Source organism: Chiloscyllium punctatum, chromosome 9, assembly GCF_047496795.1.
Source record: "Chiloscyllium punctatum isolate Juve2018m chromosome 9, sChiPun1.3, whole genome shotgun sequence".
In the NCBI taxonomy this organism is placed as follows: Eukaryota; Metazoa; Chordata; class Chondrichthyes; order Orectolobiformes; family Hemiscylliidae; genus Chiloscyllium; species Chiloscyllium punctatum.
Window position 1 is genome coordinate 52,173,048 of NC_092747.1, and position 1,153,433 is coordinate 53,326,480.

Here is a 1,153,433-nt window from a genome sequence, read left to right on the forward strand (position 1 = left end):
AATATGGAGATTGAGTATTGCTAAAAAACATTTTGTCAAAGATTTTCATTTTGCAGTCATTTCACAAGATTATGGGCAGCACGGTGGCTCAGTGGTTAGCACTACTGCCTCACAGCACCAGGGACCCGGGTTCAATTCCCACCTCGGGCAACTGTCTGTGTGGAGTTTGCACATTCTCCCCGTGTCTGCGTGGGTTTCCTCCGGGTGCTCCGGTTTCCTCCCACAATCAAAAGGTGTGCAGGTTAGGTGAATTGGCCATGCTAAATTGCCCGTAATGTTAGGTGTAGGGGAATGGGTCTGGGTGGGTTGCTCTTTGGAGGGTCGGTGTGGACTTGTTGGGCTGAAGGGCCTGTTTCCACACTGTAGGGAATCTAATCTAATCTAATATGCGAATCATAGGTCACATCTGACCCTTGCTTTCTTTCACCTGGGAGGGATTACATTATGTTAAGTGATTTATTGCATGCCATCCTTTATTAATATTTCTTTTTCAGCTGGAAATCTTAGCTTTTCATTATGCCAACCAAGGAGTTCTCCCTGTTCACCTGGAGAGTCCTGATGCCCTTCTGTTACTCAGGCAGTAGATGACAGAATTCCAACAGAAGGGACATGAAAGTAGCATTTCCACAAGAAATCCACAGTTACATTGAGGAGATTTAAAGAAATCCTTCAACCATCTGCTCCCCCTCAATCTCAGTGATTCTCTGGCTTAGCCTTTGACCATCAACATTCTAGCCTATCTTTGCTGAGTTTTATAAGTTTTACTGTCCCTAAAAATGAGGCATTAACAAGGCAATGTAAAATTATTATGCACAATTCAGTATTTCCTTTACCAGTCCCAAAACATTTAAGAAAAGGGACAATCATTGCCCAAATCATTTGTAGCAAGTGCAGGTATCACCGTGCTTGAGCCAGATAAACTGCATTGATTAACATTTCCTTTATGACACTGTAAACAAAGCTTCCTTATATTTTATTCCAATTCCCATCAGTCAAAACATTTTTTGAAAGCATGTCACCTTTATGATCTCCACTCCATTATCAGATTATGAAAACATGGCATACATTTCTGATGAAAATAAAATGTGCATCTTGAATACATCAAATGATGAGAGTTGGACTTTATTCTGTTTATTCTGTAGATATTCTGGATATTACAATTAGTCTTTAGGTATTGGGATAAATGAAGTTGAACCCTGCATTTCTATAACGTTAAGAAAAGAACACTCTTCAATGGCATTCGCTCACAGGTTTTGATGAGATGTTCCTTTTATTTTTCAAAACCTTCTGTTTTTTGATACCCTTTCTCCAGCTTCTTTTACTTCTTGTAAGTGGCTCAAGGTGATTAGTACACTAACTTTAAAGTCTGTTAGTTAATGGTTAGTGATAACAGCTTACAACAACTGGTGGGAGAACATAATTAGTTTTTCCTCAGGTATGTTTGCTGCAGAAAGATAGAGAACCTGTTCTTTCAGTAGTCTGGAGGCCAGTCCCACCCTATTATAGACATCCAAGCGGATAGGCTTGTTCGGGGCCAATCAGAGAGCTGGGTTTGGCAGATGACCTCGGGCAACCACAACTGGTCACATTTGCACAACCCAATCAGCTTCCTGCTGTCGGTTGAATGATTGTCTGCACATACACTTCAGTGTCATGCTGTCTTATCTCACTTTCCCCACTGCTTGCAAAGCAACAATGTAAACAGAGCTCACAATGAGTTCCAGCTGCTTGGTTTTAAAGTGCAGAAATTCCTTCCCCAGTCGTTGGCTTTAAATAACATTCGTTATCCATTTTGGTTTGCATCAAGAAATAAACTAAAATAAAAAGGGTTAGTCTCTACACTTCTTACATCTTCCTTATGACAGATGTTAAGCTGGTTGGATATATTTTCAAACAAACACAGAAAATGCTGGAGAAACGCTGCAGGCCTGGAAGCAGTTGTGGAGAGAAAGGTTTAATGTTCCAAGTTTGATATGACTCTTCTTTTTCCAGGCTGTAGCTTCCTGCTTTCTGTCTCCCAACCTTTTTTAGAATAAAGGAGATACAGTCATTATTTTCCAATCAAATGGAACTGTTCCCAAATATACGGAATTTTGAAAATGTTAAAAATAACATATCAACTAGCTTAATGAAAGAAAAATACCGTAGTTGCTGGACATCTGATGTACAAACCCCATCACTGACCCTGTACCCACGGGAGATACATTCCACGACCTATCACAGAAGCCCAAAACCGCAGTTAGGAGCGAATCCATTCATTTAAATGGGTTACCTTCCCAGCAGCCCCTGGTCCTTGGTTCCAAAAGGTTCCCTCTAATATGGTTGAGCTGCAATACACCACGCGTAACTGAAATTGCCAAAAATGATTCTGCAAATACAGGGGTCAGCCTGTACTGGAGAAGCTCAGCAGCTCTGAAAGCATCTGTGAAGAGAGAAACAGAGAGAAATAGTTCTCAAGCAGAGTCATATCAGACTTGAAACTTTCTCTCTCTTTCTCTCTCTCTCTCTCTCTCTGCTGATGCTGTCATACTTGCTGGGGTTTTCCAGCATTTAATGTTCTCATATCAACTATCTTACTAGCTTCTTGGTTTAGGACTCTAGGACAAAATCCACCAGAATCTGAAGATCTTTTAACCCACAGCTCCAATGATTTGTTCAGTACCACTTCCTTGGTGATTGCATTTTTCTTGAGTTTCTTCTTCCCATTCCTGATTTACAGCTACTTCTGGGATATTGCTTATGTCCTCTACAGTGAAGAATCATGCAAAATATGTGTTTAATTCAGCTCCCAACTCATAAGTAATCTAAATATATTTTTGGCCTAAGTTCATGTGGACACACGAATGTATAAAGAGATGGCATATTAAGTGATGGGAGGAATGCAGGCTGGTGGAGGAATCACAGAATTACTATGATTCCAAATATTCAGCCTATTTATCCAATACCATTTCTCTGAGCATTTTAGCTTGGTGGTAATCTCCCACCTTTTCCCCATAAACTTGAGCACTTTTTATTTAAATAGCCATCCAAAGTCCTCTTGAATGCTCCAGTACAACTTGCCTGCACCACATTTGCAGGCAATGTATTTTAGACCTTAATCACTTGCTGTGTGAAAAGGTTTCTCTTACCTCCGATTTGTTTCTTTTACAAAACGTTTTAAAACTGTACTGCCTTGTTCTCATTGCTTTCATCAATGGAAGCAATTTCATCCTCTCCACTCTGTCCAGATTTTGAAAATTTCTATCAAATCTCCTCTTAGCCTTCTCTTCTCTCCAAGGAAAACAGTCCCAACTTTGCCAATCTTTCCTTAGAACTAAAGTGTCTCATCCCTGGACCCATTCTCATGAAGTTCTTCTGCACTCTTTCCAAAATGCTCACATCCTTCTTACAGTGTGGGATCCAGAACTGAATACTATAGTACAGACAAAGTCTAATCAGTTTCTTATATACGTTCATTATAGCTTTCTTTCTTTGCTCCATTGCATTCTTGCATTCTTTGCTCCATTAAGGAGCTTAGAAAACTGTATGCTTTATTAACAACACCTCCTGGATGTGTATTACCCCGGATTTGTTTACTCCAGTGCAGTTAGGAAGTGTACCCTTTATTTTATTCTGTCTGTCCATAGTCTTTGTACCAAAGTGTTTCACATCACACTTCACCACATTGAATTTAATCTGCCACCTCTCTGCCTATGCCACCAACTTGTCAATGTCCCTGTGAAGTTCAACACTATCCCCAGAGTTTACATTCTCTCAAGCTTTATCATCCATAACCTTGAAATTGGCCTCTGCACACCAAGATCATTTATATATATATAATATATATATATAAAAAACGAGAAAAATTGACCACTGAGTAACCTCACTGCAAATCTTCTCTCAGCCACAAACATACACATTAGTAATTATTCCCTGTTTCCTATCCCTCCACCAATCTTGTAAGCCTTTTGCCCCTGTCCCTTTTATTTCATGAACTATGACCTCCCTCAAAGAGCACTGTATTGAATGCCTTTTGGAAGTCTATTTACACCACATCAACAGCCTTCCCCTTATCAACATGTTCTGTTACCTCCTCAAAAGATTCCAGCAAGGTAGTTAACCATGTTTTACCAGGCTAACTCTTCCAAATCAACCCACTTTAATTCTATACCAAATAACTGTGTCTAGAAGTTTTCCCAACATTGACATTAAGCTGACTGATTTGAAATTGCTGAACCAACTTTAAAATCTTTTGAACCAAGGATGTAAAGTTTGCCAGTCCTCCCGAATCTAACAAAGATTAGATGATTATTGCCAGTATCTCTGTAATTTCCATTCTCACTTCCTTCAATATCCTTGGATATAGTCCATCTTGTTCCCATGTTATCAACTGTGTAAAGTTATCAACTTTAAATACCAACAGTTTATCCAATTACCAGACATTCCTAGCATCTGAGCTTCCCCCTCTGTCACCATAGCCTATGCAACATCTACCTTGATGTAAAAACAGATGGAAGGTATTTATTTAACACCTCAGCCATGCCTCTTGCATCTAAATATGAATATGCTTTTTTTGGTTTGTAACTGGTCTTACACCTCATATAACCCACTCTTTTCCTGCTAATCGTTGTTCATGATCCCAGATTAGAGTGATGCTAGAAAGGCATAGCAGGTCAGGCAGCATCCTAGGAGTAGGAAAATTGACGTTTTGGGCAAAAGCCTTTCATCAGGAATCAAAGGATTCCTGATGAAGGGCTTTTGCCCGAAATGTCGATTTTCCAGCTCCTCGGATGCTGCCTGACCTGCTGTGCCTTTCCAGCACCACTCTAATCTAGACTCTGGCTTCCAGCATCTGCAGTCCTTGTTTTTGCCCCTTTGTTCATGATCCCTCTGCTTCTCACATTTACATTTTCATCTCCCTTCTGAACTTTGTGTATGCAGCTTAGTCCTCAATTCCATTCATTACTTCTCACCTGTTGTAATTTTTCCTCTTCATCTTAATTTCTATCTCATTTATCATACAGTGACTCTGGATTGGTTTGTCCTATCTTTCCCTTTTGAGAACATATACGTTGACTATACTCAAACTTGAAGATGGCTACTGTTTTCCCCATCACCTTTGGTTCCAGTCTATTCAGCCCTGTTCTGTTATGCCCCATTGAAATCCATTCTCCGCCAGTTGATTATTCTCACTCTGAATTGACCAATGTCATTTTCCACCATTATCAAATACCTTATGATGTAAAGATGATGTTCCCCAAATGTTAATCCACTGTTACTTGATCGACTTGCCCACTTCATTCCCAAGAAGCAGATCTTGTAGTGGATTATTTCTTGTTGGACTGGACATGCACTGCTGTGGAAATGTCTTTTGAAAAAACATTATAAACAGTTGTCTCACACTACTATTAACCCAGTTGATATATGGGTAATTAAAGTCCCTAGTTATAAGTACACTGTGGTATTTACTCTTCTCTGTCATTTCCTTGTAGGTTCACCCCTTGTACTATTTGGTGGTCCATAGGTTACATCGAGCAATATAATCACACTCTTTTTATTCTTTCTCCAGAACTAACATGGACTCCTGAACCAACAATTCTGCTCCTCCTCCGTCTTCTCCTTTCCTATCTTTTCTGAACACCTTGTAGCCAGAATTATTCAATGCTAGATAGCCAGTGAGTGGTGAGTTCTTCTGGGACAGCACATGGTAAGATGTGGCTGGAATCAGACGTAAGGGATGCCATTTGAGCAGAGTATTTAGTTAATGAGGTGGGTTTGTTTAGCTAAGAGAGAACTCACTAGACCTTGCAGAGAGAAACCCTCCAAAAAAAAACCTTGACACAACTCACATTGAACCAAAAAAAGTAAGATTCAACTGAGGCAGTATGAGCTGTATTTCTGGTAAAGTGCTTTGTAAAACCCAAGGCACTGTGCCCATAGAATCCCAGAGCATCCCAGGGCGAGTGAAAACAAACAGAAGCAAACCAGAAAGTTTTGGTTCAGCTACTGAGAGCTAAAGAGGCCCTGACCCCACTAAAAGGGATGAAAGAGCCCAAATATTGGAAATGTAGAGGGAAAACCGTGGGGGTTTTAGAAGGTTAAGCCCCAGCCTGCCAGATTAAAACATCTCAGGATAAAAGCCATAGGAATTTAAAAGGAAAACAGCCGAGTGTCTACTGAGTCAAAATGGGTCAGGGAAGAACCCACAGGAATTAGAGAAGCCAAAAGGCACCTTTGAGTCTAAAAGGAGACAGTCCAGAGAAGCTGTATAAACTGAACTGTCTCAGTGAAGCTCTGCCTGTCTGCAGAAGGCTGGAAAGAGGTTCACACAAAGGACACAAGTTCACCCTTATCAGGGGTGGGGGATACCAGTGAGAGAATGCATCAGAGATAAGAGGGCTCGGGTTAAAGAAAGCTAAAAGCAGGATGATAAAATTAACAATGGTCCAGAAAGAAGTTGTGAAATAAAGAGATAAAAAAAGTGAGCCAGAATTATCAAAGACTTCCCTTGATGAATTAAACTGGGAACAGAGCAGTTCCCATGCTGGTGAACTGATCATGGGGATAATGTCCCACAAGGTCAAACAGCCCCAGTAGAAATGAGCCAGCCTCATTTCAGCCATTGTGTCCCAAAGGGCATGGGAGTGAATAGGGACCAGCCCATTCCCACTCCTTCTGAACTGGGGACGTTGTTGCTCTGTTACAAAGACCACATCTACAACTGGCCTAAAGTCTGTTCAGCAACTGATGATGACTCCTAAGGAAACAAATGCTGGTGTGCGCTACTTAATGGAGGAGCAAGAGGCAAGCAGGAAGGCCGAAATGAGAGCAGCAGAGGTTGAAGGAGAGACAGCAAAAATGTGGATAGTCATATTTTTCTTAGTAGGGAAAAATGGTAGCATAGAAGGTTCCCTGAGCTGGCGGGAAAAGTTAACAGGAATGGAGCCTGTAGCCCAGAAGAGCAGGAGGTCTGGCTATCTGAAACCTGCCTTCTGCATTGACAAGGATACCAGGAAAGCCCCTGAGCAGACCCAGAGTTGGTGAGAAAATGACCAGGACCAGATTTGAAAGATCCTGCACACCTGCTGGATAAGCAGGAAGTCTGGCTCCTTGAACCTACCCTCCTGAAAGTGGAAGCAGAGGTTCCCCAATACACTGGTGAGGAAACAGCCATCCTTTGAACAAAAACAGCCACAGAGTAGAGCAGCAGAAGCAGCCAGGACCCTCTGATTGAGAGTGTCCCAAAAGATTTGGGGGACAAAAGAAGGACACAGAAAGGTTTCAGACCAGGTAGGAGCATTTAAAAGGAAAGAAGCGTGTTGTCCTGCCAGAGGACCCAGAAGATCTGGCTAGTCGATACCATCATTCTGGATGGAAAGGGAGAATGAGGAAGGTTAGCCGCACAAATGGGAAAACAGGCTCTCATCTTGGCTGCACTTAGTGCACGAGCTGAACATTCACTTGAGGACAGTAGTGTTCTAAACAAGGTGGCTAAGATTGGGAACCAACCCATCCCAAATAACAGAGCAGGGGAAGATAGTACCCCAAAAATTCTGCCACACTTGTAACTTCCACAAGAGGGGTTCACGTGCAGGTTAAACCCAATGGAACCTAGAATCCAGTCAAGTGATGAGTGTCTTCCATGAGGTTAGGTGCATCTGAGGGTATCCACGAGGACTCTGTTGAGGAAGAGAGACTGAATGCTTCTCTAGTTGCACCCCAGTGAGCCAGGCTGGCAGATACTGGAATCTAAAACTGAAATAAACAGCATTGACGACTGAAGAGCAATGGGAGGATAGGGCTACCTATCCCTGGGGATCTGATGTATCCCATCAGAAATCTGTGATGGGAAGGTGGGAGGTGTGCAGGTCCAGGTCAGGCAGAGAATCCAGTAGAGTACTTGCTGCATACCAATACATCTGGGCCTAGCCAGAGCAGCTGGAGTTCCCTCATTACAATGGCCCTGAAGCCAAATGGAGGCAAACAGCTCTACATTTACGATTGGGAAGTAAATGCTGTGATTCAGGGCCGATTTTTGTACAAACCCATTCATTGCAGATTGTATGGACCAGGTGGGTCCATTGGCCTATCTCAACAATGTTAACCTTTAAACAAGATACTTGCCCCCATGAGCTCTAGAGCGAGAGAAATCCCAGCCCTGTCACTCCAGATGAATTATTTCGTAATAAAGTCAAATACTTTGGTTTAAAAGGGATCCCAGAAATTGACAAGCCTCCTGCAACTGTGCAATGTACCTCAACGATTTGATTATTTACTGCACTAAAAAGAAAATCATAGGTGATGGACACAGAAGCATGCCAACGGGTAATTCAGTTTACAAAAATTGAGAGGCACCCTGCTATGCATAGATCACAACCTTTTTGAATTCCTAGAAAAATGAAAGGCAGGGAAAGCAAGGTTATAATGAAGAAGTTGGTCCTTGCAGTCTTTTGAACTAAAATTCCCTTAAATTGGCTGACACCCTACACTGAGAGCACAGCCTCAAAATTCAGCAGGATAAGGATAATTCTCCTGCTACTAGTGTTTTGAACTTTCAAGGGTGAATAAGAGAATAAATGTGTGCATCAGCACCGTCTTTTACAAGAAAATCTCATCAAAAAAGGACTAAAATAGAATTCAGTCCTTCCCTGGTGGTCGCGGAGTATATGAACAGAGATCCCGCATAGTTTTTAAAAGCTATACTCTCTTGTTTATTTTACAAATATCACTTTGATGGATTTAAAATAACTGTTGTTGCCCACCGCTCCCTCTCATCTGGTAGACAGTTGCATGTAAAAACCTCGTGAATTATGCCATAATTACTTGCAGGTAAAAACAATGACTGCAGATGCTGGAAACCAGAGTCCAGATTAGAGTGGTGCTGGAAAAGCACAGCAGTTCAGGCAGCATCCAAGGAGCAGTAAAATTGATGTTTCGGGCAAAAGCCCTTCATCAGGAATACAGGCAGAGTGCCCGAAGAGTGGAGAGATAAATGAGAGGAGGATGGCAGTCATTGTTTTACCTAGTTGATTGTAACCCTACTGTGAATCCTCTTGCAAGGATGCCTGCCTTGAAGAAGTTTTCCTCCTCTCTCTACAAGAATCTCAGAGAGTCCCTCTCCCACTGCAACTCCCAGGTCATTACTCTATGCTACTTTCTCCCCACCCCCCACACTCCCCCCATAATTACTTGAAGGAGCCTTATTTGAATAACAAACTCAATCTGTATTTCTTAAGGTCCCTCAAAAAATATCTCCCATCCAATTTAACAGGAGCTCTACCGTATATGCAAATCAGGCCTAAGTCATCAAACTGCTAATTTGAAGGGTTATCACTTGCTATATGAGCAACTTGGCTGCAATGCCAAACTGAAGATGCTACAATATAAACTATGAGAATTGGGAATACGCTCAAGGTTGTGGAATTGAGCAAAAGTCCCCATTATCCAAAGTATGGACAAAACCCTGAGCTCAGGCTGCAACAAACACACACAGAGCCAGTAATTTCAGTCTGGGACCATTGTTCAACCTGGAATTCCAATATACACCTTCACTCTGGACTGACTCCCAGTTCCTTCGCTTATGTGGCATCTGTTTGGATGATGACACCGACACTACTGACACGGCTTGCTTCTACATAACCATAGATCCTCCACCCCCATGCCACCTCCCCTCCACCCCCACCCGACCCACCCACTGCAGCTGACAGGATCCTCAACCGCATCCAACCTATCAATCATGCTTCCACCCTTGCCCTTTCCCATCATTCACAACAGTGTGATCGGGTTTCCTTTGTCCTCACCTTTCATGCCACCAGCCTTCACATTCAAAGGATCGTTTTCTGCCATTTCAGGCAACTCCAGCAGAATGCCACCACCAAACACGTTTTCCCCTCGCTCCCCCATCTGGATTTCGCAAGGATCATTTCCTCTGGGACCCCCTAGTCCATTCCACAATGACCAACACCACCACCACCCCAATCTCCATGACACCTTCCCATGTAACTGCAGAAAGTGTAACACCTGCCCCTTCACCTCCTCCCTGCCCACCATCCATGGGTCCAGACGGTCTTTCCAGTGAAGCAGCATTTTACCTGTATCACCTCCAAACTTGTGTAGTAATTGGCTGCACCCAATGTGGCCTACTCTATATTGGAAAAACCAATGCAGACTGGGTGACCATTTTTCAGAACACCTCCTGTCTATGTGTAAGCAGGGCCCCGATCTTCCTTGAACTGGTCATTTTAACACTACGTCCCGCTCTCATGTCCATGTGTCTATCCTCGGCATGCTGCAGTGTTCCAGTAAATCACAGTGCACACTGGAGGAATAAATCTCATCTTTAGACTAGGCACTTTATGGACAAGGCCAAATCCCCAAAAAATATTTTAGAAAGGTAGCCCAGTCGCTAACTGTTTCTTATTTTAAAGGCAGATGTGAATTGCATATCCAACATAAGAGGTATAGTCAGTAAGTTTGCTGATGACACCAAAATTGGAGGTGTAGTGGACAGCGAAGAAGGTTACCTCAGATTATAACAGGATCTTGATCAGATGGGCCAATGGGCTGAGAAGTTGCAGATGGAGTATAATTTAGGTAAATGCGAGGTGCTGCATTTTGGGAAAGCAAATCTTAGCAGGACTTATACACTTAATAGTAAGGACCTAGGGAGTGTTGCTGAACAAAGAGGCCTTGGAGCGCAGGTTCAAAGCTCCTTGAAAGTGGAGTCGCAGGTAGATAGGATAGTGAAGAAGGCATTTGGTATGCTTTCCTTTATTAATCAGAGTATTGAGTACAAGAGTTGGGAAGTCATGTTGCGGCTGTACAGATCCTTGGTTAGGCCACTGTTGGAATACTGTGTGCAATTCTGGTCTCCTTCTTATCAGAAAGATGTTGTGAAACTTGACAGGGTTCAGAGAGGATTTACAAGGATGTTGTCAAGGTTGGAGGATTTGAGCTATAGGGAGAGATTGAATAGGCTAGGGCTTTTTCCTCTGGAGCACCGGAGGCTGAAGGGTGACTTTTTAGAGGTTTATAAAATCATGAGAGGCATGGCTAGGATTAAATAGACAAGGTCTTTTCCCTGGGGTGGGGAAGTCCAGAACTAGAGGGCATAGGGTGAGAGGGGATAGAGACCTAAGAGGCAACCTTTTCACTCATAGGGTGGTATGTGTCTGGAATAAGCTGCCAGAGGAAGTGGTGGAGGCTAGTACAATTGCAACATTTAAAAGGCATCTGGATGGACCTTTGAATAGGAAGGGTTTGGAGGGATATGGTCCAGGTGCTGGCAGGTGGAACTAGATTGGGTTGGGATATCTGGTTGGCATGGACGAGTTGGACCGAAGGCATCTGTTTCTGTGCTATACATCTCTATGACTCTATGACTCCAGGCATGATGGAGCTGATCAAACCACTCGGCTTTAAGCAAAACAGAATTTGTTTAAACACTACAGTTGAAGCTCGAACAAATAAACCAGTTGGACTATAACTTGGTGTTGTATGATTTTTATCTTCATACACCCCAGTCCAACACAGACATCCCCAAATCATGAATTTAGAATAATTTAATTATTTGAAAATCAAACCACTCAATATAGCAACTTGACCAAAGTGCTGTTCCACTTCCAGCAAAATCCTATAAACGCACGCATTTGCAAAATTCAAACTCATGCTCTTACAGGCAGGAGGAAACAACTTCCAAAGAGATTTCAGAGAGAGAAAGCCAGTCAGGAAGCATCTGCTGAAGCTTGAAACCTTTCGCTGGCCTGGAGTAGCTTCTGACTGCCTGCTAAAACTGAACCAAACTAAACTAATACCTGAATTCGGAGAACTGGCCACTCCCCAGCCATTTGGGTACCTCTGCCTTTACAACCTCTCTTGAAGAAAAACAAAGACAAAACAAAACACTTTTGAAGTGCCAACATCGTCACACAGCCTTGTGGACTTAATATTGAAATGAATATTTTTATACTGTGAACATTTCTTCCTTTTTTTTCGCTTGTTATCATGTCCTCTCCTCCCACCATCCCACTTACTGTCCTTGCAAGTCTGGCAGCCTCCACCCCACCCTCTACTTGCCCACCCCCACCCAAACTATAGCGTAAATGCTATCCCCTCCAAACTTTACTTCAGCTCTGATGAAGATCATCTAGGCTGAAAACATTAAGTTGCTCTCTCTCCACGGATGTGGCAAGTGGAAACAGACAGCAGTACTTGAAAATTGTGTTTTCCTCAGTGGTGAGCTTAAACCCCTTGGACCCTGAAGTTTCCAACCTGGCTAGCAGGGAGAGGGAGATGGGTGGTGACAGTGCATGGGGCCCCAAGGGTAGGAAGGCTGATTAAAGTTTCTAATCTAATCTTTAATCTGATTAAAACTGCTACTTGCGTTCTAATACATTTTAATCTGTGTTTAATTTAATAGTGCATTTAATTACTGCCCCCTACAATTGATTGCATTCATTTCATTGTTTATTGCATTTACCTTTATTTCTGGCATTGCACTTTTTGTGTTTAAATCACAACAGAGATTCTTTTGCCCTGAAATACCTGGCTACAGCCTTCTTCATTCACATTCCCGAAATAGGTTCACTGTCTAGAACCAGGGATCTGACACATCTACAATCAGCAAATTACTGATTGCAACCCAGAACCCTACAAGGTGGTAATGAATTTTTGTACACTATTAGAATTTTTAAACTTTTAAGCATGATTCACATTGATTTCAGTAGTTACAGCTCAAATGCCTTCCAGTACCACAGATTAGTTGGACAATGGTGTCAGTTCTTAATTATAATGCCATGTGATTGATCTGTTGGGTCAACTATTGGCTCTTTCATGTACCAGGTGAATCAAGGACTCAGCATTGCCCCCATCCCCCTATTCATGGATAAATATTGCAGTAGGTAATACACAATATAGAACAAGACAAACAAAGGATTAGAATTTAAAAACGAAAATCCTTCCCAAAACCCCAAACATGCTCTTTCAAAAAATCGGATCTACTATAACGTTAGTCAGAAATACCCAGCAATTTGGAGCAGACATCATAAAAAAATAAAAAGAAATTACTGTGCATGTTGAAATTCTGAAGTACAGACACAAGATACTGAAATACAGAACAGCTCAGGCAATGTTTATGGAACGGGAAACAGAAAATTTCAGGTCTACAACTTAAGTGCAATTTTTTGACAGCTTTCCTGCAGATTTTATACATTAACAGAAAAATTAGTAGGTTTGAAAGAAAACTCCATGAAAATATTAGCTTAGGATTTCATATAGAAATTATGTGCACCTTGCACAGAGGTAAATGATATTTCAGTTAGAACTTATTAAAAACTCTGTTGACCCTTAAGATCTTGAAGAAAAAGTACATGTGTTATTCTAGTGCTGGGAGCAAAACTGATTTCCTATTTTGTCTTGTTCAGTCTGCTGGCAAAATAATACAAACTTGTATGGATCCTCCATGTACTTGTTGCCTCTCTCAAAAATTTGAAATGACAACAAATAATTTCTTGGTAGACTTTCTTTGAAAGGATAACATTTCTGCTTAATGCGTTTGTATAACCATAGAAAGATAGAAGATCAGAGTCGGAGGAGGCCATTTGACCCCTTAAGGTTCCTCCACCGTTCAATATGATCATTGAGCTCAATGCTGGAATACCATCTGCTCCCCCCCACCCAAAAGAAAACCCTTGATCCCTTTAACCACAAGGTCTATATCTATCTCTTTCTTGAAAACACCAAATGTTTTGGCCTCAACTATTTTCTGTGACAATGAATTCCACAGACTTACCACTCTCTGAGTGAAGGAATTTCTCCTTATCTCAGTCCAAAAGGATAACCCCATATCCTTAAACTATGACTCCTAGTTCTAGATCCTCCCACCACCAGGAACATCCTTCCTGTATCTAACCTCTCTAATCCTGTTAATGTTTAATAGTTTTCTACGAGATCCTCCTCATTCTTCTAAACTCCTGTGAATACAATCCTAACCAGCTCAATCTTTCTTCATACATCTGTTCTGCCATCCCAGGAATCAATTTGGTCAACTTTGCTGCACTCCATAGCAAGAATATCCTTCTTCAGATAAAGAGATCAAACCTGCACACAATATTCCAGGGTGCCCTTACCAATGCCCTGTATAATTGCAGCAAGACATCCTTGTTCCTGCTTTCTTTACTGCTGTCTTTCAGTGACTGTTGCACAAGGACACCCATGTCTTATTGAGCATTTCCCTCTCCCAATTTACAGCCTTTTAAACAATAACCTGCTTGTCTATTTTTGTCCACAGAGGATAACCTCACATTTATCCACATTAAACTGCATCTGCCATGTATTTGCCCATTCACACATCCTGTCAGAATCACACTCCAACATCTCTGCATTCTCGTCATAATGCACTCTTCCACCCAGCTTTGTCATCTACAAAGTTTGAGATGTTATATTTAATTCCCTCATCTAAACCATGAATATATGTTGTGAATAGTTAGGATCCTAGTACCACAGACCCAGACTCAAACCAACACAAGCATCCTCTCATATATAAACACATCCCACTCATACACACACTTAACCAAGCTTACACACATATACACATGCACACTATCACATGCACTCACACCCACACGCAAACACTCACATGCACACTTAATCTGCCCCTCCTACATGTGCACACATATAGGCTTATGGGGTGAATTTGTTTTTGCAGAATTACATTTTATTTTGCTCAAAAACTGCATGATTCCATGTAAAACTCTGTAAACCTATACAGAGGGTTTGTCAGTCTGACATAGAATTGAGACACAGACAGTTTTCACACCTATTGTTTAAAAAGCTGAGCTATTTTGAGAATTTAATGTAAAAGAAGTTCTGGGATTTACATATCAAAGATCAGAAACCAACATATCCCATTATAAAAGATCAAAGTTTTAATCTAAACATTGTTTCGTGTATCTCAATGACACTGGACTCCTTTGGCTATAAATTCTGAGAGCATGATCTTAACCTCCACACCACCTGATGAAGGAGCAGCTCTCTGAAAGCTAGTGCTTCCAAATAAACCCGTTGGACTATAACCTGATGTTGTGTGATTTTTAACTTTGTACACCCCAGTCCAACACCAGCACCTCCAAGTCATTTTTTTTTCTATGTTTTGTTTCTGTCTGCCAACCAATTTTCTACGCATCTCAATTCACTGCTCCCAATCCCATGCACTTTAATTTTACACATTAATCTTTTATGTGGGACTTGGTCTAAAGTCTTGAAAATCCAAATAAACCACATCCACTACCCCATGCCCCACCCCCACCCCAATCCACTCTCCACCCTCAAAGAATTCTGTTAGATTTCTCTTTTCGTGACCTCTTTTTTTGTAAATCGATGCTGAAAGTTTCAGTTATACCATTGTTTTCCAACCATATCTCAATTGTTGTAAAAGTTCCAATAATGTAGCACTTTAAATGTCCAAAGAATATTCTCTAAATCGATGTCTGTAATCACTTGCAATATTGTTCATATTCATTCAGTAAATTGAATAGAACTGATGGATTGACACAAAGGAAGCATTTCCAACAACTAGCATTTGTATAGTCTCCTTCTTGCAGAAAATCATTCAAAGTGCATTCTTAGAAGTGTAAGGAAAATATGGTTACTTATCTAAAGAAAGAGATATGAACTGGGATGATTTACTCGAAGAGATTTTAAAGAAAGGAAGATGATGAGTTAAGAGCACCACTGCTTGTCATTATCTCAAACTTTACATGTCTCCTAATCTATAGGGTATGGTGTAAATAGTTGGCTCTTGCCCTCAGCATTGAAGATGAAACTCAATAACTCCCAAGTGAGGTCATGATAGGGTTAAACTGAACAACATGCAAATTAGAAAACTCAAATTCCTCTTCCAAGCTTTTTTGTTTCTCATTGATGCCAAACACTTATTTTGTCTTCCTTACATTGAGTGTATTGAAATCAGTAGTCATCATCGTTTCATATTTGAAATAATTTTTTGCAGAATTGCAAAATTTTCAAATATCTCAGACCTTCTTCTTCCAAACATTTGCACATCTTTCACTTTTGAGCAATAAGTCATAACTTCTTATAATGATTCCCTTACTATTTTACCTTACAAAATGATTTATGCATTAACCTTTGGCCTTTTCATCAAGAGGTTTCAACAGTAATAGATCAGAAAACTTGACAATCTTACCATAGACTATAATCTTCAAGCAGCCATCTGTAATTGCTAGAATTGAATCTTGCAATTCAATGCAACAAAAGCCATAAATATAAATGATCGTAAAAATTGCTGCTAGGCTAAACTGCTGGATTAATGGTAATTTTTTTTTCTTTTTCACCCACAGGAAAGTATGTGGTCTATTAAAAATGCCAATAAGAGAAGAGAATAAGTGATCAAGTCTCCAGTGGACTGGACTGTATAGTCAATAGTGTTAACATTGAACTGAACTTTACGAGAAATTGGCTGGGTCAATTTTGGTGAGTTTCATGGACGGTTTTTCTTTGTAAGCTCTAGCAAAATTTCTCATGCTATTCTCTGAAGCTCTCTTCATTAACTATGCATCACATATCTATGGCACCAAATGTATTTTAATTTACTTGCATTTCAGGTGGAAGTACTTATCACTGCTGGGACTTCCTGGGGTAGCTGGCTCAGACACAACAGCTGTGCATCAGGTCAAATGCTGTCAGCCTGGAGCTGACCTGCACTGTTTCTCATTGTGGTAAATTCCCACAGACATAGTGCACAGAAGCAATTTGGCACCCAGATATACAGACAGGAATTTGGGCGTCCTGGTGGATGGGGTGATGCAGAGGAGAGCTGTCCACTTCCCCTAGATTTTGCAAATGAGACCAAACCACCAGATGCTGCCTGTATGGCCCAAAGTTGACGGCAGGATCAGTAAATTGTCTATGGTCTGGAGGAATATGTGACAATTCCACAAGTAGGTCAATGACCATGATCTAAGAGTGGATGCCACCATCTTCTCTCTGCTATCGCATAGTCACACGATTTCTGCTCCTCTATCTCTTGCTACCTTCAATCAAGACTCATAGCCTTCTGAGAATACCATGCTTTAAGCAATACATTTTGCCCTACTTTTGATGAAGAGAGGTTGAGGCAGAGGTACCGAGAGGCCTGCCTCAAGCCAATACAGTAAACAGGTTGCAACACCTTGGGGTTTTTTAAAGTTTGAACAATAGAAGCAGCCTGAATGGGTGGGGTCAAGCTCGCACAGAACTAGGATTTTAGTTTTAGTTTTAGCTTTTAGCATTTGCCGAGGTTTTGAAGCTGGATGTGGAAGCTATTATTCCTCCCTCTGTTACAGTTAAAAGCTGGGGTTGACTTCCTGCTTCTTGAATTACGTGTAAGACAACCTGTTTTGCCGAATTTGCCTTTGCCAAAGGTATGCTTATGAGATGTTACAGTATTGAAACAATTAATATGTAGGAACAGTTCACGTGAAATTTATTATTTTGTGAAATATTTTGATAGAGTTACAGTTAAGCCAATTCTTTTCTTTTAGTTTTATTTTGTTTGTAGTTTAACTATAGTGCATGAATAAAGTGTGTTTTGCTTCTGGCCTGATCATTTGACTAGTAGAGTTGCACTTGCCTTCAAAGTAAGAAAGCGTTAGAGTCTAGGCTTTGTCCTTGACATGTTTTGAGGAGGTTTGCTCTGGTCCATAAGAAATTGGGGGCTCTTTTCAGGATCAAGGTCTCTAATTCCAGGCTGTGTTAGGATTATTGGACTCAAAGACAGTGAGTGATGAATGTTGGTGTTCTCTTTTCAAGTATTCAGCTGGTTTAAATAGAGTGTGCCTTGTGTAATTATAGTTCTTTTAGTTGCTAAGAGTTTCCTGGGGGTAGAAGAGGTCACTTTGGGAGTTTTATAGAAAGAGAACAAGGCAACACTTTTGGAATTGCCAAATAAGCTAGAGTTCGGGTTCCATTTGTCCATGCGATTAGGGGAGGTAATTGCAGGAATAGCTTGACATTCCCGATTGAAGGAAATGCCATTGGAATCTTTGTAAATGGCTTCAATTCAATTCCAAAGGAAACAGCTTGAAAATGAAAAGGAAATGAAATAAGTTGAATTCTGGTTGAAAGCTTAAGAAAAGCAGGAAGAGAAAATATCTCTAGCAAAGGAAAAACTAAAGGAAAGAATAGTCCGAGTAGACCAAAAAGAAATGGAAAGAAAGGCCCTAGAAAAAAGGGAGAAAGGGTGAATTTTTGAATTTCAGAGGTTGGAACTAAAAGCTCAAAGTCAACTAAAAATGAAGAATTGGAGGTGAAAAGTAGGAGTAGTGATGAAGACAGTGATGAAGAGCAATCACATCATAGCCAAAGGCCTGGTAGGGATCTGTTTAGTATGACAAGACATCGCTAAAGTTCAACAAGAATGACATAGAAGCTTTCTTAATTTCATTTGAGAAGGTGGCTAAATGGCCGGTGGCCATGTTGATATTACTGATCCAAACAAAGTTGGTAGGATATTTGCATCACTGTCACAGGATAAATCAGGGGAGTATAAAGAGGTGAAAAAAGCCATCTAAAGTGCATATGAGTCCATACCAAAAGCCTACAGACATTTTAGGATTCTAAGACAGAACTTAGTCAAATGCATATAGAGTTTGAATGAATCAAACAAACCAATTTCAATAGGTGGATAAGGGCATTGTAAATAGATCAAACATAGAGAGAGCTGATTATTTTGAAGGAGTTCAAATAATCACTTCCTGAAGTAATGACAACACATGTGGAACAGCAAACAGTAGAGACTGCAAGATTAGCAGCTGGAATGGCAGATGATTATGAGTTGGTTCAAATTTTGGCTTCTGCTATCAATTTCAATCTGTGAGGGATAGAAATTGGGAAAAAGAGGAATTATCAGGTAGTAAGGGAAAAGAAAAGCTCATTGAAGATGCTACAATAGTTTATTAGAGGATAAAAAGGAAATGCACAAAGGGAAATGGTTAGGCCACTGTTGGAATATTGCATGCAATTCTGGTCTCCTTCCTATCGGAAAGATGTTGTGAAATTTGAAAGGGTACAGAAAAGATTTACAAGGATGTTGCCAGGGTTGGAGGATCTGAGCTACAGAGAGAGGCTGAACAGGCTGGGGCTTTTTTCCCTGGAGCATTGGAGGCTGAGAGGTGACCTTATAGAGGTTTACAAAATTATGAGGGGCATAGATAGGATAAATAGACAAAGTCTTTTCTCTGGGATCGGGGAGTCCAAAACTAGAGGGCATAGGTTTAGTGTGAGAGGGGAAAGATATAAAAGAGACTTAAGGGGCAACTTTTTCATGCAGAGGGTGGTACGTGTTTGGAATGAGCTGCCAGAGGGTGTGGTGGAGGCTAGTACAATTGCAACATTTAAGAGGCATTTGAATGGATATATGAATAGGAAGGTTTTAGAGGGATATGGGCCGGGTGCTGGCAGGTGGGACTAGATTGGGCTGGGATATCTGATCAGCATGGGCAGGTTGGACCGAAGGATGTATTTCCATGCTGTACATCCTATGACTCTATGACTCTATAAGTAAAAAATCTTAGGTGTTTTCACTGTGGTAAGTTAGGCCAAATGAAGTCACAGTGTTGGTGGGTTAGGAAAAGCACTGAGAAGATGAATGTGGGAAAATGGGATAAACCAGTGAGATTTGTTGAAGTGGTAAAGGAAGGTGCAGTGGAAGCTAAAAATCTGCAAAAGAATGTAAACCTGGTTTTTAACCCAGGTATGCCAAGAGGAGCAGGTAAAGAAACTAAGATTTTAAGAGATACGGGAGCAAGTCAATCTTTGATGGTGAGAGAAGCGGGGATACATAATTCAAAAGGAATATTGCCAAAATGAAGTGATAATATGTGAACTCATGGTGATTAGAGCAGTGTGTATTAAGTGTGGTTAGGGACTCCAGTGAAAACTGGTGAGGTGGTAGTAGGTTTATCAGAGAAGTACTCGGTTCCAGAAATACAGTTTGTCCTTGGTTCTGATGTAGCTGGATCACAGCCGGGAGTGATGCCTAATGTGATTGAAAAGCCAGTGGAATATCAGGCAACTGATGTATTACAGGAAATGTATCCTGGGATTTTTCCTGACTGCATAATAACAAGGTCATAAAGCCATATGTTAAAACAGGAGGAGAAATCAATGAATAAAGATAAGGAACTTGAAGTTCAATTATCAGTAACTATGTTTGATCAAATAGTTGAGAAAAAAGCAAGAATAGGTGGAGGACAAAATGGATATTTTTAGTTCAGAGAAATTAGCTGAACTATGACACAGAGATGAACAACTAAAGCAGTTATATAAAAAAAGCATATACAGAAAATGAATCTGAGTGTATCTCAGAATGTTACTTTCTTAAAAAATGAAGTCATGATGAGGAAATAGAGATCATCACATATTCAGGAAGATGAGAAGTGGGCAGAAGTTCATTAAGTTGTATAACTGGTGAGTTATCAAAAGTGAGTGTAGTGTGTAGCACGTGAATTACCGCTTGGAGGTCATTTGGGAGGAAGGAAAACTCAAGCCAAAATACAAAAAACTTTTTTTTTCGCCTGGGCTGCATAAGAATATGGTTGAATTTTGCAAAATATGTCATGTGTATAAGGTAATTGGAAAACCTCATGCAGTGGTAAAACCAATACCCTTAATACCCATTACAGAATTTAAGGCATATTTACAAGAGACTTAAATTATTGTGTCAGACCCCTGCCTAAAACAAAAAGTGGAAATCAGTATTTGTTGACCATAATGGACATGTCTACTCAATTTCCAGAGGCCATTCCATTACGCAGGGGGTCTAAAAGGATTGCAGAAGAGTTACTCAAATTTTTACTAGATAGGAAATACCCATGGAATTACAATCAGATCAAGGATCAAATTTTACATCAAAATAATTCAAGGAGATTATGGATAGTTTAAGAATAAAACAATTCAAATTCACTGTGTCCCATCTAGAATTGCAGGGAGCATTAGAACGGTGGCATCAAACTTCAAAGGCCATGTTGAGGGCTTATAGACAAGACTATCCCAAAAATTGGAATAAACGAATGTTGTTTGTACATTTTGCAATTAGGGATGCACCAGATGAATCAACTAGGTTCAATCCATTTGCATTAGTTTTTAGGCATGAGGCGAGAAGATCACTGAAATTATTAAGGAGAAATTAGTGAGTCAAAGCTCAGAGACCACATATTTGGAATGTGTGACAAATCTTAGGTCACATAGAAAGTGCTCCATCCACCTTTTTATTGGGCAGTAACTTCCCATGGAGCATTGCCCTGAGATGTCACTGACTACTTTGTGACAGGAGATCTAGAAGAGCAGGCGGTGAGCTAAAGTCATCAGGTACTTGCTCTGATTTCCACAACATGTCTTATTTCTATCCAACAAGTGGGACAATAGGAAACTACACATCAATGAGGCAAAGTGAGATACTAGTGGCATGTAAATATATACAAATACGCCTCTCATCATTCACTTTGAGACTTTCTTTTAAAAGCATTCACACAATGTGGGCATCACTGGTTAAACCAGCATTCTTTACCATCCTTAATTGCCCAGAGGGCTGTTAAGAATCAATCACATTTCTGTGGCTCTGGAGTCACATGTAGGCCAGACCAGGTGAGGACACCAAATTCCTTCCAAAGGATATTAGTGAGCCAGATAGGTTTTTACAACAATCGACAAAGGTTTCATGGTAATCATGAGACTCTTAATTCTAGATTTTCATTAAACCTCATCATCCACCAAGTATGAGATTTAAATCTATGTTCCCAATTATGGCCTGGACGTCTGAATACTAGGTGAACACCCCCCCTCCCCCCCCCCCCCTTACTTTCTCTTGATTCCCTCTTCTCACTTTTCAAAATCTATCTGTAGAATTGAACCTTTTCCTTTCGACATCAAGAATCTCATTTCTGCTAATCTCATTGTCTTGCCAACACCCACATTGTTTAGGAGCTTGGAATTTTCCACCCATTGTATTGAATTTTCCATTTATTGTGTATTTTTTAATCTGAAGAAAATCTAGTTGAAATATTTAAAATTTCTGAATCAGGATGTGTAGCAGCAAAATAGATAGGGATCACACAAATGCCAAATAGGGTATTACTGAATCTGTGTTTAAGATTGCACCATGACTTTGATAGGTTGGCTATCAAAACGTTTCAATCCATTGGACGTCTATTGTGGGAGCTTCTTGAGAAACTGCTCTGATCTGCTCTTTCCTAAAGTTAACCAGGGATGGCTCATGCTAAAAGTATAACAACTAGAATCCTATAGATCAAGAGGAAATAGAATTGCATAAAATCTGACCATAAGAGCATGGGTTAAGTTGGTAATGCAAAAGAAAATAGTGTCTGCAAATTTTTCTGTTATTTTCCATGCTTTGAATCAATCCTGCTGTATAAATCTCAGAGCATGAACAGGAACAAAATATTACAGAATCTTTCCAGTTGAACTGGTTCTTTAACATGAGTGGAGCAGCAAGTGTTGAAATATGCTGAAAAATTGCTGTCCACATTTGTAATTATACTTTTACAGCCTATGAATTCTCCATTTCACAACTTTTGTAATCTGGTGCACTTATGTGGAAATATCAGTCCAAATATATTGGATATAACGTGTACTCGATATCTCATCTAAGGTTTCACGCTTTGAAGAGAGAAGTTGTGGAATAGGTGTTAGCCATGGCTGAATCGTACGTCTTAGTTCAACATCAAAAAGTATTGGTTTCCAGACCAACCAAAACTTTTGAACCCAAAACCTAGGCTGACACTAAAGCGCAACTGTATTTAGAGAGGCTGTTTTTTGGTTGTGGTGTTAACCAAGGCCGTCTCTTTGATTTCAGATAGAAATTCAAAAAGTACATGACATTATTTCAAAGCAGACCAGGGTGTTCAGTGTTCTGGCTAATTCTTGTCACACAGTCAACATCATTAAAGTAAAATTACCTGATCATTATTATTATACTGTAGCTTTTGGAACTGTTTGACAATTGGTTATGCGTCAAAGATACCCTGTTGCCAATCAAACATTTTGGGATGTCTTGAGATTATAAAAATCTTTTTTATTATTGCTAGTTATAGAGTCAAAGAGATGTACAACAGACCCTTCCATTCAATTCGTCCATGCTGACCAGATATCCTAAATTAATCTAGTCCCATTTGCCAGCACTTGCCCCATATCCATCTAAATCATTCCTATTCATATACCCATCCAGATGCCTTTAAATGTTGTTATTGTACCAGCCTTCACCAAGTCCTCTGGCAGCTGATTCCATACATGCACCACCCTCTGCCCCTGAGGTCACTTTTAAACCTTTCCCCTCTTACGTTAAACTGATGCCTTACTCCCCCACCCCAGGAAGAAAACCTTGTCTATTTTCCTGATCTAGGTCACCCCTCAACATCCAATGCTCCAGGGAAAACAGCCCCAGCCTATTCAGCCTCTCCCTATAGCTCATATCCTCCAACTCTGGCAACATCCTTGAAAATCTTTTCTGAACCCTTTCAAGTATCATAACATCCTTCCAACAGCAAGGAGACCAGAATTGCATGCAGTATTCCAACAGTGACCTAACCAATATCCTGTACAGCTGCAACATGACCTCCCAGCTCCTATTCTCAATGTTTTGATCAACAAAGGAAAGCTTACCAAACACTTTCTTCACTATCTTATCTACCTGTGACTCCACGTTCAAGACACTATGAACCTGCACTCCAAGGCATCTTTGGTCAGCAACAGTCCCCAAGACCTTACCATTAAGTGTATACATCTTGCCCTGATTTGCCTCTCCAAAATGCAGCATCTCAGATTTATCTAAATTAAACTCCATTTGCTACTCCTTGGCCCATTGGCCATTGCCCCATCTGATAAAGATTCCATTGTACTTTGAGGTAACTTCCTTTGTTGTCCACAACACCTCAAACTTTGGTGTCATCTGAAAACTTACTAACTGTACCCCCTATGTTCACATCCAAATCATTTATATAAATGACCAAAATCAGTGGACCCGGCATCGATCCTTGTAGCACACCACTGATCACATGCCTCCAGTCTGAAAAGCCGCCCTCCATCGTCACCCTCTGTCTTCTACCTTCAAGCTAGTTCTATATCCAAATAGCTAGCTCTCTCTATGTTCCATGTGATCTAACTTTGTAAACCAGTCTACAATGAAAAACCTTGTCAAACGCCTTAATGAAGTCCATATAGATCACTTCCACCACTCTGCCATTATCAATCCTTTCCACACTATGGACAATTTAGCCTGGCCAATCCACCTAACCTGCACATCTTTGGACTGTGAGAGGAACCTAAAGTACCCAAAGCAAACCTACACAGACACAGGAAGAATGTGTAAACGCCACACAGTTGCCTGAGGGTGGAATCGAACCCTGGTCCCTGGTGCTGTGAGGGCATTATGGCAGAGGCGAAGTCTGTCAGATATACCTAAGCTCCCCAAACAAGCAGCTTGGCAGCTAAGTAAGAAAAAAACATACATTTTTCACATTCACAAACCTGAGCTGGAACTCAAATGTGTAAATGTAGAATCAAGACAAGTATACTGGCATGCTTGTGCATGCACGGAATTTATATAAACACCAATCGGTCTGAAGTTGCTTGGTGCCTGGCGAGTCAGAGGTGATCATTTTGCAAGTCGAGGTTTGTGCGTGCATGTGCAGTAAAGTTGAACATCTCCATTGATAAAATGAATGCAAGTTTATGAACGATTCCTTTAGAGGAAAATGCTAAGTGTTGTTTGATTGGTTATTTATTACAAAACAGTGTTTACATGTTCCCTGAAGAGAGATAAAAGGCCTCCTGTTAATAAACAAGATTACCCTTGCAATGGGGGGAATCTACTCTTTGCTGTCCATCTATTTATGGAATGGTTGAGCTAACAGTATCTTGGTTTATAGTAATGTGACCTTTAAGTTACAAGGTTGGGTTCAAGTCTCATTGCAGAACTTGAACACAAAAGAAAATCAAGGGTCACAGTGGTATACTGTTCGAGCTGCTGCCTTTCAGATAAGATGTTAATCAGAGACAACATCTGCCTTTTCATATGAATGTAAACGAAATCCCAAGGTTTTTCTTCTTTTAAAGAAGTCCTAGGAAAACAACCACCTGATGAAGGAGCGTCGCTCCGAAAGCTAGTTCTTCCAAATAAACCTGTTGGAGTATAACCTGGTGTTGTGTGATTTTTAACTTTGTACACCCCAGTCCAAGACCGGCATCTCCAAAGCATAGGAACTTAACTGTTGTGTCCCAGATAATATTTATCCCTAAATCGACATCATTAAAAACTGCCATTACCACATCTCTGATTGCGGGAGTCTGCTGTGTGTTAACTGCGGGGTTAGAGTGCTGCTGGAAAAGCACAGCAGGTCAGGCTGCAGCTGAGGAGCAGGAAAATCAATGTTTCGGGCAAAAGCCCTTCATCAGGAATAGAGGCAGGGTGCCTGCAGAGTGGAGAGATAAATGAGAGGGGGCTGGGGTTGGGGAGAAAGTAGCATAGAGTACAATAGGTGAGTGGGGGTGGGATTGGAGGTGATAGATCAGAGAGGAGGGTGGGGGAAGGGAGCAAAGAGTACAATGGGTGAATGGGTGGGGACGAAGGTGATAGGTCGGAGAGGAGAGTGGAGTGGATAGGTGGAAAAGAAGATAGGCAGGTAGGACAGGTCATGAGGGTGGTGCTGAGCTGGAAGGTTGGAGCTGGGGTGAGGTGGGGGAAGGGGAAATGAGGAAACTGGTGAAATCCACATTGATGCCATGGGGTTGAAGTGTTCTGAGGCGGAAGACGAGGCGTTCTTCCTCCAGGCGTCAGGTGGTGAGGGAGCGGCGGTGGAGATGGCCCAGGACCTCCATGTCTTTGGCAGAGTGGGAGGGGGAGTTGAAATGTTGGGCCTTGGGGCGGTGTGGTTGATTGGTGCGGGTGTCCCGGAGATGTTTCTTAAAGCGCTCTGCTAGGAGGCATCCAGCGTCCCCAATGTAGAGGAGACCGCATCGGGAGCAACGGATACAACAAATGATATTAGTGGATGTGCAAGTAAAACTTTGATGGATGTGGAAGGCTCCTTTGGGGCCTTGGATGGAGGTGAGGGAGGAGGTGTTGACACAGGTTTTGCAATTTCTGCGGTGGCAGGGAAGGGTGCCAGGAGGGGAGGGTGGGTTGTTGGGAGGCATGAACCTGATCAGGTAGTCACGGAGGGAACGGTCTTTGCGGAAAGCGGAAATGGGTGGGGAGGGAAAGATATCCCTGGTGGTGGGGTCTGTTTGGAGGTGGCGTAAATGTCAGCGGATGATTTGGTTTATGCGAAGGTTGGTAGGGTGGAAGGTGAGCACCAGGGGCATTCTGTCCTTGTTACGGTTGGAGGGGTGGGGTCTGAGGGCGGAGGTGCGTTGGAGGGCATCTTTAACCACGTCGGAAGGGAAATTGCAGTCTCTAAAGAAGGAGGCCATCTGGTGTGTTCTGTGGTGGAACTGGTCCTCCTGAGAGCAGATACGGCGAAGGTGGAGGAATTGGGAATACGGGATGGCATTTTTGCAAGAGGTAGGGTGGGAAGAGGTGTAATCCAGGAGTCGGTGTGTTTGTAAAAAATGTCAGTGTCAAATTGGTCGTCATTAATAGAGATGAAGAGGTCCAGGAAGTGGAGGGAGGTGTCAGAGATGGTCCATGTGAATTTAAGGTCAGGGTGGAATGTGTTGGTGAGGTTGGTGAATTGCTCAACCTCTTTGCGGGCACCAATGCAGTCATCAATGTAGCGGAGGAAGAGGTGGGGAGTGGTGCCGGTGTAATTACAGAAGATCGACTGTTCTACATAGCCAACAAAGAGACAGGCATAGCTGGGGCCTATACGTGTGCCCATGGCTACTCATTTGGTCTGGAGGAAGTGGGAGGATTCGAAGGAAAATTGTTAAGGGTGAGGACAAGTTCAGCCAAACAAATGAGAGTGTCGGTGGAAGGGTACTGTTGGGGACGTCGGGAGAGGAAGGAATGGAGGGTTTGGAGGCCCTGGTCATGGCGGATGGAGGTGTACAGGGATTTTCCTATCCATGGTGAAGATGAGGCATTGGGGGCCAGGGAAACGGAAGTCTTGGAGGAGTTGGAGGGCATGGGTGGTGTCTCAAACATGTTGTGGGGGGCTCCTGGACTAGGAGGGATAGGACAGTGTCAAGGTAGGTAGAGGTGAGTTCGGTGGGGCAGGACCAGGCTGAGACAATGGGTCAGCCAGGGTGGTCAGGCTTGTGGATCTTGGGAAGGAGGTGGAATCAGGCATTGTGGGGTTCCCGGACTATGAGGTTGGAGGCTGTGGGTGGGAGATATCCTGAGGTGATCAGGATCTGTATGGTCTGGGAGACGACGATTGTTGATGGGGGGTGGGGTCATGGTCGAGGGGGCGGTAAGAGGAGGTGCCTTCGAGTTTGCGCCTGGCTTCAGCGGTGTAGAGGTCAGTGTGCCAAACTACCACTGCACCCCCTTTATATGCTGGTTTCATGGTGAGGTTGGGATTGGAGCAGAGGGATTGGAGGGCTGCGCGTTGTGAGGGTGAGAGGTTGGAGTGGGGGAGGGGGTTAGACAGGTTAAGGCGGTTAATGTCTCGGCGGCAGTTGGAAATGAAGAGATCGAGGGCAGGTAATAGGCCAGCGTGGGGCGCCCAGGTGGATGGAGTACGTTGGAGGTGGGCAAAGAGGTCCTCGAAAGGTGAGCAAAAGTCCTGATTGTCAAATTAAGTTCAGAGGCGGAGGCGATGGAAGAAGTCTTCAACATCACCGCGTGTATTAAAATCATTGATGTGTAGACGGAGGAGGATAAAGGTGAGGCCTTTGCTGAGGACTGATCGTTTGTCCTCAGTGAGGGGGAGGTCAGGAGGAATGGTGAAAACTCAACAGGGTTGGGAGCTAGGGCCTGGGGTAGATGTGGCGCTGGGCATGGGGGCGGAGCCTGTAATTGGAGTGGGCGTGGTGTTAGGGGGAATGGGGGTGGAGTCATGAGCAGGGGTAGTGTTCCCCTGAGGGTTCTGGGGGCCGGGGATGGTGACAGTGAGACCTGCGGAGGGCGTGTCAGCAGAATGCAGTTGAGTGGTGTTGGTGGGGATGGAAGTGGTCGCAAACATGACAGTGACGCAAGTCACTGATCGTGTGACATCAGCGATGATGTGAGGGGCGGAAGTGATATCACTTGTGGTGCATGAGGAACTGTGAGGGGCAGAAGTGGATGTGGAAGCAGCCATGATGGGGGCAGAAGTGACGTCATCCATCACCGTGGGGATGGTGGCTGCAGCAGCCGCATGGCTAGTGGCGTCCGAGCAGTTCCAGTCGCCGGGGAAATCTTCTGGAATGTTTGAGGAGTGCTGGTTATGGACACCACGTGCTGGCTTATTACCTGCTCTCAAACTTTTCATTTCCAACTGCCACTGAAATATTAACAGCCTCAAACTGTCTGCTCCCCTCCCCCATTCCAACCTCTCACCCGCACAACCCGATCCACTCCCTCTGCTCCAATCCTGACCTCACCATCAAACCAGCAGATAAAGGGGGTGCTACAGAGGTAGTTTGGCACACTGACCTCTACACTGCTGAAGCCAGACGCAAACTCGAAGACACCTCCTCCTACCGCCCCTCAACCATGACCCCACCCACCCATCACCAAACCATCATCTCCCAGACCATACAGAACCTCATCACCTCAGGAGATCTCACACCCACAGCTTCCAAACTCATAGTCCGGGAACCCCACATCGCCCGATTCTACCTCCTTCCCAAGATCCACAAGCCTGACCACCCTGGCTGACTCATTGTCTCAGCCGGCTCCTGCCCCACTGAACTCATCTCCACCTACATCAACGCTGTCCTATCCTCCTTAGTCCAGGAACTCTCCACATACGTTTGAGACACCACCCACGCCCTCTAACTCCTCCAAGACTTCCATTTCCCTGGCCCCCAACGCCTCATCTTCACCATGGATAAGAAAATACCTCTACACCTCCATCCGCCATGACCAGGGCCTCCAAGCCCTCCGTTTCTTCCTCTCCTGATGTCCGCAACAGTACCCTTCCACTGGCTGAACTTGTCCTCAATCTTAACAATTTTTCCTTCGAATCCTCCCACTTCCTCCAGACCAAAGGGGCAGACATGGGATCCTGTATGGGGCTCAGCTATGCCTGTGTCTTTGTTGGGTACATAGAACTGTCCATCTTCCGTAGTTACACCGGCACCACTCCCCACCTCTTCCTCCGCTACATTGATGACTGCATTGGCGCCACCTCGTGGTCCCGCGAGGAGGTTGAGCAATTCATCAACTTCACCAACACATTCCACCCTGACATTAAATTCACATGGACCATCTCTGACACCTCCCTCCCCTTCCTGGACCTCTCCATCTCCATTAATGACGACCGACTTGACACTGACATTTTTTACAAACCCACCAACTCCCACAGCTACCTGGATTATACCTCTTCCCACCCTACCTCCTGCAAAAATGCCATCCCATATTGCCAATTCCTCCGCCTTCGCTGTATCTGCTCCCAGGAGGACCAGTTCCAACCCAGACCACACCAGATGGCCTCCTTCTTTAGAAACCACAATTTCCCTTCCCACATAGTTAAAGATGCCCTCCAACGTATGTCGTCCACATCCCGCACCTCCGCCCTCAGACCCCACTCCTCCAACTGTAACAAGGACAGAACCCCCTTGGTGCTCACCTTCCACCCTACCAACCTTCGCATAAACCACATCATCCGATGACATTTCTGCCACTTCCAAACGGACCCCACCACCAGGGATATATTTCGCTTCCCACCCATTTTCACCTTCCGCAAAGACTGTTCCCTCCGTGACTACCTGGTCAGGTCCACGCCCCCCCTACAAACCATCCTCCCATCCTGGCACTTTCCCCTGCCACCACAGAAATTGCAAAACCTGCACCCACACCTCCTCCCTCACCTCCATCCAAGGCCCCAAAGGAGCCTTCCGCTTCCATAAAAGTTTTACCTGTACATCCATTAATATCATTTATTGTAACCGGTGCTCCTGATGCGATCTCCTCTATATTGGGGAGATTGGACGCCTCCTAGCAGAGTGCTTTAGGTAACATCTCCGGGACACCCGCACCAATCAACCCCACCGTCCTGTGACCCAACATTTCAACTCCCCCTCCCACTCTGCCAAGGACATGCAGGTCCTGGGCCTCCTCCACTGCCGCTCCCTCACCACCTGACGCCTGGAGGAAGAATGCCTCATCTTCCGCCTCGGAACACTTCAGCTCCATGGCATCAATGTGGATTTCACCAGTTTCCTCATTTCACCTTCCCCCACCTCACCCCAGCTCCAAACTCCCAGCTCAGCACCGACCTCATGTCCTGTCCTACCTGCCTATCTTCTTTTCCACCTATCCATTCCACCCTCCTCTTTGACCTATCACCTCCATCCCCACCCCCACTCACCTATTGTACTCTATGCTACTTTCTCCCCAACCCCACCCCATCTCATTTATTTCTCCACTCTGCAGGCTCTCTGCCTCTATTCATGATGAAGGGCTTTTTCCCAAAGCGTTAATTTTCCTGCTCCTCAGCTGCTGCCTGACCTGCTGTGTTTTTCCAGCACCACTCTCACCTAGACTCTGGTTTCCAGCATCTGCAGTCCTTGTTTTTACCTGTGTGTTAACTTCTGCCTGCATTACTTCAGTAGTAACACTGCAAAGGAAAGTGTTTAATGTGTGTAGAAAGCACTTGGATATGTCCAATAATTATGAAAACAAAGATTCATTTTCTTTAATAGTATTTGGTCTGGGTCTCTAAATGAAATCAATATTTAGACTTCTCAAAAGCAAATGTCTCTTGTAAAGAAAATTCTGTTAAGGACTTTTCACACATAGAATGTTGCTATATTCTTCATAATTTTCTAGGAAGTGTCCTTGTTATATGGTTGTAATGTTATTAACACTCGCTTAAATATTTTGTTGGGTTGAGACAATTTCATGTAAGCCTATGTTAGAGAGTTGTCAGGTATCACAACTCTTTTTATTCCTGCTATGGGAACACTGAATGCATCCCAACAATACCTGCATATTCCTGGTCACACGACATCAGGTTATAGTCCAAGGGGTTTATTTGAAAACATTAGCATTCTAAGAGCTGCTCCTTCATCAGGTGCTACTGAGAGAGAGGGACCTTAGACACAGAATTTATAATGAAAAGATCAAAGGGTCATACAACTCATATGAATGAACTGAACACACCTAAGATAACTCTTAAATCTTTAATCAGTTAGAATGGAGGGGCAGGCTTTGATTGATGAATATGCAAATCCCAGAATTTCTGTGAAATCACTGGAACTATATATTCGTCATGGAGGATAAGCCACCATGGAGCATGTATAGAAGACTCACTGTTCCTTGATAATCAGAAACCTGCAAATTTATAGTTTTGGCCTACTTGAATAAGTCAAAGATATGGAAATATTTGTACCCTTTTGGTCTGAAAAGATCTTGACGTAAGTTTTTTTTTTGGAAATGAAGATAATGGATTAATGTTGGCTGTGGTTTACCTAATGCTTTCTAAAAGTCAAGTGACTTCAGAGAAAAGATAAACAAAGCTTTTAAGGAGATAAGATAATGCATAATGTTGGTATAAAATAGGGGAAGTCCACAGTGATTAATTGACACAGGAAGATTTATAGGGATACCATCAGACTCTCAAGACAATAATTAAAACATATTGGTATGACTATCCATGCAACTGGGACAAAAGTCTAGATTTTCAATTTGTTTGTGAACACTGTGGATGGCACGGTGGCACAGTGGTTAGCACTGCTGCCTCACAGCTCCAGAGACCTGGGTTCAATTTCCACCTCAGGCAACTGTCTGTGTGGAGTTTGCATATTCTCCCTGTGTCTGTGTGGGTTTCCTACGGGTGCTCTGGTTTCCTCCCACTGTCCAAAGATGTGCAGGTTAGATGAATTGGCCATGCTAAATTGCCTGTAGTGTTAGGTGAAGGGGTAAATGTAGGGGAATGGGTCTGGGTGGGTTGCTCTTCGGAGGGTCAGTGTGGACTTGTTGGGCCTGTTTCCACACTATAAGCAATCCCATCTGTAAAGAAGCTTGCCAAACCCATCTACTTAAATTGATTTTTGGCCATGAAACAAGCATCCCATTAAAATTGATTAAGGAAACGGTTTTAGGATAAAAAAGATGAATCATCTGTGTTAGAGAGAGATGCATAAAAGTGTGCAAAGTAGCATTAGAGAACTTTAGAGACTTCATATACAACGATGAATGAATAGGCAGATAGACACTGAAATCTGAATTTTTCAAACTGTAGCTAAAGTTCTAGTGCCATTACAGTTTGGAAGAGGAGCCCATGAAGACAAACTTCAATGGCCCTTATAAGATAACTAAGAAGGTTAATAAAATGAATTATCTGGTTGACACTCCAGATCACAGGAAGAAGAATTGATTGTATCTTAGCAACATTTTGAAATTATAGATTCATAAAGAAGGAGCAAGTCAGTCAGGTCATGAAAAAGTGGAGGATAACAGAGACTGTGAGAGCATGGAGGAGGAGATGTAGACAATTCACAAATCAAATCACCTACTAAACAAAATACTGAAAGAACTGTGGATGCTGGAAACCAGAAACAAGAGCAAAACTTGCAGGAAACACTCAGCAGATCTGGCAGCATCTGTAGAGAAAAATCAGAGTTAATGCTTCATGTCCAGTGACACTTCTTCAGAACTCAGTGTTCTTTAGATCCAAGGATTTGAGTATAAATGATTCTGGTGGACAATGACAATGGTAAGTATAGTGATGAAGAGGTTGAGTATGAGGAGAATCAGTCCACTAAAGAAATCTTGAAGCAAGAAACACTCTTCTCTGCTACTACTACCTGTACTACTTGTTTACTCCATTCCACATACCAGTTCAAATATTCTGACTGTAGAGAATTAGATCATATATCAGTCTGAATACATATTCAGGACCTGAGGTGTGAATTAAATCCATGTCCTTCTAACTCAAATATTGAGAATGTGACAACTGTGCCAGTCTGACACGAACAAAAATTAAAGCTGAACAAACCAAACAAATCCTGCGTCATCTTCTTGTCTACATATTGATTCTGGATTGATTTCTTTCCTGTGCTAAATCACTTCCTCACTAGTGTGTTGAATATTAACTCAGCTGAATCTAAAATGCATTACAGCTGCATTCGCTTCCTCTGGGAAATGATTTTCTCACCCGGTAATGTATACTTCCCACGTTGAAGAATGGAAAAGGATTAAGTCAGCTCCATTGCCTATATCAATCATTGCTACATTAAATCACTGGCTTGTATTGTTAGGTAATACTTGCGTGGGACTGGGATTTAATTTTGCTGGGAAAACTGATCAGGGCTTAAATATTTTAAAAACTAATGTGGTATAGATGCAGCAATGAAAGACACAACCCATAAATATTAGTCATTCCTGTTTAGTTAAACAATTTGAAGAAGCAAAATTAGACTGAAGAAAAAATTCTAGTTGGGTTCTTAAAATATCCTGTCCATTTTGAGTGTCTCTGGTAATTGCAGCATTTGTTGTCTGTTCCAACTGGTCTTCAGATGCTGATAGTAAGCTGCCTTCTTGAATTATTGCAATCCAAATGGTGTCGATGAAATAACTCCACAGAGGCCGATATCCCATCATCAAGTTTTGCATGTGGAGAGTCTTTGACACTGATCCAGCTCCTCAGAGCCAGCTCTCTGAGTGACCAGAATCTCTGACACTCCTATTTATGTCTGTCAGCTGGGGGCTCCCTGGTTGGACCAGGTTAACAACCCCAATCAGGGAACACATATTCTATGAGATCCAACTGGCTGACCTTGTTATGATCATAACAGTAAGGACACCTAAAATACTGTGAGTAAGTTAAGACCCAATATTTTGCCCCAGTGAAAATGAAAGATCAGCAACCTAATTTCAAGGTGTTGAATGCTCAGAAGGAACTTGAAGGTAGTGGCTTTCCCATCTACCTGCCATCCTTGTCCTCGATGTGGTGAAGGTACTGGGTTTGGAATGTACTGTCGAAGGAGAGTTGGCAAGTTGCTGCATTGCATCTTGTAGATGGTACGCAGAACTGCCGATTGATGTTGGAAGCAGCGAATGTTGAAGGTGGTGGATAGGGGGCTAAGTGAGCAGTTGCTTTGACCTGCATGGTAGCCTACTTGAGGATTGTTGGAACAGCACTCATCCAGGCAAGTGGGGTGCAATCTTACAATCTCCTATTGTTAATTCAATGCCATACAATTGACCACCTGAGAATTGATTGAAAATTATTTCAAATATTATTGATCAAATCATCATGCAATAAGGTTTTCAGCTTGTGTATTATCATCTGCAATGTGCATGTATTTAGTAGTCACAAAGATGGTTCACAGAATAATTAAAAGAGTGACTGTGAGGACTACAAATACAATAATCTATTTTTACTGCATAACATTTTGGCAAAAGTGCAAAAAGATCAGGCCAATTTTAAAAAATAGTGTTTTGTAGAAAATTAGCATGAATATCATAACATTAAAAATTGCAAACTAAGCATATTAGCATTTAATCAGCCTGCATTGATGAATTTAACTCCACCTGAATGTGAATTAGCATTTTCTTTCTTCAAACATGATAATGTCGAGTCACAGTTATGAAGTTTGGTTATGATTTTAATTTCCCATGATTCTTTGGTGAAGTTTGTTCTAAAATTATTTGAAATTGAATTTGAGAACAATGAGTAGAAATTGATTAAACATTTCCCCGAAGAATCTACTGGTTATGATATATGTTATGCTGAATAATTAATTTTATATGCAATATAAACTGCATTCTAACAGATAACCACAGAAGGCTAGTTGCAAACAGTGCCACTTTGAATGCTTTTTGAAAAGAATGTATTCCATTCCAGATTTAAAAGATAGACAAGCTAAGTATTTTACAGACAGTCTTGCAATGTCATCATCTGCCATGTTTGGAAATTAAACACAATATTGCACATGTCTGTAATATTGCACTGATAACAAGGGGATATCCAAAATTTATTCAGAAGTGCCTTTGAAGTAGTATGAATTGGAGGAAAACTATAACATGTCCTGTTTATTTTTTTAGATACAGAGGAGAGTGTTTGCATACTTACAGGAGAAAACAAATAGGATATATTAAGTCTAACAGATCATTTTATCCAATTGACAGAGTTTTTTATCCATTGAAAGGGTCGAGCACATTCATAATATCTACAGGTGCAAAACATTGGCCTAGATCATAAATAACTGTTATTTATGTCTACATTTAATAAAGGAGGTTCTCAGTTCCAAACAAAGATGATAGACTTGAAATGTTCACATTATGCAGAATTTTATGGAGGCCTGAATGATATGTGCTATGAAGAGAAATATGGTAGATATAGCAAGGTCTGTTAATATGGAATTATTGCTTGCTAACAACCTTATTAACTAAATATCTCACCTCATTAATATATGCAGTTTTCAATTATGTCATAAGATGCAAGTAAATTGAACACTGAGAATTCTTGACACAGACGTCAGAGCGGGTATCTGCCGAGTTCAGCATGCTGCTTGCTCCAAAGGAACTCCATATTGGAAACCAGGCAACAACATCTCAGGGCACGCTCTGTGGGCTCCAGTCACATGCACTGCTTGTCCATGGACATTGACATCCAAAATGTGCCAACCACTAAGAACCTCCGTGGTACTAGAAACATGGAATCTGGGGAGCGTGTTAAGCAACAAGAAACTGTTCACTTCAGCAGTTTCAAATATAAGTTACCCACAGAAAAGGATTGTGTTTTTTTAAATAATGTTATTTTAGTCACTTGGTGCAGAGGAAGTGTTAAAGGTATAAAATCTTAATGTTTCATTATTTCTGCTAATAAGTGAACATTCAAATTTTTCTTTAAAATTATCAGTCTCGATGAATATTATAAGACAATAAAAAATGAAATTGAAAGAGGAAACAAATGAGATTCGAAGAAAAATAAAAGCTAGAAAAAGAAAAGTTTATAATCAATTTCCAGCAATAATTAAAATCTAAAAGAATGAATACTACAGTTTTACAACTTAATTTCATTCTCAGAGTTTTGGCTTGTCAGCGACTAAAACTTCTCACAGAACTATTTATAGCACAGAAGGAGGGCATTCAGTCAACAAGTCCATGCTGATCCATCTTCCAATTAAACCTGTAACTCAATAGGTTCAATTCCTTCAAGTGCCTGATCAATTCTATTTTGAAATCATGGATTGTTTCTGCTTCCACCAACATCATGAGCAGTAAGTTCCAATTTATTGCCATTTATCATGCAAATGTTTCTTCCTCAAATTCCCTCTATATCTCTTACCCAAAACCTGTCCCTATGCAAGCTGGTCATAATTTATTGCACTTCAATCAAATCTCCTTGCAATTTTCTTTGTTTCAAGAACAACTCCAGCTTTTCCAAACAAACCTTGCAATTTAACTTCCCTATCCCTGAAACCATTTCAGAAATTATCTCCCACATCCCTTCACTGACCTGAACTCTTCTCCAAAGTTTGGTGACTGGAACTGAATTCCACTTCGAGTCTAAAAAAGAGCTTTATGAAGATTTGATAGAAGTTTCCTCCTTTCGTACTCAATTCCTGTGCCCTGAAATTCAAAATGCCATCTACTTTGCTAACCATTGTCTCCGTTTAACTTGGCAGTCCCAGATCCCTCTATTCTTTCACACACTTTAGAACTATGCCATTGAGTCAATATCACCTTTCACTGTGTTTTCTGCCAAAGGCAAGCTTCACACTGCTCTATGTTATATCCAGTTGTCATTGTCTGCTCATTCTGCTAGCCTGTCATGGTGCAGGCAAGTCATATCATGTTCATTGCTTTCCATTCCCTCTAAGTTTGGCATCATCCATTCTTAATTCCATAATGTAAGATCCAAGTCATTTATACACAGGAAAAAACACAGCACTGTCAGCACTGACTGTTGGGGAATATTATTTCCCACTATCCTGAAAATTAATCATTTCAACACTTTGGTGTGTGTGTCCTTAAGTAAATTGCTTTACAACTGGACACCAACCCAACTATTCGAACAACATCTTTTTGTTAACCAACTATATATGGAGCACTTTATCAAAACCTTTCTTAAAATCGAAATACAGGACATCCCCTTCATCAACATCCCCTGTTACTTTATCAGAAGTTTCTATGACATCAGCCAAGAATGACTGTTTCAAATTTGTGCTGGTTAACTTCAATAAACTCAGTTTTTTCCAGGAGACTCTTGATTCTTTCCATGATTATTGGGCTGGATTTTATACTTCACCCAAACAAGTTTGAAGAAAAGGGGCAATTTAAGCCTACCTACCACCCACCTAATCATCCCCTGCCCCCACAACAATTTTTCCAGTCACAGGTTTGCATTAAGTAACCACAGCGGGCCATGGATCCTTTAACTGGACAATTAACACATTTCTAAACATTTACCAACTTCTTTGTCACTGATAGGTTCCAGTCCACCTCTTAACTACTTGTTTGCTATTTACATGGTGGGAAGAGATTTCAGGATTCCCTTTTGTATTAATCTTTGTTCCAATAGTATATTCTTGTCTTGTTGGTCTTATTGTCCTTTTCTCCCATCTCAACTTCTTGTAATTGACCTTGTTTTTATTTAAAGATTTCACCTGACATGGGTTGGCACAGTGGCTCAGTGGTTAGCACTGCTGTCTCACAGCGCCAGCACCCCAGGTTCGATCCTAGCCTCAGGTGACTGTCTATGTGGAGTTGGCACATTCTCCTTGTGTCTGTGTGGGCTTTCTCTGGGTGTTCAGGTTTCCTCCCACAGTCCAAAGATGTGCAGGGCAGGTGAGTTGTCCATAGTGTTAGGTGCATTAGTCAGAGGGGGGTGGGTTACTCTTCGGAGAGTAAGTATGGACTTGTTGAGCTGAAGGGCCTGTTTCCACACTGTAGGGAATCCAATCAAATCTTGATTTTTGATTCATCATTATCTTTCTTGCTGTCCAAGGGGCCAGTTTTTTTGCCCTTTTTCAAATATACTTGGCTTGATTCCAAATCACCTTTTTCCTCATAGGTAACATACTGTCCCATTACATATTCTCCTGTCAGTCTTTGGTTCAATTTCCACTCTACTCCTTCTCATTGAAATTAACAATCTTCAATCTAGATGTTCTATTTTAAATTGTTCTTTCCTTTCTCCCATTACGAATCTAAAACTATATCGCATGATGTAAGCGTTTTCTTCAAAAGGAATGACATTTTCTTACAATGAAATGACAAATACCATTCTTTCCTGGTTCATCTAGTGGTCATATCTCATGCAAGTACTACAACTTTGAAGCAATCCACTTATTTCAATTCAGAGTCATGTATATCGTTAAAGCACAACTTCAGGGGCAGAGAAGCTAGAATAGAAACTTCTAGGTATCTATGTTTAATTGCACCTGTGTAGACACTGGATGTCGCTGTCCAATTTACTGTTCAATTATAATGAACACTGATAATCTCAATTATATTTTATAGCTGAATTTGGGCTATTGACTTTTCTGACTTATGCACACATTTTGTTCAACTGGAAAATGCTTATTTTTTGTTATTTTTTGTTTTCTAGAATGGTTTGTTTGTTTGTTTTCTAGAATGGTTTTCTAAAATGGTTACATCTTGGGAAACATAAACTTTAATGTATCTACACTAAGTTATTTTTTAACCTCATTTTATCTCCCTTATTATGTGCTCTTTTTCATTCTGTGTTAATGTTGTCTCTCCCTGTGCTGTATCATAACCTTGTTAAAAGCATTTAGAACAAAGAGCAAAGAAAATTTACAGCCCAGGAACAGACCCTTCAGCCCCCCAAGCCTGAGCCGATCCAAATGTACTGTCTAAACCTGTCGGCCAATACCTAAGCATCTGTATCCCTCTGCTCCCCACCTACTCATGCATCTGTCCAGCCGCATCTTAAATGAATCTACTTTGCCTGCCTCTACCACCTCTGCTGGCAACGCGTTCCAGATGCCCACCACCCTCTGTGTGAAGTACTTACCGCGTGTATCCCCCTTAAACTTTCCACCTCTCACTTTGAAAGCATGACCTCTCGTTATTCAATCCTTCACCCTGGGAAAAAGCTTGTCTCTCTCCACCCTGTCTATACCCTTCATGATTTTGTAAACCTCAATCAGGTCCCCCCCTCAATCTCCTTTTTTCTAGTGAAAATAAACCTAACTTACTCAACCTCTCTTCATAGCTAGCAGCTTCCATACCAGGCAACATCCTCGTAAACCTTCTCTGCACCCTCTCCAAAGCGTCCACATCCATTTGGTAATGTGGCGACCAGAACTGTACACAGTATTCTAAATGTGGCCGAACCAATGTCTTGTACAATTTTAACATGACTTGCCAGCTCTTATACTCAATACTCTGTCCGATGAAGGCAAGCATACTATATGCCTCCTTGACCACTCTATCCACCTGTACAGCAACGTTCGGGGTACAACGGACCTGCACTCTCAGATCTGTCTGCCCATCATCTTTTCCCAAGGCTCGTCCATTCATTGTATAATTCGCTCTAGAATTAGACTTGCCTAAATGCATCACCTCACACTTGTCTGGATTGAAAGCCATCTGCCACTTTTCTGCCCAACTCTCCAGTCTATCTATATCCTCCTGTATTCTCTGACAGTCCCTTGTGCTTACTGCCACTCCGCCAATCTTTGTGTCATCTGCAAACTTTCTGATCATACCAACAGTGCCCTCTTCTAGATCATTTACGTATATTACAAACAACAGTGGCCCCAACACTGACCCCTGTGGAATACCACTGGTCACCTTTCTCCACTTTGAGAGACTCCCTTCAACTACTACTCTCTGTCTCCTGTTGCTCAACCAGTTCTTTATCCACCTAGCTAGAACACCCTGCACACCATGTGACTTCACTTTCTCCATTAGTCTACAATGGGGAACCTTATCAAACATCTAACAACTCATCTAACAATCTGGTCACTTCCTCGAAGAACTCTATTAAGTTAGTAAGGCATGATCTCCCCCGCACAAAACCATGTTGCCCATCACCGATAAGCTCATTCCTTTCCAAATATAAATAGATCCTATCTCTCGGTACCCTCTCCAACAACTTCCCCACCACCAACATCAGGCTGACTGGTCTGTAGTTACCCGGAATATCCCTACTACCTTCTTGTACAGGGGGACAACATGAGCAACCTTCCAGTCCTCCGACACATCACCTGTATTTAAGGATGCCACAAATATATCTTTCAGGGCCCTAGCTATTTCCTCTCTCGCTTCCCTCAGCAACCTGGGATAGATCCCATCTAGTCCTAGGAATTTGTCCACCTTAATAACCTTTAGCACACCCAACACATCTTCCCTACTTATGCCAACGTGATCCAGACTAATCAAACTTTTATGTCTAATCTCAAGATTCCTCTCCTCAGTGAACACTGATGCAAAGTAATCATTCAGAATCTCACCCATTCTCTCAGGTTCGGCATACAGCCTTCCTTCATTATCTTTTGGTGGACCAATCCTTTCTCTAGTTTCCCGCTTGCTTCTTATATAAGAATAAAATGCTTTGGGACTTTCCTTAATTCTGCTAGCTAAAGCTATTTCATGATCCCTTTTCGCCCGCTTAATTCCTTGTTTAAGACTTGTCCTACTCTTCCGATATTCCTCCAGGGCCCTTTCTGTTCTCAGCTGCCTAGACCTTACGTACGCTTCCCTTTTCCTCTTGGCTAGTCGTACAATTTCTCCTGTCATCCACGGATCACGAATCTTGCCCTTCTTATCCTTTGCCTTCAAAGGGACATGCCTACCTTGCCCTGCAGTTAACCTATCTTTGAAAGCCTCCCATCTCAAATGTGACTTCCCTTCAAATAGCTGTGTCCAATCCACATTTCCCAGCTCCTGCCTAACTTTGATATAATTGGTGTTGGCCCAGTTTAGCACTCTTCCCTTAGGACCACTCTCTTCTTTATCTACAAGCATTGTAAACTTACAGAATTGTGGTCACTGTTCCCAAAGAAATCCCCCACCTCAACTTCTACCACTTGTCCTGGCTCATTCCCCAGTACCAGGTCCAATATGGCCCCTTCCCTCGTCAGACTATTGACATACTGCTCTAGAAAACTCTCCTGGACGCTTCATACAAATTCTACTCCATCCAGACCTCTGACACTAAGTGTATCCCAGTCAACATTGGGAAAATTAAAATCTCCCATCACCACTACCCTATTGCCTCTACACCTATTCATAATCTGTTTACCTATTTGCTCTTCAGCCTCATGCTCACTGTTGGGAGGTCTGTAACACAGCCCCAACAATGTAACTGCACCCTTATTATTTCTCAGCTCTACCCATAATGCCTCACTACCCAAGCCTGCCATAGTGTCCTCCTTTAGCACAGCAGTGATATCGTCCCTGACCAGCAATACAACTCCACCCCCTCTTTTACTTCCCTCCCTGTCCTGTCTGAAACGTCTATATCCTGGAACATTCAGTTGCCAATTATCATGCCCTTCCTTCAACCAAGTTTATTTTCTAATTCAGAGGGCTGATTGTATTTATGAATTTCTTGTGTAAAGAACAATAAATTGGTATTCAAGTTGAGATCCACTTTGTAATGATGCTATGATGAAATCTTTGAAAATGAATCTTCTGTCTCAGAGAGATGTGAATTGTCATGTTGACCTTATACACTTTGAAAACCAATAGCCACATTGATGTTCAAGAGCATAAACTGTTCAATATGTATTGGGTCATGTCTAGACAGCAAGGTGAGACAGTGCCACTCATTCTGTAATGTTGTTTCTTGCATAATGAATAGAGAGCAGTATAGTTACTCCATAGCAAATCAGGTTGGAACTTCTGCTGCTATAATGTTAGTTTTGTGTCTGTTGCTCAATGTGTGGATTTGGCAATGATCAGCAAGAAAATTCTTAAAGGCATCAGAAAATTCACTAAAAAAATTCTTCTTGGACTCTTTTTTTTAACCCAATGTGTAAAACTAGCTTAAGAATCATAAGAACACACCAAACACTTCTTCTTTGAAGGTAAATTTTCTGATGCGCAAGTAAAAATTGAAAATAGCTGTAGTCAACTGAGTTTACTACCATCTCTCTCACCTCAAACTCTGTCTCTAGACAGACTGCAAGCCTGACACCCAGTGCTGGATTATCAGGAATGTCCCATAGCTAAATACTGAGAAAGTTACAGTATGGAAACAGGCCCAACAAGCCCACACCGACCTACCCCCCTACACCTAACACCATGGACAATTTAGCATGGCCAATTCACCTACCCTGCACATTTTTGGACTGTGGGAGGAAACCAGAGCACCCTGAGGGGACCCACGCAGGCACAAGGAGAGCATGCAAACTGAGGCAGGAATTGAACCCAGGTCTCTGGTGCTTTGAGGCAGCAGTGCTAACCACCGTGCCACTCTTAACTTTCTTGCAGGATTTTCCTGTCATGAGGGCTTCACAATTTCTTTTCATTCAACTTGCCAAAATAGCAACTTTACTTACTTCCATCCCTATGGGCAGAAAATAAATCAGAGGATTGAAAAGCCATGTAAGAAAGGCACTACAGAACAACCTTGATTATCCAAACAAGACAGGTAGGGAGTATTTTGTTTGGATAATGGATAACTGATTGTTCAGATAACAGATAATGTTTTTACCGGACCTTGAGATCTTATTCAGATAATCTGAAATTCAGATAATTGTTTGGTTAACCAAGGTTGTTCTGTATCACAATAATCATCTGGTCTTTAATATGCAGATAGGTTTGAAAAGTCAGGTTCCAATCCAAAGGAATGGAATCTATTGAATGTCTATGAAATGGTAATCTGGAGCAGTTTGTGGTAGATCCACTAAGGAATAGGCAATTCTGGATTTGGTGAGAGGTAATAAGGCAGATTAGGGAGTTTATTAGGGAGCTGAAGAAGAAGCAACTCTACAAGGCAGTGACCATAAAATAAAAGAATTCACCCTGCAGTTAAACAGAGAGAAGCTGGAATCGGATGTAAAGGTATTACAACTGAGTAAAGGTAACTACAAAGACATGAGGGAGGAGCTGACCAGAGTTCATTGGAAGAGGAGTCTAACAGGGAAGATGGTGGAGCAGCAATGGCAGGAGTTTCTGGGGGCAATTTGGGTAGCATAGCAGAAATTCATCCCAAGGCAGAAGAAACATACTAAGTGGAAGCCGAGGCAAACATGGCTGACACAGGAAATCAGGGACAGCAGAAAAGGAAAAGAACAAGCATACAATGTGGTGAAGCTTAGTGGGAAGACAAAGGAGTGAGAATGCTTTAAAAAATCAGCATAGAAAAACTAAAAAGCAATAAAGGGAGAGATGAAATATGAAGGTAAGTTAGCTAGTGACATAAAAGAAGATTGCATGAGTTTGTTTTTAGATTTAGAGTGGAAATTGGACTGCTGGGAAATGGGGCTGGAGATGTAGTATTGAGGAACAGAGAAATGGAAGAGGAATTGAATCATCACTTTGCATCAGTTTTCATGGTGGAAGGCACCAGTAACATGCCAAAAATTGGAGAGAGTCAGGGACAGAAGTGAATGAGTGTCGTGGCCATCACTAAGGAGATGGAGCTGGGGTAGCTGAAAGGTCTGAATGTGGATATATGACCCTGACCAGATGGTCTACACTCTCAGGCTCTGAAGCTGATTGCTGAGGAAATTGTGCAGGCATTATTGGTGACTTTTCAGGAATCACTAGAGTCAGGGAGACTACCATAAAACTGGAAAATGTAACATTCTTGTTAAAGAAGGAGGGAGGCAGAAGACAGGAAATTATAGGTTGGTTAGTCTCAACTCAATCATTGATAAGATTTTAGAGTTCATTATTAAGGAAAAGATTGTGGAGTACTTGGAAGTGCATGGCAAGTAAGGCTGATCAGCACAACTTTGTCAAGGTGAGGTCATGCCTGACAAATCTGTTAGAATTCTTTGAGGAGTAACAACAAAGGAAGGCCAGTGGATGTAACCTATTTGAATTTCCAGAAGGCCTTTGGCAAGGTGCTACACAGAAGGCTGTTAGATAAGATCCCATGGTGTTCGGGTAGGGTACTGAACAGGCGAGAGGATTGGCTGACTGGGTGAAGACTGGAATTGGGGATAAAGGAGTGTTTTTCAGGATGCCAGCTGGTGAAGAGTGGAGTTTTACAGGGGTCAGTATTGAGACCACAACTATTCATGTCATATATAATTGATCTGGACAAAGGGACTAAGAGCATTGTTGCTCATTTTTCAGATGAAACAAAGATAGGTAGAGGGGCAGGTAGTCTTGAGGAACTGGGGAGGCTGCAGGAAGATGTGAACAGGCTAAGAGAGTGGGCAAAGCAAGTGGCAGATGAAATACAATGTGGGAAAATGTGTGGTTATGCACTTTGGTAGGAAGAATAGAGCCACAGACTATTTTCTAAATGAGAAAAGCTTGGGAAATATGAATCACAAATGGACTTAGGAGTCCTAGTTCTGGATTCTCTGAATGTTAACATGCAGGGTCAATGGCGGTTAGGGAGAAAATTACAATGTTATCATTCATTTTGATAGGGTTGGAATTCAAGAGCAGGGATGTACTGCTGAAGCTGTATAGGGTTCTGGTCAGATTGCATTTGTGGGCAGTTTTGGGTCCCACATCTAAGGAAAGGTATGCTGGCCTTTAAGATTCACAAAGAATGATCCTGGGCATGAAGGGCTTGTCATATGAGGAATGGTTGAGGTCTCTGGGTCTGTATTCAATGGAGTTTAGAAGGATGAAGGAGAATCTGATTGAAACTTCTAGAATATTGAGTGGATAGATTGGATGCAGAGGAGATGTTCTCACAAGTAGGAGAGACTAGGCACCAAGCGCAAAGCCTCAGAGTGAAGGGATGACCCTTTAGAACTGAGATGAGGCAGAATTTCTGCAGCCAGAGGGTGATGAGCCTGTGAAACTCATGCAACAGAGGGTTGGGAAAGATAAGTCATTAAGAGCCTTAAAGACAGCGATAGTTCAGTTCTTAATTAGTAAGAGGAGAAGGCAGGAGAATGGAGTTGAGAAACATATCAGCCATGATTGAATGACGGGGCAGATCTAAAGGGCAAATGCCCTAATTCTACTCCGATGGTCTAATGTGTTTTACGGTCTGTCATGTCACATTTCTGCCCCATCCTACCAGGTTCCCCTCATGGAACAACTCACAATTCAGTGGATAGCCACCAAAAGACTAGCACTGTTTGCGCCCACACTATCTGTAAATGTCCTGAACAAGCACTGGCCTGGGCTCCCTGAATGAAGACTATCCCTCTTGACTTGACTGAGGCCTGCTGACAACCATGACAATCTTCTATCCTTTGTGTATGTGCTAAGCAAGACATCAGTTATATGACACTGGCATCAATGGCTGAGGTGCAAAACGCAAAAAGGCCAGGGAAAGCCATGCAAGGCAGGGATGCTTTGAGCATTGAGGTCAGCTCAGAGTGAGTGAGCACGATGACAATGAGTGGAGAAACTACAGATGCAGCCTAGTGCAGTTCATGAGCTGGGTGCATGTCCCTGACTGTACACTTTGCTTGAAACTGCATTTCAAATACAGATGTCGGTGAAGGTCTGTTGATGTGCAGAAGCATCTTGTAAGTGGATTGGAGATATTCCATGAGGATTCTTAGAGGCTGGTGCTTGTCAGATGCCAATCTCTGAGGATATGAGTTACATCTGCCCAGTGCCCATGGAGTGAGCCCTGCAAAGTTGGTGCTTGTAATTTGGAGCAAGCAGTGAGATGAATCCATCAGGTACACCTCTGGCTTCCTTGTCAAGTTTTTCTGATGGCCAGCTTGTTTGGTGAGTTTGATAAGACAGGATTCTGAATGTTAATGAGGTGAGCTGAGTTATTAACAAGGCAATAATTATTGTCAATTGGGAACTTGACACTGCCTAGCAAAAATCTTGCTGCATTACTTGTAAAGAACATAAAAGATGGTGTGAGTTGCTCCTGAGATCAAAATTGACCGAGCCACCTAATTTTGCCAACACCTCACCATAGCCCACATCAGTCAAACCCCTATACTCATCATTTCAGTCTCCTAGTTCTGACTCCATCCCACTCCCCTGTCTCAGGCTGAACCAGATCTTTCACAAACCTCTCATATTTATTGTTGAGATCAACCTCTGGCCACATACTTGTGCTATCACCATCTATTTCCACATTGTTAATCTCCCCAGTTGCCTTCTCTGTCTCAGCTCATCTGTTGTTGTACCTTAATCCATACCCATATTTCTGCTTGGCTTGGTTATAGTGTTCTAACAGAATCCTGGCCAGTTTCTCATGTTCGACAAAAAGTGCTAAAAATAGTCAGCAAATCAAGTGAAGAGTAGCCTTTCATGCCTCAGGTGAAAGACCTTTCATCAGAATCACCTTGCTAATGACATCTCAAAAGAGCAGTCAAAATTTTCTCCCAAATATAAAATTGAGCATGTAGGTTCATTTTCATGATGGTACCAGAAGTAAATATGAACATGACAATCCAGTGTTCAGACCAAGTGAGGAAGGTTCATGACTCTCCTCTTTCATTTCCCCTGTCGGTGAGTTGTACCAATTTTATTTATTTATTGGCATACAGCTTTCACAACTTGATTAAACCCAGTTAACCAGATCAGAAATGAAGGTGAGAGATTTCTAAAGTATTCTTAAGTGAAATAGAATGGAGTTTATCACCTCGTACCCAGAAAAAATAAAATACAGCAAGAAAAATCATGCAAACACATTCAGGTAATGAGCTTACAAAGAAAAGGAGTGGTGGGGAGGTAGAAGTGTCTAGTACAGACAGGAAGGTAAAGACAATTGCAGTTTGCACATCTTAAGAGCCCCTTGGATCATAAGATGAAAAGATCTGAGTTGAGTTGGGATATCTGGTCGGCATGGACGGGTTGGCCCGAAGGGTCTGTTTCCATGCTGTATTCAAGACTCTATGACTCTATAACTGTTGTTCTGCTTCTTTAATAATGGCGAAGTTTGCAGATCTTTAGTCCTGAATGAAAGATGATGTTTTCAATTTGACTTTTCAATGCAAATTTGGAGAAAGAGTAAGAAAGAGGGAAGAACTTCCAGAAAGGCAAGGTCATGGTGATCATGGGAGACTTCAATATGCAGGTGGACTGGGTAAATAATGTTGCTAGTGGATCCAAAGAAAGGGAATTCATGGAATGCTTACAAGCTTTTTGGAGCAGCTTGTCATGGAGCCCAAAAGGGAGCAGGCTATTCTGGACCTAGTGTTATGTAATGAACCAGACTTTATAAAAAATATTAAAGTAAGGGAACACTTAGGAAGCAGCGATCATAATATGGTAGAGTTCAGTCTGCAGTTTGAAAGAGAGAAGGCAAAATCGGATATAATGGTGTTACAGTTAAATAAAGGTAATTATGAGGGCATGAGAGAGGAACTGACGAAAATAGACTGGAAACAGAGCCTAGGAGGGAAGACAGTAGAGCAAAAATAGCAGGTGTTTGTGGGTAAAATTGAGGACACTGTACAGAGATTCATCCCCAAGAAGAGAAAGATTATCCGGGGAGGGATTAGACAGCCATGGCTGACAAAGGAAGTCAGGAAATCTATCAAAGAAAAAGAGAGATCTTATAAAGTGGCCAAGAGCACTGGGAAATCAGAAGATTGGGAAGGCTACAAAAACAAACAGAGGATAACAAAGAGAGAAATAAGGAAGGAGAGGATCAAATATGAAGGTAGGCTAGCCAGTAATATTAGAAATGATAGTAACAGTTTCTTTCAATACATAAGAAACAAACGAAAGGCAAGAGTAGACATTGGGCCACTTCAAACTGATGCTGGAAGCCTAGTGATGGGAGATAAGGAAATAGCAGGAGAACTTAATAAGTACTTTGCATCAGGCTTCACAGTGGAAGACATGAGTAATATCCCAACAATTAAAGAGAGTCAGGGGGCTGAGTTGAGTATGGTTGCCATTACAAAAGAGAAAGTGCTAGAAAAGCTGAAAGGTCTTAAAATTGATAAATCTCCTGACCCCAATGGGCTACATCCTAGAATTTTGAGGGAGGTGGCTGAGGAAATAGCGGAGGTGTTGGTTGAGATCTTTCAAAAGTCACTGGAGTCAGGGGAAGTCCTGGATGATTGGAAGATCGCTGTTGTAACCCCCTTGTTCAAGAAAGGATCAAGACAAAAGATGGAAAATTATAGGCCAATTAGCCTAACCTCGGTTGTTGGTAAAATTCTAGAATCCATCATTAAGGATGAGGTTTCTAAATTCTTGGAAGAGCAGGGTCGGATTAGAACAAGTCAACATGGATTTAGTATGGGGAGGTCGTGCCTGACAAATCTGTTGGTATTCTTTGAAGAGATGACAAGTAGGTTAGACCAGGGAAACCCAGTGGATGTGGTCTACCTAGACTTCCAAAAGGCCTTTGATAAGGTGCCACACGGGAGGCTGCTGAGCAAGGTGAGGGCCCATGGTGTTTGAGGTGAGCTACTGGTATGGATTGAGGATTGGCTGTCTGAAAGAAGGCAGAGAGTTGGGATAAAAGGTTCTTTTTCGGAATGGCAGCCGGTGACAAGCGGTGTCCCACAGGGTTCAGTGTTGGGGCCGCAGCTGTTCACATTATATATTAATGATCTGGATGGAGGGACTGGGGGCATTCTAGCGAAGTTTGCCAATGATACAAAGTTAAGTGGACAGGCAGGTAGGACTGAGGAAGTGGGGAGGCTGCAGAAGGATTTAGACAGTTTGGAAGAGTGGCCCAGGAAATGGCTGATGGAATTCAATGTGAGCAAATGCGAGGTCTTGCACTTTGGAAAAAAGAATACAAGCATGGACTACTTTCTAAGCGGTGAGAAAATTCATAAAGCCAAAGTTCAGAGGGATCTGGGAGTGCTAGTTGAGGATTCTCTAAAGGTAAACATGCAGGTTGAGTCCGTGATTAAGAAAGCGAATGCAATGTTGTCAATTATCTCAAGAGGGTTGGAAAATAAAAGCACCGTTGTGCTACTGAGACTTTATAAAGCTCTGGTTAGGCCCCATTTGGAGTACTGTGTCCAGTTTTGGTCCCCACACCTCAGGAAGGACATACTGGCACTGGAGCGTGTCCAGCGGAGATTCACACGGATGATCCCTGGAATGGTAGGTCTAACATACAAGGAATGTCTGAGGATTCTGGGATTGTATTCATTGGAGTTTAGAAGATTAAGGGGAGATCTAATAGAAACTTACAAGATAATACATGGCTTGGAGAGGGTGGACGCTAGGAAATTGTTTCCGTTAGGCAAGGAGACTAGGACCCATGGACACAGCCTTAGAATTAGAGGGGGTCATTTCAGAACAGAAATGCAGAGACATTTCTTCAGCCAGAGAGTGGTGGGCCTGTGGAATTCATTGCCGCAGAGTGCAGTGGAGGATGGGACGCTAAATGTCTTCAAGGCAGAGATTGATAAATTCTTGATGTCACAAGGAATTAAGGGCTACGGGGAGAATGCGGGTAAGTGGAGTTGAAATGCCCATCAGCCATGATTGAATGGCGGAGTGGACTCAATGGGCCGAATGGCCTTACTTCCGCTCCTATGTCTTATGGTCTTATGGTCTTATTATCCTTGCTTCTATCAGTCTATGCTGCTTTCTCTCATCCTTTGCTCAGACTCTTCTGTTGATCTCTGTTCCTCTGTGGATTTTGGTGTCTGTGCCATTATTTTATTTCAAGTTGGATAGTTGTAGGCAAGCTTTCATCTCCCAAAATGTACAGTTGTACAAGTGTGAGTGAAACAAGCAATTCAAATTTCTTGACACCTCACTATGATTCATTGCCTGTTGATTAAAATGGTAATTTTGAGGCAATTGCTTTCTTCTACTCCATGTGTGTTAGGACTTGTCAGATGATCATAGCAGTCATTTTAGCAGTCATAATGTTGTTTTTACACCATTTCTTTAGACAATGCAAGTCTCAGGTATTGAAGTCAAACGGTGAAAATTGAATACTGACAATCTGTTTTAACAACTGTGGTAGAACCAAACATACATGAGGGCTCAAGTCCTGCTGAAGACTGACACAGACTGGTTCATGCTCCTATAGTGAAGCTATGTCAGCCTAAACAACACCCGGGCCTGGACTAACACTTGTTAGTTAACATTCATGCCATGTTAGTGCAGGTAATGACTATGACTATGAGGCGTTCAAAATAGCAGTGCACAGAATTCTGATTCGCTAGAGATTAGATACACAGGCATTCAAAGTGAAGTAAAAAATTATGTTGTCGAATTCTGAAGATGAACAAAAGAATAAATGATACATATAGGGTGAATGGCATTTATCATTTTCTATTTTTTTGTGTGAGGTCTTGCTAAAAGGCAAAAGAATTGATACTGGTGTCCACTCATGTTATTGCTGTCAGAATATTACATGGAGTGGAATGTTTTTTGCCCTTAATGTAAGCATCCTCCAAAATCAAAACATTATTGAAGCAAATGTTTTAGGGGTAATTATCGTCCATTCAATAGTGGGGTGAGATTAAGAGGGCAATTGTATAGTCCCTTCTATCAAATGCAGCAGGTTCTTCATCTCTTTTGCAATCATGAGTTTGTAAATCTTTGCTACAGCCATCAACTGCAGATAATATTTTTTGTGATGTTTCAGCTGGGAAATTAACCCATCCATTAAAGACTCTGAAGATAATGATGTTCAAGCCATTCATTTTTCAGGAACTTAATTCTTGGGGTATAAATTTAAATGAGATCTGTTGGCTACAAATACAAATATTTGATAGTAATTGGAGCAAAGGATGGTTGATAAAATTATAATCACATCACACTGCAAAGCTGTCACTGAAGAAACAGATAATGATGTAAGGAATGTAAAATTTCAGCAAAACTAAAATCAAACTGCCTTACTGCTCACATAAAATTGTTGATTCCAGTTATTAACAATTGATGCTCTCATCAAACTTCAAATTTTCATTTCACCAACTAGATTTTTTGAATTTTCAATTCATTTTGAAGTCGCAAGCTGGTTTCATTATGACATATCTCTAAGAAATAATACAATACTTACTCTAACGCCTTACAAATATCCATTTTGCACCAGGAATGGCTTATAAACCTTTTGGAAAACCAATCTTCTATGGTCCTGTTCCAGCATTTGAGTAACTGTTATGACTAGACTTCCAGGAAGACCTCATGGCTGAAAAGGGAGGTCTAAACATTCCTTCTGAAAGGACATATTTCCCAACTGAGGCCAAACTTAAAACAATATTTGGTGCCTGATAATCTTATTTAGCCCAATCTATATTTTTTAAAGCAATCAGCTTTAAGAAAGCAGTTTAGGTACCTATTCAAAAGCCAAATGGCCCAGTTCCACACTGTAAGGATTCTATGATTCAAAGCATTACATATTCATCAATACTCTCTGTTCCTTACCCCTCAGCTAATTTTGTGTCAATGCTGATTCTACCCTTTTATTCCATGATATATAACTTACCTCACAAATCTGTTGAGTGCCATTGCATCAAATACCTTCTAGGAGTCCATATACACTACTTCAACAGCTAGTCCTTCATCAACCCCCTCTGTTGCCTCTTCAAAAATCTCCAATGAGTTACTTTGACATGCTTTTCTCTTAATAAATTAATGCTGACTCTTTTGAATCAACTCATCCTTTTGAAGCTTCCTTATGTCATCTTCATAAGCAACTCTCCTGCTCATCTTTGTGTCTCTCATTGTTTCATAGAATCCCGACAAAGTAGAGGTAGGCCATTTGGCTCATCGAGTCCATACCAAGCCTCTGAAGAATACACCACCGAGAGCCACCACCTAGCCTATCTCTGTAACTTCCATGACTAGTCCACCTAGACTACACATCCCTGGACACTGGGTAATTTATTATGGCCAACCCACCTAACCTGCACATCTTTGGACTGTGAGAAGAAACTGGATCACCTGGAGGAAATCCACACAGACATGGGCAGAAAGTGCAAAGTCCATACAGAAAATCTCCTAAAGGTGGAATCAAATCCAGGTTCCTGATGTTATGAGGCAGCAGTGCTAACCACTGAGTCATCATGCCACCCAGGCTGGAAGAATATTTGAAGTGGAGTTCTCAAGGTTCAATGTTGGGATCCTTGTTCTTCCTGATACACATGTAGATAATACAAGACTTGGGAGAGTTGGAAACTGTGAGGTGGACAGAGTGTAATCAAAAGGACATTGACAAGATGATGAGTGAGCATATGGGTGGTAGATAACATTAAATGTGGAGAAGGGTGAGCTGATGCACTTTCATTCAATTGGTACTACTATTCTAAAGGGTGTGTAGGAGCAAATAGACTTGTGTTTATTTTTCATAAGTCATTGAATTTGGTAGGACTGGGAGAGAGAGCTGTTAATAAAGTATACACTTCCCCAGCTTCATAAAATGGGATATAGAGTACAACAGGAAGGAGGTTATGATGAGTTATATAAGACACTGATTTGACCTCATGTGAAGAATTGTATACAGCTCTCAGTTGCACATTATGAAAAAGCATGTGAATTTATTGGCGATAGTGCAGAAAAGGTTAATGAGAATAGTTCCGGGTTGAGACAGCATGACATTAGACTGAAGAAGGTGGCACTGTGACAGGAGATGGAACAAGTGTGAAGGTGTCCAATTTAACAAGAGGAATAAAAAAATAACATGTACACATGACTGTATTAATCTAAAAATGCTTGAGTTTGTTTGATCTCAGAAACTAAGCAAACCCAGGCCTGGTTAATACTTGAGTGCCTGGGAATATCAGGTGCAACAGTCAAAAAACCAACTGAATATATTCAAGAAATAAATAGTCTTTTTTAGATCTTATAGGCATCAAATGATACAGGGAGAAAATAGGAATACGGCATTGAGGTAAAGGATCAGTCATGATCATATTAAATAGCAGAGTAGACTCGAAGGGCCAACAGGACTAATCCTAATCCTCATCTCTATGTTTCTAAGTTTTTATGTTTACTTAAATTAGGATAAATTGTGCAGCTATCTGTACCATTAATGACAAAAAGGTTATTGTGCAGATACAGCAAGTAATTACGAAACCTAATAAAATGTTATAATTTATTGCAATGGAAAATGAACACTAAAGTAGAGATGAATACCATATATTCATTTAATTGTTATTCATTATTATTATTCATTTAATTTAAAGAAGGATATTAATAAATTGAAAGCGGTTCAGCGAAGATACCATCTCCTCCAATAGACGTATGAGGAACTGATGCCCTTCACCTCCTGCCAGCTTCCTCCACTAGTTCTTTACTGCTTCCTGCAATTAGGTTTAATTTTGTCCTACAACAGAGAGAAAAGAATGTCAGTGAATGAAGTGCAAAGTGTTTTAGTGAAGTGCCCGTCCTAGCTATATAGCCAGAAGAATGTGGCTACTGCAACAAGCGAGTGTGAGGCTGGCAGCCTTGAAAGTTTTGTAAGAATTAGGTGGAGTTTCTTAGCTATAACTCCTGATTGCTTATCAATTAGTGATGGGGCTGTGTTACACTGAGCAAAGTGAGTAGGAGATGTTGTTGGCGGATGTTTTCACTGACCTTGAATCGTCATATGAAGCTATTGAATTTTTTCCAGCACCAGCGTTCATTGCCTTAGGGCCAGACTCCACAGATCCATTTTTGGAGCCATGTGCTCCCATTTTCTTCACTGGATATGCCTTTATGGTCTCCTGAAACTTTGTGGAAAAGTCTTCCCTCCTCTTCTCAAATTGTTGAGCTAAGTCTTCCAGTGTCACATCAAAGAAACTAGGAGCCTTAACCAGTTCACTCCCTTACCACAAAGAATTTCTGAAACAGTGCGAGCAGTTGTTCTAGTATGACTTTAAGGGAAGAAGGCTTCCATGAAGATTTGCAGACTGGTTGTATGTCATGATATTCATGCACACTCCTCTTTCTCTGTTGAGAAGGTAGTAAGACAGCAACCTCTTCCATCCTTGGCTGCAAACCAACACACTGAAATGTGTAGGCAGCCTAACGTTTGTGTGATCCCTGATAAAACTAAGCCAGACACAAGGTATTCCAGTAGTACAATTTGGATGACTCTCCAGTGTGGAGGGACATGGTGTTATGTTAGGGTGTGATATTACTGCAAAAAAAGGAACTTACATTAAACTAGCGTGCCCAGTTATAACTGATGTTCTATATATTTACTGTAAAATATTGCAGGATTTGGATTTCCATTAAACTTTGTCTCATCAAGTGTTTCCTTGGTCTGTTTTTGAAGAGAGTCAAAATTTGCTGGTGCAAAGCATATATATGTCCAATTTATATCACAAGGACACGCTACAGTTGTAGGCTTGTGTTATGTTTCCACATGAGCAGCTATAGGGCACAGTGAGTCAATTTACCATGAAAGTAAAACACTCACACCACTGACAGGTACCACTGAAGTCAAGAAGCCATCAACAGCAGACTTGAATTTTTAACAGCTCTCATTCCACTACTCATAACTTACATTCTTGTTTTATTGAAAATAAAACTCATTAAATGTCTTGTTCTATTCTTTTCAAATCTCAAACTGATGGAATTCCTTCCTTCTTTCAGAGCTCATTACTCTACAGTCTATAGGATTTTAAAACGGAAAACTTGGCACTAATTAGCTATTACTTCTTGATTAATTTTGTCCTTTCTTCTTTCTAGCCTTCATGGTTTCCAGCCAATTCATCCCAATAAAAAAAACATGCTGGGATACTCAAGGGGTGTTAGCCTCAAATATGTTTTCTCACAATATAAATTAATTGTGGAACATTTGCACCTATCTATCTGGAAAACTAGTCAGGAAAAAGAATCAGTGCAGATGAGCAAAAGAATAAATGATAATCAATGTATGAAATCATAAGCATCACAAATCAGGATTCAATCTGCAACCAGTCTCCAGGTTATGAATGGGTTCCACTCTGGAATCCATTGGCAAGTTGATTTGTATGCAAGTTAGAACACAAAACAGGACAGTGCATAACAGCTTATCATAGGTATGGAAATTATTTTATTCCTATACAGTATGACGGCATCACTGGCTAGGCCAGCATTTATTGCCCATCCCTAATCGCCCAGAGGGCTGTATAGAGTCAACCACATTGCTGTGGGTCTGGAATCACAAGTAGGCCAGACAAGGATGCTAGTTTCTGTCCCTAAAGTGCATTAGTGAACCAGGTGGGTTTTTGCCTGACAATCAGCAATGGATTCATGGCTATCATTAGACTCTGAATTCCAGATTTCCATTGACTGCAAATTCAACCACCTGCTGTGATGGGATTTGAACGCCAGCATTCAGAACATTACCTGGGTCTCTGCATTTACAGTCCAGCAATAATACCACTACATATTAATGTGCTCATTCGGACACTGTGTGGGAAACTACAATATATGGGATTGCGTTCGTAAGTCGGACATTTGCAAGTCAGGGATTTTTTTTGTATCTAATTTCAGGAAAACAGAGTTGAGGTGACTATCAGATCAGCCACAATCTTACTGAATGGCAGACTTCTGGGGCTGAATAGTTTAGTCTTGCTCATAATTCACACATCTTCTGGTCATTGTATCAAGTTAGCATAAAATTACTGTAGCCTCACTCTTAAGTTCAGTTCAGAGCGTAATGTAATCATGAATTGAATTGAACACACAGGAATTTCACTCCTAATCACAACAGAAGCTGAGCTATATGCTAAATTTAATGCTGGCCTATTTGCCAGTTCCTTGAAGCTCATTTACATAATTCAATTCATTAAATAAATGGCAAGTATGAGTAATCTGCCATACCTTCTTAAGAATTAAGCCCCAGAATGAATCATTTATGTTACCTTTGGTTCAGAATGACTAAACCTGAACCCAATCTTTCAGATGAGACATTAAGCCAATGGCTGTCCTGACTTTAGCAGAATATAAATGATTCCGTGACATTAGTAGAAGAAGTGTGAGAGATATCCCTGGTATCTTGACCAAGATGTATCCTTCAATAAACAAGTCAAAATGATTTAAATGCCAGTTGTTGTCATTGTTGCTTTGTGACTTTGATATGCTGCCATGTTAATTTCAGCATCAATCTCACTAGATTTCAAAAGTAATTAATTTGCTGCAAAGCATTTTGAGATATGATTGAAGGTATTATTTAAATGAAGGTTCTTCTTTTTTCAAGGTTACAAACTTTAAACTGCATTTTTATCAGGAAATAAATAAGGTTTTCATGAAGATCCGTAGCTGGGGTTGAGGGGAGGGAGCTGGTTAGCTCGCCGAGCTGCTGGGTTATTGTACAGATGTTTTGTTACCCTGCTGGCTAACAAACTTCTGTGAAGCGCTGTTGTTCTGTCCGGCTTGGTTTTTCATGTGGTCCAGTCTGCTGGGGTGAGTGTCATTTCCAGGTCTTCTCTGTAGCGGTTTGTACACCGAATCTACCTGTATGCATTTGTTGATTGCCTTTTTGGTCGAAATCCAGGCTTCTAAAATGCTATGTTTCTTTTTGTCATCACAATATTACACATGTTTAATGCAATCAATCAATGAGATTAATATTTCCAATTTCATATTTGTCAAATGATTTCACCTGCAGTCTGTGTTCTGATATGAGGCACATCATTTGCTGGTGTTTATGTTTTTGTTATGTTTTGAATCATCTTATCCAGACAGAACTATGACTTGCAATTCAAAATCATGAATAAAGGGATACTGAGTTTCCAGATGTTCTGTATACTAAAAAGATACACATAAAATGCTGATAACACTCTATAGTCTGACAGTATTTGTGAACAGAGAAACAGATTTAACATCACAGCTCAGAGGAAAGTTCAAAATGTAATAGATTCTGAAATGGAGGAAAGTGGAAAGATAAACCAAAGGGAAGGTTTTTGATAGGGTGGGTGGCAGGAAAGATTCAATGACAAGATTTTTCATGTTACAAAAGCAAAGGGTGTGGTAATGAGGGAAGAAAAGAAACAAAAGGTTTGAGACCATAGGGCATAGGAGCAGAAGTTAGGCCATTCAGCCCAATGAGTCTGCTCCACCATTCAATCATAACTGATAAGTTTCTACCCGTAACCCTTGATCTCCTAGATACTCAAGAACCTATCCATCTCAGTCTTAAGTATACTCAACGTCCTGGTCTCCACAGCCTTCTGTGGGAATGAATTCCATAGATGCACCATTCCCTAGCTGAAGAAGTTTCTCCTTATGTCCGTTCTAAAAGGTTTTTCTTTTACTCTAAGATTATGCCCTTGAGTCCTATTCTCTCCTACCAATGGAAACATCTTCCCAACACCTACACTGTCCAGGCCATTCAGTATTCTGTATGCTTTAATTAGGTCCCCCCTCATCCTTCTAAACTACCCCCCTCGAGTATAAACCCTGAGTCCTCAAGCTTTTCATCCTGGGATTATTCTTGTGAACCTCCACTGAACGCGCTCCGGGGCCAGCACATCCTTCCTGAGATATGGGGCTCAAAACTATGTACAATACTCCAAATGTGGTCTGACTAGGGTCTTAATAGAGCCTCAGAAGTACACCCCTGCTTTTATATTCAAGTCCTCTCAAAATAAATACCATCATTGCATTTGCTTGCCTAACTACTGACTCAACCTGCAAGTTTACCTTGAGACAATCCTGAACTAGAAGTCCCCCAAGTCTCTTTGTACTTCAGACTTCTGCATTTTCTCCCCATTTAGAACATTTGTTTTCCCTGCTATATATTAATGGTCTAGATCTTGTATAGGTGACAATTTTAAAGTTTGTGAACATTATAAAACTTAGAATTATTGTAAACTGTGAGATGCTAGAGGTTGACTGAAGAGATAGAATCCCTACAGTATGGAAGCAGGCCATTTGGCCCATCATGTCCACACCAACCCTCCAAAGAGGCTCCCACCCAGGCCCACTTTCCTATTCCTGTAACTCTGCATTTCCCATGGCCAATTCACTTAATCTGCACATGCCTGGACACCATAGGCAACGTAGCATGACAAATCTACTTCAGCTACACATCTTTGGACCATGAGAGAAAAATAGAGCACCCAGACATGGGGCGAACATGCAAACTCTACAGAGACAGTCACCCAAGAGTGGAATCGAATGCAGGCCCCTGGTGCTGTGAGGCAGCAGTGCTAAACGCTGAGCCATTGTGCTGCTACCTGTGATCGCAATGTTGCAGAGGGAACAGCTGCTTTCAGATGTTGAAAGGAGAGAGGAAGATGTTTTTGGTGCCAGCATCACGCTGAAAGTGGTGGAAAAGACAGAAGATGATTCTGTCAATCCAGAGGTTATGCTGGAGTGAAGACAAGGAGTGGCCACTCATGCATCAAAGAAGAAAAATTAATAATAATCAAACTAAAAATGGAAATTTTAATTGTACATGTCTTCTTTCAGGCTCAGGTGATGCAAGAAGCCAATGATATTCCAGGATGCATGGTCTGGTCTGAGCACCTCACCTCCTGCTGCAACTTTAGCAACCCTGTTACTAAGAATGCGAATTGAAGATTGGATATGAAAACTTCAGCCAGTGAATTCAACCTTGACAGTGAGAAAGCTTAGAAAGGGTATGATTCAAGCTTCTGGAGTAATAATGAAGGGGTTGGATGAAATCTGGTTAAATATGTTATTTGAACTATTTATTTGAGAGGAGAAAAATTTAAAAGGTATCTGAAGGGCAATGTTTTCACACAATATGTGGGAATAACTGCCAGAGGAACTGGTAGATGCAAGTACAGTAACAATATTTTGAAATTATTTGGACAGATACATGAGCAGGATAGGCTTAGAGGGATATGGGCCAAACTCAGGCAAATTGGACTAGTTTAGTTTGGGAAACCAGTTTGACATGGATGAGTTGGACAGAGGGAAGTTGTTGTGTTGTATAATTTTACCACTCTTTAACTAGATAATTTCGTAAAACTCATGCCTGCAACATTTGGAGGCAAAGAGTCAGTTTAGATTCTCAGAGGCATAGGGTGAATTTTACCTCCAAAAATAGATGGATTGAGCTGGAGCCAGATGTTAACATTTTAAATGTTACTCACCCTTAAACAATTACCTTGGATAATGATAATTATAGTCTGGTATTGTTGCTTAAACTAGTATTTATTACCTATTCCTAAATGTGGAATGTATTGTCAGTAAAGGTAATCATTGACTTCTGTAAAACCTCTCTGAGCCTTCACTTACGTAACCTGCCCTACCATATATTCGGCTAATATAAGTATATTTGCTTTGTAGCCTGTTTAAACCTTTAAGCCTATAAGATTTCTCTTACCTTTATTCTTACATGGGATTTGAGTGTTGCTGGCATCCTTGCCTGGTCTGGCCAAGGCCTGCATTTGTTGCCCATTTCTGATTGCCCTTTGAACTGAGTGGAAAGGGCAGTAAAAGAGTTGACCACATTGCTGTGAGAATGATGCCATCACAGGCTGTAACATGGAAACATCGGTAATTTTTTGATAAATGGCATCTGCAAAATCTCAACCGATTCAATAATGGGAAGGAAACCTGATAGCCTGTATATAATTTTTTTCTTATTCATTCACAGGATGCCCTATCTATGCTAGGGCAGCATTTATTACCCATCCCTAATTGTTAGGAGACAAGTGCATTGCTGTGGGTCTGGAGTCACATGTTGGCCAGACCAGACAAGGATGGCAGTTTCCTCCCCTAAAGGATATTAGTAGACCAGTTGGGTTTTTCCTAACATTCAGCAATGGATTCATGGTCATCATTACACTCTTAATTCCAGATATTTATTGAATTCAAATTCCACCATCTGCCATGTAAGGATTTAACCCAGCTCCCCAAATATTACCTGTGTCTCTGGATTAACAGTCCAGTGGTAATACCACTAGGCCATTGCCTCCCCCTTCCAGCCCCAGCCTATCCAGCCTTTCTTCATAACTCAAATCTTTAATACTTGGCAACATCTTGGTAAATCTCTTCTGAACCAATTCTACCTTAATAGTATCCTTTCTTTAATATGACACAGTATTCCAGAACAGGCCTCATCAATGTCCTGTACAATCTCAACATGGCTTCCCAACTCCTACCCTCAAAGGACTGAGCAATGGAGGCAAAAGTGTTAAGCACCTTTTTAACCACCTCATTTATATGTGACATAAACTTCAAATAATTATGTACCTGAATCCCGAGATCCATTTGTCCTATAACCCTACTCAAAGCCGTACGATTAATTGTATAAGTCCTACCCTTGTTTGTTTTGCCAAATTGCAAACTTCGCATTTACTGGTCACGAGTCCACGGACCAATCAGTTACTTGTTGCTGGCTGAATCTCCATTTGTCCACATCTTTGATTCTAGCTTGTCTACAAATTGCACTTCAACTACTGCTTGAAGAAGCAGCTATATAAACAGCACTTACAATGGATTAGAAAGGTTACTTGCTTTTAAAAACCACAGTAATCCATCAGCCATCCTTGGTTTTTAAAATAGTCCTTTCCCTATTATAGTTCACAATCAAAAATATAAAAAAAATCAAAAAGACACTGCCTGTACATTAGAATATCTCAAAATGCATTGCAGAGAATTAATTACTTCTGAAGCAAATTATTGTGACCCCAGTTGGAATTAAATCAAACAGAAAAATACATTAATTCCTATGCTTTATCAAATTAAAGACTGGGTGGTGGTGGTGGTTGGGGAGGGGGTTTGTAATATCCTGGTAAAATTAATTATGGGAAATTCTAAAATATTTGTAAGGTCCATGTGCTGGGTTCCTTTTTTAAATCTCAGAACGAATATTATAATTGAAATACCCATTTCCTGCACATGTTAAGTTCTACCATCTGCTTGTTAGTTTAAATCAATGACACAGTTTAAGATTTAGACAATAGACAATAGACAATAGATGCAGGAGTAGGCCATTCTGCCCTTCGAGCCTGCACCGCCATTCAATATGATCATGGCTGATCATTCCTAATTAGTATCCTGTTCCAGCCTTATCTCCATACCCCTTGACTCCACTATCTTTAAGAGCTCTATCCAATTCTTTCTTAAAAGAATCCAGAGACTGGGCCTCCACTGCCCTCTGGGGCAGAGCATTCCACACAGCCACCACTCTCTGGGTGAAGTAGTTTCTCCTCATCTCTGTCCTAAATGGTCTACCCTGTATTTTTAAGTTGTGTCCTCTGGTTCGGCACTCCCCCATCAACGGAAATATGTTCCCTCCTGCCAGAGTGTCCAGTCCTTTCATAATCCTATACGTTTCAATCAGATCCCCTCTCAGTCTTCTAAACTCAAGGGTATACAAGCCCAGTCGCTTCAGTCTTTCCGTGTAAGGCAATCCTGCCATTCCAGGAATTGACCTCGTGAACCTACGCTGCACTCCCTCAATAGCCAGAATGTCTTTCCTCAAATTTGGAGACCAGAACTGCACACAGTACTCCAGGTGTGGTCTCACCAGGGCCCTGTACAGCTGCAGAAGCACCTCTTTGCTTCTATACTCAATCCCTCTTGTTATGAAGGCCAGCATGCTATTAGCCTTCTTCACGACCTGCTGTACCTGCATGCTTGCCTTCATTGACTGGTGGACAAGAACACCCAGATCTCTCTGAACAGCCCCTTTACCTAATTTGATACCATTGAGGTAGTAATCTGCCTTCCTGATCTTGCCACCAAAGTGGATAACCAGACATTTATCCACATTAAACTGCATTTGCCATGCATCTGCCCACTCACCTAACTTGTCCAGGTCACCCTGTAATCCCCTAACATCCTCATCACATTTCACCCTACCACCTAGCTTTGTGTCATCAGCAAATTTGCTAATGTTATTGCTGATACCATCTTCTATATCATTTACATATATTGTAAAAAGCTGCGGTCCCAGCACGGATCCCTGCGGTACCCCACTGGTCACTGCCTGCCATTTCGAAATGGAGCCGTTAATCACTACCCTTTGTTTCCTATTAGCCAACCAATTCTCTATCCAACCAATTCTCTGTTCTATTTGTAGAACAGTCAAATTGATTGGGAAGATACAATTTAACCTGAAATCCTAATTGTGCAGCTAAGTTATAGTTGGCTTAGATAACTCAGTCTCATACAGGGTGGAAATGAAATGGTGTTGTCTGTTGTTTTAAGATGCCTAAGTACCACTGCGAGTATTATTTAAGTGAATGATATTAACTGATCAGCACACATTTTTCAATATTACTAAGCTACCAAATTTGCAGACACCAGCCTCCAAAGTTTATTAAAATTCAGACTATTATATTGTTGTGAAAATATATATCACGTTCAAAACATATATAGCAATTAACTTCTAAACCACTGCGTGCTAACTATTACCAGGATAAATGTTTGGAAACTACTAGCAGAGTTAAATCCACCTGCAAAAACCTACCATATATAAAGTCTAAATATTCCATATTATAATCCTGATGGGTACAGAGATGCTTTAAATCTGCTCAATGATTCCTTCAAGGACAGTAATAGTTTGGATACCCTTTAATTGCACATCAGAAAACTGAGATAACCTAAAAATAAAGTTTTTTTTCTGAATGTCAATTTGCACAAACACCCCTCTGGCCTTTCACATTCAAGCAGAACCTCAGTGTTGTGTTTTGGGTATACTGTAGTAGCCCTGGAAAACCCACCAAAGTCATTTATTTTCATTTCTGACATTTCTGCAAAGTGGCTCTGATTTGAAATCCTTCAAATTTATCTGTTTAGCAATACCACTGACCATCACATGCGCTTAATTTACTTGGAAATTTGGTGCTTCTAAGTGAAAACGTGATTTTATTTTTCCACTACACTTGTCAGAAAGGCCATTAAATACCCATATGGGTGGTATAAGTTAAATGAAGCACTGTATATTATCAGTTTCAAAGAAGTGAAGGAAGTTGTTGCAAAGAATTGACTGTAGCATACCTGTGAAACGACTCAGTGAGGAGAATGGGGTAGGGATTAGATTAGATTAGATTACTTACAGCGTGGAAACAGGCCCTTCGGCCCAACAAGTCCACACCGCCCCGCCAAAGCGCAACCCACCCATACCCCTACATCTACCCCTTACCTAACACAATGGGCAATTTAGCATGGCCAATTCACCTGACCTGCACATCTTTGGACTGTGGGAGGAAACTGGAGCACCCGGAGGAAACCCACGCAGACACGGGGAGAATGTGCAAACTCCACACAGTCATAAAAGATCACAATCATATCTTTTTTATTCATTCGTGGGGAAGTGGGTGTTGCTGGCAGGGCCAGCATTTATTGCCTGTTTGTAATTACCCTTGAGAAGGTTGTGGTAAGCTGCCTTCTTGAACTGTTGCAGTCCATGTACTGTCTGTTGAGCTGCAATGCCTTTAGGGAGGCAATTCCAGGATATTGATCCAGTGACAGTGAAGGAACAGTGATATATTTTGAAGTCAGGTTGGTGAGTGGCTTGGAGGGGAGCCTGCAGATGGTGGTGTTCCCATCTTTCTGCTGCCCTTGTCCTACCAGGTGGAAGCGGCTGTGGGTTTGTAAGGTGCTGTCTGAAGATCTTGGATGAATTTTGTCATGCATTTTGTAGATAGTACAGACTGCTGCTAATGAGTGTCAGTGGTGGAAGGAGTGGATACTTGTGGATGGAGTGCCAAATGAAGCAGGCTGCTTTGTGCTGGATGGTATCAACCTTCTTGAGTCTTGTTGGAGCTGGGCAGGTGGGGAGTATTCAATCATACTCCCGACTTGTGTCTTATAGTTGGTGGGCAGGCTTTGGGGAGTCAGTGCCATACTCCTAGCCTTTTACCTGCTCTTGTAGCCACTGTGTTCATGTGGCAAGCTGAGTTGAATTTCTGGTCAATCATAACACCAGGACATTAATTATTGGGATTCAGTGGTGGTAACATCATTGAATGTCAAGAATGATGATTTGATTATCTCTTATTAGAGATGATCATTGCCTGGTATTTGTGTGGTGCAAATGTTACTTGGCACTTGTCAGGCCAAGCCTGGATATTGTCCATATCTTGTTGCAATTGAACATAGACTGCTTCAGTCCCTAAGAAATTATGAATGGTGCTGAACATTGTGCAATCATCAATGAACATCCCCACTTCTGACCTTATGATGGCAGAAAGCTCATTGATTAGGTAACTGGAGATAGTTGATGCCCCTGAGGAACCCCTCGGAGATTTCAAGAAGCTAAGATGGCTTCCAACAACCATAACCATCTTCCTATATGCTAGTTATGACTCCAACCCATGGAGAGTTTGCTCCCTGATTCCAATTGATTCCAGTTTTGCTAGGGCTCCTTGAAGCCATACTTGACCAAATGCAGCCTTGATGTCAAGGGCTGTCATTCTCAACTAACCTCTCGAATTCAGCTCTTTGGTCCATGTTTGAATCAAGGCTGTAATGAGATCAGGAGCTGAGTGGCCCTGGCAGAACCAAAATTGGGCGTTACTGAGCAGGTGCTGCTTGATAGCACTATTGATGACACTTGAATCACTTTACTGATGATCAAGAGTAGACTGAAGTGGCAATAATAGGCAAGGTTGGATTTGTCCTACCTTTTGTGCACAGAACATACTTCAGCAATCTTCCACATTGCTGGGTAGATGTAATTGTAACTGTGCTGAAAGTGTTTGTCTAGGAGAGTGGCACATTCTGGAGCACAAGTCTTCAGTCTTATTCCCAGAATTTTGTCGCGGCTTCAACTGTTTCTTGACATCACAAGGAGTGAATCGAACTGGCTAAAGATTGGCACCTGTGATTCCGGGAATATATGATTTAAAGAAGCAGAGAGACCAATTGTTGAAATTTCAAAGTGAAGGTGAATCTCAAAAATTAATGATCAATAGAGAAACATTGCATAGCTCAAATAATAATAAACTTGAATGCATTACATTGAAGTAAGTCCATCAGCAGAGGACTCAAAAGATTCCATTGTCTGGCCCACTGCACAAAGAATTAAAGCTTGAAGATGTGTGTGAGTACACCATAGGCTGGTTGCAGACATGGAATAAACGTCACAACATCAATTTTTTTAAAACATAACTGGTGAAAAGGCATCAGCAAACCATGAAATGGCCAAAAATTCCATTGCTGAGTTATTAAGCTAAGTTCAGAGCATAACTTTTCATCTGAACAAAAATACAATGCAGGTGAAATGAGTCTGTTCTGGGAATACGTGCCGAGGGAAACATTACCAAAAGCTGATGGGAAAGCACTAACTGGTGTTGAAGATACCAAACTGCCCTTGCTTGTGCCAATGCAGCTGGCACATACAAATGTGCATTGATTGTACCTGGGAAGAGCAGAAATCCTAAGCAATTCAAAGGGATTTGGACATTACTAGCTCACTACTACACAAATAACAGAGCCCAGGTAACCAGGGAAATGTTTATTGATTGGTTTCACTCTCACTTTGCATGGAAGGCAAGCTCACATTATCAGGCAGCCAGACTTCAAGAACACTGTGAAATTATATTGCCCCTGACCAACTGCTCAGCACATCCTGCTGCTGAACTGTTGCTGAAGAAAATGTATTTCACAGTTTACTTTCCCCCAGTGTAACATTGTTAATTCAGCCAATAGACCAAGGCATTTTTCAGTCCTTGAAATGTAAATGTAAGGATTCCTTCATGAATAGCATATTTGATTCCAGAAACAGAGGCTTGAGGGTGGCAGGCTTTCAAAAGGAGTTTACAGTTATGGACAGCCTCTACGGTTCAGTTAATGTCTGGGGGTTTGACAAACGCTTGGAATAAGCTTTGACCTGAAACAATGTTCAACAAAGATGAAGACTTTGAAGGCTTTTGTGTGAACAGTGAAGAGCAAATTATAATCCAGTTTCTTGAGTATACAAGATGTGTAACTTTGGAATGTGTAAACAAGCTTGATGCTAAGGATATTGAAGTGGTGCTTAACGCCAATAACGATGCTCCACTCATGCATTCGATGACTAAGAAAGAGATTGCACAAATGGTGTTTGGCCAAGATAGAACAGGTGATGATGAGTATGATGTGGCTACCAAACAGGTAGAGAAAGTACCCATTGAGGATACTGTAAAGATGTGTGACAATTTGGTAAATGCACTGAAACAATGTGACATTATAACTGAGCAGGAAATTATATCTTTGCACAAAATAAAGCACAAATGTTTTATAGAAAAAAAAAATCAATGTTCATGAGGCAGATAACACTGGAAGAATTTTTCATGAAGGTCTTGTAATAAAACGCATCAACCAAGTACAAGCTTCAATTTCTGGTCTGCTGTCAGCCCCAAATGTTCCAGCTGTAGAAGACTGACTGTTAAGAAACTCCTGTAGCCAATTTTTTAAACAGATAAATTTGATTAAATTGTAGCAACTCTACTCAGTGTTTTTACAAACAAGAAGTTTCCTTGCTTAGAAGGAAACTAACATTCAAAGGGATCTGAGAAAGTGGACATTAGTCATCCTAGCATCATGCATTGCTGCCAAAAGTGATTGACACAGCATTGATGTCTCACCCTCAAAATAAATTAAGTCAACAGGTGCAGATTGGAAGAGACTGTTATAGTGAGAGGATCCAGGGAAACCAGCTACCTCCCCCATGGAAGAAGAACAAGGGTTTCCCCACATCACTCCAAGGGAAGAACAAAGTCAAAGGCACAACTATTGCCCTGCTTCTCCATTCTACGGGAAAGCTTTAGGATCAGTGAAACATCCTCATCTGTCACGATCATATACTTTTGTTGCCTCATTAACTGATGTGTCATATTTAAACTACTGATTTTAAACAAATGCAAACTATCAGAAAATTGCTTCAAGTTGTCAAATTCCTGTATTAGGTAACTGAGATCACAAACTCCTAAAATCAACAGGTATGCTGATAGAGCAAACAGAATGGGAAAAACTACCTATTTTATTCACGATAAGTGCACAAAGATGATAGCTTTGTTTGATCTTTTCCCTTGTCTGTAACTTTCTCTTCCTCAGGAACGAAAGGCTCAAAAGAGTCTCCGACTAATGGTGACAACAATTAACCTGAGAGGTAACCAGTCAATAACTGTAGGGTTTTTTTTGTATCTCACTCATCTCTACCTGTCACTTCCTAGTCATAATTTCTCTCTTTAAGAATCCTGACACTTTATTGCTCTAGTTTACTGTTTCAGCTTTGGAACTATTTTTTCTTTTAAATATTTTTCATACCCTAACTGGTTAGCTTAGGAAAGGGTCCCTTTTGAATGGTGTGGTTTAAATTGTTTGTGATTGATCTATAATCTTCAGGACATGCACTCAAATTTCAATGCAGCAAGTTTGTTTTTTAATTCATTCAACAGGATGGGGCCATCATTGGTTATTTATTGTCCTCCCCTAATTACCCAGACGGGGTTCAATTTAAGAGACAACCACATGGCTGTGGGTCTGATGTCATATGTAGGCCACACCTAAAGATCATTAGTGAACCAGATGGGGTTTTAACAACATGATTCACAGTCATCATTAGACTCTTAATTCCAGATTTTTTAAAAATTTAATTTCTAGAATCAGCTTTGAACTCAAGATGTTATGTTGGTCTCTGGAGTAATAGCCTGGCAACAATACCACTTAGCCATCACCTGTCCTGTCACTTCCTCTTGGGAAGTTTGATCACATTATTCCTTATGATATTTTTGAATTCATGCTTAGCTAATACACAATGATTATTTTGGTCTGTGAATCTATGATTAGATCATAATGACTTAGAGTCTTCGTGTCTTAAAGATGTACAGCTGTCCAGATATCCTAAATTAATCTAGTCCATTTGGCCCATATCCCTCTAGACCCTTCCTTTTCATATATCCATCCAGATGCCTTTTAAATATTGTAATTGTACCAGCCTCCACCACTTCCTCTGGCAGCTCATTCCATGCACACACCACCCTCTGTGTGAAAAAGATGCCCCTTAGATCTCTTTAAATCTTTTCACTATCACCTTAAACTTATGCCCTCTAATTTTGGACTCACCCAACATGGGGAAAAGACCTTGTCTATTAACCCCATTCATGCCCCTCGTGATTTTATAAACCTCTATATGGTCACCACTCAGCCTCTGATACTCCAGTGCAAATGGCCCACGTTTCTTCAGCCTCTCCCTATAGCTCAAACCCTCCAACACTGGCAATATCTTTGTAAATCAAACCTGAACTATTTTTGTATTATGTTATTCTAATGATGTAATCAGATCAATTAAACAAGTTTTCTAAACTTCTGAAAAGCAAATTTTACGACACTTTTCAGCAATTTTCTTTAAAATTGAAGTTGACTCTTTTCAAACATTGAAACAGCTGCAACATGACCTCCCAACTCCTATACTCAATGCACTGTCCAATAAAGGAAAGCATACCAAATGGCTTCTTCACTATCCTATCTATCTGTGACTCCACTTTCAAGAAACTATGTACCTGCACTCCAAGAAGTCTTTGTTCAGTAACATTCCCCAGAACCTTACTATGAAGTGTATAAGTCCTGCCCTGATTTGCTTTTCCAAATGCAGCACCTCACATTTATCTAAATTAAACTCCATCTGCCGCTCCTCAGCCCATTGGCCCATCCAAGATTCCCATTGTACTCTGTGGTAACTTTCTTCACTGTCTACCACACCTCCAATTTTTGTGTCACCAGAACTTATTAGCTCTTATGTTCACTTCCAAATCATTTATATAAATGATGAAAAGCAGTGGACCCAACACCGACCCTTGTGGCACACCACTGGTCACAGGCCTCCAATCTTCACATAATAGATAATTACCTTCATAGTAAGTAATTTCTCAGAAATACTGCATCCCTTTTCGAGTTAAAGCCCAAGTACTTGGACTGATTATAATCGTCTTCAAAAAAGATTCATTCAAGCAATCTTTGTTATTCAAAATGCCTTGTTTATGCAGTGCTACAGTATATATCCATGAAATCGGGCACACAATTGTAACATTGTGCTAATTAGTTGAATAATACATATATTATATACCAATTTGTCAGTTCACATGGTGTTATTGAGTTTTGTGGAAGCAATACATGCTGATTAGCACTAGACTTCCAGTCACATTGAATGAAACCATAATAATTCACAACTGGAAGGCCTAATTGAAAGCTGTTGTATTTTGGTCCTGTCAGCGACCAGAGAACTGCTACCAACACTGTCATTTCTGGGAACTGCAATGTAAATGAATCTTGAACAGGCTGTCAAAATGAGGACAGTCGGGGTGATGATTTGTCCTTCAAGAACTGTTTGTTAATCAGGTGGTCTTTAGATCCTGCATTATCACAGGGAGTGGAAGTCACTGCCAGTTCTGCAGGACGCCCATGATAAGGAATATCCGTGGAAGTCCCAGAAAAAACAGATGTGACACGCATCATAGGGCTGGCAGACAAACATGGCGAGGGTCAGAAAATAGAGTTCACTGTGAAGTACAGTGAGATAGCCCTGTTGGACCCTTGCTGCCAACTGGGCCCTGCATGGGGTAGACCATACTTGAACAGAAAGGCACTTGCATGAGCCCTATGGGATCATAGTACCGCAGAATTGATACAGCACAGAGCAGGTCATTTAGCCCATCGTTTCTACCCTCTTTAAATGAGCATTTCACTTGGTGCCATTCATCTGCCTTTTCTCTGTAACCCTCTAAATCTTCTTTTTCAAATAGTTGGGCAATTTCTTTTTGAATACATCGATTGAACGTATCTCCACCACACTGTCAAGTATTGAATTCCAGACCATATCCATGTTACTTTTCAAAAAAATGGTATTGGAAAGTCTAAAATTGTTAAAGTAATTGCTTTATTATATTGGTAGAGAGGACATTAATGCAAATTTATTCATGAATATCTTTTGCTGGAATTTATATTTTGCAACTCATTCTTAGTATTTCCACACAGAGCAAATCGGTTCTTTAAAAAGTAATAGAAATTTATCTTTACTGAGAAAAAAGTGCTAGGCTTTTGCTTCTCTACTTTCCACTACTTAGAATGTAAATTTTCCTGTTTTTGTGCTTAAAGGAACACCAAGCTGCAGTGCATAATGGAAAATCAGAATCAAATAATTACCACCAATAATGGAAATACCTGACCATTGTATCCATTAAGAGCAAAACTGGATATGTGGGATTATGCATCCATCTTATCCAAAGTTACCATGGCTCATCCAACCCTGAACATTTAGGGCAATTTAGGCCAATCCACCTAACCTGCACATTTGTGGACTGCGGAAGGAAACTGGAGTCCCTGGCAAAAACCCACATAGACAATGACTGGGCCCCAGCACTGTGAGGCAGCAGTGCTAAACACTACTATCAAGTTGCCCAAAGGTTGAAAATAAGGAAGAAAAGTAAGATGGAGAGATGTATGGACGCCATACAGAGCTGAGACCTTAGGCAATTAATGGCATGGTCACTAGTGGTGGAGCAATTCAAATTGAAGATGGTCAAAAAGCTAGAATTAGATGAGCTCAGCTATCCCAGCACTAAAGAAATTGGAAGAGATTATAGGAATTGTGATGTGGAGGGATTTCAAAGAAAGGATGAGAATTTCAACTTTCAGACAATGGATGACTGGAAGCCAATCCAGGTCAGTGGGGGAGATGAATGGCCAGAACCTAATGCTAGTTAGGACATGGGCAGCAGTAGATTTTGCAGACAAGTGAGACAGGGGAAAACCCATTTCAGGGTGAGAGCAGGGAACCATTGGGAGAAGTTTATCAAAAATGAACTAGTGTTGGATGATTCAAAGATTTACAGACAAAATGTGGGAAGTCAGCCAGGACTATATCATCATATTCTAGCCTAGAAATAACAGAAAGATGAATGAGAGACTCAGCAGTGACTGAGGTGAGTTAGATTAAGGTTGGAAAATGTTCAAGTGGTGGAAAAAAGCATAGACTTAAATTTTATATGAAGTAATGTACAGCATCAGGATCTGAAACAACAATATTTTAATCCTTTCCAATTTACATCTGCTACTCATTACTAAAAGTGTACTACAATGTGAAATGCCATGCAAATAAAGCAATCTGGAAATCTGTTGTCATTTTAATCTCTGTCTGCTTTATCCATCTCTGAATTAGTCAATGGGTTGAAAAGTGATTTTTGTACCAGAAAGAACACATAATGAATATGAGTTTTACCAAATCTGTTTAAATGCTAATTGGAGGGATCGATAACTGAAGCAACACAACCAGAATAATCCTTTCTGTATGCAACAAAGTTGCAGTTTTTTAGAAATATGATATCATAGAAATTGAAGGAAAAAAATCCACACATTAATCAATCACTAAGTGCCACTTGTTCTCTTCCCATTTTTCCTTTAAGTAGTCCACTGATGAAAGGTCACAGCCGAAACATTAATCATTCTTTCTGATCCAGATGTTATCTGTTACCAGCATTGTTTCAGTTTCATTCAGTAGATTACTTACAGTGTGGAAACAGGCCCTTCGGCCCAACAAGTCCACACCGACCCGCCAAAGCACAACCCATCCCTCTACATTTACCCCTTCACCTAACACTATGGGCAATTTAGCATGACCAATTCACCTAACCTGCACATTTTTGGACTGTGGGAGGAAACCAGAGCAAACCCACGCAAACACGGGGAGAATGTGCAAACTCCACACAGTCAGTCGCCTGAGGTGAGAATTGAACCAGGGTCTCTGGCGCTATGAGGCAGCAGTGCTAACCACTGTGCCACCATGCCACCCCTAAGTAGAATAACTTGGGCACAGAAAAAGCTGTGTATATATATTTTGACTAGAATTTTCATTAAAGTAGTGCTGGTAAAGCTTAAAGGAAAAGGATTGACTTGTGAAGATGAAGAACATATTTATTGTCACTGCATTTCCAACTCAGCAGGGTTTGCATTTTTGTTTATTTGCAAGTGCCAGATTGCTGTGAGTATTGGATTTATTGAGGCTCCAGGATGTCAGTATAATTGGAGTATGTGTTCAAAAGAAACTGAGTAAGGAGGTTTAAGGCTTAAATACAAAATTCAGTGAAGCCAAACCAGAATCAACAGGAGAAGTCTGGAATTCATAGTTTTGGTACATTACGAACCACATCAAAAATACAAATGTCATTAATTTTGTCTGTGTTTCAAATATAAAGTTTTCAAGAGTTACCTTTTGAAGTTAAATTATTTTCTCAATGTCCATATTGTAGTTTATATACACCATTAATATCAACAATGTTCTATTCCTGGTCACTATCTTGATTCTTTATACTCAAGAAGGTCTTGAGGGCAAGTCTTCCAAACATCTTATGCTCGTAGTTTTAAATGGAGAACAATTTTGAGATTCTAAATTCACCCATTAAAATGAACATCCTCTCGAGATTTTACACGTCTGAATTTTCTAAACTCCAGTGGGTACAGTCCCAGGCTGTCCAACCTTTCCTCCTTAAACAACCCATGCATTCCAGGTATTAGTGTGGTAAACCTTCCTTGTACTGCCTCCAACACATTTACATCTTTCGTGGAATATGATTGATGTTGTGTACAGTATTGGCCGATGCACTATCATCAGATCCCTGTATAACTGAAGCCAAATCTCCATACATTTATATTAAATTCCCCTTGTAATAAATGATACGATTCTATCATTTTCCCTAATTACTTGCTGTACCTAGATACTAACATTTTACAATTTGTGCAGCCAGATCTCTCTGAATCACAAAGCCCTGCAAAGTCTCGCCATTTAGTCATTCTTTTCTTTTAATTCTTGCCACCAAAATGAACAAATTAACATTCTCAGCAACAGTTTTATCTTGAGACCTATTCTCAACATGTTTGGGTCACTAAAACAAAAGAAAGTTTCGCTGATTGATTATAAGCGATACTCCCTATATAAAAAATAAAAGCAATGTCCTCCAAATACTAGAAATCTGAAAGGAAAAGGCAAAGTCCTGGAAAAACTGAGTAAGTTGAGAATATGTGGAAGTGTTATGACGTGGCAGTGAACCTTCCTGTTAATTAAACCAAACACCCAAACACTCATAATCTGTTAAAACATGAGTGACAGAGAACTCCTAAATTCTGCTAAAGAAAATAATATCAATTTATTCATTTAACTCTAAAAATGAACATTAAGCAACAAATATTCACAACCCTAAGTACCTCTTTCTCTTAACTAAGTATTAACTGCCTCCAGCTCTATAACAATATGCTGTTCCAATAAAACACTTATTAATGTTGTGGTTCTGTTCGCCGAGCTGGGAATTTGTGTTGCTGACGTTTTGTCCCCTGTCTAGGTGACATCCTCAGTGCTTGGGAACCTCCTGTGAAGCGCTTCTGTGATGTTTCCTCCGGCATTTATAGTGGCATCACAGAAGCGCTTCACAGGAGGCTCCCAAGCACTGAGGATGTCACCTAGACAGGGGACAAAACATCTGCAACACAAATTCCCAGCTCAGTGAACAGAACCACAATAACAAGCACCCAAGCTACAAATCTTCTCACAAACTTTGAACACTTATTAAAATTACATCAGCTTAATTTCAAAATCATACAGTGGCTGTCATCTTTGGTGTCTTTCTTCTTTCGGCTGAGGATCTCTCTGGGTCATCTTCTTTCTGTTACTGTGAATGTTTCATATGAAAAAGTGCCTTGGATAGACAGTGTTTCAATGGCAGTTACTCTGCCTGATTTTCAAAATGCCTGCCTTCCTTTAATATCTTCAACATTGGATGGTCTCATTGGTTTGATGTTGGCAAAACAATAAATTCAAACACAATTGGGTTTTAGTATCCTGGGGCATAATTTAAACTGATAGGTTAAATTCAAATTGCTGTGAAAACAGCAACCAACTCATGCATCTATTCCACAGCTAAATGCTACATTTTTTCAATTTTCCAGTACGCTCTGAGACAGCTCTTATAAACACTGAATGTAGAGCAGCATTCACACTCTCTTAAAGATACAGTACATGCCTTCAACTTCATTACAGGAAAAAATGAAAAAAAAGGTGAGGCTTTCAGTGAGGTTATGGGCATTGAAGAGTATGTGAGGGTAGTGTGGAGTACATGCATGCCAACTTGAGCCTGATTACTGATGGGGCTCTGGTCTACAGGACAGTGTGAAATGGGTGGTATGGTGGCACAGTGGTTAACACTGCTGCCTCACAGCACCAGGGAGCCAGATTCAATTTAATCCTCAGGTGATGATCTGTGTGAAGTTTGCACTTTCTCCCTACCTCTGCATGCATTTCATCTGGGTGCTCCAGTTTTCTCCCGCAGTCTAAAGAGGAGCAGGCTAGGTGGATTGGCCATGGGAAATATAGGATTACAGGGATAGGATTGGGGGGTGGGATGCTCTTTGGAATGTCAGAGTGGACTCAATGAGCTGAATGGCTTGCTTCCACACTGTAGGGATTCTATTCAATGAGATGTCAGTGATGTGGTAGGTTGGAGACCTTCATAGAAGGGGTTTTCACTGACCTTGACCATATGTGAGAGCTCTTGTGCCACTGCTGCTACTTCCTGAGGTCAGACTTTGGGAAGTGTGTCCCTGGTCACCTCCTGAGGATTATTTCTCTGTGCCTGCTTTGAGTGCCTGCTGTGGAAATGAGGAGCCAGATTTTCTGAGGAGTAGAGATTTTGCACAAATTGCCCATGCCACTCCATTTTTTGACATAACATATGAGTCAAGCATTTCTAATGGGAGGGTCCAATATGGACTCTTAGAAATGCAGAGCTGCACTCCTATTCTGACAGGTCTCTTTCTCACAGTAGTCAGCTACTGCAGTCTGAAATGTAAAGGCCCAGAATCACAGGCTGATACTTTGACTGCTGCTGCCGTAAGGTAAGCATGAGGTTAGGGTGCTGTGAAACTGTTGTGCCAGGTGGATAGGGTGCCAGTTGGGCAGGGTGACAGGTGGGTGGGGTGCCAGTGCACAAGGTGACAGGGGGGGGGGGGGGCAGCTAAGTGATAGCAACTTTAGGGTCCTTGGCAGTGAGTAGAAGTTATTGGCTCCATTGTGGGCTAGTGTCAGGTCCTGGAGTGTCTGGAATGGATGTGTGCAGAGCTGGGGTGTCTGGTCCAGTGCTGAAGCTGACATTAAGTCCAGAGTGACAGCATTGGAGGGAGAGAATCTGATGGATCCTGGGCAAAGTGATGAGGGTGAGGTCTAGTGGGGGCACAGAGGGATGGTTTCAAATGGGGTATGGGTTACATGTTGGTCCCAATGGGAGACGTTAGGTCTGGATCTAGGGGAAGTGTTGTTGAGGGTCAGAGAGATAAGCTGGGGATCAGTTGTGTAAGGATTCAGGGATTAGAATTCTGTGGAAGCCTCTGAATTATCTGAAATAAATGGATGTTTTCAAAGAGATCCCGCTGTGGGGCGTGGAGGATTACCCAGTGGAATCTTTAATTTCCCAACCAATGTTTTTCCAGAATCTGTTATGCTGGGAATCCCACAGGAACCCCATGTATAACTGCCATCTACCTTTCAGAACAATCAAAACATTCAGACCGCAGTGTATGTCCTCCTTTCTTCCTCCTGTACTAAGGCCTCCAGTGCTGCCACAGAAAACCTAAGAAAGTTCTCTCTTGGCCAGAGTTCCATTTTTGTGGCCAATTCCTCTGCAGGTAGTCAGCAGCAGCAGCCACTGTACAGTAACTGAAGTTCCCCTTTAAGAGGGACGGTTGGGCTTTCAGAAAGGCACACGTGCCACTTGGCCCTGGGCAAGTATTTGGTGCAGGACTCCACACTGAAACCATTGAGATGTGATGGTAGGACAAAGCTTGCTCACTGCTTGTCTCAATAGGATTGTTCACAGGATTATTACAAATCCTAATCACTACAAACGCTGAGACAGTAATCGAACTTTTGTTCTCCAGTTCTTCACAACGCACCACAGATTATAGTTGATGAACAGTGTGCAGACAAATGTGCAGAGCCTAGTCGTAGCAACAGATAATCATTACACAGAAATGCTTTGCCAATAATGCAAACAAAAATCACTTTTAATTTCCATGAGGCATTTATTCTATTGTTTTGAATTGATCTTTATATTCCATAGAATTTATGTGTACCTTTGAAAAACCAGTCAGAAATTTTAATTTGAAATATAAAATCAAATCTGGATTTTTTCCCATTCATTGCATACTGTAAAAGATTAAAGGACAGTGGGATTCTTTCCCCATATATACATGTGGTCTTGTGAGAAGAATTGTTCCTGGTATGGATATAACCACATTCTGGAAATGGAGTGGGGCCAGTGTCAATCTTAGCAGTGATTGGCTGACCTTATTGAGATTTTGTACCTTGTAGGACTTATAGCTACTGTAAGTCATATTGCAGTTCTTAAAAACATTGCCTACGTACAGAATGGCATTTAATGTATTTTCCCAATCTATCCCAGCCAATTTGTGCCTCATATCTGCATAATTTCCCTTTGTCAAATTTAACACACTTGCTTCACTTTTGCACATGATGGAAGGTTCTACCACATTGTGGTCAATCATCACAAAAGATTCATTCACAACAAGTTTGTTGCCCTTTTCATTGCATAATATTAAACAATACCAGCACAAAAGGAAATGTAAATTGCTAACTTATAACTCTGTAAATTAAATGTTGCCCCTTTTTAAATCCTCCCTCTTCATGTCCATAAGTTCATAAAATATAGGAGCAGAATTAGGTCATTCAGCCCATCGAGTCTGCTCCGCTATTCGATCATGACTGATGTGCTCCTCACCCCCATTTTCCTGCCTTCTCAGCATATTCCCTCCAACCCATTACCAATTAAAAATTTGTCTAAGTCCTCCTTAAATTTATTCATTGTCCCAGCATCTGCCACACTTTGGGGTAACAAATTCCACAGATTCACAACCCTCTGGGAGTAGTTTCGCCTTAATTCTGTCTTAAATTTGCTAACACTTATCCTAAGACAATGACCTCTTATCCGAGAATGCCCCCCCAAAAAGACACATCTGTTCTATGTCTATTTAGTCCACACCTTTTATCATCTTGAATACCTCAATTTGATCTCCCCTCATTCTTCTAAAGTCTCGAGAGTATAGGCATAAACTGTTAAATCTGTCTTCATACGACAAACCCATAATCTCTGCATCAATCTAGTAAACGGATACATAAGCTAGATAAGACCTGAATATGTAGAATTTAAAAAATGAATATCTCAGGGAAACACAGTTTGATAGCACCAACACAGAATTTTATTAGCTCTTTTCTTTAGCTTCATTTTGACTCTTTGATGTTGATACAAGTTTGGTGGCACCAATACTGATTATTTCAGTAAAATGAAACAAAGAGTGACGGATGCTGGAGATCTACAACTAAAACAGAAATTGCTGTTGAAACTCAGCAGATTTGACAGCATCTGTGGGAAGAAAGCAGAGTTAACATTTCAAATCCAGTGACTCTTGAATTGATTTATCTTCCAATGGTTTCAATCACTATTCATTGAAAATATTATTTGGGAATATTAAGACAATTTTGCACTTTTGTCCAAAATGTATAGCCTGAAGGTGAGTCATAATAAACAGAGGAAAATCAGTAGTATTCTACTTTTTTCTGGCTCCCACTTATAGAAAGGATATTATTTCTTCTGATGTACAGAGGGAAGCAACAAAGATGATTCCAGATATCAAGAATTTAGGTTAATAGAAAACTTTTTAAAATTGCTTTAATGCCTCTGTGAAATAAGCATAATCCAGATGATGTAATTCATTATGAAAGACATTGTTGTATGAAGTTACACAATTCATGTTACAGTTCATTCACATAGCAACAAAAATTCTACAAAGCAATTTGTTCACTTTGACAGAACATTTAAATGTCAGAGGACACTTATGGAATTAGGGAGTGAGAAATAAAAGAACTTTTCATCCAAAGGATGATATAAAATGAACTGAGGTTCTTCCAATGGCCTTCCATTTTCTTTTTCTCTCTGATTAGCTAGGAAAATAAAGTAGGCAGGTTTTGCATTTCATTTCATCTTGTGGCACATGGATAGAATCCCTGTGTCTGAGTGAGAATTCCAAAATTGAAACCTTCCCAGGAATTGATAGTCAAGGAAGGTCTATTCATAACATAGCCAGACTGATTGGCTACCAACATGCAAATCCTTCTGATTTGGTAGGTAGAGGAGCAGAAGAGCTTTCTGATGTGATGGAAAGAGTATTAGAGTCTTCACAAGTATTCATATCTCAAAACTACAATATGGATGTAAAAATACATGCTGCTACAGAAAACTGATATCCTTGAATGAACTGTAACACACTACTGCCACAGATTTAATCCCAGTTTGCAGTGAGTTAGCTATTTCCAACTAAATGGAGATGGGAGGACCACAGATGTCCCTAACAATCCTCATTTCAAGAGAGACAAATGGCCAAGGTTTCCATTTCTAATTGCTTCCTGTTCCATAAATTGGCAAGAACATGGTGCTCAGCCGTGATGTCTTCCTCTTCCTTCTGCCTTGTGGTGATTGTTAAACAGATCAAGATTCCTGTTAAGATATTGAAAGTTTGCTTCAGCATCAGAGAACAATCAGATTCCAACTTCTTTCAATACTTTCAGGAAAGATAGGAGAAAGCCAATTTTAAAAATATTAAGTACACTAACTGGGAAAGCAATTGGAGTAAGCTTTGTAAATGACTTTGGGATACTATAGGATGCATTTCGCCAGAGGATAGTGATTCTACTATTAAATACTGGAATGAAAATCAAATGTATTGATTCAATTATTGTTGTTGAAATTCCTTAGTCTGCATTGGAACCTGAACGCATGCTGATCAGGAAACACCAGATCAGAATACAAATTATTTGGCAATTGCTGGAAATTCAGTTGGTACGGAGGCTCTCCAGCACAGACTGTTTCTGACGTTACATTAGAAATAAGAGGGGCATCCATCACCCCTGTTATTTATGGAGCCACATTTTAATGGATTCAACAGCTGGTTTTGTTTGAGTGTCTCTTAAGGGTGTTCAATGGAATGGAGTAATATGGCCTACAATTTTATTCATACAAAATAGCACAACTGAGATACATTGAGACCAAAAAAATGACAATTTCATTTGCCAGTAATGACTGTTATTTTCAGGAACGCTGACAATTACATTTCCTCTTCTCTACCTAAATTGGAAAAGGTAAATTGAAAATTTTCAATGTAAAATAGAAATAATGGAACATACAAATTGCAAGTACAAATGGAGGAGACCACATCAGGTAAGTCTTTCCCAAATATAAAAAAAGATTAAATGTCAGATTTTGATGCAGAATTAACAACATTCAAATAAGTTAAATTACTTGTTAAGTAGGGAACTACCTGGTAGTGACAGTTATCAGCTGAATATAGTCAGTTCAATTGTTATGTAGTGGGCCTCTTGTGGTGGTACCTCTGAGTCAGGAGAACTGAGTTCAAACTTCATTGGTTGCAGAAGCGTGTCATGACATTTCTGAACAGGTTGATTAGAAAATATCCTTAAACTATTGTGTGGGGGGCTCTTGTGGCAGTGTCTCTATCTCTGAACCAATAAGCCTGGTTTCAAGTCCCAGCTGCTTCAGAGGTGTGCAGTGACATCTCTGAACAGGTTGGTCAGAAAATATCTTAACTGTTGTGCAGGGGATCTTGTTATGCACTGGTAGTGTCCCTACCTCTAAGCCAGGAGGCCTGAGTTTAAGTTTTACCTTCTCTAAATGTGTTCCATAACAATTCTGAACAGGTTGACTAAAATGTTTTAACTGTGGGTTACTTAAACTCTGAAGTGCTAAAGTGTGGATGAGTATAGGCACCTTGCTGGTCTAACAAGAAGAGTTCTGTGGCATAAATAACAGGAAGTTTACTGTATTCCTGCAACTACTTATAGGTCGCATGACTATAACTGATATCGCTACAGAAAAGGTTAGGTTTACTTGCTCAGGTATTTCCCCATCAACTCATTCGTTACTCCAATTAAGTCTTTATGGGCTATCACAATGGATAGCTTCTATTATTCTCAATCAAATATTAACTCTTTCAGATCCATATACAAAATTAATCATTGTAGCAGGAAGCTGACATAGTGACTTATCAGAGGCTGTCAAGAAAAGACAGGTTTTTCAAATAGCATTCAGTAAGAATGCCATGGTAGGGAACTACGTCTGAGTGAAACATATATTGACAGTAATAATAAATTTGGTGCACAGGAGAATAGAGGTGCTTTAAGAAAAGTTCATTACAACTCATAAAGTATTCGTCAGATTTATCAGTACAATAAGATTTTATTAATCATTGTATGTTTATGAATAGTGGCTATTGTTTTAGCTCTAGTAAGATTAACTAATAAATAAAGAATGACAGGTTCAGCTTTCAGATTTTGCGTTCTGTGTTGTGTTGAAACTTCAATACATTTCCTATATCTAGGATAGCCATTTGTGCAGGAAGGGTTGTCGGTTGCAGCAACTTGAGCTCCAGGCTACAAACGTTGAACATCAGCTGGCATCACTGCCATGAATTCCAGAGACTGAGAGCTATGTGAGTTGCACATTCACAGATGTGGTAACTTTGCAGCTTAAAAAGATGAAAAGGGAGAGAGGGAATGGGTAATCACCAGGTAATCAAAAAGAAACAGGCAGGTAATGTCGGCGCACCCTGAGTTCATCCCATTGTCCAAACAGTATTCAGTTTTGAAAACAGATGAGAATGATGGTTCATCTTGGAGGTGTAGCTGAAGCTATGACTATGACACAAGAGGTATCTTAGTTGCAGACTGAAATTCAAATTAGACTGGGAGAGCCATTGTGATAGGCAAATACAGAGGTTTCTGCAAATGCAGACCTTAATCCAGGATGGTATTTTGCCTTAGTGGTGTCAGGGTCAACTATGGCTGTAGAGCAAAAGTAATGATTTCATAATCTTGAAAAGAAACAATAAACAACGGAGTATCTCATAAACTGAGAAAGACTGCAGAGTTCTGAGTTACATGAGTGACAAAGTATTAGTACACAGATACAGCAAGTAATTAAGAAAAATAATGAAAGAGGTACTGAACGTGAAAATAAAGATGCTAGGTTTCAGTTATACAAGTTGAGATCCTATCACAAATACTGTGTGTGGTTTGGTCTCCTTACTTAAGAGAATTATTGCATTGGATGCAATTCAGGGAAGATTTATGGGATTTATACTTGGAATGAGCTGATTGATTTATGCAGATAGTTTGGACAGGGTGTGCTTGTATCCATTGGAAATTAGAAGACTGACAGGTGACCTTATTGAAATATGTAAGATCCTGAACAGTCTTGATAAGGTGAACATGGGAAGGATGTTTACACTTGCGAATGACTCCAAATTAGGAGGCACTGGTCTAAAACTAGGGGGTCACCCATAATGGATTCAGGTGACAAGAATTGCTTGTTCTCAGAGAGTTGTGCAACTTTGCAACTCTTTGTCTCAGCAGGTTTTCAAATGGGAATTATTTAATATTTTTAATGTGGAAGTAATATTTGTCAGGCAAGTGAATCAAACTTTATTGAGGGAAGATAGGTGTGTGAAATTTGAACACAAGCAGATCAGCCCTGACCTTACTAAGTGGCAGAACAGACCCAAATAACCTACTTCTGCTCCTCATTCTTGTATTCTTATGCCATGTTTAAGTGATAATGAAAATATGAAATGGGATGGATGTATGTTGGGCTGGAAAATTAGAACATGAGGGAGGACATTAGATTCTTGGGACATTGGGGATAGCTCTGGTGAAGATGAGATCTTTAAAGACCAGTTGGATGCACCATAACAAAGATAAAACTTAGTTCCTTGTAGGCTGTTTTACTAACGCTATTGGAGAAGATTTAAATTAACTCGGCAAGGATATGGGAACCAAGAGTTACTGTTGGAAAGGTATACCACGTTACATGGAATACTGTGAGTGATAGATATCATTAGAATAGAGAGTAACATGTTAATAGGTTATTCAAATAAAAACTGGGATAGTAGCAATGTAAAGAGCAAAAAGGGGCAAAGGTCCATAATGTGTTCAGGAGAAAGGCAGCACTGTTAGGCTCAGTTCTTGGAAATGAGGTAGCTTAAATGGACCAAGTGTCAGTGGGAGAGCACTTGGGTAATGCTGATAACTGTATTAAAACTTAGAAAAGAACATACACAAGTTGGTGGAGTGGGAGGATAGATGGCAGATTAAATTCAATGTGGAGAAATGTGAGGTAATGCAGTTTGGTAGAAAAGACATGGAGGGTACAACTGTAAAGCAGGTTCAGGAGAGGGACCTGGGTATGTATGTGCATGTTGTGGTGAAAATACTTCTCTTAAGTCTGTGGGTTTCAAGTAAGCAACAATATTATTTGAGCATATACATGGAAACAGGTTTCAAATCACCTGAGAGCCTCATTCAACTGTACAAAGTGTGCAGCACTATTGTGCCCTCATTCCTGTTCCACCAGAACAGAGTTCATCAATTTCACTTTCACAATTTATTGGCTCTCTGGTAACATGTGACTCTGTTTAACATTTTGGGACATTCTGTTCTGCATGTAGAAAACGTAAGTAAACTAATATTGTCTTCTCTTATTGTCAGCCAATAGTGCATAAGTCATTAAAGATGGCACGGTAGGTCAAGACAGTAGTTAATAGAGCATGCAGTATCCTAATATTAATCCTTTATTAACAGGAGATTGAGTACAAAGTCAAGGGGGTCATGTTGAACTTAAGTAGTGCTTAACTTTAACCTAGATTGGCTTCACCTGGAATATTGCATTTCGTATTGGATACCACATTTTTGGAAGATTGGAATGGCACTGGATACAGTGCAGAACAGGCTTACAGGAATAGTTCCAGGTATGAGGAATTTCAATTATCAAGATAGATTTGAGAAACCTGGACAGTGCCTTGAGCAAAAAGAAGGCTGAGATGAAATCTTACTGAAGTATTGTAGTTCAAAACCACTAGCAGCCTGGACACACTAAGTAGGGAAAAAATCTTGCCATTCATGATATTATCGAGACTGAGAGGGCACAGATTTAAAATAATTAGCAAAAGAAGCAAAAAATGATGTGTGGAAAGTAATTCTTCACGCAGCATATGGCCAGTGTCTAATGTACTACCTGAGAATGAGGTGGAGGCAGGTTAAATTGAAGCAGTTAGAAAGGAATTCGATGGTCATTTGAAAATGAAGAGAGTGTGGGACTGCGGAGAGAATGCAGAAGAATGGCCTGGAATGAAATACTCATTCAGAGAGTTTAGGGGCTTAATGGCCTCCTTCTGCACTCTAACAACTCTGTGATTAAAAAGTCACAGTAGTGGAAGTTACTTAAGCTTTATTCTCTTCTCCTTTCAAATGACTTACACAGTTAAAATAATGGCTGGGTCAACATCATATAACAGATGTGGAAAAATACATTGAAAACTGTATACATATTTCATATAATTCATATAAGCCAAGAGAGAAAAGGTTATATGTTATTTGGAGAATCCCTGCCAATTTGTATCAGTTCTTCTATATATTACTGCTAACAGTCAACATACTGCTAATGTGAATGCTCCTAATAACCATGATTCCCATCTAAACAAAATGGTTTTTCCTTGGGAGTGTCACTGAACAAGCAGACCTTGGAATGGAGGGTCAGCTTTCCTTGAAAGTGGAGTTGCAGATAGACAGAATAGCGAAGAAGACATTTGGTATGCTTGCCTTTATCGGTCAATGCATTGAATATAGGATTTGGGAGGTCATGTTCCAGCTGTACAGGACATTGGTCAGGACACTTTTGGAATACTGCATTCAATCCTGGTCTCCCTGCTATAGGAAGGATGTTGTGAAACTTGAAGGGGTTAAGAAAAAATTTACATGAATGTTGCCAGGTTGAAGGTTCTGAACTATAGGGACAGGTTGAATACGCTGGGGCTACTTTCTTAGATTAGATTACATACAGTGTGGAAACAGGCCCTTCGGCCCAACAAGTCCACACCTCCCCACCGAAGCGCAACCCACCCATATCCCTGCATTTACCCCTTACCTAACACTACAGGCAATTTAGCATGGCCAATTCACCTGACCTGCACATCTTTGGACTGTGGGAGGAAACCGGAGCACCTGGAGGAAACCCACGCAGACACAGGGAAAACGTGCAAATTCCACATAATCAGTCGCCTGAGGCGGGAATTGAACCCAGGTCTCTGGCGCTGTGAGGCAGCAGTGCTAACCGCTGTGCCACCGTGCCGCCATTTCCCTGGAATGTCAGAGGCTGAGGGGTGACATTATAGAAGTTTATAAATTCATGAGGGGCATGGATAAGGTTATTAGCCAAGATCATTTCCCCAAAGTGGGGGAGTCCAAAACTAGAGGGCGTAAGTTTAGGGTGAGAGGGGGAAGGTTTAAAATTTTGTCTAATGCAGAGGGTGGTGCATGTATAGTATGAGCTGCTAGAGGAGATGTGGAGGTTATTACAATTACAGTATTTAAAAGGCATCTGGATGGCTATACAAATGGGAAGGGTTTAGAGAGATATGGGCCAACTGCTGGAAAATGAGACTAGATTAATTAAGGATATCTGGTCAGCATGGGCGAGTTGAACTGGAGAGTCTATTTCCATTCTGTACAACTCTATGATTTTAGGACTGTATTAAGTGAGATCTGTAAAATGCCATGTTGAATGGAGCAACCAACCTTTTGTAATGAGTTCAGCTGAAACAATTGTTACACATTTCATGTCCACATTAGAAATTTATTTATGTTCAACATCATTGATCTCTTATGAAAAGCGTGAGCATGCTTCACGCTACCAAATTTTCATGGAGAGATAGGAAGCTAAAGATTTAGTCTCTGACATTTCTCTCAACTCATTGAGTTATCAATTATAAGGTTCTGAGCTGCCGTGATTCAGGCTGAATCAAAAATCTCCTGCTTTTGGCGAGAGAAACCACATCAAATATGTTGCCAGTTTAGCTAAACTCTGTTTGATACAATGCAAGGAAGAAATTCCAGTGCTAAATTCAAAATATTTTCTCTAATCTGCTAGTGTCCCAGTTATCTCAATAGAATATAGTATTGAGCATTAATCACTCTGTTCTGTTAATGAGTTATATAGAACATAGAACAGTACAGCGCAGTACAGGCCCTTCGGCCCTCGATATTGCACCGACCTGTGAACTAATCAATGCTCATCCCCCTACACTTTCCCATCATCATCCACGTGCTTATCCTAGGACTGTTTAAATGTCCCTAATGTGACTGAATTTACTACACTGACAGGGAGGGCCTTCCACGCCCTTACCACTCTGAGTAAAGAACCTGCCTCTGACATCTGTCTTAAATCTATCACCCCTCAATTTGCAGCTATGCCCCCTCCTACAGGCAGACATCATCATCTTATGAAAAAGACTCTCACTGTCCACCCTATCTCATCCTCTGATCATCTTGTATGTCTCTATTACATTAAGAGTGTAAGAACTAGGAGCAGAAGTAGGCTATCTGGCCCTTCAAGCCCACTCCACCATTCAATATGATCATGGCTGATCTTTTCATAACCTCAGCTCTGCTTACCCACCCTCTCTCCATAACCCCTAATTCCTTTACTGTTCAAAGAAATTATCTATCTTAGCTTTAAAAACATTTCCTGAGGAAACGTGAAATATTTTACTGGGCAGGGAATTCCATAGATTCACAACCCTCTGGGTAAAGAGGTTCCTTCTCAATTCAGTCCAAAATCTGCTTCCCCTATTTTTGAAGCTATGCCCTCCGATCCTACTTTCACCCACCAGTGGAAACATTCTCTCTACCTCTATCTTAGTTTTTCTCTTCATAATTTTATGCGTTTCAATAAGATACCCCTCTCATTCTTCTAAATTCTAATGAATATAATCCCAGTCTACTCAGTCTCTCCTCATAAGCCGACTCTGTCAACTCTGGAATCAACCTAGTGAATCTTCTCTGTACCCCTTCTTGTGCCAGTACATCCTTTCTCAAGTAAGGAGAACAAAACTGCACGCAGTACTCCAGGTGTGGCCTCACCAGCACCCTTCTAAGCTACAACATAACCTCCCTCCTTTTAAATTCAATCCCTTCAATAATGAAGGACAAAATTCCATTTGCCTTTTTAATTACCCATTGCACCTGCAGGCCAAATCTCTGAGATTCATGCACAAGGACACCCTCTGCATGGCAGCATGCTGTAATTTTTAATCATTTAAATAATAATCCTTTTTAGTATTATTCCTCCCAAAATGAATGACTTGAATAATAGGCCTAATCTACACCTACATTGTGCATGTTCCCAGGAGGAAACTGGTTTTGCCAATTGAACCAATTTTAACTTTATAGCAACACTACAACATAAACCAGTCCCAAAATCCCTTCCAGGCTAAGTAAGTGTAATTCGCAATATACTACTAAGTAAAAGGCCAAATTTCAGAAATCCAGTTATAATGAACAATAGAAAAATCATTTTTTATGCCTGACTGAAGTTAAACCAAAAACACCACAAGTGATAAATGTAATGTCATAACTTCACAGGAAATTAAATAAATACATTTTTACAGAAAGGAAACTTTGCATATATTTCTCAATTTAAAACAAAATGGGATTTGCAAATGAATTGCAAACAAAATGAACAAAAGGGAATTAATTATAAGAGTATGCTTAATTTCCAATTATTCTCATCTTCGTTACTTACTTCAAGCAACTTCTTTTTTAACCTGACAAATCTCTAAATTACAGATCTAAAATGTAGGTGCAATGTAAACACAAAATACGTACTATTGCCTCGGGGATTAGATCTTTTTGCTGTAAGAAAATAGGAACACAATAGGCCATTCAGCCCCTCAAGTCTATTCCACCATTCAGTGAGGCCATGGCTGATCTGTGGCTTAAATCTATACTGTGTATCTGCCATTTGTCCATATCCCTTAATACCTTTATTTATCAAAATGTATTTATCTCAGATTGATCTAAAAACTGATACAGCATCAATTGTAATTTAAGGATAGGAATTCCAAGCCTCTACCACCCTTTGTGTGTAGCAATGCTTCCTGACATCTGTCCTGAATAGTTTGGCCCAGTGTATGCTGCTAGATCTAGAATCTCCAATAGTTTATAAACAAATAGTTTATCTTTATCTACGTCATCTTTTTCTGTTAGTATTTTGATTAAATTATCCCTTAATCTTCTAAATTCTAAAGAAAGTAGGACAATTTATATAATCTCTCCTCATAACTTAACCCCTAAAGTTCAGGGATCATTCTTGTAAAACTACTTTGTACTCCCTCCAAGGTCAATATGTCCTTCCTAAAGTGTTGTGCCCAGATCGGCTCACAGTACTCCAAGCGAGGTCTAATCAGAATTTCGTATAATACAGCATAATGTCTGCATCCTTGTATTCCAGTCCTCTCAACATAAATCCCAGCATTCCAGTAGCTTTCCATTATTCAGCCTCAATTTGAAGTGAAATCATTCTTCAATTAAATAAACAATCATGTTCATACCTATTGAGAAATATTCTTCTAAAACATTTAAAAACACCATATTTACAAATAATCATGATTATTTCTCCTCCATTCTCAACGGAAAAAAGGTATTTGCATCATTCAGAATAGTCATATATTTAGCAGCAAAATCTTTTCAAACTATCATCATTATCCCAAATATCCCACTTTCACAGTCACGCCATATCATAAAACATTAGAATTGAACATTATATTGTTTGTGAAGAGAATGCCACTTATCAAATCTGATTTCCCTTTAAAAAAAACTCAGTAATATCAAAGACACGGCATCCGTCAGGAAATTCAAATCATGTTATAGCTGTTGTTTTGGCAAATAGCACAATAATAATGACAACACAAAATCAGTAATATTCTGCTGCTCCCACAGCAGGCTACAAGTAAGCAGATATCACTTCATGCTTTGCAGTCTCCTAGTGTTTAATGACTCTCAGGCTTTATGTATTAACAGTATTCTTCATAAAGCAGCTGCTTTTTACCACATGCTGCTGAAGATTTGTTAGCATGTTAGTGCCCCATCATGGAACAAAGCAATTTCATACAAAGACAAATGTGAAAGGAACAAGTCGATTTTATGAAACCACATCCAAAGGAAACAACTAGTTGCCAAACCCATGTTGAAATAATAGTTTACAAAAGTGCAATTGTTGTCTTGTAAACACCAAGAAAAGTATATCATAAAAGAATGTAGCTAAATCAACAATCCTTTACAATTCGTAAGTAGAATAAAAGTATAGTAAGTAGTTGGGAGAACGGGTTCTATCAAATTACTCAATGTAAGTTAAGTTTGTGTGGGATATGTGAGACAAAGATTACTGTTGGTTTAGGAGAAAGCAACTTGAATCTTTTTAAAAATTTAGGATTACAGTGTTCAACTGGATGAAAATCTTACGGTCAAAGAGGTTGGAAAGTTAATCTATTGTCCAGTATGGTAGGGTGTTGGAATTTGGAGTAGGACTCAAACACCTGGATTTCCACCTCATTTAAAACCGGCCCAATTATCACCTTGGGGTGGACAGGTCAGACGTCCTCCCACTATCTCTACACCAAATGGGGATTGGCTAGAAGAAATTCCCAGCTACACAAGAAATTCAACCACAGCACAGGCTTAATAATCTCAGTATCAGCTGACAGATATCCATAGGAATCACAAAATTTAGAATAATTGATATCAGGTAGCTTTCCAATAGTGGGATCCATTTCTTAACCATTAAGATATCTGCCTGCTCACTAGGTTGTTCAGAATGTTTCAGAAACATTGTGTGTTGTGGGAACATTCTTCAGTTGTTGCATTGGAAATGCCAGATGCATAAAGGGAGGCAACAGCTTAGTGGTGTTATCACTGGACTGTTAATCCAGAGATCTAGGCAATGCTCTGTGGACCTGCGTACAAATCCTACCAGGGAATATTGTGCAGTTTGATTTCAATAAAAATCAGGAATTAGGAGCCTAATGATGACCGTGAATTAATTGTCAGGGAAAAACTCATCAGGCTCATTAATGCCCTTTATGGAAGGAAACTGCTATCCTTACCTGATCTGGCCTATATGTGATTCCAGATCCACAACAATGTGGTTGACTCTTAATGGCCAGATAGGCAATAAACGAAGGCTGAATGAGGGATGCCCTCATCCCATGAATATTATTTTAAAAAACACTATCTGCCAAACCTATTCACATGTATAGTGTGGTCCACAAGATTAGGAGCTGGATTTGAGAACTTCATCACCATGGACAGGGGAGTTTTACTTCCATTGAACTTTTACCAGACCAGCAAGTGTGATGATGCTGGTCCTTTAACAAGATTATGTTGTTCATGTTTTTTTTCTTCAGAGAGGGAGTAAAAGCAGTGATTCCAAAAAGTCTGGCTTTCAATGGGTTTTAAGGCCAATTCGATTATAAATAACAGACACTGCCTCAGGCAAAAAGCTTTCAAATTTTGACAAAACAACTTGCATGATAAAAGTACAACACTTGTACAATGGCCAGTTCTCCCAGCTCAGCATTTCTCTGGTTTGGTTTGGTTTTAGCAGCCTGGCTATTCATTGAAAGCAGTCAGTCAGTTTGAGGCTGCTGGTCCAAGAAACAGCTACATGAAAGAGGGTGTTCCATGCTGCTATCGCCCTCTCTCTCCGGTAAGACCCTGTGTTTGATTTTACCTTTTGTGTCAAAGGATGTTTATGTGGATTGTTACAAGTATTTGGAACAGTATCATTAAGTTGAAATAATCTGTTGAGTATTTGGATAGGTGAAGCTGTTCAGTATTCTGGTCTCTTTTGTTTGAGTTTCATTCAGTAATCTTGTAAATAAATTCTGTTTGTTTAAAACTAAGTGGTTTGACCAGCTGCATCACTTCTGGAATATCTGCATTACACCTGCTGAAAACAACTAGCAAAGTTCGGGTCTAGGCTACTTTTTTGAGGTTTTGAAGGGGTCTGGCCTGGTCCATAAAAGACTGGGGACTCTTTGCAGAATGTGTTCTATGTTCCAAATTGGGATTAGAGTTGTTGAACTCTAAGGCAGTGAATGGTAGGTGTTAGTGTCTTTTGCTCTAGGTGTTGATTTTGGTTGGTTTAAACAGTGCTTGGGATAGCAATGGCTTTGTCCATCACCAAGAGTTTTCTGGGGGTGGAAGAAGTGACTTTGGTGGTTTTGTGAAAGGAGATTAAAGCCGAGCTGCTAGAATTAACAGATAAGCTGGAACTGGAGCTGCCTCCTTCTGTCAGGAAAGGACATGTAATTACAGCAATAGCTCAGCATTTGTATTTGCTGGAAATACCATCAGAAGCTTTAGAGAGGGCAAAAATTCAATTGAAAATGAAGCAGCTTGAGTTAGAGGCAAAATCCAAGGAAAAGGCAACAGAAAGAAACAGTTTGAATTATGATTAAAAGCAGAGGATTGAGAAAAAGAAAGAATTGCTTCAGCAGAACAAAAAGAAAAAGAGAGACAAAGAGAGAGAGAGAAAGAGAGGTACGGGAGACAAAGAGAGAGAGAAGAGAGAGAAAGAAAGGAGTTTGAACTTAAGAAATTGGCACTTAGACAGGAGTTCAAAAATTCACTTTCCGAAGTAGTGATAATGAGTTGGACCATAATACAAAATTTGACTTTCAAAATCAATTTCAATCTGTGAGGGATAGAAATTGGGAAAAGAGAAATCCTCACGTGGAAATGAAAAGGTAGGTCTCGGTGAAGACCATAAGGATAACTTACCACAAGGTAAAAGGAAATCCTTGAAGGGGAAAGAGAAGTTAAAAAGCTCCAGTGTTTGCACTGCAATAATATAGGCCACATGAAAGCACAGCGTTGGTGGGTTAGGAGAAGCACTGGAAAGCCAGATGTAGGAAAACAGGCTAAGCCAGTGAATTTTGTTGAAATAGTAACAGAAAGCACAACAGAGGCTGGAAAGCTGCACCAGAATTTACAAACTGATTGGAAGTTGATTAAGGAGGAAGTGACAGATCTTCTTAAACCATATTCCTGCAAAGGTAAAGTTTATTTGCATAGGCCAGGGGCAGCAGGTGAAGAGGTTACAATATGAAGAAACACAGGATCCTCTCAATCTGTGATGCTGAAAGATGAGGAGATATGTACTTCTGAAGGACTATTGCCAGAAAAAGTATGAGGAACAGGAATTCACAGTGAGACAAGAAATATTCGATTATGTACAGTTAGGTTAGAGTGTCCGGTGAAGAGTGAAAAAGTCATGGTAGGAGTACTGGACAAACTGTCAGCTCCAGGAATACAACTTGTCTTTGCAAATGATATACTGGATTAGTGGTGCTGGAAGAGCACAGCAGTTCAGGCAGCATCCAACGAGCAGCGAAATCAACGTTTCGGGCAAAAGCCCTTCATCAGGAATAAAGCTTTATTCCTGATGAAGGGCTTTTGCCCGAAACGTTAATTTCGCTGCTCGTTGGATGCTGCCTGAACTGCTGTGCTCTTCCAACACCACTAATCCAGTATTTGATTTTCAGCATCTGCAGTCATTGTTTTTACCTTTGCAAATGATATAGCTGGTTCACCGTAGGAGTGCTGCCTACTGTGGTTGAAAAGCCAGTGGAAACTCAGGCAATTGAACTATTGCAGGACACATATCCTGGGATTTTTCTGGATTGGGTGGTAATGAGGTCATAAAATCACCAGTTGAAACAAAAGAGATCAAAGAGTACAGATAAGAAAGTTGAAGTGGAATTAGCAGAGAACCTGTTTGATCAGATGGTGAGGACAAACCTGGAGCAGATAAATGACAAAGCAGACACCTTTGGCTCGGATAAATTAACTGAGTTACAACAGAAAGATGAAAATTTAAAGTAATTGTATCAAAATGCATACACAGAAAAAGAATCCAAACGTATCCCTGAATGTTATTGTCTTAGAAATGATGCCTTAATGAGAAAATGGAGACCATTACATATTCAGGCAAATGAGAAATGGGCAGAAGTTCATCAAGTTGTATTGCCAGTGGATTATAGAAAGGAGATGTTACAAATGGCACATGAGTTACCACTAGGGGGACATTGAGGAGTGAGGAAAACACAACCTAAAATACAAAAACATGTTTACTGGCCTGGACTGCACAAGGACGTAGTTGAATTTTGCCAGACATGTCATATATGTCAGGTAATTGGAAAACCACAGGCAGTAAAAAAACCTTTAATACCTATTTCTGCATTTGAGGAATCTTTAAGTCTTAATTGATAACATAGGACCCCTACCAAAAACAAAAGGTGGGAATCAGTATTTGTTAACAATGATGGATGTGTAGCACAGGCCGTTCCATTATGCAATATCACAGTTAACAGGATTGTAGAGGAATTAATTACACTTTTCACGAGGTACAAACTACTCACAGAGATACAATCAGATCAAGAGTCAACTTCACATCAAAATTATTCAAGGAAGTTAGGGAGAGCTTAGGAATAAAACAATTCACATCTACTATGTACCATTCAGAGTCACAGGAACCACTCGAAAGGTGGCATCAGATATTAAAGACCATGTTGAGGGCTATGCTCTTGCAGGAAGATGACAAGAAGATAGAAAGACCTATTGGGTATTTCTCCAGGAAATTGAACATTCATCAGCAGAAATATTCGACAGTTGAGAAGGAGACTTTAAGCTTGGTTTTGGTGTTACAACATTTCAATGTTTATGTTACCAGTAATATACCTGAGACAATCATATACACTGATCATAACCCAATGAAATTTGTGGAGAAATTTAAGGACAAACAAGCCAAATTGTTTAGATGGAGTTTGGTGTTGCAACCATTCAATGTGACAATTGTGCACGTGGCAGGGACAAGAAAACATGACTGCTGACACATTGCCGAGACTTGAATGAGAAACAGAGGAGTTCAGTGGCAAGAGTAAAATAGACTGAAACAGAGTGTGGCAGTGCATGTTTGCATGATTATAGTCAATGTAATGTATGTGTGTGTTATAGAGTACGAACGGTTTAAGACTAAGGAGTTTTAAAATGAAGCCATCTTTGGATAATTGGTTCTTTTTTTAAGGGGGGAGGTGTGATGATATGCTCCTTTAACAAGATTATGTTGTTCTTGGTTATTTTTCTCAGAGATGTTGTAAAAGCAGTGATTCCGAGAAGTCTGGCTTTCAATGGGTTTTGGGGGCAATTTGATTATAGCTAACAGAGACTGCCTCAGTCAAAGGCTTTCAATTTGTTTAAAACAACACTTATCCAATAAAATGGCAGTGGCCAGTTCTCCCAGCTCAGCATTTCTCTGGTTTGGTTTGGGTTTTAGCAGTCTGGCTATTCACTGAAAGCAGTCAGTCAGTTTGAAGCCGCTGGTCCAAGAAACAGCTACATGGAAGAGGGTGTTCCATGCTGCCATCTCCCTCTCTCTCTCTCTCTCTCTCTCCTGTAAGATCCTGTGTTTGATTTTACCTTTTGTGCCAAGGGGTGTTTATGGGGATTGTTGCAAGTATTTGGAACAGCATCATTAAGTTGGGATGATCTGTTGGGGTTTTGGATAGGTGAAGCTATTCAGTATTCTGTTCTCTTTTGTTTGTGTTTCATTCGGTAATCTCGTAAACAAATTCTGTTTTATTTAAAACTAAGTAGTTTGTTCAGTTGCATCCCTCCTGGAATATCTGTGTTACACCTGCTTAAAACAACCAGCAAAGTTCAAGTCTGGGCTATTTTCTTTAGTTGTTCTGAGGGGGTCTGACCTGGTCCATAACACAGGTTTTTTGGAATTTTGGGCTCACAGTTATGACCTTCCATGAAACAATGCTACCTGTTTAAACAAAAATGAAAGAAAAGGTAATTAATAATCTTGTAAAATAATCTTTTGAGCTAAGTGATACAAACTGACAGAATTTCATATTACATTTGAAAATGAGAAAACTTTGAAGCAAGTTTAAATTTGAATTGTGAAGGCATGAGGCATAAGTATATAGGCAATGTCCAGTCTGTAAAGAACAATTAAATGACTAATAGCATTTATACATTACTTCAAAATGCAAAAACTCAAAAATTGGCAGGCAACTATGGCTGACAAATGAAGTTAAGGATTGCATAAGACTAAAATAAAAGGCTTATAAAGTGGTCAGAAATAGTTTTGTACCAGGGCTGGCAAGGTTTTGGAATATAGAAAAGGATGACTAAGAAACTGATAAGGAAAGAGTGACTAAAATATGAATGCAATCTGGGAAAACAGCATAAAATTGAACTGCAAAAACTTCTACAGGGACACAAAAAAAGAAATACCTGCCTAAAATGCATGAGTCCATGACAGAGGCTGAATAATTAGTTGGAGAGAAGCTGAATAATTAGTTTGTGCCTGTTTTCACTGAGAAAGATTAAAGAAATGTCCTAGAAATCTGTCAAGTAGCACTCTGCATTTAATCAAATAATCAAATGTTAGTTTCCCTAAAATCTCATGTCCACAGTTCTGCAGCTTCACATGCTCCTACCTTTCATCCCTCTGCTTTAGACTATTTCAGTCCTCTTGACCAAAACCCACAAAAATCAATCTTCCAATACCAACTTTGACCAACAATAGTATCAATAATACCTAAGCCTCAGGAAATCACATCATGAATTTATGAAATAGAAATCATGTTTGAGGATATTTTTCCAGATTTAACCAGTGGCGTAGTTAAAAGGAGAACAAGCAGAAGTAGTATACTAAGAATTTGTAAAGTTACTGTACAAAAGGTTAGTATACAAGATAGGATCTCACAGAGTTGGGGGCAATATATTAGAATGAATGAGAATTGGTTATAGGACAGGAAGGAAAGAGGATATAAGGACATTTTCAAGTAACTGGTGAGTGCTGAGATCTCTTTCTTTACAATTTATATTGAAGACTTAGACACAGAGTAATGGATCTAAATTTAATGATCATAAAGTTAAGTGAAAATGTACGCAGTGAGAAGGATATGAAGAGATTACAAAGAGGTACAGATAGGTTTTGTGAGTGGGCAATAAGCTGGCAGCTGGAGTATACAATGAGGATGTGTAAGGTTTTTCACTTTGCTAATAAGAGTAGAAAAGTAAAAATGTTCTAAAATGCAGAAAACTTGTATACATTCATTTTTGAAAGACTTTGGTGTACTTATACAAGGAATACAGAAAGTTATCATGCAAAGACAGCACACACACAGCAAGGTAAATAGGGATTGGAGCACAAATTAAAGAAAATCTTGGTACAATTTTATAGGGCTTTGGTCAGATCACTACAGGAGTACTGTCCAGTTTTGGACTCAATACTTACAGAAAGATACACTTAAAAAGGAAGACATATACTTGACTGGTTCCTGAAAACAGAGTGTTGTCCGATGATGAGAGTTGAGTAAATTGTAAGATCAGGAGATTAAAAGAAACAGCAGCAGAAGTAGACCATTCAGCCCAAAATATCTGCTCAGACATTTGATAAGATCATGGCTCATCTTTTTATGGCCTTGCTTTCACTTTCCTCCTCATCTTCCTTTGTTGATCAGAAAGATCTTTTCCTTAGCATTGAATATATTCAGTAACCTAGCATTCATTGGTCTCAGGGGAAGAGAGTCCCAAAGAGTAATAATTCCCTGAGACAATAAATTCTTCTTCATCTCTGTCTAGAATGGGTGACCTCTTAATTTGGAATTGTATCCTAAGTTCCAGATTTCCAAATTAGAGGAATGCTCCTCTCAGATCCACCCTGTCAACCTTCCTTAGGATCTTATATGTTTCAATAAGTTCACCTCTCATTCTCCTAAACTTCAATGGATAGAAGACTGTATTTGGATGGTGTGCCTACCATTGCTGCCGATAGATTTTAAAAAATAAACCTGCAAGAGGTGGGTTGAGATTTGCAGCAATGTTATGTGTGAATGAGTGAGATAATATTCCTGATTGCTAGAAATTATAAATGGGTGAGTGATGGTGGTGCTATGTATTGAATGGCATAAGGGTTGTGTGTTGTGATGATATACTTACTCACCTTGACAGTGTATGCAAAAAGATTAAACCTTTACTGATGCACTTTTACTGGTCCTTGAGGACCTGATTCATTACAAAAAGACATGAGGGTCAAACCTTTTATAGAGGGTGGAATGCAGAATGAACCTCCTGAGGAAGTGATGCATGTGGGCACAGTTACAACATTTAAAAGACACTTGGATAAGTATATGAATAGGAAAGGTTTGGAGGGATATGAGCCAGGAGCAGGCAGGTGGGACAATTTAGTTTGGGATTATTTCAGCATGGACTGGGTGGACCAAAGAGTCTGTTTCCGTGCTGTATGAATCTATAACTTCCATTGATATCTGCTTCCATTCTCTTCACAGGGTTTTATTTTCAGGACTCACTTCATTACTACTCTTTAGTAGTTTTACTCCTTTCCTGAAAGATTTTCACAAGTATTTTTCCCAACTCTTGCAGCCCAAATCCACTTCTATTTAAGGGAAATAGCTTATCATCAAGAAGTACAGACTAACATGTGCTAAACTTCCATGTGCTGTGCTCACAAATGTGTGCAGCCAGTGTGCACCACATTTTGTAGATATACATATGAAACAGTCACAGAGATAGGCCATTTGGCCCCTCAAGCCTTCTCCCCCATTCAGTAAAAAACATGGCTGACCTGTTTGATTTTGAATTCCACCTTCCCATTTTTAACAATAGCCTTTGATTCTCTTGTATCACAAGAAGCTATCTATCTCTGTTAGAAAAATATTTAATTCACTTCACTAAGTTTTTTGAAGAAGTAACAAATAGAATTGATGAGGGCAGAGTGGTGGACGTGATCTATATGGACTTCAGAAAGGCATACGACAAGGGAGACTGGTTAGCAAGGTTAAATCTCATGGAATACAGGGTGAACTAGCCATTTGGATACAGAACTAGCTTGCAGGTAGAAGACAGAGGGTGGTTGTGGAGGGTTGTTTTCAGACTGGAGGCCTGTTACCAGTGGAGTGCCACAAAGATTGGTGCTGGGTGCTCTACTTTTCATCATTTATACAAATGATTTGGATGTGAGCATAAGAGGTATAGTTAGTAAGTTTGCAGATGACACCAAAGTTGGAGGTGTAGTGGACAGCGAAGAAGGTTACCTTAGATTATAATGGGATCTTGATCAGATGGGCTAATGGGCTGAGGAGTGGCAGATTCAGTTTAATTTAGATAAATGTGAGGTGCTACATTTTGGGAAAGCAAATTCTAGCAGGACTAATGCACTTAATGTTAATGTCCTAGAGAGTGTTGCTGAACAAAGAGACCTTGAAATGCAGGTTCATAGCGCCTTGAAAGTAGAGTCACAGCTAGATAGGATAGTGAAGGTGGCATTTGGTATGTTTTCCTTTCTTGGACAGAGTATTGAGTACAGGTGTTGAGAGGTCATGTTACGGCTGTTCTGGTATCCTTCCTATAGGAAGGATGTTGTGAAACTTGAAAGGGTTCAGAAAAGATTTACAAGGATGTTGCCAGGGTTGGAGACTTTGAGCTATAGGTAGAGTTCGAATAGGCTGGGGCTGTTTTCCCTGGAGCGTCGGAGGCTGAGGGGTGACCTAATAGAGATTTATAAATCATGAGGGGCATAGATAAGATAAATAAAGAGTGTTTTCCCTGGGGTGGGGGAATCCAGAACTAGACGGCATAGGTTTAGGGTGAGAGGGAAAGATATAAAAGAGATCTAAGGCACAACGTTTTCACGCAGAGGATGATACGTGTATGGAATGAGCTGCCAGAGGCAGTGGCAGAGGTTAGTATAATTCCAACATTTAAAAGGCATCTGGATGGGTATATGAATAGGAGAGGATTTGAGGGATATGGACTGGTTGCTGGCAGGTGGAACTAGATTGGGTTGGGATATCTGGTCGGCATGGACAAGTTGGACCAAAGGGTCTGTTTCCGTACTGTACATCTCTATGACTCAATAATTCCACTTCTACTGAGGCAGAGGCTTCAAATGTCACAGAATCACCTGAGACAGAAAAAAAACTCATTGCCCTAAACGTGCAACCCTTAATTTTCAAACAGTGCCCCCAGTTCTAGACTGAACCAGAGGAGGAATATTCTTTCCACCCCCACCTTCTCAAGACGTTTTTGGATCTTATTCAATCCAATCAAGTCACCCCCTCACTCTTCTAATTTCCAGTGGAGACAAACTTAGCCTGTCCAACCTATCCTCAGCACACAACCCATTACTTCCTCGTAAACCTCCTCTGAATTGCCTCCAATACTTTTATGGTTTTCTTTGAATAAGGAGATCAAAACTGGGTGCTAATAAAGTGCTAATCAAGCAAGAATATATTATGCATACTTTTGACTCCTGCCAGTTGGCCAATCTTAGAAATCACAGAATCATAGAATCTCTACAGTGTGGAAGCAAGCCATTTGGTCAATTTTCTATTGATATCACTATGTCACCCCCTTCAATGTAAGAATTGACCTTTGATATGACCTTATTCAATTCCTTCTGGATTTCCAATTTCTCAATGCACATCAATTACCTCCTTCATTTGAATACCTTCTCCACGACAGTTGACAAGCTAAGTGGCCGATAGTTTCCTATTTGCTGCTACTGAATCTACAGAACCCAGGATGTCAAGGGATAGTAAGCTATTAAAGAAAAAGAAGGAAACATGCATTAAGAACAGGGGAGGCTTTCAGAGTATAGAGTGTGTGTGTGTGTGCGCCAGGGGGTGGTGTGCTTAAAAAAGAAATTAGGAGGGCAAAGAGGGGATATGAAATATCTTTGCCTGGTAGGATCAAGGAAAACTCCAAGGCATTTTGTAAGTATGTTATGAGTAAAAGGATTGCCTGGAAAAAAAGTGCAGACTATTAGAGAGCAAAAAGGCAATATATGGGCAGAAGCAGAGGACATAGATGATGTCTTAAATGAATTCTTCATTACCATATTACCTATCATCCAATCATCTCGAACTTGAAAGAATATTTCTCACCTGTACTCACAGAAGAGAAAGACATTGTAAATGGATATTTCAGTTGAGCTGGTGAGGTTCTACAGCATTGTTAAGATTAATAAGGAGGAGGTAACAGGTGTTTTAGTGGACTTAAAGGTGCACAAATCCCCAGGACCTGATGCGATGTATCCTTGACTGCTATGTGAGGTAAAGGAGGAGATTGCTGGGTCCCACATAATGTTTCAGATGGTTGGAGGATAGCTAATGTGATTCCTTTATTCAAGAAGGCCAAAAGGGAAAGGCCAAGTAATTACAGACTGGTCAGTCTGATGTCAGTGGGTGGGAAATTATTGGGAAACAGTTGTAAGGGACAGGATTAATCAACACTGGGAAAACTATGGATTGATCAGGTATAGTCAGCATGGATTTGATAGAGAGAGATTTGTTGCAGGTCATGGGGCAAGTGCAGGTCAATGACATTAGTATGGTTTGGTGTCTTTACATTGTATTCACTTATTTTCCTATACTTATAGGGGTTTTTACATTCCTCTTTTATGTTTACTCACATAGTGTGACGAAGGATGCATGCTATATGTACGGATGTTAGCCTATCTTTGTGAAGGAATTTAAACACTAACTAGCTTTGTTTTTCCTGAATCATGATTTTAAACCAGAATGTGTCAGAAATCAGATGACTGAAGGCTTCTTAGAATGTTTTTACTGTGGGGATTTATAACAGAAAGGAGGAAACATTGAAAGACTTTAGCTGTTTGTTGGGCTTAGAATAATTAAGGATTGATTCTAGCTTGAAAAAACCCAGAGATTGGAAAAGTTCTGGTGCAGTTTGAAGAAGTGATTGCCCAGAACAATTTGATTTGAGCTCTGCTGATGATTAACAGACTGGGAAAGTTTAAGATCTCAATTACGTGAAGCTCATACAACTTGCAGCTCACAGGTCCGGATGTGAGACGAGGCACTTGAGTCAATGCCGACAGATTTGATAGGGAAGGGAAATTCCTCTTTCTGCTAAGTTACCTTAAAGTGATGATTTTGGGAAGTAGATGGGATTTTGTTTTGCTGTGTTTTAAAATCTTTCAAATAGTTAGGTTAGGGTGGCACAGTGGCACAGTGGTTAGCACTGCTGCCTCAGAGACCCAGGTTCAATTCCCACCTCAGGTGACTGTCTGTGTGGAGTTTGCACATTCTGCCTGGGTTTGCTCCAGTTTCCTCCCACAGTCCAAAAATGTGCAGGTTAGGTGAATTAGCCATGCTAAATTGCCTGTAGAATGGGTCTGGGTGGATTGCTCTTTGGAGGGTCGGTGTGGACTTGTTCGGTCGAAGGGCCTGTTTCCACACTGTAGGTAACCTAGTCTAGCAATAACTTGGCTTGATTGCTCTTTCATTTTGTATAACAAGCTTCTGTTTTACTGCTAAAACCAAATATACTGCCTTATGTGCTTATGTTTCAGTAAAAGACCACCATGTTAAATTAAGCAAAAAACAAAATATGATCTATATATCAGTTTTGGGTTAGGATGAGATCAAACCAATGTTATTTTCTCCCCTTTTAATAACTTCTTAGCCCTCATTTGCAGAATCTTAAAATTCTCCCAGTTAAGTTTGCTAATCTTTCTCACAGCACTTATGACTTTGAATCAACTATTATCCTTATTTTTCTCTTGTTAGCCATGGTTAGGCCATTATTGCAAATACTGGACCACATGCCACAATCATGGTGATGAGCAGTTTGTGTGGCATATTTGTTCTGCCTGCATCCAGTTGACTGTGTTTGATATAATCCTGTATCATCAAGTGCAGAGGGAGCTATCACAGATAAGGTCAGTCATCAGTTTGAGTTATCAGACAAGAGTCAGTTCCCTGGGTCTGTGCAATGAATGTCAAAGGTGGAGATGGGTGGGGGGGTGGGGGGGGAGGTGGAATCTGCAAACAATGTTATGGTAGGGAAGTGGGGGAATCAACGCTGCTGATTGAGGAGACTGAGGGGAGAAGACATTGAAGGGGGGAAGATGGAGTACATGACATGCTGAAACAGAGGGGTATTATAATGGTCACTACCACTGAGGCCTTGATGGGTGAATAGTGTGCATTGCGATGGTGGGTAGGACAAAACTGTGCAGAGGAACTCCAGGAGGTTAGGATGAGAGTTGCAGCGGAGATTTCCAGGTGGTGGGGTTTGAACACGTGGTAGGGATTAATTGTGAGGGGCTCTTCAAGGAATGTCAGATAGAAATGAAAATGGAGGTTTTGTGGGTGAGGAGGGTTTTCCTGCTGAGCAGACTGGGCTTGGGATTCAAGGTGTCTAACACGACCCATAAGAATGGCACAGCCAAAACATGGGAAGAGGCAGCCCACTGAAACCTTCACCTTCACAATTTGGCTTTGAATTATTTTATCAGTGACTGGAACGTAACTGAATGTAATTTAATAAAAAATTAGTTTCCTCCAGCCTGCTTGCATGCAAATAAGTGCAAACACATTGGGTTTAATTGATTGACAGTTTTATACAAGCTCACAAAATTGAAGTTCATGCAGCCAGAACATTTTGCAAAGCCCTGCATTTCAAAGTTATCACCTTCCATGAATGATTTAGAGCATGGTATATTTTATTTTTAATTGAAGCAAGACTGTTAAGAGCTAAGTTTAATCCATGCCTCCTGATGATAGGGTCATGGGTTGGACAGGGTCGGGGAAGAGGGAAGGTGAGTGAGTTTGCCCAATAAGCTGTCTCTGCCAATTGTTCTTACCTGCCTGACTTCTGGTACAGAAAGGCCCCCATCCCTACGAAGCAGAAACCTGAATTGAATTGACAGTATGGTATTACAATGACATTCTGAAGAGACATGCTTTAGGTAAGCCATTGCCCTAACTACAACCTGCACAGCTAATCGCTGACCCAGAAACAAAGAAATAGAGATACACCCAACTCTTTCATGACTTCTGGATATACAACACTCTTCACAGCCCATGGATATTTTTGAAGTGTGATCACTGTTTTAATGTTAAGCAACATTGCAGCTACTTTGCATACAGCAAATAGCAGCATAGTTCACTGAACTCTACAGCACAGGAACAGGCCCTTTGGCCCATCATGTCTGTGCTGAACATGATGCCATTTTAAACGAATCCTCTCTGCCTGCATGTACTCTGTATCACTCTATTCTCTGCCTGTTCATATGTGTGCCTAAGTGCCTCTTAAATGTTGCTGTAATATCTGCTTCGACCATCTCTCCTGGCAGCACATTCTGGGCACTTAACTACTCTCTGTAAAAAATGACCCACATACCTTCTTTAAACTTTCCCCTTCTCACCTTAAACATGTGCCCCCTAGTATTTGATATTTCCACCCTGGGAATAGGACTCCAACTATCTACCCTATCCCTCCCTCTCAAATCACCCCTCAGCCTCCAACGCTCTAGTGTAAGCAACCCAAGTTTGTCCAACCTCGCTTCATAATAAATAAACTCAAATCTAGGTAACGTGGTGGTAAACTTCTTTTACACCCTCTCCAAAGCCTCTGCATGCTTCTATAGTGTGGGGAGTAGAACTGCACACACAACTCCAAATATGGCCTAACTCAAGTTTTATACAGCTGCAATATGACTTGCCAATTTTTTATATTCAATGCCCTATCTGATAAAGGCAAGCATGCTTTACATTTTCTTTGCTATGTTATCCACATGCTTTCAGTATCAAGGAGCTATGGACTTGCGCCCTAAGTTCCCTCTGTATATCAATGCCATTTACTGTATACTTACCTTTGCATTTGACCTCCAAAAATGAAGTTCCTCACACTTGTTTTGACCTCATTAACTCACAAACAGCAACGCCCATAACGAACAGATAATCTGCTTTTTTTGTGTTAGGATTGATGGATGAACTTTGGCCAGCACATGAGGAGGACAAGCCACCAACACTTCAAACAACAAGCATGACCCTTTCCAGTCACCCAACTGCCATTCAAGCTCAGAGCCCTTCATTTCCCTCAATTTACAAATAAGTTGTATGTGAGCTCAAGAAATAGTAGTTCAGTTTTAGACTATGCACTTAACAACTTGTTGAACGTAATGTTGAATCTCAGATCTCAACATTTCGGACCTTTTTTGGGGTTGGCAGCTATTGGTTAGGCTTTTTCTGCACAACTTACACTTCATCGTGAGTCACATACTTTTTTCTTACTTATCCCATTAGCGTCTCCTTTGATTTAATTGCACCATTACACTGTTCATCGTTTCACCTCTCCTGTTTCTGTTATTAGATCTTTCCTTTATTCTTCACCTCTCCTTTCTCTACCTCTGCACTTGTTTTTCAATCTGCAACTCTTCCATCTCCAACTTCTTCCAGTTCGGACAATAAGTCAGAAGTCACAAGACACCAGGTTATAGTCCAACAGGTTTATTTGAAATCAAAAAAATTATCTGCTTGTATACTTCTTTTTGCTTCACCTGATGAAGGAGCAGCGCTCCGAAAGCGAGTGATTTCAATAAATCTGTTGGACTATAACTTGGTGTTGTGCGATTTCTGAACTTGCCCACCCCAGTCCAACACCGGCACTTTCACATCAAGGACAAAAAGTCATCTAGTTGAAGTTTCTATATCCAAATATCCTTCCCAAGCTGCTGAATATTTCCAGTATTTTGCATGTTTTTTTAAAAATTTCAGTTATCCAGCATCTGTTTTATTTTACTATCGTAGAATTCAACACTGTTGTTCAGAAATTTTTTTCAAAGAAGTTAATGTATTACCATTTTAAATACATTTTTTATGTTACGTCACTTTAGCATGGCTATATCACTGCAAACCAAAGTCAGAACATCTTTACAGTAAGCCTAAGAAATGGGTAAAAGATTAACATGTAAGCAACTAGTGATAGACAAGCAGACAATCATTCTGTAAGACACTCCAAATGGTCTATTTTTCCTATCTCCTTACATTTAGATGCTAGAGGAACAAGGAAAAAACATTAACAAGAATAATAGCAGAGGAAAGGAGAGGGTGATGGTTTTAATCATGAAAATTGTTATATTCAAAACAAAGCACAACTTTTTGCATATGTGTGTCTTTGCGTGTGTATATGTAATTGTGGTATCCGTGTTAAAGCATCACAAATGTCAGCATGTTGGAAAGCCAGCAGTAACCTGCAAACTCCCACATTTAACTGTTGTATTTCTCAGTTTAGCACTAATTTGGCAGTGACAAGATTTTGGAAGTTATTTCAGGTTTCTGTAGTGAATGGTTGCCTTTGATTGTACTTCCCTGCAGTCAGGCAAAAGTGAGGACTGCAGATACTGGAGATCAGAGTCAAGATTAGAGTGGTGCTGGAAAAGCACAGCAGCCTTCCCGCCTACCCGCTCCACCCTCCTCTCTGACCTATCACCTTCATCCCCATCTCCATCCACCTATTGCACTCTTAGCTAACTTCTCCCCAGTTCCACCCCCCTCCCATTTATCTCTCCACACTGGAGGCTCCCTGCCTCATTCCTGATGAAGGGCTTTTGCCCAAGACCTCTGATTGACAATAAGAGCAATAATGGCAACATCACCATGAGCACCAGTTGTCTTCTCCTCAGACACCTTTCACTCCATGAGACAGATGGGATGAGCATATAGTTCTAGCATGTAGGAGGTAATATTCCCAATATAGCTATAGACATAACTGAGCAACAGGGCATCGGAAGGCTTGGGGCTCCTCAGCAGATCATTGCCAGCATATGTTGTCACTGAGGAAAATACCTTCCTCCAATGGGCACACATTGCCAGTGGACATCAAAATCAGCACTGGTTATTCCATTTTGCTCTCAGATTTTGGTTTTCTTGCCACTTGTACTCAAGCATGGTGCACAGGAGTACAGTATACAATGTTGCCACATGCAGTGCCATCTTAGAACAGGGTACCTAGATACAAAATCTTAGGTAGGTTTCGAACCTGGGTCCCCAAAACATTACCTGGGTCTCTAAATTAATAGTTGAGCAATAATACTACTAGGCTGTTGCACCCACCCATTATAGGTGCTTTTTCAAGATATCTGGAAAAGCTGCTATGTTTTCATCATCCTGAACCAGTAAATTGAATAGAATACAGTATAGAAATAGGCCACTTAGCCCAACAAGTCCATACTGACCATCCAAAGAGCATCCCACCACCCTTTCTCTGTAGCTCTACATTTCCCATTGTTAAAACACCTAAACTACACATCCCTGAACACTATGGGTGATTTAGCATGGCCAATCCACCTAACCTGTACATCTTTGGACTTGGGAAGTAAACCAAACCACCCGATGGAAGTCCATGTAGACACTGGGAGAATGTGAAAACGCCATACAGACAGTTGCCGAAGGATAGAATTGAACCCAGGTCAAGGGTACTGTGAGGTAGCAGTGCTAACCACTGAGCCACTGTGCCACCCTAAAGCAGTAAGTTGCACTTGAGCCAGGCCGGAATGAAACCTACAGTCTTCTGATCTGAAGTCAGACGAGTTATCGATTACACCACTAGCCCAACTGTCTGATAGATACTTATAACTCATAGCAGAGATGTCTTATGCTCTAAGCTTGTAGCTAATGACACCCCTGCAAAATTCTGTAATAGATGCACAAGAAAAGTAGAACTGGAGCCATATGAATACAAGAGTCATCTTAGAGCTGGCTATCGAGTGGCTGATGATGTGATTCAAGTGCCTGGACAGATCTGTGGGCACTCATCGGCTTGTGTTAACAAGGAAGTCTGGAAATATGGATTCTCCTATGTCTTGAAAAATAAAGCCCTGAAGAAGTCTGAGATATGAAGGTGCTCGTATTTGAGATGGGCTCTTCCAATCACTATGTAATTATATGTCACCCCTCTGGAAATGCTGACAGAATTTCACACATTTCTTTGTTGCTAGTCCAGAATTCTCCATTTTCTGAGGACAAAGCTGAGTACCTGCATCTAGTGATGCCTTCCATGACTGATTGCAGACCAAATTTGAAAGACCTAATCTGAGGGGTATGACTGTCTTCCAGAAATTGTATCCAGGTAACTGGCCCCATCACTGCTGTGGCGCAATGTCACAGAGTTATGGAGTTATAGAGTCAAACAGCATAAAACAGGCCTTTTGGCCCACCATATCAATGGCAAACAACAAATGCCAAACTATACTAATCCCATGTACCTGCACTTGGTCCATAGCCTACAGCGCTCTGAAATTTTAAGTACTCATCCAGATGCGTCTTAAATGTTACCTCTACCACCCTCTCAGGCAGCATGTTCCATATATTTACCACCTTCTGGATGAAAACGTTTTTCCTCAGAAATCCTCTAAACCACTTGCTCTTCACCTTAAACTTGTGCCTTCTGGTTTTAGACATGTCTGCCATGGGGAAGAGATTCTTACAATCTACTCTGTCTGTGTCCCTCATAATTGTGCTCACCTCAATCAGATTCTGCCCTTAGCCTCCTCTGCTCCAAGGAAAACAAATCCAGCTTACCCAGTCTCTCCTCATTATTGAAACTTTTCATCTCCGGTAATATCCTGGTGAATCTCCTGGCCACCTCTCCAATGCAATCATGTCTTCCCTAGAGTGCGGCATTTACAACTACAGCTAATGTTCCATCTATCGTCAAACCATTATTTTATAAAGTTATAACTAGACTTCATTGCTCCTACAGCGTGGACTCCAGTTCCTCAATTTAGATCCAAAGCTCTTCAAGCTGCAAAAACGTATATAGATCATCCACCCCAAGACCATTGTGTCCAACAACTCCCACATACTGCAACAGCAGCAGCGCATCACTTATCTTGGTATCACTGCCATATTTTATTTAATCTACTAATTAATCTAATATAAATGCTCTTTACATTTGAAAAATCCCCAACATTACATTTTATTGCAATTGTTTTACTTTTGCAACAGTATCAATGCTATCCTTAACAAGCTACTTTGAAGGAAAAGAAACTAGAAACCTAAATACAAACTAAAGACCTTGCTAAAGACTAGAAAATGGTGCCCTCCATGCTTTCTATCACTAAATGTCTTTCTCAAATGAAGAGAGACGGCAATACACTTTTTGTAGACTGTGCCCTTGTCTTATCTATCTGACCTTAAAAGTAGAAGGTGCATTGGTCTTAATGAATAAGAACAGTTTCCATGGACCCTTGCTCTCTGTCTTATCTGGCTTTCTTTGCTCCATACATTGTTGGTTACACATTGTTCTGAACCTACCCCTCTCTATGAAGTGTGGCTGAGGTCTCAAGCAAAGTATCCAGATAATGTTTCCCCTTCCTCATGTGTCCGGATCTCTCCAAAGTTGCACTTTAGCTCAATAAATCTGAGCTGAGCAAGATTGTAACTCCAGAGAATCTTGTAGTCCACAAATTCTCATAGTATAGTCCAGACGTGTGATTTTCTGCATCTTAGCCTAGATTACTGGTATTGCTTGTAGCTCTATTTTATTTTGTTGACACATTAGCTTCAATTTAATACTAGAATACTGGACAATATTTTAAGTATTTACATGACCAGCAGAAGCAATGGGTGCAAAAGAGTAAAAGCTTCTTTGCCCTCTGTACCAAATACTGATCCTCTCCCAAGTCCTAACGTTTACACTCTATTTGCATTGCAATCTTTTTATGGTCACTAGTGTTTCCTCTGTGTTAGTAGCTCAGGGCTCCTACCAAAGAGCTTGTGGCATTTTTCTTTGTCCACTTCCAAATAAGCTATATTTCAAAAGAGAAATGGAACAGTGTTGAATAGTCCTGAAGCAAAATTGTTTTTAATCAAAATGTTGAATCTAAATACAATCTTGGCAATACCAGCCTTAAGCCTAAACAATGGCAATCAGAAGAACCAGTTTTCTTACGATAGTTTTTCCCTTAACTGCTTTGAATGTTATAAGAAGAAATCTCGATTACAAATTCCTGTCATATTTATTTGTATGATTTTTATGTCAGTGCCCTCTAGAGGTACAATTTACAATTGCCTTACTATTGTTTGCATAGCCATTGGATGCTTACCTTAAGGGAAACATGTCACCTGTTGTCAGTGTATGGAAAACTGATGGAACTGACTTGAACTGGGCGAAGAAAGCAGACACTAGTCATACCATCAGAACACAACCTGCACAACTACAAACAGAAATGACTGCAAGCATATAGAAAGAAGGCAGGGTTAGGGTTAGGAAGTCAACTAGTGATAGCAACACCAATTTGTTTACAAAGGCTGTACTCATTAATTAGCACAAGCCTCCATGCAGTCCCTTCAAAATCACTGTAACTTGTTACAATGAATGTGGGAGAACATACTGCAGATCTGTGCAATCGTGAGTCAAGTCATCAAGGTTTAGGAAACCTGCAGATCACTATGGAGTGTCTAGTAATCCAATAGCCACTGTGGCATTCCTTAAGTGGATAAAGTCACGGTGACAGACATGCTGTCCTTGAATTTCTAGAATGAATTTGATAAGATAAAATATCAAAGATTGTTGCAGGAATGATAAAAAAGTGGAGCATTATTTAAATAAAGACCGACTACAGAATTCCAAGGTGCAGAGAGATCTACATGATCTAATGCATAATCAATAGAGGGTTAACATGCAGATCCAGCATGTAATCAAGAAGGCTAATGGAATATTCTTCTTTGCTTTGAGTATAAGGATGCTATGCTCCAGTGATACAGCCAAGACCTTCCCTACGACTCCACTTCTCGCCTGCAAACAACCGCCAAACCTTAAACCGACAACATCGACCACAACACTACACAACCCTGTCATGGCAACCACTGCAAGATGTGGGTACCACCATTACACTTGGGGACACCATCCACCATGTACACAGCAGATACTCATGTGACTCGGCCAATGTTGTCTATCTCATACCCTGCAGCTAAGGATGCCCAGAGGCATGGTACATTGGTGCAGACGCTATGACAACAGATTAATGGACACCACGCAACAATCCCTAGACAGGGCTGTTTCGTCCCAGTCAATGAACACTTCAGATGTCCCAGACATTTGGCCTCGGACCTTCAGATGACCATCCTCCAAGGCAGACTTGGGGATATGCAACAATGTAGAGTAGCCAAGCAGAGGCTGATAGCCAAGTTCAATACCCATGAGGATAGCCTCAAGCAGGACCTTGGGTTCATCACACTACAGGTGACTCTACTATGCAATACACTCTCTCACACACACTCATACACAAGCGCATGTACACACACACCCTTACATACTCACACAGGCCCTCTCATGCAGGCCCTCTCTCATTCACGTTCTCTCTCAGACACACACACACACCTTCTCACAGGCTTATACTCTGTCACGCTCACACACACATTCTACCAAGCATGCGCAACCCTGTCATGGCAACCCACTTGGGGACACCATCCACCATTCTCACACTCGCACTCTCTCCCACATAGACACACTCTATCTTTCCCTCACATGCACACACATACACACATAAATGTATGGGGTAAATTTTATTTGCAGGTACATTCTATTTTGCTCAAAAACAACCCAACCTTCAGACAGTCAATGCAGGCAGTCAATCCATGTGACAATTTATAAATTCCTACTTCAGAAATAAAACTAGTCTGACTCAAGATTGGAATACAGACGGACTCTAACCTGATACCATTAATGCATTGCCTGAGCTGAGATGTCACCTTTCTTTTATAAAAACTTACAGTTACCTTCGGAACATGACTTGAAAGAAGTTCTGGGATTTACATATTAATGAATTAAAACCTGCAGTCCATTCTAAAAGATGAAAAAGTTAACAGCAATCTAAGTTTGTTCAATATATCATAGCAGTTGCATGACACTATCATCTTGTGCTATAAATTCTGTGTCCTATGACCCTGCCCCACGAGCTACCTGATGAAGGAGCAGCACTCTGAAAGCTAGTACTTCCAAGTAAACCTGTTGGACTATAACCTGGTGTTGTGTGAGTTTTAACTCAGTTATACAGGGCACTGGTGAGACCACATCTGTTTGTCTCCTTGTTTAAGGAAGAATGTAAATACATTGGGAACAGTTCAGGTGAGATTTACTGTACTGATACATAGAATTAATGGGTTGACTTTGTTTCCACTGGAGGTTAGCAGAGTGAGTGGTGACTTCATTGAAGTCTGTAACATCTTGAACAGTCTTGACAAGGTGGAAAGAATGTTTCCTCTGTGGGTGAGTTTAGAACTAAGAATGATTGTTTTAAAACAGAGATCACACTTTCAGGATAGAGATGAGAATTATTTTTTGTTTTAGACAGTCTTGCAACTTTGTAATTCTGCCTCAGAAGACAGCAGAGTCAGGAACATGGAGTAATTTTTAAGGCAAAGGTAAATAAATTCTTGTCCGGCAATTGAATCAAAGGTTATGGACAATAGATGGGAACCTAGAATTTGGAATACAGGCAGAGCAGCAATGATCTTATTAAATGGTGGAGCCAGCTGGAGATGTCAAATGGCCAACTTTTATTTCTTATATACATATATTCATTCAAAAGGGAATTGCTAGCAGTTGAATGTGTCAGGAAAAGACAAGATCTTAAATTTGCAGAGTGAGGAATCATCCTTTTTAGTCAACCAATCTTCTCAGAAAACTACAGAAGATAAGCAAGGAAAGGAGCATGAACTCATTGTGGATTTGAGGTGATAGTAGTATTGCCAGGGCCATTTCATGATCCAACAGGAAAAGAACATTCAATACATATCATTCGGAGTCATAGAAATTTACAGCATAGATAGAGTCCTTTCAGCCCATCATGTCTGCACCAAACATCAATCATCTAAATACTCTAATCCCATTTACCACCACTAATCTGTAAACTATGGTATTTCAAGTGTTCTAATGTTGTGAGGGTACCTGCCATTACTTTCCTTTCAGGCAATGCATTCCAGATACTCTCTACCCTGTGGATGAAAATATTTTTCCTTAAATCCTCTCTAAACCTCCTGCCCCCTGTAATAAATCTATTCCCCCTGGTTATTGACCCCTCTATTACTGGGCATAGTTTCTTCTTAATCTATTCACCAATACCCCTCATTATTTTGTAAATCTCAGTCAGGCTCCCCCCTCAGCCTTCTCTGCTCTCAGTCCATCTAATCTCTCTTTGTAGGTCAAATGCAGCATTCTGCGTAACATTCTGGTGAATCTCCTCTGCACTCTTTCTAGTGCAATCATATCCTCCCTATAGCATGACAATCAGAGCTGTGTAAATGACATCAGCTGTGATCTAACAACACCATCTTAAACTCTTGCTTTTGCACTTAATGCCTCAATTAATATAGGCAGGTTTCCCATGTGCCACCTTAATAACTTGTCCTGTTACCTTCAAGGATCTATAGATATGCACAACAAGGTCCATCTGGTGCTTTGTACTTCTTGGAAACATACCATTCATCTTATAATCCTCTGCCATGTTAATCCTTCTTAAATTCAACACCTCACGCTTTTCAGAATTAAGTTTCATTTGTCACTATTCAGACCATCTGACCAGCTTATCTATATTTTCCCTCAGTCTAAGTCTTTCCTCCTCACTATTTGCCTCAAAACAAATTTCTGGGTCATCTGCAAAATTACTGATCATACCTGCAACGTTCATGTCTACATTATCGATGTGTACAACAAGTAGGAAGGGACTCAGCATTGAACCCTATGTTGCCACTGGACACAGTCTTCCAGTCACAAGAAATAACTTTGAGTACACCTTCTGACTGCTGCTACAAAGCCAATTTTGGATCCAATTGCCTGGATCCTATGAGCTCTTACCTTCTTGACTAGTTTTTCAAAGGTTTTACCAAAGTCCACGTAGGCTACATCAATTTTACTATCCTCACCTACAGACCTAGTCAATGTCTTGAAGAGTTCAATCAAAGTTATTTGGCACTATTTCCCCTTGATAAAGCCATGCTGGAAATCCTTGATTAATCCTTCCCATTCCACGGATCTGGACCAGATGGGCCAATGGGCTGAGAAGTGGCAGATGGAGTTTAATTAAGATAAGTGCGAGGTGCTGCATTTTGGGAAAGCAAATCTTAGCAGGACTTGGTAAGGTCCTGCTGAACAAAGAGACCTTGGAGTGCTGGCTCATAGCTCCTTGAAAGTGGAGTCACAGGTAGATAGGATAGTGAAGAAGGTGTTTGGTATGCTTTCCTTTATTGGTCAGAGTATTGAGTACAGGAGTTGGGAGGTCATATTGCGGTTGTACAGGACATTGGTCCGGCCACTGTTGGAATATTGCGTGCAATTCTGGTCTCCTTCCTATCAAAAAGATGTTGTGAAACTTGAAAGGGTTCAGAAAAGATTTACAAGGATGTTGCCAGGGTTGGAGGATCTGAGCTACAGGGAGAGGCTGAACAGTCTGGGGCTGTTTTCCCTGGAGCGTCGGAGGCTGAGGGGTGACCTTATAGAGGTTTACAAAATTATGAGGGGCATGGATAGGATAAATAGACAAAGTCTTTTCCCTGGGACTGGGGAGTCCAGAACTAGAGGGCATCAGTTTACGGTGAGAGGTGAAAGATATAAAAGAGACCTAAGGGGCAACTTTCTCACGCAGAGGGTGGTACGTGTATGGAATAAGCTGCCAGAGGATGTGGTGGAGGCTGGTACAATTGCAACATTTAAGAGGCATTTGGATGGGTATATGAATAGGAAGGGTTTGGAGGGATATGGACTGGGTGCTGGCAGGTGGGACTAGATTGGGTTGGGATATCTGATCGGCATGAACAGGTTGGACTAAAGGGTCTGTTTCCATGCAGTACATCTCTATGACTCTATGACTCTAAGTGGAGATTAATTCAGTTCCTCAGAATTAATAGTCCCTACCCTGGTGTTGTACTCACTAGCGTATAGTTCCTCTTTTATCCCTAACACCTTTCTTGAATAATGATACCATGTATACTGCTCTCCACTCATCCTGCACCCTTCCTGCAGCCAGGAGGGATTTGAAAATTAATGTTAGGGCTTCTACAATCTCCACACTTGTTTACATCAGCAGCTGAGATACATCTCATCTGGCCCTGGGAAAATATCCACCTTTATGCTAAAAGCTCTTCCCTCTCAACGCTATTTTGTTCAAGTATATTGTAATTCCTGTCTCTGATCTCTATACTTCCATCATCTTTCACTATAGTGAACACAGATGCAAAGTATTCATTTGAGATCTCATCTGCATCTTCCAGTGCCTCAGACGGATTGCCACTTTGGTTCCTAATAGGCCCCTCTCTTACCCGATTAACCATTTGCCCCTAATAAACAATCACTGAAATGCTTTATCTCTTGCCTCACTTTGTAGCCTAATGGTGAGCTCCAAATCCCAGCACTTGAGCTGGTCAAACCAATGGCACTTCTTATAGATGCGGTCATCCAGACTGCCAAGAAAGTCTAAGTTTTACCACATGCTGTGGGTCATGCATCATGGAGGACTAAACTTTCCTACCATGCCTTTAGTTAAAATGCTCTTATCCTAAATTTAAGACAGAATAGAAAATTATTTAAGTTACAGTTTTGAAGAAAATAGAACTCTTAAATTTTGCTTTCTTTCACCTTAAAGCTGCATTAAGCAACTTACTTAATATCTACTATTAGCTTATTTTACACTGACATCATTTTTGCCAGTCTTTTCGAATTTTGAGTGAGGAGTCAGTGTAGTTATTCACTACTATAAATATATTCCAACTCTGACTATCCAGAGACTGGGAGATCTGTGATATTCTGTTTTTCTATTCATCTATTAAGTTTGAATAACATACACTTCTGCATATTATATGTCATCTACCACTTTGCTACCTAACCAACTGCCTATTTCTGTTTAAAACCCATTGTGTCCTCCTTTCAGCTTAAATTTTGACATAGCTTTGTACCATCAACAAACTTGGATATATTGTTCTCTATACCTTCATCTAGATTGAGAATAATTGAGGCTCCAGCAACAATCCTCAAGGCACTTCACTATTTATAGCCTGCCAACTTTAAAATGATCAATTTATTCTTACTCTGCCTCCTGTCCATCAGCTAATCCTTCATCCATGCTAATATATTACTCTAAACTCCATAATCACTCTTGTGAATAAATCTGTTTTTTTTCTGGCAACATATTAAATACCTTTTGGAAAAACAAGTACAACAAATATGCTGTGACTCCCCCCCCCCCCCCCCCCCCCCCCCCCACCCTTGTTTACCATAAATCTTAAATCCTCAAAAAGACCCTAATACCTTAACAAAAGACAGTTCCCCTTCTTTAAAAACATGCGTACTTTGTCTGACTATACTGTGATTTTCCTTGTACATTGCCAGAACAGGCTAAACAATATATTCCAGCACTTTCAGTAGAACTGATGCCACATCAATTGAGCTGTAGTTCCTTCTTCACCCCCTCACTTTTCTTGGATAGTGAATTTACTTTTGCTAGATTCCAATCCACTGGGAATTGTCTAGACTCAAAGGAATATTGGAAAATAATCAGAGTATCCATTACCTCCACAGATACTTTTTTTATAACTCCAAAATGTAAGTCATCAGGTCCTGGAGGTTTATCAACTTTCACTTCTTAAGGAGGATATTCCAGGGAAGTTATTTGGGTGGAACTGAAAGATATGAAAGGGAGTGTCATCTTACTGTGATTGTACAATGCAGATGACCCCCCCCACTCAATACTCAGCGGGAGATTGAAAAGCAAATTTGTAATGAGATCTCAGTTATCTATAGGGTGGTAATGACAGGGGATTTTAATTTTCCAAACAGAGACTGAGACTGCTAAAGGCTCAGGTGGAGAGGAATTTAAGTGTGTACAAGGAAAATGTTTCATTCAGCATGAAGATGAACCTACTAGAATAGGAACAAAACTTAATCTACTCTTGGGAAGTAAGGTAGGGCAGATGACTGAGGTGTCAGTAGAGGAGCACTTTAGGTCCAGTGATCATAAATCTTAGTTTCAAAATAGCAAAGGATAGACTGGATCTAAATATTAAAGCCCTAAATTGGAGGAAGGCCAATTTTGACAGTATTAGGCAAGAACTTTCAAATGTTGTTCGGGAGCGGACATTTGCAGGTAAAAGGGTGGCTGGAAAATAGGCAGCCTTCAATAATGAAATAACAAGAGTGTAGGTACAGTGTGTTTTTGTTAGGGTGAAAGGCAAGGCTGATAAGTATAGGGAATGCTGGAATACTTGGGAAATTGAAGTTTGGTCAAGAAAGAGAAGGAAGCATATATCAGGTATTGAGAGCAGGGATCGAGTGAATTCCTATAAGAGTAGAAAGGCAGTGCAACTATACTTATAAGGGAAATCAGGAGGGCAAAAAGGGGGCATGAGATAGCTTTTAGCATGAGAATCAAGATTAGAGTGGTGCTGGAAAAGCACAGCAGGTCGGCAGCATCCGAGGAGCAGGAAAATCGATGTTTCAGGGAAAAGCCCTTCATCAGGAACTAGCGTGAGATTCTACAAATACATTAAAGACAAAAGGGTAACTAGAGAGAGAATAGGACCCCTTAGATATCAGCAAGACAGCTTATGTGTGGAACCATAGGAATGGGCACAACACTAAATGAGTATTTTGAATCCCTGTTTACTGTGGAGAAGGATACGTAAACTAGGGAACTTAGGGAAATAAATAGCAACATCTTGAAAAATGTCAATACTAACAGAGGAGGAGATGTTGGATGTCTTAAAAGACATAAATGTGGATAAAACTCCAGGACATGACCAGGTGTCCTCTAAAGCTTTGTCGGAAGCCAGGGAAGTGATTGCTGGGCCCCTTGCTGAGTTACTTAAACCAATGATAGCCACAGTCGAGGTGCCAGTAGACTGGAGGTTAGCAAACATGGTACCACAATGTGCTAAGGACAAGCCAGGGATCTATAGAGCATTGAGCCTGACATTGGTGGTAGGCAAGTTGTTCGAGGGAATCCTCAGGGATAGGATTTCCATGTATTTGGAAAGACAAGGATTAATTAGGAATAGCCAACATAGCTTTGTATGTGAGAAATCATGTCTCGCTAACTTGATTGAGGTTTTGAAGAAGACTGATGAAGGTATAACAGTGGATGTGATCTATACAGACTTCAGTAAGGCGTTGGACAAGGTTCCGCATGGAAGACTCGTTAGCATTGTTAGATCGCATGGAATACAGGGAGGACTAGCAATTTGGATACGGAACTGGCTTGAAGACAGAAGACAGAGGGTGGTGGTGGAGTAATCAACAGTGTACCACTAGGATTGGTGCTGAGTCCACTGATTTTGGTCATTTATATAAATGTTTTGGATGTGAACATAGGAAGCATGGTTAGTAAATTTGCAGGTGACTCCATCATTGGTGGTGTAGTAGATTGCAAAGAAGGTTACCTCAGATTACAAGAGGTCATTGATCAGATGGGCCAGTGGGCCGAGGAGTAGCAGATGGAGTTTAATTTAGATAAATGTGAGGTGCTGTATTTTGGAAAGGCAAATCAGGACAGAACTTATAGATTTAATGGTAAGGTTCTAGGGAGTGTTGCTGAACAAAGGGACCTTGGAGTGCAGGTTCTTAGCTCCTTGAAAGTAAAGTCGCAGATAGACAGGATAGTGAAGAAAGCATTTGGTATGCTTGCCTTTATTGATCAGTGTAGGAATTGGGAGGTAATGTTGAGGCTCTATAGGACATCAGTGAGGCCACTTTTAGAATATTATATTCAATTATTAGGGATGTTGTGAAACATGAAAGAGTTCAGAAAATATTTAAGGATGTTGTAAAGGTTGGAGGATTTAAGCTATAGGGAGACTAAATAGGCTGGGGCTGTTTTTCCTGGACCATCCTGGAGAGGCTGGGGGGTGACCTTGGAGAAATTTATAATGAGAAGCATTGATAGAGTGAAAAGCCAAGGTCTTTTCCCCAACGTAACGGAGTCCAAAACTAGACGGTATTACTTTAAGGTGAGAGGGGAGGTATTTAAAAGAGACCTAAGGAGCAACAGTTTCACATGGTGCACATATGGAATGAGCTGCCAGAAGAACTGGTGGAGACTGGTACAATTACAACAGGTAAGAGACATCTGGATGGGTATACGAATAGGAAGGGTTCAGAGGGATACTGGGAAAGGGGCTAGATTAATTTAGGATATCTGATCATCATGGATGAATTGAAATGAAGGGTCTGTTTCCATGCTGTACAGCTCTATGACTCTATGTTTCTGCAGTATTTTTTCTCCATTATTATTTACCGTACATTCCACACACTCTGTCATCTTTTGGTCACCTTTTATTTTCAGTGTATAAATTGTATCTTCATCCGTGAAAAGAATTACTATGTTTGGGGCACTTTAGCTGTAATTTTAACCAAATCGGACACCATACACCAGAAAAAAATCATTGGTAAGGTTTTTTTCAAAGTGTCCCTAAGTATTGAAACCAGTACTGTCATTTTATTCGTATGAGAAAACAGAGACAAAATACTTGTTCAACTTTTCTGTCATTTCCTCACTGTCCACGATATCTCCTGTTTCCTTACCTAATGGACCAATGTTGATTTTAGTTTCTTTCTTCTTTTCATATACTTTCGAAAATTGATACAATCTGTTTTTAAATTTCCAGTTAGTTTATTTTCATTCCCTAACTCTCTCATTTTATTAACATTTTGATAATATGTTGCTGGTTTCTAAAACATATTGAATTCTTAAATTTACGGATTTTTCTTAGTAACATTATAAGCTTCTTCTTTTAATCTAATCTTTTTCATGGGATTCATGGGATTTGGACATTGCAGACCACCCTAGCATTTATTGTCCATCTCTAATTACTCTTTAAAAAAGTCTCAAACCATAGTTAATGGCCCAACTTCAACAATCCTTTGCAGTTGGGAATTCCATTGTGTCACTACCCTCTTAGAAGAGAACTTCTCCCTCAGCTCTGACCTAACTGGGAAACCCCTTCCTCTGGTCCTGAACTCTCCCAAAAGGGTAAGAATCTCTCAACATCTACCCTGCCAAGGCCCCTAAGAATCTTGAATGTTTTAATTATTTCTCTAAACTGCAATGAGGACAGGTGCAAATCACTAAAATTCTCCTTATAAGACATTCCCTCTATGGTGCATCTTCTCTAGACTGTCTCCACTTCCAGTATATATTGAGAGTAGAGAAGCAGGAGGCTGGAAGAGCACAGCATGGCAGGCAGCATCAGGAGGTGGAGAAGATGACATTTCGGGTATAATACTTCTTCAGGAGTGGAAGTGGGGGTAGGGGTAGCTGCAAATAAAGAGGAGGGGGGCAAGGATTATGGGTGAGGAGAGGGGTGGAGTGGTAAGGTAGTGAGAGGTGAATATAGGTAGTAGGTATGATCTGTTGTTCGATAGGAGAAATTAATCTGGTCGGTAACTGGAAGGAGGGGTCAGTTGGAGGGATAGAAGGGAGGGAGAACGGGCTAGAAAGAGAGTTGGGGGATGGGTGGGAAGGTTATTTGAGAATCATAGAGTGATACAGCATGGAAATAGACCCATCTATCCAATTCATCTGTGGCGACAGACATCCCAGTCTGACCTAGTCCCCCTTGCTAGCATTCAGTCTACATCCCTCTAAACCCTTCCTGTTCATATACCTATCTAGATGCCTTTTAAATATCGTAATTGTACCAGCCTCGACCACCTTCTCTGGCAACTCTCTGCATGAAACCACTCTTTGCATGAAACATTTACCTTGCGGGTCCTTTAAAATCTTTCCTCTCTCACCTTAAACCTATGCCCTTTAGTTTTGGACTCCCCACCCTAGGAAAAGGACCTTGGCTATTCACTCAATCCATGCCCCTCATGATTTTATAAACTTCTATAAGTTCATCCCTCAGCTTCTGACGCTCCAGGGAAATAAATCCCAACCTATTCAGCCTCTCCCTATAATTCAAACCCTCCAGTCCTGGCAACATCCTTGTAGATCTTTTCTGCATCCTGTCAAGTTTAACAACATCTTGCCGATAGAAGGATGACCAGAATTGTACACAGTATTCTAAAAGCAGCTTCATCAATATCCTGTACAGCCACAACAGGACATTGTAACTCCTATACACAATGTTCTGACCCAGGAAGGCAAGGAGTCAAATGCCTTCTTTACCATCCTGTCTGTCTGCAAATCTACTTTCAAGGAGCTGTGCACTTGCACCCCTAGGTCTCTTGTTTGGCAACACTCCCCAGAACTCTATAATTTCTGCACTGGTTTTCCTTTAACAAAATGTAGCACCTCACATTTATCTAAATTAAACACCATCTGCCACTCCTCGGCCCATTGGCCTATCTGATTAAGGTCCAGTTGTACTCTGAGATAATCTTCTTCACTGTTTTGGTGTCATATGCAAACCTAATCACCATGTCTCTTACATCCAAATAATTTACATAAATGGTTAAAAGCAGTGGACCCAGGACCAATCCTTCTGGCACACTGCTGGTCATAGGTCCCTATGATCGAAAAGCAACCTCCTAATATCTCCTTCTGTCTCCTACCTTCAAACCAACTTTGTATCCAATTGGTTGGCTCCTCCTGAATCCTGCATGATCTAACCTTACTAACCAGTCGACCATGCAGAACCTTGTCGAACACTTTACTGGTCCATATAGATAACATCTACCACTCTACCTTCATCAAGGATCTTTGTCGACTCTTCAAAAAACTTAATTAAGTTAGTGAGACTTGATTTCCTCAAACAAGGAGAATAAAAATGTTCATAGCATTCCAGTTTGGTCTAATCAATGTTTTGTACAGTTTTAGTAATAGATCCTCATTTTTATATTCCATTCCATTTGAAATAAAGTAAAATAATTCTGGATGTGGAGGACTGCAGAGCTTAGACCAGATTCATTGGCCTATCTATCAGGCCTGACAATTGAATGTTGCTTCTGCCCTTTGGCATGCAATTTGTCCTGTGTAGTAGTTTCACCAAGTTGACACCTCATTTCAAGATATGCCTGGTTCCACTCCTGACATGCCCTGCCGCATTCTTCATTTTAATTTAATGTTTTTCTTGATATCTGTAATAAATCATGGATTGATCATTCTCGCTGCATCTTTGTCTTGGTTTATCAAATGTGTTTTATTGAACAAATTCAATTATACTTTCAAACAATTCGCATTATTTACTTACAAGCATAACTAATAGTTTTTATTTACTCAAGCAATTTTCACGAGCACTCCACTTGTGCCTCTATAATGGCCTTCTTTAACTTTTAGATTCCTCTTTGCAGCTGCAGTCTGTTGTTTTCCAATTTAATACAGAATTCTACTGTATTATGATCACTTTTTTCCATAAGATCTATTATTATGAGATGGCTAATTAAACCATCATCATCACACAATATTGGGTATGAAATAGCTTGATACCTAAATGGTTCTGTAACACGTCCTTCCAGGAAAATGTTAAAAAAGCTATTTCATAAACTCATCTTGCCATGCTGCTTTTGCCAATTGTTTTTCTTGCCACTCCATATGAAGATTATGGTCCCCACGATTATTACACTGCCTTTGTTATGAGCTCTTATTATTTCTTACATAATGTTCTGTCCACAGAGTAATTACTGTAGAAGTGCAACCAAATTAGCTCCATCAGCATTTCTGACTCTTGTTATTCCTAACATCCACCTGAAATGGCTCTGCTGCCTGGCTTTCTGAACTGAAATTCTTCTTCATACTGTCCGAAGGTCTCTTTTACTATCAAGGCTCCTCCTCCTCATCCTTTCTGAATTTTATTTCCAAACCTGTTGTATACCTTGGAATATGTATTTTCCAGCTTGGTTGATTTATAATCATTGTGGCATTTAACCCACTTCCTGTGCAGGAAAATTGGCAAATGGGTCCAATTGACTGCAGGAAAAGTCAGTATCCCAGCCTTGGTAAAACTTCCCATATTTTAGAGGGAGGTTGAAAGAGAAGATAGCAAAAAACTCTCCTTCTCATTGTCAAATGCCAATTAGACTCAGTAATAAACTAATTGGTGCCAATTTTCCTTACCACCTTTCTTAAATAATGGCACCACGTTAGCCAACCTCCAGTCAACCTCACCTGTGGCTATCGATGCTACAACTGACTCAGCAAGGGGCCTAGTAATCTCTTCCCTAGCTTCCCACAGAGTTCTAGGGTATGTCTGATCAGGTCCTGGGGATCTATCTACCTTTATGCATTTTAAACTTTGCCCTTCAGCCTAACAGGAACATACTGTCTCTGGACATTTGTTATCTAATTTTTGAAGGCTTCCTAGTTTCCAACCATCCCTTTACCTGGGAACATCTGTCCCCAGATAACTTTTGAAAGTTTTTGCTTAATACCATCAAAATTGATCTTCCTCCAATTTAGAACTTTACCTTTAGATCGGTCTATCTTTTTCCATCACTACATTAAAATCAATAGAATTATGATCACTGGACCCAAAGTGCTCCCCCACTGACATCACAGTCATCTGCCCTGCCTTATCTCCCAAGAGCAGGTTAGGTTTTGCACCTTCTCAATTTGGGACATCCACATACTGAATCAGAAATTTTTTTTGTACACACTGAACAAATTTTTCTCCATTCAAGCCCTAAACACTATGGCTGTAATTATATTATAACTGAGTAAAGTTAACCACAAAGGCATGAGGGAGGAGTTGGCCAGAGTTGATTAGAAAGTGATCCTAGCAGGAAAAATGGTGGAGCAACAGTGGCGGGCATTTCTGGGTGTAATTTGGGAGCCACAACAGGAATTCATCCCAATGAAAAAGAAACATACTAAGAGGTTGACAAAGCAACAATGGCTGACAAGGGAAATTAGGGATAGCATAAAAGCAAAAGTAAAAGCATACCATGTGGTGACGATTAATGAGAAGCCAGAGGATTAGGAAGCCTTGAAAAACCAGCAAGAGACAACTAAAAAAATCAAAAGGGCAGGAGAAGATAAAGTATGAGGGTAAACTAGTTAGTAATATTAAAGAAGATTGCAACATTTTTTTAGATATAAAAAATGATTGGACATTGAACATTGGAAAATGAGGCTGGAGAAGTAGTATTGGGACACAAAGAAATGGCAGAAGAACTGGATAGGTATTTTGCATCAGTCTTCACAGTGGAAGACAGCAGTAGCATATCAGAAAAATAAATAAATATAAATTATCCAGACTGGCTGGGCTACACCTTGGGCTTCTGATGGAGGCAGCTGAATAGATTGGTCATTGGTAAGATTATTAAGTCCATTATTAGGGATAAAATTGCAAAGTAATTGCAAGTAAATTGTAAAATAAGCTTCGTCAAGGGGAGGTCATGCCTGACGAAGCTGTAGAGTTCTTAAGGAGGTAACAAGCAAGTTAGACAAAGGAGAGCCAGTGGGCATGATCTATTTGGATTTCTAGATGACCTTTGACAAAGTGCTACACAATAGGCTGCGAAATAAAATAAGAATCCATGGTATTGGGGCAAGGTACTGGCATGAATAGAGGACTGACTGACTGGCAGAAGGCAGAGAGCAGTGATAGAGCGGTCTTTTTCAGGATGCAGTTGGTGACTAGTGGAGTTCCACAGGGGGACAGTTTTGGGATCAAAATACACACATTATACGTGGAAAAACCTGGTTGAGAGAACTGAGAGCATTGTTGTTGAGTTTGCAGATGACACAAAGATAGATAGAGGAACGGGTAGTGTTGAGGAGGCGGGGAGGCTGCGAAAGGACTTAGACAGGCTAGGAGAGTGAGCAAAGAAGTGGCAGATAGAATACAATGTGGGAAAGTGAGGTTAGCACTTTGGTGGGAAGAACAGAGGCATAACTTATTTTCGAAATGGGGAAAGGCTTCAGAAATCTGAAGCACAAAGAGACTTGGGAGTCCTAGTTCAGGATTCTCTTAACATTAACACACATGCTCAGTTGGCAGTTAGGAAGGCATACGTAATGTTGGCATTTGTTTTGAGAGGAACAGAATACAAGAGCAGGGAATGTTCACATGAGGCTGTGTTAGGCTCTCGTAAGACCACATTTGGAATATTGTGAGCAGTTTTAGGCTCTATTTCTAAAGAAGGATGTGCATCAGAGGGGGTGCAAAGGAGGCTCACAAGAGTGATCCTGGGTCTGAAGAACTTGTCGTGAGGTGGAGTTGAGGACTCTCGCTCTATACTCGATGGATTTTTGGAGGATGAGGAGAGATCTCATTACAAAATATTGAGAGGCCTGGATAGGGTGGATGTGGAGAAGATGTTACCATGAGTAGGAGGGACTGGGACCCAACAGCACAGTCTCAGAGTGAAGGAACGACCCTATAGAACATAGATAAGAAGGAATTTCATCAGTCAGAGAGTGGTTAATCTTTGGAACTCATTGCCTCAGAAGACTGTGAAAACCAAATCACTCAGTGTACTTAAGACAGGTTCTTGATTAGTAAGGGGATCCTGGGTTATGGGAGAAGGCAGAAGAATCGGGTTGAGAAACATTTCAGCCATGACTGAATGGTAGGGCAGATTTGATGGGCTGAGTGGCCTAATTTTGCATCTAAACCTTAAGGTCTAACTGTTCAAATCCCATTTTCCAACAGTTGGCTGGTAGCCTTGCAAGCCTTGGCAACATAACTGCACATTTAAGTATTTCTTAAATGTTACGAGGGTTTCTCCCTTGACCATCCTTATAGGCAGTGAGTTCCAGATTCCCACCAGCGTCCTGGTGAAAAATTTCTTCCTCATATCCTTTCTAAACTTCCAGTGTGAGTGTATGCCCAGACTGTCTCAACTTTATTATAAATGCTAGTTTTTATTATATGTAGCACCATACGTCTTTATCTCCAGGTTTGGTATACATTTAAATATGTAATGCTTACTCCATTACGTAAACAATAGCTTCATGCTACACCAGGTGTACATTATGTGTAGAACGTAGTAATATCGAGGTTCTGCATTTTGTCACTGTTACCTGCGATCATATATATGTAAAGAACATGTGTATTTTGGACTGTGGAGTAAAAAAGGGAAAATTTTCTGCTTTAAACTGAGGAAACTGTGGAGAAAGATGTTGCAATTTTAGAAACAAATTACTGGAGCATGTTGTGAGTTGTACCTCCAATGGTGCCTTATTCAAGAAGTGAAACAGCATTCCAGCCAGAATGGCACTGTCTGTGTGTGTTCAGGGCAACTTCGCTGAGAGAAAGTCTGCTGATTATTTTTATTAATCAGGACCAGTTTTGTGTGCTTAGGAGGATTCAGCATAATAACAGCCAGGGCAGATGGCTTCAGCCCCAGGTACGAACAGTAAAATAGAAACATCCAGCCTGCAAAGAGAGAACATCTACCTCACTCGTAACCTTCTAGGTGGAGTAGTTAAAGAAAATTCCTGAGCAGCTGGCTACTGAGTTTCACCTTTCTCTGTATAAGACCATAAGACATAGGAGTGGAAGTAAGGCCATTCGGCCCATCGAGTCCACTCCGCCATTCAATCATGGCTGATGCGCATTTCAGCTCCACTTACTAGCGTTCTCCCCGTAGCCCTTAATTCCTCTAGACAACAAGAATCTATCAATCTCGGCCTTGAAGACATTTAGCGTCCCGGCTTCCACTGCACTCCGTGGCAATGAATTCCACAGGCCCACCACTCTCTGGCTGAAGAAATGTCTCCACATTTCTGTTCTGAAATGACCCCCTCTAATTCTAAGGCTGTGTCCACGGGTCCTAGTCTCCTCGCCTAACAGAAACAATTTCCTAGCATCCACCTTTTCCAAGCCATGTATGATTTTGTACATCTCTATTAAGTCTCCCCTTAATCTTCTAAACTCCAACGAATACAATCCCAGTATCCTCAGCCGTTCCTCATATGCTAGACCTGAAAATTCACTGTTGAAAGGGAAAAGTAATACACCACCTTCAGAGGCACTGAAAGGTGGAATCCTCAACCAGTGCATGAAAGGTTGAGAATCAGTATACCCACAACCTTGCGCTGTTAGCAAAAAAATCAATCAAGTCAAAAGAAAACACTCATCAATGTCCGTGATCCCAGCTGGTGCCAGAATTTCATTTCTTTGTCTTTTATTTTCCTTCCCCAGCTTCAATCGTTGTGTTTTGTCTCTTTATGTGTCTGTCTGTCTGTATGTGTGGAAACTTTAAGAAAGGGATCGAGTTTAAGCTATAGAATTATTAATTAGCAATTCAACTTGTCTATTTTTGTCATTGCTCCATAAAACACAGCTTGTTTACAATAAATAGTTATTTTCTTCTTCATGGGAAAAAGCTGTTGAGCATATTCTTTAACCTGAGTTAGACATTTGTGTAGAACTAGGCAATTAGGTGGTTTAGCAAACTTCCACATTTGTGATGACTCCAGGAATAGGGTTTGACATCCAGCACTCTGTCCGAGTCAGTCATGACATACACATGATGTCTATCCTTCAGTTAGAGTGCCATTTCTATCTCTCTGTATTGCTTCTGTCCAATCAAAGAGTCATATTCGTGAGAACCAGCTACTTCCACTTGTCTCCATTGTTGACAGTGAAGTCACATGCGAATGCTGTGTTCCTGCAGTACATGCTCATTGCGCCACCTAGTGGTAATATTCACAACAAATGCGCTTCAGTGAGACAACCTGAAATGATTTCCCATGAGAATCAACGTTCAAACCAGAATTATGTTTGCCAGGAAAGATAATAGGAAATTTTGAAGTATTAGCTTTCAGGTTAGCTGGTGAAGGAGCAGTGCTCTGAAAGCTTGTACTTCCAAATAAATCTTTTGGACTGTAACCTGGTGTTGTGTGATTTTTAACTTGATCCATCCCAGTCCAACACCAGCACCTCCACATCATGGAAAGCTAATTTAGTAGTTAATACATGTAGAGCACTACATTCCTAGCTGATATAACATGTAAACTTAAGCAAGGAAAGCTTCAGTGAAGCATGCTGTCTTCTTGCTTGCAGAGAAATCTTCAAGGAGATTAACAATCCAAAATAGGTATGGCGCCGGTTCCTCAATTATTGTATCTTTAAGGTAAAACACTGCATTGCATACAGTACAGAGAAAATTCTAATTAAAAAAGCTAAGACCATGGCATTTTCTTTACTTGTATGTATGCAAACAGTATATACATTTAAAGAAGACTAAAAGTGAAGTTTACTTCAATACCTAAAGGTAAGCAAAGATCTGTTTGCAAAACAATGATTCTGACAATGGTGCCAACTCCAGCAGCACAATCAGGGAGGAGAAAGTGAGGACTGCAGATGTTGGAGACCAGAGTTGAAAAATATGGTGCTGGAAAAACACAGCAGGCCAGGCAGCATCCGAGGAGCAGGAGAATCGACGTTTCGGGCATTAGCCCTTCTTCAGGAATGAGGAAGGGCTTATGCCCTCATTCCTGAAGAAGGGCTTATGCCCGAAACGTCGATTCTCCTGCTCTTCTGTTGCAGCCTGGTCTGCTGTGTTTTTCCAGCACCACATTTTTCAGCACAATCAGGGGGCCTTGCAGAAGGTGTGATGACACAAGAGGCACAATGACATGAGAAGTGCAATGATGTGAGACATGACCAGGAAGTCAGAGATGTTATAATGGAGAATAGCACTTCAAATGAGGAAAGAAAACATTAAAAAGAAACAACTTAGAAATAAAGGAACTTTAAAAGGGGAGATTTAAAACATGGACTCCCTGTGTCTCTTCACCTGGCTATTCTGTCTTTAATCATTACCACTGTCTTTATCACTGACATCACATTAATGGCTTCCTGGACTATGATGCTATAATCACTTTGATTTGGAGATGCCGGTGTTGGACTAGGGTGTACAAAGTTAAAAATCACACAACACCAGGTTATAGTCCAACAGGTTTAATTGGAAGCATACTAGCTTTCGGAGCGACGGTCCTTCATCACTTTGCCCATTTAGCTGTACTCCTTGATTTCCAATGAATGACCATAAAAGCGTCACAGATATCCAAGGAGAAGACACAGGGAAATAAATCTCCAGTCAGAAAATTGTGAGCAACTTAAAAGCAGTGCTTGTCAGCTTCTGTGCAAACAGCAGAATCAGTGAACTAGCTGCAGGAGCCACAGCAGATCTAAGGATCCTTGCAAATGTTCAAGTCACCGAGAAACAGTGGAAAATATTGCAAAAGCTTGTGAAGACTAAGCTGTAAGGAAAGAAATTCCAAATCATAGAGCTATGGATAATAGACAACTCAATGTTAGATAAGCCCCTTGATGTACAATGAAGAGGTTTCTATTCAGAAGCAACGTTTGAGGCTGAGCAGCTATCAGAAGATTTAAAACACTTTATGCTTATGAAGCAAAAGCAATATTGTTTATAATTGTTTAAAAAATCAGCAAAAGCTGCAAGAAAATCCTTTGTTATAGGAGGGCACTCATTAAGAAAATTGGGAAAATAGAAGTACAAGTCATCTAATAAGCAAGGGAAAATTGATGGCAGGTAAGAACTTCCCAAAAACTGTTTTTAATGTCAAGAAACAATTTTATTGTTCAACTGAAATTATTGGCTTTGACACAGATCAATGGAATGATTTTTTTTCTCTGTAAAATGCAAAAAAACCTGGGGAAGGAGCAGAGAGAGAGTGTGAATTCTCAGTAATAATAAAAAAGGGTGTGAAAATCAAGCAGAAGGAGGGGGAATAATGCAAAAAAATGTTTCCTCCATTTTGTACAGAAACTTAAAAAGCAGTACATCTCCAATATGAAGCATTTCAATCATATTTAAATGCTTGAGAGATCTTTTCAGCAAAAATAGGAGGGAACTTTTTAAAAAATTGCAACTTTGCTTAAGAGGAATTAGGAAACTTTCTGAAATGGGAAAAAAGCAAACAGCTAAAAGACAACAAAGCTCTTAATGATGAAGCTTCATCAACAATTATCTTCATTATCCACTAATTAAGGAAAGTAATTACAATACTTGAAGGAAGTTAAATGATTTTCTGAAGAAGACCAAACATTTATATAATTCAACTGGTTGTGAAACATTAAAAGGCAGCAACAAAATCAGTTGCATTTACAGAAAATATTAAAATGTTTGACTACTTATTGACTGTTGCTTCACCTTCAACATCATAATTCCAACCAAATACATCTCCAAACTCCAAGAGCGAGGCCTCTGCTCCTTCTCCTGCAACTGGACCATTGACTTCCTGACCTTACTGTACTCCTTTTACACTCAACTGTGTGGACAAATTCAGCTCTAACTCCATTTACAAATTTGCTGATGACACCACTGCAGTGGGTTGGATCTCAAACAACGATGAGACAAGGTCACCTCTTCTTCTTTCTGTGGCTGAGATGCTGCAGTTTCAGTTGGATGGCCTTGGGTCCTCGGCAGTTTTGACAGGCCTCTGGGTCCTCAACAATTTTGATGGACCCTGGTCCTCAGCAGTTTCAACATGCCCCAGTCCTTGGTGGTATCGGCAGGCCCTCGTTCATAGAGTCATAGAGATGTACAGCATGGAAACAGACCCTTCGGTCCAACCCATCCATGCCGACCAGATATCCCAACCCAATCTAGTCCCACCTGCCAGCACCCGGCCCATATCGCTCCAATCCCTTCCTATTCATATAACCATCCAAATGCCTCCTAAATGTTGCAATTATACCAGCCTCCATCACTTCCTCTGGCAGCTCATTCCATAAACATACCATCCTCTGTGTGAAAAAGTTGCCCCTTAAGTCTCTTTTATATCTTTCCCCTCTCACCCTAAACCTATGCCCTCTAGTTCTGGACTCCCCGACCCAGGGAAAAGACTTTGTCTATTTATCCTATCCACGCCCCTCATGATTTTGTTAACCTCTATAAGGTCACCCATCAACCTCCGACGCTCCAGAGAAAACAGCCCCAGCCTGTTCAGCCTCTCCCTATAGCTCAAATCCTCCAACCCTGGCAACATCCTTTTCTGGACCCTTTCAAGTCTCACAACATCTTTCCGATAGGAAGGAGATCAGAATTGCATGCAATATTCCAACAGTGGCCTAACCTTGGCAGTTTCGACAGGCCCCAGTCCTCTGCAGTTTCAACTGGCCCTGATCCTTGGCAGTTTCGACAGGCTTCGGTCCTTGGCAGTTTTTATCAGATCCCGGGAGTCTGCAATTTTGATAGGGCCTAGTCCCCCCTCCTCCGCGATTTCAAGAGGCCCCGGTCCTTAGCAGTTGGACAGGCCTGTGGTCCTCCGCAGTGGCCAGTTTGTGAAACCAAGAGGCCGTGGAATGAATTAAAAATGACATTTGTCTTAACTTTGTCTCTCTTTTTTGTATATATAATTTATGTAATTAAATGGCATTGTTTTGTGGTAAGTTATACACATTTTACTGCAATTGCACAAATACAAGGAACAATAAATTTCTATCTATCTGTCAGAGTACAGGAAAGAGACGAGAGCTTTGTGGCATGGTGTAAAGGCAGCAATCTCTCCCTCAATGTCAACAAAACAGAAAGGTTGGTCATTGACTTCAAGAAACGGAGTGAAGGATATGCCTCTGTCTGTATCAACAGTGCTGAGGGGAGATGGTTAACATCTTCAAGTTCTGACCAGTAAATATCATCAACAATCTGTCCTGGTCTATCCAAGTTGATGTTACAGTCAAGAAAGCACCCCACCACCTTTGCTTCCTCAGAAGGCTAAGAAATTTCAGGATGTCTACAATCATTCTTACCAATTTTTATAGATGTACCACAGAAAGCATCCTATCCAGATACATGACAGCTTGCCCAAAATCGCAAGAAATTACAGAAAGTTGTAAACACACTCCAGATCATCATGTAAACCAGCCTTCCTTCCAATGACTTCGTCTACACTTCCTGATACCTTGGGAAAGCAGCCAACATAATAAAAAACTCCTCCCACTCCAGTTACACTCTATTCTACCATCTTCCATCAGGTAGAAGATGCAAAAATTTGAAAACGTATATCAACAGATTCAAGAACAGCTTCTTCCCAATATTGTCAGACTTATGAATGGACCTCTCATATACTAGACATGATATTTCTCTGCACCTTCTCTGTAGCTGTAACACTATATTCTACATCTGCCTTATTTACCTGATGTACGTATATAAGATATGATTTGTCTGAATATCACGCAAAACAATAATTTTCACTGTATCTTGCTATGTGACAGTAAAAAATCAAATCAAATGAAACCAAATGAAATCAAAAAGTCTATAGGAGCTTTGAAATAAATCATTTAATGAGATAAACAGCAGTCGATAAATATAATGTCAACTTTACCTCCAAACAGATTTTTTTAAAATCATAAATTCTTTGTACAGGAACTGAACTGGAATATACAAAAGAGACAATTTGTCTGATATTCCAGAATGATACAAGGAATGAGGGATTTTTGATAGAAGAAAAGATTAGTAAAATTGGGTTTAATCTCCAAGGAGCAGAGAAAATAAGAGGTGACCTTATTGAAGTATTCAAAATAAGAAAGAATTTTGACAAGGTAAAGAAGGATATTCTTTTCCACTAGTTGGTATATCAGTAACTTGGGATCTCAATGTAAAGATTGTCAGCAAGAGAACTATAAGTGAGATGACAGAGAGTTGTTAGGATTTGGAATGTGCTGCTGAGGAGTGTAGTGGAGGCAGAATCGATAGGAGATTTTAAAAGACAGCTGGATACACTTTTAACAGTGATGAATTTTGAGGGCTACGGAGATAGGGCTGGAGGGTGGGATGAGCTGGTAGCTCTTTCAGGAACCGGTACAGACTAGATGGGTTGAATGGCTTCTCTCCGTAATGTAAAATTCTATGATTGGAGCTGACAGGCCATGAGCCCAATAAAACATGGTATTAATGACCTGGTTAGTGCCACAACATGGCACTTTTATTAAGTCCTTCTTTGATTTTGCTGATGATTAGAGGTAGAATCTTAAATAGAATAGGCTGATTTTGTCAGAAGTGCAAATATTTGCAATTTAAAAAGTAAGTTTTGAATTACAACTGCAGAAATCAATGTTTAAATGCTCCAGACTCTTCAGACTTAAAATCTCTTGCTTCCTTTTAGAACCTGACAGCTGCAGCTTCTGATGTATCTCAGTCTAATTTCCCCAGAGTACATTAGCCATGTAAGTGTAGGAAACTCACAGCTACTGCAATACTGTTTCTCAAACAAATATAAATAGGTCAGGGGAACCCAAGGGACAGATCGTGTGAAGGTTCAAAAAGGGATAACATTTGAGCAAAGAATTTGAACAGTGTAAAATGGGCAAAAGTAACTTTGAATTGGCCTGACTTTCTCACCTAAATCAATTCCTTTGACTTTTATGATCTGAAGTGCTGAAAATGGTAAGGAAATTTTTCATCATGCAATCAACTGTCCAAAGAGGCACTTTACACATATTAAGAAGGAATGAGGGTGCAGAAAGCTGTCATGACCCACTTTTGAACACAGACATTATACACCACCTCAGTCTGAGAAGTGTGAGGCTGACCACATGTTGTGACCCGTTATAGCGATTTTGGAGAGCTACTAACGCCTCTTGCACCTCCTCCAGTGACATGTCCAAAAGGGCATACTTTGGGCTGCATACCAGGCTGGCAGCAGCATGTGGAAGGAGGAAGGGCTGGAGAGTGCAGGGAATGAGGAGACACAAAAACAAGTTCTACATTGTCTCAAACCTTAATTCCTTTCTGTAGCACTAGATTTTAAGAGAGTTGGTGGCATTGTGATAATGTCACTGGATGAGTAATCCAATGCCCCAGGTTAATATTCTGGGGAACATGAATTCAAATCCCATCATTGGGGTGGCACAGTGGCTCAGTGGTTGGCACTGTTGCCTCATAATGCCAGGGACCCCAGTTCAATTCCAGCCTTGGGTGACCATCTGTGTGGAGTTTGGACATTCTCCATGTATCTGCGTGGGTGCTCATTTTCCTCTCACACTCCAAAGGTGTGAAAGTTAGGTATATAGGCTACGCTAAATTGCCCATTGTGTCCAAGGTTGTACAGGCTAAGTAAGTTAGCCATGGGAAATGCAGGGTTATAGAGGTGGGGTTGGGGGTCATGTGGTTATGGGTTGGATGCTCTTCAGAGTGTCAATGGACTGAATGGCCTGCCTTCCACACAGTAGGGATTCTATGATGCAAATTTGACTTGAATAAAATGTGGGATAAAAAGGGAGCCAAATGTGACTTTGCACCCATTTTTGTAAAAACAAACCTAGCTTATCAAGGAAATCTGCCTTCCTCACCTATTCTGGCCTACTTATAACTCGAGGCCCACACAGTAGTGTGATTGGCTCTTAACTATCCTCTGGGTAATTAGGGATGAGCAATAAATGATGTCCACATCCTGTAAACAAATTTTAAAAACAGGACTCCTCTATGAAAGAGACCGTGAGTCATGTTTTGAGAATTATAAATTTTGTGTAATTATTTACCTTTCTTTTATCTCAGGATTTACTGGCTGGATTTATTACACCTAGCTTCATTATTGTAAGAGGAGTCAAACATGCCCAATAGGAAGGTATTGTTGGAAACCCCACCAACAATGATGACCCCCCTTAAGATGTTTCTGTTTTCTTTTGACAATGTATTCACAGTTGTGAGCGCACTCACAAAGTCAGCATTTATTGTCCATCCATAATTGGCCTTTCGGAAGGCGGTAATGAACCAACCTCTTGAACTGTTGCAGTCCATGTGACGCAGGTATTCCTGAGTGCTGTCAGGAAGATTATTCCACAATCGTGACCCTGTAAATGTGAAGGAATGGAAATATAATCAGTGACCTGTGGAGAATTTAGTGCTGTCTTTGTTCATTCAGGTCTGCCATTGTTTACAATTAATGCTCAAGATGCACTGTGGTGCCCTTTATACCACTAACCCTCACTACCAAGTGTCTCATTACTTACAGCTTTGTATACCACCTAGAACAAAAGATGACCTACACAGCACCAAATTAGATGAGGTGCCAGATTCCTGCCGCTGGGTAAAACGTCTGGGTGGTGTTTGGAGGGGGAGGAAATCTGCCAAGACAGACACTGGCTTCCTTGGGGTGAAATTTCAATCCAGGTCTATGAGAGAATGTCCCACCTCTTAGAGTTGGCAGGCAATCAAAGGTCAACAGCTCTCCAGCCCTTTGGAACAGAAGTATATGGCATTGGGTCAGGAATTTGGTGTTTGGGGGTCTCTTTAAGTGTTCAACAGGCAGCTCCAGTGAATGGGATAAGGGGTAGAGCTTGCGGGGTTATGGGTGGAAGGGAAATTGAATGGACAGCAATGGATGGGTGGAAACTTTAGGGGTTCTTCCAATGAGCCAAAGAGCTTGTTAATGAGGGATGTACCATACCCAGAGCCAACTGGGCTGACTATTTGGTGTGGGTCACTCCTGTTGCTGGTTAAAGTCCAGCAGGAGCAAGAATGCTGAGGCCCACAAGTGACCATTAATGGCTGACCTAAGCACTTCAACTGGCCCTCTGCAAGGCAAACATTAGTCGTCATCCTCATAACTGTTGCAGTTGTGGTGGACGTATGGATGGACATGTAAGTGGTGCATAAGCGGCCACCGACTAGTTTTGCTGAGAATGCTTCCACCTTAAAACCTATCATAGGGGAATATAAAATTCAGCCCTTGGAATCTAGTTGAATGGTGTGTGGACCATTTCTGACATTCATGAGCTGCAAGGTGACGACTGCAACTTTAGGCAATGAAAGGCAATTCTCACTTTCTGAACTTAACTTTGAAGAATACAGCCCAAACAATTGAGAGGCAGAAAATTGTGATTGATAGTGGACACTGAACATGTACTCACTTGAATTCCATAAAAAGAGTCTCCCTGAATCTGGGGAAAGAATGGATGTAGACACTGCAAGAAATGTTCCTCTTTTCTTCCTTTGGGTGTGTCTGATGGTGAAGGACCCAATTCTACCACAATTAGTGTTGAAAGATGATTGATTGGAACTCTGTTTCCTCCACAGCACTGTCGTCAGGGCTGATGAATACTTTCAGCATTTTCTGTTTTTATTTTTATTGCATTGAGCCACGCAAACACTTCACATTGCATGCTATCACTCACCTGAACACTCACAAAGGCAGAATAAGTCAGTGAAGCAGAGAGGAATGCAGTGAGTAATGTGCAGGGTATGCTCTGGCAGGAGAAGTGAGCAAGAAGATTTTGCTATTGGAGGCTCAGCTGATACCATCCCTTGACAGAAAAGTCTATACATCACAGTGTCATTGCGCTTAGTTTTAAGGAAAAGGATGTTTGCATCAAACATATATGTAGGCATAGAGAATGTAAAGTGTGTTGCAAATGGCCATCTGGGCAGACAGACCAATAAATTGAATAGGCAGTATGATGATGAAGACATAGACCACCCTGGGAAGATGTGCTTTCTTTTTGATTAATTAAGGTGCCTAGCTTAGGTGGAAACTCAAGATCCTGTTTATAACCTAAAGAAGATCACATTCTGGGTGGAAGTTTATTCCCTCCCTTTTGACTGGTTTTGTAGTGGAGGGCATTAACTCAGGTGGGACAGTAGGTCGGCGTCACTTCCAATCTCCACCCTGGCAGGAGGGCCCATGGACAGCTTTCCCACCCTACACACATTGGGTACTTATATCGGCAAATAATGGCCATCCTGCCCAGAGCACGAGTCTTGTTCTGCAGGAAAACTAGTAAGGAAACTGTCGGGATTCGAGCCAGGCGCAGGTGAATCTCAGTGACTATGAGATCCTTGTTTGGAGTTGTTAACCTGGGCTAATTAGTAAGGCCTGGCTGAGACAGGAGATTCAGAGAGTCTCCTCATTCCAGGGATTAGCTCTGAGCTGGCTGGTCAGAGCCTATATATTGTACCTGTATAAATAAAGGGTGACTTGGTGACGGGATACCGGCATCTTTGGAGTTATTCCAAAAATTCTTGCTTGGTTTCTTCTGGCCTCCTAGAGGTGATGATGGGTAAAGGGACAGGGGAAATGTTCATCATTCAAAAGTACTCAGTGCTTGATCTAGGGATCTGAAATCAGAAAGTGTGTGTGTGTGTGTTTTGGGAATTGGAGTTATGGTTTGGTGTGGCCCCTTGTTCTTTGGAATGAAAGGCAGCCCCATTCTTTTGCTACTAAGACATCCCAAAATACTCTGCCTCACAACCAGCACCAGCACCACCTCTCCCCATCCCCACATTTGATCCTGCCCAATTCATTCAAGGTGAGTTGCACGTGGCACGTGGGATCACAGACAAGCTGCTAACCTCTGAGTGGTTGGTAGGTCATGGCAGGCAGGGCTGCCAAGTCCATGGTCCTTGTTCCCAGGGAGGGAGCTCATCCTGACATGTCAAGTGCCTGGGTGGCACAAGATGAGGTGAACCTTGTCAAAAAGATGCAACACAGGAGTATTGCCAGCTCCACAAGTTTGTGCCATACTTCAGCATGAATTTCATCTGAGTTGAAAATTCAGGTCGCTGTGTCAGAAAGAATGAAATTAGACATGACATGTTATATATATGGTGTTTAACACAGTATAGCAGTACATTTTCAGTGCAAACCTTTTGCCCAGCTATAGAATTAAATCACATGTCAGTGAAGATAGTTTTAAAAATGCTATTTTGCTGCAAACACGGCTGTTGAGAAAATACTTTAATTTCCTACTGGGTAGTGGAAATTTCACACTGATCAATCTTCTATTATGTCTGCTTCTTGCTTCTTAATAGAGAGGCTGGTATCTTAACAGACCCTATTCTACAAAGCAAAAATGCAATTCGTCACTGCATTGAATAAGACAGGATGGTGTTGAAATACAAAAGGCAGTGCAATTTAGAAGTTCATGCATGTATTGTGCATAATTTTTCTTCTGTAATAAAATGAATTAATAAAATAGAAGGGCTATTTGCATGTTTTGTCCTGTTTAATCAGAAATTGATATAAGTTACAACATCAAAACAGCTCATTTAAGATCAATCAGTCTGTCTGTGTTTATGCTTCACACAAGCAACCTAACCCTCAGCATATTTATCCACCCTATTCCTATATTATTTCAACTTCATTTACTGTTTTTAACGATTCAATCTGTTCTTGAATCTTAACATAACTTTTGTCACAACCAAAGATCCTGGGAAATTGATTCCAGAATTGCAATTCTTGTTTGCTGATCTAAATCACTTACATTTAATCTTGCATTCATGTCATGTCCTCTGCTAGAATTGACAAAATCCAGAGTATTATAATTAGTACTGGAAGAATTAATGGTATTAAAAGTCAAAAAATTCCCTGGGCCTGACAAATACATCTTAGGCTTTATAAAATGTGACCACAGCAATTGTGGGTGCATTGGTCTGATCTTCCAGAATTCCCTAGATTCTAGAAAGATTCCTATTGGAAGGTATCAACTGTAATGCTACATCTCAAGAAAGGAAAGAGAGAGAAAATTAGCCAACTGCCTGTAATGTGCGGTGGGTGCTCAGGTTTTGAGTATAATCAAGGCAGAAATCAATACATTTGTGGATACTAAGGGGTCAATTTTCCCTTCCTTGGAATTGATGATAGAGGTGGCAAGAAAGAGGAATAATTGAGTGAGAATACCTCTGAAAGATACTTATCCTCTTCTCACCACTTCATTTGGGGACTTTCACAATTTGTCAGTGGTTAACAACCTGAACTGTAGCCATCGAAGGCAGCTAGTTCACCTCCCAAAATAAAGGAGACCACTTTGTGAATGGCAAGTACAGTAGACTGGATGAAAGAAGTAAAGTAATTTGCTGTTTACCTGGAAAGAACGTTTGGGGCATTGGACTGTGCAGAGGAAGGGCTGAGATCACCAAAACGTGTAACACTACTACTTCCACAAGGTGCCCCTTACCAATAAAGGTTAGAAGGTGCAAGTTGGGCAGGTTCCTGAGTTAATTCTTACTTGAGAGAAGCTGGTCTCCCTGAGGGCCTGCTCCCAGTCACATGGTTATTACCTTATCTAAGGGGGGAGACCTGGATCTGAAGTTTTCACACATGTTACCTCTGGAGAAGCATGAGGAATAGGTTCACAAAGGAAATGTCTGTGACCACTTTCTGAAGCCTATTAATATTGGGCATGGTGCGTATTGCTAGGCCTTTTGAAAATAACACAAATAGCCTTGCCTCAAGTTTTGCAAATCGTATTCAAATGTAGCAGTAGTGCTGAGCCTCATAACATCTGACTGTATCCAGAAGCTACCAATACCTCCTCCTGCCACCTAGTTACAATAGCTATTTCCTACAGCCTCCAGGACATTCTGCACATCTTCCCTATTCCCTTGAATTTGCACTGTCCTCTTATAATGTTTTCCATTCTCAGTTTTCCACAGTTACTTCCTTCCAATCTTCACCTTTAACATCCACAACTGCAGAAAAAACTGGGGAGTTCTTCTTATTGTTGATTCCCAGAGACCCTTCTTTCTTGAAACTCTCCAGCTGACTTTCCCTTTCTGTGTGCAGCTTTAGGTGTTGTCCCTTTCAGTAGTATTACTTAATTCCTCTCTCTCTTGAGAGTCAACAATTCAATGAGCAGCAGATTTACAGCTATTAACTTGTTCCACACACCAAAGAGAAACAGCATGAAAAAATAATGGTTAGTAGTGGAATCATGTGAGCAAGCAAACGTCTCGACAGGGAAAATATCAATACACAGTATCTGTTCGCTATTTGGCTCACAGCCAAGAGGTGATTTGATTTGAAATCAACAACAGGAATCTTGGCTGATCCTTAATTATTCCCTAAGTAATGGATGCCAAGATCAATCTTGACAGCTCCAAATGCTTTCCTCAGCTGCATTAGTTAGAATGCCAAAGAGAAATTATTTTTCCAGTTATTTTTAACAACAATTACATAATTTATAAAATATAAATCAGTGTGGTATAATTAAGTCTTTGATTCCTCAGACATCATGTATGATCATAAACGTCTGGGAGATGAGCCAAGCGGACACTATGTAATGCCTGATGGGGAAGTAGGCTTGGAATTAGAAAAGAGGTTTGTGAGTCATCTGAATGTTTTCATGCACCACAAAGCAGTTAATTCATTGGGGTGTCTCAGCTCTCTGGGTAGATTGGCTGCTTGTGGACTTTCAGTCCAAGAATACAGTTTCATAGACAAGGTGAGGAAACCAGAAAAGGAAGTGAAAAAATGTACTCAAAATAGGTTAAAACAATAAAAATATGATTTTGTATTTTTAAAAGAGACCTGACCCAATATTCCTCTCCTCCAAGTATATGCACCATCAGTGCAGCACATGCAAGAAGTAAGCTCCCCCGGAATAGCTGAGGCAGCCATATGTTAAGTATCATATGTTAATTGGTTAATTGAGCTGGGTGAGTGAAGGACCTGCATTTGTACACACTTCCATGCAATTTTAGCAAACAGTAGATTGCACCATACCCTGCTCAAGGCTAGATTTGTGTTGGTTTCCTTGGAATTTGTTCTATTTGCAGTGAACTGGGGACTTCATATCCCTTTAGCTAGAATTATCACCAATCTAATAGGCACCTTTGAAAATATATCTTGTCTGGCAGACGGCACCAGACAAAATGCAGAGTCCATGATTCGATGCCCTGCAGGAAGAAATGTGGCACAAGAGGCTTTCTTTTTTACCTTTGTTGCCTGCATTTCCAGGGGGTGGCATGAACAATTGGGAATAAAGTGGGCATCAGATTCTGTGCCAATAGCACAGTTCAATGTTTCTGATTATAGCATTTCAAGAGCTTGCTCAGATGACAAAAATAGATTCTGAGCTTGAGGGTTCAGTCTCTAAAAGGTGAATTCTTTCATAATGCAGCAGAATGTGAAATCATTGTGGAAACTACCAAAAATGCTTTCAACACAAGGCGGAAATGTAGAAGAATAGAAACATGCCTCCAGAGGCATTTGTATTATATCCTTTCACAGCAGAGACTACTGAGGCTGTTCAGGTGGTTTGGTGCTTGTGACGTTTGTGACATAGATGAATCCAGTGTGAGTCTAGCTGCTTAAATGATACGATGTTTTCATAGATGGTTTGCTAAGTGACATCTAAGACAATATTTAGAGAAATCATCAGGCTACCATATTGAGTGTCATACAGTGTTCCCACAAATCATTTTACCATCTGCACATGCACGGCAGCAAATTCCAGAACCAGAAGTCAATGCTACAATGTGCAGATGGATGCCGATGCCGTGCACAGAACATTGGAGCAGCTGTGCACTTGTGCAGCTGCACAGATTTGAGGAAACATTAATAACAAAAAGTAGTGTTTTTCAGAGAGCCTAATCAATGCGTAACAGCCTGGAAATGTGGACAGAGATGCCTTCGGCTGCAGCTCAGCTCGCAATACACATGATATCCATCTGCACACCTAAGCAGGATTCTGCCACTAGAAATAGGCAGACATTGTATTTCAATTTATTAATACAGTGCAAGTTTCATCATCCAGATAGGCTGTGAGTGGAATTTTGTATGAGTCTGAGTGGCAGTGGCCATGGCACGATTGGACAAGGTGTCCAGTACTGAACTCCTACAACTAGTGGCTCTTTCTAAGCAGCAATGGGTGATCTGTGTGGGATCCCTGAATTGTGCACCCACAAATACACCACTGATGCCTTCTGTGCAAGGTCACACCAGTTCATTTTGTTTCCCAATGTTAAGCGCAGTGCGGCAGTCTGGGGCGGGATTCAAAATGCAGCTGGCTTCCTACAGGTGCATCTTACATCTTCCTACAGGCAAACCTTCTATGTTAATAGAATCTGAATGAAGAATGGAAGGACACAAGATAGCTCAGGTTACAACAAATGAGATAATCTGGCCTATTGAGAGATGTAATTACAAAGATCAATAGATCCAAAGGACATTAGTAAACCAGTTGGGTTTTTATGATGATATTATAGCTTCATGCTGACTGATAGTGAAATCAGCTTGCTTTTTTACAGATTTTGAATTGAATTCAAATTCTCAAATGGTCCCAATGGAATTTGAGATCATGTTCTATGCATTAGTGGAACCATTAAAATGTCAAGGCCACAGGTTGTCTAAATGTCTACATGCTCTTACAGATAGTAACTCTGCATTAACGATCTATAGAAGTTTCACTCCATCACTGAACAACTAGTCTATGACCGGCTGACAGAATCATGCACATTAATGCTTACTTTCTAGAAAGCAGTCCAGGTAGTTCTATTCTAAAGTAATACACTATCCTTTAATCATTTATAATACCCAAGCAATCCACAAAATGGACTCATGGTGTCTCAGTGATAGCTGTGTACACCTAATGAACACAAAGTGCATGGATCTAAAAGATTCCGAGACCAAGACAGAAAAAGAAGACAGAGCTGAAAATGTGTTGCTGGAAAAGCGCAGCAGGTCAGGCAGCATCCAAGGAACAGGAGAATCGACATTTCGGTCATGAGCCCTTCTTCAGGAATGAGGAAAGTGTGCCAAGCCGGCTAAGATAAAAGGTAGGGAGGAGGGACTTGGGGGAGGGACGTTACAGCAGTGCAGCATTTTCAAAATATTCAGCGTCATTATACCACACAATACAGTGAGGCATTTTGATGAAGCAGTCAGAGGTGGAAGACAACAGCATGGAGAACATTTTGAGAACGTGAAAGAAGCTGAAGTATTTTGCTCTTCATAAAGCAGTCTCAGAGAATACTTCTCTTAATTGTTTCCTATCTGCATTCCATCAATATACTGAGCAAGTCCTCAGGAAATACTCATTTCCCTCTATTTCCTTCAATTTGGATTGAACAGCCAAAGATACTGTTCCTATCACCTGCAGAAAGAGTCTCCAATACAATCACAGGAATATTCTGAGGACATAGCAAAATGTCCACCTTACAAAATTATTTTCCTGTTTGAGTCTTAACAATTGTTTGCAATCTTAATGCATTTTCTTGCAGACAATGTCTGACTGGTACACTATTCAGAAAGTTGAGGTGACCCAACTAAAGACTAATGTGACCGATGTCATATCTAAATACCTTTCATTGTGGATGACTTTGTCATTTAATTACTTTAACAATTTTTTTGTACAGCTGTTCATGGGAAAGAAATTAACGGCCAGTCCCCTTCCTTCCCCCAGGAATATACTGGATAGGAGAGAGACCCACTTAATTTGGCCCGGGGTAGATTGCCCTTCAACTTCCTAATAGTCCCACCTGCACCTAGGCCAATTCACACCCTTAAGTGGCCAATTAAGAGCTTCTTAAGGGCTTCAGCCTGATAATACCAGAAACAATATCACATGAGGGCATTGCCAAGTATACTCATTCATGTTATTTTAGATCATTGGAATGCCAGATTGCCAGTTTATTCCATTGTATTATATTGTTTTGTGGCTACATTAACTTGGACATTTTAAACTCAACCCTTGATATTGTGATCCTATGTGTTGTCAGTCTGAAAGTAAACACAGCCCTTCGCATGGTGGCAACAACAAAACATTTTCACACTCCTTGTCAAAGCAAATTGATGATTTTATTTGACATGTAGTCGGATGTTAACCTCTGTTTAGTCCAAGAAATTATAATGCTGTCACATTGGAAACTATGGCAGCTATGCATCAGGTTTCAAAACAGTGGCAATTATGGAAGATCAAACGAGGCAATTTATTTATCAATGATATTAGATGTTTACTAATGTTCACTTTGACAGTTGATTCTAACATCATCACCTTCCTTGTTTACGATTTCAGCTGAAAGAGAAGGCTAACAGTCTCCATGGGAACAAAGCATAAAAGGTGAAGGGACATCTCCAGAACTCACTGTTCCACAAAGAGTGAACAAAATGGGGTTGATACTAAGGAAGATAGTGATTTACTGTTACAAGCCGATGTTTGTTATTACAAGTATTATTTACAAACAGTTGGTGAAATACACTTCTCTCTGTCCAAAGACCATCACAACCTATAGCTTCAAAGTCTGGTTTTGGAGAACTATGATGTTGAGGTACTTGCAGGCACTCCACTCAGAGGCAATTGATGTGTCAATTCAAGCAGTCAAATATCTAGTGTTAACTAACATAAAATAAAACCAAGAACTGTGAATGCTGGCAATCAGAGACAAAAACAAAATTATTGGAGAAACTCAGCAGTCTGGTAGTGTCTGAAGAGAGAAAGCAAAGTCAACATTTCAGGTCTAGTTCTGAAGAAGGGTCACTAGACCCAAAACATTGACTTTGCTTTCTCTCCATAGATGCTGCCAAACCTGCTGAGTTTCTCCAGCAATATCTGGTTTTGTACCTCATGTTAACTGGTGGTTGCATTATATTTGTTTATCCTTCTTCCAATCCATGAAGGATAATATAAATCAATTTATTCATGCTCCCTCAAGGTGAATAACTATTTAGCCATAGGATTTAATTTGGATAACACTTGCTTTGATCTTGCAGACCTCCAAAGTTTGCAATTGAACCTTCCTCTAATCCTGCAGCACTGTATAACAAGCCACTCAACTCTTGGCCTCCACCACATACTTTGACGAGGTTTACTGACAAGGTTCACAATATGAAACTCTTCTTTGAAATGCAAATCCTGTCTTGAAGAGAGTACAGTATATGGAATCAGCTGTCAGAGGAAGTGACAGAGGCTGATCCACTTACAACATTTAAAGGCATCTGGATGGGTACATAAATAGGAAGGGCTTAGAGGAGTATGGGCCAAATGCTGGCAAATGGGACTAGATTAATTTAGGATATCTGGTCAGCATGGACAAATTGGACCAAAGGATCTGTTTTCACGCTGTACAACTCTAAGGTTCTATGATTCCATAAGTGGACTTCGTTCCCAGCATCCAAGATCCTCAGCCTTCCCAGGAATGATATGACACAGTTACTGACCAAGCAATACAAGTATATAGATAAGGAGAAGTGCTAAGGGAAAATGGTGGTGCAGTGCTTTAGACTTATGTTAATGCACTGGGGACATTTATTTGGATCTAACCACAGCACATAGTAAAATGTGAATTTAAAGAGTTCTTGGGCTCAAGGAATCAAAAGATATGGGGAGAAAGTGGGAAGAGGGTACTGAATTGGAAGATCAGCCATGGTTATATTGAATGGCCTATGCATGCTCCTATTTTCTATGTTTCTGCATAAGCACCAACATGTGTTTTCACTACCTATTCTTTTGGATATGGATCTTGATCATACCCTGCCTTAACACATGTATTCTCAGTTCCATATGTTCTTTCAGGTAAAATGTGATGCTTTCAATCCAGCATTAAAAGTTATAATGGCAAGTCTGTACCCTTCTAGTCTAGTATCAAAATGAAACCCATACAAGCTCCACAATGAAAAAAGTCATCACCATCAGTATGGACAGAGACAAACTCATTGTACTGCAATGTCAATGGCATGATCTTGAAAACATTGGAGTCTTTCCTTAGTCTGAAACTGTAAGGATCACTGTGATGTACTATAACCTTTCATTTCTCATGAAGAATTTAATTGGAGGTCTTTAAACTTATCACAACATTTGCCACTGCTGGGGTATAGTAAGCTGCAATCTTCACTTGTGTCAGATGTTGATTCAATCTTATGTTATCTTGCCCAGTGAAAACACAACACTGCAACAAATATAAACATTGCCTTTTACCTGGTTTCGTTAGTGCACTCTTGAGTGAAATTCTATTGAGTGATCACACCCTACAATGATGTTAGTGTGTCTATCAAACTGCCATGGGAACGCCTAGATCTGAACCTGTCCTTGAGGAATTTACATGCTCTGTCCCAAGGTGACCTTCTGCTGAGGGGCAATGTTGTAAAATTTGCAGGTGACCTCTCAGCTGCTGGGTAAAAGAGTTGCAGAATGTTTTGACAATTGGCCATATGTACGGAATGCACTATCACAATGTGACATGTGCCTGTTGTTTTAACACTATCATCTGCCATAAGGCTATGGTTATTCTGAGATAGATTTCATCTCAGGGAATGTTAGAAGCTTATTTACGCCTCTTGACCACTCTCTTTAACTGCTCTCCACCCGTGTAGGTTTTTGGCATGAGATCTTTCATTGGAGCCTACAAGATGCTTGTAAGAGTTCTTCCTCTATGTGTTTCATACAGCACCTCTTTGGATCTGTTACCACCAGTCATTGGTCCAATGAAAGAATCAGGTGGACAGATGCTTTCAGGGAGCACAATTGGTTCTTTCATCCAATAAACTATTTCCTTTCTCATCCAAACAATCAACTCTGAGGTGTCAGATGATGCTGTTGAAAGCATCACAATGCATCATGCTTATATGTGACCTATGACAACAGACTCAAATTTACCATTATTTTGATTCCAAACTGTCTTCCATCACTAAGTTGCCTCTGAACATTATTTTGGCTCCAAACTGCATGGTCTTCAATCGCTGAGTTGCCTCTGTCCATCAGAGCTACTATCAAGTGCTCTTGGCCAAATATTGTGCTGTCCAAGCAATATCCCTATGTCTGCACAGACAGAAAACTGTATATGCAGGCCTCTGAGAACCTGTGCTGGGGGGAGTTTTCTGCCAGCCTTTTCCGCAGGTGGTCACATCTCTGTCAGAAAATGAATTGGATTTGTAAACATTCTTTCGGATTTTAAAAGCTACAACACATCTGACTGTGAGGGGTTCATGTGCCATTGGTTCCTTCGTATACCAGGCTTCAAATCCCACCATTTATACAATGTACAGTGATGACATTGTGTCAGGCTCCATGAAAATTCCTTTCACCAACAGGTTAGATTGGCTACATTTGCCATCTGGATGTGCCTTCCTTCATTGTATACACAGCCGCTTGTTGCAAGGTATCCTTCCTTCAAAGAGGTTTCTAAATATTACTGATAGGAATGTACTGTGAGTTACCTTCATGTTTCCACCAATGCATGAGGTGGATTGGTTATCATTAACCCTATTCAGCCTCTTGTCCCATCTAGGGAATGCAGTATAATTCCATGTGATGTCCTGTAAGGCCTTATCATTGCTCGCACCTCTGTCTTTTTCTGTCATATCATCAGCTCAAACATGTCATTCACTGATATTTCTGTGCACTTAATGTGGATGCTAATATTAAATGAACAATAGCTAGCTGCCTACTTGTTTTGCCCTCCAGACCATGGCATACTCTGTTGCCCTAAGTCTTTGAGTTATGCTACAGAAGTCATAGAGTCATAGAGATGTACAGCACGGAAACAGCACCTTCGGTCCAACCCATCCATGTCGACCAGATATCCCAACCTAATCTAGTCCCACCTACCCGCATCCGGACCATATCCCTCCAAACCCTTCCTATTCATACACCCATCCAAATGCCTTTTCAACGTTGCAATTGTACCAGCCTCCACCACTTTCTCTGGCAGTTCATTCCATACACGTACCACCCTCTGTGTGAAAAGGTTGCCCCTTAGGTCTCTTATATATCTTTCCCCTCTCATCCTAAACCTATGCTCTCTATTTCTGGACTCCCCCACTCAGGGAAAAGACTTTGTCTATCTATCCTCTTCATGCCCCTCATAATTTTGTAAACCTCTATAAAGTCACCCCTCAACTTCTGACGCTCCGGGGAAAACAGCCCCCCGCCTGTTCAGCCTCTCCCTATAGCTCAAATCCTCCAACCCTGGCAACAACCTTATAAATCTTTTCTGAATCCTTTCAAGTTTCACAACATCTTTCCGATAGGAAGGAGATCAGATTTGCACACAATGTTGCAACAGCGGCCTAACCAATGATTTGTACAGCCACAACATGACCTCCCAACTCCTGTACTCAGTCAATGGTATCTTTTTGGTACTATCGCTATTAAGAGTAAGCAATAATTCATTTTGGTTGTATGTGAGAGTGTCATCTCTTGCTCTGTCTTTTGTATGTTATGGGTGGGTTTTTCTACTGAGTGGTCCCCAAGTTGTCATATGGACTGATGCTGTAACTCCATTTTCAGTCCTGTTCAGAGACAGGCTGCTTTAAGAATAGCACAGTGCCGTTGAGCTACACCAAGAACCAAATGGAGGTCCTGTAACATTTTTGGCCCAGTCCAATGCCACTGATACAATAAATAAAATGGCCTTCTTCAGTCCCATAACAATTCTGTAATTCTCTTATTCACTGACTCAAGTCAAATCTTGTTTGTCAGAATGTTTCTGCTGAAGAATTATTACAGAGATAGACCATTTGACCACTGTGCAATTTCTCCTGTCCAGTACAGGGTTACTGAGACTCAACATGGGCTCCATCAGGTCAGTAACCAATACAGTCAGAAGTCCAGTGCCTCTCTAGAAGTGCAGCCAATCCTCACCTCAGTTGCTACTGGTGATCTGATCTACCTTCAAGCAGATTGCAACAAATCTCAGCCCTGCCAATAATATTTGGTAACTTTCATCAGTTACAGCTGGTGCAATATTCACAAATTCATCAGATTTTAGCTTTAGAGCACAGCTTATTAAATCAAGAGTTTTTAAAAGGTTTATTCACAAAATGTGGGCTTTGCTGTTTAGATGACAAATGCCCATCCCTAAATGGCCTTGAGAAGGTGATTATAAGCTGCCTTCTTCAATCCCTGAAGTCCAATGGGGGCTGGGGGTAGTTTGCAACCTACATAAATTAGATTGAACCTGGAAGTAAAGACAGCTTGCCTCATTGCTTTCAGAGTTAGATTCCTGTTCATTTTGCAATGGTGACAGAAACCTAGACTTTGACTTTAAAATTAGGCTTATTGTACCCTTACATACTTTGTGCATATGATTCTTTGGAGGCATTCGAAATTAAATGGGAATTATAGTAATTAGTTACACTTTTTGACATTCAGATTTGGACATCATAAGACACATGTAATTTCTGAACATTATTGTTAAAGTATCCAAAGTGAACAAAATCCACATTCTGTTACTCTTGTGTGTGCCATTTATCTTCCAGCATTTCTTTTTTGAACAACTGATCAGTGTAACTTATGATTCTTCATCATACTGACTTCATTTAGCATAATGGCCATTTCAATAAATGCTAGTCCTAAATAAAGATCAACAAAAATAAATTGTGAGGCACTTGTGAGAATTATGTCCAAATTGTGACTACAAAGACAGTCTCAAACCTTTGGCGAAACATGGACAATTAGTGAACAACTGAAGTCACAAATCAATTTGAGAGAAAAATAAATTCCTAGCTCGTTGTGACACAACGGCAGCCAAAGCACTATGAGAATAAGCTAAAATAAAAACAGAAAATGCTGGAGAAACTCAGCAGGTCTGGCAGCACCTGTGAAGAGTTAATGCTTCAATTTTACAACAATTCTTCTTGAGAACTTCATAAGCTAAACAATGTCAGCTTATGACTAATTAATGTTAGTTCCCCAAAGACGAGTTGAAAGCTATATTCTGTAAGAATTGAAGTATGGGAGAAACAGACACAACAACCCATGGAAATGGATATTCACAGACACGTACTCACTGCTGTTTGTGGAATCAATCCTTAAAAAGCATGGCGCGGTTCAATTACCCTGGATGACAACATGATTATATAGTGATTCATTGTGCAATGTTAGCCGTTAATTTAAAATTGATTTTGTTGTTAACTTGTTTATTTTCTTGGTTAGGTTGCATGTTTATGAACCAGGTGCATCACAGTGAAGTCTAATTTTGATAGTTTACAAAACAAATTTCAGCAATTTTTGTACAGGAATTATGAAATACACATTCTGGGTCACCTCAATATAACTATTGATACTGCAATGGAATAATATTATGCTTATAAGAGAAGCAAGAAAGAGCCTGTCTCAAGTAACATTTGGTAATCAGCATAAAAGTGGGCTTGAACTTTGGAGAAACGTACAGACACAGAGCAGAATTGTGACTGCCGCTTTTGTAATGGAAACAATTCTGGACCTGAATGAATTAAGGGAATTATGAATTCAATTGTTGTGAAATCAATCTAAGGAAAAACAAACTTTAGAAAACGGTGTCATTGTTTCCTTCAAGTCTGGTGCAGCAAAGTTAGTGCAAATATCAAAGCCCCATCTTAGGCTCCATGACAGTAAGTTGAGAAATTTCTTGTTTTAAATTTTGGTTATTTTGACTGGGCTTTTCTAATGGATCACAGAAACTCAGTTTGCCAACTCTATGCATTTCTGCAAGTGCATCATTTTCTGTTTCCAACCACTTTGCTAAATCAAAGAGTTTTCTCCTGCATCTTTGGTGGTCATCATAATAAATAAATGAGACTGTGAAAGCAAATGAAGGAAGTTCACATTTTTGAAGAATATATATAGTGACAATGACATTGGCAGCTACTCAGAACCAAAACTCATAAATTCATTTCTAAAGCAAAGCCCCAACCCTAAATACCATGAGCCATAACATTAACACAATGGCACTGATCACTAATCCAATAACTAACATTAGGCATTAGATCATGCAATGTTAATAAATGGAAGAAAAATATTTTGCATTTGCACATTTGAACCAATGAAATACTCCTGATACATGACCATTACAAATGTAGGATGTGCAGCATTCTCAATGCGTGCAGAAAGATCCTACAAGCTGAAATGAAATGAACAGAGTCCCTTTGCTTTAGACATTGAATAAATTTTAGATAGATTACATGCAGTGTGGAAACAGGCCCTACGGCCCAACAAGTCCACACCGACCCGCTGAAGTGCAACCCACCCATTCCCCTATATTTACCCCTTCATCTAGCACTACAGGCAATTTAGCATGGCCAATTCACCTGACCTGCATATCTTTGGACTGTAGGAGGAAACCGGAGCACCCGGAGGAAACCCATGCAGACACGGGGAGAATGTGCAAACTCCACACAGTCAGTCGCCTGTGATAAGTCTTGATAAAACACTGGAAGGATTTTTGTGTTCTCTGAATAGTGTCCTTGGATTTTAACACAGTCTAGGGACTGTATAGAGGCCCTTCCAAAAGATGGTTTCTCCACAAATGTAATATTCCCTTGGTATTGCTCCAAAATATAAGTCGAAGTTTAATGCTTCTGGAAATGAACACATACATGGGTATGTGAACCAATAATCACAGACATCCAGACTAATAATCTGGAGACATGAATTCAAATCCACCCATAACAACTGGGATATGAAAATTCAGTTAATTAATACATCTGAAATAAAAGACTGGGAAACTCTAAAATAAAACAAAGAATTTTTTTTATTTATTCACAGGATGAGGGTGTCACTGACCAGGCTAGCATTTATTGCCCATCCCTAATCACCCACAAAGCAGTTAAGAATCAACCACCTTGTTGTAGAGTCACATGGAGGCCAGACATGGTAGGGATGGCAGTTTCCCTCCCCAAGGACATTAGTGAAACAGATGGAATTTTCCCAACAATGGCTTCATGGTCATCATTAGGCTCTTAATTTCAACTTTTGATTGAATTCAAATTCCACCATCTGTCATGGTAGTATTCTAACCTGGTCCCCAGAACATTATCTGGGTGTCTGGATTAATAGTCTAGTGATAATGCCACTAGACCCATTGTCTCCCCACTCAACTGCAAATGCTGAAGATCTGAAGCAAAATCAGAAAATGTTGGAGAAACTTAGCAGTTTTTGCAGTATCTGTGGAGAGAGAGTTAATATTTCAAGTTCAGTATCTTCTTCTCTGGCAATTTCTGTGTTTTGAAGCTACCAGATGCAAGTTTACCTGCTTTACTAATACACTTCATGGAAGGGAATCCATTGCCATTTACCTAGTCTGGTCTATTTATGACTCTCGACCCACAGTAACGTGGTTAACTACTAATTGCCCTGAGATGGCCACAGTTGTATCAAACCGCTCTGAAAAACAACACCAAGAATAACACTGAATGAATACTTAGCAATGACCTATGAACTGAGCATGACAAAAGCATACCAGCCCAGTAAACATAGCAAAGCCCTCCTTGCTAACATAGGGGAGTTGTACCAAAATTGGGAAAGTCACATAAACTAGTTCAGGCTAACACCAAGTTATACTTCATAAACAACAGCATCCTAGATTCCTCCATTATTCTGTGTCTTGTAACATTTTGAGAGCTTGGTCATAAGAGTCTTCAATATTAACTCTGGTCCACAGACATCAGATCCAACATGAGAAGGCAACTTCTTGCTGATTAATTCAGGCTTCCTCCATTTTGAGCACTGCTTGGCTGAAGTAATCAGAATACAGTATACAATATGTACCGTACAGAGGGTACTAATGGAATCAATAGCTAATAATAATAATAATACATTAGATTCCCTACAGTGTGGAAGCAGGCCTTTTGGCCCAACAAGTCCACACCAGCCCTCTGAAGAGTAACCCACCCAGCCCCATTTCCCTCTGACTATTGCACCTAACACTACAGGCAACTTAACATGGCCAATTCACATCTTTGGACTGTGAGAGGAAACCAGAGTACCTGGAGGAAACCTGCGCAGAGAATGTGTAAACTCCACACAGTCACCCAAGGCCAGAATCGAACCTGGGACCCTGGCGCTGTGAGGCAGCAGTGCTAACCACTGAGCCACCATGCTGCCAATACTACATGGTAATGTCAGATAATGTTAGAATACTTTGAATTGGGATTCAAGGGAAGATTGTAGAGTCTCATTGAACAGGTTGAAAGCAGCTAGGAGACCAATGGGAGGTGTCCAAGTGGAAGGAGAGTGCTGCAGGTGGGTGAAGAGATCTGTGGGTTTGCGAGAGAACTCTTGCCTAAAGAAATGGGAACAGAGGCAAAGGTGACCAAAGAAGAGTTCAATGTCGCATTGTGCCTGAAATACATTAACGTGGGGGCAGAGAGGGTTAAAACTGAGACTTTTCTGAGTACAGAACATTCAACATGGGAGAGCTGAAGGTCAGAAGGGATGGTAAATATCTAACAGGAGGTGGGTTGAGAGAGTGGGTGAAGTCAGAAGGAAGAGGATGGAAGGAAAGTTCCAGAGGTGCATAGATATCTCTAAATTGTTGCATCATGTGTTCCTTAATGCCTGAATGAAAAAGGAAATTATTTTGTTAGAACATCGAATGAGCCAGAAGATGAAGTTGAACTAGGGGACAGGGCAGCTCTGAGCCAGCATGCAGTGATGCTGATTGAGAAAGAGGGCAAAAGTGTTCCTATGATGACATAAGGTACTGAGTGTGGATCTCAGGATGCAGCAAGAACAGCTACAGATCTTGCTACAGTGCTACTGCAAAGCTCAGCACAAGCTTAAAGAATAGCATCTCATTTTCTAATTGGATAGTCTGCAACATTCTGAACTCAATATCGAATTCAACAATTTTAAGGCCTGAGCATCTTGTTCCCTTGACCTTGCACCAACCCCCAAACACCACACAGGCTGCTACCACAACCAACTCATTGTCAGCTACTAATGGTCACCATTAGCAGCTATTCGTTCTCCCAGGCTTAGCTTTACCCATTCTTTTGTCTGTCGAACTATTATTTGCGCTCTGTGGGCTCCATCTCTTCTTATCATTTGCTCCTTCCCCCTCCCCGCCACCCCATCTTTCTCATTATACCAATGTCTTCCTAGCTACCATCGGTCCTGAAAAACACTGAACCCAAAATGTTAACTCTGCTTTCTCTCCACAGATGCTGCAAAACCTGCTGAGTTTTTTTCCAGCAATTTCTGATTTTGTTTCTGTTTTCCAGTATCTGTAGTTTTTTGGATTTTTGTTCAGTACTCCCTATGACAATACCCTATTCTTTTTGAAATAAAGGCCAACATTCCATTTGACTTCCCTAGTACATATGAACTTGATTGCTCGGTTTTTGTGATTCATGGATGAGGACTCCCAAATACTTCTGTAGTGGTCTCCAGCCTTTTTCTGTTTAAATAATATTCGTTAACTCTATTTTCCCTGCCAAACTGCATAACCTCACAGTCTGCTACATTATATCCCATCTGTCATGTTTTTACCCATTCGTGTAACCTGACTGTGTCCCTCTGTAGACTCTGTGACATCCTCACCTCTTGCCGTCCCAAATATTTTTGTGTCATCCTCAAACTTAGCCATAGTACATTCACTTTTCTCATCCAAGTCATACAGTCATAGAGTCATTCAGCACGGAAACAGACCCTTTGGTCGAACTGGTCCATTCAAAACATAATCACAGACTAAACTAGTCTGACCTGCCTGCCCCTGGCCCATATCCCTCCAAGGAGAAAGTGAGGACTGCAGATGCTGGAGATCAGAGCTGAAAATGTGTTGCTGGAAAAGTGCAGCACGTCAGGCAGCATCCAAGGAGCAGGAGAATCGACGTTTCAGGCATGAGCCCTTCTTCAGGAATCATTCCTGAAGAAGGGCTCATGCCCGAAACGTCGATTCTCCTGCTCCTTGGATGCTGCCTGACCTGCTGCGCTTTTCCAGCAACACATTTTCAGCCCATATCCCTCCAAACCTTTCCTATTCATGTACTTATCAAAGTGTCTTGTAAACGTTGTAACTGTGTCCGTACCCATCACTTCCACAGGAAGTCCATTCCACATGTCAGCCACCCCCATGAATGTATATTGTAAATAATTGTAGTCCCAGCATTGATTCTGCGGTTTCAATAATTATAAGTTGCCATCCTGAAAATGTTCCCCTTCTCCCACTCTGTATCTTCTAGAAGTTAGCCAATCTTCCACACATACTAATATAGTACCCCAAACATCATGGGGTACTTATTAGGTAGCCTAATGAGTGATACCTTATCAAACACCTTCCTAAAATCTAAATATATTAGATATATTGTTTTATGTATTCTGCTTGTTACATTCTCAAAAAATTCTCATTAATTTGTACAGCATGATTTCCCTTATATGAAGCCATGTTACCTCTGTTTGATCATATTATGTATATCTAAATGCTCTGCTATTGCATCCTTTATAATAGACACTAACACTTTCCCAATATAGATGCTAAGATAACTGGCTTAAAAAAATGATGTGTCTTCCAGCCTCATTTCCTTTTTAAATAAATGTGTTTGACTGATAGCTTTCCAATCCTCCAGCTCTTTTCCAGAACCTAAGAATGCTCGAAAGATTACTACCAGTGCATCACCATCTCCATTCATACTTCCACTAACATCTTGGGATCTGAGGATCTTGGGATTTTGTTTTGCCTTGTACAGTGAATATTGCTCAAAGTGCCGTTCCATGCTATCCATTATTCATTCTCCACTCTCAGCATTAAAGTGAGCAACATTTAGTTGATTACTCCTTTCAATTTTATATCCTGGTCAAAACTTTTACTGGTTGGTTTTATTTTTCATGTCTGTTCCAATATTCCAATTTCTCTCCATTACTTTTTGCCATACTCTATTGGTTTCTTCTGGCCTCCCATCAATCTTTGCAATGTTTTATGCCATTCCTTTTAATTTGATACAATTCTTAACTTTGTTAGTTTGCCACAGATGGTGCATCTATCATATAGGGTTATACTAACATTTGTGCCACATAAGTTCCAAGCAATGACTATCACCAGCAATTGAGAATTTAATCATCTCTTCTTGGCATTCAAAAGAATTAACATTACCAAATCCTGTAACATCAAACTGTTATTATGTCGTTCAAAGTAACATGTGAGTTTGTGTTCTGGACAGACTGGTCAAGGAAAAGACAAAATGAAGAAATCTTCAGGCTTATCAAAGTAATATTCCTCATTAATACTTATGAGTTAGTTACATTAGGTGAGGAATAAGCTATCTTTTTTGTGTGTTCATGCCCATATTCTCATTTGAGTCTTCCAAAGATTTGGAGTCGAGTGTAACAGTGTCTAAGTTGTTCTTTGTCCACATTGTACTATTTATGTTCAGTGATGTGCGGCTACGTGACATCATCACAAGGATGCTCCAGAGTTCTGAAGTGCTTAACAACAACCTGCATCCCGTGGAATCATGATTAACTATAGACATAACTGGCCAAAACTATGTAATTGCTGTGGCTACAAGAGAAAATCAGAGTCTGGATATTCTTTGGTCACCGACTCACCATCTAATTCAACAAAGCCTTTCTATTGTCAAAACATAAGTTGAGATGGTAACGGAATAATTTCAACTTGGATGAGTGCCACGCTGACAATGTTCAAGAAGCCTGACAGAATCCAAAACAGGACAACCTACTTGGTTAGTACCCCATCCACCACCATTGACAGCTTCTCTCTACCATTGGCATACAGTAGCAGCAATGAGTACCATCTATACAATGTGTTTCAACAGCAATTATCAAAACAATGGTCTCCACCAAATAGAAAACAAAGTCAGAATTCACATGAGTACATGACGATACAGTTCCCATCCAAAGTACAGACATCTCTGACTTAAAAATATGATATTGTTCCTTCACGGTGTTCAGATCAAAATCTTGCAACTTCCTACAAGTATACTGTGAAAGTACCGTTATCACTTCGTTACAATGGTTCAAGAAATCAGTTCCCCACCAATTCTCAAGGCCAATTAGAGATGGGAAGCAAGTGCTGCTCCTGCTTTAATTTAAAACAAAACAAAATAGAATGCAGAACATTCCTATTTACAGACAAGAGTACCCACATTGAATCAAGTTTGACACAGTATTGCTGGGCCAGTCATTTTGCTAATCAATACTCTGTTCAGAATTGGATAGCATTTGTCTTTTCTAGGTTATATTCAGCATTATTTTTAGTCCCAACATTCAAAACCTGGAATTAACAAGATAAATTCTTCCTTTTTTTTATTTAGAGTAACATTTCAAAAATATGTGAACTAAATTGTAGTGGATTATAATCTTTTGGCAAAAAAAACATTTCATGCAGATTGTGAATCTAATTAAATGACTCAACAAAAAGATCATTCTAAATAGGAATTGATCAAATACCCACAACAACTAATTACTGATGTACATTCTGGTTGACAACATTGTATTGCAAACAAAATGCAGACATATATGCATCCTCTTGCATGCCTGTTTTGGAAGAAGGAGCATTATTTTTATCCATTCGTGTAGTCTATTCATGGCTTCAGGCTAAACAAAGGCAAGGAAATCTCCTGCTGATGACGACGTACCATCCTCCCCTCAGCTGATTGATCAGGACTCCTCCATGTGCTACAACACTTGGAGGAAGCGCTGATTGCGGCAAGGATGCAAAATGTACTCTTGATGGGAGATTTCAATGTCCACCACCAAGAGTGTATCAACAGCGGCATCACTGAATGAACTGGTTGAATCCTAATGGACACAGCTGCTAGACCATGTTTGTAGTGGGTGGTGAGGAAACCAACAAGAGGCAAAAACATACTTGATCTCATTCTCAGCAATCTGTCTGCCACAGATGCAGCTGTCCATGATCATATTTGTAAGAGTGACTACCACACAGTCCTTGTAGAGATGAAATCCTGCCATTCTATTAGTGTTGTGTGGCACTATCACAGTGCTAAATAGAGCCATAGAGCTATAGAGATGTACAGCACGGAAACAGACCCTTCAGTCCAACCTGTCCAAGCCAACCAGATTCCCAACTCAATCTAGTCCCACCTGCCAGAACCTGGCCCATATCCCTCCAAACCCTTCCTACTCATATACCCATCCAATTGCCTTTTAAATATTGCGATTCCACCAGCCTCTACCACATCCTCTGGCAGCTCATTCCATACATGTACCACCCTCTGTGTGAAAAGGTTGCCCCTTAGGGCTTTTTTATAATTTTTCCCTCTCACCCAGTTTTCTGGCACCTCACCTGTGACTACCGATGATACAAATATCTCAGCAAGAGGCCAACAATCACTTCGCTAGCTTCCTACAGAGTTCTCGGGTACACCTGATCAGGTCCTGGGGATTTATCCATCTTTATGCATTTCAAGACTTCCAGCACTAATCTTGACATTTTGCAAGATGTCACCATCTATTTCCCAACATTCTATACCTTCCATATCCTTTTCCACGGTAAATACTGTTGCAAAATATTCATTTAGTATCTCCCCCCTTTTCTCCGGCTCCACACAAAGGCCGCCTTGCTGATTTTTGAGGGGCCCTATTCTCTCCCTAGTAACCCTTTTGTCCTTAATGGACTTGTAAAAACCCTTTGAATTCTCCTTAATTCTATTTGCCAGGGCTACCTCATGTCCCCGTTTTGCCCTCTTGATTTCCCTCTTAAGTATACTCCTACTTCTTTTATACCTTTCTAACGATTCACTCGATTTATCCTGTCTATACCTGACATATGTTTCCTTCTTTTTCTTAACCAAACCCTCAATTTCTTTAGTCATCCAGCATTCCCTATACCTACCAGCCTTCCCTTTCACCCTGGCAGGAATATACTTTCTCTGGATTCTCGTTACCTCTCTTCTGAAGGCTTCCCATTTTCCAGCCATCCCTTTACCTGCAAACATTTGCCCCCAATCAGCTTTCGAAAGTCCTTGCCTAATACTATCAAAATTGGCCTTTCTCCAATTTAGAACTTCAACTTTTAGATCTTTTTATTTTAGATTAGATTAGATTAGATTAGATTACTTACAGTGTGGAAACAGGCCCTTCGGCCCCACAAGTCCACACCGACCCGCCGAAGCGCAACCCACCCATACCCCTAACCTAACACTATAGGCAATTTAGAATGGCCAATTCACCTGACCTGCACATCTTTGGACTGTGGGAGGAAACCGGAGCACCCGGAGGAAACCCACGCTGACATGGGGAGAATGTGCAAACTCCACACAGACAGTCACCTGAGGTGGGAATTGAACCCAGGTCTCTGGCGCTGTGAGGCAGCAGTGCTAACCACTGTGCCACCGTGCCACCCTCTGGTCTATCTTTTTCCATCACTAATAGGATTATGGTCACTGGCCCCAAAGTGCTCCCTCACTGACACCTCAGTCACCTGCCCTGCCTTATTTCCCAAGAGTAGGTCAAGTTTTGCACCTTCTCTAGTAGGTACATCCACATACTGAATCAGAACATTTTCTTGTACACACTTAACAAGTTCCTCTCTATCTAAACTCTTAACACTATGGCAGTCCCAGTCTATGTTTGGAAAGTTGAAATCCCCTACCATAATCACCCTATTATTCTTACAGAAAGCTGATATCTCCTTACAAGTTTGTTTCTCAATTTCCCTCTGACTATTAGGCAGTTTATAATACAATCCCAATAAGGTGATCATCCCTTTCTTATTTCTCAGTTCCAGCCAAATAACAACCCTGGATGTGTTTCTGAGAATATCCTCCCTCAGTACAGCTGTAATGCTATCCCTTATCAAAAACCCATTCCACTCCTCTCTTGCTTCCCTTTCTATCCTTCCTGTAGCATTTGTATCCTGGAACATTAAGCTGCCACTCCTGTCCATCCCTAATCCATGTTTCCGTAATTGCTATGATTTCGCAGTCCCATGTTCCTAACCATGCCCTGAGTTCATCTGCCTTCTGTGTTAGGCCTTTTGTATTGAAATAAATGCAGTTCAATTTATTAGTCCTGCCTTGCCCCTGCCTGCCCTGACTGTTTGACTCACTTCTGTTCTCAACTGTACCAGTCTCGGATTGATCTCTTTCCTCACTATCTCCCTGGGTCCCACCATCTCCCCCCCCCCTCCACCGCCCCCCCCCCCCCCCCCTCCACCTTACTAGTTCAAATCCCCCTGAGTAGCTCTAGCAAATTTCCCTGCCAGTATATTTGTCCCCTTCCAATTTAGGTGCAATCTGTCCTTCTTGAACAGGTCACTTCTACCCCAAAGGAAATTCCAATGATCCAAAAATGTGAAGCCTTCACCCATACACCAGCTCATCAGCCATGCATTCATCTACTCTATACTTGTATTCCTGCCCTCACTAGGTCATAGCACCGGGAGTAATCCAGATATTACTACTCTTGAGGACCTCCTTTTTAAAGTCCTGCCTAACTCTCTGTAATCTCCCTTCAGAATCTCAACCTTTTCCCTTCCTGTGTCATTGATTAAAATGTGGACAATGACCTCTTGCTGGGCCCTCTCCCCCGTGAGAACATTTTGCACCGTCTCTGAGACATCCTTGATCCTGGCACCAAGGAAGCAACACACCATTCTGATTTTTCGCTTCTGGCCATAGAAACGTCTGTCTGTACCTCTGACTACAGAATCCCCTAACACAATTGATTTCTTGGAACCTGACGTACCCCTCATTGCGTTAGAGCCAGTCTCAATACCAGAAACTTGGCTGTTCACGCTACGTTTCCCTGAGAATCCATCACCTCCTACATTATCCAAAACAGCACACCTGTTTGAAATGAGACAGACTTTGAACAGATCTAGCAACTTACCATTAGACATTTATGAGACGCTGTGGGCCATTGAGAGCAGCAGAATTGTACTGTAGCATAATCTGTAACTTCATGGCCCTGCATATCTCCCACTGAACCTTTACCATCAACCGTGGTTCAATGGAGAAGGCAGGAGGGCATCTCAGCAGCAGTACCAAGCATTCCTGAAAATGAGGTGCCAACCTGGAGAAACTATCAAATGTGCGCCAAACAGCATAAGCAGCAAATGATGGACAAAACTAAGCAATCCCACAACAAATGGATCTGATCTCAGCTCTGCAGGCTTCGCACATCTAATTGGTGATGTGGTGATGGACAATTAAACAACTCATTGGAGGAGGAAGCTTCACAAATATTGTCATCTTCAATGATGGAAGAGTCCAACAGTGCAAAAGTCAAGACTGAAGCATTTGCAGCAATCTTCAGCCAGAAACGCTGAGTGGATGATCCGCTGTGGCCTCCCCCAGTGGCCCCCAGCTTTACAGATACCAGTCTTCAACCAAATTGATTCACTCCATGTGATACCAAAACTGGTTGAAGGCACTGGATACTGTAAAGCCCATGGACCCTGACAACATTCCGGTGATAGTACTGAACATCTGTGTTCCAAAACTTGTTGCTCCTCTAGCCAAGTTCTTCCAGTACAGTTAGAACACTGGCATCTACCCAACAATGTGCAAGATTGCCCAGGTTTGTCCTGTACATAAAAATCAGGGCAAATTTAGCCTGGCTAGTTATTGCCCTATCAGTCTACTCTTGAACATCAGTAAAGTGATGGAAGGTGACATCAACAGTGCTATCAATCAGAACCTACTCAACAATAACCTACTCAGTGACACCCAGTTTGGGTTTCACCAGGACCTCAGCTCCTGACCCCATTACAACACCATTCATGACTCCTCAGGTATTGAAGCAGTCCATGTTGAAGCAGAAAAAGATTTTGAAAATATCCAAGCTTGAGCTGAAAAGTGACTATTTTCAATAAGAGACAATCTAATCAGCAACCCTTAACATTCGGTGGTATTACCATCACTGAGTGCTCCACTGTCAATATCCCTGGGGTTACCATTGACCAGAAACTGACTGGACTTACCACATAAACACAGTGGCTACAAGAGCAGGTAAGAGGCTAGGAATACTGTGGTGAGTAACTCATCTTCTGACTCCACAAATGCCAAACCATCATCTACAAGGCACAAGTCATGGAATACTCCCTGCCTGCTTGGATGAGTGCAGCTGCACAACACACAAGAAGCTTGACACCATCCAGGAAAAAGCAGCCTGCTTGATTGGCACCACATCTACAAACTCCCATTCCCTCCATCACTGATGCTCAGTAGCAGTAGTGTGAGGTGTATTATCTACAAGATGCACTGCAGAAATTCACCAAAGATCCTCAGATAGCACCTTTCAAATCCATGGCCACATCTATCTTGAAGATCAAGGGCAGCAGAAACATGGGAACATCACCAACTGCAAATTCCTTCCAAGCCACTCACTATTCTGACTTGGAAGGGTAGGATCATTCTTTTACTGTCACTGGGTCAAAATCTGGGAATTCTCTACCTAAGGGCATTTTTGGTCAACCCTCATCAGGTGGACTGCAGTGGTTCAAAAAGGCAGCTCGTTACCATCTTCTCAAGAGTAACTAGGGACAAGCAATAAATGGCGGTCAGCTCACAACACTCACATCCAACAAATGAATTTTAAAATGTGGAAATGTTCTCAGTTTGAAAAAGTAAATATGACAACCTCATGAAGAATTCAGTGTTTGCTGTATTCTGTGAATGAAACTGATCAAGAAGGTGTAATTGGGGATCTAAGATGGCGGTGATCTGAGAAGATCACACGGCAGAGCTTCACATCACAGCAGGAGCACGACGGTCCTTTAACTCATCCAACCCAGGTCATCAGGATTACTTGGGGTGTTGGAAAGATTGTGGAGCCCCAAGAAACATTTAAAAATTGACTTACCTGTATTTTCAGCTGTTCAGAAATGCCTAAAAAGGGAGGAGGAGCATCTGAGGCCGGGCCTGCAGCTCAGCCTGCAGCAGCCTCAGAGCCGATTAGTCTCCAGGACCTGGTGAACCAGGTCTCAAAATCTCGTGAGATGTTGGGGAAACAGATTGAAGAGAAGCTGGCTCCAGTCTCTCTCATGCTGCAGAAGCATGAGCAGCAGCTGGGAGACCTGGAGAAGAGGACGGATGAGGTGGAGCACACGGTCACAGTGGTGGAAGCTGATGCCAGTTCATTCAAGGAAGAGATTCAAGCCCTGAAGACGCAGGTTCATAATTTGCGTGACTAAGTGGATGATCTTGAAAACAGGGGCATGAGAAAAAACACTCAGATCATCGGTCTTCCTGAGGGTAAGGAAGGTGAGCGGCCTGCGGAATTTGTTGAAGATTGGCTTCCAAAATTCCTTGACTTGGAGACTGGCACGAGAGGATTGAAGATAGAGAGGGCTCACTGGGTTGCAGCATGGAGATCAGGTCTGGGTCGACGCCCTTGTCCTTTCCTGGTGCGGTTCCATCATTACCGGGATAAGGAGAGAGTTATGGAGGCTTCCAGACTCCAGGGGAAGGATCCAAAGGCCCTAATTTACGAGGGGTCTAAGATCATGTTTTTTCAGGACTTTTCAGCAGCGGTGATCCAGAAACGAAAATCGTATGATGGTGTCAAGAGAAGATTGAAGGAGCTTGGGATTCAGGACTCCCTGAGATATCCGGCAGTGCTTTGGATCACCTTAGATGGATCCATGCATCTCTTTGACACATCGGAGATGGCAAGAGACTTTGTGGACAAACTAACCTAATTTAAACAATTGTAGTATGTATAAATATCGTTGCTTGGGTATGCGTTTATCATTCTGTAGAAGAAATGGAGGAAATCCGGTTGGAGCTTTGTTTTTCCCCTTTTTTTCCCTCTATTGATAATAATTTGGTTCAAACTATGTCTGGTGGTAGTTAAGATGTACATTTTAAATTTCTAAGTTGGGACATACCAAAGGATGGGTGGTGTATTTATTCCTTTTTTTTAATAAATGAATGTTTTTTATTCATATTGATATTCTATGGGGTGTTTATTCTTTTTAGCTTGTGCTTGCGATGCGGCTCTAGCTGGGAGAGGTGAAGGTGGTTGAGATGGTTATATGCCTATTTATGGGCAGTTAGGGTTGGGTAATTGCCCCCTCCGGGCAGGGGGTGAGTTCCCCTACTCAGCGATATTGGCACTTTACATGTTGGTTTGTTTTCTGGTTTTTTGTTGTGTTTTATTTTTAATAATTTTGTATGTTTGTTAAATGTAGTGGTTTTAGTTTATGTAGTTTTTATATTTGGTGGACCATGCGACACTAAGGCTCAGCAATTTGTGGTTCAGGTTCCTCCTCTCTGGAATTTAAATGTAATTGCAGAAGATTATGGCTAATGATTTGATTAAATGGTGTACCTGGAATATCAAGGGAAGTCACTCACCAATTAAGAGGAAGAAGGTACTCTTGAGTCTTAGCAAGGAGAAAGTGGATATTGCTTTGTTACAGGAGACACATTTGGATGACAAGGAACATCTGAAATTACAGCAGAATGGCTTTGACCGAGTTTATTTTTCATCATTTAATGCCAGAAGTAGGGGAGTGGCTATATTAGTTAGGAAAAATCTCTCATTTAAACTGTTGGAATGTGTTAAAGACACATACGGGAGGTTTGTAATTCTTAAAGCCTTGATAAATGGGGAAGAATATGGCATTTTAAATGTTTCTTGTCCCCCAGCTCATCCTCTTAAATTCTTGGTAGATGCTTTTTCTAAACTGATATGTCTCAAGTCTTGGCACATCATTATAGGGGGAGATTTTAACTGCCTCATGGACCCCACAGTAGACAGGTTGCCTAAAGGTCCCTCGATATCCTCTGCACAAACTAAACAGTTATTGGGTTTGTGTGGGGAATTAGGATTGGTGGACATTTGGAGGTGTCTCCACCCTACAGGTAGGGATTTCATGTTTTTCTCCAATCCGCAAGATGTCACATGAGGATTGATTTTTTTCTGACCCCTGCTGTAACCCTGGATCTGGTGGCATCCTGTACGATTGGTAATATTGCCATCTCTGATCATGCTCCAGTGTACCTCATGGTTAAAATTAAGGATGTTCCCGTGGATTCAAGGTACTGGCGAATGGATCCCTTTATTCTCATGGACAGCAAGTTTGTGGAGTATTTCTCTAGGGAATTTCGGGCATTCCTAGACATCAATATAGGCTCGGTTGATAGCGCATCTGTTCTCTGAGAAACTGCCAAAGCTTATGCCAGAGGGTTAGTTATTTCATATTCCACCAGTAGGAAGCGGCAGAAGGATGAGCAGCAACGTCTCGTTGAAGCACGTTTGATGGCAGCCGAGAAGGCCTATTTTGACAGACCCTCATTGGTCAAACTACAGAGGATTACGGCACTGTGGTCTACACTAAATTCCGTGCTCACAGAGACGGCAAAGAAGGAGCTGGCATTTGCAAAGCAAAGGTTATATGAGCATGGTGACAAGCCAGGCAAATACTTAGCATACTTTGCCAGAAAGAGAAGTGCCCCACAAACCATTACAGCGATTAGTGAAGGGTCTGGGAACCTAACATGTGATTCTAAAAAGATTAATGTGGCGTTCCAGAGATTCTACTCCAAGTTATATCAGTCTGAGAATTGTGAAGAGGGGCACGCCAAAATGGAATCCTTTTTTAGAGATCTGAAGCTCCCAGGTGTGACTCCTGAAGAACAGTCCTTTCTCAATGCCCCATTATCAGAGCAAGAAGTGCAGGAAGCTGTGAGGCAGCTTCAGAGTGGAATGGCACCCGGTCCTGATGGACTTCCCAGTGAATTCTATAAGGAATTTATAAGTATACTGTCAGGCCCGATGCTGAATATGTTTAATGATTCATACAGTCATGTTTGTCTCCCACCATCTCTGAGAAAGACCAATATTTCACTTATCCTTAAAAAAGGGAAGGATCCGGAAGACTGTGCTTCATACAGGCCCATCTCGCTCTTAAATGTGGACTTTAAGATCCTCTCTAAGGCTTTTCCATTAAGGCTGGAGACTGTGTTACCCTCTATTATTAAAGTAGATCAGACGAGCTTCATAAGGGGTCGCAGATCCTCCAATAATGTTAGGAGGCTGCTTAACGTAATTCAAGCATGCCAGCAGCAGTTAATACAGGGATTGGTGATTTCTTTAGATGCAGAGAAGGCATTTGACTGAGTTGAGTGGCCGTATCTTTTCTATACTCTAGACTGGTTTGATCTGGGCGAAGTTTTCATAAGATGGGTAAGGGTTCTCTACATTGTACCTCTCGCTGCGGTCATTACCAACGGGGTGCGATCAAGCAATTTTAATATTTCTAGGGGCAGCCGGCAGGGCTGTCCTCTTTCACCATTACTTTTTACGTTGGTGATTGAACCGTTCGCAGAGGCCATTCGTGGGGATCTCAATATATCAGCTCCAGAAGTAGGGTCAAAATTACATAAGGTCTCGCTGTATGCAGATGATGTTCTAATTTTCTTGACAAATCCAGCACTCTCAGTGCCTTACCTGATACAATGCATTCACTCGTTTGGCGCTTTTTCAGGGTATAAGATTAATTTTGCTAAATCAGAGGCTATGCCTATGGGTGGTCTTACGAAAGAGTTGGCTCTTGAGAGTGACTATAGATTCCCATTTAGGTGGACACGGGGGGTTTTGTGTATTTGGGCATATTCATTATTCCAGTTCTGGATTGGCTGTTCAAAGCCAATTTTACTCAATTATTTGAAAAAATTAAACAAGATCTCCAAAGTTGGGAGGCACTTCCAGTCTCATGGTTGGGTCGGATAGCACTTATTAAGATGAATATTCTCCCTCATTTGCTATACCCTATACAGGTGCTCCCCCTGATTTTCAATAAACAAACACTCAGGAGACTGAACAGTTGGTTCAGCTCCTTTATCTGGCACCGTAAACGGCCCCTCATTAAATTAGCCAAACTGCAGTTGCCTCACAGATTGGGGGGAGTAGACCTTCCAGACATTAAAATTTACCAATTAAGCTCGCTTTTGATCTATGTGAGTGATTGGGTTTGTGGGGACCCTCTTTCAATATGGCTAGATATCGAAGTCTCCCAGGCAAGGTGCCCCCTTACCAGTTTGCTGTTTTTGGACAAGGTGAGGACAGTTAGGGAATATTTCAATAACCCAATAGTCATCAATACTGTTAAAGCATGGAGGGCAATTCGGTAGAGGGAAGGTAATATTGGCAAAATATCTTTGTTTACACCTTTAGTGGGTATGCCAAGTTTTCAACCAGGTATGATAGATTCAGGATTTAAATGTTGGGCAGCTAGGGGTATATCTTGCATGGGTGATTTATTTGAGGGAGATGTAATGATGTCCTTCGATCAGTTAGTGTGGAAGTACAAGTTACTTAATAGAGACCTCTTTCATTTTTTTCAAGTTAGGGATTTTATTCAAAAAAGGACCACACTTTTGACTGATCCCTACAAATCTGACATAGAAAGAGGGGTACTGAGGGCTATGAGTACACTCTCTGTCAGTATTCTATATCACCAATTGGGTGGTGCCACCTCAGATGAGTCTGATCGACTCTGCAAGATGTAGGAAAGAGAGCTGGGTGTTGAAGTTTCTTCAGAGGCATGGGAGGGTATTTGGGAGAATGCAAGGAAGATATCAATTTGCAATAGGACCAATGCTTTACAGTTGAAGATTCTCCACAGGGTCCACTTAGCCCCAAACCGTTTGTCAAAATTTAAACCAGGGGTATCATCAGCATGCCCCAAGTGCAAGGTCTGTACGGATACTCTTACCCATTGTCTTTGGTCTTGTGACAGGCTTCAAACATATTGAAGCGCTGTGGTGGGTGCAATGGAGAGGATTTTAGGTGTAGGGGTGGAGAAGAACCCTATTTCACTCCTTTTGGGCCTACCCATTGTATTTCCTGCAGACTCACATAAGGCAAAACTTTTCAATATTCTTACATTCTGTGCAAGGAAGAATATCTTGCTAGGTTGGATATCAGAAAATCCCCCAGGCCTGTCGCGTTGGCGGAAGATTGTTATGGAGCATATTCCCCTGGATTTTCTCACAAATATGGTACACCACAAAACTGAGAATTTTTACAACCCTTTGAAATACCTGGACACAGATTTATCTGCCACACTAACAAGGGCTTTCATATAGCCGTAACAATTGTATTTCATGAGTCCAATATCCAGGGAGGAGGAACTGTGAATGTACGAGTGTTTTGTTTGGCTGGGCTGAGTTATTACTATTTATTTGTTTGTTGCTAGGTATTTATTTAGTTAGTTAAATAGCTAGCTTAGGTTTTTTTTTAATTTCATAATTCTCTATATATGTTTACACATTCGTATAGGAGGGTGGGTGGGGAATTTTTTTTATTATTTAGGTTTAGTTTTGTACTACATTTGTACTGTTTTGAATTGCATTGTTTTGTATTTGTTGTAATATTTAAAAATCTATTTTTTGTTAATAAAAGTATATTATATGTAAATATGTAATTGGTAAGCCTAAACAGAAAGTTATAGTCATACCATGTTGGTATGATCTCTGTGAAAACCTTTAGCATTTAAAGATAAATTTGAACATCCAGTGATTAACTGGAATAAATTTGCCACAAAAATTTCATATTTTTAAACTTAAACAAACTTTACTGCAGCAAAAGAAGATTAAACAAACCACAAGGATCGTTGCTGGTCCACTGCTTTTTGTCATTTATATAAATGATTTGGATGTGAGCATAAGGGGTATAGTTAGTAAATTTGCAGATGACACCAAAATTGGAGGTGTAGTGGACAGCAAAGAAGTTTACCTCAGGTTACAACGGGATCTTGATCAAGTGGCCCAATGGACTGAGAAGTGGCAGATGGAGTTTAATTCAGACAAATGCGAGGTACTGAATTTTGGGAAAGGAAATCCTAGCAGGACTTATACACTTCATGCTTAAAAATGTGTTGCTGGAAAAGCGCAACAGGTGAGGCAGCTTCAAAAGAACAGGAGAATCGACTTTTCAGGCATAAGCCTGACCTGCTGTGCTTTTCCAGCAATCCAGAAAGCTCTGATCTCCCGCATCTGCAGTCCTCACTTTCTCCTTATACACTTAATGGTAAGGTTCTAGGGAGTGTTGCTGAACAAAGAGACCTTGGAGTGCAAGTTCGTAGCATTTTGAAAGTGGACTCGCAGGTAGATAGGATAATGAAGAAGGCGTTTAGTATGCTTTCCTTTATTGGTCAGAGTATTGAGTACAGGAGATGGGAGGTCATGTTGCAGCTGTACAGGACAGTGGTCAGGTCACTTTTGGAGTATTGTGTGTAATTCTGGTCTCCTTCCTATTGGAAAGATGTTGTGAAACTTGAAAGGGTTCAGAAAAGATTTACAAGGATGTTGCCAGAGTTGGAGAATTTGAGCTATAGGGAGAGGTTGAATAGGCTGGGGCTGTTTTCCATCGGAGGCTAAGGGGTGACATTATAGAGGTTTATAACATCATGAGAGACATGGATAGGGTAAATAGACAAGGTCTTTTTCCTGGGCTGGGGGAGTCCAGAACTAGAGGGCATAGGTTTAGGGTGAGAGGGGAAAGATATAAAAGTGACCTAAGGGGCAACCTTTTTACACAGAGGGTGGTACATTTGTGAAATGGGCTGTCAAAAGATGTGGTAGCGGCTGGTGCAATTGCAACATTTAAAAGGCATCTGGATGGGTATATGAATAGGAAGGGTTTGGAGGGATATGGGTCGGGTGCTGGCAGGTGGGACTGGATTGGGTTGGGATATCTGTTCGGCACGGATGGGTTGGACTGAAGGGTTTGTTTCCGTGCTGTACATCTCTATGACTCTATGACTCCATGTATGATTAATGTAGCAGTTATGGTTATTGTTATGGTTTGTGTCTTCAAATTTAAGGTAAAATGCAAACTATCATATGACCTGTTACGATTTTTGTCTGACAAAGTGTCTGTATGGTTTGATTGTTTTACCAAAAGAATGTTTGGATTGTTTTGTAGGGAAGAGGGTACAAGAGGGACAGTGGCAGCGCTACATGTGTTAACTGTGAAAATGTTGAGCATTCAAAGTCTTAGAAAAGTATTGAGAATGTCAGGTCATAACCTGCTGTGCTTGAAACTGTTCATCACCTTTCCTGAATGAAAAAAAATTGAGCTCTCAAACACAGGTAACTACCATTTCTACATAACACAAAGTCCATTTTATTTACATTACCATGGGGAAGATACAGATACAACCATTGTATAGATCAGCTGAGAGGCTTCCTACAATGTCATTGAATAATTCATTGAATAATACAGATATTCTGGAAATACCAAATTAATGGGGAGTTAAAAGGAGGCTGGAAAAGTCACCAAGCATAGGTTAGAGGGATGATCACTGAGAAAGAAATCTGACTGTGAAGGGTATTTCTAAGATTGTAAGTTACCAGGTTGAAAGAAAAATAGAACAGGAATAAATATTCGGGAACTAAGAATCACTGTAAATAAATTCAGAAGATTGAATTTCTACCTGAAGAACAGTATATAATATATTTATGATGTTCCTCATGCCTTTGTGGGAGACGAAGTGGGTTTTCATTATATAGTTTAGTATCTGTAAAGATAGTGTTTAACGAGTCGGGATTTTTCATTTGTGACCATGAACATCCCAACTTGTGAAGTCTTGAGGTTTCATTCTTTCAGCTATTAACTGAAAGCTGGAATTTGTTTTTAGAAGTCATTATCTCTGTAGTCATGATTTGGAGATGCCTGTATTGGACTGGGGTATACAAAGTTAAAAATCACACAAGACGAGGTTATAGTACAGCAGGTTTATTTGGAAGCACTAGCTTTCGGAGCACTGTTCCTTCATTAAGTTGTTGTGAAGTATAGGATCGTAAGACACAGAATTTATAGCAAATGTTTACAGCGTGAAGTAACTGAAATTATATAGTGAAAAAGACCTGGATTGTTTGTTAAGTCTCTCATCTTTTAGAATGTTGGTTTCAGTTCGTTCATATGTAAATTGCAGAACATTGAAAAGTTACATTCTCAAGTGAACTTTAACAGTTGGTGTCATGTTAGCCCAGATAATGCACTGAAGGTGTGAGCTGCCCTGTGTGAGACTGTCTGTGCCACAACCACGTGATGAAGGAGCAGTGCTCTGAAAGTATTGTTTCCAAAAAAATCTGCTGGACTATAACCTGGTGTTGTGTGATTTTTAACTTTGGTCTCTGTAGGAATTGTAATAACCTCCAACATGCATTACTGCTTAGTGACCAGAGATGAATTGAGCCTCTCCAACTTCTGATACCGTTTGACAATGCTGGGTAAGATCCACTAAGTCATTACAAACTAGGGATTACATCTGGAAACTATTTGGTCTGTATGGATTAGCTATTGAATGAATTAACCAATGAACCATTGAGAGACAAGCAATCTCCTCTCTAATGTGATCATGAAAGCAATGGCACTGTTATTCTTAACATGGTTTTATCACTGAATTATACAAAGTTCAAACAGACTGAATTCAACTCAACAGCCCTAGAGCTACATTCCAGTATTGATCAGCTGAGTAAAATGACACTGACACCCAGACTAAATACTTTTGACACATGGTCAATAATCACACTTTCTTTTTCATTACAATCAGCATACCACGTTTAGCAACTCGTTGAATTGCATTTGTGATGATGAACAGACTGTGTAAGATTTTGTGTGCTGACAGCTGATATTGCTGCTTTGATTTCACTTTGTTGTTTTGTTTACTTTGTTTATAATTAGTTTGAACTGGCCATCACTCCTTTTAATTCTGCTTTTCAGAGGAAGCACTTGATATTTTCCAATGAGTTGGATTTACAGCTTAGCCTAAAAAGAACCTTCAATACGTGATAACTTTGCCCATAGTCTTAAAATACCTTCAGTAACTAACGTCCGTGATGCTAATTACAGAATCACATGAGGATGATGCCATCAGCGGATTGTAGACTACGAGGATTATTGTCATTCGTGTATTTTTTAAACATGGAAACAAAGAAATGCCCTTTAGTCACTTCAAACAAAGCTAGTTATCATCAGCTCTTGCATTTTGTTGTTAGGGCAATCTCCATTCTCTAGCTAATGTGTGGTTTATTCTACATTCTTATAAAACTCCTTATCTGCTGAAAAGTCTTATGTAAGAACCATTATAATTTCTCTCCTGAAAATGATATTCATTACAAAGCTATCTTTCATGTACTTAGTTACATGGCTCCAAGAATGTTGACAGATTATAAAGGGTCAAGCTATCATTTTTTATGCTGAATGCTAAAGAATTTTTAAAGGAATGAAATGTTGTTTATACAACTTATCACATTCTCACTAGTAGTACTATCACTATTCCAGTTTCCACATCACTTTGCTCCTGATTATTACCGTACATACTCGAGTAGAATCATGGAGTCATGGAGATGTACAGCACAGAAACAGACACTTTGGTTCAACTCGTCCATGCCGACCTCATATCCCAACCCAATCTAGTCTCACCTGTCAGCAACCAGCCCATATCTCTCCAAACCCTTCCTATTCATATACACATCCAGATGCCTTTTAAATTGTACTAGCCTCCACCACTCCCGCTGGCAGCCCATTCCACACACGCACCACCATCTGCATGAAAATGTTGCCCCTTAGGTCTCTTTTATATCTTTCCCCTCTCACCCTAAACCTATGCCCTCTAGTTCTAGACTCCCTCACCGCAGGGAAAAGACCATTGTATATTCACCCTATCCTCTCCTGATTTTATAAACTTCTATAAAGTCACTCCTCAGCCTCCGATGCTCCAGGGAAAACAGCTCTAGCTTATTCAATCTCTCCCTATAGCTCAAGTCCTGCAGCCATGGCACCATCCTTGTAAATTTTTCTGACCCCTTTCAAGTTTCACAACATCCTTCAGATAGGAAGGAGACCAGAACTGCAAGCAATATTTCAACAGAGGCCTAACCAATGTCCTGTACAGCCGCAAATATGATCTCCCAACTCCTGTACTCAATACTCTGACCAATAAAGGAAAGCATACCAAATTTCACTACACTATCTACCTGCAACTGTACTTTTAAGGAGCTATGAACCTGCATTCCAAGGTATCTTTGTTCCTAGGATGTTACCATTAAGTGCTGCTAAGATTGCTTTCCCAAAATGAAGCACCTCACATTTATCTAAAGTCGATCTCATGTAAAAGTCAACCTCCTATGTTTGAGCAAATAATCAGAAATTTTCCATATATCTCATGTAAACATTTACCCTAGTTTTTCACAGATAACAGAATCAACATTTATTTGTCAGTGTGCCAGCTGTCCCGTCCTGCTCCAACTGTCCAGTCTGCCAGTTGTTCTGCTCCACTCCAGGTCTTCAAATCTGCCCCAGGTTTTCAGAATTAACATAAGTCATCTTTTTTTTCTTTATTCGTTCAGATAGCAATTGGGCTTATGCTAATGATACAGTACAAATTTTGACGGGCGTGAATTTCAGCCCCTCAAAAATAGTAGCCATGTAATAGTCGACAACATAAATTTAACCTTAAAAAATAGTCAAATAAATTTGACTATTACACGAGTAAATATGGTAGTCACTATTTCCAGCCCTAAGTTTCAGACTCAGCAGCATTCAATTAATCAGCTCGAATTCAATTCATTCAACAAATATTTCCATTGTTTCTGCTGATGTTCCAGTAAACTTCTGCTTATGTTTTGGTAAGAGATCAGAACAGCACAAATGGAAATTAAAAACATTTTTTTAATTGATGAAAATCTGAATAGTATGGGCAGCACGGTGGCTCAGTGGTTAGCACTACTGCCTCACAGCTCCAGGGTCTCAGGTTCGATTCCATCCTTGGACGATTGTGTGGAATTTGCACATTCTCCCTGTGTCTGCGTGGGTTTCCTCCAGGTGCTCTGGTTTCCTCCCACAGTCCAAAGATGTGCAGGTCAGGTGAATTGGCCATGCTAAATTGCCCATAGTGTTAGGTGCATTAGTCAGAGGGAAATGGGTCTGGGTGGGTTACTCTTTGGAGGGTCGGTGTGGACTGGTTGGGCCGAAGGGCCTGTTTCCATACTGTAGGCAATCTAATCTAATCATGTTACCCAAATCTCTGAGGCCATCGATTTGTTTATTTATTTGATGCTTTTTAACTGATCCAGATTCTATATTTTTAAAAAAATAACCCGTTGAGACTGGATGATCGTGAGAAAAAGAAAGTCAATTGATTGTTTAAAATTGAATTTCAAAGTTAAAAGTTTGGAGAATCTGAAAGTGACAGCTCAGTCCAAGATCCTCTCTCAACTGTGTGACAGCAAATTGCAAGCAAAAAGAAATCAATTTAACTCTTGTCAAGTGTGACAGACATGGCTTTTGAAGCCTTGAAATAATATGAAATTGATGCAAAGATAAATTAGTTCACATTCACAAACAGGTGCTATCAAGCACTGGAAACAACTACATATTAAATGCTTGAGGGGTTCTTTGCAAGTAGCAAAAGCCCAGGAATTTATCAGCTATGAAAAAGAATCATCCACTGATCTTAGGAAGGGCGGAAATAGTCAGCAAACTGGTGACATCAATGGACTGGAAACAGAGTTGATGTAGGCCCATGATTTTCCATTTGAACTGCAATCCAGAGCTCTCTGCCAGATATGTAGAATATTTCTTGCATTTTCAATTTTTATCATGGATTTCCAGCATTCTCAGTATTTTGTTCATATACTCGGTGGACTCACTCTCTGAGTCACAAAACAATAATCATATGTTACTGATAAAGGTGATGCCAAAAGAATCAATGGTGTCTTTACCTTTTTACTCATGATTTGGAGATGTTGGTGTTGGACTGGGGTGGACAAAGTTAAAAATCACACAACACCAGGTTATAGTCCATCAGGTTTATTTGGAAGCACTAACGTTCGGAGCGCTGCTCTTTCATTAGGTGGTTGTGAAGTATAAGATCATAAGACACAGAATTTATAGCAAAGGTTTACAGTGTGATGTAACTGAAATTATATATTGAAAAAGACCTGCATTGTTTGTTAAGTCTCTCATCTTTTAGAATGAACATGTTGGTGTCGGTTCTTTCACATGTAAATTAAAGAACAGTTTTAAAGTTACATCCTCAAGTGAACTTTAACAATTGGTGTCATGTCGGCTCAGATAATGCAGTTAAGGTGTCAAGTGCCCTGTGTGAGGCTGTCTGTGCCACAGTGTTCAGATTGATTCTAACCTAAAAAGGGATTTACAGAATCTTACATGGATTCATGCAGTGTTTGAGCAAAATGTTATTCTGCAAGTACAAATTCTCCCCACAAACTTATGGGGGGGTGGGTGGGGGAGGTTTATGAGTGTCTGTGAGAGAGTGTGTGTATGTGTGTGAGTGTGAGTGTAAAGGTGTATAAGTCTATGAGAGGGTGCATGCGTGCATGTGAGTGTGGGAGTTAGTAACTGGTTGCCAACCTGATGAAGGACCTTTTATCTACACTTGCTGTTTCCTACCCATTAGCCAATCCTCTATTCACACTAATCTATTACCTCCAATACCATATTGTCGTATCGCTTAACGTTTCATGAAGTTATCAGTAGAATGTTGATCTGTCAATTACAGAGCAACCATGTTTATGGACTCAGATATTCATGTCAACTGTACAAAACATTTGCAAACAGTTCATTCATAAGAAGCACATTAAGTAATTCTCAACTTTAATGGTGGGAGTGGATTGGCCCATTATTATGCAGTTCATTGAATTGACTGCAGTGGAAAAGGGTTCATAGTTCCTTAAAAGTAAAATCGCAGGTAGCTAGGATAGTGAAGAAGGTGTTTAGTATGATTTTCCTTATTGGTCAGAGCATTGAATATAGGAGTTGGGAGGCCATGTTGCAGCTGTGTAGGCCACTTTTGGAATATTGCGTGTAATTCTGGGTCTCCTTACTATCGGAAGGATGTTGTGAAACTTGAAAGGGTTCAGAAAAGATTTACAAGGATGTTGCTAGGCTTGGAAGATTTGAGCTATAGGGAGAGGCTGAATAGGCTAGGGCTGTTTTCTCTGGAGCTTTGGAGGCTGAGGGGTGACCTTATAAAGGTTTATAAGATCATGAGGGGCATGGATAGGGTAAATAGACAAGGTCTTTTCCCTGGGGTGAGGGGGTCCAGAATAGAGGGCATAGGTTTAGGGGTGAGAGGGAAAAGATATAAAAGAGACCTAAGGGGCAACTTTTTCACATAGAGGCTGGTGTGTGTATGGATTGAGCTGCTAGAGGAAGTGGTGGAGATTGGTACAATTACAGCATTTCAAATGCATCTGGGTGGGTATATGAATAGGTAGTGTTTAGAGGGATGTGGATCAAGTGCTGACAGATTAGATTAGGATATCTGGTCAGCATGGACGGGTTGGACCAAAGGGTCTGTTTCCTTGCTATACATCTCTATGACTATAAAAGAAATCAGGTTGATGATTCAGGGATGGATGATTTGAAAGTGTCGGTGCCTCACTAACCCGTCTTCCATCCAATTCCCAACCTAGAATACATTCTTCATCTTTTCCACCCTCACTGCTTCCTCCAAGTGTTATTCAAAATGAGTCCTGGTTTATCAGCTGAGGGAAGATAGCACATGATAACCAGCATGAGGTTCCCTTGCTTTGAGGAGGATTTCTTGAGAATTTATGGTGTCCAGAGTTAATGTTGAGGACTCCCAGGACAATTGTCTCCTGACTGCACACCTCTGATTAGGTTAGACTAGATTAGATTCCCTACAATACGGAAACAGGCCCTTTGGCCCAACAAGGCCACACTGACCCTCCAAAGAGTAACCCATCCAGAACCATTACTCTACCCTATATTTATCCCTGACTAATTCACCTAACATTATGGGCAATTTAGCATGGCCAATTCACCTGACCTACACCTCTTTGGATTGTGGGAGGAAACTGGAGCACCTGGAGGAAACCCATGCAGACAAGGGGAGAATGTGCAAACTCCACACAAACAGGTGCCCAAGGTGGGAATCAAACCCAGGTCCCTGATGCTGTGAGGCAGCAGTGCTAACCACTGAGCCACCATGCCATCCCAACCTCCAACCGTTTCTGAATCTGTCCTGTCAGTGGGACAGAATTATCTAGGGATCGTGATGGTGGCTTCTGGGACATAGTCATAATCATGGAATCACACTTTAAAGACAAAGTCAGACCAGTGTTGACTACTCTGTGGGACAGCTTTCCTAATTTTGGCACTAGCCCCAGATATTACAAAGGAGGACATTGTAGGTTTGACAGAGTTGTTTTTACTGTTGTTATTTCCAATTTTCAATACCAGGTGATCTGTCTGGTTTCATTTGCTCGTTGAGACTTTGTAGCGTTTTTTACAGTTTCTACATTTAATAAGTCACTCATTAGTCCAACACTATTCAATGAGATTGGTTTGTAAATTTTATATTTACCTCTAACTAATATTTTCCCCTAAATTAAGGACTCTGGCAGACCAGCCAGCATTCGTGGCTGAAATTTTAAAGTGTCTCTCAATAACATTGTTGATTTCCATCCTTGATTCAAAGTGCAAGGAAGCACCTCACCTTTGGAGAGAAAATATTTAGAACATCCAACGGTCTGATTCATCTTGTCAACATTAAAAAAAGTCATGACTAACCTTAACCATCTCTCCCTCCTTAGCCATTTCTAAGGAAGCATGCTCTCTTGTGCTATTGTTACAGCTTTAATACCTATATCTTTCCTGCTGCCCCTTTTCTGAATACTTTGTAGACATTTCTCTTTTTTTAAGTTCATTTGTCGGACATCGAAGTTGCTAGCTGGCCAATATTTATTACCCTTTCATACTTGCCCTTGAGAAAATGATAGTGAGCTGCCTTCTTAAACCACTGCAGTCCACATGCTGTAAGTTGACCGACAATGCCATGAGAGAGAAAATTCCAAGATTATGACCTGCTGACAGTAAAGAAACAACAATATATTTCCAAGTCAGGATGGTGAGTGATTTGGAGGGGAACATATAGGTGATAGGGTTCCTGTGTATCTGCTGCCCTTGACCTTCTGGATGGAAGTGATCATGGGTATGGAAGGTGCTATCTGAAGATCTTTGGTGAATTTATGCAGTGCATCTTGTAGATACTATACACGGCTGCGACTGAGCATCTGTGGTGGAGCGAACAAAAATTTGTGGATGTGGTGCCAATCAAGCAGACTGCTTTCTCCTAGACAGTGTCAAGCTTCTTGAGTGTTGTTGGGGTAATTTCTTGAGATCACATTTTGGTTCCAACGCTTCTCTTTTATCAGAAATTGCTGGAGAAACACAACATGTCTCACAGCATGTGTGGAGAGAAAGTAGAGTTACATTTCAAGTCCAGTGTATTAAGTCTGCTTTCTCTCTGCAGATGCTGCTAGACCTGCTGAGTTTCTCCAGCAATTTCTGATTCTGGTTTCAGATCTTCAGAATATGCACTTTCTTGAATTATTTCTCCTTTATCATTTTGACACCTTCAGTCTGTTCTTTGAAACTAGCACCTTTTCCATTCCTCTTTACACTAATTTGTTCTATGGTCAACTCATGTTCTTTAATTTCTTTATCGCTTTGGGGATCAATTTCATTGAATTCCATCTCCTTTTCCTTTATTGTCAATTTTTTTCTATTCCCATTTCACGTTTTCTTAACTTTGTGTCTCTCTGTTTTTCACTAATTCAGACCTTTCCATAGCTCTTTCAGTTTGGTTGTTTCTAATTGTATATTACCTAATTCCAGTGGTGCCAGGCCAGTTTCAGGTTTCCTGACTTCCAATTCTAAATAATAGAAAATCACTTTAAGCATCTCATCCTCATGAGACTCTGCTTTTTCTTCTATCTTCAATTTATTACTAATTCTTTCAGTTTGGCTTCAGTCAAAGATTTCAAATAATGTTAGGCTATTATCCACTGTTATCAACTTCCAGAAATCTCTTAGCAACCTTGAGGACTTCTTCTAATTCTAAGCAATAAACTTTATCACAACATGTGATATTAAAAGATATATAAATCTACATCTCATATTGCAGTACGAAGCAAAATATGGATCCTCTAAACAATCTCAAATTTAAATCTAGGAGGTTAAAATGTTATTTAAATAGTGAATAAAAGAATGCCATCATGTAAAGATTCTGAAGGACTCGATAAGGGTAACATTGAAAGGTTGTTTCTCTTGGCTATGGAATCTAGAAAACAGAGTCAAATCCTTAGGATAAGGCATTGATCAATTAGAACTGAAATAACGAGAAATTTGTTTGGAATTTTCTACCCCAGAAGGTTGTAAATGCTCTAATGTTGAATAACTTTAAGGCTGAAATCAATAGCTTTGGTGTCACAAGGAAGCAAGGTGTTTTTAAAATCTTTAAGGGATGTGGGCTTTGTTGTCAAGCGCAGCATTTGTTGCCCATTCTAAATTTGCATGGAACTGAGTTGGTAGGCTGTTTTGGAGGAGGGTAGCTATGAACCACATTGCTGTAGTTTAGAGCCACATATAGGCCAGACCAAGTAAGAATGGTAGATTTCCTTTCCTCAAGATGCTTTTTAATGAAAATAAAATTTGTTTGATGGTCAGCATTATTGACACTAGCTATCATTCAATTGGATTTGTATTATTTATTAATTTAGTTTAAATTTACAAGCTGCCATGGTGAGATTTGAACACATATTCCTAGCGATGATGCCTGTGCCCCTGGATTACTTGATTAGTGGTGCTGGAATAGCACAGCAGTTCAGACAGCATCCAAGTAGCTTTGAAATCAACGTTTCGTGCAAACGCCCTTCATCAGGAATAAAGGCAGTGAGCCTGAAGTGTGGAGAGATCAGCTAGAGGAGGGTTGGGGTGGGGAGAAAGTAGCATAGAGTACAATGGGTGAGTGGGGGAGGGGATGAAGGTGATAGGTCAGGGAGGAGAGGGTGGAGTGGATAGGCAGAAAAGGAGATAGGCAGGTCGGACAAGTCCGGACAAGTCATGGGGACAGGGCTGAGCTGGAAGTTTAGAACGAGGGTGAGGTGGGGGAAGGGGAAATTAGGAAACTGTTGAAGTCCTTTGATGGATGTGGAAGGCTCCTTGAGGGCCTTGGATAGAGGTGAGGGAGGAGGTGTGGGCGCAGGTTTTACAGTTACTGCGATAGCAGGGGAAAGTGCCAGAATGGGAGGGTGGGTTGTAGGGGGGCGTGGACCTGACCAGGTAGTCACGGAGGGAACGGTCTTTGCGGAAGGCGGAAAGGGGTGGGGAGGGAAATATATCCCTGGTGGTGGGGTCTGTTTGGAGGTGGCGGAAATGTCGGCGGATGATTTGGTTTATGCGAAGATTGGTAGGGTGGAAGGTGAACACCAGGGGCGTTCTGTCCTTGTTACGGTTGGAGGGGTGGGGTCTGAGGGCGGAGGTGCGGCATGTAGACGAGATGCGTTGGAGGGCATCTTTAACCACGTGGGAAGGGAAATTGCGGTCTCTAAAGAAGGAGGCCATCTGGTGTGTTCTGTGGTGGAACTGGTCCTCCTGGGAGCAGATCCGGCGGAGGCAGAGGAATTGGGAAAATGGGACATTTCCGCTACCTCCAAACAGACCCCGCCACCAGGGATATATTTCCCTACCCACCCCTTTCCGCCTTCCGCAAAGACCGCTCCCTCCGTGACTACCTGGTCAGGTCCACGCCCTCCTCCAATCCTGGCACTTTCCCCTGCCACCGCAGAAACTGTAAAACCTGCGCCCACACCTCCTCCCTCACCTCTATCCAGGCCCTAAAGGAGCCTTCCACATCCATCAAAGTTTTACTTGCACATCCACTAATATCATTTATTGTATCCGTTGCTCCCGATGCGGCCCTAAAGGAGACTTCCACATCCATCAAAGATTTACTTGCACATCCACTAATATCATTTATTGTATCTGTTGCTCCCGATGTGGTCTCCTCTACACTGGGGAGACTGGGCGCCTCCTAGCAGAGTGCTTTAGGGAACATCTCTGGGACACCCGCACCAATCAACCACACCGCCCCGTGGCCCAACATTTCAACTCCCCCTCCCACTCTGCCGAGGACATGGAGGTCCTGGGCCTCCTTCACCGCTGCTCCCTCACCACTAGACGCCTGGAGGAAGAACACCTCATCTTCCGCCATGGAACACTTCAACCCCAGGGCATCAATGTGGACTTCAACAGTTTCCTCATTTCCCCTTCCCCCACCTCACCCTAGTTCTAAACTTCCAGCTCAGCACTGTCCCCATGACTTGCCCGTACTTGTCCTACCTGCCTATCTCCTTTTCCACCTATCCACTCCACCCTCTCCTCCCTGACCTATCACCTTCATCCCCTCCCCCACTCACCCATTGTACTCTATGCTACTTTCTCCCCACCCCCACCCTCCTCTAGCTTATCTCTCCACGCTTCAGGCTCACTGCCTTTATTCCTGATGAATGGCTTTTGCCTGAAATGTTGATTTCAAAGCTACTTGGATGCTGCCTGAACTGCTGTGCTCTTCCAGCACCACTAATCCAGAATCTGGTTTCCAGCATCTGCAGTCATTGTTTTTACCCCTGGATTACTTGTCTAATGACATTGCTGTTACATTGTCCTCATCACTGATCATCACGTTGTTTGAACTATCTAGTAGATATGTTGTTACCATCTCCACTCCTGGGAGGAATCAGCAGAACCTGCTTTGTCTAATGTGAGAAAGAATATGGCAGAAACCACTTAGAAGTCAATCAAGAAGAGGTTCTTTTCATAAACAAGATGTAGTTTATTGCCTGATGGCAACTGGGTACAAGTTACACTGATGTGATAGACATTGTTACAAAGATGATGACGCAGAACCAGATAGCAGATCTGGCTCCTTTGAGATCCCAAACAGTTCACGAGCAAGCTCATCTGTCATCACCATCATGAATGGTGAATGGTGAATAATGAATGTCATTATTCACCCTTTTTGACCCTTGTGTGCTAATAAAATTATCACTATTGTATATCATAATGGTTCTGAAAATGTGTTGCTGGAAAAGCGCAGCAGGTCAGGCAGCATCCAAGGAACAGGAGAATCGATGATTCTGATGCCATGACTGTGTGAAGTAAAGCCACAAATGGTTGATTTTGAGAGTTGAGCAACATGCTTTGGAGTTGTGAAAATAGGTGACAGCTCTACCTCAATTACAATCTACCAGTGCTTAGCCCACATAACTTTAGATTACCACTAAATTACTACCTCTCCTGAAATATGAAGATTAGGCAGGAAGATTAAGGCTGATGTTCAGGTATGATTGCATTAAGTGGTAGAGCAAGCTGAAGTGGCCCTCTAATGTCCTGCTCCCATTCTGTATCATATTGCTATGTGCTCAGCAATAGAATGAGCAGTGATTACTAAACTCCTCTATTTAAACAGTATCTTTCATGACCTTTGCACAAATACTACCGTATCATTTGGATGTTTCACAGACATTAATGTACACTTTATTTTGGTCACAATTATAATGTGCAAGCAAGATCACATAAAGAGGATATGATAAAAGCCACAAAACTTGTATTTTGGTTAAAGGATAAATTGCTCAAGGTGTTACAAATATTAAGATATTACAGAGAGACAGAACACTTTGTACTGTTTTGAATGATTGCTTATTCTTATGATTTGACTCCATTCTGGGGGTTATTTTAATCTAATCAGTCAATTGAAAAACTATTGTGATTCAGCTCAGCCATCTTGCCTTGATGGAAGTAAAATCAGGCACTGTGTAAACCTGAGCCTGATCCAGATATGCCAGTCTCCCACAGAACAGGTTCGATGCAAATTGCTGTGATTTTATCACATCAACTTAAAAAGCTGACATTGAAACATTTACCCTCACTGTGTCCTGCTCATATTATTGGCACATCGTAGAACTGATTATCATTAAGATTTGGTTCAAGGTGACAGACTAGAATACATATGATGAAGCAAGAGGGTGCATTCCAATTGAGCTAACACATCAGACAGTGCAAGCATATGTTTCCTGTTTTCAAGTGAAAAAGGTTGATTGTTTTAAAAAAATGAATTCCTCAGTAATTGTATTGTTGTAGACAGCTTCCCCTTTGTTCTATTGTGCAACATTCCTAGAAATTTACTTTAGGGTTTAAGATAATTTGTCAAGAACTCTAACAATTTACTTTCAAAACACAGCTGTATGAACTGTAAAAATATACAGATGCTGTTTTTTTTTCCAGTCCATAGTGTATACTGGAGCCATCTTTAAAAATACTGCTCAGCACACAGCACATTCTGATCTTAATTCCTACTGCATGATGATAAGAAAATCTCGAATTTATTGAGTCGAGAAAAAGGTAATGGAAAAATAATGTTATGGATATTGAGACTTCAGGCAGTTAAACTGATTTAGCTTAACAGATACCCAGGTAATATTAGAGGGAATAAAACTTATTCTAACTTATTCATCCCGACTCTCCATTGACACGCTGCCTTTCAAAGACTCTTTACCATTGAACCGCAGACCCCTTCCCCAGCTTGATCTTCCACTCACCCACCCAGACATCACTCCTTCCCCCACATTTAATCCTTCCAATGTATCTTGCTGGGCTCCCCATAATATCCCTTGATCAGACCCCGACATCTCACCTGAACCACACACCTTGTCCCAACCATACTTCCTAAACCCATCACGAACCCAAAAATCCCCCTTCCAGACTCGACTTCCTGCTCCCCCAATCTGAACAAACTCCCACAGACTCACACACCTGACCTTATCTCCCCACTTCCCCAAAAACCCTGATGTCCAAGTCAGCATCTGACTGGACCTGTCCCAACTTACTCCACACATCCACCTACTTAAATGTGACCCTATCCACCACCACTTCCTCCCACACATACAGTAACCGACCCAGGTTACATCCCAAACACCTCCCCCCCCTCAAATTCCACTGGCCCTCTAACCACACTTCCCCAGGTGTAACACTACCTCCCCCACTCAGTTGGCATTTCACGTCCTCTCCCATTTATCTCACACACTTTCCCTTAGCATCCGCAAAGTGGCTTCAGGCTCTTAGAAAACTATAGTTAGTGTCAATAACGAGGAGTGGTTTCAACACTAATCCACTGTGTGGATTCCTGACATCGACTAGACAGCTGAGAAGGCTCTGAGGTAGTGGTTCACATGGTGAACTCCTTCAAAGGTAAGTGTGGTTTTTACTGTCTGATCAGGTTCAGAAAAGGGGGTTTCACAATTCTAACCAGAAGAGCTGGTTCAATATTTCTATATTTGCCTTCTCAGCAGAATGTAGCATGGAAAATATATCATCAAAAATGCAATAATGAGGTTCACTGTGCTCCCTGACTGACTTGTGTTGCATCGCCTATGGCTTCTTAAAAATGGTATCTTTCTGTCTGTCTTAACAATAACATCCAATGGAAAACATGAAGCTGCGATATCTGTGCAGTTAAAAGGGAAGGAAATATGCTGCAGACATTTAGAGTGAGAATCCTTTTAACAATGAGTTAAATGATAATGACTGACAATCAGCATTTTTGGTACAGGTATACCAGAATTACCTATTCTAAGATCAGAATCTTGTTTCTTCAAGTTGTGAATTGTTTTAACAACTTTTAAAACCATCAGCTTTTCAGTTTTCACAATAATCATACATTTCCATTGTCTCTTTTATGCCTCTCAGTTAATCTTGTCTTCCTTGTATTTGTATTATTTACTTTTCTGTTTCTATTTGTCATGACACTGAATTCATCCTTTATAATTCATACTCCTTCTCAGTCCTACCGCCACTTATTCCTTGCTTTATTTAAAATTTGTTCATTGGGTTTTAGACATCACTGGCTAGGCCAAAATTTATTGTCCGTCTCTAATTTGCCTTCAGAAGGTGATAGTGAGCTGCCTTCTTGAATCTCTGCAGTCTTTGGATCTAGGAACCCCCACCATGCTGTTAGCAAGGGAGTACTAGGATTTAGATCCAGCGACACCAAAAGAATGATGATATAGTTCGAAGTCAGTGTGGTGAGTGGCCTGGGAAAAAAAAGACTTGTAAGTGGTGTTCCTACATAGCTGCAGCCCTTGTACTTCCAGATAGTCACGGTTTTGGAAGGTACAATCAAAGGAGCTACAGTAAGTTGCTGCAGTGCATCTTGAGGGTGGTATACACTGCTGCCGCTATGTGTTTGTAAAAAGGGAGTGATGGATGCCATTATACAGGTTGCTTTGTCCTGGACAGTGTCAAAATTCTTGAGTTTAGACTCGTGCTCATCCAGCAAATGGATAGCATTCAAACACACTCCTGACCTGTACCTTTTACATAATGGACAAGCTGTGGAGAGGCAGGAAGTGAGCCACTCACTGCAGAATTCCTGGCCTCTGAAATGCTCTTGTAGCCAGACTATTTGTGTGGTTGGTCCATTTCTGATCTGGTCTGTGGCAACCCACAGGATGTTGATGGGAGTGGGGATTCAACAATGGTAATATTATTGAATTTCAAGGGGAAATGGTTAGATACTTTCATATGAAGACACTCTTTGCCTGGCACTTTTGTGACATAAATCTTACTTGATAATTATCAGCCCATGCTCCCCACTCACCTGGGTCAGTGTCACTCCTATAACATTCAAGAAGCAAGACCGTCCAGAACAAAGTAGCCTACTTGTTTGGCACCACACCCACAAGCATCCATTCCTTCCATCACTGATACTCAGTAAGAGCAGCGTGTACCATCTACAAGATACATTGCAGAAACTCACACAGCTTTCTTATAAAATAAGGTAGCTAACTTCCATCTGGAAGGACAATCCTGAGACAACACTAAACAACTTCCATTTGGAAGAACAAGGGCAGCAGGTACACTTGCAAATTTCCCTCAAGATACTCATCATCCTGACTTGGAACTATATCACCGGTCCTTCAGTGTCCCTGGGCCAAAATTCTGGAACTCCTTCCCAAAGGGCATTGTGGTCCGATGTACAATAAATGAACTGAAGCAGTCCAAGAACACAGTTCACCAGCAGCATCTCAAGGGCAACTAGGGATGGGCAATAAATGCTGGACCATCCAGCAATGTCCATGAATTTAAAAAATATTGCTGTACATGGTCACTATAAGTAGATGCTTATACTAAAAATGTGTTGCTGGAAAAGCGCAGCAGGTCAGGCAGCATTCAAGGAAGAGGAGAATCGACGTTTCAGGCATAAGCCCTTCTTCAGGAATGAGGAAAGTGTGTCCACCTGCTGGACACACTTTCCTCATTCCTGAAGAAGAGCTCATGCCCGAAACGTCGATTCTCCTGCTCCTTGGATGCTGCCTGACCTGCTGCGCTTTTCCAGCAACACATTTTCAGCTCTGATCTCCAGCATCTGCAGTCCTCACTTCCTCCTCGAAGATGCTTATACTGCACAAGTATAAGCAAGTATCCCACTTATGACCTTATGATGGAGGGAAGGTAATTGATGAAGTACCTAAGAATGTTTAGACTTACACTGCACTGAGGAACACGTGAACTGATGTTATAGGGAGGAGATGATTGGCTTCTAACAACAATAACCATCCTCTATTGTGCTAGGTATGACTCAAGCCAGCTGGAATGATGCAAAGAGTTTTCCCCTTAATTCCCAAGGATCCATTTTGCAATGATCTTGATGCCATACTCAGTCAAATATGGCTTTGATATCAAGGACAGTTTTCAGCTCACCTCACCTCTGGAGTTCAGTTCTTTCATCAATGTTTGGACTAAAGCTGCAATGAGGGCAGGAAGAAAACTGGCATCTGTGATTCTGGAAATCTCAGGAAAAGGTTGAGATGAATAATCCACTTGGCATATTTGGCTGACGATAAGCATAAATACTTCAGCCCCCATCATCGAGGATGGTAATTTTTTAGGACGCTTAACCTCCTGCTAGTCATTGGCCTACCATCCTTCATGGTTAGATGTGGTAAGACTGCAGTGCTTAGATCTGATCCATTGGTTTTGTAGTTGCTTGGCTACATCACTTGCTGTTTCCGTTGTTTGACACGCACATTGTCTGTATTGGCATTGCAAGTAGTCCTGTGTTGTAGCTTAACTGGGTTCACCTCATTTTTAGGTATACTTAGTGCTGTTCCTGGCATGCCATCCTGCACTCTTCATTGAATCAAAGTTGGTCCTCTGCCTTTATGATACCAGTAGAGTGGGGAAATGCCATGTAATGAGTTTACACATTATATTTGTAAACAATTTGGCTGCCACTAATGGCCACATCACTTCATGAATGCCCAGTTTGCAGTTGCTGAGTCTGTTCAAATTTTGTTCCATTCAGCATGATGGAGATTATCCTAAACCTGGGACTTTGTTTCCACAAGAAGTTTGTGGTGGTCACTCTTATCAATATTGTCATGGATAGACTTGTCAGTGACAGTTAGATGGATGAGGATGAGGTCAAGTAGGTGTTTTTCCTCTTGTTAATTTCAATGCCAGTTACCGGACACACAATCTTCTTATTCTTTAGATTTGGCCAATGCAGTCAGCCGTGGTGCTCCCAATCATTCTTTGTGATGGACTTCACCCAGAGTGCAATCTGTGTCCATGCCAACCTGAGTGGTTCCTCCAAATTGTGTTCAATATGGAGGAGTACTGATTCATCAGGCTGATGGGGTGCAGTAGGAAGTAATCAGCAAAAGGTTTACTTGTGCATTGTTGATCTGACACCATGAGACATCATGAAGTCAGGATGCAGTTCTCAAATCTCACTGAATAGATTTGTATGCCCTGGATGTTTCCTTTTCTTGTGGCTGTTTCTGTTATTTCTGCTTCTGTTTTTATTCCTCTCTTTTGTATACGAAGATGGTGTCGGAGAATGGTGACTTTGTACACTTTTCACTACTCTGTACTCACGTGACAGTAAAATCTAAATTTAAATCTAAAAAAAGTCAAAATTGCACATGTCCTATTGTGTCTCTCAGAGCTGAAATTAATTAGAATTAGAATTAGGTTTATTGTCACGTACTCACATGAGTACAGTGAAAAGTTTACAAAGTTGAACTTACAGCATCATCTTAGGTATAAAGGTACTTAGGTACAGGACCTTAAGAATAAATTAGAAAAATATAGCAATATAAAGTTCAGCACTACAGTCCTGTGTGTTCAACAGTTTAGTTAATGAGAGATCAAATAAAAGGGTACAGGAGAAAGTTTAACTAACAATACACAATGTTAGATGCCCTGATACAGCAAAACTTGGTTCATTCAAAGGGCCCCAACATGATTCATACTGAGAGACTGGTTGTCACAACATTCAGTGAGGTCTTAAGGCAAGTGATATGGAATTTCTGAAAGAGCCTGTTCCAGAGATGTGAAATAACATTTCTGAACAGGTTGATTAAATTCCTAGCATGTAAGTGGAAGATCCCCTCAAGCTCCTCTCACAACAGAGAAGAGCTGAAGGCCTAGTGATATTATTGCTGGACTATTAATCCAGAGACCCAGATAATAACCTGGGAATTTAGGTTCAAATCCTGCAGTGGGAAATGGTGGAAACTGAATTCAATTTTTTTTTAAACCTGAAATTAAGGGTCTGATGGTGACCATGAATCCATTGCCAATTGTCAGAAACACCAATCTGGTTCACTAATAGCCCTTAGGGAAGGAATCCATCATCCATACCTGGTCTGGCCTAATGTGACTCCAGACCTACAGCCTTCTGGGTAATTAGGGAAGGGCAATGCTGGCCTAGCTAGTGACTCCCTGATCCTGTGAACCACCGAATCTCTACAGCATGGAAGCAGGCCAGTCCACCCATCCAGTCCACGTTGACCCTCAAAGACCACCCCCACCCCATCCCTATAACCCCACATTTCCATTGGCCAATCCACTTAACCTGCACATTTTTTGACTGTGGGAGGAAACTGGACCACCACGAGAAAACCCACATAGAGGCAGGCAAAACGTGCAAACTCCACATAATAACAGAATTGAATCTGTGTTCTTGGCAGTGCGAGGCAGCAGTGCTAACCAATGAGCAACTGGGCCACACCATGAATAAAAGAAAACAAAATGATGCACAAGGAAACCTGGGTAAAATGCTGATGGAAATAGGGCTACGGTTTAAATCCAGCAGGATGATATGGTCACTCTTCATTCTGGCCTTGCATTTCTGGATCCTGAGGTTTACATTCCCCATTTCTTAATAATTTGGTGCACTTTTAGAGACAATTCGACATGTTTCTTCCAATCTCCAACTTGATTTTCTTTTCCCAAAGTTTTCAAGGGCAAAAACTTCCTTTCATTCGCCTTAGAATTATTTTGTAACATGTAATTTTCATGTTGTAAGGAAAAAACACATCCCAGATAAATAGGCATCATAATATGTCAGGTTCACACCCACATCATCGCTGCAGTATTGTGAATATCAGGTAACACATTAAGCAACACAAGCAAATTGCTTGTGAAGGTGATAGATATAACAATAAATTAAAATCTTTACTAGTGAAAGCCATTTCCATCATTTTCCAAAATATCTATCAACTTGAGCAATGACAAAGATCTTTAACAAGGTTCAATTTCCACCATAAAAAGTAAATTTGTTGGAATGGTGAATTGCTTGAGTTTCAACCATGTCCTAATTTGTAAGGTAAGTATTTTATTAATCAAACAGTTTTTAAAAAATCTCAATTTACAAAGATTGTGAAGCAAGTTTTACCAAAATTTCATTTCAGGATAAGTGATCCTCATTAGAAAAGAATCTGGAATTTTGGGCTGTAAATACTGAGTAACCACTGCTAAAGCAGAATTCATTTCAATTTAATGAACTCAACAAGTCTGTCATTCAGTGTTTTATATGTTAAGTAATAGGAGTGAAATAGTATTTATCTTACGTGCTTCAACGGAATGATAGAATTGCTTAATTAAAAAAGTCACTAATCTACTCTAGAGGCAGATTGCAACATCATTTGGTAATGATTAGTTATGAAATTAAATTTTACTTCTACTTTCGAAATTCCATCCTGGTATTAATTTCATCCTTGTGCATAATTCTTAAGGCTGTTGACGTGAATAGCACATTGAGATTATGGTATTAGAAAATCAGCATTGAAGACATCTCAGGCGAGTATCAGATATGGATCGGAAATTCTTTGCGGTTGCATCTACTCCATCAATATCACGTTCTCGGAAGTATATTTGGAAGTATGACAGAAACCACATTTCCGGCCATAAACAGGTTTTTGGATTGTTTGGATGTTTTAGACTATTTCAATGGTAGATTTGAGTTCAGAGGCAGATGTGCTAACAAACTGCATTACCAAGTAGCATGCCAGTTATCCAATGCAATCTAATTTTCCACACTTTTGGTGGATGCGTCTTATTAGTGATGATAGCTGGCTACTGAAGTGGTGAACCACTAACTAAAGTAGTTAACTAGCCATTGGAGAGCTCGTTTGAAGGGATGGTTGAGATTCCGAGAGGAGCAAAGGAAACATATTGGTTGAGGGAGGGGAGGTGGTTGCACTGCAGCAAGCCAGTCAGAGAAGTGGCAACAATTACTGATAGAAACATAAACATCGAAGATAGGAGCAGGAGGAGGCCATTTGGCCCTTCATGCCTCCTGTGTGATTCATCACAATCATGGCTGAGCTTCCAACTCAAAAGCTTTCTTCCCATAATCTTTGATCCCATTCCCCCAAAGTGCAATATCTAGCTGCCTCTTGAATATATTCACTGTTTTAGCATCAACTACGTCCTGTGGTAATGAATTCCACAGGCTCACCACTCTTTGGATGAAGAAATGTCTCCTCATCTCCATCCTAAATGGACCACCCCAAATCCTCAGACTGTGACCCCTGGTTCTGGACATACCCACCATCAGGAACATCCTCCCTGCATCTACCTTATCTAGTCCTGTTAGAATTTTATAAGTGTCTATGAGATCCCCCCCTTTATTTGTCTGAACTCCAGCGAAAACAATCCTAACATAGTCAATCTTTCAGTCCAGCCATCCCTGGAATCAGGCTGGTAAACCTTTGCTGTACTCCCTCGAGAGCAAGAGCAGCCTTCCTCAGAAAAGGAGACCAAAACTGCACGCAATATTCTAGGTGTGGCCTCACCAAAATCCTGTATAACTGCAACAACACATCCCTGCTCCTGTACTCGAAACCTCTCGCAATGAAGGAAATAGACCATTTGCTGTCTTTACCACTTGCTGCACCTTGTGAAGATGTTGCTCCCTTAACAAGGTTATGTTCTTGGTTTTTTTCAAGAGAGGTTGTAAAAGTCAGAGGTTCTGATGTGTCTGGGATTGGGCCACTTTGATTATGGCTAACAAATACTGTTAAAGGCAATAATCAGGGAAAAGGGCCTTCAAGTTTTTTTTTTAAACATTTGTACAACGAAAAAGGAGTGGCCAGTTCTGCCAGTTCAGGGATTTTTCTGGTTTGGTTTAATTTTAGCTGGACCCTACAGAAACAGCTGCTTAAGTAAAAAGAGGTTACATGCTGATTTGTAAGAACCTGTTTGAACTTATCTTTTTGCCAAGGGGTGTGTTTGTGAAGATTATGAAGAAAATTGGAAAGCATAATTTAGTTGCAATAGAGTCAGCTCGGTTTTCAGATAGTATAAGTTATTCTATATTCTGTTCTCTTTTGGTCGTGTTTCATTAGGCTGAGAGTCATAGAGATGTACAGCATGGAAACAGACCTTTCGGTCCAACCTGTCCATAACGACCAGATATCCCAACCCAATCTAGTCCCACCTGCCAGCACCCGGCCCATATCCCTTTAAACCCTTCCTATTCATATACCCATCCAGGTGCCTTTTAAATGTTGCAATTGTACCAGCCTCCACCACTTCCTCTGGCAGCTCATCCCATACACGTTCCACCCTTTGCATGAAAAAGTGGCCCCTTAGGTCTCTTATACATCTTGTCCCTCTCATCCTAAACCTATGCCCTCTAGTTCTGGACTCCCCGACCCCAGGGAAAAGACTTTGTCTATTTGTCCTATCCATGCCCCTCCTGATTTTATAAACCTCTTTAAGGTTACCCCTCAGCCCCCGATGGTCCAGGGAAAACAGATTCTGTTTTGTTTAAAATTGAATTATTTGACCGGCTGCATCACTCTTGGAATATTCACCTTACATCTGCTTCAAACAATTAGAAAAGTTAGGGTCCGGGCTACCATCTTGAAATGTTTTTGAGAGGGTCTGGAATGGTCGATAACAACCTGCATGCTCCCCTTCAGCGACTACTGCACAAGGACACCCAGGTCTCGCTGCACACTCCCTTCTTGCAATTTACAGCCATTCAGGTAGTAATCTGCCTTGTATTTTCTTTCCAAAGTGAATAATCTCACATTTATCCAAATTACACTCCATCTGTCATTGATTTGCCTACTCATCCAATCTGTCCAGATCACGCTGAAGTATCTCTGCATCCTTGACACAGTTCACTCTCCCACCCAAATTGGTATCATCTGCAAACTTTGAGATGTTACATTTTGTTCTCTCATCCAAAACAGTAATACATATTGTGAATAGCTGGGGTCCCAGCACCTGTCCCTGTGGTACTCCACTAGTTAGTGCCTGCCAATATGAGAAGGCCCCATTAACTCCTACTCGTTGATTCCTCTGGAAGTAGGAGGCAGGAGCTCATGCATCTGAAAAACATGGTCATATCTTGAGCAGGTTCCCAGAGCGTTGCAAGAAGAGGCACTGAGCCAATTGCAGGAGGCAGCATATGTTGAGGATCAGAAGGTGCAGAACAGGAAAGTGCAGGTATTCCCAGGTGGGTGATGGCAAGACATGGCCGTGACACATGAGACTCAGCTACATTTTCAAACGCTGATGATTTGTAACGAGAGGCCGAAAACAACTGCATTCCCTTGTTGCAGAGGGATGAAGAGGTGATCCCGAGGCGGGGGGGGGGGGGGGAGGGAAAGCAGATGCTGAGTTCACCAGAATGTGTACTCCCAAATACCCAGCTTCCTGGATATGTAGAGAAGCCGTGCTGCATAATGAGCCAATTGGTAGCTCACTTGTGTGTATTCATGGAACAGGTCCTCAGGCTTTGCTGATCATGTAACATACTCTGCCAGTAGCTGTGAAAGTGACAGTGGTGTCAAATATCCTTGCCTCTAGGTAATTTCAAGCAGACTTCCATTACATAACACAAGTGGCTGCCCACTGGAGTGTCATCTAGATGAGGGAACCCTAGTATGATGAGGCATTGGAGTGCATTGAGTTGCAGATTGAAGGGGTCACACAGACTCAGACAGCCATAGTCTTTGTTTCCATGTTCCCCTTAAGAGCAGTGAATGATCCACTGCATCCAAATGACCATTAAGGTCCTGACACCACAACCCAGAGGTAAATTTGTGAACAGGAATGGATTCCATTCTGTCAGCATCCAGTTGCTGTATGATCACCAGAAGTATTTCTTGTTGGTGGGTGAAAGGTTTCCTAGCAGTTGCCATGATGCCTGTGTCCTGAGGCAAAGGCAGAGAGCTCCCTCTGGTGTGTGCCCTGGTAGGTGTTATGTTCTTCACAATAACCAAAAGATGTCAATTTTGATGGTGAAGTTGTGGAGAAGTGACACCAGATTTCACAGGAAGATGTTGCAATTTTGAGTTGTAAGGCCTTTCACTAACACAGCTAAAGTGTCCAAGGCAACAGGGAAGCTTAGGCTGTGAGGTTCCAAACACATGGCTCCTAGTTGGCTCATCCTGGATGATTTTTGGCACAGAACCAAATCTTACTGACAAGAATCAGTACGATGAATGTTCATGATTTATTCTTATTATTTGGAAACATATATTTCAACAATGTCAGAACCATGAATCATTTTAAAGTTAAAACTAAGAACAGCTGAAATAAAACAGAAAATAGTGGAGAAACCCAGCAGATTTAGCAGCATCTGTGGAGACAAAGTAGAGTTAACATTTCAAGTCCAGTAACTCCTCTTCTGAAGAGGAAGGTGGGCATTTTGACTGTACCTGGTGTTATGATCCCAGCTGACATTAATAAGTAGACTAGTTAGATTCCAGTGTGAAATCTGGCTTGTAGACTATAAGTTTTATGTATTTTTATTTGCCGTGGAAGTAAGACACTGAACATTATTCACAAGAGGCTGGCAATGTATTTTAAGTAAGACACACCAAAGTTTATGGCATACAATGCAAAAATACTAATCTACAGATGGCAGAGTCATCTCCAATCTCCCTCCAAAGTCTGGAAGTCACATCACTAACAGCCACAGTGTCACTGACAACCCATCTTTGCATGTACATCCACTTCATTATGCTTAGTATCCTGAAAACAATGTGATCACAGAGCTCAGGTGCAATCATTAACCATGTCCATAAAATTACACTCCCTCAGCTCATCAATTGCTGAAAGTCTCATCCTTGTCTATATTACTTCTAAACAGGACTATTCCAATGCATTCCTGATTGGCCTCATACCTTTTAACCTGCGTAAACTGGAAGTTATCTAAAACTCTGCTCCCATTTCTTATCAAGTCCTGCTCAACCCATCATACTATTCTTGCCGATTAAATTTGAAAACCTTTCTAGCAAAGCGATTTTAAAATTCTCATCTTCAAGCACCTTACTCCTACCTATCTCTGTAATCTCAGTGAAATCCTATGAGATATGTGCCTATCGAATTCTAGCTTTTTCTGCATCCCCAAATTGGTCCACCATTCACAGGTGCACTTTCACCTCTGCCTTTTTTCCTCTTTTAAGACACTCCTTAAAACCTACCACTGACCAAGATCTTCCCCAACGTCACCTTATCCAGTTTGATGTTCAGCTCTGCTTTAAAAACTGCAATGAAGTGGCTTGGGGTGTATTGTCATTTTAAAAGCAATGTACAAAAATGTTAATGTTAAAAGTGCACCTCATCTCCCCTGATGTGTTGGTCTCCAGTATTAACTGGGTCCTACATGAGCCAAAGCATTATAACACACCCTTGAGTAGAACTGGCTTCACAGATCCACTTTGACTTTTGCCCAGTAATGTGTATGCAACAGTTTTGCCACTTAATGTGGGATGCAGCAAAATCCTGGTTATGACAGATACCAGGAGAAAGTGAGATGCTGGAGATGAGAGCTGAAAAAGTGTTGCTGGAAAAGCGCAGCAGGTCAGGCAGCATCCAAGGAGCAGGAGAATCGACGTTTTGGACATGAGCCCTTCTTCAGGAATGAGGAAAGTGTGCCAAGCAGGCTAAGATAAAAGGAGGGACTTGGGGGAGGGGCGTTGGAAATGCGATAGGTGCAAGGAGGTTAAGGTGAGGGTGATAGGCCGAAGTGGGGGGGGAGAGGTCAGGTTAGGAAAGTGGTGCTGAGTTCGAGGATTGGGACTGAGACAAGGTGGGGGGAGGGGAAATGAGGAAACTGGAGAAATCTGAGTTCATCCCTTGTGGTTGGAGGGTTCCTAGGCGGAAGATGAGGCGCTCTTCCTCTAGCCATCGTGTTGCTATGGTCTGGCGATGGAGGAGTCCAAGGACCTGCATGTCCTTGAGTGGGAGGGGGAGTTGAATGTTGAGCCACGGGGTGGTTGGGTTGGTTGGTCCGGGTATCCTAGAGGTGTTCTCTGAAATGATCCGCAAGTAGGCGGCCTGTCTCCCCAATGTAGAGGAGGCCACATCAGGTGCAGCGGATGCAGTAAATGATGTGTGTGGAGGTGCAGGTGAATTTGTGGCGGATATGGAAGGATCCCTTGGGGCCTTGGATGGAAGTAAGGGGGGAGATGTGGGCGCAAGCTTTGCATTTCTTGCGGTTGCAGGGGAAGGTGCCGGAGTGGACGTTGGGTTGGTCGGGGGTGTGGACCTGACAAGGGAGTCATGGAGGGACTGGTCTTTTCGGAATGCTGATAGGGGAGGGGAGGTAAATATATCCCTGGTGGTGGGGTCCGTTTGGAGGTGGTGGAAATGACGACAGATGATATTATGTATATGGAGGTTGGTGGAGTGGTAGGTGAGGACCAGTGGGGCTCTGTCCTGGTGGTGATTGGAGGGGCGGGGCTCAAGAGCGAAGGAGCGGGAAGTGGAGGAGCTGCGGTGGAGAGCACCGTCGACCACATCTGAGGGGAAATTGAACTAAGGACATGCAGATCCTTGGACTCCTCCATCGCCAGACCATAGCAACACGATGGCTAGAGGAAGAGCCCCTCATCTTCCACCTAGGAACCCTCCAACCACAAGGGATGAACACAGATTTCTCCAGTTTCCTCATTTCCCCTCCCCCCACCTTGTCTCAGTCCCAACCCTCGAACTCAGCACCACCTTCCTAACCTGGAACCTTCTTCCTGACCTCTCCGCTCCCCGCCCCCCCCACCCTACCCCCCACTCCGGCCTATCACCCTCACCTTAACCTCCTTGCACCTATCGCATTTCCAACGCCCCTCCCCCAAGTCCCTCCTCCCTACCTTTTATCTTAGCCTGCTTGGCACACTTTCCTCATTCCTGAAGAAGGGCTCATGTCCAAAACGTCGATTCTCCTGCTCCTTGGATGCTGCCTGACCTGCTGCGCCTTTCCAGCAACACTTTTTCAGCTATGACAGATACCAGGCAGAACTAGCTTTTTGTCATTTTCTAGTGGCTTTCCTTGTTCAAGTTATAAAGGGTGAGGCAGCTAAGCCATTACAATTTATGTTTCACTTAATATAATGCATTGCTAAATCATTCCATGTAAAAGGTTTATTATGCTGACAGTACTTGAAGCAAATTATTTTCTCATACAAATAAATAAGACATCGGACATGAAAACCTACAATCTCAGATTTTCTGGAATGTGTTTCATTTTTACCGTCCAGAAGTGTTGTGGATAAAGTAGACTGCTGTTTTGTGTTTTGCAGATTTTCCTGGGGGACATTATCTTTTACATTTTGCTTGTCCTGAATTCTCTGTTACAACACACATTTCAGAAATTGGCACTGAATGATTCATTCGCTGTGCTTTGGGTATGACATATGTATTTCCATTTGCCATGTGAGGTATGAAAATTGAGATGAATGGCTCACTTCCTCTAGCATCTCATATCTATTAAAGGCAACAGCTGGAACTTAAATTTTTAATTCCAACTTTTTCACACCGACAAAAATAAACTCTCGATAAATATCAAGAAAGAAAGTGACAAGAGAAAATGACACTTTCCATCAGAAATATATTATTTTCTAATCAAATTCAATTTATTCTCTTGATGTTGAAAGGGCTTCTTCCAAGGTGACTGTCTGGTTCAGGAAAGACTTGTGTAGGCCAACTTCAGATGAGAGATTAGCATTCAGTTCACTAAAATTTTTGGGAATTCTACATTATTAAAATCATTGGTATACCTGCCGAATAATAATGGAAGTAATTGAGAGGAAAAATAATTCAATGAGTGACCATCTGATACAGGAAACACAAATTTACTCCCTGCTGCTGGTATGCCCTAGTGGTGAAATGGACATAAAGCATTGTTGGGTAACAGAATTCAGAGGACTAATCATAATGTTGCTTCACCAAAATCAATCTGCCCACTGAGCCCACATAGAATTAATTTGAATGAGCACCAGTTGCAATGGCCTGCCATATTTGCCAATATTATGCATTCAATGTACAGGAGTAAAGTAGAAAAGGTTTTATGAATCATACCTGTTGCTAGTCATAGCTCACTCTGGTAGAAGTAAAGAATAATTGAAATTGGAGTGTATAAAACAATGGGCAGATTTTTTCCCTCCCTGGTATAGTGTGGGCATGGTAAGAAAGTTGGAAAAATACAGAGAGAATAAAAGATCAGAATTTTGAGAATGGGTTTTGTGAATTTCCCCTTAAACTTTAAATGGTGACTTTAGAATCACACCAGTAAGTGGTGACTACCTTATTTCGGTAAAATTGTATCTCATTGTTAACTCAAGTTATTTATTCATCATTTCCAATTCTCCTTTTCTTCCCCAAGGAACTCAATAACACAAATTCTTGATACTGCAGCTCACCAAAAGCTTGCAGTGACCATCATGCAACTGTGTATGCAACACAATGTTCCTTCGTGCTTTTCGGCCACAATGACCTCTGTCCTCACAAGTCAGCATCAGCCAACTACCATCCTCATTATACCATCATGCTTGCTGTCAGGCTAACTCTCATCACTTCAAGTCTTCAACACTTGACTTTGGCACTTATGGAAACCTGTGACTTGCTTACTTCTGTAATTTAGCATGCGGGGACACTTCTGTATCTTATGCATCAACACAGAATGCATTTGCGGCTCTTGGCTTGCTTTCTTACTGCTTATACAGTTTGTGGTTACTCTATGGCTTGCATTAGTTTTTAGTGCAGAGGAAGAGGCAGGCAACTTGTAATGGTGGATTAGTGGTGCTGGAAGAGCACAGCAGTTCAGGCAGCATCCAACGAGCAGCGAAATCGACGTTTCGGGCAAAAGCCCTTAATCAGGAATAAAGGCAGTGAGCCTGAAGCGTGGAGAGATAAGCTAGAGGAGGGTGGGGGTGGGGAGAGAGTAGCATAGAGTACAATGGGTGAGTGGGGGAGGGGATGAAGGTGATAGGTCAAGGAGGAGAGGGTGGAGTGGATATTGGACATGTCAGTGTCAAGCGAAGTTATAAGGATACAGGATATAATGATCATGATATGAGACACTATTTTGAGTATGTATTGCCGTGCATGACATTAGCGGTCCAGGTGTTGAATTCTCATTATCTGCTTAATTATGGCCCTTGCGGAGCTCGGAACCTTGACATCAGTCTGAGGCCTCCTGACAGAAGAAGGGTAGCCCTTAACTCCTAGTAACCAGTCTTGTACCCAACAAGGTACATTAAAAGCTTCAGTCACATGGAGGTACTTCAGAATTTTAGAGTTGTGACAGCTTCCTAGACGTTATGTGTTAACCTGGAAGATTTGCCTGGTTTAGTTGCATATTATTTGGAAATTTAGAAAGTGAAAGCCTTTCTTAACAAACAGTTCTGAGGGAAATGTGGGTGCAATGAACAGCACATTAGACTTGTGGGAATCCTGCTGTAGCAGAAAACCCAACTTCCATGACTGCCTGGTTCCTTGCATCTAATGGAACCCTTAGTAATTCATGCACTCTAGTGAATAGAACATCAGCCATCTTTTGTAAACACAAGAGAATGACTGACTAGGACATTCAATAGAGATCCCTGGTGCCTCTCTGACGTGATCCACTTATGTGAGAGTGCAGAACTGGTGTTATCTTCAAAGTAAACACCTGATAGCGCCTTCTAGTGCTTGTGTCTGTAAGTGCTTGTCCAGTAGCTAGCAGATGTAGGAGATGACCTTCTGCAACTTCCTGAAGTGCCTCCTTCATCTCTGTGAGTTGGAGGTATCTGCAGCATCACTGAAACATTTAGTTTCATCATCAGAGTGGTCCCTGGTACCCTGCATGTTGCAACTCTGCAAATATTCATATTAGAAATGCAGGTCTCTTTAAGGGTAACAAGGAGCCACTGATGCTCATTGTCCTTAACTCTGAGCCAGGAGGCCTGGGTTCAAATTACACCTGCTTCAGAGGTGTGTAATAACATCTTTGATCAAAAATATTTTCAAAGAGTTGTGGATCCCACTCCCCACGCATCAACCACTCTATTTTAAGTTAATCCCCTCCCTCTTTCTCTATCCTTCCCTTTTGCTATTGTTGTACTGCCCCCAGTGGACACTGTTTGTACTTTGGTAAATTAATTTGTGGCATGGGTGAATTATTGGTGGTTTAAGTAAACAAAAAGAGCTGGATTCCCTCCTATGGCTACATTTGTATTCAAGTGTCCTGGGAGAGGGAGAACAACACTGTCCAACCATATCCTAGAGTCATACAGCATAGAAACAGAGCCTTTGGTCCAACAGGTCCATGTCAAACTGGTTTCCCAAACTAAACTAGTCCCATTTGCCTGAATTTGGCCCATATCCATCTAAATCTTTACTATTCATATACCCATCCAAATGTCTTTTAAATATTGTAACTGTACCAGCATCTATCACTTCCTCTGGCAGTTCATGCCGTATACGCATTACCCTCTGTGTGAAAAAGTTGCCCCTTAGGTCCCTTTTAAATCTTTCTCCATGCACCTTATACCTATGCTCTCTAGATTTGAACTCTGCATCCGAGGGAAAAGAACTTTGCTATTCACCTTATCTATGCCTCTCATGATTTTCTAATTTTCTACAAGGTCACCCCTCAGGCTCCTGTACTTCAGGGTAAAAAGTCCTTAAAGCTTTCGGTACCACAGAACCGAAGTATGCTATCTCTCCCTGTCCATTTTTATATAATTCCCTTCCTTGATTCCCCACCTTTTCAAATGTCTTTGTTTATTGTCACACTGCCCCTAGAGTGCAGGGTTTGTAATGAGTAACCTGTTAATTGGGCGATAAGGAAAATCAATGGCTGTTGTTTAGGCCTTTTAAAGAAGTGGGTTTCCCCTCGATGTTTTGATTTAGTTCCCTCCCCTAGTTTCTTTTTCTGTGTTCTGTTATTGTTGCACTGCCCCTAGTGGGCAGTGCTTGTAATTTGATTCATTAAGTGATTTGATGGTGGGTTCTTACCAACTGCCTGCCTCTGTTTTACAGCTACACCTGTGCCTGGGTATCTTTGGAAATGGAGGATGTGGTGTGTCCAAACCTTTAGATATTGGTTAAGGTTACAAATCACACCACACCAGGTTATAGTCCAACAGCTTTCTTTGGAAGCACTAGCTTTCGGGCACTGCTCCTTCTTCAGTGGTTGTGAAGCAGGACTATAAGACACAGAATTTAAAGCAGAAGATTACAGTGTCATGCAAGTAAAATGATACATTTAACAAACCTCCATTGTTGTTTGAGACATTTTAGATATGGGTATACAGCATAGGTCTGCATTGTCTCCCACACCATTTGATTTATTTCCCTCTCCTTTCCCCCCAAATTATTGATTTTTGTTAGTGTTACACTCCCCCCACCCCAACCATGGATGGTCTTTGTTACTTTGCTGGAATTGTTGCTTTTTTAATTGAAAAAAAAATAGTTGGGTTCTTCTCCATTAGTGGCCTGGCTTCAGGAAAGGGAAAAGATTTTGAAAGAGAAAAGTAGAAACTGATATCTGTGCTATCCGACAGATTTACAATAAAACCCTTATAAATCTTTGAAAGTCTCTTGCTGTCTGCTTCAAGATATAGATGTTGGTCTGTTAAACACTGCAGTCTGATCTGTAACCTGTGGTTGCTGCTGATACCCCCCTATCCTGTGGCACTGTCTCCTCTTCAGGTGCAAGATGACCAACAGAAGAACATGATTGATCTGTGCCAACATGTTAATAGTTTCAAGCGATCTGTGAAGACAATTAATTAATGCATCTTTCTCTTTGAGGTTTGCCTTTCAAACATGCTCTGCAATGCCATTGGTAAGCCCTTCACTGAACAATGTTCCTCTCTGGTCTCCTCCTCAACCAGGCTGTGCATCATGGAAAATCTATTTTGCGTGGCCCCTGAAATAACTGCACAGAGGCCAGTATCCCGTCACCTAGTCATGCTTTATTTACACACAGATAGTCCTTGACACCCAGTACAGCTTCCTCAGAGCCAGCTCTCAGAGTGAACTGAACATCTGACACTCCTGTGTATATTTGTCACTGAGGGCTCTCTGACTGGACAAGATTAACAGTCCCAATCAGGGAAATCATTTTCTATGAGGTCCCCGTGGCTGACCTCATTACAATCATTATATTCCACCCTCTCTGAGTTCGAAGGCATAAACCAATTCTTTTTTTATATAGTTCTTCCTATGGAGGTTTAGCATCAGGACAGGTTCCTCCTCTGCCTCTGATACAGGAGGTATGTAATGTAGAGAAGCTCATCTCTTGCATGCAGTGTATTTCAGAAGAAATTCATTGCCTTCTTCAGGCGGCAAAGGTTGGCAACACCTGCTATGTCCGTCTCAAATTTCAAGGTATCATTAATACTTGATGAAGAGGGAGGAACCATCGATTCTGGTACAGTCAGAAAGCCGGGCATGTTTTCTCCTGCACTGTTTGAGAGTTTGCAGCTTTCATATAGTTTGCGTGCTTTCACATCTACCTAAACTTTATCTGTCACAAGATGGGAACTCAAGTTGACCATGCCTCTTACCCATGTAGTTCCTGCACCAAAGTTCATCTCCTGAAGTAAACTGTCCCTCTCACCTTGAAGAGTCTTGCATCCAGGATTGGCATTTCCTGATGCTATTTCACCTTCCTTCCCAGGTCTGGGAAAATCAGATTTAACCTGGTGCAGAGTCTTTTCCCCATTAGCAACTCTCCTGGAACTATCCTTGTAGTTGCATGAGGAGTAGTCCTATAATCAAAAGGAACCAGGACAGTTTGGCATCTAGTGAAGCTATAGGCTGCTTCTTTAAGCCTGCCTTAAGTTTGGATTGCTCTTCCTGCCAGAACATTGGATGATGGATGGTATGGAGCTGTCCTTATATGATATATAACATTTGACTTCAGGAAATACTCAAATTCACTGCTAGTAAATGATGTCCCATTACCTGTGACTGACACTTCCGGGAGTCTGCAGAAGATGGGTGCATTTTTTCTATCATCGTACCTGTATTTGACAAATGAAGTCTATACATGTCTAACCACTTTCAGTGACTACAAACATTGATCACATGAAAAGGACTGTATAATCGACCATTGTCCAGGGTTTACCTGGCCATTCCTATGAATGCGGCAGAGCTGCACATGGTAAATTTTGTCCTTGTTGGTATTTTGGGCCACCAACACAGCTATGTCTGCATCCAATCTTGGCCAACAGGCATAGCTTCTCGTGGACATCTTCATTTTAAAAACCCCTGGATGACCCTGCTGGAATTCAGCCAGTATCTGGTAGCAACCTTTGCTCAGGACAATCACCCTTACTCCCCATCCTCTATATAACTGCTGTTATTAGACTTCTGAATGGATGTCTCAAATTTTAAACTTAATGTTGATCTCATTTTTATACACCTTCTCTGCAGCTGTAACATTATATTCTTTGATCTGTTGTATTACCCTGTGCACTTTGAATGTTGTGATCAGGTGGTACTGTATGTAAAACAAAACTTTTCACTGCACCTAAGTAAACGTAACAATAATAAAGCAAATCAAATCATTATTGGTCTCTCCTGTTATTAGCACTTCATCTGGACAACTGGCTATCTGGGGTAGACCTTGAAAAATGTTTTCTATCATCCACTGAAAAATTGCATAGGTTGACAATATCCCAAAAGGAAATCTCGTATATTGGTACTAACCCTTATGAGTATTAATTGTAGAATCCTTCTGGGAATCCTCACCCAACTACTATTGCAAGTACGCATGGCTCATGTCTACCCTTCTGAAGGTCAGCCACCTCCCTACCTCCTGATCCCCCCCCCCCACCACCAGCTTTGCGTATAAATCCATTTTTGCGAGAAATTGGGTATTTATCCAACTGCAAAAAGTGGTTTACCGTTTACAATCCCCGCAAAGGTGAACTGATCCACTAAGCTTCTTAATCAGTACAACCAGTGCTGCCCATTGTGCAAAATAGACTGGTTTGATGATTCCTTCACTTTCCAGCCTTCCGATTTCGGCCTCTACTGTTGCCTGTAAGACAAATGACACTGGGCAGGCCTTGCAGAATGATGGAATTGCTTCCTGGTCAATATGCAAAGTGGACTTGACTCCTTTGTCGGTCCCTAGACCTTCCAGAAAAGCTTCTGAGTATTTAATTAGGACTTCACCCACTATTTCCTGATTTTAAAAATCTAGGTGAATCTTTCTCGACCAATTTCATCTTATCAAGCTCAGGCCTGAGCATTTTACTACAAACAGTGGTAACTGAACTGCTTCTCATACGACACCGGAAGCAAAGTTGCACCCTTAATCTGTAAAGGTCCCCTGGTATAGGTTCTCAGTCTAGTTCAGCAAACTTAATGGTCGATGTTCAGAGTGAATTTTGTTAAAAACTGATTCTGCGATCATTGAAATAATCGTGCTGGTATCGTCCTCTATTAGAATTGGATGACTGTCTATTTTATTTGTTCTGATTTGGATGTTGCTAAGCAATTGAACTGTTCCAAACCAGATGCAGGTGGACACTCCATGGTGCACATTTTTCTGTATACCAGTCTATGAGTTCTCTTATTCAATTTAGATTTAGTAGGACTCTTCTGCTGTCTCGAGTCCACATACTGGCAGCAACTACAAACACATGCTGGCCTAGATCCTGAAGAAATTTTAACCATTTGGTTAATGCTTGGTTTTGTTTTGTGGTTTTGCTGTGGGCTGACCTTGAGTCCCTCAGTTTAGGATATGCCCTGAGTGAGGTTATGCAAATCCCTTCTTTAAAGTGGTGTTCCCCAAGCTCAATTGGACTGGTGAGGGTGTCCACTTTCATTGGAATACCCTGCAATTCATATGCTCCACTAGGAGAAAGTGAGGACGGCAGATAGTGGAGATCAGAGTCGAAGAGTGTGGTGCTAGAAAAGCACAGTTGATCAGGCAGCATCCTCGGCTGTACTTCTCCAGCACCACACTCTTCAACTCATATGCTCCACCTGCCACATTTACGAATGATAAAGCCAGTTGTGCTGCCTGTTAGAAGTCCATTTGGATTTCATCAAGTAAATGCTTTTGCATGATTACATTATTAATCTCACATACCATACGGTCTCTCAGCGTTTCACTAAGGGTTAAACCAAAGTCACATGCCTCTGCAAGTCGTCTTAACATAGTCAAAAATCCTGATATGGACTCACTTCATTCTCAAACTGCTGAATAAAAGCAATTGCCTCTCAGAATTAGAGGAGGCTTGGGGTCATAATATTCCTTAACTAAATCCTTCAACTCTTAAAGGTTTTAGCATCTGATGCCTCAGGGAAAGTTAGCCTCCTAATAACTGACAATTAATCTATTTGCCCAGAAAAAATGACACATTCTTTCCACATGCTAGGTCTTTGATGGTAGGATGAAACAAGTCAAGCTTCCCAAACAACAGCATGATGCCAAAGGTGCTCACCCCAGCTCAAAGACGATTGTTCCAAGTGAATTTCTTCAGGAGTGTGCTTTTCTCTCATCACCACTGAAATAACTCCAGACAGGCTGATATCCCAGCACCAAGTCGGGTTTACACATGGATAGTCCTTGACACCGATCCAATTTCCTCAGAACCTGCTCTCAGAATCAACAGAACCTTTGTACATATCTGTCAGCCAGGGCTCCCTGATTGGGCCAGATTAACAGATTTGTTTTGAGTGCATCTTCCCATGCACAGCTACAACTTTCCCTTCAAGGTAGTGTATTGTAATCCTACCTTGGTTTGAGAGATTTCTCAACAAAGACCTGCCTCATCCTACAATCAGCCTTCCCTTGTTCACAAGGAGATACAGCCAGAATTGCAGAGTTTCCAGTCCCTGAAAAGATTCCCTGCAAGAATAAAGCACTTTATGCTGTCATCTGTTTCCCTTCCTCCATAGCTGTGCCCATGCCTCAAACATGATGAGATCCCAAAAGAGCTCTGTAGTTTCAAGGGGATCTTGTTGGGATGTGATGAGTTCTGGAGTGATCCTGATTAATTGGAAATGGAACATGGCAGACCACTGTTCTCCATCTCTGGACTCATGATTCGCAGAACATTTCTCAATTGGCCAAAAATCCTAAGGTCTAACTCTGCCCACCCAAACCATCTCCCCCCCCCCCCCCCCCCCACCCCCCGCCCCACCTTTGAGACAAAACTATATTTTGTAGAACAATTTCAGGACAATATGATTCACATGTTTTATAGAAGCAAATATATTTGACCCACCAAGCTCCCCCCATTCTTTATCTCCCAGAGCACCTGTTGCCCTACCACCGTGAAACCTCCCTCCTTTTGCACCATTCCATCCTTGCTTATGTCTAAAGGTTCTGATACACCATGTACTCCATCTCCAATTTGCCCCTTGAGCCCCAACCATCCAGGTCCCAACATCCATCTGGAACCTTTACCTTCTTACCCTCATGGCTACTCGCACAATCACCTTCCATAACCCCCACTCTCTAGCAGATCATGTGCTCCTCAATCCATGAGCTTCCATCACCCACCTTACCAGATCCAACAATTATCTATTTAATCATCCTTCCAACATTCTTCGTGCCAAGACAGGAAGATATCACCCTGTGGTTTATCAGAGAGGCATTATAAGAGCTCTGTGATCTGTGGCAGAAAGGCTTTAATCTTCCAAATACAAATTCATACAAGGCAAATTTATACAGTGGTTCATATAATTCAACCATTTACATTCGTGTATCATTCTGGTGATTTGCATTACACCCCCTTCAATCGAAATATAAATGTAAGTTGTAATACCCAAACCTCAATATAGTGTTCCAGTTGGGGTCTGAACAAACTTGAACTACATAAGCATAAATTCCTTTCCTTTGTATCTTAGCTGCCAACACTGCACTAGGGATTTTGATTACATTTTACAATTGTGTATTAGCTTCATGTATCAATTTATATACTCAAATTCTTTTATCAAAGTGAGTGCTAAATTGGACGTTTTTACCTTGGTCTCATTCCAGAGTAGAACACAAATTCCTCACATCAGTCCTATAGTGGATCAGGGTATAAAATAAGAAATAGATGTCAAGTTCATACAAAAGAAATACCCACATTTTATTCTATGAGACACAGCTGTCCAAGCAGTCAGCTTTATATTAATGGCAGGATTTCCTAAAGTATATGAGGTAATGTATAAGACACATGTAACCCATTGTGTTGCTCCTGTTAGGGGTGCCCCATACATGAACTATAAGGATTATTACTTCATAAATGTGTGATCATCATCATGGTATTAGCAAGTGGCTGCCAAGCATCCAGCTATTGTTTGGGGATCAACGCTACCATCACCATCTCGGCTGATGGCATTACCAAAGCCAAACTGAGAACACATTCTCAGGCATTCTCAAGCATCACCTTGAGTGCTTGGAAATGACATGGATGTCCTGCAGGTTCAGTTGGTTAAGTTCACCTGGAACATAAAGATTTATTGCATCCTACTCATTACTGCAGTTGAAAAAAAGTTGAACAGACTGCTAATATGGAAGACAAAAAGAAAATTCTTGCACTTGCAGACAAGAAGGTTGAACAAGAGATTCCTGAGAGTGAAGATCAGAAGGAGAACAAAGAGAATCTTAAGAATGCAGATCAGGAAGAAAATTAACAGATTCTTAACACTGCAGGTCAGGAGACCTATGAAGAGATTCTTAAGACTGCAGGTAAGGGCGTTAATAAAGAGATTCTTGAGAATGCAGATCAGGAGAACAATGAAGAGGTTCTTGAGAATACAGAACAAAAGAAACGTGAAACAATTCCGGAGACGACATGTCAGGAGGACAATGAAGAGATTCTTAAGATCACAGATCAAGAGGTCGATGAGCAGATACTTGAGAATGCAAATCAAAAGAACTGTGAAGCAGTGGAGATTACAGCACAGAACCATCTGCAGCTGTCAGATACACTCAGTAATTTCCTTGATTGAAAAAATCTGTACCTGAACCAAATAACAACTGTTGCCTGCCTGCTATTCCCCTGAGTATAGAAGATTGAGGGGTCACCTGCTCTAGATGTTTAAGATGTATAAACAATTCAAAAAGGTAGATTGGGATAAACTATTCCCTAGAAGGAATCTTAAAGGGAGATACGTTTCCACGCAGGTATAAAACTAGAACTCTCTCCCCAAAAGGCTGTTTACTATTTGGTAGAGTTGACAATATTTTTTATTGTGCCTATCTACTCTGCTCTTCCAGTGGCATATTGCATTTTGCAGTTTGACTAATACCTGTCATAGTACCCAGCCCAAAGCCTTTGGAGCCTTGTGTCTCTTGAGTGGATGGAGAAAAGATAATTCTTTCTGTGGGAGAGTTCAGTCCTAAAGGTCACTGTTTAAAAAGGTGTCAACCATTTAAAACAAACGGGGATTTTTTTTAATCCTCATGGAAGTTGAGAGGCTTTGGAACTCTTCATTCAAAAAGGTGGTGGAAGAAGTGTTGGAATACATTTAAGGCAGAGGTAGAGTGATTTTTGATAAGTAAGGCAGGGTGGAGGGTTACTGTGGGGGTAAGTGGGAATGTGGAATGGTCAGATCAGCCATAATCCTATTGAATAGCAAAGCAGGCTTCAGGGCCCTGGTGGCTTACTGATGCTCCCAATTTGGATGTCCATATGTCTGACCTGTTTTACTGAAGCAACATCATTGGTGACACCCTTAAAGTACTGTATCCTACCTTTGCCTATATCATTAACAGCCATAAAAAGTTTCTTTAATTAATTGTGAACATGAATAAATAATAAGAGACAAAAAAATTATAAATGCAACCAAAGCAAAGATGTTTTAAAATTGTTGGTGAAACAACCCTTATATCCAATAGAGTCAGCCTAGCACAAAACCACTTTCTCTTTAAAAGCATTTGCAAACTGGTCAGGCTGACACTTGTAAAAGACCTGTCCTTGACAAGTAGATAGTGTCTTGTGACAATGTCAGTCAGCATTGTTGTGGAGAAAATATAGAGAATCACCAGGAGATGCAGAGAGTTCTTCAAGAAGTAGGTATTTTATTTGCAAACAAAAAACCGTGACACTGAGAAAGCAGATTCCCAAATGCCCATGAACCTCAGGGTCCGTGGATTTTTATTTTTTTTTATCATGTTTCTTTTAGCTTGTCATCATGTCCAAATATATTAATCAAAGTACCTCACTCTAGCTACACAATAAACCAGTGATGTTAGTTCCCATTATCTCTTTAGTTGTACATTCTACTTAATGTTATTCGAATGTCATGGTTAGATATTTATTGCTAACTCTGCTACAGTGATCTTCCATTCCAGACTAACCTGTCATGATAGATATTTAGCTATCCCATCTATTACAATAGTCTCCTGACTCAAGCTGACTCTACTAACTATTAATTAGATATTTTAATGTCATGTCCCAAATATTTATGGTCCCGATCCTGTCGTAATAACATTTAAGAGAAACTTGCTTTATTACTTGTGTTATCTCATCTCACCAGAGTGACCTTTCAGCCTTAACCTTACTCTGCTAATTGGTGTAAGAGCATTCTACTATTCTTTTCCCATCCTGCCTTCCACAGAACACAGATTGCCAGTGGTCTTCATGCTTTAACCCTTCCCATGCTTTCAGGTACTTTATTTTCCATAGTATCTGACCATTCTTTGAGGAGGACCATCACAGGAAACATGGGCAACCTGACTTACATCCCAGCCGAACATATTTCAGTGCATTCTGATGAATAGTTTCAGATCATGGTGAAAAATCAGTCCCTATAATGTCAGTACAAGTCAAGTGCCTTATTTATCTATTCCTGTGAAAAGATCTGACCACTATAAAACATGATCTTTGTGTTGTAATTATGTAATGCTTGCTCTATACTTTCTTTTCTATGGTCAACTTTTTAACAGTACTTTATTGGCAGAGAATCTGATAAGGATAGAGAAGCCAAACTGGATTTTGTCTTTAGTCCAGTATGCAATCAATTACTTGAGAACATCAGAAAGTCATTAACGTGTGAGTATGCCATTTACCCCTTGAGCCTATGCAGCCATTTCTTAAGATCATGCCTGATCTGACTATGGTCTTAACCCCACATTTCTTGCAGCCGCCTTTATCCTTGACTCATTTACAGATCCAAAATCTGTTTAAGTCAGATTTGAATACATTTAAAGACCCCACCTTCATTAGTCTCTGGCAAGAGAATTTCAAAGATTAAAGATACTTTGAGAGGTCCTCTGAGAGAGGAAGGTTCTCTTCCTCCTGCTCACTGTCTTAAATGGAAGAACCTTGATTTTTAAACAATGTCTTCCAGTTCTAGATTCTCCAATGAGGAGCAACATCCTGTCAGCATCTAATCTGTTAAGCTTCCTCAAAATTTTACACATTTCAATAAAATCATTCCTCAATTTTCTAAATTCCAGAGTATAGGCTCAACTAGCTCAGCTTTCCTCATTAGACAACTCTTTAAACCTAAGAATCGGCCTTAGTGAACTTTCTCTGAACTGTGTCGTATGCAATTATATCCCTCCTTAAGTAAAGAGAGCTAGATTTTAAACAGTACATTAGGTAGACTCATCAATGTCCTGAACAGTTGAAACAAGACTTCCTTATTTTTATACTCCACCTCCCTTGCAATAAAAGGTCAACACTTAGTTTGCCTTCTTAATCACTTGTTGTAACCTGCATGCTAACACCTGTGATTCATGTACAAGAATGCGCTGATCCCTTTGTATGGCAGATTTCTGCAGACTCTCTCCAATTAAGTAGTATTAGATTTCTTTATTCTTGTCACCAAAATAGATAACTTCACATTTTCCTACAAAATACTCTATGTGATAAAATTTTGTCTACACACTTAAACTTATCAGAGAATCTTTTCATTCTTCCCACAACTTCCTTATATCTATTGTTTCATTATCAGCAAATTTAGCTCTCATATAGAAAAGTAGAAAATAGCAGTAGGAGCTATTCAGCCCTTCAAATCTGCTCTACCTTCCAATATGATCATCCAACTCTATTCTCTCTTCCCATTTTCTTCCCATATCCTTTGACCCCTTTTAGCCCTAAGAACCATATCAAATTTCTTCTTGAGAATGTACAATGTTTTGACCTCAACCACTTTCTGTGGCAGAGAATTCCACAGGCTCACCAACTCTTTAGGTGAAAAAATGTCTCCTCATCTAAGTGCAAAACAGCTTACCTGCTTTCCTTAGACTGTAACCCCAGGTTCTGGACTCCCCGGTGATTGGAATCATCCTTCCTGTGTTTACCCTGTCTAGTCCTGCTTGGATTTTATAGGTTTATAGAGATCCCCCTCATTCTCCAAAACTCCAGTACAGATGGTCCTTGCTGGTCCGGTTTGTCAGTTCTGCTCTCCCAGGTATCAGTCTTGTTTACTTTGTCTCTTCATTCAAGTCATTATCATAAATCATAAATAACTGGGACCCCAGCACTGATCCCTTTGGTACTCTCCTGGATATGGATTGCTAATTTCAAAGTTATGTATTTATCTCAATTCTCTGTTTCCAATTAGCCAATCCTCTATCACTGCTATTTACCCCAGTACCATGTGAACTCAATTTGTGAAGTAATTCTTTAGATGGCACTTTGCCGAATGCCTTTCAGAAAACCAAATACCTGACATTTATTTGCTCCCTTTAGCTACCCTCCATGAAATGCCTTTAAATAATACTTTAAAAATTGTTAAACTAGATTTTCCTTTCATTAAACCATGTCAATTCTGCATGATAGCATCACAATTGTTTAAATGTCCTACTACTACTTGTTTAATAATGCTTTCTACCATTTTCCCAATGATAGACATTAGGCTAACTGGCCTATTGTTTCCAGTTTTCAGTCTTCCTCCTTTCTTGAACAGATGTAGTACATTTATGATTTTGCAATCAGCTAGGACCTAGAGAATTTTAGCGTATTGAAAACAATGCATTAATTATCTCTGCAGCTAATTCTTTTACAACCTTCACATGGAGGCTATCATATAAAATGGACTTGTCAACCTTTAGTTCTATTAATTTTCTTACAATGTATTCCTTACTGATAATGATTATTTTACATTCCTCCCTCCCTTTTTCTTCATTTTTTTCTCTGCCTTCTTGGGGTTGATTTTATGTTTTATTCACTGAAAACATACAAAATACTTGTTTGAAGTCGCTACCATTTCCTATTATTAATTCTTTAGTCGCAGTCTCTAAGGCACAAATGCTTACTTTAGCTATTTCTTTTTATATGTTTGCAGAAGTTTTTACAGTTTGTTTTCATATTTCTTGTTAGTTTACTGATTCACTGTAATTTCTTCCTCTTCAGTATGTCTTAGCAATTATTGCTTATTACCAACATTGTTTTTCACAGTCTTCTGGTCAAGCATTAATCTTCACAGAAATGTACCCTTTTCATTTACTTTTTTCAATTTAAGACCATCCTTAATTTCCTTTCTCAACCAATGGTGCATCCTTCTCAGAGTCTAAAGATCTCAAGGGAATGTAGCCTTGTAATAAGTTTTGAATTATCTCCTGAAATGCCTGCTTCTTTTTTAAAACTTTTAACAGTGAACAGAACTTTATGCTTCCCTGCTTGTGGGTTTGCAGGTGAGGAGCCGATAAAATTCCCCATATGGCCTTCCTGCACCACTCCTGAGATGTATGTAGTTTTGTGTGGGTTGGGGAGAATCTCAGCATGCCTGTCCACCCTTTCCACTTAAGGGCTACCACCTGCTTCACCTCATTTTTGATGTTGGTGGGAGATATTCAAAAGCAAGGGGGACATGCAGGCAGCCACTCTGCTTGGACTAGTATAGGGAAGAAGTGGTAACTCCTTTACAGCACCCTTCCCACAGAGAGTGCCTCTACCAAGTCTGCAACCTCCATCCAGCATTAGAGCTCCCTCCTAGCACAACTCTCAATCAAAACACCTGACTATCCCCTCCCCACCTTGACATCCCACACAATTGCACAGACCTGGATTCTGGGACTTAGAACATACTGACTGCTTGTAATCTGAATTGATGGGTGGGGGAGGTTGGAGGTCACATCTCTAGTCAATTAATGTTCTTCAAAGTACTAAATAGCTCTGAGGATGTTCTGATTGATAGGAATTTAAGTGGAATTTGGGAAACGTTGCTATCTTAAAAAATTCTACCCATTTTCCATGACCCTTTTCACCAATTTTATCATAATTGCCTTTATTTAACATTAAGGTTTTAGCTTTAGACCTATTTTCACACATCAAATGAAATTTGTAATTCATTCATATTATATTCACTCTTACTTAGATATTCCTTTCCTATGAAATTATTAATTAATTCTGTCTCATTATATTTTACCTAGTCTGAAGTAGCCTGCTTCCTCCTAGTTGTTCCCAGAAATTATTATTTGAAGAAAACATTCTGAATATATGCTATAAATCCATCCTCCAGTCCTCTTTGCCAGTTTGATTCATTCACTTATATTTAATCTAAAATTTTACACACTTATTTTCCACACTTAACTTAAAAGCCTCTGTTACTTTTTTACTTCCATCCAAACTGATCATGCAACGTGATCTCCCAAGTCAAGATAATTTATAACTACTGTATCAATCTTCCTTCTAAACTTGTCAAACATCCTTGAAAATTCAGTTTCCAGCCTTGGTCAGTTTGCAACTAGCTCTTTACAATATTTGTCAGTGCCCCACAAATCAATGTTGAGTTCTCCTAAATCAAATCTTTCAACCCCACATTTAAATCTCTGATCTCCGCCTTAGGTGCAGGAGAAATGTGACATTCATTTGGGGTACTTACTTCTGGTTGCAAAGTTCCCAAGGCTGGAAACTGAATACTCATTTTGAAAGGAAAATTGATAAGTTGCTCATGGCTGCAAAAATACTCTAGAGATGGCATAATGATATTGCAACCAGACAAGTAATCTAGAGGGTAAAAACAATGACTGCAGATGCTGAAAATCAAATACTGGATTAGTGGTGCTGGAAGAGCACAGCAGTACAGGCAGCATCCAACGAGCAGCGAAATCAACGTTTCGGGCAAAAGCCCTTCATCAGGAATAAAGCTTTATTCCTGATGAAGGGCTTTTGCCCGAAACGTTGATTTCGCTGCTCGTTGGATGCTGCCTGAACTGCTGTGCTCTTCCAGCACCACTAATCCAGTAAGTAATCTAGAGGTCCAGGCTAATGCGTTGGAGGCATGGGTTCAAACCCTGCCAGGGTAGATGGTGAATCAATTCTAATTCATAAAATATGGAATATAAAGCTAGTCTCAGTAATGGTGACTCATCAATGATCATTGCATAAAAACCCACTCATGTTCTTTAGGGAAGGAAATCAGTTTTCCTTATCCACTTTGACTTACATGTGATTCCATATCCATAGCTATTGGCTGAAATGGCCAGCAAACCACTCCATTTAAAGGCAATTAAGGATAGGCAACAAAAGCTGACAACCCATGAAGAAAATAATTACTTTTGTGGTTTTGCATTCTACCTCAACAGAGCCAATTTTTTTCATCCTTCCTGTGTGATTTGTATCCATGTGGTCTTGGACAACTGGATCCTTTTCCTCCCACTCCAAGAGGTCCCCTTCAGCCATGAGGGGACATCCTCAAGTCTGGCACTTAGCTGACAATGTAGCCACCAATACTCTCACTCAGGGTTGCATGGAACCGTATCGATTCCCTGAATCAAACTGGCCCCAAATACATTTGTTTTACTCTTCCCACTTAAAAACACCCTATATACTATGGTACTATGTTTAGTTTGCTCATCTTCCCTGCAGTCCCTGATCTTGTCTACAAAACCTGCATCAACATTGAACCTTTTTGGATAAGTAAAGGGCAGAGGCTCCTCCGTTGTTACCTTATAGATCTACATACCAACCTACAAAATTAGTGAGCAAAATTAGGGCGCATGGTATTGGGGGCAAAGTACTAACTTGGATTGAAAGTTGGTTGGCTGACAGGAAACAAAGAGTAGTGATAAACAACTCCATTTTGGAATGGCAGGCAGTGACCAGTGGGATACCACAGGGATCAGTGCTGGGACCGCAACTTTTTACAATATATTTTAATGAAATAGAAGATGGTATTAGTAATAACATTAGCAAATTTGCTGATGATACTAAGCTGGGTGGCAGGGTGAAATGTGAGGAGGATGTTAGGAGATTACAGGGTGACCTGGACAGGTTAGGTGAGTGGTCAGATGCATGGCAGATGCAGTTTAATGTGGATAAATGTATGGTTATCCACTTTGGTGGCAAGAACAGGAAGGCAGATTACTACCTAAATGGAATCAATTTAGGTTAAGGGGCAATACAAAGAAATCTGGGTGTTCTTGTACACCAGTGAATGAAGATAAGCATGCAGGTACAGGAGGTAGTGAAGAAGGCTAATTGCATGCTGGCCTTCATAAAAAGAGGGATTGAGTATAGAAGCAAAGAGGTTCTTCTGCAGCTGTACAGGGCCCTGGTGAGACCACACCTGGAGTAATGTGTGCAGTTCTGGTCTCCAAATTTGAGGAAAGACATTCTGGCTATTGAGGGAGTGCAGCGTAGGTTCACGAGGTCAATTCCTGGAATGGCGGGACTACCTTACACTGAAAGACTGAAGCGACTGGGCTTGTATACCCTTGAGTTTAGAAGACTGAGAGGGGATCTGATTGAGACATATAAGATTATTAAAGGATTGGACACTCTGGAGGCAGGAAACATGTTTCCGCTGATGGGTGAGTGTCGAACCAGAGGACACAGCTTAAAAATACGGGGTAGGCCATTGAGTACAGAGATAAGGAGAAACTTCTTCACCCAGAGAGTGGTGGCTGTGTGGAATGCTCTGCCCCAGAGGGCAGTGGAGGCCCAGTCTGTGGATTCATTTAAGAAAGAGTTGGATAGAGTTCTCAAGGATAGTGGAATCAAGGGTTATGGAGATAAGGCAGGAACAGGATACTGATTAAGGATGATCAGCCATGATCATATTGAATGGTGGTGCAGGCTCGAAGGGCAGAATGGCCTACTCCTGCACCTATTGTCTACAAATGCATGAGAAAGTAAGAAATTACAACACCTTTTAGTATCATCAAAGCACCGTATATCAAGAGTTGATATGCAAATCTTAATGTATGATAGTTCACTGGTGAGACCTCCTAACACATTGAAATAAGATAGACGATAAAAGCATTGGTGAAACATTGGCTAACACCCAAAACTGGATCTGCGGATTGTGATATGTGACAGTTAATCTACATCCAATCATCGTGTTGCAGGTAGTATGGCATATAATGGCAGTTGCCTGCTGCCTTACATGACTGGTCTGTGCAGTCCATCTTACTCGTGATTGTTATTAGCTGCAGGAGCCAGCATGGACTATAATTTTGCAAATGGCTAATGCTATTTTAAAGCAACCTTCACTTTTTGAAGTGGAGGTCATTGTGGCTGCAAGAAATAGTGGAAATCACTTGAAAGCTCAGATCACGCTCTACATACTTTAGGTAATGGATTGAAATGTGTGAGATTATGCACAAAGGTTTTTAGATATTGCCTTTTCTGGATAGAATGGGCTAAGAAACGATCTCCTGCATCCGCAGGGAGGCAGCAGGCCTTCCTGACATGCGTACCGGGAGACTGTGGGAAAAAGTGGCAATGGTGGTCAATGCCAGGAGTATTCTGCAAGACTGGTGCAAGAAAATGTGCAAGAGTGCAAGAGATGATCATACACAAGTTATCAAGCTGAATGAAATCTTCTTCAACAACACATTTAATCAACTGCACCACTTGTCTCATAAATTTCTATCCCTCAGTACACAACCCAACAATTCATAAAAAGAAGTAAAAATGAAAGAAATAGTAAGTCCACATTGCCATTGAATTGAAACAATGGCTGACCTTCTACATTAACTTCATGTTTCTGCCCTGACAACAGATCGCTGTTTCCTTAATGGTCAAACATCTGTCAATCTCGGTCTTGAACGAGGACTTCAAAGAACCACCAAGTGAAGATTGACTACATATCCTATACCTTATGACTTCTAGACTTTCCACCAGATAACGGTTTCTCAGCACTGACCATGTCGAACCCTCTAAGAATCACTCCCCTCGCTTTCTTCTAACCTCTGGGGGATATAATTTAATCCTAGATGTCTCTCTCTCATCTCAAGAAGCAAGCTGGTGAACCTTTGTTGCACTCTTTCAAAGGTATTTTTCCTTTGGTAAGAAGACCAAACTGCATACAATATCCCTGCTGTGGTCTTACCAAAACCTGACATAATTACGTCAAGATTTCCTTGCTCTTATACTCTCACCCTTGTGCACTAAAACTTGAACAGACCACCTGTCTCCCTAACTGTTTCCTGTAGCTGTATGTTGATTCTGCAATTTGTGTGTAAGGACCCCCAAACCCTCTATGTAACAACATGTATCAGGCAGGTGCTGGAGATCTGAAACAAACAAAACAGAAATTTTTGAAGAAACTCAGCAGGTGCGGCAGCATCTGTGGTGAGAAAACAAGAGTTAATGTTTCAAGTCCAGCAATGAAACTTCAGTAGAGAAGAAGGGTCACTGGACTCGAGACTTTGATTCTGTTTTTTCTGCACTAATGTTGCTGAGATTCTCCAGCAATTTCTTTTTAACATTTACGAGTCTCTCACCCTGTAAGAAATATTCTGACTTTCCAATTTTGTACTCGTGGATAATTTCACATTTTCTCACATTTCACTCTGTCTGCTATCCTCCTAACCAATCATTTAATTAGATTTCAGACTCTCTGTGCCTTCCCCTTAAAATTTACTTTTCAATATAACATTGTGGATGTGGATAAATTAAACATAACCCAATTGTCTAAGTCAGTAATAAATAATTGCTGTGAATGGTTGAAGCTCAAGCACTAATCCATTAGTTATGTAGGAGAAAGTGAGGACTGCAGATGCTGGAGATCAGAGTTGGAGTTCATGATGAAGGGCTTATGCTTGAAACATCGACTCTCCTGCTCCTTGGGTGCTACCTGACCTGCTGTGCTTTTCCAGCACCACATTCTTCCACTTCATTAGAAATACCTTGCCATCCTAAAAATATATAACTTATTCGTGCTCTATATTCTTTCCATTATGGAATTCTCAATAGGAAACATTTTTGTGTAGTACCTTATTGAATACCTTTTGAAAAGCCAACAGGTTATATCCACTGGATCCCTTTTATCTGCCCGGTTTGTTACAACCTCAACTCTAGTAACTTTGTCAAACAGTTTCCAATTCATAAAATCATGATGAATTTGTTTAATATTGTGATTTTCCAAATCCCTCATACAATGCTCTTTATAATAGTTTCCAAGATTTTCCTTGCTGATGAGGATATCAGGACTATAATTTTCAGCTTTCTCCCTCCCTCTTTGTGAAAAACAGGATTACATTTGCCTCCTCGCGATTCACAGGTACCATGCTAGATGAAGTAAATTCTCAAAACGAATGCATCAGCTAAGTTTACAGTCACATCTTTTCAAATCCCCTAAGAAAATGGGACAGTTAGGTCATGGAGATTTGTTTTTTATTTATATATTTTATTCCAGTATGTATACTCCACTAATATTAAGCACTTAGATTTTACAATTTTATTCGCTGCTTGATTCCACCCTCCACCCCGCAAAATTTCCAGTATGTTCCTTGTTCCTCCTAATATTAAGGTAGACACAAAACACCTTATCGCTGTTTCTGAGACACATTTATTTTCAATCACCTCTTCTTACATACTTGCAAATGCTCTTTAAATGTGTTTTTGCATGTCTTGCTAGATGTTACATTCCATTGTCCCTCTTTTATGTTGATCTTTACAATCCTTCCAATCCTCAGGCAACTACACTTTTTTGGCAACAGTGGAAGCTTCTTTTAATCCAATGTTATTCACCACTTATTCAGTTAGCTCTGGCTCTAACAATTTCCTGCAGAGCAATGTATACTTCTCAAAGGAATTTATGTGTTTCTCCTCACCTTCCCGCATAAAGAATGATTTCAGATCACACATCCATCACTCACAAATGGCAGACATTGGCAGATTTTCAAGCATGATAGTTGCATCATGCAGACATATGGCACGGCACTTACTGATACTCTACCCTCTTTATTCCAGGAGAAAATGGAATGGACAGCAGGCATCTGCAATGTACTGGAGTAGGACATTTACAACATGTTTTAACCTACACAGACGAGACAGTGGAGAGGAGCTTCATTGAGACCGTATCTACTGGTAGTGCTAAAGTAATCAATGACAAGGTTATTAATCATCTAATCCTGCAGGGTATACACAACAAAATTTGTGGAGTACTGGAAAGCCTAGCAGAAAACCTGCACTCAAAATCAGAAAACTTTATTATTTACATTTAGAAGAAAGTTACTGAGACTGGAGGATTTGAGTTATAAGGAGAAGCTGATAAGCTGGGATTTTTTTCTCTGGAGTGTAGGAGGCTGAGGGGTGAACCTTTAGAGATTTATAAAATCATAAGGGAATAAGGTGAATAGCAAATGTCTTTACCCCAGGATAAGGGAGTCCAAAACTGGAGGGTATAGATTTAAGGTGAGAGAGCAACATTTTCACACAGACAATGGTGCGTATATGGAACAAGCTGCAAAATGAAGTGTTAGAGGCAAGTACAGTTACAACATTTCAAAGACATTTGGACAGGTACATGGATAGGAAATGTTTAGCGGGATATGGGCCAGGTGGGGGCAGATTTGAGTTTAGGAAATCTGGTTGGCATGGATAAGTTGGGCCCAAGAATCTGTTTCCATTCTGTATGATTCTATGACTCTATAACTTTGAGGAATTCAGCACAGGTCATTGTGCAGTGCTTGGAGTCCCATCTTTTCTACTACTGAATCAACCATGTTGCACCATTTCATAATCAACGTCTCAGATTCCATGATTTATTTCCACCACTGCTATGAGTGCAGTTGCATTGTGCTGAGGAACCTGTGGAAAAGAAGGCTGGGTCAGTCAGAGTGTGGAACTGTGCACCTGAAATGTTATAGCACTCATCTATGATGCACTCTTGAGGTCTTGAGTCATCTTGATTCACTCTTTTGAGCTTGGAGAGGCATCTGTTTTCTCAATTACTTCCAGGCATGCCTTCATGGTTAGGGAAGTTGTCCTCTCCTCCTCCTATCTTTGGAGAATTCAATGCACTGTATTTCTCACATCCAGAATCATTTTGGCTACAATTCAGAAAATAAGATGCAATTATACTGCTCAGTATAGCCTGAAGGCCATGACCAGTGAGGACATATTTGAAGGAAATTACAGACATATCAAAGTATTACACAGTAGTCATAATGGAGCTCTTTAATTACGTGAATATAGTTGAAAAAAGGGCAGAGGGGAATGAGACTTCCTGGAGTGTGTTCAAGAACATTTTCTGCAGTGGTCTGTTTCCAATCCAACAAGAAAGGAGGATTTTGTTCAAATTTTGCATCTTTTCTTAGAATACCCTGTAGCATAAATAGTGGTAATCATTTGAAGTTTGGCTTTCTTTTGTTTGTTTTGATGCATGCAATATGAAAATCTTTGATGACGTTTCACTCTTTTCAACAGTGATAGATCAGTCAGTTAACTTCAGTGATGGGGAAACTTATAAAAGTAATAATTGAGGACAAATTAATAATCATCTTGTACAAATACTGGTTAATAAAGAAAAGGCATCATGTATTGCTAACTTGCTGGAGCTCTGTATGTGGCAACACAGACAGTGATATCTGCTGTTGATATGCTGGACGCAGACTTCCAAAAAGTATTCAATATAGTGTCTGACATATGTGAGAGCAAAGTTATAATTCAAGAAATAAAAGGGACAGTGGCAATATGGATACAATATTAGTTGAGTGCCAGGAAACTGTTTTGTAGTGGATAATGAGTGTTTTTGGAATGTAGGAAGGTTTGTAGTGGAGTTCCCCATTGTCAACCTTGGAGGTCCATAGCTTCAAGAAGAATTAGAGGAAACATTGGTTAGTGTTAGAATCTTATTCTGCCTGATATGTATCTACAATCTGGATCTTGGTGTCCATAGCACAATTTCAAAGTTTGTAGATGGTTTGAAACTTGGAAGCATTTTCAACTGTGAGGAAGATAGTGTAGAACTTCAAAAGAATACAGACAAAATGGCGAAATGTATAACCTAGTGGCACATGAAGTCCAATGTATAACACTGCAAGATGATATGTTTTGATATGAAGAACATGGAAAGGCAATGTAAACTAAACAATACAATTCTAAAGGGGATGTATGAGCAGAGAGACTTTGTTGTGTGCATAAGGTAATGGAATGATACATGGCAGTTTAAGAGAGTTGTTAATAAAGTGTATAATATCCTCAGGTTTTGCAGGATGGCCACAGACACTATGTTAAATCTGAATAAAACACTGGTTAAATCTTAACTGGAGTATTATGTCCAGATCTGGGTGCCTCATATAAGGAATAATGTCAAGACATTAGAGAGTGCAGAAAGATACACAAGAATGATTCTGTCAAAGGGTCACTGGATCCAAAAAGTTAACTTTGCCTTCTTCCCACAGGTGCTGCCAGACCTGCTGAGTTTCTTCAGCAATTTTTGTTTTTGCTTCAAATCTCCAGTATCTGCAGTTTTATGTTTTATAACTTACATACATTTGGATGGCTAAATCAATGAAGTTGCAGTTTAACCCTATTGAGGATAAAAGAAAAATACAAAGTGCTTGGAATAGACTTCAGTGATTTAACTAACCATTCCATATTCCTTCACTGCCTGTTCCTGACCAGCCTAAAATCAAGATTCAGTACTTTATGAATGATTTACATCTGACTTGTGTTTTATGAGAACCTGTGCTAAGTGCCCTGCATCTGACCCAGATATTTTTGATGTCTGCTGACTATATTTAAATTTGATTACTATTTGTTCTGCAAATAGTTGAGTGAAATGCACAATGTTCAGGATTTTTCACTAGTTTTTTTGGATAATTGAGGAATAAACAATTTTTAAAAATAACTCTAATATTTCATTCAAAATTAAACAGTTACAAAGAGTGCAAGTCAGTTATTTTTCATTTGGCTGCATAAAATAGCTGCCAGACAGCTTTAGAATTTTAAAATCTATCAATGTGACTCAGAAGGAATAGTGCAGTGTGATCTAAATTCAATATAATCCAATGTCTTTGGTTTAACTTTCCATTGAGCTTTGTATCCACTACAACGTTGCTTCTCAAACCTATTTTCACTGTGACCCTATATCAAGGCTTGAAAACTGGCACAACCTCGTATTCACCAACGACTCTCCTCAGGAACTGAAGAGAGGAGGAAAAATCATCATTTTTCTACTGCTGCAAAGGGGAGAGAGTCAAGTGGAACAGAAAGGCAGGTCAGGGAAAGATTAAGGGAAATCAGTGATCAAAGCAGTTAGAATAAAAGACAAGAGCTGTAATGATAGTTCCAAAGAAAAGCGTAAGATCTACAGAAGGTACTAATAACTGAATAAAGATGAGCTCTGACAGAAAGGAAATCCATGAAACATAAGGCACAGATATTGGGGATGGGGGTGGGGAGCATGAATGAAGCAAAATATTAAAATGAAACAAAGATTTCATGGTCTGAAGTTTTTGAATTCAACCACAAAGTCTGTAAAGTGCCTAAAAAGAAATTGAGATGGTGTTCCTCCAGTTTGCATTGTGCTCTACTGGAGCACTGCAGCAGAACTAGGACCGAACAGGAGAGCATGGTGCTTTAAATGGCAAGAGACTAGTAGGTTAGGAGTCATTTTTGCAGAATTAACAGAGGTTTTCAGCAAAGTGACCACCTGGTCTACATTTGGTCTCTCCAGTGCACAACAGACTGTGATGTGAGTAATGGATATATACATTAGACTGAAAGAAGTGCAAGTACACTGGTGCTTCACCTGGAACAAGGCATTGGGTCCTTGGACAGTGAGGAGAAAGGAGGTAATGTTGCAAGCATGATTACGTGGGAATTCACTACAGAATGCTGAAAGGGAGGCCTCCAGAGGTTACCTGGATTCTCTTTAGCAGGAAGCAGTCACAACTTTTAGAGTTTGATCATCTAATTTGGTCATTATTTAGAGACAGCACAGCATGATTGCAAGTGATACTGCATGGGGAACCAATGGGCAGGTGGCTCAGCCTTTGAAACTGTCCAGCAGGTTTGATGTTCGTTTAACGTGTTTGGGTGAGAATGTGGACACAAAATAGTTGAGATAACTGGAAGGCATCAAGAGAGAGGAGTAAGATGGAAGCAGGGGACAGGACAGTGAGGGGGTTTGGCATCGCTCCCTGCAGTAAACCCTGTGAATTCAGACAGCTGTGGTGTCTGCCTGTTGCCAGAGTTCAAGACATCACTCAGAGCTAGAGAGGAACTTGGAGTGGATGGGAGAGTCATAGAGATGTACTGCACGAAAACAGACCCTTCGGTCCAACTCATCCATGCCGGCCAGATATCCTAACCTATTCTAGTCCCATTTGCCAACACTTGGCTCATATTCCTCTAAACCCTTCTTATTCATATACCCATCCAGATGATTTCTAAATGTAGTAATTGTACCAGCCTCCATCACTTCCTCTGGCAGCTTATTCCATACACGCACCACCCTCTGTGTGAAAAGGTTCCAGTTAGGTCCATTTTATATCTTTCCCCTGTCACGCTAAGTCTATGCCCTCTCGTTCTAGAATCCCCCACCCCAGGGAAAATACCTTGTCTATTTATCCTATCCATGCCCCTCATGAATTTATAAATCTGTATAAGGTCACCCCTCAGCGTCCGACCCTCCAGCGAAAACAGCCCCGGCCTATTCAGCCTCTCCCTATAGCTCAAATCCTCCAACCCTGGCAACATCCTTGTAAATCTTTTCTGAACATCGGAGACCAGAATCATATGCAATATTCCAAATGTGGCCTAACCAATATCCTGTACAGCCGCAATATGACCTCCCAACTCCTATACTCAATGATCTGACCAATAAAGGAAAGCATATCAAACTCCTTCTTCACTATCCTATTCTACCTGCAACACTACATTCTAGGAACTATGAGCCTGCACCCCAAGGTCTCTTTGTTCAGCAACACTCACTCAGAACCTTATCATTAAGTGTATAAGTCCTGCTAAAATTTGCTGTTCCAAAATGCAGCACCTCACATTTACCTAAATTAAACTCCAACTACTATTCCTCGGCCATTGGCCCATCTGATCAAGATCCCTTTGTACTCTGAGGTAATCTTCTTTGCTGTCCACTACATCTCCAATGTTGGTGTCAGCTGCAAACTTACTAAATATACCTCCTATGTTCACATTCAAATCATTTATATAAATGATTAAAAGCAGTGGAACCAACACTGATCTTGTGGCACACCATTGGTCACAGGCCTCTAGTCTGAAAACCAACCCTCCACCACCACCCTCTGTCTTCTACCTTTGAGCCAGTTCCGTATTGAAATGGCTAGTTCTCTCTGTATTCCATGAGATCGAATCTTGCTAACCAGTCTCCCATGGGGAACCTTGTCGAATGTCTTACTGAAGACCATATAGATCAGGTCTACCGCTCTGCACTTATGAATCTGCATTGTGACTTCCTCAAAAAAAAACTCAGTCAAGTTCATGAGACATGATTTCCCACACACAAAGCCATGCTGATTGTCCCAGATCAGTCCTTGCCTTTTCAAATACATGTAATTCCTGTCCCTCAGTATTCCCTCCAAACACTTGCCCTTCACTGATGCCAGGCTCATTGGTTTAATGTTCTCAAGAGTCATAGAGATGTACAGCATGGAAACAGACCCTTTGGTCCAATCTGTCCATGCAGACCTGATATCCCAACCCAATCTAGTCCTACCTGCCAGCACCCGGCCCATATGCCTCCAAACCCTTCCTTAAATGTTGCAATTGTACTTGCCTCCACCACTTCCTCTGGCAGCTCATTCCATACACATATCACCCTCTGCGTGAAAAAGTTGCCCCTTAGGTCTCTTTCATATCTTTCCCCTCTCACCCTAAACTTATGCCCTCTAGGGAAAAGACATTGTTTATTTACCCTATCCATGCCCCTCATAATTTTGTAATCCTCTATAAGGTCACCCCTCAACCTCCAACGCTCCAGGGAAACAGCCCCAGCCTGTTCAGCCTCTCCCTATAGCTCAAATTCTCCAACCCTGGCAACATCCTGGTAAATCTTTTCTGAACTCTTTCAAGTTTCACAACATCTTTCCGATAGGAAGGAGACTAGAACTGCACGCAATATTCCAACAGTGGCCTAGCCAATGTCCTGTACAGCTGCAACATGACCTCCCAACCCCTGTACTCAATACTCTGTCCAATAAAGGAAAGCATACCATACACCTTCTTCACTATCCTATCTACCTGTGACTCCACTTTCAAGGAGCTATGAACCTGCACTCCAAGGTCTCTTTATTCAGCAACACTCCCTAGGACCTTACTATTAAGTGTATAAGTCCTGCTAAGGTTTGCTTTCCCAAAATGCAGCACCTTGCATTTATCTGAATTAAACTCCATCTGCCACTTCTCAGCCCATTGGCCCATCTGGTCAAGATCTTGTTGTAATCTGAGGTATCCCTCTTCACTATCCACAACACCTACAAGTTTAGTGAGATCTGCAAACGTACTAACTGTACCTTTTATGCTCGCATCCAAATCATTTATGTAAATGACAAAAAGTAGAGGACCCAGCACTGATCCTTGTGGCACTCCACTGGTCACAGGCCTCCAGTCTGAAAAACAACCCTCCACCACCACCCTCTGTCTTCTACCTTTGAGCCAGTTCTATATCCAAATGGCTAGTTCTCCCTGCACTCCATGAGATCTAACCTTGCTAATCAGTCTCCCATGGGGAACCTTGTTGAACACCTTACTGAAGTCCATATAGATTACATCTCCCGCTCTGCCCTCATCAATCCTCTTTGTTACTTCTTCAAAAAACTCAATCAAGTTTGTGAGACATGATTTCCCATGCACAAAGCCATGTTGACTATCCCTAATCAGTCCTGGCCTTTCCAAATACATGTTCATCCTGTCCTTCAGGATTCCCTCCAATAACTTGCCCACCACCAACGTCAGGCTCACTGGTATATAGTTCTTGTCCTTACTTGGCTTGTCCTTACCACCCTTCTTAAACAGTGGTAGCACATTAGCCAACCTCCAGTCTTCCGGCACCTCACCTGTTATTATCGATGATACAAATATCTCAGCAAGAGATATTTGTATCAACTGCAACCACTTCTCTGGCTTCCCACAGACTTCTAGGGTACACCTGATCAGGTCCTGGGGATTTATCCACCTTTATGCGTTCTAAGACATCCAGCACTTCCTCCTCTGTAATATGGACATTTTTCAAGATGTCACCATCTATTTCCCTACAGTCTATATCTTCCATATCCTTGTTCACAGTAAATACTGATGCAAAATACTTGTTTAGTATCTCTTCCATTTTCTATGGCTCCACACAAAGGCTGCTTGTTGAGGGGCCATATTCTCTCCCTAGTTACCCTTTTGTCCTTAATGTTCTTGTAAAAACCCTTTGGATTCTCCTTAATTCTATTTGCCAAAGTTATCTCATGTCCCTTTTTTACCCTCCTGATTTCCCTCTTAAGTATATTCCTACTGCCTTTATACTCTTCTAAGGATTCACTCGATCTATCCTGTCTATACCTTACATATGCTTCCTTCTTTTTCGTAACCAAACCCTCAATTTCTTTAGTCATCCAGCATTCCCTATACCTACCAGCCTTTCCTTTCACCCTAACAGGAATATACTTTCTCTGGATTCTCGTTATCTCATTTCTGAAGGCTTCCCGATTTCCAGCCGTCCCTTTACTTGCGAACATCTGCCCCCAGTCAGCTTTCGAACGTTCTTGCCTAATAACGTTAAAATTTGCCTTTGTCCAATTTAGAACTTCAACTTTTAGATCTGATCTATCCTTTTCCATCACTATTTTAAAACGAATAGAATTATGTCTTGCCACATTTCTTTTTTTTATTGAGAAAAAAGCAAGTTTTTAGGCTTTTTACAAAATTATAAAACTAATACAAAATAGTGTAATCTCTTTACAGTATAGTAACAATATCAGTCTAAAAAAACTAACTACTAATCTACTTTACAGATTACCAAAACACAAAAAAGATGTAAAAAGAAAACTCTAAATATTAGCAAAAAAACTACAGTACAGTAAGTAACTAACAACAAAAAAAGGGGAAAAAACCGTAAATAAATAAATAAGCATTCAAAGTAAAATTATGTCAAGTGATAACAAAACCTGTATTTATACAGGATTCTTCCTTCTAGGGGCCCCCAAACCGAAAAGCATAGTCCCCATGGCTAAACAAAGGTGCTAGATAGTATGGCTGATACATCTGCATCAACATAGTTCAGGAAGGGCCACCATGTTTTTTGGTGCACCACATTTGTAAGGAAGTCTGGAGGAATATATTCCATAGCTATCCTATGCCAGTTTGAAAGTTCAGGAGGACCTTCAGATATCCAGCTTGGTAGTATGCTTTTCCTTGCACAAAAGGCGAGGATAGAAAATAACTTCTTCCCATATCCATCGAAAGAGGGAAGATTTGAAGAGCCCAAAAGGAGAGACACCGGGTCTGACCTAATCTCCGTTCCAATATCTTTGCCAAGGCATTCGCTACACTGTCCCAGTATCTATGAATCGTATGACATACCCATAAAGAATGAATTACCAACTTCTATTTTACATTTGGGACACATTGGTGATGCTCCTGCCTTAAACTTTGCAAGTCGCTCTGGTACTATGTGGGCCCTATGAAGTATCTTCGTTTGAATAACTTGAGTCCTATTACAGATAGAGATCTTCCAAGCATTTTCCCCAGATATCCTCCCACATCTCTAAGGGGATTTCCATCCCTAATTCTTGAGTCCAGGTTTTATATAACCGTTCCACGTCCTTCAATATATTATTACCTAGCAAGTGATAGAGAGTACTGACCGAGGGTGTGCCCATTGGCCGAAGCACTTTCCTTTCCAAAATCAATTTGTTAGGATTGCTCATCAATGTGGTTTTTTTTGTATGAAGTTTCGTATTTGAAAATATCGAAAGAGATCCTTGCTAGGCAACCCGAACGTCTGACGTAATTGTTCAAAGGACATCATGACCTCCTCATCAAATAAATCTCCCAAGCAGGAGATTCCTCTGGACTCCCAAATTTTAAATCCAGTGTCTGTCAGGCCTGGCTGAAATCCCAGCATTCCCACTATAGGAGTACAGGGGGAAGTTTTTTGTAAATTACCCTCACTCTGTCTTATCATCCTCCAAGCTTTGACTATATTTAGGACAATCGGGCTTTTACGATGATCCGTGACAGTTCTCATCTTAACCATAAACAATAGATTGATGAGGGGACATTTCGATTGGGAAGCCTCAATATCCAGCCAAATTGATTGTGAATCGCAAGAGACCCAGTCAGCCACACATGATAGCAGAGAGCTCAGTTGGTACTTTCTAAAATCCGGAAAGTCCAGACCTCCCCCAACTTGTGGGAGGTGTAATTTATCTAATTTAATAAGGGGCCATATATGATTCCAAACAAAGGAACCAAGCCAAGCATAAAGCTTGCACAGCGCCTGTCTCAGTAACATCAGGGGAAGCATTCTCAAGGGAGGATATTCATCTTAACCAAAGCTATTCTTCCTAGCCCCAGGATATCGGGAGATGTTCCCAACGCTGGAGGCCCTGCCTTATTTTCTCTAATAAATGAATATAATTAGCTTTATATATCTAACCGAATACTGGGGTAATAAAAATACCTAAATAGAGGAAACCTCCCAGTGACCACCGAAAGGAGAAGCGGGATCCATCCGCAAAGTTGGATATGTTGGTAAGACCCCCGACTGGCATGGCCTCTGATTTTGTGAAATTAATTTTGTATCCTGAAAACACACCAAATAAGTTAACCACTTGAATTAAGCAGGGCACAAATGTCAAAGGATCATTTAAGAAAAGAAGGCCATCATCCGCATAAAGAGTAATTTTATGCTTGCCTGATCCTACCTCTGGGGCCGTTATACTGGGGTCAGTTCGGATAGCTTCTGCCAGCGGTTCGATCATTAGTGTAAAGAGTAGTGGCGATAGTGGGATTCCTTGACAGCAACCTCTACCAACACTAAAACTATCCAATCTTATGCCATTAGTAATCACCGATGCTTTCAGGTCATTATATTAAACAGTGACCCTTTTAGTAAAAACCTTTCCAATACCAAACCGCTTCATAGTATAAAAAAGGTATGGCCACTCCACCAGATTGAATGCTTTCCCTGCATCTAGGAAGACAACTAATCCCGGTATTACTTATTGCTGGCAGACTTGTACCATATTTAACACTCTTCTAATGTTCTTAGCAGATCTGTGACCCTTAATAAACCCCGTCTGATCTTTTTTTATAATAAATGGCAAAACATTCTCCAGTCTTATTGCCAGCACTTTCGAGAGGATTTTAAAGTCCACATTTAATAAGGACATACACCTGTACGAGTTACAATCATCTGGGCTTTCCATTTCTTGAGGATAAGAGAGATATTTGCTTCTCTTAGGGAGGGCGGGAGGCAACACTGACTAATTGAATAGTTGTACATGTCTATAATTGGTCCGGCCAGCTCGTCTATAAACTCTTTATAAAACTCAGCCTGATGTCCATCTCGCCCAGGTGCTTTGCCACTCTGGAGTTGCCTCACAGCCTCCTGCACCTGCTGAATTGCCAGGGGGGGCATTCAAATAGGAGACCTGCTCAGAGGTTATGCCCGAAAGATCCAAATTCTTAAAAAAAGACTCCATCCTTCTTGCTCTATCCACACAGCCCTCCGACTGGTACAGCTCAAAATAAAACTTTCTAAACGCTGAGTTAACCTTTTTAGGGTTGCAAGACAAAATACCAGCACTATCTCTAATAGATGGAATGGACTGAGAAGCTTTCTTCTTTCTGGCAAGGTATGCTAGATACCTGCCCAGGTTATCGTCGTACTCGAATAATCCTTGCTTCGCAAATAGTATCTCCCTCTTTGCTGTTTGAGTAAGAGTAGCATTCAAGGTAGCCCTGAGGGCTGTAATCCGCCGTAATTTAATTATGGATGGCTTATCAGCATACGTTGACTCAGCTGTCTTCCGGCGAACCTCAATCAGATACTGTTGTTCTCCCTTTTGTCTCTTCCGGGTCGCAGAATATGAAATAATTAAGTCGTGCGCATATGCCTTAGCAGTCTCCCACATCACCAATGGGTTACTGGCCGTACCTATGTTAAGGTCCCAGAAAGCCTTAAATTACTGCAAGAAGTATTCTATGAACTTACCATCCTTCAGTAGGAAAGGGACCATACACCAGTGTCGGGAGTCTATCTTATCACCACTAATCTTGACCTCCATATAGACTGCTGCGTGGTCAGAAATAGCTATATTCCCTATTTTCCAGGACAGTATCAAATTCAGAAAGGTCGAGGGGATAAAAAACGTATCGATTCTGGTGTGGCACTTGTGTGGGTTATAGTTAAAAGTGAAATCTCTTCCCTCAGGGTGAAGACACCTCCACACATCTACCAGTCCCAGCTCCCTATTCAAATCAACCAGCTGCCTAGATTGCGGAGTTATGCCCGCAGAGCTCCTAGTTATCCTGTCCACCGCGGGATCAATTATACAATTAAAATCTCCCCCTATAATTGTGTGATATACTCCAAGGGCCATCAGCCTGGAGAATGCATGTTACGAATTTAAAAGGATGTGCCGGGGGGCAGTATACATTCAAAATCCCGCACTCCTCTCCATTTATTAGAGCTTTAAGTATTATAAACTGTCCAGACTCATCTTTTATCTGGCTTAGCATTTGGAGTGGAAGATTTTTCCTAAATAAAAATGGCCACTCCCCTACTTTTCAAATTGAAGGATGACAAGAACACCTGACCAAATCCTCCCTATTGCAGCTTCAAGTGCTCCTTATCAGTTAGGTGTGTCTCCTGTAAAAGGGCTACATCAACCCTCTCTTTTCTGAGACTTGATAATAGATTTTTTCCTTTTTATTGGTATGTGGCTCCCTTTAACATTCTAGGTGCACCATTTAAACAAATGATTAGCCGTGATCACTCCAGGAAGTCCGAGACCCTCAGGAGGAAAAACCACACACAACAGACATTGAGTAAAAACCGTTAACAATTCACGTAAATTTAAAAAACAACCTTTACAAAATACTGAAAATTATTCCCAAAAAATAACATAAAATATAGCTAAGAGGGGACTTTCCCCCTTATACACAGGGAGCACTCCTACTATCCAGTAATCCTGCCATAACTCCTTCCAGCTGGTGCTACGTCCTTGCCCCAGTCATCGCAAAATATAATGAACAAATACCAATATCTTATAACTAGGAAATTAAAAGTGGGCATCCAGCCCATCCCTCCATATTATTACCCTAGGCATTCTTAACATAGCAGCAGCATGAAAGAATATAGATAAAATTAGAATGCCAGAAAGTGTTCAAGGAAAACTCGAAAAAATTCGAAAACACCCCCCAGCAACCAAATAAACCAAGAAAATTATAAATAAAAAGTTAAAGGACAAGCCCCCCAGGAAAAGATAGAAGAAAAAGGGCGGGGGGGGGGCGGGGAGAAGGAGAAAAAAGAAGGGGGTAAAGAAGAAAAATAATTATCCATATAATTTAAGTCTTTCAGTCTATTTAGGGACATGAAAAAATTATTTTGCTTTCTCTGGTGAACCAAAGTTATACACAGACCATCCATGACTGAGGTGAACCGTTGCCAGGTACCTCAAGGAGTAGTGAATATTTAAATCCTTCAAACGCTTCATTACCTCATCAAATGCCTTCCTCTTACGTACCACAACCGGATAGAAGTCCTGGAACAGCATTATTTTGGATCCTTTGTATATCATAGCTTGAGGATTCTTCCCCAAAGCTCTGGAGGCCTCCAGCAACATTTGTTTATCCCTGTAGTGCTGGAGTCGCACTAGGACTGACACGGGCCTGCGAACAGCAACCTGGTGGGCCCGCTCAACCCACACACGGCCCAGTCCCAACTGCAGCTTCAGTAGTTGAGGGAGCCATTGCTCCAAAAAATCCACAAGCTGTCCTTCCTCCTACCATTCGGGAAGGCACAGCAACCGAATATTCTTCCGATGACCTTGATTTTCGAGGTCATCAATCTGTTCTTCCAAGGTCCGTACTCGACGTTCCAGAGCCCGGACCTGACCCACAGAGGATTCAGCAGCGGTCTCGGAGGCCGCGGCTCATTGCTCCGACCCTCCAACACACTGTCCGAGTTTCACGATCTCTCGGTCATGCTGCAGGGGGTGCTCCCTGCCTGTTGCGAACACTGTGATCCATTTCCTTTGGTCATTTTAAAATGTAACAAACTGCTAATGTTTGGTGCAAAATGGCTGTAGGAACTGGGAAAAAGCTGTTTTTAGTGAGTTAAAAGGTCACAGGAGGGGGTGGGTACTTCACTTTGTCTGGGCCCCGGGCAGAGCTCAGCAATCTCAGACCTACTGTGTGGCCGCCATCTTGAATCCCGCCACCACCTTTCTTAAATAGTGGCACCACATGAGCCAACCTCCAGTCTTCAAGCACCTCACCTGTGACTATCGATGATACAAATATCTCAGTAAGGGGACCAGCATTCACTTCCCTAGTTTCCCACAGAGTTCTAGGGTATGCCTGATCTGGTCCTGGGGATTTATCCATTTTTATGCATTTCAAGACATCCAGCACCTCATCCTCTGAAATATGGACATTTTTCAAAATGTCACCACCTGTTTCCCCACATTCTATATCTTCCATGTCCTTACAGTAAACACTGATGCAAAATACTTACTTAGTATCTCCGCCATTTCCTGCGGCTCCACACATGGGCTACTGTGCTGATCTTTGAGGGGCCCTATTCTCTCCCTACTTACCCTTTTGGCCTAAATGTATTTATAAAATCCCTTTGGATTCTCCTTAACCTTATTTGCCAAAGCCACCTCATGCCCCCTTTTTGCCCTCCTGATTTCCCTGTTAAGTATACTCCTACTGCCTTTGTACTCCTCGAAGAATTCATTCAATCTCTCCTGTCTATACCTGATATATGCTTCCTTATTTTTCTGAACCAAAACCTCAATTTCTCTAGTCATCCAGCTTTCCCCACACCTAACAGATTTTCTTTTCACCCTAATAGAAATATGCTGTCTCTGGACTCTCGTTAACTCATTTTTGAAGGCTTCCCATTTTCCAGCCGTCCCTTTCTGTGCAAACATCTGCCCCCAGTCAGCTTTTGGAAGTTCTTGCCTAATACTGTCAAAATTAGCCTTCCTCCAATTTAGAAACTTCAACTGTTCGATCTGCTCTATCTTTTTCCAACACCATTTAAAAACTAATGGAATTATGGTCGCTGGCCCGAAAGTGCTCTCCCACTGACATATCAGTCACCTGCTCTGCCTTATTTCCCAGGAGTAGGTCAGGTTTTGCACCTTCTCTAGTAGGTACATCCACATACTGAATCAGAAAATACTCTTGGACACACTTAACAAATTCCTCTCCATCTAAATACTTAACACTATGGCAGTCCCAGGCCATGCTTGTAAAGTTAAAATCTCCTACTATAACCACCCAATTATTTTTACAGGTAACTGAAATCTCCTTCCAAATTTGATTCTCAATTTCCTGCTGACTTTAGGGGTTCTATAATACAATCCCAACAAGGTGATCATCCCTTTCTTATTTCTCAGTTCCACCCAAAAAACCTCCCTGAATGTATTCAAAGGAATATCCTCCCTAAGTACAGTAGCAATGATGTGCCTTATCAGAAACACCAATACCCCCTCCTCTTTTGACGTCTTTTCTATCCTACCTATATAGCATTTATATCCTGGAACATTAAGCTGCCAGTCCTGTCCATCCCTGAGCCATGTTTCTATAATTACTATGATATCCCAGTCCCATGTTCCTAACCATGCCGATTTCATCTGCCTTCCTTATTAGGCCCCTTGCATTGAAGTAAATGCTGTTTAATTTATCAGTCCTACCTTGTTCTCTGCTTTGTTCCCGTCTGCCCTGACTGTTTGACTTGCTCCTTTTCCCAGCTGTACCAGTCTCAGATTGATCTCTTCCCTCACTATTTCCCTGGATCCCACCATACTAGTTTAAATCCTCCTGAGCAACTCAAGCAAATCTCCCTGCTAGTATATTAGTCCCCTTCTAATTGAGTGTAATCCATTACTCTTGTACCGGTCACTTCTACCCCAGAAGAGATTCCAATGATCCAAAAATGTGAATCCTTCTCCCATACACCAGCTCCTCAGCCACACATTCATCTGCTCAATCCTCCTATTCCTATCCTCACTCGCTCATAGCACTGGGAGTAATCCAGATATTGCTGCTGTCAAAGGACATCATATTTAAATTCCTGCCCAACTTTCTATATTGTCCCTTCAGAATCTTTTCCTTTTCCCTTCATATGTCATTAGCTCCAATGTATACAATGACCTCTTGCTGGTCCCTCTCCCCTTTGAGAATATTCTGCACCTTCTCCGAGATAGCCTTGATCCTGGCATCAGGGAGGAAACACACCATTCTGATTCTTCATTTATGAAAATAAATACGATGAAAGCAAGCACATCTGTAGCAACAAACTATTTACAACATTAATTGTTTCTTTATTCTGACAACTCAGTCTTACAACCAAACACAGTGGAACGTTCATCTTTGGTGGCCATTCATAAAAGCATAAGTGACTAGAATAATCCATGTAACAGTAAGCTTCAAAATTAACTCCAAGAGTATGAACAAGCAATATCACAGAGGTAAGGAATTAGAAATGCATTGCTGAGGTTATATAAGATGTTAATTATTCAGAAATATTCCTCTTCCAACAATCAATAATCAGACAGTATGGAATTAACTGAAATAAGGTGAAAATTGATCACAAAATTTTGATTGGCTCCAATTATTTCTAATTATTGCAGAGCAAAACAATTTAGTTAAACAGAAATATCATCTTATTGCAATATGTACTACAATACATCACATGTGACAGGCAGTGAGCATACTGCATCTATAGGATGTTTTATACATGAACAAGCAATCTTTTATTTTACTTCAATTTGGGATTTCATGTTTAAAAGATTCTATGAAGACAAAAGAACAAATAAATTACTGGTTCTTTAGGAATAAAGCAGCACCGGACTGAATCCATTGGTCCTGGTTGACTCCACAAGGGACATCAATGTTTATCACTACCTGATCTCGTTCAGCACTAGTATACACTGGCAACGAAATACATTCTTCAGGAGAGTATGGCCCATCAACATTCTGCAAAAAAGGTTCAAGTTTAAAGTTAACCAAAGCCAAAAACAACTGAGAGAATAAAAGAGCAAAAACAGTATTCTGAAATCATCAGCAGGCAGGTTTTGAGTGTTGGAGCCAGATAAATCAACAGGAACTAACGATTTGACCAAAACAGGAAATACGAAGGCAAGCAAACAATGAACAATCTCGGACAGCTTGTTCTTTTATGTCATAACATTCTGGTAAATTATCAAAGTATAAGACCTTGGTTATAGACAAACATCCCCATCTTTTCAGATAAACTTTTCTAAAATGTAAGCAATTATATTAATGGGAAATAAGTATGACAGGTTATTTAATAGAGGAGGGCGTGGAAGCCTTGAGAATTTCGTAATGTTCTTGTTTGCTGTTCTGGAAAAGATATCAATATTGGATATTACTCTAAATCTGTCATTCAAAAAGCTGACATATTTTGAGTAGAGTACAAAATCTTGCCAGAGGATGTATTTTCCCTAATTGGTTTCTAGGTGTGCAATGGTTCTATTGTTTCTTGCAGCCCAACATAATAGATTTTCTTATGCGGCCTCCAAAATTTCTCTAAATATTAACAGAATTTCCTTGTGGCCTTTTAAGGTGAGGAACCTCCACTAGCCACAAAATAAGCTATTGTAAAGGAGAACTGTGGTGTTGGGAAAGGGGGTGCCATTGCACCAAACCTATAAAATGCTGCGTAGGTCATTGGTGACAGGTACGTCAAGTGAGAACAAGCATGTTGACCAGCTTATAGTCTGGACTGTGACCTGGAATCCCAAAGTTTCAGGAACATTTTAAAAACATTTTGTCTACCTTACAAAGAGGTGGACAAAATGTTTTTAAATGTTTATCTGGGTGTTTTATACTATCGGGAGTTCATCATTTACACAGAGATCAGAGAAATCAGAGAGTAGGCAACACACTGAATTAAGGTAGAAATTCAAATCAGCAATCTCCATTCACAAACTGTTCCTTTTCCCAAACTTTACTTCCTTTTATGTCTGCCCATTAAAAAAAACTTTCCTACTATTTAAAAAATCTTAACTGATCTTTTGCCTCAACTCTCGTTTTCTGCCCACTCCTCTTATCCCTGAGACGCCAAATCTTTTTAGCTCAACACCAAATGGCTTCAATGATGGAGCATCCATAACCTCTGGGTCATGACTTCCAAAAATTCACAAACCTTTGAGTGGCAACTTTTTAAAAATCAATTTCAGTCCTAAATAGTCAGTTCTTTATCCTGAGATTGAACTCTCTATTCTGGGTTTATTACTAGGTGAAATAATCCCTCAGTGTCTAACTCTCTGGTTCCTTCAAAATCTTGTATGCTTCAGTGAGATTACTTCTTATTCTTCTAAACTCCAGGGAGTTTGAAGCCAACTAGTTCAGCCTAACAACAGAGGTACCAATCTAATGAACCATTCCTGTATTGCCTCCAAGTCAAGCACATTGTTCCTTATAAATGAAGACTTGCAGGTGTGATTTCTCTATATGGTATTGCAGGTGTGATTTCTCTAAAGCCCTGTAGAATTCTAGCAAACATCTTGCAATTAAGGTTAACATGTCTCATCTTCTTGACTGTTGGCTGTAATACATGCTATCTTGCTGTGTTCCTTGAACAAGCACACCCAAGTTTACAATTTGACAAGTTGACAAGTTTACAGCTTGACATTTACAATATCACACAATTAAAATGACTTAGTTCTCCTTCATTTATTAGAAAGTGAATAACCTCACACTTCCCGCCCTATATTCTATTTACTTGCCGAGTGCTCATTCACTTAACCACATTGCTTTGTAACCTCTTTGTGATTTCCTTATGGTATACATTTCCAGCTGGCCTTGTATTATCAACAAACGTAGATTCATTAGTCTCAATATAATACACTGCCTATTAGGTACATTTGAATAATTTGTTGTTGGTCTGCTGACTGAGCTGGTAGGTTTCTTGGCAGACATTTTGCTCCCTTTCTAAGTGACATCATCAGTGCTGTGTTGCCTCCTGTGAAGCACTACTGTCCTATTCCGCTTTGAATTGATGTGGTCCCATTTGAGCTGTTTCCCGTTGGTGCCGTTTCTGGTTTTTCCTGCAACGGTTTGTATATCAGGTCCAGGTCAATGTGTTTGTTGATGGAGTCTGAGGATGAGTGCCATGCTTCCAGGAATTCCCTTGCTGTTCTTTGTTTAGCCCGTCCTAGTATTGTTGCATTGTCGCAGTCAAACTGATGGTTCTTGTAGTCTGTGTTTATGGACAGGCAGACAGCCAGTGACCTGCACCCACGAACACCAACTAGCAACTATGTGACACGACCAACTCTCCCTGGTATCCATACACACAGATAACAAGAACCATGAGTTTGGCTGGGACAACACAATGATACCAGGACAGGCTATACAAAGAACAGCAAGGGAATTCCTGGAAGTATGGTACTCATCCTCAGATTCCATCAACAAACACATCGACCAGTGCAATGGAAACCACTGCAATGGAAAAACTGGAACTGGCACCAACCAGACAGAAGGGACCTGCGAAAATGTTGTGAACTACTCGGTAAGCTACAGACAAAATGCAATGCAAGTAACCTTGTAAAAACTAAACTTATTAAATCACATTTTAAACTTAAACTTTAAAATTTACTGGAGGCAATGGCTAGGTGAAATCGTCACTGGATGAGTAATTCAGAGACCCAAGTATCATTCAAGGGACCCGTGTTCAAATCCCAACCCAGCAGATGGAGGAGTTTGATAAAAAAAAATCTGCATTTAAAAGTCTAGTGATGACCATGAAACTACGAACGATGGCAAAACCTTGTGGGCGGCACGGTGGCACAGTGGTTAGCACTGTTGCCTCACAGCGCCAGAGACCCGGGTTCAATTCCCCCCTCAGGCGACTGACTGTGTGGGGTTTGCACGTTCTCCCCGTGTCTGCGTGGGTTTCCTCCGGGTGCTCCGGTTTCCTCCCACAGTCCAAAGATGTGTGGGTCAGGTGAATTGGCCATGCTAAATTGCCTGTAGTGTTAGGTAAGGGGTGAATGTAGGGGTATGGGTGGGTTGCGCTTCGGCGGGTCGGTGTGGACTTGTTGGGCCGAAGGGCCTGTTTCCACACTGTAAGTAATCTAATCTAATCTAATCTATCATGTTCATTAATGTACTTTAGGAAGGGAAATTACTGAAAACTGTGACTCCAAAACCTTAGCAATGAGGGTACTTGACATTGACTCCAGATCCCATGAAGTCTTATGGCATTAAGTCAAACATGAGCAAAGAAACCTCCTATTGAAAACCATGCACCATCCTTCCTTGGCTCATCAATCAGTACTCCTCCATGTTGAACACCACCTGGAAGATGCACTGAGGGTGATGAAGAATATAATCTACTCTGAGTGGGGGATTTCAATGTCCACCACAAATGCCAGGTAATGACCATTTCCAACGAGAGAATCTAACCATCTCCACTTGACATTCAATGGTAGCGTCATCACTCAAACCCCCATTACTAATATCCTGGGGGTATCATTTACCAGAAACTGAACTAAACGAGGTGCATATGTATTATGGCTACCAGACAGATCAGAGGCTTGGAATCTTGTGGCACATAAGTCATCTCCTACTAGGCACATGTCACGAGAAGAACTATGGCAGCAGATACATGAGAGCACCACCACCTGCAAGTTCCCCTCTAAGCCACTTGAGGCATTCAGGCTTGGAAACATATCACTGTTCCTTCAGTGACATTGGGTCAAAATCCTAGGACTCCCTTCCTAATTACATTGTGGGAAGCCTACAGCAAGCTGACTGCAGTGATGCAAGAAGGTGGCTCATCACAACTTTCTCAAGGGCAACTAGGGACAGGCAATATATGCTGGCCCAGCCAGCAATGCCCACTAATCTAAAACAGAACTAAAAATATTCAAAATGCGTAACAGGTTGATCAGTATATAAAAAAGAAATATAGATTACGTTACACTTAGACCCCACATTAACATTAATCTTTATCAACTTAATTAATACAAGTTAAGAAACAATTTAGTACCTGAGGAATCCAGGCCATATAACAGGTGGGCACAGCTGACACACTAGGAGAATCATGCTGGTTCTCTGAAAGTCGATTCCCATCAAAGCTGCATCCCTCTAGATAGAGACCTCCAATCTGCCACAGAGACATATCAAATATTTAGTCATATATCAGGAACCACTGAGTGCCAAAATTCAATTAATTCTCCTGTAATAATGATGGAAAAGACTTTGGGAAATAAAATCCAAAACTGCTGATAAATAATAGGAAGTGAAAAAAAGCAAATTACTGCAAATGCTGGAATCTGGTGAAAGCCTGTAACCTTATGTGTAAGAATAGGAAATCTGTTTTAAACAAATAATCTCTTCATGACAGCAAACTCTGCAAACATCCCTTCTCACCCAAAAATGGAAGGATAAAATGTTTTGGTACCAATTGCCCACCAACCTGCAGATACAGTTCAGTTTACAAACCAGTAAGACTCAGCTCTCTGTCAGACAGAACAATATCTTACAATCTGATGTAACATATTAAAATAACAGGAATTACAGAACAATGGGGATTAGAGTGCATAGAATCCCTTGGAGATTTATTTGTATGTTTTTCAACCAGGTACGCGAACACAAAGTTAAAACAACAAAGTTATACATCAAAAAGAAAATCCAATCTCTCTACTGAAGAGTAATTCTTTCCCAAATTGTACAGTGTAGAGATTTAACTCATGGCTGTCCCCTTTGTGCCCGAAAACCAATGACCAGGATTTGAAAAGACTGAATGTGGAGGTCTTGGGGTCACCGGATGAGTTTCAGTGGGTCCATAACAGCAAGCCTGACTGAAACAGATATAAGGCTGCTTTATTCTCCAAATCATGATCTTAAGCTCATCGACTCCCTCTTCTCTTCACACCATTACCCACTCCTCTTCACACACACGCCACAGCCAACAAAGTGTGGGAGAAATTTAATGCTGGTGTCAGGGATCTCACTTGCTGGCTGTAGAACTGGAGGGAGCTCCATGATGCCTGAGTTGAGGAAGACCTACCAGAGTTAGGTGCCTACTTAATCAGGGTTGGGGCTTCATCAGAATTTAAGACTCAAAGAACAGAAATCCTAGCCCCTGAGAGCTGCCAACCTAACAAAAGTTGGCAGCCATCCTGGCACATTCGCACCACTGGCTGCAGTGGCTGTTACCAAAAAGGGATCTAGGATAGAGGAGGGTCCCAGGCTACAGGTGAGTGAGGTAAGTATGGAGGTGTTGGGGAAGAGGTGGTGGCTAGTGGAGTGGGGGAGGGAAGTCAGAGGAAGAAGGTTAGAAGAAAGGATACGGGACTAGCACTCAGTGATCGCGCTGTGCGGCATAGATCACAACACCAACTGGGAACCAATTAACAAATTTACACAACCACTCCCGAGGGATCCCACCTGTTGCGTTCCCTTCTGGTTTCTCTAGCCGATGCCAAGTGTGGACCTCGAAGGTCTGTGCATTGGCTGAAGAAACATAAGGTCCCATTCCCACACCCTCCCCCATTTCCAAACACTTTGCCAGGGACATTACACTCTACCATGTGTCAGTTCAACATCATTAATGACTGAATTTGTTCAGCCCTGATCTACAAACTACATCAAGGCTTTGTTTTGGTGTCCTCAGCTCACTACTTCCATTGAGTTTATATCTATTTTTACAATTTTGCTTGGGGGTCTCAATCTGGCATGGAGCAGAACACACAGCAATTTATTTATGATTTGCTGTCACTGAGATTGTGAAATAACCTCCTACTTCTTTGTCTTCTAAACTGTTGGAATAAATAATTTTCTTTTTGCTTAGAATCAGTGGACATTATAAACTTCCATAAGGCCGAACTAAAGAGTTTATTTTCAGTTAATAAGAGAACATTCTTTAACTTCAGAATCAAAAGTGAACTTTACAGCATGGACAATGTCCTCTGTGTCCATTCTTACACCAAGATCCTCACTGATGCTAAGATCCTTGTGTATAAGGCAATTATTTTTCAAACTCTTTGAAACTACATATCGACATCATCTCAAGGCCTTGGAGCCATGTCATCAATGCTGCTTGAGACAGATTCTCCACATCAACTGCGAGGTCATCAACATCCATGAGGCAGCCAAAAGCACCAGCATCAAGGCCTTGATCATCTGAAACCAACCCCGCAAATCTTCTTCATCTAGCTCAAGGAAGGCACTTGATTGAGAGTAGGATGAAGGAAGTGTTTCAAAGGCTCCCTGAAGTCATGCAACATAGATATCAATGCATGGGACACACTCATTCAGAAGGAACCAACTTGGGGGAAGTTCCTGCATCAGGGATTCAATTCTTTGAGATCACTCATCAGCAAGGTAAAGTATAGAAAAGGCATCGGAGAAAGGAATACTAACAATCTTAAGGCCAAGGAACAAATCCACTTCCGGAAACACCCGCCAAATGTGTTGCTGGAGATGCGGCTCTAAGTGTAGACACATCAGTGACACAAGGACCCACAAGGATCTGTTTTGGGGCCACTTTGTTTGCCATTTTTATAAATGATCTGGATGTGGGCGTAGAAGGAGGGGTTAGTAAATTTGTGGATAGCACTAAAGTAGGCAGAGTTGTGGATAGTGTTGAAGGATGTTGTGGGTTACAGAGAGACATAAATAAGATGCAGAGCTGGGCTGAGAAGTGGCAAATGGAGTTTAAAGCAGAAAAGGTAGTTCACTTTGGACGAAGTAACAGGAATGCAGAGTACTGGGCAAATGGTAAAATACTTGGCAGTGTAGATGAACAGAGAGATCTCGCTGTCCAAGTACATCAATCCCTGAAAGGTGCCACCCAGGTTGATAGGGTGTTTAGAAAGCATATGGTGTGTTGGCGTTTATTGGTAGGGGGATTGAGTTTCAGAGTCACGAGGTCATGCTTCAGCTGTCCAATACCCTGGTAAGGCCACATCTGGAGTATTGCATGAAGGTTTGGTCACTGCATTATAGGAAGGATGTGGAAGGTTTGGAAAGGGGTCAGAGGAGATTTACTAGGATGTTGCCTGGTCTGGAAGGAAGGTCTTACAAGGAAAGGCTGAGGGAACTGAGGCTGTTTTCGTTGGAGAGAAGGTTGAGAGGTGACTAAATCGAGACGTATAAGATAATCAGAGGGTTAGAAGGGGTGGACGGTGAAAACCTTTTTCCTCGGATGGTGAAGGCTAACACGAGGGGGCATAGCTTCAAATTGAGGGGTGATAAATTTAGGACAGATATTAGGGGTGGTTTCTTCACTCAGAGTAGTAAGGGTGTAGAACAGCCTGCCTGCAACAGTAGTAGACTCGTTTACGTTAGGGACATTTAAGTGGGCATTGTACATACATATGGATAATAATGGAACGGTGTAGGTTAGATGGGCATCAGATTAATTTCACAAGTCGACACAACATCGAGGGCCGAAGTGCCTGTACTGCGCTGTAACGTTCTATGTTCTAAGTGTAGCACGAAAATCATTTCCTATAACCAAGAAGCAATTGCTTTAAAATAGTGCTACATTACACTGTTTGCACCACCCTGTAATTATGCTGGAACAATGCAATTTGTTACACAAAGTGCGTTCTCAAAATTTCTCCTACTAACAGTGAGAACAATAGAGGAATCTTGCAGGAATGCCAACGTAAACCTTTCCACAAAAATAGTGCGTGTTATATACTCTGCATGATTATGTTGTCGCAGCTTAAACGACTAAATAACACTGTTCATCACCAAAGGTTATAAAGTGCCTCATTTGACACTTTCACTGGGTCAGGTTTCCCACAGTGTCAACAAACACTGTCAGTGGGCTAATTTTCATTTTCGCCTATAACCTTTTGATTTCCTACAGTGTGGAAACAGGCCCTGTGGCCCAACCAGTCCACACCGCCCCTCCGAAGAGTAACCCACCCAGACCCATTTCCCTCTGACTAATGCACCAAACACTTTGGGCAATTTAGCATGGCCAATTCACCTGACCTGCACATCTTTGGACTGTGGGAAGAAACCAGAGCACCCAGAAGAAACCCACGCAGACACAAAGAGAACTTGCAAACTCCACACAGACAGTTGCCCGAGGCTGGAATCGAACCTGGGTCCCTTGTGCTGTGAGGCAGCAGTGCTAACCACTTAGCCACATTTCTGCATGACTTGCATCTTTGAGGTTATGTGCTTGAAGCACATTATGAGAAGACATCACTCATTCCTGTCTTCACTACAAACGTGCATTTCAATGGAAACTTTTTAACAGTATTAGTCCTGTTGAAGCAAAAGCTTAATTAGCTACTTGGACTAAAGAGACTCTATTTGATGCTGCAATTAGCAAAGTTTTTAATGAATATATGAAAATTGCTTAGATTGTTTTGCCATATGGAATTAAACTTTTTCTTACTACCACAAGGATTCTGGGTAATCCATGATGGAGGATGGGAAAAATCTTTGGTTGTAACAGCTGCACCTTTTTTGACGTGTTTTAGGTGCTGGAGGTGATTTCCTTGAATTCCAGGAGCAGCAATTACTGTTTTATATGTTGTTGCATTGTTTTGGAACTTTGGAAAAAATGTCAAAACAACAGCAGTTTTAAAGGGAGAAGAACAGACAAAGGAAGCACATGGTGAGGTCAGTGCAGGAGAGAGAGAGAGAGAAAGAAACTGACACCACAGTGTACCTGCACAGGCACATCGGAGTGTATCTGGGAAAATTAACAAACTGATCTTAGAGGAACTGTTGGGTGAAGTTCACGGCACAGAAGTAGATAAGTGAATTGTTGTTTTAAATGTGGCCTACAGAGAATCTGCAGTAGTGAGTAGAGTGGGTTCTTTCTTGATTATATGTTTTTTGAGATATGTCTCTTGATTAAACTTAAAGTATAAGTCATAACTATTAATTTAACCCAAGGCAATATTTTGTAGAGGAATAAGACGGTGTTATTTTCTTAGTCTGTAGATTGTGAAGGAGTAAAAATGGCCTTTAGTAGAGTGATACGTGCTTCGTGTCAGAAGTGGGAGTTTAAAGAGAGTTTAAGGATTACTGCGGATTATATCTGCAATAAATGCTGATGGTTGCAAATCTTATCAGATCGAATGGATCAGTTGGAGACAGTTAGAAGCAATGAGGAATTTGCAACAGCGACAGTATGTGATGGATGGCAGTTATAGGAAGGGGGGAAAGTCTCAGATACAGTCACATAGATGGGTTAACACCTGGAAAGGTAAGAGAGGTACGCAGCTAGTGTAGGAGTCTTCTGTGGCTATACCCATTTCAAACAAGTTTGCTGTTTTGGAAAATGTAGGGGGTAATGGATTCTCAGGGGAACATAGCAGCAACAGCCAAGTTTCTGGTATTGAGATTGGCATTAATGCAACGAGGGGTATGTCGGGTTCCAAGAGATCAATTGTGTTAGGGGAGTCTCTAGTCTGAGGTACAAACAGACGTTTCTGTGGCCAGCAGAGAAAAAGCAGAATGGTGTGTTGCTTCCCTGGTGCCAGGATCAAGGATGTCTCAGAGAGGGTGCAGAATGTTCGCATGCGGGAGAGGGGCCAGCAAGAGGTCATTGCCCACATTAGAACCAACGACATAGGAAGGGAAAAGGTTGAGATTCTGAAGGGAGATTGCAGACAGGCAGGAATTTAAAAAGGAGGTCCTTGAGGGTAGTAATATCTGGATTGCTCCCGGTGCTATGAGCTAGTGAGGGCAGGAATAAGAGGATAGAGCAGATGAATGCATGGCTGAGGAGCTGGTGTATGGGAGAAGGATTCATATTTTAGGATCATTGGAATCTCTTCTGGGGTAGAAGTGACCGGTACAAGAGTAATGGATTACACTCAATTAGAAGGGGACTAATATACTAGCAGCCAGCTCTTTTTGTTTTGGCTGCTTTCTGATATACATCAGTCAGAAGCTGATAAAATTGATTAGGATAGGATTGTTCCCTGTTTCGGATGTGACTAGATTGATCCTGTGATATAACTGAGAGATTACTGTGAGGGTGATCTGTTAGGGTTTAGGATCAACCTACAAGTGGATGTGACAGCTTCTAGGCTGCAACTACTATGTTCAGAAGTTATCAAACCAGGTCATTAAAGGCTTTGGTCAGAACCAGGGAATACAGCCTTTTGGCAGGTTAAGAGCAGGTAATTCAAGGTTTTGACAATAGAACTAAAAACTTTTGCCATGCATGATGTAAGGTCACTGTCTTTTTATTTTTGTTTTTTTGATACAACCTGGGTTGTATCAATGGTTACAAATGAACTGGACCCAAAGAGTTGTGTACTGATGGAACTTTGGCAGCAAATAGCAGATTGGTTTATGGACTAGTGACCCGTGACCAATGACAAAGGTCTTCTGCCTGCCAACAATTATGTGATTGGTTCTCTGGTACCCAAACAACTTGAAGCCATGAACAAGGTAGTGAGAAGCCTTCAGACCATCACCAACCCAGGAAATCTCTCTGTTCTCTGCAGCAAAAGCTACTTTAAGACTGAAGAAATTCAGTTTGTCTGTTGTTCAGCAGATACTGTAAAATATGACTTTTAACCAATAATGTTGAGGCCTTTTATCAGTGAAACAGCTACCATGTGCTTTGTACAAACTAGGGGGAGTCTCTGGTAAAAGACCAAGAAGCAGCATTCTAATCAGCACAGTTCATGTGAATATCGACCATTGAAATGCTTTCCCACTTTTCTCTCCCTCTAAAATGTGTCTTTTTTCAATGTCAATCTTAGTGAGAGAGAGAGAGTATGTGTGCGTGTGTGAGTGTATGTGTGTGTGTTTTCACGTGTGTGTGCGTGTGCATGTGTGTGTGTGTATATAAATGAGTTTTTAAGGAGATTAGAGTTTCAATTAGTTGGGAGTGTTGCTGAACAAAGAGACCTTGGAGTGCAGGTTCATAGCTCCTTGAAAGTTGAGTCGCAGGTAGACAGGATAGTGAAGGCAGCGTTTGGTATTCTTTCCTTTATTGGTCAGAGTAATGAGTACAGGAGTTGGGAGATCATGTTGCGGCTGTACAGGACATTGGTTAGGCCACTGTTGGAATATTGCGTGCAATTCTGGTCCCCCTCCTATCGGAAAGATGTTGTGAAACTTGAAAGGGTTCAGAAAAGACTTACAAGGATGTTGCCAGGGTTTGAAAATTTGAGCCACAGGGAGAGGTTGAATAGACTGGGGTTGTTTTCCCTGGACCATCAAAGGCTGAGGGGTGACCTTATAGAGGTTTACAAAATCATGAGGGACATGATAGGATAAATAGACAAAGTATTTTCCCTGGAGTCGGGGAGTCCAGAACTAGAGGGTGTAGGTTTCGGGTGAGAAGCGAAAGATATAAAAGAGACCTCAGGGGCAATGTTTTCACACAGAGGGTGGTATATGTATGGAAAGAGCTGCCAGAGGAAGTGGTGGAGGCTGGTACTCTTGCAACGTTTAAAAGGCATTTGGATGAGGATATGAATAGGAAGGGTTTGGAGGGCTATGGGCCGGGTGCTGGCAGGTGGGACTAGATTGGGTTGGGATGTCTGGTCGGCGTGGACGGGTTGGACCGAAAGGTCTGTTTCCATGCTGTACACCTCTATGACTCTATGACTGTATAAACGGAATGTGAATAGATTGGTCCATCTGAAGGTAGGTCTAATTGACATGAATGCCCTCCACTCATTAAGGTGAAAATTTCTATGGCTCGATTTCTGAATAGAAATGGGTACTGGATTTGGAGCAATCATGCTACCATTGAAAAGAAACATACGCAGTACAAAATAAGATTAAGCTACTAATACGTGGAGATAGTGTTAAACCATGTTTTTGGATTTGAGTTGGAAATATTCAATACGGTATCATATTAGCAGATCAGTAGTTCATGGTTAGCATTGCTGCCTTACAGCCCCAGGTACCTGGGTTCGATTCCAGCCGCGGGTGACTGTCTGTGTGAAGTTTGAACATTCTCCCTGTGTCTGTGTGGGTTTTCGCTCCAGTTTCCTCCCACAGTCCAAAGATTTGCAGGTTAGGTGAATTCACATTGCTAAATTGCCTATAGTGTAGGATGTGTAGGTTAGATGTATTAGTCAGGGGAAATGCAGAGTACGAGGGTAAGGGGAATGGGTCTGGGTGGGATACTCTTCAGAGGGTCAATGTGGACTTGTTGGGCCAAATTGCCTGTTTCCACACTATGGGGACTCTATGAATTCGATGAAAATTGCCTTAATAGCGATCAATGTTCTGAAGAATATTTTGGTCATCTCAAAAATAATGATGTCTTGAAACACAATTTATATCACCAATATCTTAAACTCGAGATGAGTAAGTGATCACTCTTCCACGAAAACTTTATGATGGCAATTGATAATCATCAGATAATTGATAATGCAGTTTGTTAAAGCAGATTTCCTACCCTGACTTGGAGTTTCACATCCTGCATCCGTCCTTTCCAAGTGGCAACAAATTTCAGGTTGTCTATTGAGCAACTCATAACTCTGCAATATAAATAAATAAATTAAATAAACTTAGAAGTCCATTACAATAAGGTCTCGCTTGTGGTTGTGTTCTTGAAAATTGCGACATTAAGCGAAACTACTTGAAGTGATTCAAAGGTTTCAATGCGAATCGATGTTAAAACTGGACTTAAGTTCCTTTAGACATTTCTTGCCCAGAAATGCAATGTAACGATTGAAATGATGTACTGCATGTGTACAGTGCTGCATATTCCTTGCTGAAATATCTTGTAAACCAAAACAAATCACCAAGTGTAAAAAAGACTCTGTTCAGTTTGCTACTTCAGCAACTTTCTCAGCAGAAAACTACTTTAAAAGATTGTTAACCCGAAATGGTGTACACTTCTAAATGGGAGAAAGTGAGGACTGTAGATGCTGGAGTACCAAAGTTGAAAAATGTGGTGCTGGAAAAACACAGCAGGCCAGGCAGCATCAGAGGAGCAGGAGAATCGATGTTTCGGGCATAAGCCCTTCTTCAGGAATTACACTTCTAAATGCCTACAATCAGTGAATAACTAAAAATACAACATAACAGTAAATACTGTAATTTGATGTTAAAATTATTTTCACGTGATGAAGTTTCAAACAGCCAGGCTCCAAATAATGGCAAAAATTGGGTAGTATCAGTTGCAACTGAAGTCCAGAATCTGCATTGAGCAATGTCTAGATGGAGTCTAGGACTTCAGTGCAAATTCAGGACAGGAGTTAAGAGAGGAGCAGCAAAAGTCAGCATAGTGATGCTCCAGATATCAAAGACTCCAAAAGGTAAGATCATAGAATGGAAATGGGAGTTGGGAACAGGAAGGTAGAAGAGGAAAAGAGGTCAAAGGAGGAAAGGGTGGAAGTCTATATGCATGAAGGGAACCATTGCCCAGAACGGAATGTATGGACACCTGAGACTTTGAAAGTCAGAATGGAGGATGGGAATTGGAAAGGGGGAATAAGGGGACTTTAGGACTGAGTGTAAGAACAGAAGCACAGGGGAAAAGAACTTGACAAAATGCAGGCCACAGAACTGGGAGCCTGTGGCAAGCAACATTAAAGTGAAGCTCATAGCATTAAATAGATATATTGGTCCTACTTTATTTATGGCATCAAAGTGGATCATATTAATTGAGTCAACTTGAAACAGTGCAAACTGGAGCTTTCTGACTCTGCGGAATCCCAGATGCAGTAGACTTGGTAGGATTTGCCAAGGAAATTGAAGGGTTCAAATGTGCCTTGAACCATCTGAATCAACTATTTAACATCCAAGAACTCAGATAGTTCCTCTTCCATCAAGTTCATACTTAACTAGGAAGAGTCAGGCAATTCGTAGAATCATAGAATCCCTACAGTGTGGCAAGAGGCCATTCGGCCCAGTAAGTCTGCACCAACCATCTAAAGACCAGCAACCCTCAGCCTATCCCATAATCCTGCATTTACCATGTCTAATTCACTTAGCCTGCATATCCCTAGACACTGTGGGATAATTTAGAGTGGCCAATCCATCTAACACCACATCCTTGATCTTCAGAATTCAGAACCTGTTCAAACTCCTGGGTAACTATTAAGCTGAACCCCAGCTTACTGCACACAATTCCAACTTAACCTTCGCTGATCCTTACATCTTCCAGCTTTCACATTTCTGAAGGAGCTAGGATCAGAATTCCCAACTAGAAGTATGGAGCTCAGCACTAATATAAAAAACACGCGCTGTTTGGAGGCCCATAGCCCTCCAAATCCCACCGTCTTTGCTGCTCCTCAGACTATCTGGGATGACAGTCTTAAAATTTTTGTTTTAGAAACCATCTTAGATTTTTGGAGTTCTTGAAACGATTTATAGATTGAGTTGTGGATAAAGTCGTGGATTTGTTCGCCGAGCTGGTGTGTTTTTCTGCAAATGTTTTTGTTACCTTGCTAGGTGATATCATCAGTGTTCCTTTACTACATAGGACAAACAGGAAGAAAACTGACCATACAAGTGCATGAACATCAGCCCGCCACTGCCAGACATGACCAGTAATTTCTCATTTCCAACCAAACAGACAACGAAGGACAGAAATTCAACTGGGATGATGTAACCATCCTAGCACAATTGAAGTAGAGATGCGTCACAGAATTCCTTGAAGCCTGGCTCTCCAACTGGAACTCAATCAATAGACACAGTGAACTGGACTCTGTGTACAAGCCATTCAGAACCGGAAGTACCAACAAACTTAGATATATGCCTCAGCACCAGGGACCTGGATTCGATTCCAACCCTGGGCAACTATCTGTGTGGAGTTTGCACATTCTCCCGTGTCTGCAAGGGTTTCCTCCAGGTGCTCCAGTTTCCTCCCACAGTCCAAAGATGGGCAGGTCAGGTGAATTGACCATGCTCAATTGCCCATGCTAAATTGCCCATAGTGTTAGGTGCATTAGTCAGTGGGAAATGGGTCTGAGTGCATTATGCTTCGGAGGATCGGTGTGGACTTGTTGGGCCAAAGGACCTGTTTCCACACCATAGGGAATCTAATCTATAAATACCAAGCAGGACAGAGCGCAAACACCTTATCAAAGTCGCACTGATGATGTCACCTAGCAAGGTAACAAAGCATTTGTCGAAAAACACACCAGTTCGGCAAAGGAATCCGCGACTTTACCCTCCTAGATTTTGCTGAGTTATGCGTGTCAACAACTAAATATCTTTGATCCTCCACAGTTCCTAGTTTATACAATGAAGAAAATAAACAACACTAGTATTTCAAGGCTTACCTTGCAGTTTCCTGACGCAAAGCATTAAGAAACGTATCAGGATGGAAGAGTTCCGATAAGTCAAGGGTATCTGAGAGAAGTGTCTGATTTGCAGCTTTTTCAACCCAGACCTGTAACAAGAAGCAAACAAGAAATGTAACAAGTGCTCATTTTGACTTTTCCATTCATTAGATTGGTGTGTTCAATGTTAGTTGAACTAATTGTGCTTCAAATTCTTTCAAAATTTAGTTTTATTCAAATATTATTCTTTAATATGCTTTGAATTGTAGTTACTTTAGATACAAAACATTTACGGATTTTTATGGAGGATACATGTGAATTCTGCTTTAAAAGTGAGATGAACTACAAACCACTTTATGAAAGAATGCAGTTAAACTGATCTGCAGCTTCCAATATGTTGCTCTGCATTGGTTTGTTCAAAGTAACAGCAAGCCTTCCTTATATTAATCAAAGTGAGTACCCCTCTCTAGAACCATGTCTTGGAAAACATGATTTCTTTTTCTGAAAAGCATTAATGCACATGGCAGAAAAAGTAATCAGTGAAATGTAGACATGCTAAGAAAGTGGAAGAGATTTAAAAGTTAAGAAATATCTTATTTTACAAATGATTAAAATGGTGAGTATTGTTTAGTCTATTTTAGCAAATGTTTACATGTCACATATACACTGCAGTAAAAATGCTCTGGTTAATTGCACCAGAACATATGTGGGTAGCATTCAGGAGGTGTCACTGTGACAAAATGTTTATTCTATCGAAAGCCTGACTATGACTTCCAAACCAGAGGCTTTTATGAGTGTCTGCAAGAGCTTCAGAAACACATGTGCAAATACTAAATCCAATTAAATAAGACAAATCTTGTCTAATGCTGAGATTTTCATTTAATCAAGCTTTCCTAAACATTGTGTTATAATTTATTTGGGTCTTAGATAAAAAGATCTCAAAATTTTGAATGTAAGATGGCATTGGTGCTGTGCAAGCACACCACTGGTCCCATTTATAGAAGAGTGGATATAGAAAGCAAGCACTGGAAATATGCAAAATAGAGAAGTTATGATATCGATCAGCCAGTCAGCAATACTGATTTGGCGATAGCAGTGCCGTTTTCAATCCCACCTTCATTTAATGTCATAAAGCTGTCATTCAGCAATAGGAAAAATCCACATCATGTTCTCCAGAGAGGTCATCAACTTCCCTACAATCTGTTACTAAATTAAAAGAAGTGCTTCATAGTTTGTATTGTCATCTAAATTTGGAAAAATCTGGTGAAGTGCATGTGGCGAAGGTGTTGATTTCCACTTCATGGATTCGACTTGGATTACTTAGTCCCAATCAAGAGTGCAGTAATTTCCTATTTCCTTGGCCAACAACATTAAAGGGAGAATAAGCACAAGTGATACATGAGTTATTATTATGCCCAATCAGAAAGAAGGAGAAAGGGGAGAAATGTTCTCAGCAGGAGGTAGTTTTCCAACTAATGGCTTCAAGAAACTTCAGCAAGGAACAGTGTATGCAACATTTCTATTTGACAATGTTATCTACTGCAGGCAACCGCACAACATCAGATTTGGATGAGGATGATGCTGTCACTGGCTAGAAAGGTAACCATGGCCATGAATATCTTTGCACAGGTACTTTACAGGCTGAAGTAGGCTGCCACTGTTACAACACAGAAGTGACTGACACATTGTATGCCAGAAGAGAATACTGTGCGTTCCTTCACCACAGAGAGAAATAGGTAGAGCAATGTACATTGCTTCATCAGAATTGGCTCTCTCTCTGTGGTGCAAGGTCTACTGACCAGAAACATGGTGCTTTGTGGATGTTGCATAAAATGCAGAAATACATAGCAACTGAAAAGAGTCCCAGTCACTGAATGCAGAGTTATTGTGACAGAATGTTGAAAATACTATCCAGGTGAAGACCTGATACCCTGATAGCAATCACAGTGCTATTAAGCCTGCATCAGTCTGCTGTTCAGACACCACATCAAACTGGAGGGGGATTCCTGTGCAGAAAAGGCTATCTGCCTAGAGTTTGCCTCAAGAATCCATTGTGCAACCTGTCCATGTGTATGGAACATGCATGTAACAATCACCATTCCTATATTGGCAACATAGAACAAGCAGATCAGTAGAGTGCTAAATAAATTACTTCACTCCATGAGCTGCTTTGAGGGTGACCTGCAGTATTCCCAATTCCTCTGCCTCTGCCATATCTGCTCCCAGGAGGACCAGTTCCACCACCTCACCCATCCAACCGCAACAAGGACAGAACACCCCCCTCTGGTCCTCACCTTCCACCCCACCAACCTCCGCATAAACCGTATCATCCTCTGACATTTCCACCTTCCGGATAGACCGTTCCCTCCATGACTGCTTGGTCAGTTCCACGCTTCCCTTCCCCTACAACCCACCCTCCCCTCCAGGCACCTTTCCCTGCCACCACAGGAATTGCAAAACCTGTGCCCAAACCTTCCCCCTCACCTCCATCCAAGGCTCCATCAAAGGAGCCTTCCACATCCATCAGAGTTTCACCTGCACATCCACCAATGTCATTTATTGTATCCGTTACTCGCGATGCAGTCTCCTTTACATCGGAGAGACTGGACGCCTTCTCGCAGAGTGCTTTAGGGAACATCTCCGGGACACCCGCACCAACCAACACCAACACTCCATGGCCGAACATTTCAACTCCCCCTCCCACTCTGCTAAGGACATGCAGTTCCTGGGCCTCCTCCACTGCCACTCCCTCACCACCCGATGCCTGGAGGAACAACGCCTTATCTTCCGCCTCGGAACACTTCAACCCCAGGGCATCAATGTGGACTTCACCAGTTTCCTCCTTTTCCCACCCCACCACCTTACCACAATTCCAACCTGCCAGCTCAGCACTATCCTCATGACCTTTTGGGCGGCACGGTGGCACAGTGGTTAGCACTGCTGCCTCACAGCGCCTGAGACCCGGGTTCAATTCCCGCCTCAGGCGACTGACTGTGTGGAGTTTGCACGTTCTCCCCGTGTCTGCGTGGGTTTCCTCCGGGTGCTCCGGTTTCCTCCCACAGTCCAAAGATGTGCAGGTCAGGTGAATTGGCCATGCTAAATTGCCCGTAGTGTTAGGTAAGGGGTAGATATAGGGGTATGGGTGGGTTGCGCTTCGGCGGGGCGGTGTGGACTTGTTGGGCCGAAGGGCCTGTTTCCACACTGTAAGTAATCTAATCTAATCTAATCTTCACCTGTCCTATCTGCTAATCGTCCTTACCACCTATCCACTCCACCCTCCTCTCTGACCTATCACCTTCATCCCCACCCCCATTCACCTACTATATTCTTGGCTACCCTCTCCACAGTCCCACCCCCATTTATCTCTCCACACCACAGGCTCCCTGCCTCATTCCCGATGAAAGGCTTTTGCCTGAAACGTCGATTTTCCTGCTCCTCGGATGCTGCCTGACCTGCTGTGCTTTTCCAGCACCACTCTAATCTAGATTCTGATCTCCAGTATTTGCAGTCCTCACTTTCGTCTTGTATTCACCAGACTGAGTTTCATGATTCAATGTGGTCTGTTGCATCTCATAAATTTCACCATAAGAAAGCATAGCCATTGTTAACATGCTTACGACAAACAATTCAGAAGGAAGAACAGGAACTAATGGAAGCAGAAAGAAAGTATGAGAGGCCTATCTAACTGTGGTACTAATGAGCAGAATGTAACCAAACCAGCCAAGTTTGATGTCAGGCAGAGTTCAGAGCAGATCACATGACCCTTTTTTCCTTCATTTTATTTTGAATTAAAGAGTCAATGCAAAACATAATCATCTTAAAACTTCATAGTCATAACAACATCTGGTAGCCTCTCTCATACACCCCATTGCAATCCTAACACAAATCAACTGTCCAAGAATGTAGGTACGACCTTGCCCTCTGTTAAGTTGGCCTTCATGTTGTGCTATTCCCTTCCCTTCACTGTAACCTATTGCATGTGGATCCTATTTCTATGCTTCTGAAGTACAAGCAATGCCAGTATCTAAGCTGGTGACTGCAAATGTGAGATACAGTGAGGATATTTCATCATTATTTGTCTCTTCTTGCTTTTTAATTTAGTATACTAGCACCACTCCCTGGTCAGGTGTATTTCTGGAGTATCTGAAAGGAAAAAGGCACGGGAGTAGTTTTGTGGTTAAGGAGGTGGGGAAGATAAATGGTGTCTGGTTACATGTGTAGCTTAATAGTCAGAAGAGATTGTGTAATGATGAGGAAGTGGATCAGAGGAGGAGACCTAGGTTTGGCCACAGTACCTTAATTCATCTTTTCAGCTTTGCCACTGGCCATGTTTTAAATGATTGTTGTTGCAAATATGGCAAATACTCTCCCCTCTATCAGGTTGAAGACACGCACCAATGCCTGTTAGTTAGCTGCTGCAGTCTTGGTTTGTGTGCCATCTTGTCTTGCAAGATGGAGAGGTACCAATGGGTGTGGTGCAATCTGTATGGGTGATGTGGTTGCCTTGGTTGAATAGTTGATAGCATTCAGGAGTTTGAAATAGATGTGAGACTTGCATCAGCGCTGTTAGAGGAGGAGGTGCAACTGCGAATGTTAGGTATGTGTAATGATTGACAGAGATTGCTTGTAAAAGAGAAATGGAGCTGTGGGGTATTGAACAGCATGTGAGGTTAGTGATGCCTTTTTAAATTGGTTTTCTTAGTTGGAGGTGCCGTTAGAAGCTGAATTCAGTAATCTTTATCTCTTGGGTGAGGTTATTGAAGAGTACGACATGGCAGTCAGGTTTACAGAGTTGTACTCTTTGCTTTGATCTGCACCTAGGATATTCTCAGTGTCAGTCTGGAGGGTCTCCTGGTTTCACATGACGAAAGGACATCTCTCTTCCTGTACCAAGGATGTCATTGTACAATCAATTTCTGATGAAGGACATTTGCCCGAAACATTGATTTCCCTGCTCCTCGGATGCTGCCTGAACTGCTGTGCTTTTCCAGCACCACTCTAATCTAGAATCTGGTTTCCAGCATCTGCAGTCGTTGTTTTTATCTACAATCAATTTCAGCACTTTCTCCAATTAAAATTCATCTCCCTTTAAGAAATGGAGGATTGTTTTAAGCAGCACAAGCTGAAGTCAGAACAAGTGTGAACTTGTCCCTCACAATTTTGCACCTCCTGCCAGACATGCAGCTACCTAACCCTCACCACTGGCTCCATACTGCACCCTGCGGGTGTCGGCATGGTTTAATGACAAATAATGATCTCTGCACTCTTTTACAGACCTTATCCAATTTTCTAACCAAGAATTTTACAAATCTGTCAGTGTAATATTTCTGAAGATTTAAACAACATAGCTCATATATAAAATGTTTTATTTTTGCATGAACAATGCTTTTTGCTTAATTTATAAAGTTAAAAAAGGAACAACGTTGAAATATTTAAGGTAATAATCATAATCTTTGTGAGGTCAGCATTTTTCAAATGAAATGATTCTGCCTCAATGTATCTTATTTAAATATTGTCATACATTGGTTCAGTTTTGAAGATTAAGTGAACATTCAAAAAATCATACCACCCCAGTCCAACACTGGCACCTCCGAATCATGACTACCAAATAAACCGGTTTGTGTGATTTTTAACGCAGTTCTACATGGCATTGCTGAGACCACATCTTAAATACAGTGTGCTCTTTGGTCTCCTAATTTAAAGATGTAAATATATTGAAGACGGTTCAGTGCTGGTTTACTGGAATGATTAGGATGTTTTATTAGGATAGGTTGTACAGGCTGGACTGGTTTCCACTGAAGTTTAGAAGAGTGATGAAAGATATGACTGAAATGTATAAGGTCCTGAACAGTATTGATGAGGAGGACTTGGAAAAATGTTGTCTGTTGTGGGTCAATCCTTAATGAGGAGACAGTATTTTAAACTGAATGGTCCCCCTTTAGGACAGAGATAAGGAGAAATCTTTCTTTTGAAGACTTTGATTTTCTCTGCCTCTGAAGCCAATTAGAGGTGGAGTTATTATTTTTTTAAAGCAGAGGTAGATAGATTTCATCTGAAGAGGGGTAATTGGTCCTTAACTCTGCCTTCTCTCCACAGATACTGCCAGACCTGCTGAAATTTTCCAGAAATTTTTGATTCCCTGCATCCGTAGTTCTTTGGATTCTTTGTTTCGATAGATTCTTGTTAGGCAGGGCAATCAACAGTTATTGGGATAGATGGAGATGTAGAATTTGAAACACAAACAAATCAGCCATGATCTTATTGATTAGCAGAGCAGGCTTAAGGGCTGAATGGTCTACTTTTGTTTCTATTTCATATGTTTGTATGAGGCTCTTGTCGTTCACAAAAAGTTGTCACTTATTTCATCTCAGTAACCACAAATAGATTTAATTAACTCTTTGGCATATCAACTACTAATAACAAGAGGTAGAGAAGATACCTGTGACTCCATCAGGAAACCTTGCCTTGACACCAAATTATTCTCCACCGAGAGGTTGTATGACCTCATCTCACCAGTACCATTACCATACATCACACCTTTGGCAATCTCCTTCAAACTTCTGGGTACATAACATCTGGGTTGATAACCTTCATTTTCAATTTAGCAACATTTTGTCATGTTCTTCCTTGTTATCTCCAGGTGGGTTTACCTACATTTATCTCAGATACTTCTGGCGTCCCACTTTAACCTTCCTGAGTTGAAGTACTTAATAAGTATCCCTGGCATTCCTTCATGCTCAAGAAAAAAATGGCTCTTTCCTTTTTAAGTAGTCAGTGGTTCATATCTTCTTTATCTATCATTTTATTTTTTACCTGCCTATAAACCCAATTTTATTTATTTTTCATATTTCTATGTATTCACAATCTCCCTGTCTGATTCCTTCAATATCTTTTATATCTGTCATAATTTCCTTCTATTCTATTCAATTCATATTTTCTATGTTCGTTTAAACAATTTTTGGAATTAATTTTACCATAAAGAGCTTTTAAAGAGCAACAGAGGATTACTAAGAAGGAAATACGCAGAGGAAAAATGAGGTACGAAGGTAAACTATCCAATAATATAAAGGAGGATAGTAAAAGCTTTTTTAGGTATGTGCAAGGCAAAAAAATGGTTAGGACTAAAATTGGGCCCTTGAAGACAGAAACAGGGGAATATATTACGGGGAACAAAGAAATGGCAGAAGAATTAAATGGGTACTTCAGATCTGTGTTCACTGGGGAAGACACAAGCACTCTCCCTGAGGTAACAGTGGCTAAAGGACCTGAACTTAAGGGAATTTATATTTGCCAGGATTTGGTGTTGGAGAGACTGTTAGGTCTGAAGGTTGATAAGTCTCCGGGGCCCGATGGTCTACATCCCAGGGTACTGAAGGAGGTGGCTCGGGAAATCGTGGATGCGTTGGTGATTATTTTCGAGAGTTCGATAGATTCGGGGTCGGTTCCTGAGGATTGGAGGGTGGCTAATGTTATACCATTTTTTAAGAAAGGTGGGAGAGAGAAAGCAGGAAATTATAGACCAGTTAGTCTGACCTCAGTGGTGGGAAAGATGCTGGAGTCTATTATAAAGGATGAAATTACGGCACATCTGGATAGTAGTAACAGGATAGGTCAGAGTCAGCATGAAGGGGAAATCATGCTTGACTAATCTTCTTGAATTTTTTGAGGATGTAACTCTGAAGATGGACAAGGGAGATCCAATAGATGTAGTGTACCTGGACTTTCAGAAAGCTTTTGACAAAGTCCCACACAGGAGGTTAGTGAGTAAAATTAGGGCGCATGGTATTGGGGCAAAGTACTATATTGGATTGAAAATTGGTTGGCTGATAGGAAACAAAGGGTAGTGATAAACGGCTCCATTTTGGAATGGCAGGCAGTGGCCAGTGGGGTACTGCAGGGATCCGTGCTGGGACCGCAGCTTTTTACAATATATGTTAATGAAATAGAAGATGGTATCAGTAATAACATTAGCAAATTTGCTGATGATACAAAGCTGGGTGGCAGGGCGAAATGTGATGAGGATGTTAGGAGATTACAGGGTGACCTGGACAAGTTAGGTGAGTGGGCAGATGCATGGCAGATGCAGTTTAATGTGGATAAATGTATGGTTATCCACTTTGGTGGCAAGAACAGGAAGGCAGATTACTACCTCAATGGAATCAATTTAGGTAAAGGAGCAGTACAGAGACATCTGGGTGTTCTTGTACACCAGTCAATGAAGGTAAGCATGCAGGTACAGCAGGTAGTGAAGAAAGCTAATAGCATGCTGGCCTTCATAACAAGAGGAATTGAGTATAGAAGCAAAGAGATGCTTCTGCAGCTGTACAGGGCCCTGGTGAGACCACACCTGGAGTAATGTGTGCAGTTCTGGTCTCCAAATTTGAGGAAAGACATTCTGGCTATTGAGGGAGTGCAGCGTAGGTTCACGAGGTCAATTCCTGGAATGGCGGGATTACCTTACACTGAAAGACTGAAGCGACTGGGCTTGTATACCCTTGAGTTTAGAAGACTGAGAGGGGATCTGATTGAGACATATAAGATTATGAAAGGATTGGACACTCTGGCAGCAGGAAACATGTTTCTGCTGATTGGTGTGTGCCGAACCAGAGGACACAGCGTAAAGATACGGGGTAGACCATTTAGGACAGAGATGAGGAGAAACTTCTTCACCCAGAGAGTGGTGGCTGTGTGGAATGCTCTGCCCCAGAGGGCAGTGGAGGCCCAGTCTCCGGATTCATTTAAGAAAGAGTTGGATAGAGCTCTCAAATGTAGTGGAATCAAGGGTTATGGAGATAGGCAGGAAGAGGATACTGATTAAGGATGATCAGCCATGATCATATTGAATGGCGGTGCAGGCTCGAAGGGCTGAATAGTCTACTCCTGCACCTATTGTCTATTGAAATCTGCCCATGATATAGCCCACTTACTTCTACACAAATCATATTTATCCTATAACTGATCCATCGTACAAATGAAATATTTCTCAAAACAAGTCTATTCTTTGATCTGGGAGGAGAAAGTGAGGACTGCAGATGCTGGAGACCAGAGCTGAAAATGTGTTGCTGGAAAAGCGCAGCAGGTCAGGCAGCATCCAAGGAACAGGAGAGTCGACGTTTCGGGCATAAGCCCTTCTTCAGGAATGAGGAAAGTGTGTCCAGCAGGCTAAGATAAAAGGTAGGGAGGAGGGTTGGGAATGCGATAGGTGGAGGGAGGTCAAGGTGAGGGTGATAGACTGGAGTGGGGTGGGGGCGGTGAGGTCAGGGAGAAGATTGCAGGTTAGGAAGGCGGTGCTGAGTTTGAGGGATTTGACTGAGACAAGGTGGAGGGAGGGGAAATGAGGAATCTGGAGAAATCTGAGTTCATCCCTTGTGGTTGGAGGGTTCGCAGGCGGAAGATGAGGCTCTCTTCCTCCAACCACCGTGTTGCCATGGTCTGGCGATGGAGGAGGCCAAGGACCTGCATGTCCTTGGTGGAGTGGGAGGGGGAGTTGAAGTGTTGGGCTACGGAGTGGTTGGGTTGGTTGGTCCGGGTGTCCCAGAAGTGTTCTCTGAAACGTTCCGCAAGTAGGCGGCCTGTCTCCCCAATATAGAGGAGGCCACATCGGGTGCAGCGGATGCAATAGATGATGTGTGTGGAGGTGCAGGTGAATTTGTGGCGGATATGGAAGTGTCCCTTGGGGCCTTGGAGGGAAGTAAGGGGGGAGGTGTGGGTGCAAGCTTTGTATTTCTTGTGGTTGCAGGGGAAGGTGCCGGGAGTGGAGGTTGGGTTGGTGGGGGGTGTGGACCTGACGAGGGAGTCACGGAGGGAGTGGTCTTTTCGGAACGCTGATAGGGGAGGGGAGGGAAATATGTCCCTGGTGGTGGGGTCCATTTGGAGGTGGCGGAAATGACGGCAGATGATACGCTGGACATGGAGGTTGGTGGGGTGGTAGGTGAGGACCAGTGGGGTTCTGTCCTGGTGGCGGTTGGAGGGGTGGGGCTCAAGGGCGGAGGAGCGGGAAGTGGAAGACATGCGGTGGAGGGCATCGTCGACTACGTCTGGGGGGAAATTGCGGTCCTTGAAGAAGGAGGCCATCTGGGTGGTACGGTTTTGGAACTGGTCCTCCTATTCTTTGATCTGCCATTTTGCTAAAACAATTATTCATTTGTAGGATGTGGGCGTCACTGTCTAGTCGGCCAGATTTTATTGCCAATTTCCACCTGACCTTGAGAAGGTGATGATGGGCTACCTTTTTGAACTGCTGCAGTCTACCTGCTGTGGGTTGGCCCACAATGCCATAAGGGAGGGAATTCCGCAATTTTGACCCAATGACAGTGAAGGAATTGTGACATATTTCCAAGTCAGGATGGTGAGTGGTTCAGAAGGGAACTTGAAGGCGGTGATGTTCCCATACATCTGCTGCCCTTGTCCTTCTAGATGGAAGTAATCGTGGGTTGGAAGGTGCTGACTGAGGATCTTTGATGAATTTCTGCAGTGGAACCTGTAGATAGTACACACTGCTGTTACTGAGCATCGGTGGTGGAGGGAGAGGATGCTTGTGGGCAGCTTTGTCCTCGCTGGTGCCAAGCTTCTTGAGTGTTGTTGGGACTGCAGCCATCCAGGCAAGTGAGGAGTATTCCATCACACTCCTGACTTGTGCCTTGTAGATGGTGGACAGGGTTTGGGGAGTCAGGAGGTGAATTACTTGCTGCAGTATTCCTAGTCTCTGGCTTGCTAAAATTAATCTGGAATTGTTTTGCTTTCATTTTACTGAAAGTGGCAACATTTTATACTTTTATTTTGTTAGTTTGTAACTTGGCAACAATTACAGAGAAACAGAAATTTAGTGATCTTGGGTGTTTTCTAATCTGTTCATATACTCACAGGATCAAGGTGGAAGATCAGGGTTTAGACTGACAAAGGCATGAGAACTTCTCAGTCCGGATATTATATCCATTTGCACAAATAGAAACATCTGTTTGGTTTTCCTTCCTCTGCATACCTCAGTTTTCATTTACATTATAAATCACACTGTTATGTTTTACAAACTCTGGAAACTACAGGTGAGACAACACTAACCAGTATCCAAAAGTAACTTCACACATACGTCAGTTGATGGAACCGTCAATAGTGTTCTCAGCAGTTGAGTGATGCCAACAGCAAACACTCTCCTTAAAAGTAAATTGTCAATTAAAGGCTTGAGAACTCCTGTACTAACTTTTGACGATGTATCACAATTGTAATGAAGATGGGGAGAGGTTGAACAGTGGTAAAAATAAAGACTGTTTATAGTTAATGGAATCGCACAAATTAAATGGTAAATTTTGATAAATTAATTCACAGGGTGTGGCTGCACAGTCTAAGCCAGAACAGTATTTATTTCCCATCTCGAAAGAATATTAATGAACCAGATGACTTTCATAACAATCCAGATGTTTCACGGTCATGGTACAAGGTTTTCAGTCCTGATTCATTTACTTTCTTGAATTTAATAAGATAGACACAAAAAGTAGTGGAGATATACAACCTCCATGATTAACAATGAAGTTCTACAATACTACAGAAGCAGCATTGTTAGCTGACAATAAGTAAGATGCTCTCCCATTGCTAAATCAGATCTGTTTGCACAACATATGGCTAGCACTTAGAGTTTTACTGAAGACCTTATAAGAAAAGGCAAGAAGAAAGAAATTTAAAGTGGCACTCAGTTCTTGTCATGATATCAGGAATGAAATGCTGTTGGAAAAGTTATGGGTAACATTTCAGGTCTGTGACCTTTTCACTAAAACTGGGAAAAGTTAGCAATGTAATAGGTTTTGACATGCGAATGGAGACAGTGAGAAAAGCCTCAAAATTGATTACATTTGTGACTTTGCTCATTTCTGATGAAAGGTCACAGGCATTAAATATTAGCTCTGTTTTACTTTCTATAGACGTTGCCAGAGGTGTTGAGTATTTGTAGAATTTTCAATTTTAATGGCATCCACAGTATTTTACTTTTGTCTTTCACAGAATTATTAGCTTCTGAAATTAGTTTCCAGCTTAAACTGATTAATGCAACTAATGGGAAAAGTCTGGTTTAAAGAGAACATTTGTTTTTAAAACCAACTGAAGTTAAATTACAACTTATTTTAAAAATTACAACCATACTGTCACCGACACCCTTTCCCCTATCCTTCTGACAATCTTACTTTGTGGAGTGTTAAGTTGTTTTTTAAACTTCAGGTATTTGTTAGGTGTCCACAAATCTTTTACTAATTATCCACTATAAGTGCCAGATGAATAAATATGTGACTTCTGTTCTTGTATAATCATTGTTACCTATTTTCTGATTCCCTTAGAAAACAAGATGAACATCTTTCTATAAATGTGACTTTTAATTAAATATATTTTGTCATCTGAATTACTATAGAGTATTACTGTAATAATAACTGTTTATGACTAGCCTTGTAGTAAGATCTCCCCCTGATGGTTTAATATTTAAGTACTCTAGACAGTGCAGTGCCATGCAGCATAGACTAAGATGATGTAGGTTTGACCTTTTCTTTGTATTTACAAATCTGACCCAAACAGAAGGCCGAACTAAATATTTGCAATTAGATTTAGTATTCATGAGTTAGGAAGTGAAAAAGACAATCAAGCTTCTAATTCTGATGTTAACTAACAATACTGAACATGAACCACTGAGCACGGGTTCTATTTCTGACATTACTTTGCGTGGTTAAGGAGATTACCAACATTCGCTGTCTAAACTGATGTTCTTGCACATTGTCCTCAAGAGTGCATGATAAAAAACTTTGACAAAATGTACCTCTTTTGCAGTAATGCTCAAGCAACTAATAAATATATGTACAAAGCTAGATAAACATACAAAGGAGAAAGGACTGGACAGAAATGGTGATAGGGTCAATGAAGTAGCGTGGGAAAAGGAACATAACATTTGAGCAGGCAAAATACACATCACTGATGGTCTCTAAAAGGTTATCCAAGTAGTCACTCATCACATACAAGTCCACAAGGTGAATGTTGGTAATCTCCTTAAATTTAAAATCAGACAAGTTGACTCTGAAAGGCATTGCCCTGAGAAATGAACTAGCAAAATGCCATCACCCTATTTTGTTAAGCTGAAACTAGCAAAGTCAATGTGCACACCGTGTCTGTCTATATTTGCCAAATATGTCTGAGTGCGTGAAGAATTACACTGATTAACCAACACTCAGGCTCACATTGCGGTACATTTACATGTACTGAAATCTATATATTATTCTTTCCTGATAAGTGAAACATGGAAAGCTTCAACAAATTACGTCTTTTTCAGCAACATTACATTCTATATTACCAAATAACTATTTACATAAACTGCATTTGTTGACATCAGTGCATGCATCCTTTAAGTTCTGGCATCTTTGTGAATCATTTATGCAGTTTTTCCAGTGCTTCTATATCCTTTTTATAATGTGATGGAATACATTCCTGGCCAAGTATGGTCTAACTAAACTCTCTGCATGCCTAACAAAACACTGTTTTCAAGAAAATCTGGGAAAGAAAGCTAGGTAATAAATAAAAGTACTCTTATAGTGATACCTAATCTATCAAATAATCCATCACTAATTCATACAGCCGTTAAAAGATTGTAGCTTCCAGTCATACAAACATCATAATTTAAAGTAATATTTGATTGACACAGAAGTCATGTTTCAAATTCCCCTCAGTGCAATGGTTAATTTAAAAAGAACTACTATTTATATTAAAACTGCAAGCTCAAACCCCATTGTACCTTATTTGACTCACTGCTTTCTATAATGATTTAACATAACTCAATTGAATCCGACTGCTCAAGGAATTGTTAAAACGTTCAGCATTTACTATTGCAGAGAGAGCTAGTAAGTGCCCTTCAAAATCCATTGAGAAACAATAACACCATCTGAACTGTACATAGTTCAAATAAATTTTTTAAAAATGTTGCACAAGCAATCAATTGCAGTTTTTTTTAAACCTTCATCACAAGTGAAATAAAGTCTGAAATATATAATTCTCCATTGAAAGAGCTCTGCTTTAATTCATGAATCAAGTTACTCTTTCATAGTTTGCATGATTCCCAGTTAACAGTATTGCAAGGTTTCGGCCACTGACACTTTACAACTCAGAGCTGCATATATGGTGTTAATTTCTCTTTTCTGTCTATCTGAAACACAATTGCCTTCTACTTACCATGTTGTTATGAGAACATTGTGGGAATCTATCTTAATCCTCTAGAATAAAGTGCTCCAATAGTATAAACCACTCAACTAGTAACTTTTTATTTATATGCTGTGGTAATCTATAATATTCCTATGAACATTTTAAGACACTCTCTTGAGATTCAAAACTGCAACCTCAGAATGGAGCTTGAAACTCTGCTGCATTAAACTATAGGTTAGATTATAATGGATAGAATATGTCATTAAGTACGAGGAATAGACAGCAATGCTTATCATCTTGAACATGATCATCTTCTAAAAATATTGGATGAAATCTTATGCAGGCCTGAATGACATGAGCTATGGAGGGAAATGTGACAGAATCACACCAGGCAGCTTGCTACAGCACACGTAGACATCACTCTAACACCTACAGCATTTGTGCCTGTGCAGCAAACACCCTGCACGATCATTCAACCATGCTTGAGCCACTAACAGGCAAGAGATTACAGTCCAAGTAGTGAGTAATGGCCAGTCCTGTTGGGGCATCATAAGCAATGAGGAGGCACATGAGGGGAGGGTTACCTTGGGACCAAGTTGAGCCCAATAGTTACAGTGTCCACCATGAATTATGTTCTCTGCCATAATTTGCCATTCACCTGGTGTGAAATGCAACTGGAAAATGGCTGGAACACTGCCCAGTGTCAATTTGATGAGCAAAAGTGCAAAATTCATGCCTGCTTGATGCTGAAGGAGCAGATACATAAAACATATATTAAAAAATCCAGCTACATTTAATTTCCTATCATTTCTTTGCCCATTTGCAATGCATGTGGCTTGAATGTGTTTATGGTTCAAGTGCTGGTCAAAGGCAATTAAAAGAGATGAACTCTGTCCAAAAGCATCCCACCAGTTGTGGAACTTCTAAGGATACTGTGGGAGGAAAGAGACATTGCTGTATCATGTCGTGTTCAAAGGTCACACTGCCCCATTGTCATGTCATGTATGCATGACAATTGACTACTCAGTTCAATAATAATGAATGTTTGATGTGAGTTTGGACAGAAAGGAGGTTGGAGTGAAGCAGACACTCCCTTTTTGATATGATGTTTTGGTCATTCTGCTGATGTAGCACCATCACCATTAGGGCTGCTGAAGATGTGATTCCACAGCTGGGGGCATGGGGCCTTTAACATAGAGACCGGGTGTGTCACATCATCCTGGTGAGGTGTATTCTGTACAAGGGCGGCAGGTAACAAGACAAAATGATTGATGCTGTGGAATGGGGAGAATGGGAGCAATCTTCCAAGGAGGAGGATGTGCACAGAATTGCACACTGTATTCCAATTAATGGCCGAACCAATGTTTCATGAAGTTGTAACATGACTTCCTTGCTCCTATTTTCTTTGCCCTAGCATGCCATGTATCTTCCTCATCACCCTGTCTAGCTGTACTGACACCTTCAGGACACCAAGGTTACTCAAAACTCCCTAGGGACCCACCATTCATTGTGTATATCCTTTCACCATTAGATCTCCCAAAATGCATCACCTTGCACTGACTGGAATTAAATTCCATCTGCCTTTGCTCTGCCCAATTTAGCAGCAGATCAGTCCAACACTATACCCTTACACTATGTTTTTCACTATCAACAACAGCATTAATTTTCCTGTCATATTCCTTCTACATTCACATCTAAGTCATTAGCGTAACAAACTGCAAGGGTCTTAGCACCAAAAGGTGTGACATACTGCTGGTCACATGCTTCAAATTACAAAAACAGCCTTTCACTATTGTACCTAGCCTCCTATTTGTAAACTAATTTTGGATCCAGTTTGCTAATTTGCCTTGAATCCCATCGGTTCTTACCTTTTGGGCCAGACTTTCATGTGTGACATTGTCAAAGACCTTACTAAAGTCCATGTAAACCACATCAACTGCACTACTCTCAATAATGTATTTAGTCACCTTTTCAAAAAACTCAATTAAATTAGACAGACAAGATTTCCCTCCAACAAACCCCTGATGACTATCCCCGATCAATCCCTTCCTTTCCCAGTGTTGATTAATCTTGTCCGTTAGAACTTTTACCAAATAATATCCTGACTACTGACACCAGACTAACTGGTCTGTAAATCCTTGCCTATCCCTGCTGTGCTTTATAAACAAAGGAACCAAATTAGCTATCCACCAGTCATCCGGCACTTCACCTGTGGCCAGCAAAGTATTAAATATCTCCGGCTGGGCCCCAGCAATCTCCTCCCTTGCCTCCCATAACAGCCTGAGATACAGCGCATCAGGGACTGGGAATTTATGTGCCTATATGCCCATTAAAACATCTAATACCTCCTCTATATTAATCTTATCATCTTGAACCTCACCATCCCAACTGAAATCCTCAGCTCCAATGTCTTTCTCCTCTGTATATACAGTTCAGATGTATTAAGACCACCCATGTCCAATGGCTCCAAACCTGCAACCCTTTCTAAATGATGAAAGACTTAACAGCAATCTAGGTTTGTTCACCATATTGTACCGGTTGTATGACACTATGATCATTTGCTATAAATTCTGTGTCCTATGCTCCTGCTCCACTAGCTATCTGATGAAGGAGTGGCGCTCCGAAAGCTTGTACTTCCAAATAAACCTGTTGGAGCATAAACGGGTGGTGTGTGATTATTAACTTAGAGCAAAGGACTCTGGGGGGAAAAAAACGATGCGTTCCCCTGAGGTAATTCTAGAGGCAGGGGCATTGATTGGGCAGCTAGGGAACTAGCATCATGAAAGGAAACCCCCACTGATAGCCATCCCCATGTTCATGCTGCCAACGTCTCCTAGCCCCCAACCCCCTCTCTCCCACCCCCCACCCCCATCCCCCACCCCCATCCTCATTACTCACATGTGGCCTTGGATGGCTGCCACTGCTCCCATGGTGGCATTGCCTGGCAATGGGCAACTGTTGGCCTCTGATTCATCACTGTTGAAGTGCGAGACGTCTGGGTCCTTAATTCTCAGAAAAGGCCCACTGTTCTCTAGTGAATTGCTTGAGAGGCACTTAATTTAGCAGGCCTTCCTAAGTGCACAAGAGATCTTTTGCCTCTATTAAATGCCACTCACAGCTCTGTGGTCCAGCTTCAGACCTATGCTGCCTGCCAGTTTATTATTCCCTGAACAATCTCTTTTATTTTTATTCATTCATCTACTTTTGAAAGAAGAAAGCAGACCCTGCCTCAAGGGTCATTTCCGTAAATCACTTGGTGTAGGCTGGCAGCCTAACCTTTAAGGATTTAAATATGAACAGTGATACAAGAGTGGGAAAAAGCATTAATAGCACTTGCTTGAGCTTAGCAATGATGCAAAAATTATCTTATTAAAATAGTTTCTGGGACAGGATTGAAAAAATAGCTTTATACTTGTTAATAGTTCCAATAAAGTACAACCAGGTAAAAGCGTCTCAGAATCATTTAGAGATAGAGCACACACATAATGTGCAGCTGCTGAACTGTATATCAACTCTAAGATTTATCAGGGGCCTGTTTAGCAACATTGGTTGTATCACTACAGCAGTAATAAAAGTGAGTTGTGGACGGGAATCTTCCAATGCACAGAATGAATGAAGCAGTCATTCTTGAGTAACTCCGATGCCTCTGGGAGAAAACATTTGGACCTAGAAATAAGTGGGAGTGATTTTCAACCAGCTCTTGCTTGAGAAAATGAACAGCTGGACATACAAGGTCTTTGGACAGACAAGGCCATGATGATGGAATTCTCAGGCAGATTTGTCATTGAACACACACCATGAAACTAGATATACATACATATATATATCTTATGTCATGTAGGATACTGATTTGCAATTTTAAATTATAAATAGACAGAGTATGCACTGTTCCAGATGTTGAGCATACTAACCAGTTGTGATTGAAGCACTGCTAGAGGCTGCTCTAGAAAATAATGCTCAACTATAATTCTTTAACTTCTGTGAGGCCAGGAGGAACAGAAGTACAAATACAAATGCTGTTCTTGTATTTCAGATTTTACATCAGTCCAGACACATCTGTGTACTTCAAATGTGGGGGCAGTACTCATCTTTTATGTTTGTTAATACCTTGAATCACTGTATGAGCTCAATTTTTCACAAGCTTATCAAAGATATCTGTAATTTAAAGTCAATGATACAGATTGCTTGACATTTTATTTTAAGAGCAAAACGTAATCTGATCTTATTGCTGTCAAGATCTAAGAAGTAATATTTAATCTAACAACAATATAGTACTTGTTATGAAGTTTAATAATGAAATTGAGGCACAATTAGTTACTAATACAGGTGGACTGTCGTTGTGCTTCAGTTGGCTTGTAAATCACTTTGATTGCCTTAAGCAGCATTTTATAAGAACAGCTTGTGACATTGATTGTTCAAGGATAATTCATTATTTTTGTTAAACTTTAAAATGCTGTTTTGCAATGAAACTGTGTCTTTCTGGTTGTAAATGTTTGTCCACAATTTCTATTCTCCTGTCCCCCATACCTGTTTCCTCCCTCCACAACTGAAGTCAGTGCATTACACTGCTCTACAGATATTTGTAGCTCTCCATTACTTTTCTCAGGTAGATGCCTATACAATGAGGGTGAGATGTTCTATTTACTATTGTCAGTTAAATGAGCAACTCCACAATGAGTGTGAGCAGGCGTTCTTGTATTTGAAGGATGCCACATATGGGCCTGATATTTTGTCATTGGACATTTGCTTTCTATCAAAGTGCCAATGGGCAGTGATCAAAAACTAGAGTTTAAGCCAGGATCCTTTTGTAACCAAAGACATCCTTTTGTAACCAAAGACATTCTGGTCAACTGGTCAAACTTAGAATTCTTGGTCTATAGCAATCAGTATCATACAGTTCCAAAGGTTGCAGGACTGAGATGAAATATGCATGATTTGAAGAAACAAGAGGTTGCTGGAGAAAAGAAGGGATGGTACCTTTGAAAGAAATGGGATTGTGGGGGAAGGGGTTAAACACAATCAGGAGGAGTTTCAAGAGGGAGATGGAACAAGGTGAGGTGTTCATCAAAGAATACAAAGAGAGTTAAAATGAGAAACTGAGGCTAGATTTGCTGAAAAACAAAGAACTGTAGATGCTGCAAATCTGAAACAAGAACAAAAGTTACTGTGATGCATGATTGACCCCTGCCCCTTAAATGTACAGCAGGTAGCATGGCAGTTTAACGCTGCCTACATATTTAAATAACTGCAACTTGGAGACAGCACTAACCACACAATTTAATGCCTGCCCACATCAGCAAGGAACCCAAACCTGTAACTTGCCAACACCACTTAAATTTCACCTGCATAGCTTAAAAAGGATATGCCATCACCACCTCTGTCAGCACATTCAAAGCGCCACCGTCTGTGTAAAAAAGACATGCCTCTGACATCTTTAAACTTTCTCCCTAATTTTTATACCCATGCCCTGACCATTGAAGCCAAGTGCCACACACCTTCTTAACCATATTAACCACTTTTAGGGAACTGTGGATCTATATGCCAAAATCTCTCCGTATTTTAATCCTTCTAAGGGTTCTGTCATTTATTACATACTTCCCTTCTGCACAAGATGAATCTAAAATGCATCACCTTGTATTTGTCTGGATTAGGTTCCATCTGCCAGTTCTCTGTCCATATCTCCAACCTATTGTATCTTCTGGCAATCATCGTCACTATCCACAGCTCCCTCAACCAATGAACTATCCACAAATTTGCAAATCCCACTATCTATATTCTTTCCAAAATCATTTACATACATAACAAACAGGGGTCTCAGCACCAATCCCTGCAGAACAACACTGGTCACAGACTTTCAGTCAGAATAAAACATCCTTCCACCGCTATTCTCTGTCTTCTATGTGCAAGCCAATTCTGTATCCACCTTACCAGCTCACTGAAGATCCCATGTGACTTCAATTTCTGTACCAACCTGCCATGAGGAAGCTTGTCAAAGGCCTTGCTAAAGTCCATGTAGACAACATCCACTACCCTGCACTCATCAATCATCTCTGTCATTGCGTCAAAACACCCAACCAAGTTTGTGAGACATGACCTTTCCAACACAAAGCCACGTTGCCTGTCACTAGTAAGTTAATTCTTTTTCCGACTGAGAGTAAGTCTGTCCCTAAGAATCTTCTCCAATAATTTCCCTATCACTGATGTAAGGCTCAGCAACCTATAATTTCCTGGATTGTCCCTGTTGTCTTTCTTAAACAAAGAAATAACACTAGCTACTCTCCAATCCACTGCAACTACAGAGGATACAAATATTTCATACAAGGTTCCAGCAATTTCCTTCCTTAGCATTCTGGGATAGATCCTATCAGGTCCTGGGGACTTGTATACATAATATATACAGTAATGCTTTTCCAAACACCCAACAACTTTTTTATATCGACATGGTGTAGAATATCAACCCATCCCTCTCTAGACTCACCATCCACTACTGTCCTCCTCCTTTGTGAATACTGATGCAAAGCATTCGTTAAGGAAGTCACCCACATCCTCGAGCTGTATGTTCCGTTCTCCTTGAGTGGACCTACTGTTTCCCGAGCTACCGTCTTGCTTCATGTATATATCTAAAAAGCCTTCGGATTTTTGTTAATCCTGTCTGCCAAGGACATTTCACAGCCTCTTTTAGCCCTCCCAACTCCTTGTTTAAGTTTTTTCTGCTTTCTTTATATTCCTTGGGGGTTCTGTCTGTTCTCAGTATCCTAAACATTACATTTGCTTCCTTTCTCTTTTTGACTAAGTCCAGAATTCTCTTGCCATCCACGTTTCCCAAATCTTTCTAGCCTTAATCTTCACTTTTACAGGAACACGCTGGTCCTGAATGCTGATCAACTGGCCTCTGAAAGAGTCCCACATGCCAGATGTGGATTTATCCTCAAACAGCCACTCCCAATTTACATTGCTCAGTCTCTGTCTAATTTTGTTGTGGCTAGCCTTACTCTAATTTAGCTGTTTCACTGGAGGCCAACTCTTATCCTTAACCATAAGTAAATTCAAGTTTACGGAATTATGGTCACTGTTCCCAAAATGCTCCCCTGTGAAATATTGATCACCTGGCCAGACTAATTCCCCAATACCAGGTCTAATATAGCCCTTTCCCTTCTTGGACTATTTATATATTGCTTCAAGAATCCCTTTCAGATGCAGCTAGCAAATTCCTCCTTCCGACCCACCCACCTACCCCCACCTTCTCCAATCCAAGTCCCTGGTGCTAAGGGAGTAATATATGGAAACTTAAAATTACACACTTCAACAAGCCTGTTGTTTTTACATTTTTCCATAATCCATCTACATATATGTTCCACTATCTCCTGCTGGCTGTTGGGAGGCCTGTAGTACAATCACATTAAAGTGATTCCACCATTTCTACTTCTGAGGACCAGCCATATGGCCTTGTTGGATTAACCCTGCAAGGTGTCCTCGCTAGTACAGCTGTGATATTTCCCCTTAGGAGTAACACAACTCCCCCACCTCTTTTACGTTTCTGTCTATCTCACATTTACAACAAACATGCTTCAGATTGCCAGTCCTGCTGTGTTCAGCAACTTCTCCCTGTTTATTCTTCCTCTGTGCCTTACTGGCCTTAAGTCTGTAATTCCTCCTCAGTCATTTCAGCTGACCTACTGCTCTGGTTCACACCCAGTCATGTGAGTATAAACTGCCCTCAGTGATATTAGCAAACCTCCTTGCCAGATATTGTTACCCCTCCAGCTTGTATAGATTCCACCTGCCCTGGAAGACATCCCAAAGATCCACATATCGGAAGCCCTCCCTCCTAACACCAGCTCTTTAACCATGACATTATCTTTCTATTCTAGCCTCATTGGAATACAGCACAGGGAGGAATCCTGAGATTACAACTCTAGAGGTCCTGTTTTTCAATTTACCATCTCACTCCCTGAACTCCCTTTGCAGGATCTCATCATTCTTTCTGCCTTTATCAGTAGTACCAATGTGTTCCACAACTTCTGGTTGCTCACCGTCCCTTTTGCGAATGTCCCGTGCTTGCTCAGAAACATCCTTGACCCTGATACCAGGGAGGCAACACACCCTCTTGGAGTCCCTTTTGCATACACAGAAATGTCTGTCTGTGCCCCTAACGATACAGTCCACTATAACTACTGCTCTACATCACTTGGACCCTCGCTGCTGTTCAATAGAGCCAGCTGTGGTGTTCCCGCTCTGGCTGCTACTGTCGCTATGCCCTGATGGGCAATCCCCCACAACAGTATCCAAAATAGTTAAAGAGAGGTATGGCCATAGAGAACTCCTGCACGGTCTGCTTTCCCCTTCTTTTGTCATCCAATCATCTGCCTGAACATTGGGTGTGACCACATCTGTACAACTTCTGTGCTTTCCATTTCCAACATGTTCCTCAGTGTCCAGCCACTGCTCCAAACAATCCACTTGGTCTGACAGGAGCTGCAGTTGGACACACTTCCTGCAGATCATGTCATCAGGAATGTTCTAAATATCTCTGATTTCCACATTTCATAGGAGATGTTTATGAGAAAACAAAAGTTTATGTTTCAAAACAGGTATGACTAGTTTGGAACTATGAGTTTCTTCAACAATTTTTTTTATTTCAGATCAGATACTGATACTGTCCAGATTTTTCAAGACACTTTAGAAGTGGCAACCGTACATGCTGAGACACCACGCATGAGTAGGCTGTAGCCCAGGGTAGGGGTTAAGAATAGATCTCATCCCAATACAATGAAAGCTGCATGCCAGTAGACATCATAACTCATCTCTGCTTCACACTTCTGGCAGACATTCACTTCAGTTAATCTAAAGCATGCTTCAAGATGGCACTCCAGCATTGGCAAGCATGTCATCAGCTGCTAAGCCCCTATGTTCTGGAATTCCCTCATTAAACTTCTTTGTCTCTTTTCCTCATTCAAGATACACCTTAAAATCTATCTCTTTGATTTTGTTTTGGTAATCTGCTCGAACATTTCTATGTGTGGCCTGGTATCAAATTCAATGAAGTCCCTTGTGATGTTTTACAACTTGACAAATCCTATGTCAATCCATGATTTGGAGATGTCAGTGTTGGACTGGGGCGTACAAAGTTAAAAATCACACAACACCAGGTTTTAGTTCAACAGGTTTAATTGGAAGCACTAGCGTTCAGAATGCTGCTCCTTCATCAGGTGGTTGTGGACTCAGAGGCAGACAAATGGTGATAAGGCAGGGCAAGTATTGTGGTGGTAAAGTATCTGTTAGAGGGGAGACCGAAATATTTTACGAATGGGTGGCAAGAAAGAGAAGGAAATAAGAGAAAAAAATCAGAAACCAAGATTTTTAAAAATGTGACAGAATAATGAGTTTTTGAATTGAAGTTACAGCCAAAATGTTCCAAAAATTATCACAGAGGGAATTGGGGATACATGAGGAAATCTGAGACCTCTAGAAAAAACATCTCTAGTTGTAAATATAGACCTCAGAGAAGTTAATATTGCAGAGTCATGATAAAAGTGAAGGTCCAGTCAGAATATGAAGTAAAATTGCTCAAAACATGTAGTCAGTTTGGAGATGTTACAAACCAGGGACAAGGTACAGAGTCACCTCTGGATAGGCAGTTAAATCAAGAGCTATCTAAAGAGGAACAGTAGTGGAATTTGTTCTGTGGAAATAGAGCTGAATAGGAATGGAGAGTTGACAATGAGCCAACAGAGGTTGGGTTGATCCATGTGTCTGATGGATATATACAGTGGCAAAGCAATGTAAATTCTAAGTGTTCATGTGACCATAGGAAATTTCACTCTTTCAAATACTGAGTCATAGTGTCAGAGAGTCATAGAGTCATGCAGCATGGAAATAGACCCTTCAGCTTAATTTACCTATGCCAACCAAGTTTCCTAATCTAAACTTGCCTGTGTTTGGCCCATATCTCTCCAGACCTTTCCTATTCAAGTATTTGTTCAAATATTACAAAGCTCTTCACAGACGGTGGATGTTTTTTGTAAATGCAACATCGCCTTTTCAGCTTAGTCACTGTTTGCAACCAATCCATTTTTGTTAGATTCATCCCCTCTGAAGATCTGTTCTGAATCCTTGCTATTGATCCTCAAGCCCAGTGGTCACTCACATCTTGTTATGGGGAATATCTCAAGCAGACAAGCAATCAGACAATTTCAAACAGGATCTTTTAATTCCAGCCACCAAAAAAAGGAACAAAACGGAAACAAGTATTTGTTGCAGCTCATATTCACAACATGAATCAAATATTGGGATTGTGACATCGACAGACCATGATGATATTCTTCACCCAGTGCACCTTCACCAGAATAGGTAATTGTCGATTGCTGCATGAGTTCTGAAGAAGGGTCAATGGACCTGAAATGTTAAGTTTGCTTTCTCTCCACAGATGCTGCCAAACCTGCGAAGATTTCTCAGCAATTTCTGTTTTTATTTTTTGTCAATCAGTCCTGCCTCACTTGGAGACCCTCATGCAGCTGAACTCTGTCATCCATAAGGACAGCAGTTCAATCCTTCTCCTCAGACGATTGCTCCCATTCCCCCATTCCTCAGCAACTACCATATTGCCTCATTGCTTGCTCTAATTGTGCAGAGTGCTGTGCACCAGAACGATGCAGATCACTCTGTCTGGACTGTACTAGAGGCCATCCCAGACATCTCCAAACTATGAAATTGGATAATCAACAGCCCTGTCATCTCCTCCACCATGTCCCTGGTCACAGATTGTGTACCAACTTGGTGAAGGTGCCACACTAGCTGAATGACTAATGCATTATATTCATAAGGGAATGGTTACTAAGTTTCGCTCCTCCTCCCATCCCAAACCATCCTCCACCATTGTGCTCTCCATTACAGTCCATCGTTACCATCCTCATTCACAGAATCTTTGGACACTCCACAAATGATAGGCCACATTTGCCCAGCATTTGCTTTTAAGTTATTGTCACTAATCTCTGTAAGACTGAGATGACAATCTTAGTTTAACTGACACATGGCATAGTGCCATCTGCTTTTGACCAACATTTCTTATATATGTTCCTATTGCAAGCATTGTATATGCATGAACAGATGTTTGCAGATGGAATGTGCCTGGAGTTTGTAAACAGATGCACTTGCCTCTTTAATGCACCCACAAGCATCCACTCCGTCCATCACCAATGCTCAGTCTCAGCAATGTGTACCATATGCAAGATGCATTGCTGAAATTCACCTTCCAAATCCACAATCACTGCTTATGATATGCTTAACATGAACAAGCTCTATGTTAACCAGAATTTACTGAAAATGTCATTTCTAGAAAAGCATGTGATGTAACATACAATTCTATAAATTTGGTATTAATTACTGAGGAGAAGTTGATAAATTAAATATATAGCAAGAAATCATTTGGAATTTGGTGAATACAGTATAAATTAAAATCTTAATTTCAACAAGCAATTTAAGGGTTTATGGGAGAAATAAAAGTATTAATGTTGGAGGAACTATTTAGAGAAAGAATTGTGGAAGAAAACCCTAATTTAATTCAAAAAATATATTTTTAGATATAAATGCAATGTATTGTGAAGTCAGCCTTGAACGTGTATATTAAGAAACTTGCATTAGAAAGAAAGGAATTTGGGAGAACATAGAAGTAAAATTTTGGAACACTTAAGAAATGAACAATACAGAAATATCTATAAGACAAATAGAGATCTGCAAAAGTATTAATGTGACTTCAAAAGAGGGAGCACAAGCAAAATGAAATAAAAATGATAAACCCGGCTTCATATAATTCAGGAGCAAGAAAAGGTTACAGACTGAAATAACCATTAAAATGACATAGTGTCTGAGGATAAGATAGTTTCTGAAATACTAAACCGAAACATTCTGAACTTGAAATTAATGGAGAAATGTCAAATATGAATAAACAATTTAATGGTGAATATCAACTATTTTAAATTCATAAGGGAGAGCATATTGAGGAAGTTGTGGAACTTAGTGGTAAATAAGGCTCAAAACGATAGATTCTGATAGAGATCTGAGAGAATTGACTAAGAAGATTGTGTTGGTAATCTTTGACTTTCATTTAAGTCTCACCAACATGTTAAAAAGATGTTAGGTGCCATACTACAAGTTGTCTCTTGTGGCACAATGGAAAAACTAAATGACTCAAATTGGTTCTCTAAACCCAAGAAAGGGAAAATCTCATCTATCATTTACAGGCAAGAAAAAGGGGGCCTGTGTTTGGAAATCACCAAGTTAGCTTTCTCAACGATATTTACCAGAGGCCTTTAAAGTCACATCACATCCTAAAGTGAAATTAGTTCATCTGTTTTAAAATGATTGATGACTGCCTTTGATGCTTCCACTTATAGGCCTCAGTGAAGCACAATGTGCAGAATATAGTATACCATTGTGGTTACGAACACGCTCACCAATGAGTACTGACAGGCATAACATGATATGAATTGATGCCTTGGTACACAATCTTCCATATTTATTTACAGCCAAAAGAATAACCCTCAAGATGTCTATCGAAAAAGTCAGAGCCAAAAATGTTGAGAGCAGTGGTGATTTTGATAATGACTGATGTGCATCATTATCAGATTGTGCAGAAATCAGCTCTTCCTCTCAAAAGCTGAAGATGTCTGAAATCACTTTCCATACCCATTTGAGGCCATTTTTTAAATTCACTCATAGGCATCTCTGGCTAGGCGAGCATTTATTGCCCATTCCTAATTGCCTATAGGGCAGTTAAGAGTCAACAACATTGGTTAGGTCTGTGGGTCTGGAGTCATATGTAGGTCAGACCAAGTAAGGATGGCAGTTTCCTTCCTGAAAGAACATTAGCGAACCAGATGGGTTTTTTCCTGACAATCAACAATGGATTCATGATCATCAATAGATTCATAATTCCAGATTATTTATTGAATTCAAATTGTACCATCTGCCATGGCAGGATTTGAACCTGGGTCCCCAAAACATTAGCTGAGTTTCAGGATTAAATATCTAACAATAATACCACTAGGCCACTGCCTTTCCCTTTCAAGACATTGCTTTTCAGATTGCCCCTTTGCATCTATTACAGGGGGTGTACCTCCTGAATATTTGGTACTTTCTATTATTCTCCTTCCTATAGTTGGCCATTCTTTAATTCCTCCCCCACACCCCCGTTTGTGCTCAGCTTTTTTTTCATTCCACTATCTTGTGCTGCTCAGATGCTTCTATCATCGGATAATATTACTGCTTTGGATGGTGACAGCTTTTCTTATCCAAATCCCAACTGAAAGCACCTATGGCATTCATCCCACTTTGATGTTCTCGATTTGAAAGTCTTCAAATGTCTGCTGCACATCCATCATCAGAAGAACCTTGCAGCACAATGTTTGTCATGAGGGAGTTGATAAAGCTTCTGTAATCACTGGGCCTTTCTTCATATCAGGAATCAGGAGTTTAAGCATCACTGCAATGTGAAGCTCATGTGTATCACTATTTCTCTGACAAGAATCCTGAATTTTGGGAAACCGTACTGGAGGCATTAATTATAAATCTCTGCTAATGTCTATTCAGATAGCCTTATTAGTAGATAATAACAATTGGCCAGTATGAAAGAGCAGGTTGCTCTCATGTCCTCAGAGGCACCTCCATTAATTCAGAAAATGGGTGTGTGGGAGGTAGATTGGGGTCAAATTTGAGAACCGTGAATTGTTTACCTTCCCACCTGGTAAACTCACCCATATTTGAGGGTGTGGAAACTCCACCATAGAATCAACATTTCATTTTCATAAAGGATATAATATGGAATAAAGAAAATATTTGGGAAAATTTAAATAAGTATTGCAAACATTTAGAAGCATTTGAAATATTTTGAGATTTTTCAGTTGTTAATAACTTCAAAGTTTTAAAATTTCCTCCAAAATAAAGGCGCCTGGTAATTGTGCAATGGCATGAGAAATCAAAGTACCTGTCAGGTGGCCTGACTGCTATATAATTTCAGAGAAACACTGTAATCTAAGGGCATTTTCTGCTCTTTGCATGTTGTGTAAAAACAATAATTTTAAAATACGATCAAATACCAGAGGACAAAGCACTAAGATCTACATTTTGCAGTGTGCACTAATGCTAGTGAAAACAAACATGAATATAAAACTGGAAACAAAATGTTATATTTTAATATTAGGAAAACAGAATCATGAGGACCTTCTAAAACAATTTTATTTATAAGACGTTTTTCCCTGTAGGAGGCTGAGGGGTAACCTTATAGAGGTTTATAAAACCATGAGGGGTATAGATAAAATGAAGTGTCTTTTTTCTGGGGTGGGCATTCCAAAACTAGAGGACATATTTTTAAGATCAGAGGAGAAAGATTTTAAAAAAACATGAGGGGCAATGAGTAGTTCGCATGTGGAATGAACCTCCAGAGGAAGTGATGGATGTGGGTACAGTTACAATCTTTAAAAGACATTTAGTTAACTATATGAATAAGAAATATTTGGAGGGATACGGGCCAAGTGCAGGCAGGTGGGACTAGCTTAGTTTGGGATTATGGTTGGCATGGACTGGCTGGACCGAAGAATCTGTTTCCGTTCTGTATGACTCTACGACTTTATGATTCTATAACATCAGCAATTAATATTAGAGAGACAAGTGGTGAGGCTGACAAGAGAGTGTACAGAGGGATATAGACAGGTTAAGGAGTGGGCAAAAACTTAGCTGATGGAATGTAACGTGGGAAGATTGAGGTTGTGTACTTTGGTAGGAATAATGGAGAAGCTGAATGTTATTTAAATAGAGAAAGACTGCAGAAAGCTGCAGAACAGAGGAATTTGCTGATCCTTGTGCCTGAATCACAAAAAAACTACTGTACAAGTTCAATGTGTCATAGTGAAGGCAAATGGAATGTTGGTCTTTATTTCAAAAGGAATAGAGCATAAAAATAGGAAATTCTTGCTAAAACTGTACAAGGCTCTAGTCAGAATATACTTGGAATACTGTGAACAGTTTTGGTCCCCTTATGTAAGGAAAGATATACTGATATTGGGAAGCAGTTCATAAACATTTAGCAGATCTTGGAAATGAAGGGATTTTCTTATCAGGGAGCTTGAGTAGGTTAGATAAGTACTCATGAAATTTAGAAAAATGAGAGAAGATCTTATTGAAACATCTAAGATTCTGAAGGGATTGGACCAGATAGATGGGAAGAGATTTTTAAAATTAGATTAGATTCCCTACAGTGTGGAAACGGGCCCTTTGGCCCAATCAGCTCACACCGATCCTCCAAAGAGTAACCCACCCAGACCCATTTCCCTCTGACTAATGCACCGAACACTATGGGCAATTTAGCATGGCTGATTCACCTGGCCTGCACATCTTTGGACTGTGGGAGGAAATCAGTGCACCGTGCAGACATAGGGAGAATGTTTAAACTCCACACAGTCACCTGAGGCTGGAATTGAACCCGAGACTGTGGTGCTGTGAGGCAGCAGTGCTAACCACAGACCATGCAGCCTGTTGCACTTGTGGGAGAGCTTAGGACAAGTAAGCATAATCTCAAACTAAGGGGTTACCCAACTAAGACAGGGATGAGGAGGAATTTCATCTGTCAAAGGATAGTGATTCTGTGGATTTTTTTTAATCACAGAGAATAGTCAAGGCAGAATTGGTAAGCATATTGAAGGCTCTGATAGACATAGTTTTAATCAACAAGGAAATCAAGGTTATGGGGAAAAGGCAGGAAAGTGGAGTTGAACATTATCAGATCAGACAAGAACTCATTGAATATCAGAGCAGACCCAATGGTCCAAATGGTCTACTTCTGTTGCTGCATCTTATGTTCTTATGCACTTTGGAAATGTCATCGTGTTATGTATTATAATTGGTATGTGTTATGTTGGAACTGTGTTACTTTAAAATGTGAATCACTTGTGAGTGTTCAGCCAGTGCTCACATAGTTGTTCAGACTTGTCTGAGCTTTAAGAGTGCACAGCTTTAGAATAAAAAAACCTCTTTGTTGGGTTGAACAAAACAACCACTTTATATGCTCTTGGTTTTGACTCCAGCCCAGTAACTGCCCAGTTTCTGCCCAGTACAGAAAACATAAAATCATAGAATTTTCCCATGACAAAATTCTGTCAGTTACATTTAAGTTCTTTAGCATTCATAAATGAAAGGGAGCAATTCTAACATAAACTGATGGATTGGTGGTTCATTTTATAAACTGGTTGGAGTGTAAAGCAGTTGCTCAATTCAGGTTAGATTAAAATTATCCCACTCATTCAATTTCTAAGTGAATCGCTTAACGCAATTTTATTTTATTATTTCAGTGGATCGGCTCTAGACCACTTTATGTGAGTTTCTGATCCATCTGAAAGAGATTTTTACATGCAGTCTATAAGTGTAAAATGCTTATTGAGCTGACTACTGACGAATCAATCAGGAGGATTGAGTTTAAGAGCTGCGAGATTATGCTGCAGCCCAAAGAGCTCTGGTTAGAACACAGTTGGAATAATGTGTTCAATTCTGGTCACCTCATTACATTAAGGATGTGGAAGCTTTAGAGAGGGTGCAGAGGAGATTTACTAGGATGCTGCCTGGACTGGGGGGCATGTATTGTAAAGAAAGGTCGAGGGAGCTAAGGTTTTTCTCACTGGAGCGAAAAGGGGGAGAGGCGATTTGATAGAGGTGTACAAGATGATAAGAGGCATAAACAGAGTGAATTGCCAGAGACTTTTTCCCAGAGCAGAAATGGCTATCACAAGGGGGCATAGGAGGAAGGTTTAAAAGGAGATATCAGAGTGTGTTCTTTACAAAGAGTGGTGGGTGAGCAGAATGCACTGCCAGCAGTTGTAAGTCAAATACATTACGAACATTTAAGTGACTCTTGGACAGGCACATGGATGATACCAAAATAAAGGGTGTGTAGGTTAGTTTGATCTTAGATTAGGATAAAAAGCCAGCACAACATCAAGGGCCTAAGGGCCTGCACTGTGCTGTACTGTTCTATATTCTATGAATCTTTTTTCCTCTGAGATATCAGAGTTTACTCCTTTTGTGTACAGTAGATATAAATTTCTCACCCATTGTCCCAGATAAGAGATGTCTTGGCAAAATCAGACAGAATTTTATTTTTAAGTAATCCTGTGATGTAGATTAGTAATTGGTTCTTAGGAGTTGTGAGGTAACATACAGTTTAGTGATAAAAGGAATGTTCTCTGGTTGTTGGAATATGATGAGTGCTGTTACTCAGGAATCTGCAATTTCAACATCTTCACATAATTACAAACAATGAAAGAACAGATATTTTTAGCTCCATATTTGCAGATGACAATAATTTAGGACGTACGATGAACTATGTAAATGGGAAGAGAAAATTAAAAAGTTGCATAGAAAGACTCAGTGAGTAAGCAAAAATTATTGCGAGAGGAGATCATTTGGAGAAGAGAGTGTTGTCAGTCCCTTTGGAATAAAAAAGAGAAATCAGAATATTATCATAATGAAGAGAGACCAGAAACTTGTAGGGGCAAAATTATTGAGGTATTTATATACAGAATCTCCAAAAGTTTGAAGAATTACAAAGATATAGAAAATGCTAATGTAATATCTGACTTAAAGAATTAAGTTCAAAAATGAAGAGGCAATGCTTCAGTTACACAGACTTTTGTTCAGAAGTGCAGAATACACAAATTCATCTGAAATGATGCACATGTTTAAAGGATTATTTTGTAAAGACAGGCTCTGTAATATTGTGCAGCCTTGAATTAGGAAGGTTGACGGTTGCTTAAAACTATGTGCTTCAAATGGAAAACGAATTTGATAGGGCAGATACTTTTCACTTTTCCTGTCTATGACAACAAATGCAATCATGGCTTTTAAAAGAATTGAATAAGTATCTGAACCAAAAAAAGCAGGGTTCCTGAGATTGTTAATATTGAGCTGAAACATTTGTCACAAAGGCCGGCAATGCATGATTGATTACATCTCAGTTTATCTTTATTCACAGTCATGATGACCATGATACACATAGAGATATTATCTCTGTCCCGGGGTTGCTGCAGTGCTCCAGCAAACCTCAGCACAAGTTGGAAGAACAGCATTTCATTTTCCACTTGGGAACCTTGCAGCTTTCGGGACTCAATATTGAATTCAATAATTTTAGGGCCTGAGCATCTTCTCCTGCGTCCTTACCTGAACCCTCACACACCAGGCCTTCTCTCCACAGATGTCAGCCACCAATGGTCCCAATTAGCAGCTATTGATTCTCTTAGGCTGACCTTTACCCATTCCTTTGTCTGCCCATTTTTCTCTCTTCTTGAACCTCATCTCCACCACTTTTTACTCCTCCCCCAAACGCATCTTCAGCATATAAAGCGTTTTTTTTCCTAACTACAATCAGTTCTGAAGAAGGGTCACTGGACCCAAAGTGTTAACTCTGCTTTCTCTCCACAGTTTTCCCAGCAATTTCTGTTTTTGTTTCTGATTTACAGCATCTTTGTTCTTTGTTTTTTTTTATTTTTATGAGGTACTTAGCTCAACAGGCAGTCAGAGAGTTTCCAGATGAAATGAAAAATGTACAAGACCTACTTAAAAAGCAGATGTTGCAGTGAGTTGACAAACATGGGTGATCCACTATGACTGTGAACATGATCCGAACTGTAGGAAAGGTTTACAATGTGATTTAAACTGGAATAGTACGGACCTTTTAGTGCCTCAAAGGAATGGAGATAATATGGTGAAAGAGACTCCCATCATAATTTGAGCAGCTGGCTTGTTTTCTGATCCTGACCCGTTTGGGCTTTGGTGGATTTTTGAATTCAGCAATTAAAGAATAGACAAGTGCATTCTGGGCACTTGTACTGGAATGCCTTCTATATATTTTCCAGGCCAGTGCATACTAAAGACACTAATAAATACAGAAAATGCTCAAAAATTTGTATTTCCTGCATCCAGAGTACTTTATTTTTCAGTTCTAATTCTGTTGCTCATTTCATGCCACAGCATGTGGGGAGGTCATTCAAATAAGTACACCCTGAGGTTAATCTGTGGCGAAATCAATGAGTAAAGGTGTTGTAGAATGGCAGCTACTCATAAATCTATCTGTGGTGACAGAACATGTCATCAAGAGGAGCCAGATAGAAAAACCTGCAAGAAATGAGTGTTTTTAATTGATGCCTATAGTGAGATGAATTAGTATTTGAGGCACAACTTTTATATTCATATCATTTCTTTTGTTGTGGTTTGCATGGTTTCTTGTGACAAATCCATGAGGGAATTTGGGTAATTGTGACTCTACATTTTTGAAGGAGGTCATTAAATGGCTTAAAAATTTCAGAATCAGGGTCAAAGGAAGAGAGGGTGAAATGCCTAGCTTTTCTTTCCCCAAAGCAATGTAACAATATGAACATAAAGTTAGCTTACAGACGTGAAATAAAGTTTTGAGTGGCAAGTTCCTCATAGAAGATTGAAGGTGGTGTTTCTTCATAGGGTCAGAGAGTCACAGAGATGTACAGCATGGAAACAGACCCTTTGGTCCAACTCGTCCATGCCGACCTGATAACCTAACCTAGTCCCATTTGCTTGCACTTGGCCCAGATCCCTCTAAACCGTTTATATTCATATACCCATCCCACTGCCTTTTAAATGTTGCAATTGTACCAGCCTCTGCCACTTCCTCTGGCAGCTCATTCCATACACACACCACCCTCTGTGTGAAAACATTGCCCCTTAGGTCCCTTTTATATCTTTCCCCTCTCACCCTAAACCTACACCCACTAGTTCTGGACTCCCCAACCCCAGGGAAAAGACCTTGTCTATTTATTCTATCCATGCCCCTCATGATTTTATAAACCTCTATAAGGGCACCCTTCAGCCTCTGACACTCTAGGGAAAACAGCCTCAGCCTATTCAGCCTCTCCTTACAGCTCAAATCCTCCAACCCTAGCAACATCCTTGTAAATCTTTTCTGAACCCTTTCAAGTTTCACAACATCCTTCCAATAGGAAGGAAGCCTGAATTGCATGCAATATTCCAAAAGTGGCCTAACCAATGTCCTGTACAGTCACAACATGACCTCCCAACTACTGTACTCAAAGTTCTGTCCAATAAAGGAAAGCATACCAAGCTCCTTCTTCACTATCCTATCGACCTGCCACTCTACTTTCAAGTACCTGCACTCCAAGGTCTCTTTGTTCAGCAACACTCCTCAGGACCTTACCATTAAGTGTATAAGACATGCTTTCACTCATTTTTCCAAAATGCAGCATCTCATATTTATTTAAATTAAATTCCATCTGCCACTCCTCAGCCCACTGGCTCCTCTGATCAAGATCCTGTTGTACTTTGTTATCCACTACACCTCCAATTTTGGTGTCATCTGCAAACTTACTAACTATACCTCCTATGTTCACATTCAAATCATTTATATAAATGACGAAAAACATTGGACCGAGATCCTAGTAGCATACCACTGATTACAGGCCTCTAGTCTGAAAAGCAACCCTCCACTACCACCCTTTATCTTCTACATTTAAGCCAGCTCTGTATCCAAATGGCTAGTCCTCCTTATATTCCATGAGATCGAACCTTGCTAACCAGTCTCCCACGAGGAATCTTGTCGAAAGCTTTACTGAAGTCACATAGATCATGTCTACGGCTCAGCCCTCATCAATCCTCTTTGTTACTTCTTCAAAAAAGTCAATCAAGTTCATGAGAAATGATTTCCCACGTCAAAACCATGCTGACAATCCCTAATCAGTCTTGCCTTTCCAAATACATGTAAATCCTGTCCCTTAGGATTTCCTCCAACAACTTGCCCACCATCATTGTCAGCCTCATCGGTCTATAGTTCCCTGGCTTTTCCTTACTATCTTTCTTAAATACTGGCACCATGTCAGCCAACCTCCAGTCTTCCGGTACCTCACCTGTGACTATTGATGATATAAATGTCTCAGCAAGGGGGCCAGCAATCACTTCCCTAGCTTCCCACAGAGTTCTACGGTACACCTGATCAGGTCCTGGGGACTTATCAACTTTTACATGTTTCAAGACATTCAGCATCTCTTCCTATGTAATATGGACATTTTTCAGAATGCCACCATCTATTTTCCCACTTTCTATATCTTGCATGTCCTTCTCCACAATAAACACTGATGCAAAATACTCGTTTAGTATCTTCCCCATCTCCTGCATCTCTAAAGCAATTGCACAAGACCATTTTTATTACAAGAATCAGCATCTTTATTCCTGAAAATTATCCAATGTACTTTACAAGGCTGTAGTCAAACCAAGACAAAGGATAAAACTGGGAGGATAACCAAGTGATAGATCAATGAGATGTGTTTTAAGGAAGACCTTCAATGAAGAAAGTAAGACAAAAGGTATTTAGGAAGGAAATTTCAACAAATGAGGTAACAGCTAAAGGTGAAGCTATTGGTTGAGCAAAGGCAGAAGGTTCATTTGAGGACAGAATTCATAAGGAATTGTAGAACCGGCAGAGCTTAGAGATTATTAATGTTTGACAAAAATCCATGAACAAATATGGTAAAATTAAGTCTGCATCACTGACGTTATGTAAACTGATCAATTTTAATTTGACATTGTCAGAACCTCCTGCACTCATTAATATCTTGTCATACAAAATGGCACAAATAAACAATGCTCTAGATGCCACATACTTATCCATATTTACTTACAAAATGCATTGTTTACTTGAGAAGCTATCAGACCATCTCTTTTGAACAGTGTAAACCAGAGTATAATGAGGCAAAGAAAGATTATGGCAAATCTTCAACAAATCTGTGAACTAATTTGAAACTAATAATTTATTAATGATTACCACAAAAGGAAACAAGCTAAAATTGAAGGGAAGAAAAACATGCAGTGTGTTTAATCCATAGAGACAGCAAATTTTGTCCACTGAGTGCACCTGAAGCAGCTAAAAAAAATCACTTGCCACAGCTGTCAATATTTAAAATAAAGCCCACATCTGTTTCCATAAAGCCTTCAACCTACTTTTTGGCATTTACTAATATTGACAATTACCTGTATTGCAAGTGCACGAGCTACTAATCCTCTGAGGTACTGCATTGGGTCTTCAGGTCCCTCCCATTTGTTCTGCCAGCTGATAGGACACTATAGGTAGAAACAAAAGATTAGAAATAATTTATATGAAGACGATGAATTATTTATTCCAGTGCGTGTCAATTTGTGGCTTTCTACATTGTGGCTTTCAAAAACAAATTAAATGCCAGACAAAATAAAGTTGCTAATCCACAATAATTAGATACTTTGGTCCAAAGTGGGAAACAGAAATCACTGGTCCCTTTTAAATTGGAATGATTTTCTTATCTGCTCATTGTAATAACAAAAAAGCTACTGGTGATATTCTAACACCCATTATACACAGCTTCACTAAACATCAATTTTATCCCAAATATCTATAGCCATAATAAACAATTTTGTTAGTCTACACTTTTCTGTTTGACCAGTAGGTTGATTTGAAAGGCAACGACTGACTAGACAGAAAGATGGAGCATATGATACATGTGGGTGCCTGTTGGTTTGTTGGTGGGTGGGGGTGAGCGGGGGTGGGGAGGGGAGCAGGATGGGTTAGCTGTTCAAGAAGAAATAAGTATAAGCTCAGGGGAGCCTTCCGGCCTAGTTACCCTGGCTAAAGGGTTTGGAATTTTGTGAGGGAGTGGTATTTGTTGATGCCATGGGAAAGTTGAAAGGCATGATGGGGATAAAACGGTAGCAGTGAGAGAGATGGGATGACATACAGTGAGAAGGGTGCAATGAGAATGGATTGGCAATGGCAATGGGAGGAAAGGAATAGCACACAAGAAATGAAATGAGGAAGATGGAACAGCATGGGATGGAGCCGACATGGAAGAGAGGAGACGCGCTGGTAGGAAATAGATGGAATGAAGGAATTGCTCAATCCAACAAGATGGCTCAAGATGATGAAGCAAGATTCCTTATTCTACTAGCATCAAGTATCACACTTATAAAGGTAAATTAGGTTAAACATGGAAGACATGCTATGTTTATGTGGAATCAAGCCAGTGATTTACGTCTGGTTAGGAAATCTTTTCTCTGTTTAATCCTTTTCCTTTCAGGCCTCCTTTCTTCAAAGGACGACACTTGCTTGGTGTCTGCTTTCACTATTACCACCCGCTGCTGGAGGTTCCAGTACACACGTCCTTTCTTGAGATTTGGCCATTCTGGCAACTGTTTGCTGAACAGTTACATGATTAGCAGGTTCAATAGGGCAATGATTGTCCATGAATGTCCACATTAGTCACAGCATTGCCTTCTTAGATCAACAGTCTAGATAGATGGTAAGGGTTGGGGTAACATCCAGTATTTGCTCAAGAGGACCTTCTTAGCCAATAATCTGAACCGGTACTTTTCAAGTTATCCAGGCTCTGTGGCAGATCACTGATTTTGGGGTCAAGGTTGATCAGGTCTCCAAGATTCTTATGAATGGCAGCAATTGTTGCTTCTTACTTGCCTGCCAGTGAGTCATCTTTGTGCCATTTCCAGAGTGGGAGAAGACATCCCCACACTTGATGTGCACCCTGCATGCACAACACTTATCTTTCCTGGATTCCTCATCTTTTGCCAAGCTCCTGTAGGATCTTTAAGTTGTGTTCCTGATCACCGTAAACATCAAAATTAGTAAACTAATCACTTACTAACACTCTAGTTAAAGTTGAGACCTTTAGTCATCAATGAGAATGCCTTTTGAAATCTTGGTAAAGATATTCATGATTACAGGAACATGCATAATCTCATTACTACTGGGGCCAAAGAACATAAACTTAGTTGCAAAGACCTCTCTTGAGTTACCTTTTGGTAACTAGAGATGTTGGGTGAAGATGTTTTCCTGCTCTGGCCAAAGTACACCTCTTACAACTTCAACAGTAGTCATAAACATTAACAGCCATCCTAGGCTAATATCACCACCCTCTGGTCAAGAGAGTCTTTTCTGTTATTGGTATCCTGCTTGATCATGAACTGTTATGAATGCTTGGCATTCGAGGTTATCAGTAAGGATGAGTTGCTTCACCTTTCTCTTGTTTAGAATCAGCCAACAGAGGACTCTAGCCTCCAACCTGATTTTCTTTTCCTCCTCCTTAGCAATTGACTTTTTCAACAGCTGGTAGTGAGTTAGTGGACATTGGGTCTTCCAATAATGGTGCAATCTATTGATGCCCACAACCATCAGCTGATTGTTGTCTTCTTTCTGATTGTGGTCTTCTTTCAAGATAGATGGCAAAGGTGAAACCACATTTGGCTCTTTCTGGGTCTGTACATTGTTTGGATCTCACTCATAAGTTCATTGGTGACAATCCACTAAATCTTAGTCCAAATGAATCAAAGGTGGATTACTGCCTTTGACTTGGGGCATGGACACAACGTCAACAGCAATCCCCTCCAACCAGGCAGGGGCAAGTTCTCTTCTGTAGTCAATCTTCCAACTAAGAGCATCAGCAACTTTTACCTGGCTTGTATTATATTAGTTGGTATGAGCCTTCAAGAACAGTGATGGTACAGATAGGAAAAAGAATAGCCCAGTTTCTTGCCACTCACAGAGCTCTAGGTCCCCTGCAGGCTGACAAACCTTTAGTGTGTGGAGGAAGTTCAAAGATCCTGAGTCCCATCACACCTTTGTAATGTACTGCTGATAACAGTGCCTAACATGCTTTCAAAGGATATGTGGATATCTATTAACACATTTGACCTCAGCACGACAGGTATTATCAACTTCCTTATTTGTACCAGAGCATCACAATCTACCAAGATTGAGATGTGTACTTAAGAACCAATGGGGAGAGCTCAATGGAACCATAATAGGGGATGTTTAGCCATTGCAAAGCCAAGGCCAAGGTGAGGGAATAAACATTCGTCATGGTAACTAATAATTGACACCTCCATTCCTGAGTCCATTAGGCACAATGCTTCTACCCTACTGAACTTCACCTTCACAATAAGACAAGCCCATATCACTGTCCATGAGGCTTAGCCTCTTCCTAAAGGAACCTTGTCACTCCACCTAGCTCTCAGTGGGAGGCCAAATTAGTTTAACAACTGGAAATAAGGGAAGGCTTTTGCACTAGATTGGGTCTATGCAACTAATGGTTGAGGACACACCCAACACTCATTGCTACCTGTGGCCATCCTTCAGCTACCTGTCATTAATCAATTTATAGCAGGGATCTATAAGGATGATACAGTCAAACAACGTCATCAGCTCCAGGGGTACATAGACTTTTGGCTTGCATGTATTAATAAAACGTAATCAGGCTATTGCTGTCTCCCAAAAACTCTTGACTGCATCTGAAAGATCTACTGCAACCTTCTTTGAACACCTGTACATCTTTCAAATATTTCCCAATTGGCATTCCTGCATGTACACTGTCAACTCACTCACCTTGAGATCCCTGGAAGGCATAGCCAATCATTCACCCTCAATCCAGTCCTCAATGGCTGGATCCCAGTGTTTCTGATCTTCCCCCAAATATGCCCAGCTTCCTAATCAGTATCAAGTAGAAAATGGGATCTTGAGCACAGTACCACTTCCTTCTTCCTTCCTCTGTAAGGGATTGCATATGGGGAGCCTCTGTCTGGGTTTGATTTAAAGGTTTGATTTCTTCCACCGATGACTGAGCCTCCAATGATGCTGCAGCATATTCAGCCTCCCTCAAGGGCATGGCCAGTTTCAACTCCTCTACCATCCACTCCATCTCAACCAATTGTCTTTCAACAGCCCACAGTGCTACTATCAGGTGTAGATTACAAAATTGCAATGGGACTAAGAATCTTTGAGCTTCTTCCACATGCTAAAGGTTTGTCAAATGTTAGGGACGCCAGAGTAGCAGGAAAGCAGGCTGTTCTTTTTCCTAACCACATCATCACTGTTCTTGAAAGCTCATGCCAGCTAGTCCAGTATAAGCCAGGTGAAAGGAACACAAATACTGATGAAGAGTCATTGGACTCAAAATGCAAACTCAGTTTTCTTCCCACAGATGCTGCCAGACTTGCTGAGCTTCACTAGCAATTTCTGTATTTGTTTCAGATCTTTTAGCATCTGCAGTTCTTAGTGTCAATTTTATGTCTTTCAACTTTATCTGCCATGACTGGGCTGTGGAGTTCTGTTGACCATGCAAGAAATGTAACCTCAAACCTGAAGACATTGCCATTGGATCATGATAAACATGAAGGAAAGTTAAGGTTAAACATGGAGACACAGTATTTACAAGCTTGTGATTTACATTATGTTGAGGAAATCCTTTATCTGTCTGATACTTCCCTCACTGACACTCTTTTCACCAGGGAGGATCCATTTGACTGCTCCAGTTACTCTTCCTCACTGTTGCCTCCTTCTTCTGGAGACTCCATTACATTAAATATACTAATTTGACTGCAGAGACTTTGCTGGTCTCTGCTGGTAACCAAATATATGGTAAGACTTCATCTTTGTCTTCACCAATTATTTGAGTGTCAGGCTGTCCCTTTGGTACATTTCCTTTTCTTTGTTTCAGTGTTTACAAAGATCTCTGGCTGAATTTTGTTGGTTGCAGGGATTTGTTCACCTTTCACCCAATAATTTAGTATGAATTATTCATCAACACATTGTATGAAAGCAATGTTTTAAAGATGTGACAAGAAATCTGAAACTATCTTTATCCTTGTACTTCCATTACTACTTATTTGTATTTCACACACCATGATTTGTAGTAATGTGCTTCTTCAAAGCACTAATATGTTTTTAAGATATTTAATAGTTACTATATTACAAGAACTGCTATAAGACTGAATTACTGATTCCTTACAGAGGTAATATTAGAGAGTATTACGATTTATATTTAGGCTTAATGTAGTCTGAAAAAAAAAATTCTCTTAATTTAAGTTGCTTGTACTGGAACAGATTTCACATATTATTTCATGAACTGATGTAGAATGAAAATAAGCACACATGATGAAAAAAGCTAAGGTAATTAAATAGTTCAATAGAGGTCACTGCATAACTTTGAATTTTGCAAAGGAGGCCACATTATTTTGTCATTTCCATTCAAATTAAAAACCAGTCCAAATGCATTTCAAGCAAAGATATTTTGAGCTAGTCATTAGTCGAATGGCAACAACTTTAGATGAAAATTGTTCTTGACATCAAAGTCTAGCCATTAATTACTGGTAATGAAACCCAATTATATGGATTGAGTTACGAATGACAATTTCTGTAGACATTTACTGACACTTAAGTAAACTAATTAATCACTGGCTGCATCAAGCAAAAAGAACTCGGGTTGAACACACTGTTTTTATAATAGAATCTAGATATAACTGACATTATGCTCCAGTGGTTTTTCTATATATGCATTTTCAATTAAAAAGATTAAATTTGTTCCATCCATCACTAAAATTGAAAGCTTTTCAACTGCCAGCCTAAATTAATTGCAGAAGTTTAACTGCCCCTAGTATTTATGATTGCACAGGTGTTAATGACACCTACATCTCACAAAAATACTGAAAATTATTTTCCCAATTCAAGACAAAGCAATAAATATTGTTTCTCCTTGTGGCATATAAACTTTGATTATATGAAACATGCATTCCACTCAGGACAATAACAATAAGTTATCATTCCTGATAAAATTTATTCACTCAAGTTCATATAACTCAGGATTTCTGTAGTTGTTGAGCTAAATACTAACAAACATGTTTTCTGCACATTGGGCTCCAGGTATAAATGCTTGTTCCAAGCTAGGAGAAAGATGGATGGGGGAAGGAAGAATGTGAAATTATGTAAATGAATATAGGAACATGAGTGGATAATTCAGCTATCGCATTGCCTGATTAAAACCTAAAAGCCTTTTACCCACACTTTACACCACTGGTAATCAGAAAACCATCAATTTCTCCATAAGTGTACTGAACTTCCACAGCGCTTACAACAGAGAATTTCAAAGATTCATAACCATCTGGGTAAAAAAAACTCTTGGTTCTAAATGACATTTGTCTTATTTTTATATAGTACCTCTGGGTTCTAGACTCCCAACAAGGGGAAAAACCTTCCCTACATCTAGCTTATCCATCTCTTTAATTATTTTGCAAATGAGATGCACTGTTCAGTCTTAAACTCTACAGAATACATGCTAGTTTGCTCAATCTCTTATCATAAGATAGCCCCACCATCCTGGGAAGAAATCTGGTGAACCTTTGTTGCATTCCTCTCTGCTAATAATATTGTTCTTGAAGTAAGGAGACTAAATTTGTGTACAGTATTCCAGGTGTAGTCTAATCAAGCTTCTATTGATATTATCTAATCAACTTTTCAGCGATATTATTACACACTTCTGGAATGGGTTGGACTTAAACCAAAGTCACAGTCAGGAGTAAAGATACTATCAAAAAATCCTTAAACAAGCTTCTATCAATTTTTTAAAATTCAACTTGTTCAGAAATGTTAACACACCCCTGGAGCAGGCTGGACTTGAACCAGGGCCTCCTGGACTAGATGTAGGGTTGCTAACAGTCTGTTGCAAGAGCCACCAAATTTCTGTACAATTCAAGCAAGAGTTCACTACACCTGCACTTAAACCATTTCCAATACCTTCTTTCATTTGCATGTTAGCCTTGCGTGATTTATTGACAAGGGCACTTGGATCTCTTTGTACATCTAAACTTTCCAACCTACCATTTAAGAAATACTCTGCACATCTGTTTCTCTTACTAGTGTGGATAACATCACATTTATCCACATTGACTTCCATCTGCCATGTTCTTGCCTAGTCACTAAGCCTGACCAAATCCTCCTGAAGATTCTTTACATCTTCATCACCATACACATTCCAGTTTAGTTTTCTATCATCTGTGAATTTGGAAATGTTACATTTGGTCGCCACATCTAAATCCTTGACATATATTGTGACTAGCTGGAGCTCAAGCACTAATCCTTGTGCTACCTCACCAGTTATTGTCCAAGACAAGAATGACTTATAAATTCTGACTCCCAGCTTTCTGCCTATGAGCCAATCCTTACTCTTTGCCAGTATATTACCTCATAGCACATATGGTTTAATTTTGCTAAGCAACTGCCTGTGGGAGACCTTATCAAATCCTTCTGAAAATCCAACTCTACTATATTTATCAACTCCCCTTTAATAATTATGTTTGTAACAGCCTGAAATAACTCCAACAAATTTGTCAAAAACAATTTCCCAATCACAAATCCATGCTGAGTGTACCCAAACAGATCATCATTATTCAAGATTTTATCACACCCTTTACAATAGAATCCTATATTTTCCCCACTACTGATGTAAGGTTCACATGTCTATATTTCCCTGCTGCTCCCTTTTTAAATGGTAAGGTGAAACTCACTCTCTTCCAATCTGTAGGAAACATTCCAGAATCTATAGAACTTTGGAAGACAGTCACCAAAGCATCAACTATTGCTAGAGCCACCTCCTTCAATGCTCTGGGATATAATATCAGATCCAGAAGACTTGCAACTTTCAGTCCCAATAATTTCTCCTGTGCAAATCTTCTCCCTCTACTAATTTCTAATTACTAATACTAATTTCTTCAACTCCTCATTCTCCCTCATCAATTGGATGTTTAATTCTGGGAGATTTCTTGTGTCTTCCTCAGTGAAGACAAACACAGAGCAATCATTCTGCCATTTCTCTAATCACAATTATAATTTCTCCTGATTCTGATTGCAATGGACCGACATTTGTCTTAGCCAAGGGTTTCCTTTTTATATGCCTGTAGAAGCTTACATAGTTTGTCTAGAACTTTTTGCCAGATTGCATTCATACTCTATTCACCCTTATCAGTGTTTTGGTCCTTCTTTGCTGCATTCTAAAATTTTTAAACTTACAACTATTTCTGGCAACTTTATAAGCCTTATATTTTAATCTGATACAATTGTTAATTCACTTTGTCAGCCAAGGTTGACTTTATAAGATTTTACACTTCGAAGGAATGTATAGTTGCTGGAAGTCACATTATAGTTCCTAAAGGCCGTTCATTGCATACGTACAGTCATATATTTTAATATATTTTCCCGTTCCGCCTTTAGCCGATTTGTGCCTCATGCCTTCATGATTTCCCTGCTTCAAATTTGATACCTTTGCTTCAGAATGAAATCATCAGACTTTCACAAACATGACATAAAATGTATCACATTGTGATCACTCAACCTTAATTGTTATTTTGCAACAAGGTTAAGTTGCCACTTTTCTTTGCAAACTGTTAGATCTAACATAGCCTTTCATCTAGTCAGCTGCTAAAATAACGCTCTAGAAAACCATCTCTAATACACTCCAGAAACTCGACCTTCACAGATTTAGTGCTCAGTTGGTTTATTCATACAGTCAGAGAGATGTACAGCATGGAAACAGACCCTTCGGTCCAACCCGTCCATGCCGACCAGATATCCCAACCCAATCTAGTCCCACCTGCCAGCACCCTGCCCATATACCTCCAAACCCTTCCTATTCATATACCCATCCAAATGCCTTTTAAATGTTTCAATTGTACCAATCTCCACCACTTCCTCTGGCAGCTCATTCTATACACGTACCACTCTCTGCATTAAAAAAATTGCCCCTTAGGTCCCTTTTATATCTTTCCCCGATGCCCTAAACCTATGCCCTCTAGTTCTGGACTCCCCGACCCCAGGGAAAAGACCTTGTCTATTTATCCTATCCATGCCCCTCGAATTAAACTCCACTTCTCGGCCCATTGGCCCATCTGACCAAGATCCTGTTGTAATCTAAGGTAACTTCCTTCGCTGTCCACTACACCATCCATATGCAGATTGAAGTCAACCATGATTGTGATGTTGTCTATGCCATGTATTCTCTCATTTCCTGATTATTACAATGTCCAGCACTACTATTACTATTTGGTAGTATATAAATAACTCCAACCAATGTTTGCTGCCCCCTTGCTGTTTCTTGGCTCCCTAAGATAAAGTTAATGGATCAGATTTTTTTTCAGTTCAACTTAATTAAATCATTGCATTTTTCTGTGTGGGTTTTGAGGCTCCAAGCTGTGCAATGAGTGTGGACCTTTAGGATGTGGTCTGATGTCTGTTTTTGGAAGGCTCAATGCAGGAATGAAACCTGAAGCAGCCAGAGTTTTTTTTTTAGGATGAATTCACAAAGAGAAAGGGCAGCACCGATATTCAATGGTGCTTTTCTTGAATTACTGCCAAGTACAGTCAGGAGCTAGAGCAAAAGCCTTTTCGCCATTCAGTGGGAAGAAAGAAACCAGCTGCTTCCACTAAGAAAGTGTGATTGAAGGTGGCTTGAGGAACTCTCCATCACTGGGAAGATTATTGCCCAAATCCTCACTGGGTGCCTTTGCCCAGTCTTGGAGAAAATCCTTCCTGAAAACCAGTGTGACCTCTGACTGAACTGTGGAACCATGGACATAACTTTCATTGCTCAACAACTCCAAAAGAAATGCCAGGGACAACACCAACCACTCTACATGGCCTTCATCAAGCTGACCAAGGCTTTTGACTCAGTCAAGTGGGAAATGCTATGAAGACCATGTCAAAGACTGGCTGTCCAGTGAAACTCATCAACGTCCTCCATCTACTCCTCAACAGGATGTTGGCAATGGCCCTCACTGATGGCGATGTGACAAAATCCTATGAGGCAAAGACAGGGGTCAAGCAATAATATGTCATCACCCCCACCCTTTTCTCCTTCTTCATCACCACTATTCTTCATCTTGTTGAAAACAAGCTTCCCAGGGATGTGGGTATTGTGTTCAGAAAAAAAAGGAAAACCTTTCAACCTCAACTGGTTTAATTCCAAGAAGAAAATGATAACCAACTTCACCATGGAACTTCAAAATGCGGATGACAATTTCATTTCTGCTTTCTCAGAATAGAATCTTCAAGCGTCTCTTATTGCCTTCATGGAAGCATAATGAACCATGGTCACAGCCTCAACTTCAAGAAGAGTAAATCTTTAATTAACCTGTCCCAGGTCAAGTTCCAGTCCATCTCTCCATTAAGATCAGCTGAAGAATCCTCCCAAACGTGGCACATTTCTCTTATTTGGGAAGCTACCTCCCATCTAAGGCTGACATTGAAGCGGAAATACAATATTACAACCAATCTGTGCGTGAGGATGAGAGTCTTCAACAATGATAATGTCCATGCTGATAGCAAGATCCTTATCTAAAAGACGGTCATCCTTCTGACTCTTCCACATGATTCTGAAATTTGGTATACAATCCACCTGAAGACCCTTGAGAAGTATCATCAATGCTGTTTGAAATGGATTCTCTGCATCAGTTGGGAGCACTTGTGTACCAGCATCAATGTCCTTGATGCAGCTCAAAGTATTGAGGTTAAGATCATCTAAAACCAACTCCATTAGACTGGCACATGCTTAAGATGCCTGAATTCCAATTACCAAAGCAAATCTTTTTCTCCCAGCTCAACGAAGCAGTCGATCAAGAGGAGGACAAAGCAAGCATTTCAAAACCTCCCTAAATGCTACCCTTAAGAAATGCAACATAAATTTTGTGTATGGGAGATCCTCATTCAGAAGAAACTGACTTGGAGGAAGGTCCTGTATGAGGAACTCAAACCTTTGAGAATGCCATTTGGCAAGACGAAATATAGAAATGGGATCAGAGAAAGGAATGCCAATCATCTCAAGGCCAAGGACTATTTCCACCTTTTGGAAAAACCTGCCAAATGTGTGGTTGGAGATGCAGTTCTAGAATTAGGCTCATCAGCCACACAAGGTCTGACAAAATCCATGACCACTGACATAGAATTTCCTAAGTAGACAATCATACTCATTAGAGAGCAATTGGTAATGATGATTTAGTCTAATTTCCAAATGATGAGAGATTTATTTATCAGCCAGTCGCCAAGAATAATTAAAACAATATTATAAGGTGCAATAAACATGACTCATTTTGTGAAATCTTATGTAGCAAACTGTCGCAAAATTAAAAAATGGTGACAGCAAAGCCTTGAAAGGTTTGTTTCAACAAGTGAATCGTTAGGAATCCACTTGTGTCCAACTTCTAAACAAGGCTCATGCCTTGAGGTGAGGTAAACTGGTAAAACTTTACCACTTTCCACAATTCCCACAGTCAAAAAAGACCAGACAAGCTGTTGTCGCAACTTCATTATTTGTCCCCCGTAATGCCTTAGGTATCCTGACTTTATGATCTCTGAATACAGTTTGAAACTAGTGACCCAACCAAGGATAAATAAAATTTACCCAATTGACATCGGTAAGCATGTAATCAGAAAAAATTGTGACTTTCTCAGCAGGAGGAAAATAAGGCACTGCTTATTTGACTGGCTTACAATGTATGACAACAAATAGGACATGGATAATTAGCTGAAGAAACACTGCTGGGCAGCTATTAATTTTAAATATATTATAATCACTATTGATTAATAGAGATACTTGAATGAATAATGTTAGTTACACCAGAGGTTCCAATTAAAGGAAAATCAACTGTGATTATTTTCTTTCTCAATAAACAAACTATTTTTGACTGCAACTCCAGATTATATTCTCCTTTGGATCTCAAGGGCATTAACATTTTCAAGCTCAGAAGAGGAAATTTATTAAATGTAACATTTTATATTTGACAGTGTTACATAATAGCTTGCAGCCTACTAATACTATTCATTAAAATTCTACCCAAAGGAAATGTTTTGCATATTTAACTAAAATTTGACTTGTAGTCCCTCTTAATACTAGGTTGTATTTAATTAAATCTGTCAACATTTTGAAATTGGAATAAATCCTGTGTATTTGAAACCTTTGACTATGTAATAAAGCTAAAAAATGTAAAAGAACATCATAGCTAACTAGGGACCTTATAGCACTACAAATATTTAACAAGCTAATCGACTAATGTTTACTATTCTCCAGGAACAAATCCTTTGAATTTATCTCCTGACTTCAAAACCTCTTTATCAATTTTATCTCATCAGAGTGAACATATCTGTGATCTACTTGTTCCGTTTTTGTGTGGCATGGTTAATGCAGTTCTAAATTAATTACTTAAGATAGTAGCTATTCGAGCAAACTTTTTCTTGAAAACCTTCACAAAACAAGCAACAGCAATAAGCACTGCTTATGCAGAAACAAATTTCTCAGTCATCAAATTGGAAAAGGCATCAGAAAGAAGAGAAACAAAAGCAAAACAAAAGCTCCGGATGTTGGAACTGATTTTCAAAAACGAAGAGAAGTCTGGACTGAGTAACTAGGACGAAAATATTCCAAGATGGACAGATTGAAAACCAAAGGTCTTGATTTAAGTTGACTTGATTTAAAATGACATGAGGAAAAATTCACTTACAAACCAAACTGGTGGGAATGTACTGCTTAAAAATGTGTTGCTGGAAAAGCGCAGCAGGTCAGGCAGCATCAAAGGAACAGGAGAATCGATGTTTCGGGCATAAGCCCTTCTTCAGGAATGAGGAGAATCGACGTTTCGGGCATAAGCCCTTCTTACATTTGTTCCGTTGATGCTGCCTGACCTGCTGCACTTTTCCAGCAACACATTTTTAAGCTCTGATCTCCAGCATCTGCAGTCCTCACTTTCTCCTTATGGAATGTACTGCCCAAGAGTGTGAAGTAGGTAGATGAAATCATGCATGTCAAAAGCAAATAGGATAGTTATCTGAAGAGAAAAGAAATACAGGACTAAGAGGTAAAAGCATGTAAGTGGCATTAAATGATTTGCTCTGGGAGAAAGCTAGCAAAGACACATCAGTCTGAAAGGACACTTTTGTTGATTCTAAAAGAAGAAAATGTTGGAACCACTCAGCAAGTCAGTCAGCATCTACACAGAGGACAAACAGAGCTTCAGGTATGAACTGTAGAAAAATAGATATTTTTCTCCCTGACTTTATTCTTAAAATGAGACAAAGACAAAATGGATAATGCAAATACAGTATGATGGATAATATACAATACAAAGGTAAGCTTTAAAGTCGTATATGCTGTCAAGAGAAGTGTCCTTAATGGTTCCTGACAACAGAAGTCACACTTTTGATCAGGCAAGACATGAAGATAGAAAAGAAGCAGAAATAGCAATGATAAATATCCATGCGGTCTGAATCTTCTCTGAACAGATATTAGATTATCCAAGTGTCAGGAATTGCATAAACACAAAAAGCGTATTTTAGTAAATGGTACAAAAGATAAAAACAAGATCTTATATGAGAAACAAAATGGCAAGAGAGGAAGATTTAGAGTAGATAACTGTCACTTTGAGAGAAAAGGAGATCATTCCTGATGCAGTCATTATTCCTGCTTGGAAATAACAGCTGCCTGATTAGGTATAGTTTGTAATAGGAATGATTTGCTAGGTTCTGGTCAATGGTCTATTAACATTGTGGCTGTTTCAATTATATACCAGTGGTAATAAGTTCTCATGGTCTTTCGACTAATGCAGTAACATGGAGAACTAATATCATGCAAGTCAGTGAATTTCTAGAATCTACCAAACCCTTAACTTGATTCAGTTTATAGGATAGATTGTGGTAAAAGAGGCCATGGCTGCAGAGCTTTCACTTGAGATATAATCTTACTATGCTATGTGGCAAATCATGGATTCTTCAGTTTTGTCTGGTGAACACGTGCGGAACGTCTGTCCAGCTGCAGCTACTTGTGAACTACATTTCGGAGCTAGAATTGCAGATGAATTCACTGTGGAGCATCCTCAATGCTAAGCATTTCATGGATTGCATGTTCAGTGAGATGATCATGCGACAGGTGTAGATAAAATAGGCAGAAAAGGCATAGGTGACCATCAGGCAGAGTAGAGGGAGGCAGGTAATGCAGGAACCTCCTGTGCTCATCCCCTTTCTTATAGAGATACCACTTTAGATGCTGTTGGGGGGATGATTGCATTTGGAATATTGTGAGCAGTTTTGGGCCTCATATTTAAGGAAAGATATGCTGGCCTTGGAGGGGATCTAAAGAATGTTCCCAGGAAACAACCACCTGATGAAGAAGCAGCGCTCTGAAAGCTAGTGCTTTCAAATAAACCCGTTGGACTACAACCTGGTGTTGTGTGATTTAACTTTGTCACATGAGGAGCTGTTAAGGACTGGGTCTGTACTCAATGGAGTTTAGAAGGACGGGGGTGGAGGGAGGATCTCATTGAAATTTACAGAATACTGAGAGGCCTAGATAGGGTAGGCATAGAGAAGATGTTTCCACAAGTTGGAGAGACTAGGACTTGAGGGTATAGCCTCAGATTAAAGGGGTAATCCTTTAGAAGAAAGATTAGGAAGAATTTCTTCAGCCAGAGATAGGTGAGTCTGTGGAAGCCAAGACACTGAGGGTCATTAAGACAGAGATAGTTTCTTGATTGGAAAGGGGATCAAAAGTTATGTGGAGAAGGCAAGAGAATGGAGTTGAAAAACAAAGGCGATGACCAAATGGCAGTGAAGACTAAATGAATCGAATGGTCCAATTCTGCTCCGATATCTTATAGTCTTATGGGACAGTGCAGAGGAAAGTAGTGGCAGCCAATTCATGGCATTATGGATGGGACTGCTGCACAATAGGGGAGGAAAATGAACACCAGTAGCACAGAGGTAGGGGACTGAGAGGTGTTCCTACGGCCAGAAAAGAGACTCCAACATGGTATTTTGCCTCTCTGGTGCCAGGATCAGGTATGTCTCAGAACCAATACATGGTATTTTGAAGGGGGGAGGGCAAACAGACAGAGATTGTGACACACGATGGTACCAATAACATGAGAAGGAAAAGGGTGAAGTGCTGAAAGCAGAATTTAGAAAGCTAGAAACTACATTAAAGAACAGGAGCCAAAAGGTAGGAATCTCTGGATTCCTTCCAGTGCCACGTGCATATGAGTATAGGAATAGGAGGTAAGTCTAGATGAATGTGTGGTTGAAGAGATATTGCATGAGAGAGGGCTTTAGATTCCTGGGATAGTGGAACCATTTTTTGGAGGGGTGGGACCTGTGCAAGGAGGACAAATAACATCTGAAGTGAATGGGACCAGCATCCTTCCCGGGGGCTTGTTCATGTTGTTAGGGAGGGTTTAAACTAACGTTGCAGAAAGTGGGATCCATAGACAATGTTTAGCGGGGGAGTTGCATGGTCAAAATTAGAAGAGACAGCAAGTGAGTCAGGATGGCATAGATATTATGGGTCACTTAAGGCCTCAGTATGGGTTTTGATAAAGGTAAAAACCCTCAGGATCCAGGGGAATTTTGCAAATTGAACCCACAATTGGTTGAGTCGCAGAAAACAGAAGGTGATGGTTGAGGGGCATTTTTCTGACTAGAAGCCTGTGTCAGATGGAGTCCCACAGGGCCAACCAACAGACTAGATCTAAGCTTTGCAGTCCAGTCACATCCAATCGTGAATGGTGGTGCATAATTAAACAACTCACTAGAAGATGAAGCTCCACAAATAATTCAACTCTAAATGGTATGGGAGCTCAGCACATCAGTGCAAAAGACAAGGCTGAAACATTTGCATCCATCTTCAGCTAGAAGTGCTGAGTAGATGATCAAACTCAGTCTCCTGCAGAGGGTGCCCAGCATCACATTCTCCCAGTCTTCAGCCATAAGACCATAAGACCATAAGACATAGGAGTGGAAGTAAGGCCATTCGGCCCATCGAGTCCACTCCGCCATTCAATCATGGCTGATGCACATTTCAGCTCCACTTGCCAGCATTCTCCCCGTAGCCCTTAATTCCTCTAGACAACAAGAACCTATCAATCTCGGCCTTGAAGACATTTAGCGTCCCGGCTTCCACTGCACTCCGTGGCAATGAATTCCACAGGCCCACCACTCTCTGGCTGAAGAAATGTCTCCGCATTTCCGTTCTGAAATGACCCCCTCTAATTCTAAGGCTGTGTCCACGGGTCCTAGTCTCCTCGCCTAACAGAAACAATTTTCTAGCATCCACCTTTTCAAAGCCATGTATTATTTTGTACGTCTCTATTAGATCTCCCCTTAATCTTCTAAACTCCAACGAATACAATCCCAGTATCCTCAGCCGTTCCTCATATGCTAGACCTGTCATTCCAGGGATCATCCGTGTGAATCTCCGCTGGACACGTTCCAGTGCCAGTATGTCCTTCCTGAGGTGTGGGGACCAAAACTGGACACAGTACTCCAAATGGGGCCTAACCAGAGCTTTATAAAGTCTTAGTAGTACATCTCTGCTTTTATATTCCAACCCTCTTGAGATAAGAGACAACATTGCATTCGCTTTCTTAATCACAGACTCAACCTGCATGTTTACCTTTAGAGAATCCTCGACTAGCACTCCCAGATCCCTTTGTGCTTTGGCTTTATTAAGTTTCTCACCATTTAGAAAGTAGTCCATTCCTATATTCTTTTTGCCAAAGTGCAAGACCTCGCACTTGCTCACGTTAAATTCCATCAGCCATTTCCTGGACCACTCTCCCAACCTGTCTAGATCCTTCTGTAGCCTCCCCACTTCCTCAGTACTACCTGCCTGTCTACCTAACTTTGTATCATCGGCAAACTTCGCTAGAATGCCCCCGGTTCCCTCATCCAAATCATTAATATATAATGCGAACAGCTGTGGCCCCAGCACCGAACCCTGCGGGACACCGCTCGTCACCGGCTGCCATTCTGAAAAAGAACCTTTTATCCCAACTCTCTGCCTTCTGTTAGATAGCCAATCCTCAATCCATCCCAGCAGCTCACCTCGAACACCATGGGCCCTCACCTTGCTCAGCAGTCTCCCGTGTGGCACCTTATCAAAGGCCTTTTGAAAGTCCAGATAGACCACATCCACTGGGTTCCCCTGGTCTAACCTACTTGTTACCTCTTCACAATCTGATTCACTTCAAATGATATCAAGAAAAGATTGATGGTCCAGGATATTGCAAAGGTATGGAGCTGACAATATTCTGGCAATACTACTGATGAGTTGAGAGTGTGTTGCTGGAAAAGCACAGCAGGTCAGCCAGCATTCAAGTGACAGGAAAATCGACGTTTTGGGCTGGAGCCCTTCATCAGGAACTTTATCAGGAACATACTACTGATGACTTGACTCGTATTGTGGACCCAGACTTGTTCTTGGCCAAACAGTACTGCTACATCACAGCAATGTGGAAAATTGCCTTGGTATGTCCAGTCCACAAAAAAGCAGGAGAAATGTAACCCGGTCAATTACTGCCCTAAACATCAATTCTTGCTAATCAGCAAATTGATGGAATCGATAGTACTATCAAGCAACACTTTCTCAGCAAAATCCTGATCACTGATGCTCAACGTGAGTTCTGCCAGGACCACACACTTCATGACCACATAACAGCCTTGGTCCAAATATAGAGAAAAGAGTTGAAACCTCAGAGGGGAGGGGAGAGTGATAGCTTTTGATATCAAGAAAGCACCTGACACACTGTGGCATCCAGGAGCTCTAGCAAAACTGTAATGGGATTCAGGGGTAAATTATTCACAATATGGAGTCATACTAGCTCACAGAAAGATGGCTGTGGTTGTTGAAGGTCAGTCATCTCAGTTCCAGGACAACTCCAGCAGTTCCTTAGGGTAGTGTCCTAGGTCCAACTTTAACTGTTTCATCAATAACCTCCCCTACAACAAAGTCAAAAGTGGATGGTCACCTATGGTCACACATGTTCAGCATCATTCATGACCCCTCAGATACTGAAACAGTCGATATGCAAATGCAGAAAGACCCTGACAATATCCAAATTTAGGCTGACACAATTGCCAGGCAATGACCATCTCCAACAACAGAATATCTAATCTTTGCACCTCGATGTTAGATGGCATTTCCATCAATGAATTTTACATTATCAAGATTCTGGAGCTTACAATTCACCAGAAACTATCCTAGATCAGTCGTACAAACTTTGGCGAGAAGAAGGTTAAAAGCTGGGAATTCTGTGGTGGGGAAGTTGCTGCTGTCTCCCCAAAGCCTATACACCAACTAGAAGACACAATGTCAGTCTTGTAATGCAATACTCTGCACTGCCTGCATTTCCAACAACTCTTAACACTATCCAGGACAAAGGAGCTCTTTCAGGTGGAACACCATCTAAAACCTTCAGCATTCACTCCCTTGACCCTGGCAGCAATGTGTATCATCCACTGGCTCCTTTGTCAATGCCTTCCAAACTCTGTAACAGCAATCATTTAGAAGGACATGGACAGCACATACATGGGAACATCACCACCTGCAAGATCCCCTCCAAGACACTCACCACCGTGACTTGGAATTATATCTCTGATCTTCATTGTTGCTGAAGCAATAACCTGGAACTCCCTTCAGGAAAGCATTGTGGGTGCTGTTAGGAATGGCAGTAATTCAAGAAGGGAACTTACTATCACCTTCTCCAGGACAATTAGACATGAGCGTTAAGTGTTGGCCTGGAAAACAATGCCCATCCCATAATCGAACATAGAAAAATTCACATCTCTTAGGCAGAATCAGAACTGGGAAATAAGTAGTCAATGTATGGTTCCTTATGTTAAATGAATACAAAACGAATTCAAAGTATATTTTTCAAAACATCAACCCATACCTCTTGGTTCATTAATGCAGTCGCCAACTTCTGGACAGAAGGTGTCAGTAAAGATGTTCCTCTTATCACTTTGCTCATTGCTGCAAGAGACTGATGGATGCTTTGCACTAGGCGGATGGCATTGTATTGTTCCAAGGCGATGAATGACTGGATAGGAGAGCCCTGCTTCTCATTTAGAGGGGAAAGTTTTTGGTGAATCAGTTGAGACCCCTGGAAAGAAAAGCAAGAATGTCATGAAGGAGAGAGACAAATATACAAGATTTCTTTCATAGAGTCATATGGCATGGAAACAGAACCTTCCAACCAGTCCATGCTGACCATGTTCCCAAACTAGACTAGTCCCTCCTGCATGTGGTTGGCCCATGGCTCTCCAAATCTTTCCTACTCATGCATTTATCCAAATGTCTTTTGAATGTTAAATGTACATGCATCAACCACGTCCTTTTGCAGTTCATTCCACACACTAACCACACCCTGTTTCAAAAAAAGTCCCTCAAGTACTAATTAAATCTTTCTCCTCTCACCTTAAAATTTTTTTGAACTCTCCCACCTCAGGGAAAAGACCTTTGCTATTCACCTTATCTATGCCCCTTGTGATTTTATTAATCTCTATAAGGTCACCCCTACGGTCCAGCATATCCAGCTTATTTTTATAACTCAAACCCTCCATTTCTGACAACATCCTGGTAAATCTTTTCTGAACCCTCTCCAGTTTAATAATATCCTTCCCATAATGTGATTTGAAGGTGCCGGTGTTGGACTGGGGTGTAACAAAGTTAGAAATCACACAACATCAGGTTATATTCCAACAGGTTTATTTGGAAGTGCACCAGACTGCTCACAGTACTCCAGAAAAGGCCTCACCAATGTCTTGTCCAACCTGAACATCTCATTCCAACTTCTATACTCAAAGGACTCAGCAATGAAGGCAAGCACGTTAAACATCTTCTTAACCAATCTTTCTACCTGTGAGGCAAATATTTAAAATACCAAAGACAATGGAGAGTGATATTAGGCAGAGTGTAAAATCAATGTTTCACCATGTGTTTTCCACCTGGCAGGACATGATAAAATTATCTTCTCAAAGTCTGAAACATCTCAATTGTCCCAATCCCACTTTCAGTCAGGAAAGATATTATTTTATTGGAGGCAATTCAGAGAAGGTTCACTGGGATAGTGGGATTGCTTTATGAGCAGGCTTAACAGGTTGGGACTCTACTCAATGCAGTACAAAAAATGAGACGTAATTTCTTTGAACATTGACGATACTTAAGAGACTTGACAGGATAAACGCTGCGAGGATATTACTTGTTACTCCTCATGGGAGAACCTAGGACCAAAAGGCATTACCTCAGAATAAAGGGATACCAATTGAAGACTGAGATGGGGAGGAATTTCTTTTCACAGAGGGTTGAGTGTCTTTGGAACTCCATGCCACAGAGGGCTGTGAGGGCAAAATCTTTATGTAGATTTAATGTTTAGATAGATATCTTTTTGATGAGTAGGGGAATCAAGAGTAATGGGGAAAATGCAGCAAAGTGGACATGAGGAATGTCAAGCAGCGTCCGAGGAGCAATAAAATTGACGTTTCGGGCAAAAGCCCTTCATCAGGAATAAAGGCAGAGAGCCTGAAGCATGGAGAGATAAGCTAGAGGAGGGTGGGGGTGGGGAGAAAGTAGCATAGACCTGGGAGTTGTAGTGGGAGAGGGACTCCCTGAGATTCTTGTAGAGAGAGGAGGAAAACCTTTTCAAGGCAGGCATCCTTGCAAGAGGATTCGCAGTAGGGTTAAAATCAACTAGGTAAAAACAATGACTGCAGATGCTAGAAACCAGGTTCTGGATTAGTGGTGCTGGAAGAGCACAGCAGTTCAGGCAGCATCCGAGGAGCAGTAAAATTGACGTTTCGAGCAAAAGCCCTTCATCAGGAATAAAGGCAGAGAGTTTTTACCTAGTTGATTTTAACCCTACTGTGAATCCTCTTGCAAGGATGCCTGCCTTGAAGAAGTTTTCCTCCTCTCTCTACAAGAATCTCAGGGAGTCCCTCTCCCACTGCAACTCCCAGGTCTATGCTACTTTCTCCCCACCCCCACCCTCCTCTAGCTTATCTCTCCATGCTTCAGGCTCTCTGCCTTTATTCCTGATAAAGGGCTTTTGCCCGAAACGCCGATTTTACTGCTCCTCGGATGCTGCCTGAACTGCTGTGCTCTTCTAGCACCACTAATCCAGAATCTGGTTTCCAGCCTCTGCAGTCATTGTTTTTACCATGAGGAATGTCAGATCAGCCATAATCCTATTGAATTGCAGGGCAGGCTGTCAGGGCTGAATGGCCTACTTATGTTTCTATTCCCTAGGTTATTTTGGTTACATTTTCATTTCCTTCACCAGATGTAGCTCTGTAATTTATTTCAAATTCCTTTTGAAAATTAATAATGAATCTGCGACCATCATAGTTTCAGGCCGTGAATTCCAGATTACGACCAAGTAAAAATAATCCTAATGTTGGTTCTGGCTTTTTTGAGTATCATCTTAAATTTTCTGCTACATTACTAACACTTCTGCACTGGACCCAGTTTCTCCTTATTTATTGCTATTCTATCAAAACCTGTCATAGTTTTGAACATTATATCAAGTTTCCTTTTAACTTGTTTTGCATAAAAGAACAATTCAAGCTTTCCAACATAACTGAAAGCTTTTGTTTCTGACTCAGCATTCTAGTAAATCTCTTCTGCTCTTTTTTCTAAAACTTTGACAACATTCCTATAAAATGGTGCACCGACTTGAACACAATAATCCAGCTGAGGTCACATCAGTGTAGGTATAAACCCAGCAATTACAGAGCAGTCAGCGAGGTGGTGAGAAAGCTTTGACAAACAGTAAGCTGGGACAAAATTAACAGTCATTCGGACAAATGTAGATTAATTAAAGAAAGCCAGCATGGATTTATTAAAAGGAAGTTGTGTTTAACAAAATTGATTTTTCAGTAAAGTATCAGAGAGGGTTGATGTGGCATACATGAACAAAAGGTATTTCATGAGATTATAAGAAATAGGAGCAGGACTAGACTAATTGGCCCTGTGAGCATGTTCTGTCATTCAGTAAGAGCATAGCAGATCGTGACATTAACTCCACTTTTCTGCTTGCCTTTGATAACCTTTGACTCTCTTATTGATTAAAAATCTGTTTAATTTATCCTTTAATGTATTCCATGAAACATAGGGGTAGAAGGAGGCCTTTGATTCATCGAGTCCGTTCTGCCAATCAATGATTTCACGGCTGATCTGATTATACTCAATTCCATTTTCATCACAAAATCCTTGATTCCTCTACTGATTAGAAATCTGTCTATCTCAGCTCTGAATGTAATTAATGATCCAGCCTTCTGTGGTAAAGAATTCCACAAATTAACCACCACCCGACAGAAAAGTTCCTCCTCATCTCTGTCTTAAGAGGGTAACCCCTCAATCTGATTTTATGCCTTCTGATCCTAGACTCTCCAACTAGGGGAAACACCATCTTCATACCTATCTGAACAAGCCCCCTAAGAATGTTATATGTTATAAGGTCACCTCTCATTTTTCTCAGCTCCAACTGAGCAGCAGTCAACTTACTCAACTTCTCTTCATAAAGAAGATCCCTTGATACCCAGAATCAACCAGTGAACCTTTCTCTAGACTGCTTCCAATACCAGTTTATCTTTCATTAGACAAGAGAACCAAAACTGTTCATACTATTCCAGGTATAGTCTGACCAGTGCCTTGTATAGTTTCAGCAAGGTCTTGAAATAAAAGCCAATATTCTGTTTGCCTTTCTTATTTGCCTTTGCACAACTGAGCAAGTTTAGTGAGATTTGACTACCCACTGTGTTCTAAGGTCTGAGGAATTGCTGAGAAATCTGTGGAATATTTGTTGATCACTGTGGGTGTTCAATTGCGTACTTACCTCAACTTTAGTCCTGGTTCCTAAAAATCTAAATGTAGAACACCTATATGCCATTGGTAGCAAAGTGTGTCACAACCTCTGGCTCAGTTCCAAGCCCTTGCAGAATAGTTTGCACCCTCTACATGATATACTTTACCCAGGGAAGTAATACCCAGCACCTCAAATGTGGTAATCTACATTACTATTGGTATGACATCGTAGTGTAAGTGGAAATAGAAAGATAAAGAGGATCAATGCTTTGGTGTATGAGGGAAGCTTCACATCTTGAGACACTGGAACCAGTTCTGGACAGAGAACACCTATTCAATGAGGTTGAGTTACACCTCCAGGGTTGTGACCAATGTGTTCTCAACAAAGTTCAGTGGTAGTTGGAGAGAGTTCAAATTAACTTGGCAGGGAGTAGCTACTTGTGCATAAAAATAGAAAAGAGGACTATGGTGCATAAAGTAATCAAGAGTATTGTATAGTGTGGTTCGTCAGACGAATAGTTATAGGTTAATCATTAAACAATCAATAGGAATAGGATTGGACTAGGTTAGATTGGGATGTTTGGTTGGCATGGACGAGTTGGACCAAAGGGTCTGTTTCCATGCTTCATCAGTATTGCCACATCACATGGCTCTGGGACCTGATAAAAGAGGTTCTGGTGAATCCAACTCGACTATGTATCTATACATATGGTACATTGTTACTAATTATATGTCAGTTTGAACTAGCGTAGTGTCCAGTCCTCATCAATCTAACACTCTCAGAGTCAGTATATTTATTTATCTATATTTGTACAGATAGTATTCAAGATAGAATTGATGTCGTATTAGAGAGGGGCAGATTAAGAAAACTAAAATACAAAAACAGATTATAATGCATCTACATAAATGTAAAAGTGGGTAAGTAAGATTGGTGAGCTATAAGGACAAATAGGAAACATTATGTGAGCAGTATTCATCAATACACAGTTTAGAAAAGCAAAACAAAAGGTGAGATAGTGATAACAACCAAACATTGCTGTGTTGGAAAGAAAGAATATCCTCGAAGATGCAAAGACAAAGTTCATTTGGTCAGATTTAAGAAGCAAAATGGAAGCGATCACATTACTCGAGGGTAAGCTACTGGCTTCCAAGTAAGTGAGAAAGAAATAGCAGAACATGTGCAGGGAAATCACGAAAAATGAAAAAACTACACAGCTGTAATACTGAAGAACATTCAATCACTCAAATATCAATTGGGAATAATCTGAGAATAAAGGGTTAGAAGGGAGAAGAATTCAAAGTTTGGGAGAAGATTTGTAGCTCGGGTGCTCGTTGTTGTGGTGAACAGAACCACAACAGGGAGAAGAATATTTGGAGTGTATTCGGGAGAACTCCCTTAATTGCTACCTTCTTAATTCAACCAAAAAGGAAGCATTGCTTGATCTTATGCTGGGAAACGAGGGTGGTTGGGGTCAGGTTGGTGGTGTTGATCAAACATCAGTGAGCTGACACTTGTATAAGAGAGATAATTCTGTAATAAAATGTACATGGATAAAAGCAAGGAACAATCTAAAGACAAAATTCTAAATTTGAAAAGGTCTAACTTCAGTGGGATGACAGAGAATTTAGCCAGGATAGTGGAACCAAAGACTGATACGAATATCTCAACAAGGGTGAAGGGAACTAAAGCAAAGTCCTGAGAAGGATGAGGGGGTTACAGAATATGACAAACCAAAAAATATATGTGATGCATATCATGAATTCTTCAAGCAACAACCTAGTCAAATAAAACAAGTTGAGAGGAATGTGAAATAGAAAATAAGAGTAGAACAAAGACAACAGCTAGAACAGAATGGTTGGTAACATCTTCCTCAGGCATGGATGTGGCTGACAGGTAAGAGATGCAGTAAAGCCTTTCAGGACAAAGAAAGTGATTTGTCCTGAAATGTGTAAGGCAAGGCTAGAATACTGAATTCGACTTTGTATGTGTGTTCACAAAAGAACAGAATGCTGCCAAAACATTAGTAGAAGTGCAGATGGAAATAAAGGCATTAGATGGGGTGTAAAATGATAGAGATGATATACTTGAAAGGTTGCCAATGCTAAAATTAGAAACGTTGACTGGTTCTGCTGACGTGTATCCCCAGGTTGCTCAAGAAAGTTCGAGTATAAGGGCTTTCAATTTCCAAGACACCAGGAAGGTGCCAGGAGAGTTGAGAGTGGCAAAAGTGACACCCTCATTAAAGAAAGTTTGTAATGGACATTCCAAGTAACAATGAGCCAGTCAGTAGAAAATCTGTGATGGATAAAGTTTTACAAACAATAATCAGGGAAACCAATCACAGGTGCTTGGAGAGACAAAGCATACTCTTTGTGCTTATGAAAGGCAGCCATGAGGTGGAGGTTGGACCGGAGTGGACAAAATCAAAAATCACATGACACTGGGTTATAGTCTAACAGGTTTATTTTGGAGTCCCTGCTCCTTTTTCAGGCAGCTACTAAGACACAGAATTTATAATAAAAGATCAAAGGGTCATGCAACTTATGCAAATGTATTGAACAAACCTAGATGGCTACTAAATCTTTAAGCAGAATGGAGAATCAGGTTTTAATCGATGAATATGTAAATCCCTGCCCCCAAAAAACTTCAGGTTTTATCAGAATAAAGGTGACACCTTAGGTCAGACAATGCATTTTAGGTGTGAGGCCATGTTTCAAGTCTGTTTTGTATCTCATCCTGGAGCCAGACTGGTTTTATTTCCAAAGTAGAAATTTATAAAATGCCACCTTGACTGCCTGTCTACAGATTTGAATGAAATAGAATGTATCTGCAAGTGCAAATTCACCCCATAGATCTATATGTGTGTGGGCAGAGAGAGTGCCTTGATCTGTGTGTGTGTGTGTGTGTGTGTGTGTGTGTGTGTGTGTGTGTGTGTGTGTGTGAGAGAGAGAGAAAGAGGGAGAGAATGTGGGTGTGCATGTGCTCTTGAGAGAGAGAGAGAATGTGTGTGTGTGCTTGAGAGGGAGTATGTGTGAGTGTGAGGGAGTAAATGTGTGTGAGAGCATGCATGTGAGTGTGCGGGAGTATATGCCTGTGAGTGTGAGTGCGAGTGTGTGTGTATATGAGAGAGGGTCTGTGTGAGTCTGTGTGTGTGTTTGTGTAAGACAGTGTGAGGGTATGAGAGTGTAAGGGAGTGTATGAATGTGAGAGAGTGTGAGTGTGTGTATAAGAGAGTGTTTGTGTGAGAGAGTTTGTGTGTATGTGTCCGTGTATGTGTGAGACTGTACAGTGTGGTGGCATCACCTGCAGTGTGACATGAACCAAGGTCTTCTCTGAAGTAATTCTCATGGGTACTGAACATGGCTATCTGCCTGCATTTGGTAACTTCGGATAAATATCCTCCAAGGCGAACTTCAGGACATGCAACAAAGCAGAGTTGCCAAACAGAGGCTGATGTTGGGTATCCAGGTGACCCTACCACACCATACACTCTCTCACACACACACACACTCACACAAACACACTCACACACTCTCTATCTCTCACACACACATTTACTCTCTCACACAAACACATACACACACTCACACAGACCCTCTCTTATACACGCATGTTTGCACTCACACTCTCACAGGCATATACTCCCTCATACCCCCCACACTTTTGCATACACTCACACGCATTCTCTCATACACATACACTCTCTCTCAAGCGCACACACTATCTCTCACAGGAGCACACACACACACTCCCACACTCTCTCATTCTCCCTCTCTCACACATACATATAAATCTATGGGGTGAAATTGCATTTGCAGTTTTGAATTTGTTCAAATCTGTAGTACTACATTGACAGTCAGTCAATGTAGTATTTTATAAATTCCTACCTTGGAAATAAAACCAGTCTGGCTCCAAGATGAGATACAAACAGACTTGAAACATGGCCTCACACCTAAAATGCATTGTCTGATCTAAGGTGTCATCCTTATTCTGATAAAGCCTGAAGTTATGTTGGGGCAGGGATTTACATAGTAATCAATCGAAACCTGCACCTCCATTCTGATTAAAGAAATAATAGCCATCTAGGTTTGTCCAATACATTTGCATGAGTTATATGACCTTTTAATCTTTTATTTTAAATTCTGTGTCCGGTATTCTCTCTCTCTAGTTGCCTGAGGAAGGAGCAGGGGACTCTGAAAGCTTGCAGTTTGAAATAAATCTGTTTGACTATAAACTGGAGTCGTGTGATTTTTGGCTTTATAAAAGGCAGAATACACTTGACTAATTGAGTTTTTTGATAAAGTAACAGAGAAGGTTGAGAACGCTCAATGTTGTCTTTCATGATTTTAAGAATGCATTTGACAAATCATCTCATTAAACTAATTAATAAAATTGAAGCACACTGGGTGTTTCAGTGTGGAACAAAAAAATTGATTTTTGGATTTTAAAAAAAACAGTCATGGTGAAAGGTTGACTTTCCAACTGGAGAATGGTAGACAGCAGTGATCTCGAGTTCAGTCTTAGCACCACTTTTATTAAACTATTAGGATATCAGAATACAGAATCAAATTTTAAATTTCACTATGATACCAAAGTTAGAGGAGTGGCTGACAATGAGGATTATACAAATAAACTGCAAGACATAAATAGGATCACAAAATGGGCATACAAATGGCAGATGAAATTTAATACTTGGACATGTATGTGGTGAAGTATTTTCATAGAAAGTGTAGTGAAAAAGCAATGGAGACAAACTAGCACAGTTCTAAAAAGGGAACAAAGGCAGAAGTACATGGACATGTATGTGCATAGATTATTCTACATAATATACAAGTATTCCATGTTCCCTATTTAACTAGTTTTGTGTATGAATATATGTACTTTCCTTACAATGTTGCATTGGTTGTTTTTCTAGCTACCATGTCTTGCTGCACTACTTCAAACACTAAGAAGGAAAGGAGTGTAATAATTTTGCCTGCATTATGTTCATATTATTGGATTTTGGTTGTAAATAAACACCACTGAGCATTAGAATAGTAAACAACACATAGCAAATGTTAAATTCACAATGCAAGAGTTTACTTCCTGAGATGCCTGAGAGGCTAATGTCTCTTTGCTTGTCTTCACTATTTCTTTGGAGTTCTGAGGAAATTCCAGACAATGATTTTCATCTGAACAGTAACTTACCTGATTAAGTTTCTTCCAGAGGTTGAGAATAGGAGACAATTCATTGGACCAAATATCTCTGTCAAACTTGCTGCCAGCTGTCATTGACCTGCTCAGAATCCGGAGCTGGGAAATTACCTGTAAGGGAGAATTGAGAGATCAAATGTGATCAATTGTGAGTAACTAAATTCACTGACATTGCATCACATTAATATTCTTTGTTTTTATTCATTCATATGGAATGAGCATCATTGGTATCATTTGCATTTATCATGAAGCTTTAATTGCCTGTGAAAAAGGTTCTAATGAGTCATTTTCTTGAACTGCTACAGCCTACATGATCTACCTACACCCACAGTAGCCCTGAAGGAAGTTCTAGGATTTAGATCCAGTGACACCTCACCCGATGAAGCAGCAGCGCTCTGAACATTTTTGATTTCAAATAAACCTGTTGGACTATAACCAGGTTTGTGTGACTTCTGACTTTGTCCACCCCAGTCAAACACCAGCACCTCCACATCATGGCTACCATTTGTCAAAGAGAAAAAGAGAGTGTAATATTTTGACTGGTATACACTGAATTTGAAACATGAACTCTGTTTGTCTCACCACAGATGCTGCTAGACCTACTGAGTTTCTGCAGCATTCTTTATGCTCATCTCCTGACCACCTTGTTCCCCTTATCCTTCAATGTGGCTGAAATCCTGGGTTTGAAAGCTGTTTTAAATGTATCCTTGGAAAGTTGCTGCAGTGCAACTTGTATATGATACACATTGCTGCCACTGTGGGCCTGGGTTATGGAGCGAGTGAGTATTTAAGGTGAATCACATCAACATATATTTTAAACTCTTTTCAGATGCAAATTTGTGCAGCTGATCAATCAAACAGAACTTAAGACTTTCAACTCAGAAGTACAATTTAGAATTGTGCAATGTTATGCTAATTTATTTTATTATTATTTCCATAGGACGCACTATTCTAGGCAAAATTAATTTTGGTCTACATTGACTTTTGAAATTTTGGGCTCTTACTAAGAATTCCTATTCATTTCACTCAAAATAAACTATTGTTTTGTTCATTTATCTGATCATGATCAGATAATACATAGTATTTTAGAACACTATTAAATATACTTGAGGGGACAGTATTTGAATTTAAATCGATAGTAACTAATTCAATAGTCTTACAATCACAATTATTTGTTGCTTTTGCATCACTGTCCAAATCAGACACTTAAAAACCATACTGAGATTATGTTCATAGTCTACAGGCCTTTTCTCAAAAGGCACTTCTTCGAGAAAATAGCATCCTCACAGTTGGCTTTGACCAAGAGAAAATTAGTTTTTCTAGGCCTTCTTGGAGCCAATAATAAATCACTGAGTGGATTTAGCACCTGGAGAAAACAATGACCCAAATCTAAGAAATTCTCGACTTGGATCACCCTGCAATTTTTTCAGTGAAACTTGGTTTGAACAATCCTTATTGACATTCATGGGTTATCTTCAAAAAAAATCTGATTTTTATGATACTTTAGCCATCCATCCAGTAATCAAGTGATTGTTTGAATTGCCAAGTGGCTGTCAAAGTGGTTTTTTCTGTTGCAAAGTCTGTTGCTTATGATGTGAAAATTCAGGCATGTTATACTTCTCTTAGTATAACAACATGAAGTCAACCAGTGGCCCACACTGAGTCATAGTACACTGCTTCAGCCATGTCAAAGTGCTATGGTTTGCAGCCAGATCCTAAAGGCCCCAGGCTGCTTGAAGATACTGACTACGATTACCTAAAAGGTCACATTGGAAGCCTTCCATCTCCAAAACAATAACCACTAATTCAAACAAGCACTAAATTGGTAAATGAACAATCAAAACTGAAGTATTAAATAATCCAGCAGTCACAGCCATAAAAGAAGTATGCCTTGATCTTATTGGATCTGCAATATCGCTATTAATCTATACAAAAAAAGATCTTGTGTAGACTGCAAGTTAAGGATTCATGGATTGCAGCAGTTCAAGAAGGCAGCTCACCACCACCTTCTCAAGGGCAACTAGGGATGGGCAATAAATGTTAGCCCAACCAGTATCACCCACATTCCATAAGTGAATAAAGAAGAAAAAACATCCACGTGAAATCCTTTAATGTATATTTTTTAATAATTCTTGCTCAATATTTGACACACATTGAAAGACTGCTATATAATTCCTCTCTGTCCTGGATTTGGCATTGGTGTTAATATTTAGAGCCACATGAGTGCAAGACACATAAGGTTTGAATGAAGGAAGGGAAAGAATAGATATTGCTGCAGACCAAAACTGTAAATTATCATATTAAAAGAACACTATTTTGTATACAACAGAAAAACTGTAATCAAAACTGAATAAACACTTACTAATGATTTAGGTACAAACATTTTTGATAATGTACTGGTATCTGTGGGTAAAAGTAATCTTTATATATTGTGATGGGACTGAAAATGCAATTCTGGATTTCAAAATAATCAAAATATACTTTCACAGTAAAGGAGAAAAGCACACACACACACACGTGAATTAATCTGTCACCAACATAAAAATATAACATCAACTACATTCTACTTAGTATTGAAATAAATATATTGATATTTCCCAATATATCCAAATAATTTTGAAAATACTGTTGACTACATGGTTCTAACATGAGCTGCATTATTCAACTCGAGGTAACAGCTGTCACAAAAGATTTTTTAAAAACTACTTTGATTCGTTAGATTGGATTCCTAACTAGTTACATTGAACTTGTTTCTTTTCAGCCACAAGCTGTAGAAAGTTTGCAGGAAACAACAAATATTCTTTTGGTAAAATGACCAGGGTAAAAACAAGATATACCTATATACAATAAGCTATTAAATATCCCAGCGGTCACAACCATAACAGAAGCATTTCTTAACCTTCTTTGACGTACAACACTGCTACTAATGTATAGAAGAATGTCTTGGATGGATTAAGAAATTAAAGGATATATATTAGTAACATTTTGACAATATTAATTGCATTGCAGTTTGACAAATCTGACTACTTCCACACTGGAAATGAAAAAGATAGATGCAAAGATAATTGACCTGGAATATTAATACTGTCTCTCTTATAGTCATCATTGGTCAGATGATTATGTCCACAATTTTCTGTTTTAATTTCATATGAAAAGATATCTACTTAACCTCAATCTCAGTAATACTCTCACCAACTGTAGCACCATGAATTTTCCATTTCCCACAATGCTCATTCTGAATGAGAAAATTTAGTACCACTTAAAGTTGAAATAACAACAATTTTGTGTTCTGCAATAACATTTGTTGGCAACAAGGTAGAGATGCCTTAAGTAGTTGGCTTAAAGTTGGAAGATAGAATGCATTTGTAAAATTCCTTTCAGTCCTCAGGATTTCATGAAGTGGTCCACTGCCGCTTTGGAACTGTATGACTGCTGTTGTGTGAGAAAACACACAGTGAAATTGTTTATAGCAAATTCTTACAAATAGCAGTGAGATAAAAGATGATATAATCTGTCTGACAAAGTTGGTTGCATGATAAATATCAGCCAATACAGCAGGAGAGTGCTCTTGTTCTTCTTCAAATGTCATATGGTATTTTGTACATGCAAGCGAAGATTCAGTTTAACATTTCATTTTCAAGATGGCACCCAGAAAGGGCAGTGTTCCCCCAGTACTTCACTAAAGTGTGAATTTAAATTGTGTGCTCAAATCAGGGGCTGAAACTTGAATTTACAATCTTCTAACTCATACGTGAGAATACCACCAGCTAAACTGCATGAACCATACAAACAAGCAAATTATTTTAACATATTGATTCCAAGATTTAGGTATTCATGTGCCAACCACTAATATTCATGCATAAAACATGGTGGCAAATGTTTATATATGTGAGGAGTAGAATAGCTACTGTGTTTATATGGCAAATTCAGTTGAGTTTCTGGCCAATTGTAACCCCCAGGATGTTGATAATGGGGGGATTCGAGATAGTAACACCATTGAATGTCAAGGGGCACTGGTTAGATTGTCTCTTATTGGAGATAGTCATTCCCTGTAATTTGTGTGGCACGAATGTTATTTGCTACTTTTCAGCCCAAGCCTGGACATTGTCCAGGTCTTGTTGCATTTGAGCATGGACTATTCCAATATCAAGTCGTAAATGGTGCTGAATATTGTACAATCATTGGTGAAAATCCCCACTTCTGACCTTATGTTGAAGGGAAGGTCATTGATGAAGCAGCTGAAGGTGGTCGGGCTTAGGAGGAACTCCTGCAGGGATGTTCTGGAGCTGAGATAACTGAGGTTCAACAACCACAAGCATCTTCCTATGTGCCAGGTATGACTCCAACAAGCAGACAGTTTGACCCGATACTCATTGATTCTCGTTTTGCTGGGACTCCTTGATGCCACACTTTGTTGAATATGGCCTTGATGTCAAGGACTTTCACTCTCACCTCACCTCTCAAATTCAACTCTTATCCATGTTTGATCCAAGGCTGTAATGGAGCTGAGTGGCCCTGGTGGAACCCAAACTGGGCATCACTCAGCAGGTTATTGCTAAGCAAGGGCTGCTTGAAAGCACTACTGACAATACCTTCCATCGCTTTACTGATGATCAAGTGTAGACTATTCCTTGCTATCATGTGGAATGAATCAAAATAACCACAGACTGGCATTTGTAATGTTGTGGACACTGGAGAACGCAGAGATGAATCATCCATTCTAGCTGAAGATTGATGTGAATGCTTCAACTTTATCTTTTCATTGATATATTGGGCTCTTCCATCATTGAGGATGGGGATATTTGTGGACGGCCTCCTCCAGTGAATTGTTTATAATTGTCGGCTACCATTCATAACTGTATGCGACAGGACTACAAAGTTGATATCTGATCTGGTGGTTGTGGGATTGCTCAGCTCTGTCTATCACTCATTTCTTACGTTGCTTGGCATGCAAGTAATCCTGTTTGATAGCTTCACCAAGTTGACATCAAATTTTTATATGTACTTGCTGCTGCTCTTCACATGTCCTCCTGCACTCTCCATTGAACCAGGGCTGAGTGGGGGAATATGCCCAGCTATGAGATTGCAGGTTGTCCTGGAGTACAGTATCTCATGGATTTCCAGTCTTGAGTGGCTAGATATGTTCAAAGTTTGCCCATTTTGAACCATGATAGTGTCATACAACATGATGGACAGTATTCTCAATGTGAAGATGGGACTTTGTCTCAAGGACTATGCGAGAGTCACTCTTACCACTACTGTATAGGACAGATGCATTTGTAGCAGGCAAATTGATGAGGATGAGGTCAAATATATGTTGTTTTTTGTTGGTTCCCTTACCATCTGTGGCAGATCCAACCTAGCAGCTATGTCCTTTAGAATCCAAACAATTTGATCAGTACTTTTGCTGCTGCCCAGCCACTTTTGCTGACGGACATTTAAATTCCCCACCCATTATATATTCGATACTCTTGTCACCCTCAGTGCTTCCTCCAAACGGTGTTCAACATGGAGGAATACTCATTCATCAGTTGAGGGAAGACAGTACGTGGGAATCAGCAGAAGGTTTCCTGAACCATGTTTAACCTAATACCATGAGACTTAATGGGGTTCAGAGTCAATTTGATGATCCCCAGGGCACATTCTCCAGAATATGCTGCCACTTCTGCTGGGTCAGTTGTGACAAGGCAAATCCAGGGATGGTGATGGCGGGGTCTGAGACATTGCCTGTAAGGTATGATTCTATGCTATGACTATGTCAGATTATTTTTTGACTAGTCTGTCAGACAGTTCTCCAAAATTTGGCACTAGTCCCCAGGAGGACTGGGGGATGGCAACAGGGCTGTTTTTGCCATTATTATTTCTGGCGCCCAGGTAGATGCTAGGCAGTCCCATCCATTTTCCTTTCTTTGCTCTATAGTAATGAATACATACAACATATAATATCCTTTATTATCACATGTACTCCATTGTCGGTGCACAGTGAAAAGCTTTTACAATGTCTGCCTTCATATGGCAACAATTCGTGGATACAGCAGAGGAATAAAAGTCCATGCATTACTTACAGAGTTAAAAAAAACGTTAAAAAGTAGAACAGCATTAAAGAGATGATATTGTCGTAAGGTAGGAAATTTCAAATAGACATTACAGCATAGCAACTCAGTGTAGGGCCTCCACATGTGGTCTGACCACCAATACCAGACCCCAGTCCAACAGCCATCCCCATTCTGCTCCAACCCCCATTGCACTCTATATGGGCACTGAGCTGGTCCAACATAATTGCCAGAACTGCATCCTCAGTGCTGGTCTCTGCCTGTGACTCACTGCCAATGTGCTGTACCAGGGCTCACTGTTCGCAGTGTTCTGGAGCTTGCAGCCCATGTGCTACTACAGGGCTCACTGCTTGTGCTGTTCTGAGGTTTGTAGCCCACATGTTGTACTGGGCTTTGCTGCTCTGAGGACTTGCTGCTAACGCCTGCTGCTGAGCCAGTATTCATCTCTGATACTGAGGGGAGAGAAGAAGATGACGAGAGAAAAAAGGAAAAAGATAGAAAAAGAACAGGCAGAGCAGAGGAGCTCTGACAAGTGTGTCCTACTCTGCCGCCACCTACATGAGGCTGCGTTGGGCTGTAGCTGAAATGAATTTGCTCTTCAACTTTATCAGAGGAGAGTAAAAAATCCCCGAATTAATATAGTGGAGGAATCAATGAAAAATAATAAATCATCCTCATAACTATTAAACTGCATCTAATCACTGTCGCTCTAGTTTTATTATGAAAGAGCCAAATTTGGTTTAACTGTTCAAAATAGCACTAGGAAGTCAAATAGAAGCAGGATGTTGGACAACATTTACAGATTGTTCGGGCTGCTTCCCTTTTTCTTAATGGCATTCAACTTCAAAAGCTATTAGCAGAGATTTCATTTCAAAAGTTCGACTTGTGCTCATGCTAATTATTTATACATATTTACATAATTTGTGTTTTTCATGCATATTTATTAGACAATGGAAAGGTTTAATTATCTGATTCAAACCATGTCCATAAATTCAAACTGAAATTGTTTCTTTTCTTTATCGTGTATAAAGATAAATTAATTTTAGCAGACAATGGTAACTTATTACCACAGACTCAGCGTAACTGGCCCTGTGAATGTCTCCTAATTTGCGAGATATCTTTCCCCTATAACTGAGGACGAAAATGAATGGCCAAATCAAATCATATTAATTTGTAGATCATCTAGTAGCTTTCCTTGTATATTATGTAAAATCCTAACAAGAAAGGTAATAGCCAAATCTGGAGAGTATTTAAAAAACAACACAATAGTATTTTGGGAGGCAGAAATATGGAAGAAATTGGATTCTATGAGCTTTTAAAAACGAACTCTTTAATAATATGTGGACTTGCTGGCTAGTCCAGCATTTATAGAGTCTTAGTCATCCAGCACAGAAACACTCTTTGGTCCAAACAGTCCATGCTGACCATAACCCCAAACTTAACAAATCCCACCTGTGTGCAGTTGGCCCATATTCCTCCAAACATTTCTTATTCATGTACATATCTAAACGTCTTTAACCATTTTAACTGCACCAGTTCCTCCAGAAGTTAAATGCAGACATGAACCACTGTGTAAAACAATTGCCCCTCATCTTTTTAAACCTTTCTCCTCTCACCTTAAATTTTTGTCACTCGTCTTGAAATCCTGCACCCTGGAGAAACAATACCTGCCATTCACCTTATCCATACCCCTCACGATAAGGTCACCTCTCAACCTCCTACGCTCCAATGAAAAAGGTCCCAGCCTATCCAGCCTTTCCTTATAATTCAAACTCACCATTCCCAGCAACATCCTGGTAAATCTCTTCTGAACCCTCTCTAGCTTAATAATATCCTTCCTATAACAGGAGACCAGAACAGGACACAATACTCCAGAAGAGGCCTCAGCAATATCCTGCACAAGCTCAATGTAACACCCCAACTTCTATACTCAAGGGTCTGAGCAGTGAAGGCAAGCAATGCCAAAACCTGAAGTACCTAGCTATATGTCATGCAAACTTCAAAGAATTATGTACCTGAACTCTTGGGTCTCTGTTCTACAACACTACCCAAGGTCTTATGCAATTAAAAATAAGTCTTGACTTTGTTTGTTTTACCAAAATGCAATACCTCACATTTATCCAAATTAAACTCCATTTACTACTTTTCGTCCCATTGACTCAATTGATCAAGATCTCTTTGTAATCTTAGAAATCTTCTTCACTGTCACCTATGCCACCAGTCTTGGTGACAGCTGCAAACTTACTAACCAGGTTTTCTACACTCTCATCTAAATAATTTATATAAATGACAAACAAAAGTGGACCCAGCACTGATCCCTGTGGAACACCACCAGTCATAGGGGTGCAATCTGAAAAACAACCCTCCACTATCACACTCTATCTCCTGCCATTAAGCCAATTTTGTACCCAATTAGCAAGGTCACCCAGAATCCCATGTGATCTAACATCTCAAATTTACTTGAGCAGGTGATGGTGACAACATTTAGAACCATTCCAGTCCTCTGTTGTAGGTACACCCACAGTATTACTGGGAAGAGAACTTCCAATTTATGATGTTTGCTAGTTATAACAATATGTGGAAATATACACAGTCAATCTTGGAAGAAATCTGTTTTGAGGCAAGTTGGTTTCTTTAAATTTGAAATAGTATACCCTAGAAATATGTTTTGTAAGAAAATGCAAGAAAAATGGGAACAAAGCAAAAATTCAAACATATAATTTCAGGACCGTGATGTCAAACAAACAACCCAGAAGCTCAACAATGAATGAACTTTTCTGGAGAAAATATCTAGCAATCTCTCCCAGCCGTGTGCCAGAGATTAAGACCAGTGAGGTGGACTGTTCAGACATGATAAGTCTTGAGAAACTAAATGTGTGCTGCAAGATGACTTCACACAGATGAATGTATTTTAAAAGTATTCCAACAACTTTGCTCAAATCAGCACAGCTCTGTCACTCACCTACTGAGACCCAATTATCAATCAAAACTCACTATCATTCATAAGCTACCTTTAACTATTTGCACTGTCTGAAACCTCACATCGAGATCTCAGGGCGAGCACACAAAAGCTAATTAGGCACGATAGCTAAATTAACTAATGACACTTATTTACACATTTCTCTGTCTACCACAAGATTAGATAGTACACAACTGAATGTAGAACAACTAACCAGAAAAGAATATGTGTGACTGCCAACACTGACCAAACCAGCACTCAAGGCGGATCATTACTGGAACTTCCACTGCCAAGGGGTTGGCCAACAGCTGAGACGAAACTATTGAAGTTGACACTATCATCATAACTCACACTTTAACTTCTCACCTCTAAGCTCTAATCATCCCCAAACCCCCCACCCTTTATCAAAACCTCTCCCTACCCCAATTCCCATTCCTGAAGAAGGGTTACACCCAAAACATCGATTTCTCCACCTCTTGATGCTGCCTGGCTTACTGTGTTCTTCCAGCCTTCTGCTTGTCAAATTTGTGTATGATTTGACATAATTTAGCTTACAAACTTAGATTAGAACACAAAAACAAAAGCTATCACTACAGAAACATTGTGGGTACACATATATTACAATCACCAAGGACAGCAGTAACATCTGGTGTGAATGAGAGATTGGTGTTGTAGTCATTGATATTGTACTTTATTAATTTTCATGGTAATACCAGCAGTCTAGGGTGACTTCCTCCTCTTTAGACTCCTTGTCCTCAGCTGCTCACCACGTATACAGTGGCAAGGGTTGTCCATTCATTATGGCAGAATTTTGCAATCATTCTGCCAACACTACAAGCTTCCTCCACTGTCATCCAGGCCGTACAAGTGCTGTTCCAGAATTGCAGTAGTCTATTCTTCCATGCAGCTTCAGGTAGAATGTCTATTATTATATGCATTATGTACAGCTTGTGCACCAGAACTATCAGACTTGTGGTCAGTGGATAGCCCTATCACCAAACACTAAAGTTTTGGTCTACCACAGAGATTCAAATGCAGCCAGCACCGCAGGATGAAGGCATCATGGTTGCTGCTGATAAATCGGATACTGACTTGCATGACATATTGTGTAGGGTCATGTGCTAGCTGACATTCAGGGAATAGAATTCTTTTGAGTTCCACCAAAGGACAGAGCTGATATATAACACCAGGAACACACTGTGCACACAGTAGTGGCACCATGCACTATGGGGAAATGTGAAGTCCTAACAAGCCACACACTCACTATGCTAGTTGTTCTCTGGAGAGGGAGAACAAATGTAGCTAGTTCCCTTTGAATACAGTGCAGTGACCTCTCATATGGAACTGTGCAAGGCAAACCGGAAGATATTGCAAACATTTCCAACTGCAGTCGAGAAGGAGCCAAATGAATAAAAAAACATTGTCAATGTCACCTTCAACGCCACTGGCAATGCTGTTCTTATCCTGCTCTGAGGTTACAGTAAATGCCAGCTTTCAGGGTTGCTGTGGTTAGTGAAGCACAGACGTCGGAACGTCGGAAAGTTCGTTAAATATGAACTAAATTATTTCTAGCAGAATAGGTTATTATTTATGACTCATGATGGAAATATAGTTAAAGTAAATACTTCCACAAATCTTAATTTATTTATTGCCTTGAGTTGTAGCGGCAGAAAGATATGGAACATATGATACAAAAGATGAATAAGTACCATTCGAAGATTATGCTGAATTTGCTGTTGTTAATTTTCAAATGAGACAATAACGAGTGTACAAAATTGTTGTTAATGGGAAGTATACTGAAGACTTGTGTTCTTTTCATTCCCAGACCTTCACATATGAAAGCAAAACAAGTTTTATGAGTGATCCAGTAATCAATATTTTCATGCTAATTCTTCCAGGCTGCATGACAAATTGGAAGGTTTTAAAAAGACAAAATTTTTTTAATAAACTCAATTATATAACCTAGCAGTCTGCAATTTATATTCAGACTATTAATTTCAAAAATAACAGTACTGGACATCTACACATTTGGCGCATGTTAGTGTCTAACACAGCACGAGTTATTTTGTCTTGGACTCAGCAGCTTTCATCTACTGCAGAATTCTTAATTTTAGCCACGTACTGTGAGGCACAATCTATACAATTAATGTATTCAAGTACTGTGGCTGGTTGAAATACAGCAGCAGGCAACCCAAGGGATTTATTCTTTGGTGCACAGGAGAAGCAAAGGTTACTGAAGGCTATCCTCTCTACTGCACTGCAGTACTTACCTGCATCTACTCCACTGCAGGTCAATAGTCAAAAAGCACAATTTATTTCACAACTTAAATTGTCTGCATTACTGAAAAAATGAGATTCAATAAGGGGCTTATAGATAAGTTTACAATATAAATAACAGATTAATGCATAGTGATACAAAATCCAATGTCAACTTTCAACATCTTTTGCTTAGCCTTCAGTCGTGTTTTAGTAAACATCAAAGGAAAATATCATTTGTTAAGTATTTTAACTAACCATATTTACACCCAATTGCTGATGAAGGGCTTTTGCCCGAAACGTCGATTTCGCTGCTCGTTGGATGCTGCCTGAACTGCTGTGCTCTTCCAGCACCACTAATCCAGTATTTGGTTTCCAGCATCTGCAGTCATTGTTTTTACCATATTTACACCCAAGCTCAGACATATCAATATAGACAAATGCTGCAGGCAGCATTAACTTTTACAGTTCAAGGCAATATTATCTTCATAAATAAGCGAACACATGTAATTATATAGGAAAAAAAGACAGGTTTTCTTTGAGCCCCCATATATTTATATTGATCATTCAGTTGCATTTTGCAATCAGTTACAAATAGCCATCAATAAACCATGGGAACAGATAGCAACTGATCATTTAAGTGTTTTTTTTCAGGTGGTTGCAGAAGCCGTAGTCCCAAAAAGGGGATAATCTATCCATGTTGAATGTACTGTCACTCCAATTGATAGCTCGTTAGTCCATTATAATTTGTAACCATCAGTCTGTCATCAATCAGTTTACCTGGTCTCATGTTATTCCTGCTACTTTCTATAATAGGCATGGTGCTCAGGTGTTAGACCTGGGTTGGTCTTGATCTGGACTCTGCAGCTGTTACACTTGCTGGGACATATCCTTGGATAAACCAAAGCAATGCAGTTGCTGGAACTCTGAAACCAAACTAGAAATTCCTGGAGAAACTCAGCAGGAATTGGCAGCATCTGTGCAGAGAAAGGAAAGGTAATGTTTGGGTCCAGCAATTCATCTTCAGGAGAAGGGTCATTAGACCTGAAACGTTAACCCTGCTTTCTCTCTACAAATGCTGCCAGACCTGCTGAGTTTCTCTGGCAATTTTTGGTTTTGTTTCACATTCTTGAATCTGAGCTTATTTGCAAATCATACTCTAATTGTCAGCCATGGCTCAATTGATCTGAGGCATAAGGTTCTGGGTTCAAGTTGCAGTCTAGCTCAACAAGACAAATATTATGCTGATATTCCAGCGCAGCATTGAGGTGCCACCCCTCAAATTGTGTTCAACTGACAGCACATATGCTTGCTTATCTAGGTATATGAGATGTTACAGCACTATTTCAAAGGAGAGCGGAGACGTTATTCCTGGTGTCATAGCCAATATTTATCTTTCAACTAACATCACAAAAGACATAATATGGTCATTGTCACATTGTTGTTTGTTGGAATTGGCTCCATATAAATTGCCTGCTGCATTTTCTACATTAGAAATGTGACTAAACTTCATAAAAACTTCATAAAAACTGAAAGATATTTGGCATGGTTATGCGAGCATTTCTTTTTACTTTGGAAGACTGCAATAGCACCATCTACAGAAAATACATTAATTATTTGCCTGGTAGACTGTAACTATGGAATAATATATTACTTCAAGGTTTTTGCAAATTTTAAGATAACCTTATCTAAATGATGGACCACATTTATAGAATGTCTCATTCATAAACCATAAAGGAGATAAAAATGAAAAAAGCAATTTGGCTCTTGATGTGCAAAATCATAACCCCCACTATGTTACACCAAACTCTTTCCAAGTATTGATTACTCTTTGCCTGAAGTTACTCCTCTGCACATCTGTATTAAATATTAACAAGTTTTAACTTAAGCTCCTCTTTGGTTTAATAACCTGCTGTTTCTTAAAGAATAATTGGTTTCCATGGTATAAAAAAATTAGGTTCCAAGAAACCCCATGTCACCTTGAGTTGCCATGTGGATGAAGAAGGTAATTGTGGGTGAATATACCTCAAGAGTTGAAACAATTAATTGGGAAGTGAGAGATTCTACAAATTTGAGGTCAAGTCGGATAGACCGTGGATTGCATGGTTCCACATTTATGCAGAAAATAAGGCCAGTCCACCTTCTTCTGTTTGGCTGTTGAGAAGACTAAGAATTCATGCTAAGTGAAAACAAGCAAGGTTCTCATCAAATGGAACAGTATTCTGTCAGGCAATTTAAATAGATCCATTAACCCTGAACTTAAAATGTTAAATCTGCTTTCTCTCCACAGATGCTGCTGGATGCTGTTGAGTTCTCCAGCTATTTGTTTTTTATTCATAAGTTTAGGTTCTGGATCTCACTCACCAATTTTTAAAGGTCTCTAAGAATCTGCAAATGTCTGTGCCAGTGTAACTGTTTGTCTTGGGAATTATCCCATACCCATTGCTGCCGTTGAAGTAGTGTCAGAGCCCCTCCAGATAATTAAGGACTGAGAGAATGGAGTCTCTGGGGTTTCTGTGCCATTATGACTGTAATGACCCAAATGAAAGAGGATTGATAGATGTGCCTCCTATTTGTAGTAATTATGTCTATGGTCTTTAGATGGAAAATTGTTGCTGGTAAATGCAGCTTGAGGACTGAAATGATTGGATGGGAAAGTAAGAGGTCATGCCAGTGGAGGTCAAATTGGAAAGACTGAGAGATGGCTCATGACTCCATATTAGTGTGGGAAGTGAGTGAGTGAGTGCTGGTAACTCTGAGGCACGCCTTTCTCAGATTGGCTGGTTGAAGTGAAATCCACCTCTGTTTGAAATAACTTGGTTCTAACTAATGATGGAATTATATTTATGCTACCTAGTTTAGTTAAGAAATGAAGATTCTGTTGAGTGGTTTCTTTCAAATAGTGTCACGTGATTTCTTATGTTATCAATCTTCACAAGGATCGTAACACAAGTCAATCTGCATCTAGATAGAGCTAGAAATATAAAGAATTCCAGCACACGTTTAACCACAGAAGGATAAAATGAACATTGCAGGAACAGACAGTATTCGCAGTATAGAAACAGGATCAGAAGCAAGGAAGGAAAGGTTAACCATTCAAATACTGATTACTCTGCTGTACATTTCAAGTACTTTTGTTACTTTATTTTGCTTTTGACTCCCAGTATTTATTAGTTTACTCATATGCAAATAAATAAATTATAGTTTTTTGATTGCTCCTTTTTTTAAATTTTTAGTAACAGGTAAAAAATGCGTTCGACATTTAGATCTTTATTTTATTCTGGAGTTTATATATTGCTGACTTATTTTGGTCAACATATTCTAGTTTTGTTTGGCTAATGTCTGATATTTATGGATATACTGTACAAAATCCTTCAATTTATGTGTAGAGAGGTAGGTTAGGAACGTAGGAAACAGGAGTAGGCCATTCAGCCCTCTAAACCTACTGTACAATTCAACTAAATCATTGCTGATTTTCCAAAGAACAATACTAAGACCAATGGGTGAGAGGAAGGCTCTGTGGTGCTAGCAACTATGATTGATGATGGTGGTGGTGAGCAATCAGAAAAGTAACACAGAGTTCAAACATGGAAGAGTCTATCATTTTGTAAAGGCCATTGCTTTTTGTCTGTATTTTTAATTTTGGGCTAAAATCCTTCTATATCACTTTCCAAACCCAGGACCATTACCACCTAGAAAGACAATGAGAGCGGATCCATGGGAACACCACAACCTGACAGTTCTGCTCCAAGCCGTTGGCCACCATGACTTGGAATTGTATGGCTGTTCTTTCTGAGTGAGGGAAAGATAAAGAGAGAGACAGAGACAAATACAGAGACAGAGAAAGAGAGAGAGAAAGATTAGTAGCGATATAGATAGAGAGAGAGATAAATAGAGAGACAGAGAGAAATATAGAGAGAAAGATAGATAAATAGATATATAAATAGAGAGAGAGAGAGACAGATGGAGAGAGAGAGAGACAGACAGATAGAAAGATGGAGAGAGAGACAAATAGAGGGAGAGATAGCTAGAGTGACAGTGAGATAGAGCAAGATAGAGAGAGATGGATAAAAAGATGGAGAGCTAGATAGAAAGATGGAGAGATAGCTAGAGCGAGAGAGAGCGATAAAGAGAGAGATATAAATGGGGGAGAGAGATAGAGAGAGATATAAATAGAGAGATGTATAAGTAGAGAGAGATATAAATAGAGAGATATATAAGTAGAGAAGGAGAGATAAACTGACAGAGATAGGGAGAGAAATAAACAGAGAGACACAAATAGAGAGATAAATAGATAGACAGAGATAATTGAGAGAGAGAGATAGAGAGATAGAGAGATAAAAGACTGAGAGATAGAGATAAAGAGAGACAGAGATGAACAGAGAGACAGAGATGGTGAGAGATAAATAGAGATGGAGAGATAAATAGAGAGAAGGTGGGAAGGCTGTTCTGAGTGCTGTCGTCCTGGAGGGGTGGGAGGAGGGGACAAGAAGGGCTGTCCTAGAAGTGGCCGGAAGTTGTGTTGGCGCAGATAGAGAGTCCATAAGGGTGGACTTCCTATGAGTGGCTGGAAGATGGGAGGGACGGGTGGTTTGCTGGGTTGCTAGAGGTGTCTGTGATATATGCACTGTTCTATTGTTGAGTTTACCCAACTGTCTGTATGTGATTGCATTCACCGTTTCCTTGATTCGAGGTGGGATTCGAGCTTAGTGCACATTTCCCTGCAAACTGGTTGTATGGTGGGGTTTGGGGTCTGGCTTTGCCGCCCCTTTCCCCTGTAAATTGCTGTTTCTTGTACACAGCTATTCACGTTAACTGTATTTTGCATTGTTTATTAAAATAAAAAATAACCTAGAGATTAGAATCTCCTCAGTATGGACTCCAAGCCGGCTGGCCATAGCCAGTGAATACTGTTACCAGTTTCTGTTTTTTGGGGCAGTTTGATCTACAATGCCAGTTTGTTAACTGGTATTCCTTTTTTATTGAGAACGGATTTCTGGACTGGCTGATCTACGCAGTCAATGTGTTTCAGGTGTATTCCAGTTCTCATTAGGGAATTGTTGTTTCACTGGCTGGTTACAGCCTGTGTTACTCCTTTTTTCCTTTTTTGAGGGAAGGACTATGCTGATTTTGTGGCAGGGCTTCGCCCTTGTTCTCTGGATGTCTTTCTTTTTTGCATATGTTTTCACTTTTTTTGGACTGAGCCCCTGTGAGAATGCACCTTTCCAGATGTACTGTTCCTCTGTGGGTGGATGAAGCCTCTGGAGACTGAACATCTATGAAAGTGCTGGGTGGTGAGCATTTGCTGCCGGTTGGAGTGAACCATCTCCTGTCAGTTAACTGTACCTTTTTATAATGAACTGTATTCCTGAGAGTGGGCCTGGTCCTTTGTGGATGGACCAGGTCTTTATGAAGACCGAACATCTGTGTGCGTGCTGTGGGGTGTGCATTTGCTGCCTTCAGGAGTGAACTTGCACAGTGGAGTGGATTCTGCATTTGGTGGTGGACTCTTTCTGGCAATGGACTCTACATACTGGAGTGGACTCCATTTCTGACAATAGGCTCTGTGTACCGGAAGGGACTCTGTTTGAAGGTAATTGACTGGCTTGTTGCTTGTCAGGTTTATCACCTGCACTGTCTTGTGCGTCCCTGGGTCTGGCAGGCCTTACTGAGCTGGGAGGCTCAGGTTGTCCAAAAGCTGTCACCCAGAGAACCAAAAGGTGGCTAGGTCAGCCTGATGCGAGTTGCCCTGAGAGCCGGGTAGGCTGTTCTGAGCATGGTCTTCCCGAGAAGGGAGGCAGTACAGGTTGTCCTTGTAGTGGCCAAAAGGTGCATCGGGGGGCCGAGAGTCAGATGGCGTGTAGGGGCAGGGTGTGGCGCTGGAAGGCTTGCGGGCTTCCCTTTGCGCTACCCTCCCAGGGAGGGAGATGGGCTGTCCTCAGCGTGGCTGAAAGGTGTGTCGGGGCAGTCCATGGTCCGGATATGCATCAGGGTGGGTGAGAGCCAGATAGCGCATAGGATGGACCAAGAAGCCTGTAAATGCAGGCTGTCTTTGAGTGGCCAGAAAGTGGGAGGAACGAGTGGTTTGCTAGGGGTGTCTGTTATATGCATCGTTTTATTGTTTGATTGATCGGAGTGTCTGTATGTAATTGTGTTCCCCATTTCCTTCTTGATGATGTGAGGTGGGATTCGAGGTTCACCCTCATTTTCCTGTGAACTGGTTGTATTGTGGGGTTTGGGTCGGGGCTTTGCCACCCCTTTTCCCCTGTAAACTGCTGTTTCTTGTATAAACTGTTCATGTTAACTGTGTGTTTGTATTTTGTACTTTTTTTAAATTAAAGGTATAACCAAGAGATTTGAATCTTCTCAGTTGAGGAAGGACTCCAAGCTGGCTGGTCAGTCATTGTAGTGTGGGGGGAGAGAGTTCCCTTGACTAAGGAGACATTACCTTCTGTTTTTCTTTTTGTGTTTTTGTTTTTCTTCACTGAGCTATATAAAAGAAAATATAACCAGAAGATTAGAATCTCCTCAGTTCAGGCAACTGACTCCAAGCAGCTGGGCACAGCCAGTGTGCTATGCACAAGTAAATAAAGGGATACTTGGTGACAGGATACCAGTCTCTTTTTGAAAAGAGGCTGTACTTTTTGAAAGCATGTAATCTGACACTCATTGTCAGTGCTGATAGGAGATTAGCAGATGAATTGGAGCTAGGTTGGGGTTGCAAATGGAGATTCAGCTGTCAACAAGTAGTTGGAGTTCTGTAGAACAGTAATGGCTTCAAAATATTAACTTTGTTTCTCTCTCCACAAATCCTGCTAGATCTGTTGGATTTCTCCAGCATTTTGTTTTTATTTCAGTCTCTAGCATCTGAACTATTTTGCTCTTATTTGCTAATTTACTTTTCTTTCAGTAGTTGCTATTAGCCATAACTTTTAATCAATTACTTTTATAAATGTAAACTAGTCACCCCGTGCCTCCTGAAAACAAGTGAAAGCATTCAGAGAAGGAAGTCTGAAAACTAGCATTCCTAGTCGCACAAAAATCACCTCAGCAAACCTTTTGCTAAAGACCACTGAGCTGCTAACCCAGTCCTTCCCTCTGCCCATTCATGTCTCTCTGTATGTATGTGTAAGGCAGAGATTTTAGGTGAGCTAGAATTTTAATTAGTAGATTTGAGAATAGTTCATACACTGTTTACCTGTAGCTTGAGGCTAAGTTGTTTATAATTGTAGTTCTTCTTAAGAAATCTGCTCTGTGCTTCCTATTAACCTAGGTCTAAAAATCTAGGAAATTAGCAAATTCTGCATACATAATAAAATCATTATATCCAGGAATTGTGGTGTTTAATTTTCAGCATGCTACCCTAGTGAGGCATAACAAAGTTTGGGGCTTTTGTCATGTTTACTGTCAAGTCACACTTAGGACAGCTCATGGTTCATTAGTACATTTTCCTATGGAGCTGGAACTTGACCTGGGAAGGTGACCTCAGTGATGGATCCCCAATCCCAAAGCTGATCAGTGAGAAGTGAAGGAAGGCTTGATTACAACAGCACTGAGAAAGAGGATGAGGAGTGAGGACATTATAAAATTAATCACACATGTTAGTAGCTTTCTAATACATCCCCATGAGCATCAACATTATGGTTAGTGTTCTGAAGGTATACCTCTGTGATTGTCTCCCTTGGATGCCTATTTCTTGTCAATTAACCAGACCATAGAATTGAGATGAAATTCACAACAATAGCTTCTTAAATATCAAATAAAAATCTAAACCAATTACCTGGTTGCTGAAAATGCATTGTGATGATCGTTCTATGTTGGCAGGTAAGCCAAAATATGCAGGTTTGTCATCTTCTGGTAAATGAGTAATAATGGCACGGTAATCCTATAACAGATAAGAATGGATATTGATTATCCAAGAATAGATTTCAAGGCATTAAAACTAATCACATTCTATAAGTTCCATATGAATATATAAAGAAGGACAGCAGTCATCAAATGACCCCCCTAAAGGCTGTTCTGCCATTTAATATGAACATGTCTAATCTTTTCTCTCAAGACTTATGTCTCTTAATCTCCTGAGTATCAAAAAAGCTATTCAACTTTGTTTTGAATTTATGAAATTCTTATTACTTACGTTCTTACATCTTCCATCTGCTTGTTTTAAAAACAACTACCAACTTACATGTTTACCATCAATTCTGTGAATGTTCTGAGTTTCTTACGCAATAGGTAAATCACACAACTTTGGAAGTCCACATCGACAATATACATTAACGTTCACATTATTTTGGTGACTGACTCAAAAAAATCAACTGGCTCAAATCAAGAAGCAATCAAGATATGGCGATTTAGCAGGCACATAATCTTATGATGTAGCTTCACTATGTTGGTACCACTTTTTGGAATACGTCTGACGCAATTACTAGCATGCTCTACTACAAGTGACAGTGATAGATAAGATATCTGATTCCAACGAAGATTTATGATATATTATTATCTGGGAACTTGGGTTCCAAAGTAGAATTCAAGTCCAGTTTACCTTGGCAGTCTCCAGGTCATCAGAGTTGGAAAAAAAAGTCTAAAGTTGTTTTGACATTTCAAGTACACAGGACTGAGAAAAACTCATTTTTCTTAGAGTTTGATGAAGAAGCGTTAATGAGTTAACATGTTTATGTATCGCAAAGAAGGACAGTAATAGAGAGAAAAACATCTGAATTTGTATAATTTTGCCAAAAAGGCACTGTTTGTAACCACATCAATTAAATAAGAAATTAAAAAACAAAGAAGGAAGTGACACTTCACCAGGGTTGAGTAGCTGCAAAGGACTTTGTTGTGAAAAGGGATTGAATCTATCTGTTTGCTGCCTAAGACAAGATTTTTCCAATTTGTCATATGTACAAACATAGCTTTATTTCTTTTTTGCTTTCACATAAAACTGTAATGGTAATGTAATTATGCTCTTTTGTTAAATGTATATTGGTATCCTCTTGTGAACATGTTCAGTAACTGGCCACAACAGAAAACAAACCGCAATAATAAAAAAATTGATCTGTCAAGCCATGTCTGACTCTGGAAAATGACTTCCATCAGTGTGAGCCTAGCCCAATGAGATTAGAGATTACGATATAATGTAATTTTGCTGCTGCTGACGGTTCACAAGGCCTCAGGGAATGTAGTTTTGACCTACTCGATTTGTTCTCAATCTATGCTATTTATCACACAACTTAATGAAAGTTGTTGTCACAGGACTCTGTCCCTACAAGATGTGTGCAGCTGTCATTCCTATTAGTACGGTCTTGTCCAGGTGTATCTGCAGTAATTAGGTTGATAAGGATGAGGTCAAATATATTTCCCAAGTTCCATAAGGCCTGTCTGACAGCTGACAGCCGTCAGCCAGTTCAATCACTTGCGGTGCTACCGAGCCACTCTTGGTGTTGGATATTGAAGTCTTCAACCCAGAGTACACTCTGGGCTCTTGCTACCCTCCCAATGTTTATTTCAAATGGTGTTCAATGCAGAGAACTGTTGCATCATGAGCTAATGGAGGGCAGTCACAGGTAATCAGCAAGAATACCTTGCTTATGGTTTTCTACCAATCTGCTGCCACTTTTCAAACGTATATGCTGGTGGGATAGGAACGAAGGGTATGATTCTGTAAATATAATTCTGTCAGGCTGTTGCTTGACTAGTTTGTGGAACACCTACCCCACGTTTATCCATTTTTTTAACACACTGCAGGGAAAACTATTTAGTCCATGCGATTGTCCATCGTTTTTTTAAAAATAGCACTTTCTTGAAGTTTACATTAAATGCAATAAGTGTTAAGATTCCATTGTACCATTGATACTTCGTTTTGATTATTTATTATGCAAATAGATTAAAAAACACACTTCTTTAGCAAGACGACAGCTGTCATTTCTTTACTTCCAATTATGGTTTGGTCAGGTAGCGTTTTGGAGATTAAAGCAAGAAATCTTAGACATGGATAGGATGTGTAGCTGTTAAACTCAGCATTGAATTAAGCAGGACTCCAAATTTGCTAAACAGACTGACTAAGCCTGAGACAGTGACTAGTTACTGGGAGAAAGCAGTAAGTAAATTGCTCATTTGGAGAGCTGGTACAGACATGTTGGCCGAATGACAATAATGCTGTGATTCAGTGAGGAGGGGCTGTCATCAGTTATGGTGGTGTTTTCTTTGTAGTCACTGAACGGATGGAATTTATAAGTGAAAGCTTTGATGTTAGGGCAAAATCAGATGAGACAGAGGTAATTGGTAGCAGCACTGAGGAGACAGAGTTGAGTAAATGCAAGAAATGGCAGGTCTTCTTGAACTGGTGGGAATGATTGCTTAAACATGAAAGAAGGACAGTTGTGCAGTAAACTGACAGCATGCAAATTAATGTGTGTAAGGAATCAAAACAGAAGGACTAAGGAATTACAGAATCATGTTCTGTAACAAACATACTTCAAACAAAAATCCAGTACTCTACTAAAGAGTAGAAAATAAAGGTCTATGGTATTTAAGCATATTACAGCTATTACATAGATCTTCCACTGTGACCTGCAAGTTCATTTAATCAAAACATGAAAGTTCATGAACAGAGAAGGCATTACCTTTTTTAAATGAATCCTATTTAATTATGCCAGCTGCTTAAAGTTTATTATTAAAGAAATTCCTCAACAGCAAATGACATAAATGGATCCTCATCTCCAATGAAGCTTTAAAAATTAAATTAAAATGTCATTTCTTACCAGATGGAAAATTTCCACTATTTGCAGCTACAGAAGTTATTAACATCACCTACCATAATGCTGCAGGATCTTGGCACAGTGATGGATGATGGAAATGATGCTATGTTTTTGCTCCTGGACTGTGATCCAGCAATCGCTCTAGGGCTAAAAAATTGTTCTAGATAGGAATTCAGGACTCGTAGATCAAAAATGTTGTCAATGCGTCCACCATAGATAGCATTTTCTAATAGACCACGAACAAACTCCCACTGAACATCCTTTCTTTCTGTGAATACCAATGAATGATAGTTGAGTTTGAAGATAGTACTGCTACAGAGGATGTATCATAGATAAGACTTAATCATCTGTAAGTGGCATGGATGTTCAACATATATCACTATTTTCTCCTGAGCTCTTTATGTTTCAGTTTAAACTGCTTTTTAACAGATGCACGAGAAGGCTGTGAGACCTGACTATAAACATGCAGATTGAGCCTTGATTAAACAATTCTACTGCAGTTTTAACTTCAAGGTTGCACCTGGGAGAAGTCATGGCACGTGGATCAGGGATCAGATAAAACCAGAAAGTTAGGTTTTTTCTTAAACTGTCGCTTAAGGACCAGTAGTTACCTTCAGGATATACAATAAAAGCCTATCTCCTCAGAAATCCCAGTGTGTAAATAATAACGTATGTTACAGGAGCTGTTTCATAAGTAAGTGCCACAAATATGAATGGAGTCACAGTGATGTACAGCATGGAAACAGACCCTTCAGTCCAACCCGCCCACGCCGACCAGATATCCCAACCCAATCTAGTCCCACCTGCCGGCACCCAGCCCATATCCCTCCAAACCCTTCCTATTTATATACCCATTCAAATGCCTTTTAAATGTTGCAATTATACCAACCTCCACCACTTCCTTTGGTAGCTCAATCCTTACACATACCAACTTCTGTGTGAAAAAGTTGCCCCTTAGGTCTCTTTTATATCTTTCCCCTCTCACCCTAAACCTATGCTCTCTAGTTCTGGACTCCCCCACCCCATCCTATCCATGCCCCTCATAAATTTTGTAAACCTTGATAAGGTTTACAAGCTTCCGACGCTCCAGGGAAAACAGCCCCTGCCTGTTCAGCCTCTTCCCATAGCTCAAATCCTCCAACCCTGGCAACGTCCTTGTAAAGCTTTTCTGAACCCTTTCAAGTTTCACAACATCTTTCCGATAGGAAGGAGACCAGAATTGCATGCAATATTCCAATAGTGGCCTAACCAATATCCTGTAAAGCCGCAACATATAGTCCCAACTCCTGTACTCAATACTCTGACTGATAAAGGAAAGCATACCAAATTCCTTCTTCACTATCCTATCTACCTGCGACTCCACTTTCAAGGAGTTATGAACCTGCACTTCAAGGTCTCTTTGTTCAGCAACACTCCCTAGGACCTTACCATTAAGTGTACAAGTCCTGCTAAGATTTGCTTTCCCAAAATGCAGCACCTCATATTTATCTGAATTAAACTCCTTCTGCTACTTCTCGGCCCATTAGCCCATCTGATCAAGATCCTGTTGTAATCCGAGGTAACCTTCTTCGTTGTCCACTAACCTCCAATTTTGGTATCATCTGCAAACTTACTAACTGTACCTTTTATGCTCGCATCCAAATCATTTATGTAAATGACAAAAAGTAGAGGACCCAGCACCAATCCTTGTGGCACTCCACTGGTCACAGGCCTCCAGTCTGAAAAACAACCCTCCACCACCACCGTCTGTCTTCTACCTTTGAGACAGTTCTGTATCCAAATGGCTAGTTCTCCCTGTATTCCATGAGATCCAACCTTGCTAACCAGTCTCCCATGGGAAACCTTGTCGAACACCTTACTGAAGTCCATATAGATCACATCTACTGCTCTGCCCTCATCAATCCTCTTTGTTACTTCTTCAAAAAATCAGTCAAGTTTGTGAGACATGATTTCCCATGCACAAAGCCATGTTGACTATCCCTAATCAGTCCTTGCCTTTCCAAATACATGTACATCCTGTCCCTCAGGATTCCTTCCAACAATTTGACCACCACCAAAGTCAGGCTCACTGGTCTATAGTTCCCTGGCTTGTTCTTACTACCCTTCTTAAAGAGTGGCACCACGTTAGCCAACCTCCAGTCTTCCAACACCTCACCTGTGACTATCGACTATACAAATATCTCAGCAAGAGGACCTGCAATCACTTCCCTAGCTTCCCACAGAGTTCTAGGGTACACCTGATCAGATCCTGGGGATTTATCCACCTTTATGCGTTTCAAGACATCCAGCACTTCCTCCTCTGTAATATGGACATTTTGCAAGGTGTCACCATCTATTTCGCTACTTTCTAAATCTTACATATCATTTTCCACAGTAAATACTGATGCAAAATACTCGTTTAGTATCTCCCCCATTTTCTGCGGCTCCACACAAAGGCCGCCTTGTTGATCTTTGAGGGGCCCTATTCTCTCCCTAGTTATCCTTTTGTCCTTAACGTATTTGTAAAAACCCTTTGGATTCTCCTTAATTCTATTTGCCAAAGCTATCTCATGTCCCCTTTTTGCCCTCCTGATTTCCATCTTAAGTATACTCCTAATGCCTTTATACTCTTCTAAGGATTCACTCGATCTGTCCTGTCTATACCTTACATATGCTTCCTTCTTTTTCTTAACCAAACCCTCAATTTCTTTAGTCACCCAGCATTCTCTATAACTACCAGCCTTTCCTTTCACCCTAACAGGAAGATACTTTGTCTGGATTCTTGTTATCTCATTTCTGAAGGCTTTCCATTTTCCAGCCGTCCCTTTACCTGTGAACATCTGGCCCCAATCTGCTTTTGAAAGTTCTTGCCTAATACCATCAAAATTTGCCTTTGTCCAATTTAGAATTTCAACTTTTAGATCTGGTCTATCCTTTTCCATCACTATTTTAAATCTAATATAATTAAAGTCGCTGGCCCCAAAGTGCTCCCCCACTGACACCTCAGTCACCTGCCCTGCCTTATTTCCCAACAGTAGGTGATAATTTATTTTACATGCTGATGAATTCCTGCAGTTCACTTTACCCATCTGTCTGACAAAGGTTGCTGTTACTTCACAATAACTAATTTTAACTCTCGCTTTCTTTTTTATGATTGCATTCTTTGGTCAAATTCACTAGGAAAGCTTCTCCTATGTTCATAGCCGGTTCAAAGTAAGGGATGAGTCTTTTGTCACAAACTTTGGTTACTGTCTCATCCCTATGCCACAGGTGCAGGTGCACTAATGTCATGTATTTGCAGAGGCTTAGTTTTGTTTGTCATGCAACAATCATGTTAACACACAAAGCCACTGGAATCAGGAAGATTTTAAAAGAAAACACACTGTCAAATTTCTTTAAAGCTTCAAGCAAAGCCTTAGTCTATTCATCTCTGGGCGATATAGTTATTATTTTCAAATTAAAATTAATTTAATAGATGAACAAAAGTAACTGCTTCCAGACTTCTACAAAGTTGCTTTATAACTGACTGTAGGCTTCTATATTGTCTCCAGGGTTATGCACCTGGTTTGTCTTTGGAGGTAATTGCAAAATGTTTTGACAACAATCATTTTTCAAATCAGAGTTCATAAAGGAATACCAGAAGAATGAAGAAACATGTGTAGAGAAAATAATACCCATAAGGCAGCACAGATAGTGAATTGTCAGCAGCACTGTAAAGAAAAATAAACTGGACCAAGTAGTAGCTGCACAAAATCCATTTTAATAAATGGAAGTCAGGAAGTAACACATGCATTTAATGCACCCTATTATAAGCTGAATTTGTGATGGCTTCCAAGTTACTGTATTTGAGAAATGTAGGCAGTCAGGAAAATTATTATCGAGGTCTACAACTTGTACTGGTATCATTTGCCACTTAGAGTCAGAGAAATGAACAGCATGGAAACAGACCCTTCGGTCCAACTCATTCACACCAAACAGATATTCTACATAAATTAGCCTTATTTGTCAGCATTTGGCCCATATCCCTCTAAATCCTTCTGATTCATATACTTTTAAATGTTGTAATTGTACTAGCCTCCGCCATCTCCTCTGGCAGATCATTCCACACACGCACCACCTTCTGTGTGAAAAAGTTGCCCCTTAGCACCCTTTTAAATCTTTCTCCTCTCACCTTAAACCTACATCCTCTAATTTTGGACTCCCCTACCCTGGAGAAAAGACCTTAGCTATTCACTCTATCCGTGCCCCTCATAATGTTATGAGCATCTATAAGGTCACCCTTCAGCCTCTGAAACTCTAAGAAAAACAATCCCAGCCTATTCAACCTCTCCCTTTGCTCAACACATTAACCCTGGCAACATCCTAGTAAATCTTTTCTGAACCCTTTTAAGGTTCACAACATCTTTCCTATAGCAGGGAGACAGAATTGAACACAGTATTCCAAAAGTGCCCTAACCAATGCCCTGTACAGTGGCAACATGACCTTCCAACTCCTATACTCAATGCACTAACTATTAAAGGCAAGCGTACCAAATGCCTTCTTCACTACCTTATCTAGTTGCGAGTCCGCTTTCAAGGAATATGAACTTGCAACCCAAGGTTTCTTTGTTTGGTATATCTCCCCAGGAAGTGTATAAGTGCGCTGACTTGACCTACCAGAATGTAGTATCTCACACTTATCTAAATTAAATCCATCTGCCCACTCCTCAACCCATTTGATCAAGATCCAATTGAACTCAGAGGTAATCTTCTTTGCTGTTCACTACTCTACTAATTTTGGTGTCATCTGCAAACTTACTAACCATACCTCCCATGTTCACATCCAAATCATTTATATAAATGATCAAAAGCAGTGGACCCAGCACTCATCCTTGTGGTACTCCACTGGTCAAAGGCCTTCAGTCCGAAAAGCAACCCTCTACAACCACCCTCTGCCTCCTATCTTTGACCCAATTTTGTATCCAAATAACTGGTTCTCTCTTTATTCCATGTGATCTAATTTTGCTAATCAATCTACCATGCAAAATTTTGTCAAATGCATTACTGTGACGTCCATACAGACCATGTCCACCACTCTACCTGCATCAATCTTCTTAGTCACTTCTTCAAAAACCCACGCACAAAGCCATGCTGACCATCCCCAATCAGTCCTTGCCTTTCCAAATACATGTAAATCCCATCCCTCAAAGTCCCATCCAACAACTTACCCACCACTGAAGTCAGCTCAGCAATCTATAGTTCCCTGGTTTTTTCTTACTATCTTTCTGAAATAGTGGCACCATGTTATTCAATCTTCTGGCACCTCACTCATGCCTATCTCAGCACCGGGTCCAGCAATTACTTCCCTAGCTTCCCACAAGATTCTAGGATACACCTGATCAGGTCCCAGGAAATTATCCACATTTATGCGTTTTAAGACTTCTAGCACCTACTCTTCTGTAATATTGACACATTTCCTGATATCACTATTTGTTTCCCCAAGTTCTCTAGCTTCCACTTAATTCTACATATGGAATCCCTTGGCTCTATACAATACCAATCCAAATTATTTAAAAGAAGACATTCCCAATGTTATCTCTGGGATACAATCAGTGCAAGTCAGTGAATACATAAAGCCGTAACATCATAAAATAATTATGGCATCAAAGGAGATCATTAATTCCATTGAGATAATGCCAGCTCTCAATGCAGCAATCCTGTTTCTCCACTCTATCCCTTTGGCCTGCAAGGTTATTTCGTTCAAACACCGATCCAATTTTCCTTACAAATCATTAATCAACTTTAGCTCCACAAACCTGTGGGCAGCGGGTTCTAGTACATTACTGCTCACTATATTTTTCTCATGTTATTTCTACACCTCTTGCAGAAACTTTAAATCCATCTCCCTTAGTAATTTTAATATCAAATAACAGGAACAGATTTTCCTTATTTACCACATCCAAATCTGCTATAATCTTCTACAACTCTATCTCATATCCCCATAATCCTCTTTGCTTCAAGGGCAAAAAGTTGAGCTTCTCTGAGGTAATCTTATAGCCCAATCCTGGAACGAGTCTGTTAGATCGCCTCTGCATTCTCTCAAGGACTAATCTGAGATTTTATTATCAAATTTGAGATGCAATACTTTATTTGAGATCTGACCAGAGCTTTATAAAGTTTTTAAATAATTTCCCTGCATTTGTACCCAATTCATCTACTTACAAAGCCCGAGATTACATATGTTTTGCGGAGCTCTCAATATGTAATGTAGCTTCAAAGATCAATGCTCCTTTTTTATTTGCTAGCAATTAGGAAACAGCCACAAGTGCAAGGACAGGTCTATAAAAATGGAATATTCAACATCGAAATAACCTGAGCACAGTATTTCACTGGAACTTGGCTCACCTTCAAAAAGTCTGTCAATTATTTCAAAGCCTGCACGGAGATCAGACAAAGAAAATTCATAAAACTTGGTCCAACCCTGAAATACAAGGAAACAATGAATTTTTTTCCAGAAATTTTCGTGACTATATTTCATATTCATTCATGAGATATGGGCATTGCTGGTTAGGCCAACATTTATTGCCTATTCCTTTTTGCCCTTATAAGGTGGTAGAGAGCCTCCTTTTTGCAGTCCATGAGGCAGGTACACTCATTATGATGTCAAGAAGAGAGTTCCAGGATTTTGACCCAGTGACAGTAAAGGATTGGTGATATCACAGTGATTTGTTGGTAGAGGGTGTGAATGCTTAATGTTGGTGGATGGGTTGCCGATCCAGCAGACTGCATTATCTTGGTTTTTGTGAAGTTTCTTTAGTGTTGTCAGAGATGCATTCATCCAAACAATTAGGGATTTTTCCATCACACTCCTAACTAGCCCTTGAAAGATGGTTGTTTGGCTTTTCAGAAGACAAGAGGTGAGTTGCTTACTGGCGAGACTCCTAGATTCTAAATGCTTGTTTTAGTCACAGTACTATTTGGCAGATTTAGTTCAATTTCTAGTCAATGGTAATCCCCAGGAAGTTGATAGAAGAGGACTTAACACAGTATAGCTGTTGAATTTCAAGGGTAGCTAATTACATTCTGTCTTGTTGGTCATTGGCATATTTTTGCCATGAAGGATACTTGCCATTTATTAGCCCAAGCCTGGGTGTCGCCCAGGTCTTACTGGCCATAAACATGGACTGCTTCAGAATTTCTGTCTGATCTTTAGTTTGATTTTACTTTTTTTTTGTTTCATTTGATGCCTTAATAAGAATGTTTTACTCTTCCTTTCAGGTGTTAAGAAATGCAAGGTCCAAACATTCGAGGGTAGTGACACACCTCTGGATCCTACTTCCTTTCCCCTTCCCTCTGATTCCATCCCTTCATTTACTCCCACTTCTTCACCATATTCACCACAGCCTCTGATCTTCCCCTCTTGGATGGTGAATGATCTACACGCAGCAGAGGATTTAACTTTGTTCCTTAATGCCTCCATGGCATGGCACTAAACTCATTTTTTGATAGATTTGTGTCTGTGTCCACTTCTCTGCACAGGAATCCTCTCCCTACCGCACAGACCGTTGCACCCATCTCCAATATTTACCCTCCATCTGGACTCCCCCCCCCCAATTTTTTGCCAACACTTGATCTCTTCACTGAGAATTGTTGATGTGATATTGGCTACCTTAACTGCTCTGCTCTTCTCATGCACTCTAACCTCTCTTCCTCTAAACTTGCTGCACTTCATTCTTTCAGGTCCAATCTCGACTCCATTAGCAAACTGGCCAAAAAGGATGGTATGGTGGTCACCTGATGTGCTCATCTTTACCTACCAGAGACTTTGCCAACTCTCAGACACATCCTCCTTTCTTCACCTGGACCATGACCCCACCATTGAACATCAGGCTGCCATGGATCTCTTCTCCCCTAGAGATCTCCACTTCACAGCTTCCTAGCTCATTGACCCCAACCATGCACAGCTCACTTCTCCCTCCTTCCCTCCTTCCCTAATGTGGAAGTTCCAGTATTGGACTGGGGTGGACAAAGTCAGCAATTACATGATACCAGGTTATAGTCCAACAGGTTTATTTGAAATCAAGTTTTTAGAGCATTGCTCCTTTGTCAGGTGAAGGAGCAGCGCTCCAAAAGCTTGTGATTTAAAAGAAACCTGTTGGAATTTAACCTGGTATCATTACCTCCTTCTCAAAAATCAACAAACAGGACCCACCATTTCAGCCTATGCCTACCCCTCTCTGATTATTTCTTTCTATCCTGACTCTAATCTTTCCCCCTTACTCAGTCTCTACACACTTATGGTTGTGATCTTTTTGCATCAGCTTCAAAATTTCCAGTTTTCTTGTCCTAGTGCCTCCTCTACACAACAGATGGATGTGCAATCACTGTACACATCCATTTCACATCAGGATGGTCTGAAGACTTTCTGCTTCTTCCTTTAAAAAAAGACCTGCACATTATCTACACAACATCACCCTCCTTTGCAGGGCGGAGCTAGTTCTCACCTTGAACAACTTTTCTTTTCACAGGTCAAAGGTACACCATCTGGCTCCCAGCTGTGGCTGTCACTTTGTAGGCTGTACAGAACATTCCTTATTCCAGGTCTACTTGAGCACCCATCCCCAACTTTTTCTCCAATACACTGATGATGTCTCCAGTGTGGGCTCCTGCTGAATTGTACTGAGTCTACTGCATTTGTTGCTCTTAATGCGGCCTGGTGGTGAGACCAAATGCAGACTGGGTGATCACTTTGCAAATACCTCCATTCTGTCCGTAGCAATGACCCTGACCTTCCAGTTTCTTGAAATTTCAACCAACTATCTTGCTCTCATGCTAACATTTCTGTCCTAGGTCTGCTGCAATGTTCCAATGAAGCACAACGCAAGCTCAAGAAACAACATCTCATTTAGGCTCAGTGTTGAATTCAATAACTTCAGAAACAGACTGCTTTTCTTCTGTTCTCCATTTCTTTTACATTCATTTCCCCTCACTTCTCACAACCATATTCTGTTTGTGACTTGTTTATTTTGCATTTAGCAGAGAGAATCCATTCTCTCCATTTTACGCCTTCATTTACACCCATTTTACATCTTTTTCCTGTTCTCCATCATTAAGAACTCCTTGGCATCGTATCTCTATGCCATCCTTCCTCTTGCTTCCTGTCTGCCTTTGTCAAAAGTATAAGAACGAACAAACTTTCCAACACTTTTCAGTTCTGAAGAAGGGTCATACCAGACTCGAAACCTTAACTCTGTTTCTCTCTCCACAGATGCTGCTAGACCTGCTGAGTTTCTCCAGCATTCTCTGCATTTGTTTCAGATAACCAACATACCAGTATTTTGTTTTCAATGCTCATTATTTCTCTTTTCTTGCCATCTTTCTCACCACCACCAAGGAGGGGAAAATTGCTCTCCCCCCCCCCCCCCGTGTCTCTGACATACTTAAACTTTAAAGAGTCACTATGAATCAAGTTGAACTTTGCTTTGGTTGTAAATGTTTGCTCAAAACTAGAATACATACTTGAGGGATATACTTCCTCCTTTCCTGACAAACTGCATGAAACCATGCTAGGCTGAAGAGGGATTGTGCACGTTCCAGTATACCCTTCCTAGCAATTTGCTCTGATGTCCAGGATTCATAGGTCCTCATCAAGTTCTTCTTCAGACCTGGTGGTGCCTATTAGATCAAACATGAAGAAAAATAAAGATAGGATTCTTAAACATATCCAATCAAAATCATAGTTATACATTTTCTAAAACAATTACGATCTAATTAAGTATGCTGAAATTGTAACAGATAATTCGTTACACACAGAATATGGCAGTGTTACTTATGTTGGGTATTTTTTCTACCATGTTAATCTAAGAGGAAGAAGTAAGAAATTTGAATCAGTTTTCACAGTTACTGGAGAGACTCCTAGATTCTAAATGCTTGTGATTGTAGTTGTAGGATTGTAACTAGTGATTGTAGTTGTAGGACTCTTGCGACTAGAAAATTTATTCAGCTTTATTAGTAATAGTAACTGAATATCAAATTTCGGAAACATCAAAATAATTGCAAATCTTATATTAACTTTTCTTCTTATAAATTACTAATAAATAGTCAGAAGTGACTAAGTTAAAAATCCTTTCTTTATTCCTACATTAAAAAGCCTGGAGACTTTAATGTCTTGACAGGTCCCTTTGACAATCCTTTGACAGCGTGACAGTTCCAGTGCGTTAATGTACCTTTTACGCACAAAATGTAGCCCAAAGGTGCCTAACCTTCACTACCACTCCAAAGGTCACACAACCAAATCAAACTTGCTTCTCCAAAATGGTACCCTTGCTATCCAAATGGATCCAAAACTCTCAGACCTGCTTTTAGCTCACTAAAATCATGCAGGAGTGGAGGCACCCACTGTTTTATATGAACCAGGCGGGCATGAAGCTCAAGTTGACTCCATTCCTGACATTCTGCAAAAATGGGAAGGACTGTTTATGGGAGCAGGACTTGAGTTCTAGCCACTTCACCAGAGTCTCACTGTCCTGGTGAGAACCTGGGCCATTTATTCCAATTTCAAAACAATATATTCTTTGTAAATGATAGTTTTTTTTTCCAATGATTCATTATCAAAGTGTAAGTAATAAGCTTAAACTCCACTTGTGGATTCAACCTACTACATATTCTAATGCAATAACTCTATGAGATCATTTTAAATGAGAAAAATAGATAAATGGCTTATATACTCATAAGGATTTTTAAAACTACACAAGTGAAGTAATATAGGAATATAGAGTTTTTTCAGCATGGAAACAGGCCCTTTGGCCTATTGTGTCCATATTCAAACATCTATCTATTTTAATCCCATTTTCCAGCAATGACCTTACATGTTTGGTGTTTGAGTTGTCATCACTTAAACATTGAGAGTTCCTGACGCTACCACCCAGATGCCACTACCTCTGTATTAAGACAATGTTACCCCAAATTGCCTCTAAACCTTCTGTTCCTTACCTAAAAAAATTTGCCTCCAATTATTGACTCCTGTACTAAGAGAAACATTTTTCCTTATCTACCCAGTGTATGCCCCTCAGAATGTTGCACATCTGAATCAGGTATCACTCAGCCTTCTTTGCTCTGACAAAAACAATCCCAGTCTATCTGGTCTCCCTTCATGACTGAATTGCTCCAGCCCAGGCAACATCCTGGTGAATCTCTTCTGCACCCTCTCTTATGCAATCATTTATTTTCTATAATGTGTTAACCAGAATTGCACACAGTACTCTAGCTGTGACCTAACTAACATTATGTACTGGTTTTGAATGTGTGAAAGGTGGTAATTACATCCACTGCACATAATATTAATGTATACATTTGATGCAGTTATTCCTCATTAGAACATTGACTTAAAAAAAATAATTTTCTTGTAAACAGACTTACTTCATAAGTTATTTTCAAACTGGACTGAAGTAATATTGGGGAGAATTTTGGATGACTTTCAGATGTAAGCCAAAGCCGGAAATTTGTATGTGGCTCAAGTCTATTCAGTTCCTGATTAAAAAAGACAACAGAAAATTAATTAACTCATTGAAAAACATGAATTTTTTATTTAAATTTTTATACTAATCTAACATGCACCAATATATCTTATGATGATCTGTATTTTGCAGCTGTAATTAGGGCAAAACTGACAGTACTCATTGCTATCACTGTGAAACTGGCAGCAATATGTAGTGTAAAAGTTAAGTTCTGCTGAATAGGGTAAAATTGTTTTTTGTAAATATACTAATTTTTAAATTACTGCTGAACGACTCACTGGCCCTGAAGAAACCTCATTTTATATTAGTGGAATGTAAAGTTTCTTCATGACAAGACAACACTCATGTATGTCTAAAATATAATTTGTTTTCAAGTTTATGCTATTTAAGCTTCTACCTTAATCCTACCTATAATTTACCACTTTCATATTGTTTTGTGATGAAATTGGTGGAGATTTGTGGAGTTGTGGATAGTGAGAAGGATTGTCAGAGGATACAGCAGAATATAGATCAGTTGGAGGCATGGGGAGAAAATTGGCAGACAGAGTTTAATCAGGATAAATGTGACGTGATGCATTTTGGAAGATCAAGTACAGTCGGAAAGAGAGATCTGGGTGTGAAGGACAAATCTTTGAAGGTGGCAGTGCAGGTAGATAATGTAGTAAAGATGGCATATGGCATGTTTGCCTTAAATGGCAGCGGTACTGAGTATAAGGGCAGGCAAGTTATGCTGCAGCTTTATAGAATTTTAGTTAGGCTACACTTGAAATATTGCGTACAGTTCTGGTTACCACACTACCAGAATGATGTGGATGCTTTGGAGAGGGTACAGAAGACGTTTGCCAAGATATTGCCAAGATATTGCCTGGTATGGGGCATTTTAACTATGAAGAAAGATTGGATAGACTGGGTTTGTTTTCACTGGAATGTAGGAGATTGAGGGGCAGCCTGATAGAAGTTTATAAGATTGTGAATGCAATGGATAGAGTGGAAAGTATGAGCATTTTTCCCCCAAGGTGGAGGGGTCAATTACAAGGTGGCACAGGCTCAAGATCTGGAGGAGGATGTTTATGCACATTTTTCACATAAAGGATGGTGAGTGCCTGTAATGTGCTGCCAGTGGAAGCAGACACAATAGCAGCATTCAAAAAACACCTAGAGGAATACATGAATAGAGAGATACAGACCCTCCAATTTAAGACAGTTTTAGTATAGAAGGACAAAATGTGTTGGTGCAGGCTTGGAGGGTCAAAGACTTGGAGCTTCCTGTGCTGTATCATTCTTTGTTCTTTGAAATTACAAAACACAAATGAAAAATTCTGTTTGTTACTTCCTGATTTACCGTTCTTGACAATTCTTTCCTGCAACTGGATGTTCAAACTGTTTGATGATACCAATGTTGTTAAATGCTAAGACATACTATGCACCTGGGACCAGAATGAAATTAACAATGAAAAAGGTGACATTAAAATCCATCAAGCTTGCTAGATCATTTTGGATGTTTTTTTCCCCAGTCAACAGCAAGCACTATATAACACTACTGACCACAGATTTCAAGCCATTATAAAGGTAAAACAGATTAGTAAGATTTAAAAGTTCTGTGAATGTTCTGTGGCACTTCATTATTTATTATGAAGGTAGAAGGCATCAAGTTTGCAACTGCATTCAAATTAGATTATATTTAACTGTACAAAGTGGTATAAAAACAGATAGCTGCATAAAATGTTAATGACCAATTATAATTTAATGAACTCAAAAGCAAAAATTCTTCTCACAAACAGTAAATGTGTTTTTATAGGATTTATTGAATTGAATTGAAGTTATTGTCACATGTGCTGAGGCATAGTGAAAAGCTTTGTCTTGCAAACAATACAGGCAGATCACATAGTTAAACTGCATAGGTATGTAAATAATAGGTAAACAGCAGCAAAAGCAAAAACACAGGTACAAGCGAATGTTAAGAGTTTGAGAGTCCATTCAGTACTCTAACAACAGTAAGGTAGAAACTGTTGTGAAACTGGCTAGTTCGTGTGTTCAGGATTCTGTACGTTCTCCCCAATGGTCGAGCTTGTAGAGAACATTGTCAGGGTGGAATGGATCTGTAAGAATGCTAGCGGCCTTTCCTTGACAGCAGGCCTGGTAGATGGATTCTATAGATGGGAGGTTGGCCTTTGTGATTTGCTAATTGTATATTTCATACAACTTCATATCAATACAACAAAGTCTTTGAAGAAATAGTATCAACAAGACGGAGTATAATTTACATTGGGTTGCAGATTTACCTGATGATGCATATTCTGGAGCTACCAACCCTAAGCTGCAAACATCCTGCAGCCTGGAGCCATTGCAAATTGTTGTAGAATGGCATGACCCATTTTTGAGAATCCATTCAGAACCCTCCTCAAAGGAGGTTTGAAAGACTTTTTTAAAAAAAATCATCATGAATTTTCATGGTTTTGGGTCATTCATTTGCTCTAACTCAGAGACAAGTTGCAACTTTCTGGGAGGGGTGTACCCCTTTGTACTATGTATATTAGCTTATAGTCTAACATCAGACCTCTGAGATGTGACCACAGGAATCCATGGTTTGGAAGTCCCAGCATTGGCCCTAGTTTGGCCCTTGGCATCGTTGTATTAGCTAAGGGCAGATTCCTTCACTTGGAAAATCCAAAGGATTATTAAACATACACTCGAAACCAGCATATCCAGTTGATGAGGCAAGGGAATAGGAATATTGGCTGCCAACAGAAAGTGATACAATTATGGACGCAGAAGTGGCCAGAACTGGAGAAGGAATGATATCTTGGGAGTGTTGTTGATGTGGAGAAAGTTACAAAGATAGGGAGGCATGAGGCTTGAAAGTATTCAAAAATAAAAAGAAATGACGGTCACTACCTGGCATACTTGTACCCCAGTTACATTTCCAGATTATTCTCATCAGTTTAATATAGTTAAAAATCACACAACACCAGGTTATACTTCAACATGTTTAATTGGAAGCACACTAGCTTTCGGAGCGTTGCTCCTTCATCAGGTGGTAGTGGAGGGCTCAATCCTAACACACAGAATTTATAGCAAAAATTTACAGTGTGATATTACTGAAATTATACATTGAAAAATTGTTTGTTAAGTCGTTCATCTGCTTGAATACCATGAAAGTTTCACTTCTTTCATGTGTAAATCACAAAACCTTTTTTTAAAAGTTGCATTCTCAGGTTAGCTGTTAACAATGGGTAATAGCTAGACAATATGTTGAAGGTGTTAGCCCCCTGTGTTCTCTGTCTATGCTATGATGTTTAGATTGATTCTAATCTAAAAAGTGAGATAACAGAGTTTTGAATGCATGCAGTTTTTGAGCAAAGTACAATGTACCCTGCAAGTACAAATTCACCATACAAAATATGTGTGTGTGTCTGTATGTCTGGGTCGGGGGTTGTGAGTGTGAGAAAGTGTATGTGTGTGTAGTGAGTGTAGCGTGTCTTAAGTCTGTGAGGGGGTGCATGTGTGAGTGTGTGTGTGTCTGTGTGCGTATCTGTGTATATGTGTGTCTGTGTGTATGTGTGTATAGGAATGCCTCTGTGTGTGTGTGAGTGTGTGTGTGTGTGTGTGTGTGTGTGTGTGTGTGTAGGAGTGAGTGTGTGTGTGTATAGTGCAATGGTGGTCACCTGTAATGTGGCATGAACCCAATGTGCCGGTTGTGGCCCTCCCTATGGGTACCAAACTTAGCTATCAGCCTCTGCTCGGCCACTTTTCGCTGCTGCCTGTCCCAAAGTCCACCTTGGAGGATGGTCACCCAAAGGTCTGAGGTCAAATGTCCTGGATCACTGAAGTGTTCCCCAACTGGGACTCCTGTCTGTTGATTGTTGTGTGGTGCCCATTCATCCGTTGTTGTAGCCTTTGCTCGGTTTCCCCAATGTACCATGCCTCAGGGCATCCTTGCCTGCAACGTATAAGATAGACAACGTTGGCTGAGTCACAAGTACCTACCATGTACAAGGTGGAAAGTGACCCCATGTGTAATGGTGGTGTCTATGTCCACACTCTGACATGTCTTGCAGCGCCTACCATGACAGGGTTGTATGGTGTTGTCCTGAGAGCCAGGCAGCTTGCTACGAACACTGATCTGTTTGAGGTTTGGCGGTTGTTTAAAGGCAAGTAGTGGAGGTGTGGGGAAGGTCTTGGTAAGGTGCTCATCCACATTGATAATGTGTTGCAGGTCACGAAGAACATGGCGTAGTTTTTCAGCTCCTGGGAAATACTGAACAACGAAGGGTACCCTGTCGGTTGCAGCATGTGTCTGTCTCCTGAGGAGGTCATTACGGTTCCTTGCTGTGGCACGTCGGAACTGGTGGTCAACGAGTTGGGCATCGTACCCTGTTCTTGTGAGGACACCTCTGAGTACTTCCAGGTGTCCGTCACATTCCTCCTCATCTGAGCAGATCCGGTGTACATGTAGGGCTTGTCCATAGGGGATGGCTGTTTTAATATGTTTGGGTGGAAGCTGGAGAAGTGTAGCATTGTGAGGTTGTCTGTGGGTTTGCGGTAGAGTGTGATGCTGAGGTGTCCATCCTTGATGGAGATGCATGTGTCCAAGAATGAGACAGATAGTCGAGAGTAGTCAGTGGTGAGTTTGATGGTGGGATGAAACTTGTTGAAGTCGCTATGTAGTTTTATCAATGACTCCTCACCATGGGTCCAGAGGAAGAAAATGTCGTCAATGTACCTGGTGTATAATGTTGGTTGGAGATCCTGCATAGAGAAGAAGTCTTGTTCGAACCTGTACATAAAAATGTTGGCATATTGGGGTGCAAATTTGGTCCCCATGGCTGTTCCATTTGTCTGGATAAAGAACTGGTTGTCAAAGGTGAAGACGTTGTGATCAAGGATAAAGCGGATGAGTTGTAGGATGGTGTTTGGAGATTGGCAGTTGTTGGTGTTGAGGCTGTTGCCGCAATGCCATCATTGTGGGGGATGCTGGTGTAGAGTGCAGAAACGTCCATTGTGACGAGGAATGTTCCCGGTTCAACTGGTCCGTGGGTGCTGAGTTTCTGTAAGAAATCCGTAGTGTCGCAACAGAAGTTGGGGATCTCCAAATCAGTTTAATATATATCAACATCTCAGATGCTTGGTTACAGAAGACTAGAATATTAAGGGTATCAGCATTCCATATCAATCTTTTGTCTTGTAACTTATATATTATCATTAATGAAATGAAATGAAACAACATTTTTGTGTGCCAATGTGAACAAATAGAACTAAATAAAAACTGAAAGAACTGTGGATGCTGTAAATTAGAAACAAAAACAGAAATTGCTGAAAAAACTCAGTAAGTCTGGCAGCATTTGTGAAGAGAAAACATCAGGAACCAGGAGTTTAAACCAGTATATGTCAGGCAAAGGATGATTGTAAGGCCTCTTGGAATGTTACCAGTCATTTGTTTATATTGTGCAAATTTACAAAAGAAGAAACCATTAGCTTGGCAGAATCTATGATGATACTGGATTAGTGGTGCTGGAAGAGCACAGCAGTTCAGGCAGCATCCAATGAGCAGCGAAATCGACGTTTCGGGCAAAAGCCCTTAAAGAATCTACGATGAGCCAGTTTTATTTCGAGCACTTTTGGCCTGTTCATCGGAAACTTGGTTGGGGTCAAATGCAAATACAGTTCCTCACACAAAAAAATATACATTGTTCAAAGGAATTAAGGAAATAAGTTACCTAAATGGAAGAGTTTAATCTGCGATACTTCCAAGTCATGAATATTTAATTCTCAGATTATTAAAAGACTGAGAACTCATGGACTTGCAAAAAGATATTTGATACACTGTCACACAACAGACTGGTGAGACAAATTATAGCTCATGGAACTAAATGCATAAATAAATGTGGATACATAATACAAATAACCACAGTGTAAGAAAGGGTGTAAATGAACAAATAGTAGGAGTACGTAAAAGGAATACAGCAATTATTACAGAGACTTTAATCTCCATGTAGGTTGAGTTAATCCAGTCGGAAAGGGTGGCTATCACAATGAATCCATGGGGAAGCAATAGAGCTAGTTTCTTAAAGCAATAAGTCACAGAGTCAACCAGGGAATAGACTATCCTGGAGTTGGTAATGGGCAATGAAAGCAGTTTAATAAATGACCTTATATTGAAAGATGCCCGAGGAAGTTGTGTTCATAATAATCAGTACAAGTGTTAGAAACTTAGATTGGAAACAACTGTGATTAACTCAGATAAAGGGAATTACAGTGCTATGAGGACAGAGATAGCTAAAGTGGACTGGGTAAGACAAGCAGAAAAGACAGTAAGCAAGCAATGGCAGACATTTAAGGAGGTAATTCATGACTCCCAGTAAAAATATATCCTAGTAAGGATGAAATAGTCTGAGAGGGATAAACTAACCATGGCTAACCAAGGAAATTAAGGAAAGTATAAAATTTAAAGAAAAAACATATAGGGAGGAAAAACTTAGTGATATCACCAACGACTAGGACAAATTCAGAATCCAGCAAAGGACTAAAAGACAGTGAAGAGACAGAAAATAAACTATGAGGACAAACTAGTGAGGAACATAAAACTGACAATAAGTGCTTCTTTAAATATATAAAAAGGAAGAGAGAGATCAAAGTGAACATCTAGGGAGATAGTTATGGAGAACAAGGAAAGGGCAGCAGAGTAAAACAGATATTTTACAACCATCTTTATGGTGGAAGATACTTTGAGCATCCCATTAATACTAAAGAATATAGAGGAAGCATTAAGTAGTAACACCACACTAGTGAAGTAGTATTTGACCAACTAATAGAGCTACAGACAGATAAGCCCCTTGGCCCTGATGGCTTGCATCCTAGGATCCTAAAAGGAGGAGGTACAGAGATAGCGGGTGCATTGGTTGCTATTTTCCAAAAATCCTTGGATTCTGTACCAAAGGATTGGAAAACTGATAATGAGACATCCCTATTCAAAAAGGTAGGAAGCCAAAAGATTTGTAACTTTTGGCTGGTAGGCATAACATTTTTTGTTGGAATCAATTATTAAGCAAGTAATAGCAGCACATTTGGAAAATCATAATTTAATCAAATTATTAGGGGTGGCACGGTGGTTAGCACTGCTGCCTCACAGCACCAGGGACCCGGGTTCAATTTCAGCCTTGGTCAACTGTCTGTGTAGAGTTTGCATTCTCCCAGTGTCTGCATGGGTTTCCTCCGGATGCTCCGGTTTCCTCCCACAATCCAAAGATGTGGAGATTAGGTGAACTGATCATACTAAATTACCCATAGTGTTCAGGAACATGTAGGTAAGGTGCATTAGTCAGCGATAAATGTAGAGTAATAGGGGAAGGGAATAGGCCTAGGTGGGTTACTCTTCGGAGGGTCGGCGTGGACTTGTTGGGCCACATGGCCTGTTTCCACACTGTAGGGATTCCAAAATTCAAACAGAGTCAGCACGGCTTCATGAAAGAGAAGTCATGTCTGACCTATTTATTAGAATTTTTCAAGGATGGCTTGACCAGAATGGATAGAGGGGACCAGTAGATGTGTTATATTTAGATTTCCAGAAGGCATTTGATAAGGTACCTCACAAAATGTTAAGCATTAAGGGAAGAGCACATGGTGTTGGAGATAGTATATGGTCATGGATAGAGAATTAGCTAATGGGCAGGAAGCAGTGAGGTGGGAGAAGTGGTTACTTTTCAGGTCAGCAACTTGTAACCACTGGAGTTCCACAGGGATCAGTGCTAAGACCACAAGTATTTAAAATATATGTTAGTGACTTGGAGGAATGAAGAAATGTACTCCAGCCAAATTTACAGATGACACAAAAATAGATGAAAAGGCTAGTTGCGAGAGGAATACAGTTTACAGAGAACATTGATAGGTTAAGTAAGTGGGCAAAAAGCTGGCAAATGGAGTACATTGTGGGAAAATGTGAAAATATTTATTTTGGATGGGAGAACAAAAGAATAGAATGTTATTTAAACAAAGAACAACTGTAGAAAGGTGCAAAATAAAGGGACACAGGGTATTTGATAGAATCCCTACAGGTTGAAAGTAAGCCATTCAGCCCATTGAGTCCACACTGACTTCCAATGAGCATCCCACCCAAACTTAGCCCATAAACCTGCATTTCCCACAGCTAATTCACCTAACATCCCTGGTTACTATGTGCAATTTAGCATGGCCAATCCACCTAACATGCACACCTTTGGACTCTGCGAGGAAACCGGAGAACCTGGAGGAAACCCATGCAGATACGGGGAGAACATGAAAACTCCACACAGACAGTCACCCGAGATTTGAATCGAAATTGGGTCCCGGCACTGTGAGACAGCAAATGCTAACCACTGAAGCAAAACACAAAGTGTACAAACTGGGCAGCAAGTAATCAAGAAGGCAAATGGAATGATGGTCCTTATTTCAAGAGGGTTGTAGTATAAGAGTAGGGAACTGTATAAGGTGCTGATGAGCCCACATCTGGAGCAGTGTGAACAGTTTTGGTTCCCTTATTTAAAGAAAATATATTATTTCATTGGTGGTAATTCAGAGAAGATTCACTTGGATAATCCATGGTATAAAGGGATTGTCTTACAAGTGGCACGGTGGCACAGTGGTTAGCACTGCTGCCTCACAGCGCCAGAGATCCGGGTTCAATTCCCGCCTCTGTGTGGAGTTTGCACGTTCTCCCCGTGTCTGCGTGGGTCCCCTCCGGGTGCTCCGGTTTCCTCCCACACTCCAAAGATGTGCAGGTAAGGTGAATTGGCTATGCTAAAATTGCCCGTAGTGTTAGGTAAGGTGTAGATGTTGCACTTCGGTGGGTGCGGTGTGGACTTGTTGGGCTGAAGGGCCTGTTTCCACACTGTAAGTAATCTTAAAAAAAAAAGCAAAGGCTAAAAAGGTTGGGACTCTATTCACTGGAGATAAGAAGAATGAAAGGTGATCTCATTGAAAGACATAGGAGTCCTAACAGGGCTTGACAGGGTAAATGCAGAGAGGATAATTCTCCTAATGGGAAAATCTAGTATCAGAGGGCAGTCTCAGAATTAATTGGCATAAATTTAAGATGGAACTGAGGAGGAATTCCTTCTCTCTGAGTTGAGAGATTTTGGAACTCTTTGCTTCAAAGAGCTGTAAGGGCAGAGGCCTCCTGTATATTTAATGCTGGGAAAGACAGATTCTTGCTCAGTAGGGTAATAAAGCAGGAAAGTTGATATGAGGAATGTCAGATCAGCCACAATCCTATTGAATGTAGGAGCAACCTTGAAGGGCCAATTAGCCTTATCATGTTCCTATTTCCTAATTTTTTAACAGGAAAGACTGACTAATGGATTTATATTTTACAGTTGAAGGAAGACTTGTTGTAGAGTTCCCCAAGGGTCAGAGTCAGGACACTTGCTCTCCCTGATATATATTAATGAACTAGATTTTGGCGTGCAGGAGATAATTTTGAAGTTTGTTGATCATCTGAAATCTGGAAGCATTGTAAATATTGAGGAGGACAGGACAAAAGTCCAAGAAGACACAGACAAGTTGGTGGAGTGGAAGATAAGTGGCAACAAACTTCAATGCAGAGAAGTGAGAATTCATGCAGTTTGGCAGTAAGAACGTAGATATAAAAATATATAAAATAGGGGACATTTTATTTAAGGGAGTGGAACAGAGGGACCATGGAGCATATTGATGAAGGTGACAGGACAGGTTGAACAGAGCAGTTAATAAAGCAAACAGTGTCTTATACTTTATAAACAGGGGCATTGAAGACACTTGTTAGATTTCAGCTAGGATGTAGTGTAAAGTTTTGAATGCTACACTTTATAAAGAATGCAAATGCATTGGACAGAGTACAGAAGAGAATCACAAAATGGGTTCCAGGAATTTAGTTGTGAGAATAGATTGGTGAAATTAAGATGTTTTCTTGGTGGGGTGGAGGGGGGTTGAGATAAGGATAAGAGAATATTTAATAGTAGTTTTCAAAATCATGAGATGTCTGGATTTGACAGAGGGGAGAATTGTTCACATTAGTAAAAAGATCAAAAGCAATGGAGCACAGATTTAAAGTGATTCGCAAATATGGCAAATGCTTGTGGGAAAAATCCTTTTCACATGCGTGATTCAGCTCTGCAGTGTACTGCCTGGAAATATGGTGGAGGCAGGCTCAATGGAGGCATTCAAGTCAGCATTGATGTTCATTGAGTAGTCTCCCCTATTCCATTAAACAAAAACTTAAATTGTCGCAAATCAAAAAAAGATATATAACCATTTCAGTATATTTAGTTGTTAAAATAATCTGAATTATACAGGCTACGAAAAACTCTACAAAACTGCTGAAAAAACAAAGCAGACATTACCTGGTTCTTTGATGGACAGGATATGGGTAAAAGGCAGGAGATGGGTACAAAGTCGAAATTGGAGAGCTGGCACAGACACTATGGATCAAATGGCCTTCTTGTGCACCATATCAATTCTGTGCTTTGCCATGGCACTAGGGAACAAGAGTCCCTTCTTCAGACAGAGTTCTAATGTGTTATGGCGTAAGGATTCGTAGGCTCTGCAGCTTAATTCTTGTAGCTGCAGTTACAATGACAATCAATCATACAGTTGAGAGCATGGAGTGGCAATACAATTAGGAATGTGATCTTTTGTTTCTAACGTGGCACCGTAGCTCAGTGGTTAGCACTGCCGCCTCACAGCACCAGGGTCCCAGGTTCGATTCCAGCTTTGGGCAACTGTCAGTGTGGAGTTTGCACATTCTCCCCGCATCTGCGTGGGTTTCCTCTGGGTGCTCCGGTTTTCTCCCACAGTCCAAAGATGTGCAGGTCAGGTAAATTGGCCATGCTAAATTGCCCATAGTGTTAGGTGCATCATTCAGAGGGAGATGGGTCTGGGTGGGTTATTCTTTGGAGGGTCGGTGTGGACTTGTTGGGCCGAAGGGACTGTTTCCACACTGTAGGGAATGTAATCCAAGCGTGAAATGGCACCGATCCAAGCTTTTCTTTATCATTTCCCTCCTGCTTTGTGAAGGGCTATCCTTGACTGGCAACATATGACTTGGTGTCTAACTGAGCATTAAATATGGTGCCAGCAGCACAAATTCTGAAAGGTCCTGCTGATGGTAAGTACCCTCCACCATTGCAGAGTCCACAACTGCACAGGCATAACCACACAGAGATATGGTACATACATTATGGGGTGAGCATGGGAGAATTGTGAGAGATAATTCCGAACAGCTTATGGACAGAAACCTTCCATGCAATTCCCTAAAATTGACATTCACCCGACCTTTGACAAAATTCAGCTTATTATTTTCTATACAGAGGAATCTCTATTATCCGAACAATTATTATGGGCACTGATTATTCGGTTAATTGATTCAATGCCTCTCCTCTAGGGCTCGGAGTCTTCTGAAGTTTCCTTTTTCCTCACTCTGCCTGCCTTGCTCCCTCTCTCTGTCTAAGGGTTTGTTTCTGAGCAGACACACACTTGTATATAAGGGATCTGCAGCATTGCTGAAGCCTACCGCAACCCCCACCCACCCCCCATCAGTTCAATGGGATTGACACAGCGAGCACTTGCTAAATCCGCTCCCCATTTAGGGGACAAGGCAACAGCACACCACGCACAAGCCCCCACAACACACCCCCAAACCCGACTCAGTCTGTCGTCCAACCCCACCTCCCGTCCACCCCCCCAAACCCTGTCCCCCCAACCTGACCGCAACCGACCCCCAACTCCACCCCCACCCAGACCCCGATCCCATCTGACCAAACCAGAACCCCCAAATCCTACTGCACCCCACAAACCCAACCCTACCCTCAACTCTGACCTCGCCCAAATTCCCTAACCCCGAGCCTGAATTTGTCCGACCAACCCCCAACCCCCAACCCCGACCCTGCCCGACTCCCCCAATACTGTCCCCTGTCCGACCAACCCAGAACCTCCAACCTTGACCCTGACCCCACCAACCCCATCCAAAGAAACCCCCAACCCAATCCAATTCTGCCATCTCTTTGCCCCACCCCACTCCCTCATGAGCCCGACCCACATTCCACCCCACCTCCGTAGCAGCCTACAGCTGCCTTTGGGAGGGGAGTCTCCAAATAGCGCGTGCACACGCGCACTTACACACACAGCAACTTTTTGACAGGTTCCACTTCTGCCCTGTACAGGACCAATGTTAGAAAGATTATTTGGGGAAGGGGGGGGTTTAAGGGTACACTCCTGTGTAGAACTCCAGGGAAAGTGTGGAGAGAGAGAGAGAATGCGCAGGCGGTCAGTCATTTGAAGATGGTGCCTAGGTTCCCATCGGTGTTCAGGACTGTTCTCAGCAGCATATCAGGAAGCAGAGTTCATTTTTAATCATTGTAAACAAAAGACGTGATCAGTGTTGAAACATCTTTTTGATGTAATGTTTCTATCGGAACCTCGAGATCTCCTTTGGATAATCCAATATTCGGATAATTGAGGTTCCTCTGTACTTGTTGCTAATTAAGACCTGCTTGTGTATCCGAATAGGCTGTTGACGGAATGTTTGTCGGAAGTATCAAGATATAATTACAATGAGTCATTTGGCTACTTTGTGCAACCAATAGTTGTGAAACAATCTTTGTGAAGAAATCAAATAACAAAGATATATGTGTAATATCATACTTTTCCATGATTAATTGCAGACTTTTGTTTTACAACTTTGATCTTACATCATAATCAAAATCTTAACATGCGAACATACCACATGTCAACAATAATGAACTTTCAGGTACCATTGTTATTGGTCCACCAAAACAGATAAAGATTGAATAAAGTCCATACAGGAAATTGAAACATTATATGCGACAAAAATAAGACATCAAAGTAATGTCTGGATTGAAGTGGGAATTGGCATTTTAAATGATATTCACTTTCATCATTTTTCACAACAAAAATCTGCACATCCCTGAAAAATTGGAATTGACACATTTCAATACAATAGAAGTGATTCAAAAATCAGGTCCATTAGAGCTGAACTGGTAGAAAATGGATTTAGAATAGATGGGTGCTTGATAACTGGTAAGGAGACAATGGGATGAGTGACCACTTTCTATGCTGCAACAACTTTACACATTTTTGGTTTTCTATGGAGGCTGTAGCACAGAAGATGAGAGAAAGCAAAGTTTTTTTCCATTACTGATACCAATAAAAATCTATTTTTTGTTTTCTTCTAAAGGACCTGTAATTAATGCATATACAAGTAACAATTGGCATTAAAAATAAATTTCTTCAGACTTTGGGACACAAGTTCAGCACTGATTCTGACTTGAGGAATCAGATTCTGCTGCCATCTCTTTGTCTTAGCTCATTAGCTTCTTAATTACAGGTCCTTTATAAGAAAACAAAACAAAAAATAATTTTTTATTGGTATCAGTAATGGAAAAAAACTTTGCTTTCTCTCATCTTCTGTGCTACAGCCTCCATAGAAAACCAAAAAGGCGTAGAGTTGTTGCAGCATAGAAAGTGGTCACTCATCCCATTGTCTCACCAGTATATTATGAGCTCTTCATTGAGAACTGCTGACATGATATTGGCCATCTTAATTCCTGTGCTTTCCTCACCCACTCTAAAGTGTCCCCCTCTGAACTTGCTATTCCTTCAGGACCAAACAAACCTGTTGTCAAACGTACTAAAGAACAAAGAAAATTTACAGCCCAGGAACAGGCCCTTCGGCCCTCCAAGCCTGAGCCAATCAAAACGTACTGTCTAAACCTGTTGGTCAATTCCTAAGCATCTGTATCCCTCTACTCCCCACCTACTCATGCACTTATCCAGACGCATCTTAAATGAATCTCCCTCTGCTGGCAACGCATTCCAATCGCCCACCACCCTCTGTGTGAAGTACTTGCCACGTGTATCCCCCTTAAACTTTTTACCTCTCACCTTGAAAGCGTGACCTCTCGTTATTTAATCCTTCACCCTGGGAAAAAGCTCGTCTCTACCCACACTGACTATACCCTTCATGATTTTGTAAACCTCAAATCAGGTCCCCCCTCAATCTCCTTTTTTCTAATGAAAACAATCCTAACCCACTCAACCTCTCTTCATAGCTAGCACCTTCCATACCTGGCAACATCCTCGTAAACCTTCTATGCACCCTCTCCAAAGCGTCCACGTCCTTTTGGTAATGTGGCAACCAGAACTGGTACCAATATGGGTCTGCCAATTCTATCCCTAGTCTTACCTTTCTTGAAGAAAGGAATTATAGTCATACATAGTCATAGAGTCAGACAGCTCAGAAAAAGACTCTTCAGTCCAACCAGTCCACACCAAATGTAATCCCAAACTAAATTAGTCTCACCTCAATTATACCCACATCCACCACTCCTCAAGAAGTTCACTCCACATGCCAACCACTTTTCATGTAAAAAAAATTGCCCTTCAAGTCTTTTTAAACCTCTCTCCTTTCATCTTAAAAATGTGCCCCCTAGTCCTGGAATTCCCCCATGCGAGAACAAAGACAACAACCACTAACTTTATCGATACAGTTAAGAATGCTCAAGCTCAGCTGTGAATAATCAAGGAAGAGGTTATCATGCCCTCAAGACTGGGAACTGAAGTAAACAGGAGTCAAACCTATAGATGTGATAGAAAGGGATCTGATAATTGAAAACTGTAAAACTGATGATTTTACATTTGCCATGTTTTTTTGATAGTCTTCGAAGGGTCAGTGTGGACTTGTTGAGCCTAATGGCCTGTTTTCACACTGTATGTTTCTATGAATTAAGTACAATAACATGATCGATCAAATCAGACTGTAGTTTGGAGGTTTGATTTGTGAGTAGTAACATCAGGTGGAATCATAACATCTTTTAATTTTAAAAATCACAAAAAGTGCACCTAAGTGCAAAACCCCATCAAAAACTTAAACTGCTTTTTAAAAAATGACTTTTAAGAAAAATGGTGCTTACACTTGGAAAAAACAATCCTGTGTAAACCATATTCGTATGTGCAAATTGACAGAGGGATAAACCGATTCAGAAAGACGAAAGGGCCAAAGGGTTAGTGTGTGAAGAAAGATTTCCATTTCATGGAATATTGCTGCCAATACTGGAAAAGGCAGGAATTGTACAATTGGAATGGACTGCATGTGAACTGAACAAAGACGACAGTGCTAGGAGAAAGAATGAAAAGGACTGTAATTAAAGTTTTAAACTAATAATATGGTGGAAGGAACTGCTAGAATTTACAGAAACCCAAAATAAAATAATCAGCAAGTGTGAGTAAAGGAACAAGCTAAATGAAGGACTAACTAAGAGAAATAATGACCAGAGATTAGATAAAGTCACAGAACATAAACATAAAATAACTATTAAAAACAGTAGGAGATGAAAATAATAATCAAAATTGAGTTAAATTGCTGCCACAGTAATATACCTGGTATTCACAATGTAGTGGATGAACTGGAGGCAATAATTTGTGAGAAGGTTTAGAGTATAGTGGGATCGGCTAAAACATAAATACATAAAGAAAATTACTGGTACTAAATATTGCAGCATGGGATACATTTAAGAAGGAAAGAGGGGAAGCACAATCACAGTGCTAGCTGCAGATAACAGAATAACAGTAGAGGGAAAAAAAGCTGTAACCAGCAACAAAATAGATACCAAATCCTTAAGGATTGAGTTTAAAGATAAAGTATACAGTGTACAGTGTAGAATGGCAAGTAGAAATAGCTAGAAGAAGGAAATTGCAAAAAAGAAATATGCTGACTCGATGAAAATCCAGGTCATTGCCTTGTCTTTTACATTTTATTAATATTGGTAGTGCCTTTCACTATGAGCTTAAAAATGTCACCCTCTTTCTCAATATAACAAAAAGTAGTCTTTTAGTAGCGTGTACCCCCAAACAAAATGCATTATATTGATTCAAATTTCATATATTAGCGCAAATAGAATCTAGGAAAGTCATTGGATTTGTGTATCAGCTTATTGCATGAATTTCTAACAGTGAAAGGATTAGATCTTTAAGTGCATTGGGTAAGAGGGGCCATTGGGATTGGACAGAAAGTATTCCTTGGTATGGGAGCATGAGGGGTCATGGGAGATATGATAAGGAACTTTCAAATTTGTCTATCATAAAAGTCGCCATTTCGGTTTGGGACCCTTCATCAGGACTGAGGACGGGGAAGAGATCTCAGAAATAAATAGAAAAAGAAGGATGGGGCCAGGGAAATGGTTGTCTTTCATAAGGTTCTCTCGTACAGACTATGGTTCGCAACACCTCTGAGGCACCATGAACCATGACATTTTCAAAGTCTGGCCTGACATAGTGAAAATTGCAGAGAATTAAGACATGTAACGGAGGCAATTAGTAGGAGAGTAGGACATGATCTGAACTAATTCGGACCCTTTAACAATCCTGGTGAAAATATGAAGCCCTGAGAAAGGACTTCATAGAGTCCTGGAGATATACAGCATGGAAACAGACCATTCGGTCCAACTCATCCATGCCAACCAGATATCCCAACCTAATCTAGTCCCACTTGCCAGCACCCGGCCCACATCCCTCCAAACCCTTCCTATTTATATATCCATCCAGATACCTTTTAAATGTTGCAGGTTGTACTGGCGTTCACCACTTCCTCTGGCAGCTCGTTGCACATACGCACCATCCTCTGCATGAAAAGGTTGCTCCTTAGGTCTCCTTTATATCTTTCCCTTTTCGCCTAAACCTATGCCCTCTGGTTCTTTCCCCACACGAGGAAAAGACCTTGTCTATTTATGCTATCCATGCCCCTCATGATTTTATAAATCTCTTCAACGTCACCCTGCAGCCTCCGTCATTCCAAGGAAAATAGCCCCAGCCTATCAACCTCTCCCTCTAGCTCGAATCCTCCAACTCAGGCAACATCCTTGTAAATCTTTTCTGAACCCTTTCAAGTTTCACAACATCCTTCTGATAGGAAGGAGACCAGAACTGCATGCAATATTCCAACAGTGGCCTAATCAACATTCTGTACCGCCGCAACATGACCTAACTCCTACACCAATACTCTGACCAATAAAGGAAAGCATACCAAATGCTGCCTTTGTTATCCTATCTATCTGCGACTCCACTTTCAAGGAGCTATGAACTTGCACTCCAAGGTCTCTTTGTTCAGCATCACTCCCAGGACCTTAAGTGTATAACTCCTGCTAAAATTTGCTATCCCGAAATGAAACACCTCACATTTATCTAAATTAAATTCCATCTTTCACTCCTCAGTCCATTGGCTCATCTGATCAAGATCCTGTTGTAACTTTTTTCACTGTCAACTACACTTCCAATTTTAGTGTCATCTGCAAACTTACTAACCATACCTCCTAAGTTCACATCGAAATAAATTATATAAATTAAGAAAAGTAGTGGATCCAGCACCAATTCCTGTAGCACTCCATTGAACACACACCTGAAAAACAACCCTCCGCCACCACTCTCTGTCTTCTACCTTTGAGCCAGTTCTGTATCCAAATGGCTAGTTCTCCCTGTATTCCGTGAGATCTAACCTTGCTAACCAGTCTCCCATGGGAACCCGTTGTCAAACACCTTACTGAAGTCCATACAGATCACGTCATCACTCTGCCCTCATTAATCCTTTTTGTTACTTCTTCAAAAAACTCAGTCAAGTTCATGAGACATGATTTCCCACACACAAAGCCATGTTGACAATCCCTAATCTGTCCTTGCCTTTCCAAATGTGTGTAAATCTTGTCCCTCGGGATTCCCTCCAACAACTTGACCACCACTAAAGTCAGGCTCACTGGTCTATAGTTCCCTAGCTTGTTCTTACCACCTTTCTGAAATAGTGGTATCACATTAACCAAACTCCAGTCTTCCAGCACCTCACCTGTGACTATCGATGGTACAAGTATCTCAGAGAGGGGCCAGCAATCACTTCCCTAGCTTCCCACAGAGTTCTAGGGTATACCTGACCAGATCCTGGGGATTTATCCTGGAAAATTTCGGTGCAGAGCATCACCAAGGGAGTAAAGAAGGGAAATCAGACAGAGAAATGTGCACATTCTTGATGAAACACAACCATTTTTGTCCATCCTTTTATTTTAAAAAAGCATGAAAAATTAGGCAGACTCTCATGAACAGGCAAATCTTTTAACCAACATTTCTACTAAGCAATCCATTAAGAGAGTGCTTTAAGGTTATGAATTAAAATCAGCAAATGTGCATTTAACTGTACCCTTTCTTTTATTTTCAAAAACCTTAACGTATGAAGCATCATTTAGTACCCTTATAACATTTCCCAAACACAAAACAGCTGTTAATATAGTATTTACAGCTTAAATAGGTTATTCAGCTCAGTAACCCAAACCAGCAGTGACTAAGTTTCCCTCCACCTTTTGCACTTACATCCAGCAAGATATCTTCCTATTCCCTTCCGCTTTGGGTATAGAATATATAGAATCCCTACAGTGTGGAAACAGGCCCCTCAACCTAACAAGTCCACACGAAAGAGTATTCTACCCAAACCCGTTCCCCATTACGCTACCTTTAACCCTGACTAATGCACCTAACCTACACAACCCTGAACACTATGGATAATTTAGCATGGCCAATCCACCCTAACTTGCACATCTTTGGATTGTGGGAGGAAACCGAAGCACCGGCGCAGACACAGGGAGAATGTGCACATTCCACACAGACAGTCGCCCGAGGCTGGAATTGAGCCCGGGTCACTGGTGCTATGAGGCAGCAGTGCTAACTACTGAGCCAACGTGCCACCCTCAGCTTCCCCTTAGATGAATAAATGCTGACCATGTCAATACTTTCCTGAATTTCTTACTAGATTTTCTAGTGTCTATCTTACATTTGCAGGTGAAATTAATGTCCTGGCTAATACAATTGGGTGGCTCGCTAGTCTAGGGAGCACAGTTAAGAGTCTGGAGTCTCATATAGGCCAGACTAGGTCCAGAGGACATAAGTAAACCAGATGACAATCGTATGATGGCCATCATTGGACGTTCAATTTCAGTTTCTTGTTTTGTTCAAATTCCATTATTTGCCATGATGGGATTCAAACCCTTGTCCCAAGAGAATTACCTTGCTCTCAGAATTATTTGTCAATAATTACCGTTGTACTCTGTGTCACAACCAGATTGATCAACTCAAGACTGGGTATCCATGAGGCAAGTTCATAGCTTGTTACCACCCAAGACAAAACAGTGCATTTGATTATCACATTTACAAACATTCTCTCCCTCCATCAACAATGCTCAATAGCAGCTGTGGTAGAAAATACAAGACGCACAAAAGAAATTTACCTAGACTTCTCCTATGTCACCGTCCAAACCCAGGACCATTACCACTTAGAAAGACAATGAGAGTGGATCCATGGGAACACCACAACCTGACAGTTCTGCTCCAAGCCAATGACCACCATGACGTGGAAATACGTCGTCGTTCTTTCCAAGAGAGAGACGAAGACAAAGAGAGAGAGAGAGAGAGAGAGAGAGAGAGAGAGAGAGAGACAGAGACAGAGAGAGAGAGACAGAGACAGAGAGAGAACTCAGGAAAGTTGCATGTCACTGTAATTAGTAGGCAGCAAACTTTAGGTCAGGGCTCCAGAGAAGTCTTGTAAACAGTTAGTGCTCACAGGAAACTGTGTGTCATTAATAGTTCACTGCAGCACAGTGGGGTTTAAAAGTCCATAAGCAATACTTGCTTTGTGCATCTGAAAAAGATTAGAGCTTAGGAAAAATCAGAGGGCAATTCTGATTGAAGGAATCTCGCTAATTGTGAAAAGCAGGAGTTGTACTTATGATTATTTCCTGGAGTGTAGTTTCCAAGAATCCAGGTCAGCACAGATCAAGGAAAGGAAAATAAATCAAAAACTGGTGAGCAGTCTTTCAGTCCATCCATGACAGTCATGATGTGAAGGTGACAGTGTTGGACTGGGGTGGACAAAGTCAGAAGTGACTCGATACCAGGTTAGAATCCAACAGGTTTATTTGAAATCACGAACTTTCAGAGTGCTGCTCCTTCATCAAGTGAAGTAGAGGAAAGCACACAGGCACGTAGAATATATAGGTGAATTCTGTGCCTGTGTGCTTCCCTCCACCTCACCTGATGAAGGAGCAGGGCTCTGAAAGCTTGCAATTTCAAATAAATCTATTGGATTATAATCTAGTGTCGAGTGACTTCTGACTTCATCCATGACAGAGTATGTTTCATGGACAGGTTGTTGAAAACATAGAATTGTAATCTCTTGTGAACAAACATAATATATAAATGGCTACTACTGTATATACAGAATCTTTAGGACATTAAAATAAAAATGCCAACAAAACTGGGACCAAGCTGATCTTAAAGCTGCAACAGCAACTTATGAAACAAATATTACTTTATTTAGTACACTGATCCCTATTTCTTGCACAGCAATATAAGGACACCATGCAACCCACTATATCTGTATTGAGTTAGATCTAAAGGAATTTCACCGACCTACATTCTCCCCAGAGTCCTGTATCTTCCTCTATCTTTAACATCTAATGGATTTGAAGCAATGAGTGGTTCTCAAATCACTATGTTTGTTGCCAAAAAATAAGTGTAATGATGGGACTTGCTTGGCAGGAAGCTCTGACCTTAAATCATCCGCAAGCCTCCCTAATGAGCTACGCCTGCAGCGATGGAAGCTGACATAACCCAGTTAGTGCTTTGTGTGGGAAGTACAGCTTTCTTGAGCATTGCCAAAACATCAGAGTGAAGTAGCCCTATTCACATCAGTACATGAAGAGAAGAGTGGTGCAAACTCATTCAAACCAGAGATTTTCAGACTCAGCCTGGCACATTGCTTGCAGCCTTTCAGATCCAACACATAACACAGGAGCTTAAAGGTTATTTCAGAAAAGAAAATTTAAAAACAAAAGAAAATTGAAAAATTTGCTTGCAACTTCAAGCAAGAGCACAAGCTTTTCTTTTAACCAAGTTTCTTATGGCATTTGCCACAGCAGCATATTTAGCTCACTGCAAATAAACCTCAACAGTTTTTTTCACTATTATAGACCAGTCTTAAAATGGGAAAGAAAACAGTGTTTTCTGTTTGCTACTTACATGCAATAGGAGTTTTACACCCCATAAGGAAGCTGAAAGTTGTGCAGTTCATTCATTAGAGCTATGACCATTCTCATCAATTTTCTGCTTTTGATTTTGGGAAGCCTAAAAAAGGGTTAAATGGGGAGGGAAATCTTGCAAAACTTTAGATCTATTAAAGATTTGCATGAATAAGTTTCAGTTCTCCTATATCTATTGTTGAATAAGTACACATGTCAATTATCATACATTATTTTAATTGGAAGAAAAATTATTTCTAAATAATTGTGGTTCCCATAGATGAATTTAAACTTGCAATCACATAGTACTTGCTGAAATTTTCATTATTGGTACTGTTGATATCTAGTTTCATCTTGCCATTTTTAGGAGAGGGAGCTACATATTAATGAAGCAAGATGTAAGGTTAATGAGGCTGTTAATTAATAATAATTCGCATTAATAGGCACCTGGCTACTGCTTAGTGTGAATCACACCTTAAAACTTGGAAAACGCAACCCATTGCTCGAATGCCCAAATGGATTTTCTTGGAGTTCTCATACGATTCCCAAATTTCATGCCATACCTCATTATTCAGGGACTTATAAGATTCTGTCCTGAAAATAATCATCTAAAATTTCTTCTTATCATATTTGAGGAAACACGCCAACTGATTTTATATAAATAGAACAGTCAGAATAGTAGAAGGAATTTCAGATGATATTTATGATCCATTTCTGAATTTAAAGATTTTTCTTCTTGAAGTATGCTCATTCCTTAAGAAATCAGAACCAGAAGATGAAACAAGCCAGAAAATTTTCCTTTCAGGAAGCAGTGCTATAACAGAATCCTTACATTGTGGAAACAGGCCCTTTGGCCCAACAAGTCCACACCAACCCTCCAAAGAGCAACCCACCCAGACCCATTCCCCGACCCTGTTACTCTACATTTACCCTAATACACCTAACCTATACATCCCTGAACGCTATGGGCAATTTAGCATGGTCAACTCACCTAACCTGCACATCTTTGGACTGTGGGAGGAAACCCATGCGCACACACACACACACACACACAGTCACCTGTGGCTGGAATCAAACCTGGGTCCCTGGCGCTGTGAGGCAGCAGTGCTAACCACTGAGCCACTGTGCTGCCCCACAAATCTTGAATTATAGGTCTTGAAAAATAGGTCTTGATCTACTATTGTTCAGTTAATTGGTAAACTAGAACTAGGAAACCATATTATCACATGCACCACTTTTAGGGAGGATCACCACAAAGTTGAAAAAACCATTAACCCACCCAAACCTGCATTTATAAAAATAAAATAACTTAAAATGAATGACATCCACACATTTTTAAAATGGTGCTTTAGGGGAAAGAATATAAACAAAGGCTAATATTTCAAATGGATTAAGTCTTGTGGGTTTGAAAATATACTTACTGAACATTTCAAAAGAAATGAAATTGGCCCATTAAATTGAATAGTAACACAAAGTGATCTCACTTTGTGATACCAGTGCATAGATTCAAATAAGTCTGACCTCATGAGAACAGCATCAAAGTTAAAGTGGTAACATCACAAAAAATATTGAGATTGTGAAAACTGATTTTGTAATAAGTAAAATGACAAGTAAATTAGAACAGTGATATCAGGAAATATGAGAAAAATTCAAAGGAACATGCTATCAAATGTATTATGCCACATGGAGAATAATTCAGGGCTGCCCAAATTTAAGCAAATTATGCCATCAACATTTAGACAATTAAAACTGATGAAAACAACACTAAATATGTAAAGCTTGCTGTGTTCTTTTAAAATAAAGACATCTTTCTTCTCACTCAAAATAACTTTTATGGTAGTCCAAAGTCAGGAACATCATCAATTCAATAGCGTGACAGACTTGCAGTATCATAGTCCATTGTAATATATTAATGTAATTCTTTTGGTTTTAGACTCCAAGTTAATTTCTGCCAATTTATATTCCTTTTCATGTGTGTCCTTCCTGGAGGTCTCAAGATCTCAAATCTCTTGGTACATAAATAATCAGTTACACTACCGAAAAGAAAATCCTCGCATAATTTCACACTTCTCATCTGGGTAGTGTTAGGCTAATAAATCTAAACAATGTTTCCCAAGCCATAACATTTCTTGTTGGTTTGGTTGGCCTTTATTACCTCACCATGCACTCTAATGCACAGTTGATTTTAGAGTATCAAACTTCATCAGCCATTTCATAAAGTTAGGTGCTTTGGTATTTATAGATGGAGTTAAATAAAAATCTTATTCTTAAATATTTTCCGAACCATTAAGATTATTTTGTGATTTAAAAAACTTGAATAAAACAAGAAAATAAGACATATGCTGGGGCAAAATGTACTTATCAATTTATCTATGGCCTCAGTTTAAGAATTAGTGGTCAGAAAACCAAAAGAAAAACTAGATCAAGTACGCATGGCATATATGAATGTCCAGTTTTGGATTGCAGTTCTAAAACTGGAATGGACCCTCACACTTGTAAAATCTAAAGCACCTAATGCTAATTTCAGTCAGCACACAGCAAACTTCACATACGCTTTCCAAAATGGCATGCATCACATTTCCAGGATGGTGATCAGGCTGGAATCTATCTAACCTTACTTTTTCACCCAGAAAATAGATGCAATAAAATCCTTCGCTTTCCTTTTTTTTTGTACAAATTTTGCTTGTTCTTTAGCTCCAACTAAGCTCCACACAAAGAATTGAAATACATTCCTGGACAGGTATATTTTATTTACATGACCACTGTCAATAAACTTGACAGTAATTTGCAGTAAATTACCTCAAAGATTATAAAATATTCAAAGATATGACTTATTCTCAATTACATTTTAAAATCTTTCCTTTAAATTTATGAAATGTTCATTAATTACCAAACTTGCCTCATTAACTATCTAGAAGGAGAAAGTGAGGACTGCAGATGCTGGAGATCAGAGCTTAAAAATGTGTTGCTGGAAAAGCGCAGGTCAGACAGCATCAAAGGCACAGGAGAATCGATGTTTCGGGCATAAGCCATTCATCAGGAAGAAGGGCTTATGCCCGAAACGTCGATTCTCCTGTTCCTTTGATGCTGCCTGACCTGCTGCGTTTTTCCAGCAACACATCTTTAAGCTCATTAACTATCTACCCTGCCCTGATGACATCCCTCACATTTGATTCTGCCCCAATCTTACTACATGCTGTTCCCAGAAGAACTCACCACTCAGTAAATATCTCAGAATTCACCATATCCCTTGCCTCCACGACATTTTTAAAAGTCCATTGTGCTCTGGGAAAAGCACTATCTTCCCAGAGCTGGCCTGCATGGTTCCTAAGATTTACACTGGACATGACATACAGGAAGAAATCAGCTCTCCTCTTTGCAGGCAAGTGAAGGTCCTACTGGATGTGTAAGTACAGATGCAGGACTTCCTCTTTTCCCAGGACTAACAATAGAAGTCACAAACAATGCCAGCTTGGATGAAGGTTACCACACCCCCACCAGGTTAAAGCAGTACCAGCTGTCTGTAGGAATGTGCAGCACGGTGAGCAAAACATAAATACCCTACTTCACTCTGCCAACATAAGTGCCACCATCTTCTCTCTGAACCTCACACTCATTCTATCTCTGCTACTGGATCCACTACCAAGGCTTATGCTCTAGCGCTCTTATTATTGCCTTCAACATTTTCCCTCACTCTCCGTTATCCTCAACACTCAACACCACTAACTGTACATCCAAGCCTTCCCAAGTCCATCAACTGGTGTGAGGGCTGCCCTTTATCAACCATATCAGGTCTTCCAAGCAAAGACTATCTTCCTGAGGCCTGAAGTAGCTGAGGCCTGCTAACAACTATGACAAGTTTCTTTCCTTTGTGTCTGTGCAAAAGTGCAAGGCAAGGCAATGCAGGACAGGAATGCTCGGAGCACACAGCTCAGCTCAGAATGAGTGCGTGCTATGGCAGCAAGTGATGAGCCTGGAGATGTAGCCTGGTGCAGTGCATGAACTGTGCATGTGTCCCTGAATACAGTGTCCTTGTTGAAGCATTGCAATGAAAGCTGCAAGTTCATCTCAAGGTGCAGCATTGAAGTTCAGAAGCATCCTGCAAGTGGATCAAAGATCTGCCACACAAGGGTTCTTAAAGACAAGTGCATGTCAGATGTCAATGGAAGTGGGTGAGTGTGGCCCTTGCCCATGGAACTTGCCCTGTGATGTTGGTGCCTGGTGCCCCACATGGAAGTCCTTCAGAGCAAGCAGCAACCTGAATTTGTTGTGTACTCACTGGATTTCATTTGAACTTTTCTCAACATTTAGCTTGTTTGCAGAGTTTGGTGAGAAAGAAAGCTGAATACTAATAAGGTGAGTGGGTTATCAAGAAACCAGTTAACAAGCAGTAATTCCCCTTAACTGGAAACTGCCCAGTGACAAATGGACTGTGTAGCTATTTGATATAATATGGTTCCCATTTTGATTCTTTGGTTGCTAACTGCAAATATTTTCTTTCTCATAAATCTTTAACAAGAACGGTTTTATTGAAATATATAGCAGATGGATCAGAAACCTAAACTAAAAAAACTCAATCAAAACAAAAATCAGTTTGTATATAAAAATATCAAAGATTTGACATTCCAGCAGTCAAGGTTATGATATTCATAATGGCTTGAAAAATTGTCATGTACAGTTTACTGTGACAAGAGATTTATCCAGTGAACATTTTAACATATTATAAAAACAAATTACTCACTGGTTGGCAGGGTTTTTAAGTATAAGGGCTGACTGTAACTCTAAATACATTTAAACAATCCTTACCTTTTCTAAAACTGGCAGCCAGACTGTAACCAGATGCAAGTTCTTTAAACACAACCATTCTCCATTGCGTGCACATTCTTTTAATGTTTGGATGGCTATATCAGCTTGACCCTGGCCCATAGCCACCTGCAGAGGTAGAACAAAACATAATTTTTTTGTCTCTGCTAATGCCTTTGAAATGATAAATGTTTAATAATCATGAGTGGCTAGTTAAACAAAGAGAACTAAACAGCTGTGATATCATACATTAAAACTTAACTGATATAATAAGTTAACTGATATATTATAGTATCAGATATGCACTATAAAAGATAAGTTCTATGATTTCCACCATTTTTTTCAAAAGCACATATTAATTACATTAAAGCATATAAATTCGGAGCATGAGTCAGCCATTTAGTCCTTTTGAGGCTTCAAGATCTGCCATTTAGTAAGATCTTGGCTGTTCTGATTGCAGATTCAATTTCACATTTCTATCTACCCCAATAACATTTTATTCCCTTGTCAGTCAGGAATTCATCTACTCAGTTGTACAAATATTCAATGACCTTGCCTATAATGGTCTCTGGGGAGGAGTATTTCAAAAGCTCTCAATTATTGGAGAGAGAAAATACTCATCTCCATCTTAAATGGATGACTCCTTATTTGTAAATTGTATTCCCTAGATGTAATCTGTCCTTAATCATGGGGGGGGAACCCTCCTTTCAGCATTTTCCATATAAAGTCACCTCAAGGTCTTATGTACTCCAATATGATTACCTCTCAGTTTTCTATAATTCAATGGACACAGATTAAATCTTTCTTTCTGTGATAACTCTTCTTCCCAGGCCTCAATTGAGTGAACCTTCTCTGAATTGCATCTGATACACTTACATTCTTTCTCAAGTAGGGGGATGAAGTTTACACTTTGGCTGCAGTCCCATCTTTTAAAATCAATTAAACTGCATTATCAAGTACTTTAGAGATGATTTACATGCATTAAATCTTGGCGCTCTGAATATTTTTACAGTTTTCGACCTGCATTGTTAGCTCTCTACCTGCTACTACAAGCTCCCATCCAAGAGATCAACCGACCAAGTCTTAAAATATTTTGATCCTTCTAAAAACGACTTTTGATCAAAAAAGAGAAAATAATGTTTTAGACTAAATGGATCACCTCATGAAATCAAACATATATCTTTCCCATTGTATTACCAAATTATGTCCTCACATTGATATCACAAGCTTTCTGAAATATTCTGAATTGCAAGGGCAAATATTGGAGGTTTAAAATGTTAACCCAGTAGCAAATACAGTTTCAATTACTTTCTATGCTATTTGTTTCAAAGGCAAAGAATAGAATCGAGCAGATTCTATAATTATGGAAGGACGCAATGGCCTAAAGGTATTATCACTAGACTATTAATCCAGGAACTCAGCTAATGTTCCAGGGACCCGGGGTCAAATCCCACCATGGCAGATGGTGGTATGTGTTTTCAATAAAAAAAAGTCAATTGTCATTAAAAACCCATCTGGTTCATTACTGTCCTTCAGGGAGGGAAATCTGGCCTACATAGGACTCCAAACCCACAGCAATTTAGTTGATTCTCAACTACCTTCTGGGCAATTAGGAATGGGCAATAAATGCTGTCCTAGCCAGCAATGCCCACATCCTGAGAATGAATAAGACACTGATACCTGGGATGAGGGAGTTGGATTTTATGGGGGTGTGTATTGCTTTCACACATCCCCACCTTGCAAGTATCAGCTGAGGCATCTAAAATCAACGCACCCCACAGTCCAAATGTCTTGTCGGCAAGATAATCCTAATTCCTTGCAGAGTCTAAACAGATCAGGAATGGTAATTCTGCCTCTCAGGAAGAGGAAATCTCATTTCTGAGTTTTCTAAACCGACTCAACTAGCCAACTGCTCAGGCAATGCCAGAGTTGTGGGCATTGCTGAGATAACACACAGGCCCACACAGCACCTTAATGGATCCTGAAGCCAGGTAACACCCTTGAATTAAGTGCAGGGAGGGATGAGGCAGCCTGGCCACTGGAACTGGTGGTGGTGCCAGGTGCATTTGAAAATTATGGAAGTCAGGTCGGGAGGAATAATAGGGCTGACTCTAATATGAATTGGGCATGATCTATAGGATAAGTTAGCCAGCTTATCTGCCTTTTAATCACTTTGGTTTAAAAAAGTAGCCTTCCCATTCCTGCCTGCCTTGCACACCCACTTGCCAACTCATGCCAACCAGGACATGGCATGGGCTGTATAATACTTAGCTCAGTCCATTTAATAACAAATTCATTTGAACGTTCATTATCAAATGAATTTCCAATTTCAGGGCCTGCCCAAGTTGGATCTGTATTAGGGGAGGACAGGACCGTGGAAGGGTAATATTCTACCTACTTTACATAGCTGTGCTGCAGCAACTAGCCCAATAAGGGGCTGTAAATACTCAGATTAGGGTTTTTGCCAGATAGATAACAGACATCATTACTCTGCAATAAGGTAGAATGTAAGAATTTCAGGCCTATAGATCCATCATGTTACTCCGCATTTTTCTTTGCTAAAGAAGTTCCCAGTTTACTAATTTGTTTCAGATGGATATAACCTCTCAGGATAGGTATGACCCTTTTAAATTGTTTTTGATCTTTCTCAATAAGTCTACACACAGACTTTATAATTTGTAGACTAGCGTGAAATGTAGATCGGTATAAGATACCCTGGACAACACATGGTGAGGATATTTACACACACAGTTGCTACTAGCATGCACAGCAGATGGATCTTGACATTATTCATTTTCAATAGTGAATTGACAGCCAGCAGTACATTTTTAGAGCTCAACACTCCACATAACTTCCTCTTGTAACCTCAGAGATGAGCACATATTCACCAGTAGAAAGTGCACTTCAAGGAGTCAAAATTACTTCAGATTAGTTTCTGGTTGTTGTCTCAATTCTGTAGCAGTGGGCAATGTATGTTGTGTTATCGGTCATTAGGGAATCGGAGTTGTAGTAGCACCATGCAAAGTTTCATAAAGGTAATAACAGTAGTAGCACCAACATTCTTTCAATTTCAGAGTTGACCCAGAATCTCTCCCACGTTAACTGAATTCCCATGCAGATACCACCGATATACTCTGGATCTGCAGATAGATACTCAACTAGCTTCGCTACATCATGAATATATTTTCCTTGGTGAGACTCAAACATGGTGCTTCTTGTCTAGAGACAGGGACTCTATCCATTATACACAATCTTTCCTGCAATTTAGATGAGGAGTTGGAGAATGGCTCTCAGCAGCTGGCTACATTCATCCAGGACGTATAAGGAACAACTCTTGCACCTGAACTTCAGCAAGGAACAAGATGTGAAGTCTCATTACTTCTGTAATGAGGTACTCACTGAAAGTGCCACTTGCTGCCAGCCACAAAGCAAAGCAAAAACTCAATTTCCAGTAGCTGTGAGGTGGTGTTGGTAATAACCTTTTATGCATCTAGCTTCTTTCAGGCTGAGGACTTTGCAACAAATCATTGTTTGGCCTGCATGGTTACATTACGGATGCTCCCTGTTCATTAACAGCTAACTACAGTTAATTCCCTCCTACCAATAAAATTTAGGTAGAGCCAGTATATGCTCTAGAGTACAAGCTATCCCATGGGACAGTGTGCCAATGACTGCACACACATCACTTTGACGGCACCGCATATTAACTCTGTCGTATACGGGAAATGAAAAGAAAAGAATTTTGTGACCTCAATGTCTAACTTGTGTGCAACCACATACAGATAACTATGCAGTCAATAATTGGTGCTGAAAATGTGTTGCTGGAAAAGCACAGCAGGTCAGGCAGCATCCAAGGAGCAGGAGAATCAATGTTTCGGGCATGAGCCCTTCTTCAGGAATGAGGAAAGTGTGCCAAGCAAGCTAAGATAAAAGGTAGGGAGGAGAGACTTGGGGGAGGGGTGTTGGAAATGCGATAGGTGGAAGGAGGTTAAGGTGAGGGTGATAGGCCGGAGTGGGGGGGGGGGGGGGGGGGGGGGGGGTTGGAAAGAGGTCAGGAAGAAGATTGCAGGTTAGGAAGGTGGTGCTGAGTTCGAGGGATTTGACTGAGACAAGGTGGGGGGAGGGGAAATGAGGAAACTGGAGAAATCTGAGTTCATCCCTTGTGGTTGGAGGGTTCCTAGGCAGAAGATGAGGCGCTCTTCCTCTAGCCATCGTGTTGCTATGGTCTGGCGATGGAGGAGTCCAAGGACCTGCATGTCCTTGGTGGAGTGGAAGGGGGAGTTGAAGTGTTGAGCCATGGGGTGGTTGGGTTGGTTGGTCCGGGTATCCTAGAGGTGTTCTCTTAAATGATCCGCAAGTAGGCGGCCTGTCTCCCCAATATAGAGGAAGCCACATCGGGTGCAGCAGATGCAGTAAATGATGTGTGTGGAGGTGCAGGTGAATTTGTGGCGGATATGGAAGGATCCCTTGGGCCCTTGGAGGGAAGTAAGGGGGTACGTGTGGGCGCAAGTTTTGCATTTCTTGCGGTTGCACCTCATCTTCCGCCTAGGAACTCTCCAACCACAAGGGATGAACTCAGATTTCTCCAGTTTCCTCATTTCCCCTCCCCCCACCTTGTCTCAGTCCCAACCCTCAAACTCAGCACCACCTTCCTAACCTGCAATCTTCTTCCTGACCTCTTCGCCCCCACCCCCACTCCGGCCTATCACCCTCACCTTAACCTCCTTCCACCTATCGCATTTCCAACGCCCCCTCCCCCAAGTCTCTCCTCCCTACTTTTTATCTTAGCCTGCTTGGCACACTTTCCTCATTCCTGAAGAAGGGCTCATGCCCGAAACGTCGATTCTCCTGCTCCTTGGATGCTGCCTGACCTGCTGCGCTTTTCCAGCAACACATTTTCAGCTCTGATCTCCAGCATCTGCAGTCCTCACTTTCTCCTAGTCAATAATCGGAATCAAGGTTATATTCCTAATATGTGAGGGTGGGGGTCTTTCTATTTTCTGTATTTTTGATTGTGGACTGAAAAGAGTTGTTTTGAATCAAGGACTGATGAAGGATTACTGCTTGATTTTGAAAGCATGAACATGACATGCATTGCAAGTACTGTTTACATAGATGCCAGTACAAGCAATAGTAGAATTAAGTGCAGATGAGTTGGAGCCAAAAGATAAGTACAAATGAATATTAATTCTAGTTATTACAAGAAAATGGATTATATATACAGGTAAACAATTATGAACCATTGACATATAACCTCTATTAGTAAAAACTCAAAACCCTTTATAAAACTTTCCATACTTATATTCCAGAAAAAGACAAAAGAAAGGGTCTGGAGAAAGGGACTGGGAAGGCAGTTCAATAGACTCCAGGACTCCCAGCAATTGCTTTAACATACACTTTAAGAAGTAGAGGCTAATTGGTACTAGAACTGAATTCAAGCCGCAGAACTGTCCACAGGACTTCAAGTGTAATCAGATTCCTATACATATCATAATTTCTCTGATTCTTAATTTTATCTCTTTAAATGTGAGTTAAAATGCTTTTTTAATGGGTTTGGTAAATGACAAAATAGAAACACGGCTTAGTTATGTATTCTAGATTCTTTTCCTCTACTACTTTAAAGTTCTTACTTACCCTGCTCATTCATTCTACTAAATTTCACCAGCTCCCATGTAACTATATTGACATTGTTAGTTACAAAGCCATTCTGCATGCTTAGAGTTGAATTAATTATTTTGACTTCAAATAGAATTTTTGTATGCATTTCACTCAAAAAATAGAGAGAGCTCCATAAGTTATGATCTGCTTAATTTACTTGATTATATATCCAATTTCTAAAATGGCCCTGAAGACTTCTGGTTTGTACAACAAATACATAACACAACAGAGTTACCGCAGTCCCCAATTTTTAACCTAAAATTATTAATTAGCCAACAAATACTTAAAATACTATCTTTTACTCTAACTACTATTCAGCAAAGGTTTTAGTGGATACCAATAAATGGCTTATTATCTTTGCTAAAGAGTATTCACTGGATATCATATGAATGCTTTAAATGTTCATTTGTAAATAAAACCATATCATTTTCTAGATTAGTAATGGCAATGACAGTTTGATACTATGTGAAAGTTTCCCTCTTGTTTCCATACCTCATGGAAATTTTCTCTCCCAATAGTTTCACTGGCCAACTCTTGAAGCTCTTGGGAAGGATCAGCACCAGGCGAAATTATAATGAGAACCGGCTCAGCTGCCAACATCTCTGTTAAGAGACGCTTCAGATTCAAAGGTGGTGGGGACAATTCTTTCATTCCTATAAGAAAGTAAATCAATCCTGCTTAACATTTCAAATAATGGATATCATTTCCTGATAGCAAAACAAATATAAATAGACACAGTATATTAAAACTCCATTGGTGCAATAATAAAACAAGTAAAATAGTGAAAAGAAAACAAATATTGCTTCAACATTCTTGAACTCAAATATAATAAAGTAATGAAAGATTGCAAACACACTGTAAATAACACACTGCATAGACAAAGTCATGCTGAAGCCAGCTGACAGCTTGTGTACATCTGCAAGCTGAAGCTGAACTGTAGCAAGCCACATTTGATGTTGACAAATTGACATAATGGCCTCGATCTTCTGACGAGAAGAATCATTGTAGCACCAAACACTGGAGTTGTGCATCAGGACCATACGGAAGGCCCAATGTAAGGGACTCCCCAGGAATTGCCCTGATGTTGAAAGTAAGTCATCCATGGGGATTCAGCAGGAATTGACAGGGATTGGGTCCATGGGGAGTCAGTGGGGTTGTGTTTATGGGGATTGGGGTGGGGGCCTTGTCCATAGTGGGAGTCAGCAGGGATTGGGTCCATGGAGAGTTGGGTCCTTGCGGAGATGGTGGGGGTCTGGTCAATGGGGAGTTCCATTGAGTAATTACCCAGCATCACCCAGAAAGGTTTTGAATAATTTAGAGTTGGAGTCGGAGACTTTCAGTTTCAAATTGACTAAAAAAACTTAGAGAAATTAAAACTAACTAACTCTAGGCTAAGTATGAAACTGAGCCTCCCCCCAATTCACTGTTGACACCCTACTTTTGATGGCCATGGACAGCTGAACATAGTGCCTAACCATCCCATAACTCCTCCTCATCTCTCTGGACACAACAATTTCAGATCTTTCTCCAAACTTGACTCTTACCCAACCACCTCCAACACTGTACCCACCACAGACACCACCAAAGTCCTCCCACAGCTCAACTCAATACCCAAATTCTGCAGATCTAACACCCACCATTTCTGCAAACACCTGACTCTACCATCTTACAAGGATCCAACCCCCAGCATAACTACAAGGATCAGAGCTCCACCATGTCCACAAGGAACCAACCCCCGTCATCTCCAATGGACCTGACGACCACCATCTCCCCATTGGCCAGACCCCCACCATCTCCGCAAGGACCCAACTCTCCATGGACCCAATCCCTGCTGACTCCCACCATGGACAAGGCCCCCACCCCAATCCCCATAAACACAACCCCCACTGACTCCCCATGGACCCAATCCCTGTCAATTCCTGCTGAATCCCCATGGATGACTTGCTATGGACCCAGCCCCTAACAACTCTCCATGAACTCAAACCCCTGCCAATGCCCCACAGACCCAAATCCTGCTGACTCTCCATTGACCCAACCCTCACCATCCCCCCCACAGACCCCACCTCCATGACTCCCATGGACCGCACCCTTACCAGCTCCCTGTGGACCCAATTCCCAACAACCGCTGGCAACTCTCCATTGACCCACCCCAGTGACATCTCATGGACCCAATCCCTGATAAATGGCCATAGAACCAACCCCCACCAGGTGTCATCGATCAATCCCTGCTGATACCACATGGACCCACACCTACTGATTCCCCATGAATTCAATCCCTGCCAATTCCTCTTGGTCGCAACCCCCACCATCTCCGCACAGATCCAAAGCTGCACCAACTGGCTCGAGAACCAGGCTCTCACAACTCCCAATGGAGCAAAAGTGAGGACTGCAGCTGCTGGAGATTAGAGAAGAGTATGGTGCTTCCTGATGAAGGGCTTTTGCCTGAAACGTCGATTTTCCTACTCCTTGGATGCTGCCTGACTTGCTGTGCTTTTCCAGCACCATACTCTCGACTCAGCTCCCAATGAAAACAAGCCCCAATGGTTTTCATGCAACTGAACTTTACTCACTCTCCATAGATCCATAGATCTAACACAGCCTGATCCAACTATCCCTCATCCCAATCCTCTGATCCACATCCCCAGACTGGAAATGTCCAACAGCCCCTGACTCACTCTCCAATGTACCCTAAGCAATATCCCAGTGACCTGCCATCTAAGCACTTCATCCACTTGGCAGCCCACTCACTCACTGCCTGGCACAGCACTTCTTCACACACCTGGCATTCCAAACACTATCTACCTGGCACCCTACCCCTTCACCCACCACTCACCCTATTCACTATCTTTCTTAGCTTCTCTCCATGCAATGGAAATAATTTTAGGATCTTTAAATCCTGCAATACAACACAAATGGTCATGAAAAACTCTGCTTTTTCAAAGGCAATTTGCATCTCTGCTTGCTGTGTGGGTTCCCAGGCTAGACTAGACAGCTTCAATTGAGAAGGTTCCTAACAATGTTTGATAAATCTATTAGAGAACTTTAAGCAGGGTGAATAAAGGGAAAACAGCAGATCTATTGTATTTGGATTACAACAATGCAGTCACTGCGGTGCCATACAAAAGGTCACGGCACAAGATATAAAGTCACAAAGTTGAGGGTTATATTTCAGCATAGACAGAGGATTGGCTAACAAAGTAAAAGAGAGTCAGGATAACTGGGTCATTTCAAAGTAATCAAAGGGGTTTGACAGAATCAATATGGAGGCTTCGCTATTCACAATCTATGTTAATGACTTTGGTGAAAGGACAGAGTCTATTATAACCAAATTTGCTTATGATACAAAGATAAGCTAGAAAGCAAGATGAGAGGAGGACAAAAAGCTTAGATTTTCATGGAATCAGGCAGAATCAAGACTTAATTTCTGGACTCTTAACCCAAGTCACATTTCTGACAGTAAGGAATAAGGATGTCAGCATTGGGCTCATCTGTATTCTCACTTTTGCCACTCCGCTACAGAAGCAGGCATTTCAAACCTTTTCCCCAACCTCAGGAAAATATTTATAGAGTTAAACCTGTTCTGTCAGTAGAAATGATTCAAGGAATCTGAGAGATGTGGTAAATCATAGTGGAACCTTAGTCATGAATTAGGAACCACACAAAATTTCATCATTCTCTGTGAAATGCATTGTCCGACTTACCTTCTCAAAGTCAATCAATCAATCACTGCCATCCATTGTTTTAATGACAAAAAAAATTATCTACTCCCTATCACTTAATCTTATGTAAATCAACACATAGGTCTTGAAAAACACAGCTCTATCAAAGATCAGGTTTTGAAAAGGCCATCTGGATCAACAAATAGTTGACTATTGTTTAGCCTGTTTGATACAATTCCTAGACAAACTCACTGTGTATGCTTGACTAAACTATAAGAATAATTAATGCACTAAGCTCAACAGGCAATGTTGACACAGCTTTTATTGGAATGCTAGCTTTGTTTTGATTGACATTTCATTCCCTCAATGGTTGTGATAAAATTTGATAAGAACCTCGTTGAGGATATCTCGATCCAATATTTCTACTTTCTCCCAATATCTCTTGCCTTTAAAATTTGAACAAAATTACTTGTCTATTTTTTTGAATGGCTGTGTTTGCTGATACCAATACATGCATGGTATGCACTGCTTTAAATTATGCATATACAGATTTCAGAAGATGTGGTGAAGGGAAGGTAGGAAATCAGGACTGGGGTAGTGGATAGGGAGAGAGATTGGGACAAGGGAGGGGAAAGAGCAGGGGGATGCTGTCAGGTTTTGGGAGAGAACCCAAGGGGAATTAGGCAAGGGTATATGAGTGGGGGGAGCACAGAAGTAAGATGGAGATGGCCTCCCTATCCTTAGGCTCTCTTTGTTGACTACTCACATCCCCTGTTCAAAATCAAGTGCACTTCCCTACATATACATAGTAATGCAGTTGTGTACGACATCACACAAAGTCTATGTGATGACATCCATGCTTGGAAGAGCATGTCCCCTAATGAGCATGCGTGTGTAGTTGCCTGCAATTGTCGGTATCAGCAAAAACTGCCTCTTTGGATATATTCAGTAATTTGGCTCCCACAGCCTTCTGTGGTAGAGAATTCAACAGGTTCACTATCCTTTGAGTGAAAAAGTATTTACTTATTCAGTCCTAAACAGTCTACCTCATATCCTGACAGTTTGACCCCAGTTCTAGTCTCCCAAGCAAAGGAAAGCATTCTCTCTACATATAGTCTGTTCAGCTTTATTACAATTTGGAGATGCTGGTGTTGGACTGGGATGTACAGAGTTAAAAATAGCACAATACCAGGTTATAGTCCATCTTTTAACTGGAAGGTTTAATTGGTAGCAATAACTTTTGGAGCGCTGCTCCTTCATCAGGTGGTTGTGGAGTACACAATTGTCAGACACTGAATTTATAGCAAAAGTTTACAGTATGATGTAAGTGGAATTATACATTGAAAAATACCTCGATTGTTTGTTAAGTCTCTCATCTGTTAGAACGACCATGTTAGTTTCACTTCTTGCAAATGTAAATCGCAAAATGTTTAGAAAAGGTTTTGTGATTTACATATGTATATATTAGATTAGATTAGATTACTTACACTGTGGAAACAGGCCCTTCGGCCCAACAAATCCACACCGACCCTCCGAAGAGCAACCCACCCAGACCCATTCCCCTACATTTACCCCTTCACCTAACACTATGGGCAATTTAGCATGGCCAATTCATCTAACCTGCACATTTTTAGACTGTGGGAGGAAACCGGAGCACCTGGAAGAAACCCACACAGACATTGGTTCTCTCTTATTCTACTTTATTCAAAACAATCCAATAGATTTGTTAAGCAAAATCTGCCTTTCATAAACCCACATTGGCTTTTGTCCAATCCCCGAAATGCTTTTGAGATGTTCTGTTGTCACATCTTTTATTTTACTTCAGTTGATGTTAAGCTAATTGGTCTGTAATTGTATTTTTTTTTCTCTACATCCTCTTTTAATGAGTAGGATTACATTTGCAACCCTCCATTCTCTGGGAACTGCTCCACAAACAATTAAATTTAGAAGGATGGCCACCAATGCATTCTATATTTTTAGGGCCACTTTCTTTCGTGTTGTGGGCTGTAGGATATCAATTCCTAATGAGTTGTCAAATCATTCATTCTCTTAGTACCATTTTCTTAGTAATATAGATTTCCTTCAATTCTGCCCTCTCACTAGACCCTTTATTTTTGCCCTTTTTGTGAGGATGGAACCAAAGTGTCTGTGTGTGTTCAATTCTTCCACCATCTCCATAATTTCCATGGCTCCTGCCTGTAAAGGACCTACACTTGTCTTTACTAATCTTTTTCTTTTCATAAGACGATAAAGCAGATGCTTTATTGTCTGCTTTTATATTCCCACAATGTTATTCTCATACTTTATTATTCTCCTTGTTGGTCAAATGTTTTGCACTCTTTTGCTGCATTCTAACAATTCCCAATCTTCTGGCTTGCTGCTTTGTTGTGTCAATTTTATATATCTCCACTTTGACTCTAGAACTAACCCTAATTTCTTTTGTAAATCATGGCCAAGCCAACTTTCCTCTTTTACTGCTATGCCAGGAAGGAATGAATAATTGTTGTAATTCATAACCCCATCCTTTTGGCTCTCATCTTCCAAACCATGTTCTTGAACCCTAATCACTTCCTATTGGCATCCCACCCTGTCCCCAAAATCCTGTTTCAGCCATGTGGGTGCAGACAAAAAATAAAGCAGACAGTGCCTCTCTGTAGACTCTCCTCCAGGCTGTCTGCGTGTTCTTTCCCAGAAATAAAAATACATTGAAATTGCTGATAAGTCTATATGGTTCAGAAAGGGCCGCTACGTCCTATAAAAAAGTTCTGTTTTCCGGTGCACCAATGGTAAGGAAGTCCAGTGGGATGCACTCCATAACTAGCCTACGCCACCCTGAGAGCCCTGGGGGATTTTCCGCCACCCAGGTCATTAGAATGTTCTTCCTTGCACAAAATGAAAGAATACTAAACACAATTTCTTCCCATGCACGACCAAAGAGGGGAGATTCGGTGAACCCAAGACGAGGGACACTGGATCTCCTTGACCTTGGTTCCCAAGACCCCTTCCAAAACACTCGCTATAGCGCACCAATACCTATGAAGCTTGTGGCATAGCTACAGCAATGACAACAGTACCAAGCTTGTGGCATGACCACAGTACCAATGTCTACTTTACATTTGGTGCACATCAGGGATGCTCCGGTCTTAAATTTTGCAAGCTGCTCCGGTGCCAAATAAACCCTGTGGAGTACCTTCAGTTGCATAGCCTATGTCCTATTGCAAATCGAAATCTTCCTTACAGTCTCCCAAATATCCTCCCACTCCTCTGGCGAGATCTCCACCCTCAATTCCTGAGCCCAAATTCCACAGAGCCGCTTGATGTCCTTCAAGACACTACTCCCTAATAAATAAGAGAAGGTGCTAACCAAGAGAGTGCCTGTGGATGGAAGCACTCTTGTCTCCATATCCGACTAACTATTAATGTAGTCTTTTTCTGAATAAAGTCTCTAATCTGAAAGTAATGAAAGAGGTCCCTCCTAGACAGCTCATATTTCTCGTTCAGTTGCTCAAAATACATCATAACCTCCTGTCAAATAAGTCTCCCAAACAAGAAAACTCCTCTGGACTCCAAGAGCCTAAAGTCAGAATCCACCAATTTCAGCTGGATTCCTACCAATCCTACTATGGGAGTAAAAGGGGAAGTTTTTTGTAAATTGTCCTCACTTTGTCGCATCGTTCTCCATGCTTTAACTTTATTAAGGACAACCGGATTTCTGCAATGATCCATAACAGTCCTCATCTTGTCCATGATCAACAGATTAAGGAGGGGACATTTTGCCTGGGAGGCCTCAATATCCAGCAAATTGACCACGGGTCCTGGCAAGCCCAATCAGCCCCACAGAATATTAGGGAACTTAGTTGATATTCCTTAAAGCCCACACCCCGCTCCATCCTCTGCGGAAGCTGCAATTCGGCAAGCTTACGAGGCCGCCTGCGACATCAGATAAAAGAGCCGAACCAACTGTTAAGCTTTCGTAGCACTTGCCTGGGCAGCAACAGGAGCATTCACATGGGAAATAATAAACAAGGAAGAGCATTCATTTTAACCAGAGCTATTCGACCTAACCAGGATATCAGAAGATCTTCCCAGTGCGAAAGGTCCTGTCTTATCTTCTCTAACAACTGCACAAAGTTAGCCGTATATAATTGATTGAAGGTTAGGATGATAAAAATGCCTAAATATAAGAAACTTCCCTGTGACCATCTGAAAGTGGATTGGTTTCCACCCCCAACATCGATATTCTAATAAGATCCCTGACAGGCATGGCCTCTGATTTCATAAAATTGATTCATACTCCGAGAAGAGCCAAATAAATTAATCACTTGTATCAAACGGGGCACAGTTTATCATCAGGTTAGTTAGAAAGAGAAGAATGCCATCTGTGTAAAGGTTGATCTTATGTCTGCCTGATCCTAGCTTCCGAATGTCCTCTGGCAATGGCTCAATCACCAATGTAAGAAGCAATGGGGAGAGAGAGCATCCTTGTTGGCTGCCTCTGCTAATACTAAAATTGTCAGACCTTATACTATTAGTGAGAACTACTTTTTAGGTTCATTGTATAACACTGTCACACACCTGGCGAAGACCTCTCCAAAGAGGGGGGGGGTGGGGAGAAAGTAGCATAGAGCATGATATAAGTGGATGTGCAAGTAAAACTTTGGATGTGGAAGGCTCCTTTAGGGCTTTGGATAGAGGTGAGGGAGGAGGTGTGGGCGCAGGTTTTACAGTTCCTGCGGTGGCAGGGAAAAGTGCCAGGATAGGAGGGTGGGTTGTAGGGGGGCATGGACGTGACGAGGTAATGACGGAGGGAACGATCTTTGCGGAAGGCTGAAGGCGGAAAGGGGTGGGGAGGGAAATATATCCCTGGTGAAAGTGGCGGAAATGTCGGCAGATGATTTGGTTTATGCATAGGTAGGTAGGGTGGAAGGTGAGCACCAGGGGCGTTCTGTCCTTGTTACGGTTGGAGGGGTGTGGTCTGAGGGCAGAGGTGCGGGATGTGGACGAGATGCGTTGGAGGGCACCTTTAACCACGTGGGAAGGGAAATTGCGGTCTCTAAAGAAGGAGGCCATCTGCTGTGTTCTGTGATGGAACTGGTCCTCCTGGGTGCAGATACGGCAGAGGCGGAGGAATTGGGAATACAGGAAGGCATTTTTGCAAGAAGTAGGGTGGGAAGAGGTGTAATTCAGGTGGCTGTGGGAGTCGGTGGGTTTGTAAAAAATGTCAGTGTCAAGTCGGTCGTCAATAATGGAGATGGAGAGGTCCAGGAAGGGGAGGGAGGTGTCAGAGATGGTCCAGGTAAATTTAAGGTCAGGGTGGAATGTGTTGGTGAAGTTGATGAATTGCTCAACCTCCTCGCAGGAGCACGAGGTGGCGCCAATGCAGTCATCAATGTAGCGGAGAAAGAGGTGGGGAGTGGTGCCGGTGTAATTACGGAAGATCAACTGCTCTACGTAGCCAACAAAGAGACAGGCATAGTTGGGGCCCATACATGTGCCCATGGCTACCCCTTTGGTCTGGAATAAGTGGGAGGATTCAAAGGAGAAATTGTTAAGGGTGAGGACCAGTTCGGCCAAACGAATGAGAGTGTCGGTGGAAGGGTACTGTTGGGGACGTCTGGAGACGAAGAAATGGAGGATTTGGAGGCCCTGGTCATGGCGGATGGAGGTGTAGAGGAATTGGATATCCATGGTGAAGATGAGGCGTTGGGGGCTGGGGAAACGGAAGTCTTGGAGGAGGTGGAGAGCGTGGATGGTGTCTCGAACGTACGTGGGGAGTTCCTGGACTAGGGGGGATAGGATAGTGTCGAGGTCGGTAGAGATGAGTTCAGTGGGGCAGGAGCATGCTGAGACAATGGGTCGGCCAGGGTGGTCAGGCTTGTGGATCTTGGGAAGGAGGTAGAACCGGGCAGTGTGGGGTTCCCGGACTATGAGGTTCGAAGCTGTGGGTGGGAGATCTCCTGAGGTGATGAGGTTCTGTATGGTCTGGGAGATGATGGCTTAGTGATGGGGGGGTGGGGGTCATGGTCGAGGGCGCGTTAGGAAGAGGTGTCCTTGAGTTAGTGTCCGGCTTCAGCGGTGTAGAGGTCACTGCGCCCCCTTTATCCGTTGGCTTGATGGTGAGGTCGGGATTGGAGCAGAGGGATTGGAGGGCTGCGCGTTGTGAGGGTAAGAGGTTGGAGTGGGGGAGGGGGGTAGACAGTTTGAGGCGGTTAATGTCCCGGCGGCGTTGGAAATGAAGAGGTCGAGGGCAGGTAATAGGCCAGCACGGGGTGTTCAGGTGGATGCAGTGTGTTGGAGGTGGGCGAAGAGGTCCTCGGAAGGTGGGCGGGAATCCTGAGTGTGAAAGTAAGCTCGGAGGCGGAGGCGACGGAAGAATTGTTCGACGTCACGGCGTGTATTAAATTCATTGATGCGTGGACGGAGGGGGATGAAGGTGAGTCCTTTGTTGAGGACTGGTCGTTCATCCTCAGTGTGGGGGAGGTCTGGGGGGGGGGGGGGGGGGGGGGGAATGGTGAAAACTCGGCAGGGCTGGGAGCTGGGATCTGGTGTGGGTGTAGAGCTGGGAGTGGGGGCGGAACCTGTAACTGGAGTGGGTGTGATGGTGGGGGGAAATGGGGGTGGAGTCATGAGCAGGGGTAGTGTTCCCTTCGGGGTTCTGGGGGGTGGGGATAGTGACAGTGGGGTCTGTGGGGGGCATGTCAGCAGAATGTAGGTGAGTGGCAGTGGTGGGGGGGTGGGGGGGGGGAAGTGGTGGTGACCACGGCAGTAGGGGTGGCGGAAGTCACTGAGCATGTGGCATCAGCGATGATGTGAAGGGTGGAAGTGATGTCACGTGTGATGCATGAGGAATTGTGAGGGGTGGAAGTGATTGTGGGAGTGGCCATGATGGGGGCAGAAGTGACATCATCAATCAGCGTGGGGGTGGCAGCTGCATCAGCCGCATGGCTAATGGTGTCTGAGTAGATAACCCACCCTCCCATCCTGGCACTTTCCCCTGCCACCGCAGGAACTGTAAAACCTGCGCCCACACCTCCTCCCTCACCTCTATCCAAGGCCCTAAAGGAGCCTTCCACATCCATCAAAGTTTCACCTGCACATCCACCAATATCATTTATTGTATCCGTTGCTCCTGATGCGGTCTCCTCTATATTGGGGAGACTGGGCACCTCCTAGCAGACCGCTTTAGGGAACATCTCCAGGACACCCACACCAGTCAACCACACTGCCCCATGGCCCAACATTTCAACTCCCCCTCCCACTCTGCCGAGGACATGGAGGTCCTGGGCCTCCTTCACCGCCGCTCCCTCACCACCAGACGCCTGGAGGAAGAATGCCTCATCTTCCGCTTCGGAACACTTCAACCCCAGGGCATCAATGTGGACTTCAACAGTTTCCTCATTTCCCCTTCCCCCACCTCACCCTAGTTCCAAACTTCCAGCTCAGCACTGTCCCCATGACTTGTCCGGACTTGTCCTACCTGCCTATCTCCTTTTCCACCTATCCACTCCACCCTCTCCTCCCTGACCTATCACCTTCATCCCCTCCCCCACTCACCCATTGTACTCTATGCTACTTTCTCCCCATCCCCACCCTCCTCTAGCTTATCTCTCCATGCTTCAGGCTCACTGCCTTTATTCCTGATGAAGGGCTTTTTCCCGAAACATCGATTTCGAAGCTCCTTGGATGCTGCCTGAACTGCTGTGCCCTTCCACTAATCCAGAATCTGGTTTCCAGCATCTGCAGTCATTGTTTTTACCTAAGACCTTCTCTAGCCTCGACACCAGCATTTTCGACAAAATTTTAAAGTCCTTGTTTAATAACGATATGGGCCTATATAAAGTACAATCCTCTGGGGCTTTCCTTCTCTTGAGAATAAGAGAAATATTTACTTCACTCAGAGAGGATGGGAGGCAGTCCTGACTGTACGAATGATTGTACATATCCAACATTGGCCCGGCCAGCATGTCTATGAACTCCTAATCAAACTCACTCTGAAAACCACTCTGGAGCTGCCTCACCGCCTCCTATATCTCTTGAATTAGAGGAGCATATTAAAAGAGACGCCTACACTGAAGTTACACCTGGGAGGTGCAAGGACTTAATAAAGCATTCCATCTTTGCCAATCTGTCCACACAGCCCTCCAAGCAGTACAAACCAGAATAGAACTTCCTGAATGTTGCATTAATATTGTTGGTATCGCAGGTGATAGTACCAGTACACACTCTAATGGATGTGATAGATTGGGGGGGGGGGCACTCTTCCTTCTGGCCAAATACCTACCTAGTTTATCACCATACTCAAATAACCTCTGTTTCACAAAGGAAATCTCCCTCTTTGCTGTCTAGGTGAGCGCAGCATTCAAAGCAGCCAGGAGGGCTGTCATCTGCTGCAACTTAGTTACAGACGGTCTGTCAAAATATGCTGTCTCGGCTGCCTTCAGCTGAGCCTCGAGCATACGCTGCTGTTCTCCTTTCTGCCACTTCCAAATCGCTGAACAAGAAATAATCAAACCCCTTGGCAGTCTCCCATAGCACCGACGGATTACTGGCTGCACCCTAATTAATGTCCCAAAAAATTTTAAATTCCCACAAGAAAATACTCAATGAACTTGCTATCCTTCAGGATGAAAGGATCCATGCACCAGGGCCCAAGCCTGTCCTAACACCACTGGCCTTAACCTCCATGTACATTGCCGAATGATCAGAAATGGCTATGTTCCCAATTCTGCAGGACAGCACCGAATTCAAAAAAAGTCAATGGGGCAAAAACAAAATGTCGATCCTAGTATAGCACTTATGTGGGTTAGAAAGAAAGGTGAAGTCCCTACCCTCAGGATGAAGACCTCTCCACACAGCCACCAACCCCAGCTCCCTGTTCAGGTCCACCGGCTGCCTGGATCGCGGGGATATATCTGCGAGACCCCTCGGCATCCTAACCACCTCGAGGTCCACAAGTCGGTTAAAGTCTCCCCCTATAATTGTATGACACACCCAAAGTGCCATCAATCTGGAGAGTGCATCCGTTCAAAGTTTGAAGGGGTGTGCCGGGGGAAATATAAATTCAAGATCCCATATTCTTCTCCATGTATTAAAGCTTTAGGGATCAGAAACCGCCCACATTCATTCTTAATTTGGTATAACAACTGAAATGGAAAGTTCTTCTGAATGAGTATAGCTTCTCCTCTATGTTTTGAATTAAAAGGATGAAAAGAAAAACACCCAGCTGAACCCTCTTTACTGCAACTTTAAGTGTTCCTTATCGGTTAGATCTGCTTCTTGCAGCAAGGCTACATTGACCCTTTCCTTTCTAAGGCTTGAAAGTATCCTTTTTTCTCTTAAATCGGTGAATGATTCCCTTAACGATCCAGGTGCACCATTTAAACAGTTAACCATAGCCATCCGAAACAGCCAGTGACACCCAGAGGAAGAAAAACCCCATTCATAGTGCACCAAGTGAAAACAGTAAACAGTTCTTATAAACTTGAAAATACAACTACAAAAGCTACCAAATCAAAACTTCTAACAATTACATCTATAATGAACCAACATATAACACAAATGAGAGGAGACCTTGCACACAGGGGGCGCTCATACTACTCACTAACCACTCCGTGGCTCCTTCTAGTTGAAGCTATGCCACAAATCCAGACAAAACAAAGTGCAAAAATGTTACACACATCTTACAACAAGAAAATTAAAAGTGGGCATTCAACCCATCCCAGCTATAATTTGACCCGAGGCAGACCCGGTTTAAAAAGGAACATCCCCTCCACCCCCGTACTAAGAAAGCAAAATGAAAAGCAAATGATAGAAAAACAAAGGATAACACAAAGGGAGAAAGAAGGGAGGAGAAAGAAAGGGAGAGAAAAAAAAAGGGAGACTGCCACATATTAAATAGACAAAACCAGGTAAACCACACACAAAAAAAAAACAAAAAAAACCAAATTGTCCATATTATTTGAGCCAGCCAATCTATTTTAGAGTGCCCAAGGAGTTCTTTGCCTTTGCCAATGAGTCAAAATTAAACATGGACCCTCCATGGTTGAAACTTAATATTGTTGGATATCTTACAGAGTACTGAATATTCAAGTTTCTCAGCCTCCTTTTTACTTCAAAGGCCTTCCTCTCATGGATCACAGCCACAGAAAAGTCTTGAAAGAACATAATTCTTGATTCTTTATATATCAAAGCCTGTGGATCCTTCCCCTGTGCTCTAGAAGCTTCCAGCACCCTTTGCCTGTCTCTAAAGTGCTGAAGTCGCACTAAGACCGGGCGGGGGCGTGACCCGGTAGGCTCACTCGATGTGCACCCGGTCTGCCTCAACTTCCAGTTTCAAAAGCTGCGGGAGCTATTTCTCCAAGAAGCTGATCAGCTGACTTCTCTCCACGCACTCCAGCAGCCTGATCAGGTGGATATTCTTCAGACGGCCTCAATTTTCAAGGTCTGTACCTGCCGTCCCATGGCCTGGACCTGGTCCTCTGAAAATTCCACTGCGGTTTCAGAAACCACGGCCCACTGCTCCACCTTCATGACACGCCACCCGAGATGTTATATCTCCTGGTCATGCTTCTGCAGCGTAGCTAAGATCTGTTCCAGCCTGGTCGGAGTCTCCTCCATCGCTGAATCACTCTTCTCTTGGAGTTTTACAAACTCAGAGACCAGCTCTGCTCCACAGCTAAGTCCCCAGGAGCGTTCGCAGAGATTGACATCATGGCCATGGGCGTGTCCAGTACTGCAGGGGGGGGTGCCCTGCTTGTTGCGATCCTCACGGTCCTTTCCCCTTCGTCATTTTTGTTTCTTTGAAAACTAAATCACTGAAACTAATAAATAGCAGTTCCATGGCCATTAAACCAGTGATTTGCACCACAATGGGTAAAAAGAGAGAGGGTGAATGCACTACTTTGTCTGGGTTTTGGGGCAGAGCCCAGCTGAGCAGAGCTATTGGATCACCAGACATTTTTAATATAGATGAAACTGAACTGCTTTACTGTCTTTTGCAAATCAATCTTGAATGTTTAAAGATGAAATGAGTAATGGTGCAAAACAAAGCAAGGAATAGATCACAGAAGTAGTCTGCACCAACACGTACAGCACTAAAAAGCTGTCATTTCTTGTGATACAAAAAAGTTCAAAAAGCCACATTGGCTTTGCAAACGTCAAGACACTACTTATACAGTACGAGGCCAACAAAACTGCCCAGATGACCTCTGGCAATTCTGAGACATAGATTAGCAAAGTTTACAAAAAGAATCAATGGAAAAAAAGGAAGTTGATCATCATTACAGACAACTATCTTGCATAACCCAAAATCAATGGCCTCAAAAATGACAAATTGACATTTTTGTCTTCAAACACCTCAGTCAAGTTCCAGAAAATGGATCAAAGGGTCATTCTGAAGCTAAAAACTAACTACCGATGCTAGCTGAGCTCTCACCTTATCAAAGCCACTGAGAAGCAGGAAAACAACCCAACTATTCTAGGAGCCAGGAGTATGATGAAGAAAGCCTGAAAGGTGGGAATGGAAGTCTCAATTCCATATTCTTGGATTCAAACGAACTATATTTGTGCAAGGCACCACGAATGAGGAGTAACAGGGTGGGGCCAAACAACCCAAGACAAGGCTTTTATCTCTCACCTGCAGTAGGCCATAAAATAAACAAAACAGCAACCAAGAAACCTGCAAACAAGAAATGAAAAGTTGCAAGTGTAAAAACCTGAATCCAAAGACCCTTCTCAGAGTCATGACGATGTTCTGAACTTCCCCTGAAGCTGTACTCCGTTGTAATAAAAATCACTCCAAATTACTGCAAGATCCAAAACTTAGAGATGTCAAATTTCATTTGAATTTAGCATTTGAATCCTGTGTGGGCTCTCAGACTAATGGTAATTGGAAGATAATCTATTGAGCCTCTTTACACATGTGCCTAGATTTTCGGGCCATCTAGAGGTGGCACTTACAGAAGTCACAGCGTCTGAACATGAGCAATGTAAGCAGAGAGATAATTTGCACTTCTGCAGAGCACAGTGGCTAGCACTGCTGCCTCACAGCACCAGTGACCCAGGTCTGATTCTGCCCTCGGGCAACTGTCTGAGTTGAGTTTACACATTCTCCACATATCTGTATATGTTCCCTCCAGGTTCCTCCCACAGTCCAAAAATATGCAGGTTAGGTGGCCGCGCCATACTAAAATTGCCCACAGTTGTGCAGGCTAAGTGGGTTAGCCATGGGATGTTCAGGTCTCAGGTAGGGGGTGTGTTTGGTGGGGCATTCCGAAAAGACCACTCCCTCCGTGACTCCCTCGTCAGGTCCACACCCCCGACCAACCCAACCTCCACTCCCGGCACCGTCCCCTGCAACCGCAAGAAATGCAAAACTTGTGCCCACACCTCCCCCCTTCCCTCCAAGGCCCAAAGGGATCCTTCCATATCCGCCACAAATTCACCTGCACCTCCACACACATCATTTACTGCATCCGCTCCACCCGATGTGGCCTCCTCTATATTGGGGAGACAGGCCACCTACTTGTGGAACATTTCAGAGAACACCTCTGGGACACCCGCACCAACCAACCCAACCACCCCGTGGCTCAACATTCAACTCCCCCTCCCACTCAAGGACATGCAGGTCCTTGGACTCCTCCATCGCCAGACCATAGCAACACTACGGCTGGAGGAAGAGCGCCTCATCTTCTGCCTAGGAACCCTCCAACCACAAGGGATGAACTCAGATTTCTCCAGTTTCCACATTTCCCCTCCCCCCACCTTGTCTCAGTCCCAACCCTTGAACTCAGCACCACCTTCCTAACCTGCAATCTTCTTCCTGACCTCTCTGCCCCCACCCCCACTCCGGCCTATCACCCTCACCTTAACCTCCTTCCACCTATCGCATTTCTAACGCCCCTCCCCCAAGTCCCTCCTCCCTATCTTTTATCTTAGCCTGCTGGACACACTTTCCTCATTCCTGAAGAAGGGCTCATGCCCGAAACGTCGATTCTCCTACTCCTTGGATGCTGCCTGACCTGCTGCGCTTTTCCAGAAACACATTTTCAGCTATGTCTGATGGCATGGCCTCCAAGTCAATACACAGGGAAGAGGACTACAATCTCACCAACACAACATCCACCAACATCCCCAGATTTCTCTTTGTAAAGCGAGAAGTCAGCTTGCTTTTCTTGTAGGCTCTCTCTTTGGTGATTCAGCCAGAGCAGCGCAATGTGATGGGTCATTCCTCACTTGGAGCATCCGAATTGGTGTGTGGCTAAGCTGGAGCATGGAAGCCAGGTGACCTTGACAGTGAACAGTTTGCTCACCACAAGGTTCCCTGAGGAACATGCTCAACATCTCACATAAATGAGGTGAAAAGCAGACTATCAAGTGTGGAAAATCAACCTGAGCCATGACACTACAACTTTACTTCAAGTGGGAGAATCCAGCCCATTAACTGTTTCTTCTTCCAAAAATGCAGCCTGACCAGTTGAATAATTGCAGCATTTTATGTTTTTTAAAATCTTGTTTCTAACTCTTACCTGTAATCTTGTGGTTACAGTACTCCAAGTACTTTTTAAATGAGGATTTCTGCCTTTATCACCCTTTCAGGCAGTGAGTTTCAAGCATGCACCATGCCCCGAGTGATAGAAATTGCTGCTCAACTTCCATATAATCCTTCTGAGAATTACGTTAAATCTATACCCACTGATTACTGACCTTTTGCTGAAGGAAATTACTTCTTCTTATCTACTCTACCCAGGCCCTTCAGTTTTATACATCTTAATTAAATCTCTCCTCACCCTCCTCTGTTCTGGAGAAAACAAACCCAGCCAATCAAATCTTTATTCATAACTAAAATCCTCCAGTCCAACAACATGCATGTAAATCTTCTCTATATTATCACTAACAGGACTGTAGTCTTCATGCATTGCAGTGACTAGAACTGTACCCAGTGGCTTAAGAAATGCTTTGTACAGTTCTAGCATAATCTCCCTGCACTTATACTATATGCCTTACCTATGAGGAAAAGTGTCACTTATGTTTCTTAGCCACCTCTGATCACCTTCATAAATCTGTGGGCAAGCACTTCAAGGTCACTCTGTTTCTTTCTACTTCTTAAATTCAACCACTTATTGTGAATTGATATGCTGTGTTTGGCCTTCTCAAATCCATTAGCTTGCATTTCTACAGACTGAATAACATTGTCACTTTACTGCCCACCTGATCAGTCGATTACTATACTTTCTGTATTCTATAACTTCCTTGCTATGAAGCACACAGCCAATTTTGATATCACTTTAGTGTATTTTAAGGAGTCTTAGAAAGAGATAAGAGAACGTAAATCTAGCCATAATTCTTGATGCAAAAGAAAAAGCATGTTTGTTTCCTCATCACTGAGCATGAAGCAATATCGTAACTTCTTCAATTAAGATAATATAATCAGAAACAAATTACTTGTTTTACAATGAAGGAACACAGATGGTGTGAAAATGTTGGTAGAACTACATGGATTCCTACCATTATATTCAGATATTAATGCATAGAAATAAACATATTACCAGCTGCTGACTACAGAGTCTTCCACATTCTTAGAACATTGCAAAGAGTTTTAAAAGTTAATAAATTGTTTTGAAATGTGATTATAGTTGTCTAGTAGTCAGAAATGTAAACTCAATCTGCACATACTGAAGTCCTACAATGAGACAGCGGGAGACACACAAAAAAAATGCCTCTAAACCCAGATAATGCAATGTTGTGTTCTTGGAAACACTCAGTGCTTTAGCATGGAGAAGAAATCTCTAAAGGCAACTAGGTATGTTGAATGACTGACTGACTGGTAACATGGTGGAAAGTAGCAATGAATAACTGGCAGTATTTTCAGAAAAAAAAAGACTGGTACAGGGAGGATGGGCTCCAACTCAGTCAAGTAGGTACAAGAATTTGAAAACAATGTTGAGATAGTTATGGAGAATCATTTAAACTAAAAAAAAATTGGGATGAGAACATGGAGAAAACAGGCATCATAATGAAACAAATGGTAGAGAAGGTAGTCTAAAGCTGGGCATGGTCATAAATCTAGAGTGGTACATAAGTTAAACATCAAGAATAAATAGGAACTGGTGAATTGAAAGGTGAGAAAAATTCAATTGCAATATATACACAAAGATTTATTTCCCTCTCTTTATTTTACATTCTGTACCTCATTTGAGTTTGAATTCAGGAACTTAGAGTTCTTGCCTTGTTCATTTCACAATCCTTCAATATGATTGATTGTGAAATACCAAGTTGCATGCTCTGTTAAACTTGTTCCAAAATGCTCTAAACAGCCATATTGTTTCATTCTCACCCTGCCAGAAACTTGCAGGATAAAATATCATTGGTATCAATCAGGCAAGGACAAGTCTAAAAACGTATCAAAATAATTTTGGGACAGTACTTTCTCAGTTAAATCTACTAAGACAAACCTAGTCTTACATATTAAACATCTTTTTTTTCAGTCAATCACATGGCATGACTGTGTTGGTTCTGTGAAATAATTGCACAGATGCCAATATCCCGTCACCAAGTCATCCTTTGGATGTGCACAGTAAATTATTAGTCCAGGTTAACAACCCTAATCAAGGACCTCAGTCAACGAGATTTATATGGCCCAGGTACAAATCAGTACATCCCTCTCCTAAATCCAGGAATGTAGGTTAGATCTTTCTCTTGTTGCTTTTCCTGAAATGTTTTAGCCTCAGATCCGTTCCTCTGACATGGGCAGCACATACTGGACTGTAGCCTATCTTACACCCAGAATGTCTCAGGAGAATTTCTTCCTTTTCTTCAGGCAGTAACCGTATCAAGGCTGCATCCATCTCAGCCTGTGAAGCTTCCTCAATGCTAGACAAGAGGAAGAACCCATGGTTTCTGACAGGCTTTTCCGCTGTTCTGTGGAGTCAGGTATGCTTTGCTCCTGCCCCGCTTGTGCATAGCAGCTTTCATATGATTCACATGTTTGTTCAAGACCATATCACCTACCCAAACTTTGTATATCACAGGACCTGACCTCGCGTTGACAATGCCTGATTTTCATGTGTGGCCACTTCCATGGTTCTGGCACCAAACTTCGTCCTCTGACATATGCTGTCTCTCTTGCTTGGAGGTGGCATGTGGCCTCCTACATTGACATTCCTTTTGCCATTTCACCCTCCTCACCAGATCCAGGAATACCAGGTTTATCCTGACACAGAGTCTTCTTCCCATCAGCAACTCTCCTAGAGCTAACCCTGTAGTTGTATGAGGGGTCGTCCTATACAATGACAAATCTACATCTATAAAGACGTTGGTGGAACGTTTGCACACCAAAGATGACTGCCAAACCTTCGTTCATGATCTGGGCATATTTATATTCGGCGTCAAACAAAGTCTGAGAAGCATACACTACTGCACATTCCTTTTCCTTGGACCACCAGTGAGCCAACACTACCCTGATAATGTGCAGGGAGGCATCATATGTCAGCTCTATTTTTCACTTGGGATTATTAAGGGCCAATGCCTTAAGAATTTTTCTTGGCTACGTGAAAACTTCCAAATCTTGGCCTTTTTAATAGCAGGTGTAAGGGTTCCAGGATGGAGGCCAGGTTATGTATGAATTTCCCAACCCAAAGAAAGACCTAAGTGCGAAAACAAAGCGTGGGCGCCAGGGCACCTTTACCTTCACTTTATCCTCCAATGGATGCAACCCGGTCTTGTCAATTCTGTAGCTTGAACATACATTTTTACCTTGCAAGGTGTACACTCACCTGGGAGAAACACTTAAGCACTATATCCAAGTTTTCCAAGTGCTCATTATTGATTTTCCCATTTATTTAGTACATCATCCAGATAAATGGCAACCTGGGGTAGCCCTTGTAAAATATTCTTCATTGTCTGCTGGAAAAGGGCACAGGCTGACAATATCCCAAATGGCAGTCATGTATTGGTACAAACGCTGATGAGTATTAATTGTGGTGTACTTCTGGGACTGCTCATCTAGTTGCAATTGCAGGTAGGCGTAGCTCAAGTCTAGCTTTGTGAAGGACAACACCCTTCGCCAGTTTTGCATACAAGTCCTCTATGAGAGGAATCGGATAAAGCTGCTCGAAGCAGTTTGCTATTTGCTTAAAATCCTCACAAAGGCATACTGAGCTGTCAGGCTTCACAATCAGTACAAGTGGCGCTGCCAATTCTGCAAACTGCATTGGTTTGATGACTCCTTCGCTCTCCAAACTCCTGATTTCTGCCTCTACTTTGCCCCCGCAAGGCAAATGACACCAGGTGGGCCATGCAAAAACAAGGAACTGCTTCTTGGTTAACATGTAAAGTAGCCCTAGGCCCTTTGATAGTTCCCGAGCCCTTCCAGACAAACTTCTGGCTTTTTAAAAATTAGGACTTCACGCAGGTAACCATTGTCTCAATTTTTTTTCAAATTAGAAAATCAAGGTGAATCTCTTTCAACCAAATCTGCCCCAATAGGCTTGGGCACGAGCCTCTAACTACAATCAGTGTAATTGCACTAACTACTTCTCTTAGGACACTGGAACCAAAGGGGCACCCTTAATCTACAACGGTTCCTCAGTATACTTTCTCAGTGTGGCTGAGGTCTTGCTCAAACTTAAGGGCTGGAGTCCAGAGCGAATCTTGCCACATTTCCTAATGAAAACATAATTGTACTGCCTATGTGAAGTACAGCTGGGGCTTCAGCTAGTAGGCGCTTTTATGTGGTTACATCATAAATCCCACTCTCACCTCCACTGAACTAACTGCATAGACACTGGTATCCCGTCATCAGATCACCCTTTATTTACATGTGCACCATTCACAGTCTGTGACCAGCCAGCTCAAAGCCAGTCCCCTAGGCTGAGGAGACCTTCTGAATCTTGTGTTTTTTTATATTTTATAAAAAAGTACAAATTACAAATAAAGCAGTTAACATTAATAGTCAAGAGTGTGGTGCTGGGAAAAACACAGCAGGTCAGGCAACATCCGAGGAGCAGGAAAATCGACATTTCAGGCAAAAGCCCTTCATCAGGCTTTTGCCCAAAATGATTTTCCTGCTCCTTGGATGCTGCCTGACCTGCTATGCTCTTCCAGCACCACACTCTTGACTGTAACCTCCAGCATCTGCAGGACTCACTTTCGCTGAGCTAACATTCGCAGCTGTATACAAGAAACAGCAATTTACGGGGAAAGGAGCAGCAAAGCCAGACTCCAAACCCCACTGTACAATCAGCTCACAGGAAAACAACATCAAACCTTGAATCCCACCTTACATCAATCAAGAAGGAAACAGTAAACAAATGGAGTCCCGACTGGTACAGAGTCCATTACCATAAACAGTTCACTTCAAAATGTAGAGTCCACTCCGAGGAACAGAGACCACTTCAATATACAAAGTGCATTATCAGAAAGAGTCCACTCCAACCTGCAGAATCCATTGCCAAAGACAGGATGTGCAACAGAGGGCAGAATCTACTCCTGAAGGCTGCAAATGCACAGCGCACACACACAGGTTCTCAGTCTCCATAAAGGCCTGGCCCACTCACAGGAACACAGTATATTATAAAGGTGGAGTTAACAGGGGTTTAGTCCACTTCCGGAGGCAGAGTCCACTCCCAAAGACAGCAAATGCTCACCTCCCAACACACACACATGTTCAATCTTTGCAGAGGCTTAGTCCAACAACCAAGGGCCAGGCCTATCCACAGGAACAGCTCATCTGGAAAGGTTCATTTTCCCACGGGAGCTTAGAACAAATACCAAAAAATAGTGAAATCACATACAATAAAAAAACCAGAATGCTAGGGCTAAGCCCTGCCACAAAATCAACATTGTTCTTTTCCCAAAGTAAAACTAAAAAGTAACACACAAACTGTAACCAACCAGTGAAACAACAATTCCCTAATGAGAACTGAGTTACACCTGAAATATATTGACTGTGTAGATCAGGCAGTTTAGAAATCAGCCCTCAATGAAAAAAAAAGGAATACCAGTTAACAAACAGGCTATATAATTCAGCCAGTTCAGAAATCAGGTATCCTCCAAAAACAAACAGATACCAACAACAGCAGTAACACACTGACTGTGGCCCAGCCAGCACAGGGTCAGTTCTCTAAACTGAGGGGATTCTAAATGTCCTTTTTAAAAAATATTTTATTAAACAATACACAGTTTACAAAACAATTAATATTAACAGCTGCATATAGAAAAACAGCAATTTACAAGCCAGGCCCCAAACCCTACCGTTCAACCAGTTTTCAAGGAAATGAGGACAAACCTCAAATCCCATTTTCAGTCATCACAGAAGAGTAATAAATACATATAAGACAGTCCAATTAGATTAAAACCTATTTTACCGACTAAGTTGTTGAAAATATCACTGATGTCAGTGCAATTACAGGAACAGGATATTAAAGACATAAGTGAACAAGATAAAGGAATGTATGTCTACAGTCTAATTGCATAAGCATCTAAGGATGGGAAATAAACATTGGAAGGACTAAGAAGGAGACTGAATTAAAATGCAATTTCAAAATAACAACAAAAAGAGAATTAAAGAAAGAGAAAAAAAGGCTGAGTGAAGTGAGATTGAAAAACAGACAGAAGTGGAAAGTGAGGAAGTAAAAAAAAACTGAAAATTTGATTGTTTTTTTAAAGACACCCTAAAATATCAAAATCCTGCAGCAATGAGATCGTACAATTGGAACAATTAATTTTTAGAAGCCGTGATGTTTAGTGAAGTTACTTATAAATATCACATAGTTAGAAGATCACTTCCACGAACATCTAAACATTTATTCACAGCAATAACCCCACAGGTTTTCGACAGAAAATCCTTACAATTTACTTCAAAGATTTAATCAACTAAGTAAATGTGTCAAGTTTTAAAAAGGAAGCTTCAAAATAGCCTCATTATAGGATGAATGAAAATGTAGGCTTTTCTAGAAAATACATATATTTTGCATGACAGTAGAGGAACAAGTAATTCAAACAATCACTTGCTCTATATCTATTTGCACAGTGTTGTGAATGGTAATGAGCTACTAAAATAAACCCGACAGACATCAGTCAGGGCAATTAATCTATGCTCAGAGAGCAGTGAATGTTTTGCTGGAATTCACTGGATGTCAAAGTATGAGCATGCTAAGCACTGATAATTAGAGCTTGGCAGATGTCTTAGATGGTTTGCAGTGGGGCTAGAGGTGTTCACAGACCCAAGTGAAGCACTCTTACTCAATTTGTTTGGACAAAAAAATTACTTTGCTTGGACAATTTTCTTAATGGCTACCAATAATCTCTCAAAGCTAGTTATGTTGCCGAAAGCCTTCAACATAGTGATGGGTATGCCATGCCTTCCATTCATTTGGATCTCAATATAACTGGATTGATCTGTATGTCACAGCACCATCCAATCTGCATAGAAGAAGTAGCCTCCTGAGTGACATCCCCTGACCTACCGACCACAAGAACAGTTGCCTTATTCAAGGCAATGACTGAATTGCCAACATGGTAAAACACCTGAATATTAGTCTTTCGACCTGGGTGAGAATCCCTATTTTTGCCACAAATCAGTTGACATTGGCATAGTATTTTGATAGCACTTCTGGGCTAGGCTCCTTCCCAGTTGAAGCAGCACAAACAAGCACAGGAATCTGTGAAGATTGAATAGAAGAGGTCAATGTAGACACCATGACCATGTTTTCAATAATAAATGCTCTATTTAGTAGCTTAAAGATCCTTAAGTTATTTTCAGAGCTACTGAGAAAAGTGTAAAGTAAGCAAGGGAGACAGGTGTCAGAAGGATAAGGTGTAAGAGAGGATACAGGTGGCAGGTGGATGAAGGCAAATGGGTGGAAGGTAGATGAGAGGATAGAGTGGTGGAGATGGCATGTTAGTGGCTGAGGTTTAAGATAGTGGTGGGTGATAGGTACGCATGCCAGATAGATCAAGGGTACAGCTCTAATCGATGTGTGAAGGGAAGTGGAACAGCTCGGTGGATGAGGGATTAGGCTTGTTTGGGGTGACAAGTCAGGTGTGATTGAGTGAGGAGTAGGAATTGAGTGGAGGTATGGAGTAGGGTGGGGGAGGAGAGAGCAGACAGTGAACTCAGTAGGGAGATTAGATCGGGAGACACCAGATCAAGGGGTGGTGGAGAGGTTGGGATCAACTCTTTGCGAGGGGAATTGGGTTTGAGGGAAGTGATTACTGGTGAGTCACAGGAGTTATTTCATAGTTAAGAGTTTACAGTAAGTTTTAGCTCCTCCAACATTTCCTGAAAGTTGTTTAGATTAGGAAGTTGGAATCTCCATTCTTCAACAATTCATGGAGTGTAATCAGGACAGTTTCCTGGAACAACATGTTGTGAATCCAAACAGGGTACAGGTTATTTTACATCTGCTGACAAATAATGAATCAGATTTAATAAATTATCTCATAATAAGATCCTCTCGGGAACAGTGACCACAATAAGGTCGAATTTAGTATTCAGTTTGAGGGTGAGAAACTTGGGTCAGAATCAACAAAAAGGATAATTAGAAAATAATGACAGCCAAGTTATCTGTAGTGGACTGGGAAAGGATTCAGCAGAAAAGACAGTTAATGAACAATGGCAGACATTTAAGAAAATATTTTATGACTCACAACAAAGATATATCCCATTTAAAAGGAAGGATTCTAGGACGGGATAAACCAATCATGGTTAACAAAGGAGGTGAAACATAGTATTAAACTGAAAGGAAAAATGTGTACAATGTGGCAAAGATTAGTGATAAATCAGAGCCTGGGAAAACTTTAAAAGCCAACAAAAAATGCTTATTCAAAGTGGAAGCAAGACAAAAATAGTTAACTTAGGTCATTCAGCTTCACATCTCTCATTGGGATGTAATATATGTTAAGAATGTAATATCAGAGTATGTAAAAATGTATAACAAAATCAAGCAGAGTCAGCATGGCTTTATGAAGGGGAAATCATATCTTACAAATTTAACAGCATTCTTTGATGAGGAAAAAGAATGAAAGATAAAGGGGATCAAGTGGATGTAATGTATTTGGATTTTTTAAAGGCATTCAATACAGTACTGCACATTAGGCTACTTAGTGATCATATGTTAACATGGATAGAGGATTGGGACAAAAGGGGCATTTTCAGGATGGCAACCGGGGACTTATGCTGAGGTCACAATTATTTACAACATGTATTACTGATTTTGATCAGAGAAGCTAATGCATTATCGCTAAGTTTGCAGATGACACAAAAATAGTTAAGACACCAGGTGGGAGGAGAGAGGAATATAGACAGGTATGTGAGTGGACAAAGCCTTGGCAGATGGAATGCCAAGGAAAAAAAAAGTGAGATTATGCCATTTGGCAGGATGAATAATGGAGAACAACTGCAGAAAACCCAGCATGGTGGGAATTGTGGGTCCTCATGCATGAATAAAAAACAACTATCAATAAAGTTCAGTGAATAATAGGAAAGGCAAATAGACTGTTGGACTTTATTTCAAAGGAGACGGCGTATAAAAATAGGTTTAGCTAAAACTACACCAGGCACTCATCAGACCATAGGTGGAATACTGTGAACAGTTTCAGCCCTTATTGAAGGAATAACTTGCTTACATTGGAGGCAGTCCCCAATGGTTCATTAGTTTGATTCCAGATATCAAGGGACTGTTTCATGAGAGGAGGTAGAGCAGGTCGGGCCTTTACTCATTGGAGTTTAGAACAGTGAGAGGTAAACATATTGAATTATATAAAGATTGTTAAGGGACAAGGCAGGGTAGAAGCTGAAAGGTTGTTTCCTCTTAAAGGAGTGTCTAGGACCAGATGGCATAATCTCAGAATGACAGATCACCCCTTAAGGCAGAAATCAGACTACAGGGTGGGGAATCTATGGAATTCTTTATCACAGAGGGCTGGAGGCTCCTATATCTAGACATGATCAGGATTTTCAAGGCTGAGACAGACAGATTTTTAATCAATGACGATTATGGGGAAAAAGCAGGATTATTAGATGAGCTATAATTGTGTTGAATAGTAGAGCAGATTCGCTGGGCTGAAGGCCTACTTCTGCTGCCATATCTTATTGTCATATAATCTTCATAGGGCATACTTGCAACTTGCATCCTAAGTGGTTGGTTTTGAACTTTATTGAAATAATCGCTCCTAATCAATCACAGACAGTAGCACTTACAAGCCAGACGCGCATTGTTGAGTCAACAGATCCTGGACATTACCAGCATACTTCATCTGGAATTCTGGGTCCGAGACATATTACAACAGTACAACACTTAAAGTAAGTGAGGTTGTGAAAGGTGCAACATCAATGAAAATCTTATTTGTTTTCATTACTCTCTTTGAAGCTAAGAATGTAATTCAAGTTCATTTCTCAGCAATGTGTGTTTTTTTACCATTTCAAATATTTCTTTTATAAAGATATACAGTTAATAGCAATGCTGCAAAGACACAGCAAGGCAGACAGCACCAACAGAGAGTTAAGATTAATCATGCCTTGTCAGAGCTGGAAAAAGATGGAACAGGGTTTAAGCAATGTCTGTTGTAACTTTAATTCGTGCTAATTCGAAAACAAAAGGTCGCCAACCTGAAAAGGGGAATTTTATGGGTTGAATTTTCACTCTCGTGGGCAGAGTTAAGTAACTTTTACAGGTATGTCCCATAATTGGCATAGTGGCAGGCTGCTCATCCACTGAAGGATGGTATGTGCACCCTTGACGTTAGGGAGAGACAATCAGAACTGTCTAATTTGAAAGAAACAGCAAGGGAAAACAGACTTGACCTCTTTCCAATTTGTCTAAAACTTTGATCTAGTCATCATGTTGTGGGGTGGACGTCAGGATATCCTCTACAACGCTGCTTGTCAATCCTATATCAAGACATGTCTGGAGGACTCTATGCCTATGCCTGGAACACTGGTTGCTTGATTTACTGCAAGAAGCATATTTTCTAATCTACTTGTTCAGAGATGTTACGACACACTTCTGGAACATGTTGGACTTGAATTCAGGCCTCCTTGCTCAGAGCTAAGGACACTACCACTGAGCCACAAGAACCACTAACGTCTGCTGGAGAGTTATGGCGAGGCAATTTAACTGGCCCCTCTCTTAATTGGCCTTAATTAGGACTTTAATGAACTTATCAACTGCCCACTGCAGGTAGATGGATCTCACTGCAAGCACAGATCGAGAGGTGGCACTGAGTCAGGGAAACAGCATGCTGCCCAGTAGAGTTAATATTTGGCCACCCAGGGATTCAGTCTATTGCTGTCACGACAAATGCTGTGAGACCTACAAAATATTGCCAGCATCTTCAACAATTTTTTTCAGATTTCCAGCATCTACAGTGTTTTGCCTTTACGTGTAACAACAGCCACTATGTTTGTTCTCCAGATAGGTGTATGAAATGTGTAATAGTTCCCAGGTATATTTTCATGTTCATTTTCTTATGACTGCTTTATGAAAGAAATTGACAACTTTGAATTGTGGAATTTCTCTGACAGAGTCAGCAGCAAATCCATTTCCTTTTGCCCGAGGGAGAAAAATCACAGTCTGTGTTACTGGAACAGGATGAAATATCCTAAATCAACTGTAACTGATACCTCAAATATTCCATTGGCCAGATAATCATTTCTGAACTGTAGATGGGAGACAAAAGTGGTGAATCTGAGCACAGAGGCTCAGTGGTTAGCACTGCTGCCTTACAGCACCAAGTACCTGGGTTCGATTCCAACCTCAGCGTGACTGTCTACGTGGAGTTTGCACATTCTCCCCATGTCTGCGTTGGTGCTTTGGTTTCCTCCCACAGTCCAAAGATGTGCAAGTTCGGTGAAATGGCCAGGCTAAATTGCCCATGGTATTCAAGGATGTGTAGGCTAGATGCATTAGTCAGGGAAAATGTTGAGTAATAGCATCAGGGAATGGGTCTGGGTGGGATACTCAGGTAGACTTGTTGGGACAAATGGCCTGTTTCTACACTGTAGGGATTTTATGAAGTTCTATGAATCCCCATTATAACAGACTCCGACGAAAATGCCCAAGCAATTTAAGATATCATTGGGCAATTCAGCTATGCTTGTAATGCTCTGAAAGTATCCATTTAAATTAAGAGGGTTCCTCTGAAGGTCCTTCGCCACACCCTTACCATCCGACGCCTGGAGGAAGAACGCCTTGGGACCCTGCAAACACACAGGATCAATGTGGATTTCACCAGTTTCCTCATTTCCACTCACCCCACATTATCCCAGTCCCAAGCCTCCAGCTCGGCACTGCTCTCATGACCATCACTTTTACCATCGATCCGCTCCAATCTCCTCTCCAACCTATCACCTCTCCTACACCTTCATCTACCTATCATATTCTCAGCTACCTTCCCCACCAACCCCACCCCCCTCCCATTTATCTCTCAGCCTCTTGGCCCACAAGCTTCATTCCTGACGAAGGGCTTATGCCCGAAATGTCGATTCTCCTGCTCCTCGGTTGCTGCCTGGCCTGCTGTGCTTTTCCAGCACCACATTCTCGACACCATCCTGTGTGAATTGAATTGAATTGAATTTATTGTCACGTGTACTGAGGCACAGCGACAAGCTTTGGTTGCCAGCAAGATAGGCAGATCACATAGTTAAATAGCATAGATAAGTAAACAATAGGTAAACAGGGACAAAACAAAAACACAGACGAATGTTAAGAGTTTGTGAGTCCATTCAGCTTTCTAACAACAGTAGGGTAGAAACTGTTTTGAAACCAGCTGGTGTGTGTGTTCAGGCTTCTGTACCTTTTCCCTGATGGTAGAGGTTGTAAAAAAACATTGCCAGGGTGGGATGGATCTTTAAGAATGCTGGTAGCCTTTCCTTGACAGCGGGCCTGGTAGATGGATTCTGTAGATGGGATGTTGGCCTTTGTGATTGTCTGGGCCGAGTTCACCACTCTCTGTAACTGTCTCTGATCTTGATACCAGGTAGTGAGACATCCAGACAGAATTCTCTCAATGGCGCACCTATAAATGTTGGCAAGAGTATTCACTATCATGCCAAACCTCCTCAGCTGCCTGAAGAAGAAGAGACATTGTTGGGACATTGTTCACATGAAGAGTCCAAGAAAGCTTGTTGTGGATGACCACTCTCAGGAGCTTGACACACTCCACTCGTTCCACCTCTGTGCTATTAATATGTAGGGGGGCATGAATAAGATCGTGCTGAAAGTCAATAATGAGTTCTTTGGTTTTACTGGTATTCAGAGCTAGGTTGTTCTCAGTGCACCATTTTTCCAGGTCTTCCACCTCCCATCTGTAGTCTGTTTTGTCGCCATCTGAGATTTGACCGACTATGGAGGTGTCATCAGCAAACTTGTAAATGGCATTAGTCTGGTATTTGGCGATGCAAGTCATGGGTATTAAGTGAGTACAGTAGGGGGCTGAATACGCAACCCTGGAGGGCTCCAGAGTTGAGTTTTAGTGATGATGAAATAATGTGCCCGATCTTGTGGTTGTGGCATGAGAGTCAGAAAACTGGGGATCCAGTTGCAGAGAATGGGGCTTAATTCGAGATCACTGAGTTTAGTAATCAGTCTCAAGTTGAAGACTGAACTATAGTCAATGAGTAGGATTCCTACATATCTGTTCTTGGTTTCAAGATGTTCTAGGGAGAAGCGAAGGGCAAGTAATATGGCATCTGACGTGGATCTGTTAGTCCAATAGGCAAATTAGAGTGGGTCAAGAGTAGTGGGGAGGCTGGAGTTGATTAATGCCATGATCAGCCTTTCAAAGCACTTCATGACCACCAATGTTAGAGCCACTGGGCGGTCATCATTGAGACATGCTGCATGAGCCTTCTTAGGCACAGGGATGATGTTGGCAGGGAGAGGTTGAAGATGTCAGAGAAGACCTCTGCCAGTTGATCTGCACATGCTCTGAATACTCGGCCTGGTACTCAGTCTGGTCCCATCGCTTTCCTTGGATTTACACAAAGGAAAACTGATCTGAGCTCTGATGCATTGACTGTTGGGATAGGATCATCAGGACTTGTCGGAATAGGTGTTACCGCTCCGCCAAAATTCTGCTCAAAGTGAGCATAGAAGGCATTGAGACAATCTGGGAGGGATATGTCATCATCTGAGTTGAAACTGTATTGCCATTCCTTTGCCATCGCTAGGTAAAAATCCTAGAACTCCCTCTCCAGCAGTGTCCCTACACTTGCAAAACTGCAGTAGTTCAAGAAGATAACTTGACAACATCTTCTCCAGAACATATTTTGGATTGGACAATAAATGCTGGCCTAGTTAATGACACTAACATCCCATGAATTAATAAAATAGTCTTACTTGGTAACAAAAACAAAGTGACGAACACTCGGTGAGTGCACAGTATGCATCAGATGGAGCCACCTGGCACCAAATGTCTTCAGTGGCAAACCTATGATGCTAATTCACACTCAGGAGCATGGAGCATTGAGTAGACACTATACATATCTGGTGAAATGAAGATCATTCATCCTTTTGCAATAAGTACCCACAGGTACTCAGTCATCTCTGTCCAGGTTGCTTCCATCAGTCGGATGGCCTGCTAATTCTATCCCTATGTAACACAATCTTCCTATCTCTCCCGGATAGTGTTCAGGGAAACCTGTAAACAAATGTCTCAAAAGTGTGACACTGCATTCTCCATCACCTTTGGTGTAGGTAAGGGCAATGGGCAGATGGTCGATGGTGTTTCTGCTTAAGGAAAATGAACTCTAATGCAATGCCCTTTAAATATGGCAACTAGAATGGGAACGCAGAAGCTGCCAGCAGTGGACAGAATCTCCTGCCTGCTTGCCCGTACAATTTGAGATTTTAGCCATGCATGCACACGTAGTGAGGTGAGAAGAACACAATCACATGAGCAAACCTAACCTGCCCTGAGTGGAAGTACCTCAAAGTTTTAAGGCTGCCTCCACACTTACTCTCAAAAGAAAAATAAGAGTCTGCTCATTATGTCTGCTGTCCCTCAATCTGTGGAGGACTGTCACACAATAAACGTTAGATTACAAATGATAGGACTGATCAATGAAGTATCCTGAGACATGGTGACTAAGTTTTTAGAAGTGATATCATAGATTGTCCCTTGATAATAGTGTACTGACAGAGTCCTGTGCATCAGGCTTGCAGTTGTGAATATGATGACAGAAACTGTATATCAGCTGAACCTTAATCTATTCATACATTCAAGAAAATACAACCAAGCTTTCACTTGCCATTCTAGAACTTTCAAGACTGCCATGCCATTTGTTAATGTTAGTAATTTCTGGACTGGTGGAATATCTGTGATAGTATGACACAGTGTATAATGTATAATGTATAGTAAGGCACAGTGAAGTAGTTGGAGTGTAGCACTTAAATAGGAATTTATATGCTTAGGAAGTGCTTAACAAAAAAATCAGAATTTGATGAATGTAAAGAGAAATTAGTTACTTAAGGAAATTTGAGGAGTCTCCAGATATAATTATAACCCCTTGCCTACCCAGTAAATGTCAGCCCTGGAGTATCTGCTTTCAACTTAATACCTTCATCAACTTAGAAATTTTATTTTCTCTTCTCAAAAAAGAAATGCTCAAGGTTACACAAGTGTTTTTTTTTAAATGTCCGAACCCTCAAATTAATCTTAATATTTGAACCATTCCCAACAGCACGGCCATTTGAAGTGGTCAATCAACCTTGGCATAAAACTTGTTAGGGGTCCCTGGAATCCAAGGCAAAATGGCACATTAGATCCAAAAACTGGCTGAAGACAGTAAGCAGAGGGTGATGGTAAAGGGAGGTTTGTGTGACTGGAAGTCTGTTTCTCGTGGGGCTCTGCAGAGCTTGGTGCTGAAGCCATTACCATTTGTATGACAATGATTTGGACTTTAATGTATCGTTTGAACTTAAATTTATGATGAATTTATGATCAACATGTTTGCAGAAATTGTTAGGAGGGGTAAATTGGTGAGAACAATCTTAAATTGCAGGAGGATTTCAACAGACTGGTCAGAGATAGAGTAGTGCAAATCAAATTCAACCAGCTAAAGTACAAGGTAATGTAATTGGGGAGGGCCAAAAAGACAGGATTACACTGTGAAGTGGTGAAGATCAGAGGAATCTTTACATGCAGATCTTGAAGGTAAGAGAGCTGGTAGACAATATAGTTGAGAAGGCATACAAGATATTTGCCTTTATTAACTGAGAACGATGTTACTGGGACTCGAGGGTTTGTATTATAATGAGAGGCTAAATAGGCTGGGACTGTTTTTCCTGGAGCAGAGGAAGTTGAGAGGTGACCTTATAGAGGTTCATAGAATCATGAGGGGCATATGTAAGGCGAATAGCAAAGGTTTTTTCACAAAGGTATGGCAGGTCAAAATTAGAGGGCATAGGTTTAAGGTGAGAGGGGAATGATTTAAAAGGGATCTGACCTTTTCATGCAGAGGGTGGTGTCTGTGTGGAATGAGCTACCAGAGGTAGTGGTGGAGGCTGGTACAATTACAACATTTAAAAGGCATCTGGATGAGTATATAGATGGGAAAGGTTTGGAGGGATATGGGCTAAGTGTTGGCTGTTTCCATGATGCATCACGCTATGGTCTATGATTCTATAACCATTTAAAACACTGCAAGCTCACTACAAGCCCAAGGACTCCCAGTTACCTTGACCATACGTCCTCACACCCTGCTTCCTGTAAAGTCGCTATTTCATTCTTTCAATTTCTGTCTTTGTCAAATCTGTACTGATGATGCCAACTTTGATGAGGGGGCCTCCAAAATGTCTGCCTTTTTCCTCAACCATGGATTCTCCAATACCATGGGTGACAGGGCCCTTAGCCTTGTCCGACTGATCCCTTGCACTTCGGCCCTCATCACTTTTCTTCCCTCCCATAACAGTAATAGGGTTCCCCTCATCCTCAACTAACACCACACCAACAGCCACATCCACATAATCTTTAGCTGCCTTTTTCGCCACCTCCAGTGGGACACCACAATCCGATTCATATGTCATCCTTCTGCAGGAATATTCCCTCTGGGACACCTTGGTCCACTTCTCTTCCACTCCCTACATGTCACCATGGCCTCACACCACCTTTCCCGACAATCACAGAAGGTGTAACACCTGCCCGTTTAGCTTCCCATGATCCAAGGCCCCAGAAACACCTTCCAGGTAAAACAGCGATTTACCTAGATTTCACTCAATATAATCTACTATACGTTTTGCTCACAACATGGTGAGACAAAGTGTAGACTGGGTGTCCGCTTTGTAGACTTTCTGTCTACAAATGACCCTGAGCTTCCCGTTGCCTGATATTTCAACACACCATCCTGGTGCCTGAGCAACATCTCTATTTTGGACTTGCTATAGTGCTCCAGCAAAGCTCCGTGCAAGCTGGCAGAACAACATCTCATTTCTTACTAGAGAACTCTGCAGTCTTCAGCATTCAATATCAAGTCCAACAATTGTCGAGATTCAGCACCTTCTCCTATGGAGAAAGTGAGGACTGCAGATGCTGGAGATCAAAGTTGAGAGAGTGTTGCTGGAAAAGCTCAGCAGGTCATGCAGCATCCGAGAAGCAGGAAAATCGATGTTTCAGGCTCCGGCCCAAAACATATATTCTCCTGCTCCTTGGATGCTACCTGGCCTATTGTGCTTTTCCAGCAACACACTCTCTCATCTTCTCCAATGTCTTACCCCAAATCCAAAACACCAGGCCTTGTCAGCACGTGGGCTTCTACCAGAAATGTTCTATTGTCAGCTATTAATTGTCCCAATTAACAGCTATTAATACCACCACCCCCCGCTGTCGAACTGTTGTTCTCTCTCTTTGGGCTTTGTTACGAAGTTGAAGGTGTATACTGTACCTTTAAGAGAGAGTGAAGACTGTTTTTGCAGTGAAAGTTTGCAGGCACCTGCCATGTGACTGACTAACAGTCTTAGGTTGTACTGGAAAATTGAAAATATGCAATATTTGGCTGCTATGTTCACAACAGTTCAAATTTAACCAATCAGTTTAAATTATGCTTAAAAATGTGTTGCTGGAAAAGTGCAGCAGGTCAGGCAGCATCAAAGGAGAAGGAGAATCGAAGTTTCGGGCATAAGCCCTGCTTATGCCCGAAACATCGATTCTCCTTCTCCTTTGATGCTGCCTGACCTGCTGCATTTTTCCAGCAACACATTTTTAAGCTCTAATCCCCAGCATCTGCAGTCCTCACATTATCCTAGTTTAAATTATGCCCCAGGATACTAACATCCAATCAAATTTGATTTTTACTGTTTTGCCAATATCAAACCAATGAGACGATCTGATGTCAGGGGTTTAAAAAAGCAGACATTTTGAAAGTCAATGAGAGAGAGAATGTCATTCAAAACACTCTCTATCAAAGGTACCTTTTGCATATGAAACAGCTTTGTAGCAAAAGACCGATGATGATCCAGGGAGATCTACAGCCAGAGGAAGACAGATACCAACGACGATAGCTGCTGTCTGGCTTTTGAAAAATAAGTTGATGTAATTTTAATAGGGGCTTTTATTGGGTCAGAATATTGTTATAGAGTTGGAGGTAGATAAAAGAAAGGAGGCTTAGAGTTGTAAATAGTTGTTTAATGTTCACTTTTACAATTAACGAATAAAATGGATATTTTTCTTTAAATAGTAGAATTTGGGGTGTTCTCTGTCACTCATACTTTAACAGATGAGAAGGCGAGGTGAGCTTTTTAGTGTGTTTGGTTTAATTAGCAATAGGGTCCATCGCCATGTCGTAACAGCTTCATCTCCACCATTTGTTCACTCCTCCCTCTTCTACCACACTATCTTTAGCATGTAAACTAACCTTTTCCCAATTACAATCATTTGTGAAGAAGAGTCTCTGGGCACAAAATGTTAGGACAGCTTTCTCTCCTCAGATGCTGGCAGGACTGCAGCATTTTTCCAGCAATATTTGTTTTTGTGTCCGTATTTATTTTTCCTGTTTAACGAAGTCTCAATAGTCAAAAAAATGCTTAACACAGATTTGAATTGCTACTGGAAACATTCTAAGCACAGATAATAATAAAATGATACTTCAAACAGAAACAACTTACATTTTAGCAATGTAAAATCCAAAGCAGCATGTTCACCTCATATTGAGAAACGCCAAGAAAACAATTCAATAGGTTCTTAAAGTTTAAGCCACTGTACAGTGAAATAACAAGAAAATTCTATACATATGAATACTCATCTTGAAAGTATTTGTAAAATGTTACACTAATAACATAACTGATTTAAGAATAAATAATTACTACTGTCCAAAGCTGTCAAGCAAATTATACTTACCAAGGGCTTTGGATGCAAAAAGGGCCATTGCACTTTGAAGTCTGTCTGGTCTTATTGCCTGAACGACTAGGACCTTTGAAGTAAAGAATATAAACAGTGATGATGTGTGCAAACGTTTTGAGAGAAAAAGTGATGTCTGTCATCAACTTGCTTCGGAACTTGTAAGAGTGCAATTGTAGGCTATTCAAAGCTATGACATCATTTTAACTGTTATTCATTCTCTAAATTTCCTGCCAGCTGAAAAAAAAAGAAACTTTGAGTATAATTTAGTCTGCAGTTTAGACTGCAGACGCTAGAGATCAGAGTCAAAAAGTGTGGTGCTGGAAAAGCACAGCAGGTCAGGTAGCATCCCAGCAGCAGGACAGTCAGCATTTTGAGCATATTCCCTTCATCAGGAATGTGGGGTGGAGGGGGGAGAAAGGGGCTGAGAGATATATGGGAGTGGGGTGGGGCTGGGGTGATGGTAACTAAGAAGGCGATAGGTAGATGAAAGTGAGGGTGATGGTGATAGGTTGGAGCAAATAGATGGGAAGGAAGATGGATAGATAGGACAGTTCAAGAGGGTGGTGCCGAGTTGAAGGGATGGATCTGGGATAAGGTGGGGGAGGGACATGAGGAAACTGGTGAAATCGACATTGATTCCATGTGGGTTGAAGGGTCCCATGGTGGGTCCAAGTAGGGATGATTGATGCATGTGTCACGGAGATGTTCTGTGAAATGTTCTGCAAGTTGGTGTCCTTTCTCCACAGTGTCGAAGAAACCACATCAAGAGTCATGGACACCATAGATGAAGTGTTTAGATGTGCAGGAAAATCTTTGCCGGATGCGGAAGGATCCTTCGGGACGCTGGAAGGAGGTGAGGGGACAGGTATGGGCGGAGATTTTACAGCTCTTGCAGTAGCAAGGGAAGGCGCCAAGAGTGGAGAGTGGGTTGGTGTTGGGGGTGGGAGGTGGACCTAACGAGGGAGTCACAAAGAGAATGGTCTCTGCAGAATGCTGAAAGTGGCGAAAATGGGTGGAGAGAGAAATATATCTCTGGTGGTGGGGTCTGACTATAGGTGGCAGAAATGGCGGAGGATGCTGTGTTGTATCTGGAGATTAGTGGGGAAAAGGTGAGGACCAGGGGGGTCTGGCCTTGTTGTGGTTGGAGGGGTGGGATTCAAGGACGGAAGTGCAACAAGTGGAAGAGATGCACTGGAAGGTATTGTTGACCATGTGGCAGGAGAAATCATAGTCCCTGAAGTAGGAGGCCATCAATGATGTTCTGGAGTGGAATTGAACCTCCTAGGAGCAGATGTGGTGGAGGCAGAGAAATTGGGAGTAAGGAATAGCATGTTTATCGCGGGGCTGGGGTTGGGAGGAGAAGTCCAGGTAGCTGTAGGAGTTGGTGAGTTTGAAGTAGATGTCCGTGTTGAATCGGTTGCCGGAAATGGAGATGGAGAGGTCCAGAAAAGGGAGGGAGGTGTCCGAGATGGTCCAGGTGAACTTGGGGTAAGGGTGAAAGGTGTTGGTGAAGTTGATGAACTGTTCAACCTCCTCATGGGAGCACAAGGTTACGTTGACACAGTCATTGATGTAGGTAGGGAATGGTGCCAGGATAATTGTGGAAGATGGACTGTTTCACGTACATATGAAGAGACAGGCATATCTGGGGCCCATGCGGCTGCTCACGGCCATCCATTTGGTCTGACAGAAATGGGAGAATTCAAAGGAGAAATTGTCGAGGGTGAGGACCATTTCAGCCAATTAAATGAGTGTGTTGGTGGAAGGGTACTGGTTGGGAGAGGAAGAAACAGAGAAAGTTGAACAGTTAATTATCTCCACTCCCGGCACTTTCCCTTGCCACTGTGAGAGGTGTAAAATCCTCCATCCAAGGCCCCAAAGGATTCCTCCACATCCACCATAGATTTTCCTGCACTTCCAAACACATCACCTACTGTGTCCATTGCTATTGATGTGGTCTCCTCTACACTGGGGAGACAGGGCGCCAATTTGCGGGATGTTTCAGAAGACATTTCCAGGACACACACAACAATCGACCCCACCACTCTGTGGCCAACCACTTCAACTCACCCTCCCAGTCACTGAGGACATGCAAGTCCTGGGCCACCTCCACTGCCAAATCATAGCGACCCGACAACTGGAGGAAGAACATCTCATCTTCCACCTTGGGACCCTCCAACCACACGGAATCAATGTCGATCTCATTAGTTTCCTCATTTCTCCTCCTCCACCTTATCCCAGATCCAATCCTCCAACTCGGCACTGCTCTTTTGAACCGTCCTAACTGTCCATGTTCCTTCTCACCTATCTGCTCCACCCTCCTCTCCAACCTATCAGCATCACCCCTCACCTTCATCTACCTAACAACCATCCACCCAGCCCCTCACGCCCTCCCATTTACCTCTCAGCCACCTTCAGCCCCCCCCCCCCCCTCAGACATTCCTGATGAAAGGCTTCTGCTCAAAACATCGACTCTCCTGCTCATCAGATGCTGCCTGGCTGGCTGTGCTTTTCCAGCACCATACTTTTTGACTCCCACTAACCTTTGATTTCTTGGATTTTCTGTGAAGGAAAATAGCGAATTCCAGCTACAAATTCAAGGATTTTACAGTTCACAGTTGTTTGTCTGACTTATGTTCAATAACTAAATGAGCTTGTAAAAATAAACATCTTTTTGTTAAGTATTTCCATCTTCCCGAGGAGACTGCAGGCCAAATTATAGCCAATAATCTGTTATAGAGCCATATAGTCATAGAGATGTACAGCATGGAAACAGACCCTTCAGTCCAACCTGTCTACGCCAACCAGATTTCCCTACCCAATCTAGTCCCACCTGCCAGCACACGTCCCATATCCCTCCAAATCATTCCTATTCATACACCTATCCAAATGCCTTTTAAATGTTGCAATTGTACTTGCCTCCACCACTTCCTCTGGCAGCTCATTCCATATATGTAGCACCCTCTGCGTGAAAATGTTGCCCCTTAGGTCTCTTTTATATCGTTTCCCTCTCACCCTAAACCTATACCCTCGAGTTCTGGATTCCCCCACCCCAGTGAGGAGACTTTATCTATTTATCCTGTCCATGCCCCTCATGATTTTATAAACCTCTATACGATCAGCCCTCAGCCTCCAATGCTCCAGGGAAAACAGTTCCAGCCTATTCAACCTCTCCCTGTAGCTCAAATCCTCCAACTATGGCAACATCCTTGTAAATCTTTTCTGAACCCTTTCAAGGTTCACAACATCTTTCTGATAGGAAGGAGACCAGAACTGCAAACAATATTCCAAAAGTGGCCTAACCAATGTCCTGTTCAGCCCTAGTTCTGAAAATTCTGTTCACCAAAAACTAATCGGTTTTCCTTGGGACATAACCACGAAGTATAGTGTTTTGTGAAAATGTGTCCATGAGGTCTTGAGATATATATTTTCACAAACTAACAAAAGGGGGTGAAAACATATCTTTTTGTCAACATTCACTGGTAAAGGTAAAATATCAATTTGCTCTATCTCCCAATGTTAATGGATCCTTACAAAAATCCAGAATCAGACCTGTATCTGCAGAAAAACAAACCAATTCTTCCTTCAGCAATAGCCTATTTGAATTCCTTCATTTGTTTTTGAGCCACATTGTTTACGGACAGTTAGGTTAACAGTCTTAAAAACTGGGGAGGTAGTGTCATCACTTCCTATCTTCAGTGGGGAAGGTAAAAATTATAGTCTTACCTAGCCATTCTAATTATAACCTCAATTTCTATTCATTGGTTTATTCCATTCAACACAAAGGGACTGGACCAGATTCTCGTGCGTTTGTCCACTTTTCAACCGGGCAGAAGGGCTTTAAAAATTGCAGGTAGATTTCACAGTCTCATGTCTGGCGACTTTTGCTGGTGGAAAATAGGGATCTGTACAGCAAAATTCAAGTCGTACTCCTGACCTTTGCAGAATGATTAAAAAAGCCAACCTAGTGGCAGTTTACACAGCTTCAAAGGGACAGCTAGTTTTGATAGATTGGCACTTTTGTTCGAATTTAAGAACTTTATCTTTCATTGAAGCGGCTTTTCAATGCCTTCGTGCTTATTTGGATTAATTCCATTGTAAAAAGGTCATATGAGACCATCCACCATGTTGATGGAGTTGGGCTGGCATTTGCAGAGTTCATGTCTCATGTGTCCACAAATAACTTTGGAGTCTCTCTAGTCATAAGTCAAACACCCTTTTACAAATAAGTTCGAAAGGTGTTTCGCTGAAGTACAATAATACAATTTGAAAGACGGTTCGTACTTTGGTTCAGACTTTTGTACAGTAAAAGGTAAGAAACCGTTAAATTGATCAGAATTGTGAAATGTTTCAGATGAATTACAGTCCTTTGCTCAGTGGATAAAATCCTCTTATGCATTCTACAGTATGGAGAATCAGATATTAAAGTAGAGGACCCTGTGATTTAATTTGCGCATTGATTTAATATTCTGACATCTGCTGAGTCTTTCAAACATTCTTTCGGTATCCGATAAGTACAGAACCACTAAATAAAGATCAGGCATACAACATTCCCTTTGGAAGAAGGTCTTCTTAGATTTTCATCAAAAACAAATTAATACTTTATTACTTGACACCTCTTAATCCAAATAAGCACGAAGGCATTGAAAAGCCGCTTCAATGAAAGATAAAGTTCTTAAATTTGAACAAAAGTGCCAATCTATCAAAACTAGCTGTCCCTTTGAAGCTGTGTAAACTGCCACTAGGTTGGCTTTATTAATCATTCTGCAAAGCATTCATAATTGAGTCTAATTGGCAAAACAAATGTCCAGACATCTATTCATCCTGCATTTCTATCCCCATTTGTATTATTTATCAGCATTTCAAATACTTACCAGTGTTATTCTATGGTTTATCAGGTTTTTTTTACCTACTGAATATTGGGTGAAAAGCTTGTAGGATGCATGGGGCATGGAGGATCTACTGGGGTCATGGAACGTAAGCAGTACCATGATAGTGGAATATGGTGATTGGAGAATGTGAGGTGAATGAAAGATGACTGAACAACTACACTGAAAATTAGGACAATGTGACAATGAGTTGATTTCTAACTTGCATGCTTTGGTATTCATCCATTTTAGTTGCCAACTTGGATCTGCTGTGGATAATGGGGCTGGTAACCTGCCCCTGCCTGCTTTTACAAGGTGAAAATACAATGGAAAGGCACAGGCATCATGGAGTATGAATCATGGAGAAAAGAAAATTCCCAATTCCAGCCTGAAAGCAGAAAGTCCAGGCCCATACGGTTTTTTGCCAACAGAATAGTCATTTAAATTGTGCAGTGAAAGACTTATTAACAATAGAAGTTAAGAAATTACTGAACTGTACGATGCTCATATGTTTTTGATATTACTTATACTGTTGGAAAGTTTAGCATTTTGTTTTAAATAATGTACAACGGAATAGCAGGTGTCGATGCTTCCATTTGACATTTGTCAACAATATAATTCTGATTGCACTTCAAAAATTCATTAGTCATTAAGGGTTTCAGCAAATTCTCAGAACATAAAAGTTGTTTACAAATGCAAGGTCCCTTTTTTTAACCGAATGTATTCTCAGCAAATAAGGTTGAACAAGCAATGATTAATTGTGTTAAATATACAGGTACACAATAAGAGATTTAACCAGCTTCAAGCAAAGAAACAATAACAGAAAAGTCATAGAGTCACAGGGATGTACAACACGGAAACAGACCCTTCGGTCCATTTAGTTCCATTTGCCAGCACTTGGCCCATATCCCTCTAAACAGTTCCTATTCATATACCCATCCAGATGCCTTTTAAATGTTGTAATTGTACCAGCCTCCACCACTTCCTCTGGCAGATCATGCCATACACGGACCACCCTCTGCATGAAAAAGTTGCTCCTTAGGTCTCTTTTATATCTTTCCCCTCTCACCTTAAACCTATGCCCTCTAGTCTGGACTCCCCCACTCCAGGAAAAAGACCACGCCCCTCAGGATTTATAAACCTCTATAAGGCCACTCCTCAGCCTCTGACACTCCAGGGAAAACAGCCCAGCCTGTTCAGCCTCTCCCTATAGCTCAAACCCTCCAATCCTGGCAACATTCTTGTAAATATTTTCTGAACCCTTACAAGTTTCACAACTTCCTTCCGATAGGATGGAGACCAGAATTGCACACATATTCTAAAAGTGGCCTAACCAATGTCCTGTACAGCCGCAACATGACCTCCCAACTCTTACATTCAATGCTCTGTCCAGTAAAGTGTTTATGATATTTAGGGGATGTTTTTATCATAAAACCAATTTGGGAAAATAATGTTCAGTTTTCACATTGATGAAACAGGCAGGTTTTTTCAAGGGTGTTCATCCTGCATTTTGAACATTCACAGGAACATCAACTTAAAAGGAAACAATATTTTACACTGCATGAGAAGACAGTGCTGATTGGTGAGCAAGTGATCTCTGACTGGTAGAGACATTGTCTTGGAGAATACACCAGGTAAATAACAATTGGCAGTTAACTGCCAAGGTTTGTGTAAAACTTAATCAGACAGATTTACTGTGATTGACTGTGATGGTCAAGGCATTGCCCTGAGGAATGACTATAAATAGCTGTCACATATTATAATGTAACGGCCACAATGTGTGTACCTATGATTTCTGTCTGCAAAGAGTATAGCATTAAAATATCCTAATATATGTAGTTTCCAGTGTGCACATCATACTGGTGCATAAGTACATCATACTCTAAGCATAACTGATAATCTTAAATTATTGTCAGCATAATTCTAAGCACACTTAGGATTATTTGGAGATGATTTACCTTTCACACCAAAGAGTAATGTGCATAATGAGTTTTAGTGCTGGCATCATTATAGCTATATAGGCAATATGTCCCATACACTAGTGCACTGTATCAAACAACAGGTCCCATAGTCGGTTTACAGCAGTTTATGTACTGACCACGTCCAACCAACCAGATCTAGAAAACACAGTTTCCAACATTCCGTGATTCTGGAGCAGGATGGTGGCTTTCCTTTCCTGAGGTATCTTAGTGAGCCAGATGGGATTTGCAACAACAATTTGATGATCATTATTTGGACTATTTTCCATCTCAGATTTGTTAATAAAATTCTCGCATCCTCGTTTTGGAATTTGAGCCCATGCCCCTGGGTATTTGTCCCTGTATTTGGATCAACAATCCAGTATCATTACCACAATGTTACTTTTGCTTGAATTTCCTTTGAGCATAACTCTTCAAAGAGTGCATAGGATCATTGTTTTTAACCATACTCTCTCAACTCTCCCTTCACACTTTGTTTTGGTCAAGACGAACATTCATAATATCAATAACTATTCACTAATATCATATGGATTTCACTAAATGATATAATATAGCTTTGAAAAACGTATAACAAACTGGAATGCAAGAGGGTAACTGTTTTTAATTGTTTTAATTATTTTTTCATGGTTATGCAATCTAAACAGGAAAATTACTAGCTATATCACTATTTTCTTTACACACATTTTTACAGCATTAATATCTTTCCGTTTCATAATTACTCACAAAATACTGAGGCAACACACCTGCTGAAACAGTGAGATTCTTCTTGCAATGGATGTTGGGATGTCTTGTTCACAGGTTGAACTTTGAGAGAAAGTGAGCCAAAGTTCTATATCTTCTAAACAGAGTGTCTGATACAACGCCGGAAAGGTGGCCTGGAAAATGAATAGATTCTTAAAATTGCAAAATAATTCAAAACGTGGCTAAACTAAACTATGCTGGGTTGAAATCGTTCTTATTGAAATATTAATAAAAAATCAATTATTTTCAAAACTAAAACTCCAATAGCAAATAATTTTTGATATCACATTGGGAGAAGCATTTGTTAACTTCAAAAAATATTTGACTTGATGTAGAAACTTGGCAATTGCAAGAAATAATGAAACAAAAGAAATATTGTAGATGCCATGGCAATACCAAAGTTCATTAGTAGGTTTCTTCCACTAAGAATCTCTACATTAAAATACATACGTTTACAATTTATGGCTGCCCGGCATTATCCTGAAGTGGAAATAATACAATTCTTCCAACTTCTATTTTAGCCTAAGGCTGAAGAATTCATGATGCACAGGTCCAGTTAAAGTTAAATAAACTTCAACAATGTGTTTTGCTCAAATGTCCACTGACATCACTAGTATTGGGACCAACAATCAACCACTATCAGAAGTGGTGGAGGCCGAGTCATTAGAGATGTTTAGTTTTTGCTATGCTGATCTTTTATTGTCCAATGTATCTAAATTACCTGAATCTAGGTGCAATATGATTACTAGGAGAAAGTGAGGACTGCAGAATAGGTTTACTGTAATGAAAAGAAAATGGTACATCATTAAAAGTACTGATGTTGACATTGTACTGGTGTGGATAAATTAACATGAATATGGAAGATGTACTTCAGATTTTATGATTTGTAGATGCCGGTGTTGGACTGGGGTGTACAAAGTTAAAAATCACACAACACCAGGTTATAGTCCAACAGGTTTAATTGGAAGCACACTAGCTTTCGGAGCGATGCTCCTTCATCAGGTGATTGTCCTGATGAAGGAGCGTCGCTCCGAAAGCTAGTGTGCTTCCAATTAAACCTGTTGGACTATAACCTGGTGTTGTGTGATTTTTAACTTCAGATTTTAGTTAGTGTTTCTCAAAGCCTTCCAAAATGAGTTACATTGCTTGCCTTTCTATCACAGCACTCAACCACAGCTTCTCAAATTCAAAATTTGAGGTCAGTGGATAAATAATATATAATTCAACTACGAGGTCTGATAACATAATTCCAATTACACAAATTGTGCAGTTTCCAAGTTAATAGTAAAAGCCAAGAGAAAACAGCACAAGGCTGGAGAAAGATAAAGCAGGTCATGGAATGAAAACTTTTCAAAGGTTTCTCATGGCCCAAAAAGTGCAATCATCCTGATCTAACAAGGAAACCTTTGCCCTGGACCGACCAGCCAACCACCTATTCTCTGCTCTGTTTTGAGCAAAATTAGCTCAGGTGGCCTTTATGCCTGATTTATCATTCATCTTCTACCCACTGGTCAAGTTCAGTCTCTCTAGTTTCAGCTGGAAGACCGATTTGAATTACTTAAATGACACTCAACATTTAAATTATTAACACTGAGGAGCTTAGGATTTCTCCAGAAAAATGCACTCCTCCTGACAACTGAGGCACTGGTTAAAATCAGGGTTGAGGCATCAATTTTGAAAATCCAAACAAGCCACAACAGAACTTAGAACATAGAACAGTACAGTACAGACCCTTCGGCCCTCAATGTTGTGCCGACCTTTTATCTTACTCTACGATCAGAATCTAAGATCTTTCATCTGCTATCCAAGAGTCACTTAATTGTCCCTAGTGTATCTGAATCTACTATCACTACTGGCATTACATTCCACGCATCCACCACTCTCTGCGTAAAGGACCTACTTCTGACATCTCCCCTAAACCTTCTAACAATTACCTTAAATTTATGCCCCCTCATGATAGCCAATTTCGCCCTGGGAAAAATACTCTGTATCTATGTCTCTCATCATCTTGTACACCTATCAAGTCATCTCTCATCTTTCTTTCTTTGCTCCAATGGGAAAAGCCCTAGCTCCCTCAACCTTTCTTCAAAAGACATACCCTCCAGTTCAAGCAGCATCCTGGTAAATCTGTTCTGCACCTTCTCTAAAACTTCCATATCCTTCTTATAATGAAGCAACCAGAACTGAACACAATATTTCAAGTGTGGTCTAACCAAGACACCATAGAGTTGCAGGATAACTTCATGGCTCATAAACTCAATCCTCCCTTGCGAATGAAAGCCAACACACCATACGCCTTCTCGACAACCCTAACAACTTGGGGTGGCAACTTCGAGGGATATATAGACATAGTCCCCAAGATCGCTCTGCTCCTCTACACTGCCACGAATCCTGCTGTTAATCGTGTATTCTGCATTCAAATTTGACCTTCCAAAGTGAATCCTGTCACACTTTTCCAGGTTGAATTCCATCTGCCACTTATCAGCACAGTTTTGCATCTCATCAATGTCCCGCTGCAACCTACAACAGCCCCCCACACTATCTACCACTCCACCAACCGTCGTGTCATTGGCAAACTTACTAACCCACTCTTCCAATTGCTCTTTTAAGTTGTTTGTAAAAATCACAAAAAGCAAAGGTCCCAGAACAGTCCCTGCAGAACACCACTGGTCACCAAGCTCCAGACTGAATACTTTCCATTTATCATCCTCTCTGTCTTCTACGGGCCAGCCAATTTTGTATCCAGACAGCCAGATCTCCCTGTATCCCATGTCTCCTTACTTTCTGAATGAGCTCCTGCCCGAAACGTCAATTTTCCTGCACCTTGGATGCTGCCTCACCTGCTGTGCTTTTCCAGCAACACACTCTCAACTAAGGTATATCCCATCTAGCCCAATGAATTTATCTATCCTCATGAATTTCAAACTTTCAACACATCTCTTCTGAATAATAATCTGTTCGAGCATATCAGTCTGTTTCATGCTGTCCTCAGAAATATCAAGGTCCCTCTCAGTACTGAATACTGAAGCAAAGTATTCATTAAGGACCTCCCCTACTTCCTCCAACAAGTTTCCTCCACTATCCCTGATTGGCCCTAACCTCACTCTGGCCATCCTCTTGTTCCTCACATAAATATAGAACGCGTTAGGGTTTTCCTTAATCATACCCACTAAAACTTTTTCATATCCCCTTCTAGCTCTCAGTTTCTTCCTGGTTATCTTGTAACCTTCTATAGCCCTGTCTGATCCTTGCCTCCTCAACCTTAAGTAAGCTTCCTTCTTTCTTTTGACTAGATGTTCCACATCATTTGTGACCCAAGACTCTTTCAACTTACCATTCCTTCCTTGCCATGGTGGGACAAGCCTTTCCAGTACTATCAGCAATTACTCCATAAACAACCTCCATATTTCTGTCATGGATTTCCCGGAGAACATTTGTCCCAATTTATACACCCCAGTTCCTGCCCAGTAGCATTGTAATTCCCCTCCTCCAATTAAACACTTGCCCATACCTTCTGCCCCTATCCCTCTCCATGAGTATAGTAAAGGTCAAGAAGTCATGATCACTATCAACAAAATGCTCTCCCACTGAGAGATCTGACACCTGGCATGGTCATTGCCAAGCACCAAATCTAATATGGCCTCCCCTCTAGTCGGCCTATATTGAGTCAGTAACTCCTTCTTGGACACATCTGACAAAATTTGTTCCATCCAAACTATTTGAACTAAAAATGTTCCAATCAGTATTAGGGAAGTTATAATTACCCATGACAACAACCCTGTTACTTCTGCACCTTTCCAAAATCTGCCTCCCAACCTGCTCCTCCGTGTCTCTGTTGTTATTGGGAGGGGTCTGTAGAAAACCCCCAATAAAGTGACTACTCCTTTCCTATTTCTGACTTCCACCCATACTGACTCTGTAGACAAACCCTCCTCGACAATCTCCCTTTCTGCCGATGTGATATTATCCATGATTAGCTATGTCACTTCCCCACCTCTTTTACCTGCCCCCCTATTCCTTTTGAAACATCTAATCCCTGGAACATCCAACAACCAGTCCTGCCTCTGTGATATCCAAGTCTCTGTAATGGCTACAATATCATAGTTCCAAGTACTGATCCATGGTCTAAGTTTGTCTCCTATATTCCTGACACTTCTCAAAATAGACACAATTCAACCCATTACACGGACTGCATTTTTGTCCTATAAAGTGCCTATCCCTCCTCATAGCTGTTTCTGAATGCTCACTGCCTACTCCATTATCTGATCCATAACTCCAGTTCCCACCCCTCTGCCAACAGGTATGATACATGGCTCTATCTGTTTATTAAGTGCAGATAGAGAGAAATTTTAATAGAAAATGACAAGATGAATGAGATTATAGTCCAACAGGTTTATTTGGAAGCACTAGCTTTTGGACTGCCACTCCTTCATCAGATGGTTGTGGAAGTTAAGGTCATGCTAACAGAATTTATAGCTAAAGGAGTCTAGTAACATGGAGATGTGATGCATTGGAACACAGACTTCACACCTATTGTTTAAAAAGCGGAGCTATCTTGAGAACGTAATTTAAAAGAAGTTCTGGGATTTACATATCAAAGATCAGAAACCAACATATCCCATTATAAAAGATGGAAGTTTTAATCTAAGATTGTTTAGTGTATCACATCTCCATGACACTGGAACTCCTTTGGCAATAAATTCTGTGAGCTTGATCTGAACCTCCACGACCACCTGATGAAGGAACAGCACTTTGAAAGTTAGTGCTTCCAAATAAACATGTTGGACTATAACCTGGTGTTGTGTGATTTTTAATGCTGTCCACCTCAGCCCAATACCAGCACCTCCAAGTCAGGATGAATGAGTTCAGTCTGAGGGTCAAAAATAAATGTTCAGAAGGCATACCACCTGTCTGCAAAAATTAAGCTGGTAGCTTTTATTTTCTATTGTAGCTTTATGTAAGACATTTCTCCCTAAATACATAACGAGGGCATTATTTTCATTATGAATATGCTTAACATTTTGAACTTAGAATAAAGGTCTGAGATATTGCATTAATGTTTCTGAGGACTGGAGAGATGCCATGTGAAGGCATAATGCAAATTCAAAATCCCAAAAATTAATCACCAGAGCACTGCTGTTCAATCCACACTTAAAGGTACAGATAAATGCCCTCAAAATGATTTGAAGCTTGAGTTAAAAGAGTTTAAAGAATAAAAAAGAGCTAAGAATTTAACAACTCAGAAAGGAATGTAACTAAAATAAAACCCCTGTTGATCATTCTGAAGTTTTTTTTTACATGGCTGGGCAGTAACGTTGGGCAACAACTAAGAATAGATGAATCATAAATTAAGTGATGACAAATAATCCGGTGCTCTTTCTGACATTTTGTGAAATCACATTACCTCGCCACCCCCTCCTACCCGTATCCTCCCCAGCTTGCGAAATTCTTAAAAGAATCAAATCACATAAGAAACTTCATTTTGAACTGCAGACCTCACAATGTTGGACGCAGATGGCAAGTTGGACAGCTTTATTTCTTTATCAATACTTGATATTCTTATTAAGTATAGGTGCTACAATCTAATGGAATGGGTTGGAATTAGAAATATTAAAGTGACAAAATCATAAAAATCTGCCATTTCCTATAAAAGATTTTGCTACAGTAAAGTACATTTAGTGCTAATGAATCCTTCAGCTTTTCCAGAAGCAGCATATTCTTATCTTTATGAGAGGATTAGGATCCGCATTGACCGGTGCCAGTTCATATTATGCATTTGTATCAAAGGAAGGATAGATATTTCCATTGTACCATTTACATTGAAAGGATATCCCAAAGCACTTCACAGGCAAATAAGTGAAATTGAAGTGCAGTGACTGTTGTAGGAAATTCCACGTCTAATTTGTGCACAGCAAACTTGCACAGCAGCAAGGTGACAACGGCCAGATAAAAACCTACTTTATCCTAATGTTGATCAAGAGGTAAACAAAGGCCCTGAAACCATGGGGATTACTCCACTCTGACTTTTTTTTAACATTCTGCTACTGGATCTTGGCCCTCAGTTTAACATCTTATTCTCTCAGTGCAGCATTTCCTGAATACTACATTGGAGTATCAGTTTTGATTGACTGCATAGTTACAAACTTCCGACTCAGAAGTGACAGTACTTCCAAGTAACTCACAGTGACACCCACTAAGCTGCAGGTTGCTGGAATGTTGTCTCCAGTAGACAATTTTAATATTTACTGTGAACAAATATTCATGTTATCTTGCACAAAATTGCAAAAGGTTCCTTTGTAAACAGGTTTATGATTTTTCCATGCCTAACTCAGAGAAACGGTTGTAATTTTAAATTAACTATAGCATTAAAAATATGCTGTAGTTGCCTTAGGTTTTGAAGTGTCTCCTTGCTTATTCATGGAGTTCATTGTCTATTCAATGGTTTTGAACAGTTGTTATAGAGATTGTGAGCTCATTTCATAAAATGGATATGAGTATGAAGATGAAGGAGGTGAGGATGGTGTGAGGGTTGGGGTTAAATTCAGCAGGTCCAATCGTATCTAATTAACATGAATAAAACAAGATCATAGTTCTACTGGTTAAGAACATGAAACATCAAATTTTTGGCAAAAATGCTGCAGAGGGGTGAAAAGTAATTAGAAAGGACAGTGCTGTTGATCCAATAGCTGTAGAGTTTGTGGTGGGCTCAACAATTATGTCTTTGATTTTTCTGATGGTTACAGTTGGAGGAAATTGATGATCAACCATGAATCCAACTATTAATGTATTTCTCGCAAGCATGCTTGATACAGAGAGACACTGGAGGGTCAAGAGCAGTGATGGAGGGGTAAAGCTGGGAGGTGTCGACATATATGTCAAATCTAACTTCTTGTCTTCAGATAATATTGTTAAGATACAACACATGGATGAGAAAGCCAAGAATGTCAAGGATAGATAATGGAAGATCTCCAAACTAGTAATGTAGACAGGAGGAAAATCAAATGCTGGATGCATTTGTCTCTGGCCACATTTTTCTCTTGCTCCAATCTATACTCATCAGTAATTTAGCTTTCTAGCAAACGGGCAACAGAAAATGAAGTGATCTCATTTGACAACGAGTCTGTCAAATAGAAATACAGTTTACCTTAACTTGAAACCATTTGATAATATAAAAACAACAAAAAACAAAATCTTAGGAAACAGGGAATAAAATCTAACTACATGAGGCAACTCAGACAGTAAAACGATACTGAGTATTTCTTCTAGGGCAATTGTTGAGACTAACAAGTTGCTTGCGCAAGGTATTAAATATCTCAGCATTAAAGAAAATTTAAGCTACTTGTAATACACCACAACTACAACATCTATCTCCAACTCTTTTGCACTGAATGAAGCATGATAGTTAAATTGAAATCTCAATGTATTGATATACACAGCAGGTATCAATTTTAAGAGTATGGCGTGGAGTTAATATGAAATATGAATACTGCAGAATTACTAAATACACAGAAGAGAGGAATTTAAATGTATGGAGTGGGGAGACTGAGTCTAGTAATGTAAACCTGGCAAGTTAATCTTGCATGTTGGCTATTTTTAGGCATTGAAAAACACAGCAGACCAAATGAGAATGGCTCCCCACTGCAAATGTAAATGCACCAAAATGATACAGAGGAAGTTAACACAACTAGATTTTCCATAATTGAATATAACAGAAATATAAAGATGCACACTTATAATTTGTGCTTAACTCAATGATATACGATTCAAATAATATATAAATTCAATAATCATTCATATAAAATTTAATAAAACTTATGTGTGTCCAGAACCGGTGAAAAATCTGCATTGTTTCTGACGAAGATACCCATTGTACTGAGTGTTTTCCTTATTTGGCCAATTCAGGCCTTCCGCAGGATCCCAGAGGATGAAATCACATCCATTGAGAGTTGCCAGCCAATCAGAGGGTGAGAATGGTTAGGGCAGGAAGAGATAATGCTCACCCACGCACAGAGGAGGTAAGGAAGGCAATGATGCGTATTACAAAAAGGCCTCATTGGAGAAGGAGGGAAGATAGATCAGAGACAATGACAAGGTTGTGGCTTGCAGCATCCACCACAACCCCATCCAAAAACCACACTCCTGCCTAATGCCAGGTCTTTTAAAGTAGCACTAAATCCCTCTAAAAGGAATCCTAACAGACAAGCTTACTAAATCCCTTTTCATTTATTTAACATATTTTCCTAATCAACCTGTTCAGAGATATTATTACACACCTCTGAAGCAGGTGGGACTTGAACCCAGGTCTCTCGGTTCAGGGGAGGGGATACTACCTCTGCACAACAAATGGATTCCTAAATATGGAATGCTTCATGAACTTGCATGTTATCCTTGCGCAGTCATCGCTGTATTGTTCCAAATTTAATACATCAGCTGCCAAAGCAAGCACCCCACTAAATTCCTGTGAGTTTACGAATTATTGGTGTCAATTAATTAAATAATGAGTTTAACTGACAACTTCTTATGAACATGTGTGGTTCCCCATTATCCTGTTGCCGGGAGACTGCCATGTGTGTTGTCCTGTGATTGATTGGGCACTGCCACCATGTTTCCCACATCATGGCTGCTTTAAATCCAGTCCTACAGAAATATAAATTTTACAACCTTATTAATGCGAATTGTGAGAGTGAAAATCAACAAGCCATTAAATCACCGGAGTTATTAAAGTCTTGTCCAATCCATAAACAAATATTGTCTGTGTGCAGTTCAAATTTTTCTTTTCTAACTGCAAACATGAACGCATATTGTAAAATTACTATCAGCTGTCGGTGATCAACTAACTCAGCACAGATGAAAGATTAAATTTGGGACAGTCTTGGTTTGCAGAGCTCAGCTACTCTGACTTACTTAATCATGAGGAAGCAGTTAGAGGAATTTGCTTACTGGTCAGAAATATAAATAAATTTGCTGTGCTAAGATTCAACTGAATGTGAATGCCTCAGAAAAATAATTAATTGAACATTTTTAACATTCCAAGGTCAAATTAACCTTTTGATTCTGAATCAAAAGTGCTGGTAAATAGATTTTATTGGGCTGAAATAGGTCACTAATCAAAATGAAAACAAAACTATGTAAAAAAAAGGAAGTTTTAACTTCACATAAAAACATTTGGCACAGTTCTAAGCCTTGTTACAGATCTCAACCTTAAAATGGAAATCATCAAGTGTTTAAAAACCTTAGAGGAATATACAAGAATTTCCTGAATAACAATATACAAAATGGTTGCTTGGTTAACAAAACTGGAATATTACTGAAAAGTGAAACATGTTACCAAAGCTTTTTGTCTTGCAATCATCAGAAAAACTGCAAGAATATAGAGTTTCAAACAAAACAATCAGAAGAAAAGAGTGAGACTGGTTGGAATTTGATTCTGATTGACTGAGGTGTTATCATGGAGAAACAAAGAGAGAAATTTAGGTTTCCCAAGCTCTCATCTCTATTTAAAGGCACTTCTTCTGCACATTGTTCAATATGTCCAATGATGATTCATGAAATCTTCGCTGGGGCATAATGGAGAGCTCTACATTAGTGGTTGAGATGCCTGAAACACTTTGTGGAGCAGATTGCAAAGGCTGAATGGTCTACTTGTGCTCCCATTTTCTACATTTTAACTTTCAAAGGCTAATGGCCAGCACAATGTCAAACTTGATGGCAACATGGCTGCTGATGTAATTGCCCTATGCCTCAGATTGCAGGTTACTAAAGGGCATTGTAATTGTACAATGAAAGCAACTCCAGATCTCCACAGGAGTAAAGGAGGACTGTAGATGCTGGAGATCAGAGTCAAAAAGTGCGGTGCTGGAAAAGCACGGCAGGTCAGGCAGCATCCGAGAAGCAGGAGAGTCAATTTTTCGGGCATAAGCCCTTATCAGATCTCTATTGCTGGCTAAAATTGATGAGGGCGTTATAATCTTAATATAAGGAGGCCATGGCAACAGCACAGGAATCTTGTGCACACATGGAGAAAGACCATATTATGCTCACAGACCTCCTTCCAATAGAATGAGTGAAATGATTTCTTGTTGACCTCCTGAGTTAGCAGTGGTGTGTCACAAGGACTAGTGCTGGGTCCACTGCTTTTAGTCATTTATATCAATGATTTGGACGTGAATATAGGAGATATGACGAGTAAGTTTGCAGATGACACCAAAATAGGTGGCGTAGTGGACAGTGAAGATGATTACCAGAGTATTAACTGGATGTTAATCAGATGGGCCAATGGGCCAAGGATTGGCAGATGGAGTTCAATTTAGATAAACATGAGGCATTGCATTTTGGTAAAGCAAATCAGGGCAGAACTTATACAGTTAATGGCAGGGTCCTGGGGAGTGTTGCCAAACAGAGAGACTTAGGAGTACAGTTACACAGTTCATTGAAAGTAGAGTAGCAAGTAGACAGAGTGGTGAAAAAAGCATTTGGCACTCTTGCCTTTATTGGGCAGAACATTGAGTAACGGAGTTGGGATGTGGCTATTGAGGCCACTTTTGGAGTACTGTATGCAATTATGGTCACTCTTCTATATAGGAAGGATGTTGTTAAACTTGAGAGGGTGCAAAAAAGATTTATAAGGATGTTGCTGGGATTGGATAGTTTGAGCTACAGGGAAAGACTGAATAGGCTGGGGCTTTTCTCCCTGCAGCATCAGAGATTGAGGGGTGACTTCATAGAGGTTTATGAAATCATGAGGGGCATGGACAGGGTGAATAGCCAAGATCTTTTTCGTCCGGTGCGAGAGTTTGGAACTAGAAGACATAGGTTTAAGGTGACAGGGGAAAGATTTGAAAAGAATCTGACGGGGAGCTTTTTCATGCAGAGGATGATACATGTGTGGAACAAGCTGCCAAAGGAAATGGTGGAAGCAGATACAATTACAACATCTAAAAGGCATCAGGAAAGGAACATGAATAGGAAGGGTTTAGACAGATATGGACTAAAAGCTGGCAGATGGGACTAGGTCAGATTGAATGTCCGGTCAGTGCGGGTGAGCTAGGCTGAACGATTCCGTGTTGTGTGACTCCATGACTCTATAACATGGGCACAATCTATAACACCCTGAACCTGACAGAACCCAGCAGTTTGGGTGAAGGCATGGTCTTCTGCAATTGAGGTGCCAAATCCAAATGGAAAAATAAGCAAACAGTGCATTCAGCACTGCCTAAAACCAGTTGCATGCTGCTGGCTGGTCTCCTGATGAGCTGTGAAGAGACTGGGGCACCGCCATTTAACGTGAAGGTTACTTTCACATCCATAAGTAGAGCATAAGTTGGTGGAGTGTGTTTCTAGTTGCTGTACCACATGACGTATGTCTATGACAACCTCGTGACTCAACCAAAGTAACCTTTGGCATTGATTCTCTATCAGGTTAAGGTAGAATGTTCTATGTTTACCTCCCACAGGTTCTCTTCCCTCTCCTCCTTTCTGCAGTTTATATCAAAGCCTTTTGCTCCAGATCTTCAGACCTCCCTCTGGATTCTGTTTGTTAAGTTGACTGCCTTCAAAGACATCAATGCTATGCCATTTTTTTATATTCCCTCGGAAAAGGCACCGAATGATCTTCAGCCACGTAACGTCTTCCTTGCACCTCAGTGAAACAATCATTCGGGTCAAGAAAAAGATGCTTTGGTGGACTAGCAGCCGCACTTCCCCCAACACTGAGGTAGTGAGATGACAATGAAGGTAATGTATTTCAAAGTAATAAATACAAACTTGATTATAATTGTACAGGGTTATCTCAGTTCTCCAAAGGGCTATCTTTGCTATCTAAAACAAATGCACATAGGTCAGACCTGCTGTGACCTGGCCTGCATTACCCAATCCAGGTTGTAGACAGCAAGGATTCCAAAATCCAATTTAACTGGAAGCATCAGAATGTTTAAATGGTCATGGATGAACCATGGCCCACCCACATAAAAATGTGAAATGTTGTATTTGGAGGGAAGATTTTGGATTTCTGACATCTTCTGCTCTCCGTCATGGTGAAAGCCTGGTAGAGTCTAGATGGAAGGAATAGGAAGATCCTATTCCTCCCGGGTGATGGGCCCATAAATTAAAGGGCAGCAATTTTGAGAAGAGGTAGGAAATTTAGAGAGGATTTGAGGGGAAATATTTTATGGAATTTATGTTGAGTTCACTGCTTAAAATGGTGGTAGAGGAAGAAATCCTTATATTACTTAAAAATAAAGGGATGCACTTGGAGTGCAGTTACCTACAAGGTTACAGACCAAGAGTTGAAAGTGATAGTAAGTTAAATGGCTCCTTGTCAGCTGGCACAGACATGATGGGTTAAATTACTCCTGCCTACATTGCAAATTTCTTTTGCAGCAATTAAACAGATGTCACAGAGTTCTAAATTATTTATACTTATTTCTACATGCAACATATTTTTAAAGTTCAAGACTATCTCTGCAAGATACTACACAAGTTCAATCTGATTTTTCAGCCAATAACTTTGAAACGTACCTTTAAAAGGGCTACTCCTCCAACCCTCTCTTGGTCAATCCAAGATGGAATTGATTCCCGTATTGACTTTTGATTATCCTAAAAGCAGGAACACAAACAAAAATTGGAAATCTGTTATTTGTTATATTTAATAAAATAAAAGGCCATTAAATAATCATTAAAACTTACAGCACAGAATTGGGTCATCTGGTTATGTGTGTCTGCGCTTCGAAAAAATCAGTTGTCACTGCTTGTTCATTATCTCTGAATTTCTTCTCCATAGGCATCTGTCTGATTCCCTTTCAAAATTATTTATGCAATCAGCTTCCACACTTTTTCAAATAAAGTGATCCAGATCCATCAACTCAAGTGAAAACATTTCTCTTCATTTCCAAACTATAGATTTTTTGCTGTGATTTTAAATCTGTGATTTGGTGATTGACTCACTCATGAGTGAGAACACCTTTTCTCTAATATATCAGAATTCTAATCATTTTGCAAAACTCTATAGGCCAGTTATTACCCCCTTTCTATTCTTAGGAAAAAGAGTCCTAATTTTTCCATTCTTCCTCTATTGTTCTTGCTAAGAGCCTGGTAAATTTCCTCTGTACCCCCTCTAAGGCCTTTGCATTGTTCATAGAGTGTAGTGTTCAAAATAATTCAGTTGAAGTCTAAGCACTTATTTATAAAGTTCTGGCATTATGATTGTTTTTATATTCTACGCCTTCATTTATAAAGCTGATTAGCCAGTCTTGCCATCTTTTAAGGATTTATGCAAGGTTTCTCTGCTCACCTACATTTTTCAGAATATATTACTTCTCACATAATGATGTCTTATTTTAAATCATTTTTGAAACAGGCTCCTGGATCAGCCCTGGACCTCAAGATGCAGCTTAAGAAAGTGGGAGGGACAGAATGGGACAGCCTGTTTACCAATTAATCCATAATTTACCACAACTGCAAATATATCCCACATTTTCAGAGATCTAAATCCTAATATCTCTCTGCCATTGACGTGGTTAATTTCAGGAGGCTTAATGGCAAAGGTCTGTTGGAGGAACATCCTGCTCATCAAACTCGAAGTGTACCTTGACAGATTTTCTGTATCAATTTTTTCAGCATAACAAGTTGAATGCAACTGTTTATCAAAATATATTAAAAATTCTAACGTGTGCATGTACTTTGCACAACAAAAGTGCATTTCTTATTATCACTTCTAAGTCACATTTTCCCATTTTTCCTTATTAGGAATTCCTATCTTCGTGGTTATAACCAGCTTTGTAAATATGTCACACTGTTACTATAACCTCCTGCCAGTGACAACCACCTGATGAAGGAGCAGCGCTCCAAAAGCTAGTGCTTCATTCAAATCATGACTGCCAGAGATGGAATTGAAGTACTTGTTTACATTTGCTATCCAATTAGCCTACAAAGCATCTTGCTTCAACTAATTTCTATGCTTCCCAAATTCCTATAACATTTTGCAATCATTCATAAATACGAAGTGATTAAAGTGAGAACTGTTTTCCATCCGCACCTCCTGGTCCAACTATCCTAGTCTTTTTTACACCAATTCACCCAAGAATTATGCTTGGCCTCAGCTCTATTACATGCAATAGTATGGGAGATAGACTTTTTATTTAGGAAAATATGTCTAGTGCTGCTTAGAACATGTACATGAAAAAGTATGGTTTCTGAAGGAACATTTTCACTTTTAAATGAACAAATGTAAATGGTCAGGTCTATGACTTTGTAACATAACAGCATTTTACTGGTGACAACATGAAAACCTATTTTTGGTTGAAGGGATTAATCAGTTACAAATAAAAGGAGAAAGTGCTGGTGAAATACAGCTAGTCTGGCAGCACTGTCAAAGTAATAAACAGTTAACATTTCAAGTTCAATATAACTCTCCTTTGGATTGAAGGGGGCTGGAAAATATAGTTTCCACTGTGCTGACAGTAGAGGGGGAGGAATGAGTAGAACTGATGGGTGCCCAGAGCAAAAGGTAAAGGTTATGCTAAAGGGAATAGAGGAGATACATAAATGAAAAAAGGGATTAATGATTGGTGTTAATGAACTCAAAATGCTAACTTTGTTTCTTTCTCCACAGATGCTGCCAGATCTGCTGCATTTCTCTGGTACTTTCTTATTGCTCATCTCTAGCATCTATAATACTTTGTGTTTACATCAGTTACAAATGGTTTTATTTTCTACAACATGAATGTCAATTGATGCAATGGTATTGTTGCTTGGACTAAATGGTAATTACAAGTCTTCCACATTTCTATCTCAGTCCAGTTTTCACGTACTGTTACATATGTCACATGAAACTACAGACGGCACAGAAGGTTCCTCAGTGTAATTTTGGATAATGATGAATCAGAAATTGATTTTGATTAGAGTGAACTGGGGAGATTTCCACACAACAACCAAGATATCACATCAAAGAACTTAATATCTAATTCTGCCATTGCCAATTTTGCATTGCCTTTGGGATAGGCAGCCCTGGTGGCACACATTGTTTTTTCACATCAGTGTGGACCCAATGCTATTTACATTTCAGCTGGATGGAATTTGCACGTGCACGTGATGTTTCAGTGCTCCATATTCAAATAAATGCCTCTCGTTACTGCATATATGTTTTCCACATACAATTGAGCAGGCCTACATTAATAAGACCAAGTGTCAAAATGAATAGGGGGCTTTCACTTATGTGGCTGGCTGGTGCTCTCTACTGGCAGGCTCTGTGAAAATCTCACTGAGAATAACTATTCACTGTAATAAACTCAAAAATAAGAACAAAGGAACAAATGGTAAAATTAACACTTACGGATTTTCGAAGCATATCTCCAACAATCAAACCAGTAAATGCATCCCATTCCTTAAAAAAAGAGAAAATTTTAAATATACCGCATTATAGTCTACATTTTAACTTTTTTTTAAAGAGAGAAGTTGCTGAACTATAACTTTTCACACCTTAGCTTTAGCTTGGCAAAATTAGAAACATTACTTGTCCAGGAATGGTAAAATCCACAAACAGGACTGCCCAGGTAGACCCATTGTTACTACTTACTCCTGCCCCACAGAACTCATGTCTTCCTAAGTCAACTAGATTTTTTTCTCCTCTTGTCCAATCCCCTCCTGAAAACATCTGCGATTCTTCCAACACCTTATGTTAGTTTGAAAATTTCTGATTTACAGGCTCCAGCCTCCTCCTCTTTACCATGGACCTGAAACCCCTTTACACATTCATTGCCTATCAGGATGGTCTCAGGCCTCTCTGCTTCTTCCTGGAAACAAGGCCTGAACCACCCTCCCTCCACCACCACCCTCCTCTGCCTGGCTGAGCTCATCTTCACTCTAAGCAACCTCTCTTTCAACTCCTCTTACTTTCTCAGGTCAGAGGGGTGACCATGGTTGTGCACAGGGCCCCAGTTATGCCTATCTCTTTGTTGAGTTTTGGAACATTCCTTACTCCAGTCCTATTTCAGCCTCCACCCACAACTCTTCCTCCAGTACATTAATGACACCATCGGTGCTGCTTTCTTTTCTCTTCCGAAATTGGAAAAGTTTATCAATTTCACTTCCAATCTCCACGCTGTTCTCACCTGGTCCATCTCAGACTCCTCCCTTCCTTTCCTCAACATTTCTGTTTCCATTTCTGGGGATAGTCTGGCTACCAATATCCCGACTTCCACAGTGATGTTGACTATATATTCTCACACCCTACTTCCTGTAATGACAATTCCATTCTCTCAGTTTCTTCATCACTACCACATCTGTTCCAACGATGCTAATTTCTACAAGGAAGCCTCCAAAATGTCTACATCCTTCCTCAACCAAGGATTCCCCACCACTGTGACAGGGCCCTCAGACTTTGCTAACCCATCTCCAACAATTCGGCTCTCACCCTCTCTCTTACCTTCCACAACATTAGGGCGACACGGTAGCTCAATGGTTAGCACTGCTGCCTTATAGCACCAGGGACCCGGGTTTGGTTCCAGCCTTGGGCGACTGTCAGTGTAGAGTTTGCACATTCTCCCCATGTCTGTGTGGTTTTCCTCCAGGTGCTCCGGTTTCCTCCCAGAGTCCAAAGATGTGCAAGTTAGGTGAATTGGCCATGCTAAATTGCCCACAATGTTAGTGCATTAGTCAGGGGTAAATATAGGGTAGGAGAATGGGTCTGGGTGGGTTACTGTTCAGTGGGTCGGTGTGGACTTGTTGGACTGAAGGGCCTGGATCCATACTGTAGGGAATCTAATCTAATCTAATCAAAACATATTAGTAAGGTACCCCTGGTCCTCACTTACACCCCACCAGCATCCAGATCCAAAGAATCATTAGAAACCATTTCTGCCATCTCCAGCAGGATACCACCACTAGACACATATTCCCCTCCCCTCTCTTGTCCTTTCCTCAAGGTCTACTCGTCCTTCACTCCCAACACAACACATTCCCACAGCCCTACGGTACCTTACTACAGAAGGTGTAACACGTGCCCATTTACTTCCTCTTTCTTCACTATCCAAGGGCTCAGATGCATCTTTCAGGTGAAGCAGCACTTTACCTACATTTCACTCAATCTAGTCTGCTGTACCTGCTTCTCACAATATTATCTCCTCTACATTGGGCAAATGATATGCAGACTAAGTGACCGCTTTGCGGAACACCTCGATTCTGTCCGCAAAAGTGATCCTGAGCTTCCTGTTGACTGCCCCTTCAACACACAATCATTTTCCCTGGCCAACATCTCTGTCTCAGGCTCACTGCAGTGCTCCAGTGAAGCACAGCGCAAGCTAGAAGAACAGCATCACATTTCCCATTTGGGTAAGGTGATTAGGCCCTAAAATTGTTGCACTTGATATTGAGTCTTGAAAGCTGCATGGTCCCCAAACAGGGATTCAGTTGGGCTACTACCAAAACCATCCCATTGTCAGCTATGAATAGGAACCAGTTAGCAGCTATTGATTCCCCTAGGCTGACCTTTATCCATTCCTTTGTCTGTCCAACTGTTGTTTTCTCTCTCTCTGGGCTTCATTTCCACCCATTACTTACTCCTTGCCCCAACCCATTCTTTAGCATACATATCAATCTTTTCCTAGCTACAATCAGTTCTGGAGAAGGGTCACTGGACCCAAAGTGTTAACTCTGCTTTCTCTCCACAGATGCTGCCAGACCTGCTGAGTTTTTCTGGCATTTTTCTGGTTTTGTTTCTGAGTTCCAAGATCTGCTGGAATGGGAATTTCTGGTGATTCGTGCCCTATAGTGACTTATTTAATGTGCACATTAAAGATTCAAAATAGAATTTTCGATTCTCTTTGCATGTTTTCAAAGTTCAAAACAGACACCACATTAATGGTTCAGACAGTGGGTGGTTGCCTATTACAAACAGGGATAATTTAAAAATAATTTGGACAACTCATTATGGAAATATTCAACATCGAGTCAATATAATGCTAGAAGTCATACCAAAGCTATGGTGTGAGACTGAAATAACAAAGTTCAAACAGTCGAGCAGAAAAGATTAAGGAGCCATCTGATTAATACATACAAAATTTTGAAAAAGCTGAAACAGGTCAGCAGAGTGAAAGGATCAGATGGCGACTGGGTAACGAAGGGCATAAATTTAATAGTTTTGGAGGAAGAAATTTGAACTATTTTATCATATAACAGGTTCTTATAGTATGGAATGCATTAACAGAAGTGGTTACTGAAGCCTGGCCAAAACAACTGTCAAGAAGAAATTAGATATATAATAAAGAGAAATACATTACAGGGTTTTGCTGAAATAGATACAACTGAGGTACAGTGTGTCAACTGTCAGTATACAATGGTCAAACGTCTGATCTAAGAAAATGTCTTGTTTACTGTAAGGACTGCTTGAGCAGTAAAAATACCAATGGTAAGCACCTGCAATAAAAATGACTAGTTTCATTTCTTACATTTTCTTGGAAGAGTTCTGGGTACATTCCACGTACAAAGTGCAAAGCAAACATAAGTTGATCAGCCTGCAACAAAAAGAACCAATTATAAATGACTTGGGAATGAAATGCAAGAACATTTGAATTCCCAGCTCCTACTTATGCAACACCTTTAAGGTAATAAAACATTTCAAGGCATTTCACTGGAGCGTCATACAATAAAATTAAACAGCAAATCACAGAAGGCTATTTTAAGAAAAATCCCCATGTTTGGACAAAGAGATTGCATTGTGCAGTGCCTTAAAAGTTTAAAGAAATAAGAGAGATAGAGTATCTGAGAAGTTCAGAGAGGAAATTGTTGAGTTTAGGATCTAGGCAGCCACCAATAGTGGAACAATAAAAATGGAATGCATATAAAGTCAGAATTAGATAACTCAAAGGATTATGATGCTTGAGGGGATTGCAGAGATATGGAAGAATCTGAAATAAGGATCAGAATATTAAAATTAAGGTGTTCTGGTTCTGGAGGTCAGTCATCTTAGTGAGGACATCACTACGGGAGTTTCTCAGGGTCATTTCCTAGGTTAACCATCCATTGTTGCTTCATAAATGACCTGCCATTCATCATAACATCCAAAGTGGGGATGTTTACTGATGATTGCACCATTCACAACTTTTCATATATTGAAGCAGTCCACATCCAAATCCAGCAAGATGTGGACAATATCCAGGCTTGGGTTGATAAGTGGCAAGTAAAACTCATGTCGCATAAGTATCTAGGTAATGACCATCGGCAACGAAAGAAAATCCAACCATTGTCCCTGGATATTAACTACATTAAATGCAACATTATCAATATCTTGAAAGCTACCATTTACTAGAAACTGAAGTGGACTAGCCAGATAAATAGCATGGCTGCAAGAGCAGGTCAGAGGCGGGTAATCCTATAACAAGTAACTCATCTCCTTACTCCCCAGTGTCAGTCCATCATCTACAAGGCACAAGTTTAGAGTGTGATAAAATATGCTCCACAACCACGACAAGGTGCAAAACACCCAAGAGTTTCAACACCATCCAAAACAAAGCAGCCTCTTTTGTTCACATGCCACCTCACATCTTCAGCATTCACTCCAGCATTGATGCACAATGACACCAGTGCAATAACTCATCAAAGCTCTCTCAAAGACACCTTCTGAACCTGTCAACATTTACATCTAGAAGGACATGGGCAGCTGAATCGAGTGAAAACCACAACCCGCAAGCTTGGTTGCAAGCCACACAGAATCCTCAGAATTCACATGACACCAGGTTACAATCCAACAAATTTATTTGAAATCACAAGCTTTCGCAGTGCTGCTCTTTTATCAGATCACTTCACCTGATGAAGGAGCAGCACTCCGAAAGCTTGTGATTTCAACTAAACCTGTTGGACTATAATCTGGTGTCGTGTGACTTCTGACTTTGTTCACCTCTGTCCAACACCGGCAATTCCACATCATACATAGCATCCTGACTTCGAAATATATCACTGTTAGGTCAAGTCCTGAGACACCTTCCCTAACAGTACTGAAGATGTTCCTCCAGCACATGGACAGCAGTGGTTGAAGGATGTAGCGAACCACCACCTCCCCAAGGGCAATTAAGGATGGCTAACTATTGCTGGTTTTGCCAACAATGCTCACATCCCACAAATGAATTTTAAAACAGGGACCTAGATAAGTCAGATTTTCATCTTTTGTGGTGGATACCATAAATCCTTAATGTTCCTGATTAAAGATCCATTTTTTGTTCTCGGAGTACCCTCCTGCCATAACCTGCAGAGAAGGTCAGTGGCTACCAATACACATTCACTGTTGTGTTTGATGAGGATGTAAGAGAAATAGCTTTTTTTCAGTTTGTGAATGCCTGATTTTATTAATTTCATTAGCATTTTAAAGGATTGCCATTATTATCATTTGACACATCACGGCAGTGCTTTCTGTGCACCAAAGCAGTGAGTTTTAAAGGCGCAGCCTATAACACATCATTAAATCATTAGGAAAATCAAACCAGAAATGTCACTTAAATCATTAAAACCAGCAGAGGACTTTATTGTCTGGAGAAAAGCCTTTAATGCATCTGATCCCCAACCTGGTTAATTTGATGGTTGCTTAGAATTTAAAATCAGGGCCCGATTATCAATCACTGGATTGAAATGTATTTAAGCATACTACATGCATAACTAAATACCTTTATCATACACCATCCAAACACTTTTTAAACATAAAACAGAAAGAACAGGGGAGGCTGGAAATTTTAAACATACCTGCCATTATAAATCATATTAAACTTTTTCAACATGTCTGCCAAAAGGTGCTGAACTTTATGCAATTATCAGCAAACATTCCCACTTCTGACCTTATGACGGAGGGAAGGTTTTTGATGAAGCAGCTGAAGGTTGTCGGGCCAAGAACACCACCTTGAGGAACTCCTGCAGAGATGCCCTGGAGCTGAGATGACTGACCCCCAACAATCACAGTCTTGATATCAAGGGCTGTCACTCTCACCTCACCTCTGGAATTCAGCTCTTTTGCCCATGTTTGAGACATGACTATAAAAAACTTAAGAGCTGAGTGGCCCTGGGTAAAACCTAAACAGAGCATCACTGAGCAGGTTAGTGTTGAGCAGATGTTGATTGAAAGCCTTGGTGATGACACCTTTCATCACTTTAATGATAATCAAGAGTAAACCGATGGGGTGGTAATTTGTCAGGTTGGATTTGTCCTGCTTTTTATGTACAGGACACACCTGGGCAATTTTTCACATGTCTGATGGATGCAAGTGTTGTAACTATACTGGAGCAGTTTGGCTAGGAGGGAGCAGCAAATTCTGGAGCACAAGTCTTTAGTTGCCATTCTATTGCCAGAATGTTGTCATGGCCCCATTGTCTTTGAGGTCTCAAATGCCTCCAACCATTTCTTGATATCATGTGGAGTGAATCTAATTGGCTGAAGACTGATTTTTGTGATGTGGAACCACTGGAGAAGGCCAAGAGGGACATCCACTCATTGCTTCTGGCTGAAGATTGCTGCAAATGTTTCAGTCTTATCTTTTGCACTTCTGTGTTGAGCTCTTCCATCATTGAGATTGGGGATATTTGTGGACCTATCTCCTGCAGTAAGTTGTTTAATTGTGCACCATCATTCTCAACTGCAGAGCTTAGATCTAATTCGTTGGTTATGGGATCTCTGAGCTCTGCCTACCACTTGCTGCATAAGCAGTTTGGTATGCATTTGATAGTTTCACTAAGTTGACACCTCATTTTTAGGTATGTCTGCTGCTGCTTCTGGCATGCCCTTCTGCACTCTTCACTGAACCAGGATTAATGATGGTAATGATTGAGTGCGGGATATGCTGGGCCATCAGGTAGCAGATTGTGTTGGAGTACAATTCTGTTGCTCTTGCTGGACAAGAACACCTGATAAATGACCAGAGTTGATTTCCTTGATTTGTTTCATTTAAAACAGTGATAGTGCTACGCAACACGATGGAGGTTACTCTCAATGTGAAGATGGAACTTCAACTCCAGCCAACAGATTGTCAAGTATGCTTTTCTGACTTGTTGGTTCCCTCATCACCAGCCACAGACCCAGTCTAGAGGCTTTTGGAACCAACTAGCTCAATCAGTAGTACTGCTTCAGCTGAATCACTCTTGGTAGTGGACATTGAAGTCCCCCATCCAGAGTACATTTTGCATCCTCGCCAAACTCAGTGCTTCCTTCAAATGTTGTTCAACATGAGGGAAGCTGAGGGAGAACAGTATGTAGTAATCAGCAGGAGGTTTCCTTAAACTGACTTCAGTTTAATCTGAAGTCAGGAGACTTCATGGGGTCTGCAGTCAATGTCGAGAACTCCGAGGGCAACACTCTCTGATTGCATACCACTGTGCCGCCACCTCTTCTGGGTCTATCCTGCTGATGGGACAGGACATATTCAGGGATGGTGATGATGGCATCTGGGATATTTCCTGTCAGCTATGATTTCATAAGTATGACTATGTCAGGTTGGTGCTTGACTAGTCTGTGACACAGTTCTCCCAATATTGACACTAGCCCCCCCCCCCCAAATTTGGTAAGGAGGACTTTGCAGAATCAGCAGGGCTGTTTCAAGCGGGGAAAGGGTCAAAAATTGTAGCGCTAGAAAAACACAGCAGGTCAGGCAGCATCCAAGGAGCATGGTCTTTTCCGGTGCCCAGGTTAAAGATGGGTCGTCCATCCAGTTTCATTTCTTTGTTGAGGTCTTGTAACAATTAATACAACTGAGTAGTTTGTTAGACCATTTCAGAGGGCAATTGAACGTTAACCAAATTGCTCTGGGTCTGGAATCAGATGTAGGTCAGACCAGGTGATGATGGCAAAAATTATTCCCTGAAGGACATCAGTGAAACTGATGGGATTTTTCTGACAATAAATGATGGTTTCATGGTCATCAGTAGATTCTTCATTCCAGATTTTTCAAAAATTTAATTCAAATTCCACCATCTGCCATACGAACCCAGGTGCAAAGAACATTAGCCAAGTTTCTGGATTAATAGTCAAGCCAATTAATAGTCAATACCACGAGGCCATCACCTTTCTATCTCTCTGTTTGAATCCCTCTCATATTTGGCTTTTCTACCTAATTTTGTGCTGTCTGCAAATTTGGCTATATTTGCTACCTTCCTCTAAGTCATTACTATATATTGCTAACAATTGTAGTCCTAGCACTAATCCCTGTGGAAGAACCCCACTGGTTACAGATCATCATGAAAAAGAATATCTTATTCCCACGCGCAGTTTCCTACCCATTAGCCAATTCTCTATCCACGTCAACGTAACACCTCCAATACCATGGACTCTTATGACAATGTTTTGTAAGTTACCTTGACAAATGCCTTTTAGAAGTTCAAATACAACACATCTACTGGTTCCCCTCTATCCACTCTGGTTGAGACTGACTTGACAAACTCTAATAAATTAGTCAAACATGATTTCCCTTTCATGAAGCTATACTGACTCTCTTTGATGACAAAATTTTTCAAAATGCTCTACTATTACTTCCTGAATAATTGGATACAATATTTTACAACAATAGATATTAGACTAATTGGCCAATAGTTACCTACTTTTTGCCTCCCTCCCTTTTTGAAAAGAAGTGTCGCATTGGTAATTTTCTATCTACGAGTACTTCTCCAGGGTCTAAGGGTTTTTAGGAAGTTTCAACTAATGTCTACATAGCTATTTCTTTCAGCACTGGGGGCTTATCTGCCTTTAACACCATTAGTTTATCTTATACTACTTCTTTAGTGATAGTGACAGTGCTTAATTTCTCCCCCATATTCTTTAGTATTAATGGAATGTCCAAAGTACCCTCCACCATTAGGACTGATGCAAAATTATCTGTTTACCTACTGTACCATTTTTTTGTTCTTCATGATTATCTCCCCAGATTCATTTTCTTAAGGGGTCTATATTCATTTTGACCCCTTTCCTCTTGCCTGCTTGGCCTTGTATTTTCTCTCTCACTATTATCTTTTTAAGACTTCCTTTGCTGAATTCTGAATTTATTCCGGTCTTTGGGGCTATCACTGACTCTTGCCTCTTTATATGTTTTTCTTTCAACTTATTACTGTTCTTACCTTCTTTGCTCAGTCCTAGTGGTTTATTGCTCTCTTAGAATCTTTCCTCCATACTGGGATATATTTTTGCTGAGAGTCACAAATTACCTCTTTAAAAGTTTGCCAATGCTTACTTACTGACCTTAATGCTAATTTATCCATTCAATCTAGTTTCATTAACTCTGTCCTCATTTTATCCAACCAGTACTTTCTCTAACTCTGCCCAAATTTCATTGTAATTCCCTTTAAGTTAAACACAGTTGTTTCCAACCCAAATTTCTCACTGTAACTCCTCCACCTCAATTCAAACATGGATGAAGGTATGACAGTCAGGCCCATAATTTGGCAAATGCGAAGTAGAAATAAGTTAAGTCAGCTGTGATTTTTAAAAAATTTTAGAGTTTCTTTATTTAACTAGTGGCATGTGGGTATTGGTCTGTGAGCATGAGAGGGTTTTACAATTAACTTGTGAGCATTTATAAATCTATGAACTTTTGAAACCAGTACAAGAGAGTTAGTTCCAGGTATGCTGATGGGAATCTATTTGCAATGTGGACAGATTAAATACGAAAGAGTTTTAAGCTGCTTTTAGTTATAAGGATCAGAGATGCATTTTATTTTTCCTTTGGAGTAGCATCCATTGGAAAACATTTTGGTTGCAGTTTGCAGACGTTGGATGCATGAAACATGTTCTCCTCGAGCAAGGATTTAGTTCAGAAAAGATGGGAATAGTTACTTCAGTGTAAACTTTTATACTCAATTGTGTGAATGCCCAAGGAAGTCTACAAGATCCTCAAAATCAGGAATTGAAAGCAACATTTATGTCAAACCTATAGAGAGGAGGGAATTCTCTCCCTGATGTTTGAATACCAGAAAGGAATACTGTTGGGATAGATGGGAGTTTTACTGCACTTTCAAGTTTTTTCAAATTGTATTATTTGTAGATAGCTTGCTATTCTGTTTTATCTTCATTTTGTTTTACTAATAATCTCGTTATTATTAAAATCCAAATGTTTTTGTTTCTGTGAAAGATCACCTTCTTTGTGAAATGATCTGACAAGCTTGGATTTCAGTCTGGAATTATCTTATCCAATAACAATATCAATTGTGATCACAGAGTACATGCCGAAACTGCACGTTCAGGTGGTATTGCCAACTGGCAGCATGTAAGTAAGAAACAGTTGTGTACCAAGAATAGATCTTTGATATCCAAATGAAACCAAACTAGTTTTACGAAGGATGCACAACGGTGAAGAGGCTTTAGAACAGGATGATATGGCCAACTGTATCAAAGACTGCAGACCGGTCAAGAAGGACGATCAGGGATTAGTTTACCTTTGCCACAGTCACATCAGACTTCAATTGTGACTTTGGTAACAGTCATTATAGCACAGACAGAAACCTGATGGAATGGATTTAATCATGGGGCTCCAGGAAGGATAGATACGTATTTGGAAAGTGACAACATATTCAAGGACTTTGGAAGGCAAAGGGAGATTAGAGATGTGGTGGTTGTTTGCAAGAACAGAGGATTTAAGGGATTATTTTTGGGAGAGAGGGTAATTATGGCATATTTAAAAGAGAGACATAAAGCACCTCAAGAGTTAGCTTCGTTAACAATATCAAGGAATGTTAGTAAAGGAGGGAAAAGTGTACATTCAGCAGTTGCATGGGAATATGGTTAAGGGTGTAAGAGAAAGTTTGCTTGGGCAAGTTGAGTTTGGAAGATCGTGATTGGAGATAGAAAAGAAATTGGGGAAAAAGGCACTGTTAGGGAAATAGCACGAGGGAACTTTAGAAGAAATTTATTCCAGTAGGTTGGTGGGAGGAAAGGGGCAGAAGCAGTTGATCAAATGGTTTCACTATTGGTGACAAAGAAGTCCAAATGTTTTTCGGATTTTTTTTAAAAATCTCATGTAGAAAGATACTTTCTTTTTACAAAGTACTATTTTGAGAAATGTGTGTTCATCAAGGTTAAAAAGTCTTTTTGCTGGGTATTTCCTTATCAGGTACTTAAGTAGAGTACAAAAACTTCACTTATAAGTCATGTATTTAGAGAAATTCCTTCTTTGCCAGCCCCTGGTGTATCAACATTTCTCCTTGGAATGAATAGAATTTTTAAAAACTCATTCATGGAATGAAGGCATTACTGACTAGGGTTTCATTTATTGCACATTCCTTATTGCCCAATGGGCAGTTAAGATTCAACCACATTGCTGGAGTCACATGTAGGCCAGACCAGATAAGGATGGCAAGTTCCTTCCCTAACAGACATTAGGCAACAAGATAGGTTTTTCTGAGAATCAGCAATGGATTCATGCTCATCATTAGGCTCTTAATTCGAGATTTGTTTTACATTGAGTCCAATTTCTACTATTTGTTGTGTTGGGACTTGAATGCAGGTCCACAGAACATTATCTGGATAATACCACTAGGCTGTCACTTCCCCTGAATTGTATTAATAAATCTTTAAATGATCAGCTACTGAAATAAAGAGATCATTCAAAGAAATGCAAAATACTGTGGTTATTGAAAAGCTGAACATGCTTTGTGGTCTGTGGTAACGCAGAGGAGCCGCCTTCAGGGAAATCATGGATCTTGAAGAGATTGAATTCCTGTCATGACACAGCACCACTATAGAAGGGTAGCCTCTGGCCACAGTCTTGTCGAGATCAGTGGGCAAGCCTTTTAAACATCCCTGCAGCACTAGCATTTTGTCAGGGAGGCTGCCCTCTCAGAAGCTGGCCAGTTCAGGCACTGCAGGGATGTTTGAAAGGCTTGCCCACTGATCTCGATCATTTCCATGATTTCCATGGATTTCCATGATCATTTGTCTTAATTGCTTTTGGTCAATAAATTGGAAGCTGGCATGTACAGATAGGTAGCCTTTCTAGCCCCGATCCTTCCACAAAATCTCGCTCTTTCTCTCTCTCACTCACTCACATATGGGAATGTAAATTGTGTCTACGACTTTGCAATCAGTAATATGATATCGGTTTCAATAAAGACCATTCAGCATCCACGAATTTTGTAATGATCATCAGTAAAATTGTTATAAAAAATGACCATGATTGGAAAACGTACTTGTGTAAATGGTTTTGTGTTACCTCTACTTAAAACAAACTTCAGTAAATATGCTAAGATTTACAAAACCAGAGTGAGATGAAGGGACTGACATATGAGGAGAGGTGGAATCAGATAGGACTATTATATGCACTGGAGTTCACAAGAATGTGTGTGTGCGCGTGTGTGTTGGAGGGTGGGGGGTCTCATAGAATTTCTCATAGGAATAAACAGAGAAGATGCATGAAGACGTCCCCAGTAACAGGGTTGTCCAGAACTAGGGGCTGAGATGAAGAAACATTTCTTCACCCAGGGAGTGATGAGCTGTGAAATGCACTATCACAGAAAGCATTTGAGGTCAAAACATGAGTTCAAGGAGTTGGATATATCGCTTAAAGTTAAAAATATCATATGAAATTGGAGAAAAGCAGGTACAGACTATTAAGTTGGATGATCTGCCATGATTAGAATGAAGAGTGGAGTGGGCTCAGCAGGCCAAATGTATCTATAACACTTGTGTCCATTAACCACTCAAGTTATTCTATAACTCTCTGCAAAAAATATATGTTGGATGAAAGGCAGGGACATTACCACTGCAACACAAAAGTCCTTTATTTAATTGCCTGCATTTAGCTGGTTGCACTCAATAATTATGATTTTATACATTTTATTGATTTTGGAATGACGGTCACAGTTATTCTCGGAGAATGTTAAAACTGAAATTTCATGATCAGTGATAAACATTATTATCTGATAATATTTCAAGATATCATCAAAATATTTGAAGCTAAATGAAAAGAGTAGACTTTTATGTTAAATTATACTTAAAAAGAATCTACATTCTGCACCAAGACCAACCATTCTATGCTTCACTGCAGCCTTCTCCTGTAACTCCTCATTCAGCATAACATTTCATTCCTTTCTCCAGCCTATGTGTTCCTACCCTTCCCTTAATTCCATCCACATTTTTCACCTCAGCTACTCACTAGCAAGTTTCACATTTCAAAACTCTGGGTAAAGTGACTGCTTCTAAATTCCTTATTTGTTTCATTTATTGGTGCAACAATACTATAGCTTTAAGAGGTGTATTTTGACTTTATTTTACATAAAGAGAGATTCATACTGAGATGCTGAGCAGTCTGTTCAGTCTTGGGGTTTTAATTATTAAAAGGTGGATCAATGGAAACAACATGGAGTCAGGTTCCAACAGAAACAGGGTTTTAATGTTGCTTTCAGCAATTGTTGGGAGTTTGGAAGATGCCATGTATTCTCTCAGCTACACCAAAAAGCTTGAGTCCTCCCTTTGCCAGAATTTTCTTGGTGTTATTTCCTCCTGGACTGGAGAAACATTGCATTTGAGAGAAACTATTTTACTGAATTTGCTTTTGTCAAAGTGTGTATTGATGGAATGATACTACATTGGAAATATTGTTGTTTAGTAGTTAAATAATCTATTATTTCTATAAAGGTTTCCATTAAAGTTAAAGTTTGGCCAATTCTTCTTTCTTTTATTTGTATTTAACTGTTGAGTAAGAATAAAGTATATTTTGCTTAAAGCCGAGTAGCATAACCAATTGAATTACATCTAGAAATCAGCATTTTATACTTGCCGTTAAATAAAAAGTTAGGGTCAAGGGTATCTCCTTGATATATTTGAAGGGGGTTTGATCTGACACCTCAGAGTGTCCTCTACCTCTGTTTGTCTCTAGAAGTGGCAATATTCTATCTGTGCCTATTCAATGAAAGTTAAAAATCACATAACACAGGTTATAATCCAACGGGTTTATTTGGAAGCAGTTTTCAGAATGCTGCTCCTTCTTCAGGTAGCTGTGATATTTATATTCTATGAAAACCTTTCATAATATTAATGGCCTCTATTTAATCACTTCTCAGCTTTCCCTTGGCAAGAAAAGAGGGATGTAGCCTATTCATCCTTTCTTGATAAGTAAACCTTGGTGTACGAGTATCTTTCCTGCACTTTTCTTGCATCTTCTCAGTGCCTCGGCCTCCTTTTGATGTTTTAGCAAAAAGAATACAGCCAGCAGAACCAGGTGCAGCCTAACTGAGGCTTGATTCAAGTTTAAAATATAATTTCTACTCTTCAATTCTGCCACTCTAAAAATATGCCCTAGTACTTGGTTTATGTTTTGTAATGCCCTTGGCTTAAAAAGCGATTTCAGGAATAAATGTGTCCCTTATCTTTATGGAGTACTGATATAATATAGTAATGTCTCATTACTGTATTGATTACTTTTACTACAAAATCAGGTTTTTCCAAAGCTTTTAACATTCAAATAATAGAAAGCTATTTTCTTGACAAATTATTTAGCATTTCTATTAGAAGGTTGGCTCAGTATTAACTTGATAAGGTTAAAGTCCCAACCATTTTATATTAGTTCCATGAAAGTTACTTCCAGTCACTTGCAATTTGAAAGACCAAGAGCTAGATTTATCAAAATCCACAAATTTAAAAAAAAGTGGAATTTGCACAAATCCCTCTCTTTACAGATGTAAAATTTGCCGAAAAGGGCGAAGTGTGGGGACCATGATTCACACAGGAGACCATTTGAGTTTGGTGCTGAGTTCAAAGAGAACTAATTTTGTCTCAAGAGGACCATAACAACAAGGCAAAAGTCATGAATTGATGGAGCATTAGGAAACATAATTTAAGGGCAGATTAAGGTCTGTCTAACTGTCATGATCTGAAGTTTTATAAACCATCCAATTTCTAAATTTAAAAATGTAGCTATTGTGTTAAGATAAATGTCTATTGAATTCCTTTGAGAGATAGGTCATTTAGTGCAGGTCAGAAAAAGAAAATTAGCATCTGCCGTGTAATTTCAATAGAGTTCTTCATTGATACTTCCATAAAGTCAAGTATTATGTCATAATGAATGCTTGGCTGAGTTTCTAAAATTACCCATGTCACAGCAGGCTGATTCAAGCTCAATATAGAGCCATACAACATGGAAACAGATCTTTCAGTCCAACTCATCCATACCGACTGGGTTTCCTAAACTAAACTAATCTCATTTGTCCCTGTTTGGCTCATATCCCTGTAAATCTTTCCCATTCATGTACCTGTCCAAATGTCTTTCGAATGTTGCAATTGTACTCACCTCTACCACTTCCTCTGATAGGTCATTCCATATACATCCACCTTCTGCATGAAAATGCTGTCCCTCGGGTTCCTTTTAAACCTTTCCCCTCTCAACTTAAAAATATGCCCTCTCATGTTAGACTCTCCTACCCTGTGGAAAAGACTTTGGCTATCCATTTCATCTATGCCTCTCATGATTTTATAAACCTTTATAAGATTACCCCTCCCAGTCTCTGACACACCAGGGAAAAATGTCTCAGTGTATCCAGTCTCTCCTTATAACTCAAACACTCAAGTCTCCGTAACATGCTTGTACATCTTTTTTGCACCCTTTCCAGTTGAATAACATCTTTCCTATAGCAGTGTGACCAGAATTGTGCATAGTACTCCAAAACATGCCTCACCAATGTCTTGTGCAGCCCTCACATGACGTATCAACTCCTATACTCAATGCTTTGACCAATGAAGCCAAATGCCTTCTTCACCATTCTGCCTACCTGTGATGCCACTTTCAATGAATTATGCACCTGTACCCCTAGGTCTCCCTGTTTGACAAAAATCCCCAAGGCCCTACCACTAACTGTGTAAATCCTTCCCTAGTTTGTTTTACTAAAATGCAACATGTCTCACTTATCTAAATGGAACTCCATCTGCCACTCTTCAGCCCATTGGCCCAGCTGATCAAGATCTCGCTGTACTCTGAGGAAACCTTCCTCACTGTCCACTTTACACCAATTTTGGTATCATCCACAAAATTACTAATCATATCTCCTATGTTCTCATCCAAATCATTTATAAAAATGATGAACAGCAGTGGATCCAACACCGATCCTTGATTGGTCACAGGCCTCCAGTCTAAACAACTACCTTTCACCCCCACTCTGTGTCTCCTACCATCAGTCAAATTTTGTATCCACTTGGCATGCTCACCCTGGATTCCATGTGGTCTAACCTTGCTAACCAGTCTACCACATGGATCCTTGTCGAAGGCCTTGTTGAAGTCCATGTAGACAATGTATACTGCACTACATTCATCACTACGTTAAAAAAACCTATTAACTTGTTAGTTTACCTTGACTGAAGTCTGAATAAAAGTTTGATTGTAAACGTAATGAACACTTCAGATTTAAAAAGTTTTAAATGCGTTTATGAATGGAAGACTTCTTTTCATTATGAGAGTGTTCCATTAGACAGTGAGAGATTTATTTGCTTCTTCTCCACAGTTCCTGAAGTTTTCCTACTGGGCGAATAGATATGGTGGTATAAGCAGGTATGAAATGGCACTGAGTTTGGAAAGAAGAGTGTGAGGGCCGTGAGTAAAGGGGAGGCATAATTGCCATTGAGTTAGCATGGGAGTATGACAGGCTATAGGAAATGTTTGGGGGATGGCAGGTATGAGAACGGGTGGCAAGAAGGCATATCAATTTCTGAAACAGTTGGATCATTGACCAAAAGAACCAGATGGACCTTGTAATCAGTCTGCTTCAGCACTCGCTGACCCTTGGAGTCAGCTACTCTGTGCTTCTGGGCTTAATGAGGCCAGATCCCAATCCAACCAATACTTCAGCGAGAAAATAGTATGATTGAGGATACTTTACAGCAAGGCATGTCCCATGATGCAGGAAATGACCTGCCTTGTAGGAAATGCTTAATAATAAAAAAAGAGAATACTTAGATTTGTCAAAAAAAAGACAAAAGAAATGCTGATGCTGTAAATCAGAAAAAAGATCAAAGATTGCTGGAAAAACTCAGCAAGTTGGGCATCATCTAAAAAGAGAAAGCAGAATTAGTATTTCAGGTCCAGTGACCCATCTTCAGAATATTGTGGGAGCAATTAAATGAAATCACATGCTCAGAAATTTAACGTTCAGCACTATACACGATCACGATTTTCTTAACAGGTTGTTAGTTCAAAGAAATGTATGTATTCTAAGACTTTTTTGACTGAGTGATAATAATCTGCACTTTTTCTCGTGTCTTGAATTTTTCAGACAAGGAACGGACATGGATACACAAACTAGTCATTTTACAACCTTCTTAATCAATCCTTTCAACACTTCAACGAGAGGTTCACTCAAAAATCAATGTACCTCTATTCGCAAATTTGAATAGAAAATTGAGAAGATAATGAGAGGAAGCCACTTGTCAATGGTGAATTAATTCTTCCATTGCTGTAAATTAAATATTTAAGTACTTTCAAAGGCATCAGTATTTAAATCACTTCAACGCTGTAATTTGTTGAAGCAAAAGGGGGAATTTTAACTCTCCTTGCCAAGCAAGTGGACTTCTTGTACTATATCCTTGTACCTTTATCATAATGATTTCAATGGGATTATTTATGCAGATTAGCTTGAATCAGAAATGCCACTGAAAATTTAAATAAATGAGATATTAATGATGTACACAGTATTCTAACGCTGTTGTAACCACAAACTGACAATTCTGGCCACACTGTCCAGTTAAACTAGATGAGCAGGAAGAAAAAGTCCAAGTGTAAATCAAGTTTTAAAATTGTTTTCCTGGGGCTAAGATGAGCAGGAAACTCTGGGGCACTGGCTCCCTGGGTTCTTCGACATTTCCAGTACTTCACAACCTGATAGTCAGTTGCTTCTTTCTGGTCTTTTCTAGTGAAAATTAGCCACACCTTCCCAACTTGTCGCTTCTAACCTTCCAATGAGCTGCCTCTTTTCATCTGTTGGCTGGTACGCAACATGCTAGTAGAATGTAGATATTTTCTGATCAAATTGTTGAGAGATGCTATAATACACTTCTCGATTAGGTGGGTCTTGAACTCAGGCCTCCCCTTTCAGAGACAGAGAAAGGGCCCTCAACATTTACATAGTCGCCATTCGTCCAGCTCAATTCTAGAGTTTTACTGAATTCAAAGTTTACCACCTACCATGGTGGAATTCAAACACATTTCCCAGAATTATAGCTGGACTTCTGTATTGCTTGCTTAATGACATTATCACTATGCTGCGGCCAGCCTCAGAAACACACAAATCATAATGTTAAAATAATGAACGAATCAATCCACCACTCCTCCACTTTGGATGTTTGGCCAGTTTTGAACCTGGGTCTTCAGAACATTATCAGAGTCACTTGATTAAAAGGCCACCAGTAGGCCATCACTAGGCCATCACCCCAGCCCCTTACCAATTAATATAACTGAAATCCAATTATTAAAGTCAGCTATTGTCACATCTAGCTGCATTCCCATTTCAACCACTAATGGGTTTCAGCACAATTTCAAAACATTGATTGTAAAAGCGACTGGAACAATGATGTGATTTCTGATATGCTGACACGACTTATTAGAATTACAAGTATTGTTGTAGAGCATCCCAAAATGGGGGCCAGAATCCCAGTTGATGGCCCAAGTAGTTTTCAGGCTCCGAACTGTAAAGTACAATGGCTGCTTTAGAACATGCACTCCTCCCCTCACTTTCACCAGTCTTCTCTTTCCTGCTTCATAGGACATCTCCACCATCCCCTACCTGTCAACTATCAAGAAGGGATCACAACAATTTTCAAGCCTCAACTTGAGACTAGAATGGGAAAATGTTTAGGAAGCACAATATCACAACTTTTTTTTTTACATGTAACAGAATGCATTTCATTTCTTTCTGCAAGTATCAATAATTTAGAAGTTTTCATTAAATGAGGAGAAGTTCATTCCCTTCCCCCCACCTACCTCACCAAGGATCAGGAAATTCTTTCCACTGATACTTTACAAGAGGACTGTACATAATGTATATTGACTGAGTGGCTTTGGAGGATATATGAGGGCATAGGGATATCTGTGATCTGCGGTTCCATGGAGGATTCAAGAATGCCATAGGGTATCATGTGCTCCTTTTGAGGGAAGAGTTGGGCGGTGAAGGAGTTGAAGGCTGAGGTTTAGGTGGCTCATAAACACTTTTAGGAGCTGGAAACTGTGTTGGAGAATTGAGGCAGGTCTTCTAACTGTTCCACCTTGATATCCTTATTCCACATGATTTCCAACTCATATTCTAGTGCAAAAAGACAAACCTGACGTGTCAAGTTATACATGGATCTGGTGTGCAGTTTTTGAACTTTGCAAGTACACAGGGCAGGTTTCCCTGAAGCTAAAGGAAGATCCAACCAATTAGCAGTTCAAAAATCCTTGTATAGTTTGGCGACAACAACATGCTGCCCTGTTTCACTTAAATAATAATAAAACCTTTCAATAACACAGTCTGAAATAAAATGAAAACCGAAAGAAAAGGATGTGTAAATCAGAAACAAAATGAGAAATTCTGAAAAGCTTAGCAGGTCTGGCAGCATCTATGGAGAGAAATCAGAGTTCACATTTCGGGTCGAGTGATTCTGAGGAAGGGTCACTGGACCCGAAACATTAACTCTGAAATAAAGTGACCTTGTGTAATAAAGTGAAATTAGTTTTGATCAGTTTTCAGTTACATTCAGAGCTCTTAACACATAGCAACGTTAGAAATTGCACTGGCCTAAGCTAGTGGTTCTCAAAAGTTATTCATTGAAAGAACTTTTTTTAAAAAAATCTCTGCTTCATTTAAAGTATAATACTGCATAATAGATATGGGTATTAAAGAGCTACATGCTTTTAATTTTTATTAAAACAGGTATTTACTTTCAGATATCTGTGAGATAGTTCTCACTGCAGAGTGTGTCTATCAATTTCTCTTTTTGTTTCTGATTTACAACATCCACTATTCTTTCGGTTTTCATTTTATTGATGTTTGCCAATGGCATTCAGTCAATTGTCTTTCTAGTCCCATTGGACTTTGCATCTTCTCTTTGTGCTTGAATATCTAGTTTTTTTAAAAAAACTCCTCTCTCTTTAACCTAAAAGCTTCATCCTATTTTCCCCCAAAGTCTTAGAAATTACATTTATGGATAGAAAATTGTTGTCTTTCTCAAGAGTTAAGAGGAAGCAAATTATTGCATTTTTCATTTCTTAAACTGAAACATGTAATTTATATATTTTACAGATGGTCTGAAGCAGATGGCAAAATTATGAGCTGTTGTTACTTAGTAAATCTGAACTAGATTATGATTGGACTAACAAAACATCATGTGTCGCATTTTATACTCGATTCAAACAAAACATAAGGATAAGAGATGGGAAGGTACAACTAATGATTATTTATGAGCGAAGGTGCTGAATTGGATGTCAATGTGTTTAAAATTGTCATAACTGCATGTTTTGAAATTGGATTTATCAATAAATATAAAAATATATAATGAACAAAAAGTAAAATAGGTTTTCTCTTAGTCCATACAAACATAAAGACCAAAGATTTAGAAAGGAAATTTCATTTTGCAATTTCCATGGTTGAAGAAACAACCCAAGCAGGAAGGAGATTGGTAAGGCAGCACCAAAAACCAAAAAATAGAGCCACAAGGTGGTCATCATGGTGGAAAAATAAACATTAGGGAGTTCACATCCATAAAGGGAGTGAAGCAAGGGTAATAGAACATGGCTAGTAGTGTTCTGAATGTGTTGGATGTACTGGTTCTGCCAAACGGCACTCACATCCATGAAGAAAATAAAAAGCATACCCAGGACTGGATACGAAACGAACAATCTACCAATAATGGTCTGGTCAGTATCACCATTTTTACTTATCTAATACCTCAATCAAACCTGGACAAAATTCCTAATCTATTTTACTAACTGGTCCCAAGTAATCTCTATTAAAAGTCTGCTTATAGCTTCAAGAACCAAGCAATGTAACATATGCCACATTATAATTCAAGAAATCTCATTAACTTAAAAAAGCAAAATGATATTCTGATTAAATTGAAATTTATGTCACTGCAATAGTGTGTTTACTTGCACAATATAAAAGAAAAATTTAATATATTGAAAGCCTTCCATTTATACATAAGGAAATGTATAAGAAAGGTAAAGATGAGGGCTCTATTTCCTACAATTTGGTTGTATCATCACTAGTGGAAGGTTAGGTCATTAAATTAAGCAGCAACTCATATTAACAACACAGAATGAGCATAATTGACAGAACTGAACTCAAAAGGAGGCAAAGCCAGCCACATTTCTCATTGTCAAAATTGCAAGGCGCCATTCCATAGCTGGACATTAACAGACAAAGAATTGATAGTTTCCAAGCTTCTTAAGAATTAACTTACTTCGCACTTTCCAAACCAAGCATTATGATCCTAGACTAGGCTACCAAATTAATGTTACAAGCTCGGGACAAGCAGCATCTTTATTTTTAAAGTGTGAGATCCTAGGTATCAACTAACAGAATAAAGCCACAGACTCCAGTTTTGAACAAAACAACAAAAAACTTTAGAATACAAAGTTAGAACAACATTTAGAATCAACTTGAATTAAATATAAGTAACATTAAATTGTGGTTGATCACCACACACAGCACATCAAATAGGAAATGAAACTGAGGTATATCTCACTGATTTCTCGTCAAACTGTCAGACATTGGTGACACCATGGTCATCAAATCTCATTGAAACTTTACAAGGGATTCCAATTCTATTCCTTTGAAGATTTAGCTATGGAACTCTATCAAAGGCCATTCTGCAACTAACTGCCTTAATGAATTCTGGTACGACATCGACTTCCATATCTCCCGGGACTATGATACCTGGACTCTGGAACTCCAGAAACTACTTGTTGGAACAATTTCAAGTTTGTTGCAGTCAGTGAACTTTACTAAACTGATACTGCCTGAATTTCCTGGAATTATGGCATTTCTTAGCTGCGCTAAACAAATACTGTTTGTGGGCTTTTTCTCACCCCACTCTCTGTTGCAGAGAAATATGAACTGCTCACAGGATTCTCCATCCCCCCGCCTCTTACAGGAGACAGTTGTGAGGTGGGAAGTGGTAAGAGGAGATAGGTATGTAACGTCTGTAATGCTGTATTTTGCATATAAACCTATTATCCAGAAAATAAGTAGACTGCTTTCATCCTTTTATTGATTTAACATAACTATTTCACTCAATCCTACAAACAGTATTCTGTTGCAGCATTGCAGCGATATAGTCTGGAAGAGTGTCAAAAAGTGTCTTGGGGTGAGAGGAAGTAGCTGATTTGGTGAGTAAGGTCAGGAGAATATTTCTACTATTTCAATTGGTTATCACTTGTAAGTTCTTCATTTTTGGTTTATCATTTCTCACAGCAATAATGCAGAGGTCCACTGAATAAATAAGAGTAATTAATTTGATTGGATTTTAAGGGCCATCTTCAGATTTAATTTAAAGAGCTAAGACATGAAAAGAGAGCTCAAGGCCATGGCGTGCTCCTCTTACGCAGGACCATAATATGTGCAGGAACTAATTCCAGCTACAACTCCTAGAAGCTTGAGTTTTGGAGCTAGAACAATGGCTGGGGATACTGTGGATCATTTGTGAGGTTGAAAGTACTGTGGGTAGCACACACAGAGAGAGGGTCACTCCGCAGTCAAAAACTCCATAGGCAGGGAGGGAATGGGTGACCAGCAGAAAGAGGATGAGCACAAGGCAAGCAGGGCTTGAGGGCCCCACAGCCATTGCTTTTCAAAAAAGATATTGTTAGGGGGAATGGCCTCTCAGTGGAAAGTAGGAACTGCCAAATTTGTTGTACCACAGTAGCTATATTGCACGGGAGAAGCAGAATAAGTGTGAGAGTGCTTTAATAAAAGGGGGTTCAATCATAACAGGAATAAATAGATGCTTCTATGACCATAAACAATACCTCAGGACAGTACATTCTGTCTGGGTGCTAGGGTCAACGATGTCTCAATGACACTGCAGGACATTCTAAAGTGGGATGGTTAATAGCCAGTAGTTGCAATGGATATCGGTACCAAAGACCTAGGTTAAAAAAGGGATGAGGTCATAAAAGCAGATTATCGGGAGTCAGAAAATAAGTTAAAAAGTAGGACCTCAGGATTGCTTCAGTCTGATCAGTCTAGAAATAGCAGAATAAATCAGACAAATTCATAGCTGGAAAGATGGTGCAAAGCTAAGAGTTTCAGATTCATGGGACATTGGGACTGGTCCTGGGGAGGGTGGGACCAGTATAAGCTGGAGGACTTATACTTGGGCACCACCCGGGCTGATGTCCTGAGGGTAGTATTTGCTTGAGCTGTTGGGAATGGTTTAAACTAAAATAGCAGAAAGATAGGAATGTGTACAGAGAGACAGAAGAGAAAAAAAAGGCAGAATGGGAAATAAGAAAAATATACAAAGAAATCAAGGACATGAATCAAACAGGGCACTGTAATTGTGCAAGCCCTCTTGTGGAAGAGTGGCCAAAATATGATAGAGTTCTTCATTAAAATGGAGAGTGAGATAGTTGATTCTGAGACTAGCATCCTAAATCTAAATAAAGGAAACAAGAGTTGTATGTGATGTGAACTGGTTTCTGACAAATTGGGGAACATTACTTAAAGGGATGATGGTGCATAGGCAATGGCAAACATTTTGAGATTGCATGGAGGAACTGCAGAAATTTTGCATTCCTGTCTCAAAATTAAAACCTGAAAGTTGCCCTGACCATAGCTAACAAGGGAAATTAGGGATAGGATCTTGTGATTTGGTCACTGGTCAGGGACAGAAGGTATGACTATGAGTGAAACAGAAAATGCTGAGCAACTGATCTGATATTTATGCTTTTCACAAGTGGTGCAGCAAGATTCTTGCTCGTTAAATGTCTTATCAACAGCCTTCCATCTTATAAACTCACCAAATAAACTTAGTGTTGGGGAAACTCAACATGGAAAGCAGAATGACCCCCTGGTGGATTCAGCCCACCAGTTGCTCCAAATGATCTCCATGTTAGAAATGAGGTATCAACATTTTATAGCAAGTTCCATGGGCACAGGATACTGGTATCTGGCATGTGCCATTCTTTAAGAACCTTCATGGAACCTTCATCGGCATGCCCCCAATCCACTTAGTGAGCTCCTGCATTTCTGTGCTGCACTAGTAACTATTATAATATAGCAGTAAGGACATTGTGTGTGGAGAGAAATGCATCCTGCTCCTGGACCGGACCATCCTGCATCTCTGTGCTATTCACTTGCTCATTCTCATAGTGCCGATTAACTCTAACTCTAATTGGATGCTCACAGCATCCTTACCTTACATTGCCTTGTCCTTCCTTCCTGCACTTTGTACCATCATCCAGAGGCGCCAGGTTCATACTAATCCAGTCCTCAGTCAAGTCAAGGTGAATAGTTGCCATTCTGGGCTTTTCAGTACAGTAAAACAAAGGCACTTTCCAGTACCTGTTCTGGCCCTGCTCCGGGTGGTCAGTCGGGATCTTCTGCACACAGAGATGAAGAGCTGAATGATGGATAACTCACTACTCATCTGAGTCTTTCTGACCTATTTTGGTGTGTCTTTCTCATGGCAGATATAAGAAAGATGAAGGTGAGTGGCACAGCTACTACTGTTGATGCAGGTTGGAATGTGTCACAAGCGAATGCATAGGCAGTGTGTAGATGACACGGTTTGCATGGATGAGAGCAAGTGAGGAAAATATTGTAGGCGATAGTGAGAGTGTTAGAGCATGAGGTTCAGTGGGAGATGGGTTCAGTCGCAGAAATAGAGTAAATGTGAGGCATGATTTGTTTTTAAACCACAATGAAAACGATTCTGGGATGATAATGGGAAATTGTTTGTATTGTGAGAGCTTTATGAATTGACAGAGTTAACACTGAAAGGCAATAGCTTGTTTTCACTTAAAAAGAATCAGGAATCAATTTTTTTGCTTAGGAGAAACCCCATAGATTGGACAGATTTTGGGTTTGAGTTCACAGAAGTCCTGGTTGAAGTTAGATATAAGAGACAGTTTCTTTGAGAGAAAGGATTGGGTTCACAAAGTTATAAGATAGATTACCTCAGTGTAAGGGTTTTTTTGAAACCTCAACTTGGGACATTCTATCCAGACGGATAGAACCCTGAAGGGATTATTTGAAGCCTAGAACATTTAAGCTCAGTTGTTTGAGAAATCAAGAAAAAGGCTATTAACTCTCAAGATTAGGAATTGGAAGAAACCTATACATGTAATAGAGAAGAGTGCTCTCACCAGCATTTGACTAGTGTGAAGTGATCGTGCTAGGACAGATGGGATAATTTTTTTATGTTTCAAATTCTTTCATATTGTGTTATATGTGAACAGCTTGGTTATTCGATGTTAACTTCATTTCTTTCGATAAATAAACTTTTATTTTATTGTTAAAAACCAAATCTTCAGCATTGTGTGCTAGTGCTTCAGTGAAAGACCACTACGTTACATTAAAAAAAAATGATCTATTAAGCTAGATTTCAGTCTGGGATCAAATTTGTCCTGTAATCTGCTTTATTAATCACAATAAGATTGAGTTATAAAACATAAGCATTTACGAACAGCATATAATCAAGAAGGTTAATGGGATGTTATCCTTTATTATGAGAGGAATTGAACATCAAAGTAAGGATTCTGAAGAAGGGGCATTTGACTCAAAATGTGTTTTCTCTCCACAGATGCTGCCAGACCTACTGAGTTTCTTGAACAATTTCTGTTTTTGTATCATACCTTCAGCATCAGCAGATCTTTGTTTCATAAAAAGGATGTTATGAGCACTGCACAACAATCAATAGACAAGAGTGTTCCCTCACAGTTGGAGAACACTTCAGCGGTCCGGGACATTGGACGACCATCTTCCAAGGCGGACTTTGGGACAGGCAGCAGCGATAAGTGACCAAGCAGAGGTTGATGGCTAAGTTCGGTACACATAAGGATGGCCTCAACCGGGACCTTGGGTTCATGTAACACTACAGGTGACCACTATTGCACCACACACACAGACACACCTACATACATACACCGACTCACAGACTTAGACTCTTTACACTCACACATACATGTACATTTTCTCTCAAAGACAGTTACAACCCCTCACACCAGACACAGACACACACACACACACACCCACACCCACACAAACCTACATGCACACAGACACATATACATTTGTGGGGTGAATTTGTACTTTGCAGAGTTACATTGTACTTTGCTCAAAAACTGCATGAATCCATGTAAGACTCTGTTGACTCATCTTTTAGATTAGAATCAGTCTAAACATTATGCACAGACAACAGCACATTATCTGGCTGACACCAATTGTTAAAGTTAACCTGAGAATGTAATTTTTAAAAAAAGGTTTTGTGATTTACAAATGAAAGAAGTGAAACGAACATGGTCATTCTAACAGATGAGATACTTAGCAAGCAAACGAGGTATTTTTCAGTAACATCACACGAAACTTTTGCTATAAATTCTGTGTCTTACAATTGTGTACTTCTTAACCACCTAATGAAGGAGCAGCGCTTCAAAAGCTAATGCTTCCAATTAAACCTGTTGGACTATAACCTGGTGTTGTATGATGTTTAACTTTTCTTATGGGGATAGATTGGACAGGCTGGTTGTTACTAATGAGTTTAGAAAAGTAAGATGAGATTTGATTGCAGTGTATATGATCCTGAATGCTCTTGACGAGATGGATGAGGAAAGCATGGTGCCTCCTGTAAGGGAATCCAGAACTTGTGGGGGGGGGGGGGGGGGGGGGGGGTTGCAGGCACCATATTAAAATCAGAGGGTTATGCTTTTAGGACAGAAACAGTTTTTTCATCTCTCAGAGGGTTGTGCAACTTTTGCAACACTGTCTCAGAGGACACCGAGACCGATATCAATGAATATTTTTAAGGCAGGGATAGATAGATTCTTATTGGGCAAGGGTCAAAAATTGTCAGGGATAGATGGGAATGAGAAATTTGAAACATAGACAGATCAACCATGATTTTATTGAATGACAGAACAGGCTTGAAATTCAAAAATCTAATCTGTGCAGGACATTGGTGAAGTCTCTTCTCAAATGCTATATCTAGTTCTAGTCTCCCTGTCATAGGAAGGATATCATTAAGCTGGAGATGGTTCAAAAGAAATTTAGCAGTATGCTGCCAGGAATGGAAGGTTTGAGTTATAAGGGGAGGTTGAATAGGCTGAGACTTTTTTCACTGGAGCATAAGAGGTTGAGAGGTGACCTTATTAAGGTTTATAAAGTAATGAGGAGTACAGATAAGGTATCTTTTCCTAGGGGTGAACGTTTTCAAAACTAGGGGGCATATTTTTAAGGTGAGAGGAGAAAGGTTTTAAAAAGACATGCGGGGCATTTTATTTTAACACAGTCGTTCGTGTATGGAATGAACTTCCAGAGGAAGTGGCGGATGCAGGTACAGTTACAACGTTTAAAAGACATTTAAATAAGTACACGAATGAGAAATGTTTGGAGGGATATGGGCCATGTGCAGGCAGGTGGGACTTGTTTAGTTGGGATTATGGTTGGCATGGACTGGTGGGACTGAAGGGTCTGTTTCTGTGCTGTATGACTCTATGACTATGAAAGTTGTTTGATCTAAAACTTCAGTAAAGGAAATACAACATTAAGACTTACTTTATGTAAAAGAACAAAGGGAAAGCTATTCTAAGGGGAATGTGGAGAATTAAGAGGCACAGATTTACAATAACTGTAGTTCATAAATCAGAAGAAAATGAAGGGCAAGGGGAAAAGGTTAATGTGGTGCAAAGAATTATGCGTGAAGATAAATTATCTTCTGTGCTTTCAGCCCATCCACTGACCACAATCAATAGGTATTCTGATAATGTCCAGCATCTTCTCCCCGTGATTCAAGACAAGCACAACCATCTATTTTGCAGACGTGAAAGTCAGTTGAATAGCTGACAATTTCTGTGAATTAATGGATATGGTGTGGGAGATGGTATGAAACTTGCAGCTGTGAAGAAGTGAAGTTGAGATGTAGCATATGAAATTCAGGTGAGGGTTATGATTAATACAGAATTGCGGTAGGTGATCTACTTTTGAACCAGGAATCCTAGGTTTAAGTCCCACCTGTTCCAGAGGTGTGTAATTACATATCTGCACAGGTTGATTAGAAAAATATAAATAGTGGCAGTTTTTGAGGAGGTGATGAGACAGGTCAACGAAGGTCGAGCAGTGGATGTGGTTCTCTTCTCAAATCTCGCTAAGTGGATATAGTGTATATGGACTTCAGCAAGGCCCACACAAGAGGTTAGTGAGTAAAATTAGGGCGCACGGTATTGGGGGCAAAGTACTAGATTGGATAGAGAATTGGTTGGCTAATAGGAAACAAAGGGTAGTGATTAACGGCTCCATTTTGGAATGGCAGGCAGTGACCAGTGGGGTACTGCAGGGATCCGTGCTGGGACCGCAGCTTTTTACAATATATGTAAATGATATAGAAGATGGTATCAGCAATAACATTAGCAAATTTGCTGATGATACAAAGCTGGGTGGTAGGGTGAAATGTGATGAGGATGTTAGGAGATTACAGGGTGACCTGGACAAGTTAGGTGAGTGGGCAGATGCATGGCAGATGCAGTTTAATGTGGATAAATGTCTGGTTATCCACTTTGGTGGCAAGAACAGGAAGGCAGATTACTACCTCAATGGTATCAAATTAGGTAAAGGGGCTGTTCAGAGAGATCTGGGTGTTCTTGTCCACCAGTCAATGAAGGCAAGCATGCAGGTACAGTAGGTCGTGAAGAAGGCTAATAGCATGCTGGCCTTCATAACAAGAGGAATTGAGTATAGAAGCAAAGAGGTGCTTCTGCAGCTGTACAGGGCCCTGGTGAGACCACACCTGGAGTACTGTGTACAGTTCTGGTCTCCAAATTTGAGGAAAGACATTCTGGCTATTGAGGGAGTGCAGCGTAGGTTCACGAGGTCAATTCCTGGAATGGCAGAATTGTCTTACACGGAAAGACTGAAGCGACTGGGCTTGTATACCCTTGAGTTTAGAAAACTGAGAGGGGATCTGATTGAAACGTATAGGATTATGAAAGGATTGGACACTCTGGCGGGAGGAAACATATTTCCGCTGATGGGGGAGTGCCGAACCAGAGGACACAACTTAAAAATACGGGGTAGACCATTTAGGACAGAGATGAGGAGAAACTACTTCACCCAGAGAGTGGTGGCTGTGTGGAATGCTCTGCCCCAGAGGGCAGTGGAGGCCCAGTCTCTGGATTCATTTAAGAAAGAATTGGGTAGAGCTCTTAAAGATAGTGGAGTCAAGGGTTATGGAGATAAGGCTGGAACAGGATACTGATTGGGAATGATCAGCAATGATCATATTGAATGGCGGTGCAGGCTCGAAGGGCTGAATGGCCTACTCCTGCATCTATTGTCTATTGTCTATTTGATAAGGTTCCCCATGGTAGGCTTATTCATAAAGTCAGGAGGTATGGGATACAGGGAGATTTGGCTATCTGGATTCACTATTGGTTGGCTGACAGAAGGCAGAGAGAGTGGTTATAGATGGAAAGTATTTCGCCTGGAGGTCAGTGGTGAGCGGTGTCCCGCAGGGCTCTGTTCTTGGGCCTCTACCCTTTGTAATTTTTATAAATGACTTGGATGAGGAGGTTGAGGGGTGGGTTAGTAAATTTGCTGATGACACAAAGGCTGGAGGTGCCGTTGATAGTATCGAGGGCTATTGCAGGCTGCAACATGACATAGACAGGATGCAGAGCTGGGCTGAGAAATGGTAGATGGATTTCAACATGGATAAATGCGAAGTGATGCATTTCGGAAGGTCAAACTTGAATGCTGAATATAGGATTAAAGACAGGATTATTGGCAGTGTAGAGGAACAGAGGGATCTTGGTGTTCAAGTGCATAGGTCCCTCAAAGTTGCCACCCAAGTGGATATGGTTATAAGAAAGCATATGATGTTTTGGCTTTCATTAATAGGGGGATAGAGTTTAAGAGCCACGAGGTTTTGCTGCAGCTCTACAAGTCCCTGGTGAGGCCATACTTGGAATATTGTGTCCAGTTCTGGTCACCCTACTATAAGAAAGATACGGAGGCTTTGGAGAGGGTTTACCAGGATGCTGCATGGACTGGAGGGCTTGTCTTAAGAAGAGAGGTTGACTAAGCTCGGACTTTTCTCTGTGGAGAGAGGGAGGAAGAGAGGTGACCTGATCGAGGTATACAAGGGAATGAGAGGCATGGATAGATTCAATAGCTAGAGACTTGTCCCCAGGGCAGGAATGACTGGCATGAGGGGTCATAGTTTTAAGATAGTAGGATGACGGTATAGAGGAGATGTCAGAGGTAGGTTCTTTAAACAGAGAGTTGTGAATGCATGGAATGCATTGCCAGCGGTAATGGTGGAAGCAGAGTCATTAGGGACTTTTAAACGACTGCTGGTATGCAAATGGACAGTGAATTGAGGGGTGCGTAGGTTAGGTTACTTTATTTTAGATTTGGAATAATCCTCGGCACAACATCGTGGGCTGAAGGGCTGTGTTGTACTATTCTGTGTTGTACTGTTCTATGTTCTATGGTAGGTGAGTGATGGGTCCTTGGTGAATAGACGAATGGCTGATGTTTATGGTGCAGTTGGTCAGATAGAATTCAAAGAAGCATTCAATAGCTTTGACCACTTGTGTGAGCTTCTTTTAATTACTCATACATGGGATGTGAGTGTCATTGGCTTGACCAGCATTTTTGCCCATCCCTAATTGCCCACTAGGCAGTTAAGAGTCAACCACATTGCTGTGGAACTTGAATTACATGTAGGCCAGAGCAGGTAAGGATGGCACATTTTCTTCTATAAAGGACATTAGTGAACCTGACAGGTTTTTACAACAAATCAACAGTTGCTACATTAGTCCAGCTTTTTAATTCCAGAAATTTTTTTACCAAGTTCAAATTTCAAAATCTGTTAGAGAGTCATTTGAACATTAGCTCTGAGTTCTAGATTACTAGTGACACTACCACTATGCCACCATTTCCCCTAACACATCATCTGGGATTCAAATCTAGCAATTGACCAACTCTGCAACTTTAAGGAGAGTTGAAATAACCATTCTAAGTTCCAAGGGGCCTGTGGTATAGTGATGGCATCCCTACCTCTGGGCCAGATGGTGATTTAATTTCTTGCTTTCCTGCATCACGGTTAGACTACTTCTGGCACTGACCTCCTTCGTAATCTGCTCCCTTCTTAGTGGGAGCCTGGAGGTCCTTGTGGCTTCCAGTGAAGACAAGACACCTCTCCATGTTTCTCCTTCCATATCAATACCTCGAGTGCAGTGCCAGAAAACCTTGAAGCCCCTGTTATACCATATTGTGCTATCTTTCTGCCTTTCTATGAACAGAGGAAGCTCTCACAGGTCTGTCAGCATCCACTTCAGCTACAATGTACCTAGCTTTTAAGGGAAATCGGTTAGTTTTAAATATTGCAAACCAGCTTTAGCTGGTTTTCAGAAACTCCTGACATCAGCTTCCTTCTTAAGATCTAGGTAATCAACAGCACATTGAAAAGATTAACAGGGTCCTATGGAATTTATTCTTTTCTTAATATATAGTTGGCCAGGATTCAAAATCAGCATGGTAGAATTATTGAATCATTCAAGCACAGAAGGAGGCCATTTGTCACCTTGTGTCTGTGCTGGCTCAGAGTAGCAGATCATGTTGTCACCCAAACCCAATTCCCTCTACATATATCCTGTTGAGATATTTAGAAAAAATCCAGCACAAAATCAAGCTATGTGACCATTGTGTTTGGGCTGGCTTAAACGTGTTCCCCAGTCTTTTCCCATTTTATAGCAACTCGCCTATATCCCTGAGGTTATGGCACTTCCGGTAAATATCCAGACAACTTTTAAATGAGTTCAGGATATCCGCCTCAACTAACCTATCAAGCAGTAATTTCCAAGGCCTTTCCATTTTCTGGGTGAAAATATTTTCCTTGTCTCCCTGTATTTACTTTAAATCTATGTCCCTAAGTCAATGACTCCTTTACTATGGAGAATAGGTGTAATTGCCTCTACCACTCTACCCTGGCTCCTCATGACCTTGTGTATATCAATCAAATCTTCCCTCAAACTTCCATTGCCCAAGGAAAATAACACCAGTTTAACCAATCTTTCCTCATAATTGCAAATTTCCAGTTCTGGCAACAAGTTCTTAAATCACCTTCCTACCCTCTCTAATGCAATTACATCCTTTTTGCAACGAGTTGACCAGATTGTAGGCAGGATTCAAGGTATGGCGTATATAGCTCCATAACCCCCTATTCTTATGCTCCTCACCTCAATTAATAAAGTATTCCATATACCTTCTTAACCACCATCTCAACTATCCTGCTATCTTCAGGAATCTGTGGACACACAATTCAAGATTCCTCACTTACTCTACAACTTTCAACATCCTTCCTTTGCTTTTTTGAGCTTTCCAAATGCATTGCTTCACACTTTTTCTGGGTCGAGTTCCATTTGCCTTTTTCTGCCTCCCAGTCAGTTGATATCTTCCTGCAGCTTCCCTCTTTAATATCAACCACATCACCAATTTTGTTTCATCTTGTTGCCTTATTGACCATGTCACTATACTTAAGTCTAAATCATTAATATAAAAAGCAGAGAACTCAGTACTCAACCGTGTAGAGCCCTACACTGGTAAATCCTTTCAATCACAAATTAAAAGTCACCTTGTCAAAATTAGCCTCTTATAAAGTAACAAAAAATAGCAGATTAGTGAAATGCATGCAAAATTGAATGCAAACAAAATAAATCAAAACTCAAAAAATGTTCAGTGCAATCAAAATTAGAGGCTGTGCAGAAAAGGTTGAACATAAACTTGTCCTTCAGGGATAATTATATGCTTGAGTTAGAATATTTAATGTGTTTCACTGAAAAAAAACATTGCTACCTGTAGTATAATTTGAGCTACTGACTCTCTTTAAAAAGTCACATCAAAGTTTAACAAAACATAGGAACATAGAAACAGAAGCAGGTCATTCAGTCTCTTGAATCTGTGCTGTCATTCAAAAACATCATGTCGGGTTAAATGATAATAAATCCACATTATATCACTTACTACCCATGATTAACAAAACTGAATCACCTCAGATTTAAATTTAGCAAGTGGCCTAGCAATGATTACCATTCACAGAGGCAACTCCACTCATGAAAGGCCTGTTTCTAATGTTTTGACAATAGTGCCTCAACCTAGGATACCAACAAGTAGAAATAGTTTCTTCTTATCTACCTCATTAGTTTCACTTTATAAGCTTGAAATTTTAAATTAAAACTTACATTAAATTTCCCCTCAATCTCACAAATTCCAGAAGCCCAATGTAATTTTTCCATGTAATTTAACCCTTGGAATCCAGATGTTCTGCTAAATCTGTACACAGATGCATCACCTGACGCATGATGCCCAGAACTATTGATTGTATTCCAAGTGTAGTCTAGCCAGAGCTTTGTATATTTGTAGCTTAAGTTCTACACAATGTATTTTAGTCCCATTAGATTTTTTGATTATTTGTCCATAACATGCAAATAATCTATGGACCTGGATGCTGGACCAAAGACTCTTTGGAACTTCACTGTTTCTAACTTATCACTGATTAGGAAATGCTGTTTCATCCTATTCAGGTTCAATGGGGATGATATTACACTTGAAATCAATCTGCCATAGTTTTATCCATTCAGTTAATCTACGAATATCTCATCATAATTTAGTACTTCCATTTACACATTGTTTATCCAAGTTTGTCAATCACAGAAGTTTTGCAGTTCAGAAAGAGTCCATTCAGCCCAATATGTCTGCGCCAGCTCGCCGAATAGGGAATTCACTTTGTGTCTTTGTCTCTTCTTCCAGTAACACTGGACATTCTTCATTTTGAGATAATAATATGAGAACAGAGGCTTCGCATTCAGCATCCAAGTTGTCAATAAAAAAGTGAAATTTTGAGGTTTCAGTGCAAATGCTCAGCTTCTGCTGTCCAACAGCACCCTTAGGCCTGTTGCTCAATTTCTGAAACAGATCAATAATTTTTTTTCAGCTCTGTGAGCTTTAAACTTAGCTGAGACTCCATAAGACCATTCAGCCCATTGAGTACACTCCACCAATCACGGCTGACGGGCATTTCAACTCCACTTACCCGCACTCTCCCAGTATCCCTTAATTCCTTGTGACTTGAAGACATTTAACATCTCTGCCTCCACTGTGCTCCGTGGCAGTGAATTCCACAGGCCCACCACTCGCTGGCTAAAGAGATGTCTCCTCATTTCCATTCTAAATTGACTCCCTCTAATTCTAGGTTGTGCCCAAGAGTCCTAGTATCCCTGCCTGATGGAAACAACTTCCCACCGTCAACCCTTTCTAAGCCATGCATTATCTTCTATGTTCCTATTAGATCTCCCCTCAACCTTCTGAACTTTAACGAATACAATCCCAGGATCCTCAGCCACTCATCATATGTTAGGCCTACCATTCCGGGATCATTCATGTGAATCTCCGCTGGACACGCTCCAGTGCCAGTATATCCTTCCTGAGGTGTGGGTGCAAAACTGGTCACAGTATTCTAAGTGGGACCTTACCAGAGCTTTATAAAGTCTTAGTAGCACCTCACTGCTTTTACATTCCAACCCTGTTGAAATAAATGACAACATTACATTTGCTTTCTTAACCACGAACTCAACCTGCAAGTCCACCTTTAGAGAATCCTGTACTAGCACTCCCAGATCCCTTTGTACTTTGGCTTTATGAATTTTCTCACCATTTAGAAAATAGTCCTTACCTGAGTTCTTCTTTCCAAAGAGCAAGACCTCGCATTTGGTCACATTGAATTTCATCAGCCATTTCTTAGACCATTCTCCTAAACTGACTAAATTTTTCTGCAGCCTCCCCACCTCCTCAGAACTACCTGAATGTCCACCTAACTTTGTAAAATCAGCCAACTTCACCAGAATGCCCCCAATCTCTTTATCCAGATCATTTATATATAAAATGAGCAGCTGGGGCCCCAACACTGAACCCTACAGGACACCACTTGTTACCAGCTGCCATTCCAAAATTTATCCCAACTCTCTGCTTTCTGTCAGTCTATGTCAGTTGCTCACCTCAAACACTATGGGCCCTCACCTTACTCAGCAGCTTCCCGTGAGGCACTTTATCAAAGGCCTTTTGGAAGTCTAGGGAGATAACATTCATTGTGTTTTCCTTGGTCTAACCTACTTGTTACCTCTTCAAAGAATTCTAACAGGTTTGTCAGGCACTACCTCTCCTTACTACATCCATGCTGACTTGTTCTAATTTGAACCTGCACTTCCAAGAATTTAGAAATCTCATCCTTCACAATGGATTCTAGAATTTTACCTACAACCAAGGTTAGGCTAATCGGCCCATAATTTTCCATTTTTGACTTAATCCTTTCTTGAACAAGGGGGTTACAACAGTAATTTTCCAATCATCTGGGACTTTCCCTGACTCCAGTGATTTTTGAAAGTTTACAACCAATGTCTCCACTATTTTTTCAGCCACTTTCCTCAGAACTCTAGGGTGTAGCCCATCCGGGCCAGTAGACTTTTTAGCTTATCAAGTACTTTCTCCTTTGTAATGGCCACCATACTCAACTCTGAAAAATGTGTTGCTGGAAAAGCGCAGCAGGTCAGGCAGCATCCAAGAAGCAGGAGAATCGACATTTCGGGTATAAGCCCTTCTTCAGGAATGAGGAAGGTGTGCCAAGCAGGCTAAGACAAAAGGTAGGGAGGAGGGACTTGGGGGACGGGCGTTGGGAATGCGATAGGTGGAAGGAGAGTAAGGTGAGGGTGATAGGCCGGAGAGCAGGTGGGGGCGGAGAGGTCGGGAAGAAGATTGCAGGTCAAGAAGGCAGTGCTGAGTCCGAGGGTTGGGACTGAGATAAGGTGGGGGATGGGGAATGAGGAAGCTGGAGAAATCTGCATTCATCCCTTGTGGTTGGAGGGTTCCTAGGCGGAAGATGAGGCGCTCATCCTCCAGGCGTCATGTTGTCATGGTCTGGCGATGGAGGAGGCCAAGGACCTGCATGTCCTTGGCGGAGTGGGAGGGGGAGTTCAGGCATGGGGCGGTTGGATTGGTTGGTGCGGGTGTCCCAGAGATGTTCTCTGAACCGTTCCGCAAGTAGGCAGCCTGCCTCCTCAATGTAGAGGAGGCCACATCGGGTGCAGCAGATGCAGTAAATGATGTGTGTGGAGGTGCAAGTGAATATGGATATGGACGGATCCCTTGGGGCCTTGGAGGGAAGTGAGGGGGGAGATGTGGGCGCAAGTTTTGCATTTCTTGTGGTTGCAGGGGAAGGTGCGGGGAGTGGAGGTTGGGTTGGTGGGGGGTGTGGACCTGACGAGGGAATCGCGAGGGGGTGGTCTTTCCGGAACGCTGATAGGGGAGGGGAGGGAAATATATCCTTGGTGGTGGGGTCTGTTTGGAGGTGGCGGAAATGACGAAGGATGATACTATGTATCTGGAGGTTGGTGGGGTGGTAGGTGAGGACCAGTGGGGTTCTGTCCTGGTGGCGATTGCAGGGGCAGGGTTCAAGGGCGGAGGAGCGGGAAGTGGAGGAGATGTGGTGGAGAGCATCGTCAACCACGTCTGAGGGGAAATTGCGGTCTTTGAAGGAGGAGGCCATCTGGGTTGGTCGGTATTGGAATTGGTCCTCCTGGGAGCAGATGCGGCGAAGGCGAAGGAATTGGGAATATGGAATGGCATTTTTACAGGGGGCAGGGTGGGAGGAGGTGTAATCTAGGTAGCTGTGGAAGTCGGTCGGTTTATAGTAAATGTCCATGTTGAGTCAGTTGCCCGAGGTCTATGAAGGGGAGGGAGGAGTCGGAGATGGTCCAGGTAAATTTGAGGTTGGGGTAGAAGGTGTTAGTAAAGTGGATGAACTGTTCAACCTCCTCGTGGGAGCACGAGGTAGCACCGATATAGTCATCGATGTAGCGGAGGAGAAGGTGGGGGGTGATGCCAGTGTAGCTGCGGAAGATGGACTGTTCCACATGTCTGACAAAGAGGCTGGCATAGCTTGAGCCCATGCGGGTGCCCATGGCTACTCCTTTAGTTTGGAGGAAATGGGAGGTTTGGAAAGAGAAGTTGTTCAGAGTGAGTACCAGTTCAGTCAGTCGAAGGAGGGTGTCAGTGGAAGGGTACTGGTTGGGTCGGCGGGAAAGGAAGAAGCAGAGGGCTTTGAGGTCTTTGTGATGGGGGATGGAGGTGTATAGGGACTGGATGTCCATGGTGAAGATAAGGCGTTAGGGGCTGGGGAAGCAAAAATCATGGAGGAGGTGGAGGGCGTGGGTAGTGTCCCGAATGTAGGTGGAGAGTTCTTGGACTAAGGGGGACAGGACCGTGTCGAGGTATGCATACATGAGTTTGGTGAGGCAGGAGCAGGCTGAGACAATGGGTCAGCCGGGGCAGTCAGGTTTGTGGATTTTGGGCAGGAGGCAGAAACGGTGCGGGGTTGTGGGACTATGAGGTTGGAGGCGGTGGATGGAAGATCCCCTGAGGTGATGAGGTTATGGATGGTTTGGGAGATGATGGTTTGGTGGTGGGAGGTGGGGTCATGGTCAAGGGGGCAGTAGGAGGAGGTGCCCGCGAGCTGGCGTTTAGCCTCAGCAATGTAAAGATCGGTGCGCCAAACTACCACCGCGCCTCCCTTGTCTGCCAGTTTGAGACTGAGGTTGGCATTGGAGCAGATGGAGTGAAGAGCTGCACGTTGCGAGGGTGAGAGGTTGGAGTGGGTAAGAGGGGTGGACAGGTTGAGGCGGTTAATGTCGCGGCAGCAGTTGGCTATGAAGAGATCGAGGGCGGGTAAGAGGCCAGCACAAGGTGTCCAGGTGGATGGGGTGAGTTGGAGGCGGGCGAAGGGGTCGTCAGAGGGTGGGCGAGAATCCTGGTTGAAGAAGTAGGCGCGGAGGTGAAGGCGGCGGAAGAATTGTTCGATGTCTCACCACATGTTGAACTCGTTAATCTGGGAGCGTAGGAGGATGAAGGTGAGGCCTCTGTGAGGACTGATCTTTCATCCTCAGAGAGGGGGAGGTCTGGAGGGATGGTGAAAATACGGCAGGGCTGGGAGCTAGGACCTGGTGTGGGGCTGGAGCTGGGAGTCAGGGTGGGGTTAGGTGTGGGGCGGAGTTAGGGGTGGGGGCGGAGTTAGGCGTGTGGGTGGAGTTGGGCATGGGGGCGGAGTTGGGCATGGGGGCGGAGTTGGGCATGGGGGTGGAAACACATGCAGCGTGGTCATTGTGCAGGTGAGTGACATCACTGGGGGCACAAGTGGTTGCAGCGACGGCAGAAACGGTGTTGTTCCCGGTGGCTGTGGACCCCGTGGAGGCCGCGAATCTGTCGGCGATGGTCTTCCTGGCAATCGTGGAGGCGGTTGTCTGGGCTGCATGGTCAGAGGGGGCGGAAGTGACGTCATGGTTCGTAGCGGCGGTTGCTGCAGCGGCCGCATGGGTAATAGCACCCGAGCAGTTCCAGAGGCCGATGGAAGACACTGAAATGGTTGAGGAATCCGGAGTGTGGGGTGTAAGTACATGAAAGTTTTTGGTACTTACTGTCTTTAATTTCCGATATGGCTAGGAAGAACTGTTTGTTTAGTGTATGGATTCTTCTGAGGATGAAGAACAGTAGAGGTCCTTTGCAGGTCTGTGAGAGTGTTATCCTGAGCTGGGGTAGGGCTGACTGCAGGGATGTAGGTAGCAGCGCATGGCTACAAGAGTGGAGCGGAGGATCCGGAGGGAGGTCTGTTGCTGGAGGCTTCGGATTTGTTGTAGGTACTGGTTGCCCAGGTTGGGTCCAAATTTTGTTGGTCTGAACATAGTCCGGAGTCCGTGCGGGGTCAGTCGGTTCTGTAGACAGGTGCTGAGGAAGGAGATGTGGCTGTGGTAGCGAGTCTGCTTGAGGACGTGGCTGAAGAGCTTCAGGGCAGAGGAGATGACCTGGGGGGGTGCAGTGAGAGAGGGACTCACTGAAATCCTTGTAGAGGGAGGAAGAGAGCTCCTTCAAGGAAGGCATCCTTGCAAGAGGATTCGCAGTAGGTTAAAATCAACTAGGAGAAAGTGAGGACTGCAGATGCTGGAGATCAAAGCTGAAAAATGTGCTGCTGGAAAAACGCAGCAGGTATGGCAGCATCCAAGGAGCAGGAGAATCGACATTTTGGGCATAAGCCCTTCTTCAGGAATGAGGAAGGTGTGTCAAGCAGGCTAAGGTAAAAGGTAGGGAGGAGGGACTTGGGGGAGAGGTGTTAGGAATGCGATAGATGGAAGGAGATTAAGGTGAGGGTGATAGGCCGGAGAGGGGGTGGAGGGCGGAGAGGTCAGGAAGAAGATTGCAGGTCAAGAAGGCGGTGCTGAGTCCGAGGGTTGGGACTGAGATAAGGTGGAGGGTGGGGAAATGAGGAAGCTGGAGAAATCTGAGTTCATCCCTTGTGGTTGGAGGATTCCTAGGCGGAAGAAGAAGCGCTCTTCCTCCAGGCATCGTGTTGCCATGGTCTGGTGATGGAAGAGGCCAAGGACCTGCATGTCCTTGGCGGCGTGGGAGGGGGAGTTAAAGTGTTCAGCCACGGGGTGGTTGGGTTGGGTGTGTCCCAGAGGTGTTCTCTGAACCGTTCCGCAAGTAGGCAGCCTGTCTCCCCAATGTAGAGGAGGCCACATCGGGTGCAGCGGATGCAGTAAATGATGTGTGGAGGTGCAGGTCAATTTGTGACGGATATGGAAGGATCCCTTGGGGCCTTGGAGGGAAGTGAGGGGGGGAGGTGTGGGTGCCCCTTGACTCCCCTTAATTGTTGGGATATTATTCATGTCTTCCATTGTGAAGACTGACACAAAGTATTTATAAGTTCTTCAGCCATTTCCTTACCCCCGCATCACTAGCCTTCCCGATCAATTTGGAGCGGCCCAATCTCTACTTTTGCCTTTCGTTTGTTTCTTATTGAAAGAAACTTTTACTATCATTATGAAGAGTCTCTTATGAAGAGTGGCATCAAATGTCTTCTGGTAACCCACAATAATAACATCCACAGACATGTCCTCGCCCACAATTTCAGTCACCTCAACCAAAAAGTCAATCAGGTCCTCCAGTCATGACGTACCTTTTACAGATCAGTTGAAAATTTCAAGATATTCAGTCACTTTCCGAATTCTAATAATTCCGAATGTCAGGTTCATAATTTTCTGGATTCCCATCTTGCCTTAAGGAGCTTGAGTGACATCTAAAATTTTCCAATTTAATTGAATCAGCTATGGTCTTGCCTCAACCTTTTAAAACACCAGCTTGGAGGCCATTTATTCCTGGAAGTTTTTCAATATTTAGTGCAATTATTTCCCTCATTACTACTACTTTACTGTGTGAATTGTTGAACTCTGTATCCATTCAATGGATTTCCTTCAGGTGTCCTGCATGCTATCTGCTTCCATAATAATCCACTTCCGCTAAAAGCAAATAATTATTCAGCATTATTTCCTTATTTTCATGCACCATATCACTACTATCAATTTTCAAGGAGTTCACATTGCTCCTGACAATTCCTTATTTTTCTTTTTAATTGTATAACCTTTAACTGTGATTGTGTTGTTTTTGATATCCGTTCTTTTCAATTTCCCTTTTTAAGCTTGATCAGTTCTGTAGGTCATTGCATCCCTGCCAGTTCGCAGAATCTGTGCTCTTGTTTCATTTTGAAATGCAGTTTCTTTTAATTTACTGTTATAACTTGCCTTTTTACTTGTCCCTGTTTTGGTTTTGGTTTTGGTGAGTAGATTTCCTGTCCCTTAGGAAAATAAAACTGACTTTTGATCATATTCTTCTTTGAACACCTCCCACCAACTTTCTGTCAGGATTACCGCCCCGACACATTCATTTACATACAATTCAACTCCAGAATGCAGTCTCTTATTTATAAATTAACAATCATGTTGCAATAGTATAACTCATTTCACAATCAGTATGTTTATGCAAATTATACTAAAATTTTACTCAGGCTTAAATTATAATTCTTTGAAAAGCAGAATTTTCAGCTCTTGCATTTAAATTCAACATGTCACGCTAAGTATCTTTGATCTTCTTGAGTACACAATTTTGACAAAGTGTATAATTGAACAATTGTCAAAATTATACATTTTTACATATTTTATAATTTGATCCTGGGGAGAGGGGAGAAATGCAATGAAGCATAGTATTCTAACAGTGTGAAATCTATCTTTCCTGAAAGCTAATTTCACTGATTGTATGAGTTAAATGATGCCTTGCAGCTAAGCCTGTTTCTTTCCATTACCACTGAATGTGCACCAAATGGTACCTGCAGGAAAATAATATGCCGGAATATAAGGATAAATTTTATAGCAGTTGGTTATATTAAGGCTCATGTGGAGCATAATTCACATTTATACTTTTGAGGCAAATTTTATTTTAGTATTTTTTTTAATCTTAAAGTATTTCAAATATGTTTTATCGCACCATTTCAAGTTTTCAATTTTTCCACCGTCTTCAATTGCAGAAACATAAATTGCAATGCCAGATTACATTAGAATACAGATTTGTCCTGTGGAAATTTGAAAGGATGCTTAAATCCCAAGGCAGGAAGCAGAAGAAAGAGAAACGCAAGTGACAGAGATCTTAAAGTTCTGGTTGTTGTTGTCATCCAGTGTATAACCGAAACATTATAAACTTTAACACTGCATCAGCAATTAGTTACAGTACATAACAAGGAATCTTCCTTTTCGGCAAAACCCATTTAAAAGGCAGGAAAGATCACATGTGGAAGCACTGTAGAAGACAATGAATGAAAATTGGTCAAAGGAGGGATAGGTGTGGGGTTGGGGGGAGTTTGCAGTCTCCATTACAGATTAACAATCTGCATACATATGGTTCCTTTAATACAATAAAATTTCTTGAGAAATTACCCAGATGTAGACATGATAAACATTTATAGTATATTCAGAATTTGGACTGTGCTTTAAAGCACAGAAGCAGATGGATTTTGGTTGGTCATTTAAAAAAAAAGCAGAAAGTAATTTTAACAAAGACCTAGATAGAATAACAAGACACTTAATTTCTGTTAATGGCTAAACAGACCCCTGAGATGATAATGGGTGAAATGTTTATACTGTTGAGTTTATGTTAGGTGGTGTAGTCTGATCAGGGCATTAGATTTTTTTTTAGATTAGATTAGATTACTTACAGTGTGGAAACAGGCCCTTCGGCCCAACAAGTCCACACCACCCCGCCGAAGCGTAACCCACCCATACCCCTACATCTACATCTACCCCTTACCTAACACTACGGGCAATTTAGCATGGCCAATTCACCTGACCTTTGGAGTGTGGGAGGAAACCGGAGCACCCGGAGGAAACCCACGCAGACACGGGGAGAACGTGCAAACTCCACACAGTCAGTCGCCTGAGGCGGGAATTGAACCCGGGTCTCTGGCGCTGTGAGGCAGCAGTGCTAACCACTGTGCCACCGTGCTGCCCAGAAAGATTTGTTTCAACTTCTATGCAGAAGGATCAAGTCAGTTCAGGGGAATGATTTTCCTCAGCAGTATTGGTTTTTAGTCTGGGGACTTTCCAAGCGAGAGCTTAGGTAGAATTTCATGATGTTAAAACTGAGAAAGTTTAGACAATCAGAACTGTGAAAGATTCATGCCAACAGACTCAGAAATGAGCCATGAATAAACAATCTCGGCAGTCAAAAGGCAAGAAATTGGGAAAAAACAGCTAAGATTTTAAAAAGGTATTGAGTCTCTGTGATGGATAGTGATGGGAAACAAGTTGAAACTTTGTTTTGATTCGTGTGTTAAGATCTTCCTAACTGGTGTCAGTTATATCTTTCCTTCTAGAGTCAGAAGAAAATCAGATTAATGATTCAAGTTGATGACATTTAATCTTTCATGATGAGGTTCTTTGAGGGGAGGACTAGAGAAACAGGAGAGGGCAATTTAAGACGACTGTGTATGGTTGAGAAATTGCATGGAATTACCTGCATAGATACATTGCATCATGGAAATTTACTTCAAAAATGAGGCCACTCAGTACTCTTATTATGCCACCAAATAATAAAAAAACTAATTGGCCTAATCTGACTTTTCCAGTACTCGAGCCTTATTATGCACTTTTGGCCGAGAGCCCAGACATCTATGAGTCTGTTGGAATAGCTGTGACAAGGAAAAGCTGACAACCTACTTCTCTTAGATCAATTTCCCAATCCCAATGTTTATTAAGTCAAGACAAAGGAGTTTAGTGCTTGCAGTCTGTTATTAGCAATCTAAACATCTGATTGATTGACACTTTTAAATGGTTGCAGTAAAAATGGCTTTTTTAAAGTGAAGTTATTGATGACAGTGACTTCATAGTTTTATTGCTAGACTATTAATCCAGACAGGCGAAAGTGAGGACTGCAGATGCTGGAGATTAGAGTCGAGAGTGTGGTGCTGGAAAAGTACAGCAGGTCAGGCAGCATCCAAGGAGCAGGAAAATTGATGTTTCGGGCAAAAGCCTTTCATCTGCTGTGCTTTTCTAGCACCATACTCTCAACTATTAACCCAGAGACCTAAGTAATGTTCTGGGGACATAGGTTCAAATCCCTCCATGACAGATGGTAGAATTTGAATTCAATAATAATCTGAAATTAAGATTCTAATGATGAATAGAAAATGACAGTTATTTATTGTCAGAAAAACCCATCTGGTTCACTAATGCCCTTTAAGAAAGGGAGTCTGTCATCCTTACTTGGTCTGGCCTACATGTAACTCCAGACCCACAGAAATGTGGTTGATTCTGAACTGCCCTCTGGGTAATTAGGGATGAGCAATAAATGCTTGACTAGCTAGTGACACCCATAGCCCATGAATGAATATTAAAAAAAATGTTTTGAAAAGCTCATTCTCTTACAACTATTGAGTTGAACGGCTTTGTACAGAGAATATACTGGATAAATGGCATGAATGTGCTATAGATTGCATGAAGAATAAACCATAGAATCTCTACAGTGTGGAAGCAGGCCATTTGGCCCATTGAGTCCACACTGACTCTCCAATGAGCATCCAACCCAAACCCAGACCCATTCCCCCCTACCGTACCTTATATTTCCCCTGGCTAATCTAGCGAGCCTGCACCTCCTTGACCACTATGGACAATTTAGCATGGCCAATCTACCTAACCCACACATCTTTAAACTGTAGGAGGAAACTGGAGCACCCAGAGGAAACCCACACAGACACAGTTGTCCAATGGTGGAATCAAACCAGAGTCCCTGGAGCTGTGAGGCAGCAGTGTTAACCACTAAGCCACCATGCTGCCCTAAAGCAGTCATGGAGTGTAAGGATGGAGGAGTATAGATTGGCATGGGTAACATATTCTGAACTGTTTTTAACAAGTTCCCTCAACCACTCTACAGTCTACAGCTCCTCTGAGGGGACCAAGAACCACAAGTCTTTGAAATGCTGACCCAAACCCACGAAAACTGTGGGACAACTAGGAGATATATATTCCTGTGATTGAGCCAATCTGATCAGGTGAACTGGGAGCCACATGTTTATCCTGCCTTCACGAAACTTGGAGGTGCAAGAAACGAGGACAGAAATTTGGAATAGATTCCTAGCAACCAATTTTAAAGGTCTATTGAGTCTCCCAACTCCTCAAACCAAGCAAATGGCAATTAAAATTACAACTAAGGCTTTATGTTTGAATGATTATCTGGTGCTAATCTACGTGAAAATATAAGATTTATTTGATGGCACATCAACCTGCACAATGAAATGAATGGAGAAATTGTTCAGAAGATTGCTAATTATTATTGTTGCTTGCACAGGCTGTAAATATACCTGGGACATGGATGATAAATATAACATGTAGCGCAAAATAACAGTGTAACTGATGCTGTCAAGTTCCTATTACATCACCTAAGTTACAAAGTATTGCCTCATTAACACAAAATTTCTGTTAACACCAAATGTCAAAATAATTAAGAACATTAAATGAATGTCTAATAATCCAGAGGGTGGTTTTTTTCTTCTAATTTCTAAAAAAACTATAGTCTCCATCAAGAACCAAGGAAATACCATCATTAAACAGAGAAAGTGAAGCTATTTGACAGATAAGTTATTGTCGAGTAACTAATTAGGACAATTAAACAATATATTGTTTTCCCAGGACGACAACGTCAAGCTGTGCAGGAAAGGATAATAGTTTGAAGAATGATTTGATAGAATATGCATCAAAAATATCTTTGAGAAACATTAGAATAGAATTTAACCCACAGACTAGTCAGTACATTGTCAACTAACAGGTTTAGACAGTAGATCAACTGTCAAATTCAACAAGCTTTAATTAATAATCATGTCACACCTAAATCCATTTATTAAGAAAAATGAGCACTTCATGGGAGGTGGGCATACGTTCTTCCAACAATTGTTTTACAACATTCAAGGTGAATTTATTCATAAAGAAAAGAATGGAAGTAACATTTACAGTAAAGGAGTTCAGAGAGATTTTGTGAAAGATGTTTTTGGAATAAGCGATTTCAAAAGGTCAACATGTAACCATGGAGAGAACATGCTGCATAAAAGAACAACAGCTTGAAATTAATTTGGCCAGTAGTGACAGTTGAAGATGTTCACATGACATTTTCCAGCACAGAGTATTTTAAAACTACATGGTGGCCAACCATAATTCAAGTGCTATAACACAGATTTGCTTAGTCTTTACATTAGGTCCAATTTTCACCCTTTTTTTAATTTCCACTTTTTATACACAGGGTTTAACTGTAAAAGCCAGTGACTCTCCCATAGCTCCTACAAGTAGTCAGCTTTCACGATTACGCAATGAGCCTACGTTTACCATATATCAGCTAAGTGTCATTTTAATTTTCTTTCATTGAAGGTTTCTTTCCATGAAGCCAGGTGAGTTTTCTTATACAATGACCCAAATTGACCTTATTGACATCCTACTATGCCCCTCTTCTCCAATGCAAGTCTAATTCTCCCATTCATCAAAGCCAGGCATTCTCACGATTGCACAGACATTCTGGAATAGATGAGCAAGCCTGGCACTGGTAACATATTCAAAAGACCATTGTGCACCCAGACAAGCACTGACTTGCTGGAGATGCCCTGCACAGAGTTTGGTGGATGCGAAGGCAGACAAGGGGAAATTCAGCACTCTGCTCTGCGATGAGGAAACTCAAGGTCCAGGTGGATTGGGTGGGGCAGAAGTAGAATGTGTATTTTCCCTGGAACACTAAAGGAGACCACACTACCAGATTCTGGTTGTCTGCCAATTCAATGTAATCTCAACCATCTGGAACAATGCCTAGCCATGTACGGAGAAAGTGAATATCTTTCATGACTCCACCAGGATAAGTGCCACTAACTTCTCTCAGCTACTCTCTATCTCTGCCACTGCACTCATCTCCTAACAAGGTTCATGCACCACTGGCCTCACTATTGCACAGAGTATAGTCCCTCATTCACCCTCACCCAAACCACCACCCCTTGACCACTAACACTGCATGGCCTCGGCTCTGCCTACTCACACTCATTCTGGATATCTCACCACCCTTAACCCACCTGCAGATGCACTAACAGCTATGCAACTCAATTTCATCTCTCTCGATCCCTCCCTTTCTCTCATTACAGGAGAAAGTGGCTCATGATAATGTTTAAAAAGCCAGGAAAGATGTTGGGGTGTCCAACACTTGGCTCTTCACTCTACAAGGTGCGAATCAAGACCTTTGCCAGTGAGGACCAGGACAGTTCCTGCAGAGATGCAGAAATATCTGTGCCCCATGCAATTGTCCCATTACGCCCTCTGTCAATGTGTTTTTCACCTGACACAATTTATAACTTCTAGTAGCACGGCTTTCTCTCTCTTGCATGTCTTGTTGATACCAGTATATGTCCATATTGACTGCATCAAGAAGGTAACCCTACATGGCATCTCCTCTGACAAAGAGAGCACAGATACATCAGAGGAATCACTGGCAAGGTTTCCTCCTGCATCATCCACAGCGTAGATACTGACACCTCAGTGAGTGTTTTATCTAGAGTCGGGAGCTCCTGCTGGTAAGCATTTCACTGCTAGGTCTCCATTACTGGTATAGGAAATGTCAACTCTCCTGCTCCTCGGATGCTGCCAGATCTGCGTGCTTTTCCAGCGCCACATGTTTCGACGTCAGAAGAAGCACCTCAGGCTACTGGTATTTGGAGGACTGCCAGAGACCAGACATCTGTTCAACCCCAGAGGATCCGTGGTATAAGCAATACAAATACACAAGTAGGGACTGGAGCAGCAGACACGTTTGTCGGGGGCGCTGGGTAACCTCACACAATGACTGCAGCAATGCCCTTGGGGTCATGCTGCCTCTGCCAATCTATCACCTAATTGCTCCCATGGTCAGGTTGGCAGCTGCCATAAAGAACAAGAACTTTAATCACCTTAGCTATTGGTCCTCAGCACCAAAGAGAAGATGACAAAGGGACCAGGAATGTTGTACTCAGGCTAGGTGTCCCTTCCTCTTAAAGAGGATGGTGCAAGCAGACATCCAGCCAGAGGAGGAACCAAACAGAGACTTTCCAGAGGTCTCCTCTCTGGATATTCAGAAGTGGCCAAGCCTTCCACCTCCACCCCGCATGCCACCCTCAGCTTTCATCCTGGCAAGGACACAAGCTGCATATTTGGGCCCTCTTGACACATGCAACTTTGGGCGTTGGCCAACCAGCCTCCAAGGCCAAAAGATTTCACTGCCTGGAAGGTTGTGGACTCAGGGGCTACACTAAGACAAAGTGTGAGGGAGAGAAAGAGTGGCATGAGTGCCACTTGATTGCATGCAAGTTTTCTTGTATGCGCTATTTGCAACTTGGCTCCATCTCTCCTGGCTCACAGATATCGCCGTCACATCTGAGACATTAGTGGGTTTCAGCCACGAGCCTGAAATCTGGTCAAGAGAGTTTCAGTCAAGGAGTTTGTCAACTAATGCCTTAGGATTGTAAGGATTACTGAGGTCACAGGTCTGTTTCACCTTCATTTTATAGAGGTGCATTGACTGGTTTTGCCTATTGAGGGTCCTACAAAGCTACAACTTTCAGACCCATCCCTAATGGATGGCAGCACTTACCCTGCCCGCTCCACGTGTGATGCCAGCCAATTTTACTTCTATAGCCTGCTCATTACATAACGATGAAAAGCAACAGTAGCCACTCCTCAGACCAGGTTCCACACGCTATTTGATTGTGGAGGTGAACCTTAAACATAAATAGTCTAATTCTAGTAGCTTAACAAACCCACAGGCATCACAGAACCTTAAGTCTCTGTTCATGAACTGTTCATGACAGCCATGCTCAGACAACAACTCACCAGGACAGAAGTCCCTTTCCCTATCATGTGTGTGACTAAGGTAATTTACAGAATTCCACACAAAGACTGCACAAGACACAAAATAGGGCAGACAGGCAGATGACTAGCAATCCACAGCCACGAATACCAACTAGCCATGAAACACCATGACCAGCTGTCCCTGGTAGCCATACACACAGATGACAAGGACCACAAATTCAACTGGGACAACACAACAATTATTGGACAAGCTAAATATAGGAAGGCCAGAGAATTTCTAGAAGCGTGGCACTCAGCCACAGACTCCATCAACAAGTACATTGACCTGGACCCAATAGATTGGCCACTACAAAAACAACCAGAACTGGCAACTGGAAGCAGCAGAAACAGAACCAAATAAATTCCAGAAGACACAGTACAGCAGCACTTCATGGGAGGCTCCAAAACAGAAGATGTCACCTCATCAGAGGACGCAACGTCTGCAAATAACTTCCTAGCTCTGCAAACATACCATAACCATGACAACCAGCACCCGAGCTAAAAATGTTTACACAAACCTTGGTCAAGGATGTCTCTTGTGCAGGTATGAGACATTCTCAAAAGGGCAAGTGAGCAACCAGAGGTTGTGGCACATATTGGCACTGGCAGGAAAAGTGACAAGATGCTGTAAATGGAGTTGAGTGTAAACTGAAAGACAGAATCTCTAGGGTTGTAATCTCGGGATTTTTTCCTGTGTTAAATGCCAGTGAAACTAGGACTAGGAAGATAGTGCAGTTAAATATGTGGCTAAAGAGTTGGTGTCGGAGGTTGGATTTGTATATGTGGATCACTGAGATGTCTTCCAGGGCAGGTGGGACCTGTACAAAAAGAATGAATTGCACCTAAACTGAAGGGGCACCAAATTCCTGACAGGCAAGTTTGTTAGTATCACTCAGGAAGATTTAAACTAGTGTGAGAGGAGGATGGGAACCAGAGCAGTAGGTCAGCGAGTGAAATGGCTGAGGAGGAGTTAGAAACTAAGACGAGTAAGGCTAAGAGGAAGAACAAACAGGGAGAGGTAACTGAACATGGGAGGACTAGCAATCTGAGGTGTAGTTGTTTTAACGTGAGAAGTGTGACGGGTAATTCGGATGAATTTACAGCTTGGATTAGTACATATAACTATGATATTATAGCTATTACAGAGACTTGGTTCTGAGAGCAGCAGGACTGGCAGCTTAATGATCCAGGGTTTAGATGTTTCAGAAGAAATAGAGAGAAATGTAAAAGACATGGGGGAGTCGTGTTACTGAGATGGGAGAATGTCACAGCTGTAAAGCAGGACGACATTTTTGAGGACTCATCCAGCGAGGCCATATGAGTAGAGCTCAGAAATGGGAAGGGATTAATCACTTTGATGGGATTGTACTACAGGTCCTCCAACAACCAGTGGGAGATAGAAAAACAGATATGTGGACAGATTATGGAAAAATGTAAAAACAACATACTTGTTGTGGTGGTGATTTTAACTTCCCATATATTGACTGGGCCTCTCTTACTGCCAAGGGTTTGGTTGGCAGGGAATTTGTTAGGTGTGTCCAGGTGCATTTCTTGAAACAATATGTAAATACTCCAACTAGTGAAAGGACCATATTAGACCTGGTATTGGGTAATGAGTCCAGCCAGCTGATCAGATTTTCAGTGAGTGAGCATTTCAGGAACAGCCACCATAATTTTGCAAATTTTAAGTTAGTTATGGATAGGAATAAAGGGATTTCATGTGTGAAAGCACTGGATGAGGAGAAAACTAACTATGACAGTATTAGCCAGAAACAGGGGAATGTAGACTGGGGACAGCTGTTTGAGAGTAAATCCACATCTGTCATGTGGGAATCATTTAAAGGCAAGTCAATCAGGGTTCATGACCAGCATGTTCCTGTGCAAATGAAGGTTAAGGTTGGAAAGATTCAGGAATCCAGGATGACAAAATAAATTGAGAGCGTAGTCAGAAAGAAAAAGGAGGTACACACAAGGTTAAGGAAACTAAAGTCAGACAGAGCCCTCGAGGAATATGAGAAAAACAGGAAAGAACTTAAACAAGTTATGAGAGCTAAAATGGACCGTGACAAACAGAATTAAGGCAAATCCCAAGGCTTTTTATAAGAAGCAAGAGGGTAACTAGGGAAAGGGTAGGTCCACTGAGGAACAAAGGAGGAAATTTATGCATGGAGCCGGAAGAAGTCAGTGTGGTCATGAACAAATACTTTTGCATCGGTATTCACAAGGAAGAAAGGCATAGTGGATCATGAGCCTAGAGGGAGGGATGTTGATATTCTAGGGCGTCAGTATAAAAAAGGAGGTGTTTGGTGTTTTGAAAAGCAGTAAGTTAGACAAGTCCCAGAACTTGCTAGGATCTATCCCAGGACATGGAGGGTGGTGAGGGGGAAATTGTGGGGCCTTGTACAAAATCTTTGTATCCTTTTTAGTCACAGTTGAGGTGTCAAAGGACAGGAGAATAGCCAATGCTGTTTCTTTATTTAAGAAGGCCAACACAAATAATCCAGGAAATTACAGGCCAATGACCCTTACATCAGTAGTTGGGAAATTATTGGAGATGATTCTTAGGGTCTGGATTTATTCAGATTTGGAAAAATATGCACTTATTAGCAACAGGCAGCATGGCTTTGGGTGGGGGAAATCGTGTCTTGCAAACTTGATTAAGTGTTTAAGGAAATGAAGAAAATGAGTGATGAATATACAGTGGTGGATGTAAGCTACATGGACTTTAAGAAGCCTTTGACAAGGTCTCTCCTGGCAGGCTGATACAGAAGGTGAAGTAACATGAGATCCACAGTAAGCCGAGAAGATGGATACAGTACTGGCTTAGTTATAGAAGATACAGAGTAGCAGTGGAAGGGGGTTTTGGTGACTGGAGATTTGTGATCAGTGGTGCTCCACAAGGATCGGTGCTCAGATCTTTTTTTTTGTAATCTACATATAAATGATTTGGAGGAGAATGCAGGCAGTTTGACTGGTAAGTTTGTGGATGACATAAAGAATGGCAGACTGAGGATGATTGCCAGACGATACAACAGGATATAGAAAAGCTAGAAACTTGTGGGAAGAAATGGCAGGTGGAATTTACTCTGGACAATTGCGAGGTGATGCATTTTAGAAGATCTAGTGCAGGAGCGAAGTATACAGTAAATGACAGAACCCTTAGAAGTATTAACATATCAAGGGATCCGGGTGTATAGATGCACAGTTCCCTGAAAGTGGTAACACAAGTAAATAGGTGGTCAAGAGGCAAATGGCATGTTTGCCTTCATTTGTCAGGAATACAGTATAAAAATTGGCAAGTTACATTGTCGCTGTACCATAAGGGTATGGAAAAGATTTACCAGGAAGTTGCCTGTTTGGAAGGTATTAGCTATGAGAAGATATTGGACAAACTTGGTTTGTTTTCACTTGAACTTGGGAGGCTGAGGAGCAAGCTGATCGAAGTTTCCAAAATTATGAGAGGCCTGGATAAAATAGATAGTTGGAGTCTTTTTTCTCCAGACAGAAATGTCAATTACTAGAGGATGTAGGTTTGAGGTAAAAGGGAGGGAAGTTTAAAGTAAATATAGGAGGCAAGATTTTTTTTTAACATTGAGCGTGGTAAGTGCGATGCCAGAGATGTTGAAGCAGATACGATAGCAATGTTTAATAGGCATCTTGATAAACATGAATAGGCAGGGAATAGAGGGATACAGACCATGTAATGACAAGAGGTTTTTAGTTTAGAAAGGTGTCATGTGTCAGCGCAGGTTTGTTTCTGTGCTGCACTGAGCTATGTTCTTTGAGAAATAGAGTGGAAGAAACAGATACTAAGAAACAGAGATTGAGAAACAGAGTAGGAAGAAGCGAGATTGGTGCTGAGTCCATTTGTGTTTGTAATTTATATAAATGATTTGGATGTTGGCATGATTATTAAGTTTGCGGATGACACCAGAATTGGTGGAATAGTCAAAAATGAAGAAGGCTATCTAAGATTACAAATGGATCTGGATCAATTGGGAGTCGCAGATTAATTTGAATTTGGATAAATGTGAGATATTGCATTTTGGTAAAACAACAAGGGCAGGGCTTATACAATTAATGGTAAAGCCCTGTGTAGTGCTGTCGAACAGAGAGACCTAGGGGTTCTTTGAAAGTTGCATCACAAGTAGACAGAGGGGTTGAGATGGCGCTTAGCACTCTTGTCTTCATTGCTCAGACCACTGAGTGTAGATGATGGGATGTCATGTCGAGATTGTAAAGGATGTTGGTGAGGACCTTTGGAGCAGTTCTGGTCGCTCTCCTGTAGGAAGGATATAATTAAATTGGAGAGGGTAGAGAAAAGATTTATCAGGATGTTGCTGGAATTGGAAGGTTTGAGTTATAAGGATAGCTGGATAGGGTGGGATATTTTTCACTGGAGTGTAGGAAGTTAACGGGTGACCCTACAGAGGTTTATAAAATCATGAGGGACATAGCCAAGGTCTTTCCCTTCGGGTAGATGAGTTCAAAATCAAGGGGCAAATTGTTAAGATGAGCGGAGAAATATTTAAAAGGGACTTGAGGGGCAATTTTATCACACAAAGGGTGGTTCATATATGGAATAAACTGCCAGAGGAAGTGGTAGATGCAGGTCCAGTTACAACATTTAAAAGACATTTGGACAGGTAAATGAATAAGACAGGTTCAGAGGGACATGGACCAAATGCAGGCAAGTGGAACCAGTTTAGTTTGGGAAGCTGGTCAGCATGGACGAGTTGGATCTAAGGATCTGTTTCCATACTGTACGACTATGATTCTATAACAGAGACTGAGAAAGATATTTTCCATATTTGAACACATATTTCATGAACAGGCTACATTTAAATATTTCAATATTTTATGGTTATTTACAATTATTGCAATTTCTATATTTCCAAGAAAGTAAAGGAATTATGTCAAATTTATTAGGTTACAGTAAATCGTTGTTTCAGAAACCTAACGGTTGAATTAAATTCTAAAGCAGCAGGTACTGTTATCACAATACATAACAATTTTAATGTACTTTATGCACATATAAATATTAAAATATAAAATCTAAGTGCACGTTTTAAGCATTTTATCTTACTCCAATAATTACTAGTTCAAAATTTGAGAAGTAATTTTTCATATGTTTAATAGAATCTTAGGTCTACAATGAACCAAAATGATTTCTAACAGCCTGTTAAAGTGACATACTTGTTTCACATTCTAGCAAGATACATGCTTTAAGAAGACTATACCATTGTACTGGCACATTATAAAATTGTATTACTGAAGCAGTGCAGGTCATCAGAAACACTGTTGTTAAGCCAGCTGTGTGAAGCTTCTAACATATTGGAAAATGGGAAAACTAAAACCAAATATATTGAGGATAATTGCCAGAATTTGAGGAGATATAGTATACCAACAGTGCAAATTTGCGTTATTATATTGCATACCTTGAATACTGTTATTTCTGTGGATAAAAGGCTCCACCATGCAATTTTTTTCCTGTGCATGCAATCTAGCTCCATAGACGTACACTGACACCACAAATAAGATACAATTGTGTATTCCATTACAATTCAGTATCAGCTAAAGATGGCTGTGTAAGCAGAAAGTTCTGAGGACAGTATTTTCCCCACAGGATTTACAGACCAGCAGCAAACCTAAATCAAGGTAGAAATCTGCATTGTCTAAGGAAAAGTCATTCATCTGTCATTTTCCCCAAATTGTTTCATTGATGATTCAAGATTGGGTTTATTGTCTAATTAAAAAAAGATGAATGAACTTTCAAATTTACAGGTCCAACAAGAGCCTTTACACTTGTGAATGTCCAAAAGGTGGTCTCTCCAGCTAATGAGAAAGAGTGTGCCCCAAGGTGGTATTTCTCCTACTTTAAAAATAAATAAAGTAAAATGTCTTTTAACAGCCAGGTTATCACTGTGAAGGGTTACTCCAGATGTAAGCAGGCAGTTGGGCCTGCCTCAACTGCTACCTCTCTGGTCTGTTGCGATAATATCATCCTAAAACAGCTGCATTGTCCCTTGATGTCTCCAAGGATATGGGGCTGGACAGATGAATGATCTTAAAAGGTCATTTTGCAAAGTGACTTGTTTACTCCCTGCCTGCAGGTGGATAGCCTTATCAGCACATGCATGTTTTCTCTGCGTAAAAGACCAGGAGGTAGGATGTAGTTGGGATGAGGCATGGAAAATTCCATGCCGGCCAACTTGCATCTGTGACTATCTCTGTTTAGCCTGCCCTAAAACTGGAGAAGAAATAAGATTCTGCAAATCCCATCAGACTCATTTCTATAAAATATATGAGTCACAAACTCATATCTGAAACACTAACATCACAACTTTAAATTTTAAACAAAATGGACAGATAATTCAGGCAAACAAATACTATTAGCCTTGTAGTTTTAGGTCTTATATTCTCCATCCAATACGTGCTATGAAAAATTCAAATTTTCTATAAACCTATGCTGATATAATAAAAGTAAAAAACATATTTAAAATCAGATGGGTTTTTCATTGGGAGTATAATTGTGGTAAGTAAGGGAGGACATTCAGAGACTCCTTGCAAAAGTATTTGCATCATCGATAACTACGAGTAAGGAACCTGATAACTGGAGGGTGGCTAATGTGGTACCTTTGTTTAAGGAAGTTTGTAAGGAGAAAACAGACAAGTATTAGACCTGTGAGTCTGACATCGGTTGTGGGTAAATTTTCATTCCTGAAGAAAGGCTTATGCCCGAAACGTCGATTCTCCTGCTCCTTGGATGCTGCCTGACCTGCTACGCTTTTCCAGCACCACATTTTTCAGCTCTGATCTCCAGCATTTGCAGACCTCATTTTCTCCTAAATTGTCATAGGTGATTATAAAAGATAGGATTTATGGGCATTTAGAGAAGCAAAACATGATTAGGGATAGTCAGCATAGTTTTGTGCGAGGAAAATAGTGTCTTACAAACTTGATTAAGTTTTTTGAGGGCAGATTGATGAGGGCAGAGCAGTAGACATTGTTTACTTGGACTTTAGTAAAGCCTTCAACAAGGTTCCGCATAGTAGACTAATTAGTAAAGTTGGGTCACGTGGGATTCAGAGTGAGCTTGCCAATTGGATGCATAGTTGGCTTAACCACAAGAGTCAGAGAGTGGTAGTGGAGAATTGCTTTTTGGACTGGAGGCCTGCCACTAGAGGTGTTCCACAGGGTGCAGATCCTCTTTTGCTTGTCATTTATATAAATTATTTGGATGAGAATATAGAAGGCATAGTTTGCAGACGACACTAAAATTGGTAGCATGGTGGATAATGAAGAATGTTTTCTAAGAATACAAAAGGATCTTGATCAAATGGGTCAACGGGCTGAAAAATAGCAGATGGAATTTAATCTGGCTAAATGCGAGGTATTGCATTTTGGTACAGCAAACAAGGGTAGGGCTTATACAGTTAATGGTAGGGCCTTGTATTGTAGAACAGAAGGACCTAGGGGTTCAGGTACACAATTCTTTGAAATTTGCATCACATATAAACAGGTGGTGAAAAAGGTTTTTAGCACACTTGGCTTTATTGCTCAATCCTTTGAGTATAGGAGTTGGGAAGTCATGTTGAGGTTATGCAGGACATTGGTGAGGCCTCTTCTGGAATACTGTGTCTAGTTCTGGTTGCCCAGTTATAGGAAAGATATTATTAAACTGGAGAGGACTCAGAATAGATTTACCAGGATGGTGCTGGGTATGGAAGGCTTGAGTTTTATAGAAAGGTTGGATAGACTGGGACCTATTTCCCTGGAGCGTAGGAGGTTGAAAGGCAATCTTATAGAAGTTTATAACATAATGAAGGGTATAGATTGATGGTAGTTGTCTTTTCCCTAAGATAGTGGATTCCAAGATAAGGGGGCACATTTTTAAGGTGAGAGAAAAAAGATTTAAAAAAGACATGAGGGCAATTTTATTTACACAGAGGGTGTTTCACGTGTAGAATGAACTCCCTGAGGAAGTGGTGGATGTGGGTGTAATTACAACATTTAAAAAACATTTGTATAAGTGCACGGGTAGGAAAGGTTTGGAGGGATATGGGCCAGGAGCTGGGCAGGTGAGACAAGTTTAGTTTTGGATTATGTTTGGCATGGGCTGGTTGGACCAAAGGGTCTATTTCTGTGCTGTATGACTCTGAAGCACTTTGAGGGGGTCTAGTAGTCATCAAAAGCACAAAAAAATGCAAGTTGTTATGAAAACATTTTGTCTAAACTATCAACTTGCAATGTAATTGTTGCAGCATTGGTTTGACTTGTGAGTCATGAGGTTTTAATGAAAATAACTTTTTGAAAGCAAAAGAAATTAGCTACAACACCAAAAATGTTGCATTTGGGAAGAACATAAGATGTTTGGATATACCCACTGAGTCTACAAAGCTTTCAGGGAGAATACATATGACTCAGTGTATGGAGGTAATAAAGATTTTCTATAATGGAAATTTTGAACTAACAGACAGGAAATAGCAGTTACAGGGACAACCTTCTCTCTCTGAAATCACTCCAGTCAAAATTCAACTTGAAAACCCATCAAAAGATTTTATTGCTGCATACCTTGTGTATAAATAAGATGACAAGTTTAACAAGATGCAAGAGCTTGAAAATAAGGTGGTCACTGCTCAATGGTGAACTTCTGAAGCTGCCATTCAATGCTTGAGTGAAATATCAGAAAAAAGATATTCAATGTTGAGAATCTGCTTTTCCCACATTTCTCGATACTTCAACCACCAGGGAGGGATAAATTCCATACTTACAAAATGATGGTAGGTTTGAGCAAAATCAATATTGAACTATTGAAGGGAAATCAATTATAACAAACTCACTGAAAGCTTTTTGAGGATTTAAGTAGTAGAGATAGGCAATAACTAAGGGGAACTGGTGGATTGAATATATTTCGATTGCCAGAAACATTTTGATGAGTTCCCACATAAAGTGTCGGCAAACAAAGCTATAGTATATGAGACTCACATATATTCACATGAATTGGTTATTGGATACCAAATAGAGAATAGGAATGAATTAATCAGCGTCAGGTTTGCTGGCTGTGGCAAATGGGGTACCACAATATTAATGTGTGGGCTACAGCTATTCACATAATACAGCAATGATTTAGAAGTGGAGATTTAAAATAATGTTTTCAAATTTGCCAATAACATAAAGCTAGGTGAAAGTGATAGATGTGAAGGGGATGTAAACACACTAAAAGGGATTTGGAAAATTTAAGTAAGTGAGAAAAAAATTGGCAGATGGAACACAATGAAATATGAGGTTATGGGGTTGGGGGGGGTAGGGGGGAAAAGAGAACAGACCTCAGAAATATAGAATATTTCTTAAATGGTGAGAAGCTGGGAGTGCTGAACTTCAAAGGGATTTAAGTACCCTGTTCATGTATCACATGAAATTAATACGCAGGTTAGGCAAATGGTATGCTGGTCTTTCTTACAAGAGGAGTTCAGCATAGGAATAAAGATGTCTTATGGCAATTATATAGACCCTTGGTGAAACTACACCTGCAATATTGTGTGTAGCTTTAGAATCCATATCTAAGGAAAGAAACACTTATCATAAATGGAGAGAAAAAAGGTTCACCGATCTAATTCCTGGGATGGAGGGATTGTCCCATAAATAAAGATGAATACTTGTATGGCATCTATATTCTCTGGATTTTTGAGGATGTAACTAGTAGGGGGATAACAGTAAATAAGGAGAACTGGTGAATGTGATATATTTAGATTTTTTCCAACTGTCGTTTATCTGATTCGAACACATACAATTCTTTCAGGGCTTGACAGGGTAATTGTGGAATAATCTTTTCCATAGCATAGAAGGAGTAGACCAGGCAACAAATCTATGAATAAGAGATTGATATGAAGAGGAATTCCTTGTCTCAAAGGTGGTTTTCTTTTGAAATTTATTTTCTAGAGGGCTTTAGAGACTCAGTCATTGAGTACGTTCAAAGACTGAGATCGATATATTTCTACATATTAAAACCTGGTGTTGAAGTAGAAAGTGAGCCATGAATGATAGAATGGTCGAGTGAGCTTGAAGGGTTGAAGGTCCTACTTCAGTTTGTATTTCATCTGTTCTAATGTTCCAAGGAAGCTGCTTAAATGTCCTGCTTTAGTGCTTTTGGACTTTTTTTCCCAGTTATAATAAAAACATAAAGCCCCCTAACCTTCGCATTCCACACTGCACAAACTGCACCCTCCTTGCACCTTCATGCTGCCCAACCACCCACACTATCACTCTTCATAATCAGCTATGCTCCTTACATCCACTCCCATGGTCCCTCATATACTCCCAGCCAAACTATCCCCCTCTAAATCCATTGCAACGTCTCACACTTCATGCCAAGTTATGGCAATTTCATGCCAATTCACCCATAACACACTCTGCATAAAACCAACAAACCTCATAGTAACAATAGGATATATTTGAAATGCTTTTATCATATCTTGCTAAGGATTGCTTGTACTTCAAGCCAACAAGGGTATTAGTCAGACATATTAATTTAATAACAGCAAGCACATGAAATCTCTATTCTATTTGAATAAGTATTGAATTGATCAGGGACCAAGGGCTATCAATCCACAATATTTTCCCTAGGGTGCAGCTGTTTCAACACCCTAATGGATAACTAGGCTCTCAGTAAAGCCTTATTGTGGATTCCTGGCTAGATTTCAAGTGCTTGGAGGACTAGTGCACACCTATCCTTGCAAAGGAGCCAGCAAGTCAGGAGTACACAGTGTGGGCTGGTTTTAAAATTACATCGATATAACTTGGAAACCCCAGATTAAGGGTGGAAACCCTGGAATTCGGTCCCTGCCACCATGTTCATACTTTTGTGGGTCAATCCATCTGAATGAAAGTCAAACCAAATATCACAGCACAATTAAAGATAGGAAAGCAGAAAACTGGGAGAAAGAAAATCAGTCAGAATGAATACATTTAGATTCATAGAGTCATAGAGTTATACAGCATGAAAACAGACTCTTCGGTACAACTCGTCCATGCCGACCAAATTTCCTAACCTAATCTAGTCCCATTAATACTTAATACTCTACTTGTTCATTACTTCACATAAAGAAAGCTACTTAGCCAAATTTAGTTCATACTTCCGCCTTCTTATTGCAGATTCTAATCATTTTTAAAACAAGTAAATTTAAGTTAATGTATCCTGAAGTTAGTCTCAGAATTTGATTCAATTTACGAGTAAAACTTTAAATTTGTCTTATCCTTCCAGCTATCTTATATCCCTCTATAAGGTCATTGCTCTCATTTTCAAAAGCCCAAGGGTCTGATATTCATGCTGGAGGTATGAATTAGGACAGAAGTAATCAAGACTGCAAACCCTTCACTCCCTCAAGACTGCATAAAATTGCGATCTTCTGGGGATCAGGATGGCAGATGCCTGGAGTAAAGCCTGCTGCCATACTATGCTTGGATGCAGACCAATTAAGAATGGGCAGGTTAAAAGATCTGTCCCCGTTCCCAAAAGGCCTCATCGTGATGCCTCTGAGACAATCAGCAGTTCATCCATATATAGTTGAACTTTCTGACTGTTATAAATACACCCCTCACAATCATAAGCTATTATGCATTTTATGAATGTTTCTAATAAGCCTGACTATTACAGTTGGAAAATGCTGAATAGATCATAAAACAGTGGATGAGGAAGTAGATAATCAAGAGGTCACCTTCCAAAAATTTGCTCCAGAGAGCAGACTGCATAGTCGCAAGCAGTCAGGGCAGAGAAGGGGTTCCAATATCTGAAAATAAATAAATCAACAAAAGAACCTACTCAAAGATTCCTAGATTTATTCCAACATGATCCATGATTATTTCAATGTTGTAATAGAGTGCGTGCATTATCATTTTTCCTTTCTATGTGCTGCATCTGTCCTTGCCTGCAGTAAGATTTGCCTTCATTGTTATCCCAGTTCATATATTTATGAAACTCGTTCTGTCATTTGAACTACTTGCTCAAATCAACTGCTCCTCCTTTTGAGTACCTTCTAGAAATTTACCAAATTTGCTTTATGTTTCTAAAATCCAAGTTTTTGACATAAATGATTACAATGGTTCCAACTGCACCTCAGACATCCATACAGAACTCCTCTCATCATCCCATCCTCACACAGCCACTCCTCAATACTACTAACTCTGCTAACTTGTAGTTTTCTGCACTTACATCACACTTTTTAACAGTTTTCAATAATCCAGTGGTGCATTTGACACTGCTGCCATAGTCTTCTTCATGAGGTATCTAAAAAGAGTCCCGCCCACCCTGCCTCTTGGAGCATGTTGGAAGGTTACCACAAAATTCTTTGGTGGTTCCCCACCATCTATGAGGCCAGGCTCAAAAAGCTTAGCACAATCCAGAACAAAAACAGCCTAATCAATTTGAATTCTAACCAGCATTTCAAACATTTCCATTATCAACCAGTACCACACAGTAGGAGTTAAGTGTACAAATACAGAAGTTGCACTAGTGCAACTTGCCAAGCCTTTTTGGCAGAATGTTTCAAACCTGTAGTCAATACCATAGGACAAAGACAGACCACCATCTGCAGTATGCCCTCCAAGAGATGCACCACCCTGACTTGGAAATATATCATCATTTCTTCATTGTTGCTGTGTTACGGACCAGGCCACACCCCTCAAAACATTCCATGAAAGTAGCCGAGACCCTAACTTCACTCGTTGTTTTGAGCAGGTATACAGTGGATATTCCAGGAGTGATCGAGCTAGCCCAACCACTTAGTGTTAAATAAAACAGAATTTATTTGCAAGATTACTGAGTGAAACACAAACAAAACAGAACTGAATATAGAATAACTTAACCTATCCAAAAACACAACAGATTATCCCAACTTAATGTGCTATTCCAAATACTTGCAACAATCCCCATAAACACCCGTTGACAAAAAAAAGATAAAATCAAAAAAAAGGTCTTACGAGAGAGAGAGAGAGAGAGATGGCAGCATGGAATACCCTTTTCCATGTAGCTGTTTCTTGGATCCAGCCTCAAACTGACTGCCTGTTTTCTGTGAACAGCCAGACTGCTAAAACCAAACTGAACCAAACCAGAGTAAAGCTGAGCTGGGAGAACTGGCCACTCCCATTTCATTGTACAAGTGTCTTTTTTAAACTTGAAAGCATTCTCAAGTAGATCAATCCCAGATATTTCAGAGAGTCTGTGTCTTTATGACCCCCTGAAAAAAATCAAGGACAACTTAACCTTGTTAAAGGAGCAGTAGCATCATAGCTAAGTCAGAAGCTTGGAGCTCCCTCCTAACCTGCACTATAAATGGTTTCACACTACACAGTCTGCAGTGGTTTTGGAACATGGTTTACCATCTCTTTCTCAAGAACCATTAAAGATAAGCAATAATTGACAGCCTTGATCATCATGGTCACATCCACAAGAATAACAAACAAATCTTTTCCATATGAAGGAGTACAGTTTCCTCGGCTAATGGAGGACATTAGATGTATCATTGCCAATGTTTGACTTGATGCCTTCAGACTTGAGTGCCAAGGAGAATTGCGGTCGAGAATAACTAACCAGTATTTTTATCTGGATGTGAGGATAGTAATTTAACATTGCCATACAGAAGAGTGTAAAGGAAACCATTTTTTAAGATCAAGTCTAGGCTTCCCTACAAAGTAATGAATTCCTCACAGATACCTTCACCCACCTCTAACACTCTCCCTCCATCTGGACCCTTCCTTTTGGCCATTTATCTACACTCGACCTGTTCATCGAAAGCTGTCAATGGTCACTTCATTTTCTCTGCTCCATTTTCCATATCGCTCTCTGAACTGACTGCACTTAACGCTCTCAGATCCCACTTAGACTTTGTAATCAAGCATGTCCACAAGGATAGCACTATTGTTGTCTGGCATACTGACCTCGACATTGCAGAGACTAAGCACTACTCCTATCTCCATGACGTCACCATGGAACATCAGGCCATTGTAGCCACAGTGGTCACCAATCTCATTTCATCTGGTAATCTCCCCCCACTGTCTCCAGGTCTGAGTGTCTTTGGGAAATGTTTGTATTGCAGATGGTTGACGAACTTTGATGAGTCAGGAGGTGAATTATTTACTGTAATAGTCTGAGCCTCTGATCTGTTCTTGTAGCCACTGTGTTTATGTGGCAAAACGAGTTGAGTTTCTGGTCAATGGTAACCCCCCCCCCCAGGATGTTGATAGTGGGGGAATTCAGTGATGGTAACACCATTGAATATCAAGGGTGGGGGGGGGGGGGGGGGGCAGGGGTGCATAGTGTGTCTCTTACTGGAAATGGCCATTGCCAGGCATTTATGTGATCTGAATGTTATTTGTCACTTGTCAACCCAAGTCTGAATATTGTCTAGGATCTATATGGGTTGCTTCAGTATCTGAGAAGTTGTGAATGTGCTGAAGATTTTGCAATCATTGGCAAACATCCCCACTTCTGACCTTAAGATAGAGGTAAGATCACTGATGAAGCAGCTGGAGATGGTTGGGCCTAGAACACTATGCTGAGGAACTCCTGTGGCAATGTCCTTGAAATGAGATGATTGACCACTACAATTACGACCACCTTCTTGTGTATGTGGCATGACTCCAACCAACTGACAGTATGCCCCCAATTCCCAATAATTCCAGTTTTATTACAGCTCCATTACGCCACACTTGGTCAAATGTGACCTTGATGTCAAGGGCTCTCACTCTCACCTCACCTCTATAACTTCTCGTTTATTAATGTTTGAACTAAAGCTGTAATGAGGTCAGGACCCAAACTGGGCATCAGTGAGTAGGTTGTTGCTGAGCAGGTGCTGATTGAAAGCACCGAAGACATCTTCCATCACTATATTGATAATTGAGAATAGTCTGAGGGCCAGCTTGGATTTGTCCTGTTTTTTGTATAAAGGAAATAGCTGGGCAATTTTCCACATTGACAAGTAGACACCAGTGCTGTAGCTGTACTGGAACAACTTAGCTGTGAGGGAACAAGAAGCTTTTGCCTGAAACGTTGATTTTCCTGCTCTCGGATGCTGCCTGATCTGCTGTGCTTTTTCAGCACTACTCTAATCTATACCCCAAGGGGTTCTGGAACACAAGCCTTCGGAACTACTGCCAGCCAGAATGAATGTCAGCGCCCAAAGTCTTTACAGTATCCAGGGCATCCAACCATTTCTCAATATCACATGGAGTGTATCAAATTGACTGAAGTCTGGTATCTGTGATGCTGGGGACCCCTGGAGGAGCCCATGATAGATCAACCACTTGGCATGTCCAGCTGAAAATTGTTCCAAATACTCTGCTTTCTCTTTTGGACTGTTGTGCTGGGCTTTTCAATCTTTGAAGATAGGGATATTTGTGCAGCCATCTCTTCCAGTGAGCTGTTTAATTGCCATTCATAAGATGTGGCAAGACTGCAGAGCTTAGATTTGATCCGTTGGTTGTGGGATCACTTAGCAATGCCTATCACTTGCAGCTAATGCTTACTGGCATGCAAGTAGTCCTACTTGTAGTTTCACTGGGGTGACACTTCATTTTTAGGTTATTCCTAGTGCTACTCCTGGCATGCCTCCCACAATGTCTATTGAATCAAGGTTGGATGGAGGGTATTCTCACTGTGAAGGCAGGACTGTGTCTCCACAAGGACAATGCAGTGGTCACTCTTACCAATACTGTCACAGACAGTTGCATTTGCAACCAGCAGATTGGTGAACATGAGGTCAAGCATGATTTTCCTTCTTGTTGGTTCCCTCTCCATCTGTCACAGACCCAGTCAAGCAGTCATGTCCTTTAGAACCTGACCAACTTGATCAGTAGTGCTGCGACCATGCCACTCTTGGCAGTTAACATGGAAATCCTACCCAGAAAACATTCCTCACCCTTGCCACCCTCAGTGCTTCCTCCAAGTATTGTTCAACATGGGGAAGCAAGGATTCATCAGCCAAGGGAGAATGGAGTAACCAGCAAGGGGTCTCTTTGCTCATGCTTAACCTGAGACTTCATGAAGTCCAGAGTCAATATTGAGGACTTCAACAGTCACTTTCGCTCAACTGAATACCACTGTGTCGCCACCTCTGTGAGTTCATCCTGCCAATAAGACAGAACATATCCAGGGATAGTAATGGAGGTATCTGGGACATTGACTATAAGTTATGATTTCATGAATATGGTTACGTCAGGCTGTTGCTTGATTAATCTGTGAGACAGCTCTCCCAATTTTGGCATTAAGAACCAGATATTCACAGAGCTTATTTTGCCATTGTCACTCCTGATGTCTAGATCAATGTGATGTGGTCCGTCCGGCTTCACTCTTTTGTCGATATAATTCTTTGGAGCAATTTTTACAACTGAGTACCTTGCTAAGTCATAGCTGTAGGTCTGGAGTCACATGTAGGTCAGACCAGGTAAGGATATTAGTGAACTAGATGGCTTTTTCTATCGGCAATCATCAGTAGATTCTTCATTCCAGATATTTTTTATTGAATTCAATCATCTGCCATAAAGGGCTTCGAACCCAGATGCCCAGAACATTAGCTGAGTTTCTGGATTAATAGACCAGTGATAATACCAGTGAGCCATCACCTCTCCATATATCATTCATTAATAAATTTAGCCAGTGTTCAGATCTTGTCAGAATTATATATCAATGATGCAACTAAATACTGAAGATATTATTCAAAACTAACTGAAAGACAAAATGTACATCAAGCCAAGATGTCTGAAATCACACAACTTATTTCCAAACAAATAATTTATTTGTTGTGATCACTCTTACCTTAAATAATGAACGACAAATATATTCATATACCGAGGTTTTCAGGGAACCAATCAAAGATGTAATGCGAACATCTGTGTTTTCAGAATCCTATTAAACAATGATGCATAACTTAATTTTAATTTAAAATAGCCAACCTCATTTAGTATCAATTTAGTGTGAAAGTCCACACTGAACATTTATTTTTATACTGTATTTCTAATTGTTCTGTTCACAGTGAACTGGGGGCATTTTTGCTTTTTTACATTAAAATGTTTCAACTATACAATGGATTACACAATGGTTCTGAGCTATAGTAACTATATCAACTTCTATTTTGTATTAAATGGCATTATGGAATTTTCCTTACTGCTTTGCAGTTGAATGTTGCATTTCTATGCAGGTAAGTGTGAACCAGTTTATGTTTTTTTTAATATTTGTGCTTCATTTTAGTTCCAATTCAGAAAGCTGAGAAAACACAAAAAAGGAGAAGCAAATATTGTCAACTAGAGGAAACAGGATTATCCTGCACACCAAAAGTGCAGAATATCATATGATCATCAAAAATACACCGTTGTGCCAAAAAGACAAGTTCAAGACACTGTGGTGACATTCACGATCGTAGAATTTGCATACGATCAACTACGAAATTGTTCAATCCGAAGACCGAAAGGGTGGCTCATCACCAAAGCAATGACCAGCACAGACAGGAGCTCAACCACTCCTCAGTATCCATCAAATGCCACTAGACACAGCTGAAGATGAACAAATAATTCAGAAAAAAGTTCAAGAGCCAAGCAGACTAGCGAACTTCCAACAATGTCTTCATTAAAATCTCCAAAGAGCTCATTTTAAAGAAGCTGAGGAATTCCAGAAATAGAGGAAGACAGCCATCATGTCAAGTCGTGAAGAAACCATCAGCTACAAAACCAGGAAACACCAAGATTAGATCGACAAGAATGACACATCATCCAAGACCTCATCAAAAAGAAGAGGAAAGCTCTCCATGCCAAGCAAATCAATATCATCAGTGAAACAAAGAGGGGAACTCATCAAACAGCAAAGGCAGAATTACAAAGAAGAATGAGGCAAATCAAGAACCAATGGTGAACTGAGATTGCTTAGGAGCTACAATTCCTTGCTGACAAACCTGGTGCCCAGGGTTGTTTCAGTGTCACCAAGACAATATACTTACCTAACATCCTTGGTCTCAAACCAATACAGAGTAAGGACAGAAGCCCTTTTGAAACACAGAAACATCAACCTCCGATAGAGAGAACTCTTCAAAAGAACTCCTCAACCACAATATAATAGTCAACAAGGTCATCTTTAAAAGAATCCCCCAACCCCCCCCATCAAACATGACCTTGGACTCCCATCTAGTGTAGCAGAAGTTGATACTTTCATTAGACACATGAAGAATACGAAAGCTGCAGAAGTAGATGGGATTCCAACAAAGAGGTTCAAATTTGGAGGAGCAGAGCTTGCTCATTGTCCCCATCAACTGCTCCTGGAAATCTGGGACAAAGAAGAAAACCCTGTCAATCTACCATTACTATTGTCTTCAAGAAAGGAGACAAAGTGGACTGTGGGCACTACCAAAAAATCTCCCAACTCTCCATCACCAGGAAGACCCCAATCCTCACTGGATGCCTCTCCCCGGCTTTGGAGAAAATCCTTCCGAAAAATGAAGTGGCTTCCAACCAAACCATGGAACAATGGACATGATTTTACTGCTCAGCAATTCAAAAATAAATGATAGGAACAACACCAACCATTCTATATGGCCTTCATCAATTTGACCAAGGCTTTTGACTCAGTCAGTTAGGCAGTGCTTTGGAAGACTTTGTCGAAGACTAGCTGTCCAGTAAAATTCACCAACATTCTCTGTCTCCTCCACAATAAGATGTCACCAACTGTCGTCACCTAAAATAATATGACATCCTTTGAAGAGGAGATCGCATCAAACAGCGTATGTCATCACCCTATCCTTTCCTCCAATATCATCGCCACCATTCTTCACCTTGTCAAAAACAAAGTTCCCAGTGATGTTCACATTGTCTACAGATGGAAGGAAAAACTGGTTGAAATCCAAGAGGAAAATGAAACCAACCTTGCTATGGAACTTTAGTATGCCCATGACAATATCACTACTGCTCTCCCGAAGAGAATCTTCACGCCTCACTTCATACTTTTGCAGAAGCATATGGAAGAATTGGGTCTCAGCCTCAAACTCAAGGCAACTCCAATCATTTACTAACTTGTCCCAGGTCAAGTTCCAATCCATTCCTCCATTAAGATCAAAAGAGAAATCCTCCCAAAAGTAGAACATTTCCCTTACCTGGGAAGCTACCTCCCTGCTAGTGCTGATATCGATGCAGAGATTCAACATCATATCTATTCTGTGAAAGCTGCCTTTGGACCCCAAAAAATGAGAATCTTTGACAATAATGACATTGGTGCTGATAGCAAGATTCTAAGGCAGTCATCCTTCTGACTGTTCTGTAAGGCTCCAAAACTAAGACTAAATATAGATGCTACATCAAGGCTCTTCAAAAATACCATTAATGCTTTTTGAGACAGATTCTCCAGATTAGCCAGGAGGACAGACATATTAATATCAGTGTCCTTGATGCAGCTAACAGCACCAAAGCTATGATCATCTGGAACCAACACGGCTGAGCTGGTCACGTATGTAGGATGATTGAGTTCTGATTGCAAAAGCAAATCAACTTCTCCCAGCTCAATGAAAGTATTCGAATGATAGGAGGACAAAAGAAGCTCTTCAAATACTCACCAAAAGCAAGCATCAAGAAATGCAAAATAGATGCCAACACATGGAATACCCTTGTTCAGAGGAAACAAACTTGGAGAAATCTCCTGTATGAAGGGACACAATTCTTTGAGAACATCTATCAGCAAGACAAATTATGGAAAAGGAGCCAGAAAAAAGGAATGCCAATAATTTCAAGGAGAAGGATCACTTCCACTTCCTGGAAACACATGTCAAATATGTGGTCAGAAATGCAGCTCAAGGATCGAGCTCAGCTGTTACACAAGGTCTCACAAAACCCATGACCAGTGACATGGAATTTCCTAACTGAACAATCACATTCATTAACGAGTAATTGTTGATGACAAAATTGAAAGCTTTGAATGCAAGCACATAGTCCTTGTGGGCAGTGCTAACTTTCAAACTCCACCGAGCTAAGAAAGTGAGGCAAAAAGCACAGTGATTTTCTCTTCATTTGCTGTTCATTTTAATAATGTCATAATGGACACCAAGCAAGTGCTGAACAGGTTAAAGAATTTTAAAAAAACTTGTTAATCAACTGGCAAATCAATCCTATTTTTAATATAAGAATATCTGTATTTGAGAATTTAGACAATAGTTTGTTCATCTTTGCTCTGTCATTATAACAGATAAAAAATAAATTCTGCTTTAAAACATTCTAATAAGGCAAAAACATACCTTTCTGCTCTGTAAGGATCGTTGGAAGAGTCTAAGAAAAGCTGACAGACTAAAGCGATACATGTTATTAATTTTGGATAGATCAGTGATAATGAAGAACATTTTGCTGGCTGTCTCAGCAAGTGGAAGAAATGCATCCCTCTCCTGCAAGAGAAAAAAAATGACTAAAAATGATAGTTTGCTGCCCTCCACAGACAGCAGTTTATAACTGTTAATCATATGAAGAAACATAATTTTGTGACAAAAGGAGAAAAATGTCATAATTTGAAGTATAAGCATTTCGACCCAGCAGAATAAAAATTACAAAACCCCATACAAATTTTTGACCAATGATACCTGATCCTAATGCCAATGATAGTCATGCAACATGAATTTCTGAAACTGAGAGATTTAGATTAGATTAGATTAGATTAGATTACTTACAGTGTGGAAACAGGCCCTTCGGCCCAACAAGTCCACACCGCTCCGCCGAAGCGCAACCCACCCATACCCTTACATCTACCCCTTACCTAACACTACGGGCAATTTAGCATGGCCAATTCACCTGACCTGCACATCTTTGGAGTCTGGGAGGAAACTGGAGCACCCGGAGGAAACCCACGCAGACACGGGGAGAATGTGCAAACTCCACACAGAGAGTCACCTGAGGCGGGAATTGAACCCGGGTCTCTGGCGCTGTAAGGCAGCAGTGCTAACCACTGTGCCACCGTGCCGCCACCATGCAGACCTTTGTGAAAAGGTCTGTTGTAGAAATGGGACCCAAGTAGGACACCAATAACAAGACGTGAAAACGAGTCCTGGACACTACTTATTGCACTTCATTGCATTTCAAAATATACTCAGTTTATTTTACTTTTTATAAATTTCTGTAAATTTTCAATATAAGTCTTTTCACATGGACAGAGACAATAAACTATAATTTTAATTAGAACTTAACATGTAAATAGTTAATTATGACGCTTTTCAATGATTAACATTGTATGTTAGCAGTATAGAAGACCTTTCAACATTTTGAAATTAATTAAAAATGAGTAAAGTAGATACCAATTATTAAATTATATTCTTTATATTTAAATTATATAAATTCTTTCACCTTTTAAAAAATCCACATACCTGATCTAAAGAGACTTGTAATTTGAATGATTCATTGAGGGATTCTTGGATTAGTGCACTGCTGGCCTTCGTCTGATTGAGTGACTCTATAAGTCCTTTATTTTCCAATATATTTCCTTGGGAAGTTGCCAGTTTCTGTGAAAAATTATATTTATATATGTTAATTCATCTCTATCAACTTAATTCATTAATTTTATTGGCATTGAAGTAAATTTAAATTTGAACAAGTTGCAATCTACATGTCTCACTGACTTTTACTCCATTCTTTTTCTTTGATGTACTTTCAGAATATCAGAAACCACCAGCACTTTCCCAGATCTTGAACAAAATTATATCAAACCAGCAACAGACACACAGAAGTAGTCAATATTTGACTTGAATTTCTTTCATTCATTGAGCCTTCATTGGGAACTTGCCCAGTGCAATGATCAAGACTGTAAATGATATTTAATTTGTATATTTCACTTTCCTGGTGCAAATAGTATTCTTCAAGACACTATGATTTTCAACTAAATTGGCACAGAGTTTAATTCACAGCATGTTGGAGCTCCAGTGCTTTTGGCATCAGAATAGAAGTTTTAGACTTGAATTTCCTTATATCTTGAATGCTCAATCTCGGTCACGCAGTCTAATGGGTGCACTGATAAGAGGTTCAGGAAACTACTTATATGGAAAATAAGAATGGGAATCACCTACGATCATCATTCTATTCAACTCCAACTATTCAAATATTTATCAACATCTACAGAGGCATAAGGGCAATTCCACTTACTAAATTTTAGATCAATACAAGGCATGGTGCACAATGGTTAGCACTGCTGCCTCTCAGCACCAGGGACACAGGTTCAATTCAATCCTTGTCTGTCTGTGTGGAGTTTACACATTTTCATCATGTCTGCAAAGGTTTCGTCCGGATGCTGGGTTTCCTCCCACAGTCCGAAGATGTGCAGGTTAGGTGGATTGGCCATGCTAAATTGCTTACAGTGTCCAGGCCAGGTGGAGTAGGAAATGCAGGGTTATGAGGATAGGATAGCGAGGTGGGTCTGGGTAGGATGCTCTTCTTGGGTTGGTGTGGATGGGCTGAAGGGCCTGTTCCCCCAGTGTAGGAATTCAAGCGATTCGAGGAGATCAAGAGCAAAATTGAACAAAATAAAACATTGCTCGAATCACAACAAATTTGTGCTCTTGTCAGACAAAATTGCAAAACCGACAAATTCAGTGCAGCATTGTAAAGGAAAAAAATTATGCACCCTGTATTAGGATATTAACGAATATTTCTTTTATGACTATCTTGGATTCTGCTGGTTAATCACACGTTTATAGTCTGCGTTCAAGTGCACAGCTAAGTTGTTCAGCCTAAGTACTGCAGATGCTGGAGATCTGAAATCAAAACAAATACTGCTGGAGAAATTCAGCATTGGTGGAAAGAGAAACAGAGGTAAAGTTTGAGTTATTTTGACTTTATTTTGGTTTAAAGGTTGTTTCTCTCCATAGACGCTGTCAGATCTGCTGAGTTTCTTCAGCACTTTCTGATATCATTTGTGATAAGAACATGCGAACATGAAAACATGTAGCAAGACACGGCAATTCAGCCTCTTATGTCTGGTCTAACAGTTGATAAGATCATGGCTGATCTCATCTTGCCCTCAACTCCACTTTCCTGCCCACTCTCCATAATCCGTCAACTCATCCTAAATAAACATCTGTCTATCCCCTTCTTAAATTTACTCAATGACCAAACATCCACCATACTCTGGAGCAGTGAATTCCTTTGAGAGAAGTAATTTTTCCTCATCTTTGTTTTCAGTCTGCGACTGCTTATCCGAGAACTATGAGCTCTCATTCTAGATTATCCCATATAAGGAAACATCCTGTCTACATATACTTTGTAAATCCCCTTAGCATTTCATATACTTTCAACAGAACTCCTCTCATTCTTCTAAACTCCAGAGAATATAAGCATTAACTGCTCAATCTCTCTTCACAAGTCAAACACCTCATCTCTGGAGTTGAAAAATGTGGTGCTGGAAAAACACAGCAGGCCAGGCAGCATCCGAGGAGCAGGAGAATCGACGTTTCGGGCATAAGCCCTTAGATTCCTGATGAAGGGCTTATGCCCAAAACGTCGATTCTCCTGCTCCTCGGATGCTGCCTGGCCTGCTGTGTTTTTCCAGCACCACGTTTTTCAACTCTGGTACTCCAGCATCTGCAGTCCTCACTTTCTCCTACTTCATCTCTGGAATCTATCTAGTTAGCCCGCTCTGAACTGCCTCCAATCTATATCCCTATATCTATATCCCTCCTCAAATAAAGAGTACACAATACTGCTAAAGCCTTGCACAATCACAGCAACACTTCCCTGTGCTTCTACTCTTTGTTTTTACCAATAAATGCCAAAATTCCATTTGCCTGCCTTATTACTTGCTCTACCTGCATACTAGCTTTCTGTTATTCATGCACAAGGAGACCCAGATCCCTCTGCACAAAAGCACACTGAAGTTTCTCTCCAATGTATAATAAATTATTTTCTATTCCTCCAACCAAAATGGTCTCACACTTATCCACAATCATCTGCCACATTTTAGCCTATTCACCTAACCTATCCATATTCATGTCTGTTGTCATTTCTTTCGTCTCAACAGACTTCCTCACCTACTTTAATGTCATCAGCAAATTTGGCAAAAGTACTTTTCATTTCGCATCCAATTAATATCGTGATGTTCAGGCTGCTCTTTTAAAATTATTGCTCCAGCACCAAGATCAATAAATAACAGCTAAATTCCCTTTTGATATTGAAAGATTGCAGATTGTTAGTTAGATTTCTAATTTCAAGTTAGGAAGAAGCATCATTAGCAAAATCTATTGAACCATCCAGGATAGGAAACAAGGTGGGTGGGGCACTTAATTATGCAAGAGGCAAAATATTAGCTTTTCAACAGCACAATAAAGTTGGGAACTAATTTTGTCATGGATTAAAGCTGGATCATGGTTCTTAATGACAAGCAGCAGGAATCTAACTTTAACGTATTAGCATGTCATACACAATCATTAGAACTGTTCTAATGGTTCCCAGAGAAAAGTTTACCTTTGCAACTCGTTTGGCAGCAAATGAGAAACACGTACTTCCAAGTTGATACAGTTAACTGTGGTGAGCAACTGGCCAGTAGTCGTCTTGGTGGATATGGAGTTAGTAGCAGCTGCTTTTCCTCTGTAAGGAGCTTTGCTGGACCAGGACAGAAGTCTTTCATGTCACCTCATTCATGACCCAACTCCCTGATATTTCTAATATCTATCTACCTAATTTTAAATACTTGCAATGAACCAGTCTCTGAAACTCTCTGGGGTTTGAGAGATTCAAGACATTCACTATCCTCTGTGAGGAGAAGTTCCTTTGTATCTTAGTCATAAATGAATGTCCCCTCGTCTCTGAATCTTTAAGTTACATCCTTCATTTTTCTAAATTTTAATGACTAAAGGCCTAACTTGTTTAGGTGTTTTATAGAGGTCAACCCTTTCATCCCAGGAATCAGCCTCTTTTCAACTTTTGAATCTCTTTTCCACTGTTGGTACATCCTTTCTCAAATACAAGAACCAAAACTGAACACAGAATTCCAGGTGCAGCCTCACCAACCTTGTGTAGTTTTAAGAAGACTTCAGTATGTTTAAACTGCAACCACCAAGTATTAAGAGTAAATTTGCAGCCTTGACTATTTGTTGCAGCTGCATGCTAATTTTCTGTTTGATGCACACAAACACCCAGATTACTCTGTGCTGTTCTTCTTTAGAGTGTCTCTCAATTTAAATAATAGTCTGCTTTTTGATTCTTCCTACCAAAGTGCATGACTTCACATTTTCCTGCTTTAAACTCCATCCGCAAATTTATTTTTGCCCACTCACTCAACGTATCTATAGTCTCTTTCAGATTCCGTTTGTCCACTTGGTTTCAACAGCTCAAGGAGAAAGGCGACTACAAATGAGTGGTGACTGGGGTATATCCAATGCAAAGCAGTGGACTCGCATTGGTCCACAGAATTCAAGTAGAAAAGAGGAGCCAAATTGGCTGTGCTGACTAGACCTCCACAGGATTTCTGTCAACAATCGGATGGTTGGTTGGATGAACCGGATGGTTCCTGCAAATCCTGTGGCTGAGGAGGAACAAAAGCAGCAGAGATCCAAGGGATAACAAAAAGTAGCCACAGAGGCTTGGGCAGCTCAAGTGCTCGTAACCAGGGGTTAATACATCACCAAGAAATAGTGCATAATTGAATACAATATACATGGAGTAACATTCTACATACATCAAAGGGTCAATATCAAAGATGGCTACAATTATCAACAGCAGTCAGTCACTGACCTACGTCCATTCCTGCAAGATAACCTATGATACCATGATATAGGAGCCAAATCTTATGCCAGTGGTCTTAAAGTTACAACCATCTGGAACATGTATGCAACTGGGTCATTCTAGAACTTCACAAGAAGCATAGCTGGTATCTGTCACACAGCCATATACATGGAAATTAACACAGAAGGGAATGCTTCAAAACTGTATTCAAAAGGATTGATGCTCCTGTGTAATTTATCATGGATCCTAAGATTCAGGAAGCTGGAGCAGTCATGATTTGGCTTCATAATTGGATTCCACAAGCACAAGGAACAATTGATTACATATGTTTCATTAAGAACTTTCTGGGTACAGCCAACAACATTTATAAACCAAAACAGGATTCGATGCACCAATGTGCAACTGCTATGTGAATAACAAAGCCTACAGGAGTGTGCTCACATCCCTGAAAGCTCTGATGACTATTGTGTCCTCAGTTGCTCTCAGATGCCAAAGCTGTTTGTTTTCCCTGTGCAACTGCAAGGTTGGATCCTAGGTGACACAAGATATCTACAGAGAATCTGGATCATGACACCTATGTGGAACTCAAAAAGTCCGACAGAGGAGAGATACAATGTCTCTGATGCCTGAACAAGGACAACAACTGATCACTGGTGTTAAGATTCTACCAATTGCTCAGGCACAGTACTGGAATACACATCACAGACAATCTCTTGGATCACCAATTTCTGCTGTGCACTACATAATCTGGTACATCAAAGAAGAGAAGACTTGCCGGCTAAAGAAAATGAGGATTCAGATACATGCTGTAATGAACATAAGCAAGAAGAATCAGAAGATCCTCAACAATGTGTGTTGCTCCACTGTAGGTGCCACAGTGACAGGGTGACACCCCAGACAAACATATGAGACCCATAAGTCATTGTGGAAGTGTAACCACATTGGGCATTCTGTTTCTAGACCAACCTACAGGCCTGCAACCTCTGGTACCCAGAACACAAAAAGGCTGCATCAAAAGCCCATATGCATAGTTCCACCAAAACCATATACACTCCATACTTAGAAGGAAGTTGCACAAGGCCTTACTGAGCCTTCTATTGCTTCACCTGCAAAATATGGATTGTCTCAGCTGCAGTTGCTTCTGCGGGCTGATGTGGGAGTTGAGCCACACATGCAAGCTTGTCTGGAAGGTTCCACTCTCCTTGATCTAAAAGCAATTGACCAATATAGACATCGCCATATGTGAACTACCTTTGACCCTTTAACTGCATATTCCATATGGTCATTAGAAACTAACAGCCAACAGCACTATCTAAAGAAAATCAGCATCAACATCACTTACCACTAAATGTCAACATAATGCCATCATCCCCATGTTCTCAATAAATAGCAAGAAAACAGGTCACTTAGCTATTCACTTTTCCTTGTGGAATCTATTTTCACATCCCAATATCATAAAGAAATCTGTTGTACTTTTGAGTATCCACTAGGTTAGGGTGATATATAAACATTTTTTTTTTGCCAAAGAAAGCTGTTAGAATAGAACCCAATACAAAATATTCCATTTACCACATGTGTAGCAATAAGTGGATAAGGATTTGCATCATTGATAGTCATAGGTGAGGTGCCAGAAGACTGGAGATTGGCTAACGTGATGCCATTACTCAACAAAGTTTCTAAGGAAAAGCCAGGGAACTGTGAGCCTGCCATGGATGGTAGGTAAGTTGTTGAAGGAAATCCTGAGGGACAGGATTTACATGTATTTGGAAAGGCAAGGAGTCAACATGGCTTTGTGCGTGGGAAATCATGGCTCACTAATTTAATTGAGTTTTTTGAAGGAGTAACAAAGAGGACTGATGAAGGCAGAGCAGTGAACATTATCTATATAGGTTTCAGTAAGGCTTTTGACAGGGTTCCTCATGGTAGACTGGTTAGCAAAATTAGATCACATGGAATACAGGGAGAACTAGCCATTTGGATACAGAACTGGCTCGAAGGTAGAAGACAGAGCAGAGTGAAGGAGGGTTGCTTTTCAGGCTGGAGACCTGTGACCAGCAGTGTGCCTCAAGGATCAATGCTGGGTCCACGACTTTTCACCATTTATATAAATGATTTGGATGTGTGAACATAGAGAGTATAGTTAGTAAGTTTGCAGAAGACACCAAAATTGAAGGTGCAGTGGACAGCCAAGAAGGTTACTTCAGAATACAACAGGATTTGTTCAAATCAGGCAATAGGCTGGGAGTGGCAATTGGAGTTTAACTTAGATAAATGTGAGGTACTGCATTTTGGAACGGCAAATCAGGGCCTTAATGGTAAGGTCCTGGGGAGTGTTGCTGAACAAAGAGACCTTGGAGTGTAGGTTCATAGTTCCTTGAAAATGGAGTCACAGGTAGTTGGGATAGTGAAGAAGACATTTGGTATGCTTGCCTTTATTGGTCAGTGCATTGAGTATGGGAGTTGGGAGGTCATATTGCAGCTGTACAGGACATTGGTTAGGGCACTTTTGGAATACTGTATACAATTTTGGTCTCCCAGAATACAGGAAGTATGTTGTGAAACTTGAAAGGGTTCAGAAAATATTTACAAGGATGTTGCCAGGCTTGGAGGATTTGAGCTATAGGGAGAGACTGAGTAGGCTTGGGCAACTTTTCCTACAGCATTGCAGGCGGAGGGGTGAGCTTATAGAGGTTTATAAAATCATGAGGGGCATGGTTAGGATAAATAGACAGTGTCTTTTCCCTGTGGTGGGGGAATCCAGAACTTGAGGGCATAGGTTTAAGTGAGGGGGAAAAAATTTAAAAGAGATCTAAAGGGCAACATTTTTCATGCAGAGGGTGATGTGTGTATGGAATGAGCTGCCAGAGGAAGTGGTGGAGACTGGTACAACTACAACATTTAAAAAGGTATATGAATAGGAAAGGTTTAGTATGATATGGGCGAAATGCCAGCAAATGGGTCTGGATTAATTTAGGATATCTGGTTGGCATGAACAAGTTGGACCGAAGGGTCTGTTTCTGTGCTGTCCAGTTCTATGATTCTATGACCCTAAGCCGCTGGTTTCACTTAAATCCTGTCTGTACACAATAGCTCATTTTGGTACTTTAACAGCAAATGCAAAAGTAAACCACCAGTATTCTCTCTCCTGCACTATCAGACATGCTGCCTTTCAGATGTTAAACTCCAGCCCCACCTGCTATTTTACATCAACATAAGATCCCATGGCACTACTTAGAAAGAAAGAAAGGAGTTCATGTCAGTGTTCTGACCATATTTATCCCTTGATCAACATCACAAAAACAAGTTCAGGTCAGTATCACATTTACTGTTCATGGGAATGTCCTGTGTGCAGACTGACTGCCAGATTGCCTGCATTACAGCAATGGCAACCCTCCAAAAAGTACTTCATTGACTCTAAAGTGCTTTGGGATGCCCTGACGTCATGGTGGATGTTATGTAAATACATGACTTCCTTTGATCACTGTGCAGAAGTCCAACAATCAGAGGTGTTTTAAAGGATCGTGCAAAAAAAAATCAATGATTAAAGAAAAAACATCCATGAAGTGATAAAAGGATTTTTAATTTCCAGACTCATGACCTTTTGTTCTCAAGTAGCTTTTTAAGATGACTTATAGTTGCAGATTCCAATGTACCCTCAGCTGTAGTTGCAAATCAATAACAGGATGTTCCCAGAGAGCAGTACAATTCTGGACGTGTAGGCAGCTTATTTGTCCCTGGTTTGTAACAAATTTAAAAATGCAGAGAAAAAGACTCACATCATTGAATGCATCATTTTACATTTGACTGACTTTGAAGTTTAATTCTACTATTTCAGCCAATGAGATCAATGTCATTTCCAAAGACATGCTAAATTACAAATAACACCATCATCTGTATAAGATTTATCCCTTCTATAATAGGCTTTAAAAATTGTCCTACTAATCGATTATTTATTGACAGCACTCTAAAGATTAATTGAACTTTATTGGTTCGGCATATCGCATATTTCTAATCACAGGAAATGACTATTTCAAATTGACTTTAACAATAATCTCTGCTGCAATTCCCAGCTCACAACTTACCACACTAATTACTTCCAAAGCTTTAATATATGTGGATCACATAAATACAGTCAATCATACATGAAGTCACTAATAACCAAATATAGATACATTTAATTTACATCAAGGACACTTTCAATTACAACAAACCATGTCATCAATTTGGACATGTTTCCCCAGTACTAAAATCACTTTTTAACTTCCAATTTCAAAGTATGCTGAAAAGGTTAAAAAAATAACCGTAATTAAAATAATTTTTTAAAACCGTCTCTTGCTCTAATGGAGGATAGGCCCAGTAACAAGTCATCAAGAAAAATGCACTATAGAAGTAAAAGAGAGTTAAGAAGAAAGAACACACCAATAAGCATGAAACAACATGGTAATGTTTGGAGGGTCAAAAGAAAATTAGAGGAAATAACTATGAACAATTTCAGGAAATGCCTTGGAAATCCACATTTCATTAAGTAATTATTCAAGCTCCAGGAGAGCATGATTAATCCATGACACGGGGCATAATTAAAATCATTCTTGTTATCTGTTTCCCCTCCTCTGAGCTTTCCTTCTTAAAACTCCTATTTACCACATTCAGCATTCTAAGTTTAGAGATACCTCCGGGCATCCAACTTTGCCTGATTTTTTTGCAGACAAATTATCTAATCCGAAAATCACTTTCAATTTTGCATATCTTAACAAATCAATTGTAAGGATTACAAGAAGTAAAGAACAATGACTTGCCCTAAGAATATTTTGCCCTGTACTGAATGAAGCAATATTTTTCAATATGGTTTTCATCTATTTTTAGTTTTGCTTTAATAAACCAACCCTAGTGATCATCGTGCAATGGTATTACGATCAAATGAAAAAGATCAACTGTTTTCTATTTACTAACTTTGTTACAGGCAGACAATTCCCTCATTAATGAAATAAATAAGATCTAAATTCAAGAGGCCTTGCAGAATCAGTACAAGTGTTACAGAAGGAAATGTCGATTCAACAACACTAAGCCTATAAGAAATGTCCTGGTTATTTCTATGCATCCCGGAACAGCCTCAGTCTGTAGCAATAACGCATCTGCCTCCTCTGGAAGAAATAACATGGAAGGCAATAGACTATCAACCTCCTGTAGCTCCTTCACACCGTGAGAGGACCCTCAACTGAAATCTCTTCAACTGGAGGCAGAAGCCACTGAGAGGTGGCTGCTAGTCTTGGGCTAGCATTTGTTTCTCCTGAATTTCTTTACACGTTCATGTCATCATTGCCACAGTGATGATGACTCCTGCTGTGGAAAGATCCATTGGTTAAGGCTCCAAAGAACCACAGAGGGAATATCAGAAACAGAACAGGCTCTTTGCAATGTGAGCAGTCAGCATTCACATCACTCACAACTGATTTAGCCTAGACAGTGGTACATGGAGGATCTGAGGAGAGGAGCCATGGAATGCCTCTACATAGACTTTTGATGTATGGGATATTGTTCCATTGTATCCAGTACAAACCATGTTGCTCAAATACAGTAGGAGATTGTAAGTGCTGTAATAATAATAATACTTTGCAATAACCCCAATCGAAAACCATGCAATAATGGCAGCATTGCATATAATAGCATGTTGACAATACTTATGGTTCAGGATCAAAGGATGCAGTATATGAGATCTTGGATTGTCTTTGTGAATTGTGACCCGCAGTTGAGACTTTAAAGGTCACTTACGAAATCATGTGTTTCACATGGGATGATTATGATCATTCTTAAATTGATCAACAAGCAGTAAAGGAGGCAAATGATATGTTAGCGAGACAAATGGAGTACAGGAACAAGGATGTCTTTCTGCAATTGCACAGGGCATTGGTAAGATCATACCTGGAATATTGTGTGTAGTGTTGGTCTCCTTATCTGAGGAAGGATGTTCTTACTATAGAGGGAACACAGCAAAGGTTTACATAAATGATTTATGGGATGGCAGAACTGACTTATGAGGAAAGATTCCATTCATTGGAGTTTAGAAGAATATGGGGAGATCTCATAGAAATACATAAAATTTTAACAGGACTAGACAAGTTAGATGTAGGATGGATGCTTCGGTTAGTGAGGGAGTCCAGAACCCGGGGTCACAGCCCAAGGATTCGAAGTTAACTATTTAGGACTGAGATGACAAGAAATTTCTTCACTCTGACAGTGGTGAATATGTGGAATTCACTACCCAAAAAGGTGTCAAGGCCAAAACATCATATGATTTCAAGAAGTTGGATGTAACACTTGAATCAAAACATGCCTTTGAGTAAGATGATCAGCCATGATTACAATGATTGGCAGAGCAGGTTCGAAGGAACAAATGGCCTAATCTTGCTCCTACTTTTTGTGTTTCTAACTAATGATCAATGATATTGTAAGATTCCTTGCGATTAACAATAATATTCCACAACATTGGACATTGTTTTTGTTACAATATGGAGGTGAACCCCTGTGTTAATTAACTAGTAAAAGCGAGGACTGCAGATGCTGGAGATTACAGTTGAGAGGGTAGTGCCGCAAAAGCACAGCAGATCAGGCTGCATCCGAGGAGCAGGTTGATGTACTAGGCATAAGCCCTTCATCAAGAATGACTCCCTCCCTCGTTCCTGATGAAGGACATATCCCCGAAATGTCAATTCTCTTGCTCCTCAGATGCTGCCTGACCTGCTGTGCTCTTCCAGCACCACACTCTCTTCCCTCTCTTAATTAAACCAAACAGCCAGCCATGTAATCTGTTAAAATATGAGTGACAGAGAACTCTCAAACTTCCCTATGCAAAGAAAATGGCATCAATTTATTTTTTTACTTGAAAAGTGAACATTAAACAACAACTATTCACAAGTTTAAGCCCTCCATTTTCTTAACTGCTTAGTATCTGCTTCCAACTCCATAACAATATGCTGTTCGAATAAGACACTTATTAAAATTACATCCACTGAATTTCAAAACCACACAGCCACTGCCTTCTTCTGTGTCTTCTCTCTGTGGCTGAGGATCTGACTGGAATGTCATCTTTCTTTTTTAATGCAAGTATGTTTCACATGAAAAGGTATCTTTGATAGAATGTGTTTTCCAATTTCTTTAAGAACAAGATGTTAGCTCTCCATGAGTTCCTCTCTCTACAGCAGCTCTCTGACCAATTTTCAAAATGTCTGCATTGTATACTCCCTCCAACACTGGATTGTCTCATTGGTTCGATGTTGGCAAAACAATAAATTTCAACTCAATTGGGTTTTAGTATCCTGGGGCATAATTTAAATGATTGGTTAAATTTTAATGGTCAAATCAGCAACCAAAACTCAGGTATCCATTCACAGCCATATGTTACATATTTTCAATTTTCACTCTGAGACTGCCAGCTAGTCATATTTACAGGTGCTAATAATCTCTCAGTACAGAACAGCATTTACTCTCTCTTAAAGGTCCAGTACACGCCTTCAACTTCATAACACTTTGGTTTATGCTGTCAGTGGGTTGTAGATATGCCATGATGATGTGGGGAGGCTGGTGCATACCTGATGCCAACATCCCTGAATGGGGGTGCAGGCAGTCACTGACCATGAAGTGTATCCAGAGGTGTTGCTGACTGCCATTCAGACAAGGAAGCATCGAGCTAGAGTCACCAGGTACCCACACTAACTTTCCTGTTAGGAGTTGACGCCATTTAGTTTCTAGCATGATGCTAGAAAAGCACAGCAGGTCAGGCAGCATCAGAGGAGCAGGAAAATCAAAGTTTCGTCACCTTGATTTTCCTGCACCTCGGATGCTGCCTGACCGGCTGTGCTTTTCCAGCATCACTTTCTTGACTCTAATCTCCAGCATCTGCAGTACTCACGTTCACCATGTAGTTTCTATCTGGTGCACAGAAGAATAAGAATGCACATCAATGAGATCAAAATAAGTCCTAACTGTCAATGAACTCACAAATAGACCTGTAGTCACTCACCACTAAGATCCTCTTCTTGCTTGAATATGGTTTGCTCGCTGAGCTAGAAGGTTCGTTTTCAGACGTTTCATCACCATACTCGGTAACATCTTCAGTGAGCCTCCAGATGAAGCACTGGTGGTGAAGCCCACTTTCTATTTATATGTTTGGATTTCCTTGGGTCGGTGATGTTATTTTCTGTGGTGACATCATTTCCTATGGTGATGTCACTTTCTGCTCTTTTTCTCAGGGGCTGGTAAATGGGATTCAAGTCAACGTGTTTGAGAGTTCCGGTTGGAATGCCATGCTTCTAGGAATTTTCGTGCGTGTCTCTGTTTGACTTCTACTAGGATGGATGTGTTGCCTCAATCGAAGTGGTGTCCTCCCTTGTCCGTATGTAAGGATACTCATGAGAGTGGGTCATGTCTTTTTGTGGTTAGGTGATTGTTCATATATCCTGGTGGCTAGTTTTCTGCTTGTTTGTCCAATGTAGTGTTTGTTACAGTCCTTGCACGGTATTTTATAAATGACATTAGTTTTACTTGTTGTCTGTATAGCATCTTTCAAGTTCATTAGCTGCTGTTTTAGTGCGTTGGTAGTTTGTGGGCTACCATGATGCCAAGGGGTTTTTCACAGTGTATTTTCTAATTTCTGCCCTACTCTTTAGCTTATATTATCTACCCTTCCTGTCACACTTTGACTTTCATTCACCTCTTAACTCAACTGCAGCTCTACTCTCGTTTCTTTTTCGATTTCAAACATCACTTTCACTGAATCTTCATCCCCTCCACTCCTCACATTTCTCCCCCTCAAGTAGTTAATTTAAAGCTGTATCTATAACCCTCTTATCAATGGAATATAAAAGTAGAGAGGTGCTGCTAAAACCAGGCACAAATCAGACTACAGATAGAAGTTTGTGAACCACTTTAAGCCTATCATCTAAGGTAAGAAACACTGGCATTGAAGACAATCCATAGGTAGTTCTATAAGTTGATACCACAGAATATGGGATGGCACAGTAGCTCAGTGGTTAGCACTGCTGCGCTCCCAGTTTGCTTTATAGTGATACTAACCTGCTGCACATTCCTCCCTGTCTCAGGTAGTACTCATCTTGTTTCTAAATGTTTTTTAAAAATTTAAAATGCAAATGAAATTATGCTAATTACTTCAGTAAAGTCTGATAGGATTTCACATTATATCCACCTGACATATAAGAAAAGTATTGATTGAATGGGTTCAATTACTGAAAGGAGCCACTGGGTAGAGGATGTGATTATTGACATATACCACTCTCACAGCAATGCATGACTCACATCAAAGAGTGTAGTTCTCAATGATTTCCATTAGAACTGGATGATTAAATTGTTGAATTTGTAGTACAGATACAGAAGGATTAAAGATATTTGAAAATAAATCTATTGTATTTCTAATCTCATTCTTGATAATAGTGTCAAAATTATTGAATGCAGCTAACCAACTATCAGAAAAATTGTTCACAATAAAGTTAAATAACAAACACCTCAGAGCTTCATAAATATTTTAATGCATAAATATTATTAACATTAACATGCTGCTATGTCCATCAAATTTTGAGCCCTCCATTTCATTCCTGCCTAATACAGTAAAAGAAAATTTAACTTGTGTTGTGTGCAGTTTTGGAGTCCGCATTGTAGGAGAGATGGGACAGCACTGGAGAAGGTGCAGTGAGACTTACAATGATGTTGTCTGGGTGCAGAGTTCAGTTATGAAGAGAGATTGGATAGATTTTTTTCTCCTTAGCACAGAGAAGACTCTGATTGAAATGCATAAGATTATGAGAGGCACAGACAGATAGAGTAGATACTGTGGCAGGACCAATGAGTGGGGGCATCGATTTAAGGAGAAAGTGAGGACTGCAGATGCTGGAGATCAGAGCAGAAAATGTGTTGCTGGAAAAGCGCAGCAGGTCAGGCAGCATCCAAGGAGCAGGAGAATCGACTTTTCTGGCATGAGGATCTTCCTGAAGAAGGGCTCATGCCCGAAACGTCGATTCTCCTGCTCTTTGGATGCTGCCTGACCTGCTGTGCTTTTCCAGCAACACATTTTCAGCTCTCATCTCCAGCATCTGCAGTCCTCACTTTCTCCTAGAAGATTTTCACCTACTGCGAATCCTCTTGCAAGGATGCCTTCCTTGAAGAAGCTCTCTTCCTCCCTCTACAAGGATTTCGATGAGTCCCTCTCTCACTGCACACCCCAGGTCATCTCTCTGCCCAGAAGCTCTTCAGCCACGTTCTCAAACAGACTCGCTACCACAGCATTCCTGAAGAAGGGCTCATGCCCGAAACGTCGATTCTCCTGCTCCTTGGATGCTGCCTGACCTGCTGCGCTTTTCCAGCAACATATTTTCAGCGGCATTGATTTAAGGTAAGGGTCAGAAAGTGTATATGACATGGGGAAACATTCTTTCACCCAGTGGGTGAATCAGGAAGTCTCTGCCTATAAGGATGGTGGAGGCAGAAACCCTCATAACGTTTAAGGTCAAGTGCTGAAAAGTGGGATTAAAACAGTTAGGTGTTGGTTTTTAACCAGTGCACACTTGATGAGCTGAACGGCCTCTTTCTAATCTGTGGATCTCTATGACTCAGAATTAAAATATTCTCATACCTTTTTAAAAAATATATACAAGTCTGTCCTATATTTTCAATTCAAAATACAAGCCTGATTATCATCTGGGACTAGATTTCCAAATTGTTCAAGGGAGCCTGAAATACAATTGCTCACCATCAACCTCCAATGCCAGCTTGCTGCCACAACCCAACTCTGAGTTATTTTCAATGTGCACAGGTTAAAACAAATTGGCAGCATGGCAAACAGCAGTGGATCCTTATTCAATGAACAGCTTAATGGAGAGGAATATGTGAATCTTGTAATGCTGTTATGATGCCAGTTTATACAGAAAAATAACGTTTCAACTAATTTCTTGACACTTTCCATTACACAGACTCAAATCGAGGGAAAATACATCCCTACCTCAATTCTTTAGTGTTCCACTTAACTGACTCCTTCCAGGTTTTCTACCATTGACAGTAGAGACAACTAGATATGTCCTTCCAAGTCTGATATGAACTTTTCTTCAAATCTTAAATTCTCTCAGTTCTAATGCTTGCAGATTTCTAATCAAACTCTTCTAGTTTGGTCTTTTTACGATGTAATAATATCCTTCCTATAACAGGATAATCAGAACTGTACAAAGTACTCCAAAAGGTACCCTCACCCATGTCCTGTACAACTTCATTCTGATGTCCCAACTCCTATACTCAATGGTCTATCACATTCTATTAAGTTTTCTGGGGCACCCCCAGAGCAGTAAAGGCAGAAAGTAGTCCATTCTAGAATACTGTTTGTAGCAGGGTGGGTTTCATTAAATGTATGCTAGCAAAGGCAGGCTTAAGAATGGAGTAGAGTATAAAACTAATAGACCATGTGACCCATACACCATCCTCTGTTTTGATGTTTTGGCTCAAAAACAGAAAGTACACCAGACTGATAGAATATAAGCATCAGTACTGTAGCCAGGATTGCTGCATTTACCAACATGTTGTGTTGAAGATTCAGGCTGTGGTAATCTTTTTGGATTGAGTAAATCTCAGCATACACGTCCAGTCAGTGGCACTCTTCACAATGAGAGGTTCTATTATCCTGACAAAGACATGTGCAAGTTCTGGTCAGAGAAACATAATGATTTCCCCTTTCCCATGTTACAGATATTGTGGCGAAGGGTTTCAATAAGAACAAATGAATGGCCACAGTTACCAACACAATCAATCACAATAACACCCTTACCTGATTCAGAGGTTACAGACCTGGTTCAAGATGTTGTTGAGTTCTGCGAGTTTCTCCTTCCTAAAACACAGCTAATGCACACCATGTACCTCAATGAGTCATAATATCATAGAGATGTACAGCATGGAAACAGACCATTCGGTCCAACTCACTCATGCCCTCCAGATATCCCAACCCAACCTAGTCCGACCTGCCAGCACCTGGCTCATTTCCCTCCAAACTTTTCCGATTCATATACCCAACCTGATGCCTTTTAAATGTTGTAATTGTACCAGCCTCCACCACTTCCTCTGGCAGCTCATTCCATACCCGTACCACCCTCTGTGTGAAAAAGTTGCCCCTGAGGTCTCTTTTGTATCTTTCCCCTCTCACCCTAAGCCTATGCCCTCTAGTTCTGGACTCCCCAACGCCAGGGAAAAGACTTTGGCTATTTATCCTATCCATGCCCGTCATGATTTTATAAACCTCTATAAGATCACCCCTCAGCCTCCAACGCTCAAGGAAAACAACCCCAGCCTATTCAACCTTTCCATATAGCTCAAATCCTTCAACCTAGCAACATCCTTGTAAATCTTTTCTGAACCCTTTCAAGATTCACAATATCATTCCAATAGGAAGGAGACCAGAATTGCACCCAATATTAACAGTGGCCTAACTAATGTCCTATACAGCCACAACATGACTTCTCAGCTCCTGTACTCAATACTCTGACCAATAAAAGGAAAGCAGACCAAATGCCACCTTCTCTATCCTTTCTACCTGTGACTCCACTTTCAAGGAGCTATGAACCTGCACTCCAAGGTCTCTTTGTACAGCAACACTCCCTAGGACCTTACCATTAAGTGTATAAGGTCTGCTAAGACTTGCTATCCCAAAATGCAGCACCTCCGATTCATCTGAATTAAACTCCAGCTGCCACTTTTCAGCCCATTGGCCCATCTGATCAAGATCCTGTTGTAGTCTGAGGTAACCTGCTTCGCTGTCCACTACACCTCCAATTTTGGTGTCATCTGCAAACTTACTAACTGTACCTCCTATGCTCACATCCAAATCATTTGTACAAATGATGAAAAGTAGTGGACCCAGCACCAATCCTTGTGGCACTCCACTGGTCATACGCCTCCAGTCTGAAAAACAACCCTCCACCACCACCCTCTGTCTTCTACCTTTGAGACAGTTCTGTATTCAAATGGCTAGTTCTCCCTGTATTCTGTGACATCTAACCTTGCTAACCAGTCTCCCAAGGGAACCTTGTCAAAAGCCTTACTGAAGTCCATATAGATTCTAGATTAGAGTGGTGCTGGAAAAGCACAGCAGTTCAGGCAGCATCCGAGGAGCAGGAAAATCGACGTTTCGGGCAAAAGCCCTTCATCAGGAATAGATGAAAGGCTTTTGCCCGAAACGTTGATTTTCCTGCTCCTCGGATGCTGCCTGAACTGCTGTGCTTTTCCAGCATCACTCTAATTAGATTAGATTACTTTCAGTGTGGAAACAGGCCCTTCGGCCCAACAAGTCCACACTGCCCCGCCGAAGCGCAACCCACCCATACCCCTACATCTACCCCTTACCTAACACTACGGGCAATTTAGCATGGCCAATTCACCTGACCTGCACATCTTTGGACTGTGGGAGGAAACCAGAGCACCCGGAGGAAACCCACACAAGTAGTGGTGCTGGGTCCACTACTTTTCATCATTTGTACAAATGATTTGGATGTGAGCATAGGAGGTACAGTTAGTAATCTAAAATCTGGTTTCCAGCATCTGCAATCCTTGTTTTTACCTAGTTAAAGTCCATACAGATCACGTCCACTGCTCTGCCCTCATCAATCCTCTTGGCTACTTCTTCAAAAAACTGAATCAAATTTGTGAGACATGATTTCCCACGCACAAAGCCATGATGACTATTCCTAATCAGTCCTTGCCTTTCCAAATACATGTACATCCTGTCCCTCAGGATTCCCTTCAACAACTTGCCCACCACCAATGTCAGGCTCACTGGTCTACAGTTCCATTGTTTGTCCTTACCACCCTTAAATAGTGGTATCATGTTAGCCTAACTCCAGTCTTCCAGCACCTCACCTGTGACTATCGATGATACAAATATCTCAGCAAGCTTAGGCTGAGGTAAAAGAAATGCTCTCAAAAGACTTTAGGTGTACAAGATTTCCCTCTCTGAAAATCCACATTTCCCTCCTCTTCCTTCTCCTTTCTCTGCAAGCAACATTTCTCTTCTGCCTTTGTTTAATCTGCTGTCATAATGCAGAGCAAAGTGAATGGCAACTAAATACCTACGAATGGCAGGATGCTCTGATCAGGATTCTTGAAGTCAGAACCAAGATCTTCTCCATATTCAGCATCTATGCCTGTCAGTCACACTAATTGTTAGCAACTCTGAAAATAACCAATGCGCTGGATAAACTCAGAAAAAAAAGCTTGATTAGCAATGAGCCTGAGTGTTTGATGGTCTAAATTCTTCCTGTTGCTGAACATGTTTAGCTGTGCACATTTTAAGAGACGGTGTGGTTCAAAATGGAAATAATGGCATCAAATAAGCATTATTCATTAACCGATACCTACTCTCCTTACTACCAGCACAGGGTCCTATACCTGCATTAACAGCTTCACTAAAATATTAGCTGTCACCCTGCAACATGAGAAACCAGAGCTGAAGGAATGCAAGACAACACTCCTACATGCCGTAACTGGGAATTTGCAGGATGGTGCCATTTTGGTGTAAAACAGCATTGCCATACTGCAACTATGAGCACTATGAAGCCAATTCTGTTACCTGTCTGTCTTCAAAATTGAAAATATGAAAAATCATTTTCCAAAATAGGTTTTGTTAAACATGAGAGAAAATTTCTTGGTGCAACTCGAAGCAATTTGAAGTAAAAGATGTCAGACTTCTAAAATGTTTACGCTGAATTATCTAAAATAAATGCATTTTAAGCAATATGCACTTCAAACAACATAAGGATTGCCATCTCACAAAAAAAGTCAGCTTAACAGATCTATTGCTAAAATGTTGGTATGATTTTAAATATAGGTTTCTTGTTAAATAAACTGATACAAACATACAATTTTCTCTATGTAATACCTCTAACAGGGAATCTTCAAGTTTTGCTAGTTGAATCTTTTTCTCCTCCTCCTGTTGTAGGAGTGTTGTCTTGCGTTCCTCCAGCTCTGGTTTCTCATGTTGCAGGGTGACAGCTAATAGCTTCAAGACATAAAATAGATTAACATTTTTGCAGTAATTGAAAATGCTTTGAGATATGATTATTAAAGGTTACCAGTTTATAATTAGTTAACAAAAACAATTTTCTGTTGATCATAAAAAGAAAATTTTAATTTCAACAGATGTTTGTTACATCTTAGGCATTTTACGAAATTCCTATTCTCCACACAATTCCAATTGGCAATATATGTAAAATTCTACTGCTCACATTCTGTCTTGCACGATGCCACTCATCCATTATTCCCTTTTTGCTGACCATGACTCCTCAACTCCCAGTACACCTAATTTAAAACACACTAAAACCCTTTTGTATTCTCATTGTTGCTATCACATCTATTTAAACTTAAAATATGTTCTTTGCAAGCCCATCAGTTGTTGCAAACTAACATCACACTATTTCAGTGCATAATATGCTTTCTTCCAACAGCTTAGTTGCCTTCTCGCTCCTAATCTCTTCATGAAGTATTTAGTATTTCCAATTGCCTTCTTCGTAGCTCCAACCTTACAGTTAAACATTAACCCTCATTTCTAAATCCTGCACTTTTTAAAGGACAAGACATAATCAAAGTAAATACATAAAAATAATCTTGCTTCCTTTGGATATAACTTGGACTTCATATTGCTGTTAACAGGTGTGCACACGCACATGCACACACACACTTTGCAATAAAACTACAGTTTTCATCACTATACAGTGAATAAAACATCCTTTATTGTCACATGTACTCGAGTACAGAAGTTAAGGCGTACAGTGAAAAATTGTTACAATGGCTACCTCTAATGGCACCATCTTAGGTACAAGTACATAGGTACAGATCTTGGATACAAGAGAGGAATAAAGGGAAAAATAGTAGCATTACTTACAGTGTCTAAAAAATAAGTGAGAAGTAGGATAGTTATAACATAGTTAAAGGATTGCCATTACAGTCTAGTAAAGAATTTCAAAGACATTATACTGCAACAATAATATCTTCCACACAATATGAAATACTATATTATTGACTTGTCAAGATGAACAATACAGAATATGACAAGTAACATATAGATATTAAAAGGTGAGTAAAAGTATATTTATCGATACTTCTTTACCTGTTCACGGAGACCTTCCCTTGTGATCGTAAAATTAACCTCATTGACAATAGAAGCTGCATCAGGTGGAATAGATGGGTTGGGGTTGCGAGTTGCGAGGAAAAGGCGAAATTCTTCATTGTAGTCAATTATTTTATCACCAATTTGTACAACATACCGAGGTCCTGTAATAATAGTATACATGGTGCAAAATATAATTAATGGCACTCAAAAACAGGCCACCTTGAAAAGAAGGTAAAAATTTGTGTACATGATGTGTTTATACAACTTGCTGTTAAGGAATGCACTGAGCCCACTAAACACCCAAAGTACTTTACACACAAAAAAACAAGTTAGTGAAAAAGTTAGGAAAGGTTCAAACATGGTAGTAAAAAGGTAGATATGAAAATTTTAAACATCTAGGTGAGACGTTGAAAGGTTGAAAGAAAGCAGGTGTAAAGTGAGAATTTATTGAAGGTTCTATCATTAATAATGTGGCAGAAGAACACAGAGTAGGAGAACTGAAGGGCCGAGGATAGAATGCAAGCCTGGAGGTAATTGCTGAGGTAACAACACTGGACCAAATTTGAAACGAAGGATGTCTAATCTGGTGATTGGCAGTAAAAAAGGAGATGAAGTCAAGAAAAACAGAAGTAGGTAAGCAGCACTTTATGCATGAAAACATGCAAATGGTTCAACATTGGGTAATGTGGAAGATGTTCAGAGTAGTGCTCGGTATTGATATTGAAGAGGAAATTGAGTTTGGAAAGAGTAAAAACATGTTTGTGGGTTTCAAAGACATGAAGTTGAGATAAAGCAGAATCAATTGTACTTGCTGCATTCATTTGAAAAAGATAATGCTGCAGAAATTCTACAGACCGCCAATCACACTCTCTGACATGAAGATTTACTATTAATGTACAAAGTTTCATTCCTTTGGCTTTCAATTATTTTGGAAAATTTTTCAAATATTAAATTTGAAATTACATTTTATATTTTTATCTTTTCTATCACTTGTCCTTTTTTTACACAATCATTTGTCCTCCCTGTCTATTTCTCTTTCTAAACCTGACTTGATATTGAATTCTCCCACACTAAAATACACTTTTTTTCTCAATTTTCTACTGTTTATTTCTCAATCCCCAAACTGATTGATTAGGGAGATATATAATTGCCTTTTTCACTCAGGTCCCAGATCCCTCTTTATCTCACTTTACTCTTACAGTTCTCACTTTCAGCAACTTAGTTAGCAAAAATGTATTGAGATAAAAAAGCTGAATGTTAGAACTAACTAATAACATATGCTATCAGAAGACCTGCTGGAGAAAAATCTGGTGCATAATGGACAGTGAAAATTCTAGAACATCAGACAACAGAAACAGAATTATAATACTTAATTATTATTAATCAGTAACAGCAATTTAAAATCCACTTTTGCATAAAATTGTCAGTTTTAAACTGCATATCCTTAAACTCATTGCAGTCAATTCTACTGATTTCTTGTAGCAAAACTCACATTCAACACACTATCATCAAACAACTCAAAGTTCTAGATCTATGGGTGGCATGGTGGCACAGTGGTTAGCACTGCTGCCTCACAGCACCAGAGACCCAGGTTCAACTCCCACCTCAGGCAACTGTTTGTGTAGAGTTTGCACTTTCTCCCCGTATCTGTGTGGGTTTCGTCCAGGTGCTCCAGTTTCCTCCCACAGTCCAAAAATGTGCAGGTTAGGTGAATTGGCCATGCTAAATTGCCCATTGTGCTAGGTGCATTAGTCAGAGGGAAATGGGTCTGGGTGGGTTGCTCTTCAGAGGGGCGGTGTGGACTTATTGGGCCGAAGGGCCTGTTTCCACACTGTAAGTAATCTAATCTATTTGACACTTTTCTGAAAAAACATAGAGGAACTAAACCTTAGTTTAGTTCTGAAAAAAACATAGATGAAGGATATATTTAAAGATGAGTTTTAATGGATTCAATTTTTCTTTGTAAATGGTTACCAGTATTATTAGGTCACCTTATACAATGGAAGAGTTGTCTTTTGCTGTCATTACAAATGTGACACTGTAAGCAACTTCAGGCACAGTTAAATGCTGCTTGAAACGCACTTTCTAATGTGGGTATATCTACAGCAAACAGATTGCAGCTCAAAAAGGTAGCTCACCACTGCCTAATCACAGGAAGCTAGTGATGAGTAATACATGCTGACCCAGTTCGTGAATTCCACATCCCATAAATGCAAACAAAACACATGGAACGCAAGCAATCACTGTCAATGCAGCTTTCATCGGGTTTACTGTTGGAATCATCACATTTGAAATGATCTGATTTGACATAAAATTTCATTTTCTATGCTAATATTTTCATAACAAAATACAAGAAAAATTATACTTGAATCAGCAAGCAGAATTTTGAATTTTAAACTACATATTAAGCCAGAATTACTGCTGAGCATTCTCTCTGAAAAACTAATTTTATTTTTAAACAATGTAAAATGTATTCATTAAGACTAAAAAAAGATGTATAACTATGTAGTCAATATAATCTGCACTTGTCTCGGTCTTGCTGTCTAAAATTCTTCAGTACGTTACTTGCTAAGCATGTTTGATCACATCAGTGTGGTTGGATGTAGAATTAAATTAATATTGAGCAAGGGTAATTCCACATCACATATATTGTTAGATCTGCTGGAAGCTTTCTTCAAGGGATACAGAAAACACTGTCACTTCATTACTGATCACATATTTTGAAATTTTTTAGGTGTAAGTTTTTCCCTTTATTAACTACTAAATTTATCAAGAGAATAAAAGCATAAACACAGAAATTTAGGCAAGTAAGGTTTCTTAAGAGCCATATAAGATATTTCTTTATCAACTGTTAAGAGTTTTGTTGAAGGCTGGATTAAAGAAATGCAATTATCTGTTCACAATGTTTATTATTTTCTATTCTGAATCTGCAGACTTTGCACTGTACACATCTTGTGTCGATGAAATGGATGTTTCAATTACGCTTCTCATAAAACAGCATTAAAACTACTTCAATGACATAAAACTTTTCATAGTTGAATGTGTTTAGTACTTTAACATAAAAGTGGTCTACTGTAGTGCTTTAATGTGAGAAGTGCAGCATAATGCTATTATTGTAAGATACCATAGCAATTTTGGCACTACTTAATTTTCTTCCTTGATGCCCAGGAAAGGTGAATCAAAAGGATACAATGTGGACATGCCGATGTTGGACTGGGGTGGACAAAGTTAAAAATCACTCAACACCAGGTTATCGTCCAATAGGTTTGTTTGGAAGTACAAGTTTTCAGAGGGCTGGAGCAGGATCATAGGACACAGAATTTATAGTAAAAGATCGAAGCGTCATACAAGTAATGCGTTGTATTGAACAAACCTAGATTGCTGTTAAGTCTTTCATCACCTAGAAAGGGGTTGCAGGTTTTGATTGGTCAATATGTAAATCCAAGAACTTCTTTCAAGTCATTGTCCCGAGATAACTTTAGGTTTTATAAAAAAAAAGTGACATCTCAGCTCAGACAATGAATGAATTAAAGGTGTGAGATTAGGATTTGTCTGTATTCTAACCTTGAGTCAGACTTGTTCTACTTACAAAGTAGGAATTTATAAAATGTTACATGAATTGACTGCCAACAGATTGTATGCGTTTTGAATAAAATAGAATGTATCTACAAATACAAATTCACCCCATAGACCTGTGTGTGTGCGTGTGTGCGTGTGAGAGAGAGAGAGAGAGAGAGAGAGAAAAAGAGAAAGACAGAGAGAGAGTGTGTATGCACACACGTGCACACTTGATAGACTACAAGTGTGACAGATTATATGCCTGTGAGAGGGTGTGCACGCGTATATGTGTATGTGCGTGTATCTGAGAGAGCATGTGTATGAGAAAGGGTCTCCATGAATGTATGTGTGCTTGTGTGTGAGAGTGTATAGTGTAGTGGGGTCACCTGTAGTGTTACATGAACCCAAGATCCCAACTGAGGTCATCCAAGTGGCTATTGAACTTGGCTATCAGCCTCTGTTCAGTAAGTCTGCGTTGTTGCGTATCCTGAAATCCACTTTGGAGGACGGTCACCCAAAGATCCGAGGCCAAATGTCCTTCACTGCTGAAGTGTTCCCCAACTGGGAGGGAACACTGGCGATTGCTGCTCTGTGTCCATTTATCCATTCTCGTAGATTCTGCTTGGTCTCGCCAATATACCATGCCTCGGGGCATCCTTGCCTGTAGCATGTGAGATAGACAATGTTGGCAGAGTCACACGAATATCAGCTGCAGACAGGGTGGGTGGTGTGCCCACATGTAATGGTAGTATCCATGTCGATACTGACACGTCTTGCAGAGATTGCCATGACAGGGTAGCGTGGTGTTGTGGTCGATATTGCCCTGGCTGGGCAGTTTGCTGCGAACAATGGCGTGTTTAAGGTTTAGTGGTTGTTTAAAAGTGAGAAGTGAAGGCGTAGGGAAAATCTTGGTGAGGTGCTCATCCTCATCGATATAAGGGTTGCAGGCTGCAAAGAACAAAGCATATTTTCTCCACTCCAGGGAAGTACTAGATGCCAAAGGGCACCCTATCGGTCTGTCTCCTGAGGAGGTCATTATGGTTACTCGCTGTGGCACATTGGTACTGGTGATTGATGAATTGAGCATCATATCCTGTTCTTATGAGTGCATCCTTCAGCACCTTCAGGTGCTCTGTTAAAAAAAAAGAGGCAGTGGATTCGCCATAGCACTGGCACTAGATGGGACTTCTATGTAGCTAATGGGAGTTGCAAGCCAATTGAACATTATATTCATCAGAATATCAGGAACATACATGGGACTTCTTAATTGGCTGTTGAGTTTTCACCATGATGAGATGGTAAGAAAGTGTACATGGGGCTAGATTTTACCAAAAATTGGTCAAGTGTTGAATTCAGGGAGTTTCAAAGGCAGTTTTACTCTGAGAGCTATCTTACACAAATCTCTGTTGCTTATGTTATGTGTGAACCTTGCCTCTTTGGTACCATACTTGTGTTGTCATGTGCTCAAGTGGCAGAAGTACTTACAATTCCTGGGATTTTTACACTCTGTGCCATATTTAAAACTAAGGTCAATCTAGCTACAAACAGCGCTTCACAGCACACATAATGGGAAGGAATGGAAACACAACTGTGTAAGAGGGCGCATAGCCAGCACGGATAACTCTTCATTAGAAACGTATGTTCATAGGTGAAAATGTATCACTAATTTACATCATCACCTTGACTGCCATTGTAACTGCATCTTACAAGGATCAAACTACCCAGATGGTAGTGTTCGACGTATCTACTGCCCTTGTCCTTTCAGACAAAATTGGATGTGGAACCTTAGTGAATTTCTGCCGTGCATCTTCTACCTGGTTCGCACTTCCACTACTAAGCATCAGGTGACGGAAGGAGTGAATGTTTGTGGATGTGATGCCAATCAAATGGGCTGTTTTGTCCTGGATAGTGTGAAGGTTCTTAAGTATTGTTGGAGCAGTACACATCCTGGCAAGTGGGGAGCATTCCATCACAATCCTGACTTGTGCCTTGTATATGGTGGACAGGCTTTGGTCAGGAAGTGAGTTACTCGCTGCAGTTTTCCTAGTTTCTGACCTGCTCTTCTAGCCAATATTCAGTGGCTTGTCCAGTTCAGGTTAAGGTCATGGCAATTCTAGCATATTAATAGTGAGGGATTCAGTACATTAATACCATTGAATATCATGGGAAATGGTTAGGCTCGTCTTGTCATAGATGGTCATTGCCAGCATTTGTGTGGTGTGATGCTACTGGCCCAAGACTAGATATTGTCCAGTCTTACTACATTTGAACATGAACTGCTTCAGTATCTGAGGAGTCATCAATTGTGTTGAATATCGTGCAGTCAAAAAACACCTCCACTTCTGACCTTATGACGGAGGGAACATCATTGATGAAGGAGCTGGAGATGGTTGGGCCTAGGACACTACCATGAGGATCTCCAATAAAGATGTCCTGAAGCTGAGATGACTGACCTCCAACAACCACATTCACCTTCCTATGTGTCAGGTACGAGTCCAATCAGAAAAACACTTTGCCCTGATTTCCATTGATTCAAGTTTAGCTAGGGGTGCTGACGGTCAGTTGAATGCAGCCTTGATATCAAAGGTTCTGTCACTCTCACATCACCTCTGGAATTAATTCAGCTCTTCTGTCCATGTTTAAACCATGGCTGTAATGAGCTCAGGAGTTGAATGGCCCTGGCAGAACGCAAACGGGGCATCAGTGAGTAGACTGTTGCTAAGCAGTGCTTGTTGATGATGCCTTCCATCTCTTTACTGATTGGGCAGTAATTATCTGAGAAAATTTCCTGATGAAGGGCCTTTGCCTGAAACGTCGATTTTCCTGCTCCTTGGATGCTGCCTGACCTGCTGTGCTTTTCTAGCACCACTCTAATCTAAACTCTGGTTTCCAGCATCTGCAGTCCTCACTTTTGCCCAGTAATTATGAGTTGGATTTGTCCTCCTTTTCGTATGCATGACACACCGAGGCAATTTTCCACATTATTGGTAGATGCCAGTGTTACAGCTGCACTGGAACTTGTTAGATACAGGTGTGGCAAGCGCAAATCTTGAGCACAAATCTTCAATGCTATTGCCTCTAAATGTTGTCAGGGCCCATAGTCTTTACAGTATCCAGTGCCTTCAGTTATTTTTTGCGAACACATGGCAAGAATCCTACTGTTCTGAAGACTGGCATCTGTGATGCCATGGATCTCTTGAAAAGGTCAGCATTTCTGGCTGAAGACTGGTGCAAAACATCGGCTGAAGCATTCAGAACATTGTGATGGGCTTTTCCATCATTGAGAATGGGGATGTTTGTACAGCCTCCTCATCCAGGGAGTAGTTTTAATTGTCCAACACCATTGACAACTGGACATTATAGGGCTGCAGAGCTTAGATGTGATCATTGGTTGTGGAATCATTTAGCTCTGCATATCACTTGCTACTTAAGCAATTGGCCAGGCAAGTAGTCCTGTGTTGTGGCTTCACCAGGTTGACACCTCATTTTTAGGTATGACTAGTGCTGCTCCTGACGTGCCCTCCAGCACTCTCCAGCGTTGATTAAAACGTTGGGGGATAGGCCAAGCCATGAAGTTGCAGATTGTGTTGGAATACAAGTCTGCTGCTGTTGATGGTTGCCCAAAGTGCCGCGTGGATGAACAGTTGAGTTGCTAGATCTGTTCAAAGTCTGTCCCATTTGGCATGGTGATAGTGTCACACAACACAATGGATGATATTCTCAATTTCAAGGCAAAACTATCTCCATGAAGACTGCAGTATTCATTCTAAAGGTCCTTGATTCATAGCTAAATAGAATCAAAGTTACATGTGGTGATTGTACAAGTATAATCAGAGAACACAGAGGTAATACTTATTAGTTGAGACATGTGATAACTTTAAGCAGCATTACAGGTCTACATTTTGACCAAAAGCAGAGAAGCTTGAGAGAAGTGAAGGTGTTTCAATTATGCACGTTAAATCCTTTTTATCTGTGAACAATACTTCAAGATATTGCTATGTCATGAAATTTGTAATCTGGATAAATCATGTCTAGGCATAAATAGAAATTAAGTACTGTTTATGCAGAACATTTATATAATATTGAAAGCATTGTGGGTTAAAGGTAAATATAAGCTTGAACAAAGCCAAAAGTATCCATGATATTATTAGCAACTTTATACTAGCACAGAACAATAATACTAAATGATCTCCTCAAGAACCAATCCATAAGTTTCACACATAATGTTTTTGTGACTTTCACAGATACCACTACCAGAGCACTAAGACTTTTCTGTTCTTTTCGAGTACCAGGTCTAATTTCCAACCCGCATCATTCAGACACTCATACAAATTGAATCACGTTTATTATTTTACTCCATTTAACCAAAATGATTGACTAGAATCACTTACCCTGAGCAATAAGATCCCTTCTCAGTAGTGGATACAGTACAGGCTCAACTCCATCCATCTCTTGAATAATTAGTGTCTTCCCAAAACGCACAGCCAACTCCACTGCTGTTATGAAGTTAGAATCCTGTTAATAGAGACAATTATTTAATATTTAGCAATCAGGAACATTGTAAAATGCGTGACCTAGTGAAACAGAAAGATTCAACTTATACATAAATTCAAAATTATCATAATTTTACACATGTGCATGTCATGCAGATCTCCCAAACAAGGATTTACATGAAACTTTTTACATGAAACTAGGTATCGTCTTCAATAATAGCTTTTTCACATTCTGTTGAATAAAAGCAGACTAGAAGTAAAAGCAGAAGGGTGGTTTTCATCACCTTGTCATTTCTTGTCTGTGCCCCCCACCATTGCACCAGATTGGGGCAGATCGAGATATCCCAAGATAAGCCAGCAGGTGGACCATACTAATTAATAATCATGAAGCTGCCATTGCTCTGGCCTCCACGAACACAGTAAATTGTGATGAGAGCATAAAGTTAACCCTTAATTTGTAATTAGTTGACTACTTAATTCGCCTCAATTGATGCTGGGGAAGGAAAGTTGAATTTGGGTCGACCTGCCAGAATTTTATTTCTGTGATGGCAAGGAGGAAGCAGCTATCTGCCTGCTTCAATCCACCTGAATATCCTTCCCCAGGCTTCTCAGAAGGCAGAGTATTCTGACCAATATTTCAGGTGAATGATTTTTCATTAACTCTGTTTTGCTCCACAAATGTGCTTGACGTGTTGCATATTCCCAGACGATTCTGTATTTATTTCAGATTGCCAGCATCTACAATATTTTGAATTTTTACAAGAATCAGTTTGCCTCAGGCATCTCCATTCCAGCATATATCCACAACCTTAAAGATTCACTCCCTCCAACACATTGGCACAGGCACAGCAGTGTATACCACATTCAAGGTACACTGTAGTAACTCACCAGGGCTTCGTCAGAAGTACCTTCCAAACCTGTGAACTCTACCACCTAGAAGGACAAGGGCAGCAAATACATGGGAACACCACTATCTGCAAGTTCCCCTCCAAGCCATACATCACCCTGATTTGGAAAGATATCACTGTTTCTTCACCATCAATGCACCAATTTCTGAATCTCCCTTATTAACACTACAGGTGCATCTATACCAGGTACACCAAGCTGCAGAGGTTCAAGAAAATGGCTCCCAACCACCATTGTCACAAGGGGATTTGGAGATGAAAATTAAATTCGGGTTTTGCCAACAATTCTGTCTTTTGATAAAAGTTAAAGTAATGTCAATGAAGTCACAGAAGAAATTTATACCTGCTAAATGGTTTGATTTTCAATGCTGTTTGTTTCAACAATTTCATTCTAATTTTAATTTTTTCAAGAGTTTAATTTGGAGTTTGCTTGATGTAGATTTGGTTAGAAGAGAAGAAATTTGAGAACAATTTTATCAAATCTAATAGCTGCATGCCATTGAATATAACCCTCTTTGATGTTTCAAATTAGATAGGTTTATAAAACTAAATGCTTGGCACTCCCACCACCTTCCTATCTATCCCTAACATATCAACTAAACTATGATGGACAAGGAAGGCAACAAGCAGCTTTATCGCCTTTAGGCCTTGTAAGGGCCTCACTTCTGGGTGGAGAAGGCAAACACATGTAGCCTGGCAACTTTCACCTTGTGGGCTGTCATCAGGCAATAAGATGGGACTACCTCCTTTGAGTTTCTCTCCTGTCTTTGGCCAATTCCAATTTTAGTTGAGAGTATCATAGAGACCACACAAATAATAAATTCAATCAGACACATTCAAAGGAATTTTAATTTACTGAAATGCAAGGCCAAAAAAAACAAGATGCCCTGCTCCCACCACTTGACCTAAAAGTATAGTGGGGAGCCCAGCCATGAGCCCAACAGCTGCTCTATTTAATGGCAGAATCAGAGATAATTGTTCGAAGACTAAATCCCTGCCATTTTCTCAGGACAGAGGACTAAGAATCTTGCAGAATTGCTGCCACCAGCTTTACATGGTCCACAGCATCAGAATTCAGATATGGGTAAATTGCCAATGACAGTATTATGATGCTCTTAATAGCCTGTTGCCTCTTCCACCCCTATCAAATTTTCCAAAGTTAGGAATGTGCAGTTAGGCAAAGGGAAGACTATCCAAACGATATTATATATCCTCCCTTTCAACTCTAGGAGAGCATAACTCTAGCCCATAGTTACTTTGTTGTTTATTCACTTCATAGGGTGATTAACTCTACCTACTGCAAGAATACATACCTGTTGGTTAATGACTTCCAGGCGTGCCTCCTTCAAGTGACTCTTTAACCACTCTGTGGCACGTGAAGATGGATCTATTAAGAATGGGCAAATACGGCTCTAAAAAGAAAAACATCAAAAGTATGTAAAGGTAAAAAGTACATGTATTTCTGCATACATTTTCAAAACACAGCATGTAATCCATGTACTGGAAAATCATTAAAGAAAGTATTCATGCAGTTTTTACCCCCTCCTACTAGAAAATTGGCATCCATCAAAATTCGAAATGTAGAAGGAAGAAGCATTTAAATGTTGTCTTTTGAATGTTTTATCAATCAATGTATGAAAATTTATGTATGAATCATTCTGTTAATTCATAGAATTATCTTCTATGTTCTAAAAGTTGTGTTTTCTCTCAAAAGAAAAGTCATGGTGGAAAACCAAAAATAACTAAAATTGATTAACCTTAGCCAGCTCTAATGCTTCCTAATTAAGATTCATCAGAATAATTGTCTTGCACATGATACAAATTAATGCCACGAAGCAGAAAATAGGATCTGAAAAGTAAGTAGGTACCTTGTTCATAATTCATGTTTGCTAATAAACCAAAATATAAAGGAGCTCATAAATTTTACCTGACACGATACTTTAACATAAAACAAAGATGATGCTTTAACTAGTAATTTTCTTTCAAAATTGGAACGCAGCTTTAAATAGGCTGATTTGAAAGTTCAATAAGAAATAAATTATATTCCCAGGATCTATCTTTGTTTTTTAACAAAAGGAAACTATGATAATATGTTAAAATCTAATCAAGTGTACACAGAATGACTTCGTCGGCCAGAGACCATAAGTATTCTGCAGCTGACGCAGTTTCACACTGTAACACAAAATGAGTCTCAGTTTCACTTGTGGGTCTACTGGGTCAAGTAATTCTATGGTTACAACCAATAAAAAGGTAATGTCAACTTTCAAATTGGATTTGTTACGAAAGAGGCATAGCTTTCACATATTGATTGACAATATTCAATCTATTTTACAAAGGTGTAGCAATGTAAAATAAGCAGGAAGATAAAAAAGATCACAAATGCAACAAATTCCTACCCTGATTTTCAATTTATTGATCTATTTGCGAAGCAATGAATGGAAAAATAAAAATATAGTTGCTATTAATATAAACTATGTAAATGACATGTAATCAATGCAGCAATAACATTCCAAAATACAAAGCAGAAAGATGAGTAAAGCAATATATACAATTTCAGTTGAACATTGACTACGGGAAATTTAGGTATTTTGCATAATTCAATAATCTTTAATAATTACAAATGGGTTAGACTCGATTCAATAATCATTGATAAATTAGTGCCAATTCAGAAAACAGATGCAAATAAATAGCAATAGTCATTCAAAAATATTAAAACTGACATTTACAACTGAGTTTTACTTTCACTATGCTATAATTTGAAAGATGGGATAAATATTTAGGCTTTGTACAAGAACGTATGCCTGTCTTTGAAGAAATTCTCACCAATTTTAACTCCCAATCTACTCTGGATGAGTGAATTTGAGGAGCAGTGTGGCACAAATTGGGTAAACAGACTGAAGTTTGAGGCCAAGTTTTACTCCTCCTCTGCACTTGCAGATCACTGATCAGCTTCTTACTTGAAACATGCAGAAAATAGCAGTTGCCCAGTTGGCAGGATTAAACATTTAAGCAGAAGCTACAAGTAGCACCAAACAAAGGTTGGCCAACAAGATAAGTTATACGGAAAGGATTAGGCCAAGCTGCTTGCACACATTGGTAAAGTGAAAGCAGTTTCCCCATTCAGCCCCATGTTAAAATGTAATTGGGGTCCCTTTGAAATAATGGGATGAAGAAATGTGATTTGCATTAATTGTGAGGAACATCTCTGTTTCTGGCCAAAGCAGCAGTCACTTAACTGTAATAAGCTATTACAGTCCTCCCATCCAACCAAATGGTTTCTGCTAAGTCTTAGGTTTTAATCTACTCATTGTACTTCTTTAACTGAGAACTAAAATTAGAGGACTGATAAGAAACTTTCCAACTGTTCATTTGTACTTTACAAATACTTTTTAATTTGGGTTCTGTAATGAATGAAGCAAACAATTTTGGTAAACTGAAGTATAGATTAAATAATATAGTACAATTTATATAAATTAAACCATTTCAAATTTTACAAGGGCTGAATAAATGGACTTAGACGGTAATACACAAATGGACATCAACACTTCCTAATTGTTAGAAAACAGTCAATACCACAACAAGAACAATTCCAATCAAATACAAGAGAATAAAATCAGCTGAGGGATTTTATTTATGTAAATTATATGCATTCCTCAATGTATGCATGTATTTTTATTAAAACTGTTGCCTCAAAACATGTTAATCAAATAGAACTCATTTTTAATTATGACGTATGAACAATGTTGCAATAAAGAAAGATAAATGAGTTAAATTACCTGTAAGATAACAAGAGCATTTTCCACAGAGAGGTCATCTGATGGCAATCCTTCACTCTTCCAAATTAACTGCTCACTTTCAGTGTAGAGAAAATGACGAAGATCAAATTCTGCTCAAACAAACATGAAGGTAATTACAAATATGTGGACAATGGTCCATCTCACTTTCATCCTAGCCTTCACCTTCGACAAATCACCATCGACTATTTTCACCAATACAATGTCACCAACAAATATATATTGACACGTCCCTCCCAGCTTATATTTCCTTCTGGCTAAACCTAATGTAGAATTTTGCATCTCTTCTCAATCAGAAAATACAAAGAAGTAGTAAATAATTGCGCTCAAATGCTTCCCTGCATTGTAAGAGCACACTTTCTTTGCATACAGTGCAGGGCACAGTGTAGGAGGGGGAAATTGGAAAGGCCAGGGGGGCTGACAGTATGTGGTAAGGGGAGGAATGTTGATTTTGACAGACGGGCCCAGTCAGGATATGGGGCCAGTGAAGGAAGCTGACACTATTTCCAGCCCAAAGGACAAGTGGGATAGCCTTCCAGAAATGTACTCACCCCACTGCCTCTGATGTCTACCAAGCTCACAAAAGGCATGATAGCTCTCAAGGCTGAGTCCACCACAGTCACAGGCAGTGCATCCCAGATCATAAACACTTGCTGCGTTAACAAGCTTTGCCACCATTGGTTCCTTTGCCAATCCCTTAAATCAGTATTCTCTAGTTTTAACTCTTCTATTGGGAACAGGTTTTCCCTTTCTATTCTATCCAGACCTATCATGGTAGATTAGATAGGTATCCTTCGGCTCAACAAGTCCACATTGACCCTCCAAACAGCAACCTACTGAGACCCATTCCCATACTCTATATTTATCCCCGACTAATGCACCTAACACTATGGGCAATTTAGCATGGCAAATTCACCTAGCTTGCACATCTTTGGATAGCGGGAGGAAACCAGAGCACCTGAAGGAAAGCCATGCAGACATGGGGAGAATGTGCAAACTCCACACAGGCAGTCACCAGAGGCTGGAATCAAACCCGGGCCCCTGACACTGAGGCAGCAGTGCTAACCACTGAGCCACCGTGCTGCTCATTTTGAAAACTTTCATCAATTTTCCTCTCAATTCCAAACTTCTTCTCTCAAATCCTAATGAAAAGAAGGCTTCTCCAAACTGACCATGTAAAAGAAGTCTCCCATCCCTCAGCCACCCGCATTAATCTTTTTTTCATTCTCTGATTTTTTTTCACCTAAATGGCAGTGCCCAGAATTGGACACAATATGGCAGCTGAGACCTTATCTGTAATTTATAAAGGTCCATCATAACCTCCTTGCTTATGCACTTTGAGTTTAGGATTTGGAGGTGGGGGGGGGGGGGCGGTGGTCTTGGAGCCCAGAACAGCAAGAACATAGTTACGCACAATGATATAGTTACGCACAATGCAAAACATGGATTTCATCAAAGGTATGTTTGCATTGTGCCAAGCAACAATGATGAACATCCATCTAGTGCCAGAAGATCCAGGAGAAACATAGATGTTCCTGCCTTGAAGGATCCAGAACAGTGGGATGAGTTCCAGCCCAGTCACAAAAGCAGAATCAACTGCACAGTGTACCAGAGTAATTGCCAATCATTGATGCCACTTCCAACCAGACACATTAGGAACAATTCAAGTCCACCATCTTTGACGCCTGTGTCAGACTATTAGATTTGCTGCAAGACAAAACCAGGAATGGTTTGATGCCAATGACACCCAGGTCTATAATTCTATGCAAAAATAAGCAGTCTTCATCACCTGGCAAAGCCACCTACATACCAAGTGAACGACAGCAGTGTACCACCAACAGAAGTCTGAAGTCCAGCAACATATTTTTGATATGAAAAATAATCGTGCGTGGATAATGTACATGAATCTCAGGTTCATGACGACCAGTATTCTTCCAGGATGACACCTTCTTCCAGGAAACCAAGGTCATCTGTAGAGCAACTGGAAAATCACAGGACACTTCCCAGCTCTTCCAGGATGCCAATGCCAGTTTTCAGCTTTGGAAGAAACATTTTAAACTTCTTCTCAAATGGTAACCTCCTGTATCAGAGGAGACCCTCTAAATGATCCCACAAGACCTTGTGGGAGGATTCTCACTGTGATTTATCAACCCTCAATGAGCTTAAATGGGCTATCCAACAAATTAAAACCAACAAAGCTTGAAGGGTGGATGGTATACCTGTTGAAGTCTACCATAGGTAATTATCAGCTCAGGTCACAACTCCATGCACTCATCCTACATTCTGTGACAAACAAGATATCCTCACAGATTTCAAGAACATGACCATTAATGACTATCTATAAGACGGGAAATGAATTTGATTGTGAAAACTACAAAGGGGTTTCCCTCCTATCTATCATGGGTAAGATCCTCCTGAGCTGTCTATTTGCTGTGGCTGAGGAGTTCTTCCTTGAAATCCAGTATGACTTGCAACCATCTGGGTGTTTTGTGGACAATTTCCTTGTGGCTAGACAGTTCCTGAAAAAGACCCTGAGAGTAACATCCAAAATTGTTCCTTGCTTCAATTATCTGATCAAGGCATTTGATTCTCTAATTAAAGCAGCTTTGGATCATCCTCCAGTGCTTTGGTTGCCGGTTGAAGTTTGACCACCAGCCTGTGACTCCTGCATGATAAGGTATCGCTGTCCCAAGTAGTAGACCTGAAACAAGTACCTCTTACATCAAGACCGAGATAACGCAAGGTTGTGTGGTCACCTGTATCTCTTGTTTCATCATCAACCGGAGTATCATCATACACTCCATTTGAGGGAACCCATCAGTCAGTGTCATTATCCAATATTGTTTGGACAAGGAGTGCTTCAAACCTTGTTCACTTCTGGGTATAAACAAACTTCATCTCCACAGATTGTCTTGGCCTTTACTTTGCCAATTACTCCATACGGGCAATATGAAGAATATTTGGTCTATTCCATATCTCATATATGCTGTTTGGCCTCCCCTTAAACATCTCTAAGATCAAGGTGCTCTACCAACCTTCTGCAAGTCAGTTGAGCAAGTCAAATCAATGGGGTGACTCTGGAGTAGGTGCAGCATTTTCCATATTCCACCAACTACCTCTTTTGAGAGACTTCCATTAATAAGTATACCACCAAATCAACAGTACCAGCGCTGCCTTCTTCTAACTGTGACAACATGTCTTTGATGAGAGCGAACTTGCAAGTTAGCGTAGGTCCCGGCTTATAAGGCGGTTATTTTGATTATGTCCTATACTGCCAGAAAGTACAGACTACTGTGCAGTCTATTGATGTCACATCAAGATCCTTGAGAGATTCCACTAGCAGTGCCTACATTGAACCATGGAAATCCAAACGGGAGGACTGCCAGACCAACATGAATGACATCCACAAAGATTCATTGCTCCTGAAAGGACGGGCCTGTATCCTTGAAGAACTATGAAGGACAGGCCTGTATCCTTGAAAATCACCGACATCAGCAGGTTGTCTTCTCAGTACTGGCCAATTTTTAAGGTAGAATAAAAGGAATACGTGTAAGGAAATGTTCAAAGATGCTTAAAGCATGGATGTATTGACAACACTGATTGGGAGGAGAAAACTATTTGCTGTACAGCATGGCACCCCCTGTCATGAAGGCTTAGGTGACTGATGCTCAGCAACTCAATTGCAAGATGGATGGCAGTGGCAGGGGAAAGAGGAGAATGTTAATAAGCTGTCTCTGCTACAAGAAAACATACATCCAGAATTGGGCTCCTCAGTCATCCGAAGGCTCCTCCAGCCTGACAGACAATCAGACTTGATTCTAAGGGACAACTATTAATGACACATACAACTGCACAAGGCAACTGGTGTAAGTTCAAATGTTTTCCTTTCTTAACTCTATGGCGTAAGGGAGGGGAAGTGGAGAATGGCAATTTGCTTGGATGGTAGGGACCAGAAAAGTTGAGTCAGTGGTGGAGTAGGGTCAGGGGTACAGGGGATCAAAACAAACACTGAAAAAGCTGGAAAAACTCAGCAGCTCTGGCAGCATCTGTGGAGAAAGAAACAGTTAACGTTTCAAAATCTGATATAAAATGTCTTCATGGAGATGTCAAGTATGAAGAGTCTAGTATCCTAGGCGTGGGAATTGAATGCTGAGGATAATCAGTCAAAATGAGAAAACCAAGTGCCTAAATAATGGTGCCAATATTGTCCAAATGCACATCCATCTCCAGCTATTGGCTGCATGAACCCTTGCAGAATTTTGAGGAATTATTGCCAATGAGAATGATCTTGGACAATGTCCTTTACAATGCACAGTAGGGAGGGACAGCTGAGCCTGGAAGTTTAGCTATGTCACAAAGTTTGGCCAGTACAAAACTGGACACTAGCATGATCATTCAAGAGTAAGCAAAAACAAATTACTATTTCTTGCACAATTAGAAATATCCCGAATTCCTTTGTAAACATAACAATGCAAATAACTTTCTGATTAAGCTAGTCTCAACAAGTTGCAATGGTGCTCATATGAAAAGCACGAAGTCAATACTTATGAAACAAATCTCAATTTTAAAACACCCATTCCCTCAAGTCTTTCTTAGTTAATAAAGATATAGTTGGACTGAAGAACTTTGGCTGTGAAGCAGAGACTGCCGATCTGAATATGAAGTTCTCTTCTAGCCAACCTACAGCTGCTGTATTTTCATTTGAAGGTGAGTTCCACCACTGAAAGGTTTGTCTGCCATGCTTTTTCTATGCACGTTGACGACGCCAGAAACTTTCATAGTAATTGTGTGAAAAAGAGGATGAGAGCATAAGTTGCACACAGTTCCAGTTATAACATTAAGAATGGCACATTGCTGACAAAGTCCAAGCCCATGCTTCTTTTATAAAGTCCAAGGTGTCATTTGCCTTTTCTACTACTTTTCAACCCACCCTACCATTTTCAATGATCCATGCACACTCACCAAGGTCTCTCTGGTCATTGCTCCCTATTTAGACTGGAGCTTTTAGTTTATATTTTTATTTGGTTATGGGATGTGAAAGCTACTGGCTAGGCCATAATTTATGATCCATCCAGACTTGTCCTGGAGAAGATGGTGGGTGAGTTTCCTTCTTAAACCGCTCTAGACTTTGAAATGTAAGGACACCCACAATGGATTGGAAAGGGAATTCCAGGATTTTGACACAGCAAACAGTGAGAATCAGTTATATATTTCGAAGTGTGTCACTTAGAAGGGAACATTCAGGTGAGGTTGTTCCATGCAACTGCTCTCTTGTCTTCTACATGGTAAAAGTCACAGTATAGAAGGTGCTGATGGTGGAACTTTAGTGAATTACTGTAGTGTATCTTGTAGATGGTACACATTGCTGCCACCCTGAATGATGTGGTCGAGGAAGTGAATATTGAAGGTTGTGGAATGAATTGTTAATCAAGTGGACTACTTTATCTTGCTTGTGTTGTTTTGACTCATGATTCCTACACTAATGGATAATTTCAAACTGCGTTTAAAATCAATCACTGTCTCTGCCCTTTCCACTATCGATTTCATGCTACATCATTATCCTCCTTATATTTCCAAATATTGAAATTGTGCATTTACACTCAAGATTAGGTCATGAAGATACATATGAAGAAACAGCTGGTGCTTGAAGGGTGGACAAGCAGTGCTGACAAAGCAGATGCTATACTGGATGTTCGCTAAGATTAGTAATAGATTGTGGCTTTGACTGTTACCACAGCAGTGCAAGGTTGTAGATATTCAGGGACAGATTGACCCCCTTAGAAAATAGCTATTGATGGTTATTCAGAGTTTTGTGCATTATGCAACCAGGATTATATTGAAAGTAAATAATCCAATTCATATGTTCGAATACAATACTCAGGCCAGGCATCTAAAGTCCCATCTATCTATATTTGCAAAAGCTATAGTTTTTATGACAACCATCAATTTTCCCATCAGTTAACATAGTTTAGCAGATAAAATTTCTAATCAATTACACATTTTCCATATTTCCAAGTGAATTAATACATTTATATGGTATAATCTGACACTTATTATTCTGTTTTAATTTTGACTACTAAGGTTTCAGTATTATAGATAGAAAGTCCAGAGTTCTAGTAGCATAAATTTCAAAATGTAGGAAGCTAGTTTACAAAACAAGAGAAATACAATAAGCAATTTATTTTGCTCCTCTGGTTTCTTGAGTAATATTAAATGCCAGGAAAATATGGATAAAAGCCTTTTGAGTAGTAGAACAGAAAGGACACAAGAATGTACTTCAGCTTATTGATCAGTGACTGGAAAATGTTAACAAAAATATACTTGATATTTACTTTGAAGGCCTGATGATTTCATCCATTCTTCCAAACTGGCTTTTCTCTGATCTTCTGGAGCGGCAGACAGATACGTGATAAAACCAGCAGCCAGTTGTGCTCTCTTTGGCAAAGTATTTAACTCTTCTGTAATCTCTGCTACCTAGAAAGATTTGTAAAAGGAGGAATTAGAAACATTCATTTCCAATTTCCTGCCCTTCTCTTATCATCCTAAAGGCCCAGTTCTAAAGGTACTGAGATCTTTCTGATGCTTTGCCCATGTGGATATCTTTACACGATCTTAAATAGCATACTGACCAAATGTTTGATATGCAAACTGGTAAGGTCCATCACAGAGGAGGGTTTGATAGAGTGCGAAATCACAGCAGACCCCAGTACTATCTTCATAAAACTTTCATACAGTTGTGAATGCAAGTAGTGAATTAATGGAAGTAAAATAGGGTTATTTATCACTTCTAGTCCCAGTAATCCTAATGCTAATTCAAGTCAATCTACTCCTATCCTACTATCGGGGGATGGTGTATAGTAGGCAAGTTCAACAGGGCTTATTGTGAATGGGTTCTGGAGTTACCCTAGAGTAAGACTTGATTTCATTTTTGGTCATTTCTGGTTAACTATTCATCGGAACAATCTGAATCCCCCTACTTTAGTTCAGAGTCAAAGGCTTTAATAGAGAATCACAGGGAGCAGGGCAATTCCTTATTGGAATTTGAAACTTCTCAAGTAAATCCTATAAAAGGTTAGGAAGTCAAGACTTCCATCACGTCCTTCAACACATCTGATTTCCATATGCAAAAGGCTAGAGGTTTGGGCTATATTATTGTGGAGCCACCAACAAGCAACTGCGAGTAGTATAGAAGGGTGTGCATCTAAATCAAAATGCTAGAATTGTTAACAATATTTTCTCACAATAACATGACAGAATTCCTTTTCCAAAGAGCCGTGTCTTAATAAGGAGCATTACTTGCTTTCTTCCAAGGAAAAATAAAATTTAATGTGTTACAAACTAACTAAAAACTTAAGAGAACTTCACACAAGATTTGTAGTTTCAGTGAAATTAAAATATTTTCGCTTCACACAAATTCGATACTAGAAAGACATTAATTTACAATGCAATATTCATACCAGGATTCTCCCACTGAAAATCTAACTACACAGGTCATGATGGGACAAAGAAATCCTGCCAAGCCCACTAATCTGTGCATCTAGATTTTTGATATGCACATTGTGCAGTTGAACTTTCACGGGACTGATTTCTTTGCTAAAGAGAGGAACTACAGAGAGGATTTCAGACTGGAAAGTAATTCTTGAAAGGAGATTTTGATGTTTACAAATACTAAATGGCATGGAAACCTGCTTGAATTGCTAGAAAAACTGAATGGCCTGAAGGTGGATAAATCACCTGGACCAAATAGACTACACCCCAGAATTCTAAGAGAGATAGCCGAAGACATGGCTGGGGAGTTAGTAGAATAAGGGAGTGTCCTGAGGACTGGAAAATCACTAATGTGAGACCTCTGTTTAAAAAGCAACTAAGGCAAGAGACGGGAAATTACATATTGATTAACCTAACCTTGGTCATGGGTAAGATCCTGGAATCCATTGTGAAGGATGAGATTTCTGAACACTTGAAAGCGTATGGTAAAACAGGGCAAAGTCCGCATGGTTTCATCAACGGGAGGTCATTCTTGACAAATCTGCTAGAATTCTTTGAGGAAGTTTTGAGCAGGTTAGACCAAGGACAGCCAATGGATATCATCCAAATGGACTTCAAGAAGGTCTTTAACAAGGTACCACACAGGAGGCTACTGAGTAAGATAAGGACCCATGGTGTTGGGCTAAAAATGTTTTATGATTGATATTTAGAGACAAGGTGCTAGCATGGACATAAATGTAGCTGTCTGGCAGAAAGTAGAGAGTAGGGATAAAAGGGTCCTTCTAAGGTTGGCAGCTACAAGTGGTGTTCTGCAAGGCTCAGTGTTAGGCCAACAATTTCTCACTTTATACATTAACAATCTAGATTAAGGAACTGAGGGCATTGTGGTTACATTTTCAGATGATACAAAGATGCAAAGGTAGAGGGACAGGTAGCATTCGGGGGAGGGGAGGCTGCAGAAGTATTTGGACAGGTTAGGAGAGTGTAAGAAGTGCAGATGAAGTACAATGTGGGAAAGTGTGTGGTCATACACTTTGGTAGGAAGAATAGAGGCATTGACTATTTTCTAAATGGGGAGAAAATTCAGAAGTTTGAAGTGCAAAGAGACTTGTGAGTTCTACTTCAGGATCCTCTCAAGGTAAACTTGCAGGTTGAGTCCGTAGTTAGTAAGGCAAATGCAATGATGGAACTTATTTTGAGAGGACTTGAATATAAAAGCAGAGATGTACGTCTGAGGCTCTATAAGATTCTGGTCAGTCCACATTTGGAGTATTGTGCACAGTTTTGGGTCCCATATCTCAGGAAGGATGTATTGGCCCAGGACCGTATTCAGAGGAGGTTCACAAGTTTGGAAGGAAGAGGGAGGAATCTAACTGAAACATACTGAATGGCTTGGACAGAGCAGATGTTGGGAAGATGATTCCATTGATAGGAGAGACTAGGACCAAAGGGTATAGCCTTATAGTAAAGGGAAGATATTTTAGAACAGAGATAAAGAGAAACTTCTTCAGCCAGAGAGTGATGAAACTATGAAAGTTATTGCCTAAGGACGCTGTGGAGGCCAAGTCATTGAGTATATTTAAGACTGAGATAGATAGGTTCTGAGTATCAAGGGGAACAAGAGTTACAGGGAGAAAGCAGGAGAATGGGGTTAAGAAACTTATCAGCTTTGATTGAATGGCAGAGCAGACTTGATAGGCTGAATGGCCTAACTTCTGCTTCTATGTCTTATGGTCTTATGAACTGAAATGTGGAAATAAGATGAGGAGTAAGTTCAAACTAAAGATAATTTTAGGATTTATATTCTTTATGATCAACATTTAGAATACAGCAGGAAAAGGTTTGGATATATTTAGGAAATAATTAGATGCTAAAACATGGAAATTGTAGATCCTTCTTGATTAATAAACTAATATCAGATATTCTTCCCGATATCAGAGAAATGCTATTCCTCATCTGTAATTATCTTGTAAACCTGCAATGCCATCACTGCAGGAATAGAAATTACAGCACAAGGTTACATAGATACTTTGCATTATAAAAATGGAAATAAGACTTTAAAATAAAAATTAGACAATAATATCTTTAAAATGATGAATGTTCTGTGAGAGAAATTAGAGAGGGAGAGATCAGAGGTCATGGCTAGGGCATGGCATCTCAGGGCAAGAACAGTAAATTTATTTCAAACTGTTGTAATGTTTAAGATTGGTTTATCGAGAGGCAGACAGACCTCCTGGCCTAACAAGGAGCCAATGTACACTTCAAAGTACAGGTTAATAAGTGACAGGACTGGATACTAGAAAAGACATGGAATACTGGAAGTCAGATAAGTAAACTGATAATTTAGCAAAGAATGAAGGGCTCAAACCAATGGTGTGATAAATTATCAATTTGGAAGCATGTACATGAGAGCTAGGAGGACCCAAGAATATATCACTGGAAAATACCTGAAGTAACAACTCAAAAACAAGAACAGGAATAGAATCCATTGTAGGTTATCTTTTGGCCATGTTTAGATGTACAAGAATGAGACTAGGTGAGTGTAACCCCAACCATCTGAATGATATTGGAAAGGAGTTGGAGCAGAATAATATGGCCAACCATGTCAAAGTTGCAGTCTTCAATTCTGCCATTCAATAAGATCATGGATGATCTGACTGCCATCTCAACTTCCCTTGCAATCCTTAACTTTCTTCTATGTTATAAATCTAACTGTACCTTGAATAAATTTGATGACCCAGTCACTACTGCTTACTGAGAAAGAGAATTCCACATAAAATACCCTCAGAGGAAGAAAGAAATCTGCTTGTCATTGTATTAAATGGAAGACCTCTTTTATAATTTTAATGCAATCATAAATGTAGAATGTGCTTATCACATTTCTATCATGGCACAGCTACTTGAGGGCAAAAATAATTCAAACAAATTAAATGCCCATCATTTAGGACTCAATTGTTTTTACAAGAATTCTGATCATTTTAAAATGACAGATTTAATGCCGATTGTCACAGGACTTTTTCTGCCTTGAATCACATTTTTGCCTCGTCAGAGAGCTAATACAATTTCCCTGTTTGGATTATGAGCTGGTCGATCCTAGGACTATTGCATTCTTTCATTTTCTTTATTACAGTGTAAAAAGAACAAAATAATTCAGTAGAGGTGACATTTCTCCTGCATGTGCACTGCCAAATGGAAACATACATCTTTTACTATATTTTACAATAATGCAAACAATAGCCTTCAATTTGCCTTCATGTCCACACTGTTGCCAAGTTCAGAAAGGCAAAAACAAAATCCATGCATTTTTTCAAACATGGACAAAAACTGGCCTCCAGCCACTAATGTGATTTTTGACAATGAAGTGTAACTTCAAATACTAAAACTGAAGTCTTACCACATAAGAACAGTAGAGTTTGTTTTAATCTTTATTTTTATCAGAAGATGGGGATCATTTATTTCAATAAAACTAATGATTCTGAATATTTTAACTTAATAACAAACCTCTAAAAATATATCATTTTTGAACAGAACTCTATGTCAGATAATGATGCTCAACGTCAGAAAACACACATTCTTATACATTCCTACTGGGGATATATAATTAGCACAATTGCTGTTGTGGGGGTGAATTCTAATAGTGACATGTTGAGCTAAGCTTATTTCCATGTTGTAATTTTTATATTTTCTCCAAAATCCCAATGACAATTACTAGTTCTCGATGAAGTCACAATTTGAAATTGCATCTTTAACAGAAAAAAAACACAAAGCCATTGGTTTACTATGTGTTAACCACTGAAGACAATATTAAAAGTTTTGGAGTAACTTTATAAGGGATCTGTCCATGCCAAGAATTTGCAATAAGTCTTGCTGTTAGCCTTATCGAAACTGTCAGCTGTACTTCCTAATTACATTGGAAATATCTATTTTGAAGTATAAAATCATGTGATCATAAGAAAATTATAACAATTGAAAGACGACCAGGAGATAATGATTTAAATGATTTTGACAAATTTCAAGAATGAAGCTTACTTGTGCATTCCACCTTCTGTGTTCCCCATCAAGTTGACGTATCAGTTTTTCAGCTGCTTCTATGGTCTCCTGAGCTTTATTTACTTCTGCTTCCAGTTTAGCCGCTTCAGTTGTTCTGATCTGGAATCTATTTAAACAAATGGTGACACAGTTTTTGACTAATTCACTAAATAAGTAAGCATTTAAAAATGCAATGATCACTGACTGTCAGTGACAAAGGAGAAGTGATTTCAAATCATTGCTGAAATAATCAGATTAAATTTGAAGAAGTTTTTGCATAGAAAGGGATGTTGAAGTGTGAAATATTTTGATATGGGGACTGGTTGAAGTAGACATTGGGCGAAATCTAATAAAGCCCTGATAATGTGGGCTATGCTGAGAAATCTGACAGAATTGAGAGAGAAATCCAGTGGGGACTTCCTTGACATTTGGATCTGGCGTCCAAATGAAATTCTCACGAGGGAAGCAGCAAGATGCCTATTAATGGCGATTATTGATTATTACCTGTGTTATGAAGGTTTAAACACTTGCCGGTTAGTGTCCTAGATCTTTAAATAAAACATAGGTGAGACAATTTGTTTAATTTCGGTGGCTTGTGGTAGTTTAAATTAGAAGTGAGAGAAATGGCTCTTAAAGTTGCTAAAAAGGTTCTGGGATTTGAAGATAATTCCCAAATTTGCAAAGAAAGTTTAGAAAGAAAAGACCATACTCTTAGAACTGCAAAGAGCACCAACAAGTTCAGACTGCTAGCTCTCTATAAAGTAACTGTCCATCAGAAAAATTGTGCAACAGAAGACCAAAGAAAAGATGACCCAGCAAAATAGAGGAAAATCTACAAAGGAGAATTGACAAAGCTGGCTGGTTTTGAAACGTGATTTCTTTATGTAAATCTTAATCAGGGTTTTTTCTTAATTGGACTAGTATTGTAAAGTGGGAGGTAAAATATAAGTTTACGAGAAAGAAGTTGTAACTACTTGTGTCTGTTGGACTTAAATAATAAAATTGTTAATTTTTACTTTAAATAGTGAAATCTGGGAGATTTCTTTGCCTCTCAAAATTTAGCAGATTACGACGCTAGGTGAGCTTCTCTGTGTGTCGGGTTGAAATCAGCAGAGGGGTTTACTCCATGTCGTAACACCTTTGAACATCAAATCTCACCTCATTAATACGCTGGTTCCTATTCTATCATGGCCAGATAGAAACTAGGCATAGAGAATTCCCAATATGAAAGTCAGAATGGGAACTTGGTAATTCTAGCTTACCACTTGGCCCTCTAGACCACCATCTTGGACACCAGGCACCAATAACTCAAGGCATGTGCCATGCTCTGTGGACACTTGCACGCCATATCCACAGACCTTCGCATCCAACACATATCAGTATCTCCACACCATCGTAACAACTCTGTTCCACGTGCAATAGACTTCTGGATTTTAATGCTGCACTTTGAAGAGAACCTGAACCTCTCATTGAGATTCTGCTCAAAGGACACTTTGCATGCTGGGCCAGACTGGATCCAGCTGTACTCCAGGGCTGATCACTTGCTCTCCTAGCACTCACTCACCTTGTGTCTATTTGAATGTTCACACCACCTCTGCTTGCTCGTCCTTGCCTTTTAGCACAGACACAAAGCCAAGCAGCTTGTTCTGGTTGTCAGCAGTCACCAGTCCAGGAGTTACACTTCAGCATGTTACACTGGTGTTACAGCTGCACCATAAATATGGTCAAGTGACTGCTTAGAGCAGTCAAGGACAGGAGCCTCACCTCGTAGGGACTAAGGAACTGAAAATCAGGTACACCACCACCTTTCTTGGTTCTTCCTATTCTATTATGGACCCTTTACCCCCTGGACGAGAGAAAGGGAGGGAATGAGTAAGATAAACGTGAGTGGCCGAGCTTTAATGCTGATGTATAGAAGGGTGGAGAGTCTTCTCAATTGAATAAGTATGCAATACAGAGATCTTGAAGATGTGTGATGTGGAATGGATAAGAGTGAGTGGGGGATGATATTCCATGTAATAGTGAAACTAGTACAGCATGAGCCTTGGTGAAAGGCAGGTGAAGCAGCAGAGATATAGTGAGTAAAGTAGCAGCAGAGAGAAAGTGATGGTAGTTAACCTGTCAGAACAGAAAATAACCTTCTTCCTACACTGCTGAGCACACCTCCAGATGGCAGGGATCACACTGATCCAAGTGGTAACTACAAACCAGGCTGGCACCGGTATCGGACTTGTGCCCTCACCCCTGCACCTCCAGTCCCTGCCACAAAACAGGGCATCAATTTACCCTTCTCTGACAAGTTCAGGACAAATGTGACAAACTGTGTAGGGCAGCTGTGAACTACCAATGTTTGTCAAGGTGTATAACAGCTTTTTAAAGGTAGCACTGGTACCAGGGCTGACATTCTGTTCTGGGATATCCCAGGAGTGGTGAGCTCTCCCAGCTACAGCAAGTGATAGAATCTAACTGGCACTGGATGGAAGTGTGCCATTGGGGTGTGGTAGCTTGTTAATGTGATAAATTTAGGAAGATTTGAAAAAAAACCACTAAGCTTCATGGAGACAGAGGCCAAAATATTCAGCCAATTGCTCTTTTTAAGGTAATATTAAATAATGGAATAAAGGAAATTTACAAATTTATGGGAAAAGACTGATCCTGTCTGAGTTTTGGATCATTCCAAAGAAACTTATTGATAAGATGAGAAATATCATGTCCACTGTTATGTTATGGTTAATGTTAATATTGAATTAATATTATCATATTAAGTTCTAATTCTGAAAAATATCTTCAAATAAACTTTTACTTTTCCTTAAGTTCAGCCACTTTGCGTCCCACACTGCAGAGCTTGACTTCCAGATTCTGTTTCCTCTCTTCCGTTTTACTTAGGTTTCTGGTCAAGAAAAAGATAAAATGCTGAAGACATGCTGAAAATCACTTTGGTATGAGAAACATATGCAAACTATCATTAAACAAAATGTTGTATCAAATTCAGATTATCAAATTATATCATCAGATTATCAAATTGATAAATTACAGCAATGATATAAAAGAATTGTGGTATCATTCCTGCATACTTAATACAATAGTTACACTCTTGCCTTTTCCACATATTCAGATGCAGACTGCTCCCAGGAGGACCAGTTCTACCACAGACTGCTCCCAGGAGGACCAGGACCAGTTCCACCACAGAACACACCAGACGGCCTCCTTCTTTCGAGATCACAATTTCCCTTCTCACATGGTTGAAGATGCCCTCCAACGCATCTCATCTCATCCACATCCCACACCTCCGTCCTCAAACGCCACCCCTCCAACTGTAAAAAGGCCAGAACCCCCCCGGTCCTCACTTTCTACCCTACCATCCTTCGCATTAACCTCATCATCCGACAACATTTACGCCACCTCCAAACAGACCCCACCACCAGAAATATATTTCCCTCCATGACTACCTGGTCAGGTCCACAGCCCCCAGCAAACCACCCTCCTGTCCTGACACCCTCCCCTGCCACCACAGGAATTGCAAAACCTGCACCCACACCTTCTCCCTCACCACCATCTAAGGCTCCAAAGGAGCCTTCCACATCCAAAGTTTCACCTGCATATCCACCAATGCCATTTATTGTATCCGCTGCTCCCGATGCGGTCTTCTCTACATTGGGGAGACTGGATGCCTCCTCGCAGAGTGCATCAGGGAACATCTCTGGGACACCCGCAGCAATCAACCCCACCGCCCCGTGACCCAACATTTCAACTCCCCCTCCTACTCTGCCGAGGACATGCACGTCCTGGGCCTCCTCCACCACTCCTCCCTTACCACCCAAAGCCTGGAGGAAGAACGCCTCATCTTCCACCTCGGAACACTTTGCTACCTTCTCCCCAGCCCCACCACCCATTTATCTTTCCACCTTGGAGGCTTCCTGCCTGTATTCCAAATGAAGGGCTTTTGCCCGAAACGTCAATTTTCCTGCTCCTTGGATGCTGCCTGACCTGCTATGCTTTTCCAGCACCACTCTGATCTGAACTCGGGTTTGCAGCATCTGCAGTCCTCACTTTTGCCTATATTCAGATGCAGGCCTCATTTTACCTGGAGAACATTATAACACTCTCAGAATGTGTCATAATTAAAATGGAGCTCCAACAACATTCAAAGCTCAACATTATTTAGGACAGTTTGACCTGAGCCCCTGCTGCTGGATTCAATTTGCATCTGTACGGTTTTATTTCCACTTCTTTCTTTATAATATAATGCCCTTCATCCCAGGAAAGAATCAATTGAACTCTCTCTGAAATGGAGAGAGTTTCATCAGCTTTAGATATCAAATAATCAAGGTGGTTCCAACAACAGAATATACCCAATTTTCTTCATTAAAGCAAAGTACACAAAAAAACTGTAAGAATTGTATGTGTAAGATTTCTGCAATTACAAGACAACCCTTTTACATGAACACGTCCGAAGATCAGACAGGAACATGATCAACCTCCATCTCAACTTTTCAACATTGATCAATCGTCCTCTCTGAACAAGCCAAATTTTTGCTGTGAAGTAAGTTGTTTTATATTCTTTTCATATAAAGAAGCTGCCTTGACACTATCCAGTCTCCAGCACATGATCAGTTTGATGACTGCCGAATATCACAAATGTGTCAAGTTTTTCAGTCAGTTTGATCAATTATCTCATAAAGACTTGCTTGTGTCTCCTAGGAATGATGCTTATCTCTTGCCTTTCATGAACGTGAATATAAAACTTAGCTTGTGCTAGCTGTTCACTACGACCACGATCTAAACTGGCATACTTGTTTGGGATCTCCTAACTTATCCATCAAATACAAATAAATTAAACAACTCAATTCTAGAAATGGCTTTCCATGATATTTTAATACTGCAAGTGTGGAAGTTGTCATCAATTCATTTATTTCCCACTAGTTGCTTTATTGTTATCACTGCATAATTTTAGCCATTATTTACCACTACATTAAAAATTATAAGAAACACCATTGCAAGAAACCTCGAAATTTTACAAAATTTATTAAACTTGATTTTAAATGTTATATTACTCAGAATTGAGACATGGTGTTAAAGCTTTTCATCTGTCACTCATCAGGATAAAAGCAAGAATGCTAAATTTCAAAATGTCAGAACACGTTACGCCATGGACAAGGGATGCTAACTTTGATCTCCTTATTTGAGAAAGGGTATGTTAGATCCAATTCAGAGACAGTTCAATTGATTCTTTCCTGGGATGAAGGGCATTATATTATAAAGAAAGGTTGAACAGATTAGACCTATACACACTGGCATTTAGAAATGGTGATTTTATAGAGTAATGTGTTGTGCAGCAGACAAGAGGAAGAGGGTACAGCCTAAGAACAAGAGATCTTCCTTATAAGACAGAGATAAGGAGATGCTTTTTTCCCATTAGAGGTCATGAGTATGTTGAATTCCCTTTTGCAGAAAGCAGAGCAGGAAGTTTAGGTCTTTGAATCATTTAAAGAGTAAATTTTTTTAATACAGAAATCAGATGTTATGATAAGCAGACAGGAAAATGCAGTTAAGACCACAACTACGTCTTCCATGATCTTATTAAATAGTACAGCTGAGACAAAGGGCCTCCTCCTGTCCCAGTATTCCAAGTTTGTTTGCATGCTTGGACAAAGCATTGACAGAGAGAAGACATTAGAGAATTACATGCTTCTCTTCTGCAGAAACGGCACAAAGCTTGAACATATTCCTTTAGTTGACAGACAATATATATCCTGCATTTGAAGGGATGCTTTGGACAATGAGAATCGAGTAACCAACAAATCAGCAACTCCTAACCCTGTGGTATATAACATGTTGTATTTAATGTTGTATTTGTCAGAAATTTGGCATTCTTTCACTTTTCCTGAAGAGCGCAAGATGAGCATCATTGGCAACTTTCTTTCTCTTCAACAATATTGAAGAGCTGTACTTAAAATGTGAGCAGTATATATCTATTTAATAATAGATGTCAGATAGTAAGTTATATTCCATAATCTGGTGTCTAAGTTCAGGTTTGTTTTTATTTATAAAGCCCTTGGGTTTCCCACAAGATTTAGTATATGACTAATATTTCCTCCATTATTCTATACCATTGTAATTCAATCCCTGACATCAATTATTCTGCATGCAAATAATGAGCAGATGGTACACTACCATACAGATTTCCCCTCCACTTTGAACACAGACAACAGGAAATACTTCACAAAGATAAGAATCAAGCAACATAAATCAATAAAATATATAGAGAAGAATGATTGACACAATCTTAAGTACTCACTCAACTAATGCAGCCTGTTCTTTTTCAAGCGGTTGAATCTTCTCCAGCACATATGAATATTTCACATTAGCTCGGACCCATGCAGCCAATGGAGCAGCCGCAGCACTGGCGCGCTTGGCATTCTGTAAATTAATTATCAAATTCATAGCACATTTAACAGATTTCACACAATACAAACAAAATAAATTTGAACTTCAGATTATTACAACTGCAAGAGTTTCTAGCAATATCAAAACAAAAATCATGGTTCATTCTGATTTCAAGCAAATTTAATGAACAAACAGCATTAATTGTTTTATTTTCCAACTGTCATTCACTTAATTATTTCTAATAAACTTACATAAAACAACCTTCTATTATCAATTATACCTTAGGGTCAAATGAAGCACTGTTTTTCTGTAAGAGTCCTTCTACACTCTCTCGTATTTCTCTGCTGATATTCCAGGCATCAAAAGTGGCTATCTCTTCTCTCACTCCCCGTTTTGCCAAGAAACTGTGATAATCAAAATCAAATGTTAAAGTGCCATGTTCTTTCAAATCAGGCATTGACACCTCATTATATTACAAACTATTTTGTGTAAAATATGTTTTGTTTGTGTGGAGAAATAATTGGTCTCAAGCCTTTTTTTAAATAAAAGAGCTAAAGTACATTTAAACATTTTCAAAAAGCAACCACTTTCTTCAACTAATAAATAGAATGCATTATTTGGCTTCAGATTATTACTCCATTGAATACTTGTTTATTCATACCAGAGGTGTTTGAAATCTTTTCCTAAGAAGGACATTCAACAAATACAAAGATTCTTCTGTTGACCCTTTAAAACACTGAGCTGAGCAAGGTAGTGCTGTAAAACAGAGAGACCCAGGGAACATAGGTACATAATTTCTTGAAATTTGTGTCACAGATAAATAGGGTGGTTAAGAAGGCATTTAGCACACTTGTTTTCATTGTTCAGACCACAGAGTATAGGAGTTGGAACGTCATGTTGAGGTTGTACAAGACATTGATGAGGCTTCTTCAGGAGTACTGGGAGCAGTTCTGGTCAACCTGCTATAAGAAGAATGTTATTAATTTGAAGGAGGTTCAGAAAAGACTTTCCATGATGTTGTCAGGAATGGAAGGTTTGAGTTAGAAAAGTAGGCTGGATAGGCTGGGACATTTTTCACTGGGATTAAAATGGGACATTTTGCCATACATTAAGAACATTTCTGAACTGACAGCCAGACTACTACGACCACTAGGACTCATAAGAGCACACAAACCAACAGCCACCCTCAGACAACAACTCACCAGGACAAAGGACCCGATACCCAGCATGAGCAAAACCAATGTAGTATATAAAATCCCATTCAAGGACTGCACAAAACACTACATAGGACAAACAGGAAGACAGCTAACGATCCCTATCCATGAACACCAACTAGCCACAAAACGACACGACCAGCTATCCTTAGTAGCCACACACACAGATGACAAGCAACATGAGTTCGACTGGGACAACACTACTGTTATAGGACAGCCAAACAGAGAACAGCCAGGGAATTCCTAGAGACATGGCACTCATCCACAGATTCTATCAACAAACGCATCGACCTGGACCCAATATACCGGCCACTGCAGCGGACAGCTGGAACTGACAACCAGAAGCGGCAGAGACAAACCACTATAAATGCCGGAGGAAACATCACAGAAGCGCTTCACAGGTGGCTCCCAAGCATTGAGGATGTCACCTAGACAGGGGACGAAATGTCTGCAACACAAATTCCCAGCTCGGCGAACAGAACCACAACAATTTTTCATTGGAGCACAGGAGATTGAGGCATAACCTTATAGAGGCTTTTAAAATCATGAGAGGCATAAACAAGGTGAATAGCAAGAGTCTTTGCCTGAGGGTGGGGGGAGTTCAAAACTAGGAGCACATTTTTAAGGTGAGAGGAGAAAGATTTAAAAAGAAAATGAGGGGCAACTTTTGTTTTAGACACAGAATGGTTGTATGAATAAACTGCCAGAGGAAGTGATGGATGCAGGTATGGTTACAACATTTAAAAGACATTTAGATAAGTATATTAATAAGTAAGGTTTGAAGGAATATGTGCCAATCTGTGGCTACTAAGGATAGCTGGTCGTGTTGTTTCGTGGCTAGTTGGTGTTCATGGATACGGATCGTTAGCTGTCTTCCTGTTTGTCCTATGTAGTGTTTTGTGCAGTCCTTGCATGGGATTTTGTACACTACGTTGGTTTTGCTCATGCTGGCACAAGAACAGGCTGCATTAGTTGAGTGAGTACTTAAAGATTGTGTCAATCATTCTTCTCTATATATTTTATTGATTTATGTTGCTTTAGTTTAGTTTGGGAACATAGTCAGCATGGACTAGTTGAACCAAAAGGGTCTGTTTCCAGGATGAATGACTCTGTGACTCTATAACACCTAAAATCAGGCCTCATCGCATTGGTTTCAAATATAAACATGCATATTAGCATGGGAATCAACTTGTTCAGCTAATGCAAAACCACTTAATTATATGCACAAAAAAGTGATTTTGTACTTTCTACAATTGTTCTTTTAATTCAAAGTGAAGAACTAATACTGAGATGAAGATAAATAAAATACTGCAAATGTTGGAAACCTGAAACAAAAAAAAAGTCCTGAAGAAACACAGGTCTGGGATTTTACAATTGACCTCATCATCCCAGGCTACAAGAATCATCAACAAGCCTTAATTCTGAATACGGCTTGAAGGGTTCTCTGGAGTCCATCTACGGGAGGAAGAGGCTAGATAGAGGGAAGTCTTGAGTAGAGAATGAATACAATTTAAACTACATTCTAAAAATCAAACAGTAGCTTCTTATAATTTTGTAAGATAGGAATAACGTTAAATGAAGAACAGACTAAAAATATATCCTTAAATTATATTTTTTGATCCAATTGATTACAGACCACAAGAAAACTTACTGGAATTGAGAATGTCACACTTTGGTAGCAAGAAAAAAATTAGTTGACATGAAACCAAGCTACTTTGGCACAGCAAAGAAAAACCTTTGAACTTTATCTATTCAAGTGGCCGTCATATCACATACCATTGCCAGTAGATGAAAATAGGGGAATTTTTCTAATTCAAAACATCCTCAATTTAGTATGTTTTATACAGACACAAAATGAAATGTCTACAATTATCCTGTGTACCATCATCTCTCATGTTCAAATGCTGCATTTGAACATGAGAGATAATGGTACACTCGATAAATGCAGCATTTGAACATGAACAATACAACATCCTGATTGTCTAATACAATATGGATTACTACCTCAAAAATCCTCACCTTTTCATGCTGACCCATGAGGTATCAAAAATACCCATCAAACGTAACACTCCCTCCAAAATATCCCTGATGACATCAGGTGGCATTCGTAGTGACCGGATTTCTGAGAGTGATTCTGGCTTTATATTTCCCACTGCTCGTTTGGCTTCATCTACATGAGGCTGAAAATGAAAAAAAAGAACTGGAAATGTTGCCGCTGCCTTTTGGTGCAACAAGTGCTGCAATGTTGAGACACATGGATGAATTTTAACATTAAAATTCAGAGAAAAGTATCACGTACCTAGAGGTTTGAGAAGTAGGTTTATCAATCGATTTTTCATTGTGGCAGGAAATTAACATCCAACTATTGGACGACCAAACCAAATAGAGCAGGCCAACATCACGTTTACCCATGACCACTTATTGCGTACAAAGAATCCCAAAGTTATGGATGGTTACAACATCAAAGCAAGTCATTTAAATTCAAAGACTCAGTTGTTTATAAAAACAATGCAGCTAGTGTTATGATCAGCTAAGGAGGAATCAAATGGCTTCCTCCTTTTCCACTCTATTTGACTACAAGAGATACTCTTGTCAATTCTCATCATAGAATCCCTACAGTGTGAACACAGGCCATTTGGCCCAATACGTCCACATTGACCCTTCAAAGAGAATCCCACCCAGACCCATTCCCCTACCCTATTACTCTACATTTTGTTGTGGTTCTGTTCGCCAAGCTGGGAATTTGTGTTGCAGCCGTTTCGTACATTGGACCCAATATACCGGCCACTGCAGCGGACAGCTGGAACTGACAACCAGAAGCAGCAGAGACAAACCACTATAAATGCCGGAGAAAACATCACAGAAGCACTTCACAGGAGGCTCCCAAGCACTGAGGATGTCACCCAGACAGGGGACGAAACATCTGGAACACAAATTCCCAGCTCGGTGAACAGAACCAGAACAACGAGCACCTGAGCTTCAAATCTTCTCACAAACTACATTTTCCCTGATTAATGCACTTATCCTTCACATCCCTGGACACTATGGGCCATTTTACATGGCCAATTCACCTAACCTGCACATCTTTCAACTGTGGGAGGAAACCCATGCAGACATAGGAAGAATGTGCAAACTCCACACAGACAGTTGTCTGCAGCTGGAACTGAACTCCGATCCCTGACGTTGTGAAGCAGCAGTGCTAACCACTGAGCCACCATACAGTGTGTGTTTAACTGGCTACCTGTTCCGATCAAAAAAGACACAGGCAGATAGCTTTTCTTGAATTTTAAAGAAAATGTAGGTTAGCTTTGGTTCTACACAACCCAGATTAAATCAAATGATAAAATATTGACTTTTCAGGCACACACATACAGGTTAGAGTGGGGAAGAACAGCTCAATTAAGTTGTGGTGAGTGTTGAGGCTTCAGGATGATTTCAAGGGTCTGGCTACTTTTCCCTCAAAGGGGAGAAAGACAGCGGGAAATACAATTTATATTACAACAGGCATGCAAGTGAATGTGAGCTCTCACTGAGAGCCTACAGATCCAATCTACCAGTTAAAGTAGAATGGAGTAAAGTTAATTAATGGTTCTTAGAAATACTACAAAGACCTCTCCAGCTCTTGCAGAGGCAGCCATTGAAGGAAAAATGGAGAGGGTGAAAATGGAAGCCGGAGTTCTGCTCAAACTGCTCTCACTCCTCCCCCATCTTGGACCAATCACATTCTACCTTGCAGTCAGAGCCCCATATAGTCCAGTACAGGTGTACCCCATCACATGTGCAGGTGAATTGGAGCAATCAAAACAGAGGAATAGGCAGCCAGTCAGAAAGTGATACAGCACAGAACAGCTTTCAAGTCTGCGCCAACCCATCTACATTAACCCACTTTCCAGCACTAGACCCATAGCCTTGAATGTTATGACATTTCAAGAGTGCATCCACATAATTTTTAAAAGTAGCACATCAACTACTGCACGCCCCAGGCGCTTCATTCCAGCTTCTCACCACTCTCTGGCTGAAAGTACTTTTCCTCAAATCCCCCCTAAACCTCCTGCCCTTCACCTTATAATTATTCCTCTTGTGATCCCTTCATCTAAGTGAAACAGCTGTTTCATATCCACCCTGCCTATGCCGCTCAGAATGTATGCACCTCTATCAGATTCTCGTTAGCCTTCTCTGCAAAACGAAAACAATCCAAACCCATCCAGCATCTTTTCACAGCTAAAATATTCCAACCCAGATTTTAAAGAACACTTTCAATTAAACCTAGAATGAATAGGCATGCAATAGACAAAGCCCGCTGACACCAAATACATATACATCAATCTACGTATTTACTTACAGTGCAAGTTCACAGTAATCCAAAATGAACACTGATACAATGAAGTGGAAATGAACCTTCTCCAAAACAATTATTTGTCATGTGTAGAAAATAAATCCAATTGACATAGTTGGATCAGAAAGAACAAAGACGAACGATGTTAAAAACCCACAATAGTCAACATTGTCTAGAAGTGAAAACATTGACTTATAAATGAGAATCTTTATATTATTTACACAAAACTGTGATGATGCCTGTTAAGGGGCAATGGCTTGTTTCTCTCTTGTTATAAAGTCATAGAGTCAGAGAGATGTACAGCATGAAAAGAGACCCTGAGGTCCAACCCGTCCATGCCAACCAGATATCCCAACCCAATCTAGTCCCACCTGCGAGCACCCGGCCCATATCCCTCCAAACCCTTCCTATTCACATACCCATCCAAATGCCTCTTAAATGTTGCAATTGTACCAGCCTTCACCATTTCCTCTGGTAGCTCAAACCTTACACGTACCACCTTCTGCCCCTTAGGTCTCTTTTAAATCTTTCCCCTCTCACCCTAAACCTATGCCCTCTAGTTCTGGACTCTCCCACCCCAGGGAAAAGACTTCGTTTATTTATTCTATCTATGCCCCTCATAATTTTGTAAACCTCTATAAGGTCACCCCTCAGCCTCCAACCCTCCAGGGAAAACAGCCCTAGCCTGTTCAACCTCTCCCTATAACTCAACTCCTCCAACCCTGGCAACATCCTTGTAAATCTTTTCTGAACCTTTTCAAGTTTCACAACATCCTTCCGATAGGAAGGAGACCAGAATTGCATGCAATATTCCAACAATGGTCTAACCAATGTCCTGTACAGTTGCAACATGACCTCCCAACCCCTGTACTCAATACTCTGGCCAATAAAGGAAAGCATACCAAACACCTTCTTCACTATCCTATCCACCAGCGACTCCACTTTCAAGGATCTGTGAACCTGCACTCCAAGGTCTCTTTTTTTAGCTACACTCCCAAGGAGCTTACCATTAAGTCCTGCTAAGATTTGCTTTCTCAAAATGCAGCACCTCATACATATCTGAATTAAAGTCCATCTCAGTTCAATAGCCCATCTGATCATGATCCTGTTGTAATCTGAGGTAATCCTCTTCGCTGTCCACGACACCTCCAATTTTGGTGACATCTGCAAACTTACTAACTGTACCTCTTATGCTCGCATCCAAATCATTTATATAAATGACAAAAAGTAGTGGATCCAGCAACGATCGTTGTGGCCACTCCACTGGTCACAGGCCTCCAGTCTGAAAAACAACCCTCCACCACCACCCTCAGAATTCTACCTTTGAGACAGTTCTGCATCCAAATGGCTAGTTCTCCCTGTATTCCATGAGATCTAACCTTGTTCACCAGTATCCCACGGGGAACCTTGTCGAATGCCTTACTGGTCCACATAGATCACATCTACTGCTCTGCCCTCATCAATTCTCTTTGTTACTTCTTCAAAAAACTCAATCAATTTTGTGAGACATGATTTCGCGCACACAAAGCCATGTTGACTATCCCTAATCAGTCCTTGCCTTTCCAAATACATGTACATCCTGTCCCTCAGGATTCCCTCCAACAACCTGCCCACCAACCTAAAGTCAGGCTCACTGGTCTATAGTTCCCTGGCTTGTCCTTACCACCCTTCTTAAACAGAGGCACCACATTTGCCAACTTCCAGTCTTCTGACACCTCACCTGTGGCTATCAATGATACAAATATCACAGCAAGAGGCCCAGCAATCACTTCCCTAGCTTCCCACAGAGTTCCAGGGTACACCTGATCAGGTCCTGGGGATTTATTCACCTTCACGCATTTCAAGACATCCAGCACTTCCTCCTCTGTAATATGGACATTTTTCAAGCTGTCACCATCTACTTCCCTACATTCTATATCTTCCATGTCCTTTTCCACAGTAAATACTGATGAAAAAAACTCATTTAGTATCTCCCCCATTTTCTGCAGCTCCACACAAAGGCTGCCTTGATGATCTTTGAGGGGCCCTATTCTCTCCCTAGATACCCATCTGTCCTTAATGTATTTGTAAAAATCCTTTGGATTCTTCTTAATTCTATTTGCCAAAGCTATCTCAAGTCCCTGTTTTGCCCTCCTGATTTCCCTCTTAAGTATACTCCTACTGCCTTTATACTCTTCTAAGGATTCACTCGATCTATCCTGTCAATACCTTACATTTGCTTCCTTCTTTTTCTGAACCAAACCCTCAATTTCTTTAGTCATCCAGCATTCCCTACTTGCCTTTCCTTTCACCCGAACAGGAATACACTGTCCCTGAACTCTCATTATCTCATTTCTGAAGGCTTCCCATTTTCCAGCCATCCCTTTACCTGCAAACATCTACCCCCAATCAGCTTTTAAAAGTTCTTGCCTAATACTGTCAAAATTGGTCTTTCTCCAAATTTGGAACTTCAACTTTTAGATCTGGTCTATCCTTTTCCATCACTATTTTAAATCTAATAGAATTATGGTCGCTGGCCCCAAAGTGTTCCCCCAACCACACCACAATCACCTGTCCTGCCTTATTTCCCAAGAGTAGGTCATGTTTTGCACCTTCTTTCGTAGGTACATTCACATACTGAATCAGAAAATTTTCTTGTACACACTTAACAAATTTGTCTCCATCTAATCCCTTAACACTATGGCAGTCCTAGTCTATGTTTGGAAGATTAAAATCCCCTACCATAACCACCCTATTATTCTTACACATAGCTGAGATCGCCTAACAAATTTGTTTCTCATTTTCCCTCTGCCTATTAGGGGGTCTATAATACAATCCCAATAAGGTGATCATCCTTTTCTTATTTCTCAGTTCCACCCAAATAACTTTCCTGGATGTATTTCCGGGAATATCCTCCCTCAGTACAGCTGTAATGCTATCCCTTATTAAAAAGGCCATTGATAAGGAAAAGCATTAAAGCCATACTGAGGGAGGATATTCCCAGAAATAGATCCAGGGAAGTTAGTTGGGTGAAACTGAGAAATATGAAGATGTTGAAGATGATCACCACCTGGCATTCTAATTGCACAATGTTACTTGTCAGCCCAGGCCTGGATAAACTTCACATCCAGCTGCATTTGAACATAGATGGCTTTAGTACCTGAGAAGTCACAAGTAGTGCTGAACGCTGTTCAGTCGTCAGCAAACATCTCCATTTCTGACCTTATGATGGACAGGTCATTGATGAAGCAGCTGAAGATGGTGCATCTAGATATTACTTGGTGGAAATCCAATTGAGATGTCCTGGAGTCAAGATGACTAAACTTCAACAAACACAATCATTTTCTGCATGTTAGGTATGCATTAATCAGGGTAGAATTTGCCCCACCTCCCCAACTCCCACTAACTCCAGTTTTTCTGGTACTCCTTAATGCCAATACCTTGAAGGCAACCTTGATGTTAAGGTCAGTCACTGTCACCCCTTCTGTGGAATTCAACTCTTTTTCCATGGCTGTAATAAAGCCAGAAGCGAAGTGGTCCTGGCAGAACTGAGCTAAGTGTCAGTGTGGAGGTTATTGCTGAGCAAGTGCTTTTAATAGCACCATCAATGACATCTTCCATCACTTCACTGCAGATTGACAGGGTGGTAATTGGATCAGATTTCTCCTGCATTTTTGTGTACAGGACAATTGCCCACATTGTCGGGCAGATGCCAGTGTTGCAGATCCACAGGAACAGCTTAGCGACATGCACAATACATTCTGGAGCCCATATCTTATTATTATTGCCAGAAAGCTGTCAAGACCTGATATCGGGAAGGACTAACACTACCTCTAATGTTTTCAAAGCATCAGCAGCAAGTTGCTACTAGACAAGAATGATCGTTGTTAAACATCTAGCTAACAGCCTCATTAATATTCAGTCTCCTATTTTACCAAATTTAGCAAACAAGCTGGGCACTGGGTAAACTTGACAGGGAAACCAAAGTGAGCTCCTGGTGGATACAGCTTGCCACTTACTCCAAACAACTTTCATGTTAGATACTAGGCACCAACATTTCATAGCATGCTCCATGGGCATCAACCATACACACAAACCCCACATCCATGGGCACTGGCATCCAACATTTGCCTCTAAGAATCCTCATGGCACAGCTCCAATCCACTTACAGGATGCTACTGCATTTAGTGCTGCACCTTGGACTCCAACATTGCAGGATACTATGCACTCAGACACACACCCCACACGTAGACTCGATCAGGCTGCATCTGCAAGCTTTACACTTCTGTTGTGGCACATTTTCACTCGGAACGTACCTAGATACTCCCTGCCTTGCCTTCTTTTTCACGCTTTTCCCCCTCAGCCAGACATCAGGCCTTTGCTTTGCTGTTTAGCACAGTCACAAAACAACAATGGTTGTCCCACACACCTCAGTCAAGTCAAGTGGGATAACCTTCACTCTGGGGATCCACAGTAAGTCAACAGCAGCCTTTAGTAGCAGTCCAAGGCCTGCTCAGCACAGTCAGAGTCAGGATCAACTGGGATAAAAGTTGAGGAGTCAAAGATTGGGCAGCCCATCACTTGTCTTGACTCTTTCTGCCCTGTTGTAGGATATTTTCCTCTTGGAAGCGGAGAAAGGGGGAGTTATTAGGAAGTTGAAAATTAATGGTATTGCTATTGCATTTGGTGCAGGTGGGAGGTGACCCAAGTGAGTGAATAGGCAGCACAGTGGCACTGATAGGGTGAGAGTGAGAGTGAGAGGGTGAGGGTGAGACATCGAAAAGAAGATGATGACACTCACTCTGGCAGAGTGGAAAAGGACTTCTTCCTACAGTGCTAGGCATCCTTCCAGATAGAAGAGATTGTTTTTAACAAGGTGGCATTCTCCAAGTAGACTGTCAAAGTCTGGTGATGTGGTGTGCACTGCTGGTTCTGGGGGAGGAGGAAATCCCATGTCAGCACCACCCCATTTTACAGGACCTCCAGTATCTTGGCAACAAAGTGGTTCAAATATAATCCCCATTTGCCATCTCTGAGGAAAGTGTGCAAACCCATACAGTGCAGGATCAGACTGGTACAGTTTGTCAAAGTACCCAATGAGCTTTCAAAGATGGCATTGGTGACAGGGATGCCAGTCTTTGGGCAGATATTCATTTGTTCTGGACATGAGAAACACCATAAGGGGGTTGGATAATTAATAAAGCAAGTTTGATAAGACACAGTTTACCAAAGTCGTACACTCGCAGGGCCTTGTGGGGATAAACCCCTCTAAGTAACTCAATGCAATTTGGATTTAGCGAAAAAAAAGTAAGATTCAGGTACAGAATACTTCAATGGCTGCTAATTAGTTCAAAATGAATGGCATGAAATCCAGTTTGATTGACTACTGAAAAAAAGCTCGTCCAAGGGGGTCCTTGTTTGTGACATATGGAATCAAGGGTTTATTGTACCTATGAGAATCCAGCCACAGCAGCAAATCTCATGATCCTCAAATTCTGACTGGCTGCATAAGTAGCAAAGTGGATAGAAGCACTGGCCGTGGCAAACATCTGTTGCTGGGAAATACACTTTTGTGCGTCATTTCGCGTAAACCCTCTGGGCATCACCAGCAGATCAGTGGAAGGACCTGCAGGCAGAGGTTTCAAAGTTGTGGTAACCATACCTGCCACTGAGAATTACTAAGAAGCAGGTCTTGCTCCAGGAAGCTCAATATATCAATAATTTGATGGGCACTGTGCTCAGTCATGTCTAGAAAGCTCATCGGCCTGTTTACCCTCTGTCACCAAGTCTAAGCTGAGCACAGCCCCCAGCAAATTATTGATATTTTGAGCCTCGTGGAGCAAGACTGCTTCTCAATGGCAGGTATGCACATCCACTTTTTATTGGGATGACAGACCATTGAGGAGATGGCTTCTTTTGTTGTTGATGCTATTTATTTTGTTCATCATCAGAGGTCAAAGTTGAAACTGATCAAGTAGTTCCCTTGTTACTGGGAAGGTTGACAATGGGGAAGTGTAGATTTTAAAGGCAAATAAACAATAAGATGGCAAAATGAAAGTCAAATTCACTTCTAAATCAATAAAAATAAAACTTCAGAAACAGAATCCATAAGAAACTGTTTCTCATTTAGGCAAAGAAGTAGTCGTTCATGTGTCAGTTTCAAAGGTGTCCACTACACAACCCCTCAAATCATTCCTATCCCTTCCTCTTGTTCAACCTGGTTCTTGTTCCCAGAACCCCACGCACTGACAGTTAGAGATAGAACCCAACAATTCGATGCAACTTTCACAACTTTTAGTAATCGACCTGCTACTGCAAAGAGCTGCTCAGCATTATAGCTAGTACTTTGGAGTTTGCAAAAAAAAGTGAACATCACTGGGTTCATATCAGTTTCTAAACAAACTGGCGCTTTTTGCTCTTTTAATCCATTCTAAGCATAATCATGTCACTATCCAGGAAATTTAAAAGTACCACCTATATGGTGAAAGAAATAAATATCATGTGTCCAATTGTATTCAACCATATTGAATTACTAATTTAATTGGAAGTTTCAAATGGCCTCAGTTTTTGGAAAATAAGATATGATTTCTTCTCCTGATACCCATGGAATGATCCGAGTGGCAAATGCTCATCTGTAGGTGTTGGGATTATACATAAAAAGAACAGTAGTAAGACAATATAAAAGAACTGTGTGAAAATTAGAAGCATTGAATAGCACTTAATTTCCCAGCTCTGAACCACTACAGCATTTTTTGCAGGTCATCTACTCACTACCATTATCAAATATAACTCTAGGAAAATGAACTTAAAATGTAACAAGTATATTGAATCCCATCTATTTATTTTTCAAGTACAAAGCTTGCATTCTATTTTGTTGTTTCCTTCTTTTTAATCCCTTTTGATCTTTTTGATAGCAGATACTCTTAATGTTCTGCAAACAATCATATAGCAAAGAGCATTACCTGGACCTGCTTAAGTTCATTGTCAATTACACTTTTTCGCTTTTCAATCTTTACTACTTCCTCAGCTATTTTCTGTTTGATCTGTTCCATTTCAGTTTTCTGTTCACTCGCATTCTGTAAAAAAAAACGATTTCAATAATTGTATTAGCTTCAGTTATCATTTCAAAACTGATGTAGAACTAAAAGATGCAGAGTGAAAAAAGTTATCAAAATGACAAGCAATAACTTTCCATTCAAGCCACAAGAGCACGAATTTTACCCAACTCAAAAAAGTTATATGTTAAAGGGAAAACAGGGTACAGAAGAATCTGGTGTCAAACAAGATCCAAGCCAGTCAGTGAGACAGAAGCCAAGGCATCTTTCTTTATGATGAGCGTTTAGTAACTACTGAGTCTTAGATATTTTCTTTAACCTGTCTAGAAGGGATAAGTTGGATTTGAAGGTGGATCTCCTGGTCCAGAAATAGGGACAGTGCCACTGCATCACAAGAGCCACTAAACCTCTAATCCTCTCTGTTCTATGGAAATATAGTCCAAGCTTCATGAAACTCTCTACATAATGGAGTCCTTCAACCCTTGTATTTTCCTTGTAAATTTCCTCTGTACTGTCTCCACCCTTACAAGATGTTGTGCCTAGAAATGATGCCCAGAGATCTGTAAACGTTTAAACATTATTCCCTTTGTTCTTGCATTTAAATGTCTGTATTTTCAGTGGCTGCCTTATCACACAGCCATTATGCCTTCAAAGATTTGTGAAAATGCACCCATAGATACCTCTGGTCTTGTACCACCCTCAGACTGCCTGCTATTTGTCCCAGCGCGTGTCACTTCACATTTATTCGAATTAGATTGGATCTGTCATATGCCTACTCTTTTTCCTGCCTCCATGCTTAAAATAAAGGAAGTCTTGAAACAGCTTTACCGCATATTTAACAGGAACCCTCCTGAGACTGATTTATTTTCCTATATATGACTGAATATTTAAAAAATGAAGAAATATTTAAGGACTAGGTAGAAGAAATTTAATCTCCATGGTTGCACAAAATATGCAACAGCAAATTGGCAACCATTTTTACATCCAAAGCAATGACTACTGCCCAATGGCTCAGAAGTCCACAATTATCAAGTACTTTGAGAGGTTAGTCATGGCTCACATCCACTCCAGCCTACCAAATTGCCTTAATCATTTGCAGTTCGCCTACCAGTGTGATTGATCCAATGCAGATGCCATTGGTCTGGCTCTACACTTACCCCTGGAACATCTGAATAACAAGCATACTTTCGTCAGGCTCCTACCCATTGATTACAGTTCCACACATAAACGCGGCTAGATCTTGGCTCCCTACTCTGTAACTGAATCCTTTATTTTCTGACCCAGAGGCTGCAATCAGAAAGAATAGATGACAACACCTCCTCTGTCATAATCCTCAACACCAGTGTCCTGCGAGGCTGTGTACGCAAACCCTTATTGTATTACTTTTCCACTCACAGCTGTGTGGCCCAATTCTGCCCCAACTCCATTTACAAGTTTGCTGATAGCACTGCAGTTGTAGGTCAGATCTCAAACAACAACAGAATACAGGAAAAGAGATTGAGTGCTTAGCGGTATAGTGTGAAGACAACAATATCTCCATCAATGTGAGCAAAACAAAGGAATGGTCATTGTCTTTAGAAAGCGAAGAAGGAGAGGCATACCCCAATCTTCCTCAATGGTGCTGAGGTGGAGATGGTTGAGAATATCAAGTTCCTGGGAATAATAATCACCAACAATCTGTCCTGGTCCACCAACATCAATGCTATGGTCAAGAAAGCACAACAATATCTCTACTTCCCCAGGAGGCTAAGGAAATTCAACAAGTCCACAAGGACTCTAACCAATTTTCATAGATCCATCACAAAAACATCCAATCTGGATAAATCACAGGCTGTTATGACAACTGTTCTTCCCATGACCACAAGAAACTACAGAGAATTATGAACACAGCCCAGTCCATCACACAAACCAGCCTTCCAGCCATTGGCTCCATCTATACTTCCCGTTGCCTCGGGAAAGCAACCAACATAATCAAAGACCCCTCCCACCCCGGTTATACTCTCTTTCTCCCTCTTCCGTTAAGCAGAAGTTATAAAAGTTTGAAAACACGTACAAACACATTAAAGAACCACTGTTATCAGACAGTTGAATGGACCTCTCAAATGTTAACTCTGATCTCTCTCTTTGCAACTTCTCTGTGGCTGTAACACTGTGTTCTGCACACCGTCTGCTACCCTGATACACTTTATTTGATACGATCTGCCAATATAGCACACAGAACACCACTTGTTACTGTATTTTGGTACATGTGACAACAATAAATCAATTTGTGTGAATACAGCTTAGAATGAGGGAGAGTCTTGAGAGTACATGAATTGTACACACAAGAAAGATAAATTAGTCCTCACATTATGTAGCCCGTTACCTAATAAGTCAGATCTGGTATGTCTATGAAGATCATCTGTAAATGGTTTTCATATGAATTGAATATGAATTTTAATTTGGGGTGGCATGGTGGCTCAGTGGTTAGCGTCACAGCACCAGGGACCTGGGTTCAATTCCTGCCTTGGTCGACTGTCTGTGTGGAGTTTGTACATTCTCCGTGTGTCTGCATGGGTTTCCTCCGGGTGCTCCGGTTTCCTCCTACAGTCCAAAGATGTGCAGGTCAGGTGAATTGGTCATGTTAAATTGCTCATAGTGTTAGGTGCATCATTCAGAGGGAAATGGGTCTGGGTGGGTCATTCTTTGGAGGGCCAGTGTGGACTTGTTGGGCTGAAGGGAATCTAATCATGAATGTATAATAAATAGTAGAAATTTGTTGTCTAAGCCTAAACACAGATCTTGATCATGCCTTTTTCTTGATTAGACTGTCTTGAACCCAAACTCAAAGCATCAAACCACATGATGACAAGATTCTTAAAAGAACAGGAAGCCTTCAGCAAGTGACTGTATGGAACACTCTTACTGCCACATTAATGTATTACTATGGTTAAGACCTGCAATCTTCTTCCTGACCTCTCCTCCCTCACCCCCTCTCCGGCCTATCACCCTCACCTTAACCTCCTTCCACCTATCGCATTCCCAACGCCCCTCCCCCAAGTCCCTCCTCCCTACCTTTTATCTTAGCCTGCTTGGCGCACCTTCCTTATTCCTGAAGAAGGGCTTATGCCCGAAAAGTCGATTCTCCTGATCCTTGGATGCTGCCTGACCTGTTACACTTTTCCAGCAACACATTTTTCAGCTCTGATCTCCAGCATCTGCAGTCCTCACTTTCTCCTAACATCTTCAGTGAGCCTCTGAATGAAGCACTGGTGGCATAGCCCGCTTTCTATTTATATGTTTGAATTTCCTAGGATTGGTACTGTCATTTCTGGTGCTGACTTCATTTCCTATGGTAATGTCATTTCCTGTTCTTTTGCTCAGGGGGTGGTAAATGGGATCCAAGCCAATGTGTTTGTTGATAGAGTTCCAGTTGGAATGCCATGCTTCTAGGAATTGCGTGTCTCATAGGAAATTATGTCACCACAGGAAATGACATCACCAACCCTAGGAAACTCAAACATATAAATAGAAAGCAGACTACACCACCAGTGCTTCATACGGAGACTCACTGAACATGTTACCTAGTATGGTGATGAAACATCTGAAAACTAACCTTCCAGCGTAGTGAGCAAACCTACATCCAGAACCTCAACCTGAGCTACAAATCTTCTCAAAACTCACTAATATCAAAAATTATTAATTTGCATGTTAGATCACCATGAATCCACAGTAAAGTTTATGCAACATACCTGCATTGACACAGTAATCTCTTGGAGGGCAGCATCAGCTTCTGCTTGCTTGGTTTTCAGCAGTATGCTCTGTTCTGCTGCCTTTCTTTTCAGTTCATCAACAAGATCTTTGGCTTCATTTAGTTTTGAAACTCCAGCCTATAACAACACAATGTCAATTAAAATTTGAGTGTACGTTTTATTTGTTGTTGCACATGCAGATGGGTCTTCCTACAAATTAGCATACTTAAATAGAACAAAGTACTTTTAAAACAATCACAAAATATTACCTCATCTTCTCAGTCAGTACAAATAGTTAACAGGATTATAGCATTTGTAAACAAATTTAACCGTAGTATTCAATGTAAAAATGCCAATATATCTATTAATTTCTTTGTCATACACCCTAAACTTCAAGAGTTCTTTAATTTCCTGCAATGAATTTGAAAAAAAAACACTCTGATTGAATGTAATGACGAACAAACAACACTACCTCATTAATGTTGGACATCTGTGTCATGCTGTGCATCACTGGGACTCTGAAGGAGTAATGTCACTGGACTAATAATCCAGAACACCAGACTAATGTTCTTGGGACATGGATTCAAATCCCACTATGGCAGATGGTGAAATCTGAATTCAATAAAATTCTGGAATAAAAGGCTGACCTGATGAAATCAACGTAACCTTTGTTGATTGCTGTAAAAGCTCATCTGATTGACTAATGTCCTTTAGGGATGAAAATCTATTATCCTTCCCTGGTCTGGCTTACGTGTGACTGCGGATCCACAATAACACAACTACCTTCTGGGCAATTAGGGATGGACAATAAATACTGGCTTAGCCAACAATGCACACATTCCATGAATGAATACAACAAGAAACGAATGATGATGTTAACACAAACAAATCTTAACGGAATCACTAAAATATTTGCTTAATAATAATCAGTTTATTATAAGGTAATAACACATTCAGTATCTCCGGTAACTATCCTCAATTAATTGGAAATTGCTCAAAAACCATTTATGCTCAGAGTTTTCTATAGGATAGGATGAGAAGGCAAATCCCAAGTTTTCCTCAGATAGAATGTGGATCAAACCCCATATTTTGGCATGACATATGAACACATGATTTAGGAGTAGAAGTAAGCCATTTGGCCCTTCGAACCTGTACCACTATTCACCAAGGTCATGGCCAATCGAATAGTCTCAACTCCACATTCCCCTATACCCTTGGCTCTCTGTTAGTCAAGAATCCATCTACATTTGCCTCAAGAATACTGAATGACCCTACCTCCACCTATCTCTAAGGAAGAGAACAGACTCGGAGAAAAGAACCCGCCTCATCCTAAGTCTATCCTACCCATGTCAGAATATGGTTATCATCATGAGCAAGTTGAGGGAATGAGCAGTCCTTTCTTTAAAATAAAGTTTTTAAGATGTGAGAAGAAAGGAAATGACTATCTTTGGAGCATGCCATGTGCATATGGATAGTGCCTCACTTTACTCCCATCACCTCATATTTTAAAAATACACTTGTCTGGATCCCCCCCTACCCGTATACCCACAACAGTGCTGCCAAATTCCAAACAAACACTATGTACAAGATTGCTGATGACACCACCATAGTAGGATGGACATCTAACAACGACGAGTCAAAATATAGAAGGAAGAGGGTTTGGTGACGTGATGCAATGACAACAACCTCTCTGTCAACATCAGCAAAACTAAAGAATTGATCTTTGACTTAAGTAAGAAAGGAAGAGAACACACCCCCATTTACATCAACAGAACTAAGGTCAAGAGGGTGAACATTGTCAAGTTCCTCAAAGTGACAATAACCATCCTGGACTTGCCATGTAGATGTGACAGTCAAGAAGGACAACAACGCCTCTTCTTCCTTAGAATTTGGCATATCTATAAAGGACCCTAACCAACTTCTACAGATGCACAACTGAAAGCATACTGTCTGGGTGCATAATGGCCTGGTGTCGCAACTGCTCTGCCTAGGATTGTAAGGAAGTACAGAGGGTGGGATGCACAGCCCAGGCCATCACAGGAGCCAACCTTCCATCCATGCACTCCCATTTACACAGCTCGCTGCTGCAGCAAATCTGCCATCATTGAAGACTCTTCGCACCCTGATAATGATCTCCTACATCTTCCGTCAGGCAGAAGTTTGAACACATGCACCAGTAGGTTCAGGAAGGGTCTCTTCTCGCCCATTATTGGACTATTGAATGGACTCTCCAGCCTCAAGTAATGCTGATCTTGCTAACATTGATCTCTCTTGCATGCTCTGTGCAATGTTACCCATATGCCTCTAATTAAATCTTTTGTCCTGTACATCCTTGCTTACTATGATCTGCCTGTACTGCTCGTAAACAAAAGCTTTTCACTAGACTTCGGTACACGTGACAATAAATAAATCATTAAATTAATGATAGAGGTTAAGCTGATTGAGCTGCAATTTACTGCCATTTCTTTATTTTCCATTATCAATCACCTAGACTTAGTCTCTAAAGAATCAAAACTCACTTTTCTTCTTCACTTCCTTTTTAAATGCCTGTAGACACTCTTACCATCTGTATTTGTTTTTATATTTCATAGTAGCTCTCCTTTGTATTCTTATTTCTGCCTTCTTGAGAGTCCTTTAATAGTTCTTTGATGTTTTATATATTCTGTCCCAGCTTCTGACTTGCCACTTTGCAGAAATAGAATTTTTTCTTTCAAATTAATACTATTTTTAAATTCCTTCATTACCTACAGATGATGTGCCTTTACTTTAGAATCATTCTCACTCACTCACTGCACAGCACCTTTTCTGAGCGTTCTGAAATGGTTCCTTTTATATCTGCTATTGCATCTCTATTGACCTAAACTTTAAACTAATCTCCCAGTTCACTTGAACCAACTCTATCTTTCTGCTCTCATAATTGATCTTAACTAAATTTAAAACACTAATCTTAGATCCCCTCTTCTCTCCATCGAACTGCATTTGAAAAGCCATCTTATTCTGAAGTACACCCCAGCTGTCTAGCAAACCGAGGTAACAGGACCCAACAAGCCAGATATTTATCTATATTATTTTTGTTTTGTATGTGCATGAATGCAGTCATTCAAACAACTTAAATTATTTCCATTAAGCATGTTACATTAATTGGTCATGAGATAGTAGAGATCAACATATTCAAGAATCATATTTCATAAAATAGAAAACAGCTAATACTGGAACCAAACTAAACAAACTGCAAATACTAGAAATTCAGGTACTAGGTTACATTAAACCAGGTGATGATCACAAATTGGTCAAGGCCTAGAGAAACTAAGAGTCTGTCTCATAATAAATATAAGCTTCAGAGACTCAATCAATTTAATTCTTTTCTTTTCAGTTAACAGGGAAGAGGAGTAGATTCACAATCTTCTCACAGAGACATGGATCATCATGGCTAGCTGAGGTGCAAAAATAGAAGTGTTGGAAAAGCTCAGGAAGTCTGGCAGTGTCTATGGAGAGAAATCAGAGTTAATGTTTAAGATCGATGGATCCTTCCTTGATCCTCAGGACCATTCGAACCAAAACTTTAACTCTGATTTCTCCACAGATGCTGCCAGACCAGCTGAGCTTTTCCAGCAATTCCTGTTTTTGTTTCCGATTTACAGCAGCCACACTTTTTTTTTGGCTTTTACTTAGCTGAGGTACACATTTTTTTTAATAAGCATTATCTATTTATTTCTTGTGTATTCATACACAATTTTCAGAACATTTTTTTAAAAAGTGTGAAATTATGTATTGGAATATCTTATGAGTATAAGAACTAGGAGCAGGAGAGGGCAATTTAGCCCCAAAAGCTTTCTCTGTTATTAAATGGCTGATCTTATTTCGGCTTCAACACCACTTACCTACCTCTTCTCCAAAACCCTTCAACCCACTACAAATTTAAAATCTGTTTCCTCCTTAAATTTACTCAATGTTCCAGAATCCACCACACTGAGGTAGTGAATTCTACAGATTCATGAGCCTTTAAGAGAAGTTATTCCTCCTCATCTCAGTTTTAGGTTAAGGGGTGGCATTAAAATAATGATCTCTCGTTTTTGATTGTCCCATGAGGAAACATCATTTCTGTCTGCTATGTCATCCTACTTCAGAATCTTATGTAACTCAATTAGATCTCCTCTCATTCTTCTAAACTCCAGAACATTGAGGTCTAAACCACTCAACCTCTCTTCATAAGACAAACCCCTTAACTCTGGAATCAATCTAGTGAATCTCCTCCAATGCAGATACATCCATCAATTTTAAAATGCTATTATCAATTAAATCATGCAAGATTTGAACCAGTAAGCAGGTTTTTCAATAACATTAAATTCAACAATTATTGATCCCAAAATGTTAAGGGCTCACTACCAGGTCATTTGTGAGGAGCCGGTTAGCCCAATCAGCTAGATGGCCACTTTTTTAATTGCAAAAATATACTTTAATCATAGAAACTTGCTCTTTTTTTAATCTACCCTCTATGCACTTCATACAATTACCAATGATTAAACTATTAGTCAACTGGACCCAAACATAATGTTTGAGTTAAAGTGATTTGTTGTAATATATTATGTTTCTACATAATGTTCATTTCCATAAATGACTAATCCCTTTCCATGAGTGCTCTGTTGTTGGACTATAACCTGGTGTTGTGTGATTTTTAATTTTGTACTTCCCAGTCCAACACCGGCATCTCCAAATCCTATCCAAAGGAAGCCTCTTGACTCCTTGCTGCCTTATCAAAAACCGTTTTTTGTAACAGTTTTTCAGTAATGACTTGTCATCACCGTGCCTCTGACAGTGGAAGGTAAAGACATGGATCCTAAGTCTACTGCAGCTGGAACAGGAATAGAACTCAAGCTGAAGGCATTATTCTGAACAACATAGTGACCAACATCAAGTGTCTGTTCTTATCAGAATGTGTCGAGTTGAGAGTCATCAGAGCCATTGAGATCATCTCTGGATTGTGATTGGACTTTACTGGATTACAGTAGATTCCAAGCAGCAAATATCTCCTGCCTGCCCTCATCTACAAGTGGAATGGGGAGAGGCAGGAAATTAGAAATTAGCGACCAATCTCGCTGTTAAATGTGGACTACAAAATCTTGTCAAAGGTCATTGCCAATTGGGTCGGGTCTGTTCTGGGATTGGTGATTCACCCCAACCAAACCTGTGCTGTACCGGGCAGGAAGATCGTTGAGAGTCTTGCACTCCTCAGGAATACGATCGCCTACAAGCAAGCCAGACGGGTGGACACTTGCACCATCAGCCTGGACCAGGAGAAAGCCTTTGACAGGATATCACAGATGTACCCTGAGAGATGTTCTTTGCAATATGGGCTTTGGGGAGGGAATCTGCAATTGGATTCGATTTTCAGACAGCAAGTCTTAGCAGGACTTATACACTTAATGGTAATGTCCTAGGGACTGTTGCTGAACAAAGAGACCTTGGAGTGCAGGTTCATAGCTCCTTGAAAGTAGAGTCGCAGGTAGTTAGGATAGTGAAGAATGTGCTTGGTATGCTTTCCTTTATGGATCAGAATACTGAGTACAGGAGTTAGGAGGTTGAAAAGGCTGGGGCTGTTTTCCCTGGAGCGTCAGAGGCATAGGAGTGACCTTATAGAGGTTTATAAAATTATGACGGGCATGGATAGGATAACTAGACAAAGTCTTTTCCCTGAGGTGGGGGAATCCAGAACTAGTGGGCATAGGTTTAGGGCGAGAGGGGAAAGATACAAAAGAGACCTAAGGGGCAACTTTTTCACGCAGAGGGTAGTATGTGTAAGGAATGAGCTGCCAGAGGAAGTGGTGGAGGCTAGTACAATTGCAACATTTAAAAGGCATTTGGATGAGTACGTGAATAGGAAGGGTTTGGAGGGATATGGGCTGGCTGCTGACAAGTGGGACTAGATTAAGTTGGGTTATCTAGTCGGCATGGACGAGTTGGACTGAAAGGTCTGTTTCCCTGCTGTACATCTCTATGACTCTATGACTGCTCTATACCAACAGCGTTAGCACAGTCTCAATCAATTAGTGGGAATCAGAAAGCTTTCCAATCAAATCTGGAGTCAGGCAGGGCCGCCCACTCTCTCCTGCTTTGTTTACATGCTGTATAGAGCCATTTGCCAAGTCCATCAGGAAGGATGTGAGTCTGAAAGGGGTGACTATTCCTGGCAGCGGGCCTCTACAGGTGAAGGCCTCCGGTACATGGATGATGTCACCATTTTCTGCTGTCAGTGCGCAGACTCATGTGCATCTGTGACCAGTTTTAACGGTCCTCGGGGGCCAAGGTAAATCAAGGCAATGCTGTTCGGAAACTGGGCTGACGATCCTCTATACCTTCCACTTTTAGGACAGACCAACTGAAGGTGCTGGGCATTTGGTTTGGAGGGGCTGCGGTATATGCCAAAACTTGGAAGGACCATGTCACCGAAGCGTGGCAGAAACTGGGCAAATGGGAGCAATGGTCTCCATCGCGGGTAAAAACCTGGCCATCCGGTGTGAGGTATTCTCGGTATTGTCATACATGGAGCAGGTCTGGCCTATTCCTCGAACTGCTCCACCTGGGCCATCTTCCACTTTACGTGGAGATCAAAGAGACACCATGTATAAAGATCTGGAGAAAGTGTGCAAAAAACACACCCAACACTATCCTCACCCTGATGCCCACCTTCGTGTGTGGCTGCATCAAGCTGTGCATGGATCCTCAGTACACAAACACCAAGTGTCACTACGTACTGATGTTCGACCAGTTTTGCAATGGATGGGCCTGGCCTCCCTGCTGCAGAACTCTCCACGTAGTTGGACCGTTCTGTCCTTCGTGGAAAAATTTGTGTAGAAAGTACCTTTGACCACAAGGAAAGGAGAGGGCAGATCCTGTCAAGCGGTTCCCTGGGCAGACTGTCAAAGTCATTTGGCAGAATGCCTCATCGCCAGAAATTTCAAACAAGCACCAAGACATGGCCTGGCTGGTGGTGAGAAGAGCTCTGCCTGTGAGATCATTTACGCATATACGGACTCTCTGTGCCACCACATGCTGCCCTCCAAGAGGCTGTGGAAGGGACAAAACTGCCACCTTCTTCTGGAATATACCTACGTAAAGGAAGTCTAGAGAGGAATGCAGTGGTGTTTGTTGCGGTCCGTCCCAAGACGACTGGGTGAATGCTTTGCAGGACACTGACATGCTGTCTATAAAAATGACCCCGAGCTTCCAGTTGTCTGCAACTTCAACACACCACCCTGTATTCACACCAACATTCCTGCTGTAGTGTTCTAGCAAGCCTTAGCACAAGCTCATAGAATTTCATCTTATTTCCCACCTGGAGACCCTACAGCCTCTTGGACTCAATACTGAGTTCAATAATTTTAGGGCCTGAACTCTCCCATGTCCTAGCTCCCTTTCCCCATACACCAGGCCTTATTATCTCAGTCTGCCATTACGCATCACCTACTATTAGCCACTAACAGTCTCCATTAACAGCTATTCACCCACCCAGGCAGATAGTAATCCATTCCTTTGTCTGTCCAACTGTTCTTTTCTCTTTGAACTCCATTCTGCCTATCGTTTACTCCTTAACCCCTTCCCCCACCTATCTTCTGCATATAAGCCAATATTTTCCTAGCTACCATCAGTTCCGAAGAAGGGTTACTTGACCCAAAACATTAACTGTGACTTCTCTGCACAAATTCTGCCAGACCTGCTGAGCTTTCCCAGCAACTTCTGTTTTTGTTTCTTTCCGTCTGGTCTGCTAATTATTTTTGCCTTGTTTACCAAACCCTTTCACATATCTCGCTCTCTAGGTTTCATCTCAATCTATCCATTCATCTCTCCCATTCCCCTTGCACCCTTTCCAATTCAACCTTCAGTGTAAATACTACTTTCTCCTAGCTGCTACTCACCACACTCAGAACGTTAACTCTGCTTACTTTCCATAGATGCTGCTAGACCTGCTGAGTTTTGCCAGCAATTCATGGTATTGTTTCAAAACTCTAACATCTGCATTTCTTTATTATAATATTAACTGTACTAGGTTTTAGTACTTTAAATATCATGTGACTCTCCTTAGCCTCATTTGAAAATAAGCGCACCATGGGGTTTAGTATGTTTCAAAATTACAGGGCAAATGCCAGAAGTCCCTGTTTAATTCACTTCCATTCCTCAGAGCTATCATGTGAAAACATGCAATCTTCAAAGTTGAAGAAGACAAGTTTGCCTTCCCAGCTCATTGAATCCTTATCAGGCAACAGAGAAACAGAGAGGGTGTTACTGGGGAAAGAAAATCATTGTAACAGCTGTACTCTGCACTGGTTTTTGTTTTCATTTGCAGTATCTTAGAAGAGAAGCAATTAGATCAGACTAAACTTAATCTTTAAGTTACCTTTGTAACAATGTATATTTAAGTTTGTAACTGTATAATCTTTAGATTTTTATCAGGACAATGGATTGACTGAATGTATTAGGATATCTGACCACTTCATCCCTTTTACACACTGTATAACAATTGTTTATATGAATACTTTGTGATTTTCTGCATCAATTTATATAGTGTTGAAGCTATGAGCTATCTTTTCCACTCTATCCTTTATTTTTTAATAAAATAAATTTAATCTGGGCATGCACAACCACAGAAACAAAAATAATCACCGAACAGATTCTAAAGACAAATGATCAAGCATTTGATCTAGTGAGGAATTTGTGTCAAGTGACAAATTGCCCTGAAGAAAGAACAAATGGTCAGCGGCAAGTGCTTCATTTAATCAGGAACTTGCATCAATTATGGGAAAACTGAGATGATAAACTTAAGAGTATCAACAATGGAGGCCTGCCAGCATAGATCTCCCTATTCTAATCAAATCAGCTTGTTTTAGTAAGGACTTGTAAAAGCAACAGTAACAAGCCATAATGAAGAGGATTGACACTTTAAGGAACACCTCACGAGATAGAGAGAAGTGACAACAGTCAATGCATATCACTCCTAAGACCCACTTAGAGATTAATGATGCACCTCTTAAACCAGTTAAAAACAAGCCCCTCCTCACCCAGGCAAGTCAGAATGTAATAATATCACTGATCATGCTGTGGTTTCGAAAGAGTTAAGAAGCAGCAATTTTCAGTAACCAAGGTGCTCAGTATGTTTGAAACCAAAGTTAATAAAGCCTGCTGCCTGAGTAGAAAGAAAAGATCCTAAAGGTGTTGGAGAGAGCAGAGATCAAGTGTCAAGCTCTAAGTTGAACCAGAAAGCAAGGGCTTTTGCCCGAAACGTCAATTTCGAAACTACTTGGATGCTGCCTGAACTGCTGTGCTCTTCCAGCACCACTAATCCAGAATCTGGTTTCCAGCATCTGCAGTCATTGTTTTTACCCTGTAGAGTTGCTGGCCTGCTTTGTTATAACTTAAGCTTTTGTTTATTCATTCGTGGAATTGCTGGCTGGCCAGCATTTAATGCCCATTTCCAGTTACCATTGAGAAAGTAGCAGTGAGCTGCCTTTTTGAACCACTGCTGTCCATGTGCTGTAGGTGAATCCACAATGTCCTCTGGGAGGGAATTCCAGGATTTTGACCCAGCAACAGATGATACATTTCCAAGTCAGGATCGTGAGGACTTGAAGGGGAACTTACAGGAGGTGGTGTCCCCATATATCTGCTGGCCTTGCCCATCTAGATGGGTTTGGAAGGTACTGTCTCAGGATCTTTGATGAATTTCTGCATCAATTTATATACTTCTCGTAGGTAGTATAAGTTGGGGCTCTAATCCTTGGAGGCTAGGAGAATGAGAGGTGACCAAATTGAAACATATAGATTCCTATGGGGCTTGACAGGATAAATGCGGCAAGGATGTTTTATCAGAAGGCATAGTCTCAGAATAAAGGGGTGCCAATTTAAGAATGATATAAGGAAGAATTTCTTGTCTCACAGAGCTGAGAGTCTTTAGAACTCCATGCTACAAAGAACTGTGGGAGCAGATTCTTAATGTATATTTGAGGCTCAGATAGATAGGTTCTTGATAGATTAGGGGAATCAAGGATTACCCTGAAAATACAGGAAAATGGAAGTGAGGAATATCAGATTAGCCATGATCCTACTGAATGGCAGAGTAGGCTTAAGGGGCCAATTAGCCTATTACTTCTGTTTCTATTTCTTATTATGGTCTTATCATCATGCTAAAATGGGATAAATTTAAACAATCTAGCAACTCAAAAACTGGGCATCCATGGAGGTACTGAGGACCATCAATAGCAGCAGATTTGCATTCAATCACGATCTGTAACTTCATGTCATCCCACACTTTCCACTTTATTATTATTATTAAGCCAGGATATCAACATTGGTTCAGAAGGGAATGCCAAGAGCATCAAGCTTTCCTAATTAGATTCAGTCTGGTGAAGCTACAAAGGAGGACTTCTTGCATACTGAATGGCAGAACAAGCATGCAACTGACGGGAAAACTACAACCAAAGGGTCAGTTCTGTTATACCTTGTCGTAAATGGTGACAGACATTTAAACAATTAACAGAAGGTGGAAGCTCCACAAATATTCCAATCGTCAATGATGAGGTTGGAGCCCAGCATATCAGTAGGAAAAGCAAGGTTGAAGTATCTGCATCCACTTTCAGCCAGAGTACTAAGTGGTTGATCTATCTCCTTGTGAGATCCTCAGTATCACAGATGCTAATTCCTGTAAATCACACACCATCCTAATTTGAAATTTTACTGTCACTCTTTTAAAGACATTGAGACAAAATCCTGAAATTTCCTAACAGCCTTGTGGGCATCCCCGCTGCAACTGCAGCTTTCAAGACGGCACTCACCACTATATTATCCATTGCAATTCAGAATGGGCAATAAATGTTGGCTTCACCAATAATGTTTGCATCGCATGAATGAATTAAAGAAATTTACTTCATAATTGACTTTAAGTAACAAAAACTGAAAATGCTGTAATGTATATTCAGGAGAACATGCAGCATCCTTAATAAGAAAAACAGCTAGATTTAGAAGCCTTTCATTTGAACATCTGAATATTCCAATCAATTATATCCCAAACAGAATTAAAAACTGGAGATTTCTGCTATTGCAGTTCATTCAAATTTTATTATTCTTATTGTTCCGATTAATGTACAGTACCTGTAAATGACTCTGCCGTTTGATTAAGTCACTTTTCTTGATATTGTAGATTGAGTTATACACATTCAAGAAAATCATGTATCGGTGTGGAGTAGCTCCATATATTTTGCAAGACTCATGAATCATCAGGAAAGATTTTGTTAGATCAGCATCACCTGCAAATGGAAGCACAGCATCAGCAAGTAGTAAAATTTGCATTTAGATGATATGCACCAGATTATAGATCTTTTAGATAGTGAAACTATGCATTGTAGCCTTCTTGAATCAAGTAATTTATATAAAACAACCATTGGCAATAAGTTTTAACAACCATGATATACAAGTGTATCCCTTTTTGATAGCACATTTGTGTGTTTTAAGAAATATATTGTTATTGAAATAGGTTTAAATCAATACTGGATTTGAATTATTGCACACCTTTATATAGAAAAAACTCATGTCACATATCATGCAATGTGAAACCAATCTGCATTCATCCATACATCACTGAAACTAATTTTCTGAGATCTGTTACGTTCAAGCTTCCACTTAAAGTTTGGTTCATATATACCGGTCGTAGAATACCCACAGAGGCAAACTCAGAGCATTAGATGACCGTAGTTTCACAAACATTCAGGTTTTTCTGCCAGAATACATTTGGTCTAAGCTACCAAGATTTTTAATGTTATTTCCTAAAATATCCAAATGCAAATTCCAAGCTGCATAGCTCAAACACTACTGCCCAGTTTGAGATCACTCCAAGCACTGTGTTACAATAGCACGATATATCAAAACAAGAGAGTCTGACGAGGTCACTCAGGAAAGTTCTTATGTAATATTGATAATGAGAAAAAAACACCAATAACTCTGAATCTAGTTAGAATTTGACAAGATTTCTGAAACAGATCACTTCATCAATGACTGCAAAACTATTTTATATATATCAAGTGAGACTTGACATTACTCAGCAATCCTCTTAATTATAATAACAATATACCATAACCTCCATTTTATTACATTACTGGTTACATGAACATCCAATAAACTAATTAAATCCATTGAACTGTTACATTGCCAGGATATTTCCTGCCTCTGTGCATAAGCTGGCAGTACACAACAGATAAATATTATACACATGCAGGGTATTACAAATTCTCAATGGAAAATTAATTTTAGTCTTGCAATTCTGAATATATTTAAATTGTTACGATGACCATTGGGACCAATAACTTTCAAAAAGATATCTGGATTACAATAACTGACTGTAAAGATCACAGCACACGATTAAGTATTTTACTGTAGTGAAAACAATATCGACCAAAAATTATTTTTGCAGGTAAAATATATTCAAAAGTTTCTCCATTTAACTTTTAAAATAACTGAAAATCTCCATGCTACAGTTACACTTCACTGTCCCCTAACTAGACACTTTATTCCCCACATACTTCTACTCTCTGCTTCAAATGGCTCACTTACTTTTTCTTTTCCCAGCTGTGTAACTTCTAATTTGAAAACCTACTTTACACTGGAGATTCTATTTCTCTCGCCCAAGTAAAGAGAACCTTGTAGCCTCTTTAAAATCCTCACAAACTCAATCTCATCAGAAAGCAAACAAGGTAAGCATTTTCTCTGCTCCAGGTGAAGGACTAGCTGCATCTTTCTGCCTCTGTTTCCTGATGCTGTGCTTCCATTTATATTGTAGACTCTCCAACTCCATTCTATCTTGGAATTAAACAGACAGTTGAAGCATAACCATTTATAAAACCTAACATTTCTAACATATTATTAGACTTGGAGACCAAATCCTGCACCACTGTCCACGGGTGTGAACATCTAGCACCTTCTCATCAAATCACAACTTAGGATCCTCTTGTACTCAGAGAAATCAAGGCAACGGGCCTTATTGTCCAGCAGACTGTCGAACAGGTCAATGAGTCCATTCATTACTTTATTTTAACTTAAATCACAAAATCATTGATGTGTTATGGTACAGGAGGCGATAATTTAGGCTATTCTGTCTACATTTAAGAAGTCCTAAAATGTAACAATTTGAAACTTTCACATTAGTAACAAAATTGTACTAGTTGTAATTTTGCAATTTTGAAAACTCTGTGAAAATGATCAGTTCTTCTAAGAAGTGTCAGTTCTAATAACCTACAATGATTCAGGTCACATACCAAGTTTCCAGCATAAACCTGAACTTGATTTGAATATAGTTGTGTACTATTATTACACAGTATTAGTTTTGCTTTGAGAAAAAAACATTAATGTTAACTATTGACTCTGAGAAATGACAATAGAACATGAACAGAAGAACTAGGAGCAGGAGTAAGCCATTGTTCAAAAAAAAAACTTAGCCTCAAAAACACTTACTGAAATAATGTCAACGACTATACTGGGCAGGGAGTTCCATAGATTCACAATCCTCTGGGTGAAGAGGTTCCTTCTCAATTCAGTCCTAAATCTGCTCCCCCTAATTTTGAGGCTATGTCCTCTTGTCCTAGTATCATCGGCCAGTGGAAACGTCCTCTCTACATCTGTCTTATCTATTCTCTTCATAATTTTATACATTTCTATAAGATACCCCTCATTCTCCTGAATTCCAATGCACATAATCCCAATCAGTGTCTCCTCATAAGCCAACCCCGTCAACTCCGAAATCAACTAGTGAACCTCCTCTGCACCCCCTCCAGTGCCAGTGCATCCTTTCTCAAGTAAAGAGACCAAAACTACATGCAGTGCTTAAGGTATCGCCTCACCAGCACCCTATACAGCTGCAATATAATCTTCCTGCTTTTAAACTCAATCTCGTTAGCAAGGAAGGACAACATTTCATTTGCCTTCCTAATTACCTGTTGTACCTGCAGACCAACTTTCTGAGATTCGTGCACAAGGACACCCAGTATGCTGTAACTTCTTACCATTCAAATAAAAGTCCTTTTTATTGTCAATCCTACCAAAATGTATGACCTCACATTTATTAACATTGTATTCCACCTGTCAGATATCTGCCCACCCAATTAAAGTTAATGATGGTGACATGTATTTCTTACTGAATAATGAAGCAACAAAGATTAGGTCCGATGGGCCAAAAAAGTGGCAAAGTAAATTATATTCACAGTGGTGGAAGATAATGGATTTGGGGAGGGCAAGCAAAGAAAAAGAATAGACAGTAAATGCTAGGATTCCAAAGTAAAGGAGGATCTAGGAGCATATATCCAAAAGCCTCAAGAGCCAGCATAACAGAGGTGAGATGGTTAAAGCGGTTTACAGCTCTGTTTCCTTGATTAGCCAAGCTACAGAATATGAACAGGGAGATTAGGCTTGATCTGTATGAAACACTGGTTCGGCCACAGCTAGACAACTGTGAACTGTGTGTGGCGACATATTACAAGAAGGATATGATCACACCAAAGGATTACAGAGAAGATATACGAGGATGTTGCCATAAAGGTAGACTTTAAATTATGAGGAAAAATTGCTATTCGAAAAGAGGAGTCTTAAGTAATATTTATTTTCTCTCCTATTAATGTAGGAGAGAAAATGTCTATATGAACTGTCCACTACAATTGTCCTAAGTATAAGAAAAGCTTCAATAAAATGTGCAGTTTTTCAGCTGTACTCAAGTATCATACCATCAATTGCTTATAACTACTGATTATTGAACAATGAATTAGTAAAGATGTTTTGAAACCAAAATGTATCAATAGCTACATTTATGCATTTATCTTCTGTGTTTGGCCATATCAATCAATTTAATTAAATAACATCATTTATTGTTCCATAATTTTGAAGACTGGCAAATAGAACAAAGTATCAATGTCATAAAATATTTCAGGAGTGACAGTTGCACTGAGAAATCATGCTAAAATGTTAAGATTTTAATTCAAATATGATGCTACTCCTTCTTTTGTTATAGAATAACACACAGTCTTTTCAGCTCTAACATACTGAAACAGTACAAAACGAAATGATTTTGATAAAGCAATACTGCAGAAGCATTCAACCACATCGGTGCAAAAGCTGTGATTTTCCATAAATCTGTTCAGTTAAAACAAAAGTGCTGTAAAAAGTTAGGAGCACATGTCTTGATGCAAAAATGCAAGTTTTGAAGGTGAAAGAATCCAATATATACATCACAATGCAACTTGATTGGTGATGAAGGTGTAAAAAAGTTGAACTAATTCTATTATTGTTCATCGTTCAATAATTAAGTTATTTAACTGAAGTAAATGGGTAAAGAATTTTATTTACTAAATTTTCAATTCCAGCATCAATCCTAACATTGAAACATGGAATGGATAAATTGATGTTTCAATTCCAGTTCCAGTTTAAGTGCACATAAAATGAAGCATATGAATTATTATTCGGACATAGAGGAACTGCTATGAACATAAACTTAACTTCCAACCCACATCATACATTAGGTTAATAATGAACAGACCAGAAATTGAACTCCGACGTCCTTTTTCTTTCTTCTCAGATACGCAGTTCAGTGAAAGTAACATTTCTGGAATCTAGGAAAAAATAAGATTTTTGCAATATAATAATCTTGTAACTGTTTTCACGTAACACATCTTTTTGAAGATATGCATATGCAAGTAAAAGATGAACAAAGACTATATAGAGTAGATAAAGAACCGGTAACACAGTTATGATGGAATAACCAATTGAATCATCTTATTCACAAAACAGTGTCAGCAGGGATAGTTACTGGAATCTATAACCTTTAAATTTAAAGGACAAGTGTACCATCAGATCTAATGAAGGCTTTGTAAATTCTTTGCAGACAAAATAACCAATTACACTGATGAAACAGATTGCTGACATTAATGTATTATTTATATGAAATGATTTCTGGCAGATAATTTGGAATTTGAGTGATGGTGTAAAATACAATATCTGCACAGTCACCTGCTATTCACTTCTCCCAATGTCCAGTTCCACAACTTAATTCCACTTCCATCTCTACCACTGGTGAAATAGCCTTCAGCTGCCTAGATCTGACTTTTTCTAAAACATCAGAGGATTTTCTTTTAAAATTAAGACTGTGTCAAAAGTTAAAGCTTGCATTGCAAACTTTACAAAGAAATCAAAGCACAATGTTGCAGTGCAACTTAAGTCTTGCAGTTTCCTGATTGTAAATGAGTGGAAATCTGTAATTGAGTGGAAACTACCAACAGTGATTCATTTGTACTGTGGGCAAAGTCAATTTTCTGGATGAAATCTGTCTTCCGCTTGTTGTTTTCAAAACAAATGCAAATTATTGCAGAAAATTGAATCGTGCTTTACACAAACTGTGTTTAAAATTCCACCATACTCATATCAGTGGGCAATTACTCACTCTGGCCTAATTAAAGTTTTTAAGATGGAACAATAAATGCTAAATTAAGGATCGCATCCTGCTACATGCTCAACATGCAATCTGGCAGGTTTACCCTTCAGGGTTCTGGGGATATCTCTTGTCAGGCCTCCAGTGCCAATTGAAGGACCTTCTTGATACTTTTCCCTTCACAGATTCGCATCACTACCCAAAATCCCTAATAGATTCGCCAAACCTCTTCACTGGAATCAGACAAGATCCCAAACATACTTACAAGTACAGATTCATGGCAGAGTGTCACCTCTTTGGCATACCTGCAATCCCAGCCATGCCTATTGCTCCAGCTGCCATTACTGGTATGCAGAGACGATGTCTTCCAATTGTCCAGCAGCTCTAATAGGCAAGACTTCCTCCTGGAGACGATGGAAGTCCAACTGCATACTAATTAAAGGGCCTGAGAAATGAAAGTAGGGCATGCCAGCTAAATGGAGATGGGTTCACCCCTGTCGTTTACACTTGGATGTAGATAGCCTGCACTCAACGTATAATCCAACCCCATCATAATCAGGATCCAAATGCCGAAATACTAGTTTACAAATGCCAGATTTCCAATATAATCAGAATATGATTCTTCCTAATCAGCCATTATAATCAGTGACTCTGGACATTAAACAGAAGGTTTTGTGACACAGTGGTACTATCGTCTGAGCCAGGAGGCCTGGGTTCAAATCCCATCTGCTCCAAAGCTGTATAACAACATCTCTGAACAATGTGATTAGAAACTATCTCCAGTTATATTTAACCCATGCCTTAACAATGTTTGTTCTGCACTGTGAAACTATTGCAGCACTTTGCTTTTCTTATCCTACAGGGGCAATTGCTTTTTCTGTACTAACAGCCATGTGGGGTCTCTCAACATCTTTTCATATTTTTACCTTCTGGATTTTTGATTGTATACTGAAATGAGAAAAAGAAAGATTGGAGAAAGGATTGCTGCACTTGTTGAAAGCAATTTACAAGCACTTATAGTGAATGCTATTTACATTGTTGTTTGTTCAACAAGAAAGCCAATTTACTTTCCTTCACCAATTGCTGGAAATTATTGCTTTTACGCAATAAGTCTGAAAATTTATAAGTTGTGAACCAATTGCTTTAACTCCTGTAATCAAGTGAAAGTACCTGGAGGAGGAAGATCGAGAAGCAACAAGTACTTGCAAGCCAAAAGGAGCATCTCAGTGAACTCTGTGGACAGGGACCATTGAGCAGCCTTCCCTGTGTTTCCCTCTAACCATAAAACCCATGATTTCTTTTCTATCTGTGTCTGTCTGTCTGTATATGTGCGCATTCAGGAGTCTTGTAGTGCGTTAACTAATTAGACTGTAGACTGTTAACTAATTATATGTCCGAAATTGGAAAAATTCATCAGCTTTGCTGCCAGTTTTCACCTTCACGTGGTCTAGCTCTGATTCTTCACTTCCTTTCTTTGAAGTCACTGTTTCCATTTCTGAAGATCAGCTGACCATCAATACCTATTACAAGTCCATCAACTCCGACAGTTACCTTGACTACACTTCCTCTCACGCAGGTTTCACTACATTCTCCTAGCTTCACTGCCTGTTGCATCTGTTCTGATGACTTCATTTTCCATCATGCTGCCGGTGATTGACCTCCGTTTTGCTCAAAGGAGAAATTCTCCCGATTGCTGTTGGCAGGCCTTCAGCCATGACGGACCCATCTCCTCACTCTGCCCTCACTCCATCTCAGATCAATGGTAGGCTTTCACTTGTCTATACTTTCCACCCCATTAGTCTCCACCTTGAAAGGACCATCCATCACCATTTCCACCACCTCCAGCAGATGTCTCTGTCAAGCACATCTTCCCCTCCCCTCCATTGCAGCAGTTCATTGGGTCTATTCTTTTCACGACACCCTAGTCCATTCCTCCATCAATCCTAACACTTCCTCACTCTCCCATGCAATCACAGGAGGTGTAATCCTTACTCATTCACCTCATGCCTCCTCACTATCTCAGGGTTTGAACACACCTTTCAGGTGAAAGCAGTATCTCACTTGTACTTATTTCAATCTAGGAGAAAGTGAGGACTGCAGATGCTGGAGATCAGAGCTGAAAAATGTGAAGAAGGGCTTATGCCCGAAACACCGATTCTCTTGCTCCTTTGATGCTGCCTGACCTGCTGCACTTTTCCAGCAACACATTTTTCAGCTCTTATTTCAATCTAGTCTACTGAATTCACTGCTTACAATGCAGTTTCCTTTACATCAATGAGACCAAACTTAAAGCAAGTGACCAATTTGCAGATCACCTCTGTCTGTCTCCCAGCAGCTTGCTATTTCAATAGACCACCTCACTATCATGCTCACATTTCTTTCCCTGACCTGCTGAAATGTTCCAATGAAGCAGAAAGCAAACTCAAGGTACAACACCCATTTTCCACTTGTGATGGGGGGCGGGTGCTGGTGTTGGACTGGGATGGATAAAGTTAAAAATCACACAACAACAGGTTAGAGTCCAAGAGGTTTATTTGAAAGTACAAGTTTTGGAGTGCTGCTCTTTCATCAGATAGCTAGTGGGGCAGAATCACAGGACACAGAATTTATAGTAAAAGATCAAAGTGTCATACAACTGATGCGATGTACTGAACAAACCTAGATTGTTACGTAAAAACAAGGACTGCAGATGCTGGAAACCAGAGTCTAGATTAGACTGGTGCTGGAAAAGCACAGCAGGTCAGGTAGCATCTGAGGAGCAGGAAAATCGATGTTTCGGGCAAAAGCCCTTCATCAGGAATAGAGGCAGGCATTTTGTCTCTATTCCTGATGAAAGGCTCTTGCCCGAAACGTCGATTTTCCTGCTCCTCGGATGCTGCCTGGCTTGCTGTGCTTTTCCAGCACCACTCTAATCTAAACCTAGATTATGTTAAGTTTTAATCACTTAGAATGGATGCAGGTTTCAATTGATTAATATGTAAATCCCAAAATTTCTTTCAAGTCACAGCCCCGAGATAACTTGAGGTTTTATCAGCATCTTAAAAAAGGTGACATCTCAGCTCAGACAAAGCATTAAAGATATGAGGTTAGAGTCTATCTGTACCCCAGAAAGACTCTAACTTACCTCTACTGACACCTTAAGTTATCTCAGATCTGTGACTTGAAAGAAACTCTGGGATTAAATAGTAATCAATTGAAACATGCATCCCCATTCTAAGTGATTAAAGACTCAACAACAATCTAGGTTTGTTCAATACATCACATCAGTTGTATGACACTTTGAATTTTTACTATAAATTCTGTAGCCTATGATCCTGTCCCATTGGCTAACTGACAAAGGAGCGTCACTCCAAAAGCCCGTACTTTCAAATAAACCTGTTGGACTAAAACTTGGTGTTGTGTGGTTTTTAAGATTTTCCACTTTAGCACTTTACCGCCTCAAAGTGATCATCACTGAATTCCATAACTTCATAAACTGACTGCAATATATCTATTCTCCATTTTTCTTAACACCCTCTCCCCACCTCCCCACTTCTACCACTCCTGCTTACCCACGTTCCACCCCTTCCCACACACACATAGACAAGTCTTGTCTGCATGGTTTACTTTGCTCTCATTAAAGAGGACCCATTCCTTCCATTCACACTTTACACCCATTGTTCATTGTTTTTCTCTTTCACCACCATTAACAACCCTTTAGATTTTTCCACTACACCATCTGCCCTCTTGCTCCTCCTTTGCCTCTGTCAAAAGTAAACATTAAAAACCATATTCCAACATCTTTCAGAAGTTACACCAGGCTCAAATACTAATGGTTTATCCACGTACGCTGCCGGACCTGCTGAGTTACTCCAGCATTCTATCGATTTTTTTTTCTTCATTGCAAAGTTCCAGGATTTTTTTAACCAGAAATAGCCAAGGAGGTAAGTCCCAAATTGACCTCATTGAGCCCAATGCTGTTAGCACTAATATAATGCACAAAGTAACTGTCTAGCCAGCTGAGCTAACCAGACCCAAAGGTATCAAACAGAAATGATTTGATTCTTTTTTCCACATGGATTTACATATTCAGCAAATGAATTTGAAAACTGTTCCTAATTATATTTTCCTCTGAGGGTAGAACCCATCTAAAAGGTTCAATCATGCCTTCAAAAGGAATCTTGGGAGACTAACCAGAGCTGGATATTTATAGGAACAGTGGGAATAGTGTTGAGGTTTTCAACTTACTTTCTTCATGCTGCTATTAGACCAGCCTTCCATCCATTGCACAGAACATTTCTTGTAAAAAGCTGGGTTACTTTCACAATTAATTGTAAAATTGGAGTTGGTGCAGTCCATAATAAGAACAACGTGCAAATTCTGCTGTATTCCTATATTTTTAAAAAAATGTACTTTAGTTTATTTTCAAATAACATTAATAACAGCAGGAATATTAGATAGAATGATAACTATTATCTCCTAATACTGCATACTTAAAGACAAAACTATTAATAGTTTTTGGATGACACAGATTGGATGAGTAGGGGATTTTATTCAGTTCCCATTTTACTATCATGAGGTAGAAATTCGAATCAACCAATCATACCTATAGTACTCTAAACGATATTTACTTCTTCTGACTGCAATAAAACTGAATGCAAGAAGTGGATATTCAGTACAAGTGGATAATTTGATACAATGCACTTTGCACCAGCTGTGACAAAATGTGTACCCCAAAATGGAGTATGATACTTTGATTTTTATCAACTAAGTGATCACTTATTAAGTTTCAATGCAGTATCAAGACCAAGAATAGTATTCATGTAAAGGAGGGTTACGGAAAGTTGTCATGGCATCAAAATGCTCCAGTGCAAGTCTGTCCTTAAAATTATACAATAAGCCCTTACTTTCACATTTCTATTATAAATTTGTGTAGCCACATCTTGAATGGATATTGGAAGGCTATTACAGTCCCTGACCAGAGCACAACATTTGCATTGCAATCTAGCGAGAAATTATTTACTTTTAAAGTAGGCAAAGAGCGAGATCCAAGGTACTTAGTAAGAAAATAAAGTGAAAAGCTTTCAAAGTTCTGAACAAACAATAATACCAGTTAGGATACTCAGAATTAGGATATGGCAAAAATGGGTCAGAGATTATGATCAAATATCTTGAGAACATTAAATGACAAATACAATCAAGACAGATCCTTCAGACACTAATGACATGGTGGGTCATCAAATCCCACTAAGTTTCAAAACAATTACAATTCTTCATTTTTGTTAATCAGGCCTTATATTTCAAGAATGATAGTGGTCATAGATTGCTGGTTTGCTCAGTAAGGTAAAGATAAAGTCACCATAGTCCAACCAGACCATAGGACTACTCTCTCATTAGACAGAAACGATTGGTGATGGTTTAACATGAGGGTCAGCATTCCTCCAGCGAGGGGAGATGTTGAGATGGAGAGTGGGTCATGATAACCTCAGCCACTGCAGGAATTGAACTCACGCAGTTAAGACATTAAAGTGCATTGCAAACCATGCATCCAACCAACTAAGTGACCCCCATGTATTAAAAAAATAAGTGCAGGACTTAATCACAATGTAAACATGTTGCACTGTATTAACACCTTCCCTTAAAGTGCTGATGTTAAATTCCTGATACAGAGGAGCGCCCAACAAACAGTGCTATATATAGACATTTTTAGCATATGCAATAGACATGTTTTATTATTAAAACACATCTGCAGCCTTGTGTTGATGTTCAGTAAAAGTACATCATATTAAGCTAAGAAATAATATGATCTATCAAGCCAGGTTTCATTCTGGAATCTGACTTAGTGCCATAGAGTCACAAAGATGTACAGCATGGAAACAGACCCTTCATCCATGCCAACCAGATATCACAATCTAATCTAGTCCCATTTGCCAGCACTTGGCCCATATTCCTCTAAATCCTTCCTATTCATATATCCATCTAAATTCCTTTTAAACGTTGCAATTATACCAGCCTCCATCACTTCCTTTGGCAGCTCATTCCATACACGCACCACCCTCTGCATGAAAATGTTGCCCCTTAGGTCCCTTTTAAATCTTTCCATTCTCACCCTAAACCTATGCCCTCTAGTTCTGGACTCCCCCATCCCAGGGAAAGACCTTGTCTATTTACCCTATCCATGCCCCTCATGATTTTGTAAACCTCTACTGTATAAGGTCACCTCTCAGTGTCCAACGCTCCAGGCAAAGCTGTCCCAACCTATTCAGCCTCTTCCTATATCTCTAACCCTCCAACCCTGGCAATATCCTTGTAAATCTTTTCTGAACCCTTTCAAGTTTCACAACATCCTTCTGATATTCCAAAAGTGGCCTAACCAATGTCCTGTACAGCAACAACATGACCTCCCAATCCAATACTCAATGCACTGACCAATAAAGAAAGCATACCAAACACCTTCTTCACTACCTAACTACCTGTGACTCCACTTTCAAGGAACTATGAATCTGCACTCCAAAGTCTCTTTGTTCAGCAACACTCCCCAGAACCTTACCATTAGGTATATTAGTCCTGCACTGATTTGCTTTCCCAAAATGCAGCACCTCACATTTATCTAAATTAAACTCCATCTGTCACTCCACAGCCCATTGGCCCATCTGATCAAGATCCTGTTGTAATCTGAGTAACCTTCTTTGCTGCCCACTACACCTCCAGTTTTGGTGTCATCTGCAAACTTACTTACTATACCTCCTATGTTCACATCCAAATCATTTATATAACCAATGAAAAGTAGTGGACCCAGCACCAATCCTTGGGGCACACCACACTGGTCACAGGCCTCCAGTCTGAAAAGCAACCTTCCACCACCATCCTGTGTCTTCTACCTTCGAGCCAGTTCTATATCCAAATGGCTAGCTCTCCTTGTATTCCATGAGATCTAATCTTGCTAACCCATCTACCATGAGGAACCTTGTTGAATGCCTTTCTGAAGTCCATATAGATCACATCCACCATTCTGCCCTCATCAATCCTCTTTGTTACTTCATCAAAAACTTCATCAAGTTTGTGAGACATGACTTCCCACACACAAAGCCATGCCAACTATCCCTAATCAGTCCTTGACTTTCCAAATACAAGTAAATCCTGCCCCTCAGGATTCGGTCCAACAACTTGCCCACCAACGATGTCATGCTCGCTGGTCTATACTTCCCTGGCAAGTTCTTACCACCTTTCTTAAATAGTGGTACCACGTTAGCCAACTTCCAGTCTTCCGGCACCTCATCTGTGACTATTGATGATACAAATACCTCAGCAAGGGGCCCAGCAATCACTTCCGTAGCTTCCCAGAGTTCTAAGGAACACCTGATCAGGTCCTGAGGATTTATCCACTTTTATCTGTTTCAAGACATCCAGCATCTCCTCCTCTGCAATATGGACATTTTTCAAAATGTCGCCACCTACTTCCCACAATCTATATCTTCCATGTCCTTTTCCACAGTAAACACTGATGCAAAATACTCATTTAGTATCTCCCCCATCTCCTGAAGCTCCACACATAGACTACCTTCCTAATCTTTGAGTGGCCCTTCTCCAGCAGCAACAACAACTGAGATCACAACTATATTAACTTTGCAAGACACTTAATCCTGAATCAGTTTCAGCATTCTGACATTGCAAAATGGTACAGAAAGTATCCAAATGTTTTATAATAAAATCGACATTTGACAAGTAGGTAGGTAACCATTACTGAATTTTGGAAAAAGTAAAACACTCATCATTTACTAACACAAATTAGAAACGCTTATGTTCATGTTATTGGCGTAGTCGGTATATTTAAATTCCTCTATATTTTTAAAATTGGCAAAGTTTATATTTTGTTTTAAAACAGAGTTAATAGGTTTATAATAGAAGTCTAGAAATAGTTGTAGCATTATTGTTGGCTTTGTATCTTAACACATTTTCTTTATTGAATATTGCAGGATAACTCACAGCCTAAATTACAGTCTGGCAGGTCAAGATGCAATCACCTCTTTTTGTGTTATAGCCATCTTCATTGCGGGATTCTATCACCCAAGAAGTAAAGTTGGTTCTCACATATAGTGCACACTGAAATCGATGTTAACATCTCACAGAATACTAAGGCAGCAATCAGGTTTCTTCATGTCGGTAATATCAGGGTGGACTTCAAAATGCATCTTCTGACTCAGGTGCAAATACAATCACAAAAGCAAAGGATCACCACTCAAAGATTACTACAGATCTCCAGAAAAATTTTGTTACAAGAGAAGGTCCACTTGATCAACCATCAAACTAATAACAACTTTCACCCAACAGACAACAGTGTCCCATAAGTGCAAAAACAACAAAAGACTCTGACACAATTTAACCCAATCTTGAAATTTGGGCTTGTCATCTTCAGAATTTTGTTTAACCTGTCTATATTCTTTTTCTACACTGTGTTTGACCATGTGATTGTCTTAATTGTGTGTGCATGTGTGAGAATGTGAGAGAGTGTGTATGTGAGAAGGGGGGGTGGGGGGAAGAAAGAGAGAGAGTGTGTGTGAGTGAGTGAGTGTATTTGGGCTTTTGAATGGGTACAATTTAAGATGCATAATGGTATATTAGACATGATTTCCTTCACTGCTCTTGTTAAAGTTAAGTGTAATCGAGTTGCTTTCTGTTAATGACAAAACCTGAATGAACTGATTCTGGCCTGAAAAGCAAACAGTCAGACAAATTAGTAATTTTGGTGATCTCATTGGGATTTTATACTTCTTTAAATTTCAGTGATGCTTACAGAACAATGGGGCATGATTATTGGTATAATCCTCTCAGTTATGTCATGACATTGCAGCGGCAGAGTTAGAGTGAGAATAAGAAAACAGAGAGATGGTAGTATTTATCCTCAAGGACCACAGAAGATTATCAACCTTCTTCCAGCACTACAGAGCATTTCTTTTGGTGTGTCAAACAACATTGACCTGGGTCACTATGTTGGTCCAGGCTGGTTAGGCAAGCAATGCAGCCTCCATTACTGATCCACAGGAAACAGGATGGCACTCCTCTCCACCAACACCTCCAGGTACCTTTTGCCAGAGTGAGATGCCTACTTCCCATTCTAGACTTTTCCCAAAATAGTCTAAAAGCACAGAATGAAGGCCAGTTGCTGCATTTGAAGTGGTTCACAGCTGGGTTTAAATATGATGTCAGAAGCATGGATGTTGCATGGTTGCAGCAGCAGTGAGTATTTCCACCTATGCTGCCACATGATTTTTTTTATTCATTCTCGTGGTATATGGGAGTCACTGTCTGGCCAGCATTTATTACCTTTCCATAGTTGCCCTTGAGGGGATGGTAGTCAGCTGCCTTTTTGAACCGCTGCAGTCCACTTGCTGTAGGTTGACCCACAATGCCATGAGGGAGGAAACTCTGGGATTTTGACCCAACAATAGTGAAGGAATAGCGATTCATTTCCAAATCAGAATGGTGGCTTGGAAGGGAACTTCAAGGTGGTGGTGTTCCATATATTTGTTGCCCTTGAACTTCTATACGGAAGTGGTCTTGGGTTTGGAAGGTGCTGTCCGAAAATCTTTGAATTTCTGCAGTGCATCTTGTAGATAGTACACTCTGCTGCTACTGAGCATCGATGTTGGAAGGAGTCAATGCTTGTGGATGTAGTGCCAATCAAGCAAGCATGCAGAGCCTGGATGCATCAACAATTAGGGCAGTAGTGCTTGCATGAGAAAGATCACAGTGAACCATGATGGGAAACCCTTCAGGAAACTCACTGAAAACATTACCTTCACCTAAAGACAGGTAAAATCAACCCTCTGTCTCCAAAATCGTTCTGACCACCACAGCAATACTGACTTATCAGTAGTTGTTGGCTTTATCCTTACACATTTGCTTGAGCAAGAATTGCAGCACTGACAAAACAGATTCTATTTCTTTATGATGTTTTGATGAAGTGTCACCAAACTTGACACTACTTGGTAGAGATACACACAAAAAAAGTCAAGAAGACTGAGAGGGGATCTGATTGAAACGTATAGGATTATGAAAGGATTGGACACTCTGGCAGGAGGAAACATTTCCGCTGATGGGGGAGTGCCGAACCAGAGGACACAACTTAAAAATACGGGGTAGACCATTTAAGACAGAGATGAGGAGAAACTACTTCACCCAGAGAGTGGTGGCTGTGTGGAATGCTCTGCCCCAGAGGGCAGTGGAGGCCCAGTCTCTGGATTCATTTAAGAAAGAATTGGATAGAGCTCTTAAAGATAGTGGAGTCAAGGGTTATGGAGATAAGGCTGGAACAGGATACTGATTGGGAAAGATCAGCCATGATCATATTGAATGGCGGTGCAGGCTCGAAGGGCTGAATGGCCTACTCCTGCATCTATTGTCTATTGTCTATTGAAACATTATTTCGAATTTCTCTGGACTAGCTGAGTTTTGCCAGCAATTTCTGCTTTGGTTTCTATTTCTTTAAATCATTTCATTTGGTTCGTACAAAACAAAGTCAATATTGCTTCTTGTTCAAGAGTCTGTTTTGAGTCCAACCTCTTCAGAGTGTTTGTCTTGGCACATCTATTTTCAGTTCAACGTGGGCATAACGTTTACAGTTCTCCAGTTTTCTGACACCATCCGTACATTTAAGGAGAATTGCAATGTTATGGCCAATGCTTCTGTAACTTCAGCCTATATTTTCACTTCAGCCTAAAATTTTTTTTTGTGTATCTCTACCAAGTAGTAGAAAGTGAGGACTGCAGATGCTGAAGATCAAAGTCGAGTGTGTGGTGCTGGATAAGCACAGCAGGTCAGGCAGAATCCGAGAAACAGGTGAATGTCTCCTGTTCCTCGGATGCTGCCTGATATGCAATATTTTTTCAGCACCACACTCTTGATCCTGTATCTCTACCAATCCTGGTTCTAGGTCCACTGTATTGCATCATTTATATTAATGATTTTGGACATGAACATAGGAGGCACCAAAATTGGAGGTGCAGTGTACAGTGACGAAGGTTGCCTCAGAGTACAATGGGGTTTAGATAGGGTTGACAGTGAGAACCTTTTTCCGCTAATGAAGTCAGCTGTTACTAGGGGACACAGCTTTAAATTATGGGGTGGTAGGTATAGGACAGATGTTAGGGGTAGATTTTTTACTCAGCGGGTTGTGAGTTCATGGAATGCCCTGCCAGTAGCAGTGGTGGACTCTCCCTCTTTATGGTCATTTAAGCGGGCATTGGACAAGCATATGGAGGTTATTGGGCTAGTGTAGGTTAGGTAGGCTACGGTCGGCGCAACATCGAGGGCCGAAGGGCCTGTACTGCGCTGTATTTTTCTATGTTCTATGTTCTATGTTCTATGAATCTTGATTAGATGGGTCAATGGGCTGAGGAGTGGCACATGGAGTTTAATTTAGATAAACGCGATGTGCTGCATTTTGGAAAGGCAAATCAAGGCAGGACTTATGCACTTAATGGTGAGTGTTGATGAACAAAGAGACCTTGGAATGCACATTCCTAGTTCCTTGAAAGTGAATCTCAGGTAGATAGGATAGTGAAAAAGACATTTAGTATGCTTTCCTTTATTGATTGGAGCACTGAGTATACCAGTTAGGAGGTCATGTTGCAGCTATACGGGACATTGTGGTGCTGGAAAAGCACAGCAGGTCAGGCAGCATCCAAGTAGCAGGAACATCGATGTTTCGGGCAAAAGCCGTTCATAAGGAATTCCCAATGAAGGGCTTTTGCCTGAAACGTCAATTTTCCTGCTCCTCGAATGCTGCTTGACCTGCTGTGCTTTTCCAGCATCACACTCTTGACTCTAATCTCCAGCATCTGCAGTACTCACTTTCACTTATATAGGACATTGGTTCGGCCACTTTTGTAATATTGTGTGCAATTCTGGTCTTCCACCTATAGGAAGGATGTTCTGAAACTTGAAAGGGTACAGAAAAGATTTACAAGGATATTGCCAGAGTTTGAGCTAGAGGGAGATGCTGAATGTTTGAGGGTTTAAGCTACAGGAAGAGGATGAATAGTTTGGGACTGTTTTCCCTGGAGCATCGGAGGCTGAGGGGTGACCTTATAGAGGTTTATAAAGTCATGAAGGGCATAGATAGAATAAATAGATGAGTTCTTTACCCTGGGTGGGGGAGTCCAGAACTAGAGGGCATAGATTTAGGGTGAGAGGGAAAGATTTAAAAGGGACCAAAGAGGCAACTTTTTCATGCAAAGGGTGGTGCATGCATCGAAAGAGCTGCCAGAGGATGTGGTGGAGGCTGGTACAATTACAACATTTGAATGGCATCTGGATGGGTATATAAATAGGAAGGGTTTAGAAGGTTTGAGCCAAGTGCTGGCAAATGGGACTAGATCAATTTAGGATATCTGGTCGGCAGGGACACTTTGGACTGAATGCTCTGTTTCCATGCTGTTTATCTCTATAACTCTGTGATTTATCAGCATTAAATACAGTCAGCCTATTTAAGATCATCTCTTTATCAATTGGTATCTCATCCAGTGTGTCTCAATTACCTCCTCTTTCATTATGACCTGGGCAACATCGTCTTTCTTGACAAAAGCAGGTGCACAGTACTCATTTCCTTAACCATGTCCTCAACTCAAGTCCCCTTTTGGTCTCTAATCAGCTCAACTTCTCCTTTTACCATCCTTTTCTGCTTCTAGGTTTCCTTTTATCTTGTCTCTTCTCATATTCACTCTTGGATTTTCTCATTAGGTTTATCACTTTGCTGCTGAGCGTGCTAGATTCATTTTGTGTGGTTCTTACTTGTATTAACCATCCTTACGCATAGCACCTAACAGCTATCTTTCTGTTTGTCATACACTCCATCTTTTACTTAATTTAGGGAGTTCTGTATTCGTTTACCATTTATTTTGTCATCATGGGATCATAGCTTGATAGTACGTGAACTGTTTTCTCTTTAAAGACAATTTCTTTTTCTGTCATAGTTTTTCATACCAATCTTTGATTCCAATTTATCTAGATTTGATTGGTCTCAGAGTTTAATTCTCACATTTTCTCTATTACAACATCAGCATTGTCTTATCTCCTGCCATGACTTTGCAAAAATGAAACATCCCCTCACGTTTCACAATTAGCATATTCATTTGTCTTCCGGTTATTCCACCAATAAATAACAATATTTTTAAAAAGTATTATAGATACTGGAGATCTAATGTAAAACAGGGAAGTGCTAGACAAACTCAGCAAGTCTGGAAGTATCTATGGAGAGAGTAAAGCAGTGTTAATTTTGTAGTTCAATATGATACTTTGTAAGTGATTGGGGTGGAATTTTCTTTTATATGCTGTACACAAAGGGGGAGGAGGGATAAACAGGACAGATGATGAGGGTGTGGGAAACAAGGAAATGCCAGTAGTAGAAGAGAAGATACCTAAGGTGATGAATAGTTGTTAATAGTATTAGTGATAGGTGTAAATAGCAGAAAATAGATCAGCTCTGCTGGAAGCAAACCCATGCAAACAAGACATCAGTTAGGTTGGAGGTATGAAGGAGGTGCCATTAAAATGGCTTTATTAACATAGGCCACAAACACTACCCCACCAAGAGTCAACATTTGCAAAAGTCAAATCAGTGTTCAACATTAGATATTACTGAAAAACCTTTGCTAAATAAGCCTGAGTTTGTGAAGAATTACACTGACAACCAGTTCAGGGTAGTCAGTCAGGATGACAGGGTGGCAAACTTGCAGTTACACACTTACAGGGTGACACAAGATTGGACAGCATTTGTTAAATAACTGAGTGTATGAAGAATTACACCAGCAAACAATTTAGGGTAGTTAGTCAAGCTCATAGTGTGGCAAACTGTGGTTATTGATGCTGCGTAGGTATGTACACACATACTGGATGTACACAGGACCCTATTCTTTTCAGACAGAAAAATCATAGAACCTTACAGCGGAGTACAGGCCCTTCAGCCCTCAATGTTGTGCTTACCTGTGAAATCAACCTGCAGCCCATCTAACCTACACTATTCCATTATCATCCATATGTTTATCCAATGACGACTTAAATGCCCTTAAAGTTGGCAAGTTTATTACTGTTGTAGGCAGGCATTCCATGCCCTTACTACTCTGAGTAAAGAATTTACCTCTGACACCTGTCCTATTTAAAGCTATGTCCCCTCATGCTAGCCAGCACCATGCAAGGAAAAACACTCTCACTGTCCACCCTATCTAATCCTCTGATCATCTTGTGTGTCTCAATTAAGTCACCTCTCAACCTTCTTCTCTCTAATGAAAACAGCCTCATGTTCTTTAGATTTTCTTCATAAGACTTTCCCTCCATACCAGGCAACATTCTGATACATCTCCTCTGCACCCTTTCCAATGATTCCATATCCTTACTATAATGCGGCGACCATAAATGTACACAACACTCTAAGTGCAGCCACACCAGAGATGTGTACACCTGCAACATGACAGACCCAGCAATGATCCTTATGGCACTCCGCTGGTCACAGGCCTCCAGTCTGAAAAACAACTTTCCACCAAATCCCTCTGTCTTCTACCCTTGATGTGAGCATAAGAGATAAGTTTGCAGATGACACCAAAATTGGAGGTGTAGTGGACAGCAAAGAAGATTACCTCAGATTACAACAGGATCTTGATCCTGAGAAGTGGCAGATGGAGTTTAATTTAGATAAATGTAAGATGCTGCATTTTGGGAAAGCAAATCTTAGCAGGACTTATACACTTAATGTAAAGACCTAGGGAGTGTTGATGAACAAAGAGACCTTGGAGTGCAGGTTCATAGCTCCTTGAAAGTGGAGTCGCAGGTAGATAGGATAGTGAAGAAGACATTTGGTATGCTTTCCTTTATTGGACAGAGTATTGCGTACAGGAGTTGGGAGGTCATGTTGCAGCTGTACAGGGCATTGGTTAGGCCACTGTTGGAATATTGGGTGCAATTCTGGTCTCCTTCCTATTGAAATGATGTTGTGAAACTTGAAAGGGGTCAGAAAAGATTTACAAGGATGTTGACAGGGTTGGAGAATATGAGCTATAAGGAGAGGCTGAATAGGCTAGGGCTGTTTCCCTGGAGTGTCGGAGGCTGAGGGTGACCTTATGGAGGTATATAAAATCATGACTAGAGGGCATAGGTTTAGGGTGAGAGGGGAAAGATACAAAAGAGACCTAAGGGGCAACGTTTTCACACAGAGGGTGGTACATGTATGGAATGAGCTGCTAGATGAGGTGGTGGAGGCTGGTACAATTGTAACATTTAAAAAGCATCTGGATGGAGATATGAATAGGAAGGGTTTGGAGAGATATGGGCCGGGTGCTGGCAGGTGGGACGAGATTGGGTTGGGATATCTGACCGGCACGGATGAGTTAGACCGAAGGGTCTGTTTCCATGCTGTGCATCTCTATGATCCCAAGACTCTCTGACTTCATGGTTCCGAAACTCAAGCCCTCTACCAATAAAAGCTAACGCACTGTACACCTTCTTAACAACCCTATCAATCTGAGTGACAACTTTCAGGAACCTTTGCACATGTCCACCAAGATCTCTCTGCTCATCCACACTACCAAACATGTTACCGTTAGCCCAGTACTCTGTATTCCTGTTACTCCTTCCAAAGTTAATCACCTCACACTTTTCCACATTAAACCCCATTTTCCATGTCTCAGTCCAGCTTTACCTATGTCCCTCTGGTTGCAACATCCTTCCGCACTGTCCACAACTCCACCGACCTTAGAGTCATCCACAAATTTATTAACCCATCCTTCTACGCCTTCATCAAAGTCAGTTATAAAAATGGCAAATAGCAGTGGCCCCAAAACAAATCCTTGCAGTACACCACCAGTAACTAAACTCCAGGTTGAACATTTCTTCTTACATGTAGCCAATTTCCAATCCAAACCGCTATAACACCCTCAAACCCATGCCTCCGTATTTTCTGCAATAGCCTACCTTGGAGAATCTTATCAAACACTTTATTGAAATCCACATAGACCACATTAATTGCTTTACCCTCATTCACCTGTTTGGTCACCTTCTCAAAGACCTCAATAAGGTTTGTGAGGCATGACCTACCCTTCACAAAACAGTGTTGACTATCCCTAATCAAATTATTCCTATCTCTTATAATCCTTTCCAACACTTTATCTACAATCGAAGTAAGGCTCACTGGTCTATAATTACCAGGGTTGTCTCTACTCCCCTTCTTAAACAAAGGGGACAACATTTGCTGTCCTCCAGTCATCTGGGCACTATTCCTGTAGTCAATGGCAACATAAAGATGAAAGCCAAAGGCTCTGCAAAGTCCTCCCTGGCTTCCCAGAGAATCCTAGAATAAATCCCATTCAACCCATGGACTTATTTATTTTCACACTTTCTAGAATTGCTAACACTTCCTCCTTATTAACCTCAATCCCGTCTAGTCTAATAGTCTGTATCTCAGTTTCTCTTTTTCCTGTATGAATACTGATGAAAAATATTCATTTAGTGCCTCCTATCTCTTCGGACTCCACGCACAACTTCCCACCACTGTCCTTGACTGGTCCTAATCTTATTCTAGTCATTCTTTTATTCCTGAGATACCTATAGAAAGCTTTAGGCTTTTCCTTGATGCTACCTGCCAATGACTTCTCATGGCCCATCCTAGCTCTTTCTTTAAGTCCTTCTCGGCTAACTTGTAAATCTCAAGCACCCTAACTGAGCCTTCACATCTCATCTTTACATAAGCCTCCTTCTTCTCTTGACAAGAGATTCAACTTCTTTAATAAACACAAAAGGCAACTATTTCAACTCTATAAAAATAGGCAACAGCTGTCCTCTGGATCATTTTTCAGGGCAATGCCTTGATCAGAGTCAATCTGCTTGGTTTAAAAATACAAACAATGCTTGGCAGTTAATTGTCAGTCGATGTCTAACTGGTTCATTCGCCACAACAATGCTTCCACCAATTAACTTGCCAACCAATTAACAGTCTCCCTTCAAACAGTATAAGCGCTGGCTTCTCCCTTAAATTGGTACATGATTGCTTTGATGAATACAAGACAGAAAGCTTCATCAAATGTATCTTTTTTAAGCAATACTCGAATTCTGTACCACCAAATGACATTTTTTTCTATTAAAACCTGGAGCCAAATCCTTACCTTTGTGACATACTGCAACAGTTTCTTTTTAAATAAGAAATTCAGGGAAATTAATTTTTCTGAACGGGCTCATGCTGAGATGTAGCTTACGTAATTGACAGAGAAGCATTAGATCAATTTCCACACCAGTAACTTACTTTAAACAATTTATAAATTGTCTAAATTAATGACAAATGCAAGGTAGAAATAGAAAGTTGTACAAAATATGTAACACAAATGAAAGCAGGTATAAATAACTAATCAATTTATACATCTCAGTGTACAAGGTCTCAGCATACATCTGTATCCTTTTATTGTCCTATTTACTTAGGAGATAATTAAAATCTCAAGGCGATGTTAACACAGGCACTTTTTCATCTGGGTTGTTATTGCAAATCGCTTCATTCTTAAACTCTAAAAATTATCGTTATAAACTGTTTATACAAATGATCAAAAACATGCATGGCAAGTGTGGCAATAGACTGAAATGGATGTAAACAGGGATTTATTTCAAAAAGATTAGAATGATTTACATTTAACATAAAGAAAACATGAAGAGCATTTTAAGAACTTTAAATTCAAAAAGAACAGCATAAATAAATTGGATATGCTTACAAATTGTTTTTTATCATTAAAGGGTGAGGTAAAAGAGAAATGAGAAAAGTGTCTGGCTCTTTAAGAATGCTTGCAGGTGTCACATTCAGCGGCAGCAATTTTGGCCACATATTGGGGAGGGTTTACAGGTGGGCTCAGAGAAATTTGCTCAGTCAAACAGAATAATGGTTTCATCCTAATCAACTTGCCCCTGTCCCATTTTCCTTAAGGTGTCATCCAGCTGTAAATGGTGGCGAGCACGAGGCCTCCTTCATCAGATAATAAGGCGCAAATCTTTGTCACAAACGAGAACCTCTCAAAGTTGAGAATCCTACACTCATTCATAAACATAGCATCACTATTTCTACAGGAGCAGGACTGGGATCAGCCCACAGTTGGCGCATGCAGTTGGCCAATTAAGTGATTAGGTAAAAACAGATGCTAGAAACCTGATTCTAGATTAGAGTGGTGCTGAAAAATCACAGCAGTTCAGACAGCATCCGAGGAGCAGGAAAATCGACGTTTCGTGCAAAAGCCCTTCATCAGGAATAGAGACAGAGTGCCTGCAGGTCTACTTTCTCCCCACCCCCACCCTCCTCTCATTTATCTCTCCACCCTGCAGGCACTCTGCCTCTATTCCTGATGAAGGGCTTTTGCCCAAAACGTCGATTTTCCATGTGGACATAGTCCCATGCCATGTTGGGGTTGGAAGAATAACATTCTTTGAGAGGAGGAAATCAGTGCATAAAAGATGTACAAACCTCTTGTACCTGTGAAAACTATAAAAATCTAGTCTGTCAGAAAGTGTCAAGATCTGTCAAAATATGTTTTTACAAATAAGTATACTTTTACAATAGAGTAGCCTGCAATATAGAACTTTTAAGTAATGACATTTTTTTGTTTGTCTGACTAAATGTGAATACTGGGTGGATGTTGCATATGCGAAGGTAGGGGGAGGGTGATGGGTGGAATTAGTTGCCATGGGAGCTGGGTGGGGGGCATAGGATGGGCTGGGCAAACTGTGGACCCATGGGATATGGGCAGAGGGCATAGCATGGAATGGATGAGGTAGGGGGAATGCATAGGAATGAAGGGGAGTGAGGTTTAGATGAATATCTTAACTTCTATTACCCTATTTTAGGTACTGAGCATGGTGCTGGAGCCCTAAAACAGGCTTTCCAAACAGCCTTCCTTAGCAGTTGCCATCCTTCTCAGGTTGCTTAGGCTGACTTTTACCTTTACGACCACTCGTCGTTTGCACACCCAACATAAGAATAATAACTGGGTCCCAAGTCAGCCTACTGAACATCAATTCAGACAAAATTACTGCTGGTGGCTCTGTGAGCCGTAGTGCAGAACTGGAGCCCACGGATAAATGTCACATCAAGTTGTTGTTCCATTGATAAATCTAAACTCTTATCAACATTTCTCTTGCTGTTAGAATTTTACTCATACACATAATAATTTTTAAATTTTCTGAAGAACCACCTCTTTTTTTCATCTGCAAGGAATAATTAACTGGCCCTTATATCCCACAAGAGCCTAACTATAGAGAGTGGAACTTTATTGCCTTTGTCAAGGTTCTGATGCTGGAGCCAAGAGCAGGTTACAATGCCACTGGTGATACCTCAACACTGGCCCATATGATATTACCTGAGAGTCAATCGAAAGTCAGTTTTGAGTAGATCTATTCAATTTTGGAAACCAGGTGGAATTGGCACATGGGTGGCACCTGGGCAAAGCCTACAGTGCCGCCAACCCAGGAGAGGTTAGTGTTACTGTGGCAGGAAGACAATGAAGACCTTTTCAGATGGGCTCTGAATGACATTTGGGGGAGTAGTTGGTGGTGTTGGGAATAAATAAAGGAGATCTTGCTGACAGGATGTCATTTCCAGGGACCTGCCAGGTCTTTGATGCTCAATCTGACACAGGTAAGAATCCAGTAGCCTCCCCATTCAGATCACATTAATTACCATTATTGGTTACTGGAAGATGCAAGATGCAAAATTGCCTGAAGGCAGGAACAAACCAGTATAAATATTGATTATATCTTTTTCAATTTCCCTCATAGTTTTGCCACCAGCTCCATTTTCACGTGTTATGTAAGTTTTGGCACATCATATAGAACCAGTGTTCACAAATAAACTAGACCAGAAACATTCCCTAAAGAACACTTTTTTTTATTTTTATGGCTTATGTTTGTGCGTAAATGTACATAAATGACCAGATTTAACAAGTTCAATTTCACAGCTGTCACGGTGAAATTTGAACATGAGCTTCCAGTCCATTAAGTATCATATCCTGTTGTATATAAAAAGAAAGATTATGGACTTAAAGTCTACTTACTGTATGCAAAGTAATTAAAGATTGGTCCAGTGAACCCATCTTGTGAAGCCTGGTCTTTTAAAGGTGACAGGATTGGTTCCAGTTCTTCTGGTGTATATAGTCCAGGCACTTCACCTGCCATATTAAAAAAAATGCATAAAACCATAGTTAAATCCCTGTTTTATTGTGAACAGCTATGCGCGAAAAATAAAAATAAACAGAATACGTGCACAGAGTACTAAATTTGAAAGAAAATACAGACTAACAGAAGTTACAGCACTAAGTGTGCTTCTTAACTGAACAAATAATGTTGACATTATTTCATGAACTCCTAATGTTCTCCAAATTAAAGGTGTTAAAATAACATCTGTTTTAAAAGAAAAACCAGCAACCAGACAGGAAAAAGAGCAAGATTGCCAACCACACAGAATAGCAGTTGAATGTTGAATCCAATCCGCTGTTTAAGAACTTCAATTATGTTACTTTTAAAGATGAATAACAAGCTTTATGAACTTCTAAAGATGGGCAATATGCATATCAAGACTAGCTGGGTCAATATAATGTTGCAGGAATTAATTTTATCTTTTTCTGTCCTGAGCACAAAACTTATATGAATGAAAAATGGAATTTAAACTTGTGCCAACACTGAATTAGTGGTAAAATTAATTTCTCTGAAGCAGCAGGTTTTTTTCTTGAAGCCTTATTCCACAAAATGTTTAAAAGACATTGAGGAAACGCTTGGAGGAACATGGGCCAAGTGCAGGCAGGTGGGACTAGTTTAGTCTGGAAAAATGGTCAGCGTGAATTGGTTGGACCAAAGTGTCTGTTTCCAAACTGTATGAATCTATGGAGCACCTGAGCTAGACTGACATTACAGTGTAATAGTAAAGTAGTACTGCACTCTGTCAAAGATGCTGCCTTTCAGACTAACAGTAAACCAATGAATGTTAGCAGACTCGTTGAGAGCAATATGTTGAGCAGCCCGAAATATTATGTTAAAAGTTAACAACCGAAACTTGTGTATCTTGGAAACTTCCCAAGATGATCAAGGGAGTTTTGAAGTGGCATTTGAAGGATGTAGACTTCTCTTCTGCTTTTAATGTCTCCTTCTTACACATGATGTGTACAAACATCTGTTCCATAGATTCTGGAATGGTCCCAGCAGATTGAAAATGAGAAAACATGCTACCATTCTTCCAGTAAGAACAGAGAGGAAAACAAGGAACAACATGCCAATCAGTCCAAAGTCACTTTCCAGGAAGGTGGTGAAATCTATTGTTAAGGAATTCTTAACAATGCACTTTAGCAAAGCAGATAAACTTGATATGGTTTTATAAAGGGGAAATCCTGTTTGAAAAATTAAAGACTTTTCAGGATATAACTAAGAGTGTAGATAAAAGGGAACTAGTGCATGTTTTATAACTGGATTTCTAAAAGGCATTCAATAAGTGCCACACAAAGGTTAACTAGTAAAGTAAGGACACAGAGTTCAGTTAATATACCAAAATGGATGAATGTTTGATGGACAAAAAACAGAGAGTAGGCATAAATAGGGTATTCTCCATTTGCAGGTTGTGACTAGTGGAGTGTCTCAAGGATCAATGCTGATTCTCAGCTGTTTACATTCTATATTCATGATTTAAACAAAGAGACAGACAGTAAAATACAAAGTTTGTTTACCATACAAATCTAGGTGGAAACGCAAGTTGAGTAGGATACAAGAAACAATAAATTTAGACAGGTTAAGTGAATGGACATCAAACAGTAAATGGAATATAATGTGAAGAAATGTCATGTCATGTCATTCACTTTGGTGATGAGATTAGAAAGGCAGATTTTTATTAAGGTAAGAAATTTATACAAATTGATGTTCAGATAAACTCTAGTGTGTTATACATGTGTATGCAAACAATTAAGAAGGCATGCGGTTTGGTGGCCTTAATGGATAGGTGATTGAATAAACAGGAACAAAGAAGTCTTTAAAAAGTTGTACAGAGCTTCAGTGAGATCATTCCTGGAGTATTGGGCAAATCTCTCATCTCCATATTTAAGGAAGGATATTGTGATGAAAGATGTATAATGTAGATAAATAATCTTAATATCTTTTACTTTTGAATTTGGAGTTTGGATTTTGAACTAGTGGCATACAGACTTTCTTAGTGTGTCTGAAGGGGTTTAATAATTAACTTGTGCATATTTATGGAACTATGGTGATTTTAAATCAGTTTGAGGACAATATCTCCTAAGAACTAATAGGATGTGTTTAAATATGGCAAGTTTGCATGTAAACAAAGTACATAATATAGTATCAAAAACAGACGGTCACAAAGCTAGTTTAGTTTTCTAAAAACTGTTCCTTTTCTCAAGGATACTATGTTCTTGGTTTTTTACAGAGGGGTAATAAACCACTCTCAGTGCTGATTAGACTGGTTTGGTACAGATATTAAAGGGTATTGAGAGGCCTTTTTGTTTATATGTAAACTGATGCGATTTTAGGTCAAAGTGGTCATATTTTAGAAGTGACCTATATAATGAAAGGGAAGTGGTCAGCTTTGTAGCTGAGCAGTTTAGTTCAGTCCAGAACTAATGAGATGTTCAACAGTAAGCTGTGTGGAAACTCCCTCTCTCTCTCTCTCTTTCAGCCCTACTAACTTCAACCTGTAAGCATGTGTTCCATTTGTACTGGTTTTTAAGGGGGGTTGCTTATTAGGACTGTTCTGTATATTCGGATAGCATAATTAAGTCTAGTTTGGATAGACTGAGTTCTGTAGGGGTTCTTTATTCTGTTCTTTGTGTTTCATTGTGTAATCATGTGAATAAACTTTTGTCTGTTTTAAAACCTGGTAGTCAACCTCGCTAACTTAATCTGGGTAATTTTCACTGTACACTTACCAAAACAAATTGCAAAGTTATGATCTGGGCTGCCTGCTTAAGAATGTTTTGAGTGGTCTGGCCTAGTCCATAACAAGACCTGCTGAATTTTTCCATTAATTTCTGTTTTTATTTCTGATTTACAGCATCCACAGTTCTTTCGGTTTTTACGTGATATAGTATGCTGGGCTTTCTGATGGAAGATTCTGGAACTTTTTTTAAGGGTGCAGGGGAACACCAACAGCTTGGAAAGAAACCTGTCAGTCTTGGTTTCAGTTTGTGGCAGTTCTGCAGGGTTCTCAGTTGAAGATGGATGTGTAAAACAGCTGAGAAAGGGAGAACATAATTTACATTTGTTAAAATTTTAACAATAATTCCGGAAGTATTTGGTTTAAACCCTGAAAAGGTAATTTGAAACTAAGTTTAAGCTTACTAAGAGCGATGATGGTGCACTGGTGAGCACAGCTACCTTCTAAGCAGTTGACCAGGTTTAATTCCTAGCCATTGCAATGTTATGGCTTCTAAACTGACATTTAAAGGAAAGCCATCAGGGTAAATCGAGAACATGAATGATTTGGGGCGGCACAGCGACTCAGTGGTTAGCACTGCTACTTCACTGTGCCAGGGACCTGGGTTCAATTCCAGCCTCGAGTGACTGTGTGGAATTTCCACATTCTCTCCATGTCTGCATGGGTTTCCTCCAGGTGCTCCGGTTTCCTCCCACAGTCCAAAGATGTGCAGGTTATGTGAATTGCCGTGCTAAATTGTCCATAGTGTTCAGGGATGTGTAGGTTAGGTGCATTAGTCAGGGGTAAATATAGGGTAGGGGGAATGGGTCTGAGTGGGTTACTCTTCAGAGAGTTGACGTGGACTTGTTGGGCCGAAAGGCCTGTTTCCACACTGTAGAGATTCTATGATTCTATGGTTCTCATGTTTATCTCATTAAACATATAAGATTCTTATGGGGTTTGACAGGGTAAATGATGAGAAGATGTTTCGCCTCATGGGAGTGTCTAGGACCACAAGGCATAGACTTAGAATAAAGGGGTGCCAATCTAAGACTGAGATGAGGAGGAATTTATTCTCTCTGAGGGTTGTCAGTCTTTGGAACTCCTTGCCACAGAGAACTGTGAGAACAAAGTTCTAATGTATATTTAAGGCTTAGATAGTTAGATTCTCAATTAGTAGCAGAATTGAGGATTATGGGGAAAAGGCAGGAAAGTGAACATGAGGAATGTTGGTTCAGCCATGATTCTACTGAATGGTGGAACAGGCTTAAGGGGCAAAATGGCCTACTCCTGTTCCTATTTCTTCTGGTCTTATGAAGATTCAGATTCTTCAGACTGAGCCTTGAAGTCGGAGTTATATTAAGCTTTCAGTGATGTTAGAGAAAGAGTTTCTCTCTGGTGCAAGTATTGTAAAAGGAGGTTTTTGTGATCTGTAAAACGAAGCTTTTGTGATTAAAATGATTATGATTTTACCACATGATTTGAAATCTTTAACTTTGTATTACATGTTAAAAGTTTGGTCTATTCTATCCTATATTCATTTATTTTGCATCATCAACTTCAGTGTTATCGTTAAAGCCCAAAACTGCAATACTGCGTGCTTTTGAATCAGTGACAGACCACATCAACAAATTTTTTAAAAAGCTGTGACCTATCAGGGCACATTTCATTCTGGGGTTTGTCCACTAATACCATGAGCTGGCATCATAGCATATATACTTGCATTGAAGCAGTGATACTTCATTTAACTGTTAGAAGAGAATATTGTCCCAGGCCAAGAAGATGAATAAATTGGACCTATACTCTCTAAGAGAAATGAAACTTGATATCATTGAACATTGAAGATACTTAAGGGGCTTCACAGGGTAGACTGAGAGGTAGTTTATGCTGGTCAGAGAACAGATGAGGGATAAGGGGTTAATCATTTAGGACTATAATTAAAAGAAATTTCTTCATCAAAGGGTTGTAATTTTTTGGAAATCTCTGTCCAAAAGGTGTAGTAAAACTGCACCCTTGAGGATTTTTAAGGTTGAGATAGATAGATCTTTAGTATCTTAGAATCATGGGGTATGAGAAGAGGGTTAAATGATATTGTAGCTTCAACAAGTAATGTGGTAACTTCTATTACTATCTCTTGTGATCTTGTGTTCCACCGTCGTTTGCAGCAGCTCTTTAGAGTGGTTAAAGAATAGAACAAGAAGCTCGAAGTATCTCCCTGTAACTTATGGGACCATCACTGACTGTACATATCAGTAAAGTGTGCCACATATACTGTACCATTAAGTGTCTTATGATTACACAAAGTATTTATCAGCAATATAAGTTGATAGACAACTCAAAACTTACAGATGCAAATGTTTTAGTTCTTCTTTCCTTCCCTGCCTAATAATTTGGAAGATTCAAGGAAGTAATACCTAAGCAAAATTCTGACCTCGAGCCCAAAGACTGATGCCTAAATCTTTCAGGCAAATTCTACAGCCAAGCATGCCAAAACCAAAGCATTGTATTCTTCTAAACCTGACCTAGGAGGTCAAGAGTATGACCCTGCTATTTAGGCAACCAGGGGTGTGGTAATTTTGCCCCATACTTGTGCCCTGGACTGGACATTCAGGTGTCCTGCATTTTTCACATTACAAGCGAGACATGTTTTACACAGAGTTGCCCACCAAAAATCATGGAAGGCTCTCAAACAAAGGCAGGCATTCAGTACATTTAGAAAATTGAGAGGGTGAAGATGGGCCAATTGTGTTATGGATGTCAGAGAAACTATGAAACAATGCATGCAAGCACAGAATAACATTACAAAGAACAGGAATATAAATTACTTATTACATTATATTTATACTTCTGATTTGGAGATGCCGGTGTTGGACTGGGGTGTACAAAGTTAAAAATCACACAACACCAGGTTATAGTCCAACAGGTTTAATTGGAAGTACACTAGCTTTCGGAGCGATGCTCCTTCATCAGGTGATAGTGGAGGGCTCGATCGTATCACAGAATTTATAGCAAAAATTTGCAGTGTGATGTAACTGAAATTATACATTGAAGAATTGATTGTCTGTTAAGCCTTTGATCTGTTAGAATACAGTGATAGTTTCACTTCTTTCATGTGTAAATTACAAAACCTTTTTTTTAAAAGTTGCATTCTCGGGTTAGCTGTTAACAATGGTGATAGGTAGACAATATGTTGAAGGTGTTGGCCCCCTGTGTTCTCTGTCTATGACCTGATGTTTAGATTGATTCTAATCTAAAAAGTGAGATAACAGAGTTTTACATAAATTCATGTAGAACTCTGAGCTCAAAAACTGCATGAATTTATGCAAAACTCTGTTATCTCACTTTTTAGATTAGAATCGATCTAAACATCATGGCATAGACAGAGAACACAGGGGGCCAACACCTTCAACATATTGTCTACCTATCACCATTGTTAACAGCTAACCCGAGAATGCAACTTTTAAAAAAAAGGTTTTGTAATTTACACATGAAAGAAGTGAAACTATCACTGTATTCTAACAGATCAAAGGCTTAACAGACAATCAATTCTTCAATGTATAATTTCAGTTACATCACACTGCAAATTTTTGCTATAAATTCTGTGTTACGATCGAGTCCTCCACAATCACCTGATGAAGGAGCGTCGCTCCGAAAGCTAGTGTGCTTCCAATTAAACCTGTTGGACTATAACCTGATGTTTTTTATATTTATACTTCAGATGTTTCAATTCAAAAAATTGCTAATGTATATAATTACAACTTAGATACAGACCAGAAGAAAGGAGACTGTTCACCATCTCAAGAAACCTAGCATGGACAAATTGGTAATCTTCCAGGAGCAATACAACCTGATGTCCATCAAGGCCTGCAAGTTGCATCACCTAAAAGGTAAAATTAAATCATTAACAATGCAACATGGAAATTCATGTGACAATGCACAGTACAAATTTCAAAAGGCCAAGTTCAAGAAAACTTACTGGGAATTGCTAAAGCTATTCAGAAATGGCTGCATTTTGCCAAGTGAAGATAATACATAATGGATGATTAATAATAAGATTGTGAGGATGCTTCATGCTTCTTTGTTTGAAGATTTATCTTACAAGGCCGTGGACAGTGAATGCCTGACCTGTTCCTTTATTTAAAAAAAGTCACCAAAAGGACAGGGTGAATAACTCTTTTTCTCATAAAAAAAATTAATAAAAAAAATCCAAAAGAACTGTGGATGCTGCAAATCAGAAACAAAAACCAAAACAGAAATTGCTGGAAAAGCTCAGCAGGTCTGGCAGCATCTGTGGAGAGAAATCAGAGTGAAAGTTTCGGATTAGCGCCCCTTCTTCAAAACAGGAATTAATAATTTTGTTGTTCATTAAAGGATCCTGATTGATGGACAAAGTGAATATTTTGTCATGTGATGCCAATTAAATAGACAGCTTTGTCCTGAACTGAGTCAAGTTTCTAGAGTGTTTTGGTGCTACACTCACCCAGATAAGTGGGGAGTATTCAATCACACTTTGAACTTGGGCCTTGTAGATGATGGACAAGCTTTGGGGAGTCAGGAGATTAATTACTCACTGCAGGATTCCTAGCCACTAACCTACTTTTGTTGCCACAGTAGATTTCAGGACATTCATAAAACATACATTTGTCCTCTTCTGCTAAGCCTACCCTAACTCAGCTTGGAGAAGACCTGCTTTAGGAGTATGGTTTCTGGTGTTAGAAATACATGACCAACCCAACAACACTGATGGCAGATGATCATAGCCTTAGTGTTTTGATGCCAGCGTGTGAGAGGACATTGATGTTGGTGCATCTGTCCTCCCACTTACTGTGTCAGAGCTTCCACAGTAGGCTTTGATAATATGACTCCAGCCTAGTGTAAATTATCCATTTTTCATCCAAATGCTGTAAGCTAGCAATCTTGACATGGTAGACCATGACTGTGTTTTCAGATTTGCTATTACAATCTTCACTCGCTTCTTCAGGTGGCTAAAGACTGCACCAGCAAATTCCAGGCAATGTTGGATTTATTCATCTATGGCAGTCTTCTGTTCCAGTACCTAAGGTACTGGGAATGTTCTACATTTTCCAAGAACTCATCATAAATTTTAATCAACAAAGGATATGACTTGTGCATTTGAAGTTGCTGATGGCTTTTTATTTTTTGAATGCTGAGAGCAAGTCCCATTTTCTCATGTAGAGCAGTAAATACATCAATCCTCTGAAGTTGCATTTCTGACACTCACTGCTGCATCATCAAGTGAGCTTAAAAAATTCAGAATTGCTTTAGTTTAGTTTTAGTTCTGAAGGGTCACTGAACCTCTGCTTTCTCCCCACAAATGCTGCCAGACCTGCAGAGATTTTGCAGGAATTTCTGTTTTTATTTCCAATCAAAAACTAAAACTAGAAACATCTGAGATTAAACAGTATAACATCCATTCAATAATGAAGCTGAACCCAGCAGGCAGAGCATGGCAGCAACAAAGGTTGAAAATAAGACTTAGGACAAGAGTTGGGGGGGGGGGGGTATAATTTATTTTTGGAAAGCATTTTCTTACAAAGGATGTAACTATTTAACAACCTGAATTTTGTGATAAGTTTTTTGAGGCTATCTGTACACGTTTCAACCATGGAGTAAATCCAACTGCAATTTGTGGGATATGCTGAAGCATGGAAATCAGAAGATTGTCTCACATACACCCTGCCTCTACAGAAGCTTTGTGTTACTAACACATGTCCATTAGTCTCAGAATTACAATACACAAAAGTATGGCATTGGTGTGCTTACCCATTACACACAGCCGCAAGGTTTTGTTTCATCCACTCAGAGAGAAATACACTTTAAATGTACAATAAATGTAGTGATTGCAAAACAACCTCACTGTACTGAAAATTTATAGAGCCTCATTCCCCAAGGTTTTAATTATTGATAGACATTATTAAACAATTCAAAATTAACAAAAATATATATATTACCTGTCTCTTTTATCTCTTTCAGAATATAGTTTTACTTTAAATAAAGTATTCAAATTTATATTCTAATTAAAAACTGCATGTGACAATCAGGATCCTCCAATCTGACTGCTTGAAAATTTCTGTTCCTTTCATTGCTTATGCATTATCTACAGAGGATACTGCACTATAAAAGATCTCTAGTAACTGCACACTAACACCTAAAATGCTAGAATTTCGTGGGCAGTTGTAAGTTGATCACTTTCTTCACCACCTACATTCCGGGGCATTCTCTTAACTATTTTCTTACTTCAGTCCCCTGTCATTCTACGCCCACAATTCATTAGTGCTCTAGCATTATGCAAAAGTTATGAAAATAGCTTCTTAGCAATTAGCAATCTTAGCATTTAGCAAACAATTAAAAATGACAGCTCTGAAATCATAGGATCTTTGCGGTTGTTGTAGAAGTGTTAAGGTATTTAAAATAAATTGGTTTGCAGAATTGCAGATGAAGGTAATTCAGAAAAACGTTTCAAGCACTAAGATATAGGTTCTTATTTTTCAAGGGGATCAAAGATTACGGGGAGAAAGCAGGAGAATGGGGTTGAAAAATTTATCAACCATGATTGAACAGTAGAACAGACTGGATGGGTCAAATGGCCTAATTTCTGCTCCAATGTCTTATGGTCTCATGCACACACCAGTACCTCATTAAGTAACCACACCACTGACAATTTATGTGAATCATTTCTTTCTTAAAAACTTTAGATTATTTCCAAAATATTGGAATTTCAGAAGTAACATTGATTCATGTATGATGCTCGCTCAAGAAAGTCAGAAGCAAAACAGAAGCAGCAATGCAAACCATTTTCACAACTTCACCATTGTGCCACAAGACTTGGAATATGATCATTTGATCACTTTTCAAAGCAGAGCCACAAGTCAGATTTTTTTTTTATCATTACAATAGCTCATTGCTTTGCTCCTCAATGAATTTTTAATCTCAACTTTGGACTTCAGTTCCAACAGTTCCAACACGCTCGTGCACATCTTAAATCTAATGCAATTCTCACTCTTATGAGGGCAAACATCATACTTGCAAGTTAATCCCTAGCATCTGTCAGTTCTAGTTATTTAGTTATTCATAGTGAAACATTAATTGAGACTAATTGAGATGGAGCGATAAAAAGGTGCTTCAAGAAATATCACCAGAGGGAACTTCTAATGGTCTCTTGGGAAATTATGAAACATACATTTTATTTTCTCTTAGAGGTAGATAGAATAATAACAACAGCAAGATAAATGGTTCCTGCAAGTCTTACTGGGAGTAATTATCTGTTGTCCATTTGTTTAGTATATAATCTCTCGCCTTGAAGACTTAGAAATATACAAAACTTAAGTTTAATGTTTCCTTCAGTTGAATGCACTCCAACACTGTTGAGTAAATTCAAATAAATCCTCTTGACCAAATATCTGCAGGGGCATGATTCATGAAAATGCCCTTCAAAGGGCATTTCCAATCATGCAGAAGTGAAACATGTTTCTTTGATCACAAGCAGACAGTGACTGAGCCCACTCTGCCTTGGTCACAGCTATTATCCAGGATGATGTCACATTCGACATCATAATTGGCAGGTCATGAAATGAGATGTAGATCGTGTCAGACACTGAATACCATGCTCAGCCCAGTTGTCAGGTACTCCTCCAATCCTCCTTTATATCTTGCACTTCCTGGATAGCCCATATGTTCCAACCCGCCAATTCAAATTAAAAATTCAACTTTATTCCTTATCCGCACTCTCCACTCCCACCCCAAGTCCATTATTACAATTTGGCCATGCATACCCTCCTGCCATTAAGGCCACAATGGTGATGACTACTTATCAGCATCCTGCAATGCAGCATTTTGCATCCTCCCACGTACCAGGTTCCCACCATTTACTGAATTATCCCTTCATCACTGCCTTTTATCCGCCACATCCCAAGCTGCTGCCCAATATTTCCAACATCAAGATACCCACCTGCCTAACACAACAGTATCCTCTGATAACCACCCATGATATTCATTTTGCTAATCCTCCACGACTGACAATGTTCCACCCTCTGGCTGACCTGGATGGACAGCCTCAAGTGATGACAGACAACAATCTATGAATTCCGACTGCATGCTCTGTACTGCAGGACAATAGCTCACAAGTTAACTTCAGAATAACAAATTTCAGCAGATTTCTACACTATAAACTAAAAAGCAGTCAAAAGTGCTTAAAAACTTAATTTTAAATTTTAGTGATTCCCATAAATTTTTCAAACATTGGTTATAGATTGTGAAATACTGGCTGCATCTAACATTTTCTTTTTGGGGCCAAGAAACCTTGTCATTTCATCTTCCTCCCAGCTGAGGGCTCTTTGCCAGGTATTCTGCTCACTCCACAGGACTTGTTGTCCACTCTCTCCCTTTCTGACATCCCAAGTAGATTAAATTCCTATCTAATACTCTCTTAAGAAAACTATACTGCCAAATGGAAGTTAAAGTTTATCAATAGGATTTCTTGCCCATTCATTTAACTTAATTTATCTTTGGCAGTCCTTTGTCCCAGCCACAGATTTCAAACCCCTGCAGTTAATTCCATTCCCCTTCCTAATTATTGCCTCAAAATAAATCAGACTCTTCACATGCTTGGGCTGGGCTACAGACATCAATCTTTCCATCTCTCATTTAGTCTGCATAATCCCATCTACCTGACAGTAACTACAGTCCTCCTTTGCTGGTTGATTTGTACATGCCCCCATTACCACCAGACCTAACTATTCACCTTAGTGGTAGCCCATCCTTCTCTCTTCAAACTCTGAAGTATAAAAATCTTTCAAATGTATCAAAGTTGCTTGCTGTTAATCCATTGTCACTCATCTCACCATCTTCAAGAGAGTCAAGTATAAAGTCCTAGCTTGTATCTCTAAATGTGGTTTTGCTCCCACCATCTGCAATCTCCCACCATCCACAAATACAATACTCCTCAGATACCATCACTAATGGGGAAATGGCTGGGATTTTTAGCCAGAGTAGTACTGGGGAAGCTAGGGAGCTAGGGCCTGCTGGTCAGAAACAAGTGTAAAGTCCAAAGTCTTTTAACAGTCAAGAACTTATATAACATTCTCAATGTAATGAAACATCTCTCAAGGTTCTTCACAGAAATATTATAAAACAAAACAGGAGACTGACCACATGTGGAGCAATGAAGTCAGGTGGCCAAGTGTTTAGTTAAAGAGCTAAGTTTTAAGAAATGCATTGAAGGAGGAAAGTGAGGAGAAGTGGAACAGAGTAGGGAGGGAACTCCAGGATGTAGGACCTAAATAACTGAAGGTACAGCCACTAATTACAATAAGCCAGAGTTAGAGCAAGATAGAAGGTTATGGATTTGAAAGAAATCACAAAGATAGGAGAGATGAGGCTGTGGATGGATTTTAAAACAGGAATAATGACATTAAAATCAGTTATTGCTTAACCAGGCAATGTAGGTCAGCGAGCTCAGGGCGATAAAAGGAACAGGACTTGCTGCAGGTTATAGTATGGCCTGTAAATTTTTGAATGGCATTGGGATTATGCAGTGTAGAATATAGGCAGCCAGCCTAGAGTGTTTTCAAATAGTCATGATTAATATTTACATTGCATTACAACACACTGGCACTGACTACCCAAAGTTATAGTAGAGACCACACGTAGAAGTTAGTCCATTATTTAACACCTGCTTCTGACGCCAGTAAAAGATACCTGAAATAACTCCCCAGAGGCCGGCATCCAATCACTAAGTCATCCTTTACTTACATGTGCATAGTTCTTGACAGTGGTTTGGTTTCCTCAGAGCCAGCTCTCAGGATGAACAGAATCTTTGACATTCCTGTTTGTATCGGTAAGCCAGGGCTCCCTGATTGGGGCTGTTAGCCTGGTTCAAATCAGGGAACTCATTCTATGAGATCCACTTGACATCCTTCCAGATAGAAAGGCCTGTTCTTTCTCGTATAGCCTCTCCTGGGGTGTTTTCGAACCGAGTCCTGTTCCTCCCACTCAGCCTCGGATACGGGTGGCATATACCGGATCGTGGCGTGTCTCTTGTGCCGATAGCATCTTTCATTACCATTTCAGACACCAAGGTTTGTTTGAAATTAATTGGAGAGGGAGAACCCACTGGTTCAGTCAGCCTTTGCTCCTGCTCCATTTGAGAGTTTGTAGCTTTCATGTGTTCAGGACCACCTCTCTTATACAAACTTTGTATGTCACAGGACCTGACCTCTCATCGGCCTTGCCTCTTACCCGTGCAGGGCCATTTCTGTGGTTTCGGCACCAAACTTGATCTCCTTAAGAAAACTATCTCCCTCGATTAGAGGAGTCTTGTGGCTGGCATTATTGTTCCTGATGCCGTTTCACCCTGTCCCCATGCCTTGAAAGATTAGATTTAACCTGATGGAGTCTTCCCCCCATTAGCGACTCTGCCGGTGCTATGCCTGTAGTTGCATAACGGCTGGTCCGATAATCAAATAGGAACCAGAACAGTTTGGTATCAAGAGAAGCTGCAGGCTGTTTCTTTAAGCCTGCCTTCAAAGTTTGGACTGCTCTTTCCACTGGACCATTGGACGATGAATAGTTTGGTGTTTTCCTTGCATGCCAAATGCGACATTAGAAATATAAACTACTCTGCTTGTAAATGATAGCCCAATGACTGTGACCAACTGTTCTGCGCACAGTTTTGCAATTGTCATCCCCACGTTTTACGAATGAACATTATGCACATCCAGCCACAGTACCTGCCAGCAAAGGTATCCACATTTGCTACTTGGCCATCAAGATGGCGTTGTAATTGTAAGTGCTTAATATTACAGCCCACCGCTGAATTCAACCAGAGGTTATGAGCAGCACAGCCTTGTCCTCTTTGAATAGCCCTGAGAGAGGCTTGTGGTCCATTACTATTACAAATTTACATCCATAAAAGGCATTGGTGGAGCTTTCTCACATCAACAATGACCCCAAACCTTCCTTCTCTACCTGGGTGCATTTGTACTCATATCAGCCAAAGTCCAGGAAGCATACATTATTGAAAATTCCTCTGCATCGAGCCATCTGTGAGCCAACACTACCCCAACACTACTTCTGATGTCAGCACGACATCTCGCTTGAGATTATAATGTGAACACCTTAGACGATGATCGTTGCTTCTTCACTTCACTCAAGGCTACATCTTGGTTGCAAGACTATTTCCAAGGTTGCCCTTTTTCAATAGTAAATGTAAGACTGCCAGGATGAAGGCCAGGTTACGTAAGAATTTTCCATAACAATTCACTAATCCAAGGACACACTTAAGCATCTGTATAGATGTGGAAGGTGGGACACCTTGGAACATTCTCACTTTATCTTCCAATGGATGCAACCCAGTCTGGTCAACTCTGTAGCCTAAGTTGGTTACTTGGGGTGCATGGAATACACATTTTTCCCTTCTAAGCTGTATGTCTGCCTTGGAGAAATGTCGATGGATTATGTTCAAGTTCTCCAAGTCCTCGTTATTGATCTTCCCTATTGTTAACACATCATTCAGATAAATTGCGACCTGGGGTAGATCTTTTAAAATGATCTCCATCGTCCACTGAAATATGGCACAGGCTAACGATACATGAAATGGCAGTCTCGTATGTTGGTACAAACCCTTATGGGTATTAATTGTAGCATACTTCTGGGAATCCTCATCCAGCTGCAATTCAGCTCCTGACTTCCCAAAGTCTGTCTATCATCTACAAGGCACAAGTCAGGAGTGTAAATATTCCCTACTTGATGGATGAGTGCAGTTCCAACAACAAACTTGACACCATCCAGGACAAAGCAGCCCCTTGATTGGCACTACATCCACAAGCATCCACTCACTCCACCGCCGACGCTCACTAACAGCATTGTGTACTACTTAAATGATGCACTGCAGAAATTCACCAAAGATCCTCAGGCAACACCTTCCAGACCCAGGGCCACTTCCATCTCAAAGGACAAATGCAGCGCATATATGGGAACACCACCACCTGCAAGTTCCCCTCCAAGTCACTTACCATGCTGACTTGGAAATATATCACTGATCCTTCACTATCATTGGGTCAAAATCCTGGAATTCCCTCCCTAATAGCATCATGGGTCAACCCACAGCAGGTGGATTGCAGCAGTTTAAGAAGGTAGCTCACCGTCACCCTCTCAGGAGCAACTAGGGGCAGGCAATAAATGTTGGCAGCCAACAAAGCTCACATCTCACAATTAAATTTTTAAAAAATTAAAAGTATGTATGGTTCTTGTCCAGCTTTGTGAAGGACAGCACCCCTCCAGATTTGTGTATAAGTCCTCTGTGTGAGGGATTGGATATTTAACCAGCTGTGAGACACATCGATATCAACCTCCATTAGAACCAGTGGCCATTTAACCAGATGTTTACTTTGATTGGCTCTGATTTGGATGTTCCTAAGCAACATTGTGTCTCTTCTTTATCAAGATGGTGTCTAGCATGATTCATCACATAAATCAGTTACACCTTAGTCCCCAAACAATACCCAGTGTTTCCAATCAATGGGCACCATCAAACCAGCTTTTCAGTCTGTATGCTATATCTGGGACAAATAAAATGTAACACCTTTAGATTCAGAATTACTTAGTCTGTGCAATTCCTAACGCATTTAAGATGCAATTTACTTTACATTCAAGGTTGTTTTCAAACCTCAAAGAAAATCAGTATCAAACTATAAACATAATTAACGGAAAGTTTGCATATACTGTACCATTACTCATGTTTATAGGTAGGCTCAAAATACAATTATCATTTTTAAACATATAGTTAATTAACTAGTGTTACAGAAGTATGCAAAAAGTAAACATTTTTTAAACCAAAGAATTCAACAAGGAACTGTATGCTGATACTACGAACACTGACAATACTGCCAAAAGGTGTTAATAGATGTACGAATGTTTGCCATCATTTTCAAAATGAAAAAAGGGAAAAGATTGTTTTTAAATTAATGATTTTAAAGTTATACAGGAATGAACATTTTTAAATGTCTGTGTAATTCATAAATAGAAATGTTTGAAAAAGACGTTTAAGACTTTGAATGTTTTGCCTAGAGATAGTGGGGTCCATGTGATCTCATAACCGTTGACTTGAACAATACCAATGGGAGGCAAGTCAAAACGAAAAGCAAAGTAGCCAGAAATGAAGGAGAACTAGGCACAAAGGAGAGCAGGAGCAGAGAAATTGGATGGTGAAGACACATACAAAGAGAAACAGACAGGGACAGAAAGAGAAACATTTTTGGGGGGAGGTAATGAAGCAAAGCAGAAAAGAGGCAAGAGCTTTTGTGGTAATGTGTGAGCTGGCAAAAACACAGTCTGGAACATAGAAAGCACTGTGAATGGCTCGGCAAAGCTGAAGAAATAGGTATTTTCCCACAAGTGGTGAAACTGTGATGTTATTGGTTGGTTATTTGAAAAGGAATTCTTGGAAGCTATACCATCAGGATAGTCATGATCAGAGTGAGAGACAGCTCATGGAAATGAGTCTGACTGATGTCTTACTTCTGAATCATACTTCTGAAACTCAAAGGAAAAAGCTGCAGTGGGTAGTATTCCTGATCTACAATATGCTGTTCTCTAATCATGTATGGTTAGAACTGTTTAGCTATGTAGTACAACATTTATGTGTGGAATGATACAAATGCTTCTGGTTGCACAAGATATATCTGTATTGTATTCACTATTTAAATTGAAATTTATCCTTGTATTTGAATTAACATCTTCATGTTATTTCACATGTAATTTGTATTGTTTCTGATTCGATAAAGTAAAAACTACAATGAAAGACAATTTTGTTGACATTTTGAGGTCATTCATTCTGAGATCATTCAATAAGATTATTACTTTTGATTACAGTTTTCTCACAGGGATCATAAAAAAACTAAATTAACAAAAGCACAAATAAATGTCAAGCCAACAAAGTGAAGGAGCTTTTTCTGAAGTGAAACAATATTACAACTGTTACCAAAAGCAAAAGATAAAGAACGAAGGATGGAATATCATACAATTAATGTCAGTCACCAGGCATAATTAGAAGTCAACACTGGTCTGGTTTTGGGGCTATCCAAGAGACCGAATTGAAGAATAAGATCAAAATTAATTATCAAAGTGCAACCGTTGTTTTCGATATAATAAAGAGTACAGTTATACTTGTTCCATTGAGTGCAGTGACAATGATTTTGGAGTGACTGGAACGAGTTTGGCTAGGTGTATCTCATTGAGTATGGGTTCCCTGATTGTCCCAGGTTAACAGCTCCAATCAGGGAATCCTGGCTAACAGATATAAACAGGAATGTCAGCGGTTTTGCTCACTGTAGGGACTGGCTCTGAGCTAGCTGGTCAGTGTCATGTACTATGCACATGTAAATAAAGGGTGACTTGGTAGGAGATACTGACCTCTGTAAAGTTATTTCAGTGGCAATGAGAAAAAGCAGTGTACTCCTGAAGAAAATTTGCTCGCAATAGTAACCTTTGAGTTGGGGTAAGCATTTCTGGCATCTGTTATTTGAGAAGTTTGACTCGTTCAATCTTGCCATCGAAGACTGGGTCCAGTATGTGGAAAGAATGCTTTATTTTTTCCCAGGCAAATGCCATTGGGCAGATGAAGAGCAATGATTAAATCTTCTGACTGCTTGCAGACCCACAGCATTTTCAGTTATTAGGGCTCTAAATTTCCCTGAGGCACCAAATACTGAAACCTTTCAGGAATTGACCAATTTAGTTAAGAAATATTATGACCCCAAATCTCCTCTAATTCTGAGACATTACAGTTTTATTCAGCAGTTTAAGAACCAGGGGAACCGACATCAGGGTTTTTGACAATGTTAAAATGACTGCAGAGGCATGTGATTTTGGGTTAACCTGAATGAGATGCTGAGAGACCATTTGGTATGCGGGATTAATGACATAATCATGCAAAAGGAACTATTAGCTCAAGCCCAACTGGACTTCCAAAAGGCACTGCAACTGGCTTTGTCATTAGAAAATGTAGCAAGTGGAGCATGTGAGCTATAGGGTATCCAAATGGAAGTGGACACCCTCACCTCTCTGACTGAGCTTGGGGAACATCACTTGAGTGTAAGCAAAATCAGAGTCTCAATCATTGTGGGCGGCACGGTGGCACAGTGGTTAGCACTGCTGCCTCACAGCGCCAGAGACCCGGGTTCAATTCCCGCCTCAGGCGACTGACTGTGTGGAGTTTGCACGTTCTCCCCGTGTCTGCGTGGGTTTCCTCCGGGTGCTCCGGTTTCCTTCCACAATCCAAAGATGTGCTGGGTCAGGTGAATTGGCCATGCTAAATTGCCCATAGTGTTAGGTAAGGGGTAAATGTAAATGTAGGGGTATGGGTGGACTTGTTGGGCCGAAGGGCCTGTTTCCACACTGTAATGTAATCTAATCTAATGTAATCTAATCATGGCATATCCTGAGCAGATGGACTCGATTCCAGCCTCAACCAAATGGCTAAAATGTTCTTCAGGATCCAAGCATTGTAGTTGCTGCCAGTATGCAAATTCAAGACAGCAAAGGAGTCCTACAAGGTCTGACTTGAGAAAGAAAACTCACAGGCTAGTATCTAGGAGAGTGCACACCCTGGAAAATCCACCAATATGTGATTTGGAGCAGTTAAATTGTTCAGCAACATTCAAATCAGAACCAATCAACAAAGAAATCTGGTGAAATGATCACCCAGTTCTAATGGAAGTCAATACCAGCACAACTGTATCAGTGATCGCAGAACCAGTCTTTCACGAGATTTTCTCTGGAATCGAGAGCAAATTTGTGCAAGATCTCAGCCAGACTGAGAATGTATATCAGGGAACTATTACAGAATAAGGGTACATCTTTGGTTCCCATCTCTTCCTTTAATTGCAGAGAGGCCAGTATCCCATTATCAAGTTACCTTTATTTACTCAGGCACAGTGTATGCACCCTGGCCAGCCAGTTCACAGCCAGTCCCTGAAGTGAAGAGAATCCCTGTGACTCCTGTTCATATCTGTCAGCCAGGAATCCCTGATTGGCCCAGTTTAACAGCCCCAATCGAGGAACTCATACTCAGTGAGATCTACCTGGCCAACCTCATTCCAATCACTACAGGCTTAATATGCTTAAAAGTCAAATTTCAACTTTCCATAATCACTTTAAAACATTTCAGAACAAATTAGCACCAATGCTGGCATGCATTTGCGTACATGGACTTATCACAATCTTTCAAATTAGTTATGCATATTTCACATTCACATTATATTTGCTGCAGTTAAACATTATTTTAAAAGTAGCATATTTTACTTACATGTTTTAAATCATTTTTGAACTGTTTGATCTCGTAATTCCTTGAAATTTTTGGTGTAAATAGTGTTGCTCCATGCATGTGACTGACTATACAGGTGGCCGTTCTACGACCAACACCACTTTGTCCTGCTAGTAGCAGCGAACCTCCAGGGCAGCTCAGTACTCGGTCAATTCTTGCCATGAAATCCAAAACTTCATGGAAGAGTAAAATATTCAATTCTCTATTGTCTCTACCATAATGAACGATTCCCTATTAGAATAATTAGAACGGTGAAATTGTAAAACGATGTTGGGCAAAATGTGCAGAATACAGTGGTTGGATAAGACAAGTAAAGAGTAAAAGTCATGAGATAACTATTAGAGTGAAAGCATCAATTGAGTCTGTATTGACGGCTCTTTACCTAAACACCAATTTTACATGAGATAAGAATGATTAATACATTTTTGCAACATTAACTATTTCACATTGAAAAGATAAGGGGTCCAAAGTAAGTCAAGATAATCACTGAATATTTAACCATACACGTTTTGCCTAATGTAAGTCCCATCTGCTTCAGAAGTGTGTAGAAACATCCCTGCACAAGTTGTTTGGAAAACACAAGCTAAGTTCCTTAGGTGATGCAGTGCCTTGTCTCTTGCTCCCAAACTTCATACCCCTCCCTCATCTTTGGTGGTATTGCATTACTCTCATTGGGCTTTGCATGTAAACAGATTGATTGGAAACACGGCAGATTTACTGGTACTGAATAACACATGAAAAGTAACACGCACGATTTGGGGTGGAGATTTTTTCAGGTGTGTGTAATTGCATTTCTGGAAATAAAATCAGAGCTCAGTTTCTCGGGGGTCTGGTGATGTCATGGTCAGGTCCTTACCTCTGAGGCAGAAGATCCAGGTTCATGATCAACCTGTTCTGCAGGTGTGTCATCAAAATAAATAGACCTGAGTCCCTGATTTGCATTCTTACAGGATTCAGCATGCAGAGTCTTCCCACTTTCCATTGGGGGCCTGGGTGGGCAGTGTTTGTGGTTTATTAATGAGTAAATTGGGTGATTTGGTTGGTAATGCATTCTTAAAATGAACAGCTGCGTTTCTCCTCCACCAATGAAATTGTTATTTGAAATTTTCTAAGTTTCCTTTAAAATTTTGATTCATGTGCTCTTAGCAAGTTGTCATTTAAATTTGTATAGTTTGTTCTATTAAAAAGAAACAACTGGGTTTTTCCCTAGTACAAGGATGTTGGTTTCTAGACAGGGAAGCAATCAACAAGGGAAAAGTGAAAACTTCTGTTTATGCTAAATTATAGGTTTACAATAAAATCCTTGTTAATCTATGAAAGCCTTTTGCAGACTAATTCAGTAAATGGGTGGACAGACTTTAGGGAGTCAGGAAGTGAGTTACTTGCTGCAGAATTCCTAGCCAGATTTTGCCACTTTTGGATATGGAGTGGTTCAGTATCAGAGGAGGCCATGGATGGTGTTGAACATCGTATCATCATTGTAACATCATTAGCAAACACCCCCATTTCTGATCTTATGATGGACAAAAAGATAGTGATAAAACAGCTAAAGATGGTTGAGCTGAGGACACTATCCTGAGGAACTGCTGAGCGCCAACAACGATAATCCTCTTCCTTTGGGCAAGGTATAACTCCACATCGTGAAGAATTTAACAAAAGGCCTATATGGTCCATAAAGTCCTCCACAAACTCCAAATTATATTGATAGCACCAAGGTCTATGTGGCAGCCCCCCAACATGGTAGACAGCCCACCTGCTGCTGGTAAACTGCAAACTATGACATGAAAAGGGCCATAATTGACTACTTATGGTCCGTGGGTAGGAGAGTATTCTTCAACCTTCTGTGCTGCTAGTAAAATGCCAGTGGCAGTGGGAAGAACATTCATACAGCAAACCCATAGTCCCATATAATTTCAACCCTTACAGTTCTGTCTATAGTTCCAATGCAACAAAAAGAAATCACAAAATTCATTCTAAAATAGACTCCACAATTCAATCATAAAACTTGCAATTTGAATAGATTATTGATAATGGGTGCATTTAGAGAAAACAGTACCTTTTGGATAACTTCTCTCAAATCAGAAGATCTTAACTTTCCCAGCATTTTCCCATATGGAGGTAAAGGTTGGTCTGGAGCAGTCACAGAACCAGCTTCATGTCTAGCTCCCCAGGTCACATAAAAGAAATCTAAAAAAAAAATGTTTTTTTTAACCAAAGGAATCACTTCTGGAAAAAAATTATGAAATTTGTTTGGATACAGAGCAGAGCAGAGCTTTAGGAGACCAATCACAATTGAGGCCCGTAAGATTAAACAGAATCTTTTCTCAATAACAAAGAAAATAACCCTTACATGAAAAATAAATCCAATGATAGCACTCATTTATTCAGTTTCAACTTGAGGTTAACTATTGCAGATACAACATAATATAAATACACTTAATTGTCCAAGAACTATTTTGCAAAATCCATGTCACTGAAATTGCACTGTTGGGTAATAATGCAACTGTCTCAAATACTTCACTATTTTATCACTTATAAACAGGTTGATAACTTATAAATAAGCTGATAAATAGAATTACCTGTCATATTGTCCAGCAAATCTGATCCCCAATCTCCTCGGATTACTGATATCAAAATGTTGTCAAAAGCAATTAGATTCTTGGATCCCACTATACGGTCACGGAATAAGCGATGCGCCTCATAAGCAACAACTTCTAGGACGTGATCCACTGATTGTTGTGACTCACCTATAAATAATATTGATACTTGAATTTGAAGTATTAATGTAACACATTTGTAAGATATTGACATTTGATGTTCCATGTACAGTAATTACTAACAGAAATATTAGAAGATAGATTAGGGTATAGGTTAAGTATCAGGTTTAAAACTTTGACACCAATAGTCTATGTTGGAAAAATTAAATAAACAAGACAACGATAAAAATAAAACCTCAGATAATTAGATGTAATAAGTCAATAAATATAGAAAAAGGTAATAATTACTCAGTTTTACAGAATCCGTAGATTAGCAATTAGTCAAAGAATTGTTACACAGGCTTTCTTAAAAGAAACTCAGGATTTATTGCTAATCTTTAGCTGGAATGGTAGGATAGGCCTTCCACTCAATTCATATAATTGAATGTTTTGTGAGAATACTTCAAATTACATTAAAGGTCATGCACATAGTGTGAGCTTGTGTCATATGTTGGCCAGACCAGATGGATTGCAGACTTCTTTCTCTACAAGATATTTATAAATCAGTTGTTTTTTTTGGTGATAATCCAGCATCTTTCACAGTAAATTTCCTGTTAGTAGCAACAGATTGATTGAAATATATATTCACAATTTGTCATTGAGAGATCTGAACTCAGGTAATCTATTTTGCTGATTTATAGCCATAAAAATATATCATAATACCTAAATAATTGACAAAAACGGGAAAAGTCAAAACAGATTCAGACTTTATAAAAAGGTCATCACTGGAATAAAATGGATGTACATTTCATTCCTTCCTTTATACTGTAGTGCTCCCAAATCTATAAGCAGTTCCACAATTTATGCAATTTCAATGCAAATACATACCTGGTAACAATTTCTTTTTTTACAGAGCTTTGACATTTTATCAAATCTCAAAAATTGCTCTCCATTTCATAAATTGAAAATTACAGCAAGGTGGCAAATTACAAAATATCAAGAGATATGTAGAAAAATTTAAACAGAATGCCCAGGATATTGCTTACATCAGAAGACGTGAACCTCACAAACCTGTGAGCATTACCATCTAGAAGGACATCTTCCTTCTTCCTCTCTTCACCAACATCCAGCTGGGTGAGAAAGGGCTTGCCATTTTCCATTGTTTTCTATTCAGTTGTAGCCAGTGGATCACCTGCAATGGTTTCTCATTCCATTCTTGCATCATTAATTTTCATGTTTTCCAATGATTTCTCCATGACCCAACTAGCTCCTCATCTATAGGATGCCACTCAATGACAAAATCTGAAGATGTAGCATTGATGTTGTCCAGATGCACATTGATGACATCTAACCCTACCTCACCATCACCTCTCACAAGCACTCCCATTGTCTCTAGGCTGTTGGATAGTAATCAGCAATTTATACCAATGAAAAATGTCGTGAAGACCAAAAGCATTGTCTTTGGTCTCTGTCATGCACTCTATTTCCTACATGGCTTCAACCCATTTCCTGTGCAAATGTCTGAAACTGAACAGACTGTAAGCAACCTTGCTGTTATACTTGTACTTGATTTAAGTTTCAGCCCTTACAATTGTGCAATCACAAAAATGACCTATTTCCGCTGCTATAACATTATCCAACTCCATCTCTGCCACAGTTCAACTGTTGTTGAGGTCCTTTATACATGCTATTGTTAATATTTAGACTTGAAACAACAGATGGCCTCCTGGCTAGCCTCCAATATTCTATCCTCTATAAACATCAATCCTCCAAGAGTCTGCTCCTTTGACCTAACTGTCACCAAGTCCACGTTCACAAATCTACATTGTCTTCCTATCATGTAATAGTAAATTTAAAGTTCTCATTCCTCCTTTCAATCTGTTCAAAACCTTACTTCTTTTTATCTCCGTAATCTCAGTCAGCCCTATAACCCTCCGAGATATCAATACTACTCCAATTCTAGCATCAAGCATTCCTGATTTTAATTGCTCCAAAACTGGTAGTCAGGCTTTCAGCTGAATAAGCCCTAAGCCCTGGAGTTTCCTTCCTAAACATCTGCCTTTTGCTCTCTTTCATCTTTTAAAAAGCTTCAGAAAACCAGCCCTTTCAATCAATCTTGATCATGTCCCCAGTACGTACACATTGCTGAATTTGACTTAAAATGATGTTTTACAACACTCCTATGAAGGACTTCTTTTCTTTTGTTAACACAGTCATGGGATTTGGGCACCACTGGCTAGGTCAGTTTTTATTTTCCAACCCTAACTGCATTTGAGAATGTGGTAACAAGTTGCCTTCTTGAACTGCTACAATCCATATAGTGCAGTGTCAAAAGTGCACATGGGCAGAAACATGAACACACAAAGAAAATACTAATGGTAATGATAAGGTCAAAGCTGTATTTACTATTAATGAATAACAAAGTAGCATGACACAGAAGTATAAGCCTGAAGACAGTTCTTGACTTTGTTTTCTCATCGACCAGGCTGTCTTCAATACAAATGCATACTGTAGCATCAGCAACACAATAAAAGTTGAACTGCCAATGTATGCAAGTGCCTCTGTGCTGGAATGAAACCCTTCTCTTAACTGAAACCTGATTGTGGCTCTTCTATTTCTACTTTGAAATCCAAATAATAACAAAATGCTTAAAAGTTACCTAACAGCAGCAGGCATAAATACACTAATCTCACCTGGTGAAATACATTTAGAGAGAAAAGGAGGGCAAAAAGGGATATAAATATTATTAAATTAGATTCTTACCTTCCTCAAGATCATATCGGAATAATCCAAGTACCCACTGAGTAAGAATGCATGGGGTAAAAAGGTAATGACTATTGTCATCCACTGTAAACTTTGTTCGAACCTACAATGAATAGGAATACATATATCAACCAAATAATAAAAAGCTTTTTAAAAACTGAAATGTAACACTCCAAGATTTTCAAAGTCTTTGCCATTTTGCTGAATACCCAAGAAGGTATGTCTATGATATTAGTTTCTAATAGCCTTTATCAGAACTAAGGCAATCACTAATGTGATAGTTCTGCGATTATGTTATTTTCAAAGTGTTTTGACTACAAGATGTAGGATCAGAATTCAGCCATTACTCAACAAGATCATGACTGAGCTGATAATCCTTAATTCCACTCTCCTAGCTTTTTGCCATAAACCTGGATTCCCTTACTGATTAAAACACTGTCTATCTTAGCCTTGAATATGCTTAAGGATCCAGTCTCTATAGTCTGCTGCGGTAAAGAATTCCACAGATTCACTACCCTCTGAAAGAAGATTTTTTTTCTCGTCTGTCTTAACTGGGCAGCCCTTTATTTGGAAATTATGGCCTTTGGTCCTAGACTGTTGCACAAAAGGAAACAATCTTTCTTCATCTACCCTGACATGTCTCAAAGAATCTTGTTTGTTTCAGTTATCGCACCTCCAAAAAATAAAGGTTAAAAGCATTCTCAAACATATTGTAATGAAAAAGAATAAACCTGCAAGGAGCAATAATTTATAATCAATAATTATAACAATGTGGAAAATATAAAATCCAGTACTATACACAGTGGTCAGAACCCTGAACGCATAGACTGTTGCCAGGAGTTTGCCTCAATATAGTGACAGGAACAGAGGCAGGCAGCTATGCAATTTTGCATTGCAGAGTCACATGCCAGTTCTTCAGTACCACTACAACCTGAATGCCCAGAGGTAGGACTACAAAAGCAAGGGCTACCTGCCTGAATGTCCACACACAGTCTATTCAAGCAAGTAAAAGGCCAATTTTCAGACTCTGGCTACCTAATAGTTATAGAAACAACCAAGCTAAGGTGGTCTCTTCGTATGAGACCAGAATATTAGCACTCCAGGCAGTCACTAAGATCCTCCCAGCCCTATGTAGCCACATAATCTACAAAGCTGTTGTATTGATGGCTTCATATTTAATATTTTTTGCAGACAAGAGTTTGAAGATTTGTCGCTGCTTAGATTGTTTTTTCAAAGATCAACCAAATCAGTGGAACTCTTGAAAAAAACACACTGCTTGATAGTTACTTGACCTGTGATAACTGCTTATGTATTGATGAGGTTGCAGTTTGTGCTTTGAGTATTGCTTGGAATAGTTAATGGTCAGCCTGTCAGAGGGAAGGAGCTCCAAATTAGCTCTCTTGTTTCTTAAAACAAAACATTTTCTTATGAAACCTGATTGTACTTTTGAAGAGTGAGCAAGTTAGAGACAAAAAAACTGCAGTTGCTAGGATCCAAGTTAGACAAGCATGAGGCTGGAAGAACAAGGCAGGCAGCATCAGATGATGGAGAAGTCAACGTTTCAGGTACAACCCTTCTTCAGGACTGGGTTTGGGGATAAAGGAAGCTGCAAATAAAGGGGAGGGTTTGGATGGGGAGAGGGCTGAGTGGTGAGGTAGTGATAGGTGAACACAGGTAGAAGGTCAGTCTGGTCGATGGGAGGAATGAATCCAGTTGGTAGCTCGAAGGAAGGATCGGCCAGAGCAATGGAAGGGAGGGGGAGGGGCTGGAAAGGGAGGCAGGGGAGTGGGTAGAGTGGTTATTTGAAATTGGAGAACTCAATGTTGAGTCATCCAGGCTGTAGGCTGCCCAGGCAGAAGATGAGGTGTTGCTCCTCCAATTTGCGGTCTGATTCACTGTGGCAATAGAGGAGGCCAAGGATGGTCATGTCAGAGAGGGAATGGAAAGTGAATTGAAATAGGAGGTGACTGGGAGGTCAGGTCGGCCTGTGCAGGCTCATCTGAGATGCTCAGCTGAACGTTCCCTTAGTTTACGTTTGGTCTCATCAATGTAGATAACATCACTTAGGTCACACCGGATACAGTAAACTAGGTTGGAGGAGAGGAAAGGGGAATCGCTGCCTCACCTAGGAGGACTGTTAGGGGTCCTGAGCAAGTTACACATGCCATGATCACACAGCCTACTTTAGAGACATCATGTGAGAATGTCAGACCAATCGCCATCTGAGCATTTCAATCCTTATCCTTTTTGCCTTCAAAAACTAAAACTTATTAGCCAAAAGTGTTTTTTTTTCCCCAAAAAGTGAATCTCTCAGTTTTCTCCCTAGTCACGCAGTGGGTGCAATCAGTTGTGTGTTTTGGGTTATTTAGAGGGGTAAATATTTATATTTCCACACTACAAATGAAGTTGTATACCTTCATTGAATAAGTTTTGTTTTACAAACAAAAAAAATGATCATTTTGTGTTTATTGAAGAAACTTGGCTGATGATTTTTTTATTTAAAAGTGTAAACAATTCTTACTATACCTCCATGCCAATTATGGCCGAATCAGTCAGCACCCTCCTCTTATTCAGTATGAAAAATTGCCTTTTTAAAAAAAAACGCCAGTTTCTTGCTTCCTAGTTCTGATGCGTGCAAACAAAGTTTTTAACTTCTAGCCCTGTTTCAGCATTTAAATTTAATGCGTCCTATGAACCTAGAAAAATACAGTACATTCCTCCCATCTTGGTGGTCCAGCAGTTGTGCCTATTTTGTAATGAAGAAGTTATAAAGTTGCTGAGAAGGCACCTCAAAACCAAGGGTTATTCTTTCTACCTTGCCTTTAGTTAGCGGCTTCAGTTCTTTCAGTGCTGGAGGGTCAAAAATGGGCCAATGAAGGACAGTTTCCTAACATCCTGAATGAATGGTAAGCACACCATTAATTTTCCAGTTCAGGAATAACGATTGCCAGGTATCTGTTCCAAATATAATGTGGATCAGAACCCCACTTGATCCCATTTTGGGAGCCTGATCCAAAACCCAAAATCCATACCAACAGTCAGCTAGGAGATCCTGGACATCTTTAAAAGGTGCTGTTCATATGGAGATACATATTCACATTACATGAAAAAATAGTCAAAGTTCATGGGCAAACTTCAATATGGATTAGAAAGTATATCCTAGCTTTTCAGCCAACAAGGAGGTAATTCCAAAATAAAGGGCAAGTGGACGAATTTGAAACAGCAACCAATGATACAAAACGAGGCTGTAACTTTACACTAAAATCAAGATTTAGAAGAGAACGTTTGAACACCTGGTCTATGTGAAGGAGAACCTTAACATTACAAGTTATTTCACAGCTATTCACCTATAAAGTAAATATAACTTCTGAAAGGAAGTTACATGACAGTGTGCATTTTGCACACACTCTCTTGTACTAATTTGCTCTGGAAACTATAGTCTGGAAACTACATTTATACTTTGCATACAAATTCTTAATGCTTTGGTATGACAATACACTGTGTGAGGCTAAAAGGAACATGTTTTTTTTCTTTTTAACTCTTGTAAACGTTAAACAGATGAGGAAATACACATTAAGGTAGTGTATGCTTTTGGAACTTTAAATTGCATTTACACTACAGTTTATTTTTGATGCAAAATGGCTTCCAATAAACTTGTAATGGCAGAAAATACTGGAAAAACTTTGTAAGTCTGGCAGCATCAGTGGAAAATGAGAAACAGAGTTAACATTTCAAATCTGATAGAATTCTTCTTCAGCGTTGGATTTGAAACATCACCTCTGTTTCACCAGCATTCTGTTTTATTTCAGATTTCCAGCATCCACAATATTTTGCTTTACCTGAGTGATTAATTCAGTAAAATTGTATTGTGTACATTTGGAAATTAGGTCCAATCTGACTTTAAGTTACATTCACACTATGATTTTAGCCACACTAGTTCACTCAAAGGAATCTAGCTCTGATATAAAAGCACTCTAGCTATTCCACCATTATTTTATGATTTTGATTCATTATTCATACTATGTATTTAACTGAAGAGTTTTTTTGAAGTGCAAGAACTACCATTACTAGAGTTAACATTCACACACAATGTTAACTATTCTGCATTTTTTTAAAAACTAAGTTACAGAGAAAGGTGATGCAATTTGATTGTCCAGTCCTATGGCCAACACTATTTGCAGGAAATTTCTTTTAAGAAAATTCTAAAAACTTTGTCTCTTCCATGTCATAAAAAATCTTAGCCTGTGTGAGATTTAGAACAGTAAGTACCAATTGATTGATTATGCTTCCTAAATGGATTTTCAATTTGAAAAATGGCTCCAGCATCACTATCTTTGCTGGATATCAGTAAATTGTTCTCTTCAGCAGTGCTCAGCATTGAGATAATTACAAAATGTGTGATACATGATATTAAGCTGTTGCTATCACCCTTACATTTGATTACAGCAACCCCTTTTCCCATCGCACTGTTTGATTAGATTAGATTAGAGTCTCTACGCTATGGAAACAGGCCCTTTGGCCCAGCAAGTCCACACCGCCCCGCTAAAGAGAAACCCACCCAAACCCATTCCCCTACCCTATATTTACCCCTGACTAACGCACCTAACACGGTGGGAAATTTAGCATGGCCAATTCACCTGACCTGCACATCTTTGGATTGTGGGAGGAAACCGGCGCACCTGGAGGAAACCCACGCAGACACAGGGAGAATGTGCAAACTCCACACAGACAGGCAGGAATCGAACCCAGGGCCCTGGTGGTGCAAGGCAGCAGTGCTAACCACTGAGCCACCGTGCCACCCAAATTAAGTGAATTAAGTGATTTCAGAAGCACAATGGAGGAACAGGATTTGACCACGACCTTGTGAACTAAATCACTATCTGGCTTTCTGTGTAACACCACCATCATTAACCAATACCTACAACTCACAAACATCATACCTAAATACTTGCAAAATTCAAAAATAAAATCTCCATAGTATCATGGACTACACCAAATTACATTTAGCATTAAATATGTGACAAAAATAAATTGAGTGGAGCATACCTGTTCATATACTTGTACCAGAGATCCAGCAAGCTGGTGTATTCGTGTAGGACATGACCATGTAGGATGGTGCTTTAGATTCCTATGCAGCACAGGCTGTAGATACGCACTGTAAATGGCCTGAAGTTGCTCTCTGTCAGGATAGCTGAAATCAAATTCAATAACAAAAGACATAAGGGCTTTGTTACACTTTCTATGAAAGACTTTAGACCCTATTTTAATTACCCACCTTACCCCAACTCTGCATCACCCATTAGAAGCATTGAGGATGTGGATTTTGTGGCACATGTGGCTGTTCACCCTCACTTCCTGAACCCTCACCATTGAAATTTCTGTTTGTATCTGCATATCAGGAACCTGACCAAGGCAAATGGGATCATACAAAGTCCTACTTTATCAAAATAATACCTGCTTCCATTGCATTTAAGTGTCAATTTTCCTTGGACCAGTCAGCAAACCTGAACAAAACTGTTGTACAAGACCTCCTGAAGTGGTTTAAAAAGGGACACAGAACTGCAACTCTCTCAATTAGATGAGCCTTTGTTGATTAGATAGTGAATGGTGTTTCCAGTTTCTAGACCTCAATTCTGATATCTGTTAAGCCTTTAGTCAGGTGCCTCTATGTTTTAAGGGAGCTATTCTTGTATTTTTATTTTAAACAGAACAAGGACCAACAGCCACTTAAACTGCATTCCTTGGGCCTTGCCAAATACATGAGGTGTTGGGGCTGGGTGGGGAGGTTTAATGGAGCACACAGGAACTACATGTCACAGAAATGAAACAGTTCTAAAACTGACATGATATAACACCATCCGATTCCATGTGTTTCCAGAATTGCACTATAGTGCCATTAGATAAGCTGATCTTGACTTTCTGAAATTCTCTACCTGGTAAATACCAATGGTCTAACAGTGGTAGAACTGTCAGTATTCACAGATCTCAATATAGTTACAATTGATGAGACTCAAACCAACCCATTTTCACAGAACAGACCACACATGACACAATCGCATCATTCAACAATTTCCAAGAACATGGTTGTGAAGTAAGTTAAACCCAGGAAGCAGGAAAGTGCTGGTAAAAATATGCAAACATCCAAAGGCAAATGTCTAAGTGTTTCATAGAGCCAGATATCCAAACACTATTTATGTTGATCTATGGAGCTGTAACTAAAATAGACAAGGCTGATCAAAAACAGATGTGGAATTCAAAGTGCTCTAATAGACTATTGTTTTTAAGTTGATAGCAAAGTGGATGTTCATAGAATCATAAAATCCCTACGTGCAGAAAAAGGGTATTCAGCCCTTCAAGTCTGCACCAATCCTCCGAATGGCATCCCACCCAGACCCAGCCACCTACTCTCTCTCTATAATCGCACCTTTACCATGACCAATCCACCTCACCTGCATATCTTTGTACTGTGGGAACACCTGGAGAAAACCCATGCAGACACAAGAAGAATGTGAAAACTGCACAGACAATGACCCAAGGCTGAAATCAAACCTAGATCCCTGTGAGGCAGCAGTGCTAACCACTGAGTGAGTGCACAGTTAGTAACATGCATCAAATATAATTATTGCAGCAATAATCTGAGAAGCAAAAAATCTTGAAAACAATAATTGCATATCAAAGAAAGATGTAGTGAGGCAACCCTCACAACACTGAAAGAAAATCAAGCAAAGCCTTGTAGTTTTACTGAAAGTAGCATGCACTAGCCAATAAAATACAATTTCAATTGAATTATTTTGTTCATAAGCTATTGCTTTAATAATATTGCATAACTGCAATGCAATGAAAAGTGCTATGTATTTATGTCATTGAAGAAAAAAAATTCTTTGACTTACTTTATTGTACAGATCCTGACAATGGATGTAAATCTCGTTGTTAGAGTGTGTCGTCCCATAACACCGCCGACTGACATTGAAGCTACGATCTGAATATTTTCTAATCCAACCCACTCCAAATTTTCATCATAAAAGCCATGGTAGGTCAGAGCCTTTAGAATTTTGTTTTTGAGAAATCACAAAAGAATTATAAATATATATATTGTATATATAGTATTTGTACCTGGTTTTCAGGTGTAAACAGTACAAGTTAACAAGGTCGCCCCAATTATCAATATAAATATGTGTCAATTTAAGTAACAGATACAACTGCAACATAGATATTAAGTGCCAGGTTTCTTTTTATATTAATTAAGACAATTATCTTCCTTTTGCTTTCTATTAATAATAAGTCTGCCAGCATAATATGGTGGGATATGGTTCCACATCAAGATAGTTTGAAATGACAAGGCTCTCTATAAGCCAAGTCATTTAGGATTGGACAAGTTGTCTGCCTGACCAGGGAAAAGTAAAAATCATAACACTATTTTGCACTTCTGTAATTCATCATAGCTGACGATACCATTTATTGTTGATCCCTGAAAATCTGTGTCCACTGACTACCACATTGAAATAAACAGACTGTCACTTTTCCATCCTGTTAAAAACAAGCTTGAGACATAGAAGAAATTTAAAAAGACGGGACAAAATGAATAATGGTTACAATTGGCACTAAAATTACTTCAAAAGAAAATTTTTTAAAATAATTCTACCAGTTAAAATCCCTATTTTACTCCATATGATTTCATGAACTTTCTAATACTACATTATTTCAAATGAAACTAAAATCAGTTTATTTAAGCACTTCAGTAGAGAAAAAAGTAATATGCCACTATGCTTGAACAACATATTGCAACATTGGGCAACATTAAACAGAAACGAAAAAAAAGAAAAGCAATATATCCTCACAATAAATACATTTAACAATGTCCTAACCTGCTGCAGAAATGCAATAACACTGCTTGTACTCCATTTGTCTGGTCTGGGAAGGTTAATATCTTTCAGATATAATACCAAATGTTCACAATCCCTGGGCCTATATACACGGCCAGTGTTAGAACTTATAACCATGCACGTCTGACTCAGCTTTTGCAGAATATGTTGAGGTGAAGTCTGTGCACTACAATGAATTGTTGCAATTTGAGTGGATCTGAGCTGAGAGAAAGCATAGCGAAGAAGCATCCTGAAAGTAAAAACAAAATTAGTTAAAATGAAACTGTTCAATACAGATTAACGTTTCCCTGATTAAATTTCCTTTTATAGGCACAAAAGAGCAATTTTAATTTTCTGGAACTTCCTCAACGAAATAATCAAGCTACAAGTCCAATGATAAAAGTAACAGGATGAATACTTAGAAGCCCTGCTGTGTGGAAACAGGCCATTTGACCCAACAAGTCCACACCGACCCCCCCCCGAACAGTAACCCACCCAGACCCATTCCCCTACTACTCTACCCCTAATTTACACATCCCTGAATACGATGGGCAGTTACGCATGGCCAACTCACCTAACCTGCACATCTTTGGATTGTGGGGGGAAGCCCATGCAGACATGGGGGAGAATGTGCAAACTCCATACAGTCACCCAAGGCTAGAATCGAAGCCGGGTCCCTGGCACTGTGAGGCAGCAGTGCTAACCACTGAGCCACTGTGCTGTCCCAAAATATGCAATTTGACTTACACATGCTGAACATCACATTTTAACTACCTGCATACTTCGAACCTGTCCATGCAAAAATCAACAAATGAGTTGTTTACCATCTTAACAACTATGAAGCAAGATAACAATAACAAAACTGTCTTTCCAGGTACAGAGGATGGCTCAATGAAACAGTAGATTACACTTTCATATTTGGAGCTTAGTTTACAGTGCTGTAAACTGTAGCAATGGAGCAATGAAGCAAGATAAACTATATTCAACTGCACTTAGAAATACTGGATATCTTAATGTTAAGGTGGCTCAAAGCAACTCACTCTTCTTGTAGGTCTAACATGCCATAATGTCTAGTAAAGCAACAAACTCATGAATAAACAACATTCATTGAACATAAACCTCTAGTGTCAGATATCACCATACTGCTTGAAGATTTAGTTAAAGCAATAAACAAGGCAACATTATTATCTAAACCACATTCTCTGCCAGAATAAATGAAGCAAATTCACTTACAACCGAAAAGGAGAATATTTGTATAGCGATTTCAGGGTAACAGTTCACAACATGTCATTCGTGAATTTCAGAATTAAGTTAAATTAAATTGGATAATATTCCAAGTAAATTTCTTAAATGAATATAATTGGAATCTAAGTCAGTTACAAACAACTAAAATTGCAAGTTGATAAACAATCACCCTTCAGATATGAGAATTCTGGAGTTTTCAACGCGATCAGCAGCACAGCAGCCTCCTGCATAACTTCTCTTCCCCCATATTCTTTTTACAAATATATTCCAACAAAAGTAAAGGTTTCAAGATACTACAGCCTTTAAAAAAAAATCCATTGCTTTCAACAAGTCATCATGCACAGAGGGTGGTTTGAAAATTAATTAAAAATACTTCTCTGATTAATGCTTCCTGCAAGCAAGGCTTCAGCTGATTTTGAAAAACCAATGAATTCAAACCATGAACCAACCAGTCAGTGGAAATTTTAAGATTACCCTTTGTAAACAGTCACACCTAGTTCCAAATTTGCCAATAAGAGGAAATATCCTCTCTGCACCTACGCAATAAAGATGCCTCAGAACCTTATATGTTCCCCTTAAGCTGTCTCTTACACTTCTAAACTCTGGTACATACAAACCTTGCCTATCCAACCTTTCCTCATAAGAGAACACTCCCATTCCAAGTAATAGACCAGTAAATCATGTCTGAACTGCCTCCAACACACACACTTCTTTTCTTAAATAAGGTGATCAATACTGTGCAAAGTACTCCAGATGCAATCACGCCCGTGCTCTGTACAACTGAAGCATAAACTCCATACTACTGTATTCAATTCTCCTCATGATAAATTATAACATTCTATTAGCTTTCATTACTTGCTATATGAGTAGATTAAATCAGATTCCCTACAGTGTGGAAACAGGCCCTTCGGCCCAACGAGTCCATACCAACCCTCTGAACAGTAACCCACCTAGACCCATTTCCCTCTGACTACAGCACCTAACACTATGGGCAATTTAGCATGGCCAATTCACCTGATCTGCACATCTTTGAACTGTGGGAGGAAACCAGAGCACCCGGAGGTAACGGGGAGAACGTGCAAACTCAACAGAGACAGTCACCCGAGGCTGGAATTGAATCTGGGACCCTGTCCCAGTGCTAACCACTGAGCCACCGTGCCACCCAATATATGCAAACTAACCCAAGGACACCCAGATCCCTCTTCATCTCAGAGCTCTGCAATCTTTCTCCTTTCAGACAATATACTATTCTTTAATTCTTCCTATCAAAATAGACAATTCCACATTTTCCACACTACATTTCATTTGCCAAATCTTTGTCCATTCACTTTTAACACAGCTATATCTGCAGAAACAAGGAATTATTAATGATTGCATAGTGAAGAGAATCCTAGATAGCAGCAATCATAATGTGAGTGAATTATATTCAGGTTGGAATGAATCAAATTGACTGAAGTCTGTCATCTGTGATGCTGAGGACATTGAAAGGAGGCAGAGATGGATTACTCACTCAGCACTTTTGGCTCAAAATGGATGCAAATGTTTCAGTTTAACCATTTGCACTAAGGTCCTTGGCACCTCATCACTGATGACAGTAATACTTATGAAGCCTTGATTTCATGTTAATTGTTTAATTGACCATGGCAAGACTACACAACTTAGACATGTTGGTTGTGGAATAATTTAGCCCTGTCTATTCCATGCAGCGTAAACTGTTGGGCATGCAAGAACGCCTGTGTTATATGTTCTCCAGGTTGACACTTCATTTTTAGGTATGCCTGATACTGCTCCTATCATGACCTTATGCATTCTTCACTGAAGTATAATTGATCAAGAGTGATAGATCAGCTTGGAAACAGGCCCTTCGGTCCAACTCGTTCATACTGACCAAATATCCTAAACAAATCTAGCCTATTTGCCAGCATTTGGCCCATATTCCTCTAAACCCTTCTATCTTGGATTAGAAATTGGCTAGCTGAAAGAAGACAGAGGGCGGGGTTGATGGGAAATGTTCATCCTGGAGTTCAGTTATTACTGGTGTACCGCAAGTATCTGTTTTGGTCCACTGCTGTTTGCCATTTTTATAACTGACCTGGATGAGGGTGTAGAAGATTGGGTTAGTAAACTTGCCGATAACACTAAGGTCAGTAGAGTTGTGGATACTGCAGAAGGATGTTGTAGGTTACAGCGGATCATAGATAAGCTGCAGACCTGGGCTGAGAGGTGGCAAATAGAGTTTAATGCAGAAAAGTGTGAGGTGATTCATTTTGGAAGGAGCAACAGGAATACAGAGTACTGGGCTAATGGTGAGCAGAGGGATCTCGGTAACCATGTACATAGATCTCTGAAAGTTGCCACCCAGGTTGATAGGGTTGTTAAGAAGGCATATGGTGTGCTAGCTTTTATTAGTAGAGGGACTGAGATTTGGAACCATGAAGTCATGCTGCAGCTGTACATAATTCTGGTGCGGCCATACCTGGGGTATTGCATACAGTTCTGGTCACCTCATTGTAGGAAGAATGTGGAAGCTCTGGAAGGAGTTCAGAGGAGAGTTACTAGGATGTTGCCTGGTATGGAGGGAAGATCTTATGAGGAAGGGCTGAGGGACTTAAGGCTGTTTTCGTTGGAGAGAAGAAGGTTGAGAGGTGACTTAATTAAGACATATAAGATAATCAAAAGGTTAGATAGGGTGGATAGTGAGAGCCTTTTTCCTTGGATGGTGATGGCTAGCACGAGGGAGCATAGCTTTAAATTGAGCGGTAATAGATATAGGATAGATGTCAGAGGTGGTTTCTTTTCTCAGAGGGTATAGAGGCATGGAATGCACTGCCTGCAACAGTAGTAAACTCACTAACTTTAAGAATATTTAAATGATCATTGGATAGACATTTGGACAAATATGGAATAGTGCATGTTAGATGGACTTCAGATAGGTTTCACAGATCAGCGCAGCATCGAGGGCTGATGGGCTTGTTCTGTGCTGTAATGTTCTATGCTCTATATTCTATTCATATACTCATCCAGATGCCTTTTAAATGTTGTAATTGTACCAGCTTCAGCCACTTCCTCTGGCAACTCATTCCATACACACACCACTTGCCCCTTAGATCACTTTTAAATCTATCCCCTATCACCTTAAACCTATGTCCTGTAGTTTTGGACTCACCCCACCCCAGGGAAAAAAGACCTTGGCTATTCACTCTATCCATGCTCATGATTTTATAAACCTCTATAAAGTGACACCTCAGCCTCTGAATTCGAGGGATAATAGTCCAGCCTATTTCAGCCTCTCCCTATAGCTCAAACCCTCCAATCCAGGCAACATCCTTGTAAATCTTTTCTGAACCCTTTCAAGTTTCACAACATGCTTCCATAGCAAGGAGATCAGAATTAGACACAGTATTCCAAAAGTGGCCTAACCAATGTCCTGTACAGTAACAACATGACATCCCAGCTGCTAGACTCAATGTACTGACTAATAAAGGAAAGCATACCAAACACCTTCTTCAGTGTCCTATCTACCTACGACTCCACTTTCAAGGAACTATGAACATGCACTCCATGGTCTTTGTTCAGCAATATTTTCCAGGACCTTTCAATCAGGTGTATAAATCCTGTCCTGATTTGCCTTTCCAAAATGCAGCACCTCACATTTATCTATATTAAATTCCATCTACCACTCCTCAGTCCATTGACCCATCTGATCAAAATCCCATTGTACTCTGAGGTAACCTACTTCGCTGTCGATCACACCTCCAATTTTGGAGTCATCCGCAAACTTACTAACCATACCTCCAATTGCACATCCAAACCATTTATATAATTGACAAAAAGCAGTGGACCCAGCACCGATCCTTGTGGCACTCCACCAGTCACAGGCCTCCACCCAAAAAGCAACCCTCCACATTACCCTCTGTCTTCTACCTTTGAGCCAGTTCGGTATCCAAATGGCCGGTTCGCCCTGTACTCCATGTGATCTAACCTTGGTAACCATTCAACCACCAGTCAAATGCCTTACTGAAGTCTATATAGATCACGTCCACAGTTCTGCTCTCATCAAGCTTCTTTGTTACTTCTCCAAAAAATTCAATCAGGTTGGTGAGACACGATTTCTTATGCACAAAGCCATGTTGACTATTCATAATCAGTCACTGCCTTTCCAAATACATATAAATCATGTCCCTCAGGATTCCCTCCAACAACTTGCCTACCATTGATGTCAGGCTCACTGGTCTAAAGTTCCCTGGCTTTTCTTTATCACCTTTCTTAAACAGTGGCACCACGTTAGCCAAACTTCAGTCTTCCGGCACCTCACCTGTGGTTTTCGATGATACAAATATCTCAGCAAATCATTTCCCTAGCTTCCCTCAAAGTTCTGGAGTACACTTGATCAGGTCCCGGCGATTTATTCACCGTTATGCGTTTTAAGACATTGAGCACTTCCTCCTCTGTAATATGGATATTTTTCAAGATGAGGCTATTTATTTCCCCATGTTCTCTATCTTGCATAGTCTCCTCCACAGTAAACACTGATGCAAAATGCTCATTTAGCATTTCCACACATAGACAGCCTTGCTGGTCTTTAAGGCCTTCTTTTTTGATGATAACATTTGAGTGAGAATGAACCAGACTGTAAGATTGTAGATTTTGGTTGAATACAGTTCTGTTGATGGCCTATTGCATCACAAGGATGCCCAATTTGAGTTGCTGGATCTGTTCGAAGTCTGTCCCTTTTAACATGATGGTCATGCCTCACAACATGATGAGAGGTATGCTTCATGTGGAGATAGGACTTTGTCTCCACAATGACCATACAGTGGCCATATCTACCAATACTGTCACAGACAACCACATCTGCAACAGATAGATTGGTAAGTTTTCCCTTATGTTGGTTCCCTCACCATGTTCTGTATTTCTAATCTAACAGCTGTGACCTTCAGAACTCTACAAGCTCTATCAGCCAAGGTATTCCCGAATCACTCTGGTGATGGATCTTGAAGCCCCCCCCCCCCCCCCCCCATGCAAGGCACACTCCATGCCGTTCGACTGTCTGTAAGGTATGATTGCATGAAAATTATCATGTCAAGCTGTGAGACAACTCTCATAATTTTGGCACAAGCCCTCATATGTTGGTAAGGAAGATTTTGCAGGATTGATAGGCCTGTTACTGCGATTTATCATTTCCAGAGCCTAGGTTAATGTCAGGTGGTCCATCTGGTTTCAGTCATTTCTTTCAACTGTGCAGCAGTTTGATATATCTATGGCTTGCTAGAATGCGCGCCAGATCAGGTGAGGACAGTAGATTTCCTTCCTAAATTACTGAACCAGATGTTCTTCTTTCTCTCACCAATTAACAGTAATTATGTGGTAACCTGATTTTTATTTCATTTGAACTTCACCATCTGCCATTTGGAATTCAAACCAATGCCCACAAAACATTAGCCTAGGGTTCTTAACCACTAATCCAGTGACATTACCAATTTGCCATTGCCTCATCAAAGAAACATAAGTGACACAAAAACAATATTGTTTTTAACGTAGTGGTTAGGATCATGAATGTACTGCCTTAGAATGTGGTGGAGTAAGGTTCACTTCAGACACTCAAAAGTGAATTAGATGGCTATTTAGAAGGGAAGAATGAATTAGATATAAGCAAAAGGCAAGAGAATGGCATGGGATGAGATGCTCACATTGGAAATCTTGCATTCATTGGAATCCAGTGTTACAGGTGAATCCCATTACACGTTGTTCTTACAAAGACCCTTATGTTTCAACTAATATGAACTTGTCTACATTCACAAATAGGACATCAGTGGTTTCTAAAATGCAATGATGTGCTGCTATTTGAGAGACACCACCATGCTCAACCACTGATCCTTGGGACAAGTCAGAGGTGAAGATTTTTAAGGTTACAGTGACTTTCATACCAATCAATGACACAAAACTCTCAGCAAAAGGGAACAGCAATCACTTCCCTAGCTTCCCTAGTGACCAGGCATGGCAAGCAAGGTCTAAGGTCTTCTTCAGTAAGGGCTCAAATGTTAGTTACCATCTGCCTAAATATGCATAATCTCCTATACCACCAGTCCTCAAACGTATGTAGTAGGCTTCTTAGGCAGTACAGTCAATACTGAGGCATTGCTTTTGTTATCTCCTAGCCCCACACGACATTAATCCCATATCCAGAAGATGCCTTGTTTGTGGTCAGCTACACTCACAATGCTTACTTTATGCTCTTTGAGAGAGCCGACAATCCCTGAAAGGTGAGAACCCACTCAAATGTCTAAACTTGCAATAGTCAATGCAGGAATACCCCTTTCAGACTTGCACGCTTTTACAAGTCCATCACATTAAAGGTGTGGCCATGACCATTGTGTCTCAACTTCCTTTTACTTGCCCTGTTCAGATTCAGTGTGGATCTTGTGCACACAACAAAAACTACTGACCAGTCCTTAACAAGTTAACTAACAAACGATTGCTCAGAATCAGGCAGTTTACCAGATTCCACCTTCCTTCAGCATCACAAAAATCTCTATCAAAAAGGAATCCAATAGCTGCTACAGTGACCAGCATTAGTTAAATGTCTACCTGCCTCAGTTCTTGCCCTCTATTTAGATATGAAAAACCTGCTGTAAGAGTGAAACCCATGCTAATTTTGTCTCTACAGTAGTAGAGAGACATTGGAGCTAAATCTAGGACTCGAAACAATTATCTGCTAATCCAACTCTAACATTGGTCTAAATCCTGTTGATATGGTTATTATGTTTTAAATCCTGCCTTGAAGATTGTAACGGCACATTTTTTTCATTCAGGAATCCGTACCATTGTAAGGAGTTTCTCCCAATTCACTTTATCAGTATAATGCAATAAATTCTCAAGAGTTCACTCTCCAACACCATTTCTACCCAAAAACTATCAAAAAAATCATGCAGTTAAGATGCATGATTTCTCAAAGTAACATCTTACCCTTTTCCACATCCTTCTGGTCCTACTAGTATGAATGGCTGTTTGTTGCTCGAACTTAACCATGGTTTAAAATAATCTAGACCTCTTTGCATGTCAGGAGTTCGGATGACAGGAAGTTTCTGAGGATTACAGAAATCATCAGCAGTCAGATTCTCTGGTTTCTCCATCTGATATGCCATGAGTCGTCCACTCAGTTGGTCATAATACGTGTCTAGAGGCTGCCGTGGATCTGGTGGTGATTCTCGTGCCCAGTTTAAAACCTGAATTAAAATTAAGTTGAAATTTATGAATGCATTAACACGTTTTCAATGCTTCAACTTTTGTTTAAGATAGGAATATTAGAGCATGCATGCATTACATCAACAATTAATCATTTAGAAGCACAGAGTCATAGAGATGTACAGCATGGAAACAGACCATTCAGTCCAACTCGTCCATGCCGACCAGATATTCTAATCTAATCTAGTCCCATTTGCCAGCACCCAGTCCATATCCCTCTAAACCCTTCCTATTCACATACCCATCCAGTTGCCTTTTAAATGCTGCAATTGTACCAGCCTCCACCACTTCCTCTAGCAGCTCATTCCAAATACACTTCCCTCTGCATGAAAAAGTTGCCCCTTAGGTCTCTTTTAAATTTTTCCCCTCTCACACTAAACCTATGCCCTCTAGTGCTGGACTCCCCCACCCTAGGGAAAAGACCTTGTCTATTTACCATATCCATGCACTTCTTTTTTATTTCATAAACCTCTATAAGGTCACCCCTCAGCCTCTGACGCTCAAGGGAAAACAGCCCCAGCCTTTTCAGCCTCTCCCTGCAGCTCAAGTCCTCCAACCCAAACAACATCCTTGTAAATCTTTTCTGAATCCTTTCAAGTTTCACAACACCTTTCCGATAGGAAGGAGACCAGAATTGCACGCAATATTCCAAAAGTGGCCTAACCAATGTCCTGTACAGCCGCAACCTGACCTCCCAACTCCTGTACTCAGTATTCTGACCAATAAAGGAAAGCACACCAAACGCCTTCTTCACTATCCTATCTACCTTCGACTCCACTTTCAAGGAGCCATGAACCTGCACTCCACAATCTCTTTGTTCAGCAACACTCCCCAGGACCTTACTATTAATGTATAAGTGCCAGTCTGCTTTGCCTTTCCAAAATGCAACACCTCACATTTATCTAAATTAAACTCTGACTGCCACTTCTCAGCCCATTGGCCCATCTGGTCCAGATCCTGTTGTAATCTGAGGTAACCCTCTTCGCTGTCCACTACACCTCAATTTTGGTGTCATCTTGATTGTGTAAAAAGAGATTAGAGCTGGAATTTGAAACAAAAACAGAAATTACTGGAAAAGCTCAGCAGGTCTGGAATGAAATTAGACTTAATGTTTCAGATTGAGTGTCCCTTCCTGGAACTCAGTTACATTACAGATGCTATGATGTGGAGATGCCAGTGTTGGCCTGGGGTGGACTGGGGTGGACAAAGTTAAAAATCACACGACACCAGGTTATAGTCCAACGGGTTTATCTGGAAGTACAAACTTTCAGAGCGCTGCTCCTTCTGCCAGACCTGCTGAGCTTTTCCAGCAATTTCTGTTTTTGTTTCTGATTTACAGCATTCACAGTTCTTTTGGCTTTTTACAGATTAGGAATTTATTAATTGCTTATACAAAGATATTATAAGTGAGGTTTCATAACTTAGATACTTCTGTTTTCTGTCATTTCACAGTCTCTGTCAGAAAGGCATCAACAAAACTAAGAATATGAAACAGAAAAAGACTTCTCAAATGCTTGAATCTGATACTACATAATTAGATCTCAAAGTGAAAATGGAAACTGCCTGAAATTACAAGTAATTATGATTTCAAATTTGTGTTATTAAAATAATCCAAAACCTGAATCTTTCAACACTAAATTCCCACTTGAGTATGGTTATGACTTAATTCAAATTATGGGGTAACGCATGCAAATTTTCTTTGAATCACAAGATCCAAAAATCTCACCACACACTTAAACATTTGATTTGGTAGCACAATGATTTTATTAGTAAGGAATATTATAACAAATTACTTATTGTTTTGCACTTTAGCATGTTAAAGCCAGAACACTGGGACACTATAAAACTCAAGGAAGCCTCTCTGACAGGATATCGGCACTGCCCGCAAGATGACGTGCTGGTGATATAAAAGGGGCAACGTTTTCACGCAGAGGGTGGTACGTGTATGGAATGAGCTGCCAGAGGAAGTGGTGGAGGCTAGTACAATTACAATATTTAAAAGGCATCTGGATGGATAGATGAGTAGGAAAGGTTTGGAGGGATTTGGGCCGGATGCTGGCAGGTGGGACTAGATTGGGTTGGGATATCTGGTCGGCATGGACGAGTTGGACCAAAGGGTCTGTTTCCATGCTGTACATCTCTATGACTTTATGACTCATGACTCTAAGAGGCTATTACACATCTCCTTTCGGGATGCACCCTTGCAAAACCTAATCTGAAGACAAATGCAATATGTTTGCTGAGGTTCATCCCTAGCAGCTCCATGATTCAGGTATGTGTGCTCTGCAGCTGTTCTTTGGGATGCAAATCGAGCCCAACATCAACTTTGCCAAGCAAACTAGCGACTTAATGAATGGTGTTGTATGATCTGCCTGAAACACGTTGATCATTCAATGAAAAGAGTTGTCCAGTTGTCCTGAATCGAGTGTTAAAGACTAACGCAGTCCAAGATTCAAAACTATGTGCTGAGAGATGTACTTGAGCTTGGAGCAGCTGCTGCCAAGGCACCATGTGGAAAGGGCACCATCTACTGCATAGGGAACTCCTCATAATTTGTACTGAATGCATATAATTTCTAGTCAGTGGCAGAGTTTAGACAGCACATGACATAGTGGTTAGTACTGCTGCCTCACAACACCAGGGACCCAAATTCAATTCTAGCCTCAGTCAACTGTCTGTGTGGAGTTTGTACATTCTCTCTGTGTGTGGGTGGGTTTCCAGGTTAGGTGGGTCAGTCATGCTAAATTGCCCACTAACGTCCAGGGATGCACAGGCTGGGTGGATTCGCCATGGGAAATGTCGGGCTGAGTGGGATGCTTGTTGAAGGCTTAGTGCAGACTCGATGGGCTGAGTGGTCTCTAACTGCACTGTAGGGATTTTATGATGATTCTATGATTCTAGTCGTTTTTAGGAAATGTTCCAATTTTGTATTTGAGGCAAGAAGTTCATCAGAAATGGCGAAGAACCAAGCAGTGTCTGCTACTTCACTTGAGACATTCTGGAAGCAGTAACACTGGCAGGACTGGAATGCTTCATCACTCTTAAAATGTACATTTAACCTTATTAGCTAAGTTTCTTTAAAGGTTATTATATATTTCAATTCTCTAAATTTCTATACAACATGTATTAAAAGATAGAGAAGTTACCTCTTTAGAAAATTCTTGTCGTGATTTCATGTTGAGATTACCACCAAGACCTCTTATTAAACTAATAATGAATTGTCCACGATCTGTACAACCATGAAGGTGAGACAAACCATTCAAAACAGTTCCAACTAGACTAGTTTCCACCACAAAGTCATTCTGGAAAGAGAAAAAAATTTTTTTTTGAATAATTAATGGCTGTCAAAACTTTATTCCCAACATTAACTCTCTATTAATCTAATGTTAAATTTACTGATTCAGGCCAATTATATAAATACTGTAACATTTGAATATTCCACAAAAAAATTTCAGAATAAACTAAAGCTCTCTTTCAAACTCTTGCTGCTATTTTACAAAGATTCAAAACACCATAGGATTTTCACAGAAACAATATGAGGAAAATTACATATTTTGGCTTGCTGTTTGTTCAGGTATTTTTTTATACAGATTTCTGCAGCAGGTGTTGGTTACTGAATTAAGACACATTAAAAATTAGAAGGGCAAGTGAGAAAGCAGGCATCTGTCACAACTGAAGCAGTTACAGAATAGTTAGTTCTAAGCTGGTTGCTCTTCCTCATCTTTATAATTAAGTTCAGTTTTCAAAATGTATAAATGATGCTAAACTCGGAGCAGCAACATATGCAGAAAATAGGTTTAAACAACAATTTTGAAGAAGTTTGCATTTTTACAGGTGTTTGGTCCCTCATATTGATAAATGTATGCTCATACAAAGCAAATTGAAGTACTTAAATAACGTTTTCCATGTTTGAAACCCAGAAACAATCATCATAGCCTTTTCTAGTCCCATTCATTCGACTGCTCCAATAAAAACTAGCAATTAGTACAAGGCTTTGAGCACATTTGCATTGCTGGTCTCAACAACTTTTGCTATGTGGACCAGAAGATAAAAGTGACAACCCTTAAAAAGCCCAACACAATGTAATCTACTATATTCAAGGGTCTTTCCAGCTACAGAAGCAACTAGGATCAGAAAGATGATTTGGTTTATCAGCGTTGTCACGGTATAATATAAAGCTGCATCAGGACATGAGGATGTATGGCTCAATAAACTATCAAGTGCCATTCTACAAATGGACCTTACATTTTCCTGTCTAAGTAGAAGATGGGAAAATATTATTGGGACATGTCAAATAACTTAAAATAATTCAACAAAATTCATAGAATTTCTCACATTTGAACTAAATTGTCAACTAATATACCAAAAATAGAAAAGTATAAAACCTTTTTCAACAAATAACACTCTATCTTCATAAATCTAAACATTTGTAACTGTAGGTAAACAATAAATCAAAGCTCAAAATTCATTCACACTTGGCAATTGTGGATGACTCAACTGCAAACACCAAAGAAACTACACAGAGTCATAAACACAGCTCAGTCCATCACACAAGCCAACTTTCCATCCATTAACTCCAACAACATTTCTCGCTGCCTTGAAAAGGCAGCCAACATCAAAGATCCCTCCCACCCCGGTTTTAATCTTTTCCAACCTCTTCCATCAGGCAGAAGATACAAAAGCTTAACAGGTTCAAGAATAGCTTCTAGGCAGAAGTGGGGACTGCAGATGCTGGAGATTAGAGTCAAGATTAGAGTGGTGCTGGGAAAGCACAGCAGGTAAGACAGCATCCGAGGAGCAAGAAAAATCAACGTTTCGGGTAAAAACCCTTTATCAAGAATAGCTTCTGCCCACTATATTTCAAATATAACACTGATCTTGCTTTTCATGCACCTTCTCAGTAGCCGTAATATTGTATTCCTTGCCTTGTTCTATCACCCAAATAATTTTGTATGGTATGATCTGCTGCACTGTGTGCAAAAAAAACTTTTCACTGGACCTGGTACCTGTTACAATAATAATAAATCGAATCAAAATCCAGGAAAAACCAGGTGATCCTTCTAAGAATCAACTGTTAATGAGCAATGAATAAATCTTATGCAGGTATATCGCAAACCAGTGTACAGGCTTTGAAAATGTTGTTCCATGTCCCATGTCCCAGAAAAATGAAAATGAGTCCTCAATGGAGTCATAGTCACAGAGATGTACAGCACAGAAACAAACCCTGCGAGCCATCTCATTCATGCTGACCAGATATCCTAACTTAATCTCGTCCCATTTGCCAGCACTTGGTCCATATCCCTCTAAACCCTTCCTATTCATGTGCCCATCCAGATACCATCTAATGATAATGTTAATGTCAACTTTTCTGTGAAGGTGCAGTTGAAAGTCTCATCCATGATTAATGATCCCAATCCAGACCAGTTTCTTTTTTTTAAATAAAAAGGGACGTTAAAAATCTCCAGAAATGTAATGAAGAAATGAAACCACAAAATCTCCCATTTAAAACTAAAGACATTTTATTCTACAAGAGTCGAACAAAGTTGAAACAGAAAATTAAACAGAATCCAAGTATTTTTGTCTTGTACAGTCATAGAGCTGTACCCAGCTGGAAACATAACTTTCAGTCCAACTCAACCATGATGACCAGATATCCTAAGTTAATCCAGTCCCGTTTCCCAGCATTTAACCCATATCCCTCCAAACCCTTCCTATTCATATATCCATCCAGGTGCCTTTTAAATGTTGTAATTGTGCCAGCCGCCACCACTTCCTCTGGCAGCTCATTCCAAATACACACTTCCCTCTGCATCTTTGGTCCCTAGTAAATCTTTCCCCTCTCACCTTAAACCTATGCCCTCTAATTTTGGACTTGCCTACCCCAGGGAAAAGACCTTGTCTATTCACCCTATCCAAGCCCGTCATCATTTTATAGACTTCTGTAAGGTCACCCATCAACCTCCGATGCTCCAGGGAAAATAACCCCAGCCTATTCAACCGCGCCCAATAAGTCAAATCCTCTAACCCCAACAACATCCTTGTGAATCCTTTCTGAACCCTTTCAGGTTTCACAACATTCTTCATTTTGGAGGGAGACCAGAACTGCACATGATATTGCAAAAGTGGCCTGATCAATATCCTGGACAGCCGCAACATGACCTCCCAACTCCTAGCTTAAAAATGTGTTGCTGGAAAAGCGCAGCAGGTCAGGCAGCATCAAAGGAACAGGAGAATCGACGTTTCGGGCATAAGCCCTTCTTCAGGAATGAGGAAGGTGTGCCAAGCAGGCTAAGATAAAAGGTAGGGAAGAGGGACTTGGGGGAGGGGCGTTGGGAATACGATAGGTGGAAGGAGGTTAGGTTGAGGGTGATAGGCCGGAGATGGGGTAGGGGCGGAGAGGTCGGGAAGAAGATTGCAGGTCAAGAAGGCGGTGCTGAGTCTGAGGATTGGGACTGAGAAAAGGTGGGGGAGGGGAAATGAGAAAGCTGGAAAAATCTGCATTCATCCCTTGTGGTTGGAGGGTTCCTAGGCGGAAGATGAGGCGCTCCTCCTCCAGGTGTCGTGTTGCCATGGTCTAGTGATGAAGGCGGCCAAGGACCTGCATGTCCTTGGCGGAGTGGGAGGGGGAGTTAAAGTGTTCAGCCACGGGGCGGTTGGGTTGGTTGGTGCGGGTGTCCCAGAGGTGTTCTCTGAAACGTTCCGCAAGTAGGCGGCCTGTCTCCCCAAAGTATAGGAGGCCACATTGGGTGCAGCGGATGCAGTAAATGATGTGTGTGGAGGTGCAGGTGAATTTCTGACAGATATGGAAGGATCCCTTGGGCCTTAGAGGGAAGTAAGGGGGGATAGGTGTGGGAGCAAGTTTTGCATTTCTTGCAGTTGCAGGGGAAGGTGCAGGGAGTGGAGGTTGGGTTGGTGGGGGGTGTGGACCTGACAAGGGAGTCGCGAGGGGGTGGTCTTTCCAGAACGCTGATAGGGGTGGGCTGGGAAATATATCCTTGGTGGTGGGGTCTGTTTGGAGGTGGCTGAAATGACAATGTATCTGGAGGTTGGTGGGGTGGTAGGTGAGGACCAGTGGGGTTCTGTCCTGGTGGTGATTGGAGGGGCGGGGTTCAAGAGCAGAGGTGCGGGAAGTGGAGGAGATGCGGTGGAGAGCATCGTCGACCACGTCTGAAGGGAAATTGCGGTCTTTGAAGAAGGAGGCCATCTGGGTTGGTCGGCTGGCACCTCCACACACATCACATATTGCATCCGCTGCACCCAATGTGGCCTCCTCTACACTGGGGAGACAGGCCACCTACTTGCGGAACGTTTCAGAGAACACCTCTGGGACACCCGCACCAACCAACCCAACCGCCCCGTGGCTGAACACTTTAACTCCCCCTCCCACTCCGCCAAGGACATGCAGGTCCTTGGCCTCCTTCATCACTAGACCATGGCAACATGACACCTGGAGGAAGAGCGCCTCATCTTCCACCTAGGAACCCTCCAACCACAAGGGATGAATGCAGATTTTTCCAGCTTTCTCATTTCCCCTCCCCCACCTTTTCTCAGTCCCAATCCTCAGACTCAGCACCGCCTTCTTGACCTGCAATCTTCTTCCTGACCTCTCCACCCCCACCCCCTCTCCGGCCTCTCACCCTCACCTTAACCTCCTTCCACCTATCGTATTCCCAACGCCCCTCCCCCAATCCCTCCTCCCTACCTTTTATCTTAGCCTGCTTGGCACACCTTCCTCATTCCTGAAGAAAGGCTTCTGCCCGAAACGTCGATTCTCCTGTTCCTTTGATGCTGCCTGACCTGCTGCGCTTTTCCAGCAACACATTTTTAAGCTCTGATCTCCAGCATCTGCAGTCCTCACTTTCTCCCAACTCCTATACTCAATCCTATACCCAATAAAGGTAACCATACAAAAATCCTTCTTCACTATCCTGTCTGCTTGCGACCTCACTTTCAAGGCATTGTGAACCTGCACTCCAAAGTCTCTTTGTTCAGCAATACTTTCCAGGACCTTACCATGAAGTGTATAGGTCCTGCCCTGATTTCCCTTTCCAAAATGCAGCACCTCATATTCATCTAAATTAAACTTCACTGTTCATTACATTACCAATGTCATCTGCAAATTTACTAACCATGCCACCTATGTTCACATCCAAGCCATTTATATAAATGGCAAAAAGCAGTGGACTCAGCTCTGATCCTTGTGGCACATTGCTGGTCACAGACCTCCACCACCCACACTCTGTCACCTACCTTTGAGGCAGTTGTGTAACCAAATGGCTAGTTCTCCCTGTACTCCATGTGATCTAACCTTGCTAACCACACTACCATGTGGAACCTTGTCAAACTCCTTACTGAAGTCCATATGGATCCTGTCCACTACTCTGCCTTCATCAATCCTCTTCATTAATTCTTCAAAAAGCTCAATCAAATTAGTGAGGCACTATTTCCCATGCACAAAGCCATGCTGACTAACCCTAATCAGTCCTTGCCTTTCCAAATACAAATAAACCCTGTCCGTCAGGGTCCCCTCCAATAACTTGCCACGACTGATGTCAGGCTCACCTGTCTATAGTTCCTTGGATTTTCCTTACCATCTTTCTTAAATAGTGGCACATGTTAGCTAACCTCTGGTCTTCTAGCATCGCATCTGTGGCTATCAATGATACAAATATCTCAGCAAGAGCCTCGCAATCACTTTCTAGTTCCCTACAAAGTTCTACGGCACACCTCATCAGGTCCCAGTGATTTATCCACTTTAATATGTTTCAAGACATCCAGCACCTCCTTCTCTGTAATATGGACAGTTTTCAAGGTGTCACCACTTATTTCCCCAAGTTCTCTAGCTTCCATATCCTTCTCCACAACTATATTCTAAAACCTACAATCAACACAAGATAAATCTGAATTAACAGGAAAGTTGCAGTCAGTTATAAACTGCACCTTCACTGGAAGATAAGCAAGTGCTTAATTAAAAGTTCTCTTTGTGCTCCTAAAAGTGGGGCTTCCAATGAAACAATTTGAAGTGTTTTAAGTGTAATAATACATTTCTAAAGCTATCTATGTAAAAACTGAAGCTGGATTGCTTCACACATTTCTTTCTCAGAAAAAACAAAGTAGAGATTGAACTAATCACTGCATATACTGTGTATTCCAGCTGAAGTAACTTGCAAATTAAATACATCATTCCATAGAAAAGAATACCACACAAATGGGTATCTAAGAATCTTTTTCAACAGAAAACAGGTTTCAAACATTAAGTTGAAATGGTGTGCATTCCTAAATGCTAAAATTCATAAATAAAAAGCTTTAAAATAACATTTAAAATATAGAAATCTAACTGAACTGTAAATATTGAAAATGCATGTTAAAATTACACGCATTTGAATTTTAATTGAGCCAGCTCCATCGAGTGGCAGAAACAGGTCATTGCAGATAAAATTACTTGCATCAATAGCTGCCACGAGGTGGAGCATAAGACATTAATGCAAATACAGAACAAGCAACAAGAAGGCAGGACATAAGTGAACACTAAACACTTTAAAGATAACAGAGATCAGAAATGGGAGTCTGCTGTGTGGTAGTGATGTATAGGGATGGGGAGCCAGGGCAGGAACCAGAGGAGAACAGGGAAAACGTCAGGGCTGAGTATGAGAGCAAAAGCATTAGTAAAAATGTTCCAAGAGCAGACAGGACCCAGTACAGAAGTCTACGGTAAATAATGTTAGACTGAAATTCACAACGTTAAACAAATATATTGTTACTATTTTATTAATAGCTTTGAAGTGAAATACCATAACGGAGTCAATTTTTGACGGGGGAGTCACTGCACAACCACAACCACAACTCCACAATCTTACAAATTGAGTTGACAGTCTACTCAGCATAAATGCAATTAATGTCAGTCACAAGTTTTTTCAAAACTCAAAAGTTCTTGCTACAAAAAATGTTTATTCCTGTCTGGCACAAGAGTACAAAGAGCACAGTGGAAAAACAATAAACCATGGCTTACAAAGGAAGTTTGAGATAGTACTAAATAAAAAAAACACAAATTGACAAGAGAAAAACAATACACTTGAGGATTGAGAACAGTTTAGAAGTCAGCAAAGGAGGACCAAAGGATCAATTAAGAAGGGGAAACTAGAGTATGAAAGTAAGCTTGTAGGGAACGTCAGAACTGACTGTGAATGCTTTATAGATACGGGAACAGAAAAAAGATTGGTGAAGACTAATGCAGGTCCCTTACAGTCAGAAACAGAGGAATTCATAATGGTGAACAAAGAAACAGCTGATGAACAAAGTTCACACTTCATTTGTTTTCACAAAGGAGGCCACAAATAACACAGAGGAGAACACAGGGTTTAGTGAGAGAAGAAATGAAACAAAACTGTGTTAGTATATAAATGGTGTTTGGCATTTGATGGGATTGAAGGTCAATAATCTACATCTCAGAGTACTTGAGGAAGTAGCTCTCAAAATAGTAGATGCATTGGTTGTTATATTGCAAAAATTCTTTAGACTCTGGAACTTTCCTACAGATTGGATTGGCTAATGTAAACTCACTATTTAAAAAGGGAACTAACAAGAAAACAGGGAATTATAAACCAGTGAGTCTGACATCAGCAATGGGAAAGATGGTAAAGTCCATTACCAAGGATTTTATAGAACAGCACTTGGAAAATAGTGGTAGAAAAAACAGCGGTAGAATCAGATTAATTCCGTCAGCATAGATTTACAAACTGAAAATCATGCTTAATAAATCTACCAGAATTCTTCAGTAGCTGAAGAAACTACTGCAGTTGATCAGGGAAGGGGGGGGGGGGGGGGGGGGGGGGGGGAACCAGTGGATGCGGCGGTTTCTTTAGAATGTCATAAGGCTTTCGATAAAATCCCACATAAGACATTAATGTGTAAAATTAAAGCACATGGGATGAGAAATAGTACTTTGAAATGGATAAAAAATTGGCTAAAATGTAGGAATAAATGGACCTTTTTTTTGAATGGCAGGCAGTCACTGCAGTGATCGGTGCTAGGACCCCAGCTATTCAAAACGTATGTTAAATGATTTAGACGAGGGATCAAAACATAATATCTCAAAATCTGCAAATGACACAAAGCTGGGTGGAAGGTTAAGCTGTGAAGAGGTTGCAGAGATGTTGCAGTATGATTTGGACAGGCTGAGGTTGTGGGAAAATACATGGCTGATGCTGCATAACGTTGATTGATGTCAGGTTACCCACTTTGGCAAAAATGGGAAGGCAGATTATTATTTGAATGGCTGTAAATTGAGAGAGGGGCATGTTTATTAAGACCTGGTGGTCCTGTGCAAGTAGTGGCAGTCACCCCAGAAGTATCGGTTTCCAATCACAGTTCCAGCATTAGTTTCCTTACAAACTGCAAGAGTCATTTTCCTTTCTCAGTTGCCCTCTTTGGTTCTGTTTTTAGTTAGCATCTGTCATAAAAAGGCATATTTTGAAACCATGGATCCAATCAGAATGATTTTTATCACTTGTACACAACAATTCCAATGCCTATCTTGGCCAATCTGCCAGCTTGCACCTGCCATAAACTTAGCTCAATTCAAATTGTACTGCCACTAGTCATTACTAATCACTCCTTGAACAAGCCCTGGGGTAGTTTACAGTATCTGCTTAACAATTCTGTCTAATTTCACCCAAATGTGAGAATCCAACACTGTACAAGGTCAGGGTTAGACTTATAATACAAAAAAAGTAAAATAATTACATAAAAATAGTTTGCTCCTTAACCTTTGGGGACATAATGACCTTGTGGCATTTCTGCTAAACGATTTAATCCAGAAACTGATAATGTTCAATGGACCTGGGTTCGAATGCCACCAAGGCAGATTCAGTAAATTCAGTAAAATGTCTGGAATTAAAACTCTAATGACAACCTTGTTGATTGTAAGAAAAAACCCATCTGGTTTTAGAAAAGGAAACATGCTGGTGTGGTCTACATGTGACTCCATACCCACAGCAATGTAGTTGACTCTTAACTGCCTCTGGATTGGGCAATAAACTAGCCAGCAAAACCACATCCCATGAATAAATAAAAAAAGAACCTGTATTGCAAAAAGATAATTTACAATTATCAGGTCATTTACCTGCTTTAAAACCCAGTTCAAACACTTCTCAAAATAGTCTCCGATCCAGCTTTCAAGATTGCTCCGGCATTCATCAACCTGGTTTCGCAGCCACGATTTCACCAAAGAACTTACATCCGTATCTTCATCACTAAAAAATAGAAAGGATCAGAAATACTTCAGCTTTAAACTTCTTTCAAAACAATTTATTTTACAAGAACAAATTCTTTTATTTTTCCACAATGTTAACATTTGTTATTTTTGACATCTAGAAAATAATGCCATTAATCTTAAGAACTTCAAACAATCAACTGTGACGTACAGGAGTTCACAAACTGACACTTTATTCCTCCATTTGTTTTGCCAAGCAAATGAAAATAGAATTGAAGTTTGACACTGTCATGGTTTATGGTAAAGCTGGTGACACGCTTCATTTTACCTGAAAAACTCATTCAAAATCTTGTTATGGAAACGTTGTTTCTTAAGTGGTTTCACTACTGCCAGGAAGGCTTCAACTCTGCTTCAAGTTAAATTCTATAGTTTCACATTTCACAGAATTACAGAATTTATAAAAGTTCCCTCTAAACCCTTCCTATTTATGGACCCATCCAGATGCCTTTTAAATGTTGTTATTGCACCTCCCTCACCACATCCTCTGGCAATTCGTTCCATACCCACACCACTCCGTGTGTGAAAAGGTTGCCCCTTAGGTCCCTTTTAAATCTTTCCCCTCTCACCTTAAACCTATGCCCTCTATATTTGGACACCCCCACCTCAGGAATATGACTTAACTATTCTCCCTATCCATGCCCCTCATGATTTTCTGAATCAGAAGGGTTGAGAGGGATATGGTCCAAATGCTGGCAAATAGGACAAGATCAGATTGGAATGTCTGGTCAGTGCAGATAAGTTGAACCGAAGAGTCTGTTTCCATGCTGTATGACTCTATGACTTGACAAAAGGATTCAACTTATCGTGTCTGCCCAGCTCTACAAATGAGCAATTTAAGACATGTCACTATCCCATCTTCTCCCCATAAACCTTCACATTCTTTGTTTTTCAGATAATAATTGATGTTCCTCGATTGTCTCAATTAAGCCAGCCTCTACCACAACTTAAGGAAGTGGATTTTAGATCTTAATCACTCGCTGCCTGAAACTGTTTCCCTTCGGGTTGCCTTTTCTTCCTTTATTTGCATCAACTTGTTCTTAATCCTAACATTTTTTTCCTTCTATACACTGTGCAGACCCTCACAGTTTTGAAACCTCTTTCAAATCTCCTTTTAATCTTATTTTCTCCAAGGAAACAGTCCCAATTTCTTCAATCTGTGTAAATGACGCGCCTCATCCCTACGACCATTCTTGCAATGTTTTTTTCTGAAATTGCTGTAATGTCGTCTTCCTAAAGTGTGGTTCCCAAAGCTGAACAAAAAGTGTACTACTAACAATGATGATATTGTCATATGGACTTGTGTGCATTGTTACAGAGAATTTGAGAAGGATCAGATGCCTATCATATTAATGTAACTTGTAACTAGTTGCTAACATGTATGTAACATCATATAGATTACTGCAAGAGAAACCTCTAGAAGGACCAAGGACTGATCTTTCTCTAGCAAAATGCAGCCTTGTAGATTCCTACGGTTAAAAAGGATGGTGATGAGAACCATCATCACAAGCAGCAATCTCAAGCAATGCAGAAAGCTGGGATGCCCATATGACAGAATGTGGAAGAGTGAGACCTTACTGATACATACAAGATTCTAAGACAACGTGAATGGGTGGATGCCAGGGGGATATTTATTTTTGTAAGGGAGACTAGAACAAGGGAACACAGTTTAAGAACAGAGGTCTTCTTTCCCTCTCGGGAGTCATTAGCATTTGCAATACTTTTCCCAAGAAAGGGGTGGAGGTTATCACTGAATTCATTCAAGGTAGAATTAGATACATTTTTGGTGGATAAAGGAGTTAAGACTTATGTGAATCTAATAATAGTTATGTGAACATAATAATAGTTAAAACCACAGCCAGATCATCAATGATAGAATTGAATTGTCGAGCAGGCTTGTTGGGCCAAATGACCTAATCCTACTTCTAAATCCTATGATCCAAAACAATATTTCAGAACAGTTGGAAACAGATTCAAGGTGTTGCACTTTAGAAAGATTATCAGCAAGCTACGTCAAGTCTAGTACATTTGATGTAGTCTGCAGAGGTTTTAACAAAGGTTTAATTAGTGGGCAAAAACTAATTAAATGTATTTTAAGTACCTTATTTTTTAGAAAAAGAATTATCACCCAATGTGGAGCACAAAACCACAAGCGGAGGGTTAAGAGTTCTGTTATTTACCACAAACTTGATTGATTAAGTAACTAAAAAAATTGGTGAGGGCACAGCAGTAGACATTGTTTACATGGTCTTTAGTAAACCCTTTAACAAGTTCCGCATGGTAGACTAATTAATAAAATTAGATCACACAGGATTCAGGGTAAGCTTGCCAACTGGATACAAAATTAGCTTTATGGTAAGAAACAGACAGTGACATTGCAGGGTTGTTGTCAGACTGGAGGGCCATTCCACAGGGATCGGTCCTAGGTACACTTTTGTTATTTAAATAAATGATTTGGACGAGAATATGGGAGGAAAGGTTAGTTTGCGGATGACACCAAAACTGGTTGTGTGGTGGACAGTGAAGAAGGTCATCTAAGATTACAAAGAGATCTTGATCATATGGGTCAATGGGAGTGACAGGTGGAATTTAATTTGGAAAATGAAGTATTGCAATTTGATAAAACTAGCAAGGGCAGAACTTACACAATTAATGGTAGTGTAGAACAGCGAGACCTAAGGATTCAGGGACATAATTCTTTGAAGTTTGCATCACAGGGGAGACACGATGGTTAAGAAGGCATTTAGCACGTGTGCCTTCATTGCTCAGACCTTTGAGTAGGAGTTGGGATGTCATGTTGAGGTTGTACAGGACACTGGTGAGGCATCTTCTAGGGTACTGTGTATAGTCCTGGTTGCCTTGCTATAGGATAGATATTATTAAATTGGAGAGGGTTCAGAAAAGATACTACCAGGATGTTGTCAAGAATGGAGGGTTTGAATTATAAAGTTAGACTGGGACCTTTTTCACTGGAGAGTAGAAGGTTGAGAGGTGACCTTAAAGAGGTTTATAAAATCATGAGGGGCATAGTAACTGTCTTTTCCCTAAGGTGGGGGAGTTCAAAACAAGGTGGCATATTTTTAAGGTGAGAGGAGAAAGGTTTAAAAAAAAAGACAGGAGGGGAAACCTTTTTACACAGAGTGGTTTGTGTGTGAAATGAACTGCCAGAGGAAGTGGTACAGTTACAACATTTAAAATATATTTGGATAATCGCATTAATAGGAAAGGTTTTAAGGGATAAAGGACTAGTTTAGTTTGGGAACATGGTTGTCGTGGACTAGTTGGACTCAACGGTCTGTTTCCATGCTGTATGACTCTATAACCAGTTGAGTTAATGGAGTTCTACAGGAAACCCATGCAAAACACCTTCCTAATTCATTCACCGATTATATGAAATTTTGCAGTTAGACAAATGGAACTGTGTGCTATTTTTACATCTTTTATTTACTAGCTCAGTTCTAGGAATAGATGAAAACATTTGGTATTCTGTCAACTCCTGTTTACAAATCCAAAACTCAAAGTAATTTCTTAGGTGATCTTGAGGCTATGAGAGCTACTCAGAAGCTGGGAGTTCTGCAGCAAGTAACTCACCTTCTAACTTCCCAAAGACTGTTCACCATCCATCTGCAGAATGAAAGTCTACAAGGTGTGATAGAATACTCTCCATTGCCCAGATGAGTCCACCTCCAACAGCAATCAAGCTCAACTGCATCCAGGGCAAAGTTGCCCACTTGATCAGTGCCCTGTCTAATATCCTCAACAGTCACTCACTCCACCAACAAAGCACAAATACAGCAGTATGTAACATTTATAAGATGCATTATCAACAGTGTTTTCCAAACCAATGACCAAGAACAACAGATGCATGGGAACGCCAACTGTGAGTTCTCCTCCAAGCCACACACCATCCTAACCTAGAACAATATTTTTATATTCCCATTATTTTCACAGCATGAAAATACAAAAACACCTTTCTAACCAGCATTATGGATGTACCTGCACCAAATGAACTGCAATCGTTCAAGATGGCAGTTCATTGTCGCCTTCTCAGAGTAATTAGGAATGGGTAAGAAATGCTGGCCTAATCAATGACATTCATTTACATGAAGAACAAAATAAGTAGGTAATTATGATTTTAAGGTGGCGGTAAGCAACTTTCAACTGTCTAAATCAGAAGGAAGAGAATCAAAGTTGACATTCTAATTGCATGGTGAAAGTTGCAGCTATATTTATTCATGTTACAATCCTTGCGGGAAGTACTTTTATCGGTTAGAATGGCGGAGTTAAGTTGGCTTGGAAACAAAATAGCACTCAGAAGAAACTTCAAAAACCGGCCACAGCGGGTAGAAGCACATAAGCAAATGTTCATAGCTAAATCAGTATGAGGAATCACAGTGGTTAAAGATTCTCCAAATACTGGCCGCTGCAGCTCGATAATAGCACTAACCTCCAAGTTATAAAAATGCACGTTAACACCCAACTCCAGAGACTTGAGTAATAGAGCCTGTATTGCATCAAGGCAATATTACAATGTCAGCAATGCCATCTTTCAGATGAAATATTAAACATAAATCCCATCTACCTTCTCAAGTGGCTGAGAAAGATTCTACATCACTATTGGAAAAAGAACTTCGAGTTCTCTGCACTATCATAACCAAAACTATTTCACAACAATCATCACCAAAACAGATGATCTGGTCACTATATTATTGTTATTTGTGATATTAACACAGCATTTACGCAATTAAATCAGTGACTTTAATGGACAATATACTAAAGAAATGTTACTAGTACTTTTACCTGGACACTGGTGATAGCTACAGGTCAGATAACAGAAGAAACAGAAACATAAGCATACTAACCTCAGGAAGATCATGCCCATTCTGGATATTGTAGCAGGCGATGCACAACTGAGATCATGAGTTTCAAACACAAAGTTAACATTTGGTCCAAACTGAATTCTTTCTCCACTTGGCATGGTAAGCAGCCGATTATCATCTAGTACTGAATTTAAGGACTCAATCCACTCAGGATCAATGTCCCCATCACAAATAATCCAGGAGTGAATATCTAAACAGAAGTATAGAATACAATAATGGGTTACATTTTTAAGAGTTTGTGATGTGGAATTAGCAAGAGAAAATTAGGATTTCCAGAGCTGCAGACAGGGATAAAGTATAAATAAGAGATGAATAGAGAAAGGAATAATCATAGCAAAAGCACAACAAAGATATTAAAAGATTATAAGAATTAGAAAATAAATCATATCGCTGAACAAGAAGAAGAAAGCGCTACAATCACCTAGGAGAAGAATGCTCACACTAAGAAAGCAAAGGTGAAATATACCCAAGACAACAGAATAATCTCAGAACCAGATTTTTCAGATAATCACAGAAACTAACCCCGTTAAGTCTGATGGAAAGATACTTACATTGTGCACATCTTTGAGATAAAGACTTTGAGGAGATATAGAGTAAGGGATTAATAGCAGAAGGAGAAATAATGATGATATCAGAGTCAAATGAAGAAGTAGAGAGCTGGAAGTAAGTAGGAGCCCTAATATAATACAAGGTGAATGTGTTGTTGTAGATCGAACTGTAATAATAAATAATTCTTGGAGACAGTTCCATGGACTCTGGTAGCATTACTTTGGGAGACTAAGTGGAGTTACTCAGAAAAAACACTCAAGATTGCCTAGGCCCTATACTCTAGAATTCCTCATTACATCTCCCTGATTTCTTTAAGTTACATCATACAATTGCTCCAGTGTGGAAACAGGCCATTCGGCCCATTGAGTCCACACCGACCCTCCATCCAACCTACCACCCTACTCTGTCCTTATAACCCTGCATTTCCCATGACTAATCCATTTAACCTACACATCCTTTTTATGGATGGGCAATTCAGGATAGCCAATCCATCTAACCTGCACATCTTTGGACTGAGGGAAGAAAGCGGAGCATCCAGAGGAAACCCATGCAGTCACGGGAAAAATGTGCAAACTCCACATAGACAGTCACCCAAGGGTGGAATTGAACCCAGGTCCCTGGCACTTTGAGGCAGCAGTGCTAACTTACTTCTTAAATCTCTGTCCTTCACTCAATTTTGATCATTTGCCTTAATATTGTTGTTGTGGATCAATGTCAATTATTTACCTTGTTAATTAAGTTAAAGAAACTGTATAAATGCAAGATGTTTTTTATTATTTATATATGCTTTCTTTATCCTCTTCTGAAAGCAAGGTATGAATTCATGGCAGTAACTGGAAGTAGAATGCCATCCAGCTACTCAACTGAGCATGTTTCACTGTAGGATTTAATGTTACTTTCACCTGGGATCTGTACTTCCAGAAGAAGCTATTGAGAACACTATCAAGAGCAAGTATCTTTTTTTTATTTTTACATGGGGTGTGTGGGTACTGCTGACAAGGCCAGCATTTATTGTATGACACTAATTGCCCTTGAGATGGTGTTGGTAGCTACTTTCATGAACTACTGAGCTCCTTGAAATGTACATACAACCACAGAGTTGCTCATCCACAATTCCCCAGTCTATAGATACCAAGACCATTGTACCGACGCTATTACAGTACAGCGAGGATTGGCCTTGTACAGATCATGGATTAAACCTGAGACCTTCCCGGTTTAGACATATTACAACCTCAGTCAAAATGAAATTTGTGAGGTATGTGGTTTTAGGGAGAGCTACTCATTTACAAGTGGAAATTTTGAAACAACGTAAGATAGTTTTTGAGTACATATAAAAACAACTTTGGAGGTAAAATTGGGTTCTACGTAACAAAAAGCCATTGACCAAAATAACAATAACATAATTATGTAGCACATTTAATGCAATGCAACAACCCAGTGAATAAATTACTTAAAGAGTTGCAATAAAGGCATTTATTTTGGTTATAATAGAAATCATAGAAATCTGATTCTTACAAACTGAACTCAGGACGGATTGCTCCCACTCATCTTAAACCTCTATAAAATGTAACAGCATGCCGTAATCTATTACCAGCAACCACTTAAAACTTAACCTAAATATTTAAAACAAAATCAAAAGCATTTGTATTGTCATTTTCACTTATGCTGCAGGGGGTCACTTTTGGTTTTATGTTAAAACATTCTTTTCACTCTCAGTCAACTAATAGTTTTATATCAGTTGCATCATAACTTCTTACCCTGTGGCTCTCGAACAACCTGGCGAGCGCTGTTAGTTAACACACCATCAGACCATTCTCGAGTATCTATGTCAATGTGACCTAGGAGATGCTGGCGTGGCATGGCTTTTGGATTCATTGTGTACTGCCTTACTACCTTGTTTATTTTACCAAGAGCTGTCCGTAACATTCGCCATAGTATTGATTTCCCTGCTCCACTTGGTCCCACAATAACTACTCCCATTCTTTGGCGTAGTTGTTCAAAAAGTTCCAAAGCTTTCTTTATCTGGAAAAATTGCAGCAGTTATATAAGTTTTACCAGAGAAAGCACATTCTTCTTTAATGATCAAGTAGATGAAATTGTTAACAACTTTTTAACCATGGAGAAAAACAGAACATTTAATTTTCTTGAAAAATCTCTCATTCTATCAAATACGTAACAAAAGATTTCCCAGAGATCGCTGCTGCTGAATTGAACAGAAAAATGACCCATCTTTTAAGTTTCAGTTTACCATTATTCAAGCAACGTGGGCTTTGAAAAAGGATTCATTCAATTAGAGACTGAAAATTGTTAAAATCGTGAGGTTTGTAAGATTTTAAATATTTGGGATTGTAGCTTTAAATTTAAGGAAAATTGCTTGATCATCTGTCCTGTTCTGCCCTTGTCCCTGTATGTGGTAGAGGTTGCAAATTTTAAACAAATTAAAGCAGTGATTTTGGTGAGTTTCTGTACAGCATTTTGCAGATGGTACACACTTAGAATCATAGAATCCCTTCAGTATGGAAACAGTCCATTTGACTCAACAGGTCCACACTGACTTTCTAAAGAGTAACCCACCCAGACCCCATTCCCCTACCCTATTACTCCAATTTCCCCTGTCTAATGCACCTTATTTACACATCCTTGAACACTATAGGCAATTTAGCAAGGCCAATTCACCTAACCTGCACATCTCTGGACCGTGGGAGGAAACCGGAGCACCTGGAGGAAACCCATGCCAACACAAGGAGAATATGCAAACTCAACACAGACCCTGGCGCTGTGAGGCAGCAGTGCTAACCACTGAGACACCACGGTACCCTGTGTATTGGTGGTGGAGCAAATGACTGAGGAATCGGTGGGCTGTTTTGTCCTGGACGGTGTTGAATCTCTTGAGTGTTGTTGGAGATGTACTCATTCAGACAAATAGAGAATATTTTATTACAACCCTGATTTCCTTTCCTCTTAAGACAACAATCCCATTCCAAGTAATAATATAGTAAAATCTTCTCTGAACTGCATCCAATATGTTTCCATCCTTCCCTTAGCAAAATGACCCACACTGTACACAGTACTACATAGGTGATCCCATCAATGCTCTGTATAACTGAAAAATAACTTTCAATTTTTATTTTTAATTCCTAGCATCTGATCATCTCTGTCACCAGTTTTTATGTGACTGGTCTGATTTCTGGTCCATAGGAATCCCCAGGATGTTGACAGTGCTGAAATTTTTTAATGGTAATAATAGAGAAGTGATTGTATTCTCTTCTGTTAGAGATTGCTTACACTGGCACCTGCATAAATCACATATTACTTACCGCTTTTTAGCCCAAACCTGGACATAGACTATATCATGCTACATATGGACATGGACTGCTTCTGTACCTGAGGAGTTGCAAATCGTGCTGAACATGATATAATGATCAGCAACCATCCCTACTTCTGGCCATCAGATGGACAGAACACTATTGATGAAGTATCTGAAGATGATTGGACTTGGGACAGTCCTGCAATGGTGTTCTTGAACTGAGATGATTGACCTTCAACAACCACATCCTCATTGTAGTGATTCTGATTCCAATTAGTGGAGAGTTTCCCCAACACTCCAGTTCTTATTAGCTTCAGCAAAATTGGAGTCAAACTGCAATCCTACAGCCATCAAAGGACTTTGGGATATTAAACCCAGCGTGGCCAGGGAAAAGAGGCTTTGCTTGCTGGCAGAGGTTTTAAGAAACTCTCTGAAACCTAAGGAGAGCATTCAAGGATTTCATTTGGTCCAAAAGATGTGCAGGTGAGATGGATTGACCATGCTACATTGCCCATAATGTCCAGAGAGATGCAGGCTAGGTGGATTAATCACAAAAAAATGCAGGGCTACAGGGATAGAGTAGGAAGTGGGTCTGGGTGGAATGCTCTCCGGAGGGTGGGTGTGGACTCGATGGACTGAAAAGCCTACTTCCACACCATTGGGATTCTATGATTCTATGGTTGGTGAAATAAGGATACAAGAACCCAGCAGAAGCTCGGAACATTTGTGAACTGTTTCTGATAAGGACTATAATTCCATGCGTTGTGCAATGAGTGATAGCAAGAAAAGTAGAATATTCCTTTATGTAGTTAAATACAAGAACTGCCAACAAAAGAAAATAATCATCAGTTAATAATATATTTTTGTCAAATGTTGTAGTAAAAGTTTTAAAATGTGAAATAAATGTGAATTATCTTTTTCTTTCAGCATATAACTGGAAGTTTGAATTTAAGTTATAGGTCAGTCTCAGTAATTTTTCCAGTTATGATAGTGAATTTATTTCATTGAAAATTAAAATAGATCAACTATCATGGGCTGAGAAACAATCACCGTTTTTCAGCTTAATCAATCAGGGTTGGAGTAACATTAAATTAAGCAGATAACTTTTAGGATTTCAAAAAGGTATAATAAACATGTAACTCAAAGTCATGCAAAACGATAATTGGGAATAAGCATTAAAAATATTTCCATGAATATAATGCATTAATAATACAACAGAGGGAATCTCATTAAGTAGTGATTTGAATAAGAATATTCATAATTTAAAACCAGTTTGCTATTTTTATGCTAATTTACCTTATGTATCCCATAACATTGTAGAGAAATTTATTTCCACTGTCTCAATTATAGCAAAATAACATGGGTCAGTAATATTCAAATAACCCAAGTAACTGTTGCAGTATTTTTAGCTGACTTCATATTTACCTGATTAGGTATAATTTCCAGGTTTGCTTCTTCAAATGCTTCATTGAGAGCTGCAGCCAAGTCCACATATTCAAAATCTTTGAAGTTTACGCCAGGGAAAATATCTCTCACCAATGCATCAAACCTTGTACAGTCAGCAAATGTCAGTTTTGACATTGTGTTAAGACGCAGAGCCTGCACAACAATGTGACTTTCATCAACTGTAAAACAAAGAAATGGAAAATTACATTGTACCTAATCCAAATATGCATTTTTACAAAGGAGATGCTTTGTAAAATTCCAGGATTAAGTATATGAGCTGTTTAAGTATTAACATTAGTTGCACTTAAGGTAGGCATTAATAAGAGAACTTTGTATTTAAAAGTTTAAAGTGCACGTATAGCTAGTGAAATGGATTTTCAATTATCATTGCTTATAAACTAAAAAGGTAATTTTCAGAAAGGCTTGAAGGTACTGAAACACTGAAAGCTAGCACTGGAAAGGCAAATGGCACGTTAGTCTTTACTGCAAAGGAAATGGAGTATTGGAGTAAGAAAGGTTTGCTACATTTCTATAGCTTTGCACACAGTTTTGGTCTTGATATCTGCGGAAGGATATACTTGCCATTGAGATGGTACAGAAAAAGTTCACTGAAGTGATCACATTTTGAAAGTGTTGTTAAATTTTAACAGGCTGAATAAATCGCATCCAAATCTACGGATCAGTGAATCATAGAATGGCAACAGCATAGAAGACCATTTGTACATGTTACAATTGTTTTGGTTCTCTGCACAAGCAATCCCCAATTTCTGACCCTTTCACTGGAACTTTGCACCTTTTTTTTAAATACTTATCCAAGCCATATTTGAATTTGTCACCATCAACTTTCAGGAAGTACGTTAACAAAGAACTTCCTCAGATCATCATGTTTTCCCATTCACCTTCTTTCTTTGTTCTCTGGTTCGCAACAGAATCCTCTGTCAATTGGAACAGTTTGTCTCTAACTACTCCCTCCTGACCCCCAGGATTTTCAACACTTTTATAGATCTGCTCTCAACTCTCCTCTGCTAAGAGGACAGAGCTCCTCAGCTCCTGATCCCTCCACTGCCTTAGTCCAAACATGGACAAAAGAGCTGAATTTAAGATACATGATGAGAGCGACTGCTATTGACGTCAAGGTTGCAGGTGGTCAATTACTGTGTGAAGGTGTCAATGATCCAGCAATGTCTCCTGAATACATCTCATAAACCCATCCCACTCTTGGGCATTTCCATTATCCTGATCCCAGTTTCATCAGAGTAAGTTTTTTTTAAAAAACCATTAATATTGCTCTATAGCTTCTGCGTCTCTCAATAAGATCCCAGAAAATTTCCTCCCTTATAATCTTTCCACTACGGGCACCCTATGGCACATATACAGACATGCAATAGTGCCCCTCTGTTGTTTCTTAACTCCAACCAAACAGATTCTGTCATCAACCCAATGACAGCTTCCTTTCCCACTGAATCAATATTTATACTTCTCCTTCTCCTTTTTCTGGCTTGCCTTTCCTGAACACATTGTATCAAGGAATATCTACTAACCAGTGCTGTCCTTTATAAAATAAATGCCTGTAATTACCACAATAGTGTATTCCCATTTAACTGTTTGTGCCTATCCTCTCTGGGGACTACTGATATTTAAGCAATTGAGAGACAGTGATTGAAATGTACAAGGTTCCAAAGAATCAGGATAAAGAAATCGTGACACTATACCATGATTTCCTGTTTATGGTTTACAATTCCAGCATTTCCAAATTATTCTATTTATTGAATAACTTGATCTGAACAGATAATTACATTTCTCCAAATACAACTATTAGTAGGGGAATATCTTGCTGTCAATTAACAAACCTTCTTTCACTTATACAGATACTAATACAAGTTTTGTTGAAATCCATTGGAATGCTTACTTTTTGTTTTGCTTTTCTTTCGTTGTTGGAGCAAATTTCCACACCCCTTGAGGACTGTCTTCAGTGCTCTCAAACCCCAGTCATAGTGCTGCTGTGGCGTCAGAAGCTCTCTGAAATGTCACCATACACAAAATTTAAATAAACTTTTTATTTACTGCAACAGACAATTTACTATAACATTATATTTTGTTGCTTGTTTGCCATTTTTTGAAAGGTCTAATTCCAAAGACCAATCTTGTAAAAATGATCAAATGTGCTGTATCTTTATAGTACAAAACATTGGGAACTTAGAGGACTAAAGGATTAAAAAGGAACTCATGTTACTCTATACTGCAAACATCTCCTAAGTCCCCAAATTTCAGATAGTGGTAGAATACTCCATGAGACATTGACAGGCTATGAATTGATGGCTTAACAAAAAAGATAAGCCTTTGTAATTAAGTAATAATGTAAACGACAATAGGTTACAAAATTTAAAAAAGAGTAAGAAAAAATAAAGATTAAAAAGGAATGGAGACAGATAAAATAGAATGAAAATAAAAATAAAAGATCTTAACAGGCATCCAGAGCTTCACAATTAATCAAATTGCCAGTGCTGCATTAGCCAATTGGTGCATAGTAAGGTTGTGGGTCAGCAAAATAAAACACTTTAGCAATTCATCTACTTTTCCGGACAGTATTGATTAAGGAAAGATTGATGGCGAGGCTGCAAAGAAATTCCTGCTTTTTAAATGGAGTCACGGAGGAGCAAATGATGGTAGACCGATTTTCTGCTTATTTTCTTATCCAGAAGGTTGTACTTTCTAGTAATTTATCACTTCAACAGTATTAATACCATGTTAAACTCTGTTCTAAAATCCTGAAGCAAAGCTGGAATTGAACACTTCTGCCAAAGAAGCCAGTGCAAAATACTACAGAAATGAACATTCTGAAATAAGCAGAAAATGTTGCAATAATCAACAGATTAAGCAATGCCTGTGCACAAAGGTACGGCTCATGTTTCAGTCTCTCTGTGAGACTTCTGAGTTATTCTTTTCCTTTCCCTCCTTTCTCCCAAATTCACTAATTCTCTCCTTCCCTTCTCATCATTTTGTTTTCATTTCTGTCGCTCTGCTCTCTCATTCTTTCCTTCTTTTATGCAAGTTCCTTCTAGTCTCAGTGACCTTTTTCCCTACTTCTCTCACTTTTTCGCTCATCTTCTCCACCATTTCTGTTCTACTTACCGCTTTGCTTTACCCCTTTACCCTTTCACTTGAGAAATGAAGAGTATGATAGAGGCAGAAAGATGACTGGAGAGAGAGAGTGATAAAAATAGGTGGAGTTAATAAGAAATAGAGAACATCGTAGATTTGTTTAGCCACTTTCTCCTTCCACTTCTAATTTCTTTGGGTAGAATTTCATATGTCCTATGTCAGGTTTGGTGGCAGCACAGGTTGGTAATCAAGTAAGGGGTGGCGAGGATAGTGATGTGTGTGTGAAGAGAACAGGCAGGGATTCACCCTTCTCACCTCTATCTTGATTATGTTTAGGGCATTAAAGCCTTTAATTTTCTAATCAACCTGTTCAAAGATGCTATTACCCTCAAAGAACAAAGAACAAAGAACAAAGAACAAAGAAAATTAGAGCACAGGAACAGGCCCTTCAGCGATCTAAGCATGCACCGATGCAGATCCTATATCTAAACCTGCCACTTATTTTCTAAAGGTCTGCATCCCTTTACTCCCTGCCCATTCATGTATCTGTCTAGATACATCTTAAATGATGCTATCACTCCCGCTTCTACCACCTCCGCTGGCAACATGCTCCAGGCCCCCACCACCCTCTGTGTAAAGATCTTTCCACCCATATCTCCCCTAAACCTTTACCCTTTCACTGAACACATTACCCCTAGTAATTGAGCTCGTCACTCTAGGAAAAAGCTTCTTGCTATTCACCTGTCTATACATCTCATGATTTCGTAGACCTCAATCAGGTCCCCCTTCAACCTCCTCCTTTCAAAGGAAAATAATCCTAATCTCCTCAACATATCTTCATAATTCATAGTTAAAAATCACACAACATCAGGTTATATTGGAAGCACACTAGCTTTCGGAACGATGCTCCTTCATCAGGTGATTGTCAATCATCTGACAAAGGAGCATCGCTCCGAAAGCTAGTGTGCTTCCAATTAAACCAGTTGGACTATAACCTGGTGTTGTGTGATTTTTAACTTTGTACACCCCAGTCCAACACCGGCATCTCCAAATCATTCATAGTTCATGCCCTCCATACCAGGCAACATCCTGGTGAACCTACTCTGCACCAGATCCAAAGCATCCACATTCTTTTGGTAATGTGGCAACCAGAACTGTACACAGTATTCTAAATACAGCCGAACCAAAGTCCTATACAACTGTAACATGACCTGCCAACTCTTGCACTCAATACTCCGTCCAATAAAGGAAAGCATGCTGTATGCCTTGTTGATCTCTTTACTGACCTGCATTGCCACCTTCAGGGAACAATGGACCTGAACATTCAGATCTCACAGTACATCAATTTTCACTAGGACTTTTCCATTTACTGTATAGTTTGCTCTTGAATTGGATTTTCCAAAATGTGTCACCTCACATTTGCCTAGATTGAACTCCATCTGCTATTTCTCTGCCCATCTCTCCAATCTATCTATATTATGCTGTATTCTCTGACAGTCCCCTTCACTATCTGCTATTGCACCAATCTTAGTGTCATCTGCACACTTGTTAATCAGGCAATGAAACCTTTCTCTAAATCATTTATATATATCACAAACAACAGTGGTCCCAGCACAGATCCCTGTGGAACACCACTGGTCACAGGTGTCCATTTTGAGAAACTCCCTTCCCCTACTACTCTGTCTCCTGTTGCCCAGCCAGTTCTCTATCCATCTAGCTGGAATACCCTGGACTCCACGCAACTTCACATTCTCCATCAGCCTACAATGGGGAACCTTATCAAAAACCTTACTGAAGTCCATGTATATGAAATCTGCAGCCCTTCCCACATCAATCAACTTTGTCACCTCCTCAAAGAATTCTGTTAGGTTTGTATGACATGACCTTCCCGAACAAAATCATGCTGCCCATTACCAATAAGCCCATTTTCTTCCAAATGGGAATAAATCCTATCCCTCAGTATCTTCTCCAGCAGCTTCCCTACCACTGACGTCAGACTCACCGGTGTAAAATTACCTGCAGTATTCCTGCTACCCTTCTTAAACAAGGGGACAATGTTAGCAATTCTCCAGTCCTCTGAGACCTCAGCTGTGTTCAAAGATGCTGCAAAGATAACTGTTAAAACCCTCACTTCCCACAGTAATCTGGGGTAGATCCCATCTGGACCTGGGGGCTTGTCTACCTTAATGCCTTTTAGAACACCCAAAACTTCCTTCCTCCTTATGCCAACTTTACCTAGAGTACTCAAAGATCTATCCCTAACCTCAATATCCGTCCTGTCCCTCTCCTCGGTGAATACCTCCTCAGGAGCACGTTGGCACTTGAACGCAGCTCTTCTGTTTCAGAGGCTGAGGCAGTACCATTGCACTACAAGACCCTTCTCATTAAGACCTTCCCATGTTACTTCTAATTGGGGCCCTTCAGTGGTCAACAAACGCTAACACTGCCAGCAGCACCCACATCCCACAAATGGAAATACTCATTTGGACAATTTAGACATGCAGCTTTTTGTCTCAGTCATTTAAAAATAAAGTGAATAGTTGAGGTCACAAAGCAATTTGAGCACCTCACCATTATCTGCGGGCTCTCATGCTCTCACAGATATTTAATTAATTATGGATTCTTAAAAATTCCCAAATTACAATGTCGGATAGCTGATTCATAATTCTCTTGTTTCCATCTCCACTTTATTAAACAATGCAATTATGTGCAAGGTTCCAATCAAAAGGCACAGCTTCTGAATCAAGAGAACAATCTCAGTGTATCCTTTTCCTTACCTCCTCATAGACGTCAAAGGTCACAGACCTCTTGTTCCCATTAAAGAAACCACAATTCAGCTCTTCCCCTGCTCCTTTCCCAAAAAGGGAATTAGTCCCAAACTCTGTGTGAAAATATGTTTTCTCACCTCGCATTTATTTCTTTTGCAAAACACATCAAAACTGTGCCTGCTGGTTCTTTAGCCATTTACGAATAGCAACAGTTTCTCCCATTCAACTCCAATAGACCTGTCCTGACTTTCAAGTTCTATCTGCTTTCAAAGACATAATGACCAACTTGATATCCACCCTCAGCCCTTTTGCCCTCAATAATCCCAGACTCTTTCAAATCTCCCTTTTCTTTCCAAGATCTTTAGATATGTTGTAACGTCCCAGAACAATGCCCCAACACTTGATTATCCATTTCAGAGACTCTTAGAATGACGCCCAGCTACAAGGGTTGACCGCTACATTATACGGTACATGCCTGGCATCTTTCACTAAGTCAGTACTGCACAGATCAAAGTTATTGCCTTTAGCCCATCATTACCTCCTTTAGCCACTATCTTAGCTGAACCAGACTGTTTGCATTCCTAGCAATCTGCTTAGTCACAATAGCTTTCAATCCTCTATACTCAACATGCACACAATATATTTGCAATTTCATAACATCCCTCCCACTCCATCCCTACTTCAGTTCATCTTAATTCACAACTTTGTCATCTTCTACCCTCCATAACCTTGAGCTCATTCAAAATTATGTATCCACATATCCTAGAAGACCAAATCTATTCATTCACTGCACCTGTTCTCATCTGATCTATGTTTGCTCTAGGTCTCCCAGTGTCCTGATTCTAAATTTTCATGTTTCAGTTTAAATTTCTCCATGGCTTCAATTCCAGTTAACTCCATAACCATTTCTAGATCGATGAACTCCTTAATGCTTCCCCAAATATTTTTCTCACTCTGGCTTCTTCTTTCCTTCGCCGAACCATTGGCAACTGTGTTTTCAACTGTGTCATATATTGTGGAGTTCCTTCCCTACATAGATCTCATCCTTTAAGAACCCCCTTCAAAATCAATCTGTCTGGTCAAGCTTTTGTACGCTCATCCCAATAATTAATTTGTGGTCGGCCTGTTATGCTTACATTTCTGGCGTGCCTTACAACATTCTCAACATTGCAGGCATTACAAATAATGCAAGCTATTAGGAGTATAGCTTTATAATTAACAAACAACACAATTTCTAACACAGTAGATAAAATGCTGAGGTGAATACTATGTCTGTTTGAAGTTACACTATGAATAGATATTTAATCTGTGGTACAACTATCTTCAGTAAATTACATTTATAATGCAAAACTAGTGAAGTAAGAAAAGTTTCTCAGATCATACATTGAATTAATCTGTTTTGTTACTCTGCTGTTATGTCAATGGCAGTACAAATGGATGGAGTTCATTTGACATTTGATGCAAATATTTAGAATTACAACATGTTTCACTTGCAAAGAAGACAACATTATTTTAATACATACTTGGACAGAGTAAAGAGGGCCACTAATTTCCTGCCCAAAATGTTGCCATCTTTAAATCCTTCTGCATAGAGAATCACTTCAGCAATAAGTTCATTATCTGGTCGAGACATGGCAACAGGTCGAAAGAGTTGTTTCAGGTTATCAGGGAGCTTCTGTCGTCCTCCATATCCTTTTCCAGCAGGATTCATGGTGATAAATATTCCAGAGTTTGGATCAAGATCAACCTAAAATTTCAAGCAAGGTCATGTATAAAATCATGCATGCAAACAAATGAAATACTTGTTTAAGAAAAATTATATTTTACATTATAAGGTACTACAACCCCTATTGAGTTACAAACTTTGGGACAAATACAATCGGCATTTGAACAACAGATGTGCTTTTGCTTTGCTGACAAAATTTATTTAGAAATGTAAATGGTTGCACAGTTGATGGGAGATAAAAGATATTCAATGCACTGTCTAATTTAGCAATTTAGTTGTGGTGGAATAAGCAAGTTAATAACCTGGCCTCAAGGTTGACAATTGTACACAATACTGGCTATCTGACTGGCCATCTATTTCTAAATTTAATTTGTTTTTGTGTGTAATATAGTTTCATACATGCAGTAAAATCTTCAATGCCCTAGCCATTGACTATTATGAATAAAATGGTTTTACTTTCATACAGAACGCAGAATGGCTGTACCTCATCTGAGTTTTGCCATAAGGCAAATGAACAGATACCTGAAATTGCAAGAGCATAAAAAATTCCAAAAAGTAACCTCCAGAAAAAAAAATGTCATTTTATCAGCCATTTGATCAGGATCTCCTCTAGAAGTGGATGGCAGCAGGTAGAAATGAGTACTTTGGTCTTGTTGGATTAATAATGTCACACAGTGATTGCAGTCAAGATACTGTGCATGCGTGAGGATAGTGCAATTATAGATGAGTGTGGCATACTATAACAGCAGATTTCCTGGCAGGAGTAACTGGAAACAGTAGCAATGGTTCTGTCTATATAGCAATATGCATTACCTCACTCTGCAGCCCTTTCTATTAGTGCTCCAATGGTAGCAGCACAAGAGATTATTAGGAAAAATGAAAGCACACGAAAGTGGAGGTAATCTGATGACATGAGGAGGTAGAAAATGAAGGCCTAGCAATTCAGAGTTCTGCATTCAGTTTCGAGTATTGAAACTCGGGAATGATATATTGAAAGGAGGTACGGAGCACATTTACCAAAACAATTTCAAGACTTAAATTATGACAGTGGTTTCCAAAACTTAGTTTGTATTACTTAAGATGATATTTTGGTGTAAAAGGACATCAGTGCTGGGACATCAACTTCTTACAATTTATACTAATGACATGGATGAAGGAAGGAAATGTATATGGTTGCCAAATTTGCTAGTGAAAAAGAATGGACAAAAAAAAACATTGCGAAGAAGACATAAGGAATAGGGATATACATAGGTTAAGCAAGCGGCGAAAGATCTAGCAAGAGGAGTATAATCTGGGAAAATACAAAAACTGCCCATTGTGACCGGAAGAATAAAGAAAAGAATATTACCTAAATGGTTAGAAATTGCAGTCTTTATACACAAAGGTGTCCTAGAGCATGATTTACAGAAGCTTAGTGTACAGATACAGCAACTAATGAGGAAAGCTAATAGAATATTATTAGTATTGTGAGGTGGATGAAGACAAAAGGAGGTTCATTATGTTTCAGTTAGACCAGGGTGGATGAAGACAAAAGGAGGTTCATTATGTTTCAGTTAGACCAGGGAATTTGTGAGACCATATCTGTAGTACTGTGTACTGTATTAGTCTCATTAGTTAAAGGAAGATGTAAAAGTACTGCAAGCAATTCAGAGTAGATTTAATAAACTAATACCTGGGAATGAGTGGAATGCCTTGGAAAGAAAGAATAGACAGGTTACGCTTGTATCAACTGGATACTTGGAAGAGTAATGGTGGCTTGATTAAAATACAAAAAAATTCTGAATCGTCTTGACAGAGTTAATAGCAAAAGGGTGTTTCCCCTTAGAGTCTAGAACTCAGGATCACTGTTTCTAAATAAGATGCCAACCCACTTAGGGAAAAAGATCAGATGTTTGTTTCCTGATTGAGGGTTGAGTGTCTTTGGAACGCTCTTCTTCAAAAGGCAGTAGAAGGACAGTGTTTGCATACTTTTAAGGCCAATGTAGACGGATTGTCAATAAGCAAGAGTATCAAACACTATTGGGATAGTGGAGAATATGGAGGAGTCAGATGAATTATGATCTTGTTTATGGGAAAGCAAGCTTGAAGGACTTAGTGGTCCTAATTTGTATGTTTTGTATCAACCTATCTTCTTTTTATACTTTTGACAGAAGTAGGTGAGGAGCAGATGGGGAGACAGCATAAAGATCCAATGAAAGAAACAAAAAAACACTATTTTCCAAAACCTTTCAATTCCAAAGAACAGACAAATTTGAGCCATAAATTCTGTTTCTCTGTCCACAGATGGTATGATAAATGTGAAGTACTCATTTAACATGCTATAAATGTCCTCAAGCTCTTTGCATAATTTGCCCTATTGGTCTCTAATGAGCTCTTTTTGTTACCTAGTTATCGTCTTCCCCTCAATATACTTACTGAATATCTTGGGATCCTCCGTCATTTTACCCTTTTTTTTTCTCCTAGTTGCTTTCATAATTTCCCACACTACACATTCAATGCTCCATTAGGGTCACAATTCTATTTGTCAAGACACACCCTTATTTCATCGATTTTGTCTATAATACTCCTTGGATTGAAGTAAAAGCTATCTAGCCTCACCTGACTTCCATGAAATTCAACACAGCTAAACTCCCTCTGGCTAGGTTCCTTATCCATAATATGCTTTGTCCCTATTGAACTGACACTGCGACCTCTCCCCCTGCCAAATTAGTTTAAGCTCCTGCCAATAGCATTATAAAACCCATCAGCAAAACATTGGCCCATTAGTGATAAATTTTTGACAGCATCATGCCTATATTAGCTGTTCTATGAATTTAAAAATTTATTTAAAAACAGTGTACCTGTTTTCCTAGCAGCTCACAAAAACGCCTGTGATCTTTCAAAGCATCCTGGATAGCTTGAATTTGCATAGAAACAGCAGATAGCACAGCTTCCTCTAAGCGATTAAACTCATCAAAGCAACCCCATGCGCCACATTTCACCAAACCAATAAAAATACGACCCATGGACTTCACATCTATGCCCTTTAGGAACAGAGAAAAAAAAATCAAATTTAATTTCTTTTGAAATTCACATTATTAAAGCATTCAATTTAAGCCATTAAAAATAAATTTAATACAAATATAAATGAGATGCACTGTTATGTTAGATAGTTGAGCTTCATTGCTGTACATTCTGGGAGTGGAGTTATGCTAACACCTACCAAAGACTACTTCTGAAAGTTTAACACAATAGCCTCTTTGACGATCTGAACTCTGAAGCAGCTGGAAGCCAGATTATCACGAAGTAAAAGGGTGTAAGTATATTCAACATCAATCAAAGCTTATTTTCCATGGATATCTGCTGATGTATCTTATTAGTTATTCTCCTAACCAGTATGTGATCCAAATAAAAACCCATTGCTACATTTCTGCCCAGTCATTTGCACCAGGTAGTGCTGATATCAGGAATATTTTTGAGTATAGTGCTTAGCAACACCACAAAGAGAATCGGTGACTATTTTCCCAAAGCACAAGCGGTAGTTGTTAGCCATAAAAATCACAAAGACCCTCAAAGTATTTTCCAGAAGGACACTTATGCTTTTGAAGAAATCTAGGAAACATATTTATTTGGCCTACTGAAAACATGTGATAGTGATCTCTACCATATTCTAACTAATTTAGTCAGTGCATTGAGTGCATTGGGATGTCATGTTACGGCTGTACATCATTGATTAGGCCACTTTTGGAGTACTGTGTTCAATTCTAGTCGCACTGTTATATGAAAGATGTGAAACTTGAAATGGTTCAGGAAAGATTTATAAGGATGTTGCCAGGGTTGAAGGGTTTGAGCTATAGGAGAGGCTAAATAGGCTGGTGCTATTTTCCCTGGAGCATCGGAGGCTGACCTTATACAAGTTTATAAAATCATGAAGGCATGCATAGGGTGAATAGCCACGGTCTTTTTCCTAGGGTAAGGAAGTCCAAAACTAGAGGGTATAGGTTTAAGGTGAGAGGGGAAATACTTAAAAGGGGCCTAAGGGGCAACTTTTCCATGCAGAGTGTGATGCATATATGGAATGAGGGGCCAGAGGAGATGGTGGTGACTGATACAACTACAAGATTTGAAAGGTACATGGATGGGTATCTGAATTGTAAGGGTTGAGAGTGATATGGTTAAATGTTGGTAAATGGGACTAGATTAATTTAAGATATCTGGTCAATTGGATGAGTTGGACCAAAGGGTCTGTTTCCGAGCTATACATCTCTATGATTTTATGACTCTAATAGTGCAAGAAAAACAGGCCTGCAAGAAACAGCTTCACTAAAATTAATCAAAGTCTTGACAGTGGAAAGAAACTTTTTCATATTTTCAGTTTCCCACAGGAGTTGCTATCCAGAGTGAAGGCAGCCACACCACGAGGTCTCAACATATTTGTTCCATCAGCTATTTTTATCAGCAGAAGGAAGGGGAACTGCTTGACTGCCCATAAATCAAAAGTGGACACCCAATTTAGTTAACTCTTAGGCTCAAGACTTAAGGCCATTTTCCAAGTTGCTAGTGTTCCGCATGACAGCTTCCCAAATTTAGGGAGGTTGCCAGGTACTTAAAGTGGCTTCTTGTGGGTGCAGATATACAGTAAGGGAGCCACCAGTTGCAAAGTTTGGCCCAGGCCCATACATCACTGCTGAAGAAGTTACCTCTCCAACTGTACAGGCCAGCTTTGCAGAGGAGCAAATCAGTTACCTCCCTCATATTGCGCCTACAGCAGAGTTCAATTCTCTCAGTAGCACTGTCGAGTTTGGAGTGTTGTTGGAACTCTAATCAGGTTAGCTTCGTATGCTGTTCAGCCAATGACTTTAAAAACAAATATGGGTCCCACAATGCCCAAATAATTGTCCATTGTCAAGAAGATTGCTGCTGCAGGCCCCTGGCCACCCATATACTGTCCTGTTACTTCAAATTGTTTACCTGCTGTCGGTACTGCATTTGTCTCTAATGCATTATAAAAAATGAACAAAAATTGTAAAGAGGTTCTAAATAATTACCTCATCGCAGTTAAAAACAAGGACCTGTCGGCCAATCAGGCCACCTAAAGCTTTCACAGACTCTGTCTTGCCAGTGCCAGCTGGTCCATATGGGTTTCCTCCTAGCCCCATTTTCATGGCCTGAGTAAGAGTCAGATAGCACTTGTCTGTAAGAGAAGTGTGAACCAGCTTTGGAGCATTGCCCTGTTACAGAATTAATAAAGCCATATTGTTAATAGACTCATTATAAAAAGTTTCATCACAGTTTATTTATATAGGATTTGTTTTTATTTCATGGGATAATGTGTTTTTGCACATCATTGGATTGCCACTTGAAACTTTCCCCAGTTGGATACTGCTCCATATTTATGCTTAAACTTTCCAAGCCCATCTTTTTCAAAAAAATGTGGAGGGCACCTTGGAACTCCATCAGTGGAGAAATGTTGGGGGAATGTTGGACACATCCCAATTTTACAGCAGTAGCTGTTGAATGCGATGTTTAAATGTCCAGTCTTTCCAAATTTGTGATTGGGTGGTTGAATGGGTAGATGGATGAGATATATGGTAGGTACAGTATTATGGACGAGAGCAAATCCCCTCAAAATATACATAAGATAGCCTAGACTCTAACATTTTGTTATTTTAAAGGGAAATGTAAGGTGCTGTGTTCCAGATGCATTGCGATTGGTCAACAGACTGGATTTAAAGCAAAGCACACTTTATTCATCCACTATAGTCAAAATACCACAAAAGAAAGAAGGAATTGAAATAACCTAACTCTACTGGAAAACTTAACAGAATAATACAAACAGAAACTATGACTAATTAACTGTTCCAATACAGTGACATCCCACAAACACACCGTTGCTAAAAGATTAATTCAGAAAACAGATTGTCTCACATACAATACCAGTAGCAGGCAGAGTACCTACAGCTTTTAGCTGTAACTGAGAGAGGGAAAAAATAGCTTCCATCTTTTCAATGCACCAACAGCAACTTCTGAAAGCTAAAACTAAAATTCTTAGCCCTAACTCAACTCTAGGCTTTAAACAATTGAATTTTTATTTATTAAATTTAAGTTCCACCAGCTGTCAAAGGGCTGTTGTGATACAGTGGTAGCGTCTCTATGTTTGGATCACATGGCTTCAGATCAAGTCCTACCTGCTGTGGATGTAGGTTGATTAGAAATTATCTATACTTTGTCCCCAGAGCATTAATCTAGGCTAAAGATTCACAATATAGTCATATTGACATTATGATAGTATCTACTGATGCGGGGGGGGGGGGGGGGGGGGGGGGTTGCGCATATCAACGAGCATAACATAACCTAACCTTTCATTCAAATATATTTTCATTCTGAAGGGATTCTAAAAGGTCCACTAAAATAGAACACAGAGGAGTATTATTGGACACTGAGATATTGCTGAATGAAGATTTTTGAAAGAATTAAATACAACTTACTAAGTATGTGGCACTAACTCCAGTTCAATGAAGACAGAGGGCTGAGCTATAAATCTTCTCAAAACTCACTAGGTGCTGTTGAATTTGAGTACTTAGAGAATTTGACACTAAAGAGTATTTTAAAAGGAAATTTGTATCTTACCCAGTCTGGCTTATAGCAATGTGGTTGCCTCTTAACTACTAGCCAGTTCAAGGACTGTTAGTGCAGCAAATGCTGGGATTGCTACATTCTAAGAAAGATTAAAGAACTTACTACTTAGAAGTTGCAAGTCTAAATGAGGTAAAGGAATGAAGTGATCACAGGTAACAATACGCCAACCATTAAAAATTGCAACAGAAAGTGCTGGAGAAACCCAGCAGTGCTAGCAGCATCTGTGCAGAGAGAAACAGAGTTAACATTTCAAGTCCAATATAACTCATCTTCAGCAATCCAAAGAGTCATATTAGACTCAAAGTATTAACAAAGATTTAACTCTGTTTTTCTCCCTTCACATGCTGCCAGACCTGCTGAGTTGCCCCAGCACTTTGTTTTTATCTTATTTCAGATCTCCAGCATCTGCAGTACTTTGCTTTTATTAAAAATTACACACAGGTTAGCAAGGTCATAAAACAGGAAAATCAAGCAGCAAGGTTTATAGTTCAAGAGATAGAACTGAAAAGTAAAAAAGGTTATGCTAAACTGTATCAAACCTTACTTGTACTGTGCACACTTCTGGTTGTCATATGATAAGAAGGATACTGAAACACTGAAGAGGATCAGAGAAGATTTACGAGAATGACACAGATACATACTATGCGGGTGAACACATGAGGATTGTCAGGTTTAGTCTCTTTGGGAAAATAAAGCAACAGGCTAACTAATTAAAGTCTTTACACTTACGGGAAATGAGTGGATACAAATAAAATGTTTCTTTCCTCTCTTGGGCAAAAAGCAGAAATAGAGTCGAGCAATATAAGCCAGTCATCAAGAAATTCAATTGAAACTCATCCTTTATCTGTACTGTAGGGATTCTATGATTCTATTCCATGATTCTAAACTTCATTCCCTAAACAGACAGCAGTTTTAAAAAACCATCTATCCTAAGAGATTCATTCAGAAAGTGGCCACAACTTTTATCACGTATGTTGTCCACTAGTATAAGTTGGAAGAATAGTGCAGATACTAGTGGGCTTACTGTATTTTCTTATTCATAGTTTTCATACATACTACTGTATTTTAAGAGGGGTTTTAAGGGAAAAGAATTCGTTTATAGCCACTTATTTTTCTTTAACTCTATACCTAAACCGAATTTCCTAATAATCTGTTTATCATTTTACAAAATGGAGTAACAACAAGAAACATTTTATAAGATCGATCCATTTACTGAAAAGTCTATCATCACTTGTTACACTTCTAGGTCTTCAACACTGAAATATTCCACTTTATTTCCCAAAAAGGTAAATGAACAGTAAAAATGTTTGTAGACATAATAGATGCTTTGAAGCAAGTAAAAATGTGTTGAAAGAATCACCAATGTATTGAAATAGAGAATAAAGTTCAATATTGGCAGGAGCACAAATACTTAGTCACCAAATAGCAGCTGTTATACATTTCACTCACTGGAAAAGGAAATCAAGTGGACAAATTTTAAATGATTTTTTGCTGTAGAACCTGTAGCAGCCCCTTGTTCCAAAGCTGTATTTTATCCTCACATAGTAAGATTATATTGAAGCCGCTTCACAACATAAACAGATCATGTGTAATTTTGTTTTGAGAGCCAAACCTTTAACTCTTACACACTAAGTACATGTTATAAAATCTTTAGTGACCTGTCTAGGACTACTTCATACACTTTTGGTGCAGATTGGCAAAATATATTCTGTCATATTTATGACTTCCTTACACATTAAAGCCACGCCATGGCTTGAACTTTCACCAAGTTGGGATAGTTCAGGAGCTCTTTAAAAATGGTGGTGTGGTGGGGAGGGGGAGGAAATGCCCAAGACCCGAATTCTTCCACCCTGATCCTGGTGTTTCAGATTTTTGGCCAGTCTTTTTAAGGGTGTGGATTAATTCGGGTTGCAACTCAGCACCCTCACTCTTGCTCTGACTAGCTCTTTTGCAGGGATAGGTATCTCCTAGACCTCTAGGTAAAAACAATGACTGCAGATGCTGGAAACCAGAGTTTAGATTAGAGTGGTGCTGGAAAAGCACAGCAGTTCAAGCAGCATCCGAGGAGCAGTAAAATCAACGTTTCGGGCAAAAGCCCTTCATCAGGAATACAGGCAGAGTGTCTGAAGGGTAGAAAGATAAAGGAGAGGAGGGTGGGGATGGGGAGAAAGTAGCATAGAGTACAATTGGTGAGTGGGGGAGGGGATGAAGGTGATAGGTCAGGGAGGAGGGTGGAGTGGACAGGTGGAAAGGAAGATAGGCAGGTAAGACAAGTCATGGGGACGATGCTGAGCTGGAAGTTTGGAGCTGGGGTGAGGTGGGGGAAGGGGAAATGAGGAAACTGGGGAAGTACTGGGGATGCCCTGGGGTGAAGTGTTCCGAGGTGGAAGATGAGGCATTCTTCCTCCAGGCGTCGGGTGGTGAGGGAGCGGCGGTGAAGGAGGACCAGGACCTCCATGTCCTTAGCTGAGTGGGAGGGGGAGTTGAAATGTTGGGCCACAGGGCGGTGTGGTTGATTGGTGCGGGTTTCCGGAGATGTTCCCTAAAGTGCTCTGCTAGGAGGCGTCCAGTCTCCCCAATGTAGAGGAGACCGCATCGGGAGCAACGAATACAATAAATGATATTGGTGGATGTGCAGGTGAAACTTTGATGGATGTGGAAGGCTCCTTTGGGGCCTTGGATGGAGGTGAGGGAGGAGGTGTGGGTGCAGGTTTTGCAATTCCTGCGGTGGCAGGGGAAGGTGCCAGGATGGGAGGGTGGGTTGTTGAGGGGCGTGGACCTGACCAGGTAGTCACGAAGGGAACGGTCTTTGTGGAAGGGGGAAAGGGGTGGGGAGGGAAGTATATCCCTGGTGGTGGGGTCTTTTTGGAGGTGGCGGAAATGTCGGCGGATGATTTGGTTTATACGAAGGTTGGTAGGGTGGAAGGTAAGCACCAGGGGGATTCTGTCCTTGTTACGGTCGGAGGGGTGGGGGCTGAGGGCAGAGGTGCAGGATGTGGACAAGATGCGTTGGAGGGCATCTTTAACCACGTGGGAAGGGAAATTGCAGTCTCTAAAGAAGGAGGCCATCTGGTGTGTTCTGTGGTGGAAATGGTCCTCCTGGGGAGTAGATACAGCGGAGGCGGAGGAGTTGGGAATACGGGATGGCATTTTTGCAAGAGGTAGGGTGGGAAAAGGTGCAATCCAGGTAGCTGTGGGGATCGGTGGGTTTGTAAAAAATGTCGGTGTGAAGTTGGTCGTCATTAATGGAGATGGAGAGGTCCAGGAAGGGGAGGGAGGTGTCAGAAATGATCCAGGTAAATTTAAGGTCAGGGTGGAATGTATTGGTGAAGTTGATGAATTGCTCAACCTCCTCGCGGGAGCACGAGGTGGCGCCAATGCAGTCATCAATGTAGTGGAGGAAGAGGTGGGGAGTGGTGCCGGTGTAATTACGGAAGATGGACTGTTCTACGTAGCCAACAAAGAGACAGGCATAGCTAAGGCCCATACAGGTGCCCATGGCTACCCTTTTAGTCTGGAGGAAGTGGGAGGATTTGAAGGAGAAATTGTTAAGGGTGAGGACAAGTTCAGCCAAACAAATGAGTGTGTCGATGGAAGGGTACTGTTGGGGACATCAGGAGAGGAAGAAACAAAGGGCTTGGAGGCCCTGGTCATGGCAGATGGAGGTGTAGAGGGACTGGATATCCATGGTGAAGATGAGGCGTTGGGGGCTGGGGAAACGGAAATCTTGGAGGAGGTGGAGGGCATGGGTGGTGTCTCGAATGTATGTGGGGAGTTCCTGGACTGGGGGGGATAGGATAGTGTTGAGGTAGGTAGAAATGAGTTCAGTGGGGCAGGAGCATGCTGAGACAGTGGGTCGGCCAGGGTGGTCAGGCTTGTGGATCTTGGGAAGGAGGTAGAACCGGGCAGTGCGGGGTTCCCGGACTATGAGGTTGGAAGCTGTGGGTGGGTGATCTCCTGAGGTGATGAGGTTCTGTATGGTCTGGGAGATGATGGTTTGGTGATGGGGTGTGGGGTCACGGTCGAGGGGGCGGTAGGAAGAGATGTCCTCGAGTTGATGTCTAGCTTCAGCGGTGTAGAGGTCAGTGCGCCAGACTACCACTGCGCCCCCTTTATCTGCTGGCTTGATGGTGAGGTCGGGATTGGAGGGCTGCGCGTTGTGAGGGTGAGAGGTTAGAGGTTAGAGTGAGGGTAGACGGGTTGAGGTGGTTAATATCCTGGCAGCAGTTGGAAATGAAGAGGTCAAGGGCGGGTAATAAGCCAGCACGGGGTGTCCAGGTGGATGCAGTGTGTTCTGAAGTTTTCATGGAGTCAGGTCAGACTTTTAAAGAATTAGTTAACAGCACTCAAGTATCTCTCCAAAACCAGAAATCTGGAAATTTTACCTGCTTCAAGGATAAAAATACAGGCCAAAATGTCTATTTTCAAAACCTTAAAGACAGAATCTTAAATGGATGGATCATGAACATCATTAATTAGAGCCTGATAAAGCAGCACCTGGTATTCATAGGTATACTGGAACTCGGCATCCACCATTTGAATATAACAGTTATTGTCTGGTTTCATGTAGAACCGAAGCTGTTTCTTCCAAGCCCAGTCTGAAGTGTTGCAAACCTGTGCTTGATTCAACTGCTTAACTACTTCAATGTTGTGAATGATGTCAAGAATTAGGGCTTTGAGCTTCAACTCCAGAACAGTAGTTTCTGAAAACACACAAACATACAAAATAGAGCCTCAGAGACTAAGATACAAACATTCTCTTAAGAAATGAAGATGTAGATTGGCTAAGTAACAAGGACTGGACTCATTTTGAATTGCTCAAGCATGGAGCTAGCAGCACAGAAGTAATGGGCCAAATAACCTCCTTTTGCATTGAAAACTTCCACAGTTCTGTTCTTAATGAGAATATGAGGTTAAACCAGCCTAAACACAATCTGTCCTTGTTAATTTGAATATAACAGTTAATTAATCTGCAACTCATATGAGCTTTGCAAAATATCCATCTCAGTCAGGAGGTTGATTATCAATTTTAAGACTGATGCCAAATTGAAACAGGTAGAAAATAAGGTACAGTATGAGAATGAGAAATTGAGCTGTTTTATATTCTTCTGGACACTCCCCCACCCCAAAAACAAATAATTCTTTAATTGTGGCTTGTAATATTGTACATCAAAGATGTAAATGATCTTAGGTTTCAGTGGCTGGCTATGAGCTGCCATTAGGGTGACAACATGTCAGAATCTGAGCTATCATGTGGGCTACAAATACTGTAGATGAACACCTGCCACCCTAATTTCTGGAATCCCAAAGAATATATTCTATGTATCCTCTAGGGTGGCAGGGTGGCTCAGTAGTTAGCACTGCTGCCTCACAAACCCAGGGATACCAGTTCAATTCCATCCTCGAGTGACTGTGTGGAATTTACACATTTTCCAAGTGTCTGTGGGGGTTTCCTCTGGGTGTTCCAGTTTCCTCTCACAGTGTCCAGGGATGCGCAAGCTAGGTGAATTAGCCATGGGAAATGCAGGGATAGGGGGGTCTGGGTGGATGCTCTTCGGAGGGTTGGTGTGGATTCATCGGGCCAAATACCTGTTTCCACACTGTAGGGATTTTATGATGATTCCTATTTCATCATCAGGCACACAAGTACGTTGATGACTCTCAGTTCTACTTCACTTAGACCTCTCTCAATACTTTCATTGTCTCTAGTTTGTAAAATGTTTGTCTGCCATCCAGTCCAAGCAGAAATTCCCTCCAGCTAAATAAGAAAAAGCAAAGCCATTGCCTTCAACTCCCCACCACAAACCCTGTCTCAGCTACTGACTCTTTTCCCTTTTTCTGGCAACTAACTAAGGCAGAACCAGTTCAGTCACAGCCTCAGTATCATCTTTGACGCAGAGACGCAATCCTAACCATACTTCAAGGAAACTGTCCATGTCCTGCTCTGCAATATCACCTAATTCCACTTCTGCCTCACCCTACCTGCTGTTGAATCCTTTGTCCATACATTTGTTACTACCCGGACTTCACTAATACACCCTTCAATCTTACCTAATTTAACATCAGCCAAAGCTCGGCTGCCCATATCCTAACTCAGGTCTAGTTCGCATATCCCTGCTGTGCTTGATAACTTACATTGGTTCCTATGTTGAGTAATCTATTGATTTTACCATTCTCCTTCACTTCCCAAATACTCCCTGATTTGCTGACTTTTCTTTCCCTCCAGAATTTTTGTACTTAAATCAAGACTGTGGATGAAGTCTCCCACCAAATAATTCTGGCAAAGCTCACGTAAACATTGGTTCGCAAATTATTAGTTCATAGGTACTGTCAATGACACCTTCTATCATTTTACTGGAGACTGGGATGTCGCTCATAGGATGTACTTGCCAGGTTTCAGTTATGTTTGTTTTAGTAGACTGATTGCACCTCGACACATAGGAGCCAGTACAGTACTAGATTCAATGAAATAACAGGGCTCTAGGCATCAATCACTTTCATGTAAGGTATTCAGCAGTACAACCAGAATATTATCGGGGCCCAGTACTTCTATCTAGTGCACCCAGCCATTTGTTAATGTAACTTTAAATTGGACCATAAAACCACAACAATATATAGGTAAACATTAATTGTATATGAAGAACTAAATTTAAACAATTAAAGTCCAAATATTACATAAAACAAAACATTATGATCTTTAATCAGTTTTACAGTAAAGTAGACTGATAATGTAATTAATTGAAAAACTGATGATTAAAATTTGATTCTTTTAACCCTTCAAAAAATTGGTCACTAATAAATGCCCATACAAGTATGTCCACACATTCTGTAGATTCTTACCAGCATTTCCTGTTTCCTCACTATAAGAGTCTATACTTGTGTAGTTTTCCAATTTTGCCATCAGCTCTACATCTAGCTGCTGCAAGCTATGGTTCTTTATAGCATTTTCAACTTCTTCGGTAAATTGAATTTGTTCGGCCAAACATAAAATCTGAGAACAGATAAGAAATGAAATAATGATAAATACAGAAAAGTTAGAAAAATAAGTAAACTCCAAAACATCAGATATCATATATTTCTAATTATAAAGTATAACTTTGGCTGCAAGATGGAAACAAATTTGTTAGCATAATTAATTGGAATTAAATTTCTCATAAAGGGCTAATTCTGGATGAATTCTCATATTTATTTTCTAAGTTGCATTGTTTGAAACGGTGCAAGTTAAATATGTTTTCGGACTATCTTGACTTGCTGAAAGCAGTCTTTCTTTACAAAGGTGAAATTTAAAACCCAGTTATTTGCAAAAACAAAAATTTATTGACAAAAGCAAAATGTTGGATGTTGGATATCTGATACAAGCACAGAAAACACTGGAGAAACTCAACAGCTCAGTCTGCATCTGCGAAGAGGAGAAACTGAGTTAATATTTTGATACTGATATGACTCTGGAATGAATCTGCAGAGATTTAATCTTTGGTGCTCCTTTAGTTGCTTTTGACAAAATATTACGAGATATACAAAGCTTGCAAGAGATGTAAATTAATAACTGTGACTCAATGCAAAAGGATCCAACTATATGACTGAGAAATTGGCTAACATGTCTTTACTCAGAGACCTTTCGGATCCTATTTATTTTATACATTGTATATTTTAAAAATGCACACATTTAAACAAAAACAGATATTCTTTGCAATGCCTTTAACTCCATATCATGAGTCTAGCTCCAGAATTGAATCTAGCATTTAAAAGTTGTAGGGTTAACAGAAATAATCAGCTCATCCATTTGCTGGCTGGATTATGAAATATTGCTTTTTCTGAAAACATCTTATAGATTGCCCAAATGCATGTTAAATACAATTAAAGATCATAAGCCCACAAGATACAGCAGCAGATGTAGGCCATTCACCACAGGTCTATTACACCATTTAATGAGAACATGGTTGATCTGTTAATCCTCAATGACATTTCTCACTTTTTTGCCATAAACCTTGATTCCTTTACTGATTAAAAAATCTGTCTCAGCCCTGATTATACTTAAAGACAAGCCTTGACAGCACTCTGTTGTAAAGTATTCCACAATTCATTACTCTTTGAGAAAATAAAATCATCCTCAATTTTGCGTTAAATATTTGATCTCTTATTCTGCGATTACGCCCACTGGTCTTAGACTCTCCAACAAGGAGAAGCAATCTCTCCACATCTATCCTGTCAAGTCCCCCAAAGAATTGAGTTTGTTTCAATGAGGTAACTTCTCATTCTTCTACATTCCAACGAGTACAGGCATGCCAGGTTAACATCTCCTCAAATGACAAGCCCTCCACACGTGGTATCAGCCGAGTGAACCTTCTCTGAACTACCTTCAATGCCTGTATGTCTCTCTACAGATAAAGGGCCCAAAACTGTTCACAGTATTGCAACTCTGGTCTGACTAGTACTTTGTCTAGTTTTAACAAAACCTCCCTACTTTTGTATTCCACTTGTTTTGAAATAAAGACCAACATTCCAAGTTACTGTTATTTTGATATATTATAAACCAAATCTTTATTCTCTTCTATGATTTGTGCCATCAAAACCTTGTACTTTTCTGCTTCTATGTAATTATCTTGTGAATACATCTGTTAATTTTAGCCTAATGTTATGCTACTACTCACTTCCTTTTAAGAAGGTGTTGTGGACACATCATGTAGTTTCTGGTTATTTAACTGTATAATAAACAATAATTACCTCATTCTCGGTACACAGTTCATGGGAGACTCATTCAGTTCATGAAATCTTTTATCACAGTAACCACGTTAAATTGTGTTTAAGCAGAAAGTTCAAACCATGTCAATGGGTTTAATGATGACGCTATAATCTAATCTGTCCACTTATTGTACATCGAATCATGGCAGAAAAACACTACTTGCTCAGAGCTGATGTCGTGTCCAAAAATCAGTTTTACATTTAATATTTTGTATTCGTATTAGCTGTGCTGCAGCCAGTTCACATTAGGCTTACTGTCAATTATGTACACTGATGGTCTTACCAAAGGACTAGTAATGGATATTACTATGTTTATTGAGAAATTATTTATTAAAGTATGGGGAAAACTATAATTAATTTATATTACAAATTTTCAACATAAGTTTTATTTATTTAAATTATTACAAAATAATATATTTTTCTGAAATTGTTGAAACTATCACCATTTTTATATCTGTCATCAAACTGCAACACCATTATTATACAAAGGTTTCAAGACACAAACAAACCAGGACATTAAGGAGTAAACATGTCCAATACCTGTGATGGAAAACGTAATGGATCAATTGCACCTTGTGATTGTTTCCAAGCTGCAATGCACTCAACTAACAAGTGCTTCAAAGTTTCTTTCATTACTTCAGCCAAATTGTTCAGCCATACCTGATTAAAAGAATAGAATGCTGGTTAGATTCACAAATCTCACGATTAATTAGATTGTGCATTATTTTTCATAAACTGGTAGTCAAATAGCATCACCTCAACATCATCTATAACACGAATTTTGCTTTTTAAAGGCACAACTTCACCATCCAAAGACTTCATTGCAATAATGTGCTTGAAATCGTCATCAAAATCCACACTGTTAATACCTGGAAACAAACATAAATCAATAATACCACAAATGTTAAACATGTAAAAACTATCACATTTAGAAAATAATTTAATTCAAAACTGAACTTGTCAAAATTGCATTGGTGCAACAATCTCGAAATCTGTATTTTGAATAAATAGTAGTCACAGATGTATGTATTCTGCAGTTTGCAAGTACAGGATAACCAAAGTTTATCCCATTGCTGCACACATACTAAGCAGAATCTTCAAGGCCAAACCAAAGCTTTTAGAGGGGGTTGAATTTAATTGGGTGGGAAACAGACATTTAGCTTCCCAATGATGGATTAAAATCTTAGCATTAAAAACTCAGGAATTTCAAGGAGGACAACTTTCCCAACCTTAACCTTCCCTTTGCATTCATTAGCAAGCCACAATGACGATGAACATCCCAGTTGACTGCAGTTACCTCAACTGGGTACAGTTTTATTATGGGAAAATTTTGTGTTTGCACACCAGACTACAGATAAGAGGCATGGACATGGCAGGATCAACATCTTCCTCTCAGCTCCAGTGAGTACAATTATCCTCAATGTCTTGGTTCTTTCTTTACCAAGCCATCTCCTTTCAAAAATGGTTACAGTGTAAGTAAACGTAAGCCTCAGTAGGTCAACAGTCAAAATGAGGCAGTCATACTAGCTGACACCAGTAAACCACAGGCAGAGGAACTGAATTCAAAAGGGGACTCAATTCAAAAGGAGACTGAATATAAAAGCTTCAGAGGAAAGTAAAATGGAATAGTAGGCAATGGAACCTGAAGTGTAGTTGTAGGGGCTACTGGCGGGATACTGCGGAATGGAGGGAGGAAAAGAGAATGCAAAAGGAAGAATCAAAGTGATAGTGGCAAAGAGGTATGGTAACCCTAAGAAGAAGCGCACCCAACTCTCAATAGCAGTAATTATGTTGGTGGGGAAGGTTTTCCACGTTTAGCCATGCAAAGGTATCCATAGGCCTATGTATTTGAAAGTTAAGGACATGGGGGTGAAAAAGTTTGCAGCCTGTAGAGTCCAAGGTTTCAATAATGAAGGGAGTCAAGAGTCAGACTGAGCTAATTACTACATTAATAGAAAACAATGTACACAATTTGCAAAGATCTTGTATGTGGCAGAATGAGGAAAAGAAAAACTAGTCAAGGATCATGAAGGATTCATTTCACCATGTTGAAGTGGCTATATCACAGACTTTCACCAAAGAAATGAGCAACCTAATAAAGGTCCAAAGGATAGTTTGACATTATCAAAATGAAAACATCTCATTCCTCACATTATTCACAGATCAGCTTTTCTATGCCAGATGTTGGACAAACAAAATCCAGCAATTGGAGGAGGCCAAGAAGGAGGAAGAAAAGAAGGATGAATACACAAAGCCAACAAACCAGTGACATAATGCACTTGTGGTTGAGATGGTGCAATGCAAACAGAGTATCAAAAGTGGATAAACCCAGGCCTTGTAGATACCTGCTGATCAGTGAAAGGTAGTGCCAGAGATGTCTTTACTTGAGGGAAGCCATCACTTACAACTGCCACCTCCTGCAGGCAGATCTGCAACTGGGTGAGTTGGAAGTTAGTGGTTTTGCCTGTGGCATTTTAGAACACATTCACATAGAAATACCTATCCAACAGCTCTTTTCAAACCTAATCTAAGGACATGCATGGTACCTGCCAAGTACATTTGTGAGCTCACTGATGCTATTTATAGAAAATCACAGAATTCACCCAGTTCACCAATTCAGAAAGCTAAGAAGCCCGAATCATCAGATTTGCAACCAGCACTGGGTTCCCTTGGGAAAAATGGGCCATTGACTGCTCATTTATGGCACTCAGAACCTCATGGATCATTCACTCCTGAACAGGAAGAGGTTTCACTCCCTCAAAATCCACCTCAGAGTCATAAAGCATGGAAACATACCATTCGGTCTGACCAGACTAAAATATGTTAGTATTGGCACAGTGGCTCAGTGGTTAGCACTGCTACATCACAGCGCCAGGGACCTGGGTTCAATTCCCGCCTCGGGCAACTGTCTGTGTGGAGTTTGCACATTCTCCCTGCATGGGAGAATGTCTGCATGGTTTTGCTCTGGTTTCCTCCCACAGTCCAAAGATATGCAGGTTAGGTGAATTGGCCATGCTAAATTGCCGATAGTGTTAGGTGGGTTAGTCAGGGGTAAAAGAAGGGGAATGGGTCTGGGTGGGTTGTTCTTTGGAGGGTCGGTGCGGACTTGTTGGGCCGAAGGGCCTGTTTCTACACTGTAGGGAACCTAATCTAATTGTATTGATATACTATATTAGATATTTAGTGAATGGGCAGTGATGGGGTTCCAACCTGGTGGAAAAGTGGTGATGAGTATTGTCCCTGTACATGTATAATCTGACCAGGTCCTTGGAATGTTGTCACAAAGGGCTCTGTGTGGACAAGGAAAGGGGGCTAATGAAAGATCCTTAATGGAATTTGAGACATAATGTTGCAGGAGCAATGCTGTAAATAGTCTGACTACAAGTCAATCAGTAAAGATCGCATTAGAAGAAGGATGACTAGGGAAGTTTGTGCATAATGTCACAAGCACAGAAGAGATCATTTGTAGCTTTGATTACATTGTTTCACTGATAAATTGGGAAAATTCAAAAATGGAGTTGCAGGGAAAACTGGACATGAATTTGGATGGACTGTTTTGTTTCCTTCAAAATGTATTTTTTATAAACATGTATTTTTAAACTCAATTGTATTAGATAGCTCAATATTCTTTCCCTGAATGTAATAATTGCAAACAGCTTCTTGTTAGATAAAATTGATAACCATGATGAGAAAAAAAATTCATGTTCTGCTTGTTACTCAAAGAGCAGGTACTGATGATAAACTTTGTTAAACATTAGCACACCAGAGAATACAACCTTTTGTGGATTTTCATTTATTTATCCGGTGACTGCAATTACATATATCAATGCAGATGTTAAACAATAGTGTAATTCTGTTTTCAGTGGAAAGCACAATTGAATTTAATAACACTTCATTTTCAGAAACCTTTCAGTCAGTTTTCATATTCTTCAACAATGAAACTTTTTCACGTCACTGATTTAAAGATGATCAAAATAAGATCACAAGTCAACTAAGAGGTATGATTAGGTAGCAAGATAACATAATTAGAAAGTAAGCCATACCAGCAAAAAGCTTTCGGAGATGAGATTGAATAATAGAAGGATTTGTAGATTGCCCTAAGATTTCCAGTAAATCATCATCGCCAATGAAATAAAACCGTGGGAATGCTGACCGTTTTTCCTAGATGGAGAATTTTGAAGATATCAAAATCCATTTATCAATCAGAGAATGGTACAGTAATTACTTCCCAAAAAGACATCCATTTTCCTATTTATCAATGCTGCTACATGGGAATACATATTCCTACATCCATTGAGTGACACTTCATACAATTAGATTTATGTTGCACAGAACAGCTTTCAAATAGCCTTATAAAATCTTTTAAAAATGAATCTTTATATAGGTAACTTTTCCGTATTTCTAAGAAATATTTTATAACAGGTAACAGAATAATGAAGCATTTGAGAGAATTATCAACAAAGGCCCTGGGAAATTCAGTTCATTACCAAAATCTTTTATCATACAATAGCATAGCCACAATGAGAGAGAAAGGCACAATTCAATGTGGTACAATTAGCTTAATCAACCTGGCTGAAAACAGACAAGATCAGGTCCCTACCTACTTTATAACAAATATGACTTAATTCTGCACTGCAGTTAATAAATATTACAAATTAGGCAAACCAAAATTTGTTCTTAGTTTGGAGCTGCTAAGACAATGCTTTCTAAAATTATTCTCATTTTGAATTCATTTTGTAGCTTGAAAATTGCGATTACACCAGACCACCCAAGTTAAGAGTGGGAAGGGGGATAGAATTGTGTCAGTTGGGAGTTGGGGGGGAATTGGTTAGGGGGGTGGAGTTTGGATAACTGATATTAAATACCAAGGGAAACATTTAGCTGCAGAGATTGCCTTCTCACAGGCATTTCTTTTGCGAGAGCATTCAGATCTTAAAATATTGATCTGTCTGGCAACACCCGTGGAGAGAAAAATTGAGTTAAGTGTCCAAGACTAAAGACTCTCATTTGATTCAAAAGAATAGTCTTTGGACTCAAAACATTAACCGTTTCTCTCTCCACAGATACCTGCTGAGTTTCTTCAGCATTTGTTTTAGATTAATTTAGATTCCCGACAGTGTGGAAACAGACCCTTCAGCCCAACAAGTCCACACCAACCCTCTGAAGAGTAACCCACCCAAACCCATTCCCCTACCCAATATTTACCCCTGACGTGGCAATTTAGCATGGCCAATTCACCTGACATGCACATCTTTTGGATTGTGGGAGGAAACCGGAGCACCGGGAGGAAACCAACGCAGACAAGGGGAGAATGTGCAAATTCCACACAGACAGTCGCCCAAGGTGGGAAACAAATCAGAGTCCCTAGTGCTGTGAGGCAGTGGGTGCTAACCACTGAGCCACCGTGCCGCCCTTTCTATTGTTATTTTGGATTTCCAGCATCCACAGTATGGTCTTTTATCTTAAAATCTGTTAGGCTATATCCATTATTAGAATAAAAGAGGAACATTTTAAAAATACCTCACTGGTAAGAACCTGATTTTTGCATTCAGTTTGAGTCCACTGCAACCATTGTTACTTCAAAAAAAAGCAAATCTAAAGTACTGTCACAGAACCCCACTAGGGTGGCAGCCCACAGGGTGAAAAGCCTGAAACGTGGTATTAAGTATCTGCAGGTCAAACACTAGGCTAGCCAAAACAAATATTGCTTTAAATATTAGAAATATTAAGATTTTAAATAATTGTTTTGATCCTTTATGTTAATACAAGCTGATCAACATTTTATTTATTCTTTTTGGGCTCTCTCTTACCTCCAGAAATTCATTGAGTGACTTCTGACATCTTTGCAGTTGGTCTAATATAGTAATAAGCGAATGTCTGATGCCAGCTCGCATGCAGAGTGAAGTTACTCTGTTATCTCTTTCAACATCTGCCATGATCGATCTGGTAAAGACAATGCAATGCTGGATTTATTCAGGTTATTTTAACTATCCATGCCGAGATTAACGCTTCTGTATGAAATGCTTGTTTTCTAACAGAGAAACCACCACAAGGACATATTTACCAGATTATACAGAAATGAGCAAAATAAATACAATATTGCAGAACTACATAAGTTCACAATATAAGAATGTTGATCCATTTGATCTATGCTGATTCTTTTCCACTGCTCAGCAATGTTTTCATGACATTAGTTTGTCTCAAATTATCCAGCGGTGTCTGCTTAAGACTATCTATGCCTTCCTTTCATCTTTTACAATCTACCTTGTTATTTAGCAAACCCTCTATGTTGGGTCATCAGCAATGTTAAAGATTGTGCTCATTATATCCAAGTTCAAAACATTTGTTTATACCAAGAGCAAAAATGAACCCTATACTAAGCATGGTATACCTCCTCCATTCTCCTTTCAATCAATGCAACATATAAATATATTAAATTCTGTTTCTTGTCCCAACAGGTTCGTTACTGCACTTATACACTAAATGGAAAACTGATGAAGAGCACTGATGAACAGAAAGACCTAAAGACTAAAATTATCTCAAAAATGTGGTTTTTACAAAAGTGTCAATTGAGGACACAATTAAAGAATTAATGATATATTTAAACAAAACATAGGTTAGGTCATAGTTTGAATGATGCCTGGAAGCTATAGCCGTGAAAATTTTTGTGAGATACTGCAGTACTTCAGATGAGAGGAAGTCAATATGGAACTTGCAGAGCTGTATCAAAGTGTTTTCCCTTTAAATTTTGACTATCTAGATATAAAGCTGAGCACTCGATTAGCCATTTTGATTATTTTGCACAAGAGAGTGCTATAGTTTAGTAAATTATTTGCAAGATTCCTAAATCCCTTTGGACTATTATTGTTCCTCTTTTTCCAACATTGTAAAAAGATACTAGGATTAACTTTCTTTCCCACAACAGATACCAGATTGACAGGTACATGGGGTCAGATTTTTGCTCCCAATTCAGGTATTAAAGTGAGAAAAGTTTACAGCTTAGTATACCTGCATTATGAAAAAGTGCCTCAAATGGCACTGTAAGGGACCTCACTTTTTTTTTCTTTTAGAGTTATACACTGAAATGGGAATTGAACTGCTATTTAACTCAAGTACCAGGAAAGTTTTGCAATTTAGAAAAATCAAGTGTTGTAGACTTCTAGCTGTGCATGGCAATGTTGCTTTTCAAAGTAGTGGTGGGGTGCTTTAAGGCAGAATGGCACCAAGAATCATTTAATTAAGGAAAGAATGTCTAATGATAGCCTTCAGATTGGCTGAGATGGGTTTGTTACAAAGCTGAAATTGCAAGGTAGCCAGAGACATCCAGAAACTTTGAATGAAAAAAAATATTTTCACCTACTTGGAGAGAGGGGTGATAAAGACAAAAAAAAAGAAAGCTTGCAAGAAAGAATTCTAACAAGATGTAGATCCACTGAATCAAAAGAACCTGTGAGAGATAATTTAACCCACCCTCATAATCTGGATTAGTGATCCTCACAATTTTCTTCCCTGTATTTATGATCTTTTTCTACTCATTGTAAAGATATTTTATCTTCTGTATTTTTGATCGTGGACTGAAATAAGAGAAGGAATGTTTTAAAAAACTAAGGATTGTGGAAGAAATTACTGCATGTTTTAAAAGCAATTTCACAGCACTTATTGAAAATGTTGTTTACACTCCTGTTTGTTCAAGTAGTGGTGGAAGTTTAGTGACAAACGAACTCGCACGAGAGAGCATCGACAAAGTGAGATTCGAACAGCCTAAAGTAGTTGATTGGTCTGTGGAGCTGTGGCCTGTTATCAATGACAAAGGCTTCCTCTGCCTGCCAACAACTATGTGAATGGCTCTCGGATAGCTGAACAGCTTGTGGGTGTGAGCAAGATATCCAGAAACTATCGGAACTCCAGGCAAAAAGGTGGGATCTTTTTCTCTGCAGCAAAAAAGACCTAAAGCCTGAAAAAAGCCAGGTTATTTTCCCACCAATGGCTGCAACCTGTTCTTTTTAACTAACAAGTAAGAGACTTTATGAATTGTGAACCAGTCACTCTGTGCCTCCTGTAAGCAAGTGAAAGTATCTGAAGAGAGATCAATGAGCAGCAAATCCCAGCAAGCCAAAAGGAGCACCTCAGTGAAATCAGTATACAAGAACCATTGAACTGACTTCCAGTTTTTGCTTCATCCATAATGCACTTTTTTGTCTATTTGTACCTGACTGTTTGAGGGTGTTGGGTGAGTTTTATAAAGGGATTAGAGTTTTAACTCGTAACATTATATGCTGACAGTTTGCAACTGTTTAACTGTAGCTAAAATCTATTTATTTGTAATAAGTAGTAATTCTTAAGTACAGAAACTTGGTTCATACTTTCTTTAAGTCTGGGTCTAAAAAGACAGACTTTTATAAAATCTTTCACTTTTATTCCAACATTGGGAGTAGCAGGGGCATGATTTATAGTTTGCTACTCCAATGAGGTGTAACAAAACATTATCTGTGTCAACCCATCTGTCTTTTGTCTATCTTCGTTGTGAATGACTGTGTGCATTTCCTGTTTTCAAAGTTATGTAGTTTGTCACATAATAGTACACGAGTAATTATTATTTTCACTGTCATTTGTTAAAGTTAAGCATGTTACAAAAAATTTTTCTGTCAATGAGGATACCTGGTGTGAATTACTTTTGTCCTAAATAGCAGTCAGTCAGTGAAGTCATCTTGGTGATTTAATTGGGGATGTTTTACATTCTGTGATGGCCTGTAGACCATAAGCATAATCGTCAGTAGTGCACTTTTCCCAGTCAAGGCGTGACAGTATAACTTTCACACCTGGGGCACATGCGGGATGAAGTCAGGTCTAATTGAGAGGTGGCACAGGAGCAGCAGAATGTCAAAGTGATCTGTTAAATGGTCAGCCTTGATTCATTTCAACTTCGTTCCAGTTGCTTAGTTAGGTCTTAAGCCTTCTGTAAAAATCCAGCCTATAATTTCCTGTTTTTCTCTTAAATAAGGCAAATTTCCAGACTCAAGGGATAATTCTTAAGTTAAATGCGTTTTGACAGATTATGACTAAACGAGCTGCGATTTCCCAAAGTACATCCTTTAAAGCCCAGAGTTTTGTCAGTGTTTAAACTTAAAAATGTTGTTTATATGCTGTCATTATCTTTCATTTCCAGGCTCTGCATAAATAACCTACACTTTGCTAAATGCCCACTAATTGCACATCAAAGTAATGAATTTGACGAATTTTGCCTATAATTAAATAGACTATCATTTATTCTGCGCACCAACTCTCTTGAACTTCTCCACTGTCTTTAAATTATCAGCCTGCTTATCTGGTTTCCAGTATTGACTCCCCAAAATTTCATCCAATCAAATATGAGAAAAAAACAAAGACATGAGACAGTATTTTACAGTATCCTGCAGGTGGAAAGGCTACACCAAAATGTCTTCTGGCTCCCAAAGGTATTTCTGGGACCAGAGAGCTGCTAGTAAACCAGAAGAGGATGAAAGTCTCACCCCAAAATGATTCATGCCCAAATGGCTGTGCAGCAGCCTGCCAGTAATCAGTGAGTCTTTTTTGCTGGTGGGGCATAAAACCCAACTGACCATGAAATCCTTCCCATTGTCCTTAGCTCCTGCTTCAATGTCTGTTGCCACTCTTCTTCCAAGCAATTGTCTGAGACTGTTTGCAATCTGAAGTGATATGACACTGATATGGGCTTCTGACCACTGATTTGCATTATTATGAATGTCACCTATTTCTACTCCCATAACTTCACCCTTACCTCAGCTCATTGATTGCTGTAACCCTCATCCATGCTAATGCTATCTCAAGACTTGACTAAACCAACATACTTCTGACTGACTTGAACATGCTATTCTTGAACTCCTACAAAACTGCTGCTCTTACTTTATTTTGCACTAAGTCCCATTCATCCATCATTTTGATGCTTGCTGACCAACAGTGCTTCCAAGTTAAACAAATCTTACATTTAGAAATTCTCATCCTCAGTTGCAACTTCCTCCTCACCCCACCCTAAAATAATCAGAGAGGAGATCACATTTTTAAGCCTGGCCTCTTGAGCATTGCCAATTTTAACTGCTCTACCTTCAGTTGCCAAGACGTAGGCTCTGGAATTCCTTCTCTAAACCTCTCTTTCTTCCTTTAAGGTGGTCTTTAAGACATAAATCTTTGGCCAAGCTTTTGGTCATCTGCCCTAATACCACCTTACATGGCTCAGTATCAAATTTTGGTTTGTAACATTTCTATAAAGTACCTTGGGATGTTTATTATATTACGGACACAATATTAAGTCTCAACCTCCCAAGACATGTATCATAACATGTCTGAGCAGATTGGTTAAAAATATGTATTAAATTTCTGGTTATCTAGGTCTTCCTTCTGGCCATTACAGTGGTAATGTCTCCACATTGACCCAGCTTCAAATCCTACCTGTTCTAAATGTGTGCTATAGCATGCTTGAACAAGTTGGTCAAAAAATATATATATCCAAGTTTTCATCTTTTAAATTTCTTAACATCAAATATTACTGGTTTAATCAATGACATTACTCAATTTGTATACACTTTTTCATGAAAACTCACTCACTCATCCATCCATTTACTGTAAGTCTATCAGTTAAATCAGAGCCACAAAGCTTCCTAATCCACTCTGATGGATATTAGCCATTTGTAACTGTTCAAACAGAACAACTGGTAACAATCTTCTAGAAAATTAATTATGAAATCGTTTATTCCAAGAACTATTAATCCAGTCATGCAGCTTTCATGGGCTGTTTGCTAGTGTTATCAGGGAGGGTTAAAATTATAATGGTAGGAGATTGGAAATCTGATAAGGGAAACAGAAAAAGAGGAAACATGGATAGAAATGAAAGAAAAGAAAGCAAAAGTAAAGACAGAAAAAAGGGTGAAAAACAAATAAAGCAATAATGCAAAATAAAGCTAAGATGAATAACAGGGTTAAAAGGCCAAGTTTAGATTAGATCAGATTCCTATAGTGTAGGAAACAGGCCCTTTGGCCCAACAAATCCACACTGACCCTCCAAAAAGCAATCCACCCAGACCCATTCTCCTACATTTACACTTGACCAATGCACCTAACACTACGGGCAATTTAGCAAGGCCAATTCACCTAACCTGCACATCTTTGGACTGTGGGAGGAAACCGGAGCACCCTGAGGAAACTCACAGACATAGGGAGAATGTGTAAACTCCACACAGACAGTTGCCTGAGGCTGGAATTGAACTTGGGTCCCTAGTGCTGTGAGGCAGCAGTGCTAACCACTGAGTCACTGTGCCACCCCTAAAGGCATAATGTGGAACAGTATTGTGTACAGTTCTGGTCACCCTGCTTTGAAAGGATATTATTAAAATGGAGAGGTTGCAGAAAAGATTTACAATGATGTTATCGGGACTGGAGGGTTTCAGTTATAAGGAGAGACTGTCGAGGCTAGGACTTCTTTCACTGGAACATAGGAGTTTGAAGGGTGGCTTTATGGAGGATTATACAAACAGGAGGGGCAGAGGTAAAGTGAACAGCAACTGCTTTTTCCTTAGGGTGGGAGAGTTCAAAACTAGAGGGCATATTTTTAAGGTGAGTGTAGAAAGATTTAAAAGGGATCTGAAAGGCAATGTTTTCATAGAGCATAAGTGGTAGCTGCAAGTACAGTTACACATTTAAAAAGACATTTTGACAGGTACATGAACAGGAAAAGTTTGGAGGGACATGAACCAATCATTGGGAAATGGGACTAGTTTAGTTTGGGAAACTTGGTAGGCTTGGATGAGTTGAATTGAAGGATCTGTTTCTTTGCTGTATGACTCAATAACGTGGATGAATTAATAGATGGTTAGATATACATTGTTATGATAAAAAGTAATTCTAATTTTGGAGAGATAGCTGCAGGGTGACCAACGATGGGAACTAAGAGATATTCAATATTTAGAAAGGACAGGAAAATAGGATAAAGAGATAGGGTAGCATTGCTCATGAAGGAAATAATTAATGCATTACTAAGCAATCATATTGGCTTAAAAAAATCAAGATGTGGAACCTATATGGGTGGAGATAAAAACACCAAGAGGCAGAAAACATTGTTGAGGGTTGTCCATAGACCACTAACCAACAGCCAAGATGTAAAGGAAGGTAGTAAACAAGGGTTTAGTGATGCATGCCATAAGATACAACTGTAATCATAGGTGATTTTAATCGAGATATAGATTGCACAAACAATAATACTACAGAGGAACATTTCCTAGAGTAATGGTTTTTGACGCCAATACATTGATAAACCAAATGGTGAGCCGACTATCCTGAACTGGATACTGCGCAATAAGAAAGGAATAATTCGCAATCTTTTTTGGGGTCCACTGGATGAAGAGTGACCATAAAATGATATTATTATTTAATAGGATGGAGAGTTAAGGAGTTGAATCTGAAACTGGGATTGAATCTCAAAGTGTATGAAACATGAGCTGATAATGATGGACTGAGGAAACTTACTGAAAGAGCTGTCAGTGGATAGGCCGTGATTTATAATGCATACATGAATTATAACAACTGCAAAATGGGAAATGTGGCTCAACCATGGCTTACAGAAGAAATTAGGGATAGTATTAAATCAAAAACAGAGAATAATAAAATTGACAGAAAAAGCAGGAAGCCTTAAGACTGGGAGTGGTTCTGAATTCAGCACAAGAGAATTGAAAGACTGATCACAAAGGAAAAAAAATAGAGTGTGAGATCAAACTTGTTAGGAACATAAGAACTGAACTGTAAAACTTTGATACATATTTAAAGCAGAAAAATTAGTGAAGACAAATGCAGGCATCTTACAGTCAGAAATGGGGGGAAATTACATTGAGACACAAAGAAATGGCAGAAGAATTGAACACATTTTGGTTTGGACTTTACAAAAGACTACACAACTAATTTGCCAGAAATGTTAGGAGACGAAGGACTTAGTGAGAGGGAGGAATTGAAGAAAATCCGTATTAATAAGAAAACCAATAGTGCTTCAGAAAATAATAGAACTGAAGGCTCACAAATCCCCAGGAACTGATCATCTGTATCTCAGATACTCAAAGAAGTTGCCCAGAAAATATTTGATCCATTTGTCATCTTCCAAAATCCGATAAACTTGACAGCAGTCCCTACAGATTGGCAAATGTAACCCCACTATTTTAAATAGGAGGGAGAGATGGTAACAGTTAAATTAAACTAACATGAGTAGAAGGAAAATGCTCGAGTCTATTATAGAAGACATGGCAGCAGAGGACTTGGAAACGATTAATGGGATTAAACAAATTTAACATGGGTTTATGAAAGGAAAAAGCTTAACTATTCTTCTGGACTTTTCTTGAAGATGTAACAAGTAGAATAGATAAGGGAGGACCTGTTGATGTGATCTATTTGGATTTGAAGAAGGCTTTTGATTACATTCCAAATTAGAAGTTAGTGGGCAAAATTAAAGCTCACAGGATTAGGGGTAATACACTGGCATGGATTCAGAATAGGTTACTAGACCAAGAAAGGAGAATGGGAATAAATGGATCTTTTTCTGGATGGCAGGAGGTAATTTGTGGATAGCCACAAGGATCAGTGCTTGGGTCTCAACTTGTCACAATATATATCATAGATATCAACGTCCATGAAAGCTGTGCCAGTTCTGAAGAGAAGTCATACTGGACTTAAAATGCAAACTTTGTTTCTCTCTCCACAGATACTGCCAGACCTGCTGAGTTTTTGTGGTATTTTCTGTATTGGTTTCAGATTTCTCGCAGCCATAGTATTTTGTTTTTATATGTTATAGCATATTTATTTTCTATTTTAAATAAAATATTCAAGTGGCATGACTACTTCTTGTAAGTTCTGGTTAGTAAGATTATTTTTCCCATGTTAACGAAAATTATTCACTTAACCAAAGAGAAATGTTGATCCAAATACTGGCGAAGATAGGTACAACTTTAAGTAATGTAATATTTCATTCAGTGCAGCAATTCAATAACTTTCAGTTCGAGGCTAAGTTTCAGTGCGTAAAACTGCAGCAAAGTGTGCAAAGAGCTACAAGGTTACAGGCTTGCTAGAAAAGGAGCTCAGAAACGGACTGAGGAAAGCCCAGAGGGGGCACGAAAAAGGCTTGGCAATAAGGATTAGGGAGAATCCAAAGGCATTTTATTCATACACGAGGAATAACAGAATGATCAGGGAGAAGGTAGGGCCGATCAGGGATCGTGTAGGGAACTTGTGCGTGGAGTCTGAGCAGATAGGGGAAGCCCAAAATGAGTTTTTTCCTTCAGTTTTCACCCAGGAAAGGGAACTTGTTGTAAATGAAAACTTAGAGGAGTTGGGATACAGTCTTGACCAGGACCCAATACCCAGCATGAGCAAAACCAATATAGTGTACAAAATCCCATGCAAGGACTGCACAAAGCACTACATAGGACAAACAGGCAGACAGCTAACGATCCGCATCCATGAATACCAACTAGCCACGAAACGACACAACCAGCTATCCTTAGTAGCCACACACGCAGATGAGTTCGACTGGGACAACACTACTGTTATAGGACAAGCCAAACAGAGAACAGCCAGGGAACTCCTAGAGGCATGGCACTCATCCACAGATTCAATCAATAAGCACATCGATCTGGACCCAATATACCGGCCACTGCAACGGACAGCTGGAACTGACAACCGGAAGCGACAGATTCAAACCACTACAAATGCCGGAGGAAAGATCACAGAAGCGCTTCACAAGAGGCTCCCAAGCACTGAGGATGTCACCTAGACAGGGGACGAAACGTCTGCAACTCAAGTTCCCAGCTAGGCGAACAGAACCACAACAAGCACCCGAGCTATAAATCTTCTCACAAACTTTGAAGATTTATCCTAGGCTGCTCCAGGAAGCGAGAAAGGAGGTTATTAAGCTGCTGGCAAGAATATTTGCCTCCTCACTCTCCACAGGAGTAGTATTAGAGGATTGGAAGGATGCAAATGTTGTTCCTCTTTTCAAGAAGTGTAACAGGGAAATCCCTGGCAATTACAGACCAGTCAGTCTTATGTCTGTGGTCAGCAAAGTTTTGGAAATAATTCTGAGGGCTATGATTTATGACTATTTAGCAAAGCATAGTTTGATTAAAGGCAGTCAGCATGGCTTTGTGAGGGGCAGGTCATGCCTCACAAGTCTTACTGAGTTCTTCAAGGAGGCATCAAGACAGGTCGATGACGGTTGAGCAGTGGCTGTGGTGTATATGGACTTCAGCATGGCATTTGATAGGGTTCCCCATGGTAGGCTCAGTCATAAAGTCAGGAAGTATTGGATACAGGGAGATCTGGCTATCTGGATTCAGAATTGGCTGGCTGACAGAAGGCAGAGTGTGGGTTGTAGATGCAAAGTATTCTGCCTGGAGGTCAGTGTTGAGTGGGGTCTCGCAGGGCTCTGTTCTTGGGCCCTGTGTTCTCTTTGTAGTTTTTATAAATGACTTGGATGAGGAGGTTGAGGGGTGGGTTAGTAAATTTGCAGATGATACAAAGGTTGAAGGTGTCATTGATAATATAGAGGGTTACTGCAGGCTGCAGCGCGACATTGACAGGATGCAGAGCTGGGCTGAGAAATGGCACTTGCAGTTCAACCTGGATAAATGCAAAGTGATGCATTTTGGAAGGTCGAACTCGAATGCTGAATATAGGATTAAAGACAGAATTCTTGGCAGTGTGGAAGAACAGAGGGATAGATTATAGATTACAGATTACAGATTAGATTACATTACAGTATGGAAACAGGCCCTTTGGCTCAACAAGTCCACACCGACCCTCCAAAGCGTAACCCACCCATACCCCTACATTTACCCCTTACCTAAGGCTACAGGCAATTTAGCATGGCCAATTCACCTGACCTGGACTGTGGGAGGAAACCGGAGCATCCGGAGGAAACCCACACAGACACAGGGAGAACGTGCAAACTCCACAGTCAGTCGCCTGAGGCGGGAATTGAACCCGGGTCTCTGGCGCTGTGATGCAGCAGTGCTAACCACTGTGCCACCGTGCCGCCTGGGTATGCAAGTACATAGATCCCTCAAAGTTGCCACCCAAGTGGATAGAGCTGTTAAGAAAGCATGTGGTGTTTTGGCTTTCATTAACAGGGGATCATGTTTAAGAGCCGCGAGGTTTTGCTGCAGCTCTACAAGTCCCTGGTGAGACCACACTTAGGATACTGTGTCCAGTTCTGGTCGCCCTACTATAGGAAAGATACAGAGGCTTTGGAGAGGGTGCAAAGAAGGTTTACCAGGATGCTGCCTGGACTGGAGGGCTTGCCTTATGAAGAAAGATTGAATAAGCTCGGACTTTTCTCTCTGGAGAGAAGGAGGAAGACAGGAGACCTGATAGAGGTGTACAAAATTATGAGAGGAATTGTTAGAGTCAATAGCCAGAGACTTTTCCCCTGGGCAGGATTGACTGATACGAGAAGCCATAGATTAAAGAAATTAGGGGAAAGGTATAAAGGAGACGTCTGAGGTAGGTTCTTTACGCAGAGACTTGTGAATGCATGGAATGCGTTGCCAGCTGTGGTGGTAGAAGCAGAGTCCTTGGGGACATTTAAGCAACTGCTGTACATGCACATTGATAGCAGTGAGTTGAGGTTTACATAGGTTAAGTTACTATATTTTACATTAGTATTAAATCTCGGCACAACATCGTGGGCCAAAGGGCCTGTTCTGTGCTGTACTTTTCTATGTTCTATGTTCTAAAAGGACAAAGTGGTATTTTTTCCAGTGTGATGACATCCATTAATCTTTGTTAAACACAGGTTGAATTGAACTTTAGCCGATTGAAAGAGATATTCAGTTTGGCAAAATTGACATATGGATAAAAAGTTATTCAAATGTGGCACACACAGTAGGTTAAACATTTTTGCTGAAACTAGACACACATCTCCTTGATGGAGAGACATTCTGTTTGTTGTGTTCAGATTAGCTACTTCCAAATTTAAATGTGGCAGAATAAAGGTTGAAACTATACAGACCTGTTAGCTGACATCAGTAGTTGGGAAAATACTAGAATGTATTATACAGAATGCAATAACAGGGCATTTAGAAGATAATAGCCTTTTTGGGCAGTCAACACAAATGAAAGAAAGGAAAATCACATGGGACACAATTGTAAAGTTTTTTTTGTAACTAGCTGAATAGATGGGGGGAAACAAGTGGATATGATATAACTGAATTTTCAGAAGGCTTTTAATCAAAGTTCCACACATGTTAAACAAGATTTGAGCACATGAGATAGGGAGTAACATACAGCTCTGGATTGAGGATCACTTACAGCAAAGAAGAGTCGAAATTAATAGTCATTCTTGGTTGACAGTCTATGAGTATTCAGAGTCAAAAGGTGTGGCGGTGGAAAAGCACAGCCAGTCAGGCAGCATCCAAGGAGCAGGAGAGTCGACATTTTGAGCATAAGTTCTTCATCAGGAATGTGTGTGTGTGCGTTTGTTGGGGGGGGGGGGGGTGGGGGGGGGGGCAAGGGGTCTGGGAGGAGGGTTGGTCTGGGGGTAAGGTAGCTGGTAATGTGATAGGTCGGAGCAAAGGGTGGAAGGAAGATGGACAGGTAGGACAGTTCAAGAGGGTGATGCCGAGTTGCAGGGATCTGGAATAAGGTAGGGGGAGGGGAGATGAGGAAACTGGTGAAATCAACATTGATCCTGTGTGGTTGGAAGGTCCCAAGGCAGAAGATGAGGCGTTCTTCCGCCTGTCATCAGGTGGCTAGAATTTGGCTGTGGAGGAGGTTCAGGACTTGCATGTCCTTGGAATGGGAGGGGGAGTTAAAGTGTTTGGCCACAGGGCAGTGAGATTGTTTAGTGCATGCGTCCCAGAGATGTTCTCTGAAAGTTCGACAAGTTTGCATCTTGTCACCCCAATCGGGGAAATTGCTGATTGTATTTTCCATAACAGCAGTGCAGCAGAGTCTCAGGGTATCAATTCCTGGCACAGCAGGACAGTCCTATGAGGCAAGATTGAAGAAATTGGACCTGTATTCTCTGGAGTTTAGAAGAATGAGAGGTGATCTTATTGAACCTTACAAATCCATAAAGGTCTTTGCAGAAGGACTGTTCCCATGTTGCAAAGTTTCAGAATCTTTGGAATTCTCTATACCAGAGGGCTGCAAATGCGTAGTCACTGAATATGCTCAAGACAAAGATCAATTGATTTCTTAGATATTAATAACATTAAGGGATATAGAGGTAAGGTGAAATCAGGCATTGAGGTAGATGATCAGCCATGATCTGGAATAGCAGAGTAGGTTGAAAGGTCTGTATGGCCTATTTCCTGTATCAATGTTTCTGTTTTAAACTGATTCAATTGTAGTTAACTTGGCAGATTTCCTATCCTGTCTCCGAGTAACATCATTTCTAAACAGACACAGTTAGTCGAACAAGCACTGAAACAGTCACAGTCTTTTTAACCCAAGTCAGATACACCCAAAGCATTCACGCATAGGTTTCCATGACCCTTTACATTGATTTGAAATCTGATTTGTCTTGGAACTGCCCTACCTACAAAGTAGCCTTCACCCCCAGTTTAATGCACAAGCATTGAAGAACTTTTTGTCTGTTTAAAAGTGTCCATACCTAATAATAATACGTAATTTACTAAGAAATTGGCTTAGCCTACACCAATGGGAAAATAGCAAATAGTTCGGTGCAGATGTTTTTTAAACATAATTTTAAATTATTTTGGAACACATTAGTCAAAAATGGAGACCTGAACACTTTCTAAAACTACTTTTTTTTGACATAAACCTATTTTCAGTTATTTCAATAAATGTCTACAAGTTTATCACTTCTACATACTTAACAAATACTTTTTACTGTGAGGATTTTATTCTTATGGTTACACATGAACTGAATTTTGAGTACATTTTAGTCAAAATGTCCTTGCTGCATCTAAAATAGAAACTTTATTCCCTAGTATTCCATGTTAATAAGGCAAATTTTATTGATTAAAAATCTGCATGAATAGTATTTTTTAATGTTCTCTAAAACTGACCTGAAATCATCATCAACTCTCTTAAAGCGCCCCTGTTCTTTCGGGAGGGCTCCACGACCAAATATTGGCTCCAAATAGACCCATTTTCTTTGAATTTGATTTAAATTGTGTAGATATTCATCAAGATCCGCTAATCTGATTTCCCAAAGGGACACTTTGTCCTCAAATCCTTTATAGTATGGAGAGTCTTTCAAAGTCTGGAGTAGGCATTGGTTATCGCCAACCTGGTTGACAATGTCTTTCCAGTCTTTAATCAGCTTGATGGTTACTTTATGGCTATCTTGATAATCAGTCATCATAAATACGGATGCAGCACCCCACATGTCAAGCTCCCGCAATGCTTCTCTAATGGAGACTTCCCCTTGTGCTCGACTGTTAAGTTCCTGAAAGAAAAATTACAAACAATACTTATTATTCAAATATTTTAGTCAATTACAAGTTCTTAGCAACACTGATAAATAACTAGAGGAGCTTGAAATGAGTTAGGATATTGTCACAGTAAAATAAAATTTATTTATGTTTAAGCAAACAATTACAGGCATCTACTTTGAAGTCACTGTAGAGAATACTGCAAATTCTTTAGGAATTTAGGAGAGTAATAAAGAATAATATAAACAGAGCTTTATAACATGCAACACAGAATGTGTTAACATGAATTACTTGGTATTATGAATGAAATCTTGGACTGCATACAATTTACACATGCAATGGTTAAAGTAGTTGTTGCTCCAGACACTGATATATTTGTAAAGAATGACAAAAATAATCTGTATTTGTATAGCTTGTAATTACTAATGGATTAAAACAATAGTGGGTTGTCATTGAGGCAATTTACAAAAAAAAATTAATTCTCCCATAGTTATTGTGAAAGTGTTCAGAGCACAGCAAAGAAACAGCAAAGAGAAAGAAAGGAAACAGAAGAGTGAAGTGTAACGAGTATTTGAAATGAGAGGACAGCAGGGAGGAAAATACATAAATGACCTGGTGAGGGACTGAAGAATTTAGTGGGCCAAACTAAGGGCAAGCAGTTGAGAAAGGGACCCTATGTACACAGCTGAATCATTGTCATTATATTTAGTCTTAAAGCATTATAATCAATGGATGAAATTACTGAAGAGGAAAATTGTAAAAAGGCTTTACCATAAAAATAAGAAAAGTGCATAATACTATTCCAGTTAGCCCTGACTTTGTTCCAATAGCCTGCTTCCATTCAAAATTATTTTTTCTCAAATGCATTTTCTTCCTGTATCTCAGTAGGCATTTTGATATGTTACATAGATTGTCATCTGAAAATGTTAGTAAGAAGCTCAGGGAAGAAATTGGCATGCGTTGCATCTATTCTTCAAGTGTAAAATGGGAACAAAGGCAAACCAATTCAGCAGTGAAGAACTGCCTGCTTTCAAACTCTGCAGATGTCAATCATACTACTAAACTCATGAGATCCTCTTTTAGATCCTCTTTCCATGCATAAAATAAATGTTAGCCCATTAATTTTGTAAATGAGGCACTCATACTTATTGAAGGATAAATTAACCAGCAAGTGAGATCCTATCCTTGCAAATTGTGCTCATAGCCTCCAGAATTACTAACTCCAGGCAGGTTTTAAAAAACAATTTTTAGAAGATATCTTGAGGATACAAGGAACAGGAGTGCATCCCCATCACCACAGGATTCGTCGTCACATTTCCCTCTTCTCACCTCATATATCCTGCTCCAATCACTCATTTTGATAGATACTCAATGAAACTGAAGTCTTAATTCAGCCAAGTACCTTGTGCAGACATGATTAACAGTGGGTTCTCAGGCCAATTATGCTAATGAGGCATGAGCAGTAATTTCCAATGATCCTCTCAACTCTTATTTCAGGAAATATTAGTCATGCAGTCTGGGCTTAAAAGGTGAATTTGACTTGAATGAGAATATACAAGGCATGGTTAGTAAGTTTGCCAAAGACACCAAAATTGGTAGTTTGAGAAAACCTTCTTCACTGTTTAGTAAGACTACAAAGGGATCTTGATCCCCAGCAGCAAAAAATCAGAATGGTGTGTTGCTTCCCTGGTGCCAGGATCAAGGATGTTTCAAAGAGGGTGCAGAATGTTCTGAAGGGGAACTGGGGCCAGCAGGAGGTCATTGTACATTTTGGAACCAATGACATAGGAAGGGAAAAGGTTGAGATTCTGAAGGGAAATTACAGAGAGTTAGGCAGGAATTTAAAAAGGAGGTCCTTGGGAGTAGTAATATCTGGAATACTCCTGGTGCTACGAGCTAGTGAGGGCAGGAACATGAGGATAGAGCAGAAGAATGCATGGCTGAGGAGCTGGTGTATGGGAGAAGGATTCATATTTTTGGATCATTGGAAGCTCTTTTGGGGTAGATGTGACCAGTACAAGGACAGATTGCACCTAAATTGGAAGGGGACTAATATACTGGCAGGGAGATTTGCTAGAGCTGCTCAGGAGGATTTAAACTAGTAAGGTGGGGGGTGTGGAGGGGGAAGGGGGAGAGGGGTGGTGGGTGGGACCCAGGGAGATAGTGAGGAAAGAGATCAATCTGAGACTGATAGTTGAGAAAAAAGGCAAGTCAAACAGTCAGGACCAAAGCAGAAAACAAGGTAGGACTGATAAATTAAACTGCATTTATTTCAATGCAAGAAGCCTAACAGGGAAGGCAGATGAACTCAGGGCATGGTTAGGAACATGGAACTGCGAAATCATATCAATTACAGAAACATGGCTCAGGGATGGACATGACTGGCAGCTCAATGTTCCAGGATATAAATGCTACAGGAAGGACAGAAAGCGAGGCAAGATAGGGGGAGTGTGGCATTTTTGATAAGGGATAACATTACAGCAGTACTCAGGGAGGATATTCCCGGAAATACATCCAGGGAAGTTATTTGGTTGGAACTGAGAAATAAGAAAGGGATGATCACCTTATTGGGATTGTATTAGAGACCCCCTAATAGTCAGCAGGAAATTGAGAAACAAGCTTGTAAGGAGATCTCAGTTATCTGTAAGAATAATAAGGTGGTAATGGTAGGGGATTTTAACTTTCCAAACATAGACTGGAACTGCCATAGTGTGAAGGGTTCAGATGGAGAGGAATTTGTTAAGTGTGTAAAGGAAAATTTTCTGATTCAATATGTGGATGTACCTATTAGAGAAGGTGCAAAACTTGACCTACTCTTGGGAAATGAGGCAGGGCAGGTGACTGAGGTATCAATGGGGGAGCACTTTGGGGCCAGCGACCATAATTCTATTAGATTTAAAATAGTGATGGAAAAGGATAGACCAGATCTAAAAGTTGAAGTTCTAAATTGGTGAAAGGAAATTTTGACTGTATTATGCAAGAACTTTCAAAAGCTGACTGGGGGCCGATGTTCACAGGTAAAGGGACAGCTGGAAAATGGAAAGCCTTCAGAAATAAGATAACAAGAGTCCAGAGAAAGTATATTCCTGTCAGGGTGAAAGGAAAGGCTGGTAGGTATAGGGAATACTGGATGACTAAAGAAATTGAGGGTATGGTTAAGAAAAAGAAGGAAGAATATGTCAGGTATAGACAGGATAGATCGAGTGAATCCTTCGAAGAGTATAAAGGCAGTAGGAGTATACTTAAGAGAGAAATCAGGAGGGCAAAAAGGAGACATGAGATAGCTTTGGCAAATAGAGTTAAGGAGAATCCAAAGGGTCTTTACAAATACATCATGGACAAAAGGGTAAATCAGCAGAGAATAAGGCCACTCAAAGATCAGCAAAGCAACCTTTGTGTGGAGCCGCTGGGAATGGGGCAGATACCAAACGAGTATTTTGCGTCAGTATTTACTGTGGTAAAGGACATGGAAGATATAGGATGCAGGGAAATAGATGGTGACATCTTGAAAAATGTCCGTATTATAGAGGAGGAAGTGTTGGATGTCTTGAAATGCATAAATCCCCTGGACCTGATCATGTGTACCCTAGATCTCTGTGGGAAGCTAAGCAAGTGATTGTTGGGCCTCTCACTGAGATATCTGTATCATCGATAGTCACAGGTGAGGTGCCAGAAGACTGGAGGCCAGATAACGTGGTGTCACTGTTTAGGAAGGGTGGTAAGGACAAGCCAGAAACTATAGACCAGTGAGCCTGACGTCATTGGAGGGCAAGTTATTGGATGGAATCCTGAGGGACAGGACGTACGCGTATTTGGAAAGGCAAGGACTGATCAGGGATAGTCAATATGGCTTTATGCATGGGAAATCATGTCTCACAAACTTGATTGAGTTTTATTTGAAGATGTAACAAAGAGAATTGATGAGAACAGAGCGGTAGATGTGACCTATATGGACTTCAGTAAGGCGTTCGACCAGGTTCCCCATGGGAGACTGGTTAGCATGGTTAGATCTCACAGAATACAGGGAGAACTAGCCATTTGGATACAGAACTAGCTCAAAGATAAAAGACAGAGGGTGGTGTGGAGGTTGATTTTCAGACTGGAGGCCTGTGACCACAAGGATCGGTGCTGGGTCCACGACTTTTCATCATTTATATAAATGATTTGGAATGAGCATAACAGGTATAGTTAGTAAGTTTGCAGCTGACACCAAAATTGGAGAAGTAGTGGACAGAGAAGAGGGTTACCTCAGATTACAAAACGATCTTGATCAGATGGGCCAATGGGCTGAAAAGTGGCAAATGGAGTTTAATTCAGATAAATGCGAGGTGCTGCATTTTGGGAAAGCAAATCTTAGCAGAACTTATACACTTAATGTAAGGTCCTAGGGAGTGTTGCTGAACAAAGAGACCTTGGAGTGCAGGTTCATAGCTCCTTGAAAATGGAGTCGCAGGTAGATAGGATAGTGAAGGCGGCGTTTGGTATGCTTTCCATTATTGGTCAGAGTATTGAGTACAGGAGTTGGGAGGTCATGTTGTGACTGTACAGGACATTGGTTAGGCCACTGTTGGAATATTGTGTGCAATTCTGGTCTCCTTCCTATCAGAAAGATGTTGTGAAACTTGAAAGGGTTGGAGGATTTGAGATATAGGGAGAGGTGGAATAGGCTGGGGTTGTTTTCCCTGGAGCGTCAGAGGCTGAGGGGTGACCTTATAGAGGTTTATAAAATCATGACGGGCGTGGATTGGGTAGGCAAAGGCTTTTCCCTGGGGTGGGGAAGTCCAGAGCTAGAGGGCATAGGTTTTGAGTGAGAGGGGAAAAATGTAAAAGAGACCTAAGGGACAACCTTTTCACGCAGAGGGTGGTGCGTGTGTGGAATGAGCTGCCAGAGGAAGTTGTGCAGGCTAGCAGAATTGCAACTTTTAAAAGGTATCTGGATAGGTATATGAAGAGAAAGGGTTTGGAGGGATAAGGGCTGGGTGCTGGCAGGTGGGACTAAATTAGGTTGGGTTATCTCGTTGACATGGACAAGTTGGACCAAAGGGTCTGTTGCTGTGCTGTACATCTCTATGACTATGACTCTAAATAGGTCAGTGGGCGGAAAATGGCAAATGGAGTTCAATCTGGACAAATGCAAGGTTTTGAATTTTGATACAACAAACAAGTGGAGGATTTATACACTTAATGGTAGGGCCTTAGGTAGTATAGTGGAACAAAGTGACCTGGGGGCTTACATACATAATTCTTTCAAGTTGGCATCACATTAAAAAGGTATTTATCATGATAGCTTTCATTGCTCAGTCCTTTGAGTATAGGAGTTGGGTTTGTACAGGACATTGGTGAGGTCTCTTCTGGAGTACTGTCTCTAGTTCTGGTCACCCAGTTGTATGAAGATATTATTAAAATGAAGAGGTTTGAAAGAGATTTAGCAGGATTTTGCCAGGTTTGGAGGGTTTGAATTATAAAGAAAGGCTGGATAGGCTGGGACTTTTTTCACTGGAGTATGGGAGTTTGAGAGGTGACCTTATAGAAGTTTATAAAATCATGAGAAGTATAGAAAGGGTTATAGTAATTGTCTTTTGTCCATGTTGGGGAATTTCAAGACTAGGGGACACATTTTTAAGGTACCAGGAGAGAGATTTTAAAAAGACATCGGGGCAATTTTTTTTACACAGAGGGTGGTTCACATGTGGAATGAATTTCCTCAGAATTTGGGGATAATTAGAACGTTTAAATGACATTTGGATAAGTACATGAATAGGAAAGATTTGGAGGAATATGCGCCAGGAGAAGGCAGGTGGGAGTAGTTTAGTTTGGGATTATGTTCAGCATGGACCGACTGGACTGAAGGGTCTGTTTCCATGCTGCATGACTTTCAGACTCTATGTAGTGGTTTGTGTTTTCAGATATTTTGGAAGGCTGCAATGAGGAGAGAATAGGGTAGTTGATATAAGAACAAAAACAAGCAAAATCAATAAGTAATTAACAGATAGGAACCACACATGCAGCATAAATTACAAGCTAAAAACAGAATAAAACATGGAAAAAACATAATCTTAATGAATAAATAAAGAAATGTCATAAAATAATTCAATTGCTTTCAATTTTTGGACATATACGCACATTCAGTTGTACATAAAAATTATTTAGCAGTTCAGCAAAATCATCAGTTTTTCGATGATTGTTAAAGGTGGCTACTTAATTTGCAGCAACAACTGTTTTCAGTAATAATCATTGGGTCATACTTTTAGGTCTGAAGACTTTGCTACTATGACATCTGCCACTTTTAACAAGTCCCCAAATTGCAATTTCTCTATTGTGGTGCCTCTTGGCATGCCGAGCAGACGAAACAAGTCCAACCAATGGTCCTGGGACAGATGTTCTCCACGGACATACTTCAGAACAGGGAATAACATCTGCACAAAGAGAAGAAAATCCAAAATAAGTAATAATCTTCCAATCCAAAATGTGGCAATATTTTTACAGTATTTGTAAAGTGTGTTAAGTGAAGCTGTAGAAATGTTTCTTGACTAACAAAAGTTGAAGGAAATATGAAATTTATCATTGATTAGCATAAATTTAGAAGTCATAATTTCAATATTTACTGTACTCGTCCAATTACAAGGTTTATTAGACTGCCATATTCTCGAACTTCCGTCAGTTAGCACACTTGTTCGACAGATGGTTTGCATTGCAAAGTAACGCCAACAGCACAAGTTCAATTCCTGCACCAGCTAGGATTATCATGAAGGTTCCACTTTCTCAACCGCTCCCCTTGCCTGAGGTGTTGTGACCCTCCAGTTATACTATCACCAATCATTCTCTCTAAAAACAGAGCAGTCTCTCATCTGCTCGGACTATGGCGACTTTTTACCTACACAGGCAGTCTCCAGTTCCATTTTGAAGTTTATTCAAAATTCAATTTCCAGGTAAATTGTAACAAAATACAGGACAATATAAATTAGCAGTTTGCAAGTACAAAAAATATTTGTATGTCAGACTTTCATAATTTGGGAATCTGCTGTATTCTGCAAATGAAGGGGGTCATGTGACTGATTCTTGTGTGTGCTTGACAATCTGGACATAGGCTTCTTAAAAAGCAAAGGGAGGTCCAGATTGTTTTACTGAGGCTATGTTGTAAAGGAAAAAGGAGGAAGTGAGGACTGCAGATGCTGGAGATCAGAGCTGAAAATGTGTTGCTGGAAAAGCGCAGCAGGTCAGACAGCATCCAAGGAGCAGGAGAATCGACGTTTCGGGCATGAGCCCTTCTTTCCTGAAGAAGGGCTCATGCCCGAAACGTCGATTCTCCTGCTCCTTGGATGCTGCCTGACCTGCTGCGCTTTTCCAGCAACACATTTTCAACTATGTTGTAAAGACACAATGGCAGCAGACTTGAAGATTACAATGAGTTGGCTTTGAGACTCCCAAAGTCCATAAAGGCATTGAAAGTATTGAGTTGAAAATTGTTGTGCTGTAAACTGTGCATTTACTTTTAATATGAAAGAGAGTTGGGGTCAAGGCTAGCTAATCAGATTTTCTTCCAAGATGCAAGGCTATTATATTTCATGTGACAATGGTGAATATTTGACATCAGGTTATAGTTTTCCGCACAAATCAATGAAACTAAGAAACAACAGTTTCATATCATCAGCAAAGAGAAGATGCTGCAAGGCTTTGAGAACAACCCCTGCTAAATAGGGAGAAGGCTTCAGGCTGAAGAAACAAGTTCCACGGCCACCTGGATTTAGGGAGATGTGTCCTGGAAAATTCATTGTTACAGCCTTTTCTGCATGTAGTGGATTTAAAAAGCTTTTGGAAAACTAAGGGAAGTGCGTGGAGTCAGTCACTCAAAGTTAAAACTCAGCAGAAAGGGGAAACAGAAAGCAATTGGAAGTTGGGAACAACTGTAGACTGTTTGTTGTAAGGACCATAACTCTGTGGAAAGTGTGGCTTGTGCTAAGTATGAAAAGACAAACATTCTTTTCTGTAGTTTAAAGTTTAAGTCACTGACAATAATTGTATATAGTCAACGGGTTTTTTTTGGCCTTTGTTACAGGGGAAAAACATTTAAAACATGCAGCTTGGTCATGACATGCTTTTTAGAGATTAACAAAGTTTAATTTTCTTTTTAAACATTATTGGCTTCTAGAGGGAATGTAAGAAAGTTTAGTAAAATCAATTAATTTCACGGAAAACAAAATAAATTTACATTATAAAATCTTTGCTGGGATTGCTCTCTCATCTAGGCAAGGGATATTCACTGCTCAGGGAAAGAACACGCTGTGTTTTGGTTACTCAGATTCAGTATCATCCACACAAGGTCAGATTTAACACAGCTAGATGCAAAGCAATGTTCAATCCCAACACTTTTTTGGACACTGCTTTGGGATTATCAAATTAGGAGTAGGTTGTTACAATGGATCCATATTGGATTGAGGAAGACCAACTACTTTGCATGTAAGGAAACTCGAAAACAGTCATCCCAACTATCCTACCTCAAATCTGGTCCCAGTGGTGATAGGCCAGTTTTAACTCATCTAGACCCTGGATCCCCTCTTCTTTCTAGTTCTGATAATACGCGTAAAGCAATTCACCTTGTATCTGTCAACATCTTTCTGCAGTTTGACAGTTATTGTTGTTTGTTCATTTCTCTTTCTCAGCTTATCATGCCACATCAATAAAAAATCTTCAAAAATATAGATTTTACCCCTGTAAAATTAACATACAAATTAGGTCAAAGAAATCTGCAGTTACAGATCAAACGTAATTAATATTAATCTTCAAGTAGCACATGCAGCAATTTTAATAATAACAAAAATCAGATCAGAGCAGCTAACTTATATGCAATGCTAAAATCAATTAATGGAACACACATTGTCAAATCTTGAGTTCTCTAAACTTAAGGTAAAACTTGTGTTCAGCAACTACTTCTGTCACAATTCAACATTATCCTAATATTTACTTTACAAAACAAATAGCAAGCATATTTAGCACAACAAAACTTGCGTGTAATCACTTCAAGAAGGAAATACAAACCTTGGATCATTCTTAAGCACAATCAAATTTATCATTCTTTGTTTAAAGCACAGCAAAACAATGTTCTATCAAGTACAGGTTATGTTGTATTATTCAAGCACGCTACATTGCAAACACAGCATGTTGCTGTATACAGACTGATGTCTGCTTTTATGAAAGTGTACAATCTCAAAAGCCTCACGAATAAAAATCAGAAACAGTCCTACACTAGCATGTTGTCCAATAACCCAAAATATAGTTCAGGCATAGATATTAGATAAGGTTATGGTATCCTCAACAACTTATCTCCCATCCAGAGGGAATTTTCAAAATACTTGGTATTGTGCTGGGTAAGCAAGGAATAGAGCAGGAAATTAAAACAAACATCCAGCAAAAGCTTCTTGACAAAGGTGCTTTGGGTTAAATGGCATCTATGTGGGCTTTTCAATTACATTATTCCAGGGGATAGGAATGTCCAGAAGCATGAAAACACAATTTGAAGGAAGGGTCTTTAACAGAAGATACTATTTTGGAGATGCAGACTTAATAAGGTATCCATCTTTGTAGGTATCTAAGTACAGTAAACCATAATAGTTGAATAACCTATCAACAACCAAGAGTGGTTACTCAGGAAAGGTATCGGAAAGTCCTCAAACTATGAACCACTGCATCAGTATCTTCAGAAGAGGAAAATATTGAAGGAAACTATAAAGAAATATAAATACAGAATAAGCAATATATGACTAGATGCACCAACTTGACGTGTCAATTGTAACAACTGATCTTTCATTCAACTGTTACAAATTAACTTCAACAATGGAAAAAGTTTCACCATATGGATTTTATTATGATAAGATTATAGTAAAGGAATGTTTAAATTGAACAATGATCAAGGTAGCTATCTACATTAGAGGGGAAAGTGAGGATTGCATATGCTGGAGATCAGAGCTGGAAAAGCGCATGCTGCCTGACCTGTTGCGCTTTTCCAGCAACATATTTTCAACTATCTGCATTATCTGATTAAGTCAAATTACCTTTTCACTGTTTGGATTAAGAACAGTAATAACACAGATATAACCACAGCCTGTTCTCCATTCCAGGTCTCTGCAAGAGTAACTCAGCTTGTCCCTCTCCTTCAAACTTTCCTTGTCAACTTTCAAGATCTTTTATCCTGGATTTTTGCTGGTGACTTAGGAACCAAATTCTGCAATTCCACCAATTTATCATTAAGGTCACTACTAAGGTTCCCAAACATTTTCCCACTAGCCCCTTATTTCAAGATTGAAAAACTGTGTGAGAACTTCAGTGAGAACTGTAAAAGTGCAAGGTTAATGGGTTAAGGGAGACAAGTGAGGGAGAGTAACTGTAAGAAGGAGGAGGGGGAACAAATATCTATGAGAAGTGAGGGAGGTGGGGGAATGGTGAGAAGGAGGGTGCTAGACAGATCTTTCAGGTCTAAAGGAGAAAGGAGTGGAGGGAGCCTGTGAGAGCACACACTCGAGAATTGAAAGGGTTATGCGAAGATTTCATGTTTTTTGTTAAAAGCATGCAAGATCTGCCATTTTCACTCGTGCAGAATCCAAGCTTCAAGATTGGGTCTGGGTTACCGGCTTATTAAGAATCACATCAAATTTGGTTTTTCTTCAATGGAAGTTCAGGATTTTCACTGATTACTGAAATCAAATTTCATGAACAGATCTGTTTTCACCTAAAAAATGCATTCATGTGCCAAAGAGACAACACAATTAAGATGCTGCAGAATTATCGATCAGTCAATCTTGCAGAATTATTGGTCAGTCATGTTCACTAGCTAGAGGTAGTTCCATTAGTTTTTGGCAGACACTACTAAATAATGCACATCATAACTGGGCATTTCATCTTGAGGGAGAAAATTGATTTTTTATCTTAACCCAATTTTAGCATTACCAGCTTCACATCAATATTCAGAACAGCTTTAAGGACTAGATGATCTGGTTGTGACCCTTCAATGAGAACTGTAAAGGTCTAAGGTTGGTGGGTTAAGGGAGCCTACCTGCCCAGTCCTTACCTGTCAGATGTTTTACGGAGAGCTGTGTCTCCCATGCAATTGGACTTACAGGCCTTTAAGTGGTCAATTAAAGGCCACAAGGGCCTCATCCCAAAACTGCATCTCAGCATCCCAAACTCAATCCCATGAATGAATAATAAAAACTGACCATTATTTGGCTGAAGACTGCATTTCCACCTCTTAATACACCTACTAAAACAGGAGAGGCTTTTTATAATAAAACGAAGAGTGGATTTCTCAAGGCACCATTGTCTCTACATCTCTGTGCACCAACTAAAAAGCCAATGAGGAGTCCACCCATAGAAAAACAGCTGCCCTCCTACTATTTAATGATGAATGTCATAGTAGGAGGCCATGGCTTAGTAGTATGATCACTGAACCATTAATCCAGAGACCCAGGAAATGTGCTGGGGAGCAGAGTTTGAATTCCACTATAGCGGAATTTGGATTCAATAAAAATCTGGAATTAAGAGTCTAATGATAACCATGAATCCATTGTTGATCGTCGGAAAAACTCATCTGGTTCACTAATGCCCTTTAGAGAAATACACTGCCAGTCTGGCCTAATGTAACTCCAGTTCCACTGCAATGTGGTTGACTCTTAACTGGGATGGGCTATAAATGCCGGTCTAGCCAGTGACATTCACATCCCATAAATGAATGAATAAAAACTGACCATTATTTGGCTGAAGACTGCATTTCTAACTCTTAAGGACAGGAAGTCCTCCCTCAGGAAGTTAATCCCAATAGCACTAGGCAGAAACATCAACCACTCTTTTGGCTGATGGCAAGCCCTGATGAAGATCATTACTGGAACTAGCCACCAAGATAAGGGGAGAGCTTCCTCTGAGTCAGGATATCAAGTTGGTATACACTGAACAGGATTATACTGGTGGTGATAACCCGCACCAAACAGTCTTCTGAACTCTGCATAGGTTTATGGAAAAAGAAATGACATTTTTGCAAATTAAGCCTCACAAACATCCACTTAAAGCGAAGTACAAGAGGCACAGAAAAGGGGAACAGCAAAGGAAGAAACAAAATCTTGTGGGAGTGTCTCCAACAGGCAGAAGACCCACAAACAAGATCACTCCCAGCCTTGTTCAACATTTTGGAGCTAAAATTGTTCGGGCACTAGTTTGGAGTTTCCCCTGCTATTGGTAAAGTAGTACCTGAGATGCAGTTTTGGGATGAGGCCCTTGTGGCTTTTAATTGACCACTTTAAAAGGCCTTTAAGTCCAATTGCAGGGGAGACACTTAATGCCTCTACTGCTCTCCATAAAACATCTGACAGGTCAGAAGTGGACAGGAAGGCCATGCAAAAGATTAGATTCCCTACAGTATGGAAACAGGCCCTTCGGCCCAACAAGTCCACACTGACCCTCTGAACAGTAATCCACCCAGACCCATTCCCCTACCCTAAATTTACCCCTGACTAACACTATGGGCAATTTAGTATGGCCAATTCACCTGACATGCACATCTGTGGATTGAGGGAGGAAACCGGAGCACCTGGAGGAAACCCATCCAAACACAGGGAGAATGTCTGAGTGGAGTTTGCACAGTCACCTGAAGCGGGAATTGAACCCAGGTCCCTGGCGCTGTGACACAGCAGTGCTAACCACTGAGCTCTTTGCTGCCCCGAAAATAGATTTGTCAAGCTCCTCCTGTCTTCAAACCCACAGTGTAACCCAAACCAGGACAGTGTAAGATTCAGCCCAAAGTTAAAGATTATTAAAGAGTAAATCTATACAATATCCTTTGGCATTTTGTAGAAAATTGAAAATTTGAAGATGCAGCAAATAAATTCATTCGATTTAAGACGGACTTATATGACTTACCTAAAGGAGATCCAGTCCTCATTTAGCATATTTTGTAAGCCTTTTGTAAAGTCCTCATATAATGACCACATGCTTTCATACTGTTCCAGATTCTTACGCAAGCGCTCTGCCAATTCAAATTCAGGTTCCTCTACTTTAAAATGCTGACAGTCTTCACTGAAAAATGACATAGAAACAAGCTGTGTAAGAATAATGAATTAACCAGCTATTGCAGTAAGTTATTAACTAAATGCACTAAGGTATATTACTGAGCCATACAGAGCAGGAAGATTCCAAGTGTGACTTCTCGTTTGTAACAAATTATCTCTTCTCACCTGGAGTGGAGCTTTGGGAAGGTACTGGAGGGGAAAGGGAGAGAACTCAGTAATTCACAATTCAATATCAAGCCAAGTTCCAGTGACTTCTCCTGGGAGGGCATACAAAGTTGTCAGAATAATATTGTATTGAGTAGTGATGCCTAATGTCAAATAGGTTTCTAAACTCATTCCCGCAAGCTAGGCATCGCAACCAAGAATCCACAATGAATCATAGAATGCAAATGAGGAGCAGAAAAAATGCAAACGAAAGCTAACAATTGTAAACTGCTTGAAACTCTGTTCATGTTCACATTAAGAATGCCCTAATGTTTTGTTTATGGGTGATTTTGGTGTATACTCTGAAGACCTCCAAACTTAACAAAGTTATTACATTTTGCATATATCTCAAGTTGTCAATCCAAACAGATTTTGGTGTTCAAGTTGATAATTTATCTATTAATTATGTGCCAAAAATGGACATTTCCAAATATCTAGCCCTGTATGATTCAAGCAGAAGAAATCAGTGGAGTAAGAATTATAAATACAAGTTGAAAATTAATTTCTTGGGAGTGTGGTGAACCAAATAACTGCATCTTGTCATCAAGTTTTCTTGTCTCAGCTTTCAGATTATTTCATAAAGTATTACAAATTTCAGCATCATGTGATAAGTTTTATTTTGTAATGTTACTTGTCAATCATAACAACATACATCAATTTCTTCCTTGTTGTTTCCAGTTCATCAAATTCAACTCTTTTCTCCTTAATACATTCCACACATTTGTTGAGTGTTTCCCCGTTTCCACTGTCAACAATATCATCACTGGGCTTCAACTGATTCCAGCGAGCTTCAAATTTCTCCAGCTTTTGGATGTACATCTTAATGCGAGACTCAACATTTGATTTCATAATTTCAACCTAAAGAGGTAAACACAAATTCAGTTGAAGGCTTATGGGAATTAAACATAGTTTAATACTTCTTTCTTAAAATTAATGAAGTAAAAACACATGCTAAATAATATCCATACTTATTGGCATGATGTGAGCAAAACAGTTTTTTTAAGGTTATGAAGGATAATTATCATTTTTACATGTTTAATGTTTTGTTGACTGTAGAAAAATCAGTACATAAAAATAAGAACATTGTAAGATAGAACCAAATGTTTTTTCCTGCCCTTTGTTTACATATATTAAAATTTATTGTGATTCACAATTCAAACTTCATATTTCCAATTCAAGTGCTAAACAAATGTTTTCTTCTCCATCACAAATCGATTGGCTGCAAGTACAACTGAATCTTAGTAATGAGAATTAAGATCAGTAGAATATCGTTAGTATTTTTTATCTTTTGTGCAATTATTGGCTGGAATGTTGGCAAAGAGGAGCAGAGATCAGTAATATAAATATCACATTAATGAAACCAATGTCAGCAGCAACAAAAAAACCTAACGTAACAATAAAGGAAAACCAAAGGACTGGAACACTCAGCTGTGAAAAGAAAAGACAGGTCAAACCCTCCACCCGAGTAAAACAGTAACTTATTTGTGCCTCTTTTGTTTTACGAGACTGTATTTGGTTCGTTTCATTTGAAAGATTGACATACCACTTTGTGGAAAACCTTCATTCAGTCTACGAGTGTTTAGTCAAGTCTTTTATATTATCTGCTCCAAATTCACTTTTACCTATCCTTTCCTTGTACAGTGTTCTCGTGAAGCTCAATGGAAACTTAAGGTCAGCACTTCATTTTTCTAGTTGGCACTTTACAACTCAAAAGTAACTGCAAAATTGAATTTGAACACTATCACTTTTCAGACAGCAGCTGCAAGCAATGATTCTGCTATTTCCATTTACTCCTCCATTAGATTTCTTTTTAATTTTTGAATTGTCCCATTCCCATCCCCTTTTGAGTTGTACTGTCATTGGTTTGTCATTTAATTTTTAATGCCTTTCACCCTATCACAGGTCTTCCATTTGATTTTTCCCTCTTCCCCACGCTTCTCCTCATTTCGTATTTTTGTACTTAATTAAATCTGATCCATATCTAACTTTTTCCAATTGTAATGAAAGAGCATTAACCTGAAAAGCTAATGGTTTCTCTCTAAAGATGCTGTCTTCATGGCTGATTATTTCCAACATATTCTATTTCACTGTACCACTTCATTGTGACAGATAACCAAGCATGGAGCGAGAGGCAGTGAACGCAAATATAAAAAATTCTTTTCCAAAGAATCAATTTAAAAAGGAGCTATCTTTGTCATAAAACTATGGAACCCCAACCAAGGAATGCTAACATTGACAGACACTATAGATCACACTAAGATAGCCAAACAAAAGAATTTTAAAAATTCAAATAATCAAGGCAGAAAGTAAACAAATAATTATTTATGCCTTCCCATCCATAAATCTCAAGTTCACCTACAAATCAATTTACATGAAAAGTACCAGGCTAAGCTCATGCAGGCTTTTATGTGGCAATTAAAAACATAAAACTAATGTACTTACTTGTTCTTTCACCATTAGTTGATGGCTCTCCATCATCAGTTGAAATTTGTCCCATTTCGCTCTGAGGCTGCTAAGAGTTTCAAGACCGCCACCTGCTACAGAGCGGAGCAGCTTGTTTTTATCTTCAGCATCTTGAAACAAGGGTAAAACCTTAAAGAAATGAAAAGATAGAAGTCAAACTAAGTGAAAAAAATCTAATAGTAACGCAAAGAAAGTATTATAAATGTAGATCAATTATAAACGAGTCCTATGCCCATCCAATTTTTTTTTAAAATCTATTGCCCTTAATGTGAAGAAATGGTAAAAATGAACAACAAAAGCTTTAAATAAGCACCATTTGGACAGTAATCATTATTAATTCTTAACATAAATATGGATTTTAAAAACTGGGTGATAACTATCTTGGCAAGGCATCCAACTGAATCTGCTATTCATTAGAATAATCTTTGCACACTGAGGTTTAAAGTTCCAAGCAATTTGCTTAGTCTATGCACCCATAACAAGACAGAAAAGAAAAGCAGGCTTCTTGAATCAGTGAGCAGGGAACCATATTTGTCTTTAACAAATCCTCTAAGGATAGAGAAACAAAGAGCGCAGGGAAGGAGAAGATAGTGTATTTAGAATGGGTGAATTCAACAGCAAGAATGAACTTAAATTTTAAAAAACTGGAAAGTCCTGTTTGAAGAATACCAAGAAGCATGGACAAAATGTTCCCATTTGCAGTTAAATTGTTTGCTAAGATTCATGGCACTACCCTGTCCATCATAGCTCAAAATTACTATTCTGACGCAATCCCCTGCTCATTACTATTATTATGAAAGTAGGCTCTTGGACACCTTTCTGAGGGGATTGCGACCAGAGAGGCAGAGGTGCTCGCCACTGCTGAAAATTTTCAAATTTCTCGCCTCGAGCACAAAATATAAAGTCCAAATGCAGACAACTTTAGATGCAGCAAGCCAGGGACTACCCTCGTAGTGTAGCGTTCAAGCCTTAACATTCGGCGTTTGCCCCAAAGGAAGAAAGTTTGCTCCTCAATTCGAGGAGTCTAAACTGGAGCTGCTAGCAGACAGGTTGGAGGAGGAGAGGAAGGCAGTCCTCTTATCACCTCATCCCCACAGGATTCCACGATACCAGACACAAATTACAGCCCAAATCAGTGCTGCGTCCCAGATGAAGTGGGATATGCAGCGGTGTAGAAAGAGGTTAATGATCTATGCTTCACAAGGGTCAGGACAATCTCCTCTCTGTTATCTCACACTCACAGGGCTACCATTCACTAATTCTGCTACTCTAAATGCAACTCAGAACAACTTGAACTTAAAACTAAAGCAGTTTAATGGATCTGTGCTTTGCATTTATTAGCAAACTGCTCTTACATGAGGTTTCTTTGAAGCAATCTCTGTGTGCTTTGAATTCGCCTCTCCAATTTCTTCGACTGTCTCAGGTCGAGTTGATAGTATTTCCATTGCACCACTCACAAAACTATCAATCTCATGGATATTCACTGTACAAAATAATTACAATTAAAAACAAAATGAGTGAGCAGCAGCTGTAAAATATCATGACACAATTAAATTACTCTGTTTTAAAATTTAGTATTTTACTATTCTTTCTTCATTATACCACAGGATCCAACAGCAAAAGTAGGCCATTCATCCCATTTAGTCCGCTCAACCGTTCAATGAGATCATGACTTAACTGACAATCCTCAACTCCACTTTCCTGCCTTTTCCCAATCATCCCTGAACCCCTTACTGATTAAAAATCTGTCTATCTCAGCCTTAAATATACTGAATGATCCAGCACAGACAGCCCTCTGCAGTAATGGAAAACAATGGTTGCCATGCATTAACCAGGAATCGAACCTGGGCCAATTCTACCACTGAACCACCAATGTAACCATTTTAATATAGGTATTTTTAAAAGCTGGCATTCCAATTGGAAAGTAAGTTTCGAATGACACAATAAATATAACTTGCATCAGTCCCTGTTTTAAATATATTATTATTCAAAAGGAAAAGATTATTTGATCTTGTGGTTCTAATGGTGTTATATTATGAATTTTACACTACACCATTTTGCTACAACCTAGGTACACGCAGTTCTATAATATTAACAAATAAATTGGGGATCTACCGATGATAATTTAATTCCGAATTTCAGCTATAATCCAGCAAATAATTATGTTTACCCCACGAAGCAATTCATTGCCATTCAACTAGGTCAATTAGGTGTGGGCATTAAACGCAGGCCTTCCAACTAATGCTCACATCCCATTAACGAATAAACAAAGCAACATTTTCAGCAAATCTCATCATGTAAAAACAAGAATATTCATGGCATTCTTATGTTTGCCCTGATGAGTGTAAGACAACAAGCTTTGGCAACATGTTTCCCTTTTGAACAATGTGCAAACTCTGTATTACCAAGTAAGCATTAAAATTAACACTAACTGTACCACACATAATAAAAATGTCTTACCTTGAATGGACTTCCTTAATGACTGAAGTAAGGCATCAAATAGCATCTGAATATGGTCATCAATCATAGCTTTCACTGGGTTACAGTTAATTGTAATACAATCCACTTTGATGACACTGTAAGATTTGCATTTTTTAAACAAAATTTCCATTTTGGTCACATTGGGGAAAAAAAGTAAGAAAAATTATAATCTTGCTTATATTCATTTCTCTTGTACAAACAATCATGACAATGGGAATGAGATAAGATCAACATTGTTTTGCTCAGAACCAGGGCACAGGATAACAGAAGAGTCGTGAAAATAGCAACTCTGAGTCAAATGTTCACTGTGTTAAGGGGTGGCATGCCAGCAATGTTGCATTGTGTCAACTTTCTAACATAGTCCCACCCTCTCGCAAATTTGATGGAGGCCGCAGGTCTGGATCCAATCATCAACTTTGGCATTAAATTTGATCTTAATAACCAAATACAATGCTCATCTCAAAGTCACACAAGTTAGACCACTAGCAATACATCTTCTGCCCGGGTCTGTTCCAGCAAGGGTGCTCACTTGTGGCTGGAGATGAGCCGGAGAGATGCTGTTTCTGGGCACACATTTGGATAAGATATCTGTGGTAATTTTTGTGTTACCAGTAGAACTCCACCTCAAGAATCCCCACTTGTGCCCATGACGGAGCAGACTTGATCAGAGGGTTTTGCTGTATAGATGATATTTCAGTTACAGGGGCTGAGGGAGCTGATGATGACATTGTCCCATGATCATAATCACCTGATGAAGGAACAGCACTCCGAAAGCTAGTGCTTCCAAATAAACCTGCTGGACTATAACCTGGTGTGTGATTTTTAACATTGCCCCATGAAGCATTCATCCCTCAACATCACTGCTGACTACCTCAACCCTTTCATGGGATTTAAGATATTAAAGGGATTCACCAGCTGAGGCACAACTGGAATCCAATTTAAATCTTTGTGCAATGGGCACCACTGAGCTGCAAATGCTACTGAATAGGGTGTAGATTCTGAGCATTTTGGGACACTCTATTGAATCCAACCAATATGATACCGCATATGGCTGACTATGAGACTTATCACTCACTCAAAGATGACATCAACAAATATTTAATAAAGAAACCTAAGAACACTTTAATCATTTCCTACTAAATTAACCTTTTCATAGTCATGCCAAATGCTTTTCAAAATAAAAGGCATATATATAAATAAATTAAATTCAACCTTGGAAGCTTTTCAGATTCCTTCCCTCGTCCTTTAAGAGCCTTAAAATTCTTCTCCCAGTCATTTACAGTGTGGAGATGTTCCTCAATTAATGCCTCGACATCTACTTGTCCAAGCACAATCCATTCCTTTAAATGGAGAAAAAAAATCTATTTCTAATTATTACAGTTAATAGCTCCAATGAACTACTTGTGATTTATTGCATTCATTTTCAATAAAACAAAATCAATAAAAAATGTGACAAACTAAAATAACTAGGAAGTATAACATTTTGTTATATGCAAACTTGATTACTTTGAATTGAACTTTCTGGCTAATGTTTCCTGCAATTATCTTAAACGATCTATAATACAATACCAAGTACGTTAATGTTATATTTTAGAATTATTTGTCATTCTTCTTTAAGTTTGAAACAATTAATTTTAATATTAATTTTGTTCCAGGTACAAGTATTGAGGCCTTCTGCAAAGATCCCTCCACTTTCTGAACAACTACAAGAAGTTTATGTACCTTTTAATCAATAACATTAAGACCATCTGATTTTAGAGAAGATTTGTAGCACAGCTGTGGATCAAGTTGCAAGTTTGCTCACTGAACTGGTAGATTTGTTCTCAGACATTTTGTCGCCATGCTAGGTAATATCATCAGTGAGCCTCCAATGAAGTGCTGGTGTTTTGTCCCACTTGCTATTTTTGTGTCTTGGTCTGTTGTGGTGAGTGATATCACTTGCGATTCTTTTTCTGAGAGGTTGGTAAGTGGGGTCCAAATTGATATGTTTGTTACTGGAGTTCCAGTTTGAACGTCAGGCCTCTGGGAATTCCCTGTTAGCCTGTCCCAGGATGAATGTATTGGCCCAGTTGAACTGGCGTCCTTAATTCATCTGTGTATATGGATACTAGTGATAGTTGGTCATGATAGTTGGGCGGGAGAAAGCAGGAAATTATAGACCAGTTAGTCTGACCTCAGTGGTGGGAAAGATGCTGGAGTCTATTATAAAGGATGAAATTACGGCACATCTGGATAATACTAACAGGATAGGACAGAGTCAGCATGGATTTATGAAGGGGAAATCATGCTTGACTAATCTTCTTGAATTTTTTGAGGATGTAACTCGGAAGATGGACGAGGGAGATCCAGTGGATGTAGTGTACCTGGACTTTCAGAAAGCTTTTGATAAAGTCCCACACAAGAGGTTAGTGAGTAAAATTAGGGCGCACGGGATTGGGGGCAAAGTACTAGATTGGATAGAGAATTGGTTGGCTAATAGGAAACAAAGGGTAGTGATTAACGGCTCCATTTCGGAATGGCAGGCAATGACCAGTGGGGTACCGCAGGGATCCGTGCTGGGACCGCAGCTTTTTACAATATATGTAAATGATATAGAAGATGGTATCAGCAATAACATTAGCAAATTTGCTGATGACACAAAGCTGGGTGGCAGGGTGAAATGTGATGAGGATGTTAGGGGATTACAGGGTGACCTGGACAAGTTAGGTGAGTGGGCAGATGCATGGCAGATGCAGTTTAATGTGGATAAATGTCTGGTTATCCACTTTGGTGGCAAGAACAGGAAGGCAGATTACTACCTCAATGGTATCAAATTAGGTAAAGGGGCTGTTCAGAGAGATCTGGGTGTTCTTGTCCACCAGTCAATGAAGGCAAGCATGCAGGTACAGCAGGTCGTGAAGAAGGCTAATAGCATGCTGGCCTTCATAACAAGAGGGTTTGAGTATAGAAGCAAAGAGGTGCTTCTGCAGCTGTACAGGGCCCTGGTGAGACCACACCTGGAGTACTGTGTACAGTTCTGGTCTCCAAATTTGAGGAAAGACATTCTGGCTATTGAGGGAGTGCAGCGTAGGTTCACGAGGTCAATTCCTGGAATGGCAGGATTGCCTTACACGGAAAGACTGAAGCGACTGGGCTTGTATACCCTTGAGTTTAGAAGACTGAGAGGGGATCTGATTGAAACGTATAGGATTATGAAAGGATTGGACACTCTGGCAGGAGGGAACATATTTCCGTTGATGGGGGAATGCCGAACCAGAGGACACAACTTAAAAATACGGGGTAGACCATTTAGGACAGAGATGAGGAGAAACTACTTCACCCAGAGAGTGGTGGCTGTGTGGAATGCTCTGCCCCAGAGGGCAGTGGAGGCCCAGTCTCTGGATTCATTTAAGAAAGAATTGGATAGAGCTCTTAAAGATAGTGGAGTCAAGGGGTATGGAGATAAGGCTGGAACAGGATACTGATTAGGAATGATCAGCCATGATCATATTGAATGGCGGTGCAGGCTCGAAGGGCAGAATGGCCTACTCCTGCATCTATTGTCTATTGTCTATTGTATTTTGTGGGAGAAAGTGAGGACTGCAGATGCTGGACATCAGAGCTGAAAATGTGTTGCTGGAAAAGCGCAGCAGATCAGGCAGCATCCAAGGAGCAGGAGAATCGACGTTTCGGGCATGAGCCCTTCTTTCCTGAAGAAGGGCTAATGCCCGAAACATCGATTCGCCTGCTCCTTGGATGCTGCCTGGCCTGCTGCGCTTTTCCAGCAACACATTTTCAGCATGTATTTTCGTAGCTAGTTGGGGCTCCTGTATCCTGGTGGCTAGTTTTCTGCCTGTCTGGCCAATGTAATGTTTGTTACAGCCCCACCACCCCCCTCACCCCTCTCTCCCTCTCCTCCCCTACCCCCATCCTCCAACCCCAATTACCTCTGGAAATCCCAAAGACCTTGCTTTCCTCCCTCCTGATTCTCATGCCTACACTGCCCCAGCAACATTTTCTAAAACGAGGACTATCACAACCCCTCTACTACCTCTTTGTCTTACATGTGCCAAATGTTCTTCCAATGAAACACAACCAGAGAAAAACCAAAGCCAAGATCTGATGCCATCTTACAAACTTTTTTCCTGCAAATTGATTCCATTTCTTTCATTAACCAGATTCATGGGTGATCCAGCTTAATCATGTTCAGAATCCTATTTGATCCAAGGTTAAAATGCCAGTGCAATAATATCTCCAGCACAAAGACAATATCTTTTCAAGGAAAGAAGCAGCATAAGCATGATGAACCATATGACTCCTTTCTTTGCTATATTACTGTTCAATAAGATTCAATAAGATATAATAGTATTTCTCAAACTAAAAATCTAAATTAGTTTGGTGAAGAAGATAATAAACTGCTTTACTTGAAACTTCTCCAATGCTGCTGCCAGGCGTTTGAATAGATCTTCTGCTTTACGGAAAACGGTAACAAAACCTTTTGCATTCCTCTCTATCATGACAACAAAAATGGGGTCTTCTCCTGGTTCACATGTACCCTTGAATTGGTTTGGAATACAAATAAACCTCTTCATTTCTCTGTAGTATTTTGCCCGCAGTTCTTCAAATGGTGGTTTAAACTGCAGCCTTCCTTGTCTGCATAGAAAATAAGAGACAAAAATTGTAATCGCAAACAATGTAATTCATTAGAGCTTACAAAATATCAAATTGACAATATGCTACCCACAGTCACTTAATTAGAACTAATCAAAACGTACAGAAGATTGCACACATAGATTGGCCCTAACTCTGCAGTTGGATGGGTTGCACAGACCTAATGCTGCCCAGGACTTTGTCAAGGATTCAGCCATAAAGAAACAGAGAATTGATTTCTGCCGGAAATCAGGCATGCAGCAATTTTGGTGAGTTTCATGGAAAGTTCTTATCCACGGGGCCAAGCAGGTTTTCTCATGCTCTCATCCAAAGCTCACTCACTAATTATGCTCCATACCTCAATGGTACCACACTCACTGTATCCTCCGAGTCAGCATGGGCGGAAGTACCTACCCTTACCAGGACATCCAGGATCCCTGGCACCAGTGCCATGATAATAATCCAGCTGTGTACCCAATACAGTGCTGCCAGTGTGCAGCTGCCCTGCATGGAGTGTTTCATTTGCCCCAGACATGAGGCAGAGAGGGATCTGGAGGTCCTGATAAACTGGGTAATGTAGAAGAGGGCTATCCTTTTCCTGCAGGACCAGCAAAATGACCATGACCTCAGACTGTGTCAGCCTGATCTGAGGTTGCCATCTGAGTCAGTATTATTTCCATAGTCAGGAGGAATGCACATCAATGCTGCAAGAATGTCAATGCTCATCTGCGTTTTGCTCTTTATCATTGCTACTACACACATGTCAGACCATAACATATAAGAGCAGAATTTAGCCATTGAGCCCATCAGGTCTGCTCCATTATTCAATCGTGACTGATATGTTTATCAACTCCGTTCTCCTGTCTTCTCCCCATACCCTTGATCCTCTTACTAATCAAGAACGAATCTATCTCTGCCCTAGATGCATTCAATTACTTGGCTCTACAGCCTTTTGTGACAATGAGTTCTACAAATTAACCATCCTCTGGCTAAAGAAATTCGTCCTCATCTCAGTTCTAAATGGTTGCGTTTTCACTCTGAGGCTAAGCCCTTGAATCCAAGTCCCTCCTGCTCATGGTAACCTCTTTGTCACATCCACTCTATCCAAACCTGACAGTGTTCTACAAGTTTCAATCAGATCCTCTCTTATCCTTTAAACTCTAATGAGTACAGACCTAGAATCCTCAACTGCTCCTCATTTGACTTGCCCTTTAACACAGATCATTCTTGTTAATATCCTCCAGATCCGTTCCAAAGCCAGCACATCCTTCCTTAAATATGGAGCCCAAAACTGCTCATAATATTCCAACTGTGGTCAGACCAGACCCTTTTACAGCTTCATGAGTAAATCCCTGTTCTTGTATTCTAGCTCTCTTTAAATAAATACTAATATCGCATTTGCCTTCCTAACTGCCAACTTAACCTGTATGTTAACCTTAAGAGAATCCTGAAAGGGGGCTCCCATGTGTCTTTGTGATTAAGATTTTTGAAGCCGTGCCCCAGTCAGAAAATAGTCTATGTCTCTATTCCTCCTACCAAAATGTATAACCTCACACATTTCCCCCCCATTATATTTCATGGACTACTTCTTTGCCCATTCTAAGCCAGTACTTCTGCACCCTCCCCACCTCTTCAATTCCACGTGTGCTTCCAGCTTTCTTTGTGCCATCTGCAAACTAAGCAACAATGCCCAGAATTCCTTTATCCACCTACTTCCTGCCAAGGCTCATGCTCCGCCTTTCTCACTATTGCATGCAACATGATCCCTCATTCACTTGCTCTCGCCCAAATCCTCACACTAATTCTGCATGTCTACACTGCCTACTCACTCACTTAAAACCTCATCACATTTGCTCCACTGGCACCAGCACTAGAATTTTGCTGGCAGCTTTCATCTCACTCAATCTCTCCCTTTGTCTCGTTGCAGGAAAAGATGGTCTACAAGAGGACAGAGAGAGCCAAGATAGGTAGCGGTGTGCCTAACATTCAGGTAAACACCCCCTTAGGAGGAAAGGGCCCTGTCCAGTTAGCCCCACCCCCATCCAGGTCCCAGGCACATCCATATACCAGATACATCTGTACACCATTCCCAATCAGATGAGCTATGCTCTTACTGAATGACAAAGCAGGTTTGAGGAGCTGAATGGCCACCTCTTTCTATTTCTTATGGGTATTTTTAATCAACCTATTCAGAGATGCTTGACACACCTCTGAAGGTGGGACTTGAACCTGGGCCTCCTTGATTAGAAGAAGGGACACTATTACTGCACCACAAGGGCCCACAATTCCTTATCATAATCCCTGCAGTGTGGAAACAGGCCCTTTGGCCCAAGGCCAAAGTCCACACCAACCCTTCGAAGAGTAACCCATCCAGACCCATTCTGATACATGATTTGGAGATGCCAGTGTTGGACTGGGGTGTACAAAGTTAAAAATCACACAACACCAGGTTATAGTCCAACAGGTTTAATTGGAAGCACACTAGCTTTCGGAGCGACGCTCCTTCATCAGGTGATAGTGGAGGGATCGAGCCCACCACTATTACCTGATGAAGGAGCGTCGCTCCGAAAGCTAGTGTGCTTCCAATTTAACCTGTTGGACTATAACCTGGTGTTGTGTGATTTTTAACATTCTGATACATTTACCTTTGACTAATAACCTACATTATGGAAATGTAGCATGGCCAATTCCCCTAAACTGCACATCTTTGGACTGGGGGAGGAAACCAGAGCACACGGAGGAAATCCACGCAGACATGGATAGAATGTGCAAACTCTACACAGACAGTCGCCCGAAGCAGGAATCAAACCCAGGTCCCTGGCACTGTGAGGGAGCACTGCTAACCACTGTTGTCCGTATTGTTATTAAAATTCCAATTTGAAGCACTTGATGGAGTCATTGATCCAAAATTGCGAGACAGACATTTGGTGAAAGAGGCATTAAGTTTTAATTTTGATAATTATCAAATTTACCTTGATATCTTCAGAACAATCAATCAGTTACAAATTGCAATTGGAATAGTACAGTTATTCAATAAACTGGATTATCCCCATAAAATAAACATTAGGCATGATATATTTCAATTTCCTACTTGAATGTCAACTCAACAACAATTTCAGGAAGGTTTTCATTCAAGGCTTCCAAGCCCATCTGATACTGATGTTCCAGTGCTTTGTACAACTGATGATTCCAGTGCTGTCGCCATGCCTTCATATCACCAGAATGAAAGCCCTTGAAAAAAAAAATGTAAATATAAAATAACCTCCAACTAACACATAGCTGTCATAGGAATGGGAACAAGTCATTCAACCCTGAAAGTTTGTTTTGCCATTCAAATAAGTCATGGTGAAATTATACTACAACTTATCCAGCTATGTTTCAGATGCCCTGATACCCAAAATCTCTGTATCACCCAACTGTCCCAGCATCTCAAACATTTGGGAGATACAGGATAGAATTTAGTATTATCACCAGGAGTGAGTTTGGATGAAGGAGAATGAATTTAATCAGTTGGCAAGAGGGCAAACTCAGAACCTCACTACCTTTCTGCCTCCGCCTTGATCAAGTCAGAGTGTTTTTTCAAACAGCATGAAAACAGGTCCTTTGTTCCATCATGCCTATGCCAGCCATCAAACATCATCCACTAAAGAGGAAGCAGTGGCATAGTGGCAATGTCATTGGATCAATAATAATACAGAGGAACCACGATTATCCAACATTCAATTCTCCGAGTATTAGATTGTCCAGCAAGATCACATAGTCCCGATGCTTCACTAAACTATGTTATCCAGCATTCAATTATCCGGAATTCAATTAAACAAACAAAATACTCCCCGCCCATGTCCTTCAGATAGTCGCGGTTCTGCTGTATTCTAGGGACATGGGTTCACTTACCACCATGGCAAATAGTGAAATTTCAATTTAATAAAAAGCTAGCCTAACAGAAACCACGAAACCAGCATTAAGCGTCAGAAATGATTTTTCAGTGAAGAAAATCTGCATTTCTTACCTGGCCTGGCCAACATATGACTCCAGACCCACAGCAATGCAGCTGACTCTTAACTGCCCTCTGGGCAACTGGAGATGGGCAAGAAATACTGGCCCATCCAGCAACACCTACATCACATGAACGAATAACAAAAAATCCCATTTTCTTGCACTTCACCTGTAGCCTAGTATTGTATTGCATTTCAAGTGCTCATCTAAATAGTTCTTAAATGTTTTGAGGGTTTCCACCTCCAGCATCCTTTTAAGCAGTGAGTTTCAGTTACCCGCAACCCTCTAGTTAAAAAGCTTTGCTTCAAATCCCCTGTAAACCTTCTGCTCCTTACCTTAAAACTGTGACCGGCATTACTGACACATTTCTCCCTATTTACCCTATGTCCCTCAGAACTTTGTACACCTCAATCAGACTCCACCCATTTTGATCTTCTCTGCTCCAAGGGAAATAACTACAGCCCAGTTAGCCTACCTTCATGCCAGCCCAGGCAATACACTGGCAAATCTTTTCTGCACCCTCTCTAGCGCAATCACATTCTTCCTAATAATGTGGTGACCAGAACTGCACACAGCACTTCAGCTGTGGCTTAACAAATGATACATACAACTCCACCATAATATTATTTTCTCTTGCATTCAATGACTAATGAAGGCAAGTACCCCATATACTGTCTTAACCACCTTATCTACCTATCCTTCTCTCTTCAAGGATCTCTGGGCATGCGGACATCAAGATCCCTTTGATCCTCCGTACTTCCCAGAATCCTATCATTTAATATGTACTGCCTTGCCTTGTTAGTTCGCCAAACTGCATCACGCACACTTCTCAAAAGTACATTCCATTTGCCACTGTGCAGCCAATCTGACGAACCTGTACATACCTGTAGTTTGAGGCTTTCCTCCTTATTTACCACACCACCATCTGTAAACTTAAGTAACAAGGAGGGAAGGCACGTGGATAGCCTTCCCGTACCAACACTAACTATAGCTTATAAATGGACAATTAATGGCTAGTTAAGGATTTCATCTCACTACCTCTGATATTCCACCAACACTCGGGAGCCCTAAAGGCAAAACCACATTTAATTTTCTTGCGGACTTCTGATGTTGGAGAGGGTTTTCTCTTTTTCAAAGGCATTCAGTGTACTTGGTATTGAGAAATGACAGGTGAGAAAGCTGAAAGCCATCACTTTGCCTTTTGTCTCAAACTACTTATCGCTCTCCCTGACCCCATCTGCTCAATCTCAACTGTGGCTCGAGTCTTGGTCTAATCCTGGGCTTCTGAAGGATGTATTGCCAGAACCTGCCACAGCTCCCCAGGAAGAAGGCAAGAGAATGCGGTTGAGACACACATCAGCCATAACTGAATGGCAGAGCAGGCTCGATGAGCAAAATGACCTAATTCTGCTCTTGTATGCTATGGTAGTGCTAACTACACTGTGATAGGTAAATTGACAGGTGTAAGATGACCAAGAATGACCAAAGGAGCAACAGTGAAAATAAACGAGCAGGAGATGGAATTTTTATTTCAATTCATCCATGGATGAGGGCATCACAGGTTGAAGTATGGATAAAGGAGTAGCATTAGGCAGCCTTGCAACATAGAGTCATAGAGTTATAGTGATGTACAGCACAGAAACAGACCCTTTGGCCCAACTCGCCCATATCAACCAGATATCCCAACCCAATCTAGCCCCACCTGCCAGCACCCGGTCCATGTCCCTCCAAACTCTCCATACCCATCCAGATGCCTTTTAAATGTTGCAATTGTACCAGCCTCCACCACTTCCTCTGGCAGCTCATTCCATACACGTACCATCCTCTGTGTGAAAAAGTTTCCCCTTAGGTCTCTTTTATATTTCTCCCCTCTCACCCTAAACCTATGCCCTCTAGTTCTGGACTCCCCAACCCCAGGGAAAAAACTTTGTCTATTTATCCTTTCCATGCCCCTCATGATTTTATAAACCTCTATAAGGTCACCCCTCAGCCTCTGATGCTCCAGGGAAAACATCCCAACCTATTCAACCTCTCCCTATAGCTTAAATCCTCCAACCCTGGCAACATCCTTGTAAATCTTTTCTGAACCCTTTCAAGTTTCACAACATCTTTCCGATAGGAAGGAGACCAGAATTGCAAGCAATATTCCAACGGTGGCCTAACCAATGTCCTGTACAGCCGCAACATGACCTCCCAACTCCTGAACTCAATGCTCTCTCCAATAAAGGAAAGCATACCAAACGTCTTCTTCACTATCCTATCTACCTGCGACTCCAATTTCACAGAGTTATGAACCTGCACTTCAAGGTCTCTTTGTTCAGCAACACTCCCTAAGACCTTACCATTAAGTGTATAAATCCTGCTAAGATTTGCTTTCCCAAAATGCAGCACCTCAACTTACCTAAATTAAACTCCATCTGCCACTTCTTAGCCCATTGGCCCATCTGATCAAGATCCCATTGTAATCTGAGATAACTTTCTTCGCTGTCCACTACAACTCCAATTTTGGTGTCATCTGCAAACTTACTAACTATACCTCTTGTACTCACATCCAAATCATTTATATAAATAATGAAAAGTCGTGGACCCAGTCCCGATCCTTGTGGCACTCCACTGGTCACAGGCCTCCAGTCTGAAAATCAACCCTCCGCCACCGCCCTTTATCTTTTACCTTTGAGCGAGTTCTGTATCCAAATGGCTAGTTCTCCCTGCATTCCGTGAGAGCTAACCTTGCTAACCAATCTCTCCTGGGGAACCTTGGCGAATGCCTTACTGAAGTCTGGATAGATTACATCTACTGCTCCACCCTAATCAATCCTCTCTGTTACATCTTCAAAAACCTCAATCAAGTTTGAGAGACATTATTTCCCACGCACAAAGCCATGTTAACTTCTCTAATCAGTCCTTGCCTTTCCAAACACATGTACATCATGTCCCTCAGGATTCCCTCCTGATAAATATTAGGTCAGTGGTTCAGTGCCCCTTGAATACTGTATGAATATACAGTATTGTATATTATTAGCAAAATATTGACTACCCATTTAATTTTCCATTAATTTTTACAGAGTAGTAAGCTGTAATTACATCATTAATACATAAACAAATTTCCTATGTCTCTCAGAATTAAACAACTGTGAGCCCATTACATTTATGAATATAAATGTCTTAAGTTCTAGTTATAATGCAATAAACATTTAGGTAAAATACCTGTGACTCAAGAGTAGAGAAAACAAATCTCAGCTCTTGCAGTCCATCTTTCCATCGCTGCTGTTGGCGAAGTAGATCAATACTCATAAGTGCTACAACCTATAAAAATAAAGCATCCCTAATCAATACCAAACCAATGAAATCATTTATCAACAACAACTTATACTTGAAACAATATGTTGTAAGTTTTAAGTTAAGTTCAGTGCTATAAACAAGGGCGACAGAGAAGAATAAATTTTCAGTCAAGATTGGGTTCCAGGTTGGAGGTGGGGGGATCCACGGTTACTTTGCAAGTTCCCAACAAGATCTCAATATGAACCATTTTCAAACAAGTAGGCACAGGGTTGTAACAACCACCTGCTGATGTAATCAAGTAGTTAATTGTCCAGTGTTTGCAAACTATAGACCTGTCAGATTGTTTCATGACTAAATGACATTTTGTTTCAAAATAAAGGGTATTTCTAGCCTTTATTTACGTAATAATTTATGTGTAATGTGCAAGGATGGATGTGATAGCCCAAACAATGTTTCCTATGCCATCATTTATATTCTTACCTTATCACGGAAGTCAGTGTGACATTTCCTCAATTTTCTGTTTTCTGTGGTAAGGCGCTCTGCTGCAGTATTGAGTTTCTGAATATAAGCCTCCAGCTCCTTTGGGTTATCCCAGGTAATCTGTAGTTTGCTGCCAGATTCCTTGGATCCAGCTTTTGGATTCTATTTAAAAAATGAGAACTTTTTTTTTCCATTTTTACACGTGATATGTATGCGTTCTTGGCTTAGCTAACATTTATTTGTCATCCCTAATTACCCTGCAGAGGTTGGTGGGGCCTTCCTGAAGGACTTAATGTGTAGGGACAAGTTAGTCATTTTCTTTGCTTTAAATTTATCAGCCATGACGATATGTGATTACACAGTTGCCACTGCTCCCTGGAGAAGAGAATTTTACAAACTAACCATCCACAGATAAAAAGCAAATCTCATCACTGTCTTAAATGGAAGATGCTCAATTTTTAAACTGTGTTCCCAGTTCTAGCAACTCCCATGAGGGGAAGCATTCTCTCAGAATCCACACTGTCACGTGCCCTCAGATTGCTGTATGTTTCAATAAAATCACCTCTTAATCTCCTCACCTGCAATGGATACAGGTTCAACTTGCTCAAACGTTCCTAGCAAAAAAGAGAGGATGGAAGTGTACGACAGACAGTGGAGACAGCAGCTTCTGAAACAATGTAAGAGTGGAGTGACAGCAGTTTCATAAAGAAAAATAAACTGATATGAGAAGGGCAGTGGTGGAGGATAAAAAGCAGCAATGGAGAGCCACTCAGCCTGTTTCTGTCAAAGCTGAAATGAGATATCACTGGAAAACAGTTAGGTGATTGGTGAATATTTCTTCTGTGTCTCTCTTGATTTTCAGCAAGTATTGGATGCCCAAGGAACTTCAGCTTGTAATTAGCTGGAATGTGAGCTTCAGACATTCAACATATTAGATATGGAGACAGATACCTGAACAGTTTGTTTCAGGAAGCAGTGGAACCATTTGGGTCAATTACATTAAATTTGGTCTGTCAGAAATAAGACAGTGCGACTACAAGTGAGGCAAGTACAGGAATCTAGAATTTAGCTTTGAAAAAGACTAAGCTAGTACCCTTTTCCGATACGTACAAGGCTCTTGCTTCCAGTAGTAGACAACAGCTGTGAAGAGAGGATGAGCAAACTGACTACACCAACGTGGTCGTGAGTGCCATTCAAGTTGGCTGAGAAAACAGACTGCAGTAGCAACAGGGGAATAGAAGCTGTTTCCTGTAGGCTGTGTTGTCAAGCTATTTACAATTTTCAGGACTGGAGAGGGACCTTGAGTGGGAGGAGAAGGATTCCTTGATCGTGTACCATGAATGCACTAATGGTTTTTGTAGGACTAGGAAAAAGATTCTGCTGAGAGATTACTACCACTTTAAGGCTAAATTTAAAAGCAGAACCACAAGAAAAATAATAACAGTATTACTATCTCAGAAACATGCAAATTGGCATATTCCTACTTTCCTCATTATGGGTGTCATGAAGCAAGAGCCACTTCTCACATCAACCTTTGAACCATACATTTGATTCATTCATCTTATTTACTCTAAACCAATTTGCTTGAGGCTCAGGTAGGAGAGGTAATAACCTTTTGAATTTCTGCTTTTAAATTTAGCACCTAGTTGCTCATACTCCCAACACAGAATTTCATTTCTAGACCTCCCATTGTCTTTATTACAAGTACGGACAAAAGCTTTATATATGCCCCCTCCTATTGCTAGCTCTCTAACCCCGAGCAGATGCCTAAACCAGACAGCCGGAAAGCAGCAGCCTTGAAGGCTTTTTGCCCCAAACTTCAGAGAACTGTGTCTATTTCCTGACTATATTGTCCCCTACTACCACCACATTCCTATTTACACACTCCCTCGTGACATATGCCATGGTAATCAAAGTTTGGGAGAAGATTTGTAACTCGGGTGCTCATTGTTGTGTTTCTGTTCGCCGAGCTGGGAATTTGTGTTGCAGACGCTTCGTCCCCTGTCTAGGTGACATCCTCAGTGCTTGGGAGCCTCCTGTGAAGCGCTTCTGTGATGTATCCTCCGGCATTTACAGTGATTTGTATCTGCCGCTTCTGGTTGTCAGTTCCAGCTGTCCGCTGCAGTGGCCGGTATATTGGGTCCAGGTCGATGTGTTTGTTGATTGAATCTGTGGATGAGTGCCATGCCTCTAGGAATTCCCTGGCTGTTCTCTGTTTGGCTTGTCCTATAATAGTTGTGTTGTCCCAGTCGAACTCATGTTGCTTGTTATCTGAGTGTGTGGCTACTAAGGATAGCTGGTCATGTCGTTTCGTGGCTAGTTGGTGTTACACTACTATTATAAGACAAGCCAAACAGAGAACAGCCAGGGAATTCCTAGAGGCATGGCACTCATCCACAGATTCAATCAATAAACACATCGACCTGGACCCATACACCGGCCACTGCAGCGGACAGCTGGAACTGACAACCGGAAGCAGCAGATACAAATCACTATAAATGCCGGAGGAAACATCACAGCAGCACTTCACAAGAGGCTCCCTAGCACTGAGGATGTCACCTGGACAGGAGACAAAATGTCTGCAACACAAATTCCCAGCTCAGCGAACAGAACCACAACAATATGCCATGGTAAGTTTGTTCATCCAAACTATAGCCCTGTTCTCTTTGATACAATCCTCATACTTAGCTCACTGACAGTCACGTCCTACTCTGCTTGATCATGCCAAAGTAGTGACCTTAGACTAAGGGGTGCACTGCCTTTTGGAGGCAAGTGTCTAGATAACTTTGAATTCCCTCATGCAAAAGGTGTCACTAGATCATTCTCTCTAAGCCAAAGCTCCTTGAAATTATATGCACAGATGAGTTAGGAGGAAAAGGCCACTCAGCCTCTCAAGCCTGCTCCACTATTCCACAAGATCATGGCTGATCTGAATATTCGACACTGCCTACTCCTGATAAATTTTCACCCCCTTAGACTATCTATTGCTGCCTTAAAAAAGATTCAACACACTGGTACAACTGCCTTTTGAGAAAGAAAGCTGCAAAGATTCATAACCCTCTGGATGGTGACAGGAGAAGGCCAAATTCCCAAAACAAGCAGACCTGAAAACAGTTGACTGAGACCATGAGCAGCAACTAGATGAAGCATAAGGAGAAAGTAGGTGGATTCCAGAAACAGTTTCAGTGATCATATTCATTTTAACAAAGTGAGCAGATGCCATCACAAGCGGGTACATTCTGAGGGATCCTGTGCAGGCAAAAGAGACCTACAGTGATCAGCAAAATACCTTAAAAGCCCACACTCCATCAACTCGCATACATGGCGAATGTTCAATAGTTAGATAGGATAGCAGTGGGTGATGAGCACATCATGAATTATGTGATGTAAAGAGATAACTGTTGCTAGACCCCTAAGAGGAGAGAGACAATCCTGTTTCACCTGCCCACAGATGCAAGATCTTGGGAGTCACAAGAGGCACTACCAAGGTGAACAATGAAACACATTCACACTGTACACAGTACCCTGAAGCAGTGCCAGGTCACGGGGTGAAAATGGAAGATTCCATTCAGCTCATAGGCAGTACCATTATATAAAAGTTATCAAGACAGAGGTCACTATGGCATGCAGAGCAAAGTAGTTCACTCTGTAATGGTGCACACTTTCTATTTTTCAATGCAACATAAAGTAGTAATTCACGTGCCAGACCTACAAGTTCCCATTGTTAATAGCAAGGCCAGGAAAAAACAGATGTGGTAATGAAATGGAGCAAGGATCTTTAATAGGTCCAAATAAAATCAAGTTTATCAGTCAGATGCTTCATTCATTGGCAGTGAGTGGATGTATTCCAGGCTGTATCTTCAATGAGAGTGTTCACACAATGAGTTCCAGACAATACTGTCCCTGGATCAAAGTAACTCAGCTGAAACATGCCTGAATTAGTTGATCTCTGATTCTGACCACAGCTTATCAAGATCCATGAGTCCTGCAGTGGGCGCAACCACCTCTCTGTGCAGCCAGGCCATCTCTATATTCTATGCTTTCCTCATCCCCTTCTTTGTCCAGCTTTGTCTCTTCCTCTAATGTATCATTTCAAGGCCCATAAGTCTTGGGGTGATCAATTCAAGGATAGTACAACACAATATCAAAACCATAACTGCATTGCAGGATGCCGACCAATCAACCCAGGAACTGAAACCCCTCCTTTAGAAACCTGTTAGCCTGGTTAATAGCAATCCTTGTGATGAGATAGTTTTGGCTGTACAGATAGGACCCTTGTAAACACAACTACCTCTTCAAGAGATATTCCTTGTCCCCAAGAAGACAACCACCTAGCTCAGACAGTGAAATGAAGAACTGCTTAGAACATTGAAGGATAAGGGAGTCATTGGATCTTCCAGGAAAGTAAGTGCATACTGCAATACTCGAAGATCATTTGAGTGGCTGGTCAATAGGTGCCTCAATGATGACATGGATAGAATTGTTGTCATCCAATGGCTGGGGAAATTCAGTGATGGAGACAAAAGCTTTTGTACTTGCACAGCCTCATCTGCTTTTGAAATTACTGCCCAGGTTTACATACAATATATATCTGCGAGATGCAACGGGTATGCAACCATTTGCAAGATGCCATCAATAGCCAAGCCAATTCTTGGAACAATCAAGAAATGAAAGATTTTGAGAGCTACTGGTAAGACATTGCGAGTAGTCCCAAATGTATAAAGTTTTCTTTGATCAGGGCACAGACTTTTCTGAACATTGGCCTTAAGAAATGCAGGAAACCTCACATCCTCTTCTTATCCTCCTATAATGTCAGGAGGATGATAGCCTCCTGCTCTTCCAAGTGCTTCATAACCACTCAACCTGAAAGCTCTGCACTCCCAATGACATCAATGAGTCATTAGCCAACAGGTACATTTAGTCATTTTTTGTTTGTTACACTGACCAAATTTTATGGGGCAGCCATGACTGGCTCCCAGCTGTGTTGCTGCCTCTGTGCACCTCAAATGACTTGTCTGGATCAATCAGGATCTATGTCCACCAAGGTCCCAGGCAGGCCGTTATAGGTTCTTACAGTGCTCTTTACCTGCTCTTATTAGATTCATTTGGGAATCAAGTAAATTCTTGGAGTTGGCCTTTTCCCACCCCAGATAAACAGCCAGTACTGAGAAAACCGATTGGAAACTGGATTGCCACATGGTACCATTATGGTGCTGGTGGGACCTAAATATCCAACTCTTTGTGTTTACAGCTTTCGAAGTCAGACTACCTTCACAAGTTTTTAAGAAGTCATAATTTAGGACAGACACATCTAATCCTTGAATTAGATATGAAAAGCACAAAGCAAATGCTGAATTTTCTGTGCCTAAACTTCCTTACCTTTATTAGCTGTTCGAAAGATAAAGCAGAGCTTAACATCATGGGCCTCTGGCTAGGAATCATCTGCTGATCAATTGTATTGTAAAAGTGAGCAACCTGTCAATGTAAATGGAAATATTTCATACTGAGGTTTGAACTTTAACCTGATTCTATGTCATTTATATGCTAACAAAAGGGCAGGGAAACAATGAAGTGGGGGGGAGCCACAGAATATTAAATCAAACCAATTAAATAATATCAGCTGGGACAATGGGCTGAGGAGTGGCAAATGGAGTTTAATTTAGATAGATGCGAGATGGTACATTTTGATAAGACAAACCAGAGCACAACTTACACAGTTAATGGCAGGGCACTGGGGAGTGTTATTGAACCAAGAGACCAAGGGATTCAGGTACATAGTTCTTGAAAGTGGTGTCACAGATAAACAGGGTGGTGAAGAATGCATTTGGTCACAGTGTTGAGTATGGGGAGTTGGGATGTCATGTTGCGGCTGTATAGGACATTGGTGAGGCCACTTCTGGAATTCTGCATACAGTGCTAGTCACCCTCCTGTAGGTAGGATATTGTTGAATTGGAAAGGGTGCAATAAAGATTTACCAGGATGTTACCGGGACTGGACGGTTTGGGTTATAAGAAAAGGCTGGATAGGCTTCAACCTTTTATCCCCAGGACAGTAGTAGGTTGAGGAGTGACCTTAGAGCAGTTTATAAAATTATGAGATGAAAGCAAAGGTCTTTCCCCTTTGGTAGGGGAGTTCAAAACTAGAGAGCATAGTTTAAGGTGAGAGAGGAAGATTTAAAAGGGACATGAGGGGCAACTTCTTCACAGAGAGGATTATGCATATATGGAATGAACTGCCAGAGGAAGTGGTACATGCAGATAATTACAACATTTAAAAGATATTTTGATCATTACATGATTGGAAAGATTTAGAGGGATATGGTCCAAATCTAGGAAATGGGATCATTTAGTTTGGGAAACCTGATCGACCTGGATGACTTGGACTTGAAGGGTCTGTTTCCATGTAGTATGACAGATTTGGCATGCTTGCCTTCATTGGTCACAGCGTTGAGTATGGGGAGTTGGGATGTCATGTTGCGGCTGTATAGAACATTGGTGAGGCCACTTCTGAAATTCTGCATACAGTGCTGGTCACCTTCCTATAAGGAAGTAGGATATTGTTGAATTGGAAAGGGTGCAATAAAGATTTACCAGGATGTTACAGGGACTGGACGGTTTGAGTTATAAGGAAAGGCTGGATAGGCTTCGGCCTTTTATCCCCAGGACAGTAGGAGGTTGAGGAGTGACTCCAAAATACTAACATGAAATGACCTTTCTTCAGAACCTTGACTTGAAATGTTAAATCAGTTTCTCCCTCCACAAATCATGCCAGGCTGAATATTTCCAGCATATCCTGTTTTATATCAGATATCAGGATCTTCAGTATGTTTCTTTTGTTTCAATGCAACTAACCTGTTTAAGAATAATTGCCTGTCGATAGAACTTTTGAGCTGTAACTGCTGTCTGTTGTATTCGTGCAGGAATGGTAAACCCCAGAGCAGAAAGCTGGCGTACTTCTCTCAACAATGAAACCAGGCGATCTGAGTAATGTATTTTCAGCTTCCCATCAGAGTGATCCAATTCTATCACTCGACCACTGGCCTGCAAACTACCAAAAATTACACTAACGTGTCAATCATTATAAAGACTAATGCAATCCTTTGTAAAAATAAGAGAGTTTTGCACTTTTAAATGGGGTTAACATAATTTGTTCATCCACAACAGCAGTGAAAACCAGTATCTTGAAAGCCAAAATTCAGCAAATAACCCAACAAACTTGGTAATGGTGCAATTGTCATTTGAGGAGTTTCTCTCCACTTAGCAAACAAAAAAAAAATGATCCAATACTATCATCAAATTTACAAATCATTTTTAGACTATTAACAGTGAAAATGCAGTGTCAATATAACTTCTGAGAACTTGAAACTTTCAAATATTTCAATGTTAATGTAAAGTATGGAAGCAGATTGTTAGGTCCAAACAATCAACTTTGTTGTTTATCCTCCATGGGAGCAAGCAGATCTTCTCGTCAGATCTTTAAGAAACAGTAGTCTATACATTTAGATTATTCCAAAACACCTAAAACTGACTTTACCAGCAAAACACAATTGATTGTGAAAATTACATTATTGCTTGCAAAAGAAATGAAAGTAATTGTTTTCATTCACTCTGGACATTTTAATTTTCTGTACACAAGAAAATAATACCTGATGCCAGCTGAAGGATCCAAAACAGATGACTGTATATCTCTCGACCAGTCATCAAACTGGTCTTGTTCATAGGTTTTCAACTGGTCCAGAAATTCATTGCAATTTCGCCAAAATGATTGAAATCCTGACAGGTCACTCAGCAATGCCTCAGCAATCTTTACAGTATCCTCAGCCTAAAATAAAACACATCATTTATGTGGTCTATACAGTTTGTCCCTCCTCTTGTCTGTTTTGAACTCTCTCTCCTTTCTTTTACATCACATGCACCAGACACCATTGCTTGCCAAAACGAACAAGTAGATAACTCCCCAGCAGGAAGTTTCATTGGGGAAGGATTTAAATTAGAGTGGCAGGCAGATGGGAATCTAACTGTGGGGAGAGAACAGTGAGAGAAACAAAGATGAAAATGAAAGATAGAAAAGTGGAAAGCAAAAAAGTGAAAGCAGAGGAGACAAGGGCTTGCAGCAAATAGGACTGGAGGACGAAAAAAGAAACTAATTTTAAAGAAGTTTATCTGAATGCACAAAGCATTGCAATAAGGTAGATGAAACAACAGTGCAAATAATAGTGGGCAAGTACGATACGATTGCAGTTATGGAAACACAGCTGCAAGGTAATCAAGGCTGGGAACTAAATATCCAAGGGTATTCAATCTTTCGGAAGAACAGGTAAAATGGAAAAGAAGATGAAGTGGTGTTGTTAATGAAAGATGAAATCGGTGCAATAGCAAGAAGAGATATTGGAACAGGAAATCTAGTTGTGTAATCAGTCTGGGTTGAGCTAAAAAGCAACAATGAGTTGAAAACATTAGCAGGCATGGTTTATAAGTCTTCAAATAGTAGTGGTGAGGTAGAGGTGCACGCAACAATATGCCATAACGATCAGGAGTGATTTTAATACATACATAATTCAGGTAAACCTAATTAGCAATAACACTTAATGCATTCTTTAAAATAGACTCTGGCAATTTCCCTAGCATTGATGTTAGGTGAGCTGATTTGTAATTCCCATGTTTCTCCGTCCCTCGGTTTTTTGTGGTGGATTAATTCCTGCAGTGAGAACAAGAAGATTTTTTTACACTAATACATTGAGGAACCAACTTGGGGGAAAGTTATCTTAGATTTGGTAATGTGCAATGAGAAAGGATTATCTTGTTTTGAGAGTTCGTTTTGGAAAATGTAACCATTACATTGTAGAACTCTTCACTGGGATAAAAAAGTGAAGAAGCCCAAACCAAAGCTAGGACCCTAAAACTAAATAAATGAAAATAAGGTGGCATGAGGGGTGTGTATTGACTGTGATAAAATTAATTTAACTTCTTTAAAAAGCATGACATTGGAAAGGCAACAGTTAATATTTAAGGGACAAATGCGTGCATTTCAGCAGTTACATATTCCTTTCGGGTGAAAGGACACAACAAGAAAAGGGGTCTGAGCATGGTTAACAAAAGAAATTAAGGATAGTATTAGATCCAAAAAGAAGTCATATGATGTTGCTAGAAAATGTAGCAAGCCTGAGGACTGAGAACAGTTTAAGAATTCAGCAAAAGAGGACCAGGATGTTAAGTAAGTATGGAAAAATACAATACAAGAGCTAACTTACAATGTTAGTAAAAGAGGACTGCAAGTGCTTCTATAAGAATGCAAAAAAAAAATTAAGGAAGACAAACGTAGTTACAGTCTAAGACGAGGGAACTGATAATGGAGAATAAGAAAATGGCTGCAAAACATAGCAATTACTTTTGTTCTATCTTCACAGAAAATGATATGAAAAAATTGCCAGCAGTTTTATTGAAGCAAGGTTCTCTTGGAAAGGAGAAATTGAAGGAAATTCATATGAATGCAAAAGTAATGTTTCAGAAATTAATGGGATTGAAAGCTGATAAACTCCCAGAGCAATAAAGGAGGTGATCGTTGAAATAGCAAATGCGTTGGTGTAATCCTCCAAAATTCTGTAGTTTCTGGAATAATTCTAGCAAATTAGAGGGTGGCATATGTAACCCCACTGTTCCTTAAAAAAAAACCGAGGGAGGGAGAAACGTGGGAATTACAACTCAGCTCACCTAACATCAGTACTAGGGAAATTGCCAGAGTGTATTGTAAAGAATGCGATAAAAAGACATGCAGAAAATACCAACAGGATTGCATAAAATCAACATGGATTTATGAAATCATGTTTGACAAACCTACTGTAGTATTTTTTAAAGTCGTAACTGGTACAATAGATGAGGAAGCACCCGTGGATATGGTATATGAATTTTAGAAAGATTTTAAAGAAGTCACAATACAAATGTTTGTGGGCAAAATTAAAGCACAAGCAATTGGTGATAATATACTGGCATGGACTGAGAATTGGTTGGCAAACAGGAAACAGCGTACGAACAAACGAGTCGTTTTTCAGACTGAAAGGCAGTGGTATGGCAGGGATTAGTGCATGGGCTCATGCTGTTCACGATACATATCAATGATTTGAATGGGAAAGCCAAGTTTAATGTTTCCCCATACATTGAAGACAAAACTAGGTGGGAATGTGAGTGCTGAGGAGAATGTAATAAAACATCAGGGCAATTTGGACAAGTTGAATAAGTGGGCAAATACAGACAGGACAACATGGATAAAAGTGAAGTTTCCCATTTCAGTAGGAAAATCAAAATCTCAGAATATTATCTCAATGCTGATAGACTGGGAAATTGTGATTACAAAGGGGCACCTGTACACTAGTCATTAAAAGTAGAAAAGTGTGACGTTAGAAAAGGACAGCAGGTCGGACAACATTCTCAGAGCAAGAGAATCGACATCTTGGGTGTAAGCCCCTCATCAGGAGAGAGTGTGTGTGTACGCTTGCACACACGGCTCAGAGATAAATAAGAGGATGGGGGCTGGGGCTGGGGCTGGGGGGAGCGGTGAAGGTAGATGGGAAGGCAATAGGTTGATGCAGTTGGGGACTAACTGTGATAGATTCGGTGGGGAGAGTGGAGTGGATAGGTATGAAGGAAGATGGACTGGTCAAGAGGGCTGTGCTAAGTTGGAGGGGTGGACTTGGATGCTGCCTGACCTGCTGTGCTTTTCCAGTGCCACACTTTTCTACTCTGACTCTCCACCATCTGCAGTCCTCACTTTCCCCTCAATGGCTAAACAGCCTACTCCTGTTCCTATTTTCTACGTTTCCATGTTTTCTATGTTTCTATCATGAGTCTTTCTCAAAGTCACTGTTAAGGAAGTAGCAGAAATTCTCCGTGACTCAGTTGTGATGTTTTTCTCTTTCAAGCAAAAATCAGATATTCGTTGCAAAAGAATCACAGGCCAGCAGCAACACTGAATCCTGCATTGAATAACTCCGTCTGTAACCAATATTTTTAGCTCTTTTAATAACATAGTGGCATTTACAGTCAATCAATGTTGATTGCATCAATATCATTTCTTCTTGTCCCACCAAAATTTTGGAACACGCTTGCCCTTCATGATGTCATGAAACAATTGGTAAAATGAAGAAGCAACTGCTAAAAGCAGTAACTGTGTAACCCCACATTGGCCACTTGGTTTCCTTCATTCATATACTTCCTATTTAATATTATTGGCCCAGATAATCTCATGGTCAGAGAGTTTTTTGACAAGCACCAGGTGCTTTACTCTTACATTAGGCCTAATTGTCTCATAGGAGACATCATATACACAATATAACTAGCTATTCAGTAAAATATAATAAACATTTAATGTTTAAATGAGTTATCAGGAGAGGTTGAATAGATTGGGTTATTTTTCCTTGGAATGTCAGAAGTTGCGGGTTTGATCTTATAAAAGTTTATAAAATCATGAGGGGCAGGAGTTGGGAGAATAATCAAGGTCTTTTTCCAAGGGTGGGAAGTTCAAAATTAGAGGGCATAGGTTTAAGGTCAGAGGGGAAAGATTTAAAAAGGTCCTGAGGGGTAAGGTTTGTTTACACAGAGGGTGGTGGGTGTATGGAATGAGCTGCCAGAGGAAGTGGTAAGAGGCAGATACAGTTACAACATTTAAAAGGAAGCTGGATGAGTACATAAATAGGAAGGGTTTAGATGGGCTGAATGCTGGCAAATGGGCCTAGGTCAGATTGGGATATCTGTCAGCGTGGACAAATTGGACTAAAGGGTCTGCTTCCGTGTTGCCTGGCTCTCTGACTCTTAGTACAAACTCAAGTAGTATGTCGGGACCATGTGGAATCCCCAGTGCAGCAGATCCTGCAAAGTGAAACTTCCGATGGGCAATTCTCTGATGTCTGGAACCCCTCGAAAAAAAGGCCCTATCAAGTTGAAAGTTCAAAGGATTCTGATTCAGCCAAGTTGAAGTGTTACCCAGGAAACTGCAGCAAATGAAAAACCAACTGTAACTCCTCGCTAACATTTAAACTGACCCCTTGACTGATGACAGTGGTTAACTCCCCAATATCTGTAAGATGTATGTGCCAGCAAAGTTGGCCTGCGGCCAAATAACATCTTTTAATTAGCCATGAGGTTGAGCGAAAACAAAAGAGCAACAGTGGGCCAAAAACCTCCATTACCATAAACATGAGTAACTTTAGATCACCAATTGAATGAGTAGTGAGAAAGAATTTTAATAAACATAATAATTTTTATTGTTATAGAAGTTGCTATCTAGATGTGCATGGTTCTACTGATAAAAAGGATTTGCAGCCTCTTCCTGTTGCAGATTTAGAGGAGTGCAAACAAAAAACATCTTAAGGCAGTTCATTTTGGTGGAAAACTCCTTCTGTCTTTCTTAAAAAGGTTGAAGTGACATGGTCAAAGAGTGTGGTGCTGGAAAAGCATAACCTGTCAGGCAACATCTGAGGAGTAAGTGAATCGACGTTTCAAACATAAGCCCTTCATCAGGATGAAGGTCTTTTGCTTGAAATGTCGATATTCCTGATGAAGGGCTTATGCTCGAAACGTCGATTCTCCTGTTCCTCAGATGTTGCCTGGCCGGCTGTGCTTTTCCAGCACCACACACTTCGACCATATCACTTCAACCTTTTTCATTCTTTGACTCTGATCTCCAGCATCTGCAGTCCTCACCTTCTCCTCCCTGAAGTGAAATGGTATATGGTTGAAAGGTTAAAAATAAATAAGTTTATTTCTCCTTTTATTTCATAAAGTCATTTTAAAGTCTGAGACTTCATACAAGCCAAAATCAATTGTTACATAAAATACTAACCTTTAGTTGCAGCTGTCTAACCCAAACAATGTTATTCACAACCTCAGGAAGATTCTTGCCTGAAAGTGGACCTGACGGTTCTCCAGGAATGCCACGTCGCCGACTTTCAAAATCAGTGCAAATGCCTAATTCATTGAAATAGCATTCATCAATAAAAGTAGAAATTCTCTGAAGAAAAGCACTTACCATCAGTTACCATGGTCTAAATGTTATGCTACAAACCATTGGTAAACATGTTAATTTTTTACAAATGTTTATGTTAATGTTACCTTTAATGTATTCTGTAAGTTTTGCTAACAACATTTCACGTTCTGAAAGTAGCTCCTTACTGATGCTGGGACGTTTGACTAGTTCCTTGTACTTTTGAAATGCTTGCAGCAGCTTGAAAGAAAAGTACAACTTGTAAAAGAGTGATATGAAAGAACAGTCTGATACTGGCGCAGGTAGCAAGACATAAATGGCTATGAAATACTTTGACATCATACGTATTTGCTTTCCTAATTTTTATTCTAGCGCAAGCAATGTTGCATTATTAATATTGTCATAATTATAATGTACAACAAAATGGTCAAGCAAAAAATAATTTAGTAGGGGATTGACAGACTTGGTAAATAAAATCAAATTAACTAGACATCGATTAAAAAAGGACTAAGTAAAATGTAGATTATAACTTAAGTCAACAAAGAAAATGGCATAAAGACGGTTGTTTCGGATGAAAATTAATGGAATATTGAAATAAACTGGTAAGGCTGGAAACAAATATTCTCCAGAAACATTTCAACTTCATAGCATTAATGAAATCCCACAACAAGTGGACAAGAAGGAAAATGTTGTGATAAAGTATATTTATAGAATCATAGAATCAGACAGCATGGAAACAGACCCTTCAGTCCAATCAATCCACGCTGATCATGTTCCCAAACTAAACTAGTCCCACTTGCCTGCATTTAGCCATATCCTTCCAAACTTTTCCTACTCATGTAATTATCCAAATGTCTTTTAAATGGTGTAACTGTACCAGCATCACCATTTCCTCTGGCAGTTCATTCCTCACACTAACCACTGTCTATGTCAAAAAGATGCTCCTCACATCCTTTTTAAATATTTCTCCTCTCACCTTAAAAATATGCCCCCTAGTTTTGAACTCCCCCCACCTTAGGAAAAATACATTACTATTCACCTTAGCTATTCCCCTCATGATTTTATAAACCTCTATAAAGGTCACTCTTCAATCTCCTAAACTCCAGTGAGAAAAGTCTCAGCCTATTTTCATATCTCAAAACCTCCAATCCCAGCAAATCCTGATAAATCTTTGCTGAACCCTCTCCAGTTTAATAATATCCTTCCTATAACAGGTTGACCAGAACTGCACACAGTATTGCAGAAGAGACCTCACCAACATCCTTTACGACCTCAACATGACAGTCCAAAATGGAAATGATAAGAAAAATTTGGAATGGTAATATTGGTTAAAAATAGGAAACAAAGGCTTAAGAGAAGGTTGATGTGGGTAGGAATGAAAATCCATAAAATTGGAGGTCAGATTAACTCTTAAAAGACGGCTTGTTACTTCAGTGGAACAGGCCTCCAAAAACAGGAAAGAAATGGAAGAGAATTCTGAAGACAACCTACAGAAAAAAGTACGGTATGAAAAACAAAGCTATGGCCCTGGAACGTTATCTGCTTGTCAACTAGAACAAAGAAGGTAAATGGAGATGAGAGAATAGAATTCCTAAAATATGTAGAGTATGTAAGTAGGCCCTCAAGAGCAATGATTTGCAAAATCTGGTAAAGAAATATGTCAAACATTTGAGTTAAGTTTGGCTAAACATAATACAATGAGATCCAACAAGAAAAGGGACAAAAAGAAGTTGGGATCAACAACTGAAGATGATCTATAGTGTACAAAAAAAAATGAAAAGCTAAAGGTGAATGAAATAAGTAAAACGAGCTAATAGATTAAAAAATGCTATGACAGAGCGCGAGGGAAAAAGTTGCCAAATACTTCAAAGATATGACACAGAATTCTAAAGCACATCAGTGACACAATTATTAAAATTAGGAGTAACCTCTTCAACTAGCAATCAGAACATGATAGAGATATTTAGTTAGCACCTTGCATTGATCTTTATCAAAGACGACAACCAGGCAGCAGTTAAATCCAAAAATGATTGAGAATTTACATAATACTGTAATCATATACAGAGTACTGTGGACAGCATTGGCTCCAAACCAAATGAAGAGTATTGAGACTTTAAAGAGGTACAACTGGATTTACTCGGAAGATTTGAGGGGAATGCAAATTCAAGGACAAAACCGAAAAATTGTGCATGCCTTTAATACAATAACACAAAAATGGTATAAATAGGTTTATAACTATGATAGCATGGCACAGGGTAAATGGAAATAGACTGATTGAACAACGTGGATTAAGGGACTATTGACAATGAGCAAATGTCACAGATGTAGATTAAAGAACAAGAGAAACTTCTTTGCACAGATTACATTACACATAAAACCAAAGCAATCCACACAAAAGCTTATAGCCAATTTAAGCCTCTCCCATCGTTCATCATCCAAATTGATCATCTTCACTCTCTATTCCCTTCTCCATCATATGCGTGGCTAGCTTTCCCTGAAATGCAACCTATTCACTTCAAACACATTCTATATTAGCGACTTCCAAACTCGCACTGCTCTTCAAGTACAGTTTCTTAAGAATTCTCTACTGAGTTTCTTGGTATTGTGATGAGGGGAATCATAACAGAACTACTTTACCTGCTGGGGATTATCTTGTACCTCCACAATAAAGACTTTCAGTTTGCTCGCAACCTTCTGCTCTGAAGGAGCTATTGAACGCTCAAACTGGGCTACAGCAGCTTTCCACAGTGGCTAGAAAACACAATAACACCATGTTGTTTATATATAACATAAACAAAATTGTGTTTATTCAAAGTAAGGGGCAAATTGTAACAAACCTCTGTGTAGGGATTATATTGAACAGGGTTCAATCCAGCAAAAGACTCAAAAACCTGGGCATTGTGAAGTAATTGCTGTTCTCCAGCTGGTAAGAGTCGTAGAAGTTTTTCATGGATAGTTCTACTGGTCTGAATCTGCAAAACAATTAAGAAAAATTGTTTGCTGGAGAAATTATTTTGAATGAGATTTATTGATTTAACTTTTACAAGCTTCCTTCAAGCTTGTAAATACAAACCAGAGTACACAAAAAAATTATGTACTTGTCTAATTAGTCTGTGTTGGCATTTATCTTTGACGTGAATAACATTTCTAATCATATTTATGCACTATTTTGATACAATTTTAATTTTTTTCTTTTCATCCACCCACGTAAGCTAACACTGAAAATTGAGAATTCTTTTTTTCAAATATAACCCTAGAAATAAATTCAACAATCTCACTTACAGGGAAAATAGCAATGACTGAACTGAAGAATAAGAATATATCCCAATACAAAAGAATAAGTCTTTAGCCAAAGGTGCAATAAACAGATATTTGAACTGGGCAGATAAATGTAGTTTGGGCTATTAGTTTACAAGCTAAATGAACTGTCAAGGACAAAAAGAAATTGCTGGAAAAGTTCAGCAGGTCTGGCAGCATCTGTGAAAAGAAATAGAAGCTAATATTTTGGGTCCAGTAACCCTTCCTCAGACCTGACGGTAGCTCGGAAAATGTTGGCTTATATGCATAAGACAGGGTCAGGGGAGAGGGTAAGGAGTAAGTGATAAGTAGAGATAAAGCCCAAAGAGAGAGCAAAACAATTGGGCAGACAAATGAGTTGATAATGATCTGGCTGGGAGGGTGAACAGCTATTAATGGAGACTCTTCGTAGCTAACAATAGGTAGTGTGTAATGGCAGACTATGTGAGAAGAAGGTCTGGTGTGTGTGGTGGGGGTGGAGGAGCTAGGGTATGGGGGAGTTCAGGTCCTAAGATTATGGAGCTTCATCTTGAGTCCCAAGGGCTGCAGAGTCCCCAAGTGGAAAATGAGATGTTGCTCTTCCAGCTTGCATTGAGGTTCAGTGGAACACTGCAGCAAGCCTGAGACAAAGATGTTGGCCAGGGAATAGGTTGGTGTGCTAAAGTGGCAAGCAATGGACGCTTCAGGTATTTTTTGCAGGCAGAAGGTAGATGTTCTGCAAAGCAGTGTCCCAGTTTATGCTTTGTTTCTCCGGTGTACAGGAGACCACATTCTGAGCAGCAAATGCAGTAGACTAGACTATGAGAAGTGCAGGTAAAGTGTAGCTTCACCTGGAAGGTATGTTTGGGCTATTAGACACTGAGAAGGGAGAAGTAAATGGTGTTATACCTCGTCAGTTACAGGGAAAGATGTTTATTTGGGGGGGGCGGCGGGGAGGGGTGTTGGGAGTGAAGGAAGAGTGGACCAGTGTGCTCTACAGGGAACGGTCCCTGTGGAATGCGGACAAGGAAGAGATAAGAAATATATGTCTGCTGGTGGCACCTCACTGGAGGTGTCAGAAATGGCTGATGATCTTCTGGACGTAGATGCTGGTGGCATGGTAGGTAAGGACAAGGGGAATCCTATCGCTGTTGCGGGAGGGAAGAGACAGGGTGAGGGCAGAGGTGCGGGAGGTGGGTTGGACCCAGCTGAGGGCCCTGTCGACTATAGTCTTATGAATTAAATCACTTCCAAGGTAAGAGTTCCATCTTTAAAAAAAAAGACACACTCAGGTACTGAAGACTTTACATATAGAATTAATAAACAAAAGAATTTAAAATTGAAGTGGAGATGTTTTGCTATACCTCAGAAATTAAAGTTTATACACAGTGCAAAGATTAGACAAGATATGAAAAAGAGAGAGTGGTTTTAACTTTAATTTCAACTTCCACATAGTTTTTGAAAAGCAGACCTTCAGGTGAAATTCACCAAAATTCTCTGCAATTGTCTATGCAGGAACCAACAAGGAGACATGCCATATGGGATACAGTAACAAGTAATGAACCAGGTTCAGTTAAGAGCATAATAAAGGATGAAAATGTATCCATTGGCAATCATAACATGCTCATATTCAACTTAATGTTGAAAGACAAAAGTTTGAAGCAGTGACCAAGATTATAGATTGACTTCAGAGTGCAGAGACAAAAACTAACTATGGTCAACAAAGCAAATCTGTTAATCGGCTAAAAAAATACTAATGGAACATAGGGCGGCACAGTGGTTAGCACTGCTGCCTCACAGCGCCAGAGATCTGGGTTCAATTCCCGCGTCAGGCGACTGACTGTGTGGAGTTTGCACATTCCCCACCCGTCTGCGTGGGTTTCCTCCGGGTGCTCCGGTTTCCTCCCACAGTCCAAAAACGTGCAGGTTAGGTGAACTGGCCATGCTAATTGCCTGTAGGGTTAGGGGTAGGGGTGAATATAGGGGAATGGGTCTGGGTGGGTTGCGCTTCGGCGGGTCGGTGTGGAATTGTTGGGCCGAAGGGCCTGTTTCCACACTCAGTAATCTAATCTAATCTAATCACATATCAAATAGAAAGTAATGTGATTCCAGCCCAATTTATATCCGGAAGGGCGAAGAGGTCTACCTGCACCCCAAAAAAATCTAGGTTGAATACAAAAGTCAGAAACAAATAAAACTAAATCATCATTTGCACAAATTTAGGCGAAAGTGAGGGTTGCAGATGCTAGAGATTAGAGTCAAGATTAGAGTGGTGCTGGAAATGAACAGCAGGTCAGGCAGCATCGGAGGAGCAGGAAAATCGACTTTTCGGGCAGGAGCCCTTCACCATAAGGACTCCTGCCCGAAACGTCGAATTTCCTGCTCCTTGGATGTTGCCTGACCTGCTCTGCATTTCCAGCACCACTCTAATCTTGACATTTACACAAATTTGCCTAGTGCTGATGTATCTGCCCATGGCAATATCAGTAAGAGCGACTAGTCAATAACTTCTGTAAAGATGAAGTCATAACTTTACATTGAGGGCATCTCTATCATGTCATGTGGTACTATTAGTGTGCTAAAATGGGGCAGTCTTTAAACAGATCTAGTAAGGAAACACTAGATATCCATGAGAACTGTGTACCACCTGCACAGTAGCATTGAATTTTGAACAAAATCTTCAACCTCATAACACAGCATATCCCCCATTCTACCACTACCATCAAGTCAGAGGATCAATGTAGGTCAATGAAGAGTGCCAAAAGATCAGTACCAGGCACACCTAAAAATCAAGCTGTCGAAGCCTCAAAACAGGACCACCTGCCCATCAAACAGCATAAGTAACTACATTATTGCACAACCAACAGATCAGATTTAAGCTCTACAGATCTACCACATTCAGTTGTGAATGGTGGCAGATGATTAAATAACTCATTGGCATAGGAAGAAGCTCCACAAATATCCCCTTCTTCAACAATGGTGCAGCCCAGCACATCAGGGCACCAGGTAAGTATGAAGCATTTGCATCAATTTTAAGCCAGTTGTGCTGAGTATATGATTCATCTTACCTCCTCCTGATGTCACCAGTGTTACGATACAGTCTTCGGCTATTTCAATTCACTATATGTGACATCAAGAAACAGCTAGTGGCAGTGGATGCTGCAAAATCAATAAGCCCTGAAAACATTCTGGCAATTGTACTGGAAACTTGTGCTTCAGAACATGCTGTATCCCTAAGGCAAATTGTTCAAATTCAGCTAAAACACTAACATCCACCTGACAATCCAGAAAATTGGTCCAATTATAACCCATACACAAAAAGCAGGACAAATTCAATAATTTTGTCTAATCAGTCTACATTTTATTATCAGTAAACATTACATTTCACTGAGTGTGGTTTCATGAAGTCCTAACAAACTAGAGTCAATGGAAATCAGGGGTAAAACCTCTCCATACATTGCATACTCCATACATGGAGTCTACATTCCACAAAGCAAGATAATTGCGTTAACTGCGATTGTTGAAGGTGGTGTCACATTAATTAAGGAGTTGGTTACTACAGTTAGGAGAGGCCTTCAAATTTGACTTTGTGGGCAGAGCTTAGGAATAAAAAGGGGGCAGTCACACTGTTGGGAGTGTATTACAGAACCCAAACATACAATCAATAAGCAGCAAAGGAGCAGATGTATAAACAACTGAGTGTGGTGCTAAAACAATGATAGGCTAATTACATGAGGGGAGATTTCAACTTCCCAACATTAATTGTGATAGGTATAGAGTAAACTGTTTAAAGGGGGTAGGTTTATTGAAATGGATTCAGAAGACCTTTTTATTTCAACCTGTAAAAGACCTAACAGGAGACAGTGCAGTGCTGGTCCTAATTCTGGAGAACAAAGTCAGACAGGTGTGCAAGTTGGCAGTGGGAGACCATTTTCGTGAAAGCTACCACAAGACCGCACATTTCAAGTTTGTTATGGAAAAGGAAAACAATGGTCAGCCAAAGAGAGTTTTAGATTGGAAAAAGAAAGCTTTTTATTAAAATAAGACAGGATCTGGCCGAAGTATACTTGGAACAGATACTTTCAGGAAAATCTACAGCAGAACAGTGGGGGAGGGTGTTCAACAAGGAATTGGAGAGAGCACAGGCCCAATATCCCTTTAGGGTGAAACATAGGAGCAACAAGAGATCCCTGGATTTTTAGGAATATCCAGAACTGGATGAGAAGATAAACAGAAGCTTTTAACAGGTATAAAGGGAGCAAATCAATAGAGGTCCTAGTGGAGAATAAAAAGTGTTGGGGGAGATCTTTAGAAAGTAATTAGGAGAGCAAGGAGGAGCTTTGAAGAAACACTGGTGGGTAAGATTAACCAGAAGTTCAAGACATTCTATGTATATCAGGAGAAGAGGATGACTAATCTGTGCATGGGACCAGAGGACATTGGTAAATTGTTAAATGAATACTTCATATCTGTCTTGACTCAGAAGGAGGAGAATCTAGGTATAGAATTCAGCAAGAGGTACTGTGAGGTTCTTAGCAGACTGACATAGGGAGTGAGGAGGTATTGGAAGATTTTGAAATTTAAAAGGTGAACAAATCCCCAGATCCAGATGAGTTGTATCTCAGATTGTGTGGAAGATGAGGGAGGAAATTAGAGGGGCTATGACCCAAATACTTAATTCCTCTCTGGTCATACAGAAGGTCCCAGAGGTCAGGAGGACAGCTAACGTGGTTTTACTTTTCAAGAAGAGCGGTGGGGATATGGATTACAGATCAATGAGCCTCACATCAACGTTAAGAAAACTACTGAAGAAAATTCCAAAGGAGAGAATTAATCACCACTTGGAGAGACAAGGTTTATTCAGGGATGGTCAGCATGGCTTTGTCAGGGGGAGGATATGCCTTACGAACCTGACTGCAATTTTTGTTTAGGAGGTGACTAGGTGTATGAAGGAGGATTGTGCTGCTGGTATCACTAATATGGCTTTCAGCAAAGTCTTTGTCAAAGTTCCACATAGGACACTGATAAAGAAGGGTAAAAGCACATGGAGTCCAGGGTAACTTGGTTATTTGTCTGACCAGAGGCCAGTGTCTAGTGGCACACCACAGGGATTGCTGCTGGGTCCCTTATTCATAGTGATATCTGCAAACGATGTAGCTGAGAATGTGGGAGGGATGACAGTAAGTTTGTGGATGACACAAAGATTGGTTGGGCAAAAGTGAGTACTGCAGATGCTGGAAATCAGAGTCTAGATTAGAATGGTGCTGGAAAAGCACAGCAGGCTCTTCCTGATGAAGGGCTTTTGCCCAAAGCTTCGATTTTCCTGTTCCTCGGATGCTGCCTGACCTGCTGTGCTTTTCCAGCACCACACTAATTGAGACAAAAATTGGTTGGGTGGTTGACAGTGAGGAAGAGGACTGACGTTACAAGAGGATATAGATGCCAATTGGTCTGATGGGCAAATCAGTGGCAGCCGGAGTTTAACCTGTTAAGTATGAGGTGACACACTTTGGAAGAAGTAACAAGACAAGGAAGTACTCAATGAATGGCAGGACACTAGAAAGCTCAGAAAAATCTGCAGATCCCTGAAGGTGGCCCAACAGGTTAATATGGTAGTTAAGGCGGCATAGAGGACACTTGGCCCAGATCATTTGTGGCATATATTGTAAGAGCTGAGAGGTTGTGTTGGAGCTGTACAGAACTTTGGTTATGCCACACATGAAGTACCATGTGCAGTTCTGGTTATCACACTATAGGCAGGAAGTGATTGCACTGGAGAGGGTGCAGAGAAGATTCGCCAAGATGCTCTCTGGTATGGAGCATATTAGCTAATTAGAGAGGCTGGTTAAACTGGAGTTATTTGCATTAGAGCAAAAATAGGCTGATATGGGGGACCTGATTGAGACATAGAAGATTGTGAGGGGCATGGATGGGTGGATAGCAACTAATCCCCTTAGTTGAAGAGTACATAATGAGGGGGCATAATTTTAAGGTGAAAGGTTTAGAGGGGATTTAAAGAAATTCTTTTTCTCCTAGAGAGTGGTGGGAATTGGAAATGGATAGCCTACAGCATAGTTGAGGCAGGAAACCTCACATTTAAAAGGTACTTGGATAAAAACTTCTAGTGTCATAATATTCATTGTTTCAAATTTCCAGCATCTGCATTTTTTTGTTTTGTTGTTTACTTGAAATGTAATATTCACTAACTAAATGCTAAAAAATTGGGTCCTATATAGACTTTGAATGGTTTTGTCAGTGCAGACTTGACTCTTCTGTATTGTACAATTCTGTTCGCTGATGATTGCCCAAGGTTCAGCACCACTATAGGCTCTGCAGATAGTGAAGCAGTCCAAATCCAAATGCAGCAAGACCTGGATAATATCCTGACTTGGGCTAACAAGTGACAAGTAACATTTGCACCACACGAGTGCCGGAAATGACCATTTCCAACAAGAGAGAAAAATTTAACCATTGACCCATGACATTCAAGTGCATTACCATAACTGAACTCCCACTATCAACATCCTGGGGGGTTATCACTGACCAAAAGTTAAAATGGACTAGCCAATTAATACAGTGGCTACAAGAGCCAGTCAGAGGCTAGGAATCCTACTGTGGGTAACCCACCTCCTGATTCCCTAAAGTCTGTCTACCATTTACTAGGTGATAGAATACTCTCCACATGCAAGAATGACTGATATCAAAATCCATACAAAAATGTTCACAATTATATATGGGAAAAGATGGTGGTCACGAACAAGATCTTTGAAAATTGAGATAAATGAGAGCATCAATTGTAATAATGAAATGGAGGACTTGTTAAACAATTACTTTGCAGCATTGTTCACAGCATAGGAATGCTTGCCAGGAATTCGAATAACAAATCAAGGTTGGGGTCTATCAAAATTAATGAATCCAAATTAACAGTGATGATGAAGGAAATAACACTGAAAGTGACAAATTGCCAAAACAGATGGTTTTCCCACAGAGTTTTAAAGAAAGTAGTTGAGAATCTGAGTGACAACACTGCAAATGTCCCAAATAAAACCTCTCAAAGCTCTCAGTTTAAAAACCATTTCTTTATATGGGCAAGAAGTGACTTGTGCAAATTAAGGAAAGTGACAGAAGGAAACCAGGAAATCATAAACCAGTGAAAAATGTGGTAGAAATTTGGATCTCTCTTCTGCATACAGAAATTAGTGCTTAATCAATTATTATTTTTTAAGCCAGGTATTGAGAGGTATGATGTAACGACAAGATCAACATCTTGGGGATGGGAGTATCAATGACCAGAAGCTGAATTTGACCAGCCATATAAATACTGTAGCTACAAGACAGCCACACCACCACTTGCAAGTTCCTTCCTAAGCTATTAATGTCCAGATTTAGAACTACATCGCTATTCCTACATTGTTACTGGATTAAAATCCTGAAACTCCTTTCCTAACAGCACTGCAGGCATACCCACACCTGCAGTTATTTAGGATAGCAGCTCTCAACCACCTTTTCAAGAGTAACTGGGAATGGATAATAAATGCTAGCCAGCAACACTTACAGCCCATGACCAAATAAAAGATAATGAAGAATTAGACATGAAATCATATGTTAAGCTTAGATTAGATTAGATTCCTACACGTGGAAACAGGCCCTTTGGCCCAACAAGTCAACACCGACCCTCCGAAGAGTAACCTACCCCCTCTGACTAATGCACCTAACTACTATGGATAACTGAGTATGGCCAATTCACCTGACCTGCACATCTTTGGAATGTGGGAGGAAACCAGAGTACCCGGAGGAAACCCACGCAGACACAGGGAGAATGCGCAAGCTCCCGGCTGACAGTTGCCCAAGGCTGGAATCAAACCTGGAACCCTAGCACTGTGAGGCAGCAGTGCTAACCACTGAGCCACCATGCCGCCTAAAGGTACATGTTCAAAAAGGTTGCTGCCAGTTCTGAATTTTCAACAATCATAACTTCAACATGAAACAAATAAGAAATACAAAACTTATAGCAACCTATAGAAAAAGTCCCATTATTTATCGGAATGCTACATTGTGACCGCTAGTTTAAGTCTTAGGTGTGTAGTAGTTTTCTTACAATTTGCAATGTTTAAAGTAATCATACAATTTTCAAAATAACAAAGGAAATAATTAATAATACTGTACCTCTTCAAGGCGTTTTGCAAGTTTAGCCAATGATCCGGGATAATATTTCTCACTTTTCCATTGGTGAGGAGTATATCGCCGCCACAGTTGTCCTGTCAGATGATCAGAGGCTGCCACCCACTGTTCACAGATGGTGATGCCAGATCGGAGGCTCTCTTTCACAGTATGGAAAGGATCTCCCCATAAATTTAACTGCATTAGAGTTTTCTGTACAAATCTACCCAAGGCATTTCCTACAGAAAAGAAATGGCAAGGAATTAGTTTTGTATGCACAAAAGTTCTCATTTTTAAACAACAGTAACAAATTGATAATCCTCTGTAACATCCTAATGTCCAAAATGATTAATATCAAAACTTTGTGTAGCAATTAGATGGCAAGATAGATGGAAGTATGTCACATATCCTCAAGCTACCATACATATGCAACACATGGGAAAACTAATCACTGATTAGAATGGACTGCGAAAAGAGCCCAACAGGAAAGACAGTGGAACAGCAATGGTAGGTGCATCTGGGAGTAATTCAGGAGACACAACAGAGATTCAGCCCAAGGAAAAAGAAGCATGGTACAGGAGGATGAGGAAACCATAGCTGACTAGGGAAGTCAGGGATAGCATAAAAGCAAAAGAGAAAACATTTTACATGACAAATGGCAGTGGGAAACCAGAGGATTGGGAAGCTTACAAAGATTAATAGATGGCAACAAAAAAAAGAAATAAGGATGGAGAAGATTAAATATCAGGATAAGCTATCCAGTAATAAAAAGGAAGAGTGTAAGAGTTTCTTTACATATATAAAGGGCAAAAGAGAGGAGAAGATTAAATATCAGGATAAGCTAGCCAGTAATATAAAAAAAAGACTGTAAGAGTTTCTTTACAGATATAATGGGCAAAAGAGAGGCAAAAGTAGACATTGGGCCACTGGAAAATGATGTAGTGGGGAACAAGGAAGTGGCTGAAGAACTGAATAATTACTTTGCGTTAGTCTTCATGGTGGAAGATACAAATAATATCCCAAAACTTCATAAGAGTGAGAGGGCAAAGCTGAGTATATTGGCCGTCACCAAGGAGAAGGTGCTAGAAAAACTGAATGGTCCAGGTGATTTATCCACCTTCAGGCCAGAGGGACTACACCCCATAGTTCTAAGGGAGATAGCTGAAGAGACAGTGGAAGCATTAGTGGTGATCTTTCAGGAATTGCTCGAATCAGGAAGGGTCCCAGAGAACGGGGAAATCACTAATGGGACACCCCTGTTTAAATAAGGAGCAAAGCAAATGATGGAAAATTACAGACTGATTAGCCTAATCTCGGTCGTGGGTAAGATCCTGGAAACCATTGCGAAGGATGAGATTTCTGAATACTTGAAAGTGTATGGTAAAATAGGGTAAAGTCCGCATGGTTTCATCAAGGGGAGATCATCTCTAACAAACTTGCTAGAATTCTTTGAGAAAGTAATGAGCAGGTTAGACAAAAAAGAGCCAGTGGATGTTATCTACCTGGACTTCAAGAGGTCTTTGACAAGATGCTGCACAGGAGGCGACTAAGCAAGATAAGGGCCCATGGTATAAGAGACAAGGTGCTAGCATGGATGTAAACTTGACGGTCTGGCAGAAAGCAGAGAGTAGGGATAAAAGGCTCCTTCTCAGGATGGCAGCCAGTGACAAGTGGTGTTCTGCAGGGCAGTGTTGGGACCACAACTTTTCACATTGTACATTAATGATCTAGATGAACAAACTGAAGACATTCTGGCTATGTTTGTAGATGATACAAAGATAGGGAGAGGGACAGGTAGCATTGAGGAGGCAGGGAGGCTGCAGAAGGATTTGGACAGGTTAGGAGAGTGGGCTAAGAAGTGGCAGATGGAGTACAATGTGGGAAATTTTGAGGTCATGAAGAATAGGAAGAATAGAGGAATGAACTATTTTCGAGATGGGGAGAAAATTCAGAAGTCTGAAGTGCAAAGAGACTTGGGAGTTCTTATCCAGGATCGTCTCAAGGTAAACTTGCAGGTTGAGTCAGTAGTTAGGAAAGCAAATGCAATGACGGCATTTATTTTGAGAGCACTTGAATATAAAAGCAGGAATGTACTTCTGAGGTTCTATATGGCTCTGGTCAGACCACATTTGGAGTACGGTGTGCAGTTTGGGCCCCATATCTCAGGAAGGATGTAATTGGCCTTGGAGCATGTTCAGAAGAGGTTCAAGAGAATGGTCCCAGGATGAAAAGCTCAACATATGAGGAATGTTTGAGGACTCTGGGTCTATACTCGATGGAGTTTAGAAGGTTGAGGGGGGAGCTAAATGAAACATACAGAATACTGAATGGCCTGGACAGAGTAGATATTGGGAAGATGTTTCCATTGGTAGGAGAGACTACGACCTGAGGGCACAGCTTTAGAGTAAAGATCTTTCAGAATGGAGATAAGGAGAAAGTTCTTCAGCTAGAGAGTGGTGAATCTATGAAATTCATTGCCATAGAAGGCTGTGCAGGGCAGGTCGTTAAGTATATTTAAAACTGAGTTAGCTAGGTGCTTGAGTATCAAAGGGATCAAGGGTTAAGGGGAGAAGGTGGCAGTATACAGTTAAGAAACTTATCAGCCATGATTCGGTGGAACAGATTCGATGGGCTGAATAGCCTAATTTCTGCTCCTACGTCTTATGATACATTGCAGAATTAATGTTTTAGCACTTTGACCCTATCTTGGAAACAAAATATAAAGTTGTCTAAGTTCCAATGTGAAATGCAATGGAGCATCAAAATATAGGGCTTACACCTAACAATAAATACTTATTAAGCACTAATTTAATTTTTGCAGGTGGAGTGGAAGCTAGGATCTTCCCCCTCAGGAAGAAGCAAATAATTTCAAACCAAACACACTCCAGGCTGCTTTCAAGCATTGACTGTGATGACATCCCAACATCTTTTGCACTTTTTAACCAGACAAACCACAAGACCATTAGAAAATGTGATCCTGCAGATAATCAGAAACATTTATTTGCCTAACAGTAATGTACATCATTGTACCATTTAGTCACTCAGAAATGGCTAGGAATCTGTTACTTTGACAAATTTTATTGTTAAATTTGCAATAAAATGACCATGTAGGAACCTTCATCATTTAAAGCATTTTAAGGACATATAGTCCTTTTTTTTAAAATTTTGCTCCAACCTGAAACCATTCATACTAAAACAGGAATATATTCAACTTCACAGAAAAATATTTTCAATACAGATATGCACAAATACATTTTTATGGCATCAAATTCTGCCAACTTTTAAGGTGTATAATCATTCATAGCTAAACAGTATTTAATCAACACATATTAACATAGCCCTTGAGATCATAATTCTCAATATGCTAGTAAAAATGCATATTCCTGACAATGTGAAACATTACATACATTAACAAGTAAATGTAATATGTACAGTGAATTTTGTCATTTGGTGGCACTCCCTTCTCTTAGACACGAAGAACAGGGTTCAAGACCAAGTGCAAGGTTCAAGCACAAATATCAAGGCTCACAAATATCAGTCCAGTACCAGGAAACTGCTGCACTGTTGAAGGCACTTTATTTATACAAAAATGAGACACTAAACCAAAGCCATATATGCTTTATTAGTGGTTATAAAATATCTCACAGCACTATTTCAAAGAAGAGGAGTAAAGCTTTCCCAAGTGACCTGGTCATTATTTATTTCTTAATTAGTATTATAAATAATTAATTCTGAAGAAGTCATACCAGATGCAATAACATTAACTCTGCCAGACATGTTGACTCTCTACTGCTTTCTCTGTTTATTTCAGACTTCCAGCATCCACAGTATTTTGCTTTTATTTACATATAACATATTGCACTGTTACCACAGTTTTGTTGTAGGAACTTGTTGTGCACAAATTGGGTGCCATGATTTGTGCATTACAAGAGCATGCAGCTTAAAAGTACTTATTAGCTGTGAATGTGCTTTGAAAAGTTTGATATTCTTGGAAGGCACTATACAAATCCAGGTCCTTTTTTGTTAGCTCTGAGACATGGGGAGAATGTTTAGATATGACCCACTGAAAGAAATGGACAGTCCAATTGTACACCTACAAGTTACTTATTCTTTCAAAGACAGTACCTATGACATCCAGCAGATGGTGCATTCGTAGCTCTGGGTAAAAATCATGCTCAGTTTGTCTCCATACATCATCCACAGTATCACGAGTAGTCTCAACCAAATCTACAACGTCAGCTAAAGAAAGAGCATCCAAATTGTTGTACTGATAAGAAAGCAAAAGAGAGAAATATAGTTAAGAAAATTTCCAATTTATACGATGCTGAACTTGCCTCAACTTTTAAGCAGCACTTCCATGGCATAAATCAAAAGGATCTAGAAAAGTGTGCAGCAAAGAGAAAAAACAATTGTGTGAAGTCAATAAAAGCACTAAACTAGATATAAACCATCACATTTGAGAATTACAAATATCTTTTAAAAGTCAGCTGAAAAGCAATTCCAACACAAAACATGATCAGCATTTGACCAAAAGCCATGTGCTCTAAAACAAATTATTTCCTCAACTACTTCAATTTGGTGACTAAACTTCCAATATTTAAAAGTTTCAATGGGGGACCATTTTAGGAACAATGATCATAATTTCATAAATTCTATGACAGTAATGAATAAGGTTAAAACTGGTCCTCGAGTGAATGTGCTAAGTTGAGGGACGGCTAATTACATCAGTGTTTGGCAGGAACTGGAGAAATTAGTTTGGGTATAGCTGTTTGAGGGTAAATTCACATCTGAATTTAAATGCCAGTTAATCAGACTTCAGGATTAGCATATTTCTGTGAGGATGTTAGGAACCCTCGATGACAAGTGATATTGACAGATTAGTGAAAAATTAAAAGGAAGCATATGTAAGGTTTAGAAAGCTGAAATCAGATAAAGCCCTTGAGGAAATAAAGGAAGCATGAAAGAACTGAAACAAGGAATTAGGAGGTTGAAAATGGGCTGTGAACTGTCCTTGTCAGTAGAGTTTAGGAGAATCTCAAGTCATTTTATACATATATCAGGAGCAAGAGTGTAGCCAGAGAAAGAGTGAGTCCACTCAAGGACAATGGAGAGAATTTACGCAGAGGGCCAGCGGAAGTGGGTGAGAACCTTAATGAATACTCCCCATCAGTATTCACCAAAGATAGGGATACGGATGATGGTAAGATTAAGAGGGGTTTATTGATATTGTAGGGAACGTCGATATTAAGAAGGAAATGGTTTTGGGTGTCTTGAAAAACACTAAGGCACATAAGTCCCCAAGGCCAAATGGACTTTATCCCAGGACACTGAGGAAGGTAAAGGAGGAGATTGCTGGTGCCTTGGCAGAGATGTTTGTATCGTCTTTAGCCACAGATTGCTTCCCAGAGGACTGAAGAATAACCAATGTTGTTCCTTTATTTAAGAAGGGTAACGGCAATAGTCTGGGAAAACACATGCTGGTGAGCTTTGCATCATTGGTAAGGAAATTATTGGAGAAGATTCATAGAGTCATAGAGATGCACAGAAACAGACCCTTTAGTCCAATTCATCCAACCAAGAAGATATCCTAAATAAATCTACTCCCATTTGCCAGCATTTGGCCCATATCCCTCTAAACCCTTCCTATTCATATACCCATCCAAATGCCTTTTAAATGATGTAATTATACCAGCCTCCACCACTTTCTCTGGCAGCTCATTCCACACATGCACTACTCTCTGCATTAAAAGGTTACTGCTTAGATCTCTTCCAAATCTTTCCCCTCTCACCTTAAACCTATGCCTTCTAGTTTTGGACTCCCTCACCCTGGGGAAAAGACCGTTGGCTACTCAGCCTATCCATACCCCTCATGATTTTATAAACCTATATAAGGTCATCCCTCAGCCTCTTGACACTCCAGGGAAAATAGCCCGAGCCTACTCAGGCTCTCCCTATAGCTCAAATATTCCAACCCTGGCAACATCTTTGTAAATCTTTTCTGAACCATTTTAAGCTTCACAACATCATTCCTATAGCAGAGAGGCTAGAATTGCATGCAGTATTCTAATAGTGATCTAATCAATATCTCGTACAGCTTCAACATGACATTACTCAAAGCACTGACCAGCAAAAGTAAGCATACCAAATGCCTTCTTTACTATCCTATCTACCTGCGACTCCACTTTCAAGGAACTATGAACCTGCACTCCCAGGCCTCTTTGTACAACGACACTTTCTAGCACCTTACCATTAAGTGTATCAGTCCTGCCCTGACTTTCCTTTCCAAAATACAGCACCTCACATTTATCTAAAGTTAACCCATTCGCCGCTCCTCGGCCCACTAGCCCATCTGATCAAGATCCCATTGTACTCTGAGGTAATCTTCTTTGCTGATCACTGCACTTCCAATTTTGGAATAAACTGCAAACTTACTAATATCCAAATAATTTATATAAATAACAAAAAGCAAGGACACGATTTATTTACACTTAGAAAAGAATGCAATTATTGGGATTGTCAGCATGGTTTTGTGCTGGAGAGGTTACTCACAAATTTAATTGAGTTTTTGAGGAAGTGACAGAGGTTATTGGTGAGGGTAGGGCAGTGAATGTTGTCTACATGGACTTTACTAAAGCATTTACAAGGTCCCTCATGGCAGGCTTGTCCAGAAGATTAAGTCACATGGGATCCAACCTGAGTTGGTAAGTTGGATCCAAAATTGTTTTGGTCTAGAAGACAGAGAGTATTGTGAAGGGGTGTTTTTCTGACTTAATGTCTGTAATCAGTGCTGGGACCGCCACTGTTTGTAATTTATACAAATGATTTGGATGAAAATGAAGCTGGACTGATCAGTAACTTTGCAGATGACATAAAAATTGGCGCTGTTGTAGATGGTGAGGAAGGTTGTCAAAGGATATAGCAGAATATAGATCATTGGAAAGCTTGGCAAAAAAATGCAGTGCAGTTTTGTAAGACTTTGGTTAGGCCACACTAAATATTGCATTCAGTCTGGTCACCATATTACAGGAAGGATGTGGAGACTTTGGAGAGATTCAAAAGAGGTTTACCAGGATGCTGCCCAGATTTCGGGGAATAAGCTAAAAGGAGTGGCTAGAAAAACTCAGATTGTTTTCTCTGGAGCAACAGAGGCTAAGGGAAGACTTGATAGAAGTCTATCAAATTATGAGATGCATAGATAGGGTTGATGGTCAAAATCTTTTTCCCAGAGTTGAAATGTCTAAATCTAGGAGGCATGCATTTAATGTAAGAGGGGGAAACTTCAAAGGAGATATGAGGGGCAAGTTTATTTTACACTAAGAGTGGTAGGAGTCTGGAATGAGCTGACAAGAATGATGGTGAAGGTAGATACAAATAAGGGCATTTAAGAGACTTTTAGATAAGCACAAGAATATGCAAAGACTGCAGTGATAGGGACCAAGGGCAGGTAGAATGTTCTACGGAATTTAATCCAGACAAGTATGAGATAATGTATTTTGGCAGGTCAAATGCAAGCAAAGAGTATACAGTAAATGGCAGGGTACTTAGAAGCACTGATATACAGAAGGATCTTGGGATGCAACTCCATAGTTCCCTGAAAGTGGCAGCACAAGTGAATAAAGCAGTAAAGAATGCACGCAGCATGCTTGCCTTCATTGGTCAGGGCATGGAGTATTGTAGTTGGTAAGTCATGTTGCAGCTGCATAAAACTTGAGTATTGTGTGCAATTCTGGTTACCATACTGTAAGAACAATGTGGAGGCTTTGGAGAGAGTGCAAACAATGTTTACCAGGATGTTGCCTGGATTGGAGTGAATTAGCCATAAGGAGAGGTTGGATAAACTTGGATTGTTTCACTAAAGTGAGGGAGGCTGAAGTGTATAATATTATGAAGCATGGACAGGGTGGATAGTCGGGAGTTTTTTTTTCCCCCCAGAGTGGAAATGTCAAATATTAGGGAGCACAGATTTAATGTGAGAGGGGGAAAGTTTAAAGAAGATGTGCAAGGCAAGTTTTATTTTTACAGAGAGGGTGGTAGGTGCCTGGAATGCACTGCTGGGGAAGTGGTAGAAACAGATTCAATAGCAATGTTAAAAAAGCATTGAGACAGATATTTGAACAGATAATGAATAGAGGGATACGGACAAAGTGCAGGCAGATGGGATTAATTTACAATGGCAACAATGGTCGGCACAGACATGAAGGGCCAAAGGGCCTGTTCCTGTGCTGCACTGTTCTCTGTTGCTTTGCATTCTTTTTCACACTGGCATTAAATCTTACATAAAAAAGATATAAAGCATGCTAAGTTTGTTTTAACTGACAATTTCGTCTGCAAAGGCTTTTGGTATAAAACAAACCTGTGAAATTGTTTGAAATAATTCTTCAAAATGCTGGGCTCTCTCTTTTCTGTCTGGTTTATCATCACTTGCAGCAACTTCTGCCCAGAACTGAAATTCATCACTGGGTTCCAAAATTCCTTTCAAATAGACATAAAAGGTTTATGTAACATAATGACCGATATGCAACACTTGTAGCAGATTTCTTACTGATTACCTGTTTTACATACAGCATGGCTTGCCTATAATATTTACGGTTCTCCAGTAAAGCTCCAACTCTTCATATATCAGGATTAATACATCATCCAATTTGAGAATAAATGCTAACAAAATGTTCTTGCAAGAATTTTGTTCATTGTGTCCTTAAGTCAGCAAGCACCAAAATGCTCCCTCTCCATCAATCCTGCATTGTAAAACAGCCACAAACCCTCACTAATGCTCAATTTCTTTCAATTTGGAGAGGCAATACAAGAATAGCAAAGGGAAATCCTCAATTCAAGCAATAAAAATCAAATAAAGATAATGGGATAAGAGGACAGAAACTCGAATGTGAAAACCAACTCACCAACTATTCCTGAGTAGTTGGCACATACATCTTTTTCTTTGTTTGGTTAAGCATGTTTTCTAAACCCTGACCCTAACCCTAACCCTAACCCTTCCCACAATTTCTCAGAGTCCTGAAAACCTATGTCTTCATTTTCTACAATATTTGGATTAATATAACCCAGATACAAAGATAGGTGGAGTTGTGGACAGTGAGGAGGGCTGAGGGCTGTTGCAGAGGGACTTAGATATGATGCAGGGCTGGGCTGAGGAGTGGCAGATGGAGTTCAACCCTGCCAAGTGTGAGGTTGTCCATTTTGGAAGAACAAATAAGAATGCGGAATACAGGGTTAATGGTAGGGTTCTTGGTCAGGTGGAGGAACAGAGGGATCTTGGGGTCTATGTACATAGATCTTTGAAGGTTGCCACTCAGGTGGATAGAGTTTGTAAGAAGGCCTATGGAGTATTATCGTTCATTAGCAGAGGGATTGAATTCAAGAGTCGTGAGGTGATGTTGCAGCTGTACAGGATTTTGGTTAGGCCACATTTGGAGTACTGTGTGCAGTTCTGGTCGCCTCACTTTAGGAAAGATGTGGAAGCTTTGGAGAGGGTGCAGAGAAGATTTACCAGGATGTTGCCTGGAATGGAGAGTAGGTCGTACGAGGATAGGTTGAGAGTTCTCGGCCTTTTCTCGTTGGAACGGCGAAGGATGAGGGGTGACTTGATAGAGGTTTATAAGATGATCAGAGGAATAGATAGAGTAGACAGTCAGAAACTTTTTCCCCGGGTACAACAGAGTGTTACAAGGGGACATAAATTTAAGGTGAAGGGTGGAAGGTATAGGGGAGATGTCAGGGGTGGGTTCTTTACCCAGAGAGTGGTGGGGGCATGGAATGCGCTGCCCGAGGGAGTGGTAGAGTCAGATTCATTGGCGACCTTTAAGCGGCATTTGGATAGGTACATGGATGGGTGCTTAATCTAGGATAGAAGTTTGGCACAACATCGTGGGCCGAAGGGCCTGTTCTGTGCTGTATTGTTCTATGTTCTATGTTCTAGATCTAAGCATTCTTTTCAATTAAAGTAAATTGCTTCACTACCAACATGTAGAAAGCTTTCTGTTAATTTATGCCATTCTAGACATAGGTGAAATACTGGATGAACAGGAGAGGTCAAAATGAACTAGACAGATGCACAATGGTTTAATATGCAACACCCTTCAAGAACTTTCAGCTCTTTTGCCTTATGATGGTTTCTTACGACAAAATGGCCAGATGCTTACTTCCCTTGTCTGTTGTTTTTAGGAATGAGATAAAAGTTTTAATGGAGCTCTTCACAAAGCCTAAATATGATGGAAAAAGGCCCCATACAGTTTAAGCACTTTGAAGTCTGTGCAATAAAACACTCAAAGACATAATAACTAATAAAAATGCTTATGGCATGTAAATGAGAAACCTAAGTACCTCAGACTAAGCCTAATGGTCTGCATAAGAATATTTTAAAAAAGGAACATAGTATCCTCTGGTGTATAAACAACGCAGGGAAGTAAGAGGTGAAATCTAATACTTGCCCAACATTCTGCCTTAAATATATAATTTGTTCACATCAATAACTGATACTGAAAACAGACCTTACAGCCTTCAAGCATTATGTGACCTCGTAAAAAAGTGCACAAAACTAACATTCTTGACTTCAGACAACACAACATTGACATTCCTGCTTTCAGACTGTCCACACTGCTGACACTTCAACCTTTAGATAACACCCAGCAATAATACTCCAGTCTTCAGACAACAAATATTAATAATACTCCTGAGCTTAGGCAACACTGTGTCAATAGTCACTAACTGCTAATATTGAAGGTGGTAGGATGTGGGCTCAGTTGATAGCTAAGGAATCAATGATTCAGGAAGCTTTTTTGAAGATGGAGGAGATCACTTCTTCTCTATGGTACTGACAATAGAATAATTGGGGTTGCAAACATCAGATGCAGTAAGGAAAGTCATGGTGTGAATCTGCAACATAGCTTTGATGAGGATTCACATGCATATTTATGAAACTGAAGTTACTGAGTTGCGATGGTTGCTTTGAAAGATTTAAATGAATGGAACAGTAACTATTGCCACTGCAGAAGTGTCAGAGCTCTTATAACTTCCTCCAGCTGTCTGGAAGTTGTATTAATTGCAATAGTCATGGGTATCTTACGAACAGGGACTCTTCATCAACACAGAAAATTACGAGCATCTGTGGATTGTGCTCCAAAGATACGGATAACAAAGAACATGTTATTACAATCTTAGAAATTCATGATGATAAGACTACAATTGGCTTGAGTGGGAGATTGAAACAGAAGCCTTCAAAATCCAGACTGAGGACGGACAAGGCTGTGTGATAGCTCCATATCATTTTAAAATCTACTGGCAATCTCTATTCACCTCATCAAAGGTCAACTGCACTCCAGTGTCAGAAATGAATACTACCTAAATGGAAAGCTCTTTAACCTTATCCGGTCCAGTGCTAAAACTAAACTAGCCACCACAGATTTACACAAGCTATGTTTTATTGGTGACTGCTCACTCTATACCAAATATGCAAGTCACTCGCAATGTCTTCAACTCTGCATCTCAGAAGCTCGGCCAGACTTTGAATTCTGCGTAAAAGAATAGCACATATCACAATTCTTTGAGGTTTGCATCACACAGACATGATGGTTAAAAAAGCTTTTAGCACGCTTGTCTTCATTGCTCAGTCCTTTGAGTATAAGAGTTGGGGAGTCAAGTTGAGGTTGTACAGGACATTGGTGAGGCCTCCTCTGGAGTACTGTGTCCAGTTTTGGTTGCTCAGTTATAAGAAGAATATTATTAAGATGCAGAGGGCTCAGAAGAGATTTACCAGTATGTCACCATAAATAGAAGGTTTGAGTTATAAAGAAAGGCTGGATAGGCTGGGACTGTTTCCACTGGAGCGCAGGAGGTTGAGAGGCAATGTTATAGAAGTTTATAAAATAATGACTGGCATAGATAGGGCTCATAGTAGGTTTGTTTTCCCTAAGGGATGGGGGATTTCAAGTGTAGAGGCATATTTTTGAGGCAAGAGGAAAGAGATTTAAAAAAAGACATGAGGGACAAATGTTTTCCACAGAGAGTGGTTCGAATGTGAAATGAATTTCCTGAGGAAGTAGTGGATGTGGTCACAATTACAACATTTAAAAAACATTTGGATAAGTACAGAGGAACCTCAACTATCCAAATACTAATTATCCGAAAATCAGATTATCCAAGGAGATCTCGAGGTCCCGATGGAAACATTACATCAAATACGTGTTTCCAGCAGTGATCGCATCTTTTGTTTACAGTGATTAAACAGGCACCGTCTCCAAATGACTGACTGCCCGCCCTTTCTCTCACCCTACACTTTCCGTGGAGTCCCACAGAGGGGTGTACCCTAAACCCCCGATCCCCACATAATCTCTCCAACATTGTCCTGTTCAGAGCAAACGTGGAACCTTTTGACAGTAAAAAGTTATGTGTGTGGCTGTGGCTGCGTATGTGTGCTACTTGGAGATTTACCCCAGAAAGGCAACTACAGCAGTCTTGTTGTTGGTGTTCAGTTTAGCTGCCCTGGAGAAGGGCGGGTATGCACGGGGATGGGGGATTGGGGCGGGGGGGTGCAATGTTGGGGGCAGGGTTGAGGGTGAGGGGGTGTTGCACAGGGTTGGGGGGAAACGAGGTTTGGGTGGGGGGAGGTGTTGCACAGGGTTGGGGCGGGGGGCGGTGTTGGAGTTAGGGGAGCTGTTGCACGGGTTTGGGGGCGGGATGGTGTTTTGGCAGAGGGGCGGTGTTGCATGGGTTTGGGGGTGGGGAGGAGAGAGGTGTCGGACAGGTTTGGGGGCGGGGGGCTGTGTTGGGGGCAGAGGGAGTTGTTGCACGGGATTGGGGGCAGGGAAGCAGGGTTGGGGGAAAAGGTGAGGTCTTGAATTGGTTTGGCGGCTGGGGCATGGTGTTGGGGGCGGGGGAGGTGTTGGACGGATTTGGGGGCGGGGGTGGTGTTGGCGGCGGGGCCTTGCACCGCAGTGTGCTGCTGCAATCTCCTGAACAAGGAGGAGGCTTTAAAAACTCCAAGCCCCAGAGGAAATGCATTTAACCGATTAACTGAATAATTGATTATCCAAATGAAATGCTGCCTACCCATCGCGTTCGGATAATCAAGGTTCCCTTGTACATGAATAGGAAAGGTTTGGAGGGATATGGGCCAAGAGCAGGCGGATGGGACCAGTTTAATTTGGGATTATGTTCAGTATGGACTGGTTGAACTGAAGGGTCTGTTTCCATGCTGTATGACTCTATGACCCTATGACCTCACTTGATCAGCTACTTCACTTCTCAAATGCAAAGGAAACTCTGGAACTGTTGAGCAATTCCCATACCTTGGCAACCATCTATCTCAAAAAGGCTACCACAGCCAAAGAGATGCAATATTGATCAGCAAACCAAGTCATCTTTTTACAAAGTTAAGACATCAAGTATTTGACTACTATGCTGATCCCAGGTAACATTATTAAAGAACAAGTCAGATCCCAGATAGATCTTAGCTTGATTTGTTTTGGTTTCAACCAAGTGGTTTCTCACTGAAACATAAGTCCGCAATGATCAGATTTTGCTTTACATCAAAACAATATTTTTTAATGAAAGAAAAGGAGTTAAAATAGAATAAATAATCTACTTATTACACAATTCAAAGTTTTTGTTTAAACACAAAGTAATACATCAGCACATAATCCAATTAAACACTCCTTTCTAAACCGAAAAGAAAATGCATTCCTGGTACAGTATGCAAAAAAACACTTGTATAGTGCTCAGAGCAAAACCCTTGCCTCTGAAATCTCAATAGGTTGAAGTCATGCGTGACTTGACCTGTTGATAGCATTTTCCTGGAACTATTCATGCATTTGTGCTTAAACAAACTCAGGTTCAAGTAACTGTCAAGGTTTTATCCCAACATTTCTAGTCTGGGACTAACACTAACTCTTTACTCTAAGGTAATCTAGTTTTGTTATATCCTTCCCCTCTTGAAACCATTTGTCTATACAGCCATTTTCATTCAAGGACTTCAAAGGACTGCTCAAAACTCAGTTTAAAACTAATAAAAGCCTCCACCTCCAAGAAAAAGCTCCCTCTAAACTGGCGCTTGTTTATCTTGTTCAATCATAAAACCTTAACAATATATGAAAAAAAGCTATTAATTCTAAACTTAGACTGCAAAAACTGTTTTAAAAGAAATCACTATGGCAAGAGAAATACTTGCAAATTAATTATAAACTTCAGACACACAGAAAATCCACATTACTAACTCAAAAATAAAAAATCCAAAGTTACAACTTATATAACCACATTCTTTACATCACACCATAAAGATATCCAAAGTCAACAAAAGTCCTACTATACAGTTAGTGTCACCACACTCCTGCACAGCAGTGAAATCTGTACTGTGTACGAGCAACACACAATTCGAGAGAAATTCCAACTATGTCTTTGCCATATATTCTGCATTCAGTGGAAGGACCGCCAGCTCCACAAGTATTGGGAGAAACTCTTACAAAATCAATTCTAAAGGACAGAACACCTGTTCAGATAGTCAGAATGGTGGGCCCCCACAAGATCTTGCTTTCTAAACTGTTAAATGATCCAACATTTTGGGTAGATAAAGCAAAGGCTTCAAAGACATTCTGTAGTTCTATTTGAAGCACAGTAACATTGATTTTAATTACTGGGTGGAGTTTGCTACTAATTGCTCAGAATGGCAAAAATATGTCCATTAGGCTGCATCCTGCTTTTGAGGCCCAACGCCTTAACAATGAAACCCGCATACTGGATATGAAGCAAACACTGTTCGCTAGATCCCACTACCTCAATGATAATCCTGCCCTATGTGCCCAAAGATCTGTGAGAATCAGCTTGTTCAATTATACGAAGACCTGCAGCAGAAACTGCAACCCTGAATTGACATCATTCATGAAATTAAAGACAGCCGAGTATGATGAGACGGTGTGAAGCTGAGTCATTTTCCCAGTAGATGTTGCATGGGTGTTTGTGTTCTCACTCAACTTAATTCAGCCTGCTGATGGCTTTAAGAAAATCGGCCTTACTATTATTATTTCCCTGTATCTCTCTATCCTATCACTCTCAGTTTGAAACAACTCGATTAGATTACCCTTTGTTAGTATTGCCTCCCTTCTACTTATTTCTGTGAAGTGGTCAGGGTTGATGAGCAGTAAAATAGCTAGGGTAGACATCCTATAAATGCATATGAAATATATTGGGGGCTATGCTAAAGGACTTCAGCAGGTACCTGTGATTCATTTGTCCAAGATTCCAAATTAAATTACGTTTTGTCTGAAGTAGAACTGTGCAAACCCTTTTCAAAACTGGTCACCACAGATATCTATGAAATGACTTTATAGCTTATGATGATGCCTCATTCAAGATCTTCAACTTCTCCTCAGCCAACTGCACTGCCAAAACTATCTAATGTATGCACTCTGACAGCTTTTCCCATTTGACTACTGACATGCATATCCCTGAGTAATGTAACTTTCCATTTCCATAAAAATTGCGCAGCTCTTAAATTTTTCACTCAACACTGGGTCATGGCCTGGCCTTGCAACAGACTTCTCTACTTTCAGGTTGATCATTTTCACCCACTGCAAGGACTGCACAATAAATCTCATTTGTAGCATATAGGATTATTTCCCATCCTTATAATCACATAAAATGCTTTCCACAGATAAAAATCTGCAAGAAAAATAAAATGAGCACTACATTTCTCCAATAAAGAAGATGATTTAATTTGAAACCCCAAACTGAGAAAACCAGAAAATTTTGAATGAAGGACACAATGGAGACTGGAGAAGGGGAATGAAAGGACACATACCGGAGGACAATCATTACACAATTAATTAAAGTTGTTTTTAGTCTATTGTACTAAGCTAGGATGGAAGTTATAGAGAAAGGAAGGAGACAGAGGGACATAAAATGTCTAAATCTAATCTTGAATTAGTTAATATTTCCAGCAATCATGGATAAATCTATTACGGAGTTCACAACATTTGCAAAGAGAAAGCTTGAAAACCTGAAAGAGACAAGTAAATTCTAAAGTCTTTAAATGTGATTTTAAATGTGACGTCAAGTTTCAAACCTGAAGTGTCCTGTTCACCGCCAAATTTGCTTCCACTGCAGCTATGATCTGAGTGCCTTACAACGGATCCCAGACCTGCTTCAAGTTGAGTAAGTAAATTCTGCAATTTGGGATCAAAGTTTTTACTCCATTTCTCATCCTAAAATTAAAATTAAGATAAATTTATCTTAAGTTTACAGTATCTCTTTGAAAGAGTATCCAAACAATCCCAATCTATAACTCTTCACCTATTAATCTATTTTAAGAATCTAAGCAATAAAAATTCATAAAGACTGAACAATTATGTATCTCTGACTATAATCAGTTAGTTATCAAAATGATTAACAAGATTAACTAAAATTGTAGATTTTAATGATCCATTTAAATTTTGAAACAAAAGGCAAAAAGGCAAGAGTCCAGAAAATATTCTCATGTCTACATTATTTTATGATGTCTTACATCATAAGGGGATTAAACAATTACAGACTCCATTTACACTATTGCTTTGTCCAGGCAGTTTCTTCAGGCTATTTGCTGACAGGCTACCATCAGATCGGTACAAAAGCATAATTCACTTGGCAATAGGCTGCTGATTGGTGCGTGGAGCTGTGACCAGTTGTGGATGACAATGCCCATCTGACTGACAACAACTATGATTGGCTTCTGAGTAGCTAAAATGCTTGTGGAAATGCTCAAAACTGGCAGTCACCCTTTGACTGCTGCAAGGGAGAAGGTTATGCCTTTCTCTCTAGTAAAATACTCTAAAGCCGAAGAAAGCCAATTTATGTTCTCTCGCCAGTTACAAGAAGCTGGAGCCTTTAACCAGTAAATAAGAGACTTTCCAGTTAGTATAATAATTGTCTGTGCCTTCTCTTAAGAAATGAAAAGCACCTGAAGAGAGATTGAAGAACTGAAAACCCTAGCAAGCAAAAAAAGATCACTTCAGCAAACCCTGTGGACTGGAGTCAATGAACTGCTTCCCCAGTTATCTTTCTCCCTCCACCCCAAAACTATCTTTTTTTGTCTATCTATATGCATGTAGGGGAAGTTGCTAGAGTCTTAATTTGTAAAATTTATGTCATCAGTTCACAGCTATTTACCCGTGGTTAGAATCTATTTAGTTACAATAAATAGTAGTTTTTCTTAAGCACAGAAACCTGGTCCACATTTTCTGTTAATCTAGATCTATCTGACAGGTAAATTAGGCAATTTGTAAGCATATTGATAAAATCTTTAACTTCTGCGACAACTCTAAAAATTACAGAATTGCTATCCCAATGAGGCATCACAATAAATGAAACAAAACATCACAACTTATTCCATTATTTATTTTAGTTTTTGAAATAAGTATGAAATCAAAAGAAGTTTCTGTTCAAAAGACACTTGCATACTCGCCTTCAGAAGTACTGGTGCAAATATTTGACGAATCGCTTGATAAAGAGCGATTATAGGTGAATCCAGCATAGATGATACAAGTATATTGGTGTGTAAGTTATCCTCAGTAATGACATCTGGGCGCATCTTAAAGAACACCAGTATTTTGTCTTTCTTATCACCTGGTACAACCTACAATTGAAAGAAGTTACATTTTAGAATTAACAAAAGCCAGATGCAAGAATATTAAGTTTCTAAACAGGTATCAGAGCTACATTGTCCTTAGAATTACAATGTGGTTGCTGTCCATGAAGCATGCCCAGAGATGTTGGTGAGATTGCCAAAAAGGAACATAATGAGCTAAAGATGCCAGGTTATTGCTCTGACTTTATGTTGGTAATTGTCACTGTCTAGATTCCATAAAATGTGCAGAAGAATAGGAAACTACATATCAATGAAGTGAAATGACACATCATGAGGATGCTCATACATTTGAATAGGGCTGTCACTGTCTGGTAGCAAGAATCTGTCTCATACGAAGGTTGACTCTTAAATCAACGACCAATCACCCATTGTACTCTATGCTACTTTCTCCCCACCCCCACCCTCCTCTAGCTTATCTCTCCACGCTTCAGGCTCACTGCCCTTATTCCTGATGAAGGGATTTTGCCCGAAACATCGATTTTGCTGTTCCTTTGATGCTGCCTGAACTGCTGTGCTCTTCCAGCACCACTAATCCAGAATCTTAAGTCAGCGAGCCTGACATCAGTGGTGGATAAGTTGTTGGAGGGGATCCTGAGATACTGAATTTATATGTATTTGGAAAGGCAAGGACTAATTAGGGATAGTCAATATGGCTTTGTGCAAGGGAAATAGTATCACACTAACTTGATTAAATTTTTTGAAGAAGTAACGAAGAGAATTGATGAAAGCAGAGCGGTGGACATGGTCTATATGGATTTCAGTAAGGCGTTTGACAATGTTCCGCATGGTAGACTGGTTAGCAAGGTTAGATCAAAAGGAATACAGGGAGAACCAGCCGTTTGGATACAGAACGATCTCAAAGATAGGAGACAGAGGGGGATAGTGGAAGGTTGCGTTTTAGACTACAGCCCTTGACCAGTGGTGTGCCACAAGGATCAGTGCTGAGTCCACTGCTTTTTGTCATCTATATAAATGATCTGGATGTAAATATAGAAAGTATGGTTATCAAGTTTGCAGATGACACCAAAATTGGTAGTATAGTGAACAGTGAAGAAGATTACCATGGGATCTTGATCAGATGTACCAATGAGTGGCAGATGAAATTTAATTTAGCTTAATGTGAGGTGCTGCATTTTGGAAAGGCAAATCAGGGTAAGACTTACACATTTAATGGTAAAGCCCTTGGAAGTGTTGCTGAACAAAGACACCTTTGAGTTTAGGTTCATAGTTCCTTGAAAGTGGAGTCACAGGGACACAGGATAGTAAAGAAGGCATTTGGTGTACATGCCTTTATTGATCAATGCATTGAGTATAGGAATTGACAGGTCATGTTGTGACTGTACTGGACATTCATTAAGCCACTTTTGGAATACTGCATTCAATTCTGGTCCCCCTGCTATAGGAAGTATGTTGTGAAACTCTGTTCAGTTCAAAAGATTTACAAGGATGTTTCCAGTTTTGGAGGGTTGAGCTATAGGGAGGGGCTATTTTCCCTGGAGTATCAGAAGCGGAGGGCTTATAGAAGTTTATAAAATTATGGTTGGGGTGAATAACCAAAGTTTTTTTCCCCCAGAGTAGAAGAATCCAAAACCAGAGAGCGTTAGTTTAAGGTGAGAGGGGACAGATTTAAAATGGACCTAAGGGCAGAGGGTGGTGTGTATGGAATGAGATACAAGGGTAAGTTGTGGACGCCGATACAATTACAATATTTAAAAGGTGTCTGGATGATATGTGAGTAGGAAGGATTTAAAAGGATATGGGCCAAATGCTGCCAAAAGGACTAGATTCATTAAGGATATCTGGTCGGCGCAGATGAGTTGGTCTGAAGGGTCTGTTTCCATGCTGTATAACTTGATGATTCTATGTTAGTATTCTCAGTAAGGAGTAAAGCTTGTACATTCACCATAATTCAAATAAATAGTGCTGTACAACTGATGTTGTCTCCAAGTATTTCTGATTATTGTCATTCACTTTATGCAGATAAATATTAGTAAAAAAACACAATCATAACTAGATAACAGAGCTTCCAGTTTGGCAGGTTCTGTTGAAGGAACATTGCTACAATACATATCTTAAATGCTACACACTGTTACCACTGAGTGCTGGTGATGGGTGGGAGGTTTAAGATGGTAAATAGGATGCCAATCAAGCAGGCTGTGTCGTCCTGAAAGGCATCAAGCTACTTGAATGCTGTTGGAGTTGCACTTGGCAAGTATGCAGTGCTTCACTACATTTCTCACATGTATATGTTAGTTGTGGACAGGCTCTGGGAGTCAGAAGGCAACATACTCACCACAAAACACCCAACCTTTGACACAGTATTTAATGAACTAGTTTTGATGAAAAAGTGAGGACTGCAGATCAGAGCTGAAAATGTGTTGCTGGAAAAGCACAGCAGGTCAGGCAGCATGAGAATCGACGTTTCGGGCATGAGCCCTTCTGCACTTGTCAAGATTTGATGTTTGGCAATTCAGCAACAGCAACAGCACAGAATGTTAAAGGAATATGTTTAGACTCTTGTTGATAATTGTCTGGTGCAAACTTCATTTGCAGCTTCTCAATTGAAGTATCAATAGTGTCCAAGTTTTGCTACATACCTCACAATCTGATAAGCTATGGCAGGACTGAGTACTATGCAATCATAAGCAAATATCCTTCTTTCTGATTAAAAAGTATAAAACTTGAGTGTAAAAAATTAACCAAAAAAGGATTAGGATTTTATAATAATTTTAATCGAACTTTACAGCATAAAGAAAATAACAACCAGGATATTTTTAAGCCGGTTTTCAAATTTAGCTGATTAACTGATTGTTAGTCTTGTCCAATGTTTGCATTTATAGAAGGCCTTTCATGACCTCAGATCCCAAAGCAGAACCAAATAAATATTTTTTGGACTAGTAAATATTGCAATGTTGAGAAACGCAGTAGTGAATTTTCCACAAACAGAAATGAATAGATAAGCTGTTTCGAGTGGTGTCGTATGAGAAATGAATAGTGGCCAGTCCGCTTTCTCATACTACATGGGCATGTGAAATTTGAAACAAACAGATCTGCCAACATTTTATTGAATGGCAGAGCATGCTCAAGAGGCCAACTACTCTATTTCTGCTCATTTCATACATTCACATATGATAACAGATAAAAAGATGATGATGAAAGTCCAAATGTTAAGAAAAATATTCAATTCAACAACCAGAAAAACATATTTTGATTCTCAAACTGGTTCCAATGTATTTATTTAATTACAATCCAAGCTAGCAATCAAAAGGACTAGCATAAAGGGAATACAGAACTAACATTTTCAGAATTACAACAAAAGAATATCGGTGGTGAAAAAACATTGGCTGCATCATTGATCGTCTACTAAAATCATTGGTCCATTATTTTGGAGCTTCCCAACATCCAACTGGAGGTTTTGCCTTCTGCTTTGAAGATGCAAGTTCTAGCTTTCCCTCTTTATCTCTTGTCACTTTTTCCCCTCACGTAATACAACAATGCACCACGCAATTGTTTTACATGTATTGTTTTTATATCAAAGATCATATCATGCTGTGGCAATGTACCTGTCAGAACCTGAAGCTTTGAGTTCAAATCCCACACCAGATCTAATTCCCAAGGAAGGTGCATTCAAAATACAGTTAATTCAGTTGAGAACAAACTTGTAAATCTTTCCAATACATAGCAACAGCAGCTATCAACAGAAGGAAACTGAAACTTCTACCATCAGCATCTGCACCTTCTGGCTACAAATTGCAAACAAAAATATACATTGCTACACCAATTCAAACTCATTGGGGTGTCAGTTCACTGGTCTCCTTTCAAAACCAACAATCAATACATTTTGCCAACCAACTAACTCTCTTTTTAGCTGCCTTTATTGTTAAAACTATCTAAATATTTAATAAAATTTGAAAATGTGATACTTAGGATGTCTGGCAGTATCTATGGAAAGAGAAACAGAGTTAAGACACTGTTCTGATAAAACTTCAAAAATCAACCTATGATCTGACAAGAGGTCGTTGATTCATAGTGTTAATGTTGTTTCTTTCTTCACAGATGCTGCCTGACCTAGATTTTTTCTAGTACTTATTTTTATTTCAGGTTGCCAGCATCTGCTTTATTTTATTTTAGTATCCAATACTTCAGTCTCACTTTCACCACTAAATTGGATATAATCTTCCAGCTTGGTCCTCATTTTCCAAAGTTTCCTGTTCAAACTTCTTTAGTTCAGTTTTCATCCTGCTCTGAAAACCAAAAGATGGATGCAATCATATTAACTAACGATATATTCAATAATGAGACCAGAATCACACAGAAATGTTCCTCATGGACCAGTTAATAATCACTATCCTTAAACAAATGCCTTTCAGATATCACCTTCAAAAGCCATTCTTCACTGGTTCTAACCTTAGAGTGTCTCCAAAAATCGCTTTGCTTTCCATATCGATCCAATCATTTCAAAGAATCCAAGGATCCCTTACTTTCTCACCTACATTGAAAATCCCCAATTCTTATAATAGGAATTGAATTCATGATAAAGAGGAATATCAAAAAGGTATAGGAAATACATACAAATGAGAGACCACAGCAGATGGTGAAACTTGAATTCATAAAAGTCTGGGATAAAAAAATCCAATGGAGACCAATGCCAATTGTTGTAAAAATCCATTTTTACTGAGAGTTCACTGATGTACTTTAGGTAAGGAAAATTGCCTTCTCTGCGTGACCTGGTCTACTTGAGATGCCATAGCAATGTGGTTGACTTTTAACTGCCTCACTAGGCAAAAAAACAAAAAATGTTGGCCCAGTGTGATTATTCCAATCCTGTACCCACTTTCTCCCCTTACACTTTTAACACATATGCCCCCAAGAAATATATCCAACTCCTCCTTGAAAACATTCAATGATTTGACCCCAACCACTTCTTGTAACATAGAATTCCACAAGCCCAGCACTTTTTGGGTGATGACTTTTTCCCCTCATTTCAATAGTAAATGGTCTAATCCCTATCCTTAAACTTAACAGGTTCTGGACTCGCTGGTGAGCCTTTTGTATTTACCCTGTCTAGCAATCTTACAATTTTATGCATTTCTACAAGATTCCCAGTCATTCTTCTAAATTCCAGGGAATATAGATCTAACCAATCCAGTTTGCCTTCATATATCAGTCCTGCCATCCCAGGCATTAGATAAATCTTTGTTACAGTCCGTCCACAGCCAGAGCATCATTCTTCAGAGAAGGAGACCAAAATTGCACACTATACTCCACATGTGATCTCACTGTAAAATTGCAGCAAGACAAAATGCTGCTATACTCAAATCATTTCACAATGAAAGCCAATACACCATTTACGTTCTTCACTGCTTGCTGCATTTGCATGCTTACTTTCAGTGTCTGGCGTATAAAGGCACCCAGGTCTCATGGCACCTTCCCCTTTCCCAGTTTATCATTATTCAGATAATAATCTGCTTTTCTAACTTTGCTACTTAAAAGGATAATCTCAGTTATCCACATTACAATTCATTAACTCTCGGAATCAGAGTTACAGAAAATGGAAACAGACCTTTCGACTCAACGCAAGCCATGCCCATCAAGTCAGGATCAGTTTAATAGCTATCGAGGAGTTACACTATGTTTTCAATAACTGGACGTTTCTTAATTATTACTTAACTGCAGCAGATCCCTTCCAGTTTTCAGATTTAAAATGAGTAGTTTTGAAAGGGTCCATGCCCATCAGAATCTGCAATTTCTTGGGTGATTCTCTTGAAATCTGCTGTAATTGGGAATTCCACAAGGTCCTGATGCATAACTCACATCTACTCTTTAGAAATAACTACCTAGTGGCACAGTGGTTAGCACTGCTGCCTCACAATGACAGGAACCCAGTTTGGTTTCTAGTCTGGGTGACTGTCCATGGGGTTTCTTCCATGGGAAGTGTGGGGACGTGGTTTGGGGGTGGGGGTGGGGGCGGGGGCGGGGGAGGGGTCTGTGTGGGATGCTCTTTGGAGGGTCAGAGCAGACTCAATGGACTGAATGGTCTCTTTCTACACTATAAAAAAAAAGGAGTCTATGAGCAGATCTTTATTCTATAAGAAAGTTCAGGTCATTATATCCTTTGGCTTTTTTTGTCAACATTTATGAACAAGAAAATTTTGAGAGCAATCCGATCTGTCTTTACAGAGGTCAGTTCCACTTTCACACTGCTTCACAGCGTCCCAATTATCTAAATATATTAAGAAAAGCAAGAGAGAACAGAAACAAAGAAGACAAGGAGAATATTTTTCTGGTTTCATTGAGCAAGTAACCCTTCTGTTTCCAAGTTAGGAAAAACACAAATGAGCAGTGAAGTATCAGTACTTTTAAATCAGCCTCTTCCAGGATTTTATGCTATGCGTCTAGAGCAGTTGGAACTTGAACCCAGGCCTTCTGACTCAGATGCAAGGACACTACCACTGTACTTCTTACTAGTTACAGGACAATAGTTTTCCAGAAATATGTCATAGTGTTTCCATTTAAGGTGCAGTCTGAGGTCTTTTACATATTTTAAAATCAATATATCTCAAGCAGGTGTGAACACAGGTCTCCTGCCTCAGTAGTAGGGATACTACTACTGCACCACAAGTCTACCTTGCAACACCTGTCCAACATCAATGTGGTTCATTCTTCATTGCTCAAACAGCAGCCTCATGAATGACAGCTATCTTTCCATTACTAAAACATGAACACAGTTCAATATCCTAAAAATGTGCAACATCAGTTAAACATATCTTTGGTTGAAACATCGATCACATGTTGAGCGGTGAGTGTACTGGACAATCTCAATAAGAAACAATTACCCAACACAATTATCACAATATTATCCCATTCAGACCAGAAATGGAAATATTCACTATTGCCTTAAAGAAACCACAATGATTAATAGAATTAGATTTAAATAGAGCCTAACTTGGAAGGGTCATCGTGGATTTCTGATAAAATGTGTGTTTCACATGCAATATAAGTGCTGAAGAAAGGGACACCCTTCACATTTTATCCAAATGACCATCAAGCAGTAGCAAGTAAAATATAGAACATGTTACATACACAGTAACATGGTCAGGGAAGGGGAAAGCAATGTGCTTTGCTCAGGCTCAAAAGAACATGCTGCGCTGCTACACCACTTTTGTTAAGATTACACACTTTAACCTCTTAACAATGAGGTTACTGATACTGCGCCAAAATATATGGAAACTTTATTGAGTACTTATGGATTGGAATTCCATTTATTGTTTTAATGATGGGTATAAGGACAAAGGTTTTTTTTAAATCATCATGTACATACAAGTTAATTCAGTCTATGATTAATGGGGAGGAAAAAAAAAACACTTAAATTTATACCTTGTTACATATAAGCAGCTGGTCCGCAGATTTCTGCAGTGAGATAACAAAAACATTGCCATCATCTAGAAAATTGTTCAATTCCCTTCTGTTCTCCAGTGATGAAATGAGAGAATCTGAAGGTGGAAAGCCAAAGTAATTTCCTGCTGTTCTGAGAATGAAACTTTTTCTCGGATCTTCTAGACTGGCAGGCATGCCTTAAAGCAGAAAAACATTTTTTTATATTTTAACTCAAGAAACAATATCACAATTTTTATATACAAAGGTATCCATTGAGCTAGAACGTAAAGAATCACAAATACCTATAAAAGGCACACAGCCATTAGATTTTTATAGTTTGAACAAAACAATATTTAAAATCACTGTATTCCTCTGAACGAAACAGTAATGCATTTTACTACTGCTAAATGCTAGATCAATATTTAAAATCCTGTTTTCGCACCATAGAGACTATGTAAAAAAATTTTATAGGGATTATTAACGATCAATGTGTTCATCAGTCTAAACAAAACTGGAGTCCTTCAAACAGCAATTGGCCACATTTCAGGCTGTATCCTTCAGTGTAGTCAAAAGATTGTACCTACTCATTCAGGCCACAATTATACTGCAGAAAGAGAAAAGCGGTCGGCCAAGCACTGGATAGCAGAGGGAGTCTGAACTCTCAGTAGTTGGGAAATGTAGTTAGTTACAGCAATTATTCAACTAGTTAATATTAAACAATATTGCAGTACTACCGAGCAAGAAACTACACTATAAAGTGCCCTTCAACTAAGCAAATGAAGACAGTGGCTATTTATACATGGTTTATTATACCATGTACGAAGTGGTTGGCACACACTTTAAAAAGAAATTCATAAAAACTTGAAACAGATAAAGATACAAGATTTTAAGGAGACAACAGGGTGACAAGATTAGTTCTTGAATTCTCATGCCAAGAGCCAGCACAGACAAGATGGCTTCTGCGCTGTAGCCTTTTATGCACCAGGACAGGAACCCCTGCATTATTAGAGAAAAAAAAACAAGTTGATGAGAGACCGCTGACTCAGAATTCTATGATTTGTGTCCAAGATGGTTCCATACCAATGTTTTTACTACAAACTAATTATCAAACTACATTATTTCAGTTCTTCTTTGTGGTGATATAGATCACCTTCACAAAAGATGACAACAAGGCATAATTTCAGCTATGCCGTTAACTACAGATAAAGCAACTCTCAAGGGGAAAGAAAACTTAACAGGTAAATTAACCAAAGTCATTCATATGTACTAATGAACAGATAGTTGAACAAAAATAACTGCAGACTTCTGGGAGCTCAATACCCTCCTACCCTTTTACTATTGTTACATTAAAATGTTTAAAAAAAAAGTTAAAAAAGAAAAGCAACAAAATTGAAGACAGAAAACAAACCATTTAGATCTGTCTAACTGATACTCACCACCTGTACGCTGAGTAGCAGAAGTAAACACTATTAACCAACTTCTAAGGAAGTTCACTAATTTGCATATAAAACTTAAGTATAACAATGCATATTGATTTCAATCTTGATTTGGTTCATCATTACTAATCAGACAATTCAAGTCTTAAATCAAATATTTAGATTTCAATGCTGGGTGGTGCCAAAAGATGACTCAACAAATACACTTTGTTCAATTAATTCCTGATACAGAAACTTACAATAATGTTTTGATGGAATTTAACAACTTTTTTTATTAAATAAAAATCAAGAATAAAATACACTTCAGTATTTAACAACATAAAAATTATAGATTCTCAAAAGAAACATTTATTTTTCCTTCACTGTTTTGAGGAATTTATAAGTTAAAAAGGTACCCACTATACATATCCTTTAACTGACAAAAGTTATTGGAAATAAAGATGCCTGGCAAAAGCATCACACTGACAACATCAATTAGTTATAACAGAATGAGTCCAAATTGCTTACAGATGCTGGTCAACTGAAAGAAAATCAGAAAATGTGAGAAAAACTCAGATCTGTGGAGACAGAAACAGTTAACATTTCAGGTTGATAATATCCAGATCATCTAACTGCAACATCTTTTTTTGAAACCAAGCCGGCTGTGAATGTAAATTCAGTGGCTCTCTGGAGAGCAATTCTTGATTTTCTAACAATAGGTATGACATTCTTCAAATTAACTAAAAGACTCGAAGAACAAGAAGCTGACTATCCAAACCTCTCTCAGCTGGGAATCATTCTAGTGTGTAGACTGATACAGTGCAAAGAAGAGCTTTGAGCACAGCCTGAAACACCTCTTAACTGCAGGTAAAAGAAAGGGACAAAACTCGCTCGCGCTCCAACTACTACCATATAACCACTGTACAAAGAACTATGACTAAAGTATTTCAAACAACCTGCAAAGTCAGTTACCTCCAAACCAACAACATTACTGGCACCATGTGCTGAAATGGCTGCATTATTCTACAATCTACTCTTTACAAATTATTCAAAGATTAATCTGTGACTTTTTAAAAACTTTTACTTTCCCTTGAATACACCTCCTGTACTTAATTGTTGCACATTATGTCTTCCCATGATTGGTGGCTAATATACTCATTCTTTTGTTAACTTAAAAAAGCCTGGTTCAATTGGCTCCTTTTAAAACAAATTCATTTGGTCTGGGAGAAAGGTATTCTTTATAATTTATCCTTGTTGTGACCAATCAAGGAAGCGGGTGAATAAAGAAGGGAGCAATTCAGCCTGCCTCAATCAGTAGCTCAATCATTTGGAGCATTCTGTCTGTAACCATACAAAAATATGGGAACTTCACTCATTCTGGTTGTAATAATGACCTATTACAATTATGACTACTACAAATTAAAGGTTAACTGTTTCTCTCTCCAAAAGATGCTGCCAGAATTGTTGAGCATATTTTTTATACCCATAAATGCTATCACGCACAACTGAACAACTTACCCAACACCAAGATCACTGAGTTCTTTTTTTTCTCCTTTAACCACCATCATTAACCACTCATGTGGCCAATACAAGCAAAGTCCATTATAGCAAAAGTAAGGGGGAGGTAAGGAGAGAGGAAGGAACCAAATCAAAAAGGAGTTGAAACGGGAAATAAAGCATTGTATCACCACAATGCCATCTCTCTTTGAGCCCATAAATAGCAGCGATGGGCATCACACATTCCCTTTCCAAGGACACTTAATTTTCTGTTTTTATATTTTTTAAAAATATCCACCACTGGTAAAAACACCTATGTAACCAATTAAATATTTATATGCAAAGCCCATTATGGGCAAATCAAACCATTCGAAATGAAGAGGGAATAGGGAGCAAGGAAAAAGGACTAAATAGAATTGAAGGAGGAAATAAAGTACTATATCCCCTGTGTGCCCACCTCTCATGCGACAAGAGCATTGATGGATGCTCAATTTTCTGATTTTACTTTTTGTTAAACAGGCATAAGTAGCTAAATGGCTTATTCCTGTTACTATGTTGCATCATCCCAGTTCACCAAAACATTTGAATTCGCTGTATTCCTGCTCCTAGCTAATTCTTTATCCACCTCCCAAAGTTTAGGCAAATTTTCATTCCCTTTGAGACAAGAAACCCTGTCTCTGCAATTTAGGAGGTAGTGGTTTAGATGCATTTTTTTTTAATTGAATCTATCTTTCCTAATCAACTTCCTCAGATGAAAATCACACATCACCTTTCAGAGCGCTGCTCCTTCATCAGGTAGTTAACAACTCCAAAAGCGCTCTGAAAGCTAGTGCTTCCAAATAAACCTATTGGACTATAACCTAGTTGTGTGTGATTTTTAACTTTGTACACCCTAGTTTAGATGAGAGTGGTGCTAGAAAAGCACAGCAGGTCAGGCAACATCAAAGGAGCAGGAAAATCGATGTTTCGGGCAAAAGCCTTTCATCAGGGCTCCCTGCCTCTATTCCTGATGAAGGGCTTTTGCCCAAAACGTTGATTTTCCTGCTCCTCAGATGCTGTCTGACCTACTGTGCTTTTCCAGCACCACTCTAATCTAAACTCTGGTATCCAGCATCTGCAGTCCTCACTTTTGCCTTTGTACACCCTAATCCAACACCGGTGTCTCAAAATTATGAATCCTCAGAGATGTTATTACACACCTCTGGAGCAGGTGGGACTTGAGCCCAGATCTCCCAGAGCTATGGACTCTACCTCTTTTAGCACATTGTACCATATAATCACCTTTTGTGTTCTTTGCTAAAGCACAATCAATTTAATTCCCTATTCCATTCATTAAAATATTCACTCATTTTTCTCTTAAAAATCTAATTTTTTCCCCAATGACTGCTTTTGTCAAAGCAACTCGTGCTGAATCAACTCTGCAATAAGATTGTATTTTAACTCATTTCTCCTTAGTTTGAGAATTTTAACCAATAGCCACTTATCATTGGAGTTCTCAGGGGAAACATACATTCCCTATTCAACTTAACAAAAAGAAATGATACAAGTAATTCCTATTAAGTCCTCTCATAGCCTGTCATATTCCTCTAGTCTGGAAATAGTGTCATCATCTCTCCTTTCTCACTCCCAGCATAATACCAGGAAATTTAGAATATACATATTACATATACATCTATAATGTTCAGCACAGATTATATAACATTCATTTGCATATTTATGATAGTCAGAATTAGACTAGCTTATTCAATTATAATTTTATCTATCTCCAACTACACTCTCGGAGCGTTAATAATCTAGTCAGCTTGACCTCTCTGGTTCTTTACAAGTTATCAGCATCATTAAGTATTTACACTTAACACGAATTATGGAGTGACAGAGATGTACTCCACAGAAACAGTATCTTTTGTCTGACTTGTCCATGTCGACCAGATAACCTAAATTAATCTAGCCCCACTTGCCAGCAGTTGACCCATATCTCTCTAAACCCTGCCTAGTTATATACCCATCCAAATGCCTTTCAAACATTGTAATTTTTATAATAATTTATACCAGCTTCCAACACTTCCTCTTGCGGTTATTTCCATACAAACACCCTCTGCATTAAAATGTTGCCCCTTTGATCCCTTTTAAATCTTTCCCTTTCAGCCAAAATGTATGCCAGAGTTCTCTGCTCGCCTACCAGAGAGTAAAAACCTTGACTATTCACCCTATCCATGCCCTTATCCATGATTTATAAACTTGTATAAGACCATAGACATTGACCAAAAATTAGGCCATTCAGCCCATAGAGTCTGCTCCACCATTCAATCATGGCTGATAGGTTCTTGAGTATCAAGGATTACGGGGAGAAAGTGGGACAATGGGGTCGAGAAACCTACCTATCTCAGTCTTAAATAAACTCAATGACCTGGCCTCCACAGCCTTCTGTTGCAATGAATTCCATAGATTCACCACTCTCTGGCTGAAGACGTTTCTCCTTATCTCCATTCTAAAAGGTCTTCACAAGGCTGTGCCCTCAGGTCCTAGTCTCTCCTACCAATGGAAACATCTTCCCAACATCTACTCCATCCAGGCCATTTACTATTCTGTATGTTTCAATTAGATTCCCCCCCCCCCCCACTTATCCTTCTGAACTCCATTGAGTATAAACCCAGAGTCCTCAAACTTTCCTCATTTGTTAAGCTTTTCATTCCTGGAACCATTCTCATGAACCTCCTCTGAACACACTCCGAGGCCAATACACCCTTCCTGAGATATAGGGCCCAAAACTGTACACAATACTCCAAATGTGGTCTGACAAGAGCCTTATAGAACCTCAGAAGTACATCCCTGCTTTTATATTCAAGTCCTCTCAAAATAAATGCCATCATTGCATTTGCCTTCCTAAATACAGACTCAACCTGCAAGTTTATATTGAGAAAATCCTGGACTAGAACGCCCAAGTCTCTTTGCACTAAACTTTCTGCCATTTAGAAAATAGTCCATGCCTCTATTCTTCCCACTAAAGTGCATGGCCTCACACTTTCCCACGTTGTACTCCATCTGCCACTTTGCTCACTCTCCTAACCCCTACCAAATCTTTCTGCACCCTCTCCACCTTCTCAATGCTATCTGTCCCTCTACCTATCAATGTATCATCTGTAAACTTAGTCAGAATGCCCTCAGTTCCTTCATCTACTTAGTTAAATGTATGCAATGAAAAGTTGTGGTCCCAACACTGAGCCTTGCACAACACCACTTGCCACCATGAGAAGGACCCTTTTATCCCCACTCTCTGCTTTCTGCCAGACAGCCAAGCTTCTATCCATGCTAGCACCTTACCTCTGACACCATAGACCCTTACTTTACTCAGTGGCCTCCTGTGCAGCACCTTGTCATAGGCCTTCTTGAAGGCCAGGTACATAACATCAATTGACTCTCCTTTGTCTAAACTGCTCATTAATTTCCTCCAAGAATTCTAACAGATCTTTCAGGCATGACCTCCCCCCTGGATGAAATCATGCTGATTTTGCCCTATTTTACCAAACACATCCAAGCATTCAGAAATCTCATCCTTCACAATGGATTCCAGGATTTTACCCATGACCAAGGTTAGCCTAATCAGTCTGCAATTTTCCATCTTTTGCCTTACTCCCTTTTTAAACAAGGGTGTCACACTAGCAATTTTTCAATTCTTTAGAACCCTCCCTGATTCTAGCAATTTCTGAAAGATCACCACTAAGGCCTCCACTCTCTTCCTTAGAACTCTGGTGTCCAGATGATTAATCCACCATCAGGCCATTCAGTTTTCTAGCACCTTCGCCTTGGTGTTGGCCACCATAATCAGCTCTATCCTCACACTTTTGAATTTTTCAGGATATTACATGTGCCTTCCACCATAAAGACTGGCACAACATAATTATTCATTTCCTCAGTCATTTCCTTGATACCCATTACTATCTCTCTAGCATCATTTTCCAGCTGCCCAATGTCCACTTTTGCCCATATATATATATATCTCAACAAACTGATAGTCTTAAGGTCACCCCTCAGCCTCCGATGCTCCAGGGAAATAGCCCCAGCCTATTCAGCCACTCCTTACAACTCAAAACTTCTAACCCTGGCAACATCCTTGTAAATCTTTTCTGAACCCTTTCAAGTTTAACAAAATTGTTCCTATAACAAGGAGACCAGGACTAACTGCAGTTTTTCAAACTTGGCCTAATCAATGTCCTGTACTATTGTAACATGACATCCCAATTCCTATACTCAAATGTTCTGATTAATGAAGGCAAGTGTACTAAATGCCTTTTTCACTACCCTTTCTAACTGCCACTCCACATTCAAGAAACTATGAACCTGCACAACAAGGTCTTAAGTATATAAGGCTCCTTAAACTTGTCCATTTTCACCCCTCACAAGAATCAAATTTCCTGAAATTTCAGACAAGTATTAATAATTACAGCAGGGTGGGGAGTGGAAGAATGAGATTTACATCTTAGATGGCAATAAAATTGCCTCTGTCCAATCTCACCTTTGTTTTATCAATTACTGGTGGCGTGAACTGTCACTTTTCTCATTCATTTTACTTTGAAAAATTATTTGCTTAAATTACGCCAAACAGCCATCCACTATTATATGAAAATCCCAGCAATCGGCCACAGAGTAAGTCAGTTATTGCTCATTTCAATAGAAATTGAATGTCTGTCTGGGAGAAACAAACAGTCACATCAGTGATCACTCAACTTTAACCATGCCCAGGCCTTGCCATCAGCTCCCAGAGACAATGAGCTTTAGCTGCTTTATTATGGCTGTAGCTCGCCAAGTGATGTGCAGCTTCTGGATTAGTGGTGCTGGAAGAGCACAGCAGTTCAGGCAGCATCCAAGGAGCTTCGAAATCGACGTTTCGGGCAAAAGCCCTTCATCAAGAATACAATGCTACTTGGATGCTGCCTGAACTGCTGTGCTCTTCCAGCACCACTAATCCACAATCTGGTTTCCAGCATCTGCAGTCACTGTTCTTACCTCACTGATGAGCAGCGCCGCCCCTCTCCGGCCTGGTGTTATCCGTTGGTCCTGGAAGGGCCGCCCGTGAACAGCTGCCGGTCCAGGCCGGGCAGCCCGCGATCAGCTCCTCCCGCGTTGTTGGCAACGCCGAGCGTCCCCGGTAACCCGACACGGCAACAGCCAGCCTTCCGGAAATGACGTCCGTAGAAGGGAGGCGAATCCCCGCAACAAAAGCGCACGACGTCTTCAGGCGCCCTCCTCCTGCCGGGAGCGGCGGAGCTCCAGCTGAGTGCGGGGCGGTGCCTGTCCTTTAAAGGCGGAGTCAAGTCGTTAGAGTGACAGCCTCGCGCCCACCTCCCCTGACAGCACAGCGGGACAGTCCACTCGGAACTTACAAACAGAGCAGGGGGTGGAGAGACTTTAATTTGAAATGATCACATTCCTGTCGGAGGCTAATCTCACAAACGTGCTTGGTTGGTATAGATACAAAGAGTACGACGAGGAATGCTTGCGCGTTAAAAGCAAATGTGAGGATTTGAACTTTAATGAGACATTCTCAGCTACAGAATCTCCCTCCGTCTAGTGGACGATCTGACTGCTCCATCTCTGTGAGCAATCTGGAGAGGGGTTCTTTGACTGTCTTGAGTGCTAACGTGCAACAGAACATCTTTGATCGAGGATCATTCCGTCATGTACACGACTTTGAAGTGAACTGTATTTTTGTAAGTCTCAAAAAGTCTGGGGTTTTTTCGCGTGTTTTGTCTGGCTCACTTTCGCCTTACTCCCCTCTCGTCCACTCAGTCACAGGACGCGATGTCTTGCTGACCCTTGACCCCGGTCGTCATTTAGCCCCGGAAGTAGTCGCTGTGCCGGTCCCCTTGAGCCGGAGCAGCTAGACTGAAGAAAACGGAGCAGCTCTGCAACGGAAGGTGGGTCCGGCAGTGCCGGGTTTCCGTGTCTCCGTCTGATTAGTCACAACCCGGCTCCGCTCACGATCTCAGAGCCGCACCGTGGTAGAGCCGGGTGATCTGGCTCCGTCCACCCTGCCCCCCCCGCTCCCGGTGCTTGCCCTCTCCCGGTGCTGGTGCTCAGTGTCTCCGGATCACACGGAGCGGGGTTTGAGTGAAACCCTCCCTCCGGGAGCTGATTCCTGGGGGAGGAGGTGGAGCAGCAGCTGGCGGTGGTGGAGGGAGTTGGGGGGGTGGGGGACGGGGACGGTGTGAGGGCTGTTTCTTTGTCAGGAGTGGTGAGGGGACTGAGCCAACCCGAGCATACTTGAAACTGGCCCAGATTCTGATTAAATGTTGGAGGCGGCGGAGTTCTAACTCCACAGGAAATAGAGGGCTCCATGACTAAACGCACAGAGATTGAGGGAGTACAGTGTATCACAACCCCTCCCCCAATCCCCAAGTCTAACGCACAGGCGACGACTCGATTCGGAATCTTGGTAACTTTGTTTTTGATCGGAGTCCAAGTCACGCACCCAATCGAGGACGGTTAACATTTCCCCTTAAACAATTTTTTGCCGCGGTCCGCGATGCGCTGAGGAATTTTGAAGGGATGGGGCCTGGTGCAGCCCCCCCGCTCTGGCTGCAGCTCCTGCTGGTACCGAAGACACTTTCAGGGCCGGTGATTTTCTCCTGCTTCCCAAGTACAAACTGCGCAGTGTCTCACCATCACCCAAATTGCGTAGGTGACCGCCTCAATATTTTGTGTTTTTGATGGAACTCAATTCAAACCTAGGTACCTGAGTTTTAGTTTGGGTTTGCGGGGCCAAGTATAAATGTAGTCTTCAGAAATCTTTTCAGAGAAAAAGTTGCGATGAAGATCGTCAAATTGCCCAGAATGATGTTGTTTTTTATTTTTTACGCGATTAAATCGTTGTTTTTGTTATCGCCTTCTGTCTTCGGTTCATCATGTATGGTCAATTTTCTGTGGAAATAATGTGCTGAAAAAAATGAAGCTATTCTTGAGTGGTATCCGTATACAGTTTTCGTGTTTTGAATAGTATATCAGGAAAATGCTACATGAGAGTTTTTGCAGCTTGTGCCTGAAGGATTTCAGCAGAAAAATTGTCACTATTTTAACACTATTATCTTTTAACGTTTTCTAGTGGGAGCCTAGCTCATTCTGGCAGACTTTCATCAGATATCTCGGACATTCAATCGACTCGTAAGTTTTGGACTGCCCATTTTCGTACTTTTGTTCCTCTTAACTAGGTCATGATTGTGTAAGGTTCTGATGGCGAAAAAAAGCTTTTTGAAATTGATCGAGCAGACCTTTGACAACTCACTATGCAATTCTGCTTTCTACTAGCCTCCACATTTTGATTTGTGGAGATTGTGCGTGGAGGGTGAGAAAAGGAATCTACTGAATGACTGATAATAGAAATCTTTAGTCAGAATGTGCTTTAGAGAGTAAATAATTAGAACTGTAAAATATAACCTTTTTAAATCAAATGTTCCCCCTAATTTTTCTCCATTGAGATGCAGAATGAATTTTGTGCACTCACCAGTGGAAAAACAAATCCATTCTGACCTTTATCTGACTCCAGGCACATTAATATGGTTGACACATAAATGGCTTGTCAATGACTGGTGTCTCAGGTCAAGTGGGGATGGGGTTAAGGTTAGCATTTGAGTATAGGACTTTGGTGAGACCACATCTGGAGTATTGTATGCAGTTTTTGTCTCCGTCTGTGGAACGATATTCTTGCTATGGAAGGAATGCAAAGATGGTCTACCAGACTGATTCCTGGGACGACAGGGTTAAGATGCTAATTTATTATGTATGACCTTATTGATAACCTTCTGACAGGCCAAGCAAACCACTTCTAAACTCCACAACAGCACCAACTTCCCATGAATAAGGAGAAATATTTATTTATCGCTGGGAGATGCTGAGGCAATGAAAGATAGATTTAAAACATTAGAAAATAGGTACAAGAATAGGCTATTCGGGCCTTTCAAGTCTGCTCCACCATTCTTGGCTACTGCATTAACTGTACACATAGAATGAAGAAGCGGAAAGTCCATCAAAGTCTTCTGTAAGTTTTTACAGAAAAACGATTAGGTTAATGCAAGCAGTCCCTGAATTGAGTCTCATCACTTTCATTTGGTTTAGTGCTGATCAATACTGGGGTATTTTCCCAAGCCTATCCTATCTGCCACAACTTGCACACCTGAAGTACCCATGCTTCTTTAAGCCCATTCTGTTAGTGATCCTCAGCTTTTCTATCTCCTTGCTTTAAGCCTTCTCCATTCAGGCCATATAGAGTCATATAACACAGAAACAGACCCATTTGTCCAACTTATCCACACTGACCAGATTTCCTGATCTGTCCTAGTTCATTTGCCAGTATTTGGCCCAGATTCCTATTAATATACCCATCCAGGTGCCTTTTAAATGTTATACTTGTACCCATCTCTGCCAGTTCCATAAGTGCACCACCCTTCATGAAAAAGTTACCCGTCAGATTCTTTTTAAATCTTTCCTCTCTAGCCTTCAACCTACGCCCTCTAGTTTTTGACTTCTCCACTCTTGGAAAAAGACCTTGCCACTAATGGATTTATAAACCTCTATAACATCACTCCTGAGCTGCTGACTTTGTTAAACAAAAATAAAGACTCGAATGGGAAAACAAATATAAAGAAATGAACAAAAAATCTCTCTCCCCGAATCCATTCTAGATTTGTTTTGGGGTAGAGACCACAAGGGGTCAGAATATAATATAAAGCTGCAGCTGCTCATAGGTACACCCTAAGGAGCTTGAGCTGCTGCCTCCAGGGGAAAAAAATCCCAGCCTATTCAGCCTCTCCCAAGAGCTCAAACTTTCTAATCCTGACAAAATTATTGTAAATCTTTTCTGCACCCTCTCAAGTTTAATAACATCTATCCTACAGAAGGGTGACCAGAATTTTACACAGTATTTTAAAAATAGCCTCACCACTGTCCTGTACAGCTACAACATGACGTCCCAACTCCTATACTGTGTTCTGACCCATGATGGCAAATATGCCAAATGCCTTTTCACCACTCTGTCTGCCTTCAACTCCACTCAATGCCCCTAGGTGTTTGTTCGGCAACACTTCCAGGGCTCCTACCATCAACTGTATAAATCATGCCCTGTTTTGTCTTTCCAAAATGCAATACCTCTCACTAATCTAAATTAAACTTCCATTTGCCACTCCTCTGTGCATTGGCCCATCTGATCAAGGTCCGATTGTACTCTGTGAGAATCTTTTTCACTGTCCACTGCGCCACCTATTTTAGTGTCATCTGCAAACTTGTTAATCATGCCTCATATTCACATCCAAAATCTAAATGATGAAAAGCAGCAGACCCAGCACTGATCGTTGTTGCACATGACTGGTCATAGGCTTCCAATCTAAATAGCAACCCAAGGCTCTTTTTTTTTTTAAATGAAAGATATAAACAGAAAGCCCTCTGATAAGACCCCCATTAGACACTCCTGGGATACGGACAGAACTAAATGAAATACAGGGTAAAGCCCACTCTATTCTTTTGAAGCAGAAAATAAAGCTTCCTTGACTTTGTTAAACAAAAATAAAGACTCTTATTACTCGAACGGGAAAACAAATATAAAGGAATGAACAAAAAATCTCTCTCCCTGAATCCATTCCAGATTTGTTTTGGGGTAGGGACCACAAGGGGTCAGAATATAATATAAGCTGCAGCTGCTCATAGGTACACCCTAGGGAGCTTGAGCTATGATCCCTCTGATTAGACTTTTGATGAATCTAATATTTTGTGTCACTTGGTTAAGATATTGGTCCATGCAGGTTTGGAGGATCCCAGGTTAATTCCCTGGTTTCGGCTGAATCGGTTAATTTCTGCAAATATGGGACTTGACATTCATTTCAATCAGGTTCCCCCGATCCTTTTAAAACTGAGGTCATCCAAACTTTCTGATGTCTTTACTTGCACTCAGTCTCCTTTGTTTCTGTATTTGTTGATCGATGCTTGACTCAGAATCAAACAACACTTTTTTTTAAATTTTGTAATTCCCTTCCATATTTTCAAATCTATCAATGACATATGTTCTTGCTAGCTTGGTAACTCTCTTCCAACTCCACAAATGTCCTGAAATATCTGCATTCATGTAATTCTGGTCTTGTGAGCATCCCAGTTTTCACCTGCAGCAGCTGTGGTTACTGTTCTGTCAGCTGTCTGGATCTTAACTGTGGAAGTCATTCCCCTAACTCCACTATCTCATTATCTCCCACTCCTCCAAGGTCCTCTTTAAAGCTTCTCTTTTTGATCAAGCATTTGGCCATCTGTCCTAATATTGTATGTATATAACTTTGTCGAATTCGGTTTTAAAACATGTCTGTGATGCACTTGAAAGCATTTTATTATGTATATGTATAGCACTTCTAACAATTTTGTTTAATGCCAGGATCAGGTTTATTGGCAATATTATTTGAAGGAAAAATGTGAGAACTGCAGATGCTGGAAATCAGTAGTGTGTGTGTTGCTGGAAAAGCATAGCAGGTCAGGTAGCATCCAAGAAGCAGGAAAATGATGTTTCGGCCATAAGTCCTTCATTCCTGATGAAGGACTTATGCCCGAAACATCAATCTCCTGCTCCTCGGATGCTGCCTAACTTGCTGTGCTTTTCCAACACTGCACACTCAACGAATATTATTTAAAGGTCTACAGATACATAACTAGACAATCACAAAATAGTCACTGGCTTTCTTTCATGCTGCAATCATTCAGACTGACAAGGGTCTTGCCAAGAGCCCTTTAACTATCTCCATTTCCCCCCCCCCCCCCCCCCCCCAACATTTCCCCTAACCCTGCATCTATTTTTCCATTCAGCTGCTTATCCACTTCTCCTTTGAAAGTTATGATCGAATCTGCTCCCCGCATCTGTTTCAAACAATGCATTCCACATTCTAACTATGCTTTACAGAAGTGCTTCCCCTCATGTCCTTCGGCTCTTTTTATTACAGTCTACTGGTTCTCTATTGGCCAATGGGAACAGTTCGACTGTACTTAGGTAGTTGTGACTTAATAAAATGTAATTTTTAATTCAGATATTTACAAAAGTTATAAATATTATCCAAGTTATAAATATGCTATCCAAGCATTTTACTAGTACATCAAGCAATATTTAAGATGTGCAAACTGCTGTTTTTTTTATTTCTTCACCTTTTTCGCATGGTTTTAGCATATTCCTATTCTACATGAGTAGCCCTCATTTCATTGATTACATATGGCAGTGCAGTTTGTTACTTTTTGCCAGAGAAGTGCAACCATACTAACAGGAATGATCACCTAAAGGGGCTAAGTGATTAAATGGGACAATTATTTTCCTCCTTGTACAAGTACATAGTCATCTCTCCTACTCCTTCAGTTATCATTTTTTCACAACCTCATTTAGTCAAAGAATTGTTTATCACTAATTTTAACATTGCTTTGCCCTAACAGAATTTAAAAGAAGATCTGAATGGCCAAGGTGATCAAAATATAGGTAAGTACAAAATAAATTCAGCTGTAAGAGGGAGCAAGAGGTAAAATAGTGATTATAAGGACATCCAATAATTATGGGGGCAAAAAGTATGTTTGTAAACAAGAACGAGTTTATTGCCTAACAAATGCCATGGTCAATAGAATCTCAAACCAGCCTGAAAAGTTCACAGAAGGGAAGAATTTAATTGTTATTATCCACATTGGAGCTAACAACCTCAGTCTAGCACAAAAGGCAATGGTTATAGATGTTGGAATCAATTCTCTCAATCCAGGAGATCATTACAGGACCCCAGCTAGGTGGATTGGCCATGCTAAATTGCCAAGGGAGTGTCAAGGAATATGTAGACTTAAATGGGTTAGCTATGTAAATGTGGGGTTGCAGGGATTGGGTTGTGGACGTGGATCTGGGTGGGATGCTCTTGGGAGAATCAGTGCAGATTCGATAAGCCAAATTGCCTCTATCTGCACTGGAGGGATTTTGAGTTCCTTGACCATGCATCCTACAATTGACCATGTTCAACTGCGTTGTCAATCCTTCCCTCTATCATAAGGTCAGAAATGGGGATAATTGCTGATCAGTACACAAAATTTTCAGCACTGTTTGCAGGTTGTCATACTGAACAGTCAATGCAGCAAGACCCTGGACAGTGTCCAGGTTTCACCTGGTGAGTGGCAAGTAACATTTGCCACAAATGCCAGACAATGACTATCTGCAAGAGAGAATCCAGGCAGCAGTCAGAGGTACTGGGTATAATGAAGAAGTAGAAATGGTCTCCAAATTAGGCATGCGCAACCCTAAAACATAATCTCAAGGAATTGCATGTTTTAGAAACATCAGTTCAGGCAGCATCCAAGGAGCAGCAAAATCGACGTTTTGGGCAAAAGCCCTTCATCAGGAATAAAGGCAGAGAGCCTGAAGGGTGGAGAGATAAGGTAGAGGAGGGTGGGGGTGGGGAGAGAGTACCATGGAGTTCAATAGGTGAATGTGGGAGGGGGTGAAGGTGATAGGTCAGGGAGGAGGGTGTAGTGGATAAGTGGAAAAGAAGATAGGCAGGTAGAACAAGTCATGGGGACAGTACTTAGCTGGAAGTTTGGAACTAGGGTGAGGTGGGGGAAGGGGAAATGAGGAAACTGTTGAAGTCCACATTGATGCCCTGGGGTTGAAGTGTTCCGAGGCGGAAGATGAGGCGTTCTTCCACCAGGCGTCTGGTGGTGAGGGAGCAGCGGTGAAGGAGGCCTGGCCCCCAACACCTCATCTTCACCATGGATATCCATTCCCTCTACACCTCCATCTGCCATGACCAGGGCCTCCAAGCCCTCCGTTTTTTACTCTCCCGACGTCCCCAACAGTACCCTTCCACCGACACTCATTCATTTGGCTGAACTGGTCCTCGCCCTTACAATTTCTCCTTCGAATCCTCCCACTTCCTCCAGACCAAAGGGGTAGCCATGGGCACACTTATGGGCCCCAGCTATGCCTGTCTCTTTGTTGGCTACATAGAACAGTCAATCTTCCGTAATTACACCGGCACCACTCCCCACCTCTTCCTCCGCTAAATTGATGACTGCATTGGCACCACCTCATGCTCCCATGAGGAGGTTGAGCAATTCATCAACTTCATCAACACATTCCACCCTGACCTTAAATTTACCTGGACCATCTCTGACACCTCCCTCCCCTTCCTGGACCTCTCCATCTCCATTAATGATGACCGACTTGACGCTGACATTTTTTACAAACCCACCGGCTCCCACAGCTACCTGGATTACACCTCTTCCCATCCTACTTCTTGCAAAAATGCCATCCCATATTCCCAATTCTTCCGCCTCCGCTGTATCTGCTCCCAGGAGGACCAGTTCCATCACAGAACACAGCAGATGGCCTCCTTCTTTAGAGACCGCAATTTCCCTTCCCACGTGGTTAAAGATGCCCTCCAACGCATCTCGTCCACATCCCGCACCTCTGCCCTCAGACCCCACCCCTCCAACTGTAACAAGGACAGAACCCCCCTGGTGCTCACTTTCCACCCTACCAACCTTCGCATAAACTAAATCATCCGCTGACATTTCCGCCACCTCCAACAAGACCCCACTACCAGGGATATATTTCCCTCCCCACCCCTTTCCGCCTTCGCAAAGACGTTCCCTCCGTGACTACCTGGTCAGGTCCACGCCTCCCCCTACAACCCACCCTCCCATCCTGGCACTTTCCCCTTCCACCGCAGGAACTGCAAAACCTGTGCCCTCCCCTCCATCCAAGGCCCTAAAGGAGCCTTCCACATCCATCAAAGTTTTACCTGCACATCCACTAATATCATTTATTACATCCTTTGCTCCCGATGCAGTCTCCTCAACATTGGGGAGACTAGGCGCCTCCTAGCAGAGCGCTTTAGGGAACATCTCCAGGACACCCGCACCAATCAACCAAACTGCCCTGTGGCCCAACATTTCAACTCCTCCTCCCACTCTGCCGAGGACGTGGAGGTCCTGGGCCTCCTTCACCTCCGCTCCCTCGCCACCAGACGCCTGGAGGAAAAACGCCTCATCTTCCGCCTCAGAACACTTCAACCCAAGGGCATCAATGTGGACTTCAACAGTTTCCTCATTTCCCCTTCCCCCACCTCATCCTAGTTCCAAACTTCCAGCTCAGCACTGTCCCCATGACTTGTCCTACCTGCCTATCTTCTTTTCAACCTATCCACCCACCCTCTTTTCCACCCCCCCCCCCCCAACCTATCACCTTCATCCCACCCCACCCCCCCCCCCCCCCCCCCCCCCCCCACACTCACCTATTGTACTCCATGCTACTTTCTCCCCACCCCCACCCTCCTCTAGCTTATCTCCACGCTTCAGGCTCTCTGTCTTTATTCCTGATGAAGGGCTTTTGCCCGAAATGTCAATTTTGCTGCTCCTCGGATGCTGCCTGAACTGCTGTGCTCTTCCAGCACCACTAATCCAAGGTTTGTGAAGGTTTGTAGCTCACTAATCCAAAATCTGGTTTCCAGCATCTGCAGTGATTGTTTTTACCATGTTTAAGAAACAGCTGACAACAAAATTCTTGAGGGTTGTGAAATTCTTTACTGCAGAGGGCTGTTGGGGATGGGTTAAGTATATTCACGGCTGAGAGAGATTTTTAATCAGTATGGGAATCAAGGCTGGGAAGTGGAGTTGAGGATTACCAGATCCGCCATGATCTCATTGCATGATTGACCAGACTTGTTGGGCTGAATAGCATATTTCTGCTCTAAGTCTTATGGACTTGGCACATGAAGATGTAGAGGAAGGAACAAAACAAACCAGCAAAACACTTGGAGTAAGCGAGAATAAAATACAACTAGGTGGATGCAAAGGTCAAGGTTGAAACTTGTTGAACTCCGTGTCAATTCAGAATGCTGTAGTTGCTGAATCAAATAAAGTGCTATTCGTCAAGCTTGTGATAAGCTTTGCCAGCACACCACAGCAGACCATGGCAGAAATGTCTCTGTGGATGTCAGATGGAGAGCTAAAATGTCAAACTACAAAATGCTCTGGGTCATGCTTGCAAGCAGTATTCTGTATAACCATTGTCAAAGCCACATGTGGTTTCCCAGTGTAGAACATGTTGCTGGCAATGAATACAGCATCCTAGGTTGAAAGGAGTACAAGGAAATCACTGGGAAGTGTGTTTCAGGTCTTTGACTGAGAGAAGTGAGCAGATGGCAGTGCAGGTGTTACATCTTCTACACTTGCACGAAAGCGGTTATAAGGAAGGAAGGGGATGTTGGGATAACTAGGCCGTTGGGATGACTAGGCAGAGAACAATCCCTATGAGATGCCGTAAGGGAGTGGTAGGATGTTTGGTGATTATATAATGCCCTCCTCTCTTTTTTTTTTCTCTAATGGATTCAGATGGGTTGCAGGATTGGCATGTAGATGGTGAAGTATGCAAAGGCATGATTAGCTTTATCTATAGGTCACACAAAGGGACGAGCAAGACCACAAGGTCAAGACAGTAGCTGTGAATTGGGGCAGAGTAGTTTAAGCAGAGCAAGAGATTTGGAAAGGACCAGTGAATGCAAAATGGGGGGGGGGGGGGGGAAGTCTATTTGAAAATTTAAATAACAAAAGCCTTCAATTGCTTGTCACACATACAGACAGAATGGAAGTGTCCCAAAGCAGTCATCAAAACTGTTTGGTTTCCCATTGTAGAAAAGACTGCACTGTGAATTTTGAGGTTACTTTAAAGATAAATTTACTGATAAGTGAATGGGCAAAACTGACAAATATATTTTGATTAAGGCAAATGTGGGATCATGAATTTTGGACTTGAGTATGATTTGAACAGCAGGATTTTTAAATCATAAAATGTAGCAGACTTCATTATGCATCACGACCCCACCCTGCAATGTAACACTGAAGTATCATCGTGATAATAACTGTCTGATGAAATGCTAGCTTTTATATCTCTGAATAGAATACAAAGTTTGAAGGCATGCTGCAGCAGCATAAAGCCCTGTTAGAACTCAGCTGAGTTACTGTGAATCTGTTTACTTAGGAAGGGGTGTTACATAGGTTTACTGAAATGATGCCTGGATCCAAGGTTCAAGTAAAATAAAGAGAATATACTCAAATTATGGTGCAGATACTATATTCTGCTGTTGGAGAGAGAAGGATATATAGAGTGTATTGTCTTGCCATGTCTTCCAGAAGTGAAATTAGGAGACACTGGATTTGAAATCAAAACCAGTGACACACATCTAGAACTTTCTCTTGCACAAGCAGCATTAATGGTTAGATTTTGTTTAATAAAGCTGACATTCGGTATCAAAGATATTAAGTTTGTGGAGTTAGGTCAGTCATTATCTTGTTAAATAACAGAACATAAATGGCCAGCTTCTATTCCTATGTACCTAAATAGTGTATGGAATGCGGGGATGTAGTAAGTTTGTACCTGACTAAGCTGTAAACTGTTGCAGATAGCTCCTCTCAGTGCACCTGTTCTGTCTTTTGGTGTGCTCACAAGATGCCTGTTAAGAAGAAGAGAAAATCTTCAGGGTCAGAAGACGCCAGCATGAAAAAATGTAGAATAAGCAGGTAGGTACCATTTTAGATTTGACATGATTTCCCCCTTCAGTTTAATCACTAATGCTTTCCAATATTTTGCTCATTCAAATGAGTTTAAAAATTAGCCTTTTACTGACAGGGTTATTTGCAACTTCAGTGAAAATTAAGTGCATTTAAATAATGTCTTTAAAATAAACCTATGACTAAATTAGAAGAAATTTCACTTTGTAATCAATGTAAGCATTTTCAAGCTCTTGATTTGAAGTGTTGACACTAAAGCTTGTAAGCCTAGAAAGATGTTTGTTCTTTTCAAATGTATCCCTGCTGCCATGGATAATTTTGGGTCTACAATTGTGTTTTTGCTACTACTTGCTTTTTAAATAGATTTGAATACATGGATAATTTTGAGTCTACAGTTATTCATTCTTGATATTTGCTTTTTTAAAAAGATATGAATACATTGCTAGCATTTCGTTATATTCATTTGAGGCTCGCACTGACATGTAACATGGAACTATGGTATAGTTTTGATTGGACAAAATATTTTTAATCAGCATTGACTGTAATCTCCATGATATCTAGTGTACATTCAATTATGAAAACAAGTTCATAGAATAGAATCCTTACATAGAATCCCCACAGTGTGGAAACAGGCCCTTCGGCCCAACAATTCCACACTGACCCTCTGAAGAGTAACCCACCCAGACCCATTCTCCTGCCCTATATTTACCCCTTACCAATGCACCTAACTTACACATCCCTGAACACAATGGGGAATTTGGCAAGCCAATTCACCTAACCTGCACATCTTTGGACTGTGGGAAGAAACCAGACCACCCGGAGGAAACCCATACAGATACTGGGAGAATGTGCAAACTCCATGCAGACAGTTGCTTGAAACTGGAATTGAATCCGGGTCCCTGGTGTTGTGAGGCAGCAGTGCTAACTACTGAATCATTATGCCATAGCCTCGGACAGCTTGGAATGTAACTGCTGCTAAGTATTTTATTATTCCTAACATTTCATTCCTCGATATTATTATAAATATTAAGACAAAACATAACGAAAAGGTATAGATTTTATCAGAAACCCAGAAGACTAGGACTAAAGTTAAGATCTGTTTGTTTTTAAAATGGCTCCCTGATCAGGTTTTATCTTTTTAAGTTTCTGTAGAGTACAGACAGCATCTAGATTAATAAGTGATGACAGTTTTTCAAGCAAAAAGTGCCTCGCTTGGTTTTATGAATATGCAGGTAAGAGCTTTATATTTTAACTGACTTAATCAAGTTATCATAAGTTCTTAAAGTATATCATCTGTTGTTGTTTCAGAGTATTTTGAGAGCTTTTAATATACGGGCAAGCAAATACATATACAGAAAGCAGTTCTATTTCTTTGCTGCAGCTTTGCTTATGAATTGCAGAGAATACATTGTTCTGAAGTCAGTTGGGGCAATGGGAAATGAATAAATTATATTATTGCAATGCAGCATTTCATGGCTTTGCCAACCTTTGAGAAAAGAATGTTTATTCTCATTCATATTGTCTCAAGCTTTTGACCGGTATTTATACAAAATATATTGGCAACCCCTCCTGCTATTGCAGCACCCCACCACCCAACCCAATCAGGAACAAAACAGAAGAATATAATTGAGCTAGATGAATGGTAAGTGGCTATTAGCCAAAAGAAATATGCAGCTTTAGCAGCTCAAATTAATATTTTCCCATATGTAGAGAACTTTCTGAATTATTCTACTTTTTTCTGTGAAAAGGTTATTTAAAGCTTATCATTTGTGACAGGTTTTGGACAAAATCACATTGCACTTTTATAAGAAAATGTCATTGACCATGGCACCACAAATTCTGTCTTTACTTAACACTTCGGTGAGTACTCAAAAGATATCTAACAACATTTTGGAGGGAATTTTTTTTTTGATTTTAAGGGATGCATCTTTTTTTTTCCCCCCTTCCCTGGACTATGCATGGACTGCAGCCAAAGATGAGCCAGCAACCTGATATCAGGTTTCTGCTGGTGACAGTATAAATAATGTTAGGAAATGTGCTGGTGTGGTCAATAAATGGCTCTCACTCTGAAAAGTCCCCCCCTCCCTGTTAGAAAATAACTTGTTTTCACACCTCCCTTCCAATGTATTAAACATTCCAACTTTGATAGGGAGGACTAATGAATTGTACAACTTCAAATTCAGTTGTGAATTAGTGCTGGGCCACTGACTATTCAAATTAGCTAATTATATAAGACACACAACATTCCTTTAAAGTGCAACTGCTTCTTGTGCCACCTGTTACTGCCATGAATTACGTAGATTGGTGTTAGAGTACAAATTATTGTCAATTAAAATAACATGGGAGCATGAAATTCTTGTGTTTACCTCCTTGTTGCAGCATGTTCATGACAATGTCTTCTCCAGTTGAGATGTCTATCCTGTGTAATTCTTTTGTACCTTGGATAGCTCAAATAAGAATTATTCTGTGCAGTCTCCCCTTGTAACTGAACCACAGCTTCACAAGAATAAAACTTTGTTTCCCACTTTCTTTTGCTGCATCATAAATTAGCTGTGTTTTGACTCAGCACAGCATTGAAAGATTGAATGATCCATATTTATGTCTATTATTTCTGAGTATTAACTTTAGCAGGACCTTTTCTTTGTCATTAATATGTTGGTTTGATGTGTGGGGAAAAAGTAGAAACCAGCATTACTGTGTGGATTTTAAAATGTATTTCTGCAATCTTGACACACCGTAACTTATTTTGAATTAGCTGCTTGTGATCATTTCTGTTACTATTGTGTTTAATATTCCTACCAAGTTATTGGAGTATATTTTGTATCAATATCTAAGATTTGATTTTCTGCGTGGAAGGTATGTTCTTCATATTACTGTTTAATTCTAAAAATACATTTAATTTCTCTCAGAATTCATTTAAGTCTTACCAGCAGAAACCTGGATTCAGCTTTTGCAATGCTGCCACCTTACCTCAACTGTCTAAGAAACCACTTAACCACCAAGCCTGTTAAGAGTCCAGCAAATCTGGAAATAATTATAAATTGGGCATAATAGCTAATCTTTATGGTCTGGTTCCATGTCATGTCTGCTTAGTGCTGAAACATTCATAGATTAGTAGGTTTAGAGTGAAGGTATTTGTTCTTTATATATAACCATCTTGAGCCCTTAAGTCAGTAGCTAAAATTTCACTCAACTGTATGTTTCATAAAGGTGTATGAATGCAGTTTCTACAAAGTTATATTTGAAGTGATTGATTAGCGTCTGTTTAGTCTGTGGTGTAGTTTTTGGTATTTTAATTTCCTGTGAAACTTTCAGTTTTCTACTAGGTAAATAATGAATACTGGCACTTCAATATGTCTTACTCGACATATTTTGTGCTTGTGAAGATGCTTGGTTTTCACAGCTTTACTTTGTTTGAGTTCTGGTAATTAGTGGAATGGCCATTTATACTGGTGATCTGCAGCAACTCATTTTCCATTGATATTTAACCATTTAATAAAACAATGGAATAAAATCTATGATAAAAACAAGAAGTAGAAATACTCAGGTCCACTAAAATGTGAAGGGGGCAGCAGTGTTCGTATTTTGGATCTATGGCCATTCACCAAATTCCAAGTAAAATTTGCAGTGGATTATCCCCTTTGGTAAAGGATATCTCTGAATCATTGCACGTACTGTAATTAATATCCATCCATTACAGCTGCCCTCTACAGAAAATTACAAGTTTTGTCTTAAAGTCCTTAAACAACAGAGTTTTCATGCAAAATGAAATGGAAACATCAGACTTGGAAGTAGAAGCAGGCTTTTTGTCCTTTTGATTTAACTGTGCCGCTAAATAAGATTATTGCTTTTTCTGGTTGTCATCTCCACTTCATAGTCGCGCCCATCCACTTAACCTTTGCTTCAATTGTCTGTTAAAAATCTGCCTAACTTGCTTTGTATAAATTCAGTTACTTAACCTTTGATTTCTGGGGAAGAAAATTCCGTGGACTGTTGAATTTCAGAAAAAGTTCTTCTCTCAGTCTGAAGACCTGAGTTACCTTATTCTTAAACTATCTCCTGGTTTTGGTCTGTTATGTTGAAATCCTCCATATTAATTCCCACAGGATCTTCCGTGTTTCAATAGGATCATGTAATTCTACGAAATCGTCAAGAGTAAAAGTTCAACCTGTTCAAACTTGTCATAAGATAAGCCTTTCATCCCAGAAGTAGTCACATGAATCTTCTGTATTCAGAAAATAAACAAGCTTGAAGGTGGAACATGAATTCCGTGAACTATTAAACTGTGTTGAAAGGCTTCAAGCTGTAGATTTAGGTGTTTGATTTCGATCAAAAGAGACAGTAAATAGTTTAGGAAGTGTATCTCTTGGAGGATGTAAGCTTGAGTGCCGGGTTAGTGGGGATGAAAATAGACATTAAATGGCTTTTTCAACATTAAATTTCTTTTTCTTCAGCTGCAGATAGATTTCAAATGGGAGATAGGTGGGCTGAGATTTCTGTTTCCTTAAATGAGCCAGCCACGTATATAATTTCCCACCTCTACCTATCTCTTTTTGTAGTACATTGATGATTGCAATTTTCTGCTCGTATCCTGAACTAGGAAGTTTAATCAGCTTTATTTCTCATTTCCACCTTTTTTTTCTGTCTCCTCCACAAGGTCTGCCCTCACTCCTTCACTTCCCTTCTTTCACATAAAGACAGATAAACAGTAATCACTAATGCCTAAGGGCTCTGTCACCCAGCTTGACTACACTTTCTAACAAATCCAGTAAGGATTTCATTCCAATCTCCTAGTTTTTCCAACTCTACCTTACTATTCTGATGTAACCTTTTGATAACCAAAATCTAGTCTGTCTTTCCTTTCCTCCGCTGTGGATTCCTCCCAGTGAGTCTAATAAGCCTGGACTGTGTCCATTCTGTTTCATGGAGGTATGCTTCATCCCTCTGACCACAACAAGATCACCTTTTTCCCCCTTGGCCTCCATATTTAGCTAATAATGCTAGAGTGTCCACAAAAACATTGTGGATGTATGCCAAAACATTATGTAAATCTGTCTGTTATGTTATTTCAAAGTGGAAACACCTAGAACAAGGATTATTCATTAAGTTTGTTTTAAAATGGCTGAGGTATGCTACATTAATAATCTTAAACTTTTAGACATTCTTGCAGTATTGATTCATACATATGATTTAGCAGTATGACTGAAATACTTTTGGAATTGGTTATCTTGTGATCATGAAAATTGACCTGTGTCTTAGCTTACTGGGACCTCTGGCCTTGTAACAAATGATTGATTGATTGATTGTGTGGATCACATGGCATAAATGCAGCTTCACTGGATATTTTGGGGTCTTGGGTTTTTTTGGGTGCCCTGCATAATTGCTGATTGCTGGCAGCAAGTTAAAATATTATTGTGATTGTGCAGCACCACAAAATCGTTTCATCTGTTGGTTTTTTTTAAGATTCATCTAACATTTATTTTACAAACCCTGGGGATTTAAGATGTTTGGCATTTTATGAAACCGGAAAGGATAAAGAACAGTACAAACCTGTCATTTCACTTAAATTTGAAATGTAAATGCCAATTTTTTTCAAAGTGTTAATTTATTAAAGTTACATGTGAAATTGTTCCATTTTAATCAGGTTAGCCACTGTACAGATGGCTAACCTTAGCCAGCAAATTATGTTCATGTTCTGGTTTGATTTCTTTCTACATGCATTAAGTACTACTTTACAGACCTCTTCTTCCATTTTGATTAATGCATGTGAGTTAAAGATTAATTGAGCTTCAGTCAGGACTTTAGTACTGAGGAATTTAGATGGAATACAGGATTTTATTTCCATTCTGTCTTTAAGGAGCCGATGAAGTTGTTGGTCCTGAAGGAATGGAAAAGTTTTGTGAAGATATAGGCGTGGAGCCTGAAAATGTAAGTTTTTAGTTATTTTTATAATAACTGAAACGATCATCTATTGTTAACATTGCGAAGTAAAATTACTTTCACTGTGCTTAGCTTCTGGCCTATAGTAAATAGTTTTGACTTCTGTTACAGTCAAGAGATTTTTCCTTATTAGCTTGGCAGGAGCAAGTTTGAATGTCTTTGCCATTTTGTTTATAGATGTGCTACCATTTTCTAAGATGAATTTCTATCTTTTTTAAATTGCAATTTCTTGCTTAGTACAATCCAAATTTAAATATATTGATTTTGTAAGAGCTATTAAAGTTTTAAAAACCTGAACGGGTTACTTTGTAATATTTGCAAAAGAGAGGAATCAGCAGTTACCTTGCGGTGGAACGTGGCTTGTTACTGACTACCCAACTTCTATCTTACTGATAAATGTTAAAATGAAACGTGTCAGTAGGCATTCATCTGCTGGCTGTCAGTCTAAGGAAATCTGGTTGAAGATTTAGCAAATCTATGCATTCACAAAGTTTGTGAAAATATGTTCCCATAATACTGAAGAAAACATTTAGAATCTGCATTTCATGTGCACATATTATACCTTATTGTATTTTAGTTTTAATTAATCAAAAACATTATTTCCCAATTCTTTGGATCTATTTTGCTCTCCACAGCGCACAGAATAAGAAATATGAAATTTAGGAATAGAATGTCCTGCCAAATATTTGAAAACATGTATGGTATGAATAAACAGGAAACGATAAAGATTTGGAGAAATAAAGCTTTGAACATCAAGAAAATTACAAATGTTCATTTGCTATATTGTGCTCATGTTCTTGCTGTTTTTGAATCAATAATTTAATCAGGTCTTCAGCTGCCAAGACCCAGAGTTCTACAGTTTCCTGTCAAAATGCCTCTGCCTGCTCCTTTATTTTAAAGATGCTCCTTCTAATTTAACTGAGTCTTTAGTCACCTGCCCTCATATCTCCTGTGGAACCTCTAAAAATGTTCTTCTAAAACTCCTTGGTATGTTTTACCAGATTAAAGGCTCTGTACATATGACTGACTTCTGTTACAGGATACATGTGATAATGTTAACAATTCATCTTTTTTAATACATCATAGCAAAATTCGTTGAATTAGTTCTACCCAAATTAAAGATGTGCACTTCTCACCAATTGTTGTTTTGACCCTATGTTCAGTGCAAAATCCTGTATCTTGTCTACTTTTGAATAATTCACATTAAGTAACAGCAGAAGTAAAAATCCATTCTTACACCCATTATTTAGTTTTACAATTTTAGGCAGCTGTCTACTCTGCTTTTATACTCCCATTGAGACAAACATAACTCAATGTCTAATGCTGTGCTTGTGCACAAAACTGCAGGGAAGGAGCTATCCTTTAGAGGGTGCTGTAATTTTCTAAAGTAGTTGCAGTAAATCCTTATCAGTTTTGCAGTTAATCATGGTGATGTGAGAAAATATTTGCACAAAGAAGTAATGGTCCAGATATTCTGGACAGAGAATTGCTGGAGCAGTGCAGGCAGGAGGTTCATGTTGGAACTATTTGTAATCCCTAGTTCAGCTATCTCAGTGAAATTGCCCAGGAAATTAAAACTTCCAGTGGGTATTTACCCTGCATAACATACTTATTCTTGTTAAATACGGAAGCCTGGCTTGTGTTTTCTGGCAACTAGGTCTAAACGACAAGTGAATGAGGAATTCTGCACCCTTTTTTCAAAACAATTTTTAACTTTTATGTTTCAGGGAATGGTAGAGCTTGATTCCAGTGCTTGAGCCCAGTGAGGCATAGCACTATATTACTGACTCTGCAGTTAACCAATTACTGCATCCTCATTGAACATATTGTTTTGAAATCAACCAATTTTTGTGTTTGTTAAGAAAGTTGATTGTCTAAAAGCTGGTATAGATCAGGCATTTAATTGGTTTCAGTATCTGGAGAAAATATTCTTGTTTTAGATTGTGACCCAGACTTGAGCGCACTCCTTCAGTCTCATTTGGAAAAATATGCTACAGTAGTCTTCAAATGAATCTGCAAATGCCATTTATTAAGCTTTATAAAAGTATTTATGAACCTTAACACAGAAATATGGTTTCATTCATGAAAACTTCAGCTAAAGATTTTATTGCTTTGTACTGAAACTGTGGAAGTTTTGGAAGTGAGTGAATGGTCTTTGAATCTGACTGTGATGGGTGCTGAAAAATGTTGCTAAAGCCTCTCAAACTGTTTTTCCTTTGGTCTACAGATTATAATGTTAGTATTAGCATGGAAACTAGAAGCTCAGAACATGGGATTTTTCACTAAAGAAGAATGGCTGAAAGGAATGACCTCATTACAGTAAGGAGTCTCAATTATTGTACTGTTTTAAAATAAAATGAATGACAGTCCATTTCAGTATTCAACCATTATATCTTGTATAAGTTTTCTGATGTGGTGCTGCTATTTCTTCATGCCAGTATGTTTGCATGTTAACTTCCAAATTATATTTTTGGGTTTGTGCTTGGTAGGTTCTTAATACTATATTTCTTTTTAACCTAGATGTGACTGTACAGAAAGGTTGCAGGGCAAATTTGACTACTTGCGCTCACAACTGAACGATCTGTCAGCTTTCAAACAAATTTACAGATATGCCTTTGATTTTGCTAGGGTAAGATACAATAAATACTTTTCACTTGCGTTCATTTTTTTCAGCTGCTGTGTAATATGTTGTCATCAACTCAAAACTCTGCAATGTGCTCTCTTTTAGGATAAAGACCAACGTAGCCTTGATATTGATACCGCTAAGTCAATGTTAGCTTTGCTCTTAGGAAGAACGTGGGCACTGTTCTCTGCATTTTATCAATTTTTGGAGGTAAATTGATTTTTTTTTTTTAAAAGTCAGCATTCAAATATTTCCTCTACATTAACAGATTTTAGGAAAGACAATAATTAAATGTCTGGGTTTTTGATTTTGATTTTTCAAAATTGAATGTGAACACTCTTCAGCAATCAAAGTACAGAGTTATGAATAAAGATCAGTGGTTCAATGTATTGGAGTTCAGCCGAACTGTGCTTGCAGACCTGAGCAACTATGATGAAGATGGTGCATGTAAGTTTCTTTCTCATGATTTAGAAATATGCACTTTTTTCTAATACAACCACCATAAAGTTATAATTTTAACTTGCTTCCTTTTCAGGGCCAGTGCTGCTTGATGAATTTGTTGAGTGGCAGAAGACCAGGCAGTCGTCATAAAACATTGGACAAAATAACTATGGGAGAGCAATTATGCTTTGCCACCCAACTATTCTACACCTTTAATTATGATGTGGAAAGTGTTTGTCAGAAGCCATCTTTAATGCTAGCTACAGACTTTTTCAGTGTTACAAGTGAGAAGACGGTTTTCAAGTTGCATCTGTATTAAGCATTTCATTATGTATTCATTGACTATGGCACCTAATGTTAGGCTTTTGTCCAGTCTTGAGTCTTAATGCTTTTGGCGATCTCTGTTTATAACTTCATAAAATACTTTTGAAGCACATTCAAAAAAAGTAAATTTTTATTAGAAACAGAAATCGTCATCACTTTCATGGGTGACTGTGGATAAAAGGCTTTTGAAGTATATGGATGTGTTTTTCAATTGTTAGAAAGTGTATGCTATTGTATCAGACACTCACTGCTCTGATACCATACCAAAAACTTACTGAACCTCGTATGTTAATGTAACTATGTAGCACCTTTTCTGTGATATAGTATATCAATAGGTACTGGTGCTAGTTTAGGCCTGTGTGCTCAGGGTTAATGGTAATGACAGTAGCACCACTGCAAGGCCCATATAATAGAGAATTACAAGTGGTACAAATGTATGTTTAAATTTGTTCAGTTCGTGTTGTTCAGGAATCCACAGGATGATTTGCCTGTTTCCAAAAGCATGTACATGTTTTATTTGATGCCCTCTTTTAGAACAAACGGAACATGGTCATACACCTGATTCAGGTGGGGAAATATGTAGAATCAGAACTGCATATAAGAAAATTAATCAATACTGGATTAGCAAATATGTGGCTTTGACTATAATATTTAGTCATAAGTGATCACATCACCCATTTGTCTACTGTACTAACGATACAGTATTAGATTCTTTTGCAGTATTATCTTTATATATTTGACTCTCTAGAGTATAAAGTTGTAAATTAGCCTGAACTAAGCACTCTTATGCTATTGATTAGTTGAAACTTTTGTAAGGAGGTGATACTGTGGGACCTTGAATAAAAAAAAATCTTTTATGTTTAGTGTCTAAAAGACAAATTGAAATTTTGTCGATGGATCTCTTGTGTAAAGAAAGCAATGACCTAAATACTCAAGTTAAACATTTGAAGTACAAGTGTAGTGATTCTTTATTTTCCTCAAAGCTTCAGATTTCAGCAGATTCTTAATTCCTGAAAAAAATCTGCTGAAGGTGATATTTGGGGAGGTCTTAATGACTGGAACAGTACGACCAGTCTCTCAACACTAAAAGCTACTGATTTACTGTTCACTTGAAAGCCTACCAACCAATGTAAAGTGGTGCTTTAGAATGCACTTTACACAGTCCTGTACATCCTAGTGCCAGTTACTATTCATAAGTAATGCAGTTTTTTCACAGGTCCACAACTTAAAATTGAACTCTATAGTCTTATAGATTTTCAGTTTGGTGGTTCTCAGGCTTAGCACCACATTACTTGATTGTGAATGCTGGTTCATAATCAAAGTAATCACCTAAGCTGGTAAATATCTAGACGAGTTTGACCCACCTGCTTACACCAGATAAACTGATATGCAACCTATTGCTGAAAGCAGAATTTTACATTTTCTCTTGCTGTTCATACCACCATCAGATATGGTTTTCTTTATTTAATGTAAGCAAGATAGAAATTCTTACAGAATGGTGGAATTGGCATACTTAAAGTATGCATTTTATACTGCTATATGATTCATCTTAACTATTTCTCTGAAATGACAGAACATTTATTGCAGATATAAAGTGACAGCAAAGATAGTTCATAAGTTTGGTTCCAAAGTAACAAATGGAACACCAAGCATTTTTTAAAAACCCTTAAAACTAGTGGAATAATTATTCAAAGGTATTGAAAACCTGATACCATACTTGAAGAAAATACAGCTAAGTAGGTTTATTAAAAGAATTGCAACAGTAATTTACTATTTTTATTTTTCCCTTAAATGGAGTCATGAAAAATTATTTTTAGAAGTGGATATTCCAAATGTCATATATTTCTAGCTCTTTGGAAATATTTTCAATTTCACCAGGAAGCTACTGTACCAACGTCAGCTCAAAACATTAGCAAATTGTCTGTTTATAATTAGCTACTAAGAAAGTGTCAGTCCTGCCAACTTATTTGTGTTGAGTTTTGGCTTCTATGCCATTGATCCCAAATTCAGAAGACTTTGGGCAATTTCACAAGGAATCTTGCCATTGACACTGAAAAGATTTCTGGTGGGCGGGAGACTGCAGCTAATAGATCTTGCACAGGGAAATGTATGGTAATTAGGCATTTATCTATTAAAAGAACACACTTATCAGCTTTTATTGCAAATTACTTCATTTTGTCCACAAGGGTTTGTGTTAGGCATAGGTTAACACTTAAATTATAACTGCATGGGGTCCAACCAGTTTTAACCTATGGTAGACCCTTTAAAGCAGAGCACATCTCCCCATGCAATTTGATGCTGTGTACTTGAGATTTAATATTCAACACTTCAAATGAAGTATTTTAATAATTATTTCTCAAATGTTCCTTTGTTAAAATCTGGGGTGAAAATGTCCATATTTATTTAAATTTGGCCATGAGCTTCAGATATCTCTGCCATCAACTTCAAAATACTTGATGTATCTGAGATTTGTTAGTGGCTAATCGAGTTGGTTTCAAGAATTAGCATGGCACGAAATACGCACTTGTGATTCCTTTTGGATTTTGCTGTCTGTTAAAGGCTGAAATCTCATCTGACCGATGTATGTGACTACATTTGGAAGAAGTTATTAATTTGGTTATGAAGTGTTTTAGGACATGGGTTAATGGGTGTGGTCTGAATGCAAATTATTTTTGTTTTAGTTCCTGCAATTGGGATATGGTTTAAAAACTTATAATAAATTGAATGTCACAGACATGTCTGATTTTGTATCTCGAGTTAATAAAATAGCAAAACATAGCTGGGTCTGCAAGCAAAGGTGTTATTTCCATCTTTTATATAAAAAAATGCACTAATCTTTGAAAAAATCTATAGTGCAGCATTTGAAAGGAAAACAAAACTTCTGGAGAAATTTGTTTAAAAGTATTTGATAACATTTTTTTCTTCAATTGGGGGATACTGTGGTGAAAGGTACTGAATGTTTTCCACTGTTCATTCTTTAATCTTTAAAATGTGCTGCTGAATATATAATTGCAACTTAATTTGTCATTTTCTTAAAAATATATATACATTGGTAATCTTAAATTCTCCCGAAGTCTGTCACAAAAGAATATTCTTAGGAGGAGGGGATTTCTGTGCATTTAAACTTGTGCTTGAAGAACATCAGTATTATTCGCAACAGCCAATCCAATTCAGTAGCAGTTTATGGCTTTTAAAAATACTCTTTTTGCTTGTTACAACCTTGCATCGTTGAAAGGACCCTAAAAAAGGGGTAGAAAAGTTTTTGATTTCACTGTTCCTACTGAAAGTGGTATCCACTTGGTGTTTCCTTTTGGATCGTGGTTTAGAATTATGTTTATGTTTGTGCATTGCCTAATTGCAAACCTATTTAAATTGAATGATAAACTTTATAAAGACATTCATAATGGAATATAAATTAATGACTTTGCATGTTTTCATATTTTAAAGATATTGGTGAAAAATGGCAACCCAATGCAATGCAGCTTGAAGCAAAACTACTGGCATGCCAAGAACTGTGAACTCTGGCATTTTAGTTGTATAATAAATAAAAAGAATGGTGAAGATTTGAAGTGTCTTAATTCATCACTGAAAATTACTTTTCCATGTTATTTCAATATAATGAGAGCTAACTACAGGCTGAAACATCTGAAAATTCTCCCTTGGTGTATAAAATATGTTTGTGTATTTTATATTTCATCATATAAACCTGAACCATAAGAATACATCTCTTTTTCAGATGTCTGGTTCTATAACTGCTGCACTACCCCATTTATTAAAGTGCCAATAACCATGCATACATTTTTCACTAAGTTCATTCCACATATTGACTTGAGTCCTAGCGTAATGCAGTATAGAATGGTACTCCATTCGTGTTGTGTTTGCTCTTTGCAAGTCATCCAGTTAGTCTCTTTCTCTTTTTGCACTGCAAATCTTCAAAATATTTATCCAATTCACTTTTCTGTTATAATTTGACTTTTGTTTCTGCTACCCTTTTCAAATAGTTCAGAAATCCTAGCTTGCATGAAAGTGTTTTCCTCATTTCATCATGTCAACGTCAATTCTTTTCCCAAACAGCAATATGTCCCCTGATTATTGTTCTTATCTGCCATTGCAAGCACTTTCCCTTTTTTTATTAAAACTATTTTATTTGAGATTTTGAATGCCTCTAACAAGTTTCATATTAGTCATCTCTGCCGTAAGCATAGCAACTCTAGTTTTTATCCCCATAGCACATAATTGAAGACTTTTATTCCTGATAGCACTCAAGTGGTCATTCTCTGCGTCCCCTCAGACCTTGACATCCTTAAATGTTGTGCTGAAAATTGGGCAGAAAGAAGTTTGAGGCCTTAGCAGCTGCTAAGTTCTTTTCTTTTTGTACTCCAAGCCTCCTCTTCTACAGACAGAAGACCTGTATATCTTTTCAGTAGATTTTTAATTTGATGTACCACCTTCAAAGATAAAAGTATGTACACTCCCAAGTGTGTCATCTTGCACTTTTACCAAAAATGTGTCACTTCTCGTTTTTATGTGTACTTTCATTTTTGTTGTCCATTTCGTTGTTTTCTGTCCAGGAGTCAGTTACCACGCTCCCTATTTAATCTGTCAGCTTTTTAAATTATCCTGCATCTTAAAATGCAGGTCACTGATTTGTTTCTAACATGCAGTAAATATCAATGCATACTTCATTACTTGGTGGGCACAATTACCAATTTTATATCTATGTAACCATGTCCCCTTTTATTTCAGTAACTTTAGTTTTGTTGACCAAACTTTTTACTTCATCAAATGCCTTCTTTCGATTTCACAACTATTATTCACATAGTTAATTAGTGAAATAACACAAGTATTTGAATATAATTTGTTGCCTGGTAGATGTCTTTCCCTGCTGTTGTCAGGGTAACTGTCCTGGTATTGTATTGTTTATCCTGTTTTTAATTGTTTTTTTATTTTCACTTTTTTTCTGGTGCATAACATTTGTAATTCTCCAGTTATCCACTACTAGAAAGTTCTTGTCCAAAGTAGGCTCAGGTTCAAGCCCTACCACCTCCAAAGGCATGGAAGAGCAATTCTAAACTGATTGGAAAATATCCACTCCAGTGCTGTCCTCAATTCAAAGATTGTTTGAAGTCTGCAGTTTTCACTTGTCTCATCAACCTATCATAGTGCGACAGGTTGATTCTTTTGCTTTGTGCTGTCATCCTATAGGTAATTTTTTTAAAAATTCGATTGTATTTTTCTCACCACATTTAAAATGTTTTGCTATCCTACAAATGCAATTTTTTTCCATTTAATGGCACAGCCAAACCTTTTTGATTCTCCTAAGGTAGGACCATTGAGCCTACTGTGCTATTTAAGAAGATTGCCATTTTGTTTTATATTTTCCATTCCGTCAAGGGGAGTGCACAGAGTCAAAAGCATAAATTAACTCTTTTTTTTTAACCCAGCTCCTAATATGGCCAATGATTTATTTTTTCTGCATTGAACCCAAGGAATTTGTTTGGTTGATCTTAAACAATTTTTTTTCCCAATTAAGTGCTTATTAAAGGTGTGATCTTGGTTAATATAAACACACATTCATACAAAAACTTTTTTTTATTCTCTGCAGTAATTTAGTGGGAATGAAATTGGCTCTTGAAGGCCAAAAAAGGGTAAGGTAAAATGTTCAAAGGCTGTCAAGCCATGGTTCTAGAATGTGGAGGAAGGTGTCTCTGGGATCTCTTACAGTTGGTTGTCAATAGAACAGCTGTTTCACACTAGATTCTCTATGAAAGTGTTTCAGAAACAGGTATTTTGCTAAACTCCCTTCAACAAGTATCCTGAACTGGGAATACAAACCTGCAATCTGTAATTCAGAGCAGTAAGTTCATGTAACTAAGCCCAGCAATTGTGTGGAACCATGTGGTTTTGAAGAAATGCCTTGTTTGAAAAGAAAATACTCCACTGGCTTTGCATGATATTTTTAAAACATCCAAGTGACCACATAATTCACACTAGCCCATGAAAAATAAATATGATGCTGTAGTAATATAAGCTTTCCATATGCAATTTCTATGTTGTTATTTCCTTGTTTAATTCCCCCGGATGACTTTTATACCCAGTTAAATTTTCTACCAAATTATAAACCTAATATATTCAGATGGCTCTGAGTTAAGATCACAGTCATATCATCATGACCTTGCTGAATGGTGAATTAAGTCTGAGATGGCAAATGTTCTATTTAAAATTACACATGAATTTTCTGTATTTCTCCCTCTTAATGGTAGAGGTTGCTTGTTTGAGAGACACTAGATTAAAAAAATCCTTGATGTGTTCCTGTAATGCTGCTTGCAGAAGGTACACTGCAGCAATGATGCACTTTTGGAGGAGGAAATGAATTTTAAGATTAATGGATGAAATGCTAATCAAAGGGGTTGTTTTGTCCTAGATCTTGCCTTTCAAGTTTTAACATGAGCGTTCCTTTTCCTAACTAAGTCTCCAGATGCATGAAATCATTCTGACCTCCCATTAGGAATGGTTCAAAGCAGCAATGGAATTAATTATGCAGCCTGGATGCTGTGAAGCCAGGATCGGTTACCTATGGCCAAAGCTGTGCCACAAGTGGACAAAGCCCAACTAATTTGAGTACTGTAGGTGGGGATGGAGTGTGCTTAATCCTTCAGTTGAAGGTCTTTGAGATTGTTGAGTGTGATTGTTGTAGTCAAAAAGTCTTGCAAGAAAATGTCTACACACATAACCATTTATATGTTCAGTAGATGTGTGTATATGCCAGATCAGATGTAAATCTCACAATCTGGGACCATCAAACACATTTTCAATACAAGCTCCCTATATGATGTATTTAGTGTTTACCATATTCACACAGAATATGTTCCACATCAGTCACATACCTTATTGTTTTATTCATGAGATGTGAATATTGTTGGCAAGGTGAGCATTTATTATTTATTCATAACTGCCTTTGAGAGGGTAGGGATAAATTGATACTTTGGACCACATCTGTACGGGTGGTGAATTTACGGCCACAGTGCTGTAACAGTGGGCCTTCTAAGACAGGCTTGTCCAGTTGCTGCACTGTGGCTAGAATATAGTTTGCCAAGGGGTGCTATCTGGCCTTGATCCATGCTTGAAATAGAATTAAATAGAGGTGGAAGATTCTGCAAGGAAATTTCCTCAACTGAGAGGATTGCTGCTGGTAAGCTGACCAGTGATAAAGGGAAGTTCTAATTGGAAGAGCAGCACCTTCGTTCACCCAGATATTAGGAGGTACAGTGAGTCTGCTTTGTGGAAGGGATGGGGGATTGTAAAAGAGAGCATACCTGCTGGCAGTTGAGGATACCAGGCTGAGAGTCAATGTGCACATTGGAGGAAGAGGATTGGAGTAGGCAAGGATGTCGTGAAGCATGAAGACTATCTTAAGAGTCATTGAGATATACAGCATGGAAACATACCCTTTGGTCCAACTCGTCCATGCTGACCAGATATCCTAACCTAATTTAGTCTAATTTGCCAGCACTTGGCCCACGAACCCTTCCTAAGCATATACCCATCCAGATGCTTTTTAAATGTTGTAATTGTACCAGCCTCCACCGCTTCCTCTAGCAGCTCATTCTATACACGCACTATTCTCTGCTGGAAAAGCTTGCCCGTGAGGTCACTTTTAAATTTTTCCATTCTCATCCTAAACCTGTGCCCTCTAGTTCTGGACTCCCCCGCTCCAGGGAAAATACCTCATCTAATTAGCTATCCATGCCCCTCATGATTTTATAAACCTCCATTCTTCGGAAAAAGGTACTGGCCCACTGAAAGATTGCAGTCAAGCCCACACTTGTGTCAGTAAGAGTAATAATAAGAAAGAAAGGGCAAGGAAATGGTCCTGGGGAGTGTGTGAGTGAGTGTGTGTGTAGGAGAAAATTGTAAGTGCATGTGAGAGGAAAAGTCTGTGTGTGTGAAAATTGGTGGGTGGCAAATAGTGAAGAGGATTGCCTTAAATTACAGCAGGATATATATGGGCTATAAAGGTCTGTTTGAGATTTTGACTACAGCAATCATATTCTACAAAGTCTTGCAAAAAATGTCTGCAGATTACAGTAGCCTTAATGGTAAATGGAATTCAACCCAGATAAGTGTGAGATGATGCACTTGGGCAGGACCAGCAAGGCAAGGGAATACAGGATGAATGGTAGAAATCTGGGAAACACTGAGGATCAGAGGGACTGTGGTGTGTCTGTACACCAGTCCCTTAAGGTAGTGGGACAAGTAAATTAAGTGGCTAAGGAGACATATGGAATATTTGCCTTTATTGGACCAGAAGACATAGGAGCATTGAGCCCATTGAGTCTGCTCCTTTATTCAATGAAATCATGCTGATCTGGTAACCCTCAACTCCACTTCTCTCCCTTGATTCCTACTAATCAAAAATCTATCCCAGCCTTGAATATACTGAATAACCCAGCTCCAACAGTCCTCTGTGGTCAAAACTTTCACAATCCTCAGAAGCATTTTCTTCTTACCTTAAATATGAAAGCCCTTATTGAAATATTTCTCTCTCATATCATGCACATCATTTGGACACCACTTTTGCTCTTTCACTATATCTGGTATCTTTACTGCAAAATCAGTGATTTCTGGAAAAAAAACCTCAGCAGGTCTGGCATCATCTATGGAGAGAAAGCTGAGTTTCAGGTTCATTGACCCTTCTTCAGAACTCTCTGACTGTTGTCTAGATTCTCTCGTTGATGGTCATTGTCTGGCATTTGTGTACAGCAAATGTTTCGGGCAAAAGCCCTTCATCAGGAATGCCTGAAACGTTGATTTTTCTGCTCCTCGGATGCTGCCTGACATGTTATGCTTTTCCAGCACCGCACTCTCTACTCTATAAAACATTGGTTAGCCCAGATCTAGAATATTGTGTCCAGTTCTGGAAACCAAGTATGGGAGGGATGTGATTGCATTGGAGACATCGCAGAAGAGATTTACCAAAATGTTCCCTATGCTGGAGAGTTATGAAGAGAGATTGGATAAACTTGTTTCTTGCATTGGAACAGAGGACCTAAGGGAGACATGATTGAAATGGATAAAATTGTGAGGGTTGTAGACAGGGTATACAGAAAGAAACCTTTTCCTTGATGAAGGGATCAGTGACGAAAGGACATAGATCGATATATCTATGGAGGTTTAGAGGGAATGTGAGAAATAGCTTTTTCACCCAGAGGATGGTGGGAATCTGGAACTCACTGGTGAGGGTGGTAGAGGCAGAAACACTCATGATATGAAGGGTATTTTTTGATGTATACTTGCAATACAATACATTTCAAGCAGTGGGCCAAGTGCTGGAAGATCTAATTAGAATTGTTAGGCGGTTGCTTTGATCAATGCAGACTCATGGGCTGTGCAGTGGACCTCTATGATTCTATGACAAGAGGAAAAGTGTGTGTGTTTGCAAGAAGGAAAGTGTGTGAATGTGAGAGAGAGAGAGAATGTGTATGTGTTTGTCTGTGAGAAGGAAAGTGTGTATGTGTGTGTCTGTATCTGCACATGCATGCAAGAGAGAGAATGCATGCATATATCTGGGAAGGGGAAATGGAAAGTGTGTGAGAGGTGTGATTTTACTTATAATGATCTATCAATCAGTCAATTTATCAGGGATTATTAGCTCAATAGGTTTATTTTATTTTTAACAATCTCTATGACTCTATAAGTTATGAAGCATACAACAGCAAACACTTGTTTTTATCTGTCTGCAGGTGGCAAACTCACCAAACAATAACTGCCAGATAGGCTTGCAACATTGTATTCACACAAGAAGTCCTTAATAGAGGACACTTAACGTCAAAACTCATACAACATGCCCCTCCCAAGGCAGTGTCTCTCTCCTGTATGTATTGTCAAGTATTTCTTTCATGAAGCTTAGTTGCTGTTACTGAATTTACACAGTCTGAAGCAGTGTTGATCCAAATTTGTCACTAACTGATCTCATTCCTTAAGCTATTTCAAATGCTTTAAATCTTGTAGTGGCATAGAGATATACACGGAAACAGACCATTCGGTCCAACTCATCCGTGCCAACCAGATATGCTAAGTTCATCTAGTCCAATTTACAAGTGTATGGCCCATGTCCCTCTCAACCCTTCCTATTCATATAGCCATCCAGATGCCTTTTAAATGTTGTAATTGTACCAATTCCCACCACCTCCTCTGGCAGCTCATTTCATACATGCACCACCCACTACGTGAAAAAAATTGCTCTTTAGGTCCCTTTTAAATCCTTCCCATCTCACATTAAACCTACGCCCTTTAGTTTTTGACACCCCAAGACCTTGGCTATTCACCCTATCCATACCATTTATGACTTTATAAACCTCTATAAGGTCACCCCTCAGTCTCTGATACTCCAGGGAAAATAGCCCGAGCCTATTCAGACTCTCCCTACAGCTCAAACCCTCCAACCCTTGTAAATCTTTTCTAAAAACTTCAAAAATTCATAAAATCCTTCCTATAGAAGGGAGATCAGAAGTGAATGCAGTATTCCAAAAGAGGCCCAACACACGTCCTGTACAGCTCCAACATGAAATTCCATTTCCTAAACTCAATGCATTGACCAAGAAAGGCAAGCATACAATTCTTCACTATCCTGTCTACCTGCAACTCCACCCTCAAGGAACTACAAGCCCGCACCTCAAGGTCTCTTTGTTTACCAATACTCCCCAGGACCTTACCATTAAGTATATAGGTCCTGCCCTGAATTGCCTTTCCAAAATGTAGCACTTTTCATTTATGTAAAATAAACTCCATCTGCCACTTCCCAGCCCATTTTCCACCTGATCACCTTCACATTTATTGTTTTATTCCTTAAGAGGTTTCAGCTCATTTTTAAGCTTTTGCTTTTACATTCTGGACTCTTCTAATTCCAACAAAGTTTTTAACATTATTTTATTCAATATATTTTCTTCCTCATAATCTCCTTAATAATTGTCCAGTCTCTCAAACTTTATTTTCTTTCTCATTTTCTTTGAAATCTGGACCTTTTCTGCTTTGAGCTCAAGACAATGTTTATGTAACTGTTCTGGCTGAGCCTGATCTGTTTTAAATGCAAGTTTCCAGCAAACATTTCATTAGATAGATGATACAGAGCTTATATTTCACCCTGTCTCTTTTCCTTCTATTCCAACTCTTCATTCATCTTTTAAGAGATATCTCCTGATATCTCCTTATCATTTCAGAGATAGTATTCTCAAGTTCAGAATTATCCTGAGCTAGTTCAGCCTTTTCCTTATGAGCTTAAATTTTACTCTTCACAACAGAGGACTAAAAATTTAGAAAAAAATGAAGTGTTTAGTTCTTCTTTCAATTCTGCAAATGTTTCTTGAATAGTCAGCTGCAATTTCTATTTTGTCTTTGATTCCGTGAACTGTGAGTGAGAGCTCACAGCATACTAGTATACCAGCACTTAATGGACGGATAGTGTCAGTGATGAAGAATATCTGTAAAGTCCAGGCAGAGTGATTGGACTTGCATTGCAGTACTATTGACCCTGTGTATGGATTGTAAGAAGAGTTCGAATGTTAACTCTATTTCTCTTCCCATAGATGCTGCTAGAATTGCTGAATTTTCCAGCATTTTCTGTTGTTATAACTGCTGGAATGCTGGTAAACTCTAATGTGCTGATGTGTGGAGTTTATTTTGTGGTATGCATTAACACATTTCAGATACTCACTGTTTTATACAACAACTCACTCCAAGCTTTTTTTTTGTGGTTATCAAATTCTTTGTGCAATTATTTCATATGAGTGAAATCTGTTTACCAAATAGGTTTACCATTATTCCATCTTCCCTCAAGTCCCTGACTTTATAAATTGCTGACTGATTTGTTGGATTGGATGTCTGCTACTTGAGAATGAAATTTTAAGTTAATTGCTGTACTGGAAGCTTGGTGGATCTTTGATTTTCCCAAATGCTCTTTGTAGAGGATGCATTCTGACACCGATGTTGCTGTTGAATGTATGTTTTTTAATAAGTATTTTTGATTTGTTCAAACCTTGTCAGAGTCAATAGTTGTGTTCCTGAAAGAAGTAATCTTGTCCTTTTGATGTTGTAACAAGGTAGACTAACTTGTGATCGTTCCATTCTTGCTTGCATTTGTGTGGATAACATCATTACTTTTTGAATGCAAAGTAAAGCTGATTATGCTGCTTTCTAAACAACTGCTTTGACTATATCATGAGTCTCCTACTAACTCCAGGTTGTTGTTGTGTCAAGAATTTCTGACTATCAGATTTTGCAGATTCATTTGTAGTTGAAGGTAATTAATAATTCCTCCAAACCTGTGAAATCAGCAGTCTGAACTCTTAGTCATGAAGAGTTGTCAGGTACCAAAGTAATTAGTCTTGAGTGATGTATTTTCTCTTTGGGTTCAATTAACATTCAACTGAAACCTATGAAGTCTTCCTCTAGCCACGTTGATCTGTGGTAATGCCTTTCAGTTGGTTAAGATCCTTCAATATAGTGCTGAACTTTAAAAGCAATGCATAATTTTCTGTTCAGAGTGAGACGTGTCGGGTTCTGATGACATATTTTTAAGTTATATTGGTTTTAAGTTATATTGGTCTCTGTATTTTAATACTGCTCTCACGATTCCGATGATTTTGAGCAGTGTTCTGCTTTCAAGTTGCTGAATATTTAAGGACATGTTTAGTTTTCTGACAGCAGTTGTCGGTTCACCCTTTCAGGTACTAACTGTCTTGTACACCAGATCCTACTGTGGAGGGCTTTACAGGTTTCACTGGGCAAGGTGTACCTTTGTCAAGACTGATATCTATGTCAATGCCAGTTAGTCCATCTCATTTTATTTTTGGTGGCTTTTACACTTTGTAATTTAACTTCATGAAGTAGCAGCATTTTAAAGTTGATTCTCTTTCAATGCCCACTGAAGCAAATACTTACCCTTAAATCAGTATATAATCATTCATAACCAGAATGGAAAATATCAATGGACATTCACATATGTGAAGTATAGCAGTTATTTGTAGGAAAAACACTTCATAAATCAAAAAAAAAATTGCAGTATGAAGTTATTATAGGGAAGATATATAGCCACCAGTGCCAAAACCTGGAGATTCAAATCTCCAAGATTTTGAACTTTGAGCAATATTTCAATTTGGTTGTGCAAAGGAGCCCACAAAGTGATAGAGAGTAAGGAGAAGTTGAATGAAGCACAAAAAAATTCAACAAGTGCAATTGTGCAAGATGATTTCATCATGCAGTGAAAAAGCAGAAAGTGCATTTCTACTCCAAAATTGCTTGAAGCAGAAAAAAAATGTATTATCTAATTATTCCCAATTTCCAAACAAAAAGCAAAAGTATTGCAAATTGCAAATTTGAAGTAAAAACTGCAAATATAAGCGTAAAAATAAAAACATGCAAATAATGGCAAGGTGGTCAACACTTACAGGGATAGCTGACCACTTAGCATAATTAAGGCAAAAGTTGCTAGAGATATTCAGCAGATCAGGCAGCATCCATGAAGAGAGAAGCATAGAAAATATTTCAAATGGAATTATGAGTTTTTGTGCCATAAATCTATGAAATCCTGTGTGACCGGTGTATTTGCTTTTATTTCTTTTTTATTTGTATTTTATAGCGTTGTTCAAGAATGTGTAAACTCTTTTTACTTCGGCATAGAAACAGATGAGCCTATTTTCCCTATCAAGAATGTTCTACCATTGGTTTAAATCATGGCGTGATCTGTATCTTATCTATCGCATCACACGGTCCACATTAATTCACATATAGCAATGCTAGACTTAAAGATCTGTTTCCTTCAATATTGTAATTCCTTTGGGAACACAAACCTGGAGTATTGTTGAAAAAAAGTTGCTTGTTGATCCCTTTTATCCCGTATTCATCAAGACAGTTTGCAAGAATACCAAAGTAAATGAATATTGCATTATGGTATATGAGAGGAGACTGCTGATTGGTTTGCAAGTGGGCTCCAATTGGTTGAGGTATTTACACTGAGAATGCACCAGTTAATGATGACTGACAATTAACTGTCCAGATTCTTGAAAATTTAAACCAGGCAACTTGACTTTGATAGGTAAATAAATGATAAATAAAGGCCTCTACAAGAATCCACTTGTCAACCATCAGCACTATACTCTTACAGAGTATAATATTTTTCTTCTACTTTGGTATTTATTATGAATTATCATGACATGTTCAAGACAGAAGGCTTTGACAAAATATGGTCTTTCAAACAGTCCTCAAACTGTGATTTTAGATTTGCTTATTCTTCTTTGTCATTGTCAAAATTTTGCCTTTTTTGTTTATTTGTCGAATCCCATATCTTTGTTTAAGTAACAATTGTCAGCTTTAACTTTGGATGTTCACCAACATCCCTTAAAATTAGATTTCCCTGATCAAGTGCTCTTAGAGTTTCATGCAAATGATACTCGTGCTATGTCACGTATGCATTGAGATCTCTTGAGGGGACCCTGACTTGGGAACATCCAACTTACAAATGCTTATACTTACAAAAGCAGTCTCATACAGGGGTGTTATAGAATCATAGAGATGTACAGCATGCAAACAGACCCTTCGTTCATGCCAACCAGATATCCCAACCCAATCTATTCCCACCTGCCAGTACCTGGCCCATATCCCTCCAAACCATTCCTATTCATATATCCTTCCAGTTGCCTTTTAAATGTTGTAATTGTACCAGTCTCCACCGCTTCCTCTGGCAGCTCATTCCATACATGTACCACCCTCTGCGTGAAAAGATTATCCCTTTGGTCTCTTTTTATTTTCCCCTCTCACCCTAAACCTATGCCCTCTAGTTCTGGACTCCACCACCCCAGGAAAAAGACTTTGTCTATTTTATCCTATCCTTGCTGCTCATTATTTTATAAACTTCTATAAGGTCACCCTTCAGCCTCCGACGCTCCAGGGAAAACAGACCCAATCTGTTCAGCCTCTCCCTATAGCTCAAATCCTCCAACTCTGGCAACATCCTTGTAAATCTTTTCTGAACCCTTTCAAATTTCACAACATCTTTATAATAGGAAGGAGACCAGAATTGCACGCAATATTCCAACAGTGGCCTAACCAATGTCCTGTACAGTTGCAATATGACCTCCCAACCCCTGTACTCAATACTCTGATCAATAAAAGAAAGCATGCCAAATGTCTTCTTCATGATCCTATCTACCTGTGACTCCACTTTCAAGGAGCTATGAACCTGCACTCCAAGGTCTCTTTGTTCAGCAACACTCCCTAGGACCATATCATCAAGTTTATAAGTCCTGCTAAGATTTGTTTTCCCAAAATGCAGCACCTCACATTTATCTAAATTAAACTCCTAGTTTAAATATGCGACATATAAACATTTTTTTCTGTACATTTTCAAATGGCCCCATGATATTATCCTGCATTGTGTTCTCACCTGAGTACAATTGACTTGTGAATGGACTCGAGCAGAACCTGTTTCCACCCAGGGACTGCCTGTAACCTTATTTCTTGTCCTGCATGATACTTTGTTTGCTTTATCACTTTAGTTTTATAAAATGTTTATAAGTAGCAACAATCAGAAGCTGAAGAAACATTTTGGTACCAACAAATTCCCTTAATTCTGCTCCATAATAGCACAGTTACTTTTTGAATAAATCTAGCATTGTGTTAGCTATTAAATATGGAATTATAAATGAATATAAGAAAATGGTGAACATGTTCCATAATTATTTCGTATCTGCATTTTCAGGGAGGATGAGGGTAATGTGCTAGCCATTCCACAGAAACTAATTTTGAATCGAGGATGGAGACTCACCATAATTAACAGAAGCAAATGAGGAGTAATGAAGAAAATAATGACATTGAAGAGTGACAGGACAAGATTATTTTCATCCAAAGATTTCAAAATCATGGAAGTCCCTTCTTAAAGCACTGTGGGCCTTTCTATATAAAATGGATGCAGTAGTTCAAGAAGTCAACTCACCACCACCTTCTCAAGGTCAAGTTGAGGATGAGCAATAATCTTGGCTGAACAAGTGAAGCTTACTCCCCATAAATGATTTTTTAAAACGATTCCAAAAATTTGTTTGCTCTTGTCTCAAGTTATCCATATTGCAAGTAGCACAACAATATTTTTGCAAAATCTGTTTGGTTGATTTTGTGCAATTTACTAGTTGATGACTGATAGCTTTGGAGGAAAAACTGCCATTGCTCAATTAATCAGAAACTGAAGTATTACGTAATGTCCCGTTTCAAAGATCTTTTAGAACTGATTTTGAAATCCAAGTGAAAAGAAATGTTTTGGACGCAGTTCAATGGTTTGACACTTTTTTTTAAAATTTGTTCTTGTGAGGTAATGGCTTTTTGATGTGCTGTTGAAGTTAGTGAATAAAATAAGCTTGTTTTCTTTTTTAATCATTCAGAGATGTGGTATATTTTCAAGCCTGGATGGCGAGTGGCTTGGAGAGGAACTTGCCAGTGATGAACTTCCCACATATCTGCTGCACTGAGGTGGGGGACTTGGAGGTTACTCGGGAGCATTAGTGAATTTCTACAATGCATCTTGTACATACAGTTGCAACTGAGTGTCAGTGGTGGAGGGAATGAGTGTTTGTGAATGTTGTGTCAGTCAACTGGGTTGCTTTGTTTTGGTGGCTCTGGAAATTCTGTACAGCAAAACCATTCCATGTTTCTTAAGAGGCCTCATTTGGAGGTCTGAGCCTGAAATGTGGAGCTACTGGGCAATGTAGAGTGGCAATGCAAAGGTCCACCCAGTATTCCATTGGGGAATATTTAATGGCTAGCAGCTGCTTGAGGTGAGTGCCTTGAATGAAAATTCAGTGATGACTAACTTGGTTATAGCACTGTACTTGGTAGCAGGTGAGGGTCAGGCTCGATGAGTAGAACATAAAAGGCTTCTCTACAGCAGCAGCAGCTATGCAGCAGCCACTTCTAGCAAGCTGCCCTGCCTACCAACAGACATTGCAGCTCCTTTGAAGGAAATCTCCCACTGGAAATTCTGGTGCAGAGGATATCACACCTCCAAAAGCTTCCAGCACAACAAGGCTGAGAACTCTCCAGTAGGCAGCATCACTGAGAGCAGGGTATCACAGAGCAACATGCATTAGAGGTTAATATTAACCACTAATATTTGGAAATTAACATTTGGACTTCATTCTGAAGTAAACAAGTCAGACTAGTATGTCTCATTTGCCAGATTTACTGTTTTCTCTCTACTGAGTGAGGGCACTTTCATTCCCAAGGCATGAGGATAAAAAAAACACATTCCTTCAAATTAATCATTGTTCTACTTTTGACTCAGATGTGGCATTCAGCAGCTTTGGATGTCTCTGCTTCAATTCACCTACCACTGTGGTGCTTCCAAAATTTGGGAGTCAAGGCAGAAGAATGCACATTACTTCTCAAAAGATAAAAGAAAATGTTTTTAAAAACAGACAGTTGTGTTATAAATTTAATAAATTGGTACTTAAGATAATGGCCACACAGAATATACTCCTGAGTGTGTGCTGATTCACATCCTATACTGGAAATATTGCTGCACTATGTGGTGAAATATCTGGAGGAAGGTGTTAGATTAGTCACCCTGATTTCACAAAGATGTGGTGAAGAAAATAGCCATTTCATCTGTCCATAGAGTTTCCGTTAAAATCTGTAGCAACGATATTTACAAAGCATTTGTTATAATACAAATCACGTGCAATATTGTAAAAACAATCAGCCTTTTATTGGCATTAGTTATTGGCAGATCACATTATTTATCATGAGATAAATGTTCAGATTTTTGCCTACAGCATATAGTCTTGCCCTCTGATCAACATTCCCATTGTATACTGAATATTCATCACTTTTTTGCCCAGATCTTTTTACACTGGTGAGTAAAAGAAACTAAGGTGGGAAAAATCAATGGTCTGCATGATCTTTTGTCCCATCTAAGTGGTCAGTGGGTGAAACATTTTGAGAACTACTGATTACTACATAATCCTCTTGTATGTAGAACATACATATGTAGAATATGTACTTTCATTTTGTCCTCAGATTCTCCAAAGGAAACTGAAAAGTTGCACCTTGATGAATCTTTCCATCATTGTCAGCAAAAGGAAGGAGCTGGTCATTGACTTCAGGAAATGGAGTGGAGGGTATGCCCTTGTCTGTATCAGTGGTGCTGAGGTGGAGATGGTCCACAGTGTCAAGGTCCTGGGAGTGATGATCACCAACAAGCTGTCCTGGTCCATGCATGTCGACAAGATGGTCAACAAAACACAATGCCTCTACATCCTCAGGAGGCTAAGAAAATTCACATATTCACAAAGACACTCACCAGTTTTTATAGATGTACCACAGAAAACATCCAATCTGGATGAATCACAGCATGATATGGCAACTGCTCATCACAAGACTGCAATAAACTCTATAGAATTGTGAACACAGCCTAATCCATCATGCAAACCAGTCTTCCTTCCATTGACTGCATCTATACTTCCCGCTGCCTCAATAAAGTGACCAATATAATCAAAGACCCCTCACATCCCAGTTATACTGTCTTCCACCCTCTTCTGTTAGGCAGAAGATATAGAAGTTTGAATACCCGTACAAACACATTCAAGAATAGCTTCTTCCCCACTGTTATCAGATTTCTGAATGGACTTCTCAAACGGTAATGTTAATCCCTCTCTCTCTCTCCGCACCTTCTCTGCAGCTGCAACATTGTATTCTGCACTCTGTTCTGCAACCTTGATGCACTTTGTATGGTAGGATCTGCCTGTAGAGCAAGTAAAACAACACTATTCATTGTATCTTGGTACGTGTGACAACAATAAATCAAATCAAAATAAGCCTGGTCATTCTAAATCCATAATCATTGTATTAGGATATCAGCTTGAGAAATCCTTCTGCATCATTAGTCTCTATTTCATACCAGTGGAATTTTCTATCTTGGCAAATCAATACAAACTGTACATATCTTGAAATAAGGGAGTCCTGTGCATAGTGCATCATAAAGTAGTTTACTTTATGAGGCATGCACCTATAGCTTTCAGGACCTTAAATTTACACAGCTAAGTTGCTCCAATTTGTATGGTGTAGTGGAGGAAACAATGTCATCAGTCATATCCATATTCCAAATTCAACTTTCCTCCCCCTTCAAGTTGAAATATCACTGACTGTTTGTTCACTACCACACCTCATGTGATGGCAGGTGGAAGATAGGGCCTTTCGTCTGTTTCATGGAAAACAGAGTACCACCAGGAGTGGGATGGTGTCAGACCCCAAGAAAGTTCTGGAAGTTGCATTGAATAGAAACTTGAAGATAGCAACACTAGTAATGGTCTTCCCCATGTCTAAATGTTTTTACAATGGGTCTTGTGGTCGCTCTTCAAATTATTAAACGAAATTACAAAATTTCTTCCACTCCTTTAAAAGTGATCACCATCTCCAGCACTGCATCATGGTACCTCCAACTACATTTCCCTCTTCATAGAGGCAAATTTCCACCGATTAATGGCGATTGTATCAGGAGACCAATACGCAGTACAACAGAGCCAAGAAACGGAATAGGGCCAATTGTGGCAAGTTTGTTGGAGTAAGCTTCAACCCAATCTGTGCCCCACAATCAGGAGTAAATATTAAAAGGAATCTTTTTTGAATTATAGAGGCGTACAGATGTACAGCATGGAAACCGATCCTTGGGTCAAACTTGTCTATGCCAACCAGATGTCCCAACCCAATCTAGTCCCACCTGCCAGCACACAGCCCACATCCCCCCAAACCCTTCCTATTCATATACCCATCCAGATGCCTTTTAAATGTTGCAATTGTACTAACCTCCACCACTTCCTCTGGCAGCTCATTTCATGTACATACCACCCTCTTCGTGAAAAAGTTGCTCCTTAGGTCTCTTTTATATCTTTCCCCTCTCACCCTAAATCTATGCTCTCTAGTTCTGGACTCCACCACCTATCCATCCATACCCCTCATGATTTTATAAACCTCCTCAGGTCACTCCTCAGCCTCCAACACTCCAGGGAAAACATCCCAACCTATTCAACCTCTCCCTATAGCTTAAATCCTCCAACCCTGGCAACATCCTTGTAAATCTTTTCTGAACCCTTTCAAGTTTCACAACATCTTTCTGATAGGAAGGAGACCAGAATTGCACGCAATATTCCAACAGTGGCCTAACCAATGTCCTGTACAGCCGCAACATGACCTCCCAACTCCTGTACTCAATACTCTGACCAACAAAGGAAAGAATACCAAATGCCTTCTTCACTATCCTGTCTACCTGCGACTCCACTTTCAAGGAGCTATGAACCTGCACTTCAAGATCTCTTTGTTCAGCAACACTCCCTCAGACCTTACCATTAAGTGTATAAGTCCTGCTAAGATTTGCTTTCCCAAAATGCAGCACCTCACATTTATCCAAATTAAACTTCATCTGCCGCTTCTCAGCCCATTGGCCCATCTGATCAAGATCCCATTGTAATCTGAGGTAACCTGCTTCGCTGTCCACTACACTTCCAATTTTGGTGTCATCTGCAAACTTACTAACTATACCTTTTATGCTCACATCCAAATCCTTTATATAAATGATGAAAAGTAGTGGACCTAGCACCGATCCTTGTGGCATTCCACTGATCATAGGCCTCCAGTCTGAAAAACAACCCTCCACCACCACCCTCTCTGTCTTCTACCTTTGAGCCAGTTCTGTATCCAAGTGGCTAGTTCTCCCGGTATTCCATGAGATCTAATCTTGCTAACCAGTCTCCCATATAGATCACATCTACTGCTCTGCCCTCATCAATCCTCTTTGTTACTTCTTCAAAAAACTCAACCAAGTTTGTGAGACATGATTTCCCATGCACAAAACCATGTTGACTATCCATAATCAGTCCTTACCTTTCCAAATACATGTACATCCTGTCCCTCAGGATTCCCTCCTTGTTTGAATTGAATCTTGCATGTTTTTTGTCTAAATTCCAGATGAGTCAAGTTTGGTGAGGATTTTTTACCGTGAAGCCCAATGAAATTTCTGATTGCATATTACCAAACTCGCCTCAATACCTACCTATTTCCACCCTTATGACATTCCTCTTACCCGATTCTATCCCCATCTTAATACGTGCCATTGCCGGAACAACTCGCCTCTCAATGGATATCAGCTAAAAGATTAGCATCCCTTGTGCCCACATCATCTTTAAAAGGCTGCAGTGTCCATAGGCAAGCATTGGCAGGCCAGCATTGCCCCTCACTGGCACCAATAGGAGCTGAATATTCAAGGATATACATCCTATCAAAAAGATAGGCAGGTGAGCAGTGCTGTGCGGTTGCCTGATTAGTAAGAAGTTAAATTAAATCAATTGTAAGAAATGAAGTAGAGTCAGATGGTGTACAATCTGTGTGGGTAGAATTGGGGAATAGCAAAGGTAAAAGGTAGTTGGAGTTATGTATAGGCCTCCAAATAGTAGTCAGGAGCTGGGGCGCAAGATACACCAGGAATTAGAAAAGATGTGTAGGAAAGGCAACGTTACAGTGATCATGGGGAATTTCAATATGCAGGTGGACTGGGAAAATCAGCTTGGTAGTGGATTGCAAGAAAAGTAATTTGTGAAATGTCTATGAGATGGCTTTTTGGAGCAGCTTGTGGAGGAGACCACTACGGAACAGACAATACTGGATTTAGTGTTATGCAGTGAAACAGACTTGATAAGGGAGCTTAAGTGAAGGAACTCTTAGGAGGGAGTGAACATAGTATGATTGAATTTAGTTTGCAATTTGAGAGGGAGAAGATAAAATCAAAGGTAACAGTATTACAGCTGAATAAAGGCAACTACAGAGGCATGATGAAGAGCTGGGTAGAATAGACTGGGAGAGGAGTCTAGATTAGAGTGGTGCTGGAAAAGCATAGCAGGTCAGGCAGCATCCAAGAAACAGGAAAATCAATGTTTCGGACAAAAGCCCTTCATCATCGATTTTCCTGCACCTCGGATGCTGCCTGACCTGCTGTGTTTTTCCAGCACCACTCTAGGATTCTAGCAGGAATGACAGTGTAACAGTACTGGCAGGAATTTCTGCAAGTGATTCAGGAGACACAGCAGAGATTCATTCCAAGAAAAAGGAAGCATGCTACAGGGAGGATGAGGCAACCATGGCTGTCTAGGGAAGTCAGGGACAGCAAAAGAGAAAGCATATAATGTGGCGAAAGGCAGTTGGAAACCAGAGGATTGGGAAGCTGACAAAGACCAACAGGGAGCAACAAAAAAAAATAAGGAGGGAGAAGGTTAAATATGAGACTAGGAGAAAGTGAGGACTGCAGATGCTGGAGATCAGAGCTGAAAATGTGTTGCTGGAAAAGCGCAACAGGTCAGGCAGCATCTAAGGAGCAGGAGAATCGATGTTTCGGGCATGAGCCCTTCTTCAGGAATGAGGAAAGTGTGCCAAGCTGGCTAAGATAAAAGGTAGGGAGGAGGGTCTTGGGGGAGGGGCGTTGGAAATGTGATAGGTGGAAGGAGTTTAAGGTGAGGGTGATAGGCCGGAGTGGGAGTGGGGGCGGAGAGGTCAGGTTAGGTCAGGTTAGGAAGGTGGTGCTGAGTTCGAGGGTTGGGACTGAGACAAGGTGGGGGCAGGGGAAATGAGGAAACTGGAGAAACCTGAGTTCATCCCTTGTGGTTGGAGGGTTCCTAGGCGAGGAAGATGAGGCACTCTTCCTCCAGCCGTCGTGTTGCTGTGGTCTGGTGATGGAGGAGTCCAAGGACCTGCATGTCCTTGGTGGAGTGGGAGGGGGAGTTGAAGTGTTGAGCCACGGGGTGGTTGGGTTGGTTGCTCCGGGTGTCCCAGAGATGTTCTCTGAAATGTTCCACAAGTAGGCGGCCTGTCTCCCCAATATAGAGGAGGGCACATCGGGTGCAGCGGATGCAGTAAATGATGTGTGTGGAGGTGCAGGTGAATTTGTGGTGGATATGGAAGGATCCCTTGGGGCCTTGGAGGGAAGTAAGGGGGGAGGTGTGGGCGCAAGTTTTGCATTTCTTGCGGTTGCAGGGGAAGGTGCCAGGAGTGGAGGTTGGGTTGGTGGAGGGTGTGGACTGACGAGGGAGTCACGGACGGAGTGGTCTTTTCGGAATGCTAATAAGGCCTTTGACAAGGTGCCACACAGGAGGCTACTGAGTAAGATAAGGGCTCATGATGTTAGAGGCAAGGTGCTAGCATGGATACAGCTTGGCTCTCTGGATCAATGGGTCCTTCTCAGGCTGGTAGCCAGTGACAAGTGCTGTTCTGTAAGGCTCAGTTTTCAGACAACAACTTTTCGCGTTATGCAGTAACTATCTAGATGAAGGAAGTGAGGGCATTCTAACTAACTTTGCTGATTATACAAAGATAGGCAGAGGGACAGGTAGCATTGAGGAGGTGGGGAAGCTGTAGAAGAATTTGGACAGATTAGAAGAGTGGGCTAAGAAGTGGCAGATGGATTACAACATGGGCAAGTGTGAGGTCATGCATTTTAGTATGAAGAATAGAGGCATGGACTATTTTTTAAATGGGGAGAAAATTCAGAGGTCTAAAGTGTAAAGAGACTGGGGAGTTCTTGTCCAGGATTCTCTCAAGGTAAACATGCAGGTTGAGTCAGTAGTTAGGAAGGCAAATGCAATGATGGCATTTATTTTGAGAGGACTTGAATGTAAAAGCAGGGAAGTACTTCTGAGGCTCTATAAGGCTCTGGTCAGACCACATTTGGAGTATTTTGGGCCCTATATCTCAGGAAGGATGTATTGACGTTGGAGTGTGTTCAGAGGAGATTCATGAGAATGGTTCCAGAAATGAAAAGCTTAACAAATGAGGAAAGTTTGAGGACTCTGGGTCTATAGTCATTGGAGTTTAGAAGGATGCGGGGAGGGGGGGGCAGAATCTAAGTGAAATATACAGAATACTGAATGGCCTGGACAGAGTAGACGTTGGGAAGATGTTTCCATTGGTAGGACAGACGAGGACCCAAGGACACAGACTTAGAGTACAGGTAGGACCGTTTATAATGGAGATAGGGAGAAACTTCTTCAGTCAGGGAGTGGTGAATCTATAGAATTCATTGCCACAGAAGGCTGTGGAGGCCAGGTCATTGAGTATATTTAAGACTGAGATAGGTAGGTTCTTGAGTATCAAGGGAATCAAGGATTATGGGGAGAAGGCAGGAGAATGATGTTGAGAAACTTAGCAGCCATGATTGAATAGCAGAGCAGACTCAGCTGAATGGCTTAATTTCTGCTCCTATGTCTTATGGTCTTATGGTCTCATAATGGCAGAGCAGCCTCAAAGCCATGCTGCTCATAGTACATGGCTGACATTCCCTTGCATATACAACCTCATTCTCTCACCCAAACCATTGTTCTTAGACCACAGTATCGTTAGCTACATCCCATTAAAACACCTTCTGTAAGTCACTCCTAGTCTTTTCCTAATGTCCACTGGAGACCCACATCTTGTCATTGTTACATCATGTGCAGGCAAGCATTTGGTCAAATCCAAGCATGAGCTTTCAGTTAGAGTCGGCAAAAGCTCCCATTCTCCCAGTTCCTCAACAGTTGTGCAGGCACAGCACAGCAAGATGATGTGTATACCATGTCTAGGCTATACTACACCCTAGCGGGATGATATGTAAACTATGTCTAGACTATACTACACCCCAACACAAACAAACCACCCTGCGCCCCCAACCAATCTAAGCAGTGGAAATGCATCTTCAGGGATCCTGTCGTTTGCTCTATCATGGCCTTGGTTATAGCATGTGCACCAACTTGGTGATGGTGCTGCACTGACTGACACATCACATCTATGAACCCACATCAGTCATTCAAGTTTCCATTGCATTCAGTGGAATCCATCATCATAGTTGATGTGACAGATCCTGGAACAATGGTACCCTCCTCTCACAAAACCCATGGAAGTTCCATAAGGGATGGACCAGCATTTACTTAATTTTAAAGTCATTGCTGCCAATGTCTGGATCATTGAGATGCGAATGTTACATTTTCAAGCACCAATGGTCAAAAGCCTAAGAATGTTCTCTTTGGAATGCAAATGGGTGAAGAAATGACTACAAATGACATGTAGCTGCAGTTTACAAACACATGTATATATTTGCCCCTTCAATGTCCTCACATTCAGCGAACGTGGATCCACCTGGGCAATGTCTGAACCATCTTCCAGTTTTATTTTGCATCCAGTGATGGCAAGAATTGCAGCTTATGATGGACACTGAGCACAAACTCCATCTGGTCCTCAGGATCAGATGTATCCATGCTAGCACCTTGCCTCTAACATCATGGGCCCTTACCTTACTCAGTAGCCTCCTGTGTGGCACCTTGTCAAAGGCCTTATAGTAGTCCAGTTAGATAACATCCATTGGCTCTCCTTGATCTAACCTGCTCGTTACTTCCTCAAAGAATTCTAGCAGATTTGTTAGAGATGACCTCCCCTTGATGAAACCATGCTGACTTTGCCCAATTTTATCATATACTTCCAATCATTCAGAAATGTTAAGGTTCACAAAGATTCCAGGATCTTACCCAGGACTGAGATTAGGCTAATCAGTCTGTAATGTTCTGTGTTTTGCCTAACCCCTTTTTTAAACAGGGGTATCATCTTAGTGATGTTCCAGTCCTTTAGGACCATCCCCTCCCCTCCCCCCCCGCATGTGCCCTTTTATGTCAAACTGTCCCGACAGGCCATTTCCATCCATTGCCATCCTGCCCTCTTGTGGAGATTCACCATATTGAATTTAGCCTCTATTGTCTTCCCTGTCTCTTACATTACACGTCAATGATGCTCACCCTGCTTCGCTACAATCCCCTGTAGGGACCAGGGGGTTGTTACTGCCATTAACCTCCCTTCTCTCATAGACTACTATGCACTCCAATGCCGTTCTGTCCATCCACCATATGCCCATTCCCATTGCTGTCCTTGTCCTCACCTCTGCAGGAGCCTCTGTTATCTGTTCTGAACTATGACACCCCCATCCCTTTTGACAGTGATTTCCCTGCTGCCCTTACAGGCCCCCCGCACACTAATCCATGATCAATACATGGACCCCCAGACTTCTAACTAGTCAATGGACGGTACCAAACCATGACTGGCCAGAGTCCTGATCGCTGTCTTTGCAGCTCCATGACTGGATGAGATCTGATTCCCTTCCTGTTTGTGTTGGCCTGACAGGACTGAGGACTGCTTTACACTTTCCAGACTGTAGTTGGACATATCCCTGACCATGTCCTGTGTGAGCAGACACATGACTGTGGTCAAGACCCTAGACTTTGTGCAGTCTGTGGCCTTGTTTGACATTTACTGCTGCCGAGTGAAAAACTCACCCCATAACCTGGCACTTACATAAAAGGGACAGTGAGTTACCCCTGGCATTGAGACAGACCTCACAGAACTTCAGATTTTTTTAATTTCAAAAATATATTTTATTCACAAAATAATTTAATGGTCTGTACAGTTGGTCATGCCATACATACGTAAACATTTGCATACAGAGATCAGAATTTATCATTTGTATATACAGGTCTGTACGTTTATCAATCATGTGTCCATATATTTAGCTGAGGCGTCAGCAGAGCCCAAGTGACTGCATGGGCCCTCTGTTCTTCTTAAGCAGGCAGATGTTACATGGTGGTCTTTCCCCACTGCGCCTTGGCGGCAGCTGCCCAAAGCTTCAGCGCGGTCCCTCAATACGTAGTCCTGGACCTTGGAATGTGCCAGTCTGCAACACTCATTCGAGGTCAACTCCTTCAGCTGGAAGATCAACAGGTTTTGGACCACCCAGAGAGCGTCCTTCACTGAGTTGATGATCCTCCAGGCACAGTTGATGTTCGTCTCGGTGTGCGTCCCGGGGAACAGACCGTAAAGCACAGAGTCCCGCGTCACGGCGCTGCTCAGGACGAACCTCGACAAACACCACTGCATTCCTCTCCAGACTTCTTCTGCATAAGCACATTCCAGAAAGAGGTGTGTGACAGTCTCGTTCCCCCCCCCCCCACCCCCCCAATCCCCGCAGCCGCTTCAAGGGCAGCGTGCGGTGTGTCTAAGAGCCCGGGCGTGCATAAAGGATCTCACAGGCAGTGCCCTTCTCAGCACCAGCCAAGCCATGTCTTGGTTCTTGTTAGAAAGTTCTGGCGATGAGGCATTCTGCCAAATGGCTTTGACAGTCTGCTCAGGGAACCACTCGATAGGATCCACCCTCTCCTTTTCCTGAAGGGTCTCAAAGACACTACATGCTGACCACTTCCTGATGGACTTGTGGTCAAAGGTGTGTTTCTTCATAAACTTCTCCACGAAGGACAGGTGATACGGAATGGTCCAACTACTCGGAGCGTTCCGCGGCAGCGAGGCCAGGCCCATCCTTCGCAACACCGGGGACAGGTAGAACCTCAGTACATAGTGACATTTGGTGTTTGCGTACCGGGGATCCACGCACAGCTTGATGCAGCCACACACAAAGGTGGCCATCAGGGTGTGGGTGGCATTGGGTGTATTTTTTCCCCCGTTGCCCAGATCTTTATACATCAAGTCCCTTCGGACCTGGTCCATCTTTGACCTCCATATAAATTGGAGGTTGGCCCGGGTGGCTGCAGCGGCACAGGTTCTGGGAATAGGCTAGACCTGTGCCACGTTTCACAGCAATGACAGTGCCTCACACCTGATGACCAGGTTTTTTCCCATTATGGAGAGCGACCGTAGCTTCCATCTGCCCAGTTTCTGCCTCACTTTGTGGATACACTCCTCCCAAGACTTGGCGCATGCCCCAGTCTCCTCCCGAACCAAATACCCAGCACTTTCAGGTGGTCGGTCCTGATGGTGAAGGGGATCGAGGATTCGTCGGCCCAGTACCCGAAGAGCATGGCCTTGCTCTTGCCTCGGTTTACCTTGGTACCCAAGGCCTGTTCAAACTGGTCACATATGCACATGAGTCTGTGCACGGACAGCGGATCTGAGCAGAAAATGGCGACGTCATCCATGTACAGGGAAGCCTTGACCTGCAGGCCCCCACTGCCAGGAATAGTCATCCCTCTCAGGCTCACATCCTTCCTGATGAACTCGGCAAATGGCTCTATGCAGCACACAAACAAGGCAGGAGAGAGAGGGCAGCCCTGCCTGACTCCAGATCTGACTGCGAAGCTGTGACTTTGCCCACACACCCTATCATAGCTCATGTTGGCAAGGCCCCTGCAAGATATCATCCTGTATTTCCAATTGACTAGCTTTTAAAGTCAGCTTATGTAGAACCATTTCAAAATATTATATCAGCTTTGTAAAACATAATCTGAAGACAAGTTATTAAGGTCACATGAAGAGCTTTGAAGAGATACCACAAAAGAAGAGAGGGAATCATTTATTATTTAAGTGTCGAAGTACAGAAGTTGTCATAAATGCAGGACTGACAGCAAATCACATCAGCTGCATTATTTGAGCTGAATCATTCAACCCTCAAATGTGGAAATCTCACAACGTCTGTTGAAAAACCATAAATAAAAGGGTAATAAAAGATAATAGTTCAATTAAACCATCAACTCAAAGTCAACTCTGAATATTAACCAAAGCCAGCATTGTACAATTAGTTGGTAAGTTGAACACTTCACTAAAAGAGATCGCAAGGCTTATGAATGTTTAAAATCAGATTTCACAATTTCATCCCAGTTTCTGTGAAAATTAATGCATGGTATGGAAACCAGTATTATGACAACATAGACTGGGATAATCAATGAATTAGTAGCAAGTTAGAGTGAATTTGATCCTACACATACTTTATGTATGCAGGCACTACCACTGAGACACAAACTGAAGAGTACAATATTGTGAGTAAATTCTCATTTTTCAAATGTAATACACATTGACACTTTGACATTAAATATTTTAAAAAAGTTAATATATTTCTCCCTCTGCAGATGTTGCCAGATCTGTTGAATATTTCCAGTATTTTCTATTACTATTCTCTCATATGTTCCTTTCCTTGTTTAAGACATGTAAAACATTTTGAAACTCAAATGGAATCCATCACCATATCACTCTACAGTTTTTTTTAAATGGCAACAACAAACAAGAATAATGAATGGATGTGAATGAGAAAAACACCAGCAAAGATGACTAATGTATGGATCAAAATGTCATAAAATATTTTAGAAATACAATGTTGTCCAAATTCAAATGAATTGGCATCAATCATGTTTTAAATGACACCCTCACAAGTCACTTTATGTAAATCACATGTGCCTACAGTTACCCCCCCCCAATAACCTTGCACTTTTGACCTTGCAAATTTAGTGCTTTAAGTGCTCCTATCAGAAGACAGTTCCAACATTTGTGTGCATTGCAGAAAGAGCAAGCGAAATTATATTCACAGACAAACAACCATGTAGATTTCAGCATGATTTTCTAAGTCTATCCACTAACAGTGCAGTGTTTTATTAAGAAAAGCTGGAAGAGAGAGTTTTGTATTTGAACTCATGTAAATTTCAACATGACACTCATGGTATACAGGAATTATCAGTCACATAAAACACTCAGCACATCAGCCTAGGTTCTCCAGGGGATTTCTTCCACTCCATCAACCTGCTTACATTTTCAATGGACTGTAAACAAAGAGGAAAATTCAGCCGCCATGCTTTAGGACAGTGTTCGGGTGAATGACAATGTGTAAATGGTGTAAGTAACTGAGTACTCATGTCAAATGGATGCAGGTTCACTTGACTAATAACGGACTGTACTTAACAAGGAACATTGTGTCCCTGATGTTCAGTTAAAATGTGAGTCTTGAGCCCACACTTGCCATCATCAAGAGTGACTAAGCAGTTTCACCACCAGACTTCCTTCACGGCAGTTAGTCTCTCTGCTCATGTCCCACTGTCCATACAATCCCCGATGTGGAGGTGCCAGTGTTGGGCTGGGGTAGACAAAGTTAAAAATCACACAACATCAGGCTGTAGTCCAACTGGTTTATTTGGAAGTACTAGCTTTCAAGATGCTGCCCCTTCATCAGGTAGCAACTACACAGCTAAATGATGAATGAGCAGTGCTCCGAAAGCTAGTACTTTCAAATAAACCTGTTGGACTATAACGTGGATGTATGATTTTTAACTTCATACAATCCCCAACAGTGGCACCAAATTGAAGAGCTGATCCAACTTGGTTTCCCCATGATTTTACTGGCTCCTTGTCTTTCGTTCCGCCTCTCAAGGACAATAAAATCCTGGTTCATGTGTTCAAATTTCACTGTGGTAGGTAGTGAATTTGAACTCGGATAAAATGCTCTAATTTAAAAACAAGATATCATCAGTAGAGAGGACAAGAAGCTATTACATTGTTATAGACACCAAAACACTCCTACCTTGTTTGTATACAACTTGTAAAAAAACATGCATTTTTATTTTGAACTTTTTTACAAAATCTCTGACCTGAAATGAAAAAGAATTGTTTTAAAACCATTGATTGAATGGGTGGCTGCAGTTCTGAAAGTGACTAACCTGATACCTATTTCAAGCATTATTTAAACAATTGCTTGAACAAGCAGTAAATGATGTTTGAGTTGGAGATAATTTTCAGTCAAGATGCTGTACACATGCAGATTTTGCGACAATTGGTCAATGGATTAGTGACTAATTGTCAATGACAGAGTCCTTGCTGCCTGCCAACAACTATGTCATTGGTTCTCAGGTAACTGAACAGTTTGGAACTGGCAACAAGTTAGAGATAGAGAAGTGCTCAGTACTTTCCCTATCTCAGGAGTGGTCTTTCTATTCTCTGCAGTAAAAGTTATTGTAAATCTGAAGAAAACCAGTTTATCTTTCCTGCAAAAGTTGTTGTAAGTCAGAGACTTTTAAATGAGTGAACTGGACACATTGTGTCTCTTATCACAGTGGAAGCATATGGAGAAAGGTGATTGAAACAATGTGCTGGCCAGTAGTAGAGACAACCTAGGAACAAAGACCACTGAACTATCTTACCAAAGTTTCCCCTCTGTCAAAAACATATTTTATCCTGTCTGTTTGTCTGTCTGTGTAAGGGGAAGTTTGTAAGGAGACTAGAGTTATAAATTAATTGTCTTATATGCCGATGGTTCATAGTATTAACCCATAGATAGAGTCCAATTACTTGTAATACATAGTAAGTCATGTTACTTACAGAAACCTGACCCATTCTTTCAATCAACCTGGGTGTGAAAATTAGATAAACTAGAAACTTCCATGTACTTTTTAAATTCTTCTGAGACAACTCCAAGAATAGCAGGGCTTAGTTTCCAATGTGTCACGCCAGTGAATCATTATAGACTTGTACCGTATACCAACATTCTGATCTGTCAAGTCACTCAGTTAAAGCAATGCACAATAAATAGTTTTATACACTTCTTGTGAATTCTTCTTTAAAAATTGTATTAGTCATCAGGGTATGGATGTTGCTGACAGGCTCCATTAATAGTTGTCCTGAAGTGGTGACCTGTCCTGCATCACGAGCAGTTTGGTACAACTTTATTTAAGAAAAGGCTGTTAAGAGTGTTGAAATGAGTGTAAGGACAGTAAGTTTCCTTCCCTAGCAATTGGTGTGTTTTTACAAATTAATTTTATTAATATCAATTCTTAATATTAATTTGTAATATGTCCAGATTTTTAAAAATTCAAATTCAAATTCAAATTCTCAAACATGTGGGACTTAGATTCAAACTCTTTTGATTACTAATCCGGTACTGTAGTCAATCCACTACCATCTCCAATGAATTAAGTTAAAATTTTTGTTTAATGAAATAATGCTCTGACTAGGTATTCCCATACAAGGTTTGCTAAATACATTTTTTGAGGGTACTTATGTAATTTGCTCTGAGGTGAATTTGTAAGATATCTGTACATTTCAACATTTGCTCTGCAAGAAGTTGATTGCAACATATAATGTTCCTGTTGTACTGAACAATTATGATTCAGTAATAACAGTGAACACAAGTGGAAAATTACTCTATGTTAGATTTCAATATCAGCTATGCTTTATACTTTAAAGATTTAAATTTGATGCGTAAAACCAGTACAAACTTCCTTTGACAATTATTGAGGCTTTTGAGGTGAGATGAGCTTATAATCTTTAAATTCCAGGTGAAAATGTGTCAAAATGCATATATGCTTCCAAACCTACCATTTGTTTGAACTTTAAAGAGTTAGCATTACTTTAAATCATAATTTGTTAATTTGCATTATCAATTTTTACTTGTGATGTGTAAATAGTATTTATATTTAAAAAGATCATCAATTTGTTATGGAATCCTAGAATGTTACAGTCCAGAAAGAGGCCATTCAATCTACCGTGTCTCTACTGGCTCCTGAAAGAGCAACCCAGCGAGTCCTATTCTCCAACTCTATCTCTGTCACCCTCTAAATAAATATATTTTAACTATATATATCCAGTTCTCTTTTGAAAACTCCAATGGAATCCACCTCCATCACTACCCCAGGCAGTGCATTCCAAATCCTAACAACACTCTTACTAAAGAAGCTTCACCTAATCTCAATCCTAGCTTTCTTGCCAACAGTCTTGAAATTGTGACCCATAGTCACTGACTTATAGCACGAGCCCTTTCAGCATGAATAAGTTCGGACATTTTTCTCATACCAAGTAATCAATGAGACCCTTCTCAGTTCATATGTCATTAAAAAAGGAGTCTCATAACTTTATGGCGTGCAATTGTCTGGGTCTAAAGCAAGCATAATGCACCGCAATTTGGCATAACAATTTTACACATAGTATCATAATTAGACAAAAGTCAATACCAGGCCAAAAAAAGGAAACATTTAAGGGGTGACAAAAAGCTTGGTCAAAGAAGTTAGTTCCAATACATTGTGTAAAGGTTATACCATAAGATGTAGGAGTGGAAATAGGCCATTCAGCCCATTGAGTCTGCTTTATAATTTAATGACATGATGACTGATTTGATCATCCTCAACTCCACTTTCCTGCTCTTTCTCTTACCGATTAAAAATCTATCTATCTCAGCCTTAAATATACTTAATGATCCAACTTTGACAATTCTCCACAATAAAACATTCCACCGATTCATTACCCTCTGAGAGAAGAAATTCCTCCTTGTCTTTGTCTTAAATGTGCGACCTCTTATTCTGAGATTATACCTTTTGGTCCTAGATTCTCCCACAAGGAGAAACAACTTACCTGCATCTATCCTGTCAACTTCCCTAAGAATCTAGCATATTTCAACGAGGTCATCTCTCATTCTTATAAGTTCCAATAATAATACACTCAACCCGCAAACTTCTCCTCCATACCTGGCATCAAAGTAGGGAACCTTCTCTGGGCCTATGACCAGTGGAGTGCCACAAGGATCATTGCTGGGTACACTACTTTTCATCATTTATATAAATGATTTGGATGTGAGCAGAAGAGGTGTAGTTAGTAAGTTTGCAGATGACACCAAAATTGGAGGTGTAGTGGACAGTGAAGAAGGTTACCTCAGATTATAACGGGACCTTGATCAGATGGGCAAATGGGCTGAGAAGTGTCAGATGGAGCTTAAAATAGATAAATGTGAGGTGCTGCATTTTGGGAAAGCAAATCTTAGCAGGACTTACACACTTAATGGTAAGATCTTAGGGAGTGTTGCTGAACAAAGACACCTTGGAGTGCAGGTTCATAGCTCCTTGAAAGTTGAGTCGCAGGTAGACAGGATAGTGAAGAAGGCGTTTGGTATGCTTTCCTTTATTGGTCAGACTATTACGTACAGGAGCTGGGAGGTCATGTTGCAGCTGTACAGGGCATTGATTAGGTCACTGTTGGAATATTGCTTGCAGTTCTGGTCTCCTTCCTATCGGAAAGATGTTGTGAAACTTGAAAGGGCTCAGAACAGATTTGCAAGGATGTTGCCAGGGTTGGAGGATTTGAGCTATAGGGAGAGGTTGAATAGGCTAGGGCTGTTTTCCCTGGAGCATCGGAGGCTGAGGGATGACCTTATGGAGGTTTATAAAATCATGAGGGGCTTGGTAGGGTAAATAGACAAGGTCTTTTCCCTGAGTGACGAGTCCAGAACTAGAGGGCATAGGTTTAGGGTGAGAGGGGAAAGATATAAATGGGACCTAAGGGGCAACCTTTTCATGCAGAGTATGGTATTAGCTGCCAGAGGATGTGGTGGAGGCTAGTACAATTGCAACATTTAAAAGGCATCTAGATAGTAAATGAATAGGAAGTGATTGGAGGGATATGGGCTGGGTGCTAGCAGTTGGGCCTAGTTTGGGTTGGGATGTCTGGTCGGCATGGACAAATTGGACTAAAGAGTCTGTTTCCGTGCTGTACATCTCTCAGACTCTATGACTCTATGACTGCCTCCGATGCCAGTACCTCTTTCTCTAGATAAGGGGCTCAAAATTATTCCTAATATTCCAAAGAAAGAAGTTCATTGCATTTAGGGATAGAAATCTATATTCTAGAATGTAGAAAATAGATAGCTACTATTCACAGTGCAAAGCAGAGGAGGGATGTCTCACTTGCCAGAGTTGGAGAAGCACATCTTTGAGATCTACAGACATAGTGAAGGAAGAGGCCATGAATGAATTTGAACAGAATGAATTTTAAATTTTAGGCATTGGGGAACAGGAAGCCAGTGTCAGTCAGCTACAGAAGTGATAAATAAGAGGATTTTAATGTTCCCCGCCACTGAGCCCGTCATTTCTAATTATGTCCCTGACTTCTAACACAGCTCCATACATATTATACCTTCAGATAATACTATGTTAAGTTGGTGTCTTTCAAAATTTATTCAATTGTGTGCATCAATTTCAGACTTTACTCTTAAATGCATTTGTTCAATTTACAGTCCTCTGTCCTTAGTATTTATTTTACCAACTTTTGTTCTTAGTGTCAATTTTATCTAACAACTACTAAAAGTGCACAAACCATCAAAATTGACCTATGTATGGAACACCAAAAAAAAACACACATAGACCAGTCAACCTGCAAAGTCCTCCTTCCTAACATCTGGAAACTTGTGTCAAAATTGAGGTAGGTGTCTAATAAACTAACCAAACAGCATCATGTGTCATGCGTGTGCAATCATATCTGTTAGCCAATGTTTCAGATCATCCTACCACAACGGTAAGTGCTCTCCCACCAGCAGGACAGATCCACCAGGGGTAGGGACACAACCCTATATTGTTTGAGTGAGAGGCCCTGTGAGTTCTCAACATTCACATCAGAACCCATGATGCCTCATGGTATCAGATCAAACATAGAAGAGAAAATTTCCTGCTGATTACCACCTACCTCTCTCCTGTGGAATAAAAAGTTGACTATGCTTTTATTTTAAGAATAGCTACTGAGAATATATTGTTACAGCACGGAGGTTAAACCCCTCCGTTAATTAAAAGCAAACACCCAGAAAAACTCACCTTGCCTTGGAATCTATTAAAATATGAAGGACAGAGAACTCCTAATTTCCACTGTTTAAAGAAAAAAAAACAATTTATTTTCTTAACTCTGATAGCAAACACCAAACAACAACTATTCACAAATCAAAGCCACCCTTTTCTGAACCAATTACTATTGACCCAAACTCTATAAAAATATGCTGTTCCAATAACACACTTATTCAACATTATATTAAATTAATCTCAAGACCAAACAGTCTCTGTCTTCTCTGCTGGCTTCAATCTTCCGGCCGCTGATCTCCCTGGATCTTTTTTTACAGCGATAATGTTTTACATGAAAAGGAATGTTTTACATAAAAAGGTACCTTTGACAGTGTTTTCTCATTTCTTTGAGAGCAAGATGTTAGATGGACAGTTAGCTCTCTGGCTGTACTGCAGTTGCTTGGCTGGTCAACAGCAGTTGCTCTCTGACCAATTTTTAAAATGCCTGCGTTTTTTTACCCCCATGACACATTTCATTCTTTTAATTTGATTGGTTTCTAGGTGTCAAAATAATAAAATTCAAATTCCATTGGGTTTTAGTAACCTAATTAGTTAAATTCAAATTGTTGTCAAAACAGCAAACAAACTCAGGTATCCAATTAACAGCCATTTGCTACATGCATCAATCTTGGAACAGCTCATCTCCCAGCCTTTCCATTTGGGCAGCTGAGCCTGCATTTTAAGTTTGATTCAATATTCAGAAAATACTTTCTATTTTAAAGGGAACATACAGGCTTTCAACTTTGTAACAATATGCATATAAGAAATATATCATAATGACACCAAACCCCATGGAAGTGGAGCTGAGTGTGTAAAATTTTTGAAGCAGTTCGGTCTTAGCATCGCTTGTATATAGTTTGTTTAAGAAAGCCTATTAATTTTCACTTACAAGTATGTAGACCTCATCTTACGACATCTTCCAACCAGACCCACAGAACTGAAGGCAATTATCATGGAGCATCTGAAGTGAAGCCTGGAAGCAACACAGTGATACTGACAAAGAACAAGGTTAGCTCAGTGCTCCAATCCAAAAACTTAGAGGAAAATGTGAAAAGAAACACAGCAGCGACAGGAAGCAGCAAGCAATGGATGTCAAGGCCCACAGCCACCAAAATGCAGAGGCGAAGCATGCATAAAAGCTCAAAGCATGTAGAGAATACTGTTGGCAACAAGAAAAGTAAATTGGCCACAATGAATAACAATGGAATTCCTGTGGCTAAGAAAGCTTTAAGAGAGGGGTAACCCTATGAGAGAGAAAATCTGCTCAATGTTACAAATGGATGGGAAAGAAAATAAGTATTTCGGTTGCCATAGCCTACAAAGCAAATGCACTGATGATAGAAAAACATTGCCTTTACCAGAAACTCAATAGAATGCAGAAGCCCTAATCAAACTATACATTGGGTACAATGGCACCAAAAGTTAGCTGACACCATACTGTCTCAGGCCTCTTTGAAAAGCCAGACAAAGACCAGGTCAGGGCATATGTTGTGTATAATTGATGGCAATGATGATACCAATGTAACTTAAGGCAGAGCAAAAGAAACTGCAATATACCATACATAATGAAAGCCTGTGATTCTAATTTCAGTTTAAAACATCCCATTATAGAACCAAGCATTGTTTAATTAATGTACTTAAGGTCCAGGGAAACCATGCATTCCTTTATAAAAATGTTTGTTTCTCATGGATAATTGCCAGTCTAAGATAAAAAGAAGTGCTTCTACAATATTGCATTGTAGAGGGTTCCGGATGAATCTGTATCAGAATCCTTACATTATCTGCTCTTGTCAACACAGTATTTATATGGCTAGTTCACTTCAACTTCTGGTCAATGGTAATCCCCAGGATGTTGATGCTAGAGAATTCAGTGATGGTAAGACCATTGAATGTCAAGGGGTAATGGTTGGATTCTCAATCATTTGGATGATAATTGTCTGGCATTTGTGACATGCAAATTTTAGATTTTAGATTTAGATTACTTACAGTGTGGAAACCGGCCCTTCGGCCCAACAAGTCCACACCAACCCACCGAAGCTCAACCCACCCAGACCCATTCCCCTACATTTATCCCTTCACCTAACACCACAGGCAATTTTAGCATGGCCAATTCACGTAACCTGCACATTTTTGGACTGCAGGAGGAAACCGGAGCACCCGGAGGAAACCCACGCAGACACGGGGAGAATGTGCAAACTCCACACAGTCAGTCACCTGAGGCGGAAATTGAACCCTGGTCTCTGGCGCTGTGAGGCACCATGCTGCCCACACTTACTTACTTACCACTTGTCAGCCCAAACCTGCATATTGTCTACACCTTGTTGCATTTGGATACAGACTGCTTTAGTATTTGAAGAGCCAAGAATGGGGCTGAAAATTATGCAGTCATCAGTGAACATCCCACTTTTGAGAATGATTGAAGCATGGTTGAGCTTACGACACTACATTGACAAATTTCTGCAGCGATATCCAGAAGCTGACCACAACATCTAGCTCTTCACAGACAGAAAGAAATGTCTTAGATCTGCATCAATCTCCAGATATTATGGAAAGGACAATCATTTAGAAAAGATGGAACAAACAAATCAAAAAGTAGTGGATAAGCCAACAGAGCCAGAGCAGCAGAACCAATGGATTGGAAAAAAGGTCTTACTCTCGTAAGTGACAGTCATTTTTTAGAACAACCAAACTATAGAACAGCATAAAATGCCCAAGTGCAACAGTTTTCAGAGGTAGGAAACCTACATTAACCATTCCAATCAGGAAATGGCTGAGAAGCAAGCCATGATGACCAACCAGAACATAAAGATTCAAGACAGAGGGTAGTTGTGGTGGTGCATGTATGGAATGAGCTTCCAGAGGAAATGGTGAAGATTGGTACAATTACAACATTTAAAAGGCATCGGGATGGGTAAATAAATAGGATTAGAGGGATGTGGGCTAAATGATGGCAAATTGAACTAGATTTATTTTGGATATCTGGTCGGTATGGATGAGTTGGACCTAAGGATCTGTTTCCATGCTATACAGTTCTTTGACTCTATGATTCTAAGAAATCTTACCTGAAAATTCGGATGAAATGTTCCCTACTGACCGACTGACACATAACTTTATACATAGCACTGATATATAACAAAATGTGATTCATGTGCCAGGACACCAGATCCCTCCTTCCATAAAGCTTTGCTTCTTTTGTGTTTAGACAGGATGCATGTTGGGAACATGTTTCCCTTGGTAGGAGACTAGGATCTGAGGGAAAAGCCTGAGAGTAAAGGAAAACATTTTAGAACAGAGATAATAAGAAACATCTTCAGCCAGAGAGTGGTGAATCTATGGAATTTATTGCCACAGAAGGCTGTAGAGGTGAGGACATTCAGAATATTTAAGATGGAGATATATAGGTTCTTGATTGTCAAGGGGATCAAAGGTTACAGGGAGAAAGTGGGAGTCTTAAATATATTCAATGACCTGGCCTCCACAGCCTTCAGTGGAAATGAATTCCATAGATTCACCACTCTCTGGCTGAAGGTGTTTCTCTTTATCTCTGTTCTAAAATGTCTTCCCTTTACTCTAAGATTGTGCCCTCAGGTCCTTGCCTCTCCTACGAATGGAAACATCCACTCTGTCCAGGCTATTCAGTATTCTATAAGTTTCAATTAGATCCCATCTCATCCTAACTTCATCAAGTATAGACCCAGAGTCCTCAAACATTCCTCATATGTTGAGCTTTTCATTCCTGGGACCATTCTTGTGAACCTCCTCTGAATGCACTCTAGGGCCAGTACATCCTTCCTGAGATATGGGGCCCAAAACTGCAACAATATTCTGAATGTGGTCTGACCAGGGCTTTATAGGGTCTCAGAAGTATATCCCTTGCTTTTATATTCAAGTCCTCACAAGATAAATGCCAACATTGCATTTGCCTTCCTAACTACTGACTCAACCTGCAAGTTTACCTTGAGAGAATCCTGAACTAGAACTCCCAAGTCTCTCTGCACTTCAGACTTCTAAATTTTCTCCCCATTTAGAAAACAGTCCATGCTTCTCTTCTTCTCATCAAAGTGCATGACCTCACACTTTCCCAGGTTGTACTCATTCTTCCACTTCTTAGCCCACACTCCTAACACTCTCCTTCTGCAGCCTCTCCACTTCCTCAATGCTACTGTCCATCTATCTATCTTTGTATTATCTGCAAATGTAGCCAGAATGTTAGCACCTTGCCTCTAACAGATGAGGTGGTCCTGGAAGTCTTAAAATGCATTAAGGTGGATAAGTCCCCTGGAACTGATCAGGTGTACCCTAGGCCACTGAGGGAAGCAAGGGAAGAGATTGCTGGACCTTTGCTGAGATATTTGTATCATCAATAGCAACAGATAAGGTGCCAGAAGAGTGGAAGTTGGCTAACATTGTGCCACTACTTAAGAAATGTGGTAAGGAAAAGCTAGGGGACTATAGACCAGTGAGCCTGATTTGGAAAGGCAAGGACTGATTAGGGATAGTCAACATGGCTTTGTGTGTGGGAAATCATGTCTCAATAACTTGATTGATTTTTTTGAAGAAGTAACAAAAGAGGATTGATGAGGACAGAGCAATAGACATGATCTACATGGATCAGTAAGGTGTTCAACAAGGTTCTGCGTGGAAGACTGAATCATAGAATCCAATAGAATCATAGAATCCCTACAGGGTGGAAACAGGCCCTTCAGCCCAACAAGTCCACACCGACCTTCCAATGAGTAACCCACCCAGATCCATTTCCCTACTCTTTTACTCTACATTTACCCTGACTAATGCTTCTAATCTACACATTCCTGAACTTTATGGGCAATTTAGCTTGACCAATTCACCTAACTTGCACATCTTTGGACTGTGGGAGGAAACTGTAGTATCTAGAGGAAACCCACACAGACACAGGGAGAATATACAAACTCCACACAGTCAGTTGCCTGAAGCTGGAATCGAACCGATTCCCTGGTGCTGTGAGGCTGCAGTGCTAACCACTGAGGCTCCATTCTGACTGGTTAGATCACATGGAATACAGTGATAACTGACCATCTGGATATAGAATTGGCTCAAAGCTAGAATCTTTTCTGCACCCTTTCACGTTTCACAACATCCTTCTTATAAGAGGGAGACCAGAATTACATGCAATGCTCCAAACGTTGCTGAACTAATGTCCTGTACAGCCATAATATGATCTCCCAATCTCTATATTCAATGCATTGACAATTAAGGCAAGCACACCAAATACCTTCTTCACTATCCTATCTACCTACGACTCCACTTTCAAAGAACTATTAACCTACACGCCAAGAATGAGAATGGAAAGAATGCACCCCATTAATTTTTTTCCACTTCACAGTATTGCTTTTGGTGTTGATGCATATTGTCTAGCCTTCACTGTCACTGGCTCTTTCATCCTTCATTGTCCTTATTTGTGCTCTCAGTTAATGCTCCTTTCTTCACATTGACCTTGTATATTCTGAGAGTGAAATAACTCCACGAAGGCTGGTATCCCGTCACCAAGTCACCCTTTATTTACACGCGCATAGTACATGATTCTGACCCAGCTAGCTCAGAGCCAGCTCCAAGAGTGAGCAGAACCCTGACACTTCTGTTTATACCTGTCAGCCAGGACTCCCTGATTGAACTAGGTTAACAGCCCCGATCTGGAAACTCATATTCAATGACATCCATCGGGCGGACCTCGCTCCAATCAGTATATCCCTCCCCCTCTAAGCCCTGGGATGTAGGCTCATTCCTTTTCATGTAGCTTCTCCTGGGGAGGTTTTACAGTAGGTCTTGTTTCTCCAGTTCTGCCTCAGATACTGGTAATGTGTTCCAGACCATAGCCCGCCTCTTGCACCCGGAGTGAATGTGGCCAAAATTCATCTTTTCCTTCAGTTGGTAACAGCATGAAGGCTGTGATATCTGCCATGTCCAACTCGTCCTTAGAAGTTGATTTGACTCTAGGCGGAGGGCGAGAACTCACGGGTTCTGACACCCTTGCCGGATGTTCTGAGGGGCCAGGCATGTTTTATTTCTGCCTTGTTTGTGAGGTTGCAGCTTTCATGTGGTCCAATTGCTTGTTCGGGACCACCTCTCCCACTGAACACTGTATGTCACAGGATCTGACCTCATGTCGACCATGCCTCTTACTCATGCACGGCCATTCCCATGGTTTCGACACCAAACTTTGTCCAGAAGAAAATTGGCTTTCTCACTGAGAGGAGTCTTGTCTACAGTATTGGTGCATTCCTGATGGTCTTTCACCTTCCCGCAACCCACCAACCCCCCCATTCCCCTAGCTCCGCTTTCTTTCTTTCTCCTTTTTCAATTATTTTTCATTCTTTCTTTTTGTCTGAAATTCACATTTCTTCTTTTAAAATTCCTGTGTTTTCTCTCTCTCTTAACTTGAAGTTCAAGATTTCTCATTTCCTTTTTGTGCTTGTTTAACTTTTTAAACATTCATTATCTTGTTCAAGCTGCTTCATCTGCAACTGAATTCCATCTAATTCAGTTGAGTCATCCTCTGGATTCTAGTTTAGAGTGGTGCTGGAAAAGCACAGCAGTTCAGGTAGCTTCCGAGGAGCAGTAAAATCGATGTTTTGGGCAAAAGCCCTTCATAAGGAATACAGGCAGAGAGCCTGAAGGGTGGATAGTCTTGGGTACAAAGTCAAGCTATGCTGTTCCCTCAATTATGTCTGCTACCCCAGCCTCTTCTTTTAATTTTAACTGCAAATTTGCAGCCAATTCTATTAATCTAGCATACATGAACATTTGCTAATCACTCAGGAATACACCTTCCCTCTCCAGAAATGTTTTAGTAACAGTAAAAATTATTTTGGATTGGTTAGCTATACACTAAAGCGCAAGAATCTTTGCCTCATTCTTTTAATTTTTTTTATTATTAATATCCCACTACCAATTATACAGTTTCAGCTTTGGATAGAGCCTTCATAAGTAAGTATTCAAAAAAGATGGAGAAGGAAAGAAAGAAGGAAGGATGATATGATTAATTAAGACGAACGTTATAGCGTTGTTGAGAAAAAAATATCCTGAAAGGATTTTGAACAGAATCTGTTCGTCTAAGCATAAAGAAACAACAAATGGACAGCTACATTACTGAGTGTATTTTATAGGCCACCGACTTATGTAAATAACATGTAAGGTTACAGTTGCATGAAATTTGTATGATAATTACAGAAAGGTGCAAAAAATAAAGAGTAGTAATAATGTGAAATTTCAATTATCCTAATATTGATTCAGATAGTAATAGAGTAAAGGGCAGAGGAGAAAAACAATTTCTCAATTGTTCAGGTGTATTGCTTTTATTATCAAATTTCTGGCAAACAAGGAAGGAAGTATTAAGTCAAACAAGTGTAGCAAATATCTGTGGGGGACCATTTAAGGAATAGTAATCATTATATGTTAAGAGGTAGGTGAGCAATGGAAATGGGTAAAGAAAAAAAATCTTAGAGACGGATCAATTTCATGGTCCAGGCAATTTGGGACAAAGATTGGCAGACAGAACTCAAATTAAACAATTGCTTTAAAGAAAAGATTTGGGTGGCACAGTGGTAGTTCCCCTAGATAGGGAGGCCAGGGTTCAAGACCCCACTGTTCCAGAGGTGTGTAATAAAATTTTGAACAGGTTGATTAGAAAACATAGGTTAAACTTTTTAAAAAGATAAGATTGTTTGCTACAGCTGATTTACATTGTCATAATGGGAAATATAGGACAACCACTGTTAGAGCTCTCTGAATGATGAGACAAAATAAAATCAAGTCCAGAAAGGGACATATGAAAAAATTGAAAGATCAGAGCTAAGAGAGAAACAAAATAAGAAAATCAAGAAGACAGAATGAAAAGAGACTGGCAGCCAACATAAAAAAGAATCAAAGCTTTTCCATACATACATATTTAATCACAGAATAATTCCAAGAGAAACAAGACTTGGAAGTGTAATGAAATGTTTACAGAATAATGATAGACTTCAAAAGGGCATAGACAGACTGATAAGGGTATGCACCTGATAAAATTTAATTGCAATCGCTGCATTTTGATTGGAAGAATGAGGAGAGACAATGTAAGTGAAAGATTAGGATTCTAAAGGGGCTCAGGAACACAAAAAACTGGGCTGCAATTGCTTACTGTATGAAAGATAAGCTCAGGTTTGCAAAGTAAAAGATGCTCATTGATTTTGGTGCAGCAAAGTTTGATGTGATATGTTTCAAGGGTAATGTCCCCTCTAATTTCCCTTGCTTTGTGCCTGGCCCCTTTTTAGACTAGATTAAATTACTTACAATGTGGAAACAGGCCCTTCGGCCCAACAAGCCCACACTGACCCTGTGAAGAGCAACCCACCCAGACCCATTCCAGTAACACTACGGGCAATTTAGCATAGCCAATTCACCTAACCTGCACATCTTTGGACTGTGGGAGGAAACTGGAGCACCCAGAGGAAACCCAAGCAGACATGTGGAGAATGTGCAAACTCCACACAGACAGTTGCCCGAGGTGGGAACTGAACCCAGGTCTCTGGCACTGTGAGGCAACAGTGCTAACCACTGTGCCACCATGCCGCCCACTTTATTATACTCTGTGGCCCTACAAGCTCGCCTTGCAGCCATATAGATACACATCTTAAAGGAACCTTTTGCTTGTGCTTAACCTGATTTTCCCAATTCTGGATTACAACATAGCTGAACACTAGCACATGTGAGAAAGTTGAGTTATTTCAGAAATGAAACCAGTTACACTGACATACAATATTATTGGGAATGGTTTTAATGGAACACAAAGTGGGAGTCATGATGAGCTTGTAAAGAAATTGAAAAGAGATTTGAAAATAATTCAAATCCAACTAGGACATGAAAACTTTGTAGATAAGTAGAAATTATTATTATGCAGAATTAGCTAACTGGATGATCTCAAACTTAAGATAAAATCCATGAGCTCCTAGCATTTATTTTTAGAGGTGAGAATGTAATGGTAGGGAAGAGGGATTTAAACAAACAGATCATAGTGATGGAACAGAAAATACTAAAGGAGTTGAACACATTATTATTTTAGTGTCCAAGAACAAAGGGTGATGCAACATGTAACAGAGCTACCATGTGGTTTCCTGTCAATGATGCCCAAATTTTTTAAAAAATAAAAATCATATCCTGGCCCTAGTTGCAATTTTTTAGTATATGTAAGTTAATGACAATATTGGATGAATTATGCAATGCTGCTGGATTAGTCAAGTGTATAAAAGTGGCTGAAGGAAACAGCATCCATTTCACCTATATCTCCAATTAAGAAGAAAATGAAATATTTCCAGGTTCCAATTCTGCTGATACTGCTCAATTCTACATTTGCGTTTACATTTCCCTTATCCTCTGAGATAAATCAGCATGATTTGGATTTTGCTAAGGTATTCAAGGGTTTAAAAGTTAAGACTAACTATTTATATTAGAAATCTTCAAAAAGTTGTATGTTTGAGCAATGTTTACTAACGTGTTGTTCTGCTTTTCTAGCAATATCTCATGCAATTTTATGACTCTTCTGATGGTCTGAAAGCAAGTAGCAATGATAATCTAAGAGCAAACATTATGAAAATGCAAAACTTCTTTGGCCTCCTAGTAACAGGTGAGCTGAATTCTGAAACTTTAGAAGTCATGAAGAAACCTCGATGTGGAGTTCAAGACAGTCAATCACTTCAGTACAATCACTTTCCAGGCCGTATCAAATGGCTACATAACAACTTGACTTATAGGTAAATTTTATGTTTCTCTGATATTTTAGGTGGCATTTTTGATAATAAACATAGTATTTTAGCTCATTTTTTTGATTTTTTCCTGAAGGATCATCAACTATACTCCAGATATTACATCAAGTGAAGTGGTTACAGCTATCAAAGCAGCATTCAAAATGTGGAGCGATGTCATACCTTTGAAATTCACCAGGATTTCAAGTGGTATAGCTGACATTATGATATCCTTCGCATTTGGAGGTAATTGACCAGTATTTTGTGATATTGAGGTAATTTAGGAAAACACAATGAAATTAAATAATAATTTATCTTTTCACTTTTATTTTTGCTAGTACATAACGATGGATATCCATTTGATGGACCCAACGGCATTCTGGCACATGCCTTTCCACCAGGTCCAAATCTTGGAGGTGATGTTCATTTTGACGAAGCTGAAACATGGTCAATGGGCTCAAATGGTACAAAGTTTAAATAATGTAATCAAACTCAGAATATAGTCTATTATCATCAAAAAAGTTTGTATGAGTTACATACTTTGCATATTCAATTAAAATATTTGTAAGCATTTTGGTGAGTAAACCATTTTCTCGCTACCTTTGTATTCTTGACAGATTCAGCAGCAATTCCTTCTGAGAAAGGATCACCAGATTTCTCTTCACAGATATTGCCAGACCTGCTGAGCTTTTTCAACAGTTTCTGAATTTGTTTCTGATTTACAGCATCTGCAGTATTTTCAGTTTTTATTTATATTTTTAATTTGTTCATTTTATTTTAATTTTAAATATCTACTTTTGTATTTAAGTCTGTTTGCACTACCTAATGAATGAGCAGAGAACTTTACCTAAGGCCTCAAGTAACTCTAGTAGACAGCTAAGAGTTGCAAGGGAGTGCACCAGAGTTACCTATACGCCAAATTCCCCTCTCTCCATTTGGCTAGCTATTTTATTTGTACTTGGTGCTGCCCTTCAATCTCTTTCCTTGCCACATTTTCAGTACCTCAGAATTTGATGAAAAACTCTGTTATAATTTGAATATTTCACATAAGTTGCATCTTCTGTTACCTGATTGAGTCTCCCATGATCAGAAATTTGCACTGTTATATATACCACATCTGAGATGACAAGAACAAAATTCCTCTTAATGTTTTCACTGCATCTTGAACATTTGAGACCATGTGTGTTGCCCACAGTGAAAGACTTACTTACGAGTAGGAAAGCATAATCAAACAGTAGCAAAAAAAATGAAAACACTGAATAGAAATAAAACTAGTCCACAAGCAAGTAAATAGTCTTTTCAGAAACTACCTCTTAAACCTCTTGACCAACAGGAGTTTTAAACTAAAAAAATTTCATGGACATTTGCCTTGCTAAATGTTTACATGGATGAAATGAATAGCCGAACAACAGAAGTCAGTTTTCTGAATTGAACTAAAGATATTCAAAGGTACCCAATATTCTACTGTTGGGAATCAACCTGTCAATCAGTTGCTGGTGCCTACTGCCTGAACTGCAGTTTTGCCCTCAGTGGGGGAGGTACTGGGAACCCCTAACCCTCACTTGTTGTTAAATTATGGCTCTAAAGCAACCATTTAGTTTTGCTTTTATTGGAAGGAGGCCAGCATTAAGTATGCCTCCCATTCATTGCATGTGGCATGCTAGGCAAAACAGAGGAGTTGCTTTCTTTGAATGTCTCCTGTGCCAAGCAGAGGCCCCCTGCAAACGTAGTCCCTTGACCCTTGTGTTTCCCTCACCCCGGACCAGTCTATCCTAGCCCCACTTCTCTTAACCTCAGCCCATCAAGGCAAAACCTGGGTTGTCTTGAAGTTTATCTCCATTCCAGCTTGTTTCCATCAGGAATTGTTGCAGTACCAACAGTGGTCACTGCTCCTGGTGGCAATGCCAGGATGAGAGAGCTGCCAGCCATTTGATTGAATGACAACTCTCTGAGGTGGGACTTACTGCTCTAAGTGAGGGTTAGCAGAAACTTTTCCTCTAAAAAGTAGCTGTCTGACAGCTATTAAAGATCGTGGAGTAAGCTGGCCAAGTCAGGGTGTTTGCACTCATCTTTTGCATTATGTGTTATGCTTGCACATATGCAGACTTTAAGTTCCATTTCAAAACTGCATAGAATATATACAGCAATTTACCTGTTTTCCACATTGGCTAAGAGGGTCGTGAGATGTGGAAAATTTCACATTAGTATTCTCCAGAAGTAATTACATTCTAAATCCTAAATGCAAATTAACTGAATAATTGGATTCAAAGTGCAATAACACAAAATTCTTGTCTTATTATAAATATATATAAACCTATATATAGACATAACTTGTGTATTAAGTCATTGTGAACAGGTACAGTTTTTTTCCTAATTTAGCTGTGTGTTTATTTATTACACAAAATGTTGTAACTTTACACTAATCTCTTCTCTCTGATTCTGTAATTTTAAACTGAGCCTTTAAGATTCTCTGTCCTGTAATAAAATTTGGAAATAGGCTGCTATAATGGAACGTTTTCTATGGCTTTACAGGATATAACTTATTCCTGGTGGCTGCTCATGAAATTGGACACAGTCTAGGAATGGCTCATTCTCAAGACGTGGGGGCTTTGATGTTCCCCACATATTCATATTCAAATATGCAAGAGTTCAGACTACCGTATGATGATGTTGTGGGAATACAGGCACTGTATGGTAGGTTCGATTTGGTTTTCTAGAGCAAAAATGATAAATAATGAAGTGATTTGCATCACTTTGATTATAAGCAGCTACTGTCGATTATATTGCCTTATATCAATGCATACTTTCATCATAATACTGCAGAAGGAACATTAAGATAACAAGGAGACAATGGAATAGTAATCTAGAGACCCAGACTAATACCCATGACAGATTTAAATTCCAAGACAGCAGATGGTGGAATTTAAGTTCAATTAAATTGTGATTTCCTCCACAGTCCAAAGATGTGCAGTTTAGGTTAACTGGCCATGCTAAATTGCTTGTAGTATCCAGGGACATGCATACTAGGTGGAATAACCATGGGAAATGTAAGATTTTAGGGATGTGGGTTGGGGGGGGTAGGATGCTGTTTGGGTGGTTGGTGCAGACTCAGTGGGCTCTTTTTGAACTTTCAGCTTACAGGCTTGATAACATACCACCAGTTGACAGTCCAGAGAAAGCTGAGGTTTTTGATGCTGCGTTGAGAGTGAAAGACCCATGACACCTCGCAGTGTTGGTGATATTGTCCTTCAGAACCATTTTGCCAACTGCAAAAGCATTAAACTTTGGAAATATTGGGATGGCAATCAACTTCAATTAGATTTGTTCACTTCAGGAGCACAGAATAGAACTCTCATCCCCAGCCGATGTGATTCTTTTTCATTTGTATGGGCCCTCCATGAATGGCGTTTGAACAGTTTCCCAAAGTATGAGACTCCAAACCATTCATCTTGTTGCCAGGATACAACCAGTTCTTCTGATTATCTTCCCTGAAGTAGGTACACATAGGCACCCCAGAAAAGTTACTTGCCCTATTTCACCAGTATGAACAACTGAACAGCCACACAAGAGGCTGCTGCATAAGAGAAGAATGCATGGTGTTAGGATAGAGGATTGGTTATGAGTGGTATTCTGGCTAGCAATCAATGACTAGTAGTGTGCCTCAGGGATCGGTGTTGGGACTGCAATTATTTACAATTTATATAGATGATTTGGAGTTGGGGACCACATGCGTGTCAAAGTTTGCAGATGACACTAAGATGAGTGGCAAAGCAAAATGTGCATAGGACTGTGAAACTTTGCAGAGGAACATAGATACATTGAGTGAGTGGGCAAAGGTCTGGCAGATGGAATACAATGTTAATAAATGTGAAGTCATCCATTTTGATAGGAGTAACAGTAAAAAAGATTATTACTTGAATGGTAAAAAGTTGCAGCATGCAGCAATGCAGAGGGACCTTGGTGTTCTTGTGCGTGAATCACAGAAGGTTGGTCTGCAGGTACAACAAGTAATTAGGAAGGCAAATGGAATTTTGTCCTTCATTGCTAAAGGGGTTGAGTTTAAAAGCAGGGACTTAATGTTGTAGCTGTACAAGGTGCTAGTGAGGCCATACCTGGAGTACTGAGTGCAGTTTTGGTCTCCTTGCTTGAGAAAGGATGTACTGGCACTGGAGGGGGTGCAGAGGAGGTTCACCAGGTTATTTCCAGAGTTGAGGGGGTTGCCTTATGAGGAGAGACTGAGTAGATTTGGATTATATTCATTGGAATTTAGAAGAATGAGGGGGAATCTTAGAGAAACATAGAAAATTATGAAGGGAATAGATAAAATAGAAGTAGATATGATGTTTCCACTAGCAGGTGAAGCTTAAACCAGAGGGCGCAGCTTCAAGATTAGAGGAAGCAGATTTAGGACTGTATTGAGAAGGAACTTCTCAACCAAAAAGGTTGTTAATCTGTAGAATTCCCTGCCCAGTTGATGCTACTTCAGTAAATGCCTTTAAAGCTAAGTAGATTTTCTTTGAAAAATAAAGAAATTTAGGGATACGATGGGAGGGCGGGTAAGTGGAGCTGAGTCCATGAAAAGATCAGCTATAATCTTATTGAATGGTGGAACAGGCTCGAAAGGCCGGATGGCCTACTCCTGCTCCTAGTTCTTATACTCTTGGTGTTACACAGACCAGAACTGTAGTCACAGTCTAGCATCCATCAGCTGCAGGATTGCACATCAAAACTCTCAGCAAACTTGCCTTCCACCTATCATGTTGATTGTCCATCAAGTTCTTCTCATCCAAGCAAAGGACAAGCAAACTGCTAATGTGTGAGAAAGAATTGAGAAAGTTTTTTTTAACTTTAAAAGTGGTGAATTTATGAGTGTATTTGCAGTTGAGAACTGGCCAGCCTCTCAAATTATAATCAAACAGGAATTACTATAAAGCATGTAGTAACAAAAATCAAGGTTTGTCTGTTGCATAGCCATATTTATTTTCCTAAATTTCATGCAACATCTTACACCAGAATGAATGCATACAAGATCTCAAAATGCAAAAATGCTCATGTCCCAAATATTATCAATGCAGCAAAGTGGCAAAACTATAAGATTTTAAAAAATGAAAATGAGCTTTGTTAGTCAGGAATTTTGCACATCATGGCTCAGGAATGAGCATTGCTGCCCCACAGAGCCAGGGACCCAGGTTTGATTCAACCCTGGGACGACTGTCTGTGTAGAATTTGCACATTCTCCCCATGTTTGCATGGGTTTCAAGTGTTCCGGTTTTCTCTCGTAGTCTAAGGATGTACAGATTAGGTGGATTGGCTATGCTAAATTATCCGTAGTGTTCAGGGATGTGTCGAGTCGGTGTATTAGCCATGCAAAATGCAGTGTGATGGGGATTGGGTGGGATGCTCTTCAGAGGGTCAGCATGGATCCATTGGGCCAAATGGCCTGTTTCCACACCGTATGGATTCTATAACCACGAATGTTTCTTAAGGTGACAAGGAAAGAAATTCAAATCTGTTATTTAAGACTTTAAAGGGTTCAGAAAAGATTTACAAGGATGTTTCCAGAGTTGGAGGGTTTGAGCTGCAGGGAGAGGCTGAACAGGCTGGGGCTGTTTTCCCTAGAGTGTTAGAGGCTGTGGGGTGACCTTATAGAGGTTTCTAAAATCATGAGCAGCATGGATAGGGTAAATAAACAAAGTATTTTCCCTGGGGTGGGGGATTTCAGAACTAGAGGGCATTGGTTTAGGGTCAGAGGGGAAAGATTTGAAAGGGAGCTAAGGGGTAATGTTTTCAAGCAGAAGATAGTGGGCGTATGGAGTGAGCTGCCAGAGGAAGTGGTGGAGGCTGGTACAATTACAGCATTTAAAGGCATCTGGATGGTTGTATGAATAGGAGGGGTTAAGAGGGATAATAGCCAAGTGCTGGGAAATGGGACTAGATTAGATTAGGATATCTGGTCTGAAAGATCTGTTTCTGTGCTGTTGGGTTTTTCTGATAATTGACAATGGACTTATGATGATCGTTAGACTCTTTAATTCCTGAAATTTTTTTATTGAATGCAAATTCTAACATCTTCCATAATGGGTTTCAAAAACAGGTCCCCAGAACATAATCTGGGTCTCTGGATTAACAGTCCAGCGATAATACCACTAGGCTATCCCCTCCCCTGGAAGTCTGCCTTTTTGTGCACAGGACATACATAGGCAATTTTCCACATTGTTGGGTAAATGAAATTGTTGTTGTTGTTGTACTGGAACAGCTTAGCAAAGGCCATAACTAGTTCCAAGGCACGAGTCTTCAAGGCCCATAGTCTTTTCAGTATCTAGTGTCTTCAGCCATTTCTTGATTTCATGAAGGCTGAATTAAATTGGTGGAAGACTGATATGTGTGATGCTGGGTACCACCGAAGGAAGCCATGATGGATTACCCCCTTGGCACTTATGACAGAAGATAGACTTCACTATGATATATTCATGCAGGTTCATAGTTTCTTGAAAGTGTAATTGCAGGTAGATAGGAGTGTGAAGAAGGTGTTTCGTATGCTTGCCTTTATTGGTCAGAGCATTGACTATCGGGGTTGGGAGGTCATGTTGTGACTGTACAGGACATTGGTTAGGCCATGTGTAATTCTGGTCCCTCTGCTTTAGGAAGGATGTTGTGAAACTTGAAAGGGATCAGAAAAGATTTACAAGGATGTTGTCAGGGTTGGGGGGTTTGAGCTATAGGGAGAGACTGAATGGGTTGGGGCTATTTTTCTTGGAGTGTCAGAGGCTGAGGGGTGGCCTTAAGAAGGTCTATAACACTATGAAGGGCATGGCTACAGTAAATAGACCCTGTGGTGGTAGAGTCCAAAACTAGAGGGTATAGATTTAAGGTGATAGGGGAAAGATTTGAAAGGAAGCTAAGGGGCAATGTTTTCATGCAGAGGGTGGTGCGTGTTTGGATTGAACTGCCAGAGGAGGTGGTGGAGACTGATTTAATTACAACATTTAAAAGGCATCAAGATAGTTTTATGAATAGAAAGGATTTGCAGGGATATGGACCAAATGCTGGCAAATGGGATTAGATTAATTTAGAATATCTGGTTGCCATGGAGAAGTTGGACCAAAAGGTTTGTTTCTGCATTGTACATCTCTGTGACTGTAAATATGTCAACCTAGGTTCATCAGGTAATCATGACCAAAAACATCACCCAAAGACCCCAGAGACATGTGATCCTTCCCTCTCCTTCGATGCAGTTAGTACACTTCGTGGAGAAATTATGTTCTATAAAGACAGGTATGGAACAATTTTCTGACATTCATGTCTTTATCAGGATTTGAGAATACTCTAAACATGTTAGTACAGTGTAAAGAAGTAAACATTATAAATCTGATATATTATTGACATTTTGGCATTGATATTGAGTCTATCAGCATCTGAAAAGAAAAAAGATAACATTTTGAGATTAAATCTTTCTTGTAAATAAAATGTAAAGAGACAAGTTTTCCCAGGGTTCTCCTGGCAAGTGCCCTACTGAGGACCAAATATTCTTACCCATAGCCACTTGTGTGGCCAAGACACATTTTGACAGGATTTCATGACAGGCCTTATATTAGATTTTTGTTTTGTTCCCTTGTGGGAAGTGGCCTTGCTGTCTGTGTCAGAATTTATTGCCCATTCCTAGTTGCTCTTGAGAAAGTGCTATCGAGCTGCCTTCTTGAACCATGATTTGGAGATGCTGGTGTTGGACTGGGGTGTACAAAGTTAAAAATCACACAACCTAACCTGGTGTTGTTTGATTTTTAACTTCTTGAACCACAGCAGTCCATGTGCTGCAGGTAGACCTACAATGTCCTCAGGGAAGGAATTCCAGGATTTTGACCTGTCAAGATAGAGAGTCATGAGTCATTAGGACTTTGCATAACTAATTATTAGCTTTTGTATGTGGCTCTGAATCTCTTCTTATTCAGTCTGTAGCTTCTCACCATTTGGAAACAATTTTGATTAATTGCTCAGACATGATTACTTCATACTTCTTCCATTTTAGTTGATCTACCACAGTTTTGTCTGCAATTGATCTATCAATATCCCTTTGTAATTTTCTGCTTCCTTTTCTTTTTAAAACATCAATCTGTTCAGAGATGTTACTACACTCCTCTGGAGCAGGGGTATTTGAACCCAAGTGCCTTATTTCAGAGTTGAGGGAACTACCACTATGGCACAAGAGCCCTTCTGCTCTCCTTTACACTGATTAATTTTCCTCCTAATTTGGTGACATTATTAAACTTGGATATACAGCTCTCTATTTTCTTATTTATGTCATTTATAAATATGGTGAAATGCTAAGAACCTATTTTAGATCCCTGGGGCCATCTCTATTCACATCTTTCTCATTAGAATATACAACCTATATCACTTACTCTGACTCCTACTTCCTACTAAATCCCTATCCACTATGAATCCAATTTAATATGATTTATTATTTTTGTTCACAAAGCTTACAGTCTGCTGGGGATCCACTGCTAACTTTCTAAGGAGCACCTCTATTTGAAAGTGCAAAGTAATATGAAGAATACATTTAGTTGGAAAGACCAGGATTATTCCATTTCACATCATTCATCTGCTTTTCTGGGACTGCACCTCTTGCAGAAGTCATGAAACAATGAATATCCTCCTCCACTTATTCCTTTTTTTTTGAGTTGTCAGGAAAATATAACTCATTGGTTTACTTCTCATGTGCTATTGTGTGTGTTTCACATTTTCTAACTACGCAATGATTACACTTACAGGAATAATAAAAATGTATTGTTCACAAACTGCAATGTTGGATTTTAAGAGATCAATTGTTAACTTTGAATCATGACTATTAAAACATAGCAGCCAATCAACTTAATATTACAGGATAGCCTTTAATGTCTAGACTGATGTTCTGTTTAATGTTCAATATCAACATGATGATATTAACCAAACATTAATAATTAGAAGAATTGGATAGCACTAATCTTTTGAATTTGCATTTAGGTTTGTTTGGCGTGTTGTCCCACGAATGCCAAATGCAATTCTAACGCTGACCAAATCTTTATGGCCAGATCTCCCGACAAAAATTGATGCTTCATATGAAAATGTTTTTAAGGGAACTACACTATTTTTCAAAGGTTAGAAATCTTCTCTAAATTATCCGTGCTGTGTTTTTATGATATTGAGAGTGTTGGATGTGTGGGATTGTGTCAAGTAGCGAAAATAGTCTCTTTATTTAGCATCCGCAGTAGCACAGTTCGAGGCGGTGATGGAATCCCGAAGTATCGTTCTTACAGTAGCCTCTTTATACACAGTTAAAAATCACACACCACATCATCTTTATATACAGTTCTTACATACATTAAAATTCTAGCACTATGGTGTTACATAATTGTATCTATTATACACAATTTTTTTGTGTGACATCTGTCCAGGGAAAGCGGGAGATGATTTAGACATTTGTTAAATGCTGACTGTTACTCCTGACGGGATTAAAGTGTCTGTCCGGTCTGCTTGCATAATCAAGAAGTGTTAGTCCTTTTATCTTTTAAATTAGTAAATGTCAGTAAAAATACTAACCCTAAAGAAGTTAGAAATTATACATGTGCTTAATAAAAGCACAAAGGATAGTGAACTGATTACTGCAGCGGGGTCACGGGATGTTATTTACTATTACTGGTTTTGACTCTCGTTCATGCTGATTTACAAAAGTGCTGTTTTGATTATTTCTTAAAAGAGATTTCTTCATTAATATCTATTTAAGTTGAGGAAACTGTAAGTACTCAGGTCCTGAGAGACGGTTGCCAAACGCTGATTAATATTACAATCTTTCCATAGTTTCCTGTGAGTCATGGAGACATGATGACAGGGATGGCATTGTTCTGGATAGATGATAATATTGACACTTATTCAGGGGTAGCTTTTGATTTAGAAATAGATCTAAACACAGCTTGCAACATCAGGCCAGTAAGGATTGAAGCTGTGAAGAAGCAGTTGTGGGTTGGAAGGGATGTTTTAATTTAGTCTATCTTGTAATAGTAAAATGTACTACAAAAATGCAGTTTTATGAACATAGTGAGCTGGTGAGTGAGTTAGTACAGAGTTATGAATGAATGAGTGGGAATGCGGTATTATAAATATAGAGTGCTTGTGAGTAGATTGGTAAAGAGACCTATAATATGATATCTCACAGATGCATGACTTTGTAATTTTCCAACTTAATGTAAGAGATGTTGATGCTAGAGGTATACTATGGGTCAGATGTAAATTACATTTTCACTGCCCTCATCCAACAATTAATGATGTTACTTGACAAGCTGCAAACGAGATCAAGGGATGCTAGCAGATATTTATGGCTGAGAAATTGGTGCAGGCATCATAAATTAAACAGAGTGAAAAGACACTGAAGAACACAAGTACTAAAATAAAATGGAGTAAGGTGACAATGGAGACTAAAGTAGACAGGTAAGTGAAAATCTCAATCAACTCTGGAGGTTGGAGTACTGCATAAAGCTAATTGGGTGTAACAGTAAATTTTGCCTGCAGGTGCAAATCAATAAATAAGGAGCAAAACTAGTAGCAGCCAAACAGATTCTTTGAATGGAGAAACATAGTAAATGTATAATGCCATCATCATGAGAGGACAGCATTTTTACCAGTATTGCAGGGATGCAGGTAATATGGGAATTTTGCCATGTGGGCACTTGCATAGATTTTTTGCAGAACAACTTACAAATGTACTATGTACAATTTTAAAATTATTGAAAGATAACATAGCTACAATAAACCTAGATTAGTCAAATGTTATTTCAGCCAGGCCAGAGGGAATTAATGAAAAGTAAGTTTATAATTGATGAAAAAAGGCATCCAAAGAAGGAGTCCAAATTGACATTATCTGCCTTTTCCAGAGAATTCAACATCAGTTTGGTTTTGTGGACTCATTATCAGTAAAAATTGGTCAAGATTTGCGAATTTATTTTAATCGTACCAAAGTAGGACAATGATTTCTTACTAAATTTATGACATTACATTAGAGTATGTTGAGTATACTGAAAACCAAAGCTGTGGTCCAGTGTCAGTTTGGAGTGGATTTCGACTGAGGCAACAAGAAGAAACGATAATGCTCAAACCAACTCACTATCATAGCCCTTCATAAACACACATAACGTGTTGTGCTTTTGAGTTCAGAGTTATTTCTGATAGATGTATTAACAGTTCTGTATTTACAGAAAATCAAATAAAATCCATAATGTATTTGACATATATGGGGAGTACAGGAATTTACTGAAGCTGGAAATCAGTAGGACCAAAAAGGGACACGAGATAGTGTTGGCTGAATTCAAAGAGGTCCTTTAAGTATATTAAAGGAAATAGAATAACTAGAGAGAAAATAGAATTCTTTGATGATGTGACCAGAAAGGTTGACAAGGAAAGGTAGTCCATATGGATTTCAGTAAGGCCTTTGACAAGGTTCCACAGGGTAGACTGTCTTTGAAGGTGAGATTGCATGGAATCTGGGGCGAGCTGGAAAATTGGATACATAGCTGGCTTGATGGGAGGAAGGAGTGGGTGGATGCTTGTTGGAGTGGAGACCTGTGACTTGTGGAGTGCATCAGGGGTTGGTGCTGGGCCCATTGCTGTTTGTTATCTACAGAGGAACCTTGATTATCCAAACAAAATGGGCGGGCACTATTTTGTTTGGATAATTAATTATTCAGATAATTGACAACTTTAAACAAGGGAAGCCACACTGATCTAGTGCTGTGCTCTACTGGAGAATTTGTTTAAATCTATAATTTTAATGAGTCTGCTATTTAAACAAACTAATCTTTGCATTCTGCAAATTACAGGTTAAACTGAGAAGGACTAAACCCATACCATCTCATAAATATTGTATATGAAATATTAATCAAGGTCCCCAACAGCTTCTATGATGGCAAGAGCATTTGTTAGTTTCTGGGAACTCAGTGTTGCGATAGAAAGACAGAAGCACCGCCTCGCACATACGTTTACTTTCTCGGCCAGTTTTTGCATGAATAGTCTGGTAAAGTGACAGAAATACTGTAAAATACTTACTTTTGCAAAGGACTGTGTAACAACCCTTACCTAAAAAAAATCCAGTCACCGATGCTTGAGGTGCTTGTATTTCTTTGATTTTCCAGCTTTTTCACATGTTCTTCAGTACAGGTAAATCGAATACCTCTTTGATGTAACATTTTTGCAGGACCTAGAGATAGTCTTCAGACAATCCAAAATTTGGATAATTGATATTTGGATAATCGAGGTTCCTCTATATATCAATGATTTGGGTGAGAATGTACAAGGCATGATTAGTAAGTTTGCAGATGACACCAAAATAGGAGCTATTGTGAGCAGTGAAGAAGGTTATCTGAAATTGCAGCAGGACTTTGATCAGCTGGGGAAGTTGGCCAAGAAATAGCAAATGGATTTTAATACTAAGAAGTCACATACACTTAATGGTATGGTCCTAAGGAGTGTTGATGAACAAAGTGACCTTGGAGTACAGGTTCATAGCTCCTTGAAACTGGAGTCGCAGATAGATAGGATAGTGAAGAAGGCATTTGGTATGCTTTCCTTTATTGGTCAGGGTATTGAGTACAGGAGTTGGGAGGTCATGTTGCGGCTGTACAGGACATTGGTTAAGCCACTGTTGAAATATTGTGTGCAACTCTGGTCTCCTTCCTATTGGAAAGATGTTATGAAACTTGAAAGGGTTCAGAAAAGATTTACAAGGATGTTGCCAGGGTTGGAGGATTTGAGCTATAGGGAGAGGCTGAACAGGCTGGGGCTGTTTTCCCTGGATCATCGGAGGCTGAGGAGAGACCTTATAGAGGTTTACAAAATCATGAGGGGCATGGATAGGGTAAATAGGCAAAGTCTTTTCCCTGGGGTTGGGGAGTCCAGAACTAGAGGGCATAGGTTTAGGGTGAGAGGGGAAAAATATAAAAGAGACCTAAAGGGCAACTTTTTCACACAGAGGGTGGTACGTGTATGGAATGAGCTGCCAGAGGAAGTGATGGAGACTGGTACAATTGCAACATTTAAGAGGCATTTGGATGGACATATGAATAGGAAGGGTTTGGAGGGATATGGGCCAGGTGCTGGCAGGTGGGACTAGATTGGGTTGGGATATCTGGTCGGCATGGACGGGTTGGACTGAAGGGTCTGTTTCCATGCTGTACATCTCTATAACTCTAAGTGCGAGGTCTTGCATTTTGGAACGTCAAATCAAGGTAGGAGTTTCATGGTGAGTGGTAGGGCCTTAAGGAGCATAGTGGAACAGACGGACTTTGGAGTTTAGGTGCAGGGTTCTCTGAAAGTGGAGTCAAAGGGCAGTGAAGAAGGCTTTTGGCACACTGGCCTTCATCAGTCAGGTCACGCACTGTTGAAATTGGGAATTATGTTCAAGACATTGTTGAAGCCACACTTGAAGTATTGTGTTCAGTTTTAGTCACCATGTTATGAGAAAGATGTTATTAAACTGGAAAGAGTGCAGAAGAAATTTACAAGGATGTTGCCAGGACTCAAGGATGTGAGTTATAGGAAGAGGTTGGACAAGTTAGGATCTTTCTCTTTACAGTAGAGAAGAGTGAGAGGGGATCTTACAGAAGTGCATATGATCATGAGAGGCATGGATAAGGTGAATGCACTCAGTCTTTTTCCCAGCGTTGGGGAATCATGAACTAGGGGACATCAGTTTAAGGGTAGAGGGAAAGAATAAAAGGGAAGCTGAGGGTCAACCTTTTTACATAAAGGACGGTACACATATGGAATTAGCTGCTGGCTAAAGTTGTTGTTGCAGGTACATTAACAATATTTAAAAGGCATTTGGACAAATACATGGATAAGAAAGGTTTAGAAGGATATGGAGCATCCAACGAGCAGCGAAATCAACGTTTCGGGCAAAGGTCCTTTCCTGATGAAGGGCTTTTGCCCGAAATGTTGATTTCGCTGCTCGTTGGATGCTGCCTGAACTGCTGTGCTCTTCCAGCAGCACTAATCCAGTATTTGGTTTTCAGCATCTGCAGTCATTGTTTTTACCTTAGAAGGATATGGGTCAAGTGCAGGGAAATTATGTTAGCGTAGATGGAAATTTTAGTCAGTATGGACTAGTTTGGGCCAAAGGGCCTGTCTCTATGACTCTGTGAACAGAGATTCTAACAGAGAATTTCGAATTCTACAAGTAGTCTACAAAGATATTTTTCCTAATTTCCCCTTGAACTCTTTTTGTGACTATCTTAAAATAAGACCTTCTTGTTTCCATCTTTCTAACCAGTGGAAACAATCTGCTATTTATTTAATTCCTCACATATGCCTGTATTAACAACTAGTTTTAATGGGCTCAGCACCAAATTTATATGAATATGTTTAGATATAAATGTAAATTAAATGTATACACAAGGGCTGAGGTTTAGAAAAAATGCTAAAATTGCTTTGTTCATTAAGAAATATTCGTTACCCATCAGGCAGTGGTTAATATTCTATTATATTCTTGACTTCAGCCTTTTGGATTGAGGAGAGGCAATAGGAGTCAAGAGATGAGACACCTCTCACTGATGTACCAGCCTTTGCACTGGTTTTGTAGTCACAGTTGATAAATTAAGTTGGGTTCAAAAGATAACTCGAGGATATTAATGGTGGGTGGCTTTGGAATTTGATGATGATAATGAAGTTTGACCTGCACAGATGTCATCGTATTGCTACTTCATTCTAATATAGGCCTGGTTTTGTTCTATTGAACCAGGGTATGATGAATACAGTATATGGAGTTGGGCCAGAACATGTTACAGAATCGTCCTGCAGATAGCTCAAGTGCTTCCCAATGTCCGCTATTTGATGGCTAGATCTTAAAATTCGAGTATTTCAGGTAGTGTTAAAATCATGGAGGGAATCTTCACTGTAAAGTGAGATTGTATCTTCACATGGGTTGTTTGGGAGTAGCTCATATAGATTCTATTCTGGACAGATGTTACAGAACAAACTCTTGTGCTGATTTAATTACCGTGTGATGCACATCCATTCTGCCAACAATGTCCTTTTAGTACTTGGTCAGCTCATTCGGTGGCAATGTCATCAATTGTCTATTTTTGTTAGACATCGAAATTCCCACCTGGAGTATATTTTTGCTCTTGCTTCCCATCAGTTCTTCCTTCAGGTAGTGCTTAACGTGGAAAAACACTGACATGTCAATGGAAGGATTATGCTAAGTGGTAAATTGCCAGGCTTCCTTGATCTTGTTTGACCTGAAATCACAGAACTTCCCATGGAAAGTGTGTGTCCTTCCACCATTCTTACAACTAAGTATCTCAGTTTATTTTTCTTGATGTCAATAAATATACATAATTTGCTTAAACCTTATTAGTTTAAATTTCAAGCTTAAGAATTTTGCCTGTCAATTTTTGCTTGAGATGTAGAATTCTTTTCATGATTTATTTAATTAGCTTATTTCAATGATTTTACTTACACAGGAACTCAATACTGGGCTGTCACTGGCTATAGCACTTTAAATGGATACCCAAAGACTATTGCTAGTTTGGGTTTCCCCTCAGCCGTGAAGAAAATCGATGCAGCAGTACAAATTCCTGACATTCGAAAAACATTCTTCTTTGTGGAAAACAAATATTGGAGGTTTGAGATTTATTGTTACACTGAAATTTCTATCAAGCATTCTCTCTAAAAATAATAATGATTCTAAAAATAATAGTGTCCTTTTTGTTTAGTTATGACGACTCTACTGAAAGAATGGATCGGGGCAATCCAAAATTGATAGCAGATGAATGGAATGGCATTGGTGACCAAGTGGATGCTGCTTTTGAACACCATGGTAAATTTTTAATTAAGACATAGTGTTCTTTCGATTAGGAATGGGAAAATATTTCACTTTATAAGAAAAAAGTTCAGTCTTACTTTCTGTCATATATAATAACAAAGGATCATGAATATATAGTGAACATAGTACAAGAAAAAAATCAGGAGATATTTTTATTTATTGTACTGATATAAAAGGAAATAAAAGGAAATTCTTCTACATATTAGTTAGTATTAATAACCTTAGCAAATGTGCTCATTCAAATACTATACAATTCTATGACATGTATACACAATTTGCTGCCTGGTCATAAAACTCATGTTGCAGATAAGCATATTATTGTAGAAAGCACAGAATTTATTTTCTACTGAAAAGCAAAAATAAGCCATTTCCCTAAGGAAAGGTTGATCCAAAATGCCACTTTCACAACTGGGCAAAATGTTGAATAGCTATGCCGATATCACATCAACTCATGGAATCATAATTTTAAAATAATTCATCAACATTTTGAACTTTTTCAAAACCATAAACAAAGAACAATAGGCAGGATCTACTACTACTACAATTTGTAAACATTGTTCCCTCTAACATCTGGTTGCTGTGTGTAGCCAACTTGTTGTACATTGCTGTCTTCTTCAGATCGATGCAACGCCTTGCCTGCATGCATCTTAAGGAATGTTGCTTGAGTACACTCTCCATGCACATTGTGTGGCACATACGTATTGTATGGCCAAGCATTCAAGAAGGGGCAACATTAATTATAAACACGGCCAGCCTAACCAGTTCATGAATCCACAATTCTTGTCAAGTTCACTTAAGATATATCAATCAGACATGCCTGTATCTCATACATAACAACAATCACACAGATATACTTCAAAAATGCTGTTTAAGACATAGTTTTGGAGAAAACCTTTTGTAGCACATATGATTTACTTTCAGCCAACTTCTCATTACGTTTGTGAGCACTATCTTCTTAAATGATTAATTTTACTTTTCCAGGTCTCATTAATTTCATCACCGGATACACAATGTTTCGTTACGACTACAATACAAACAGAGTCATTGAGATAGTGTATGCAAATTCAGAAATTTGCAAGTAATGAATATATTTATACCATTTATTGAAAACTTCAAAATTGTCAAGATTCAAGAATTCAAGAAGTTTCAAGAATATTCTTGTCATTGAAGTGTGCTGTACTAACCCTGTTCAAGCTTCTGGGCTTACATTTCACTTTGATTCATCTCTAACAACTTGATTCATTAGAATTGCTGAATAATTTCAAAGACTACTTTCATTTTTGTGGTTCTACTTTTATTTGCTATTCTCCAACAACTGCTGTAACAATTTAAGAAAATTAAATCTCTTTTGCATTCAATGCATCTAAATGTCATTATTTCTGCCTTATTGAAATTTCCCAGTGATTCTCACGCCTTCAGCCAAAACACACTAACATCAGACAGAACAGAATGTCAAATGTCTTATTAAATGTGTCATAATTTTAGATTTTACACAAGATAATTTTCCCACTTACATTATTTGTGGATTGTGCCACTCCCTCTCCAATTTCTAGCTAACTTGATAAGAGATCAAATGGAAAATAGTGGCGAAATGATCTATTGTGACAGCCAATTTAAGCAGAACAAGCTTCCACAAATGAAAATGAAATAAATGGCCAGATCTTCTATTTTACATCTTGATAAACAAGTAAATGTTGACCAGGATATCAGAAAATATATACTGCTCTTCTTCCAATAGTGCCATGGAATCTTTTACATTCACTTAGAAGACAAGTGGGATTTCAATTTAATGTCTCATCTGAAGATGTCATCTCTGATTCACAGTAGTACCTCATCACAGCACTGAAGTACCTCCTGAGGTTATGTTCAAGTGTCTCATTCTGTGACTCGGAATGAGAGTACTCCATTGTTGAGACAAGGTTGTCAGTTTTGCATGAAGGGTGACTTGTTTATATTCACCAGTTTGCCTGACCTAATGTCCTTCACGTCTTACTTTATAAACACTTCAAAACTAAGCAGTTAATCATTTTTTCTGTTTGTGGCTCTGCATCTTATTTATTCATTAATTTATATAAACTCTTGAGATTCCTTTTCAGATTAAAAATGTTTAATGAAATTGGAGTATTTGCAAAAAGCACAATCATTTTATGTATGTAGGCGAAAATTCTGCTAAATCATTTAGAAAAAAATACTATACTCCTGCCTCACAATTTAAACAAAAACTGTTAGAAATTGTTACAACAGCCAAGTTACAAATGAAGAAGTTAATAATTGTAGCTTCATCATGCCTTTTCTTTAAGATCTGTCTGAACAGTACAGTTTATATTAATCTTTGTGATGTTACTGCCTTCCAGTGACACACTATGAACTAAAAAGGTTCAGGCATGCCACCAAAAGGAGCTATTGAAGGAGGTTTGGTGAGTGCACTTCCTCAAAAGTATAACTGAAGAATATCTATCCACATGCACTTCCTACTGGCTGGATCAAGGCAATCTTATCAGATGTCTGGGAATAGCTTGTGGACGTAAAAACATTCAGCACCAAAACAGAATCTTCACAATCCAAATCAAATCCTTTGCCCTGAGCCTATAAAACGGTTGGAGGTGCAGTACTTGGTGTCTTCCTATCACCCTACCATTTTAGAGTCAGAGTTTTTTTTTCATTCATAGGATGACAGCATCACTAACTAGGCTGCATTTATTGCCATCCCTAACTGCTGGGTCTCTGGAGACACGTAGACCAGACCAAATAAGGATATCAGCTTTCTTTCCAAACAGACTTTCGTAAGCTAAATAGGTTTTTCCTGACAACTGTCTATGCATTCACTGTCATTGTTAGACTCTTACTTCCAGATTTAAAATAAAATTGAATTCAAACTCTACCATCTGCCATGGCCACATTTAATCTCCGATCCCCAGAACATTACCTGCGTGTCTGAATTAACAGTCCAACAATAATAACACCAGGCTGTCACTTTCCCTATATGGTCATACAGTCATAGAGATCTACAGCACAGAAAAGGACCCTTTAGCCTAGCAAATCTACATTGATCAAAAACAACCACCTAACTATTCTATTGCTATTTTCCAGCACTGGCCCATAGCCTTGATTGTGTAGAGGGTTGGCCACATATTCATTGCCTGCAGAACGGCTGGAGGGTCCTTCATGTGTCTTTCCTTTTTGCTGTTGGCCAGTGAGGTCCCAGTATGTTTGTCTTTTTAGGTTAATCCTGACCTCTGTCCACTCCCTGAACTCCTTTGTTGCCTGAGATGGAGGTTGATTCGATTGGTGCCCAGTGGTATTATCTTCCTTTTTCTCCTGGCCAGCCTTTCCTTTCTTCTAGGTGACCCTCGTTTTGGTGCTCTTGCTGAAGGGTGGCACGTGCTTGTCCTTTGGCAGTCCATGGCTCACATTACCACGTCCAGTCATTTGAGGTCCCCCTGTCTTGGGCAGGCCTTGTAGAGGTGGCCTGTTTCCCCTCATAGATTGCAGCTCTTGAACCCATTGAAGTCCTTTGTCAGGTGTCTCTTTTTGACTAAACAGCAACTTTCTCCTAATTGATGGTCTTCCAGGTGCAGTCAATCTTTGTTTCAGTGTGTGTCCAGTTGAACAGACCATAGAGCAGAGTCCTGTGATCGAAAGCATGCTGCTTTTTGTAACCTCATAGCTTAGTGTAGCTCAAACATGTACTTGCCTGTAAATGTAAAGTTTGTACATTATCTTAACTATAATAAAGATTTTTTGGATTCTAATGTTATAATGGATGCCATAAATAGTGGCTCATTAAGTTAAGTGGACTGCTGTATATGGATAGCAGCAGTGGCCATTTATATTTTTAAAAATTCAGAAAACTCCAAGCTGTGAATGGTAGACATTTCTAAAACAACTTGAAAACCATGCAGACAAAAAGACACCAGGGTATTTGAACAATCAGCAACATCAGTTTCTGGAGCTTAGACAGCCTAGATCCACATATTGATTAGCCAGAAAACAGCTAATTTATTTTTGATCAAAATCTAAATTCCTTCAAGATACAAGGGGTTTTTAAGAGTGTCTTCAACTACAAGTAAACAAAAGCTGAAGTTACAAGCAAAATGAAAGGTTACATGGTTAATATTCTACTGCCATTAAAAGATAAAAATCTAAGTGCAGAATCTTATAGGGGTCTGAACATGTACTATGCCAAAATTTGCAGCAGAATGGTGTGTGAAGACCTATCTCAATATTGGGAGTAACTCTCTTTATCTTTTATCCATCTGTCAGGCGGTGAGTTGTCAATGAAGGAAGATTATAGTTTATAGTTTATAAATCAGTTTACTAATGCCACAACTCACCTCATTAAAATTCAGTTTCTTGGTTACTAAATGGTCCAAATAAACTAGATTAAGAATTCTCAAAATTGAAGTGAGAACAGGTAGATAGCAATTTCAGTTCACCACTTGCTCCAAAGGACCTTCACGTTTGACCAACATCTCAAGGCAGGCTCCACACACGCTGGCAGATGCAACCCATATCCACAGATGACACTGGAATTGAACATGTCTGCCAGTTTCTATTAACTTATATGATACATCTCCAAACCACTTACAGTGGACTTCTTTCTTTCAAAGCTGCACCAGCAACCATCACTTCAATGCAAGGACATTTAATGGTCTGGGACATGCAACAGCTTGTGGACCAGATCAGGCTGTATGTCTGGCCAATTTGCTTGCTGCTTTAGCTCTTATTCACTCTAAGAATAATTGATGCTTACATCATTCCTGCCTTGCATTTTCTTGATTTTTTTACACATTTCTCCCTCAGCCAGAGATATCAGGCTCACATTATTACAATATTACCTTCTGGTTAAGCACATATACAAAGCCAGGAAGCTTATCATGATTGCCAAAAGTCTTCAGTCAAGTCAAGGGGGATAGCTTTCACTGAAGGGCTCCTGGTACATTAAATCAAGGGCAGCCTGTAATATCAGTCCAAGGGCTTGGATGTGGTAAGTCAGCCAAATAGGGCACTCAGAGTCAGGATGTTCTCCACATAAAGGCTGAGGAGCTGAATGGTGGACAGTCCACCACTTGTTTTGGCTTTTTCTGCCATACTGGGGGGAGTTTTTCTTCTGTAATGAGAGAAAGATACAAGTATCAAGGGAGATGAAAATGGCTGATACAGCTGATACTATTCATGCAGATAGGAAGATGTTCCGAGCAAATTAATAGGCAGAGGGCAGAACACTGAAAGGGTGGAGAAGGAAACTGACCTTCTCCAATATTGCTCAGTATTCCTTCAAATGGTCCAGACTGCACTGACCAGGGTGATAATCTCAACCAGGCTGGCATGGTCTTTTGAATCATAACATCTTCTGCTGGTCCTAGTTCTATCTTGTCCAGCAGAACCTCCAAGTCCCTGCTTGCAAAATGGGGTGTCAAAGTTCTCTTGTCTGACATGTACAGGGAAAATGTCAGGAATCCTGCAGTGCAGCTCCACTTGTGGAGAGAATGTTTTCTCTTATGGAAGGCTCAAGAACTCAGACTCAGTGTTTGAAATTCAGAGGGGATCACTAGATTAGGTTAGATTATTTACAGTGTGGAAACAGGCCCTTCAGCCCAACAAGTCCACACCGACCCTCCGAAGAGCAACCCACCCAGACACATTCCCCTACATTTACCCTTTCACCTAACACTATGGGCAATTTAGCATGGTCAGTTCACCTAATCTGCACATTGTTGGACTGTGGGAGGAAACCGGAGCACCCGAAGGAAACCCACGCAGACACGGGGATGATGTGCAAATTCCACACAGACAGTTGCCCGAGGCAGGTATTGAACCCGGGTCTCTGGCACTGTGAGGCAGCAGTGCTATCCACTGTGCCACCGTGCTGCCCACTAATTTAAAATAGATGGGGTAAATTTTTTCTCTCGAAGTCTTTGATGCTGTCTTCCTGAAAAGGTGGTGGAAGCAGAACTCTTGAGTATTTTAAAGTAGAGTTGGATATATTATTGCTAAGTAAGAGGGTGAAAGTTTATCTGGAGAAGATAATAATGTGGAGTTGAGGTAAATTTCAAATCAGCCATGATTTAATTAAATTGTGGAAAAGTCTTCACGGGGCCAAATGGTTTATTTGTGCTCTTTGTTCATATGTATGCATTTAAATGTTGAATGGTGATGTCATGTGGGCATCCATCTGCTTTCAAACCAATTTGGAGAAAGAAAGTGGCAAAACTGACTGACCACAGATAAGTTTTCTTAGCATAAAGAAATCCTGCTATTTGAGTGCATTTTGAGCTTTTTTTTGAGGAATGCTTCAGAGCCATCATGTCAAAACCATTTAACTGACATTGTCTTAAATCAGAACATACAACTCAGAGCTGAATTTTAATTATCATGCTCAGTTTCAGTTGTGTGAAGTTTTATGGAAGGTTTCTCACCGCAAGGGATAACATCTTTTAATGTATCTTACCAAACTTACCTCATTAATTACCTACCCCTGCCTTATTTGTGGCCTCAATAATGTCCCACCTTTCTTCTTTTATTGGACTTTGTCTGCTCAGGATTCTAATTTTCCCCTTAATCAATTTAACTCTGGTCTTGTAAGATACTCAGGTCTGTGACCTTGTTTTGAATTGCTTCTCTGCCCTTTTACTGTAGTTACACCTTATCATGCCTGCTTTATACAGCAGCAACACTTGACCTGAACTTACAAGTACTGTGATTGCTTGTAGCTATCCCAGCCTATAAACTAGGCCTTTTTAAAAAGGTTATCTCTTGCCCAGCAGGGATTTAATCTTTATTCACGGGGCATCTGATATCTGTCTGCTCTCTGGCTGAAACCTGAATCAGACTAACTCTTACAAACTTGCAGCACTTGATGTAATCTGTAACTACTTGGTGCTACTAATGCTCCATGTTGCGAGCTCACTCTTGCTGCTGCATGCCCCTTACCAGGTCTGAAATGCTTTTTACAATCAGCTGTAGATTTTGCCTTCCAAAATCTTGTCCTGAAACTTTCTTTTGCAGCATTCCCATGTGTTTGTTTTTTTTTTCAACTGCTGCTTACTTGGGCAGTTTTCTTCAAATTGTGTCTGTAGGATCTTCGTAATGCTCCAGCTAAATAACATCTGCACTGCTTGCTACTACGTTGTAAGATGAATCTGCTTTACAGCTTATCAAAATACTAGATCTATCTGGTAGATTTGCTGCCACCATTCTCTTCCTTGGAGTATGTCCAGGACCTGCTTGATCTAGTGTGGTAGAGGAAATCTACCTGGTAATCTACTGAGAAAGGGCTCCTGTATGAAACAAGATGTGATTTATTGCATGGTAGTAATAAGTACTAATTGCACTGGTACAATAGATATTTGTTACTGAGATCATGAGTGATGTTAGGTTTTATTCCTTCGCAATCCAAATCTATTCCAGCCTGAACCCAACCATCAGCAAATTCAGTGCCTCTTAAAGTACTCCTCAGAATTACCCCTTTCAGACTCTTACACCATTATACAAAATATTATCTCTCTCCTTCACTGGGAGATTTGTAATTCTAGTCTCCTCCATAAGGGGAAGATCCTCTCAGCATTCAACTCCAGTGAAAATACAGCTATAATGCTATGCCTTATCGAAAACACCACTCCCCTTCTCTCTTCCTATAGCATTTTATCCTGGAACATTAAACAATACCCTGTCCATCCCTGAGCCACATTTCTGTAATGCTATGATATCCTAGTCCCATGTTCCTAACCATGCTCTGAGTTCATCTGCTTTGCCTGTTAGGCCTCTTGCATTGAAATAATAGCATTTTAATTTATCAGTCCTTCGTTTGTTCTCTGCTTTTTTCCCTGACTGTTTGACTTGCTTCTTTACTCAACTGTACCAGTCTCAGATTGATCTCTTTCCTCACTATGTCCCTGGGTCCCACCAACAAGCACCACCACCCCCCTCCACCACCGTACTAGTTTAAATTCTCCCGAGCAGCTCGAGCAAATCTCCCTGCCAGTATATTAGTTCCCTTCCAATTCAGGTCCAATCCATCCTTCTACCCCAGAAGAGATTCCAATGATCCAAAAATGTGAATCATTCTCCAATACACCAGCTCTTTAGCCATGCATTCATCTGTTCTATCCTCCTATTCCTACCCTCAGTAGCTTGTAGCACCAGGAGTAATCCAGATATTACTATCCTCGAGGACCTCCTTTTAAAATTCCTCCCTAACTTTCTATATTCTCATCCTTTTCCCTTCCTATGTCATTGATAGGAATGTGTACAATGACCTCCTGTTCTTCACCCCTTTGAGAATATTCTGCATTCTCTCTGAGACATCCTTATTTGTAACTTGTTTACCCTTTCAAAAATAACAATAAGCTTATTCAAAACATGTCTTTGTTATGCATAAATTGCACTCAATACTACCTCGCACTTACAAGGTAACCAATCTATATTTACAGACTGTTCTAGTGAGTTTTTTACCTGTAAAACTAGAAATCTGGAGAATCTTAGTTGTACTGTTGAATATATTAAACAATCAAGGCAAAGCATTCAGAGGCGGAAGGCTGTGAAATAACAGAAGTGTGCTTTCAGGCATTCTACAATCTCAACAGTAATTATTCGAGTCAATTTGTCTATTTCCCAAACATCAGAATATTAGTCTACAACTGACAAGATAATCAGTTCCTGCAAGAGTGGAGAGATCTGTTTTCAGCTTCATTCATTGTCAATGTAAAAGGTCACGTGTTATCTGCAGCTATTTAGCCTGGCATGCATCTCAGGCAATGGATTGGCTGATGTGGCCTTTGATTTAATTGCTCATGTTTAGCCAATAGAACACTTTTATTTTCCTCAAATTTAACTCAATTCAATTGGTGGCTTCATGAATGCACATAGCACCTCTCATTTGAACTCCTTAGGAACAGAACATAGAACATCGGCCCTTGATGTTGCACCGACCTGTGAACTAATCTAAGCCCGCCCCCCCCCCTAACACTATCCCATCATCATCCATGTGCGAATGCAAGGATTGTTTAAATGTCCTGAATTGGCTGAGTTAACTACATTGGCAGGTAGGGCATTCCACAACCTTACCACTCTGACATCCATCTTAAATCTCTCAACTCAGTAATTTATAGCTTTACCCCCTCGTACAAGCTGACATCATCATCCTAGGAAAAAGACTTTCACAGTCTATCCTATCTAATCCTCTGATGATCTCGTATGTCTCTATTAAATCCCCTTTTAGACTTCTTCTCTCCAATGAGAAGACCCAAATCTCTCAATCTTTCCTCATAAGACCTTCCCTCCAGATCAGGCAATATCCTGGTAAATCTCCTCTACACCTTTTCCAATGCTTCCACATCCTTCTTGTAATGGGGCAACCAGAACCATACACAATATTCCAAGTGCAGCCGCACTAACATTTTGTACAGTTGAAACATGACATTACTGCTCCGGAACGTAATCCCTCTACCAATAAAACCTAACACACCGCAAGCCTTCTTATTTATTCTATTTTGTATAACATGCAATCTTGAACTGTCAATTCATCCCTAAATGGCCAATAAACTGTTGTGACTAAAGGACAGTCTTTAGACAATACTTCATCACTTCTTGCAACAACTGGAAAGTTAGATCTTGTTAGATTCTTTTCTTGATTAGGGTCTAATAAACTCTGTGTTAGTGCTGTGTTGACAGCTTCCAGAGTATGTTGAGTAGATGATTCATGTCAGATGTAAAATATTTCACACTCTGGTGTAGCATCATCAACTTCCTTCATAGTAGATGCTACTCTTGACAGCATTTCAGCAGTGTACATCGGTTTCTTTTGCATGTATGTTCCATCCAGATGATATCTCCAGCCTGTTGTCTTTGTGATATTAGGGCAAGCCTTGCCTTGTTGGCTTCTTATTGCAGTGTGAAGCAAATTAGAGGCTAGGAATTCTACAGTAATTCACCTCCGGCATCTCTAAAACCTGTCCACCTCCTAATATTAGGAGTTTGGTGGAATGTTTCCATTTGCCTGGATGTGTAAGGCTCCAACCACACTCAAAAAGCTCAACATGATAACATGATTTACAAGTCCAACAAATCATTGCACTGCTATTATATTTGATCACTCCACTGCTACAGTTCTCACCTTTTGGAACTGAGAGAAAGACTTTTTGTTCTCAGTACGTGCCCTATGTCCATGCTTATAGACATTTTAATTGCTGTTTTTAATTGTTCAATTGCAGATATGGTCAGGATCATCCATACATTTCTATATCCATAAACTACTTAACGTCTCTTATTTCAACTCCTTAGGGACAATGATTCTACTTGTTTTGCATAATATGCAATCTTGAACTATTAATTAATCTTTATATGCCCAACACACCATATCCATCATTCAATATCACTCCAGAAACTTCACTGATCACCTTACGCTATTTGTCTTGATACTCTGCTGGACCTTTTGAAATGCCAAATGGAAGTATACAACCATCTGAAACAAAACAGAAATTGCTAAATACAACTTGGCAAATCTGGCAACATCTCTGGTGAGAAAACAAAATTAATGTTTTGAGTGTCTCTCTGTCACAACAACTTGAACAGAAAAACTAAAGAACTTCAGATGCTGAAAATAAGAAACAAAAAACAAAAATTGCTGGGAAAAAAGTCAGGTTTGAAGTTTCTGAAGAAGAGTCAGTGGACCCAAAATATTAACTCTGCTGTCTCCATTGATACTACCAGACCTGCTGAGTTTTTCCAGCAATTTGTTTTTGTTTCTGTGTAACTATTTGTAAATCAGCATCAGGATTGTAACTGGAAGGCTACCGTTTCATTTCCTAGTAACCCATTTTCGCATCGAAGGTGGTGAAAAAAAATTGCCTTTTCAAATTGTGACTTAATTGCTTTTGATGATTTGCATCTAGTAGTGACAATTACTCAGATTTGCATTTAGATCCTTTGATTCAAGGCATTCTTTTATTTTTTTTTTCAGATTATTTCATTGCTATCATCCTGTAACAGCTCTCACTACTTTTCCATATCTTCTATCTCTGTCTATCAAGGTGACCTGGAGGCAGACAGGACTGTGCTCAACACGTACTGAATTGGTTTTACAACCTCATCAATTCAAGATGAGGAAATATACAACCATCTGAAACAAAACAGAAATTGCTAAAAACAACTTGGCAAATCTGGCAACATCTCTGGTGAGAAAACAAAATTAATGTTTTGAGTGTCTCTCTGCATGATTCTTCAGCATGATATCCTAAACCTTTAAAACACATTGTTATACACCTTAAGGATCAGTTCAATACATAAACACATTATCTTTTCATCAACTTTTTCTACTTAGAGATTTTGAAGATAAAGTAACCCTTGTATAACTCGCACATTTCGGTGTTCTAGTGAACTCCACGTGGATCTTCTCAAAAGCAGTATGGCATGCGCCCTGCTGGGGGAATGAGCCAATCCGAGGGCACCAAGAGGGGGGGGCGGTCCGTCGAGCGCGCTATCGCGAGATGTGTTGCCACGAGCACGACCACGGACAGAGTGGGTAAGCTGTAGGCGGCGGAGAGAAGAGAGTGTGCGGAATGAAAGAAGAGAAAGAGAACAAGGGGCGTGAGCGGCGAGTGGACATCCAGTTCAGAGACAGAGAGGAAGGGGAGAAACGCAAAGAGAAAGATGAGAAAAAGGAGGTGCTCACTAAGGTGTGAGCTGCGCTTCTCGATTTCTTCCTTCTTTCCCTCCCCCCAAGCACGAAACCGTTTTATTTTGGGTGGGGCTGGGCGTGTGGTCTAGAGCGTTGCGGGGTCTCCATGGTGACGTGGGGTAAAATGATGAGGCGGACGGTGATTGACAGGTCGCGAGCCAGCTTTGAGTGCAAGCGCGGCTCACGCGGCAGCAATTGTCCGTCCGTGGGATTACCCATTGACAACCGATTCATCATCACCATCATCATCATTCTGCTCCTACTGCTGCGGTAATGCACATCCACACGCTTAAGATTGATGGGGCAGAAATTTTCCAACGAATCATATACACAAACGGCCATTGTTCTGTCCTTTTATTTCATGTTTTCCAAACCGTCATCATGCTGGATAGCTAACGAGAATTTTCATCTCAATTTTTTTGTGATCCCCAATCATGTAATATGAGACGGCTTCAGGCAAATTTTTAAAAGCAATTGCTTAGACGTGGTACAATTCCCCTTTTGGGAGGAAAATGGGAGAATAGCTTTTTTGCGCAATCTGCGTACCTGTCATCTCATTTAAAGTCGCAGGTTGTTGTGATTGCGTTCAGGTCATCGTTATAGAGGGAAAGGAATTTCATTCATTTATTTATTGAAAATGTTTCCTCTTTACACCAATCTTTTAAAGCCGGCACCAACAATACATGCTATAAATATTAAAATATTTCTACAAGTGCAATTAGTCACTGAAGACGTCAGTGTTTTGCGCATGGCGATAAACGGAAATTTATAGGCGAACAGCTTTATTTAACATTGCATGATTTATTCGTGAATTCAGATTGGCCCATTACATTTAGATGCTGTCGTTTTAGATAGACATGAGAGCATCCAGATGCTTGTAATAAAGGCAGTGTATTCGTTGTGAGGATCTTTAAATGCAGAATGGCCCAATCAAATTAGCAAACATGGTTTGGAAGATCAGTTCGTGGAATTGCTTTGGCAAAATGGAACTAATTTGGATAAATACCGTTTTAGCTGTGACCTTGAATAATGAACAGGGTTAATTTTGTTTGCGCCTCAATTTGTTGTAGATCTTAGAATCCCTTCAGTAGGGGTGCAGGTCACTCAGCCCGTGGAGTCCATGCCAACCCTCTGAAGAGCATCTCACCCCTTACCCTATCCCTGCAATTCCTATGGTCACCCAGTCTACACATCCCTGGAGATTATGGAGCAATTTAGCATAGCCAATCTACATAACCTGCACACTTTTGAACTGTGGGAGGAAACTAGAGCACCCAGAGGAAACCCACACAGACACATTGTGCAAACTCCACTCAGTCACCTGAAGGTGCAATCAAACCCAGATTTCCTGGCTCTCAGGCAGCAGTACTAACCACTGAGCCACTATGCTGTACAACATGATGCCAAACTCCTCTTTGATCATTTCCTTCACCTTCTTGTCCACTTCTCTGGACAGGAGCCCTCCTCTTAGCTCCGTGGACACTTTCACCTACCTTATTCTCCGCCTCCACTTGGACCCTCTTTCCTGTCTTTTTATCTACATTTCATTTCTTCATTGAGAACTATTGACAGTACATCAGCTGCCTTAGTTTGTCTGCTTTCCTTACTGATGAGAACAGTACAGCGCAGGAAGACGCCATTTGGACAATGTGTCTGTACTGACTATAATGCCATTCTAAACTAATCCCAACTGCCCGTACATGGTCCCTATCCCTTTATTCTGTCTTACTTTTTCTTCCTAAAATGACACTTAAAATTTGTGTCTACCACCTCCCTCTAGTAGTGCATTCTAGGCACCTACTCCCTCTCTTTAAAAAAAACTTGCACATGTCCTTTAAACTTTACCCCTCTCACCATAAACTTTCCATACTGTAGGGAACCTAATCTATAAACCTTCCCCTCTAGTATATGATAGAATCTTTTTCCCAGGGTGAAACTAACTATCACCCTAATTCCACACTTCATTCTTTTATATGCTTCTATCAGATCGCCTCAGCCTCTGACATCCTAGTGAGAGTAATCCAAGTTTGTCTAGCTGACATTATAGTTAATGCAGTCCAATCCGGGTAACATCCTGGTAAACTTCTTTTGCACCCTCTCCAAACCCTTCATGTCTTCCCTATAGTGTAGAAACCAGACTCTGTAAAATACTCAACATGTGGTCCAACTAAAGTTTTATATAGCTGCAACATGACTTGCAAACTTTAATACTCCCTGCCGCCAACTGAAAGCAAGCATGCTGAATGCGTTTTTAAAAAAATCACATTATCTACTGTGTTGCTACTTTTAGGGAGCTATGGAATTGGGTCCCAAGGTCCCTCTGTATTCTAATATTTCTCCTTCTGAACTCCTACTAATTCTTTGAGGTCTAACCTTGACGTCATTATCAAACCTGCTGAAAAGAGTGTTGCAGTTGTCATCTGAGTCCTGACAACCATTTCGCAGAGGCTGAGTGTCAACTCCCTTGCACTTCCTTTGTCCCTGATTATGACCCCACCACTGAATATTAAGCTGTTGATTCCAGGAATGTCACTGACCTCCTCTCTTTTGAACATTCCCCTCCTCTGCTTCCTCAACTTCATGCACTACCTTCCCAACATGCACAAACAAGACCTGAATCAAACAAAAACAAATTGCTGGAGAAACTCAGCAGGTCTGGCAGCATCTTTGAAGACAAAACAGAGTTAACACTTTGAGTCTAGTGACTGTGTTCTTCAGAACTGATAACAACTAGGAAAAGTTGGTATTTATGCTGAAGGAGGTTTTGAGGGGGAAGGTGAGAAAATAAGTGAATTGGTGGCAATGGAACCCAGCGACTGATAGAAAAGTTGGGAAGACAAAGCATTATTGATTGTAAACCTGGGAAGCAGAGAGGTCATACACGTGATCATGGGAACAATGAATGGTGAAAATGCATTATTGAATGCAACTCATGTTAAGTGAAACTCAATGTTCAACAGTACCCCATTCTCCACTTTTGCCTTGTGCACTTTGTGTCTGTGTTCTTGTTGATTTCGCTCTCAAAGTTGACCCATTTTCTCTTATACAAATGAACCATTCACACTTGTTATACATATTTCACTTAGCAGCATTAGCATTCCCTTTGTCTTTTGCTCTGGCCACCCTCCGAATCTGTTTTCTCCTTGCTCATTCCCCTTTGTGAACAGAATAAAAACTATTATTTTCCAGCCTCCTTTTGAAGAAGCTACTTTGAAATTTGTCTCCAAGATGCTAGTAGATGTGCTGAATTTTTTCAATTTTTTGGGGTTTTTTTTCCGATTTTCCACATCTCTGGTGTATTGTTTATAATCAGCAAATGCTAATTATAAATCTGTGAAAAGCTGGTCATAATGTCACTGAATATTAAGTTTGAAAAGACCTCCAGTTCCAAACAATGTAAAAACTTAAACCAGTTACATTGCTATGAGGGGAGAGGTGGACAGTGTAAAGTGTCAGACAATAAATAAGCAGTGGGAAACATTCAAAGAAATAATTAAAAGTAGAAACATAGATAATAGGAGCTGAGTATATCCGACTCCCTTTTGAAATCAAACAATGTTTAACGAAAATGCATTTAATTGAAAAACAAATACTTAGCCACACATGAATCTCACCTGCTTATGGATAGTATTATATTAAAAGAAGAAGTTTATATGATAGTTACATAAAAGGCAAGTGAGCTAAAGTAAAACTTTGATTCTCGGAGACACAGATGTGATAAATTATCGCAGGAATTTGGATGTGGCTAAGACGTTTAAAGTACATTGTTTCAAGTTGAAAACACATTGCACAACCAGAAGTAGTGGGAAATGGAAGACTTAAAAAAAGAGGAACTTGAGGTAATTAATATCAATAGAGGAAAAAGAAATACTTGAGAAACATAAGGAATTAAAAGAATGTGATGGACTGCATTGTGATTCTAAAATAGGTAGCTTCATCAAACGTGGAAGCGGTGGTTATGTTTTTCAAAACTTCCCTGCATTCTGATATGATTGCAGCATATAGGAAGCAAACATAATCGCATTTGTTCTGTAAAGGAAGGAAAGAGAAGTGGGAATGGAAAGTGCATTGACCCAACACAAGGCATCAGTGAAAACGCTGGAATCTATTCAGGCAGTTTAAACTATGCTTTTCTAATTGCATTTTTATATCAGAATGTTGTGCCTCACATGGGAACGTGCTGGAAAGCAAGCATCACTATTCACAAAATGGTCACAGAAGTTAAAGATTTAGTGTGCAAATCGATAATTTACCTGTCTGTAAGACCCAGGTTGACAGAAAGCACCGACCAAATTTCTGTATTTAACAAAAAAGGTTATGTATTACAATTAAACAGATTTTAATTATAAGCCATTGACAAATAATTCTACTAGTTAAAACTCAAATCCAGAATTCCAGCTGTGCACACTTGTAGACAGATGCAAGAAAATGGATGCTATGGCAGAGTGAATATTTGGGAAAGAAGTTCAAATGGTTGAGTCCACAGTTTGCTAAGATGATGCTGTGGCTGATCAGAATACTGCTTGATCTTCTGTCTCCAGGTACTTGATTGCAGTAGGCACAGGGTTGTTAGTTCACACTTAAGGTCTCTGTCTATTAATTAAAAATTGCACTAATGAGGGAAAATAAACTGGTTATCTTAAGGCTTGAGAGGCTTTGTACTGCAGAGCAAACAGCTTTCCTTCCAGAGGTCAGATGGCTTCTGCCCTGAACACCCGCTGCGTTCCCCCCCCCCCAACCAATCCCGAGCTGCCAACTTCTTGGGAGCCAATTGTATACTTGTTGGCAAATAGAAGCCTTCGTTATTAATAACTGGTCATTAGTCCACAGTTACTTGTTGCTGGCCAAATCTCCTTTCATACACAGACCCCTGGCTCCAGTATGTTAGTATCTAGACATTCAACACTGCTTGTACAAATGCTTGGGTAACTTGCTTTTAAAAAGTGCAGTCATCCTTCAAGAATCCTTGCCTCTTAATCAGTCCTTTTCAAAAATATAGAAAAATAAAACAAAATACAGTGTTTACAAACAGAGTCCACATTGTTTTACAAAAGGAAAATTGTTTGGCAAACTTATACAAAGTTTTTTGAGGATCCAACTTGGAGGGTTAATTTTTAAAATGTTTTGATGCTATATTTGGATTTGCAAAAAACACTTACTAAGGTGCCACACAAAACATTATTATGAGATAAGTGCTCATGGAGTTGGGAAGGGATCACTTTGCTCAGTTGTATGACACACCTTTGGAGCTGGTGGAACTTGAACCTGGACCTGCTGATCCAATGATACAGACACTACCACGGTGTCACAACACCCCTTATTAATGAACCTGTTTGGATGTTTTATGATGCATCTCTAGGGCAATGAAAGCTTGAGCTCAGACCTTCTAGCCCAGAGCTAGGGAGGTTCTCGTGTTAGAGGAAGAATGATTGATTTGTAGGCCCAACTGGATTTTCTTGAGAAAGGGCAATATGGCTGTCAAAAATAGTTTAAATTTTAGTTCAGCAGTCTAATTGATCTGAGCCAAATTCTTGATGTGAAGCAAAATTGGTGTTTGCTCGATAAATTAACAGGGCTGTCAAATGTGAGAACTTGAAATATTGACTTTATTTTTTGATTTTCCATTAGTATGTATGTCAATTTGAAGGTTAGATACCATTGTATTTCTCTTCCACTAGGAGCGATAGTCATAGGTGTTGCACTGATATGCTTTATCAAAACACAGAACATTGTTATCAATTCTAATTTTGACATTACACGCACATCCTTTTTTTCCAAAAAAGATCTGTAGAAAGTGCATGAAAAAAAAATGTTTTTAATGTGTGTTGAATCATTTTGGCAGGAGGGATCCATGGTTTTCAATGCCATAGTAATATTAAAAGGGTTACATTTACAGAATTGGATACATTGTGAAAAATATGTTGAAACAAGCACTGATTTTTGTGTGCAAATACCATACTTTAACACAATCAGAAACTGTTCATTTTCTTTTTCAAATATAGATTTGGTAAAGAAATAAGCAAATGACTAAAGTTAAATGCTTTAGTTAAAGCAATATCCATTATTTTTGGTACAAAATAGGAACATAATTTCAATAATGCAACAACAAATATAAGGCTGAGATTTGGTGACTCGTATATAATGTAGGGATGAGCATCATAAGGAGTGACTGATCTCTTGCCGCCCCTACCCCCTCAATCAGTGAGATAGCTTGCCAGTTCAAGCTTCAATCAATAACTTAAGAGCTGACCATCAAGCTTCTCAGCAAATAACAATCCTATATACTGACTGAAAGTTGTTTTTTGTTATTCAGCATGACTAGAGGTGTAAGATTTATATTTGTTAATATCATTCATTTTAGATTTTGACTTTCAAACTAATGGTTAATGGGTGTTGATATTTTTTGTATGAAGCTATTTAATACTTATCTAGGTCTGTTTCTGGCACCCTCATTTTAAGCCAGTATATATCAGGGCATGTGTCTGAAGGTACTGCAGATGTATTAATAAGTTTGTTTATAGTCTTTTTTTGACAGATGAAGAAAACATTAAAAGACATTAGCTTGTTTATGTGTTTAGAATAATCAAGAATTGATTTTAGCTTAGAAAAAAAGAGATTGACGGGTCTTTTGGCAGTTCTAAGTTAAAATAGTTTTTCCAAGGAAAAGAAGATTTTTTCAAAGCACTTCAGGAAATAAGTTACTTTGATGTAAGAGTGTACCAGACGAGGAGCATTTGTTTAAAAATCGGCATTAGTTATTCCAAACTGAGAAAGTCTAAGATCTTAGTTGTGAGAGTTAAAGGAATAAGCATTGAAGCTCTCAGGAGCAGAACTGCAAAGGAGCAGCTATATCAAACTGGAGATTTGATAGGTTAGGAAAATTTCACTGGAGTTTGGGCAACTGTAAAATTGTGGTCTTGAGAGTTGTTGGAATTTTGAAATCTTTCATGTGTTTTGTTTTGTTTTGTTTTTATGTATTTTGTGTAATAAACTTCTGTTTCATCATTAAAACCAAATCTGCAACCTTATGTGTTTATATTCGAGTAAAAGACTGCCGTGTTAAATTAGAAAGCCACAATAATTTGGTCGATCAAGACAGATTTTATTCTGGAATGGGATTTGTCCAGTAGGAACATAACGGTGATCATAACATTAGTTAAGAGATTTGGGAATCACTGGCTATGCCAGCATTTATTTTCCATCTCTAATTGCCGTGAAAAGGTTAAGCTGCCTTTTTGAACCATTACTGTCTGTGGGGTGCCATCTTGCTTTCAGAATAGGAGTTCCAGGATCTTTACCCAGTAACAGCGAAGGAACGGAGATATAGTTTCTAATCAGGATGGTGTGTGGTTTTGAGGAGAAATTGCACATAGTGGTATTTTTATCCATCTGCTGCCCTGATCATTCTAGGTGACAGAGGAAGTCCGTTTGGAAGGTGCTAATGGGCAAGCTTTAATTTACTGCGGTGCATCTTACAGTTGGTACACACTGCCACTGTGTGTCAGTGGTGAGGGTAAAGTGAATGAATGTTGAAGATAGGAAGGCAGATAGGATGTCAGTCAAGCAGGCTGTCTTGTCCTGAATGGTATTGAATTCATGAGTGGTGGTTCCCAGAGATTGTTGCTGGACACCCAGGCTTTAGGATCTTACACAATGAGAATGAAAATGCTTTTCTTTCAGAAAGTTCCTTCACCAGCTACCCATTTGCCCACTCACTCTCCACCAATTATCTCTGGATTGAGGCAAGAAGACGCTCCATCCTTTGCCAGGTCCTGGCAGGCATGTCATTCTGGTAGCCAACTCATGAAAGTTGCCACCTTCTCATTCAGAAGGCAGTTAATCATGGCAGTGGCAAGTTGATGTCCTTAAATAGCTATAAGTTGACAACTTAAGAGCCTTAATTGGTGACAAGTCGAAGGTCACCCGTGGACTTTCTCTTCCGACACTTAACTTTGAAAGTGGCAAGAAGGGAATGAAAATCTCTTTGGGGTCCAACTCACCCGATTATTTGTTCTTTTCACTAACTTTTCCTTGCCACCTTGAGAAAGGAGATAATCTCGCCCAAAGTGCTGCCTCTATATGAAGTGAGTGAATTAAGTTTTAAAATAGTTTAAATGATTGAATGTAGTAAATATGGAGAAATTGGAGCAGGGGCTATACCTAAAACTAGAATTAGGTCATTTAGGTACAAAATTGGCAAATATTTTCCACATGACAGTAGAACTGTGAGTTTCGCTTCCTCTGAAAAGGTGTGAAACTTGGTTATTCAGAGTTTTTAAGACTAAGATAAGTAATATTTTACTAGTTCATTGCATGAAGAGAAATGGAGCAAGGCGGGATAATGAGATCAAGCATGATCTACTTGAATGACAGGATAGATATTTTTATTCAATCAGTTCAGATATGTTATGATACACCTCTGGAGCAGGTGGGACATAACCCCAGGCTTCTGGAACAGAGATAGGGACAGTACCACTGTGCCACAAGAGCCCCCTTTTGAAGTGTCAAAAAAAGGCACAGATTAGATACAAACTCAGGATTTCCTGTTTATTGGCAGGAGCTTTAACCTACGAAGTTACAAGAAGTTGAATAACCTGTTATGTCCCTGATCACTCTATCATTGGGTTCAAGTTGAGATGGAGAATTTATTTATTATGATTTGGAAGATTTTAACAGTGAAGATACAAGAAGAATATTTGAATGAAGATGTTTTATTTATCTCACTAGCCTTTTGTCTAAATTGGATCGTCTAAAGTATTAAAGACTTTGAACATAACAAACTTGAGATGTCCACTTTTCTCCAATCCCAGAACATCACATCTTTGGGTAGTGAGGAGAGTGTAAACACACAATTGTATGGGGCAGACTGGAAACTTTGTCATCTGTTATGTCATGTTTCCCCTGTGTGTGGTCCCTCCTTTGCCACATTTTGTTCTGCTCCAGTTATAATGCTGTTCCTTTGTGACATTGGCCACTTCTGAGGAAGGTTTATGTGACTAAAATGTTCAATTGTCTTATTTCATTGGATGGTACCTGACCTACAGATTTTCTGTACCCGTGGTGCATTACTTTTTATTTACAATCCATTCTGCTATTTCATTGTCACAACAATATTCACACTTTTTCACTAATTCCTTATCACTTTAAAACTTATGCTGTCTTCATGCCATTTAGTTCTCTGGGGGAGCCATTAGTTTTGTTGCAGTGAATGTCATTACACCAATGATTACCCTAGGTTTTTCTCAGCACAGACTTTGTCTTCCTTGCAGATTTGTTTCTAGCATTTTCTTGGAATGTATGGATTTGTATACCACAGAAGGCCATTCAGTCCATTGTGCCTGGCTGTCTGGTAGAGTTATCAAAGAGATGTTTAAAAATCTCTTCTTAATCTTCAACTTTAGGAGAACAATCCCATTCTTTTTCAGTTTCTCCATTATTGAAGTCCTTGTACTATTCTCATTAATTTCTTCACCATCCTGTCAAAATTCTTTGACATCTGTCCAAAGGTGTGGTGCCCAGAATTTAGTACAGTAGTCCAACTGACACCAAACTTGTTTTGTGCACGTTCAGGACAACTCTTATTTTTGCGTATCATATTTCTTTAATAAAGCTAAAGGTAACCATTGTGACAATAGTATGGCTTTAAAAGGTGTATTTTAACCTGGTTTTTCTTTATGGAAAAAGGTTGCAAGACAGGTAATGACAGTCTACTCAAAGCCCATAAAATAAACAACTTGTGAGGTCTTGAATTTTGTTTAAGTTTGAACAGTAGAAGCAGCCTAAATGGGCCAGATCAAGCTCCCACAAAATCAGGATTTTTAGTTTTAGCTTTCAGGCGGTGCTGGGGTCTTGAGGCTAGATGTGGAAACTGTTATTTTTCTCTGTGCTAAAGTAAAAGCTTGGGTTCTCTTCCTGCTGCTAGAATTGATATGTGATACAATCTGTTTTACTGAATTTGCTTTTGCCAAGTGTGTGTTTATGGGATGTTACTATATTGGAACAGTTAATTAGTTAATATATAATTTTTTGTTAAGCCTTTGTAAAGAGTTACAGCTAAGCAAATTATTTGTGTTGTCTGTATTTTAACTGTAGTGTAACAATACGGTGTGTTTTGCTTAAAGTCGAGTAGTTTGACCAACTGAATTGCATTTGGAATGCAACACCGTACACTTACCTTTTAAAATAAAAAAAAATTTAGCATGTAGGCTGTCGTCTTTATATATTTTGAGGGGGTTTGGTCTGGTCCATAACACCATGTGCACTGTTTTCCCACTGTTCCTGCATCTTTTTTTAGAATCCTGTATAGTGGATGGCTTAGGTGGGAACTTGCTATTGGTGGTGTTCCCATGGATCTAGTGTCTTTGTCCTTCTAGGTGGTAGTTGTCGTGGGTTCAGAAAATGCTAAGGAGCCTTTGTGCATTTCAGTGGGACCTTTTAAATGGTACAGACTGCTGCTGTTGAGCACTGGTGGTGGAGTGAGTGAGTGTTTTGTGTCTGTGATGCTTTTCAAGTGGATTGTTTTGTCCAGGATGATGTCAACCTTCTTGAATGTTGTTGAGCTGCATTCATCCAAGCAAGTGGGGCGTATTCCATCATATTCCTGACTTGTGCCTTGTTGATGTGGCTAGGCTGGGGGAGTCAGGGAATGTGTTATTCACTGCAGAACTTGGAGCCTCTGACCTGCTCATGTAGCCACTGTATTTATATGGTTAGTCCAGTTGACTTTCTGGTCAATAGTAACCCCTAGGATGTTGATAATGGGGGATTCGGCAATGGTAGTGTCATTGAATGTCAAGTGGCAATGGTTCGATTCTCTCTTTTTGGAGGTAGCCATTGCCTGGCAATTGTGTGGCACTTGTCAGTCCAAACCTAGCTATCGTTTAGGTCTTGCTGCATTTGGTCATGACCTATTCACTATCTGAATAGTGCTGAACATTGTGCAATCATCAGAGAACAGCCCCACTTTCGACCTTACAATGAGGGAGAGTCATCAGTGAAGCATCTGAAGATTGTTGGGCTCAGGACACTGGCCTGAGAAACCTCTGGAGAGATGCCATGGAACTGAGATGAATAATTTCTAACAAGGACGTGAATATAGGAGGGGTGATTAGTAACTTTGCAGGAGACACTAAAATAGTTTGTGCAGACTGTGAAGATGATTATCTCAGAATAAAACTGGACCTTGATTGAATGGGGCAACAGGCCGATTGGTGGCAGATGGACATTAATTTAGATAAATGTGAGATGTTACATTTTTGGTAAGGAAAACCAGGGCAGGACTTATAAAGTTAATGGTAGGCTTCTGAAGAGTGTTGCTGAACAAAAATACCTAGGGGCCTAGGTGCATAGTTCCTTGAAACTCGAGTCGCAGGGTAGTGAAGAAGGTATTTTTCATGCGTGCCTTCATTGGTCAGAATATTGAGTATGAGAGTTGGGACGTCACGTTATGGTTGCACAGGACATTTGTGAGGCCAGTTTTAGAATTCTGGTCGTCCTTCTGTATGAAAGACATTATTCAACTGGACAGGGTACGAAAATGATTTACAAGGATGTTGCTGGGACTGGAAGGTTTGAGTTATAGAAAAAGACTGAATTGGCTATGGCTTTTTCCCCTGGGGATTTGGAGACTGAGGGGTGACCATACAGAGATTTATAAAATCATGATCATGGATAGAGTGAATAGACTAGTATTTTTCCTCGTTTCAGGGAGTTCAAAGCTAGAGGGCATAAGTTTAAAGTGAGAGGGGACAGATTTAAAAAGGACTTGAGAGTCACTTTTACATGCACAGGAATGATCTGTCAGAGGAAGTGATAGAGGCAGGTACAATTACAACATTTAACAGGCATCTAGATGGGTGTATAAATAGGAAGGGTTTCGAGGGATATGAGCCCACTGCTTGCAAATGGAACTAGGTCACATTGGGATGTTTGGCTGGTACAGATGATTTGGACTGAAAGGTCTGGATCCATGCAGTACGACTCTATAACTACAACCAATTTGATTTCAACCAGTGGAGAGCTTTCTTCCTGGTTTCTATTGACTTCAGTTTTGCTGGGGCACCTTGATGCCACATTCAATCAAATGCCCTTGTGATGTCAAGGACAGTCATTCACTCACCTTTTCGCTGGAATTCTTTTTGTCCACGTTTCAATCAAGGCTCTGGTGGAACCCAAACTAAGTGTCTGGGTGCAAGTTATTGCAAAGCAAATGCTCCTTGAAATTGTTGATGACGCATTCCATCATTTTACTGATGATCTATAGTGATTAGAATGGGGACCAAGTGGATCTCATTGACTATGGGATCATTGGTCCAGTTTAACAAAACCAATCAATCGGGGAGTTCTGGTTGACAGACATAAACAGGAGATTCATAGTATCTCTGGCTGGTCAGACCTCATGCACTCTGCACATGTAAATAAAGGCTGATTTGGTGATGGGATACCACCTCTGTGCAGTTATTTCACAAGTAGATTGCTTGCCATTAATTGGCTGGGTTCAATTTGTCTTGCTTCTTGTGTATACGACATCTCTGGGCTACTTTTCAAGTATTGTCAAGTAGATGCCAGTGTTGTAGCTGCATTGGATCAGCTTGTTAAGGATGCACCTAGTTCTGGAGCCCAGGTCTTCAGGACTATTACTAGAATGTTGTTAGGACTGATAGCCTTTGCTGTGGACAGTACATCCAGCTGTGTCTTGGTATCACGTGTAGTGAATCAAGTTGATTAAAGAGTAGCATTTGTGATGCGAGAGACCTCTGGAGGAGTTGGGGTTGATCATCGACTTGGAACTTCTGACTGATGTCTAGTTACAAGCGAACTGCAGTGCTAAGTGTCTGGAATCATGTGAGCCAGATCAGATAAGAATAGCAGTTTTTCCTTCCCTAAAGCACCTTAGTAAATCAGATGAAATTTTACAACAGTGATTTTGTGAATTTTAAAAATTGAATTCAATTTTCATCACTTGAAATTCAAACCTGTTCCGTCAGAACATTACCTGGGTCTCTGGAATCTTAGTGATAGTACCATCGCCTCTCCCTGATTTACCCTATGTGTTATTCCCTATCCAAATGCTCTAATTTTTACTTGCTAGCCAACATAAGGTCATAGAGATGTACAGCACGGAAACAGACCCTTCAGTCCAACTTGTCCGTGCTGACCAGATATTCTAACCTAATGTAGTCCCATTTGTCAGCACTTGGCCCATATCCCTCTAAGCCCTTCCTATGCATATAACCATCCAGATGGCTTTTAAATGCTGTAATTGTACCAGCCTCCACCACTTCCTCTGGCAGCTCATTTCATACACATGCCACCTTCTGCGTGAAAAAGTTGCCCCTAGGTCCCTTTTTAATATCTTTTCCATCTCACCCTAAACCCACGGCCTCTAATTCTGGACTCCCACAACCCAGGGAAGAGGCTTTGTCTATTTATCCTATCCATGCCCTTTATGATATAATCCTGTATAAGGTTACCCCTCCGTGTCTACGCTCCAGGGTCAGTGGAAAACTTTCTGAAAATCCAAATGTATCACATTCACTGGTTTCTCTTCATCTGTCTAATCTCTGCAAGTACCATCCTCAACAAACTCCTCCTTTCCCATCTCCCACCTCTATCTCTGATTTGGATAAAGGAAAAGAAGAAATATGAGCACCTGTAGTCTAGAAGGACATGGTACAAAATAAACTCTTTGGTTCTCAGTGTTGCAAGAAATAGATACTACAGAATTCTATTTAAAAAAGCTACAGAAGATTGTAGAGGTTTGTACTTCCACTTGTTTTAAAATTTATACTTCCTTTTAGAAGGGAATAAAATATTTGGATTTTTTCATTTCTCTCTTCATTAATATGCTTCTGGTGGGAAATTATATTTTCTAACAATTAATTGATGAGAATAAACCTGCTAAAACCTCTTGGTTGATAAAGGTTTTGACAAATAGGAATTTTTAAAATTTTATTAGTTTCAAAAACCTACACCTGTTCACCCCTAAATTTTCAAAAGAACAACTTTTTTTCTATGTGGGACAGAGGTTCATTCTGAAATTCTCATCAGACTTGACAAAGAAGCAGTTACACCCTCTCAGTCTAGTATAGTGGATACGATCAGTCTGAGAGAGATCAGAAAATTGGGAACTGTCCTAACTTTGACTTAACAGGCTTAGCTTATCTCTCTGTTTTTGAATGTTAAAGCTTTTTACAAAATTTAGGATTTCATTTTTTAAAAGTTTTTTTGACAAATGTTGATATTGTGGCTCCTCTATCCAATATCGGAATGTTTATTGAGCATGTCCATGGTCCTAACTCTAATCTCTAATGGGTACTACTATTCACACATTTTTATTTTGAAAAAGAACCTTTTAATCTACCTTCTACCTTCTAATCAATTTTCTGTTATACTGTCACATTCCCTTTGTTGTGCATTTATTTTATCACTGTACGATGTTATACTTAGTTCACTTCAGTTAAGTGACATATCCATTATCTTGCACTGATAGTGCTAAACTGCAGAAAATGTTTTGTATGTTTTATTGATACAACTTTACTGACTTAGTTTTACCAAAGCTGCCATTTAAGCATTCTAAAAAAGAAGCCCCATAAAGTTATTGTTGTAAGTAGTGTATTTAAAAACAAAACTATTAATGATTTATTGAATTTAAGTCCATACTGAATAAAAGTTTTGATTACAAAAGTTTTAAAAATGTTCTTTATATTTGGCATTGTCTTTTGGCTGCACTGTGCATACAACCCGATTCATGCCTACAACTGTAGAACATAATACCTTTTGATGGCAGGTGAAATTGGGGTACAGGTGATCTGTTAAAAAACTCCCATTCATTGCTCCTCTAATGCATTACAAAATTTGCTTGAAAATTAATAAAAACAAATGCAAATTTACACTTAACTTGACACATTGGCAATATTTCTGTTGAATAAAGGGAACTATGGAGCTATGAGGGAGGAACTGGCCAAAGTTCAATGGTGCAATACCTTAGCAGGGATGACAATGGAGAAACAATGGTGGATATTTCTGTGTATAATGCAGAAGATACAGGATCAGTTAATTCCAAAAAGGAAGAAAGATCCTAGGAGGAGGCATGGGTGTCCGTGGCTGACAAGGGAAGTTAAGAAACCTATAAAGTTAAAAGAGAAAAAGTATAACATAGCAAACATAAGTGGGAAAATGGAGGACTGGGAAGCTTTTAAAGAACTACAGAGGATTACTAAGAAGGAAATATGCAGAGCGAAAATGAGGTACGAAGGTAAACTGGCCAATAATATAAAGGAGGATAGTAAAAGTTTTTTAGGTATGTGAAAGGCAAAAGAATGGTTAAGACTAAAATTGGGCCCTTGAAGACAGAAACAGGGGAATATATTACAGGGAACAAAGAAATGGCAGAAGAATTGAATTGTTACTTCAGATCTGTGTTCACTGGGGAAGACACAAGCAATCTCCCTGAGGTAACAGTGGCTGAAGGACCTGAACTGAAGGGAATTTATATTTGCCAGGGATTGGTGTTGGAGAGACTGTTAGGTCTGAAGGTTGATAAGTCCCCAGGGCCTGATGGTCTACGTCCCAGGGTACTGAAGGAGGTGGCTCAAGAAGTCGTGGATGCATTGGTGATTATTTTCCGGAGTTCAATATATTCGGGATCAGTTCCTGCGGATTGGAGAGTGGCTAATGTTGTATCACTTTTTAAGAAAGGTGGGAGAGAGAAAGCAGACCGGTTAGTCTGACCTCAGTGGTGGGAAAGATGCTGGTGTCTATTATAAAGGATGAAATTACAACACATCTGGATAGTAGTAACAGGATAGGTCAGAGTCAGCATGGATTTATGAAGGGGAAATCATGCTTGACTAACCTTCTGGAATTTTTTGAGAATGTAACTCTGAAGATGGATGAGGGAGATCCAGTAGATGTAGTGTACCTGGACTTTCAGAAAGCTTTTGATAAAGTCCCACATAGGAGGTTAGTGAGCAAAATTAGGGTGCATGGTATTGGGGGCAAAGTACTAACTTGGATTGAAAGTTGGTTGGCTGATAGGAAACAAAGAGTAATGATAAACGGCTCCATTTCGGAATGGCAGGCAGTGACCAGTGGGGTACTGCAGGGATCAGTGCTGGGACCGTAGCTTTTTACAATATATGTTAATGACATAGAAGATGGAATCCATAATAACATTAGCAAATTTTCTGATGATACTAAGCTGGGTGGCAGGGTGAAATGTGAGGAGGATGTTAGAAGATTACAGGGTGACCTGAACAGGTTGAGTGAGTGGTCAGATGCATGGCAGATGCAGTTTAATGTTGATAAATGTATGGTTATCCACTTTGGTGGCAAGAACAGGAAGGCAGATTACTACCTAAATGGAATCAATTTAGGTAAAGGGGCAGTACAAAGAGATCTGGGTGTTCTTGTACAGCAGTCAATGAATGTAAGCATACAGGTACAGCAGGTGGTGAAGAAGGCTAATAGCATGCTGGCCTTTATAACAAGAGGGATTGAGTACAGAAGCGAAGAGGTTCTTCTGCAGCTGTACAGGGCCCTGGTGAGACCACACCTGGAGTACTGTGTGCAGTTCTGGTCTCCAAATTTGAGGAAAGACATTCTGGCTATTGAGGGAGTGCCATCTAGGTTCACGAGGTCAATTCCTGGAATGGCGGGACTACCTTACGCTGAAAGACTGGAGCGACTGGGCTTGTATACCCTTGAGTTTAGAAGACTGAGAGGGGATCTGATTGAGACCTATAAGATTATTAAAGGATTGGACACTGGAGGCAGGAAACATATTTCCGCTGATGGGTGAGTGCCGAACCAGAGGACACAGCGTAAAGATACGGGGTAGACCATTTAGGATAGAGATGAGGAGAAACTTCTTCACCCAGGGAGTGGTGGCTGTGTGGAATGCTCTGCTTCAGAGGGCAGTGGAGGCCCAGTCTGTGGATTCATTTAAGAAAGAGTTGGATAGAGCTCTCAAGGATAGTGGAATCAAGGGTTATGGAGATAAGGCAGGAACAGGATACTGATTAAGGATGATCAGCCATGATCATATTGAATGGTAGTGCAGGCTTGAAGGGCAGAATAGCCTACTCCTGCACCTATTGTCTATTGCAACGTGAATTGTACATGATTACTGTTTCTATTCAAGTTTTCTTACACAAAAAAGTTTCCTCCAAAGCCAAATAAAACAAATAGATAACATTCCATGATTTGGGTTCTTAACAATCCCTCTGATTGTAACCATAGGGATTTTTTTACCCTTACACCTATTACATTTTTCAATTGCAGTTTTCTGGTGCTATCCATTTCATGAAACAACATTTTGTGCCTTGCTAGCTAACTAATTTGTTGAAACTGGAGTGTCCTTTTCAGGGTGCGAGCCCAGGGAAAATGTTATAGAGCCTTTGTGCTGCCCAAACATCAGCATATCATTGACCGACCCTCCGCCCACACCAAAGTACTCCCCATTTGGGTACAGACGTGTTCAATGCACTACATTTACCACTGGAAATGTGAGGGCCTTAGTTTTCATATTTAGATTAGATTCCCTACAGTGTGGAAACAGGCCCTTCAGCCCAACAAGTCCACACCAACCATCCGAAGAGTAACCCACCCAGACCCATTCCCCTACATTTACTCCTGAACCTAACACTACAGGCAATTTAGCATGGCCAATTCACCTAACCTGCACACCTTTGGATTGTGGGAGGAAACTGGAGCACCTGGAGGAAACCTACACAGACGCAGGGAGAATGTGCAAACTCCACACAGACAATTGCCCGAGGCAGGAATTGAACCAGGTCCCTGGCACCAAACAAGAGGAGGCCAACAAAGGGCTCGTCAATGGAGATTCTGTACTCTGACAAAGAGAGACTTACTTTTGGCTCTGTTTTTCACATTGCTTTACCCAATCTTGTCAGTTGAAAACAAGAGACAAATTAACACACATTGTGAGAAGCCTGCTAATGTTTCTTCGTCTAGTACAAGATGGACTACTTCAAATCATTGGACTCACCAGATAGACTTGGAAGAGGTGAAGTCCTTAGAATCATTTGAAAAAAAAACAATTTTGTGTGACGGAGTCCTTTAGGATCTTGCTGGGTGAATTAACTAAGATGTGAGGAATAGTTTTCCTTATTCATGTTATTTGTTGATTGTAATACTTCTTGAAAAACATCTAATCCTTTCATTCATATGTTTGCAGGTGGTGATTAGGCGTTTACCTCCTACTTTGACTAAAGCACAGCTAGAGGAACAACTGCATCCACTACCAACACATGATTATTTTGAATTTTGTGCTGCTGATACAAGGTACCAATAAGAATTGGATACCTTTAGAGGTGATTTTTATTGCTTTTGGAAGGAATATAATACAGCAACAACTTGCATTTATGTAAGAATCCAATAATGCATCCTTAAAAACTAGTAAGATTGATTCAGTAATTTGAATCAGTGATGATTATGTAATTTCACTGTAACTAGTGTTTCTTACATGTAGTTTATTTCAGATGTAGGAAGGATGTAGTTTTCATCTTCTAAGCTTACAAGTATCATGTTGTAGATGTGTATTTTTGAATTGTCACACCCTTAAAAAAATTTTTCATTTTGAGAAGGATGGGAATAGAATCATTGTTATTGTAGCATTCTGTCATCTAAAGTCCCTGTAAAAAATATGGCATTTAAATTCTGCTGACTGGTATTCTTGTTTTAAATATTAATCATTGTGTTAAACCAGCACACATGAGATCCAGTTCATCGCAACAATTTATATGTGATTAAGAACATTGAAGCCTTGCTATCTACTGTTGCAATCCTAATGGTAATATTTAAAGAAATAATACAAGCATGCAGCAACTAACCTAAAGAAATCTGCCATTAAATTTTCTGTTTTTCATCAAAATCAAATTTTCTTACATGTAAAAGAAGAATGAAACAAAAAACACCATCGAAGTTATAGCTTTCAACTCAGTTCTACTTTTCATTTCGACCTAGGAGTTCCCTTATCTTGTGAAATCTTGAAAGTTAATTCACTTTGCATGGGATCAATCCACAGGTAGGCTCTACTTTCCAGAACGTAATGCTTTCTCCAAAATACAAGGTTAATAGGAATCTTTCCATTTGGGTTTCGGCTTAGCAACCTTCTGGTTTCCTTTAAAGGCCTTGCTGGTATGGATCCTTTAGCTTCTTTTCTTCATTTTGAACATCTATAAGTTGTTTTTCTCATTCTGCTTCCTCTATTTCTGAACAGCCCTTTCCAAGCTGACTGCTTTCGTTTGCAAATCTCTATAAGGACAACTGTTAATTTGTTAATTTAACTTCAGCCTCGACAAATATTCTAACTTCTTTCCTCATCTCAAATAAATTTGAACCCTAACCCAAATTCCATGCAGTAAACATTAAATTTAGTCAGGCTTGTACTTAAACAGTTATTGCTAATATTAATTTCTGATGGTTATCTCCACACAGTGAATTGTAGCCTTTGCAAGACGCAATCTGCAATTGCCTCTGCCTGCGTCCAAACTGCTTGCTTCTGTCATCAAACACAAATAAAAAGTAAACAAAAGTTTTTAATAAAAATGTCCAGGTGAAACACCATATCAATGGCAACATGGCATGTTTTAGGGTGCTCAAACAAATGTAAAGAAAGTATTTTATCTACAATTCAACTCTGATTCTGTAATGCATATAAGTAATTTTAGATGACACCAAAATTGGAGGTGCAGTGGACAGCAAAGAAGGTTACCTCAGATTACAATGGGATCTTGATCAGTTGGGCCAATGGGCTGAGGAGTGGCAGAGGTGGAGTTTTATTTAGATAAATACGAGGTGCTGCATTTTGGGAAAGCAGATCTTAGCAGGACTTACATACTTAATGGTAAGGTCCAAGGAAGTGTTGCTGAACAGAGACCTTGGAGTGCAGGTTCATAGCTCCTTGAAAGTAGAATCACAGGCAGATAGGATAGTGAAGAAGGAGTTTGGTATGCTTTCCTTTATTGGTCAGCGTATTGAGTACAGGGGTTGGGAGGTCATGTTGCGGCCATTAGTTAGGCCACTGTTGGAATATTGCGTGCAATTCTGGTCTCCTTTCGATCTGAAGAACATTGTGAAACTTGAAAGGGTTCAGAAAAGATTTGCAAGAATGTTGCCAGGGTTGGAGGATTTGAGCTATCGGGAGAGGTTGAATAGGCTGGAGCTGTTTTCCCTGGACCATCAGACGCTGAGGGGTGACCTTATAGAGATTTATAAAATCATGAGGGGCATGGATAGGTAAATAGACAGGGTCTTTCCAAGAGGGCATAGTTTTAGGGTGAGAGGGGTTAAGATATAAAAGGGGCCCAAAGGGCAACTTTTTCACGCAGAGGATGATGCATGTATGGAATGATCTGCCCGAGGAAGTGGTGGAAACTAGTACAATTTCAACATTTTAAAGGGCATCTGGATGGGTATATGAATAGGAAGAGTTTGGAGGGATATGGGTCAGGTGCTGGCAGGTGGGACTAGATTGGGGTGGGATATCTGGTCAGCATGGACGAGTTGGACCGAAGGGTCTGTTTCCGAGCTATACATCTCTATGACTCTAATTCGTAGTGTTTGTAATTTGCATTCTCTCCAAATTTCCTGGCTCTATTACAAGCTTCGCGATGAATTATATATTTTAACTTCTCTATGAACTGTGACCTTGTAAGATAAAACTAGGTTAGCTTTTAGCTGTAATTAAGCTCAAGCATTTTAAATTGCATTTGGTTCAGGCTTGCTTGTATGTTTCTTAATTAGCTGCCCTTGTCTATCTACAGCTAAAAATTTAATTCCTGTAAAAAAGTGTTAGATTCTAAAATGAATGAATTATGTACTAAATACTTGCAACGTCAGTGCAATATGAATTTGTTTTAGCAACTCTTGAGTTCAAAATATCCAAATATGTTAAATGTCCCTGTAATCCCCACTCATGCCCTTTTTTGCACATCGTACGTACATTATTAGAAAACAAACAAAATTAGAAATAAATAAGTACAGCTCTCAAAATCAGTACAGTTACATTTTTAGCTTAGTAAATGGCTCCTAGTTCAGATTGTAGAGATGAAATCTAAATGAAAGGTATTTTGTAAATTGTTTTTATTTTCTCCACTGTCCTTATGTCTATTTCTAACTTGGGTATGCTAAATTCACTCAGTTCTCCAACAGTGCTCAGTGTAGAAAAAATAAATTTCTGCCAACCTCCTTTCTTGTGATAATATTAAATTTATAACTTTTCACTGACTTAATTATCAAATGAAAACTGTCATTCTGAATTTACTGTATTAAAAAAATCATCTTGACAAACATTTGCTGAATCTAAAACTCTTGCCCTTTTCTGCTGTAATGGACATAGTCAGCAATGCGACATGGCTTAAAACTAAGGTTTTGGATTGTTCCATTCTACTAATTACAACCTGCCACCATCACTGTCACGCATGCATACACGCACAAACCTCTATATTTCTCTTTTTATTTAAATAATTTAAAATTAAAGTTAGGCAATTTTTACAGTTTCTATAGTTCCCAATGTGCAGTGCCAATTTTAAATCTCAACCGCAAGAGGGAAAATCAACTTTAGCATCTTAGATGTTCATTACAATGTGCTGTCATACTGGTATCACCCTTTGGTAAGTCTAAATTCATAAATAATTCATCTTTTAGTGAAGCTTGCTCCCACTTTTGGCGATGCCTTCTTCCAAATGAATTATTTAAACTGAGACTGAATCTGCTTTTCCAATGTGTATTCCGTGCCACTATTTGAATATGAATAGAAGGATGTTCCAGGAGGTCTTGACCAGAATTTATCCCCGCAGTGACAACAGTGGTGCATTTTGTCTAGTCTTTGTTTTATTGCTGTTTTGTGACCTTAGTTGACATGGATTGTTTCCACATTCCCTAAGTTACAGCAGTGACTTCATGCTGAAAACATTTCATTGATAGGATGTCCTAAAGCACTTTACTGAGTTTAGGAAAGATACAATGCAGATACAAGTTAGGGTGAAAGGAAGGGCTGGTAGGTGTATGGAATGCTGAATGACTAGAGAAATTGAGGGGTTTGTTAAGAAAAAGAAGGAAGCATGTGTCAGGTATAGACAGGAGAGCGTGAGTGAATCCTTAGATTATAAAGGCAGTAGGAGTATACTTAAGAGAGAAATCAGGAGGGCCAAAAGGGGACATGAGATAGTTTTGGCAAATAGGGTTAAGGATAATCCAAAGAGGTTTTACACATACATTAAGGACTAAAGGGTAACTAGGGAGCGAATAGGGACCTCAAACATCAGCAAGGCAATCTTTGTGTGGAGTCGCAGGAGATGGGGGATTTACTAAATGAGTATTTTGCGTCAGTGTTTACTGTGGAGAAGGACGTGGAAGATATGGAATGTGGGGAAATAGATGGTGACATTTTGAAAAATGTCCATATTACAGACGAGGAGGTGCTGGATGTCTTGATGAGGCAGATAAATCCCCCGGACTAATCAGGTGTACCCTAGAACTCTATGGGAAGCCAGGGACGTGGCTGCTGGGCCCCTTGCTGAGATATTTGTATCATTGGCCAGAAGTATGGAGATTGGCTAACGTGGTACCATTTTTTAGGAAAGGTGTTAAGGATAAGCCAGCGAACTATAGGCTGGTGAGCCTGATGTCGGTCGTGGACAGTTGTTGGAGGGAATCCTGAGGGACAGGATTTACATGTATTTGGCAAGGTAAGGACTGATTAGGGATAGTCAACACAACATGGTTTTGTGCGTAGGAAATCATGTCTCACGAACTTGATTGAGGTTTTTGAAGAAGTTGTTGTGGTTCTGTTCGCCGAGCTGGGAATTTATCTTGCAAACATTTCGTCCCCTGTCTAGGTGACATCCTCAGTGCTTGGGACCCTCCTGTGAAGCGCTTCTGTGCTGTTTCCTCCGGCATTTATAGTGGCCTGTCTCTGCCGCTTCTGGTTGTCAGTTCGAGCTGTCCGCTGTAGTGGCCGATATATTGGGTATATATACCCAATATACCGGCCACTACAGCGGACAGCTCGAACTGACAACCGGAAGCGGCAGAGACAGGCCACTATAAATGCCGGAGGAAACAGCACAGAAGCGCTTCACAGGAGGCTCCCAAGCACTGAGGATGTCACCTAGACAGGGGACGAAACGTTTGCAAGACAAATTCCCAGCTCGGCGAACAGAACCACAACAACGAGCACCCGAGCTACAAATCTTCTCCCAAATTTTGAAGAAGTAATAAAGAGGATTGATGAGGGCAGAGTGGTGGACGTGATCTATATGGACTTTAGTAAGGCACTTGACAAGATTCCCCATGGGAGACTGGTTAGCAAGGTTAGATCTCTGGGAATACAGGGAAAACTAGCAATTTGGATACAGAGCTGGCTCCAAGGTAAAAGACAGAGGGTGATGGTGGAGGATTGATTTTCAGATTGGAGGCCTCTGACCAGTGGAGTGCCCCAAGGATCGATGCTGGGTCCACTGCTTTTCATTATTTACACAAATGATTTGAATATGAGCATAGGAGGTAGAGTTAGTAAGTTTGCAGATGACACCAAAATTGGAAGTGTAGTGGACAGTGAAGAAGGTTACCTCCAATTACAACGGGATCTTGATTAGGTGGGCCTGTGGGCTGAGGAGTGGCAAGTGGAGTTTAATTTAGATAAATGTGAGGTGCTGCATTTTGTGAAATCGAATCTTAGCAGGACTAATATACTTAATGGTAAGGTCCTAGGGAGTGTTGCTGAACAAAGAGAACTTGGAATGCAGGTTCATAGCTCCTTGAAAGTGGAGTGGCAGGTAAATAGGATAGTGAAGAAGGCATTTGGTATGTTTTTTCTTTATTGGTCAGAGTATTGAGTACACACGAGTTAGGAGGACTTGTTGTTAGGAGGAATATTGTGTTCAGTTCTGGTCTCCTTCCTATCGGAATGATGTTGTGAAACTTGAAAGGGTTCAGTACAGATTTGTAAGGATGTTGCCAGGGTTGGAGGATTTGACCTATAGGGAGATGCTGAATAGGCTAGAGCCGTTTTCCCTGAAGCATCGAAGGCTGAAGGGTGACCTTGCAGAGGTTTATAAAATCATGAGGAGCATGGATAGGATAAATAGACAAAATATTTTCTCTGGAGTGGGGGAGTCCAGAACTAGAGGGTAAAGGTTTAGGGTGAGAGAGGAAAGATATAAGAGACCTAAGGGGCAACTTTTTCACACGAGTGTGGTGCGTGTATGGAATGAGCTGCCAGAGGAAGTGGTGGAGGCTAGTACAATTGCAGCATTCAAAAGGCATCTGGATGGGTGTATGAATAGGAGGTTTAGAGGGGCATGGGCCAAGTGCTAGCAAATGGGACTAGATTAGGTCATGATATCGAGTTGGACCAAAGGGTCTGTTTTTGTGCTGTACATCTCTGTGACTCATTGATTCTAAGCCCTTTTTTTCCAATCTATCTACATAACTTTGGAGCCCTTCTGGATTTGAATGAGTGTCCAGAAGTGTACAGGGTATAGTAATTTCAACCTAATTATTGCTCTGTTCAGATTTATCACTTTTTAAAATTGTGCTAGTCAAATTGTTTCAAGGATTGAATAATATTTTTATAAAACTCAGATTAAACTGAAAATGAAGAAAACCACCTCCCCACAATCCATCCCCATGGCAGTGTAGCATCCCTGGGATTTTCCAAGTACAAGTTCAAACATATAAACTCCCTAATCCCAAATATTCTTTTTGTTCTGAAAAACTATATGAATAATTAACAACTGCAGACATCTCACTTCCTTCAAGAAACTCAAAGGGTTTACCAATCAGTTTTTTTCCCCACTTTCAACTCTGACCTGATGAAATAAAGACATGTCATTCTTTGAATTGCAGTCATCTTAGTTGTACTGCATTTAACAAATTTTCGGCACTAACGGTGTCAATTTATCTTATATTTAAAATTTTTCAATTTGCATACTGAAATAATTCTAAAACTTATGAAATTAGACATTTTGCAACTATCTATTCAGTAGATGATTTGATCATCAAAATAATTTAGACTGCAATATTAAATTCATATAATTTTTAAATAGTTTTCTTGGTAGATCAGGGAGAAGACAGATTTTGGAAATGTTATCTGTTTTTATTAATTTTCCTCAGTATATTTAAATCTAGTAAACTCTGATCATGCTGATCAGTTCTAAGCCAATGAATAGATATTCCTGTTGGCTTTTATTACTTAATATAGTGCAGACTTTCAGCAGTTTTTGAGTTCTTTTACTTATTAGTCACTTCCATTAGAACTGTTCACTGCTTAAACATGTAGATTCTATATGATGTTATGAACTGTTGTGCATATGCTTTTTTTCATCCAGCCTGTACCCCCACTTGTTCTCTAGAGCCTACATCAATTTTAAAAATCCTGATGATATAATTCTCTTCAGAGACCGATTTGATGGATATATCTTCATTGATAATAAAGGTAAAGATGCAGCAAGCTTTAATGACTACTCAAACAAACTAGACTTCCTATTTTGCGTAATTATTGTTGTATTTCCCACAAAGTCTAGAGGGCAGTGCATTGCACAACAATGTTTGCACCGATCAACATTAGATTGAATTATTATCTGCACAAAAATGTAACCTATCTGAATCCAAGATGTTTCTTTGGTTGCCACTAGAAATTCATTTTGTTTTGTTTGTTCAGCTCCGTGAGATTTGTTGAATATTTTGATGTCACAGAAGTAATGCTTGCGAACTGGAAGATGACGCAGAACAGTAAATCGAGCTAGATAACATTTCAAATTGATGAAGTGCATTTCTGGTCTAGAAGTTTGAAATGGATCAAAATTAAAATATATCTTATACTCTTCAGGCCCTAGTAACCAAATCAAAGTGTAATGGAACCGTATAACGAATGATAATTTAGTCTTTATCTGTAGACCAGTCATGCTCTGAGTATTTTTACTACCTTGCCTATTCATTAAACACAAAATGCTTACGTTCATACAGAATAATTCTGGTTTAGCTATGTCTTTTTATACAGTCAATGAACTATTTTTTCCTGTGATTGTAACACCTTCAGGTCAGGAATACCCAGCTGTGGTTGAATTTGCTCCATTTCAGAAAATTTCTAAAAGGAAGCTGAAAAAGAAAGATGCGAAATCTGGGAGCATTGAGGAAGGTAATTATTCAAGACTTTCAGAAACTGAAAACCTTTGGCACAGCAGAGCATTGTCAAGACTGTATTTAGATGTTCACTTTCAATTACTGATACATAAAGAAACACTAATGTACTTCTGACCTATACAGCCAAGTTGCTGAATCTGACTGCTGTTCCAGATTACATCTTGATTGATGTGTAATGTGACACTGATCGAGGTGGGAAAAATTCAAATCCTGGTAGCAGATCAAAGAAAAGCCACAATCCAATATAAATTGGGAGAAATTTGGCATAGTTCCTGCAAGAAATAAAAGTAATATTGTAAGATACATAACATAATACATGATATAATAAAATCTTAAAGTCTGCGTCAGTGCTAAACCTTCAGAGTGAGACAGAGAGGTCCAAGTTCACAAAAGTAAACATAGCCAATTTGAATGTCAAGAACTTACTTTCCACATTTTCCCACAAATGTTGATCAACATGTGAAATAGACTTTTAGATGGATGAAAAATCCTGGAATCATGTCCTAATAGAAAACTGTATCACCATCCACATCAGAACCTCTCTTGTAAATTACTGTATTTAATAAGATTTAAAATGATTAGATTTATTTCTAGGTTTAAGACTTATTTAATCTTTAAGTCATTTTCCAAAACATTATGCTACACATTTTCAGATATTTGACATATTTTGGGTTTTATACTCGATATTTTTTTGAGTGAATCATCTCCAGCTATTCTGTTAGGAGCCCTCATGGTCTTAATGATCCCAAGTCTATCTACCCAATATTTAGGTAAGCATTAGCAACTTAAAGGACTAAAGCAGAAAACCTTTACTTTCTAAATCAGATATTTAAATTAAAATCAATCTTCATTGACTGTTGTTTAGTATAAGTAAAAGAAACAGAAATTGTACTTCTCTGAGCAAACATATGAGAGTCTTTCAGTCATTAGCAAGGGGGCCTAAATTTTAGGAACATGAGAGCCTAGGAAACAAGGCAGAAACTTAAAAAGTAGGTTTTTGAGCCCAATAGTATCTGGACTACTACCAGTGCCATGTGCTAGTGAAATAGGAGGATAGAGCAGATGAATGGGTGTCTGAGGAATTGATGCAGGGGACAAGAATTCACATTTTTGGACTATTGGGATCTCTTTTTGGGTCGAAGTGACCTGTATAAGAGGGGCAGGTTACACTTGAATTGGAATGAGACCAAGATCTTTGTTTAGTGCTACTTGACAGGCTTTAAACTAGTAATGTTGGGGGGGGCGGGCATGTAGGGGTGCGGGCAGGAGTGGGGTGTTGGTGCTGGGTGGGTGAGTGGTGGGAGTGGGAACCAAAGCGATAGTGAGAAAAGAGATGAGGCTGTTGCTGGTACAGTAAATAGGGGGCGCAAGTCAAATAGTCAAGGCAGACAAGAGCTTGGTAGAAAACAAGGTTAGATTGATAAATTAAAATACATTTACTTTGATGCAAGAGACCTGACAGGTAAGGCAGATCTAGGGCATGATGAGGAACATGGGACTGGGATTTCATAGCTATTACAGAAAACATGTTTGGTGTATAAATGCTAATAGGAAGGATATAAAGGGAGGCAAGTGAGGAGGGGAGAGCTGTTTTTGGTTAGGGATAACATTAGAACTGTAATTAAGGAGGATATTCTTGGGAGATCGTCCAGTGAAGTTATATTGGTGGAACTGAGAAATAAAAGAATTGTATTATAAGCTCCCCAATAGTCAGTGGTAAACTGACAGCAAAAGTACTAATAAAGCATTTTTTCAAATATAAGAACCTATGAAAAAGTAGCAGCAGTAAGTCATATGGCCCAGTGAGCTTGGTCTGCCATCCAAAAAGATAGGTAGCAATTTTGTACCTCAATTATGTGTTCTTGCTCTATTCACATATCCTTTTATTAGTATTGAAAACAAACGATCATGACAAATGCTTGGATTGGTATGTGAAATGTTAAAATTTAGCATTATCTAAAGGAATAACAATTATGTTTAAATGCATATTCAAAATGTTTGCAGGAGCTAGGTTGTAAGATTTAATTTGATCTGAACAGACCCTTTATATAGTAATTGGAGAAATGCCTAAATGTCCTAGTAACTCAACCCACCAACAACAGTCATACAAATTGAAAATAGTTTGGGGATTTTGATGCATCAGTAATTACAGAGAAAATCATTTCTGAAAGAGGAATTTTCATCCGTTAAAATCTGCTTTAGGTTGATAAATATTTGAACATAGTTTGTTTTATGCAACTGTAGATCCTGAGTACAAGAAGTTTTTAGAAAGTTACTGTGCAGATGAGGAGAAAATTGCAGCCAACCCAGAGACGCTTCTGGGAGAGATCGAGGCAAAGACCAGAGAACTGATTGGTTAGTCTTACGGTGATTTTCAAATTATACTTCCTGCATAGTTTTTCTGACTTTGCTTATTACACAATTATATTTCATACATTTTCACTATATAATTAGCTCAAAAGCAATAGTGATGTTTTGAGTTGAAACAAATCTGGTTGAGATATTCCCTTAGATGCGCACACATTTTTTTCTAAAAAGGTTTTATATAAATTGTGATTAGATTTAAAATCAAATTTCTAATCCCAAAGAGTACAAATGCCTCTTGGTCTTTCAGCTGTTAGGAAATCTCCATCTAAATCACCATATTTCAGCTGTTCCTTTGCTGATATAGTTAACTTGATTGATTTTTTTTTAAACAGTTACATGCTTCTCCTTATGACATGTTTCTGTATTCATATAACATTTCAATGTATGCTTGCCAGGAATCTAGTGCAAATGACTGACAGCCATAGTTTTGGCAGTTTCTGGAAAGTAGTTACACCCACAAATTCTGGGAAGTATGTACACCCATGAGGCTTTAAATTTTTTGACGAAGCATTATTGACATTCTGATATTTCCTTTCAGCATATTTACTAATCTATTGGTAAGCATGATGAATGGTGATCTTATAATATTTATCCAATTTTTAACATAAGGCAACAGTGCAGCATTGTTTATACAGTGGCAAAAGTTATTCACCAACTGTATAATCATATTGAACCATTCTACATCCCATTTGGCTGTGAAATACTGCGCTACCATACTGCTTAAAAGTCTTTTTTTTTCGGTCTCTAGTCACAGAATCACATGGTATATTTCACCAAGTGCCTGTGCTGACTCTTTGTAAGAGGTATCCAAATAGCTCTCCGCCACTGATTTTCCCCTATATTCCTACATTCTTTCACTTTTCAAATATATTTTCACTTGCCTTTTGAAAGTAATGATTGAATCTGCTTCCAACATTCTTCCTATGGTCATAACTTGTAGTGTGTAAAAAAAAAAAATCTGTAATTGCCCTTCTCTAGTTCTTTTGCATATTCTTTAAAGCTGCATCTTTGGTTACTGACCTTCCTGCCAGTGGAAACAGTTTCACCTACTTACTCTGACAAAGCTATTCATTCCTTTGAATACTATTGTTAAATCTCCCCATAAATTTCTGTTTTAAGAGAAACAATCCCAGCTCCTCTAGTCCCCAGCATAACCAAATCCCTGGGTAATATTCTAGTTTACCTCCTTTGCATCTTCTCCAAGGCCTTGACATGCTTCCTAGAAGTGTGATTCCAGAGTTGGATATTAGCCCAAATTGATTATTGGCTTAAATTGGATTATTAATAAGTGGTTTACAAAGAACATTAGAATAGAGAGAGACTATTTTGTTATTCAGTACTATCATGGCTGATTGAACATTTCAATAAGTCTTACCCAAACCATCCCATAACCTTATATGCTATTGGTAATCAGAAATTAATCAATCTCTATCTTAACCAGATTCAAGGTTTGAGCTTCCACAGCCTGCTGTGGTAGAACATTCCAAAGATTCTGAGCCCTCTGAATAAAAAAAGAATGTTCTCATGAAAGACATGGGAGCTGGAGGAATTGGGAAAATAAAGTGATGTCTTGCAAAGAATCCACATTTTAAAGATGAGGTGCTGGAGGTCTTAAAAGGTGAAGAGATAAATAATTCCCCGGGACTTGATCAAGTGTATCCCAGGAGATTGTATGAAGCTAGAGAAGAAATTATGGGGGCCCTCATGAAGGGATTTGTGTCATCAACAGCCATAAGTGAGGTGCTGGAAGACTGGATGGTGGATAATATGATTATTTAAGAAAGGGGTCAGCAAAGAAAAAGCAGGCAACTGCAGACCAATGAGTCTAATGTCAGTAGTGGGTAAGTTGTTGGAGGAGATTCTGAGAGACAGGATCAGAATTCCCACCAACAACTTACCCACTACTGACATTAGACTCATGCGTGCATTTGGAAAGGCAAGAACTGAAAAGGGATAGCATGATTTTGTGTTTGGAAAATGTGTCTCACAAACTTGAGTTTTTTGAAGAAGATAGATGTTTACAGAATGTAGATGTTGTCAACATAGACTTTAGTAAGGCCTTCAACAAGATTCCACATGGTATACTGGTTAGTAAGGTTAAATGACATGGGATCCAGGGAGAGCTAACCGATTGGATACTAAATTGGCTTGATGATAGGAGACAGAGGGAAGTGGTAGAAGTTTGTTGTTCAGACTAGAGGCCTGTGACTAGTGCTGCAAAATCGGTGTTGGATCCACTGTTGTTTGTCAATTATATAAACGATTTGGATGAGAATATAGGAGGCATGATTAGTAAGTTTGCGGATAACACCAAAATTAGTGGTATAGTGAACAGTGAAGAACGTTATCCAAGAGTACAACGGAATCTTGATCAACTGGGCCAATGGGCCGGGAAATGGTAGATGGAGTTTGAGATGTTGCGTTTCAATAAGACAAACCAGGGCAGGACTTACATAGGGCTATGGGGAGTGCTCTCAAACAGTAAGAACTAGGGATGCATGTACATCCTTGAAAGTAGCATTGCAGGTAGACAGAGTTGTGAAGAAGGCATTTGGCATGCTTGCCTTCATTGGTCAGAGCATTGAGTATAGGAGTTGGGACTTCCTGTTATGATGTACATGACATTGGTAAGGCAACATTTGTAGTACTGTGTACAATTATTGTTGTTCTGCTACAGGAAAGATATTATTAAATTGAAAAGGGTGTAAAGAGGATTTACAAGAATGTTACTGAGACTGGAAGGTTTCAGTTGTAAGGAGAGAATGGATAGACTGGATTTTTTTCCTAGGAAACTGAGGAGTGACTTTATAGAGGTTTTTAAAATTATGAGGGACATAGATAAGGTGAATATCCAAGGTCTTTTCCCCAGGGTAGGGGATGTCCAAAACTAGAGGGCAAAAGTTTAAATGAGAGATTTAGAAGGCATCCAAGGGGCAACTTTTTCACTTAGAGGGTAGTGCATATATGGAGTGAGCTGCCCAAGGAAGTGGTAGAGGTGGGTACAGTTATAACCTTTTAAGATCCATTTGGACAGTTACATGAATAGAAAAGGTTTAGATGGATATACAGGAAAATGGGATGAGTTGGGCTGAAGGGCCTGTTTCCGTTCGGTATGACTCTCTCTTGGTCCGAAGTGGCATCTTCCTTATTTTTAAATTGTGACCTCTGGTTTTGGACGACTGAGCTAGAGTAAATGTTGTACCTGCATCTTCCCTGTTTATCCCTGTAAGTTTCAATAAGGCATCCTCTCATCCTTTGAAACTTGAGGGAATATAAGCCAAGTTTGCATAATCTCTCTTCATAAGACAGTCCTGAATCCTGGAACAGGTCAGGTAAACCTTTGTTGCATTCCCTATATGGCAATAATATCCCGATGTAAGTAGATCAAACCTGCACATTGTAATCCAGGTGTGGTCTAACTAATCTCCTGTATGATTGAAGCAAGACTTCACTACTACTGCTGTACTGCAAACCTTGTTAGCTTTTGTAATGGCTTGCTGCATCTACATGTTAGGCTTCAGAGCCTAATTGTATATCCTATATCCCATATCCTATTGTATGCCTGTACTTTACAGTGACTTAACAGGTAAGAAATATTTTGTGCATCTGCTTCTCCTACCAAATTAGAGAACCTCACATATTACTACTTTATATTCAATCTGCCATGTTTTTGCCGATTTCAATTAGCCTGTCAGTGTCCGTCTGAAGCAGTTTAACATCTTCCTCATAATGCTTGTTTCCCACTTAGCTTTGTATCATCTACAAATTTGGAAATGCTACATTTGGTCCCCACTTCCAAATAGTGAATGGCTAGGGCCCAAGTACTGATCCTAGCCCCTTGGACTTCTAGTTCTGGGAGATTTCTTGTATATTCCTCAGTGAAGATAGATACAAAATTTTCCTTTAGCTTCTCTGCCATTTCTCTATTCCCCATTATAAATTCTTCTGATCTTGCTTGTAATGGATCCACATTCATTTTAGCCAAACATTTACTCTTTTTATACTTTACAGTCTGCATGTATGTGTTTTATTAGATTGCATTCATACTCTATTCTCCCTTTCCTTATCAGTTTATTGTTCCTCTCATTGTGTGGTATACAAGAGAGAGTTTGCAATTATATAATGGCTTTTACAGCCACATGTCTTGTCGAAGGGCCCTTTACCCAAGGAAGTAATTGTAAAATCTGGTCACATTGTAATGTGGAAAGCATTGCAGCCATTTTGTCTACACAAAGTCTCATAAATTGCAATATGATGATGGCAAAAGTCTCCATTAATTGTGTTAGCTGATGGATAAATGTTGCCTAGCACATCAGAGAGTACTCCCCTGCTCCTCTTCTAGACACTGTCATGCATTATTTTCATCACTGGAGGGCAAATGAGGCTTCAGTTTAACATCTCATTCAACAAATGTCACTTCTGATGGTGCTGTGTTCCCTCAGCCCAAGATTATGTACTGAGTATCTGGAGTGGGTCTTGAAACCGGAACCTCTGGCTCAGTGGATTTAGTATTACCACTGAGTCAAGACTGATATTTACGTTACTTTCTTGATTTTCTATTTTATAGCACTTCTTGTAGAGCCCCATTATCCCATACTTTCTTTTAAAAGCCATGCTAACTTTCCTCCCGTCTTTTGTGAGTCATCTTTCAGATTTCACTCCCATCTTGAACGATATGTTTAATTGTGCCAGTAGTATTTCTGTTGTCTTTCTTCTGGAATGGATGATTTCACACTTCTGTGTAGTGATTGTAGCGAGGTCAGGGATGCCAGGTGAACATTGTAGAATTTGAGTTCCCTGATCAGGTCTGTTAATCTGGTCCAATCAGAGAGCCTTGGCTGATAGATAAGAATAGGGGTGTCAGAGATCCTGTTCCCTCTGGAATTATTTCAGTCTGCATTGATTTTTTTTGTGATGTGTCTACCCTTTTCAGTAGGTGAAAGTGAGGACTGTAGTGTAGTGCTGGAAAAGCACAGCAGGTCAGTCAGCATCCAAGGAGCAGGAGAAAGAATGTTTCGGGCAAACGCCCTTCATCAGGAATGAGGCTGTGAGCTCAGAGGGTGGTGATATAAATGGGAGGGAGATGGGGCTGGGGAAAGGTAGCTGAGAGTGCATAAGGTAGATGGAGGTTGGCGAGAACGTGATAGGTTAGAGAGGAGGGTGGAACAGATAGGTGGGAATGAAGATGGACAGGTCATGAGGGTGGTGCTGAGCTGGAAGGTTCCTGAGGAAACTGGTGAAACCTACCTTGATGCTGTGGAGTTGGAGGGTCCCGAGGCGGAAGATGAGGCGTTCTTCCACCATGCGTAGGATGGTGAGGGAGTGGCAATGGAGGAGGCCCAGGACCTGCATGTCCTTGGCAGAGTGGGAGGGGGAGTTGGAGTGTTCGGCCACGGGGCAGTGGGGTTGGTTGGTGCATGTATACCGGAGATGTTCTCTGAAGCACTCTGCAAGTAGGCATCCTGTCTCCCCAATGTAGAGGATGACCGCATCGGGCGCAACGGATACAGTAAATGACATGTGGAAATGCAGGTAAAACTCTGATAGATGTGGAAAGCTCCTTTGTGGCCTTGGACAGAGGTGAGGTGTGGGCGCGGGTTTTGCAATTCCTGCTCTGGCAGGGGAAGATGCCGGGAGGGTAGGGTGGCTTGATGGGGGGGGGTGTAGATCTGGCAAGAGAGTAGCAGAGGGAGCAGTCTTTACGGAAAGCGGATAGGGGTTGGGAGGAAAATATATCTCTGGTGGTGTGGTCAGTTTGTAGGTGGCGGATATGGTGATGAATGATGCTTTGTATATGGTGGTCAGTGGGGTGGAGGGTGAGGACCGATGGTGTTCTGTCCTTGTTACAGTTGGAGGGTGCTGTTCAAGAGTGGAGGTGCAGGAAGTGGATGAGATGAGCTGGAGGGCCTCATCAACCACATGGGAGGGAAAATTGAGGTCTTTAAAGAAGGAGGTCATCTGGTGTGTTCTGTGGTGGAACTGGTCCTCCTGGAGGCGGAGGAATTGGGAATAAGGGATAGCATTTTCACAGGATGGGAGGAGGTGTAGTCCAGGTAGCTGTGGGAGTCTGTAGGTTTGGAGAAGATGTTAGTGTTGAGTCAGTCACCATTGATGGAGATGGAGAGGTCCAGGAAGGGGAGGGAAGTGTCTGAGATGGTCCAGGTGAACCTAAGGTCAGGGTAGAATGTGTTGGTGAAGTTGATGAACTGTTCAGTCGTCTGTTTGTGTTCTCCTGAAATCTATGATCCTCTTCACTGTTTTCAAGTTTTGTATTGTTTTGCAATTGTTGAAATTATGCTATTTCTTTCCTAGTCAAGGACATTAATATGTATGACAAAGAGCAGTGGTGCTATCAACCTGGGCTAAGAGTGCATATTTCTCTCTCGACTGATAAATAACTACTCACTGCTACTCTGCTTTCTGTCTCTTATTCAATTCAATTTCATATCCATGCTGTTACTTTAATCTCCGGGTATCAATTTTACTATATGGTACTTATTTACCATTATCAGCAGTCCCTTGATGTGTGAATGACATTTACTCACTTACAAGTTTCTGTCATGGAATTTCATAGAATCCAAAAACATAGAATGCTTACAGTGTGGAAGCAGGCCATTTGGCCCATCGAGTCCATATTGACCCTCCGAAGAGCATCACAGGTAGACCAACCGCCTGCATTTCCCATGGCTAATCCACTTAGCCTGCACATCCCTGGACACTATGGGCAATTTAGCATGTCCAGTCCACTTAACCTGTGCATCTTTAGACTGTGGGAGAAAACCAGAGCATCCAGACAGCAGACACCAGGAGAATGTGCAGACTCCACACAGATAGTCTCCTGAGGGTGGAATTGAATTTGGGTCCCTGGCACTGTGAGGCAGCAGTGCTAACCAGTGTGAATGATCATGTGACTGAGTAGCCAGATTTCTGACCTGCTTTGTGCATACATCCCACGAGGTAATGCAATTTAGAGTGCAGGATTTGGTTACTTTTCCTTCATTATTTGCTGCTGCTCTGTCTCCATATTAATGTTAGGACTCAGTGTCATGCAACTTGATGGACAAGTGATCTCTTCTGAATTGCCATTAAGCTCTGTTGTCATTTAAGGTCAATGCAGTGCACTTCAATGAGAATTTTAGATGTTCTTGAAGTGTTTACTTTGTTCTTCCTGGAACAATGGTCATTTGAGAGTTTAGAGAACAGGGCCTATTTGGAGAGACACTTATCAGCCATCTAGACAGGTTCCAAGCCATCAAAGTTGATTTTGCTGGAATTTTACAGGCCTCTGTCTGAATCTGGAGGATGTAGTTGCTGGTGGAATTTCTTCTAATGCATTTATTTGGACAACATACAGTCTAAACCTCAATGCAGTGCAGTAAAATGGTCATTGCAATTACTCTATACTCAAGGACTTCTGTTAACCTGGGGATTTGGGAAGTCTTTTTGTCAAACTCTCATTGTGTTAGTTTAGAGAAGGCTGAATTAGCACATCTGATCCATTGTTGATTCACTTCATCATTGGCCTTTGGAGAGAAATTTTGAGCAACGTCCGCACCTTGGCATATTGTCAAATGCTTGTTGAAAGTTCATCAGCCACTCTCAACAATGCTTTATCTTGATTTATCAAAAAGGTCAGTCAAATTCTTTTGGGTTTAATAAATCTATGATGACTGTTTTCATTAACCCATGATTTTCCAAGTGACAGTTAATATTTTCCTAGATTATAGAGTCAGTTTTTCCACTGTAGGCAAATTTTTCAACACGTGAAACATTTGCAACACTCCAGTTCTCTGGTGCCCCTTCCAAATCCAAGAAGGATTGAAGGATTCTGATTAGAGTTTCCAGTATTGCCACCCTTCTCACAACAACGAAGGATGCTTCTTATCCAGTCCTGTCATTTTATCAACTTTGAAAGCTGACAATCTCTTCCTTTGCTGTTTTTATCCTATCCAATTTCTCCACTCCTATCTCTTTCTCTGTGACATTGACAGCATTTTGTTTTTGCAGAAACAAATGTAAAGTACTCATTTTGCATCTCACCATGCTTTTTACATTCAATGGCAGATTTCCTTCATGAACTTTTTTTGACTCTACCTTTTATGTAACCTTCCTTTTACTCTTTGTGTTTATTAAAGTGGTCAGTGATCATTTTTATAGTAAATTTTAAACCTTTCTATACAATCTCTTTGACCCTCTTCCTTTTTCAGTTCTGATCTGTATTTGTCTATTCAGCTTGCAATTATCCTACTTTTTCTGTTTCATTTTAATTTCAATGTCTTTAGTCATCCAGGGAATCTAGCTTTGGATATCCTTCCTTAGCCTGTCCTGGGAATGTTTTTAATCTGTGCCCAAATGATGTCTTCCCTTCTTGAATACTTCTTAGTACTCATTTTATTGTTTTATCTTCCAGTCAACTTGGTCTAGATCCTCTTGCAACTGACTGAAATTTGTCCTTTTCCACTTGAGGATTTTTGTCTTTATTTCTTGTTTCTTTCCATAACTACTGTAAACCTAATGTTATATCTTGTAAGCAAAACATCTGTCTCCAATTATGACACTGGTATAGGAAATCCATAACGTTGCAACTAAAACTTGGCTACCTTTGATCTGAAAGTGGCAGAGCTGAAAAATGTGTTGCTGGAAAAGCGCAGCAGGTCAGGCAGCATCAAAGGAACAGGAGAATTGACGTTTCGGGCAAAAGCCCTTATTCAGGAATGAGGACGGTGTGCCAAGCAGGCTAAGATAAAAGGTAGAGAGGAGGGACTTGGGGGAGGGGTGTTGGGAATGCGATAGGTGGAAGGAGGTTAAGGTGAGGGTGATAGGCTGGAGAGGGGTTGGGGGCAGAGAGGTCGGGAAGAAGATTGCAGGTCAAGAAGGCGGTGCTGAGTCTGAGGGTTGGGACTGAGAAAAGGTGGGGGGAGGGGAAATGAGGAAGGTGGAGAAGTCTGCATTCATCCCTTGTGGTTGGAGGGTTCCTAAGCAGAAGATGAGGCGCTCTTCCTCCAGGCGTCGTGTTGCCATGGTCTGGCGATGGAGGAGGCCAAGGGCCTGCATGTCCTTGGCGGAGTGGGAGGGGGAGTTAGTGTTCAGCCACGGGGCAGTTGGGTTGGTTGGTGCGGGTGTCCCAGAGGTGTTCTCTGAAACATTCTGCAAGTAGGTGGCCTGGCTCCCCAATGTATAGGAGGCCACATCGGGTGCAGCGGATGCAATAAGTGATGTGTGTGGAGGTGCAGGTGAATTTGTGATGGATATGGAAGGATCCCTTGGGGCCTTGGAGGGAAGTGAGGGGGGAAGTTTGGGCGCAAGTTTTGCATTTCTTGCGGTTGCAGGGGAAGGTGCCAGGAGTGGATGTTGGGTTGGTTGGGGGTGCGGACCTGACGAGGGAGTCGCGGAGGGAGTGGTCTTTCTGGAATGCTGATAGGGGTGGGGAGGGAAATATATCCTTGGTGGTGGGGTCTGTTTGGATGTGGTGGAAATGACAGAGGATGATACCATGTATCTGGAGGTTGGTAGGATGGTAGGTGAGGACCAGTGGGGTTCTGTCCTGGTGGTGATTGGAGGGGCGGGGTTCATGGGCAGAGGAGCGGGAAGTGGAAGAGATGCGGTGGATAGCATTGTCAACCACGTCTGAGGGGAAATTACGGTCTTTGAAGAAGGAGGCCATCTGGGTTGTTCAGTATTGGAATTGGTCCTCCTGGGAGCAGATGCGGCGGAGGCGAAGGAATTGGGAATATGGGAAGGCATTTTTACAAGGGGCAGGGTGGGAGGAGGCGTAATCTAGGTAGCTGTGGGTGTCAGTTGGTTTATAATAAACGTCCGTGTTGAGTCGGTCGTCCGAGATAGAAATGGAGAGGTCTAGGAAGGGGAGGGAGGAGTCTGAGACGGTCCAGGTAAATTTGAGGTCGGGGTGGAAGGTGTTGGTAAAGTGGATGAACTGTTCAACCTCCTCGTGGGAGCACAAGGTAGCGCCGATACAGTCATCGATGTAGCGGAGGAAAAGGTGGGGTGTGGTGCCAGTGTAGCTCTGAAAGTGGCATCCATGTTATCAGGTTGCAAAAACAAACTTTCCAAAGATGGCACAGGCTTCACTGGAACATGCAGTAGACTTGGGATGGCTGGAGGAACAGAGCCTTGTTTTCTTAAAGCATTTTACAGCCTTCTGGACTCAACAAAAGGTCAACAACTTCAGACCATAAACTGTCCTACATTTCCCCTGTTTTCTGGCCATCAGGGTCTCGTTTTCTTGTTCTTGCTTTCAGCAAAGTTGTCTTGTATTCTGCTACCTACTATTAATAATAGCTCTGGATCTTTCTCTTTACAATTATTGCCACTCTGTGACACCTTGAAATTTCACACTTTCTAATTCTCTCCTGAACTTCCCATCTGTTCTTCCCCACCTCTTTCTACAGTTGAAAGGTCAGATGATGTCATAATGATTTTATCTCTAGATTTGCCAGGCTAATGCTTTGGGAACATGGATTCAGATCCCACCATAGTAGTGGTGAAATTTAACTTCAATTAATAAACCTTGAAAATCTTCTCAGTGATGCTGACCATGTTAACTATATTGGATCTTGGAAAAACCTTTCTGGTTTACTAATGACCTTTAAGGAAGGAAATCTGTCATTCTTTCTTGTTCTGGCCTGCATGTGAATCCAGACTGTCAATAACATAGTTGACTTTTCATGGCGCCCAAAAATGGCCTAGCAAGTCCTCAGCTCAAGGGTAATTAGAGATGGACGACAAATGTTCATCTTGTCAATGGCACATGCTACAAATAAAAGGAAAGAAAATAAAACAGGTCACTTTTTCACCTCTTTCATTGTGAAGAAAGATATTATTCGGCATTAAACTTTAACTCTGTATGGAATCTTCCCCACCCTGACATGGTGTGAGTAATGATGAGAAAGGCACTTAAAAGTAGAACCTGATGCTTCCGTTCCACAACTATAGTCCAAACAATGGAAGCAATGCTTCATAGCTACCAGATTCATACGCTAAAATATTGATATACAAGGATGTGGTCAATGATGTGGAAGGGAGTCTTTTCTTGGGGATGGGACAGTTTTTTGGTTTTACTGGTTGAATTCTAGTTCCAATGTACCATGAAAACTTTGGTTGTGCAAACATACAATTGAATAAGGCCACATACTTTGGACATTCTTATGGTGACATGACTGTGAGCTCCTGGAGAAGCAGCCATACCACATTGTATGAGAGTATAACATGAGGTTTCATTGCTTCAGATGTGAGGGCTCATGAATTCCTTCAATAAAATAGTGTTATATTTCTGGCATTCCCCACAGATTATCTGCTCACAGATCCCACATTGGAGTCTTTGTCGCCTTGGTGCAATTCCAAAGGCAATGTAGGAGGAGACAATGATTACAATTTTGTCAGCAAGACCAGCAAACTCTAGAAGCTGCCTGCAAAGGTAGATAAAGGTGGACCAAGAAAGCAGAGAATGAGACCTCAGCGTTACAAGCATTGCTGTCATGTTCAACTGTCTGAAAGACATTGTCAACAAACTGTACTATCTTTTGGAAGAGGACTTGTGCTTAGAAGGAATGGGTGCCATCCCATTCCAGTGGTCATCAAAGTTGAAGAGGCCCTCAATCTTTAGGTCAGCTGCATATTTTAAGGAGCAACTCAGGACCTTTTGAGGCATCGCCAAATCCTCCACTCAAATGTGTGCCATTTTTTTCCAAAATGCAGCTTTTCACATCATTCCCCTGTGACAATGAGAATCAAGCAGCTGGGACAATGGGATTCTCCTCCATCACTGGCTTCCCTTTGGTGCAGGGTGCTATCAACTGCACTCATGTTGCTTTGAGAGTGGCCTACCATCAAGAGTTTGTCAATAGAAAAGCTTTCCAATCAACAGGTATCCAAATTGTATGTGACCATTGAGGCCAAACTCTGGAGGCCTGCAGCATATTATCGTGAGGCTGCCATGACTCTTACTAGAGAACTCGTACGCTCCTGTCTCCTTTCAATGTCCTTGAGCCATGCGGTGAAGGCTGCTAGGAGCCTAGGGGTACCCTTTCAACATGGCTGATAATGTCTTTACAAAATCCTCAGGCTAATACAGGATAAAGTTCTGACACTTCCACTAGTGGCAGAGTGGAGACCATAAGCTTCTGTAACATGATGTTTCATTGTGTGAACTATTCTGACAGAGTTTTGCAGTATTGCCCAAAAAACGTATCCTGTCTCATTGTGGCATTCTGTGCCCTCTGCACCTGAAGCTGATGAAGTGGGGGAAGGGGGACTTTCTAGACATTGGGAAAATGCAGAATGACAGTAATCTTCTGAGGATAAAGACAAGGCCAAGGATCAGGATGTTGACCAGGAGGGCCATTCAAAGAGCATGGCACAGCAATACATTATATAGCCTAAGAAGCCAGAGCTACCCTAATTGAAACCCATTACCAGAAAGATTGAGCGGGTTTGGACTTTTGGACTTCCCTCAATTGTTTAAGATTCTTTTAGTAATCTGGCAAAGAGCGCCCCCCCCCCCCCTCCCCCCCAACTTAACTTTGTGTTCTCTAACTTTGAAAGTGTACACAGTGAAATGAAAGCTTGCAGTGAGATGGTGCAGGTGAATATCTTGCAAGTGCATCACCTTTAGGTACTTCAACTGATTTCCTCCTCAAGAGATGGAGCTGTGGGTTTCCAGTGCTGGTTTCTTTATGGAAGTTCACTGGGTCCCATTGGTGCATGTATAAGAGGAGAGGGGAAATAGGTTGTGGAGGATCCATAAAATCTTGTGCAGAGTGAATGCTAATGGTAATGGGAGAGAAATACAGTGCAATGAAGCTTCCTTTGTTGGTTGTCCATCACAATATCTCCATGTTGTATAAGCAGTTGTGCTCTTCTCCACTCAGATCTTACAACTTCTTCATAGGGAGTGAGGAGCCCAATGTCCTATTTCCTCTCTTCCCCCCCCCCCCCCCCCCACTACCATCTTGGACTTCAGTTTTAGACCAGTTTTTCCTACAGTCAGCGAAAAACTGAGTATGCTGGAACTGGATAGAAGAGCAAAGTGTTGGCCAAAGCATCAGGATTGCCAGGGATTAGGAACCCTGCAGGTCTGTGTCCTTTGCAGTGCGTGGGTCTGTGTGTGATATTGATTCCCTCTGAAGGACCTCATATCATTGGATCTGGTACCCTCCCCACCCCACCCCCCAAAGGTTGTGGCACTTAACTTTTTAAGTTGTCCATTTCAGTTGTTGTTGCAGCCATAGTGTGGTGTACTTCCAATTTTCAATGTGGTGGAATAGTGGCGTCCAGCCTCAGTCTCATGTGGACGAAGCTTTGTATATCCAGATCTATTCCTCATAGGTCTACCATAACAGCCCACAGGCCTTGAACCTCTCCAGGTTCCAATTCAACCTTTCTACGTGAACCTGCATGAGCCTGTCTTTATCCCAACGCTTGGTATATGAGGTGACCATGCCTGGTAGAGTTATACACTGTTCCCATCCCTCCTCTTGAAGCTACTGATCCCAGGTAAATCCATTCCACAATACCCCATTTCCATCCCACCTTATTGTCTTCCTTCATTGTTGTCACTCCCCCTTCCCTTCACCAAGAAGCCTCCCCCCCACCCCACCCACCCCCCCCAAACCCGATGAATAGGTTTTGAAGTCTCCTTCCCATGACAGCTACCCATTTTGTTCTTCCCCACCTCCACTTCCACTAATTTCCCTAGTCTGACTGACCATGGTCTACCCCCTTCAGCCACCTCACTGGGCAGCTGGGACAAGAAATTCCAAAAAACCCTGAGAGAGGCATGTACATCCGCCCACCCACATTAGCCCCACCCACACACGGGCTGGCAGCAATAGAGCCACAGGATTGACCATGACCCATTCCATGGACAGGACAGATACAGATCCCCACACTGGGAATACCCTGATTGGGCCTCTGACTATGGCCAGTCCCCTGGACTGGAATCAAAAGCTGCTCTTGACTTATTGTGTCAGAACCAACTGACTGGCAGGTGCCTCTATGAACTTTAGTGGGGACCACTCTCCTAAGACATTGAGTCATGGCTGCTTGCTTGTTACATATATGGTAGGTTTGCTGCATAAGCTGTTGGCATGTTGCAGGTGTGAAATTGATATAGCACACTGTCAATCAGCAGGATGTATACTCTCTTGACTGAGGCTGCTGACCAGAAGACAAACTGCCTAGTCATTTGACTGCTAATTGGCTGTTTGCAACCAGCAGTGAGCTGAAGATACCAGTATCCAGTCTGACTTGTATTTTGAGAACTTATGATGTCTAGTTTAAAAGGTTCGTTTTGTAGAATAGGAAGCTGAATATTAATGAGGTGAGCTGTGCCTTCAATAAGGTGTTTGACAATTCATAATCTCCCTTTATTGGCAACTCGCAACTGCTTAGAGAGAAACCTGCTTCTGTGTCAAGTAGATACATAAAAAATGCAGAAAGGTATTCCTGGGCCTCTTCAAATCTTTTACACAATTCAACCACAAATCTTGCCCCTGGTTCTGGACAACTCTTGCCAGGGCAGGCATGCTCGCAGCATTTATCCTTCCAAGCCTTGTAAGCATGCTTATATTTGAATAAGATCACCATTCATTCTTATTAACTCGAGAGAATATAGACACCCTAAATTTAAATTTCCTTGTGGGACAATCCCTATTTACGAAGAATTAGTTTGGTGAAACTCTTGCACTGTCTCTCTGGTAAGTATGTATTTCCTCTGGTAAATCCACACAATATTTCAAGAGTGGTCCCATGAAGGCTGTTTGTAATTGCAGTAAGATATCTTTACTCCTATCCTCTAATCTTCCTGTTTAAAAAAAAGTCCAATAGACCATCTAACTTAATTGTTGACTGTACCTGTATATTAACTTTCAGTGATTAATGAACAAGGACAACCAAGCCCCTTTGAAGTTCAACACTGCCCAGATTCTCAGCATTGAAGAAATACTCAGTAATTCCATTTCTGTTTTTCTGACCAAAGGACTGTAGAGACTACAGTTCATTGCCTATAAGGTTATGTGAAATGCTCTATAAATGCACATTCTTTCTTTAATATTGTTTATATCTGCCTCTTGCATATTGAACTAATGGATCATATGCAGAAATGTCCCACAGTCTGATCTGATTAAGATGTAATCATCATCCTTAAACCAGACAACCAACTCTATGTACATTTAAAATAATATGTCTCTTTAGTGAATAGCTTGGCAGTTTGAATATTCCCCGATGTTGGGCAGTATTAGCCTGCTAATTGAATACATTAATTTGTCTGCTCTAAACTGGCCGGTATAAATGTGCACACAGTTTTGTTCATCCTACCTCACTCTTCCTAATAACCGTTGCATCATACACAATGCATGTATAAATCTATCATTCTTAGTTTTGAATAATGAAGGAAGGGCAGAGGATGACAGTTAAAGTGCTAGTTAAGGAGCTAGACTTGGCATAGGCAGAATGGGCTGGATGGCATCTTTCTGTTTTGTGAATTCTGTGATTCCTTGCAGTACTGGGCTCAGTAACTACTCCATATCTTGGTTTATATGTACAGCCTGAAATTTTGTTTTTTGCATTGCTAGTGGGTACAGACCAATTCCTAACACTGGAGAATGTCTATAGCCAGGAACTTAAAGGTGTAAGCAGAACTTGGAAGCAGCTGCGTGTCTACAAGAACACAGGTGCGCAGTTGCTTTAAAGTCACGATTGTGACTACTGAACCACTGCATAATCGCACTTCCTTCAGTATTGTCAGTTTGAGATCTGTTCCACAATGTTAATTGGGTTAATTCAAAAAACAACAGTCTTAATAATTAACAGAATGGCCTCCTCAGTGATGTACTTAGTTTTTAAAAAATGATTAGCAATTAACAAAACCTATTGATGTTGAAGTTAATCCGAATCTATTTTTGAATTAAATATTAATGAGATTCTTTTAAGAGATGTAATAGCAATACAGTTTTGCATGAAATGATTTTAAGCTGTGCCAACATATTTCATTTTAAAGGAGTGATCTAGAATTGATTGGTTTGGAAAACTAAATTTGATTCCTGCCTTATTCCCAGCCAGGAGAACCACACCACTTCTGGAGTATATTAAAAACAAGAAGCTTGAAAAACAGGTGGAACTTTATTTTTAAACCTATGTTCACTATAAACTTTAGCATTTGGTCCTAAACTTGGTATTTTGCTCAATTAAACTTGTTATATTCCAGCGAATCAGAGAGGAGAAAAGAGAAGAGAGGAGGAGGAGGGAGCTGGAGAAAAAACGTTTAAGAGAGGAAGAAAAAAGAAAACGTAGAGAGGAAGAAAGGCGTAAAAGGAAAGAAGCAGAAAAGCAGAAAAAAATAGCAGAGAAGGAAAGAAAAGAAGAAATAAAAATTAAGGTTCATATCTTTGTAGATTATTAGCACCTTTTAAAAATATTATTCTTTCTATTTTTGGTATCTTGATGAAACATACAATTTACATTTACCATTGCATAATGTTCCCAATAGCATAGGACAAATATTTCTTAAAATGAGTATGCTCTTCACCAGCGGAGAAAGTGAGGACTGCACCACACTATTCGACTCTGGTCCTCACCAGTATCCCTTCACTTTTATATTGCAAAGTATACAAATCATGAGATATTGCATCTCCTTACCAACTGATTCTTCATGCGTGTGGCTATTCAAATTAAAAGCTATGATAAGATTGGTAGCAGATTATTTGACTACATAGATGTTACAATTGACCCTGTCCCCAAATGATATGTACATATGGGTATTTCATGCCAGAACTGTTAATTATTGACTAACCTTTATTTCCTGAGTTTAGAACCATTGAGATTAGTTGCTGCACCCGTAATGCCACCAAAGTGGTAATTAATTAAAATTGCACAGGCAGAGCTTAAAGCTTGGCCTTATCAGGGATATTTTGCCAGATAACACACTAAGCATTTCACAATTTTTAAAAAAAAACTTATGATATTCAATTTTACCCTTTTGTTCTCATTTCACTATTTCACAAGCTAATGTAAGAAAAGCAACAGCCATATTTAAGATGCAGCAGCCGTGTTTTAAAAAGTCCTGCAATGATTAAGATTGTTTTAGGAATTGTTCCTTTGATGACTTTTAAAAGAAAATTAGATAACCATATTTCATGCAAACCTTGCATCTTGTCAAAATTGGAAACATATTTGTATACTTTATTTCATTGTATTTGGGATACTGGGCAAGGTTGTCACCTAAGTGCTCATGTAACTATTAAGGAATCAGGGTTACAAAGTCAAAGTTGCGCTATGAATGTTTAAAGAAGAAATCCCAATGCCGAGCAATTAGTCAACACAACTACACTACAGGATTTTCCATTTTTAAACAAAACAAAATTTGGTAAAACATATAAATTAGGAGCAGGAATAGGCAATTCAACCTCGAGCCTGTTCTGCCATTTGATATAATCATAGCTGATCTTGACATCAGCTCCACTTTCCTGTCTGCTCTTCATAACCCTTCAACCCATTACTCATTTAAAAATTAGGCTATCTCCTTCTTAAATGTATACAATGTCCTGGCATCCATCACTCTCTGGGATAGTTTATTCCACAGATTTACAAGCCTTTGAGAAGTAATTTCTCCTCATCTCTGTTCTAAATCTGCTACTTATTCTAAAACTATGATCTCTGTTCTAGATTGCCTCACATGAGGAAACATCCTTTCTATGTCTACTTTGTCAGTCTAATAACATATGATAAACATTTTACATCAAAAAACTGATATTAGTAGCAAAAAATCTCTTCTCACTGTATATCATAAATATTATGGGATAGCTGCTGAAAACAAAAGTTACCGGTACGTGCAAAAGTCTATTAGAATCCTTCAAATTCACTGTCCTGATCAGTTGCACCACTGAATAATTCATTCCAGTCATCCAGGCTGCATATGTGGACAGGAAGAGACCCCTGAAAAACTCAGGTCAACTTATACCTTAGATCTACCTATACATAAGTATATATGCTATGTCCTTTCTTAATTTTTAAGCCTTTGTCAGATGGCAAAGTAAGTAGAAATAACTAATCCATTTGGTGAAAAGTTGAGTGACATGTTTGAAAAGTTCAAATTGACAGTTATTAACTTGCTTTCTATGTCCCTTTATGCTGCAAGAATAATTTTAATGTTAATTATTACAGTTTGCACAAATTTTCATTGTATTCTCCATTTAAGTGTTGGCATTTGGATGAGTAAATAAGTCTTAATCACTGTAATGATCAAATTTGGTTGTATCTAACATTTATCTGAATTTTTATTGTTTAAATTCTAAATTTCCCAGTGCTATGCAGGTTTTTATAAGGTTTCTACTGAAAGAGAAGCTGACATTGTTCACTTAAGGAAAGCAACTTTATTGTTTTTTTGTACCTGATGTCAGCTAACTCTTTCATTTCAGATGTATTTAAATACAGGGATCTCGATGCAATTTCCCACTGATTGTGGTGTTGATCAGCATAACAGTGGTAATGTGCATATGGAAATTAGGGGAAAGAGGGGCTAGAGATGCTTTGCTTTGGCTTTTTGAAGTTTTTCATCCTGTAGAAATTTGTTCTTAAATGAAACAGGGAAAGAAACTAGCTAGCTTGGTGAGTATCTGGTAAGTTAAAGCCTACTCTTTTCCTAAAGTTCAAAATAGCATAGGACTAGCGGTAAATTTGATAAAAGTATAAAAAGGAAATGAGTAATTGAGTTAAACAGTTAATTAAAGCACATTCTGCTTCTGTTTCTGGTCAGTGACAGTGTGTCTGTAGCTGTGGAAAGTAAGGGCACCCACAGTACAGGAATGGAGCTTCTGTTTTTGTAATTGTCCAGGAGGTTTGAGATTCATTTGGTACTTGGATGAGAGTGGTTGAGCTAACTGATTATGGCATCGTAGTATAGGAAGCAATTCAACTTGGGGGTGATGAGCAAAAAGCTATGTTGTGGTAGTTGGGAATGATATAGTCAGGGAGATTGCTCTTCAGTGCAGCAAAGATTGTAAGTCAAAAGGCTGTGTTGCCTATCCAGATCCAATCTTCAAGAAGGTTGTGAAGTGCTCAGTAGTTAACATTTGCCTGCTTTTATTTATACTAATTGACCTGAAATGAAGAATAAAAATTCATTGTTCTTCAAGCCCTGTTTTCCCAGAAGGCATTTGGATTTCTACTTTATTTTTGTCTTCAAACTTTGAAATATAATGTTGTTCTAAAGCACTGTGGAAGCGTTAAACAGTCTGGTAGCTTAGAGCAATTCCCAGACAAGTTTTGATGTTTGCTTACTGGGTATGTCACCATTAAAGGTTTACCTAGAGATCATGGCAAGGTAGACAGTTCCTTGAAGGTTTGGAGAGTTCATACACATGAACACAATCTAAGGTAAATAAGCCAAAATAATTCTGAAATATAAAGGTTTAAAATAACCCCTAAGTGTAAGTTTTATAATCTACCTTTGTTATTGCATTACATTGTAATCTTTAGTTATTAAAAAAGGCTGATAAAGAGGAGGAACAAGACTCGGACAAAAGGAAGGAGAAAACTGAGGATGGTGACAATGGAAAAGGAAAATGGGAAAAATTGTGTTGCCCAGGAAACCTGCAAGGAAAACGGCCAGAGATTTCACAGAAAGATGTCAAAGATAAGTGAGTTTTAACAAATACAATCATATGATATAAACAGCAAAGTATTTCATTGTTGGCTAAACTGATATTTCAATCATGAAAGTGAACACCATGACTTTGATGATTTTAAAAAAAATTGACAACTATGTCAAATATATTTTTAAGATTAACAGAAAAATACTTTGAAAATTGCTTGAATTATTTTTATGACATTTATAATTGTGCTATTGTTGTGACTAATTTGCCATTACAACATTTTCATATACAACACAGTCAAATTGTGTGGTTTTAACATTAATTTCATTACTAAAACAAGCTGGAAAGTGGAGTTTGTTTTTTAAAAGTTTTGAAATTCTAAAATTTCTTTAATAGCAAAAACTACAATTTTTTCAGTCAGTGTTTCTTTTAATTATTGTATTTTCTCTGTGTTTCTCAATATCATAGTTATTTCTCATTGTTTGATTTACAGAGAAGTGATACAAGTGTTATGTGCGTTTATTTACATTTATTAAAAACATTTTATTCAGAGCCCTGATTTGTTTAAGACAAGGACTGCAGTTATTTTCACTCAAAAGAAGTGGAAGACTTAATAAATGATTTACCCTCTAAAAGGTGACCAACATGATGTAATTGTTTTAAGTTACAGTTATCAAAAAATTGGAAATTTTCTCTGTATATGCAATTAATCTGAAATTATCTGTCTGTCTGTTGATGTCAGTAACATGATCTGTAAACAATGATACAAAAATGCAACATTTGAGAAGTTTCAGAAATGCTAACAATTCCAATTAACTGTTATTAATAATGTCTTCTTAAAAATTGTAAGTAATTGGCCTGAAATGAAGAATTTATTGTGCTTAAAACTATATTTTATATAATCAGATGATATAATTTTATCATTAGAAGCTAATGTAAAATAAACCAGTCACCAATCATATAATCTATGATTTTTCTTTCCATTGAAGTTAGTTAATCAGTCAATTATGATTAAAATTTACATGAGACAAGCCTTCATTTTTAGTACAGCAGCAAATGCTTATGGCAGTGAAGCTTCACATTGCTTTACCTTTTTCCAAAACTTAGGTTTAGTCTTCAGAATTGTAATATAAAATTATAGCTGCTCTGTGTAATTTGATCTCCATAAATCGAGTTGCCAACTGCCTTGATAGATTATTAAATATATATGCCATTGTATACAACCATTCAAATAGAAATAAAACTAACTGAATTTTCTTTTACACAGACAGCCAAATGATAGTGATAGAGAACGTAGGGAGAGGGAACGGGAAAGAAGATTAAGGGAAAAAGAAAGAGAACGAGAGCGACAGAGGCGGCGTGAGGATGAGCGCAGAAAGCAAAAAGAACGTTATGAAGTAGAGAGGGCTATGAAAACAAAAGAAGAAGAAACAAAAAGAGGGAAAGACCATGGACAGGAAAGAGAAAAGAAGGGAGACAGCCTCAGCTACATGTTCAGTACTGAGAAAATAGAAAAACTGAGTAAAGAAGACAAAAATGATGACATGGGATCTAAAAGGGAACGAATAAGAAATAAGGTAATTGTCACCATTTTTTCAAGCTACTGTGATGTTGGCAACATTAATTGATGTGGATATTCAAACCCCATATTCTAAAGTGTTGGAAATTTACTATGCAAATTAAATTAGACACCAGACCTTGTTTGAAACGTGAACAAAATTTTGCATGAACAGGTATTGTACTTTTTCAATACACTGTATCTTTTTAAAATAATAGATTAAACTATTCTTATTCAAGAGAGGATAAAAACAATTCCAATTGTTTTTTATCAGTATGTTTATTTTCAAAGTTGACTTAAAAATTGATAGTTTTTGAAAAATTGAGTTGTCATTTCAAAGCGAATTTTAAAAATCAGAAATTATATTACAAATAATGGTTTGTGAAGGTTGCTGCCTATTCAAACATCTATGTTACTTAGAGAAGCTGTCAAAAAGGAACAAATTCGATTCCTATTTTCCCAGTATCACTGAAATTTCTGATCTCGGGCTTCATGGACGAATACTCGTTCATTAAAAATAAACAGCATTTTTAAAATGATGAATAATAGCTGGAGTGTAAAATATTACTTTTCAAATCAAAATAGTTCAATTTTAACAAGGTTTGTTTAGTTTTTGCTATAATTAGGAAAGCATCACATTATTTAGAGAATTGATTAATGCTATTTCTTAAGCATTTTTGTTTGTGTATGACTATCTTTTCAGTCATCCCTGATCCATGTCCTTCCTGTCACAGGTGGTTTGGAAGGATAGTTCCATATTTACATTTCTGGAATTCTAAAGTTACTTTCAAGAGTAGTTGAAGAATTTACTTCCAGAAAAAATATAAATATTGAGAAGAATATGACTTTCAATAGATTCTGCCATTCAGGCCAGAAATCGACTGGAGGAAAGATGGCTCATTACAACCTCCACACCTCAATCCAGCCAGAAGGAAAGTTGGTGACAAAGAGAGAACAAGCATGCCCCAAAACCATGAAGTGTTACAAGTGTGCTCAGTTATTACTGAGTGGGACTTGTGCCTCTCATTAGGGTGAAAATATCATCCTCTTTGCTGCTGATCAATCAGATTGGCTGGTAGCCCCAACAGTCCTGGCAGCAACGAGAGTCCATAATGGGTTCTACGAGGATTGCAGGCAGGCCCACAAAGCAAGTGGGAACTCAGGATTCAGTAATTACTCACCAGATTCAGGTCAGGTCAAAGTTTACTATCTAAGATGAGGGGTGAGGAGCAGTGGGTTTTAAAAGCTGTGTGGGTAGGAAGCAATGGGAATACTATCTTTTAGGGATTTTGGCCCAGATTGATGAAGAACACCCTTCAAATTTAGTACCCCTACACTTCCTTCTTGCAGTTTTAAAAGTTTAAAAAGAAGACAGACTAACTACTTTGATTTTGTGGTCTTTTTACAAATTCAACTGACTCTTAACTATTTACTTAACATATGGTGGGAAGACTGTCAATTTTGACTCCCATACTATTATGGGAATTAGCTTGTGGTGGATGGGAAGGTAGTGAGTTAACTGCCTGCCTGATTTTGCATCCCACTCCCTTCAAAATCAAACCTGGTATTAAATAGCAGTAAATGCATCTCTAATCGTCAAAAGAACTATAAGCTGAATAAAGTTAGAATTTGAACAAATTGAGGAAGTTGGTATACCATAAAGCATTGAAACAAATAATCAATTAGAAAATAGTTACAAAAGCTCCAAAAACCTCTCTGAAAATCACACTGTTTCAAACAGAATTGAAAAATTGACTGACATATTGCTGTCATTCTTGTGTTCTACATTATTTTCATCTTACGGAGTCTACAGTAAACCAAGGAAAGGCCTTAGTGGAAGGGTTTATGTTTGAGGACAGAAAAGTTAGATATCAGATACTTCTGTAACTTTGAGGGAGTGTCTCATACTTATTTAGCATGTTATAACTTTTTTTAAAAAATGCAAGTTTGTTGAATTGCGATTTTTTTTTTTATTTGCTCATGGGACGAGAGTGTTCTTAAGTGTTCTGGGTAAAACAACTAGAGAAGGTTTTAAAACTCATACCTTTTAGAACAGTCAGTATGGATTCATGAAAGAGAGGTTATATCTTTTCAAAATACTTATCACTCAATGCATAAAACAAGTATAGTTGATATTACATTGTTTATTGTCAGGAAACTTTTGATGAAGCCACATAACACAGGAAAATTATGCTTCTGGGGATAGAATATTAGTTTAAACATAGTAAACACAGAATAATAACTTTTTTTTGGTCTGATGCTGTAAAATCTCATCACAATGTTTAGAGTCTCTAAATCATGCAAATGAAAATTATAGGTTTGGGGTGGGTGTAGAGGTTGCTATAGTCAGGGCTTTCATCTATTGTCTTCTTATGGCTTCTCCTATTTTATTTACTGTTGCCACAGTGCTGCTGGATCACCTTTCTCTGTCTATGTTCAATCACCTATTTCTCTTCTAATCCTGTTGTATATAGTTATTTTAGTAACACATGTTTCCATCTGGCCTTCAGCCTTCTGCTTCTCCTTGGCAGAGACATGCCCATCGTTCACTTTATTACATGTTTTTTTATCTGCGATATAACATTTCAGCCTTTCCTCAGCTATTTTCTTCAATGCTTCTGCAATATTCATTGCTTTCTTGATGTTCTAGTTCCTGGCCTTGTCCTTTCTTATAACTCCAAATATTCTTCTTAGCATTTGCATCTCATTTGTTTCTAATCGTTGTTACTCTCTTCTTGATGACTGAATTTCTGCACTATTTAATAAAGTTGCCTTCACAAATGTCTTGTAGATTCTTTCAGTTTCAGCAAATCTCCTTTACTCAGGAAACTTGTATTGCAATCACTTACAACTTATGTTGGTGTTCCATACAATTCTCACAGTTAAAAAGGCAACAAGGCAGAGCTGAGGAAGCTTCTTGATTGTATACAGCAAAGGTTAGCCCTTCAATCTAGAATAGTAACTGATTTTGAGAGTCCTTTCTGAGTACGTTGAATAGAAGATAGGACTCTGGTTGAAGCCCTCTGTGATCAATAGCTTGACATATAGGAATGTCATCTTCGAGATTGCTTGTAACACTTCTTACTCAGGGTTGTCTGTGAGCTTTATAGCCAGCAAGTGTCTGCTTTTCAACTTGTCTGTGTATTGAGACTGGAAAGGTTAAGCTACTAAATTGTGTTTTGTTTTATGACTAATGTTTAGAGAGAAAACAAATTCTACTTCAATTATTTCATGTATCAAGAAATGAACGTATTGAAAAGTACAGCTCACTGTATCGTTTGTTGATTTAAAGCTGGACTCTCAAATTTGTAATTATTTAAGATATCTATAAGTATTTATCTAGTTCATCAACCATAAAGAGAAGTGAATTCAAAATAATTATCTTTTGGTAGGCAGCATAAGGAATATGGGTATTCTGATAAGAACATGCCACAATTATGTAGATATGGGACAGAAAATAATAGTGCCAGTCCCAATTTATGATATAATGCCATTTGCATGAATGATCAGTAATATTGAAACAATAAACATTTGTATTGTTGCATCTTAATTAGGAATATTATGTCAATAATCATAATCCACCACTCTATAAATTGTCCCAAGATATATATTCCCAATGAGACCACCAAAGACAAATTGACTGCTACCCAGGACAAAAGCAAACTGCATCAGATTTCTTCATTTACAGCAATACAAAATTATTGTAATACACTTACTTTACCAAAAACAATGTAAAGAATAGATTTCTATTTTTTGCAATTTAAACTGTACCCCTTTAAAAGCCAAATCACAATTTAGACAAACAGAAGACAAATGGTTTAACTATGGGTGGGAAAGATTATAAACAGGATAAACAAAATTTGGGATACAGTCTGTTCAGTGTTCTATAATTTCAATGGCATCTCTCCCCATTCCTCCTCTTCCCAACCCCCCCCCCCCACCTCCCTCATCAGCCATTGATTATAGTCCCAGAGTCCTCAAACATTCCTCATGTTAAGCTTTCATTCCTGGAATCATTCTCGTGAATCTGCTCTAGACCTGCTCCAGGGCCAATACATCCTTCCTGAGGTATGGGACCCAAAATTCACAATACTCTAAATATGGTCTGACCAGAACCTTATACAGCCTCCAGTACATTCCTGCTTTTATATTGAAGTTCTCTCGAGATGAATGACAACATTGTATTTGCCTTTCTAATTGCTGACTCAACCTGCAAGTTTATCTTAAGAGAATCCTGGACGAGGACTGCCAACTCCCTTCGCCCTCCAGATTTCTGAATTTTCTCCCCATTTAGAAAATAGTCCATGTCTGTATTTTTCCTACCAAAGTGCATGACCTCACACTTTCACACTTTGTATTTCATCTGCCACTTCTTTACTCACTCTCCTTACCTGTCTAAATCTTTGTGCAGCTCCCCCCCTCCTCCACCGTCTCCTCAATAGTACCTGCCCTTCCACCTATCTTTGTATCATTTGCAAACTGAGCCAGAATGCTCTCAGTTCCTTCATCTAGATGATTAATGTATAATGCATAATATGGTAGAGTTCAGTCTGGAGTTTGAAAGGGAGAAGGCGAAATCTGATGTAATGGTGTTACAGTTGAATAAAGGTAATTATGAGGGCATGAGAGAGGAACTGACTAAAATAGACTGGAAGCAGAGGCTAACCGGGAAGACACTAGAGCAAAAATGGCAGGAGTTTGTAGGTATAATTGAGGACACTGTACAGAGGTTCATTCCCAAGAAAAGAAAGATTAACCGGGGAGGGATTAGACAACCTTGGCTGACAAAGGAAGTCAGGAAATGTATTAAAGAAAAAGAGAGATCCTATAAAGTGGCTAAGAACAGTGGGAAATCAGAAGATTGGGAAGGATACAAAAGCAAACAGAGGATAACAAAGAGTGTAATAAGAAATGAGAGGATCAAATATGAAGGTAGGCTAGCCAGTAATATTAGAAATAATAGTAAAAGTTTCTTTCAGTACATAAGAAACAAACGACAGGCAAAAGTAGACATTGGGCCACTTCAAACTGATGCAGGGAGCCTAGTGATGGGAGATAAGGAAATAGCAGGAGAACTTAACAAGTACTTTGCGTCAGTTTTCACAGTGGAAGACAGGAGTAATATCCCAAAAATTAAAGGGTGTCACGGGGCTGAGTTGAGTATGGTTGCCATTACGAAAGAGATAGTGCTAGAAAAGTTAAAAAGTCTTAAAATTGATAAATCTCCTGGCCCCGATGGGATACACCCTAGAGTTCTGAGAGAGGTTGCTGAGGAAATAGCAGAGGCATTGGTTGAGATCTTTCAAGAGTCACTGGAGTCAGGAAAGGTCCCGGACGATTGGAAGATGGCTGTAGTAACCCCCTTGTTCAAGAAAGGATCAAGGCAAAAGATGGAAAATTATAGGCCAATCAGCTTAACCTCGGTTGTTGGTAAAATTCTAGAATCCATCATTAAGGATGAGGTTTCTAAATTCTTGGAAGAGCAGAGTCTGATTAGAACAAGTCAACATGGATTTAGTAAAGGGAGGTCATGCCTGACAAACCTGTTGGAATTTTTTGAAGAGGTAACAAGTAGGTTAGACCAGGGGAACCCAGTGGATGTGGTCTATCTGGACTTTCAAAAGGCCTTTGATAAGGTGCCACACGGGAGACTGCTGAGCAAGGTGAGGGCCCATGGTGTTCGAGGTGAGCTGCTGGGATGGATTGAGGATTGGCTATCTAACAGAAGGCAGAGAGTTGGGATAAAAGGTTCTTTTTCAGAATGGCAGCCGGTGACGAGCGGTGTCCCGCAGGGTTCGGTGCTGGGGCCACAGCTGTTCGCATTATATATTAATGATTTGGATGAGGGAACCGGGGGCATTCTAGCGAAGTTTGCCGATGATACAAAGTTAGGTAGACAGGCAGGTAGTACTGAGGAAGTGGGGAGGCTACAGAAGGATCTAGACAGGTTGGGAGAGTGGTCCAGGAAATGGCTGATGGAATTTAACGTGAGCAAGTGCGAGGTCTTGCACTTTGGCAAAAAGAATATAGGAATGGACTACTTTCTAAATGGTGAGAAACTTAATAAAGCCAAAGCACAAAGGGATCTGGGAGTGCTAGTCGAGGATTCTCTAAAGGTAAACATGCAGGTTGAGTCTGTGATTAAGAAAGCGAATGCAATGTTGTCTCTTATCTCAAGAGGGTTGGAATATAAAAGCAGAGATGTACTACTAAGACTTTATAAAGCTCTGGTTAGGCCCCATTTGGAGTACTGTGTCCAGTTTTGGTCCCCACACCTCAGGAAGGACATACTGGCACTGGAACGTGTCCAGCGGAGATTCACACAGATGATCCCTGGAATGACAGGTCTAGCATATGAGGAACGGCTGAGGATACTGGGATTGTATTCGTTGGAGTTTAGAAGATTAAGGGGAGATCTAATAGAGACATACAAAATAATACATGGCTTTGAAAAGGTGGATGCTAGAAAATTGTTTCTGTTAGGCGAGGAGACTAGGACCCGTGGACACAGCCTTAGAATTAGAGGGGGTCATTTCAGAACGGAAATGCGGAGACATTTCTTCAGCCAGAAGGTGGTGGGCCTGTGGAATTCATTGCCACGGAGTGCAGTGGAAGCCGGGACGCTAAATGTCTTCAAGGCCGAGATTGATAGGTTCTTGTTGTCTAGAGGAATTAAGGGCTACGGGGAGAACGCTGGCAAGTGGAGCTGAAATGCGCATCAGCCATGATTGAATGGCGGAGTGGACTCGATGGGCCGAATGGCCTTACTTCCACTCCTATGTCTTATGGTCTTATGGTCTTAAAGTGAAAAGTTGTGGTCCCAACACTGACCATTGTGGAATACCTCTAGTCACTGGCTTCCATCCTGAAAAGGACACTTTTATCATCACTCTCTGCCATCTGCCAGACAGCCAATCTTCTATTCATGCTAGTACCTTGCCTATAACACCATGGACCCTTATATACTGATTTGCTGCTTCCATGGTTTCATGCTTCTTGACAATGACTGCAGGCTTTCTGGTAGGCCACCCATTAATTCAATTATTTCAAAGAGTGTATCCATTAGCCTTCCTCATTGAAATCTTCAGAATTTATGTGCAACCTTACCCTCAACAAGCTGTCTTGATTTGTGTCTATACATGCTCAGTGTTTCACCACTTGCAGATACTGGTTCTAAGCTATTCCATAGAATCTACATTGTTCAGTATCTGAGCTAATGGCTGTGAAGCTGAGAGAGTGTGACGATGTTTCTTCTTCACAATCTTCCGGCTCCTCCACTTGATTCCACTTCCATTACTGTCTGACTAGGTTGCAGTTCTTGAATACTTGAAAAAAGCATAATATAAAATTATGATATCTCCACCCCAAAAAAAGGAGTACAAATGCTGTCATCCTTAGGTATAGTATGAGAAGAGATTGGTAGATGAAGTCTGAGTAGGATTGGTGAAGGAGGTTTAGGTGTAAGTATACTATAATCTTTGGTTCCAGCGCTCTACTGGATACAGCCTTACTTACAGCCATTCACATATTGGTAAGCACCCTCTTCTTTAAGAGGATAAGGGATTAGGCGCATCCCCACCTTCTGATCTTGACTACTGACATGAGATCTTTTAAGGCAGTACATCCACATCCTCAGGAATGGTGTCTGCCTGGTCTCACTGCTTTCTCAATGTTTACCTGTAGGGCTCCCAGGTCCATGATAGATATATGATATCTCTTCAAAGTTTGGGAGAAGGGTCCATGATAGATATATGATATCTCTTCAAAGTTTGGGAGAAGATTTGTAGCTCGGGTGCTCGTTGTAGTTCTGTTCGCCGAGCTGGGAATTTGTCTTGCAAATGTTTCGTCCCCTGTCTAGGTGACATCCTCAGTGCTTGGGAGCCTCCTGTGAAGCGCTTCTGTGCTGTTTCCTCCAGCATTTATAGTGGCCTGTCTCTGCCGCTTCCGGTTGTCAGTTTGAGCTGTCCACTGTAGTGGCCGGTATATTGGGTCCAGGTCGATGTGTTTGTTGATAGAGTCTGTGGATGAGTGCCATGCCTCTAGGAATTCCCTGGCTGTTCTCTGTTTGGCTTGCCCTATAATGGTAGCGTTGTCCCAGTCGAATTCATGTTGCTTGTCATCTGTGTGTGTGGCTACTAAGGATAGCTGATCGTGTCGTTTCGTGGCTAGTTGGTGTTCATGGATACAGATCGTTAGCTGTCTTCCTGTTTGTCCTATGTAGTGTTTTGTGCAGTCCTTGCATGGGAAGTATGCCGTCTTTGTTGATAGGTTCAACGTCCTGTTGTCTGTTCTGTATGTCCAGCAGGTTGGCTATTGTTTCTCTGGCTAGGGTTTTGTCGATGGAGGTGAACAGTGGCGTTACATCAAATGAGACAATAGTTTCTTCCTTGTCTATGTGTATATTTTTGATTATGTCCAAGAATTCCTGTGTCGATTGTATAGATTGTTTGGATCCGCTGATCAGGTGTTTCAGTTTCTGCTGTAGTTCTTTAGCCAGTTTGTGTGATGGTATCCCTGGTACTGATACTATGGGTCTGAGTGGGATGTCTGGTTTGTGCACTTTGGATAGTCCATAGAATCTGGGGGTGTTGTTGCTTTCAGGTTTCATTCTTTGTAGGTCAGACCCGGTTATCTGTCCGTTTTTTTTGTAGATTCCTAAGTGTGTTGTTTATCCTATTGGTGAGCTGTGGGGTGGGGTCAAACTCCCTCTTTTGGTAGGTGTTGGTATCTGCAAGTAGTTGTTGTGGTTTTTACATGTACTCTGCTTTGTCCAGGATGACCGTCATTCTGCCTTTGTCTGCTGGTAGTATGATTATGTTCTTATCGTTTCTTAGTGATTTTAGTGCTTCCCTCTCCTTGGTGTTGAGGTTATGTGTTTGTCTTTTTCTTGTTATCAGCGGTACGATACTTTGTCTCACTGTTTGTTGTGTCTCTTCTGTCAGTCCATTGTTCCTGAGTGTGCATTTTAGTGCTGCTAGGAAGTCTGCTGTCTTGGTGTCTCTGTGGTTGTAGTTGAGTCCCTTGGTCAGTATTGTTCTTTCCGTGTCTGTGAGCTGTCTGTGGGATAGGTTTTTAACCCAGGTGTGTGTTGTGGTGTCCTCTTCATTATGTGTTAGTTTGGCCATTTTTTCTTTTAGTGCTGTTTTTTTGCGGTGTGTTGTCCTGTTCTGTCCTATGGTGACGGCCTGTTCTATGGTGCAGGTCCATTCCTGATTGGTGGTTTTTGAAATTAATGATTTTTGGCGCACAATTTCTTGTCTGTATTTGTGTAGTCTGTTGTGAGCGTCTGTAATCATTACCTGGATCATCCTGAATCCGTTCTGCCTGGCTGTGTCCCTGGCTTGTGGATTGTTGACTGGTGGTCTGTATCTGACACATGGTGGAAGGATTCGATTCTTTCGGCATTCATGCAGGAACCGGAGTTATTCGTATGTGGCGCTTAGGCGGTTGGCACAGGATTCCCATTTCCTGGCTTGTCTTAGCGTCTCTCGCCCGTAGGTGTTCAAAGTTTGGGAGAAGATTTGTAGCTCGGGTGCTCGTTGTTGTGGTTCTGTTCGCCGAGCTGGGAATTTGTCTTGCAAACGTTTCGTCCCCTGTCTAGGTGACATCCTCAGTGCTTGGGAGCCTCCTGTGAAGCACTTCTGTGCTGTTTCCTCCAGCATTTATAGTGGCCTGTCTCTGCCGCTTCCGGTTGTCAGTTCCAGCTGTCCGCTGTAGTGGCCGGTATATTGGGTCCAGGTCGATGTGTTTGTTGATAGAGTCTGTGGATGAGTGCCATGCCTCTAGGAATTCCCTGGCTGCACAATTCCCATGCAAGGACTGCACAAAACACTACATTGGACAAACAGGAAGACAGCTAACGATCCGTATCCATGAACACCAACTAGCCATGAAATGACACGACCAGCTATCCTTAGTAGTCACACAGACAGATGACAAGCAACATGAGTTCGACTGGGACAACGCTACCATTATAGGGCAAGCCAAACAGAGAACAGCCAGGGAATTCCTAGAGGCATGGCACTCATCCACAGACTCTATCAACAAACACATCGACCTGGACCCAATATACCGGCCACTACAGCGAACAGCTGGAACTGACAACCGGAAGCGGCAGAGACAGGCCACTATAAATGCTGGAGGAAACAGCACAGAAGCGCTTCACAGGAGGCTCCCAAGCACTGAGGATGTCACCTAGACAGGGGACGAAACGTTTGCAAGACAAATTCCCAGCTCGGCGAACAGAACCACAACAATATGATATCTCTCTCAACCTTCCCTTCACTCTGCACCAAGGCTTCCAGTACAGTATGGAAAAATTTTGGAGTCCTCCCTTTACCATGCAATGGCTTTCCTATATCTTTACCAGGTTAGTCTCACTTTTACAACATCCTTTAGAAGCAGATGTGCAGTGGTAATGCCCAAGTATTACCCTGCTGTCCAAGCTAATGCTCTTGAGGCGTGGATTTAAATTCCACCATGGCAACTAGTAGAGTTTAAATACAATTAATCATATGAAATTGAAAACCTCCCTTAACAACGATAACCATTAAACTACTTTTGATTATCTTAACCTTCCTAGTTTTACTAATTCTCTTTAGAAAAAGAAATATGCTAACTTTACCTGGCCTAGCCTACATGTGACTCCAGGTCCCATAACAATGACTTTTGACTGCTATGTGAAAGCAAGAAAGAAAGCACTCTAATCAATGAAAATTAGGATAGCAAAAATTGCTGGCTTTGCTAGGAATGCCTACACCCTGTTTTTTTTTTAAAAAAAGAAAAATCTGATGGAAATGCATACCCGCTTTAAAAGGAGAATGGTGCAAGCTAGCTTTAGGTTAAGTGAACCTCTTTCAATTTTTCACCTCCTGCTCAGGCATGCAGTTACTCAAAGGCGCATTAATACTGGCTGCATTCTAATATAATTTAATCAACATGTAAGGTGATTGTCAGACTTCTGTGGAAAGTGCATAAAAGTTTTCTGTTTTGCAGATGACACCAACATATGAAATAAAATTGAACAATGGAACTAAACTTAAGCTGGTCAGTGTTTCATTTGGATAAGAATAGTGTGATTAATAAAGTAGCAATTAATTGGAAAGGGAATTGGCACCAACTGGATCAGTCATGCTATCGATAAGAGATAAATGGCTGAAATTCCTGTTTACGAAAAGAAAATTCATTTGAATTATTCACATTTGAATGTGAAGTAATTTCCATTTTATACCTAATGCTGTTTTGTAAATATTTCTGAAAGCAGGAATTTCACCCAAAGATTATTTAAGTTCCTGGAAATAATTTGCAAAATGGTTAATTGCAATAAAATTACTTATGTGATTTAGGGTATAAATCAAAAATTTGGCTAGAAATTCAATTTCTTACATTGCATTATCAAGGCAGGAGAGCAGTTTTGGATAGAACTTGGTTCTAGTGGAATTCCCTGTTTTTGTTGTGATAGGCGGATAGCTAGACATTGCATTTGTATATTTATCATTTTTGATTTTCCAATTACCTCTTCTCTTTTCACTTCCACATCATCAAATTCTAATCAATGCATGCCCTTGACACCAACAGTCAAAGCTGAAGACCGCTTGATGATTTGACTCCAAGGCAGGTGTAATTAAGCTGCTTCAAGGTGATAGTTGAAATGACTCACTCAGCGTTCTGCAACCTGAAAGATAGGAGAAGCCTTTTTCCCTGAAGTAACAGGATATACAACATAGCAACAGGGTATTTGGCCCAGCCAGCTCTTGCTTGTGTTTATTTTCCTCTTGAATCTCCTATATTTTTTCTAAATCTATTATCATCACTACCTATTTTCTTCTTATTTATATGCTTGTTTAGTTTCCCACAACTGCATCTTTACAATTCACTCCACTTCACTTCAACCTGTGAAAGTAGAATGTTCCATATTCTAACTGTTCTTTTGGTGAGAAGGTTTCTTTAGAATTCTCTGTTGAACTTGTTTGTAAACTCTGAATAGAAGTCTCTCTTCAAATAGAATTCAAAGTTTTCTGTCAATAGTGAATCAAGTTCTATTGCAAATAGGTCTACTATGAGGTGTAAAATGTGTTGTTTGCATAAGAGATTATCAGATTTTACAGATGAGGAAGAGTTATGGAGATGGATTAATCAATTGAAAAAAAGACTGCAGATTGTGGCAGGAATTATGGAAGGCTAGTAGGTAACTTGTGACTTTTTTTGCAAGTCATCACAGGTCAATGAAGTGGATGTGCTAGTACCAGACTTTGATAACTCATCGGAATTGAGGGGTGAGGATCAATACAAGCAGATACAGAATCACCAGATTAAGCAGGTAAATGTTGAAGGCAACTGAGGATATAGGAATATTGATTATTGAGGATAGGATGCCATTATAGTCTGTCAGGCAGTTTAAAATAATAAAATGCTACTGCAGTGGTATTGCAAAAACAAACATGTAAATGGATGAAGACGAAACAAAAGTAGCGAAAGCATTTAGATTGTAGACAAAGGTATTTTACTTAGATTAGATTACTTACAGTGTGAAAACAGGCCCTTCGGCCCAACAAGTCCACACCGACCCGCCGAAGCGCAACCCACCCATACCCCTACATTTTCCCCTTCACCTAACACTACGGGCAATTTAGCATGGCCGATTCACCTGACCTGCACATCTTTGGACTGTGGGAGGAAACCCACGCAGACATGGGGAGAACTTGCAAACTCCACACAGTCGCCTGAGGCGGGAATTGAACCCGGGTCTCTGGCGCTGTGAGGCAGCAGTGCTAACCACTGTGCCACCCACACGGCACTAAAGAAAATGAATAGTGATATGGATAACACACAGGCTCAGGTCTCTAGGAGAAAGTGAGGACTGCAGATGCTGGAGATCAGAATCGAGAGTATGGTGCTGGAAAAGCACAGCAGTTCATGCAGCATCCGAGGAGCAGGAGAATCGACGTCAATCATTCCTGATGAAGGGCTTATGCTCCTCGGATGCTGCCTGACCAGCTGTGCTTTTCCAGTACTATACTATAGGCTGAGATCTCTGAATGGCCAAGGGACAGACATACCATCACCTCCTCAAAATATGCATCAGGATCCCTTGGAAGTCCCAGTGTAATCACCCAGGAAAGTTAAACAGCTGATGGGCAATTTATCCTGCATTCTGAATCCTAAGAAAAGGCTATGACTGATTAAAACAGTAACTGTACTGGATAATTTTACAACTGAGTCAAATTGAAGGATCGTCTATCTGGAGATGATTCTGAAAAAATGAGGAACATAAGTGAGTTTTCATTGTCTGATTAGGGTTGGAGATAAGGTTTCCAATACTAATCGGAAGACCTGAATTGTTTACCCAGACTTGCATACAGGAAAGACTGTAAAAGCTGTGGAAGTGGATGGAAAGAATTGGGCATATAGGAAGAAGAGGTGTTGCAAAGATGTTCCTATTATTTAGTGACAATGTCCCCAGTAGCATGACTGCCAGTTAAGAACAAGTCCAGGAAGACAACTTCAGCAATAGCTGGAGTTCCTGAACAAAATAGGCTCAAAACCACAACATCTTTACTACTGATCACATTTATCCAAGTCAACAAAGGGCTATAATCTTATGAGGAGATATTAGGGAATTGATTACTAGTGAGATCCTGCTACGTTGAAAACAAACCATTGAGAGATCTCTGTGCAAGTGATACGAACGTGGTGCCAGGCAAAAACACACCCATAACATTTGCATCAGTACCAAACAATGCAATCAAATTTATTATCTTGGTAAACGTATTGACTATATGCATGAGTTTATGAAGGCTGTGATTCTGTCTGACTAACCTGCAGTGTTTTCTAGAAAGTGCAAAGTCGTAGTTCCTTGAAAGTGGAGTCCCAGGTAGATGGGATAGTGAAGGTGGTATTTGGTATGCTTGCCTTTATTGGTCAGTGCATTGAGTATAGGATTTGGGAGGTCATGTTGCGGCAGTACAGGACAGTGGTTAGGCCACTTTTGGAAAACTACATGCAGTTCTGGTCTCCATACTATCGGAAGGATGTTGTGAAACTTGAAATGCTACTGAAAAGATTTACAAGGATATTGGCAGGGTTAGAGGTTTTGAGCTGTAGAGAGAGGCTGAATAGACTGGGGGTTTTTTCCTGAAGCGTTAGAGGCTGAGGGCGACCTTTTCGAGGCTTAAAAAATCATAAGGGGCATGGATGCAGCAAATATTTAAGGTCTTTTCCCTAGGGTGAGAGAGTCCAAAACTAGAGGGGAAGGATTTAAGAGACCTAAGGGACAACATTTTCTCACAGAGGGGGTATCCATGTATGGAATGTGCTGCTAGAGGAAATGGTGGAGACGTTTACAATATGTAAACTGTATCTGGATGGGTATTTGAGTAGGAAGGTTTTAGAGGAAAATGGGCCAAGTGCTGGCAAATGGGACTAGATTAATTTAGGATATTTGGTTTACAAGTTGAACTGAAGGGTCTGTTTCAGTACTGTACAGCTCTATGACTCTAAGTGGTAACTGAAGTAATCAATTTGGAGCCCTATAGCAATATCTACCTTTACACTTTGGGGAAAAAAAACTTGTAGAAATTCTACTGATGGGGAAATAGAATTGGAAGAAAACAGGCACTCAACAGGAGATTAATATTCAAGTGAATAATTGGCTGAATGGAGTGCCCCCAACACATTGAGTGGTACTTGGCTACAAAATTACCATTTTCATGATGTGCTATCCTGCACAAATTTGTTAGGAGTGCTACTATATTGATTAATACAGTTTTGTAAGTCGTTTGCCTTAACAGGTTTTAAGCTAAAACAAAACAAAAGTTTTTAGAAAAGCTCAGCAGATCTGGCAGCATCTGTGCAGAGAAATCAGAGTTAATGTTCTTCTCAGAAGAAGGTTCGCTGGACCCAAAACATTAACTCTGAGTTTTCTTCACAGATGCTGCCAGACCTGCTGAGACTTTCCAGCAACTTCTGATTTTGTGTCTGATTTACAGCATTGCAGTTTTTCCGAGTTTTTAGTTCGGTTTAAAACTAACCTCATATGCAAATTAGGAGCCTGTCTCAGAATCTCTGCTAGGAGTTTGCATGGAGCATGGGCCTATTTTACAAAAGATTATCAAGTCCATAATCAGCCTAACCTTAAATGCATAATTGGATGCCTAACAAATTTGCTTTTATTCTTTGTCTCTCTTTATGTAGAGCCCAGTTTCCAATTCCACAACACTTCTGAAAGCCACCCTGGCATACGTTAGCTTCTCTCCTGTACTCATTCACCATCCGCAGCCTCCAACATTTACTGGGTATTCTGCTGGTGAGGCAGGCATGCTAACTTGATCATGCAGTGGTAGCCCACCTCGCATAATTTCACTCCCTGTACCTTTTAGTTTTCACTTCTAATCTTATGTAATTTTCCTTCTGTACTTAAGTTTCTGACGCTGGAAGGTTTTCAGCTGACATAATTGGTCTTACGAAGAACACCCTTCACACTCAACATTCCACTTCCCACTTTCTAAAGAAACTCCCACTTCTCTGATATCTCCAATACGATTTGGCCAGACTCAGAAATCAGGCTGTGTATCATTGTTGAGTCCCTGCCTCGATCTTTTTCACTGAAAAGGACTCCCGTTGTGTCAGCATCCTTGTTCTGCTCTCAGCCTGTTGTATTCAGCTCACAGGATAGCAGTCTTATGTATGCTGTGTCTTCATTGAATGCCGTAACACGGATGCTGCAGTGAGAGTCTCATAATGGTAGTTACTTGACTACAAGCCAAGAGACCTATTGGTACAGCATTAAATCTTGATCCCCTGCATGCCCTTTTTGTAGAAAATAGCAAATGAATTTTTATCACTTACACTGAGTTACTTGCTGTACACATAACTGCTCTAATGCATTCGAAGATCATTATTCTCTTTAATCTCTACACATGCATTGCACACACAGTCTTTAAGTCATACCAGTGTTTTAATGGTATGTGTGAAAATTATTCTCAGTTGTCATCTGATGATGTCCCTTCTTCAGGAGTGTTACTTATGTATCTTATGTTACTTGTTGCTGTGGTACCTGTTGTTGCTTCATTTTAGTTGTTGGAATGTTATAGTCCATTGAGAATGATGGTTAATATGTAGTCTGTGCAAATGTGAAGCTCATATCTTCCTGATCAGCCACCTGCAGAAAGGAATAGTTTTTCTAGTTGTGCTTAAGTGCCTGCACTTATAGTAGTATATCCAATTGTTCACTTCCGTTCTGTATGATCAAGGTGACAGCTGCTCTATACAGCTCCCAAATTGGCACTTAGCTGCCATGTTTTAAGAGTCATAGAGTTATACTGCACAGAAATATACCTTTCAGTCTCCAACTAGTCCATGCTGACTAGATATCCTAAACTGATCTAGTCAGTTTACCAGCATTTGTCCCATATCCCTCTAAATACTTCCTGTTCATGTACCCATCCAGATGACTTTTAAATGCTGTATTTGTACCTGCTTCCATCACTTCCTCTGGCAGCCCGTTCCATACACGCACCACACACTGCATGAAAATGTTGCCTGTCAGATCCCTTTTAAATCTTTCCCCTCTCACCTTAAACTTATGCCCTTTAGTTTTAGAAGCCCTTCCTGTGGTAAAAACCTTGACGATTCACCCTATTCATTCCCCTCATCATTTTATAAGCCTTTAAAAGACTACCCCTCAGCCTCTGATGCTGCCTAGGAAAAAAAGCCCCAGCCATTTCAACCTCTCCCAATTGGCCAAGCCCTCCAATCCCAGCGACATCCTTGGAAATCCTTTCTGAACCCTTTCAAGTTTAACAAATTTATCTTTCCTATAGCAGTAAGACCAGAATTGAACACAGTTTTACAAAAGTGGCCTAACCAATGTCTGTACTGCCGCAGCATGACGTTCCAACTCTTATGCTCAATGCACTGACCAATGAAGGCAAACATGCCAAATGCTGCCTTCACCACTCTGTCTACCTGTGACTCCATTTTCAAGGAACTGTGCACCTGCACCCCTCAGTCTCTTTGTTTGGACACTTCTTAGAGCCCTACCATTGACTATAAGTTCTGCCCTGATTTGCCTGACCATAATGCAACACCTCTTTATTCCTTGACTGGCTGTCTAACTCTCTCAACTCTGGCAATGGTTCAGCAGTTTTGTCAAATTGAAATTTGGCTTTCTGACATTTCAGCTTGATTTTGTCACTCATGCATGTTACAGCTTCTGGCCTTAGTAGCTTTTCTTGACTTTGGAAGAATAGATTGAATATAGTATGACATTAGTCTGGACTGGATACGTTCTAAGTCTTCAGTTGGTTTGTTTCTCCGTCCGAAGATTGCTATGTGCACATCTGTGCAGAATTCACTCAATTTCTTTGGTGATTTTGCTTGCTATCACAACTTTTCTATTTCAATGGGAATAGTGCGGAGACAGTATCGAACTTCCCAAACGTTTTATGAAGCAGCTGAATTCCTCATTCAATCTGATAGCCATTATCACTTATCACAGTGGAATCCTCTAATGACTGAAATGTGCTTTCAGAAATTCTACAATATCACTGGTAGTTGTTGATGTTGGCTTGTTGAAATCCCACTAATCAGAATAGTAGTCTATTGTAACAAGATAATCCATTCCTGTGTCTGTCTGGGATTTTGTTCTAGCCTGCTTAACATAGTGTTCATTACACGTACTGCACTGGTTGATGTGATCCTTAATTTTAGTACTCCTCCATTTAGCCAGTAGAGTATATCTTTTGCCTTCCTCCGACTCAACTCAATCTTTTGGTGTCTTGCAACTCCTCAGGGATATTGACTGTATTTCCTTCATGCAATTGCATCATTTCTATTTGCCTATACACTCTTGTGACCACAGTAGTGTCCATGATACTTACAGGCCATCCTTTTATTACTACTTGGAAAGTTTCTTCCTGTCAAGTAATTTGCTTTATTTGAAAAAGGAACTTTTCTGTTACATTTAATGTGTCTACTTGATTGAAGACTTTCAGTGCATTTTGAGCTGCAGTTTAATTTTGAACTTGAAAGATTTCACACATGTTCATAGCATCTGCAACTTTCTTCATAGGGAGTACTGTTGTTGACAGCATATCAATAACATAGTTATTTCCCTTGCACATGTATCTTGTCAAGATAATATCTTTGTAACTAGATAATAATGTTTGCAGATGTTTTTAAAGCAGACAGAAGCTTGAGGAAAATACTTTTAAGTGACTTATGGCTGAACTTGACATTTCACTTTTCCTCTTCCGAACGGATAACGATAAAACTATTCACACGCAAAGACAATGACCAGGCATTCGTTCTTAATTTAGATTTTAGCTTACTATTTCTGTTGATGCCCTGGATGGAAGTGCAGCCAGTTCCCTTGCTGCATTAAAGTTACTTAAAGTGAAGGTGATGGCCTTGTGGTATTATCGCTAACTATTAGTTCAGAGACTGAAGTAATGTCTGGGGACCCGGGTTCAAATCCTGCCATGGTGGAATTTAAGTTCAGTCAAAAAATCTGGAATTAAGAGTCTAATGACCTTGAAACTGCTGACAATGGTCAAAAACTGATCTGATTCACTCTTTTTTTTTGTGTGCTCTAACATTGCCAAACACATTCCTCTACTAAAATGTGTGCATAGCGTAGTGATTGGAATTCGGTTGGGCAGGTGGATCACATTGAGGGCTCTGATTGGGCCAGAATAATAACAATCAGGGTGTCCTAGCTGACAGATATAAACAGGAGTTTAAACTGAATAAAGATTTGTATACCTTATGTCTTTCACCTGCGCACACACACACAACATGGGTGCTGGGGAAAAATAAGCACTACCGCAGTTAGGTGGTAGTGTTTTAAAAAAAAAGGAGAAACAAATAAACAGAAGTGTGAAGGGGTTCTGCTCACTAAAAGAAAATAAACAGGAATTTAATGGCAAAATTAGAAGCGAGCAAAGGGTAAAAGTAAAGTTGACTCTTAATATCTCAATCAACAGCAATTGGCTGATATGATTTGTGATGCAGCATGATGCCAACAGGAGGTTCAGTTCCCATATGGCTGAATTCATCATGTAGGTCCTGCTTTACCCCTTGCCTGAGACACGGTGACTTTCAGGCTAAACTCACTAATACTTGACTCTCTGTAATGAGAGGGTGGCCATATGGTCCAAGAGACTATGGCGACAATCACTTTACCTCTCCAGGTGGCTATGGAGGCAGGAGATGGAAGGATTTTCTGTGACTGTTAGGAAGAAGAGCTTTGCAACTGTATCCCTCTGAAACACTTCAAATGCTTGTTGCTAGCATTGGCCAATTATATCTGTGGTATCTTCACTTTTTAAACTAGTTCAATCTATTTTTAAATGCTGTAGTGAATATTCACTTGGGTGGTGTCATTTTCCACCCCGTAGCAGGAAATTTGCATTGAAAAGCATCAATGCCCCTTACATATAGTTGAAGCTGATGAAGCAAATAAGTTGAGATCGTACTGATGCCAAACCACCAGATGAGACGCATTTCTTGTGATCACCTTTTAACAAAAATCTTCATCCCTTTAATTCTCTTCTACTAGTCTGGTCTAATAATTAGTCACCAAATGTTTATCACTTGTATAAATCCCCTCATGGCATTAAAGTCAAGTAAAACCTCTGCTGTTTACTTGCTAAACTTACAAATCTGATCAATTCTGTCTTTTCCATTTAGAATATTTAAGAAATTATTTTACAAATTGTGGTGGTTGGAAACTGCAATCTATTTTCTGGCAAGTTTTATACTTTGAAGATACTTCACTTAGCCATAGAAAGCAATGCAAAAATTCTTTGACATTTTGTCTAAAATTATCAAATTTGAAAAGTTAATTCTCAGCATAAGAAATGATGTCCTCCATAAAGATTTTATACTGTCCAATTAATATTACCATGTATGAGTAAGATGAGAAATTTCATGACACTGCTTTTGGCTAATAAAATTCTCCTGAGCATGCTATTGGCAATGATAGTAAATACTTAATTAGACCATTATTACCAAACATTTCTTGGCTTTCTTGTAAAGTGAAGTGTTACCGTATTTGTTGATTCAACTGTAAAGTTGAAACCATGGAATGGAGAGATTGTGCATTAAAAAACTCCACAGCTGCAAAAATGTTGAGAATTTAAATCAGAAAACATGGAAACCCTGTTCTTTTTGTCAACTAACTCATAATTTAATCCTTTTAATCAGTGGATTACTTTAACACACTTAAGGTTTTTTTGGCTTTGCTAGGAGTACAATTTATCCATAAATTAATGATGCACAGGGAAAAACCATATTATAGAGTTTGAGTTTCATGTTTTCTGCCTTGAGATCACATTGCACTGTAAAGAAATATAGTTTGCAGTGTTTATAAAAACATGTATCACCATACAACCACACAGCTTTTGCACTGTACCACTTTTTCTGTTTCATTGTTGTTCAGGACCGTCCAGCTATGCAGTTGTATCAACCTGGAGCACGCTGCCGAACTCGTCTAGGATCTGGTGGAAAAGCATTTGACTATTGCAGTAAATCCTCTGAAGACAGCGCTGAGAGAAAATATGAAGATGATAGCTCTGTTGGAGCTGGTTCTGAGAAGAGTTGTGAAGAATGAAAAAGTACTAACTAGGGTGATCACTTGAGCAGAACACTTATTACAGCATGAAGACAGATTACTGCACAAAGCATTACAATGTACAAAGGTCATCTCACTGCTGATTAAGTTATCTGGTATTGTTAATAGTACTGTAATTTATTGTTAGCAATTTGTCAACTGTAGTTCACCCAGTTTAGTAAAGTAGATAAAAGATTGGCTTTATATAAGTGAAATATCATAAAGCAAACCACATTCAACTTTGCACCACTTATGTGAAGTAGTATTCAAATTTGAAGATGATAGTAGTTGTGAATGGTAGTGCCAGTTATTTTGGATAGTTTCGTTCGGTTACGCAATGTATACTAAGATTTTGATTCTGATGGAATGGTAGTTTTTAGATTATCCTGGTAACAGCAGGAATTTACTCAATCTGCACGTATGATTCAGGTGAACGTTCTTCCAAATTTAAATATAGAATGATGAGCCCATTTAAGCAAATTTGTGACAGTTTTTCAATACTTGTGACCCATGAGAACACAAAGGGTGGGTTTATGTTATTTTCCAGTTGATGTGAAATTACTTTTGGCGTGTATTGATGCAAAAGTGGTAAGACAATTCTGGCATCAGATCTTGATCTGACTCTGGCATCTCGGTTTGTTCCAATCAGTACTTATCTAATCACATTTGCTGAATTATAATTTCAACTTAGTATAAATCAGCATTTAAAACTACATGGCTAGTCCAAAACATTCTTATTTATCCAAGTACAAATACCTAGTACTTCTTCGTGACTAACTTCTTCATAGCCCACAGGGATGCACATTTAGCAATATAACCTACACATTAATTTCCCATACACCAATGTGAGATCAACAGCTGAAATATTACTTCATCCTAAGATTCATAATCAGTTTTAAGCCTTTGGAAAGTTATTGGTGTTGAAGATGGAATAGCATTTGAGCTGGCAGACTGTTCCAATTTCATGATCGTCTTGTGTGTGCCATTCCATATTTGCACCACAAGCACAAGTTCCATCTTTAGTACAAGCATGTTAATATTTTGAAGTACCTTTTTCAACATGACTGTGAAACATCAGAAACGATAACTTTAAAACTTTTTGTTTGGATGATCTTTAGCATTACAGAAATGCCATTACAGTTCGCGTTGCTGCTTTTATGCTTTGTCTGGAATGCTTAGATTTCATTTGACATATTGGAGTTTGTATTATCAAATTAGATAGTGTTAGCTATTCTATTTTGAAAGTTTCTTGAAATTCTGTTCACCCAACTTGTATTCCTGTTTTATTGTTTCATCAGCAACAATGACAAGACAGTCAAACAGTGTTATTTATTAGTAAATTTCTAACTGAACAGCTGAATTGCACTGCTGTTTTAAGGTGTAAATATGTGATATGTAAGTTATTTGCTCCATAATGGACAGTTAAGTTATTGTTTGATTCTTGACTTAGATGTATCTGTGAAATAATTAAATAATACAATTAAATGGTACTTGTTTTCAGAAATGTTTGTTTGTTGTGAAATGGGTTAAATTAAAATTTTAAAAATCTCATTTCTAGACATGATTTTAGGAATGTCAGTTGCCACTGTACATACAGTCTTGAGTATGTAATAGGTATCCTTTGCTCTGAAAAAATGTATTAAAATATTTTGCTAGGTTTGTAGTGAAGATTATTTTTAACTTTATACAGTGAAGTACACCTAATTTTCTGTTGATACTCTTTATTTAAAACCAAAACTACTGTTTACACTTGTTGGATTTACCATGTTATTTATTTTCATAATACCTTTTTAAAACTGTATTCTTGCTACCAATGTTGCCTATTTGAGGAGAAGCAACATTTTAAAGGATTTTTAAATAGCTAACTTTTAAGAATTATAATTACCAACAAATTCCATTCAATGCTCATTTTCTTTTCTATAAACTTTGCTGGCTGGGCCAATGTTTACTCCCCCATCTCTGGTTGCCCTTGAGAAGAAGGGAGTGAACTGCCAATTTAAATTGCTGTGTCCATTTGGTATAGTTACTCCCACAGTGATATTGGGGAGGAGGTACCAGGTTTTTGACCCAGTGACAATTAAGAAATGGCGATATATTCCATGGCAGGATGGTGGGAGGTTTGGCGAGAACCTACAAGTGCTAATATTCACATGTATCTGCTGCCCTTTTATTTCTTGGTGATGATCATGAGTTTGGAAGGTGCTTCCAAGGAGCCTTGTAAATTTCTGCAGTGCATCTTGGAGATAGTACACACTGTTCCTGCTGCATGACAGTTATAGTGTTATGGACCAGACCAGACCCCCTCAAAATATATGAAGAAGATAACCTAGACCTTAACTTTTTCTTATTTTAAAGACAAGTGCCAGGCATTTCATTCTGGATGCAATTCAATTGGTCAAACTACCACTCTTGAAACAAAACACACTTTATTCATACACTATAGTTAAAAGACAACAAAAGAAAGTAGAAATTGAAATAACTTAAATCTATTGGAAAATTTAACAGAGTAATAGATTATTTGACTACTAAATAGGAACAGTTCCAATATTGTAACATCTTATAGACATACCGTAGACAAAAGCAAATTCAGTAAAATAGATTGTCCCATGCGCAATTCAAGGAGCAGGAAGAGAACCCCTGCATTTGGCTGTAACAGAGAGGAAAAATAGCTTCAAGACCCTACAGCAACTGCTACTGAAAACTAAAAGTCCTGGTTCTGGGGGAGCTTGACCCCACCCATTCCAGCTGTTTCTTTTGTTCTAACATTTAAATGCTTCACAAGCTGTTTATTGGATTCAAATAGACAGCTCAGTACCTCAGTCTTAAAACCCGATAATCTTAAAAAAAAGGACAAAATACACCTCTTATAGTTTCACCACACCTTAAAAAAACCATCAGTATTTAAAGATAACTTCATTTTAAAAAATATTTAGTCTTTAGTGTTCATACACTACAATTTTTTTAGATTAGATTCCCTGCAGTGTGGAAACAGGCCCTTCAGCCCAACAAGTCCATACCGACCCTCCAAAGAGCAATCCACCCAGACCCATTCCCCTACATTTACCCCTGACTCATGCACCTAACACTACGGGCAATTTAGTATGGTCAATTCACCTGACCTGCACATCTTTGGACTGTGGGAGGAAACCGGAGCACCCGGAGAAAACCCACATTGCACATTCTCCCTGTGTCTAACTCCACACAGACAGTCGCCCAAGGCTGGAGTCGAATCTGGGACCCTGGTGCTGTGAGGCAGCAGTGCTAATCACCGTGCCACATTCACTCTAAACATGCAAACTGGCTACTACAGCCCATTTCAGTCTATTTTTCCCACCATCAAACGCTAAAGTCACAGGAAAGACATACACTTAATGGTAAGGTCCTGGGAAGTGTTGCTGAACAGAGACTTTGGAGTGCAGGTTTGTAGTTCCTTAAAGGTGGAGTCACAGGTAGATAGGATAGTGAAGGTGTTTGGTATGTTTTCCTTTATTGGTCAGAGCATTGCGTATAGCAGTTGGGAGGTCATATTGCGGCCAATTGAGTGGTCACAATAATAAAAAATACAGACTTCTGGGAAGAATTTTATCATTAAATATTTCCAAAAGATTTTAAGGGGTTATAATCAGAATATACAATTATCTCAGACGCATTACTGGCAGTATAAATGTTGAGATGTTGCAACGCCAACACCATGCTTAAAGTCTCTTCCATCAGGGAAGATTTGTGTTGATAATTATTCAACTTTCTGGAAAAGTACTCAATAGGTCTTTCTATCCTGTCATCTTTTTTTGCAAGAATACAGCACCAAGACCCACATTACTCGTGTCAGTAACCACCTTGAATGGCTTTGTGTAGCTGGCTGTAGCTAACACTGGTTCAGTGGTGAATGCAGCTTTCAGGCTGTCAAATGCCATCTGACATTTACCCCATCCACTGGAATTTTCTGCACTTCAATAAGTCAGTCAGTAGAGTAAGCACACTGCTAAAATTCGGTGTGAACTTCCAATAAAAAAAAACACAGTCCCAGGAACTTTATTAGCTGCTCTTCGTTGATGGTAGGGGAACTCCCAATAATCTTTGTTTATACATCTCATCTATGTCCATATCCAAGAGTTTATTACCAAGCCTCCCTCCTGAAGTTATAGAGTCATAGAGATGTACAGCATGGAAACAGACCCTTCGGTCCAACTCGTCCAGGCCGACCAGGTATCCCAACCCAATCTAGTCCCACCTGCCAGCACCCGGCCCAAATCCCTCCAAACCCTTCCTATTCATATACCCATCCAAATGCCTCTTAAATGTTGCAGTTGTACCAGCCTCCAACACATCCTCTGGCCGCTCATTCCATATATGTACCACCCTCTGCGTGAAAAAGTTGCCCCTTAGGACTCTTTTATATCTTTCCCCTCTCACCCTAAACTGATGCCCTCTAGTTCTGGACTCCCCGACCCCAGGGAAAAGACTTTGTCTATTTATCCTATCCATGCCCCTCATAATTTTGTAAACCTCTATAATCTCCCCTCAGCCTCAGACACTCCAGGGAAAACAGCCCCAGCCTGTTCAGCCTCTCCCTGTAGCTTAGATCCTCCAACCCTGGCAACATCCTTGTAAATCTTTTCTGAACCTTTTCAAGTTTCACAACATCTTTCCAATAGGAAGGAGACCAGAGTTGCAAGCAATATTCCAACAGTGGCCTATCCAATGTCCTGTACAGCTGTTGTGGTTCTGTTCGCCGAGCTGGGAATTTGTCTTGCAAACGTTTCGTCCCTTGTCTAGGTGACATCCTCAGTGCTTGGAAGCCTCCTGTGAAGCGCTTCTGTGCTGTTTCTTCCGGCATTTATTGTGGCCTGTCTCTGCCGCTTCCGGTTGTCAGTTCGAGCTGTCCGCTGTAGTGGCCGGTATATTGGGTCCAGGTCGATGTGTTTGTTGATAGAGTCTGTGGATGAGTGCCATGCCTCTAGGAATTCCCTGGCTGTTCTCTGTTTGGCTTGCCCTATAATGGTAGCGTTGTCCCAGTCGAATTCATGTTGCTTGTCGTCTGTGTGTGTGGCTACTAAGGATAGCTGGTCGTGTCGTTTCGTTTCGTGGCTAGTTGGTGTTCGTGTATACGGATTGTTAACTGTCTTCCTGTTTGTCCGATGTAGTGTTTTGTGCAGTCCTCATTCGATGTAACGGCACTGTTCGCCTCCATCGACAAAACACTAGCCAAAGAAACAATAGCCAACCTGCTGGACAGACATAACAGACAACAGAACGTTGAACCTATCAACAAAGACGGCATACTTAAACTACTGGACTTGTGCCTCACAACACACTTCACATTCAACAACCAAATATATGAACAAATCAACGGAACACCCATGGGCTCACCGATCTCTGGACTCATAGCAGAAGCAGTAATGCAAAGGTTAGAACAAACAGTCTTACCACAAATTCAACCCAAACTCTGGGTCAGATGCGTGGATGATACCTTTGTAATAATTAAAAACACAGAAATAGAGAACACACACCAGATCATCAACACCACACTTACAGGAATCCGATTCACTAGAGAGGAAGAAAAGGACAACCAACTCCCATTCCTAGATGTGATGGTACAGAGAACACCGAACGGAGAATTCACCACAAAGGTTTACAGGAAAGCCACACACACAGACCAAGTCCTAAACTATGAAAGCAACCATCCCAACACACACAAACGAAGTTGCATCAGGACACTATTCAAAAGGGCCACAACACACTGCAGCACACCAGAACTACAAAAAGAGGAAGAGGAACACCTATACAAAGTATTCGCCAAAAACAGATATCCTCGCAATTTCATCAACAGATGCCTAAGGGAGAGACAACGGAACGAGGACATGCCGCAACCCAAAGGACTAGCCACACTACCATACATCAGGAGCATTTCTGAACTGACAGCCAGACTACTGCAACCACTAGGACTCCTAACAGCACACAAACCAACAGCCACACTCAGACAACTCACCAGAACAAAAGGACCCGATACCCAACATGAGCAAAACTAATGTAGTGTACAAAATCCCATGCAAGGACTGCACAAAACACTACATCGGACAAACAGGAAGACAGTTAACGATCCGTATACACGAACACCAACTAGCCACGAAACGACACGACCAGCTATCCTTAGTAGCCACACACACAGACGACAAGCAACACGAATTCGACTGGGACAACGCTACAATTATAGGGCAAGCCAAACAGAGAACAGCCAGGGAATTCCTAGAGGCATGGCACTCATCCACAGACTCTATCAACAAACACATCGACCTGGACCCAATATACCGGCCACTGCAGTGGACAGCTCGAACTGACAACCGGAAGCGGCACAGACAGGCCACAATAAATGCCGGAAGAAACAGCACAGAAGTGCTTCACAGGAGGCTTCCAAGCACTGAGGATGTCACCTAGACAGGGGACGAAACGTTTGCAAGACAAATTCCCAGCTTGGCGAACAGAACCACAACAACGAGCACCCGAGCTACAAATCTTCTCGCAAACTTTGAACTCCTGTACAGCTGCAACATGACCTACCAACTCCTGTACTCAACACTCTGACCAATAAAGGAAAGCCTACCAAACCCTTTCTTCACTATCTTATCTATTAGCGACTCCACTTTCAAGGAGCTATGAACCTGCACTCCAAGATCTCTTTGGGAGTGTTGCCGAACAAATACCTTACCATTAAGTGTATAAGTCCTGCTAAGATTTGCTTTCCCAAAATGCAGCACCTCGCATTTATCTGAGTTGATCAAACAATTCTGATAGGTGTTCCAAATATTCCTTTCACGTGTGACTGAACAGGCTGGGGCTGTTTTAGTCACCATATTGTCAATATATACCACACAGTTGGGTAAAGTTGAAATGACTATTGGTTACTCTTTGAAATGTGGCTGGCGCATTTTTCATTCCAAATAGCATAACTTTAAACTGGCATAGTCCATTCAAGTGTCATGAAAGCTGAAATTTCCTTTGCTCTTTCAATTAAAAGGTACCTGCCGTTATCCTCTGAATAAGTACAACTTAGAAACATAGTTGCTTGTCCCACCTTCCCAATACAATCTTCGAAATGTGGAATAGGATATGAATCAGATTTTGTAACTGCATTGATCTTGTCATAGTCCACACACAATCATTGGGTAGCCTCTGGTTTTGGCACAATTACTATGGGGGAGCTCCATCATCTGTAAATTACTTTGAACGCATGCTCAAAAACTATATGATCAACCTCTTTCTGAGTCTCTGCCAACTTTCGAGGGTTAAGTCTATAATTATAAGGGCAACTCCTGTATCTAAATAACGTGTAATTAGATTAGTACTTCCCAGTTTATTTCCACATATTTCCCATGTGATTGTAATAACTCAGGTCATTTTGATTTTCCTCTGGAAAATAACTCTAATTTATCCCAATTTTTGAGAACTTTCTCATTGGACAATTTAATTAGAGGAAGTTCCGATTCAGTTATATCTGAACTTGGTTCTTCATTCTGTGTTGTAATTAGTACCATACTCTCCCTTTCCTTTTCTTCACTATCAAAATACCTTTTGAGCATATTCACATGAAACACTCAGATTTCTTTCTATCTGGTGTTCTTATTAAACAATTCACCTCACTCAATTTCCTTTTGTTGATAGGGTTCACTAATGTTTACCTTTAAAAGGTTCACATAGCACTGGGAGTAACACTAACACTTTATTTCCATGAGCAACATTGTGAACTTTTGATTTCTTATCTAGTTCCTGTTTCATCGCATACTGCACTACCTTTAAATGCCCTCCCCTCCAACCTATCAGCATCACCACTCCACCCCCCCCCCCACCAAGCTCCATCTACCTATTGTCTTCTCAGCTACTTTCCCCCAGCCCCATCTTTACCCTCCTATTTATCTCTCAGCCCCTTTCCCAGCTACATTCCTGATGAAGGGCTTATTCCCAAAACATTGATTCTTGTGCCTTACAAGCGCCACACTTTTCACCTCTGATCTCCAGCATCTGCAGTCCTCGCTTTCTCCAAATGGAGAATATTCCATTACATTGCTAAATTGTATGTTGTAGCATTGGAGATGATGGCCAGGCATTGGTGAGACAGGAGGTGAGTTGCTCACCTGAGAATTCCTAGTTGTCCTTTTAACCACAGTATTTATAGGTCTGGTCCAGTTCAATTTCGGCTTAATGGCAATCCCACAAGCTGTTTGTAGTGAAAATTCAGTGATGATATTTTTGATATATAAGGACATTGAATGTCAAAGGGTGAAGGCTAGATTCTTTCCTGGAGATGATTATTGCCCAAGAGTCATTGGTCCTCTGCCCAAAGCTGGATATTATCCAGTTCTCAATAGATTTGGATATGGACTGCTTTAGAATACGAAGAGTCACAAATGATGCTGAATATCGTACAATGATCAGCAAACATCCCACTTCTGACCTTATGGTAGAGAAAAGGTCATTGATTCAAGGTAGGGGCAGAAACTTTCGACAAGTCAGGAAAATCTTTTTGATGCAAAGCACGGTCTGAACCTGCAACTCACTGCCTGTAATGGTGGTAGAGGCAAAACCTTCCCGCTATTTAAGTAGTATTTAGATGTTCACTTGCCTTGCCAAAGGCACACAAGACTATAGGCCATGCACATGGAAAATGGAATTAGATTGTGGATGCAAGTTTGCTTGCTGAGCTGGAAGGTTCATTTTCAGATGTTGCATCATCATACTAGGTAACAGTGAGCCTCCGCTGAAGCACTGGTATGGTCTGCTTTTTGTCTGTTTAGGTTTCCTTGGGTTGGTGATGTCAAGTCAATGTGTTTGTTCATAGAGTTCTGGTTAGAATGCCTCTAGGAATGCTGCTAGGAATTCTCGTGTGTGTCTGTTTGGCTTGTCCTAGGATGGATGTGTTGTCCCAGTTAAAGTGGCACTCTTCCTCATCTCTATGTAAAGATATTAGTGAGACTGGGTCATCACCAACCCAAGGAAACTTAAACACAAATAAAAAGCAGGCCACACCACTAGTACTTCATTTGAGGCTCACTGATGATATTACCTAGTATGGGGTGATGAAACATCTGAAAATGAACCTTCCAGCTCAGCAAGCAAACTTACATGCAGAACCACAACCTGAGCTACAAGTCTCAAAACTTGCTGGAATTAATTAGTTAGATGGCTATTTTGGATTGACGCAGAGATGGTGGGCAGAAGGGCCTTTTACTGTGCTGTGGACTGGGGTCTGTAGCGTGTGGGAGTGTGAGATAGATACAGAAACAGAGAGGCGTTTTATGTTCCAGAGTGATGCTAGTGAGAGTTCAATTCCCCTCACCTTTCAGGTTAAACCACTGCCAGTCATCTCTCTCTCAGAGAGCAGCCCTATGGCTGGTAAGACTGCAGCGACTTTACTGTATCTGGATCTTGATGACATTGAGAAAATTGTGAAAACTCCAGATCACCTGAATTTAAGACAGCAGAGTCTTCAGTGATGTTTGGGTAGTGGTAAAGGTAATATTTTGCAACAGTGTATTTTATTACTAATAGAAAATAGGCTGCAGGGGGATGTCAGATACGGGTGCAAGTCTGAAAGTGTGAATACTGAGGAGTACCTTAAGCACCACCAATGATAACGTTACATGGACTTATGGGCCGAACAACTAAAGACCTAACGTCCAGGTCCTCCTCAGTCTCTATTAAATCGTAAAAACCGCAACACCAGGTTATAATCCACCAGGTTTATTTGGAAGTACTAGCTTTCAGAGCACTGCTCCTTCATCGGGTAACTACTTACTCGATGAAGGAGCAGTGCTCTGAAAGCTAGTACTTCCAAATAAACCCATTGGACTATAACTGGGTGTTGAGAGATTTTTAACTTTGTCCACCCCAGTCAAACACTGGCACCGCCACATCTGTTAAAATAAACATTATAAAAATGTAATCTAAGTAACTGCTAAAATGTAATCAACTACTTCTGGTTCAACACAATAATTCTCTAGTTAGACCAAGAAGTGATTCTCCTCTACCACAACAAAGACCATGCAGTTTTCTATACTTGAAAGAGGATGGTGGCATCAGCAACAACAAATGGGGAAGTTGGGATATAGAAATGTTGTCACTGGACTAGTAATTCACAAACCCAAGATAATGCTATGGGGTCTTGAGTCTGAATATGATCACAGCATTGGTAAAATTTTAATTCAATTAACAAATCTGAAATTTAAAAAAGCTAGACTAATGATGATGAAATTGAAATAATTGCCAATTGTCATAAAAACCCATCTAGTGCACAATTGTTCTTTAGGAAAGGAAAATCTGCCATCCTTAGTTGGTCTGGTCTAGATACAACTCCAGATGCATAGTAATGTGGTTGACTCTTAACTGCCTTCTGACATGTCTCAGCAAATCTCTCATTTGTATCTAAGCCATATAAAGTATGATTAAAGTAATGATAAATGTCCCAGACATCCAGCATTCTTGGTTATGTCCTGCCGCACCAGCAGGACAGACCCACCAGAGGTGACAGCACATTGATATACAGCTAGGAGGGAGTCACCTGGGAGTCCTCAACATCAATTCTGAACCAAATGTAGCCTTATGGTATCAGATCAAAAATGGGCAAGGTCATCTCACGCTACCTACAGTTTCTCCTCCCTCCCCACCCCAATCAGTTACTCCTTCACATTGAACACGACTCAGAAGATGTACTATGGTGGCAAGGGAATTTCAACATCTACATCTCTATGACTCTGTCACCAAGGGTGGCTTTTTCAGTCCACAACTGATCAAGGAGGCCAGGTACTATAAAACATAACTGCTTGACTGAAGAGTCTTGTGGTGCAGTGGGAGTGTTCTACATCTGAGCAAAAATATTCAAGTCACACCTATTCCAGAGGTGCATCATAGCATCCCTGAACAGGTTGATTAGGGAATACAAAAATGCTGATAGACTGGGCAGGTAGTGAAGGAACCAGCAAGAGGGAAAAAACAAATTTCCCCTTGTCCTCACCAATCTGCTGCAGCAGACACATCTGTCCATGGCAACACCAATAGGAGTGATCACCATACAGTCCATGTTGAGGTGAAGTCCTGCCTTCACAATAAGGATACATTTTATTGTTTTGTGTGGCACTATCACCATATTAAAATGGAACAGATCAGATCTAGCAACACAAGAATTGGCATTCATGAGGCATTGTGGGCCATCGGCAGCAGAATTGCATTCAAACTCAGTCTGTAACCTTACCATCCAGCATTTGAGCTACTGTTCCACGAGCATCAAGCCAGGGGAATTAAACCTAGTTCAAAGAAGAGTGCAAGAAGGCATGCCAAGTGCAGCATCCAGTATGCCCAGTGAGGTACCTAGTAAAGGTTAAGAAAAATAGCATCTTGTGAATGCACAGAAATTCACCAAAACAAAAGCTGGTTAAAGCTGTGCTAGCACTCTGGAATAGCTATCAGAAAAAACTCACTTTACTAACACTCCTAATTACTTTTTACTGATCACTGATTCTTACATTTGCCCTGCAAAGATAGTAACATTAACACTTCCACCTCTGACTACATGACAGAGAGAAAGTCATTAATGAAGCAACTGAAGATAGTGTCCTAGGCCAAAACTATACCGATGAACTCTTACTGTGATAGCCTGGAACTGAGATAATTGACATCCAATAACCACAATCATCATTAGTTATGGCTCCAAACAGCAGAGAGTTTTTCCCTAATTTCCACTAACTCCAGTTTTCCAAGAGCTATTAGCTGTACTATACAGACAAATGCTACCTTGATGTCAAAAGTAGTCACACTCACCTCACTTTTGACATTCAGATTTTTTTTGTCCATGTTTGGACCAAGTGTGTCGAAGTCAGGAGCTGAATGACCCTGATGGAAACCAAACTGAGCATGTATCAATTGAATAGCATTGTCAATGTTAACCATCCACACATGAATGGAGTAGACCAACACAACAATGGATTTGTCTTGTTTGTGAACAGGACGTAACTGACAATTTTCCACAATTTCAGGTAGGTACCAGTGTTGTATCTACAGTAGAACAGAAGATGAGGACCACAGATGCTGGAGATCAGTTGAAAAGTGTGGCACTGGAAAAACACAGCAGGTCAGGCAGCATTAGAGGAGCAGAATTGATGTTTCGAACATAAGCCCTTAAATCAGGAACGTGAAGGGTGGGGGAGAGAAGGGGGATGAGAGATAAATAGGAAGGTGGGGGTGAGATAGCTGGAAGGCAATTGGTAAATGCAGGTGAGGATGATAGTGATAGGTCGGAGGAGAAACGTGGGAAGGAAGCTGGAAAGGTAGGACAGTTTAAGAGGGCGGTGCCGAGTTGGAGTATTGGATCCGGAATAAGGTGTGGGGAGGGGAGATGAGGAAACTGATGAAGTGAACATTGGTGCCATGTGATTGGAGGGCCGCAAAGTGGAAGATGAGGCATTCTTCCTCCAGGAATTAGGTGAGTTGGATTTAGTGGTGGAGGCAGCCCAGCACTTTTATGTTCCTGGTGGTGGAGTGTGGTTGGGGGCAGGAGGGGAAGAGAGGGGGGGGTTGAAGTGATCGGCCAAGTGTTAGGGGTTGTTTGATGCACATTCCAGGGATGTTCCCGGAAACCTTTCACAAGCTGGCATTGTCTCCTCAATGTACAGGAGACCACTTCCAGAGCAATGGTGTCTAAATGTGCCGGAATATCTCTGCCGGTTGTGGGCTTTAGACAGAGGTGGGTGGGTGGGGGGGGAGAAATGAGGTGTATGTACACGTGTTACACTTCTCTTGAGCTGTCCTACCTGTCCATTTTCCTTCCCACCTATCCACTCCACCCTCCCCTCTGACCTATCACCTTCACCCAGACGTGCATTTACTTATCACCTTCCCAGCTATCTCACCCCTACCTCCACCCACTGATTTATCTCTCAGCCCCCTTCTCCCCCCCCACCGCATCCCCATTCAAGGTGAAGGGCTTACATCCAAAATGCCGATTCTTCTACTCCTCGGATGCTGCCTGAACCTGCTATGCTTTTCCAGTGCCACTTTTCGATTTTATCCTGAAATAGCTTGGCTAGGGGCATACTTAGTTCTGCAGCACAGTCCTTTGGTACTATTGCCATAACCATAACCTTTGCAGTGTCTTCTGCCATTTATGTGTTGGGCTATCTGACAATTGAGGATGGGAATATGTTTGGAGGTCCCACCTCTTGCTGTCTATTTAAACTGTCAATCTCCATTCATTAGATGTGTGCAGAACTTAAATCTGATTTGTTGGTTATGGAATCACCATTTATTGCATACAGATCCCACTGTTTGACACATAAGTAACTGCGCTGTAGCTTCAACAGATTGACCCCTCAGCTTTATGTATGCCTGTTGCTTCTCCCACCTGTTGCATGACCCACCTGCACTTTTCAATGTTCTACGACTGATGTCCTGGCCTGATGGTAATGATATAGTGAAGGCAATGCCAGGCCATGTGGTTAAAGATAGTGTTTCAATAAAATTCTGTTGCTGATTGCGCACAGCTAAAAGCTGCCCTATTTCAATTTGGTTCAAAGTCTATCCTATTCAGCATAATTCAACACAATGCAGAGTATCCTCACCATGAAGACAGGACCATGCAATACTCCTTATTACTGATATGGTCATGGATAGATGCATCTGAAACAGATTGATGTGGAGGAGTGTGAAATGACATTTCATTCTTATCAGTTCCAACATCATCTGCAACTCACACTAGCAATTATGTTTGTAGAATTCCAAAATCTAATTTAACTTTAATCATAATGCTCAGAATCCAACTAAGTATGGGACTGCTCTGAGTAAAAGCATTTTTATATAATGTTCACTAAATTATTAAGTCATCATAACAAACACAACAGAAATTACACTTAATTGAACAGTGATGTCAGCAACGATACAATGGAATATTGACTCAACTGGCTGGATTGCTGTCCCTTCTTCTGTCTGTGTAAAATGTAGGCCTATCCAACAATAACTCATGGCATGAAACCTGCCTGATCTAGACATTGCATGATTAGATTCTTAATTGGTTAGGGTATGCATTGGCAATGCATGAACAATTTATGGCCAATTTTGGATAGATAAGGTAATTTCTGATTGTAATTCGGAAAGAAACCTATTATATGACAGCACTTCCCATTTTTACTGATTGATTTTTTTTAAAGATGAAAATCACTATTGAGTCTGTCCCTTTTGAAACAGCTTGTCCCTCTAAGCTTATCAATCCCATAGATCATACAAACAAGCCACTAGTAAATCAATTCGTGTCTCTACTTCTGGGGATGGTATGCTCAAATTATACATCTAAAAAAACCAAAACACGTACAAAACTCATTACCCAAGTCCAAAATTGCATGTATGTCCATTGGCTTGTTACATTTTACAGACAAAACAATTTTAAAATACAAGTTGTCTTTGAGTAAAAGCTGTGTTCACTTCAAAAGTTTCAGTTTACATTAGCTGGAGCCATAAAACAATAAACCTTTCGATCTGTCAAAAGACAGACTCTTTACAGAATTCTTTAATCACAATTAAGTCAGTATTCTTAATTATAGAAAAATGACTCGATCCTAAATATCCTTTAGAATTCAACCAACTCAGTCATCAGTAGTGCTACTGAGCCACTCTTTCATGGAATCAAAGTTGAGGACTCCCAGGGCAATTCCCTCCTAACAATAGACAGAAACTAGGAGAAAAAGTGAGCCATTCAAAACTTTGAGCCTTCACCAAGCATTCAAATAATCATTGCTAATTCTCTATCTCAATGCCATATTCCTATTTTCCCACCATACATTTCCAGATTTTAAGGGCATCAAAACAGATCTCTCCTGTTCTTGAATATATTCAGTGGTTTGGCCTCCAAAGTTATAGGTGGTAGAGAATTCCACCTTTTGAGTGAAGAAATTTTTTCCTCATCTTAGTCCAAAATGATCTATCCAGTAACAGGAGACTGTGTCCCCTGGTTCTGGACTTCCTAACCAGGGAAAATATCTTTCCTGCATCTAGTATGTCCAGCCCTGCTTGAATTTTACATCTCTGGTGAGTCTGTCCTGCCTGTGGGCCAGAATATATCCAGGGATGGTATCAGTGACATCTGGACCATTAACAAACCAGACGGGTTTTTCATGGCAAACTCATAGTGGTTTCAGAGTCATCATTAGCTAGCTTTTAATTTCAGACATTTGTTGTGTCCAAACGTCATCTGCCATGGTGAGATTTGAACATAATTCCCGAGTATATTAAATGGGAATTTGGATAAATAGTTCAGTGACATTACAACTATGCCATTGCCTCAATTTGATTATGACGTTCCCTTAAGCTAAGGGCTAGTAATTGCTGCAAACGATGCTGGCTCTCATCCTAGATGGTAAACTAGGTATTCATAATATTAGAAAATTGCCAGGCATCAGACTAACCCTGGATTTATGTTAAAATCTTGCCAACTCACTGTAATAAGAACATCAGTTCCTCTCTGTCAACCAGATTTAATTTGTTAGGTAAACCTCCAAGTCTTCCTTCAAGATGATCCATATTCAGTAAAGGAAAGTATAATACATAAAACATCGTCATGCAAAACAGTTTATAGCATCAAAATCTGTTGTGATCCTGCACAGACTATATCTACTCAAGTCATCCTACCTCTATCAATACATAACCACCAGAAAAGTATCCAGCTTACCCTTTCCACTACGTACCTAGTTTCCAGTGCCTCTGTCCAACTTCCAGCAAAACCAGAAACCTGCCATGTAGGAATAGCCAGAGGACCAATCTCATCCTTATTACAAAAGTAAACACTATAAATTAAACAATGGTACAAAACTGTTTTGATTTTTTTTAATTTGATTAACAGAAAACATCTATATTTTGCTGTTAAAGATTTGTTACATACATAAATGTACTGCAAAATAATTATTGTTGAAAAAACAAGTCACTGCTAAAAAAGTATTGAAATTATCTCTGCGAGACGCAGCACCAGATTTTCTTAACAGTTTGTGACTAATACAGTTACAGAATACACAAAGATTTTACCTATAACTTTTTTAAAAAACTGAAAGTAAATTTTTAAACTTTCAGTAAAAATACACTTAACCAGCAGAGGTCTTTAATACAAAATTAAAAGTCTGTACAATAAGCAAACACCTAGACTATTACTGAAAACAAAATCCCTTGGCAACCACACTTGGGTCCTAGATGCTTATAAAGAAGCTGCTAAACCTTTTGTGAATTGTTAAGCTTTTTCACTGAATTCCACACACACGCATGCCTGGAATTTGTTTCCACACATATAATATGTGAGGCAATAACCAGAATATGAAAATAGAGAATTAAGAAAATTATGTTCTAAAACAAAACATTATATTGAAAGCTTAGTTAACTCAAACAGGCTAATCAACTGCATACAGAACATCAACATATGAAAAATCATTAATTTGCCAAGCAGCACAGCCAGGCAATGAAATGTACTGCCAACTAAAACGAAAAAAAAAACTCTATTTATAACTACTCCAGAAATGAAAGAAGAAAACAAAGGTAGACAAAAATATGTAGGGTGCATTTGGCCTTTTCAGTCTAGTAATGAATGGAGAACTTTATAAACAATCCAACAATGAAGTGCATGCTCGTTCAGTAACCTAATTACGTGAAAATCAATGTTAGTAGAAATTGAAGAATGAAATTTTATATTTGAAAAAAATTACCTGCTTGCATTAACTAAAGAAAACATAATTCCACATTTTCAACTGATCCAGGACATTAAAAAGGAAACAAAAGCAGTCAGTGAAAAAGGAACATATTTCAAACATTTACAATTAATTTGCTTCATTGTCCTGTAATTCTGCAAAATTTCTAAGAAAGCAAGCATTTTAAATTAAAGAACTTTAATAGAGATTAGCTATATATAGGAAGATGAGGGATTTAGTGCTGTGAACTGGAGCATTTTCCCCTTTAAAATTCATATTATTCTACTCATCACCTTGATTAGATATGACACTGGCACCTTGAATCTGCTGACATGTATGTTTTTTTAACTCAGCTGGAAGCTGAAACCCATCTCCACAAAATGAGCAATGAATGGGGAAATTTTTTGTGTGAGCTATTCTGACATGGCCTATGTAATTGACAAACAGATATGTGCTATAAGAACAGTAATTACATTTGTAAAGCATTCGGTTATCAGTGACATTAGACTGATTAGTCTTTGAAATATTTTGCTTGTGAATTTTGAGGTGATCACGGAGATCAATTTGCTTCTCAAACTTGCTGCTGCATGTCTCACAATTAAAGGTTTTGCCTTGAGTATTTGGTTTATGAATATTCAGATGATGCTGTAAATCTTCTTTGCTCTGATAATGAACATTACAGCTATCGCAGTTGAACGATTTTTGTTCTGCATGCTTTTTTTCTGTGTCATCGGTCAGGGTTGGTAAATCATCATGAGTGAGCTTACAGGTTAGTGGCTTTTGTACAGAATGGAGAAGTTTGTGCTTCTGGAATGTGTCCTGCTCTTCAAATGTCTTTCCACATTCAAAACAAGATAAAACATTATCTGTTGAAGAAGGTGCAGAATCTTGATGAGCCACCACACACTCTGCAGGTTCCTGAAGCTGCAACTTTGAAGTCTGACTTTTACTAGCATTAGGTTGTGAATGCATTTTTCCTGCATCTGATGACTGAATTTTCAGAGAGGAATTCTCATGCAACTGTGCTACTTCTTTATGTGAACTATTGGGCTGGACTGAAGGCAATTCTGAACTGATTAACTTTTTCTCTTGATCTGTATTCTGCTGTTTATTAGCTTCAACGTTTTCAGTACAACTATCTTTCTGCTGAGAGGTACATTGTTTCTCATGATTCTTAAAAGCTCTGGCATAATCAGATTCAAAGTCACATTTAGAACATTTGTAATAAGCTTCGCCAGTGTGAACAGACATGTGCCTTTTAAGCTCCTTGTCCATAACAAAACATCTTCCACATTCAGTACATCGATAAGGATAAGGTTTGTCATGTACCCTTACAACATGATATAGAGCACTACTTTTACTTTTACAATGGAATCTACAGAAACTACAGTAAAACGTTCCTCTAACATATTTAACATGTTCTTGCAAACTTTTTGCATAATCCTTTTCTTCCGAAGGCCCTTCAAGATCATTTGAAAGTGGCACCACTTTGGGATTATTTGAAACTGTCTGCTCTACAGAAGCTTTTTGAATTGCCCTTTTTCTAGGACCTTTCAAAACTGCTCGTTTTTTAGTGCGTGAAACCACAACTTCTTTGGGATTATTTGAAGCTGATGATTTACGAGTGGATTCCTGCTGTATTGGGTAATGGCCACTGGAATCACTGTACTCAAAGAGTGCAGCATTGGCATCCTTCTTTTTCTTCTGACAGTTATGGATATTTAACTCATCCGCAGTATTGAACTTAGTGCCACATTTTTCACAGTTGAAATCAACATTTTTGGGTTCTTCTACTTTACGCTTTGGTCTTCCGGGTCTCCTCTTAACAGGCTGTACCTCAACTGTGCTTGAACTGGTTTCTGCAGGTTTTATTGGAGGTGGCTGTACTTCAGTTGTGTTTGAAGCTATTTCAGTACGTTTTCTACGCCCCCTTCGCTTTTTTACAGGTTTTTCTTCCTTAATTACTTTGGACTCTTTTAACTTTCTTTTTGTAGCTCGCACTGATTTACCAACTTCACTGACAACTCCTTCACGACGTTCTTTTGTTTGGAAGGTTTTTTCAATCTTGTTCAGCTTTGGATGCTGTGTGGTGACATGATCGTAAACCTTACTGTACACCTTGTTTGTGAAGAAACATAAATGACAGTGGAATAATTTGGCACTTTTCTGATAAAGCACAGTATTTGTTCGATCAGAGAATTCAGGATGAATGGACCCAAGATGTTTCTCCAAAGTTTCATGATCGGTATACTTGAAATCACAGTGCACACAAGTTAAACATTCAGAAGTACTATTTGGTTGGTCTTTTGTTTCCAGTTTCTCTTCAGTACTAAGTCTAGTAGCAGAATCTTCTTTCTGATTTGCAAATTCTTTTTTCTGTATCACTGTTATTTGTACAGCCATGATGCTTTTACCTCTGAAGTGGTTTGCTACAGTGACAGTGCCCAGAAATCTTCCTTGGGAAGCTCTTACTGACTGTACTTTCTGTTCCTTAAATTGTGCAAATTCCTTCTTAATGAGATCATAGGTTTAAGTCCTCATATGGAATGGTTTGGGATTTATTCAAAGCTTCTTTCAGCTCACAAACAAGCAACACACTTTATAAAGAATTATGGAAATGGACGGGTCTATTCCAATTTTCACAGTAGAGCTGTGCTCACCTACAAGGCAGAAGCAGAAGAAATTAATTACAGCAAGACACTGTATTGAACGACTGTCATCTGCCCACATTCAATAGCTCTGCATTTTAAAAAGAAATTCATCCAAACTAGAAAATATAAAACCACAAGTTTCAGAACATTATAATCATTTGTTTATAAGAATATGCAATATGACTCATTACTTCCTAACAGTTACCTATGTATGACATCGAAGTAAATTAATGTTAGAAATCATTGACGTTAGCAGGATGGGGGAGGGGTTTAATTATTAACAGGGACCAAGTTTAATCATTCTGTGGCAAACTGGAACTGATGTCAAGAACCAAATAAAAGACAATGTACTATATCTGAAGCCAATCTTCCTTCCAAATTTTAATGGATCTCTTATAGAATTTTCCTTTATTTCATAATACCAATTCTATAATTAAAGGCAGTAGCAAGGTTCGATGGGGTTAAGTGGCTCAGGTCATTCTAAACATTAGTTCTTCTCATGATAGCAACTGTTTTGTTTACCTCCACACATTTCTCCCCCACCCTCCAAAAATAACCCTTTTACCCCATAATTTTCTACTGTGCTTGGGTTCATTTCATATAACTACCAATACTTTATTTCCCATTATTAATTGCCCAGTCTCAACCAATGGGTTCAAATTTATATCTATTTTCTTTTCATAAAACGATAAAACCATACAGTGAAATTCTACATTTCCTGCTAGTTTACTGATTCTAATTTCTCCCTTTTTTAATGGGATTTTTTGCTGGTTTATAAATTTTTCAGTCTTCTCGCCTACCATTAATCATTGCAAGAGAGCATACCACTTCTTTAAATTTTAATCTTTTGATACCAGCCTTACCTTTCTTAATTAAGCCATAGAAGATTATCTTACTGTTCTCATTTCTGAATGGCATACAGCTTTGATGAGCGTTATGAAATGCCTGAAACATATGCTGCAGTTTCGCTACCACCTTAACTTTTAACAACCTACTTTCCCAGTTCACTGTAGCCAACTCTGTTTTCACACCTTGGTAACTGCATTTATTTCATTTAATTCTCTTGATTCAGACAAATTTCTGAAATTGAAACAGGATGTGAAATTCTATCATGCCATGATCCCAATGCTTGAACGATCCTTTGCTATGAGATCATTAATTAATTCCAACTCATTATTCATTATCAAGTGCAAAACAGCCTGCTCTCTGGCTGGGTCCAAAGCATATTGTTCTGTGACACTGCCCTGAATATATTAATGATTGTCAAGGTTACCTTTCACTATCTGATTTATCAATCTATATGAAGATTGAAATCATTCAAGATTATTTAGAAGTAATAACAGATAATGTATGCTGGCATCAGGCATGCTCACTGATTGGCTAAGGCTGGTGTAATGCCCAGTACGCATTCCATACATCTTGAAGATTTGCAGATTGTATCAAATAGAAATGTATCCAAAAGCCCACTGGCATTTTGCACTAAGCACAATGCTGACTATAACCATCCAGTGCACATTAGGGAAGCTTACAACATATGACATCAGTTATAATTCTGCAACTGGATGGAGCTATCATTATGGTGGAAAGGCCAGGAACATTTATAAATTGTGCTGATGATTTAAAATGAACTGTATTCTGAGTAGGGTGGATCAAAAAAGTTATTCAGGTCAGGGATGAATGGGATGGAGAATAACAGGCAAGTTGCAGGCAGACATTTTGTTCAAGTTACAGTTTATGAAAGATGAAATACTGAAGATAATCAAGAGGACGAACATCTGGAGGCATCAATGCATGATAAAGTTGGCAACTTTGATGTGACTCAGTACAATCAGCGAACCTGCCTGCGCCTGACTCCAGATTTTAAATTGTTTACTGGTTTAAAACCTCCTTCATGCCACTTTTTTTGCTGTTCCCCTTAAAATAGTATCCTTAGGTGGCCGATCCTTCCACCAATGAGAAATATTTCTCCCTAACTATTGGTCAGATTACTCATTATTTTGAACATCAATATCTAATCCAGTCTTTTAGAGTCCAAAAGTCAGAGATGTACAGCACAGAAACAGACCCTTCAGTCCAACTCGTCAATGCCAACCAGATATCCTAACCTAATCTAGTTCCATTTGACAGCAGTTGGCTCATATCCCTCTCAACCATTCCTATACATATACCCATCCAGTTGGCTTTTAAAATGCTGTAATTTTACCAGCATCCACCACTTCCGCTGGCAGCTCATTCTATATATGCACCACCCTCTTGGTCTCTTTTAAATCTTTCCCCCACCCTCACCCTAAACCTACACCTTCTAGTTCTGGACTCCCCACTCCAGTGATAGGACCTTGTCTATTTATCCTATCCATGCCCCTCATTTTAAAAACCTCTATAAGCTCACCTTTCAGCCTCCGATGTTCCAGGGAAGATAGCCCCAGCCTATTCAGCCTCTCCTTATAGCTCAAATCCTCCAACCCTGACAACGTCCTTCGAATAGGAAGGAGACCAGAATTACATGCAGAAGTGGCTGTACAGGATTAGTTAGGCCACAACATGACATCACTCCTATACTGATCGCTCTGACCAATAAAGGAAAGCAAACCAAACATCATCTTCACTATCCTATCTACCTGCAACCCTACTTTCAAGGAACTATGAAACTGCACTTCAAGGACCTTACCATTGAGTGTATAAGTCAAGCTCTGATTTGCTTTGCCAAAATGCAGCATCTCACATTTATCAAAATTAAACTCCATCTGCGACTCATCAACCCATTGGCCCATCTGATCAAGACTCGTTGTATTCTGAGGTAACCTTCTTTGCTCTCAACCATACCACTACTATTTTGGTGTCATCTGCAAACATGCTAACTATACATCCTCTGTTCACATCCAAATCATTTATATAAATGACGAAACACAGGGATCCTCGTGGCACACCACTGGTCACAGGCCTCCAGTCTGAAAAATAACCCTCCCCCCACCACCCTCTCTTCTACTTTCGAGCCAGTTCTGTATCTAAATGGCTAGTTCTCCGTGTATTCCATAAGATCTAACCTTGCTAAACAATCTACCATGAGAAACCTTGTCGAAAGTCTTACTGAAGTCCATATAGATCACGTCCACCGCTCTGCCCTCATCAATCCTCTTTGTTACTTCTTCAAAAACACTAGTGAGACATAATTTCCCATGCACAAAGTCATGCTGACTATCCCTAATCAATCCCTGCCTTTTCAAATACATAAATGCTGTCCCTCAGGATTCCCTCCAAAAACATGCCCACCACTGATGTCTGGCTCACCGGTTTATAGTTCGCAGGCTTTTCCTTACCACCTTTCTTAAATAGTAGCACCACATTAGCCAACCTCCAGTCTTCCAGCATTTCAGCTGTGATTATCGATGATACAAATATCTCAGGAAGGGCCTCAGCAATCACTTCCCTCGCTTCCCACAGAGTTCTAGGGTACACCTGATCAGGTCCTGGGGATTTATCCACCTTTATGCATCCAGCACCTCCTCCTCTATAATATGGACATTCTTCTCAAGCTTCTACTCTTAACCTCTTAAGTCACATCTGTTATGATCAGAATAATCCCCTTCAAACAAGCCTAGACCCTATTTTTTTCTTATCTAAAGGCAAGTATAAAGTTTTGTGTTCCAGATATAACTCAATTATTTCTCGGCTTTAAGCAAAACACACTTTATTCTTACCTCATAGTTAAAATACAAACAAGAGAAAGAAGAATTGGAATGACAACTCTATTGGAAAAGTTAGCAGAATAATAGATTACTTAACTACTAAACAGAAAGTGTTCCAATATAGTAACATCCCACAAACACCCTCTTGGCAAAGGCAAATTCAGTAAAACATTGTCTCACATTCAATTCTGACAACAGAGAACAGGTGCAGCAGAGAGAGAGAGAGAGAGAGAGAGAGAGAGAGAGAGAGAGAGACTTTCACAACTAGTTTCTAAAATCCAGCAACTACTGAAAACTAAACTAAAACTCTGTTCTGTGGCAGCCTAACTCCACTCATTCATGTTGCTTCTATTGGTCCAACTTACAAAATAAACCACAAGGCCTCACAAACTGTTTACGTTATCAGCTTGGAGCAGACCATTCCATACCTTTGTCTCAATTGCCCTTATATAAAAAAGGACAAAATACACCTCTTAATTGCACCATCACAGTTCACATAACCACTTACGTAAATCCTTCTTTAAAACTTATGCAGCTTAATGTCATCAGTAATACTATAAAAGTGCAAGTTCTTTCTCTCTCACTGAATGCATTAAATTGAATATGAATTTAACTGAATAGTGAATTTTAGTACAAGGTGATTGGCAAGGCAATTCATTGGGAGAGCCTCTGCAGACACAATGATCTGAATGGCCTCCTTCTGTATAAAAACTATTCTACGACTCAATTGACTTTTCTGCTAGCTTAAATTGGAAAACAAAATCAAACACTGATCTTACGAGATAGCTGTTAGCACACTACAGGTGTAGGTACACAGAATACTAGAGAAACAAAAATATGTTCCAGTAATTTTAGCAGTGCTCTCATTACCCATTTCTTTGTCACTTCAGCAAGGCATTTAACAAGGTTCCATGTGGTAGCCTTGTGATTAACAAGGTTAGATTGCATGGAATTTAAGGAGAGTTAGCCATTCGGATACAAAAATATCTTGAAGATAGGAGACAAAGGGTGGTAGTGCAGGGTTGTTTTTCAGACATGTGACCAGTGGTGAGCAAGGATCTCTGCTGGATCCACTTTTGGTTGACATTTATATAAATAATTTGGGTGCGAATATAGGAGGAATGGTTAGTAAATTTACAGATGACACCAAAATTGGTGGGGTAGTAGACGGTGAAGAAGGTTATCTCAGAGTACAATGGGACCTTGATTAGATGAACCAATGGGCCGAGGAGTGGCAGATGGAGTTTACTGTAGATAAATGAGAGTTGTTGCATTTCGGTAAGACAAATCGGGACAGGACTTATACACTTAATGGTATGGTCCAAGTGAGTGTTGCTGAGCAAGGAGACCTTGGAGTACAGGTTCATAGTTCCTTGAAAGTGGAATCGCAGGTAGGCAGGGTAATGAAGGCAGCAAGTGGCACGATTGCCTTTATTAATCAGTGCATTCAGTATAGGAGTTCAGATATGAAGTTGTGGCTGTACAGGACATTGGTCAGGCCACATTTGGAATAATGGATTCAGTTCTGGTTTCCCTGCTATAGGAGAGGTGTTGTTAAACTTGAAATGGTACAGAAAAGATTTATAAGGTTGCTGCTAGGATTGAGAGGTTTGAGCTATTGGGAGAGGCTGAATAGGTTGGAGCTATTTTCCCTGGAGTGTTGGAGGCTGAGGGGGGCATGCATAGGGTGAGCAACCAAGGTCTTTTCTACAGGATAGGGGAGTCCAAAACTAGAGGGCATAAGTTTAAGGTGAGCAGGGCAAGATTTAAAAGAGACTTAAGGAGTCACTTTTTCATTCAGAGGGTGGTGTGTATATGGAATTAGCTGACAGAGGTGGATGCTGGTACAACATTTAAAGGGCATCTGGATGGGTCCATGAAAAGAAAGGACTGAGGGGGGTTATGGGCCAAATGGAACTAGACTAATTTAGGATATCTGGTCAGCATGGACAAGTTGGACCAAAGGCTCTATTTCTCTGCTATCCAGCTTTACGTTATCTCTATATCAACAACTGCCAGTACTCTGAAGTTATCCTCAGGATTTTCCTCTTTCTAAATACACTGTTCCACCAACCCAAGTTTTAAAAATAGAAATAAAACATCAGTGCACGATCTCCTATACTAAGCTCACTTTTTCTTCCATCATATATTGGAGAATTCAGCTCCTTCAGTCTTCCATCTTAGTATATAAGATTTTAAAATTTCACCCACGTCTTCTACTCGCGCAAAAAAAAAAGCAGTCTGCTCAGTCAAGGTTTTGAATGGCAATGAATTGGCTCAAACAGAGGCCATATTATTAATGAAAATGCTCAGACGAATTGTTTCTTGTATCAAGGAATCTCACGCTTCCAATGGGAATATATTCCTTCCCTCCAGATCCGAAGATATCACTGAGACTGGGGCAACCATTTTGTGCGGATTTCAGGTAGTGCTGACCTGACGGTATTTAGACTCGAACTTGGCGTCACAACGCCTGCACTTCGCTCCTCTTGCCACCCCCACAGTTGAGCCTTTTACCGTGATCCTGTCTGTATAAGCCCAGTAGGTTGGGCAATTTAACAACAACGCGGCTGACGACCGTTAGCTTGCAGCCGCGCGCGCGCGCGCTTCGCCTTTTCAACCGCGCTTGAAGCAAACGGTCCGGTCACAAGGCGAGTGACGGCAGGCCGCCATGTTGCTGGTTAAGGGACTTTAACGAGCGAACACCATCCTGCCCCGCGCGCGCGCACACATACGCAACTTAAACCTCTCGCTCCCCGCGTCACCGACCACTGGTCCGGTCCGGTCCGATCCGATCCGATCCGATCCCAATTCCGGGGGGGGGGGGGGGTCAGGTCCACTGACAATCGTGAAATCGAAGGAAAACCGATGGGCCCAGGCAAAGGGTAAGACCCGGACGACGGAGCCTTGCTGGGCGAGCACCGCGATCGTTCGCTCCAGAACGTCTCCCCCCCTCCTTCTCCGCCACCGACGCCCTCTGTTCGCCCGTTCCCCGCCGCCACACTCACCGACTGATCCCGAAAACAACAAACACCAAGCGATCCGCTGAGCGCCAAAACCTCAACGCTTCTCAGACAGCGTCGGGCGAACTTCCTTCTAGCTGCAAACAAAAAAAAACAATCAGTAGGGCAGGCCGAAATCTGATTAATAATGTAAATTCCCCAACCGTCCAATGAGGCTCCTTCCACCAGCCGGCTGGTTGGCTGCTGGAAGAGAGGATCTCGATTCTATAAGCTCAATCTTGTCAGTCAGTCGACTAGTGGAGGGTATTTCATAGGATGGTTTTACATATTAATCAGATGTTAATATTTGGCCAGCCCTGCTGGTTATTCTATTGTGTAGCTGGAACCAGTCTGGTTTACGGTATATTTTCAGGAGAGGGTGTCAGACGGCTAGGTTTAAAACCTATCTTTCTTCCCAGATCCGACTTTTGAAGCTACTAATTGTTTGCTTGATGAAGGTTAACAGTTTGTTTTTATGACACCACCACTTTGGGCGAGGTGTGTACACGGGATGCTTCACATTCAGCCAATTGTATACACCACCGCGCACAAAAAGCTTGATAGAATTGGCTGCAGTGAGGTGGAATGGAGGGTTCGTGCAGTTATCAGACCTTCTCGTGTTTCAAATATATGCAGATATAGTTTTGTACAAGTACAAGCTGAACTACTTTAGTGTGTATGTATATACATGAAATAACTGCACAGAGGCTGTCACTAAATCTCCCTTTATTTACAATACATTGACTCTAACCAGCCAGGTCCAAGCCAGTCCTTACACTGAGGAGAGTCTGCATATCTTGTTTAAATCTGTCAGCCGGGGCTTCCCAATTAGCCCAGCTTAACAACTCCAATCAAGGGTCTCATAGTCAATGAGATCCACCTTGCCCTGGTTCCAATCACAACAGGATACAAAGATACTGTGCACACACCATGGGTGCTGGGGAAAAAAATAAGCACTACCGCAGTTAGGTGGTAGTGTGGGGGTTAAATTAAAAAAAACAGAGCTCTCACTGGCCACTGGGGTGTTTTCCCCCTTCTAGGAGATTGGATCAGTGTGTAAGAAAATTTTAAAAATCTAAAAACTGATCACACAGCAAGAAAGAGAGAAAAATAAAAAAAAGAAAAAAGGAAAAAAATACAAAGATACTGTGCACTGCTTGTCACTAGCCACTCCGGTGTTTTCCTTTCTTCCTGGTGGTGGAAATTGAATAAAGATTCGTATAAAGATACTGTGGGTGACACAGTGGTTAGCACTGCTGCCATCAGGTTAGGTGCATTAGTCAGGAGAAATGTAAAATAATAAGATAAGGGAATGAATCTGGGTGGGATACTCTTCGGGGGGTCGGTGGGAACTTGTTGGGCCAAATAGCCTGTTCTCACACTGTAGGGATTCTATACTTTTATGAATAAAGTATATTTTTAAATAAAACAGGTGGTGTGGACCTGACCTCAGACTGCATGGACATTCCAGTACTGTGTATGGACAATTCTCCAAGAATCATGTAGTGCTACCAAATTTAACTCCAATTTGTTTCTCCTTGAAGAAAATAAAAGCAGAAATTTCTGGGGAAACGCAACAGGTCTGGCAACTTCCATGGAGCGAAATAGTTAACATTTCAAGTTCAGTGACCCTACTTCAGAACGTCTCCTTTAAGAAGCTGCTTGAGTTTCACAAGAGTTTTTATTCAGGGCCAAGACCATGTACAATTTTTGAGAAGATTTGTAGCTCAGGTTGAGGTTCAGGTTGTAAGTTTGCTTGCTGAGCTGAAAGTTTTGTTTTCAGATGTTTCGTCACCATGCTAGATAACATCATCAGCGACCCTCCGGTGAAGCGCTGGTATTATGTCCTGCTTTCTATTTATGTGTCTTGGCCTCTTAAAGTGGGTGATATCATTTCTGTTTCTTTGTCTCAGAGGTTGGCAAATGGTATCCAAATCGATGAGTTTATTGATGGAGTTCCGGTTTGAATGCCAGGCCTCTAGGAATTCCCGTGCGTGTCTCTATTTAGCCTGTCCTAGGATGGATATGTTGGCCCAGTCAAAGTGGTGTCCTTCTTCGTCTGTATATAACGATACTAGTGATAGTGGATCATGTCTTTGAGTGGTGAGTTGGTGTTCATGTATCTTGGTGGCGAGTTTTCTGCCTGTCTGTCCGATGTAGTGTTTGTTACAGTTCTTGCATGGTATTTTGTAAATGACATTGTAGAAAAATAAAGATGAAGAATAGACCTGTGTTCCTAAAAATGTTTGTGATGTCACTTATATGCTATTTTGTGAAGACAGAATCTAATTGTGTATTTAGTTGCAGAAATTGCTGGATAATCTCAAGTCTGGCAGCATCTTTGGAGAGAAACAAGAGTTAACGTTTCAGGTCCAATGATCCTTCTTCAGAACTTCTTCTGCTGAGATCTTTCAGGTTTTTTTAGTTTCAGGTTTCCAGCACCTGAAACTCTTTTGGTTTTAATTATATTTAATTGGCTTGCCCTCTCTTTGTTCCCTATAATAACTTCCTTTGTTTCTGACTGCAAAGGACATACATTTGCCTTCACTAATCGTTTTCTCTATAGAAGCTTTTACAATCAATTTGTATGTTCCTTGCAAGCATACTCTTGTACTCGATTTTCTTCCTCTTAATCAATCTTCCTGTCCTCTTTTGCTGAAATCTAAATTGCTCCCAGTCCTCTGATCTACTGCTGTCTTTGGTCAAATTGTATGCCCCTTCCTTGAACCTTAAAGTATCCCCAATTTCCCTGACTAACCATGGTTGGAACACCTTTTCCATTTTATTTTTGTGTCAGACAAGAATAACAATTGTTACAGTTTCTCCATATGCTCTTTAAATGATTTCCATTGTCTGTCTACCACCATCCCTTTAAGTAATGTTCCCCAATTTATCATAGCCAATTCACAGCTCATATCATTGTAGCTTCCTTTATTTAAATTTGGGATCCTAGTCTCAGAATCAACTATACTATGCTCTACCTACGTTCTACACATTATGAACATTCTTCACCAAGGGCCCACAGTAAGACTGCCAATTCATCCTTTCTCATTACTCAATATCCAGTATTGGATGGCTTTTTCTCTAGTTGGTTCCTCAATATATTGATCCAAAAAACCATTCCGTACACACTCCAGCAATTCCTCCTCGACAGTATTGTTACTGGTTTGATTTGTTCGATCTATATGAAGAAGTTGCCCACTATTACAGCTGTAACTTTAGTGCTTATGTCTCTAAGTTCCTGTTTAATGCCTTCCCTACCATTATGACTACAATTTGGTGATCTGGATACAATCCCTACTATTATTTGCTGCTCCTTGGTGTTCCATCCATTCAGATTCCATTTCACCAGAGCTAATATTCTTCCTCACTAATGCATTAATATCCTCTTTAACCAGCAATGATAACCCATCTCCTTTTTCTCTTTGTCTGCCCTTCCTAAAAACTGAATCACCCTGGAATTCAGTTCTTAACCTTTGAAGCCCAATTGTTAACTTCCATTTTTTTTTCTTTTAGGACCTCATTCCCTTTTTTACATAGGTTATTGGTACCAATGTGTACTCTGACTACTGGCTGTTCTCCCTCCCATTCCAGAATGTCCTGTAGCTGCTCTGAGATATTCTTGACCTGGGAGGCAATATTCCATCTTGGAGTCTTCATTTGTGGCCACAGAAACATCTGTCTATTCCCCTTAAGATTGCATCCCTTATTACTGTAGCTTTCCCACAATTATTTATCTTCTCTTGTGCAGCAGAACTAACCTTGGTGCATTAAAATTGGGTGTTGTGACTTTGCTCTGACAGGCCATTACCCCAATAGCATAGAAAGTTGTATATCTATTTTTATAGGGGAATAGCTACAGGAAACTCCTGCACTGCCTGTCTCAACCTTTTTCTTTTCCTGTTGATAATCCATTTCCTCCCTGTCTGTGGAATTTTACCTTGTTGAATGACCACCTCATTGTATGTGCTATCCACAATACTCAGACTCACAAATGATCCACGTATCCCCAGCCACTGCTGCAGTTTCAAAAGTCAAGGTTCCAGGAGTTGTAGCTGGAGTCACTTCCTGTATACATTCTGATCCCAGGTGATTCAGTTTTTCGGAAGGGCAGACCAGCAGGAGGAGTACACCATGACCTTGAGCTCACCTTCCATTCTTTAGCACTTTAAACACTTCGATTGCTCTTAAAATCAAATAATATTAATTACACTGGCCCCCTTTCTGGACCATTGCACTAATTCCTTTGCAAACTATAAACCCAAATAAAAGACATCATAATCTAGTATAAAATGATTAGGACAATTCAGTTTGGTTTACGACAGTTGGGCCATTTTTTAATTAATGGAATAGATTCACTGAGACGATGTATAATGGAGGTGGATCAGGAGGAAAATCAATGTGTGACGCATGCACAGATATTCAAAAGATATTTGAAAAGATCTTTACAGGATTATAAATCAGAATTTGGAGTTAACCCTGTTGCCTTTATAGAAACTTAGATCAGAGGTGGGAGATAGGATACCTCTTTTAACTCAAATCTAAGGTTAGCAGACAACTGGTATTGTCTTGAATTCATTAAATCTCAGTTTTTCACTTTCACGATCTAGATTTTGGAGTAGAAGAGAGCATGCCTAGGTTTACAGACATTACCATGCCAGTAACATAGATATTGAATTTCTTCAAGGCCAGGAGGGCTCAATGTTTGCATAAACAAAGGTGCCACCAACTGATCCTGTAACTCCTTCTGGGTAGCGTTAGCTGGCACTTTGGGCCATGTGATTAATTACATATTGCTAAGGTTTTTGACATGGTCAAGTATGGATCATGTGTATAATTACTGCTTTGCCATAATTATGGTAGTGAAGTGATTTTTTTTAGTTTTTGGGCCCACAGTGAATTGCAAAAACTGTAACAGAAATTGAATGATGGAAGAACTATAGTAGCTGCAGTTTTACTGTAAAAATGTGGAAGTTGTACACTTTAGGGTGAGCAAATGGAAGTAAGGGAGTAACTCAAGAAAATTACAATCACTAGGGAAGTAATCTTGAACAAATTGTTGGAGTTGCACATTGACAAATCCCTGATTCAAATGGGCTTCATCCTAGAGTTTAAAAAAACATGGCTAGTGAGATAGTTGATGAATCTTTTAATTTTCCAAAATTCGTTACATTCAGAGAAGGTTCCATTAGATTTGAAAATAGGAAATGGAACTCCTTCATTCAGAAAGGGAGGAAGTCAGAATGCAGGAAAATACAAGCCAGTTAGTTTAATATCTATTAGAGGGATGATTTGTTTGTGTAGAGCCGCAGAAAATCGGGGAGACAGTAAACAAGTATTTTGCATCAGTATTTACTATGGAAAAGGACATGGAAGATATATCATGTAGGAAATAGATAGTGACATCTTGAGAAATGTCCATATTACAGAGGAGGAAGTGCTGGATGTCTTGAAACGCATAAAAGTGGATAAATCCCAAGGACCTGATCAGGTGTACCCTAGAACTCTGTGGGAGGCTAGTGAAGTGATTGCTGAGCCTCTTACTGAAATATTTGTTTCATTGATAGTCTCGGGTGAGGTTCCGGAAGACTGGAGGTTGGCTAACGTGGTGCCACTGTTTAAGAAAGATGGTAAGGACAAGCCAGGGAACTATAGACCAGTGAGCCTGATGCCGGTTGTGGGCAAGTTGTTGGAGGGAATCCTGGGGTTCAGTATATACATGTATTTGGAAAGGCAAGGACTGTTTAGGGATAGTCAACATGGCTTTGTGTGTGGGAAATCATGTCTCGTAAACTTGATTGAGTTTTTTGAAGAAGAAACATAGAGGATTGATGAGAGCAGAGTGTTAGATGTGATCTATATGGACTTCAGTAAGGCGTTAGGCAAGGTTCCCCATAGGAGACTGGTTAGGAAGGTTAGATCTCACGGAATACAGGGAGAACTGGCCATTTGGATACAGAACTGGCTCAAAGGTAGAAGACAGAGGGTGGTGTTGGAGGGTTGTTTTTCAGACTGGAGGCCTGTGATCAGTGGAGTGCTACAAGGATCGGTGCTGGGTCCACTTCTTTTCATCATTTATATAAATGATTTGGATGTGAGCATGAGGTATAATTAATAAGTTTGCTGATAACACGAAAATTGGAGGTGTAGTGGACAACGAAGAAGGTTACCTCAGACTACAATGGGATCTTGCTCAGATGGGCCAATGGGCTGAGAAGCGGCAGATGGAGTTTAATTCAGATAATTGCGAGGTGCTGCATTTTGGGAAAGCAATCTTAGCAGGACTTATACACTTAATGGTAAGGTCCTAGGGAGTGTTGCCGAACAAAGAGACCTTGGAGTGCAGGTTCATAGCTCCTTGAAAGTGGAGTCGCAGATAGATAAGATAGTGAAGAAGGCGTTTGGTGTGCTTTTCTTCATTGGTCAGAGTACTGAGTACAGACGTTGGGAGGTCATGTTGCGCCTGTACAGGACATTGGTTAGGCCACTGTTGGAATATTGCGTGCAATTCTAGTCTCCTTCCGATCGGAAAGATGTTGTGAAACTTGAAAGGGTTCAGAAAAGATTTACAAGGATGTTGCCAGGGTTGGAGGATTTGAGGAGAGGCTGAACAGACTGGGGCTGTTTTCCCTGGAACATTGGAGGCTGAGGGGTGACCTTATAGAGGTTTACAAAATCATGAGGGGCATGGATAGGATAAATAGACAGTCATTTCCCTGAGGTGGGGGAGTTCAGAACTAGAGGGCATAGGTTTAGGGTGAGAGGGGAAAGATATAAAGAGACTTAAGGGGCAACCTTTTCACACAGAGGGTGGTACGTGTATGAAATGAGTTGCCAGAAGTGTAGGCATTTAAAAGGCATTTGGATGGGTATATGAATCGGAAGGGTTTGGAGGGATATGGGCCGGGTGTTGGCAGGTGGGACTAGATTGAGTTGGGAATCTGGTTGGCATGGGTGGGTTGGACTGAAGGGCCTGTTTCCATGCTGTACATCTTTATGGCTCAATGTTAGAAATTATTACTTAAAAAATTTAGCAGGGCACTTGGAAAAGTTTAAGGTCATCAAGCAGAGTCAACAATGGCTTTATGAGAGGGAAAGGATATTTAACCGATTTATTGAGGAAGTAACAGGAACCAGTGGATGTAGTGTACACAGATTTTCAGAAAGCATTTGATAAGGTGCCGCATCAAATATTTTTGCAGAAAATAAGAGCTCATGATGTTGAGAATAGCATGTTGGCATGGATAGAAGATTGGCTAACAAGGATAAGAGAATGGATTTGAATAGATTTTTTTCAATTTGGCAAAATGTAACAAGTGGTATGTCACAGGGATCGATACTGGAACCTCAACTGTTTACAATTTATATAAATGACTTAGATGAAGGATAGAAAGTATGGATGTCAAATTTGCTCGTAACACAAAGTTATTAAGGAAGGTAAATTGTGAAGAGGGTAAAGGAGACTACAGAAAGATATAGATGGTTAACTGAGTGGACATAAATGTGGCAAAGATAGTATAATGGGGGAAATGTGAAATAATCCATCTCAACAGGAATAAAAAAAATTACTTAAATGATAAGAAATTAGAGAGCACTGAGATGCCGAGAGATATTGTAAGCTTTGTTGTCATATGATCTGATCTACTTGCTTACATGGGACCTGTTTTGCACTAATAATGAGAGGTGGGTTACCATGAGATGTGGTTTATTTTCACTGAGACACAAGTTTTTTTTAATATATATAAAATATATATATATGTGTACAATGTTACAAAACCAATCTTTCCCTCTGATATCCCAAGGAACCTTACAGCTTTCAACTGTCTATAACTACACACCAGTTTAATATCTGCTTTTGGAACGCAAGATGTTAGAAAGTGTATACTACCCTGACTACAGCTGGTTGATCTGGAGTTGAGACTGTACACCCTGCTTCCTGCTTCTTGGTCCTGATGTTCTGTGGAGTGTGTGGGAGACCCCTCTGATCTGAGTGGCTTCTTTAACTAGTCATCTGGGTCATTTCTGAGTACAGTGACTTCACAGTGGTGGAGCAAATATTGTATGCTTACGTTCATGCTCCAATCAACAAATGGGATTTATTTGCTGGCTGACAAAGTTTATTAGTGAGTCTACTGAGGCATTGCTCACAATGACTATGTTTACTGAAGAAAGAAACAACTATACAATTTTCAATCCATTCATTTTAATGACCCAAAGTTGTGGATGAATGCAGTTGTGACAGTCAATGCAAAATGGAAAAGGGCAAGCCTTGAAGAGGGTAGCATAAAATATTCCTTGTTTTGGAATGAATAGATACCTCATTGCTGTCAACCAACTTGCTTCACAGCATTGTAATATTTGCTATTGCCTTTTTTTCTGATTGCATCAGTTTTAAAAGTTAAACTTTGTCAGCCAGCAAATAAATCCCATTTGCTGATTGGAGCATGAATGTAAGGATACAATATTTGCTTCACCAGTTATAACTTCTGGCTGTGGGCAAGGCTAAATGAATGTGATAACAAAACAAAGAACTGTGGATGCAAGAGATCTAAACAAACAAAAACAGAAAGTACCGGAGAAACTAAGCAGATGGGAACAAGGGTCACTGAACCCAAAACATTAGCTCTGCTTTCTCTCCACAGACACTGCCAGAATTTCTCCAGCAACATCTGTTTTAAATACTGAATGTGAGTGCCTTAACCATTGCTACAATGGGTCTTTCAGTGGCCCAGAATAATATTGAGCAATGGTTTCCAAATCTTTCCTGTTGTAACCCGAGTTGGGCTTGACACTAGCCATGATTTCTGGGATTGTTGTGACAGGGGTAGAGATCTGTGAGACAGGTGCAAGGAGGCAACTACAGATTTTTAACACAACATTCAAGCCTCAAGGTTTAGCTGAGTAGTCACATCTACTTTAAAGACAATCTGACAATTTAAATTGACCATTTAGCTTTTAGAACTCAGACCTTAGTACTCAGATGAGTAGATCACATCTACTTTAAAAATAATCTGACAATTTAAATTGGCCATGTAGCTTTTAGTACTCAGACTTCAGAGTTCCACAGCATCCATTGCGCCTCGGAGCTGACAACCACAAGACTACTGGGTTATGATGGTTTAGGGAGCCATAATTTGGTATGTTACTGAAATACAGAAACTAGATATTCTTTGCTTTATTCTCCAATCTATGATTTCAGCACAGGTGAGACAATAGACCATGATTCTTAAATAGGGAGAGAAAATGTCAATAACCAGAATTATTGCTGAGATTAATCAATATCTGATTAATATCCAGTGAACTTGTAAGAATGGGGTTGGGGTCAGCTGTAGTGCTCTCCACTATGGTCAAGTAACTTGAAAATAATTGATATTTAGACAAACATAGAATTATCACCTGAGTAAGGCAATGCAGATTGCCTGCTGTCCACAAAACTTAGCATGAACTTAAAGTACACAGAAAAAGAAATGAAGCAGGTATGTAAAAGAAAAGGAACATCACTTACAATTGTCTAATTTTAAATCCATTCTTATTTAACAGACTTAAATATTAACTTTATGGTATTTACTGTTAACAGATCTACAGATTTACCAATAATAAAGGAGAAAGTTGATGCAGAAAGACCACTTGTAAATTATGTGGATGTATAGAGACTTAAGGAACCCATAGCAATTTTATAAAACAGTAAATTGTTTTTGAAAGCTAACATTTACAAATATCTTCATAACTCTTATGCTATAGAAGAATTTTTGGAAACTTGATTGTAAATAATCACAAACTACTAAAAATTGTAATTTAAGAAATCTGATCCAATTTGGTACTTTAGATTACTGTAGAAAATATGACAGGCTTAATTCTATTTCAAAATGTCTGACTACATCCAGTCTGATTCACAAATAGAAACTCAGAATAAGTATCTTAAGATATTGGAAGATTGTAGAAGCATCAATTTGAGGAAGGCGACCGGAGCAGAGCAGAATACATGGAAATAAATCACTACAAGTGAATATTGAGAGTAAGAATCCATTGGCAAGTTATAGTTAAGGTACACTAAGATATTCTTCTCTGTACATATTGAAGATAATTGAGAAAAATAAATACAAGTGAAATTTACTTGTATGCAGGATAAGAGTTTCTTTGGTTGGATTAAGGATGGGTTGCAATTGATTTTAATTTCCCAACAACTAAACCTGTAATGTTATCAAAGTCATGTCAGCATAAATGCCACCAATATGCTATTTTGCTTGGTAATATAACATCATAATTAAAAACATTAAGTTAGTATTGCATTATGAATGGAACACTGTTACAAGCAAACAAGGAGCAAAACATGATGGAATGGAAGTCTGATGTAAAGCAAAAATTAAGGTCCAAAATGTCAAACCATATCATATTTGGACCATGTTATTGCGGAACTAAATTCCAAGTTTTAACAAGCAAATTTAAGATTTAAGTAAAGATTTGCCTGTATCAGGGATACGAGAACCCATGCATTATAAGCAAATTTGCAGTATCTTGAACTACATTATAATGGATGCCAAATCTGACATGTTTTATTATATTTCCCTTTCCACTTCATTTCACTTTGAAAAAAACTTCTGTTATGCAGAAACAGTATAGAGCAATCCCATGATTTTGAAGTACCTCAGCAATGTCAAGTCAGTACTTTTATTCTCTTTAGTTTGCCTTCTATATTCTTAATGACAGTTATCAAATCCACAAAACCCGAGAGATCATAAATATTCTCTTTGTGGATTTTAAAATGGACATGGCTCTCTTAAAACAAGACTGACAATCACATGATGGAAGTCAACTACAATTTCTGGAAAGTTCCAATTAGCAATTATCAGGACAGAGCTCAGACATCATCCTCCTGGAATCAGACCCTTGCATTGTGGGGATTTTTGAGTCAAGACGCATAAATAAGCAGTAGATGATATTCTCTCCCCCAGCAGGGTCTGGTAAACAGAGAGAGCAATTAAAATTCATTATGCCTAAAAAGATGCTAACAGCCCACCATCTAGCTCACATAATGGGGCTTAGAAACTGCTCCAGTTATTTGTCACATTCTTTGAAGAAAAACTTTTTTTAAAACATTGTTTACATTTTAGCATTTCTGAAACCTTGTCTCCAGCTGATAAAAAGCAATCTGCTGTAAATATTGAGTCAGTCTGTTAAGAATCTAACTGGTGACACCACATTCACACTCCAGGCATGGCTCAGCCTTCCTTTTGTTCACCTAAAACTTCCTAACTCTAAAATAAACCTTGTATTTGATTGAAAAATGTGTGTTTATTGTGATAATTATCCCCAGGCTTGAATGCTTGAATAATCTGTATTTATGTTTAACCCAAAAGAGAAATTGCTGTAGGTCACTTTAAAATTAGACTTCACAAACAGAGTTTTGAGGAAATAAACTACAGCCCATTTCAAAAGAGAGACAGAAAGAAAAAAACGCCTATGTAACGAATTGTGGATGGGAGGACAAGTGAGAAAAGAGTTCTATTTACCTGTTTCGCCTGTCCATAACAAAGTCATGATAAATTGGATAAAGTAAAAGAAATTGAACTATGTAGTGAAATGGTAAAATTTGATGGATATGTCATAATATTTAAAAACATTTAATAGGCAGCATTAAGTGGAACAACAGAATCACTATTGCAACTTTAATACAATCGAAAACAAGCATCTTAATGGTTCATGCAACAATTGTCCACCAGAGGGAAGAATTACTTTACTAATCATTTTGTGTTTGTATCCTACACAGAAGTGTACCATTTACCTACAATATCTGCTAACAATCCTTAAGCTAGTCTATGTGAATACTTAATACCCATAAAAAATATTTGATAAAACTGAAACAAGAATTTGTGACAGAAAAGAATATTAAAGATTAAAGTCAATTATTTTCAGATACCGTAGTCTAGTTGGGGTTGGTTAACTCAGTTAGCTGGTGAACTGGTTTACAATGTCAACAAATTGGGTTCAACTCCTGTACTGGCTGATCTTACCATGAAGGTCTTTCCTTCTCAAACTCTCCCCTGACTTGGGGGCGTAGTGACCTAAGTAAGATACAATTAGTACAATATATTTTTAAAAATCCTGTATGTTTCTTATTTTTGATATAATACAAATGCAGCACAAATACATGGGCAAATGCCCAGTCCGACTTCTCACTTCAGAAAGGCTTAGTGGATATACATTTAGGCTTGGATTTTGGAATCAACAGCAAAGGAATGGCATTTGCTCCTCACAGATACTTCGCAGAGATTGGCAAAGGATCTTTGTTCTTTTTAGCACCTTTTTAGCACAGTCACATTTGTAGGAGATCTGTGGCATCAGTGAAGCCAATCAGACTGAATAATTGGCATTGAGACATGCAGGCTCCAAACTAGAAACTATGAAGTGAAAAATTTAAATGACATATAGAAAGTGAAATAAATCTTGGAACATACAGATGGAATTAAGGGAGATAAATTAAACAAACAGAATAAGGAAAATTAATAATGACCCAGATCTTCCATTTAACATCAACACTGAATGCATTTACATTGCCTGCGAAGATTTCTGTAACTTAACTTTTTTGCCTGTTTTTAGATGAGACATCTGGTCCTGACAGAGGCTACAATGAATTACTGGAGGCATCCACAGAAAAGACCATTGAACACAAAAAAAATGATGACAGGGCACATAGAGTGGCTCAGTGGTTAACACTGCTGTCTCACAGTTGCCAGGGACATAGGTTTGATTCCATCCTCAGGTGACTGTCTGTGTGGAGTTTATACATTTTCCCTGTATCTGCGTGGGTTTCCTTCAGGTGCTCTGGTTTCCTCCCACAGTCCACAGATGTGCAGGTTAGGAGGATTGACCATGTTAAATTATCCATAGTGTCGAGGGATGTGCAGACTAGGTGGATTATCCATGGGGAATGCAAGGTTAAAGGGATAGGATGAGGGGGGGTCTGGGTGGGTTTGCTGGGCCAAATGGCCTGCTTCTAGAGATTCTAAGCACCTCCCACGCACCCCCTTCCTTTTAATGATAACAAATGCCATATTCTGTCTGTGGTGAGAAAGGAGAGTTGACATTTTGGGTCCAGTGACCCTTCTATAGTCCAACAGGTTTATTTGGAAGTACAAGCTTTCTGTGCGCTGCTCCTTCATCAGGTACCTAGTGAAGTGGGATCATAGGACACAGAATTTATAGCAAACGATCATAGTGTCATACACTGATCCAATATATTTAACAAACCTAGATTGCTATTAAGTCTTTCATCTTTTAGAAGGGGTTGCAGGTTTTGATTCATTAATATATAAATCCCAGAACGTCTTTCAAGTCACATTCCTGAGATAACTTAAGGTAGACTTTGGGATACGCAACAACACAGAATGACTGAGCAAAGGCCGATAGCCAAGTTCAGTACCCATGAGGATGGCTCAACTGAGACCTTGGGTTCATGTCACACTACAGGTGACCCCACTACACTGTACAAACTCTCACACCCATTCACATACAAGCACACACTCTTACATACTCACACTCTCACGCAGACCCTGTCTCAGGCACATGCTCTCTCAGGTGCACAAACATGCACACGACCTCTCACAGGCATATACTCCATCACACTCATCCACACACTCTATTAAGCATACACACACACTCACATTCTTTCCCTCTCTCCCACATCACACATACACACTCTCTCCCTCTCTGTCCCCCTCACATGCATGTATATAAGTCTATGGGGTGATTTTGCATTTACAGAATTGTATTTGCTGATGCATTCTATTTTTTTTTCAAAAAGCACACAATCTGTAGGTAGTCAATATTTGTTTATAATCCATGTGACATTTTATAAATTCCATTTTTGAAATGGAACTGGTCTGATTCTAGATTGGAATACATGCAGACTCTAACTTCACACCTTTTAATGCATTCTCTGGGCTGAGATTGTCACCTTTTCTTTATGAGATCTTAAGTTATCTCGGGAATGTGACTTGAAAGAAGTTCTGGGATTTACATATTAATGAATCAAAACCTGCAACCCATTCTAAAAGATGAAAGGTTTAACAGCAATTTAGGTTTTTTCAATATATTGCATCAGTGTATGACACTATGATCTTCTGTTATAAATTCTGTGTCCAATCATCCTACTCCACTTGCTACCTGATGATGGAGCAGCGCTCTGAAAGCTTGTACTTCCAAAAAAAACTGTTGGAGTATAACCTGGTGTTGTGTGATTTTTAACTTTATACATATACATATATATATAGACAGAACAGAGAAAAAAAACAAATATTGGTTTTATAGGTGGAGGGAAATAAACAGAGGAACACAGTTAAATGCATTGGTTCACAGGGTTTATTGGGCTGTTCCTTTTGCTTGTCAAGATTTTCAGCTCCTCAGTCTTCTTTCTCCAGGTCCTTTCTCTTCTTTGCAGGAGGCTAAGGGCATTTGGAATACTAACTACAAAGTCCGTTAGTAACTGGTTAATGGCAACAGCTAACTACAACTGGGGGAGAAGATAACTGGGTTTCTACCTGCTTCAGGTATTTTTCTGCGAGTAGATGACTCACCTGACCTGCTCTTCCTGCAGTTCAAAGACGTCTCCTCTGTATCATTCACATGCACAAACCGTACAGCCACCCAGGAAGCAATTAGAGAGTTGTTGTCAGACTGATGACCTTTGCCATCCATGATTTGTCACAATCGTACTAACCAATGGGCTACCAATATTGTGCTGTCTACAAACATCTTCCTCCATTGATTGAACAAAGCATGAGTGAAAATACCGTAAATGACTCTTTCAGTAACTTGTTTTAAAAGCAGAGCAGTTGTTTCCACAGTCCTTAATTTTAAATCAGTTCTTTCTCTGCATTAGTTTGCAATCAAAAACACAAAATAAAATTCTACTGTCTTTACATGTCTCCACCCTATAAGAGATGAATCACCTTTTCATAAACATGTTTTATCACAAGGTGACATACAAATGACTAACTATGAACCATACATTTGTTCTTCTTTCTCACATCCTCCCCATAATATTCTATACAATATTTCAACATTTCTTAAATCTAATTTATACCATAATTTTACACTCCAGAGCAGTTTCAGAATTATGAATAATCTTGAAACAACAGACTCCATCTGAATAGTCTTGCATTTTGAGTTTTAAATGGTTCAATGAATGCTAGTGAATTATGGTCTACTTTGTTTCTTTCTTTAGGTGGTGGGCATAAACTTCAAAGTGCTGAACAGCCAATAATAATCTCAAAATTGTCTTTTCTATAATTGAGGACTTCTTCTAAAAGTGATCTAATTTCTTTGAAAAACCTTACTGGTTTCTGTATTCCTCATTCACCATGCTGAAACAAGATTGCACCTACCCCAAGTCACCAGCATCAATTGCCATTTTAAAAGTCCAGAAAAATTAGAGGCAGCCAATTCTGGTTCAATTAATCTGGAGATTTAATTAGTAAATTTGCAGATGGTATGAAATTTAGTGGTGTTGTTAATAGTGAGGAGAATGGTCTCAGGCTACAGTCTGATATTGATCAGCTGGTAAATTGGGTAGAGCAATGGCAGATGGAATTTAATCCTGATATGTGCAAGATGATGCATTTTGGGACGTCTAATAAGGGAAGGATATACACAATGAATGGTAGATCCCTAGGAACTACCAAGGAACAAGTCCACAGAACCCTGAAGGTGTCAGCACAAATGGAGCGGGTGATGAAGAAGGCATGCAGGATGTTTGCCTTCATTAGATGGGGCATAAAATACAGATGCAAGGACGTCTTATTCTAACTTTATAAAACATTAATTAGGCCACAGATGGAATGCAGTGTGCAGTTCTAGTAGCCACACTATTAGAAAGATGTGATTGCACTGGATAGAGTGCAGAAGAGATTCACCAGGATGTTGCCTTGGATTAAAGGTCTCAGTTATGAGGAAATACATGGATAGGCTGGGATGGTTTTCCTTGGAGCAGAGAAGGCTGAGGGTGGATCTGACTGAGGTATATAAAATTATGAAGGCATAGACAGGGTAGATCGTGCGAATCTTTTCCCCATAGCAGATGTATCTAAGACTGGAGGGCACAAGTTCACAGTGTGAAGTATATGGTTTAGAAGAGATCTGAGGAAAAGATTTTTTTCACCCGGAGGGTGAAAGAAATATAGAACATACTGCCTGAGTGGATACCGGAGGCAGATATTCTTGCAACATTTAAGAAGCATCTGGATGAGCACTTAAAATGCCAGGGCATCATAAGCTTTGGACCGAGTGCAGGTAAATGGGATTAGTGTAATTTGGTGTTTGTTGGTTGGCATAGAGATGGTGGACCAAAGGACCTGTTTCTATGTATGACTCTATGATTAGGATTCTCAAAGACTGTCTGTCACTCTTCTGACCATACCACTTTTGCTTATTTCCTTAACAATTTTTGTTAAAGGTACAACTATTGTGCTGTAATTGCACACAAATGTCCATTAAAATCCCCAAATTGCTAAAAACCTAATGATTTCTCATTTAGTTTTAGGAACAGGGAATTCTATTAGAACTTTCACTTTCACTGTTCTTGGCAATACCTGTCCTTGTCCTATTATTTGTCCAAGTTAAGCTACCCTTGCTTCTGCAAATTCACTGTTGACTAAATTTAATACTATGTCATCCAAATGTAATTGCTTACACAGATCTTCTACTTGTCTCACATTCACTTTCCATGTCTTACTATACATTTCAATATTATCCAAATAAACCAGGCACAGACTTCAGCTATGACTTGATTCATGAGCCTTTGGAAGGTACTTCAGGCATTATTTTTTTAAAAAAATGATACAGCCAACCTATTTGGTACGACAAAAGTAGGGCTCCTTAACCCTTAATGTGAATGACACTTGCCAGTACCCCCTCAATAAATTAACCTTAAGAAAGAATAAGGCACTGCCAACCCAATCAATAGTCTTCTAACCATGGAATTTGGTATGAATCCATTTTTCTGTCACTGCATTTACCTTTCCGTAATCTGTAAGGAATCTGGTTACTTCACCTGGTTTAACTACTAACGATACTGATGAACTCTAGCTGCTTTGTCTAGGTTCAATCAAATGATTTTCCTGCAGTTACTGAATATCTGTTTCCAAATGAGCTTGATTTTTTTCTGGCCTCAACCGATAAGAAACAAAAACAGAAATTGCTGGAGAAAACTCAGCAAGTCTGACAGCATCTGTGAAAAGAAATCAGACTCAGCGTTTCAAGTCCAGTGACCCTTTGTCAGAACTGAAAACAGCTGAGAAATGGTAATATTTTTGCTTTTGAAATGAGTGGGGTGGAGGGGGGTGGGATGGTAGAAAGGAATGAGATGAATAGATGGAGGCAGTGACCAGAAAAAGAGAGAGAGAGAGAGAGAGAGAGAGAAAAGGGAAGCATACAAAGGGGTTGCTGATTGTATGCTGGTGAAATGAAAAGACCTGTCTGATCCAGACCAGCTTCATTCTTATTTTTCTCTCTCACTCTCGCCTTTTGATCTTTTTTCTTTTTCTTATTCTTTTCTTCATCTTCCTTATGTTGCAGAGAAGCTGGATCGATGTCAGCGGTGACTGTGGTGGGGTCTCCTAGCTTCGTAGGCCCAATGCATGGACTCCTGGAATTTGCAATGAGGCATTAGTTGCAGCAATGGCAGAGCGGGGTCTCCTGGCTGTGGTAGACCTGGAGCGAGAACCTGGAGCTGAGACCTTGCAAAAGTCCTAGAACCGTGTTTGGAGCCCCAGATGATGAAGATGAACTCTATGTAAGTACATTATTTTTATTCTTTTGTGACTCAAACTGACGACAAATATGGTGGTAGAATACATTTCATTGTCCCTTCCGATATATGTGACAATAAATCATTTATTCATTCAGAGAGAGATATTGGAGAAGGAAAGTGGGGAGTTAGAGGTGAACCAGGTTAAAATGAGGGAAGGATGGAAATTGGAAGTACAGTGACAAGGTTAGCACTGCTGCTTCACAGTGCCAGGGATCTGGGTTTGATTCCAGCTTCAGGTGACTGCCTGTGTGGAGTTTGCACATTCTCCCCATGTCTGCGTGGGTTTCCTCTGGGTGATCTGATTTCCTCCCACAATCTAAAGATGTGCAGGTTAGGTTAATTGACTATGCTGATTTGCTCATAGTTTTCATGGATGTGTGGGTAAAGTACATTAGTCAGGGGTCAATGTACAGTAACAGAGTAGGGTTATGGGTGTGAGTGGGTTACTCTGAGGGTCGGTGTGGACTTGTTGGGTCAAATGGCCTGTTTCCACATTGTAGGGGTTCTACGATTGATTGACTGTGATTCTATCTTTGATGATTTCAATTCCAGATGAGAGAGGGATGCAGCACCACTGATGTCATCGATGTATCAGAGAAAGACCCATGGGGAGAAACCTGAGTAGAACTGGAACAAGAAATTTTCCACGTATCCCACAAAGAGACAGGCATAATTATGGCCAGTGTAGGTACATCATAGCCATACCTTTAACCTGAAGAAAATTAAAAGAAAAGTTGTTAAAAGTGCGGATAAGCTCAGCGAGGTGGAGAAGGTTGGTGGTGGATGAGGACAGTTCAAGTCTTCTTTCAAGAAGGAAGCTTGGAAAAAAATAAGATTTTACCTTTTCCAGTTACCATGGTGGTTAGTTACTAAACATATTCATACAAGGCTGCAAATGATTTTCAACAAAGATCTTTTTACACAGAAAAAAGCTGCATATGTGCATATGCAGGTTAATCTGAAAGGATGTCAACATAAACAGCAAAAATGTGCTCCATGTTTTTCTGTGCAATGTCATTTTCCGATACTGAATCCCAAAGACCGATCACTTAAGTCTTTAATTCCTTATTTAACTGACGAATTTCAGTTTTCCTTTTTGTACATTTTTAAGTTTCTTTTCAGTTCTGATAGCTTGAAACTCCATTCAGTTCTGAAATGTATCTCTTTTCACTTCTGACAGCTCAAAAGATTATTATAATCTCTTTCAGTATGGAGACTTCACAGACTAACCTGTCCTTCTGCAAGAAGGATACTGCTCTCCTGAACTGAAACTGTATTACAGTATTCTGTTCTTCTGATAGCATGAAGCTAAACCTGATTCTTGTGAACTGAACTCAAATAAAATACTATTAGTTCCTGGTCATTTGTTTATCTATAAGTTGTAAACTCAATAGTGTAAACACTTCATCAACTAATGTCACAGGAATCTGGTAATTACTAAGTCATGTGCTTTATTTGAAATTAGGTCACTTTTCCAAATGACCTTCTGACTTATAAAAAAACATTATTTTCATTAAATTGAAAATAAACACGTACCTCTATTTTTAAAATGCAAATGTCCAAATGATGATTATAATATATTACACAGCTTAATCACAGTGGGCAAATCTTTCATCTCCTTGTATATAACGGAGAACATATGGAGACAAGTCACTGAAACATGCCATATCTCTCATTTACTAAGAAGGGAGGGATTCAGTGCTGTAATATTTTGAATTTCAAAGCTGTATGAGTTCACTTAAAGCTGTCATGCTGAACAATACCGTTAGGTGGCTCTGTAAGAAGAAGTAGGCAAAGCCCAAGAAATAGTCTCTTTTCAATAAAGAATCCATCTGGTTGGTTGGTGCAACATTAGTCCATGATCTGTCTTGAACTGTTCATAAATCCCAGGCACCCTACATTGGCCAATTTGCGTGATGTCAAATTTTTGCCTCCTACCTCACATGCGAAATGCCTTATGATGCATTAGTATATCAAAGCTACAATAGAAATGCAATGATATGGAGATGCCGGTGTTGGACTGGGGTGTACAAAGTTAAAAATCACACAACACCAGGTTATAGTCCAACAGGTTTAATTGGAAACACTAGCTTTTGGAGTGCTGCTCCTTCATCAGGTGGTTGTGGAGTATACAATTGTAAGATACAGAATTTATAGCAAAAGTTTACAGTGTGATGAAACTGAAATTATACATAGAAAAATACCTTGATTGTTTGTTAAGTCTGTCATCTGTTAGAATGACCATGTTAGTTTCACTTCTTTTATGTGTCAATCGCAAAACCTTTTTAAAAAGTTACATTCTCAGGTTAACTTTAACAATTATTGTTAGCCCAGATAATGTATTGAAGGTGTTAGCACCCCTGTGTGCTGCTGTCTGTGCCATAATGTTTAGACTGATTCTAATCTAAACAATGAATTAACAGAATCTTACATGGATTCATGCAGTTTTTGAGCAAAGTACAATGTAACTCTGCAAGTACAAATTCATCCCACAAACTTACATGTGCATGTGGGTGTGTGTATGAATGGGGGGGTGGGGGGTGGGGAGTGATTGTGAGAAAATGTATGTGTGTATGTGAGTGTAAAGGGCTATAAGTCTGTGAAAGGGTGCATGTGTGAGTTTGGGAGTGTGTGTGTGTAGGAGTATCTCTGTGTGTGTGTGTATATTTTGAAGTGTCTGTGTGTGTGTATAGTGCAATGGGGTCACCTGTAATGTGAAATGAACCCAAGGTCCCGGTTGAGGCCATTCTTATGCATACTGAACTTAGCTATCAGCCGCTGCTCAGCCACTTTTCGCTGTTGCCTGTCCCGAAGTCTGCCTTGGAGGATGGTCACCCAAAGGTCCGATGTCGAATTTCCCGGACCACTGAAGTGTTCTCCAACTGGGAGGGAACACTCCTCTCTGTTGATTGTTGTGCGGTGCCCATTTATCCATTGCCATAGCCATAAACACACACACACACAGAAATGCTGGGTGGGGCTAAACTGGTTGAATTACAATGGCACATTTCATAAACCTGTTTTTTTTTTCTTGAGCTAAGGTTGACGTTTAACTAAATCAAGGTATTGAAAATGATACAAACACTTTATAGCATTTAAACAAAGAAGTTACTTCCTTTGCTGGGGAACCAGAAAAAGGGAGCAGAACCTTAAAGTTAGAGGGGGAACATTGATGGGCAATCAGGGAGAAACATCTGTACAAAAAAGTCATGGGAATTTGAAACTCGTTGTCATTACTATAGTGTTCCTTCCAATTTTACATTTTTGAGCATTTTGTTCTATTTTTCAAGCCTCTGGTGTGCTCAAAGTAAGAGACCAACATCTAAAGTTACAATATTTTGCACTAGCAGACCTTTTGACTTGTTCTCAAGTTAAAACTTGTATAATATGTAAATTAACATGTATGATCAGTACTTGGCATAAGGCAAAAGATTCCCAGCCAAAGAAAATAACTGCTGGCTGTCTTTCTGATTTGTGCCAATGATTACGAATACATATCTTTATGTGAATGTACGCACAGAAAATAAAATGAAATCACCCAAAGTGGTTTGGAATGTCCATGTGCTTTACTTGCTAGAACAAGTAATTTGTCATTAAAATATTCCAGGAGGAAAAACAATGAAACTGGCAAAAGAATCATGCTGCTCTGACTCAGCTTGTAAACTTCAAAATGAGGGCCCAGTACGACCAGTTCATTTTCAATTATTATTATTCTTTTTGAAAAACTGCTTTTACCCTTTGGGACAGCACACCAACTTAGAACTTCATTTTTTTTTGCTACTAATGATCTTTCCTACAAATAGATCCCACATATTCTACATTTCAGAGATCATCTTTTCTGCCAAAAAATCTAATCATGACAGGATTGCATTAGTGAAACCTTAGTCCATATGTCAGATACTGGAGTATAGAATATGCCTTGTGAATTTACTTTTAATTAAATGGAAAGCTCATGTAAAAATATCAATTATCAAGTGAAAGTGCATCTTCAGAACACTAATTGGTTTATTAATATAAGATGTCCAGCTTCGACAGTAAGAATGTACATTTTCTACCTTTCCTTGGTTATGAACATTAAAAATACCTGGTAGATACCAATTATTTTCTCTTTGAACATGAGTTGACATTCACTAGATTAACCAAAAGGACAACATGTTATTACTGTCCGATAAATGACAAAATTGTGCTCTGGGGGAGAGTAAGACAGCCCTTAGAACAACGTGTAGACTGTTAACACAGAAAAACTATTTTGCAATTAGAATCATTGAAACTCTACAGTATGGAAGCAGACCATTCAGCCCACTGAGTGCGCACAACCCCTCCGAAAGGCAATCCACCCAGACACACCCTCCTAACCCATCCCTGTAATTCTACATTTACCATGGCTAATCCACCTAGCCTGCACATCCCTGAACACTATGGCCAATTTAGCATGGCCAATCCACCTAACCTGCACATCTTTGGACTGTGGGAGGAAACAAGAGCATTGGAGGAACCCCATTTAGACAAGGGGAGAATGTGCAAACTCCACACAGATAGTCGTCCGAAGCTAGAATCGAAGCTGGGTGCTAGGCACTTTGAGCCACCATGCCACCCCTATTTCTGAATAAAGACAAACCAGTTTCTTGCTGATATTAATATCTGAAATTATATTTAATCTCTTCCATTTCAGAGGCTTCCCACTGTTCAGAGCTGCTGTTAGTTATAAAAGTTAGAAAGAACAACATTTCCATGTCTACAATTGAACTATCCTACTAAAAACCTGCACATTCATGCTGCTTTTCTAACAATGGTATAATTTTCTGGGACTTTTGACCTGCTCGTTTGAACCATTGCTGGAAACCTGTAAAATTGATAGCGTGAGCATGGCCCAATTCAAAACAAAAATTCCATGCATTTTCTTGCTGCATGCATTATATTGTTAAATAATGGTGCAATTAAGTTCAGTGATTACAATGTTTAGTCCCGGGAACAAGAAAGAGCAGTAAAGTCAAAACCATTAATCGTTTTTTAAAAGTTCAACTTAAACACTCAGGGAGAATACTGTGGATGCTGAAAATTTGAAATAAAAGTGAAAATGCTGGAAGTACTCAGTCGGAGTAGCACATATGAGAAAACAGATTTAGGGTCTCGCTTTTATACAGCTTCTGGTTGGGTAAAGAAGGTGGAATGAAAAGTGTTTGGTCTGCTTGTATTTCCTATCATTTCAACACATTGAATCAAGCATTGAGTACTTGAACAAAGAAAGTCTATTAACAAGCAAACACTGCCATCTTTAATGGCAGACTTTGCTGCTACTTGCAGCCATAGAACTGTTTGCTGGCTCTTTCATTTGTCCTTGGACCGCATGAATGTACTTGGCATAATTCACTCTTAACATTTTTCCATGCAACTAGTAAAAAATGGAGTGGGCAATGAAAAATTGTAGTTGATTGGTCTTTCTTAACAAGCTCAACAAGTTGTTTATTCTTTCAAATGGGCAGGCAGCGTTCCAATTTTGGCACCCACTCACCTCCCATTTGATTGCAAATTGGCAGCATCAAATTGGTTTACTAACAAAGTTGCTGCTCAATCCAGTAAGAATGTCTAAAGTTTCCCACCTTTTTTTATGAAAAGTCCAATTTGTTACATTACTTTTCAGCTGGTAAAAGATCCTTGATCAGATAGGACTCAGAGGTACTTATCAAAAATGTGGCGTTGAAAGATTTCCTGTTTCTCTTAGACACTCCACAAAGACAAGGACTTACTTTTTCCTGGATTAAATGCCTGTATTTCAAATTCAGGTTGTACAGTATACATGAACTTTTTAGCTTTCTCCAATTCATCAGGTGGGATTCAGTGTACCTCTTTCTATCCGATCTGCTTTGTTTTGCCTAAGCTCTCAGGACAGTCAAATAGCTGGAATAATTTCATTCATAACTTTCATGGCATGCTGAACAAATCTTTAAGCCTTGACTGTGTTAAAAGATGATCCACTATCTGCCTGAAATTGCACAAGTTTGCATTTCTGTTCAAATGTGAGAAGCCTATGACTTTCTTTCACATTAAGATTGATTCCCACAGCTAACTAGCTTGGAAAATCGATGTATTGTTTTCTTTTCCTTGCCCTGGCTTCATCAAGCAGCATAGCCAGAACATCCTCAGTGCTCACATTCATGGTTGATGAGAACAGAATCTCTCTAACTGGCTTTCATCCTCTGGTTTCCCAAAATCCCAAATGTTAGTAACTCTTCCCTTATCATAGTGGTGATCAAGTACCTATCGTGGATGATTTATAATGAAGAAATACTATGTCTGCATCATTTATTGTGTTCAAGTACAGATAACAAGAGACCTTTTCTAATCCTATTATCATCATATAAAGATCTTATATGGTCTTCTGGGCTGTTCCATAGAGTTGGGAAGATGTTAGTCTTGTGACCCACCTGTTTTTCAACTATCTAGTGTCCTTTCTTGGAAATATTCCTTCGAGCATAGGTGTTGCTGGCAAAGCAGAATATGGTAATGAGTCTTTATGTTAAAATATTGCAGTCCAAATAGTTAAAATGCTTCCAAAGTGTTTTTAGCAAAGGTGTTCTAGAAATTTCATTCAGCAACAATGAGGAAATGGCTATATATGAAGTTATGGCTGTATATGAAGTCAGCCTGTTTTGTGACCTGGAGGCATGGCATTTCCAGTATCTACTATCATTGTCCTTGAAGTGATGCTGTTCATGAGATTGAGAGATGCTGCAGAATATGCCCACATAATCATGTTCAGGTAAAATGTACTATAGCCACGATTGTAGGAAGTAGATTTTTAAGCAAGTCAGTCAAATGGAGTATTTGGATCTGAATAATGTCACACTATTGGAGTATTATTGTAGCTGACCATCTAGTTAAGTGGAGAGTATTTCAGCACAATTCTTACTTTGATTTGTGATTTTTATCAAAGCTATGAGGAATCAGGAAGTGAACCACTTTGTACACTTCTTTAGTAGCCAAAGGATTTGAATGACAATTCCAGTGAGTTTCTACTCAATGGTGACCCCTCTAATGTTAAATATAGGTCTTCTTGTTGGTTGAGCCAATTATGTCCAGGGAATGTGGTTGGGCTCTCTTTAATCAGAAATGTTAATTTCTTGATATTTGTGCAACACAAACATGACTTGCTGTTTAATGGCAAAAAGATTGGTGCTGTTCAGATCTTGTTTATTTGGGCAGAATAAATCCTGTTAACTTGGAAATTGTGAATGGAACTAAACACTGCAACATGAGTAAAGAGCCAAACTTTTTTCCTTATCATGGAGGGAAAGCCCACAGAAGGAACTAAAGATGAATGAGAGTAAGATAATGTACTGAGGAACTCTTATAGTTTGCTGAAGTGATCAGTCTCTAACTTCCACAATCCTCTTCCTCTATGAGCAGATACAAATTAGTGACAATCCCATTCAATTGACCTCCTCCTTACGCATTAATTTGCTGATGCCAGTACAGTTATAAAGTGATTGGCAGAGAGGGCCATGCATCTACACTAGAATAATGGATCGACTCCAAGGTTTAAACATTGAGGAAACATTAAACAAGACAAAGGTTGCATTCCATGAAATTTAAAAGGTTAAAGGGTGATTTCATTACAGTGATTAAGATATTAAGGGGACCCTACAGGTAGATTGGGAGGAACTACTTTCATTAGTTTCAAAGTTGACAACCGGGGCACAGACTAAAAGTTAAAGTCAGTCCCTTTGTTTTAGTGAAATTAGGGAAAGTTCTTGCAAAGCATATTAGAAGTTTGAAATTATTTTCCACAAGCAACAGTTACTAATAGAGCAATTGCTAATTTTAATACTGAGATTGATGGAGCTTTGATGGATTGATAATCCTAAGGAATATGGGTCAAAGGCACAATGTTCTTTATTAGGAAATTAGAATATCAATCAGTGATGATCTCATTAAATAGTGAAAGGGCATAAATGGTCTTTTCTATTCCTGTGTTTGCCTAACTGTTTGAGATTGTACATGCTTGTCAAGCAAATAGATGCCATAGAATATTGAACTCTTGTAGTGTAGTGGTAATGTCCTTATCTGAGTCAGAAGACTCAGAGTTGTAATAAACCATTTAAACAGGTTGATTTAAAGATATCTTCACCATAAAATGTGATGTATAAGATGGCCCCAAAATAATGTTCTGCATGTACTTGGTGAATAAGTTGAACCCTATTCTTGGCAGAGATTTTTCTAGGCTTCAAAGACCAACTTATATATCAGGTTGTTTTTGACCAGGACAGACATGATGAGGTCAAGGACCTTTTTCTATGCTGTAGATCTCTATGACGCTAACATCTATGGCTTTAACTCATCTGGGACCACTTCAAGAAATCTACCTATAATGTTGTTCAGAAGGAGCAGGTGACAGTTTCTATTTTCTCGTAAGTATGAGTTAACTCCACAACAAACTGTTAAGCTATACAGAAGATTCAATAAACTACCTGAGTACTTCTGAATCTTGGTTTAGCACCATCTTGGAGATTCCTGCATTCACAGAAAATCCAAGAATCATAAGAAGGTACCATGGTGGTGTTTTAAATTGATTGATTTTGTGCATTCTGGGATCAAATGAGAATGTGCCTGACATATAAATGTAATATGACATTCTTGAAATAGCTTTGTACCACCTCAAAAGCGCTGATAAAACTGCAACCAGTGACTAGATTTGATGTGCTAAGAACGATTAATAATGGGTGATAACCATGGTATGTATTTTTCATCTTGTGTGTTTCAGGGCTCAGTTGACAACAAAATGTGCAATTCCTGTAATGTGCAGGGCCAGAAGAGAGTACAAGACTGGATGGTCATTCCAATACAAGCTGAGAACAACACGGTTTGATTTATGTGGTTCAATTCTTATGTATCAAAAATGAAACGTTTGGATGGAATTTTTTTGTTTGTAATTAAAGTGTGTGATTCATGGTCCCTGGTCCACCATGGCTCAGAGCAACCTTTCTCACACAAATCTCCCTCCTTCACCTTATTAATAATGCACAGGATCTTGAGTGCCATCGTTTTTGGGGAATTGACCAGCCAAAGGGCCTCTGCTGGGCCCCTCCAATGTACTTGTCCATAGCACCATATTTAAAGTCCGGCTGTACACTACTTCAGACACTACAAGCAAGAAACTGTCTCTCACACTGTGAAGCTCGACTGTTATTATTGAGCATGTAGCCGAGGAAAGAAAGTTCTCTTCCTGTTTTTTGTGAGCATGGAGAAGAGGTGCTGGTGGGCAGAGTGGTGGAGAGGAGGGCTGTCCTCTTTCCAGTTGACTGCCTCAGCAGTTTGTGTATGGTGATGTGACCTCCTATGTCCCAAGCAAAAGGAACACCCGACAGTGTAGAAAGAAGATCAATGATGTTCTGTGTTACGTAATGAGCTTCCATCTTCTTTCTGTTACATCACACTTACACTGTCCCTAACTCTGCCAGTGTACACACATCTCATAGAATACCACCCTAGGAATTGTCTGCATCATGTCCATTCAATAGCTCTCACCCAACCCTTCCTGAGAGAAAGTAAGGACTGAGAAATGGAGGAGAACTTCTTCAAGGTGGGCATCCTGATGAAGGGCTTATACCCAAAATGTTGATTCTCCTGCTCCTCTGATGCTGCCTGACCTGTTGTGCTTTTCCAGTGCCACACTTTTCAACTCTTAACCCTTCCTTCCCTCTACTCACTCACTGGGGATGTGTCACCATCTCTTCTCTTCACCATCACCACTATTTGCTCTTCCATCATACTCAATACAGGAAAAAAATGGCCCGTTCCCCAGACTGATGTCTCAGCAGCACTCAGGTGATCTATCTGTAATCCCTGGACTGCTTGCAATTGAGCTGAAGGACTGACCGTGGCCCAGTTCCCTGACTGCATGGACATAGATCCCAGATACTGGTAAGACCATGCCTGACTGACCATGACCAATCCTCTGTAGTGTAATTGGTGAGCCCGTTGAATGACTGTAGAGGTACCTCTGGACTGACCATAAAGGATGACTCTGCCTTAACCTTTACACATCATTGGCTTATTCTGCAGGTCTGCTGCTGATGTAGCCTGGTGCTGTACAGCAAATGTTCACCTACTATTTAACTGTTAGATTGACTATTCAGTGCTCCCCAAACTAAGTGTTTCGTTGTTAAAAGGCAATGTGTGCCACAGAATCTGGTAGGCTCTAACTCAGGGCTGATGTCAGTGAGTGAGAACCAGAAAACCAAAATGAAATGTACAGGGGCTGTCAGTCTTCAAGTAAGTAGTATTGTGATCAAGTGCTAAGAAAACAAACTGAAAACAAACTGTGTAAAACATGAGAGGCCTGTGCATTCTTGTATGCAAAGTGACCTGGCAGAATCGTGCAAGTCATTGATGTTCCTGAGCTTTAAAGTAAAGTATGGAAGGGATGAAATGTTTGTTAAACTAGTCCAAGAAGCGTGGTGATGTGGTATGGTTGTGGCTTGTCACTGCCGACTTGTGTGAATAAAGGGTCAAGGAAGATTGAGGCCACGGAGCATGCAGTTATTTTGTTGTGAAAAAGCAGTTGAATTATAGCCAGGAGAAGCTATCAACTGCCTGTTCTGATTTACATTTCAAGAATTCACAGTCTAGTTTCTCGAAGAAGAGAATTGGACAGGGAAGTTGGGGTTATAATTGATGTGGAAATACATAGAAAAAAGGTAATTGCAATTCAATGGCAAGATTCCGAATTCACAATTTATGACTTGAAGGGATCAAATGGGAACATTTCTCTCGATCTCATGAATCAGATATTTCTATTCATTCCATATTTTCACGCCTTTCTCACCACTATTCACGCTAGACTAATGAAGGCAAAATCTCCCTCTTTCTTGTGCAGAGTGAAAAACTGACATCTGTTCTCATTTACTGGCTGATATGAGAAGATTTTTTGAGTGCTTGTCTAGAAATTGGGCAGTGTACTGTGTGCTGAATGTTTGAAACCCCAGGGTCATTTATTGTTTAACTCAATTAGTCTTTTCAAGCAGATAGTTTTTTCACTCCCACAATCTGTTTCTCATTTCACAATTTGGAATTTGTCATGATAATGTCCCCAAGGAAATGTTTAGAAATGTTTTAATTTTGAAATGTATCTAAATTAAAAACTCAAACATTTTTGTTGCCAGATTAAAAGGAAATCACATATTATCAAAAAAGGAATCACACTATTTTTATTGACTGAATGTTGTTGAACTTAGAATTGCTGACATTGACTTCCATAACAAGTGCATTGCGAATCAATGTGACAGAAATGAAAACGTATTCAACTTTCTGTCATAAGGTAAAACATTTATAAAATAGAAAAAGTATCTATTTTATTGACAAATCCTGTACAGAGCTTTAGCAGCAGATTTATTGATTCATGGTGGATATGGCTTTTTTTTGTTTGAAATGGTCAGTAATTCTTAAAGTATTTCCATTGAACATCTGGAAATAAGTCCTGGGAGAAGCAATGGCCACTGACTCACATTCATGTGTGTGGTGTGATTTCTATTTCGGAAACTGACATATTAAAATCCCTATCCCTGTTACTTCAGGACTTCTAATAGAAACTGTACATCCTAAGGAAGGTAAAATTACATAAACATCCAAACATTTATGTATTTTTAATAACATAACTAATCATAAAATATCTTGAGGGGAATTGAAGAGAAAAATATTTTGCTAAACAATAACATCTGTGATTGATTACAGGCAAATAAAAGCAAAATGGATGAAGGAACATCTATAGGCTTTCCAGATTATGGTTACAAATTATATTTCTAAATAGTTAACAAATTAAATCTGTGTTATAGCACTAAATGAGTACATTTAAAACTCCTCCAAGTGTTTGGATATTAATCATAACGTAGGCCAGCTGTGTAATGATTTTCAACTTTTTTCTAAGTCAAACTACAAGATAACCAAGGTTTATATTGTAAACATGCCATTAAACAGTGATGTTATGTGTACAAAGAGAAAGCTGCACTCATGTGGTACAAAGAGTGTTTTGTTATTTGAACAGTTTCAGTGGTGACCTCACTTCGTGTGTTGCAAAGTCAGCAATACTGTAGCTATGTTTGCACTGTTCATCAGTATCAGGCTTCTAAACATATGTAGTTCATTACTTTACTAGTTTAATATATTCATTGTCAGTTACTATATGTGAAGCAAATGAATGTTATAAGTTAAAATTCAGGTTTTCTTTCCCTGTAGAATTTCAGCAAGAGATTTAATAAAGGAAGGATAAGAAATAAACAGTCATGTTTTGGAAGACAGGCATTTGTTTTGTAAAACATTTTAAAACTATACTATCCATCTGGAGCGTCAGAAGGAAATATGTTCAGTTGAACATTTGAAGTGCGGGCCCTTCTGACAAGGACAAACTTGATATGAAGCAGAAAATTATCTGGAATGTTCAACAAGTTTATTTTAATGTCTGGTTAGAGCAAAGGGCGTGAGAAATGCATGCATGATTTAATGGACTACTTTGTATGGGACAAGTTCTAAGTCAAAGAATTCACTGTGTAAAATTCACTGAAATTGCAAGACAATAAGTTGTTTCTGTAATAATTCTGGAGGGAAAGAATTTTATTTGAATTTTTAAAGCTATACTCCAATACTATTTTCAACAGGAAAATATTAAGTTCCTGCATTAAGTCTCTGAGCAGCTTCATTCCCTAAAATGTCTCCAGGAAAAATATTAATACATAAAGAGAGAAAAGTAACAAAAAAGATATTCTGTTAAAAGGAATGGTCTAAACTAAACAGGAATAAAATTCCGTGGACGAAGATCGACATTAGGGAACATCAGATCTTTAGAAAAGAAGTGTGTATTAAGAACATAGACAGCAAAGGAGTGCATGAGAGACAATACAAAGGGATTAGGAAACAAGTCTAAAAAACATTAGGAAAGCAAAGTAGAATAATAAACTAAAATAAATTATTAAGGAATGTAAAACTGCATAGTAAAATATTTTACAGGCACATCAATTGTGTGGGAATAGGACCATCAAGGGTCTGGGTGTGATAGTGCAAGAAGGGTAACAATAGAGAGAGGATAGAATAATTAAATAATTCTTTTGCTTTGCCATTTACCAAGGAAATAAAACAAGTAGATATGACACTGAATTATGAGATGTGCAAGATAATTGCACTTATTATTAAAGACAGGGGTGTTTTGATAAGATGAACAAGTTTAGATTAGATTCTCTATAGTATGGAAACAGGCCCTTTGGCCCAACCCAACCCTCCAAAGAGTAACTCACCCAGACCCATTTCCCTCTGACTAATACACCTAATACTATGGGCAATTTAACATGGCCAATTCAACTGACCTACACATCTTTGGACTGTGGAAGGTAACCCATGCAGACATAGGGAAAATGTGCAAACTCCACACCTACAGTCGCCTGAGGCTAGAATTGAACCAGTGACTCTGTGAGGCAGCAGTGCTAACTGCTGAGCCACCATGCCACCCATTTGTAGGAGGATAAAAATCTGGTCCAGATGGATTACAGTCATAGAGCCATAAAAATGCACATCAGCCCATCAAGTCTGCACCTATCCAAAAAAACTACTTAACTATTCTTATCCCATTTTCCAGCTCTTGCATCATGGCCTTACCCTGGCATTGCAAGTCTACATCTAAATACGTCTTAAATGTTATGTTTTTTGTCTCCATCATCCTTACAGGCAGTCAGTCCCACTACCCTCTGGGTGAAAACACATCCTCTCTAAACCTGCTCACCCTTAATTTAAATCTATTAATTCTGCCACCAAGTGGAAGTGTGTTTTCCTGTCTACACTGTCTATGCCCTCCATAAGTCTCCTGAAAAATAAGCTCTGTTGATCCAATCTCTGTTCATAATTAAAATGACAAATTTTAAACATACCTAAACAAAAATGGAATAGATAGCATTATTACAAATATTTAATAATTCATCAGGAAAATGTGTAGTGTCAGATGGCTAACATAATTTTCATATTTAAGAAGGAAGACAGAACATGTCCAGGAACTATAGGACAGTCTGCGCAACATCAACAGTGGGAAAAATAATGTAATTCCTAGGAAAGGAGAAAATCAAAAAATATCTAGAATAGAAATAATATAATGAACACTTAGCCTGGATTTCAAAAAACATTTGTGTTGACTAACCTCACTGAATGTCTTGAGAAGGTACAGTGTAGTACATAATGCTAGTTCAATAAACGTAATTTATCAGAATTTTCCTAAGGCCTTTGAAAATATATCACATAATAAATTAAAATGATCAAAAAGTGTGGGACAAGTAGCAGAACGAATTGCTACTTGGATTCAAGACAAAGCAGAAAGTGGAATTAAAAATGTGATTATTCACAATGACTAGAAATGGGAAATGGTGTTCCATAAGGGTCAGGCTGGGATCACTGCTGTTCACAATTTACATTAATGATTTGAACTTGGAGCTCAACACATTATTTCTAAATTTGTGGATTTCACCAAATTGTGGGAGAAAGTCAAGACTGAAGAGAACTGCGACACAAGGACATTAACAAACTTGTAGAATGGTGGAAATTCTTTGCAAATTAATTTCAATACAGATAAATGTGAGGTGGTAGAGTTTGGTTGGATAAGTAGGGAGACCACTTATTATTTGGAAGGTGCAAGTCAAGGAAGGGTGGGAAAAGAACTAGAATTAGATCTGAGAGTACAAATACAAAGGTGAATTCCAAACAAACACTTTCACTAAGAAAGTATTGAAATGTGGAACTTGCTACCAAATGGAGTGTTATAACAAATACTATAGATGCATTTAAGAGGAGGCTAGACAAATTATAGTTTACTCACATTCATGATCGGGCCTATGGTTGCCACTCTTTGTCTCAAAAAGTGTCAAGTGAACCTTAGATTACTCTGTGAGGGCAAGGTAACTTAAAAGTTTGAGGAACAGATGTTTGCCACTAACAGGTTGCTGTCATCAAGTCAGTAAGACATTCTACCTATCAAATGAATGAGTAATGTTGTATGTAAATTTCAATGCCTGTGATGTTAGAATGTAGGCCATAATTCCCAAAGACCGATGAATCATATCAAACAGCACATCTCTTCAGCAATCTTCCAAGACTGTTCTGAAGAAGATTCACTGAACCCAAAACATTTCATCTACTTTCTTTCCACAGATGATACTAGACCTGCTGAATTTTACCAGCAACTTCGGCTTTTGTTTTTGCTCATAATGTTCCAGGTGTTGTCTGACAAGTTCCGTATCTGGTTTTAGCAAGATCTTCCTTTTTTTATAGTCCATGCCCTTTGAAATAAAGGCCAAAGACTCCACTTACATTTCCCATTACCTGCTGAACTTGGATGCCTTCTTTTTGTGATTCATGCACAAGGACCCATAAATTCCTCTGTGCTGCAGCCTTCTTCAGTCTCTCCCCATTTAAATAATATATGGCTCTTCTATTATTTTGACCAAAGAAATTGCATAATCTTATTTTTTCCCACATTATATTCCATCTGTCAAATTTTGCCCACTCACTTAACCTGTCTATGTCCCTCTGTAGACTCTCCATCCTCATTACTTAATTTCCTATCTATTTTTGTATCATCTGCAAACTTGGCTATAGAATTTTCACTTTCCTCACCCAAATCATTAATATAACTTATGAATAATTGTGGTCCCAGCACTGATCCCTGTGACACACCACTAGTTACTGGCTGTTGCCCTGAATATGCCCTGCTTATCCCAACTGGCTATTAGTTAGCCAATTCTCTGCTATCCATGTTAGCCCATCCATGTTGATCCACTACCTCCAGCACCGTGGACTGTTATTTTATAGAGTAGCCTAGTGTCTGGTACATTACCAAATGCTTTTTGGGAGATGAAATGCTTTGGCAAGTTGTTCTTTTTCTCACCAATATCTAAGTTCTTTCTTACCAATGCACCAGGAAAAGCAAGAAAATGGCTCGAATCTAACATAACCATAGACGTATACTGGTTGGGTCCAATGGCCTGTGTTTGTGTCATAAGTTCAATTTAATTAATACATCTTACTGAAATAAGACTCAATGTAACAGTTCATATTTCAATCACTGCCCTCCCCAAAATATTAAAATCTTCTGACTTGTTTTGTTGACAGATACATTGTTTAAAAATTTCCACAGAGATCTTTTAAATGTACAAAGGTTATACTCATCTTGACAAGAAAGAAAAGCAAAGCGAGTCGTGCTACTCTTGAGTGAGTCTGGGAATTATTAATGGTGAACCAGGAAATGGCAAATGTATTAAACAAACATTTTCCATGTTTCCATTGCAGAGGATACAAATAACATCCCATATATACTTGTAATTCAAGAAGTGAAAGAGAGGAATTTAGGACAATTATATTCGCAAGGGAATGTGTACTTTAAAAAAACTATTAGTACTAAAAGCTGGCAAGTCTCCAGTTTCTAATCGGACTTTGCTCTAGCATATTAAAAGAATTGGCTGCTGAGATAATAGTTACATCAATGTTAACATTCTAATCGGAAAGGTCTCATGAGAATGTAAAATAGCAAATGTCACTCCTTCTATACAAGCAAGAAGTGAGTTAGAAAGCAGGAAATTACAGATCAGTTAACTTAAAAGCTGTCAGAGATAAGATGCTGAATCTATTATTGAAGAGATTAAAGCAGAGCGCTTTGGTAAAGTCAATACATTCAAGCAGAGTCAATATGATTTTATGAAAGGAAAGTCATGCCTGACTAACTTAATAGAATTTTTTGAGATAGTGACAAGCAACACGTCAAAGGAGGACCATCTGATGTGCTGTATTTGAATTTCTGGAAGATATTTGACAAGGTGCTATATTAAAGGTTGCTAAACAAATTAAGAACTAATAATGTAGATGTTAATATATTAGGGTTAATAGAGGATTGATTAGCTGATAGTAAACATAGACATATATGGATCAACTTTGGGTTGGCTAGAGGTGGAGTGGAGTGACATATGTGCGATCAAATAGGGGCTTCAACTATTTACAATCTATAACAGTGATTTAGATGAAGGACCAAATGTACGGTTTACAAATTTGTTGATGGCCCAAAGAAGGGTATAAAGGTTTGGGTTAGTTATGAAGAGAACATGAGGAATCTGAAAGATGGTAGTTTGAGAGACAAAAGGTTAACAGATGAAGTATAATGTGGGAAAATGTGAACTTGTTTCCTAGGGCAAGCAAATTAGAAAAGGAGCATATTATTTAAATAGAGCGATTGCAAAGCTTTGAGGTATAGAGTGTCCTGGGTGTTCTGGTATACGAACCATAAAACATTAGCATGAAGGTACAGCAAGTGATTAGGAATACAGATGGAATGTTATTTATTGCAATCAGAATGGAACATATAAGTAGGGAAGTTTTGCCACAGTTGAACAGGGCATGGTGAAACTATATTCTCAAGTACCAAGTCCTGTTTTGGTCACCTTATTTAAGTAAGCACATAATTGCATAAGAAGCAGTGCAGAGAATGTTCACTCGACTGAATCCTGAGATGAGATGGTTACCTTTTGGGGAAAGGTTAGACAGCTAGGGCTTGTAGCCATTGGAGTAGAGAAGAAAGCGATCTTATTGAGACATTGTAGATCCTGTGGGACTTGACAGAATGGATGTTTCCTCTTGTTGAACAAGCTGGAATCAGTTCAAAAAATAAGGGGTCTCCCATTTAGATTGGAGATGAGTAAAGTCTATGGAATTTGCTTTCCCAGAGAGTGGTGTCATGAGGTCATTGAATATTTTTAAGGCAGAGGTAGATATGATATTACAGGCTATTGTGGGTAGGCAGGAATCTAGCCAGGCCCCAATCTAGCCAGGCCCCAATCTAGCCAAGCTTCTAAAGGGATTGATTTTTTGCAACTCAGTCCTTTTTGAGAACCAAAGAAGGAACTAGTATAAAGTCCTGGAAAGTTCATAATATCATGTGATGCATCCCAGGCCCAAACAAAGTTGGACCTTTCAGCTGGACAATCCAAAATCTGCGTGAAACTGTTTGTCATGTGTATCGAATCTGTGTGAATGCCACCAAGAATATTCTTTCCAAATGATCAATTGGAATAGATGCCAACTGGGGATGATCAATGGCCTTGTGAGATCATTTTATATCAGGCTTGTCCTGTTACTGTTTTGGGGCTTCCATGAAAATAGCGCTGATGATGTCACTCACTCCAGGGCACTTTGCTTTTGAAAAATAGAATTCCTCAAGCAGAACTCCAGTATTCTTTAAGCTATTAGTGGCAATTTCTGATAGATGCTGTGGGCTGCTGATTGTCAACTTGAATGTTGCCACAAAAATCAATGTATTCTCTTCTGATAGCAGGCCCAATAGATTTTAAGTTCTCCTTCCTCAAACACTTCTCTCTGAGCTGCTGATGACTGTGTTGATATTGAAAACAATTGCAGTCCTTGTTGTAACATGCTGTGAAATTGTCTGGCTCATACTGTCACTCCCTCCACTTCCTTAGGTGAGCAATGTTGTGGAGGACAGGAAACACAGAGTTTTGAGAAAGGCAAGTTGATACAGCTTCAATGTGTCATGTAAATTACCAATAAGTATAGCTCTACGAGGACTGTGTAAGGCACAATATGAAGTATTGTATATAGTAAATGTATTTAACCAATGAAACATAGTCCCAGAAGGCTATTCTTTCATTAGAGATAACCAGTGGTAGTCTTACCTGAGAGTTGCCAGACCTCAGGCAAAGGGAGAGGTTAAGTAGGTGGCACCTTCATGGCTAACCTCAGCACATGCAGCAATTGAACCCCTGCTGTTGTTGATGTCATTTTGCATTGCAAACCAGCTATCCAGCCCACTGAGCTAACTGAACCCTGTAAAGTACTATGCATAGGAAAAGAAACTAATCAGAGACTAAATACAACTAAATTGCCCCATTACTTTTGCCAAGTTACATGTTGGGGGGGGGGGGGGGTTTCCTCTTCATAGTACATAACAATTTTTCATAAGCAATTTCTGCGACTCATCTCATGAATTATGCAGTTGAGCTCCATGGTGCCCGTCTCATTCAGTCATGTGATCAGCCGAGGTGGAAACACTTGGCATTGCTAGGATCCTGTGCCCCACGTACTGTGGATACCATACTGAAACCCCAGCTGTGCACCATTTCAAATGCTACAAGCTAGGAACTGATCTTCATTGTCTGTGGCTGCAACATTTTTCACTGGAGCTGACACTCTGCTTTGCAGAGAGGGACCTGGAAACGGTTAATAGAGAGGAAAGCCATGCTCTTTCCTGTGGACCAACAACAAAGCCCATGGCAACAGACCCAGCCAGCATGGACTGAGGTAGCAGCCCAGATCTGTACAGTTTCATGGAATGTACAGTACCACTTCATGATGATCGTTCATGCTCTGCAAAGGTAAGTGCCATCATTTTCTCTCCACTATTTCACTCTCACTTTAACTCTGTCATCGCACACAACTTCCATCAAGGAGCTCTTGCTATTCATGCAGCTTCTCCACTCAATGGTTCTCATCCACCTCAGCCTCCAACTAAGCCACCCTTCCCTCTGACTAAAAACCTAAGCAATGCATGAAGGCTGGTGGCCTCTCAGTGAGCACAAACTGAATTAGCACTAAAAAATGAAGATACAAACTATATGATGAATCTTATGAAAAATAATGAGATGGCTGCATGTGTCTGTGTGCTAAACATCATGAAGTGGATTCCGAGTGGGTCTGAGATCAGCCTTGGTGACTTGGTGAAACCGGCAGTTTGCCAATACCAACGTTGGTGGGAGAAAGTTGTAAGCAGTCATTGCCCATGGAATGTTCCATGAGGTGTTGATAAATAGACGTGGATGTCCAGAGAATCAACTGGCGAGCTGCTTCTGCAGGTAACCACTCTCATTTTAAAGTTCGGAATAGGCACCATCTAGTTCCTCATCAGTTCCAGGAAGAATCAGAAACTGAATGTGTGTGAGCTGAGATTATCTAATGGTGAAATACAAATGCGTGGAAAGAAGCGCTTGCCACTTAACATCTCATCCAGCTTTTGAAGCCTGAAGGGGAAAATCTGAAGTCTTCTCTTTCAACGTCAAGAACAAACTTCTTTCACTCTCAGCACTTTTTTCTCAAATTTGTTGCCATTGCTCAGTTGCTTATGCATTGGGAAAACATTGGCCACAAGCCCCATGAATGGTCTTGAGCTCGCTATGATGATGTTAAGATTACTTCAAAGTATTAGTATCTCAATCTTCAACATGTTCAACCAATGCACATCAACAAGCAATAAAACTAACAAAATGCAAAGTTATTGGCCAAAACAGCAGATGTCAAATCAAAGTAAGATATAATGAAACTGCATTTACCTAAGAGATCTCAGCATGAGTACTGCATCCCATTCTGGTTAGTGTAGGATAGGGGCTTAGATAATTACAGGTGGAAATGCAGACAAGAACCAAAAGAATTGTCCCAGTTTCAAAGTTGAGTTCCAAGGGAAATGGAAATGAAGAAACTGAAAAACCTAGAAAGCTTACAGAAAAAGGTGGTCAACAAATAGAATAGGTTTCCAGAAAAATTGGTAAAATTTATTAAGGAACAACTTGTTTATGAAACAAAGTGACTGTCAAATCTTTTCAGTGAGAGAACACAAATAGAATGACTCACCTTTCTCGGTTGGGCTATTCTATGAATTATTGCGTTTGAAACTTGCAGCATCTGGGGCAGGATTTTCAAAGTGCAATGTGAGATGAGTGTTGGGTGAGTGTGTAATTTTATGCCACTGAGCGCATCATCCCAGTCTGAGCTGTTTGGAAAAGGCTGGATTGGGTGCGGAATGGTTATTAATTCTCAGAGGTGGACAGATTACCAAGTAATTGACTGACCAACAAAGCCATGGTCAAAGACTGATTGGATCTGTATGTGCCTCCTGCTTTCATCCCTAATATGGCAGTTGTCTAGAGATTACTTCTCAAAGGCACATCAGGGCAGTGGAGTGGCTTGTGCTCCAGGGGATCACTTGGGCATTGCTTGTCTACTTTGTCACAGCTGTAGCCACAGGCTACAGCCAATAGAGGAGTTCCCCTTTCACAAATGTGGTTTTGATTGTCTCAAAATGGAATCATGTTCTTCCTTGATTCCCTGTGTCTGTAAACTGGAGCTCCTTTAATGCTGCAAGCTCCCAGTGTCCCTCCCAGTTTAGAGTGCATGTCTTTTCTCCTCTGACCACTAATTGGTAAATCCACCAATATCAACGTTGTGTGAATGCTCCCAAGATAGTAGAGAGCCCGTGGCTGCATTTAACCCTGATACTGACATCCCAACCCAAAATGCCTTGGTTTCACCATTATATTTCATCAAAAAAATAGTTTTGCAAGTTTACTGACTGGTGAACTTTTAAACACTTATTAAATAATTTTGTTTTATTTTGTTTTTGACAAAAATTGGAAAACTAACCAATAAATTCAGTTTTGGAATAACAGTATAGCCAAAACTTGCTTTGGAAAGCTTCAGTTACTTACATTTCTTTCAATATTTGAAAAACAAAACAACTGTCTATTTTCTAAGCCATGTGATTGAGGTAGTTTATGGACATTGATATAATCCAATTGGAAGTCTAATTTGTTTCCTTTCCCGCTTCTCTGCTGGTCACAATAAAGTAGAAAGGAAGATGGTATTGTCAACTATCAAAAACAAATCCACCAGGTTTCTTAAATTAATAGGTAAAGAACTAGCTTATTGCAAAAAAAACTTATTGAAGCAAAGTCGCAAAGATTGCAGACCCCATCAGTCTACTCTCAATTGTCAGAAGAGTGATAGAAAGTGTCATCAACATTGCTATTACCAGCACTTGCTCAGCAATAACCTGCACAATGAAGTCCAGGTTTCTGCTGTGAACAATCAGCTCTTGACCTCATGACAGCCTTGGTTCAAACATGGACAAAAGAGTTGAATTGCAGAGGTGAGGTGCGAGTGACAGTCCTTGACATCAAGGCCACATTCAAGCAAGTGTGGACATCAAGGACCCTTAGCAAAACTGGAATCAATGGGTATCAAGGTACAAACTCATCTGTAGTTGGTGTCATACCTGGTACATAGGAAGGTGGTTTGCTTGTTGGAGGTCAGTCATCTCGGCTGCAGAACATTTCTGCAGGAGTCTATCAGGGTAGTGTCCAAGGTGTAACCATCTTCAGCTGCTTCATCAATGACCTTCCCTCCATTATAAGGTCAGATGTGAACATGTTGGCTGATGATTGCACAATATTCAGCATTATTCATGATCCTCAGATACTTCAAATGCAACAAGATTTGGACAATATCTGGAATTGGGCTGACAAGTGGTAAGTAACATTTGCATCACACAAATGCCAGGCAATGACCATCTCCAATTAGAGACAATCTAACCACCCATCCCTTGATATTCAATCATGTTACCATCACTGAATCCAAAACTATCAACATCCCAGGGGTCTCCATTGACCTGAAACTCAACTAGAGTCACCACATAAACTCAGTGTCTACAAGAGCAGGTCAGAGGTGAGGAATACTGCAGCAAGTAACTCATCTCCTGATTCCCCAAAGCCTGTCTATCATCTACAAGCTACAAGTCAGGAGTGTGATGGAATACTGTCCACTTGCCTGGATGGGTGTCGGTCCAACAACACACAAGAAGCTTGACACCATCCAGGACAAAGCAGCACACTTTAGGCATCACATCCATAGGCATCCACTTCCTCCACCACGAATTCCCAGTAGTAGCAGTGTGTACTATCTGCAATATGCACTGCAGAAATTCACCAAAGATCCTCAGACAGCACCTTCCAAACCCAGGACCACTTCCATCTAAGGAGCAAGGGCAACAGATACATGGGACATGACCATGTGAAAGTTCCTTCCAAGGTACTGACTATCCTGTCTTGGAAATATATTGCTGTTCCTTCAGGATCACTGGATCAAAATCCCATATGTCTCTCTTTGATGGCTTTGTGAGTCTATCTACAACATGTGGACTGCTGTGGTTCAAGAGGTAGCTCATCACCATTTTCTCAAGGGTAAATAGGGACTGTTAGCAAATGCTGACCAGCCATGTCCCATGACAGAATAAAAATAAATGATTAACAATGGGATTAATATATAAATATATCCAATTACCTTTGTTGAAAAGTAAGAAAGAAAGCATGCATGTGCACATTTCCGACAAGCTTGAAAAATAACTTTGCAGTGTGTTATTTCATAAGCACCTTAGCCAAGTAAAAGCTAAATTCAGAGATAGAACAAAAAAAATTGTCTCAATCTCTAGTCTGTGGACAAAGTCATTTTCTACACAATCCATTTGCGCTGGAGTACTTTCCTGGATCAGTTATGCCTGTTTTTTTTTTAAACCTGGAGACCGTGGTGTTGAATCAGTCTTTGTGTGTGTGTTTATATATATAGGCAGATGCAGAGGCCGTTGCCTGTGACAATTTATCTCTTACTGTCTGTATTTAAAACAAATATATTTTCTTCCTACAAACTGAAACACCTGACCCCTCTCTGCAATTGTTTTTGACTCTGACTCCAGGCAAGCACCTTCCTTTCTGTATTAGTGGTGCTGGGCTGTGCTCTTCCAGCACCACTAATCTAGAATCTGGTTTCCAGCATCTGCAGTCATTGTTTTTACCTTCCTTTCTGTGCAATACAACATTTTTGCTGCTGTACCCAGTGTCCTTTGCTTGAAAAGTATTTGTTTCAAAAGGTGCAATATATACATCCAGCCAATATTATAAATTAACATTTCAAATAACACACCTTCATAAAACTATTGTATCATAATAAAATGTGTATTTACCTGTCCAATGTTATTTATTTCTTAAGGACCTGCCCTGCTCCAATGTCAATTTTCATGCTTTGAGCAAAGACTGTGGCCATATGGAACAAGACTTAGCTCCTAAATCCAGTTCCCAAAAACTATAACTGGGAATGCAGTATTCAAACTCACAAATGTTTGACTAAAATCCCAGCGGTCTTCCACATGAACTATTCAACCCAATTACTGGATTAGTGGTGCTGGAAGAGCACAGCAGTTCAGGCAGCATCCAACGAGCAGCGAAATCGACGTTTCGGGCAAAAGCCCTTCATCAGGAATAAAGGCAGTGAGCCTGAAGCATGGAGAGATAAGCTAGAGGAGGGTGGGGGTGGGGAGAGAGTAGCATAGAGTAGATTCTTGTAGAGAGAGGAGGAAAACTTCTTCAAGGCAGGCATCAACCCAATTGTCATGCGGTAGGTGTGAATTTGAAATAAAATCCCAAACCGTTCATTCAATATTCAATCATTATTTGAATCTTCATACATGCAGTGCTGATACATACAGTTGGCAATTGTCTCTTGCCACCTGAGCACTACTATACTTTATTTGCAAGCTGTCTGCTTACTTCTAGCTGAATGTGCTGCTTTGCTTTCTAATTTGTATAATAGTGTAGAATTTCAAGACAAAACAGGAAAAACATATTTGAATGAATATTAAACTGTAATGCTTTAGAGAGGGTGCAGAGGAGATTTACCAGGATGCTTCCTGGATTGGAGAGCTTGTCTTATGAAGAGAGGTTGAGTGAGCTCGGACTTTTCACACTGGGGAGAAGAAGAAGGAAGAGAGGTGACTTGATAGAGGTGTACAAGGTAATGAGAGGCATAGACAGAGTAGATAGCCAGAGACTTTTCCCCAGGGCAGAAATGACTGTCATGAGGGGTCATATATTTAAGGTGATTGGAGGAAGGTATAGGGGAGATGTCAGAGGCAGGTTCTTTTTGCAGATGGGTGTGTGGAATTCACTGTCAACAGTGGTAGTAGAGTCAGAGACATTAGGGATATTTAAGCAACTGCTGGACAAGGACATGGAAGGCAGTAAACTGAGGGCTGTGTTGTGCTGTACTGTTTTATGTTCTAATATTTCAGAATTTCCCTGATACCTAGTATAATAAATGTATAAAATAATGTTGAGTTTTATACATCAGAAAAAGTTCTACTTTCAGACCATTTCATGAGTTAGAACAAAGAACAAAGAAAATTTACAGCCCAGGAACAGGCCCTTTAGCCCTCCAAGCCTGAGCCGATCCAAACGTACCGTCTGAACCTTTTGGTCAATTCCTAAGCATCTGTATCCCTCTGCTCCCCACCTACTCATGCATTTGTCCAAACGCATCTTAAATGAATCTAGGGATAGGATAAATAGACAAAGTCTTTTCCCTGGGGTCGGGAAGTCCAGAACTAGAGGGCATAGGTTTAGGGTGAGAGGGGAAAGATATAAAAGAGACCTAAGGGGCAACATTTTCACACAGAGGGTGTACGTGTATTGAATGAGCTGCCAGAGGATGTGGTGGAGGCTGGTACAATTGCAACATTTAAGGGGCATTTGGAAGGGTATATGAATAGGAAGGATTTGGAGGGATATGGGCTGGGTGTTGGCAGGTGGGTCTAGATTGGGTTGGGATATCTGGTCGGCATGGATGGGTTGGACCGAAGGGTCTGTTTCTATGCTGTACATCTCTATGACTCGATACTGTGCCTGCCTCTACCACCTCTGCTGGCAACGCATTCCAAATGCCCACCACCCTCTGTGTGAAGTACTTGCCGTGTGTATCCCCCTTAAACTTTCCACCTCTCACTTTGAAAGCACCTCTCGTTATTGAATCCTTCACCCTGGGAAAAAGCTTGTCTCTATCCACCCTGTCTATACCCTTCATGATTTTGTAAACCTCAAATCAGGTCCCCCTCAATCTCCTTTTTTCTAGTGAAAATAAACCTAATCTACTCAACCTGTCTTCAGAGCTAGCACCTTCCATGCCAGGTAACATCTTCGTAAACCTTCTCTGCACCCTCTCCAAAGCGTCCACGTCCTTTTGGTAATGCGGCGCCCAGAACTGTACACAGCATTCTAAATGCGGCCAAACCAATGTCTAGTACAACTTTAACATGATTTGCTAGCTCTTACAGTCAATACCCCGTCTGATGAAGGCAAGCATACTCTCTGCCTTCTTGACCACTCTCTCCACCTGTACAACAACCTTCAGGGTACAATGGACCTGCATTCCCAGATCTCTCTGCCCATCAACTTTTCCCAAGGCTCTTCCATTCATTGTATAATTCGCTCTCGAATTAGACTTGCCTAAGTACATCACCTCACATTTGTCTGGATTGAAAGCCATCTGCCACTTTTCCGCCCAACTCTCCAGTCTATCTATATCCTCCTGTATTCTCTGACAGACCCTGTGCTTTCTGCCACTCCCCCAATCTTTGTGTCATCTGCAAACTTGCTGATCATACCAACAGTGCCCTCTTCGAGATCATTTATGTATATTACAAACAACAGTGGCCCCAATACTGACCCTTGTGGAACATCAGTGGTCACCTTTCTCCATTTAAAGAAACCCCCTTCAACTACTACTCTCTGTCTAGTGTTGCTCAACCAGTTCTTTATCCACCTAGCTAGAACACCCTGCACACCATGTGACTTCACTTTCTCCATTAGTCTACCATGGGGAACCTTATCAAACGCCTTACTAAAGTCCATGTATATGACATCAGCAGCCCTTTCTTCATCTAACAACTTGGTCACTTCCTCGAAGAACTCTATCAGGTTGGTAAAGCACGATCTCCCCCCGCACTAAACCATGTTACTTGATTGCACAAGGATAGTGTTGGCAGGCAAGTGCATTCAGCATTCCTGCCTATAAAGAAGAAAATCAATCTTGTTCCTGAATGCATGGTTTAGAGCAGTTTCACAACTGAGACTCTCATTAGAATGGTCACTTGGTAAAGTACCTAAAGGTTGCTGGTGCTAATTGGATACACTTTCATCCCTAATTCTCCTGCTGGAGATTCACATGAAAGATGAGTTTTGAGAAACTGAGCACAGCCTCATTTTAATTGCATTAAATCACTTCATTTCTATTACAGTTTAGGTCCATTTTTCGGCATGAATCCGGCTTAATGGCAAGAGACAGAAAGAAACGGTGGAAAGTTGCTTTTCAGACTAGAGGCCTGTGACCAACCCTGTTCCATAGGGATCGGTTCTAGGTCTTCGTTTGTTTGACATTTATAGAAATGATTTGAATAAGAATATAGAAAGTATGGTTAGTAAAACCAAAATTGTTGGCACTATAGACAGTGAAGAAGGTTTTCTAAGATTACAAAGGGACCTTGATCAAATAGATCAATCAGCTGAAAATGGCAGATGAAGTTCAAAAGGTACTGCCTTTTAGTACAGCAAACAAGGGTAGGGCTTATACAATTAATGATAGGACTTTGGGTAGTGTTGTTGAACAGAGGGTCCTAGGGGTGAAGTTTGTGTCACATATAGACAGCATGGTACAAAAGGGTTTGGCTTGCTTGCTGTCATTGCTCAGTCCTTTGAGTATAGGAGTTGGGAAATCATGTTGAGATTGTATAGGATATTGGTGAGACCACTTCTGGAATACTGTGTCACCCAGTTATAGGAAGGATATTATTGCTGGAGAGGGCTCAGAAGAGATTTACCAAGATGTTTCCATATATGGAAGGCTTGTGTTACAAAGAAAGACTGGATAGACTGGGACTTTTTCCATTGGAGCATAAGGTTAAGAGGCGATCTGATAGAAGTTTACAAAATAATGAGTGGGATCGATAGAGTTAATGGTAGTTGTCCTTTCTCCAGGAAAGGGGATTTCAAAACTAGGGGGCATATTTTTAAGGTGAGAGGAGAGACATTTTAAAAAAAGACATAAGAGGCAATTATTTAAAACAGAGGGTGGTTGGCTGTGGAATAAACTTTCTGAGGAAGTGGTGGAGGTGGGTACAATTACAATGGTTAAAAGACATTTGGATGGATACATGAATAAGCAAGGTTTGGAGGGTCATCGACCAGGAGCAGGCAGGTGGGACTAGTTTAGTTTGGGCTTATGTTCAACACGGACTGGCTGGACCGAAGGGTCTGTTTCCATGCAGTATGACTCTAAAACACTCTCAGAGAAAGAGATCAGGAAGAAACCATGTAGTGTTGAAGTATGTTTTATTTCTATTCTTTCTTGAAATAAGGAAATCATATTTTAGTGTAGATCAAGTAAATTATTATTTTAATCTCTTGAAAATAATAGGGTTTCTAAGTTCTTATTTAAAAGCCTTTTTCAAATCTACTGAGGAAGATAGGTACCTACTTCAAAATAAACTTTCTAGAGGAGAAGATTAGGCTTGTTTTCTGTTAAGTATTGGCAGCAAATGGAATAACTATGGAAACTTTAATCTCAGACCCAGATTGTGTTGTGAAACATCTGGTCAGCATGTTAATCAGACAGAAAATACATTATGTCAAGCTTGTTAAGAAACTAACAACAATGATTAATCAAACTACAGGTATGTTCTGGGAATTTCATTAAATCAGTTAACACTCTGATGAAAACATTAGCAGAAAAATAATAATAAAACTATTTACTTTAATAAATACACAAAGTTTGAGTCTTGTTTATTTTTATAGGGGCATTCTGAAATTTGTCATTTCTGGAATTGATTCTGAAATAACATTATGTCACCATAGTACAAAATTATACATTATTTTTCATTAGGTTTGCATTGTTTTTTGAAATCTTATTTCAATTTATTTCTGAGCAACTAAGGATTAGTAATAACTTAGGCTACTTCTGCCTAAACTGCAACAATTGTAAGAATTCTGTGAAAAACTGTTAAACATAATTGATTAATGCAGTAAAAGGTCACCTTCAACATCAAAATATTATGGCTTACAAAAACAGATTAAAAGCTGGGAATTAATTGGAAGGGAATGTAACTTAAAATTGGGGTGTTCTACTGCAGTAGTATAGAACACTGGTGAGGCCCATTTGGAGTGCTGTGCACAATTTAAGTCATTTTATTTATCAAATTAGATCAGTATGTTCATGGCAGCTCAGAAAGGTTCACTGGACTGATACATAGGCTTGGTTTTGGCAGCAATTATCTTATAAAGAATGTTTGGACAGGCTGGGTCTGGATTCATTGGAGTTTAGAAAAATAAAAGATGATTTTATTGGGACATTTAAGATATTGAGAGGATTTGGCAAATTGAATACTGAAAGAAATGTTTCCCCTTGTGGGAGAAACTACAGCTTAAAAATAAGGGAGCTTCCATTTAAAATGGAGGTGAGGAGTTTTTTTTTCTCTTCGAAGATCATGAATCTTTGGAACTCTCTTCCCCAGAGACCAGTGGAAACAGATGCATTGTGTACCTTTCAGACAGAGGTAGATAAATTATTGAACAAGAGGGAAGTCAAACGTTATTAGAAGTAAGTGGAAATATTGGAGTTGAGGCCACAATCAGATCACTGATCATTTCATTGAACGCTGGAGTGGGCTTGAGGGGCTGAATCGATAAAGTGTGGCGCTAGAAAAATTCACAGCAGGTCCAGCAGCGTCAGAGGAGCACCAGGGGAGTCGGTGTTTCAGGTTGGAAACATTTATCAGGACTGGGCTGTCGACTCCCCTGCTCCTCTGATGCTGCTTGACCTGCTGTGTTTTTCCTGCAGTCATCACTATCTCCATGTTGAGGGGCTGAATGCCTAGTAGTGCTCCTGATTCACAAGTTTGTATTCTACATTAACTAAAGTTCTTTCTGTCCACTATTTTCAAGAAACAATTCAGGAGGTTGATGGAGCACTTTCCAACTGCTGTATAAATGCAGCGCCAACAGTCAAGAAGGTGAACATTATCCAGGACAAAGGAACTTGTTTTCTGCATTCCTTCCATCATCTTAAACACTTATTCCCTCCACCATCAGCACACTGTGCCTACCCACCATCTCTACCACCAAGAAGATCAAGCATATAGCATCTTAACTTACAACTAGACAGCCATTCCTTTGCTGTCACTGGATCAATATTCTGTAACATTATTCCTAACAGCAATGACAACAGAGAGACAGCATGGGTTTCAGAAGGCAGCTCACCACTAATTTTGAAAGGGAAACTTGAGATAGGCAATACTTGTTGGCCTCGTCAGTGATACCCTCAACCCATGAGTAATTAAATGTTTACATATTCTACATATTCATAACAATTAAAATAGATACAGGACAGGTATTTGTCAATATCCCAACCTAATGTTAAATTTACATTAAAAACTGAAATCATATGTGAGAGATTGATTTGGAAACACACGTAATGTTACCAATAAAACTTATTTGTAACAAGTCACCTTTGAACTTGATCTAATGGTGTTCTGTAATTTTACTTATCATATTATCTTTCCTTCCTCTGCTACAAGCTCTGATTCTTGATTCCATCAGAGTCAGCACAGTTTTAAGGATAAATCAGGCTTGACTAATTTGCCAGAGGTTTTTGAAGAAGTAACAAAGTGGATACCTGCAGATGCAGTGTATCTGGACTTCCAGAAGGCATTTGATAAAGTGCCACACCAAAAGTAAATACAAAGTAAGATCACATGAGGTTAAGGGTAACCTATTAGCTTGGATTGAGAATTGGCCAACCATCAGAAAACAGAGTCAGGATAAATGGGTCTTTTACTCGTTGACAAGATGTAACTATTGTGATGCCATAGGGTTCAGTTCTCGGGGCCCAACAATTTACAATCTATGTTAAAGACTTGGATGTGGAGATAGAAAGCTTAAAAGAGTTTAAAAATGCAGAAAGTACACCTAGATTTGCAGATAACACTAAAATAGGTGGGAAAGTTAGTTGCAATGAAGAACTAGAAATTTTTTAATGGATCTAGGTAGGTTAAGTCAATGGGCAAAATTTGGCAGGTAAAGTTTAACGTGGATAAGTGCGAGGTTTGAGGAATAGAAAGGTAACTTGCTATCTAAATGGAGAGAAAGTTCAGAGTGCTACGGTGCAGAGGGATCTGGGTGTCCTCATACATGAATTGCAGAAAACCAGTATCCAAGTATAGCAGGTGGATGAGGAAGGAAAATAGAATTTTGGCCTTTATTGCTAAAGGAATATGGTATTAAACTAGGGAAATGTTCCTGCAACTGTATAAAGCTTAAGTGAGACCACACCTGGAGTGTGGTGTACAATTTTGGTTCACCTATTTAAAGAGTGTGTAGTGGCATTAGAGGCAGTTTAGAGGAGGTTCACTAGATTGATTCCAGAGGTAAAGGGCTTGTATCATGAAGAACAATAGAGCAGTTAGAACCTATGCTCTTTGGAGTTTAGAAGAATGAGAGGAGATCTAATTGAGGTATATAGATGCAAAAGGGGATAGACAAAGTAGACGTAGAAAAGATGTTTCCGTATGTGGGCAATCTAGAATAAGATATCATAGTTTTAGGATAATGGGGACCAGATTAAAAAGAGATGATGAGAAATTACTTCTCTCAAAGGGTCATAAATCTGCGGAATTCATGACACCAGAGTGTGGTGGATGTTGGAGAGAGATGTTGGATGTTGAGGAGAAAGACAACTTTTTAGTTAGTAATGAGCTGAAGAGTGATGGACAGTGGGCAAGAAAATAAAGTTGAGGCTGAGATGAGATCAGCCAGAATTTTATCAAATGGTGGTGCAGACATGAGGAACTGAATTGCCTATTCCTGCTCCTTGTTCTTAGTTTATCTGAATCATGGCTCTACAAAACAGTATCAGCCACTACATTCCAATCAAGAATTATTTATTCATGTGAATAATGACAATAAGTACTGGTAAACTACATAATTGTACATGTCATTACAGCCAAGACCATCTTCCAGATTTCAAAGTCTATGCTTGAATGCCTATGTTAATGGTTAATAATCAGGGATCAGAACCCTGGCCATTGTCCACTTTTTTTACTGAGGAGCAATAGATTAAGATCAACAGAGGATATGGGATTTTCTTGGCCTCAAATATACATAAATAGATTAGATTACTTACAGTGTGGAAAAAGGCCCTCCAGCCCAACCAGTCCACACCGACCCTCTGAAGAGTAACCCACCCAGACCCATTTCCCTCTGACTAATGCACCTCACACTATGGGCAATTTAGCATGGCCAGTTCAATTGACCTGTGGGAGGAAACCCATGCAGACATGGGGAGAATGTGCAAACTCCACACAGACAGTCACCCGAGGGTGGAATTGAACCTGGAGACCCTGGTGCTGTGAGGCAGCAGTGTTAAGCACTGAGCCATCATGCTGCCCTAGGAAGGATTACTTATGCGTCAAAAAGTGCAAACAAATTGCAGATATAATTAATATTGTTATCCTTTAGTTTAATGTAAATAGAGGAAATGGATCAATTTTTCATCTGTGAATAAAGGTATGAAGCCTGCTTATTTGAAAGCAAAACTCCTGATGGCAATCTTAGTCTAGAACTCATTAAGTGAGGTGAATGTAACTGCCCTTGTCATCACAACAGCATTTGATTAAGTGTCACATTATGGAGCCCTAATAAACTGAAGTTAATGGGAATTAGTTGAATTCATGCCTAATACAATGCAAAAGTGCTCTGGTTGTTGGGAGATCAATTGTCTTAGATCTAGGATGTTACTCCTGGTATTCCAGAGGGTTGTTCCCTAGCTTTCATCCTCAGCTGCTTCATCAATGATGTTTCCACTTTTTGGTCACTACTGGGGAAGTTCATTGCACAAAATCACCAATATTCAACACCATTCATGCTTTCTCAGATAGATATCGAACCAGTCCACGCTCACATGCAGAAAAGCCTCAACAATATTCACATTGGGGCTAACAAATGGTAAGTAATATATGTCATACAAATGCAAGGTAATTGTCATCTCTGCCAAGAGAGAATCTAGCCACCTTTTCCTGACATTCAGTGGAATTGGGAACACTGAATCCCATAAAATTCATATCCTGGAGACACCATTGACCAGAAACTGAATTCAACCAGCTATATAATTAGTGTGACTACAAGAGCAGGTTGGAGGCTAGGAATTCTGTGTTGAGTAAATCACCTTCTAACTTGCAAAAGTCTGTTAATCAACTATAAGGTACAAGTTAAAAGTGTAATTGAATACTCTTCACTTGGCTAAATGAGTATAACTCAAGCAAAACTCAAGAAATTCAAAAATATCCAGGACAAAGCAGCTTGCTTAACTGACATCCATCCATCACTTTCAACATTCACTCCCTCCACTGGCAGTAGCAGCAATATTCATCTATATAAATTACATTGCTCCACTCACCAAAGATCCTTTCACAGTACCTTTCAAACTGTAGCTTCTACCACTCAAACCATCAAAGGTAGCAGGCACTGGGGAACATCACCATCTGCAGGTTCCTATTTAATCTATGAACTATATTGACTTGGAGCAATATCATTGTTCTTTCGCTATTGATGGGTCAAAATCCAAGAACATTTTTTTCTGATACCCTAGTGGTTGTACCCAAACCCACAGGGAATACATTAGCACCACCTTCTCAAGGCAATTTCTGATGCGTAACAGATACTTAGCCAGTGACATACACATCCTGAAATATTAACTTTTGTAATAAAAAGTTTTTATTTGCCAAAAATGTTTGATTATATTATATTGATATTCTGCTGGATAACTTTAACCTGAAAGTTTTGTGCTTGTTTCCATCAAGATAACAAAGATAATTGCTACCATTTCTCATCCAGTCCCAAGATCTCTGGCTTGCAGGTTGGCATTAAGATGGCCGAATGCATAATTTAAAACCTACTTTGTTGCTATTCAATGTATTAAAGTTGAAGGCAAGTCAAGGGGAAACATCTTTTGTTCCAAGTCAGAGTGGGGACAACAGCTAAATAGACACAAGAGAGACAGCAGAATCAGCAGCTTCTCAAACAATGTGAGATACCAGGGACAATAACTTCATAAAGAGAAGAGCAGACCTGCACAAGAAAGACAGTGACAGCAGCAGATAAAAACCAGCAACAGAGAGTGTCTTAACTTATTTCTACCTGCAGAGCTAAAATGTGACAAAAAAAAACAGGTAGTTGTTTAGTGGATATTTTTTCTGCATCTCTCATTTGGCCGATTGGTTTAAATCTAAAGGCAAAAAGCACATATAAGAAATTAATTTTTGAAATGTTTAAGGTTCAAATTAATTCACTGAATAGAATAGGGATGGCTGGGCAGATGATGAGTTGTAGCTGTTATACATTGGAGTGGTGCAATCCACTGTGACTATGTCTACAGGAAATGTTGGCTGCTTGAGAAACTTCACTCAGAGTTGATGAGCTGGAATTTGAGCTGTGGACAGTACAATGCATCAGGGAGGGGGAGAAGTATCAGAGATATTGACTGGCCAGGCTTGAGGGCTGAATAGTCTATCCATGCTTCTATTTCTTATGTTCCAAGTTCTACCTTTTCAATTAAAAAAAAACACTAAATTTCTTGGGTACTTCTTTAAAAACAGCAATAGGTTATTCTAATATTGAAAATGTGAATTGGATGTTAGTATATTATTTCATTGGAGGCAGTTCAGAGAAGGTTCACTCGATGATTCCTGGTATGGGAGGATTGTCTTATGATCAAAGACTAAACAGGTGGGTACTCTACTCACTGAAGTTTAAATGAGTGAGAGGTGATCTATTGAAGCATACAGAATTCTTAAGGAACTTGATAGAGTAAAGGCTGAGAGGATGTTTCCATTCAATAGAGAGTCTGAGACCAGAGAGAACAGTCTCAGAATAAAGGAGTGTCAATTTAAGACTGAGGTGAGGGAGAATTTCTTCTCTCAAAGGGTTCAGTGTCTTTGGAACACTTTGCAACAAAGAACTGGGGAAAAATCCCTTGTGTATGTTTACAGCTGAGATAGATTCATGATCAGTAGGGGGATCAAGGGATACAGGAAAATGGAAGTGAGGAATGTTGGACCAGCCAACAAATGGCAGAGTAGGCATGAGAGATTGAATGGGCTACCCCTGTTCCTATTTCTTATTGTCTTAATTCCCCCATGCTGGTTGCTTTATTAATATTACAGGTTTTGTATACTAGATGTCAAGCTGTGCCTTTTTTTCTTTTATTTACCTTCTGGAGAGCAGTGGTATTGGGCTTGTTGATTTTGGTGGGTTGTGAGATGTCCAGTGTGAGGCAGCAACTAGGGGCCAAACCCAGGACTCTTAGTGAGTTCCCGATGCCCAGCACGCGGTCCAAAGTTGAGGCTGAGGATTAGTTTGCAGATGGAAGGCGAGGCCAAGGCCTGGCGTGGTTGGTGTCTGGATCAGGCAGTCTGAGATCCAACACAGCAACGGAGGTTTCCCTGACATCTGCAGCAACAAGTAGGGGAGATGGAGCCAGCCCGGGGACAGCATGTCAAAGCTGAGGAGATGGGGAGGTGGAGCCCTTATAGATAGTGTGGTCCCAGCATGGCTAAGTAGTTAAGAAAGATGGCAAAGTTTGAACTTTTATCTTTAGTTCTTTATTTTTCAACTTAATACTAAGAAAGACTTTAATGTTTAACATTGTTCTTACGTTTTTGTACCTAGTACTAAGATGGCAGCATGTGTGATGACACTGAAACTTTTCACAACCTTATTTCTGTACTTGAGTACACATAACAATAAAGTCTAAATCATTAATAAAATGATCTGTCGTGCATTAAATTCTGGAATACAAGCTGAACTGTTTTGAACCTAAAGCACAACATCCATGGTCAGATGATGCTGAAGCAGCATTAAAGTGGATTTCCAGGGTCAAGTCCCTAGGATTGGAGCAGGATAACAATGGGGATGAACCTATTTGAAGGTTCAGCAAAAAAATTAAGTCAAAGCAAATTGAAAGTGTAAAGTTATTTTATGAAACAGGAATTACTTTGAACATAAAGATAGATACATCACACTCAGCTTTCCTTTAATTATTAATTCAGAGAAGCAACTGGTACATGCACAATAATCTTACTAGCTTCCCCCCGTGCTGTGAATTCTAGCATCATATTATCACTCATAGCAGTAATGCGAAGGTATTCATTTCTCACACCAGCCATATGTCTTCTCCGAATGAGAATGCCAATGTAGTGTTGCTTTGTTTTGTTGTCCTGTCTCAGTGGAAATTTGTTGTTCCTCTCATTTCACATTCTTAAACAAAATGCAAAGACAGGAAACATTTGACTAATTAATGAAGGCTGAATTTAAACATGTACACAAGTGCCAATGCAATGCATTGCTGATCTCCCAAAATGAAAAATGATTTAATGTTAATCATGATTTACAAAGGACTTGTTTTTGTTTTATGTTTAATTACATAATGTTAGTAAACAAACTACATTTTACTTCAACAAAAAGAGATGAACCATTCTTTTGTTTAGTCACATTCACAAAGTATAAAGTGCTATGTGTTTTCAAAGCAAAAACACACAAAAGGCATCCAAACACAAAAATTACACAGCATCCACTGAAACAAATAAAGACATTTTTAAAAGTAATTTTATCATTTAGTCTTGTTACATCATAGTTTTCTTTACCACTAATCTTGTAGCAGAAATGGTTAAAATATCAATATATTTGAAACATTCACACTTTTCTAATATTATTAGCAGTTTTGTGAATGTTGCAATGTATGATGGAGTGCTATAGTATTATGTTGGTCCTCAAATTGTAGTTTGATCCATGCTTGTGACATGAAGCAATCAGGTGACCATCCAAAAAAAACCAAGCTGATTTTACGCTGAAAAACCAAAGAATTTCGGATACTAGAAATCAGAAACAAAATCAAAAATTGCTGGAATAACTCAGTAGGTCTGGCAGCATCTGTGGCGGGAAAGCAGAGTTAATGTTTTGAATTCAGTGATGCTTCTTCAGTTCTGGTACAGAAGAAGGATCACCTGGACCTGAAACATTAACTCTGCTTTGTCTCTACTGATGCTGCCAGATTTGTTGAGTTGTTCCAGTAATTTCTGATTTCATGCCAACTTGCCTATTCTTTTAAGTAGAATCCCTTTGCGTAATTATCATCAGACTCTGTTAATAGCCTTCCCCCTTTTCTCTCTTGCCTTTACACGACATCAGTGTCTCTTACTGGCTGCCAGAGAATGGTCTGTCACTCCAGTTCAAGTTGTGCCAGGCACAATGGTTTGACCTTTTCAGCCACAGTACCAGAAGTGGTTCTGTATTCATTATACCAGAGGAAATCAGTGATAGGAACCAGAACAATCTTTTTCCATTTTTACTCCTTGTCAACATTGAAAACACTTGTCATTTATGGCAAAAAATCAGCAATAAAACAAACTACTCTTTCCAAACAAATATCTCCAAAATTAGAAGGCATTGTAGACAGCAAGCATTACAAGTCTCTCACATCAGCCATCTTTGCAGACCTCTGAATAACACTGTCAATCTTTGCCAAATCGCATTTAATTCTGTGCCATGAACATACAGCGATTATGAGTTCAGTTAAGTTTATCTCAGCCTCAAAACCCCTTTCTGTGGGAAATTTATAGGGAGAGGAAAAGTATAAGAGGTTAAATGTAATATTTTTCCAGACCAAATTTTAAGACATATAAGGACTAAGTGACCAGTGAAATATTTTATAAAATATACATGTTCCAAAAGACATTTAAAGGGCCACTAAAGCAAAATGGCTTATACTGGAAAACAAATATCTGACAGATGTTTAAGAAAACAACTAATTAATTATTTTACATTCAACATAGAGTCTTGCTCAGTGCTACAAGCAGTTCAGTTTTTGTGATTTGTGCAGTTCAATACTATACATTCAATAATTCTGAACAGAGTTAACAGTTTGTCACAACTTAAAACTGTAATATCCTTTAATATCCTAACTAAGCAATAATTCAAATGCAACACAGCCTATCTGACATTCTGTACACCTGTAGAAACACTTAAAATCCACAAAATTCAATATACTAAGCCACTTTTTCTATTGTTTGGAAATGGGGTAACAATTTTAACACAATATCTTGTTAATACAAATCAAGTTACTTAATCTGAAGGAAGAAAATTACAGACTTGTCATGGGATTCAGGAAACTATATTACACTTTAGCAATGAGAGAAATGTTTATAAGTTTCCATAATAAATGGCTCAAGGCATATTGAGATGTTTTTGAAAACATTCACAGTTAATTCCTCTCACAATAGTACCTACGCTTTTATTTAGTTATTGAAATTAATGTCCAGCTTAATTTAAGCAGCATTTCAGCTTTGAAAGAAGAATTGCTGGTATCTTCAGGACGGTATGAACAAGATGTACTGAGCCAATATTTTGTTCAATACCTTAACGAGCTTCATTTCATTTTTCAGAAGCTGTACTAAGGGTAACTAAAAGTTCAGCCATTTATTGGCAGTATATTTTGCAAATATTGTAAAACAAAAGGACTTATCTGGAATCTGACAGCAAAACCTTAAAAGGACCAGCCTGAATATGGTTTCTCAGTGCACTAACTTTCCTTTTTCACCTCTTACAACAGATACCTGAAACCAAATTCATTCGTGTAATTTATATAACATAAATCTTAGATTTTATACTGTCGTGTGTGTGTATGTGTGTGTGTGCGCGCACGTGCGGGGAGGGGTGGGAGGACACAAAATAAGGTTCGGACAGAATATATTTTCTTCTTTAGAGAAGGATGAAAAATTATATTACAGATTTGTTTAGTTAATTAGCATCTTTTAAGTTTACAAATGCTATTTCGTAATATTCATGTGTTACATTACTTAGAGAAAGAATGCCCCCCCTTAGAACTTTTTTCATTCTAGCTGTCTTGTCAAGCATAACCGATCACAATTAAGAGCAGCACATTTGGTCATAACTTACATAACATAGATTTAAACTTGTGGTAACTATTTGATGAAGTCAAGGCTGACTTTCAAAAACGAAATGCTTCTACTTTTTTTAAAAAATCACTTAAGTTACTTCCAATGTTGTTCACAGGTATTTGCAATTGAACTATCAGATTAACATTTGGAGGCATTATAACGTCACCATGAATGTGAAACGGAATGCGCCAGGTCTCTCAATATTTTACTTGGTATTCCATCGGTATTACATAACTATAACAACAATTTTATAGAACAACAGTCTACAGGGTTTTTGTCCGATCTCAATGTTCTCCAGTTATCTAGTGAATGTATTGTATTTCTAAATTCTACAGCAATGAATTAAAATAGAAGACTGTTTCTGTCAAAAAAAGTGCCAACTCTAGTGGAAAAGTGCAATTTGGAACTAAAAGGATACTGACAGTAGGACGTATATACAGATAATTAGCATAATTCATTAGAAGGCACCTAACAAATATGCACCAAATATTTCCTTTACTGAGAGTGAAAATGTTCAAGTTGGCAATGTTGATTTAATAATTTTATTAAGTGTAGTCAAAATAAACTGTTTTATACTACATTCGGCTCATCTCAGGAATCCTATAAACTCTAATGATGTTTTTATCCAAAAATAGTTGACTTTGGTCTGAGTTTTAATGCATTTTTTGGGTCTTTATGATCACCTGTTCCTTGCAGGGAAGGTGTAGATTGAATGACTTGTGTTTTAAATCTTAATCGATTGAATTTCATCTTGTTAATTGAGGTTTTCCGGCTGACTGGTTTTGAGATTGAGCCATCTGTATAAGCTTCTTCTTCAAGCGCACTGGACACTTTGTGGGTCAGATTGGAAGGAAGAACCTTTGACAGTCTCCAACGTCCACTTTCATTCTGTAACATGCTTTCAGAGTCCAAGTTTCTAGATGCACCGATAAGACTCCTCAACTCTTCAGAAGTATCTTGGCTGAGGTATTGCCATGCCTTCTTACCACTATAATCTCTAATATCAACATCAGCGTCATAGGCACCAGACAACAGTTTCACTACTTCCGTGTGCCCATGCATAGCAGCCAAATGCAGAGGGGTGTAACCACCACTAGACCGAATATTAATATTGATTGGAATGTCATGTTTAGCTGCATAATTGACTAGCATTGCCAGTAATTCCGGTTTACCATGTTTTGCTGCCCAATGAAGACATGTAAACCCAGTGACAAAATCTTTCCAAGTGATCAGACTGGGATCAGTTGTCAGTAATGCTTTGAGGCTATCCCATCTTCCTTCCGATGCATGCAACATCCATTCATGTTCCAAGGGATCAAGTGCTACTGACCCTGTATCTTCATCACTCAGTTTTGAAGTCAAAGAGGAGTCACTTTCGTTTCTATCAGATCCCAAATCTCCTTGTTTAATATTTAGAAAGGCAGAGTTACTGTAAGCAACACTATGTCTAAGCTGAGGTGAGCTGCTAATCATTAGTTCCCTAAAATTTTTCCTACTCGACCTGGGTGTACATAACAAGCTTTCACTGGCTGAACTGGATGCATTGGTCGAGACCTCAATTGTGTTTCCATCATCAAAAAGGCTGCTTGATCGACTAACTGCCAGGCTTCGTTGTAAACGCTTTCGGGAAGGTCTTCGGACATTAACGTCTGGGCTTATCCTGACTTCAGCAGGTGAAAAGTTGCAATAAGGTGTAATTAACATTTTACTTTCATTCTTTGACTTAATATCACGTTCTGTGGAGTGAATGTTTTCTATTTTTTCGGATTCTGGCGCCTGTTTTGCGGTACTTTCAGAAAAATTCCAGGTTAGAGTGCTTTTTCTATCATCGCCCGAATTGAATAAATTGGCGAGTAGATCGCCACCATTTTTCGATTTCTGAACAGTCTTACTGGTGTCTTGATGTTGCAATGTTTCGCCCAAATCAGTAACTAATTGTCTGGATTCAGTCACCAATTTCGTTGCTTGATTATGCTCGGTTTGGACTTGATTCTCCATTTCTGTGGTCATATTTGATACGGTTGGAGTTCCATTTGTCGAAGCAACTTGTTGGCTCGCTCCATTTACATGGGAGTGCCTTGCAACTCGCCCGTCTTCTTCAGCACTGCGCTGGTCCAACAGCACAGTCTGTTGGCTTTCACTGCATCCCTCATCATACGAGTTGTCCAAACACCCACTATCAACGACTGGCGCGGAAAGTACCGATTTAGGCGGATCTGTCAAAGCTCCTCCATCCAGGCTTTGTTTCCTCCCTTCTGTAGACGAACTGTTGCCGATTCTTTCAGATTGTCTGTCACGTTTTTCCACACCGCCGGCAGCACCATCACTGTCTTTCCAGCCATGCCCCTTACCATCCGCAGATACCTCGGACCAGTTAATCTGATATCGGTACTTCTTCTTCAAACACACGTATTTCACCCCATCTTCTTGGACCACCAGCCCCACTTTGTTCACGAACTCTTTGAACAGCCCTCGAGCGTCTGCCCTCGTCTTGGGGTTGTTCAGAAAAACTGTGAAATGTTCCAGCAGCACAGCACTCGGCACTTTCCCTCCTCTGTCCCAGAGAAACTGCCACACGGCGTTCACACTCAATTCCGCTGCCATTACGAAATTATTTTGTATCAGCAGCGTTTTTTCAACCGACCAGCACAACCTTTGAGCGGCATCACTGTATCCGCCTCTTTTTTCTCTCACTAACGAGCCTATTTCCAAGCTGCTGCTGAGTTTCCTTGTGGTCAGAAGCAAACAGTCTCCCACCCCATTATCCCATAGCAACCAATTACTTCCGGTCCCACACCGTCGAGCTGTCAATCAAGCACCAACCATCGGGCTACAGCATAATAGGGGACTTAAGGAAGAGAACAAATGCCAAGGCAAAATATTAAATAAGTGGACAGTTTCTAGTGTGCCTTTTAATTAGAATATAAGTAACTAAACCAGAGTGGATCATAGCTGTGTGTTTTGGGGGTTACAATTAACTTATTGCACACACGTGTGTGTACGCTCCATTCCCTAATGTGTTTGGTAGGGTCCTGTATTGTGCCCTGATTGAAACGGAGCATCCGCGTTCCAGTCCTAACCGTCAGCGCGAGCCGATCCAACCTCCGCCCGGTTCGAACTGTCACCATCAGCCGCTTCCATTCCCAATCACCACCCGCTCCTCTCCCGACTTCCCGGTTCCAACCGTTACCTTCGATCGCTCGAATCTCAACCGTCATTCGCTCCTCTCCGACCCCCCCCGGGCATTATCGTCACCGCCGGCCGCTCCGACCGGCTCCAGCCCCGTTGATGGCTTCGGCAGACATCGTCCGCCAAATGGTGAGCACATTCTCTTCCAAGTTTTCATTTTTGTTTACGATGTCGCTCGTTCGCTTTCGTCGTAGGATTAACGAAACAAGTTAGTTTTACCCAGGTCCTGGACTGGGAGTTGTCACCAATCCGGGTGAGTTTTTTTTAAAAAAGTGGTTGTGTCGGGGTTGTTTAACCTTTTTTTTTTGGTTTTCGTTTCTGAGTCGGTTCCCGGTGGTGATAACGATTTAGTTGTCGAAGATGCAGCTAAGGTGGCCCCTGTTGTTCAAAACCCAGGGGACGAGTTTTGTAAAAAAGAGTTTGTGATCGGCGTCCCGGCACAGGGCATTCCCGAGGGAGAGGAATGTCATGCTATAAAGCTCTGGGAAATGTACCCAGTCCTTCCAGTGAAATGGAGCGAGGGAGGAGATACTTTTCATTGAATCTGCACTTGTTTAGATTTCCTGTGCAATTTTACACGAGATTCCTTTCCATGTGAGTTGTGAAATTAAGTTACTTTGTGGGATGGGTGGCGGAAACAAATCAGTCACTAACCAACCAATGTTCATGTTTCCTGATAATGATCGGAATGTTTCCGTCAATTCCTGGCTGAGGCGGTGCTGATATTCCAGTGGAATGTGGCTCTGTGGGGGGAGTGGGGTGAGGCTTCTCGTCTCCACTCTTCAAGTTAGGCGGTTGATGGGTCTTTTAGCAGAATGTTACGGGTTCGTTGCCATCATATTACTGGATCGAACCTGTTAATGGAAAGTAACGTTGTGTATTTCTTTTCAGTCAACGTGGTTTGCCTCACAACTCCACTTATCCCCCGTTTTGACATGTTTGTATCGGCCTTTGCTCAGAATTTGAGTATCGCTAACAAATGTCCAGACCAACAGTATGGACAGTTGCTCGTGTGCACATCAATTTTTTTTATCTGAAATTATTTATTGTTGACAATATGGTTAAAGGTGTCAATGATCCCTCTAGCTATGGGCCGAAGGCAGGTATATGAATTTAGGCCACAGAAAGCCTGTTCTCAAGAAGTGATGGAATAGGCTCGAAGTTCTGGCCGAACGGCCTCCTCCAGTTCTGAAGCAGTAGCCACATAGAAACAGAAGACACCCTGTAGCATGGACTTCTTGTCTGATCCATGCACGTGCTAGGGCCTTTATCAGGACGAAAGCCAAGTACTATGCCAGAACAAGCCCTATCTTGAGGCAAAGGTTTCAGTCTATTCCCAGAAGCTATAGATGTAATAGTACATAGTATTGTTATTTTGAGAGCTTGAGTTCTAAAGTGCAAGAAACATTGTGTTTTAGATATAGAGTCATATAGTATTGAAACAAACCCTTCAGTCCAAATCGTCCATGCCAACCAAGTTTCCTAAACTAAACTAGTCTCACGTGCCTGAGTTTGGTCCGTATCCCTCTTAAACCTTTTGTATTCATGTACATGTCTTTTAAAATAGGAGAAAGTGAGGACTGCAGATGCTGGAGATCAAGAGTCAAAGTGTGGGGTGCTGGAAAAGCACAGCTGGTCAGCAGTGCTCATTCCTGATGAAGGGCTTCTGCCCAAAACATCAACTCTCCTGCTCCTTGGATGTTGCTTGACAGGCTGTGCTTTTCCAGCACCACATTCTTCGACTCATGCCTTTGAAATGTTGCAGCATTCCTGCATCTACCACTTCCTCTGGCAGTTCATTCCACACATGAACCTCTTGTTGTGGAAGAAGTTGCCCCACCGGTTCCATTTAAGTCTTTCTCTTTTCACCTTAAAAAATATGCTCCCTAGGTTTGAAATTCCCCCCCATCTTAAGGTAAATAGAGAAAAGACTTTTGCTATTCATGCCTGTCATGATTTTATAAAGCTTTTTATAAGATCATCCTACTCTATAGTGGGAAAACTCCCAGCCTAACCAGCCTCTTTTTATAACTCAAACCCTCCAGACTTGAATATTATGGTACAGGTGGCTCAGCATTTAGCACTGCTCCCTCACAGCACCAGAGTCCCCGGTTCGATTCAAGCCTCGGGTGACTGTCTGCGTGTTTCCTCCCACAGTCCAAAGATGTGCAGGTCAGGTGAATTGGCCATGCTAAATTGCCCATTGTGTTAGGTGCATTAGTCAGGGGGAAATGGGTCTGGGTGGGTTACTGTTCGGAGGGTTGGTGTGGGCTTGTTGGGCCGGAGGACCTGTTTCCACACTATAGAGAATCTAATCTAATCTAAATCTTTTTTGAATATTTTCTGGTTTAACAATATCCTTCCTACAGCAGGGTGACCAGAACTGTACACAGTACTACAAAATAGCCTCAACAACTTCCTGTAGAACCTCAATATGACATCCCAACTCCTACACTAAATGGTCTTTTTTTCAATTCTGTGAAGATCTGACTTTGTTTTACAGGTCACGAAGTAGTTGAGTTCAAATTAGCATTTGCAAGAAATCCTGTGATTTCAACTAAGCTGCCTGAGGTGATAATTGCTGTGTTCTGTGCTGACTTGAGTTTTAGGACCACAAGAGGGGGTGACAAGGGTCCAGAAGCAATTACTATTATTAGCAGTCTGCAAGGATTCAGGACTGGGCAAGTTCCAATAATAGGATGTTGCAAGAATATTGACAGGAAGGCATGATACAAGGCCATTGAACACATGAGTTTAGCATGCTAAGTAATAGTGAGCTGAGTTGAAGTTTATTTTAAGACTTACTGGGGGAAGAGAGATATTAACTGAAGAAAATAGAATATAATGAATGCATAGCATTATGTCGAAAGGAAATAGATTACAACTGCCAACTGAGCATGACCTTTGTGAGATAAGGTTGATGCTTCACTGAAGCTTGTGTCTGTAAAGATATTGCATTAATAAGAACAAATCTTTCTTTCTGCTGTTTGTAATGAGATTGTTAAAATAGTCATCTAACATAAAACATCAGCTATATTATGTTAAAAGCAAATTGGCAGCTTCTTGTGAACGTACTTAATGTCTAACCTCCATGATAAACAACAAAAAATGAAAACTTAGTCTGTCATGCCAGGTTTTACTGTCATACTGGAAAATTCAGATAGGTTAAGAAGGGCTTATGTCCGAAACGTCGATTCTCCTGCTCCTCGGATGCTGCCTGGCCTGCTGTGTTTTTCCAGCACCACGTTTTTCAACTCTGAAAATTCAGATCCCAATCAGCTTGAATCAAAACATTATCAATAGTGGATACTGTCACTTATATGAGCAGCACACACTGTTGAGTTGCTTGTATTGCAACAAAGCAAATACATAGCTTTTGGCAGATTTCAAGCTTCACGAAGAGGAGTAAGACTGCCTCTCAAACTGAAAGTCTATAAAGCAATAATATTATCCACTTTTCATGATGCAAAAAATTTACTAGTTAAAAATTGCAACCACTTTTGTTTAAGTTTTCTTTGGAAGAATCTGAAGATCAGGTGGCTAGACAAAATACCAGATATTCAGGTGTCAAGCTGTCTTCCTTGCTGTATTGAGACAGTCACAATTGAGTTGGGTTGGTCAGGTAGCCTGGATGCTTGACACTCACCAAAGCAAATCTTTTGTGGACAGATTGAATATTGGGTACACTCTGTCACTTAAGTGAAGTGCTAAAGCGCAGTCATATCACTTTTCAGTCTTGGTATCAACTTTGAGTTCTCAGAGAAGATTGCACAGGCTCGCTGCACCTGGTGCAACAAAATTGAACATTATACAGCCTTCTTCAAAAGAAAATGCAAATACTCGCAAACTTACTAGAAAACTGGAGCCAGCATTTCTCCAAAACTTTGTGATATCTTGCCCTATTTGCAGAACCTTGTATGCAATTTGATCTTAGTAGTCACTGGAACCCTATTGGGCACTTCAGATAATGAATATGTTTGTCCTTTAAGGGGTGAATGCCTTAAAAAGATGTTCTTGTAATATATACATTTTATGTAGGAGAATGCTGGTAATTTAAAATAGTTTTTTTTAGACACATGATCCTGCAGTTAATAGAGGGATATGGAACATGTACAGGCAGATGGAATTAGTTTAAAACGGCAACATGGTAGATCAAAGGGCCTATTTCTGTTCTGTTCTGTACTGTTCTATGTTCAATATTCTAATGGATTTTCATTCATTAATGGTATAGGAGTTATTGTCAAAGCCAGCATTACCATTTCATAATTGCTCCTGAGAAAGACCCACCAACTTGGAACATTGCATCTTGAATTCCTGTAGCCATTGTGGAGCAGGTAAATCAACAGTGCTGCTAAGAAGGGAGCTTCTAGATTTTGACCCAGGGCTTGAAAGAGCAGCAATATAGAGTCATAGAGATGTACAGCACGGAAACAGACCCTCCAACTCGTCCATGCAGACCAGATATCCCAATCTAATCTACTTGCCAGCATGTGGCCCAGATGCCTCCAAACCCTTCCTATTCTCCTATTCATATCCCATCCGGACGCCTATTAAATGTTACAATTGTACCAGCCTCCACCACGTCCTCTGGCAGCTCATTCCATACACGCACCACCCTCTGTGTGAAAACATTGCCCCTTAGGTTTCTTTTTGTATCTTGCCCTTCTCACCCTGAATCTGTGCCATCTAGTTCTGGACTCCTCCACCGCAGGCAAATGACTTTATCTATTTGTCCTATCCATACCCTTCATGATTTTATAAACCTCTATAAGGTCACCCCTCAGCCTCCGATGCTCCTGGGAAAACAGCCTCAGCTTATTTGACCTCCAAGGTAGGATGGTATGTAGCTTGGAAGGGAGCTTGCAGATGGTGGTATTCATAGACCAGTGTGTTGACTAATGTATGTGTAGCAAATTGTGCAAACAGCAAATGAATTTTTTTTTGTGTAGTTCTTTGGAATCTTCTATAAAACCTCTTTCTGTCTCTAGTAGGATCCAGCTTTACTCACTATGGAGTGTACTTCTAATTTCCTTCTGACTCGAAAGGCACTTTTTCTAAATGAGCTCTGATAGATCAGTTGGTAGAGCATCAGACTTTTAATCTGAGGGTTCAGAGTTCAACTCCCTGTTCAGGCAGAGCTGTTTAGATCCCCCCCAATTGTTTTTGTGCTGTATGACTCGATAGACAAAAAAGACTAGTTCAGTTTGGAAAACCTAATCACATAGACAAGATGTGGGCCTGTCTCTGTGTTGTATGAATGAATGATTTTATTCTCCTCTGTATTTGATAGTGAAAAATACGGTAAAATGCATTGAATAGCTTCTACTGTCACAATGACGCTGGCGCCATTTGAATAGTTTACGAATAATAAAACAATTTATGACTGACTTTAAGAGACTTAGTAGCCATTTACAATTATCTGTGGCCTAGTGCTTACTTTTTGGACTCTAACAAATAACTGAAAACATAGAAGTTGGGTTCTAGCTCATAAGCATACTGGTGTTTGATACTGATGATACTGTTTGCAGGCTTCACAAAAGAGTTTGCCCTCTTGATAACCCTTGCTTTATTTGGACAAACAGCAGTGCAGTTTAAATGAAACATAGATGTGCGTATGTCAAAAAGGGTGGCGCTGAAAAAGCGCAACAGGTCAGGCAGCATCGGAGGAGTAGGGGAGTCAATGTTTCGGGCTTAAGCCCTGAAATGTCCGAAACGTTGACTCTCCTTCTCCTCCGATGCTGCCAGACCTGCTGGGCTTTTTCAGTGCCACACATTTGACACTCCAACACCTGTAGTCCTCACTTTTTCATAGATGTGCATATGTTAATTCTTATGATTTTTCAATTGTGGAGACAGGGGAAGGTACAATCCTGTGTATGGTTTTGATTGCCTGCTATAGGAAGGATATTATTAAATTGGAGAGGGTTAGAAAAGATTTACAAAGGTGATATCAGGGGACTAGATACTGAACTATAACAGCAACCACCCCAGCATCCATACTGGAACAGCATTGGGACACTTAAATGGGCAAGGTTACACTATAGCAACCCAGAATTCCAGAAGGCCGAATAGGAACACCTATTCAAAGGATTTAAACAAAATGGGTACCCCAAGAGCACTATCCTCTGGTACTTATGGGATTAACCCAAAGAAGAAAACACTACAAGACCAGACATGATAGTGACCATACCATACATCAAAGACATACTAGAGATAACCACCCTACTACTCAGGCCCCAGCGAAACTTAGTGGCCCACAAACCAGTAAACACTATCCACCAGCTCCTCACAAAAGTTAAAGACCTGACACCCATATCCAACAGGGCAAATGTTATTCACAAGATACTCTGCAAAGACTGGGAAAAATACTACATAAGACAAGCAGGAATAAAACTAACCATATGAGTGCATGAACATCAGCTTGCCACTGCCAGACATGAACAGTACACTCTAATTTCCAACCACACAGACAACAAAGGACATAACATCAACTGGGATAATGTGGCCATCCTAGCACCAATGAAACAATCATTGAAGTCTAGCACTCCAATTGGAACTCAATCAATCGACACGTTGAACTAGACTTTGTATATAAATCACTCAGGTACAGAACTGGAAGTACCAACAAACAGAGACACATAAATACCAGGCAGGACAGAGCATCAATACATTATCAAAGATGTACTGATGATATCCCCTAGTGAGGCAACAAAATGTTTGAAGAAAAACACACCAGCTCAGCGAATGAATCCACACCGTCACATCATAGCAATTACAGAAACATGGCAGAGGGAGGGACAGGACTTGCAGCTCAGTGCTGTGGGGTTTAGATGATCTAGGAAGAATAGAAAGGAAGGCAAGAGAGAAGTGGGGTTGGCGTCTTTGATTAAGGAAAACATTACTGCTTTGTACAATCCTCAGAAATTTAGTTTGAAGCTATGTGGGTGGAACTCAGAATTAACAGGATGATTGCTTTGATCGGATTATACTATAGGCCTTCCAATAGTGAAAGAGAAATTAAGGAATAAATGGCTGGAGAGATCAAGTGAATTTGAGAGTAGGGGCATTCTTGAGAGGCAAAAAGGTAAAAGGTAACATAAGAGAACCTTGGCAGATAGCGTTAAGGATAATCCAAAGAGATTCCAGAAACACATTTAAGAACAAGAGAGTAACTAGTGAGAGAAAATGACCCCATTTAAAGATTAACAAGGAACCACAAGAGATGGAAGAGATATACTAAACAAATATTTTGCATCAGTTTTTTTTACAGTGGAGGCAAGAAATGGAGGCAAAGGAGCTCTGGGAAATATATATTGATGTCTTGAGAGCAGTATACATTACAGAAGAGGAATTGCTGGAGGTCTTAGAAAACATTAAAGATGGATAAATCTCCAGGACCTGATCAAGTTGTATACCAGGGCATTGTAGGAAGTTAGGGAAGAAATTGTGGGGCCCCTTATATCGTCTACAGCCTCGGGTGAACTGTCGGAGGATTGGATGTTATGCCTTTAAGAAAGGCTGTCAGGAGAAGCCTGACAACTATAGACCTGCGAGTCTGCCATCAGTGGTGGATACATTGTTGGTGGTGTTGTCCCATTTCCCTCTCCCCATATCAGTCGAAGCAAAACACTCAGAGACACAGTATGGCTTTACCTCCATCTTTGTTCCGGGCCCTGGAGGGAGAGAGAACAATTGTCCGTGTGCACAGAGACATGAGTTCTTTGTCTTCTCTGGAATAGCAGTTTCTTGATGAATTATATTGTCATTTTACAGGGAGGAGCATCCAGATAAGGCAACATACATATTGATTGGGTGACAATTACAATCAGCGAGTGTCAATAGTAAAGAAGTCCAACCTGAAAACAAAAAATTCTGTCTGCCCTTGCATCACTCCTCTGAGAAATCTGAATCCTTGGATAAGGGTAGTTAAATACTTCACAAAGCTGTGGACGGGTTGGAGCAAAGGGTCTGTTTCAATGCTGTACATCTCTATGACTCTGATGAGACTTCCATTCTTCCAGAGATGCTTCAGGTGGAAGATACCAGTACATCTGAGCATGCACTGCAGTCTGGGTGAATGCAGCAGCCTTTGCTGTTTCTGCTCATGCTGTGCTGTCAAATATAACAAAGCCAACTAGCTATTATGATGTTAGCTTGATTCATATCCCTTAAATGATCAAAAGACCAGGTAAAGCTCATGTGGTTTAATGTTCATAAGAAGGCCACTGGTAACAAGCTTACTGATCTCCTCATCATTGTTGATGGTTTCTTCACTTTTTGTGCTCATGACTGGGAAGCTGGTTGGGATCAGGTTGTGGAGGGGTGGGCGGTAGTCCGAACATGTGCTTTACCTGTGAAAGGAGAAACTTGAGAGGAGATGTTACTGGTGAAGGTACCTTTGCATTTTCTCTCTCATTCCTTCCTTGCCAAGGTAGTTATCACTATGAAGACACTCTCACATTTAACTACACTAAATTGTATCTGCCTATTTCAATTCTTGAAGTCTCTTACTCTGTTCATTATTTATGATATTATCACCGTTTATACAATCCATAAACTTTGAATTTGTACTGCCTAAACAATTCAGTCAATTATAAACAACAATCAATGGTCCTAAAATCAAACCCTTGGAAGACCTCATTCAGGTTTTTCAAAAATTATTTTCCTTTAACAAACTGATAATTGGCTAATGTGAAAGCTGTCAAGAAAGGTATTTCAAAAGTCTGGAACAGCAAGAAAACAACAAAATGTTTCCTGTGCTTTAGCAATTGAAGAGGCATTTTCAGTTCAGATTTAAATCTCAAACATTTTTTGGAAATAAATGCAAAATATTTTAAAATATGTTCTCCAAATGAAACTTTTTAAATAAAACAATCAGTTACAGTAACAACTTTGGTAGAGAGCAACATTCTTTGAATTTGCGATATGAAGGGGGCCAATGATGTCTTAACAATAATTAACAGAACTGAAACAGCTCAGCCTCCAGTTCTAATGTTCTCTAAAATCTTAACAAAACAGCAAACTCAAAATGCGCTCTTCTTCTTGTGAACAGTCTGCATTAAAAACACAGCAAAAAAGATACTTTAATACAATACTCTCATCTGGCTAAAGCATGACCACTGACCCAACTGTTCTTTTTAAGCAGGCATTGTACAATTTCAAACAAATCGGGGGGCTTGAGACACGCGATCAATTTGATTTAAGGTTACAAGTTTGATCATTTTAAAAAGGGCATAATGTTGTACAATTTCAATGTAAAATCAAAATCTGCCCTATTACATAGTGCACAAAACACATCGAATTGAGATCCTGATTCAAACAAGGCAAAACATTACTTAAAAGATTTTCTAAACCAGTATTTTAACAAACCAAAATTTTTAAACTCCAAACATTCTCAGTATGGCACAATTTACATTTGAAACTTTCCTTTTTCAACCCAAGTATCAGTACAACCTTAATTTCAACATTTCTCGGGTTTTTTTGCGTCCTCTCACTGAAATTACACTTATAAAAAGAAACAGCCCTCGCAGCGGACCACATGGTGCCGCACTCCAAGCCACACTCTTTCCCCCAGAACAAAGACTGTCAGTGCCTCAAATGTCACCCTTAGGGGACTTTAACCCCTTTCTCACTTTACTCCTCACAGGGACTCTAATCCCATTTGAACACAGAACCCGAACCCCAATACAGCACGGAGGACTCTAACCTCAGTTTAACTCACCCGGGGGACCGTACCTCCAACACAGCGTTGAGGACTCAAACCTCAATTTAAACGTAGGGGACCCAAACCCCAATTAACCCCCCCACCCCCAAAATACAGCACAGAGGACTTGAACCTCAGTTTCACAAGCGCACTGACAGTCTCTCAACTGAATTACCATTCAAGGAGTCCGTAAAATAGAGAGCAATTGAGCGAGGGAACAGTCTCCAGCACACAGAAATATCAAAAGACCAAGGTTTAAAGTTTTACCTTGTGGGCCCATTCGTCTTGAGATACCAAGTTCTGGGTGATTGCTGACACCGTACAATTGTATCTATTCATTTAGACCCTGCCAACTACGTTTCCCTATCCCCATATCATTCAAAGCAAAATGCTTAGAGACACAGAATGGCTTTACCTCCTTCATCTTTTATTCCCGGCCCTGGAGGGAGAGAACGATCGTCCGTGTGCACAGAGATATGAGTTCTCGGTCTGCTCTGGAATAGCAGTTTCTTGATGAATTATGTCGTCATTTTACAGGGAGAAGCATCTAGATAAAGCAACAGGCATATTGATTGGGTGACCATTACAATCAGTGATTGTCAATAGTAAAGATTAAGCCATCTGCTTTTACACAATGAATGTTCTTAACCTTAACTGGCTTCACATAATGAATACTTTTCAGCTTGTTAAATTGACATTGCATACTGAATGCTTCCAATATTGTTAAATGGCTCTATATAATGAATGCTCTTCTACCTTGTTAACCCATTACCCTTTCCTCCAGCACCCCATTGTTAACTGCAAGTTTTTATCTGATCTGAGTCATGTTCAGCTGAACCTCCTTGTTTCATCAAAACTCAGAACTTAACTCTTCCCTAACTGCTCATACCCTATACACAATCTCAGGGAATCTGAGAGATAGGATTTACATGTATTTGGAGAGGCAAGGGTTGATTAGCGAAAGTCAGCGTGGGTTTGTGCATGGGAAATTGTGTATCTCAAACTTGATTGAGATTTTTTAAAGGACAGAACTAAGAAGATTGAGGGCAAAGCGATAAACATTGTTTGTGACTTTCGTAAAGCCTTTGTCAAGGTTCCACTTAGACTGATTAGTAAAGTTAGATCACATGGAATTCAGGGAGAGCTAGTCATTTGGATACAGATTGGCTTGACTTGAAGATACAGGGTGGTGGTAGTGGAGAGTTGTTTTTCAGACTAGAGGCTAGTGAATAGCAGTTTTACGGGTGCTGGGTTCACTTTTTTATTTGCAATTTATGTAAACTATTTGGATGATTTAGGAGGCATGGTTATTAAGTTTGTGGATGATACCAAAACTGGTGGTACTGTTGACAGTGAAGATGCTCTAAGATTACAAATGGATCTTGATCTATGGAGCCTATGGGGTTAGGAGTAGCAGATGGAGTTTAGTTTGGACATTTGCAAGATATTGCATTTTGGTAAAACAAACAAGGCAGGACTTAACAGTTAGTGGTAGGGCCATAGGTAATGTTGTCAAACAGAGACTTAATGGTTCAGGTACCTAGTTCTTTGAAAGTTGCATCACAGGTACAATGGTTAAGAAGCTGTTAAGCATGCTTGCCGTCGTTGCTTAGACCTTAGCATGATGTCCCAAATCCTATATTCAAAGGTTGTATAGTACATTGAAGTAATATAGCAATGATTATTATTAACTTGGAGATGGTTCAAACCAGGACGTTGCCAGGACTGGAGGCTTTGAATTATAAAGAAAGGCTGGGACATTTGTCACTGGAGCATAGGAGGTTGGGGGTGACCTTTTTAGAGGTTTATACAATCAGGAGGGACATAGGTAAGTTAGTAGCCTAAGATTTTTTTCCTCAGGTGAGTGATTTCAAAACTAGGGCACACATTTTTAAGGTGAGAGGAGAAAGATTTATAAGGGACCTGAGAGGCAACTTTTTCACCCAGAAGATGTGTGGAATGAACTGCTGGAGCAAGTGGTAGATGCAGGCACAATTATAACATTGAAAACTCATTTGGGCAGGTACATGAATAGGAAAGGTGTACAGGGACATGTGCCAAATGCAGGCAAGTGGGACTAGTTTAGTTTGGGAAAACTGGTTGGCATGAGCAAGTTGGTTTAAAAGTCTGTTTCCATGCTCTATGACTTTGTTAGAAAAATGAAAAGTGCTACCAACATTTTTTTATATACTGCTTTATCAGTCTGTGAGCATGTGTAGTAAAGAATGTACATTGTCTACATGATAATCAATTCCTTTTATTTGAAATTGCATTTCAAATCAATTATTTTGGCTGAGTGCATATGATATAATTGATTTGAAAATCAATACAGTATGTTGAATGATTTTACAAGAGGGTTGGTGGTGTTAGGAGATCCTGTTTTAGTCCAAGCAGTCAGGAATTTTGGTTTAAAAGGTTTCCAAAAAATGACACCTCCAAGGTTCGAAAAGAGTCCCTTAGCACTGCATTGTAATGCAAGATTAGTTTGGGAACTCACGTTCTGCTTACAAATTCAGGCAAGAGTACCATCCATTGAACTAAGTTGATGTCCTCCAAAGATTAGGTATTCGATATATGCATCTGGATGGATATATGAATAGGAAGGGTTTGGAGGGATGTGGGCCGGTGCTGGCAGGTGGGACTACATTGGGTTGGGATATCTGATCAGCATGGACAGTTTGGACCAAAAGGTCTGTTTTTGTCCTGTACATCTCTATGACTCAATAAACTAAGCAAACAAAGAGAATCCTACATTATTTTTGTAATTGATCAATCTATCTCACTACCCGAGGGGGCATTCGTTAACAACTTTGTTTGTTTTATTAGATTCCCTACATTGTGGAAACAGGCCCTTCGGCCCAACAAGTCCACACTGACCCTCCGAAGAGCAGCCCACCCAGACCCATTCCCCTTCATTTACCCCTGCACCTAACACTATGGGCAATTTAGCATGGCCAATTCACCTAACCTGCACATCTTTGGACTGTGGGAGGAAGCCCATGTAGACACTGGGAGAATGTGCAAACTCCATACATAGTTGCCTGAGGTGGGAACTGAACCCAGGTCCTTGGCACTGTGAGGCAGCAGTGCTAACCTCCGAGCTACCGTGCCGCCCATAAGCTCTAAGCTGTGGTTATTATGCCACATTAGGCTATTTTTTACATAAACGTCTATGCCAACTCTCTGTAGAATAATTCAGTCAGTCCCATTCACCTGCTGTATTTCTGTAACCTTTCATTTTGCTGAAATACCCATCAATTTCTTTTTTAAATCATTCAAGTGGACCTAGAAGCAGATTTGCAGTGGTCTTGTATTTCCTTCTAATTACATGTTTCTGTATACTCCTAAATAATGCTTTTCTTAAAAAAAAAAGCAACAAATTAAATACTTGAAACCTGTGAATTGACAAAAGGAGCACGCTAGAAGATTGCAAATTAGTTCTAATATTAAGTACGAATGAGTTCATAGGCAGGTTTCTGCACACACATTTTAGGGTGAAGGTGGAAAATATACGTACCATTACATAAGATGCTGAGAAGAACCTTAATTGCAGCTTAGGTCATGGAGAATGGTTTAAAGCACTTCCTGTTATGTTGCTGTCGTCTTAGACTGGCTGTTTGGGAGTACTTGGTGCATGTAAAATGGGATAAACAAATTTTGCAGGAGAGATGATGTCCTTCTGTGGTGTTGACTTGTGAATGTTTTCTAATTTATACAATTACTATAGGACGAGACACCACACAACAGTCAAACTTTCTGCGAATTTTGAAGCTGCAATTTTCAACTCTAACCCACCCCTTAGGGTAGTGAATATGAAGTATAGATTTCCAATTAATTGACCCCCAGTTAGAACTGTTGATTTCTCTGGAGAAGAATTTAGAATTCGAGATACTAACAATATTCCTTCGTGAAAGAAACTGAATGCCTTTTTCAAAGTAAGGATGTTTTTAAAAAAATAAATACATATAAAGGTTTTGATGTTTCTTTTTGTATCTAACTTTACATTCTTTGTTCAGGAATAATTAAGCTGTGAATGAATTATTTCTGGTGATAGGTACTTATACAAATTGTGATTCCATTCTTTTTGAAAGTTAGGAAAATGGTTCAAACCTATAAGAATGTATTTTAAAGGTTGACCAGCTATTGTATGTACTATTGCTTTTTGTTGCAGGGTGAAAATGTCCGCCCACTTTCCTTGTCAGGGCATGTTGGATTTGACAGTTTACCAGATCAACTAGTTAATAAATCTACCTCCCAGGGGTTTTGCTTTAATATTCTTTGTGTTGGTAAGTACTTGAATATTTTTATTCCAATTTTGTGGTTAAATGGTGGTCAGTGAACACCAATAGTGTTTAAATGATAGTGATTCAATTCGGCAACTATAGGCGTGTTATTTACTTTGAAGAATCCAGAAAAGGGGGACAAATTGCTTTGTTCTAATTTCAAGATAATGAACAAAGTCAACCTCTGTTCACATCGTGATTATGAACTCCTTTTCAAAACTGTGGGTAAGTGCATCAGCCAAGTCTGGGTAAATGGAGCTAATGCACAGTTAAGGTCTGATAGAATGATGAAACAGTCTCATGGCACTTTCTCACCACCTTTCCCATCCCCTCTTCCTACTCTATTGAGTCAATAGTGTTCAAAACACACTGGCAGTAATGAGAAACGAAAGGCACATTTTTGAAACCAAACTACAATAATTTAAACAATTGAAGAAAGGATCTCTATGGGATTGATTTATTTTTCAATAATCGCTTTCACTTGATTAAACAAATTAGAAATTTAAATTTTATTTTGTTCAGTTTGAGTTAATTTTTAAAAATTTTGTTACGAGGAAAGCCATATGGCTCAGGCCAATTAAAAGGTCATGGTGTATATGGTTTTTTGGTGGTTTTATGACTCAAGCTAAAGTAAACTGAAAATGCTTTGGGGCAAAAGACTTTTTGCACTGAGTAACGTGGAGTTTGTAGCAGATTTATGTATATTAGTCTTTATATGATTATTTTAGGATTTAATTTATTTTGGGCATCAACAGTTATTGTGGAGTTTCATTTTGTTCTTTTAAATTAAGATTGCTAGGTTTTGGACAACATCATAAACGTAAGGTGGAACATTTGGGGTGTCATTAATTCATTAGGGGTGACACTTTTACTTCATGCATCTGCTTGAAGTATCCGACTGGTGCCACTGGGAAAGATCTTATGAAGTTGGTAAACGAGGAGCTGTTATAAAGACACTGTCCTATTAAGCGATTGACATGTCAAAGAATGAATTAGGAGACAGGAAGTGATGTCACTAAAGAAACCCAATAGGAATTGGGCAGACGTTGCCTTGCCAATCCAAAATTCACCATGAACTGTGGGCTAAGTAGTCAGCCAATTGGAGTTCAGGATGTCTCTGATCATCCACAGGGCTAGTGGCTAGAATGAGTCAATAAGTAGTGATTCTTCGTAGTTCAGTGTACAGGAAAGAAGGCCAAAGGCAGAAGAAGAATTTCAGTCAACAGAAGAGAGCAAGGGATCCGTGCCCAATCGACCAGATTTAGGAACTGAATCTTGAGTAGATCAATTGAAAATCATTGCTTTCTTAATTTATTGTTTTTGTATTTATAAATTTTGTAAAACATATTTATACCTGGATTGGGCGTTCGATCTAATCAGAACTAGTAAACATTTAGATGAGCTTTCTCCAGCTTTGTCTAGAATTGTAATTGCTTTGGATTTTGCAGTTAAAGGGGCACACACATGAAAGAGTGGAGATAATGGTTGATTTGCATTGTTATCCAAGAGAAGGTGCCATAAGTGAAATTTGAATGTTTATTGTTAAAGCTGCACAGTTTCAAGGTGTTTTTGTAAATCAATGATGTATGACTAAATTGTGAAGATACTGCCTTTATCCAATGCTGGTGCTGTATAAGCACGTTTGCCAATGAATTCCAGAATTATAACAGCTCAGAATCATTTGTTGCCTGTGGCTCATGCTGAAGACTTTTCTAATATGAGATACTTAGTGGTGCAAAGTCTGAAATTTTGTTTTAATATGAAATTTGAACTTACGTGCTGAACTGGGAGAATGTTTAAATTATGTATATTTGCCTATCATAACATGGTGCTGAATTAACAATGCAAACTGTTCAGTTTTCACCATGTAAATCTCTGAACTCAAATTCAATCTTGTGTTCCTTTTATGGATTGGGATCAGAAAATGATTGTAGATGTTGCCAGGTTGTCACTTTCCCTCATTTTTCAAGGATGGGAATCAGCTACCAGGATTCCAGTCCCGCACAATGCTATTGACTCTAACTCTCTCTATCCACAGGATTTTGTTGAGCTGGGTAATGAATACAACCTTGCCAAAAGTAATCTTGCCCAGAATATTGATGCAATAGTTGATATATGTAAAGTGATGGTAAATAATAAATTAAGTCTGATATTTATTTTGAGTTATGTAGCTATACCTCATGAGAAATTGAGATACTCTTCTCCTCATCAATACAAGCATCCTAAATTCTTTGAATGTTTAAAGTTCCTGAGACAGACCGAAAAAGATTTACATAAAGTAAAGCATCATTTGTGGGTTGGCAGATTTGGACAGTTCTTTGCCTTAGTTACTGCAACATACCACATGTGCATACATCTAAAATATTGATAAACTCACTCCAAATATCATCATCAATTGAACTGTGCAATTTCCTTCCAGTAATCAAATGTTGAAATTCCCGAATAATAAAGCATTGATGAGAACATTAATGAGGCATTGTCCATTGGGGATGTAGGTTGTTACAAGTCTGAAGAAAAGAATTCCACTGCTCTGGAATTTTTAGTATTTCCTCATGATCTGCTTTAAGTATATTGTTGTCCACCCTGCACAAGGCATTACTCTAATTAAAGCAATGCAGTAAGGATGTACATTTAGTAATTACAAGACTGTCCTCAATAGGTGCAGAAGTAATTTCCATTTGCCATTTTTTTTTCTATGTTTTTCTGTTGGAATTGTGCTATGAAACTTTGATTATATCCAGGTCTTTCTTTTACAACTTCTCCTCTCCCCTCTCCCTCCAAACCCCATGAAATAAGGACCAAAAAATGCATTTTCCTTCCTAATTACCTGCTGTATCTGTGTGCTAGCTTTCTGTGTTTTGTGCTCAAGTACCCCACGTCCCTTTGCATTCAAGCTTTCTGCAATTTTTCTCCATTTGAATAGTAATGTTCTTTTTTTTTCTCCCTTTTTTAAAATGAACAATTTCACATTTTCCCAAAATATAGTCCATTTGCCAACTTTTTGCCCACTTACTTAACCTAACAGTATCTATGTCAACTTTGTACCCCTCTCACAACCCAACTTTCCATCTATTTTTGTGAACTGCAAATTTAGCTACAGTACACTGACTTCCTCCAAGTCATTACTATATATTGTAAACAGTTGCAGCCTCAGCACTGATCCCTGTGATCCGAGTTGAACCCTACTGGCCATAGGTCGCCAAACCTGAAAAGGAATTCCATATTCCTCACTGTTTTCCTGCCCATTAGCCAATTCTCTATCCATGCCAATATACTACTTCCAAAACCATGGGATCTGATGAATGACCTTTCATGAGGTCCTTTGTCAAATGCCTCCTTGAAGTTCAAACACGACACATTGACTGAATTGCAGGGCAGAAACCTTCTTTATATTTAAAATAACTAGGATATTCACTTGTTGCTTCAAGGGTACAGGCCAAGAGTTAGTGAGCCAAATAGCTACCTCCTGTATGGAACGTTCTATGGTTCCGCCAAATTTAATTTATTTAGTCGATATGGTAGCTCAGTGGTTAGCACTGATGCCTAATGCGTCACAGCACCAGGGACCAAGGTTCAATTCCAGCTTTAGACAACTGTCTGTGTGGAGTTTCCACATTTTCCCTGTGTCTACGTAGGTTCCCCAGCTCCTTCAGTTTCCTCCCACTGGCCAAATATATGCAAGTTAGGTGGATTGGCCATTATTAGTTGTTTTATGGTGTCCAGGCATGTGCAGACTAAGTGGATTAACTATGGTAAATGTGGGATTGTGGGGATGCTATTTGGAGGGTTGGTGCATACTTGATGGGCTGAATGGACTCTATCTGCACAGTAGGGATTCTATGATATTAAATGATTTATTATTTTAAACTAGTTTCTATTTAAGGTTTGCTCGTCCACTTCTAACCACCAGTTTGTTCCTTCAGAGTCTTTGGTTCTTTGCCCCTTTGTCTTCATTGAAGCCTTGCTGCACATTGCACCACACGACCTCCTGACATAGCAACTTGCCTTTACCACTATCATGCTAAGTTGTACCTGATTCTCTTTGTCCCTTGTCTGGCACCTTTTCACTTAACTTTTGCCATTTTATCACCTGATTTCCTCACCTGAGATCCTTTCTCTTGCCAGCTTCTGCACTAAGCAACTCTTTCAGTGATTTCATTCTGCATTTTGATTCCCCTTATGGTCTTCTATTTGCCTTTTTTTTTGTTTCTCACTCTCATGTTAATCTATTAGAGTCATAGAGATGTACAGCGTGGAAATAGACCCTTCGGTCCGGTCCGACCCATCCATGCCAACCAGATATCCCAACCCTATCTAGTCCCACCTGCCAGCACCCGGCCCATGTCCCTCCAAACCCTTCCTATTCATATGTTGCAATTGTACTAGCCTGCACCACATCCCCTGGCAGCTCATTCCATACATGTACCAACCTCTGCGTGAAAAGGTTGCCCCTTAGGTCTCTTTTATATCTTTCCCCTCTCACCTTAAACCTATGCCCTCTAGTTCTGGACTCCCTGATCCCAGGGAAAAGACTTTGTCTATTTATCCTATCCATGCTCCTCATAATTTTGTAAACCTCTATAAGGTCACCCCTCAGCCTCTGACGCTCCAGGGAAAACAGCCCCAGCCTGTTCAGCCTCTCCCTGTAGCTCAGATCCTCCAACCCTGGCAACATCCTTGTAAAGCTCTTCTGAACCTTTTCAAGTTTCATTTTTCCGATAGGAAGGAGACCAGAATTGTACGCAATATTCCGACAGTGGCGTAACCAATGTCCTATACAGCCGCAACATGACCTCCCAACTCCTATACTCAATACTCTGACCAATAAAGCTAAGCATACCAAACGCCTTCTTCACTATCCTATCTACCTGCGACTCGACTTTCAAGGAGCTATGAACCTGCACTCCAAGGTCTCTTTGTTCAGCAACACTCCCTAGAACCTTACCATTAAGTGCATAAGTCTTGCTAAGATTTGCTTTCCCAAAATGCAGCACCTCGCATTTATCTGAATTAAACTCCATCTGCCACTTCTCAGCCCATTGGCCCACCTTGTCCAGATCCTGTTGTAATCTGAGGTAACCTTCTTCGCTGTCCACTACACCTCCAATTTTGGTGTCATCTGCAAACTTACTAACTGTACCTCTTATGCTCGCATCCAAATCATTTATGTAAATGACAAAAAGTAGAGGGCCCAGCACCGATCCTTGTGGCACTCCACTGGTCACAGGCCTCCAGTCTGAAAAACAACTCTCCACCACCACTCTGTCTTCTACCTTTGAGCCAGTTCTGTATCCAAATGGCTAGTTCTCCCTGTATTCCATGAGATCTAACCTAGCTAATCAGTCTCCCATGGGGAACCTTGTCGAATGCCTTACTGAAGTACATATAGATCACCTCTACAGCTCTGCCTTCATCAATCTTCTTTGTTACTTCAAAAAACTCAATCAAGTTTGTGAGACATGATTTCCCACGCACAAAGACATGTTGACTATCCTGAATCAGTCCTTGCCTTTCCAAATACATGTACATCCTGTCCCTCAGGATTCCCTCCAACAACTTGCCCACCACCGAGGTCAGGCTCACCGGATGATAGTTCCCTGACTTGTCTTTACCGTCCTTCTTAAACCGTGGCACCACATTTGCCAACCTCCAGTCTTACAGCACCTCACCTGTGACTATCGATGATTCAAATATCTCAGCAAGAGGCCCAGCAATCACTTCTCTAGCTTCCCACAGAGTTCTAGGGTATACCTGATCAGGTCCTGGGGATTTATCCACCTTTTAACCGTTTCAAGACATCCAGCACTTCCTCCTCTGTAATCTGGACATTTTGCAAGGTGTCACCATCTATTTCCCTACAGTCTATTTCTTCCATATCCTTTTCCAAGTAAATACTGATGCAAAATATTCATTTAGTATCTCCCCCATTTTCTGTGGCTCCACACAAAAGCCGCCTTGCTGATCTTTAAGGGGCCCTATTCTCTCCCTAGTTACCTTTTTGTCCTTAATATATTTGTAAAAACCCTTTGGATTCTCCTTAATTGTATTTGCCAATGCTATCTCATGTCCCTGTTTTGCCCTCCTGATTTCCCTCTTAAGTATACTCCTACTTTTTTTATACTCTTCTAAGGATTCACTCGATCCATCCTGTCGATACCTGACATATGCTTCCTTCTTTTTCTTAACCAAACCCTCAATTTCTTTAGTCATCCAGCATTCCCTATACCTACCAGCCTTCCCATTCACCCTGACAGGAATATACTTCCTCTGGATTCTCGTTATCTCATTTCTGAAGGCTTCCCATTTTCCAGCTGTCCCTTTACCTACAAACATCTGCCTCCAATCAGCTTTCAAAAATTCTTGCCTAATACCGTCAAAATTTGCCTTTCTCCAATTTAGAACTTCAACTTTTAGATCTGGTCTATCCCTTTCCATCACTGTTTTAAAATGAATAGAATTATGGTCGCTGGCCCCAAAATGCTCCCCCACTGACACCTCAATCACCTGCCCTGCCTTATTTCCCAAGAGTAGGTCAAGTTTTGTACCTTCTCTTGTAGGTACATCCACATACTGAATCAGAAAATTGTCTTGTACACACTTAAGAAATTCCTCTCCATTGAATCCTTTAACACTCTGGCAGTCCCAGTCGATGTTTGGAAAGTTAAAATCCCCTACCATAACTACCCTATTATTCTTACAGATAGCTGAGGTCTCCCTACAAGTTTATTTCTCAATTTCCCTCTGACTATTGGGGGGAGGTCTATAATACAATCCCAATAAGGTGATCATCCCTTTCTTAATTCCACCCAAATAACTTCCCTGGATGTATTTCTGGGAATATCCTCCCTCAGCACAGCAGTAATGCTATCTCTTATCAAAAATGCCACTCCCCCTCCTCACTTGCCTCCCTTTCTATCCTCCCTGTAGCATTTGTATCCTGGAACATTAAGCTGCGAGTCCTGCCCATCCCTGAGTCATGTTTCCGTAATTGCTAGGATATCCCAGTCCCATGTTCCTAACCATGCCCTGAGTTCATCTGCCTTCCCTGTTTAGGCTGCTTGCATTGAAATAAATGCAGTTTAATTTATCAGTCCTACCTTGTCCTTGCCTGCCCGACTCACATCTGTTCTCAGCTGTACCCATCTCCGACCAATCTCTTTCCTCACTATCTCCCTGGGTCCCATCCCCCACCTTACTAGTTTACATCCTCCCAAGCAGTTCAAGCAAATTTCCCTGCCAGTATATTAGTCCCCTTCCAATTTAGGTGCAATCCGTCCTTCTTGTACAGGTCGCTTCTACCCCAAAAGAGACTCCAATGATCCAAAAATGTGAATCCTTCTCCCATACACCAGCTCCTCAGCCATGCATTCATCTGCTCTATCCTCCTATTCCTGCCCTCACCAGCTCGTAGCGCTGGGAGTAATCCAGATATTACTACCCTTGAGGACCTCGTTTTTAAATTTCTGCCTAACTCTCTGTAATCTCCCTTCAGAATCTCAACCTTTTCCCTTCCAATGTCGTTGGTTCCAATATGGACAATGACCTACTGCTGGCCTTTCTCCCCCGTGAGAATATTCTGCACCTTCTCTGAGACATCCTTGATCCTTGCACCAAGGAAACAACACACCATTCTGCTTTTTCTCTGTCTGTACCTCTGACTACAGAATTGATCTCTTGGAAGCCGACATACCCCTCGTTGCATTAGAGCCAGTCTCAATACCAGAAACTTGGCCGTTCGTGCTATGTTCCCCTGAGAATCCATCACCCCCTACATTTTCCAAAACAGCATACCTGTTTGAAATGGGTATATCCATAAAAGATTCCTGCACTAGCTGCCTACCTCTCTTACCCTTCCTGGAATTAACCCATCTATGTGACTGTATCTGAGACTTTTCCCCCTTCCTATAACTGCCATCCATCACATACTGTTGCTGTTGCAAATGCCTCATCGCTTCTATCTGTCTCTCCAACCGATCCACTCGATCTGATAAGATTCGCATCCAACAGCATTTATGGCAGATATAATCCGCAGTAACCCTTAAACTCTCTTTAAACTCCCACATCTGACAAGAAGTACATATCACTGCAAAGGCCATTTTTGCTCCTTCACCGTCTACAGACCCAGAAAATAACACCGTCTTATTCCTCTACAAACACTGCCCCAGGTTAAATTAATAGCTATGGCTCCCTTCCCTCCCTTCCCTCCCTTCCCTCCCGTCCATCCACAACAGCAATGGCCGCTCCTGGAATGTGAGGAAACCAACCCCAACACCTAAAATATCCGGAAAGGAATGAGCCGCCCTTACAGCCAGGAACGTCCCCCATCCCCCATCTTGGGTTACCCTGAGTCCTCTTATCATTCTGCCTTAGCTCAAGCTCTCCCTCCACACGTGAGACCATCTCTTCATTTCCAAGGATTCTTTCCAACCACTTCCTAATTCTCCTCTACCACATTCCTCCCCTTCAACTTAACCCAATATCCCATCAGTAGTTGCCTGAGGTGAGAGTAGGTTACTGACTCCTTTTACATATTTGCTCAAGTTGTCTGCTGTGACTCTATCAGTTGTCTTTACTACTGTGTTTAAGTACATTTTTTACCTCTATTACTAACAATCTTCTCCTCTCTCTAGTTTTGTCACCAACCTTGCCAACCCATGCTCACTCCCTTGCATTTGAGGGCTACAAGCCTGAATGCATGCCAAACATAAAGTCATTTATTACACTAGCTGGCTGAGCAACATCAAGAAACTAAAATTCTGCCCTCTCCTTAGTTAAATCCTCCCTGTGCTGCTGCTCCTCCAAGTGGAACTGGACCTAGGTAGACTTTCTTCTTAAAATGCCATTTTTAATGCCTTTCCCATACCTGCTACGAAGAGTAAGGAGTTTGTAGATTCTTTAACTGTAAGATCTGTACAGCTCCTTGTGCTACTAACCGCTGCCCACTTCCACCCACCTTCATCCAACTCGTACTTGCTTGTCTGCCTCCTAATACCCTACTTTTATTGTTTGGTACATTTTTTCTCTGAGCTTTGTGTGTGCTGTCTTGTCTCAGCTGTCCTTCAAGTTTTTCTTTTCCATTACACTCTTCTGCCTTGATACCTGCACTTCAGCCAGATCTCAGGAAAAGCTGGAAGCTGTCTGTTTCAATCTGTCATATTGTGCCATAATGTTAATGCTTTTACAAAATATTCTATAGTTTTCTCTCTTTAACAATTTCACAATAATTGTCAGAGGCTTAGATCCACAGCACAGAAAACTGCCCTTTTTGGTTCTTCACTTCCGCACTGTTGAATATCTAACTATCTTAATTCTGTTTTCCAGCATTTGGCCCTTAGCTTTGTTTGTTGACCATGGCATGTGCAATGCTATTGTCTTTGTTTCCTTCTTCTGGTGAATGCATCAGTTTGTGTGTGTAAATACATATATTGCATATTTTGTGCAATTAATGTTTTAAGTGATCAAACTTAGTTGAGATTTCATAAATAGAGTCATAGAATCATAGAGATGTACAGCATGGAAACAGATCCTTCGGTCCAACCCGTTCATGCCGACCAGATATCCCAACCCAATCTAGTCCCACCTGCCAGCACCTGGCCCATATCCCTCCAAACCCTTCCTATTCATATACCCATCCTGATGCCTCTTAAACGTTGCAATTGTACCAACCTCCACCACATCCTCTGGCAGCTCATTCCATACACATACCACTCTGCGTGAAAAAGTTGCCCCTTGGGTCTCTTTTTATATCTTTCCCCTCTCACCCTAAACCTATGCCCGCTAGTTCTGGCCTCCCTGATCCCAGGGAAAAGACTTTGTCTATTTATCCTATCCATGCCCCTCAATTTTGTAAACCTCTATAAGGTCACCCCTCAGTCTTTGACGCTCCAGGGAAAACAGCCCCAGCTCGTTCATCCTCTCCCTGTAGCTCAGATCCTCCAACCCTGGCAACATCCTTGTAAATCTTTTCTGAATCCTTTCAAGTTTCACAACATCTTTCCAATAGGAAGGAGACCAGAATTGCACGCAATATTCCAACAGTGGCCTGACCAATGTCCTGTACAGCTGCAACATGACCTCCGAACTCCTATACTCAATACTCTGACCAATAAAGGAAAGCATACCAAACGCCGCCTTCACAATCATATCTACTTGCGACTCTACTTTCAAGGAGCTATGAACCTAGCACAGAGGGAAGCCATTTGGTCCATTGTGCTGGTGTGGCACTACCAAAGAGCTTTCCACCAAGTTCTGCTCCCCACCTTTTCAAATCTCCCCACATCCTTTCAAATCTTTTCCTGTGATTTATCTATCCAATTCCCTTTTGAAAGTTGCTATTGAATTTCACCACCTTTTTCAGACACTACATTTTCAAATGTAGTAGAAAGTGAGGACTGCAGGTGTAGAGATCAGAGTTGAGACTGTGGTGCTGCAAAAGGGCTTATGCTCAAAACGTCGATTCTCTTGCTTCTTGAATGATGCCTGACCTGCTGTGCTTTTCCAGCACCACACTCTCGATTCTAGAATGTAGTATCTGTTCTCATTTTTTTTATTTCTTCCTGTCACTATTTGGTTCTGTTGCCAAACACCTCAAATCAGTGTACCTTTGTTACTAACTCTTCTGCTACTCTGAGTATTTAAGGAAAACTTAACAAAGCCTTTTGTGATGCAGATCTTTCAATCAGATGTCCTCTTTATCTTAGATCGGCAGTTTTCCCCTACACATTTTTAAAATGAAGGCCTTGACATTCTTTCAAAATGATTGAATGCCATTCCAATTAAGGTCTAAGTAGTGTCTTATAAAGATTTAGCATTGCTGTCTTGTTTTTGTGCATGATATTACTTCATAATGTCAAGGGTACGTTTATACTTTATTTTAACATCCTTCTGAACTTGACTGCCTTAAAACCCTGAGCACGTAATTGTATGTCTCTTCTCTTAAATGAAATTATGCAATTTTAAAGAGGTTTATGTTGCCTTCCTATGTTCTTTCTACCAAAATACAGGATATATCATCACATTTCTTAATATTAAGTTTCACTTGCTTGTCATCCTGAAGTCTATTACTGTCCTCCTGAGTGTTTACATTTTTGAATTTCATGTTAACAATAAACATGAAAATATGACGATTCATTTCAAACTTTCTAAGTATGCTGTACATCTCTATGACTCTGACTCTTACTTACTTTGGATTTGAAGAAATTATATATTTACAGTTTACCACCTGACATTTATTAACGTTATGCTTAGGTCTTGAGGAGGCAGCCAAGTTTGAAATGTCACAAGTGTCAGCCTTTAGCCTACTGGATTCACTGCACACAGAATGGAGAAACAACTGAAGGCACCAGGTACTGCAAAGGTTCTAGGCTGTGACAGTACATCAGCTGTAGTACTTAAGACATTGGTGTCGTACCTGATTGTGGAAAAGATCCCCATATACTGTTTATTTATAAAATAAATCTGTCATGGACTATTTATTAATCCAGTGATTGGGGAATGATTTGGGAACCTGGCTGCGAATCTTGCCATGAATTTGAATTCAGTAAAACTCCATAATAATTAGGAGCCTAATGGTGACCATGAAACCATTCAGTTGTAGGAGTAAAACCTATCTGGTTCACTAATATCTTCTTAGCGAAGGGCACTGCCTGGTCTGGCCTACATGTGACAAACGTGGTTATCTCTTAACTCTCAATTATGGATAGGCAATAAATGCTGGTCTAACCAGTGACCTCCCCCACATCCCGTGAAAGGATTTTCAAAAAAACTCCAGGGAACAAGTTAACAATGGTTTATTTCATGCATAAGTAAGCAGAATCAATCTTATCACTGTAAAAACCAACTCTGGTGTGTTTCAGACTCCTCTAATCTTTATACAAAACATTATAGTATACATATTACAATTCCTGCATTCCTCTGTCCCGGTGTCTTACATTATCTGTCTTCCCAGTTGTAGAGGCAGTTGGTATTTTACCAATGGCTGATAGTATTCTGCTGATAATGCTTCTTGATTGTTGTGTTGTCTCATTTTGTCATCTATTCTTTACATCTGTGAAACCCATTTGCTTCACTATGACTGACAATATGATTAAAGTCGTTCATCTCCTGGCTTGCCCTTAGCCTAGTCCAGTGTAGCCAACCTAGTATTTTTCCCTTTCTACTCCACCACTCACAGGTTACAGGCCAGGTATCATGCTTAGTGTTGTACAGTTACTTAATTTTACAATCTATACAGTTTGGCACAATACACTTGGCACTTGCCTCATACATTCTGAGCCGACATTCTCTAACTTTCATACTCCTTTTCATTTATTGTGTGTAGTTTTGATTTTGTGAAACAAATCGGCTAGATATGACTACCTACTGGATGGTAACTAAAACATGGGAGATGGACCTGATTCATGAGCGTATTGATCTACATGTATGATTTCCAATTCCACAGATCTGTTCTCTTCGCTCTTACCGAGTTCTGCATGTTGGATATAACAACAACATATGTGCTTTCATATTACTAACAATATGACTAAAGTTTTAACCCTTAAATAACTTAACCCATTTAGTCCACACATAGCATTTAGGCACTTGCCCAAGAACCAATCAAATGATGTTGCTATGTAGAATTTCCCTAACTCACACAACTAATTAAAAGACTGCCTTTGGTCAAAAATATCCTGAATGTGTACACCTAGATACCAGTCTCTCCTCACTGCTTGAATAAAGCAGCACTGTACAGTAGTCCTGCCATACTCGTGGGGGATACATTCCAAGACCTACCTTGGCAGCCCAGACCTGCAGATAGGAGTGAACCCATTCATTTAAATGGGAAACTGTGAAAAATGATTCCGCAGATACAGCGATCGCCCTGTATATGAAAACGTCAATGAGTTCACAAATAATTTTTAAAACTACAATATTTCCACAGTTTCATTTTTAAAAATTTAAACAGTATCTTTTCCCATGTTTTAGTGCACAGTCCAAAAATAAGGTCCTTCAACAGCAACACAAGAAGCTTAATAACATTCTGGACTAAGCAGTCTGTTTGATTGGTACTCCATCTAGTAGCTTTAACATTCACCTATTTCATCACTGACACTAGTGTGTGCAGAAACTCACCAAACCTCATTCCACAACACTTCCAATCCACTACCACTACCATCTAATAAATGAATAGTCAGTGCATGGGAATATCATTACTTGAAGGTTCCTGTCCAAGCTGCACACAGTCTTCACTTGAAAGTAAATCACTGTTTTTTTGCTTTCACTGGGTCAAAATCTTAACCTCCTTTCTAACAGCACTTGGTTTACCTACACTCCAAAGAATGAAGCAGTTCAAGAAGGCAAGTCACCACCAGCATGTCCAGATTTGGGTTTGACAGTAAATGCTGGCCTGGCCTGAGATATCCACATCCCTTGTATGCATAATTTTTTAAAAAAGGCTGTTCGGATTGTGGTTTCAACTCTACAATTAACACTTTCCCTTTTTTAATCGTGTGTGTGTGTAACAATTTCTCATGTTCTAGTTTCTTCCACAACAAGTGACATCCTTTCGGCATCCACACTGTTAACAATGTGGGTTCACTTCTTACACCACTGAGGCTACCATGGAGGACACTCCTTAACCGAGGTATAGTGACCCTCTGGTTAAACGATCCATCATTTGCCTCTCTCTCTCATGAGAGAATCGCCCTATGGTCTGGAGCTTTTACTGTCTCCTATTCCATGAGCACTTGTCAAATGCTAAATGTAAATTTAAGTGCAGCGTGTCCACTGATTTCCCCTTTTGTCTATTTTGCTCGTCTCTTCCTTCAGTAACTCCCAGCAACTTAGTCAAATGATTTCCCTTACACACATCATGTTGACCCTGCCAGATGGTATTGACATTTTATGTCCTGCTATATCCTCCTGAATGAAAGATCCCCACGTTTTCCTTTTGGCAGATATTAAGCTAACCAACTTGCACACTCTCCCTCCCTGTATCTGTGTCTCTATCTCTCTTTCTCCCACCTCTGAATAGAAGAGTCACGGTCCCTTTCTGTTGAGACTTTGGAAAATTAAAATCAGCTGATTTACTATCTCAGTAGCTACTTATTTTAAGACACTACTATGAGGTCCATTTGGAGCCTGGGGACCTGTCAACTTTTGGCTCTAGTAATAGACTTTTGTTGCCCAGGTGATTTTGTAATTGCTTTAGGTTCCTCCTGTTCTTTTTCACATACTGATTAAGAATATTTTTGGAATCTGATCTTTGCAGTGAAGACAGGTGCAAAATACCTGTTCAGTTAATCTCCTATAGGCTTAATTTCCAATATTGATTCATCAGACTTTATAAAAGATCAATATGACGTTTACGTGCTCACTTTTTCCTTTTTAAGTAGCTCGAAGTACTTTATTTTGTTTCTGTCTAGCTTTTATACTTTTTGTTTATCCCTCCTTATTAATCTTTTAGTCACACTCTTTAACCTTCCTAGTTACAGGTGGTGTATATGTTCCTTTAAATTTTTGCTTTTCACTGAAATATAGTTTTGTCTGAGTATTTTGAAATATCTCCTTTAAACGTTTGCATTTGTACTGATATCTCCTGTAACCTAGTGACCCGGTTCACTTCAGCCAGCTCTAACTTCATGTTCTCATAATTGTCATTTTCGGTCCTTTTCCAGTTACTGAGAGCCCGGCTTCAATGCCAACTACCAAAATTATCAAACAGAAAATTGTTCTGTTTAACGAACCTTGATTTCTCTCACCAAGTTCTCCATGTTCTGATTTGCTAATTGGCAATAGGTGACTGAAACTGAACCCCACTGCAGTTAGCTTTCTGTTTACACTTTTTTTCTTTATTAACTAGCTGTCTCCTGACAATATCAAGTCTGTAAGATTTACAGTTCAGGAGACATTTTACCCCAAACATGCTTTTAAGAATTTATAAACTGCCTTAAAATTACTTATTAAGCAACATAGTCATAGAGCTGTATAGCATGGAAACAGTCCCTTTGGTCCAACTCATCAATGCCAACCAGATATTCTAAATTAATTAGTCCTATTTGCCAGCATTTAGCCTATATCCTTGTAAGCCCTTTCTATTCAACTACCCATCCAGATGCCTTTTATGTGTTTGTAATTGTACCAGCCTCCACCACCTTTCTCTGGCAGCTCATTCCATACACTCACCACCCTCTGCATGAAAAAGTTGCCCTTTTGGGTTCCTTTTAAATCTTTCCCCTCTCACCTTAAACCTGTGCCCTCTAGTTTAGGACTCTGCTAATCTGGGGGGAAAGACCATGACTATTCACCCTCACAATGTTATGAACTTGTATAAGGTCACCCTTCAGCCTTCACCGTTTCAAGGAAAATATCCCCAGTCTATTAAGTCTCTCCCTGTAGCACAAACTGTCTAACCCTGGCAACATCCTTCTAAATCTTTTCTGAACACTTTCAAATTTCACAATATCCTTCCTTTAGCAGGGAAACCAGAATTGAAAGCTGTATTCCAAAAGTGGCCTAACTAATGTCCTGTACAGCCTCCATGTGACTTCCCAACTCCTATACTCAGTGCACTGACCAATAAAGGCAAGTATACCAAATGCCACCTTCACTATCCTGTCTACCACTATGAACCTGCACTTAAGTTCTCCTTTGTTCAGCACACTCCCCAGGACCTTACTAGTAAGTGTATAACTCCTGCCCTGATTTGTCTTTCTCAAATGCAGCATCTCTCATTTATCTAATTTAGATGCCACTCCTTTGCCCATTGGCCTATCTGATCAAGGTCCTGTTGTACTCTCAGGTAACCTTCTTGGCTGACCATTACACCTCCAATTTTGGTGTCATCTGCAAACTTAATAACCATACTTCCTATGTTCATATCCAAATCATTTATATAAATGACAAAAAGCAATGGACCCAGCACCGATCCTTGTGGGACACTGGTCACAGGCCTCCAGACTGAAATGCAATCCTCCATCACCATCCTCTGTCTCCTACTTTTGAGCCATTCTGTATCCAAATGGCTAGTTCTCCCTGTATTCCATGTAATCCTACCTAGTTAATGAGTCTACCACATGAAGTCCCTTACTGAAGTCCATATAAATCACATCCAGTTCCGATATGACACATAATTTGAATTGTCAGAAAAGAAAGATGTCTAACAGAACAGTAAACTGCTCCTGAATTGACACAATAAGTGAGGGACACAGGGTTATTGATTTCCATAGCTGACGAGAGTCTCCTCAGAATAGTTTACTGATGTCTAATCGGACAAGTGGATGGATGAAACTGATCTTCATGGCTGAAAGTGAGGGTTCTTTGCCTATTTGCTCATACCTGTCACTTTTTTCTGGTGTTTGTTTTTTTGCCTCCGAGTTGCCCAAGAAATTCTCCTAATCAAGGGTTGGAAGTGGCAGTTTCTTCTTATTTTCTCGCGTTATCTTGGGCTTCCAAGATATTAGCTGAAAATGTGTTGCTGGAAAAGTGCAGCAGGTCAGGCAGCATCCAAGGAACATGAGAATCGACGTTTCGGGCATAAGCCCTTCTTCTTCCAAGATATTAGGCTAGTGTTGATATATATTTTGTTCCACAAATCTGGACGATATAAGTTTCAGTACAGTGGTAGATGCTTTATTATTGGACAGCCAGCTAGACATTCCCAATATCCCCAAAAGTAGTCATGTGTCTACTTGTGGTGACACAAAAGCAGTACTTTTTATAGGAATAATACAAAAGGTCTAAGTCACATGGTTGATTGTCATTACATTGTTTAAGATGGGCGATTTATAATTTTACAAGGCCCGGTGAATGTCGGTGTCCTATGATAACAAGTGAATGGATTACAGGGACTGATTATCGTATTCTTCATGACCATGTGCTGGTGGGAAGAGATTAAAATGGAAGGGTTTTGTGTGTTCTCAATGGGGGATTCACATACCTATTACTCTCATGGAGGGGAAGCAAGATAATGGGAGCAGGAGGCAGTTTAACAGAGTTGTGGCCAAGGCTGTCAGTCTTGTCTGAAGAGGACAATTAACCTTGCCAAAGGCTGTAGAGGAATTCACATGTGCAACTCCAATTGATTATTTTTCTAAGGTGGTCAGCCTCCACCCTACTGAGATGTTCTGTCTCCTCTGTAAGAGGACAGACATGCAATTGATACTGCGGTGAGTCTCTTTGGTAGTGGAATGTTTAACCCTTGAGTCCCCAATATACCTTGAAAGAGAAGTAAAACATGAACTGATTCCTTTGTGGTTTTCTGACTTCCTCACTTGATCCAGCATAGGTCTTCTGTGAGGAGCTGTCCTATGTCTGAAGTATTTTTCTTTTAACAGTTTATGTATCTTTATTACTAGGAGGCTTTTGCCAGTTATGTTAATTGTCCATTGAGAAGGGGCATATATTAAAGTCAATCTTTTCTATTTCCATTGGAAGCTGATGAATCTTGTGGTTCATTATATGTTAGAATATTCTGTTCAAGTTGAATTGGCAATGTCTTATTTCTCTGGACACATCTCCTTGGCAGGAGATGACTGTCTTTTCTGCTGGAAGCTGCAATGGGAGTTTTCTTTTAAAGAGAGCGCGGTTCTTAAAAAATTCTCAGCAATTTGAGTATTATAGAATATTTAAACTGTGATTTCTTGCAGATCACATGGGTGTTTCTTGGAACTGAATGATGTACCAACTGGAAATTAATTAATTGAGTCAATTCATTGACTTTCAAAATACTTTCTTTAGTATAGTCTTAAAGAGATATTGGATAGATAGCAAATGCATGCTTTCCAAAATATGGGTTATTGTGCTGAAACAATGCATACTCTTTGTTACACCATTCATAGTCTTAACATTCACTCTATCTGCCGATGGCAAATATTGATAGTAGTGTATATCATTGACAAGATGATGATTAAGATCCATAAGACAAACCATAAGATCTCTTAAAAGGCACCTTCAAAGCCATAAATTCCACCACTGAGGAGACATGAGAACACCATGTGTGGGTTCCCTCTAAACTACACACTATCCTGAGCTATATCATTATTCCTTCTTTGAAATAGATCAAAAATCTGGAACTTAGCACTCTGCATCTACCCCAGATGGCCTGCAGCAGCTCCAGAAATTAGCTTAGCATGCCAAGGATAAATGGGAATGGGCAACAAATACTAACTTTATCACATTCCCACGAATTACAATTTTTTAAAAAAATACCTTTTATTCATGTTCCATTATGGATACCAACTTTCTCTGTTGCTTTGATACACAAGTATTCATACTGTCTTTTATTCTAGTATCCACTCTAGCAAAATGATCATGTAATTTTGCATATCCCTATGAGAGATTAGGTGTTGAGCAAATGCACTGAGAGATTTTTGTGGGATACTTGAACCTACTTCAGATCACCTGAGAAATATTTTACTTCATTTCTACTTGCACTTCTATTCCCTGCTCTTTACATAGTTCTTTTTATTTTAGTCTTCTAATATTCCCTTTTTATCCTACAAACAGTCCTTGAAAAGAAAGGAAAATGTTGGCTAGACCAGCATTTATTGTCTTTGAGAACAACTCCAGTCCTTGAGGTGTTGTTTCCATATATCTGCTTGGACTTGTTTTCGCTAATAAAAGTCATGTGCTTAGAAAGTGATGTTGAAGGAACTTTGGTGAGTTACTGCAATACATTTTGTAGATGATGCATACTGCATTACCAGTGAAGGGATTTAATATTGGCGGTTGATGCAGTGCCAGTCAATGCTGTCGAGCTGCTTGTGTTGTTGGAGCTATACCCATTCGGACCAGAGGAGTATTCCATCACGCTCTCTGGACTTGCACCATAGATGCATGGAATTTTACAGTTCCAAAGGAGGATATTTGGCTCATCAAGTTCCATCAGTAATCCCACAAAAGTCTGACAACTTAAGTTCAGCTTTCCAAGTTGTGGCAATATAAGTAAATGCTTAAGTACAGTTTAAATGTTATGAGAGTTTCTGACTGAACCACTGTTTCAGGTTGTGAGCTTTGACTCCCATCATTCTCTGGATGAAAGTATTTTTCCTGAACTTTCTTTGTGGCCTTCTTTCTTTCTCTTCTATTAAATCTATACCCCTTGGTCATTGACCTTCCTACTAATTAAAACCCTTAAAATGTGCCACCTTATCCCCCTATCTATTCCCCTGATAATCTTCTCCACCTCTCTGGTCACCCCTCACCTTTTTATTGATCCAATTTTTCCCCATAGCTCAGACCTCCATCCCAGGGATCATCTTGGTAAATCTCTTAACCTCTATATCTTGACTAATAAAGACAAGTATACCAAATGCTGTCTTAACTACAGTCCTGTTGCCTTAAAGGACTGGTGTACATAAACATCTAGGTCTCTTCGATTTTCCCCTCTGTATCTGATCTGAATACCCTATAGCTAAATCGCTTTCTGGTCAACAATAACACAGAATATTGACAGTGGACTGTTCAACAATGATAATGCTATTAAATGTCAAGGGATGATGGTTAGATTTTTTTGCTGGAAATGGTCATTGCCTGGTACTCCTGTGGGGCACTAGAGTTACTTGCCTCTTGTTAGCTTGGGATGTTGTCCAGGTTTTTCTGTATATGGACGTGGGCTGCTTCAGTGTCTGAAGAATTAGTGAAGAAGTTTTGACCTTGTTTGGAGGAAATGTTATTGATGAAGCAGCTGAAGACGGTTGAATGAAAGATACTGTCCTAAGGAATTACTGCAGTGATGCTCTATAATGAGGTGACTGGTCTCCAACAACCACAATGATCTTCCTTTTTTCCCCTTCACCCTATGCCCTCTAGTTCTGGACTCCCCCACTCCAGGGAAAATACTTTGTCTATTTATCCTATTCATGCCCTTTATGATTTTATCAGATGGAATATAATGTTGGAAAATGTGAGAATACGCACTTTGGCAGGAAGAGTAAAGAAGCTAAAATTTAAATGGAGAAAGTCTGCAGAAAGCTATAACAGAGGGATTTGGGACTTCTCTTCCACTAATCTCAAAGCTAGCATCCAACTTCAGTGAATGTTAGGAAAGGCAAATAGAATGTTAGTCCCTTTTGTTTCAAAGAGTATAAACTTAGGGAGAGGTTTTGCTAAAACTATACAAGGCGCTAGTCAGACCACAGCTGGATTGCTGCAAATAGTTTGGATATCTTGTCTAAGGAATGATATACTGGTATTGGAGTTAAAGATTATTAGGTCAGCCATGATTGCATTGGATGGCACCCTCCAGGGTGCATCATTATTTGCTGGTAGTTCCCATAAATGTTGAAACGTTTTCTCAAGATTCTTGCTCAACCTGGAATTTTGTTATGACTAAATGAATTTCCATTTCGTGAATTTTATATTTCACCAAGTGTTTGAGGGATCATCTTCCATCATTTTCATTGGTTTACAATTTGAGTCCAGGATTGAAAAGGTCCAATTTTGTTTTAATTATGTGATGGAGTTCAGTGCCACTGTAGGCCTATTTGGCACCAGCCTATTGGCTGGAGATGCTAAAGATCCATGTGCCATTGTGCAGCACTGAGCTGAAGCTCAGCTAGAGTTTGTTTTCTGTATGGTACCCTATGTGGGTAGTTGTATCTTGTTTCCCAATTATGGAGATTGTATTTGCAGAGAATTAAGTAATTGGATTCTGGTGGTCAGATGTGCCAACAGTGAATTCTGTGAACTGAGCTGCAGGGCAAAAACAGGCCAATTTGATGTTTGAGAGAAGTTCTGACACAGTTATAAAAGCTCATGCAAAGGATAGATCTGGGAGCAAAGGTGAGGAAAATGGGTGTGCAACAGCTCACTTTTAAAGGATCTGTTTGAGTATCAACCACGAAGTACTTGATTGTTACCAGGGTTTGTGTGAAGGTGTTTTTAGATGGGTCACTGATTCATTGTGAATGACACCACCAGGGGAAATAATAAGTACATAAGCACAGGAACACAACATAACATATTATTTAACTGACGTGAGGAGCTAAGGAAGTGGATAAAGGCAAGAGGGAACAGTTAATAATGGGAATCAAGAGGTGCTGGTGGTGGAGAGGCATTGGAGCAGCCCTGGCTCCTGGTCATGGCCTCCCATCTCTGGAATCCTCCCCCTGTAGCAGTGGCTGGAGTGGGCCAGGCAATAGCAGCAGGGTGATTGCAGCAAAGAAGCAGTGGCCAAAGAGAGCTATTCCGTAGGCCCACCGGGATAGGTAATCTGAGCTTTGCCTCTTCCAAACTTTACTCCGAGCTTCCCTGTTCCACTTATTCCCCCTTCTGGTAATGTCAGAGAAGAACAAAGAAAATTACAGCACAGAAACAGGCCCTTTGGCCCTCAAAGCCTGTGTTGATCCAGATCCTCTATCAAAATCTGCCACTTATTTTCTAAGGATCTGTATCCCTTTGCTCCCTGCCCATTCACGTATATGTCTAGATACATCTTAAATGCTGCTATCATTCCTGCCCCTACTACCTCTGCTGGCAACATGTTCCAGGCATCCACCACCCTCTGCATAAGGAACTTGCCACTTGTATCTCCCCTAAACTTTTACCCTCTCACATAGAACGCATAACCCCTAATAATTGAGTCCTCCATCTGGGAAAAATTTTCTTGTTATCCACCCTGTCTACACCTCTCATGATTTTGTAGGCCTGAAATCAGGTTCCCCCCCGCCGCCCCCCACCAAAACCACCACATTTCCAATGAAAATAATCCTAATCTACTCAACCTCTCCTCATAGCTAGCACCCTTCATACCAGGCAACATCCTGCTGAACCTTCTCTGCACCCTTTCCGAAGCATCCACATCCTTTTGGTAAGGTGTGACCAGAACTGTAAACAGTATTCCAAATATGGCCAAGCCAAAGTTTTATATAACCATAACATGACCTGCCACATCTTGTACTCGATACCCTGTCCAAGGAAGAAAATCATGCAGTCTGCCTTCTTGACCAATCTACTGACCTGCATTGCCACCTTCAGGGAACAATGGCTCTGAACACGCCGATCTCTCTGTACCTCAATTTTCCCAGGAATTTTCCATTTACTGTACAGTTCGCTCTTGAATTGGATCTTCCAAAATGCACCACATCACATTTGTCCGGATTGAGGTCTATCTGCCATTTTTCTGCCTGTCTCTCCAATCTTTCCATATTCTGCTGTATTCTTTGACAGTCCACTTCACAATCTGCTGCTCCATCAATCTTGGTGTCATCTGCAAACTTGCTAATGAGGCAACCTACACCTTCCTCCAATTCAGTTGTGTAGCAAGTTGCAGCCAGCTTACATGTTTGAACACACACGCATATGGAGTGGTTTTACTAGACATTATAGACAATCCGAGTCAAGAGTGTGATGCTGGAAAAGCACAGCAGGTCAGGTAGCATCTGAGGAGCAGGAAAGTCAACATTTTGGACAAAAGCCCTTCCTCAGCTGCTGCCTGACCTGCTGTGCTTTTCCAACACCACACTTTCTACTCTAACCTCCAGCATCTGCAGTCCTCCCCTTTGCCCATTATAGATAATCAGTCTATTTCTGGCATATCCGTGCTATAAAGACTATTTTATGAGTACAACTGAGAAGGTACTGCAGGAATGTGGTATTTTGGTGAAGACTAACTCGTAGAACTTTGTTTATTTGGAAGCGGCTGTCAGGTGAAAATTGGTGGCTAAATCTTTGAAGTTAAGGATTTTGAAGCACATGGAACTAAACTTGGTGTCACGTGTGCTGAGTGGACTACCATGAAAATCATTGAGTCAAATCACAGAGGAACAGCCTTGAAGTTTGGCTTTAGCAGAGGTTCATGACACCTTCCAAGGCTTAATGTGCTGCATGTGTGTTTTTAATGTAATGTGGTTAACAATCTCGATAAAATGTTGACTTGTACAACAATTCGTATTTAAGGGCAATTGGTCTAACTCCTCTACTATAATCAAAGCGGTCATAATAGCCTTGTCAGAAGAGGTCAGAGTGGCAGCAGAGTGGAAACTTTTCTTTGTGAAGAATTTTTTGTTGTGTTTTTTTTTGCTACCACTGAACAAAGGTGGTCTAAACCAAATAAGCCACTTTGAATTTAAGCTAATCACAGTGATTGATCTATTGCTATTTTACGGATGGGAATGGTTGATAACTTTGACACAAGCACAATTTCATACCATCAGTGTTTGGCTCATTGCGATTTCACTTATTTTACTTAATTTGCTTATTAATGCATGCTTAATTTATGACTGTTTTGATAAATGAAGTGAAAAGTTATAAAAAGTAAAATCTTGCCCATTGGATTGCTCTTTGGGGTTATTTGGTAAATTCCGTTCTTTGGATTTGGCGGTGCCTACAGGGATCATAAATTCCAAGAAAGATTTTAGAATATTTTGGAGATTATCTTCAGTGATGTTTTTTTGTTTTCTTTTGGCTATTTTAAAACAGTGGTCAGGCTTAGCGCTTTGAATTAATTTGGCTGTAGCTTTTTGCCTTATTCTTTTGTTATGTACACTGATTTCAAGTTGTACAAATATGTCTTGAAACAACTTTTAGTCTAAAATGAATATGGTTTCCTTTTACTACTTAAGTCCATTTTTGGCCACTAGTGCATTTTTTTATAATATTTAATAAAAAATAATTTTAACAAATCTGAAAGATTATGTCAAAATGTATACAAGGATATCTGTTTGTTAACTTTTCTTTATTCTGCAATTTCAGGAGAAACTGGCATTGGAAAATCCACCCTTATGGACACCTTGTTTAACACCAATTTTGAGAATACCCAATCAACACATTATGAAAGCAGAGTAAAATTGAAGGCTCAGACCTACGAACTACAAGAGAGTACTGCTCGCTTAAAGCTAACCATTGTAAACTCAGTCGGCTTCGGAGACCAGATTAATAAAGAAGACAGGTAAGTGATTTGTGCAAAATCCTCAAACTTTTGGGAACAATTTATTAGAGTTAATTTTAATTTTGTAATTTTATTAAATGCTAAGTGAGGGTTTTTTGAGAGACTGTACTGCCAGAAATATTGCAAAATAATTTTGGTACATGGTCACGTAACCATTCCATCCTCATCAGACACCTGTCCTTCATTGCCTAGCTCCATGTGTTTTCACTTGTAGCTGTCCAAAGACAGAGTACTTGTCTTACCAATAGCTTTATTATTTGCTCTCTGGCTCTGGTAACCCTTAAACATAGACTTTTTGGTTTTCTCCTTTCTCCTTTTTCCTCATTTAGTCTCCACTAGTAATGTCATCTAATGGTACAGGGATAATTTTTGCATGCAGTCAGGCACAACATAACCAACATGGGGTTGGAGAAGTGGAGTTATTTGCCTGAGCTACATTACTGTGGACAAGTCAAAATTTCTTGCAGCTGCACTGTAGAAATCCTAAGGCAAGAAATGTTTACACAAAGTTAATCCAAACAATATGCAAGAACAGTGATTTAGGATCTTCATAGAATGTTGTGATGGTTATTTTCTGCCCTCAACATAGTTGTGTCTCCCTTTTGGATCAGGCTGAACAAGACATTTTTGGCACCCTGCTTGACCCAAAACTGAGCTTCAAACCACATAGTAGAATGTGAGGACTGCAGATGCTGGAGTACCAGAGTTGAAAAATGTGGTGCTGAAAAAACACAGCAGGCCAGGCAGCATCCGAGGAGCAGGAGAATCGACGTTTCGGGCATAAACCTAGGCATTTCCTGAAGAAGGGCTAATGCCCGAAACATCGATTCTCCTGCTCCTCGGATGCTGCCTGGCCTGCTGTGTTTTTCCAGTACCACATTTTTCAACTCTTCAAACCGCATATCCAGGCCATCTAAGTCATTTGTTTCATACTCCATAACATTCTTCATCTCTGTCCCAGCATTTACAAACTTATCATTTATCACTTAAGTTCAATTCCTTTATTGTCCTGTTTATTGTCTTTCTATCTTCTATAAAATACTGATTTGTCCAAGTATCTGCCACCTGTACATTATCCTGCTTACTTGTATTAAACTTAGTTTCAAAGGAATCAACACTTGTGCTCCACATTATATGCCTAATCACATCAGGCTCTGTATTCTCTTTCATGACATCTAGTCCTCCAACTCTGGTCTTCAGTTAGTTGTGCCATCCCATTGTCCACAATTGAAGCATAGAAGTTGATGGTAAATTCTTGCATGGCCTTAGATATACTCTCATCACTTCATGAAATCCCCAGCTTTTTTATTTCTTCATGTACTCCAAACTCATTTTTGTTTAAGCAGTCATCATACTTAACTTGCTCACTGCTGTTGTGGTTCTGTTTGCCGAGCTGGGAATTTGTGTTGCAGACGTTTTGTCCCCTGTCTAGATGACATGCTTGGGAGTCTCCTGTGAAGCACTTCTGTGCTGTTTCCTCCGGCATTTATAGTGGTTTGTCTCTGCCACTTCCCGTTGTCAGTTCCAGCTGTCCGCTGCAGTGGCCAGTATATTGGGTCCGGGTTGATGCAGCACACCAGAACTGCAAAAAGAGGAAGAACACCTCTACAATGTATTTGCCAAAAACGGATACCCCTGCAATTTCATCAACAGATGCCTAAGGGAAAGACAATGGAATGAGGACATGCCACAACCCAAAGGACTAGCTACATTACCATACGTCAAGAACATTTCTGATCTGACAGCCAGACTACTATGACCACTAGGACTCATAACAGCACACAAATCAACAGCCACTCTCAGACAACAACTCACCAGGACAAAGGACCCGATACCCAGCATGAGCAAAATCAACGTAGTGTACAAAATCCCATACAAGGACTGCACAAAACACTACATAGGACAAACAGGAAGACCGCTAACGATCCGTATCCATGAACACCAACTATCCACGAAACGACACGACCAGCTATCCTTAGTAGCCACACACGCAGATGACAGGCAACATGAGTTCGACTGGGACAACACTACTATTATAGGACAAGCCAAACAGAGAACAGCCAGGGAATTCCTAGAGGCATGGCCCTCATCCACAGATTCTATCAACAAACTCATTGATCTGGACCCAATATACCGGCCACTGCAGCGAACAGCTGGAACTGACAACTGGAAGCAGCAGAGACAAACCACTATAAATGCTGGAGGAAACAACACAGAAGCGCTTCACAGGAGGCTCCCAAGCACTGAGGATGTCACCTAGACAGGGGATGAAACGTCTGCAACACAATTTCCCAGCTTGGCGAGCAGAACCACAACAACGAGCACCCGAGCTACAAATCTTCTCACAAACTTTGCTCACTGCTATTTGTAATTTCTTTGTTTTGTTATAATGTATCTAGTTGAGGAAAATGACATCAAAAACATCCAATCCCTCTCTTCGATTTCTGGTTCAAGTCACTGTCATCAGCTATCCATTCCTCCTCACCCTATATCTCCCAGGAGGAACATAAAAAGAGAACAATCAATTAATTCAGCTTAAGGAATTTCTAACTACCCTTTCAAGCACTTTGCATTGCCACTTGTCCTACTTAATGTTTTCAGCTCTGGTACAATCTAATGACATGATATTCATGCTTTTAGTAATCTTTTTGTTCAGATTTTCTCTCCTGAGCGCAAGCTCAAGGCATCTTCATAGTATAATGATCTACACTATGGAATCCTCTTTACACTCAGTTGCATCTTTTCCAGAACCTAATGCTTCTTGTGAAGCTGGGGTTTTAAACAATTCAATTACGAGATATGGGTGTTGCTGGCTGGGTCAGCATTTGTTGCTCATCCCTAGTTGCCCTTGAAGATGTTAAGATTGGAATCCGTACTTCATATGTGTTCCTGAGACCTGATAACTTATTTTAATGAATTGGCTCGGCATTGGGATCTTATTTGCTTCAATTCCAACACGTGGTTCTCTACTTCTACATCTTTCCCCATTTCACTCACTTGTACTTGCAATGATTCAAAATTTCTCCTTTGACCTATAGCTATGTAATGGTACTTTGTTTTTGTACGTTTAAAACATATTTTGCAACTCTTGAACCCGCCCTCCTCAACCTGACCAAAATCAGTTACAATAATTTTGCTTTTTTAGATGATTGCCTTTTCCTCACAATTTACTGACCTTGCAAATGTAATTATTGTGCTGTCTGTATCCATCTCAAAGGTGACAATCAACACAAACATGAGGGGCCCTGAGGGTTCACTGCTTATCAACTTTAAAAAAAGTTATTTTCTTTTCTATTTGCCTTAATTGCTTTCAGTCTCTGATCTCTGACTATTTGCCAGAGAAGACTCTGGAAGGAACCATCATAAGCCTTAAATATTTAAATACTGCAATCTCCCTTTCTGCAATCTCTTTGCAGAACTGAAGTCTGTCATCCTCCAGTAGGAGTCTTGTACCGCATTAGTATTTGCTCTGCATTTGTCTTCTCTCTTCCTTAGAAATCCTTCCAAAGATGTGGTGTACAAAATTCTACGTACCAGTGTTCCAGCTGAAGCTGTTAATGAAACTATGCACTTTTGTGAGCTTTCTCAAACACTGTCAGCTAGCCTTCTCCCCTTCAAGGGTTTATTTAGGTATAGAGTCATAGAATTATAGAGATATACAACAAGGAAATGGACCCTTCAGTCCACCGTGTCCATGCCGACCAGGTATCCTAACCTAATCTAGTCCCATTTGCCAGCACGTGGCCCATGTCCCTCTAAACCCTTCCTATTCATATACCAATCCATTTTAAATGCTGTAATTGTATCAGCCTTCTTTGGTAGCTCATTCTATACACACACGCCCTCTGCGTGAAAAAGTTGCCCCTTAGGTCCTTTTTATATCTTCCCCCCTCTCACCCTAAACCTATGACGTTGAGTTCTGGAGTCTCCCACCCCAGGGAAAAGACCTTGTCTATTTACCCTATCTATGCCTCTCCATAAATTTATAAACCTCTATAAGCTCACCCCTCAGCCTCCAACCCTCCAGGGAAAACAACCCAGCCTATTCGACCTTTTCCTATAGCTCAAATCCTCCAACCCTGACAAAATCCTTAAATCTTTTCTGAACCCTTTCGAGTTTCACAACATCTTTCTGATAGGAAGGTGGCCAAAATTGCACGCAGTATTCCAAAAGTGGCCTAACTAATGTCCTGTACATCCGCAACAAAACTTCCCAACTCCAATACTCAATGAAGGAAAGCATACCAAACGCTGCCTTCATTATCCTATCTACCTGCGAGTCTACTTTCAAGAAACTATGAACCTGCATTCCAAGGTCTCTTTGTTCAGCAACACTCCCCAGGACCTTACCATTAAGTGTATAAGTCCTGCCCTGATTTGTTTTTTGAAAATGCAGCACCTCTCGTTTATCTAAATTAAACTCCATCTGCCACTCCTCAGCCCATTGGCCCATCTGATCAAGATCCCATTGTACTCTGAGGTAACTTCTTCGCTGTCCACTACAACTCCATTTTTGGTGTCATCTGCAAACTTACTCGCTATACCTCCTATGTTCACATCCAAATCATTTATATGCATGACAAAAAAAACAGTGGACCCAGCACCAATCCTCGTGGCACACCATTTGGTCACAGGTCTCCAGTCTGAAAAGCTACCCTCTGTCTTCTACCTTTGAGCCAGTTCTGTATCCAAGTGGCTAGTTTTCCCTGTATTCCTTAAGATCTAACCTTGCTAACCAGTCTACCATGAGGAGCCTTGTCGAATACCTTACTGAAGTCAATATAGATCATGTCTACCACTCTGCCCTCAACAATCTTCTTTGTTACTTCAAAAAACTCAATCAAGCTCGTGAGACGTGATTTCCCATGCACAAAGCCATGCTGATTATCCCTAATCAGTTCTTGCCTTTCCAAATGCATGTAAATCCTGTACCTCCGGACTCTGTTCAACAAGTTGCCCACCACTGATGTCATGCTCACCAGTCTATAGTTTCCTGGCTTGCCCTTACCACTTTTCTTAAACAGTGGCACCACGTTAGCCAACCTCCAGTCTTTCAGCACCTTACCTGTGACTATCGATGATACAAATATCTCAGCAATATCTTTGGTCTTGTGAAATGCCCCCTTTCCCCAAGCCAACTTTATATTTGGCTGTGACCTCCGTGGAGAACAATAACTTTTAAAAAAGAAATTCAAACTCAGCTATTTGCTGAAAGAATTATGCAAGTTTGTTCTTTCTCACGTGCTCTTGCACTCTCCCCATTGCTGGTCAACCCTAACAAAACAATCTTTACAATATATCCCATGAAAATGTGGCATACCTGGAATGTTCCACATAGAAATTTAAACTACTTATCTCCCATTGTTAATCTGCCTTTTGGCTTTAAACGTATATGGATACTTTCAGACCTTTTCTTTATGTACTAGTTGCTTTCCATTTTTATGTCTCTAACAGGGATCACTGCAGTTTTATCAGTTTCACTGGCTCCATAATTAAGAGGACAATGTACTATTTGTTTCCTATTTCCAACTCTGTCCTTACTAAAAGAACATATACCACACTTGAGATTGAATTCAGTTTGGGTCTGTTTACCACCTTCTGATACGAGGTACTTACATTAATTACACCTAAAATAGAATTCAGACCCTGGACAACAAAGCATGCAAATCATAAAATTAGACATTTTTGCAGTCGTTCTCTCTGTTTTCATATTTGTATCATCATCCAACTTTGAATTAGTCCTCCAATACCCATCTGTAGGCCATTTTGTATATAAAGAGAAAAGCAAGAGTCCTAGAGCTTAAGCAACACCCCCTCCCCTACCAAAAGGAAACCTTATCTTGTTCATTCCAATCCAAAATCAAATAAATTCTCCACAGCTTTCTGCCTCGTCATGGGCATGGATAAGGTGAATAGCCTATATCTTTTTCCAAGGGTAGAGGAGTCCCAAGCTAGAGATTTATAGCTGTAAGGTGAGGGGGGAAAGATTTAAAAGGGACCTGAGATGCAATTTTTCAGAGGGTGATGTGTGTATGGAATGAGTTGCCAGAGGAAATCATAGACATGGGTAAAATTACAACATTTACACGATGTTTGGATAGGTGCATGAGTAGGAAGAGTTTAGGTGTATGTGAGCCCAACACAGACACATGGGACTAGTTCAGTTTAGGATACCCGGTCAGCCTGGACGAGTTGGACTGATGGATCTGTTTCCATGCTGTATGACTCTCGGTCATTAACGTCCTCATGTACAAGTATGCCATCTATTACATAACCTATATCAATGCTTTCTGCTACTTCAGATAACTCTGATTAGTCAGACGGTGATTAGATTAGATTCCCTACAGTATGGAAACAGGACATACGACCCTCCGAAGAGTAACCCACCCAGACCCATTCCCCTATCCTGTATTTACCCCTGACTAACACTATGGGCAATTTATCATAGCCAATTCACCTGCACATCTTTGGATTGTGGGAGGAGACCAGAGCGCCCAGAGGAAACCCACAAAGACACAAGGAGAATGTGTAAACACCACATAGACAGTCGCCCTGAGGCAGGAATCGAACCCGGGTCCCTGCTGCTCTGAGGATGCAGTGCTGTCCCACGGTAGTTGCCTTGAATAAATTTTTACTGGCTGCCTTTTATTCATCTTTTCAGTAAGTAAGGCCAGCACTTGTTGCTCACCCCTAAATGTCCTAGAAGATGGAGCTGTTTAACATCTTGAACTGCTGTAATTCATCTCTTTAAGTAAGCCAAAAGTGCTGTTAAGGAGGATTTCTAAGATTTTGACTTAGTGGTAGAAAGAGAATGACAACATAGTTCTGAGTCAGGATAGGTAGCATGTAGGATATTTTGCGGTGGTACTATTCCTGTATACCTACAGTTCTGCTATTCTAGAGGTAGAGGGCAGGGATTTTTTTTTACTCCTGCTTTCCAAGATAAGAATTAATTTTGGTCTCAACAATGATCTGTTGTATTTGCCCACCATTTAACATTTGACAGCTGTCAGGTTGATCCTTGTGCCGATGTTTTTATTGGTGTTGTAACACTTACAAGCCTCCAGTCTTCTGGACTCACCCTATGTTGGTGGAGGATAAAGAGATTGTAGGCAGAGTTTCTCCTTTATCCACAATAATCTAGGATGCATCCAATCGAGACTAGCTGATATTTATCACTTAATATTTGTTGCACCTTTAGAAGGTGTACAGGAGGTTCTTCTTTTCTAATCCTTGCATTATATCTGCTTTGTTGAATAATGGAGATTCCAGTTCCACACTCTATGTGCCTTTAAAAAAGCATGTTTAAAAACTTGTTATTGAAAGTTACACAGTTGCCTGTTTCATTCTGATCCTACACTCAAAGGTCAATACTTGTCCAACTTCCAAAAAAAATCTCTTCTAGCAATGTTTTCCTTTCCTTTGCCTATCATCTGCCTTCACTCAGTCCTTTCTGCCTCCCAGAATGCTAAGTCAGAATGAAAGAGCTTTCATCTTAGGTGCCCTCTTAAATGATTTTTAGTTGTGTATTTCCTGTGCAATTGTTTTTGCTGGAATCCTTGAATTAAAGTTAAGTTTCAACCACAAGTGAAAATACAACCTGATTATCTGGCATTTAACTCTTTATGTTCTCAGTTTAAAAGAGTCAAATTTTGTCCTGATTAAATGTTTGAAGTTTAACTTATGGAAAACAGGACACCTTGGGTAACCACTGTCAATACTATTAATGGTGTACTAAGTTTAAATACTAGTGTTCAAATGACAATATTTTATGGCTTGTACAATTAGGATTAGGTGGCACAATCAGCAAGCAATAGCAATAAACCATTTATAACCTGATTTTCATTGTTGTTAAGTGTCCTGTCTTTCACTTGTTTGTTTTGGGTTTTCATAGTTATAAACCTATCATTGACTACATTGATGCACAGTTTGAGGCCTATCTGCAAGAAGAGTTGAAGATTAAACGTTCATTGCACAATTATCATGATTCCCGTATCCATGTTTGTCTGTACTTCATTTCTCCCACTGGCCATTCTCTTAAGTCACTAGATTTAGTGACAATGAAAAAGCTGGATAGCAAGGTAGGTCAAATTTAGTTTTAGAATGAAGTTCTGTGAGGGTGAAATTCTTGTTGATCATCATTTGAAAGTGATGTTACTCATTTATTTTTACATTTGCTCTTTCTATTTTTAATATAAAAGATTGGAAAATTGATTACACAAACCAGCTGTTCCAGGTGTTAACAGGTAGCATCTGAGTCAGAAGTTTAAGTAGGTTTAAGTTCCTACTTGTACTTCTGCAGTGTGGTTCTAATGTGCTATATCTGATGTGCAGTTTTTGAATGATGCATTGAATTGTGGGGTTTTTTTCTGAAGTATCAGGTGTGCATAAAATGTTCTATTTTGTAGATGAGCAGTGGGTTTATTGTCAGCATCCTGGATAATATCTAGCCCCAATTATCACTTTTTAAAAAAAAATGTTAATTGTTGCATTGTTTGTGTACTGACCTCAATTGTCATTCTTGCAAAACGATTTCATTTGTTGATTACTCTTACTTTTTGTAAAATACTTCCAGATGCTTTTGCAGAATTTTTGTTTCTCAACCTCAACACCTTGTTATTTTTTTTAGATTACTTAGTGTGGAAACAGGCCCTTCGGCCCAACAAGTCCACACCGACCCACCGAAGCGCAACCCACCCAGACCCTTTCCCCTCCATTTACCCCTTCACCTAACACTACGGGCAATTTAATTTGGCCAATTCACCTAACCTGCACATTCTTGGACTATGGGAGGAAACCGGACCACCCGGAGGAAACCCACGCAGGCACTGAGAGAATGTGCAAACTCCACACAGAGTCGCTTGAGGCGGGAATTGAACCCGGGTCTCTGGCCCTGTGAGGCAGCAGTGCTAACCACTGTGCCACCGTGCTGCATTATTTTCAGAAAGTTACTGTGTTAAACATATCTTGTCTGCTTTCTGTGTTTCTCTTATTTTAGCTTATCAAATCATCTTCTCTAACTTTTGGTATTGACCATTTGATAAGTCCTTTGTACAAAATATTAGTGCAATGTACTCTAATAACTTGTCATTTTATGAATGGTATATTTATAAGGTAAAATTGTTGCATAGCGATTTTATTTTATTTATCATTTCCCAGAAGTCACATAAGGTTTAAATAATGTGTTAGTAGCTAACTGCTCCATTCTATTTGAAAACCTAATTGATAAGAAAGCCACCTACAAATTTAATTTTACATGTATAGCAATGAGTTTTATTTGTAATAGCCATTTCATTGTTGTATCTAAGTAATTGTGCAGTGCCTAAAACTTTGAGTATCCTGGTACTTTGCTGTTAAGTTGGATCCTTGTTAACAGATGAAAAACTGGAGGCAGTTGAGAATGACTGCCCTTGGCATCAGCATTTGACTCATTGTGGCATTGAGTAGCCCTCATGCCCCTCCTAACTCTCCAACGTTTGTCCACCATTTATAAGTCACAGGTGAGGAGTGTTATAGAAAGCTCCCTCTGATTTCTGTCCTCAGATGCTAATGTTTCGGTCCAGTGACCTGTGTTCAGAGCTGATGGTAGCGATGAAAAGATTGATATTTGGACAGAAAATGATGTGGGTGGGGGGGGGTGTGGGGGAGTAAATGTTAGGGGGAGATAAAGCCCAAAGAAAAACAGTTGGACAGACAAAGGCATGGGTAAAGATCCGTCTGGGGGAATGGAAAGCTTACAATGGGGAGTATTGGTAGCTAACAATGGGTTGTAGGTGGTAGCAGCCCATTTGATGACAAGGCCTGCTGTGTGGGAGTTGGGAGAAGGACATGGTAGAAGATGCCTTGAGCCATAAAATTGTTAAACTCAATATGAAGTCCAGAAGGCTGCAGAATTCCCAAGCAGAAAATGAAGTGCTGTTATTCCAGCTTGTGCTGAGCTTCACTGGAGCATTGCAACAAGCCTGAGACAGACATATTGGCCAGGGAACACAGTGTGTTGAAGTGACAGGCAACTGCAAGTTCAGGGTATTTTTTTTCTTGTGGAGAGAATTTATGTTCTGCGAAGTGGTCACCCAGTCTGTGCTTTGTTACCCACATGTTTTGTTTTAATATATAGAATCCCTACAGTGCAGAAACAAGCCATTCAGCCCAACCAATACGCACCAACCCTCCAAAGAGTATCCCACCCAGACCCATTTGTCTACTCTGTTACTCTAGATTAGATTCCCTACAGTGTGGAAACAGACCCTTCGGCCCAACTAGTCCACATCAATCCTCCGAAGAGGCTCCCTCTCTCATACAGAATTGCAAAAGTTTGTCTATTTCACTTCCAATTTCCACCTCGCTCTCACCTTCACCTGGTCCATATCTGATTCCTCCTTTCCCCTTCATCGATATTTCTGTTTCCATTTCTGGGGATAGGCTGGCCACCAATATCCAATACAAACCTGGAGAAAGTGAGGACTGCAGATGCTGGAGATCAGAGTCCAGATTAGAGTGGTGCTGGAAAAGCACAGCAGGTCAGGCAGCATCCGAGGCATATGAAAATCAATGTTTCGGGCAGGAGCCTTTCACCAGGAATCCAATACAATAGAAACTCATCAACTCAGTTACCTTGATAATACATCCTCACATTGTGCTTCCTGTAAAAACTCTATTTTATTCTCTCAGTTCCTCCATCTCTATCACATCTGTTCTGATGATGCCAGCTTCGACAAGGGGCACTTAAAATGTTCACCTATTTCCTTAACTGAGAATTTCTCTGCATCATACTTAAGACCCTCAGCTGTGATGACCCTGTCTCCTGCATTTTACCCTCACCCCCTCTCTTCCTGTCTACAACAGCTATAGGATTCCCTCTTATCCTCACCAACCATCCAATCAGTATCCACATCCATAGGATCATTAACTGCCATTTAAACCACCTCCATTGGGATGCCACCACTAGACACACATATCCCTTTCCTCCCATGTCAGCCTTCCTGAGGGATCATTCCCTCCGGATGCCCTGGTCCACTCGTTCATTCCCAACATATCCCCACAATCCACTGCACCATCCCCTGCAATCACAGAAGGTTTAACACCTGTTCATTTACTTCCTCCCTCCTTACCACCAAAGGCCCCAAACAAATCTTCAAGGTGTAGCAGCAATCAAATAGAGTCATAGAGATGTACAGCATGGAAACAGACCCTTCGGTCCAACCCATCTATGCCGACGAGATATTCTAACCCAATCTGGTCCCATCTGCCAGCACCCAGCCCATATCCCTCCAAACCCTTCCTATTCATAAACCCATCCAAATGCCTCTTAAATGTTGCAATTGTACTAGCCTCCACCACATCCTCTGGCAGCTCATTCCATAGACTTACCACCCTCTGCGTGAAAAAGTTGCCCCTTGGGTCTCTCTTATATCTTTCCCCTCTCACCCTAAACCTATGCCCTCTAGTTCTGGACTCCCCGACCCCAGGAAAAAGACTTTGTCTATTTATCCTATCCATGCCCCTCCATAATTTTGTAAACCTCTATAAGGTCACCCCTCAGCCTCCAATGCTCCAGGGAAAACAGCCCCAACCTGTTCAGCCTCTCCCTGTAGCTCAGATCCTCCAACCCTAGCAACAGCCTTGTAAATCTTTTCTGAACCCTTTCAAGTTTCACAACATCTTTCCGATAGGAAGGAGACCAGGAGTGCACGCAATATTCCAACAGTGGCCTAATCAATGTCCTGTACAGTCACAACTTAACCTCCCAACTCCTGTACTAAGTACTCTGACCAACAAAGGAAAGCATACCAAACACCATCTTCACTATCCTATCTACCTGCGACTCGACGTTCAAGGAGCTATGAACCTGCACTCCAAGGTCTCTTTGTTCAGCAACACTCCCTAGGACCTTACCATTAAGTGTATAAGTCCTGCTAAGACATGCTTTCCCAAAATGCAACACCTCGCATTTATCTGAAATAAACTCCATCTACCACTTCTCAGTCCATTGGCCCATCTGGTCCAGGTCCTGTTGTAATCTGAGGTAACTTCCTTCGCTGTTCACTACACCTCCAATTTTGGTGTCATCTGCAAACTTACTAACTGTACCTTCTTATGCTCGCATCCAAATAATTTATGTAAATGACAAAAAGTAGAGGGCCCAGCACTGATCCTTGTGGCACTCCACTGGTCACAGGCCTCCAGTCTGAAAAACAACCCTCCACCATCATCCTCTGTCTTCTACCTTTGAGCTAGTTCTGTATCCAAATGGCTAGTTCTCCCTGTATTCCAGGGAGTCTGCTGAACTCGCTGCTCACAATATGGTGTCCTATCTATTGGGGAAAATAAAATGCTGATTGAGTGACCACATAGCAGAACACCTACATTATGCCTGCAAAAAAAACCCTGAGCTTCCAGTTACCTGCCACTTCAACAAGCCAGCATGTTTCCTGGTGAACATCTATTTCAGGCTTGCTAATTGCTCCAGTGAAGCTCAGTGCAAACTAAAGGAACAGCACCTCATTTACTGCTTGGGAACTCTGCAGCCTTCTGGACTGAGATACTTGAGGCACCTTCTCCCATGTTCTTAACCCAACTCCCAAGTGCCAGGCCTTGTCATCCCATGGGCTGCTACAGCACAACCCATTATCAGCTACTAATAGTCCCTATTAATAGTGCCTGTTCATTCCCCCAGACTGACCTTTGCCCACATTGTGTAGGTACACTCACAGTAATGTTAGGAAGGGAATTCCAGGATTTCGACCCAGTGACAGTGAAGTAATGGTGACATATCGTTTCAAGTTAGGACAGGGTGTAGCTTCGAAGGAAACTTTCAAGTGGTGGTGTTCTCCCCAATCATCTGCTGCCCTTCAAGGTAGTAGGGGTCATATATTTGGAATGCACTGTCAAAGGAATCTTGAGTTAATTCCATTCATCCTGGCATATGAGTGGTTGAGGGAGTGAATGAGATGACAATGAAGGAGGCTGCTGTCCTGTCCTACAGTGCTCAGAATGTGTTTTGGAAGCTAGAGTCACCCGGGACAACAGACAGCAGTACTACACGAAATGAAAAAACAAAAGAACTGCGGATACTAGAAAAACCCAGCAGGTCTGGCAGCATCTGTGGAGAGAAATCAGAGTTAATGCTTCAGCTCCAGTGACCCTTCTTCAGAACTGGTGGCAGCTATGAAAAAGCTAGTGTTTTATGCAGAAGATGGGGTTGGAAGTGGGGGGATGTAAACGATAGCTAGAGACAGAGCCAAAACAAAGACAAAAACTGTTGGACAGACAAAGGAGTGGGTAAAGGTCAGTTTGTGGGAATGAACATGGACTATTAATAGGGACTATTAGTAGCTGATAATGGGTTGTGCGGTAGCAGCCCATGGGATGACAAGGCCTGGCGTATGGGAGTTGGGTTAAAGACATGGGAGAAGGTGCCTCAAGTAGCTCAGTCCAGAAGGCTGCAGAGTTCCCAAGCAGAAAATGAGGTGCTGTTCCTTTAGTTTGCACTGAGTTTCACTGGAGCAATTAGCGATGTGGACTACGGTCGTTAAAGAAGGCAACTTTCCATGACTGGGGATGAGCAGTGCTCAAATGCTAGCCTAACTGACACCTATAACACATGAACAAAAAGAAAAAAGTACTTCTGTGCTGCATTAACTACAATTTTGCAGAAAATGTTTAAAAATCTATTACCCTTCAAGTAATTTCTTCAAAACAAAATTAAAACTTTAACTCTCATTTTGATTTCATATTCTCTCCCATAGTGCCCTTTGCAACATCTGACCCAGATTTGTAAAGTCAGTCGATCATAAAAACGATCTAAGTTTTGGGACTTTATTTTGGGATTATTTTATTTTCAAACTGGCCCATTTATATTTGTAAGATAATGTTTAATAATAGAATCCCCTCGTGTCTTGATCTGGATTTTTGTACCATTTGCGCATGCACTGAAATCTTCAAAGGTATACCAAGCAACACTTGTTGAAATAATGTTTGAATTGAATCATTTTAAACTGCTCCATTTCAGTAAGTGAACATACTGAGCAACAATTATGATCTATAAATTAATTTGATAACTGTCTTTGTGAAATATCGTGGATTGTCATACTTGACATTAACAGTGACTTCCTAATTTTTCTTGCGTTTTATATTTAGTTTAGTGTTTTAATGGGGTTTGGTGTTTAATGGGGTAGGTGGTTGTTAAAGCTTCCAGGTCTGTGTTAACTCCCTTGGAATACATAAACGCTGCCAGGGCCTTGAGCCATTGACTCCCCAAGCAATTAGGTTTGAAGTGTTTATCAATTACCAAAACAACCTAACTACTAGTTGTTATCAGAGATATGTTAGCATCTCAACTGCTAAAAGTTGCACAAATATCCCCATGCTGAATGCTGGGGTAGACACAATCAGTGCAGCAAGTTGAAATGCTATGTGGGAGGCTCATCTTGGTTTCCACCAGAGATCTCCACCATCAATGCTGTCTTCAGTGAATTTGGTTCACTCTGATATTGAGAAATGGCTGTAGGCATTAGCAAAGACTATAGGCCTAGATAACATGCCAACAGTAGTAAAGATGTGTACTCCAGACCTTGCTACATCCTTAGCCAAGTTGTTTTATTATAACTGACATTTACCCAATTGCAGGAAATTTCTATAATATCTCCAATACATCAAGAAGCAGGATATTGCCAGCCTGACCAATCATTTATCCCATGATCATAAGGAAGGTAATGGAAGAAGTCATCAGCAATGCTAATGGATGGCACTTACTCAACAATGACCTGGTCACTGCCATTGATTTGGGTTCCTGACCTTGTTACAACCTTGGTTCAAAGATGTACAATAAGCTGAATTTGAAAGAAAGTTGCTCTTCACATTGGGAAGCCCTAGCTAAATGTGTCAACAGTAATTGGGGGAAGGGAGATATACTTTCCATCGGTTGGAGCATTACCTAACACAGGAAGATGGCATGGATTCCAGAGGTGAATCATTACTGCAGGATTTCCTCACGGTAGTGTCTTAATCATCCTCCACTGCTTCACTCATTAATGACCTTCCCTCCTACATAAGGTCAGAGTGGGAGTGCTCACTTTGCAATGCTCAGTACCACTCAACTCCTCAGATACTGAGACAGTCCACGGAAAAATGACTTGAAAAACATGCAAATTTATACCAAGAAGTGGGAAGTAACATTTGTACCACAGAGGCCAGTCTATGATCATCTTCAACAAGAGGTAATTCAACCAATGTCATTCAGTAGCATTATCACTGAATCTCTCTTCTTTCTTTGAAACAGAAGGAGAACTGGATCAGCCCCACACATATACTACAAGAGCAGGTTGAGGGCTGGGAATTCTGTAGTGAGTAATTCACCCGCCTGACACCTCAAAGCTGTCCATTTGCCAAGGTGTTACAGGTCAGAAGTTTGGTGGAATACTGTTCACTTGCCTGGGTGAATGCAGCTCCAGCAACATTTGAAGGTTGATACCAGTCAAGGCAAAACAGTTGACTTGATTGGTATCCTAGCCACTATCTTCAACATTCACATATTTCTCCATCAATGTGTGTGACGGCCCTCTATAACTCTGGAGTGGAGTGGTGCTGGAAAAGCACAGCAATTCAGGCAGCATCCAAGGAGCAGGAAAATCGATGTTTCGGGCAAAAGCCCTTCATCAGGAATAGAGGCAGAGTGCCTGAAGGGTGGAGAGGTAAATGAGAGGAGGGTGGGGATGGGGAGAAAGTAGCATAGAGTACAATAGGTGAGTGGGGGTGGGGATGAAGATGATAGGTCAGGGAGGAGGGTAGGGGAAGGTAGCAAAGAGTACAGTAGGTGGATGGGGGTGGGATGAAGGTGATAGGTCAGAGAGGAGGGTGGAGTGGATAGGTGGAAAAGAAGATAGGCAGGTAGGACAAGTCATGGGGGCGGTGCTGATCTGGAAGTTTGGAACTGGGGTGAGGTGGGGAAGGGGAAATGAGGAAACTGGTGAACTCCACATTAATGCCCTGGGGTTGAAGTGTTCCGAGGCAGATGATGAGGCATTCTTCCTCTAGGCATCGGGTGGTGAGGGAGCGGTGGTGAAGGAGGCCCAGGGCCTCCATGTCCTCAGCAGAGTGGGAGGGGGAGTTGAAAGGTTGGGCCACAGGGCGGTGTGGTTGATTGGTGCAGGTGGCCCTGAGATGTTCCCTAAAGCGCTCAGCTAGGAGACGTCCAGTCTCCCCAATGTAGAGGAGACTGCATCGGGAGCAACAGATACAATAAATGATATTGGTGGATGTGCAGGTAAAAGTTTGGATGTGGAATGCTCCTTTAGGGCCTTGGGTGGAAGTGAGGGAGGAGGTATGGGCCCAGGTTTGCAATTCCTGCGGTGGCAGGGGAAGGTGCCACAACAGAAGGGTAGGTTGTTGGGGGGCGTGGACCTGACCAGGTAGTCGCGGAGGGAACGGTCTTTGCGGAAGGCGGAAAGGGGTGGGGAGGGAAATATATCCCTGGTAGTGGGGTCTGTTTGGAGGTGGCAGAAATGTCGGCGGATGATTTGGTTTATGCGAAGGTTGGTAGGGTGGAAGGTGAGCACCAGGGACGTTCTGTCCTTGTTACGGTTGGAGGGGTGGGGTCTGAGGGTGGAGGTGTGGGATGTAGACGAGATGCGTTGGAGGGCATCTTTAACCACGTGGGAAGGGAAATTGCGGTCTCTAAAGAAGGAGGCCATCTGGTGTGTTCTGTGGTGGAACTGGTCCTCCTGGGAGCAGATCCGGCGGAGGCGGAGGAATTGGGAATATGGGATGGCATTTTTTTGCAAGAGAGAGGGTGGGAAGAGGTGTAATCCAGGTAGCTGTGGGAGTCGGTGGGTTTGTAAAAAAATCAAAAGTCGGTATCAAGTCAGTCGTCATTAATAGAGATAAGGGGAGGGAGGTGTCAGAGATGGTCCAGGTAAATTGAGGGTCCGGGTGGAATGTGTTGGTGAAGTAGATGAATTGCTCAACCTCCTCGCGGGAGCACGAGGTTGTGCCAATGCAGTCATCAATGTAGCAGAGGAAGAGGTGGGGAGTCTTACAGCTGTAACTATCGAAGATGGACTGTTCTACATAGCCAACAAAGAGACAGACATAGCTGGGGCCCATACGGTCTTTGGTCTGGAGGAAGTGGGAGGATTCGAAGGAGAAATTGTTAAGGGTGAGGACCAGTTCGGCCAAACGAATGAGTGTCAATGGAAGGGTACAGTTGGGGATATCAGGAGAGGAAGAAATGGAGGGCTTGGAGGCCCTGGTCATGGCGGATGGAGGTGTAGAGGGATTGGATATCCATGGTGAAGATGAGGCATTGGGGGCCGGGGAAACGGAAGTCTTGGGGGAGGTGGAGGGCATGGGTGGTGCCTCGTATGTGGGGAGTGTCTGGACTAGGGTGGAATAGGACAGTGTCGAGGTAGGTAGAGATGAGTTCAGTGGGGCAGGAGCATGCTGAGACAATGGGTCGCCAAGGCTTCTGAGTACCTTCCAAATCTGTGATCTCTGCCACTTGGAATGACAAAGACAATGGATGCATCGCCACTTGCAAGTTCCCATCCAAGCCACACCATTCTGGCATGGAACTGTTACTGTTCTTACACTATTACTTGATAGTACTTCGTACCTGCACAATGTGGACTATAATGATTCAAGAAAGCAGCTCACCACCACTTCGTGAGAGCAATTAGGAAAGGGTAATAAAGTGTTACCTAGCCAGTGATGCGCAAACTCCATGCATGAGTGAAGAAAAATAAGTTCCTCATAAAGTATTGAAGTAGCACTCCCCTGAACCACCTTCACCATCACGTGCTTTGTGATAAAAGGCTAAAGGTTTCCTAAATATGACTGTACCATCAAACTAATTAACAAAGGCTAATGTTATCTGAGGTGTCATGAGAACAGTTGCTGTAATGGGATAATTTTTATCCTACCTCTGAGTTTGAGTTCATATCATAGTATGCATAATTTTAATCTTTTGAATTAGTTTTCAGAATTACATTGATGTGTTACAAGAAAAGCAAATTTGTCGTCCTGCTAAGAGTTATTTAGTATTTAATTTTGTATAACTTCCATTTTCTATTATGCCTTGTGGAAGAAATGCTCCCAAATTTCACTAAATGATCTGACTCTAAAGATTATGTCCACTTTCTCTAGATATTGTTCCTGAAAGGAAGCAGTTTTGTTTTCTGTAGGTATTTTATTGGGTTTGATTCCCTACTGTGTGGAAACAAGCTCTTCGGCGCGACAAGTCCACGCCAACCCTCTGAAGAGTAAGCCACCCCACTTTGACTAATACACCTACCACTATGGTGTTTTTTTTCCCTTCATTCTTTTTCCATCAGTACCCACAGCCCACCTCACCTCTCTCCTCTTCCCCCACCATTGTCATGTGATGTCTCGTACTTACCTGGTCTTGGACTTCATGATTTACAATCTGGTGTTTTGCTTGTAGTTCCAGTCCTGGCCACTGGAGTTGCTGGAACTACAGTGATTGCCATCAATCACATTGGTGAGCAGATCTCGGAGATGTGATTTGAGTGGAAGTTCTGTATCTGGCCTGTTAACACTTCACAGCATTAAATGAGTGTGGCTGCTGAGATCAGGGGTGTGTTCCCTGCTAACTCTCTTTGGATGGCAGGGTGGGAATTCCAACCATCTGGAAAATCCTATCCTTAACACAGGCAGTACAAATGGTATTTCGTCACTAATAGGATGTTGTCATCAAGCTAGAAAGACATTCTACCTATCTTAAATGTGGAATGAGTTTTAGCGCTGGTATGATGCCAGATGTGCAGACTGTATGTCACATAGACTTTTGGATTGTATTAAGTAAGATACTGACTGTGCTCAAACATCCTGCACTTGCAAAACTCTCAACAGTGACCAACATTAGATGTGATTCCATGAATAGGCAACGTTTGTTGGATTGCCCTGAGCATGTGAAGAATTATGCTGTCAATCAATTTAAGATTCTCAGTTGATCTCTCATTGTGGTGAACTTGCGTAGACTGGAAGCTTCATATGGTATGTAATACTCAGGGTCCATTTCTTTCCAGATAGCCAGAACATGCATGTACAACATCTGATTTACTTCACCAAAATTGGAAACTCCCATTTGCTGATACATTCTCAGGACAATGCCTTGACCAATCAGAGTCTCATCTGGTTTAAACTTCAAACACAAACTGGTAATTAACTATTGGTCATTATTAATTGGTGCATTATCAATGGAAACACCTGAGACCTCTTGCTAACCAATCAGTACTCTCCTGTCATACAGTAGGGCCGACTGCCTGCCCCTCTTCCGCGGTTATGTTAGAGCCCGGCTGTCCTTGGAGAAGGAGCACATAGTGTCCGCCAACACCCTGGAGTTATTCAGGGAGAGGTGGGCGCCGCAGGGAGTGGAGTGCATTATTTCCCCCTCCAACTCTATTTTGATTTAGTCCCTGCCTTCCCCTTCACTGTTTGATCACAGCATTGCCCTTTGTGAAGGGCACTGCTTGTCACTGGCCACTTGGGTGTTCCCTTTCTTTCTGGTGGTGGAAATCGAATAAAGATTCGTACATCTTGTGTCTCTCACTGTGTCTCACATATGCACACACACAACATGGGTGCTGGGGAGAAAATGAGCACTACAGCAGTTAGGCAGTAGTGTGAAAAAAAAGAGAAAAAATAAATAAATAAATGTCAGTTTGTCCTAAATTGGTGTTTTTATGAATTGTCCAAATAAGTGCAATACAAAAAGCTTTTACAGAACTTTTTTTTTCAGCAAGATCACATTTGATTTTAGAACCAAGTCAGATGATTTTTCTCAACTCAGCTGTCCAGCTGTCTTGCTTCTATGCTGTGGCAAAGCCACATATATACTTTCTGGATTATTCTGTTTTTCTGTCATTGGACTGTTGTCGCTAGGCAAGTGTGTTTTGTTAATGTTGGAAAACCTATTGAAATGTATGTGAAGAAAATTGATCTCCATTTTTTTCTTTCACCACTTATAGAATAGAACACACAAACAGCCATAATATTCAATTGACATTGTTGGACTCTGCCTTTTGAAAAAGTAGTTTATTTTTGTAGTTGTATCATGGACTCTTCTAACTCTATAAAGTATGGAAAATATTTCAATAGAACTAAGATGTGTAATTATCAGGAAAGGTTGAAAAATGTATGGTTTTTCCCTCCTTGAAGTGATACTGATATGTAATACAAGCCTTCACAATTATGAAGAAGCCTGATTTTGAATTACTTTTTCCACTTATGTGAAGGGGGTAAAATATAAGATAGCCACTAGCAGATTAAGTAAAGAAATGAAAAGAAATATTATTAATATTGTGATCAGAGTTGCTGAAACAGTTAATATTGGTTCATTTAAGGTGTATGTGAAAAGGATATAAGATTTGTAAACAGGATTTGAATAGATGCGTAGATTAGCAGAAAGCTTGGTAACCAGCGCAAGTTATTTGAATTAAATATAGGTTTCTTCGTAAGCAAGTCTGTTTGTAGTGGCAATATTGATGACCCTTTGCTTTAATTCAGAACAAATTTGGTTATCTGAATTATAGATTGGTTTCTGCCTACATATGCAGAGTGATTGCTAGTCTAGACTGTTTTTAATTGAAAACATCAACTTTAGATATGTACAAATGGCTAAACTAATTCTGGAACAGTATTTGTTTCCGCATGGCACATGATTCTCAAAAATACTGCATTGTCATTACGATGTACTCATAAATTCTATATTTTGAAACAATATTGAGTGCTTTTCATTGTAATTGGAAACTAATACTCTTATTCCCTTCACCCTGATCTCAGTTTGCTTAAGCTAAAATTCCATATTTGAAATCCAGGTTGTATCCTGGATGAAATATGTAGGATCTTGATTTATTGATTTTTGTTTTTAGTTTCTGCAGTAAAGTAGTAAAATAGAGCCCCTGTGGTTACCCAATGGAAAAGAAAAATGCAAGTGTCAATTTCCACCTTCAACTGGCCTATGAATTAGAATTCATTGTGTATTTGGGCATTTTCCGAGTATATTATAGTTCTGGTACCTTATTAACTTTTAAATGTCAATAGCTGATCCAGTGCCACTTCGTTGATTTTTAAACTCTTCTAGTGACTGAGTTTCTGCCTCTATCACTGACCTGGAGAGCATATGCTTTTATAGATAGGGTCAGATGCAAAGTTTTCAGTTAATATCTCAGCTCTGCTTCCTGTCTCTCTTCTACTCAACATTTACCACCTTTTCTTTCATAACTATTGACGTGCTTATAGAAGATTTTAAAAAAATTTCTTTTATGTTAACTGCCTTTATTTTAATATATTCTAATTGTATCTCATATTTGTTTTCTTAACACCCTGCTGTCTTCAACTTGATTCTCAATTGTCTCGATTACCTGAAGCCTGTCATAAGCACATTTTTCCTTTCTTTACCTAAGTTTCTATCTGCTTTGTCATCTCTGGAGCTCTAGATTTATTTGTCCTACCTTTTCCTTTGGGAATATACCTTGATTTTGAGGGAGTATACCTACTGACTGTAATTGTACAGCACCTTTGAATATAGTTTTTTAAAAATAAATTTGTTTTATCTGAGAAGTGGCAGATGGAATTTAATTCAGATAAATGCGAGGTGTTGCATTTTGGGAAAGCACATCTTAGCAGGACTTATACATGTAATGGTAAGGTCCTAGGGAGTGTTGCTGAACAAAGAGACCTTGGAGTGCAGGTTAATAGCTCCTTGAAAATGGAGTCGCAGGTAGATAGGATTTTGGTATGCTTTCCTTTATTGGTCAGAGTATTGAGTATAGGAGTTCAGAGGTCATGTTGCAGCTGTACAGGACATTGGTTAGGCCACTGTTGGAATATTGCGTGCACTCCTGGTCTCCTTCCTATCGGAAAGATGCTGTGAAACTTGAAAGGGTTCAGAAAAGATTTACAAGGCTGTTGCCAGGGTTGGAGGAACTGAGCTACAGGGAGAGGTTGAACAGGCTGGGGCTGTTTTCCCTGGAGCATTGGAGGCTGAAGAGTGACCTTATAGAGGTTTACAAAATTGAGGGGCATGAATAGGGTAAATAGGCAAAGTCTTTTTCCTGGGGTTGGGGAGTCCAGAACTAGAGGGCAGAGGTTTAGGGTGAGAAGGAAAAGATATAAAAGACCTAAGGGGCAACTTTTTCACACAGAGGTGGTAGGTGTATGGAATGAGCTACCAGAGGAAGTGGTGGAAACTGGTACAATTGCAACATTTTAAAAGGCATTTGGATGGGTATATGAACAGGAAGGGTTTGGAGGGATATGGGCCGGGTGCTGGCAGGTGGGACTAGATTGGGTTGGGATATCTGGTTGGTATGGATGGGTTGGACCGAAGGGTCTGTTTCCATGCTGTAGATGTCTATGACTCTATGGTGCACCCAACAAATCATCATGCAAACAATTGCTGCTTCAGAAAAACTTTTGACTTATTGGTGTCATTCTCAGAATGGATTGGGACTTGTATATTTAAATTTTGGCAGATGAACAGCAAAAAAATTTGCAGTTTTTCTTTAAAACGTGAGACATCTTTTGTACATCTCCATAAACCTTTTTGATGTGAATACACAATATGCTGAAGGTATCATTTTCTTTGCTTCATAGTTTTTGCAAACCCCATTAATTCAAGCTTTGGGCTTCTCAGTGATTGGGCCTTGTCCTTGGGTACTAGCCTTAATTAGTCACTTCTGTCATTAGGTCTGGATTCCTCAGTTTTGATGTTTTATGTTTATTTTGAAGCTAAAAGTTGCTTTTTCTAGCTAAATTATTGCCTGGCTCCCACTGCAGCTTTCTTCCAAAATACCTTTCTTCTCCTTCTACCATACTCTGTTCTTGTTCCTTCCATCAACATGGTTAAGTTATTATTGACCAAAACTGGGCCTGTCACATAAATAATGTGGCCAAAGAAGTAGGTCAGAGGCTGGGAATTCAGCAGAGTGACTCTTAAACAACAGTCAACCATCTACATGCATTCTTACTTGAAAGACTGCAGTTCCTTCAACACTCAAAGCTCAGTACCATCCAAAACAAAATAGTCCACTGGATTACCACCTCAAACTACATCTAAACATTTACTGTCTTCATCTGCGATGCAAAGTGACAGTATTGTGTATCTTCTACAAGATGCGTTGCAGCAACTTGGCACTGCTTTTTCAATAGCATTTTCCAAACCCATGACATTTATCACCTCTAATGTTGAGGGTGATGAATGCATGGGAACATTACTGTCTGCAAATTTACCTCCAAGTCATACACCATCCATACTTGGAATTATATCACTGTTCTTTTACTGCCACTTGATCAGATTTTTAAAACTTTTTCCTAACAACACTACGGATGTACCTAAACTACTTGGATTGAAGTGTTTCAAGAAGTAACTGACTGGTATTTGCAAATTTGGGATGGACAGCAAATACTGGGCTAGCCAACGATGTTGACATCCTGTGAAAGAAGTGTCTACTTTGTCTCCCTTCCACACACCTTAATTATTTTCATTTCTGTTCCTGAAAAGTACTTTTAATGCCTTCACTTGGCAATTAATTCCTTCACCTTTTTGCTTTCCAGCTGCCACATGCCATTGTCATTAGTAACCTTTTGGAGAACTGTCTTTTATACACCCTTGACTGTTGTAGGTCACATAATTTTCAGTTTTTTTAGTTTGTGATGTAGCTTTTTGTCTCTTACATCTTCCAAAGACCATAGAATGAGATTATAGACCGTGACTACAGACCATCTTTAGCTGCTTCATCAATTACCTTTTCTCCATTATAAGATAAGAAGTGGAGACATGCAATCATCAGTGAACAATATTCAGCATCATTTGCAATTCCTGAGATACTGAAGTAGTCCATGTCCAAATGGAGTATAGCATGGATAAAATCCAAGTACAAGCTGACAAGTGGCAAAGAACATTTGTGCCACACATTCAGGTAATGACCATGTCCAACAAGAGATAGTCTAACATTCAGAAGAGTTATGGCTGAATTCCCCCACTTTGAACATCTTGGGGGTGTTACCCTTGAGGGGAAGTTGAATTAGACTAACAATATAAATACTATGACCTACAAAAGCAGGTCAGAGAGGCTAAGAATCCTGCAGTGAGGAACTCCCCAAACCCTGCCCATTGTAGATATGTTGGAATACTCCTAACTTGGCTAGAAAAGCTTGATGCCATTGGAAGAAAGTAGCCCACTTCATTGGCGCCACATCCACAGACGTTCAGTCCTTCCACCAAAGAATCTCAATCGCAGCAGTGAAATTCACCAACGCTCTTTAGATATTGCCCCAAAACCCATGACTACTCCCATCTAAAAGGACAAGGATTGCAGATACATAGGAATGTCACCACCTTCAAGTTCCCTTCCAAGCCACACCCAATCCTGACTTGAAAGTAGACCATTGTTCCTTGCTGTCTTTGAATCAAAACTTGTGGAATTTTCTGTCCAGCAGTATTGAGGGCCTACCCATCCCAAATGGACTGTTGTGGTTCAAGAAGGCACTCACCACTACCCACTAGAGGAAAACTAAGGGAAGGAAATTAATGCTGGTTTTTTTGTTTAAAAGAAATGACAGTACATAATTCAAATTTGTGCACTTATTAAGACTGGGATAGTACAGTTTTCTGCATGAAAGTTTAGATGGGTTAAGGGAATGGATCAAACAATGACATTGCAGTTAATGTAAGTAAATGTTGTACAGTTGGATTGGATCAATACAGAATAACTTAGCTCATTCAACCACTTTAAATATCTTTTATAGTAAGGCAAAAAGGATCTGGGTACTGTTGTGCACTGATGGTTCCAAGTTTATTGATAGTGTAAGGCAAACTATAACCACAGTCAGGGATGCATTGGGAATAGAATCATTTAATACAAATCAAAAGACACCATTATTCATCATTACACAGATTCTTACTTGAACTGCAATTACAGTTCTGCATCCAGTTTTAGTCCTTGCCCATTCATGGATGGCACAGTGCTGTAAAGGTTCAAACAAAGCTATAGAATAATTTCTAGAGTTTTAACAAAGACTGAAGTTTCCAACTCCACTGAACGATAGAGAGATCTTTTGAGATCATTCCAATGGCAGAGTGAAAAGGATGAGGCTCAAGGATTAAAATGTTAGATAAATAAGATATGAGTGACCATGTAAAACTAAAAGGTTGTGGAGACTTTTAAAGGTTAAGGAACTAATTGTCTTGAAGTTGATTTAAAGTTCTACTCTCCAAATTGTAAAAAAAAAGATATAACAGCTTTCTTATAGAAACGATCCGTAGATTTCTAAAAAGCTTTAATTGCTTCAAATAAAGATTTTTCAAAATGCGGAAAGAAACATAATCAGTTACCCTAAATCTAAGGAAGCCAGTAGATTTTAGGAAAAATGTATTCATCTAGAGAATGGTAATATTTGGAGGTTGCTATCGCTGGCAATAGTTAAGGTGAATAACATGTGATGCATTTAAATGAAATCTAGAGAAACGCAAGGAAGTAGAAGAATGTGGTGATTTCATGAGATTAAAAATCTTGGAAAGAAGCTAGTGTTAAGCATAAATATTTAGTTTGCTTAAATGGCTTGTTCTTATCTATAATCTAATTCTGAATGAGCTTTCTTCTGGAATTGAAGTTTTTGAGCAATTAAAGCTGCAGCATTATGAAGCCATAGAACAGTACTAGCACTGGTAAATGTGAACTCCAAAGGTATGCAAAGACCATCATATGAAGAAATGGAAATGAAGAAAAAACTAAATTCTGAGTCAAGAAGACAAATGAGGAGGACATTCGTTTCTCAGAATCATTTGGATTTTAGAACTCTCTTTAAAAGACAGCAGTAGAAGATGTGTCATTGAATATATTCAAGGAGTTGGATAGATTTTTGATAAACAATGAAGTTGTTTGGAATTGCGAAACATTGGCAAATGGAGCTTAAGGGAACAATCAATTCCATCCAACTTAGCAAATGGCAGAGTTGACTCTATTAACTGAATGACCTATCTCTTGTATGTAGATTTTCACTGCAACCTCCGCTTGAGATCTTACTGCATACGATTCTGAACTCTTTCTCAAAGTATAACTTTTTCCCTTATAAATCCAGACTGGATGAGTGTTTTTGTCTGTTCAACGTTTTGGTAGGAAAGATTTATCGCCAGTGTTTTTGAATACTCAGATCTCAACTATTAGGGAGGGTATTCGTACTGATTAGATGAAAATGTGATCTGCATTCTTATGAAATTTAACTCGCACAATTTCTAATTTTTATTTATTCTTGGGATGTGGGTGTCATTGGAAAATGTCTAGAAAAGTTCTATTCCATTAGGAAAAGCAGCCAAAACAAGGACCTGTTTTATGCAGGGATACTCTATTTAACTTACTGATTGGAATTTAACTTAGAATTCAGATTCCATGCTCTGTTTTTTTAATGTATTTGTTCATGTGCCCTAATTGATATTTGTACTTAAGCAGATAACTGAGCTGTTTCAGATCCAATGGGCCAAATGGTCGCCTGCACTGTAACAATTTTGTGATTCTGTGACTCATTGAAGACACTGGTGTATCAACCACTGTAATTTTGAGGTAACAGTGAAGCTGGAATGCTCAGCTGTTTAATACACGACTGTAATATCAAAAGCAACTGCTGACAGTCGTGTCAGGTGTTTTAGCTTTTATACCACTATTGATAGTAATTTTTTACATTGTCTCCATTAGCAGCTTGAGGACCAATATAAATGTTAGTGAGGTATTGTGTAACTTAATACAAATACGCCCGTGTTAAAATCATAGTACACAAGCTAAAATATACGGCAAAGCCATAAGTGTCAGAAGCACTGTGATGAAAATGTATTCCATAAATTGTTGTCTGATGTTTTAGGAACATTTATGTGTTCTTCTTCATTTCATCTCTATTTCTCCTAATTGAGCCTAGAAACTCTTTGCACTGCATAAAATTGACTTTTTTTTTAATGTGAGGTATGTATTTAATTCTGAATTTCCCCAATTCATATGCAGCTTTAGCAGCTTTCACATTTTGCTCCTTTTGTATTAAGTCCTTGGGAGCCTCTATCAACAGCCTAATGACAGCAACGTGGACCTGCAGCTGTTCTGGTTACCCTTTAGCCTTTAACTGAAACAATATTGAAGTTCCTTAATCTATCATTTAAAATAAACTTCAATAGTTCTGCTTAAATCTATCCTGCATGCTTGAGGGGGATAACGAAACACTTGCAGTAATTAATCAGAAAAGATAGTGACATTGTAGTGGTGGGATGCAAAACAAAATGTAAATGGCTGCATTGATGACATGCTGGCTGTTCAGGCTGCAGCCACAGTGTAAGCGGTCCACAAACATAAAACTGTTCTGTTGTAGAAACCTGGGAAAGTTTTAGACTTTGGTCTAATACTTGAATCTTATATTTAGGATTTATTAAGAATTCCCTCTTTTTTAGAAGTCATCCTTACAGGGAAAAAGGCAAATGTATCCATGAGTGAAGAGTGTCTTTAATTTTGCTTACTCAAAAGTATCTTAGATTTACCACCAAATGTTAAGAATTTGTATTCTTCATGTTTCACTTATCATATTTCTCTCCAAAATAACTCTGTGCTCTTATCAAGAGGTTAAGCTGTAAGGAAAGATTGCATAGATCAGAGGTTTTGGACTTTTTACTCTGAGGCTTTCCTCCCATAACACACACATTCCACAACCCTGAAAATGGAAGAAAGGTTACCATTTTACTGCATAAATGTTCTGTCAACACTGTTATCAGTCATCATGTTATTGTTGTTGGTGCTGCTACTATTCATTTGCTACAGAAAATACTGGGATGAATGTTAGGAATCATCTAAGTGAATTTTCATTGAGTTTCATGTTAGAGTTTCTCTCCATGAGGCCTAGCAAGTTTTCCTATGCTATCATCTCAAGCTCACCTCATTAAGTATGTACCACGTCCCCAATGGTGTCCCTTTTGTCCAATGCTAATTGGGTTCTCCCACTCCATAGGCAATAGTACTCATCACTACTAAGATATGAGCTTCATTTTAGAGCCCTAGCCGTGCACCCAGTCAAGTGGTGGTAGTCTCATGTTGCCCTATACCATCTATGTAGTGGTGAAGCTACCACAAGCTAATGCTTCTCGTGACACAAGTGGCACGGATGACACTTCCATAAACACATACCTGTACAGCTATACTCCAATTACTGTTTAAACATCAGGCCACACAGATTCCCTGCCTTTAGCCACTTCTTACAATTAAATTGTTTGCTTTGCCAGCAATAATGTTTGCTTTGCCAGAAATGCTCACATCCTGCAAAAACATTAAGAAGAAAGCTTTGAATGCTATGAAGTCAAATACAACTTGATTGCAATATATAACCATCACTATCATTTGAGATTTTGCACAGTTGCAGAAGTTGTTTTTGTTCTGTGGATTACTTAATATTATTGAATCATCAATTGAGATTTTTAAAAAATGGGACAATGAATTCTAATGTTGTGAATTTTGTTTGCACAGGTGAACATCATTCCAGTTATTGCAAAGGCAGACACTGTTGCCAAAAATGAGCTTCATAAATTTAAAATCAAAATAATGGGTGAACTGGTTAGCAATGGGGTACAGATCTATCAATTTCCAATAGATGATGAGACAGTAGCGAAAATTAATTCAACAATGAATGTAAGTATTTTAACACTAATTGCACTTTTCTATAAAGGTAGATTAAAGTAAATCAACTATCTGGAAAAACTCAACTGTCTGCATGTTTGAATTTAGAGTTGAAAGAGAGATTTTGGTTTTTTGACTAATGATGCAAAAATATGTACCCACATTCAGGACTCATTAAATTGAGTTAACTGTTTGAGTAAATTGTTTGGGTTATTAAAGAAACATTGTTTGTTAAATGGTAGCTCAAAGTTTTTATGCTACTGGCTAAAATGGAAGTTTTTAAATCTTGAACTTCAGGGCCATCTACCATTTGCTGTAATTGGAAGTACAGAAGAAGTGAAAGTTGGGAACAAAATGGTTAAAGCTCGACAGTATCCATGGGGAGTTGTGCAAGGTAAAAAGAACAGACACAAAATTGCAGTGACTTTTATAGTACGTTTGGCTGGCACAACTTCAGAGAAAAGGAGGAAGCTGACTGCTTCACCAATTATTTAGCCTAATATAATTGCATGATTTCTGGTGAGGTTTGATTTGGATGTTCTGAAGATTAGATGGGAAATGAAAGAGGAAATAAATGCAGATTAGAGAGCAGAGAACTTGTAAAAAGATAGTTTATCAATCAGCCCTACGGACAAATTCTTTAGATTTAATGACAGTTAGAGACATAGTTATAAAGTGATCAAACTTGGAAGTAAATATTTCAGGGATAGTCACGTTTCTAGAAGACTCACAGAATGGAAAGGGAAGTGAAGTCCATGATGAGAAGAGATACACAAGGCTCGTGATATGGAATGATCTTGCCTAAAAAGGTGAGAAAGTAGAATCCAAAGGATGGACATTACAACCACAAGGGACAGAAAACTGAGATAGGTGTGGTTAATAGGCACTCTCACCATAATTATATCGGAGAAGGTACTAATCAGTAAATAATTTGAGCTTCTAACAAAAATGGAGAGGGATTTTTCAACTTGATATGGACTAACAGATTAAATTGGCCTGAGTAGTCTTTAAGACTATTTTGTACAATACTTTCATTTTTCTGAAAGAAAATGTTAAAAACTAATTGAGGATGGGCTTCTAGGAATCTTGTATATAATGAAGAGATCCTGTGCAGCCGGGAGAAAGGATAAGCCAATTAAAAGTGTTTGTGTACTAGTTCCAATAAAAATTTTAAATCTAAACAAGACCAATTGCATGGGTGTTGGGGGAGAGATGACTATGGTTTAGTGTTAATAGACTACAAAGTATTGTAAGAAATTCTGGGAAAAATTTCAAAACGTGCAGTAAACTATAGTCTGATAGTGCCAATTTAGCTGCAAATCTATTATGTTGCACTATATCTTTGTACATCACATAAACCATTAGACCAAAAAAAAGGATAAATTCATTCTAATAATGTTTAAACAATTTATCTTATTGTTTGTCCATCTGCCATCAAGGTACTGGCTGTAACATGGAATGTGATGGTATAATACTGCCTCAACAATATTTCATCTAGACAATAGGTGCAGGAGTAGGCCATTCTGCCCTTCGAGCCTGCATCACCATTCAATATGATCATGGCTGATCAATAGTAATTGTCAATCATCAATTCTTTATGCACACTTTTATTTTGTCTAAATTTATCTTAGTTGAAAATGAGAACCACAGTGACTTTGTGAAACTGCGGGAGATGCTTGTCTGTGTCAACATGGAAGACTTGAGAGAGCAGACACACACTCGGCATTATGAGCTGTATCGTCGCTGCAAGTTAGAAGAGATGGGATTCAAAGATACAGATCCAAATAACAAGCCAGTCAGGTACTAGGCATATTCCTTTGCTTGAATATTCAGCTTTCAGCTTAAAAGGTGCAAATTTTACTGCCTCCCTTTTTTTTGTTAATTTTACACTGGTGATCCATCGTCACTGCCAAATCAGATGCAAGCCCTGCTCTACTCACTATCCAAATTTCCATAATTTTAAAGCTTTATTTAAGTTTCCTTTTAAACTTTTCTAGTGAACATAATGAGAATTTACATGTTTATAGTGCGTATGTATGTTCCAAAGTACTCCTCTGAAAAATGAGTTAAGTTTGAAATATTGTTGTTATAATTGTAATGCAGGTGAATGTATAAGCCAAACTGCGTGCAGTAATATCCCATAAAAAGCAATATAAGAAATTACCAATTAAAAGTTTTAATTCTCTTGAGTATGGAATGAACACTGGCCAGAATGTTAATGGGAAAATCCATTGCTGTTAAAGGAGAGGGGTTTAATTTATGTAGTGGTTTTCATGATTTCAGGACACCCCAAAGTGCTATATAGTCAATTAAAAATTTAATATAGTAAATATGCTTTAGACATATGGAAATATGACTGCCAATAGCTTCCTGGGCACTTTGAGACACGGCTGCTTGCTTGTTGCACATTTGTTATTTTTGCAATGTAAACTGTTGCCAAATGATGCATGTGTGAAATTAGCATGACACACTGCCACACAATAAGGTGTACACCTCCTTTTTAAGTAGGATTGCTGAGCAGCAAGGCAAGCTGCCTGGTTTTGTAACTGAGCTAAGTGGCACAGCAAGGGCAGGGAAGGCAAGGCAGGGACGCTGCAAGCATTCAGGAAGACCATAAGATATAGGAACAGAATTAGGCCATTTGCCCCAATTGAAACTGCTCTGCCATTTGATTGTGGCTGATACATTTCTCAACTTCATTCTCCTGCTTTCTCCATAACCCTTGTTCCCCTTACCAATGAAAGCCTATTTATCTCTGTGTTCGAGACTTGATGACTTGGCCTCCACAACATTCTGTGATAAGTACTTCCACAGGTTCAGCCATCCTCTGGCTGAAGAAATTACTCCTCATTTCAGTTTTAGAAGGTTGTCCCTTCACTTTGAGGCTGTGCCCTCAGGTCTTAGATTCTCCTAGTTGAAGCATGTTCTCCATGTTCACTCTGTCCAGGCCATTCAATACTTCGTAAGTTTCAACGAGAAGCCCCCTCATCCTTTTAACTTCCGTCAAGTATAAAAGTCCTCAACCACTCCTCATATCACAAGTTCCTATATGTGCACATGGCATCCCCAGGATCATTCACTAAATCTCCTCTGAACCCACTCCAAGGCTCCTATCAGGTCCTTTTTTCTTTTATGGTTCCTTACATCTGACCAGGCATATTGTATGCCTTCCAACCCTATGTCATTTCTCACAATCGATTTAATTTCACTTCTTGCTAACAGTGTCGACCCCAACTACTCTGCCCATCTGCATGTCCTTTTGATAGGATGTTCATCCTTTAGATATTTAGTTTCCACCCCTAATCTGCTTGCAGCTACATCTCTAATGCTCACAGCATCATAGTTGCCAATTCACAATCTGTGCTACAAGTTCATTTTTACTTTATTTCCTATACTGTGCACATTTAAGTGCAACATCCTCAGTCCTGTGTTGATTGGCTCCCTTCCCATAATTGTACCCTTATCTGCTGTCCTTGAATTTAGATTCCCGATCCTTTCCATACTCTCTATCCTATTACCCATTCTGGAAATGTTAGTCACCACTCCTGAGCCCTCCCACCCCCTTTTAACTATGTTGAAATCTTTATGACTACTCAATATTGCCTTTTGCTATAATCCTGCTACAGCATGGAGATTGATTGAGATAGAGCCCATCCCAATGGTACAGTTCCTTCCTGTCGCAGTACTGTTGCCAGTGCCTACGTAATGAGACCCTTTTTTCCTGCACCACTCATTTAGCCACCTATTTATGAAGTGAACCAATTATAAGTGAGCAAACAAGCAGCTCAGATGCAGCTTCGTCTAATCCTGTCCGAGCGCACAAAATGTCCTTGCACCTAGTTGTTGTGAGCTGCATGAGTGTTTTGCAGATAGATTGTAGAGGTGCTGTGTGAGGGATTGACAAATATCTGGTGCCAATGCCTGTGGTTAAGGGGTGGCTTTGGCTGGTGGCCATTGATCATGCTATAAGATAATCTTTGGTACTGAGCATCATTGAGGCTGATTGTAGCTAGCATAGAGCTGAAGTTGCTGGGTATCCACTGAGTTTTATGTAGTAAATTCTCGATGTCTCGCCTCTTTATTGTGCGTGCTAAGATAGAAAGCTGAATGTTAATATCGTGGGGAAAAGCACCAGTCTGAGTCAGAGTCGGGGTTCAATGACAGAGTTTATTGCACAAGGAAATACCCCAACAGCACAGAGGTCAGCTGCGAGTCTTCTCTCAACCTGGAGCACATGTCGAGAATTTTTTATACATCTTGTGATACAATAGGTCAGTGATGAAATTATTGTCTTTGTACATGGTTTGTTTATAGTAAACGTTGCAGAATCATTGATCGTTTCGATACAGTCATGTCTACCCTGAAACTGACGATGTCCGTTTCAATGTCTGCATGGAATTCCATTGCTGTAGTAATAGGTGCTAATTGCTCTTCCTGAGAATGACCATTACCGCAGCCCTGGCCATTAACATTGACATTTCATATTTAATCTGTATCAAGTTGTTAGCATTTCTATAACAGGTGCTGGTTGCACCCAGACACTTTGGCGGGAAGTATTCGTTATTCGTGTATCTCTCCCCCACCCACCTTAAACTAATCAAGTGCATTGTGCTGGCATTCTGGTGGTCTCAGGCAGTGTCTGTACCTGCTCTGCTGTTTCTCTCCACGTTGTGATCCGGCGGCCATCTTATGTGTCAAGTTGGCCAGCTTATGGCTCAGCGGTCATCTTGTGTGTCAATGTGCCTAGTGTCACCCTGCCCTCTACCATCTCCCTCTTCCTTAATGAGGTGAGTTGTGGCGTTAATAAGCATTTAACCATCTATAATTCCGCCTTTAATTGGCAAGTGGCTCTGTCTACTTAGGAACTCCCATTGCTGTTTGAAAAATGCATGAAAAATGCATTGAATTACTCCTGATTAAATATGCCTCCCCAGACCTTTCATCTGATTCTGCCACAAATCTCACCATTGTCCATGTTGCTGAAAACCCTATAAAGTTTTGTTTTTAAAACTTTTTTTGTGTACCATGTCCTGGAAAAGAATATCGATCTACTGCTGTGCTAGCTTTTAAAAACTTGTCAGCTACCAGAAGAAAATCGATGGCAGAAAAATGTTATTGTTTGGTATACCAACTGTAGAAATAATGTTAGCCTTTTTATGAAAAGTGTACTATTGATAAAGTTTTCACATTTCCAAATACTTCATTAGTCCTCTAGATGTACATAGATCCCTGAAATATGAATAAATAATTTTACTAACATCAACACTTTTATGTTAAGGTTATAAGTTTGACATCTGTGTCCAGGGTTTTTATTAAACAATTAGTTAATACTTTCTTCCAGCCTTCAAGAAACGTATGAAGCTAAGAGGAATGAGTTTCTTGGTGAACTTCAGAGGAAGGAAGAGGAAATGAGGCAAATGTTTGTGATGAGAGTTAAAGAAAAAGAGTCTCAGTTAAAGGAGGCAGAGAGAGAGGTACTGAAATAATTGATTGCTATAACATGTAAGCTTACACAAACTCTCATTCTACCTTATACACAATAACAGTGTAATATCCAAGTAATGAAGGCAATAGTTTAAGTAAATTTAATAATGATTAGTTAGCAAAAGGGGCTTGAAAAGCATTGTGTGAAGTATTAGTTATTTCTGAAAATCTTTCTTTTGTTTTCCTCTTTATGGAATAGGTTGTGTTGGAACAGATTATTCATCCAGAAAAACTTTATCAACTTTTATATATTTATATTTATCAAATTAGACCACAATATTCTGGCTATAGAAACATTGCCATCCCCTGTAACCTCTTTTTTGAGAAGGCCATGAACTCTTCACCTCCAAATGAAGACCATCCTGACTTGGACACATATCACTGCTGTTTGATGCTGAGAAACAATCTTGGAATTGTTGTGAGACCGTTTTGACAAGGACTGTAATAATTAGTTGGGAATTAGGAAACCAAGTAAGGATGTGGAGAATATACCTGGTATAGATGCACCATGATATGCCACATTCAAGAAATATCGATGGTAAAAAATACTGCACACAAAGTTTAAACACTGCCAGAAAGTTGATTTAAACAGACTTTGTTTTAAGTCATTGCCTACCTTTTATTACTATGCTAATAAAGTTAAGCATTATGCTGTTGTAATTTGTAAAGTGTTATGGTACTTTGCTAAGCGACAACATTGTGTTACTTCCCTGATTTAGGTATTTGCAAGACAAATATACTGGTACTTCCTTCAGTGTTCACCTTTCATATTGCTACAACTTTTGTAGGCGTTCAGTCAGAATGTTGCTGGAAATCCATTTACAAGTGAATCTAATTTTCTGCTAACGTTAGCAGCCAGTTGGGTGAACCCAGGAAAATTCTTAGCAAAAGAAACCCCATTGCTAATTTTCAAACGTAGTTTTTAAAAAATTATTCCTAACCGAGAAAGATAGCTTGGATTTAGATTGACAAGCAACATCGTCTTAATGTTTTCTATCTGATATTTGCACTGAAGGCAATGCAACTTGTGGGTTTAAAGGAAGTTAATACAAATAATAAAGAATCAATTTGCATTTTTGATTTTACATAACTGTGAAATGAAGATGTGTCTGCTAAAATCTTAAGGAAAGAAAACTAACCATTTAAGGTACAATGTCCCTGCAGAATGAACTAATTTAAACAAACTTAAAGAAGACCGGGTAACTATCTACTCATGCAATTAAAAGGAAGTCTAGGATTGTAACGCACATCCTGCAAACAATGTATTTGTGTATTGCCCGTGGTTTTTAACTTTATAAGCAAGATACTGTACTAAGAAAAGCTTTGCAGATTTGATACCATCTTATGAAGCTTGAATTTAATAACATTTTTTAAAAATCACATTGGCAGTTGCAAGATAAATTTGAAAACTTAAAGAAAATGCACCAGGAAGAGAGAAAGAAATTGGATGAAAAGAAAAGTGTCTTGGATGAAGAGATGAGTGTATTCAATAAAAGAAAGGCTGCAACTGAACTGCTTCAAGGTCAGGCATTCCAGACTGCACCACAAATGAACCTCAAGAAAGACAAGGATCGCAAAAAGTAAGTACAGTTTTGATGTTAAAATCAGAATTTTTAAACATATTTCAAGATTACCATTCAAATTTTACATTTGGAAAATGTGGACATTCGGCCCATGAACCAGCTCCCAAAAGAGCTACCTTGCTAGTCCCACTCTCTGGTGTTGATCACTTTCAAATATATATCCAGCTGTCTTTTGAGACCTCTTGTGGAATATACTTCCTTCACTCTCTTAGACAGCACAATCCGAATCCTAACAACTCTCTGAATAAAGAAGTTTCTCCTCAACTTGTTCCTAGCTCTTTTGCTGACAATCTTGAATTTGTGACCCTTAGTTGTGGTCTAACTCCACCTTTCCAACTAATATCATAACACTTGAGTTCATTGTCTTATTCAAGACAGAGTAAGGTAAAATTTTCATAAAGTCAATGACCCAGCCTCCCATGCTTACTTGAGAAAATAATCCACAGACTAGTGACCTCTGAAATTAAAATTTGTCCTCAGCTCTGTCAAAAATTGAAAAGTCCTGGCCCCTAGTTTTAGCCTCACCCTGTTAAGTCTCCTCAGTATCTTGTATATTTCATTAAAATCACTTCTCATTCTACTAAACTGCCAGTGGATATTGGCACAGCCTGTCCATCATTTCTTCAAAAGATAAGCCTTTCATTCCAAGAATGAGTCATGCAAAATCTTCTGTGAATTGCTTCTTGCACAAATACATCAGTTTTTAAATAAGTAGACCATATTTGTACCCGAGAATGCAACTTTAAAAAAAAGTTTTGTGATTTACACATGAAAGAAGTGAAACTATCACTGTATTCTAACAGATGAAAGGCTTAACAGACAATCAATTTTTCAATGTATAATTTCAGTTACATCACACTGCAAATTTTTGCTGTAAATTCTGTGTTACGATCGATCCCTCCACTATCACCTGATGAAGAAGCGTCATTCTGAAAGCTAGTGTGCTTCCAATTAAATCTGTTGGACTATAACCTGGTGTTGTGTGATTTTTAATATTGTATATAGTGTTGCATAACTGGTCTTACTAAAGTCCCACAAGTAAAACTTTCCAACCCCTTGTAATGAACCACAATGTTCTTTTTTGCCTTTCCAATCAATTTGTATACCTGCAGCTTTGCAATTTGTATAGCAGGACATCCCTATCTTATGTATCAGAGTTGCACATTTTCTCTTCCTTTAAACAGTAGACTGCTTTTTCTAGTGATAGTCATACAACATGGAAACAGACCCTCTGATCAACTCGTCTATGCTAAACTAGTCCCATTTGCCTGTATTTGTTTCATATCCCTCCCAAACATTTCCAATCCACATACCAGTCGAAATGATTTTTAAATGTAATCAAGCTCACCTCTGTCACTTCCTCAGGCAACTTTTCCATACATGCATCACCCTCTGTGAAAAAACTGCCCGACCGGTTTCCTTTAAATCTGTCCCCTCTCACCTTAAACCTATACCTTCTAGCTTTGTTCTGCTTGGGGATAAGACCTTGACTATTCACCTCACTATTTTATAAACTTCTATAAGGTCACCCCTTAGCCTCTAATGTTCCAGGGGAAGAAGTCCCAGCCTCTCCTTATAACTCAAACCTTCCAAGTGTCAATAACATCCTTGTAAATCTTTTTTTGCACCCTTTCCAGTTCAATAACATCCTTCCTATTGCAAGGCAATCAGAATTGTACATCATACTCCAAATGTTGCCTTACCAATGTCTTGTACAGCCATAACATGACATCCCAATTCTTGTACTCAGTGCTCTGACTGATGAAGCTAAGCATGCTAAAAACCACCTTCACCACCCTGTACACCTGTGATATGACTTTCCAGGAACTATGTACCTGAACCCCTAGTTCTTTGTTCAACAACACTCCCCACAAACGTACCATTAATTGTATAAGTCCTGTCCTAGTTTATCTTCTTAAAATGCAACACGTCCCATTTAAATGAATTAAATTTCATCTACCATTCTTCAGCCCCCTGGCCCAGTTGATCAAGATCCTGTTGAACACTGAATTACTTTCTTCACTCCCACTCCACCACTAAGTTTGGTATTGTCTGCTTACTAATCCTGTAATCTTAGTCAAGTTATTTACATAAATGACAAGCAACAGCGGACCCATCACCGATCCTTGTGGCACACTGATAGTCACAGGCCTCCAGTCTGAGCGACAACCTTTTACCGCCAAACTCTGTCTCTTACTGTTAAACCAATTTTGTATCCAATTGGCTAGCTCTCCTGAATCCCATGCAATCTAACCTTACTAATCAATCCACCATATGCAACCTTGTTGAAGACCTTGCTAAAGTCCATGGAGCTAATGTCTACTGCTCTACTTTCATCTATCTTCAGGCCTGTGACCAATGGTGTGCCACAAGGATTGGTGGTGGGTCTGCTGCTTTTCGTCATTTAGATAAATTATTTAGATGTGAACATAGGAGGTATAGGTAGTAAGTATGCAGATGACACCAAAATTGGAGGTGTAATGGACAGCGAAGGAAGTTACCACAAAGTACAACGGGATCTTGATCAGATGGGTCAGTGGGCTGAGGGGTGGCAGATGGAGTTTAATTTAGATAAATGTGAGGTGCTGCATTTTGGAAAAGCAAATCAGAGCAGGACTTGTGTACCTTTAATGGTAAGGTCCTGGGGAGTGTTGCTGAACAAAGAGACCATGGAGTACAGGTTCATAGTTCCTTGCAAGTGAAGTCACAGGTAGATAGGATAGTGAAGAAGGCATTTGGCATGCTTTCCTTTATTGGTCAGAGCATTGAGTATAGGATGTTGGTTAGGCCACTTTTGGAATATTGTGTGCAATTCTGGTCTCCTTCCTATTGGAAGGATGTTGTGAAACTTGAAAGGGTTCAGAAAAGACTTCCAAGGATGTTCCCAGGGTTGAAGGATTTGAGCTGTAGGGAGAGGCTGAATGGGCTGGGGCTAATTTCCCTGGAGTGTTGGAGGCTGAGTGGTGAACTTATTGAGTCCAAAACTAGAGGGAATAGGTTTAGGGTGAGAGGGGAAAAATTTGAAAGGGACCTAAGGGGCAACTTTTTCTCGAATAGGATGTTAAGTGTATGGAATGAGCTGCCAGAGGAAGTGGTGGAGGCTGGTACAATTACAGCATTTAAAAGTCATCTGGATGGGAATATGAATAGTAACAGTTTAGGGGGGTATGGGCGAAGTGCTGACAAATGGGACTAGATTAGGTTAGGATATCTGGTCGGCATGGACGAGTTGGACTGAAGGGTCTGTTTCCGTGCTGCACGTCTCTATGACTGTGACTGTATAACTCTTCAAAAATTTCAATCAAGTCTCTGAGACACTATATCCTACACACAAAGTCATGCTGACTATCCCTAATCAGTCCTTGTCTTTCCAAATGTACACCAACCCTGACTCTCAATCCTTTCCAATACTCACCACTGACATCTGGCTCACCAGTCTGCAGTTCTTTGGCTTTTCTTTGCAGTTTTTCTTAAATAATGGCACATTAGCCCCCTCTAGTCTTTTGGCACTTTACCCATGGTTGTCAGTGATACAAGAATCTCTGCTAGAGGTTGTGATTTCTTCCCTGTCTTCCCACTGTGTACTGGGACACACTTGATTAGGTCCCAGGAATTTACCTACCTTTTTTGTGTTTTAAGACATCTAGCGCCAATCTCTTCAGTAATATGGACTCTTTTTCAAAGCATCACAATTTATTTCCCTAGAATAGGGTAGGGTAGGGCAGGGTATCCCTACTGTGTGGAAACAGGCTCTTCAGCCCAAAACATCCGCATTGACCCTCCAAAGAGTAACCCACCCAGACCCATTTCCCCCTCACTAATCCACCTAACCTACACATCCCTGAATGCTATGGGAAACTTAACATGGTCGATTCACCTAACCTGCACATCTTTGGATTGTGGGAGGAAACTAGAGCACACTGAGGAAACCCATGCAGGCACTGGGAGAATGTGCACACTCCACACAATGTCGCCCGAGGCTGGAATCGAACCTGGGTCCCTGGTGCTGTGAGGCAATAGTGCTAGCAACTGAGCTGTCTTAGCTTAGTGTCTTTCTCCACAGTAAATACTGATGCAAAATATTAGTTTAGGATCTCCCCTATCTCCTGTGGTTCCATGCATAGATGGTCTCATTGACTTTTAAGGGGCCCTATCCTCTCCCTAGTTATTCTTTTGCCCTTAATATACCTGTAGAAAGTCTTTGGATTCTCAGCTTTATTTGTTAATGCTTTCTCATGTCCCCTTTCCACTCTTAAGGAATTAACTTGATCCCAGCTGCCTCCTTTTTCTTGTCCAGAACCTCAGTATCTCTTATCACCTCGTGTTCCCTACTCTTGCCAGCCTTACTTTTCACAGTAACAGGAACATGCTATCCCTGAACTCTCATTATCTTGCTTTGAAAAGCTTCCTACTTGCCAGATGCCTTTTACCTGCAAACATCCTCTCCAATCAAATTTTGAAAACTCCTGTCTAATACCATCAAAATTGGTCTTGCCCAATTTAGAACTTTAACTTGTGGATCAGGTCTATCCTTTTCCATAAGTATTTTAAAACTAATAGAATTATGGTAACTAGTTCCACAGTGCTCTCCCACTAACACCTCAGTTACTTGCCCTGCTTTATTTCCCAAAAGGAGAGAGTTTTGCACCTTCTCTAGTAGGTCCATCAGCATATTGATTGAGAGTTTTCTTGAATGCACTTAACAAATTCCTCCCCCTCCAAACCTTAACACTATGACAGTCCCAGTCTATGTTACGCAAGGTGAAATACCCTACTATAACATTCTTATAGATATCTGCTATTTTCCTACATATTTGCTCCCCAAATTCCTGCTGACTATGTGGGGGCCTATAGTAGTACAATCCCATCAAAGTGATCTCCCTTCTTATTTCTCAGTTTCATACAGCTTCACTGGACGACTCTCCAGTAATATCCTTAGCACTGCCATGATGTTTTCCGTAAAATGCCATTCCCCCTCCTCTTTTTCCTCACACTATCCTTTCTACAGCATCTATACCTCAGAACATTGAGCTGCCAGTTTTGTCCCTCACTCAGTCATGTTTCTGTCATAGTTATGGTATGTTCTTATTTGTTCCCTATGTTCATCTGCCTTACCCGTTAGGCCTGTTGCATTGAAATAGATGTAGTTTAATTCATCTGTCTTGGCTGCCACGTCTATTTTAATTTGCTCTGTTTAACTTCTTTACCAGCCTCAATCTTCTCTTTTCTCGCCAATGATAAGTCTTCCTGTCAAAGTAACAAGTTCACATTATACTGAATTTTCCAAATTTATGTCTATTAGTTTAAACTGTCTTTATCCCTAGGCTCTTGATATCTTCTTGACCACGTTCCTATCTATTTTGATGTCCTTGACAAATTCCTCCACTATACATTAGGTCCTTTCATCCAAAGGATTCATGTACATTGTAAATAGCTGAGTCCCAGCACTGATTCTTATGGAATTTCACTAATTACAACTTCCTAATCTGAAAAAAACAGATTCACCCTGATCTGATGCTTACTGAAAGCTAATCAAGCTTTAGCCTTTGTTGCCCCCTACACTATATGCTGTTATCCTGTGTGGTAATCTTTTAATGTACAGATTTCACTTTATCCACCTTGCATCTTAACATCCTCGAAGAATTCTTGTTAAACACCCAAGACCTTTACGAAACCATGCTGACTGTTCCTGACCACATTATGATTCCTAAGTATTTGTCTATAATTTCCTTAATAATGAATTCTAACAATTTCTGTATGACTGATATTTGGTGAACTGGCTTATTGATTTCTGGCTTGTACCTTTTTTTTGCATGATCTATTTTCTAACATGCTGTGATCCTTTTTTCCAAAATCTGACCAATTTTGGAAGCTTATCAATACATATACACTTTCTGCATCCACTTTTATGATCCTCGAAAGCGGGTCATCTTGTCCTGGGGCCTTTAGCTCATAGATCCGCACTTCTCCCCTTCAAGCTAGATGTAAATGTCGATCATGGTCACTATCACTAGAGAGTTCTTCATGATGCGGTTATTGATTAATCTATCTCATTATGCATTACCAGGGTGAGAAAACCTGCTCCCTGGTTAGCTCTTTGATCTTTGTAAGAAATTGTCCTTTTCATTTTTTTAGGGTATCTTTGCCTGTCTGATTTGCACAATCTATATGTAAGTGAAAGTAGCCTATTCTTACATGAACAATTAACTTTTTCCTATGTACTTTCTCCATAATATAACTACTGTTAGGGCTGATAAATTACTTACACTAGTGGTATTTTAACTTACCTGTTTCTTATTTCTGTCCAAATTGATTCCTCATTTTGCTCTTTCAAGCTAAGATCATGATTTAGTACTGCACGATGACATCCTTAATCAACAGAGCTATCTACCATACCATCTTTACCAAGATTGCAAACTTCTCAAAGTGCCACATACCCTTAAATATTTAGGTGCCAGCCTTGGTCTCTCTACAGCCATTTACCTGTCATGGTTGTCAGGTGATGTATTCATTTCTGTGTAGACTAACAATCCAGAAGGGCTGAGTGTGTGTTGCTGGAAAAGCACAGCAGGTCAGGCAGCATCTGCAGACCTCACTGTCCCCAATTCAGAGAGGCCTCTTGTGATTCTACTTCAGAGCCTGAAAGCCCTAGTTCAAGTTCCACCTGTCCCAGAGGTCTGTCTGAACAGATGGATTCAAAATATCTTCTAACAGTTCATTCAGTTTGTTACGAATGCTGTGTGCATTCAGATGCATACCCTTTAGTTCCGTCTTTTTATCATTTTTGTAATCTCTGACCTACTCTGCTGATGCAGTTTGAAGTTTGTATGCTTTGTCCAATCCTGACACACCTTTGGTTATCACCATCCTGTTCTATTATTTTGTGGTTTTGTTTTGAATTACTGCGTCACCTTTTACTTTCAACTAAACAATGGGGCAATAGATAAAGCCCTTTCCAATGTCTGTGAAACTAGAAATTGATTTGAATGACTTATTAAAATCAATTTGTCAAAATATATATTGCTAATAATTATTTTTCTTTTTGCTTTCTTTTCTCAGCTATTAAATTTTTGATTGCTTCGTGGTGCTTCATCTTGCTCAGTAAGGTAAGCAGACTAGAATAACTACTCTGGTGGCTACAAATGCACCAGTTATTTAATTGTATTTTTCTCACTTTTCCAAATATATCTGGTGTTATACGGGGAAATACTGTATGGCAGGTATGAATTTTAATGATGAGCTGAACATTTATTTTCTAAGATAGAGATATTTTTAATTATAAAGAGAAGTGGTTTTCATCTTTGGGGTCACAACTTACCTCTTCACAGACTGGCTTCCACCTTCATCCGTTAAGATCTATATATGAATCCAGTTTGTTTCTCTAGTTCTGGATAATACTCATCCACCAGTAAATTGATATAATTGATATTTAATATCTAAACACAGATTTCAAATTCCTTAGCTATGGCGTTGAAGGATTTGTCACGCTTCAATCAACTATACAACAAGGAAAGTTGCACTTTACTTATGTATTGCTGGTCACAATTGATTAGATTAGATTCCCTATAATGTGGAAACAGACCCTTCAGCCCAACCAGTCCACACTGACCCTCTGAAGACGAACCCACCCAGACCCATTTCCCTCTTACTAATGTACCTAACACTATGGGCAATTTAACATGGTCAATTCACCTGACTTGCACATCTTTGGACTGTGGGAGGAAACCCACGCAGACATGAGGAGAATGTGCTAACTCCACACAGACAGTTTCCCGAGGCTGGAATCTGACCTGGGACCGCTGCACTGTGAGGCAGCAGTGCTGACCACTGTGCCATCATGACATCCTCTTTCATGAAAAGTTTCTGAATAGCCAAAGTTTTGCACGTAAAGAACAACTCAACTACTGCATCATACTGTCCTATCTGGATGAATGTGGCAAACACCTCACACACAGCAAGATCTAATAATAATTAATGTTTTGGTAATGGTATGACTTGAGAAGGATATTAGCCTGGACATCGGCAGAAGGAGGAAATAGTTTATATAGGGCAATTCTAGATCTTAAATACGCTGAAGCGTTTCATGTTTCTACATGTACTTCATTGTTGTTATTGCTATAGAGAAACCTACTAGCCAATTTTGTGTAAAGTAAGATTCCAGTACTGACTATGAAATATATGACCAAGTGTTCCTTTATTTCATGATGTTAGGAGAGCAATGACCATTAGCCAGATTGGTTGGAGAACTCCATGAGGTTTCTCCTAATGGCCGAATAGATCCCACCTTAGCAATTACAAACAATTGTAAAGTGATTACATATGCGTTCTGTCAATAACGCAATCAGTTCAATCATGTGATTGCATGAGTTTGATGTTTACCAGACATTATCACTTATTCTTTGGCTTTCACAATGCATCTTATTCAACCATATTTCAATACTACTGACTTCTGTACCTATTATTTATTCCTCCCTGTTTACAGGCTCGGGGCTTCTCCCTCTTCTTAAATGCTGTTGCTCCATAGGAATTCAGTTAAATCCTTTTAGTGTCTATTATATTTAAAACTTAATTATTTATATAGGCATACGTGATTACAGTCATCTGAAAGATCTTAACACTAATGTGAGTCAAGTTTTTTTTCTCTTCATCCCATATTAATTAGTAAACTTTGAATTAGCTTGAGAAAAGGGCTTCTGTTTGCTTCTGACTGATATCTCTTAGCAAAATTGTCTCTGCATAAGCAGTGGTTAGCTACATTTTTGTGTCTTATGATCCCGTTGTGTGACTTCTTTTTTACAAGACCCTATATCTTAGCTGGTTGCTATGATTTAGACTGTAAATGGCTGCTTCAGCTAACAATTAGCATTTTTTGTGTCAACTAAAAACTATAGGCAGCCATTTTATGTTAACTAAGAACCATGGGCAAAGAGAAGGAAAGAATAAAATTGTGAATATTGAAGGAAATGTTTGTTTACAGGGAGGAATGTATAGTGGATGTTATAAACTTTCAGAATGCCAGTACTCACCTTATTTAAATTCATTCCTCAGTTTTTATTTCATTTTCTGACCTAGGAAATGTCAAAATGAACACCTAAACATGCAAAGTATTATTTTCAAATCTAAAATATTTGTATCTATACAGTTTTCTAAATTGAATTTTATTGAAGAATAAAAACTTATTGTCTCCAATCAACATTGAAAATTATTTTTTAAACAGTTGGGATTAATGTTCAAAGTATTTTCTTGTGGCCTGTCAATATGCAGAGAAGTCCCTTAAAAGTATTAAGTGCACTCTTGATGCAAAGATATTTTCCACAACTTGCCCTAAATATCACCCTCTCATGCAGTTTCAGTCTTCTCTCAGGAAGAAAATATGTGTATGTTTTTTTAGAAATCTAAGTCTGACATTTTTGTGTTGTTTTTTTCTATTTCATCTCTAACTTTCTTCAAACTATATTCTTCTAATAATAGGTTTTCAGGGGGTAAGCAGTTACCTTTTAGGATAATCCATAAATTGCTAAATAATTTACTTGTTTCTCACATCAATTTATAAAAAGTCAGAAAATTATAAAATAAAGGTTAAAAAGGGGAGGCCTGGTTAGTAACCAGAAAGGGGATTTACAAAATGGAGTCAGTAGGCATTATTGAGATGCTGGTTGAATACTTTCTCTCTCTGGTAAAGAGATGCTGTATTATTTTGTCACTGGAAAGGTTCAGATTTGATCAGGAAAATTGGATGCAGTTGGCACAAAACATTGACAAGGAACCACGAACAGATGAGATACATCCAAGGATTTTGGAGATTGCAGGGAGACTGGCCATAATCTTTCAATCTTGCCTCGACTTCGAGGTAGAGAAAACTGGAAACTTGCAAACATCACAGCCTTTTTAAAGAAAGGCCAGCAATTACAAACTGGTCAGTTTAACATCAGTGGTGGTGGAGCATCTAGAAACAGTCAGTCAGGATGGAGTTACACAGCATCCCAGCTGATGGTCCCCCAGTTGCATACAGCCTACATGTACCACTGTCCCCACTCCACCCTAACCCTGTAATCCACAAACAGGATTGCCTGAGCAGACCCACTGTTTCTGCCTGTTCCTGCCCATAAAACTTATTTCTTCCTACTGCAATTCTATTTTTCTCTGCACTTGTGCATTCCCTGTCCGCTTGCATCTGCAATTCTTCTGAAGCTTTACACCAGTTCATGGGCTGTAACTGCTTCCTCTTCACCATGGACGTACCAGCCCTTTACATGTGGATCCCCCATAAAATTGGTTTCCAGGCTGTCTGCTTCTTCTCTGAAAGAAGGCCTGAGCTGTCCCAATTCGCCACTCTTTCCTCTCTTTCCCCCCCCACCAAAAGTCTGGCTGAGCTCAACCTCGATTGGGATAACTGTGTCATTAACTCCTCCCACTTTCCTCAGATTAAAGATGGTGGCCATGGATCCCTACATGAGCTCCCAGTTATGCCTGTCACTTTGGAGTATGTGGACTATTCCTTGTTCTAGTCCTACACTGGTCTCTCCACATAACAATCTTTTTAAAGGTGAAATTGTGATTAACTAACTTGTTAGAGCTTTTGAAGAGGTAATAGAAAGGCTTGGTATGAGCAACACTGATGTAGTGTATGTGGGCATCCAGACAGTGCCACACAACTGACTTTTGATGAAAATTGTATAGGTTATGGCATAACCGACACAGCAGAAACATGAATACAAAATTGACTGGGTGATATGAAACAAGAATAATGGTCATTTGATGTTTTTCAAGCTGGTGGAAGGTGTGTGGTGTTCCCAGGGGTTAATATTAGGACATTTGCTTTTCCTGATATATTAATCATGTAGATCTTGATGTAGAGGGGGCAGTTTTGAAAATTGCAGATGAAACGCAGCTGGGCAGAATTGTGAACTGAGGCACACAGGATAGAATTCCTGAAGGACATAGACAAGTTGGTGGAGTGAGAGGATAGGTGGCATCTGGTGCTCAATGCTGTGAAGTATAAGGTGATTTGGTAGGAAGACCATTGAATTTCAATGTAAAATAAGGTATAATTCTAAAGGGGGTACAGGAGCAAAGAATCAAGAACCAGAGGATACAGATTTGAAGTGATTTGCAAAAGAAGCAAATGCAAGGTGAGAAACATTCCAGACAATGAAAAGTTAGGGTATGGAATGCACTGGAAGCCTGGTGGGAGCAGGTTCAATTGAGACTTTCAAGTGGTATTGGCTGATTATTTGGTTAGAAATAATGTGCAAGGGCCTGTGGGACAAAGTAGGGGATTAGTCTTTGGTAATCATGCTCATTTGATGTGGCAATGTAGACATGATGGACCATAAAGCTTCCTTCTATGCAATAACACTTCTGTGTTGTTGTAAATGTAAAATTGTATTGTGCGATTGTGTTCTATAAGAATGTGCTTTGTCACAAAGTATTCTTTAGAATTCCTTCTTCTCTCCCTCCTATGTCAAGTTCTTTGAGCCCACAAAATCACTTCTTGCAAGCTGCACAACAGAACCAGCAGAGTTAATGGTGGTACAGGACAGTGGAAAACTTTAAGACAAAGGAGTAGAAATTAGGCCATTCAGCCCATCAGATCTGCTCTGCCATTCAATCATGGCTGGTAGGTTTTCAATTACATTTTCCCACTTTCTCCCTGTAACCATTGATCCCCTTGCCAATCAAGAACTTATCTATCTTTGTTTGAAATGCACTCTATGACCTGGTCTCCACAGCCTTCTGTGGCAATGAATTCCATAGATTCTCTGGCTGAAGAAGTTTCTCCTTATCTCCATTCTAAAGGGTCTTCCCTTTATTCTGAGGCTGTGCCCTAGGGTCCTCTCCTGCCATTGGAAACGTCTTCTCAACGTCCACTCTGTCCAGACCGTTCAGTATTCTGTAAGCTTCAACTAGGTCCCCTGTCATCCTTCTAACTCCAAGTATAGTCCCAGAGGCCTCAAACGTTCCTAATGTTAAGCCTTTTATTCCTGGAATCATTATCGTGAACCTCCCAGGCCAATACATCCTTAATGAGTTATGGGGCCCAGAATTGCTCATAATATTCTGAATGTAGTCTGACCAGAGCCTTATAAAGCCTCAGAAGTACATCCCTGCTTTTATATTCTACTCCTCTCAAGATGAATGACGATATTGTATCTGTCTTCCTAACTACTGTCTCAACCTGCAAGTTTACCTTAAGAGAAACTTGGACGAGGAATACCACATCCCTTTGCACTTCAGATTTCTGAATTTTCTTCCCATTTAGATAATCGTCCATACCTCTATTTATTTTCCTACCAAAGTGCATGGCCTCACACTTTCCCACGTTGTAGTTCATCTGCCACTTCTTAGCCTACTTTCCTAACCTGTCTAAGTCTTTCTGCAGCCTCCCCGCCACCTCAAACTACCTGCTCCTCCACCTATCTTTGTATCATCTGCAAATCTAGCCAGAAGGCCCTCACTTCCTTCATCTACACCATTAAAGTGTAATGTTAAAAGTTGTGGTCCTAACAGTGACCCTTGTGGAACACCACTAAGTCACCAACTTCCATCTTGAGAAGGATACTTTTATTCCCGCTCTCTGCCTTCTGCCAGGCAGCTAGGCTGTTATCCATGCTAGTACCTGGCCTCTAACACATGGGCTCTTATCTTACTCAGCAGCGTCCTATGTGGTACCTTATTAAGGCCTTCTGGAAGTCCAGATAGATAACATCCATTGACTCTCCTCTCCTAGTTCTAACCTGCTCATTACCTCCTCCAAGAATTCTAACAGATTTATCAGGCATGACCTCCCCTTGATGAAACCATGCTGAGTTTGCCCTGTTTACCATACACTGCAAGTATTCATAAATCTTCTCTTTCACAATGGACTCAAAATCTTATAACTGAAGTCAGGCTAATCGGCCTATGATTTCCAGTCTTTGGCCTATTCCCTTCTTAAACAGGAGGTTACATTAGTGATTTTAGAGTCCTCTGAGACCCTCCCTGACTCCAGTGATACCTGAAAGTTGCCACTAAAGCCTCCATTATCTCCTTCAAACCTCTAGGGTGTAGCCCATCTAACCCAGGCAATTTATCCACTTTCAGATCTTTCACATTTTTCTAGCACCGTCTTGGTGTTGGCCAGCGTACTTATCTCTGCCATCCAACTCTTTTGAATTTTAAAGGATATTAATTGTGTCTTCTACAGTGAAGACTGATGCAAAGTTCTTATGCAGTTCTCAGCCATTTCTTGGTTCCCCATTACTACTTCTCCAGCAGCCCAATGTTCACTTCTGTCTCTCTTTTTCCCTTTTATATATCTGAAGAAACTTTTACAATCTTTCCTAATATTACCAGCTAGTTGTCCTCTGACCTTTTGAAGGCTTCCCAATCCTCTGGCTTCCCACTGACATTCGCCACATCATATGCTTTCTCTTTTGCTTTTATGCTGTCCCTGACTTCCCTGGTCAGCCATGGCTGCCTCGTCCTCCTTTTAGTATGCTTCTTTTTCATAGGGATGTTTCTTTTTGCTGTGTATTTCAAATTACTCCAAAAACTCCTGCCATTGCTGTTCCACTGTCTTTCCTGTTAGGCTCCTCTCTCAGTCAATTCTGGTCAGCTTATGCCTCTGTAGTTGCTTTTGTTCAACTGTAATATCATTACATCTGATTCTACCTTCAACTTGTGATTGTGATTCAGTAGTAATAATTAATAGCAATGGAAGATGTAAATATATGTATCTAAGCAAAATGCATATTCAAGTGCACAGTATCTGAAAACTCTTGAAGAGCAAAGGTTTCTGATCTAGTCATTGAAGCTTAAATTTTGTTGTCAGTTACCACAGAATCCGTCAGTCATGGTAGTCTTTCTGTCATCTTCCATACACCTTTTATTTGTCACATCATGTAATTAATCTAGCAGTTGTCTTTTGTTAATTATGCTGAAGCTTCACACAATCCAGACATAGATATTTACAATGAGTGAATAGTTAACTTGTAATGTTACAAGTTCATACTTTTATTGCTCTGAGAAACTAATTTATTTTTTCACTTTTAGGTCAGTCGTCATATATTGAATTGTTTTCGAGAGCATCACGCCTGAGTGCAGTTGATCACTTTTATTCTACTACTTGCTGCCATTTCCCTCTGGATTGCTTGAATTGATGAAAACAGTGCATTAACCCATGAATAATCCAGTTGGTGCCAAACACACTGCCTGCATAGCTGTATAATAAGCCATATATTTAAACAGCAAGGGTGATAATCCTGGTTGTTGACACAAGACTTTGCCTAATTAATAAGTGTCTCTTTCAGGGAAATTTTGTATTTATCATTTGATTTCAGTATATCTCTGTCTGCTTTTTGTTAATGTGCCTGAAAATTACTGAATACTAAGTTTTTTTTATTATTGAATATATTGGAGACCTTTTTATAATCTCTTTTGAAGATTTTCTTTAAATTTTGTAATTGAATTAAGCTGGTACTATGCCAAATTTCCTATCCCCTAGAAGGGAGGAACATTTTGACATTTAAATATACTTGAGCATGCACAATCAAGTAATGTTTCTAAACCAAACATATAAATGCACATGTGTCACTTCAGTAGGTTCGAGCAAGTCTTCAGTTTTATTAGGTTTCTGCAGGACCAATTTAATATTAGCGGGTGATTGCATATAAAGACAAAGGTTTACAATATGAATGCTAGATGGGGTTACCTCATAGGAGTAAATTGGTGGTGCATACACTTTTTTTTCTTAAATTCTTAAACCAGTCTTGCCTATTGTTTTGCCAGTGATGATGTTGAGGCTTACTGTGCTACTATTAATTGGTCAAATCTTGAAATTATTTATATGAAATGGATTTGAAATTTCAAATGAAACTGACAGATAAGCACTGGCAAAATGGATGAATATGAAAGAGCAAATGTGCCCAGCTATTGCATATTCTGTAAGTTTAAATAAAAACATTATGGTGAAATGCTGGCTCAGCTTGACATGGATTGAATTTTAACATAGGAAGTTTGTATTAATGTATTTATCATTTATAGTTGAGATGAAATTTTGGATAATGTTTAAAATGTAATATTTCTTATCTTTTTGGTACAAGTATAAGAAATATATTGTGTAATGCAATTGCAACTACATAACTTTAGTTGCATTTTAGAGATCTTTGCATTTCTTATTTATAACTTGGCAATAATACCATATAGCAATCTGTAGTTGTGACAAAATATTGATGTAGTTGTAGATTGCATGCAGGCTTTTCTTTTAGACAATACTATAATCAGTTGCTAATACCTCTAAGCACGGTTCTCAAAACTTCTCTCACCACAGTGCCAGTCAGTGTTGCTCTAAAAGTGCATTGAATGCATCGGCTTTTGGACATACTTAATTTGAATACTGAAAGAGAATAACTAAAATTGTTTCCTACCCTTTTAGAGGAGGTATTTGATCTTCAAACCTCTTTCCCCAAACACACCTCTTGGATGAAACCACATGCTCTTGTATTGTTATTGGCTGCGCTTCTCTTACTTTAGAAGAGAGTCTGCACAAAAAAAACTTTGATTTCAGCTTTTTGTTTCATCTGAAATGTAACTTCTTTAATTATTAAACTTAACATTGAAAAGAAAGCTGGATGCTTGGTTTTATTTATATTTAAGTCAAGCCTTTGGGTGAAAATTGTGGCTTCTTCCCTATGACTTTGCTTATAATTGTAAGGCATGGCATATTGAATGTTCAGAAAGCAGTATCTCTAACTCCATTCCTTAGTTTATGTTGAGATTACTGAGTTCTGCTGACCTGACAACAGGACAGGAAGTAAAATGCAGTTGGCCTCCAGTGCCTGTACTCTGGAATAAGAAAGTGTTCAGCGCTTATGGTTGCGTTCGACCTGATATAGGTGAGTGAGGATACAAAGAAAAACACTAACTTCAGTTCTTCTCGTGTTTAACTGGAGAAAACGAATTCATCCAATATTGACAATCTGACAATGATGGTACGGGGTTGGGGGGGAGGTCAGGAGAGTGTGCAAAGAGAGGTTGTTTGTAAGAGTTCAGTATTATCTGTGGACTGCAACTTTTATAGCCTCTGTAGGCCAGGTTAGCAAATTGAGGGAATGGGATGTCATAGCAGCAGTGAATTTGACCCCCTCACCTAGCCCCACCCAAATGGGTCTGCCAACTTGATCCTGAGAAGACCAGAGGCTTCAAGTCTGGCTTCAGCACAGCATCCTTCCCTTTCACCACTACCCAATTAACAACCCAATGGTTCCCAATGCACTTTAAATAACTATAGGGTTAAACTTATACATTTAATGGTAGGGCCAGGGGAATGTTGTTGAACAGATGAAGACCTGGGGTGCAAGTGCATAGTTCCTTGAAAGTAGTATCAGGAGTTGACAGGTGGTGAAGAAAGCATTTGGCATGCTTTATTTCATTGGTCAGAGTATTGATTTATAGGAGTTGGAATGTCATGACTATACAAGACATTGCTGAGGCCACTTTTGAAGGACTACAACTTTGGTTGCCCTACTATAGGAAGGATCTTATTAAACTGGAGAGGGTACAGAAAAGATTTACCAGGATGTTGCCAGGATTGAAGGGTTTGAGTTATAAGGAGAGGCTGGAGTTTTCCCTGGAGAATAGGAGGCTCAGGGGTGATCGTGTAGAGGTTTATAAAATTATGAGATGCATGGATAGGGTGACTAGCAAAAGTCTTTTTCTGCAAAGTAGGGGTGTCTGAATCTAGAGGGCAATTTTAAGTGAGAGGGGAAAGATTTTAAAAGAGACCTTCGGGACAACATTTTCACAGGGTGTTGTGTATGTTGGAACAAACTGCTAGGTGAAGTGGTAAAGATGGGTACAATTACAAAATTTAAAAGACGTTTGGACATGTAAGTTGCTAGAAAAGGGTTTGAGAGATAGAGACCAAATGCAGACAAATGGGATTAGTTCAGTCTGGGAAACCTGGTTGATGTGGGTGTGTTTCCATCTGTATGATTTTGACCCTTTTGTGTACCAAACAGCATAAGCAGAGTGATAGAGAGACCTAAGTGATTTGACAACCAACAGATCAAACTTAGGATCTGCTGTCTTTCTACATTTAGTTATGAATGTTGGTGGACAACTAAACAATTCATAGGAGGATGTGATTCCACAATTATCACCATGCACCATGGCAGAACACAACACAGCACAACATAGCAGTGCAAAAGATAGATTGGTATTTCCAGCTGAAGATTATTGTGAATGTTAAAGAGCTGATCTACCTTGGACTCCTCTTGGGAGGGAGTGGTCCCAGCTTCATAGATGCCAGTCTTCAGCCAATTAGATTCACTTCACGTGATATCAAGAAAACGCTGAAGGCACTGGTACTGAAATGGTTATGGGCTCTGACAATATTCCAGCAAAAATACTGAAGATGTGTTTTAGAACTTTTCACTAGTCAAGCTGTTCCCGCACAGCTGTGGTACTGGCGTCTACCCAACGATGTGGAAAGTTTCCCAGATATGTCCCACACACTAAAAGCAGGATAAATTCAACCTGGTCAGTAACTGCCCTAGTATACTGACAATCATTAGTAAAGTGATTGAACGGATTATCAATGTTGCTGTCAAGCAGCATTTACTTAGTAATAACCTGGTCACTTCTGTTTGATTTCTGTCAGTGTTAGCTGCCCACCCTCGCGCTGTTTCCTGGATGGCTTTAGTTACTTCCCTCTTTAGTGTCCTATTCATCCACTCCACCATGCCTAAGCTCTGAGTGGTAGGGGACATGAAAGTTTGTTTGATTCCCAGCTACTTACAAACTTTCTAAAAACAAGAAATAAGAGCAGGAATCCGCCATTTGACTCCCCTCAAGCCTGCCCTCGGCCTCAACTCCTCAATATTTTAAAAGTCTTTTGTCTCCTTAAATACTTTGTGATCTAGCCTCCCCAACTCTCTGGGCTAGAGAATTCCAGACATTCACTACCCTCTGAAAGACATTCCCTCGTATCTCTGTTTTTAAATGAGTATTTCTTATCATGTAACTATGTGCCAGCTCAAGATTTTCTCTCAAGTGGAAACATCTACGCTGTCAAGTCCTTACAGAACCTAATAGATCCTCCTCCTTCTAAATTGTAATACATAAAAGTCTAAACTGTTCAGCAGTTCTCTAATTTAACCCCCTCATCCAGGGAATTAGCCAATTGAATCTTGCTTGAACAGTCTCAAGTATGTCCTTTTCCTAATAAAAGGACTAAAACTGAACACAGTACAGTGGGTGTGGCCTCGCCAGCACCCTGTACAGTTGTAAAAAGGCTTCCCTGTTCTCGAATTCCCTGAATTCTGTTTGCCGCCTTAATTACTTGCTGCAATTTAATCACTCCTTAATCATTCATCCTGTAAAAGGTGTTCCTTAATATTAATTCATTTGTAATAGAGTTCCTCATCTTTGGCTTACCTCTTCCACTATTATTCAAGCAGCATTCGTCACTGAACAGTCTTGTATGGGATGGGTTTCTACACACCCTTTAGATTGGTCAATAATAACTAAACAATATGTTTTCTTTCCCTGACTCAGTGGGTGGAGTCCTGTGAAATCTATTTGTGACTGCTCCCATGGCCCTTTGTCACACCAGCCCAGATCCATAGGTACCTATATGGGTCTTCCTGGGTTATATTGGGCACATACCAGGCATTGTTTTGCTACACCTCTTCCTGTTCCTTCCCACCATGAGCATCTGCCCATCCTCCATAGTATGGCCTCCCTCCCAATGATGTGTACATTTGTAGTATATTTTGAGGTTATTCTGAGTACAGTGTGGTGCTACTAACCTTTCCTTTCTTCACCAGATGTGATTGGTACTTTTACCACTACTTACTCCCATCACTTCTTCTTCTACATCCCTGTCAGTCTTCTAAACTCAAGGGTATACAAGCCCAGTCGCTCCATTCTTTCAGTGTAAGGTAATTGTGCCATTCCAGGAATTGACCTCATGAACCCAAGCTGCACTCCCTCAATAGCCAGAATGTCTTTCCTCAAATTTGGAGACCAGAACTGCACACAGTACTCCAGGTGCGGTCTCACCAGGGCCCTGTACAGCTGCAGAAGAACCTCTTTGCTTCTATACTCAATCCCTCTTGTTATGAAGGCCAGCATGCAATTAGCCTTCTTCACTACCTGCTGTACCTGCATGCTTACCTTCAATGACTGGTGTACAAGAACACCCAGATCTCTCTGTACTGCCCCTTTACCTAAATTGATTCCATTTAGGTAGTAATCTGCCTTCCTGTTCTTGCCACCAAAGCGGATAACCATACATTTATCCACATTAAACTGCACTGGATTACACCTCTTCCCACCCTATCTCTTGCAAAAATGCCATCCCGTATTCCCAATTTCTCCGCCTCCGCCATATCTGCTCCCAGGAGGACCAGTTCCACCAAAGAACACACCAGATGGCCTCCTTCTTTAGAGACCGCAATTTCCCTTCCCACGTGGTTAAAGATGCCCTCCAACGCATCTCGTCCATATCCCGCACCTCCGCCCTCAGACCCCACCCCTCCAAGCGTAACAAGGACAGAACGCCCCTGGTGCTCACCTTCCACCCTACAAACCTTCGCATAAACCAAATCATCCGCCGACATTTCCGCTACCTCCAAAAAGACCCCACCACCATGGATATATTTCCCTCCCCACCCCTTTCCGCCTTCCGCAAAGACTGTTCCCTCCGTGACTACCTGGTCAGGTCCACACCCCCCTACGACCCACCCTCCCATTCTGGCACTTTCCCCTGCCACCGCAGGAACTGTAAAACCTGTGCCCACACCTCCTCCTTCACCTCTATCCAAGGCCCTAAAGGAGCCTTCCACATCCATCAAAGTTTTACCTGCACATCCACTAATATCATTTATTATATCCGTTGCTCCCGATGTGGTCTCCTCTACATTGGGGAGACTGGGTGCCTCCTAGCAGAGCGCTTTAGGGAACATCTCCGAGACACCTGCACCAATCAACCAAACCGCCCCGTGGCCCAACATTTCAACTCCCCCTCCCATTCTGCTGAGGACATGGAGGTCCTGGGACTCCTTCACTGCCGCTCCCTCACCACCAGACGCCTGGAGGAAGAATGCCTCATCTTCTGCCTCGGAACACTTCAACCCCAGGGCATCAATGTGGACTTCAACAGCTTCCTCATTTCCCCTTCCCCCACCTCATCCTAGTTTCAAACTTCCAGCTCAGCACTGTCTCTTTGACTTGTCCGGACTTGTCCGACCTGCCTATCTCCTTTTCCACCTATCCACTCCACCCTCTCCTCCTTGACCTATCACCTTCATCTCCTCCCCCACTCACCCATTGTACTCTGTGCTACTCTCTCCCCGCCCCCACCCTCCTCTAGTTTATCTTTCCACGCTTCAGGCTCACTGCCTTTATTCCTGATGAAGGGCTTTTGCCCGAAACGTCGATTTCGCTGCTCGTTGGATGCTGTCTGAACTGCTATGCTCTTCCAGCACCACTAATCCAGTATCTGCCAAGCATTTGACCACTCACCCAACCTGTCCAGGTCACCCTGTAATCTCCTAACATCCTCCTCCCATTTCACCCTGCCACCCAGCTTAGTATCATCAGCAAATTTGCTAATGTTATTACTAATACCATCTTCTATATCATAAACATATATTGTAAAAAGCTGTGGTCCCATTACTGATCCCTGCAGTACCCCACTGGTCATGCCTGCCATTCTGAAATGGAGCCGTTTATCACTACTCTTTGTTTCCTATCAGCCAACCAACTTTCAATCCAAGTTAGTACTTTGCCCTCAATACCATGCGCCCTAATTTTGCTCACTAACCTCCTATGTGGGACTTTATCAAAAGCTTTCTGAAAGTCCAGGTACACTACATCTACTGGATCACCCTCATCCATCTTCAGAGTTACATCCTCAAAAAATTCCAGAAGATTAAACAAGCATGATTTTCCCTTCATAAATCCATGCTGACTCTGACCTATCCTGTTACTCTATCCAGATGTGTCATAATTTCATCCTTTATAATTGACTCCAGCATCTTTCCCACCACTGAGGTCAGACTAACTGGTCTATAATTTCCTGCTTTCTCTCTCCCACCTTTCTTAAAAAGTGGTACAACATTAGCCACCCTCCAATCCACAGGAACTGCTCCCGAATCTATCGAACTCTGGAAAATAATCACCAACGCATCCACGATTTCTCGAGCCACCTCCTTCAGTTCCCTGGGATGTAGACCATCAGGCCCTGGGGACTTATCAATCTTCAGATCTAACAGTCTCCCTAACACCAATTCCTGTCAAATATAAATTCCCTTCAGTTCAGGTCCTTCAGCCACTGTTACCTCAGGGAGATTGCTTGTGTCTTCCCCAGTGAACACAGATCTGAAGTAACAATTCAATTCTTCTGCCATTTCTTAGTTCCCAGTAATATATTCCCCTGTTTCTGTCTTCAAAGGCCCAATTTTAGTCTTAACCATTTTTTTTGCCTTTCACATACCAAAAAGAGCTTTTACTATCCTCCTTTATATTTTTGGCCAGTTTACCTTCGTACCTCATTTTTTCTCTGCATATTTCCTTCTTAGTAATCCTCTGTTGTTCTTTAAAAGCTTCCCAGTCCTCCGCTTTCCCACTTATCTTTGCTATGTTATACTTTTTCTCTTTTAACTTTATAGGTTTCTTAACTTCCCTCATTAGCCACGGCCACCCATGCCTCCTCCTAGGATCTTTCTTCCTTTTTGGAATGAACTGATCCTGCAACTTCTGCATTATACACAGAAATATCCGCCATTGTTCCTCCACTGTCATTCCTGCTAAGGTATTGCACCATTGAACTTTGGCCAGCTCCTCCCTCATAGCTCCATAGTTCCCTTTATTCAACACAAATATTGTCACTTCCAATTCTACCCTCTCCCGCTCAAATTGCAGATTGAAGCTTATTGTATTATGGTCACTACTTCCCAATGGCCCCTTCACTTCAAGGTCTCTGACCAATTCTGGTTCGTTACACAATTCCAGATCCAGAATTGCCTTCTCCCTGGTCGGCTCCAGCACCAGCTGTTCTAAGAATCCATCTCTGAGGCACTCCACAAAGTCTCTTTCTTGAGGTCCAATACCATCCTGATTCTCCCAGTCTACCTGCATGTTGAAATCCCCCATAACAACTGTAGTAACATCTTTGTGACAGGCCTATTTCAGCTCCTGATTTAATTTACATCTGACATCCAGACTACTGTTTGGGGGCCTGTAGATAAGTCCCAAGAGGGTCTTTTTACCCTTAGTATTTCTCAGCTCTATCCACACTGACTCTACATCATCCCCTGATTCTAGGTCCCCCCGCGCAAGGGACTGAATATCATCCCTTACCAACATGGCCACCCCACCCCCTCTGCCCGTCAGTCTGTCCTTACGATAGCACGTGTAGCCTTGAATATTCATTTCCCAGGCCATGTCCACTTGAAGCCACGTCTCAGTTATCCCCACAATATCGTATCTGCCAATTTCCAAAAGAGCCTCAAGCTCATCCATCTTATTTCTAATACTTCGTGCATTCATGTATAGTATTTTTAATTTGTTACTGCCCTCACCCTTCCCATCAACCCCTATTTCACTCAACCTTACAGCATGATCCCTTTCTGAGTTTTCCGCCTCATTGATACAGTTGTCTTTCTTGACTTCCCTTGTTCTAACTTTCCCTTCAATTTCCTTCTTAAACATCCAGTTTGTCCCCGCCCCTCGCTACTTAGTTTAAACGTAGCTGTGTTGCAGTAGCAAACCTACCTGCCAGAATGCTGGTCCCTAACCTATTAAAGTGCAAACCGTCTCTCTTGTAGAATTTATGCTTACCACAAAACATAGCCCAGTGATCCAAGAATTTAAATCCTTGCTTCCTGCACCAGTTCCCCAGCCATTCAAGTCCATTATCTCCCTGTTTCTGGCCTCACCAGCCCGAGGAACTGGAAGCAAACCGGAGATAACCACTTTGGACGTCCTGCTTTTCAGCTGTTTTTCCTAGTTCTCCGAAGTCCGGCTGTAGTATGTTCCTCCTCTTCTTCCCGACATCATTTGTGCCGACATGTACCACCACCTCTGGCTCTTCACCTTCGTCCTTGAGGATTTCCTGCACTCTGTCTGTGATATCTTTAACCCTGGCACCAGGAAGGCAACACACCACCCTTAAGTCCTGTCTGCTGCCACAAAAACCCCGGTCAGTTCCTCTCACTATGGAGTCCCTTATTACCACGATGTCCGACTCTTCCGCTCTGTCTCCACGCCAACCTTTGATTGACAGACCTGGCCGCCTCGCGGACTGGCAGTGTAATCTATCTCTACTGTTTCCAAAAGATTTAACTTGTTCCTGACAGGTACTTCCCCCGGGGTCTATTGCACCTGTCTCCTCTCTGCCTTCCTCATCGTCTGCTCTCTTCTGGTATGGTCGGTGTGATAACCTCGCTGAAGGTCTTGTCCAGAAAGATCTCGTTCTCTCGGATGAGCCTAAGGTCCTCGAGTTCTTTCATCAGTGCTGGAAAATGCTCTGTCAGTAGCTGAACGTGCACACACTTTCCACACTTATATGAGCCAGACACACCAGAGTCGTTGACCTCCCACATCAAGCACGTAGCACACTGACCCAGCTTGGCCGTCATGTCTTCACCCTCTTCAACTGTGGCGTAATCACTTCACTCAACCTCCTTGTCAAAGACTCCTGAGCTAAAGCTTCATCTTGAATCCACAGGAACTTCCTTGGACCTCTTTTTGGGGCAAGTCTGTGGACTTTTAATTTAGGTTAGAGGAGGAGGCCCTACTTTGTAGGACTTGGGGTCTAGAACACACCCACTCAAATAATGATTACTTACCTTCCCGACCAGCTTTGCACTCTGCCTTCACTTCCGCCCAGCTCCCGCCGCTCTCTGATGCAAAAAGACCGTTGGCGTCGAGGTAAGTTCTTAAATAACAATCGCTTACCTTCCTGACCAGCTTTGCGCTCTGCCTTCACTTCCGCCTAGAGGATTTAAGATTAAGATGAGAGGGGAAAGATTTAAAAGGGTTCTGAGAGGCAAATGTCTCACACAGAAGGTGCATATGTGGAATGAGCTGCCAAAGGAAGTGGTAGAGGGGGTCTACTTACAACATTTAAAAGACTTTTTGGACAGGTACATGGATAAGAGAGGTTTAGAGGGATATGAGCCAAATGCAGGGAAATGGGACTGGTTCGGTTTGGCATACTTGGTCAGCATGGACGAGTTGGACTGAAGCATCTGTTTCTGTGTTGTATGACTCTACGACTCTTAACTGAAGTCAAACAATTCAATTTGATCCCAGGCACTAATATCTTTGAATATGTTCATCCTTTACATTTAGACCTTGAGACATTTTACAATTCCAGTTTCAAACAAACTGATGGGTTCCCTTTAAATCTGAATTACTTTCTGAAAAATATTGCTGTTTGTCTCCATAGAAACTACTGTGTGTATGTTATTTCACTTCATGCTTTGGCTCTGCTGTAATTTTCTCTGGCTCCTTTCCAGGAATCCTGCTGTCCTCCAGGAATGAGGAACAAAGGAAAGTGTCTCATTTTGGCTTCTAACCTGATCTTGCCCAATTTTGACATGACTAATTTATTTCGTCCAAGTTTATGCCTTGTACTGGGCACATGGCTTCAGCCTTCCAGTTCTGCAAACAACTTCAGAGGTGTCTGGCGAAATCTTTGTCTTTCTCCTCCCACTCTCCTCTACCCACATGGCTCTACCTTCTCACCCAGTACTTCCTGTCCTAAATCATCCTCCAGATTCTTTGGATCCCATCCACATCTGTCTGTTATGGTTCTCTGTTCTAACCATACGTGTTAAATTAAGATTTACCAGCCAAATGCAGTGGTGATGCCAGGATGTGACACAATATCCTGCCAACTATGTCAAGTTTTTATGGGGTTGACTTGACAAATTGATAAGAGGCCTTCAGGAAAACAGAGCAATTATTGTTTATTCATATGTATGTATGGAAAAGAATGCTCAACACTAAAGTGTACTGCTCACTCTTGTGCATCTTTAAGCTTCATACAATGACATCAGGCAAATTATACTTCCCACACTTCAACATCCATATGTCTCATATTATATGTGCTGCCCCACAGTCTTTCCAGGACATTGTCTGTTCTTTTACCTAAGGGTGCCTCTATGTTGCTGATAGAGCAGCTCCTATACTTTTAGCCTGTCTTCATAAATATGTGGTTCTCGTATACTTTGAAAATACAACTGAAACTTTAACGCTTAACAAACTGATGCTGATTCAGCTCCTTCAATCCACTTCCTAGAATCCTTTGCTCTCACTGGAGTATATCTTAGTTGCACATCATGAAGTATTTTCTTATACACCTGTCGTTGTTCATCAATAGTCTTCTCTGCAAAACTCAGTTCCCAGTCCATGCCAGCCGTCTTGCCTTAATTGAAGTCACATGCAGTTGTTTCTGACCTGTTTCTCATTCTCAAACTAAATACTAAATTCAACCATGTTATGGTCATTGCTTCCTAGGGGATCATTTAAATCAGCCTCATTAAACATTATCAGATCTAAAAGAGCATGAACTGCTCTTGGATTCACAATCTATTGTTCTAGGAAATTGCTTGAATATGTTCTATGAATTCTTCTTTGTAGCTAACTCTGACAGTTGCATTTTCCTGAATTACATGAAAGTGACAGTCACTCATGGGCGGTACGGTGGCACAGTGGTTAGCACTGCTGCCTCACAGCGCCAGAGACCCGGGTTCAATTCCCGCCTCAGGCGACTCTGTGTAGAGTTTGCACATTCTCCCAGTGTCTGCGTGGGTTTCCTCCCACAATCCAAAAATGTGCAGGTTAGGTGAATTGGCCATGCCAAATTGCCCGTAGTGTTAGGTGTAGGTGAATGGGTCTGGGTGGGTTTTGCTTTGGCGGATTGGTGTGGACTTGTTGGGCCGATCGGCCTGTTTCCACACTGTAAGTAATCTAATCTAATCATCTAAACCTATGATTAATATACTGCCTTTTTTAACATGACCTCATTATCTCCTGATTTTCTTTTTCTCTGTTTTCTACTGGTAGGGAGCTTACAGGCTATTTCCACGAGCGCAAATTCCCCTTGTTATTTCTTGCTTCCATTCATTTGATTTTACATCTTTCAATCAGAGATTATTTCTTGCTCCCATACTTTATAAGTTAGAATGATGAGTGGCTTGGAAGGGAGCTTGCGGATGGTGATATTTCCATAGGTCCTTGTCCTTCTAGATGGTAGTGGTCATTGGTTTGAAAGGTGCTATTTGAAGGAATAAATTATGCAGAATTCAGATGTTGGTATTCTAGGTCAAGAGGTTTAATGTTTATCAGGAAATTTTGTGAATCAATGTTGACAGTCAAGTAGATAATGTGAACAAAAACCTAATAACTGTCCAGATGCTTGCCCATGATTTCAGCTTGCAATCTCTGTTCTATAAGAATGTTAACAATAGTTGTAAGTGTCTTCTTCCAAGATTGTTTATCACTACCTCTATAGCAGGTTTCATGAATTAGGTTGCGTGCCATTCGAGAGTTGAAAGCAATTGTAATGCAGATAGATACCTTGCCTCTCCACATTAACCACCTCCTGAATCCCTATTCCCCCATTGTAATAATAACATGGCTCAGAGATGAAGAAATGTTAATGTTTGTGTTTTGCAAAGTGTGACTGCCACCCTTGGTGCAGTACAGGTGTTTCTAAAGTAACTGTCCTCAGTTTTATTGAACTGGAAAAATACAATTATTTGATGAAAGCATAAATGACTGAGGATGCTGGAAAACTGAAATAAAAATAGAATTGCTGGAAATGATCAGCAGGTCTGGTGGCTTTTATACAGAAAGAGTAAACTGATGTTTTGGCATGATGCAGTGAGAAAACAATATTTCGAATTGGTGCAGTGATGTAGCCAGACCATTTCTGTTTCTTATTCTAATTGTGCAATGTTTAGAGTTACAATGGTCTTTTCAATCTTTCTTAAGGTTATGCACAAATTTGGCACTAGAGGATGCTATGGTATCATAACCACCTTTGGGCAAGGGGCTGGTGTGGCATTTTTCATTGAAGTATATAAAATGAATAGAAATGTATCTTAAATTCTGAGGCATCCTGAATATTTTAAAAACTAATACTTTTTCATTTTGTTTTATGAGAAATATTTGAAACTGACTACTAGCAAGAATGAATTGTGTAGATTTGCCAGTGGTTAGCTGTTATAATTTACAAGATATGTTGTTTTATATGCATCTTGAAAACTCTTCCAAATACAACCACAATTTACTTCCTATTTGTTCATTTGATTAAACAATATATAACAGACTAATTGTAAGAACGAGAAATAAATCAAGAGGCATATGGCACCATGGATCGAGAGATGATTGGGAGGGCAGAAAATATAAAATATCAGACCGAACGTGGCCTTACTAATATGATCTATGTGAGGCAGTTGATATCTATCACATTTCACTTAGGGTTCTTAACCAATTCTGCCCTACAAGATATGGGCACATGGTCTATAATCAAGTCAAAAAAGCTTCTTGGCCAGTGAAGATGTGAGGGAAGCTCCACAAGGCTCTGTGTCAGTATTACTTTTACATGGAGAAAAACCTTGTACTTTTATGAGTTTATGACTTCATTATTTCCCAATTGCTTCTCACTGTCAATTTTTTAACTTGCTGCAGCCTGTATGCATAACTAGAAGAACTGATATATACGTAGCAGATAAACTTTTGGTGTCTTCTCTTTTATGCCCAACAGCATATGAGAACTGATTTCTTTCACTGCTTTATTATCCAACAGGAACCTTTTCAATGGAGCTAGGTATCTATCTTTTTATTGGGAGTATTAGCTAGAGTTGGGGGGTGGGGATTCTCACTCCTCTGATGTGACAAGTAACCCACTGACTGACAAGTCGGTGTCGAGGGTGCACAGCTATTTCTGATTCACTGGGATAGCAGGTGCTACTTAAAGTTGTAAAAAAAATAAATAATACATTTGTTGGCCAGGAATAGAAATGCACCTTAAATGGTAAAGACAGAGAAACAGGGAACCTTGATGTGGACTTGATAATTAAGTAGGTAAGATCATAATATGGAGGACAACATTCTCAGTGTTTTAGGTCAAGGAACAGAATTTTAAGCCACAATTGGAATATTGTCTACAATGTTAGGCATTCCATTAGGCGAAGAATAGAAGAGTAACAGACAATTTTAAAATGTAC

The 1,153,433-nt window shown here is 40.2% G+C and overlaps 7 protein-coding genes, 1 long non-coding RNA gene and 1 pseudogene across 28 annotated transcripts; 5 read left to right on the top strand and 4 right to left on the bottom strand.

Annotated features, from left to right (window-relative positions):
* Positions 1–231,053: 231,053 nt before the first annotated feature.
* Positions 231,054–802,516, bottom strand: dync2h1 (dynein cytoplasmic 2 heavy chain 1). 2 transcript variants are annotated; one of them, XM_072577508.1, is made up of 91 exons: positions 801,986–802,516; positions 794,070–794,266; positions 786,510–786,680; positions 785,136–785,274; positions 777,423–777,541; positions 773,195–773,336; positions 769,076–769,308; positions 760,471–760,605; positions 760,271–760,384; positions 757,762–757,873; positions 757,493–757,617; positions 752,304–752,479; positions 751,510–751,705; positions 750,037–750,132; positions 744,658–744,819; positions 744,103–744,201; positions 739,991–740,130; positions 736,674–736,902; positions 733,483–733,610; positions 732,250–732,365; positions 731,145–731,272; positions 729,769–729,918; positions 727,979–728,184; positions 726,974–727,129; positions 722,665–722,779; positions 720,316–720,486; positions 713,702–714,084; positions 700,451–700,583; positions 698,684–698,801; positions 695,397–695,509; positions 695,181–695,300; positions 692,739–692,889; positions 690,396–690,601; positions 684,308–684,490; positions 682,121–682,303; positions 679,078–679,301; positions 673,594–673,703; positions 671,664–671,863; positions 668,689–668,953; positions 666,365–666,572; positions 661,356–661,485; positions 652,381–652,536; positions 648,956–649,215; positions 640,748–640,994; positions 639,773–639,924; positions 637,929–638,073; positions 632,883–632,985; positions 630,003–630,170; positions 629,480–629,610; positions 627,406–627,654; positions 614,853–614,961; positions 608,224–608,337; positions 592,403–592,545; positions 587,288–587,360; positions 582,865–583,019; positions 571,726–571,863; positions 567,902–568,015; positions 558,644–558,804; positions 555,691–555,814; positions 555,322–555,443; positions 551,827–551,913; positions 549,024–549,150; positions 543,839–543,980; positions 537,489–537,598; positions 536,109–536,129; positions 535,026–535,124; positions 532,706–532,829; positions 524,754–524,917; positions 523,527–523,646; positions 504,265–504,399; positions 503,152–503,295; positions 499,701–499,790; positions 437,879–437,944; positions 434,767–434,817; positions 431,955–432,032; positions 419,441–419,572; positions 411,848–411,920; positions 376,350–376,510; positions 370,203–370,328; positions 344,225–344,335; positions 342,326–342,481; positions 339,212–339,287; positions 332,905–333,116; positions 329,875–329,979; positions 310,821–310,937; positions 301,725–301,934; positions 283,182–283,271; positions 246,969–247,078; positions 244,133–244,214; positions 235,772–235,888; positions 231,054–231,729 (listed from the first exon to the last, which is right to left on the bottom strand). In XM_072577508.1, the coding sequence occupies exons 2-91, from the start codon at positions 794,262–794,264 to the stop codon at positions 231,571–231,573; spliced, it is 12,939 nt and encodes a 4,312-aa protein (XP_072433609.1). In that variant the 5' UTR covers positions 794,265–794,266; positions 801,986–802,516; the 3' UTR covers positions 231,054–231,570. The 2 variants fall into 2 exon arrangements, with proteins under 2 accessions (XP_072433609.1, XP_072433610.1); XM_072577509.1 differs by lacking the exon at positions 536,109–536,129.
* LOC140481716 (U6 spliceosomal RNA) lies at positions 427,790–427,880 on the bottom strand (annotated as a pseudogene).
* Positions 802,517–802,571: 55 nt separating the features above from the next.
* Positions 802,572–826,420, top strand: dcun1d5 (DCN1, defective in cullin neddylation 1, domain containing 5 (S. cerevisiae)). Of its 6 annotated transcripts, XM_072577512.1 has the most exons (12): positions 802,590–802,689; positions 802,769–802,896; positions 804,081–804,139; positions 808,424–808,466; positions 813,421–813,538; positions 814,673–814,761; positions 819,387–819,457; positions 821,697–821,788; positions 821,990–822,098; positions 822,198–822,302; positions 822,437–822,539; positions 822,628–826,420. In XM_072577512.1, exons 5-12 carry the CDS (start codon positions 813,468–813,470, stop codon positions 822,681–822,683), a joined length of 696 nt encoding a protein of 231 aa, XP_072433613.1. In that variant the 5' UTR covers positions 802,590–802,689; positions 802,769–802,896; positions 804,081–804,139; positions 808,424–808,466; positions 813,421–813,467; the 3' UTR covers positions 822,684–826,420. The 6 variants fall into 6 exon arrangements, with proteins under 6 accessions (XP_072433614.1, XP_072433613.1, XP_072433617.1 ...); XM_072577513.1 differs by lacking the exon at positions 802,769–802,896 and having other exon boundaries at positions 802,572–802,689; XM_072577516.1 differs by lacking the exon at positions 802,590–802,689 and having other exon boundaries at positions 802,714–802,896; positions 813,468–813,538.
* Positions 826,421–867,616: 41,196 nt separating this feature from the next.
* LOC140481394 (collagenase 3-like) lies at positions 867,617–885,273 on the top strand. Its single transcript, XM_072577510.1, has 10 exons — positions 867,617–867,735; positions 867,839–868,077; positions 868,166–868,314; positions 868,407–868,532; positions 870,601–870,762; positions 875,226–875,343; positions 877,069–877,202; positions 883,554–883,713; positions 883,806–883,909; positions 884,897–885,273. The coding sequence occupies exons 1-10, from the start codon at positions 867,628–867,630 to the stop codon at positions 884,995–884,997; spliced, it is 1,401 nt and encodes a 466-aa protein (XP_072433611.1). The 5' UTR covers positions 867,617–867,627; the 3' UTR covers positions 884,998–885,273.
* A 10,141-nt stretch (positions 885,274–895,414) lies between these two features.
* On the top strand, positions 895,415–967,385 carry upf3a (UPF3A regulator of nonsense mediated mRNA decay). Of its 7 annotated transcripts, none has more exons than XM_072577526.1 (13): positions 895,415–895,590; positions 913,792–913,898; positions 920,975–921,057; positions 921,661–921,759; positions 924,009–924,119; positions 939,722–939,820; positions 940,205–940,260; positions 940,354–940,524; positions 943,623–943,783; positions 945,006–945,315; positions 956,292–956,342; positions 957,508–957,615; positions 965,737–967,385. In XM_072577526.1, exons 1-13 carry the CDS (start codon positions 895,474–895,476, stop codon positions 965,905–965,907), a joined length of 1,644 nt encoding a protein of 547 aa, XP_072433627.1. In that variant the 5' UTR covers positions 895,415–895,473; the 3' UTR covers positions 965,908–967,385. The 7 variants fall into 7 exon arrangements, with proteins under 7 accessions (XP_072433627.1, XP_072433624.1, XP_072433625.1 ...); XM_072577523.1 differs by having other exon boundaries at positions 920,951–921,057; positions 965,737–967,383; XM_072577524.1 differs by having other exon boundaries at positions 920,951–921,057; positions 957,517–957,615; positions 965,737–967,382.
* On the bottom strand, positions 921,753–992,547 carry LOC140481396 (uncharacterized). Of its 9 annotated transcripts, XR_011961517.1 has the most exons (4): positions 991,956–992,547; positions 981,627–981,706; positions 977,150–977,265; positions 967,515–968,554 (listed from the first exon to the last, which is right to left on the bottom strand). XR_011961517.1 is itself a non-coding variant. In XM_072577519.1 (3 exons), the coding sequence occupies exon 3, from the start codon at positions 985,011–985,013 to the stop codon at positions 982,893–982,895; it is 2,121 nt and encodes a 706-aa protein (XP_072433620.1). In that variant the 5' UTR covers positions 985,014–985,270; positions 987,651–987,736; positions 991,956–992,238; the 3' UTR covers positions 981,752–982,892. The 9 variants fall into 9 exon arrangements, 5 of the variants coding, with proteins under 5 accessions (XP_072433620.1, XP_072433619.1, XP_072433623.1 ...); XR_011961516.1 differs by lacking the exons at positions 967,515–968,554; positions 977,150–977,265 and adding an exon at positions 921,753–922,036; XR_011961518.1 differs by lacking the exon at positions 977,150–977,265.
* On the top strand, positions 991,729–1,020,911 carry LOC140481398 (uncharacterized). Its single transcript, XR_011961519.1, has 4 exons — positions 991,729–991,832; positions 1,009,521–1,009,737; positions 1,010,308–1,010,439; positions 1,018,517–1,020,911. It is a non-coding gene; the product is annotated as an uncharacterized lncRNA (long non-coding RNA).
* A 24,525-nt stretch (positions 1,020,912–1,045,436) lies between these two features.
* sowahca (sosondowah ankyrin repeat domain family Ca) lies at positions 1,045,437–1,051,497 on the bottom strand. Its single transcript, XM_072577531.1, has one exon. It carries the CDS (start codon positions 1,051,037–1,051,039, stop codon positions 1,049,057–1,049,059), a length of 1,983 nt encoding a protein of 660 aa, XP_072433632.1. The 5' UTR covers positions 1,051,040–1,051,497; the 3' UTR covers positions 1,045,437–1,049,056.
* A 20-nt stretch (positions 1,051,498–1,051,517) lies between these two features.
* On the top strand, positions 1,051,518–1,140,810 carry septin10 (septin 10). Its single transcript, XM_072577532.1, has 11 exons — positions 1,051,518–1,051,753; positions 1,065,499–1,065,613; positions 1,089,281–1,089,476; positions 1,097,371–1,097,557; positions 1,117,988–1,118,149; positions 1,118,435–1,118,531; positions 1,119,769–1,119,937; positions 1,123,479–1,123,611; positions 1,125,011–1,125,201; positions 1,132,264–1,132,310; positions 1,139,239–1,140,810. Exons 1-10 carry the CDS (start codon positions 1,051,724–1,051,726, stop codon positions 1,132,268–1,132,270), a joined length of 1,287 nt encoding a protein of 428 aa, XP_072433633.1. The 5' UTR covers positions 1,051,518–1,051,723; the 3' UTR covers positions 1,132,271–1,132,310; positions 1,139,239–1,140,810.
* Positions 1,140,811–1,153,433: the final 12,623 nt, after the last annotated feature.

Coding starts and splice junctions, on each gene's coding strand:
- upf3a (XM_072577523.1), top strand. CDS start 895,474: ATGAAAGAAGAGAAAGAGAACAAGGGGCGTGAGCGGCGAGTGGACATC. Junction 921,760..924,008: donor ATCTGGGAGCATTGAGGAAG/GTAATTATTCAA, acceptor ATGCAACTGTAG/ATCCTGAGTACAAGAAGTTT. Junction 939,821..940,204: donor GCGTGTCTACAAGAACACAG/GTGCGCAGTTGC, acceptor CCTTATTCCCAG/CCAGGAGAACCACACCACTT.
- LOC140481396 (XM_072577518.1), bottom strand. CDS start 985,013: ATGGCTGTACAAATAACAGTGATACAGAAAAAAGAATTTGCAAATCAG.
- dync2h1 (XM_072577508.1), bottom strand. CDS start 794,264: ATGCCTGCCAGTCTAGAAGATCCGAGAAAAAGTTTCATTCTCAGAACA. Junction 692,890..695,180: donor CATTACGTTTTCCATCACAG/GTATTGGACATG, acceptor ATCTGTTCTCAG/ATTTTATGTTTGGCCGAACA. Junction 310,938..329,874: donor AATGCATTTTCAGCAACCAG/GTAATTGGTTTA, acceptor TCTCCCTTACAG/GTAATTTCCCAGCTCCGGAT.
- LOC140481394 (XM_072577510.1), top strand. CDS start 867,628: ATGAAATATTTCCAGGTTCCAATTCTGCTGATACTGCTCAATTCTACA. Junction 868,533..870,600: donor ATGGTCAATGGGCTCAAATG/GTACAAAGTTTA, acceptor ATGGCTTTACAG/GATATAACTTATTCCTGGTG. Junction 875,344..877,068: donor ATTATGTTCTATAAAGACAG/GTATGGAACAAT, acceptor ATTTGCATTTAG/GTTTGTTTGGCGTGTTGTCC.
- dcun1d5 (XM_072577513.1), top strand. CDS start 813,468: ATGCCTGTTAAGAAGAAGAGAAAATCTTCAGGGTCAGAAGACGCCAGC. Junction 819,458..821,696: donor TAGGCGTGGAGCCTGAAAAT/GTAAGTTTTTAG, acceptor TTTGGTCTACAG/ATTATAATGTTAGTATTAGC. Junction 821,789..821,989: donor AAAGGAATGACCTCATTACA/GTAAGGAGTCTC, acceptor TTTTTAACCTAG/ATGTGACTGTACAGAAAGGT.
- sowahca (XM_072577531.1), bottom strand. CDS start 1,051,039: ATGGCAGCGGAATTGAGTGTGAACGCCGTGTGGCAGTTTCTCTGGGAC.
- septin10 (XM_072577532.1), top strand. CDS start 1,051,724: ATGGCTTCGGCAGACATCGTCCGCCAAATG. Junction 1,065,614..1,089,280: donor CTTTAATATTCTTTGTGTTG/GTAAGTACTTGA, acceptor CTGCAATTTCAG/GAGAAACTGGCATTGGAAAA. Junction 1,119,938..1,123,478: donor CCAAATAACAAGCCAGTCAG/GTACTAGGCATA, acceptor ACTTTCTTCCAG/CCTTCAAGAAACGTATGAAG.